Source organism: Macaca fascicularis, chromosome 17, assembly GCF_037993035.2.
Source record: "Macaca fascicularis isolate 582-1 chromosome 17, T2T-MFA8v1.1".
Taxonomy (NCBI): domain Eukaryota; kingdom Metazoa; phylum Chordata; class Mammalia; order Primates; family Cercopithecidae; genus Macaca; species Macaca fascicularis.
The window spans coordinates 97,749,027-98,894,339 of record NC_088391.1 but is presented as its reverse complement, the minus strand read 5'-3'; the positions used below and the strand labels follow the sequence as shown (position 1 = coordinate 98,894,339).

The 1,145,313-nt window shown below is 37.7% G+C and overlaps 2 protein-coding genes, 3 long non-coding RNA genes and 1 other non-coding gene across 13 annotated transcripts; 3 read left to right on the top strand and 3 right to left on the bottom strand.

Annotated features, from left to right (window-relative positions):
* The first annotated feature begins 10,668 nt into the window (after window positions 1-10,668).
* Window positions 10,669-222,965, top strand: LOC102121715 (uncharacterized). Of its 7 annotated transcripts, none has more exons than XR_010582679.1 (8): window positions 10,669-11,159; window positions 151,365-151,507; window positions 155,690-155,744; window positions 165,328-165,477; window positions 171,668-175,001; window positions 175,091-175,446; window positions 206,443-206,643; window positions 216,770-222,965. It is a non-coding gene; the product is annotated as an uncharacterized lncRNA (long non-coding RNA). The 7 variants fall into 7 exon arrangements; XR_010582680.1 differs by lacking the exon at window positions 171,668-175,001 and adding an exon at window positions 202,612-202,753 and having other exon boundaries at window positions 216,770-222,962; XR_010582678.1 differs by lacking the exon at window positions 171,668-175,001 and adding an exon at window positions 166,994-167,207 and having other exon boundaries at window positions 216,770-222,962.
* LOC135968149 (uncharacterized) lies at window positions 179,038-183,826 on the bottom strand. The gene is made up of 3 exons (XR_010582682.1): window positions 183,688-183,826; window positions 179,885-179,987; window positions 179,038-179,151 (listed from the first exon to the last, which is right to left on the bottom strand). It is a non-coding gene; the product is annotated as an uncharacterized lncRNA (long non-coding RNA).
* Window positions 222,966-302,321: 79,356 nt separating the features above from the next.
* Window positions 302,322-1,009,246, top strand: NALF1 (NALCN channel auxiliary factor 1). 2 transcript variants are annotated; one of them, XM_045377030.3, is made up of 4 exons: window positions 302,322-304,142; window positions 953,964-954,135; window positions 1,003,219-1,003,264; window positions 1,004,989-1,009,246. In XM_045377030.3, exons 1-3 carry the CDS (start codon window positions 303,228-303,230, stop codon window positions 1,003,239-1,003,241), a joined length of 1,110 nt encoding a protein of 369 aa, XP_045232965.1. In that variant the 5' UTR covers window positions 302,322-303,227; the 3' UTR covers window positions 1,003,242-1,003,264; window positions 1,004,989-1,009,246. The 2 variants fall into 2 exon arrangements, with proteins under 2 accessions (XP_045232965.1, XP_045232964.1); XM_045377029.3 differs by lacking the exon at window positions 1,003,219-1,003,264.
* LOC141408909 (uncharacterized) lies at window positions 371,356-379,754 on the bottom strand. The gene is made up of 2 exons (XR_012426506.1): window positions 376,517-379,754; window positions 371,356-376,188 (listed from the first exon to the last, which is right to left on the bottom strand). It is a non-coding gene; the product is annotated as an uncharacterized lncRNA (long non-coding RNA).
* LOC135968125 (uncharacterized) lies at window positions 409,126-421,169 on the bottom strand. The gene is made up of 4 exons (XM_074022125.1): window positions 421,148-421,169; window positions 420,755-420,955; window positions 417,467-419,229; window positions 409,126-415,157 (listed from the first exon to the last, which is right to left on the bottom strand). Exons 1-3 carry the CDS (start codon window positions 421,167-421,169, stop codon window positions 417,983-417,985), a joined length of 1,470 nt encoding a protein of 489 aa, XP_073878226.1. The 3' UTR covers window positions 409,126-415,157; window positions 417,467-417,982.
* Window positions 849,711-849,779, top strand: LOC123569892 (small nucleolar RNA SNORD31). Its single transcript, XR_006693777.2, has one exon. It is a non-coding gene; the product is annotated as a small nucleolar RNA SNORD31 (small nucleolar RNA).
* Window positions 1,009,247-1,145,313: the final 136,067 nt, after the last annotated feature.

The following is a 1,145,313-nucleotide window of genomic DNA, read 5'->3' as shown; positions in this document are numbered from 1 at the left end:
TGGAGGTGTGCCAGGGTGACCTTGCTAGCTTCATATTTGTGGGGTTTCCTCTCTTGTTGTTTCTGCAACATACTAAAAATGCAGCCTTTTTATGTAGCCATCTCTCCAATACTTTAAGCTATCCATCTCCTCTTGTCTCCCCCATCACGACACCTCCTGTTTTCTTTACTTCCAGCATTTCCGTTCAGTTAAATGTGAGACATGTTCCTCCACAGATCCCCCTCAGTATGAGGCTCTGTCCTTCTCTGAGAATTTCAGAGATCCCTAATGACCTAGGCTTCCATAACCCAGCCCCTAACATTCCACTGACATTCAAGCTTTCAAATTTTCCTTCAAATTCTAAGCACTGTTTTCAGATTCTTCACCCTCAGTGGAGACTCCTCTTTTTGAAAGTGAGTGTTGGTAATTTCTGAATTTCCAGTTTGTTAGAACCATCAGAAGTCCCCCTTGTCTTCCATCTTCTTTGTGTAATACAGCTGCTATGTCCACACAGTTCTTGCTGTTCTGATTGGCATAACCCCATTCACTTATATTCCACAGTTTGTAGCGAGACTTTCCTCCTAGTTTTGTTGACAATGTTCATATTGGAGGTTTTTTTGGTAATTCTAGTTGCTCTGTCTGTTTTAATGAATAATGAATATTACACAGATTACAAAATTGATTTCCATTAGTGAAAACAGTGCAAGGTAGTGTAAAGTATAAAGCTGTAGTAAGGAAAACACTGTGGTTTTGCTACATGATCAAACAGATCAAGGACTTAGAAATTCCAGAAATAAACCCAATTGTGTGTGAGCTTCAGTATACGATGAAGGCAACATTTCATGTCATGGGGGAAAACACATATTATTTAATATGTAGTTTGAGGATAATTTTGTAGTCATCAAGAAAACAGACAGCAAATTTGGAACCCTCTCTCATTGCTTAGACCAAAGTACATTTTAGATAAAACAGATATTTAAAAGAAAACAAAGTCATACAAATAATATAAATTTAGGGAAGGCTATTTTAAGCATTAAATATATAAAACAAAACAAAAAACAGAACCCAGAGGAAAAAAGATGACTGAATTTAATGTATAAATTTCACAAAAATGCTATGTGGTAAACACCATAAATAAATCAAAAGAGTTGATGCAGTAGGAAAAATTCTGTATTAAAAATTTTGTATTAAAATAGCAGAATAATGACATTTTCCTTTATGACATTTCCTTTATGTCAGGAAGGGCATCTGTAAGAAAGGCTATTAACTAAACAACAACAAAGAAAAGTATACATAAAAATATTCAAAACCATAAAATATAGATTAAAGAAAACAAATGACTATAATACTTATAAAAAGTTATCCACACCATCCATAACAAAATAAGACAAACTAAAGTCATATTTTTCTTACTGTTATCAAATTTGGAAAGCAAAACTTTGATAATACTTTGTTTGGTAAGGATGTGAGAAAATAGATACTCTCATCCTTTTTTGACAGAAACATTTATATTTACATTATGTGTTGATTCTGATTCACTATTGGGGGGCACACGGCAGTGCCCATCATCAGAATTTAAAATACATTTATGCTTGGAGGAAGTAATTTAATTTCTAAAGATTTATCACATAAATATAGTTACACATGTACAAACAGATATTTTCAAGGTTAGTTACTGAAGAATTATAATGCTGAAGAAGAGGAATTAATTTCAATGTTAACTAACAGAATTTTTATTAAATACATGATGATATATCAGGCAATAATAATACGCAACCATAGTCATGCGTTGCATAATGACATTTCAGTCAACAGGATTGCATGTACAACAGTGATCCCATGAGATTATAATACTTTAGTTTCACTGTCCCTTTCTATGTTTAGATACACAAATGCATACCTTTATGTTGGAATTACCTGCAGTATTCAGTACAGTAGCATGCTGTACAGGTTTATAGCCTAAATGCAATAGGCTGTAGCAAATGGCCTAGGTATGTAGTAGGCTGTACCATCTGGGTTTGTGTAATACACTTTATGGCATTCACAAAAATGACAAAATTGCCTAACAGTGCATTTCTCAGAATGTATCCCTGTCGTTAAGCAACACATGACTGTATTTTAAAAGAATAAGGCATTTTGATGTGTACTGCTATGAAAGGATCTTCAAGATACATTAAGTAGAAAAAAATAGAAGGTGTAAGACACTATGTGGAGGCTTTCACCATTTGCACTGTTTTATAAAAGAGGAATGAACGAGTGTGCTCACACATGGTATCAGCTCTCTTCAGAGGTGCACAGGAACTATCAAAGTTTCACCTCCAAAGAAGGAAACTGAGGATCTTGGGAGGCAGAGGTGAGAACAAGAGGTTTAGCCTTTCTCTTTACACACTCATTTGTACCCTCTAAATTTTGTTCCATGTTTATATATTATCTATTGAAAATAGAAAAGACCAACAAATGAAATACCTATTTACACCAATAATTATAATCACTGCTGTCCTTTGAGGTTTCCAAAACACAGGTCCTGTTGCCTGCTTAGAGGTGCAGGAAACATTACTGCCCTTGCCTGTGTGACTTGTGCAGTGACCATCTTTCTAATATAAAAGTGTTATCTTTGTATGAATTGTAGTATTGAGAAGTTATATCAGTTTGGTTTTTTAATATGTAGAAATTAAAAATAAAAAAGTTTATTAAAAATATTAAAAACAATATGAACAAAAAAACTATTTTAATCACATAGAAGTTCTGTTGGGGTTGAAGGTGTGTCACCTAACTGAAACAGCCAAGATTAAGAAGACTTGACTATATTCTTGACATGTTTTTATAATGATTACATTTAGCTGGCATTCATGTTTGACATCAGAACAAGTCAAATTCAAATGATGTTTTGTCTTATTTTTCAGGAATGAGTAATAATTCTAAGAACTTAGTGTAATCACAACAGAGATTCGCTGCTCTCTGTTCTTGCTATTATTGCACTGACAATGAACACAATTGGGCATTAGTTCTTGTACTGTAAATGTAAATAAAAAGATAAGACCTGGCGTGTGAAAAATGGATCCACCAGATTGGCTCTGAGATGGGAAATTGAAGAAGAACTTGCCAAATGGGTTCAGTTTCCTCTCAGCAGTGTCGTCTTTCTCTCATCAATGTCACAGAGGAGATACTCGGGTAAGATACTTTCCCCTCTAGAGTGTCTCTCAAAATGGAAGTTCTCCAAATACACTGGTTTTCTTTAGCGTACATTTATTAATTGAAGGAGTTGTCTTTTTTTTAGTATGGAAATCCCCAATGTGAAATGAATTTGAACTGTTTTCAATAGAGAAATCTAGTGAGGTGTTTCTTATCATATTGCCTCCTAAGAATAAGTTCATGAGGATATCACAAGCAAAATGCTTTTTCAGACAATCTGTGAACAGCCAGGCACAAATGCCTGCCTTGGTAGTAACAGCTGCCAGATTATGATTCACTGAACAGGACAATAAATTTCAGCCTTATTGGATTTTGTTAATTATGTAAATGAGGTCACTGTAGAGGCAGTTGCTAATTATCAGTTACTACTGAATACCTGATGGGAGAGGTGGAGATGATATGCATCATTTTAACTATACTCATTTATTTGAACCGAGTAAGAGGGAGAGAACTGCAGTTTTCGTGATCTAGTTCTTGGTTAGCACCACTCTTTAAAATGAAATCCCACAGATACGGAAAGAAGTATATGCAAGGATGTTTATCACAGTATTATTTGCATTAGGAAAAAATCTGGGGCCATCTAAACAAATTAATTAAAATAGAACACTTCATATGATACATACCTGTGAAACTATTGAGGAAGATGTAGTCACATATATATATGTAATGCAGCTGATATAGTATGTAATTTAAAAGTATATTTTAAATGCATAGAAAAATAGAACTGTAATCGTGTCAAAATGTGAACACTATATATAAGTGATGTAATTATGGGCGCTTTCTTTGTTTTGTGTTTTTCTGAGTTTTTCAAGTAATTTTGTAGAGAGGCAAAAGTTCTAAATAAATGGAACTGATATGAACTTCAAAGATGATGCTGGGTACTGAAACTAAACACCAAAATCAGAAATCTTATTTTGTTCTCCAGGTAGAATTCTTAAGATATATCCTTTTTTCCTCTTAGCTCATTTTAATGGTTCAGTAAGTTAATTTACTAAAAAATTAAGTTTAATTTTAGCGATTTAATTTTTTAACAATTCCTTTATGTAGTTCATGTTTTTATTAACCAGAAAGTAGGAGTTATGTTTTCTCTAATTGTATGTGGTCAGGCATAATCTAGTAATTTATTGATAGTATGGCTGACACCAAACAGAAATTGGAATATCACAGAGCTTCACTTATTCTTCTCTGCTGTAAAATCTAATATAAAAATGATGGTGCGATCCGGTCGACAAAGAAGAACTCCATGAGAATGAGACAATACATACTTTTTCCTACTTTCTTTAAACAAATAACTGATTTCGCAGCACCACATATCAGAACACAGTGAGACAAAAAGTAAACATTCACCAGGTGCTCCTTGTGAAAATGATAGAAACTATGAGTTATGAAGGTAGCAACATACATCAGATGCATTGTAACCAAATCATATGATACCTGTTTTCCGTCTCCTCTAGGGAACCTTTAGGATGAGCCTGATGATTTGGTGCAGTTTAGCATTCCTGACCCCCATGTAGATCATAAATCTTGCTTGAAGACCGTGCCTATTAACAACAACAAACAAAAATCAGAAGAGACAGAACAATTTTAAAAACTGGCTTAGGGCTGAGAAACCAGAGAACCTCATTTCCTGGCAATGAAAGACACCTCATGCTCATTAATGATCCCCATTATCTATTCATCATTGCTTCCTCTTCAACACTCAAATTATGCTTCCATTTCTCAACGTGATATCCTTGTTCTAATCATCAGGCTCTCCATTGGCCCAGGTCTCTCACCAGTCTACAATAAATCATTCCTGGAAAAATACAGGAAATATACATGTATTACCATTTTTATCAATGCCTATGTTCACAGAGATTCCGGAGCACCCCGACCCACCTCTCTGCCTACAAATGTCCATAATATTTTGCATGGCTCATTCCTAGTCTCACCTGCTCCATTCACTCCTCTAATCTTTCCCCTCTTGGAACTCCTATTGTGAGTCTAGCATAACACATATAATTTGGTACTTAATTTGGTACTCTCTGTTTTATCTAGATAGTCTTAATAGTTCTTGGGGGAAATTCAGTCTTTTGTCTACATTTTTAGCTTTCTCCCTTAATTGTAACTTATAGTATAATAGTATACATTAAATATCTATTAATAAATTGCCTAGATATTATTGTTCCATTAAACTTTTATGCTTGTATTTTTGTTTTAGTAGTGTTTCCACAAAAACAGGTTGGTAAGTAAATATTCTATGAGACTGCTGATTTTTAATAAATATTTAGATAAAAAGAAGCTCCATGGTAGGTCAATAATGTCTAACTTCAAAGGAAAAAAATATCTGGGCTAACAAGGAGAAGTGGAGGAGGAAATAAAGTTAACTTTAGAAAATATCCAAAAACAAACTGTAGAAACTAAATGATTTAACATGTTTAGGGTGGGGCCTGGGTATTGGCAATAGCTGGATGCACCTGCTACCAATTTTAAGTTGTTGCAGTGTTGTTTATATGCTTGGACTCTGGAGCCAGCGTGCCTGAGTAATATTGCTGGCTGAGTGACAATGGGATATTAGTTTACTAAGAAAAAGCTGTGTGATTTGGGGCTGTTAGTAACTCCGAGGTTAGGTGTACAAGTAGGTGAAATTGTGACAATATGGGATCTTCCTCAAGGGACTGTTGTCAAGATTAAATGTGTTAACACCTGTCAAGAACTTAAAATAACCGCTTGATACCACAGACTGTTAAACTTTTGTGAGTCCTGAAACTTATACAACTTCCCAGCCTTTCTATAACAAAATTTTCAAAAATTAAGAATGTAAAATTAGATATGAGATCAGGTGACATCACTGAGAAAGGCTGAGTAAAGACCTCAAACATCCTCCCCTCCCAAAGCTACGTAAACACTGGTAACTTGTCAACATCAACCTTTTTGGCATGCCGTTAATTAACTAAAGGCTTCAGCAATCCAGGGAAGAGTTATTTAAGAACAACAGCTTGTAGAATTGCTCCCAAAACTTTTTGAGGTAGTTTTATCTTTATTTTTGCTCCCAAAACTTTTTGAGGTAGTTTTATCTTTATTTTACAAAAAGAAGGAATTGCAGTTTGGGGAGGTTAAAATCTTGCCTTACTGTATTGAAAATGGGAAACAGGCCAGGTGTGGTGGCTCATGCCTATAACCCCAGCACTTTGGGAGGCCGAGACGGGCAGATCACTTGAGATCAGGAGTTCGAGAGCAGTCTGGCCAACATAGTGAAATCCCATCTCTACTAAAAATACAAAAATTAGCCGGGTGTATAGTCCCAGCTACTCGGGAGGCTGAAGTGAGAGAATTGCTTCAACCCAGGACGTGGAGGTTGCAGTGATCCGAGATCGTGCCATTGCACTCCAGCCTGGGCGACAGAGGGAAACTCCATCTCAAAAACAAAAAAAAGAAAGAAAGAAAGAAAAGAAAGTGGGAAATAACTAATGTTATGGTAGAGAAATTTGGCAGACTCTGCCTTGGTCGATGGTCAAGGTCAACAGTAGTTCAACAGTGATGAACCGTGTTCATAGCACGGACCCTTGATATGATATGTGAGAATAACACTCTACTCCTGTTTTTTTTCTCCCCCAAAATTCATAATCCAAGCGTAATCTTGAAAAAACCATGAGACAAATCCAAATAGAGGGACATTCTACAAAACACCTGACCAATACGTCTCAAAACTGTCAAGGTCATCATAAAATAAGAGAAGTCTGAGAAACTGTCATAGCCAAGAGGAGCGTAAGGAGACACGAGGAACAGCTGTAATGTGACATTCTGGGTGGGATCCAGAACAGAAAATTTACCTAGGTGAAAAACTAAGAAAATTCAAATGAAGTATGAATTTTAGTTGATAGCAATGCATCAATATTGGCTTGTTAATTGTGACAATACTATTTTTAATAGTACCATATTAATATAAAACATTAATAGTAGGGGATACTGGGAATGGGGCTATGGGAACTCTACTGTCTTTGCACCTTTTCTGTAAGTATAAAACTATTCTAGGCCAGGTGCGGTGGCTCACCCCTGTAATCCCAGCACTTTGGGAGGCCGAGGTGGGCAGATCACGAGGCCAGGCGAGCAAGACCAGCTTGGTGAACACGGTGAAACCCTGTCTCTACTAAAATACAAAAAATTAGCGTGGTGGTGCGCACCTGTAGTCCCAGCTACTCGAGAGGCTGAGGCAGGAGAATCACTTGAACCTGGGAGGCAGAGGTTGCAGAGAGTCGAGATCGCACCACTGCACTCCAGCCTGGTGACAGAGCGAGACTCCGTCTCAAAAAAAAAAAAACTTCTAAAATTTTAAAAAGTTTATTTTTGAAAATCTGTCCCCAGAGAACCTAGTTAGTATGTGGGGGAATTGACATTCAGACTCATAGTGTTTGCATTATACAAAGCTACTGTATTAGTGCCCTAAAAAAATGCTAGACTGAGTGGCTTAACCACAGAAACTTTTCTCACAGTTCTGGGGGCTGGAGAGCAGCCAGAGACCTAGGTATAGGCTGGTTGGGTTTCTCCTGAAACCTCTCCTTGGCTTGCCGATGGCTGCCTTCTAACCATGTCCTCACATGATCTTTCCTCTACACGTGCATCCTGGTGTCTCTGTGTCCACATTTCCCCTTCTTGTAAGGACACAAGTCCTTACAAGTGGGTTGGGCCCAACCTAACTAACTCATATTAACCTCATCACTCTCTCTTTAAAAACTCTATCTTCAAATGCATTCTGAGGTATGAAGGGGGGTCAAGTTCAACATATGAATTTTGGAGATACACAACTCAGCCCACAAAAGGTACTTTCCAAATTTGGGAATAAAACCATGTTTATGTAAGAATGATTCCATGTTACATTTTCAAAGGGATGGATGATACTTTGGCAGCTCTAATTGTGTGGGAATCCTAACTGAAGTTTCAGGCCCTGTTTTTCATTTCCTGTAAGGCGCCTGGGGCCTCTGCCTGGCACTGGCTGCTCAGCCCTCGTCTTCAGACCCCTGTGTTTTCTCCTTTCCTTCTGCACACAGGCTTTTCTCTCTCATCGTATTTTATTGTCATTGGGATTCTCAGCCCTTCCCTGCACGTGTCTTAACAATGTTCTTTCCTTACCCTAGCCCTCTTCTTTTTGAGACTGTTACCATTTAGTTACTACCAGATTTTTGTTATTTTACCCTCTTTTAAAAGTTAGTATGTACTAGCAGTTTTAAAAACACTCCTATAAATGTTGATGACATTTTTATGATAATCTAAACTTTTCCTTTCCTTGCTAATCCTAGGTCTCAGGTGAATCCAAAGATTCAGGTGGGTGCTGTGTCCTGAGATTCTAACTTCTTGGAAATTATAGCTGCAAGAGAATGTTATCAGGAAATACAAAAATGTCAAAGGATTTAAAATAATAATAATTTGAACTGGGAATGTTTTAGATAAGCTTTAAAATTATGTTATATAAATAAATTACATGGGCTTCCATGAGCTATAAGGTTTCTGTAAACATCTAAAGGATTTTGAAAGAGCAAGGATGTCTATAATTATCGTGGTAAATCTTTAAATAAGTAGCAATTAAATTATGCAGAATCTCTTGAGGAACTTGCTGGAAATAAAGATGAGGCAGGAAGTTAGGGTATAAATTGCTAATTATATATGTATATATAAGCATATACATGCACACATATATTTGTATGTGTATATATATATATACACTCTTTGGTATAGTTTTGAGACATTAACTATATTAATATTAAAAATTATAAATTTATTACTCAAGAGATAATAGAATAGATTAAACATCTTGGAATCATGGATTTTTTTTTTTGAGATGGAGTCTGGCTCTGTTGCCCAGACTGGAGTGCAGTGGCACAATCTGGGTTCACTGCAACCTCCACCTCCCTGGTTCAAGCAATTATCCTGCATCAGCCTCCCAAGTAGCTGGGACTACAGGCGTGTGTCACCACTCCCAGCTAATTTTTTGTATTTTTAGTAGAGACTGGGTTTCACCATGTTAGCCAGGATGGTCTTGATCTACTGACCTCATGATCCACCTGCCTTGGCCTCCCAAAGTGCTGGGATTACAGGCATGAGCCACTTCGCCTGGGTGGAATCATGGAGTTTTAGGGAGGCTTAGCAATCAGGTATATTCTTACTTTTAATTTAATAAATTAAAAAATCTAGAGACCTAGGAAACCTGAGACCCTGAGAGATTACGTACATTTCTCAATAGTAACAAGCATATTTACAAACTCAAACGTGTTTCAGAGTATTAGTACAATAGCTAAGTGAAAGGAAGAGAGATTGAAATAAATTCAACTTGAAGATTTTTAAAGGAAAACAATCAATATAAATATTCCAGTCCTTGCTACTTCTCTTCTCGAGAGGTATCCAGATGTGCGCAGGTTCTGGGAAGCTGATTTGCTGTCCTACCACCACTGTGGGTGATTCAGGACGGCTGCACATCCTTGGCATTGCGGTTGAGAAGAGTCCAAGTCCATCTCTCCTTCCCTGGACCTTGGCTGGACTATGATAGCTTTGACTAAGAATATGTTGCAAAGGACATGATTTCAGTTCTATGCTCACCTGTGAGAAGGCTAGCAGCTTGGTCATAGTGTGTCCGCAATTTATTCCTTCTGGTGGGTTCCTGGTCTCGCTGACTTCAAGAATGAAGCGGTGGACGCTCGTGGTGAGTGTTACAGCTTTTTTTTTTTTTTTTTTGAGACGGAGTCTGGCTGGGTCGCCGGGGCTGGAGTGCCCTGGCGCGGTCTTGGCTCACTGCAAGCTCCGCCTCCCAGGTTTCCGCCATTCTCCTGCCTCAGCCTCCTGAGTAGGTGGGACTACGGATGCCCGCCACCTCCTCCAGCTAGTTTTTTGTATTTTTTTTTTTGTTTTTTTTTGAGACGGAGTCTGGTTCTGTCGCCCGGGCTGGAGTGCCCTGGCGCGGTCTCACCTCACTGCAAGCTCCGCCTCCCGGGTTCCCGCCATTCTCCTGCCTCAGCCTCCCGAGTAGGTGGGACTACAGATGCCCGCCACCTCGCCCAGCTAGTTTTTTGTATTTTGTTTTGTTTTGTTTTGTTTTGAGACGGAGTCTGGCTCTGTCGCCCGGGCTGGAGTGCCCTGGCGCGGTCTTTGCTCACTGCAAGCTCCGCCTCCTGGGTTCCCGCCTCCCGGGTTCCCGCCATTCTTGGGCCTCAGCCTCCCGAGTAGCTGGGACTACAGATGCCCGCCACCTCGCCCAGCTGGTTTTTTGTATTTTTGTTTGTTTGTTTGTTTGTTTTTTGAGAGGGAGTCTGGCTCTGTCGCCCGGGCTAGAGTGCAGTGGCGCGGTCTTGGCTCACTGCAAGCTCCGCCTCCGGGGTTCCCGCCTCCCGGGTTCCCGCCATTCTTGGGCCTCAGCCTCCCGAGTAGCTGGGACTACAGATGCCCGCCACCTCGCCCAGCTGGTTTTTTGTATTTTTGTTTGTTTGTTTGTTTGTTTTTTGAGAGGGAGTCTGGCTCTGTCGCCCGGGCTAGAGTGCAGTGGCGCGGTCTTGGCTCACTGCAAGCTCCGCCTCCCGGGTTCCCGCCTCCCGGGTTCCCACCTCCCAGGTTGCCGCCATTCTCCTGCCTCAGCCTCCCGAGTAGCTGGGACTACAGATGCCCGCCACCTCGCCCAGCTAGTTTTTTGTATTTTTTTTTTTTTTTGAGAGGGAGTCTGGCTCTGTCGCCTGGGCTGGAGTACCCTGGCGCGGTCTTGGCTCACTGCAAGCTCCGCCTCCGGGGTTCCCGCCTGCCGGGTTCCCGCCATTCTCCTGCCTCAGCCTCCCGAGTAGCTGGGGACTACAGATGCCACCTCGCCCTGCTAGTTTTTTGTATTTTTTTGTTTTTTAAGTAGAGATGAGTGTTACAGCTCTTAAAGCTGGTGTGTCCAGAGTTTGTTCCTTCAGATGTGTCTGGAGTTTCTTCCTTCTGGTGGGTTCGTGATCTCCCTGACTTCAGCAGTGAAGCCGCAGACCTTCACAGTGAGTGTTACAGCTCTTAAAAATGGCGCCTCTGTAGTTGTTTGTTCCTCCCAGTGGGTTTGTGGTCTGGCTGACTTAAGGAATGAAGCTGCAGACCCTGGTGATGAGTGTTACAACTCATAAAGGAAGTGGAGACCCAAAGATGAGTAGTGGCAAGATTTATCGTGAAGAACAAAAGAACAAAGCTTCCACAGTGGAAGAACAAAGCTGCCATAGCGTGGAAGGGTACCCTAACCGGTTGCCAGTGCTGGCTCGGGTGGCCAGCTTTTATGCCCTTATTTGGCCCGGTCCACATTCCGGTGAGTGGTCCATTTTACAGAGTGCTTGTTGGTCCATTTTACAGAGTGCTGATTGGTGTGTTTACAATCATTTAGCTAGACACAAAAGGTCTCCAAGTCCCCATCTGATCCAGAAGCCCAGCTGGCTTCACATCTCATTAGGATCCGAACCATTGTGTAAGATATCCAAGTGCCCTGATGGAGAGGCCATCTTGTGAGTCCCCATAATTGTGGGATGAAGAGAGGCCCAGATGAGTGCAATCTTCCAGTCACTACTCTTCAGACAGGTACATGAGCCCTCTGGGACCCACTAGACCAGATGAGATGCCAGCTGCATACCACTGGGTGACCTCAGTCAATGCCTGCCTGAATTTCTGGCCCATGGAACAATGTGATAGAGTAAAAGCATTGTTGCTTGAAGCCACTAAGTTTTAGGAGCATTTGTTATGCAACAATAGATAATCAGAATATTATACTTTGGATCAATTTAGGAAGAGAACTAACATTAATTTCAGGAAATGACTGCTTTTACAAAAATTAATCAACATACTAACTCAGCTAAGTATATTAGGTCAAAGTATAATTCAGAATTACTTAAGATTCAACCAGGGCCCAACAGACATCTAGTAATTTATAGGCACAGATTATTCTTGTCCTTAACATTCTGGAAATAATTGTACTCTAGGTCCTTACTGCTAAAGTTGTGGTGTGTGGTCCAGTGCCCTTATCCTCACCTGGGAGCTAGTTAGTAATACAGGATCTCTGGCTCTGCTCCAGGCCCAGTGCATCAGAAACTTCCTTTTAACAAGACCTCTGGTGATTCCTAAGCACTGTGGACCTTGAGAAGTCCTGGTCTAGGTAGTTTTATTAGAAGCAGTGGGAGGCTGATAAACAAATGTGGGAGGAACAGTCTTCACATTCATTTTCCTCTTCCTTGTTTGGCAATAAAAGTTTCTACTTTTAGATAAATTTGTTTTCCTTCAATATTAAGTCGTTACAGGCAGAGTTTCTTCAAGTCCCAAACATTCAAGAATTCTAAAGCATACTTACAAACTGCAGCATGTATTACAAATGTATTTACATTAGACTTAATTAGGTCAGTAAAATATATAAAGCCATTTTTTCAGTTCTTAGAAAATACAGTTTTTTACAATTTAGGCTGGTGGGGAAATAGATACAAAATAAATATTATTACATATGGAGTAATTAACCCAGTTTTGGTTTCTGGTGGTGGAAAAAGGCATCTAGAGAAGAATACCTAAATTTATTAACATAAGAAAGTGACTTTGGTGACAGATGGGAGGGCGGTGGGGGTGTGGGGGAAGCGCAGAGGCCTTCTCTTTGACAGTTTCTCACTGTCGTCACCTCGTGGCTGAGGATGAAATTCCTTCTTCTGGTCTTGCTGTTTCAATATTGTTTTTCTTTTTCTTTTTTTGTTTGTTTTGGAGATGGAGTCTCGTTCTGTAGCCCAGGCTGGAGTACAATGGCATGATCTCAGCTCACTGCAACCTCCACCTCCCGGGTTCAAGTGATTCTCCTGCCTGAGAATCACTTGTAACCCTGAGTAGCTGGGGTTACAGGTGGGAACCACCATGCCCAGCTAATTTTTGTATTTTTAGTAGAGACGAGGTTTCACCATGTTGACCAGGCTGGTCTTGAGCTCCTGACCTCAGGCTATCCACCTGCCTCGGCCTCCCAAAGTGCTGGCATTACAGGCTTGAGTCACTGCACCTGGCCTCAATATTGATGTTATATGTTTGTCTCTCAATAACTCAGCAAAGCTAAATCTCATGGATGGGACCGAGGATCAAAGCAACTCAGTTTCCCCGATGGGTTCCTGGGGGAGGAGAGCTCACCCTGAACAAAGGAGTAGAGAGCGTGGCATGGACCCTGGGGTACAGGTTGGTCTTCAGCTATGGCAGGGAGATTATCTGGTGACCTCCTGGGAGGTGATCCAGCTTCAGGCCATTCAGAGTCTTTATGAGAGGGGACTGTAGGGAAGAGAAGAATTCAGGCCACCTGAATGATTGGCATCAATGATGTATTTGTAACTGTTGGAGACAAGGTGCTCCCTACTCCAATGAGAACAGGTGTGTGAGAACGGGCACACCTTATTTCCCTCACGCTGCATTTCCACAGCCTGGTGATTGGCATAGAGCTCAGTCGATGTTTGGTTGTTCACTGACTGACAGGAAGAGTGGAACTCACCAAATAATGAGAAAATTGAAAGCTGGAGTGAGATCACAGACTAGCAGTAGGGTCATACTGGAAGGTAGGAGCAACAGCATCACCACTGACAACACAGGGTGAGGAAGGCTCCCCAAGGCTAAGTGGAGATGGGCTTCCCCCAAGGAAAGGGATGCCCTAGCCATCTTGGCTTGTTTTCTGAGGGCTATGAGGGTTGTGGGGCAGAAAAGAGGAGTATTTGCCCTGCTGTCTTGGGTTGTTCTTCCATATAGCCTGGGAAAGCCCAAGTTACAATTCAACTTATATTTTTGCCATATCATTGGATATATTATTGTTTCTAGCAACATCTGTATTCACCATTCACCCAAAATGAACCTTGTATTTTATTCCTTTCTCTAAGCTGCACTGAAATGCCCCTTTTCCTATGAAAACACAGTAATTTACAAGAAAAAGGTTTTACTTTTGTTACATTTCCATGTGCTGAGAACTAAATATTCAGTTCTCATTTGTAAGTGAAAAGTAACAAGCAGGAAAAATAATTATAATCTGTGAAAGTATGGCTTATATAAGTTGCATAAATTGAGGTATAAAGATATCAAGTAATAAGGTTTATAGGAAATACAAAGGCGGTGGTTTCAGTGTGAATCACAGAAGAGATTTTTAAAAACATCAAAGAGATTTTTCTTCACAACAGTTAATTAAAAGTGAGCGATATATATATATTTTTCAAAAATATTTATTTATTTATTTCATCTTTAAAATCTTTTAGGTTCGGGGTACATATGCAAATTTATCACATAGGTGAACTTGTGTCGTGGGGGTTTGTTGCGCAGATTATTTCATCACCCATTATTAAGTCAAGTACCCAATAGTTATCTTTTCTGCTCCTCTCCATTCTTCTGCCCTCCACCCTCAAGTAGACCCCAGTGTCAGTTGTTCCCTTCTTTGTGTTCATTAGGTCTCATCCTTTAGCTGCCACTTATAACTGGGAACTTGCAATATTTGGTTTTCTGTTCCTGCCTTAGTTTGCTAAGGATAATAGCCTCCAACTCCATCCATGTTCCCCCAAATGACATGATCTCATTCTTTTTTATGGCTATGTAGTATGCCATGATGTATATGTACCTCATTTTCTTTATCCAATCTGTCATTGATGGGCATTTAGGTAGATTCCATGTCTTTGCCATTGTGAATAGTGCTGCAATGAACATTCACACGCATGTGTCTTTATGGTAGAATAATTTATATTCTCCTGGCTGTATACGCAGTAATAGGATTGCCGGATCAAATGGTAGTTCTGCTTTTAGCTCTTTGAGGAATCATCATCCTGCTTTCCACAATGGTTGAACTAATTTACACTCCCATCAGCAGTGTATAAGAGTTCCCTTTTCTCTGCAACCTCACCAGCATCATTGTTTCTTGACTTTTAAGTGATAGCCATTCTGACTGTGGTGAGATGGTATTTCATTGTGGTTTTGATTTGCATTTCTCTAATGATCAGTGATATTGAGCTTTTTTTTCATATGCTTGTTGGTTGCATGTACGTTTTCTTTTCAAAAGTGTCTGTTCATGTCCTTTGCCCACTTTTTAATGGGATTATTTGTTTTTCTCTTGTAAATGTGTTTAAGTTCTTTATAGATGCTGGATATTAGACCTTTGTCAGATGCATAATTTGCAAATATTTTCTCCCATTCTGTAGGTTGTCTGTTTACTCTGTTGATAGCTTCTTTTGCTGTGCAGAAGCTCTTAAGTTTAATTATATCCTACTTGTTAATTTTTTATTGTGTTGTGATTGTTTTTGGTGTCTTTGTCATGAAATCTTGGCCTGTTCCTACGTCCAGGATGGTATTGACTAGTTGTCTTTCTGGGTTTTCATAGTTTTGGGCTTTACATTTAAGTGTTTATTTCATCTTGAGTTGATTTTTGTAGATGATGTAAGGAAGGGGTCCAGATTCAATCTTCTGCTTATGGAGAGCCAGTTATCCCAGCACCATTTGGTAGGCTATATATTACTGATTCGAGTTTGAAGCTCATTATTGGTCTGTTCAGAGAATCAATTTCTTTTTTGTTCACTCTTGGGAGGGTGTATGTGTCCAGGAGTTTATCCATTTCTTCTAGGTTTTCTAGTTTGTGTGCATAGAAGTGTTTGTGGTAGTCTCTGATGGTTATTTTTAATTCTGTGCGGTCAGTGGAAACGTATCCTTCATCATTTCTAATTGTGTTTATTTGGATCTTCTCTCTTTTCTACTTTATGAGTGTAACTAGCAGTCTAGTCTATCTATCTTATTAATTAAAAAAAACAACTCCGGGATTCATTGATCTTTCTGATGGTTTTTGTATGTCTTGATTTCCTTCAATTCAGCTCTGATTTTGGTTATTTCTTGTCTTCTGCTAGCTTTAGGGTTGATTTGCTTGTACTTCTCTAATTTCTTAAGTTGTAGAGTTAGCTTGTTAATTTGAGATCTTTCTACCTTTTTGATGTGGGTATTTACTGCTATGAATTTCCCTCTTAACATTGTCTTAGCTGTATCCCAGAGATTCTGGTATGTTGCATCTTTGTTCTCATTCATTTTTTAAAAAATCTTGATTTCTTCCTTAGTTTCATTATTTACCCAAAAGTCATGCAGGAGTATGTTGTTTAATTTCCATGTAATTGAATAGTTTTGAGCAATTTTTTTAGTCTTGACTTCCATTTTTATTGCACTGTGGTCTGAGAGCGTGTTTGATGTGATTTGAGTTTTTGCATTTGCTGAGGATTGTTTTAGGTCCAATTATGTGGTTGATTTTGGAGTATATCTCATGTGGTGATGAAAAGAATGTATATTCTGTTGTTTTTGGGTGAAGAGATCTGCAGAGGTCTATCAAATTCATTTACTCCAATGTTGAGTTCAAGTTCTGAATATCTCAGTTTATTTTCTACCTTGATGATCTGTCTAATACTATCAGTGGAGTGTTGAAGTCTCTCACTATTATTGTGTGTGAGTCTATATCTTTTTGTAGGTCTCTAAGAACTTGCTTTATTTCTGGATGCTCCTGTGTTGGGTGCATATATATTTAGAATAGTTAGGTCTTCTTGTTGCATTGAACCCTTTACCATTATGTAATGCTCTTGTTTGTCTTTTCTAATTTTTATTAATGTAAAGTCTGTTTTGTCTGAAATAAGGATTTCAATTCCTGCTTTTTTCTCTCTTCCATTTTGTTGGAAGATTTTCCTCCATCCCTTTATTTTGGGCCTGTGAATATCATTACATGTGAGATGGGTCTTTTGAAGACAGCATACTGTTGGGGCTTGCTTTTTTATCTAGCTTGCCACTCTGTGCCTTTTAAGTGAGGGCATTTAGCCCATTTATATTCAAGGTTAGTATTAATATGTGTGCATTTGTTCCTGTCATTGAGCTGTGACCTGGTTATTATGTTGGCTTGTTTGTGTGGTTTAGTGACACTGGTTTGTGTGTTTAAGTGCATTTTTGTAGTATCTGGTAGTAGTTTTTCCTTTCTATGTTTAGTGCTCCTTTCAAGAACTCTTGTAGGGCAGGTGTTGTGGTAACAAACTTCCTCAACATTTGCTTATCTGAAAAAAATCTTATTATTTATCCCTCACTTAGGAAACTTGGTTTGGCTGAATATAAAATTCTTGAAGATTTTTTTGTTTTAGAATATTGAACATGGTCCCCAATTTCTTCTGGCTTATAGAGTTTCATTTGAGAGGTCCACTGTTAGCCTCTCAAATGAAAGGGATTCTCTTTGGAGGTTACTGTCCCTCTCTCTGTAGCTGCCTTTAACATTCTTTCATTTTAACCTTGAAATATCTGACAATACGTGTCTTAGGGATGATCTTGCATAGACTCTTTCAGGATTTCTCTTTATTTCTAAACTTGACTGTTGATCTCCTAGCAAAATTCAGGAAGTTTTGGATGGTATCCTGAAATATGTTTTCCAAGTTGTTTACTTTCTCCCCTTCCCTTTCAGGGATACCAGTGATTCATAAATTTGGCCTCTTTACATTATCCCATACTTCTCAGAGGTTCTGTTCATTCTTTTATATTATTTTTTCTTTATTTTTGTCTGACAGTCTTATTTCAGAGAGCCAATCTTCAAGTTCTGAGTTTTTTTTTTTTTTCTCATCTTGGTTTATTCTGCTGTTAATACTTGTGATTGTATTGTGAAATTCTTGTATTGTGTTATTCAGCTCTATCAAATCCATTAGGTTCTTTATTATACCAGCTATTTCATCCTTCAGCTCCTTTATCATTTAATTGTGATTCTTACTTTCCTTGGATTGAGTTTTGCCATCCTCTGTAATCTCAATGGGCTTCATCCCTATCCATGTTATGAATTCTATTTCTGTCATTCCAGCCCACTCAGCCTGGGTAAGAACTCTTGTTGGAGACTTGGTTTTGTTCTTTGGAGGACATGTGGCACTCTGGCCATTTGAGCTACTGTAGTCCTTGTGTTGGTTCTTTCTCATCTCTGCATATTGGCATTCCTTTACCTGCAGTGTAGATTGAGTGCAGTCAACAGACTTGTTTTCTAGATGTTTTCACAGGACTGAGGCTATGTACAGAGTCTTTATTTGAAGCTGACTTCTTGTCTTTGATTTCAGAGTAGTGTATGCTTAGTTTATTTTTGGTGTTGAAGCTTTCGGGTGTGATCCAGTAGGTGGCACTTAGATGTTCTGGTCAGTTGGTAGACTCTCGCTCAGTTGCGTGGCTTCCCTCTGTTTCCTCACAGTTACAGCCGTGGTCCCTCTCAATGTTCGGAAAGTGTGGGTTCCTCTCCCCATTGAGTGCTGGCTGTAGATCACGGCTTGGCATTCCTCGGCTGCCCATTGCCGCTCTGGTGTGATCTCGGTGTTATTCTCCTTCCCCAACTTGGAGGCAGCAGAGGAAGGGACCTTAGTAGTGGTTGTGTCCAAAGGTCTTCTGCTTGTTTTCTGGGGGTCCACTCCAGAGAAATGGAGGTCAGAAATTGCTCAGTGCAATCATCCCAGGATGGAGGGTCTGTGCTGTGGGCCCAAGCAGGGGGTTCTCTGTCTAGTGATGAGCAGTGGGGGCAGTGGCTGGAACCCAAGGAAGACAGACTGGCCTCCTCTCCTTGGATCAACTACAGGTTGTTGGAGGTGTGGCTAAGACACATAAGGTCTTTGCTCCTTTGTTAATCTGAGGGTAGCAAGGGCAGTTCCACTGCAGAGGCAGTGGCAGAGAGGCTTTGAGTCTCTGGGGACTCTGTCCAGGGAGTTGCAGAGCTCCTACTGGCTCAGTAGTTCTGGTGGGGGTGGCTAGAGGCCTAGGCCTGGAGGACCTGCCCAGTGAGGACATATAAAAATGAGCACTCACGTAACAGTCTGGTCACTTTTCTGCAGTGCTGCTATGGTATGCTGGGGCCCACTCCAGTTCCTGGTCACCTTGGATTTTCCAGTTCCTGGAGGTATCAATAATAAAGGCTATGAAACAACAAGAAAGACAGCCTGCCTCTCTCTTTGAGATCTCCTTCCCAGAAAGTTATGGGCCTATTGCCGGCTCAAATACACCTGTAGGAGGTGTCTGGAGACCCTGGTTGGGAGGTCCCACCCAGTGAGGAGGAATGGGATCAGGGACACATTTATATAAGCAAACTAGCCATGTTTTCATAGAGCAGCTGTGCAGAGCTGGAAAACTGCTTTCAGCCTCAGTCGGTTTGGACTGTCTAAAGCTGGAAATCTGGATGGCTAAGTCACCTCAACAGCAAAGATGGTAGCCCACCCCTCCCTCTAGGTGCTTCGTCCCAGAGAGGTTTCAAGTCTCTGTTGGCCAGAGAACACCAACGGGGGTGGCTGGAGATCCTGGTTGGGAGGTTCTGCCCAGCGAGGAGGAATGGGATCAGGGATCCTTTTTAAAAAGCAGCCTGGCCATGTTTTCATAGAACAGCTGTGCTGTGCTGGGGGACCACTTCCACCCTTGGTTGGCTTGGACTCTCCAAAGCCTGAAGGCTGGATGGCTAAGTTGCCCAAACTACAAAGATGGTGGCCCGCCGCTCCCTCTGGGAGTTCTGTAAGTTGCCCAAACTACAAAGATGGTGGCCTGCCGCTCCCTCTGGCAGTTCTGTCTCAGGCGGGTGCAACACTGCTATCCTTGTCTGGCTGGAATTCTAAGCCAGTGGGCCTTATCCTGTGAGGTACCACGGAAGTGGGGTCTGCAGACTGTCGCTGCTCAATCTAGATTCAGCCGCTTTCCTAGGGGTATGTATGGCAGTCTAACCTCCCACCTTGCCTGAATTGCAACTACTTTTCCTGGGAAGCCCAGAAAGCCCAGGTCTCTAAGGCTTCTGGGTCTCCATGTGTGTGCCTGTGTGGCTGCCCTGCTGAGACCCCACTTAGCTCTGTGTGTCAGACTGAAGGCCCTGGTGGAGTGGGTTCATGGGGGACTCTCCTGACCTGAGAGTTGCAAATATCTGTGGGAGCAGTGTAGGTTCCTGGGGTCACTCATTCACTCACTGCTTCCCCGGGTGAAGGAGGTTCCCCTGGCTCTGTGTCACTTCTGGTGGGCTATTGATCTGCCTTAATTTTCTCCATTTTCCATGGGTCCAGTTATTTCCTTGATTAGTCTCAGTGAGTGTACCTGGGTGTTTCAGTTGAAGTTGCTGGGCTTACCTGCCCCTTCTGTTCCTGTCTGTGAGAGCTGTGTGCACTAGATTCTTCTAGTTGGCCATCTGGGCCACTACCCCCAACAAATATTTGTTAAGCACCAACTGTGTGCCAGGCACGACATAGCTGCTGTGTAGTAAATAATCATCAGGACAATAAAAATGTTTGCCTTCATTGTTCTTATGGACTTAGACGAAAATACAAGATATTTTCATATAAATTGCAATAAAGTGTGAAAATATTTGGATTAGAGAAACATAGAGCTTGAAAAAGACTTCCTAGAGGAAGTATATTTAGATTGGGACTATTGATTGGTGAGGAAGGGTGGAGAAAGAGGTTCCTAGACCAAGGGAACAGCATCAACAGGCATTGTGGAAGGTTTTTACTTTTATCCTAAAGGCAGTAAGTCAAAGAGGGCTTTCTAAAGGGGAATGATGCATTCGGTTTGGCATGCTAGAAAATTCTATCTGGCTCCAGTGTGGCAAATACATTAGAGAAAGAACAAGATGGAGACAGGGTTTCTTGTTTGGTGACTATTTGTTTTCTGTCCTTCAGGAATTAAAATGAGTACACCCCAGGAGAGTAAAGCCTTGATATATGGCATCACCTACCTACCTTTTAATTCGTATCTACTTGCTTTAGATATTTACACTTAGTTTTCTTTCTGTTTTATCCCAATAGTTGAATTTTTTTTTCTGTTTTTTTGTTTTGTTTTGTTTTGTTTTTTTGCTCTTCATTGGTCTTTAGTGAAAATAATCATATCTAGCATTTTTGGAGCACCACTTTGTGCAAGATACTATGGGTTCTCCTGTGATGTTCACAAAAATCCTTTGAAGTAGGTGCTGTCTCCATGTTTCAGATGGGAAATCTGAGGCCTTGAAAAGGTATGTAACTTGAACAAACTCACTCAGTAAATGCTGGTGCTGGAAATACACACCCAGCCTCATCGTCCATGCTCTCATCCAGTGATCTAAATGAGCCTCTTAGGACTACCTGGAAGCATGCTAATGGAGTGAGATGGTGCTGTGTTGGGTGGGGTAAAGTCAGTGCCATGGGATGCAGGGTCAGAATTTTCTCTTGATTTTACTGAACAGTGAGCATATGCTTCTTCCCTGGTCCACCCTCAGAATTCTTAAAGATTTCTTATATAGGGAAAAGAACTAGACTTGATGATAAAACTTTTTGCTAAGGGAGCACTTACTGTTCCTCCTTCTATAAATATTTCTTTTTGGCGAAGGGTGATTTAGAGTGTGTGACTTCTTTGCTGGAGTCCTAATGCACTCAAGGACAGTCATTCCTGTTTGAAAACCATTATATTAACATCCATAGCCACCTAAGCTCACCCTGTCTTTTAGGGAGGCTCCATCTTTGCCACTCTGGGTGTGATTCATGGACCAGCTGCATGAGGTTACCTGGGAGCTTGTTAAAAATACAGAACCTCAGGCCCCCTCCAGGCCTTCTGAATAGAATCATCTTTGCCACAAGATCATTGATATCTGTATGCACAATAAAGTTTTAGAAGCACTGTTCTAAATCTTTCAAATTCCTTATCAGTGATTCACAAACATGTGGCCTGGTTACATCAGAATTTCCTGATGTGTGAGTAAATAAAATGCAAATTCTTAGGCCCTGCAAAACCAAAACCAAAACCAAAAACTCCTACTAAATGAGAAACTCTGGAGATAGGACTTAGAGTTATGTATTTTTAAACGTTCTCTGTACAATTCTGTACAATTTTAACCCCTGATATAAGGAAAGAGAAAACTCCAGTTTTACATTACCATGTACCAGTAAAATGTTCTTTCTCACAGAATAGAGTGAAAATGTCACATAGTTAGATCCTGTTTTATTGCTGAAAATATTTAAAGTGCCATTAAAATATGATGTTAAAGACATTTTGCAAGTATTTTAAAACTTTTAAAAATGACTCAAGGAAAATATATTGTACAAGTTCTTTTGTATAATAAATATTGCAGTCTTGAGACTACTTGGACTTTAGAACTTGCAGTTATTCAAATAAAAATCAGACAAAGCTCTGATGCCCACTGAAATTCACAGTGTGCCTGACTTTTTAAGGTATTTAATCATGGAGTTTTATAAGGTGCAGATTGTAAATTCACATTGTGGGGAATTAGTGTTTTAAAAATTTTCCATTTCTTTTAAATAATCATATTTGAGGTGAGGTTTTTCCTATCAACGAATGAAAATAAGAAAGACACAAAAGCAAATGAAATTTGTTCTTGTTTGTTATGAGCTTCAAAGCTGAGTAGTTCAATATGAGATTATCATTCTGTTGCCTTTTGTATAATGTAGGCCAAGATGTTTTGACTCCCTGAGCTGGGATGTTTGCACGTGGTTCTGAGCAACAGCATTATCTGAAGGCCACCTTTGCTTCCCATTCAGGGCTCACAATAGCACTCTCCTCCCACTTGTATCACAGAAAATTACATGCTCATTAGAATTGGGCTATAACTGTGATGAAAGGGGTATTTTCTTTGGAACCTGAAGTGTCTGTGTTAATATTCTAAGCTTTAGTATTACAGGATGAATAAGCTAGTTGTTGACATAGGAAACCGAAGCAATTCTATTGTATACAATTACTAAATGTGAACTACTGTAAGGTTTTATGGTTTTATTAGCATGTTCACACTTTTATTTCACACTTAGAGTGTGACTACCAGTTTGGAATCCATCATATACAGTTTTGAGCTTCTAATATTTCGTTATGATGATTTGATGCATGAACAGATGGTGTGGCAGGAATGGCTGGCTGCACTGCCATTCATGACCCATTCATCATTTAGTGTTGTAGCTGGGGGCAGCTGCCCTCCATGGTCCACACTTCCCAGCCCCTCAGCCTGCAGGTTTGGCCATGTCACTAGCTTTCCAGTAGAATGTGAACAGAGGGAGTGTGTAGCATTTCCAAACCAAGACTTTTAGAAGCGGACTTCACTTTCGATTCCTTTTCTTTCCTGCTCCCTAGAGGAGCCACAGATGCAAGGAAACCGGACCCTAAGTTAACATCAGGGAAAGATGTCTGGTGCCTGGGAATATCAATTTTAGGCCATTTTTTAAAACTGATAAATAAGCTTTTGTTGTGTGGCACCATTAACCTTTTGGGATTCTTCATTATCACAGCTGAGCCTCTCTTTATCGAAGTGGGGAGAATGAGTTGGAGTGGAATAAAAACACAACTTAGAGGGCAAAGTGAGAGTGAAGAAGCAGGGGTGGCCTTCCCTAGTTCACATATATCCGAGGCTGGTCCTCACCTCCAGAAAGTGCTATAGGGTGGAGTTCGATGTTACGTGCATTTTGTGCGTGTCACAATGTAAATAGTAAATACAGTTACTGGGAGGGGCCAAGATGGTTGGCTAGAAAAAGCTGTGGTTGGAGGCTCCCACCCAGAACGAAAATGGTGAGTGAATCCTGCACTGGCAACTGAGGCATCCAGGTTCTCTCACTGGGACTGACTAGAAGATTGGTGCGACCCGCCGAGAGTAAGGAAAAGTAGGGTGGTGTGACGGTCCACTTGGGTGAAGGAAAAGCAGGGTGGTGTGACAGCCCACCCGGGAGCCACCAGGGCAAGGGGAGCTCCCACCTCCAGCCAAGGAAGGCAGTTAGAGATCTTGCTATCCCACCTGGGAAATCATGCTTTCTGTATGGATCTTTGCAACCTGTGGATCAGGAGATCCCCCTCATGAGCCCACGCCACCAGGGCCTTGGGTCCCAAGCACAGAGCTGTGCAGACTCTCCGTGGCCACTAGGCTGGAGACTGCCTAAGACTATCAAGTTCCTGTGGGCAAGGGTAGCAGCCATCACTGCAGCCCTAGTCTGCTGTTTTTCCCCTGCTGGTGCCAGGGAAACTGGACAGTTTGGACCCATGAGGAATTACCCACAGTGCAGCACAGCAGCCGTGGCAGATCGTGGCCAGGCTGCCTCTTTAGGCCAAATCTTGACCTATCCCTCCTCACAGGGCGGAGCCTCCCTGCAGGAATTTTAGCAACTCAAGACAGGGACTTGGGGGCCGAACTCTGATCTCCCTGGGACTGAGCCCCTGAGGAGAGGGGCAGCTGTGGTCTTCTTGGATCAGCAGATTTAGTCTTTCCCCCTGCTGGATCTGAGGAATCTGGGCAGTCCATCCAAGTAGGATTCCCCCCAGAGCAGTGCACCCCCTCCACCAAGGGGCTGCCAGAGTGCCTCATTAAGTAGATCCCTGATCCTGTGCTTCCTGACTGGGTGAGATCCCCCAACAGAGTCACCAGATGCCTTATATAGGAGTGTTCCTGCTGGCATCAGTTTGGGGCTCCGCTGGGATAGAGATCCCAGAGAAAGTAGCAGGTGGCCAACTTTGCTGTTCTGCAGTCTTCACTGGTGATACCACCAGGAGTGAGAGGGACCCAGGAGAACAGGGTCTGAAGTGCACCCCCAGCACTTCAGACTGTTGGAAAAGGGACCCTGACTGTTAAAAGAAAAACAAACAACAGAAAGCAGCAACAGCAGCTACAAAAAAAGTCCCCACAGAAAAACTCCACCCAAAGGTCAGCAGCCTCAAAGATTGAAGTTAAGTAAACTCACAAAGATGAGAAAGAATCAACAAAAAAATGCTGAAAACTCAAAAAGTCAGAGTACCTCTTCTTCTTTAAATGATTGCAACACCTCTCCAGCAGGGGCACAGAATTGGGAGGAGGTTGAGATGGATGAATTGACAGAAGTGGGCTTCAGAACAAACTTTGCTGAGCTAAAGGAGAATGTTCTAGCCCATGCAAAGAAGCTAAGAACCATGATAAAACATTACAGGAGCTGTTAACCAGAATAACCAGTTTAGAGAGGAACATAAATGACCTGATGGAGCCAAGAAAAACAAGAGCTTCGCAATGCAACCACAAATGTCAGTAGCCAAATGGACCAAATTGAGACAAAAATCTCAGAGCTTAAAGACTATCTTGCTGAAATAAGACAGGCAGACAAGATTAAGGAAGAAAGAATGAAAAGGAACAAACAAAACCTCCAAGAACTGTGGGATTATGTAAAAAGACTGAGTCTACGACTTATTGTCGTACCTCAAAGAGACAGGGAGAATGGAAGCAAGTTGAAAAATATACTTCAGGGTATCATTCAAGGAAACTTCCCCAACAGGCCAACATTCAAATTCAGGAAATCCAGAGAACTCCAGTAAGATACTCCACAAGAAGATCAACCCCAAGACACTTAATGATCAGATTCTCCAAGGTGGAAATGAAGGAAAAAATGTTAAGGGAAGCCAGAGAGAAAGATCAGGTCACTTACAAAGGGAAGTCCATCAAACTAACAGCAGAAACCCTACAAGCCAGAAGAGATTGGGGGCCAATAGTCAATATTCTTAAAGAAAAGAATTTCCAACCCAGAATTTCATATCTGGTCAAACTAAGCTTCATAAACGAAGGATAAATAAAATCCTTTTCAGACAAGCAAAGGCTAAGGGAATTCATTACCACCAGGTCTACCTTGCAAGAGCTCCTGAAGGAAGCACTAAATACAGAAACGAAAAACAATTACTGGCCACTGCAAAAACACACTGAAGTACAAAAACCAGTGGCACAATGAAGCAGCTACATCAGCAAGTATGCAAAACAACTAGCTAGCATCATGATGACAGGATCAAATTCACACATAACAATATTAACCTTAACTGTAAATGGGCTAAATGCCTCAATTAAAAAACACAGAATGGCAAGCTAGATAAAGAGTCAAGACCCATCAGTGTGGTGTATTCAAGAGACCCATCTCACGTGCAAAGGCTCAAAGGAGTGGAGGAAACTTTAGCAAGTAAATGGAAAGCAGAATAAAGCAGGGGTTGCAATTCTAGTTTCCAACAAAACAGACTTTAAACCAACAAAGATCAAAAAAGACAAAGAAGGGTATTACATATAAAGAGTTCAATCCGACAAGAAGAGTTAACTATCCTAAATATATATGCACCAAGTACAGGAGCACCCAGATTCATAGAACAAGTTCTTAGAGACCTACAAAGAGATTCAGACTCCTACACAATAATAGTGGGAGACTTTAACACCCCAATGTCAATATTAGACAGATCATCTAGACAGAAAATTAACAAAGATATTCAGGACTCAAACTCAGCTCTGGATCTAATGGGCTTGATAGATATCTACGGAACTCTCCACCCCAAAACAACAGAATATATGTTCTTGGCGCACATGGCACTTACTCTAAAATTGATCACGTAAGTGAAAGTAAAACACTCCTCAGCAAATGGAAAAGAACTGAAATTATAACAGCCTGTCAGACCACAGTGCAATCTAATTAGAACTCAAGATTAAGAAACCTACTCAAAATCACACAACTATGTGGAAATTAAACAATCTGCTCCTGAATGATGCCTGGGTAAATAATGAAATTAAGGCAAAAATCAAGAAGTTATTTGAAATAAACGAGAACAAAGAGACAACATACCAGAATCTCTGAGACACAGCTAAAGCAGTATTAAGGGAGAAATTTACAGCACTAAATGCCCAGATTGAAAAGCTCAAAAGATCTCAAATCAACACCCTAACATCACGACTAAAAGAACTAGAGAACCAAGAGGAAACAAACTCTAAAGCTAGCAGAAGACAAGAAATAACCAAGATCACAGCAGAACTGAAGGAGATAGAGATACAAAAAGCCCTTCAAAAATTATTGAATCCAGGAGCTGTTTTTTTGAAAAAAAAAATAATAATAATAAAATAGACTACTAGCTAAACTAATGAAGAAGAAAAGAGAGAATAATCAAATAAACACAATAAAAACTGAAAACATAGTTATCACCATTAACCCCACAGAAATACAAACAACCATCAGAGAATACTATAAACACCTCTATGCAAATAAACTGGAAAATCTGACATAAATGCATAAATTCCTGAACACATACACCCTCTGAAGACTGAACCAGGAAGAAGTTCAATCCTTCAATAGACCAATAACAAGTTGTGAAATTGAGGCAGTAATAAATAGCCTACCAACCAAAAAAAAAAAAAAAAAAAAAAAAAAAAAAAGCCCAGGACCAGATAGATTTACAGCTGAATTATACCAGAGATACAAACAGGAGCTGGTACCATTTCTTCTGAAAGTATTCCAAACAATTGAAAAGGAGGGACTCCTTCCTAATTCATTTTATGAGGCCACCATCATCCTGATACCAAAACCTGGCAGAAATACAACAAATAAAGAAAACGTCAGGCCAATATTCCTGATGAACATTGATGCCAAAATTCTCAATAAAATATTGGCAAACTGAATCCAGCAGCACATCAAAAAAACTATCCACCACGATCAAGTCAGCTTCATCCACAAGATGCAAGGCTGGTTCATACACAAATCAATAAATGTAATTCATCACATAAACATAACTAAGGATGAAAACCACACGATTATCTCAATAGATGCAGAAAAAGCTTTTGATAAAATTCAATATAGCTTATATTAAAAACTCTCAATAAACTAGGTATTAATGGAACATACTCAAAATAGTAAGAGTCATATATGACAAACCCACAATCAATACCATACTAAATGGGCAAAAGCTGGAAGCATTCTTCTTGAAATCTGGCATAAAACAAGGATGCCCTCCCTCACTACTTCTAGTCAACATAGTAGTGGAAGTTCTGTCCAGGGCAATCAGGCAAGAGAAAGAAATAAAGCATATTCAAATAGGAAGACAGGAAGTCCAAATTGTCTCTGTTTGCAGATGACATGATCCTATATCTAGAGGACTCCATTGTCTCAGCCCAAAAGTTTCTTAAGCTGATAAGCAACTTCAGCAAAGTCACAGAGTACAAAATCCTTGTGTGAAAATCACAAGCATTCCTATACACTAACAATAGACAAGCAGAGAGCAAAATCATGAATGAATTCCCATTCACAATTGCTACAAAGAGAATAAAATACTTAGGGATACAGCTAACAAGGGAAATGGAGAACTTCTTCAAGGAGAACTACAAACCACTGCTCAAGGAAATCAGAGAGGACACAAACAAATGGAAAAGCATTCTATGCTCATGGATAGGAAGAATCAATATTGTGAAAATGGCCATACTTCCCAAAGTAATTTATAGATTCAATGCTATTCCCATTAAATTGCCAGTAACATTCTTCACAGAATTAGAAAAAAAGACTTTTAAAATTCATATGGAACCAAAAAAGAGCCCATTTAGCAAAGACAGTCATAAGCAAAAAGAACAAAGCTGAAGGCAACATGCTACCTTACTTCAGACTATACTACAAGGCTATAGTAACCAAAACAGCATGGTACTGGTACAAAAACAGACACATAGACCAATGGAACAGAATACAGATTTCAGAAATAAGACCACACATCTACAACCATCTGATCTTCAACAAACCTGACAAAAACAAGCAATGGGGAAAGGATTCCCTATTTAATAAATGGTGCTGGGAAAACTGGCTAGTCATATGCATAAAATTGAAAGTGGACCCCTTCTTTACACCTCACACAAAAATTAACTTAAGATGGACTAAAGACTTAAATGTAAAACCCAAAACTATGAAAACCCTAGGAGAAAATATAGGCAATACCATTAAGGACTTAGACAAAGATTTCATGACTAAAACATCAAAAGCAATTGCCACAAAAGCAACAGTTGACAAATGGGATCTAATTAAACTAAAGAACTTCTGCACAGTGAAAGAAACTATCTTCAGAGTGAACAGACAACCTACACAATGGGAGAACATTTATTACAAGCTATCCATTTGGCAAAGGTCTAGTATCCAGACTCTACAAGGACTGTAAATTTACAGGAAAAAAACAACCCCATTAAAAAGTGGGCAAAGGAAATGAACAGACACTTCTCAAAAGAATACGTTTTTGCAGTCAACAAACATATGACAAAAAAGCTCAACATCATTGGTCATTAGAGAAATGCAAATCAAAACCACAATGAGATACCATCTCATACCAGTCAGAAGGGTGATTATTAAAAATTCAAGAAACAACAGACACTGGTGAGGCTGTGGGGAAATAGGAGCACTTTCACAATGTTGATGGGAATGCAAATTATTTCAACCATTGTGGAAGACAGCGTAGTGATTCCTCAAATACCTGGAACCAGAAATTCCATTTGGACCAGCAATCCCATTACTGAGCATATACCCAAAGGAATATAAAGCATTCTATTATAAGGATACATGCCAAGTGTATGTTGATTGCAGTGCTATTCACAATAGCAAAGACATGGAACATGGAATCAACCCAAATGCCCATCAGTTAGAGACTAGATAAAGAAAATGTGGATTGGGTATGGGCTCATGCTTGTAATGCCAGCACTTTGGGAGGCTGAGGCAGGTGGATCACCTGAGGTCAGGAGTTCAAGACCAGACTGGCCAACATGGTGAAACCCCGTCTTTACTAAAAATACAAAAATTAGCCGGGTGTGGTGGTGAACACCTGTAATCCCAGATACTGGGGAGGCTGAGGCAGGAGAATTGCTTGAACCCAGGAGGCAGAGGTTGTAGTGAGCCGAGATTGTGCCATTGCACTCCATCCTGGGCAACAAGAGTGAAACTCTTTCTCAAAGAAAAAAGAAAAGAAAAAAAAAAAAAAGAAAGAAAAGAAAATGTGATACATATACACCATTGAATGCTATGCAGCCATAAAAAGGAATGAGAACATGCCCTTTGCAGGGACATAGATGGAACTGGAAGCCATTATCCTCAGCAAACTAATGCAGAAACATAAAACCAAACACCACATGTTCTCACTTATGAGTGGGAGCTGAAATGAGAACACATGGATGCAGGGAGGGGAACAACACCCACTGGTGCCTGTCAGGGGCAGGGGGAGGGAGAACATCAGGATTGATAGCTAATGAATGTGGGGCTTAATACCTAGGAGATGGGGATGGGGCTTAATACCTAGGGCATGGGTCTCCTGCCTCAGCCTCCCCAGTATCTGGGATTCCAGGCGCCCACCACCACGCCTGGCTAATTTTTGTATTTTTAGTAAAGATGGGGTTTCACCATGTTGGCCAGTCTGGTCTTGCAACTCCTGACCTCAGGTGATCCACCTGCCTCAGCCTCCCAAAGTGCTGGCATTACAGGTGTGAGCCCATACCCAGCCCCCATTTTCTTTATCCAGTCTATAATTGATGGGCATTTGGGTTGATTCATTCCATGCCTTTGCTATTGTGAACAGTGCTGCAATGAACATACACTTGGTGGGTGCAGCAGACCATAATAACACGCGTTTACCTATGTAACATACCTGCACTTCCTGCATGTATATCCCAGAACTTAAAATAAAATTAAAAAATAAAGTTACTTATTATGCCATGTATTCAGTAATAAAATGTTTACTGAGTACTGACTATGGACCACATTGATATATGCCCACCAGGCTCTCTGGCCAAGTTTTGGGCCAATGGAGTTGAAGAAAGGTAGTGAGTTTGGGTAAAGCAATTTATCACAATAAGATATGATAAGTGCTATACTAGGAATAAGACCAGAAAACTTCGGAAGCTTGAGATTCTGCTTGAAAGTAGTGGAGAATGATTCACCAGCTGCCAAATTTTAGTGCTTAAGATGCATAAATTGATAGTTTTGTGATTGAGGGTTACTTAGCAATAAAAATAAAATAATAATTGCAACAAGTGGATAAAATTAGAATACTTAGGATTAAATACTTGAAAGTATTTTACAACTGGAAATTAGTGAAGGGATGGTGCAGAAGAAGGTGGCAATTATTGCATAGCGATTGACAATTCAACTTTAAATAGAACCTTGAAGAAGGAGTTTCTTTCCCACAAGGCCAATAGAAGCAAGACTAGTAAATAATAGGAATGCACAGAAACAAAATTCTCTCTCTTTTTTTTTTTTTCCTTGAGATGGAGTCTCGCTCTGTCCCCTAGGCTGGAGTGCGGTGGCGTGATCTCGGCTCACTGCAAGCTCCACCTCCCGGGTTCACGCCATTCTCGCGCCTCAGCCTCCTGAGTAGCTGGGATTACAGGTGCCCGCCACCACGCCCGGTTAGTTTTTTGTATTTTTAGTAGAGACGGAGTTTCACTGTATTAGCCAAGATGGTCTCGATCTCCTGACCTCGTGATCTACCTGCCTTGGCCTCCCAGAGTGCTGGGATTACAGGCATGAGCCATCGCACCCGGTCCAAAAACAAAATTCTTGACATTTGGTGTGGTGGATTTTATTGGCGTGCTCATTCTATTATCTTTGTCACTATCCTGTGTAAACATCCGTTTGTCCTTTTTCGTGCTAGATTTTGAGGATCTAGCTAGATGTCATTATGCATGGGTGGAATTCAGCTGTCCAACTTGCGTAATTTCCAAAACTTCGCTGACATTACATTAATAGCTTAAGGATTGTTATCTAATTCTACCTAAATATTTCCTCAATGAGATACTGAGTGATAAGCTAAAAAAAGACTGAAATTTCCCAAGAAAAATTCTGTCTTGCTCACCACCCATTGATATGTACCCAATATTAGTAAGATGAAGGTAGCAATCAGTCAATATTTTATGAAAACGTGAATTGTTAACTGAATTTCGCGTATCCCTTTTTTTTGCTTATCTAGATATACAAGAGAATGCAGAACAGTAATTAATGCTTACCAAGAAGGAAGAAATGAGAGAAAACTACAAAGAAATATAAATTATTTACATATGCACAGATAAAAGCTTTATTGTATGTTATTGATTCTGAATTTAGAAGTTTTATCAAAATGTCAAGGCAAGACTGATACTATATGAGAAAACCTGACCTAGATATGATGAAATCAGGTAATAAAGGCATAAAATTTTAAACTAAAGACATTATCAATTTAGTCCCCACGTAAGGGTCACCCCTCTGCAAAAACATGCAGCCTAGAGGGCAAGAAAGGGAGGTTCCATTGTGGAAATCTTAGACATGGAGTCAAAGAACATGTGAGGAAGGAAGGCTGACATCTCATGGCAGGGCAGTGACACATGAGACTGCCCCTTGTAAGGGGCAGGCATTTTGGAGAGGAAAGGGAGGTTTTTGTTGAGTCCCTTGCTATGTTGCATCATACACAGATTTTCATGCTGTTTCCTTTAATTTTCATGTGGCTCTGTGGGGCACACTGCATGAACCACACCAATTCTAGCCTATCTTCTCTGACTCTGAAGGCTGTGCTCTTTCTGCCATGTACACTGCAAGGAGATAACTCCTGGAAGGCACCAAAGCAACGGTGCATACAACCCCCGCATCTTACAGGACTGGGGACATCCATGGCATTTTAGGGCTAAAGGACAATTTTTAATCCAATAGTGTCATTTTACACTTAGTCATACATTAGAAAATCATGTCAGTCATACCTTTGAAATCAGGTCCCCCTTACTTCCACTGAAGCACTGTTTTGAATGGCCACCACCAACCTGTACTAGTGAAATCACTTCTGGTTGCCTTTTCTCTCCCATTCTTGGCCCCTTATCGTCTATTATTCAAACACCGTTCATGGCAATGTTAGTCAAACGTAAATCTCAGGGTTTTTCATTTCTCATCAAAATTGTACAATAATTTTTGTATCATACACAGAGTAGAATACAAAATAAAACACAAATGCTTACCGTGGCCTCTTAGGCCCTGTGTAGAAATCATTTGGACATCTCTCTGACCCCACTTCCAATGGCTCCGGCACTTGGCAGCCTTTTCACTGTTACTCAAACACGCCCAGCACACTCTCAACTCAGATCCTGTGCACCTGTGAGAGAAAAGATCAGGCAACAGTGATTCCAGGATTTTGATTCACAGCAGCTGAGTTAATGATGATGCCTTTATTCAGAAGGGGAGGGGGTTGTTTATTTTTTTAATTAGGGAAAAATTTAAACATAAGCAAAATTAGAAAGAATAGTACAAAAAATTTCCACAAAGTCATCACCCAGAAATAGTAACCATCAAGTCCCTGAGATCCTTGTTTCATCTGTGCTTTAATTGGATTCTCCTTCCTCTATCTTCCACACCAGCACCACCACCATGGGGCTCGTTAAGCAAATCTCAGACTTTGAATGATTTATTTTTATCATTTATATTCTAGGAAATATTTTTAAAATCACAATACTGTCATCTCCAATAAATGAACTATTATTTCCTAATATTATTGAATATTCATTCAATATTCAGATTCAGAAAACTTGTTTTGATATATTAAGTTGTGATCTATTGGTACCAGACATACCTAGATTACTGGCCTGACTCAGCAGTTGGCAAATTATCTGACTTCCAATAGAGTATTAAAGTATCTGAGCCTGGGTTTGCTCAACTGTCATACTTCCCTTGCAGAGTTGTTGTCAGAGTTAAAATTAATATGTATGGAAAGACCTTTCCTTATACTGCTGAGCAGCCCTGGAACGTCTGCCCAGGCCTCAGAAGGCATAACTGCAGTGGTTGAAATGTAGAGAACATGTGTTTGTCAGAAGTAGATCTGGTCTTGATTTGATATTTGGGTAACATCTTCCTTCTGACAAATTCAAATTAGTTGGCTAATAATATTAGGTTCTGTTCTTCAGCAAAGTTAAAATATTAATGAATTAAAAAGGAAAAGCTCAAACCTATTCTGTAGGATTTCACCCACTGTAGGGTTTGCATACACTCTGTTCACAAAGATCTCTTACACACGTGCCTGACACGTTGAAGGTGATCCAATTATTTAAAAATACATTGGTCATATTTTGCACTCCTTTTTGAGCTCTGCCTCTTGAATGCTCCAGGCCATGACCACTGCAGTAGCAGCTGCTGCCATGCCTATCCCTTCCTGACTCTTAAGTTCATACTTCTTCATGGTGAGACAAGTTGCTTGAGAATAGATGTAACTCTGGACTCAAGCATAGCCAACTGTTAAGGCAAAATGCTTGCTTGTATGGCAGAATTTGGAATTCAGGCCCTCACTGTTATAGCCTCGAAATAGACCAAGAAAGAATCGTAAATATACAAAGGCATTGTGTATTTACCATGGAGCACTCCCAGGATGTTCAGAGTAAACCAGGGCCATTGTTTCTAGGATGTTTGTGAAGGATGCGAAGTGCAAACCGTCACTCAATGACTCAGGCAAAATCAGACCAGACCTACTTCTGACAAACGTGTGTTCTCTCCATTTCAACCACTGCAGTTGTGTCTACTGAGGCCTGGGCAGAAGTCCCGAGGCTGTATATGACAGTATAAGGAAATGTCCTTCTGTGTGGGTGCCTGCCATTGCCATCCGCATCTGCACAGAAAAAAAAGGGAGATTACAGCTGCATTCCTGTGTTTCCTCATTTTTCGCTCCAGAAAACTGGATTCTGATCCCCTCCCATTGTAAAAAACAAACCTGAAGGCACGTAAAAGTAAGCTGAAGAGTGGGTAAAATATCCAATGGTTGAATTAAAAGGAAAAGTTTGCCACCAAATCTTAACCTCTATTCTGCTATCTATTTAGGGAAAAGCTCCAATAAAGTATTTTAGCTCGAGTCTCAATGCTGGAATTTAAAAGCGGTAAATGGAATCGTAATCAAAGCTGTTTGGGGTTATTCTGCCCTGTGCCATCTCCTCTTTTTTAACTTTCCCTCATGCCACTTTCTTCTCCCCTTTTCAGTGGGAAGAGCCTTGGGTTGGAAGAATTCAGATGTGTGTTGAAATTCTGGGAACATTTCTTGGCTTCCTCAGGCCGATTCCCTCACCTCGAAAGCAAAATGGTGCACTTCTTTGTGTATTGTTTAATTTCTGGACTCTCCCACTAGCTCTAAGGTTCTGTGACTGTGCACTTGCTAGGTTTCCATCTTTCCTTCCTCCTCTTTTCTCAGCTGGAAACCTGAGTGTCCATGTGTGGCTATAGGTAAGGTCATGTGTCTGAGCCTGGTTTCTCCAGCAGCTAAGGGCTAAGTGCTTTGTATTATTGTGACACCTGATCCTTACAACAGCCATCCAGGTTTTCTATGCCCATTTTCATGGATGCAAGGAAGCTGAAGCTTTCAGGTATTAGGTAAGGAATCCAGACAAATGTGGGGACAAGGGTCAAACACCGAATCTGGACCATTATATGAGAATGGCTGTGAAGGAGAAAGCAAGCTTCTTGGTGGCCCAGCTCTGGGTTCCATGCTGTTTAACCAGTCCTTCCTTAAAGAGATGACAAGGGAGCATGTGATAAGCCTCTCACAGAGACCCACACTGTAAGGCAGACAGTGTGCTGTGCTCCGAGGAGGCGGGACCAGGGGTATAGAAACTAAAGGAAGCACCATTACTCTCTAAAAGGTGGGACAGCCCCAGTCGCCTTTATTTACTTTTCACATGCATTTTATTGTGATTTTCCATGTTCTGGGCATTCAAGTCTGCCTGTTTTTAAAGGCAGATTATGGGAAAACTTGATCAACTTGATCTTTTGAGGACACCTTCAAACATGAAGTGTCCTGTGTTCCAGTGGGACCCCTATCCCTTGTTGTGGGGAATACATGCAGCTAGTTTAATTTGTCATCCAGCTTCTCAATTCCAAGACCATGTATATTCTCCCCTTCTGTTTCCTCCTCCTTGTTTCTTTCTTTCCTGCTTCCCCGGAAACCTCCATCCCTGCTGTGGACTCACCTCAGACCCAGGTGATATGATTTGGGTGTGTCTCCACCCCAATCTCATCTTGAATTGTAGTTCCCATAATCCCCACGTGTTGTGGGAGGGATTTGGTGGGAGGTAATTTAATCATGAAGGCCGTTACCCCCATGCATCTGTTCTCATGATAATGAGTGAGTTCCCACAAGATCTGATGGTTTTATAAGGGGCTTTCCCCAGCCTTCACTCGGCACTTCTCCTTTCTGCCATCATGTGAAGAAGGATATGTTTGCTTCCCCTTCTGCCATGATTGTAAGTTTCCTGAGGCCTCCCAGCCATGTGGAACTGTGAGTCAATCAAACCTCTTTCTTCTAGAAATTACGCAGACTGGGACATTTCTTCATAGTACGGTGAAAACTAATACACCAGGTATTTATTTATTTATCTATCTATTTATTTATTTTACACTTTTAAGTTCAGGGGTACAAGTGTAGGTTTGTTACATACATAAACTTATGTCATGGGGCTTTGTCATGCAGATTATTTCATCACCCAGGTATTAAGCCTAGTATCCATTAGTTATTTGTCTTGATCCTCTCCCTCCTCTCCACCTCTACCCTCCACCCTCCAATAGACCCCACTGTGTGTTGTTTCCCTCTATGTGTCCATGAGTTTGCATTATTTAACTTTCACTTATAAGTAAGAACATGCAGTATTCAGTTTTCTGTTCCTGTGTTAGTAAAGCCAGGGTTTTAAAAGTGCCTCGTGGGCAGTTGGCAGTTTGCATATCACTACCAGATAAATCATCCTAAATATTTATTTTTTCATGATATTTCTCTGTACTTTCCTAACACTTATAAAATAAACTCTATACTTTTCTGCTTAGATTTCAAGACTTGATAAGTAGCCAAAATGATTGATTATTGAATTGATTTAGATTTTTACTTATATCCAAAAATGAACATTATATTGTATACAGAAAACTGACAATAGTTTAAAAAGCAAATGTTAAAGTAGTTTTCTATAGTGATTATATTGCATAATTGCATGTAGAAAATACAAATAAATTCTCTTTTTCATGAGTAAGGGCACTTTGGACTAGTCTTAGGTTAGAACATTCTGTAATACATAAGACAGAAATTTTAAAACTGCTTTTGAAGAATTCATTCCCTAGCTTAAAGAAGAATAAATTCAAATAGTTAACCAGAAGTCATATCTTGAGACTCTTAACTGCATTAATAAGCATGTATTAACTATGACCCGGGTTCATTTTCTTAACATTTTAGAAATAATGTGTAATTAATTGATTCCCAAATTTTGTCATGATTTTTTTTTTTCTTAAGACTGAATTTACCACTTGAACTTCAGCATTTGAAAGCTGTGTAGATATGATATGGTTCATGGATTCTTTACCTTAAAGCGACCCAAGAAAGAGATACAGGGCTCTGGTAATAGTGTGTGTGTGTGTGTGTGTGTGTGTGTGTGTGTGTGTGTGAGAGCAGGTCTCTGTGTGTGGGTGTGTCAGTGTGTTTGTGGGTGACTGTGCCTGTGTGTGTATGTGAATGTGTGTGTATATGTGTATGTGTCTGTATGTGTGAGTGGGTCTCTGTGTGTATGTGACTGTGTGTGTGAGTGTGAGTGTGTGCGTGTGTGATGGATATCAGGATTCTTCCGGAAAGAGCTTCGTAGCTTTCATATGACTCTCAGTGGGGTCCTTGACACTCAGCACATGAGCCTGATGCAGCATAGTCCCTCGGTGGGGCTGAATGTGCTCAGATACACAATGCTTTAACACTACAACTAGAGGGAACTCCCCTATTTTCCCATCTGGAGTTCTTGGCCTAGTGTTCCTTCCAGACAGAGAGTCCAGCATTTAGTAATCTGGTGTTATTAAGAGATTTGAGCTAATCACTGTCATAAATGACTCTTAGAAATGTCTTCTAACCCCCACCACTGGTGATTTTCCCCCTTCGGGCAATGCGTACTTCATTGTCTTTAAGTACTCATTTTATGAGAGATCTCGTATGTCCTAAGATTCTATTTGGAGTTAAGTACTCCTAAATCATGCAGAGTTGTTTTATCTCTGATTTTGGATCCAAGCTTAGAAATATTATATAACAAAAACATGGCTCCCACTATAGAACTCCATACTCTGGAACAAAAAGCTGGTAACTAGGGGAAACTAATGAAAGATTTTTAAAATATATTTTATATTTTTCCTTAGTATTCTGAAAGGAGATTATTAATTTTTAAAATGTCAGTGTCAGCTACTCTTTTATTCATTTTTAAAATTTTTATACTAAAGCCTTTCTAAATAAGAAGATAAATGGTTTATGATATCAATAACTTAAATTCCTTTTAATTTAAAAAAAAATATTATAAATGCTGCGTTTATCTCACATTCTGGTTTCAGTAAGATGCGCCCTGAAGCGTGGATTTGTAACTAAGAGAGTCTCTATGGTCATTATCCTAAAAGCCGTGAAGCTCCTCATCACACTGGTGTCTTGCAGTTGACTATGTAGCTTTTCCAAGGGTTTTAAGATCACATGTAGTTATTAATAATGCCACCTAGTGAGAGAAATTGCTCAGATGGCTATTCTTTGAATGATTTGAATAATATATTTAGCTTTATTTATTTTGCGTGAATAGGAAATTATGTCAAACAACACAGCAATGTTAATCACATCCTGCGATGGAACAATTCCTGATGGGTCCAGCAGATGGCAGCATATATCATGAAAGCATAGAATTGCCACTAAAAAAAAAAAAAAATCTGGGCCAAGGCTGCTTTTATCTTTTTTTCATATGACTGAGTTTTTCCACTCTTTGATGTAAAAGGAAATGTATATCTATGTTAAGGATACAATAACTTTCCAGAATGGAGGTAATATATGGCACTAGGTCATAATGATAGGACTTTTACTGAGAACTAATTCCATGCTTCCATTCTAAGTACCTAATATGTATCATTGCTCACAGCAACCTTTCTGTTGATATTATGACTGTGCCCATTTTACAGACAAGAAAATTGAGGCAGGGACTTTGCCCAGGTTTTCACAGCTACTAGGTGAAGTTGGTGGGAATTTAAACCTGGTTCTAGTGTTGCTTAACTGTTGGGAATGTAGTAAGGGATTAAAATTAAAAGTATTAGGAAAAATACTGGTTTTTAGAAAAGAGACCTGAATATTACACTTAATTCAAAACTATCTTTATTATGTCCCTGAGTTCCACTGGCTCTATCTGACTTCAAACTGATTGCCTCCTCTTAGCTGGATCCGCACTGTGACTAAATGACAGAACCCCACTACTGGGGAAGATGATAGAGTTTACGGAATATTCGTACTCAAACTTTTTTCTTTGTGAGAACATTAGGAGGAGTAAAGACATTTAAAGATTGCCTTTTCTTCTATTTTTAAAATTTATTTATTGACAAATCTCCCAGTGTCCTCTCTCCCTGCAACTTTACTCTCACCCTGAAGTACTTGCTATTCTCTGAATACAGTTCTCACTTCAGTTCCTTCTGTGTCTTTGTTTATCTTGTTTTCTAAACCTGGAGGCAGCTCATCTCTCCCTGTCCCCTTTCAAGATTGGTTACTGGACTAATGTCATTATTGACCAAAGGAAAAGCAGCATGTAAGGGCAGGGACATAGGGGCAGGAGAGTGTCCAAGGGTCTTGTATAAATAACAGCATAGGTTTTAAAATGAAGTGCAACGAAGAGCCTTCTCTTGCATTGTTAACTCTCTGGTGTACATTATTTTCCCAGCTAGATTGTAAATTCCTTTGAGAGGTGAGGCCACATATGAGTTAACTTCCTGTGCCTCCCAGCCTTATCTACTAATACCTCAAATAGTACTTTCCTCCCAGCAGGTATTCAATGACTGCTGTAGAGGGTGGAGTGGTGCAAAGTCCAGCTCAAATGTGGTTTATCAAGGCTGAACTTAAGCACTACTCACCTTGTGTTTTTAGCAGCTGTGGGCCAACAGGGAGGCTGGATAAGTGGAAATCAAGCAGAGATTCTTTTCCTAACTTTGGAGAGAGAATAAACAGCTACACAATATATGAAAAGAATAGCAAGGTGATAAAATTCACAGTTTACAAAATAAAGAATAAGCTCAGATATGCTCTGCAGGCCACTCTGAAGACCAAGAGGTAGTCCCCTTTCTTACCCATAGGCTAGAAGAAAAATTAAAGCATACTCAAGCATAGGAGATCTGTCCATATGTAGCCCAGGTAGGAAGATCAGTGAGCTCAGAAGAAACTACCTATTAAGTGAGCTTCGGGAGGAAAGTAGGAACAGTAAATAATAGAGATAAGGCCCAAATCCTTTCACCCAGAACACTGGCTCTTAACCTTGGCAGACTCAATGCCCCCTGTTAATAATAAATATTTTATTTTATTTTTGAGATGAAGTCTTGCTCTGTCTCCAGGCTGGAGTGCAGTGGCATGATCTCGGCTCACTGCAACCTCTGCCTCCTGGGTTCAAGCAATTCTCCTGCCCCAGCCTCCCAAGTAGCTGGGATTACAGGCGCCTGCCACCACGCCTGGCTAGTTTTTGTATTTCTAGTAAAGATGGGGCTTCACTATGTTGGCCTCGATGGTCTCGATCTCTTGACCTCGTGATCCACCCACTCCAGCCTCCCAAAGTGTTGGGATTACAGGCATGAGCCACCACGCCCGGCCAATAATAAAACATGCTTTCTGTCATTTGTGGAAGGAAATTTAAAGATAACATGAACTGCCTATATATATAACTTTTAAAAATCAATATGAGTGCCTTAACCATATATTGAAGGAAAAGTGGGAAAGTAATATATAATAAGGTACCATTCATTTCAACATGCTAGTGCTCAGAGCAGCTACACTTGAAGAGATACAAAAATGTCTTGTTGTTGTAATTGTCTGCAAGTTCTTCCTGCACACTGCAGAGGCAAAGCCAAATCACTGAGGCCATAGCATTGCAGTAAAGAAAAAGTTTAATTTGTGCAAGTCCAGCCAGGACTCGCAGGAGACAGAGTTATTACTCATAGTAATCTCCCTGAAGGCTCAGAGGTTAAGGTTTTCCAAGGATAGTTTGGTGGACAGGGGACTAGGGAATGAGTGCTGCTGATTGGTTGAGGATGCAATCATGGGGTTGTGGAGAATGGTCCTTGTGCCCTGAGTCCAGCTCCGGGTAGAGTCCCAGGAGGGGATTCATGACCAGTTGAGTCATGAGCCATGAGTCCAGGTGGGGTTAGCTGGTTGTCAGGAATGCCAGCACCTGAAAAGGCACCTCAAAAAGCTAATCTTAGGTTTTACGATAGTGATGTTATCTGCAGACGTAAGTGGGGGTGTTACAAATCTTGCAATCTCTACAACAATGGCTGGTTATCATTTAACTATATCTACATACATTCTGCTACTATGTAGCAGAATTCAGGCCCCTCTCATAACCCTAACTTTGTGCATTTTTAATTATTATCCTTGCTTTAAGGTTAAACTATCAACTAAATTTCTCCCAAAGTTAGCTTGGCCTACACCTAAGAATGACCAAGGACAACTTTGGAGGTTAGAAGCCAGATGAAGTCAACTACCTCATATTTATCTTACCATCATAATTTTGCAAAGCAGGCATTGGCAGCCTTTGGTGTGTGTTGCAGGACTTCTAGAAGTCTTAATGCCTGTCCACAAAATGTCAGTAGCACCTCCATTTATTTTGACAGAAACAATTCCACAAATTTGAAAAATACCCACTGAGAAATGAAAATGAAATTGTAAGCCCCCCAACTGACTGATTGTGTCTCTTTTTGGCCAAGGGGACCCCAGAGAAAGTTAAAGACTGACTTTCCTGCCATGACTTGATGGAACATTGAACATACATTGTACCTGTATTAATCCGTTCTTGCACTGCCATAAAGAACTACCTGAGACTGGGTAATTTATAAAGAAAAGAGGTTTAATGGACTCACAGTTCTGCAGGCTTAACAGGAAGCATGACTTGGAGCCCTCAGGAAACTTACAGTCATGATAGAAGGTGAATGAGAAGCAAGTATCTTGTTCACATGGTATTAGGGGAGAGAGAGAGTGAAGTGGGAAATGCCAGACACTTTTAAAACGTAAGATCTTGTGAGAACTCATTCACTATCATGAGAATGGCAAGGGGAAAATCCACCCCCATGATCCAATTGCCTCCCACCAGGCCCCTCTTCCAATTCAACATGAGGTTTGAGTAGGGACACAAATCCACACTGTATTAATGCCCAATCCCCTGTTACTTGCCATTAGGCTTTCTTCCCTAAGGTCTAAACAGCAAACAGCCCTTTCAAAAGATTCCACCACTGATTTAAACCAACCACCTGATGGCACCCCTCTTTTATTTCAGTTTTTCACAACTGACCAGCGTTTTTTCTGATAAGAGATCACAGACCACAAAGTGGCACTGGCCAGTCTATGGAGGATGCACGGTGAGGGTTTTTGTGTCCTCTGCTTCACCTTTTGATGTCAGAGGGTCGAAAACTTCATGCTCAGATCATGTTAAGGTTGCCATTTTTTGTACATGCAGCTCATGGGGCATGAAGCTCAGTTGTGCCTATGCACGTTTCTCCTCTCATAAACTTCATCCCTCTTCCTATAGCTTATTAACTATGTGTACTCAGACACCCTGCTCAGCATAAATTCCTGTTTCCTTTTCCCCTCCCTCAAAATACCTGTTTTTGGCTTCTGACCAGAGGCTATGCTTCCCAGCCTGTGAAAATGGCCACCCTGCAGACTGCAAACTTGTTTTTTTCATATCCAGACAGGGTCTCACTCTGCTGCCCAAGCTGGAGTACAATTGCACAATAAAAGCACATTGTAACATTGAACTGTTGAGCTAAAGGGACACTCCTACCTCAGCCTCCCAAAGCACCGAGATTAGAGACATGAGCCACCACACCTGGCCCAGGCTGCAACCTTTTATGGGAAATAAAGCCCTCCTTTCCAAATCTATCAACCTTGTCATTCTTCAGTTGATGACACCAACGGTAGTACCATCCCTTCAAGAGCCACTCTTTTAAATTTAATGTCAAGGTTAGAGTTCTTGTGGCCACTTCTATGTCATCTTGTTAAATGGTGTCATTCTTTTCTTTCTTTATATGATAGTTTTTTAAAAGCAAGCACTGTTTCTCTAACAGTAATTGAATATTATCAGATAAATTTATATTTGCTTTAAAACTCTCTGAATAAAAACAGAATTATGACTAAAAGTAAAATATAATAAGAACAAAAAGACTTCAGAAGCATTCAGTGATAATCACCTAAGGAGAGTCAGTTATTATATGCAAGTCACAGTATGGATAATATAGGATATGTCTTTGACAATGTCTTTTTTCACTCAAAAATATGTTGCAATGACAACACCTGGGCCTGCTGATCAATATAAAACATCACTAAGAGAAGAATAATCAAAAATCATCTGAATACTCTGAATTATTCTTGTCAAAAGCTTAAATATAATCAAACTTCTATATCTAACTTCTAATTTCTTGGTTACATGGGGATTAGAGGAGCAAGTTAAATGGCAATGAAAGGACACAATCAGCAAATTGAGAACATAGGAAATTCTATATGGAAAACAAACCACTTTTTATTATAACATTCTCTAAGCTACATGTGAAACAACATTCTCTAAGCTACCACCCTATCCAGAGGCATCGGAAGGCACCCATGGTAGCCAAATCTTGGAGGGCAAAGATTGCTGAAAGTAAAATTATTGAGCTGAGCCTGCCATCTCATACTCCTTCAAAATCCCTTGAAACACTTTAGTGATTTTTAAATGAAGCTGGACAAGAGGCTGAGAAACCAAGGCAAAATCTGAGCAGGAAGCAAGTGACTAAGCAGAGATTTTGGCTATCTCACAGCACCGGGAGACTAAAATTGAAATTCAGGCTATCAAAGCAGTGAGGATTTGAGAGGCCAATTCCAAAAGAGAAAGAAGTTTTAGATAAGTTGAATTTGAAAATCTGAGTCACTTTTCCGCTTGAGGGTTTCTTCACTGTCTAGAGAGTGAAAGAAAGAAAACTCAGCTTAGAGGTTGAAGGGAAGCAGGGCTTTTGTAAGCCTCACAAGGCTAGGGAAATAAACTTGGATGCCCTACTCAACATCCTGGACACTCATTTGGGATGTCTGAATGCCCAAAGGACTACATCGTAAGAAATGTGTAAACCAGAAATTGACTATGACTTTTCCAGTTCAAAATCAGTTTCAGATCTGGAGGTATACTCTTGTACCCATAGACTAGAGAGAAAAGAAAATCATGCCCAGATGGAGATGTAGATCCATGTTGCAGAACTCAACTCTCTATTCTAACTTCTTGTTGAAAACAAAGTGCTCACCCAGATATTTTACAATTATTTATACTCACAATCCAATATTTAATCATTAATTTCCAGATATGTCAAGAACCAGAGAAGCAAACAAACCATAGAAGTCAAACTACAGGTGATCTGGATATTAGACTAGTTAGGCTCAGTCTTTAAAATAACAGTGACTATAAAGTTCAAGAAAATTGGTGACAGCAAAGAGAATTTCACTGAAGAATTAGAGTGTATTAAAACAAATTCAAAGAAAATCTTCTACTGCAAAAATATGGTAAGTGGAATAATTTGCTTTATTGCAGATGATATTTCATACCAAATGCTGGAAACAATGTGGAACAATAGAAACTCATTCGTTGCTGGTAGGAATGCAAAATGGTACAGTCACTTTGGAAGACTGTTTGACAGTCTCTTTCAGCTAAACATAGTCTTACTATGCAATCTAACAATTGCACTCCTAGGTATTTACCTGAGTTGAAAATTTATGTCCATCTAAAACATTGTACAAAAGTTTATAATAGCTTTATTCATAATTACCAGAACTGGAAGCAATCAAGATGTTTTTATTCAATACAGGAATGGGTAAACAAGCTGTGCTACATCTATACAATGGAATATTATTCCATGATAAAAGGAAATGGGCTATCAGTCCACAGAAAGACATGGTGGAATCTTAAGTGCCTATTGCTAAGTGAAAAAAAAAGTCAGGAAAAGCTACATACTGTAGGGAAATGTACACACAAGGGAAAACTGTAGAGATAGTAGAAAGATCAGTGGTTTCCATGCCTTCAGCAGGAGGCAAGGGGGCTGAATAGGTGGAACCCAAGGCACTTTTAGGGTGACGAAATGATTCTGGATAATGATACTATAATGTAGATACATAGCATTATGTATTGTGAGAATCCTTAGACATGTATGTCATAAGAAGTAAACTTTACTGTATGTAAATTTAGAAAGTCATTTAGGAAGCAAGGGGATCCTAGGAAAGATTATAGATTGCAACAAGAAATTCTAGGTGTATTACAAACAAATGAATGTATAGCCAGCCTCATTATAGGCGTAAGGTGGAAGAAAGATGGATGTGAGTCAAAGCTGTAATTCTAAAGGCATAAGAAGCTGCACATAAGTTTAGTATTCTAGTTGATAAAATTGTTTCCCAAGGAGATACAGGTTAACAATTCTCATACTGCTGTACATGTGTACAGGAACAGTTAAGTATGTAGAGAGTGGGTGGTGGGAATCTTTCATGAATAGAGTGGGAATTTGCAGATAAGCAGGGAGAGGAGGCTAGAATGATCCATGTTGCAAGAGTTAGAGATATCAGAAATAACTCAGTTTGATTTAATATAAATACAGGTGTTTACATTTAGAAGTATTTATAGATATATGTGTATGCATAACTAGTATATACACATATATTTCTTTGCTCTGTCAGCTGAGAGAGCCTAAAAGAAATGACACCCCTGATAGCAATGAACCTCGCTAGTCTCAGACATTGGTTTCTAAAAAATTTCTTTAATCAAATAAAGCAGGGCCCCTTGGAGAAATGACTGATTCTAGGACTGGGGCAGGGAATACATAAGATGAGCCTGGAGCATTTTGTAGTACCAGAAAGTATGGAAGTGCTTGAAGCAAACAAACAAGCAAACAAACAGTAAACAACCATTGAAACCCCACAGTGGTGAGCTAGCCAAAGCACACAGGAGGCACCCCAAAAAGCTCCCAATAATCAAAGCTGGTACAATTTGAGCAACAAAATATATAAAGTAGTATTGCATTATAAAACAAGATAGAAAATAAATATCCATGAGTTAGGCTGATATAAATAAATGATTAATAAATTAATAAATCGGTAAAGATGTCAATTTTTGCTCTTATTGTGGTTGCTTTTCATGTCTTTGACAAATGGGATCTAATTACACTTAAGAGCTTCTGCACAGCAAAGGAAACTATCAACAGCATAAACAGACAACCTACAGACTAGGAGAAAATATTTGCAAATTATGCATCTGACAAAGGTCTAATATCCAACATCTATAAGGAACTTAAACAAATTTACAAGAGAAAAACAACCCCATTAAAAAAAGCTGGCAAAGGACATGAACAGAGACTTCTCAAAAGAAGACATACATGCAACCAACAAACATATGAAAAAAAGTTCAATATCATGGATCATTAGATAAATGCAAATCAAAACCATAAGGAGATACCATCTCACACCAGTCAGAATGGCTAATATTAAAAAGTCAAAAAACAACAGATGCTGGTGAAGTTGTGGAGAAAAATGAACACTTAAATACTGTTGAAGGGAGTGTAAATTAGTTCAACCATTGCGGAAAGCAGTATGGCAGCTCCTTAAAGAGCCAAAAGCAGAATTACCATTTGACATAGCAATCCCATTACTGGGTGTATACCCAAAGGAATAGAAATTATTCCACCATAAAGGCGTGTGCATGCAAATGTTCATCGCAGCACTGTTCACAATAGCAAAGACATGGAATCAACTTAAATGTCCATCAGTGACAGGCTGGATAAGGCAAATGTGATACAGATACACCATAGAATATTATACAGCCATAAAAAAGAACAAGATCATGTCTTTTGTGGGAACATGGATGGAGCTGGAGGCTATCACCCTTAGCAAACTAATACAGAAACAGAAAACCAAATACTGCATGTTCTCACTTATAAGTGGAAGTTAAATGATAAGAACTTATGAATACAAAGAAGGAAACAACAGACACTGGAGTCTACTTGAGTGGGAGAGGGTGCAAGGAGGGAAAGGAGCAGAAAAGGTAATTGTTGGGTATTGAGCTTATTACCTGGGTGATGTAATAGTATGTATGACAAATCCCCATAACGTGTTTATCTATGTAATAAACCTTCACGTGTATCCTTGAACCTAAAATAAAATTTTTTAAAAAATAGGTGAAGATGGCTGGGTGCGGTGACTCATGACTATAATACCAGCACTTCAGGAGGCTAAGGCAGGAGGATTACTTGAGACTAGGAGTTTGAGAGCAACCTGGGCAATACAGAGAGACCCTGAATCTACAATTTTTTTTTTTTTTTTTTTTTTACAAATTAGCTGGGTGTGGTGGTGTGCCCCTTTAATCCTAGCTACCTAGGAGGCTGAGGTGGAAGGATCACTAGAGCCCAGGAGTTAGAGGTTGCAGTGAGCCATGGTTGTGCCACTGCACTTGAGCCTGGGTGACACAGCAAGACCCTGCTTATAACAAATAAATAAATAACAGGCGAAAAGAGAGAATTTTCTGGTACAGAATTCCCAATAGTTTATATAGATATTCTGTCCTCAAGAAGTGGAGCATATCTCTCCACTCCTTAAGTGTTAGATGCCTATAGTGACTTCCTTCTAGTGCTACAGTATGGAAAGAGGAAAAGATTAACATTATGGTGAACAAATCTAACAAGGAGCACCTCTTAGCCAGGTGGTCAAGGTGAACATCAACAGTGATAAACCATATTGACAGTATGGACCCTTGAGACGACATGATGGGAATGGCACTTCTGAGATCTTCCTCCCCAAAGGCCAGAACTCCACCCTACTAATGAGATAAACATCAGAGAAATTTCAGTAGAAGGTTGTCCTACTAAGCACCTGGCCAGCAATCCTCAACGCTGTCAAGATCATTAAAATCAAAAGAAGTCTGAGCAATAGGCGTAGCCAAAGAAGAGTCTAAGTACCTGTGACAAGGTGTTTTGTAATTATCTTTTGAACGTACACATCTGTGCATTCTTTTTCAGTCTATTTTCATTGATTTCGATCTTGTAGAAACAACTTGTCAATCCATTTTCTGGAAATTCACTGTAGAAAGTTTCTGTTTTCAAATTTGCTTTTTGCATTACATTACTCTCTTCTGGATTTATTTTCCCCCTTTTGAAGTATATTTTTAAAATATTAATTCAGAGCTAATTTGCAAGTGGCACACTTTCAGAGTCCCATGAGGTGTTAAAAACACTGATGCACAAGTCACAGCCTAAAACAATTTATTCAGAATATCTAGGGGAGGGATCTGCTGTCAGGTTTTTTACCATTTTAAATTAATGTATATAATACATAGAGCAAAGTGGATAAACTACACTAATATAAGGTGTGTTGTTCAATGATTTTTAAACACACACACCTAGACTTGTGTATATACACAATCATATAACTATCACCTATATCATAATAGAAAACATTTCCACTAATCCCACAATTTTATCTGGCCCTTTCTCAGTCTATCCTTAACCTAACTATATAAATGAATATATGGAATTTTATCAACATTCATTTATTTTCTTGAACTTCTTACAAAGATACTCTTTGATTTCTGGCTTTATTTGCTCGGCTCAATATCAATGAGATTTATGAGTGTTTCTGCACACACCAGTGCTTTTTTATTGTGTTTGTTGTTCTTGTATAGTGTTCCATTGAATAAATGTACCACCGTTTATTTACATTGGCATTTGAATTGTTTTCAGTTGGGGAGTATATTAATAAAACAACTATAAGCATTCATGTGCATGTCTTTTGGTGAATACATGTGCTAATTTATCTTGGGTATATTTATTGGAGTAAAATTGCTGGTATGTATTGTGACTTAACTCTTTAGAGGACTGCCAAAGCTTTCCAAAGTAACTCACTCATCTCATTCTCCCTTCAGTAACTTAGGAGGTTTCTGGTTTCTCCACATCCTCACCAACACTTGATATTTCCAGTCTTTTACATTTTAAACATTCTAATGGATGTATAGTAGTATGTTTTTGTGGTTTAACTCATATTTTCTGATGAGTAATGATGTTGAACATTTTTTGTGTGTGTTTATTGGCCATTTGGGTATCTTCTTTTGTTAAGTGTCTGTCTTTTAAGCATCACGATTATTTTAAAAATCTGGAAATAATCCCAACATATAGTTAAGGATGACACCTATTATATCAGAAGATTGCTGGGACATGGAATCTATCATCCATTCCTCACTCTGCAATTTTACTTTTATGCTTTGCATCTCATTGTCATATTGTGGCTTTCTGAAATATTCCTGAGCTCATTCTCTCAACTCACTGAATTATCTTTTGGATATAAACATTTCAGACCACCGACTGAAGTATGCATTTTAGCAATCTTTTAAAAAAAATTTAGGCTGTTTTATGGTTTATATTTTATGTACGCAATATGTCCTTGCATCTCTTTGTGAGCATGAAATATCTACTAAACTCTCACTCAGCCAGTAATTCTTTTGTTTTAAAATGTATTATGTCTTTCATAATGCAAATTTTCCTGAAGTGCTTTGTGGTCCTTGTTCTGTCTTGATGATTGTGGTTGAGGTTTCTGGTTAAGCAACCTGCTATCTGATTGCACAGCCTACTTAAAGAGTGGACTACCTGTGCAGAAGATTATACTCTCACCTATATTTACTTAGAATTAGACAAATTTAGGATTCCCTAATGGACAAGGCATCTCATTTGCTACAAGAATATTTCCTATTCTGTCTGTACATCAGTAGAAATCCAGGGCATTAATCTCTCTTACCTAAGGTCTCATGTCCACCACTTTTACCTGGAGGCTGACTCCTCACCATTGCTTCCTGGCCCCAGGGAAATGTTTGTGCCGGAAAAGGGGGCTGTGTGGATGAAAGTCTGAATTCATCCAGCTATTTGAGCGGCAATGCATCCATTAATCGTATCATCAGCTAACGTTGGAAACAGTTGCCTTCTTACTTTCCTCACTTCTGAGCGTCAACCCACCTTTCCAACAATAGTCTCTTGGACACATTTTGGTTGGTGATTCACTCTACAAGACAATCTCATATACTTTTGATTTTTCAGGAAGTTCTTAATTTTTATTTCACCAAGTTCCATTGTTCTAATGTAGTTATTATACATTTACATATACCTTTCCAATCCAGCTAATGCTTAAGGCAATAGAGTGGTGCTATCACATGTCCTTGATACTGAATTTTCAACTGGAATTTTAAAATGTTAATTATGGATTTTCAATGAACATTTCATGATGCTTTTAAAAGCACATTAAATTAAAAGTGAATTGACATGGAAAATATGACATTTTTAAGAAAACCTAATCTCTATATTTGGTTTAATTTAAGAAATATTTATTAAGTGTCCATTTTATAGCAAACACCATGCAGTTCTCTAGGTAAGCCAAGATGAGTAGAATCAATAAGTCATCAACTTTGACCTCACACATTTAAATATGTAATACTTACGTGGAGTAGTCAGAGTAATCTTGAAAGAGCCTGTGACTTACTGGAGTTGCTGAGAAGCTGACATGACTAATTTGGGAGTAGTGGAGTGGGTAGATAAGGAAACCTTCACAGAGGAGGTGGCATATAGGTTGGATAAACACAGATTTGTCAGAAAACACTAATGGAAAAACTATCGGAATGCATGTTTATCTTTCAAATCAGAAGGACCTGCACGTGGCCAAGCATAGGAGGGAGGAAGAGGAAGCATGGCATGTTTGCTAAATGGTAAGTAGCTCAGAATTACTATTGCATAAAATGAAGATGGAGAGGCAAGAAGATGAAGATGAAATATTGGGGAAAACTAGCCCTTGAAAATTCTTACCAAAGAACACAAATTTCATCGTGTAAGTTATGGGGGAACAGCTGAAGACTTTTACATGGAATAGTAGCATCATCAGAATATTTTAGATTTATTCAAGTAGTAATATTGTACATGAATGGGTGATAAAAAATTAGTGTGAGGGAGACCATTGAAAAATATATGAAGGGAGCCTAAACCAAGGCCATGTTTGGCAGTGGAAATAGAAAGGAGAGAACAGTTGTGAGAGCAAAATTTGCAAGACTTGGAGGAAACTTTAGATATAAAAAGGTGGAGGACGGACAATGATGCCAATCTCAGATGACTGAATAGATGGAGGACGGAGGATGGAGAGTGAACCATGACCCAGTTCTGGATGGCTAAATAGATTGAGGATGGAGGATGGACAATGACCTCAGTCCTAGATGACTGAATATATGGAGGATGGGGGATGCACAATGACCCCGATCCTGGACGACTGAATAGATGGAGGATGGAGGGTGGACAGTGAATCCAATCCTGGATGACTGAATAGATGGAGGATGGAGAATGGACAGTGATTCCAATCCTGGATGGTTGAATAGATGGGAGCTTGAAGATGAGCAGTGACTCCCATCCTGGATGACTGAATAGATGGGGGATGGAGGATGAACAGTGATTCCAATCCTGGATGGTTGAATAGATAGGTACTAGAGGATGGACAGTAACTCCAATCCTGGATGACTGAATAGATGGAAGCTGGGGGACGGGCAGTGATTCCAATCCTGGATGGCTGAATAGATGGAGGATGGAGGGTGGACAGTGACTCCAATCCTGGATGATTGAATACATGGAGCTGAGTGGTGGACAATGACTCCATCCTTGGATTTCTGAATGGATGGTGGACTGCCAACTCAACCTGGAAAGAAAAATAAGAACAAAAGAAGAAAATTCTGTCACAGGAATGAGGAACTTTCATTCCGATTTGTTGCATAGGGATTTGCATATACATATATTTGAATGTGGAAGGTGGAGATTTTAAGGAGAGCATTAGATAGTATCAAATTCCAGAGAAAAGCCAGCTAATATAAAGACAAAACCTTAAGGACTTAATTTAGCAAATGCATAGTACAATAAATTGGAATACACAAGTTTTTTGCCAATGTTAAGGACATTGTAAAACATTTTTAACACCTTGTCATAGAAGTTCAATATATTTATCAAGAAGTGTATTATCTAGGGAATACTTTACTGAAAAGTCAGCAGACTTCTCTCTGTGCAGAAAGAGTAATTACAGGTCATAGAAAGAGGTTGGTTATGTGATCTTAGACTTACTGGTACATGCCTCAAGCCAACATTTTTAAGTGCTTGGATGTGGTTCAGCTTATCTTTTCCCACTATTACTTTTGGCTTTTAATTTCTTAGCTACTTCTCATTCCAAAATATATATAGCTCATGTGCATTCAAAAGGTCATAGTTAATATCCATGTGAAGTCTCTAATACAGGATAAAATTAATTTATTTCCCATCTAAGCTGCTTTCCCATCTTCCTTTTTAAAAAAGTAAAGTAAAATAACATAAATGAAATAAATCAAAGTTAATTTAAGAATTTTCCTTTAAAGCTATTTCTGCATTTTTTTAAATTAAAATTCTAAATGAGTATCTTTGATTCTCCTCTGAAAACACTTTTTGACTGCCAGTACCTTTCTGGCTCAATGTAAGTTAACAAACAGTGACCAGCAGGACCTCTTAGTAATTTAATATCAAGGCGCCACACAATTTTAGTTGCTGGAGCTCCTTGCAGCAATGCAATTATTTCCTCTGAGGATTTTATCATTCTCCAAACAGGATAGAGTCTATCCAAGCAGACTGCCCTTTTCTTGTAAAAATTTGATTTTTCTTTGCTGTTAATATAACATTCTAGGTACTTATATCCAACTGGAAGAAAAAATTCTGGTTTGCTTAATCTGAAAATGCTTTTGCTACAAATTACAAGTAGTTTGTGCAGAAAAATAATGGGCATCCATATTTACTTTATTCTGCTCTGAGAGATTTTTTTAGGGCTCATGAAAATGAAGTGTGACAATTTTGGATTATTTTACATGTGCTCAGCTTTTGTTTTACTTTGAGCATCTATGTTTCCCAAATATTGGTGAAAAAGTTTTACACAATGCTGTACCCAAAATCTTGGGTTGTGTGTGGTCAAAATCAGTGATTATTTTCTATGAAGCTCCTTACAATATATAAATGTACATCCAGCTGGTCAATTGGTCTTTAACACTAGCCATATCATTTGCATTACAATTTCTGAATTCATTCGCAAGTAACTGTGTTGTTTCATTATCATGTAATGTGCAAGATCGTAGGCTTTAGTCAGACCATCTAGTTTTGAATCCTGGCTGTGCTGCTTACTAGCTGACCAAACTGGGGCAAGTTACTTCGCCTCCTCCCTCGGTGTAAAAAGCATCCACTTTAGGACTACATTAGGATTGTTTAGAACAGTTTCTAGAAAATTTAAGTGCCTGATATGTTTGGTATTCTTTCTTTTCCCTTGTTCCTCTTTTTTTCTTCATCTTATTGATTTTATAAGTGTGATGTTTCAACACTTATAAAAAAAGAGGCAGCATCTTGCTCTGTTGCCCAGGCTGAAGTACAGGGGTGCAACCATGGCTCACTGCAGCCTTGACCTCCCTGGCTCAAACAATTCTCCCACCTCAACCTCCCGAGTAGCTGGGACCACAGGTATGTGCCACCATGCCCAGCTAATTTTTGTATTTTTTGTAGAGACAGGGTTTCACCATGTTGCCCAGGCTGTTCTCAAACTCCTGGGCTCAAGTGATCCTCCCACCTTGGCCTCCCCAAATGCTGGGATTACAGGTGTGAGACACTATGCCCAGCCCCAACTTCTGTCTTATTAATATTTAAACTACACTTAGAAAAAGAGTTTCAGTTTTAACCTACCTGGAAATATCAAAGAGATATTTTCAGTTTATTTGAAAAGAACTACCTTTTTGGAGATTTAGAGATAACTTCTTGTTTTTTGCCACCACTTCTCTTGCACAGGGGAGTTTATTTTGTAGAAGAAAGCATAATGTTCAAATTTTCTTATCATCTTTGCTGAGCAGCAGTGCTAACATTTTGTTCCTGGTTTGCTTATGGGATTTTCCTTCTGACCTCCAGCTTATTTATTTCTTTATTTTTGCTCTAATTTATTTGCTCACGCTCAGTTGAATGGGGAGCTAAATGCAATGTTGCTTGTTCTGGTTGACAGACACCAAGCATTTGTGGGGAGTACACTTAGTACACTAAGTACCTAACATTGGGTTAATCCCTAGAACGAAAATTTGAATAAAATATTCCCTGCCTTCAAGAAGTCCCTAGTCCAAGCAAGGAACACACTTAACAAGATGTTAATCCTTTGATGTAAGAATGCATAAATTGTTGTGGATAAGAGAGAGAAAATTGTTCCAAGTTGAAAAAACAAATGGTTAAGCCAGGCATGGGCATAATCACATGTTGCACTGAGGATTGTCAAAACAAGAATTGCATCAGACAAGGGTGAACAGGCAAGGAAGATTTTATTCAAAGCTCTCTTAGGGGAAAGAGACCAGACTCAGTCTGAATTTAGCTCCACTGAAAGGAAGAACATAAGAATTTTTAAGAACTGGGTGAGAGAGAATACAGGCTGTTTGGGTTGGCTAATTAGCTTCACCCAAAGGAAAAGCAAACTTTCTCATATCTTGGTGAAAGGAGGTTGTTTTACAACTTGGAGCAAGGCACCCCCTAAGTTGGGCTGCTACCCTAGGGAGGCACTGGGAGACAGGGCCATCATCTTCCTTGATGTTTATGTTTCTAAAAGGGGCCTCCTAGATCCTTGAAAAAGATAGCTCTGGATGGTAATAATTTGCAAGAGGCATTTTAAAAAGTTTACATACATCACAGAAGAAAAGAGAAATAATTTACAGATTTTCTAAAGTAATTCCTCCAAAAAAAGGGTCAGGACTAAAGTTTGATCATGCTGAGGGGATCATTAAGGCCTTCTTAGGTGGGATCCACACACCTGGGGCACATGAGTCTGGTGGGAAGAGGTGGCCAAGTGACAATTGAGAAGGTGTCCTGGCCAGATCATGGGTAATCGTGAAAGTCCTGATATGGGGATCAGACTGCATGCTTGAGGAATAAGGAATCATTGAAAGATTTTAAGCATGGGAATGAAACCATTAAATTTATAAATTTAAAAAGTAGAAATATTTGCATATTTTTATGAAAGAAGAATTGAAAGATAAAATCAGTCAAAGGAAGAATAAAAAGTGTGAAGGGAATTATCCTACTTGGTACTTAAAAATCTGTGAGGTGGGTGTGTATTATTCCCACTCTCATATGATAAATCAGAGACTCAGAGTATTTTAATATCTTTTCCAAATGTTATATACTTAGTAACTGTGGGCAGTTTCAAGCTCCGTCTGTCTCCCAACAAGCCCAAGAGTTTCTCACTTGGCAGTGGGGCTACTGAACCAGTGACCATCGAACAAACACGTTGTGGGTTTGCTTTGTAAGACAGGAGGCAACATGTGAATGGTGAGGTACAGTTATTTGGTAAGTATGGCACCGGCACAAGTATGGAAGACTGCAAAGTAAATCAATATCAATGTCAAATGGATTAAATGGATGTCAACTCTTTCTACCAGCATACTCCTGGGGTCCTGGCCAATGTGAGCTTCTTTTGGTTTCCTAGGTCGAATGACATAATGCATATAAAACAGCTTTACAAACTGCAAAATCCTAAGAGATGAAGGCTATTGCTTCCACATTAGAAGAATATAAATTGTTTATAAGTCAGTTTCCATTTTCAGTGCATTAGGGTGGATTATATTCAGTGGAGTCCCATCGTGAATTATTTATAAAGTGAGGAATTTCTTCCTGTTGTATAACTGTGGGGTTTCATATTTTTTGGGCTGTCTGTGGATGACTGCAAAACCCTCTTTGAAATCCAAAACATTGCCTTGAGAAAACATCTATTTAAATATGCATCATTTGAAATGTTTTGTGTTGCAAATTATGGAAAACACATTTAAGTTGTTTTAAACAACAAAGTTAATTTAATGTGTTTTGTAACTAAAAGTCTGACATTAGAGGAGCCTTTACATCCCAACTCAGTGTATCCTGGCCCTTTAGGTCCCAACTCAAACAGTGTATCTGGGGCCACATTGCATTCTGACTCTTCCCTCTGCCACACGCTCTAGTGGTTTCATTCTAGCCCTGTGGGTGTGACACCGGCTCCTACCACTCTTCCTTCCAGCCCTTCCTGATATCACAGAAAAATGGCTTTAACAGTCCCAGACCTCAATTCTTACATCACATAGTTCAAAAGAAGAGTGGAGTTCTCTCTCAGGATCTTCTTTGAAAAATGGAGGAAACTTCTTTTTCTTAGAAAACCTCAGCAAACATCTCATACCTCATTGTCCTCCTTTGGTTACTGGATATTCCCTAAACCAATCAATGTGACCAGAAAATGGGCTTCATTGGCTGCTATAAGGCAATCAGCTCTCCTTTATTCCACCCCTGCAGCTGAGCTGGCTCAGCTCTGCCCCAACCACCTGCGTATGGCGGTTTCTTGAAGGACAGGTAGCTAGCTATGCTAGGAAGCAAAGAGAAGACATTCCCGGCAACTCTCATTGTAAATTACCTTTGTGATTAGCTTAGTGGGTTCTATCAGAAATATCCAAACATAAACTCAGCAGTTTGTTCTCAAATAGATCAATTTCCTTTGGCGTTTCTTTTTGAACTACTTTGAAGTTTATTGGATCCATCACCAAGAATTTTATCATGGACTCATTTATATTTTCTTCAAATTATTTTTGGTTTAATTAATAGGTTAGTGTTTTGCTTAGTTGTGTCTGGAATTTGTCTAGAATCTATTTTGGTATAATGTGAAATGAGGATCCAAGAAGGCTTTATGTTTTTCCACTTTTTCTAAGTTTTCATCATTCTTTATTGAAAAACTGTTCTTCTTGTGCTATTTTTCTTAACATGTATATATGTCATTTTGGTATTTGTTTTGCTTTACTTAGTTACTGACTATTCTCCTACTATAACTTTTGTTTGACTGTTAATCAATTTTTTAAAAATTTAACTTGCTTGTGTTTTGGCATAAATTCAAAATATTTACATAGTGGTTTCTAAATCAAGGATAAACAAGATTAAAATCTCCTTTCTATGCCTGAAAACTCCAATGCCATTTCCCAGAGATAATAATTTGTTATATTTCTTTCCAGAAATTTTCAATTCATTCATTCACACATATGCATAAAAATACACAAGGAGGAATTTACCTTGCATACTGTTCTAAATCACAATCCTTACAGTAACAACATATGGAAGTTATTTCTATAGTAGCAGGTAAAAATCTACTTTATTCTTTATAGTAGTTACAGAGTGTATGACTTTATGGATGTGCTCTAGATTATTTAACTGGCACTCTTTTAATGCACATTTTAAAAATTATTGCTAATATACAATGCTGCAGTGAACATTCATGCTTTTAATACAGCTGTCCCCAACCTTTTTGGCACCAGAGACTGGTTTCGTGGAAGACCATTTTTCCACAGACCTGTTATGTTTCCATAACAGGTCAATCAGAGACTATCTGAACAAAGACTGGAGTCATGCCTGGGAAAACTGGTCAACAAAACATCGTGGGGTAGTTATAGTGAATGTACTTTATTGAAGTATTAGAGTGAAATTAAATTAGCAATAATGCATCTGAAATATTTATATAGTTTAGATACTACTTCAAAATGTTAATTTTATTCATGATTGTATATAATATGCATTGGTTATTTATATGTTAAGATTTGAGTTAGTTTAGTGTTTATTCCCATATAGTTCTCTCTGTGATTCTTCAAAGAGTTGTTCTATCCTGGCCTGGCTAATTTGCTGATTCTCTTTAACCATATGGAGACCTGACTATGGGGCTACTACAGAAGTCATATAAGAAGTCTGTCTGGGATCACACATATAGAGCACTTAGTTCAGGGCCACACACAGAGAACTCTTTGAGAAAGAATGATAATGGCTTTTACTAAATTAGCAATTTATAGCCAGCATGCTGGGCACTGCTCTTTTCTCTTGATTGTGGTAATATTTCAAACCAACCCACTGTAATATATGCAAGTGTCAAAATATGGGTCCAGATTTTTCCAAGCTTATGTGAGACCTAATTTGAAGTGTACATTAAAGTATGGAGTTTACTAATTGTCAGCTTTAAGAAAGATGTGTTTTTGAAGTACAAGGTGAGCAGAAATTATAGAGAGGGAGACGTCCATAGTGAAAAAATTCCTGTGCCTGGTTAATAATCTAATTATCACTCTATTCTAGATAAAGTTATATTCTCATACTGGATTCTCCGCACATGAATTTTCAGCCCTAGAAATTATATTTTATTTACTTACAAGAAAGCAGATAGTATTCTGTTACATGAAATACTAGACAACACAAGAATCACATATGCTTCCATGTAGGTCGTCTGCTTTAGTGATTTTGTTTTCTAACATCTACTACTTTTAGGATGTCAGGTATTATTTTACTCATGATTATTATTATTTTAGATATCTCTTTTTAAGAGACATTTTTTCTCTATTGGACTATTTCTCGTAAGTGAAATTTGTGTTTCATTCTTTGTCTCAGGTTTTGTCCCTCAAGCACACTTTTAAGGGTGCTCACTAGTTTATCCTCGTTCTTTCTCTATGAGTTGATACTGTTTCAGAGAAGAAACCATTTCTTCCACTTTTGTGTACCCCAAAGCTCCAAATTTGTTTTTATTAATTTCCAATAGACATCAAACCAAGAAACATACAAAAAGTGAAAACTGGATTTCATAGAGCCAACACATTGAATCCTAAAGTGACACAGCATTAACAATAGGAGGCATAATAGATAAGTGTTAATGGTCATACTTTTCCTGCAATATTAATAGGCCTTTAATCTTGTCATTATCAAGGGCTGTGTGCCCTTTCTAAGGTGAATTAAGCCTTTTTCTCTATCCCAGGATTTGACTAAAAATTTAATAATTTATATAATACAACCCTATTATAACAAAGTTCATTATTCAAGTCAAGTCTACTAATATATATAAAGTGCTCATTTTCCACTGGAACTATGCAAGGTGCTCTGAGGACACAAATTAAAAGTAGAAGACAAAAAAGTCACAATTTGGGGGATTTTTTTAATGCATCTAGATACATGGTAGCCCAAAGATTCCCCCTTCACATATTATAATCACATATTGCAAAAATCTGAAACGACATGTAAAGCTTGTTGTCTAATGGAGGAGATAATTTAATATTGAATTCTTTTTTCTCAACTGGTGACCTGTTCATGTGACATGAATATCAGACAAACAGCACTTGGCTGATTTTAGGTTTCAGGAACACATTGCTGGCCGTGTGAGGCCACATCTGAGGCTTGGGAGAGAGTCTGCGTAAATGAAGTTTTAGAAGAGTTTCCGAGAACAAGATAATGGGAACAAAATGGATATAGATATGTGAGGATGCAGAACCCTAATTGTTTGATATAGGAGGAGGGTAAAATGGTTGTAGATGAAGATAGAAGCTGCGAATTACTTGTATTCATCGAATTTACACTATCAATGAGAGAGAAGATGAACTAGGCTTTGCTGGGGTAAAACTTCCCAATATCAGTTACTTAACCTAACACAAGTTGATTTCTTGATTACATAAAATCTGCTCGATACCAAGGCAAATCACCAGCATGATTATCTTCCATTAAATGACACCACAATCTAGGATGCTTTGGTAGTGTGCTTGCGCCATCTCAACCCAACACCTTCTTGGTTGCCATAGTGATAGACGAAGGAAACTGGAGAATCAGACAATGCTGCATCTTTAATATATTTCTCTGACTATATAACCTTATCTAGGTTTCTTTATATTTAGTAATTTATGTAGCCTACATATGGAATGTAAGAAAGGCAAGCAGCTAAATGATGGTATGACTTGATTAGGCTTACTAATCTCTCTGTTTAAAATGTTTTTATTTCTAATCACAACATTTGAAATTTGCTTCTTGACACAAATAATGAGCTGTCTTTATTTCATAAAGTAAAACCCCAGGTTGGGACACAAGCATATCAAAAGCCTTGGGGTAGATAAAATTCTAGGATGATCTTGCTCCTTTCATGGGAGTGTGAGTTGCAGACAGGGTATTGAAGTCTTGAACAAGAGAAAGAGAGGACAGTAAAAGGGGAGAATAAGGTAGATGTCTTAGTCGGTTAGGGCTACTGTAACAAAGTACCACAAACTGGGTGGCTTGTACCACAGAAAGTTATTGTCTCACAGTTCTGGAGGCTGGACATCTACAACCAAGGTATTGGCAAGGGCCGTGAGGAAGGGATATTTCCTTAGCTTGTAGATGGCCATCTTCTCCCTCAATGTCTTTAGGTCATCTCCCTGCATTTGTGTCTGTGTCCAAATTTCCCTTTTTTATATAATATTGTACTAGGGCCTACCCTACTGACCTCATCTTAATTTGATCACCTCAATAAATACCTTATTTCCAAATAAGGCCACATTTTGAAGTACTGAGGGTTAAGACTCCAATATATCATTTTTTTTTTTAAGGTGACAACATTTCAGCTTAAAATAGTGGGTTTTGATGTAAAAACAGTCTATTCCTAGAATAAAAATACAATGTATTCAAGGGTACCAATCATCCTTTTGGATGAATTAATTTTCACAAAGGTTTATTCTTCATTTGACAGAAAACCCAAAAGAATCTGGTTACATTATTTGGCATTTTCTTCCAGAGTGAGAAAGCAATATGGAACCTGGCTGAATGTCAAAGGTCACCAGGCAGTGTGAGTCTATTTTTCAGGAGCCTCAAGTCTGGGGTCAGACCAACTGGTGTTGAGGCATGCAAGGATGTGTATTTATTGAGTGACCTTAAGGAAAATAAGTTCCAGAGCCTGTTTCTGAATCTGTTAGTGAGAATAAAATAAAACTTACCCTAAGGTTGCCATAAGATTTAAATTCACTCCTCTTTTCCAAAATATTTAAAAGATTTCCTAGCACAGCATAAATGTAAACTATTTGTATTACTATTATCCATGTTTTTCTGTTGAACTATATGTTTGAATTTATGGCTTAGCCTCAAATATGAACAAAGGAGAACCATACAGCATCAAAGAGTAATTTCAAAATAGTTTCCAAAAACCATGGATGTACTAGGTTATGGCTCATAACCAAATATGGCTCAAGCAATATTTCTAAAAATCCTTCTTATTTTCTTACTTGTTTTTCTCTCCTTCTGCTACTTTTCTGCTGTTTCTCAATTCACAATCTCTGAAGTTCTTTCCCAAACCCACCTTTCCTCCTTCATTGCAAAACCCAAGTGGCAGAGCTCTGACCAGGCAGTGTAAGGAAAGAAACACACTCAGCCGGCAAGGCCAGTCAAGCCCTCGTTGGACAAGTAAAGAGAACAATAGTGGAATATTCATATATTAACAACAATTGTGTTGCCACAATGGTTATTAGCAGTGACAAGCCCACTGCACTGCATGTATGTGACCTACACAGTGCTAGGTGTGAATAGCATTCTGACTCTGACTTACCCCAGAGTTACTGCCATGACACAAGGAGTGGCAGTGCTGTCCTGCAAATAGCTGGCCCACTTTTGGCTTTTCTGTGAACATGAGGTGATTTTTCCTATCAAAAGGGCTTTAAAATGTCCCATTAGCTGTTCCAGACATTGTCAAAAAGACCCCGACCCCTTGGACCACACAGTCATCTAAGAGAACTTCGATGGTTTAGAATGAAAGGGCGTTGCTCAGAGACAGTAGACAGAGCCCTCGGCAGGATGCATAGGATGCAAAACATGACCCTGCCATTTCTGGTTTAGAACACAAAAGCAGAGACCATTTGTGACCAGAATGGAGGACCTTGGAGAAGAAAATAGACTTTCTATCCCAGACTAGTCCGCATGGGAGAGCACCTGGCCAGGACGTACAGACTGAACTCCCTGCGGAGCCAAAAGAGAGGCAGGTTCCCAAGCCAAATTCTAGTAACACAGGACAAAAATGTACAGATGAGAGAGCAAGAAAGAGAAGAGAGAGGTAGGGGTGGGGGCGGGGGGAATACGGAAAGGTTATTGACAATAATCCATTTTATAATTTATTTTTGTTTGGTTTATTTGGTAAAAACAAAATCACATCATTACATAATAATAAAAATATAATTCAGAAGTTTAAAAAGTGTGTTAGTCTGATATTTTTCCCCAAGAGGAGAGAAAGTTGGATTATTGAACTTTCTAGGTTAAAACCAGATCCCCAAGACCGTGTATCATTTCATTAATAGGAAAAATGCCAGAATGTGATACCAGAACCCTCTCCGGCTTCTCTGATTTCATTGAACATTTTGTTAGTACCTCATTTACACCCAGGAGAGTGGAACCATCTTCATGGTCATACTTTTTATACTTGAAAAATGTACAGGTTTTGACTTAAGTGAAAAACTGAAAAATATGATTTTTAATTTTCAAGAGTAATTTTCAGAAATTGCTGATGGCAAGCCTATAATAATGGTGTTAACACTAAAAAAGCCAAAAGCAGAATGTTTTAAGATACTGTATGGGTTTATGTCTTGCTTTAAGAGATGGTAAAAACCACCATTCAATGATAAAAACCACTTAAATGATTTAAAAAATCTTGAAATAACTTCTGCAATAATAATAATTTGTTATATATATTTCTATTACAATGAGCATAAAACAAAATTTATAAGACAGTTACAAATCTAGCATTGCTTTAAGGGATTGAAAATTCAAGTTGCTATTATTTCAACAGAATAAGCATTCTACCAACTAAAATTAAGAAAATATAAAAGAACTTAAGACTTAAGAAAAATTATCAAGTTGGCATCACTGTCAATAAAATGCAAATTATGTGAAAATTATCATCATAACCATGTAATTAGAGATTTTGCAAAATGAGGACACAAAAAGGAAATTTGATAGGATATATATGTATGTATATTTTATTATGCATTGAAATATTATCAACATTTTATTAGAATATATTTACATAAATAATTAAACTCAGTCGGGAGGTTTTGAACAGTAGCAGAATCCTGCTGTTTAAAAAGTCATTATTTTAGGGGACTGTGACTCTGCATGCAAATCCTTATCTGTATAAGAGTATATGTATGTGTTTGTACATTGTATGACAATTTTCAAATAAAAACTGTAATTTCTCTAATATTCAAATGTTAGACATTTACTTGTTCTAACTAAAAAAGCATAGCTTCAAAAAAGTAGCAAAAATCTCATTACAGTAAAATTCATGGAAATTTTAAATGGTTTGTATTACTAGAATTTTGTTTCACTAAATTAATGTCCACTCAACTTTGCAGATCTCTGAGTGAAAGCCCCTAATAACGTGCAGGAATAGACAGAGATAAAAAATTGTCATACATATATCTCCCTTCCCCTCTTCCCCTCTTTTTTTTTTTTTTTTAAACAACTTTTGACATGGTTTGATTTGCTCTTTTAGGGGTTTTTTTGCTGGATAGTTTGTCAGTTTAGCTTTCTTTGACGAGTTTTGTTTGCTTGTTGGCTTTATTTTCACTGGAATAAACAATGGGAATTGAAATGGAATAGCTACCTTATGTCATAATCAAACATTACAGAATGCTTTATTTAGTTCTCCATATAATTCAAGTGATATTTGTCAATTTCTAGTGGGATTGTGAATAGAACTTTTTAGGAATTGAGATGGGTTTGAAGTCAATTTAACTTGAGTTTTATTTTTTAATAATATGACGTATCATCATTAACTCTAGTCACCATGCTGTAGAATAGATCTCTTGAACTTATTCCTCCTGTCTAACTTCAATTATATATCGTTTAACTGACATCTCCCCATCCTGTGGATATTGTCTTCTCACTGCAAAAATAATAACTATGTGAACAAATGCATTCATTAATTAGCTAGATTTAACTATTCCACAATGTATATACAGTTGAAGATGTCTTGTACAACATAAATACATGCGATTTTATCTGTCAATTAAAAAATAAATAAATACAAAGAAATAACTTGAATTTTAAAAGACATCTGGTTACTATGAACACAATACCAGACATAAAGGAAGGTCTTAATAAATGTTAGCTTCCCTCTCATCTCCTACACAACCATGGCTGGAGAAAATAACATTATGAACTGAAAAACTAAAATGACAGTGACTTCAAGGAACAAGCAAGTTGTGCATTTGATAATGTAGATTTTAGGGAAGGGTGTAATAATTTAATGCATTTTCATGTCAGTCTAAAGTGACTTTTTTTCTTTTACAGAGAACTACAACAATTTTAATTAAGCAATGACTCATATGTACACCATTGATGTTAATTGTTTTTACATACTTCATGATTAAGGTTCATATTATCGTATCTTGTTTCTAGCTTTGGTTGCAATTTCTTCAAGTCCAGGAGCCTAATTTTATATCCGTATCTTTGCCTCAATGTAAAGATGCAGATAGTACTCCACAAATCTCCATGGATGATGCTGATGGTGTGTCCCCAAGGAGTTTGTTTTGCCTTATTACCATTCTAGGTGCTATAATTCTTTTTCTGTTCATCTTACACTTAGTTTTCAATTATTTTAACCAGAATTTATCCTTGAAATTAAAAATATCTGGGGACATGTGTGAGCTTAGCTTCCATTCCAAGCTATAAGAGAGCGAGGCAGAGTTCAGCTATATTTTAATGACATTTTATGTTAAAAAGATGGTTAGGGAAAATGTCAGAAGGCAATTTTTAGCCTAATCATGAATGGTCCTTAGTCAGAATCCTACCTCCCACAGCATGTTAATATTAGGTAGATGGAACAGAAAACTCAAAGACAGACAGACCTGGACCTCATTAGGGAACAAAAGCAAGAGGAACTGATGTCAGTGGCAGACTGTGGGATGTGGGATGAGAGGGTGAATGAAAATGAAGCAGAGGGAAATGTTGAGGAAAAGGGCACCCAAGAGAAGTCCCTCAGCAGGGCCAGCACTAGCAAAATGGAGAAGGCGCCTTGATTTCTGCTGCCTCCCAAGTGTGTTGATGGACTTAATATTCTCCGGGTTTCACGAAATAGAGGTCAATGTCAATTAAAGAACATTTAACTAGAGATAATAAAGGGGTTGGTAATAATATTAAATAGGTTGAGAATTTGTTTCTTTTTCTAGGTGCATGGGCAGAATCATTTTTAACCATCTCCTATCTTTAAGCTTTGGAATGTAATGAAAGTGTAATTTGTTAATGTTCGGGAAGGTTAGAATGGTGAAGTGAATTACTCACTTTCCCCTCTAAACGCAGGATAAAACTTTTTCTCTCTGCTTGCATAAGGTCATGTCTCCTGCCTGCCATGTCTTTCTTCTGAATCTCAGTTAAAATGCCATATCTAGCCTGGATGACCTTTTAGTCCACACAGAGAATGTTGAGGAGCCCACTCTTCTTATTCGTATGATTGTACATGTCTCTGTTATGATCTTTATAAACCAGCACTAGAGTTGGAGTTATTTTTGTGTTTTCTTTCCATGGGAGGCCCAGTAGGGCAGGAATCACATATTGCTTGTTCAAACTTCCCAGAGGTTAGTGTGAGTGCATAAATTAACTAAGAGTTTAAGAAATATGCCCAAAACAAGAGCAAGAAGGGCAAGGTCTCAAACACAAAGAGGACTCATAAAACTCAGATCCACTAGAGGAACAGCTTCATTTTAGCGACTCCGTTGTCCACTGAGTAGCCCAGTAAATCCTGAAGTTGTGATTTCCCCTCCCTCAGCCTCTTCTTTCCCCGAATTCCTAGGGTCTGAAAGGAAACTGAAGTTTGCAATCAGAAACTCTAGATTTATGACGAGGGCAGTGAATACAGATATTTTGGGTTGTCCTTTGCTGAGGAGAGGGGTGGACTTAGGCACAGAGAAAATCCACCCTTTTTTCTGAATCTGTTCTCTCATGAGTCCCTTTTCTCAACATAACATTTTCTGGTTTATCTGGCCCCCACCTTAAGGACCCCCTTCATGTTTATGCTCACAGCCCAAGGCAGAATGTCATAAAATCGATGTGGGTTCAATTATGAATAGACAACTCAAGCCACAAATGAAACACATGATAGCAAATAAAACCAAATACTTGGTAAAACAAAGGTTTTTGAGGCACAGATGGAACAAATTTTAAATAAAAATTAATTACATGTCAGTATGTGGAAGAATTGGATGACCTTATAGGTATTTATATAATACAATGTTCCTATGATTTCTCAAACAAGAGCAAAATGTTCTTTATTCATACACATCAACCACCTTTGGCTTCTTCTGCATTAAAGTGTATAACAAATGCTTGTATCATCTCAACAGTTAGATGAGGTTTTGCCAAAATCCACAGTGTTTTCTATTCTCAGTGTTCCTTCATCATGAACTTCCAGAGCTATAGGAAAATGACTTTTTAAGGTTATGTTTTTAGAAAACATTGAAAATGTACTCAAACGATATAATCACTGGGTGTACTGCTTCTTGGTTGGCGGTACAGTAGTGAAGTTACCGATTCTGTTAAATAGGACCCCGAGAATTTGCTCCTTTTTGGGTCCTAAATTTAATAAATATTCAAATATTATTAATTGTCTAGACAAATAAGACTATTCACTCTATGGTTCTATTTACATGTTGTTCTAGGAAAGGCAAAACTGCAGACAGAGAAAGCAAAACAGTGGTCCCCAAAGGGCAAGGAGTGGGGGAAAGAATTGATTGCAAAGTGACAAGAAGGGACTGTATTAGCCAGGGTTCTCTAAAGGGATGGAACTAAGAGGATAGATGAATATATGAAGGGAAGTTTAGTAGGAGAATTGACTCATGGGATTACAAGGTGAAGTCCCACAATAGGCCGTCTGTAAGCTGAGGAGCAAGGAAGCCAGTCCCGAGTTTCAAAACCTCAAAAGTAGGGAAACTGACAGTGCAGCCTTCAGTCTGTGGCCAAAGACAGGAGAGCCCCTGGCAAACCACTGGTGTAAGTCCAAGAGTCCAGAAGCTGAAGAACTTGGAGTCTGATGTTCGAGGGCAGGAAGCACCCAGCACTGGAGAAAGATGGAGGCCACAAGACTCAGCAAGTCTGCTCTTTCCAAATCTGCTTTTACGCTGGCAGCTGATTGGGTGGTGCTCACCCAGATGGAGGGTGGGTCTGCCTCTCCCAGTCCACTCACTCAAATGATAGTCTCTTTTGGCGACACCCTCACAGACATACCCAGGAACAGTACTTTGCATCCTTCAATCCAATCGTGACACTCAATATGAACCATCACGGGGACTGTGGGGGTAATGGAAAAGCTCAATGTCATGATTTCAGTACTGGTTTAATGGCTATGAACCTTTGTAAAATTAATCAGATTGCACATTGAAATTGGGAGCTCTCATTGTTGGTCAATTATACCTCAGTGAAGCTGAGAAAATGAACTTACCAAGTTGTGTGCATTACAAACTAGTATTCCTCTAAATTATCACTGAACTTTTCTTATATTTCAGAGTATGTTCTGAAGAAATGTAGAAAATTGAAATGTCTCTCACTCACAGACAATATTATGGGCTACGATTTGGCTAAAATAAACCACATTTTATAGATTCAGTAACTGAGAGCAGTGGGATAAGAATTTAAGACATTATTAGTGAATTTCCCTCGGGGGTTACTGACTTTCAAAGCTTTGCTTATTGCATTGATTAATTCATTTTTGTTCAATCATGTTGTGAGTTTGTGTGTGTGTGTGTGTGTGTGTGTGTGTGTATATATGTATCTGCTTAAGCATTGTGGTGTAGTAGAAAAAACATCAAAACTAGAGTGCCAATTCCATCACTTACTAGCTATGTGACTTTGGACAAATCACTTAATATCCCTGTGCCTCTTCTGAAAATGAGTATAATACAATTATTTTTAAAATCCTTATACCCAATATTTGTGGGAGGTTCAAGTAATATTGTTACTTTTAGGATCAAAAGTAGTCAGGAAGTGCACCAAGTCCTCTGAGTGTTTATGGCCTTGGCACAGAATAAGCTGTGGGAACCTTTGGGTGCATATTGACTCCCAGCACTCATTAGAACAAATGTGGGGTTACACCACTGCGGTGACATTGGTGTTGTTCTCACAGGCAGTGACACATTTCAATAATGTCTGTTATGACTTCCGGTGAATCTCCATGAAGTTATCGCTCTATCAGTCCTGTCCTTTACTGAAGAACAATCAGCATTATGAAAGATTATTGAAAATGTGCCAGTTTTGAATTCATTCACAGATTTACCAATGGAAAAATTTTTATTTCTCAGAGATTAATTCTTCAGTGTGTGGAATTAATACAAATATAAGCATAACTTTGAATACACATATTTCTATTTCTCAATGTAAAACTGCAATATCTTTGGTGTTTAGCCCTGTCTTCTTCTCATTTTAAATGTCCCATGGTTCAGATAACTTCTGAACATGCCATTTATCGTCATTGCACTGCTTTTTGAGCCAGAATTCCCTTTCTCACATGGTTTTCTGGAGGATGAAAGCTGCTCAACATACAAGCCCCAACACTCACGAACTTCCTTCACTAAGCTTCCTCTGGTGTGGGTAATCGTAATGACTCTGTGTGTCTGTTTATTCTCAGGTGCTTATTTATACCTTTACTTACAGCACTTTTCTTGTTTACCCGTGTCTTATGCTTAGAAACACTGCCTCCTCGTCCATAGGCAAAATTTACCATAGTTTGCATTCTCATTAAGCACTTTACATGGATTCCCCATCGAATCCTCTGTGTGACCCCCGGAGGAAGACAGCACCACCACCTCTGTTTCGTACAGAAGGGAAGTGGAGCTAATAGATGTTAAGTATGTTGTCAATGTCACTCAGATGGTAACTGAGGAAAGGAAGATGCAAAGGATGAATCCAGAGAGTCCCTTTAACACATCGCTGTGTTTAAATATCTGTGCTTGCAGGTGGACTTTAATCCCTCAGCGGGTAAAAGGAATGCCTCTTCCTTAGGTCTTAAGTGCTTGGCACAAGACTTTGCACATAATAAACTCTTGATAAGTATTTGTTGAATAACTGAATGGAAATACATATTTGCAGACTATGACAGCCAAAATTTACTACTTTTAATCAGTAGAGAATATATATGTATAGCATAGCAACAATAGATAATTAGTTTTATAGGAAAATAAAATTTAGAAATTTTCAAAGGAAGCATGGTAAAATGTAAATGTAAAAAAAATTCACTTTTGGCCAAGTGCAGTGACTCCCGCCTGTAACCCCAGAACTTTGGACAGCTAAGGCAGGAGGATCATCTGAGGTCAGGAGTTCAAGACCAGCCTGGCCAACACGGTGAAACCCCGTCTCTACTAAAAATACAAAAGTTAGTCAGGCATGGTGACGTGTGCCTATAATCTCAGCTACTCAGTAGTCTGAGGCGGGAGAATCGCTTGAACCCAGGAGGTGGAGGTTGCTGTGAGCCGAGATCACGCCATTGCACTCCAGCCTGGGCAACCAGAGTGAAACTCCATTTCAAACAACAACAACAACATCATCATCAACAACAACAACAAAATCACTCTTACAATAAACTAAAAATGAAGGAAATCAGCAACTTAAAATTTTTTCTTAAAAATCAGAAGTCAGACTACATTGGGAGAATATCTTCTCATAAACACGTGGCTTTGTAAACCAAAGTAGTATACCTTAGTGTTTAAGAATATAGATTCTGAAGTCAAACTGACTGACTTTAAGTACCAGCTCTGCAACTTATATGAATCTGAGAAGGATACTTAACACCTCTGGGCCTCACTATCCTTATCTGTAAAATGGGGTGATGAGAGGGCTTTCTTCGTAGCGTAATTGTGAAGACTGAATTGATATTCAGAATGCATTCATGTCATTGACTGGCACAGAATGTATAAATGGTTGCAAAACAAGCAATTCTTGTGTTTTCAGAAAGGAACAGATGGAATCTGATGTTTGTTGATGGTCATGAAAGTTCTCAGTACATCACATATGTTTGAGCTATGCCATTTTCACGACTCTGAGGCAAAGTGCAAGCCCCTCTTGACAGATGATGAAGCCAGTGCTTTGCCCAGGACCAAGTTCCATGGGGAGCTAAAGTGAGGCCCAGCTTCATACAATCACCTGACACCCTAGTCTAATTAGCTGTAAGCTTCTTGATGTTAGAAACCTGACATTTTATTTTTGACTTCCACACTACACATCAAATAGTGCTTCAAAAACTGTAATAACTAATAACAATTGAAAGAACATATATGGATTGAGTACTTAAAATAAACTTCTTTCAAATGTACTCTGATAACTATAATACTTCAGGATAAATCTAATGATAGAAATAAATTTGAGATAAATGCTAATGGAATGAGAATTAAGAAGTGCTTTTAGAAATTCAGAGATGATTTTTTTACACACTGTCTTAATACTAGATAAATTTCCTAATAACTTTCTTCAAGATCTATTTTCTTCTTTCCATCTCTAAATTACTATAATTCATTACATAAAATTTCTTTTCTTATAGCTTTCCAGGATGGTTGTTACTGGTTTACAGCATTTTCAATGTTTCTTCATAAAAACATAGATCAAAAGAAGTGTTAATTATATTGAAGTGGCTACACTGTCTGGGGTATATACCCTGAAGTTTGTGATGGACACACGGGAGGAGCTTAGGAGTGGAAGTTTAATAGGCAGAAGAGAAACAGCTCTTTCAATAGAGAGAGGGGGGCCTCAAAGAGGAAAAGACTGGCTGGGAGTGAATGGGCTGGATTTTATAGCCCGGTTTGAGGAGGCAGTGTCCGATTCACATAGGGCTCACAGATTAGTTGGATCAGGTATGACATTTACATAGTGTGAGGGGAAGACTGGTGGCCCCGCTCTAATCTTATTTTGCAAATGGGCTTTCCGGTTGATTGGTGCCATCTTGTCTGCTCCTTACTGTACAGGTAGCTGACAAAGGGAAGGGAAGATGGAGCCACCATCTTGAACATGTCTAGTCCTCTGTTCCTGCCGGCATTCACCATGCAAGCTCCCATCTTGCTTGACTATGTCTTCAGCTCAACTTTACAGGCTGCTCTTTGTTAGACGATGATTTGGGACTGCTTTTCATTAAAGAGAAAAGCCTTACAGAGGACCCCCACACCCTTACTCTCTGCCTAAGTGATCTCTTCTTAACTCCTGGATCAACATGGCATTAAATACATCCATTTTATCTTTTACTTCTTCAAAAAGTGTTCAATGTTGTTAGGCTCCGGCAGAATATTTGACACACCATGGTGTGAAGAAAAAGAATAGCAACTCTCTTTTGTCGTCTAAGTGTTAGAAGATATATTCAATACTAAATAATATGTTACCAAAAGCAAGGGACAATAATGAGGCAAATGTGATTGCAGTGACTGAACCGTCAAAGTTGATGTGGCTCAATTTAAACAACTGTACTGGTGGAAGTGATTCCTAAAAATCATAGATTTCTCTGAGTTAAGAATTACAATTTCTTTCTCATCTATTAATGTATTAAACAAAGTATTTGACCAATGAGCATGATTTATATCAGTGTATATTTTGTACAAGGCAAACCATTCTATTTTTGTTTCAGCAGCTGTATCTCTGCAGAGGTCTTTAGGTTTAGTATAAGCTTTCTCCAACTTCAATTTATTAGTACTAATTCCTCCAACTTCACATATTCTAGGTTTAATTCCTTGTCAACATTTAAATTGTTCTATAACAATTCTGGCAAAAAGTAACCCTGTACTTATATACAGAGTTTGATGTTATATTGAATTTCAGCTATTGATTTCATTCAATATGTTCTAGTGTCCTTTTCCACCTTAAAGATCATGCTGAGAACATAACATGATATTTTAAGTGTGCACCTAAGGCTTCACAAGTAGGGAGTGTCAATCACATATTTTGCTCTAGATAATACATTTCTATAAACATACCCTTACTAATGAATATTAGGTCTGAATAGCCTATAGTAGACATGTTACATTGTCAGTGCTATAATCCATTTTTGTCTTAATAACCTCACCCTGCTACAAGACACAGCTAAAAGAGCCAATGATATATTAGAGTCACCACTTCCAGCTATGAGAGGAGAATTGATCTCACCTTTTAAGCTTGGTATCTCTTATTCCTAGTGGGTGTTTTTCCCTCTGTTTACTCCTTTGTACCCGCAAGTACCCAATAACAACTTATTCTCAATTATCCCACTCTATAATTTCCTGGCCCGGTAACTCACCTCTGTAGGCCCTGATTTGCACTCTTGTACCTTACAGGAAATGGGACTCCCACTAACTCCTTCAGCTGGGGCTCTAACATCCTGTCTATCCTTGCTAATCTCTTTCTCCATGTGGGCAGGAGTATGAACTTTACGGACCCTAATAGGATTCTAGTTCATACCACTGGGAGTCGATAAACAAAAAATCTTGTTCCTGCCTGAATAATCCATCTCATCAACTTAATCAGCCCCCTTGGATAGTGACAGTGTCACCACAGGACACATCTTCTGTGGCCTAGTGGATATTGCAAATCTTTATGAGTAATTTAGTGCCCCAGAATGAATCACCTAACTCCTGAGTTCCCATCTTATCTCTGCTTCTGGTTATTTTTTCATTTTGTGTACTTGCTCATTAATATCTTAACTCATTGGACAATAGCCTGTACGACTACATAAGCCTCTTCAAATAGAGGCATTTTTTTTTTTCCTTAGTAAGGTCATATGCTAGGCTATCTTCAGAATTTCATTTTGAGAGCCTCCCATCATTCTTGAATCATTTTCCCTTTTAAAGTCTCCTGCTGTTGGAATATACCTACATTTGTTCTTTGAAGTTTAGAGAGACTTTAAATGTTTTCATTCCATTTGATTCAAACAAAGTTACTGTTGACACGAAAATGAACAATACATTATCCTTTGAAAACTCATGACCCAGTTAGGTTAGGTAATGTTTTACAAGATAAATTGGTAAAGGCTCTAATAGATGGTCTTAGCAAATATTTAAGGGCACAGAGGAGAGACTGGAACGATCTGCAGAAGTTCTGAAATACGAGTAGGGATTTTCCCAGTACATGAAAATGATAGAGCATTTCTGACAAATGGTAGCAGCATATGTACAGGCACTGTTGTGTGAAACAGCATATGTGTCCAGAGAGCAGGAGAGACATCACTATGGCTGAATGATGGTGTATGACAGGGGAGTGATTCGATGGAAACAGCAGGAGTAAGATTATGAAGAATATCAGTCAGGTTTCCTACTAGAATATGAATCTCGTCATGTTTTAAGAAGTATTCACATAAGATGATTCAACAAAGAAATGCTAAAATTTATGTTCTTCAAAATAACTCTAAAATATTAATATTAGTTTGGTTAATGCAAATTTTCACTTCTATATTAGTCTTTTCTACACTGCCATAAAGAACTGCAATTTATAAAGACACTATAATTTATAAAGAAAAGAGATTTAATTGACTTACAGTTCTGCATGGCTGGGAAGGCTTCGGAGAATTTATAGTCATGGTGGAAGGGGAAGCAGGCACATCTTACACGGCAGCAGGCAAGAGGGAGCCACTGAAGGAGGAACTGTCAAACACTTACTTAGAAGACCATCAGATCTCATGAGAACTCACTCACTATCACGACAACAGCATGGGAGAAACTGCCCCTATGATTCACTCACCTCTCACCTGGTCCCTCCCTCGACATGTGGGGATTATGGGGATTACAATTTGAGATGAGATGTGAGTGGGGTCACAGAGCCAAACTATATCAACTTCTGTAGGATTGACCCAACTCTTTTAGGTAAGAACTTAAACTCATGGAAGAGGTTGTCAGGTTCACATATGTTCATGTATGTTGAGTATCACAGTTTACATAGTCAATGAGTTCTAGGCACTTACGATTTCCTACCTCTTCTTGAATATTTCCCATTTCCATAGTTACATTCCAGGTTTAGCCTTGAGTAGCATTTTGATGGACAGCAAGTGAAATTGCATTTTACAACTTATTTTGAAACCATGGGGAGAAATAAGGTTGAACATTTTCTCAACTTTCTAAGAAGTTCCTAAATTATCGCAGCATAATTTTCTGTGTTCCTTATATCCTACACAAGATATGTTGTTTGTAAGATTTGAAGTCAGGGGCTCATTTGTTCATGATTGTACCACAAAGAGCTTTCATGGGCCTAGAACCGAGTAGACATTCAATAATATTTACTAAATGAATGGAACAAACAACAACAATAACAACAAGCAGTCTAATTGAACCATGCTACATCCTTGGCAGGGAGTTGGTGAGAGGTCAGATATGGAATTGTAAAACCAATATAAGATTCGAATAAGATTGTGTCAAGTTGGCATGTGGTGGAGGCCCGAGTCATACTCAGCACCTGATCTTGAGACATGCAGCTCATCTTTCTTGCATGTATTGTCAGAAACAAAAGGAATCTGCATTTCAGGTAGAGAATTTCTCTAAATATATAAACCAATTTAAAGATGAAACACATGTTTAAAGATTTAAAACTTTTTAATAAAAAGCAACTTTCTACTTGTGTTTTTTATCTCCTTTATTCTTGGATATTTTTCATTTGTGTACAAACATATATCTTCTCGATCTCCTTGAATAATGGAATGCATAAACATCTGCAGTGACTGAGGCTATAAAATGAAAATATAATGTGACTGTAAATGAATTGTACAGTTCATCTACATAGTTCATGTACATGGGCATAGCACAGCGCAGAAAGACAGACGTATTTACCTGTTGCTGGATGTCTACTTTTTTTGTGAGTCATATCCATCTTTAAAACACTTAATGTTTCATCTCCTCCTCTTTTGTTCATATGCAGGACTCAACATGAATTTAGCAGCTTGTATTTGCCATAAGCTATGCCTGGGGTTGAATTAAGTTCATTTTCTTCTTATGCATATGTTTTACTTCTTCAAATGTGGATCTCCCACAGTACCCATCAACTTAGCTCATCATAATTGTTACACAGTATTTTTTATTGGCTGATCTGCTATAGAGCAAAAGAAAACGTGTAGGGAATGGAAAAATTAAGCTTGAATTCATTCTTTCCATTGTAGTTATAGCACTGTGTCAACTCAAGTGCAGTCTCTCCACTCACCTGGTACAAAAGGAGTGAAGCGGCTGCATGTCATACACAGCTTAGGAACTCAGACAAATGTATCACTAGAAAAGCACTGAAAAGGATATGTAGGCTTCTCTGACATTTTAATTATGAGAAACAGATTGAGAGAACTTACAGTGACATACTGCAACCAGAGATACCAAAGTTAGGGTAAGAACACTGGTGTGGTCTTTCTGCAATTGTTTGTAAAGGTTAGTGTTAAATAAGCATTATAACATGCAGAGCATATGTTTTCTGTGGCATCTACTATCAGAGTAGTAATTCATCACATGACTTCAAGCATTAATAATTCTAACAGCCATTCTTTAGGTACTTTTCATATGCAGATGCTTTATGTTAGTATCTGGCCTAATCTTCATGGCACATTCATATGATAGATACTATCAACCATATTTTATAGATAAAGGCAATGGAAAGTTAGTCCCTTTAACCCTGGCCATCCTACAATTAATCATAGCATTAAAATCCTAACCCAAATTTTATTGGATGAAAAGTTCCACGCTTTAACAACTAAGCTACACTCTGCAGTCGGGCTTAGCTTTGAAATAACTTGATATGACCATTCCATGTCTAAGGTTCCTCCCAACCACAATAATCAATGATTTGATTCTAAGTTTGTATCTTAAAAAGAATCATGACCTAACTCTAAGTTTAAGATACTGACAATCCAGTTTTCTTGAAAGTTTTACTTTTTTCCCGTGAGAAAACTACAGAGAACTGGTCTCAAAGCTTTGCATGCCATTTTAGAAATCTCCTTGGGGTCAGCGTGGTGGCTCATGCCTGTAATCCTAGCACTTTGGGTGGCTGAAGCAGGCAGATCATCTGAGGTCAGGAGTTCGAGACCAGCCTCGCCAACATGGAGAAACTCCATCTCTAATAAAAATACAAAAATTAGCCAGGCGTAGTGGGGGGTGCCTGTAATCCCAGCTGCTCGGGAGGCTGAGGCAGGAGAATTACTTGAACCCAGGAGGTGGAGCTTGCAGTGAGCCGAGATCACGTCACTGTGCTCCAGCCTGGGCAACAGGGTAAGACTGTCTCAAAAGACAACAAAACAAAACAAAACAAAAAACACTCCTTGATATTAAATGGAACTTTTCAGTTGTCATACAGAGACCAGGGACATGCTGCAATGGGGGTGGCCTGCTGGTTGAGCCCTGATCGTTTGCCCATTAACATTTTTACCTGTTTATAATTGAAAGGATTGTACACTTAACAATTTTCCTTTTATATTGTTCAAGTATCATGCCGACAAACAGTGACCTTTTCCAAAATGTCATAAATGTATAACTTTTGAAAATATTCTGCCTTATTATTTTAGTGGGATAGTCAGCTCTCTTTGCAGGGGAATAGGGCAACCAGCTAGTTCATTTTCAGTGCCCTGGGGTTTCTGTATCTCCTTCTTGTTCTCTTCTTGTTGAACGTGTTGTGCTCATTAGAATCACCATTGCACACTGAAGAAAGGCAAAATGGAGAGATGGTATTTTCTCCTGCTGATTCCAAAGCAACTGAGTGGGCAAATAAGTCAAACAAGAATCTGAGGAAGTGTCTGATGTTCCTATCTATTTACACTGTTTCTCATCTACATCAATTTTGAAAATCCCCAGCTGAATATTTAGCCGTATCTTCTGCAGGCTATATTTTCCATCAGAAAATCAGAGTGTAGCTAGCAATAGATAATAGGATTATTTAGAATCTTGATGCTTCTTCCACTGGTTTTCTAATTTTAAGTTTCTCAGAAGAAATGTATTTTGAGTGCTCACTTATAAAAAGACTTAATATTTTTATTGCCTATTATGCTCAGAATTCAGTATTTCTCAAACTGTGGTCTACAATCCCCTGCCAGCCCAGAAAACATTCTCGGAGGCCTTCAGGTGTTTCCATAGTTTTACATGAAGTGTTTTGACTTTGTCTTTAATTAAACATTCAAAGTAAATATATTGTGGGTTATCTACATTGCCGCTTGTTACTGAATCTTGGTTCTATTTCTGCTCCAATAATTACCTTTCCATTTAACTTCATTCCATGTGAAGACCAAATGTAAATATTTGTGGTACATTGTAGGAGTGAAGGTTTTGCAATAATTTGAGAAAAGTAGTGGAGGAATTGAACCATAACGTGTCTCTCACTGGTAAGGGTAGGTAAGCTGAAAACAACCTTTGCCACAGCAGATATTACCATGTTCATACTGACAGCAGGCATGTCACCTAGTTCCTTTGCTTGTAGATATTAATTTGCAACTGTTCATTGCCAATAAAGACGTTTTCTGCTCCAGATAGTGGCAGCAATTGTACCATACACTCACGCAATGCAGTATTCAGTAAAGCAAACTTTATATGTAAGTAGACAAGACAACAGTACAGAATAAGTGATTTCTAATTTAAATTGGCATTAGAGAACTTCCTATGCCAGAGTTTCATTAATTAGCTCACCGAATCAAGTCTTAAAATTATTACTATTTTATAGCACATACCAATGAATATAGACATTTTTCTATAAATATAGCATATTTAATTCAACATAGGAGAAAATGTTAAAATAGAAATAGGTGCTGGGCTAAATATTCCCTATGATCAAACACATATACTTTATTATTAGAGCCACCATTTGTAATTTAATTTCAACAAAACAATCTAGTTGAGTAAATGTTATGGACTTGAAATTAACTTACTTTTCTAGTTTTTTCCACTTATTTTATGTATCTTTTCAATTTCATGGGTGTGTTGAGCTGTTAAGAGTCAGAAGTGTATACTGGGTTGTGCAGATTTACATCACTATAAGATTAAAACACCAGATAATTTTTATTTCCTATAAAAGGAAACTATATATTGTAAAACTTTGAGAATATACTGCTCCATGCTATATAAATGGTAACAGCTTGGTAGAAATTTTTCAATATATTGAGATCACAGAACTGGAAGAGACTTTAGATATCATCTGGACTAATTCCCTTGTTTAGGTAAAATGTGGACTCAGGTAGTTAACCAAGATCATATAGCAAATTCAGTCATTCAAGCAACAAATATTTCTCTGCACATACTCCTATGTGCTAAGAATATTATGTACACAAACACGTAGTTAACTGGCAGAGCCTTACCTAGAAACTTCTTTCTATGAGCAAGTCTAGGGTATTTTTATTTCACCATGGTGACTTTCTAAGCCTATGCACTAGCCAGGATGAATCTCCATCCCTTATGCAGGAATTAAACAGATCATAGTAGCTGCTTCCATTTGGGGATCTAATTTCATTGGTATCACAATTGATTTTGTAGCAAGTTGAGGAGGCTGAGATTTTAGTCTTACCTATAGAGAAGGAGAAGCAAAAGAATAAGTCACAGTAATTTATATTGACCTTGGGCTAGCATATAAAATGAACTGTAGTTTTTTCTTAATCAAAGACCATGTTTTACTATTTTGATGGGGAAGGCAAAGCTTTAACTTCTTCCCTCTGCCTTTCCAAATAATGGCAAATGACAGAAATTAATGTGGAATATTTGTACATTATTGCAGATATCCACTATAGGCTCAGTCACAGGAAAAACAATTACAAGGCGAGCTTGGCATGCCACAGGGCTCTTGGCATAAATGTCATACTGCATTTACCATCAGCTCTTTCTAAGCTCTGTTCTTATAGACAACCAGGCCTTGGGGAGGATGAGAACAAAACAGCTCAGATATGAGCAGCAAAACTCCTGAACGTCTATCTTGGTTATTCGTTCTGAGCTATGAATCAAACCTGGCTATACCATGAATCATCTGCAGAACTTTTCAATAGCACTACTGCAGAAAATAAGGAAGACTTGAGGCATCAAATAAAGTATTACGTGGATTAAATGAACAACAAATACAAGGAAAGTATTTTCAAGTATAAATCTGGCACCTCATAACTAGAATGTGCCAAGAGTTGCTGGAAATTAACACTAAATCAAAGGCAACCCTTATATTTAAAAAAAGAAAGGATATAAAGGAGTAATCTCCGTAACAACAACAAAAAAAAGCTAAAATTAACAAACATAAAAACATCTTTGCAATAACTGATAAACATGGAGATGAAGACTTAAATGAAATTATCCCTTTTACAATTTTAGAATGACAAAATTAACTATCAAGTTGTGTATTACCAAGGGTCAGTGAGGATGTGAGCATTTATAAAACTTCATGCCTTGTTATTGGGTGTGTGAATTGGTATAGCCACGTGGAAGAGCAATCTGTCGTTATTTAGCCAAATTATTCACATAGCACAGTAATTCCTTTCTTAGCCATATACTCCAAAGACATTCTCATATAGGTTCCTAAGGGAACATGTTTAAGAACATTCATTGTGGCTCACACCTGTCCCAGCACTTTGGGAGGCTGAGGCAGATGGATCACCTGAGGTCAGGAGTTCGAGACCAGCCTGGCCAACATGGCAAAACCCGGTTTCTACTAAAAATACAAAAATTAGCCAGGCGTGGTGGCACACATCTGTAATCCCAGCTACTCAGGAGGCGGAAGCAGGAGAACCACTTGAACCTGGAGGCAGAGGTTGCAGTAAGCCGAGATCATGCCACCGCACTCCAACCTGGGCAACAGAGTGAGACTGTCTCAAAACAAAGCAAAACAAAACAAAAAAAGAGTATTCATTGCAGAGATATTTGTGTTACAGTGAGTTGATTTCAAATTGGTTGTCCATCCATGTGAGAAAGGACAGTCAAATTTGGTGGATATACACTAAGAGGTATTGTGCAGCAGTGAGAAACAATGGGTTGGATACGCATACATAGCAACATACATAGATCTTAAAAGCATTTACTTAGTGAAGAAAGAAACAATATAGCGTATTTACCACAATCCATATATTATTGCTAACTCTAGTCCTATATTATGTAATGGAGCACCAGCATTTATTCCTCTCATCTAACTGTAGCTTTGTACTCATTGACCAATCTCTCACCATCCTCCTGTCCCCGCCAACTCTCCCCGTCCTCTGGTAACCACCATTCTACTCTTCTATGAGAATAATTCTTCAGATTCCACATGTAATTGAGATCATGTAGTATTTGTCTTTCTGTGCCTGACTTATTTCACTTACCATAATGTCCTCCAGGTTCAGTCATGTTGCCACAAATGACAAGATTTCATTCTTTTTTAATGGCTAAATAGCATTCTTTTTTGTACATACAACACATTTTCTTTATGCATTCTTGATGGACATTTAGATTGATTTCATATTCTGGCTATTGTGAATAGTGCTGCAATTAACATATGTACGCATAGGAATGCAGACACACTGACTTCATTTCCTTTGGCTATATACCCAGAAGTGGGATTGCTGGATCATATGGTAGCTCTTTTTCACATTTTTTATGAACCTCCGTATTGTCTCCCATCATTGCTGTTCTCATTTACGTTCCCACCAGCAGTGTGTAAGGTTTCCCTTTTCTTCCCATCCTCACCAACACCTGTCTTTTGATGTTTTGATTGTAGCCATTCTGATCGGAGTGAAGTGGTATCTCAGTGTTGTTTTGATTTGCATTTTCCTGATGACTGGGGATGCTGAGCATTTTTTCATATATTTGTTGGCCATTTACATGTCATTTTTTGAGAAATGTCTTTTCAGGTCTTTTGCCCATTTTCAAATCAGGTTATTTGGGGTTTTTATTGTTAAGTTGTCTGAGTTTCTTTAAAATGTTGGATATTAATCCCTTATCAGATATCCAGTTTGCAAGTATATTCTCCCATCCTCTAAAATAGATGTTGTCACTCTGCTCTGCTGATTGTTTCCTTTGTGGTGCTAATTAGTTCAATGCAATCCCATTAGTTTCTACAGTTTGTTTCTGTTTTCCATGCGTTTAAGGTTTTGTTAAAAAAATCTTTGCCTGTGCCAATGTTATGGAGTTTTTCCCCTGTGTTTTCTTCTAGTAGTTTCACCATTTCAGATCTTATATTTAAGTCTTTAATCCATTTTAAGTTAACTTTCATATATGGCATTCAAAGATATTTAAGATGAGGTCTTTGATTTTATAATAATAAAGATTAATTAGTACATTGACAATTAATCCTTGTAAATACATAATTCAATTTATTTCATTTAAAGAAATACTGTAATTGAGTAGCATTGAGTGTTTACCTTGTACTACACTCAGTGCAGAGGACAAAAAGGAATGTATTTTGGATCTTGTGTAAGAAACTCCAAGTTAGATGAATCTTTCTTTGTGTGCTACAAATTGTCTAAAAATAAGATCTTTGTTTGATTTTTTAAAATATTAGGAAAAACAGATAGTGTTTCTTAATGGGAATGATTTGGACAGGGATTTTAGGCAAATCCCCCAACATTTGCTCTAAGCTTTCCTGACTATGGTCTTGAATTTCCAATATTGGAAAGGACTCGGGTCTACACGTCCTTCTCTGTCACCTACCCAAACAACAATTTATTGATCATGGCTTTGTGCAAAGCTCCATTTTAATTATTGTACATATGTTCCAGCAATAGAAAAATCTTTAGATTTGTAAATGATCCTGGATTTGTAACATCCACACTTTTTATTTTATATAAAAAAACAAAAATTTAGGTGTAGAGAATTGAAGTCACTGTAGCTAGAAGGTGTGAGAGCTAGGATCTCATGGCATCTTCTGGCTTTTAGTCTGGTGTTAGAACAATCTATGGATTCTTTCCAGATTTTTCTTCCCTAGTGGATGATGTCTTTCTGTGCATTAATAGTAGATGATATATAGTGGTCTAGAATCTTGATGACTGTGCAACAAATGGTATGGTGCTCTCACTGTATTTTTAGAGCTTAGTTGTTTAAAATTTGATGTTCCAAATGATCCAATGTTTTCAATCATAAATAATATAGTACTATTGAGTCATTAAATCCATTGGTTCCAATTTTTTATACATATATAGTCACATCTATGTTTGTGTATATATGTGTATATATGTTACATAACATGTATATGTTAAATATATTCACATGTGTATATACATGTAAGATGTATATACACATACATACATAAATATATACACACATATATAACATACATCTATATACAGAACCTTCAATATCCAAGGAACTTTTCTAGACATAGGGAAGATGAAAGAAACAGATATAACTCATGTCCTCAAGGAGTTACAGTTCAGGGAAGAATATTTCTGTAAAAAAACAAGCAAACAGACAAAGCAAATAAGCATCAGAACTTGATGGCATTGAGCAGAAGTGTTTTGTGCTCATACTTGTGAGTGTGTGTGTGTGTGTGATTGAAGGAAGAAATGGGAAGTGAGAAACGGAAAAAATAAATTATATGTTTGTTCTGTAAAGGTCTCAGAAAGTTGAAGGAAATTATATTTGTTTGAGTGTACTTACATGAATTTTTCACCTGAATACTTTTCAACCACTGAAAAGGATCGTGATGAGTATGAGGAGAGTTGTCTTTTTTCCATTTCAATATTTCTCACTTTAATGTAGAGCATTTTTACCAACTGACTTTACTAGCTTTGTATTTTATGAGTTTTTATCTTTTCAGTTTTTCATATGAAAATATTTTCTAATCTTTTCTAAATGTGTGAGTGTTTTGTGGGTAAACACAGAAAGGTTTGGCAAAATACAGCTTTCTGATTATAATATGTTCTTTAGTACACATTACACTTTGCACACAGGGAAACTGATTGCTTAGGTGAGTTTTCTCACTTGACTTCTCCCCAAGTTGTCCTGAAATCTGTGCTGCATTCTGCCTTGAACTATCACATCCTCACGACTCCAACCAGCCTTTTATGCAAATAAATCCCACTTCCACATCCTAAATCTGGAGCCTTTTTCTGAGCATGAGTGTTATTGTCCAGAGGCAAGGGACATTTCTGCCCGGCTTTTGCACAGCAATATATTAGTTTTCTTGAAAGTTAACTGCCCTGTCTTTGTTACTATTGAAGAAAATAATATACACAGCGGTCCATTTCCAAGAGAAAGTGCCTTGAGTCTGCTTAGGTCAGCAAACTACAGAAGAAACAGGATATACTAGACCCCCGCTTGGATAGCCGATGCCTGCTTGTTGGTCTCCCCCTTCCCCTACCTTCCCCCACCACTTAGGTGCTCTCACCCGAACCAGAAAAGTTTGGTCTAAAATGAAAGTTTACTAGCCTGCAAGATAGCTCATTTTGTCTGTTCTTATCAGCCTGCCCAGGTACTTACGTCATAAGTCAAATACTTGAAGAGCCCCTAAGCTAACTACGATTGCAATGCATTGTGGGCTGCAACAAAATGCAGCAAGATAACCACCCCCTGCCAACAAACAAACAAACAAACAAAAACACCTACAGTCCCTACCCAACAATCAATAGGCGATGTTCTGGAAGACTGTGACCCCATAATACTCAGCCTATGAGGAACTGGGGGAGGGACCTGCGCACTAAGGGATAGTTTGCTTGTTAAAACTGTGCTGGGTGTGCCTGCTCATCAAACACCCGATCTTGCAAGACCATTATTAAAAGTCTCACTTTTGCTGTTCTGGATCTCTGAGTCCACTCTTTGGGTTTCGATGGGTAAGTCTGTTTCTCACACTAGCAATGCTATGACATTTCTTTAGCCATACAGGTCTAAGAACTTAAAATAATTTTAACGGATTAAAAAGCTTTAAAAGTAAAATCTTGCACTTTTTACTTCTTATATCCATTCAGTCACCAAATACTCTGATTCCTTCTTTGCTGTCCTTCTTCCTAATATGTAAAATAAATCAGGAAGTAAATTCATAGTGTTAACCTAAGAGGGGATTGGTAGGTTAAGAGAGCTACGTGGGCGTACCACTGAAAAGAATTTTGATTGTGATCACTGGTACACAAGAAAGTTTTGCATGTTTTGTTATGGATACAGTCTTTTGGACTAGGCTGGAAGTATAACCAGCTTTTCTGTGATCTGGAAAATATTTTTGAATTTTCAAATGTGTAGATGTGGTTTTGTAGATATTTTGCTATAAATTTGCTGTACTTGTAACAAATCTTTGGAAACCATTTGGACTTTATCTTCATGGGCAGGGGTCAGCTTTTTTCTTTGATTGGCACTGATTAACCACCACCATTTCAGGCAAAGGTGCACACCTGAAAGAACTCTTCAGCTACCGGATATGAACTTGAAGGACTGCTAGTACCCACACTCAGTCAGTGACTCACAGGAGCCTTGTTACTTTGGCAAGAATTCTATGTTCATTTAATAAGTTTGCAGAGACGGACGGAAATCTGCTTTATTACTCTCATCCCTCGGCCCGGAAAGCCAAATCCTTTATCAGTACAGCAGCTGCTTCATTCCACACGTCTGAGGACACCGCTGCTGATTCTTTGACAAAGAGTCAGGTTTGCAACAAAAGCATTATAAAGTCTCTGTTACACTGCCTCCTCTTCCTCTTTTCCTCTAAGCAGCATTTCCACAAGAGTTGGAGGGATAAGGGAACAGGTGGTCTTATAAGAGCCACGATGAAGTTGAACCACAGAAGAGATAGTGACAGCCAAGGGTGCAACCTGATGCAGTGACAGGCAGGAAAAAAGCTTCTGGTTTCTCACTTCCTGCCACTTTCCATTCTCCTGCCAGGGCCTCCTTTTATTGGAATCTAGTGAGAAGTCAGCTAGAGAGGAAGCCTGGGAAACTTAGTTTGCAGAATATAGACCCTGGGGAAGGGCAGGGCATGGCTTTTGAGTCCACAGGCCACAAACAGCACAGGCAGAATACTTTCTGAGCTTTGCAATTCCAAGAGTATCTTTATTTTGCACTAATACACAAATCTATATTGGTCTGGCCCAGAATTCTTGGTTCTAGTCCTGGTCTCCCTAAAGTCTGTAACATTGCTCTGCTACCATCTAGCTACTGGGATTTTCCATAAATAATTGGATTTCGTTTTTACTCTCTCATTTTATTTTTCCCATTACAATTTTCTTTATTCTTGGAATTCAGAAATTTTACCAGATAGATTTCAAAATTATCCTGGGATGTTAGCATGCCTTCCAAATGACAGATTCAGGTGTTCTTTTACCTCTGGCTAGTTTTCTATATTATTTGGGACTTTCTTCTGCTCCAGTTTTCATTAGTCACGTCTTATCTCTTCACTCTCTGTCTTCCAAGCTGCTCTCTTCCAATAATTTCCCTCACAATTTCCTTTACTATGTTTCGCGTTTGAATTTTTTCCACCTGTTTTCCAAAACAAGTAATAGAGTTTCTGAACTAAGATTATTTATGAGGCTATGGTTTCTTCATATATTCAAACACAGTGCTTAACTAACAGCAGATGCTTAATAAAGGTGTGTTGAATAAGAGTATATAAACTAGTCAATCATAACTATTTTCAGTTTACAGATTATTAAATATATGGACAATACTATAGATATATACAGATATGGGTATGTATGTGAATGATTGTTTAAATACAAAAATAATGCTACAAACAAACATTTGCATTTCTAAGAGTTACTACAGAATATATAAACTAGGAATTTTCTGCATAAAGGAAATCATGGGATAATGTGCAAGACAAATGCAGGTTTTTCTATGCACTTCATCTCCAATTTCCTTTTTAAAAATTCAAATCAGGAAACAATGGTATCCATACATTTCTTGAACATTGTGCTTATAGAAATATGTTTCTTGCATGCCTCAAGTAATATCAGAACACAACTCTTTGAGTTCTAGTCTATCTTAAATGACTTAAATGTTACTCACTTCATTTTCTCAAAGAGGAATAAGTATAACAATACTGTTCTCAGAAACAATTTTTAAAAATGATGTAAATGAGACTGAAATTTTAGAAGAGGAGCTATGTAACACTTTTACTGTATTACTATTCAAATCACTTTTAGAAAGCACCTAGCAACAGAGAACCTACTTAAAATGAAAAAAGAAAATAGAAGCTATTACCTAAATATTGCATATGAATTATTTGAATTATAAATTAATGTGTGTATGGAATACTTAATCTTGTATTTCTGAACTTGAATTTACAAAAAAAAAAGATATAATGAGAAACCACTGTGCATGTGTCTCTTCCTTTTGAATTTCTTCTATCCTTATGTTGATTGGTAGACTGTGATATAGCAGACTACTGAAAGACTAATAATGAATTGCATCTTAACTACTGAAGATAATTTAATTGAGTCATTGAGGTATTCAAATGAAGTGATTTATTTAGGATTTACATGGAATAAATAATAAAGTGCATTCCAACCAATGAGTTTTGATCTGAGTAATCATCATACAAAGTAAGATTTAGAACATTTCCATCATCCTCTGAAATTCACTTACAGAACCCCAAAATGCTTCACCCTATTTAGTATTGGGTACTGTAGTGCCCATCTGGATTTTGGTCTGACAAGCTTTCCTTTCTTTGGGAAACGATTCCTCTGTCCCCTAACACGGTCAGTGGAATTCTAATCTTAGCGTGGTGATTAACCATTATTCATACTAACAAAAAAACCTTCTCTCACATAAGAATCAGAGTCTTGTGTGAAGACCTAGAAAAAAGTTAATACTGTGGGATATATTCATCTAATGGCAATGCCAGAAAGTGGTTGTTCTCACCCCTGGCTTCTCATTAGACTTGCCCGGAGCTATCAAGACAGACCAATGCCCCTTCCTTCATACTCAGGCTTATAGACCTCAGGCTCTTTGCTATTTCATTTCTGAGCAATTTTCTCAAGGGAAAAAATACTCAGACTCTGGCTTACTAGAAGGGGAAAGGGAAGGGAAACAATACTAGCACAATAAATATCATTTATAAAAATTTTAAAAATGTTCCTTGCACTGTGTCAAGCAATTTAAATACACTTTTCCCTTCACAAGTACCATATTACGTAAATATTAATATTGTTATCTCTATTTAACATATAAGAAAATTGAGTCTTAAGGGTGGTAAGTAACTTACTCAAACTCATCGTTTACCCACTGGTGGGTGGAAACAGGCTTGAACTTAGTTCTGTTTAAATCCAAATCTCATGCTCTAAATGACATAGCGGTACTGCCACTCATATGTTACAATTGGTTTACATGACAATGTGAGGTTTACTCCAACCATTCTTACTTCATCTTGATGGAGAGACAAACAAACTAAAATAACAGTTTTTCTCTTATAAAAAGATTGAATTACATCTAATTATACAGAGAATAAAAGTATTATTTAAAAAACACATTTTGTTAACATAAGTGAAAACTTGGATTTTTTTAAGGCTTTAGATTTGTAAATATAGCCCCCTAAAAACGGCTGCTCCTAATAAGAGAATGCGTCATGGCATAATGCTTTATTTATTACAAATGTAGGCCACTATGTTTAATTCCCACATATAAATATCTCTAATTTGCCACATTAGTCTTAATGTCAATTATAATATTCATAACAACAACAGCAAGAAAGAATTGATTTTGTGTCAGGCATTTTTCTGTGCAAGCTACATCTAAATATCAATCTCTTTCTATTACTCACAACCCCTAGGAGAGATGTGTGTGTGTGTGTGTATACATTGTGTGTTTTGTGAGTTCAAGTTTATGAAACTTAGAAAACTAAGTTTAGACTTATACCTTGCAAGTCAGTGTTGAGGAAAAGTAAGTGTCCCACACTGCTATTTCTAGTATTTCCTCCCCAGCAAGGATGGTGGACTACAAGGTATGAAACATCTCCAGGGATGATGCAGCCTTGATTTGGTTCCTTGTGGAGGGCTTTCAGAGCCAACATACTGGCCTAGTGCACACGCCTCTACTCACAGCCCAGGCCCCAAGCCATCCATCTCAACCCCAGGTTCCTGCACACATGGCTCCCGAAACCCAGTCTGTAATTCATCATGCTTGGGGGTGGGAAATTGCCAAAATTACAGTCATTGCCTCTTTGTCATTTTTATTTGGTTTCCATATTCCAATTCTGAAAATTGCATTAACCAAGATACATTTTCTTAAAGGGTTCATTTTTGTTATTCTACTGATTCATATAATTTCTCCAAAATAATTCTAGTAAAATATTGCCCATTGTGCATTAACACTCACAGAATATTTTTCTCTTACAAAATTTACAAGATTTTCCACAGATAAACCTATGATGTTTCTCCATTTTAATGCAATAATCATTCCTCATGAGTAGAATTTTCCATCAAAATCTACCCTTTATTCTAGGCCAATCCTATTCACATCAAATCTTACAAGTCATGCTGTATTTTTTCTTAATAATTTGTATTTTGGTAACTAAATAATGATCCCATTTTCACTTTTGGTCCAGTCTATCAATCTCCATGCTCTTTCTTGGGAGTTCATACAAAACAATGTTCCACATGCTAGCTAACTTAAATATTTTAGTACATAGGTGTCAGTTTGATTTTAGCTCAAAGTCCACATAACTGATGACCAATGTGGGACAGATATTTTTTCCCTGATAAAACTAGCCTGACATTAGCAGCATGAAAACCAGGCAAATATTTGAAGGATATAATGACAACGGAAGATGGCAATTAAAGGAGGGCATCGTGGGGACACTGAGAGAAAGCTTCCCCTTCTCCCTCTGAAGGCTTGCAGAAAATGAACCAATAAAAGGCAGATTCGTAGGAGAAATGGTCATATATATTAGTGAACATGCATAGCACAGGGGAGTCTCAGACAGTGATTGTCCAACAACGCAAGGAGGTCACGTGCTTTTACACCCTTTTTCACGAGGGAAGGAAAGATGAGGGAGAGTAGGAGTAGAACTTTACGACTTTAGGAGAGAGAAACAGAGCCAATGTTTAGATCATGGTTAATAAATAATTCTCCCTGGGAATTAAATGGGACCAGAGAACAGACAGTAGTTTGGGATGAAGTTCTTCTGGGCTCTAGGTGTGGTGTTCAATTTTCAATCTCCTCCTCTTTGATATGAGTTCTAATCTCTGGATAATGAAACGTCAGGGAAGGGATTGAAGGCAATTGTGTTTCTTTTTGGGGGCCTGGTTTTAGGTGCATAAGGGAATTTCAGAGAACAGCCTCATCCTGTGGCTTGGGAGAGGAAGAGGATTGAGAGAGAAAATTGGGAGGTCAGAGAGACCTTGAAGCTGCTTCTGTAGTTCAGCACGTCAAAGCACCATGTTGTCGGGGCTCAGTTTTTGAGCCCCAACAGCCAAAATAACCCATTTTACACTTGACCTTTATCACACTTTTAAGTCTTTATAAAGGTTAAAGGTTAAGCATGTCATGAAATAAACTATGAAAAAGAAACAAACATCACAATGAAAGTAATGAGAAATTTATTACATGCTTAAATTTCAAATGATTTGCATATTGTAAGGAAGTAAATCAGATTGAACCCATCACTTTTGTACTAATGCTGTTTGTGAGACTAAAACATACAGTCTGACATAAGCCAGTAGAAATAAGACTCACTGGTGACGTTTTCTCTAAAATTAAAATAAAACAATACATTTAAACTCTGATTTTATGATAAATTCATTTTGTACAATTGTAACTGATTTAAAAGAATTGACTTGGGTTTATGTTTTCCTGTGTCATAATTAAATTTCTATGAATTTTGTGGACAAAGAATATATTCATTTGTATCAGTGATCCCTGCAGTTTTCTATCTGCAGGAAAATAGTGATATATTACACTTCCTCTGTTAGGTGAAGATCTTTGGCACTAAGAAAACCAATCATGTCATGAGTTGAAATATTTTCATTTAAAAAGCACAGTTGGACATTAAAAATGTGATAATTTTTATGTCTTTAAACACTTTTTTGTAGGCCTTGGGTGTATAATGGCAATAGAAGAGAATAAGATAGCGCTGGTGTATACTGAAGTTACTCAGGAACAAACTATTTTGAGGCTCCTGAATCTAAATTGGTGACTATCTAATAGTAGTTACCACCGTGAAGGATCTCAGGGTTGCTTATTGAAAATATAAAAGGGCATAAATGTCTATAAAACGGTAGACAATGTAAACCAAGCATGCAAAAAAAAAAAAAAAAAAATGTTCTTCAATTTTGCTCTCTAAATATCCAAATCTCTATGACCAGTGAAAACTCTGGATCAGAGGATTTCAAATTCTTCATAATTAAGAATTTGTGGTCCTAAAAATGTGGTCCTATCATAAGGGTGATAGAATAAGGTCACTCTGCAGAAAAGCTTCCAGCAAGGCATGGCTTTTGTGCACTTCTGTTATGTCCAGAACATTGCCATCAATTGACCATTTGTGGATGAAAAGCTTTGCTAAAAGAAGAGCCAAGACTCGCAGCCAAGTAACAGAGCCAGAGCCTAAGAGCTGGAAGAGTTGCCCATTGCTAGAGGTGGCTAGATTCCACAGAGTGGAGTCAGGGATATGTTTTACAAAGACTCACCAAGGGAAGCCAAGCTCGGAGCAAGGTTCGGTTAAGAAATGAAGAGATGGAGCAGGAAGCCACTGGGCTTAAGTCAACAGTGAGAGTCACCTTCACAAGGTCTCACTTTTTATGCACAGCCTGACTTTTTCTTCATTGGAAAGGGACTGCATCTTAGTTTGAGCAACTGATTTTTGCATAAGAGACAGAAAATTCGTTTTAGCATCAGTCACACTGTAATTTGATTTGGATTGATAACACCTATAGGTTTTTACATTGAAGAAAACTATGTTTAATCACGAAAGTAAATACTAGCTATGAGAAGAAGTTGCAGCATGAATCCGGTTATAACCAACCTTTCCCACCCCATGAAAACATTGTCTTCGGCTGGGCGCGGTGGCTCACGCCTATAATCCCAGCACTTTGGGAGGCCAAGATGGGAGGATTTCCTGAGGTCAGGAGTTCGAGACCTTCCTGGCTCACATGGTGAAACCCCGTCACTACTAAAAATATAAAAAAATTAAAAACACACACCTGTAGTCCCAACTACTCGGAAGGCTGAGACAGGAGAATCATTTTAACCCGGGAGGCAGAGGTTGCAGTGAGCTGAAATCGTGCCACTGCACTCCAGCCTGGGTGACAGAAGGAGACTGTATCAAAAAAAAAAAAATAATAATAATTCATTGTCTTCACTCAATTTTCTAAGCATATAATCAAAACACTGTGTTGGCACACTGCGTTTGCTTTTTTTTTTTTTTTTAATTTATTTATTATTATTATACTTTAAGTTGTAGGGTACATGTGCATAACGTGCAGGTTTGTTACATATGTATACTTGTGCCTTGTTGGTGTGCTGCACCCATCAACTCGTCATTTACATCAGGTATAACTCCCAGTGCAATCCCTCCCCCCTCCCCAATATAGGCCCCGGTGTGTGATGTTCCCCTTCCTGAGTCCAAGTGATCTCATTGTTCAGTTCCCACCTATGAGTGAGAACATGCGGTGTTTGGTTTTCTGTTCTTGTGATAGTTTGCTAAGAATGATGGTTTCCAGCTGCATCCATGTCCCTACAAAGGACACAAACTCATCCTTTTTTATGGCTGCATAGTATTCCATGGTGTATATGTGCCACATTTTCTTAATCCAATCTGTCACTGATGGACATTTGGGTTGATTCCAAGTCTTTGCTATTGTGAATAGTGCCGCAATAAACATACGTGTGCATGTGTCTTTATAGCAGCATAATTTATAATCCTTTGGGTATATACCCAGTAATGGGATGGCTGGGTCATATGGTACATCTAGTTCTAGATCCTTGAGGAATCGCCATACTGTTTTCCATAATGGTTGAACTAGTTTACAATCCCACCAACAGTGTAAAAGTGTTCCTATTTCTCCACATCCTCTCCAGCACCTGTTGTTTCCTGACTTTTTAATGATCGGCATTCTAACTGGTGTGAGATGGTATCTCATTGTGGTTTTGATTTGCATTTCTCTGATGGCCAGTGATGATGAGCCTTTTTTCATGTGTCTGTTGGCTGTATGAATGTCTTCTTTTGAGAAATGTCTGTTCATATCCTTTGCCCACTTTTTGATGGGGTTGTTTGTTTTTTTCTTGTAAATTTGTTTGAGTTCTTTGTAGGTTCTGGATATTAGCCCTTTGTCAGATGAGTAGACTGCAAAAATTTTCTCCCATTCTGTAGGTTGCCTGTTCACTCTGATGGTAGTTTCTTTTGCTGTGCAGAAGCTCTTTAGTTTAATGAGATCCCATTTGTCAATTTTGGCTTTTGCTGCCGTTGCTTTTGGTGTTTTAGACATGAAGTCTTTGCCCATGCCTATGTCCTGAATGGTACTACCTAGGTTTTCCTCTAGGATTTTTATGGTATTAGGTCTAACATTTAAGTCTCTAATCCATCTTGAATTAATTTTCGTATAAGGAGTAAGGAAAGGATCCAGTTTCAGCTTTCTACTTACGGCTAGCCAATTTTCCCAGCACCATTTATTAAATAGGGAATCCTTTCCCCATTTCTTGTTTCTCTCAGGTTTGTCAAAGATCAGATGGCTGTAGATGTGTGGTATTATTTCTGAGGACTCTGTTCTGTTCCATTGGTCTATATCTCTGTTTTGGTACCAGTACCATGCTGTTTTGGTTACTGTAGCCTTGTAGTATAGTTTGAAGTCAGGTAGCGTGATGCCTCCAACTTTGTTCTTTTGACTTAGGATTGTCTTGGAGATGCGGGCTCTTTTTTGGTTCCATATGAACTTTAAAGCAGTTTTTTCCAATTCTGTGAAGAAACTCGTTGGTAGCTTGATGGGGATGGCATTGAATCTATAAATTACCTTGGGCAGTATGGCCATTTTCACGATATTGATTCTTCCTATCCATGAGCATGGTATGTTCTTCCATTTGTTTGTGTCCTCTTTGATTTCACTGAGCAGTGGTTTGTAGTTCTCCTTGAAGAGGTCCTTTACATCCCTTGTAAGTTGGATTCCTAGGTATTTGATTCTCTTTGAAGCAATTGTGAATGGAAGTTCATTCCTGATTTGGCTCTCTGTTTGTCTGTTACTGGTGTATAAGAATGCTTATGATTTTTGCACATTAATTTTGTATCCTGAGACTTTGCTGAAGTTGCTTATCAGCTTAAGGAGATTTTGGGCTGAGACAATGGGGTTTTCTAAATATACAATCATGTCATCTGCAAACAGGGACAATTTGACTTCTTCTTTTCCTAACTGAATACCCTTGATTTCTTTCTCTTTCCTGATTGCCCTAGCCAGAACTTCCAACACTATGTTGAATAGGAGTGGTGAGAGAGGGCATCCCTGTCTTGTGCCAGTTTTCAAAGGGAATTTTTCCAGTTTTTGCCCATTCAGTATGATATTGGCTGTGGGTTTGTCATAGATAGCTCTTATTATTTTGAGGTACGTTCCATCAATACCGAATTTATTGAGCGTTTTTAGCATGAAGGGCTGTTGAATTTTGTCAAAAGCCTTTTCTGCATCTATTGAGATAATCATGTGGTTCTTGTCTTTGGTTCTGTTTATATGCTGGATTATGTTTATTGATTTGCGAATGTTGAACCAGCCTTGCATCCCAGGGATGAAGCCCACTTGATCATGGTGGATAAGCTTCTTGATGTGTTGCTGAATCCGGTTTGCCAGTACTTTATTGAGGATTTTTGCATCGATGTTCATCAGGGATATTGGTCTAAAATTCTCTTTTTTTGTTGTGTCTCTGCCAGGCTTTGGTATCAGGATGATGTTGGCCTCATAAAATGAGTTAGGGAGGATTCCCTCTTTTTCTATTGATTGGAATAGTTTCAGAAGGTACTCCTCCTTGTACCTCTGGTAGAATTCAGCTGTGAATCCATCTGGTCCTGGACTTTTTGGTAGGCTATTAATTATTGCCTCAATTTCAGAGCCTGCTATTGGTCTATTCAGGGATTCAACTTCTTCCTGGTTTAGTCTTGGAAGAGTGTAAGTGTCCAGGAAATTATCCATTTCTTCTAGATTTTCCAGTTTATTTGCGTAGAGGTGTTTATAGTATTCTCTGATGGTAGTTTGTATTTCTGTGGGGTCGGTGGTGATATCCCCTTTATCATTTTTAATTGCGTCGATTTGATTCTTCTCTCTTTTCTTCTTTATTAGTCTTGCTAGTGGTCTGTCAATTTTGTTGATCTTTTCAAAAAACCAACTCCTGGATTCATTGATTTTTTGGAGGGTTTTTTGTGTTTCTATCTCCTTCAGTTCTGCTCTGATCTTAGTTATTTCTTGCCTTCTGATAGCTTTCGAATGTGTTTGCTCTTGCTTCTCTAGTTCTTTTAATTGTGATGTTAGAGTGTCAATTTTAGATCTTTCCTGCTTTCTCTTGTGGGCATTTAGTGCTATAAATTTCCCTCTACACACTGCTTTAAATGTGTCCCAGAGGTTCTGGTATGTTGTATCTTTGTTCTCATTGGTTTCAAAGAACATCTTTATTTCTGCCTTCATTTCGTTACGTACCCAGTAGTCATTCAGGAGCAGGTTGTTCAGTTTCCATGTAGTTGAGCGGTTTTGATTGAGTTTCTTAGTCCTGAGTTCTAGTTTGATTGCACTGTGGTCTGAGAGACAGTTTGTTATAATTTCTGTTCTTGTACATTTGCTGAGGAGTGCTTTACTTCCAATTACGTGATCAATTTTGGAGTAAGTACGATGTGGTGCTGAGAAGAATGTATATTCTGTTGATTTGGGGTGGAGAGTTCTATAGATGTCTATTAGGTCTGCTTGCTGCAGAGATGAGTTCAATTCCTGGATATCCTTGTTAACTTTCTGTCTCGTTGATCTGTCTAATGTTGACAGTGGAGTGTTGAAGTCTCCCATTATTATTGTATGGGAGTCTAAGTCTCTTTGTAAGTCTCTAAGGACTTGCTTGATGAATCTGGGTGCTCCTGTATTGGGTGCATATATATTTAGGATAGTTAGCTCTTCCTGTTGAATTGATCCCTTTACCATTATGTAATGGCCTTCTTTGTCTCTTTTGATCTTTGATGGTTTAAAGTCTGTTTTATCAGAGACTAGTATTGCAACCCCCGCTTTTTTTTGTTCTCCATTTGCTTGGTAAATCTTCCTCCATCCCTTTATTTTGAGCCTATGTATGTCTCTGCGTGTGAGATGGGTCTCCTGAATACAGCAGACTGATGGGTCTTGACTCTTTATCCAGTTTGCCAATCTGTGCCTTTTAATTGGAGCATTTAGTCCATTTCCATTTAAGGTTAAGATTGTTATGTGTGAACTTGATCCTGCCATTATGATATTAACTGGTTATTTTGCTCGTTAGTTGATGCAGTTTCTTCCTTGCCTCGATGGTCTTTACATTTTGGCATGTTTTTGCAATGGCTGGTACCGGTTGTTCCTTTCCATGTTTAGTGCTTCCTTCAGGGTCTCTTGTGAGGCAGGCCTAGTGGTGACAAAATCTCTAAGCATTTGCTTATCTGTAAAGGATTTTATTTCTCCTTCACTTATGAAACTTAGTTTGGCTGGATATGAAATTCTGGGTTTAAAATTCTTTTCTTTAAGAATGTTGAATATTGGCCCCCACTCTCTTCTGGCTTGTAGAGTTTCTGCCGAGAGATCTGCTGTTAGTCTGATGGGCTTCCCTTTGTGGGTAACCCGACCTTTCTCTCTGGCTGCCCTTAAGATTTTTTCCTTCATTTCAACTTTGGTGAATCTGGCAATTATGTGTCTTGGAGTTGCTCTTCTCGAGGAGTATCTTTGTGGCGTTCTCTGTATTTCCTGGATTTGAATGTTGGCCTGCCCTACTAGGTTGGGGAAGTTCTCCTGGATATCCTGAAGAGTGTTTTCCAACTTGGTTCCATTTTCCCCCTCACTTTCAGGCACCCCAATCAGACGTAGATTTGGTCTTTTTACATAATCCCATACTTCTTGCAGGCTTTGTTCATTTCTTTTTCTTCTTTTTTCTTTTGGTTTCTCTTCTCGCTTCATTTCATTCATTTGATCCTCAATCGCTGATACTCTTTCTTCCAGTTGATCGAGTCGGTTACTGAAGCTTGTGCATTTGTCACGTATTTCTCATGTCATGGTTTTCATCTCTTTCATTTCGTTTATGACCTTCTCTGCATTAATTACTCTAGCCATCAATTCTTCCACTTTTTTTTCAAGATTTTTAGTTTCTTTGCGCTGGGTACGTAATTCCTCCTTTAGCTCTGAGAAATTTGATGGACTGAAGCCTTCTTCTCTCATCTCGTCAACGTCATTCTCCGTCCAGCTTTGATCCGTTGCTGGCGATGAGCTGCGCTCCTTTGCCGGGGGAGATGCGCTCTTATTTTTTGAATTTCCAGCTTTTCTGCCCTGCTTTTTCCCCATCTTTGTGGTTTTATCTGCCTCTGGTCTTTGATGATGGTGATGTACTGATGGGGTTTTGGTGTAGGTGTCCTTCCTGTTTGATAGTTTTCCTTCTAATAGTCAGGACCCTCAGCTGTAGGTCTGTTGGAGATTGCTTGAGGTCCACTCCAGACCCTGTTTGCCTGGGTATCAGCAGCAGAGGCTGCAGAAGATAGAATATTTCTGAACAGCGAGTGTACCTGTCTGATTCTTGCTTTGGAAGCTTCCTCTCAGGGGTGTACTCCACCCTGTGAGGTGTGGGGTGTCAGACTGCCCCTAGTGGGGGATGTCTCCCAGTTAGGCTGCTCAGGGGTCAGGGACCCACTTGAGCAGGGAGTCTGTCCCTTCTCAGATCTCAGCCTCTGTGTTGGGAGATCCACTGCTCTCTTCAAAGCTGTCAGACAGAGTCGTTTGCGTCTGCAGAGTTTTCTGCTGTGTTTGTTATTGTTTACTGTGCCCTGTCCCCAGAGGTGGAGTCTACAGAGACAGGCAGGTTTCCTTGAGCTGCTGTGAGCTCCACCCAGTTGGAGCTTCCCAGCGGCTTTGTTTACCTTCTTAAGCCTCAGCAATGGCGGGTGCCCCTCCCCCAGCCTCGCTGCTGCCTTGCGGGTAGATCACAGACTGCTGTGCTAGCAATGAGGGAAGCTCCGCGGGTGTGGGACCCTCCCGGCCAGGTGTGGGATATGATCTCCTGGTGTGCCTGTTTGCTTAAAGCGCAGTATTGGGGTGGGAGTTACCCGATTTTCCAGGTGTTGTGTGTCTCAGTTCCCCTGGCTAGGAAAAGGGATTCCCTTCCCCCTTGCGCTTCCCAGGTGAGGCAATGCCTCGCCCTGCTTCAGCTCTCGCTGGTCGGGCTGCAGCAGCTGACCAGCACTGATCGTCCGGCACTCCCCAGTGAGATGAACCCAGTACCTCAGTTGAAAATGCAGAAATCACCGGTCTTGTGTGTCGCTCGCGCTGGGAGTTGGAGACTGGAGCTGTTCCTATTTGGCCATCTTGCTCCACGTGCCCCGCGTTTGCTTTTAAATACAAATTAGGTTTCGGCCATATTTACTAACATGTTGCTCCCAAAGTGTATCTCCAATTTTTGGACATAAATCCAGAGGGAATCTAATAGGATTGCTCAAATATTATATGGGCAAGTGATCTGAAACTTCTAAAGCAGGGCATCAATGTAAATAGTTGTTTCTATAACTACAGTAAAGAAAACTCTTTTTCCAGTTTTCATTGTAATGTGCAATTTTAAAGTAGTATCATCCTCCTGTTAAACCTTCTTTTCTATACCTTTTAATTTTTTTTATTCAAGAAACTCTCAATGCCAGCGTCCTCTCAGAGTACTTCCTTGCTTCTCTAGGCCACACTGAGTTCTTCCTTTCTGAATTCTTTTTCATGTGTGGTCCAAATGACAGAATCCTGCATGTAATTTCTTTGGTATTGTTTTATATACATCCTTAATCTAAATTTTTTGAGGACTGAAAGCAGATTGTAATAATTAGAAAATCTCTCAGAGGATGGCCATGGCAGATTCACTGTGAACATGGCACTTGGCATTTTTATATATGAATAGGTGACTTCTGGAAGAAATGTGGCTGCAGAGGTTAGATACTGCCTTTTCTGCTGAAAACAACATAAAAGCAAAAAGGAGAATGAGAAAAACAGACCTCTACTCCTGTCAAAACCACAGATCTCAAAACATTTTTAAGAGCTGCTAAAAGCAGCTAAGATTGGGCAGAAGCCGCAGAGAAGGGATTGAAACCAGAATAGAGAAGAGCTCAGAAAGCCTAAGCAAAAGCACATTTCCTGAAGATGAAGGACTCACCTGAAGTTCGCATGCTATGCTTCTTCCTTATGCCAATGGAAATCAAACCTAAAATGAGCAGAGGTAGGAGAAAATGTTCTCCTACGCCTTGTTTAGTTCCATGGTACTGCAGAGATGGGCCGTACTAACTCACCGAGATAAACCATAGTGGCTGGAGGCATCTATTTTGGCAGAGCTATTTCAGCACCATTACACCTGTTCTCTCACCTGATGCTTTTTCCCCAGTAATACTTAGGAGGGCCCAAGGAGAAGGTGGGGCTGAAATGTCTGTTAGGAAGTTATTACTAATTGAACAATGAACAGTGACTCTCATCCACAAATCAGATACCTCACTCAACTTCCTTGACAAGAGGCCTGGAAGGATTAGGGGAAAGATTTTTGTCTTGAAAACCAAACCAGTGGGAAATTCTCAACCCCTATAATAAATATCATTAGTTTTATTTTACTATGCTACTTTATTGCTATTAAAATTATCTACGTATATGTTTTTCTTAAATCATGAGGAAAAGGGAACTATTGTATTTTGAAAACATAATAGAGTTAAAATACTTTCATATGTTTCATTTAATTTTCATTCAAATTCATCTATATTATGATAAAAATGTATAAGCAAGTTTTACTTATAAAAATTCTAATCAATGCTAATGCAAGTATTGAATCTGTGGTTTCTGCTACTGAAATGCTTTATTAACCATACTTAATTGTTTCCTTCTAAACAGTGTGAATGAGTGAAGGTAAGGAAAGTCTTAATAACATAATATTTAATGAAGACTAAGATGACATTATTTAAAAATTACACTATTATGTTATATACCACCAAGAAAGAAAATGCGCTGCCAGTTAAACTGTGATATGGAGAGTTTGCATGTCCACGATAGAAAGCACCTAAATATCAGTGATATTAAATGCTACGATGCGTCTATCACAGATGCTAAAATGTAAAAACAAGGATTAGAATTGACGAAAATTTGATATGTTTAAGCTAAGAGAAAATTAAAACTTGAAAAATAAATTCCACAATTTTATAAATGTGACAAATGATTGGATTTGAGTTAAATTTGATTTGTAAGAATGATGTGATTCAGTCTAACCTTTTAATAATAACCCCTCAAAGAATAGTTTATTGCTGGTTGCTAATATCTAATGTGACTCAATTTTGGTTAACACTTCAAAGGGGTTGTGTCATTTTTGTTTGTGTATGATAAGAATGAAATAAAAGGTAAACATATAATTGTCTTTTATCAATTACACACTTCCAGATATGGAAGGGTGCTTAAAGCTAAATTCTCACTGTCAACCAATGTATTTTGAAAATTTGTGGTTCTTGACTCTTGACTCAATCACTTACTATTAAGTTTCTTTTTGTTTGCTAAGTTAACTTGATGTATTTTCACTTATAGCTTTCCAAAAATAATCAATAAAACACTTACGCTTGAGTCAACAATCAGGATCTTTGTTAAAATAGCAACTACCAGAATGTATATTTAGGGCATGAGAACGAATCTATTTTTCTCAAATTTTCATGATATAGGCAAGAGACGTCTACTGAGGAAAATCAGGAGTTTCCATTTACATAATGTATTAAATTCTCTATGAATTATCTCATAAAATAGGAAAATAATTAGTGAATTACTCTTGAGTTTTTTGTTCTAACATTAAATATCTATTCCATTTTGCAATTGATATCACCCCAAAACCCTGCCTTTTTCTTTTAAAGAGCATTTATGCTTATCTCATGGTTGGGAGAATGCAGTGTTTAAAGAAAACCGTGTAGGTTTTCATGATAATAGTCATAAATTAAATTCTGAGGAACAAGAATTTTTAATCACTTTCTTCTTCATCTGACATCACCTCTCTAAAAAGAATCACAGAAAGAGAGTTTTAACTATCTGTGGGATTTAGAATTATATTTAAATAAACTTAATTTACCATTATTTGCTGTTAAGGTGTATTAGGTTTAATAAATTCAGGCCCTAATACGTAGAATATATCATCATTATAAAATAGTCTTTCCTTTAAGATAACCTTGCTTCCATGGATATTTTTAAAGGACACTAACATTTTATAAAGCAGGCTGTTTAAAGAAACTAAGGGTTATTCCAGGTGGTAGCACTTTAAAATAACATACAACTCCTACTTCTTGTCTGTCTGTCTATCTATCTATCTATTTACCTATCTATCTATCTATCTATTTTCCTCCATCCATATGTCAACAGAACCCTGTTCTCAAAGAGCTGGATTTTATCTAGCATAAATTTTGTAAAATGGGGTTTGTCTCAATTACACTGCTAACTCTTTTTAAATTTTTTTCTTTTTTTCCTACATTATTCCCATCAACTTGGTAACATTCTGCTTCCTCTACCTATATGAGTAGGAGGGGGATGGAGGGCAGGCCACACACCCAACAGTGCCATTCAAGGTTCCATGTGTCTTTGGCTCTACCACAGTGGCAGAAAAGCAAGGAGATTCCTCAGAGAAAGTTAAAATATCAGTGGAGAAAAATTTTTAATGTATGACCCATATAATAGCCTCTGTATTTTAAGAGAAGCAACTTAAAATCTCAATTCCTTCACTCAAGTTGTTTGAATATATCTGCACCTGCAGGCATTTTTATATGAGAGAGGTGAATTTGATATTTAATGAGTACCTATTTTGCAAAGGGTAGTTTGAGGAAAAGAAAATAAGTCTTTGGTGGCTATTTTCATTCAAAAAAGTTAAGACAGGTTTTTTGAGTTTTATGTAAAACATGGAATATGTTTATAACAGACTCATTATATTTATTACAATATTAATTATAAAAATGTATACTATAATGTTAGTATCTAGGCATCATTTGCTAGTGGAAACAAATAATTAGTTCCAAAAACTTGTCATTCAGCAGGCCACCAGGAGAGGCAAGGTGAGTCACCCAAGTCTTAGGTAGCAGGCATTCATCATTGACTTGCACAGCCCCTAAGCATCCTTCTAATGCCTGTATTGCTCAAAATGTTAAAGTAGGATCCAGAATCTTTTATTTCTTTTTCTGTTTTCTGAAACAACTATATTTGATATTTTTGAAAGACATTTCTTAGATCTTTATATGTAAGTCTCTAATGACTTCCCACCACGGTGAACTGAGATCATTCTCCTCCAGAACTTTAGCTTCTCCATTTTCATTTTAAAGCAAAGACCAGAGTCTGAACTGCAGAAAAAAATACTATTTCTTATTTTATATCAGGCAACTTTTGTTCCTTATGTGAACCCTCAGGCAATGAGCTCTCTATTCTGCTTTACACTCTGAAATGTCTACATAGAAGACATGGTGACTCTTCATGCTCGTGTACCTGGGAAGTGTTCCACTGGAACAAAAATTCTGTTTCAAAGCTGTGTTAACCTCACAGTAAAACGAGTACAGAATAAAATTCCTGTTCCTATGTCTGTCAGGTTTTCTTCTTTCCAAATGCAAAGGGAACTGTTGGAACACTCAATAATTATCATGCTTATGCATTAAAACCTGACTACTTTTGATATGAACCCTTAGGGTATATCTGTTTTCTCAGAATCTGTTAGGTGTCCTAAATTTGAAACGTATTATTGGCAATAGACAATAGTGCTATCAGGGGAAAAGAAGGAAGACGGAACCTATAGAAGAAAAGGAAACAAAGACTTAAAGGAAGAAAATGGATGTAAAATATGAATCTACCCAGAACATCAGTCAATCCAAGTCTTTTGTCCAAAGCCTTCCACATCTTAATTTCAGGCTCAAGTGAAAGATACGTCCTCTGGAGAAGTTTAATAAGTCCCCAGATATTCACATCCTGAAAAAATGTATCACTACTTATGGCCATTTTTGAAAATGTGCATTTAATCCATATTTATGAGAAAGGTAAACTTGTAGTAATTTTGATGTATTGTGATTACTGATATATTGATATATTTTCACATTTTTTTCTTGTGATTTATTCTGTTTTATTCCCCCTTTTTACCCCATTTCTTCTTTCTAATTTGAAATATTGAGGGCTTGTTGTTTATTTGTTTAGTTTTCACATTTCATTTTTCCTTCTATTAGTATGAAGGTTATACTCTCCTTGTTAGTTTTTAACTGGTTACCATAGGTGGTTTAACATGCCTATTTAATTAAAATTGTTAAAATTAACCTCCCTAGAAATAACAGATAACACTAACTCATTTCACCTTTTCTCTCATTCTTGTTAATTTTGTCCAATATCTTGGTTCTGTATTGCCTATTTTTTTAATCACAAATTAGAAATTATTATGATTGCTTTAGTGAGTCCATAAATTCTTAGATTTACTCACCCATTTTCTTTTTTTTTTTTTTTTTTTTTTTTTGAGACGGAGTCTCACGCTGTTGCCCAGGCTGGAGTGCAGTGGCGCGATCTCGGCTCACTGCAAGCTCCGCCTCCCGGGTTCCTGCCATTCTCCTGCCTCAGCCTCCTGAGCAGCTGGGACTACAGGCGCCCGCCACCGCGCCCGGCTAATTTTTTGTATTTTTAGTAGAGACGGGGTTTCACTGTACTCACCCATTTTCTAGCATTTTTGCTTTCTATTCATTTCTGTATCTCAGATTTGCTCCCTAGCATAATTTCCCTTCTCTCTGAATTTTACCTTCTAGGATTTCTTTTAGGAAAGATTGGTAGTAAATTTCATAGTTATTGGTCTTTATTTTACCCTTGCCCTTGAAAGACATTTTCACACAGTTTAGAATTTAGTGATTTTTGTCCACACTTCAGATGTTCAGTTTGGCTTAGAATATTCTTAGCACTGACTGTCCATCACGCATCTATGATCTCAGCCTTGTTCATTTCAGGAGACCCTTACAGAATGGCCTTTTAAAAACATCTTCCTCAGATCTAGGTAAAATATTTGAAAAGAAATTGCAAGATTATGCACTTAGATAATTGTACTCCGTGAATCTCTTTTGCCATAATTTTTGACTCCTGCAAATACCAGACTCTGAGAAAAGTGATTTCATAATTTTATATAGTTTTTCTCTTAAAAATGCATCAACTACTTAAAGATGTGTATTAGTTTCCTAGGGCTGTGGTAATAAATTACTACAAGCAGGGTAGCTTCAAACAATAGAAATTTATTATCTCTCAGTTCTGGAGGCTAGAAGTACAAAAGAAACCAAAGCACGAGCAGAGCCTCAGTGCCCCGAAGGCTCCAGGAAAGTGTCCTTCCTTGCCTCTTCTGGCTTCTTGTGGCTCCAAGTCTTCCTTCATTTGGGACTGCATGCCTTCAGTTTCTACTTCACACGACCTTCTTCTTATGTCTCAGCATCTCTCCCTTCCTGTCTCTTATAAAGGCCCATGCTAATCCAGGATGACCTCATCTTAAGATCCTTACCTTAATTACACCTATAAAGGCTGTCATTCCAAATAGGGTCACATTCTGAGGTCCCGAGCAGATAGACCTTCACACTTCAAGCCACCACAAGATGCCTCCGCATTTGAAGAAAACTTCACAGAAAAACAGTGCTTGAGAATACATACAATTTTAGAATTTTAGAGTAAAATTCTAAAATGTGGCAGTAGAAAAACTAGACTTTTAACTAGGATTTAGGGTTCTCTAGCTTTTTAATAAATTTCTTAATATTGTCAATGAAACGTTGAAATAACTGATACATTGCACTAGCTCATGGGTACTCAGCTGATAAGACTTTGCTGTTCTCTCATCTATGTGGCTTCTGGAGTCAGCACTCAGGATGACATGAGCCCATCGTTACATTTTGTGTGATAATTACATCTGTTAGGCGTTGCCTGATTTGGCTGGTGTACAGATCTCCATACTAGATCTATAACTTGCAAGGATACTTGAACCCATTAAGAAATTGTTGTACTTTCTAGAGAAGTTATGTGAAATACAGTTCCAAAGATTCCGTTTCCTATAGAGAACACTATGGGAGAATACAATGAAATAGAGTTTTGAAAGATGCTGGAGTCAAACTTTTTCCAACTCTTTGGATCTCCTTCTATTAGAAGGAATTTTGGTGAATGCAGTCTGGGAAGTATGTGTTGTCAACCTTCTCTCTTCTATCATTTCTCAGCAGAGTGGAGTCATCCTTAAACTGTCATCTCCATTTTACAGAGTTGAAACAATTATGGAAGAATATGTAGGTTTCATGTGATTTTGTCACAGTCAGCATGCCACTGGACATGTCCAGAGTTAAAACCATTAAAGTGAATTTAATGCTTGTGAAAGTTGCTGATGTAGGGAAGACCATGTTTTATTTTGTTTTGTTATTTTTAATTCACTTGTCTGTATAGAGAGCATCAGATTCTCTTTTTTTTTTTTTTCTGACAATTGATTTTACTTATAAAGGGGCTAACTGCTTGAGCTCCAAGAAAATTATCCTTTTTTTAATGCCAACAAAACCACTTATAAAATTCATATACAGAACTCGAAAGATTCTTAACTAATTCATTTGTATGACATGTACAGTATGTCTAGGCTATCTTATGAACAGAATGTGTTAGGTTCAGAGAGTTGATTCAAAGACTATATGGCTACATTTTAAGCAAATAACTGAGTGGACTTTCCCCCTGAGTGTAGTTCCCTTCTGAAGACATTATGGCATGTGGCCCCTCTATTTGGTAGCCCCTCAAGGGACTTTCAAGTGTCTAGATTGTTTAAATGTATGTGCCCATTTATAAAAGTGATTTAGGCCTTCCTTCAGTAGTTTCATATCTTACCAATAAATATACTAAAAAGTTGCCTTTGTGCCTAATTTGGGGAAAAATATATAGAATAGAATACAGAATAGATATATAATAGAATTTTATATCCAGAAAATATCCTAAAGATGATCTAGCTCTAGTTCAGACACCCTGCATGTTCACAAAAGGGCAGTATTCACCATTCTGCTCATCGTATAAAATACGACGCTGGCCTTGAGCCAGACTGTTTATGTGCTGAAGCAAAGACAAATTTCCAAGATGCCATCTTGCCATCTTGCCTGAGAGGGTCCCTTTCAAATGCTACGCTGGGAGGCATTCACAGTATTTTGTAATACCAATAGTAATCAGAAAAGCTATAAACCTTAAAACTAGCCACTGTTGGTTATCTCGTCCTCCCAGAATAGCAGAAACGCTGTTGAGAGAATTCTTGAGAGTCCTCTGAGCTCATCTGATATCCCTGGCAAGCCTGTGGAAGTCAGCTATTTTCAGCCCATGTTTCAAACCCTTCTGCCAGAGTGCCAGCCCTGGCCCCAGAGTTAGGATCCAGAAATATAAAACTCTAAGAATGTTTTTCTCTTCAAATCAAGGGGGATATTAAACTCTGTAGGGCAGATTTGAAGCATTCAGCAGAAGGGCTTTTATATACAAACACTAACCCGCAGGAGTCTTGGATAGAATAATCCGTGGGGGTTTTAAAATCAGATGAAAAATCTGAACCTTGAATGCTGAGTTAGACTTTGTCTACCAGGGGAACTAATCTGAAAGCTCTCTGATTTCTTCAGTTAAAATCCATCTTGTCTGTTTTTACAGGAAAGAACACTGAACCATTCAGTAGACTACAGGGGATGCTACAGGGAACTGAAGCTAACATAAAATATTGCACCTGTCTCTAAAACACTTAAATGACTATTTACAGATGAGAAAATTGAAAACAATAAGCAATGCAGGAAGTAGTCTATATATATATATATGTATTTATATACATATTATTTTATATATATATACGCACAAGGGTCTCGGGCCATTTTTGCTGAGATCCTGGAATGGGTAAATTGAGATCAGATTGTGGACTGGCAACAGAATGGCAAGACTGGTAAAAGGAAACAGACACAGCCGATATAAATTGAGGATGGGAGCAGTGGAGACCAGGATCAAGTTGCTGAAGCAATGGGCTTAAACATAACATATATGCCTTCTCTTGATTGTCCCTGTTCTTCAGGAGTCTGTGTCAAAGGCTATGAGCTCCAGCAGCCTCCCCAGAGGTAATAACGATGTAGTGGTCGGTGGTGGCTACACTCAGGTAGACCACAGGTTGTGCCTTACGGAGACCCCCTACCCCTTCTGGTAACAAACAAACCTTTGTGTAGAACTATTTTCCCATGGCTTAGAAAGTTCTGACTCTTTTCTCTCTCTTGCACCAGAGTTGGGAAAAACTGGGAAAAGCTCACAAAAGTATGCCTGGTGTACAGTAAGTAGCCAGTGGATTAGCATTGACCCAAGCAGGGCCAATCAAAATGCTCCAAGGTCATTGCTGGAACCATCAGGAGGAATGGGATTTTGATTCCTTGGGCTTGTTAGCCAGAAGAAGGATGAGAGCAGGAACTTCTTGTCTCCATCTTGGCCACCACTTGAGGGCAGCCTTCTGGAGAACAAGACTGTTTCAACTTCTGGGTCCCACAGAGCTCTTGGACTGCCAGCTACATGTCATGAAATTTGCTTTACTTTGTGAATATGTCATCTGAAACTAAAGGAGCCCTAACACAGAAAATTAAAATGGCTTTATTCACAACGGCGACATAACCTTGATATTCACTTTACTTTCTATGTTTCATGCAACTTCCTCTTCTTTAACTAGGTTGCTACTAGTTTTGAGGAAGGATTTCTGCTTTGCTTCTATTGTCTGGTTATGATTTGACCATAGACCTGTCCTATATTTTACATCTAAATCTATATGCCCAGTGTCTTAAGTTTTCTTAATAAAAGGAAATGGACTAAAACTTTATGATATGGATTAATTAACATAATAACATGGAGAAATCAATCTGATTATTCCTACTCTTAAAAGTGGTCATTCATATATATCCTGATTACATATCACCCACATAACATTCCTACTTCTTAGCTCTCTTGTGCAAGAATTTATAAGTGTCTCATTAATAACATAAACAACAAGGAAAATCAAAGGAACACCCAAACACCATTTCATAAAAGCACAATGAGTTGCAAGAATGCTATACAAACAGACTTGAAGAATGCAAGTTTATTTTTTACTTCTGGAGAGGTTAAGTGTTTTCTCATTTTAGAACCATTAAATACAAAATAATAACACAGACTTGTTGGAAATGTGATGTCGTGTAGAGCAAGGCCACACAATGTCAAAAATAACCTCTTGAAAGAACCAGATGTCACAAAACTGAATAACCAAAGCCAATTGATAAAGCCCAGTTGATTAGCTAAATGCAATGATTTCTTTGGGATTATTCCACTGTTGATTTGCAACAAATCACTTGTCAATCATAATGTCCTTTGCCATAATTATTCCTAGTCCCTATCCCTAGTCCCAAATCAGGACCATCAATGGACAGAATTTATAGCTCACTTCATTTTGTAAAATATTTATGGTGAGACCATGTGAGACCTTCAGGGCTTTGAAGGAAAAGTTACAAAATGGTGTTTTTTTTGGATGTTTCTTTTTGTCTTTGCCAAACTCAAGTAACAAACACAAATGGTCACTTTGCACAAGGCATTGCATTGGCTGCGTCAAACAAACCTGAACAAAAATAGCCTCTGCTCACAAGAAGTCTGTGATTTGATTGAGAGGAGATATACAGTATAATGCAAACTGTTATCCACACACATATATTCCACATACTGTTTAAGGAACACCCTGCACTGACATTTCAATACTGTGAGAGTTTCCATATAAATCTGGGTTTGCAACTTCTGTTGACTCCCATTGTAAGCAACCCTCAGTGTCAGTGGAGAAATTGATGCAAGATTTTTTTCTCCTTAGCTCAGCTAGGACTGGGTTCTTGTTTCATTGCCAGGAAGAAATGGGCACGTGGACACCAAAGAGTGACTGGAGTACAATTTATTAAGCGAAAAGGAAAGTTCTCAGCAAAGAGAGGGGTCCTGAAAGCAGGCTCCCGGTTGCCCCCTTTACAGTAGAATACCAGGGCGTTTTTACATATAAGCTGATGGGGCTGGGTTCCCTATTTGTATAAGGTGTGAATTCCTGGTGGCTCCACCCCATTCCCCCAGTGTGCCTGTGGGCCCTTAGTCGGCTGTGGGCATGTAGAGGCAAACCCCCTTTGCAAGTTCCCCTATGTGAACAAAACTTCTGGTGCAAGCACTTGCCAGGCAGGGTGGAGGCTCTCCAGGGGCCCTCCCTTTACAGTCTGCCTGAAGCAAGCTGGCTAACTCCTTTCAAAATCCTGAATATTCCAGATGCAAGGCCTCTCACTGGCAGTTTTGTAGTCCCCAGAGGGCATGCTCCAGGCTGCGTTGTGTTCCTGTGACAAGATTGTAGAGCTTATGACAATCATTTAAGAGGTTCAAATGAGTTTCTCCAATTCAAGATCATGGGACAAGAGCATATGGAACTTCTTGTTATAAATAAAGTTTTGGTGCTGCAAAAGAAATAGCACTTGAATATAAAATTTTATTTTTAATTCTCAGCAAGGCAATGTACTTCTATACAGATGGAGCAATGGTGACTGCACACTTGGATGAGGGAGGGCGAGGGGTTCTTATCCCTGACACACGTGGCCTCTGCTGTAGTGTCTTTCCCTATTGGTTAGGGTTAGACCACACAGGCTATACTAATTCCAATTGGCTAATTTAAAGAGAGTGACAGGGTGAGTGGTTTGGCAGGAAAAATGGTTATGACAGAGCAGGTAATTGGAATGAGTCAGGGTGGAGCAGGTAATCGAAAATGGTTGCTTTACGAGGAAATTAAGTTTAAAAGTAGAAGGCAAAGAATTGAACACACTGACAAATTGATTCTTTGAAGAGAAATTTAGAACTCTAACACTCTTTCTGATGCTTTGATTTGTTTCAACTTGTTTTCACAGTATTAGGCACAAAGAACAAATGTAAAAATATAGGAGTTGAAGGTATCACCTCAGAGTTGTTAAGAGGGTAAGTTTATGTTATGTGGATGTGGGTTTTTTTTTTTTTTAACTACAATTAAAAAATATATGGGATTATATATATCATCTTGGGCATAGCTAATTACACATGGCAAATTATACAAACATTTTTTATTTGACAGGTAAAAAATTGTATATATTTATGGTGTACAACAGGATGTTTTGATATATGAATAAGTTGTGGAATGGCTTAATCAAGCTATTTAACATGTGTATAAATTATGACATCATAAATACAAGATGTTGGGAACTGTGGAGCAAACAGCACAGAATTATTTTGTATGATAAAAGTTAAGGTGTCATCAGCTTAAAATAGATTGCTAGAACTATAAGTTACTTTATGTAAGCCTAGTGGTGACTATAAAGCAGAAAGCTACAGTAGTTATAAGTATTTGTTTTAAAGTACTCATGTGATCTTAATTGACAGCCCTAGCACAGAAATAATGTCTAGGATTGAAACAACAGGTTATTTTTGGCAGGTGACATTATTGCTCAAAATTAGAGAGTAGGAATATGTATAAGTGCATACTTGCAACCTTATTTCTAAGTTCAATAAAATAATGAAATTAATTGGAGATACTAAACTGTCATAACCTCTTTAGTTCTCAATCATTTTGACAACTTCCCATCACACAGGAACTTTGACAAGAACCTTTGACTAATTCTTTTTTCCAAATTACTTTGACTCAGAATGCCAGTGTCTTCATGACATCTGAACATCAGTCTTTTTTCTTCTTTTGCATCTTAAGTACTTAGCTCTTATGGGACATTTCAAAAAGCATTTGCAAATGACCAACTATTTTAAAGTTAAGTTTCAAGCTTAATTTTCTTTCAAATTAAGGAAATTAGTGAACCAATGAAAAATACCCTTTTATTAGATGTTCTTTTTATGCCTACTAACCAGCCCTGGGGAAATGGTCTATGGGTTGAAAAATGCAATATATGCCATGCTAGTCTGGCAACTCACATTCTTGGGATCTTTTGAAACTCAAGTAATGATAGACCAAAAGTGCTGCCAAGCATAAATTGCCACTGTGAATGAAGAATGCTTCTATTCACATTCAAATGACTCAATATTGAGGTTCTGTTCTGCTGTGATTTACCTGCCTGTGTTTAAACCCGGCTCTGGGAAAGAACAATGGCATTTTGCTCTTAAAATAAACAAGTTTTCAGAGCTGACCAGCTGAACATCTTCCTCTTGCTTTTTACTTTACATCACAGTATCTGTATTTCCTTTAAAATTTTCTAGGTGGCTTAAGGATTCGGTTAGAATGGTGACAATAAATTGAAATGTAGTAGAGAAAGTAGTCCTTAGTTTGAGGGCCTTTTGTGCCATACTGTTGACTGATGAGGTATACTGACATTAAAATAAAAAACAAAAGTTTTAATATAGAGAAAACAACAATGCAAATAAATGGCTTTTTACATTTTGTTCCATATTTCCTTGTTCTTTCTTGCTTGCTCATTTGCTTGCATCATTTTTGCTTTCTTTCTTTGCTTCTTTCTTTTTTTTTTTTTTTCTTTTTTTTTTTGCAGGGTTTTGGGGGGCGGTATTGGCAGGAAATAAACCCTATACTTTAGGAGAAATAAGTTCCACTTCTGGAATGAAGAGTAACTACATATGCTATTTGAAATTCCTCTGTAATGAAGTTTTGCCCCAGGTTACCCATTTACTTGTATTAGTATAAACGATGTGTGTTTTTTTTTTTAAATATATATACTTTTGTGTATAAACCCATTTTACATTGTTGCTTTTGTTTACATTGTTTCAGCTTTGTCCATTGGGAGCTATTTCAGATTGGCTCTTGTGTTCTTTTGACGCAGCCCTGTCTTTTTGTTTGTTTGGTTGGTTTTCAGCCTTTACTTTATGGGATTCCAAAATACTCATCTCATACTTTCCCTGCCCCACCCCTCCATCAACCATTTCTTGAAGGTGTCTTGGTTCATTTTTTGTAGAGAATGATATTTAGAAACCAAGAATTGGTTGCTCAGTGTATTCACTATACTGAGTATCGCTGCCTCTAGGATCTCTCAGTGGACAGAGCTAGGAAATAGATGCATGCTTTCTAACCTATGCATACACACACACCCATAATTATTTCTGCATTTATCATATATACATATAAAAGTAAACGTGAGTTCATATTGATGTCTCTGAATCTGATCTTGTGCCACACTGTTTAACATAGCCTTCTCCTCCTTGCTTTACTATAGTTTCTCCGACAGTTAAAAAAAAAAAGTTGAATCTCATTATTAGTATTTTTTAACCAATAGAAACTTAATGGATCTTTGCAATAGTTTGAAAGAATAAAACTTATGTTTATGCAAATTCTGCCAATTATCCCAGAGACTGGCGTATGACAGAGATCATAACCATCAAGTCATCTCTTCTCAGGACTTAATGCGTCTAGTTCTTTTAAATGTAACTTATAGGGCATAGCATCCAATTCCTTTGCCAAACACATTGCAATAGTACTACTATTTGGTGCTTAGAAATAGGGGGAATATATAATTGTGCTTGATACATGGTCCACTGTTTAATGCCTGTGACCTTGGGAAAGTTATTTAACTTCTCCAACACGCAACGTCTTCATCTATGAAATGGGCTTAGTATCAAATTTATCTTAAAAACTGATAGAATAATCTATAAAGTTATCTAAAATATATAGCACAAAGTTTGGCAGATATTTAATGCATGTTTTACTCTACTTACAATTTTTGGAATACTAAGGCATAGTAAAGTAATATCTTTCTTATTACACATACCATTTTTAATTAAAATAAACATTGCAATAACCAAAAATTCTTTTAATTTGGAAATCTTTACTAAATATATCTCCATTTCTTGCCTAATGTTTCTTATATTTCTATATAGTAATAATCAGTACTATTCATATTTATATGAAAGGCAAGGTCCTACAAGATGTGGGTGACTTTGTTCATCAGAAAAAATTGTCATATTTATATAGACTTAATGAAAGTTATTTCTTGCACAATATTTCCCAATGGTGTTTTTTAAAAAAAATATTTAAAGACTTATAGGCAATATACAAGAATGGTTCAAAGAATTGCTGGATATCCTTTACGGAAAACTCAAATATTAATATTTTATTGCATTTAAAAAATTTTCTCAATTATTTTAGAAGCAGGAATGTTTCTTTGTTTGTAAATACTCCAGTGAATATTCCTAATAATGGACAATCCAGCATACTTTGTCCTGTTCTATTTTTTTTCTTTTTTGTATGAGAAATAACATTAACTTCAGAGACAGAAAAACTGGCTGAGTGGATAACTAAAATGGCTGTGACTATCGTCTTGGGAAAATTACATTACCTCTCATAGGTAAAATAAAGTAGATAAAGATGATTACTAAGTCTTCTTTCAGGACTAAGATATTAATGATAATGATGGTGATCATGATAGTGATGATAATAAAAAAAAGCAATGTTACAAAATATTAATAGTTGGTCAGTAATATCATAAAAAGAGCCATACAAATTATGATGAGGACAAAACAGTACTAGTTAATATCTGTAGTTAATAGTGAATCAATAATCTTTTTGTAAAGAAGAGCTTACTGTTTTGATAATGCTGAAATAATGATAATGTTTGTTTTATATACAAATTAAATACCAAGTGTTTCTTTAAATGCGACTTCCACACTTCATTAGTATTTTTCCTGAGCCATCATATTTTAAAATCCTGCCTCAATTCCTCCTTTGCATTTTAGCTAGAGTCTTAACATTTTTGCTTGACATAATAAAAATCTTATGTAACTGTTGCTGATATAGTGACACATTTTCTTTTGCAAACTAGGATGCTAACATATGAATTTGGAGTGTGCTAGCAGCTCAAAACTCTCTTTTTTTTCTAGAAGGCATTAGCATTCTTAAACAGGGTACATATTAATCATGGCTTATACTTTTTTTTAATGTCAAAGAGAGAACAGTGTCTCATTTATAAAACAGCAAACTAAGCGCACATCCCAGGCCTGACACTTGAGGAAACTCAGCCTGTCCATTGGTTGAGAGTAGTTAGTGGTGGGTGGTTTGGCATTTTGGGCCCTGACAAATTTGGAGACATGGGTGCTGCTCTTCATTTTTAAAGAAATTTGCCAGATTTTGAAGGATGGAAAATTTGCTCTATTCTTACACAGTGAATCCAGGTATAAAAATGTCAATTCTTGGCCGGGCACAGTGGCTCACGCCTGTATTCCCAGCACTTTGGTAGGCCGAGGCAGGCAGATCACGAGGTCAAGAGTTGGAGACCAGAGTGGCCAACACAGTGAAACCCCATCTCTACTAAAAATACAAAAAAAATTAGCCAGGCATGGTGGCAGGTGCCTGTAATCACAGCTACCCGGGAGGCTGAGGCGGGACAATCACTTGAACCCGGGAGGCGGAGGTTGCAGTGAACCGAGATCGCGCCACTGCACTCCAGCCAGGGCAACAGTGCGGGAATCCATCTCAAAAAAAAAAAAAAAAAAAAAAGTCACTTCTTAATCATCACTTACATTTAGAGAGTTTCTTTGCTCCTTAATGCTGGAATCTCATCTTTTTGGATTACAAGCCACTTTTGATTCAGGATTTAATTATAGGCCTTAGGGTTGTCATTGTAAGTCTCTCCATCATACTGAGGTGCTGAAATATTGTAGTATTTTTTATGGGACCTATTAGATAAAATTGAAAATCTCTAAGCAGTGGTGGAGCAGGGATTTCAAAAATATGCTTTAAGTATTCCTAGGAGATATTTGTACTTTATGGAATTGTTCAGATTTCTAGGCTTCTGAAAAGTTTCATCAATGTCATTAAGCAGTTAGTCAAGATTGAGACAGTCAATTCCAGAAAATTCTCAGAAGAAAAAAAGATTGAAGGTAAGATTGGGACAGATCATACATATATAACTGATCATATCTGAATTGCTATAGGACTTTTGGGGAGATAAACAAATATATATGATGTTTGTTTGCCTAAGGATATGATTCAGTCTTCATGCATCATTTTATTTATTTGAAAGGGACCGTGCTTGTCTTTGGGGGCAGTGTTGTATAGTAGAGAAAGCATGAAATTTGGGAACAAGCAAATGAGGAAGCAGAATCAAGTTCATATTCTGGCTCCATATTTCGAGGTTGGTAGTTTTATCACTGAAAACTGTGGAAGAGTAATACTAACTTGTGAAAATTAGCTTTAACCAATGCCAAGAATGTAACATCTGATAGTGTGTCACTCTGGGTTCTCCAAGAAGTATACGCCATGATGGGATTGGATATGGAAAAAGTTTATTAGGAGAAATGTCTGTGAGAGATAAAAGGGGAGGACTCAGTTGGGAACAGGCAGGAGAAGTCTTCAGATGATGATGCAGACAACTGTGAAAGGAGAGGGAGAGCAAATTAGAAAGAAGAATGTGTGGTCACGGTGGAGTCCTGAGGAAATTTCACAGGCAAATGAGGAGTTTCCAAGCAAAGGCTGCCTGTCGAAAGAATCCCATGTCAGGTAGATATGGGCAACACCAGTGCCACAACCATGGTCATTGCCTGGTAGTAACCCAGAGGAGCCGTGACATCAGTGGAAATGCAGCATGGACTGAAGCGTCAATGGCTGAGGCTGGTCAGTGATGCTCCTCGCAGCGGGCTCTCTTGATGGAGATTTGAGCAGTGAACTTCTCTGGCCATCAGTGGTCAGGTCTCTGGCCATCAGTGGTCAGGAAACACAACAAAAAATAACTCATATTGTAAGGTAATATTAATCAGGAAGAAAATGTTGGATTTTTCAAGGAAAATTTTATAGAGTTGGTTAGTAGTTTCATAATGTATTAAGTCAGCATATTGAAGAAAGGTATACTGGTCAACAAAGCAATGTAGAGAAACAGATTAGGAGTAATACATTGTAGGATATAGTTTAATTAGACGGACTTAGGGCTTACCTGTCAACTAAGCATGACTTTTCTCTTCATCATAATGGTTTTATTGTGAGAAAGATAGTGTGCAAATGATGCAATTGTAGCTAGAATGGAGAAAAATATGTGACTAAACTGCTTCATCTGAAGAGGAGATTGCCCTGGAGTTTACAAAGCACACTTTCAAATAATCTAAGTTCACCTAGAAATATACCTCATCAAGTGTAGTGTAAGGACCCTATAACAGTACAGGCAGTCTCCAACTTGCAATGGTTTGACTGATAATTTTTCAACTTTACAACGCTGCAAAGGCAAAATGAATTTAGTAAGTTCCTTGACTTAAGTTGATGGAGTTACTTTTGTCCAGATATAACTTATGGTGAGCTTACATCTTGATAGAAGTGCCCCCATAGCAAGTCCAGCAGCATCTGCATATTCCTCATTCCTCCCCCCATTGTCTATGCCAATTTTGTCATATATTTCACTTTTACTTATGCTACAATCACACAATACATTGTTAATATTATACCTTTAAAATATTATTTTTCTTTGAGAGCAATTATAACATGATAAAATATTTTATTTTCCTTCATTTTTTCCATTTCAAATACTCTTCATTGCTTTATGTAGATCTGGGTTTCTCATAACCTGTATCATCATCTTTCAGCTTGAAGGACTTCTTTAACATTTCTTGTAGAAGTGTGCTGACAATGAATCCCCTCAGTTTTTTTCTGCCTAAGAAAGTTTTTATTTCTCTTTATTTTGGGAAAATATTATTAGTAGATATGGAAATTTAGGTTGACAGATCTATTCTTTCAGCTCTTTAAATATGTCATTCCATTGTCTTCCTGCTTGCACAGTTTCTGGTGAGAAGTATGTCATAATTCTTATCCTGGTTTCTCTGTAGGAAAAGTGTTGTTTTCTCTTCGCTGCCTTCAAGATTCTCTCTTTATCTTTGGTTCAGGGATTTGAATATGATGTGCTTAGAGGGGTGTGTGTGTATTGTTATTGTTATTGTTGTTGTTTATCATGTTTGGAAATTTCTGAGCTTCTGAAATCTGTGGTTTGGTTTCTGTTAGTAATAATAAAATATTCTAAATTCTCAGCCACTGTTTCTTTGAATATTTCTTCCACTCTGTTTTCCCTGCATCTCCTGCTGGTATTCAAATTATATGTATGTTAGAAGGTCTGATATTGTGCCACAGCCCTTGAATGATGTGTTGTGTTCTTATCAATATACTTTTTTCTTTTGTATTTTAGTTTGGGTAACTTATGTTGACCTGTTTTCAAGTGTACTTATTTCCTCAGCTGTGTCAAATCTGCTAATGAGACTTGTACAGTTTCTGTTGCTGTGGTTTTTTTAATTTGCTTCTAATATTTTCATTTTACTATTTTTGTAGTAGCCTTCTCTGCTGCAAATTAGCTTCTATTCTTGCATGTTATCTACTTTTTCTATTAGAACCTTTAACATACTAATTATTATTATTTTGTATTCCCTCTCTGATATATCCAACATCTGTGTCATGACTGATTTTTGTTATAATGATTACTTTGACTCTTCAAGACTGTATTTGTTTATTTATTTATTTATTTTGCTTTCTGGTATGCCTTATACTTTTGTATTGAAAGGTGGATGTATTATATGTGACAAGAGATGTCAAGGCAAGTATTTATTATACGCCTTCTGCTATGCATTTAGTATGGCATCTGTTTTAATTTTGTCAGGATTTGGGCTGACTTTGAAGTGTGTTGTTGCTCTAGTTACCAGAGTTGGAATTAGTTGTTGTTATGGGCACAGGAGACTTGCGATTTCTCTAGTGATATTTTGGACTTTTTCTTTCTGATTGGCTTTGCATCTTTAATTTGTGTTTCTCCCTGGAGAGAGTTTTCCTTTTGTAGTTCTGTAGATGTTTCCCCTGTTATTGTTTACTTGAAGCTTGTTAGCATGGTTATGAGGTGGGGTGGAAGGAGCGAGTGGGTTCATTATGATATTCTCATTAGGTTTTGGACTTAGGGAAGCCCTTGGGTGTGTGGTCTTCTTAAGATCTTCCATGGCTCCAGTAAGTGTAGTACCTCTTACCCCACCCCTTTGTCTTCAGCCAGCTGCAGTGTCCTCAAGCAATGCTTCTATCATTCCTCTTCTGCAGATCAGCCTTTTCATGCTTAGGGGAAATAGAAGCTAATGAGTTTCAGTAGGGCCTCTTCCTCTGGCTTCTCCCTGATTTGTCAGAGTAAGTGTCCCAGCAGAAAGGCTTGTAGTAGCATGAGACCTCTATGTCAGCGCCCCTCTCAGCTTCACACTCTGACATTAGTTCATGTTCAGCCTTTAGAAATTGGTTAAAAGTTACTAGTTTAAATTTCCTTCCAGATTATATCTCATCCAGTGATGTCTGCCCCTAAGCAAATGCTTGGGTTTTCTTTCTTTCTGCAAGCTATGTGTCTCTTCAGAATTCAGGAGAATTGAATGTCCCGTGTCTTCAATTCTCTGGTAGGTTCAATGAAAGTCATTAATTTTCAGTTTGTCTTGCCATTTTCCCTGTTGTAGAATGTGACATTCTTTTTAGAGCTCGACATTTCTAAGATGTCTTTTAGTTATTGATGACATGGCGGGATTTATTTTTAAATGTTTTGTTGTCCTTTTGATTACATAGGCAAATAGGGGTGCCTCTAAGGCATCCACAGTTCTGTCTTAATCAAAAGTCCAAATTTTTTCTGACAACCTTTTTCATTTTTCATTCCCAAATGGAATCCTAAACATAGAAACATTTTAATATAATGTTCAGGGTATATTTTAAATCTAAAAGTAGCTTTAGGTTTTCCTGGAGGGTTCTTAATCACCAAGACTTGCTAATTCATCTTATAAAAGGAGAAGTGCTGGGAATAATTAGATTCATTTGATTTGATCTGTTACTATTATGGTTGCAAGGGAAAACTTGTCAAATCAGAAGAGATACTCAGCCTTATGGGAGAAAAATGTTATTACTATAAATATTTCAGAAATGGTATGTTTTATAGCAAGTTCCTGGATATTTATCAGTATTCTCACTGTCTGTTATATATTTCCACTTATTAAGAGTCCTGTTGGTACTTTGCCACGTATTAAGGGACAACAGTAGTATTATTTCAGTCACAAATTTAGTTGTTATTTAAAATTCTCTTTGGCCACAGCCTTACTTATTTAATTTGAATCTAGCATCTAGGCCATATATTCTCAACTGCTGATGCACGTCAAACTTATCCATGGAGTTTTATAAAAATATAGGTGGTAGATGCTACTGTAGGCTTGCTAAATCTCTTAACATGATATTCTTGGAACATTTTGTTTATGAAATGTTGGGATTATTATAACCTATATATCTAAACTGTTCCTCAATAAAAAGTATGTTTATCTGTATTTATAAATCAGATGTAAAACTCACTACCTTTTCTGAAAATAGTCTTCACAATTGTACCTAGAGATTGTGATGATTAGTATTACGTATCAATTTGATTGCATTGAAGAATGCTGATATGATTTGTCTGTGTTCCCACCCAAATCTCATCTTGAACTGTAGTTCCCATAATCCCCACATGTTGTGGGAGGGACCCAGTGGAAGGCAATTGAATCATGGGAGCGGATACCCTCATGCTGTTCTTGTGATAATGAGTGAGTTCTCACGAGATCTAAAGATTTTATAAGGGACTTTTTACCTTTTTGCTCAGCAGGTCTCCTTGTGGCCACCATGTGAAGAAGGGTGTGTTTGCTTCCCCTTCCACCATGATTGTAAGTTTCTGGAGGCCTCCCCAGCCATGCTGAACTGTGAGTCAATCAAACCTCTTTCCTTTATAAATTACCTAGTCTTGGGTATATCTATTAGCAGTGTGAGAATGGACTAATACAGATGCCGACATAGCTGGTGAAGCATTGTTTCTGAGCGTGTCTGTGAGGGTGTTGCCAGAAGAGATTGACACTTGAAGGTGGACTGGGAGAGGAAGACCCACCCTCTATGTGGTGGGCACCATCCAATCAGCTGCCAGCATGGCTAGACCAAAGCAGGCAGAAGAATGTGGGATAAGTTTGCTCGCTGAGGCTTCTGGCTCTCTTTCTTCTTCTCGTGCTTAATGTTTCTCGTGCCTAATGTTTTCTTCTACTCCTCTTGCCCTTGGACATTAGATTCCAGGTTCTTCGGCCTTTGGACTCTGGGACTTGCACCAGAAGCTTCCCAGGTGCTTTTGGACCTCTGACCGTGGACTGAGGGCGCTTGCTGGTTTTGAGGCTTTCAGACTTTAGGGAGTCATGCTACTGACTTCTTTCCCCAGTTTGCAGTTTGCAGACAACCTATCCTGGGATTTTGCTTTGTAGTCGTGTGGGCTAATTCTTCCAAATAAACTCTCTTTCCAATATACACTTATCCGATTGGTTCAGTCCCTCTGGAGAACCTTGACTAATGCAGAGGCCTTTTTGTCTTATTTTTTGAAATGACTAAATTATTTTTGTCTGTCACATTGTTAGAAAACTTTCTTTTTGGAAACCAAAATCTGACTCCCTGTAACCCCTACTATTAGTTTACTCCTACCATGTGATAGACCTTGTACCTATTTGAAAGTAAAGAACTTATTTTTCTTGTATTCTTTTTCTACCCTTTTCATCCTGGTAAATGAGATAATGAATGAAAAAAACACTTTACCTACCACCTAGCACTTACTCAGCGGTGTCTATAAGAGCATGCATCATCCACAGTTGTCAAGAGCATTTCAAAAGTGCTTATCCATTTTACTGCTTTTTAAATTTTCTCATTGAATTTTATTCCTCCTTTAAGTTTAGAAGTCCTTGTCAACTTTTCATTTTCCCTAAACACATAGACTACTTTAAAATAATTCTTACAAATATCTCTTCTATACATAGCCATAATACACATAGACACAAACCTAGAGACACAGACATGTGTATGCACACACATAGAAACACACACACACGTGCTTTTCTGTCATAAAATATAATGTAACTATAGTTATAAATGTTTGAAAGTATTACTGAATTTATAGAACAATGTTATCATTACATGTCTTTTCAGCTAACAGGCATTAAAACATAACTTCTATCACTGAAGTCTGAAATTATTTTTGATAACAATAAGAAATAATGTTCTTATACTGACAAAGATAGAAATGAATCTAAAAGACTATTGCTATGGTTAATGTTAAGTGTCGACTTGATTGAACTGAAGGATGCAAAGTATTGTTCCTGAGTGTATCTGTGAGAGTGTCGCCAAAGGAGATTAACATTGGAGTCAGTGGACTGGGAGAGGCAGACCCACCCTCAATGTGGGTTGCCACCATCCAGTCAACTGCCAGCATGGCTAGACTAAAGCAGGCAGAAGAAGGTGGGAGAAGCCAACTTGCTGAGTCTTCCAGCCTTCATCTTTCTCTCGTGCTGCTTCCTATCTGCCCTGGAATATCAGAATATCAAAAGTTCTTCAGCTTTTGGACTCTTGGACTTACATCAGTGGCTCTCAGGCCTTCGGCCACAGACCAAAACCTGCACTGTCAACTTCCCTACTTTTGAGGTTTTGGGACTCAGAGACTAAGCCACTACTGGCTTCCTTGCTTCTCAACTTGCAGACAGTCTGTTGTGGGACTTCACCTTGTGGTCATGTGAGTCAATTCTCCTTAATAAACTCTCTTTCATGTATACATCTATCCTATTAGTTCTGTCCCTCTAGAGAATCCTGACTAATACACTTATTTTGAGCAGTTTTTGGGTTTACTATCAGGATCTGCTCTTCTGTGATAGGTTCAATTTCTCCACATCCTCGCCAACCCTTATTGTATTGTTATATTACATTATATGATAATAGCCACCCTAGAAGTTATGAAGTGATGTCTTATGGTTTTGATTTACACTTAACTAATGACTGATGATGTTTAGCATCTTTTCATGTGCCTATTGGCCATTTGTATTTTTTCTTTAGGAACTGCTTTAGTTTTGAATTAACAATTAAATGCAAAAATGCAAATTTATTTTGACCTCACAATTATCAATGTGTCAAATGTATAATAGGAGTTTGTGGAGTCTATTTAAGAAACATGAATAATTAAATCTTCCAAAGTATTACAGAGTAGTATAAGGATTTATTTTGTTGAAAATTTTATTGTAATAGCTTAAAGAATGATAATAACATGCACATGAGTTCTGCCTGTTTTTCTATTTAAAAAACAAATAAAAATCAAGTGCATAATAAATGCACAAATACTATAGAATGCCTGACCTTACATGAAACTGTCATGAGGAGTTTGACCCAAATGACATTTATTATATACAATTTTTAGCTTGATCTCACCACAATCAGTAAAAGTACCTAATAACTGTAGTTCAGGTCTACCAGGAGTGAATTTGTAATCAAAGTCCATTTTATTCTTTTTATTTAGTCAAGGAGTATTCACACCATTTGAATGTTCATACCAACAAAATGTTAACTTCTCAACTTTTAATTTTTAAAAGTTTTCATTTGAACAGAAATGTCAAAGAGAATTCACTATCCACAGACAAATGGATCTATCCTGCTGGATTCTTGGATGGGTTACAAAAGTGGCGAGTAGTTACAGAAGGAAGCAGTTGGTCACTAGGACCCATCATGGGCCCAGAGGAGAGTCAGCTTCAGGCAGTCGGCCTTTCCTTGCTGTCCTAGTTCAGCCACCCGTCACATCTTTGTGCTGATACTTGCCACATTACATTGGCATGTGCTTTTATTATTGATGGATGGTGCGTTCCCAGGGTAGGCGCTGGTTGTTATGTGCCTCTGGATCCTCAGTGCCTAGAACAAATCCGATATTTCCGTTTTGAGCTAGTTCAAAACAAAAGAGAATTGCTATAAACATAGTATATATGTTTTTCTTGTATCCTTTTTCTTATATGATTTTATATAAATTGTATAAAATTTTGAAAAGGTTTCTCACTAGATCCCCATGGCATAATGAGAAAATATATTCTTTATAGCATGCACACCTGCTCCCCTCAACCTCCCACACAATATTAAACCCTGAATAAAATCCCTCAACCACTCTCCAGAGCTTTCTGAAGTAAGACAAATACCTTTCTGTGAATTCTGTAGGATCAGAGCAGTGCCTGTTCCCTGTCCCCATAGGACATCTGCATTTGGGAGACTTCGCTGGCTTCTCCTGATGTTCAGCTTCCAAGCAGCCACTATGAACCACTGGGATCCTGGCTGGAGCCACTCACCATGGAGCCCTCTGCGCTTGTGCATATACCATTTCCTCTGTCCCTCTCCGTGATTCATCTTGGTTCTCTCCCCTTCATTCTTTCTAATTCTGATTAAGCTTCGCTTCTTCCTTGAGGACTTCCCCTCCTCTCCAGGCCTCTCTCCTGATGCCTCTTCTTTGTCCTGCCATTGCACTTTTCACATTGTCCTGTAAATCCTGATTTACTTGTCTCCCTTTCCCACTAGGTACAATTATCTTTGAAAGCAGAGGCTGTGTTTTATTTGACTCTGTGTCACCAACACTTATTTTAGTTTTCAGCAGCAATATTTGTAGAATTAATGAATTATTTATGAGTGAATACAGGCAAGTAAGAAGTAAATTTGACTTAGAAATCTCTTGCTTCTATGTCGGGGAAGGTAATAATAAGATTAAGATAGGATACGTGGGTGTAGAAATGCTGAACTCAGTTCAGACTATGTTGAACGTGAGTCACTGGAGGTGGGCAAAGTGGCGGGGGAGGAGCATTTAAGCGGATAATAAATAACACGAATAACATTTAACAAATATTTGTTTAGAGCCTGCTAATTGCCAGGCAGAACATTATGCAGTAAAATGGCAGTCACCTTGCCAGAAGATTATGCCCTTAAGGCCTCCCTGAGGCAAGCAGTTTGTCAATAGATAAAAGACAGGAGTGCTGAAGCCAGACGGCTTTAGAATCATCTCCAGAAGAAGCCAGGCCCCAGCACTTCCCTGGGAACACAGGGAAGCCAGTTTACAGGTGAGACTGAATCCTGGCTTAGCTTCCCCCTGACCTAAACTGCTTCCCTTGTTCCATGTCTCCTAAACAGGGACTTCTCTTCAAGGATCAACTTCTAGAGACGGGCCTACGACAGCAGCCTTCAGTGTAGGACTTAATACGGTGGTAACTGAATTCTCACTACATGGGTGATACTTTAGTAGAGTCTGCGTCCAGCCGAACTCTTTTCTTCTAATATCTGATTATCTATCCCACAGAAGGAAGTGCTTCTGTCTTTTCTTTCCCTGTGCGTACCCACATCTCCTTAGATTTTGAGCCTGTTGATTGCCTTATGACCTTTGTGAGGCACAGTGAGTTTCTCTTCAAAGCGCCAGCTAGTTCAGCTTCCTTGTTCTTTGATCTCCATTTTCAAAATGTAACTTCCTCATTCTTTGTGCTTACTTGCCCCTAGTTAGGGTAAACAACTTTCCCGCCAGTCCTAATGAAAACTCACATCTACTCCCTTGGTTACCCACTCTGTAACTGACCTTCCCTTTGGAACTATCCTTCCTGCCTTTACTGCACCCTAAAACTGTAATGGACAGCCTCTCCCTTCCCACCTACTTAGCCCTGTTCAATTTTAAACAGTAGCCAATTGAGTTAGCTTAGATTTTGCGGTCCAACTCCAGCCAATGGAGAAAGGACACAGCTACCGGAGCTGCTATGTTAGGGCTAAAACCCCTGTCCCACCCCACTTAGTGTGCTCTTGCAACCATGCCAGGCACAAGTGGCACCTTTCTGCAGAAGTAAATAGCCTTGCTGAGAAAGCTTTTTGCCAGAGGACTGATTCTTCTTTGCAGCACCGAGCATTTGTTTCTAACACCTTAGGTCTCTGTTAGGTTAAAATTGAATTTCCTTTTTTATTTTTTAGCAGTGGACGTGAGTTTCCTTCAGCTCTTCTCTGTAATCTTGAGCTCAACTGAAATTGATTTGAGGTTTTTAAAATTTGCATATTTTTATTCATCAAAGGTACACACACAAAGCTATTTTAAGAAGCCACTGTAAAAAGTTTGCCTCTCCTTTAGGAGTTTATATGCTAAAGACACACACACACACACACACACACACACACACACACACACACACACAAACACAGGCCCCATAAAACACATGTATACTAAAACTTACAAACATGTTTGTTCAGAATAAGCTGAGCATTTACACAAATTCTGTTTAATTTTAAAGGACAAGGAGAGTTTAAGGTGTCGACAAAAAGAGTCAAACTCTGTAAAATATTTGAGGAGATTTATTCTGAGCCAAATATGAGTGACCTTGGCCCATGACACAGAACTTAGGAGGTCCCAAGAAACATATGTCCAAGGTGGTTGGGGTACAGCCTGGTTTTACATATTTTAGGAAGGCATGAGACATAATCAAATACATTTAAGAAATATATCGGTTTGGGCCGAGTGCAATAGCTCACACCTGTAATCCCAGCACTTTGGGAGGACGAGGTTGGCATATCATGAGGTCAGGAGATTGAGACCATCCTGGCCAACATGGTGAAATCCCATCTCTACTAAAAAAAATACAAAAAAATTAGCCAGACATGGTGGTGGGTGCCTGTAGTCCCAGCTACTTGGGAGGCTGAGGCAGGAGAATGGCATGAACTTAGGAGGCAGAGCTTGCAGTGAGCAAGATCGCACCACTGCACTCCAGCCTGGGTGATGGAGTGAGACTCTGTCTCAAAATAAAAAAAAAAAAAAAAAGGTAAAAAAAAGAAGTACAGTGGTTTGGTTCAGAAAGGCAAGACAACTCAAAGTGGGCGGGGGGTGAGAGGGTTGGAGGGGGAGGGGCTTCCAGTCTATAGGTAAATTTAAACATTTTCTGGTTGACAATTGGTTGAGTTTGTCTAAAGACCTGGGGTCCATAGAAAGGAAATGTTCAGGTTAAGATAAAAGATTGTGGAGTCCAAGGTTCTTTTGAAGTCTTATAGTGACTGCCCTTAGAGACAATAGATGACAAGTGTTTCCTATTCAGATCTTTAAAAGGTGCTAGACTTTTGGTTAATCTCTTCAGAATTTCAAAGGCCTGGAACAAAAAGATCTGTAGGACATCAGTCAGGGTGGTGGGAAAAGTTATAAGAAAAAATTATAGGGAAAGACGCAAATCTTCTTGGAAGGCCAGGAGGTTTTACAAAAGCTTTCAGCTAAATTCTGCCTTCAGCTAAATTCTCTTAAGGGCAAAGGGTAGATAACAAGGGAATGTAAAGGAACTTATCTAGATAAATTGGTTTACTTATGTCTCTGGAAACCAGCCTTTGATCATTTGCACTCAGGACTGCTCTCTACTTGGGGGATTGACAGTGTTAACTACCCACAAATTGTGTTTGCTCCGGGCCTTTGTCATTAAATCTGTACTAAATAAATACAAATGGCGATGGCTTATCGGGGCTGCACTCTTGTTGATGGTGCTATGCCGTACAGTCCACTAGCTGCGCTCTCAGGCAGAACACCTGTGTCTGCGCACTCCTTTCATCCGTCTCTCTGCCAGGGTTGGTGGGACAGACCTGGCAATGGTCTATGTTAATAGAGATTCTTTACAGATGCAGATTTTCCTCCACAAAGAATGGCTTTGCAGGGCCATTTCAAGATATAGCAGAGAAGCATGTTTTGGGGTAAACTATTTTGATTTTGTTTTGCTGTCGTTGTTGTTTGTTTTTTGGTTTTTGAGATGGTGTCTCATTCTGTTGCCCAGATTGGAGTGCAGTGGCGCAATCTTGGCTCACTGCAACCTCCCTCTTCTGGGTTCAAGCGATTCTCCTGTCTGAGTAGCTATGACTACAGGAATGCACCACCACACCTGGCTAATTTTTTTTCTCTTAGTAGAGACAGGGTTTCACTGTGTTGCCCAGGCTGGTCTCAAACTTCTGAGCTCCAGCAATCTACCTGCCTTGGCCTCTCAAAGTGCTAAGATTACAGGCATGAACCACCACGCCTGGCCCAGTATTTTGATTTTCTTCCTGTCTCATAATGTTATGGCAGAGTCAGATTGGAAAGCAAGTCACAATATATAAGGTTAAATAGAACGCATCTGATGAGAACTTATGGTTTGTAGGGCATGACTTCCCAGATCACTTAGATAGGAATCTGGGCAAGAAAAAAATCAGAGATTAGTCCTCAGAGGTATTTGTGTATATCTTGGTATTGTTATTTAAAGAAATTAATTTAGAATTGTGATAGCACTTCATTATGTGTAATATGATTCATATTTTCACATTTCTTATTATCATGATTTGAATTTTAAAAATTCAAGTGTGATTTATTTAAAACATTATTATTTGCTTTTCATTGCTAAGGAAATAACAAATATTTGCTATTTGTTTATTGGAGCACATGAAGTGAATTATGAAACTGATGGCATTCTGTTATAATTGACTTCCACTCCTCTGACACCAGTCTTATCTTCCATTTACTACAACACTGAATTTCCTACACTATTTTATATAACTATTTATTTTCTTTCCTTACATATGACATGTAGTATTATCCTGCTCTCATGGAAGAGCCTTATTTTAAACTACCATATAATGCATTTAAGAATTATTTCCAAAGACAATATTTGTGATATTATCTTATTTTCACACTCATTCACATGAGAAAGAAGGAATAACTCTTCTAGATATCTTTATCCACCCACTTGTTCATTGAGTTTATGAGCTAATTAGGTGGAAAGGATATGCATTATTTTCAATATATAATATCCTTTCACATTTATGTTTTCAGTAAAACAGTAAATAATAATTTTGAATTTTGAAAGTTGTAAACTATCTCAACAATGAAACTTCCAATGTAACTCCAATATAGCAAAAAGTTTGCTAGTCTTGAGATATGAATACTTAGGTGTTTTTCTCTCATTATAACCTTGGACAAATAATTAACTCTATAGAAACCGATTGCATCATCTGTAAAATGCACGTAATACTATCTACATCAAAGGATTTGTGTGAGAATACAATGAAATACATGTAACAGGGTCAAGCATCAGGTATGCATCCAACAATATCTGCATTGGTTTCTTCCTAATCATGCTTTGGGTCCATTACTGCCTCTGGAAATAACCTTAATGGCTTGGCAATGCTATAAATATTAATGTTATATAGACACAACTGATTATTAAATATCAAAGATTTTATCACCATTACTCTAGATATTTAGTAGTAATGCTTTGGCTTTATATTTATGCTCTTTAATCATATAAATACTTATGAATGAACATAGAATAAAGGATATAATCCCAGTAAATGCTTAAAAATGTAATAAACTGATAGATCAATATTCTCTCCCTCTGTCCCTCTCTCCATCCCTCCCTTCTCTTTCTTTCTCTGTTGTTTGGGTTCTTTGAGTAGATGTTAGTAGATGCATGTACTACTAGAGAGATCAGTGGTGTTTAATTCTATTTTTTTTAAGCAAAGACTTAGATGGCTTATTTTAACTCTGCATTTATTTAGCACATTTACAAAAATAAGTTCACATGGAAACATTAGGAATAAAATTCACGAGTTTACAGGAAGAGAAGGAAGATTAAAAAAAACTCTCTGCCTTTAAAGGTCTTGGTAATTAGATTGTTTTTCTCATTTTATCTAGTTCCATTGCTGAATAGTTTTAATTAAAGTTTTATTAAACACAGATGATTTCTGGTACCTATAATGTGACTCTTGAATAAATTATCTTCTTAAACTAATAAATGTATTAATAACAGTTAGTTTTGTTTTGCTCTTATATATAATTTTTATTATGATTTTAATATGATTTTGATGAGACAAAGTTTAAAAAAAGACATGTATAACCTAAACGTAAGCTTCATTAATATGTTTTTAATTATAGGAACAAATATGCTCCTTTCACTGATTTGGTCTTAGGTGGACATTTTGCCTATTGCTTTAATATATCATATCTTCTTAACCGTCTGAGCTTCTTAACATATCATTTCAAATGTCATCATTACGTCCTACTGAATAGGGATAATTTCTTTCTATGTTTCATATTATTGAACAATCATTTTGTTTCTGGTTTTAATTATGTTAAAAATGTTGAAAAACTGTCTTTCTGCATGTGTTTATTTTCCATATTTAATAGTCCTTATTTTGAATTAATGACAAGATACGAGATTACTAATCAAATAGCATGAACATTATGATGACTCTTAATGCATGTGGTCTTAGCATTTAAAATTATGATTACGATTTTATAACATTATTTAGCAAAGTTTGAGACAATGAGGATCACCACAGATCTGCAAACAGTAGGCATTTAAATTTTTATAAATGCCTTGCCAATATGTCAAAAGTTTACTTCAATTAAATTATAATTCACATTTGTCTTTTTTAAGGCATTTGAGAATTTTCCCATAAGTAGGTTTGCGTATTATTTTTCCTTTGATATAAATTGTATCATCACACACTTTATGAATTAATCTTTTGAAACTATATTAGCATTTCTCATCCATTAAAAACATCTCCCTATGTACTTAAACTTCATTTATATTTGTGACATTCATATTTTCTTCATAGTGTTTTCCTTTTTACTAGGGTTATATATACCTGCTTGATGTGTAAACATTTCAAAAATGTGATATATTAAGATTGTCTCCTTTCTCCCATAGAGGTCTCTTCTGTAGCAACTAAATTAAAAAAAAGTTTTTACTTTTTATTTTTATAGGTACATATTAGGTGTATATATTTATGGGTTACATGAGGTATTTTCATACAGACATACAATAAGTAACAATCACATCAGAGTAAATGAGATTTTCATCACCTCAAACATTCATCCTTTCTTTGTATTAAAAACAATCCAATACTTTTAGTTATTTTAAAATGTACAATAAACTATTATTGACTGTATTCATTCAGTTGTGCTATGAAACATTGAACATTATTCATTCCAACTAACTTTATTTTTGTGTCTATTAACTGTCCCCACATCTGCCAACTCACCACCCTTCCCAGCTTCTGGTAACAATGATTCTGCTTTCTGTCTCTATAAGTTCAATTTTTAGCTCTACAAATGAGTGAGAACATGTGATTTTAGTCTTTTTGTGCCTGGGTTATTTCACTTAACGTAATGCCCTACAGTTTCATCCATGTTGCAAATGATAGAATCTTATTCTTTTTTATGGCTGAATAGTACTCCATTGTGTATATGTACCACATTTTCTTTATCCATTCATCTGTTGATAGACACTAGGTTGCTTCCAAATCTTGACTGTCTTTAATAATGCTGCAGTAAACATGGGAGTGCAGATATCTCTTCAATATACTGATTTTCTTTTGGGGAATATTCCTAGCAGTGGTATATGCAGTGGTATAACATAAGATCATATGGTAGTTCTATTTTTAGATTTTTGATGAACCTCCATACTATTCTCCATAGTGTTTGTACTAATTTACTTTCTTCCTAACACTATATGAGAGTTCCCTTTTCTCCACATCCTTGCCAACATTTGGATAAAAGCCATTTTAACTGGAGTGAAATGATATCTCATTGTAGCTTTGATTTGTATTTCTCTGATGAGCAATGATGTTGACCACACTTTCCCATATCTGTTTGCCATTTACTGTTGCCTTCTTTTGAGAAAAATCTATTCAGATCTTCTGTTCATTTTATAAGTAGATTATTAGATTTTTTCCTATAGAGCTGTTTGAACTCCTCATATATTCTGTTTGTTAATCCTTTGTCAGATGGATAATTTGCAAATAGTTTCTCCCATTCTGTGTGTTGTCACTTCACTTTGTTGATTGTTTCCCTTGTTGTGCAGAAGCTTCTTAACTTGATATGATCCCATTTGTCAATTTTTGCTTTGGTTGCTTGTGCTTGTGGGGTATTACTCAAAAACTTTTAGCCCAGTCAAATGTCCTGGATGGTTTCTCCAGTGTCTTCACAGTTTGAGATCTTAGGGTTAATTATATGTTCCACTTGGATTTGATTTTTGTATATGGTGAGAGTCAGTGGTCTAGTTTCATTCTTCTACATATAGATATTTAGCTTTCCCAACACTATTTATTGAAGAGACTCTCCTTTCCCCCAGCTTATGTTCTTGGCACCTTTGTCAAAAATGAGTTCACTGTAAATGTATGGATATGTTTTTGGGTTCTCTTTGCTGTTCCACTCGTCTATGTGTGTTTCTTCTAGGCAACAGGTCATTAGGTTCTGTTTTGTTTTGTTATCCATTTGGGCATTTTATGTGTTTTGATAGGATAGTTTAGTCCATTTCGTCAATGTTATCATTGTCAAGTAAGTGCTTACTCCCACCATTCTGTTATTTATTTACCGGTTGTTTTGTGGCCTTTTCTTCCTTAATTCTTTGTTTCCTGTGAAGGTAATTTTCTCTGGTACTGAGACAGCCAGGTGGGAGGGGCTTCCTGGAAAAAACCCCGTCCGGCCTATGCACTGGGGTGAAGCCACAGAGGTTCCTGCCCTTTGCAGCAGGGAGGAACCTGGCCCCTCCTCTTCCTGTGTGGTATCTGGGATTTGAATGGCAGGTGGGAAACAGTCTAGCAGGGACTCTGCCCTAGCAAGAGTCCCCGTTTCACCTTTTTCTTCCTTTTCACCCGATAAAACTCTGTCTTACTCACCATTCAAATTGTCTGCAAGTCTGAGTTTTCATGGCAATGGGACAAAGAACCCTGTTTTTAGCTGAACTAGGGAAAAGTCCTGCAACAGTACTATGTTTTAATTCTTTTGCATTTCATTTTTTGTGTATCTGTTGTATGTTTTTTGATTTTAAGTTACCATGAGGGTTGCAAATAACATAACCCATATTTTAAACTGATGACAACTTAACACTAATTGCAAGAAGAAACACAAACTATCAAACAAGCAAAGAGAAAACTAATACAAATTCTACACTTTAGCTTCATCTCCCCTGCTTTTTAACCTTTTGGGGTTCTATTTATATCTTATTATGTTGTCTAAATCCTGAAAAGTTTTTGTAATTATTTTTGATAGATTCATCTTTTAGTCTTTCTACTCAAGATATGCATAGTTTGCACACCACAATTACAGTGTTTTAATATTCAGTGCTTGTCTGTGTACTTAGTATTTACCAGTGAGTTTTATACCTTCACGTGATTTCCTATTGTTCCTTAATGTCCTTTTCTTTTAGATTGATGAATTCCCTTTAGTCCTGACCTTTTGGAGTTTGATTATAAATGTCCCGAAGTAGCCTTACTTGAGGTAAATTTTCTTGGTGTTCTACTAACATAAATTCCTTGTCCTTGAATATCGATATCGTTCTCTAGATTTGGAAAGTTCTCCATTATTATCCATTTGAATAAACTTTCTACCACTCTGTCTCTCTCTACATCCTCTTTAAGGTCAATAATTCTTAGACTTGCCCTTTTGAGGATATTTTCTAGATCCTTAGATATGCTTCATTTTTTAAAATTATTTTTTCTTTTGTGACCTCTGGCTGTGTATTTTCAAGCTCGCTAATTCTTCTGCGTGATCAATTCTGCTGTTGAGAGACTCTGATGCATTCTTCAGCATGTCAATTAAATTTTTCAGCTCCAAAATTTCTGCTTGGTTTTTAAGAATTATTTCAATTTATTTGTTACATGTATCTTACAGGATTCTGAATTCTTTCTCTGTGTTATCTTGGATTTCACTGAGCTTCCTCAAAACAGGTATTTTGAATTCTCTGTCTGAACTGTCACATACCTTTGTCACTTCAGGATTGGTCATGGGTGCCTTATTTAGTTTGTTTGGTGAGGTCATGTTTTCCTCTATGGTCTTGATGCTTGCAAATGCTCGTTGTTGTTTGGACATTGAAGAATTAGGTATTTATTGTAGTCTTTGCAGTCTGGGCTTGTTTGTACCTGTCCTATTCAGGAAGACTTTGCAAGTATTCAAAGTAAATTGAATGTCGTGATCTAATTCTTTGGTCATGGCGGCCATATCTGCTCCAAGTCCAGTAACACTGTGACTCTTGCAGACTTATGAAGGTACTGCCTTGGTAGTTTTGTGTAAGACCTTAGAGAATTACCAGGATTTCCAGGCAGAGACTCTTGTTATCTCCCCTTACTTTACCCCCAAACACAGTTTCTCTCTCTCTGTACTGAGCTCCCAAGCCTGGGGGATGAGTGACATAAGCAGCTCTGTGGTCACCACCATTGGGACTGTACTGGGTCAAACCAGAAGCCAGCACAGCACTGGGTCCCACTCGAAGCCCAAAACCTGCAGCAACCCACTGCCTGGCCACCACTGAACATCAGTCAAGGCACAAGTGCTCTTCAGTCAGCAGGTGGTGAGTCCACCAGGCTGATGTCCTTCCCTTCAGAGTGATGAGCTCCTGCTACAACCCAGGATAGGTTCAGAAATGCCATCTGGGAGCCAAGACTTGGAGCTAGAGCCTTAGGAATCTATCTGGTACTCTATTCTACTGCAGCTGAGCTGGCACTGATTCACAAAATAAAGTCCTTTCCACGATTTCCTCTTTTCCCAAAGCAGAAAGAGTCTCCCCCCATGGCCACTGCCACCCCAGGCACATGGTGAGTACTGCCTTTCTACCACCAATGTTCACTCAAGGCTCAAGGGCTGTTCAATCAGCTTGTGGTAAATGCTACAAGGCCTGAATCTCTTCCTTCAGGGCAGGGACTCCCCTCTGGCCCATCGTGGGTCCAAAAATGCATTCAAGCATCCAAAGCCTGGAATTAAAGACCCTAGGAGCCTGGTTGCTGCTCTCCACTACTGTGCCTGAGCATGGACCTAAGCTGCAAAACAAAGTCCCTTTTACTCTTTCCTATCCTTTCCTCAAGTAGGAGGAGTCTCTTCTAGCCACCATAACTGGGAAGGTGCTAGATTACACCTGAAGCCAGCACAGCACCAACTCTCACCCAAGGTCGATGGTGTGTACTCTCTGGCTGCTATTGTTTATTCAAGGTCCAAGGGCTCTCTGGTCAGCAGGTGACGAATCCTGCCACAGCTGGGCCCTTCTATTCAAGGTAGTAGGTTTCCTTCTGTCCAGGGTGTGTCCAGAAGTATTGTCTGGGACCTAGGACCTGGAGGGAGGGCATCAGAACCCTGTCTGGTGCTCCATTTTCTGAGGCAAGGCTGGTATCCAAGTTGCAAGAAAATCTTCTTTACTCTCCTCTCTCCCTGAGCAGAAGGAAGGAGTCTCTGCAGGAGCTGCAAGCTCTGTTGCCTGGTGTTGGAGGAGGGGTGATGTGAACCCTTGCTTGGCTGCCCCAGCTGATGTTTCATTGGGTCTCGTGCACCTCAAGTCCACTGGCTCCAAGCCCAGCACAGCACCAGGACTTGCCTGGGAATCACAATCCTTGTGGCCTAGCCTAGACTGCCTTTTAAGTTTATTTAGGACCCCAGAGCACTTTAGCTCAGAGTGGTGAGCCTTCCCAGAACTCAGGTTCTCACTACTGGAATGGATGAATTCCCTGTGGTTAAGGCTGGTTTAAATGTTTTTCCTGTGCCGGGGGCTGGTCTAAATGCTCCCTCTGTGGGCGCTGGCTGAATTCTGCCCTGTGTTGCTTCCACTGTGATAGGCAGCACTGAGTTCCAGTGTAAAGTCCTACAATCGCTGCACTCTCAGTATCTAATTTTTTAAAGTGTTTCTTAGTGAATTGGTAGGAATGTAATCTGCATTTCTATTTTCAAACTTCTGTCTAATATGCTTTCAGTTTTATTTTTTTAAATTTAAAAATGGTAACACTCGTATTTTGACTGATAAAACAATGTTTTAAATATGAATTCCAAAAAGTAAATATTTTAAATTAATTTAAGAATGTTTAGTCATTTTGTCTAAGTCATCATTATATTTTCTTTACCTAAAGAAACAACAGCAGCCTTTAATTAAAATCCATGAACATTTCAACAGATATATTTTAATTCTATTAGGGAATATTTTCAGGCTTTGACATGAGTAAGTGAAAATTGAAACAAAAATGTTTCAAGAAAAAAAAGGTGCTCTATTAATATGTACATAACTTATTACAAATTATATATCCCTTAATGTAAGTCCAATCATTCATTGGATTAATTCACTCTTTCTCACTGCAATATAGATTTTATGCAGCACATGTTTCCTTAATTTGATAGATTCTTTACTCAGAGTTTGTTATTGTGGATTATGGAATAGTAAAGTGAAAGTAAACAAAAAGAGAGAAGCTTAGAAAAATTCTATATCATGAGGTCAGCCTTCCAAATATCAATTCAAATGACAGAAGAACTGGGAGGCATATAATGATATGCTCTAGTGATCAGAGATCTTTCCCAGGAAATATGGTGTAGTGAGTGTTACTAAAAATATTTTGACTTGAGAATGATGAAGGGTGAAAAAAAAATAAAGCCAGTAGAATGTCTATTCAAGTATAGTCAAATTTAAATATAAAAAACAAAAAACAAAAAATTAATTTTTGAAATGTGTTTTTGTTAAAATATTTAACCCAATTCACTCCTAGAACTTCAATTTCACATTAGAAATAGAGGTTAGTAAACTGAAGAATATTAGTGAGATTTATATATTTTATATTTTATGCATATATAATTTACATACAATAAAAGACAAAGCTTTTAACTGTGTAGTTTGGTGAGTTTTGACAAAAATATACACCTATATGACTATCATTCCAGTTAAGTTCCTTCATGCCCAGTCTTCAGTTTGGTTATTTGTCTTTTTATTATTGAGTTGTAAGACTTTATAAAATACGATCTGGACACTGTGCTTTGTTAGACACATATGTTATAAATATTTTCTCTTTGCTTTGGCTTGTCTTTTTATTTTATTAATTGTCTTTCCTGAAGAATTTTCCATTTTGATGAAGTCCAATTTATTTATTTATTTTTTCCTTCATTTTATAGTGCTACTTGAATCCTGAGAAATCTTTGCCTATCACGAGGCCACAAAAATGTTCTCTCAGGACTGTTTTCAGAACTATTTGTGTGGATTATCTTTTATTTTTTATTTTCTAGTTTGAGCCTTGATTGACTTCATTCCTTCTTTGTTTCCTTCCTTCTTTCCTCCCTGCCTCCCTTTCTTTCTCCCTTCCTTCCTTTACCTTTTCTTCTCAACTTTTCTTATAGCACCATTTGTTGAAAAGACTATCCTTTCTGGCATTGAATTTAGAGCCTTTGTCAAAAAAAAAAAGCAATATATTTTTAGGTATATTTCTAGACTTTCAACTCTTTTCCACTGGTGTCTGTCCTTAGGCTAATACTAAATATCTTACTGTTAAATCCAAGTTCTGGCATCAATAATTGCACTATTTTTATTTTATTTTATTTTATTTTATTTTATTTATTTTTTGAGATGGAGTCTTGCTCTGTCACCCAGACTGGAGTGCAATGCCATGATCTTGGCTCAATGCAACCTCCGCCTTCCGGGTTCAAGCCATTCTCCTGCCTCAGCCTCCCACGTAGCTGAGATTACAGGCACCCTCCAACATGCAGGGCTAATTTTTGTATTTTTAATAGAGACGGGGTTTCACCATGTTTGTCAGGCTGGTCTTGAACTCCTGACCTCAGGTGATCCACCCGCCTTGACATCCCAAAGTGTTGAGATTACAGGCATCAGCCACTACGTCTGGCCTGTTGCACCATTATATTGGTTTTCGTTACTACATTTCTAGCTATATTTCTGAAGATGTCAGTTTTACATCATTTTAAATATAATAGCTTAATGCAATGGCTTACTCTAACACCCAGACATAAACTATTCCAAGAAATGTGCTTTTCTATTGCATTATGGCTGAGAACATTTTGAAAACTGGGAAGCATTGCAAATATAAAATCTTTCAGTGTAACTCTTATTTTGGTATGGTAAGAACCGAATTTATGGTTGTATATTTCCTTTCAACAGAAGTAAGTACAAAAGATGAACTCGAGCTCTCGAAACAGGGCTCATGTTTAGTGGCCTTGAGGCGCTGTATAAAATCATTATGCTTTTCACCTAGCACCAGCCCCTAATCCTCCTCAGTTTTTAGAAAATGGAAAAATAAAGTGGAAAAAACTGGCCTGTTATTTTACTCAGCTAAAAACATAGATTTTTCCCTAAACCCAAATTGGGAAAGACCCAGGAAAATCAATTTTTTTGACTACAATGCAGATAATCTCCTTCATCCTCCTAATCAGACTCCATTAGAAATATGGCAGGGACAGTCACTTCGTATGAAGGATCTACAGATTTTCAGGATGACCCTTTATTTGTTGTAGGAAAAGGAGGGGAAAACAGCCCTTTTTGGTGCTACTCATATTTTATTAGCATGTTTTGATAAGGCAAGCCATTGAAACTGTAAACTCTAACATGCACTCACAAAGCTGGTCATTGATAACACTACATGGGTATAGACAAACATGCAGCTGCACAAAACGTCACCTTACTCATAATTAGCAAATTATTAACTCTATTATAGTTCTCCCTCTCAAATAGTGATACTCTGGTGAGACAAAAGATGGGCCAAGAAAGCACCAGGAGAGCTTAAAAAGCTCATTTCTGATGAGAAAGTTCAATGCACTATCATCTCATGTTTTCATTGGACACATTTGCTTTTAGTTATAGACAAGACACTGGGTCTCAGAGTGGAGAACCATTCAGAGTAAAATTCCGATAGATGACATTAAACTAGTCATCTCTTTACATCTCTTTACTCTAAACCACATTATTAGAGAAACAGAAAATCTAGGGAAAATATAGCATTGCTCTGTGCCTGTATCTCCAAACACATAAATATTTGTAAAGACATTGATATTTGGTTGAGTACTTCCTAGGTACTGGGTGCTATTTTTCAAACATTGTCTTCTCACAAAAGGTTTTTGGAGTAGATACTGTTATTATGCCTCATGCTAAACAATAAGGCAACTGAGGCAACAGAAGGGTTAATTGTCCAAGGATTTAAACTCACCCTGCCTATCCCAAAGCACACACTTCTAACCACCGTGCTATACTGCTTTCCTATGTCAAAGATGATTAGAATTTATGACATTATGACAGAGAAAAGCAAACTCCTCAAGTTTTGCTATCTTAGGATTGAAAATGTCAATGCTTTTCACCAGGCTAGGGGAAAAGGGGGATGTAGAAAAAAGCCAGAATGACTCTTTCTGAAACAGAAAATGGTCAGACAGTTACTTGTTAGCTAAAATCCTATTGAAATTATTGTTTAATCAAACTTGTCCTGAACACATAAAATTGCCTGCATAAATTCAAGCCAAAGAACCATCTGTTTTCTTCCTTTTTAATGACATTGCCAGCATGCATTTTTCCAACATTTGTGCAGAATTCCCGAGAGTCTTGTACAGACATGCTAAGCACCCCCAGGGGTTGCATTTGGAGCACAAGGTAATATTTCATGTTCTGATTACTGTGAAGAAAGCAGGATGCTTTTAATTGTGTTAGAAGAAAGATGAATATAAAAAACAGCACAGTTTTGGAATCTCATGTAAAATGGAGTCTACTTGACATTATAGTGCTCTAAAATTGGGTGCAAACATGACATCTTGAAATCTTTGGTTTCAACAGAAAAACACAAGGCAAAAAACACATGGTATTTCTATAAAGTTTTTTGGGGAAAAAAATGTAATATTCTGCCAGGTGAGCTGGTTTCTGTGTTTCCATCTATTTTTGAGCTACTTATAGCATTCACCAAACACTTCTTATTCTTAGAAATGTGCAGGGCTTTGAAAGGTTAACTATTATAAGGAAAAAGGTCTTTGCTATTTGGATTAAATCAATTAAATACTCAGAACTTTATACGCAGAGAGATTTTTAAAAATTATACCTGCAGTCTTTACTTTACTACCTTCATATTTCTGTTTTTCCAGATCTACACAGCACTTTGAGTCAAATAAATGTGAGAAGAGTCTGGCTTGTGGTAAGAAAACACAGAACCACATAATGGGCAGTCAGAAACCTGGGTCTTACTGCCACAGGAGCATGTCCAGGCCCCCAGCTAGGGCCACGTGCCCTTTGTTGACCCTATCATTACTTGAGGAAACCCAACATTTTCACTGTTTGCAGGGATACATAAGTTTCAGGCACATAAACACCCCTATAAATGTAAACACAGCCATTTCTATATACAAATGGGTTTGGCTATACTGTGGACATGGTTGGTTTGACTTCTTCAAATCTCATGTTGAAATTGGATCCCCAGTGTTGGAGGTGGAGTCTAATGGGAGGTGTCTGGGTCATGTGGAAGGATCCCTCATGAATAAATTAATCCCCTCTCTGGGAAGCACAAGTGAGCAAGTTCTCGCTATGTTAATTCCCCCCAGAGCTGGTTATTGAGTGTGGCAGCTTCCCTGTCTGTTTAGCTTCCTCTCTCATCATGTGATCTCCGCGTGTGCCAGACCCTCTTCTCCTTGCACCATAAATGGAAGCAGCCTGGGGCCTTCACCAGAGGCCTAATCTTCCAAACAGCAGAGTTGTGAGCCAAATAAATGTTTTGCTTTATAAATTTCCCAGTCTCAGACATTCCTTCACAACAACACAGGTGGACATGTGCAATCATTTATATGGTACCCTCTACAACACAATTGACTAATATGGTTATGAGTAAATTTACTGACCTTGTGGAATAGTTCTGTTAAAAGATTAAAATAATCTCTTAAGTCATTTAATATTTTAGAATGTAAATATTGTGCCACAGCATCAAACTAATGTGTTTTAAAAAGTCAGTTTGTATAGACTCAGGTGTAAAAACCATATTATAGAGTTCCCTATGAAACTACTCACAATCGTGGTCATAGCTTATAGGTTGTCATCGCCAATAGTATCCTCCCTTTTTCATTTGATAAAAGCTACTCTTGAAAGAAAGTGGTGATTGGGTTTATATCACACTTTGTTCTCTTGTTCTTGGCGAGCTGAAAGCTAAGAGTGCAGGTGCTGGAGCTGAGCTACTTACTGGACTCCAATTTAGGCTCTACTTCTTTTAGGGCAAGTTACTAATGTCTCCGTGCTTCCATCACTCTTCGTGCAAGCTGAGGTTAATAAGAGTCACCTACAGACTTCTGGTTTACTCCTTATTACATAAAGATTCTAACACTTGACTCATGGTTATTCTATCCTGTATTATTTTTGGTGTTTTTTATACTCATGTATATTATCCCAGTAAAATCCCAGCCTCTTATTCTTTTGACTTCCTCTCAGTTTAAATTACTCACTATCATAGTCATAGCTTACATACATACTGTCATTATCATTACTATTTGTCCCTTTTTAATTTCAATTTTAAGCATCTTACTCTCAAATCAGCACTGCCAGCTAATTCTAATATCTCAAACACAACTTTTTGTCTCTGTGAGATCTATCATCCATTGTTCACAATTCCTTGTTCCTCATCTTCTTTACGTTCTTACTTCTCTCTTTTTTTTGAGCTTGGATGTTCTACTTTCTTGTATGACCATCTTTCATTACTTTGCCTATGAAAATCTAAAGCCTACTTAAATTTTGCATCTTTATCTACTACAAATGAGTATTCTCATACCTGACTGTGGATAGCAAAACACATGCCTACATTTAAATTCTTTCAATTTGTGACAATCTTAGGTGGATTCTTAGAACCATCTAGCAGTCATATCTCATTTCCCAGGTCTATTTATTCTCCTACTCTTCTAGATGACTTTTTGGTGACAGATCATTTTATTCAAAGATGGCAGCAACAATATATCCCATCATATTTTCTTCTTGAAATGTGAACTTTATACCCTTCCAATAGGATTGGGGGTGGAGGGATATATCTCCTTCCTTTGAACCTAAGTGAAACTTTATGACTGCCTTAATCAATAGACTGTGGACAAATTTATGTCATGTGACATCCCAGACTAAGCCATTAAAGGTGATTCAGGTTCTGCCTGCTCTTCTTGGGATGCTTGCTCTTAGCATCTAGCTGTTATGACTCAGAGAAGCCCAAGCAGCTTATGGAGAGGCTCATGTGCATCAGAGCTAAGGCCTGGGGCACACATCTTAGCTGGGCACCTGATGCATTGACAGCTCTGATACCCACTTATGCACCATGCAAGCAAGCCACCTTGACAGTGGGTCCTCCAGTCTCCATTCTAGCATCCCCAGCTCATAGCATGTGAAACAGAGACAATGAGCTTGTTAACTAAAGTGGAATTCATCATCTTTTTAAAGCCATTGGATTTTAAGGTGGTTTTTTAGGTGACAATAGATGACTGATGCACTGCACACTATTTCATACTTATTCCAGTTTTAGTCAAATCTCTCATACATCCTTCCCAATCTTTATTCTCAGCTGCTGCAGAAAATAGAAAATATCAGAATAAATCCTCCATTCATTCTCACCACCATCTATACCAATATCTCTGCAGGTAGGCAAATACACTGCACATTCCAAGGACTGACTGTTGGCGCCCCTCTAAGGACAGCCTTTCATTTGTACACTTTAGTAACTATAATTAACTCCTCGGTCCATCTACATCTATAACTTTGTCTTACTATTCCATCTCGTTAGTGATGCTTTCACTTCCATAGCTTCACCCAAATAGTTGTTACAGATATTATCAATTGTGCCAAAGCCAATGATCAATTCTTGGTCTGTTTTTATTTTTATTATTTAAGCAATCAACAGCATATGACCATGAATCACTTCTTGCAAACCTCTTCTCACTGGACTTTCAGATGATCAGTCTCCCTTGGATTTCTTTCTCATTATCTAACATCTTAAAGTTGTAGAATCTAAGGGCTCAATTTTCAGACTTCTTTTCTCTCACTAGACTCATATCCTGGCTCATCTCATCCAATCTTTGAACTTCGAATTCTGTCTATATATTATTGATACCCAAATGTGTATCTCTGGTCCAGAGCTTTCCTCTAAACTCCAAACATTATATCTAACTGACTGCTCAACATTTCCCCTTGATATTAAATGGACATCTTGAACCTAAACAACTCAAAACTAAAATCCTGATTTTTCTTCCCAACGCGTCCTTCACATGGCCTTCTTCATCTCAGTAAATGATAACTATGTTCTTTCTGTTGCTCAAGAAAAGTTATTAGACTCATCCCTGACAAATCTATTTCTCTCACCTCTTCCATGTAATGCTATCAGTAAACAACCTTCAACGTACATACAAAACCTGTCTATTTAATTCTATATTCACTGCCACCATCCTAGTCAAAGCCATGATCATTTTGCAGCTCTGTTATTGCAACAGCCTCTGAACTGTTCAGCAGCAAATTCCATTGCCTGTCTTCAGAACAGACCTATTCACACCACACCTCTCCTCAAAACCCTCCTGTGGTTTCAGTTATTAGAGTGAAACCAAAAGATCTAATGGAAAGAACAGAAAGAGATTCGAAACTGGGGATTTTTAGGTGCCTCACTATAGATGCTTACATTTTCCTTGATGAGAAAGTTATCAAATGCTTGTGAGTCAATTTCTAGGGTCATTTTGTTTTTTAATCTATAGCCAGCCATATTGAATGTAGGTTAAGGAAAATAGTAAAATGTTTGGCTTGAATAACATTTTTATTTATAAATTATTGGAGAAAACCTTTTCTCAAAATCCCATTTGTCTTAAGGTCAGCATACCCTCTCAGTAGACAAGAGAACAATAACCACAGCTACATCAACATCCAAAAGTTGCACTTATTATGATGTAGGCACATAATACATGTTCTATTTTAATTTAAGAAATTAATCTTTCTTATTTTCAGGTCTCATAATTTATTTCTGAAATTAAAACCTAATTTATTTTTGTCTTTCAAACATCTTGCCTATCTTTCAAACTAATAAATTCATTTCAGTTATCTCAAAGAGATTTGCACTACTCAATGTTTTTTCAACTTTTCCAATGCCTACAGTAATCCAGGCATCCTAACAATTCTGAGGACAAAACCGTTGCTGGGTCATCCTGGTCACATTAGAAATCTTATTGTAATATCAGGTAAAAAATATTGTTATGTCAAGCCATATAGATGTGAGAGGCACACCATTTGGTCTTGCATATTTGAGGATATAAGTGCATACTACATTGTGTTTGTAAAAATAGAATACCTGAATCATTAGATATGGTGGAAAAGACTCACTCAACAATTATACTTTTACACATGAAAATGATGCAGTGATTGAAAGGAATGAATTGTAAGTTTTCATGATTTTGCAGTCACAAGAGAAGTAAGAGTTGAGATTCTGGAGGATTCATGTAGAGAATAATACCTGAACTAATGAGGAAATGGTCTGTAAGACAGATAAACAGAAATGTATTAAACTTAGATATTTCTTAAGATTATCTTGGGCCCTGCTTTTGCTGGTCATTTTTTTTTTTCTTGCTTCATGGTCCCAGCAAAGAGATCATTGTAAAGAATCAAAATACTTATGCATCACCTTGACTCTGCTGTTCTCTGTATAGCATGCTGCTGTTGTCTGGAAAGATGCTGTGGGAGAAGGACAAGAGAGTTAACCATCAAATTACGTATCTTTATATCTTGTTGAGTAAACAGAAAAATCTAATTGGCCACAAAAAGAAGTAAGAGCATATGTCAAGAACAGAGGAGAAATGCATATTTCTGAAACTGACTTTAATGTAGTTTCTTCATGTTCGCAGTAAGGAAAATTATCTGTGATAAAAGTGTAGGTCATTATAAAGACTGTAAAAGCAAAACTGAGAATAGCTGGCATGAAAAATGTGGGCAATGGTAAAAAACAAAGCCAAAAAAAAAAAAAGTGGAAAGCTTTAAAGAACAGGTCTGACGTATCAAAAATTGAATTAGTTATCTAAAGAACATATTTGTGGCCGGGCGCGGTGGCTCAAGCCTGTAATCCCAGCACTTTGGGAGGCCGAGACGGGCGGATCACTAGGTCAGGAGATCGAGACCATCCTGGCTAACACGGTGAAACCCCGTCTCTACTAAAAAATACAAAAAACTAGCCGGGCGAGGTGGCGGGCGCCTGTAGTCCCAGCTACTCAGGAGGCTGAGACAGGAGAATGGCCCGAACCCGGGAGGCGGAGCTTGCAGTGAGCTGAGATCCGGCCACTGCACTCCAGCCTGGGCGACAGAGCGAGACTCCGTCTCAAAAAAAAAAAAAAACAAAAAAACATATTTGTGAACCAATCACAAAGAGGAGAGAGAAGAATAAGTAGATGAAAGTTGTAAGATAGGAGAAAAGATATTGATGTATAATTTATCCTTCTATGATATATAAGGAAAAAATGAAGCAACTGAAGGAAAAGATACAATCAAGTATATAGAGGAACCAAAGGATTTTATGATGAGAAAAACATTACCTTCTGACTTTTCAGAAGCAGGGGGGCTTATCAAGGTTGAAGACAAAATACATAAATTATTTGCACCTGGTTGTAATTGGATCATTTTACTGACATTCACATTTAAAAAATAGAACCAATAGAGTAGTACAGATTTAAAGTGACTCTAGGTTTCTTCATAGTTATGTAACAGACCAGAATGATAGCATCCACAATCGCTGAGTGGAAAATATTTGACCCCAAATGTCCATGCCCATCACAGATATTTAGGATTCATAAAACTTAGCTTCTAGGGGTAGCTCCTGAAAATAGTTCTTGAAGTCTGAGCCATTTGAAAGGTGTCAAAATTACTAATGTAATACAAGAAAACAGATCAGTCATGGCTGTGTAAATCATAAATATCATAGTTTTTCTCATCAATTATAATGACAAAATAGGATGGCAAAAGGCAACAATCTTAACAAAATCATTCATGTTGTTATCACAATTGTATAGTTTACAATTCTAGATAAAATCAACAATGTCATCTTAGATGTAGGTTTAGAAAATGAAGGTAGAGTAAGATAAACCATTCATTTTCTATGAATATTTAGGGATATAAGTGCATAGTACATTTTGTTTGTAAAAATAGAATACCTGAATCATTAGATATGGTGGAAAAGACTCACTTAACAATATACTTTTACATGTGAAAATGATGCAATAATTGAAATGAATGAATTGTATGTTTTTGTGATTTTGCGCTACAAGAGAAGGAAGAATTGAGGTACAGGTAAATATCCAAATTGACCGCATAAAATTTTTGATTCAATAATTCTTCAGAATGCTGAAATGAAGACATTCAATTAGCAAACTAAATACATTATCTTTAAGGAGAAAATCAATGAGCTAAAGAGCAAAAAATATTAAACAGATGGATAAAACAAGAAAATATATGTGAGTTCCTCCTTTGTGTTGTATTAAAAATATGTCATAATTTTTACTATTCTCTCTGTAATTCATTGGGCTTTTTGAACCTGTGGATTTGTTTATTGCAAAGATCTGGAAAACTCTCAATTTTATATATATAAAATTATAGAATTAATTATGTATGACACTATATATGTTAATTATATTTACATAACTAAAATATAATTGAGAGTGAGAGAGAAACACAGAAAGTGAGAGATAGAAAGAGAGATTTGAGAGGATGGCTTTATAGGAATTAGCTCATGCAATAATGGAGGCTAAATCTCATAATATGCTGTCTGCAAGCTAGAAACCTTGGAAAGCTGGTAGTATAATTTAGTTCAAGTTTAAAAGCCTGAGAACCAGAGGAGACAATATCCCAGGGCAGGAGAAGATGATGTCTCAGCTTAAGAAGAGAGAAAATTTACCTTTCTTCTCCCTTTTTGTTCTGTCTGGCCCCTCAGTGGACTGGACAGTTCCACCCACATTCGTGACGGTTTCTAAATCTCTTCCAGAAGCACTCTCACAGACACACCCGGAAATCATGTTTTACCAGCAATCAGACACCCTTAGCCTAGACAAGTTGAAACAGAAGATTAAATCTCACAGTTGGAATGTGACTTTATTTATTTATTTTTTTAATTTTTGGTTTTTACTTTACAGGGATTCCCTCAATCGCTGTACACAATGAAGTCAGATAGGACAAAAGAATATTTCATACGTTTTGTCTTCTGAGATCAGTTAAAAATTATTGACCTTCCAATAATAAGTAAAATAATTTAAAATGTGATTGAAAAATATATAAGATTTTCCATTTAAAAATAGAAACCTGTTTTTTTTTTAAGATTAAAAAGTATCCAAAAATGATATATTGAATTTCTGACCCTCAGTATCTCACAATGCAACCTTATTTGGAAATGGGGTCTTTCCAGAGGCCATCACATTAAAATGAGGTCATTAGGTTGGGCCCTAATCCACTATAACTGATGTCCAACGAAGAGGGAAAATTTAGACACAGAGACGGACACACGGACACACACAGGGAAGACAAAGTAAGACACAGAAGGAAAAGGTGGCTATGCGACTAGAGAGCTGCATCTATAAGCCAAGGTTGATGGCCACCACCGGGAGTTAGGGGAGGTGAGGTAGGATTCTCTTTTTGAGGCTTCAGAGAGAGCATGGCCTTGTTGACACTTTGAATTCAGACACCTGGTCTCCAGAACTATGAGAAAATACAGTTACTCTTTTAAGCCACCTGGTGTTTGATACTCTGCTCCAGCAGCCCTGAGGAACTAATACATTTAGTGATTTAGATTCCCTCATTCCCAGCCCTGTTTGGAAATTCTCTGTGTAGTATTTCATTGGGTTGGTTTTATGTGTTATATTACCTTCAATGAGGTGGGCAGAATTTTCTGTTCAAAGATGACCATGTTTAGACTACTGGAAAGAAAACCCAGAGTGACAGTATTTTATTTTGCTTATATCTTTTTAAATATATATTTTTTAAATTTTTAACTTTTGTGGATAAAAACCTACCAACGGACAAACCAGACACAAAGATTGCCAAATGCTCTTTGAGGTTAATACCATCACGAGTGGAGAATTACTCGGGTAAAATGTATTACAATTACCTTACATTGGGGAGCATCATTGCCCAATGTAAGGGGTGGCTGTCATGTGTGTTTACCAGTCTGGGAGCTGAGGAACAGGTGATCTATTTTGGGGGAAAGGAAGGGCTTCAGGGAAGGAATACATGTTTGTGTGACACACGGTCAAAAGCAAACTATTTGTATTATAGAAAACATACATATATGATATAAAGCATTCTCATATCCCTTCCTCATTTCAAGCTAAGAGATTCAAATTCTGAATGACATTTTGGATCTGGAACTGTAGGCTGATGTGAAGGAGCCATGCAGGAGTCTACAGATAGAATCCAAGGAAGATAGACAGGCTAAAGGGAGGCTTAGGGAGTGATTATAAAAAGTAGCAAAGCGTAGTGAGGTTTGAGATGAGGGTGGCAGTAGGAGCACCTGAAGCAGCTGTCGCCTGTGGAAAGATGGTGAGCTGGGCTGCAAAAGAAGAGATTTAAACACTTTCAGCAACAAGCACATACCCCTCCCTCCTTGGTCGTCTTACGTAGAGAAAATGAATAAAAGATCAAAGTGCTTCTAATATCATTTTGATTGATGTGTGTCACTTGTTGTGTGTCAGGGAAAAGCTATACCAAGACTCAGCTTCCAGGATACTTGTTATGTAAACGATTGTCATTAAGACCATGAATGCCATTTTCATATATTTTTGAAGATACATCTCTGTATTAGAAAACCTCATATTAGGGACATGACATTTTTATGGTTTTGGCTTTATTGGCTGTCCATTCAAATGAAAACACATAAGGAAAAATTTTATTTGAGCATTTTCCATACAGACAATACGATATATATTTTAAGCAGGATAATTATGATTATTAAGTATTTGAAACCTATGAAAATGACTTTGAAGCTGACTTGACCATTTCAGAAAAATGATTATGTTAAATTCAAAATGAAAGCAGATACTAGCACTTTTATTGTATGCTTTATTTCTGTATATCACAAATAAATATTTTATTTATCTGATATGAAATTAAACATTTAAAATTACGATGTCATAGTAAGTTAGAAGCAGGCATTTCATTAACATAAAATATTCAGAAATATTGCTTGATACATGCCCTCATATTTTTATGAATATTAAAATATTTATTTTCTGTTGTGTATGTTAAGGTTCGGGGTTGTTGTCTCTCACTGTGTGTACTGCTGTGATTGATTTAGTAATGTGCCTAGAAATAGCACTAATAATTCCTGTAGCATATTATAAGGTGGTTATAGAATGAAGATCAAAATATGTTGTATTTACATGGCATTTAGAATGGAAATGTTTTAGCTCAGATCATATTGAAAATTAACCTTTAACTCGCAAACTGGTTGATATTAAGAAGCCCTATCTCAATTTTGGTTATATTATTAAAACTTAGTTCAAAATGTGGACACTGTAAAATTAAACGTAATTATCCTTTACCTAAACGCACTGACACTTGTTATTTAGTAAAGCATGGGTCATTTCCCAAACACTGGGGCTGAGATGTTATGTTAAAAATTAAAATGACTTTTGTGTTTGCATATAAATGTATAGTAATCACTCTGTAAGGTTCTAAAGAAGAAGGTGTTTGTCTTTTAATTTGTATAGGACTGCTGAGATCTGTCTAGGAGAAAATCACCAGCTTTTCAGAAAGCAATAGCATCCCCTTGTTAGGCTTGCACTGTGTCAAAGCAGGTCTGTGAAATCACTGGGCAGGAGCGTTCCCACGGAAGAAGGTGCAGCAGGGTGCTTGTGGTCTCACAACATTGAAATTCCATCTTTCTCTAAATCTTTATGACAGCTTCTGGCAGGGGTGATGTAGAATGGAGAGAGGTATCTGCTTACAGCAGGTGGGAAATGTTTAGGAGGGAAAAAGGAAAACGTTAAATAATGTCAAATCCAATAAAAGAGAACGGACATCGGGAGCCATCCAGCTGCCCACCATCTGCTCACAGGTTAGCAACCCAGGGGCAACCTGCGTGCAATGGGAAACACATGTTAGGCCACACAGTCCACGCAGCCAGGACCCAGGCAGCATGCAAGGAAGATGTGAACACAAGCAAGCTGGCCCTGCATTATCCCTAGTTGCTTACTAAAGCAGCAAACACACTTAGGATGGCCCTGAGCTTTACCCGAGACGAACTTATATTGTCATGGTAAGAGGGAATTGCTAAAAAAATTGCCCTGGAAGAGGAAAAATAAATTAAATGGCCTGGAAATTTGAGATCAGTTTCAAATCTTGTTAATGTATATATTTTCAACTTGCTTTGATTTTCCCCTTACATAGGTACATGGCTCCTAATTTTCTACCCTATTGATGTAACTTATCCTATATAATAAAAAGTACCTATATCATGTATCAAGACACTAATTCAAAACTATTCAAAATTGTATTTTGGGAAGTAAAATTAATTATATATTTTCTGAGGCCTAAATTGCATATGAATTAGCAGGCAAGAGAACACAGCTACGACAACTCAAGCTTTAGAACTTTTTGTATAGTAAACATATAAGAATATTTTCCCAAGGATTATTTTCATTAAGTTTAAATCTGGTGTCTTAAACTGATTCTTAAAGTAAATCACTTTAAGATACTAGAAAACCAAATTCCTGTTGAATGATTTTTTTGTTATTGACGAGGTCATAAAATGCATTAGTATTTAATCCAACTACCTATATTTTTCACGTAAAGAATTGGAAATTTGTCATTAACAGAAGAAAAAAGAGTGGAAGGAGGAAATTGAAGCACATTCTTATACAAGAATAAAATCATTAAAATGTTAATAAAAGTTAAGAGAAAACATTGATTCATAGATTATATTGGAACAGCTGATCCAAGAAACCCTCTGATACAAGATTTAGGAATGAAATACCACAAAAATTTAGTATCAGAACCTAACCAGAGTTCTGATACACTTGTATGTATTTACGCTAAAAATAATTAGATTGGCAGAGTCTGGAAATGGGATTAGAGATGTGTCAGCCAGAGAGAAAAATAACTTAATCCAGTGTGAAAGGCAGGTAGTTTATTCCTCAAAGTGGACTAGCTTTTCACCAAAAGCCTATTTGTACCAATTATTCCAGTTCAGATGACCCAGTCTCTGCTGAAGACGCTACTTCACCACCAATTTACTGCACCTTGCAGTGAATCTGAGAGGTGTCCTGGCTGCCGCCAGGCCCCTCCCTGGGCTGACAGCTGTTAACAGCTCAGAGCTGCAGTGATAAACAAAACATGAGGGAGCACTGTGACCTCCTCTTCTGTGTTCCCCGCTTCTCCATATCCACAAGATGCAGTGCTGCTTCAGACAACTGCAAAATCCGAAGTAGAAAGTCAGATGAATGCTGAGAATGGATTCCTTAAGTTGTTGGTTTTAGTTTCACACTGGCTGCAACCCTGTATGACTACATAAGTCTCAGAGAATGTAGAAAGTCTCACCTTAATGCTTGTTGTTGGTGACGGGTGTATTGCAAAATACAAAAAATTTTGTAAAATTCTTGTAGATTTCTCATAATTATTTTTGTAATTATAAATTGTTATATGAGTCATGGTTTTAAAACCAAGCCCCTAAAGATGTGATAGAAATCAGTTTTGGGGTTTTCAAGAAGACCAGTGATCTGTTACTATAAACATTGTAAAACTTGTTTCAGTTGGCAGAGAGTGGAGATTACTTGGTTAAAATATTATGCATTGTTAGATAAGACATCTTAAACTCATTTTCTAATCATTTAAATATTAGAAACAAAATTTATCTTTCTTTATAAACTCGCTTTATGAAATATTCTCCCTCTTAAACGCTCCAAAATTAAGCAACATTAACTAACAAAATCACGTGTATTAAAAATAAAAAAAAGCAATGGTGGCAAATATGATTAATAAAAACAAATGCAAACTCGGACCCTGAAGTCTCATGTGGTTCTCAGAAACACATTTGAAATTCAGATTAACATTTTTAGTGTTCATTTAAGTAATAGTTAAAAAAAAAAATCCTAAATCACTGATGTTGAATCACTCCAGTTAGAGAAACACCTCAAAGGTGTCACAAGGTTCTCACATCAGAGATTTATTTTTCAATGTTTGTATTAGTATAATGCATACAATTGAAGAACGTAATGAAGGATGGGATTCAACTTTACTGGCTCTTATAACTCTGATAATCTAGGATAGAGAGAACTGATAAATTTTTGAGGACTCTTCACACAAAAAAGAAAAGTTTAAAGACTGCACACACACAACATAAAGTCATTCTCTGAGTCTAGGGAGGAGACATGAACGGTATCTCTGTGTGTCCTGCAGAGCCATGGAGAGCCAGCCCTGAGAGAAGTGCCCCAGTGGTAGGTCCATGGCCCTCCCCGGCTGCCTCATTAGAGACTTCTGTGGCCCAAGAGCACTGCAGGGAGCTTGAATGGGCCACACCACCAGGCACTACAGACCTCTTTGGTAATCTGTGGACCAATGATTGAGCACATTTTCTGACTCGTGTTTTGGTGCGAGAGTTTGGATGTTTGTCCTCTGCAAACCTCATGTTGAAATTGGATCTTCATTGTTGAAGGTGGTGCCTTATGGGAGGTGTTTGGGTCCTGGGACTGGATTTCTCATGAATAGATTAATGCCCTCCCTGGGGCAAAGTGAGTTAATTCTCACTCTATGAGTTCTCACGAGAGAGCTTCTTGTTATAAAGAGCTTGGCATCTCCATTGTTCCTCCCCCACTTTTTCTCACTCGCTCTTTCTCTCTTTCTCTACACACTAACGCCCTTTTGCTTTTCACCATGAGTGGAAGTAGCCTCAGGCCCTCATGAGATGACCAGTATTGAACTTATCCAGACATCAGAATTGTGAGCCAAATAAACATTTTCTTTATAAGTTATCCAGCTTCAGGCCGTCCTCTATAGCAACACAAAATGGACTAAGACGCTTGGCGTTAACATAAGTTATTTGGAATGTGTCACAATCTTAGGGGGTAAGAAACAGGAACAACTGAAGGTAGAGATAGAAATCAAGTTGAATGATAGAAAATAAAGCTCTGTGTGCTGTAGACATAATATTTATTGGGGGAACCTGCCCCAATATTTCAATGTAGGTTCTTTCTATTTTCCATAAGTGTCAGCCAGCTGAGAAATAAAGAGAGGAATGTTACAGCTGGACTGCCAGGGGTGACATTGCATATCGGTAGGACTGTGATGCCCACCTGAGCCTCAAACCAGCAAGTTTTTTATTAAGGGTTTCAAAAGGGGAGGGGCTGTAATAACAGAGAGTAGATACAAAGATCACGTGCTTCAAAGGGCAAAAAGCAGAACAAAGATCACATGCTTCTGAAGGAACAGGACAAAGGGCAAAAGCAGAACCACTGATAAGGGTCCAACAAAGATCACAAGGCAAAGGGCAAAAGCAGAACTATTGATAAGGGTCTATGTTCAGCAGTGCCTGCATTGTCTTGATAAACATCTTAAACAACAGAAAACAGGGTTCGAGAGCAGAGAACTAGTCTGACCACAAATTTACCAGAGCAGAGTTTTTCTTCACCCTAGTAAGCCTGAAGGTACTGCAGGAGACCAGGGCATATCTCAGTCCTTATCTCAACCACATAAGGCAGACATTCCCAGAGCGGCCGTTTATAGACCTCCCCACTAGGAATGCATTCCTTACCCAGGGTATTAATATTCCTTGCTAGGAAAAGAATTTAGCAGTATCTTCCCTACTTGTACGTCCATGTATATTCTCTCTACAAGAAGAAAAATATGGCTCTTTTCGCCTGACCCTGCAGGCAGACAGACCTTATGCTTGTCTTCCCTTGTTCCCTAAAAATCGCTGTTATTCTGTTCTTTTTCAAGGTGCACTGATTTCATATTGTTCAAACACACATGTTTTACAATCAATTTGTACAGTTAACACAATCATCACAGCGGTCCTGAGGTGGCATACATCCTCAGCTTATGAAGATAATAGGATTAAGAGATTAAAGTAAAACAGGTGTAAGAAATTATAAAAGTATTATTTGGGAACTGATAAATGTCCACATTAAAATAAAATCTTCACAATTTATGCTCCTCTGCCACAGCTCCAGCTGTTCGCTCCATTCGGGGTCCCTGACTTCCTGCAACAAATATCATCAATACAAAGCTGTCTAAATATTCTCCTCAGAATATAAAGGAACTTGGAGGGATGGGACAACCAGTACAGTAATGTCAATCAAGAAAAATGGTAAGACAATTCTCAATCATGTTGGGAGATTTATTTGACAAAGTTAAGGATGCAGCTGGGAGACAGGTCTATGCCTTTCTCCTAAGATGATTTTGAGGGCTCCAAATTTAAAGAGGAAAGGGTGGGATATTGAAAAGTACAGAAGTTTTATGTGGGATGGGGGTAGAGAAAATAGTCATTCATGCCTTTGTCTGGCTCAGTCAATCTGCATTTTTACATAAGATAACATAGACAAAATGGGGTAGGGGAATAATCAGATATGCATTTGTGTCTAGTGGTCCAGGGGTGACTGCACCTGTAAAGATGAGCTGTCAGTTTGCATTGCCATGGTGAAATTTTAACAACTCAATAGGCATTTCTTTGTGGGCAAAGTATGGGGGAGGCATGTAGCTTTTCATCTTGTAGTCATCTTATTTAGGAACTAAAAGCGGGAGGCAGGTTTGCGTGACCCAGTTTCCAGCTTGACTTTTCCCTTTGGCTAAATGAGTTTGGGGTCCCAAAATTTAGTTTCCTTTCACAGTAACATAGATTCATTTCAGCGAGTCATTAACTTAGAGCATGCTCATTTATTTCCAGGAAACTCAACTTGGTCATCTCATGATTCTATTCTTGTAGATCCCTGAGTTCAGCACTCCTAGCTTTCATTATTCTTTAAAGTAATGGTGTAATGAATAGACACTTCTCAAAAGAAGACATTCATGCAGCCAACAAACATGAAAAAAAGCGCAACATCACTGATCATTAGAGAAATGCAAATCGAAACCACAATGCTATGACATTTCACACCAGCCAAAATGGTGGTTATTTAAAAGTCAGGAAACAACAGATGCTGGCAAGGTTGTGCAGAAAAAGGAACACTTTTACATTGTTGGTGGGAATGTAAATTAGTTAAACCATTGTGGGAGACAGTTGACAATAAATCTTTGACAATTCCTCAAAGATTTAGAAGCAGAAATACCATTTGACCCAACAATCCCATACTGAGTATATATCCCCCAAAAAATATAAATCATTCTATTATAAAGATACATGTACACATGTTCAGTGCAGCTCTATCCATAATATCAAAGACATGGAATCAACTCAAATAACCATCAATGAAAGTTGGAATAAAGAAAATGTGGTACATATACAACATGGAATACTATGCAGCCATAAAATTGAATGAGATTCATGTCTTTTGCAGGGACATGGATGATGCTGGAAGCCATTATCCTCAGCAAACTAATACAGGAACAGAAAACCAAACACTGCATGTTCTCACTTATAAGTAGGAGCAGAATGATAAGAACACATGGACACATCGGGAGTGGTGGAAACAACACACTTGGGCCTGTTGGGGGTGTGTGGGGAGGGAGAGCCTCAGGAATAATAGCTAATGGATGCTGCTGGGCTTAACACCTAGGTGATGGGTTGATCTGTGCAGCAAATCACCATGACACACATTTACCTATGTAGCAAATTAGCACATCTTGCACATATATCCTGGAACTTAAAATAAAAGTTGATGAAAAAAAAAAAAAGTAAATTCAGATGGAACTGAATTTAGGTAACGTCTCACTGTTTTTCCTTTTTAAAAACTCAATATAATATCAAGCTTGCATTGTTTTTAGAAATCTATTTGGTTCTAAGAAAAAAAGTTAATCGTCCATCTGCTGTTCACAATCCAAGAAAAAGTTCATCTGCTGACCCATAATTTCTACTGACATAATTGCCCACGGAATAGGGAGTATCACAGGGCTCAGTTTAATTTCCAAAGAGAATACTGGAAAAAATTATGATGCATTTTAGTGTCAGTAAGGATAATTTAGTATAACTGAGCTATGTTTCTGATTGAATATTGCTTTAACAAATGAACTTTCAAACAGGGAGCTTGGATTCAAGATCAAATTTCTGTTTTCCACAGAAAGCAAAATACGGTTTGTTTTCATTTTTAACCAGAGAGAATTTAATACAGGATATTGGTTAAACAGGTCAGAAAGGACCAGAAGACTTAAAGGCACTGGTGAGGTGCCACAGAGACATTAATCCAAGAGCTGGGAAAAGAGGGGTGAGGTTGGAATTAGAACCTACAGCATTGGCTGAGGAGTCCTATGAACTGAGTCTGAGATGTCCTAGGTGAGATACTGCCTGGCTGGGGCTGGAACGTTTTGAGCCTGGAGAAGGCTTTGCTGAGCTGGGACCTAGACCTCTGAGGAAAAGTGCTTCTGAGCAGCTTTTGGAGCCTCAGTCTCTCAGACAAGGGATCACAGAATTGGGACCCAGAATTCTGAGGAAAGAGAGGTGTCTCTAGGCTGGTGCTGGTATTTCTCAAAATCATGTAGGAACCAATCCTGGTATTAAGGAAGATATCTGGAAATAGAACGAGCTGCTATTAAAACCCAAAAATCCTTCCAAAGGGAAGGGTCCTTACTGGGGCAAACCTGGTAGGACAAATAAGACCTAGGAAGTAACAAGCCCTCCTATGCCTCCTGCCTTCCACTCTCTACCTAGCACCCCCTATCGGCATAAATCGACAGAAAACTTGCTGGCAACCAAGTGTAGTCTGCAGTTCACCCCCAGCAGAGTGGAGAACAGCGAGGTCGTTTGAGGGGGAGGTTGTAATTACCCGTCAGGTCCTTCGTGCCTGCTACACAAAGTCAATTCACTGAGACTATGGCATTGCAGTAAAGGAAGAGTTTAATTGATGCACGGCCTGCCACGTTACCTGGAATGTGAAGTATTAACTTTAATCCCATTGAAAATTCAGAGGCTAAGGTTTTTCAAGGATAGTTTGATGGGCAGGAGACTAGGGAAGGGAGAATGCTGATTGGTTGGGGATGCAATAGTAGGGATGTGAAAAGCAGTCCTTGTGAGTGAGCTCCTAAGTAGGAACCACCAGAAGAATTGCTGGTCCCAGTGGGGCCATCTGATAGGCAGAAATGCAAAGGCCTGAAAAGACATCTCAAATGGCCAGTCTACAATAGTGATGTTTTTGACAGGCGTAACTGGGGAAGTTGCAAATCTTGTGACCTCTGGAACAACGGCAGCAGTTGTTTCCCCCTCATCTTCCTACCTAGTGGCCTTTCATTAGTTTTAAAAGAATGGTTTAGTTTTGGGGAAGGGCTGTTACTATTTAAACTACAGACTAAATTTCTTTCAAAGTTTGCTTGGCCCATGCCCAGGAATGACCAAGGAAAGTGTGGAGGTTAGAAGCAAGATGAAGCCAACTATGTCAGGTTTCTCTTGTGATTTTGCAAACGTGGTTTCAAGGGTAATAGCATAATATCCAAATACCCAGTGCAATCCACCATTTTGCACACTCAGCATCCATATTTAACTTTCCATATGTATTTTCAACTCCATGCAACAATTAAAACAATTGCATTCTTTTGTACAAATAAACATTTTCTTCCCCTCTCTCAAAAAAAAAAAAAAAAAAAAAAAGAAAAGAAAAGTGGGGGGTGGGTAGAAAAAAACAACAACACAGGTTGCTGCTACACAATGTGCACAAGAAGGAGGAATGTGTCTAAGATTCAGGGACTCTCTGGAACACCTCTCAAACTACCATGTCATGTAGGAAAAGTTCATGGAAAGCTACAGCAGGCAAAGCAAGGCAGAGCCTCTTAGGATTCAGACTCTCCAGTCATTGCACTGGGTATAGAAACCCATGATCTGAGGTGCCAGGAGGGGGCAGAGGACACATGGAATGGGTAGAGGAAGAATGAAGTTATAAGTGCAGTTACAGAGACTAGGAGTGAAGCACCTACTATGAATCATTTCTTGCTCGATACATGCATGTTTTGTGTGTACCATTTTCTTGCTTGTTTTCTCTTTATGTATGTGCCTGAGTACATGTGTGCATATCTGTCATTTATCTCTATATCAATCTATCTACCTATCATCTATCTATCTAATCTATCATCTATCTACTTGTCATCTATACATTAAGTTTTTCTACTTCTTTCCCCTTATCAATTTACATAAGGGTTACAGGTAACTTATTAATAGGTAATTTTATAATTTAGTTGTTAAGTTAAAGAATAACTGAAATTAGCAAATACTTCAACAGCTAGAGTTTGCAATAGGCTCTAGAGGTAGTTTCTAAGGAAGATGATTCATCTAATGAATTTCAGGTGATTTTTTAAAATAATAAAATGAATTAAATGGGAGTTGAAATAAATAATATTTTGTCATTTGCAGCATCCCTAACATGTAACAGGTCCCCGATGCCTGGTGATCTCCCAATCAGTAGATGGTGAGTAAAGAAATGACTGTGGCACTACTTTAAACACATTTTAAGCTGTATCTACATGATGCTACATTTTCTCAAATGACAGGCAGCTGAATTTTCCTGTTTTTATCAATGCTCTTAAATTGTAAATACTGGTTAAGTGTGTTTCCCTGAAATTTTTGAATTCTGATAATACCAATCTTCATAATCTACTTCTGTATGTAAATGTCTAAAATAAAATGAATTATAAATCTTATACTTTACTAACTGTGCAAACTGACATATAACCACACCACACCTACGGATAAGGGGTCTGCATTTTTCCAAACCAAAAATCAACAATTAAAATATTTGATCCCACATTTGAATGTTTTATGGAGGAAAACAAACAAAATGTTTGAAATAAAGGTTTCTTCTGAAAACCAAGATTTTTATATGTCTTTTATTTTATTTTTTTTAAAAATTGAAACAGGATCTCAGTCTGTTACTCAAGCTGGAATGAAGTGGTACAATCATAGCTCACTACACCCTCAACCTCCTAGGCCCAAACAATCTTTCCACCTCAGCCAGCTGAATAGCTGGGACTACAAGTGTGCACCACCAAGCCTGGCTAATAATTTTATTTTTTGTAGAGATGAGGTCTCCCTGTGTTGCCTAGGCTGATCCTGAACATCTAGGCTCAAGTCATCCTCCCGTCTCGGCCTTCCAAAGTGCTACAGGAATGAACCACTGTGCCAAACCTATTTGTCATACTCTTAAGAGACTTATTTTTTGTGTTTGTGCTAATTATCCCTAATGTAAATTTAGTATTTTAGCTGAACTGTTAACACATTCAAGTTAAATAATACTGTATATAACCTTCAGCTTAGACATCCTCAGCTGGCTGAGACAATTTAATACTTAGCAGCTGCAAAATGAGAATGACAAAACAAAGTCCAAAGAATTCATTTAAGTTATTTTGGGACTAAACATTTTTTTTAAAAAGCAGTCAGGCAAAGGAACTGAAAAAGAGAGAGAGAGAAAGAAACAAGGAGATAGAGAGGGGAAATCATAAATATAGACAAGTCAAGTGTTTTGGAAGACTGAATTCACCAAATTCCCAGGAACCAGGAGTGCCCCCTCCCCAACTGTGGAACTTGACTTCAGATTTTTTAAAAGTTTCTACTCAATAAGTAAATGTGATCTTACACTCTATAGATTCAACTATGTATATCAGGTGACCTGATTGCTGTCTTTTTTTCTACCTCAATTATTTAACTCTGAACTTTACAAATTAACTATTCATTTGATAGCCTGGTATCTAAACCATTGTGCTTTCTTGTTCTTCTTAGTTGCCGCCCCTTTTCAAAATGCACACTGTACAGTGTGTTATCCACTAACCATGTGTGGTACTGAAGTAAATTAAAATGCAGTAACATGTAAAAATCAGTTTGGTGGCTACAGTATTAGGCAGCAGAGATATATAATGCTTTTGTCATTTCAGCAAATTCTACTGGACAAGACTTATTTAATTTCACCAAGAAATGACTTGGCTAAAGACAGAGTAATGAGAGGTCAGCAATGCAAAAACTGGGGAAAAGCTTTCCCTGCAGAAAGAACAGCAGATGTGAACTTTATTTATCCTCACAGTCTCTATATGATAGGAATTATCATGTTTATATTGAAAAGAACTTCATTGAAATTTAGAGAATAAAATAATTTGCCAAGGATTATGAGGTTATTTGGTAGTGAATCTAGGACTTGAGCTGATCTAGTTCAGTGTCTATCACTGTACTAGGATGTGTTTTCCTGGAAGAGAGGAAACATTGATGCTGATAGGAAGATCTAGACTTGTGTGTGGGTATGGAATGGGGAAAGGTACGGGAAGGAGCTGTGGTGATTCACAGGTTCAGGCATCTTTTGATTGTGCTATTTAAATATTTAGAAATTCCATTAGGGTTCCAAAGAAAGTAAATTTTCAGCAGCTGCTGGAGTAGTGGTATGAATATGCATAAGTGTTGTCCAAAATGTGGAAATACAGCAAAAAAAAAAAAAAAAAAAATGTGTGTCGTACATTCGTTTAACGTCACATGAAAGCTGAAGGCCAGGGGAATGTGCACAGTTAAATTCCCTGTTGTTTATTGACTAAAGGTCTTGCACTAAGTTACATCTCAACTTGTAGAGTTTTGTCTGGTAGAGATAATGATTTCTCTCTGGAGATAACTTTGAAGGTTATATATATGGCCTTTTAGGGGCATTAATCAGTTCTGTATCTGACCCAATAATTTTATCCTATCATTGCCTATTTATACCTAGTTTCTCAACTACTTTTTGAACTGGTCATAATATCTTACTAGTGCCCTTAATTAATGAGTTTAATACATTTTCGACATATATTTATCTCTTTTTTTTTCTCACATCATGTTCTATTGGATCATCTTATTTTTATAAATGTCATTTTTAAAGCATATTTTAAAATTACACATTAATAATTTTAGAATTTTAACGAAGAAGCCCATTGGACTCATCTGATGGAACTAAGTAAATCACATTTCTTAGAAAATGCTTCTCATGAAGCTCACGCACATTTTTTCTTACACCCACTAAAAAGTGACTCTATCTTTGGGTCCTGTAACTAAACGTGGTGTAAATGTGATATCCCTAGGTGTAGAGGGTTGCATAATCAGTGTCAGAAGTTTTGCTAGTCTGTAAAATGATAGCCTTGTTGCCCGATGTCATGCCTATGTGACATAGTTGAATTTCTACCCTGCCTGTCTTTAAGAAACAGGACATCTGTGATAAAAAGTTCCCTTTGTAACCAAACTAGCTGAGACACACTAGAATCATGATAGTCACCCAGACAACTTCAAGAAGACCTCAGGATTCATGGTAATCTCATTTCCATGCTTAATAGCACCCCCACTGGTGCCATCACAGTTGGCAATCACCATGACAATGACTGGAAGAAGCCATAAAAGGGCAAAAAGGAAGGCAGCACTGCAGTTCTGAGAAGCTCCCCACCCATTTCCAGAAAAGACATGAATATGCTTTCTCTTGCTTTTAATATCCAGCTCCTTCATTAGTGAAACCCCGAACTCCTCACTAGTCGAGACGCTAATTTGTGAGTCATGGCTCCCTTCTCATTTCCATGGCCATCAAATAAAGCCTATACTTCTTGACACTCACTTCTGGTTTTGTGTATTGGTTTTGTGACACAAAACAGGTGCCCCCAACTTTTGGGGGACCAGCTTTGTTGGTAACAGTATATTACAGAAAGTGCTCAAGTATCTAAGTACTAGTTTTATATTGTAAACTGTAAAAGACTTGTTTTGGGTAAAAGTTATAATTATTATTGATGGTTGAGACTATATTAGAAGCTATAGTGACAGAGACATATGGCCATGTATGCAGTCTATTAAGATGGGTTTTGTTCTTCAAAAGAGAAAAAGTACTTTTGTCATAAGGTTTGGTGTTCCCAGAATAAAGCAGGGTGGTGACAAGGACCAAATTGATAAAGAAGTTGCAGAAGGTACACAGACAGGATATGTTTATTTGCTTTCCTTTATAACAACTTTAAATAATGAAACTGAAAAGAAATGACACGTTAAATGCTGCCAAAGTTGGCTCAGTTATTCATAAGAATTAAAATGTTTGTGAAACTTTGTTACCAAATATGTGACTAATTCAAAACCAGAATTTAGCTTTTTTGTTTTGCGTTGTTAAAACTGTAAACTGAGCTCAGAGTTCTTAACAATGAGTAATAAAGGTTATTAATTACCTTTCATGTAATAGGTAGCAGAGATTTCATATCTCACCAGAATATTTAATCTGTTTAGCGTTGACTTTTTTGTGTCACCAATTATTAAAAGGAAAAAAAAACTAATTAGCTTTCTGTCTTTTAAATGAACTAAGGTATCTTACAATCACACCTTCTGTTTCTTTGCTGCTTTCCATTGCTGAATGGTATTCTATTGTTTGGCTATGCCCCAGTTATTACCCATTCACCAGCTCAAGGACATTTGTTTCCAGTTGTTGGCAATTATGAATGAAGCCACTATAGACATTCATGTATAGGCTATTTGTGAAAATCATGTTTCATCTTTCTTGGGTAAATAAATATACAGGAGTAAGAGTGCTGACTAGTATGGTGTGTTAGTTTTCTTCTGTTGCCATAACACATGAACACAAATTTGGTAGTTTAAGCATCTTACAGTTCTCTAAGTTAGAAGTCCAACATGGATCTTGCTGAGCTAAGTCAAGGAGTCAGCAGGACTGTGTTTCTTTCTGGAGACTGTAGGGGAGAATCTGTTTCCTTGTTTATTGATTTGTGGGCAGAACTCAATTCCTTGCAATTATGTGACTGAGATCCCCAAGTTCTTTCTGGCTGACAACTGAGGGTCATTCCCAGCTTCTAGAAGCATTTCCTGGCTTGTGAGGGAATTATTATACCAGCTACAGTATTATAGCTTTAGATTTTATGTTTTGATCTATGATTAATTTTAGTTAATTTTGCTCCTGGTCTGAAGTATTGATTGAAATTATTATTTAGGTGGATATTGAATTGTTCCAGCGCCATTCATTGAAAAGAAATCAAATAGATGTGAAACACCAAGTCTTGATGAAGGTGTGGAGAAACTGAAATTCTTGTGTATATATGGTGGGAATGTAAAATGGTGTAGCCTCTATAGAAAACAATATGGCAGGTCCTAAAAAATTTAAACATAGAATTACCACATAACCCTGCAATTTCACTGTGGGGCATATGCCACCAAAAAGTTGAAAGCAGGGACTCAAACAAACATTTGTATACTCATGTTCATAGCAGCATTGTGCACCAAAACCAAAAGGTAGAAACAACCCACATGTCCACGAACAGATGAATAGAGAACCCAAATGTGCTATGTACAAACACTGGAATGATATTCAGTCCTAAAAAATGAATGACATTCTGATGCAGGTTACAATATGTGTGAACCTTGAAGACACTCTGCCAAGTAAAATAAGCCAGAAACAAAAGGATAGATATTACATGATTACACTTACCTGAGATGCCTATAATAGTCAAATTCACAGAGACAGAAAGTAGAATAGTGGTTAACAGGGGGTAGGGAGATCAGAAGAATGAACTATTCCTGTTTAACAGATACAGAGCTTCAGTTTGGGATGCTGAAAAAGTTATGGAGACAAACAGAGGTCACAGTTGCACAACAATGTGTAAATGATGGCACCCCACTGTATACTTAAAAAGGATTAAAATGGGAAAAATAGTTGTCTTTTCTCTCTGTGTTTCATTTCAGTTAATTTCTGTCACTAGCTGTTAAGTTCTTTAATCTTTTTGTTTACAGTGTCTAATCTGTTATAATGCAATGCATTTTGTATCTTAGACATTGCAGTTTGTACAAATATTACTTTGGCTTTTTTCACATCTTTTCTCTCTGCACTTAACTTTCGTAACACATAGAATTCAGTTATAATAACTGTTTTAATGGCTGTTAATTTTCTGCTTCTTTACATGTTTAGTAATTTTTTACTGGGTCCCAGAAGTTGTGAGTTTTACCTTATTCAGGGCTGGAGGATTTTAAACTACTATTATTGACCTGTGTTCTGGGACGTAAGTTGCTTATAAACAGTTTGATCCTTTCAGATATTGGTTTTAATACCTGTTAGGCAGGAACAGGACAGTGCTGAGTCTAAAGCCAACTTTTTTCCATTAGTGAGGCAAGACCTTTCTGCAAACTCAATGCAGTGTCCCATGAATCATGGGATTTCCGTTCTGGCTGGCAGGAACAGGCACTATTGACGGCGCTGTGTAAGTGCAGGGCTCTATCACCCTTGCTAATTCTCTTCCTAGTGGCTTCCTTCCCTGGCCACAAGTCCTTTCCCCACACGCATTTGCTGGTCAGATGAATACTCAGCGGAATCCTCTGCAGCCCTCTGGAATTCGCCCCTCTGGCTCTTTCTTCCTCCACCTTGTTTTCTGTAACACCTAGACACTGTGGTCTCCTTGGTCTCTCAGTTCTCTCTCCTCAACTCAATGTGTCCGCTGGGCTTCTGCTTCCTATACCACTGCCTGGAAGCTTTCTCAAAACACAAATCTGAAGGACTCATAAGATTTCTTTTGTCTGTTTCTTTTCTCTCAGAGTTAATGTCCTTTTCACCTGCTGTCTGATGTGTTGAAAACAGTAGCCGGGCGCGGTGGCTCACGCCTGTAATCCCAGCACTTTGGGAGGCCGAGGCGGGCGGATCACAAGGTCAGGAGATCGAGACCACGGTGAAACCCCGTCTCTACTAAAAATACAAAAAATTAGCCGGGCGCGGTTGTGGGCGCCTGTAGTCCCAGCTACTCGGGAGGCTGAGGCAGGAGAATGGCGTGAACCCGGGAGGCGGAGCTTGCAGTGAGCCGAGATCGCGCCACTGCACTCCAGCCTGGGCGACAGAGCGAGACTCCGTCTCAAAAAAAAAAAAAAAAAGAAAACAGTAACTGTATTCTGACCTGAAATGCAGGTCTTGATAAATTCTTTATAAATTATTGAATATGTAGCAGAAGAACTACCAAATCTCCAGCTGCTGTTTCTTAAAGTGTATTATCTTGTTTCTTTGTTTATTTATTCATACTCTCTCTCTTCTCTCCACCTTTCTTCCTTCTTTTCTTTCTTTAGTTAGTATCAGTCAATGTTGGTCAAACCAACTATTTTGAAACAAGTCAAGATCCTGCCGTTACAAAAGTTCCCCTGAAAATAACTGTCTGGAAAGCACAAATACTGTGAAGCTACTAATAGAAAATTGCAATGTAAAGTTTTCTGTGTACCACGTCAATTCACCACTCGAGTAAGGTAGATGTGAACATTTCTGGTTAAAGCAAAGTGAAACTTCTTAATTATTTTATTCATCAAAAATTAATGGATAATCAAACAACAATTTTCAACAATTTTTCTGGTAGAAAAAAACTACCAGAAACCAGAAAATTGATTCATTTTCATTAGTAAAACTAGAGGTTGTGGACAACTATTTTATTTCCAGTTTCTCCTAAAGGACAAAACTCTGAAAAATACATTTTAAAATGTGTAGTTTTCTATTCATTTTCTTAATTAAGGGAGGAAAGAAACTCCACAATCAAATGAAGTAAATTAGAGATTCTAAAACAAATGGCATTTTACCAAACTTATAATTCACTTCCCTCCCCAGGACTTGATCCTGTTAAAGTCTCAGAGATGAAATATGGCAGAGTTATTTAGCATAGTTTTTATCTTTTCTGAAAAGAAGCATCAGTCATGTTTAATTCACAGATTTAAAACTCTAGTGATTCTAGCTGACAGGAGAAATAAATGAATGCTTTCTGGGAAGGTATCACAGAAAAACCAGAAGAGACTTCAAGGGAAGGGTCCCCTGAGTCTAGGGTTTACAGCAGGCATCTGATACTTGACACGTCATTTGGGAGGCTCAGGGTTCACCTGAGGACGATTTCTCTCAACTGCTGTTCATATTTAAAAGCCCGTATATTATAATGCATGGGAAAAAGAAAAAGGATTGTATAGACTAATATAAACAAAATAGGACAATGGAATTTTTCCTTTAATATGAGAGAAATAAAATAGAAAAAGATGCTTACTGATATGGTTTGACTGTGTCCCCACCCAAATCTCATATTGAATTCCTACGCGTTGTGGGAGGGACCAGGTGGGAAATAACTGAATCATGGGGATAGGTGTTTCCCGTGCTGTTCTTGTGATAGTGAGTAAGTCTCATGAGATCTGATGGTTTTAAAAAGAGGAGTTCCCCTGCACAAAGTCTTTCTCTTTTCGCCTGCTACCATCCATTTAAGATGTGACATGCTCCTCCTTGCCTTCTACCATGATTTCCAGGCCTCCCCAGCCCTGTGCACCTGTAAGTCCATGAAACCTCTTTCTTTTGTAAATTTCCCTGTCTTGGGTAGGTCTTTATCAGCAATGTGAAAAAGGAATAACACACCTACAAACTCTTAAAAGGGATCCCTTCTGACCGTGTCAACAACTTTAATTTTGATTTAAAATCCAAACTGATGGAAGGGAGAGAATCAGCAGCCAATGGGAATTGTGTAGACTGGGTGCAGTCGTAAAAAACAGAGCCCTGAAATGGAGGTGGGGAGGAAGGAGAGCTGAAATGGACAAAAAGGTTTGTGGGGTCTGAGAATGGAGGGTGTTTATGTGTGTAACGCCTTAGATGGAGTCCTGGGGAGGTGAACAGCTTACAGAGGAATGGCATGGGCTTATATTCAGAAAGATGGACCAAAAGCAGGCCTGAAATATTCCACCTTAACCCAGCAGTGTACAAGAGCAACAAAATAGTTTTCATAGCTTAGAGTGCAATTAAGTAAGAGTCAGAAAGATGGACAGAATTTCCTGGTTGCAGTGTGGCATGGAATTATGAAACAACACTCTTTCCTCAGAGGCAGAAAGGGTCACAGATCCTCAAGAGATCCTAAGTCCACTCCGAATGATAAATGGCCAAAACCTAAAAGAAGCCAATGACTGTCTCAGTGGAGGCCAGCTGGGCCCTGTGACATCAAGGACAAGAAACCCTCCCACTTCTACCTGTGTTGTGCTAGCATCAGGTTTGACCTCTCCACCAGCCGAGATTGAATCTTCGAGGAGAAAAACATGGTATTCCCTGTAGGACTGAGATTACATTTAGACACTCAGTTGTCGAATTGAAGATTGAGTTTTATTTTACTTCATATGCCTAAGTTAGAACTGTACTGATTATTTTATTTACAAATAAAAATTGAGGATTTTTTTTCTTGGTGTAGCTGTGATTATCTATATTCAGAACCAAAGTTCTTTTAACTGTTCATTTGTTTAAGTTATCTTTTATCACTTTGAAAGGCATGGGGTATTTAAAGAAGTGTTTAAATTTATCGTGGAACCATTTTTAGATGTTAAAATGTTCTGATTGCTAATGTGATTTCTTTCTGTGTTTAAACAACAGCTGTGCATGACTGTCCCATATTTTCCCTTTGTACTTTAATGATTTGAGTTACATCTTAAGAAAAGGTTGCTACTATTCTTGCTGGCATATGTTATTGATATAAACAATTGTAACATGAAGGTCTGAAATTAAGTTAACTTGCTTTCGATATCTCTATACCTGTAAATATTAAAACCGGCAATTAAATGACCCGTGTTACAGTCTCACAGAGAAACACCCAGGTTTGTGAAAATAAGTAGATAAAAATTACTGTCTCGATCAATGACAGACTGATAGCCATTTTTCTATAAATCCTCATGAATGCATTATGAAATGATATAAAGAATGTGGACAACTATTAATAATCCTGTCATTTTTTTCAATTTTCTATCAGTTGTACTGTGACATAGCACCGGAAGATGGCCTTTCACTCACAGGAGCTTAAAAGAAGCCAGTTGTAAGAGTAGAAAACCATAACTGAGAACTTAGTGTGTACCAGTGTGATAACATTGTCCTGTATCAAAATATTTAATCATCACAACCCACTGTTAGGTTTTTCATATTCATCTTTATTGATTCTCTCCTAAATGCACCCACAAGGTATTTGGACCAGTGACAATTTTTTTTTATGACTTGCAGCAAAAAACAAGCATGTGATTCCCCTGTGCTTTTGTTCTTCTCCCAGGGACATTGTGATGAAAGCCAGGTCAAATATCTTAAACACACCAAGTCTATCTGGTAATTAAGGAATGGAAAAAAGGAATTGTGTCTGCTTATAGTGGGGACTGAGGCAACCTCTCTTCTCCCTTCTGAGAAAGTCTGTTTTGCAAACATGGTAAGTCCTATGTCTTCAGTTTCACAATTAAGAGATGCCTCCATGGTCCTGTGTCTCAGCACTGCACCCCCTGCCACCTCCCTCAAAATGTCCATGCATTAACTCGGGAGGTGGGTGAGCCTCTTGGGAGTTCTCATTATCTTTAGAGTCGTGGATTAACTTCTAAGGCTGGTTTTTAATTCAGACCTCAAGTTTCAGTAAAACCTGTGTAGAAAGGCATAGTTGTGCCAAAACATAGAAATATTTTCTCTACGACTTTACACACACACACACACACACGCAAAATGTTATTTTACAGATGTGGCAACTTAATTTAAAGGACTTAACTTGTCCAGGATCAAATTTTTAGTTATCAATAAAGCCAGGATTTTGCCTCCCATGTAACTTGAAAGCTCACGTTCCTAAAGATTACAATGCCTTGCTTATTTATTGGTTAGTGAATGACTGCATGGGTAAAGCAGCCATTCTAGTTGCCACAAATCAACTTTTACTTCACATTCTTTTTCAGATTTCTCTCATGATTTTGTAAAGCGGTAGTTGTAAACTATGGAGGAGTTTAATATAATTTTTTCATTCCAGAGAATGAACTCAGGGTTAGGAAGGAAATTTAAAAAAACTGAGTGAGGGCATGTAAGAATCACTAAAATAAAAATGAAACTCAAGTAGACAGTTCAGGGAATCTACATAGGAGAAATAGAGCTAGAAAAATAGTATTTCCTGATCCCTCAAGTGGGGGATGTAATGTAATAGGTCAACTGACAAGCACTGTGTCTAGCATTTTGTTTCACATAGCATAGATGTCCATAATTAACACATGAATGAGAAAATGAATACAAAAGTGGGGCTTGCATATTAAACGCAAATGCTTTACCTATTTAATTTTTAAATGTCCTCTTTTCAAGGAAAATTTTAAGCAAAAAGGAACAAAGTAGATAAAATATAAATAGTATGTTTAAATGAATTATTGGTTTTATATAATAGAAGATCTCCTACAAAATTTATTTATGCATTTTATGATGCTTTATGCAGCTTGTATCAGAGAAGACTAATATTTTCATAGTTTGCAAGATACTTTTGATTGACAGCATTGTTTTCTAAGGCTAAAATGTTGGAAAAATAGAAATATTTAACTGATACCAGAGGTAGATTCTGGTTTTATGGGGCCTGCAGCTTAATTAATTTATATAACCAACTTTAAGAAAAAAAAAAGTAATAGTAATAACACAGCCTGGCCAACATGGTGAAACCCCGTCTCCACTAAAAATACAAAAATTAGCTGGGTGTGGTGGCAGGCATCTGCAATCCCAGCTACTCAGGAGGCAGAGGCAAGAGAATCACTTGAACCCAGGAGGCGGAGGTTGCGGTGAGCGGAGACCGCGCCATTGCACTCCAGCCTGGGTAAAGGGACTTGAAAGGAATCTGAATAAGTGTGTGGCCCAGAAACTTGCACACATTAACCTTTGACTCAGACGATTTAAAGACTATGCTTTATTCCAACAAAATCTTTTGTTTCTAGGCAAATAGCACTTTAATCTACCTTTGTCTGCAATCCATATTGCTCTGAGATACCTAACACTTAGGTTTGAAGAACTGCAATCTCCAATCTGCTGACATGGATAGAATCACGTTTGTCACCTGTACATGACAGTACCAATGGAATGGTGATTTGGCATTCTTGGCTTGTCAGTGTATGAAATACAATGTAGCAAAACAAAACTATGTTGCCTAAGGTATGAGTTACGTGACAATTTATTAAACATTTTAAAATAGTTTATGCTATGTAATTTCTATAAATAAAAAATGTGTCTCCATATTTATTTGATGATAACAGTTGAGGCTTATTTCATTGTGTTTTTTTCCACATTTTTTACTTTCTAGTATTTAATTTTTACTTTTTTTTTTTTAACATTTTCCAAATGTTCTACCATAAGCAAGCATTAATTTTATAAGTAGGAAGTTTATCTTGTTATAGAAACAACAGTGAAATGTGAGATAAATGTTCAAATCCATTAACTCAAAATAAGTGAAGAACAATTATTTTGGTGAAATGATATAACTAGACTATATGGTCAAATCAACAGTGAATTACAACCTCAAAAGAATGTGATATCGTGTCTTCTGCACACATAAAATCTTGATAGCATATGTGAAAGAATTTATATATGTGAACCCATTTCCCATTCTTGATGTGAACAAAATTACAACTGCCCTATTTTTATTGCTTCTTCTTTGTAATAAACATATGACTTCTCTGTAACTGACTACATCATGTTAATTCACTGCATGTTAGAAGAGAGTAAATCAGAATCCATTCTGCCTTCATTGCATAAACTTCCAGTTACATGATGCCACAGAAAAGATTTCCAATCAGTTGTATAAATTTGAAAATATATTTTTTACACTATATAACCTCAACTTAGTACTAGCAATCTGTTACATGAGTTTCTAGTTTATATGGTGGTTTGATTTGTCAAGAAATACAATCACAGGTTTTTGTTTTTTGTTTTTTGTTTTGACACGGAGTTTCATTCTTGTCGCCCAGGCTGGAGTGCAATGGCGCAGTCTCCGCTCACCGCAACTTCCGCCTCCCAGGTTCAAGTGATTCTCCTGCCTCTGCCTCCTGAGTAGCTGGGATTGCAGATGCCTGCCACCACACCCAGCTAATTTTTGTATTTTTAGTGGAGACGGGGTTTCACCATGTTGGCCAGGCTGGTCTCTTGACCTCAGATGATCCACCTGCCTTGGCCTCCCAAAGTCCTGGTATTATAGGTATGAGCCACCGTGCCAGGCCACAAGTTGTTTTTTATATCCTTATGTATCCTAATAAGGAATATAACTGCCAAGAAAACATTTGAAGGAGAAAATAAACATTGACTCTTTATATCATAGTTATATTGCTTCATCTAAAATCCTAACAAGTTATTAATGCTTATATTTTTAGTAAATGTAACCAGATGAAAACTACTAAAGTGGGCAAATAAGAAACTTGAAAACAGTATTATTTTCTTTTCACATTTATTCACATATATGTATCAGATTACTGTATCCTCAGCCTTACCACAGAACTACAAATCATCGTACTATTTTTAAATGCAAAACAACACTCTTTATTTAATACCATTTTACAACATGTCTGCATGTATGCCTTAGATATAAATCTGTTGACAGTGATATCATTCCTGGAAACATCTCCCATAGGAATAAAAGTCGAAGTACAAAAGGTTGTAATAGCAAAAAATAAAGATGAAAGAAAAGAAAAAATGGATCCCCCCCAACAAACCTCCAGAAACAATATAATTACCTATCAACAGAGGGACACTTGAATATATTACCATTACATTGTACTCACACCTTGGAATACTCTGCAACCATTAAAAACAATAAATTATAGTATTTCAAGTTGACTTGGAATGATGTCAACAAGAAAGTATGAGTGGAAAGTGAAAGATTAAGAAAAGTATGCATGATAAAAACCCATTTATTGCAAAGCAAAATGGCAAGTTATATGCACATATATAAACAAATATATACATACATTATATGAAAATATATGCATATACATATATAATTAGTTGAGCATGAAAATACAATATAATTGCGTATTAGATTGTCCATTTTGCTGACACGCTGTGAAGATGAAGTTAAAGATAGGCTGATGAAGATAGGAAGAGTGAAGCATAAAAGCACTTAAAAGATAAATAATTTGATTATTCATGCAATTATGTACAATTATATATACCTGTTTAAAGACAAATATGTATAATGACATTAAAATAATTTAAAAGAAAATTGAATTTAAATTTTCAGATTTAATTTTCTCTAATCAAAAATTTATTATTTATTTTTAAAACAACAATTATTTTATTTAGTTCATGGTTCTGTGTGTTGGTGGAGGAAATCTTCTGTATGAATCAGGTTGACTGAGAGCTGCTGTGCTTGCTCAGGTATCTACAGTCAACTGGAAAATTAGCTGGAGTGAAGCCAGGATATCTTCACTCACGATGATGGCAGCTAGCAGCCTGTTGACTGGGACTTGACTGACTAACTTTAGGTTGGGGTACCTGGGTTCTCTTCCCCATGGCCTCTCATCTTCCAACAGGCTAGCTCGGGTGCAATTAGCGGGTGATGGAAGGTAAGAGCACAAAGAGAGAAGAAGTCCCAGTGCACAAACAACCTTTCAAATCTCATCATTTGGCAAATTGCTGTTGTTTTCTATTAAAACTAATCACATGGTGAACTCGTCTCAAGGAATGGAAAAACAGGCTCCATGTCTTGATGGGAGGGGAATAGTTTACGGTTGTTTTTGCAGATTAAGTACAGTAGTCATGGCTTAATGTCACTACAACAATGTGTACAAAATGCTCTCAAGTGACTTATTTCTCAAGCCATGTGACCCATACAGTATCATCCATAAACACTGAGCACCAGCACTGTTGGCATCATCTACAGCTTGCTAGAAATAAAGACTCTCAGGCCCCACTCAAGACAAACTGCGTTGAATAAGAGTCTACATTTTTACAAGACCCCCAAGTGATTCATAAACCCAGTAAGGTTGTAGAAGCACTGTACCTTTCTGTTACTTTTATCAAAAGATTTTTCCTCATCTATTGAGATGACCACATGCACATGGTTTTTGTTTTTCATTCTGTTTATGTGGTGAAGCACATTTATTGACTTACGTGTGGTGAAACAAGCTTGAATCCCAGGAATTAAGCCTACTTCATTGTGGCGAATTAGCTTTTTGATGTGCCATTGAATTCAGTTTGCTAGTATTTTGTTGAGGATTTTTGTATCTTTGTTCATTACAAATATTGGCCTATAGTTTTTTGTTTTCATTGTGTCTTAGCTAGGTTTTGGAGTCAAAATGCTGCTGGCTTTATAGAATGAATTAGGGAGCAGTCTCTCCTTATTTTTTTGATACAGTCTCAGTAGAAATGGTACCAGTTCCTCTTTGTACATCTGGTAGCATTTGGCTATAAATCCATCTGGTCCAAGGCTTGTTTTGATTGGTAGATTTTTATTGCTGATTCAATTTTGAACTCAATATTAGTTGGCTCAGAGTTTCAATTTTTTCCTGACTGAATCTTGGGAAATTGTGTGTTTCCAGGAATTTATCCATTTCCTCTAGATTTTCTAATTTGTGTGTGTAGAGATATCATAACAGTCTCTGAAAATCTCTAGTATTTCTGTGGGATCTAATGTTATTTTTGTCATTTCTGATTGTGTTTATTTGGATTTTATCTTTTTCTTAATCTAGCTAGTGGTCTATCAATCTTATTTAAGCTTTCAAAGAACAAACTTTTGGTCTTATTTATTTTTCTGTAAAGTTTGGGGTCTAGATTTCATTCATTTGTTTTCTAATTTTGTTATTTCTTTGTTTCTGGTAGCTTTGGAGTTAGCTTTTTCTTGTTTTTCCAGTTCTTCCATATGTGATGTTAGATTGTTAATCTGAGAACTTCCTGATTTTTTGAGGTAGGTGTTTAGCACTATAACCTTTTCTCTTAACATTGCTTTTGCTGAATCCCAGAGATAATGGAATGTTTTATCTCTGTTTTTATTTCAAATAATTTTTTGATTTCTGCCTTAATTTTTTTATTTTTCCAAAAGTCATTCAGGAGGAAGTTGTTTAATTTCCATGTAATTGTGTGGTTTTGAGAGATCATGATATTGATTTCTATTTTATTCCATTGTGGTCCAAGCGTATGGTTGATATAATTTTGATTTTTAAAAAATTTACTGATCCTTGCGTTATGTGCAAGTAAGTGGTCAATCTTGGAGTATGTTCTATGGGCAGATGAGAAGAATGTATATTCTGTGGTTGATGGGTGGACTATTTGTATACATATATTAGGTGCAGTTGGTCAAGAGTCAAGTTTAAGTCCAGAATTTGTTAGTTTTATGCCTCAATGATCTGTCTAATGCTGACAGTGCGATATTAACATTTTCCACTCTGATTTTGTGACTGTCTAAGTCTTCTGTAGTTCCAGAAGCACTTGTTTTATGAATCTGGGTTCTCCAATGTTGAGTGCATATATATTTAAAATAGTTATGTCTTCTTGCTGAATTGAACCCTTTATCATTATATAATGCCCTTCTTTGTCTGTTTTTTTCTGTTGTTGGTTTGAAGTCTGTTTTATCTGATACAAGAATAGTGACCCCTGCTCTCTTCTGTTTTCTGTTTGTGTGATAGATCTTTCTACAACTCTTTACTTTGAGCCTATGGGTGCCATTATGTGTGAGATGGATTTCTTGAAAACAATAGCTGGATAACTCTCGGAGCAGAAAGGGCTCCCCTGCACCAAGATCCCTGCACAGGAGGTATGGGGAAACTCAGGCTGCTGAACCAGCCAAGCAAGTACTCTGAATGCCTGGAGATCAGCCTGGGTGTGGAGCAGAGCAGGTCTCGCTGCACCATGATTTATGTCCAGGAAAGGTGGGATGCCTCAGGCTGCTGAACCAGGTGAATGGGTCTTCCAAATCCTTTGAGAGCTGCCTGGATGTGGAGCAGAGATAGCCCTGCTGCACAATGATCTATGTGGTGGCTCCGTGATCTAGGGTGGCTCAGGCTGCTGGCCCAGGAAAGCAAATTCATATACCCGGATTTCTGCTTTTATCAGCCAGGCACCATCATGGGGGTTGTTTGCCAGTGTTCTCCTCCATAGCATCTGGGTGTGTTCCTCTTTATTCCCATTTTTCTTCTTGAATTGAACCTCACAGAGTTGATCTTTATGCATTATCTTGCTACAGCCAAGTGGATGAAGCATGCTAAAAGCCTCTAATCTGCCATCTGGGGAAAAAAACTAATCAAAAGTTTAATTCCATTTCTCCTTTAAAACACCCAAATAAGATTATTCTTTTAGGATTTTGCTTAATTGCTTTATTTAAATGTCAGTTATGCTTTGTCTTGTTTGCATAAAGGATTATCCAACACATCCCAGCAAAGTCATGGTTTTATTTAGGTAACATGGTTGGAATAATTAATACATTAGAACAGAACTATCTAGTAGAATAATAATGCAAGTTGTAAATGAGTGCTATATATGTAATTTGAAATTTTTTGATAGCTATATTTAAGACAGTAAAAGAAAAAGATAAAAATAATTTTAGTACCATACTTCATTTAGCCCCAAATATCTAAAACATTATTATGCCAACAAATAGATACTATAAAAAGTATTGAAATATTCCACATGACTTTTTTATACTAAGCCTTTGAAAACCAGTGCATATTTCACATCTTCAGCACTTCTCAGTTTTATTGGCCACATAATAGTGTTCAGTTGCTACTGTATTGGACAGAGTAGCACTAGAAAATTGAAAAAAATTTCAGCTGATTTTAAAAAGTTACTGTAGTAAAGTGAATGGTTCATGAAATATAGAGTAATAGAGACTTGTTTTCTGTTCAGTGACACACTGCATATATGTGTCAAACCTAAATAATGAACAGAAAGGCTCTTGAAAAGAAAATAATGTTTATTCGGTATTGAACATTGCAATGAAATATGCTGAATGTATTCAGGGAAGTAAAGCAAGAGAAAGGTTTTTAAGTGAAACAATTATCCTTGGCCACAAGGATCAATAATAAGGGAGATGTGAGTCCAAGGTTGGATAGACAGTTGCTGGGCAGATGTCTTTACAGAAGCTTTAGAGCTCTTGCTTCCATTTTTGGTCTGAGAGCATAACAATGCCTAAGTTACACAAAAATTTCTGCTGCATTTTAGTGTTTATCTTATTCTACATTTTTTATTCCATTCTTATTTTCTCTTCTTGAGTATGAACTTTCTTAACAAAAACTGATCCACAACAGATTTGCAACACGTGTTATTCAACAAAGAAAAAGATTGAGAAGTATTAATGTGCCTTTGCGAAATGTCTTTACTAATGCATCACTTTAAGCCTAGTTGCCCCAGGCAGTTCATCTGCCTGAAGAGAAGATTAGTAACGTTATAGAAGGAATACAAATAAAAAGTTTCTGCTGTGCAAAATGGATTTTGCAGCAAAACAATTAGCTGTGCAAGCTCATGTATCGTGTGGATAAAGACTGGCATTTTTCTTTGCCTATTCATCAACTTTGGGAATCAATAACCATGCTAAATGATACATGCCCTTAGAATACTCCCATAGTGTAGAGAGACAGCATAGAAGTAAGGATATAACATGGATAGAATTTTTTTAAAAACTGAGAGGCCATGAAAGAGAATAAGAAAGGGAGGAGATGGAGGAAGTTCAATTTCCTGATGCCCAGAGAGCGGGAAATATGTTGTACAACTGAGGTTTACATTTTAGACCTTGGGTTAGTGGCTTCTTCAATGGCAATCATATACCAAGCTGGGGAGCAATCTCTGCAAAGTACATGAGGCACTGTAAAATGGACAAGGAGAGGGAGATTTGGGGTATATCTTTCCATATTGCCCTGAGTTCCTATGTGTAACGTACTGGGGTTACACTTTACTAACTGCAGTAAGGTGACTGTAGTTAGGCATGAGAACTGTGCTGCTTGGACAAGGACAGAATGGGAGCCACAGCCACAGCCAGAATTCAGAGGAAGGCACAACACCTTTGTGAAGTCAGGTGTGAGGCAGGGTATTGGGGGAATCTACCCCCAGTATTTCAAAGTAGGTTATTTCTATTTTCCATAGGTGTCAGCCAGCTGAGAAATAAAGAGAGACAGTACAAAGAGAGGAATTTTACAGCTGGGCCACCAGGGGGTGACATCACATATCAGTAGGACCATGATACCCACCTGAGCCTCAAAACCAGCAAGTTTTTATTAAGGGTTTCAAAAGGGGAGGGGCTGAAAGAACAGAGTAGTTACAAAGATCACAGCTTCAAAGGGCAAAAAGCAGAGCTACTAATAAGCGTCTAACAAAGATCACATGCTTCTGAGGGAACGGGACAAAGGGCAAAAGCAGAACTACTGATAAGGGTCCAACAAAGATCACTAGGCAAAGGGCAGAAGCAGAACTACTGATAAGGCTCTATGTTCAGTGGTGCACGTATTGTCTTGATAAATATCTTAAATAACAGAAAACAGGGTTCGAGAGCAGAGAACCGGTCTGACCACAACTTTACCAGGATGAATTTTTTCCCACCCTAGTAAGGCTGAGGGTACTGCAGGAGACCAGGGCATATCTCAGTCTTTATCTCAACTGCATAAGACAGACATTCCCAGAGCAGCTGTTTATAGACCTCCCCCGAGAAGTGCATTCCTTTCCCAGGGTATTAATATTCCTTGCTAGGAAAAGAATTTAGTGATATCTTCCCTACTTGCACGTTCGTTTATAGGCTCTCTGCAAGAAGAAAATTATGGCTCTTTTTGCCCAACCCTGCAGGCAGTCAGACCTTATGGTTGTCTTCCCTTGTTCCCTAAAAATCGCCGTTTTTCTGTTTTTCAAGGTGAACTCATTTCATATTGTTCAAACGCACGTTTTACAATCAATGTGTACAGTTAACACGATTATCACAGTCGTCCTGAGGTGACGTATATCCTCAGCTTACAAAGATAACAGGATTCAGAGATTAAAGTAAGACAGGCATAAGAAATTATAAATGTATTATTTCAGAACTGGTAAATGTCCATGAAATCTTCACAATTTATGTTCCTCTGCTGCAGCTCCAGTTGGTCCCTCCATTCGGGGTCCCTGAATTCTCACAACACCAGGGAAGCCAAGGAGCACACCTGGAGCATTCTCCAAATTGAAAGGAGGCAGCTCACAAGTGGCACCAAACATAGATAACTGTCACCAATGACTCCTGCACAAGCCACACCCATGAGGCAGGAGGAGGATTATACTCAGTTAACAACATGTAAGAAAAGAATGCTACCTGGAAATGAGGAAGTGTCATAAAATCCAAATCCACCAGTCATATCAGCCACCCACCTCCTTTCTTGCAACCAGCTACCACCTACAGGAAATATTCAGAGTGCAAGAATGTTCATCCACTGGAGACGATCTGCCTAACAATCAGGTAAGAACATACTTTAAACCAGGTTTGACCTTTAATTATGTTTTGCCTGCTCAGAAGGAAAGCCAGGTTAGTGAAATAAAAATTCAAGGTAGTTCTTCTGTCTATTACTTTTGTAATGAGAGTTAATTTTGTACTTGAACAAATAGTAAAAGATATGAATGATTTGTTGAAACAATAATCATATAATGTGAAATGTGCTGAAGAAAAGGTATGAGCTACAAATGTTTGGCTATTTTTTAAGTGTAAAATGCCCTATTCTGCAAGTTTTAACAAACAGGCAGAAAAGCACTTATGAACTATAATTAAATAGCAAGATATAAAGTAAAATATAATTATAGGAAATAAAGTATGATAATTCCTATAGAACACTGTTACTAGTCAATGTGTACCAAGGGAATAATGTAATATAGGACCAATTACTGAGGCTTCGTTGAGATACATTTCATTCCTGAGCAGCTCAATCTACATCCAGTAATACAGAATACCTACTTAGACCAGAACATAATCTACTCAATGTTCGTTATGTTTGATAACCTACTCATTTTCTACTAAGTTTAAGGATAATTATTGCCATAGAAAAATTGATGTCTAGTCATTTTTATAAGTTGCCTAAGTGATATTTTCACTAAAATCCTCTATCTAATTGGTAATGACTTCACCTTGTCTTCAATAAAGTCTAAGATCAAAAGATTAAAAAGTTAAGGAACAGTCCAGCTCTACTTTTCAGGGCTTAATCTTGGATAATTACAGTTTTTAATGTGTTTTATATTCAAGCTTTTTTCATATTTGTCTGTAAAAGGTCATGTTTGTCAAATGTTTTTAGCTATTTAGAATGTTCATTTTCATCAATAATCACTAAGCACTCTGTCAGATACTATATTAGATGATGAATAGACTGAAGATGATTCATTCTATTTACTAAATTGAAAAGGAATTCCATTCTGTATATTCCAAAGCATGAACTCATAGTAGGATTTCAGAAGTGTCATTTATTTGTAACCATTTATTATGGAAGTTTTGAATTTATTTCATGAAGGAGAAAGAAAAATGCAACGAATCCCCATGTACCCATCACCCACCTTCGACATTGACCCATTCACTCTGTCCACTCTGGTTTCATCCACACTTCACCCACTCTCTCCACACTCAAATAATTTTGAGACAAATCTCAGAGGTTACATAATTTCATCCAATAAAATTTTTGATGTAGGGGGAAAAAACTAAATACAGAGGACTCAGCATCCACAATCACAATTGTTAAGTTTTATAATTAGAAGAGAAAGACTTCAGAAACTAGTTCAGAATGTTTCTCATTCTACTTTGGCTTGAAACACATAAACTTGGAGATATTTCTAGCAGCTCAGTGGACTACATTCCATAAAATATTCCTGTTTAGAATAATAAAACATCAGGGCGAAATATTGAAGAATGTCCTTTTGTAAGCATAGATGTGTCAAGAAAATAAAGAAATATTCTGGGGTCATAAACAACATAAAAGTGAGAATTTAGTAAGAAAAACAGACACTAAAACTGCTGTTTGCTTGTGATGGCATCTCCCAACCTAATGACGCAGAACTTTTGTCTTCATAGGATTCCATGAAACACGTGTGATGTAGAACCTAGTGGAAGCACAAAGCGGGCAGCTTGATCACACATTCTCACAGAAAGCTGAGCCACATGAGAAAAGACACAGTCAACACTGTTAACAACAGCAACATGAAAACAACAAAACCACCACAACCAAAACACCGTCTTTGTAGATGGTGGAGATAGCTACCTTTCTCAATCAGAGTTCTGAAGGAAAATGTCTTTCTCAAAGTTTCTAACTACAGTCCAAGCCCACTTTTGTGAAGGTTTGAAATGTCAATCAAAAAAAAATCTTCGTGGATTCCGCTCTAGACAAACCCAAACTAAAATATAAGCTAATGCTAGATTGATTTGTACTCATAAATATTGAAAAGAAGCAAATATAATTCCTGTGACGCATAGCTAAATTCAAGCCCAGGTTTCAAAACATTGACACAGATAAGGTTCCAAAAATCAGAGGCTTCAAGAAAATAACAAAATAGCAAAATGCTAGAATAAATGGGAAATCATAAGTGGGACTGTTTTAAAACACAAACTGGATAACCAGATTTTCAGGCTACAGTGTTAGAATTAACATTGAATTAAATGAAAATTCATTTACTTAGTATGTTTGAAGAACCAAAAAATAAAATTGTCAGTAGTATTTCAAAAAAAGAGAGAGAGAGAGGAAGAGATTATGAAAATGACCATGTAGGCCAGCTGTGGTGGCTCATGCCTGTAATCCTAGCACTTTGGGAGGCCAAGGCAGCAGAATTTCTTATGCCTAGGGGTTTGAGACTACCCTAGGCAACATAGCGAAACCGCTGTCTCAACAATAAATACAGAAATTAACCAGATATGGTGGCTTGTGCCTGTAGTCCCTGCTACTCAGCAAACTGAGGTGGGAGGCTTGCTTAAGTGCAGAAGGTCAGGGGTGCAATGAGCTATGCTCCTCCAGTCTGGACAACAGAGTAATACTCTCTCTCTCTCTCTCTCCACATCTCTATCTATCTATCTATCTATCTATCTATCTATCTATCTATACCTATGTAGATATGTATATCTAATCTATCTATCTTTACCTATGTAGATATGTATATCTAATCTATCTATCTTTACCTATGTAGATATGTATATCTAATCTATCTATCTTTACCTATGTAGATATGTATATCTAATCTATCTATCTTTACCTATGTAGATATGTATATCTAATCTATCTATCCACACACATATAATGGATTCTATAGAGATAAAATAAAAGAGATTAGAACTCCAGAAAACGTAAGCATACAAAAAATTGGGTGAATATTTTAAAGAGCACATTAGATACCTATAAAGAGAACATTAGTAAAAACGTATCTGAATAAACTATACAGAACTCATAACAAAGATACAAAAACATTAAATAACAGATTTTAGCAAAATATAGGACAAAGCTGAAGACATAAAATTTATTAAACCAATTTCAAGAATAAAGCATGGAGAGAATCAGGTAGGAAAACTTTGCAGAGAAAATAGTTGAGATTTTCCAGAACTGATGAAGTATACTGTATTGATTTTCTTTGTTACTGAATGACTATTTCCATTTCCAAATTACCACAAACTTAGAAACTTAACAGGCATTTATTATCTTTGAGTTCTGGAGGTTAGAAGCCAAAAAGGGGTTTCACGGGGCTTCACGAGGTTTCTCGGGACTTCACGGGATTTCACGGGGCTTCACGGGATTTCACGGGGCTTCAAGGGGGTTTCACGGGGCTTCACAAGATTTCACGGGGCTTCACGAGGCTTCACAGGGCTTCACGGGGCTTCATGGGGCTGAAACTGAGCTGTCTGCAGGGCTGCGTTCTTTCTGGAGGCTGTAGGAAAGAACGTTTCCTTCCTTCTCCCAGCTTTCAGAGATTGCCCACGTTCCTTGACTCACTGTTTCCTTTTCCATCTTCAACACCAGCAGCATAGTTCTCTTCCACCCTGACATGGACTCTCCTGCCTTCATCTTTCCATTTAAAAGATCCTGGCCTTTACCTTGGGCCCACACAATTAACCCAGGATAACCTTAACATTTCAAGGATTAGCAACCTTAATTCCATCTGGAACTTCAGTTTTCTTTTGTCATGCCGTATAAAACATTTACAGTTTCTGGAAATTAAGACAGGGGCATCTTTTGGAGACCATTATTCTGCCTACTGAAGATACCAAACTTGTAATTCAGATACCCTAACAAATCATACGGAGAATAACAGGCTGCAAGTAGACACAGGATTTTCAAAGCAATATTGGAAGCCAGTTCAAAACCAGTGAAATTACTACTTCAATATAAAACAACTGTTGTCCTAGAATTTTATACCAAGGAAACTCTTATTTCCAGAATGTGGAGAAAACAGCGAAATAATCAGAAAAATAAAACCTTAATTGCCATAAGGCTGTCATTAAAGGAACACCAAAAAAATAGTTTCAAAAAGAGGAAAAGGTGCAAGAAACAAGGTCTGACATGCAAGAAAGCACAACACAAACCAAGAAAGAAGCAAACTGTGATTCAGTCAAATAAAATTGGCTGTATAAAACAAAATAGAGGAATGATCAAATCCATCCTTATATTGGTATATTTTAAATTCATTTCTCACAGTAGTTGAGACGATAGACTACAGTAAATCAGTTCACAAAAAAATGAGTAAACTTTCTCTTCAGAACACTTATGAGAATTACAAAAAGAAACAAGTATAAAAAAATGACCACATGCTATGACACAAATTATGTCTTAAACATTTCAAATGATCTACACGTCATGTTGTATTAGTCCATTTGCACGCTGCTGAGAAATGCATACCTGAGACTGGGTAATTTATCAAGGAAAGAGGCTTAATGGACTCACAGTTCCACTTGGCTGGGGAGACCTCACAATCATGGTGGAAGGTGAAAGACACATCTTACACTGTGCCACTGCACTCCAGCCTGAGTGATGAACAAAACTCCATCTCAAAAAAAAAAAAAATTAAATATGCTGCTATCATAAAACCCAGTTATCACATTCTTGGACATTTATCGTTTATCCCAGAGCAGTAAAAACACAGGTTCTCAGGTTCACACAATAACCTGTACTCAAATGTTAATAGTAGGTTTATTTATATTAATCAAAAACTAGGAAAAAAACCCAGAGGACATTCAATGGATAAATGATTAAACAAATAAGATACATCCATTCGACAGAACACTACTCAGTAATAAGACAGAAGGAGCTCCTGATACACACAAAAACTTAATGAACCTACAGGTAATTATGCTGAGTGACAAAAGCCAATTCAAAAGGCAACATGAAGCACTGTCCTCTTCATATAACATTCTTGAAATGACAAAATGATAGGAACTGGGAAAAGACCACCAGTTGCCAGGGCTTAAAAAGGGGATGGGGCAAGTAGGAATTGGATGTGGTTACAAAAGAACACCATGAAGAATCCATGCCTTTATGGAAATGTTCTGTATCTTGGCTGTATCAATGTCAATATCTTGGTTACAATATTGTAGTATATTTTTGCAAGATGTTACCACAGAGGGAAATTAGGTAAAGGGTATGCAAGATCTCTCTGTATTATTTCCCTCAGGTGAAGGTCAATCCACACTGAGTTGAAATTAAAATTTAATTAAGAAAACAAGACAAAACACTACTCACGCCTGAGAAGAGCCTGCTGCATATGGGACTGCAGAAAGTTTAATATCTATGATATAAAGAATTATAATAATCAGCCAGGCGCAGTGGCTCACACCTCTAAGCCGAGCACTTTGGGAGGCCAAGGCCAGGATCACGAGGTCAGGAGACTGAGACCATCCTAGCTAACACAGTGAAACCATGTCTCTACTAAAAATACAAAAAATTAGCCGGGCGTGGTGGCGGGCACCTCTAGTCCCAGCTATTCAGGAGGCTGAGGCAGGAGAATGGTGTGAACCCAGGAGGAGGAGCTTGCAGTGAGCTGAGATCACGCCACTGTACTCCAGCCTGGGTGACAGAGCTAGGCTCTGTTTCAGAAAAAAAAAAAAAGAGAGAGAATTATGATAATCATTGAGGAAAAAGTTAACAACTCAATAGAAAAATGGGTAAAAATGTAAATAAGCATTTGGCTATCCTCAAATGTAAAAGAAAAAAAAAGAAGAAAATTATATGAAAAGATTTTTTAAAATATTTAATTCCAATAATATAAAAATGAAAAACAGTGACACATTTTTTTCACACCTACCAAATTACTAAATTATAAAAAGTCCTTTAAAGCCAAGTGTTTGTGAGGATACGAAATAAATAAAACTATTTTTCTGTTTCTGAGATTGTATACTGCTTCTTCCAAATTTTCAGTTTTGCATTGATGTGTGGTTAAAGTTGTACATATTCTCTGACCTTGCAATTCCAATAATATGTATATTCACCAAAGCACTGTTACAGATGTGTACAAAGTGACATCTACTAGAATGTTCTTGGCAGCATGGTTTACAGTAAAAATGGAAAGAAAAAAGTAAACAGTCCAAATGTTCAAGAATGCAAAAATTATATGTTCAGAAAATGGAGTACAATATGACAATGAAAATAGATAAAGCACTTATATCACTTAAAAACAGATCTAGGTGTAGAATATGCAGTTTAAGGATTAAACATTTGGTGAAATATAAAATAGGAAAAAATGACTAAAACAAAACTGAAGCTATTTGTTACACTGAATGAAGAAAGAGTGAATGCAATTTCAATATTCAGGAGTCTTCAAAAACACTGATAATTTTAATTTCTTAAACCGAGTGGTAGGTACAAATGTATCATTTAATATTATTCTTTAAGTATATGTATATACATGTTATGGACATGTCATACAAATATAACACATGTATGATATTTTGTAAATACATATATACTTTATAACATCAAAAAATATTAACATAAAGATTACAGACTTCAAATTATTACAGATCTGAATTTCAACTCTGTTACATTTCAGGTACGTGATCTTGGGCCTTTATTAATCATTGTGAGTTCTTTTTTCCAAATTTCTTTTTATTTATTTATTTATTTATTTTTTATTATTATTATACTTTAAGTTCTAGGGTACATGTGCATAACGTGCAGGTTTGTTACATATGTATACCTGTGCCATGTTGGTGTTCTGCCAAATTTCTTAATGAAAAGTATATTTAATTCAATATGTAAAGAATTACTGAAAAAAAATCTATAGTCCCTAGAGAAATGTTAATTTTTTCCACTTTCATTCATTCTGCCAGTAATTCCTGGGAGGAGGTTTAGTGAGTAGGAAATAGTCAACTAAAACCTTTTGTTTTCTAATAATCCTATTTTGTTAAAAAATTTAACATAAAGAAATCAGGCTTGGCAGCACACTGATGAAAAATCCTGAAGGGTTAACTTCCTTCCTAGTGCCTGGGTTTTATGAACAGTACTGAACAGCTGAGGCGGAGGTGGGTGCTGCATGGCAGATATTGGCTCTAGACACCACTTCCAAAATAGTACTCTCAAAGACTTTGTAATCAAACTATTGTTCCCTTTGCAGTAATTTAAGCTTTGTTGTTCTTGTTATTTTGAAAGGAATTTAATTTAGATGGAAATTTAGTCTTTTGGGCAATTTGCCTTACACTGGCCCCTAAATTAAGACCTTAGAAGCAGTCTTTTAAAGTCCGAACTGCCTTTCTTAATATTTCTACCACATATCTATAGCAATCTGTCCTTTAAATGCTTGAAATAAAATTAAATAGATGCATAGGCTTTGCCAAAGCAAAATATAAAAATTAGATTCTGTTCACTTACAGAAGGTAAAGATAATATTTTTTAATACATTGTCATATAAGGGGACAAACACTTTAAACTTTCTGGGTCGCTAGATATTAAATAGTTATTCTTATACAATAATATAATTTTTTTCCTAATTTCTGTGACTTTTCACTTTTCTCTTTTTGTCTTCTACAGTACTTGACTTCAACTATTCATGATGCAAATATTTCAACTTCTCAAAGCTCTCTGTTTTTTGTAAACTAACAGCAGGTGATATTACTTTGCCTTGCCCTTCAGACTAATAAGCCTGCACTAGTGTTTAAATGTGTCCCTGCCCATTGTGAATAATTACCCAATTTACAAATTTCAGTGCACTTAACAGGCTATGTCCTCCTTATTTACCTTCAAAATTATAGGTTATTCTATAATACTGTCCTTTTTACTCAAACGATATACTAACAAGTATTTGCATGTGTGCTAAAGTGCAGAAACCAGTAAGCAACAACCTTGCCCTTCCATGATATAAGCACACTTTAGATGATAGACACAGTTTTATTTATAAAATTCTATTTTGCGGTGACTCTGCTGTATGAAAGCTAATAATTGGAAAAAAACTCTAAGACTAACAATAAATTAGTTGAAAATATATCACTAAGAAAGCAGGAAAAAACTATTTAGCTTAACACCAAAAGCATAGTGGCAACAATAGGAGATAATTTGAGTATATAGTCAATAACCTATGGTCATATGGTTGCTGATAAATCCTGGATTGGGAATTCGGAGCAGAGAAGGTGGAGCAAGATGGCTGAATAGAAGGCTCTGCTGATCATCCCGCAGGCAGGAACACCAGATTTAACAACAATCTACACCCAAACAAGCACCTTCAGAAGAACCAAAACTGAAGTGGGCACTCACCGTACCTTGTTTTAACTTCATATCATGGAAAGAGGCATTGAGGGCTAGGAAAGATAGTCTTTGGTTACTGATGCCACCCCTCCCTCAATCCACAGCAGCAGCTGCATGGCACAAAGAGAGAATCTGTACACTTGGGAGAGGAAGATTGCGGTGATTGTGAGACTTTACATTGAGCTCAGGGCTGCCCTGTCACAGCAAAAAGCAAAACTAGGTTGAACTCAGCAGACACCTGTCCACAGAGGGAGCATGTAGAGCAGCCCTAACTAGAAGGAAATTGCTGATCCCAGCAGTGGGAACTTGAGTTCTGGCAAGCCTTGCCGCTGTGTGCTAACGTGCCCTGGGGCCATAAATAAACCTGAAAGGCAATCTGGGACACAAGGACTGCAATTCCCAGACAAATCCTTGTGCTGAGCAGGGCTCAGAGCCAGTGAACTTGGAGGGCACATGACCTACTGAGACACTAGCCTGCGGGCTAAGGGAGTGCTTGCACACCCGCTTCCACAGCTCCAGGCAGCACAGCTCATGGCTTCAAAAGAGACCCCTTGCATCCACTTGAGAAGAAAGGAAAGATTAAAGAAGACTTTGTCTTACATCTTGGATACTAGCTCATCCACAGTGAAAGAAGATACCAGTCAAAGTTGTGAGGGCCCCATTCCAGGTTCCAGCTACCAGATAAAATTTCTATACATACCCTGGGCCAGAAGGGAACCTGCTGCCTTGAAGAGAAGGGTGTAACTCTGACATACTGAGCTGTGCTGGCTATGGGGAGAGACTTCTGTCTGAGAAGAGTGAAGGGAAAAGTAAAGTAGACTTTGTATTGCACTTTAGGCACCAGTTTGGCCACGGTGGTTTAGAGCACTGAGTGGGCTTCCGGTGTCCCCAATTCTAGGTTTCGGCTCTTAGATAGCATTTCTGAACCTTCCCTGGGCCAAAAGGGAGCCCCACTGCACTGAAGGGTGAATCCCAGACCAGGCAATAGTCTCCACAAGCTAACTGAAGAGAGCTTGCAACATCAGTGGTAGCCTGGTAGTACTCCCTGTGGGTCTGTGGTGGCAGTGGCCATGGGGTGAGGATCCTCTGGCTGTGGAAAGGGAAGGAAAGAGCGGGAAGGACTTTGTCTCATGGTGTGAGTGCCAGCTCAGCCTCAGTAGAGCGGAACAACAGGCAGATTTCTAAGGCTTTTGACTCTAGTATTTAGCTCCTGGCTGACATCTCTGAACCAGCCTTACCTGGACCAACTTGTTACCTGAAGGGAAGGACACGTGTATGGCTGGCCTTGCCACCTGCAGATTGTAAAGCCCTTGAGCTTTCAGTGAACATAGGTGGTAGTCAGCCAGTAGTCACTGCAGGCTGAGGATGAGAACCAGGACTTTCCTGGTTTTGGTTCTGACCCAGTAAACTCCCACTATTGGTGGCCACAGGGGTGCTTATGTTGCTCTACCCCTAGCTCCAGGTAGTTTAGCACAGACAGGTAGACTCTGTTTGGGAGAAAGTGGAGGAAGAGAATAAAAGTCTCTGTCTGGTAATCTAGAAAATTCTTTTGTTTCTTAACCAAGACCACTGTTTTAGTCCATTTTCACACTGCTGATAAAGACACACCTGAGACTGGGCAATTTACAAAAGAAAGAAGTTTTGTGGACTGGCAATTCCACCTGCCTAGGGAAGACTCAAAATTATGGCCAAAGGTGAAAGGCACATGTCACATGGCAGCAGACAAGAGAAGACAACTTGTGCAGGGAAACTCCCTTTATAAAGCCATCAGCTCTTGTGGGACTTATTCACTGTCACGAGAATAGCACAGGAAAGACCCACCCCCAAGATTCAATCACTTCTTACTAGGTCACTCCCACAACACATGGGAATTATGGGAGCTACAATTCAAGATGATATTTGGGTGGGGACAGAGCCAAACCATATCATTCCACTCCTGGCCCCTCCCAAATCTCATGTTCTCATATTTTAAAACCAACCATGCCTTCGCAACAGACCCCTAAAGTCTTAAGTCATTTCAGCATTAACTCAAAAGTCCACAATCCAAAGTCTCATCTGAGACAAGTCAAGTGCCTTCCACCTATGAGCCTGTAAAATCAAAAGCAAGTTAGTTACTTCCTAGATACAACAGGGGTACAGGCATTAGATAAATACACCCATTCCAAATGGAGAAAAGTTGGCCAAAAAGAAGGGCCTAAAGGCCCCATGCAAGTCTGAAATCCAATGGGACAGTCAAATATGAAAGCTTCAAAATGATTTCTTTGACTCCATGTCTCACATCCAGGTCACACTGATGCAAAAGGTGGGTTCCCATGTCTTGGTCAGCTCCACCCCTGTGGCTTTGCAGGGTATGGCCTCCCTCCTGGCTGCTTTCACAAGCTGGCCTTGGGTGTTTGTGGCTTTTCCAGGCACATGGTGCAAGCTGTCAGTGGATCTACCATTCTGGAGTCTGGAGGATGGTGGCCCTGTTCTCATACTAGACAGCACCCAAGTGGGGACTCTCCGTGGGGTTGCCATTCCCACGTTTCCCTTCCTCACTTCCCTAACAGAGGTTCCCCATGAGTGCCCCACCCCTTCAGCAAACTTCTGGTTGGACATCCAGGCATTTCCATTCATTCTCTGAAATCTAGGCAGAAGTTCACAAACCTCAGGTTTTTTTATTTTTGGAACGAAGTCTCATTCTGTTGTCCAGGCTGGAGTGCAGTGGTGCAATCTCAGCTCACTGCAACCTCCACCTCCCATGTTCAAGTGATTCTCCTGCCCTAGCCTCCTGAGTAGCTGGGATTACAGGGTACTGTCACCATGCCCAGTTGATTTTTATATTTTTAGTAGAGATGGGGTTTCACCATGTTGGCCAGGCTGGTCTCAAACTCCTAACCTCAGGTGATCTGCCTGCTTCAGCATCCCAAACTGTTGGGATTACAGGTGTGAGCCACTGTGCCCAGCCCCAAACCTCAATTCTTGACTTCTGTGCACCTGCAGACCCAACACTACGTGGACTTGGAGCTTGTACATTCTGAAGCCATGGCTAGAGCTGTACGTTGGTCTCTTTTAGTCATGGTTAGCTCAACTGGAACACAGGGCACCAAGTCTCTAGACTGCATACAGTAGAGGGACCCTGGGCCTGGCCCATGAAACCATTTTTTTCCTGTGATGGGAGGGGCTTTCACAAAGGTCTCTGACATGCCTGGAGACATTTGCCCTATTTTCTTGGAAATTAACATTTGGCTCCTTGTTTATGTATGCGAATTCCTGTAGTTGGCTGGAATTTCTCCTCAGAAAATGGTATTTTCTTTTCTTCACATTGCCAGGTTGCAAATTTTCCAAATTTTTATGCTGTTTCTCTTTTAAAACAGAATGCCTTTAACAGCACCCAAATCATCTCTTGAATGCTTTGCTGCTGAGAAATTTCTTCTGCCAGATACCCTAAATCATCTCTCAATTTTAAAGTTCCACAAATCTCTAGGGCAGGAGCAAAATGCTGCCAGTCCCTTTGTTAAAACATAATAAGAGTCATCTTTGCTCAATTTTCCATGTTCTTCATCTACATCTGAGACCACCTCAGCCTGGATCTTATTGTTCATGTCACTAACAGCATTTTGTTCAAAGCCATTCAACATATCCCTAGGAAGTTCCAAACTTTCCCACATTCTCTTGTCTTCTTCTGAGCCCTTCAAACTGTTCCAACTTCTACATGTTACCAAGTTCCAAAGTTGCTTGGATATCTTTACAGCTGCACCCCACTCTACCATACCAATTTACTTTATTAGTCCATTTTCATCCTGCTAATAAAGACATACCCAAGATTGGGCAATTTACAAAAGAAAGAGGTTTAATGGACTCACAGTTCCACGTGGCTGGGGAGGCCTTACAGTCATGATGGAAGACCAAAGGACGTCTTACAGGGTGACAGACAAGAGAAGAGAAGTTGTGCGGGGAAACTCGCCTTTATAAAACCATCAGATTTTCTGACACTTATTCGCTATCACAAGAATAGCAAGGGAAAGACCAGTTCCCATGATTCAATTATCTCCCACCAGGTCCCTCCCACAACATGTGGGAATCGTGGGAGCTACAATTCAAGATGAGATTTGGGTGGAGACACAGCAAAACGATATACCACCAAGGTGGTGTCTCTATGGATCGGCAAGAACCAGTGTTACTGGTCTTGGGATGTTCCCTAATGCAGATATTGATTAGATCATAACACACACATTCTTTGAAATACCTAAGAAGCCATCTGAAGAATGATAGGTACAAATAAGTCCAGAATGCAAAGAATAAAATAAGGTGTGGTGACTCATGCCTATAATCCCAGCAGTTTGGGAGGCTGAGGAAGGGCAGATTGCTTGAGCTCAGGAATTTGAGACCAGGCTGGACAAAATGGCAAAACCCTGCTTTACAAAAAATACAAAAGTTAGCTGGGCATGTTGGTGTATGCCTGCAGTGTCAGCTACTCAGGAGGCTGAGGTGAGAGGATTGCTAAAGCCCAGGACACCGAGGGTACAGTGAGCCATGATCACACCATTGCATTCCAGCCTAGGTGAAAGAATGGACCTGGTCTAAAAATAAAATAAAATAAAACCCTAACCTTCCAATGCCTAGACACCAATGAACATTCACAAGCGTCAAGACCATCCAGAAAAGCATGACCTCACCAAGCAAACTAAATATATCAGGGGCCAATCCTTCAGAAACAGAAATGTGTAAGCTTTCAGACAGTAAATTCAAAATAACTGTTTTGAGGAAACTCAAAGAATTTCAAGATAAAACAGAGAATAAATTCAGAATTCTATCAGATAAATTGAAGACAGGAATTATTAAAAAGAGTCAAGCAAAAATTCTGGAGTTGAAACATACGATTGACATACTAAAGAAGGAATCCATCTGTTAATTGCAAAATTGATCAAGCAGAAGAAAGAATTAGTGAGCTTGAAGACAGGCTATTTGAAAGTATACAGTCAGAGGAGACAAAAGAAAAAAGAATAAAAAAGAATGAAACACATCTACAAGATCTAGAAAATAGCCTCAAAAGGGCATATCTAAGTTGTTGGTCTTATAGAGGAGGTAGAGAAAGAGTGTGGGGTAGGAAATTTATTCAAAAAGATAGTAACCGAGAACTTTCCATATCTAGAGAAATATATCAAATTTCAAGTATAAGAACGTTATAGAACCCCAAGCAGATTTAACCCCAATAAGACTATCTTAAGACATTTAATAATCCAACCCCTAAAGGTCAAAGATAAAAGATCCTAAAAGCAGCAAGAGAAGAGAAACAAATAATAAACAAAGAAGCTCCAATATGTCTGGCAGCACACTTCCTAGTGGAAACCTTATAAGCCAGGAGAGAATGGCATGACATATTTAATGTGTGGAAGGAAAGTAACTTTTACCTAGAATAGTATATTTAATGAAAAATGTCTTTCAAACATGAGGAAATAGTTTCCCAGACAAACAAAAGCTGAGGGATTTTGTCAACAGCAGACCTGTCATACAAGAAATGCTAAAGGGAGTATTTTAATAAAGAAAAGAATGTTAATGAGCAATGAGAAATCATCTGAAGGTACAAAACTCACTGATAATATTAAGTACACAGAAAATCACAGATTGTTATAACTTATCTCACACAGAAAAATTAAAAGATGATCCAATAAAAATTAACAACTACAACAACTGTTCAAGACATAGACAGTGTAATAAGATATAAATAGAAACAACAAAAGGTTAAAAAGCAGAAGAAGTCAAGTGCATAGTTTTTATTAGTTTTCTTTTTGCTTGTTTATATCTTTATACAAACAGTGTTAAGTTGTTATCAGCTTAAGATAATGGGTTGTGAGACAGTATTTGCAAGTTTCACAGTAAGGTCAAATCCAAAAACATTTACACACAAAAACTAAAGTTAGAAATTAAATCCTACCACCAGAGAACAGCAGCTTCACTTACAGGAAGACAGGAAGGAAGAAAAAAGTAAGAGAAGACCACAAACAATCAGAAAACAAATAACAAAATGACAGAAGTAAGTCCTTACTTAAAAATAGCATTGAAAGTAAATGAGCTAAATTCCTCAATCAAAAGATGCAGTAATCCAATAATCCATTGCCTATAAGAAATACACTTCACCTATAAAGACAAATGGGCTGAAAATAAAGGGATGAAAAAAGGTATTCTATTCCAATGAAACCCTAAAAGGCCAGGAGTGGGTACACGTATATCAGACAGAATAGATCTCAAGACAAAAATCATTAGAGATGAAGTAGGTCAGTGTATATTAATGGAGTCAATTCAGCAAAATGATATAACAATTATAAATATATATGCACCCAACACTAAAGCTAAAGAGAGAGATAGACCTCAGTACAATAATATCTGGAGACTTTAACATCACACTTTTAGCATTGGATAGATCATCCAGACAGAAAATCAACAAAGAAACATCAGACTTAATCTGCACTATAGACCAAATGGATCTAGCAGATGTTTACAGAATAATTTCATCCAACCACTGCAGAACACACATTATTTTCCTCAGAACATAGTCATTCTCAAGGATAGACCATATGTTAGGTCGCAAAACAAGTTTTAAAACATTTAAAACATTTGAAATAATATCAAGCATTTTTTCTGACCACATGGGATAAAACTTGAAATCAATAAGAAGAGGAAGTTTGGAAACTATACAAACACATGGAAATTAAACAATATGCTCTTGAATGACCAGTGGGTCAATGAAAAAAATAAGAAGAAAATTGAAAAATTTCTTGAAACAAATTAATATGGAAACACAACATAACAAAACCTAAGGGAGGGAAACAGCAAAAGAAGTACTAAAAGGGAAATGTATTATGGTAAGAGCCTACATCAAAAAAGAAGAAAAACTTCATATAAACAACCTAATGATGCATCTTAAAAAACTAGAAAAGCAAGAACAAACCAAACCCAAAGTTAGTAGAAGAAAAGAAATAATAAAGATTAGGGCAAAAATAAATAAAAGTGAAACAAATAAATAATACTAAAGATCAACAAAATGAAAAGTTTGTGTTTTGAAAAGTTAAACAATATTGACAGCTTCTACCTAGAGAAACTATGAAGAAAAGAGATAAGGCCCAAATAAACAAAATCAGAGATGAAAAAGAGACATCACAACTGATACCACAGAAGTTCAAGAGATCGTTAGTGGCTAATATGAGTAACCATATGCCAATAAATTAGAAAATCTAGAAGAAATGGATAAATTGCTAGATGCATACAACCTACCACAATGGAACATGAAGAAATTTAAAACCTAAACAGACCAATAACAATTAACATGATCAAAGCTGTAATAAAAAGGCTCCCAGTAAAGAAAATCCAAGAACCTTATGGTTTTACTGCTGAATCCTAGCACACATTTGAAGAAGCACTAATACCAATCCTACTGCAACTGTTCTGAAAAGTATAAGAGGAGAGCGTATTTCCAAACTCATTCTCTGAGGCCAGTATTATCCTGATAACAAAACCAGACAAAGACACATCAAAAACAAAAGAAAACTACATGCCAATATCTATAATAAACATTGATGCAAAAATTCTCAACAAAATAATAGCAAACTGAATTCAACAATACATTAGAAAGACCCTTCATCAAGTGGAATTTATCTCATGTATGCAAGTATGGCTCAACATATGCAAATCAATCGATGTGATACATTATATCAACAGAATGAAGGGCAAAAACTGATCTTTTCAATTGATGCTGAAAAAGCATTGGATAAAATTCAACATCCCTTCATGATAAAATATCCTTAAAAAACTGGATATAGAAGAAACACACCTCAACGTAATAAAAGCTTTGTATGACAGACCCACAGTGAGTATCATACTGAATAGTTGAAATCTGAAAGCCTTTCTTCTAGGATCTAAAACATGACAGTGATGCCTACAGTTACCTCTGTTACTCTACAAAGTACTGAAAGTCCCTAGTAGAGCAATAAGATAAGAGGCTAGAGCAATCAGACAAAGGGCATCCAGATTGGATAGGAAGTAGTCAAATTATCCTTGCTTCCAAATGATAGGATTTTATATTTGCATAAACCTAAGGACTCAATTAAAAAACTATAGGAACTGAGAAAAAAAATCAGTAAAGTTGCAGGATACCAAATTGACATACAAAAATTAGTAAATTTTTATATGCCAACAGCGAACAATTTGAGAAAGAAATAAAAATAATATTTGTTTACAACTGCTATAAATAAAATAAAACATCTATTAATAATCTTAACCAAAGAAGTGAAAGACCTCTGCAAGGAAAAGAGGTGAAAGATCTCTACTATAAAACCTTGATGCAACAAACTGAAGAGGATACAAAAAATGGAAAGATATTCTATGTTCATAAATTAGAATAATTAATATTGTTAAAATATCCTTACTACCCAAAGAAATGTACAGATTTAATGCAATCCCTGTAAAAATACCATTGACATTCTTCAAAGAAATAGAAAAAAAATTCCTAAAATTTATACGGAACCACAAAAAATACAGAATAGTCAAAGCCACCCTGAGCAAAAGGAACAAAATTGGAGAAATTATATTACTTGACTTCAAATTATACTACAAAGCTATAGTAACCAAAATAGCAGAGTACTGGCATAAAATCAGACACAGAGACCAGTGGAATAGCCCAGAGAACCCAGAAACAAGTCCATACATCTAGAGTGATCTTATTTTAGACAAAGGTGCCAAGAACATGCATTGGGAGGAGGACAGTCTCTTCAATAAATGGTACTAGAAAACCTGGATTTCCATAGGCAGAAGAATGAAACTAGACCCCTACCTGTCACCATACACAAAAATCAAATTAAAATGGATTAAGGACTAAGATCTAAGACCTGACAGTATAAAACTTACACAAGAAAATATTGAGAAAACTTTCTAGAACACTGGAGCAGGCAAAGAGTTCTTGAGTAATACCCCACAAGCACAGGCAACCAAAGCAAAAAATGACAAATGAAAAAATGAAGTCACATCAAGTTAAAAAGCTTCTGCACAGCAGGCCAGGTGCGGTGGCTCACACCTGTAATCCCAGCAGTTTGGGAGGCTGATATGGGCAGATCACCTGAGGTCAAGAGTTTGAGACTAGCCTGGCCTATATGGTGAAACCCAGTGTCTACTAAAAACACAAAAATTAGTCCAGGTGGTGGCGGGCACCTGTAATTCCAGCTACTTGGGAGGCTGATGCGGGAGCATTGCTTGAACCTGAGAGGCAAAGGTTTCAGGGAGCCAATATTGTGCCATTGCACTCCAGTCTGGGCAAAAAGAGTGAGACCCTGTCTCAAAAACAAAACAAAACAAACAACAACAAAAAACCTGCACAGCAAAGAAAACAATCAATGAAGTGAAGAGATAACTCACAGAATGGGAGAAAATATTTTCAAGCTACTCATCTGACAAGAGATTAGAAATTGAAATATATATGAAGCACAAACAACTCTAAAGGAATAAATCTAATAATTCTGTTTAAAAATGGGCAAGAGATCTGACTAGACATTTATCAAAAGAAGATATACAAATGACAAACAGGTATATAAAAATTGGTCAACATTATTGATTATGAGAAATGAAAATCAAAATTACAGGGGGAAATATTGTCTTACTCAGAGTATAGTCAGAAAAGCCTAAAATGCATAGATATTTCAATAATGGAATGGAATGCACAGTTATTTAGTGAATGGAAATGTAATAGAGGGAAATAATTACATAGTTTTTTGTGATTAAACAAGAGAGTATGACACCATATATTAATCTCTTATTAAATCATGTATCACATTTTGTAAGACAGTAATTCAAACTTTTCAGATGTGATTTCTCAACTCGTGTTAAAACAGATTTCTCAGTGGGCAATTAAATAAACCCATCACGATAGCTCCTCCTAATAATGGGATACAAGGTAAGACTGGATAATTTTAGGGCCTGAACCTATTGCCATACTTCTTTGCTATAAAATGTGTTCCTTCATCAGAAGCAACAGTTGATGCTATACCAGGGCAATTAATAAGGCCTTTTGTATATCCACTGGATGTTGGTCTTGGCATAAGCATTAAACATAGGGAAAGTTAACCCATCTCCACAATACAAGTTTATTCCAATGAGGACAAAATGCTACCTTCTCACTAATGGAAAGTCCAAAATAATCAACCTGCTGAAAAATGAGTGGCTAGCCCTTCTAGGCATGATGTTATATTGGGGACCAAGAAAATTTGTCTCTGCTCTTGGCTATTAACTATTGAACAGAACAGTGGCGGTCTTCAGAGCAGCCTCAGTAAGGGTGAGTCAATGTATGGAGTCTATAAATAGTACCCATTTCTGCCATCAAAGACATTTTGTACTTTGGCCCATTGATTACATATTGGGTGGCTGGGGACAGAAGCTGGTGAGAACTCCTGGGCATTTTTTTTTTTACACCTGAGTAGACAAATGCCCTTTGACAAACAGTCTTCCCACTCTGTACTTTATCTGGCAGGTCCATTGACATACACCTTTCTCATATTTCCTCATGACAATCATGAAATTTTGTTCTTCCTAAATTCCTAACTATTCAGCCTATAGCCGTTGACCATGAATCAATATGGAGTCATAACTCTTGCCACTTTTCAATCCAAGTAAAATGAACAATTAACTTTGCAACTAGAAATTCTGCCTCCTGGGAAGATTTGCCCTTGCCATTACTTTTCAGGCACATTATTGAGAGGGCTATAACGTGCAGCAGTCTACATCACATTGAGTGTTCACTATTCTGCAGAGGCCCACGTTTTTATTCCTCAGTCAGATGCTCATATGGAAATCCACACAAGGCCACGTGTATAGATTGAAAGGGAGGAGAAATACATTCAAGCCAGAAGTTCATGCACACTTATTTGGAACTCCCAGATCTGCTCAAGCCTGGTCTCCTTGATATTATTTCCACACCATGATGGATTGCTGTTGAGTACACCCAGTCTCATGGTATCATCCTCTCATGATAGGCAAGAGTTACTTAAAGTCCTATAGGACATACATTGAATCTCTAGTGGAACTCAGGAACATGGGTATATGCACAAAAGCAGATGACTGTTTTGCCAAACATCTAGGGGCCTGTACTGGTATGATCCTATCCTGTTGGAGTTTTCTGGAGGCTCTGAAGAGAATCCCAATTGCCATAAGTGCTTCGGTTACCATGGGATATTCTGGATTTCAAGGCCCAGATATAAAAGAAGCTTTACCAACCTGGGCCTCATGCAGAGCCTTTTCTTGTTCTATGTCTCACTCAAAATTGTGGCCTAAGGAGATAAATGGTAAATTGATTGGGTGGGCTTCAAGAACATGTTATATGGTACCTACAAATTTTTTTAAACCTGTAATGTGCCACATTTTAGTAACAGGAGATGCAACATGCAGTACCTTATCTTCCACTTTGGAGGGTGCTATGATCTGAATGTTTGTGCCCTTCACCCCCAAAATGCATATGTTGAAATATTAACCCCCAGTGTGATGTACTGGGAGATGAGTCTTTGGGAATTGATTAGGTCATGTGGGCATAACCCTCATAAATGGAATTAGCGTCCTTAAAAAAGAGGCCTAAGGGAGCATGCTGTTGTCTTTTTGGTATGTAAAAACATAGCCAGACAATGCCACCTATGAATCAGAAACCAAGCCCTAATCAGGTGCTGATGCTGCCAGTGTCTTTATCTTGGACTTCCCAGCCTCCAGAACTTGGAGAAATAAATTTCTATTGTTGGTAAGCTTCTCAGTTTACAGTACTTTGTTATAGCAGTCCAAATGGAGTAAGACAGAGGGGTAGATTAAACATACTTCAGATGCCTGGAAACTCACATTTCTGCAAGCTGCTGGGCTTTTGAATTTTCACAGGGTTTATCCCCACCACCACATTGGCATTTATGTTTTCTACTAAGGCATTTTAAGCCTTCTTTACTTCCTGCTCATCGGGTTCAATTAACGTGGCATCATTAATGAAGTAGAGCAGTGAAATGCTCTGTGGTGAAAACTTTTACAGCCTAGCCTAGGGCTGTTTCTATGGATTCTTGTAAATTGGTCGGGGGAAAAATGAATATTTTCCAGATTAAGTGCAGGGTTAAGGACCTATACTGAGTTTCTCCATTAAGCTACCACATCTGAAACAACAACTAATATTGGAATAATCTCTGGTTACTTTAATTATATGTGTAGTTAGAATCTCTAAAATCATTATTTACTGCAAAGGAAAGCAGGAAAGTTAAGTAGAAGTCTGAGATGAATCACCATTCTTGCATTTTTAACCCTTGATTGTGGTCACAATCTCTGTGGTTTGTCCAGAGACACAGTACCGCTCTCTGTGTACAATCCTTAGAGCAGAGTTATTTCATGGCATTGACTTTTCTCTCCCTACTGTGACAGTCCTCACTCCTTGGTTCAGAGAGTCAATATGGGGGTTCTGTCAATCACCAAGTACAGCTGCTCAAATTATATTTAGGAACTGAGGAAATAACCACCGTGATCCAAACCTCTGCCAAAACTCCACTCATCACCTGACCACCTGGTATGGTTAGGCTTTGTGTCCCCACCCAAATCTTATCTTGATTTGTAATCCCCATAATTCCCAGGTGTCAAGGGAGAGACCAGATGGAGGTAATTGAATCATGGGGGTGGTTTCCCCATACTGTTCTCATGATAGTGAGTGAGTGCTCATGAGATCTGATGGTTTATTAGAGGCTCTTCTCCCTTCGCTCGGCATTTCCCCCGCCACCTTGTGAGGAAGGTGCCTTGCTTCCCCTTCGTCTTCTGCCATGATTTTAAGTTTCCTGAGGCCTCCCCAGCAATGCTGAACTGTGAGGCAATGAAGCCTTTTTCCTTTATAAATTGCCCAGTCTCAGGCAGTTTTTACAGCAGTATGAAAATGGAGTAACACACCACCTTTGTGCTCCACTGTGACTGTCCCACCACAGGGGTGCCTTTATTTACCTGGAGCCAGTGCACCTACAGCCAGTGCTGTATGTCTCTGGAATGCCCAGATAGTTCCCTTCCCCACAGCACAGTAAGCTGACTAAGTGAATCCACACCTCTTTTGAGCAATGCTTAAAAGAATATTTATAAAGTATACTTCGGCTGTGTCACATGATTCTTTCACAAGGGGATGTGGCCTACATTTCAATCAGGAGCTCTGTTCTGAGAATCAATCTGGTAACGATTAGAAGCTATGACTCTCCAAAATTGTAACTTACATCAAGATCCAGGTTTTTGGTCTCCAGATTTAAACATTTTGCTGTTATATTTATCAACTTAATTTTAGAAGCATGTTGATTTATTTTTTTCTTGCTGGAGATACTGTAATCAATTAGCTAATTCTCTTAAATTGAAGTATTCTGATGAGGTTTCCACTTCTGGCAATAACAGAGTAATGAAAACAAGATTTATCCTCCTAATTGACACAGCCAAAAAGTGGACAAAATGTTTGAAATATATGATTTTCACAGCTTAAATCTAGACTGTTCTTGTGATTTTCTTTAGCCAAAACAACATTCACCATAAACTTAACTAAAAGAAAACCACAAACTCTTGTAAAATAGAAGTTGTACTGACAATATTCTCTAGTGTGAAAAAGTAGCAATAAAATAAGAAAATCATTCTATGAGAAAATTTTAAAAAGAAAAAACTATTGTGGTATGAGAGTTGTTTACCTTAATAATAAAATTACCATTATATATGGAGACCTTAGTGAAATAGCACAAGTATTCTTTGAAAAGTTTGTATGAAAATGCCTATATATAATATATAATCACACACAATTGTAATATGCATATATTTTACATAACATTTTATATAACACAAACATATGTGACCTTAACAAATTCTATATTTGACTCAAAATTTTGGAGAATGAGCAATAAAATAAAGGAAAGGAGATCAGAATGCAAGAATAGATATTGATAAAATTTATAGAGTTATCTAGTGAATTATCTCTATTCTAATGGAGAATAAATGGGAAGAATAAATAAATCCAAAAGCTGAATTTTTGAAAAATTAATCCACAAAACATAGCATTTCTACCTAATTTAATTTGAAAAAATCAGGTTTAAACTATTAAGTACTGAAGAAAAAAATAGGATAGCAGGAAAAACCCTAGAATGAGTTTTAAAAATCATAGTAGAATAACTTTCTTAATATGTTACTAATATATGTTTATAATGGATGAAATAAATATTTAATACATTATTAGAAAAATTTAAGTTTCTAAAATGATCCTGGTAATGATAGAAAATCTAACCAACTTCATTTTATATGAGAAAATGTCAATGTTTTACCTTAATACAAAGCACCTGGCCAAGACAAGAAAAGGCAGGATAATGGCATAAACCCGGGAGGCGGAGCTTGCAGTGAGCTGAGATCCGGCCACTGCACCTCAGCCTGGGCGACAGAGCGAGACTCCATCTCAAAAAAAAAAAAAAAAAAAAAAAAAAAAAAAAAAGATTTCTATCAACATCTCTTTCAAAGCAAGATGATTTCAATACAGGATATTAAAAAAATAGAAAGAAATCAAATATACAAGCATTTCACCAATTTTCCAACAATTTTTGATTAAAGAAAAACTCAATGAAATAAGAATCAATGACTAGTTTCTTTCAACATGACAAGATACTTTAAATTAAATGTTTTGAAATTCATACAATGATTTATTATATAGCAGTAAGACAAACAAGAAAGTTCTTTAGACTCTAATGGGCAAGTTCCTGGGTTTTTGCTATTAAAAACAATAGTTTAAGTGAGTATCATTTTATAAACAGTACTTCCAAATTTGGGGAAAAATACATCAAACTTCAAAAACTTACTAATTTGAATGTTTAAAAAAAAAGAAAACCAGTATCTCACTCTGGTTTCATTTCACATTTCTTATATAACAAGGAAAATTGAAGTCTTCCTATGTTAAAGAATAATGTGTCTCCCTTTTTCAAAAACTCTCTCTAGATTTTCAGCCCTTTCCCATGTTTCTATGAGGATGTTGGTATTTTTATTGATTTATCAGCACTTTTTTTGTGTTAGGAACATTAACCCTGTTGTATCTGTTCAAAACATTAAAATTTTTCTTTATATTTTTAAATTGTCTTCATTATTTTTAAGTTCATTCCTTGTTTTTGTTGTTGTTTGCTATTTTAAAAAAGACCTTATCTTGACTTTTGTCTTCAAAAAGTTTTTTTTTGTGTTAATGAGGGCTATTAATTTCTGAATATTATTGTTTCTAGAAACTTGCTATTCTGCTGTAAGACACATAATGTCTCACTGAAATCAATTAAAAACAGACCATAATTTTCACATTACAAATATTAAAGGAAATTCAATATTGAAGATCAAGTTTTGTGAAGACCCTTTGATTATAACTGGTTCACCCTCATCTAATATTATACGCAAGAAAAGTTAGTTTCTTCTCCAAGTACACAGTCACAGAATTTGTTCTAAAACTTGCAACAAAAATACTGTACCCAGGATTGGCTACAAAATTTGTTAAGATCCAGTGCAAAATGAAAATATGTGTATGGAAGGATCGTTGTTTGAACATTATTAGAAATTTTGAAACGACAACACCAGAGCATTATACTAAGCATGGGGCTCTTCTAAGTGGAGGGCCTTGTGTGATTTCTCAGGTTATACACCTGTGAAGCCATCACTGGCCACCCTACACATCTCTGTTATAAAACCACAAGATGTGACAGGCCAAAGGGGCCTCAGAGATTAACCTTGACTTCATAGAAGTTTGAAATAAATAAGTTATCTTAGGTTATACTTTCAAAATGTCTTGTTTTGGTACATTAGGTGGGGTGGGAGATGGGGGTGGGTGACCAGGGCAATTGACAATAGTCCTAAACGTTCTAGATTCACATTATAATCTTGGGCCTGCTGTGTCTAATTTTGTTTTTGCCTCACTCTCAGTTTGCCACACATCCCTGATTGGCTTGCTTGTACATTTGGGGAAGACTGTTCAGCAGCCGCTCTGTTCTTCATGCTGCATGAACTCCAAAGATGCTTATGTTCTCTTCCCCACTTGAGTTGTTTATACAATCTCTACAATTAAGTTGTTTTCATACCATATGGATCTCAGTTTTGGCACTAGCTATCATTCAAAAAATTACCACATAGATGTTCTTACAAAGTAAGAACAAAGATTTCCAGGCACATTAATAGTTTAAAACCAGTAAGTAGAAAAGGGCAGGTGTGTTTTAGGGGCAAGCTTAAGAACAGCACTTAACCCATGGGCTACAGAATGGGAGCTACTACAAAAATGGCAAAATTATATTGTTTGTTTCTGCAAAAATGGCTGGCTTCGAATGGCATTTTACAAGGAGGGTAGTGGTTTATTACTAGTTAGCAAATTTTTGCCGACTAGGTTCTTATTTATTATGCAGAACCATTGCATAAATGTCCACCATGCAGTATCTAAAGACTGTACATCAAGATTGGTGTCACTGAAAAACACTGACTTTAAATACTTTCATTTAACAATTCTAAGCCCTCTGAACCAATTAAGCCTCATTTTTACTTTGAGTCGTGTTACAACAGGTTGTCCTTGATAAATAATTGTCATTTGGACTCTAAAATCATTTTATTTTATTTTATTTTATTTTATTTATTTATTTATTTAATTTTTTGAGACGGAGTCTCGCTCTGTCGCCCAGGCTGGAGTGCAGTGGCGCAATCTCAGCTCACTGCAAGCTCCGCCTCCCAGGTTCCCGCCATTCTCCTGACTCAGCCTCCCGAGTAGCTGGGACTTCAGGCGCCCGTCACCACGCCCGGCTAATTTTTTGTATTTTTAGTAGAGACGGGGTTTCACCATGTTAGCCAGGCTGGTCTCGATCTCCTGATCTCGTGATCCGCCCACCTGGGCCTCCCAAAGTGCTGGGATTACGGGCATGAGCCACCGCGCCCGGCCTAAAATCATTTTAAATCAATAAACATATGGAACTGCTTATGGAAATAACTAGCAATTACTCTTCCATTGACAAAGATAGAGAAATCGTGGTATAAACCCATTAAATCCTCTCTCTACATCCAAAATCAAGTACCAGTGTTCTAAGTGCCACATAGGCCTCCTCAATATCTGCAATAGAAATTATCTATGATATTTTAAAAATTTGCAAGTTTAGTTTTGAGTTTACTTTTATAATGACGTTGTCTAAACTTTTTGTGTATATTAGGATAATACAATGATAAATACTATGATATAAATGTCATAGAATGATAAAATACTGTGATAAAATTTTCTTTATCCATGGTTCCACATTTCAACTCAGACTGAGTAACGCAAATGCGTCTATTCTTTTTCAAAACGAAGACATCATTTTCAGCTTAGGTTCATATGAAATTAGTACAAGCACACATATTTCATATATCTGTCAATTATTAGACTGATGGCTTTATGTCTTTAAGTCTAACTAGAAATACCTCCTCTTTTTATGATGAGAGAAAGTGAAGCTCCCAAATTGAAGAAACCTACTCAAGAGCATGCAATTGGTACCTGGCAAAGTATTAGGATTTCGGACTTTAAGTAATTACTATAATGTAGTGCCATCTTGATATCATGCAAAATAATGATAGTAATAATACGTTGAAGTCACTTGTTCAATGTATTGACTGATTTATTGGGAGTTACAATAATGTGATTTAATCATCTGATTGCTTTAGGCAAAATATAGGTAGAGCCTCAATTATCTTAAAACACTGGGTTATAACTGAAAAGTTCAAAAGCTATATAAAAGGAAAAGCATGTACAATATTTTTAAAATGGTGTTGAATTCTGAATAATAAAAATGCAGGTGCTTTTCTTTTCTTTTTGGTTCTTTTCTGGACTTTTACATACCTAGCTGTCATCTTTCAGAAAATCATAAGAGATTGGGAAGGCCAGTGTGTTTGCCAGAGCTTCTCCCCACAAGAGGGGTGTTGGGGGAGATGGGCTGCCTCTCTGTGTTGCTCACATTGGGAAATGTGGGCTCCCCAAGGCAAGGAGACAGCAAAACTGCAGATGTTTTTGTGATCTGTGAGTCAAGCTTTCTCTGAATCTTCCTGAATCTTCATGGAAGTTATTAAATTCATGAAAACATGAGTGTGATTGGATTTTTAACATAGTAGAATACTAACAGAGCCCAGATCCGCGTATCAATCAGCACGAAGCGGAATTAAATCATTGTACACAGATGCAGAAGTGGAGACCAAGACCAAGTACTCAGAGAAAACATTGGGGGAAGATGCTGAAGTCACAAAAGCTGGGAAATTGAGCTTTAACCTTTCACTCCAAGGAGTTAGGGTGCCCCAAATTGCATCTTGGTGATATCTGGAGGTCAGAGGAGAGGAACACTAGAAGGCATATTGGGATGACTAGAGATGGACTCAGAGGAGGTAGTATTGATCCTTGGAATACTGTTCCCAAATCAGAGGGAAGATGTGAAATATGAGGTTGGCGTCCCAGTTTTTGAGAGGATGTTCTGTTCAAGAGCAGTTAGTTTAGACAGAGAGCCTGATGTGAACTTACCAGGGTGATGAAATTGAGTTGGAAAGGGAGGAAAGAAAAAGAAGGAAGGATGAAGTCAAGGAAAGAAAAAAGGAACCAGGAAAGAAATGTAACATCATGCCCTTTACAAGTGAAGAAATGAGAGTAATTAGAGAGTAAGCAACCTACTCATGGTCTCACAAATAGTGTGTGATGAACTAGGATTGGAATCTAGAACCCATGCGCTTAACCACTAAGCTCTTTAGCCTACCCAGAAAACATTTGTAGAAAAGATGGCAAAAAGTAAAACTGTGTAATAGTTGAGCATCACAGCCTTGGCTGACTTGCATGTGTATTGCGAGATGGAACCAGAGAACTACAGTGGATGCAGACATGACTCAACTGCCTGATATGGTAGCTTCCAGTGACTTTTGTATTTTAACCATGTTTTCCACAGTGAATATTTGTTGCTCAAAAAAGTACAAAAGAGAAATACAGGGTTTAAAAGAAATTTCTGCTCCTGTTGAAATACAGTCATGCATTGCTTCTTGATGGAGATACATTCTGAGAAATGCATCATTAGGTGATATCGTCATCATGTGAGTATCACAGAATGTACCTACACAAGCCTAGATGGTATTGCCTACTACACATGTAGGGTACACACCTGGTGTAGCCTATTGTTCCTAGGACATGAACCTATGCAGCATGCTACTGTAACAAATACTGTAGGCAATTGCAATACAATGATAAGTATTTGTGTATGTAAACCTATCTACACATTGAAAAGGTGCAATAAAAATACAGTATAAAAGATTTAGAAATGATACACCTGTATCAGGCACTTAGCACAAATGGAGCGTGCAAGACTGGAAATTGCTCTAGTTGAGTTAGTGAGTGACTGATGAGTAAATGTGAAGGCGTAGGACATCACGGTACATTTTCACATGACTGGCGGTGCAGTAGGTTTGTTTACACCAGCATCACCGCAAACACAAGAGTAATGCATTGCACTAGGATGTTAGGATGGCCAAGACATCACTAGGAGATAGGAATTTTTCTGCTACATTATAAACTTATGGGACCACTGTTGTATACGCAGTCCATCATTGACCAAAAAGTCATTATGCATTGCACAACTGTACATTAAAAAAGTGATATATGCATACAAGCAATGAACAATCCAAAGAAATTTAGAATAAAATTCCATTCATAATAGCATCAAAACAAATGCTAATAATTAAGTCTAACAGAAGGAAGTGAAGACTTCTACATTAAAAATCACAAAACTTTGCTGTGAGAAATCAAAGAAGATATAAATAAGTGAAGATATATTTCATGCTCATGACTTGAAAGATTCAATATTGTTAAGTGGCAATTCTTCCCAAATTCACCTGAAGTTTCAATTCAATCACTTTCAAAATTCCAACAGGCTTCCCCCACCAGCTATGCACAAACAAATCTAAAAATTTATATGCAGATGAAAAACATAGAATAGCCAAAGTATTTGGAAAATGAAAAAGTTAGAGGGCTTTATGTAACAATTTCACAACTTAATATAAATCTCCAATTATCAAGATGGTAAGGATAGACATATCAAAAATGGAAAAGAGTTGAAAATCCAGAAATACATATTTATATTTGTAGTCAATTTATTTTTGACCAAGTTGCCAAAAATATTTGCTGGGGAAAGGACAGTCTGTTTGACAGATGGTGCAGGGACAATTGGATATCCATATCCAAAAAGATGAACTTAGACCTACTCCTCACAACACCCACAAATTAACTCCAAATGAATCATGAACTTAAATGAAGTAGCTAAAACAGTGAAACTTGTAGGAAAAAACATAGGAAAAAAATGTTGAGAGCTTGGGTTAGGCAATAATTTCTTAGATATGACACTAAACACATAGTTCATAAAAGAAAAAAATAACCTCACCAAACTTCAAAGTTCAAATTTTACATTTTAAAAATGACCATGAAGAAAATAAGAACAAGAGTAACAGATTGGGGGAAAATGTTTGCAAAACATTTATCCAATAAAGGATCTGCAGTGAGAATTTGCAAAGAACACTTACAAATCAAGAAGAAAAATAAACGAAAATAAAATGGGCAGAAAATGTGAACTGACATACAGAAGAAGGTATATAAATGTCTAATAAGTATATGAAATGATGTTCAACGTTATTACCCACTAGGAAAATGCAAATCAAAACCACAACAAGATACAATTTCACAGCTACAATAATGGATATCCTGACTTGATCAGTATGCATTAATTATACATAAATAACTTCTCATGTACACCATAAATTTGTACAAATAAAAACATAGAAACCAAAGAAAGAGCGGTTATAATAAGTGAGACAGACTAAAATAAATATTGGCAAGAATGTGGAGAAACAAATGTCCTCATATATATTTTTCTGGGAATGTAAAATGGTGTAGCCACTTTAGAAAACAGTTTAGCAATTTCTTAACAAGTTAAACATAAAGCTACCATATGGCCCAGCAATTCCACTGCTAGGTATCTACACAAGAGAAATGAAAACGTGTGTCCACGTTAAGAACTTGCATGTGAATATTCATATCAGCGTTATTTTTAATACCCACACAGCGAAAATAACCTATATGCTTATCATCTGGGAGTGGATAGACAGATGTGACATATATACGTAGTAGAATACTATTCAACAGGAAAAGAACAACAATCTACTCACATATGCTGCATTGTAGATGAACCTCAAAAATGTTATGCCAAGTTAAAAAAAAAATAGACAAGAGACCACAAAGTATATGATTCCATTTACATGAAATGTCCAGAATAGATAACTTTATAGAAACAGGAAATAGATGAGAGGTTTTCTGGGCTGAAGGCGGGAATGGAGAATTATTATAAATAGGCATGAGGGGTGTTGTTAGGTAAACATTCTAAAGCTGACTTTTGATGATGATTTCACCATTTGGTGAAGTTTATTAAAGTTCATTTAATTGTGTACACAAAATGTTTTGATATATAAAAACATATCTCAGTGAAATTGTTAAGGAAAATGGTATATGCATGGTAGATTAATTAATTTTGATATTAATTGATGTCTCTTTCACAATAAAGAATCAGAATTTTTTATGCCACAAATGATCAGTGTTATTAGATCTGCAGAAACCCAAATCTGCATATCAATGAACACAAAGCTGATATATTGAAACACATTTGGTTTGGAAAATTTTACTTCCTGTGCTCTTAACACTTTTAATATTTTAATAACTGGGGTGATTATTTCTCTACTTAGCAATGCTGAGCTCAGAATGATAAATCAATGAAAAATGGTGTTTAATACAAGATAACTTTGGAATTATTGTTTAATGTACTGTTACTGAAGAGTTATCGATATTAATTTTCAAGTAATTTTAAATTAAATTAAATTATTTATTTAATTATTGGAGACAAGGTCTTGTGATTTCACCCAGGCTAAGTACACTGGCATGTTCTCAGCTCACTGCAACCTGGGCCTCCTGAGCTCCAGCGATCCTCTGCCCTTAGCCTCTTTAGTAACTGCTGGAACTACAAGAGTGTGCCACCACACCCAGATAATCAAGTACTTCATGATGTTTTTCTAACTCACAGAATTCTGAATTTTATGCCTAGAAAGAATTTGATGATCTTTCAATTGTAGATAAAATCAAAACTGTATAACATTTATTTTGTCACTTTCAAGTAAGACTGAAAAAATAGAAGAGAAGTTCTTCCCTCATAAGATAATAAAGAGAATAGATAACTGGTAAAGGAAAATGTTAGATCTAATTATGATGAAATAAACACGTAACATGGCAGAATCAAACCGTGAAGGCAGTGCTGGCTTTTTGGGCACAGGACTTGTGCAGACACAGAAGGCCTATACTCAAAAGGGCTCCTACTTGGTTTAATGCTGTGCTCTTGCCATCTTGATATTCTTAATAGCTTTTGAACAGGAACCCCACATTTTCATGTTTGCAGTGGGCCCTCAAATTAGGTAGCCAGTACTACATGAAGAACGTAGGCACCTAAAGTAAGGTGGCCCTTTACCAGGTTAGTTCTGCTTTAATTGTTCTGTATTGAAATGTTTCTCTCTCTGCTTAGAGTTAGATGACTATAGATAAAAATGTTTGCCTTTCTATGGCTGTACTCAAATGGCTGAAAGAATCCGTGCAGCCCTCTAGCTCAGAATTGCCATTATGTTCATTTTATTGAATATTTTGCAGATATTGGAGGATACTAATCAATTTCTTATTAAAACATTTATTGTCATAGCAAATGTTTGACCATGGCATTCACCCAGCGCTGCATCCGCTTTGCTGAGAGCAGCCAGGAGCGACACAACAGCAGGTGGCTTTGCTGAGTAGGAAAGGGAAGAACAGCCGTCCATAGTTCTCCTGGCTGGAGGCTACTCAGCTCACAGTCAACACTTTGTGACAGAGAAGAAGGAGGAAGAGGTGCCAGACAGGATAAGTGGTACTTATTTTGAAACTAAAATCCATAAATTATACTATATTAAACACACTTGTGAAAGCAAGCTGGCATCATCGGCTAATGATGGCTTAGCTGCTGTAGAATTGCATGAAGGCTATCAAAAGCTCCTTGTACATGAATAAACTGTATTTCAGAGAGCATGTATTTTCTAAAAGGTAAAACATTTATTTTCTCTCAGCTTCATTTGAAACAATGCTCCTTCTCCATCTTTTCACATGCTTGAAATCTTTACCCAGTCCTTCTATTTTGCCCCTTCTGAAGGAATCTAGTTGTAAGACATGCACATCCCCTTTTTACTAACATAAACATACACACACACACACACACACAAATGCAGGCCACCCCTGATTAACTGCATCAGTGCTGAGATGAGAACTCTTATTCACTTCTTAGCAGGAAAGCAAGTTGTGATTCGTTAGTGATGTCTTCCCACAGATGGAGCCTGTTGCGATTGGTGGGATATAGGGATACAGGGAGGGAGTTCAGGGGAGGTATTTCATGCATTTGCTGATCTTAAAGGAGGATCTGTTTTGCTGCTACCAACCAGTCAAACGCCCTCATGTTCACAATTCTTTTTATTTCTTGCAGAAGTTTTCATTTGAGAAACACTCATTCAAACAACATGTTGCTATTTTATAGCCACTAACAAACGCTTTTGATGTTCCAAAAGTGAAACCCGGAAATAAAACTATAACCCACACTGAAACCCTGGGCAGTGCATAGCATGATGAACCAAAAGCCAATTGCAGGAATATTTAGGCCTCCAAATGTTTTTCACGTGTTTTCTTCCTCTGAAATACTCTTGTTCATGGAATGATTTCATTCATTCTTAAAATTTATCTCAGAAATCATCTTAAGTAAGCTATTACTGCCTTTTCCAAATCAGGTCGTTACTCTTACCTTTGCTAAATTCACCTCCCATATGCTTTTATTTTTGCTCTTTTTACTGTCAATAAGAATGTGCTTGTTTAATATGGGAAAAATGTGTGATCTACAATTTAAGATGAGAGGAACCAACTCTAACAATGGGAGCAGGTGTGACAGCTGATAACTTCCTTTACCTGGGTGCATCCTTTGGGCTAGCACATTCATATCTAAGGAAACAGAATGAAAGACTGACTTCCATTCTCAATGTGAGGCTCACTGAATAAGACCTATAACAAGGTTCAGGAAAATGCATTTATCAAAAGACTATTAGAGAAGGGTCTAATTTGACCTCTCAACATGAATCCCAAAAACCTTTGATACTAAGTTATCAATATGACTTTATTATAGATAACAGGGCACTAATAAGAAGTATTAAAACATTAGTAGTATGTTGGTGAGATTCAGAAAGATACTTCGATATACCGATATACTCTAGATTAATCTTCTTGAATATAACACATGATGTTTCAATTTGGTAGATGTTTACTGATTATTTATGAATGACTTTATAGTAGTTTGCTAGTATTATTATAACAAAGTACCACAAACTGGGTGACTTAGAATAACAGAAATGTATTATCTCACAGTTCTGTAGGTGGGAAGTGTGAAATTCAGGTACTGTCAAGGGCGTGCTCCCTCTGAAACCTACAAGAGAATATACTTTCTTGTCTTTTCCACCTTCTGGTGGTTCGGTGGCACTCTTTGGCACTCTTTGCATCCACGGACGCATCCCTCCAATTCTCTCTCTTCATATAGTGATCTCCCTGTCTCCACATGGCCACTGTTTTATAAGGACAGGGTCATGTTAAGTTAGAGACCCATCCCACTCTAATAAGACCTCATCTTAATGTGATTCATGTCAGCAAGACCCTGTTTCCTAATAAGGCCACAATCTAAGCAGGTTTTAAGACTTCAATATATCTTTTTGGAGAAGATTGTTTAATTCATTTTTTTTTTTAGTAATTTTATTTACATTAATCTATATATAGTATTTCTAAAATAATTCCTAGTTTCAGCAAAGAACATGCCTTAAATTCTGAATGGAGGACTTAATATTAATCAAAACCTCTAACTTGATCATATGAGTTTATTAGAGAAAATTACCTTATTTTATTTTTTTCTGACTTTAAAAACACAGCTGGACTTTACTAAAATTCAACAAATCTATCAGGCATGCTTGCGAGTCAGAATAATTTAGTGTACATTTTCAGTGTTATGTTTTGTTATAAATTCTTTCTGAGTAAAGTCCCTTTAAAAAATAAATCCAGGTTTGCTCTTGTTACTAGTAGTAACATTAAACATTTGGGCAACATTCATGCGTCATGTTATTAAGAAAACCACAAAATATGCCACAGGAAATTAATAAAATAAAAATGAATACTTTGAATAATTTAAAATACACTCATGAATATTATTTCAGATATTGGATATTGCATTGCTTTGCCTTTATTATTTAAGTAATTACCTTGGTTTCTATTTTGTATTTTGCATATTTATTACATTTTCTTTAACAAAATTCTAGTAGAGAGCATTACATTTTTTTATTTTTGAAAGACTCTTGAGCATAAGAAATGCTAAAATTCAAAGAGCAGTCATCAGCAAAATAGCTGTATCATATTATTTGAATGATTCTGTGGCTAATAGCCATGCTGGCAATCACTGAAGTCTGGATACTCAGACGAAAATCAACAGGAGGGCTGATGATAATGTGCCATTCATTCTGTGACCAAGACAAGAATGAAAAATATGACAGTCACTCTGCCCCATATGGTATAGCCCCTATACCACCATGCTAGCTTAATATAGGGAAAATGTGTGATCTGAAATTTAAGATGAGAGGAACCAACTCTAACAATGGAAGTAGGTGTGACAGCTGATAACTTCCTTTACCTGGGTGCATCCTTTGGGCTAGCACATTCATTTCTAAGGAAACAAAATGAAAAGAGTAAACCAAGCTCCAAATTTAAGCATGGATTTGGAGGACCAAGCTCCAAATTTAAGTGTGAATCTATTTTATAAACAGTGAAAAAAGTTTGCAAAAAGGGTGTTTTAATTATTAGTATGTTAGCATGTCTTAGAGTTCTTAGAGATTTGAATTGAAAAAGCATGTATGTAGCAACATCATCACATTTATCATTATGGTGACTATCACGACAGCTAATATTTTGTGGGTGCCAGTGTTGGTAATTTAACACCAGTGTCTGAAAGTTTCCAGAGGCCTCCCAGCCATGCTTCCTGCACAGCCTGCAGAACTGTGAGTCAGTTAAACCTTTTTTTAGAAATTACCCAGTCTCAGGCAGTTCTTTTTTTTATTATTGTTCTTTAAGTTATAGGGCAAATGTGCACAACGTGCAGATTTGTTACATATGTATACATGTGCCATGTTGGTGTGCTGCACCCATTAACTCATCATTTACAGTAGGTATATCTCCTAATGCTATCGTACCCCCTCCCCACACCCCACAACAGGCCCCAGTGTGTGATGTTCCCCTTCCTGTGTCCGAGTGTTCTCATTGTTCAATTCCCACCTATGAGTGAGAACATGTGGTGTTTGGTTTTTTGTCCTTGTGATAGTTTTCTGAGAATGATGGTTTCCAGCTGCATCCATGTTCCTACAAATTACATGAACTCATCCTTTTTTATGACTGCATAGTATTCCATGGTGTATATGTGCCACATTTTCTTAATCCAGTCTGTCATTGATGGACGTTTCGGTTGGTTCCAAGTCTTTGCTATTGTGAACAGTGCCGCAATAAACATATGTGTCCATGTGTCTTTATAGCAGCATGATTTATAATCCTTTGGGTATATATCCAGTAATGGAATGGCTGGGTCAAATGGTATTTCTAGTTCTAGATACCTGAGGAATCGCCACACTGTCTTCCACAATGGTCGAACTAGTTTACAGTCCCACCAACAGTGTAAAAGTATTCCTGTTTCTCCACATCCTCTCCAGCACCTGTTGTTTCCTGACTTTTTAATGATCGCCATTCTAACTGGTGTGAGATGGTATCTCATTGTGGTTTTGATCTGCATTTCTCTGATGGCAAGTGATGATGAGCATTTTTTCATGTGTCTGTTGGCAGCATAAATGTCTTCTTTTTAGAAGTGTCTGTTCATACTCTTTGCCGACTTTTTGATGGAGTTGTTTTTTTTTATTGTAAATTTGTTTGAGTTCTTTGTAGATTCTGGATATTAGCCCTTTGTTGGATGAGTAGATTGCTAAAATTTTCTCCCATTCTGTAGGTTGCCTGTTCACTCTGATGGTAGTTTCTTTTGCTGTGGAGAAGCTCTTTAGATTAACTAGATCCCATTTGTGAATTTTGGCTTTTGTTGCCATTGCTTTTGGTGTTTTAGACATGAAGTCCTTGCCCATGCCTATGTCCTGAATGGTATTGCCTAGGTTTTCTTCTAGGGTTTTTATAGTTTTAGGTCTAACATTTAAGTCTTTAATCCATCTTGAATTAATTTTTGTGTAAGGTGTAAGGAAGGGATCCAGTTTAAACTTTCTACATATGGCTAGCCAGTTTTCCCAGCAGAATTTATTAAATAGCGAATCCTTTCCCTATTTCTTGTTTTTGTCAGGTTTGTCGAAGATCAGATGGTTGTAGATGCGTGGTGTTACTGCTGAGGGCTCTGTTCTGTTCCTTTGGTCTATATCTCTGTTTTGGTACCAGTACCATGCTGTATTGGTTACTGTAGACTTGTAGTATAGTTTGAAGTCAGGTAGCATGATGCCTCCAGCTTTCTTCCTTTTGCTTAGGATTGTCTTGGCAATGCGGGCTCATTTTGGTTCCATATGAACTTTAAAGTGGTTTTTTCCAATTCTGTGAAGAAAGTCATTGGTAACATGATGGGGATGGCATTGAATCTATAAATTACCTTGGGCAGTATGGCCATTTTCACGATATTAATTCTTCCTATCCATGAGCATGGTATGTTCTTCCATTTGTTTGTGTCCTCTCTTATTTCGTTGGGCAGTTGTTTGTAGTTCTCCTTGAAGAGGTCCTTCGCATCCCTTGTAAGTAGGATTCCTAGGTATTTTATTCTCTTTGAAGCAATTGTGAATGGGAGTCCATTTATGATTTGGCTCTCTGTTTGTCTGTTATTGGTGTATAAAAATGCTTGTGATTTTTGCACACTGATTTTGTATCCTGAGACTTTGCTGAAGTTGCTTATCAGCTTAAGGAGATTTTGGGCTGAGACGATGGGATTTTCTAAATATACAATCATGTCATCTGCAAACAGGGACAATTTGTCTTCCTCTTTTCCTAATCGAATACCCTTTATTTCTTTCTCCTGCCTGATTTCCCTGGCCAGAACTTCCAACACTATGTTGAATAGGAGTGGTGAGAGAGGGCATCCCTGTCCTGTGCCAGTTTTCAAAGGAAATGCTTCCAGTTTTTGCCCATTCAGTATGATATTGGCTGTGGGTTTGTCATAAATAGCCCTTATTATTTTGAGATACATCCCATCAATACCAAATTTATTGAGAGTTTTTAACACGAAGGGCTGCTGAATTTTGTCACAGGCCTTCTCTGCATCTATTGAGATAATCATGTGGTTTTTGTCTTTGGTTCTGTTTATATGATGGATTACATTTATTGATTTGTGTATGTTGAACCAGCCTTGCATCCCAGGGATGAAGCCCACTTGATCATGGTGGATAAGCTTTTTGATGTGCTGCTGGATTCAGCTTGCCAGTATTTTATTGAGGATTTTTGCATCAAAGTTCATCAGGAATACTGGTCTTAAATTCTCTTTTTTTGTTGTTGTTGTGTCTCTGCCAGTCTTTAGTATCAGAATGATGCTGGCCTCATAAAATGAGTTAGGGATCATTCCCTCTTTTTCTATTGACTGGAATAGTTTCAGAAGGAATAGTACCAGCTCCTCCTTATACCTCTGGTAGAATTCAGCTGTGAATCCCTCTGGTCCTGAACTTTTTTTGGTTGGTAGGCTATTAATTATTGCCTCAATTTCAGAGCCTGTTATTGGTCTATTCAGGGATTCAACTTCTTCCTGGTTTAGTCTTGGGAAGGTTTGTGTGTCCAGGAATTTATCCATTTCTTCTAGATTTTCTCATTTATTTGCGTAGAGGTGTTCATAATATTCTCTGATGGAGTTTGTATTTCTGTAGGCCTAGTGGTGATATTCCCTTTATCATTTTTTATTGCAGCTATTTGATTCTTCTCTCTATTCTTCTTTATTAGTCTTGCTAGCCATCTATCAATTTTGTTGAACTTTTCAAAAAACCAACTCCAGGATTCATTGATTTTTTGAAGGGATTTTTATGTCTCTATCTCCCTCAGCTCTGCTCTGATCTTCAACATTTCTTGCCTTCTGCTAGTTTTTGAATGTGTTTGCTCTTGCTTCTCTAGTTCTTTTAATTGTGATGTTAGGGTGTCAGTTTTAGATATTTCCAGCTTCCTCTTGTGGGCATTAGTGCTATAAATTTCTCTCTACACACTGCTTTAAATGTGTCCCAGAGATTCTGGTATGTTTTGTCTTTGTCCTCATTGGTTTCAAAGAACATCTTTATTTCTGCCTTCATTTTGTTATTTACCCAGTAGTCATTCAGGAGCAGGTTGTTCAGTTTCCATGTAGTTGAGCGATTTTGAGGGTGTTTCTTAATCCTGAGTTCTTGTTTGATTGCACTATGGTCTGAGAGACAGTTTTCTTAAAATTTCTGTTCTTTTACATTTGCTAAGGAGTGCTTTACTTTCAATTGTATGGTCAATTTAAAAATAAGTGTGATGTGGTGCTAAGAAGAATGTATATTATGTTGATTTGGGTTGGAGAGCTCTGTAGATGTCTGTTAGGTCTGCTTGGTGCAGAGCTGAGTTCAATTCCTGGATATCTTTGTTAACTGTCTGTCTTGTTGATCTGTATAATATTGATAGTGGGGTGTTAATGTCTTCCATTATTATTGTGTGGGAGTGTAAGTCTCTTTGTAGGTCTCTAAGAACTTGCTTTATGAATCTGGGTGCTCTTGTATCGGGTGCACATATATTTAGGATAGTTAGCTCTTCTTGTTGAATTGATCCCTTTACCATTATGTAATGGCCTTCTTTGTCTCTTTTGACCTTTGTTGGTTGAAAGTCTGTTTTATCAGAGACTAGGATTGCAACTGCCACCTCTTTTTTGTTTTCCATTTGCTTGGTAGATCTTCCTCCATCCCTTTATTTTGAGCCTATGTGTGTCTCTGCACGTGAGATGGGTCTCCTGAATACAGCACACTGATGGGTCTTGACTCTTTATCCAATTTGCCAGTCTATGTCTTTTAATTGGAGCAGTTAGCCCATTTACATTTTAGGTTAATATTGTTATGTGTGAACTTGATCCTGTCCTTATGATGTTAGCTGATTATTTTGCTCATTAGTTGATGCAGTTTCTTCCTAGCATCAATGGTCTTTGCATTTTGGCATGTTTTTGCAGTATCTGGTACCAGTTGCTCCTTTCCATGTTTAGTGCTGCCTTCAGGAGCTCTTATAGGGTGGGCCTGGTGGTGACAAAATCTCTCAGCATTTGCTTGTCTGTAAAGGATTTTATTTCTCCTTCACTTATGAAACTTAGTTTGGCTGGATATGAAATTCTGGGTTGAAAATTCTTTTCTTTAAGAATGTTGAATATTGGCCCCCACTCTCTTCTGGCTTGTAGAGTTTCTGCCGAGAGATCTGCTGTTAGTCTGATGGGCTTCCCTTTGTGGGTAACCCGATCTTTCTCTCTGGCTGCCCTTAATATCTTTTCCTTCATTTCAACTTTGGTGAATCTGACAATTATGTGTCTTGGAGTTGCTCTTCTCAAGGAGCATCTTTGTGGCGTTCTCTGTATTTCCTGAATTTGAATGTTGGCCTGCCTTGCTAGGTTGGGGAAGTTCTCCTGGATAATTTCCTGCAGAGTGTTTTCCAATTTGCTTCCATTCTCCCTGTCACTTTCAGGTACACCAATCAGATGTAGATTTGGTCTTTTCACATAGTGCCATATTTCTTGGAGGCTTTGTTCCTTTCTTTTTACTCTTTTTTCTCTAAACTTCTCTTCTTGCTTCATTTCATTCATTTGATCTTCAATCCTTGATACCCTTTCTTCCAGCTGATCGAGTTGGTTACTGAAGCTTATACATTTGTTACGTAGTCCTTGTGTCATGGTTTTCAGCTCTGTCAGGTCATTTAAGGACTTCTCTACATTGGTTATTCTAGTTAGCCATTTGTCAAATCTTTCTTCAACGTTTTTAGCTTCTTTGCGATGGGTTTGAACTTCCTCCTTTAACTCGAAGAAATTTGATCGTCTGAAGCCTTCTTCTCTCAACTCGTCAAAGTCATTCTCTGTTCAGCTTTGTTCTGTTGCTGGCGAGGAGCTGCGTTCCTTTGTGGGGGAGAGGCGCTCTGATTTTTAGAATTTTCAGCTTTTCTGCACTGCTTTTTCCCCATCTTTGTGGTTTTATCTACACTTTGATCTTTGATGATGGTGATGTACAGATGGGGTTTTGGTGGGATGTCCTTTCTGTTTGTTAGTTTTCCTTCTAACAGTCAGGACCCTTAGCTGCAGGTCTGTTGGAGTTTGCTCGAGGTCCATTCCAGACCCTGTTTGCCTGGGTATCAGCAGCGGAGGCTGCAGAAGAGTGAATATTGCTGAGTAGCAATTGTTGCTGCCTGATCATTCCTCTGGAAGCTTCGTCTCAGAGGGGTACCCAACCGTGTGAGACGTGAGGTGTCAATCTGCCTCTAGTTGGGGTGTCTCCCAGTTCTGCTACTCGGGGGTTAGGGACCCACTTGAGCAGGTAGTCTGTCTGTTCTCAGATCCCAAACTCCGTGCTGGGAGAACCACTACTCTCTTCAAAGCTGTCAGACAGGGATATTTAAATCTGCAGAGGTTTCTGCTACCTTTTGTTTGGCTATGCCCTGTCCCCAGAGTTGGAGTCTACAGAGGCAGGCAGGCCTCTTTGAGCTGTGGTGGGCTCCTCCCAGCTCGAGCTTCCTGGCCACTTTGTTTACCTACTAAAGCCTCAGCAATGGCAGGCGCCCCTCCCCCAGTCTTGCTGCTGCCTTGCAGTTAGATCTCAGGCTGCTGTGCTAGCAATGAGAGAGTCTCTGTGGGTGTGGGACCCTCTGAGCCAGGCATGGGATATAATCTCCTGGTGTGCTGTTTGCTAAGCCCCTTGGTAAAGTGCAGTATTAGGGTTGAAGTGACCCAATTTTCCAGGTGTTATGTGTCACTGTTTCCTTTGTCTAGGAAAGGGAATTCCCTTCCCCCTTGCACTTCCGATGCTTCACCCTGCTTCAGCTCTTGCTAGGTGGGCTGCGCCCACTGTCCTGCACCCACTCTCTGACACGCCCCAGTGAGATGAACCTGGTACCTCAGTGGGAAATGCAGAAATCACCCATCTTCTGTGTCACTCACACTGGGAGCTGGAGGCTGGAGCTGTTCCCTTTTGGCCATCTTGGAACCACCCAGTCATTTTCTTTATGTATATCTCACCATTATGGTAGATAATTGCTCTCCTCCCAATGCTTGTACTCTTTCTCAAATGAAACATTTTACAAATGATTAATGTAATTACTGCTTATAAGTGATTTGGTGAGGTTACAAAGAAGTAAAATTGTTTTATTTTTAAATAAATACAGTATTCTTTTAAAATAAACCCACTGAGAATTATAGTCTTCAGCATTCAAATTGAGCAATACTATTTTGTTTTATAGTAATGGTTAATTGAAACTTCATCTTTGCCAACTATAATATCAAGTAAAATTCACTATTATTGTGTTAAAAATACTGAAATCCCATTTATCTAATATGATACAATCATCTTTTGCCTTATTTTCTGAACTCATTAACAGTTATTTAATCTCAAGCAAAGCCAAAAACATATGGGCCTTACTCAATTTGAGGATTCACATTGGAGTTAGTTCTCTTCAGCAACCTCACTAAATCACTTACAAGTAGTAATTACATTAATTACACATTGTAGTTACAACATGAGAATTATCTATCTATATTTAGGCTGCATCATACAGAACTTCTTATCTCACATAACAACAGTAACTAAATATACCTACAGAATGCCTTTTGCATCTTTAACAATATTATTAAATCATTTTTAAAACAAGTATTGTGAATAACTTCCTCAGGATTTAAGGATGTGGGAATAATTAGTACTCAAAGATAATGTGTTTCCTTATCCTAGAAGTTAGAGATACTCTGCAGTTTCCGGAGGAGGCTTGGGACATCAGAAGATGCTCTGGAGATAGAACGGTAAAGAGAGGAAAACATTTCTTATGGAACCAGGGGACGCTGGATGGAATCCTTTCACATGCTGGGAGCTTTGTAAGACTACTTCTTTCTTTCCTATAAAAGAAGAACAATAACATCTGCTTTGACAATTTCCTACAGCTACTCCTAAAATCAAATGAAATATTTGTTGTCAAATCAATTTTGAAAGTTTGGAAATGAAATGCATGTTCCAAGATCAAAGAAAGGCTTACCAAAGAAAGATCCGATCCCAGTATTTCAGAGGTACTTTCAGAATAAAAATTACTTCATTAAGGATGAAATTAAATATTCCAAATTAAAGTAAAATGAATAATTAGAACACTGATTTATATTAATGTATTTGTATTATTAATATTGCTGGTTATTTTTGCCTATGGAGAGCTCAAAAGTAAGTCAATGATTTTGCAGGAGCTTATATGAATCAAGACTTTATGGAGGTCTTGTCATGAGGCCACATTGTGACATCATCATCATCTCAATGACTTACACAGGAGTAGATTCGATGTTGTTGGTGTTTCTGCTTCTTTATGTATCAGTTTTCAACTGTAACAACCCGTGTGCATAAATATTAAATATTAGGTTAGGACCAATAAGGGAAATTTATATAATCTTTTACTGTTGAATATTTATAGTTTTCCCAATGATGGTAAGGAAATTACCTACACTAAGTCTGTCTTTTGGGGGAAAAAAAAGGAGTATTGCTGTCAGATCTTCAGTATGACACTGCCTAGCATTTACTTTGCATAGAGTGTGAGGCCCACCTGAGATCAGCTCATACCTGCATCAGTGTAAATAAAAAGCCTAATTGCAAAGAGCAGTGTATTAGTTCATTTTCACGCTGCTGATAAAGACATACCTGAAACTGGGAACAGAAAAGGTTTAATTGGACTTACAGTTCCACATGGCTGAAGAGGCCTCAGAATCATGGCAGGAGGCAAAAGGCACTTCCTACATGGTGGTGGCCAGAGAAAATGAGCAAGAAGAAAAAGCAGAACCCCTGATAAACCCATCATATCTCATGACACTTATTCACTATCACGAGAATAGCATGGGAAAGACCTGTGCCCATGATTCAATTACCTCCCACTGGGTCCAAACCATATCATTCTGTCCCTGGCCCCTCCAAATCTCATGTCCTCACATTTCAAAACCAGTCATGAGATTTGACTGGGAAACAGCCAAACCATATCAAGCAGCAAGGAGAAGAGTCTGGATTCAGAACCATCAGTAACATTCCAAGTTTCAGGGCAGGGCTATGGTTACAGATTACGTAAATTCATTGAGATTGGGGTGGGAAAGTGAAAACAGCATCAACTCTTGGCAACCCTTGGAACCAGCCAAAGAGATTTTTTGGTTGGGATCTTATTAATATTTGGTCCACCTGTATGATGCCTAGACATCTTGACATTTTGTTATATTCTGACTTCAATTTGAATATAACTTAAGCTTTATAACTGGGCCTTTTCAGAACTGTTTCCTAATACACTGTATAAAATTCCAAAAAGTACACACCTCAGAGCTGTTAATTAAAAGGGCCTGCTGGTATAAATAAACACATATGCTGCTGATTAGCCACCCTTTAGGGGTCAACAGTGGGGAACTCCTGCTGGGCTTCTGTTAATTGTTGTCCAAAATTTGAACAGGAACTGTCTAATGATCTCACATGGCTTTGGCCATCTGGCCCTTTGAGTTAACTTGCCAGTAAACAGACAACTTTTAGAGAAAGAGAGAAATATCTCTTATAAGACAAATATCTTTTAAGATGTAACCTAGCTATCTGTGAGTGCTAAGAATTGATTTACCTTAATTTACAATGCAAACTCTATATACCTAACTTGGATTATCCTTTAGATTTACTCTGTCAACTGCTTTAATATTAGCTACAAAATAGGTGTTTTTTCTTCTCTTACATAAACAGTGTTAGATGCAATTAGAACTTATTAGTAACACATATTACATTTGGGGTCATAAACCATGAAGAATGCTTCTAATAATTAATATATATAAACCATATCTGAGAATGTTTAGTAGTATGTCTTGTTCTTCCAGTGAGGTACTGTGGATCTGATGACCAGATGCAAAACCTAGTTTTCACATATTTCAAAATAGACAGGACTTTTGTTGTCATTAGTCCTCTAAATATTACAATGCTACACTCAGCTTGCTTTTCACAACATCAACACTCCCTTTTTAGCTGAATGTTACACAATGGAAATAACATATTTAAAGGAGCTAAAAAGGGAGGGGTTGTCATTCAAAGTAGGATATTATTTGAGGAAAATCTTTGTTTTATTTGCCTCATTTTCCAATGGAGGTGAATATTTGTATGTAGGGGAAGAGCTCCTTCATCTCAAGGTGCATTTGTGAAGTTTATTTCATAGATAATCATGTATTAAACAGAAGACTATAACCAGCCACATTTACTTTTGTTTACCTGCCAATATACTCACTATGAGAAGAGCTCAAACAGCACCCTAAACACTTTCCCTGCACAATGAATGGAAGTTAAAAGAGTAGTGCTATTTCATCTTACTGCCGTCTATTGAATAGGTATGTTTCTTTCTAAGTCTTCAAACTATTTATTTTCTTGGGTGATGTATTTTTCCCATAGGGCTTTGACTAATAATTGAGCAGTATTTTAAAGAATGTTAAGTACAGACAGAATGCTGTGCTTGTCATTGTTCATGCTGGCACTTGCCTGATCGTGGAAGAATCACAAGTGGTTAAATACAGCCATACCTGGACTGTCAGCTGTGTAAGACGAAACTGCATTCTAGTTAAATGACCTTGATGCTGGAAAAATAAAAGCTACATTCTTTCAGAGGTTTTAGAGTCTTTTGCGCTGGTTTTATTCCACTTCTCCTTCTCCCATGGCACCTGCTACCAGATCTGAGGATTGAATGGGTATGAGAAATCCATGAAACAAACCACCACATGCTTCCAGAACACTTTTCACTCCAAAAATCTCTGTCAGGACACTTTAAAATCACAAAATAAATCAAACATTTGTTTTTATATATGTTTAAAGCTCAAACAAAGAGAAAAACAAAAGAACTCCTGCGTGATTGGAAGCCTATGTATCCCTCTGAAGCCCAGAACCTGCCCTTCCTACTGTGCTACTTGTTATGTGCCCCTGACATATTCCGGTTACATTATTGTCAATTGTTTTGGAAAATCAATGAATCTTCTCATGTCGTTTTTCTTCCACACATTTCTGTGACCCATAGTGATTTTCCAGGGTCTCTCTTTAGCATCCTCTAAATATTCAAAATTCATCCATTCATCTAGATGATATAGAAAGAAAAAACACAGTTTTCAAGGTGTAAAATTCTTGCCACGTATTCTTTGAAAAGTATGTCTGCTTAGTAGGTTTCTGTAATAAAATGTCAACTAAACTCATTTTCAAAAATTATTTACTGTAGATGTTATAGCTTAACAAATGTATTTGCAAAGCCTGAAAACTGAAGTAATTTGTCAATATTAAAGTGATACTTCAAGTAGGCAAGAAAAGACAAAGTAATTATACAGTTTAGTACTAATTTATGCTACATTTATGTAAATATCCAAAGGTAAGTTATTGTGGTAAGTAGATGGAATAAAAGATGTAGATAATATAGGAAGTCACCTCAAATCAGTATTTAATTAGGTAAATAAGAAGTCATTAACATAATTTGTCAGCACCTCTGTACTGCACTCCCATTGTCTTTTGAACTGTTTCTTTTTAATTGAGCTAAAACTTACCTAACATAAAATTCACCACTGAAAACACTTTAAAGTGTATAGCTCAGTGCTTTTAGTACTTGCACAATGTTGTGCAACTACCACCACTGCCTAATTTCATACCATTTTTGCCATTTCAAAGAGGAACCTTGTACTCATTGAGCAGGGATCACCATTCTTTGCCCCACCCTTAATCCCTGGCTACCATTAATCTGCTTTCTCATTTTATGGATTTTCCTATTCTGGGAGTTTCATATAAATGGAATAATAATCAGTATGTCTAACCTTTTTGCTGGGCATATTGTCTTAAATGTTTATCCATGTTGTAGTATGTACCAGTACTTCACGTGTTTTATGGCCAAATAATTTCCATTATATTGATATATCACTTTTTGTATATCAGTTCATCACATGATAAATATTTGAGTTGATTCCACTTTTTAGCTATTATGAATAATTCTGCTAAGAACATTTGTGTACAAGTTTTTTTTTTTTTTTTTTTTTTTTTTTTTTTTTTTTTTTTGAGATAGAGTCTCACTCTGTCACCCAGGCTGGAGTGCAGTGGCGAGATCTTGGCTTATTGCAGGCTCTGCCCTGGGTTCACTCCATTCTCCTGCCTCAGCCTCCTAAGTAGCTGCAACTACAGGCGCCCGCCACCTCGCCTGGCTAATTTTTTGTATTTTTTTAGTAGAGACGGGGTTTCACCGTGTTAGCCAGGATGGTCACGATCTCCTGACCTTGTGATCTGCCCGCCTCGGCCTCCCAAAGTGCTGGGATTACAGGTGTGAGCCACCTCACCTGGCCCCACAAGTTTTTGTACTTGTTTCCAATTCTGTTGGGTACATATCTAAGAGTAAAATGCTTATCCTATGGTTATTTTGTTTAACATTTTCAGAAACAACAAAACGGTTTTCCAAAGTGAACTCCCTGTTTTACATTCCTACCAGAAATGTATGGCAGGGCGAGAGGTTCCAATGTCTTCACATCTTTGCCAACACCAATTTGCCTTTTATTTTTGTTTTAACCATTGCCATCCTAGTGAGTGTGAAGAGTATCTCATTGTGGTTTTGATTTGTTTTTCCGTGGTGAGACTATTAAATGTGTATATTTGATATGTGCATATCTTCTTTAGAAAAATCTCTATGTTCAAATTATATGTGCATTTTTAAATTGCTTTTTTGTCTTTTTGTTGTTGAGTTGCACAATTATTTATATAATCTAGGTACTTGGAACTTATCAGATATATTATTTGCAAATATGTTCTCTCATTCTGTGGATGACTTTTTAACTTTTTTAATAATAATCTTTGGAGTACAAACATTTTTAGTTCTGATGAATCCCAATGTATCTATTTTTCTTTTGTTGCTTGTGCATTTGGTGTCATATTTAAGAAAGTGTTGCTTAATAAAAGGTCACAAATATTGATACCTATATTTTCTTCTAAGCGTTTGATATTTTAGCTCTTACATTTAGAACTTTGATCCATTTTAAGGTAATTTTTATGGTGTGAGGTAGGGCTCCAAATTTATTCATTTTCATTTAGCTATTAAGTTTTCCTAGCACTATTTGTTCAAATGATTGTTGTTTTCCCATTAAATGGTCTTGGCATTTTAATTTTTATTTCTTTTTATTTTTGTATAGTTTATTAAAATAAATGCCCAGCTCCTTCATTTTGATTTTAATAATTGAGTCTTTTTCTCTTCCTTCCCAGGTTAGTCTACTTGAAGGTTTGTCAATTTTGTTGATCTTTTGAAGAACCAGCTTTTGTTAATGTTGATTTCTCACTATCGATTTTTTATTCTCTATTTTACTTATCTCCAGTCTATTTCTTGTATTTCCATCCTACTACTTGCTTTGGGTTTAGTTTGCTTTACTTATTCCAGTTCCTTATGGTAGAAGTTTAGGTAATTGATTTGTGATTTTTTTTTTTTCCATCTGAATGTAGGTGTTTACAGCTCTAAATTCTTTTCTGAGCACTGCTTTTGATGCATCCCCAAAATTTTATTATATTTTCATTCTCATTTATTTCACAGCCCTTTCCAATTCCTTTGTGATTTCTTATTTAACTCTTTGGTGTTTTAAGGACAGGTTGTTTAATTTCCAACTATTCATAAATTTTCTATGTTTTCTTATGTTGTTAATTTCTAATTTTATTCCATTGTATTTCGTGAAGATACTTTTGGGGATATCAATGTTTTTAAATATATTGAAACTTATTTTGTGGTCAAAGATATGATCTATCCTGGAAAACATTTCATGTGTACTTAAGAAAAATGTGTATTCTGCTGGGTTAAGTGTTCTGTGTATCTCTTTTAAATTTAATTGATTTATAGTGTGATCAAGTCCTCTTGTTCCTTGTTGATCTTTGTCCAGTTGGTTATCCATTAATAAAAATGGGAACTTGATGTATCCAACTATTATTGTTGAACTATTTCTCCCTTTAATTCTACCAATATTTGTTTCATATATTTTGGGACCCTCTCATTTGGTGCACATTTGTTTACAATTGTTATAATTTCCTGAGAAACTGACACTTGTATCAATATATAATGTCCACCTTTGTCTCTTGTAACAATTTTTTACTTTTTTTTCAAATATTAATATAGCCACATCCCTTCCTTTTTGGCTACAATTTGATATGAATATCATTTTTATTATTTTACTTTTAATTGACTTGTGTTTTGAAATATGAAGTGAGTCTCTTCAGATAGCACATATTTGGATAAATTTATGCATCCATTCTGCCTATTTCCACCTTTTAATTGAAAAGATAAATTCATTTATAGTAACTTATTTTCCCATTTGTTCTTTATATTTCTCATTTTTTGTTTCTCATTTCCTCCATTACTTTCTTCTTTTGTGCTTAATTGATTGTTTTCAATGTACCATTCTGATTTCTTTCTCATTTTCTTTATTTTTTTTTTTTGTAATTTTCTCAGCATTTATCCTGAGGATTACAATTAACATTTTAAAATCTTAAATTTATAACAAATTAGTTTGAATTAATACCAACTTAGTTATGATAATATACAAAACTCCTGCCCCTTTACAGTTCTATCTTTCTCTTTATTGTGGTTATTGTCACAAGTTAAATCTTCATATATTACATTTAATGTAATTTATAATTATTATTGCATGCATTTAAAACATTCTCTCAGATGAGTTGTGTCTCCACCAAAGATATGTTGAAATCTTCATCTCAAGTAGTTGTGAACATAGCTTTATTTGAAAACAGATTTTTTTGCAGATATAATCAAGTTACAACAAGGTCATTAAGGTTGGCCCTCATCCAATTTGACTGGTGTTCCTATAAAAGGGGAAAATAGCTATGTAAAGACATGGACACACAGGGAAACTATCTTGTGATGTCAGAGACAGAGATTGAAATTCTGTCAGCTGCAAGCCAAGGAACATCAGGGATTGCTGGCAAACTACCAGAGGCTGGGAAGAGGCAACAAATGATTCCCTTCTAGGGGTTTCAGAGGAAAGAGCTCTGGTGACACTTTATTTCAGACTTTAAGCCTCCAGAACTGTGAGACAATAAATTTATTTATTCAGTTTATATATGTATCTTTACAGGCACTGTAAAGATTTGCATTACATTTCACAATTCCTGCTCTCAACCTATGTAGCGATTACTATAGCAAAAGGACATCTTTTCCTGGACCCAGATTATGCCTTGCGTGTAGGAGGAGATTAGTAGAAGGATAAACTAAGTTTCTAATGGAGTCAGGGAAATTTTGACTGTGGATAAACCATTTTAGTTGTGAGTAAAATGTTGAAAAGTGCTGAATTAGGCTGAGAAACAACAGAAAAGAGTTGTAGATGAGGGCTCTTGTGCCAAGTCATGAAAGTTCAAAATAACATGAGTTGTTTTGGAAAACATAAGAATTTCCATATTACTGGATATTATTATTTGAGATGAGAATGAAAGGATGTACTAATAATGACTCTAAGTTACAATTGTGAAAACTTGCTTCAACTAGATTTAAGAAGAAATAGAGGAAGACTTGTACTCATATAACTTAAAATATTATGGTTTCTGGCATAGCAATATCCAGGGATTCAAATCACACCATCTGGACTCTCTTTTTGTCTCCACCCCTTGCCTCTTCTTTCTTGTGTGTTGGCGTCATTCTCAGTAGAGTTGACAAAGATGGTAGCCAAATCTGGTGACTCACATCCATCAACTTAGTTACCCTAGAGGATGAGAATTTTGTTGCTATTGTTATTGTCATTGTTTTTTCCTAACACCCTGTGAAAAGTTCTGGGTAGGTGATTGATTGGCTCATATTTGGTCATTTTATATTTCCTGGGGCGCTCTGACTATCTGAGTTTGATTTTACATGCTTACCTCTAGGCATGGAAGGGGCAGTGCCAAAATCCTCTCAGCAAATAAAATGAATTATTCAAATTCAGATTATTTTAAAATTACATAAGAATAACCTTCAAAATGGATTATGAGCAGTAAAAAGGACAGAAACAAAAGAAAACCAGAACCCAAACAATTGTTTACACCTGAGGAAATAAAAACTTGAGTATGGTAAGTGGACAGAACCAGATCATGATATACAAGAAATGAAATGTGGTTTGTCCTGTAGGAAAGAGACATTGAGCACATTTGGTAAAAACAAACAATGACATGAATATGTTTGCATATCAGAAAGAGGACTCTGAGGATTGTGTAGAAGATCTATCAGAGATGGGTGAGTGTAAGGCCACTGACAAATAATGTATCTCAAGTACAAAGCTTTTTCCTTATCTGGATGCATTTTTCTAATATTTTTCATACTCTTCAGAGACCTTGGGACACGACACAAAAATAGTGTGCTTTGTTTAAGCCGGTTATGCAAATATGATTCCATTGTAAAATATAAATTATATATATAGTATTATATAATACTGGCTTGTACTTTTCAAATACTACATTTTAGAAAAATGCTAACAACTTTCTTCTGAATTAAATATGTCTTTCTCTAGAATATTTTTATTTCCTGTACACATTCATGTGTTTATGCATACATAATGACAACTGTACTATTCTGGTATACATGCTCTTTATATAAGCATTATAAATTCTAAAGAAGATATTTTGAATAGTCAAATAATGAAATAATATCATTTAGAAAATAGTAAAATCAACCAGACTAACTGAATATTCATCACAATTCAACATATGCTAATATCACATATCACTTATTAAATTTAAATTCTTGACGATTTTGCCTTCCTTTAGTATGTATTAAACATTAGCCTGCAGTGCTGGCTAAGGCTCTTTACATAATAAAGGTCACCCATATTCATGTAGGCTCTCACAAATGTTTATATTTATTTTAGATCAGTAATCTTCTGTGTGCTTTGTGTAAAAACATACTGGAAAAAAAATACTTCCAAACCAGACATCTTGCAGCAGGGGATAAACATGAAGATCAGAACTTTGAAATTCTTTTGTAAACAGAAGACTAGTATCACTGAAGCACAAAATATGTCAAGAGATTGTGCTTGCTTATTTATTTCTGTTACATTGTATTGGCCCTTGTCCTAAGTTTGTATTTGCATAGTGTTAGGCATGCAGAGAAAAGAGTGTGTCTATTTGCATTTTTAACATTCAGTGTCTTTGGCATAAACGAAGGTAGGCAGTTTGCTCTCATAGTCCCTCAATACATTTCTTATCATGAAAATATCTCCCTACTGATTTATTAACATGGTGTGCAGAATGAGTCAGAATATTATTGAGGCAAACTTCAAATATCAGTGAAAGTTTAGACTCTTAGTTAAATCTGCATCTCAAATGTGATTTTTAAAAATACTGTTATGAGATTTAGTCATGCACTCTTTCCTCAGACATCCCATCAACCACCCCCAACCATTTTATGCATTTGTTGATACAGACTTTGCACTGACTCAAATATCTATTTCTAACATTGAGGAGTGACATCACTTGGAATCTTAGAGTAGGCTAATAATAGGTTGATTCATTTCAACTAATCTTCTAATGTGTAGGACAGTCTTAATGCAAACAGAGGAAACAAACAAACAAATAGCAAAGGCATGTTTTGAAAACAGCAGTCAGATCTAGGGATTCAGATACAATTCATTTGAAGAAAGCACATATATAAAAGCTTCAGAGAACAGAGGGTTCAATTGCAGCTTTAATGCTTATTCATTGGAGGAATATTGGTCAATTTCTAATGTATTCTTTTATTTTTCAATCACAAATCATTTTTTAAATTAATACTTAATACAACCTATAGTGTATCAGGAATCTCATCTACCTCAATTTCATGTGATTATACCTATTCCATAGCTTTGTTTTCAACCTTGTATTTAAAATGACATGTGAAGGGCTTAGCACAATGCCTCACACATTGTAGAGGAAGGGTACTCAATACATATTAGTGGAATGAATACATGGATTGAATAACATCCACCAAACCTCATGAAGATCATTCTAAAATAAAAGGACATCTTCCTAAGTATTCAAGATGGTCTGTTTAGCTATGAACACATTAAATTGCACAGGGCTGTTTCAAAGTTCAAAGAAGAACCAAACAAGTCATAATTATTATTTCTTTACCACTCACAATATTTTAATTAAGTCTACTTTGGTTTCCAAAGTATTCGTATGCTTCACCTTGCAAGTACTATGGTATTATCACAGTTTGGCAGTCTTATACAATAATTTTTTTGTTCATATATACAAAAAATCAAAAAAGCATTGCACAAACTGGTCAAACCCATTATAAGTTACAAATGCACACAACATGTCAGAATAAAATAACAATTCAACTCCATGAATGCCATTTGCTATTATTAGCAATAATGAAAATGTTTCTTTAGCATGGAATTTCTTATTTATGAAAATTTATAATTGCTGACATACATTAAGCAGAGAAATTTCAGTAATTATATTTAGCATTAAAAGGGCAAAATGCATTACAATGTGTTTGTAATACACATATAAAGTTAAAGAGTAATAGAATGAACCTCATGAATCAATACTTTGCTAAAGAAAGAAGTAGTTAGTACTTTGCAGAGCCTCACGGGACACTCATTGATCTCATTTCCATCATTCCCTCACAACAAGTAACACTTTTCTTAATTTGGTGATAACCATTTTTTCCTAAATCTTTGTAGATTTATCACAGTAATAGATATCCCTAAATATTATGTACGTATTTTAGTTTTGCTTTTTTGTGAGCTTTATAATAATAGGCTGACATTGGGTTGATTCTTCTCTGACCTTCTGTTTATCCCTCAGAGTTGATTTCAGATTTAGCAATGAGGATTTGTGTAGCCCTACTTCAATCATTTTCATTGCTCACAAGCAGTGACTCTTGAACCTTTTGATTTCAGCCCCCTTTTTATTGTTTTCTTAATGCATACTAAAATTATTTTCCCATCAATCTGAGTTTATCATGCCCATGCCATCCCACCATCCCCCAGCCCCCTGCAAAAACGAGTATGCTTGCCAGTTCTGGCATTCAGGTTTCTTCCTCCATCCCCACACATTCCACCCCTTTTGAGGCAATGCAGAGTAACAACATCTAGAACTGCAGATCTGATTTCTTACGGGTATGTGTCTGCTGCTTGCTTTGCTTGTTTTGTTATGCTCCTTGTTTGTGCGAGAACATTAAATTTACTAAGTTATATGAAACCCTTATTTCCCTGGACTCCTATTACGTGCTCTCTTCTTACTAAACTACTATCCCCAAGAGTGCTTATAAATTAGGTCTTGGTATGGCAAACCATCTCATGCCTTGACCGGCTAAAAACTTCTTTAACTACTTGATTCACAGATAATGGTGCTCCTTCCCTAGATCTAGCCCTCTTTCATTTTGGTCTGTGCTTTTCCCCACACTATAAACCCAATCTTTTCATATATATATGTGTATATACGTGTATATATATGTGTGTATATATGTGTATATTAGTGCATATATAATGTATATATACACTAATGTATATATTCACTAATATATACACTATATACATATACACACTATATATACTATATATAATGTATATATAATATATACATTAGTGTATATATAATATATACATTAGTGTATATATACACATATACACATGTATATACACACATATATATGAAATATTCGTATATATGCATATATATACAGAAGCACACATATATGTGCGTGTGTGTGTGTGTGTGTATATATATGCTTCTGTCTCCTAATATATATATTAATACTTCCTACAGGCCTTTTGCTAGTCGCCAAACACATCCATCTGCCTCAAGCTGTTCGGCATGGGGGTGGACCTCCCTTTTGTCTCAACAATCTGAGAAATACTAAGCCCATTGCTTGATAAGCTTTAGATCAGTGGACTTTTTATCTTTTTATATTCCCTTTCTCGGTGGATGAAGAGGGGAGTTACGTTGGTAATACTTGCATGCTCTCTTTTTCAGTACCTATTTTTTATCTTATGACAATAGTAATAAGATACCTACATGCCATTCACTCAGTGCATTACACACTCAAACATTTGAGGTAGGAGATGATCCTATCTCAAGTGAGAAAGCAGCACCAGATAAAACGCTCCAGACACAGAGAAATCATTTGGGAAGATTCCACAACACTGTGCCATCCAACCGGAGGTTTAAGAGAATGTGGCCAGAAATCTCAGCCATGGGCAAACCATAGGCTTACATTTGGTAAAGTAAGGTTTTTATTTCCATAGATAATGGATAAATAATTCCAACGGGAGAGTTAAAGCAGACTTTTGAAGAAGGGGAAGATAACATTAGCTCTCAAATAAATAGTTCAAAATTGTTTTTTTAGGGATTGTAAATTTGCTAGAAAATGAGGTGTAAATATGAAATGTAATTAAGAGTGAGAATGGGAACTGACTAAAGAAGGCCTAGGAACTGAGGTAAAATTCTCAGGTGACTCAAAAAATGTTGAGTTTGGCTCGAAGTTTGGCACAATGGATGTTGCATTTGTTGTGAAACTGTCCCCACCAAGTAGATTTGCATGTTTTCTTCAGAAGCCCAGCAATGAGGCCAGCACAGTGACAGGAAACTGGGGGCTTCCAGGCTTGAACTGATATAAACTCTGAGGTGTCTTTGATGAAAGGACTTGATTGGCATCTGTGAAAACTACATTTCTCTCCAATACTGAGGAGAAGGCTTGCAAGGTAGAAATGTTCATTACATAAATTAAAAGGTAGCATTACTCATTCTTTAAGTATGATAGATAAATTCAGACCAGGCATACACCTGCACACACACACATATATACATGTACCTACACACAAAACACCATTAGAAAAAAATTCCAAAAATAAGAAAATGTGAAAAAATTCTCTAAGTGGGAGTGAATGAAATGATCATTTTCTTCATATTTTCCTATATTTTCTACAATTAGGAGTTGTTATATTTGTTATTGGAAAAATATTTATAACAGTAAGAATATAAATTGACCCATAATAGTTCTTTGTTTTCCTAGAAGCTGTCAGAAAAAGCCTGCCATAATTTCTTCTGAAGTTAATATTCTTTCTCGTATTAAGACTAATGTTCAAAATAATCTATATTGATAATGTGGATGTTAATTTACAATAAAGAAGGGCAGAGGAGAGATATACTACAATGAAATGGTCACATGGCAGGAAGAACACGACACCAGGCAATCTCTGGTACATGTTCAGCATAGCCCGATTTTGGTCTATTCTGTGAAGAAACTGGATTTTGACATTCTCTGTATCCAATTTGTTTTCTTCTGCTGAAGACATGATTCTACATTTTAAGCACTCACCATTCTGGAAATAATCATCTAACAAAAGTGTCTTGGGGCAAAGTACTGCCAGATTTGCTTAAACTGTAAGGAGACAACCACAAAAAAAGAACCCCAGATAGTAAAAACTGGGTATACAGGCATATCACTTATTCACACAATCATATAAGAAAATATTAATTTGGTCAACAGTTGTTAATAATTACCGATAATTTTAGGTGACAAACTTCTCTGGTTAATGGACAGTCAGACAGAGTCTTTGACTTTTCACAACCATCACCTTAGTGATAGAAGATGATAATAAGCAAGTGTACAAATAGGGACACTCAATCATAATTACACAAATGATGCCTTGAGACACGACTTCTATCTCCTAAGAGCATCATGAGAAGAATAAGATAATCTCAATAGTCAGCAACCCCAGAATATTATGGAGACATGGAAATATTATCACTTTGATATAATCAAGCCTCATTTTTTGTTTTATACTTTTTATTTATTTTAATTTTTTTTATTTTGTGGGTACATAGTAGGTGTATATTTTGATACAGGCATGCAGTATGAAATAAGTACATCATGAGGAATGGGGTATTCATACCTTCAAGCATGACGCTTGAAAATAACTTAGAGTGTAATCAACCCTCATTTTGATTTTATCTTTTTTTCTGCCACAATGGAGCAGAAACCATTTAATCACCAGGCACGTATACACACACACATACAGCAGCACATATTAGGGGACTGAGATTCTTTTTGTTCTGTTCTTCCCCTCCTTTCCACAGAGTTTGGTCCCAAGGGCACATCTTTTTTTCCCAGCTTTTTTGAGGTATAATTGACAAATAGCATTGTATATATTTAAGGTGAACAAAATGATGATTACATATACATATATATTATGAAATGATCACAATCAAGTGAGTTAACACATCCGTTATCTCGCAGTTTCCATTTGTGTGTGTGTGTGTGTGTGTGTGTGTGTGTGTGTATGTGTGGTGAGCACAGCTGAGATCTATTCTGTTAGCAAATTTCAAGTATATAATACAATACCATTAGCTGTAGTCACCATATTGTACATCAGATTTCCAGAAATTATTCATCTCATGGGCACATACACCCTGCTAAAAAACCTAAGCTGCAACACACAGGGAATTAGGTCATGGATACAGATTATCCCTTTGTAATTATTTGACATTGAATCAAGATGACCAGGTCTTTGCAATCTTGTATCAATCTGTCTGTGCATCTGGGCACCCAAGAAGGGGCGTGGCCTCTGGCAAGATGAATGGCAGCTGTAGCCAATGGGGTGCTACTTTCTGGGTCCAGCCCACAATCTCAGCCAATGTTCACCAGTGGCTCTTGTTTCTTTCCTCCTCTTTCTTCCTGGGAACTGGTGGGTGTAAGATTGAAATCTGGTGTGTGGGGTTGCTGCAGGAGGGAAATAGGTGAATGCACAGCAAGATGAGTGGAAGGTTTGGTTAAAGGACAATCCTGAGTGTCTCTGGAACCATGAAGAAACCCTCTGGGTTATGTACATGGAGGAGAGGAAGGAAGTACAAGGAAAGTGCTGCCCAGCCTCATAATGCCAGCCTGACCCAATCACAGAATGACTTGCTAACATGTTTACTAGTTGACTTTAGGGATGAAGAGACTTGTCTTGATAACAGAGTGATTGTGTCCACCTCCATGTAGTGAACATTTTCTTCTCTCATTATAAAAGTAAAGATAGAAGTAAAATCATTAAAAATGGAATTTCACATATAAGTAAAAATAATTTAAGCAAATATAGTAAATTTAAGTATCAAATTCTTCCCTATTTTGAAATGGGCAGGTCTTCTGAGGATGGCATTAATCACTAGAAGAAAAAAATGGAATAAAAAAGCATCAAATATTTAAAACACAATTAATTGTGTTTTCATCCCATTTTCATTTTTATGGGAGTGCTTTTTTTTAAGTTGAAATGAAGTTAACAGGCATTTCCTGAATCCACACGTCTAATAAGATACTGTTTAAAAACACAAGGAGAAGAAGATAGGAAGGAAAGAGAATATTTCATGGCTTCAGAGCTGGATGACATTATTATTTTATCTTTAATACTGTTATTTAAGGGTATCATTGAAGAAAACCATGCATGTTAATTTTTTAATACAAGGTGGGGTATAAATTAACAACACAAAGAGTGTACAAATATTTATCATGTAATGTGGAGTTAAAAGTTCCATGAGTTTAGTGGGACATGAGAGGTGATCAGATAAGCTACACTGTCAAGACACGTGTGACAATGTTTAATGAATGAAATTATCTCGAGAACTGTGGAGAGCAGAATGGCTTAGTTGTAAGCGCCAATGCATTCATGAAATATAAGGCACCAGAGCACATGCAGCCTTATTCTGTTAAAATATATGTGTATGTTCTTAAAGAGTGATAAGTGAGTCTGCAAGTCTAGTTTGAAAGCAAAGGTATTCATGATGACTTTGAGCCAGGGACTAGTATTTAAGAACTATGCTTTAGAAACATTAATCTAGAATTAAGATGTGTAGTGAATTTAAGTGGTTCTAGATATTCACTGAACTGTGAGGAAAGATAGAATTGATGCAGTGCAGATGAGCCCCAAAGTGGGCTTAGCATGTGAGGGTTCTTGGCTTTGCCCGGGAAGGAATTCGAGGGTAGGATAGAAGGAAACAGCTTTATTGAAGTGGCAGTGTTACAACTCCATGGTGTCATAACTCCATGACTGCTCCTGTAGGGCAGGGCCAGGGCTGTTTGCAGTCATATTTACACCTACATTTAATTCCATATAGATTAACGGATAGTTTATGCAGAAATTTCTAGGGAAGATGTAGTATCTTCTGAGTCATTGCCATGGTAAGGGGTGGTAATTCCCAGGTGTTGCCATGGCTTAGCAGTGGGCGTGTCTTATGGAAAGCTGCTTCCACCTCACCTCTACTTTAGTTAGTCCTCAATTTGGTCCAGTGTCTGAGCCCTACCTTTGGAGTCAGTTCCCACCTTCTACCTCAGAACGAGCATTAGAATGAACATGAAGCTGCAAGATGACTCCTAACTTGTAAATTATGTGACCCCAGTAGGATTTCTCAGCTAGTACGAATCTTAGTTTTCTTATGTCTATAAAAAGGAGCAGAATATCTACTACACAGAGTGTTCATTAAAGTTTGGAAAGTATCTGAATGTACATTCCCAATAATTACTATTTATTCCTGTCTATGTCTGTCAGTCATCTAAGGTTCTATCAATTATTGTAGTCTAAGAGTAGAGCATTAGTTATGAGGATAAACAGGAGAATAATAGAACACTTAAGTAACCTATATCAATGATTTTACTCCCAATAGGAAATGATGAGTTGAAACAAATGGTCAGTTATGACAAAACATTCTGAAACCTTTTTTTTCACTGAAAATAATTACTAAAATGGAGAAAACACGATAATTTTATAATTGATGGATTAAAATATTTGATGTGTTATGTATTTTAACTTATTTCCTAATAATGGAAAATTTTTGGTTAAACATTGCAGTATATGGAGTTGGATGATCTGAAGTGATGCCAAACTCAGGCCTCAAAATAAATTTTGAGAAGTATGGGGAAATTTGGTGACTCTGGCAACAAGAAACATTTTGAAGACATTTTGGCCCTGCATCAAATGGATCATCTGAATTTAAGGAGTCATCACCAGGGGAATTCTGTTCTTTCTTTGAAAACAAAATTGGTCTTTGTTTATGAAATGTATCATGTTTAAAGAATTGCAAAAGAGGAGATCGTTTCTAAGTTGTCTTATTTCATTTGTCAGTATTTTTCACATAATAAAAACAAGTTATCTCCTCTACTTCTTCCTTGAGCTGTTCCCAAAGGCTCACAAAAAGAGAGAGAAGAGAGCATTAGAAAGAGCAATGCCACTTAGAAACCACATGGCAGGATTATGTAAGAGAATAAAAATAACATAAATATACATATATACATATGTATATACACACATACACAAACATATATGAGTGTGTATATGTACATTGTTGAGTAAGAAATAGCAAAAATGCTGTTTGATTCTGTACCTAAAACTGAGAATACATCTAAAACATCCATAGGATTAATGGAGCCAAAAGCATAGAAAAATAATAAATAACAACTTCCTAGAATTAGTAATGCTTGGCCCAAATAACTTTTTCTCTGAATTTAAAATTAATAGTTTAATTAAATAAATTAAAATAAATAAATATTTATTTATTTATTGAGTCGGAGTCTTGCTCTGTCACCTAGCCTGGAATGCAGTGGTGTGATCTTGGCCCACTGCAACTGCCACTTCCTAGGTTCAAGTGATTCTCCTACCTCAGTCACCCAAGTAGCTGGGTCTACAGGCATATGCCACCACATCTGGCTAATTTTTGTATTTTTTGTAGAGACACAGGTTCACCATGTTGACCAGGCTAGTCTCGAACTCCTGACCTCAAGTGATCCACTTGCCTTGGCCTCCCAAAGTGCTTGGATTACAGGTGTGAACCACAGTGCCCAGCCAAATATGTGTTTATTTTTTAACTTTGAAAAAAAATAAATTGAACGAATAAAATCCCCAATGAACTATTACCCAAAAGATAGTTGCTGTGCAATATTGTGGTGTATGTCTATTTTCCTGGGTTTCTAGGTCAGGTGGGGACTTGGAGAACTTTTCTATCTAGGTAAAAGATTGTAAACGCACCAATCAGCGCTCTGTGTCTAGCTAAAGGTTTGTAAATGCACCAATCAGCACTCTGTAAAAATGGACCAATCAGCACTCTGTAAAATGCACCAATCAGTGCTCTGTAAAATGGACCAATCAGCAGGATGTGGACTGGGCCAAATAAGGGAATAAAACCTGGCCAACTGAGCCAGCAGTGACAACCCACTTGGGTCCACTTCCGTGCTGTGGAAGCTTTGTTCTTTTGCTTTTCATAATAGATCTTGCTGCTGCTTGCTCTTTGGGTCTGCGCTACCTTTTTGAGTGGTAACACTCACTGCAAAGGTCTGTGGCTTCACTCCTGAAGTCAGTAAGACCAAGAACCCACCAGAAGGAAGAAACTCTAGACACATCTGAACATCTGAAGGAACAGACTCCGGACACACCATCTTTAAGAACTGTAAGGCTCACCACGAGTGTCCACGTCTTCATTCTTGAAGTCAGTAAGACCAGGAACCCACTGGAAGGAACCAATTCTGAACACACTATGGTTGCTTCAAAATCTTGGCTCTTGTGAATAGTGTTGCAATAAACATAGGAATGCAGATATCTCTTTGATATCCTGATTTCCTTCTAGGTAAATACCTAGCTGTTGGGTAGCTAGATCATAAGGCAGTTTTATTTTTAGTTTTCTTGAGGAACCTCCAAACTGTTCACCATAGGGGTTGTGCTAATTTACATTCCCACCAACAGTGTATGAGTGTTCCCTTTTCCCCACATCCTTGCCAGCATTTGTCACTGCCTGTCTTTTGGATAAAAGCCATTTTAACTGGGTGAAATGATGTCTCACTGTAGGTTTGATTTCCATTTGTCTGATAATCAGTGATGTGGAGCACTTTTTCATATGCCTATCTACCATCTGTATGTCTTCTTTTGAGAAATATCTATTCAGACTTTTTGCCCATTTTAAAATTGGATTATTAGCTTTTTATCCTATTCAGTTGTTTGAGCTCCTTGTATATTTTGATTTTGAATCTCTTGTGACATGGGTAGTTTAAAAATATCTTCTCCCATTCTCTGGGTTGTCTCTTGACTTTGTTCTTTGCTTCTATAGAAGCTTTTAAACTTGATGTGATCCCATTTGTCCACTTTTTCTTTGGTTGCCTGTGTTTTAGGAGTATTATTCAAGAAATCTTTGCCTAGTCCAATGTCCTAGAGAATTTCTTCAATGTCTTCTTTTAGTAGTTTTATAGTTTGGAGTCTTAGATTTAAGTATTTAATCTATTTTGTTTAGGTTTTTGCGTATGGTGAGAGACAGGAGTTTCATTCTTCTGCATATGAATATCCAATTTTTCCAGCACCATTTATTGAAGAGACCATCCTCTTCCCAATGCATGATCTTGTCCACTTTGCCAGAAATAAGTTCATTGTAAATGTATGAATTTGTTTATGGGTTCTGTATTCTGTTTCATTGGTCTATATATCTGTTTTCATGCCAGTACCATGCAGTCTTAGTTACTATAGCTCTGTAGTATAATCTGACATCAGGTAATGCAATTCCTCCAGTTTTGTTCTTTTTGCTCAGGTTAGCTTTGGCTATGCTGTGTCTTTTGAGGTTCCATATAAATTTTAGGATTGTTTTTTCTACTTCTGTGAATGCCATTGGTATTTTGATAGGGATTGCATTGAATCCATAGATTGCTTTGGATAGTATCACATTTTAACAATATTGATTCTTCTAATGCATGAACATCGAATATCTTTCCTTTCTTTGTGTTCTCTTCAACTTGTAGCATCAAATTTTATAGTTTTTATTTTAGAGAGCATTTACTTCTTGGTTAAGTTTATTTTTAGATATTTTATTTTATTTGTAGCTGTTGTAAATAGCGATTATTTTCCTGATCTCTTTTTTCAGATTGTTTACTGTTGGTGTGTAGAAATGCTACTGATTTTTGTATATTGATTTTATGTCCTGAAACTTTACTGAACTTCTTTATTAATTCTAATGGTTTTTAGGTGGAGTCTTTAGTTTCTCCATGTATAAGATTATATCCTCTGCAAACAAAGATAATTTGATTTCTTCCTTTCCAATTGTATGCTCTTTATTTATTTATTTTTCCTGTTGTCTGATTACTGTAGCTCAGACTTCCAGGACTATGTTGAATAACAGTGGTGAAAGTGGGCATCTTTGTCATGTTCCAGGTCTTAGAGGAAAGGCTTTCAGTTTTATCCCATTTTATCACAGATACTAGCTGTGAGTATGCATATATTGTTTTTATTGTGTTGAGGTGTGTTCCTTCTACACCCAGTTGTTTGATGGTTTTTAAATCACAAAGGGATTTTGAACACTACCAATCAATTTTTCAGCATCAATTGAAATGATAATATGTTTTTTGTCCTTCATTCTGTTGATAGGCTATGTCACAATGATTATTTTTGTGCATGTTGAACCTCCCTAAGTAAAATCCCACTTGGTCATGATCAATGATTGTTATGATGTGTTTTGATTTGCTAGTGTTTTGTTGAGAATTTATGCATCAATATTCATTAAAAATATTGGCCTGTAGTTTTTTTTCTTTTTTCTTTTCTTTTTTTTAAAATGTCTTTGTCTGGTTTTCGTTTCAGGGTAATACTAGCCTCATAGAAAGAGTTTTCAATTATTCTCTCCTCTATTTTTTAGAGTAGTTCAAGTAGGATGGTATTTGTTCCTCTTTAAATGTTTGGCAAAATTCAGCAGTGAATCCATCAGGTCCCAGGCTTTTCATTGCTGGAAGACCTTATTATGACTTCAGTCTCATCACTTGTTACTGGTCTGCTCAGGTTTTGGATTTCATCATAGTTCAGTCTTGGTAGGTTGTATATGTCTAGGAATTTATTCATTTCTTTCTAGGTTTTCCATTTTATTGGTATATAATTTCTCAAAGTAGCTTCCAATTATACTTTTAATTTCTGTGGTATCAGTTGTAATGTCTGCTTTTTTATGAATGATTTTATTTATTTGTGGATTCTCTTTATTTTTCTTACCTTAGCTAAAAGTTTGTCATTTGCTTTATCTTTTCAAAAAACTGATTTTTTCTTTCATTGATCTTTTGTATTTTTTATTTGTTTCAATCTCATTTATTTCTTGACTTATCTTTATTATTTCTTTTCTTCTACTAATTCTGGGTTTGGTTTGCTCTTCTTTCACAGTTATTTAAGATGCATTATTAGGTTGTTTATTTGAAACTTTTCTACTTTTTTGATATAGGCACTTATGGCTTAAACTTTCTTCTTAGTACTGCTTTTGCTGTGTCCCATAGGTTATGATATATTGTGTTTCCATATTTTCACTTTTTTGTGTGGTTTGAAGAAATTGTTTAATTTCCTACATAATTTCTTCATTGACCCACTGATCATTCAGGAGCATATTGTTTAATTTCCATGTGTTTATGTAGTTTCCAAAGCTCTTCTTGTTAGTGATTTCTAGAGGTATAGCATTGAGGTCAGAGGATATACTTGATATAATTTCAACTTTTTTGAATGTTTTAAGATTTGGTTTTTGGTGTAATATATTGCCTATCCTTGAGAATGATCTATGTGCTGAGGAGAAGAATATGCATTCTACAACTGTTGGATGAAATGTTCCATAAACAGCTAATAAGTCCGTTCATGAGGATTAAGTCTGATGTTTCCTGATTGACTTTCTATCTGTGTTATCTGTCCAGTGGCAAAAATGAGGTCTTGAAGTCTCCAGCTCATATTGTATTGGGGTCTATCTCTTTCTTTGGCTCTAGTAATATTTGATCTGTATGTCTAGGTGCTCCAGTGTTGGGTGCATATGTATTTACAATTGTCATATTCTCTTGCTGAATTGACCCCATTATCTTTACGTAATAAACTTCTTTATCTCTTTTTAACAGTGCTTGCCTTGAAATTTATTTCGTCTGATATAAGTATAGCTACTCCTGTTCTTTTTTGCTCTCCATTTGCATGGAACATCTTTTCCCATCCTTTTATTTTCAGTCTCTATGTATCTTTATAGGTGAAGTGAATTTCAAGATCATTGGGTCTTGTTTTTTAATCCATTCAGCCACTCTATACTACTTACTTACAGTGTTATTACTGATAAGTAAGTACTTACTCCTGCCATATTATTGTTTGTTTTCTGGTTGATTTGTGGTCGGTCTTGTCTTCTTTCCTTCTTGCTTTCTTATTAGTGAAAGTGATTTGCTCTGGTGGCATGTTTTAATTCTTGCTTTTATTTTTGTGTATCTGTTGTTTTTTATTTGCAGTAACCATGAGGTGTGCAAACAGTATCTTATAATCCATTATTTTAAACTGATTATAACTTAACAGTGATTGTGAAACCACCCTAACAAACAAGCAAAGAGAAAACTAATAAAAACTCTACACTTTAACTTCATTCCCCCAAGTTTTAACTTTTAGTTGTTTCTATTTATGTATTATTACACTCTCTCTGTCTTGAAAAGTTGTCGTAGTTATTATTTTTGGTAGGTTCATTTTTTAGTCTTTCTACTCAAAATATGAATACTTTACACACTACAATTACAGTGTTTCAATAGTGTGTGTTTATCTATGAACTTATTATTACCAGTGAGTTTTGTACCTTCAAATAATTTCTTATTGTTTAATAAAGTCCTTTCTTTTCAGGTTAAAGAATTGCCTTTAGCATTTCTTGTAGGACATGTCTGGTGTTGATGAAATCTCTCAACTTTTGTTTGTCTGGGAAAGTATTTCATTCTCCTTCATGTTTGACAGATATTTTCACTGAGTATACTATTTCAGGATATAAGTATGTTTCCTCCAGCACTTTAAATATGGCATGCCACTCTCTCCTGTCCTGTAAGGTTTCCACTGAGAAGCCTGCTGCCAGACATATTGGAGCTCCTTTGTATGTTACTTGTTTCTTTTCTCTTGCTGCTTTTAGAATCCGGGCATTATTTTTGACCTTTGGGATTTTGATTATTAAATGTCTTAATATTAAATAGGCTTATTTGGGTTGACATTTTCTAATTTTGTGAAGAATTACATTGGTAATTTGATAGAGATTGCATTGAATCTATAAATTGCTTTGGGGCCGGGTGTGGTGGCTCACGCCTGTAATCCCAGCACTTTCGGAGGCCAAGGTGGGTGGGTCACAAGGTCAGGAGTCTGAGAGCAGCCTGCCCAACATGGTGAAACCCCTTCTCTACTAAAAAAAAATGTGTGTGTATATATATATATATATATATATATATATATATATATACACACACAGAAAAAAAATTTAGCTGGGCCTGGTGGTGCACGCCTGTAATCCCAGCTACTCAGGATGCTGAGGCAGGAGAACTGCTTGAACTGGGGAGGCGGAGGTTTCATTGAGCCGAGATCGCACCACTGCACTCCAGCCTGGGCAACAGAGCAAGACTCCATCTCAAAATAAATAAATATATACATATAAAATAATAAATATATATGTGTATATATATACACACGTGTGTGTGTGTGTATTTATATATATTGCTTTAGGCAGGGTAATCATTTTAATGATTTTGATTCTTTACATCAAAATCATGAAATGAGTTTGGAATGTTTTTCTGTTTGTGTCACTGTTGAGTCATCTATGATTTCTTTTACCAGTGTTTTGTAGTTCTTGTAAAGATATTTTGTCCTCTTAGTTAAATGTATTCCTAGGTATTTCATTTCCACGTTTGTGGCTATTTTAAATGGAATTGAATTCTTGATTTGGTTCTCAGCTTGCATGTTATCAGTGTATAAAAATGCAACTGATGTCCGTACATTGATTTTGTACTCTGAAGCATTACTGAAGTTGAGTATCGAGTCTAGGAGTCTTTTGGAGATGTCTTTAGGGTTTTCTAGGCATAAGATTGTCTCATCAAGAGAGACAATTTTACTTCCCCTTTTCTTATTTATTTGTCTTGCCTGATTTCTCTGGCTAGCATTTCCATGACTTCGTTGAATAGGAATGGTGAGAGAGGACATCCTTGTTTTATTCTTTCTAAGGGGGAATGTTTTCAACTTTTTTCCAGTCAGTATGATGCTATACTGTAGCTTTGTCAATATGGCTCTTGTATTGAGGTATGTTCCTTCAACACCTAGTTTGTTGTAGGTTTTTATCATAAAGGTTGTTGTGTTTTATCAAATGCTTTTCCTACATCTATTGAAATGATCATATTGTTTTTGTTCTTAATTCTGTTTACTTGGTGAATCACATTTATTGATTTGTGAATGTTGAATCATCTTTTCATCCCTAGAATAAAACCTACTTGGTTGAGATGAATTATAATTTTGATATGCTGTTGGATTTGGTTTGCTAGTATTGCATTGAGGATTTTTGCTTTTATGTTCATCAGGGATATTGGCCTGTAGTTTTTTGTTTTTGTTGTATCCTCACCTGATTTTGGTGTCAGGCTGCTGATGCTAATTTTATAGAATGAGTTAGGGAGAAATACTTTCTCCTTAATTTTTTGAAATAGTTTCAGTAAGATTGGCACTGGCACTTCTTTGTAAACTTGGTAAAAATCAGCTGTGAATCCATCTGATTTGGGGCTTTTTTGTTTTAATCTTTTTATTATTGATTCAATTTCATTACTCAATATTGGTCTGTTTAGAATTGCTCTTTTTTCCTATTTCAATCTTGGGATGTTGTATGTTTCTAGAAATATATCCATTTCTGCTAGGTTTTCTAGTTTGTGCACATAGAGATGAATCTCAAATAATATTTTGCCTTTTTGTGGTATCAGTTATAATGTCACATTTATTATTTCTGATTGTGCTTATTTGAATGTTCTCTCCCTTTTTCTTGGTTAACCTAGATAATGGTTTATTGATTTCATTTATGCTTTCAAAGAAAACATTTTTCATTTTGTTGGTATGTACTTTTTAGACTCAGTCTTAATTTATTCAATCGTCTTTACATCGTTGTTATTTATTTTATTACCTAGCTTTCAATTTGGTTTGTTCTTGCATTCCTAGTTCTTTGTGTTGCAACATTGGTTGGTTAATTTGAAAGTTTCATCTTTTTGATTTGGGCCTTTAATGCTATAAATTTCCTCTTACCATTGCTTTTGCTGTATCCCACAGGTTTTAATATGCTTTGTGCCTATTTTCATTTATTTCAAACACTTTTTTGATTTTTGCCATCATGTTGTTGTTTACCCAAAAGCCATTCAGTAGAAAGTTGTTTCATTTATATGTCCTTGGATAGTTTTGAGAGTTTCTCTTAGTATTGATTTCTAGTTTTATTTCACTGTGGTCCAGACAGATACTTGATGTGATTTCAGTTTATGTTTTAAATTCATTACGACTTACTTTATGACCAAGCACATGGTCAATTTTGGAGAATGTTCCAGGTGTGGGTAAGAAAAATGTATATTCTGCAATTGTCAGGTGGAATGTTCTGTAAATGTCTATTTGGTCCATTTGGTCTAGAGTCCAGTTTAAGTCAAGGGTTTCTTTGTTGACTTTCTAACTTGATGACCTGTCTAATGTTGTCAGTATGATTTTGAAGTTCTGTACTCTTATTGTATTGCTTGTAGTCTATTTCCTATGTCTAGTAGATTTGTTTTTTAAATCTGGGTGCTCCAGTGTTGAGTACATGTATAATCAGGATAGTTAAATCTTCCTGTTGTATTGAAAACTTTATCATTATATAATGCTTTTTTGTATTTTTTTTACTGTTGTTTAAAGTCTGTTTTAGCTGATATAAGAATAGCTACTTCTGCTCACTATTATCTTCCATTTGCATAATATGTCTTTTTCCACCTCTTTACTTTGATCGTGTGGATGTCTTTAACCATTGGATGAATCTCTTGTAGGCAGCATAATAATAATGTCTTAAAATCCAATTTGCCTTCCATATCTTTAATGTATAGCATTTAGGTCTTTTAATTTCAAGGTTAATATTGATATGTGAGTTTTATTCATGTCATAATTTTATTAGCTAGTTGCCTTGGAGTCTCAATTGTGGAATTAGAGGATCTGTGAATTATAGGAATTTATAGGATCTGTGAACTTTCTCCTTATATGTGCTTTAATTATGGCAAGTATCATCCTTTGTTTCCATGTTTAGAACTCCTTTGTGCATTTCTTGTAGGGCCAGTGTAGTATTGATAAATTCTTTTAGTATCTGTTTATCTGGCAAAGGATCTATTTCTCCATTTATGAAGCTTAGCTTGGCAGGATAAGCATTTCTTGGATGGCATTTATTTTTTCTTTAAGGGGGCTAAAAATAGGTCCCCAATCTCTTCTGGCTTGGAAGATTTCTTTTGAGATGTCTGTTGTTACTTTGAAGTTATTTTCTGTATAGGTAATTTTATGCTTCACTCTAGCTGACTTTAAGATTTGTTCTTTCGCTTTGGACTTGGATAGTCTGCTGGCTGTATGCTTTGGTGGTGTTAGTCTTGTATAATATCTTACATGTATTCTCTGAATTTATTGTATTGTAATGCTTGTCTACATCTCTAGTAAGTCTGAAAAAAATTTCCCCTAATTATTCACTCAAATATATTTCTAAACTTTTTACTTTTTCTTCTTCTCCATCAGGAAGCTGATAAGTCTTAAGTTTGGTTGGCTTTACATTATCCCGTATTTCTTGAAGGTTTTGTTCATTTTTCAAAAATCTTTTTTTTTTTTTTTGGTCTGGGATAGTTCAAAAGGCTAGTCTTTTAGCTCTGAAATTCCATCTTCTGCTTGGTCTAGTCTATTCCTGAAGCTTTGAACTCTGTTTTGAAGTTCATTCACTGAATTATTTCATTTCTCAAAATTCTGTTTTATATACGTATAATTGTCTTTCATCTTCTGGATTGTTTTCCTAGTTTCTTTTTGTTGGTTTTCAATTTTCTGTTGGCTCTCATTGAGCTTACTTACAATCCACATTTTGATTTTTTTTTATCTGTCCTTTCAAAGTTTTTATTTTGGTTAAGATCCGTCATTAGAGAACAAGTGGGGTCCTTTGGGGTTGTCACAACATTCTATTTCTTCTTGGTGCTGGAGTCCTTGTGCTGGTTCCTTCTCATCTGTAGAATATGTCACTTCTTATTTTTGGATTTTCTTTCATTTGTTTTGGGATTTTGTCTTCCTCCCTCAAGGGTGCAACTGTTGTGTATGTTGGGTAGGACCCTTTGGCTTTGTGTCTTTGTGCCTTTAGGAGACCAAGGCTCTGTATGCGTTTCTTGGACATAGCCTCCTTGTAGCAGTTTTCTCAATTGCTAGTTGTTTGCAGGTTGTAACGTTGTTGTGCTGTGCATGTGGTCAGGCTCACTGTCTCCTATAGAGATGAGGAGGTGGAAGTCTCAGGGGGCTTATCTCATTACCAGCCTTGTGCACTTCTGTCAGCAGGAATTGCATTGGGTTGTGCCCAGCGCATCACAACTGCTGACATCGTTTTACAGTGCTCAACTGGTTCAGTGGGTGATACTTGTGAGCAAGAAGCTGAACACTGTATAAAGATGTCAGCAGTTGTGATGGGCTGGGAAGTTTGACCTCCTGGCCAGTAAGTGGTCCTTGCAAGTGAGAGACGGGTGCAGTGCTAACAGTAGAATTCTTACTTGGCGTTTCTTGGTGGGAGAAGTACCTAGGTGTCCCTGGTAATGAGCAAGGTATGGGGTTCTTAGGGGTTCTACACCAGGCTGTGCTGTCAAGGTGGCTGGAGGGGATAAAGCTGGGCATGGATGGGCCTGGTGAGCATCACCACCAGGCTCTCTGAGGCAGGTGCAAGCACTGACCGTGTCAGGGTCTAGGGGTAGCTCTCAGTATGCCGGCCACCCTGCAAGGAGGAGCAAAGGTGCCTCTTCTGTGCCATGGAGTCTGCTCAGGGGAAAAGGGGCAGCCCAGGTTTCGAGGCAAACAGATAGCTGTGGGTCTCCCCAAGCTTCCACACTCCAGACCCTGGGGGGAGAGGGTTTCCCCTGGTGTCCGCATGGCAACAAGCCTGACTGCTCAGGTTAGTTGCAAGCCTCCCACACCCAGATTGCTGTGCCATTCTGGACATTCCAGACCTGCTGCAGAAACCAGCCACACTCTTCTGTGTTTTAACAGTGAGGCTCCTCCCCTGCTGGAGATCAGGCCACACATCTCATCCCCCTACATTTTTTTTAATTCGTGGGTGGTGTGCTCAAGTCCTGGGGAACTGAGACCAGGCTAGCAGATTTGTCCTCTGCCCCCACAGGGTCAAGTACCAGTGGTGATGGGGTGTTGAACTACTCTCAGGCAGTGAACAAACCACTGAGTCAGGCAATGGAAGCCATGCTTTCTACCCACTCCCCTCATGGTGGGAAAGGCCAAGCAGGCAGTCAGGAAGGACCAGCAGGTATGGGGGCATGTGATCAGATGCCTCTCATTCCCATGACAATGGCAGTGAGGGCTGTCTTTGGCATGTGGGCATGCCCTGGCCACACTCTCTCCCAACCCGACAGATAGCAAGACCTGCAGCTTTTCAGGTTTCAGGGCAGGAGACAGAGCCGTGGGAGGTGGGGTCTAGGTTCACATTTTGCTCCATCTGCCCAGCACACTGATTGATGTCTTTTAGGCTCCATGTAGGTTCAAGCAGTGACTCTGAGTGTTCCCCAGGAAACTTCCCATGCTAAATGTCTGGAGCGATCATGGGAACTCCTGTAGCTAGGATCTCAGAGGTCCACCATGGGAATGAGGTACACCAGGGTCCTTCACTCACCCCCATTTTGGGTCTAGTCTTGGCTAGGGGCTGGTCCTGGAGCAGGGTGATGTAAGCAGGAAGCCTTGCTCCCTGCTTCAATCATGGTGTCTTCCATCGCTTCTCTATTGAATTTCAGTGTTTTTTTCTCAAAAGATAAATTCAATGTGCGAAGGCTCACTTGACATTTGGGTTCCTCCCCACAGAAAAGGTACGTCTCAGCTACATCTAGCCAGCCATCCTTGGGAGGCTATTTTCTTGTATCCTTCAAATTTTATGCTCTTACTTAAATCTGAATGCATAGAATGTTGCTCCCAGCCATGATGGAGTGACAGGACTGAACTTAACCTACTGTCATAAAAAATTAAAAGAATAGAGAAAATACATGAAACAACTGTTTCAGGTAAAAGATGACAAGCAGCCTGGAACGGTGATTGTGGGGACCGTGGGGAAGCACACAAATGAAGTGAGTCCTGTGATCATAATTCAGATGTTTGCCTGAGAGAGTTTTTGGATCATGAGCATAAGGAGGGAGAGCACAGACTGAGCCCAGCATTCTCACTGGATTGACAAGATGGGGAGAGGAAATTAAAGGGGTTGAGAGGGCTGGACGTTGTGGGACAGAGTTCCGAGGAAGGAGTCTCATGGTGAAACAGCACTACAGATGAGTACAGAAATACCCTTGAGGCATTGCTGAATACTAGCCCACCCTACATACAGTAGGTAGATTTTTAAAAGACTGGGCAAGTAACGACCAAGGGATGGTAAGTGGAACACTACTCAGAGTTCACACAAGGTAAAAGGATGTCCAAACCATGATCAGACCCATTGGAGAATCCTTAATTCTCATTCACTGAGGCTTTTAGCAGAACCCCAGAATAGTCACACCTTGTAGAAGAGCACAACTGTCTCTGGAGTGAGAGCCACTTCATGCCCACACGAGTGAAATGTGCAGTTAGTCTGCAAAGGGGACACAGAAGTTTTTCAGTAAAAATTTTTCCCTATAAGATTTTTTTAAAAAATTTATCCAGTTCTTTATACAATTTTGAGAAAAATAATAAAAATTACTTTCACAAATTAAACACAAGTGTACAAATTTGTGACTAATTTATATATACATATTTATATGCTAAATTTATGCTAAAACATTTTGCAGGAAGGAGAGCTGGAAAAATTCGTGAACGAATTGTTCACAATGCAGTGGAGTGGGATTCGGTGTAGAGGTTCAAAGACTGTGGGTTGTTTAAGGAAATTAGATGTTTCTATTTAATACATTAGTATTAGGCACTAAATTAGCCATTTAATGACATGGAAAATTATTGTATTTCATAGTAAGGGGGAAAAGCCTATAAAATATATCAATATGATGTAAATGCTTAATATAGGTTTATTTTTCACCTGAGTAAAAAATGGAAAGCTATATAATACAATGAAGACAACATTAATTCTGTATGTCTGCCTGTCTAACCATCTATCTATCCACTATGCTGTGTTTTTTTTGCTTTCTTAATCTATGCCATTTTTCTACATTTTCTGTAAGCACATGGATTCCTTTTGTTATTAAAAATTACATAAGTATTCAAGAGGCTATGTCATATTCATATTGATGACATGTCCCTTAGAATATTGTTGGCATTCGATTTACACTTAATCAAAGAATGAATAAATGAATAACAATTTAGTATTCTGAAAAATTATTTCTCAGATAAATACATTCTATTTCTTCTAATTAAACAACATTATACCAAGTATTCTAAAGTAATCATTTTAAGAGCTTAGTAGTCATCTTTAGTTCTTTGCTTAGATATTTTAAAAATATATATCATTTGTGCTTGCACTCAGCTCTTTCTCCTTGCATTTATATGCACAAAATTTTAAAAGCTTGTGATGCTCTTCTGGTGCTTCATAAGATTAAATGTCTCAGCAGTAATAGTTGTTTGCATGCGAATCAGATTTTGATCCAGAGCATTTTCTGAGATTTTATAATGCTCTACTTCCTCTTCTGTTATTACAGTTTTCACTGCATTCTCTTTATAAAATTGAGTTGGAGTGTGATGAGTAGCATGATTTAATAAATTAACAGAAAGTCAGGGCATGGGGAGAGGCAAGAATGAAAGGGAAAACAAGCTACACAAACTATAGAGTTGTCTTAGAGAATGTGAGGGAGAGTGGGGAGCTGGGAATGGAGGGGAAATGGTTGTAGGAGAAGACTTCAGCCAGCAAAAGAAGCAAAGTCAAATTATGCCAACCATCCTGTGACTTCTTTTCATTCAGATCTACCATGTTTCTTGGCATCAAAATTAAATGAAGCCCCACTTATGACTTCCAGTTCCCTTAGTCTCCTGTGAATTGACTAAAGAAACATAAACACAACCACACATTTATGTGGAGTGCCAGCAAAATTTGTAATGTAGAAAGAATTATCTTGTAGGAAGAAATCTTTATAATTAAAATGACAATATCACTACATAACTACTATTCAGTGTCATCATTTATTAATTCTGCATTTATTTTACAAGATATTTCTTGCATTTGTTTTTAACTTTACATAATTCATTGATTTGTTTGAGAAAAGTAAAATTAGAGGACATATGTAACATAAAATTTTAGTTGTAAATTTGACCAGGAGAACAAAATTTCAAATCTTCCAAATAATCAGAAGAAGCACACACACACACTAACACACGTGAACAACACAGGCATTAAGTTAAAAAATAAATTTAAACAACAATAAAACAGTAATATAATAACAAAATATGAATTCAAAACCAAGAGCCATCACATTTATTATTCCAAGAACCACCACATTTATTATACCAGCGCTCCCAGTTGGAATTACAGAATAAAATGCAACTGTATATTATTGTATATAAGTCGGGAAAGCAAAGTGACTCATAATAGTCAGATGGACATAGACTGCCAGGCACAAATTGAGATCAAGAGTCATGATACCAGTCAGCATTAAATTTAGAGTTACTAAACACTACAGGACACAAAGAAGGGCAATTCGTATTGATTAAGTATGCAGTCTGCAACTAAAATCTAATAGTTGTGAATATCTATGCATGTAATAAAATATCATAAACATTTACAAACCAAACCACAAACAATATAAAGAGAAATTGAAGCAATGTAGTAGGCAATTTGATTCATATCTTTCTTGCAGCGTAGCATGTGAACAAAATAATGATAAACAAGACCTAGGTAATGTGATGAATAAAAATATCTACTCAATACAGTGAATTCTGTGCCCTGAAAACAGAGGATGTGCCTTTTTGTTAAGTAACTATATGCCCAACCACGAGTTCAAGGAGTACTACAACTGGTCTAAGACATTTTAACCATGACTTGTAAAAGTTGTTTGGAAAATTGCCCCCATCCTCGTACTCAGACAATAAAATCAGGAATTGTCTCAGGCCAGATTGTACAACCCAACTCCATGAGTGATGGATGAGGACTTCATGTCTGAGGGTGCTGTTTTCCTGCAGTGATAAATTGCACAGGATGTCTCAGAGATTGATGAACCACACCTGGCCCAGATGAGCTATTCTCTGGCATGGATTCAGATGTGACTACTAGCAGGATTTCTAAAGCCTCATCTATAGCAAACTGGAATCAGAGAGAAATGTTTATACTTTAAGGAATTCTAGCACAACCTTTGTTCATTTACATGTCATCTGTAGCTTTGCTTTCTGTAGTGAGGAATTTTAGTGCCAGATGTCCACCGTGTTTGTGAAAATATTACTGATCATTTTGCTACCTGCCAGTATTGAGTTGCTATATCCGTATCTTTTAGATAATTAAATGATGTTTGAATCATACCTTGTAGAATCTCTGTTATTTTCAACAGTTTTTACCTACTGTTGACTCTTGTCAATGAAATGACCATTCATCCTAAAATAGCTAAAATAGCTACAAAAATTAACAAAGAAAACTCCAAACCATTTAAACAAGAAGAAAATACATTATGACAAAGACATTATTTTCTTATCAAAATACTACAACAATAAATGAAGAAAAACTAGAAAATAAAATATCCTACTATTTAAAATTTGAACATTCTCTTTAAATGACTTTTGGCTAAGAATGAGGAGGGAGAGTTAGTGGCAGAAAGGATTGTTGCTCAATATCTCCAAAGTAATTATAATAAAATACTACATTAAATTAGATAGAGCCAAACCCACACTCCAGAAATAAATATAGCAATAAATAATTGCATTATCAGTTGAGAAGACATAATTTCCCAAAAATCCATCTCAAGGAATTATAAATATAACAAAAAAAAAACCCTAAAAGACAAAAAAGTGAGAGTAAAAGGTAAATATTAGTAAAGATAAAGGCAGACATTAATAAAATTGTCAAAATAAATATATCTAAAAGCTTGATTTTTGAAGTAAAAATATACAATAAAGTACAGAAATTATTAGCTAACTTTTTCAAAGAAAACAAGTGGTGGGAAGCAAAACGCAACTACTCAAAACAAGACATGATCAGAACAAACTAACCACAGACACAGAGGGGTTTTGATTCATGAGACTTCTGATCCAACGCTAAGCAAATAATTTTGAATACATGGGTGACATGCATAATTTTTTAGAAATCTAACAATCCACCAAAACTAATCAAAGAAGATACAGGAATTCTAAACATACATTACCTTAGAAGAATTACTTGAGAAGATTACTTTAGAAGAATTGGGGAAAGTTGTCAGCCAGTAGTCACCTGAAAGATGTTTTAGTGCCAGATGCTTTCACTAGCAGGAAGCTACCAAATCAGCTCAGGTGAAATATCTAAGTTATTAATACTTTTCTTTGTAGAAATGAAAGGAACTTTGATGAACAAGCTTTTTTTCCCCCTCTAACATCTGATTCTGGTCCTTCTAAATCTTGCATTTAAAGTGTTATAAAAAAACACCAATTAAATCAATGAAGAGCTGGAGAGGCAGGGAGCCTCCTGTGAACTTTGGTTGAAAATTCTCTAAAAGAACTGGGTTCCTAGGCTTTGAACAAATGGGTAGCAGCCCAGTAGCTGTTTTTAGTAAATGGGAGTAACACACTTAAACGGAAATGACATTACAGTAGGCATTGGGAAACTTGAGCTATGTACTAGTTTCATTACCCAATGACCATTTTTGTCCTTGAGCAATCATTTACTGTTTCTTTGTGTGTGTGTGTGTGTGTGTGTGTGTGTGTGTGTGTATTTCATCTTCTTCAATTGTACAGTTGGAAGATAACTGGGGGGAGGAACATTTTCATATATTAATTGGTTTCCAACACTATTTCAAGAATGCTTAAATAACTATAAATTGAAATAATGATATGGAAAACGTAGTGTCTTGCACACCACAGTGGGTAGAATAATATCAGTACTACCCACATGTGAAAACTTGTGATGGATTGCTAAGAATATTTTATAGAGAGTCATGGATTTATCAATACCATACTCAGATGTGCAAAGGAGATTTCGCTGTTTTCTTTCTTTCTCTCTCTCTCTTTCTTTCTTTCTTTCTTTCTTTCTTTCTTTCTTTCTTTCTTTCTTTCTTTCTCTCTCTCTCTCTTCTTTCTTTCTTTCTTTCTTTCTTTCTTTCTTTCTTTCTTTCTTTCTTTCTTCTTTAACTTTTTATAAGTGATCCTATTACTTTATAGCTTCTCTTCCCACTGTGAGGGGCTTGCTCTATCACTTGATAGTACAAGAGTAAGGGCCTTCCACTCACCACTCTGTTCTGTGCTTTCCAACTGATCTCTGTAGAGTACTTGATTAAAATTCCTTTCTGGTCATTCTACTGGAAATTCTGCTAAAGACTCTGGTTGGTAAGCCAGGTAGTCCATTTCCTTTTAGCTTGATGGAAGGCTGATCATCTCCCAAAGCTGACATTACACACGTGGGTTCATGCTGGTTTCCCTAACCCTCTCTCAGTTACCTCTACTCTCTCTTTTTATCTTCTGGCCAGGCCATCAGTGGCACGGCTTTGACTGTGAAGTCACTCTTTCCTTAGACCATTCAGAATTCGCAAGAAGACCTGAACCCTCCTACTTACCTCATAAGGATATCCAATAACTTCTGGGCTCTGACTATACCATACAGAAAAATTGGATGACTTGGGAAAACTACAATCTAGTAAGAGAAAAGATCAATTACATTGTGGAACCACATTTACTTTATTTTGACAACCTTCTAAGTTGATGTGGGGTGAAGAAAAGCACATCCTGAATGCTCTAAATCCTCATTTCCTCCTCCTTTTCTGGTGAGAATCTAGCTCAACCAGTTCCAATTGATTCAATGGAAGAACATCTCCAGAAACTCTTATTTTTAAATAAAGTTATATTTGTAGCAGGAAGCACCCATCGTTACCCAGTAGACTGCATGGTCTCTGCCCTCCTTTCTCCGTAATATGCAGAGTAATGTGAAGGGTTTGGTCTCTCTAATGGTGTACTTCTTTGGTGTGGTAAACCAAAGAAGCTGCCTCCCTGCAGAATGGCAAAAACATGGGAACATCGTACTCTGCTAGTTCTCTGCCTCTGTTTCCCCACTCACCCTTGTTTCACAGTTACAGTGCACAGCACACCTGTTGCTGTGTGTCCGTGCCAACATTGTACAATAAGGCAAAGACTGCACACCTCCTTACTCAGGCCAGGAGGTGCCATGTTAAATAATATCACATCTTACCCATAGCTCACTATAATCTAAGGCAGAACTACAGAGACAGTATCCCGTGGTGTGCTGGAGCTGTTTCCTCTACAGGGGAGAGATGACTGTTAAAGGTTTTTAAATGCAACCTTTATTAAAAATTACATTATATAAACTTACAATTAAATGAATTATATTAAAAAAATACTCAAGACTCATGACTTCCTAATTATTTTGGTACTATCTGTGCTTTTGAGAGTATTTACATCTACTGTGTATGTATGATGGAACTGTGACACCATATTGCACTACCGCACATTTCTTCCCAACTCTGAATTCAATGGCCTTGTGTTTATATCCTGAATTTGGTCATGGTAGGAGTATTTACGCCATGGAAATTGGCAAATACTAAAAGCATGGACTTTGTTTTTTCTTTCTCTTGGAAAGTTGATTGCTAAGCATTTGATAGCACATCACTGACATACCTCCCCCAAAATGGAGACCATTATTTATTGATGTCAAGCAGCCAAGAACAGAGTAATATCAACATGGTCATTAGACTCTGAAAATGAAGTTCCTGGGAAAAACTTTCTCTGTCAAAGAAAACATGGTAATCTGCCCCTTATCCATTATTTAAGATATGTAATCAGATCTCAGTTATATACAAACAAGGACTCCTCATGATAAAAATGAACAGTCATTCAATATGACTTTGTAATTCTTTACCTATTTGGCAATGCATTTATCTTTCTAAACGTGCTCAGTCTAATTCAGTTAATCAGGTATTTATTAACTTCCTCCACAAATACCCTTTGACAGAAGGACTCTGCAACCAATCCTGGGAGAAAAAGGAAAATAGACTGGTTAATACATTTTGCCAGAAATAATAAACTCAAGAAAATTTCTACTCTGACCATTCCTTTCATGCCAAAAATTCTAATGTTGTTTGAAATTAACTGTTTTTTAGTTTCCATATTTTTTTGATTATTTGATAAAAATCTTAATTTAGTTGTTTACCCAGCACACACTTAAAAAGAACAATAGGAGTTCAAAGATGTATAAAGCATGGTCTTTGCCCTCAAGGAAATAACAATCCAATTGTAGGAAACAGCCAGATACACAACAAAGTGAAGATATCCAACAACAAAGTGTATGCAATGATATGGATGAGGAATGATTTTGGAGAGCACGTGTGTGGATAAATGTGCCTTCAAGGATATAAACATGCTGTGGTCTGCCTTAATTTCCTTCCTTCCTTCCCTTCCTTCCCTTCTCTTCCTTCCTTCCTTCCTTCCTTCCTTCCTTCCTTCCTTCCTTCCTTCCTTCCTTCCTTCCTTCCTTCTTTTTGCTCTTCTTCACTTCCTTTTGTTCCTTCATTCTTTTCCTCTCTTTCTGATATACCCTCCATGCTCCTTCTGGGCGAATCCATCTTTTGAAATACACAGTGATATCCCTTGTCCCTCAGTTGCTTCATGTGTTACTGTGAAAACAAAACCAATTTTAGCATCAAAGGATATTTTCAAGTATTTTTCTTCACTAGGCAAGCTGTAAGAATCTTCAGCTGTTTTGTTGCCATGGTGAGTGGAGTTCAAGCGATATTTCTAGTCAGAGAGGAAAATCTATAAAATGAATGCTAATAGGAAATAAACTTACAGTTGCCATCCTCTAATGCAGTAGTTTAAATGTTAGTGTCATTGCCTTCTTCCACAATGCAGAGAAGTATGTGATGGTGCCTAAAGGCTGGGGACAAGGATTGCCCATTTTCTCCTCTTTGCAAATTCAGTTTTGAAAACATCTGAAGTTATAAATTGTATTTTATTTCAAGAATGGGCTTAAATGTGATTACTGTGGAAAGATAATTTTTTTTTTTTCTGGGGACAGAGGAACTAGGTTTGAGTCAGCCCTTCAGAAATTATTACCTCCTATGTGATCCAGCATATGTCACGAATTTGCAGGAACTCATTTTTTTTCACCTACTAAAAGGTAAAAAGAAAAGAAAAAAGGGAAAAGAAATAATCTTTGTCCATTTCAGACAACCCATACTGTGCCTTTTTTTTACACAGTTTGTGCGATGGGGTGGTTCTTTCATGGGTCTTTACAGCTATAGTTAAAATATTGTTCTACTAGTAAATGAGGTGGGATGGACTGGTACTTCAGATAATGGTGCTGTTGTTCTAGTATGAGATCTAGCCAAAAAAAAAAAAAAAAAAAGGAATGAGCAAAGAAATACAATAAATAGAATGATGTTTAATCCAGAAAAGTGATGTAATAGGAGGACCATCATCTAGGACCCTCTAGTGGGGAAGGAGCTAGAAGGGGCAGTTATCCAGGACAGAGTTAGATGTAGCTATGGGACAAGGTGCAGACTTTTCAACAGGATGCTCTCGGTAGGCTGGTAGGTAGAGAAAACTCACGTTGCCTTATGGCTTCATGTCAGTAAGAAGCAGGACCCCAAAGAAGGTGAGGACAGAACACAGTGTGCAGAGCCTTAGATCACCAGGTTTCGGTAGATTCCCATGATGCAAGAAGTAGCAGAACTGTCTGTCTTATTAGGACTCCCTGAGTAATAAAGATGCCAGAAGGTAAAATGAGGGACTAACAGCAGCTGGGAGATACCCCTTAATAGCTACTACTCTAAGTAACTCAGGCCAGGAAACCTTAGGCTACAGTCAGGTTTTCCTAGTGATAGAAATTGAATCACCCACCAGTGCAATGATATGAGGTCTCAGAACTTAATGAGATGCAAAAGAATTTTAAAATAAAATCCAGTCATTCTGCTGAATTGATTTAATCTTTGAAAATTAATTAACATTATATTATTTAGAAACAGATCTGGAGATGGGGGATGTGTATATCCAAAAGTGTCTTACCTCTGTTTGGAAAATACACTTGGAGAAGAAAACAGAGGTAATACTAGCAATAAAGAGAAGTGAATTAGATAACATCCTTTATTGAAGTCTTGCTATTTCATGTTGTTAGGTGGTTCACCTATTATACTCCTCAAACAACATTTACCATCTTCTTCTAACTAAATCCCACTGACACCCTGTTTTCAACTGTTGACTTTTCTTCTTATTTAACTGAGAAAATTGAGTCAAATAGAAGAGAAACTTCTGTTCTCTTATTACTAAATCCCCACGTTTATGCCTCCATGCCCACGTGTTCTACCTTCCCTGCTGTGATCATAAATAGACCTACTAAGCTGAAAGCTAATTATAACCTCTCCATTTGTGCAATAAATCTCATCTACTCTTGCCCACAGTGTTTTTGTTTTTCCAGTTGAATTGTATCCCTAATTTCCAGGCTATATATGTGTCTTCTGAGGCTGAGTCATAAGAAGCCGTTTAGTTTCCTTCTTTGTCTTCTTGAATGCTAGATCGGAGAAATGCAGCTGGGATGCAAAAAGTTCAACTGTCCTGAGCCTGCCATGCTGCAAGGAAGCCCAATCAGGGTGTATAGAAAGCAGGAGCAGTGCCAGCCAGTGTAGTGCAGGAGACACGTTGGAAAACCCAACTCCAGAAGATGCCACGAGATTGAACCAAAGTCCCAGATGCAGAGCCAGCCAACCTCCTAACCATTGCCCACCATTTGAGCCATGCCAACTAGGCAGGACACATGGAGGGGTGTCAAATGGTCTCTGCTGTTTCCAAACCAAATTTCTGACTCGTAGGATCACAAGCATTAAAAAAGTTGTTTTCTGCCACTAATTTGGAGTGGTTTGTTAGGCAGCAATAGATAGCTGGAATATTTATTTAATTGTATCTCAACAAATCCACTAAACCTACTTTTGCCAAGATTACCAGCAACCTCCACACATGAAAAAATTCTGTTTTTCTCTAATTTCCTCTCTTTTGCCATTTCCTGAAACTCCTTGTTTAATTTCTAAGACACTCTTCCGGTTTTCCTCATTACGTATTGGGTTTTCCCAGATCACTGTGAAGGCTATATTCCCTGTCCGTCTCCTGTGCTCTCTGCTGGTGGGCGTGGCTATGTGTTAAATACCTCAAGACTCAATATTTGTATTTCTTCTTAGCTCTACCTTCGCTTATTTGTAAGTGGTCTCATCTGGATTTAGGGTGCTAGATACAGTCCATGCCCATTATTCATAGATTCTACATTTTAAAGTTCCACTAAAATTTATTTGTGACCACAGAATCAATATTCAAGCAGTGTCTTTGTGGTCACTGGCAGACATGCACAGAGCAACATGCACAGAGCAACTAATCTGAGTTGCCACACTACCCCCAGCTGGGGCTGAACAAGGTGAGGCAACATTCTCCTCTCAGTTGTCATATGGAGATGTCCAGGGGATGGAGCAGGCAGAGGCAGTGCAGCTCAGCCTCGCCCAAGAAGCTCTGGCTGTGGGGTCAGGTGTAACCAATGTGAATCCCAGCTCTAGCACCTGTGAGTGAGGAGGCTTCAAGAAAGTCACGTAACACTTTTGATCCTCATTTTCTCTTTTTATGAAGTAAAGAAAATAGAGTCTACCAAGATGAGTTGTTTTTAGGATTTAGTATTATTATCCATCATGATAGATATATGAACTACTGTCTACGTTGAAAATATACAAGATCCTACCAAAAACTACTAGAATTAGTTAGATTAGCAAATTAAAGGATACAAAAAACCAGCTATTATTCAAGAGTTTTGTGAGGTCTGCAGGATGGAGATCATCTTTAAAAAACCGGTAAGGATCATCTGGGTAAGCACCAAACCTACTAGAGCACACATAAAATTTTTGTCTAAAGCCTGACAACAGAAGAATATGGAGAGGGCCCAGGGATATCTGTCAAGCTCATGTCTAATGGAATTCTTATTTTATACAAGGAGGCATTATGAGATTGTGAGCCCAGAATGAGATTCAGAAGAAGCTAAGTTCACAAACTGCAGCCCATGAAAACTACACAGATTTGGCTGTGACCAGATAATCTAGTTAGTCTCCTTCTGAATTAACATAAGGTATTGCAAGTTCTGCAGACATAATAATCGTATTTAGATGTTTTTTTCCTTCTGTAAAATCTAATTTAGCCATCCCTGCTGGCATGTGACTTACCCAGACAAATGTCTACAAATTCAGGTGAAAAAAAAAAAAAAGTAAAATATTTATTTTAGAAAACCTATTTCTTCACCTTAGGATTAAAATAATTATCTCAGCAAATGTGAAGGGACAAAAGAAGTTTCAGCAGATGTAAAGGAATACCCAATCTCCAGGTACCAGGTATGACATTCCTCTCCATCTACTTCCATTTGAAAAGAAAGTGGGAAGGTGAGTAGGTACTGTAGCTTCTGACTCCGTTTACTTCTATTAGGAGAACAATTGCTTCTCCCACCTCAACTCACACTTCCAAAGTAATTAGCAACCTCTGGGGTTCTGATTTTCCTCTGTAGCCTGATCCAAATATCCAGCTTGCTGGAGCACTGGACTTTATCTCAGATCAAATTTCATAGCCTACTCAAATCAAAGCTGTAAATTACCAGGGGTGAGACATTAACCCTAGATAATAGCTACACAGGATTTGTCACTGGATTGGTGCTTTCTTGTTGATGTTGTTACTACTCTTATTATTATTTTGTCCCTGAGGTTTCATATTACTGTATTGCTGAGTAATGCATTCATAAATATTATTTTCTGCAATGATTGAGGTGATCAAATGTTTTTCTCTTTTATTCTTTTAATGCAAAGATTTGTGTTCATTTCAAACGTTATACCAGCCTTGCATTCCTAAAATAATGCAGGAATTCCTGAAGCCCTGCTATGTCATGATTATATTTTTTATGTGTTGTATTAATTGTATATTAAAAACACATTTAGAAATTTTTATATCTTCATATATGAGATGTATAAACAAGTGTTTTTTTCTTGTAATATTCTTTTTAGGTATTTGTATCAAGATCATGCCAGCTCCATAAAATGAATTGGAATCCTTTTACTATTCTTTGGAAAATTTTATGTAAAATTTGGTGGTATTTACTCCTAAATGCTTGAAAGAACTCACAGATAAAGGCACCTGGATCTGGAATTTTCTTAATGAGAAGGATTTTAATTATAAATTCAACTTTAGTAAATGTTGAATTATGTAGACATTTTTATATCTTTTGTTTGTTTGTTTGGTTTGAGATGAAGTTTTGCTCTTGTTGCCCAGGCTGGAGTACAGTGGTATGCTCTCAGCTCACTGCAACCTCTGCCTCCTGGGTTCAAGTGATTCTCCTGCCCCAGCCTCCTGAGTAGCTGGGATAACAGGGGCCCACCACCATGCTCAGCTAATTTTTGTATTTTTAGTAGAGACAGGGTTTCACCACGTTGGGCAGGCTAGTCTCGAACTCCTGACCTCAGTTGATTTGCCTTCCAAAGTGCTGGGATTACTGGCATGATCCACTGCACCTGGCTTTTTATTTCTTCTGCTACCAGGTTTGGTAGGTTTTACTTTTAAGGAATTTATCCATTTTCCCAAATTTTCAAATTTACCTACACGAAGCTGTGTATAACATCTTATTTTCTTGCTAATATCTGTTGTATTTATGATAATGCCTTCTTTTTAATCTCTGTATGGAAAACTTGTTTTTCAGCACCAGTATTAATAATTTTTCAAAGTACCAAATTTAGTTTTATTAATGTATTATATTTTTTGTATTGCATTGATTTTTAAATTTATTTTTAATTACTTTTTTTCTATTTTTCATTCAACTTTTTAAAAAAATCTAATTGCATTGGAAGTTTAAATGATTGATTACTACAAAACTTTCCTTTTTTCAAATATATGCTTTAAAGCTAAAAATTTCCCTTAAGGAGAATTCCATGAGTTAATATGGTATTAGTCCATTCTCACACTGCTAATAAAGACATACCCAAGATTGGGTAATTTACAAAGGAAAAAGGTTTTATTGACTCGCAGTTCCGCATGGCTAGGGAGACCTCAGAAAACTTACAATCATGGTGGAAGGCACCTCTTCACGGGGCAGGGGAGAGAAGGAGAGGCAGCAGGGGAAATGCGAGATGCATATACAACCATCAGATCTCGTGAGAACTCATTCACTATCATGAAAACAGCTTGGTGGAAACCGCCCCCATGATTCAATTACCTCCACCTGGTCCCACCCTTGACACCTTAGGATTATTACAATTCAAGGTGAGATTTGGATGAGAGCACAGAGCCAAACCACAACAGATTTTATATATATTTAATCATTCAGCTCAAAATATTTTCAAGTTTTTCTGGTTTCCTTTTAAGCTATGGATTTTGTAGAAGTGTGCTATTGAATTTTCAAACTTTAGTAATTTTTTATCAGATTTGAAAAATTCGCCATGCCTCATTCTGTCTCTGCTCTCCTTCTGAGACTCCAGGTTCACATTTTGACCTTTGGGCCATGTTCTACATATTTTTAAGCTTTGTTATATTTTTTCTTCTCTTCCTCTTTTCCCTAGTTTAGACTTTTTATATTACTTGGACTTCAGGGTCACTCATCTTTTATTCTGCTGTTTTCAATATGCTGTTAAAATCATCAATGAGCTCTTAATTTCATTTATTTCACTTACCCATCCTATGATATCCATCTTTTAATACATCCCATTCTCAGTTGAAATTATCCATCTTTTCATCTATTTTGGGTGCATGTTTTTATCTATTTTTTTATATTTTTATCTTTATTGTCAAATTTCTGCGTGCTAACTCCAATATCTTAATTATCTCTGCATCTGCTTCTATTCATTATCTTCTCTATCAATTAATACTCTTTCTCTTTCCTTTTTTGTACAATTAATAATTTCTAATGGTATGTAACACTATGACACTTCAAATGACATTCTAGATGGTTCCCTATAGAATCTATCAATTGTGGTCTCTTCTCAAAAAGGTTTCCATTCATTCAATTGTTTATGGGAATTTAATAACAGCAGTTCACCCTAATAATCTTGGGTCTTGGTTGTTAGCTTTATCGGGGGTGGGAGGGTCTATTTCAGCTTCATCTTATTCAAAGGGTATCTGTTACTCCTAGACTGTGATTTTTCTGAGTTCACACTTTCTGGGATTTCCGTGGTTTCCCTTGCCATTGTTTACCTGGATTTTTGACTGGATTGTGTCAAGGCACAAACCTTTTTAATAAAAGTTTTTTGTTACCCTGACATCCCCTCCATGAGAAAACCTATATTGAGTTTGAGTGAAGGGCACCTGCACTCTCCACACCTTTCATGTATGCCATGTGCCTTTTGCCTTTCACCCATGCTGAACTGGCATTCAAAAACTTGATTCTTTATAATCTGCGTTCTGTTGTGCCATCCTCAGGTGTGGTGCCTCACGCCTGTAATCCCAGCACAGTGGGAGGTGTAGGTGGGTAGATGGCCTGAGCTCAGGAGTTGGAGACCACCCTGGGCAACATGGTGAAACCCTGTCTCTGTAAAAAGCAAAACAAACAAACAAAACAAAACATGATACCTGCTGTTGTGCCATCCATTTACTAAGGCCAAGAGCATAGAATGGCCTAATTATTGCTTTAACTGGAAAGGGTTGTAAGACATTTCAGGCAAAATTTTTGCTCTCAAGGGACTACAAAATTAGGCAATAGTGTAAGAGTAAGGGCAATAAAAAAAGTGAATGGTCACAGACTCTGCAGCCAGAGTTCTTGCTTTTAATCTTTGTATCTTTGAGCGAGTCATACAATCTTTCTGAGATTGTTTTCTTACCTGCAAAATGGGTTAATAATTGAACTTACTTATGGGATTTTGTACAGAGTACATAGGTTTATACATATCCAATACCTGAAAGAGTTTCAAACCCTGGGTAAGGATTGTTTTCCTTGTTTTCTCAGGAGCTAACTGCCCAGGCCTGGGAATCAAGGACTCTGTGAATATAAGGCAGCTACAGTGAAGTACAGGAAACAGATTCTGCACTATATCATAATGAAATCGCTTTCTAAGCCATCCATTGTTAGTAGCTCAGTTTCAAAATCCCTTGAGAGAGAGCCCAACTGGTTAGGACTAAGTCTTATCCTATATACCTCTTGATTATGCCATGTGCAGAAATAAGGACTAAGCATCTTTGGTTTCTGTAGAGGAAGGCAGTCACTATCTCCCCGAAGTAACCAACATCATAACAAACAGAACTAAGACTGGATGCTGCTCATCCAAATTATGAAAAATGTATATTACACAAGGCCACAAGAAATGTAACACTTGACATCAATAAATTGATCAAAATTAGTTCTACCACAGATAAATAAATTGCAATTTACTTAGCCATGCTCTTTTTTTTTTTTTTTTTTTACTATTTAGACCATGTTTTTTTTCTCTACTTGTTACTATTATTTACAAAATTTTTCTTCTAGGATTATTTCCTTTACAGTATTTCACGGAAATCACCACTGCTGAATCACATGTTGTGCTCATTTTATATTTTGACATATATGATCAAACTGGGCTCCAGGAAGCTTCTTTTAATTTATACTACTGGATATTATATTTGAGAGAGATTGTTTGTACTCACCACTGAGGACACTGCAGTAAGAGAGGGTAATATTTGAAGATAGTCTAAGAGCATTGAAAATTCCAGAGAAGAAGCTGATTTGTGGCTGTGATTATTACTGCTTATTTTTGGGTTCTATGTAGAGTGCTATGTAGGTTCCTCTGCTAAAAAGGATTAGAAGAATAAATATAAACATTTAATATATAGATCAGTTGCTGTGAGCATTGTGATTGGGAATAAACGGGGTGAATAAAATGGTTAAAATAATAGAAAAGACAAAATCAAATTTAAAAAGCATAGATCTGTAATAGAACAAACCAATTTGATTGTATCTCTTCCTCTGTGAACTGCAGACAACAACATACAAATGAATTGCAGGCAGAGGAAGAGGGTGAGATCCCCATTTGATCACTGTGTTCTGAGCTTCTTGACTGAGCTGGGTGGGGAGTGGTGGAGATAATTTAGAAATCTAGGATAATGGATAAGGTGACATTAAAATAACGGGTAAGAGCACTTACAATTGTCAACAGCCCCATCAGCAATGTAGCAATTGGATTGGGAAAATAAGGGGAACATGAAGAAATGAGCACATTTTCCTTACTAGAATAAAAAATTCCAAAGTGGGGCCGGGCACGGTGGCTCACACCTGTAATCTCAGGACTTTGGGAGGCCAAGGCGGGCAGATCACAAGGTGAGGAGTTCAAGACCATCCTGGCCAACATGGTGAAACCCCATCTCTACTAAAAATATAAAAAGAATTAGCCGGGCATGGTGGCATGCACCTGTAATCCAAGCTACTCGGAGGCTGAGGCAGAAGAATTGCTTGAACCCGGGAGGCGGAGGTTGTAGTGAGCCGAGATTGCACCACTGCACTCCAGTGTGGGCAACAGAGGGAGAGTCTGTCTCAAAAAAATAAATAAATAACAACTAAAACAACAAAATTCCTAAGTGCTCACTATGCAAAACTTCTTACAATTTGGTGCTCAATAAGTGTCAGGGAACAATAGTTTCTTTAACAAAATTGTAGAAGGATGACCAACAAGGAGAGGCAGCCACTCGAAAGAGAGCAGGGAAACAAGAGATTAGATCACACTCCCTTCCTGGGGTTTTGAACACAGAAAGAAGGCAGCTAGAGGCTTTGGAGATGGTGGTGCAGCAGGAGGGGGCCAGGGAGATTCTGGAAGGCTGTGCACTGCTCTATTGGACCCTCCTGCAAACTTTCACCTCCTCAGGGATGTACAATATCCAAAGTATGGCTGGGGAAAGGGCACAATGATTGAGACCCGCTTAGGCAGAGCAGAAATGCAACCTGGGCACACACAGAAGCAGAGTGCATACAAAACTAAGATTAAAGGGTTCAGAGAAACTCTGGAGGTAGCTTAAATTTTCAAAGCTATGGAAGAGATGCTTAGTGCTAACTGTTTCCAAATCTTGAAGTAGCTGGGAATCTTAAGTGTTGCATATTTTTTTTCACATAGGGTTTTCGTATTAAAATGCTATACCTAAATATGTGTTAGATTAAACCATGCTTTATCATTGAATTTAAGAATGGCCTCTTACCACACGTTAAATCTTGGGATGTGCCAGGCGCAGTGGCTCACATCTGTAATCCCAGCACTTTGGGAAGCCAAGGAGGGCAAATCACCTGAGGTCAGGAGTTCCAGACCAGCCTGGCCAAAGTGGTGAAACCCCATCTCTACTAAAAATATAATAATTAGCCAGATGTGGTGGCACATGCCTGTAATCCCAGGTATTTGGGAGGCTGAGGCAGGAGGATCACTTGAACTCAGGAGGTGGAAGTTGCAGTGAGCCAGGATCACACCAGTGCACTCCAGGCTGGGCAACAGGAGCAAGATTCTGTCAATAATAATAATAATAATAGTAATAATAATAATTGGATGTGAGGTGACTAGAAGTTGAGACAGATCAGGCAGGATCTGTGAAAGTTCTCCACACCCTACCTCCAAGTCAGGGACATGTTGAAAACTTCTCTGATATCTTAGTTGGAACTTTTGTGAACTGCACGTTTTAAGATGGATGTGAGAGGTACAGACCCAGGCCCTAAATCACTGTGTGAATTTACCAGGAAAAGGCTAAGAAACCATGGTATATTAAGCCTTTCTTGAATTGCTATCAAGCAATATCCAAGACTGGGTAATTGATAAAGAAAAGAGGTATAATGGGCTCATGGGTGTGCAGACTTTACAGGAAGCATGATGTTAGCATCTGTTCTGCTTCTGGGCAGGCCTCAGGGGCTTACACTAGTGGCAGAAGGTGAAGGGGGAGCAGGTGCATCAGATGGCCAGGGCAGGAGCAAGTGAGACTGGGGAGGGAGGTGCCCACACTTTTAAATGACCAGATCTCACATGAACTCAGAGTGAGAACTCACTTATCAGCAAGGGAATGATCTGCCCCACGGCCCAAATACCTCCCACCAGGCTCTACCTCCAGCATCGGGGATTACATTTCAACACGAGATTCGGGCAGGGAAAATATCCAAATTCTGTCACATTGGGTAACCGGGAAAAGTGAAAAATGGGGTACAATCTACCTCGGTGAGTGAAAATTGTATCATGAAATTGGAGCCGTGCAGCCGTGGGAAAGGATGTCCGTGGCCGCCGTGAGTGGCAGGCTGCAACCCTTTCCTCTGACTCAGAGAACCTCTCGACTGGGGAGCTGCAGGTGGGTCGTCTGTCACGCACAGTTCTGAACTCCTGGTGTAACCAGAGCCTAGAAACATATGCAGGAACTATGCTGCCAGAAACAGAAGTGGAGAATTTTGAGTTGGCGTTACAATATGCCTCTGAACTTTCAGAGAAATGACAGGCCTCAGACAGAAGTGACAGATATAAATGGAACGTTTTCAGGGCCTGGCATTAGGAATTATATCTGGTCACATACCCTCAAATTCCCTTCGTTTCTGAACTGCTGCACAGTGTACTTGAACTAGTATAATGCGATAGGAAGAGCTGACAGAAATGTGATGTCAATTTTCTTCCACATAGCAAAGAAAGCAGAAAATGTTTCAACCCTCACACAAACTGCTGTAGCAAGGTGTTTGGAAAATCATCCCTGGCTAGAGAAAGCTGCTGTGAAAGCAAACTCCATATATTGAATAAAGTCTTACTCACAAAAAAAAAAAAAAAAAAAAAAAAAAAAAAAAAAGTCTTCCATGAAAGACTCAAGAATATCCCTAACTTTTTCAAATTATTGAAACTAATTCAGAAGGAATAAGAGTGCAAGGTAGCGCTGAATGGAAAAAAAGCAAGAGTTCACAGTGTGTCCGCATCAGAAGCAACAACCTGGATCTGGAAGCTGAGGTTCACACAAGCTTGACTCAGTCGCAAGAAGATAATGGCACGCCCCTCTCCCCGCCCCATTGCTGGTTCTCCTGCCCAGGACTCTGGTCTTAAACCAATGATTTTTTTCTGATGTGGGGACCTGGTCAAAAAAAGGCAGGCTTGACCTCATTGAAACTTACCATCTGATATGGTTTGGCTGATATGGTTTGGCTGATATGGGAGGTAACGGAATCATGGGGGCCGGTCTTTCCTGTGCTATTCTTGTGATTGTGAGTAAGTCTCACCAGAGCTGATGGTTTTATAAGTGGGAGTTCCCCTGCACAAGCCCTCTTGTCTGCCACCATGTAAGATGTGATTTGCCTCTCTTTTACCTTCTGCCATGATTGTGGGGTCTCTGCAGACATGTGGAACTGTGAGTCCATTAAACCTCTTTCCTTTACAAAGTACCCAGTCTCCGGTGTGTCTTTATTAGCAGCATGAGAACAGACTAATACACCGTCTACCTTTTCAGGCTGCTATAAAAAAATCCCACGGACTGGGTGGCTGATAAACAACAGAAATTTATTTCTCACAGTTCTGGAGGCTGGAGATCTAAGATCAGAGTGCCAGCCTGGTCAGGTTCTGGTGAGGAACCTCCTCCTGGATGCAGACTGGTAAATTCTCTCTGTCCTCTCACATGGTGGAAAGAGAGGGAGAGAGCTCTCTGGGGTCCCTTGTCTATAAGCACTAATCCCATTGGTGAGGGTTCCACCCTCATGACAAATCTTCCAAAGGCCCCGCCTCCTAATACTATCACATTCAATTAGGACTTCAACATTTGAATTTGAGTGGGACACAAACATTCAGGCCATAACACCACCTGGTTCCTACAAGACTTCAGTAACTGTAGGGAAGTCCTAGAACTGAAAAAAGAACTCTGCACAAGGTCTTATGAAGCATACATTTGTCCTACACCATGTCTAATTTTTATCTCTTAAATCCTGAGCAACTTCCTAAAGCTCTGCTCGACTGCTTAGCCTCTTAGGTGTTTGTGTACTTTTGACAAAACGAAGTCTCTTAGCTGCAGATTCTAAATTATCTATATTCTGATAGGAAAAATCATGCCAAATATCAATCTCACTTTCCTGGATTTTCTTTTGTAAAAATATTTTGAGATATATTTAATGTGAGGACTTTTCTAAAACAATCCACCGAATTTTGCAAGAAGCCAACTGCTGTGTCCCATTATTTTATGCGTCTATTTCCCTCTTGAGTATTTACCCTTGAGTGTTTGTCTTTTAAATATTTTTTTCCATCTCACTCTTTTTATATGGATTTTTAAGTATTGTAAAATTTGATGTTTGACATATAGTACATCTTTCTATCTTTATTCAAAATATAAATCATTTCTGCCATCCTAGGAAGTTTTATTTTCTCCTTTTTAGTACAACTTTGCCCATCATAGGAAACCACTGTTCTTACTTCTATCACCATAGACTAGGCTTTTTTCATTGTTTTCCTGAACTTCAATAAAGTGGGATCATTCAGTATGTACTGTCTTGTGTATGGGTCAGTATGTTTTTCAGGTTCATCTATGTTCATGTATATATCAATAGTTTCATCTTATTGCCAGGAAGTATTGTTTTGTGTGAATATACCACATTTTGCTTATTCGTTCTTTTCTTTAGCCATTCTCCATTCTGTTGTTTCAGTGCTACTTGTTGAAAGCATTTTCTTTTACGCTTTGAATCCTCTGTTCCGTTCCGTTCAATGGCTTTATCTTTTCACTCATACCATGTCATCCTTGATTATTCTAGCTTTACATGAAGTCTTAACATCCCTCAAATTTCTTTTATCATCTAGCTTTGGCTGCTTTAGATCCTTTTTACTTCCTTTTTTATTTTAGAATTAGTCAATATCTTTTGCAAAGCCCATGGGGATTTTGATTAGGATTGCTTTGAATCTATTGGTACATTTGAAGGTATTTGACATATTAACAATTTTGAGTTTTCCAATCTATGAACATGTTACATACATCAGTTTGTTTAGTTCTTCTTTAATCTCTGTAATTTTTATATTTTTTCAGTGTAAAAAACTTACATGTCTTTTGTTAAATTTATTTTTGTGTATATTTGTATGTTATTGTAAATAAAAATTTTAAATTTTATTTTAAAGTTATTTTCTTATATTACATATAAATATGGAATATTTATATATTATAAATATTTTGAATATTTATATATTATAAATATTTCGAATATTTATATATTATAAATATTTCGAATATTTATATATTATAAATATTTTGAATATTTATAAATATTTCAAATATTTATAAATATTGAAACTTACCATCTGATATGGTTTTGCTGATATGGGAGGTAATTGAATCATGGGGGCAGGTCTTCCTCCCACACAACTATATATCTGTATTTCTATATAACAGATAACAATAAGTATCACATTGTTTCTGTTCTATATTAACACAAAAAAATTCAATATTTATATATAACATATAACAGTAATTATCATATTGTTTCTGTTATACATAAACAGAGAAAATATTCTGCATTTATGTATAACAGAAACAATATGATAATTCTATATTTACCTGTATTCTGCAAAAGTTGCTAAATTCCTTTTTTGGTTCTAGAAACGTTTGTATGTATTATCGAGTCTCTGCATAGATAATCATATTTTATGCAAATAAAAATGATGTAATTCCTCCTTTCTCTGCCTTTATTTTTGTGCATTATTGCACTAGCTACAGCCTTCGGCTAAAATGATGAGTAGCAGTGGGCATTTCAGATAACTTTGCATTATTCAATAATTCTTAAGTATGATGTTAGCTATAGAATTTTCATAAATGCTCAATATTAGTTTTCTACAGCTGCATTAATGTATTAACACAGACGGAGTGGCTTAAACAACTCCGTTTAAGCCAGAGATCTCACAATTGGGCTTCCAGAACTCTGACATGAAGTTACAGGCAGGGCCATGGTCCCTCTGGAGACTCCAAGAGGAACCTGTTTTTTGCCTCTTCCCTTTTCTGGTGGTTCCAGACATTCCTTGGCTTGCAGCTCTATCATTCCAGTTCCTATCTCCATGATGACAATGACTCCACCTCTTCTGTGTGTCGTGTTTCGTGTGTATCTTAAGATGATACTTCTCGTTAGATTTTTGGGCCAAACCAGATAATCTAGAATGATCTCATATTAACTTAATTATATCTGCAAAAACCAATTTTTCAGATAAGATGATAATCACAGGTTTTCAGGATTAACAATTGGAAATCTCTTTTATGAGTCTGCCATTCAATCTACCATATACCCTTAGTCAGGTTGATGAAGTTTCCTTATGTCCTAATTTGCTGAGAGTCTTTATTATGAATGAGTATTGAATTTTGTCAAATACATTTTTCTGAATGTATTGATAGATATCTATGATTTTAAATTTTTGATTTTGTTCCTATGTTGAACTTCATTTATTAGTTTTCAGTTGTTAAATGAACTTTGTATTTCAGGGATAAATCTGTTTGATCATGGATTATACAGTTAAATTATTGGATTTGATTTCTTCAGTGTTTTGTTACATTCAGGAGAGCTCTTGATCTGCAGCTTTCTTTTATTTTTATTTGCAATATCTTTGGCAGGTTTTAATAATAGTTATAAAACCCTCAAAAAAAAAAAAAAAACCCTCAAAAACTGAGTGTAGGCTGGGCTCGGTGTATCCCGCCTGTAATCCCAGCACTTTGGGAGGCTGAGGTGGGAGGATTACGTGAGATCAGGAGTTCGAGACCAGCCTGGCCAACATGGTGAAACCCTGCCTCTACTAAAAATACAAAAATTAGCCGGGCATGGTGGTGGGCACCTGTAATTCCAGCTACTCAACGGGTTGAGGCAGGAGAATCACTTGAACCCAGGAGGCTGAAGTTGTAGAGAGCCCAGATCGCACCACTGTGCTCCAGCCTGGGCGACAGAGCGAGACTCCATCCCAAAACAAAAACAAAAAGAGTGAATCCATATGGCACCAGAATTTTTTTGGGGAAAAGTTTCTCATTATAAGTTAAAGGTCTTTGATAGAGACTTTCTATTTCTTACCGTGTTAGTTTGGGTAAATTGTGTTTTCCAAGGCAGTTGTCAGGCTTATTATCATAACATTATTTGTAAATTATCATGTTATTCTTTAATGACTGTAGAACCAGTAGTGATATCAATCTTTTATTCTTGATACAAATAATAGTATTTAAAGTTAATAGTTAGCTTTTTTATGTGCCAGACCCTTTCCAAAACATTATTCTTTAATAACAGCAAATCATGACTATGCAATCACTAAGTGTTAAGCACGGTTCTAAGTACTCTTATTATCTCACAGCAATACTGGGAGTTTGCTACTGTTATCATCCAATTTTACAGGTCAGAACCCTGAGGCACTAACCTGCTCAAGGTCTCACTGGTAGTAGTGAAAGAACTAGGGTCTGAACACGCACTGACTGGCTTCAGAATAGGTACCAGTAACCGCTTCAGTATGAGCTTCTGCAAGTGTTTTATACAGTCCTTACAATAACTTTATGAGCAAATACTATATTAACACCAGGTTCACTGATGAGGACACTGTGTATCAATCACCTCGAGTTCATGAACTTTGATTATTGAACTTGCAGTGAGTCACAAATGTAGTAATCTGTGAAGACAGACTTTAACTGTAACATGGCAAACTTAGTACTAAGTCGGTGAGGCTTGTGTTAATTATGCTTCAAATTAGTAATGTAAGGGAAGGTAATTGTAGTGTGTGACGAGACTAGCATCTGTGGTGAATGTAACTAGTCACGATTGTCAGTAACAATTGTCAAAGAGGTAGGTGAGACTTAGAGGAAAACTTCTGAGTTCAAGGCTCACTTTGCTTCCCTGCATTTCAAGCAGAAATGGTTTGGGTTCTATTTGATTCAGTAATTTTGTATCACATACAAGTGTGAGAGGCAGTATCCTGGAGCTGTATATACTAGAAAATGAAATTGTGGGCTGTGACATTTTGATGACTTATGGAATATTAGATCTCTTAGCCTTAAGAGACAATCAAAGTTGTGATAAGAAGGTCAACTTACTGACTCAGAAAACATTCTGTACCGGGGACAGGTTTTATTTTGTCTATTATAGATTCAAACCTTGAGAAGCTCTCCTGAGGACACAGTTCCATCTCCTCCATGCCCGAGCTCTGCGTTACTTTTCAGGGGTCTGTTGTCAGACTGTCTTTCTTCTTCTTATGACAACACGGCTAGCTCAGGGCTTACATACCGTTCTCTCATTCTAGAAGTTCTAAACATTCTAAGATTGAGCCTCCCTAGTTCTTTTTGAGCTACACAATCACTCTCACTAATCAGATATGCTACTGACTGAGAAAGCCTGGGTCCTGTGTTCACCTCTGGATGATATGGGAGTTCATGTTGGACTGTGAAGGAGTAGTGGGGTCCATTCCCTTTCTTCCCACTGGCAACAATTGCTTTCTAGATTTTTATATTTCTTTATAGTGTTACTGCTTCTGTGAATCCTTAAACACTGTGGCATTGGCTGTTTGGGGATTTTATATAAATGGAATTGAATAACACACATTATGTTCCGACTGGCTTCTTCAGCTCAATATTATATTTGTGAGATTTATGCAAAGCACTGATTGTATTTGTGGTTTAGTCATTGTTGTTGGTGATGTATTAAATTCTCTCTTCTGAATAGACCATACTTATTCACTGTAGTAAGGATAGACCATTTTGTTTTGTTTTGTTTTCACTCTGAGGTTAGTGCAAAAACAAATGTGGCAATCACATACGTATATCTTCCATGAAGAGCACACATTTCTCTAGGATGTATGCCTAGAACTGAGCTGCTGAGTCACAGGATGTGCGTGCTTTTAAATTGAGAAGCTAAGGCCAAACCGTTATTCAAAGTATTTGTGATGAGGTACATTCCTACCAGAAATGTGTGAGAAGTCCTGTTGCTTTACATCTTTACTCCATATACTGTCAGATTTTAAAAATAATTTTGTCAACATGTTTACATATAATTGTTAGAAATGTATTTTTTGGCATTTCTTGTATTTCTCTGATTTGTAATGAAGTTAAATGGTTTATCTCATGCTTATTGACCATGTGAATATTCTCTTTTCTAAAATACTTTTTTCTTTTTGCACATTTTTATTGGTTTGCACATTTATTTTTATTGACTTTTATGTCTTTCTCACATACGTGCTCTCTCTCTTTTTTCACAGATTTAGTAAGATTTTATTTATTATAACACGAATCCATTGCTGCCTAAATAACGTAAATTAGGGGTGGTGTTTTCACTGTATCTTGCTGAACAATTACTGCCTATTTTGAAGTGAGGAAATTATTTTCCTATGTTCTTGGTTTTATAATTTTCACTTTTACAGTTGGTTTTAATCAACTTGAAATTGGTTTTTGGTAAGGTTAGGCTCAAACATCAATTTTATCATATATTATTATAATTACCCCAAAACATTTGTTGAAATCAATTGTCAAAACATTTATTGAAGATTTTCTACTGCCCTGCATGGCTGTGTCTTTCATAAACCATATACCCATGTACCAGGGGTCTCTTCCTGTTTCCAGACCTTTCATCCTGTACTTGGGTCTTTATGAAACTCAATTATTCAATTCTCCATTGTAATAATTATCATCAATTAATAATCAAGGTGAGTATATAATTTATTTTCCAAACTAGGATTATTTTGAGAAGGTGCCCAATAAATCAAACTATCTGAGTTTTAGAAATATTTATTTATTCATGAGTAATTGGATTTTATGCTATTGGTGAACCTGAAGAGAATTCTACTCAAATCTGTTTTTAAAAATGAAACTGTATCCCAAAAAATGAAGTAACAGTAATACAATGTATACATTGTGTATAGCAAAGCAAATTTTTAATTGTTAAAAATGGACTCAGTCTCAAAAGATGAAAAAGCAGAATAATTCATCTTTGTAACATTCACAAAATTATTTTTTTACCTACATCTATTTGTATGAGTCTGTCACTGGAATTTCTCAGAAATAAGGGTTTTTTCTTCACTATGATCATGTATAATTTGTTATAAACTTTACTGTAATCTTCAGATTTTTAATTTATAATTAATAACTTATTTATGCTTGTTGAAAACTTGATTCCATGTTCCCTGAATACACAAGTATTTTTGAGAAGATACTCTTTTCAGGGTTTGATTCACCTGGTAGACCCACAGAAAATTCTGCTTCAGGGAAGATTTCCTTGCCATTTTAAACAATATGAAATGTATAAATATTTTGCCAAAATATTTTTTAGGTACTGTTTTTCAGTCTCTATTCCAATCATCTTTCTTTGAATAGAATTTTTACATGGAAAATCAGTTGATTCTATTTATGATTCTTTTGGATGTTTTACATTTATATGCTGGAAAATCATAGACCTTCTCCGTTTCATTCTGTTCCAGTCAGAACATAAATTTATCCAATTAAAATAGGAAGTTCATCAGAAATTCTTCTCACAATCCAAGATATTCCAAATCACACTCATAGAACTTGAGAATTAAATTCCGTGCACCATCTGAGCTCTCATTCTGCGATTTGTTCAGTTCCTCCCTTGCTTTTGTCAGGGTAATTTTCAATGTCTTTTTGCGTGCAAGGTCTATTTCCAACAATTGCAGTTCACCCAGTTATTCAGAATCTGATGTTTCTTAGCACTCTTCACCAACTACTTGGATTAAAGATTTCCAATCAATTTTAAACAAAATGGAGTCAATTTTTAGAGAACATGTTTATAAAATAATTCAGTAAGATTATTATACATATGATTTAGCCACATCATCTCTGAACTTTGAGATTTTTGATTGGTTATTTCAGAGCTGTGATTATTTTCTTAATTTTTCCAGATCATTATAAAATATTGGATTACAGTTCATTCACTTTGTGACCTTGTATTTCTGGTGTTTTTTCATTATCTGTTAACATATGAGTAGGGTTACTTTAATTTTTCTCCTCAGAGTAGATTTTTATGGATTAGAGTATATTTCATTTTTGTCATCCCATTGCATGAGGTGACAGGAAACAGAAGGGCTACAGCAGCTTTCTTGGTTTTCTGGTTCATGAGTTCCCTTATCTGTTGTTTTCCTGAAGGATTCACAATATAACCTCACCCCCTCTGAGAGGCCACGCTGGTCTCTCTAAAGGAAGCTTTGACCAGTGTGGCAGTTAATTTTATATATCATATTGGCTGAGCTAAGGGATGTTCAGATAGCTGTTAAAAAACACGATTTCTGGGTGTGTCTGCAAGGGTGTTTCCAGAAGAGATTGGTGTTTAAATCAGTGACTGGGTAAAGCAGATCACCTCACCCTCCCCAGTGTGGGTGGGCACCAGGCAATCCTCTGAGGGGTGCAGTAGAACAAAAAGATGGAGGAAGGGTACATTCTCATTCTCTCCCTCTCTCCTTGAACTGGAAATCCTGCTTCTCCTGCCCTCTGACATAGAGCTCCTGGTTCTAGGGGCTTTCTCACCCTGGGAATTACACCATCACTGACCCAGTTCTCAGGCCTTGGACTCAGACAGAATTCCATCACCAGCTTTCCTGATTTGCCCGCTTGCAGATGACATACTGTGGGACTTCCATATCTCCAAGATTGTGCGAGCAAATTTTCATAAGAAATCTCTTATCGATCTCTATGCAGCCTGTTGGTTCTGTTTCTGTGCAGAACCTCAACTGATACACTCTGCATCATTTTTTCCCTTCTGCCCCAGCCCCAGCTCCAGGCCCACGGGCATTGCAGTGTCCATGGCCTCCCAGCCTCAGGCACACCTTTGCTTCCTCAAACTTCTTGCATCTGCTTCTCCTGGTCTGCGGGCTCCCAGCCTTAGACACCCCATTACTTCCCCACACTTCTCGGATCTGCTTCTCCTTGTTGGGCCCTTTGAGCCTTCTCTCACTCTTGCTTTCACTGTTTTTTTCTCTGCTGACTTTGAACTGTCTCTCTACTCTCCTGTTGGAATGAGACTCTCTTCTGAAGAAGAGGGTCTGCTAATATTTCTGAGACTCTCAGCATCTTATTCGAGTCAGGTGTTATTGGAGCTTTTTTGTGCTTGCCAGCAACTTGTAGACGATGAGAATTTTCCGCTTTTGCCTGTGGTTCTTAGTCCTCCTGAGAGGTGAAACCAGCTGGACTTCCGGGGTGGGGTGGGGACTTCGAAAACTTTTCTCTCTAGCTAAAGGATTGTAAATGCACCAACCAGCACTCTGTGTCTAGCTAAAGGTTTGTAAATACACCAATCAGCACTCTGTAAAAACACACCAATCAGCGCTCTGTGTCTAGCTAAAGGTTTGTAAACACACCAATCAGCGCTCTGTAAAAACACACCAGTCAGTGCTCTGTGTCTAGCTAAAGCTTTGTAAACATGTCAATCAGCACTCTGTAAAAACGCACCAATCAGCGCTCTGCGTCTAGCTAAAGGTTTGTAAATGCACCAATCAGCACTCTGTAAAATGGACCAATCAGTGCTCTGTAAAATGGACCAATCAGCAGGACGTGGGTGGGGCCAAATAAGGAATAAAAGCTGGTCACCCAAGGGGGCAGCAGTGACCCACTCAGATCCCCTTCCATGCTGTGGAAGCTTTGTTCTTTCACACTTCACAATAAATTTTGCTGCTGCTCACTCTTTGGGTCCACACTACCTTTAAGAGCTGTAACACTCACTGTGAAGGTCTGCAGCTTCACTCCTGAGGTCAAGGGAGACCACGAACCCACTGGAAGGAAGAAACTCCAGACACATCTGCACATCTGAAGAAAGAAACTCCGGACACACCATCTTTAAGAACTGTAACATTCACCGCAAGGGTCCGCGGCTTCATTCTCGAAGTCAGCGAGACCAAGAACCCACCGGAAGGAACCAATTCCAGACACGTTTTGGTGACCATGAAAGGACAATCACCAAACGGTGAGTACCATCAGACCCCTTTCACTTGCTATTCTCTCCTATTTTTCCTTAGAATTTGGGGGCTAAATACTAGGCACCTGTCTGCCAGTTAAAAGCGAATAGTGTGGCCTCTGGACTAAAGACACTAGTGTCAGGTTTTCTGGGAAAGGGCTTCCTAACAACCCCTGACTCTTTGGAGTTGGGAGTGTTTGTTTGCCTGGAACCAGCTTCCACTTTTTCTGTACTTCTGGGCTGAGCTGAGGCTGACAGAGAGGAAAGCCATTCAGCTCCGGGGTCCTGACAGCAAGTTGGTTGACCCTGCGACCATGAGTGGAACTCTCAAAGTCATGTTGCCCAAGCGAGACTCGCCCATCTATCCTCTCTATCCTGACCCTTGCTTCCTGGGTTGAAAGTCTGTCAGACAAACTACCTCTCACCTCTCTTCTCCGAGGCTTCTCCCACTTCTAAAAACCACTCCCTGTCTCTGATTATTTTAGTTTCTTCTATAAGAATGATTTCTAGTAAAAACTCCAGGACTCTGTTACCTTCTTTAGGCAAATCTTCTTGTTTTTGTCAAGTTTGTCAAAGATCAGATGGTTGTAAATGTGGGGTATTACTTCTGAGGGCTCTGTTCTGTTCCATTGGTCTATATCTCTGTTTTGGTACCAGTAACATGCTGTTTTGGTTACTGCAGCCTTGTAGTATAGTTTGAAGTCAGGTAGCATGATGCCTCCAGCTTTGTTCTTTTTGCTTAGGATTGTCTTGGCAATGCAGGCTCATTTTGGCTCCATATGAACTTTAAAGTAGTTTTTTCCAATTCTGTGAAGAAAGTCATTGGTAACATGATGGGGATGGCATTGAATCTATAAATTACTTTGAGTAGTATGGCCATTTTCACGATATTGATTCTTCCTATCCATGAGCATGGAATGTTCTTCCAGTTGTTTGTGTCCTCTTTTATTTCACTGAGCAGTGGTTTGTAGTTCTCCTTGAAGAGGTCCTTCGCATCCCTTGTAAGTAGGATTCCTAGGTATTTTATTCTCTTTGAAGCAATTGTGAATGGGAGTCCATTTATGATTTGGCTCTCTGTTTGTCTGTTATTGGTGTATAAAAATGCTTGTGATTTTTGCACACTGATTTTGTATCCTGAGACTTTGCTGAAGTTGCTTATCAGCTTAAGGAGATTTTGGGCTGAGACGATGGGATTTTCTAAATATACAATCATGTCATCTGCAAACAGGGACAATTTGTCTTCCTCTTTTCCTAATCGAATACCCTTTATTTCTTTCTCCTGCCTGATTTCCCTGGCCAGAACTTCCAACACTATGTTGAATAGGAGTTATGAGACAGGGCATCCCTGTCCTGTGCCAGTTTTCAAAGGACATGCTTCCAGTTTTTGACCATTCAGTATGATATTGGCTGTGGGTTTGTCATAAATAGCCCTTATTATTTTGAGATACATCCCATCAATACCAAATTTATTGAGAGTTTTTAGCATGAAGCACTGTTGAATTTTGTTGAAGGCCCTTTCTGCATCTATTGAGATAATCATGTGGTTTTTGTCTTTGGTTCTGTTTATATGGTGGATTATGTTTATTGATTCGTGTATGTTGAACCAGCCTTGCATCCCAGGGATGAAGCCCACTTGATCATGGTGGATAAGCTTTTTGATGTGCTGCTGGATTCGGTTTGCCAGTATTTTATTGAGGATTTTTGCATCAAAGTTCATCAGGAATACTGGTCTTAAATTCTCTTTTTCTGTTGTTGTTGTGTCTCTGCCAGTCTTTAGTATCAGAATGATGCTGGCCTCATAAAATGAGTTAGGGATCATTCCCTCTTTTTCTATTGACTGGAATAGTTTCAGAAGGAATAGTACCAGCTCCTCCTTATACCTCTGGTAGAATTCAGCTGTGAATCCCTCTGGTCCTGGACTTTTTTTGATTGGTAGGCTATTAATTATTGCCTCAATTTCAGAGCCTGCTATTGGTCTATTCAGGGATTCAACTTCTTCCTGGTTTAGTCTTGGGAGGGTGTGTGTGTCCAAGAATTTATCCATTTCTTCTAGATTTTCTAGTTTATTTGCATAGAGGTGTTTATAGTATTCCCTGATGGCAGTTTGTATTTCTGTGGGTTCAGTGGTGATATCCCCTTTATCATTTTTTATTGCATCTATTTGATTCTTCTCCCTTTTCTTCTTTATTAGCCTTGCTAGCCATCTATCAATTTTGTTGACCTTTTCAAAAAATCAGCTCCTGGATTCATTGATTTTTTTAAGGGTTTTTTAATGTCTCTATCTCCCTCAGTTCTGCTCTGATCTTCATCATTTCTTGCCTTCTGCTGGCTTTTGAATGTGTTTGCTCTTGCTTCTCTAATTCTTTTAATTGTGATGTTAGGGTATCAATTTTAGATATTTCCAGCTTTCTCTTGTGGGCATTTAGTGCTATAAATTTCCCTCTACACACTGCTTTAAATGTGTCCCAGAGATTCTGGTATGTTTTGTCTTTGTTCTCATTGGTTTCAAAGAACATCTTTATTTCTGCCTTCATTTTGTTATTTACCCAGTAGTCATTTAGGAGAAGGGTTGTTCAGTTTCCATGTAGTTGAGCGATTTTGAGGGAGTTTCTTAATCCTGAGTTTTGTTTTGTTTTGGTTTTTTTTTGTTGTTGTTGTTGTTTTTTTAAGAAACAAGTAGACAATTTTAATGAAGTCTAGCTTATCAATTCTTTTTTTCACGGTTGGTACCTTTGTTGCCATATCTAAAAAGTCATCACCAAACCCAAGATCTAGATTTTCTCCTATGTTATCCTCTAGGATTTTTATAGTTTTGATTTGTTTGATTGCACTGTGGTCTGAGAGACCGTTTGTTATAATTTCTGTTCTTTTACATTTGCTGAGGAGTGCTTTACTTCCAACTCTATGGTCAATTTTGGAATAAGTGTGATGTAGTTCTGAGAAGAATGTATATTCTGTTGATTTGGAGTGGAGAGTTCTGTAGATGTCTATGAGGTCTGCTTGGTGCAGAGCTGAGTTCAATTCCTGGATATCCTAGTTAACTTTCTGTCTTGTTGATCTGTGTAATGTTGATAGTGGGGTGTTAAAGTCTCCCATTATTATTGTGTGGGAGTGTAAGTCTCTTTGTAGGTCTCTAAGAACTTGCATTATGAATCTGGGTGCTCCTGTATTGGGTGCATATATATTTAGGATAGTTAGCTCTTCTTGTGGAATTGATCCCTTTACCATTATGTAATGGCCTTCTTTGTCTCTTTTGATCTTTGTTGGTTGAAAGTCTGTTTTATCAGAGACTAGGATTGCAACTGCCACCTTTTTTTGTTTTCCATTTGCTTGGTAGATCTTCCTCCATCCCTTTATTTTGAGCCTATGTGTGTCTCTGTACGTGAGATGGGTCTCCTGAATACAGCACACTGATGGGTCTTGACTCTTTATCCAGTTTGCCAGTCTGTGTCTTTTAATTGGAGCATTTAGCCCATTTACATTTTAGGTTAATATTGTTATGTGTGAAATCTATTCTGTCATTATGATGTTAGCTGGTTATTTTGTTCATTAGTTAATGCAGTTTCTTCCTACCATCAATTGTCTTTACAATTTGGCATATTTTTGCAGTAGCTGGTACCGGTTATTCCTTTGTATGTTTAGTGCTTCCTTCAGGATCTCTTGTAGGGCAGGCCTGGTGGTGACAAAATCTCTCAACGTTTGCTTGTCTGTAAAGGATTTTATTTCTCCTTCACTTATGAAGCTTAGTTTGGCTGGATATGAAATTCTGGGTTGAAAATTCTTTTCTTTAAAACGTTAAATACTGGCCCCCACTCTCTTCTGGCTTAGAGAGTTTCTGCTGAGAGATCCACTGTTAGTCTGAAGGGCTTCCCTTTGTGGGTAACCCGACCTTTCTCTCTGGCTGCCCTTAACATTTTTCCCTTCATTCCAACTTTGGTGAATCTGACCAATATGTGTCTTGGAGTTGCTCTTTTCGAGGAGTATCTTTGTGGAGTTCTCTGTATTTCCTGAATTTGAATGTTGGCCTGCCTTGCTAGGTAGGGGAAGTTCTCCTGGATAATATCCTGCAGAGTGTTTTCCAACTTGGTTCCATTCTCTCCATCACTTTCAGGTATACCAATCAGACATAGATTTGATCCTTTCACATACTGCCATATTTCTTGGAGGCTTTGTTCAATTCTTTTTACTCTTTTTTCTTTAAACTTCTCTTCTTGCTTCATTTCATTCATTTGATCTTCAATCACTGATACTCCTTCTTCCAGTTGATCAAATCGGTTACTGAAGCTTGTGCATTCACCACGTAGTTCTTGTGCCATGGTTTTCAGTTCCATCAGGTCATTTAAGTACTTCTCTACACTGGTTATTCTAGTTAGCCATTCATCTAATCTTTTTTCAAGAGTTTTTGCTTCTTTGCGATGGGTTCGAACTTCTTCCTTTAGCTCAGAGAAGTTTGATCATCTGAAGCCTTCTTCTCTCAACTCGTCAAAGTCATTCTCCATCCAGCTTTGTTCCATTGCTGGTGAGGAGCTGTGTTCCTTTGGAAGGGGAGAGGCACTCTGATTTTTAGAATTTTCAGCTTTTCTGCTCTGTTTTTTCCTCATTGTTGTGGTTTTATCTTTCTGTGGTCTTTGATGATGATGACATGCAGATGGGGTTTTGGTGTGGATGTCCTTTCCATTTGTTAGTTTTCCTTCTAACAGTCAGGACCCTCAGCTGCAGGTCTGTTGCATTTTGCTGGAGGTCCATTGCAGACCCTGTTTGCCTGGGTTTCAGCAGTGGAGGCTGCAGAACAGTGAATATTGCTGAACAGTAAATGTTGCACCTGATTGTTCTTCTGGAACCTTCATCTCAGAGGAGTTCCCAGCTGTGTGAGGTGTCAGTCTGGCCCTATTGGAGGGTGCCTCCAAGTTAGGCTACTCAGGAGTCAGGGACCCACTTGAGGAGGCAGTCTGTCTGTTCTCAGATCTCAAACTCTGTACTGGGAGAACCACTACTCTCTTCATAGCTGTCAGACAGGGACATTTAAGTCTGTAGAGGTTTCTGCTGCCTTTTGTTTGGCTATGCCCTGTCCGCAGGGGTGGAATCTATAGAGGCAGGCAGGCCTCCTTGAGCTGTGGTGGGCTCCGCCCATTTCAAGCTTCCTGGCCACTTTGTTTACCTACTAAAGCCTCAGCAATGGTGGGCGCCCCTCCACCAGCCTTGCTGCCACCTTGAAGTTCGGTCTCAGACTGCTGTGCTAGCAATGAGTGAAGCTCTGTGGGCATTGGACCCTCTGAGCCAGGTGTGGGATATAATCTCCTGGTATGCTGTTTGCTAAGACCATTGGAAAAGTGCAGTATTAGGGTGAGAGTGACCCGATTTTTCGGGTGCCATCCATCACCGCTTCCCTTGGCTAGGAATGGGAATTGCCTGACCCCTGGTGCTTCCCTGGTGAGGTGATGCCTTGCCCTGCTTCAGCTCATGCTTGGTGGGCTTCACCCACTGTCCTGCCCCCACTGTCCAACAAGCCCCTGAGATGAACCCGGTACCTTAGTTGGAGATGCAGAAATCACCCGTCTTCTGCATTGCTCATGCTGGGAGCTGTAGCCTGGAGCTGTTCCTATTTGGCCATCTTGGACTCGCTCCCCTCAGGTAGTTCTTTATAGCAATTTGAGAACAGCCTAGTACACAAAATTCGTATCAGGAATGGGCATTGCTGTAAAGATACCTGAAAATGAGGAAGTGACTTTGGAACTTAATAACGGGCAGAGGTTGGAACAGTTTGAAGGGCTCAGAGGAAGACAGGAAGATGAGGGAGCTTGGAACTTTCTAGAGACTTGTTCAATTGTTGATAGTGATATGCTGATAGTGATATGAACAATAAAGTCCAGGAGAAATGAGCAACTTATTGGGAACTAGAGAAATGCCACTTTTGTTATGCATTAGAAAAGAGGGTGGAAGCATTGTGCCCCTGCCCTAGAGATCTGTGGAACTTTAAACTTAAGAATGATGATTTAGGGTATCTGGTAGAAGAAATTTCTAATCGGCAAAACATTCAGGATGTGGCCTGGCTGCTTCTAGCACCCTATGCTTATATTCATCAGCAAAGAAATGACCTGAAACTGGAACTTATATTCAAAGAGAGAGGCAGTATAAAGGTTTGAAAAATGGGTCTGAATAACCCATTTTCCAGGGAGGAATTCAAGCTGGCTGCAAAAATTTGCATAGGCAAAGAGGACATGAATGGTAATAGCCAAGACAAAGGGAAAAAATGACTTGAAGGCATTTCAGAGAACTTTGCAGCAGTTCTGGAAGCCTAGGGGAAAAGAATGGTTTTATGGGCTGGGCCCATGGCCCTGCTGCCCTGTGCAATTTCAAGACACTGCTCTTTGTGTCCCAGCCACTCCATCTCCAGTTGTGTCAAAAGGGCCCCAGATACTTCTCAGGCCACTTCTCCAGAAGGTGCAAGCCTTTTGGCTTCCATGTGGTGTTAAGCCTGTGGTGTGCAGAGAGCAAGAGTTAGGCTTGGGAGCCTCTGCCTAGATTTCAAAGGATGTATGGAAACACCTGTATGTCTAGGCAGAAGTCTTCTGCAGGGGCAGAACCCTCATTCAGAACTTCTATTAGGGCAGTGCAGAGGGGAAATGTGGGGTTGGAGCCTCCACACAAATTCCCCACTGGGGCACTGCTTAGTGGAGCTGTGAAAAGCTCCAGCCCCCACAATCATAGATCATCCAGACCCCACAAGAGTAGAGCCTCTGAAAGCATGCACTGTGTATTTCGAAAAGCCACAGGAACTCAATGCCAGCCCATGAAAGCAGCTATACCCTATGGAGCCACAGGGACAGAGATGTTTAAGGCCTTGGAATTCCACTCCTCACATCAGTGTGGATGTGAGACATGGAGTCAAGGGAGATTATTTTGGAGCTTTTAGATTTAATGACTGCCCTGCTGTGTTTCAGATTTGCATAGGGCCAGTAGCCCCTTTGTTTTGCCTGATTTTTACCTCTTCAAATCGGTGTATTTACCCAATGCCTGTACCTCCACTGTATCTTGGAAATAACTAAATTGCTTTTGATTTTACAGGTTTATAGGTGGAAGGGACTTGCCTTGTTTCAGATGAGACTTTGGACTATGGACTTTTGAGTTAATGCTGAAATGAATTAAGACTTGGGGGACTGTTGAGAAGGGAGGAGCATTATATTTTGCAATGTGAGAAGGACATGAGATTTGGGAGGGACAGAATGGTATGGTTTAAATTTGTATCCCAAATCTCATGTTGAATTGTAAACCCCAGTGTTGGAGGAGAGTCCTGGTGAGAAGTGATTGGATCATGGGAGCAGATTTCCCCCTTGCTGTTCTCATAATAGTGAGTTCTCATGAGATCTGGTTGTTTAAAAGTCTGCAGCACCTCCCCCTTCTCTCTATTCTTCTTTCTCCAGCCATGTAAGATGTGCCTGCTTAATCTTCACCTTCTACCATGATTGTAAGTTTCCTAAGGCTTTCCGAGTCATGCTTCCTGTACAGCCTATGGAACTGTGAGTCAACTAAGCCTTTTTCTTTATAACTTGCCCAGTCAGCCAGGTGCGGTGGCTCGCAACTGTAATCCCAGCACTTTGGGAGTCCAAGGCGGGCAGATTATGAGGTCAGGAGATCAAGACCAACCTGGTCAACACAGTGAAACCCTATCTCTACTAAAAATGCAAAAAAATTGGCTGGGCGTGGTGGTAGGTACCTGTAGTCCCAGCTACTCGGGAGGCTGAGGCAGGAGAATTGCATGAACCCAGGAGGCAGAGCTTGCAGTGAGCTGAGATCACTCCACTGCAATCCAGCCTGGGCAACAGTGCAAGACTCCATCTCAAAAAAACAAAATTACCCAGTCTCAGGTAGTTCTTTATAGCAATGCAAGAATGGACAAATAGTGGTGTCATCAGCAGGTCTTTTCACCTTTCGGTTGCTGGGGATAAAGTTTCTTTATGGCTGCCTTGGGGAGCCTCTGACTTCCACACTGTTTCAGAATATCCTTGGTTTTTGGCTCCATTGGCCATCTAATTTCCTGGTCTTTATAGCTACTGCTTCACCCATACTTCTCAAATTCCTGAGCTATTTCATCAGTTAGTGCATTTATTTCCACAGCTTCAGACTTTGCATCAGTAAATATTTTTAAAACTGCACTGCTGCAGTGTTTAATACTTACCACCAGTGATGGGGTCCTCATTGCCAGCCATCTTATCAGAAATCCTAATCCCATTTTGAGTTGTTTTTCTTGGACTACTTTTGGTGCCGCTTATCTTACATAGAGTCCCTGGAGATAGACTCAAAGGGAGAAGTTTGTGTGAAGAAGCTTTATTGAGGAATGTACCTTGAAACAAAACCTCCAGGAAATGAGAGAAACAGGGTTGGGCAGAGGAAGGAGCTGGATTGTGCTGTAGTTAGAAGCCTCAGACAATCCAATGGGGAGCTCTTGACTTGGGCGAGTCCATCAGAATTGCCCTAATTGAGGAAATGGGGCTGATCCTTCATTCCTTCACACTGACTGGTGATTTAATGGGGTATAACCTTGGGCAAGGAAGTTCCCCTTGACTTACGGCAATTTCTAAGTAGGAATTTAGCTAAATACTGAAAGTATCCAGTGCTCCCTGCAGTCTGAAGAATTAGTGCCTCAATCATTAAGAGAGTATATTTTAATAACACACTGAAAGCTAGACTCTGAAATGACATTTCTGTGTGCATAATTCTAAGAGTTTGTGGAATAGATTTCTAGAACATCCTCCTACAAATATCCCTGACTGTGACATTATCAAACTAGCATCTCTCACACTGCCACTGAGATCAAATGTCTAAAACACAAAATCTGATTATTTCAGAATTTTACCAACTACTTTAGTGACATTCTCTTTTGTGCAGAGTAAAGTCCAAATATGGTGAAACAGGCATATGCTTGTTTGTACAATCTAGCCTTCATTCTCAACCACACAACTTTAATTTTTCAGAGCCATGCTCTTTAATTTCTTATTCTTTAGCTATAGCACAATGATTATACCTTTTTGACAGCCCTGGTAAATGAGAAAATTTTACTCTTTCTCCAAATTTTACTCCATTAGAGAAATGGTTTAAAGATGGGCACTTCATCTATCAGAATCAAGGAAATACAGTGGAACTTCGGCTGAGGCTGAAGTTGAGAGAGTATGAGGCGCAAGCCCATTATCAGGAGTCAGTCTGAGGACAGAGTCAGTGGAATAGAATGCAGAGCCAAGTGATAAGAGTAAAAAGAAGCAAGCGGCCTGAATCCAACAAATCTGAAGCCAATAATTTTAGTTACATGAGAGAAAGAATCCCAATTGATATCGAATTTTAAATTGAGAACAGGGTTTTGAAGTGAGAGTAGTGACATTGTAAAATATGAGAGTGATTGCCTAAGTCATGAAATTAGTTGGGCCACCTCTCACGGTCGGCAACATCCTAAGATGGAAAGTTGGGAATTCTTGTGATTTGGAGGTACAGTAGACACTTGAGCACAACCTTGTGAATATTGAGTCCCAGGAATATACACCTGGGAGGGTATACACCTGGGAGGGTAAGCATTAAAAACATAGCAGAAAAAAGTCAGGATCTTACAGTCAACAGAAAGAAACACTTGCCTAGTTGATGTTGAAACTAGCCCATCTGACAACAGTGATACTTCTGCTTTCAGCCTGTGATGGAAAAGAATTTGACATCTAATAGTTGGAACATTTGCATGGTTAGAAAAAGCAAACCCCCAGTCCTAAGCTCAATGTAGAGAAAACACAGGCTAGAAGGAAAGGCAGAAGAAAAAGGCTAGAAGAAAAGCCAGCCATTGAAAGTAGTGGTAAAAACCGGAATTACTTTTGCACCAACCTAATATTTTAGAACCTGAGAATCCTGTTTCTCAAGGCCAATACTCAGCACCTCCTGTTGTCCATCTCTGCCAGATGAGGAATCAGTTGCCTTCATTGTCGGGATGCTGCTGGCATGGAGCCTGGGGTCAGAGGAAGACCCATACCTCTTTACTTCATGACATTGATTCAAATTGCCCTGTTGTATGGGCGCAATTAAGTGCCCTCATTTCATGGGCCTGAGCATAGATACTTATGAGCAAAGAAATGGACATTCTCCAGCCAGATTTCAAATTCAGAGATTACAATTGAGCAAGAGTTTTGGCTTTGGTCAATATCTTATGAAAATGACCAGAAAAAACACTAGTTTGGTAATATATTTATTTACTATTGTTTGGTAGTTTCTCTAGATGTTTACAAATGCATCTATTACTTCTACTTTTGTCATTTTAGTTCTAGAATTTATGGTTGATTCAATTTTAGGGTTTCTCTGATATGATTGTTCGTCATATTTTCCATTTTCTTGAACACACCCATTAAAAAGTATCTGAAATCTTATGCCCAATTTCTGGATCTTCTACAGATTTGTTTTTATTTTTATTTTTTCTCCAAAAATTCTGTTATGCTATCTTTTGATAGACTTGATCATTTGCTTATTACATTCCAAATGATGATGTGAAACACTATAGAGATAATTTTGAAATCTGAGTGATGTTATATTTCTCAGGGGAGGTTTTTGTTTGGACCAGGTAGCAAGTTAGAGTAGACACAGATCACCACAATCTTATCAGGGATCAATCTGCATCAAATTTAGGCTTCAGACCTTATAAGGCCTAGCCATTTTTCTGGTTCTCTTTCCTTCTTCTACTCTGTAAGTGTTTGAGGCTCCTGACTACATGCCTGAGATATTTACTGTGGTCTCTCCCTTTTGGTGGACCTGAGTCACTTCCCTTCCCCTCACTCCCACAGTTGCTTCTTTCAGTTTAGCTAGAAAGCCTCTTCACTGTTGTTCTGAATTGACAAGCTTCTGAAGAGCAGTGTGGAATGTGGGACTTACCGTGGTGTGTCACAGCTGCCACAGATACATATTTTATATTTTATTCAGCTTTCCTAGCTGGAAGAAGCCAGTCTTCCAACAATGGAAGTGGAAGTTTCTCCTCTTTTGATAAATGGTCATTCATGTTGCACAACGCTGTGCTGGGTATGTTTGGGAGTGGTCAGGTTTGTTATTTATCCACGGTTGCCAGACCGTGAGAAGCCGTGTCTGTACCCAGTGTTATGGTATATCATTCAGAGATCCTGGACATGGAGGCAAACGTTGGGACTCCAGGATGAAAAAGTAGGTTATATTATTTTAATAAATACTCTTTTTTTTTCCTTCTCACTATCCCCCTTCTCCTTGTGATTATAGTACCCCATCTTTTTATTCGGGGGTGTCTCCTCAACCCATGTAGTTTCTGCAAAGCTAACTTCACTGCTGGATTTCTGAATAAAACACATGCTCCAGACTAACTTCTTCAACATGTTCCATCCTCTTGGTCATGGTGATTAGTTCAAGGATGGACTCTAGGACCAAGACAGTCCATAGGAGTAAGATACCTCAATTACAGAGACTTATGTTCAACCTTGTATCTCCTGAAGCCACAACATGGACCTTAAAAATGAAGCCAGCACAGTGGAAGACAGTGCTGAGGGAATTAGAGAGGCTGAGTTGAATATAAATACACACGAAGTCAGCTCTGCTCTATTCCTGGACGTTTTGGTAATTGAACACAAAATAATCATTTTTCTTTTCTGAAATTAGTTTTCAGTAAGTTTTCTGTTACTTGCCAATAAATAGACCTACTTTGCAGAGATTTTCTGTATTTGTAGAGGGGAGAGCACAGCTTATGTAAACCTGTGTCTTTTGAAGGGGTTTAGATGAAAAGGAGGATACATGGATGCTTGCCATTCATTGAGAGCTCTGCATCCATTCCCCCAATTCTGGTGATGGCCTCAGATTTTCACATGCAGGTCAATCACTCTTGCATTCAGCACACCCAGCCAGGATGTGGATCAAACCCAGCTCCAGGTGTGGATCACATGAGGCAGCCTAAGCCACAGTGATTGGTTCAAGAGTAAGCACTTGGCATAAGCCTTTCCAACCACAGTGAAACTCTGGACTTTTGTGGGAGCTCCTGGAAGAGAATCTGTCATTTCTAATGGTCTTAAATTTTGGAGCATGTGGGATGGTGGTGGCTGACACAACCCTGCCATGTGAATGAAGCACCCACGTGTAAGCAGAGCCAACACATCAGGAGTCAGAGCAGAGAGTTGGAAAATAACACTGGCAAAAAAAGACATTGTTTAATCCTGCATATCCAGCTATGTCTGAAAGAAAGCTTACCATGGGACTCGTCAGTTACATGAGTCAATACATTGATCTTTACTTAAGTCTATTTAGGATTTTTTTTCTATTGCTTTCAACAGAAGAATCCTAACTGATGCTCTATGTGATTAGTTGTTCCTGGGGGAGATTAAATTATGTAGGCATAAGCAACTTTCATGCAGCATGTTTTAGAATAAAAGCTGTGTGAGATCCTACTGAATTCTGTCTTTACACATATCCACTTTCACTCAATAAATATTGATATGTGCTGTCACTCTGTTAGCTGCTGTAAATACAAAAAGACACACTGCCCAAGAAGAGCCCACAAGAAGGTAAAAAAGAAGAAAAAGGGAAGATGTATAAACAAACATAGGCAATAATTATGGGCATCTGCCAAGATGGAAGGTTCTGTTGCACGTATGGCTGACCTGATATAAATGATCCATGATGGAATTTCAGGAAGTCCATGAACCCTGCAAAATTATGTGCAAAATATTGAGTGTATGAGCCTGTAAACTGATTTCAGAGAGAGTGTGAAGAGCTGTCATCAGAAAAGCAAAGAGATACTTTAAGAAATGGTTAAGAATTACTGAATATATTATTGTAGAAACACCAAAATTTAAAGAGTCAATAGTAAAATTGTAACTACATTGACAACATGTTAAGGAAATGGTCATATCTCTGTTCCTAGAAAGATACATAGTTGCTATTCAATATACACTGGTGAAATGAATTAACAAAAGCCTGACGAGCTGGATCTGGAATAGTCAAGGAAAACATCAGGGAAAAATTAATGTGTAAGTTGAAATTCAATGATTGAATCAGAATTTACAAGGCAACCTGGCTTGGTAATGTATTTGTTACCAATTGTTCTTTTGTGATGATAAGTTTACATAATCTAAAATTTAATTTTTAAGCCCTTAAAAGTAAAGTATAAAAATATCTGCCCATATTTCTGGACTGTCAGTACCATGTGGTCAAAGTGCATATTTACACTGTTCACCCTTGAGTCAAAGAGAACAAGGTATCTACTTAATACTTAGTGGTTGTAGAATAAGTAAAGTTTCATAATAAACTGATGAATGAATACACATTATACAATAATTTGGAATTCTAACCCTTTATGTTTGTAAGTTTGGGAAGGATATGTGTATCAGTATCAGGAAATTAATCTGCCATACTCATAAAATACTTGAACAGGTAAGAGTTTATTTTCCTTTCAGTTTAGCTATATGTATTTTTTTCTTTTTCATCTTTTATTTTAGGTTCATGGGGTACATGTGCAAAGTTGTTATATGGGTAAATTGTGTGTCACTGGAGTTTGATGCACGAATGATTTCATCACCCAGGTAGTGAGCATAGTACCTGATGGGTAGTTTTTTCATCTTTCTTCTCCCCCTACTCTACCCTCAAGTAGCCTCTGGTGTCTATTATTCCTCTCTTTGTGTCCACATGTACTGAATGTTTAGCTCCAACTTGTAAGTGAAAACATGCACTTTTTGGTTTTCTGATCCTGTGTTGATTTGCTTAGGATAATGGCCTCCAGCTGCATCCATGTTGTTGCAAAGCACATGATTTTGTTCTTTTTAAATGGCTAAGTAGTATTCCATGGTATATATGTACCACATTGTCTTTATCTGGTCCACTATTAATGAGCATCTAGGTTGATTCCATGTCTTTGCTGTTGTGAATAGTGCTCTGATGTGCATACGAGTGCATACATCTTTTTGGTAAAATGGTTTATATTCTTTTGGGTATATACTCAGTAATGAGATTACTGTGTTGAATGGTGGTTCTAAGTTCTTTTGGAAATCTCCAAACTTCACTCTTCAGTAGCTGAACTAATTTACATCCCCACCAGCAGTGTATAAGCATTTCTTTTTCTCCACAACCCCATCAACATCTGCTACTTTCTGACTTTTTAATAACAGTCACTCTGACGGGTGTGAGATGGTATCTCACTGTAGTTTTGACTTGTATTTCTCTAATGATTCGTGATGTTGAGCATTTTGTACATGCTTGTTGGCTGCATATATGTATTCTTTTCAGAAGTGTTTGTTCATGTCCTTTGCCCATTTTTAATGGAGTTGTCTGCTTTTTGATTGTTGATTTAATTTTTCTTATGGATTATTTGTCAGATGCATAGCTGTCTGCTTTCTCTGTTGATAGTTTCTTTACTGTGCAGAGGCTCTTTAGTTTAATTAGACTCTACTTGTCTATTTTTGACTGTTTTGGAATTGCTTTTGGAGACTTTATCATGAAATATTTGCCACGGTCTGTGTCCAGAATGGTATATACTTGGTTTTCCTCTTCTTCTTCTTTTTTTTTTTTTTTTTTTGTTTCATTCTTAGATTTAAGTCTTTAATCCATCCTGAGTTGATTTTCATATATGGTAAAAGGAAGGGGTCCAGTTTCAATATTCTGCATACGACTAGCCTGTTATCCAACGACCATTTATGGAATAGGGAACTCTTTCCTTATTGTCTGTTATGGTCAACTTTGTTGAAGATCAGATGGCTGTAGGTATGAAGCTTTATTTCTGGGTTCTCTAATCAGTTCCTTTCATCTAGGTGTCTAATGATGTCTATTTTTGTTCCAGTACCATTCTGTTTTGCTTACTGTAGCCTTGTATATGGTTTGAAGTTAAGCAGTGTGATGTCTCCGGCTGTATTCTTTTTGTTTAGGATTGCTTTGTCTATATGGGCTTTTTTGGTTCCACATATATTTTACAATAGTTTTCTCTAATTCTGTGAAAAAAAATGACATTGGTAATTTGATAGGAATAACACTGAATCTTCCTCTCTATGCGTATGGAATGATTTTTCTTCTGTTTTCCCTATGATTTCTTTCAGCAGTGTTTTGTAACTCTTGTCATACAGATCTTTTACCTCCCTGGTTAGCTGCATTCCTATGAATTTTATTATTTTGTGGCTATTGTGAATGAGATTGTGTTCTTGATTTGGCTCTCAGCTTGGATGGTTTTTGGTGTATGGAAATGCTACTGATTTTTGTACATTTATTTTGTATCCTGAAACTTTACCAAAGTTGATTATCAGTTCTAGGAGAACCTTGGGCAGAGATTATGGGGTTTTCTAAGTCTAGAATCATATTGCCTGCAAACAAAGATAGTTTGACTTTCTCTCTTCCTATTTGGAAGCCTTTTTTTCCCCCTTTCTCTTGCCTGATTGCTCTAGCTAGGACTTCTAGTACTATGTTAAATATGTGTGGTGAGAGTGGGCATCCTTGTCTTGTTCTGGTTCTCAGCAGGAGTGCTTCCAACTTTTGCTCATTCAGTATGATGTTGGCTATGGGTTTGTCATAGACGGCTTTTATTATTTTGAGGTATGTTCCTTCAACGCCTAGTTTGTTGAGGGTTTTTAACATGAAGAGATGTAGAATTTTATTGAAAGCATTGTCTGGGTCTATTGAGATGATCATGTGGGTTTTGTTTTAGTTTTGTTAATGTGATGAATCACATTTATTGGTTTGCATCTATTGAACCAACCTTGCATCCCAGGAAAAAGCTTACTTGATTTTGGTAAATGAGCTTTATGATGTGCTGCTGGATTTAATTTGCTAGTATTTTGTTTAGTATTTTTGTATCTATGTTCATCAGGGATGTTAGCCTGAAGCTTGTTTTTTGTTGTCTCTCTATCAGCTTTCGGTATCCGAATGATAGTAGTCTCATAGAATGAGTTGGGGACGACTCCTCCCTCCTTCATTTTTAGGAATATTTTCAGCAGGGCTGGTACCAGCTCTTCTTTATACACCTGGTAGAATTTATCTGTGAATTCGTCTGGTTCAGGGCCCTCTCTGGTTGGTAGGTTTTTTCTTTTCTTTTTCATAACTGATTCAGTTTTGGAACTGTTATTGATCTATTCATGATTTCACATTTTTCATGGTTCAATCTTAGGTTGTATGTTTATAGGAATTTATCCATCTCTTGTAGGTGTTCTAGTTTGTGTGCAAGGTGTTTGAATGGTCTCTGACTTTTTGTTTTTCTATGGGGTCAGTGGTAATGTCACCTTTGCATTTCTGATTGTGTTTATTCGGATCTCTCTTGTTTTAAAAATCTATCTAGCTACCAAATCTTATTTATTCTTTCAAATAACAAATTTTTGGTTTTGTTATTGTTTGATAGGCATTCTCACGTCTCAATTTCCTTCAGTTCAGCTCTGATTCTGCTTAATTTATTTTCTGCTAGCTTTAGGGTTGGTTTGCTCTTATTTTTCTAGCTTCTCTAGGTGTGATGTTAGGTTGTTAATTTGAGATCTAACTTCTTGATTTAGGCATTTAGTGCCATAAACTTTCCTCTTAATGCTGTATTATATCTAGTATGTTGTATCTTTATTTTGATTAGTTTCAAAGAAGTTTTTGATTTCTGCCCTAATTTTATTCTTTACCCAAAGTCATTCAGGAGCACGTTGTTTAATTTTCATGTAATTGTATGGTTTTGAGAGATTTTCTTGGTATTGACTTCTGTTTTTATAGTGCTGTGGTCTGAGAGTGGGGTTGGTATGATTTTGAGTTTTTAAAATTTGTTGAGAATTGTTTTATGGCCAAGTGTGTGGTCGTTCTTAGAGTATGTGCCATGTGCAGATGAGAAGAATGTATATTCTGTTGTTGCTAAGTGGAATATTCTGTAGATGTCTGGTAGGTCCATTTGTTCAAGTGTCGAGTTTATGTCCTGAATATCTTTGTTAGTTTTCTGCCTCAGTGATCTGTCTGACACTCTCAGTGGAGTGTTGAAGTCTCCCACTATTATTCTGTGGTTATCCAAGATTCTTCATATGTTTCTAAGAGCTTGTTTTATGACTCCAGGTGCTCCAGTGTTGGTTGCATGTGTATTTAGAAGAGTTAAGTCTTTTGGTTGAATTGAACATTTTATCACTATGTAATGCCTTTGTCCTTTTTTCTTTTCTTCTTCTTTTTTTAAAATCATGGTTAGTTTAAAGCCTGTTTTGTCTGAAATAAGAATAGCAACTACTGCTATTTTTTTTGTTTTCCATTTGCTTGATATATCTTTCTCCCTCCCTTTGCTTTGAGCCTATGGCTGTCATTGCATGTGAGATGATTCTCTTGATGGCAACATATTGTTAAGTCTTGCTTCTTTGTCCAACTTGCCACTTTGTGTCTTTTTTTTTTTTTTTTGAGATGAGGTCTCTGCCATTCAGGCTGGAGTGCAGTGGCAAAATCTTGGCTCACTGCAGCCTTGACCTCCCAAGCTCAAATGATCATCCCACCTCAGCCTCCCAAGTAGCTGAGACTACAAGCATGTGACACCATGCCCAGCTAATTTCATTTCATTTTATTTTTTTGTAGAGATGGGATCTTGCTATGTTGCCTAGGCTGGGCTCAGCAATCTTCCTGCCTTGCCCTCCCAAGTTGCTGAGATTACAGGTGTAAACGACCATGCCCAGACACCGTCCGTGTCTTTTAAATGAAGGATTTAGTCCATTTAGATTCAAGGTTAACATAGATATGTGAGGATTTGATCCTGTCATCGTATTGTCAGCTAGTTGTTATGTAGTCTTGATTGTACAGTTGCTTTATAGGATCAGTAGGCTATGTACTGAAATGTGTTTTTGTGGTGGAAGGTACTGATATTTCCCTTCCATGTTTAGCGCTCCCTTGATGACCTCTTGTAAGGCAGATATGCTGGTTATGAATTCCCTTAGCATTTGCTTGTCTGAAGAGGATTTTATTTTTCCTTTGCTTCTGAGGCTTAATTTGACTGGATATAAAATTCTTGGATGGAATTTCTTTTCTTTAAGGATGCTGAATATAGGGCTCTGATCTCTTTTGGCTTGTAAAGTTTCTACTGAAAGGTCTGCCATTAGCCTAGTGGAGTTCCCTTTGTATCTGACCAGCACCTTCTCTCTGGCTGACTTTAATATTTTTTCTTTTTTATTGACTTTGGAGAATCTGATGACTATGTGTCTGGGGGATGGTCATCTTGGGTAGTATCTTCCAGGGGTTCTCTGAACTTCCTGAATTTGCATTTCAACCTCTCTAGCAAGGTTGGGGAAATTTTTGTGGACAATGTCCTCAAATATGTTTTCCAAGATGCTTGCTCTTTCTCCATCTCTTTCAGGCATGCCAATGAATTGTAGGTTTGATCTCTTTACATAATCTCATTTTTCTTGGAGGTTTCATTGATTTAAAAAATTATTTTATCTTTATTTTTGTCTGCCTCTATTGACTGAAAGGAGTGGTTTTAGGCTCTGAGATTCTTTCCTCAGCTTGGCCTTTTCTGTTATTAACACTTCCAATTGCATTCTGAAATTCCTGTAGTGAATTTTTTTATTTCCAGAAGTTCAGTTTGGTTCTTTCTTAAAATATTTATGTCATCTTTCAATTTTCGGATCATTTTATTCTATTCCTTGGATTGGGTTTCAACCTTCTATATGTAGATGAGTTTCCTTGTCATCCAGAACCTGAATTATCTGTCACTTCAGCCATTGTGGTTTGTTTAAGAACCACTGCAGGTAGCTAGTACAGTCATTTGGAGGTAACAAGACACTTTGACCTTTAGAACTGCCAGAGTTCTTGCACAGGTTCCTTCTCATCTGTGTGGGCTGATGTTCCTTTAGTCTTTGAAGTTGTTATCTTTTGGATGGGGCTTTTTGCATTCACACTATTTGATGCCCTTGAGGATTTGACCATCGTATAAGTTGGATTTAGTGGGTTGGCTCCATTTCTGGATGATTTCAGAGGGTCGAGGCTCAGCTCAGCACTCGTAGGCTAAATGCCCTAACTCTAGGGGGCTGGGACTAGGCCTGTGGCTTTGTTCTCTGGCCCCTCAAGGTTAAGCACTTGCTCTGCTAGACTGGCTGAGGTGTGTCCTGTCTGCTGGCAACATTCTGATGGGGGCTGCTGGCAAAAGCACTCCAGTAAGGCGGCTATGGGTCCCCCCACACATGCATCCTGGTAAAACAGTGAGGATCCTTGCACATGTGTGTGCTGGCCAGGGGTCTGCAGAGAGGGGGATCACTCAGATCAGACTGGCCCTGTCCCACGGGCAAGACAGCTCTACTCTGTCCAAGTCTGGTAGTCAACAAAGGGTACAAACACCTAGAGGACTATGGTGAGCCTTGGAGGATGGGTGACTATGGCGTTGCTCCACTGCAGCCGTTCCCATGCCACTCTGGGCTCCACACAGGCTGGAGTTCTGTTTCTCTCAACTCTCTGGACAGTTCTCCCTGCCAGCTTAGATGTCCCTGAGGGTTGTGGGGTCTCCCACAGCTGGGATCCCAGGGGTCCATGACAAGAGTAGGCCACTCCATGCCTATCTCACTCACCCACCCCCAGGAGCTGCTCAAGGCCAGGAATGAGTCCAGCTACGCGGCAACCCTGTGAAGAGTTCTCAGTTTCCTTCTGTTTCAGCCCAGGGTCTGCATCCTTCCTCTGTCCACTCTCAATGCCTTATTTCCGAAGATCTGTTTGGAGTGTGCCAGTCTACTTGATGGTCTGGTCTCTCTCTATGGGAGAAGCTCTTCCTGGCTGCATCAAGTCAGCCATATTGGCTGTCCTCCAGAGTATAAATTTTTAACAAACAAAAGATGTATGAATTTATAAACTTTAATTTTCTAATTTATTATGTGCTTTTCCATTTAAAAAAGTCTTATTTTTTCAGTTATTTTAATATTTAATTATTTAACATGCCTAGAAACTATTCAGAAAGTAAATATCTAAGTGAACGCATATCCCACTATGTAAACTATTGTCCCAGAACCATATATTGTGTAATGCTTTTCTTCTTTATCCTTTATCATATACTAAATTCTTTCATATACTAGGCCTTTTTTCTGTAATTCCTAATTTTTACTGCTATTTGCCTAAACATTTATTAATTATTATATCATTAACATACGTTTTAGCACCTGGTAGGGTTATCACCTCATTACTTTTATTTATTCACTTTAAAATCCACCTGCATTGAAATGCTCCCCAAATGGGTGGCCTGTCCTCTTGGATGTAGATATCTTAGGTGTGTTTTCCTTCCTCTCTGTTGGCTGTTAATTTTCTTCTGACCTCTGCTCTTACCATCCTTGTGGATTTTTAAGTCTGAGAAGTAGGGAGAGAAATATATCAGAGTCCACTCTTTCGCAGATGGATCTGATCTCAAATTATGATCAAATTCATAGCTAGTGTCACAAAGCTATTTTCTCTGCTGTGTTGTGCGAACCAGTGCCAACTACATAGTAATGTCCAAGAAAGGTCTCTGAGATCTGCTTCCTGGCCTCATCCCTGCTCTGGCTGGAGATTCTCTTAGAGCTGGAGGGCAGAGGCTGGACCCTGCATCAAATATTAATGGAATGAGGGAGTCACCATTTATCTACCCTGTCCACTCTGCTTTCCCTGTGAGCATACTGAAGTTAGCGCCAGAGCACCAGGAAGGCTGTCTGAAGATGGAGCCAGACGTTTCCCACAACAGCGGCAAGCTGCTGGAGGACCATGGTTAGGGAGGCTCCATTCTAGTTTCTATTTATAATTTCAGATAAATGTTATAATTTGTCAGGTTCTATAAAAAAATCTCTTAATTGAAACTGTACTGAACAAATCATATTTATGTACACATATAAAGCAAGCCCAAATATAATAGGTCTAAAGCCCATCATACTTTTTGATGAATCAGAAGCTAACTTCAAAAAGGTTTCTATCAGTTTTTTTTTTTTTTTTTTTTTCTTTCAGAAAGGGTCTCACTCTGTCACCCAGGCTGGAGTGCAGTGGTGCCATCTCTGCTCACTGCAACCTCTGCCTCCAGGGTTCAAGAGATTTTCCTGCTTCAGCCTCCCGAGTAGCTGGGATTACAGGTGTGTGCCACCATACCTGGGTAACTTTTGTATTTTTAGTAGAGACAGGGTTTCACCATGTTGGCGAGGCTAGTCTTGAACTCCTTGCCTCATGTGATCCACCCACCTGCCTTGGCTTCCCTAAATGTTGGGAGGACAGGCTTGAGCCACCATGCCCGGTCAGTTTGTACTTCCCAAATTTAAGGATGAAATGAAATTAAATAGCCTAATGTTTACTCATAACATTTTATGTGTTTATTTAGATACACGCTTATTTAAAATAGTACAGAAAGTAATGTATTAATGTACATTAATGTATTAATTTAAAAATGCATTTTTACACTCTCAAACATTATGAAACTATATTCAAACTTTTCACTTGTGTTTGCCACTGGAACCTTTACTATCACTAGAGTCCCTTGTGAGGTCAACTAACCGTCATCATCAACTTCACTCCTATCTCTGCTGACAGGCAACACTTGGATCATTCAATGATGACCTCCCTGGAAAATTTTGTACCAAATTGGAGAAACCATGCATATAATGAGACTGTTCTTTCCCCTTTTATCTTAAAAATCCCTGAAGATGAGTATTATTAACAACTGCCACATGAACACTTTCTATGTTGTTTTCTACCATGATCTTAAAAAAATCCACATTTAAAGTAATGTCTAGTGATAACACTTGCTATTGCAAAATCTTTCCCCCAGAAATAATTACCAAATTTTCCTTTGTTAAAAAATTTATTTTGCTGTGTTAACAGCTCCATGAGGTAACCTTTATAAGCATCTAAAACAAACATTGGTGGCTCTTATTTTAAGAGCCTTTGTGTGTTCCCAAAATGAAGTTTGAAATGAAATAGAGACAAGCCCCCACACTGAGAGATTCTGTAAGAACTCAAATATAGAATGGCTGCCTCTTTTCTGGAAGATAATTTCTTTCAGGAAAAATAATCACATCTTGTTTTCAGGAATATGTAACTTGATTTGGGGAGAATTTTCATCTTTACAATAGCCATCTTTCTGTTTAGACACAGGCAGATTTTTCCTACTGTTCAAATCTTTTATTTTATTTCTCAGTAACTTCTGTTCATTTCTCCATATGGGCCTCGTTCTGTGTATCTTGAATGAAGTGTTTTCCCTCTGTCACTTTTTTTGCTTGCAAAACGGTGTGTATGTACACATGTTCTTAAAACAGTTTGTCAAATAGTAATTTTGATGATGACGATGATGTAGATTTTTAATGTCATGTGGAGTATACTTTATTTGCATTCTATGAAAAGTGTTCATGACTTAATTCTATACATGCTAATGCTTAATCACAAAGAACATTATTTAACACCATATTCCCCACAGATGAATCTTGATACTGGTTTAGAACTTAGAGCATGCACCTTCATTTGACTCACACCAGCCACTGTACCCAGCAGTGCCAATACTGTGGATAGAAGCATTCTGAGGTTATAAAAAGTTACTAGGAGCGTCTTGTTAAAAATATAGTTTCCTTGGATCCCAGTCTAGTTCTACTGAGGCAGGTCTCTGGAGAGGGTCCCCAGTTGACTAAGTCCCTACTTGATTCTCTGCCCACCAACATTAGAAAATCACTGAGCTGGAGCATGGTGGAAGTACACAGATAGAGGGAAAATGCTAGCTTGCCAAATCGACCCTATCAAATCAAGGTGGAAATGCAGTTACAGAAAGCCCCAGGCACATTTCCCATCTTGGTAACTAACTAGAGCCCTCAGGTATATCATGATGCTAGAATCTGCTTTTATCTTAAAAAGAGGTTTACATTCGCAAATTATAGTGGAATTAAAAGCTTATAGATTAGTCTTTTTTTTCAGACGGAGTCTCGCTCTGTTGCCCAGGCTGGAGTGCAGTGACGCAATCTCGGCTCACTGCAAGCTCCTCCTGCCTCAGCCTCCCGAGTAGCTGGGACTATAGGCGCCTGCCACCACACCCAACTAATTTTTTGTATTTTTAGTAGAGACGGGGTTTCACCATTCACAGGATGGTCTGGATCTCCTGACCTTGTGATACGCCCACCTCAGCCTCCCAAAGTGCTGGGATTACAGGCATAGATTGGTCTTACATTTTTCCACAAATAAACTTTGACTATTCTTTATGAGCTCTTTATGTTTAATTTGTTTTAAAAAACGTAGACATTTGCTAGTGCAGTGGCTCATGCCTGTAATCCCAGCACTTTGAGAGACTAAGGCAAGAGGATCACTTGAGGCCAGGAGTTCTAGGCCAGACTGGGCAACACAGGGAGACCACATCACTACAAAAAATAAAAGTAAAAATAAAAATTAACTGAACGTGGTGACATGCACCTGTAGTTCTAGCTACTCAGTAGGCTGAGGTGGGAGGATCTCTTGAGTCCAGGATTTTGAGACTGTGGTGAGCTATGATCGCACCACTACATTCCAGCCCAGGGGACACAGCTAGACTTCATCTCAAAAACCACTACCACAAAAATAAATAAAAAATGTAGTCATGCTCATCAAGAATTTTCACATTACCTGTGAATTCTAAAAGCACAAAAGTCTTTTTTGAGATTAATGTGTATATAAGAGCATAATCCATTTTCACTTATATGTGTCACATAAACAGTAAATGAGAACAACAAAGGGTGTACCTATTTTTGTGTTTTCAGGATGCACTCAGTATGAAAAAAGAAAATATCCTGGGGTTGTTATTTACTTGATTTATGGAGTGGACATGTTTAAGTAATGGCCTTCACTAGCTAAGAAGATATTCTGGATTTGCCTGCTTTTCTTTGGTAAAATTATTTGGCAGATGTTAATTTTAACGGATAAGAATAAATACTTGAGAAGACAACAAATGTATCATTTTGTTGTTTTTATAATACAAAGGCAGAATAAGAAACCCATCTCCCAATGCATAACAACTTTAGCCATTTAAATAGGAATAAAAGCACTGATTCCCATGAAAATAAGCATGATGAAATAAAGTAAGAGCTTTGAATTTTTGAAGGTTATAAACATAAATGACCCCCGAACAGTAATCCAGGAGCTATGACATATATGTAGATTGTTTCTGCAATGCTGTCTTGTTCAGAGTATACCCTGTCAGCAGATCCCTCAATACAATGTATTTGCAACTGTCTACTATTCAGCAGCCTTCTGAAATGTGCTGGTGCTATTAAACTTCTCTATTCCATTAGTCACACTCCTAGGTAAAACCTACGTAGGAGTTTCTAGACTCCACAGCCTGATTTTCCTGATATAAATGAAACCTACATTCCAGCCAAGCTATTTGCTCTTCTTTGCCACTATGCAATATTTTAGCTGATAAGCTAACAAGAATCAACATTTACTAATCTAGTTAACACATTCTCTAAACATATTTCTCATTTTCATTTTATTGAACAGTGATGTTCATGAAAACGAACATTCAAGTCACAATCTAAATTTCCTTAATGAATCCATCTCTTGCAGGAGAAAAGCCAGTTTCCTTTGAGTATTATACAGTATCATTCATAACAGAGTCCTAACCTTTCTCTCCAGCCTCTTCCCTTGCCCCTTCCCAATATACAGGTCACACACAACACAGCCCACTTATCTGTCAGTAGTCCTACCAGTGCCCTGGGCCCCTTCAAGCTCCTGAGTCCTTGCTGTTCTTCTGAATTGTCCTTTTCCCCTCTCTAGAAGACTTCTTTCTGCTCCAGTTAAATGTCCGCAATTTCTATCTATCCTTAGTCCCTCTTAAAATCCGCTCCACTCTGAAATCTCAAAACATGCTAATCTTCACAGATTATCTTGTATTGTAACTGTTGGCTTAGTTAGTATTATCTGCCCCTTGACTAAGCTTCAAGAGGCCAGACATGGTCTTTTATCTGTCTTCCAACAATTTATTCTAGAACCAACACACAACAAACAAAAGTCAAATTGGTTCTTGACAGTTTACTTTCAATGGGCCTCCGTCCTTAAAATTGTCTTTTACAAAAACATCCTAATTCATGAGAAACATTAGAGGAAGGCAAGCCCCAGCTTACTTAAAAATAAAGAACTAACTATAGTCTATTACATGAAGTAAAAATAGATTAAACACTATTATTTCAATGCAGTATTTAAGACTTTTACTAAGTATCACTAAGCTACCTTCTGAGACATGATTTTACTAGATCTGCTTAGTAATAAGTCACAGAGCCCTCCTTTGCTTCAGTTCCTTGTTTGATAATTATGAACCTTTAAATTTATATTATTTATTTATTTTATTTCCCAGTTTTCATTCTCTTTCTGATTTAATCACACATGCAGAGTAAGACAGTGGATGCTAATCATCTGAGTCACCATTAAAATGTTTGTGTCTGATTAAAATTAATGCATTATTGAAGGGAAATATTATCTAATAAGTGTGGATGTGTATTCTATTATATTCCCTATTTCAGTCCTTCAAAAATGCTTGGCTAGTGAATATCACAAAACAATAAATTAGTAATACAAAATAAAAATGTTAGGAAGATGCTGTAAAAGGAAAATACTGATTATATCTGGGTGTTGACACCACCATGACTTTTTAAATTGCTCTTTTGATTTTTATAACTTTTCTGCAATGCACATAGTGTACGTGTATAATAATTATGTCAGTGTGAATGTATGCACTCATTTACATTTAGTTAAGAGATATTGTGGCATGTACAGTACAGACCTGATTAATAAACAATCTGGTTAATAAATAATAATTTTGTCTGTAGCATGAGGAAAAAACTGACATTACTCAGAAATTCAACACATTGAAATTGAAAGTACTAGAATGATCTACTTACACAAATGGTCTTTTAAAACACTACATGATACTTGAGTAAACCAGCAATCAAACTGGACGCAGCTTTTTGATGATCATTACCTATAGTTTGTAAGAACTGAAAATTTTTAGGGGTAAAATTTAGTGTATACCGTACCTTATTACGCAGCAGAAGAGGCTAGTAGGTCGAATCCTGCCCAAGAGGTTTTGCAATTTTCTTTTTAAAGAACACCTACTTCTCCCGCATCCCCAACACCCACAGCGCTCCTTAAAGGAAAATGGATATGGATGCCCCATCCCTTTGGTTTCTCAATGCATTTTACTTAGAACGAGGTCACCTAGTAAGACCCATGTGATGAATGTGCACCCGGGCGGAGCATGAGGGTCCTTGGAAAGCACCGCAGGGAGGGCGACACCGCAAACCGCTTCCCACGCGACCCCCGGGGAGAGCCCGGGCAGCGCTGCCCTCGGTGAGCACCGGCAGCGTCTGGCACCCACGCAACCTCCTGCTTCCACGGGTCTGGCAGGGCGAGGGGCGGAGTGGGCAGGATCTTCAGATCAAAGGAGACCGATGCTTGCCCAGGGCATCCAGCGTAGGAGCCGGAATCGAGGTGACCCCGGATTTTCCCAGAGTGTCTGTTGCCTTCCCTTCTCAGAACTCCGAGAGCCAACGCTAAGGGGCACCAGAGGCTCAGACTGCGGCGGCGACTCGCAGGCACCCAGCTCGCCCGCGGCTGCGGAGGACCTCGGAGAAGCCCACCCGGGAAGGGGGCTGGGCGCAGGCAGCGGGGCAGGGGAGGGTCGGAGTCGCTCCAGGGGGTCCAGATCCGAGGAGGAGCCCTCGGAGACGCGGACGGTGCACGCGGAGGGCAGGGCTAGGCAGTGACCCCGGGTGGCGCAGGGCTTACTGTTTCTTCCTAAGACTCTATGAGGCCACTTCTAATCGTTTACTTTAGAATAGGAAAACATGGACAAATAGGTGGCTGTCACTCAGGCAGCTACACCGTCGATGCAGGTGCACAGGCGCGCGCGCGCGCCATTCTCCCGTGTCACACAGCAGGACGGAATAACTGCACGCACTGGGAGCGATGGATCTCGGGGTCCGGGATCCGAGACGTATTCAGAGACCAAATGTCACCTCATCCCTCCTCTAGCCAATTCGAGCTTCCTCCGCGGACCCCCACCTTCCATCCGAAGTGGCTCGGTCCTTAGTTGAGAGGACTCTTCCCAGACCCTCGCCCCAGTAGAGACCTCTGCCCGGGCGCCTGCAACTCGGACGCTTTCCGGAGCTAGAGCGTGCGGGCGGCGCGGCCGCGAGGAGCCTCCCCGGCCACGCCGCCCGCAGTCTGACTTTTATTTTTCTCTCCAGTGATTAAAACAAAATATCGTGGACGGGGGGACGGAAAGGAAAGAACAGGCGCCTGAGCCCGGGGAGCCGGGCGGGGAACCCTGGGCGCCGCGGCCCCGCCGCCGCCCGCCCCCGCGCGCCTTCGCCCTCCTCCCGGGCCGAGCCGGCGCCACTGCGCCAGGATGGAGCGAGCTCGGCGCGGGAGGAGATGACGCAAAAGGCAGCGCTCCCCCCAAAAAAGTGTTTCTCCAGGACGAAGATGGCGGCAACTTAGCCCGGGGACTGAAGATGACTGTGGCTCTCGGGAGGCCCAGCCCAGGCGATTCGGCCCGGAGCTCCGCGGGAGGCGGCGTCAGCAGTCGGAGCCCCGGCGGCGGCGCCCGCGGGCGGCCCTGCGGCAGCGGCGGCGGCGGCAGCACTTAGAGCGCGGGGTGGGGGGTGGGGGGGAGGGAGCGCCCCGCCGGAGGCAGCCCAGGCTCCGGACTCTGGGAGAGCCAGCGCGGAGCAGGAGCGGGAGGCGGAGGAGAAGAAGAAGGAGAAGGAAAGGAAGGAGGAGGAAGAGGAGGAGGAGAAGAGGAGGAGGAGGAGGAGGAAGGGAGGCGCTCCGGGCGCCGTCAGTGGGCAGCGGAGGCGCGGCATGCCCCTGGCAGGGGAGAGCGGGCTGGGCTCCGCGGGGCCATGGGGACCCGCGCGCTGACAATGCCTGGGTGACCGGAGCCGCGCTAGCCACCCCGTCACCTCTACCATCGCCCCCTGCACCCAGCCTCGCCACCGGCCACCAGCACAGCCTCCTCCGTCTCTCTCTCTCTCTCTCTCTCTCTCTCTCTCTCTCTCTCTCTCCATTATTGTTTCCCACTCTACAGAGGATGGGGTCGGCTGATGATTAGGTCGGAAGCAAGTCAGACCTTCCTTCAAACCTGGTAATATTTATGTAGGCAAAAGAGACAGAGAGATAAAAGAGAGGGAGAGAGAGAGGGAGAGAGAGAGAGAGGAGAGAGGGAGAGGGGGAGAGAGAGAAAGAGAGAGGAGAGAGAAGAAACGGGAGGAGGGGATAAGGAAATTAAACCCTTTAAGTCAATGCATATTGTGGTGACACCGGCACAGGCGCCCTCACGGTGGAGTCGGCCAGGGCTGTGCGTTCCCAAAATATGACCAGGGGTGCTTGGATGTGTCGGCAGTATGACGACGGCTTAAAAATCTGGTTGGCAGCACCCCGAGAGAACGAGAAACCGTTCATCGATTCCGAGAGGGCTCAGAAATGGCGACTGTCTCTGGCATCTCTCTTGTTTTTCACAGTCCTGCTCTCTGATCACTTGTGGTTCTGCGCCGAGGCCAAGCTGACCCGGGCCCGGGACAAGGAGCACCAGCAGCAGCAGCGGCAGCAGCAGCAGCAGCAGCAGCAGCAGAGGCAGCGGCAGCAGCAGCAGCAGCAGCGGCGGCAGCAGGAGCCCTCCTGGCCCGCGCTCCTGGCGAGCATGGGGGAGTCCTCGCCTGCCGCCCAGGCACACAGACTCCTCTCCGCCTCCTCGTCCCCCACCCTGCCCCCCTCCCCGGGAGACGGCGGCGGTGGCGGCGGCAAGGGCAATCGAGGCAAAGACGACCGGGGCAAGGCTCTTTTTCTAGGAAACTCTGCCAAGCCCGTGTGGCGCCTGGAGACTTGTTACCCCCAGGGCGCGTCCTCGGGCCAGTGCTTCACGGTGGAGAATGCGGACGCGGTGTGCGCCAGGAACTGGAGTCGGGGGGCGGCCGGGGGGGACGGGCAGGAGGTGAGGAGCAAGCATCCCACTCCGCTCTGGAACTTGTCGGATTTTTACCTTTCGTTTTGTAATTCCTACACACTTTGGGAGTTGTTCTCGGGGTTGTCCAGTCCCAACACTTTGAACTGCAGTCTGGATGTGGTGCTCAAGGAAGGCGGCGAGATGACCACCTGCAGGCAGTGCGTCGAGGCTTACCAGGACTATGACCACCATGCTCAGGAGAAATACGAAGAGTTTGAAAGCGTGCTCCACAAATATTTACAGTCGGAGGAGTACTCGGTGAAATCCTGTCCTGAAGACTGTAAGGTAGGAACCCTCGGGGGTTTCCCCCTTTCCTGCACTTTCCTATCTCGTTTGCTCGTTTGGGGTGTTTTCTCGAGTTTATTATTATTATTTTTTTGAGCTCTGGTTTTGTTACTTTGTGTTTTCTGCTGATATTGAGAGCTTGGCTTGCTGTTTGAGTTGAGAATACCTGGTGGATTGCTGGTGGACTGACTAATGCCTTCTTCTGGGAGTCCTTGGAAGATCAGGGAAGTCCCCGGTTATCTGAGATAATAAAGCTGGCACTTTAACTGTTTCTTACATCCATGCAGTTGGCTCAAACTCTGTTACATCTTTTAAAAAATGGAAGTTGAAAAAGTCTTGTCAGGAAGATAGCAATGAGACTGCACACTGATGCTCACAGGTAAAGTCAGAAGAGTTAGAGACAGGCATGTGTGGTTTGCAATATAGATCTGCGCACAGGAACGCTCTCATAGTGACATCATTAAGTTGGTTGAACAAGAGAAAGTGGTTGTAGTTGCTTCAGCAGTTAAAAAAAAAACCCTGTTTTTACAGGGGTAGTTCTGGTCAGAAAGTCTGGGGGCCTACCTGAGGATATTTACTTTTTTTAAGTTTCCTGTTTCCTCTTGGACATTTGTATAATTATTGATCTGGGACTCACTATGAATGAAAAGTTGCAATTAGGTGTCTAGTGATTGATTAGCAATAGGCTATTTATCAGACACCCTATGTAATTAGCTTGATTTTCAGTATGCTTTCCAGAAGTATTAAATGGCAAAACGTTGATGCTATAGTTAAAATTTACTGAAATATTTAATAGTCTGTATTATATTTAAGCTCTCCCTGTTCAATGTAATAAAGAATATAAGCCTTGCTGATGGGCAAATGGGAAGCCTGCGCAAGTTTCTTAAGAATTGGTCTATGGAAATGTAACCCTAGGTGCAGGTTTTAATAGGAGTGTCTCTGTCCGTGGTGCTGAAACGATATTTAACCAAGAGCTGTATTGAAGATGAAGATACTGCAGTGACCTTTAGTAGGGAAGATGTAATGACAGAATCTCTATAAGCCGTAGTGTTTTGTTCCAAGGGCAATTTCTTACACAGCACAATAAACTGGTACTGCTTTTCAAAGGAAATAATACACCACATTCTCTCTCTTTCTTTCTCTCTCCTACTTTCCCAATCCTATATACAAACAGAACAACTGTCCCTCTGTCTCACTTGCGTTCTGCTGGGAAAATGAAGTCAAGGATGGTATAGATCAAATAATTCTGTGACTTTTTGATAAAAGAACTGGACTAAGGGATGCTTATTTTAAATGAATACAGTTGAAGGGCCATATTTTACTTTGGGTGGATTAGTTGTGCTTTTGACAATTAAACTCAAACTGACCTTGCCTTATTATCATTCTTTAAGACCAGAAACGCAGCTCTCTGAAAATAGTAAGTCTGAATTTACAACATTAATTTAGAGTGGTACTTCACTAGACAAGTGTATCTTAAACTTTTCTATCTAGCTTTTTAACCATATCAGTTTAACTTATGCCTGGGAATAAAACTTTAATGGTAGAAATTAATAATGAATAACTACTGCAATTATTGCATAGTTATTTATTTTGACAAGATATGTTGCACTGAAATTGTAAAAAAAAGGGAAACTCTATGTCTGCTAATTCTACTACTAATAAAAATATTGCAGAGGTTTCAGTATAGTTGCGTTCCAGAGTGGTACCCTGTAATAATCATATTTCCCTCCTTTCCTGCACGTAAACCCTAATTTCTGATAATTTTCATTTGTACAACTCAACTCAGTATTTAAAAGATAGTCTGTATTGACAATGGACTGCAGCATATTTTCAAATAAGCATGCCAAATACATCTTAGTTTAAATGTTCAAGTAAATGTATTGAAAAGTTTTCTTTCCCCTTAACCTAAATTACATCTCAACTGTATATTTACATGATTGACATCATCATAGCGATAAAGTATAGTGTAAGTTAACTCATTTATAACGCTATTGCCTACTTCTGGATTATGTTTTTGTGTAAAGTAGAAATTAACTGTATGCACAAAAAAGCACATTATAAAAACCTTAATTTCTTTAAAAACTTATTCTTCACATTGATAAGTAAATGCAGACACTTGATTTCTTGTCACCACACCGGAGAATTAATTACATGTTATGTCTTGCAGACATTTATTGGTTGTGCGGTGTTTTTTTGTTGTGGTTTCTTGTAAACTTGAAATATTTATTCCATAATAGCTGTTGTCAAAATTACAGGTGTAGATTTAAAGTGTGGTGTTCTTGGTTTAAGACTCACAAATCAATTGATTATATGTAGAAAGGTAGTAGAAGCATAGTTTCTTGTTTAACATGTAATTTCTCTTTGATTCGGAAACAGCTACAAACACATTCACATATAAACTGTAATACATGACTTAAAATGTTTTTGACCTCGAAAGACGTGCCTGAGTTTCTTTCTGAATACTTTTACTTATTTCAGATGGACTTATGCCTATGAAATGACTATCATTAGGAGCCTTCTTCAAGATGGAAGTTCTATGCAAAATTTTTCCTTTCTGAAGGCATCTGCAAAGTCATAGGCTACATTAAAAGTAAATGTATTATATTTATGTAATTGGTAATATTGTCATTAAAAATTAATTTTAATGTATAACTTATAAATATATTTATTAAGATTGTAGAGAAAAGAATACATAAAATCATGTGGGCACCACAAATTATTGGGATTCATATTTTAGAAAAACTATATTAACTTTATTATCCTCGTTTACAATTAAATGAGTAATGCAGTGATTTCTAAATTTTAGAGTTAGGATGAATTATTACTTTCCACTTATATATTCTCCCCTCATTCAGAATTGCTACATTTCATATAAAATAAGAATAAATTAAATTTCATTTTGATTTAAATTATTTAAAAGGCTTTTTGACCAATTATTCTGAAGAAACCCCTTAGAATAGATCTAATAGAATTATAGTGTCTCAAATTTATAGTAATTGCTGCTCAAGCATAGATTGGATGTACTTCTATATTGCAACGTATCATTGAAAAAATGTGCACTCAGTAATATTTCTAAATATTCTGATAAATGTAAATATATGCATTTATCTGGGAAATTATTTATGGATAAATAAGGAACACAAGATATTGACTATATCATTACTACTATAGCATTTTGCTGCATTACATAGAGTAGCAAATATTACAGTAGTAATTTTCCCTTGTAGGTTACAGTATTATTTAAAAAAATGTTTTCGATATGTAATAAAAAACTGACAAAGCTACCAAAATTTTTAAGTTTGACAATATTAAAAAATGAAATATTCTAAGTTACAAAAGTACAAATATTTATTATAAACATGCTTGATTTTTACTTAAATACAGATTTTCTCTTATACATGCCATTCTTTAGTTCCTGATAATTCTTGCAAATAAATATAACATAAACTTTTATTTTACAGACAAATTTCTATAGTTATTGATAGCTTTATTTAGTTACTATTCCCTCAAACCATTGGTCAATGTAAGTGGGTTTGAGATTAGATTGCAAAATAAATCATTGTACCGTCTATACTTTAGTTCTCTCAGTATAAATTGTAATTTTTGTTCTCTCAAGAATGTATGAATGCTCACATTTTTATTTTACAATCTTATATTAAAGCGGATTATATTGCTTATTTTTATTTAACACACACTGACCGAAAGGATACCTTGCAAGTATTAGGCATGTATAGCAGAGCTCTGTCATTTGTATCACCCACCAACATTACCCAACTAATTTGAGAACATAGAGTTTGGTTTACATAACGTACAATTTGAAAAGAAAAAAATGTATTTCTTAAATTCTTATGTATTTTAGTGCTTTAGTGCTGCACACTGAAGATTCATAAAGAAATAGTTCTCACTCTGTCACCCAGGCTGGAGTGCAGTGGTGCAATCTTGGCTCACTGTAACCTCCACCTCCCAGGTGCAAGCGATTCTCCTGCTTCAGCTTCCCGAGTAGCTGGGACTACAGTTGCGCACCACCACACTTTGGATAATTTTTTGTATTTTTCACAGAGACACTGTTTCATCGTATCAACCAGGATGTTCTCGATCTCCTGACCTCGTGATCTGCCTGCCTTGGCCTCCCAAAGTGCTGGGATTACAGGTGTGAGCCACAGCGCCTGGCCAAGAAAGTTTTTTAAGAAGAAATCAAATATCTTACAAATTTTTTCACTTAAATTTTGAACCAAAAATATTTTTCTCTTGACTAAGTGCTATCGTAGTATCATGTCACTCTTCAGAAGTGTGGAGTACACATCTATAAATAGAACCTTTTAATATTCTATCACTTTATTTACAAATAATTTTTATAGTGGAATTGCTTCTCTACAAGATCAGTCTGACCATGCAGATGACTACTTAAAATTTTTTTTTTATTGATACCTAATGGTTACACACATTTTTATTTCTTTAACCATTAGTAAAGCTATTTATAAGGTTGAGAATATCACAATCATTTTAGTTTATGGTTTATCTCCATGTACAACTATTGATTTATGATTTGCATTTTATTTTTGTAGAAAGATATTCCAAATTATATCTTATTATTAAATATTTGTTTTCTCACAGACTGTGGAATACATATTTTTAGTTTGAACTTGTAACTGGGTCAAACTAGTGGCTACATAGGTATGATCACAAAGTTTAAATAATTGCTGTTATATATTGTTTTTAACCTCTTTTTTTAGATGAAGTTAGTGTCTGCATATACACAGTGAATTAAAGTATTAACAAAGGAAATCAAGCAATGCTCTCATTCTCACTCTCCTCCACATGTAAATCATAATTCATTAACATGTATTTTTACCAGATTTAATGTACAAGAACAAATTTATGGATAACTGTTTCAAACAAAAGACTATTTTGATTTGAAAGATGTGAACTGTTGTTTTAATTTTATTTCTCAATTTTCTTTTAAAATATTTATCCCTGTGTTGATCTCACAATGACTAAGCAGCAAATATTTTGTTGTTTCTATTGATTTACATTGCAAATATATTTTTTTCAGTGAACATATACTCTAGATTAGTGGTCTTTGGGGTCACAGTGGAATATCCTGGAAAGCTTTGAGGGCACTAAGGCCAGGGCATCCCCAATCCTAAGAGATTCTGATTTTATCGTCCTGCTGGTGTCATGGGTCTGGGCTCCGTCAAATTTTCCCTGGTGATTCTGATGTGCAGCCAAGGTTGGGAACCACCATTCTGGTTCACAGTGACAATTGATATGGAATGACTTTCAGCTCCTATGTCTCAGTAGTACATAATAATCCCATTTGCTCAACTGATGAAAGTAGAACTCAGGTATTTTTAAAAAGTGGTAATGGCAATAAGACATAGCCCAAGGGCAGGGAACAAATTTCTATTGATGAGACTGAGGAAGTGCATGAGAAGTGAACTAACTGGGTTTCAGGGTTAGGGAATGTGCCAGAAGGGATCATGGAGAGAAGGAGGTGGATGTGTGTGGAGGGCCAGAGTTTTGACTACTTAAGGTTGTGTCAGGCGACTGTGGATTTTCTATATTTTAGCCAAGGTTGTAATATCAGTCATCTTTTTTATTTTTTTAAGTTTAATTCATGAGATACTATATAAAGTTAAATTTAAATTTTATCTAATAAGAAATCAAGCATCATTACAATCTGCATAGTTGAATTTCGTCAATGTAATGCTTTAATTTACTCTGAATGTTTTTTTCTTTTTTTTTTTGAGATGGAGTTTTATTCTGTCGTCTAGGCTGGAGTGCAGTGGCATAATCTCAGCTCACTGCAACCTCCGCCTCCTGAGTTCAAGCGATTCTCCTGCCTCAGTCTCCCAAGTAGGTGGGATTACAGTAGGTGCGATTATAGCCTTCCACCATGCCTAGCTAATTTTTGTATTTTTGTTGAGATGGTGTTCACCATGTTGGCCGGGCTGGTCTCGAACTCCTGACCTCCAATGATCCACCTGCCTCGGCCTTCTAAACTGCTGGGATTACAGGCGTGAGCCACTGCACCCGGCCCACTCTGATTCTTTAATACTGGAAATGAGAGATGGTTAACATGAGTCCTTTCTTGTCAACAAATTGTTAATGACTTACAGACATATTATACTGGAATGCATGAAAATATTTAATTCTTGGGTAGTTTTTAAAAAAATTCTTGGGCTTTTAAGGTGTTAAAATATGGTAGTTGATTTTCCCCACTTGAGGTTTTCTTTTTACATTGAGTCATTTACAAACAAAATTTATAGAAGCTATCTCAGATGGTTAAAGATCCTGCAAAAGATAGATGTTTAATACCTGTTTAATTACCATTATTGATCTTAGCAGTAGAACATGTGTGATGGGTGAATGCAATAATCATTTCTTTGGAAATACATGGGGATTTTGTATGTCAGCCGCTTCACTTTGCACAAGAAGGAAAATGAGTTCCGTCAACATTGTGAAATAGATGACTTAGCCTCTTCACCTCTCAGTTTTCCTTTCCACCTTGTTAATGTGCCTTCTTTCCATGGCTGGGTCCTCTCCTGCCATTTGTTAGCTGCATTTCCAGAGCCTGTGTACCATGGGAAACTCGAAATTCAGAATTCTTTCTTTTCTTCTCTGTACCTTCGCCTTCATCAAAGAAGATTGATCTCTTTCTTATTGAGCTGTCACTGACTTTGTTTATTTGAATAGAAAACTGAACTAAGATGTTAAATAGATGATCATGACAAAGTATTAGCTCCTACAGAAAATGACTTAAATCACCCAGAAATTTAAGCCCTAGAACAATCTTTAATAGCAGGGAACAAGCTTCAGAATTTATTAGATGTCAGAAACTATTCTAATTTGTTTAATCCTCACATCAACTTTATGAGGTAAGTATTATTACAAATTTTACAGATGGGGAATGTGAGGACATAAAGTTAACTATACCAAGGTCAAACAGACGAGTTGTTTGTTTGTTTGTTTATTTATTTATTTATTTATTTATTTATTTATTTTGAGACAGAGTCTCTCTCTATTGCCCAGGCTGGAGTGCATTGGCACAATCTCAGCTCACTGCAACCTCCGTCTCCCAGTTCAAGTGATTTTTATGCCTCAGCCCACTGAGTAGCTGGGATTGCAGATGTGCCTCACCACAAATGGCTAATTTTTGTATTTTTGATAGAGATGGAGTTTCCAAATGTTGGCCAGGTCTTGAACTCTCCACCTCAGGTGATGCTCCCACCTCGGCTTTCCAAAGTGCTGGGATTACAGGCCTGAGCCACTGCACCCAGCCAAGATGGGTAATTTAAATATTAGGTTCATTTCATCACTGTAAGTGTTTTCTTTTTCCTTTTGATTAGAAATATTTACAAACATCCCAAAGAATTAAGAGATTATTATAATAAACCTACATATAACTGTCTCATAAATTAACAATTATTAAGAATTTTGCCATATTTGCTCATTCTATTTAGTTTTAATTTATCATCAAAAACATTTGTCAGATGATATAGAAAAAAGAAGAGAGAAATGTGAAAATTCTGGGCAACTAGGATGGATGGCCAGGTTTATCATTGTCAAAGTCTTAGGTAACCTGAATATGAATGAATAGTGTGAAGATCAGAAGAACACTTAGGTTTCTGATTTCACGTTTAGAGCTGAGTAGAGAAAGGTGGGAGGGAAGTAAACTTTGGAGATCAATGATAATTTCTACAAATTCATAAATTTCAGTATGGCAGAGTCTCTTAGTCTGGTTGGGTTGTGACAAAATACCACATACTGCATGGCTTAAACCATAGATACATATTTTCTCACAGATCCAGAGGCTTCAAGTTCATGACCAAAGTGCAGACAAATTTGGTGTCTAGGGAGGGCTCTCTTCCTGGCTTTCAGATGGCCGCCTTCTTACCAAGTCCTCATGTGGGGTTTCCTCTGTGCATGTGTAGTGAGAGAGCAATAGGTTGGGATAGGATGAAGTTGGGATAGGAGAAGCAATAGGTTGGGATAGGATGAAACAGAGATCAATTCAAAAGTTGCTGCCTTTCTTAGGAGTAATAGGATGGTCTTCTAAATCAGTACTCTTCAGAAGAACTTCGTGTGATGATGGAAGTGCTTTATTTTCTGCCCTGTCCAATGTGGTAGCCACTGGCCACATGTGGTTATTGAGCACTTGAAATGTGGCTGGGGTAAATGAAGAGCTAAAAATTTAATTTTATTTAATTGTAATTAGTCCAAGTTTAAATAGCTCCATGGGGCTAGTGACTATGATGTTGGACAGAAAATTCTAAATGACTACAGTGGCCGTGGAAGTGGAGAAGAAAGGCCACATGCAGGAAGCTTTTCTGAGTTCACATTTACAGTATGTAGTAACCAATTTTATTTAGAGGGAGAATATGAAGTAAGTTTTGTGAAGTGTGAAACTGGAGATATGTTTGTGACATTTAAAAAATTATATTAATTTTAACTCAATTGTATCTTCTGGGATACATATATAGAACATACAGGTTTGTTACATTGGTAGACATGTGCCATGGTGGTCTGCTGCATCCATCAACCCATCACCTAGGTATTAAGCCCCATTTAATAGGAAATAAAGGAGGAAGAACAAGTTGAGACTGGTGAAAAAAGGGAGTTCATTTTTGAAGATAATGATAGCAGGAGCTGTCCAGTAGATGGTATGCCACTTGGGCAGGGAGCTTGAGTGTGAAGTCCACTCTCTACTTGTTGGTTTGATCTGGAAGCTGTGGGCAGAGATTAGATGACTTAACCAAAACACGCAATGTGAAGAGAACGCCAAAGATAAATCCTGAGGAAAAGCAACAGTTAAGGGAAGGGTTTGGCAGAAAATGGACCAGGGAAAGAGACAAAGAAGGAAAAAGGAATGACGGTGAGAATGAGAACAAGACATAGGAGTGGGAAGGGTGGGATTGAGAGAGAGAAAAAGAGAGCAGGGAGAAGGAGAAGGATGGAATCATGAGACTGTGATGATCTGAAAGCCTAGGTAAGGATTTTAAGCCAGATACAGAATCAGTGTCCAACATTGCAGAGAGGACATGTGGGATGAAGCCTAGAAATAGGTCACTGAATTTGACAAGTAAGTGTTGGTCACTTTACAAGAGTAGTTTTAACAGAATGGTAGGAAGAGATGTCAAAATGTGATGGATTAAGGAATGAACTGGAGATAGGAAATAAAGACTAGTCCAAACCTCTCTTCACTAAGTTTGGCACTGAAACAGAAAGAGAACAGAATAAGTGGGAAGATGGATGTGAGTTTACAGAAATAAATGATGTATGATGGAATAAACTTTAGAATATGTGTAACCTTTGATCTAAGATCCAGATGGGGGTATGTGATTGAAGGAATATTAAGGACGAATTAATGATGGCAACAGATGGAAAAGAAGAGGTGATGGGTTCTTTTTTTGCTTTTTTCTCTGCCTTGCGGAAGAGGAGAGGTTGTGTCTTGTACATGCTGCTGTACATCTAAGAACCTTTATTTTCTTGTTTATGTTTTAAACAGGAACAATGATTTACTTTCTGAATTTCTGAAAATAAACACATAGTGAACTTGAATATGTTTAAATGCAGTAGAAAACTCATTTTCAAATGATATAAAATAATTATTCGCTTTAAATATGGAATCAGCAACAATTATATTGTATGTATTACTATAAATTATTTTCCATCAGAAGGTGTTGCCCTGAGATATAATGGCAAATTTCTATAACCAACTGAATTAAATATGGCTAGCTCTTTCTTGGTTTCCTGAGAAATATTAGTATGTGTAATAGAAAATTATAAAGATAGAAATTAGTTTTAACCCTAATAGGAAAGCATAGTAAAATAGTTTAAAGAATGATTGAGGATAGACTGGTTCAACTTCCAGTTTCACCATTTATTAGTCATATGACATTGCTCAAGTTACTTAAAATAAGGATGTGAATACCTCTCCTATACCAATGGTCAGGGGGAAGAAATTAAGAGACTCCTGAGCATATGAAAATACCTGGCCTAGCGCTTGATGATGCCCAATAAATGGTAGCAATTAATTAAAACCCATGGGAAACATCAGTAAAATTAATATAGTCCTCACTTGAGATCTCATATAAATTTTGTGTAAAGAAGACTCATTTACAAGACTTTTATAAACAGACTTTGCATATTGTATGGTAAAATCCTCTGATTTATTGCATCTACATTTATTGTGCTTCTCTAGAAGGTGACTCTAAATTATTGAACAACTCTAGAGTAAAATGGAAAACACAAGTTCAGTTGGAGTAAAAATGTTTCATTCCTAAGGCTGGAATCTTTTTCTCTATTTTAATTTAGAGATTAACACGTGCTACATTTTAGATTGACCGGATCCTGGTAGGTGTGTAACCAAAGGCCTTGAGCACTTTGGTTCACAGCCTTTTTGAGAGGGCAAGTGAGGAACCATTGTAGTGATCTTCCATCTCCTGTAAACCTGTGGGTAGAAATGAGTCTTGGGAAACATTTTGTGTTATGTCATCTTTCAGGCATTGGAAAGCCATGTGTCTCCAGATTCCACTGTAGAAGGTGTGAACTTTGTCCTGCACCCTAGATTTTCAGCTTTGTATTCTGTTATGTTTGGTTGTCTCTGTTGTTCTCTACTTCACTCAGCATTTATCCACTCAGCCATAGTTAGTGTTTTTATTGATTGAGGAGTGAGATGAAGTGGGTAGCAGATACCCTTGATGTCGAACTAGAGCTACCAGACAAGGCAAACCTGGTAGCCAAGATAGAGAAGATGGAGCAGGTTGAAGAAAAGGTTGGAAGTTGTGTTGCATGAATGGAAACAGGATTACCCTGAGGAAGAGAAGACATAGGGAGACACAGCAATGCTCTTTAACTTGATGAAAATCATCCTGTGGAAGAAAGTCTTACTATCCAATGCTTTGTGTTGCTTTAGGGGTGAGAGTGAGGCTCTGGGTGCAGGTGTTTTGGCAAAAAGATCTCTGCTCTAAATAAGGAAGAGTGTTCTATTAAAGGAATTGCTCTCCTACAAAAGGAAGGGCTGTCTGAGGAACTCAAGAGCACATTTCCACAGAAGATGTACAAATGGGATGGGAGCTGTCGGCCACCACCCTAGAGGGCATCTTTCCTATGGGTTGCAGGTTGGACTACATAATTTTGAACATTCCATCCAACATCCTTTGGCATAAGATGAGGCACCTGGAAGTGACTTTGCATGGTGAGATGGTACTTATTGCCAGTAAAATTCCGTCACATAAAAAAAAACCCTATTTTTTTTTTAGCCTAACACCTTGCTCACAGTAATAGTACCTTGCTTTTAAAAAGGAAAGCTTGCCAATTTCAACTTTAAATTATTTCTCTGATTCCTATTCATGTTATCAGTGAGAATAATTTAAAAAATAATGAATAAAGTATATATACTTACCCTAGAGTTATGAAGTCAACTAATTTCTAAGTACTTTTTTGCTCTTGCTAATGTCAAGAATATATACTGTCTCATCTCTTCTGATCACAAACATATCAAGCATTATAAACTCTCAAAGAACCCTTTTGAGCAAAGCAGGACTAAACATTATGGCGGTGCTGGGAAGGACAAGTTTCGTATGACCTTTCTCCATTGGTTTCACAGCACTTCTTTGCACATAGTAATTCATGTCCACATCCAATTCTTTGGGGACGTTATCGAAAGGACTGAAGTCACTGTATACAAATTCTTTCTCTTGCCCAGGTGCAGTGGCTCATGCCTGTAATCTCAGCACTTTTGGGAGGCTAAGGCAGGAGGATCGCTTGAGTTCAGGAGTTTGAAATCAGCTTGGGCAAGATAGTAAGACTCTGTCTCTACAAGAAATTTTTAAAAAATTAGCCAGGCATGGTGGTGCATACCTGTGGTCCCAGCTACATAGGAAGTCACTTGAAACCATGAGGTTGAGGCTACAATGAGCAGTATTCTTGCAACTGTACTCCAGCCTGGACAATAGAGCAAGAGCCTGTCTAAAAAAAAAAAAGAAAAAAATTCTTGTTCTCAGGCAATTCCACTTATTCAATAAACAAGTTCTGTCACAATGATGTTATCATCCGTATGTTATTCATTCCCCCCAAAAATTCAACAGCATGGGCAAAATCAGTTTTCTTTAACAAAGGGGTAACTAAGACTTAAAGAGGTTAACAATGTGTGAACATTCTCATAGGTAAGTATGGCACATCCAGAATTCAAACTCAGGAATACCTGGCTCTTAATCTCTTGGGTTTACCTTCACTATTACTTTATACTGCTGACTGTGCCACAAGTCTTTGCCCATGTCTGGTTGCCTTGTTGTTTCTTTTGTTTTTGTTTTAGAGGGAAGGAGGTGGAGGAGAACAGTAGGAGTTGATAAAGTATCCAATTATTTGGTACATAAAAGATAATGTAACTTGCTTTACCCAGAATGTGTGCTGTTGTGGCAGCTTGGTGTAAAGCAGGAGTGTCCAATCTTTTGGCTTCTGGGGGCCACATTGGAAGAAGAATTGTCTTGGACCCACATAAAATACACTAACACTAATGATAGCTGATGAGCTAAAAAAGAAAATCGCAAAAATGTTTTAAGAAAGTTTATGAATTTGTGTTGGGCCACATTCAAAGCTCGCCTGGGCTGCCAGCGGCCCACAGGCCGGGGATTGGACATTCTTGGTGTAAGGAATGAGCATGGGCTTAAGAGTCAGAGAGGCCTTGATTCCCAGGGTGCTTTCACCAGTTCCTGTGAAATGGGGATTGGTCCATCCAGTTGAAGGCAGCACCCAGAGAAGCAATGGAGCAAGTGTGTGGTGAAATGTGGTTAGAGCTTCCTTTGCGTCAGCGAAACGCCTCTGCAAAGAGGTGGCCACTCCCTGCTGCGCTTCGCCAGCACTCCACGGTGCCTGCTGGCTAGATGCTGAGCTGGTAGAAAAGATCCACGAGGCTCGCTGCCTAATCTCAGTGATTGGTTTCTTACCAAAAGTTGGCCTTTTCCTGGTCCAAATGTACTGCCTCACAGACGGTTTGAAGTAGGTTTCCATATAGGGCTCTCTCTCTCTCTCTTTTTTTTTTTTTTTTTTGAGACGCAGTCTTGCTCTGTCACCAGACTGAAGAGTAGTGGCGCGATCTTGGCTCACTGCAACCTCCTCCTCCAGGGTTCAAGCGATTCTCCTGGGTCAGCCTCCCGAGTAGCTGGGATTACAGGCGCACACCACCATGCCTGGCTAACTTTTTTGTACTTTTAGTAGAGACGGTGTTTCACCATGTTGGCCAGGATGGTCTCAATCTCTTGACCTCGTGATCTGCCCGCCTCAGCCTCCCAAAGTGCTGGGATTACAGGCATGAGCCACCGCCCCCGACCCCATGGGTAATAAATTAAACCTCAGGAATCACAGTGACCCTAGATAGCTGCGGAGTTTGGAGAGAAGCAAATGTTTTTAAAAAGTTCAATCTGAATCTTAAATCATTTAAAATCGGTATCTCCTGCCCGTAGGGAACGGCACACTGGTGGTGTTGGACCACTAGGCAACAAGTTGTCGGGCAGGTATACCTTCTCAGGCAATGGGCTCATGCCAAAGTCCAGATGAAATAGCAAATAGCAAAAAAAAAAAAAAAAAAAAAAAAAAAAAAAAAAAAAAAAAAAAAAAAAAAAAAAAAGACCACATGCATGAAAATGCAAGTGACCTGCTTTCTGGAGGTTTGGCCAAGTATGGCAGGTTTCAGACACATTCTGTGGGTCCTGGGAAGTTTCTAAATATGTATATTGAATATTAAAAGTCACTTATGAAAAGATGAATCCTTTTGTATCATTTCAGCTTTGACTGTTTTTACACTGAATGTTCATTTTTATTCAGTGTGCCTGCAAATTCTAGTAAAGACGAGAGAATTCAGCTCTGAGTGAATAAAATCCTATCTGTATAGTTTTGCTTCATTGACAATAAAATGGAGTATTTGCTGTCAACTAAATTTGATTTCTCCATTAAATGAATTAACTCTTTAAGATGATTAAAATAATTGATCCAATCTTTAAGTATTTTTTAGTATTTTGTTGTCCTTACAACTTAGTGGGTGAAACAATCCAACTATCTATATGCTATATTCATCTACAATGAGTCAAAGGGGCTATGTTTTGACAAAATCAAACTTTTTTAAAAAACAGGGCCCAATCTATTTTTGCGTGTTTTATTTAGTCTTTGATGAATACATTTCTCATATCTAAATAACTGCAAAATCTGTGGAACATTAGGAAAGTCTATTGATATTTATGTCTTAAATCTTTAATTGTACATTTAGAATTAAATATATTAGTTTAAAATTTAATTTGTGGTATTGCAGTATTGTGATACTAAGAACTCCAATTTTTTCATACTGAAAATTTCAGTTTTCTTAAAGCTGTGGGGATCATCTTTGATGTTCCTCAATTGTTAAGTAGCGACTTTACAAAAGGCCGTAATTGCAGGAGTGGTTCCAATGCTTATCAGTTTTTCCTAGCTCCCTTTTTGACTGTGTCCACAAGAAAAGCAAAGTAAGACCCATAAACAACTACAATTGAGACAAATAAAAATATGCAAAGATTTAAAACATTGTTTTGTAATTAATTTTCTGGGGCTAATAATCTTTCTCAGAAATATGGTAAATCACTGATTAGGAAATGAAGTTCAGGTTTTCAATATTACACCCTACTTAGATGGATGTTAAATTTTCTCACAATGTCAACTTTAGTCATATTAAACGCCAAATCTGAGCAGTGCAAATTTGCATTCCTTTTACAACTGGAGAACATTAATAATATTAAAACAATATAGCTAAAGACACTATACAGCACTCAACAATTTCCTTTTTCTCCATGTGATGACTAGAGTAGACGAACTGTAGAAAAATTAATTTACGATAGAGCTGGTTTAGGGAAAAATCATATTCACTCAAATATGACTTTTAATTAATTCATCTTAATAGCCTGACATGTGAAATGCATGGGATAAGATGAAGTGTCTGAATGGATGCTGCCGATAAGCCAGGGAAACCACAAAATGATGTTTGAGAGTTCGCATTTCCTACCTCTGACCAATTATAATAATTTTTTCTTATCAGTGGAATGCTAGCTCCATTGTGGGTTATTTTGTATGGCCCTGAACCTGTACTTTTTCTGCTGTGTTTTTTTGATGGCATGACAACAGATAATGTACTTAATGTGGAAACTTACGAAAAATAATTTTCCAAGGGGCTTTTCAACCTGGTTCTTCTGATTTTTTCAAGTAATGGTGAAGGACCATTTTCTTGGTTGCCCATGCTTGTGGAATGAGCACATGAATCAGACAGACCCAGATCTGTCAGTTCTGAAGAGGTCACATGCATTGCTTTGAAATGATCACAGTGACTTTGTGCAAAGGATATGATCATTGTTGTCCAGAGTCATTAAAGGATGCTACATAAAGAACATTTTAATGTCTCAATGTGTGATCATTTTCTTTGGGAATGCATTTTGTCACACAAGTTTTGTGTACTACGTGGAAAAAGAAACATAGTAGACCAACAAATGAATATTGCTTCTTAAAAATAGAATTTTAGTGGAAACGGTTCTTAATTTGAGTGCTGTTATTATATGGCAATGGTAATTTAGGCACTGAGATAAAAGGTGTCCCACAGTGCACCTAGTTTAACAATGAATAAGTATTTCATCATGTGTGATTCATATATGGACATGGAAAAATGTAAGCCATTTACATATAAACACGATGCTTGTTAAAGGAAAGGAAGAAAAGAATATAATGGAAAACCTAGAAGAAAACTTGCTTTTCTTTTTCTAGGTGCACATTAATGAGAGCAAGATGAAAGGGCATGGGTCAGGTGAGGTGGCTCACACCTGTAATCCCAGCACTTTGGGAGGCTGAGGCAGGAGGATCATTTGAGACCAGGAGTTCAAGTCCATCCTGGGCAACATAGTGACACCCCCCAAAATTAAAAATAAATAGCTGGGCAAATAGCTACTTGGGGGGCTGAGGTAGGAGGGTTACTTGGTCTCAGGAGGTAGAGGCTGTGGTGAGCTGTGATTGTCCTGTTGCACTCAAGCCTGCATGACAGAATAAGAATTTGTCTCAAAAAAAAAAAAAAAAAAAAATTAAAGGGACTGTAAAGCCCTTAATCCAAAAGCATTGTGCTCATAATCTGTTACATAAAAATTCTAGTTAACTCATTTTCCTTTTCAAATGGTCTCACTTCCCACCCGTAACTGAAAATTAGATTTTACTCAGATCTTTGAAATTAAGATAGTGCTGCAATTTCAACCTGACAGTTGTTCCTTCTCCTTGCTTATTAAAGGGGTCATTGCTTCTCTTCTAAAATGTAGTAAGCTCTAAGTCAGATAATTACAAAATACTAATTTTATAAAATAGAGTGTTTGATATCTTTGTAGCTGAACAGCAGAGCCTTTTATATGGGAAATATCAATACAGTATCTGTGCATGCTTCTTTATGGCTAATTATGGGTTTGAAAAGTAATAAACAGGGATGTGACCACTCCATAGCTTGCAGTGGGGATGTGTCTCCTTAATCTGGCCGCTTAAAGAAAAAAAACTGTTCATCTGTGGACTTTTCCAGATAAGCAATTTTTAAAGCTAATGTCACTTGTTTTCCAAATTAGAAGCTGTTAGCAAAATAGGTCACTATTTTGTTCTGCTGCCTAGTTTATGAATTTGAAGACACTGAAAAGATACTATAAAGTTACCATGTCGGGTAAAAAATTCAGATGACATTGAAAGAGAGAAGATTTCACTTAACAGAAAAAAGCGACTATTTGACAACACAATTGAAAGATTAATTCAACCATGGGGGTAAACTGTCAATATTTTTCTTTACTACACACTACATGATCTTATTCAGATAACTTCCATAGGATGTGCCTCGGAGAAGAAAGATTGTTATAACCTCTGACAAATCACCTAGCAGGTCATAGAGTTTCAAAAATTTAAATCACTCACAGCAATTTATTTTTCTTTTTCTTTTACTTTTGTTTTTTTGGAGACAGAGTCTTGCTCTGTCACCCAGGCTGGAGTGCAATAGTGCGAACTTGGCTTACTGCAACATCTGCCTCCTGGGTTCAAGTGATTCTCTTGCCTCAGCCTCCCAAGTAGCTGGGATTACAGGCACATGCCACCACTTTTGGCTAATTTTTGTATTTTTAGTGGAGACGGGATTTTACCATGTTGGCCAGGCTGGTATTGAATTCCCGACCTCAGGTAATCCGCCTGCCTCGGCCTCCCAAAGTGCTAGGATTACAGGCATGAGCCAACGTGCCTGGCCAGCAAATGTTTTAAGTATCGCTTTCCAAATATTGTTCTGTATTATTTCACATTATGAAATGAGTTAGAGTATCACCAGTAAAACAAGGAAGAAGCTATTACTGGAGAAACTGAATCCCTAATGGTCATCATTCAGCTTTCTGTGTGTATGTATGTGTGTAAAGTCTATTACTTATAATAGAAACCAATATAAACAAGTATAGTACTGTGACTGCTTTTGTCATCTGATTTGAAAACAGTTTAATATCGTCAGTCAACAACCCAAGTACAGGGAAAATATGTGATGTAAAACATTTTCCTGTCTTTTTAAATGTAAGTGATTTAATCAAATTTTGTCTTTTTATTTTAATTTGATAAATGGAGAGGCAGCAAAATTATGCCTAAGCTGGAAGCAAGATTTCTTCCTCTGGTAGGTAGTGGTAGTGAACAATCAGTACTTAGTGATAATGCCAGGTCAATTTATTTCATTCTGTGAAGTAGGCCTGATAATTATCCCATTTTGCAGATAAGAAAACTAAGACCTAGGGCACAGGATTCTTAACTAAGGCTTTTAAACACAATTTTACATTTATTTTTTGTCGTATTACTTGGTATAAAAACAGTCCTGATTTTCAAAGGTTGCATACAAATTGTTGAAAAGGAAGAAAATAATAGATTACTAAAAGTATTAGCCTGAAGACAATTTCTAGCAGCACATAAATAATTTACATGATAAAGCTATAGAATGAATTATATACTTCTATACCACTGCCTTTGTTTCTCCTATTAGATTTTGAGAGTACTCTTAAAGATAGGTGTTGTTTCTTAATTATTTTTGTTTAATCACTTGCAAAGAAGAAAGGAAAGAAAAAAGGAAAAGAAGAGCTTGTGGGTGGGTGGTAATGAAACAAAGTGGCAGGTTCTTTGACACTCCTCCAACTGAGAGTGAGTAGGGCAGAAATAATGTTCTGGGACTTCCAAAGTAGGTGATAAAAGGCCATGCAGTTTTCATGCTGTTTATTGGGACAAGTATTCTTGAAGCTTTGAGCTGTGCTGTAAGGTGTTCAATTAGCCCAAGACCAGCATACTGCTAGGAACTCCAAGCCTCAAAGAGAGGCCTTGGGCAGGCTTCTTCATACAGTGTCGCTTGAGTCCAGCTTGTGTCTTCCAAGGCCATGCACCAGACATGTGGGTGAAGCTTGCAGATGAACTTACCACCCAGCCATTTAGATCACACTGACCCCTTCAAATCTTCCCAACGTCTTACAAACTTCAAAGGAGAGAACTATCCATATTTTTCTTTACTACACAATCTTATTCAGGTAACTTCCCTAGGATGTGCAGAGAAGCAAGGTTGTTATAGCCTCTGACAAATCACCTAGGCAGGTCATACAGTTCCAAAAATTCAAATCACTCACAGCAAGTGTTTTAAATATCACTCTCCAAACATTGTTCTGTATTTATTTCACATTGTGAAATGAGATAGAGTATTACCAGTAAAATGAGGAAGACGCTAAATCCCTAATGGTCATCATTATGCTCTAATTATGCAATATCTTAATTCCTGAGCCACCAAAATTCTAGAATGCAATAAAATGGGTGTTGTTGTAAACTACATTTCGGGGTGTTTGTTACGCAGCAATAGATAAGGGAATGGTGTTCCATAATTTTTTGATGAATTATTCTCCATTATGTGAGAGGTTCCACTGAGTAAAATTAATGAAAATTGAAACAAAAGAAACCTATGTGGCCTCATGTATTTGACTGAATTCTTTTCCTGTCAGGTTGGTGATGCTGGTAAGTAGATTCTTGACACTATTTCAGAAATTGCCCCTGCCTGTTCATTTAAATCATTTAGTATCAAATATGACAGGATAGACATTTTGCACAATTTTTCATTGGAAGAGTTATGAGAAATATTATGTTTCCAAAAGGTAATTGCCTTATGGACAGGTTGTAGATGCAGTGTGAGGCTGAACATGAAGTACCACCGAGAGACACAGCGGATGCTTAGGCAATTTAGGATAGATCACTTTTTGCTTTTTTCACTGAATTATACTCATATGTGTTACTGTGTGTCCACATGCAGCAAGTAAAAAGGAAATTAACTGTCCAAATAATTAAAACATCAAAATATAGCTGCTTGCATTTTGAAGGCAAAAGTAATTTTAAGGCTGCATTATTTGGGAAATTTACTTGAAATCATGTTTTGTTGCTGTTTTCAAATTAATAAACCATAGTAAACTATTCCTCTTGAAATTGAATCATTTACTCAGAATTTATAACATCAAACATTCCTTCTTAGTCGGAGTTTCTCTTGTTCTTTAGGAGAAAGAAGTTACATTTTCATGCCTATATTAAAATCTTCCCCTCTTTGGTCATGTGCTTACTAGCCATACTTTTGAACACTGTAAAGAGTATTAGTGCAAATTTGCTCATTTGATTTGTTTGAAATATTTTGGGAACAGTTAAAGGTTAACAATTACAGAAACCACCAAAGAAGACTTTGTTACGTTATAATCAGCAACAAAAAGCATTATATAACAGGTGAAAGTGGCAAACAATGAGTTGTCCTGAAGGAAAGCACAAATTACTTTTCTGACTGATTTAGTAGACTTTTGATTCAACAGACTGGTTGCCATTTTTCACAGATAATTTCAAAAGTGGATTAATATTATATTTGATTTCTTATTAAAGTTTAGATCAAAGTGAAGCAGGTTGAGTTTATTTTTCTTGCTTTGCATAAAAGGTAGAGAATTTCATTGTATTAGCTATCTATTGCTGTGTAACAAATTTTCACAAATTTAGAGACTTAGAACAAGTCATGTTTATTATCTCACACTTTCTGTGGGTCAGAAACATGGACACAGCTTAGCTGTGGCCTCAGCAAGGCTACAGTCAAGGTGTCAGCCAGGGCTGGGGTCTTATCTGAGGCCCTGCTAGGGGTAGATCAGCTTCCAAACTCACGTGGTTGTTGAATCCTGCTCCCTGAGGGCTGTTCAGCTGAGGATCTCAGCTGTTTGCTGTCTATGCGCTGTCTCTGACTTCTTTGCCTGTGACCCTCTCCAGTGTCGCTTACAATCTGGCAGCTGGCTTCTTTAAAGCCAGCAAGGGGGAATGTTTCTCAGTAAGACAGATGTTTCAGTCTTATGTAATGTCATCACGAGACTGACATTCTTCACCTTTGCTGTATTCTGTTTGTTAGAAGCAACACACTGGTTCTGACCACATTCAAGGACAGGTGATGACACAAGGTCATGAATTTCAAGAGGAAAAATCAGAGGCCCACCTAAAAGACTGTTTTGCACATCCATTACATTATTTTTTAGATCATCAGAGATAATTTCACATATTGTAAAATCAGCTCAGGAAAAATACATGTTTATTTTTGTTCGATGTTGTCAATGAAATCAAAGAGAAATATTTGATAAATATTTGTAAACATAGAAGGCCATCACCCATTATTAAATGCAAATAGGTAAGTAAAATTTTATTAGGCATTATTCTATATAAGGAAAATTTAGTTTTAATTAATGAAATAAAAACATGGTCATGTTCAAGTTTTCTTTTTTTTCCCCAAAACTGTTAATGTATAAAATCAGTTCTAAAGTTTGTCTTTAATTATTTTAATTTAAGAAATTTGCTGTTATTTTGGAATAATAAATGTCATATAATTGCTTTAGAAGTCTGTTTCCTAAAAATGTATTTTGGAGCAAATTAATAAATCTTTGGAACCTGTAGTTTCTAAGTGGTGACTTAGAACTCTCATAATTAGATTGACTTACTCAGGCCATTGCAGTAATCATATACGCCTATTTAGTCCTCTATCTAAATCTCATTTGTCTGGAATGCTGCCCATAAGGCTAAATCCAGATTAAAGGTTTCAGCAATGGGATTTGAGATAAACATGAAGGCACTTGAGGACAACTGCCTTTTATGAATAGAGGTCTGGAAACTCCTTGTCAGCTATGCTGACCCTACTAGCAGATTTCTTTCTTTTCACGATGTCTGGAATTCTAGATATTCTTCTAATTCTTTTAGGAGATGCATCTTGTGTCTTCAGTCCTTGATCCTCACTAAAGCACAGATTCTACATGCCTATCCTCATTACACATTTGCTTTAAAGTAAGATTTTCCCACATTTTGCTTACTGTATGGCTTTGTTAGGGAGAGCTGAAAAAATATCCCAGGGGTAGGAATGAGAGTACTGAGGCAGGCTGGAAAGGCAGATATGTGTATCAATCAGGATAGACCAAGTTCCCCTGAACTAATGAACATTCCCCAAGTCTTCCTGGCTTAGGACAATTTCTGCTAAAGGTTTCTTTCTTACTAACATTCTATGCCTTTTGTGGTTCAGCAGTGCCTCTGTATACCTTTTCATTCCAGACTCCCGTCTGACAGAACAGTCTCTATCTAGAACATGGTGGGTTTCATGGCGGAAGAAAAAGAGACAGGGCTATACTCTGGCTTTGAAAAATCTAGCTCAAAAGAGATACAGGACGCTTGCAGCTACCTTTCACTGACTGAAGCAAGTCATGTCACCACTCCTGTGTTCAATGGAGCAGGGAGGGACCTGGAATGCGTGACAAGCAGTGATACAGTCTACCAGCGGATAAGTACAAAATGCAGAGAACCTGAGCTCAACGAAGATAGATTTGTAAATTCCAGGGCTTTCCTTATGATTGGTACTATTTTTTTCCTGTATACTCTAATATATATATATATATATATTCATATGCATTTGAATTATATTTATATACATGAATTTGAATTATATTCAACTCTACCATTATCTTCCAGGTTTCAAGCTGCCCTTTCTCAGGATAGTGTTACAAAGAATTCTTTAGCAGTGGCATTCTTTTGGGTAGTATTATGGTGCTAAAATTGATAGAGCTGATGGATGAGATTTTGTTCACTTGTAATTTTAAAATGCCCGTAGTTTAAAAGAGAGTGGGGAAGATAGCATGGGGGTATGTGTTTAGCAATAGTTTAGAGTCTTCTCCCAAAAAGCATAGGGGTTAAAGGATCCCGAGATCTGAGAGATTATTCTCCATTGCATTATCTCTATATGACTATGGTTTCATGAGCTAAAGTTATCCAAATAAGTGGAGAAAAATAGAATGCTTTGTACTGAAAATGGAAGACACAGTGTGGGGATAGTGTTTCGGATTCTAGATTCATGCTCATTGAGTGATTGGTATGGACCTTTGTGGAGAAGGAGTGAATCGTGTTGGGCCATTGGGCAAGCGGACTAAGGCTAAGGTTCACCATTACCCTGTCCACCTCAACATCCACCTCTTCCTTATCATCAGGTAGCTCCATTCCACAGCACACACTCGACATTCTGATTGTTTCAGGAAGTGGAAGTGGATCACTGCAAATATATCATCACCACTTGGAAAAGGATTGCAAGCGTATGCCACCTGATAGCATTACATTGATGTTTGACGGAGACAATGGAATTAGCAATCTCTCATCTGGACTTGGGTCACGCCAAAATGACAAAAGAAATGAGCGCATTCCACCAAAATTAAGAATTTAAAAAATCTTTCTGGAAAATCCTTTGTGTCATAAATGAAATCACCATGTTCCCAGATATTCTGAAGTGACTATACACTATTAACACATGTGTATAGTGTTCCTTTTACCTATGCATAATTGTTGACTTAGAATTAATGTGCTGTTGTAAATTTCCAAAAGTCTAAATCTTATTTGTTCTTGCATTATATCTGATGCCTAAGTATTCATTAAATGTTTGTTAAATTGATATATTTGACTTGGAGAAATTTAGTTTATCATAAACACAAAAAAGGGAAGACCCAACTGTTGGGTATCCAGGCCTGCCTTGACTCTCAGAAATGACTATCCCTATGCCATGCTCTGGAGGAAATTAGGCACGGTTTAGCTATGGTCTTTTTCTGTGTGGTTCTTAGATAAAGTCATGCTGCATCACAATGTCAAAATCTTGTTTGAACTAGGGAAAAAATCCATCTCTTCATTTGAAAATGTATTCATTCCATTGTCAAACTATCAGTTATTGGATTTCTTCAAATCAAAGGATGATTCATATAATTACTATATTATGATTAGCTTTATTAAGGGACTGAAGTTATTTTAATGGTGTGTGATGAATAAAAGGATGATTAACTGTGAAGAGCTAGTCTGTAGCAAGAACTACTGAATATTGAATTCAGTTATACTTATTGTTGAATATTCTTTTAATAAGACTGAATCCAAAGGTAAGGGATTTTGTTCCTTAAAACTTCATTGAAGTATATTTTAAGAAGGACCTATATAATAATGAATTTTCAAATTCTTATTAATATTTTGCAAAAATATAAAATAACCCTGACATAATGACAGCTTTTCAGTTTAAATTTGTGTTTTTTTGTTATTAGTTTTCTTCTGGTTGTTTCGTAAGATTCTCTTGTATAGTTTGTGATTTTTTTAGATTTTCTTAACATCCATATTTATTTGTGGCTATATACAACTTGCTACTCAACAGACTGTCTTTATTTCTAGTAATAAACATTAGGAAAGGGAATGATAAGTTATTTTAATTACCTTAACTATTTTTAGAACCCTTCAAAAAAAAAGATTTCTTTAGAGATTGGGTAAGAGAAGAGTGAGTATTAATGTCCATTATTAACTAATTCATAACAGATTAATTATGCAGAAAGTAAAGACCAACCATTTTTTGATGCTTCAGTACTGAGTGGAAAATAATTCAATGAAACCTGCTTTTGCAACACTGTATCTTTTTAGAAGCAGTAACATTTGCTGTTAGGGGCAATGTCTATTTTACAAAATATAATTTTTGATCATTAGTTAATGTTTACTTTCTCTCCAAACATCTTTAAAATGCTGTTAAGTTTATTCTCAATTTATTTTTTGGACTGATTCCATTTGCAGATGGCTTATGTTTCTACTGGCTCTTCTTTCTTTCACTGATTTTTGGTCAGTCTGGCCTCCATCCCAGGGAAGGCAGTAAAGAGGTCATCCATGTGCACATCATAACTTTTAGGATGTATCTGCTGGAAAACAAAACTGAAATAAGAAATTGGAGTAATTAGGTTCATCTCCCAGTAAATTTCATTTACTTTTACCAGGGGAACCCCTTGGGGATCTTGCTAAAATGCTAAGCGTGATTCTTCAGGTCTGGGTGGGGCTGAGCATCTGCATTTCAGATGAGTTTCCAGGTCATGATGTGTTACAGGTGATAGTAGGAAGACTTGACCATTGACAGGGTGAGATTTGAGGAAGTCCTGTTAGCATTTCCTTTCTACAGCAGCAGAGAATGTGGTTGATTCTGTAAGTGGAGCATGAACTATATGCAGTCAGACTGTCTAGCCTCAAACTTCAGCCCTGCAATTTACAAGCTGTGTGACTTCAAGCTATTTCCTTAACTTTTCTGATACTCATTTGCTTCATTCTGTTATGAGAATAATAGAGTCTACCTCTTGGCATTGTTGTATAGATGAAATAAATTCAGATAAATAAAGCACTTGGAATACTATGTGGAGCATTTTAAGTATCATAGAAGTATTTGTTAGATAAATAAAACATGCTTTGCATGTAAAACACAGCAGCCCACCATGAGTCTTCATTAATGGTCTGCTGGCCATTATTATCTAAATGTTAAATGTATTTCTACTACCTAGGCAAGTATCAGTGGCCTGGATAATATGCACATGACCCATGGAGCCTGAGTGCTTCTATGGCTTGGGGAACATCTGGATGATCCCTTTATTGAGGAGAACACATCAGTTTCTCGGGGAAGGGGGCCGTATCCTAGTGTTACCTAAATAAGAAGCCAGACAGAAATATCACACCGGCAGATGTCTTCTTCCCAGAGATTTGCCAAGATGGATTAAATCACTCTCAAGTTTTTCCAAAGAGTGTGCTGAGGAATGACTAATTACCTAGGAAGTTGAGAGCTGTTGAAAGATAAAGGAATTTTTGCTCATGTTTGTCAGAAAATTATTAGCTTTTAAAAAAAGTTAATTACTTTCTTTATGGCAGGCCTACAAAAGACTACAAAGGCCAGTCTTTTGTATATCATGTGCTTTTGAATCTCCAAATTTATTTAAATATGAAACTCTATAAGGCATTGTGAGGGACTTAAGTCCACTACAATTTGAGATACTAAAATAAATAAAAATAACTCTAAAGATACTTTACCACAAAAACTGATATTTGTTGGTTAATGCATAAATTTATACCCTTAAACTTTTTACTTTTATTCCCTTTTATACCCTTTTTATTCCCTTTTATACCCTTTAAAAAACTTTTATACCCTTAAACCTTTTACTTTTAATCTTTACATTTGATTTTGAAAGCAATTGTAATTTTGTATTATAATCATAGCCATTACTGAAGGAATTCTTAAAGGCAATTACTAAATTTCTGTAATAGACACACTATTTTTTTGTTATCCTGCACAAATAATTTGATTTCTCTGAGTTTTGATTGTTTCATCTATAAAATAGGCATACTTCATTTTCATACAAATAAATGATGAAACATTCAAAAAAATTTTTTCAATTCTGATATCTATGAGTATATGGATTTTGGGCCATGTTTATATCAATGATATGTCAGGTATTTTAAAGAAATAAAATAATCTATTGCTTGTTTTACCTTATTATACACATCGAGGTTAAATTTGCTAAAATATTCTAAATGGAATCAAATTTTAAAAATTTATTATGTATAAATCAAAAGAATATGATATTTCAAGTAATAAATTTGAGTTCATAAATATAAGCAGATATGAACATATTTTTATTTTTAATATGTGGCTACTCATGAATATTTTATCTACATATTGTGTCTTTCTAAAATAATAGTAATTACATATAGATGCATATTTCTCCATATGATTTTTAGAAAGCATTCTTTTGCAAGAATATTTGGGATTTCAGTGATACTTCAAGTATGCAGGAAATATAAAAAAAGGCATACATTTTGACTTCTTTTTCATAATTTATTTAAACAATATGCTTTCCCTATGGCAGTGTAAAAACAGTCTTTGTGAAATGTGATTTGTTAAAACAAAATAAAACAAAACAAAGTCAAGCAAACAATTGAAAACTTTTTATGCATTTTTTTTTGCATTTCTCTTTTGTATGGGCAATAAAAGCCCAGAGTAACTATCACTGGGAAGAACCAAGACCTACTAAGCAGGAGTAAACATCCATGACTTATAATATTTATTTACATTATTCCAGTGGTGGGTATTTCCCCTTTTCTCTCCTCAAACATTTTAATATGAATTTTTTCTACTTAAAGGAAAATGCCCTCTAAGAGCACTTCTTCATGTCATCAAATGTGCCAAGTAATCATCTTTGTCTTTGACCAACTCTGTCCCTTTTAGGATTGCACCTAAATGGCACACATAGTGAGGGCGCTCTCTTCATGCAAACTCTTTAGCCAGTAGTTTGAGCAGTGATAGATGGAAGCCCAGATGATCGCTGATTGCCTTGACTCCTCACCAGATTGTGAAACCTAGAATGCTATTAAAATTTTATTTCAAATCTGCGTAAGTGTAATTGCATGATTTAACAAATTTTAAAAAATATCTTGTACATACAAAACATGGAATGGAGGTGACCGTAATAGTTGCTCAATTCATGTTTGTTGAGTAAATGAATGAATACATGGATGATGACCCCTGCCCCTCGAGAGTATGTAATATAATGAGAGAAACAGAGTTGTTTAAAGTGATTTGTTTTCCAAACCAGGATGGTATGGATCACTAGGAAAGGTCAAGTTTAGCAAGGAAGGATTAGGAAAGATTTCAGTTAGGAAGTAGCTTTTAAATCAAATAATAAAGATGAGTAGGATCTTAACATTTGAAGGAAAAAAGGGCATTCTGGGTAAACAGAATACCGAGAACACAAACGCAGAGACTAAAGGCCAGGGTGTGTTGTGGAAGGACCTTACTGTGTCTGACGGGTTTGATGTACTGAAAACGTTGAAAGTAGTTGATTTTGGTCCGGTTCTTTTGTCTCCATGTATGAGAAACTGACATTTGCTTCCCAATAGACATTCGCTCTTCACTCTTGAGGAATAGAACCCGGGTATCCCAAACTAATTTGCAGCTGCATGTGTCAGTGAGACCAAGTGCACTGAATGTCTGTGTGCATTTGGTGTAATCCTTTAGGGGGATCATCTTAAAGGGAAGGCACATTCCTTTTCCTTTTGTCACTTCATTTTGCCACCTGAAATGCAAGTATAATGTTCAGGAGCTCTGGCAGACACCTTGAACCTTGGCCAGGAAGGTCATGTTCTAAGATTGGTACAATTTCCATGGGACCTGATGAATATCTGCGTCTCCTAAACCAATATGGACCACCTGCTGCCACTTTTAAAATTTCAGAAGTAAACTATTTGCTTGCAGCCAGTATTATTTGGGATTATGTTGTTATATGTAGCTAACAATAACCTTGACCTACATACTCTTCAAATAGATCACAATCCTTCTGCAGTTTCCAATCCCAAAGACTCAATCCTCTGTTTCTTTCCTATTCATATAGTTGCATGTATAGAGTTAGGTACACAGCCGACTGCATTTAACTGACTAAAGAATGAATGATTGAATGCATGAAGAAATGACTGGAAATATGTATCGCAGTGGCATTGGTAAAGGGCTTTGTCAACTGTGTTGAATTCTTTTAGTTTCTTTTATATTTAGATCTTAGGGTATGTATAGGATCAACTTATGGATCTCCCTTTGGCTACATAAGAGCATTGCCAAGTTCATGGTATATATGCATTTGTAGAATATTTGTGTTTGTGACTTGTTTTTATATATTAAAGGGAAGGAGATACAAGTTTAAGTGCAAACCGAATATAGTATGCTATGCTATTTCACCACTTTAAATTATTCACAGAGTAGTCTAAGTTCCATACAAGACATAAAAAAATGGTATTTCACTATTTTAATTTACTTTTTCCACTTTATTCCTTGTCTCCCAAATGTTTTATGGGTCATAAATATCTATTTATTTAAACATTAAATAATACTTAAGAGTTTTTTTTTTTTTCTTACGCAGGACCACATTTTCCCCACTCTGAACCCAGGATTGGGGTCATACTCTGCTGCTTTCTAACTGTGCGTCATTGGGCTAGTTTCTTGAACTTTCTCTCCTTTAATTTCCTCTCAGTTGGGGAATAATTGAACTTACAGCAGACAGTGGATTGCATTAATATATGGAATGTGCTTGTACAATGCCTGGCAACAGCAAACAATATGAAATAACAGCATTTCTTATAAAGGGGATCCTCTCATGATAAGCTATAGAGCTTAAACTTTATCTGTATATAAAACAATAAGTGATTTAAATTGGAAGCAGAAGCATACTAGATGAGGAAACTGGGATTTTAGGTAGGTGATAAAAGATTAGAGTCTGAAAGATAGACTGGAATATAGTATACTATGCTATTTCACCACTTTAAATTATTCACAGAGTAGTCTAAGTTCCATACAAGACAAAAAAAAGGTATTTCACTATTTTAATTTACTTTTTCCACTTTATTCCTTGTCTCCCCAATGTTTTATGGGTCATAAATATCTCTTTATTTAAAAAATAAATAATACTTAAGAGTTTTTTTTTTTTTTTTTTTTGGAAATCAGTTTGCTTTACCTACTTAAAGGGGACTGGCGGTCACATTTTAAGGCATTTCAATGTGATGAAGATGGATAAAGTGAAGATGTCAGGACACTGCTTAAATAACACCTATGATTTTACATGATGTGACCAGGAAAAAAGCAGGAAGATGCTTCATCTGCATGGCATTAGTTAGAATTAAACTAAGCACTAAACTCGGTAGGCCAACTAAGTATCAGCCCCTTACCCCAGTCTTGTTACATAGCAAATATATTTTTTTTCTAGGAAGATAGAAATTATTAGTTTAATTCGAATGGAGGAGGTCACTGTGTATCCTCACTGTCTGAGAGGGCAAGATGTGGACTCAAACACAGGCAGAATTTTGCAACCAAATAGAGGCCCCTGAAGGTGAGGGGGAAGCACCTGCTGTGCTCTCTCTTACTGCGAGGAAGGTCTGTTAATCCTTCACTTGCTAGAACACAATAATTACTCACAAGTGAAATGTGATAGAAGAGGATTTGTTGTTGTATAATGACTTTCTTACTCAAAACATCCCCGAACTCTGCAGATGAGTGATTGAAGAGCTCTGTGCCATCCTCCCACCTGCTCAGGGAGTAACTGGAACCTCTAACAGCATGTATTTTTTTTAAAACCAAGTGAGATCACTGGAGGGAAAGACTAGGGTGGAGGTGTGTTTGGCATGAATTTAAATGATAGCTTGAATAAAACATCTCTAAAGCACTTTTCAACTGTTGCCATCGCCATTGTTTCTGCTAAGATCTCTTTAATCTCTGATATAGCCTGGATGCATCTTCATACATGCATGCCTCCCACCCGTTACCTATTACATACAACACAATTTGAAATGCCTTAAAATGTGACCGCCAGTCCCCTTTAAGTAGGTAAAGCAAACTGATTTCCAAATGCATGGTGTTCTAGAAGGTGTAAGCAATTACAGGAAAAAGAATACTGCAACTGAAAAGGAAAAATCAAAACATTCAATTTCATTTTAATGTATTGTTAAGGAAAAGGAATGCATAGCCGTGCATCTCAGATTTTATGGTTTTGGGGAATCCCCTTGGAAGCCTGCTGAACTGTAGGTTCTGATTCGTAGGATGGAGTTGGGTCTGAGAGTGCTTTTCTGACAATCCCCCAGGTGCCTATGATGCTGGCTTTTTGTTTATCTGTTTGTTTCTGGCTATACTCAGAGGGCCTATGGTATAATGCCAAAACTTCTTAGTACATGTGGAAAGAGCCATAGCAGGCTCTTTAGAACCCCATTCCTTCACAAGTGCTTCTTGTGCCGAGTTTACCGTGCTTCCAGCATTTGGAAGTTCAGTCTGAACAGAAGTCATAGTTGCTCCTACTCACATTTTGAGCACCTAATTAAGAAAAATATAAAACCATAGCACATTTCTGAAGCCTTATGACTCTATGATGAGTTTCTTTTACTGTTTTTTTAATCTGTATACTGTATTGATGGAGGCTCCCTTGTAAGTCAGTTATGATTGCCTTCTCACAGGGAAACCTCTGTTAAATGATCTTAGAGTATTTTAGGCTCTTTTGCAGAAAGAACTGGTAAAGTATCATTTTCATTCATCATCCTCGTCAAATGTCTTTTCTCACACCCGGGTGGCTCTGTGAAGTGCTGCAGGGGAGGAGAGAAAGCAGATGTCATGCTGGCGCCCGGGAGTCTGCGCAGCTGGTGGGGCATCCGGGGTCCCCAAACCCTCCCCAGATGATTTCAGGTTATTTGTGTCACTCAAGCTTTGATATTTCCCTGTGTTCTCAGCATCTCCCCACTCTTTTCAGGACTTGTGCATTATTTCCTCTGTACTTACAGAACTCACCCCGAATCCATCTAACAGGTAGATGCCTAAGGAAAATTCTTACAGTTCATCTGGTAGTGGAAGGTGGTACGAATGAAAAGGACCACTGATGTCAAGAAATGGAATTGTCTTTTTCACTCAGACCCAACGCCAGCCTATGAATCAGAATGTACAGTTCTATAGCCTCCTGAGGGGATGCCCAGAAACAATAAAATCTGACATACACCGTGGTGCATTCCTTTTCCTTAACAATATTTTAAAGTCAAATTGAATGTTTTTATTTTTCCTTTTCAACTACAATATTTTATTTTTCCTGTAATTGCTTACACTGTATAGAGCATCCTGCATTTGGAAATCAGTTTGCTCTTCCTATTTAAAGGGGGCTAGGGGACACATTTCTAACACATTTCAATTTGTGTTGCATGTAACAGGTAGCTGGTGGAAAGCATGCTCGTATGAACATGCTTCCAGGCTCTAACACGGATTAAAGAGATCGTAGCAGAAAAAGACTACATTATTTTCATTCTAAAGCAAGAAAAGGCCCTTTACTGTGATTAAGAGTTGTCCGTGCCCTGATATATTTTTCATTCAGTAAATCAGAACTTGAACTTGGGAGAGTTCTTCCCCTTAGTGCCATCCTCTCTGCCTCCCATTGTTCGTCACGCTACATGCTAAGTTGAGATTGATGAGGGCTGTGAATAACATCACCTAATGTTAGTAACATTCATAAAGAGCTTTGCCATTTCAAAGATTTTCACATACATTTCAGCAACAAATTAGAGAGGCTCACCTGAGGTCACTTGGCTAGTTAATATTTTCAAGGATATTTTGAAACCAGGCCAGGACTTTCCTTGCTAGAAAAATACCGTTACGTACCCTTCAAATACAGAGTAATACTTAACTCAGAATATTATTGGATTCTGATTTTCTTCCTTATGTTACAAAATATTTCTACTGTTTTCCTAACTAAACTTTAATTTTTTTTTAAATTAAAAAAATCGCATCCTTTTTTTCAGTGAGAAAGTCCTCATTTTTAATGATATTGACATATTTAGCAAAATACTACTACAAAATGTTAATGTTCAATGATCTTAATTTCAAGGCTTTCTATTCTCTTCTAAGCCCCTTTTGTATCAAACACAAAAATTATGTAAGACAGCTTTGAAAGCAAAGTGCTTCCTAAAATTTCCATAAAATCACCTACGTATTATGTTTAAAGTGAGACTGGGCCAGGCATGGTGGCTCATACCTGTAATCCCTGAACTTTGGGATGCAGAGGGGGGCAGATTGGTTGAGTCCAGGGGTTTGAGACCAGCCTGGGAAACATGGTGAAACCCCATCTCCACAAAAATTACAAAAATTAGTCAAGCATGGTGATGTGCACCTGTAGTCTCAGCTACTCAGGAGGCTGAGGTGGGAGGATTGCTTAAGCCAGGAGGTGGAGGTTGCACTGAGGTATGATTGCATCATTGCACTCCAACGTGGGCAACAGAGCAAGACCCTGTCTCGTAAAAAAAAAAAGAAAAAGGAAAACTGGCTCTATGCTGCTTCTGCTTCCTGGGTTTAAACCCTTGCCCGGGATTTGTTAGTTCCTCTTGTTGATCTAGACTGTGGGGAAGGTCATAATCTTCTCTCACCGCTGATCCTCATCTATAAGATGGTAACTACAGAGCGCATGTTCTCAGAGGGCTTCTGTGATGAGTAAAATAAGAATGTGAAGCCCACAGCCGGGCACAGAGTAAGCTTCAGGGAGTGCTAGCTCTTTGAATTAATACTGTCACTTCACACATTTCCTGTCACGATTGCTCAAATATTATTATTAATATACTTCAGAAATATTGTTATTAACTCTCTAAGCCCTGAGTCACCGGCATGTGTGTGGGGTCTTGTGCCTGCCCCTAAGCTCACTTGAATACCTCACTGTGTAGTTTTGTGTTTTCTATTTTGCTTCATAATAGGTGACAAAAAAGCCTCAAGTGAAAAAAGCACTGACTCCCTCATTCTCAGGACAGGACCAATGAGGAAAGGGACAGTCCCTAAAAGGAGGTTCATTCCTCCTGCTTTCAGAGAAGTGGCTGGTAGACTGATGGCTCTTTTATTAGTGAAGGTAAGTCATGCTGTCTTGTAAGAGTCTTCGCTGTGAGAGTTAGGAGCCAAGAGGGAGGCAAACCAATCCTTCCATCATTTGGGGAAGGGGAGATACTGAGGACAATACATACATTATAAGGCTTTTTAATCTTCTGGTATCTAAGAAAAGAAGGGAAAAATCTGTTGTTCCATTTTATGTTTGAACCCATGCTCTTCTAGGCTTCTGTGCCTCTGTTTTTAACCCTTCAAACACTATATCCTTACAACCAGCTTGTAAATAAATATTGTGCTACATCAAAAGAAAAATATAACTAACCCCATATTAGAGCATCATAGACAATACGTGATCACATATTTTCTCAAGAGGATGAAACAGAAGAGAAAGGCAAGTATTAATGCTAGTGTATATGTGACGGCTGCCTTCTTCCACAGTCAGTCTTTAGAGGCTATCATTTATGACATGTCTCCCGTGAGTGAGCTTTCCCTTCCCTCCTCTGTGCCGTTTGCTGTCATGTTAAACCTGGAATTAGTTTGGTGTTCTTGCCTCGTTTCCTTAGGAACCTTTCTGAGGAATTTGTTACACAGGAAATTATCATCCCACAGTTAAGAAAGCAGTGCTACAGATGAACAATGTTTTGACAAAATTTTCAAAATTAAATTGCATACCATACCTTAGCAGAGTTGAAATAGCTTAATGTATATTTTCCGGAGAACGTTCTTTACCATCTAAACAGGGAATATGAGAATGAAAATTGATTCTATTTTTCTTATAAAAAAATCAGAGAGTAAACTTTTCTTCAGGCAAATGATCCAGCTGTCTGGGGTAACATTTAGACATGAGATTCAGAATCTTTTTAATTACACTAGTTAATTGTTTACCCTTTATTGCATCATTAATTGCCAACCTTGTTGGACCAGTACTCTGAAGACTACTTTCTCACAGCTTGGCTGATAAATAAAGGCATGATTCATTCATTTTTTCCCCATACTCTTGACATTGATGGTAAGAGCTGTGCAGTTATTAAAAATATGTTAAAAATTCAGTCTCTTGCTCTTTGGCTCAAATATAATGCAAAAGTGGTCTAATTGACTACAGTTGTCCCTTGGTATTTGAGAGGGATTTGGTTCCAGGATCTCCATGGACACCAAAATCTGTAGCTGCTCACTTCCCTTATTTAACATGGCATAGTATTTGCATCTAACCTATGCATATTCTCCCATCTAGATTCAATCTATCTCTAGATTACTCATAATACCGAATACAAAGCAAATGCTATATAACCAGTTATTAGGCTGTATTTTTAAATTTTGTGTTTAATTTTTATTGTCATTGTTATTTATTATTATGATTACTATCATTATTATTTTTATATTTTCGATTGTCAGTTGAATCCATGGGTACAGAACCTATAGATATGGAGGGCCAACCATATTAAGTTTGAAATTTCTTCCTCAAAGTTTCCATGGTTTTACAAATTTATATATTAGTGAATGGCATTATTAAAAATTAAGAAAACACCTTTAAGATACTTTAATATATTTAAGATAGTATGCAAAATACTGGAAGTTTAAATACTATTATGAGAAAAAAGTAAAAGGATGTTATGGAACAATACCATTACATGGGAAGCATTATCATGGCTTTGGGTAACAGGTGGTCAGAAAACTTGTCCTTTCTCTCAACATTTTAACTAATTGGTTGAGAAGTTTTTGACTCCTGACTTAATCTGTTTCCCCATTGCTTTAGTACATCAAGTATCTTGTTTTTAACACCTTTCTAATGGAAAGGATTGAGAAGGGGGATGATGACCATTGAGCATGAGTAAAAAATACATTTAAACATGGCACACAAGAAAGTAAATATATTTGGTACTTCATGATAGAGAGATTTGAATGTAGAAGATCTGTTTTAAGAGATAGAAGTAACAGTGTAAGACAGCTAGCAGGAATAGTTTTCCAAAAATAATCCTATAGGTGGAAAAAGAAAAGAGGACATGAGTTTTATCCCACAAATGCACACTGGACAACAGAGAGCTTATTTTGAACCGAGTGTAAAATTATACCAGTAGTATTCATATGCGTATTCAATACACATCAATTAAAGAAAGGTGTGGTATGGGTAAGACACTGTGCAAGTCACCAAGTCTACCCTGGTGAGCAATGTAGACCTTGTTCTTGTTCTGGAAGCAGTTCAAATTATTCATCAGACGTGTCTTCGTGTGTTCAAAGTGGTACGTTAAAGGAGGCGCAGGGACCCTCTGAGAGGGCTTCGCCTAGCAGGGGCCCTCTGCACAGAGAACTTCTGGACGGGTACCATTTGCTAGGAGACTGGGCATGTGTGTGGAGCACCAGAGAGGCCAGGGGCCACGTGAAGAATGGAAAAAGTGCTGACTAGCTCCATGGTAGAGTGTGAGGGAGGGGGGACTACAGATGGCAGCAGGCACTGTGCTGCTAAAGAAGAAGAGATTGGAGTGTATCCAAGGGCAATGGGAAACTCCTGAGTGCTCTTAAGAAGATGCAGCCTATGATTTGTTGCTTTTGAAAGATCACTTTTCTGTGGCTTGAACTGGGGGTCGGGAGACAGCAGCACTGTAGGAAGGAAGGTCAGGTAGGAGATTCTTGTAATTAGTGAGACAGAGGAGAGCAGAAGTCACGCCAGATGGGGCCTGTAAGGGTTGAAAGAAGAGGACAAAGGGTTCTGGCTGCCACAATGCACAGGACTGTATGGATGTTAATGAAAGGAAGAACGAGGAGCTGCGAAGGACCGTGACCCTTCCAATGTAGGCAAGTGAGCAGCAGGTGGTATCCTTCCATAAGACAGGAGAGGCAGACAAACAGGGCTTTGAAAGGCGATCGTGTGGCATTCAGTTTTGTACATATTAGATTTGAGGTGCTTGTGGGATCCAAGTGGGGTCAGAAAATCTTCAGTATATACCCCAAATATGAATATTTTATTTATATATGATCTATATATAAATATATTAGCACTAATGTGCAAGTGTGTATGTATATATATTTATGCACATTCAGTATATATACAAAATATTTACATAAGATGAGATAAAGCTGAAGTAAACAATATTTTAAAACATTTTTGCCTATGAATGATACAGAATATCTTTGTTTTTACTTAAATAGAATGGATTAAATATAATAAATATTATATTAAAACATGTTAATGATCAGCTTGAAGTTAGAATAATAGGATTGAATATCCATCATTATTTCTAAAATCTTGGCTTAATATTTAGGATAAAATGCTTGGAAAATTTACTTCTATGTTCAGTTCATGTCACAGTTTGGTTTCAGTACTGGATATAATAGTTTAAAAGACTATCAAAAAATGTGTGGTTCTAAATGGAAGGACAATATGAACTTTATTAAATCATTAGACTTTATTTTAATGATGTCCACAAACTATGAAAAATTTTTTACCTCAAACAGTTGAAATGCCATTTTTGAATTCCCATCTTCCTTAAAATTAACTATCTTTACAAACTAAAAGAAAGTTGAATTTTTGCCTCATTATCAAATGAATTTAAACCGAGGCTAAACTCTGGAATATTTTGAAATGTGTTAGAAAGTTCTCCGCCTGCATCTGGGCAGAGATGAGAGGTGACATACATTGTTTTCAACAACAAAATCCCAGAGGCTGCAAATATGCACAAACATCGTGTTACAAAACACTCTTTCCAAAGCTTAAATGTCTTCCCTGAAATCAGTACTGTAATTTCTACCTCATCATTATATAATCACCTTTCTCAGAAGTGCAATCGAGTATGTTTACATTTCGAGCTTGGTCCCAGATTTTCTACTCTTTTTTCTGTTGAATTACAGTACTAGTCAGAAACTTTAGGACGTGTTTTTTGTTTGTTTGTTTGTTTTGTATTTTTTTTTTTAAGAAAAATAATTGTTTGTACTTTGACCTAAGCCAAACCAGCAAAACTCTGCAGGGCCCAAGATGTTGCCATGACTACATTCCATCTCTGCAAATTATTATACAGTGCTGCTATATTTTAATATGTTCTTTCTTTAAGTTATAAATAATTGCCAATCTTATTAAGTGCTGAGGCTTACTTTTTAAGTGTTTGAATCTTATTGGTTTCTTTAGTTTCTCAGGCCACAGTGTACATGTATGGTAAAGTTTATTGTTAGCAGTAGTCAGTGTTTATCCAGGGGTCAAATAGTGTTCTTGATCATTTGAAGTTTTAAACTGTCTGTTGTTCAGATCTGGATGAACTATCTTGGTTTTTACCTTGAAATGTGGGTAATGAAAGTTTCTTATTCAGAGTAGGAAAAGTGTCAGCATTGCAATTTCTTCTTGATTTATGTGTTTCTATTTTGAGGACACTCTTCAGTCCCAGTTTCTTTGCAGGAATCTTTTACAACTCTGGTTATGAGGAGATCCTTTAATCCACACAGCCAGAGTGAGGTCAGCACTGTCAGCCCATGCTCTGTGTGGAACATCCTGTTTCCCTCAGGACTCCCATTTTTCATGTAGGACATAGGATTATCTGAGATAAGGATGCCGTGAAGGATCCCATTTTAATCCAAATATTAAATATGAGTAAGGTTTAATTCCATTCATAGCTTAATACAAAAGGAAAAGGGAAACATCTCTGCATGCACACATGCGTCAGTGGCACATCACGTTCTTCGGCTTCCCTGTGGAGGCCTGTGGAGCAGAAGGAGCTTAAATATATGGGAAGGGGTGAGATCGCACGGAGAGGGTGTTTGGAGGGAAAAAGAGGAGGGATGGAAACACTCAACAACAAGAATACTCTACTTCCCCGAAATTGATTAAAACATAGCCAAAGGGCTTGAATAGATATTTCTCCAGTGAAGATGCACAAGTGGCCAAAAGACATGAAAAGATGCGAAACATTTCTAATCATGAGGGAAACCCAAATCCAAACCACAGTGAGATACCATTTCCCAGCCATTAGGTTCGCTGTCCCGGAATCAAAAAATAGCAAGCGTCGGCAGGGATATGGAATGATTGGAACCCTTGTGCGTTGTTGGTGGGAACATAAAATGTACAGCCACTGTGGAAAGCAGTATGATGGTTCCTAAAAAATTAAACATAAATTTTATATGTAGAAAATTACCTTGATATTATTCTTAATATATTCAAATAAACACGACATTTAAAGGAATGAAGGATACAGTGGTGGTTAGCCTTTGGAAGACAGATCTTTGGGTCTGCACAGTGTGAAGTCCCCATCTCTTTCCAATTGGAAGATCATTCATCAAGTTAGATTGCTTGAATGCACAAGAGGCGGTAGAAAGGGAAATGGGCCAGAGACAGCTGGGCCGAATTGTTCTCAGTGTAGTTTCCCTACTTACTTGGTGAGGGTTCCGAGGGTAATAATGGCACTCTTGGGTTATAAAAAGGTAATCTTCTGTAAGTTAGGATTGTGAGTTAGGGTTGGGCATCTGTTGCCAGAGTTTCCTGTTGTGACTTCCTGCTAAGCCCGAATGTGACATCAATATCCTTTCAACATAGTGACAGTACGAATGAACTGGAAGTGGTATATGTCTTTGGTACAGATGATAGTGCATAAAGAGAAATTTTAAAAATCGAATGTAGCCTCCTATTACAATACAAAACTTAGACTGCTGTGAATAAGTAATTGTAAAATGTATAGAAATGCCAACTTCACTGATGAGGAAAACCATGTAAACCTATCATCCGTGCTTATGGTCCAGCAGAATTTTCAGACATGAGTAAACTCATGGTCTTTTTTCCATAAATTGTTCTGGAAACATAAATTATTGAAGCAACAATAATACTTAGATTTTCAGTTAATACAGTTATATTAAATTTAATTATTATCAATTATAATAATACTAAAATACAAAAAGGAGGTTTTCTTCATAACATGGCCCTTAAATATCAGTGCTTTTGTCTGAAAGAATTTGAAGATCTGATTTTATCTCACCACTGGAAAAAAAATTCATGAGATCCAAAAGTTATTTCGTTTCTATTGTGGGAATATATTATGTCAACATTTAAATGTCAGGTTCTCCACGGTATTTTTAGTCTAGAAAATTTCTGAAGCATGCAAATAGTTATTATGGTATCTGTGGTATGCTTGATCAGAGTTACAGGCTTTGACTGACCAATGCAATTAGAAACTTTATTGGTCACTGCTCAATATTGGTGTTTCATAGGTATAGTGTAGAACAAATATGGAAGCTGGATGTAGGGGTATACTTGTTTCGCATCCATGTCATTCTCACATCCTCCAAAGTGCTTTCTTTACTTTGCTTTGTAAAAATAATGGGTGATCTCTCTGGTATTTCCAAATGCCTTTCACTCTGACATTTGCTTGTCTACTTTTGCTCATTTGGCTAGCTGTTACATGAAGTGCAGAGAAAAGAGGGCATGTTCACGACCCGGCTGTTTTTGGAATTCTTCTAAGGTGAGACAATGGATACAGGTTTTGTTGAACTTTGGGCCAGAAACAAACAAACCAATAAACAAAAAACAAAAACAAAACCTAATTGCTTAAAGAAATGTCCTTGTGCAGGTAATGATTCATGTATAACCAAAATGATGAAATCGATACTGTCCCCCCAGACTGATCTGAAACCATGTTTTTATTCATATAGATCAAGGTATTAGTTATCAAGTGAAAGTACAAATCCACATCTGTTTTTTACAGGTTTTGATAAATAAAGGCTGTTTTACAGCCATTATTGTTTTATCTGCTTCTCCAAGCAGAAATATATCTTCTCTGAAAAGAGATATTGGATTGGAATATAGTTAATATAAAAATAATGTTTGTTGCTGTGGGAGATTTGTGTGTGTGTGTGTGTGTGTGTGTGTGTGTGTGTGTGTATTTTTATTTTGATAGAATTTAATATGACTCACTACCTATTCTGAATTTCCTCACAGTGTTCTCTTTGGAAAAAAAAGTCAGTGGCTCAACTATAAAAAGCACTCTATTTTGTGGTGTTTTCATTTAATCAAATTAAATGAGACGAGTTATAGAAGCACACATTGATGTATGAATGCGGTTGCAGCTGCTGTGCAGTGCCTGACCTGAAGCCTTTTCTGTGCTTCGGTGACGTGGTTTATGCACTTTACCGTAGTCACTGCAGATTAGAACCACACGCAGTGACGTGGATATGGGCCAGATAACAATAAAAAAATTTGGAATGTTAGTGCTACTAAAGGGGGCCTTCACTCAAATTACTCATAAAAAAATATTTCAAAAAGAAAGATAAGATTGCGTGGCTTAATAAAAGTGCTACCAGCACTTTAAGCTGAAAACTGCCCAAATGAGAAATAATGTGAAATCAAACTCACAAGTCCCTTTGGTTTACTCTAACGGTGAGATCCCTGTCACCTGTGAGTATACATTGGCACAGCCAGCTTCAGGGTAGAAGTAGGTTCTGACTGAGGGACAAAACGCTTCCTACCGCCGACGGCTGCAGTTTTGTACAAATAAAAATACAAGAGTATAATATTCCCAGAAGAGTTCTTCTTCTCATTTTTGTGCTAGAAGACATGTTTTTAACTGCCCTTTCCAAAACTTACCCAACTTAAATTTCCGTAATATTGTAACCAGTAATTATAATACTGCTGTTTTTCAATTCAGTACTGCACTGACAAACATTGGATGTATGTCATTTTTAGCTGTCTGTGGAAAATAAAGCACAGTGTGTTTAATAAAGTGTTCGTGGAATAAAACTAGATTATTGATTTGTGGGGCAAAGATTATATCTATATTAAGAAATATAAAAGCAAACAAAAATGAACAGTCATTTTTTCAAAGCAGATGGAATGAACTGATCCCATTCAGTTGGTGGCTGGTGCTTGCTGGCCCAGGAAGGTGGGTTTGGTTGCCTGGACTCTAACGCTACCCGATGGCCAGACCCGTGTTGGGGTGTTTGTGGGAAGCACTGGATTTAGCTCCTAGGAGCGGGTCTGTCTGCAGCAATCCTGCAACGAGCCTTCTGACTCTGACAGATGCTTTTCCTGCATACCTGCGTGGAATGATCTGAAGGAAAGACATAATGAATTAACAGGGAATCCTTCAGATCCTTCAGGTCGGATGAACCATAAGCTAGCTAGAAGAAAAAGAGCAAAGAAACACGCTAAGTAAATCTGCAAGTTTAGTTGAGTGTCAGTTTAAGAAAATGCCTTAATGTTTAACAGATACTCCACAAATATTTATTTTTGCGTTTCTAAGATAACTCAAATAATATTGATTTGATTGGTTAAAACAAGTACATTATTACAATATTTGTGGTTTTAGGAGCCTGTAGTCATAAATCCTAACACAAGGGATTGTGTTCAGCATACAGCTTGAAAACCTAAACATAGTAGGTGCTAAATGTTGTAGATAAATGAATGTACATGGACCAGTAGTCGAAGGCATGCTGATTTCACTCAACATGCTAACTTGCTTTCTCTCTCATAATTTTCTACCACTTGTGTAAGGACTTGCTTTTCTCATAAACTAAGAGGATGGAGCACCTACCCTGTGTCAGGCAGGGTGCATAATTCACTCCATATCTTTTCCCAGCAGTTCTTTGAGGCCAGTGATGCCTCTTGTTCCAATGAGAAAACTGAGGCTAAGAGAGTTCGATGTGTTTCCCCAAGGTCATGTAAACAAGGAAGTGAAGCAGAATATTTAATTGAAATGTTTCTGAATCCAAATCCTGCCTGCTCTTCAGAAGGAAAAGTTCTTGTTGTGAGTTGACTGTGGTCTTCTCCACTGGTCTTGTATATGTTTTATGCAGACAGATTTCACTCTGACATCACCCATTGTAATGCTAAAAGGAGTCTGCTAAACTTACTGAAAAGTGTTTATAAGCCGCATCCTCTTTTTCTAAAAAATAACTTTTTATTCTGCTTCACCATTCAGCCTGGAGCCCCGTAGGCATCTTTCTCGTCATACTGGACGGTTATACATGATGCCTCTTTCCTGCTCTTTCATGCCCCTCTCTTCTGTTTTAAGCATGCACACGCTATTGGGCGGCCTTGGCAGCTCTGGAACTGCAGGCATTCCTGAGGAACACCTGTCAGCTTGTGTTGTTGGTGGAGTGACTTTGAACTCTGGTGGGAACCACACACACACACAGACACACACACATGCGCACACGCACTCACACACACATACATGCACCTATGTTCTGGCACCTACACAGAAATGGACTAAGTCAGAAAGACCACTTTTCAGAGATCTCAAATGAATGTTCCCGCTTTCTTTCTCTGCTTTTCCTCAATCTAAGATATTCTTCTCTAGGCTTCAGTAATGTGGCTCCCTTTAAAAGATCATCAGCTGGATAGTTTTACTCTTTAAGAAATAGTAGTCACTATAAGGCAGGGCATGGTGGCTCACACCTGTAATCCCAGCACTTCGGGAGGCAGAGGCAGGCAGATCACGAGGTCAAGAGATTAAGGCCAGTCTGACCAACATGGTGAAACCCCATCTCTACTAAAAATACAGAAATTAGCTGTGCATGGTGGCGGGTGCCTGTAATCCCAGCCTCCCAGAGGCTGAAGGCAGGAGAATCGCTTGAACCCGGGAGGTGGAGGTTGCAGAGAGCCAAGATGGCGCCATTGCACTCCAGCCTGGGCAACAGAGCGAGACTGCATCACAAAAACAAACAAACCAACAATAAAGAGTACTAGTTATAGTCAAAATATGGATACATTATTGACCTTTGTGATAAGTACTTATTAAAAATGTATGAAGTTTCTCTTCTCTTCACAGATTTTCGTGGGTGAAGAACTTTATATTAGTGATATGTGGAGTTGATTATGTTCTACAAGTACAGGAATTTATTTTCCATTATCTTCCCCACTTTTATTATGAAGTAATATTTCCAGCAGTTATTGAGCGAATGCTCTCTGTGAAGTGCTTTTTCTATCATGATGCATAAGAATTGAGGCCTAATTATGGATTGAGGCAACAGATCAGATTAAGGACAAAAGATTCTGATGACAGATTATGTATCCATTCTTTAAAAATGAATGAGCATCAACATTTTTTTCTGATGTCATATGACATTTGACATGAAAAATGTCATTTCACCAATCAAATAGCATTATTCATTTAGGTTAGGTTAGAGAAGAAAAATTATGTAGAGACACAAGATGTTTTAGTTAAAATGCCCTTTACTCAGACATCCAAAGCAGACCAACATTCTCACTTTATAGCTGAGGGAATTTTGGAAGGTAGATTTCACACCACCTATCACATAAAAAAAACAAAGCCAAAGCTAGTTAGTAACATAGTCCAGAACTCCTAACTATAACTCATTCCAAATATTGTTTACTTTATATTGCTTTAAGAACTGATAATTGTGTTTTATTTTTATAAAGCTGATTTATTATTAGTAGTATTGCCTTTCCTTTGTAAATATCCAAAATACTATTGGAATATAAACTAACAAGTAACTAAACAACAACAAAAGCATTTTAGCTACTAGATTTGTGGTTTGGGATCATGTCCTAGTATTCAGGAAAGGTGGAAAGCATTTTATTACTTTATCTTCTACTTTCACACATCTGGCATTGGCCACTGAAGTGGCAAAATGAAACTGGTAAGAGCAGTGGTGCAAAGCAAACATGATTTATGACTACACCGCTACGGAAGAGTCCAGTCCATACTCACTGAACACCACGTGCACCCACATGCTCATCAGGATTCTCATCAAAAATGAGCTGCACTTGCAGTTTTGGCTTCTTTACCTGGAATTTTGTGATTACCTGTATTCATATAGACAGAATGGGGGAATCTCCTACACATGCATAATGGAGCTGAGAGACAAATGATTTTCTGTCTGAATCAGTTATTCTAATTCTTCAATCTGGATTACTACAGGCCAGAATTTCCTGTCTAGAATATCAGACTCATGATTTCTGTTCTTCCCTTGATTTTGGGTTCTCCAATCTGAGGACTGTTTCCCCACGCTTTGTACTGATGAAGAATGAATTCCATTACAGCCTTAACAATCCAACCACGCATCATCCAAAATACAGGTAGTTAAGAAAATTAAGGGAGAAAATAGCTTAGGGAAATTCAGTTATTCATAGTTTTTTTCCTCATTACTTTCCTCCTTCCACAAGTACTTATGGCAGGTGCAATGTTAGGCACTAGAGTCAAAACAAATATATGTAGGGGCCACTTTGATATGGTCCCTATATTAACAGTGAGACAATTTAGTGGAAAGCAGATGGATGGAATTATGTGCTTACCACAGTTATTTTAATATGTGGTCAATATAATGCGGAAATATTCATTTGTTTATTCAACAAACATTTATTGAAAGCCAGCCATATACCATGAGCTGGTACACAGGATAAGAAAAACAGGAACAGCCTTTGCCTTTAAGGAATGATGGGGACTAATAATAATAATAACAGCAATGGTAATATTGAACATTTTCTAGATGCCAGCTCTACAAGAAACACTTTACATATATTAAATCATTGATTTCTCCCAACAGCCTTATGAAGTAAGCATTACTATTATCCCCATTCTATAGATGAGAGCACTGAAAGCAAGCAGGTTAAATCACTTGCCCACTATCACACAGCTAGCAAGTAGCAATAACCGATACTCAAACTCAGGCTGTCAGGCTCCAAAATCTGTATATACTTGTCACACAAACGTATATAAAACTGTGTCAAGAGAGGAGCATGAAAGCTCTCTGGAAGGTCACGGAAGACTTCTTTGAAGAATTAACCTTTGAAGGATACATAGGGCATAAGTTGGAGAAGGGAGAGAGAGCACCAAGGTCTTCGGGAGAAGGAGCAGAAGCCATAGGGGATACTGACCAAAGCCAGTGAGACCAGAGCACAGAGGACCTTGGCAGAGGTGAGTCTGGAGGGGTACGCAGAGGCAAATCCAGGCATGGATACTTGGCCATGGTGAAGAGATGTGCCTTCAACCTAAGAACATTGGGAAACTGTGGAGTTGGCATGATTTTGCATGGAGAACAAATGCCAGCTAGGGGCAGAGGGGCTCCTGACAGATAAACTGGGGGATTATTGGACTCACCCAGGTGAGAGAGGATGGTAATGTGAGCAAGGGTGAGGATGGCGAAGTCAACAGTTTGGTGACCACAAAAAGATGGAGCTTTTAATTGAATTAGAGTTCTCTGTTGCAGAAGAACTCAGCAGAGAAGTAGCAGCCACACTAGGCCTGAAAGGCAGGGGTTTGCCTGACAAACAAGGAAGGTAACTGACCATTCTAAATAGTGGAACGAGGTAGATACTGATGAGGAAATTTGGGTAAATTGAACTGTTGCAGTAAAACTAAACAAATGCTCTTGACAACAGCATTTCCCATGGTCAGCCATGTCCAAGCACATTTACAGAGATTCTCGTTCTCAGCAGACCTCAGCAGTACCTGATTATTTGTTATGGCCACTGGCAAACACATTATTAAAACCCAACTGAAGGGAGAGCAGGCTTTCTCAGAAAAATGAATTAATATTCACACCCCAAAAATTTTGGTGTAACTATAGCAGCTTAAGTGACAATTTCAATCTTTGGGTTCATCTTTTAAGCTAAGTTTTTCATTGTTCTTTTTATATTTAACAATTTTCCTAAATCTTCATATCTTTCCAGAATGCTAATTCAACTTATCCATTTAATTCGAGTGCCAAAATTTGGAAGATTTTCAATCATATTAGTGCTGGAATAAAAAGAAACATGAAGCAGGTTGTAAAAAGAAGGATCTCAGCACTTTCACAGTATTCACGATTTATCAACTGCAATGCTGAGATTGTTCGTGGCTGACTACTTCTATGCTGTAATACATTAAACTGCCTATATGATAAAGCAGTAGTTCTCATTTCTGGGTGTGTAGTGGAATCCTCTATAGGCTTGTTAGACCATAGATTCCTGTACCTCACTCTCTAGGATTTCCGATTCAGTAAGTCTTACATCTCTATTTCTAAAAAGTTCTCAGGTCCTGCTGCTGCTGCTAGTATAGAGGCCAGGCTTTGAGAAGCAGGAGTGGAAAAGGTGGTCTTCTCCAGCCTGGGTGACAGGGCCAGACTCCGTCTCAAAAAAAAAAAAAAAAAAACTTTTGCATGACATCAGGCAACAGCTTGGGTTGGAGGGATGGCAGAACTCCACTACACAAGTGCATTTTCATGAAAAGGAATGGAAGTCAGACTGGGCTTTGTTGTTTTTGCTGCAGAAGGTCAGCATGATGACCTTATTTCCTAGCTACTCTGGCACTTTTATAACAAGAGGCTTTTTATTAAGTAAAAAGTAAGCTAGCTTTCTAAGGATGCATGCTTCTCAATGATACCCATGTACATTTTCTGAGAGAGAGACATGGTTGTAATTAATTTTATGTTCACAGGACAGCATAGAAGGTATGACAAAAGGAAATACATTTATATATTACCATTGTCCATATCCGTTGTAATTTTAAAGTTATTTTGGGGATTATATTGTGCCATGGCCAATTAATTCACATAGTCTTTCTAAAATACGTTTGAATGTAAACCTTATTATATAATACAGATAAATTGTTTAAAGGTTTAAGGAAGAAGAACAATGACAGTATTTTACAAATAAATTCAGTGATTACCTTAAAATTTTACTTTGTTGTTAACATAATTAATGGTATGACATCATTTGGATTACACTAGTCACCCTATTATGTACTCTTTGTGTTGTCGGATCTCATCCAGAGTACCACATTGCATTTAGTTGTCACATCTCCCCAGTCTCCTCTGGTCTGTGACAGTTTCTCAGTATTTCTTTACTTTTCATGACTTGACAGTTTGAACAATGCTCCCAGCCATCCTGTAAAATGTCTCTGACTCTATTTGTCTGTATTTTTCTCCATATTAGACTAGGGTGATGGGGTTTTGGAAAGAATTCTGCAGAGAAGAAATGTCCTCCTCATGCATCATCTCAAAGGGTGCATAATCTCAACATGGCGTTACAACCCTCGTGCGTCATCTCAAAGGGTGCGCAATCTCAACATGGCGTTACAGTAGCAGGACTTTTAACTGCAGGAATCATTACTGATGCTAAGTCGCTGTACATGCATAATTGTAAACATTTGAGCACATTGGTATTTTCAGTTGTTGAAAGGTATTGGGGTATAAGTCCTCAGCAAATCAGGTAGACAATTCTCTTTCTTGTAAACATTGCTGTAGTAAAGGAAAATATGGTAAACTATGTCAAGAAAACTACAAATAAACAAGTAAACAACAATACTTAGGCACTGAAATACTTTTAGTACTTAAGAAAACATTTGTTTTCAGCTCTAGAGACCAATTTTTCCTGAAGGGCATAGGCAGTGATGGATGCACATGCGCATATTATGACAAATTCGTGCTTGTGTTTCTAGTTTGATAAAATGCTAAGGGAGGGAGTATGCAGAATTAATTGCTATGCATTTTGTCCGCATGTATGAGAATGCAGGTAGCACCAAATGATGTTTGCCAATACCTGGAATAAATACACGGCAGCGGCATTTTGCTGCCGGGTTTCTAATGTGGATTATGGACTAGATCATGAAATAACATCACATTTTGCCAAATCAGTGTCTCCTATGGTTATTAAGCCACAGACTAGCACTGGAAAATCACTGTAAGCAGCAGGCACTGTGACAGAAATATCAATATAGTGAGGACTCGGAAACATGTATTTTTCATCAAAATGTGAAGCATTTAAGCACAAAGGAAAGATTTATACAGCAGATAAGAGGAAATAGATTAACTCTCCCAATATTCATTTGGAAATTGTCATTTAGGCTTTTGGACTCCCTAAACACCATAAGCTTCAGCCTGGAAGGTTTTGAAAAAATAAGTTTGCATGTCAGTACCTTGACAAGGTAGATTAGGAGCTGCAGGTAGCAAGGCTGAGGGCAATTTCAGTCTGCTTGTGTGATGTACAAAAAGAGTTTGGGATAATCCATCCTAAGATAATGTCAGATTTGTGTGTGCATTCAATTTTAAAAATATGAGTGCAATTCAGGCAATTGGAGACAGTCATGCTCGTGAAAATATATGGTTAGCAATGAGTCCAGCTGACTATAAAATTTCTTTGGAAGAACAGGAAATTTTTGCATTCACAAAACATCACAGAATGCATCATCCATGAAACATCTATTTATTGATCTCTTACCTTATGCAGAATACTATCTGTGGCACTGTAGAGTATGCAAACGATATAGACAATAAACAGTCAACTGTCAGTGAGCTTATGAATAAGAGCATAGGAGTAGAACTTCTTCCTGCAGAAAGAAGGGTACATGGGGTTCTACCTACTGGGTCAGAAGAAACGGGGCTGGGTAATGAAAAACAAAAGCAGTGTCTGAAGCAAGAAGTCTGTAATCCGTGTCTTGAGGATTTGGCTTCCAGATTCCTTGTGGATGAATCCATTGTTGGGGAAGAAACTAATAAGATGCTAGACCCAATTTAGACAACTCTATGAGCAAATAACTGCACATCAGAAAGCCTAAAAAATAGATAGTGGCAAGGGCTACTAGAAGGTACAGATTATAAAATATGAGTGAAGAAAGAGGAGAAATAGAGGAAGGAAGAGAAAGAAAGAAGTGTGTGTGCTCTGTGTGTGTGTGTCTGTGAGACAGAGAGAGAGAGAGAGATAATTTCTGAGAGAGAGAGGATTTCCAGCTGGAGACAGCAGATTCATTTTATAGGAATGTTGTGGCAGAGCACAATTAGTATATTCTTTAAGTCATTTAAATCTAGACCTTGCTCAGTGGCCAATGGGAAGTGACTAATATTTGTGAGTAGTAAAGGAACATGAATGGAATTGTACTTGCGGAAGGTTCATTTGGCCAAAGTTTATAAAATAGCTTTCAGGTGTGTAGAGCATGGGGAGTCCCACATAAGAAGTATGAGCAAAAGATGATGATGTCCTAAGTTTGGAAAAAAGGATGACACAGTTGCCAGAAATGCTGCTGAGGCAGAATCTGATGAATTAGAACTAGTCGTGTAATCATTAATTTGCTTGAAGGTATTTACTGAGTGCCTGTTCTTTATGTGCCAGACATTGTGTTAACATTGGAAATCCAGGGTAAATATTACACCCTGCTTCATATTACTTATACTCTAATGAAAAAGAGAGGCTTATCAATGAAGTGATTACAAATCATTTACTTGTTTATTTGATAGATATTTGAGAACCTACTATCTTCAAGACATCAAGTTGAGCTGAGGAATTAGAGCTATAAACTATTTACTCATGGTCAATGTTACAAAAGTTACAGGTTGTCATGGGAGTATGCATCTATAAGAGCTTGCCTACTTTTTGGGAAACAGAAAGAAAATAATCCAGTGTGACTTTCAGTAGTCAGGCTCTCATATTTTATAAGTCCTCAGCATTCTCACACGGCAAGAACGTTGTTGGATCTTTTCACCCTCACACTGCAAGTCTCACATTTGCTCATCTGGATTTCTAAGACTAATTCTGATTTCATGTGTAAGACACAGGAAACTCCAACTCTACAGTCTGCCACTCAACACCAAGTAGTCCATGCTCCCTGGTTGGGAGGTCTTTGGGACTGGGACTCAACCTCCACAAACCCCATTCCAGTAGGAGCAGCTATGTGCAGACCCTACTTCCTCCAGTGTCTCCAATTCCTGGCCAGGTGCTGTCCCCAGAAACTTCTGTAAACACATGGCCCTGAGCAAATGTGACTTGGCACTCAGACCAAGAGTGCTTTGCTCTCTTTTTCCACTTTGATGTCCCCCAATCCCTTAAAAAGGAAGAACAGCAGGTGGGCAGAGTTATTCTGGATCATAGCCCCTCCATGTGTCTAACTGAACGGAAGCAAGCTTACCTTTCCTCAAGATGTTCCCCGCACATTAATGCACTTGACCTGGTCAGAAAATGCTTGTTGATGTCCCTCTGATGCCATCATATACCAGAGAAGACAGCATACAAGGAAATCAGCATTGGTTACCATATGACCTGAAGGGAGAATTCAAGAAGGATAGGGATTTATCTTTTATTTCATGTCTATTTCTACCAAAAAATATCCCCTTGAAAGCAAAGAGCTTGCCTTATTCCTTGGTATATTCAGAAATCTTAACAAGCACCTGACAATAAATATTTTTCAGATGGATGGATGGATGGATGGATATAAAAACAAAAGCCTTTGGGCTGTGCCACTATGATGCAAATAAAGCAAATGGAAGCCAGATTGCAAGGGATGGTATGCTGAGGAAGTTTAGGACTCACAAAGAGAGGGCCCTTTGAGGGAGTATGCAGTGATACAGAGAAGTGCAGCGTACCATGGAAGCACCCTGGAATGGAAAGGGTGAAATAAGCCATTTAGAATTGAGCATATTTGAGCAGGAGTCCTTTAGCAGATGGATGGGATGTCCTTTATATTTGGTGATAAACTGAAAACAAATTTTAAAAAGAAGTGAAAAGGCACAGATGGATGGTTTACCCTAAAAAGGAAAACAAGGATTTCTTTAAGAGGAGGGAATTGGGAGAGAAAACAGAAGATATTTACAGGGATTAAAATCCCTGCACTCCCTAGAGTGAATGATTTAAAGATAAGAACATTCTGAAGATATCACAGTATGTTTCTTTATATAGCTCTGGCTGTGTGTCCTCACCTGCTTATGCTTCTTACATTACAGATCTCTGCTTAAGTCTACCAAAAGTTGCAGAATCATCATTCTAAGTAGCACAAGGACACCACACCTATATGCATTGTTGTTTTCATACCCAAAATGTGTGATTTTGTGCAAACCACAATTTCAAATACACTGCATTTCACAACATTGTTATTAATGTGAATGCTTTTTGTCTTTAGCAGTGAGATACATTTTAGATAACCTTGTAATGAGGATCACATTATTTATTTGTGTCCTCACCTACTTCCATTTTCATCACATATTTTCCTCCTCATTTATTGATATGGGTATTTATAGTTCATATAAATCGCTTTTGCTCAGTCTTTTTCTCCCAAGTATAGTTAAGTTCGGAAGAGATTAAAAATACAAAAACCCTACATTTATATTAAATTCTCCAAAATCCATATGTATAAAAAGGAAAAGGTGAAATGATAAAATGGAGTTGGAAGTGCTACTCATGAATGTATTTGCTTGATTGGCAGACCTGCTTTTTGTTTTAAATATCCCTGTCTGTTCCTAGACTGAAAGAGAGAGAGAGATCTACGAATCAGGTGAACACACTCTGCATGGAAAGAAAATTCAACAGAACTCTGTTGTACATTGAATGTAAGGGTCTTTTTTTTATGCAATACTCAATAGGTCAGCAAGCTTTGTCATATGCTTGTCAATAATCTATGTTTTGTTGTCAATAAAAACTTTTGTATACCATCTTTACTGTTATGTCATTCACCTATTGATATGGTTTGGCTCCGTGTCCTCACCCAAATCTCATCTTGAATTGTACTCCCATAAGTCCCACGTGTTGTGTGGGAGACCCCGTGGGAGATAATTGAATCATGGGGCTGGTTTCTCCCCTACTGTTCTCGTGGTAGTGAATAAGTCTCACGAGATCTTATGGTTTTATAAGGGGTTTCTGTTTTTACTTTTTCCTCATTCTCTCTCATTCCTCATACTCCACGTATGAGTGCCTTTCGCCTTCCACCATGACTGTGAGGCCTCACCAGCCACGTGGACCTGTGGGTCCATTAAACCTGTTTTTCTTCGCAGCCTCATGTATGTCTTTATGAGCAGCATGAAAACGGACTAATACACCTGTCTTTCAATTCACTCTTTTAAAAAGTAAGTTCTAATGTTCCATGGAGAATGGAGAATGTCTCCTGCACTTGAGAAGAATTTTCATTCTGCTGTGTTGGGTGAAGTGTTCTGAAGATCTCTGCTAAGTTTAGTTAGTTTATAGGTTTGTTCAGGTCTCCTCTTTCCCTGTTAATGTTTTGTTCAGTTGTTCTATTCGCAAAGTTAGGCAACCATCACCATAAACAATTTTAGAACATTTTTCTCACTCCATAAGAAAGCCTGATATCTATTAGCAGCCACTTTCCATTTCCTTTTAATACCCCCAGTCCTAGGCACCTGCTAATCTACTTTCTGTTTCTAGAGACTTGCCTATCTTGAACAATTTACATAAATTGGATGATACAGTATGTGTGGTCCTTTGTGACTGACTCCTTTCACTTAGCATAATGTTTTCAAGGTCCATCCATGTTATAGTATATATCAGTGTTACAGTCATTTTTATTGCCAAATAATATTGCATGGTATGACTATGCCACATATTTTTTTATCCATTCACCAGTTGATGGACATTGGGGTTGTTTACCATTTTGGGCTACTATGGATAATGCTTCTATGAATATCCAAGAATAAGTTTTTGTGTGAACATATGTTTTAATTTCTCTTAGGTGTATACCTAGGAGTGGAATTGCTGAGTCAAATGGAAACTCTGTGTTTGACTATTTCAGGAACTGCAGAACTGTATTCTAAAGTAGCTGCAGCATTTACACTTCCACTAGCAATGTGCAAGGGTTCCAATCTCTTCATGTTCTCCTTGATACTTGTTATTATCTGTCTTTTTGGTTATAGGCATCCTAATTGGTGTGAAGTAGTATCTTATTTAGGTTTTGATTTTTATCTAAGTGATTGCTGGCGATGTTGAATTGCTCTTTATGAGTTTGTTGACCATTTGTATATCTTCTCTGAAAAACATTTCTATTCAGATCATTTGATTAATTTTGTCGGGTTATTTATCTTGTATTACTGAGTTGTGAGAGTTCTTTTTGGATCCTAGATAAAAGTTTTTTAAAAAATCAGTTACATGATTTGCAAATGTTTTCTTCCGTTTTTTGGGTTGTCCTTTAGATTTATTGATAGTGCCCTTTGAAGCACAGAAGTTTTTAATTTTGATGAAATCAGATGTATCCTTTTTTCTCTTTTATTACTTGGACTTTTGAGTCATATCTGAGAAACCATTGCTTCATCCAAGATTGCAAAAATTTACATCTATGTTTTCTTCTAAGAGCTTTAGATTGTTGGCTTTTCTCTTTTAGGTCTGTGATCCATTTGGAGTTAATTTTTGTGTATGATCAGATAGCATACTTGTATGATTTCAAACACTTTAAATTTATTGGATCCAGTTTTATGCCACAAGACATGATATATCCTGGAGAATTTCCATATGCACCTGAGAAGAATTTTTATTCTGCTATGTTGGGTGAAGTGTTCAGTAGATGTCTGCTAAGTCTAGTTGGTTTATAGGTTTGTTCAGGTCCCCTATGCCCCTGTTCATCTTCTTCTCAGTTCTATCAATTATTAAAAATAGAGTATTGCCATGTCCAATTATTGTTTTTGAATTATCTTTTCCTTTTTTCAATTCTTTCCATTTTTGATTCATGTATTTGAAGGCTCTGTTAGGCAAGTATATTTTCTGCTTGTTACAGCCTCCTGATCAGATGACCCTTTTATCGTTATAAAATATCCCTCTTTATCTCTAGTAACTTCTTCTGTCGTTGTTTTCATGTCTATTTTTTCTGATATTCATATAGCAACTCCAGCTTTCCTGTAGTTGCTGTTTGCATAATATACCTTTCTCCAGCCTTTTACTTTTAAACTATTTGTAATTTTCCATCTGAAGTGTCTCCTGCAGATAGTGCATTAAAAGTTTGAAAAATCTAAAATGCGTATTAGTACTCCTTCTCTTCCAGGACCTGGATGACCAGTAAAAGGAAGGACCTACAGCCTCAACGTCCAACTGGTTTTGCTGGTGGTGTAGACAGATTGAGGATAATGGATAGGGGTATGGTCCAAAAATACCGCTCCTCACCTTTGACTGGGAGTTGGCAATATCATGGCAAGGTGAATTCTATCAGAAAGTCCTGTCTTCTAGTGGCTTTTAATATAAACATCAGAAAATCCATCCCTGTTCCTTAGTTACAACTCTTGTCCAACAACAAGATATTCCCCTAAAGTAGGAATCGGTGGTCTGCTGTGTGAATTTCCCTTTTATGTTTCTTTTCCACAGCTTGCAGAGTATAATATAAAACTCCTCTAGTTTCCTTCTTTGCACTTCACCTTTTATCTTATCTTTTCATGCCATAAGCTCAAAAACCTATGTATTTTGGATACTTACATTGATTATTTCTTTATATCTAAAATCCAACTAGGATAGTTAAACAATGATAGCAGCAACAACAATAACAAGAGCAGTTACATTGGTTGTCTTAATTTGACTCATGATCTTGAATCTCAGCAGCACAGAACCACCTGCATCTCCAATGTCCATTCAGTGTCTATCTTACTCATATATATGGAAGATCTGATGGACTTATATTGATTTAATACTTTCTTCTTCTTGTTGTTTGAACCCACAAGCCCCATCCCGACGTCAGAATATAAAATTTTTTTTTGCTGGTCTTCCTTATGCACTTTGCTAGAATTTTCAACAGAATGCTTCTATTATTAAAAGCCAGTTGAATTCAGTAAGTATCTACCCTGTATGAAATATGTAACACCTAGTACATGTGTAATATAATAATAATTTGTAATAAATGGTACCTAATATATAGCCAACCTTATGAGAAAATGGGAAAACACACAAATAAGCAAACATTAAAACAAGCTTGAGCTATCCACAGCTTATTTTTGAGCTTTACAACATGTACTTAATGTTATAGGAGGAATTAAATACTTTGACTTTCCTCAGGCTGGTTCATATGTTACATGTGTTGTTTCCTTATGTTTTAAGCTTGTGTTTATAAACCAGTCACCTTCAAGACCTATAATGCTATTGCAGAATATGATAGTCATTTTCTATCAACTTAATTATAGCTTTGGTTTCATTGTTCACTGTGATAATTTGCTATGGGGAAGTGACACATATAAATAAGCATATTTATTCAAAGCTCAGTAACTCACAATTTATGAAAATTTTACCAAGCCTGTTTCATAGTGAATATCTAATAAGAAACTTGCTAATCTTCTTGCAATAAGGGCAAAAGAGAATAAGCTTGACAAAACATATCATAATAACATGGTGTCCAGGCATGGTGCTCACGCCTGTAATCCCAGCACTTTGAGAGGTTGAGGCGGGTAGATCTCTCGAATCCAAGAGCTCAAGACTGGCCTTGGCAACATGGCAAAACCCTGTCTCTAAAAAAATACAAAAATTAGCCAGGTGTGGTGATGCATGCCTGTAGGAAGGCGAAAGTTGCAGTGAGCCGAGATGACACCACTGCACTCCAACCTAGGTTACAGAGCGAGACCCTGTGTCAAACCAACCAACCAACCAACAAACAAAAGAACTGAAAAACAACAACAACAAAAAACCCCTCATAAGAACATGGATAGAAATTGTAGCATTATTTAGAAATTTTCAGGAAGTTACACTGTTTGAAAACAGACTCCATGGCTTGATAAAAATAAAAATAAATACTAACTACCTACAACCATAAGAAGTTTTACATGCTAAATATGAAATTAATTGTATAAAGTTCTGTATATGTCTATGGGTTAAAAAAATATACATCAATACAGAGAAGTTTGAATGTTAATATTATGATAAAAACTTTGTATCTGTTTTTAGAAATCTTTTTTCGTTGACATGACTAAAAATCACATTGATAAGTAGACCTAAGGTAACATATGTCAATGTTGTATATTTTTTGCATATAAATCAAAAGAACCCATTTCAAGTGGTCTTTTTCACTAGTCTAAGATCAAACTGTTTTAGAATATTATAGTGGTATTATTTTGAATAGTTAACAAATACTATTATAATAAAAACATTTAATTCATTTAAGGCCAATAGTATTTATAATGCAAAATTTACTTGGTAGTTATAGTTTCTTCATGAAAATGAGACTGTAATATTTGTATATTACAGCATTTATGCTGCCTATAGACTTTTCATTCATTTAACATACATCTGGTTGAAATGAATGAAGCTTTAGTTTTTCATGGAACTTTACTAAGATTTGATCAATTTTAAAATGCTACTATTAATAATTATGTTTAAGGATTAAACACTAAATACCAACCACCATTAAAATATTTTCTATTTCTTAGATTCCATTAGTTCTTAGGTCTTATGAAAATACCAAATAAGGAAAAATTTTAACTGTTATGATAAATTTCCCTGCACATCAATAAAGACAATGAGAGGTGTTGCTATGGCTTGAATGTGTCCCCTAATGTTAATGTGCTGGAAACTTAATTCCCATTGTATTAGGAGATGAGGTCTTCAGGAACTTATTAGGTCATGAGGGCTCTGCCCTCATAAACGGATTAATGTCATTATCATGGGAGTAGGTTAGTTATGGCCTTGCCGTAACTAAGGAAATTTTTAGTTTAGTTTAGTTGGTGATGAGGCCCTCACCAGATGTCAGGGCCATGTTCTTGGACTTACCAGCTTTCAGAACCATGAACCAAATAAACGTCTCTTTATGAATTACCCAGGCCATAGCATTCGGCTGTAGCAGCAGAAAATGAACTGAAACAGGTATAAATATACAAAAACACAAAAGCCTTTAAAGTATCTGTTTGCCAAAGTCAAACACATACTTTAGGGGTCTATAACAATTAATAATATGCATTTCCTGTCCTCTGTGAGCTCATAATTTAATAAAGAGGATACACATGCCACATACACATAAAATGTCAATCAACGTAAGATACAGAAATGTAACATAGAGATTAAAAAGCACATAATCAGAGTCAAAGAAACAATTATTTGTTTCAGGAATCAGGGACATTTATAGACAATGGCATTTAATTTGAGGTTTGATGGTTTGAGGTAGAATTTCTTAAGTGGACAAAAGAGAAATAACATCTCCCTGAGGAAACAGCACAAGTAAAAACAAGTATGAAATTGTACACTATGTTTCAGTAGCAATTAATTATCTGGTGTGCCTGCAGCTTAGATAGTGTTCTGTAGGGAGATGGATGCTGCTTAAAGAATAATGCGATGCTTAAAAAGGTCTGTTAACAGAAGCTCTTGAGTTTCATAAGGAGGATTTTGGACTCTACAGATAAATATTTCCAAATAAAGGTGTAGTGTATCACCGTACATCACAGGATATAATTGTGCATTATTTATATATTATAGTATATACATAATTTATGAATAATATATACATAATGTATGAATAATATATGTTTGCACATATAAATGGAGAATTGTACAGAAGTTAATCTGGTTCTAGAGAAGAGGATAGAATGGAGAGGCAGGAGATTGATGGGGAGATTGACCGATATGTGAAAGCAACATCTCTGTGGAGAGACTTTGAAGATATAGTTCACAGAATGACGTTTTTTGCATGCAAAAGAAGAACAGGATGGGACAGACTTTGAACTGCATATTGACAGGAGTCTGTGACCAATGGATTGAATGAAATGTGAGAGAGAAAGTGATCTTAGAGACTCATGATGGCTTAGCTTGGGTTATAAAAATAATGATCATGCCAATAACCAAGACAAGGATGGAAGAAGATTTTTTGAAAAATAATGTTTGCTTTATATCTACCCAGTTTAAGATGTTTTCAGGACATTTGTGTATAAATATAAAAGAAGCTATTGGAAACATGGATATCAAATTAATTAAGGAGATCAATGGAAATGTGTAGACTTAGGGCTTATCTGTATAGAGGTGATGACAGGTCGTTATGGGAAAGAACCTAGAGAGCAAGAAGAAAAGAGGAATGGTGCCCAAATCTGGGAGAGACAGACTTCAGGATGGCCAGTCATTAAATGAGGAATGAAGAGACTCTGAGAAGAATTGTTAGTGACAGAGAAGGAAAAGCAGTAGTGAATCATTGTAAAAGGGTAGGAAAAAGGCAATTCCATGACTGTTTAAAAGTGTCACATTTGAGGAGATATTGAGTTGTATGTAGAGTATGGGTTTGCCATTGGGAAGAGTTTGTTGGCCTTGGAGAAAATAATTTCTACAGAGATGGAGAAATGACAAAGAAACCAATTTGATGATATTTAGGAAAGAGGATTGGTAAGGAAGTGGATGTAGAAAATGTAAATTTCTTTCTAGGAAAAATTTGAGAGAAGAAACCTAGATGAAATAGTAGTATGATGCGGTCCTAGTATATGCATAAATCAAGGGGGAAAAGTGGTAAATTAGGAGAGAAGAAGAAAGGAGGGAGATAGAATGGAAATGAGAGACATGATAAGATTAAAACTATGATTTGCCTTAAGGGGGGTAGAACTATTTCTTCCTTGAGACAGAATAAAGTTGATAAATGAGGATAAAGGGAAAAGGTGAGGTGTGATAGAGAAATTTGGAGGACATTTCCATGAGTATGGATTTTGTTTTCTTAGACACGTGTATGGGTGGACTATAGTGAAAGTTCTGTCTGGGAAAGACATGATGAGGATATAAAGTGGGTGTGATATTAAGATCTCATACAAGACAGTTAATTATAGCAAAAATAAGTCTTCCAAAAATTGAGGGCACATTTCATGATTCTCCAAGGTGATAAAGGCCACTAGCCAAAAGCTGCCAAGGGCAACGTTTGCATTTTAAATTTGCTGTGCAGAAAGGAAGCATACCCCATGTGAACAGTGGGTGTCTCAGTTAGAGGGAGGAGAAAAAGGGCTTTTCTAGAGTTTGAAATTTTGCTGGATTATGGTACATACAGTGTAAATGAAGTGGCAAATGCCTTGTCCTGAGACAGAGTCTTTTCAGTAACTGCTTATCTCAGTAATCGTTCAAGAGGTGGGAGGCGCTAAGAGGGGTAGGAACATCATTGGAAAGAAAGCTATGATTGCACAAGAGGAGGGATGGTGTGGCTTGAGAAGACAAATGGTTAAAGCAACCTTGTCCACGTCTAGGTAAAAACATATTTAGGTCATGGCCTGATTAACCACAGTATGAGAAATGAACATAGGACTGGGGTTCTGTTTCTTTGCAAACTAGATAATGCTGAGAAATGTGAAATGCTGAATCCCAAAACTCCCTATCTGAAGCTCTGCACCTTATTTTAAAATTGAATCTGCCTCCCTGAGTCAAAGTGACTCAGGTGGCTCAGCTTCCTGGAGTAAGTCGTTTCTTCTTTAGTCGTAGGTTTTCACTGAAAATTTTGTAGTTTATGATTTCAGAAAACAAGGTTTCTTAGCCCTATTCTCAAAGTTATATAAGCAGATTTACATATTCACAGGCCTATTAGTAACTTATTTCCAGGAGTGAAAGTGGGTCCTGTATAGGACCATCTAGTGAAAAGGCATTTCGATTTGGACGTGTACTGCAAAGTTTCCTGACCTCCCTCCCAGTTATGCATGATATTATGATCTGAGGCAGGGAGATACATTTTGTGAGATATTGGGAAGTAAACTTCCAAATTGCCTTTTATTTTATTTTATCTTATTTATTTATTTATTAGTCTATATGGTGAAAATTTGTTCACAACTAAAAGTTGTGCAGATAGGAAAATCAGATAAGAAAGATCACTCCCTCTTTCAGCTAGCTACAGTTTCTCTTCTCGAGTCATCTGTGTTTCCGTAAAGGCCTCTGTTCATAGTTGATGTTCATAGCAAGAAGAGCTATTGACATTAAGATTACCATGTTGTGCAGGAAGTCAGGAGAAGGAAAGACAGATTGTAATAAGCCAAAAGTAGGATAAACCTTGGAAAAAATGTGTTAAAAAACTAAGTGAAATTTATATTCTCTAGGGGAAAAAGATAGACAGATATCCATTTTGTGTGGAAGAATCTTTTAAAAGTTGTCAGAATTAGAATGGAGTCAACTTGTGCTTCAAGCCTGACAAATGGAGCCGAGAAAGATTATGAAGAGCGGATTCTCACTCATGTATGCCTGATAACAAGGCTGCCACAAAAGATTCTGCAAAACCCATAACCCACAAAGGCCGCTGCAGCCTTACAAAAATATGTATACTGTGAGTGCATCAGCCCGGCAACTGCCTGTCCAACCTTGGACTGATGCCACCCTTGATATCGATTCTTGTAGCCAAGTCTAATTGTCTCAGCAACAACTTATGTAACCCTCCTCATTTTTCTCTTAAATTCTTGTCCCCCTTTACCTCCTGGAACATGCCCACATATATTCCCATTGCAATGCCTATTTCCAAATAAATATAATTTTCTTTTATAGTCTTCTTATCTGTCTGTTACTTAGGCTTGGCAATCTAAATAAATATCATAAGGATTTTATTGTAAACATTGTTTGGTACAGTCATTTATATGGTAGTCTGCATAAGCTGTTCCCTGCGGGGTATATATCTAGACTGCAATAGCATTTGGGTTCTACAATACCCCTGCAAATTAGCAATCATTGTGGTCCCCTTTGATAAATAAACTAAATGAGGCCTGAAGAGAAAAAAGTAATTTTCCTAAATCAGACAGCCTGTTAATGAGAGAGACCTAGAACTCACCAGATAACATTTGCTTCTGGCACAAATTATTATTTGTAGAAGGAACCACATTGAAACATTTTGAGTTCATTTATCATTGGTACATTTTCCCTTTTATCACAATAGCTAGGTAATGCAGTGTGGAAAGAATAATAAAAAATCTACAAGTGCTTCTTGGCTGGCAGCCATCTACTGGCTCAATGACTTTTCCTGTTGGTGAAAACTAATGCTCATCAGTATTGAAAATTTTCATATATTGGTGTGTCATTTTATACATTTGCAAATAGTTTATTTGAAGTGTTAAGCCTTTTGTTTTTACTGGTTTGATTTTGTCAGTTCTTGCAGCATCACCCAAGTGTGGTGATATTATACAAAAATGCATCACAGTATATTTTTATGCATGGTGATAGTTTGTATTTAGTTGTGCATATTATATCTTAGATATTGAAAATAATATTGTGCAATGATACAAACTTTTATGAAACTGAATAAACAGATTTTCGTATCAATATAATCATACTTACATACTGAATATCTTATAGTTGAATTTAAAAAGGATAAGACATGAAGGGATTAACAATGAAAGAATGTGAATATACTATTATGTTCTTTTAGAAGTACATGTCAGTATTTGGTATTTTAATAAGTGTCTACTGGCATGATACTTAGAGTTTCAAACACATCAGAATTCACCAAAATAGAAAATAAGATGAACCAGCCAAAAATTGTTTTAACTTTGAAGAAGAATTATAGAATGTCTACTAGCAAATGTAATTTAACTTATAAGAATGATTTAGAAAGAAAAGAAATAAAGCATGACGCCCATGAGTCAGGGGTTTTTAAGTATATGTTATTGATTTATTACATTGAAACTCTTGGGGTTTAAACAACAGAGCTATTAAAAAGTCTGTTTTCCATTTATTTTAGTTGATTGTAGAAACATTTGGTAAATAAAATGCAGAGATTTAAGTTTCATTCGAAACTATCATAATGGTAGGTCAGGGATTATGGAGTGACTTTTATAAGAATTATTCTGAAAGTGCATTTCAACTTTTCTCATCAACTTAGTGTATTGACTCAACCTCATGTATAGATATTTTTTGCTTTTCTGACCAGATGTCACATTTTGACACCATATTTAAAGATAAATTAACAGTCAGTCCCTTGGTGTTCAAAACTCATGATATTTTCTTATCATTTCTAAGTTACATAAGATATTAAGAAATGGACAAAATATGTCGTCGGCTTTTTTAAAAAAATGGGTGTATCTGAATGTTCATTTTTTTTCCCTATGGTTCTTTTCTGATGTAATTTCTTTAATTTGATCTAGAAGGTTTTAACATTTCAGTCTTTTAATGTTTTTATAAATACTGCAAGTATTTCATCTTCCTCACAATTGAAAAGGTCAATATTTAAGCCACATCAGCAGTGACTACATTAAATTACCTGAAGGCACAGAGTGTTTTAAAACTGTAGGCAACAGAACCCAGGAACACAGCAGAGTCTTTGGTATCGGAATCTAGGTCAGCCCTCTAAAACGCATGTGCCTTCCCAACCATTGCTTTTTCTCTCTAGGTCACTTTGAGGTTTATATGCTTAGTTCAAATGCTTGCAATCTGAAACCATTACAAAAGGGATGAGGTTTCTGAATCTTTCTTCATTTCTTTCTATATAATTCTACAAAATTTTATTTAGAAGTGTAAATAACAGTAAGAAAATATTTAAGGCAACAATGTTTTCACTTTTTTTAACCTACAGATGTTGGGATTGACCTTTTAATTTGGTGCATGAGATTTTTTCCATGATTTCATGATTAGCAGCCCACAGGCTTTAGGGATCTGGGTGGAAGAAGCCACAGGTGAAGTCCAGCACCAACAGTAGTGAGAATTGTTACCAGTTCATTAAGAAGAGACTTGCAAAACGTATATTCAAAACTTCAAAGATTGTAGACAATACTTTATTTCTGTATACATTTGCTCCTGTGGTCACTAATTGAAGGTAACTGCACATAGGATTAAATAAAACACATAGGATTAAATAAATTGAGAAATGCTCAATTTAATATTTATTTACTCATGTAAGTGAGACATTTTGAAATTATGCTTTTTTTTTTTTTTCTGATGGAATAAAGCAAGGGTCAGAAGAAGGCAGATAAACTCTGCTGTGTATTGTATTCCCTCCATTTCTATCCTTCTGTAAGAACAAAAGAGCTCCTGGGAGAGTGGGGAATACATGTGTTTATTTTACAATTATTAAGGAGTAAAATTATCTTGGACATCCTAAAATACCATCTATGCTTCTTCTGTAATCATAGAAGTGACAAAATGCATAGACAAACGCGTTTGAAATAACAAATACTGATAGCATTGATAGGTTTTTGCTCACTTGAGGGGCAATTATTGATGATATATATGAAATTTAAGGAGGCTGCATAGCATCTGTAAGAGTAAACCCTGAGAAATCTTTAAAAAATAGTGAAGTGACCCATGAAATTTACTTACGGAATAATGTACTTAATGCCATTTTTAATGTTACATAATTAGACTCATAAAACATAAACCTAGGATAACTACATGTCTGTAAACATATTTCAATTACTATTTTTAGCATGTCAGGTGTCTAGGTCACCCTCCAAGTCAGTGATATATATTCAATGACTTAAATTATGGTATATTTATGGGGTGTAAATTATGATGCATGTTATTGTCTTCAATTAAGTCCCATGAAATGTAATTTGAAGCAAAATAATTATGATTAAATATATGAGGCACAATTTATCTGCTTACATTAACAAAGAAGTATTTTGTTTTCTATTTATTTCTTGTTCAAAGCAAAAATTCCTGCACACACACACACACACACACACGTATACACATATATATACACTTTTATAGATAAATGAACAAATTTGAGTTACTCTGGTATTGTTCATTACACCACAATGTTTCAGTGTGGATTGAATTCTAAAGATTATAATATCCACATATTATCTTTCAAAATGGCTGATATGTCCCGACATTCCGAATGCCCTCCTACTGAGAAGAGTGTGACAGTGCGCCGATATTCTCCTATGGGGAAAAAGAACACATTCAGTGCAAGTACCTGCTGAGCACCACCCAACTGCATACTGGGTCTTGGTGAGGTGAGAAGTGCCACAGGGTAGAGGGATGCTGTCCCTGTCTTCAGGGAGCCTGGGAACTAGTGCAGGACTTTCCCCTGCAGGGAGATAAGTGAGGGTATGAGAAGGATAGGATACATGTTTATAGTGCCAGAGGCCAGAGAAAGTTCTCAGAGACAAAAAATGGCCTCTGGGCTCCAGTCTCAAGGAAAGGCAAGTGGGAAGGAATGAGAACTGGACCGTGTCCGTCTTTTTCTCTGTCTCCCCAGCACTGGGGAAGTGCTGGAGTATGACTGACGCTAACGGTATTTTTAAATGAATGAATGAAGAGCATACCAGACAGAAGAGGGGCGTGAACAAGGTCTTGCAGACAACAAACTGTGCCTTTCAGGAGGGACATTTGCTTGGATCAAGGTGGACAGGCGAGAGAAGAGCCCGGGCTGTGGGTTAGGCACTTGTAGGTGGGATTTTAGAAAGGACACTTATACCCGTGTTTAGGAAAGATAATCCCAGGAAAGTAGAGAAGAGGACACAATTGTGACACTGGGGTGGGGGAATGGGCCGGATGTGGCAATTGATTGTGATGCTGGGTATAGGGAAGGAGAAGTCAATGGAACTACATTTTCTGTCTTAGGAAATTCACTGAGATTGGGCCCAAATAATAGAAACAGCTCCATGGTGCATGGACTGACTCTCAGGGCCAGCATTTAAATCAGACACTACCATTTTACCTGTGTGTCTTTGGGCAAGGCGCTGCCCCTTCTGAAACCATCGCGTTATTAGAGTTAAATTAATTAATTCAGATGCAATTGCCTGGTTTAGAGTGGTGCTCATTAACATTTATTAAATTTGTTGTTTAGGGACTCAGTTTATTTGTACTTAGTTTTACAAATCAAAACCATAAATGCAGCAACTCCCCATACTTCTGAGGTAACTTTTCTAAGGGGACTTTTTAGCTCAAAGAGTTCAGCATTTGCCTGGGGAAGGTAGTCGCTCTGCACTGGAAAACATGATACAATTATGTACAAAAGAAGAACGGCAAAATAAAAATGTGATATTTTAAAGATGAAAAGTTTTCATCAAATATTTCTTAATGATTTTTGCGCTGAATATTATGATCCCTTTTCTTTTTAAGAGTTCTTAATGCATGTTAGGTCACAAAATAAGAATTCGACTGTATGAAGTTACTACTTTTGAGCAAGATGCCAGTTGGCTCTTACTACTATTTTCTGGAAACCAACTAGAATCCTAAGAAAAAAATTGACCACGTTGTATTTAATATAGAAATATAATGTGATTAAAGTTTTGTCATTGCCCCTAGAATTCATATCAATATTGCGTACGTATTTTTTCCAGTCTCCTATGGTTTTCTAGGCCATTTGTTTGCTTCTTTGAAATAAGAGGCACAGCTCAGCTACCTTCCTCCAGAGAGGGCAGGGCCATTTCTTTCATGTCTGTGATGGTCATTCCCTAGTAGCACGATGCTAGAATTTAGAAAGTGCTTAGGAAGTATTTTTGGATAATTGAGTACATAAATGAATGACACTGAAGTTGAGATTTTTCAGGCAGTTGTGTGCAAGAGATTTTTGCATTTCTACTCAAAGGGTGCTGACCAAGGCTTGACCAGCACAACTGAATTTACTGACCATTGAATAACCATTCATGTGAACCCAACTTTCCACTGAGATTTTTTTCTTTAGTCCTATTAAGTAAATGATCCTCCTCAATCTTAAAGGCAAACATTCAAACTAATAAAATTTAGTAATGGCAATGGCATAAAAATGGCTTTTTCTTTTTAGTTCTGTCTAGCACATTCAGCAATTTTTATTTATTCATTCAGTTATCCTTCTACACCTTAACATTTATTTTATATATACTCTCTACTAAGCATCGTGCTGGGTATTGCACACTGATATCTAAAAAAACATGGCTCTTGTCGTCAAGGAAGTTGTTCTGTGCATCTCGTTTCCGTTCTGGGAACTGTATGTCTATAGCAGTTTTGTGCTTCAGTAAATTTTAAATGATTGATAGAAAAATGAAAATTTAAAAAGGGTTACAAGAAAAAATAAGCATAAAATAATTTTTCTAAGATCTATAAAATTGCAAATTATAAGAAGAAAATATACATGCACAGTGCTTAGAAGGATATAATTTATAAACAATATGATTTTGGTATTTTAGTGATATTTTTAACAATCTGAAATATATACAAGTAAATTAAAGGCTGTAAACAGAAAAATAAAACTATCTCAAAGTTATGTTTAGGAAAGACTAATTTTGTCATTTCTACTTGTGGTAATAAAATATTTTTCTAGGGGTATCTACACAGCAAAGTAACTTAAATATGTGAAATAAATAATTGATGAAAAATATAGGAAGAGTCTTACAAATTGAAATAAAGCAATTACAAAATTATTACATAAACAAATGATGGTTTACCTTTATATTTGATACAAATATCTTTATCAGAGAAGAGACATTTAGCAACTTTTTGTTAATAGGATTTTTATAGCAAAGAGACTTTCATATTGAGGCGTTTGCATAGGACACATTTCACATGGTTCTTTCTTTTTAAAAAATATCTAAAATATATACTCTTACCTAAAATCATAGGCAAAAGAGATGGTTCCTTAAACTGCTGATACACAGTCATAGAATTTAGACCGTGAAATGTGTGAAAGGCAGAGGGTAATTCGGAATCATTTCATTCAACCGGTGCAGTGCTGGCTGTGTGAAGAGGAAAGGGGAAGGAAGAAGGCGACTCGGAAGGCTGTTTATGCAAATGTTCATGGCCAATTTTAGAGAACGACTGAGTAGACTTAGTTCATCCTTGTGAAACACTTTTGAAATTGCTCCCTATCAATGTTAATTAGGATATGAAATTAAAATCTGCTCATATCCAACTGAATATTATGTCAGCAATATAGGGCATATATTTAGTTGGCCCTGACAGGATTTTAATTTTCTGCAGTCAGTTTCTAGGAAAACTTTGTAAGGAATGGATGCACCGATCTATATTTTTCCATTGACAGCTGCCAAGGCTCTACCAAAACCATCTGTCTTATTATTATTGCCTTTTACTGAATTTCTTTGAAATTTCTCATATATAAGAACACTACCCAAGCATTGCCTCTGACTGTATTACAATGATGCCAGCCTCCTTTGGTAATTGCTCAACTATTCAAAACCTTTCTTATAAATATTTTAAAACAAATTGACATTATCCTGTACACCAGTTAATCTACTGTTCTGAAATACGTGGGAAATGTCTTATTGCTATGCTTTCTATGCATGGGTACCTCAAAAGGAAAATTAGCTATGAGACAGTGTTTTAATGATATAATTATATCCAATCACCTAGAATGTCTAGAATTCTGTGACAGCAAATGGCACTCTATGTTTCTCAATACTTCCCTAACAAACATCTTAATGCTATGCTATGTGATGTACCTTTGTGTTTTGTATTGATCTGTAGAAAAATCTGTTGAACTAAGCAAAGCAAATGAAGGCAAGTGTTATTTAAGGACATTTAAATAGTTTAACTGACAGATTGTGTAGGACTTGTAGTGAGATAAATTATACAAACTAATTTCCTTGAAATGCGATTGAGGTAATTGAATTAGTATAAGATAGTTCATTGATAGAAGAAGTTCTGGATGTCATCTGTCAAATAAAAGGCTTGGTCTCAATTATCTATAGCTTATTATTTGAGCAAGAGACATCATACTGTAACGTAAACCAACTAATGCTTGGTTTAGGGGATATTTCATTAGCAACTTCGAAATTACCTGTACTATATTTAAATACAGTAAACTATGTTATAAACTGTATTATACATTATATCATATATAATTATAATATCTTATATGTAGTATATGATATATAATATGTATTTTATTACAAATAAAATACAATATGATGTATTATATATTATATAATATCTTATATGTATTATATAACTATATGATGTATTATATATTACGTAAGTTAGATATATTATATATTATATTAAAAACAGTAAATTATACTTGTTACTATGAGAGTTAAATTAGTTAATTCAGATGCAAAGGCCTGGTTTATCATGGTACACATTAAAGTTTATTAAATTTGTTGTTTAGGGACTCATTTTTATTTCTATTTAAACAGTGTAGTTTACTATATTTAAACTCATTTTATTTAATTCCATGAGAGTATATCATGACAGAGCTCCTGAAAAAGTGATATGATAATAATCACAGTAAAAATACAAAAATTGGTTTTCTACACAGTGTCAAATTTGAAAGTAAAGTATCTTGAACAATCTGCTCAATCTTTAATTTTCATGTTCACGAAAGCCAGGCAAAGGCAATTGTAAATGACACCTGAGACAAAACTTCAGACCACACTCTGCTTCCCTTTTCTTTGTATCTTTCTCTTTTTTTTCCTCTTTTGTTCTGTATTTCGACCCACCAACAAATATCAACTGTATGCTCCTTAAGTGCGGAGATTGCAAAAGAAGAATTAGACATAGTTTGGTTCTTCAGAATAAACATTAGCACCTCCCTCTTCGCCCTTTCTTCCTTTTCTTTCTTCATCCTTGTTTTCTTCCTCTCTCAATGTTTTTTTTCCAGCTTTCTTCAATCCATTTTGCTTTCTCATACATTCCTATTTCTTTGCAGTAGTCACAAAATATGTAACTGAAATTCTAGAGATTTTTCACCTGATTTTTTTTTCATTGTTATCGCTGTTGTGTTTACCTTCCCCTACAAAGTAAAGGGAATCTGAAAAACGTCTGGAACCCCAAGGTTGCTCTTTTACTTTCATCCACTGACCTAATCATAATACACTTTTCAAATTATCAGTATTCTTTTGATTGCTCTTTGGCTTTAAACATTTTAACATCTGCAGTTTCTGTTCTTAAAGCATCTAATAATCTGCCCATAGATCCTTCTACCCTTAGATCTGTTATAAGCAAAACAAGCCTTTTAAAATGTAAGAATTATTTGTAAAAGTGAATTGTGAGTGCAAACTTCTAGCTTCGAGGCAATGTCAGTGGTGTTTGGGGGATGGGATGTAGAAAAGCTGACTTCATCATTCCCATGTTCAAATATACGAAGAAAAGAAAGATTCAAGGAAACTGGTGTTTACTGAGTGTATACCGTGTACGTGGCATTGAGCTCAGTGAGCACTTTCCCACATACCACCTCATTTACAGGCATGTCACATTCTTATCTGTACCTACAAGGTATCTTCCGCGGAGCCAGTCTCATAAAAGAGCTGTAAATAGGGCACAATGAGAGGAGTCTGTGGCTAAACCAATATAATATTTTAAGATTTTGTGATGCATGCTTTCATATCCCTACAGAGGTGTTAAAATCACTACAGCAAATGTCTGACGCCACAGTCTTTTTTGCACGGCTTCCCTTGATTTGCTGTGTGTGGATTAGGTACTAAGTAGAAGACAGTGGATATACAGTGTTTAAGGACAGAGGCTTTGGGGAATGAGCAAGCCGATGTGGACTACTAACTCTGCAATTTCCAGGTCACAGGACTTGTATTATATAGGGCTCTCTAAGGCTCGGTTTTTCTCTAAAATGAGACTATAAGGCACTTGTGAGCTTAAAAGAGAAAATATAATATTCCTGACATATATAGGTGCTCAAAAGGCTACAATGCATGTGTTTACTATTATTTCTATTTTGAAAAAGTTGAGTTTTGTTCTACAATATTTGGGAGCAGTTTGTTTTTCCTTATTGCCAGGGCTTCATGGACTACTGACTGTATTCAAAGTAGGACTTAGCCAGAAAGACTTAGCCTGCAAATAAAGTATTGTCCTATCTCACAGTGGCAAACTCTATTTAGAAATGCTTAAGACAAAACTGTAAATACATTCCAAACTGATAGAATTTTCAGTCTGAAGTCCCTGGTTTTTTTTTCCCTAATAAATTAAAATTGTAATATCACTTGTTAATCTGCTTCTTAAATATATTTCAAAATTCAGAAGAAAAGGTGAGGAACATACATAAAAGAATTGAAGTAAAGGAAGGATATATAAGATGATAGGGAAAGAAGGAAGAGATTGATAAGGGAAGGAAACAAGAGATTGATAATAATTGTGCTACCTCAAAATAATATTATAACATTTTGCAATTCTAGTTTTAGAAAATTCTGTTAATATATTAGATAATTTTTGTTATTAGTTTTATAAATAGTGTCTCAATTCTGAATGGAAAATATATTAACCTCTAGAGAGAAGAAGTTAGCATACTAAACTGACAACATATATTTAATGTACATTTTACTAATTGTGTCCTCTGAAAAGTAATTTTGCATGCAAAGGACAAGAAAATACACAAAACTAAAATTGGCTGCATTCAACCATTGATAATCTCTACTCACTGTTATTGAATGGACAGATGCCATAGCGCCCCATATTCCAAAGAATGAAACCAGAAAGCCTAAATCATGGGGAAAATTAGGAATCCTTTATTACACATCATCATGTCTCTGTGGCCAAAAATATTGGTTTTCATAGCATAGCAATATACCTGAATACAATCTGCTGATCCCAAGTTGGGGAAAATGGAATATGCTATTTAAATTGGTGCAAATTGCTTTCAAATGTTTTAAATGTAGAAAAGAAAAGCCATTTTGGGCCATTTATATTAAAATGAATTTCATTAGTTCCATTGAAAGTATTCTTAGGTCAAGTATAGAAAAATAAGCAGTATGGTCCACATTTATCATTCAAATATAGGGTTGACTCTTTGGATTAATAAGATATTATTTTTTTACCTTTATTGTTTTTATCTTCCCTGAAATTAGATATTTGAAAAGAAGTGAAATTTATCTTCGAATATAAAATCTGAAAATCAACAATATTTTAGCTTGTGAGTTTCATTCATTCTTCAACCAGACTGGAACGTCCATGATGTGTTTTGTTCATTGATAAAGCCCCAGTGCCCAGAACACTGACCCATGTATCTTACATACTTAATAAGTATTTGTGGATTATTTACTAAGCAAATGTTTATACAGATTGGGATTGAAAAATGGGAGGTGGGCCGGGCGCAGTGGCTCACGCCTGTAATCCCAGCACTTTGGGAGGCCGAGGCAGGCGAATCACGAGGTCAGGAGATCGAGACCATCCTGGCTAACACGGTGAAACCCCGTCTCTACTAAAAATACAAAAAAATTAGCCGGACGAGGTGGCGGCGCCTGTAGTCCCAGCTACTCGGGAGGCTGAGGCAGGAGAATGGCGGGAACCCGGGAGGCGGAGCTGTCAGTGAGCCGAGATCGAGCCACTGTACTCCAGCCTGGGCTACAGAGCGAGACTCCGTCTCAAAAAAAAAAAAAAAAAAACAAACAAACAAAAAAAAAGAAGACGAAGAAGAAAAATGGGAGGTGATGAGGAATAGAAATGTAAAACTAAAAAAACAAAACGCCGTGCTTACCTGTCAGAGTCAAGGGAGCAAGGGGATCTGGTGGAAGGAAACCCGATCACCTCCTGGCTCAGAAAGCTTTTTGGTGGCCATGATGTTTGAAACAAACATGGGGTTCGTGAGCAGCTCGAATACATTTCAGGTTGTGAAGCGCATGCATTTGTGGAAATGGCTGAGGAAGTTTGGTGTTTTGTGGAGAATAAGGGTATAAGTATAACAGAAGTATTGGGCGTGTAAAATATGGTAGGATAAGATGATGGAAGAGTATGAATGTGCCAGAGGTTAGTATTCTCTGTTAAGGAGCTTTTCTTCATTCTGTAATTAGAGGGGTGTCGTTTACGTTTTGCATTCAGGTAAGCCTAACTGGTAATTCAGAACGATATTGTAGAAAAGTACTCTGATAACATCATGGAGAATAAGTTGGGGTGGGGACTGTTGGGAAGATAGCAGGGAGGTATTTTATGATTGGTGAAGGAGGAAGGACTGCACTAACAGCATGGAGAAGTAACACTGGCATGCAGGGAAGGGGAATGACACAAAGGATCAATAAAGCAGCGAGAGTAATACATTCAGACTTATTAATAGCTGTTGGAAGAAAAACAAATACCACAGAAATTTTAGATGGAGTTGAAATCGCAAAATATAAATCTTGGAAAATGCACAATATAATTAAATCTTGACCAGTGAAAAGTGATATTAAATACCTCTCAATCATTTGTTCACATCGAATAAGAGAAAATAAAAATGCCTAGAAAATAATGAAGGCAAAAAAATTATCTTAAAACAAAACGTTATACAAAAGTATTACATCAAGGCCTCCAAAATTCAACTTAATGAATGTAGGTGAGCAGTCCCAGAAAAATAAAAGATAAATGTTGATGAATTGGATGTTATTTGATGTGAACAAAAACTATTGTGAATTTATTACAGGGCTCAAGAAGTTAGAAGATCCAAACGACATAAAACGCATGAAATGAAATCCTATAATTATGGCTTTAAATTTGAAGAGGGAGATATATTTAAGGGGGATTATTAATCTATACATTACCACACACAAAGATTACCTTATATTAGCATTAAACCTGTTGGATTGTTAAAAAATGCCTTAACCATCAATATTTGATTCCTTAAAAAAATAGTGGCTTAGGACTACAATAAGACACCAATATCAACATTGATATACCTTAAGCCTAGCAGTATTCAATCTGCTGTGATAGGTGATTTTTCTCCATTTTCAAACAGATGATGAGAAAAGAAAGAAAAAAAATGTATGTTTAACAAGGCAAGAGAATGGTGTTTGGGGATTATTCCTCACTGCTATTGACATAACACAATGCTACTGAGATGAAACTAGAGAATAATTTCTTTTATGTTCAAGGGGCATGATAGTGAAATAATGGAAATGTATGTTAAACTTCCATTCATAGGCCGGGCGCGGTGGCTCACGCCTGTAATCCCAGCACTTTGGGAGGCCGAGACGGGCGGATCACGAGGTCAGGAGATCGACACCATCCTGGCTAACACGGTGAAACCCTGTCTCTACTAAAAAATACAAAAAACTAGCCGGGCGAGGTGGCGGGCGCCTATAGTCCCAGCTACTCGGGAGGCTGAGGCAGGAGAATGGCGGGAACCCGGGAGGCGGAGCTTGCAGTGAGCTGAGATCCGGCCACCGCACTCCAGCCTGGGTGACAGAGCGAGACTCCGTCTCAAAAAAAAAACAAAAAAAAAAACACAAAAAAAACCTTCCATTCATAGCTAACGTGTGATAAGTTTGCTTACAAATTGTAAAATTGAAATGCTATATAAACTATAGTATTAATTGTTAAGGATAATAACAATGGTAATTATTGTATACAGCATTGTGCTAAGATAAATGGAATACCTGGAGATCCTGGAAGAACAAAGCCTTCTGCCTTCTGAATTTGGAGCTGATTTGAAGAGAGTAGCTTTTTACAGAAAAGCATAAACGACTTTTCTTCCAGCAATTTGGACCTAACTTGTTAAAATGGTAGGACGGTGAGGTTCTAGGAGAAAGGACAACTTTAAACTAGAGAGGGATGGACTGGTTTGTTTAACGACACTTTCCATTCTCTGTGTTAAGGTGTAAAAAAAAAAAAAAAAAACCGCCTAACTCAGTAAGTTACATGTGAGTGATGAGCCTTTGTAGTTTTTTCCCTCCCCAGATCAGTGGCTTTCCCCCTCTTTCTCTGCAAGATGTGTATTGATGTTTTTTGTTTGTTTGTTTTTGGTTGTTGTTGCCTGAGAATGAGAAAATGAGATTGACCTAAATTTAGCTTGGCTATATTTTATTTTATCCAGAAACACAGGCATGATTTGTAGTTATGCTTGCATTCTGAATAGAAACCGCAAATGCATGTGTCTAACATTATCTTTGCTAATTTTTACCCATTTTACTTAATGTCTATTCTTTTTACAGTTACTTGTGTATGCAAATAAACATCTTATGAAATTAATATGTATATAGATTAATGTGCCTCTTAAATTTTTTTTCTTTTTATCCTCATTATTATACTCTGTCAAAAGGTAATCAGTACATCAAAAGATTTTCATCTCTTCAATGTTAGAAGAACTTGTTCAGAAAAATATTTGCTTTTTATTAACATAAACTAATTATTTTGTGCAATTTAAACATAGCTTTAGACATGACTACATTGTCCAGACATTCACGTTGTAGCTCAAAGAGCACAGAAAAAAATAATTATTCAGTGCTTCCTATGTGGTAGAACTTTGCTTTACAGTATCTGAAATTCTTACAATGATGCTGTGATAGAGTTGCCATTATTTCTAATGTCCTATAGGTAGGAAATGGGGATAGTAGGGTTTTTTTTTTTTTTTTAACTCAATTATGTGGATTTTAAGAATACTTGTAGAAACTGGCATTACATATCAGGTTTTAATAGTATTCTTTTTTTTTCTTTTTTTGATGGGTGAAAAAGTTGTTTTTGTTTTTCAATAACATAATATTTTGACATAGTGTTAAAGCATTATCATTCTTGCAATAAAGAAAAAAACACTGCATGCTAGTCAGAGAACAATAGATTTACCCTATCATCATTAACATTATCATACCTTGTGTCCCTCTTTCCAGTTCAAGGGTTGAGCAATTCTAATAGTACTGGGAAAAAAGGACTCAACAATTATTCAAGAGGGACAAGTCAAAAAGCCTACAGGAAAATAACCCTGGTTTAGATTGGAAAGGAAAAGTCAAGTTAGAGACGTAACTGGGGCTTTCGTGTTGAATGTAAAAGTGGCGGGCAGCTGTTCTTGTTCTGCATTTCCGAGGGCATGTAACAGGAAATGAGGTGTAAGTTGCAGTCCTGTGGATCTAGGTGAAGTATGAATTGGCTGTAGGTTACATATAAATTGGCTGTGGGAATAATTTACATAAATAAGACATTTAACTCTTTTCCTGAACATATTTTCAAACAGTGAAATTCTCTCTCCTGTTTGGAATGGTTTACATTTTACCTTGCTGTGAAATAAGAAAATTAATAGGTCTATGGACATACCACCCTGAGGGTACTTGATCTCATTTGAAATAAGAGTAAATAAATGAGTTAGTGAAATTCATATTCACATGCACTTTATTCTTCAATTTCAAGCAACTTTCAAAGACTAAAATAAAATAAAAACTTTTAGTGATTCACTGTCAATTTAGAGACTAAAGAAAGTAGTTAAGTTGAAGTGGGTTTATTTGTGTCTGGATACCAGAATTTATAATAGGCTATGTGGGTGGAAGAGACTTTATAACCCAAAATCAGAGTAGAAATTGATTCAGAATAACTAGGTCTGACTCAAACTTATGACATGTTAATGACAGAAAGTTTGAAGCTGAGGTTTAAAAAGAAATACTAATATTAAAACTTTGACATAAACCTATTTCTTAATTGAAGTAGCATTACTTTTTAATAGAAGCAGGAGAGACTTCATCTGTACCTGGCATCAGCTGGTGTCTTTAAAATAGATTAAGTAAAATGTTCAGAATAGCATTTTGCATTGTATTGGGTGGGTGGAATAATTTTATTTGATAAATACACTAAGATGGCATTGCCTAACCCTAAATGCATAGCCTGGCTATATGGTGGGACAATTCTTGCATCATAATCAGCTCTAGTGTTGACAGTGTGAATTTTTCACTGTTGTTGTAGAGAGTGCTTATCGACACATAAGATATTCACAGATAAGTATTTCTTCTATTGGCATCGCGGCATGATATGGAACGTATGAAAAATCAACAGCCCCGCTCTCCTGTTGAAATAAACTGGATCACTTTGAGTTAAAAGGGCACAGAGCAAACTTTATCATTATTTTCTGTATTCCTTCAACTGTCTCTTATTAATGTCAAACTACATAAGTTATTACCAAAAACATGATACTTTTGATCTTACCAAATAAAAGGTTTTATTTGTGATTATATTTACAAGTCTCACTGATGTCCATAAATATTGTTTACAAATTAAGGATGTTGGAGCTACAGAATTAAAAAAAGGCCAGGCTCAGTGGTTCACACCTGTAATCCTAGTGCTTTGGGAGGCCAAGGCGGGGGATTCCTTGAGGCCAGTATACACGGCTGCAGTGAGCTATGATTTTGCCACTGCACTCCAGCCTGGGTGACAGAGTGAGACCCTGTGTCTAAACAAACAAATAAGCAAAACGATTAAAAAGAATTAAGCTTAAAAAGTATAATTTTGTGTATATTATAAAACACGAAATGATATCACCAAAGCCTTTAGTTACTGTGATTGTGACATAAGTGTTTCACTCTTTTATGAACTTTAACTAACATACATCTGGAAACCTGTAAACACATTTTTATTTCATTAAGTCAAACTTGTGTCTAGAAAGATTGTCATTGTGATAGTAGTTTGGCAATTTAATGTCAGAGTATGTGGACTCTACACTTACAATGTCCCATTTTGGCCCTGAGGAAGTTTGGGATAAGCCACAGGAAAGCAGATCTTACTAGGCTCATATACCAAGATGTAAATTTTATAAATTTCTATAAATTTGTGTTTTATAAAGATCTGTTTGTGGGGGAGAAGTGAATCTTGTGAGTATTGCTAAGTGACACTTCGACACTTTCACATTCTGTCTTTATTTTTCCTGAAAAGTGTCATGGACTTGAGGAAAAATCTATTATAATTTTACTAAATGTTGTATGTATGGTATTAAAATAATCCATGTCCAGCATTACGTTTGAAAAGATTTTAAAAATATGCGTCATGATTGGTTACAAAGTTTTAGTATGGATCAAATAGGATTAGTAGTGTACTTGATAAGAAAGACGAAATTCTGAGATAGCTTCTTGGTCTTTGAGCATAGTAAGACCTGCTTTCTTGTGACTCAACCTAAGCTTCCTCAGAGCCAGGGTGAGACAACATTGTAAGTGCAGTGTCCACGTACTCTGGCATTAAATTGCTAAGCTAGTATCTCAATGACAAACTTTCTAAACACAAGTGTGACTTAATGAAATAAAAATGTGTTTATAGGTTTTCAGATGTACTGCACATTTTAAAATTCCACTTATATGCCTCATTTGCATATTGATAAAAAATTAATTTGAAACCGACTTCAGCTCTTTTTGTAACTTAAAAAAAAACATAGCAAATTTGTAGTCTGTTCTTTTTTTTTTTTTTTTTTTTTTTTTTTGAGATGGAGTTTAGCTCTTGTTGACCAGGCTGGAGCACAATGGCGTGATCTCAGCTCACTGCAACTTTCACCTCCCAGGTTGAAGCAATTCTCCTGCCTCAGCCTCCTGAGTCGCTGGGATTATAGGTGCCTCCTACCACACCCAGCTAATTTCTGTATTATTAGTAGAGACTCGGGGGACAGGGTTCACCATGTTGGCCAGGCTGGTCTGGAACTCCTGACCTCAAGTGATCCACCCACCTCACCCTCCCAAAGTATAAGTCTGTGTTTTATGTGCTTCAAATGTAAGGATTCTTCGTAAACTCATTATTATTTTTTCACAACCTTATATTTTTGTGAATTCTGAGTACAAATGTACTTCTTTTTATGACTTACTGCAAAAGGAATTTTAAAAATAAAATATCCATTAGAAGAACCAAAGGATCATCATATACACTAAGCTAGTATTTTTTGGGGTTCTGCATTAAAAATATATCTAATTATACAAGTATTACATGCCCTTATGGAAAACTTGACAAAAGTATAAAGTCTAAAACAATAATCACCCATGCCCCAGGAGTAATCACTATAGACTGAAGGCATAGAGGATTGATAGCTAGCTAGCTAGATTGATATGATAGACAGGTACATAGTTTTTGTCTTTTTTAAAAATCAGGATTGTGATGTAGATGATACTTTTAATCTTACTGTTTCCATTAACAGCATAACCATTTTAAACTATTACAAATTTTAGGGAATATTTGATAAATATTGCCAAACTTTTGGCAAAAACATTTTTACCACTTATATTCTCAGCAATCTTACTGGAGCTGCAACAAACTTGAATATTAATAACTTTACATTTTTTCTACATTAAATAAGTAAAATAAATAGAAAAAGGTGGATTTTATTTCTCCATTTGCCACCTTTACAACCTTTTTAAAAGGTATATAAGACTGATAACATTTTTAGGTTTGTAGGTAGTTTTCACCATCTCCTTCCAGTATGATCTTAGGATCAGATGCTGTTTTTGCTCTACTGTCTTATGATTTTTCCTAATGATGCTGTAAGCTCTTTAGAGAATAGGAATCCTATATGTTTAATATGATGTAACATTGTTATAAATCTATGTTTATAGATTTTTATTTAGCCCTGTGTATTATATAACTAAAAGACTTCTAAAATAAGGCCTTAACCTGCACCCATTTTCTATGCATGTTTTTCCCAAATCCATTTAATATGGTACCCATATATGGCTAAAAATTAACACTCCTTGGTTAACTATGAACATGGTGAAACAGCTGCTTCTTTTATTCACATAAATGTATGCAGAATTGCTATGCTATTTTAATAACTATGCAATAGACACATCTTGCCATGACTCATTTCATGTTGCTGTTAGTGAATTATGTGGATGTGATCTGACATAAAGATTTCAGCCCTGTTTTATTCAATTTATCTTCATCATCATCAGTAAAACTTCATCATATAGGAGATGATCGATAAATGATTACTTATGGAACAGATTTAAACTAATTATATGATGTATAGTTTATTCTATAAATGCTTTCATCTAAGCTTCCAAAATAAAATGTCTTTTTAATATTTTAATATCCACCCTTTATGCTTTCTTCAATTTGTTGCCTATTTAAGGGTTAATTTTGGCATATTGTATGTACTGTACTATTCTACTTTTTTCTGTAAATGTTTTTTGCCATAAGCTATGTTTAATACTTTTTATTTTATTTTAGCCAAGTTGTATGTGTAAATACACATGAAAGACTTTGAGCAGTGCTTGGTATAAAGTACTTAATAAACATTGATGGTTGCCATTGCTGTAAATGCTTCAGGAAAATTCTTAATTATGTCTGAATCACTCTAGTTTCCTAAATTAGTCTGTGGTTTATGAGTCTTGGTGGTTTTTCATTGTAAGATAGCAGTAATTTTATAGAGGCAGCACTGTAAACCTGTACTACTGAACATTTTCAAATATTGTGTACAGTGTACAAGGGAGTGAATGAGTCCTGAACAGCAAAATTTGCCATTTTAATTTTCCTAAACAAAAGTTTAGTTTCTTTTATCCTTCTTTGCCTGTATATGTAACTCAAGACATAGTAGTTGGTTGACAAGTTTCTGTCCAGATTATTACAATTTACCAGGAATTTAGGTGAATATAACCAACTGCCTGGCAGCATAGTGCGGTGCAGAGAGCACGGGCATTCGGCTCAGAGACCTGGGTGCCAGTTCTGATTTTGCCACTTTGTAGCTATATCACCCTGAAAAAGAATCTGTCTGAGTCTCAGTTTTATTATCTGTAAAATGGAAAAATTATGTTTGCTTCTATTTTAGAATGATTTTGATGCTTAAAAAAGAACAAAGAAGTGATAGTGTTTCGCGTGTAGCCACTGCTCACTGTCTCTGTTCTTTTTCACTCTTGCTTTTTCTAGCCTATATACCCCATGATCTATACTGACAAAGAAATGATGAAATAAAGATGAAGTAAGCAGAGTTTCCAAACCATAAACTCTCTGTTTATAAAGATTTTATCCTGTAAGGTGGAACTTTGTATGATTTTAAGACAGGAATTGCCTGACGACATTCGTACCCAATTGTAACTGAAGTAATGAAGTACTTTTTAAAGCAAAAGAGATTTTCAAAAATTGTGAAATTCACTCTGTACTTATTGTTGTAATTAAATTGTGGAGTAGAAATTACAGTCTTATCAAAATTTAATTTTAGTAAATTCATGCCAAGCCACTAAAATATTAAATTTTAATATCATGATCTCTCTTTTCCTTTACTTGTATACACACACAAAATTTCCTTCTGTTATTTCACCGTGTTTCCTAATTCTTATTTCTTCTCTTGGTCCAGTTCAGATAAGCCTGTGATCCACTCCATGGCAACCCAAGGGAGTGGTCAAGTCACACAGAACTCTGTGTCACCCCCTGACAGTTTCCTCACCACAGTCAGAATGGCACTTGTGACAGACACTGGAGTTTCTCTTCAATCTAATTAAGGTTCCATTAACTTAACTAGGTTAACCATATTTGTTTTCTATTATGACCAACCTCCAGGCCAGAATTTCAGTAATTATCATATATTGTTAACGTTTTTTTCACGAATGCTTTCCTGTTGCCACTGTCCTTCAGCAATTGGGCAAGTCTTCCATCTGTGTGACAAAAAATAAAAAATAAAAAAGGATGCAATCAAACTGCATCCATTGATTGGCAGATACGTTCTAGCTGCTAAATTAGCTGCTGGGGTCCTCCAGATAAGCCCCTGCATTCTGGAGCTTGCCCTGCAGTGGGTGACAGGGACACGTTCGGCAGAACTGTGTAATGACTGTGGCCATGTGCCGGTAGATTCCAAGTGCTGCGTTATCACTCGTGAGGAACAACAGGACATTCATGGAACCATTACCGGAAGAGGAAAGGGCTAGAATGAAACCAAAATTTTAACTGGAGATAGGCCATGGGAAGAGAGAGGAAGAAGATATTGCAGGAAGAAAGGTAGTGACTTGAACACATTTGGAAAAGTGCATTTATTCAACAAGATCCACCAGTGCAGGAAGAAGAGGGAGAGAGAGATGATGTCAGACCATGAATGTCCCAAATAGAAAAATTAAAAAGGGAAACTTTGTTATCAGCTAGATTGACTTAAAAAAAAAACATAACACTTGGTTCCAAATATGGAGACTAGATCAGTAAGGGCAAAATGAGACACCCAGATAATAAGTGGGAGGCTGTTACAGTGATCCAGTTGAAAAACAAGGAGGATAAACTAATTTTGGGATGATGGGATGAAGAAAATAAAAAAAAAAAAATTTACAATAGACAGGATTCCAACAAGGAGGATGAAGAAGATTTAAATGCTAAGGATGACATCCAAAGTACAGACTGACCCAAATGTCTTGATGGTGGCTCTGCTGGGCAAGCTAAAGAAATGGTGAAGTCAACTCAGGACATGCTGACTCTGAGAGATTCAAGGGACAATTCATGCAAACCGTGGGTTGGCAAGTGCACATCTAACCTGGGGATAAGGATGTAACATAAGATAAAGCTTCACAGTTCATAACAATGAATGAAATTATCAAGGTCTTAAAAAAGAATTAGCCGGGCACGGTGGCTCAAGCCTGTAATCCCAGCACTTTGGGAGGCTGAGACGGGCGGATCACGAGGTCAGGAGATCGAGACCATCCTGGCTAACATGGTGAAACCCCGTCTCTACTAAAAAATACGAAAAACTAGCCGGGCGAGGTGGCGGGCGCCTGTAGTCCCAGCTACTCGGGAGGCTGAGGCAGGAGAATGGCGTGAACCCGGGAGGCGGAGCTTGTAGTGAGCTGAGATCCGGCCACTGCACTCCAGCCTGGGCGACAGAGAGAGACTCTGTCTCAAAAAAAAAAAAAAAAAAAAAAAAAAGAATTATATTACCTAGGAAGATTTGATTGGTAGATGCACTTATTATTTATAGGTAGGTGCACTTATTATTCAAGCACATACACTGCAGTGTTCAGGAAAGAATGGTTTTAAGTATTTTCTGTGAGACCAATGTATTAGTTTGCAAGAGGTTTTAGACTGGTAGTATTTTTTTCTAAAAACATAACTTCAGAAATACTTAATTGTACTTATTTGTTTACTAGAATAAATGATATACTAGTTATGGGAATGTAGCAAGAGTCAGGTAGCTCTCAGTTCCATTCTCTGAAAGTCAGAAAAAGATATGGAAATATTGGTGTTAGCTAATTAATTGCTTTATCGTGACCCATGTAGCAATAGGTTTGGTGTCGTTGGGTGTGAAACTATAGACACATAAACTGTGAATCATAAAGAGAACAGAAGGCATATTTGGGACTCAACCCATGTGTCTGACTTTGCATTACCTTAGAGCTTCTAATAAAGTTTATATCTTTAAATAAACCAATTACATAGACATTCTTATCATATAACTGTAATGATAATATTTTCAGCTTTAAGCATATATTATTGGAAAAATTTAAGGCCAGAGTTTTAGATTATTGAAAAAAATTGATGTTTATGCGTATATATGGATTTCTTATCAACCTAAGAATATATTCTGTTATGGGTGTACAAAGAACTGGTTAAAGGTATTTTCTTACATCTTCAGTAATGAATAGTGATGGTACTTTAATGTTATCCTAAAAGAGTAATATTAGATGTACATAATAAATCTAATATTTTCTTTGTAGGTCAGGAGTAAGCATAGGAGACCAAATGAAATAATAGCGTGAAATGATTATGTAAACATTCTTAGGTATGTCTACCACTCAGGGTATGAATCTCTCTGAACTTCAGTGCCCTTACCTCAGAAATGAACATACCTCAGGCGTCCATTGTCCCCACTAGGTTTACTTTCCAACATTCTTTGCTCCGTTCTCAGCTCCTGGGAGTGGACGTGTAGCATCTACTCTAAGCTTCAGTGAGTTAGATTTCAGTGAGTTTCCTAGTCATTTTGGTGAGACAAGTGGTTGCCTTGGAAAGAGTTGAGAGGGAGAAAAGAGCCTGAGGTCAGGCATATATTCTCTCTCTCTCTCTTTTTTTTTTTTTTTTTTGAGATGGAGTTTCTCGCTTGTCGCCCAGGCTGGAGTGCAGTGGCACAATCTTGGCTCACTGCAACCTCCGCCTACCTCAAGTGGTTCTCCTGCCTCAGCCTCCCAAGTAGCAGGGATTACAGGCATCCACCACCACCACGCCCGGCTACTTTTTTGTATTTTTAGTAGAGATGGGATTTCGCCACGTTGGGCAGGCTGGTCTCAAACTCCTGACCTCAGGTGATCCGCCTGCCTCAGCCTCCCAAAGTGTTGGGATTACAGGAGTGGAGTGAGCCACCACTGCGCCCGGCTTTTTTTTAATTTTTTTTTTTTTTCAGAAGGAGTTTTGCTGTTGTTGCCCGGGCTGAAGTGCAATGGCACGATTTCAGCTTACTGCAACCTCTGCCTCCCAGATTCAAATGATTCTCCTGTCTCAGCCTCCTGAGTAGTTGGGATTACAGGCATGCACCACCACGCTCAGCTAATTTTGTATTTTTAGTAGAGATGGGGTTTCACCATGTTGGTCAGACTGGTCTCGAACTCTTGACCTCAGGTGATCCACCCGCCTTGGCCTCCCAAAGTGCTGGGATTACAGGCGTGAGCCACCATGCCCGGCCCATTTATTCTCTTAAGTTCCTTCCTTTGAGGATTCCTTGTACTGGCTAACTCCTCAACAAAACCTTTGCTCTTCCAAAAGAGACTATCTCTGGGACTCTGTGAATTTCTCTCTTTCTGAGCCCTCTCCATACTCTTGTCTTTTGAGTCTTGGCTGTGGGAACACTCTGCCTGGCTTTTACACCAAACCTCATGGTACCTCTACCTCTTGCCCACAATTCTCTCTGTAAATAAAACCTCCTCACATTGTCCCAATTTGAGTGTCCTCTGTGGCCTGTCAGATCCTGATTGATAACACGTTCACCAGGATGACAGAAAATTATTCTTTGTTTCTGTAGGTTTGAGAACCACTGTATCAAAGTACAGCCTTCAAAAAGTCTGTAAGGGGGAACAATTATTATAGGTATTTCTTTGCATCTCACTGGAGCAATCTCTTTTTTATTCCTCAAGTTATTTGGGTACAAGTGGTATTTAGTTAAATGAGTAAGTTATTTACTGGTGGTTTGTGAAGTTTTGGTGCACCCATTGCCCGGGTTGTGCACACTGAATGCTATTTGTAATCTTTTATCTGTTACCCCTCTCTCACCCTTCCCCCCAAGTCCCTAAAGTCCATTGTATTATTCTTATGACTTTGCATCCTCATAGCTTAGCTCCCACCTAGTGAAAACATATGATGTTTGGTTTTCCATACCTGAGTTACTTCACTTAGCATTATAGTCTCCAATCTCATCCAGGTCACTGCAAATGCTGTTAATTCATTTCTTTTTATGGCTGAGTAGTATTCCATCACACATACACACACACACACACACACACACACACACCCCACAGTTTCTTTATCCACTCGTTGATTGATGGGGCATTTGGGTTGGTTCCACGATTTTGCAATTGCAAATTGTGCTGCTATAAACATACATGTACAAGTATCTTTTCCATATTATGATATCTTTTCCTCTGGGTAGATAACCAGTAGTGGGATTGCTAGATCAAATGGTAGTTCTACTTTTAGTTCTTTAAGGAATCTCCACACAATTTTCCATAGTGGCTGTACTACTTTACATTCCCACGAGCAGTGTAGAAGCACTCCCTAATTACCACATCCACACCAACATCTACTGGTTTTTGATTTTTTGATTATGGCCATTCTTGCAGGAGTAAGGTGGTATCGCATTTCCCTGATCATTAGTGATGTTGAGCATGTTTTCATATGTTTGTTGGCCATTCGTATATCTTCTTTTGACAAATGTCTGGTTGTATCCTTAGCCCACTTTTTGAGGGAATATTTTTTTTTCTTACTGGAGCAACCTTTTTTTAATTTGACTTTAAATATTGATCAGAACAGACCTTATCATGTTTCATCTGTGGCACTTTAAGATAATCCGAGGAGCTTTCTATTCCATATAAAGAAGAAAATGAGTGAATAATTTACTAGGAAAAATTTTCGTGAACTGACAACTAGGAACAGCTATGCTGGTATTTGTGGATGCCTTTATATGATAGCACAAGATAATTGCTTGTTTCATTAGTTACCTGCAGCATGCAGTTTCCATGCTTTCACCTCCTGTTGCGGTTGTTTAAAAACACAATTTCTACTTGAGACCCATCACTGAAAGTCAGCCGGGCAGTAGTTATTTCGCTACTCTTTGCATGTCTGGGGAAATCTCGTTTTCTAAAATAAACAAGTATATGTAGATCCTATTGTGTACAAGTTTTCCTGAAATCCCATGCAGCTTGGCGTCTAAAATACTATGTACAGCTGGCACCTCTTTATGGCTGTTGGAAGGAGACGTCTTCTCTCAGTCAGTCACTGAGGGGAGCGGTTGTGTGGAATCAGCACATAGTAATCCTGCTGCCTCCCGGGTGCTCAGCTCTGAAAGTGTACTGGGTAGAAGAGGAAGTGAGGAATCTCTCACAGTAAATGGTTTTTATAATATTTTCTTATAAAACCATTCCTCGGAAGTGTAACTTAGCCTTTCCTTACAATTTTTATCACCAACCAAGCACTAATGCAAAAAATAAAACAAAACAATAACAAAACAGTGTTTGGTTCATTTATTCATTCAAAAAACTTTACTGAGCTAGGCAGTGTGGGTTTGATAATTAATAAAATTTGTATTAGTTGTCCACATAATGATTACAGTCAGTGCAGGCTACAGCAACATGCAATTAAATAAACAATTACAGTCAAAGAATAGAGCTTTTAGAGGCGGATAGCAGTGACATCTAACTCAAAATGAGATTATGCACCAAATAAAGTGCTGCAAAGAAGAGATCCTGAAGATGGGGTATGCTTCTAATATGATCTAGTAAGCTGGCATATCTTTGATTCTGCCAATTAGTGAGAGCTGCTGATAAATTTTTAAGTGATTAGAACAAACATCATGCTCTCAAAACACAATTCAAATATGTAATGCTATTAGTAAGGGAAGAATGGATGTGGATAGAGTGAAATAGCCTCTAGAGTCAGAAAGGAGACAGAGTTTGTATGTAGGGGTGGGAGCAAACTGAAGTAACATTTTGTATACATCCAAAACGTAGATCAGATTTAAAAAATCGATAAATTATACTCAGGCTGTTTCTTCAATTGAATGTTGATTTTTAAATCTCTAAGGTTTATGTAATACAGCCTTTGCTACAAGTGGATACTCTCTCATAGGGCACGCTGTGTTGCCTTTAAATGATTAGTATGTTAAAGATTTATTAAATTAAAAATGAACATTCTTTTTTTTGCAGAGGCATCTGTGGTTTCAAGAAACAGAAACAAAATGAAATTTTTCATATAATAATCAGATAATAATATTAGCATAGACAATATTGATTAGTTTTCTTCTGGCACAAGAAGAAATTTTTAGTGTTATCACCAGTAAAAAGTGATGCAAATCCACTATAAATTTGATAAGTATTTGACATTTCTCCTATGTTCTAGTTTGTGCAACTGTTAAAACACTTAGCATGTATTGATTATCTAATTCAATAAAACAGCATCTAAAATGTTATCAGCAATATACTAAATGCTAAGAATATAAAGATGAATAAAAACTTGGTCTCCATTTTTCAAGAGCTCAGATTTTTATCAGTAAAGGCACTACAAAAGATTATGAAGTCAGTTGGGGCCCTACGTAAAATGGTTACAGAGTAATAATCATCATTGCCTAGCACTTTACAGAAATTAAAACTCTTGTATTTTTAGTAGAGACGGGGTTTTACCATGTTAGTCAGGCTGGTCTCGAACTCCTGTCCTCAGATGATCCACCTGCCTCGGCCTCCCAAAGTGTTGGGATTACAGACGTGCTGGCGTCTGTGTTGCCAGTGTTGGCGGGCGCCTGTAATCCCCGTTACTCAGGAGGCTGAGGCAGGAGAATTGCTTGAACCCGGGAGGAGGAGGCTGCAGTGAGCCGAGATCACACCATTGCACTCCAGCCTGGGTGATGGTGAGACTGCGTCTTAAAAAAACAAAAAAAGTTAAAACTCTTTTCAAATATGTTATCTCTTTGGATACTTTCAACACCTGTGAGAAATAATCATAATTTTAATCATTCCTATATTAAACATCAGAAAGTTAAAATTGAGCAAAGACAGGACTTTTTTCTTCTAAGGCACAGAAAAATTGTGCCCGATGTCAGTGTTGAACGCAAGCAAAAACTGTGAAAACGTGGAGAACCCGAGTGAAAGGTAAAGTGTTTAGTTGGGTGGAAGGTGAAATATGGAAATTAAGAGGGGAGAGGAGAAAGAGGGTTCAGCATGGAAACTGAGTCATGGGGCCTTTCAATAGGGAGAAACCCTAAGTTTTATGGCCTCCATCTCCTGTCCACTCTGAAAACTTGTGCTTAGGCCCTTCTAAACATAGGCAGTTTACTCAAACAAGACAAAACAAAACAAACACAAAAACAAACAAACAAAAAACAGAAAAGAAAACACTCCTGTTTTAATCCTAGCCTGCAATCTGCCTTCAGCAAACTGCCAGCCATTGACTTTAGTTCTGCCATCAAGAGTCATGTCTGTTCCAATTCCGGTTCAACATACAGGTCTTTAAAATGTGAATTCAGTGATCATACCCCCTTTAAGAATTCAGTTCAAGTTCAATATTCCCAGTTTCTTTAACCACTCCTCACACAGTATCACATTAGACGTTCCACTCTTCTGGTTTTGCTCCTCTGGGCACACTGTAATTAAGTTCCTTCTTAAAACATGGTGACCAGATTTAAGATGATGCTCCAAATACATTCCTTTACACCAAGGGATAGAGGAAGACAGATGTTTCCTTTGTTCTGAATTCTGTGATTCCATTCATGCAGCCTCAGTTTGCAGGGGAGTTTTGGCAGCCAAGTCTCTCTGTTCACTCCTGTTAAATAAACAGTCACCCCAGAAATCCTAGGTGTTTTCACACGTTATTTCATTTACCCAGGTCTCCCTCATCTCAGGATTTGAAGCAATTATTTAAAAAGTAAAATGTGCAATTTGAATCTCTCTCATTAAATTATGTTTTTAATTCATCAGCAAATGAATCAGCAGAGAATTTGAACAAGACAGAAAGTAAGAACAATGTCACAAAGTCAAAGGAAGAACATTTCTGGGAATATGATGTAAAAATATGTTTACCTTTTGTTAAACATATATATTCCGTAAACATACATAAAGGAGCCTTTTAAAGTTTTTTTCCCTCAGGTTTCAATAACTGCCACTGTCTTCCTTTCCTATAATTTACATAAAATTAAATTTCTGTTCTTAAAGGCATTGATGCATGTATTAGGCCGTTCTTGCATTGCTACAAAGAAATACCTGAGGCTGGGTAAAGAAAAAGGGTTTAATTGGCTCACTGTTCTGCAGGCTGAAGAGCAGCATAGCTCCAGCATCAGCTTGTGGGGAGGCCTCAGTAAGCTTACAATTATGGCAGAAGCTGGAGCAGGCACTTTACATGCAGGAGCAAGAGAGAGAGTTGCGGGCAAGGTGTCACACACTTCTAAACGAGCAGATCTTGCGAGAACTCACTCACTATCATAATGAGAGAAGCAAGGCATGAGAGATCTGCCCCCATGATCCAAACACCTCCCACCAGGCTGGCCCTCCAGCATGGCAGATTACAATTCAATGTGAGATTTGGGTGGGGACAAATATTCAGATTATATCAATGGGTGTATCTCCCTTTCTTTATACTTCTTAGCTATCGGCTGATAAAGCTCAAGAGGCAAACTTCTGACTGTACCACCTCCTGGTGGTCTGTCTGGGGCAAATCTTAAACTTTTTCTAAACATAATTTTCTTACCTATAAAATGGGTACAATAATAAAATCTTCCTCATAAGGATGCTGTGACAGCCAAGCAAGATACTTTATGTGAAGTTTTGGGAAAATGGCCAGATATAGAAATATCAGTAAATGTTAGCAGTTTTTTGTTCATTTGTTTGTTTGAGACAGGTTCTTGCTCCATCACCCAGACTGGAGTGCAGGGGCAGGATCACAGGTAACTGAAGCTTCAACCTCCTGAGCACAAGTGATCTTCTCGCCTCAGTCTCCAAGCAGCTGGGACTACAGGCATGAGCCACCATGCCTGGCTAATTGTTTAGATTTTTTTTTTTTATACAGATAGGGTCCTCTTACATTGCCCAGGCTGGTCTTCAATTCCTGGCCTCAAGCGATCCTCCTGCCTGGGCCTCCCAAAGTCTTGGGATTGCAAGCATGAGCCAACATGTTCGGCCAATGTTCAGTATTTTTATTAAGCCACCACTAAAACTGGTATTAATTTATATTGCAGCATTTACATCAAAGCACGTCATGTGTATTTTAAGTATGCATTTACATTTTTGTACATCCTAAAATCTGTCATGTTCTTAAGGAAATTGTTTCCTACTCAACTTTGTGTTCATAAGATCTATCATGATTCCTAGCACACAGCAGGTATTCAATACATGCTTGTGAAATTAATGTAATAGATGAATTAATAAGTGTGGATATGGTGCAGTTTAAGAGTTCATCAGTCAGGCTATCCTCTTGTTTAGTGATAGTGTTCATCGCGTTGTCATGCTGGAATAAATCCGTGACCTGTTCTTTACGTGTTAAGAATGATATTATTACTGAGAGCATCCCATATGCCAGAAACAGTTTGCGTATATTTTTTCCTTTACTTCTTATTGCCACCCTTTGAGATAGGTTCAACGACTAATCGCTTTTCACAGATGAGGAAACCAAGGTACCTAGACATTAAAAAAATATACCCAAGGAAACTTACCCAGCTGATGAGAGATGGAGCAGGACTAGAACCTAGCCTGTCTGACTGCAGAGCTGAGACAATTCATCACTGCCCTCTATTGCCTCTGCCTCTGCCAAATCAATGTGTCTAATGATAGTAATGATTTTAAAAATGTTCCAGATTTAGCTCAGTTTGTACATTTGTTTTGTTCTCTCCTGACTGCTTTCAAAAGCTACAGCTGATGGCCATGCCACGTCCTCTTTCCCTCTTGCTGCTGAAGCCAGCAAGTTGTACAGTTGACATGAGAGAAAAACAAGGTCAACTTTCACTTTAGGGTGATTTGAGGACACTTTAGGACGATAATATCACCGTTTGACTGTTAGGCCAGGTGCATAAAAGTTAACCTGCTCTGACAGCCTGGCTTGGTCATTTCCTAACTAACCTCAGAGATATTATTCAGCATACCCAAACCTCAGTTGCCTTATCTTTGAGTGGGGAACATAATACTTTTCCATATTGTTGTAAAGAATAAATGAAATAAAATGTGAAAGCATCTAAAATGTTGTGTAGCTTAGAGTCTGGCTTTGTGTTTCTGATCTCAGTGAAATTCACAGTTCGTTGGGAAGGATAGGCACTTACATCTATAACTGTGGCGTGATGTGGTCTCTAAGACACGTGCATAATATAGAGATATCAGGGAAGAAAGAGCCCTCCTGACTCGGAAGAGAGGAAGGAAGAACCACAAGAGCTGAGATTTAAGGCTGCTTTTTAAAGAAGGGTTTCAGCTCCTTCATAACATGGCTAATTTAATAGTGATCCATTCCCAGAGACTCCATAAGAACAAAAAAGGGCTATTTTCTCCAGTTCTCCATCCCCACTACCTAGAACTGAAGCCTTGCATATTATAGGAATTGGATAAATGGCTGCTGGAGGAATTATGGAACTATAGAGAATGTAGTAACCAAAGTTATATGCTGGCGTTAGGTAAGAAATATATTGACCTCCATTTCACTAATGAACAATTTAGTCTCAGAGAGGTTTTAATTTGGCCAACATAGTTAATGTAGCCAGGAAAAGATAAAGGAACATATACTATCTAACTGTAAAATTGCTGAATGTAGTTTCTTAGGATTTTGTCCTAAATTGGAAAGCAATGCCGTAACAAAATGATATTCAAGTTGATTTTGGAATCCAGTGGTGTTGCCTGTGGCTTCATTTCCGTAGTTGATTTATAAATTCCTTGAATCTGTTAGAGCAGACACTAAACCATTGAGGAAAATGTATAGCGTGATATGCAGAAATAGAGCTCTGTAGCACACCTGTGCACATAAATACAAATACACATATTTAAATTGACACATGATTACTGCTGCCATATATCAGTCTTCTTAAATCCATTGGAAATATTGAGAGAAATGATTGAAGTAACTGTTCTTCTCATCTTCATGAAAAAGTAAAATTTCTAGCTCAGTTTCTGGAGCACAGTAGACACTTAATGTTTGATGAATAGAAGCATAACAGGCTGACTTAATTAACTAACTAATAGTTTAAAATACTTGAAGTTGATAATTTAAGGGGGGAATCTATCTTTAGCAGGATCGAAAACACAACATGATCGTTACAATATAGTTGATTGTACACTTATACAAAAGAGTGACACTCATCATTTTTAAATGATGAGGAAATCAAAGCCTAAACACTCACAGGCTTGTTAAAAATAAGAGATCTTCGTAGAATAATACTTCGTTTTAGAAAAATTATTCAAAATAGAGGAATATAATTAGGACAATAATAAGAAAATCCTTGAAATTATTTTATCAGATTTTTAGCTTATTTAACCCATGGCAAAGTAATTACAAGATTGTCCTGTAATAAATTGAGGTCTAGCCAGATATTAGCTTTAAACGAAGACATTAGTCTTTTTGGCACTATTTTTGAGTTTGTTTATTCTGAGTGTGATTTATAACCCTGAAATATGATTTATCATGTATATCAAGATAGTTTCACATTTGCTAGTGCTGTCTTTGCTTCAGTTCATGTTTCTGATGAGAAAATTGAAAGTAATCCATCAAACTGGAATATGGTCAAGGTAGAATATGTCAAACTCTGTGAATGAAAACCACAGTATAGTCAAATAGCTTCTACAAACACATGGCCAATATACTGCTTACCTTACTAGTACTTTGTTTCATCTTCTTAATGACATTGAGCTTCTTAAAGGAGCTGTAAATTATTCATGTTACCTTGCTTGTGCATACCCAGGTACACTGTACTCATTTAATCTTCATATTAAACAAATATGAAATGTAAAAAAAAACCCTCTTTTAAAATGTGATAGATAATAAAGATCTATCCTGACATTTTATATTGCATACAATTTAAACATTATTTTTTAATGGGAAACCATCACATATGGTAGAGATTTTGTACAGAATTTTAAAATGTGGCATTAAAAAAAATTGTTCCATGGAAAACTGCTTTCAGAGATTTTTAGTGTTTTTCTCACATAGGAACCTAAGCTTCTCAGAGCTTTTAATAGGCTTCTAACAGGCTAATAGTCAAGGCCATGACCCAAGAAGGGATATAGTTCACAGTGTTTTCCACAAATATTTCACCCCAGAATTTCTTTTCTCATTGAACACATTTTAGAAAAGCCTGCAGTAAATGACACTGCAAATCTCAAAATGGCTAATTTAGCTTTTACTGACATATTGCATACATTGTTAATTAGGGACTTTTTTTTTTTTCACATAGCATTTATATAACTCCTGAAACACCTCCCTGAATTTATGTTTTACATTTAACTTATCTCAAACAAATAGAGACATACTGTATTGCTTGTGCCAGGACAGGATTTTGTTTTTTTCACATTAAATATGGAAACTCTGTAATAATGCAAAACAGATCAGACAAATGGTCCACTTACCTCAATATTTTAAAAAATGTTCACTACTAGTGGTATAGGAAAGGGGTACCTATGCAGACCCCAAGAGAAGGTTCTTGGATCTCGTGCAAGAAGGAATTCAGGGTAAGTCCGCAGTGCAAAGTAAAAACAAATTTATTAAGAAAGTAAAGTAGCGAAAGTGTAGCTACTCCATAGACAGAGTAGGAATTCCTGAAAGTAAGAGGGGGAACGCGTCCACCCTAGATACAATACTTGTATATATGGGGAAATGTGCTCTGCTTCAAGGGTTTGTGATAAAGGATTAATTTTCTTAATTACTATATTTTGCAAGAATCAGTATTATTATTTTTAAAGCAAAATTAGAAATGTCTTTGTTCTCATGCCTGTAATCCCAGCACTTCGGGAGGCTGGGGTGGGAGGATCACGAGGTCAGGAGATTGAGACCATCCTGGCCAATGTGGTGAAATCCTGTCTCTACTAAAAATACAAAAATTAGCTGGGAGTGGTGGCACGTGCCTGTAGTCCCAGCTACTCCAGAGGCTGAGGCAGGAGAATCACTTGAACCTGGAAGGCGGTTGCAGTGAGCCGAGATTGCGCCACTGTACTCCAGCCTGGAGACAGAGCAGAGTGAGACTCTGTCTCAAAAAAAAAAAAAAAAAAAAAAAAAAAAATATGCTTTTGTTCTCCAGATATCAGGATATCTGGACACTCCCAAGTCTGGGTCTATTTAGTAAACATTTTTAATTTGTTCCCTTAACAGTAAACATCTACAGGCTAGGAATGCCTTTCTGGAAATGCAGTCCAGCAACTCCTAGCCTCATTTTCCCAGCCCTCACTCAAAAAGGGAACGCTGTGGTTTGAACGCCTCTGACACTGATCTATATTATATATTATACTATATTACATATTATAGATTTTATATATTGTATTATATATGTGTATAATATGCACATATATATACATTTATGCTGTTAAGGAAAACAAAACAAATATTTTATATATGTGTATGTATAAAATGACATGCAATCCAGTTGATCGCCATTAAGTATGTTATGTATTGATTATGATCATCATTATAGACCTTCTACAATTTATATGTGTTTTCAATTGTAAAACATATTTTAAAAATCAGATTTCAGGTAATTATCATATACTCACACACACACACACACACACACACACACACACACACACACACACGATGTTAAAATAACATCTCAACCAATATATAAGTTTAGGATATGGAAACATCCAGAAAGTAAAATTTAAAAGTTCTGCTAATTTTACATTTTGGTAAGATTTTTTTTTTTTTTAATTTAGTCCTTAACATAATGCAAATTTAATTTGCAAGATAGAATACATAGATAGATAGATAGATAGATAGATAGATAGATAGATAGATAGATAGATAGATATTTGACGTACAATTTGAAATTGTTTTATGCCCCTTTGAGGAAACATGTCAGTGATTTTATTTAAGGAGCTACACCCACACTCCCTCATTCCTGGGAAAGAAAAAGACAAGAAACTCACAAGGTCTGCTAAAGGCCAAAGACTATTTAGGCCAAAAGGAATAATGCAACCAAAAGATTGCCAGAATCAAAGAAAACACAGAGAAAAAGGAAATCAGCAAGTTATTTCAAAAGGGAAGAGAAAAATGTAAGTCAGGTCATTAAAGATTTAATTGACTAGTACAAAGTCAATGAGAACAAAGCCATCAAATGAACATTTACAGTGAGCCAGTTGGGAATTCACCTAGGCCATTAACATGTCTTCCTAATCACAATAGGCAACTCTCAAAAGGCTGTTAGTAAACCCTGTATTTTGGAGAAACATATTTGGACAATGACTTGAGAGTGATTAGAAGGATCACTGGATAAGAAAGTTCATATTACTTACTTTTGAAACCATGGTACTTGAAGTCTATTTCAGAAGTGAAAGCCCGGTTGTAGATACTTATGAACTGTATTTTTCCTTAAAACATAGAGCTCTTATTTAATAATGAACTAGAGTTACATTTCTATATTCTATGAATAATTTGCTATGCATAAATAATATTAAATAATGTTTTTGACATTTAAAAGTTTTAGGCATGCAAAAGAGTTGACAATTTAGAGTTGACCTCTTGCCCCTCATCTACACTTTCCAGGAGAACTAAACTACCTCTGAATTTTAGGTAGCTCCAAACAGCACAAGTAATCAAAAGAACATCTTAGATAACTTTGGCTAATGTTGGAGATTATCATTATTATAAAAAACAAAAGTGAATTTTGAGTTTGAGGTATTGGGAGGATCTATATTGATGGAATTCTCTAGGTGGTGATGGTAACCCGTTATACTTTAGGCTCAGCCAGCAAAACTTTCCACAGCTGGTGATTTAGTCAGGGACTGGTGGATTATATAAGGGTTAATGGAACAGTTTTTTAGGATGAAAACCTGTATTTATTTCTAAACTCTGAAGAAATTGCCATATCTGCCAGTCAATTGCTGCCGTTCATTAATGTTATCGGTAGTATTACTTTGTGTGCCCTTACTTGCAAAAAAGGTTTTAGTCCATTTTCTTCCATTTGCTTATCAGATGTTAAAGATGAAGGAAAAGTTATTCCGAGAATGATTCCAATTGTTCATCCTGTTCCTTATAAATGCTTTTGGGAAATCTCAATTAGTAGAAAAAAGAGTCTCAAGATGTTGTTCACATTCTAAATTTTTATAAAAGCTATTATGGATTATTAACCAATTTATTGTGTCCCATCATATTAGAATATTTTCAATTATTATTTTTAATCCTTAAAATGAGTCTCACTTCTAGGAAATATGTTTATTTTTATTTTGTAAAAGAAAATTGAAGGATTACAGTATTGAAATAATTTGCCACAATTAGACAGTATTTAGCATGTCAGAGCCATAATTTTAGAAACAAATTACTATCCATTTATTGGGTGCTTATTATATGCCAGATACTGCTCAAAGCCTTGTACATGTATTGTCTCCTTTCATTCTCATAATAATCCTATGAGGCATTGGATCAGTGGAGTATCATGGATTCCATTTTTAATTAAGGAAGCTGAGGCTCAGACAATTGAAGTAACAGGCTAAAGGACACAAGACTCTTAAGTGAGGGCGCTGAGATTTGCATTCACATCATCAATCTAACCCCAGCTTTGTTCTCCCCCTTCATCATAAATGGGTTCTGAGGAGGAATCTGTGGATTGACTGCCCGGGGAACATTCCAGGTAGTCCTTACTTCCTCAACATGTCTCTACTTCATCCATATCTCCCCACTCTTTAATTGTGTCTCTTATCATATAAAACATGAAAATGAGAAAAACGCTCTTTAAAGATTTAGCAACGGCCTGAAGTATATACTAGAGCAGGGTATGCTATCATATATAAATAGAGAAAAATTCTATTATAAAAAGGGCAAGTTTATAAAATATAATGGACCATAAAGTCAAACCAGAGTGTCATCATAATTTTCCTAGAGTTTCTTAATTGTGATACTTTAATGAAATATATTGGGGGAAAATGACCTTTAGCAGCATACCTGTAACTTTTATACTGTCACATGAAAACACATGATACATTTGAAACCTTTCCCCTAACTTTAGGATACAATTGCAATTCTAAGATTCTTCTCATAAGGCATACAGTCATCTTCTAATTTACATGTACACCTGTGACCTAGAATATTCTGATGTGAGCCAACAGCTGAAATCCTTGTAAGACATTCTAGAGCATTTGAGGACAGTGGGATTGCGTTGAGTAACCAGTTACTGCAGTAGAACGTGAATGCAGGGGACAGTCGGTCTTTGCTGCCAATTACACTTGGACATTCAGCAGCAGGAGGGAATCCTGAGTCCTTGACTTAATTTCATCTGGCCCTGGAGGCAAGTGACAGGAAGTGACAAGCCAATTATACATCCAGTCACAAAGCACAATGTGACTTTAACTTTAGAAAAAACTCATAGAAGGTCACATGTTGTGGATTTCAATGTTGTTAATGATTTACCGGTTTTTCGGCATATGAAACATTTATTTGTTTCTTTGTGAGGGAAACACGCCATGAGGTGTGTCCTTGTCTTTTTCTGCATGTAAATCCATCTTTCCTTTTCTATATTTTTTTTCCTCTTCTATTAGGTTTTTCTCTCTGACTCTGTCTTACCCTTGTTTGGTTGTTTTTCTTCCACATGTCTAAGTCTCTCTGTTGTCAGTTGCTTGCTTCCTTTAGCCATAATATAACATAAAATTATAGACAAATCACTTTGAATAGTTTTTAGGCTTTGTTTTTAACATGAAAATATGAATACAATTGGTTTTACTTCTGTAGCTTTCTTCTTGTGGGTCAGATGCCATTAAAACAAAGACTGAAGCAGGAGTCCACAGTCTCTGCCTTTCTGTGAACTAGTGTAAATCCACTATGATGATCTCAAAGTTAGAAATTTTCTTGCATTGAATTTGTTTTAATAAAATTTGTCTTGTATTTTAAATTGAATTTGCTGTCTGGATGTTGCTTTAATGATTTTAAAAAATGTTTTACATACATAGATATAAATTCTCTCATAGGTTGAAACCCATTCTAAAATATCCTATTTGACACTTAGCCCATTGCCTTAAATATGTATTGATCATTAACCCAGCAGATAGTTGAGACAATAAATTCACTACAGACTTCAATAAGTTCTCCCCCATCACCATGATTATGAACAGCTCTGCATTTCAATCAATCTTGTAGTAAAATTTCCCTTGAAAGGAAATTAATTTCTAGTGACCTAATCCTGTGTTTTTTTTTGTCTGATATTCATTTGATTAAAAAAATGTTTCTCTGAGCACATGGTTATCGGCTATTTATTCTTTTGCAAAGCAGCATTTCTCACACAGCTGCTAAGTCCCTGTTGACTTTAGATTGCTGTCTAAAATGAATTATATCTATTGTATTTACTTGATCACTAGGGATGGTACAGATTTATCTTACAAGAACTGTCCTCAGAGAGACCTGCTAAGCTTCTCAGGCTAATGGGGCTCTAGCAAGGCCTCATTATTACTGCACGTATATCTGTAATTACATTCACCTCCTAACTCGATATGAAAGGCAATCATCAAATGTAAACAGTGGTTGCCGTCGATGGAACTGTTATAGATGATTTCTGTTCTTTATGCTTATTATTTTTACAGTGAACAAAGGAACAGAAACAGCTAAAACATAGCTATTTTTTAAAAAAGACAGCAATGTGACCTAGATAAGGAGGAATTTTAAAAAGCTAGTTGATTACACCCTAAAGGATGTGATTTGTCATAGACATGTTCTTCAAATATTTATTAAGGTTTAATAGTAGGTGTTTTCTAAATACTTTATTCCCTTCAGAATCTTCAAAATCTAGGTAACCTTTATTACTTTAAATATTTATTTATTTAGTAGCTAAATAAACTAAGGCAATATTTCAGAACTATTCAGTGAGACCACGTTTCGTAAATGATACAAACAAGTTATCTATTTCTATTTATTATAAATATAAAGGATGAGTGGTCAGGTATCCTGTTTACTAAATGGTTTCATTAAAGATGAAAGCAATTTCACTTTTAAATCTATCATTGAATAGATAAATGTATACATATACAATTATGTGCATCCACACTTAATCAGAATGAACTAAGCAAATACTATGTAAGTAGGCTTGCAGGATTATGTGCTGAGCTATATAATATGATAATCAAGATAAAATGGCACTTCCATATGCTGTTACTTATATAACTCTATAATATTTTCCCATGTACATTAACCTCTTACTGAGCCTTGGAGTTTTCTTGTTGGATAAATATTTTAAAGAGAAAATTAGAAACCCTGTTGGACTGGATTCATTCAGAACAGATTCTGATGAGACCCAGCTCTTTGAATTGGGTATTTATGGCTTGTTGAACATTTGTGGTGCAATGAAAAATCTGTAAATTGCAATTAACACAACAAAGCTGAAAAATGAAGAAAGTGGTGAGATTTCAGTATCTCTGTGGCTGAGCTGCTGTGTGTGTGGTGGGGGGGATTCCTGGGATATTCTAATCCTAGCAACATATTTTCTTTCCATTCAGTTGTAACGATCATTCAGAGAAGTGACAAATATATCTACTAGACGTCTCTTTCCGTGGGTGAGGAGCAGCTCTTGTTTTAGAGAGGACTTAGCAAGGATGCTGTAATTGCAGTGACTTGAAAAGCAGGGACTGGATGTCCTCCATGCATAAAGTAACCCACGTAGTGAGATAAATTACTTTAAAATCTGAGTTGATTCTTTCAGCTCAATGTCTGGAAACTTATTAATTGAATGAGGCCATCTGCAGAGCTTGACTTGAGATCACATAGTTGACTTAAGCACAAAGAGTGTCTTGCTGAAAAAATGTAAACTCCAGCAAAGTGAATCCCAATCCATCACTGGACATCTGGCAGTGTTTGCACCAATCATACAGATCATGGTCATCTGATGAATGGTTTTATGACAGGAGACACTTCTCAATATTAACCGTTATGTTTTCCACGCTTGACAACACAGAACGGTCATCTTGATGTAGTCCCAGGAATTTGTATGTGCTGGTTTTACAAAGGCAGATATTTTCAGTATTCCTTTGGATGATTTTTTCTTACCATAGTGTCACCTGGATAAGACAAAGTCCCTTCATTAGAATACTTACCAGATATTGATGTATTGATGCCAAAGTCTTCCTTTCTCTCTCTCTGTCTACACACACACACACACATACACAAATGTATGCATGTTACATATACACACGTTATATATACACACATATATAATATATACACACACAACATATGTATTATGTTATATTATGCAATATCATGTATACAAACATATCACCTACTTAATTTTGAAGTAAGTAATAAAATTTGGCCTAAATGTGTTGCAGTATCTAATGTTATAACATTATGCAACATCACATATACAAACATCACCTACTTAATTTTGAAATAAGTAATAAGTTTTGGCCTAAATATATCGCAGTATCTAAACATGTTGCCTTTCCATTTCCTCTTCAAACATGCCCAGTTTCCATAATGTTTTCACCCTAGTTGTAAGAAGTAGGAGAAAATAAAAGAGTGACCAGTGATAAATTTTCTTGGTATTTTGATACCTCTATGGCTGGTCGACTTTCCCAGAGGCCATTGAATAGAAAGGCTCTCAGACCAAAATAAGTAGATCAAATGATCAAGAGTATTAAATCAATTTAGACATATAATGCAAAGTAACAGGAAGAAAACAGGAGGTGACACACTTAGGTTAGGGTGACATAGCATAGGACAGCTTGTGATTAGGTACGGTAGATCCCTAGGCCAATGGTTGGAAATCTCATCCAGATCATTGTATACCTGGTAGTCCTGTCTCCGTATAACTTTGTATAATATTGATGTATTAATTCAGTGTTACAAAACAGTAAACATTTTACTAATAGATATATCATATATTTGCATTGTGTATCCCTGTGACCATGGGTACACAAGTCAATGACAAGTCATCAGCTATTTTCAGGTTTACTAGTAATATCTATATGCTGCTTTTTCATTAATGTTGTTTGCATAAGACAAGCAAAAGCAGGCCCCAAAATTTCAAGAAAAATTTTTGAAGGGCATTTATTGTGGAAATAGTCTTATCTACTATATTTATCTCCAGTGAACTGGAAAGGCTTGCCTTTTTTTTTTTTGAATTTTAATATGAAACACAGCAGTATAGATCCCAGATGTTCTGAAAGTACAGAATTTGAAAACTAGTGATTTAGTCTGAAGAAAATAATAACAGGACAACTAAATAACCATTTTAAGGCTGTAAGTGGACATTATATGGAGAATAGCATCTAGTGACATTTAATTTACTGGAGTCGCTATTTTAATCCATTAAGGTTTGCTTGGTGACTAATTCTTGGGGAGGGGGAGGTTGAAGAGCACTTTAACTGCATATCCTTTACTTGTGGGGATACTGATTTTCTCATTTTTGTGATTTCTAGTGTATTATGTTTACTTTAAAAGATTTTACAAACTATATAAAATGGTTTCAAAAAGTTTGTTTAATGCCAGAAAAATGATGAATTTATTTTTCTTTCAGCTTAAATTTGTGGCCCACTAGAAAAAAAAAAAAAGGTATCAAACAGATGTGTACATTGCTATTCTTTGCAGCCTCCACAAAAGCTGGTGTCCAGAGGGTAGAAATTCTGTGACTATTTTGGTTGTGTCAGTTCCTTCTCTAAAATGCTTCTAATTATTTCTCATCACTTGCCAGATAAAATCAAAACTTCTTAACACAATTTATAAGACTCTCTTTTTTACTGTATTAAAAAATAATGGTAAGGAAGACAAAACATAAAAGTTACCATCTTATCCGTTATTAAATGTGCTGTTCTTAGTGTTCAGTGTATTCACGCTGTTGTGCAACAGATCTCTATAACTTTTTCATCTTGCAAAACTGAGACCCTGTACCCCTTGAACAATGACTCTCTGTTTCCGCCCTCCAGCCCATGCAACCACCATTCCATTCCCTAAACTTCCTTGATCTGACTCCTGCTTTCCTGTTTGATTTTCTCTAACTCATTTCAAAACCTGCCTTACGCCTTACCTCCATATACGATGTCTTCCTAGTTCCCGTCATAGATCTTCACTCACCTCCTTCCCATTGCCTGGGATGCTCTCCCATGACCCCTTATGTGATTATTTTCTTTCTTTTTTTAAATTTTATTTTTTTAAATTCTACTTTAAGTTCTAGGGTACATATGCACAATGTGTAGGTTTGTTGCATAGGTATAACTCACCTTTCAGATATAGACTTAAAAGGCGTTCCTAGAATGAGAGATGTACACCCAATATGTGCTCTTACACAACACCCTGTTATTTCCAACCATCACAAAAATTAACTATTACTTCTTTTTTTCTGATAGAATGTGAGCCTTTGAAACCCAAACTAATAGCTATATGTAAAGGACTCCCAGTCTTGCTCATCATTTCATTCCTGGCACCATAGCACACACCAAATAAGTACTTACTGCCTGAATAACTGGGTCAGTGCTCAAAATACCTAGATTTGAATCTTATTTTGTCACTTATAAGTGGTGTGCCCTTGGGTACACAAAGATCATAATAATGATGATGACAATAAAAATATTTATTGCAGCAATAATAGCAGTGCTAGTAGCAGCCATCACTGACATTTACTTAGCACTTGTTATGTAGTAGGCATATTTAAATCATTATATTAATTCATTTAATCCTCGTAATAACTCTTTGCAGTAGGTACTGTGATTATGTCCATTGTCAGATGTGTAAGGAGGACAGGGATATTAAGTGATTTGTCAAAGGTGACACAGTTCGTAAGGAACAGAACTATTGTTGGAACCAGGCGCTTTGAATTTGAAGTCCTGTTATGAAATGTTGTTTGATGTGTTGGAACCCCACTTCCTTACTTATAATAAGTGATTTTATTTCAAAGATGGCTGATCAGCATTCAATGTTTCAGTCTACCGCAAGCTGCTTAGCACAATGCCTAATTGGAATTAGGCTAATTCCTAATTGCAATTAAGGCTAGGATTAGCACCTAATCTGACAGGCACTAACAAAGCCAGTCAGTCCTCTTGGACTAGGTGGAATACCCATCTGGACTCATGAAAACCAGACTCATGTGCAAGAAATCAGAGACACAAGTGGACCCATTTTTTCTAAGATACAGGAATATCCTTAAAAGACAGGTGCAGGTATTTTTCCCAACACTGCTGTTTGCTATTTTTTTCTTTTTTCTTTTCTTTTTTTGGAGACAGATTCTCGCTGTGTTGCCCAGGCTGGAGTGCAGTGGCTCGATCTTGGCTCACTGCAAGCTCCGCCTCCCGGGTTCTCGTGTCTCAGCCTCCCAAGTAGCTGGGACTACAGGCGCCTGCCACCACGCCCGGCTAATTTTTTTGCATTTTTAGTAGAGACGGGGTTTCACTGTGTTGGGCAGGATGGTCTTGATCTCTGACCTGGTGATCCACCCTCCTTGGCCTCCCAAAGTACTGGGATTACAAGCATGAGCTACTGCACCCTGCCAGTGTTTGCCATTTTTCTTAATCCATTAACTCTTGGCTACAAGAGGACAGAAGTCTATTAGTGAAAACTCAACAAATGACAGCCATTACTGTCATCATCTGTGCCTGGTGTGGTACTTCATGCTGCGAACGAAGAAGATCTTCAGTAACCATTAGCTCCTTTCTTCTCTTTCGGCTCCCTTAATTAGAGCAAGTCAGACTCAACTACTACTGCAAAAAATTAGGTCAAAGACGTGTTATAATGGCTGCCAAGGAAATGGGGTATAATTGATACGAGCTATAGAAGAAGAGCACAAATTTCAGAGGAAAACACAACTTGTTAGCGAATGCTAACACCTTGCTAGAATGATGACAACGTGCATGGTATTTGAGTAATATTTAAAACTTTAATGGCATGGTCATATCATTGATATCATTTCTGTTTCATAACCGATCTTGAGAGAAACCATAAGATACTACAATTCCGATTTTATAAAGAGCTTCAGTGACTTGCTGAAGGGAAGAGTAGTTAGGACCCACTTAAGAACTAGCAATTAGATTTCCAGATTACTTGTTCTGTGAAAATATAATTCGTCATCTAACCAAGACCTTTTTGAGAGTGGAAGGGGGAAGTTCAGCTGAGTTAGAATAGCAGACATCAATCGAGACTTTCCAGGGCTCATCAGGAGGGATGTTGCTTTCCTTCTACTGATGTTCCTCCTTGTGTTGTCTGTCCTTTCTTTTCTCTCTCACAATAAGCATCATGTTGATTTTAAAATCTTCCCCTTCTTTGATCCATGGAGGATCCTCCATAGGTGTCCTCCATAGGTGTCCAGAGTTCCATTTGCTATGTGCATATATACCTGTGAAAATGAAACATATTCCTCTGAAAAAAAGGAGAAATCTACCCTGATGAAATAACTCTATATATATTTCACAAAATGTCCTGAGCTTGGGCAGCAAAGGCTGGCATAACTTGCTAAGGTTTGCTTGAATTTTATGTTGATTGAATTCACTTTATATTCCTACCTTAGCCATGAATGGCTGTATATGGGAATGAAAAATGATTTGGTATTTTGGTAGAATTACAAATTATTACTAGATAGATATTTCACACTGTTGAATGTTGAATGTGACAACAAAGTTATTCTCATAATCTGCTCTGGTTTCACGTACCCTAAGGATAACCAGATGCATGTGCGAGAAATCAGAGACACAAGGCAGGGCGTGGTGGCTCACGCCTGTAATCCCAGCACTTTGGGAAGCTGAGGTGGTGGATCATGAAGTCAGGAGATGGAGACCATCCTGGCTAACGTGGTGAAACCGCACCTCTATTAAAAATACAAAAAATTATCCAGGGGTGGTGGCATGTGCCTGTAGTCCCAGCTACTCAGGAGGCTGAATAATCGCTCGAACCTGGGAGGTGAAAGTTGCAGTGAGCTGAAATTGCGCCACTGCACTCCAGCCTGGGTGACAGAGCGAGACTCTGCCTCAAAAAACAAAAACAGCAAAAGAAACTACCATCAGAGTGAACAGGCCACCTACAGAATGGGAGAAAATTTTTACAATCTGCTCATCTGACAAAGGGCAAACATCCAGAACCTACAAAGAACTCAAACAAATTTATAAGAAAAAAGCAACCCCATCAAAAAGTGGGCAAAGGATATGAACAGATACTTCTCAAAAGAAGACATTTATGCAGCCAACAGACACATGAAAAAATGCTCATCATCACTAGCCATCAGAGAAATACAAATCAAAACCACAATGAGATACCATCTCACACCAGTTAGAATGCCGATCATTAAAAAGTCAGGAAACAACAGGTGCTGGAGAGGATGTAGAGAAATAGGAACACTTTTACACTGTTGGTGGGACTGTAAACTAGTTCAACCATTGTGGAAGACAGTGTGGCAATTCCTCAAGGATCTAGAACTAGAAATATCATTTGACCCAGCCATCCCATTACTGGGTATATACCCAAAGGATTATAAATCATGCTGCTGTAAAGACACATGCACATGTATGTTTATTGTGGCACTATTCACAATAGCAAAGACTTGGAATCAACCCAAATGTCCATCAATGACAGACTGGATTAAGAAAATGTGGCACATATACACCATGGAATACTATGCAGTCATAAAAAAGGATGAGTTTGTGTCCTTTGTAGGGACATGGATGCAGCTGGAAACCATCATTCTCAGCAAACTATCGCAAGAACAGAAAACCAAACACCGCATGTTCTCACTCATAGTGGGAATTGAACAATGAGATCACTTGGACACAGGAAGGGGAACATCACACACTGGGGCCTGTTGTGGGGAGAGGGATAGCATTAGGAGATATACCTAATGTAAATGATAAGTTAATGGGTGCAGCACACCAACATTGCACATGTATACATAGGTAACAAACCCGCACATTGTGCACATGTACCCTAGAACTTAAAGTATAATAAAAAAAAAAAAAAAAAAAGAAATGTCTATTCAAAAAAAAGAAAAAATCAGAGACACAAATGAACCCATTTCTACTAAGATACAGGAATATCCTTAAAACACAGTGGGCGGTATTTCTCCTGACCCTACTGTTTGCCATTTCTTCTTAACCCGTTGAATCTTGGATACATGAGGACAGAAGTCTGTTACAAAATCTGCAAGCACCTTATACACCACTACCCTGAGACCTTGGTGGTTCCTGGCCAGGCAACTAGAATTGATTGTAGAGTCATCCTCATACTCTTTCAGCTTAGATCATCTAGCTTGGCTTCACAAAGTCTTACAATTTGGAGACGGGATTTCAGTGGTCTTGTTCTTTAGGTTGGTGCATTCTCATAACACCTGTATTGAGATTCTGAATAAAACAATTCTATACCTAAACATTTTATCCATCGTGCATAAGAACTTATTTCAGATTTGTATTTTGTGGAAAAGCCAAAAGTATGACAACTATACGTGCTTTTCTTGTTTTTCTTTTTGAGATGGAGTCTCGCTCTGTCCCCCAGGCTGGAGTGTGGTGGCAAGATCTCGGCTCACTGCCAGCTCTGCCTCCTGCGTTCACACCATTCTCTTGCCTCAGCCTCCCGAGTAGCTGGGACTACAGGCGCTCACCACCGCGCCCAGCTAATTTTTTGTATTTTTAGTAGAGATGGGGTTTCACCGTATTAGTCAGGATGATCTTGATCTCCTGACCTTGTGATCCGCCCGCCTCGGCCTCCCAAAGTGTGGGGGTTACAGGCATGAGCCACCACGCCTAACCTATACATGCCTATTATGGACTCAGCAAGTGAGCTGTAATATGATAATGCATGTGGTTTTATTAATATATAAAAATTAAAAATGAATTGTTTTATAACTTTGCTGATTTGAGATTTATGAGTAAGCGGGAATACATACATGGATAAACATTTATTCCAGAAATTTTCAGTTACCCACACTTATATAGAAAGAGTTGTGTATGGAGGAATAATAGAGATAAGCAGGTACACTTGAAGTCAAAATGCAATCACAGTTTTTTTGATGTTTCTAATTAGTTTCTCCATTGGACATTTTACGTGCATTGTCTCACTAACAGAATAGAGGAGATATATTTTGATGTTACTTTTCTCTTGTCATTTTTGCGGGGTGGTGTTGGAGAGATGCCACCATCAGTTGGATTATATAAAAAAATAGCCAAATAGAGAGATAATCTGTCTTTCCCATCAGCCCCTGAACAAGTGATAGTGGAAAATAATGTAATACAATTTATAATGTTCAAAATAAAAGCTTATTGATTATTTGTTATCAATAACATCAAGGATGATATAATTACAAACCTCAAGATGATTTGACAGAAATTTTCAAATTATTTAAATCTAAATATCCAGACTGAATAAACTTCAAATTAGTTAAGTGGATTCATTTGATAGATGCTTTATATTACTGATTAGCCAATAAAACTCTAAGAGTTTTTCTTGAGGTCTTAGGGCAGATCTGTGCTTCAGTGACAAAAACCAAGAATTTAATCAGTTACACAAGGAGAAAGTATGTGTGTATGTGTGTGTATACACATAACCAGATATTCACCTAAGTTTTTCAAAATAATTGAAATAGATATTTTGGGATTCATTATCTGTACCACTGTTTATATTCACAAGGCTCCTTACTGTCTATCAAACTGTTTACTTTTTCTTAGTTGGGTCCTGAATTTGTATAGATTTCTAGCCCCTTATCATTCACATAGACTTTCGATAGTACCTGTTGACTGAAAAAAAAAAAAAAAAAAAAAAAGGGCCAGTGTTGTTAACTGGAATGTGAAACTCTCCATAATGTTACTCTTTGTCTCTCCAAAATTGCTGTTTCTCCAAAATAATGTCCATTCTTTCCACAAATCTCCCCCTCTCCATCCCAGCCCAGTAACATTTATGGGATGTCTTCCTTCCTTATGTTAGTATAGAGTTGACCTCACTTTGCCAGATTTATCATACAGTTTTCACACCTTCCTGTGTTTATTTGCTGCACATCAGTACATACTACTTCAATCACTGCTTTGTTCCTTGTTTAAAGGCATGGGCCATTTCTTGCATCTCATCAGAAGCTTGTATGAGCAAGGTTTGTATGTGTTAACACAAGTCTTTAGTCCAGAGTCACACCTGCATATAATTTTTTTTCTTTCACAGAGTATCTTTTAGCTCATATTTACAATGAAGAACACTGGGAGTCAGTACACATGTTAATTTGTAGCCTTTAATATGGACTTATAACAATAATGCACCCATGAATCCATGAGTGTATCTAATGTCATTACAACAAAATCATATCGTTAAACCTTTCTATGTGACCAAACAATTAATTTTTCAATGCAATATGTCTTCTGTCCTTGTTTATTGTGTGAAAGGGAAAGCGTAGGTCCTGGTTCTGAGGGTTAATTGTTGCCTTCATTGAGCACACACCCTCTTTTTTGCACCTCCATAAGAGGACGGCCTCCGACCTGTGACATGCTTAGGAAAGTTGGTATTCATGGTTTGGGGGCCATAAGGGATCATTTAAGTGGTGACAAATCCATGGAGGTATTTAGCATGTATGTTTAATATAGGATAAAAATTTTAAAATGACAGTTGTAACAATACAAAAGCTGTGTCAGTGCTACCCAGACTAATGTTTATGTTAAAATGTAAAGTCTCTGCCAAGATTTATGTATTTATGTTTTACCTGCATTTGTGTATTTATGCTTTATGTGTATATATAGCCATTAAACTTATTTAATATTTAGTTGTGATTGATTCAAGTACTAGTCTCTACCCTACATCCTTGCTCTTTGAGGTGTTGTTTGTGCGTCAGCTACATTGGCATCACCAGGGGAGCCTGTTACAAATCTAGAATTCAGGTGTCACTCTGAACTACTGAGTCAAGGTCTGAATTTTGAAAAGACACCTTCCCCTGTAGATGTGAATTAGCATTTGGTTTTGAAACATTGCCGTTATCTTTGGGATGTGAGAGCCCCTTAGAAATAATAATTTAGTAATTTTCTTAAAAGATTCTATCTTCTAGCTTCTCTTCCCTACCAGATGAAGACTGCATGTAGGAGTCACACAAACAAAATATAACAAATATTAGACACAACGTCTTTAGTAACCTAGGAAGCGAGACCTCATTAGATACTGTGAATATACCAAGCTTAGAGATATCAGTTGAAGTTGGTTCTTTCTCTTTAGTGACCTCTGGGTCATTAGTTATCACATCTGTATTTCATGTAGAAATCTAAAGGACTGTCATAAGATTGTATGGAAATAAAATATGAGAGCAAATGAGCTTGCTGAGTCTACTTTTCTTCACTCCTGAAGTAACAGGACTCCTGGTTATAGTGTTCAAGATTTTCTGTTATGAGACAAACGATGCCAGTTGAAATTTTGGGTTGTCTCCAAGTCTGCGGTAGATTGTAGCTTTTCCTCTGCATGTATGTACATATGTGTTTGAAGCATGTGCAATCAAACATATGTAGAATTAATTCTGAGCAGCTCTGATTGTTTTGTCTATCAACATATGTTCATTACAGGAGTTGTGACAGTTGCAAAGATAAATAAATAACAGTTCCTGCCTTCTGGGCCTTTAGAACCTAGTATGTAAAATAAATTGAACAGAAATAATTTTGGCTTGAAAATGCAACCAGAGAGCTTCTGATTAGTTTTAGATGGACTCATGAAAAAGACATTTTGGATAAACTCATATGTAACTGAACCTTGAAGATGCATGCCACTCCACCAAGTAGAGACAAGCAAAAGCATTTGAAATGGAAGAAGCTGTGTGAGCAAAGGTAAGAACACCAAAAACTATGAGGCATGAAGAAGAAATAGAGGAGAAGTGCAGCTAGAGTGAAGTGGTGGGCGAGTGGAGATAATTTGAAGATGGGCCTTCTACATGTCAAATGCTAAACTAAAACTTTAAATTTCATTTAGAAGATAAAAGGGAGCCATAGACAGGGCTGTGTGAGGAGCAACATGGACTCTAAACTGAGCCCATAGCAAAGTAATCTGGCAACAAGCAAAAAAAACAACAACAACAACAACAAAAAACAATTGTTTTTGTACTTTTGAAGGTTTTAACTCCTTATGCCTTTGCAGTTTTTCTCAATTTATCAACAATTTTAGAGCTGAGGTTTGCAATTTTATTACACAGTTACTGAAGGGGGCACATGCTGACTACCACATACGATTTACCAGAAAACCTTAACTATGACAACTGAAATGCTTAAAAACATAAATTCCAGGAAAACATGAAAAAAGTTTTAAACATTGCAGAATAAAACTGTACTTACCCCATCCACAGGATTTACAGTTTCTCCTCTCCTTTCTAACAGTGTGGGTATGTGAAGGCTTTGTTCTTGTCAATGTTAGTGGATGAAAATATTTAAGTGAATTTAGAAGACAAATGTGGAAAGACACTTTTTAAACTTGTTAACTACAAAATCATGTGGTCTTACAGTGAAAACATCGTGGGTAATCATTTTGTCCAACTTTCATATGAAGGACAGGAATGCTGTCTACTTCCTTTCGGGTTTTCATTCAGGTTTTCTTTATACTCATGTACTGACAGTTTTATTCAACTCTTCAAGGCAGATTTTGGAAAGTTATTTTTAAAGAAAACAAAAAAAGCACCTAGTGATCTACGTGTTTGCCCACTTTGCCCCACAGCAAAAACACATTCGTTCCTTCCACTGAGATCTTTGCAGATAATTATCATGCTTCTCTTTGGAATTTTTCTATGCTAAATGTGCTCAGATTGTTCAGATGTTCCATATATGGGGTGTGTGTGTGGGTGTGTGTGTTTACAATGTACAAATATACAATTTCTAGGTAACCTGGTATGCCCCTTTTGGCTTTTGAATTTAATGGACCACTAAAATCAAATCAAATGAAAGATTTGTCGAGTTGCATTAAAGACATCACTACCATTCAACTAATCTCATCTTTACTGAATAAGTACAAATATAAATTTTACTTAAAAGTAGGAAGAAAATGTTCTCAGAATAAAAGAGTTCCTCTCTGACAACTTATTTGTATCACACCTAGCAAACCTAAGCAGAATATAGTCCTTATCTTTCTCTTTTATTCCCCATGGATTAGAAAACATCTCTTTATTTTCAGCTGCCCAACATTTGGAAGCATTCTTCTGTGTGACCTCTGTTTTTTCAGTTCCTCTTTTTAGCATGTGGGATAAGAATTGAGCTCAGCACCCTCCAGTGCAGTCTCTGCTGTTTGTCTGTGTTATCACTCTCTTCCCATCTGCAGCTTTTTGCACCTAAAAGCTACACTTTATACAGATCCTTGTTCAACTTCATCTTTTCAGTTTTGGCCCAGTATTGCATTCCATTGAGAACTTTAAAAATAATGATGTATACCTGCAAAGTTTACTATCAATGTCTTTAGCCTGTCAAAAAAAATGAGGAAAATTGCATAAAATCCCATGCAGAAAGTATTCTGTTAATCTAAAATATTTCATTTCTTTTTGCCTTGACATGAATAAAAACCAAATGAGTTTTATGTACTTTAAGAAAGTTCTCCCAGGTTGAGGTTTTGCAAACATTGCTTTGTATTTTGTCATCATCCTTGAAGATTAAAAAAAAAAAAAAAAAAAAAAGGCCACCTTGGTTTTGCTATGACCAAACACACTATTTACATTATTACAACAACAACTAAAGCCAAGAAGATTTGTTCTTTTACTGCCAAGAAATTTAACAAGTAATTTAGAGTCAGAAAGAGCCAGGGAAAAAATTCATTGTAGTCTCAGAAAACCTGTGTGGATTGAAGCCTTATTGCAAAATTAATGAGAGAACCTCTCATCAGAAACCAGTTAAAAGTGAGAAAATTGACCCCAATGACCATGGGAAGAAAAATAGCCCGCTTTTGAATTTTATTTTTGGAGGTGGTAAGTTGTGAAGTCAGTTCGAATACTTCTCCTTTGGTATATGGGGTTAGGCTAGGAACTAAAGACACCGGGACGCAAAGGGATTGGCTGATGGATAATAGCTTGGCTGCTGTGTGTCAGGGCTCTTGGGCAAGGTTCACCGGTCCTCTAAGTGGGGCCAGGGAAGTCGCGCTGGTGCTCTCGGGCGAGGTTCCTGGGTCCACAGGGCTGGGGAAGTTCGTGCTGGCGCCTGCCAGCGGCGACTTTTATGTCCTAGGCTTGGAAATGGGAGGGCAGTGGGTGGGATAAGGGCGTGCCAGGGGCGTCTCGGTAGCAAGTTTCGGTTTCCTCAAATTGACATCACGTCGCGCCTGCTCAGTTGGTCTGCTTTTTTCCTGGGCGCGGGCTGCATTTTCCCGCACGCAGGTAAGTTGGATGATGAAGGACCCGGAGGTAGTAGGGGCTGCGTCTTTTCTGTCACCTCCCTCCATCTTGTCCTTTTCCCTTTCACCCAGACAGTCCAACCTCTTATTGATTAGTTTGTGTCCTTTGTAGGGACATGGATGCAGCTGGAAACCATCATTCTTAGCAAACTATCACAAGAACAGAAAACCAAACACCGCATGTTCTCACTCATAGGTGGGAACTGAACAATGAGATCACTTGGACTCAGAAAGGGGAACATCACACACTGGGGCCTATCATGGGGAGGGGGGAGGGGGGAGGGATTGCATTGGGAGTTATACCTGATGTAAATGACGAGTCGATGGGTGCTGACGAGTTGATGGGTGCAGCACAGCAACATGGCACAAGTATACATATGTAACAAACCTGCACGTTATGCACATGTACCCTAGAACTTAAAGTATAATAATAATAATAATAAAAAGAAAACCGAATTACAAACTCAAAAAAAAAAAAAAAAGAATTTGGGGCGCCATTGTCTGTCTGGCTGCTTCCTGCTGTTAAGGGGCGTAGTTAGGGTCTGAGGTTGGCAGCTGGGTGTAGGGATGCAGGAGCATTTGACTGAAGGTGACTCGGGTGATTTCTTGGATCCTGGCTCGGAGAAATTTTATTAGAATAGGAGCAAGACATAACATAAGACAGAGGATTAGTATAGGGATTAGGAATGGAAGCGTCTGCTGTACTACAGGTAGCAGCCATACTGGTGGTCCGGGGGTTAAGGGGGCGTTAAATTCTGAAGCTCCTTTTTGATTTTGTTTAATGTTTGGACATTGGTGTCAACTAGGCCTGATTCATTTATGTAGTAGCAACACTCCTCCCCTAGGAAGAGGCATGTTCCTCCTTTTTCAGCTGTAAGAAGATCTAATGCCCGCCTATTTTGTGCTGACACTTGAGCTATTGATGTAATTTGGCACTGCAAGGAGGCCAGGCTTTCGGCTGAAGCCTCTATGGCTTCCTGGACCTGGGTAAAGAGGGTCCGCGTGGACTGGACTGAGTGGGCAAGGACCCGTGTCCCTAGTCCAGAGGCTATTAAGGAGGATGCTAAAGAAACCCCAATGACCATGGGAAGAAAAGTAGCCCGCTTTTGGATTTTATTGTTGGAGGTGGTAAGTTGTGAAGTCAGTTCGAATACTTCTCCTTTGGTATATAGGGTTAGGCTAGGAACTAAAGACACCGGGATGCAAAGGAATTGGCTGATGGATGTATGGTTAAGAATTTTAGAGAGGGTTTGATTACACCAAAAGTAACCTCCAACGGGAGCTGTCTGGGTCCTATTGGGCGATTGGGTGTAATTACACCAGGAGGAGTTTGGGGCAGAGTAGCAGAAAGGAAGGATTGGATTTTCTGGGTTTTGGTATAGTGAGACTTGGAGTAGGGACGGTTTTTGGGGGGTGCCGGTAGAGTCCGTTGTAGCCTTGGAAGCAGTGGATAAGGGAACTGCCACTAAGGGGGCTCTTTCAAGAGCCGCACAGAGGAAGCAGTGGGAAAGATTTGTTATGTTAGCTGTTTGTGTTAGGTTTAGCCCTTGACGGACAAGTTTTAACCATGAGAATGGGTCTTTTTTATTAGGGGGATTTAACTGCTCTTGTAGGTTTTGTTCCTGTGATTTTATGACTGAGGTTAAATTTTGTAAGACTTGTATATTTTGGGGGAGGGATTTTTGCTGGACAAGTGTCCTTTTTATTAGGAGGGTGGCAGTGGGATATGAGTCCCAAATGCTGTTTCCATAAAGTCCTCCTTTTACTCCGTCCGCCCATCGGGAGTCCCAGGGGTCTTTTATGTTTAGATGATATTTAAGGGGGTCACTTCTTCCATCGTAAGTGAAGAGATATTTGCTGCTTAACTTTCTGTCATGTGTATTATCTAGCATTGAATAGTGTATTTTACAATATTTGTATGGGCAACCCAGATTGGTTTGTTGTCAATAGTTCTTACAATTGTATTCTGTCTGGTCGTGTAGGAAACAGATGGATTGTCGAGCCCATCTATCAGCGATGGAAGTTAGGGAGAAATTTATGGAAAGAGCAGATTGACAGCCTTGAGGTGAGCAGTCTGCAGTGCCTTGCAGAACTGTATGTTGCTTGTCGTTGGAGGACCAAGTTTCAGTTATGGAGAATCTCCATATAAAGGTTGGGTTAGTAATTGCTGTTGGAATGTAGAAGAAGGATAGTAATAAAAGTGAATAAGAAGACTTCATCTACTGAGTAAGCGTAGAACGCACCTTGCCACTGGAGGTGTTCTACAAAGGTGAGTAGGCGAGAGAACCACTGTGTTGGGCTGGGGTCTGGGGGCAAATAGAGATCTGGGGTGATGTGTTGAAACTCTGCCAGATTTGTGTACAGTATGGTGAGGAATCGGGATAGTCGTAAAAGGCCTGGAAACGTGTTAATTAGGGAAGTTTGGTGAGCTTGAGGCGGGTGGGGGTGAGTTTAGTTGATTCCCACTTGTCGCCTTCTGCGGGGGCCCTCTTTAGTTGTGATATGTGGACCCAGTGTGTGAGGCCTAATAGCTTGGCTGCTGTGTGTGTGGATAGAAGGACAGTATATGGACCTTTCCACCTGGGCTGGAGGTCTTTGGCCTGGATGTTCTTTCAGTATACTTGATCACTTGGGCTGAGAAAGGTGTGTGGATTATAAGTGCTGCATGCTGTCTTAGTAGTTGTCTCAAAAGAGTTAAGTATGGAAGGTAATTTGCCAGTGGAGAAGAAAGGGTAGGCAGCTGTTGTAAGGTGAGGGGTCGGCCGTAAACTAGTTCGAATGGACGGAGGCCTGTTGGACTTCACGGGGTGGCCCGCAGCTGGGTTAAGGCTAGAGGCAGGAGGGTTACCCAGGACTGTCGAGTCTCGAGTGAGAGTTTGGTGAGTTGTTGTTTGATTAGTCCATTGGCTTTTTCTACTTTACCTGAGGACTGGGGTCTATAAGGGATGTGGAGTTTCCAGGTGATGTGTAGGAGGGCTGCCACCTGTTGGACTACCTTGGAGACGAAGGCTGGGCCGTTGTCAGACTGGAGGGTGAGTGGGAGGCCGAACCTAGGAATAATGTGTTCAGTGAGTATGGAGGCCACTATATTGGCAGTCTCTCCTGTGGTAGGATAGGCCTCTATCCATGCTGAAAAGGTATCAGCGAGGGTTAAGAGATATTTGAATTTTTTATGTTTTGGCATGTGGGTAAAATCAATTTGCCAATCTTCACCTGGTTGGTGTCCTCTGAGTTGGTGACTTGGGTGGGAGTTGCGTAATGCGCCTTGAGGATTTGACTTGAGGCATGAGGAGCACTGTTGGTTGATTATAGTTAGGTGTTTCATGAGTGTAGGGCAGTGGATAAGGGGGCTTAGAAGGTTATATAGAGCTCTGGGTCCTATGTGTAAGGAATTATGTACGTATCTTAAGACAGTGTGGAGTTGTGTTTTAGAAATAACTAATTTATTATTGATGTAAATCCAATTGTCTGGCTAGTCTGGCTGTTGAGTCTTGTAATAGTTTGTTTTTTTTCTTCCTGGGTGTAATTAGGGGTATATTGGGGAGAAAGAAAACAGACAGAAGGAAGTGTAGGGGTGGAGAATCCGGCAGCCGATTTGGCAGTGGTGTCAGCAAAATTGTTGCCAGCTGCCACCGGGTTAGATGGAATCTGATGACCTTTACAGTGTATGATGACTGCTTTGGAAGGTGCTGATAAAGCATCTAGCAGTTTAAGTATTTGCTTTTTGTTGATTATGGGGGTACCACAGGTGGTTAGGAACCCTCTTTTTTTCCAGATGACAGAATGGGTGTGTGCAATTAAGAAGGCATACTTAGAATCTATGTATATGTTTACTGTTTTTCCTCTAGATAGGAGGAGAGCCCTAGTTAGTGCGATAAGCTCCACCTGTTGTGATGTTGTTCCTTGTGGTAAAGGCTTAGCTCCTAGGGCAGTGGATGATGTAACTACCATGTATCCTGCCTGTCTGTTTCCTTGAGAATTTATAAAGGAACTGCCATCCACAAATAAGGTTAACTGTGGGCTCTCCAAGGGTTGGTCATGTAAATGCAAGTGACTAGGTGGTTGGGCCTCTAAAAGTTCTGGACAGGAGTGTTCAGTATGGGGTTGTTTGAGAGGGTTGGGGAGTAAGGTTGCTGGATTTAGAGAGGAGCAGACTCCTAGGGCAATGGTAGAGTCTTCTATGAACAAGAGGTGGAAAAGTTGGAACCTGGACGGGGTTAGGTGGCTGATACTTTTGTGGGCAATAAGGTCTTGAGGGCAGTGGGTAGAGAAGACTGTCAGGCTGCAGCCTCTGATGAGTTTCTTCGCTTCCTGGGTTAGACAGGCTGCTGCTGCTAGGGCCCGAAGACATGGCTGCCACCCTTGTACAGTGGGATCTAATTGTTTGGATAGATATGCCACAGGACGGTATGTGGTGCCTACAGGTTGGGCTAAAAGGCCAATAGCAACTTTTTGTCTTTCATCTGTGAAAAGCTGGAAGGGGCGTTGGAAGTCTGGGAGTGAGAGAGTAGGATGTGAGAGAAGGCAGTTTTTTAGGTGAGTGAAATGTTTATAGATTAACTTTGGGTTAGACAAAGGTCCTTGGGGAGTCTCCTTGACAGCTGCATATAGAGGTTTAGCCAAGATTCCGAAATTAGGAATCCAGTGTCTGAAAAACCCTACTAGGCCTAGAAAGGATTGGATTTCTTTAGCGTGTTAGGGAGGAGAAAGATTTTGTATTAGAGTTAAACGGTCTGTGGTGAGCGAGCGCGTTGTGGGAGTGATTTCAATGCCTAAATATATGACACGTTGTGAGAGTTGAGCTTTGTGTTTGGATACTCGGTAACCTTTGGATCCTAGATGATTAAGGAGGATTGCAGTGTCTAAAAGAGAGTCCTGTCTCGTGGGACTACAGAGTAAAAGGTCATCTACATATTGGAGAATTTTACTATTTGTAAGAGGGCAGGAGGCCAAGTCTTTTGCAGGGGCTTGCCCAAAGAAATGGGGGCTATCTCGGAACCCTTGGGGAAGCACTGTCCATGTCGGTTGGGTGGAGGCGTGGGTGTCTGGGTCTTCCCATGTAAAGGCAAAGAGAAACTGACAATCTGGGTGTAAGGGAATAGAGAAAAAATGCATCTTTTAGATCTAGCACAGTAAAGTGTGTTGTGTTAGATGGGATAAGAGAGAGAAGGGTATAGGGATTGGGAACTACTGGATGGGTGGGGCAAACAGCCTCACTGATAAGACGAAGATCTTACACTAACCGAAAAGTCCCATGTGCCTTCTTTACAGGTAGGATTGGGGTGTTACAGGGAGAATGAGTGGGGATGAGGATGTGTTGGCTGAGTAACCTAGTAATGATTGGTTTTAGTCCTCGTAAGTGTTGTGGAGAGAGAGAGAACTGTGGGCAGGTTGGAAACTGAGATGGGTTTTTAAGTTTTATGAGTATTGGTGGATGATGGTCCACCACGACAGGAGTGGAGGTGTCCCACACTTGGGGGTCTATAGGAATGGGGAAATTAGGGAAAGGGTTAGGGTTGTTGGAGTCATTTGAGTTAGTTAATACTAGAAGTAGATGGCAGGCGGCGTGGGGGGAGCTAGTAGGAAGGGAGATACAGGCTTTCAGTTGACTTAGGATATCTCGGCCTAGTAGAGGAGTGGGGCATGAGGGGATGATGAGGAACGAGTGTGCAAAATAGTTATTGGCCAGGCAGCAATTAAGAGGTGGTGTTCTAAGAGGACTAGACGGAGTGCCTCCAACTCCTATAACTGAAATATGAGATGGGTGACTAGGTCCACTAAATGATGGCAAAACAGAGTAGGTAGCCCCCATATCCAAAAGAAAAGAAACTGGCTTACCCGCTACCTGAAGAGTTACCCGAGGCTTGGCGAGGGTGATGGGGGTCCCCGAGTCCAGGCGACTTCAGTCGTCGTCTAGGTGTAAGAGCCAGAAGGAGCTCCCAGGGTCCTCAGAAGGGACATCACGTTGAGACGCTATGCCTGTTTTCAGGATGGGACAATCTGACTTCCAATGCCCTTCTTCTTGGCAAGCCAGGCAGGGTGTGGACAGTGGATGAGGATTGGGACAGTGACTTGCCCAATGTCTGCGTTTGCCACACTTAAAACACGGTTGTGTTGGACCTGAAGGTTGGGCCTGTGGGCATTTGTCAGCCCAATGACCTGGGGTGCCGCACTTATAACAGGCCCCCTTTGTTGCCTTAGTAGGCTTACCTCCCAGCCTGGGATTGAGATTAGGTTGCAGGACTGCCACTAGTGCTTGGGCATTGAGGGCTGCCTTCTGTTTGGCCCTATTTTGTCTCTGGGCCTCAGCTGTCTCTTCTCGCGAATTAAAAACTTTAAAAGCTAGCTTGACTAAATCTTGGATGGGGGTCTGAGGACCATCTTCGGCTTTTTGGAGTTTTTTCCTAATATCTGGGACCGATTGTGAAATAAAATAAGATGCCAAGATAGTGGCCCCAGCTGTGGAGGCTCGGTCTAATCAGGTATACTGGGTTAAAGCCTCTGTTAGCCTATTTAAGAATGTGGCCGGATTTTCATCTGGACCTTGAATAATTTCTTTTAATTTATTAAAATTAACTGTTTTGTTTGAGGCTGCCTGCATACCTGCCAGGAGGCATTGGGTCATGATGTCTTGCCTTCAGCGACCCGGCTGGTCTACTTGGTAGTCCCATTCTGGGTCAATAGATGGGACTGCTTGTTCCCCTACTGGAACAGCAGCATCCGTTAAGTGTAACTGATCTGCATGCTGCCTGGCTGCCGCTAGGATGAGCTCTCGCTCCTCAGGGTTTAGAGTAGAGGTAAGAATGACATGGAGGTCGTGCCAGGTTAGATCGTAGGCCTGGCACAGGTACCTGAATTCTTTGGTATAAACCGTAGGGTTGGCAGAGAAGTCTCCTAAGCATTTTTCAATCTTGGAAAGATCTGATAGTGAGAAAGGGACATGGACCCTGACTACACCTTCTGCACCGGCCACCTCGCGTAGGGGGGCCAGAACCGTAGGGGGTTGAGGGGTAGGAGTGGGAGTAGGAGCAGGGCCTGAACAATCTTTGGAACAGGTGTGAGAGGATATGGGTGAATCAAGGTGGCGAGAGGGAGGTGCCAAGGGGGTGGGGGAAGGGGTGGCAGGTGGAGCCAAGGTAGAGGTGGAAGTGGAAGGGGGCGAAGTATAGGGTGGAAGGGGAGGGGAGGCGGCTGCTGGAGGTCTGAAATGGGAGTTTCCGAGATCCTCGGGCAGGTCGGACAGGAAGGATGACTCCTCTTTGTCGACTCCACGGGGACCCCAGCCCTGGCCAACATGACTTGGGCCAAGGAGCATTGACTACATAAGTCTGGTCGAGAGCGTAAATCTCAAAATCCTTGTATATAATTTATTTCAGACCACTTGCCTAGGCACCGGCAAAAATTGCCGAAGTCGATTAAAATATTACGATCTAGGGTGCCTTCAGGCGGCCATTGGGACTGATTGTCTAGTTTACATTGCAGCCACGCCACAGTGGAGAGGAAAATTAGTCGCTTTCGCTTTAGATCCTGCTCTAATTGTAGGTTTTTTAGGTTGCCTAATAAACACCCTAAAGGGGTGTCTCACGGAATTTTGGACTGGGGATTACCCATTGCCTTTCTTTGGCTAATGGAAACCGGGCTGTGGCTGACTCCAAAGCGTCCTTTGGAATCACTAAAGACTGGCGGCTTGTGGAGCCGTAAGTGGATGGAGAGACTTCTGAGCAGACGTCTCTGTCTCAGAAGGCTTCCTATGGGTCACCTGGTGACCTCAAAAGTGGCCTTGGGCCTGCGCAGGACTTCTTGGCCAAGGAGTGGGAAAGAAAGACAAAGGGCACTTACCTCAGGAGATTCTGGAGGAATGGATTGGTAGAAAGCGATTCTTTGGCTCCTGGTCTGTCCGCGGCGTGGAAGGAGGAGGCACCTCGGACCTTGGGGCACCCTGAGGAGGGGTCTCCTCCCGGGTTTCGGCACCACCTGATTTATCTAATTCCTTTTGGCCAGGAAAGAGTTAGGCGCTGGAGGCAAGTGGTAGGAAAGAAAGAACTTTATTGACCAACAGGTCAGGGCTCTTGGGCGAGGTTCACCGGTCCTCTAAGTGGGGCCAGGGTAGTAGGGCCGGCGCTCTCGGGCGAGGTTCCTCAGTCCACAAGCAATGGGGCCGGGGAAGTTCGTGCTGGCGCCTGCCCGCGACTTTTATGTCCTGGGTTTGGAAATGGGAGGGCAGTGGGTGGGATAAGGGCGTGCCAGGGGTGTCTTTGTAGTAAGTTTCAGTTTCCTCAAATTGACCTCACGTTGCGCCTGCTCAGTTGGTCTGCTTTTTTCCCGCGCGGGCTGCATTTTCCCGTGCGCGGGTAAGTTGGATGATGAAGAACCCGGAAGTAGTAGGGGCTGCATCTCTTCTGTTCACCTCCCTCCATCTTGTCCTTTTCCCTTTCACCCAGACAAGGAGATCGAGACCAGCCTGGTGAAACCTGTACTAAAAATACAAAAATTAGCTGGGCACTGTTGGGTACACCTGTAGTCCCCAGCTACTTGGGAGGCTGAGGCAGGAGAATCACTTGAACCCAGGAGGTGGAAGTTGCAGTGAGCCCAGATCTCGCCACTGCAGTGCAGCCTGGGAGACAGAGTGAGACATCGTCAAAAACAAACAAACAAACAAACAGAGTGAGACATCGTCAAAAACAAAAAAACAAAACAAAACAACAAAAAACACTGCAAAAAAAAAAAAAACCAAGCTGATACAATAAAAAATAATTTCATATCAAGTTTACTTTATTGATTTGCTGGGACTATATTTACCTTTATCGAGAGAACCCGCTCCCGATGTTTGACGCGGGTTCTTTTCTATTTCCTAAGTGTCTTGGCTGGGTTGAGAAATAAAGGGAAAAAGCAAAAGAGAGAGAAATTTAAAGCTGGGTGTCCGGGGGAGACATCACATGTGAGCAGGATCCGTGACGTTCCCCAAGCTATAAAACCAGCAAGTTTTTATTAGCAATTTTCGAAAGCAGAGGGAGTGCACAAATAGGGTGTGGGTCACAGAGATCACATGCTTCACAAGGTAATAAAATATCACAAAGCAAATGGAGGTAGAGCGAAATCACAGGACCACTGGTAGAGGAGAAATTAAAATTGCTAATGACGTTTCAGGCCCGCATTGTCATTGGTAACATCTTATCAGGAAGCAGGGTTGAGAGCAGATAACCTGTCTGACCACAATTTATTAGGCGGGATTTTTCCTCCACCTAATAAGCCTGGGAGCGCTACAGGAGGACGGGCCTTATTTCATCCCTCAGGCTTCAACCATAAAAGACGGGACGCTTTAAAAAGGGGCCATCTATAGGCCTACCCTCAGGGTGCATTCTTTTTCTCAGGGATGTTCCTTGCTGAGAAAAAGAATTCAGCGATATTTCTCCTATTTGCTTATGAAAGAGGAGGAATATAGCTCTGTTCCGTCCGGCTCACAGGCAGCCAGTTCAAAGTTACCTCTCTTGTTCCCTGAACATCGCTGTTAGCCTGTTCTTTTTTTTTAAGATGCCCAGATTTCATATTGTTCAAACACACATGCTCTACAAACAATTTGTGCAGTTGATACAATCACAGGGTCCTGAGGCGACATTCATCCTCCTCAGCTTACAAAGATGAGGGGATTAAGAGATTAAAGACAGGCATAGGAAAACACAAAGATATTCATTGGGGAAGTGATAAGTGTCCAAGAAATCTTCACAATTTATGTTCAGAGATTACAGTAAAGACAGGTGTAAGAAATTATAAAAGTATTAATTTGGGGAACTAATAAATGTCCATGAAATCTTCACAATTTATGTTGTTCTGCCGTGGCTTCAGTCGGTCCTTCCATTTGGGGTCCCTGACTTCCCACAACAGCCTTAGACCTTGAAACTTTAGCATCGGATTAAGATCATCTGTAAATGTAAAAAACAAGATTTTGAATATATACTATGAAAAACTACAGTATATTGTAGTATGTAAAATAGTATATAGCATATTATATATACTACATAGCATAGTATATTATAGTATGTAAAATATCTCAAGGATAGTTTTTATATTGGTTATATGCTAAATGATAGATTTTGGATCGGCTGGTTTAAATAACATAAGTATTAAAATTAAGTTCACCTGTTTTGTTTTTACTTTTCTAATGTGGCCCCTGGAACATTTAAACTTGTCTATATGGTTTGCACTGCATTTGTTAGGCAGGGCTGCTGTGGTGATTCACATGAAGGAGACAGTTACGGTTCTCTTCATAAAAGCGAACTTGACAGCGCATTTTCACAACATTTAAATTTTTCTCTAGCTCCTTTGCATTTTACTAAGAAAAAACCACCTTGAAACGCAGAAGTTTCAAAAATATGTGTTTCACAAAGTTAAAGTTAGAAAGGTTTCTCAGTGTTTTAATATGTGACACACAGACACACACACACACACACACACACACATACACACACACAATTATAGACATTATACTCTGAGTCATTTCCTAAATTGATTTTAGCTCATCACCCATTTCCCAGGGAACGTCTTTCAGGAATAGCATTCTATGGATCATAACTGGGGAAGCATAATGATAGTTATGTGACTCATTATTTTGATCATTTTTATTCCAACATTACCAGCGTCAGGACCTCTCAGCATTCCTCACGTGTATTGTGTGTGTTCTCAGGCTATCTGGTGCCCATTCCCCACGGCTAAGTGGCCTTTTCCAGCTTTTGCTTCCTACAATTCCTTCTGTCATTCTTTCTCCCATTTTCAGACTCATCCTTTGAGGGTAAAACCAAATAATATAATTAATCAAATAGCGTGTGTGAAATCCCTATCCCAGTGTAGTACCTGCATTTCCATATGCTAAACATATTTAATTTTTATCACTAGCTTCAATTAAATATTCAAGACATTACATTAAATACCAGAGGATGCTCAGTGCTACTGATTCAAAATTTATTGTTGACTAATGGGTACTAATTAATTGTCAGGTACGTTAATAAATATTTATTGAGAGTTTACCTTGTTCAAGCAGTTGTGGTTTGGACACTGGAGACTCATCAGTAATAGGCAAGCATGGAATTTAATAATCTGACCTCATGGAGAATAATCGTGTTCATTAATAAATACCATACATGTAGCAAAACAGGTCAATACCAGTGTGGTACTAGTTCATTTATTATTATTTTGAGATTTGTTTTCTCCTTATATTAAGAAAGGTGATTTGTGTGGAACTGCAAGGCAACAATTTGCTCATAAGAAACATTCAAGAAAAGTGAATTTTCTGTCTTATAAGCTACAAACTGCAATTGAGTTATTTTTATAAAACTCAAATTAATAAAGAATATAAAATTGCCTACTGAGAAAGCAGATTGACTATTAATTAGTAGGAGTTCCATGCTTTTCATTTTCTTGTTCTTTTTACTCTTGTTGGAGTGATTTAGCATATAACATCCCATTTGATTCCTGATGAGAAAGAGGGAAACTGAGGATTCTTTTCACTGTGCTGAGGAAGGGTAGCTAGATTATTGTAGTTGGGATTGAATTTTGTCATTATATTAGAATGAAAAACCTTAGTTACAGAAATAACATAGGCTTTTTCAGTTATAAATAGTTTACTTAAGATGTTCCTCATTAGTAATCAGAATGGGGAAAATATTTGGTGAGACATAAGATTATCCTATATATTCTTGATTGCATACAGGAGACAAATCAGAAATAATTAAATTCAGTATGAAATATTTTACCTTAAGTTGTGCGTGTGTAGATGTGCATGTGTGTGTGTGTTTACAATCTCAGGGAGTCTTATGCATTTTAATTGTGAGTCCTTTGATTAAAAAAAAAAAACCCAGATTCTTTCTTGAGTAAATACAATTCTTTATCAAAGACTTATTTTCTAGAAAAGAGGACTATTACATGACAGAATTTAGTTATCTATATCTAACAAAAGTGAAAGATGTAATACACATAGACTATTGAGTGTGGCCATGTGGTTCTCCACTAGTTCCCAAGACTCCCTTTCAAACATTAGATTTACACCAGAGTTTGACCATTTTGCAAAAGTATGAGTCGGTTGTAAAAATCTTTACTGAGGTAGGTATTTGAGACAGTCGGAGACAGAGGGAGGTAAGACCATCATGTTTAAAATTAAGTAAAACTAAAGGATGGATGTACATTTCTTAACTACTGGATGAGAACCCTAGCGGAAGTAGGATCCCTGCTGGTGCAGAGTTTGAGCATCCCAAAGGAAGTGCCATTTGAAGTTAGTCCTACAAGATGGCAGGCTTTTATAGATAGAGATGGAGAAGAAAACTTGCGAACACATGGGGATAAGGGAGAAAATGTAAATCTCCATCAGGGAATAGCAAATAATGCTGTGAAGAAATGCAAGGAAACAGGGCTCAAGATGGAAATTATAGCCACGTTGTAAATTGGCAGTGAAATTAAAGTTGCCCAAGAATGCACAATGCCAGGCTGTGTTCAATAACGTACTGGCACATGGGCTCCGGCACTGGCATTCTATTCCGTTGTCTTATTGTTCGATGCGATCTGATTGTCTATTTATGTTGTAGTCTCTGAATCTCATGACACTTATTCAGTAAACAATAAAATTTAATAATTTGACTTAGGAATATTAATCTTTTAGGAGAATAATATTTAGAGATATATTGATTTGGTTAGATGCAAGTTTTGCCAGCCTGAATCCAATTTTCAAACCAAAAACCTTCTGCATGGCAAAGGAAACAATCAACAGAGTGAAGAGACACTCTAGGCAATGGGAGAAAATATTTCAATTTAGATGGAATGAGTAAGTTCTGGTGATCTATTGTACAGCATGGTGATTGATGATGGTTAATGATAATATAGCATATACTTAAAAAAAATTTTTTTGAGAGGGAGTCTCACTCCCAGACTGGAGTACAGTGGCATGATCTCGGCTCACTGCAACCTCTGCCTCCGGAGTTCAATGGATTCTCCCTCCTAAGCCTCCCGAGTAGCTGGGATTACAGGCGTGCACCACCACGCTCAGCTAATTTTTGTTTTGTATTTTAGTAGACATGGGGTTTCACCATGTTGGCCAGGCTGGTCTTGAACTCCTGACCCCAAGTGATCCACCCGCCTCGGCCTCCCAAAGTGCTGGGATTACAGGCGTGAGCCACTGTGCCCGGCCTATTTTAAAATTTTTAAGGGAATAGATCATAAATATTCTTACCACAAAAATTATATCTACTTTAGGTGACATATAAGTTAATTAACTTGTTTTAATTATTTTGTAATGTATATATATCAAAATATCACATGGTACACTGTAAATATGTACAATTTTTTTAGTCAATTATACTTTAATGAAGCTGGAGAGAGAAATGCAGCTTTTTCTGCAAGCATTCATATATTTCATAATAATCAGCTTGAATGGAGAATTAAATTTTCATTCTTCATGGCTGTCCTTGATTTGGGTATACTTCTGAGATAGAAAAAAATTTTATTCTAATAAATGTAGCTAAACGGCTATCATGATTACTACATTTGATCCAAAAGTCTGTGGACATATACCAAGATCCTATCTTAAAGCCACCATGTTTGGCCTTCTCAGAAAAATGGCAGTGAAATTAAAATTGCTCAAGAATGTACAATGCCAGGCTATGTTCAATAACATACATGCATATTGGGCTCCATCACTGGTATTCTATTCCAGTGTCTCATTGTTTGTTGCAATCTTATTTGTCTATTTTTGCTTTTTTTGCCAGTGCTTTTGCGGTGATGTCTAAAAAAATCACTGGCCACACCAGTGCCAGGAAGCTTTCTCCCTGTGTCTTTTTCTCTAAGAGTTTTACAGCTTCAGGTCTTACATGTATGTCTCGATTCCATTTTGAGTACCTTTTTGTATATGGAGTGAGATACAGACCTAATTTCATTCTTCTGCGTGTAGATATTCAGTTTTTCCAACACCATCTATTGAAAAGACTGTCCTTTCTCTGTTATATGTTCTTGGAATAGAAAAGAGGGCCCAGAAATACGTGCACTGATTTATAGTCAGCTGAAGGCCCTTTTAAAAGTGTTGTCAAACCAAGTGTTCCTTTCCTGTTAACACTGAAAACAAGCTTCTACATTTAGTGCATCTCCAGCAAAGATGCAGAAAATAACTGCTGAAGAATACAGATGTTTCTTGATAGTAAAATTCCTATTTAATATAAATGTTACAGATTATATGCTAATATAAAGTTGTGAATTAATTAAAGGACAATTGATCTCAAAAGTGCCTATGCTAAAACAGAGTACTAAACGGTGAAAAATCATGTTTGGCAATGGAATGTTTTCCACAATGTATTGAAAAGAAGCCTGATTTTACTTTTCTCTAACAGAATATATATATAGGTTCAGTTATTGATGTTTATTAAGCATCTTGGGTTAAACCTTGTGTATTAATTTATTCTCACATTGCTATGAAGAAATACCTGAGACTAGGTAATTTCTAAAGAAGTTTAATTGACACACAGTTCTACATGGCTGGGGAGGCCTCAGGAAACTTACAGTCATGGTTGTTGAAGAGGAAGCCAACGTGTCCTTCTTCACAAGGTGACAGAAGATATTTTTATATCTTCATTTTATCCACAAAACAATACACAAATGAACAATAAGTTGATTGTTTCATTGATCATTGTTTGCTTTGGCAAATATTTCTCCCAGGGGAAGCTGAATTAGGGTGGAAAATACTTTTTGCTATTTGGAGAAACAACACTCAGAGAAAGTCTCCATAGTTAGTGGAATTCCAGAATCCAATTAGCACCAGAATGAAATGTCAGTAATAGGTCTCAGAATTTTATGTCAAATGTGCTCTTGATGAGCCCGGACATATTGTCACAAATAAGTTATCTTAATGCTGATTTTATTTTGTTGTATTGTAATTGTTGAGCAAAGGGGGAAAGGCCCCTTATAAGATGATCAGATTTCATGAGAACTCACTCACTATCGTGAGAACAGCATGATGAGGTCCCAGAAGGTCCCTTCTGCAACATGCGGGGATTAAGGGAACTACAGTTCAAGATGACATTTGGGTGGGGGCACCGCCAACCCATATCACCCTGGATCTGTGGTATTGCTCTGCCTTGCCGGCAGTAATAAACAATAAATAAATATTGCTACCACGTGCAAGAAGAAGAACTCCTTGATTCAAATCTTTACAACAGAAAAATAAACTTAGGTCACTGTAAATGCTTTATTTTTTATCATTTATCTGTGTAAACCCTATTATGAAATAAAAAGAGTGAGTGATGGGATCAAATTTGTGTTGACTAAGGAATAACAGCAGTTTCAGGCAGCATACTAGAACTGCTAAAGACATTTGTAATCATTTAATCCAACAATCTTAAGAACATTTTTTGAAACTGAGCTAGGGGGTGTCTATAATTTGACTCATATCTCACAGCTAGTACTGGAAAGACAAGAGACCAGTCCCCCCTTCTTGGTTCTTAACTCTTGATCCAGTGCTTTTCTTCTGTAACGAGATTCACCTTCAGTCTTGTTTTGTGTCACTTTCTACGGGTGCTTCGAAGTTATTTAAAAAAATAAAAATATCTGGGCTATTTTGTTTCCATTTTCTTTAAGTTTAGTTGCAGTTAAAACTTGTTTATGTCCCTTCTAGGTATTAGTGCTACAGACCTTCCTCACGGTGGACTGGAATATCTATTCTATCGTGTTTGCTAAGGACCTTTTATTTAAGCTGATAATAGTTCTAACTTTCATGTTGATATTGATTATGAATATCAATGGAGTAGAATGAAAAACCTGTGTGGTAGAATCACATATTCAGGACTGTCAAAGACCACTGTGTGACAGTCACAGCGAGATGAATGAAATATATAAATAAACAGGAATTTTTGGTTCTTTTTAATGTTAAGGTTTTCACTGTTAGACACTTGAATTTATCTTAATATTGAGAGTATAATTATGTTATACCATGTCAAAAAACCCGTATAAATTTAAAATAAGAATTTTTTATGTTTCGATAAAAACATCACTTTCATAGAAAGCACATTTCTTACACTGGCAAGGCCAGCATCTTGCGTCCTTGTAGACAGACCTTCATGGGAAATCAAATTATATAATTCAAGGTTGTTTTGAGGTCATGTCAAAGAAGAGGAAGGAGCATAAATCACATGATTTCCATAGACTCAGGTGCTGGACTCCGCTATAGGGCGGCACCTATCTGTCTTTTGTCGTCTTTCTATAATGGTTAATTCCAGACTGAGAAACCGCATACATCTTCCAACTGGTCAATTCTTTATTTTAATATATTAATACCTTTGGCTAAGTTTTGGGCTTAGGGATAACATTTTTTAAAAAGACTTTGCTTACTTATTTATCCTTTAACAACAATGACAGTAACCACCATCAATTATTTGTACACTTAAAATTCTCGAGGCACTCTGCTGGACTTTAAATGCATTATCTGTTTCAAGCATCACAAGCCTGTGGGCTATGTCTTCTTCCCTTTCTTGCAAATGAAAATTCTTGCGTCTCAGAGGGCTTAAACAGCTTGCAAGATCTCACACTGGATTAAGCCCAAGTCTGTCTGACTCAAAGGTCTCTCTGTCTGCTGTACTTTCTGTGCTGGATTTTTATAGTCTCTTTCTTGCCTCACAGTCAGCCAGGCTGAATCTAATATATACCTCTGTCTTTTCTTTTTCATCCCGACTGCTGTACTCTTAAGTCTGTCTGGGTGTCATGATTTGTTACCTAGACCACTGGACTAGTCTTCTACAAGGATTTCACAACCCCCTTTCCCAATTCTAATCTATTTTACATAATTAAAGGATCAATTTTTCTAAGGCACTTTCTGATTATGCTGTTTACCTTTAAAGGAATCATTGAGACTCCCTATTGCCTATGCAAAATAATCACAGTTCCTGGTTGGACAAACAGCATACCCCGTGTCTAGCTTCACAGTTCCTGTATAACCCATCCTCTTACTAAGCCTCTTTGCAAGGCATACGGCATAGGCAAACAGAAGCACTCACTGTGTTCTGGATACAAATCTGCTGTACTGTTTACTCTGTGAGGAATACCCTCCTGTTAGGAATTGCTTCATGGCTATCTCCAAATCTTCTCTCTCAACTTAACCCAAGTGAGGTGTAAACTGTAGCAACTGACTTGGGAAGGTGTTGTATATATAATGCATGTTTCTGTTTTTCTTTAAAAATCATCTCTAACAGATTCTTGTAGGTACAGTTCTTCTCTTGAGCTTCCACAGCCCTTGCTCTGTGCTTCCATTCTTATTCTTTTATTGCTTTTAACACTATTCTCTGCTATGGCCCTTAATACCTTTAACATTATGCTGGAGCGATATAAGCATGCCATTTCTTACCAGAAAGTAAGTTTCTTGTCACAGGCTGATTCATCTGAAAGTTGAGACTGAAACATGGTTTCTGTTTGGGAACTGAGCTTATGAATCACTTATACACTTATACAGGACTGCGGGAAGGGAAGGAGACAGGGAAGGAAAGGATGTGTGTTAAGGGGCAGGTTAATGCTCCGGAAACTTGAGACTCAATCCCTTTGGGAATCTCTGTAAGACCTCCTAGCCTCCCAGCTAGGGAAGAAGTTGGGATATCGACATGCTAAATTCCCTCTGGTACTATTTGAGGGGCACTCCCTGTCAAAGTACTCCCAGGCCTCCCAGTCTAGCCAGCACAGACTGAACATGTCCAGCAGTCACCAGACATGCTCAGGCAGAGAGCCACTTGGTGTGCTTGAGAAATTTGTGTGCTGAGGAAATTGGTGTGGGATAAGACTGCCATATGCCTCCAGGCCGAAGACTTGAGGATTTATCTCTACATTCTCCATAGCATCCACAATTCTTAGCATGGTGTCATTTATTCATTTATTTGTTCATTTAACAATAGTGGCTATTGGGTGCCAGACCCTCTGCTGGGGCTTGTGAGTATAACCCATGAACAAAATGGACTTGGCATCTGCTCACATAGAGCTTACCACACTCTAGTGAGAAAAGGTCTGCAATCATTGAAGGAAATAACCAGGGGAATAACCTTATGTTAGTCCATTCTCACACTGCTAATAAAGACTTATCTGAGACTGGGTAATTTATAAAGTAAAGAGGTTTAATTGACTCACATTTCTGTAGGGATGGGGAAGCCTCAGGAAACTTACAATCACGGTGGAAGGGGAAGTAAACCCATCCTTCTTCTCATGGCGGCAGGAATGTGAAGTGCTGCATAAAAGCGGGGGAAGCCCCTTATAAAGCAATCAGATCTCGTGAGAACTCACTCAGGATTACTAGAACAGTATGGGGGTAACCACCCCCATGATTCAATTGCCTCCTACTGGGTCCTTCCCAGGATATATGAGGATTATGAGAACTGCAATTCAAGATGACATTTGAGTGGGGACACAGCCAAACCATAAGAAACTTGAACAGAGAGATGTTCACTCTCAGTAGGTTGGTTGGTCTACAGGAAATGATGCTTAAGGTGAGACCTCTGGAATAAGAAAGAGCCAGCACATGAACAGCCAGGGTGGAAGCGATCCATCAAAGCCAAAGGCAATTGCAGGAGCTAGCCATGTGACCTGCACATTTTCCAAAGGTTAAGGCACTGGATCCCACTGAGTGAGGGGAGACTGACTTCCCATCCACTTCTTGTGCTGTTGACTTAAAGAAACCACATTGTAAACATACGTAACAGATATCTCTGGTATCAATTTTTAATTTACTATTGTTATTGTTATTATTCACCACATAAGACCAAAGTTCGGTAGTGATGAGGTTGAGAACTGTTCCTTACCTCAAGCTGGTAGTCACAGCTATCCACGTCCCTGTCTTTCTGGAAACTTGCTCTGTTTTTCCTTGCTCATTGATAAACTAGAGAATAACCCATTTTCAGGTCTTGGGTTACATTTGGCTTTAACTTCTCTCCTTCAGAGGTCTCACGAGCCAAATTATCTCAGCCAGTTTCTCATTCAGTCCCTCTTAATTGTACCATCTGGGTCCCGGAGCTGGCTCCTGGACCTGGCTCCTGAGTTGCTTATTGGTCCTGCACCTGTCAGTTCCAACTGGACAGTATGCCAATTCCTAAATGCAGTGTTTCAGAAGTGCTAAAAGTTCCCTTGTATTATTGCAAGATATTTCTACTCCTGTTTATAGGACCATCATTATCTCAGTGACCCTGTCATCATTCATTAAATACCTGTCATCATTCATTAAATACCTGTTATCATTCAAGCTTTCTCACCTAATTGCTCCTACAAAAGATAGTAAATGGGGTAAGGTAAGTACTCAATAGGTATTTCTTATTAATAATGAAAGCATTTATCCTTTTTGTATCTTTATCCACAAGACAATACATAAATTAACAATAAATTGATGGTTTCATTGATCATTGTTTGCTTTGGCAAATATTTATCCTAGGGGAAGCTGAATTAGGGTGGAAAATACTTTTTGCTATTTGGGGAAACAACACTCAGAGAAGGTCTCCATAGTTAGTGGAATTCCAGAATCCAATTAGCACCAGAATGAAATTTCAACAATAGGTCTCAGAATATTATGTCGAATGTGCTCTTGATGAGCCCAGACATTCTCACAAATAAGTTGTTTTAATGCTGATTTTATTTTGTTGTATTATAATTCACAAAATGCTACTAATACCAAACAAGGGAATCAATGTGATGCCTGGTATGTTGTAGGACCACAGTGATGTATATTGAATAAATGAATACATGAATGAATAAACATCATGATCACTGACCCCTAGGTGTTGAATTTGATGATATTTAAAGATGTTCTTCACTGCCTTCATTGCTCTCCTCCTTTAACCAACAGAAATAGCTTACCCTTCTCTTGTACATATTCCAAAGCATATATTTTACTCCTTCCAATGGAGATTCCAGCAGGATTTTCATGTTCTGATCTCTAAAAAAGCTAGCAAGGATTGGCAAAGTAGTCCACCAATTTGGCAAACCGTTCTCGAGCCAGTGAAGCATGCAAAGTGATGCCCATTTATAAAATGATCATAGAAACAAAGTGAGCACGTTCAGTAATATCTAGAAGTGGCCTAGCTTACTAATAATTTGATTTATGGAAAAATGGCTGAAATTAATAGGTAAACACTTTTAGTTTTCTATTACATGTGTTTATTTTATTATCCTTTGCCTGTGAGTCTGAAAGATTGTGATGAATAATCTAATAATAGGTGCTGTGTAATTTCAAGAAATTCGGTGTAAATTATATTTAGTTGATTTTTAAGTATTTCCATACTAAATCCCCCAAAGCAAAAATAATAATTTGCAATTTTTATCTTCTAATCTCCAAAGTTAAAGAGGACAGATAAAATATTATCAACAGATGCCTCACAGGCTGTATCTCTTCTGATTCTATTACATTTTCTGTGGTTTTATTTCTGTTCGTAATAAGGTGGCCCCATTCTGTATTTGTAATTTCCAATAGGAAAATACCTAGTTTTCTATATATTCCTATAAATATAATTTTTACTTGAGATTAATAAAAACATTTCTCAAATATAAATTGTGCAATGTACATATTGAATTATACTGATTTCAATGCACTATAGCAGCAATTTCCAACCTTTGGCACCAGGGACCAGTTTTGTGGACAGTTTTTCCACAGACTGGGGGAGAGGGATGGTTTCAGGATGATTCAAGTGCATTACATTTATTGTGCACTTTATTTCTATTATTATTACACCATAATATATATCTCACCATAATGTAGAATCAGTGCAAGCCCTGAGCTTGTTTTTCTGTAACTAGATGGTCCCATCTAGGGGGCATGGAAGACAGAGATAGATCATCAGGCATTAGATTTTCATAGGTAGCACACAACCTAGAACCCTCACATGCGCAGTTTACAATAGGGTTTGCGCTCCTATAAGCACCTAATGCTGCCACTGATGCGACAGGATGCAGAGCTCAGGCAGTAATGTGAGCACTGGGAAGCAGCTGGAAATACAGATGAAGTTTCGCTTGCTCACCCACTGCTCACCTCCTGCTGTGTGGCCCCTTTCCTGATGGACCTGGGGGTTGGGGACTCCTCCACTATAGAGTTCAGTTTCTCGAGGTCCTAATAAATAGCACGTTATACTTTGTATGTTTGGGATGGCATTAGTCCGTGTATTTGTCCATGGCATTAGTCATTGTCTGTGTATTTGTTACTATATGTTCCTGATGAATCAACGAGGGTCAGTATCAGTAGGTGAGACAATTGTTTTCACTGTGTAGATCAAAAACTCCACAGCCAGATTTTATATATACATATGTATAATATATATTATATATGAATTTATACATATATAATATGTAATAGTTTATCTTATTTATTATGTATTTATATTTATATATTACATATGAATATATAAAAATCTATATATATTATTATACTTTAAGTTGTAGGATACATGTGAAGAATGTGTAGGTTTGTTACATAGGTATACATGTGCCATGGTGGTTTGCTGCACCCATCAACCCGTCATCTAGGTTTTAAGTCCCACATGCCTTAGTTATTTGTCTTGATGCTCTCCCTCCCCTTACCCCCGACCACCTGACAGGCCCTGGTGTGTGATGTTTCCCTCACTGTATACATGTGTTTTCATTGTTCGACCCCCACTTATGAGTGGAATGATGCGGTGTTTGGTTTTCTGTCCCTGTATTAGTTTGCTGAGAATGATGGCTTCCAGCAAACATGCTCTTTGATTAAAAAACTGAATTTCAGTTTTCTATTTGAAAATTATACTGAACTCGACAGGGTGCGGTGGCTCACACCTGTAATCACAGCACTTTGGGAGGCTGAGGTGGGTGGATCACGAGGTCAGGAGTTTGAGACCAGCCTGGCCAGCATGTTAAAATCCCGTCTCTACTGAAAATCCGAAAATGAGCCAGTTGTGGTGGCGGGCACCTGTAGTTCCAGCTACTCGGGAGGCTGAGGCAGAATCACTTGACTCCAGGAGGCAGAGGTTGCAGTGAGCCGAGATCACCCCACTGCATTCCAGCCTGGGCAACAGAGCTAGACTCCATTTCAAGAAAATTTTACTGAACGAATGTGTTGATTTCATTTCTAACTGTTCTTTTATTGACCCATTCTAAGAATGTAGGGGGAAAGTTTTTATATAATCTACTTTTATTACACAAAGTGATATTTTAGTTATTTCTTTGTTTATTCTCAGGTTATTAATCATTTGACCCACATTGACAGACGAATGAGAAAGTGTTTGGGGACAAGAGAACAGGGAGAAAATGGGTTATTTAGTGAAGTTCAGGCTTAAGATTAGAACCTTATGAGACTAACATAGTTATTATTCAGTTGGACTAATGGATTTAAGATCATGAGTCCACAGAATGTGTAAATGCCACTTAGAACAGGAAGTGGTGACCTCTTATCCAGAAGAAACTTCTCATAGGCATGAATCAATGTCAACTGAGGAACGTTCTAGAAAGTGTTTTCAGTCATCTCCTTTTCTGGCAAGACATAAATGAACTGGATATGCTAATAATAATTGTAATGGGCACTCCCCAAAATGTCACAATTATTCTTAGAAACAAACACTTAAATGAGACGGATGATAAGTGACCAATGGTGACTTACGTTTCATTTCACTGTCCTTCTGTAGTAAAATACTGCTGACTGCAAAGAGCCGTGTTTAGTGTTGTGTCTTAGTATCAAACTGACTGAATTAGACCCATCTTTGCTGCTTTTTTTTATGCTTGTATTTGTGACTCTGAGAAATTATGCATTTTCCAAGCGATTTCACATGTTTTAATACCCTTCTGCCCGAATTGTACGTGGATGAATTTTCTATTCTTAGGAAAGATGATTCTGACTCTATATTAAAGTAGAAGAAGGAAATTGTTTTTATTAAGCATACAGAACCCCAGACAGCAGGGTACTCTGCAATACAATGGGTCATTTTTCAACAGTTTATAGCTAACTGATGTGCTCAAACAAAATGCAGAAGTAAATGTACAAATAATTAGGAAATTTGTTTCTATTCTCATCCCTTGAGCTTCTCAGAAAGTTAGTTATGCCAAAGTATGCAGTGAAACTACATACAATTTACATTCAATTTTGACTCCTTTTTCCAGGAACCCAAGCCATTTTTTTGGATTAAGAAAAAATGATTGTAATGTAGAAAATATAAATGGCTAATAAACATGGGAAATAATCACCTATCATTTCCAAAGTAATATACATTCTACTGATGAGTGATCTTCCAATTTTCCCATCAATTGGTTTTAAAAATCAATTAGTTTTTAAAAGAGAATATCTGATGCCAATTAGGATTCAGCGAATAGGAATTCCACATCACATTGGAATGTTAATAAAACTATTTAAAATAATTTGGCTTAGGAACCTTATAAATATTCATCACTTTTAACCTAGGAATTTTGTTTATTGTTAGCTAGACTGTAGAAAGAGCAACCATCAACTGCTGTGAAGTGGTCTCCTGAGATCATTAATAATAACCAGAAAAAAAACTGTAAATTATATAATGGCTACTAAGAAGACACTGGCATTTCTGTATCCTATACTCATGCAGCAATTAATAATGCCATTTACAAAGATTTAGTAATGTTGTTTTAATATTCAGAATCAAAGAAGAACATGGAAAAGTTGATGTGGTTCTCAGCTGTCTTCCAAATTGGTTGAACAGATAAAACACCCAGTTATAATTCATGGAAATATGTGTAATTAGAAAGGCAGCACTGCTCCAATGGTTGGCAGGCCATTAAGGTTTCCTCGCTGTGTGGGAATCCCCTGCCAAGTTAGTCTAGGAAAAACAATGTTAATATGGTGGCACTGCATTCGTTTTGTTTTTGCTTCAAATGTTGGAGAAGGAGGCTGCTGCTCTCTACTTTGGCACTTCTGTCTTAGCCTGTCTTTTCCTCCTCTATCAGTGCCTCTGTACACCCCAAATTAGCTATGAGTCTTTGATTCACTCTGGCTTTTTCCGTAACTTGTTAACTAAAAGCACTAGCTTAAATGACTAGAATTTGTAGGCAGCAGGATTGAGCTGAAAAGAAGAGACCATTTAAACCCCCCAACATTTGAATGCTAATATAACACCCAAATTGAACAGTGGGAGTGTAAAACAGAATTTGGTGCTGTGCTCTGTAGTTTGGAGTTCTTTAGAGAACTAACAGTATGTAGGTTTCACAGAGATTCATAACTAAGTATTTTAAGCACAAAGGAATGAGTACGTGTGCTGCTTATTTGTGCTGATTTATTCCCACCTACTGAGTTGCAGCATCTTATTTTCAGGGAAACCTACTGACAGCAGCAGCAACAAGGGCGTAATCAACCTGCACGAACAATTCCACAAGCAAACTCCAACAAGGAAGCATTATGCAACCTAAGAAATGCTGCCGCCACTGCATTCTGTTACAGAAGTGACCACATTTCTAACAAACACACTGTGGCTCTTTAGATACAGCTTATTAGGTGTGCGTGTGTGTGTGTGTGTGTGTGTGTGTGTGTGTTTGTGTGTGTCTGTGTGTGTGCACGCATATGCATCTTGGTGAAATTGTCAGAGAAGCCTTGAAAATTCCATCTTGGTTTTGTTACATTTTATTGGGCTGTAAGTCACATCATGGTAATTTTGATCCAGTCAGCACATGTCTATTGTTTAAGCCCTCGAAGTCTTTATAGTCTAGCAAGGAATATGAAATTAGCATAAAATAACGTCAGATAAGATAAAATGAGGCAAATGCCATAAGAGAAGCATATAACTCAGAGCAGAGAAAAGTTACCAAAAAAAAGAGTTAGAAGCTCAAGAATGCACGATTCTCATTCTTTGGTAACACTGCCCTAAGTGTCTTATTAGCTGTGATGATGTAATTTGCAGGCCAAGGCTTGCGGTATTTCCCCCTTACTCCTACACCAAGAAGAGTTGGTGGGTAAAGGGATGCCAAAACAGAGGCAACTATCTTTATCTGTTAATAATGTAAATTCAAATCTATAAGACAGCAGCTATTTGTACAATATTTGCTGTTTTTACTAAAGTGATTAGGTATTTCAGTCAAAAAACTTCTTTTCTGATCATGGTTCCTTAAGGGGTCTGTTTTGAATTAGGACAGATATCATATTTCTGTTTACTTCTTGCCACTTACACCTCTTCCTACTTAATCTAAGAGAAAAGGGAAATTAAACATATGTGTGCGCAGATGGGGGAATTTACAGGTGAGTTTTTTCTGATGTTGTAGTACCTTCCTGGATAAAGGGAGCTAGTCAGCATTCTAAAGCCAGCCAAAACAGGCAAGCTGCCAAAACTCAAATCCTGGCTGAAAACATTTGGCCATTCTCTGCAAATTAATTATTTTATTCATCCAACCATGTTATATTCCTGATCACTTGGAATTTGGAAATACTCGTCATTTAGTCTGTTACAAAGGCTATTGGCTTCAGTATGCCTTTGCTACCCAGGTTTAGTTGTCATATGTGGAGTACGACTTAACAAAACAGAAATTTATTATCACTATCCTCTTCCCTGGGACTCTGAAGTGCCTGTGTGGTCTGGGTTACTATTTTTCACCACAGGCCCATGCAATTGGATTTAGATCAAGTCTTTATCTAGTGTTTCTGGGCTCTCAGCCCACGAGGTTTCCTGGTGGAATATTGTATTCTTGGTGGGAAGGCAGGCTCTCCAATCTGCAGCTCTATTTTTCCCTCCCAAGAGCAGTAGTCTTTGATCCCATACATTCCTCAGTGGAGTTTAGTTCACTAGTTAGCCACCAATTTACTTCCACATATAGAAGGGGATTCATAGCAATGTCTAAACATTGGCCTGGAGTACAGTGGAGAAAGGAGAGCAAAGGAGAACTCATTTGGGGGATCTAATACAATATTACTTATACAAATTCTTAGTATATGGTGCGTATACTGTCTCATCATCATCCTTCTTAATGGGAACCCATTATGTATGCTATCTTATTTCATCTTCACAATATTCACATGAAATAAGCATTATCCATAGTTTATGAATAAGAAAACTGAGGCTCAAAGACATAAACATCTTATTCAAGTCACCCATCTTTTATCAGAAAGAACGGGGATTGGAAAATACATCTTCCTAGAGACAAAACTTGTTTCCATTATGCCACAGATTTTACTATGTACCACGGCTGTAAAAATAATAGCTCTTCGGAGGACTTATTTACAAAAAGACTCCTGGTATTGCAGGAGGAAAGTAAGTATGTTTTCATGACTCTGCATCTAACTCTGGGTTCTTTCCTTAATTCCATTGTGGGTTTTTTTTTTTTTGAAAGGAAAAATACCCATAGATTTTCTCTTGCCTCAGTGCAGCATTGCAGATGACCCCTAGTGATGACCTTTCCCAAAGTTACATTGTAGAATTCATTGGCTGACACCGCTGCATGAGGTGCATAATTAAGTGATGTGGTGGCAAGACCAGATTCATTATCATAGACGGTCATGTGCCCCGCCATGACATTTTGGTCAGGGACAGACTGCATATACAATGGTGCTCCCATAAGATTATAATGGAGCTGAGCTAAAAATTCCTGTTCTTGGTGACATCATAGCCGTCGTAACACCATAGTGCAACACGTTACTTTTTCTATGTTTAGATAAGTCTCTATATACAAATACTTACCACTGTTTTACAGTTGCCTACCATATTCAGTACAGTAGCATACGGTACAGGTTTGCAACAGGCTATACTACACCGCCTAGGTATGTAGTAGGCTGTACCATCTAGGTTCGTGTAACTAAATTATGATGTTTACACAATGACAAAATGTCCCATTTCCCAGTTCATATCCTCCTTCTTAAGCAATGCGTATCTCTTCTGTTCTTATGCTTTCCTCTTCCAGGAAATAGATATAAATTTTGTCCTAGCAACAACTTCTGCTATCACATAATATCTAAAGATATCTAAATAAATTAAGATTCACTAATGACCCTAGTGGCTTTTAATGCCATGAGATATTCTTACTAGTTATTTCTGTCGTTGGTTTATTTTCATTATGTAGATTAGAAATGAATAAAAATAACTTCCTTATTTTACACTAATACTAATAAATGCCTCCAATTTTTTAGAGAACTGTAATAGATATATGAGGCATTACTCTCTGTGACTATTTGTATAATTTTGTTTTTTAAAGATACATCTAGATTAAAAACTACTGTTGTAAGCTGTTGAAATCTTCCATATGGCCAAAATTCTGTCACTGCCTGTAGAAATTCAAAAAGAAGAAAAACAAGATTTAAGCCATTCTGAATAACACAGGGGCCCTCACAATTGTTACAGTGTGAATTTACTCTCTTGTTGATGGTGATCCTGGAGTGTCCGGAGAAGACATAGGTGGGGTCTGTTTAGGACAAGAAAAAGAAAGCAGTTTTACAATGTGCTGCTGTCACTGCTGGAGCGTCTCACTTCTCTCTAGGTTGCTAGGCTGAGACTAGACAGTTTAAGTTGGCATAAGGCATAAATACTAAAATGCTAATAATGGATCAGTGCTACTGGCATTGTTTTATCCTAATAGAAGAACTTATTAATCTAAAGAAATTTCCAATATATTTACAGGATTTTAGTGAAGATTCTTTTAATCCAAGTGTCCCTTCTTTTCCAGGGTGCCGATTTATTTCATACATTCTTTATATTAATCCATGAAATTAGCACAATATGTTTACCCACAGTGGTGCCCTCATCCCAAACCCCTTACCTTTTTTCTGAACTTTCTTAAAATCATTAATTTAAAAAAGTCAAGTTTCTTTTTACCAGATGGGTGAGCTACACACAAGTTTGTCCCTATGTGTCTTTATGGACGAAGAGTGAAAAATGAAGCATAGATTCAATGATTAGGACCTGTTGCATATATTATATGTCTTTGTATACTTTGAAATAGATTTATGTTCCTCTGCATGCTTATTTATCATAGCAATGAAAGTAGGTAAAATATAAGAGAAACCTACAAATCTCACTACTGAGATTCGCAGATTGACCTATCTTCTCTAATCCTGTATAATACCTAAGAGAAGTTGCTTGCACTTTCATGACACATATGCCCTAGATATGTGGGTGAATAACCATGTGGTTATTCCCGTACAACTTCTGAAGTAATGAGAAATATTCAGCAGCCATTGGAAGACTGCCCTAGTGCTTGCATAGAGAGAAGGACACAGGTACTGCCACCTCTAAGTCCAGCACAACATGACTGTTCTTAGACTAGACAGTTTGGCTTTAAGTAGCTAATGCATTTTTTCATGTTCTCATGTTGCACTTCCAGCAAATGAAAAACCACTGTGTACACTTGCATACTATGTAGACATCAAGTCAAATGGAACTGAAATGCGTGCAAACCATATATGTGTATGTATAGGTAATAGGTACCATGGGTATATTTTATATATATATATGTATTCATATTATAGAGTATAGCATATACATGGTATATAGGATATAGATGATGCATGTAGTATATAGCATATATTATACATAGTATATATAGTTATTATTAAGATTTCAAGTGAATGAAATCCAGAGAAACTTCATGAAAAAGAAAAAGCAAAGTTGCTGCCCAGGGGGTTGAGAGAGAGTCAAGGATTCCTAGAAATGAGGGTGATAATATGTGAGAAGTTAATAACTTATGTGGACTAAGTCAGTTTACAACAGCAGGGCCCCAACAATTCTTAATTCCACTTTTGTTTGCTTGTTCTTCATCATACAAATTCCTATAGTTCTAAATCTAGGATAGCTCTATGGAGAATTCTGTAGGACAAAGGAAGAAGCAGAGAAAGATTTTTAAGAATATTTAAAATTTACTGTAGCATGAATTAGTGTGTGGATTCTCCAATAGCAAAGACATGGGATCAACCTAAATGACCATCAATGGCAGGCTGGACAAAGAAAATGTGGTACATATACACCATGGGATACTACGCAGTCATAAAAAAGAATGAGATCGTGTCCTTTGCAGGAACATGGATGGAGCTGGAGGCCACCAACCATAGCAAACTAACACAGGAACAGAAAACCAAATACTGCCTGTTCTCACTTATAAGTAGGAGATAAGTGATGAGAACACATGGACACGTAGAGGGGAATAACACACAGTGGGACCTACATGAAGGTCAGGAGTGGATGGGAGGGAGAGGAACAGAAAATAATAACTATTGGATACTAGGCTTAATACTGGGTGACAAAATAATCTGTACAACAAACCCCTGTGATACAAGTTTACCTATATAAAAAACCTGCACATATACTCCTGAACCTAAAATAAAAGTTAAAAAATAATTAATTGTGATTCTCAAGTACGTTTTCCTCAGTTATTACCCCAAAGTATAATGTTTTATTGTGAATGAACATATATACAAAGGCTACTGTTGAGAGTAAAAAGTGATATTTTTGCCGTTAACTTGAAGTCAAATTTCCTTTTAGAACACAAAGAGAACATTTCAGTCATCTCTTTGTGAAGATACGAGATGCTTTCCACGCTTTTGTGCAAAGATTCCTTCCACATCTTGTTTTCTGGAAAGCTAATCAGCATACTAGCTGCCTAAGAAAGACCACAGCAAAAACAACATTGCATAATGCTCTAATGCTCTAACAATCCTCATTCCTGTAATTTATACTGTCTGAACAGCTTTCATGCTCACTCAACATCTTCTGCAGGCAAATCTTTCTCAGAGATCGACATTCCCGTAGCACCCAGATGGAGTGTAATGCTGAGCACTTCATCCCTTGTCTGAGCTGAAAACCTAGGGGTAATTTTCAGTGCTTATATGCTCTGTTGTCTTTAATGGGGTACAGACTCAAGCTAGGGATTTCGGCATATGCTGTCAGACAGAAGCATGTCACATTGTTCCTGAAGTATCACTAGCACTTATTTGAGACAGTGGTACTCACTTATTCAATGATAATAAAAGGTAAATGGTGGTGATTCATTTGGAGATGGTTGCCTGAGTTCATGCAGTCATAGCAGGTACCCCAAAGATATTAAAGAAGTGTGACCTTTTTTTATTGAAAAGTACATAAAAAATGACTTCCATGTGAAGCAAAAATGGTTTCTGAGCTATCATAGCTGAATACAATGAAATACTGAATGTCTTCTTAGAAAAGCAAGTATTAAGTTGGAACATTAGGAATTGTTAGAGAGTCATTTCAATTCCAGCCAATAAATTAAATCGATGAACACAGAACTACAGAGAAAGCATTAAATTAAAGTCTCAAGTTTAATTTACATTGTGCTTAGATTTTTTTTAATGAAGCCACTCATGCCAGTCACCAGAAAAATGGAAACCAATTTGGGAAGCAGAGTCCTGCATAATTTTTGTGTTACAGAGGATATGACTAGGTTGTTAGACAGCAGAGTATTGACTGAGCCTGAATCCCACTGTGATCTGCAAAGTGTGGGAAATGCATTCATGTCTCTGCAATATTTTCAATAATCCTGGGAAAAGAAATCACTTTATTTAGAGCAAAGTAACAATACTAAAAATAATGCAATAATTCTTGACAGGAGTTCTGTATTTAGAAGCCTATTTTGTAGATATGCTCTTTCATTTTCCTTAGTACAGACAGATCTTTGATCTTCCTTGTAGCAAATTTCGTAGCAGACTTAGAGAAGAGATGTTATAGAGATAGATTATGTTATTGACAATCAACAGAAGTGACTTTTATTATATTGGCCAAGAGTTCTGTATATCTAGAATATGTAATATTTTTTACTGCATTGCCTAGAGGAGACACTCAATGCAATGGTAGATATTTTTGGTAGACCAAGTCATTTCTTCCAGGCATATGTCTATCAAGGTCCATCTAGTAAATAACTAACTGTATGTGGTCACGGCAGCTACACCTTCCGAGTTAGCATTCATTTCAGACTATTTTTTAAATTAAAAATGCATCAAAGGGTCAGGCGCCGTGGCTCATGCCTGTAATCGCAACACTTTGGGAGGCTGAGGCAGGTGGATTACCTGAGGTCAGCAGTTCGAAATCAGCCTGACCAAGATGGTGAAATCCCATATCTACTAAAAATACAAAAAATTAGCTGGGCATAGTGATGGGCACCTGTAATCTCAGCTACTCAGGAGGCTGAGGCAGGAGAATCGCTTGAACCCGGGAGGCGGAGGTTGCGGTGAGCTGAGTTCGCACCACTGCCCTCCAGCCTGGGTGACAGAGCAAGACTCCATCTCAACAACAACAACAACAACAACAACAACAACAACAACAAAAAGGCATCTATACCTAAGATTTTAATGGCAACTTATACATTACATTTTCACATTTACTATTTTTTTTTTCAGTGGCACCCTAAAATGTCACAACAAAGAACAGCATCCCATTACAGAATTTAGAGCTAAAGGAGGAAGCAGAAAAGGAGACTTTTAATAGGCCAAATTTTATATTAGGTCAGCAATTGGAACATTTTCTGTAAATTGTCAGATGGTAAATGTTTTAGGTTTTGCAGACATGGTTTTGCTTGTTTCACATATTCTTCTTTATGCTTGTTTATAAGTATATTTTTACACAATTTTTTTAAATAAAAAATATTCCTAGATTATTGCTGTACAAAATCAGATGCATTCAGACATGGGGCTGTAGTTTGCCAACTTGATCAAATTCAGTATTTAGCTGGCGGTCCAAAGAGTGAATGCTTTCTCCTCAAAGGTTATTTGCTGCATCCCCCAAAACGTTATTTAAATTGCCATTCTCTGCTGTGATGAACAAATACATCAAGTATGGGCAACATCTTAGTCTCAAGAAAGTCAAAATATCTTCCAAGAATTGCATGGCTTTATCTTTCTCTCTTGTTGTAGCTTGTTCAGCAGATGTCTTTTTGACCTATTGGCCATGAGCCTTTATCTTACCCTCGAACTTGACATCTCAGCTATGCTGGCCTCTGAAGAAGAGAACGTTTTCTCCATTTCAAACCAGGTTGTACAGTTCAAAGAGGGAAGTCTCTTCTGCTGTCTCCTCAAGGCTACATTATTTTTCTTTTTTACTTATTTTTTTATTTTACTTTAAGTTCTGGGATACATATGCAGAACGTGTGGGTTTGTTACATAGGTATACATGCGCCATGGTGATTTGCTGCACCCATCAACCTGTCATCTAGGTTTTAAGCCCCACATGCATTAGGTATTTCTCCTAATGCTATCCTTCCCCTTACCCCCAACCCCCTGACAGGCCCCGGTGTGTGATGTTCCCCTCCCTGTGTCCATGTGTTCTGATTGTTCAACTCCCACATATGAGTGAGAACATGTGGTGTTTGGTTTTCCGTTCTGGTGTTAATTTGCTGAGAATGATGGTTTCCAGCTTCATCCATGTCCCTGCAATGGACATGAACTCATTCTTTTTTATGGCTGCATAGTATTCCATGGTGTATATGTGCCATAGTTTCTTTATCCAGTCTATTATTGATGGGCATTTGTGTTGGTTCCAAGTCTTTGCTATTGTAAATAGTGCTGTAATAAACATACGTGGGCATGTGTCTTTATAGGATGATTTATAATCTGTTGGTTATATACCCAGTAATGGGATTGCTGGGTCAAATGGTATTTCTGGTTTTAGATTCCTAAGGAATTGCTACACTGTCGTCCACAATAGTTGAACTAATTTACACTCCCACCAACAGTGTAAAAGCATTTATATTTCTCCACATCCTCTCCAGCATCTGTTGTTTCTTGACTTTTTAATGATCACCATTCTAACTGGCGTGAAATGGTATCTCATTGTGGTTTTGATTCTCATTTCTCTAATGACCAGTGATGTTGAACTTCTTTCCTTTCATACATTTGTTGGCCACATAAATGTCTTCTTTTGAGAAGTGTCTGTTCATATCCTTTGCCCAGTTTTGGATGGGGTTGTTTGTTTTTTTCTTGTAAACATGTTTAAGTTACTCATAGATTCTGGATATTAGACCTTTGTCAGATGGATAGATTGCAAGAATTTTCTCCCATTTTGTGGGTTGCGTGTTCACTCTGATGATAGTTTCTTTTGCTGTGCAGAAGCTCTTTAGTTTAATTAGATTCCATTTGTCAATTTTGGCTTTTTTTGCAATTGCTTTTGGTGTTTTAGTCATGAAGTCTTTGCCCATGCCTGTGTCTTGAATGGTATTGCCTATGTTTTCTTCAGATATAGAAGTTGATGAAATTACAGGAACTGGTGCCAAAAGCAAGGACTGTAGTAGAGATTCACTGCTGGACTCAAGGAAGCCTTTTATCTTTCCCTATTGTCCACAGAGTATGCGGTAGAATGCAAGGCAGGTCCTAGAGGGGTGTACAGCAGCTCCTAAGTTCTGAAAATCCTCAGCCTATGGAACTCTCATGAGAAGTGCCACCACAATCAGAATTCCTTCCTGGAGACTTTTTGGAAATAACTCAAAGAGTGTCACACAGATATAGGGAAATAATGCATCTTACTCATTTTAATGTTTTCAGATGACATTCTTACAAGATTATTTTAGTTTGTTTCTTTATGTGTGTTATCACATTTTTTTTTCATGGCAAGCTGTGCCTTGGGCTTCTCTTTTAGCAAAAGACACATTGGTCTCAAGTCTGTGCCTTAAATATGCCATATCCTTTACTACCCACAGGCAGTCTCTTGTATCATTGAGGGATCTTTTTTTTTTCTTTTCTTTTCTTGTCAATGTTATGCTCCGCCTGCTATGTTTGATAGTTCTAGAGAATCTGAGGAAGAAATGGGGCTATGCCTGGGTGTCTGTTTTGACTAAAGTCTAAACCTTTGGATTTTTAATCTATTTTTTGAGGGAGCCACGGTCACACAGGATACATTCATAAGAATTTGCCAGGGGCTGGGCATGGTGGCTCATGTCTGTAATCCCAGCACTTTGGGAGACCAAGGAGGGCGGATTATGAGATCAGGGGTTCGAGACCATCCTGGCCAATATGGTAAAACTTCATCTCTATTGAAAATACAAAAGTTAGCCGCGAGTGGTGGCATGTGCCTTGTAGGGCTACTTAGGGGGCTGAGGTAGGAGAATCACTTGAACCTGGGAGGTGGAGGTTGCAGTGAGCAGTGATAGCGCCACTGCACTCTAGTTTGGGTGACAGCGTGAGACTCTGTCTCAAAAAAAAAAAAATTGCCTTTACATAGCATAGGATCCAGATACATATAAGAGGCAGTACTTTCACAAAACTTTAAAATTGTCTGTACATACATGAGGGCAAGAGCCTTTCTTTACATCACATAGCTTCATGTTGAATTTGAACACCTTAGTATCATGTATCTGGTGTGAACTTGGTTTATTCAAATAAGAGGAATTTTTATTTGGTTTTGTGAGGCAGCATAATATAATTTACTTGGCTCCAAGGACATAAATATTCCATCACAGATTAAGAAGAAAGATGAGAAAAGATGCTGAAATGTGAGTCCCACATCACCTTGTTTCTGGCTGACTTATTCAGGAAATATGAAAGGACCCGTTTCTCTTGTCATTATTGGTAAAATGAAAAACATAAGAGAGTTGCATTTTTGCACATCAAAAAGATAAAGATGAAGAAAAACTAATAGAATGAAATGAAAATTGTCAATCTTTGTGTCTTTGTATTAATTATCACTAAGACTGAATAACTGGCAGTAAGCCCTAGATGACAAAGAAATAGGTCATAGGGAGAGAGAGACAGAGATGCGGCCACATGCAAGCACACCCATCCACCCCACTTAGTAGGTGCATGGATCCACCAGGTGGTCGCAGAAAGGGAAAAATGTCTACTCGATTGTCACTGCTCTTTCTTCAACACCAAAGTCTTTATGATCAAGGAAACACCCGGCTGAATGGGTTTTTCTTGGGATACTCAGCAATATGAAAAAAAAATTACAAAACCAAAACGGTTGAATTTCCTTGTAATCTGGAACTTTATGGCCATTACTAGCAGGCTAAACAAAAAGTGTACCCACTGCTTTATTTTTTGTCTGCCGAACACAATCATAGTTCTAGGCCTGCAATGTGTCAGTGAGTTGAACTAAGGAAGTTCAGTTCACTTTTTTTTTTTTTCTTTTTTGAGAGACGGAGTCTTGCTCTGTCACCTAGGCTAGAGTGCAGTAGCGTGATCTTGACTCACTGCAACCTCCACTTCCCTGGTTCAAGCAACTCTCCTGCCTCATCTTCCCAAGTAGCTGGGACTACAGATGTGCACCATCGCACCCAACTAATTTTTGTATTTTTTAGTAGAAACAGGGTTTCACTATATGCTGCCAGGCTGGTCTCGAACTCCTGACCTCCGGTGATGTGCCCGCTTTGGTCTCCCAAAGTGTTGGGATTACAGGCGTGAGCCACTGCGCCCAGCCCTACTTCACTTTTTCTACTCTTAGCAATTGTCCATCTTGGCAAGAATAAAAATTACATTTTTTCCTCATAATTCATAGCACATCATAGATATTCTTATAATTGCTGGGCAATTAGAAATTTTAAAAAAAGTTTAGTAGGTTAAAATGTAGTCCACAAAACCAGTGTGTTTATAAAACTGATCCCAAACACAAAAGTTTCTCTAAAGAGAGAAATACAGAGGAAACAATTTGAAGGATTTGTCTTAAGTTATTGAGTTGTATTTTATACAAAAATAAATCTGATTATCATGAGGTTGAGGAAATGTTTCTTTTAAAAATTTAAAAATGTGAAACAACAGTCAATTGCATTTATTCTTATTTTCATCCAGAAGTAAGACAAATACAAAATATTTATCAATAAATTATCTATATCAACTTCCATCTCTGGTTAACTTCTTAAGAGTGAGTTATTGGAAGCTAAAAAAAAATAGAATGAGAAGTATCAGTGAAACGAACTTCTGAGTTATATTCATTGTTTATAGAGCTAGAAATTGACTTCCTAGAAGATACAGGTTTAGGCTGGGCATGGTGGTTCATGCCTGTAATTCCAGAGCTTTGGGATGCCAAGGTAGGTGGATCATTTGGGCTCAGGAGTTTGAGACCAACCTGGGCAACATGGTGACACTCCATCTCTACAAAAAAAAAAAAAAAAAAAAAAAGCAAAAACTGCAAAAATTCAATGGGCTTGGTAGTGCGTGTCTGTAGTCCCAGCTACTCAGGAGGCTGAGGCGGGAAGATTGCTTGAGCCTGGGAGGTCAAGGCTGCAGTGACCCGAGATCATGCCACTGTACTCAAGCCTGGGCTACAGAGTGAGACCCTGTCTCGAAAACAAAGTAAAATCAAGGGAGGGAGGGATAGGATATGAGTGTTGTGTACATTGTTTTTCATTTCAGTCAAAATCTTGAAGGTGACAAACTGAGGAGAAAAATCATTTCGTAAGTGAACGATTATATTCTGGGTTTTATCAAGATATGTTACAACATTAAAAAGAAATAAGATGAAAATCAGGATTATGTATTTTTCTTCTAGATTGTGATTTCTTTTTAATCTTTTTTTTGTGTTTGGTAAAACTTTAGCAATGTATAGTTAACATTGTGAAGCAGGCAGAATTTCAAACCAGGAACAATAAAATTGAAGAATTAATAAAGAGCAAAATTTGAAACCTTGACAAAAACAGATCTTAAAAGGGAAAAGCAACTGATGCAGAAGTGTTTGGAAATTGGGGGTAAAAAAAATAGTCTTCAGTTTATTCATTAAGAAAAGGAACAAGCTTCCTATTTTCATCTTTAATTTTCTGTGATTGTGTTCTTTGTAAGCAGCATTATGTCTTTGCAAATTAATTTGCAACCATCTTTCTCCTATGAAAAGATGAATCCCTTATTTTAACTTAAATTATTTAGCTTAAAATTTAACTTTGAACATATCTTTATCAATGTAAAAATCAAATATTTGCATGAAAAATTAAAGAATATTGTTAAATGTAACAATATATAAGAATATTTGGGCTCTTTGTACAGTTTCTCATGTTAAAATTAGATAAACAGGATGAAATGATTTGTCTAAATAGAAAAAATTAGATAAAAGTTGTAAGCGAGACAACAATTTCACTCCATGATTTATCCAACTTTCTTAAACCTGAGTTGGACCTTTTATTTTCTTCCTGCTCCGCAAGTCTACTTCGTTTGCATATGAGCCTTAAGAGGTCCTTAAAAAAGTTTATTGGGCCCTATTGCCCTAAGTCATATGTTGACACAAACACTTCTTGTTTCAGTATATAGTATGCATTGGCCCGCAATATTCTCTCCTGATCAATTTTTCTTATTTTTATTGTTTTTAGCCCCCCAAGTTCAGTATGATAATCTTTTGTACTTGGTTTAAAACTCTCTTAAAATGTCACATGCTCTCATTCATTCAGCACATAATTATTGAATAAAAATGTGTGTGTACACTGTATGTGCATGTGTGTATGAATTGGGCGATAAGACTATTAAGTTACATAAGAAAATTACAGGAACACAATTTAGACTGGGAACTCAGTCTTTGAGCTTGCCAAGTCTTAAATGTACAATGCAAGCCAGGTCAAACGTCTAAAAATAGAACTCAGAGTTTTTAGAGTGTAGACCACACCAACACATCTAGAAATGTGAATCTCAGGGCAAAAGATACCTGGAAAAGTCAGGAACCACAAAAGCAGCAAGGGATTCTGGTACTGGGTGATCATAAACATGTAACCCAGGAATCGCATGCTCAGTTTACCATCTTCTTGGAGTCCAAGCTGCTGACTAAATGTGATGAATGAAGGCAATAATAAATCAGGATATATCCCAAGGAATTCAAGATTTGGGTGTGAATTCTAACTAGATGGCTTTTAAGATACTTTTTCAGTTTCGAAAAATTCTGATAATACAGGGAAAATTCTACATTTTCTAATTCTAAATTGTGGAATAATCATGATAGCTTCTGTTTAGGGTCTGCACCGGGCGTTGTGCTCAGAGCTGCCATGTACGGTAATGCCTTACACATGGGCCCCAGGTGAGGAGGAGGGTGCACGCTGACACCCATCCATGTGGTGACAGTCTGACCTGACCGGGCTGAGTGCTTTCTCTGCAGCATCTGTGATTCTTACGGCAACTCTGAAGTCACATTTGATTACTTCTGTTTTACAGATGGAAATGAGGGGTGGAGGGTACCCCAACCTACCTGAGTGGACATGGGAGATAGGCCCAGGTTTGACTTAAGGTGCCTCTGGATCCAAAGCCTTTCTCCCACACTGTCCTAGGAGAGATGTAGGCAACCGTTTTCAGAAGGAGCATGATAGTGTTGCTAGGGCCCCGCCAGAGAGGCACTGGCAGGAGAGGCTGCACTCCTGTGCCACTCCCAGTCAGGATGGCACTGCTTCCGTTCCTGTGCCCAGAACACCCAAGACAGGGTGGCCAGAGCAGTGAAAGAGGTACCTGAGGCTCCTCATTTTCAGTGACATGAACCATCAGATCATCCTATTTTCTTGGTGATAAAATAATTATAACATTCATTTCTGGAATAGATATCAAGGATTGCGACTGCTCTGTGTATCATGCACCAAATTATACGAAATGAAGTTAACACATGTGAAAATGATCTAGGTTCTCAGGTTTTCTCCCTTGAAGAAGGGAGAAACTTAGGTTTCTCCTTGTTTTCTTTAAGTTGGATTCTGAATACAGAAAGGATATGAGCGACGCATACTGCTTTTTGCTTTATGATAAGACCATGTGTTCTAAGGTAGATTTACTGAACTTTTAACATGCTCCCCTTTCTCTCCCTCCCTCCTCCTCTCTGGATTTAGGTCATTTTCTGCATAGAGTTCTACCACGATGTCTCTGTTTCCTGACTTGCTGATTTGTCTTAAGTTTATAATCGTCTTAAACTCAAAGGCAAGGGAGGAGAACCCTCAATGATGTTTCTTATTTATCACTAGTGAGCGTGTGTGAATAAACAGAGCATGCCAAAAGCCTCGTTCAGAAAAGTTTTAAAATATTCCTGAATCTGCGGTATGGATGTGTTGTGATGATCAGACATCAGAAATCACCAGATCTCTTCACCACGCTGCAGTTCCCTCTCCTCCAGGAGAGAACAGAGAGGATTTTATATATTCTGCCTGACATCGCTAGGCAGTACGATCATTATAATGAGAAGCAGAAATGCAAATGGGGGATCTCCCCAGCGTCCATCCCTCCCTGGGAATTAGGTGTTTGGATTCTACTGGAAAAACAGTCAGTGTTCATTCTGGGCAGGTCCCCTGAAAGAGGGAAATCCCGTCAAAGGGGATTGATGAGGCTGCCTGCAATTTACTGCAGCACGGGGTCACGCGGAGAGAGAGAGAGAAAGCCAGATTTGCATTACACCGTGGAGAGAGCTGTAGTCTGCATATTGTTTCAGAAACATAGAGAACTTGAAATAATTTTACCTGCTCCATTCAAAAATGTAGCTTAGCATTGAAAATTCATCTGTAGGTATTGACTCTGCCTCCCTGCACAGCTTACATGTCAAAATGAGCAACAGTTGTGTTCTGGAAGGACTGTCACAGTGGAGGGGCTGGACCGTGAGGACTGGATTTTCCTTGTTGCTGGGTGCTGGCGGAAGATGATGCGGGACCAGCTCACTGTTGTTTTTGTACAGTGTCCCCTAGGAACTGGTATCATTTTCACATGTATTAACTTAATTTCATATAATTCGGTGCATGATACACAGAGCACTCACAATCCTGTTCTTCATGTCTAGTCCATAAATGAGAGTCGTGATTATTTCATTACGTGTGTGTGTGTGTCTGTATTGAGATCTGATGACAACCAGTTTTAAACTACTGTCTGTTTTGGAGTAAATAACTCAGTTCTCAGGTTCCAATATACCATTTGTGTGATATCCATGATGCCCACAGAGATCCTTGACATCCACATGGATACAAATGGATTTAGCAATAATGTTTTTGTTAGCCCAGCCTTCAGATCAGATGCGGCCGTACACAAATAGAATGTGCTGGATCATCCTGCCAGCATGGATAAACATGCATATATGCAACCTTTGGCGTAAACAGATGTGTTTCAACCTGTGTTTATCCAGAAGGAAAGAGTAATCACTACCTTCAGCTCAGCTTGATTTTGCTCTAAAGTGATCTGTCATTAAAGGACGTGGATTAGAACTACAATGCAGGCAGCTGGGTAATGCTCATGAAAATAACAAATTCTATCTGGTCCCCTAGCTAAATTCCTTTTATTTTATTTATTTGATTTGGCTAATTGGCTGCTTCAGTAGTTTAGGTGGTCAAATGCAGAACTTAAAAGCTTAATTCTGCACATGTTACTGGATTCCAGACAATACTCACTGTGTATTATTCTGGGAAATATGCTTTTTTTTTTTTTGGAGACACAGTCTCACTCTGTCACCCAGGCTGCAGTGCAGTGGCACGATCTTGGCTCGCTGCGACCTCTGCCTCTTGGGTTCAAGCGATTCTCTTACCTCAGCCTCCCAGGTAGCTGGGACTACAGGTGTGCACCACCACGCCTGGCTGATTTTTGTATTTTTTCAGTAGAGACGGGGTTTCACCATATAGCCAGGCTGGTCTCGAACACCTGACCTCGAGATCCGCTCACCTTAGCCTCCCACAGCGCTGGGATTACAGTCATGAGCCACCGTGCCCAGCCAACTATGCCTATTATAAAATTGAATAGAGCACATTATTGTCTTTAAACAGATTAAATAAGGCAGATAAGTCACGTACACATTTAATGACACATTTAATGAGTGGCAAGTTCATAGAGAGGAAACCACCAAAATGCTATGGAATAAAGTATTGTCTAGTTGCAGGTGGGCAGGAGAGGCTCTATGGAGTTGGTGACAAATAAGAGAAGCCAGAAAGATGGAAGTATATTGGGGTGGTGACATTGTGAGTGGAGATGGGGAGGGCATTCCAAGCAAAGAGAGAAACATGAGCAAAGGGAACGGTGATTGTTGAGGAAGAAGAGAGAAACATGATTGACATTGTCTTCAGGAAAATCAGCCATGCAGTCATATTTGCAATGAATTTCGGCAAAGGGAGCCCAGGAGCACCCCATGAGACTTATGGTATTATTTGGGTTAGAGGCAATGAAGGGTTAAATGAAACAGAAGCACGGGAATCAATGTTGGGGAAGAAAGGGAAAGAATAGAATATGACTTTGAGAGTGGAATACAGACTCTCAGCCTGGATCCCAAGGTAGCATACCATTATGAGCAATGGGATATTCAGAGGACAGGCACAGTGATTAAGAGCTGGAAGTGAGAGAAGATCCATGGTTTCATTGTAGTTGTTTACTTTGAGTTCTGCTTGGACATCTACTGTAGATGTTCCAGTGACTATTGTGTCACTGGAAAAAAAAGGACAACCGTAGAAGGAAGCATGGTGAACATTTATGAGAGATTAGTAAAAACAGGAGACTTTAGAGAGATTACATGGGGGCAAACAGGAAAGGCCTTGTTGAGACAGCTAAGAGAATATTTCAAAGAACTGCTAGTGGTCTACAAGATTAAATACTAGAAAATTCAGAAACCTTGCTAACTAGAAAACAACAAGGTAATTGGTAACCTCTGTGATATTCAGCAGATTTTAATTAGTTACAGAGTGACCATCACATGGAAATAAAATGGTGATTGAAGAATCTTTTTGATGAACAGAATATAAATAATTATGGTAATGATCATTTACAGAGTATCTACTAGGGACCCAGACACTCTATGTAAATTATCTCATTTAATTCAAATACAAGCAGTTGAAACTATCCTTCTATTTAGATGAAGAATTTAAGATCAAATGCTTATGCAAAACCACCAAAGGTTTAGCACCTAGCATTGTGCAAAATAATATTCTGAGATGAAGGGCATGTTCTGTATCTGTCTGGTCCAATGCAGTAGCCCCTGCACATATGTGGCTATTAAGTGCTTGAAATGTGGCTAAGGTGACCAAGGAAATTAATTTTTAATGTTATTTAATTTCAACTTGTTCAAGCTTGAATAGCTACAAGTAGCTATTGACTACCATATTAGAAAGTGCAGGGCCTGGTTCAGAGTAGGGGTGAAATACGTATTTGTTGAGTAAGTCCACTGAAACCCAGAGCTGGCTCTACATCACACTGGCTTCAAAGACTGTGTTCTTTCAACTACATGGGGCAGCTGTTCACCAGTTTCACACAACTCTTTGTTTGGTGCTCATTTAAAACTCTAAATACTCCTCTCAAGAACTGCCTTTTCCTCATCTAGTCCACAAAATCTACCTATTATTTTTTGTCTTTGCTCAAATCAAACTGAGCAGATTTTTCTCCCCAGGAAAAAATATCTGGGGACACAGTTCACTAGGATAATCACAGGTGTGGTAGCCACTAGGTAGGTGGGGAGGAAGTGGGATGAGAGTCTTCTTCCTTTAATGAGGCGGGTTCTGTGGGAACTAATTTGGTGCAGTTGCTGACTGTGATGATATGACGAGGATTCTGACCTTTAGGGACTACTGCCCGTACGTCCACGACAATCTTATCCGGAATTGCATAAAGCATTGCAACTGAGCTTTGGAGACAGAGTAATAGGGTCATAACAGAGAGAAAGAACATGAAGGTCAGAAATCTAGAGTGGGAAAGACTCTAGAAGGGGTCAGGCAGGGAGACAGTGCCATCCAGGACACGTGTTATACAGCAGCAGGGCTCTTGCCTCAGGATGAGGGATACACATTTGCTGAAGAGACACCTGGTTTCCAATCTGGTTCCTTGCCAGAATTTAGGAACCAAAAGCCAAAGCCAGTTTTATAAGTTGGAACAACAGCAGGTGGAGGGCTGGGTCTAATTGAGAGTGAGTAAGCTTAGTTAGCAGCACTGTGGACTAGCAAATTGGGGATCTGAAAAAAGAAAGAGCTAAAAATTACTTGGGGAAGAAAGAAGAAAGGTTGAAGCAGATCTAGACACATTATATCCCAGTCATCGCTGTGCCCTGATTGTGGCTGCTTCAGTAACTAAGGTCAGGAAAGGATAAACAGAGGCTAAGATTGGGGATTTGGGATGGGGAGAAAGAGAAGGAAGGCACAGAAGGCGCTGCATTACTTTCCCCACTCCTGGCTTTCAGAAGGTAAAAACCTTTCTTTTTTTTCTTTTCTTTTTGAAAATTAGTCTTTTTCTGTGTAGATTAAGGCTGATGCATCTTTTTTTTTTTTTTTTTCCACCTCTTGATTATAGAACTGCAGTTCCCTGAGCACTGGACATAGTTTTTTACATAACATCTCCGAGACACCTTAATGAACACATTCTGATTCCGCATCCCACAGGTTTCTTGACTTCTCCTCTTTCGCTTTTAATGACTTTCCAGCTCACTGGCCCTCAGTGTGCATCAGGATCACCTGGAGGATGGGTTAAACCAGAGCTTGCTGCGTTCCACCCCGAGAATTTCTGATTCCGTGGGTATGTGCTGGGACTTGAGAATTTGCATTTCTGATACGTCCATATGTGACATTCATGCTGCTGGTTGGGGCACTACACTTGGGGAACTTGTAGATTAAAAACCTGTTGGATTGATGCCAGACAGACTGCTTCAAATATCGAAATGTTTGTCAACGAGAAGACATTTTACTCATGTTTATTCTCATTGGATATAAATAGAATTAATGAGTGAAGGGTAAAGGAAAATCTTAATGGCACAAGGTAAAGAACCTAGGTCAAAGAGAGGAAGAATTGACATGGGATATGCAAGTGATGTGGGTGAGCTTTGAGGACAGTTGAAATATCTACCTGCTAAGCACACTGTAGCAGGTGTTAGCATGGGTATGCAGTTGGAAGATTTGATCTTTATGTTTACTCCCAACTCTGAGAGTCAATGATTTTGTTTTTCCCAAGTTCAGTATTTTTATTCAAAGTATCCTGGGCTGTCTTCTCCTTACAGAATCTCCCCCCATCAAAATAACAACCAAAAAAGGTGTAAAGATGTGTTTCTCTTCATATTTCCACTCCTCTACCACTGCTGTCAGTAACAAGAGTTGGTGTCTGAGCGCTCTTCCTACCAAATTCAACATTTATGACACTCTCCAGGGAGGCATGCAACAGCTGTGTGATAACCTTATCCGACGTTAAAGACACTTCATGTAATGAAAAACCCTGTATTTAAATATAGTCACCTCTCCTGTCTCCAGCTAAGCTGGACACTGCGTATCCACTTTGGGGAAGGAAGTATTTTCAGCATAATGCCCTGTAAAGATTTGTAAATGTGTCACCTGCCTACATGGACAGCGAAGAGGAAGCAGGTGGCCCAACCAATTTGTCTGTAAATGTAAGTGCAGACATTCTCTCCCACATCAAGCTGTAACCCTGGATGAACTGAAAATGAGCTTGGGAGGGAAAGCTAATCAGGCTGTCCTCTCTCTTGTATTCAGCATTAAGCACTGATGAAGCCTTTGCAGGGAGGGTTAAAGACGAATATATGGCACAGGGAAACAAAACATGCTCAGACGTTTTTCCCCTGGGTGAATGTTACACCTGTCTGAAAGCAGGGAGCACTGCTCTTGAGTGGTTGAAAGTTCTCTTTTCCAAATGCAAAGACTCTGCATTTTGAACCTTTCAGCACTCCCTTATCTTTGGTAATAACTCCAGCTAGAAAGTGTAAATGAGTCTGACGCCTTTGAGAACATCTGAATGGTCTTGATGGAAGCATTGATGGGGGATCTAAGGTATTAATGTTCCCTTGCAAGGTGATCTAAATGGGTTTGAATTACTGCCTGAGATGGACACCCTAAGTTTTACACCCTAAGTTTCCTTTTTAGCTTCCCAAAGTTGTTCCATGCAACGGACTTAGCAAACTCAGAAAAAACAGCAAGCATAGCATCCTCTTAAACTGCTCCATTTTACTTCCCTCTCTCTGGAGCGATACATGTAACTATAAGGAAAGGATTCTATCCCCCTTTAGGAAACCCTGCATCCCAATCTTTTGCACTTTTGTTTTCATTTGAAAAACATTTCTAAAAAGGTTACTTATTGCTAATGCAGCATAATTATTTGTGCTCATATGGGGCTGAACACATTGGCAAGCGTAAAGACGCGAGAGGCCTCCGTGCCAGAAGCGCACACTGTGGTGTCAGGCTTCGCAGCCGTCCCGCTGAAGGGCTCACTTTTCCCCTTGCGTTGCAACCTGTCAAGGTCCGACTGTACGTGACTGTACAAAGCTCACACCACAGGCGGCTCATCACATGAGTCTGAAACCTCTCCAACTCTGCCATAGCCTCTTCAAAAAAAGTGACTCCCTGATCAGGCACAGGAACTCCATAGCCTTACTAAATGGTTATAAAAGGCTGTGTACAGTGGCTCATGCCTCTAATCCCAGCACTTTTGGAGGCCGAGGTGAGCAGATCACCTGAGGTCAGGAGTTCGAGACCAGCCTGATCAACGTGGAGAAACCCCCGTCTCTACTAAAAATTCAAAATTAGTTTGTATGGGTGGTGCTGCCTGTAATCCCAGCTACTCAGGAAGTTGAGGCAGGAGAATCGCTTGAACCCAGGAGGTGGAGGTTGCGGTGAGCCAAGTTTGTGCCACTGCACTCCAGCCTGGGCTACAAGTGTGAAACTTCGTCTCTAAATAAATAAATAAAAATTAAAAAGAAAGAGAGAAAGAAATTGTTATAAAAATATTTTACAATAACTGAAAGAGTGGAATTGGAAGGGTTCCAACACAAAGAAATGCTAAATGCCGATTACCCTGATGTGATTACTACACAGTATGGCTGTATCAGAACCTCACGTTCATCCCATAAATATACACACCTACTATATAAGCACAAAATTTAAAAAATTAAAAAATGAGAGAAAATGCAAAATAAAAAACAAAAAACTTCTAAACACTTTCAATTTTGTTTCTTCCCTTGCTCTGAATAGTAACTAATTGTTAATATCCACATTTGGAATAGCACTACTGTTTATGGTATAACCTGGTTAATTTTTGAAATAATGCATAATATAAAACTCAGGCACAGAAAACATAGGTGGAGCCTGATGTCATGGATACAGCACCTAACTTTTTAGAATTTCTATGTAGGAAAAACAATGACACAGACACATCTATATCAAACTCATAGGAAATAAACTCTAAGTGTCAAAGCAGAGCACAAACAAAAGAGGAAATGCTCTGTTCAGATTCAAAAGTTTCCCAATTTTATCTTTCTTTCCTTTTTTTTTCTTTTTGAGACACAGTCTCACTCTGTAACCCAGGCGAGAGTGCAGCGGTGTGATCTCAGCTCACTGCAACCTCCCAAGTAGCTGGGACTACAGGCATGCACCACCATATGTGGCTAGTGTTTATATTTTTATAGAGATAAGGTTTTGCCATGTTGCCCAGGCTCGTCTCGAACTCCGGAGCTCAAAGCCATCTGCCTACCTCGTCCTCCCAAAGTGCTGCGATTATAGGCGTGAGCTACGGTGCCTGGCCTAGTTTCCTAATGTTTTGAGAAAGGGGTGCCTTAGGGGGATTTCATAGTGTCAAGTCTCACAGTATGAAGCCAGGAAGCAGAGGCCAACAAGTGATCTGAAGGACAGCGCTGCAGCTTGTGAATTCTAAGCTTTGTACAAATGCACTTATGTCTCACGTTCAACCATAAATGGAATCTTTGTCATGAAAAAGATTCTTTATATCAACATATGTCATCACAAAAGAGCTTCTTTCTTTGATAACATACAATTGAACGTTTTTGAATTTTGATTTTCTGTTCATTATATGGTGAAGTCAACTGAAATCAGAGAGTTGAAGTAGCTTGTGACAGGCCTCACTGGTGGTGAAAGCTAAAAGCAGGACTCACATCCAAGGCTTCTCATGAACCCCTTTCTTCTCCTCTATTCTTTCTTTTCCTTCGTCTATTTTCATTCTTCTTATGTAGTCATTTAATAACACTTCTCTCCTTCGGTCTATAAAGCATACTACCTATAATGCATTTTTTTTAATTCATGATTTTGTGTCTAATCATGTAGAGCTGTACTTCCACGTTAGGAAGGATTAGAATATTGGGTGATGCTGTGAATTGCCCTCTTTTTAAATAAAACAGATACAGAAAAAATACTGATAAATACATAGCACATGTGAATGTGTTGGTTACTTTCAGCTCCATTTTGTCATTCTTTTGCCTTCATACTACATGGTTTACTAAGTAAAACAGAGAGTGAGTTGTCAGATTGAGGTAAGAGTATAATAACACAATGTTAAGGACACCAGTTTGTAAAATCCACCCTTTACTGATGTGACCTCAGATGATGATATAATCTCTTTATCCCTCAGTTACCTCATCTATGGAATGTAGATAATGACAGTGTCTACCATACAACGCTATTGTGAGGATTGTAGGAAATCATTCATGTAAGGCGCTTGGCACAGCGCCTAACATGTAGTACACAAGCCATAAATATGAGCCATGTCATTACATGTTGATATCATTTTTTCAGTAAAAAATATCAGAGCCCTTAAAACAGGATAGAGGGAAAGTGTAATGAATTCAGAGTGGAACAATGCCCAATTATATGATTGTGTTCTGAAGGAGTAAAAACCATTTGTTTGTGTTCATTTCCTGCAGAGGATAATCCGTATGTGAAATGTTCTGCTTACTGAAGGGAGAGGGGGCTTAGAAGAACATAATTAAACTAAAAGATCCATCTAAGAGAGCTGCTTCCGAAGAAAATGTGCCGCTGCTTTGCCTTAGCCGCTGATGTGTGGAGGTGGCTCTGACTTGCGGATGTGGGTCAGGAAGGCGTTCTCTGGAGCTGCAGGGAGGGACACCTCAGCTCTGAATGTCCTGTTCTGGAGCCGAGGAGAAGGGCTGGCTCCCCAGTGTCAGGTTAACGTGCTGGACACAGTCCACCTCCAGACAGGTGGAAAGGAAACCTGGTGGACCCTCAGACTCAGAGTCTATTTTCCTTGTGGGTTAGCGAAGTCAGCTTCTGTCTTTGATAACACACAAGAGAAAGTCTTTTGAATTTAGGGAATCAAACTGCTGCAGCTGTTATGAGGCAACAATTTGAAAAGCTTTTGTAGACTGTCTGCTGAAAGACAGCTCTGTACCTTTTCATACATGCCTTTCACACTGCGTGACATTTCACTGCTTTCTTTTATTTTGTCCTTCCAGCACATGCTACAGTAAAATTATGAGTATAGCAGTCCGCTGTCTGGCAAGACTCTCATTCTCCCCGAAACGAAGCTGGGCTTTGTGGTTCACGGGTCTGCTTCCCTGCATCTGCGTGACCCCGTGCTGTCTCTTCGGCTTTTTAATCAAATCTTGAAAAGAGAACCTTCAACATTAATTTCTGTGGCTCGTAAGGCCTCCATGCGCCATCCTGGGCTTCAGTATAATTCAGTTTCTCAAAATTCAGTTTGTGTTTATTGTTCACATCTAACGTGCTTTTCCAGACTGGGGGTTGCCTTGTCCTCTGTTTCATTGTGGTGATTACTGCCTGTTTGTTTTGGGCTCATTCCTTCCGGTTTTTTAATCCTTTCTGGGAATGCCGTTGTTTATTAATACCTCTTTTAAGACACAGCAGAAAAAGGAAGAACACAGGCAATGAGGTTTCTCCAAATTCAAATGTAAACATCTGAGTTTAATGGAGTCACTGGTCAATTAGGACAATGTTTTTAGATCCTAATTTCCAGTTTGAGGCAACATTTATAATGTGCGTGTCTATTGTAGGATTAAAATGTAACTACTTAAAAATTAAGTAGTTACATTTAAAGTGAAAAGTTCAAAGGTTTTTTTTTGTTGTTGTGGAAGGATTTGATATAGTCATGATTTTATTTGTATATTCTTGCTGGGACTTTGTGTGATTTTAACTAATCCATATAAAAACCTGTTTCTCTGGGCCGAGAAAACAATCTAAACTGGCCTGATGTCTATGTAGTTATATTGCAGCAGCAGCCTTCAAGTACAGTTTTCATTAGAAATAGTCTGTTGTTATCAAGCATGTTTCCTATTAATTGAAGATAAAAAACAAGATCAATAGCTACAGTAAAAACATACATTTTTAGCCTGTCTCCCTTTCCATTTCTGGAAGTAGCAGTTTTTAGAAGTAGTCTTGAGAATGCTGTTTGAAATTTCTGCCGAATACCCTATGGTTGTCACAGATTAATAAGATATTTCCTCTTAGACAAGCTACCACACAAACCCTTATGGAACATGGACATGCCCAATGTGCTAAGGAAGGCAGGTGCTTAGGTGCTTTTCTTGGGTGCTTTATATAACTGACTGGTTCTTCCTTTGCAAATGCATCTACTTTACACTAGGTTAAAGAGAACACTATAAAGACCAGCCTGGCCAACATGGTGAAACCCTGTCTCTACTAAAAATACAAAAATTAGCCAGGTGTGGTAGTGCGTGCTTGTAGCCCCAGCTACTCCAGAGGCTGAGACAGGAGAATTGCTTGAACCTGGGAGGTGGAGGTTGCTGTGAGCTGAGATTACGTCACTGCACTCCCACCTGGGCGACATGGCAAGACTTCATCTCAAAAATAAATAAACAAACAAGGATCATGAGTTTGGTTTAGTATCACAATATGATAATTCAATTTCATAAGCATTTCTGGAATCTCTACTGGAAAAAGGGCACTCTTTTAGCGCGTGTAGGTAACACTGTGACATGCAAGATGCATGCTCTTCCCTCAGTTTGCCAAAAAGGTAGTGAGGAGATGAGGTAAATAAAGAGTAATTCTAAAACAGATCTGTGAGTGGTCAGTTACTGAGCATTTCAGAAGGAGAAATCACATTATTTGGAGGGATAAAGAAACTGTAGGATAAATCGATGTTATTTGAAGTAGTCTTTCATAAAATGATTACTAACACCTAGATTCAATCATTCCCAAGCAAATAAGACTCACTGATACATAACTACTAGGAATGTATGTGTGTATATATATCTTTGTGTGTGTGTATATATTAATATATATATGTGTGTGTGTGTATATGTGCATATATACCTATATACATATCTGTGCATATTTATATGTGTATGTATGTATTATGTGTATATATACATATACACATATCTGTGTATATTTATATGTATATATATACACATATATACACACACACATAAATTCCTATATATGTACCACTAGTCCATACAAGATATATGCCAGAGGCAAGTATTCATAATGATTTATATAGAATCACATCTGTGAAACATGTGGAAACAGCTTAACTTTATACTAAAAAAAATAAATCACACTTCGGTTGTCTACAGGGTAACTTGGAATAACTAATATCCCAGCCCTCTCCCCTCCCTTAGTTGTCGATGCCTACAAGATTTGACCAATGTACTGCATCTCAGTGAAGTTATCATGACCAAACAGACATCAAGTTAGTAATAAAGATTCCCTACACATTTATAGATTTCCTTTTTATAGCATTATATTTAAACAAATAGAATGAATTGATGAAGAAAACATTGTTCATTTTCTGACGGTAACACTGCAATGTTTCATCATGATTTTCATGGAGTTTATAAAATAACAATTTTCCTCATATCCTAAACAACCATTATTGAAAGAGTGGGAAATGATAAAATGAGAAATATTTTGTGACCCTCTCAGAAATAACTGCCTTGGCAATAGTCCACTAAACCTACATCATTCAATACAGTAGCCATTGGTCTGTTTGGTCCCTTTAATTTCATTCTAAATTAATTAAAATTAAATAAAATTTAAAATTCATTTTTTCAGTTGCCATAACCGTAAGTGCTCCCACACTGGACAGTGCAGTTAGAGAACATTTCTATGGTTACAGAAAGTTCTATTGGATGGCGTTGCACTTCAGTTCATTTGGGAGAAGAGCCATCGTTTTTCACTGTTAAGGAGATTAAACACATGTTTTTTGAATAATTTAAGTGAAACAGAGTATGGTTTGGCTGTGTGTCCCCACCAAAATCTCACATCAAATTGTAATCCCCACGTGTCAAGGGAGGGACCTGGTGGGAGGTGATTGGATTCTGCAGGTGGTTTGCCCCATGCTGTTCTTGTGATAGTAAATGCGTTCTCATGAAATCTGAGGGTTTAAAAGTGTAGCACTTCCTCTCGCTCTCTCTCCTGATGCCATCTGAAGAAGGTGCCTTGCATCCCGTTTGCCTTCTGCCATGATTTTCCGAGTTTTCTGAGGCCTCCCCAGCCATGCATAATTGTGAGTCAATTAAACCTCTTTTCTTCATAAATTACCCAGTCTCAGGTGTTTCTTTATAGCAATGTGAAAATGAGCTAATAGAAGCCCTAATCCAGAACATCTGGTCTCCTGGGGCTTCTTTATGGGGTTTGGAAACCCCTTTCTTTGGTTAAATGTAACCACTAAGCTATGATGACAATAAGCTAAGATATGATAACCACTAAGATATGAAGATAATGACAATAGGACTTGTGGTGATGGAATATGAATTTCTTAGCAAGAATGAGCCAACCTGGTTGTGGTTTCTTGTTATCTAATGGGCAATTGTTGCCAGCTCTTCAAATCAGGGAGTAGGTACTGAGAGGTTTGGTATGTCTGCAATGTAGATACTGGTGCTTCTTTTTTCTTTCTTTTTTTTTTCTTGTTTCTTTTCTTTTCTCCTTTCTCTTCTTTTCTCTTTTTTTCTCTTTTCTTTTATTGTATTTTCTTTTAAGAGACTGGGTCTCACTGTTTTGCCTGGGCTGGATGCAGTGGCACCATCATAGCTCACTGGAACCTTGAACTTCCAGGCTCAGGCAGTTCTCCCACCTCATCCTCCCCAGTAGCTGGGAATAGAGTTGCATACTGCTACTCCTGGCTCAAGTGCATAAACTTATGTTGAGCTCTTTGCAATTAAATCTGAGATTTGGCTAAAACTTTTAGAAATATTCTATATTTAAGACTGAGAGCTATGGAATAGACCGTAAATGTGGGAAAATGTGCCATGGTATATTGCCAACAACTGTTTGAGGTTGTCACCTTAGCATTGTAATTGTTTGTTGTAATTACATCAAATTGTGTGGGAAAAGGTTTGTTGAATATTTAGTCTAGGCTTCCTGAAAAGTGAGATAAATTGCATGTTGAGACTATTGATACAACTCTGTTGCTGACTGATGGAAATCAATTACACAAGATACTGATTGATAAACAGCATTTTAAAAAGGATTTTACTTTAAAGGTGGCATCTTGTTGGCAGCTACATTGATATGATTGCAATCTAGACTATCTCCTTTCCAGAACTAGTTTCCTTGTGAAGCACATTTGTGGTCAGATAGGTGGTTGGTTAGCATGCAATGAGTTGAAAGCTTTTAGATGAGTTTGATCTGGAGGCCTGACAGAGGGTGTCACGAATTATCCATGTTCTCACTGCAGAGCACACCTTGCCTGGTAACCAGAAAGTCAGCTCAGCTCCTCAGACCGTGCTGACACGCATGAACAAATGCCCATGCCCCGTCTCCTCTTCTGCCATAGAAAATTTAACTGTACCAACCTGGTTTTTGTTATAATACACACAAATATATTTTTTCATGAAATTGAGTTGACCTGTGAATCTAGGTATAAGTGACACTGAGCCCTTGGAAGCGATATTTATGGACTCTGCACTACTTTATTTTTAACATTTTATAATGCAAATGCATCCTCTTTTAACACAACTGAAACAAATACTCTCAAGTATGACATCACTTTTTGAATTTTTGTTTATTTTTTACTTTAGAATACCATTGCTGTTGTTATTGTTGTGGTTATTTGGTATTAGTATGACACTTATTTTATGTTATCCCCAAAGCTCTGCTGATCATGTATTTCTGGTAAACATAAATGGAAAAATGAGCTAGTTATTGATAAACACATTTTACTTAGAAAACTTGTCTAAAATGAAAAACAAGGGAGAGCATCAGGAAGAATAGCTAATGGATGTTGAGCTTAATACCTAGGTGATAGGATGATCTGTGCAGCAAACCACCATGGCACACGTTTACCTGTGTAACAAACATGCATATCCTGCACATGTACCCTGGAACTTAAAAGTTGAAGGAAAAAAGAAAGAAAAACAAGATAAAAGGTATAAAGTAGTTGGTTGGTGTTAAAATGGTTATGTCAAATTGGTGGTTGAAATTCTTTCAACAATAGCATATTTGTAAACTCTGTCTAGAGTGATATCCATGATTCCTTCTGTGATTTTCAAAAATGGTGAGAACTTTCTTTAAACCACAGTGAGACTTTACCTATGTCTCTCTTAAAATAATTACAGCTTGTCTTTTATCAATATTATTTATATACTAGTCCTACCCTAGATATTTAAGATCCTTGAAGGCAAAGACTGTGACCTAGCTGTCCCCTTCCCTTTAGCAGCTTACGTGGCACCTGCGACACCTAACATTCATGACTGCATTTGTTAGGAATCGAGATCATTTCAGGAGATCCAGTAGCGGTAAGGCATCAGTAACTGAGGGAGCATCCATAAGTAGAATTATGGCTGAAAGAAAGTTGGTGACTTAAAGGGACAGTTGTAGTTTCTAAATAAGGATTATTCTTCTTCCCTTGTAAGAGTTTCCTAATTTCAGACATAATGGAGAAAAAATGTGAGCAATAGATTTTTACCTAAGAGTTGACTCTTCCCTAGAAGCAAATTTTATGATTTTCAAAGGTCCCTGCTTTTACCTTGATATAAAAAATTATATGAGTGTTTTCTAGATAGAAAATTGACTGTATTTATTCTTTCTTTGGTGCTATCCAGAAAACACATACACCTATTCATGCAGACAATTGGGGTGAGGTGGGAGTGGGGTGGATTGTAATTATTTATATGAGAAAAGCATGCATTTTAAAAACCAGAGATCACTGTGTATCTTTTTGATCTGGAAGTCCCAAAGATGAAAAATTAGAGTAAACAGAAAATATAGACTCTCAGTAAGGCTTATTATTTGTGAACAAAAGACATTGGCTAATTGTGTGGCTAATTTAAGCAGAAACAGTGAAAGGCATTTAAAGTCTTGGGTAGCTAATAGAAACTCTCAGACAGCTAGCTAACCCAGCGTGAAGGCTATATAGCTGTGAGCAATGAAGTCTACCCCCAAATATCTAGCCAGATAGGAGACTACTATCTCCACCTCAGGGACAGTTGATATCCTGACACGGCACATAGTGACCACAACTGGTCTGTGCATTCCTGCCCGCTTGGCTCAATAATTGCCTATTTAAAGTAGGGAGTCGGTGCTTGTGGTTGGCAGAGACTAAGTCACATGCCTGTGCCCTAGCTGTGGGATGGGATGGAAAAGGAAGTATCTAGAATTTCCATTTCAGTTCCGAGGGTTGGGGTCTGCTAGAGATAGGAGACATCATCAACATGAAAAGGGATTCCAAAGTGAGGTGGCCAAAAACAATTTTAAAAGGCCTATTACACATAAAATCTACTTAAATCCCTTTACCACTTATATTGGATGCATCGTTTTTGTGACTCAAGAAAGAAATTAAAGTCTTCCAGATTGTTGGATTTATTTCAGCCTACCTGAAGGGTCTAGTGACATATATCATAAGAATGCCCTTGATCTAAAAACTGGTAGGCATAACCCTCTCCCCATATGTTTTCAACAATTAAGCAGTTGTATTCTACTATGAATGAAGTTAGAATTATTAAGACAAAATGTTTTCTTACTGGTATTTTAAGTTAGAAAGCAGGATGTTTACAGTTGAAGAATTGAATCAGTCTAGCCAATCATTGAGCCAGTCTGTGTATATCCATTCATTCTAGTACATCCTACTTTATGGGAGTGGGGATTTGGCTACAATCTATTTAAAAAATCCTATCTTTTATTTTTCTGGGTAGCAATGCTTTATTCAAGACTGATCCTGCTTTTAAGTTACCAAATGAAATAGACTGCATTTAATGCCAAATTTAAATTTGCATTGAGAACAGTTCTGGGGGTGAAGAACAGGCAGATTAGACATGAAGAAATAAATATGATAATAAAATCTATTTTAGAATAAAACTCATCTTCTTAAAAAGAATGCATGTGAGAAATCAATATACTATGGTGTCTTATTAGCTTAGTGAAGTAACTGCTGATAGAATCTGTCTTGCAGAGCTGTGTGTCCACATATTCTACATAATATGTATTCCTAAGAAACAGAAGTAGAAGATAAAAGATGAAATTCGTAGTGTCCAGAAGGGAGCAGAGTTCTGACTGCATTTTTGACTAACAATTGACTTTCACCTTTGTGTGGGGAGTTGCAGAAAAGCATTTTTGACATTTTATTGCCACCAAAGATTGACTCCTATTGTTTCAGAATACTGCAGCCATCCAGCTTTGCCTTTCCCTGCAGTTTAGCAGAATGCAGAACATGTGTACTTAAGCTGAATGATGTGCCTTTTATCCAGATGTCTAGGTTATAGTCATTGGTGTTACTAGAGATAAAACTGATTCTTTATTGAGTTAAGCTTTTGACAGGTCCTTCAGTGTTTTAAAGCACTGCACCACTAAGCAGAGCATCTCTCTCTCCCTCTCTCTCTGTCTTAAATATCTGCAGTATGTATTAGCTGGAAAAATACTAGTTAACTCCTCTCTTATGCGTATAAATATGTGACAAAATATAAGCTGTCAATGGAAAAAAATAATAAAAGCAAAGCCTCCCAAGTTTGCACACTTTGTTCACTAAAGCATCTGTTTATTTTTTCTATGCTGAAAGGCATAACTGTTTTTGTTTTGTCCTCAGCAGAGGTTGGTAGCTAATTCACCCTGTTTTTTATGTTATAATCCTGGCTTTGGAACAGATCATAGGGATAATTTTATTACTTTCTCACTGTGCTTCTTTCTAAGCCAGTATTTTGTTTACGTCTAATAATAATCTTGTGATCAATGACAAATCTGTATTGTTTTCTACTGATGCATCACTGTGTAAGCATGGTACAACTTGGACTATTTTATATATATACACACATTATATATATATAATATATATATATTATATATATATATATAAAATCTTTAGACTTAGCATATGAACCTTCTGCGGATCATTGTATTAGACTATATAATTTGCCAATATTTAACAAGCAAGTGCATACATCTGTGTGCATGCTGTCTCACAAGTACTTTGCTGGTACTAACTGCAGTAAGTCATTTTCATTTATTTCAACTCAGGTTTCTTTTTAAAACTCTCAGTAATGACTGCATCCTGTGCTGGGAGTTCATTGTGGCAAAGCACATCCGTACTACACATTTCTGAGGGAGGTCGGACAGGTAGAAGTTAACAGTATCAATTTCTTAGTTGGACAAAGCTGGATTTGGGTCTTGTCCCCACCAATTTACAGTGTCTTGAGATTACATCTGTGTGTCTTGGGAAGTACCTCTGTACTTAAGAATACTTCTATTTTCTTGTGTATCAAAGGGAGTAATATGTGTACTTTTTAATATGCCTTGATATAAAGTTGAAATGAGAGAATGTATTTAAAGGCTGGCACATTGTGTGGACAAGGAGGCCCAGAATTTGGAAGAACATATTTCCATAAGTTATATAGGCCAGGCATGAGGCTAATAATAGAAAAACTGATTGAAATTCTGTTTGCATAATAGTTAGACAAACAGGTAATGAAGAAAACAGAAAAAGGAGCATTCTTTTCCCTTTCGCACACTGTCTCCCGGTGTAACCTGTGGAATAATGAGCTAGAGAAATTGAGACTCAGGGCATCTCAATTCTAAGGTAAAGTTTAGAAGTGAAAACATGATGAATATATAATATTCTAAACACTGAAAGGTGGGGTTCCCTGTCCTCTTATTTTACCTGAGAATGACTGTAGCCATGCAGACAGTTCCAAAGGCTGCAGATTATAGGATTCTTTTTGGGATAAACCCAATAACCCCCCAAAAAGATAATGACACTGGAGTGTTAGAATCCACAATGTATAAAACTGGCTCAAAATAAACACTATTGCATTATGAGGTACCGATATCAACTGCCAGGAATCTTTGGGAACTTTGGGAAGTTAAGTACACAATAGCTGAAAAAAATTAACAGAAAAATGATGTTAATTTAAATTTGAGGAAATTTTTCTAAAATATAGTGAATTCCAAGAGATAGACATTGGTACCGAAAAGATTGGTGAATGAGAGAAATCAGGAAGTCTTAGATCTAACAATTCAGAATTCAAAAAGAAAGAACAAAAGAAAACAAATGGAATATTATAAAATAAATACATAATTCAATAATACATTTCAGTATTAGAAAACATAAATCTTTGAATGAAAAGGACCATGAAGCAACCAGAACAATGAATAGAGGGTAGTGGGGAACTTGCACAAATGTACACTAAAATAAAATGTTACATGACAAAACATAACATCAAGGACCAAAAATTTCTTTAAAAAGCTGTGTGCAAATTAATCAGATTGGTTTACATGCACTGAGAACAGCACTGGACTCTAGAAGACAGAGAGCAGTGCGTTTTTAATTTCCAAAGTTGGGAAAATGGACATGTTTCCTGGCATTCGATAGATAGCCAAACTGTTAATAAGAGTAAGAGGAAAAAAAGAACCAAGACATTTTGGCCATGTAAAATATCAAATAAATGTTTACCTCCATTTCAATGTTTGTTATGAAGCTACAGATGCTACGTGATACCAAAATTATGGCGTAAACCATGAAAGAAAAAGCAAGAGATGTAGGGAACAGGGGGTTTCACAGAGAGGGCAGGAAAGAGGTTCCCTATGCTGCAGGTTTAGTAAAGTTCCAGACTGAAGGACTCCGGGGGAAAAAGAAAAGAAAAGTAGATTTTCAGATGCGTTTGAAAATAAATGGATTAGAATTGATAGGGCTTTTACAGATTTGAGATAACTTCACTGTGCATGTTAAAAAATTAAGCAAATGCACTTTGGGAGGCCGAGATGGGCGGATCATGAGGTCAGGAGTTCGAGACCAGTCTGGCCAACATAGTGAAACCCCGTATCTACTGAAAACACAATAAATTAGCCATATATGGTGATGTGCACCTGTAATCCTATAATCCCTGCTACTCAGGAGGCTGAGGCAGGAGAATCACGTGAACCTGGGAGGTGGAGGTCATGCCATTACACTCCAGCTGGGTGACAGTGTGAGACTTTGTCAAAAAAAAAAAAAAATTAAGCAAATGAAGAAATACAAGGCATTTGTCAAATCTAAGAAAAACAAAATTTGTTCAAGGAAGAAGCGTATTATTTGGATACAGCGGGGAAAAGTATTAAATAGTTAGAAAAATGTATGAGCTAATTATTAATTTAAGATATTTGTATAAAGTATTTATTTAGAGGAAGATAATAAATGGGTAAGTAGGTGAATAAGAAGAGTGACAGGGCTGAATATCCACCCATACACCATAATAGGAAACTAGTAGAACATTTCTGAGGCAGAAACACCATTTGATCCAGCAATCCTATTACTGGGTATATACCAAAAGGAATATAAATCATTCTATTATAAAGATACATACACGCATATGTTCATTGCAGCACTATTCACAACAGCAAAGACATGAAACCAACCTAAATGCCCATCAATGGCAGACTGGATAAAGAAAAGGTGGTACATATACACCATGGGATACTAGACAGTTATAGAAAGGAAGGAGATCATGTCCTTTGCAGGGACATGGATGGAGCTGGATGATATTATCCTTAGCAAACTAACAGAGGCACAGAAAATCAAATACTGCGTGTTCTCACTTGTAAGTGGGAGCTGAATGATGAGAACACAGGGACACATTGGGGGAACAACACACAGTGGGGCCTGTTGGATTGTGAGGAAGGAAGGAGGGAGAGCATCAGGAAGAACAGCTAATGGATGCTGGGCTGAATACCTATGTGACGGGATGATCTGCGCAGCAAACACCATGGCACACGTTTTCCTATGTAACCTGCACATCCTGACATGTACCGCTGAACTTGAAATTGGAGACCAAAAAAAAAAAAAATCGTAAAAGTATAGAACTTCTTAAAAAATAAAATAGTAGAAAATTTCTAAAACATAGAATTCATGAATTATATAAGAGCTCTTTTTATCTGTAAATATAAATTTAAATACAAGAGAAACAAAACAGGTTGCTTCTGAGAAATGTGACTGGTTATTCAGAAGAGGTGTATGGGGGCATTTTCATAAAAAGCTTTAGAATAGAAGTTGATATTTTAAACTTTCCATTGCTTGTGTTAATTACAGTAATTGCTACTCAGAACATCTTTTTTACAGAGTGAAACCAAAAGTCCTGAAGATTTAATAAATTTCTAATGGCACCCAAATAATAAGTGAAAGGACCATAATTTGCATCAGATCTATCTGACACCAAAGTTCCATACTCTCAGCATTATGCAGGGTTGTCAACAATTCCACATATGTATAGCTACGTTTACTCTTTCTCTGTTTTAGTACATAATGTAGCATTATTTGCTTTCAAAGATACATTTGACCATTTAAATTGGTCAATGCATTTATTATACTTTGTAGCCAGTTGTGATTTTTAATCACATAGTATAATTCATAATAATGCAGGGACTGCATTAAATCTATATATTACTTTGTGTAGTATGGATATTTTAACAATATTCTTTTGATCCATGAACATGGGATATCTTCCTATTTCTTTGCATCTTTAGTTTTTTCATTAATATTTTATAGTTTTCAGTGTATTTTCTCCAGATGGCTGTGTAATTTCAGAAGCCCTCCCCTTTCCAACCAATATGATGAGTGCATTAAAGTGAGCTCACTTTAAAGCCTATTTTATTTTTTATTTTCTTAAAGCAAATGTTATTGTGTATATTTGAGGTTTACAAAATGATGTTATATGATAAATATATATAGTTAAATGGTTACTATAGTGAAGCAAATTGATATAGCTATCATCTCACATAGTTACTTTTTTTATGAGAAGACAGCTAAAATCTACTTACTTAACAAAAATACCAAATGCAATGCAGTTTGATTAACTATAGTCCTCATGTTGTACCCTAGATCTCTAGATTTGTTTACTTTGGTGTCAGATAGATCTGATGCAAATTATGGTCCTTTCACTTATTATTTGAGTGACATTAGCAAATTATTAAAGTTTCAGGACTTTTGGTTTCACTCTGTAAAAAAACTGTTCTGAGTAGCAATTACTGTAATTAACACAAGCAATGGAAAGTTTAAAATATCAACTTCTATTCTAAAGCTTTTTATGAAAATGCCCCCATACACCTCTTCTGAATAACCAGTCACATTTCTCAGAAGCAACCTGTTTTAGTTGTTTCTCTTGTATTTAAATTTATATTTACATATAAAAAAGAGTTCTTATATAGTTCTTGAATTCTATGTTTTAGAAATTTTCTACTAGTTATTTTATTTTTTAAGAAGTTTTATACTTTTATGATTTTTTTTTTTGGTCTCCAACTTCAAGTTCAGCGGTACATGTCAGGATGTGCAGGTTACATAGGTAAACGTACATATCTGCTACTTTGTGTTTTTTGGCCCACATCTATCTCCAGATTTCCTCCCCCTGACCCACCCCAGTATGTATCTGCTAGTTTGTATCTTTTGACCCACATCTGTCTCATTTCCTCCTCCTGCCCTCATACCTGGCAACCACAGTTTATTCTCTATTTCTGTATATTTAACCTTTCTTTTAATAATTCCAAATTGAAGTGAGATTATGCAATATTTTCTTTGGCTGTCTGCTTAGCATAACATCTTCTAGGTCCAGTCATGTGTGGCAAATGACAGGATCTCATTTTTAAAAGATGAATAGTATTTCATTATATTGTATGTACCACATTCGCTTTATCTATTTGTCTTTCAATGGATCCTGACGTTGTTTCCATATTTTGGCTCTTGGGAATAATGCTGCAATGCTCATGGGAGTGCAGGATGTCTTTATGAGTTGGTGATTTCATCTCCTTTGAGTACGCACCCCAAAGAAGGATTGCTGAGTCATATGGTAGTTCTATTTTTCTTTTATTTAGGAAGCTCTATACTGTTTTTCACAATGGCTGTATCAACCTACATTCCCATTAACAGTGTCCTAGGGTTCTCTTTTCTCCACACACTCGCCAACTTTTATTATCACTTGTCTTTTTGATAACAGCCATTCAAATGGGCTTGGGGTGATATAGGAGTTTTAATTTGTATTTCCCTTGATTAGTGATGTTAAACAACTTTTCATGTATCTGTTGGACATTTTTATGTCTTCTTTGGAAAAACATTCAGATCGTTTGCCCATGTTTAAATTGGGTTGTTTTTGTTTTTCTGCTTTTGAGTTATAAGAGTTCTTTATAAATTTTCGATATTAACCCCTTATCAGATACGGGGTTTGCAAACATTTTTCCCAGTTTGTAGGTTGACTTTTCCTTTTGTAGATTATTTTCTCTGCTTCACAGGAGCTTTTTAGTTTGCTGTAGTCCTATTCATGTATTTTTGCTTTTGTGGACTGAACTTTTGGTGTAATATCTTAGAAATCATTGCCAAGGCCAATGTCAAGGAGCTTTTCCTCTTATCTGTTCTTGGAGTTTTATGGTCATACATATAGGTCCTTTATTCATTTAGAGTTGGTTTTTGTGTATGGTAGTCTGATAGGGACTGTATTAAATCTATATATTACTTTGTGTAGTATGGACATTTTAACAATATTAATTCTTTTGATCCATGAACATGGGATATCTTCCTATTTCTTTGCATCTTTAGTTTTTTCATTAATATTTTATAGTTTTCAGTGTGTAAATCTTTTACCTACTTGAGTAAATTTATTCAAAATTAATATTTTTTGCTTTGATGCTATTATAAATGAGATTATTTCTTTTTCAGTTAGGCTGTGATGTGTGGAAATGCTACTGATATTTTATGTTGATTTTTTATCCTGAACCTTCACTGAATTCATTTATTACTTCTAACCGTTTTGTGTGTGTGTGTGTGTGTGTGGAACATTTGGAGTTTTCTACATATGGAATTATCTCATCTGTAAATACAGATAATTTTACTTGTTCCTTTCTGATTTGTATACCTTTTATTTCTTTTTCTTGTCTGATTGCTTTTTCTAGTACTTCCGGGACTATGTTGAATAGTAATGAGTGCCAGTTTCAATTGGACATAAAAACAAATGAAGATTTTCTGAATATTTCTTCCCCTTTTTTCTGTCCCTCATACCCCTCATACCCTGCATACTGGGACAATATATTTTTGCACTGTCTGTGGGGGTTCTTACTTAGCATAAATGTTGCTGGACAGAGAAAGTCCTTTCGGTTGCATGTTTTAGAAAGGATGTCTATGAATACATTTTTCAAGGTAATTCAGAATAATTGAGTTTTATATCATGGAATACCCATTCTCTATTTAAGACTTGGTCCTCTATAATACTTTTTTTCTTTTCTCTACTTCTCGCTATCAAAACAGAGCCCAATTCTCAGTAATATATCTTTCCAAGTAGTGTCTCTCCTTTTTATATTGAGCTTAATGACATATTTATTTGAGAAGGATTCAATAAATACTGGGTTAGGAGGACAAAAATTAGTGTTACCCCAAACCAAAAAGTTCACATTAACATTACTTTCATAAAATATTAACCATAATTCTTGACTTTCTAATTTGACTGACAATGCATTTTCTCTGCAAATGCTAAGGAAAGGATATTTGTTGTGATACAAGCTCAGCTATGAGTGGCAAAGACTTACAATGACAGGCTCTAGTAAGATAGGATTATTTATTTTTTCCTCCCACTTGTAAAAATTCAGGTGGTTAAGGCAACTGCACTTCATGAAGTCATCAAGATCCCAGACTTCTTGAATCTTGTTGCTCTGATATTCCCAATGCTCATGACCCTAGATGTCTGTCATCACTCTATCAGCATTATGTCTGACAGAAAGAAAAAGGAGAGGCACACTGCCCTCTTTGAAGGCAAGACCTAGAAGTGAATACAGTTTGGCTCATATCTCATTAGAGTCAGGGCCACACTTAGCTATAAAGTGATCAGGAAAATGTAGTTCTTATTCTGCATACTGTTGTGCCCATCTGAAAATTCCAATCACTATGAACAATTTGGAGTCAATTTGTAGTCTTGATCTCAGAGAATTATATTTTATATTCAAAAATGTTTTGGGGAACACTTTAGTTATGAAACAAAGAAGTAATCAGTAAAGAGCATATACTAGAAATATATATTCTATATACATGTAAATCTATATATAATGCAATGGTTTATTTGGGGTATAGGAGTAGGTGGGAGACAGCCATAGTTAAAGGACAAAGCTTCTGTAAACAGAAAAGTGACACTAGTTAGTACTATCGTGAACGGTTTGAGGAATTTCCCTGGCTGAACCAGAAGCACCAGAATAAAGCTTAGATTAGAATTGCTGTTGGATGTGTAAATTGGCACAATTACTTTCAGAATAATTAGCAGTACCTCCTGAATTTAGATAGCATATATCCATTTGACCAACAATTTGGACATACTGGCACATTTGAGAACTACATATGCCCAAAGATATTGACTATATTACCTTTATTTAGTAACAAAAAATGGGAAACAACTTAAATTTCTATCACCAGGAGACTGGTTAAACAAATTAAGATAAATTTATAGAAAGGGATAGCAAGTAATTGCTATCAGTGAAAAGAATGATCATGGTCTTTATCAATAGGCATGAATAGATTTCCAAAAGAAAGAAAAAAAAAAAGCAAGAACAAAATGTATAGCAGTGTGTATGGTGTTGCTACCATTTGTATAAAAATGGGAATGTACATAATTCAGTTGCATGTGTATTACACATTGGAAACTACAAAAGTAGCTGCAAGGGGATTAGAGGTGAAAAGAACTTTTCCCCATATGTACTTTAGTTTGAGATTTTAAATTTGCTGCTATGTTAAAGATAGTTTAGAGAGAAGTTGGCTGTTTGCTCAGCAAAGGTTGAAATGGTTTAAGTACAAAGCGTTGACTTTTATTCTTGGCTGAGTCAAGAATAAAATGCAAAGGAAAACAGTTTTTTAATTTATGTGCTTCTTCAGTGTTAATAATTTTGATTCTTTTGACTTTCATAGTGGTATATGGACATTGTGGGAAAAACGAATTTTTTTCTTCTTTCTTTATAAGCATTTTGGTAGAGAGCTTACTTGATAAATAAAAGGTATTTCAAACCAATAAAATGTTCAGGACCAAATGAAAGATACAACTTTTAATTATAAAATTTTATATATGCCTAAAAAATAAAAATGCTTAACATAGGAAACTAATTATAAGTGAAAAACACAGTTGAATATTGTACAATACAAATAAAGTTTTAGAACATTAAGGTATAATGTTCAAAATAAAATTATTGTGATAAGATGACAAATTAATGTTTTTGGCTAATTCTAACAGTTAGAATTGATTTTTTTTTTCACTTAAATTAGATACTTCGTGAATTAGAATCTTCATGTGAGGTATTCTTCACAATCCAATGCTATTAAGAATCTTTAAGCAGAGTCATATAAAACATACAGAACTCTTTTATAAATATGCGTCCTGTGGAATAGCCATTCTTTTGAGGTGTTAGATACTTAGAAATGAGGCATTAGGTTGTTTTATTTCTTATTTCAGTTTCCACAGCCTTGATATGTGGCCTTAGGCAGTAACTTAACTTCTGTGTAATCATTATTTAGACTTTCTCTAAAACTCCCCCAAATTATCTTAACATACCAAATTCTTTCTTTTTCGTGCCTTATAATTGATCATTGAACACAATAGCTACCTGACCATATGAATAAAAGAAAATAAAAAAGAAAGCAGGTTATAGAGGAGAAACATTCTAAGCAATTATAAATATTCTAATTCTAATAATACATTCTAATAATTCTAACGAATTATACATATAAGAATGTATCTGAATGTAAAAGTACACATGTAGTGTAGGGTACAGGTAAGGATGCAATCTGCAAAATACAAAACCCAGGCCAGAAAAGTAAAAATCAGGCAAGATATGCAAATGTTTCTAAACTGAAACACCATCTAAATTAGAAAACTCAAATAATAGCTGCTATTTATTGAGCATTTTGTATGCCAAACACTACTGGTTCTTTTACATGTGCACTACCTAATTTAAATCCCCAATATTTTTGTAAAACATTATTAATTCTGATATTTTGTGTTATATACACACACGTATATAAGAGAAATAAACACGCGCTCACACACACACACACAGGCACACGTTCAACTTGGAGATGTGAAGTACTTCACCCACATACTCGTAATTGTAGGCAGTGGAGTTGGTATTTAAGACTGCGAGAAAAAAAGAGAAGAATTTATCGATGAACAAACATAACTCATATTCTCCATTATTTTGTACTAATTCATTGAACAAAATTTATTGAACCAGGCAGTGTGCTGAAAACTGCATCTTATTTATGCTTTTGATAAAGGTGTGTTTAATTGTATAAGCCTTGTAACAAGAGTATGTCAGAGGAGCACTGATATAATAAAGGAAGGATACATGCTGTAATAGGAAGAGTACTCATCTAGAACTAAGGAGAATGATATTATTTGCTCATTCTCTCTACCTGTGTTATTTTTATTCTCCAAAAGCCCCAGTTAAAATTTCTGTATTTAAATTAAGAGCTCATTTTGGGCTTTGAACAAGCACAAAAATTAAATTAGGCAGGTGTCTAAGTAGGAAGGAATAAGCAAAATTATTTGGGTATAAAACCATGAATCTGCCTTTAAAATGATATATTATTAACCTGTTGAGAAAAATACATGAAAGGGGAGTTGCTGAATGTTTTCTTGTGTCACAGTGACCATAACCTTATGGTCGACTTTGTTTGTTTTAATGCATATTGGTTTCTACAAAGATAAATTTATGTTATAAAAATTATCCTACTTTACACATCTAACGTAATGATCACTGTCTCTCAACTGTCTGGAGCACTAGTTTTTCTCTGACTTTAAGACATAGGACAGGTGCTTTTCCTATTTTATTTCCTTCTATTTTAAATGTAGTTATCAGTTCTATATCATATGTGAGAAAACTGAGGCTTGGAGGATAAGGAGCTTCCTCAACGTTCAAGTTAGTTGAGGAGTAGAACCTATAATCAGAACTGACATCAGGCCAGGCACGGTGGCTCACACCTATCATCCCAGTGTGTTGGGAGGCCAAGGTGGACAGATCACTTGAGGCCAGGAGTTTGAGACCAGCCTGGTCAACATGGCGAAACCGCGTCTCTACCAAAAATACAAAAATTAACCGGGCATGGTGAAGCATGCCTGTCGTCTCAGCTACTCAGGAGGCTGAGGCAGGAGAGTTGCTTGAACCTGGAAGGCAGAGGTTACAGTGAGCCAAGATTGTGCTACTGCATTCTAGCCTGGGCAATACAGCAAGACTCTGTCTCAAAAAAAAAAAAAAAAAAGAACTGACTTCAAAATAATGTCATAGATACAGAGAAGCTGCAGAGGAAGGAAGGAGGGAAAATAAATCTATTTTCTAAGTGAAGTTTGATATATGCAGTATTAGTATTTTTTGCTTAAGAAATCAGGACTATTTTGATACAATTAAAATTTGATCTGAGACTTGAGCAACAAAATTTCAAAAACGGACAAAATGACTGTATCTCAAAGGTCAGTAAGTTGTCAGTAATTTAACAGTACCTAAATATTTTGTTGTTGGATCCCAGTCTCTGTTATATGCAGAGCTTCACCTTTCACCCCAAAGAAAATAAAATATATCAGATTTTTCAAGAATTCATTCCCATGCAAACCAGTCATTGGCTTGACAATTGATTTTGACTTCAACAATTTAATATATCTAAACAGAGAGAGAGAGAGCAGAAGAAAATGCAGTCTGCCTTTCCTTCGCTTACTAAATTGTCAAATCAAAACGATGGAGAGAGGCATAGAAAAAGTATGTATAAAGCAGGTAGAATAGTATTGAGCTTATGGAAGAAGCAGAAAGTGAAAGATAACTTGCCAATCGATTTGAAAAGATGGATTGAGGCTGAGAAGCTCCTTACTTGAGTAGGATTTGAGACGACTTCTCCTAATCTTTTCTAGCTTCAACAGCTGTTTGTAAAACCCCTCATCCATGTTTCTAACAAGTATTGCTCCCTGCTACAGGTTGCTACATGCAGTAATTCTACCTGCAGCCAAAAGCCTTCCTCTGGGGAGTTCTGTCTTTCTGATGGTAAAGTACAAAATCAGGTGTTATGATCAATGGGTGGCTGGCACTATCCCCAATACTGTGCCATTACGTGTGCAATTTAATGGCTCCCTCTCTTCAGTTTCCTCTTCTGCAAAATGAAGGTGATAATTTTTACCTAATAAGATCTTGCAAGCAACCCACAAAGTAAGTGTGTGAAACAAGTAGCCCTGCACTTAGAAGGGACCGTGGCCTCTGAAACTGAATCATGTCTTAGCATTTCTGAGCCTGTCTCTGTTCAGTGTGTACATTTACGACCTCTTTTTTGAGGGGGAAACATTTTATATTCCATTTGTATGGTCAAAGTTCTGTGGCAATTAGAATGGCGATATAGTAGAAAGTACTAAATAAGCAACAGTAATGAACTAGGTGCAATGAATACTTCCCCTACCACCATTATAAAGAAAAAAAGAAAAAAGAAAAAAAAGAAAAATGCCTCTCTAAAATAATCTTGCCTCCCCTAATAAGCACGACAGGAATTCCATGCAACTGTGACTGAAAAGTGTTTCCCACCTCTTGTTTATTCTAGAAGTATACTGTTTTATTTTTATTTTTTATTATACTTTAAGTTCTAGGGTACGTGTGCACAACGTGCAGGTTTGTTACATAAGTATACATGTGCCATGATGGTGTGCTGCACCCATTAACTTGTCATTTACATTAGGTATTTCTCCTATTGCTATCCCTCCCCCAACCCCCGACCCCAAAACAGGCCCCGGTGTGTAATGTTCCCCACCATGTGTCCAAGTGTTCTCATTCTTCACCTCCCACCTATGAGTGAGAACAAGCGGTGTTCGGTTTTCTGTCCTTGTGATAGTTTGCTCAGAATGATGGTTTCCACCTTCATCCATGTCCCTGCAAGAAACAGCAGATGCTGGAGACGATACGGAGAAACAGGAATGCTTTTACACTGTTCGTGGGAGTGTAAACTAGTTCAACTATTGTGGAAGACAGTGTGGCAATTCCTCAAGGATCTAGAACTAGAAATACCATTTGACCCAGCGATCTCAATACTGGGTATATACCCAGAGGATTATAAATCATGCTGCTGTCAAGACCCATGCACACATATGTTTATTGTGGCACTATTCACAATAGCAAAGACTTGGAACCAACCCAAGTATACTGTTATTTTTTAATCTAAATTTAGAAGTTTAATTAAAGTTCATTTAATAACTGCTTCTGCTTTTCTAGTTATTCTGGCCAACAGTGAATGGGGAGATTTCTAACCATACAACCATAGTGAGTAGACATTGTTAGTTTGGCATAGACATAAATATATACCAAATTAAGGAGATTATTTTTAAATATGTCAGCTGCACAGTTCTTTTTCAAGGTTTGTGAGAACACTTTTACTTATAATGGATAGTTTTGGCTTCAGATTCACATTTTTATTTGATTATGATTGAGACCCCAGAAGAAACAATTAAGAATCACATCGTCTGGGTTTCTTTAGCAGCAAGTATAAGACTTTAATCCATAAATAGCCAGAATTAAAGTAATTTCTAGATTGCTTCAAGCTGGGCCAGATTGCCATAATATAAAGTCAATTTAGATTTGATTTCTCAAGAAAATTGAGGTTTTAAATGAAAGAAAAAGTTTGTGTTTGGCTACATTGTGTATCTGTATCAAAATATAATTCCCCATAGATTGCTTAAATAAATTCATTTTTTCACACAGTAGTAATATTTCAAAAACTTCCCTTTCTATTTTAGATGTACTAAATTCAGGTATTCAGTGTTGATCAAAGGAAGGTAGGAAAATTGGCAACAATTGCAACCCATTCTCACTAGAGTCTAATTTAAAAAGAGATGAATTAGACATTTAATTTGTTTTTGAACTTTTCATATTCAAAATCAACAATTAATGATTTTAAGTAATAATAATGTTCCATAAATCTTAATATGCCTCATCTGCTCATCTCTTCTTAATGTAAGTAATTATGGTTGATGTGGTGAGTCGTATGCTCATTTGTCCATAAGATTTTATTTGCTTCATTTGTTCATTCATTCAGAGATTTAAGAAACGTTTATTGAACAAGAACAATATACTAATGATTGTTCTCAGAGATTAAGATAAAAAGAATAGACATGATATATGTCATGTCTTCAGTTGTTCCACAAAATAATGGAGAGTTTAGTGTTGTGGCTTAAACAGTTTTTAAGGAAACATACATCTTTTCCAAATCTTGTTTAAACCTGCCTTGCATTTGTTTGTTTTACTCACATACCCTTTTTCTTATTTTTGTACATTATTCTTTGTTTCTACCGAATCTATAGACTCTTCTTGCCTATTCTTTTTATTCATATAACTTTTTTATTATTTTCACATTAGTGTAATATATCACAAAAATCATCAAAGCACAATATTCATATATAATACTTGAGAATAAATATCACAGTATACATGGATTTTAGATACTTGCTCCTGTCAATATTCAGTTGTTAATTTGTTGCTGTCCTCTTTGACTTTGAACATATGGTGTTAAGAAAAAACTGAATTCTGTGCACGTGAGAAGGAAGATGACCTGTTTTTACTTTGATTCTGATCTCAAAGGCAAAGGGTGTGTGGGCCATATCTTTACAATCTTATTCAGTCCATATTGCTCATCAGAGGGAAGTATGTCCTTGGATACTTTATCAGTTTCCTAGGGCCGCTGTAGAGAAGTGTCACAAACTGAGTAGCTTGAATGACAGAAATGTATTGCCTCATGGCTCTGGAGACTGGGAAGTCCAAAGTCAAAGCGTGGACAGGGTTGGCTCCTTCTGAGGCCGTGAGGGGAATCTATGCTACTCCCCTCTCCAGGCTTCTGGCCATTTGATGGCCATATTTGGTATTCCTTGGCTTGCAGAAGCATCACCCCAATCTCTGCCTCCATCTTCATTTGACATTCTCACTGTGTATGCATCTGAGTCCACATTTCCCCTTTTATGAGTGATATTGGTTATAAAGGAATAGAAGCCCACCCTGTTCCAGTGTGACCTTATCATAACTTGACTAACTGAATTTACAAAGTAAGTTAAAGTTCTGAGGTACTTCAACATATTCATTTTAGGGGAGGGACACAATCCAATCCATAACAGATCGTGAATTATATTGGCTCAGATTTATGTAAAGCTAAATAGGTTTTCCACATCACTGTCAGAATGCATGGGTGAACTCTATTATTGCCATCATGTTTTGAATGTACCTTCTCCATGACTGTTAGACACTCTGCCCGAGTGTTTGTAGCACGAATAACTAAATTTCTCTCATTCTTTCTTCATCCTCCCCAGTGCACCATTCGGTCCTTTGGTTAAGACATCATTCAGAGACTCATCAATCACTCCCCTCCCATCTCCTTCCAAGTATTTTTTCTGACCGTATTTAGTAAACTAGTCTGAAAGATATTTTTATTTCCATTAACACTCTATCCTACCTTGAGATAGTATCATTCCTCTCTAGTTTTCATTTCCTAAATTTTAAGATGAGCATTCTTAGTGTATGGAGTTGATCTGTTCCACTTAAACAAAGTATCTTTAAGTTGGAATGCATTCTGTAGTTCAAATTACTCACTAATTCCCCAGGAGACAATGCAAAAACCACTCTAACTCTCTGAACAAATACACGTAAAATCTATCATTCCAGATGTCCTACATTGAATTCTCCCTGGGGAAGTCAAGTCCTGGAAACTTTTAGATGCTACTGAACTTGTGAATTGCACACTAAGAATGTGATGTTCCCTAATTTGCATCCTTTCTCTGCCAGCAAAACCTTGTAACTCTTTTTCTTTTCTTTTTGAATTGTAAACATTCTCATTTGAAGCTTCCAGTGCATTAACCCTTAAAGCATAATATCATGGCCAAGTATGGAGTTAGGAACACAGCTGAACTGGATAAGAATCTCAATGCAGTTTCTTCTTTATTCTACCTGTCAAACAATTCTCTAATCTTCTTTTCTTTCATTTTCTTCCTATGTAAAAAATATAGGGACAGTAAGACTTACTTGTAAGGATTGCTTTGAGTATTAAATCAGCTAAATTTAACAGTGAAAGGCAATTAATATACATTTACCTCCTTTCCTAAACTTTCTTGCATAATTTGTTCACTTTCACTTACTTAAATGCTAAAGTTAAATGGTAATTACATAAAAAAGGTGCAAGTTAAGCTCTACTTATATCTGCAGGGAGCTATATTGTTTGTAACTTAAAGTCTTTATGAGATGTTACTTTTGATTATGTCTTCAATTTGCCAAAGAGAATGAAGACAAATAAATAAAACTAAGTTAAGATGCAGAGCCTGGAATGTTTTCAAAGTTGCCATAACTCATTCACTTACACATACCTAGAATCTTAAGACTTTTTCTAGAAGAAAAAAGTATTTTTATTGGCATCACTGTCCCATTCCCAGGATCACATGGAGAATTTGAAAATCCCCCAATTATATTTTTTCCAAAAATATCTGCCATGACTCTGATGTCTGGCTTTTAAAAATTAGGTATTTCAAGATTATTGTTTTTAGAGTTCAAATTTAGGCTCACATAACAGTCTCTTGAAACTCCATTTGGCCAGGGTCCATGTAACCAAGGTATAGTTCTTTATAGTGTCAGTTTATTATCAAAACTGTTTTGATTTCATTTATTAGAAAGCAACTACAAAAATTCAACTCCAGTGTGATTCTTGATTTACTAGGATCCTAAAACAAAAGTAGTCAAAGATTATGGATTATATCATATCAATTGTTTAAAAACTGTCATCATAAAATGTAGTCAGTAGCACCTGAGTACAGGAAAGGAGAGAAGAGAAGAGAAAAAAGAAGAAGGAGACAAGGAAGTTGGAAGAGGGAGAACAGATGAAGGACAGAGTCAGAGGAGAAGGTGAGAAGTGCTGGCTGGGTTGAGTTGAGAATCTGCCTCCTAGCGCGCAGATGCTGGTTCTTGCACCGCTGTGACTCCTGGCAGGGTGACTTCTCCCTGGATGTTGTCAAGGGGAATACAAAAAATGTCTCCCCAGGGAAGCCAGCTGTCTGATCAGCCTTCCTGTCCAGTCCATGACAGAGCAGAATCCTAAGCTCCTGGAGCTGGGTCTCTTTGTTCTGTGCCATTTGTCCTTCGACTCCGTTTAAAATGTGTCCTCCTGCTGCTTCTCATCACCATCATCCTCGCCAACGACCTCCGTGTCGAGACTCTTGTCTGCAGCACTTCGGTGTCATTTTCATTAGGTAATGCATTTCTGTCGCCTGACCCAGGAGCCACATTTCTGCCAACCTCTGCCTCTGACCTCTATGTATTCAGAGAGGGATTTCGCCCATGCATTGAAATTTCTGATTCAGTTCTCTGGCAACAGGTCCGTGGCCTTCAGAAGTAGGGCTGCCTTGACATGAACTCTGGAATGGCACGGAGATACACTGTTTTTGATACCTCCTGTGGGTTTTCCTCTGAAAAATCTTTCTTATACGGAAAAAAAGAAATCTGGTTTTATTTTATTGGAAAACTTCCTTAGAATTGTCTTTCCTCATCCTTTTTTTTCTTTTTCTTGTTAAGCTCTAAAAACAATTGAAAAGTGCTTTGCCATGCACATCTAAGGCATTTTATACTGTTCAAAACATAGTTATATATTTTTCTATAGCCGGTATTTCGGTGATTATTTAATGCTCGTCCAATTTAACAGAAATGGCATATAATTTGAATTTAGTAATGGTAAGCTTGTCAGTACTCAGAGTAAAATCCTACCATATGCCTGTGCAAAACGGTTTTTAAACTTACAGTAACGTCAGGTGGGGAAAATTGTTGGGAACCCAAACTCTGGATTCTGCTGCCTGGATTTGACACTTGGGGCCTTGGGAAAATTAATGAACTATTCTGAGCCTCCACCATCGTAGCCATAAAATGCACATAATAACAGTGCCTGTGTCATTAGATTTAAGTGAAAATGATAAGAGAATATGGTTAAGACGTTTAGCACGCATTTGCCACATGTAAGGCAATGCATAATTGTTAGTCACTATTGTAATTAATAGCAGTACTAGTGTTTAGAATTTTTTAAGTTATTATTGTTATACTTTGTTTTTAAAATGTTAAAGTTCTATGCCAGTATCCTGTTGAGGAATGTTAGCGTTTTGAAAATTAAATATATTTTTGCCTAATTTTTGGTTTTGGGATTTCAGGCATTTTTCCCAGTGCTGTTCCAAAGACATGTCCACACTGATGGAGATGCTCTGTGTCTATGGCAGCCATGTGCTCCATGTGGCTACTGAGCACTTGACATATGGCTAGTGCAATTGACAATCTGAATTTCTAATTTTATTTCACTTTTTAGTATAAATATTGTGTGGGTGATACTTACACAAAGTATTTCATCTGAGAAACTGAAATAGCTACATGTCACTAGTGCCCGCAGTATTGAACAGTGTTGCTCTAGGCAACTGTTTTGTTAAAATAGGTAAAATTATTATCCCAATTCTATAAGAGTATATAAGACATAAGACAAATCACTGTAATTAATTTCCTCACACTTCAGTTTGTGACCCATTTTCTTTTCTTTTCTTTTTTGACTCCTGGGTGATGTGTGTGTGGGGGGGTGTGTGCTGGATCAATTTCTTCTTTTTTTTTTTCCTTTTCAATTCAGGGGGTACATATGCAGGTCTGCTACGTGGGCATATTGAGTGATTCTGGAGTTTGGGCGTCAGTTGAACTCATCACCCAAATAGTGAACATAGCACCCAAGAAGTAGATTTGCAGCCCTTGCCCCCTCTCTCTCTCCCTCCCTCCCTCCCTCCCTGCTCCCTCCCCTCTTGGAGTCCTCAGTGTCTGTCATTTCCATCTTTATGTCCACGTGTGCCCACTGTTTAGCTCCCACTTATAGCTGAGAACAGTCAGCATCTAATTTTCTGTTTTTGCATTAATTCACTTAGGAAAATGTCCTCTAGCTGCATCCATGTTCCTGCAAAGGACATAATTTCATTTTTTATGGCTACATAGTATTCCATGGTGTATATGTACCATATTTTCTTTATCCAATAATCCACTGATGGACACTTAAGTTGATTCCATGATCTTGTTGTTGTGAATAGGGCTGCAATAAACATAGGAGTGCAGGTGTCTTTTTGAACAAAACAATTTTTTTTCTTTAGAGTAGATACCCAGTAGTGGAATTGCTGGGTCAAATGGTATATCTATTTTTAGTTCTTTGAAAAATCTCCATACTATTTTCCACTAGGGTTGAACTAATTTACATCCCTTCCAGTAGCATATAAGTGTATCTTTTTCTCCATACCCTCACCAACATCTGTTATTAGTTTGACTTTTTATTAATAACCATTCTGACTGGTATGAGATGATACCTCATTGTGGTTGTAACTTGCATGTCGTTGGTGATAGTGATATTGAACATTTTGTCATGATCGTGGGCTGTTATATGTCTTCTTTGGAGAAGTACGTGTTAATATTAATAATGTGACCTATTTTCCAAGAGATCAAGACCATCTTGGCCAACATGGTGAAACCCCGTCTCTATTAAAAGTACAAAAATTAACTGGGCGTGGTGGCAGGTGCCTGTAGTCCCAGCTACTTGGGAGGCTGAGGCAAGAGAATCACTTGAAACGGGGAGGCGGAGGTTGCAGTGAGCAGAGATTGCACTACTGCACTCTAGCCTGGCGACAGAGCGAGACTCAGTCTCCAAATGATAATAATAATATAATAATAATAATAAATAAATCACAATTATGTGACCTATTTTCTAAAACAAAAACATACAGTTGCTTAATTATACTGTGGGAAGATTCAGAGACTTTCAATCATGTGAAATTGAACTTCCTACCAGGTGGGTGCTCCCCTACCCTCTGCCTTTACCTGAAACCTGTCGCCCACTTGCTGTCTCCCTTATACTCCCAGCTTGCTTCTACCGTACAACTACAGGAGAAACCATTCTGGAAAGTTCTTCCCCAGACATTTCTCCGGCTTTTCCTGTGGTCTTCATTCAACCCTCAGCATTTCAGAGGCTGGCTCCCGCCCCTGCCATCCTCCCCTCCAGGCCCAGCTGCTCCACCCTTGCCCTGCCACTTCTTCACATCAGCCTGTTTTATGTTCTTCACGGCACCATCGTGAATGATATTTGTAGCTTATCTGTTTGTTATATTCTGCCCTTCTCCTATCTAAAAAGTAAGTCTTGTGCGAGAGGAACCCTATCAACATATGCACCACGGAACACCAAGGACTCAGAACAGAGTCGGTAGAGACTCAGTGCTCAAAATATCCTGCTCAAAACATGAATCCACAGGGGAATTTAATCATTTGCATTTCTGCACTTTGCATTCACGTATCAATCACCTTCCTTTTTCTTCCATGTTGCTGCTTTTTATTACATATGAATTTAGCACATTTAGAGATCCATGGATCCACTCAAGAGCTACTGCTGAAACAAAATTCAACTTTGGTCACGATTAAATTTTCTCTTTAAAATCAATATATTCCATGTCATAAAAGACTATTCTTCATACTAGCATTCTGTGCTTGAATTCCAACATATGTTTTTCTATATAATCTTTTAATCATTTTTTTAAAAAAACAATGATTTTATCTTGTAGTCATTACTGTATAATTTTTAATTATTTAAAAATAATTATTTAACAATAATCTTGTTAAAACCAATTCAGTAAGACTCATCATTCCCCTACCCTACCTTTGGTAGTATTATGGAAACAAAAATGCTAAAGTCGGAGTTTGTATCCTTAAAAAGCCTTCTTTTTTTTTTTTTTTTTTTTTTTTTGTCCTGAGACGGCATCTCACCCTGTCACCCAGGCTGGAGTGCAGTGGCACAGTCTCGGCTCACTGCACCCTTGGCTCCCTGGGTTCAAGTAATTTTCCTGCCTCGGCCTCCTGAGTAGCCGGGTTACAGGTGTGTGCAATCACGCCTGGCTAATTTTTGTATTTTTAGTAGACATGGGGTTTCACCATGTTACCCAGGCTAGTCTTGAACTCTTGACCCCCTGATCTGCCTGCCTGGGACTCCCAAAGTGCTGAGATTATAGGCGTGAGCCACCGCGCCCAGCCTTCTTGTTTGTTTTTAACTAGGAAGGAAGATGAGATGGTCACCAGTAACTATGGTAGATGACCTGGTCCCCAGACTCAGAGAAGTCCTGGGGAAATGAAGCCCTGATTAGCAATGGGAAGAAAAGGGTGTAACTAGGTGGCAAAGGCATCTGTGGGTGTTAAGGAACCTTCAGGATTAATATTGCCAGCTACTCAAAGAGAGGGATAGGTGTTATTTTAATTAGGAACTTTACACCAAATTGAAGATATTTGTCAACATCTGTGCGTGTTGATAAGTACTGAGTTTCCCAAAATTCCTCATTGTTGTTAGCTAAGTAATTCATTAGAGACAACTGAACTGAAATGATAGGTTTTTTCCCCATGTCTTTCCAATTAAAAGGGTTCCACCAGCCAGAGAGTCTATTGACAGTATTCTATTTGGAAACGTGTGTTCCCAAGTTAAATTTGGGATGAAAGGAACACTGGGCAGAGAATTCTTTCCTGGCCCACTCTATCCCTGGAGTCGTCCTGGATACTCTCTGATTCCACTTGGGACTCATCCCATGCAGCAAATCGTATTTATCTAGGATTACTGAGGACTATCATGTTAATATTACAGTAGCTGACTTTAAATGATTGTAGGAAAATGTAAGACTGAGATCCTTTCAACTTCCTATTTCTGTATGACACTTGTTTCCTCTTCCTCACCTTTCACATTTGCACAGGGAGTGGTATGAAGAAGCTCTTCTGAGACCCCTTAGCAAGGTCAAGGATTAGAAAGATTCAGAAAGGAGCGAGGTGCTCCCCTGTACCCTTTGTGAAGTGATGAGCTGGGGGTTAATACTTCCTGCAGGTGCTGGAGGTTGGTAAAACAAAGTGCTGTCAGGTGGGGATTCTGCATTTGGGAGCCACAGATCGCTGGTGGCTCGCCCTTGCCTGGAACGTCAGGAGGGCTGTGGCCTGAGGTGCAAGTGCCCTGAATCCGGAGTGCCCTGGGCAGCTGAGATGGGGAACAAATGGATGAAAGGATGCTTTGGAGGTGGCTCCAGGGCTGGCCTATTGCCAGAGTTTGGAGCAAGGACATTTGAGTGCTTTTCCTGCAAGAGATGTGGGCCATACAGGCAAAATCAGTATTGGGTTGATGTGGGTCTCCTCAGCAGGTGTCCAGGAGACCTTCACAGGGTGTGTTCCACTGGGAGTCCAGTGACAGAGGACAAAATTGCAAGTAACCCTCCCAGAACAGAAATGCATCTGTGCAGGATGAGGGAATCCCAGGAGAGAGGAGCCCGACAGGAGAGCTCTGAAGAGGACCTGCATTGAGTTAGAGTCAGCTTCAGTCATACCAAGGCCTCTCTGGGGACCCCAGCATTCAACTTTCCAGCTAAGAAAGGACAAAACCAAGCAGCCACCTGGAGCAAAGCGTAGGGAGTGAAAGAACTGCATTCTCCATCCCCACTGCAGCCTTCCAGCCATGAGCTGTGGGAAACAGAAATACTGAATGCTCGGTTAATTCTGGAGTTTGGAAGAGCATCTTTACATGTAGATTCTAATCATAGAATTAAGATTATTTCACAGTATAAAGTGACCCCAAGTCTGTCTCTTGACTACATATAGGCAGGTGTGGTGTGGGAACTCTCTCAGAAGATTTGTTCAGTGTCTGAGAAAGGTTACTGAATCCGATATTTTTTTAAAGGTGGTAGGAAAACAATAAAATTATGCTTTCTTATGTCTGCAGTTGTGTCTATTCAACTGATTGTATTTATGTATTTATATTTGGGTCAGGCTCTTACCCTGTCACCCAGGCTGGAGTGCAGGGGCACAATCACAGCTCGCTGCAGCCTCGACCTCCCCAACTCAAGCAGTCCTCACACTGCTAGGACCACAGGTGCACTCTGCCGCACCTGGCTAATTTTTATTTTATTTTTTTTTGTAGAGACAGGGTCTCACTTTGCTTCCCAGGCTGGTCTTGAACTCCTGGCTCTGACAGTCCTCCTTCCTCAGCCTCCAAAAGTGCTGGGATTATAGGTATGAACTACCATGCCTACCTCCCATTTTAAATATTTGAATAAAGAACAATTTGTTACTAAAATTGGCCCTAAACAGTATTTAATTTTGCATTTATAATGAAAACAAACAGGCTTTTGAAATAGTTTGGGGTCATCCTATGGCAGAGGCCATTGGAAAGTCTACTGCCCCTGGACTGGGCTGGCTTTCAGTGTGAATCTCAGACGTCCTGATTCATGCCCCAGTGCAGCCCACCTTGTGGAGGAACCCGTGTAGCATAGGCGAGGCAAAGGTGGGCTGGCCCTCGCGGAGATTGTAGTTCAGCCTGAGAGGCGGATAGATAATGAATGCATCTTCACTCTAAAGAGTACCCATTTTAAAAAGTGTTGAGAAAGAAAATGTAAGAAAAAAGTGGAATCACGAGACAGCATGAAAGTGTAGCCTCATCTTGAGTGGGAGGCCCTGGGGGCCTTGCTAGGGATGAAATATTTGAGTTGAATGTGGACGGGGCATAGGCAGATAAATAGGCAGCGTGTTGGGAACCGCACAATGCTGGCAGCGGGAACAGCCTGTGCAAGGGGCTGAGGAAGGAGGGGAGAGTGCTGTCTGTCTGAAGAACTAGAAGAGCCTCAGGATGAGTGCAGGGAGGGTGGGCCCTGAGTCCCCAGCCAGGCTGGAGAGCAAGCAGGGCAGATCCCTCCTTCCAGATGACATCGCCATCACAGTTGCTGGCAGTTTTTGGCTTCTTAAAGCACATTACAGTACTTGTCTTTCCTCCTCTTCTCAAAATGAAGGCAATAATACTTTTTATTTTTCACAGAGTTGTTAGAGGATTAGAGGACTCAATGTGGGCCTGAAGAGGAGTTTGTACGACCTAGGAGAAAGCAGGGTCTGGTTAGGACCAGTGTATTTCAACCTTGTAACTTGTCCAGCAATTGTGTTTCAGTGTGTTTCCAATGCATGATTTATTCATGTCTGTTCGTGAAATAAAAGGCCAGGAGGTCATCTGGGTGCACTGTGGTTGTAGGATTTCCATGGGAGTCCAGCGTGCACATGCTCCTGGGACAGACAGAAGAGCCGACTGGGAAGCTTGTTTAGGGGTAGTGGAGAGGAGGAGGAATAACGAGGCCACTCTGTCATTTCAGCTCGCTCTCTTTTGCTGCTTCTCAGCCTCTGCATCTATAAATAGTTGAGGCTTCTGGAACAAGCACAGTGTCAGGGCTGGTGACAGGAGGAAGGAGGGGAATTTGCCGTCCTTTGGGTTCCCTTGAGAGGATGGCCTCCCTTAGGCACCTACAGCCGTTGGATGAGAGCAGGATCCAGATGACAGCATTAAGTGTCACAAGATTGGACCAGCCTTGGGGACATGGACAGCCCGCTCCGATCATTTCATCTGACTCGGTCTCCCCAGCTCACCTCATGGACAGTCCTGCCTCCCCTGATGTCTTCAGGTTGGTATTTGAATTTAAAAATGTAGAGGTTAACTGGGCATAGGGATTATGTAAAATAGTGGTTTTTTTTTTTCAAACTTTTCTCCCTGAAACCGTACAGTTCGCTGATGCACCCCAGGGCAATGAGGGAGTGAGAGGGGGTGAATCAGGCAGCCCGCCCTCCAGCCCCAGCTCCACCAGACCAGCGACCCTTTCATCTCATTCACGTGTTGAACTTGGTCCACTAATTTCATTTGAAGTCAGTGTGGCCAATCTTTATTAAAATACACAGACCAACGATCAAATAAATAACTATTTTGGGCTCCTGATTCTGTCAAATTCTTTATTTTGCTGATAAAGACACATGGCTTCAAAAACACATTTCCGATGTTAGCGCCAGTCGTCTCTTGAATGTCACACATGTACTCCCGGGTACTTTGCTCTGTAACATAGGGTCAGGCACCAGTAGGGGGAAAGACCGTCAGTAGGGAATGGTGTTATTGTCAGTGACTGCTGAAAACAAGCCTTCAAGCATTCACTCAGCTTTAGCAAAATGCGAAATGTGTACTTAGAAAAAAACAGGCGAAAAACTGAAAAATTAACTGACATGACATGTACACACAGTCACACATACACTCACACACTCACACGTACTCTTACACTCATGCACACTCGTACTCTCATACACCCTCACACCACTCACCCTCTCTCATGGATACACACACCCCCTTACATTTGCACATTCACAAACTCTTACACTCATGAACACTCACACTCATACATTCTCGCACCACTCACCCTCTCTCATGGACACACACACCCCCTTACATTTGCACACTCACACTCATACATTCTCACACCACTCACCCTCTCTCATGGACACACACCCCCTTACATTTGCACACTCACATACTCTTACACTCTCATGCACACTCACTCTCACACCACTCACCCTCTCTCATGGACACACACACATTCTTACATTTGCACACTCACATACTCTTACACTGTCATGCACACTCATGCTCTTATACACACATTCACACACCACTCACCCTCTCGTGCACACACATGCATTCTTACACTTGGAATCTCACACATACACACACACTCTCATATACACACTGTCACAGTCTCAAAACCTCACTCGTGCACACATACATCCTCACACACAGTCACACACCCTCATTCACACACATTTTCACACACCACACACCATCACATACACACACACTACTCACACACCCTCACTCGTGCAGACACATGCCCATCCTCATATACACACTCTCATACGCACTAATACCCTTGAGTTCTCACACTCACATGTTCACACACAGACACACACACACTCACTCATACACAGGGGAACATAAGAGCCGGCATCAGAGCAAAAATAATTCAGCTTTCAGGGACCCAGGAAATGGTCGTTCCTGTGCACGGGGTGGTGCTGAAGCTTCCTCAGGAGCAACCTGTCAGCCTGGTGTCATCACAGTCATGGTTGGCATCTGTACGGAGAGAACAGTTCCTCGCTGTGGAAGTAAAATGGCAAATTGTGGGAAGAGATGAGCTGGGTAACACTGGCTCCTCTTGAAATGCAGAGCCTGTGTGGGCACAGCTTCTGGGCAGCTGGGTGCCTGCAGCTGGGCACCTGGGCATCTGGGCACTCAGGCAGGGACTCTGAAGCATCCATGCTTGGGAGATATCCCACCCCTTCTGATGGCCGCCGAGGGGACACACACTCAGATGTCCTGGGGATGTCGAGGGAGGGAAGCATGTCTCTTCACTAAAAGAATGGGAGCAAAAGAAGAGCCGTGAACACGTGTTTTTGCTTCTTAGAAACAGCTGCATGGAGCCAATGGACTCAAATACGCCCAGGTGCAGAGCTGACGCTTTAAGAAACCTAATGCTTCAGTAAATAAGTGGAGACATCTGGGAATGGAGTGACCGTGGGCTCGGTGGAGCTTCCATGGAAAGATCCATCTTTTCCCCGCAGAGGTTGCTTGGTGTTGTGAAAATGGAGAGAAGCCAGGGAAGGCCAGGTTGCCCACGGTGGAGCGGCACAGCGGGAGCTGAGGACCGCCTGGATGAGGGACACTCTGCACCGAGCAATGACACCTCCCTGACCCCGTGGGGGCCGCTGAGGAGGTCCTGAGGAAGGTGCATGCCCTCCGTCAGGGTGCAGAGCCCACTTCCACCCAAAGGAATCGGAGTTACACCTTATAATGTTTGTCATGATTCTAACGTGCTTTCTCCTGCATAAAAGTCACTTGCACAGTGAAATCTGGCTCTGTAACTACCCCTCCGTCACCCAGCCCGCGGGATATAACATTCGCTTCTTTGACAAATATTTATTGAGCAATTATAATATGCTAAGCACTAGATGTATCTAGCGGGGATTAATAAGGAGAAAAACACTTTGTATCCTATCGTAGGTACATTTATAGTTAAAGGTTTTCACATTTTCAAAACAAAATGTTTTTTGAAAAATGCATATTTTCCTGCCATAATTTTTTTGATGTGAAGATTTACAAGGTTATGAGAAATTAAACGTTAAATTTTAGATGCAGTTATCATATTTTAACATATTTAAACTATAGGAAACTGAGGCTATCCCAGATTATACAAACTATATGGGGCTAGAGAGAAAAGTCAGAACAATGGAAGGTGAGTGAAAAGTACAGCTGACAATCATTTAAGCGGCCTGAAAGACCTTTTACGGAAAGAGAAACAAATGCGTCTCAAACCACCAGCTGTTTGCCAAACACTTTATCTGTAGCCACCTGAAGCCCCTGATATGGTTAGGGTTTGTGTCTCCACCTAAATCTCATCTTGTATAGTAATTCCCCTTATCCCTGTAATCCCCACGTGTTGGGAGAGACCAGGTGGAGGTAATTGAATCATGGGGCTGGTTTCCCCTGTGCTGTGCTTGTGATAGTGAGTTCCACGAGATCTGATGGTTTTATAAGGGGCTCTTCCCCATTCGCTCAGCATTTCTCCTTCCTGCCCGCTTGGAAGAGGTTGCCTTGCTTCTCCTTCGCTTTCCACCGTGCTTGTAAGTTTCCTGAGTTCTCCCGAGCCACGCTGAACTGTGAGTCAATGAAACCTCTTTCCTTTATGAATTAATTACCCAGTCTGGGGCAGTTCTTTATAACAGTGTGAAAATGAACTAATACAAAACGCAGACGAAAGCAGTGTTCAGGGAAGCTGGTGACTTGTTTGAGGTCACAGAGATTCGGATTTGCCTCTAGGACAGTGTAGGACACAGCTCTGTTTTATTGGACACTCCTAATCACTTCTCAGGCACCATGTGTCTGGATAACGATGGCATTTCGCAAAAACAGAAGCCCTGTTAACATTTATGTAGATAAGTAGGTCATTCTATAATTTTTTTGTGTGTAACTGAAACCTTGAGATTCCTACCCACCTCCCCTCCCCCTCGTAGCCCTCACACACCTCCTGCCGCCCATAGGCTGAGCACACAGTTCATCCCTCCTGTTCCCAATGTCCTCCTGTCTGTGGAGTTCATTGGAAGGAAAGAGAAAGCTCGTAAAGTGCAAGCTAAAAGTAAATGCTTCAAAGAAGTTCACTGACTTCGCAGATAGTCTAGCCAGGATTATTTTTCATTTTGGCACACAAAAGGGATAGACTTTAAGATTTCTGTACTTGTTTATGGCCTGGTTATTAAGAAATCCAAAAATAAATAATTTAACTGAAAACATTTTAGGCCATGGCTTTGTGTAGACGTTTTTCAAACTACCATGGCAGAAATATGGTATGTACAATTAAAGGTTTCAAAATAAAAAGCTGCCTTTCTAAACCCAAGTATGTATATTCTAGAAAATTCAGCTCAAACTTCCTTCAACCATCTGAATTACAGGTCTCTACTATTTTGTTTTGTTTGCTTGTGGTTGCTTCAATTATCTCACAATTTACTTTTAAATTATTTACAGTATAATCACAGACTATGGATACTTTGACAGAATAATATGATTGGAAAAACAATTGTGGATGATAAAAAATTTTAAAGCAATATTTTGGTCACATTTTATGTTTTTTTTGTCTTTCATTTCTCACTTGACAGTTTATTATATTTCTACGTGTTCTCATAAGAAATGATTTTAATGTCTGATATTCCATTATGTGAATTTATCATGACATATTCTCCTGTTTCTGCACATTAAATTTAGTTTTGATTTTTTAGGAATTATAAAAATGTGCTCAGCATAATTGATTATACATTCTGTGCCCAATTCTAATTATTCCTGTGACAGAATTTTAGAAGGAGAGTTACAAAACTGAGTGTCTAACCTTGTTAAGGCTCCTGATAAATATTTGTTTTTCTCAATTGCGTTTATATACATTTACACATCTGTGGCTTCAGAAGTACTATTGGCCAGGCGCGGTGGCTCACGCCTGTAATCCTAGCAGTTTGGGAGGCTGAGGCAGATCACTTGAGGTAAGGAGTTCGGGATCAGCCTGGCCAACATGAAAAACCCTATTTCTACTAAAAATACACAAGTTAGCCGAGCGTGGTGATATGTGACTGTAGTCCCAGCTACTCAGGAGGCTGAAGCACGGGAATCACTTGAACTGGGAAGGCGGAGGTAGCAGTAAGCCAAGGTCGCACCACTGCAGCCTGGGCGAAGGAGCGAGACTGTCTCATTAAAAACAAAAACAAAAGCTAGGACTATTTATTCTATCTGGTCATATATATGATTCTGACCTCCAAAGTGGAGACAGTGTCTCCTCAAAGCCATAAATCTGTAGGGTGTTTAGCAGGTAGATATTTTGTATCCTGATGAATTTCAAAATTCTTTTGGTATTTTATTCTCTTCTCCTTGGATTTTTTTGGCTTTATTGAGATGATTTTAAAGTCAAATAATTTTATAGGCTAACAACAAAAATAAGTATAAGTACTATTTTAATACCAGTTTTAAAATGTATGTGTATGTATTTGTGCATTCAAATGTCAAATGTGAGGTATATACATGTACAAATATATTTCAAAGATAAATATTTTCCCCTTTCATCTTTTCTGTAAATTGTAGCTAGAATTGCATTTCTAAAGTAAAGATACACACAGAACTCTCATAAAATGCTGTGATAACATTTTGTCTGTATGACAAAGCGCTATGTCTGTAATGGGGCCTGGCAGCCCTCCTAATCTAGCCCCATTCCTCTAGCCTTGACAGGTAATTTTACATATTCCAAGTATGTCACATATTTTTATACTATGTCCTATGCCTAAAGGAAGCATGCTGTGGATTTTTTTCTTCCCACTATTCCTTCACTGGAATACCTAGACTCTCCAAAGGTCAAATCTTCACACTAGAATTCTCAGAATGCTGACTGCCCCATTGAGATATTTAGGCACCGGATCTAAGTCTATATGACTCTGTTGGTTGAATGAGTACTATTTTTAAAGCAAATATACTGGAAAGGTTATAAGGTCTGGAGTGGTCATTTGGTCATAGTGTGCATTTGTTTAATTTGATTATCCTCTTTCAAGGGAGCAAAGGAAGAAGTAGTATTGACTCCTCGGAGCAGGCTTGAGTGTTTTTCTAGGGCTCTTGTTTAAGCAGGTGAAAGTTCTTGAAGACCTTTGTACCTCTGGGGAAGGAAGGACAATTGGCCTGGGAGGCAGTTGATCTGTAATTTCACAAGCCTTGGAATTCTGCTTGTGGCTGACAGTTTCCGATAAGACTGTCTAGAAATCTGGTAGGTAGTGGCTCCTCACTCCGAATAGGGGAGTCTTACCTTCCTCCATACCTTCAATGGAGCCAAGGAGAAGGTGTGGAAAATGCATTTTTTAGATCCCTGTGTATGAGTGACATTCTTTGCCACATCTGGATTGGCTCTATAATAGTGACTGGTATTCCTTGTCAAAGTAATTCAAAAGTGTACAAGGACAAGAATTGACATGTGCTAATACCAGTATTTAAACTGTTGGTGAGAGAACTAGGCAGCAGTAGCTAGGGAGATGGAAGCCCCAGGCAAAGGACCTTAGGTACACTTTTCTGTTGGTCACAGTATACTTAGCCTATTTAATGCCAACGTGATATCAAACCAGTTAATGAAACAAAAACACTTATTTGAGGACTTCAATATGATTAAAGATAGTTTCAAATTCTAGAGATTCCAGAGAAAGAAACAAGAGGTAAAGGAGTTACAATGCAACATGATAAAGATGGTTTAACATTTTTAACAGATACATAAAGATTTCCTCCCCACCCCCATTCCCAGAAAAGCCTCTAGAACAATTCTAATCGCATTTCTTCAACAAGCATCTCCTGGGCGATGATGCCATCTATGCGTAGGTACAGAGAATTTTGGGATCCAGATATAAGCCTGCAGCCCCATAGCCGATAGCCCAGTGGGCGGCAAGCTCGAACCTGCTGATAACATCCAGGGACAAATACCAGGGATGTAAGAGCAGAAGGATGAGCAAGTTGCCATGGAAATGGTACACAGAATATCAGTTTCCTTTGGGAAGGGAAAATCTAACATGAAAGGTGATATTTGAATTGAGCCTTTAAAAAAGCACAGAAATATATCTCCAGCCCCAATTCCTTGGCCTCTTTATCTGTTGACTACAGTACCGCAGGGGACCTCTAGCCTGCCTCTCTCAAGGTGTCGTCCTCACTTTGTAACAAATCTTATCACAACATCCTCATCTACCTACCTCTTAGCCTCATCACTGAAACTAAGAATAGTCCACATCATTGAGCTCCAAGCTTCCAACAGGATCTGACCTTTGAGTCACTGGGGAGGGAGTGAGAGTTCGAGAAAGAAACATTTCGACAACACACTTCTCCCCAACTTGACCTTCACTTCTGCCACCCTGGACTTTTCCCTGGTCTCTGAATTGAGAAGCCCTTCCTCTTCTCTGCTTTTGAAACGGTGTTTTATGGTCTTGCATATATTTAACAGGAAGTTTTGCATTGTCCCTTCAGGTCTCTGCCTTGGTTTGTGTATGCATTGTAATGTATATTATAGATGTGTGATTGTTTCCTTAATGAGCCTCTCCCCAGTCTGGAGTCTCAGCCCCTTGAGGACAGGCACAGGGCCTACCACATTGCATGACAAGTAGAATGGACTCAATAAATGCTATTTAAGAAGAAAAAAATGAATAAATGCCAATCTCCCAATAGAAATAAATTGAGAAAAAGGGCGTAAGTTTCAGCGGGGACAGCATGAAAAAAACCTTGTAGTAATGAAAGCACAGGTCATATTCAGAGACCCACAGTGAGGGCTAAGTAATAGAATGTACTCAGGATGAAATGCAAAAGAGGCTGGGGTGTTTGGTTTGCTTAAGATGCTTGATAGCATGCTTGTGTTTTGGATAATAGAATTTACGATAATGCAGATTTTGAAAAAGTTATGTGTGAACCCTATTTTGTTTGTGAGTTATATCTGGACTGCAATGCAGGACAGTAGGCTAGCAGAGAACCTGGTGGCAGGGATTTTGTTCAGACTTCTTTTTTAACCTTTCCACTGGTCACACTAGGGCAAAAGAGCAAGCAAGGCCAGGAAATCAGATTAGATATTAAAATCTATGCTGGCACTTGAAAGTGAAAATTAAGTGATGGTTTGGTGTTGCTCTTGTTTTTGGGCCAGTAATAAAGAGAACTGTAAATGTGTTTTAGAGGACACCTAATAGCTGCTGCCCAGCTCATGTGGAGCCGGCCCCTGGTATTGGGAGAATGCTCAAGTCATCTCTGTGCCTTCTGCTTCAAGTGGATCGGCTCCAACAAGTACAACTGAATGACATCTTCTGTGACCCTCACCTCATTTTCTTTTTCATTATTACTATTTTTTTTATTTTTGACACATAATAATTATAAATATGGAGTACCTAGTGATGTTTTGATACATATAATGTATAGTGATCACATTAGAGCAATTAGCATCTTCGTCATCTCACATGTATCATTTCTTTGTGTCAAGAACTTTCACTATTCTGTTTGATCCTATATATTGTGGCTAGCTGTAGTAATCTACAGTGCTGTAGAACATAGAACTGATTCCTTCTATCTAGCTGCAATTGCATATCCTTTAACAAAGCACTTCCCATCCCTGATTATTTTTATTTATTTATTTTAGTTGGAAAACGCTATGATCTGAGCTCATGGATTCCTGTTTAGAGCTTGATCCTGAGAGAATAGGACTAGCACCATATCGTCAAATTGGGCATAATCACTAACATTCTCCTGTGGTAAACACAACACCCCCTCCACCTTCCAGAAGGCAGCAACTGGATTGCTTCCCTGGGACAAGTTCCAGTCCCTGGCTACAAGAGGGGTGAGGTGCATCAGGATATTTTGGTGGTTTATTTTCCTCTACTAATTTCATTAAAGCATTTCCCCTGAGAACTAAAGCTCATTACATTAATCCTTTAGCAGCAGAGAAGACAGGAGGAAAGAGAAGGGGAAGGAAAAGGAGGCTTAGTAATAAGCTATTGGAAGGTCTTTAGAACACAAGATAAAAGCCCAAACATGCAGCTGCACCCGTACAGAAAGGAGAGGAAACAGAATAGGTGTTTTTGGTGTAGATGCTATAGGTGCCTTTGTTGGATATGGGTGTGCATGTGCTGTTGACACTCTTGAGTTAGAAGTGAGCATCTAGATTTGGAGGAATAAATATATCTCCATGTGAAGGAACAAAGGAAGAACCAATGAAGGAAAAGGCAAGTATGGGGGTGGGGGGGAAGGTGAAGACGAGGTAGTAACTGATGCCAAACATTGATGAGCATCATGTTGGGGATAACAAAGTCCACAGTTCTCAGGTCACGGGTGACATTGGAGAATTTTTTGCCTCAGGTAATTTTAAATCACCTTAGGTCACTGGAGTTTAAGTAGGGAGTTTGTGAAGGAGTCAAAGTATTGACAGAATTGTTTGCTGATACTGGTGATGGTTATAGTAAAGAGAAGAAATTGTTGAAGTAATGAGAAAAAGAATAATGTGAAAGAATCGCAGATTTTAAAAAGACAATAGATGCCTGTTCAGTTAAGGGTTATGTCAGCTATAACCAAGTTTCCCAGCCGGTCAGCCTCGACTGTCTTCTCGCCCAGTATCTTCTCTGCTATCAGTTTTCTTTCTACACAGTGGTGCTGAGGATGAGGCAGGCCTGACTATACTTGATACTAGGACTGTGTTTTCACCTCCCTGTCTATAGCGAGTACCTCCCCCATGTGCTACCCTATGTTAGACTCTATGGATAAGACCTGAACTGCAGCATCCTAAGATAATACATGTTGCATCAATTTTTTCAAAGGTAAACGGCTTGACGAATATGTGTGAGATATTATTAGACTGAAAGTATAATAGCTATAATAGTCAATCTTCCTCTATTATGGCAAGCTATTTGAGAAAGTCTCATGACACATTTATGGAAGGATTGGAGAGAAGTAGATAGGATAACAGGCTTAACGATGCTTCATAGCTGGTTGGTGGCCTCAACAGTATTCATTGATGAATACCTGCTCATGGGGACCCCGGTGTGTCCAGGAAAACGGAGCTCACGTTCTCCGAATGCCTACTTTGCAGGCGTCGTGTTAGGGCTGTCACAGCCTTTTTCTGATTGTCATTCTTACAAACCAAGGAGGTAGATTTTTTTCAAGGCAATTTTACCCCTATAATAGAAGTAGGATTTCTTTTGTTTTTATTATAAAAACCATTATATCTCTTGAAAAATAAAAGCTTAGAAAACTATAGTGAAAAAGTCTTTTCTATGAACAGGAACCTACTCACATTTTGATGTGTATTCTTCCAGGCATATGACAACCTTCTGGACAAGAAATGTCTCAACCTGTCCTGTTTCACTACTGTACTGTGTGTGCACATTTTTCATATAATTGTCAGAGTTGTTTGATTTTTGTGGATTTTCTGGTCTTGTGTATTACCATATTTAATTTATTTTTAAAAAGTCTTTTTTCACCTATATGTGGCAAATATTGTATTGACTTTTTAACTTTTAAAGCATTTTTTATATAAAAGTTTTAAACTTTATGTAACATTGATCAGTCTTTTGTGTAATTGTTTCTACCTTTGATATTAGATTCCAAAGGCCTTTCCCATACAGCTTATATAAAACTGTGTACCTTGACTTTCTTATCATTTTTACATTACAAATTTAATGCAGCATAAAAGACTATATGCTTGTGAGCTATAGATCTAATTCTTTCATTCTCAAATGATTATCCAGTTGTCCCAGCCCCCAATCAATTTTTTCCTTCTGCTTTTAAATGTTTTTATTGTATGAAAAACTCCCCTGTTTAATTCTTTGTTTTTATCATCTGTTTTCTTTATCATGGATATTTCTGCTTGTTTATTTACTGGTGCCAATATTTTAATTATCATGAGTTCACAAGATATCATCTTAAGGAAGTACCACTTCTATATTCCTCAAATTTTCTTTACTATTTTAAGTACTTATTCATTGTTTTAAATAATAATTTTATAAAATTTCAGTGAAAATTATATTTACTCTTGTTCTACTCTATTAAAATTGAATTGAATATACACAGAACTTTCTCGATTGATAAGGAAGTTGCACATCTGAGAGATTCAATGACTGTTTCAAAGTAACAGAATTAAAAATCAACAGAGCTGGGAAATGATACCAGGTGTACTGTCCACAAGAGTACCTGAAAGGATGGAGAAGACGCTAGATAATGGAATCAAGACCCAAAAATGTCTTGACTGACTGTGTAGATGAAAACCTCAGTTCCAAATTTTAACTCTGCCAGCACAGGGTATTACTCTTAAGCAAGTATAGGAGACCTTGCTTAACAATAGTTTCCAGAAAATGTCTTAGGGTTTTTAGGCTGTAATCTCAATGTGAGCAGCGCTGTGCCATAAATGCTCCTCAGACTGTAACAACGAATACCGTCAGTGGTTGTGAAGAACATTGAACAGATCTGGGCTCTCTAATCGGAAGAGCTGGTAAGAGATTATAGGTGGCCCATGGGATATGACAATGATAGTAAAGATTCTCAGAACAAAAACAAGCCGGCTATATCTGGCAGCTGTGGGTGTAACACCTTCCATGTCTCAGGAGAGATGTTGGGCATTTACATACTTCATTTACTATTATAGCCTCGAAAAAAGATGGTCTCATCACTGATTTCCATGAGAAAAGGGGACTCAACTCTAGTCCATCTTTATGAGAGGTCTTAATCCCTTACCTTACGTTCCCTCTTCTTGAATATAAGATCATTGAGATACTATGGCCCTTCCTAAGTTCTTGTATGTGTGTGCCTGTGTGTGTGTGTGTGTGCTTGTGTGTCATGTTTGTGCAGTGTATATAAAAGAATAGTTTTACCAGTAGGACTTTTACTAGTCAGTAAGACCACATTTAAATTCACCTAGTAGATGCCTGTTTTAGTACATTCTTCTGTATAATGAATTCACCTTTATATGCACACCAGCAAATTCTCTGGAGATGATCTTACTAACCTTTTCAGTAATTTTAATGTGACTCAACTAAAAGCATAAACTTATCACTGTGCAATGGTAGATGGTGAAGTTGAAAGGATGCATTTTTCTAAAAGTATTTAAGAGTGACTATTTTGCATTTTCTGTGACTCATTAAAAATTATAGGGTGAAGCCAAATAATTCCAAACATCATTTCAGTTGAGTTGAGCTTTCATAAGTAAGGATTTGCAGCATCATTATCCATATAATTCTGTGACCCAGAGAGAATATTAAAACAGTGCAGTGCTGGAAAGTGGGAGGGTGGATGCTGAAATAGGACTGTCTGCAGTTGCATTTGTTCTGACTTGCAGTATATTCCAAAGCACTTCCACTTAGCTTTTCTTCAAAAAAGAGCCAAGGAATTGCTTTCTTATTTAGTTACTACAATGAGCACATGAACATCAACAGAAAACACTATTGAAATAAGGAAGAAAAATATGCTCTTATGCTCTTCATCTCTGAAAAATGTGGTTGTGTTGGTAAACCTTTGTGATGAGCTCACACAGGCTCTGCTTGTAAACCTGTTGTAAATAACAGATGTTTGATTGTTCTCGCAGTGGCTCCGTGCTTCTTCAGAGAATCCAGTATTTTTAGCAGGTTCCCATGACTCATTTATGTTGTATTGAATTGGTTTGCTCTGTTAATGGCATGTGCTTACAGTCACGTGTTCCTGTTTTTTTATTTGGATTAAAGATGGCACTTAGCAGTTTTATAGCAGCTTTCTGAGTTTCACATTTTCTAGTTTTCAAGCGTGTGCTACAATTCTGCACAATCATTTAAGCAATTACTAAGAGGAAATTCTGATTACTGGTTATAACTGGATAAAGTGTTTTCATATGCAAAAATTATGTCTTAATAAAGCTATCGCTAGCATTTCTCAATTACATTGAGTCTCTCCTGAAAACTAGAATCACATCATTTTCCTTTCTTTTCTTCTGTGTATTCGGCCTAGGGTAATGTTTAACATATAATAGATTATCAGCAAAATGTTGATTATATAAATATAAGTAAAAATATACAAAAAAGTTTAATATCAGTATTATGTAATTAAGTTTTGCAAAAGTATATATGTATAAGGATTAATAGCAAAGTCTAAAAGCAAGAATTCTTGAGGATGGTTGACTGATTTCTGATTTCAAAGCTACCATTTTTTTAAAGATGTGTTGAAACTCAATGTCATTGTAATACTTGGTACAGTATTTATGGGCTGTCCATCTTCTTTGAAGCTCATAGCGTCCCCTAGGTCTGATCTCATTAAATTTCAAGTTGTTTCTCTGAGGTAGGTTATGAACCATAACTAAATTATAAATGAAAAGCTGTTAGATTTATAATAGAGTATTTCATGGATGGAGTCTCATAGGGCAGAGAGGCCTGGACTCTACATGAGCACGTCTCAGATATCATAGGACAGAGTTGCTCCTAAGTGTAGTGTATGCTGTTGTGTAAGTTCTAGGGTGTGGAAGAGAGAAGCAGTTGCCATCGTTAACTCAGAAACCCCTAAGAAATATAATTGTTCATCATGAATATTGCAAATACTGAAACAAAGGAAGATTTACTTCTCTGGGTATCAGACAAACAGAAGAACCAGCTAGCTTCTGCTTGCAAAATATCTCAGTAGTGGGCTCCCTAGAGAAGTTGAAGCTGAGTGACTCTCAGGATAGGAAGATACAAGGCACCATCAGCTCTTCTGATCCCTGTACCCACCCATAAGCAGGACAACAGGAGCAAAACTACCTGGGTGTTGGTCCTCACCAAGACACAGGAAGGGAGAAAGGATCAGGGACTTTCCAGATCTCAAAGGCGAGTTAGTAGTTGAGATGGAAAGTACAGAACAGAGAATTACATACTATTTTCCCATCTTTAAACCCTGCATGTTTATTCTTTGGGTAGGCAAAAAATGGAATATCTGTTTATATTTTATTTGGTGGATTGTTAGGCGATATATGCCTTACCATAGTCTAGTGACTTTTGAAAGAGCTTGTTTCAAAATAGACTGGAAACTAGTTGAACTACCAATATATGTTTTCAGTGAAGTTTGAGACATATCATTTCTACTTAAAAAATAATTGATATAAATTTCCATATGGTCACATATTTTTCCATTGTAAATATGTTAAATTGGGTATGTAGATATTTGTAGAGATAAATATATAACAAAAAAGTAGTTCACACACTTCTTGCCATTTTAAGAAATAAAGTATTTTCCATTATATAGAAGATTTTTCAAAAATTTGAATGCTCTTCTATGATTGTGTAGTGGTTTGATTAGATGCCTCTTTTGCTGTGAAACTATTATAGCAGACCAAATGTTTTGTAGGGACTTAATTTCTGATCTCTGTAGAAGTTTACACAAATTAACTGTTTCTAATGGATGGCATTCTTTTTTTTCTAAAAGGAAATTAGAAGAATTGAATTTAAAATGTGACTTTAAACTCTGAAAACATATCTGTTGGAACAAGAATATTAACACTGCATTTTCCTTTATATTATTTCTCTACCTTCAAATATGCTTTAAGAATCTTAGAAATCATTTAGTTTGAATGCTCACATAATTAGTGAGGCAAATGAGGCCTAAACCATTAAGTGACATAAATAAATGAAAAATATTTATCTTATTTTAAATAACCAAAAAGAACATTGATACTGGGGCCTCTTTTCCTTTTGACTTGTATTTTAAAATTATATGAAGTGAAACTTTTTAGTGAGGGTGGTGGTGATAGGATCTCTTATATGACGATTTTGTGAACTGAAGAATACAAATATTTTCAGGGCATAGCAGCATTTAATTTTTAGTGTGTGTATGGGTATTGGGGTTCTCATAAAATTTGTATTTACTCTCAAATTTTAAAATGTCCTTTATGGTAATTACATACAAGGTTCAACACAAATTGTTGGGTATCTGTTTATTAATTTAGGGTACATTTATTGAGCAATTAAATTAGGTGGAAGAATTGGGATCAAGATGAAACTATAAAAATCTAAAAAATGCATGAGTATAATTGCCTGTTTGAAATGGTGTAATAGTTTCTACGAGAAGTCTTCAAAAAGTTCATGGAAAATGCATATTACGTAAAAAGCTATGCATGGTTCAAAACTATTTTGCACTAAAACTCATATTAACTTGCCATAACATGTCTGAACAGGATCTAGTCTGAGGCACTGAGAACGATAAGGTATCAGTTTGAAAAGAGCCACATGACTACTAAAATTGAACCATAAACTAATATCAAATTTATGGTGAATCTTGGATCAAAACATGAAATTATTGATATTTTACAAAAAATTATGGGGGCAATGCTTCAAATGAATCAGCAGTTTAACAGTGGATAACTCATTTTAAGAAGGAATGAGATGATGTGGAAGATGAGCCTGCAGTGGCAGATCATCCGTATCAATTTGTGAAGATAAAATTAATCTTGTTTGTCCTAATTGAAGAGGATCACAATTAACATTCAAAACAATAGGCAAGGCCATAGCCATCTCAGTGGGTTCAGCTTACAGTTCTGGCTGAAAAATTAAAGTTGAGCAAACTTTCCACCCCATGGGTGCCAAAACTGTGGCACCTACATTAGCTGGAGACAAAAATAGAACTTTGAAGGGAAATTTTAAAGAAGTGTTATAAAGATCCCCAAATATTTCTTTGAAGAATTGTCACAGGAGATGAAACATGGCTTTACCAGTATGAACCTGAAGACAATGCACACTCAAAGCAGTGGCTACCAAGAGGTGACAATGTTTCAGTCAAAGCAAAATTGGACCACCAATAACAACAAAGGTCATGGCAACAGTTTTTTGGTACACTCAAGACATTTTGCCTGATGACTTTCTAGAGGGCCAAAGAACAATAATATCTGCTTATTATGAGAGTGTTTCGAGAAGGTTAGCCAAAGCTTTAGCAGAAATATGCCCAGGAAAACTTCACCAGGGAGTCCTTCTTCACTATGGCAATGCTTTTACTCATTCCTCTCATCCAACAAGGGCGGTTTTGCAAGAGTTTTCATGGGAGATTATTAGACATCTACTTTACAGATCTAATTTGGCATTTTGTGACTTCTTTCTTTTTCCTAATTTTAAAAAGTATTTAAAGAACATCAATTTGTATTCAGTTAATATGTCAAAGACTGCATTGATATGTTTAAATTCCCAGGCCCCTCAGTTCTTTAGATATGGACTAAATGGCTGGTATCATCACTTACAAAAGTGTCTTGACCTTGATGGAGCTTATGTTGAAAAATAAAGTTTATCTTTTTCATTTTTCACACTTTTTGAAGTCCCCTCATATTATTCAGTGCCTCTTTATATATTTTTATTTCTGATATTTTTGAAAGCATTTAAGACAACTTACAAGACACAAACATGTCAAGATGAAATAAAATATGAAAAATAATACAAAAGAACAAGATATTTCATAGTAAAGCATCCAGTTATAGTTTACTCAGAATTTAGAGATGAAATGGAGAAGGGGAAATATATTTTCTATAGAATTACTATTGCCATGAAATACTATATATTTATTAGACAGGATTGACAAATTTGTCTTTAAGCTTCATTGCAGCAAAAGCTAATATGGAAACCTGTTAGGTACAATATTTACAGTGCCCATATTGTAAACAAAAACAAAACAAAGGCAAAACTATTGCCTAAGAGAACTATCATGACACTAATATAAGTCTTCTGTTGTCTAATGCCTTTAGAGACATTCTCAACACTTCTGAAACAAACACAATGATAAATCTCATTGGCTGCTTGTTAAAGCTCCCTTTATATTACATGTAGAGTATCAGTGCTAAGTATAAGGAAAAAGTAAACCTTGAGTATAGATGTGTCTTCTATAGAATAACAGTGCTAAATATAAGAAAAAAATTAATCTTGAGTACAGATGTTTCTTCTACAGTAAGAAAATTAGAATGACCTAACTAGTCAAATGTTTCCTTTACAATGATATTAGGGAGTTCAAAGCTAAATTTTTTATCATCTTGTAGTAACCATTATATGCTTGCTTTTAAGCACCATATTGTCTGTTGGAAATTTCGACGTTTATTTTTTGTTACACTTTCCCACCATTATTACATGTTGTTCTGAGTGGTTTGTATGGTCAACAGTTGAAACCAAAGAGCTGGAGTAGGGTGTGAAAAGAGGACAAAAACCCCTGGGCAGAGACACACCAAATTCAAGGTACCCTGGGAAAACTGGTAGTATTTACGGAAAAACATGCTTAGGTCCAATTAAAAAAGGATGAATGTATAATATCTCACTGGATTAAAAGGATACAGTGTAGAAAAAGAAAAACAAGCTATGTGAGTATTAAAACTCCACAGAATGCATTGAAGAGAAATATTTCCTTGTTTATATTTGTGTAAAAGTATGAAAAACCGGGAAAACTTGGAGATGAGTGGAATAGGAGAGAAGTCCTTTTCTCTGAATGATGGGACAGTGGTTCATAGAATGAAGTTGGGGAGTGGTGGTGAGGAAGGCAGATCAGATAAGGCCTTAGAAGGCATCATGATAGGTGTTGGCTTTTCCTTTGCATTGAATAGGCAACAGTGGAGGGTTATGCTTAGAAGAGGGACATGACCTGACTTACTTGACACTGTATTGAAAATAGACTGAGAAAAGCATAGCAAGAGTGTCAGTAGAGATCAGTTAGGAGCTAATATGATCCAGGTGAGTCTGGAGAGGGGGTTGTACAAGGTGATGGAAGGTGATGAGAAGCCATTGGGTTGTAAGTCTCACTGGAAAGTAGAACCAACACAGTTGATATGTGGACAGATTGCGTATATGTGAAAGAAAGAAGTATAGAGGCTGTTTTTTTGGTTTGTCCTGCAAACTGGAAGAATAGAGTTGTCAGTAATTGAAATGGAGAAGACTTCGGGAATGGGAGAGCGGGAGGCAGGTTTGGTGGGGAAAATATCAGGTGGTTTTCTGAGATGTCTATTAAATATTAACCAGAGGTGCCAAGCAGAAGGTACACATACGGGCTCGGACTATTGGACTATGGTGGAGATTTCTGAGCTAGAGGTACACATTCGGTAGTCGTCAACACACAGATGACTATGGTATTGGGTGCAGTCAGTACCATATGGTATTGGGTGCAGTCACAAAGGAGGGAGTGAAGAGAGAGACAAGGTTAGCGCTATGGCTACACCAACATTGAAAGTTAAGGAGTTGAAGAGAATAAGTAACAGAGAATGAGCAAAAGTACCTGAAGGGGTGGGAGAAAGGAAAGGACACTGCGGTATCCAGGAGGCCAAATGTAGAAAGTGCGTGAAATAAGAAGGGATCAGTTGTGAAAATCATATTCTCAGTTATCTAGTAAGATAACAGTTATTTAGTAAGATATCTAGTAAGATAACTGAGACTTCACTACTCAATTTGGTGATGAGGTGATGACATTGTCAAGATCAGTTGGTATTATACTTTGTATTTTCTAAGTTCTGAAACAGATTATGATGTATTTCTTGAGCAGGTGATGTGGAGAATGTAGCATGAGTAATTATGGTTTAACTGTGGTATGAGATATTAAAATCCACATACAAAAACCAACAATACAACAAAACGAAACACATAAAAATACCATTATCTTGACAGGCTTCTTCAGGGTTTTCTGCTTTGAAGATCTTTAAAGGTCTGTTTAACCTTTAACCGGAGACTCAAATGCTGAAGAGGCCTTAATTGTGTGTTTTTCCAGCACAGGTGGTATCTGCTACATTCCTTCTGAAGGTCTTTTTTGGCTGTAGGACAAAGCAATTTCTATTTCATTAGTTTTCTATTCAGAGCTATTACCCTTGGACACAAAAAGGAAACATTTGTCCCCTAAGGAACTGATGAATGAATTGTATGTGCTGTTATGAAAAGAATCACTAGAATTTATCTTCACCTTCAAACACAGTTGAACATTCTTCAAGAAGGAAATACCTTAGTATATTTTATTTGTAAAGTCTTATTACTGTAAGACTATGAGATGATAGTTATATAGTACCAACATAACCAATTTTTCAATGAAAAGAAATTACTCAACCAAATATTTAGTATCACAGTGTGGAGGGGTTATATATTTTGTTAATTTGGATGAGTTAATTCATTTAAGTTCAGATAGTAGATACATTAAATAATATGTAAATATCAAACTTAAAATTCAAGTCAAAATTCTAAATATTTAATGATTTATGTAAGTTAATTTTGTTTCCAAAATCTCTAAAACACTTAGCCAAAAAAAGCATAGTCTTAATTTAGTTGAGCTAATAGTCTTTCCATTGTAAACATGTTCATTGAGCCTCTGTAAAATGAGAATGTGTTTATACAACTAATAGTGGTATCATTATCTCTTCATTAGAATATGTAGATAAATGCGGTTCCCTTTTAAAATTTCTTTACTGTTAATTTGCTAACATTTTTCATTTTTTAATCTTTAAAATTATAATACATAATAAAAGGTGAATTATGTGACATTAATTCTGTTTTCAAGTTATTTTTAATGGACATGGTTCTTCAGAACTGCATGAAACACACCAGCAGGTAATATCAAAATGGCTAAAAACAACACAACTCCAACTTTAAAGAAAAATGATTCCCATGCTTTTCCTAGGCATTTGTGGATCTGCTAGTTATCAAGGTTAATTTTCTGTTAACAGAAAGCATGAACAGGCAACACTGTTCATGCTTTCAAACTTTTAAAAGTCTGCTAAATGTGGAAGCTGGTAATGATATACTTCATTGGCTGCTCTATTCTGTCTTAGCAACATGTCCTGGAAATGAGTTCTACTGCCACGTGGTTGAATACAGTGCCCAGGACTCCATGTAGACGCTTTCTGGAGCACCCTGTGACTCCGGGACCCCCAGCACATTCGTGGCCACCCAGCCAGGCTGTGATGTCCAGGCCAGGGGACACCAAGGGAAGGAGAAGAGTGGTTGCCAAAATGGGAGGAGAGGGAACAATGTGTATCAGAAGACTTCCACATCCAAAAATGTCAAGAGAAAGGATTTAATTTTAATGGGAAAACAGAGCTTTTCCTGCTGTCCTCCCCCAACCCTGACTTCTTTTATATTCTAGGGAGAATTCATAAATTTAGTCTGTCTTTCTTGGAGCAGAAGTAAGCATTAGTAATGTCCTCAATTTTTTAAAAGGTATTAGCCACAGAAATTTACAGGAATTATAAAATTATAGATTGGGTTGAAGAGTTGAAAAAAATAAAAAATTTATGTAGATTTATTTATTATCTTTCTTCTGAGTAGGGCTATAACAGGTGTTAAGTATCAGACTTAAAATATATATAAAATTAGTGTTGTAGACTATTTATTTATTCCCTGACATTTCTTATTAGCTAGGCATAATTGCCTCAATGTGAATTGGGCTGGAGAACCCATGATTTTCCCAGTGATGATGGATGACAGGATGTTATCTCAAACTGTGAGATGGGAGGTAATTCAGTTTTCAGAGAACATTATGTAATGCTAATTAAATTAATCCTCGGGTTATGTGGCATGTCTTGGTTAAGGTATTATACCGAGTGCTTTTATTTGTCAGGAAGCTTCTCTGTTAAGCCTTTCATATCTAGTTTACCTGTACTACTAGTTCAGCTGGCCACTTGCAAAAGACGTGACTCTAGTTTGGTTGTTGGACATTATATAACATCTTCTCTACTTCCTTGAATATGTCATAAACAGCAAGATGTGAAAGTAAAAGCAAGCTATGTAAGTGCTTTCCCAAGCTAACAATAAGGTGTATGCTTTACAGATTACATTGGAAATATTTGATGCAGCCTAGTTTAATGTACTTGCCAGCACCTATTTCTAGCGATGAAAAGGTTTTCATTTAATGCTAGTAAGATTCGGAGGAAGGCAAGTGTGGAGTGGCTGGAATTTGGTCAGAAATCCTGAAACCCAAAGACACACAAAGTTGCTCAAAAAATTTTCTCTGATGATGAATGCAATGTTTTTTGAAAGTTCCTAGAATTAGAAGCTCATAGCACTGAAAACCTCTTGTTTGAGAGGTGCCCCAATCCCGCTCCTGATAAAATGCCTAGAGCTAGTTTTTTTATAACTTTGAGCTCAACTTATGGATTTTTTTCCAAGTAAAACTATGCAATGAAGAAAATAATCCTTTGATATTTGCAACCTTACTTTTTTTTTAGACAAATTTTTAGATCACCTCTAGGTTTGCAGCTCAGTTGAGCAGAAGATACAGAGATTTCCTACACACCACATCTCTTACCAAGGCACATCCTCCCCTAGGGTCAATATCCCTCACCAGAGTGGTCCATTTGTTACAGTGGATGAACCTACATCAACACATCATCATCATCCAGGGTCCATAGTTTACATTAGGGCTCACTCTTGGCTCACATTCCATGGGTTTAGACAAATGTATAATAACGTGAATTCACCATTATAGTGTATCTCAGAGTATTTTTCAATGGCCTAAAAATCATCTGTGCCCTAAAAATCATACTTTTTAACTGTTGATTTGATAAATTTCTCAGATCATAGCCAAGTCTGTGTCTACAAATAGAAAATTAGGAAATTAAACCATGCATATGAACAGTAAGTTGTTTTTTGTTTTTCTTTTTTTGAGACAGTCTCGCCCTGTCACCAGGCTGGAGTGCAGTGGTGCGATCCTTGGCTCACTGCAACCTCTGCCCCCCAGGTTCAAGCAATTTTCCTGCCTAAGCTTCCTGGATAGCTGGGATTACAGGGTCGTACCATGCCCAGCTAATTTTTGTATTTTTGGTAGAGACAGAGTTTCACCATGTTGGCCAGGTGGGTCTTGATCTCTTGACCTCGCGATCCACCTGCCTCGACCTCCCAAAGTGCTGGGATTATAAGCATGAGCCACCACACCCAGCCTAAGATTTTAATAAATCACATGCCGAGACTATGGTTTGCATTATCAGAAACATTTTAATTTGTAAGGGCAGGTACTACTTCAAGCCTTCATTAGATTCAGAATTTCTTCTACTTTATTGAAAATATTTGGCAATTTATACTTTTTTAAAAGTGAGGGACCACCTGTAATTGATTTATAGCCAAATGTTTAGAAAAGAATACATTACTTAGAATTCAGTGGCAGCCAAATCAATGTCATTTATACATTTAAAAGTATATATTATTGATTTTATATTTTATATTTTAGAAAGCACCATTCTAAGCACCATATCAAAAGAAAAAAACACATTCACTTCCATGGAGGTTCTTATTTTGTATGAGAGATAGGCAATTCTACTATAACACAAGTTAGACTATTGTTTATTTCAAAAAAAGATGCCAAGTAAATGCTGTAAGGGAAGGAGGGAGGATAGGTCTCTAGAAATAAGTAAATGTTAGTTTGAGGGATTAGAAGCCTGGTCTTTTTAGATCTTAACTTTGTTCTTTTAATGACAAAAATGTGGAAGACACGCCACTTGAGACCAAAGACAAAGACAGAAGACACTCCACTGATAAGGCAGCAATCTAGTGGGGAAAAAAAAGATAAATGCAATAGATTACATGCAAATTATAAGCGAGAAGTACAAATGGATGGTATGGAGCAAAGAAATGGTTCTTGATTCACCCTGGTAGGTGGCTTCCCAGGGGAATGTGACACTTCAGTGGAATATTTTTTTTTTTTTTTGAGACAGAGTCTCACTCTGTTGCCCAGGCTGGAGTGCAGTGGTGTGATCTTGACTCACTGCAAGCTCCACCTCCCAGGTTCACGCCATTCTCCTGCCTCAGCCTCCCGAGTAGCTGGGACTACAGGCGTCCACCACCACACCCGGCTAATTTTTTGTCTTTTTAGTAGAGATGGGGTTTCACCGTGTTAGCCAGGATGGTCTTGATCTGCTGACCTCATGATCCGCCTGCCTTGGCCTCCCAAAGTGCTGGGATTACAGGTGTGAGCCACTGTGCCCGGCCTTCAGTGGATTCTTAAACAATGAACAGGGTCCATTAGGAAGACAAGTTTGAGCATGTGTGTGTGTGTGTGTGTGTGTGTGTGTGTGTGTCAGTGCTGGCTAGTTGGAGGGTATTCCAAATAAAATACTTAATAAGAAAATGCACAGAGAAGTGGAGAAATAATGGTGCACACGGGTAGCTACAAGAAGTTTTGTTTCCACTAACATGGGGCTTTATGGAGGAGGTGGAATAATGATCTGGAGAAGCACTCACATTTCAGGTCATTATCTTTCTTGACTGGGGACTTACTGAACAAACTATCTGAGCAGGGGAAGGGCATAATCAATTTTTGTTTTAGAAATACCATTTTCGTGGTGTTAAGGTAGAGGAACTCGAATTGGGAAATGATTCAAGGCAGTGCGATTATTTTAATAGCACTGATAAGAAATGAATGGGTCAAGGGTAAGAAGGCTTCAATGAGGTTAAAGAAGAGTGGAGCGGGAGTGAGGGAATGAGTTTAGAGCAATACAAGGTTACGAGAATGAAAATTTGGGATTTGAGTTTTCAGAAATATAATAATTTAAAGTGAAAAGAAAGAGTTTGAAAATGCTACTAGACTGTTAGAAAATCAGAGATTGAGAAAAAGGGAGCAGTCTAAACCAGACCAATTCATTTGGCTTAGAGGTAAAGCACAAATTCATTGTTCAACCTGAAGTACAGTTTGAGGTACAGAGTGTTGATAATTGATACGAAATGACCTGAGAATTGTAGATATTATGGAAGGTGATAAGAGCTATAAGTATTAAAAAGCAGGGACGGATATGAAGAATATGAAAAAGAGATCCAGAGGCATGGAAAATAGACAGATGAGACTCTTACATAAGCAAATGAATGTTCCAAGAGAGAGGAGAGATAATTAGCAGAAGGAAAAAATTAAAGATAAGAATTTTGAAGACTAAGATAAATCTACCAATCTTTCTACTTAGGAGGCTTACCAAATCTCAACAAAAGGAAATACATTCACATCCAGAGACATCATAAATCTGCAAACCAATAAAGAGTACTGTCTTGCAAGTAGCCTATAAGACCACTGTCAGACCAACAGTCAGCATTTTACAGGGTCCCTGGGAACCAGGAGACAAAGTGCCTCCAAAAATAATGTCTCGAAGATGTACACCCAGTAAAATTTTGGTTCAAAAAGGAGGGCAAGAATATCTTTTTAGTTCAACAGAAACAGAGTTTACGACCAAAACTCTGCACTGAAGTAAAGGAATTCTAAAACATGACATTCATGCAGGTCTGAAGTGTCAAATGGAACTGTGCACCAGGAAAATGGTAAATAAATGAGAAATCTCAACAAAGTATGCCTGGCATTGATATTTCAGTTGTTAGCCTATGATCAGTTTTAAGCATATGATCAGTTTAAGCCGAAGCTATACTTGGAAATAACAAAAATCAATAGCCTCTCTTAGGTGGAATCAGGAGTGGGCAATAGGTTTTTGTCTCCTGAGTATTCATCGTCACTGGTCTACAATATCAAGGCAGTATCCCCACAAAGACTGGTAAATACTTTCTACCCACAGCATTAAAGTCATACCCAAGACATGTGATACTCTCCCCAAAACTTCCACTGCAAACTTTCTTTTCTCATTATGATTATTGATCAGGCTGTTTGTTCCTCAAATCCACATACATATGAATGAATGCATCCACACACACAAACACACCCATGCACACATATGCAGAAATACTTAGAATACCAACAAGAAAATAGTTGAACAGTTTACTTTCTAAATAGCTGCTATTTGATGATAGTATACCTAGTTAGGGGAAAATAAGTAATTAGTTTTAAGAAATATTTGTAGTACCTGTATAATTTCACTCTCTCTATATACACATACACACACGCACACATAAACTGGATACATGGGTCTGGTCAAAAGTTTGAAATTGAAAATGTAACAAATTTAAAAATTTTGTTTCAATAGGTTTTTGGGGAACAGGTAGTGTTTGGTTACATGAATAAGTTCTTTAGTTTTGATTTCTGAGATTTTGGTGCACCCATCACCTGAGCAGTATACACTGTACCCAATGTGTAGTCTTTTATCCCTCGCCAACCCCCACTCTTTCCCCCGAGTCCCCAAAGTCCAATGTATCATTCTTATGCCTTTATATTCTCATAGCTTAGCTCCCACATATGAGTGAGAAAATGCGATGTTTGGTTTTCCATTCCTGAGTTACTTCGCTTAGAATAACAGTCTCTAATTCCATCTAGGTTGCTGCAAATGCCATTATTTTGTTCCTTTTTATGGCTGAGTAGTATTATATGGTGTATATAACATTTTCTTTATACACTCATTGATTGATGGACATTTGGGCTTGTTCTGTATTTTTGCAATTGCAAATTGTGCTGCTATAAACATGCTTGTGCAAGTATCTTTTTCGTGTAATGACTTCTTTTCCTTTTGGTAGTACCCTGTAGTGGGATTGCTGGATCAAACGGTAGATCTACTTTTAGTTCTTTAAGGAATCTCCCTATTGTTTTCCATAGTGATTGTACCAGTTTACATTCCCATCAGCATTGTAAAAATGTTCCCTTTTTACTGCATCCATGCCAACATCTATTTTTTTGATTATGGCCATTCTGGCAGAAGTGAGCTGTTATCACATTGTGACTTTGATTTTGATCTTTAGTGATGTTGAACATTTTTCCATGTGTTTGTTGATGATTTGTATGTCTGTCTTGGGGAATTATTCATGTTCTTAGCTCACTTTTTGATGGGATTGTTTGTGGTTTTCTCGCTGATTAGTTTGAGTTCTTGGTAGATTCTAGATATTCTTTGTCAGATGTATAGATTGTGAAGATTTTTTTCCCACTCTGTGGGTTGTCTGTTAACTCTGCTGGTTATTTCTTTTGCTATGTAGAAGCTTTTTAGTTTTAAGTCCCATCTATTTATCTTTGTTTTTGTTGCATTTGCTTTTAGATTCTTGGTCATGAAGTCTTTGCCTAAGCCAATGTCTAGAAGGGATTTTCTGATGTTATCTTCTAGAATCTTTATGATTTCAGGTCTTAGGTTTAAGACCTTCATCCATCTTGAGTTGATTTTTGTATAAGGTGAGAGATGAGGATCCAGTTTCATTCTTTTGCATGTGGCTAGCCAATTATCTCAGCACCATTTGTTGAGTAGGGTGTCTTTCTCCACTTTGTTTTTGTTTGCTTTGTGGAAGGTTGGTTGGCTGTAAGTATTTGGTTTTATTTCTGGGTTCTCTATTCTGTTTCGTTGGTCTATGTGACATTTTTATGCCAGTACCATGCTGTTTTGGTGACTATGGCCTTATAGTATAGTTTCAAATCAGGTAGTGTGATGCCTCCAGATTTTTTTTTTTCTTTTTCTTAGTATTGCTTTGGCTATGTAGGCTGTTTTTCTGGTTCCATGTGAATTTTAGGATTATTATTTCTAGTTCTGTGAAGAGTCATGGTGATATTTTGATGGGAATTTCATTGAATTTGTAGATTTCTTTTGGCAGTCTGGTCACTTTCACAATATTAATTTCTAGCCATCCATGAGCATGGGATGTGTTTCCATTTGTTTCTGTTTTCTGTGATTTCTTTCAGCAGTGTTTTGTAGTTTTCCTTGTAGAGGTCTTTTACATCCTTGGTTAGGTATATTCCTAAGTACTTTATTTTTTGCAGCGATTTGGAAAGGGGTTGAATTATTGATTTGATTCTCAGTTAGGTCACTGTTGGTGATTAACAGTGCTACTGGTTTGTGTACATTAATTTTGTATCCTGACACTTTGCTGAATTCATTTACCAGTTCTTGGAACTTTTTGGATGAGTCTTTAGGGTTTTCTAGGTATACAATCATATTATCAGCAAACAGCGACAGTTTGACTTCCTCTTTACGAACTTGGATACCCTTTGTTTTTATCTGTTGTCTGATTGCTCTGGCTAGGACGTCCAGTACTCTGTTGAGTAGAAGTGGTGAAAGTGGGCATCCTTGTCTTGTTCCAGTTCTTAGGGGGAATGCTTTCAACTTTTCCCCATTCAGTACAATGTTGGCTGTGGGTTTGTCGTAGATGGTTTTTATTACCTTAAGGTGTGTCCCTTCTATACTGATTTTGCTGAGGGTTTTAATCATTAAGGGATGCTGGATTTTGTCAAATGCTTTTTCTACGTCTGTTGAGATGATCATGTGATTTTTGTTTTTAATTCCATTTATGTGGTGTATCATATTTATTGACTTGCGTATGTTAAACAATTCCTGCATCCCTGGTATAAAGCCCATTTGATCTTGTTAGATTATCTTTTTCTTATGCTGTTAAAATCATATTGCTAGTATTTTGTTGAGTATTTCTGCCTCTTTTTCAGGGATATTGGTCTGTAGTTTTCTTTTTTTTTTGTATTTCCTTCCCTGATTTTGGTATTAGGGTGATACTGGCTTCATAAAATGAGTTAGGGAGGATTTCCTGTTTCTCTATCTTTTGGAATAGTGTCAATAGGATTAGTACTAACTCTTTGAATGTCTGATAGAACTCAGCTGTGACTCCGTCTGGCCTGGGCTTTGTTTTGTTGAAACACTTTTTTTTTTATTACCATTTTGATTTTGCTGCTTGTTATTGGTCTGTTCAGAGATTCTATATATTCCTGCTTTAATCTAGGAGGGTTGTACATTTCCAGGAATTTATCCATCTCCCCTAGGTTTTCTATTGTACAAAAGTAATTGCAGTTTTCGCCATTAAAAGTAATGGCATTGCAAAGTGCCTACTTTTGCCATTAAAAGTAATTTAAAAACTGCAGTTACTTTTGCACCAATCTAATAGCTTATGCACATAAACATGTTAACAGTAGCCTTGAATAATCTTGTATTTCTGTGGTATCAGTTGTAATATCGCCCATTTCATTCCTAATTTAGCTTATTTGGATTTCTCTCTTTTTCTTGGTTAATCTCACTAATGGTCTGTCAATTTTATTTATCTTTCTGAAGAACCAGCTTTTTGTGTCATTTCTTTTGTATTTTTTTTTTCAATTTCATTTAGTTCTGCTCTGATCTTCATTATTTCCCTCCTTCTGCTGGATTTGGGTTTGGATTTATTAATCACTAAGTTTTTGAAACAAAATAATTTGGAAAATCAAATAATTGCATGAATTTTTTTTTTCTTTAATGCTGCTTTCTGAGTTGCAAATGAAAGAGATGTTTGAGGACTTTGTTGTATTTTTCCTTACCTTTGTTACATAGGAATTTACTTGCTTAAACTTTTTATTTTTATTTACCATTTCTTTGTTATTGTGTATGTGGTGTGGGGTGGGGAGCCCTATGAGAGTCAAGTAATTTTGACCTTGAAAATAGCTCTGGAGTTGTTTCTAATTGGGCAGCTGAGGATCTAGAGTCATGAAGGTCATCTCTCATAGATTTCTGTTATTTTTGTGCACTGTGGGTAAAAGTAGAGAGAATACAATCTATTCAGGGATGACCTGTCTATATGAAGAGGACAAATGCATTGAAATGAAAAACAAAAAACTAGAGCCAGTGACATTGCTGATAGATGCCAACATTTCTCCACACTATTTTATAATTAAAAAAAAAAAATGTACCTCTTTGCTAAGAACACAAAGACTTGATTGTATTTATTGGTGTTACATGACTAGGGACTGAAATAAATGATACCTAGGTGTAAAAGTAGGTGGATAATTCTATCACCTAATTTTCTCTTTCAACAGTCAGGAAACTTTCAGTAAATTTGGTCCCCATAGGTTAATTCCCAATTACCATCTCCCCCTATGATAAAATAAACAGAATATGAGAAAATTTGTTATTGGACTAACATCAAAATACATAACTTAATATACAAATTTTATGTGTTTAATTTAATGTGGTAAAATAAAGATTGTTTTTCCTTGGAATGTCATGTTCTTAAAAATACTTAAAAATGTTCATTTTTTGTTCGTGGTACTCTAAAACTAAAAGCAACACATAAAGATACCAGGAGTATTTTATCATTTTTTCTGCCATTGTTTATGAATGAAGTGTCCTTCAACCCCCACGTGTCTTTGTTGAGACATTGTTGGCAGAAGTCATGAAAAATAACAGCAACTTAGTGGACATAGAAGAGACTGTGGATAAAATTCAGATTGCAACAATTTGAGGCACCAAATGGCACAATGCTTCTAATCATTGATGTTTCCATATTGTGAAAAGGGATAATGTAAAAGTAATTCTAAGGAGAAAGGCCTTTACTGATAACATAAGGATGATCAGTTTGGCATAGGGGCAGGCAGAAGAATGGAAGTAAAATCTCACTCCTAGAATGTTGCAGTAGACGCAGCCCATGCCTATATCTGAACCATGCCTAATGAGTTAGATGGTGAAATTTGGGAGTTCTGAGCTGATGAGTTTTAGGATTTTGAGTTCATGCTGTAATGTGTTGAGATTTGGGGGATATTTGGATGGGATTGGATTCATTTTACGTGTGGGATGGGCACGATCCTTTTGGGCTAGGGAGGCAGACTTCTGTGTGCAAAGTGATGGCACTCAAAGATGTCTAATCATGAATTTTCAAAAATTGAAAATATGTTGAATTTCATAGGAGAAGGGAGTTTGGCCATGTGTTATGTATATCTTTGAGAAAATTTAAAATTTAAAACAGTATTATATTTAGTTACCTTCAACTTTGAAGAACCATAACTATTTCTCTAATAAGAAAGGCCAGAATGACAAATAGATCTATGTAATTACACACAACTCAGAATCACAGAAATTTAAATGGGACAGAGTTAAATCCTTAGGTAATCCAATCTCCTCATTGCATTGATGAAACTGTGGACCAGAAGTTTGAGTGACTTGTCTAGAGTCCCAGACCAAGTCACAGATGACTACTCTTTTTTAAGTGCTAAAGCTAGAAATTGAAATCAGTTCTGCATCATAAGTGTTTTTTTCAGCAAAGCATAATAGTTATTTATAGAGTTAAACATATTTATATCTATAAAGATTTTTAAAATCACATTATGTCTTCTAGTTTATGATCTCGCATTCATTAAAATGGAAAACTTTCAAGTTTAAAATTAGCTTTGATATATTCGCAAAGAGCGGTCTCTAGAGTCCTGGTTAAATAACTGAAAATCAGAGAGTAAGATGCCTCCTTCCTTCTTTCCATCCTTCCCTCTATTCTGATGTCTTATTTTAATTAGACTAGATCTCAGTACTTGAAATGCAGTAATCCTCAAGTGTATATTATTGCAAACAGTTTTGTGGAATGGTTCTTGAGGAACCTCACATAACAAGCTGAGTTCAGAGACAGTGGGAAGTCCCAGAAGGTGAAGATGTGGGTGGGACATCAGTTTTATTTGCTGAGAAGAGTTAAGTAAGCTGAAATGTCTGCTCCATTTCAAAACTAATTAATACTCCATCCTGTGGAACAGGCTAGTTTTAAAATATTCATTTAATACTTGTATCTGTGGAGTTTTTCATTATTGCAGCAGCATTATAATCTTAATACTTTCAAATGTAGTTTTGCTTATTTCAGAGAATTCCCAACCCTCACAAAAAGAGGCAACTCAAGTCTCTAGGACATCAAAATACCGATGAAAATCTCAGATATGTATTCAAATAAGGTAATAAAAAATTGAGTTTTGTGACCTGACATTTTGACGTTGTATAATTAGAAAAGCACAGAGTTTTAAAGCATCCCTGGCATGACCTATGGCCATTGCTTCCTGACTATTGCTCTGTGCAAGTAAAGAATGCAGAACAGAAACAGCCGGGATTAAATGTCAAAGGCCAGAGGTTATGTACCATGTGGCTCTCAGCAAGGCCTTACTCTCTCTCCACATATGAAGCAGGCACAGTAACTCATTTTCCTTTTATCTCATACATTAAACAAATCAAGTAATGGATTTATAATTCTTTTTTTTTTAAACTTTTAAGGTTTGAGGGTACATGTGCACGTTTGTTACATAGGTAAACACAAGTCACGGGGTTTGTTGTACAGATTATTTTATCACCCAGGTACTAAGCCCAGTATCCAGCAGTTATCTTTTCTGTTCCTCTCCCTCCTACCACTCTCCCACCTCAAGCAGACCCCAGTGTCTCTTATTTCCTTCTCTGTATTCATAAGCTGTTATCATTTAGCTCCCACTTATAAGTGAGGCATGATGTATTTGGTTTTCTGTTCCTGTGTTAGTTTGCCAAGTGTGAAATAGAATCCAGCTCCATTTATGTTCTGGTGAAAGACATGATCTCTTTATTTTTTTATTTTTATTTTTTCATAAGTTATTGCGGTACAGGTAGCATTTGGTTACACAAGTAAGTTCTTTAGTAGTGATTTGTGAGATTTTGGTGTACCCATCACCCGGGCAGTATACGCTGCACCATATTTGCAGCCTTTTTTCCCTTTCCCCTGTTACATTCTTCCCCCCAAGGCACTAAAGTCCATTGTATCATTTTTATGCCTTTGCATCCTCATAGCTTAGCTCCCACCTGTCAATGAGAACATACGATGTTTGGATTTCCCTTGCCGAGTTACTTCACTTAGAATAATAGTGACCTGGATGAGACTGGAAACTGCAAATGCTGTTAATTTGTTCTTTTATTTATTTTTTTTATGGTTGCAGAGATTACCATTCAAATGACAGCAATGGCCAAGAACATCTGATTTTTGCTAGAGGAGACTCGAAGTCGCAGCCACTAGGTGGCGCAGCCTCATTGCACGCCCCCATCAGGCCAGGTCTGGGTGGCCAGGGAGACCCTAGTTCTGACAGGTGACCTTCCTTGACAGGCACTATTGACTTGGGGGGCATCTGTAATGACTTTACCTTATCAGATAAATAGAGACTATATCATTAATGACTGTAGGATATGCCACCAGGGACGAAAACTCCAATCTTTGACTTAACAGGCAACTTTAAAAATACTCATTTTGAAAATGGGAGAATCAGCAGGGCAAATTTAATCTGCTTAAAATCTAGAGTGCCTTTTCAAGTATTTTTTAAAATCTGTAGTTCTTCTCCTTTAAGTTCTATAATTTATTGGCCAAAGTAAATTACAAGCATTGATAACAGTCCACGTAGCATTATCATTTTGGATGGCAAGCTGACATGTAGGGGCCACGGCCTAACCTATATTTGAATCACTATGCTTAGTTAGGGTCACTTCTTTTGGTATAGACCCCAGAACACAGCATAACACAAAATAGTTTCCTAAAACACAAAGTCTCTTATATGAAAAGTTGAATACCCTGTACTGTCTCAGTTATACTGTAGCTTTTGTAGCTTTCCTTTTAGTTATCATTCAAGGTGGCCATGACATTTAAAAAATAATTTTCCAGGATACACTGTTTTTATTTCTTGTGACTGTTCAACTTACTACTTAGGTGAAAAGCCTTATTTGTACATAAAGAGGATTGAATAAAGGTAAGTATATGTAGCATTCAGTAAATATGCCTCTCATGAAAGGCAATTTATAGGAAATAATTAACTCTACAACCCAGGACTTAAATGTACATGTGTGGCAAAGAAAATCTGATTCAATCGTTTTAAACAAAATAAAATATAACTGGAAAAAAACACAACTGCATAGCCAGTACATCTTAAAAAAGACCATGTAAAATTTATCACATAGCATTGAAAACCAAATAATATTCTTTAACAGCATTTGCAGTGGAAACAGAATACAGCTCTTGCTCTATTCCGTATTCATATGCTTCTCGTTGTCTTCATCTACAGATACATAACTCAAGATATAAAAATCTCTGTATGAGAATCTGAATATCTGCATAAACAGTGAAGATTGACAGTTCCCACATGGTGGGATGAAAAGGAAAGAAACAAAGTTAGTTAATAGTATAACTGGTGGTATACTACTTAACATTTAAAAATTGTGCTGTTAAGAGAATGAAGAAATAAAACATCGGTTGGGAGAAATATTTACAAAACATATATCTGATAAAGGACTTTTATCCAAAATGTAAAAAGAGCTCTTAAAACTCAACAACAAAAACAAACAGTACAAATTTAAAAATGAGCAAAAGATCTGAAAAGACTACTCAACAAAGAAAATATTAAGATGACAAATAAGCAGATGAAAAGTTACTCAACATCGCATGTTGTAGGGAAACACAAATTAAAACGATAATGAGCTACCACCACACACCTATTAGAATGCCTAAGATTGGAAACAATGACAACAGCAAATGCTGGCAAGGATGTGAATAAACAGGAACTCTTCTTCATTGCTAGGGAGAATGCAAAATGGTTCAGCTACTTTGGAATATGATTTGAGAGTTTCATATAAAACTAAACATATTTTTATCATATTAACTAGCAATCAGTTGTCTTGGTATTTTCTCAAACAAATTAAAAATTTATACTCACACAAAAACCTGCATGTGAGTGTTATAGCAGGCTTATTTACATTTGCCAAAACTTGGAAGCAACCGAGATGTTCTACAATAGGTGAATGAATAAACAAACTTTCGTATATCTATACAATGGAATATTATTTAGGACTCGAAAGAAATTAGTTATCAAGCTGCGGAAAGACACAGATAAACATTAAATGCATTTTGCTAAATAAAAGAAGCCAGTTGGAAATGGCTACATACTGCATGATTACAACTACCTGACTTTCTGGAGAAGGCAGCAGTACAGAGAGTAAACAAATCAGTGGTTATCGTGGGTTTGGAGGGAGAAGAGGAATTGACAGGTGGAGCACAAAGGACATTTATGACAGTGAAATTATTCTGTATGATACTGTAATGGTGGACCCATGACATTAGGCATTTGTCAAAACCCATAGAACTGCACAATGCAAAGAGTGAACCCTACTGTGAATGAGGGACTTCAGTTAATCGTAATGTGTCAATACTGATTCATTGGTTGTAACAAATGCAGTGAGATGATAATAGGGGAGATGTGTATGGGGCGTGACATATGGGACTGTCTGTATACTCTGCCCAATTTTTCTGTATACCGAAATCCTTAAAATGTAACTCATTGATTTAAAAAACAATACTACTTGTTTTTATCATTTGTAGCTTTTTGTAATACACATAATTTTGAAACAAATTATTCTATACTCTTCAGGTAAAAATTAGGGTAGCTTTTTAAAATTTGTTAAGCTCAGTTTCAAAAAATAAATGCCTAGGTAGATCAGTTTTGAAATAACATATATTCCTCCATTTCAAATATGTGAAGAAGCTCACTGACTTAAAATTTGGAAAATGTAATATTTAACTTGGTTGTTTGCATTATATAACATTTACTATACACCCATAATATAAATATTCCTTAATTATATTTAAAGTAATTCCATTTTACATTTTTCTCCTATTTATTTATGACAAATTGAACCTGGATATTAGTAACTGGTTCAGGCATTACAAGTTTTCACCAGTGGACATTACTAATTCTAAAGTACATTTTTAATATGAAATTGTATTAAGTTTAAGCAATATCTTATTAAGGCTTTCATGGGACGTGTTACGTTTGCAATTCTGCCTTTGTACAAGCAATCTATATGTCCATCAGTAGGAGAATGGTTAAGGTTTTTTTTTTTTTTTGATAAAACATAGTACACCATGCAACAATTTAAAAGGAATGAACTGGAGCTGCAAGTATCAACATGATGAGGTACTTTTTTGATTAAGTAGAATATTTTTAGTGAAAATGCAACTTATCTGAATGGTAAAAAAGGACAAAATTTTAAAAATATTTACTGACGGCATAGGGTGAGGGAAGAGACAGGATTTATTCATGTTTTTGTACTTTTCCAGGGAACATCCTAATCTTACGCTTCCTTTGCATTTAATTACATTTTTGTTTTGTTTTCTTTACCAACGTTTTGGTGATTGCTCATATTATTATATATAAATTAGCTCAATCTGCATAGTGATTCACTGATTACATATAATATCACGTATTTAACTAGTCTCTTTAGGATATTTCCAAACTTTGGATTTATAAGTAAAACTACAATAAGCATTCTAGTATGTAAGTCTTTATCCGATGAGTGGTAATATCTGTAAATTCGTATTACTAGAATTGCATGGTCAACAGGTGAGTGCATTTTAATTTTTGATGTGATGTCAAATCTTTACTAAAATATTATGTAGATACAAATCATTGTCCTTTAGAAAATAACAAAGAATCACCATATGAATTTCTTTCCTAATGAGAACACTGAGTTAAACTAATGAATTCATATATTCATAAACTAACCTCATAAATTTTACTGACAAGCTCTTAAAGATAGCTGTCAATGTAAAAAGATTTATATTATACCTATGCCATGATTAAATACAGCTAAATTCGGGAGTCTCATCAAATTGATTGATGTAGAGTGTTACTTATTTTATATTAGAAATCAAACACATTATTATACAGATTACATTAATAGAGAAAAAATGCATGTGGAAATATTTTACTCAGTAATTAAGAATAAGGAAATAATCTAGGTCGTCTAATCAACAATTCATAAGTCGCTGGTTGTTTTAACTGGGAGAATATAGGATAAGAGGAAAAACAATAGAAAAGAAGGTATCCGCTGGGCGTGGTGGCTCACGCCTGTAATCCCAGCACTTTGGGAGGCCGAGGCGGGTGGATCACGAGGTCAGGGAGGTCGAGACCATCCTGGCTAACACGGTGAAACCCCGTCTCTACTAAAAATGCAAAAAAAAAAATTAGCCGGGTGTGGTGATTAGCCCAGCTACTCAGGAGGCTGAGGCAGGAGAATAGTGTGAACCTGGGAGGTGGAGCTTGCAGTGAGCCCAGATCCGGCCACTGCACTCCAGCCTGGGGGACAGAGCGAGACTCTGTCTCAAGAAAAGGAAAGAAGGGATCAGCATGTCTTCAGGCAATTTATTTTAAGGCAATGGCTTCTCAATTTTGGAAAAGATGAGAATCCCATGTAATGACATTTTATTTCACTACATCATTAGGAAGATACTGTTATTCTGTTAGAATGTGAATGTGAAAGGTTTTTACCTGTCTACACCTTTTTGTTGCTTTTTTTTTTTTTTTTTTTTTTTTTTTTTTTTTTTTTTTAAGAAGTTGGCAGTTTCCAGGGGGTGTATGTGAAAGAGTACAGGATAGGAAGTGTTAATGTTCTTCATCTAAAAAGTAAAATTACTATTTTAGTTATAAAGGAATAGCTTGTTGACCAGTGTTCCGACTGAGAACATCTAGAGAAGTTAGATGAAATTTTAAAAGATGTATACAACTATCAGACCGTGCTGACGTCAGTACTAGAAGGGCTGTTACCAAGAGCAGGGAAGCCCGTCTTTTGAGGCAAGCTTGCTGCATCCTGTCCCTATGGGGACATAGTGTCATTTGCTGATTGCTGATGCAGGGTAAGAAACCAAGAACCCCCAGAACTCAGGTTGAGCGTGGCTACCAAGAGTCAGAGAGAGCATCTGAACTTACTGGAACTTCTTGGAGTTTGGGAGTAAAAACCTGGAATTGAATTTTGCTATGATACTCAGGAATGAGAAATCAAAATCACAGAGAGGAGAAAAGCACAAGGAAGTAAGTTCAATACATGGTGCCGATTTTGCCTTCAGTTATTTGCTCATTAAGCTGCTCAGGGCAGAAGTTTAAGAAACCAGGCACAGAACAGCTGGAGAGGAGTAAAACAAGGAATTTTTTTTTTTTTTGGTCTCCCAGCGTTTTCATGGTGATAGAGACAGAAATTAGAATTCATAACTTGCAGAGGAGAAAACTACCCAAAAAAAAAAGAAAATAAAAACTACCCAGGCTCTGTCGTTTAAACAAGATAAGAAAAGATAAAAAAAATTGCATTAAGTGGATAGGATAAACAGGTTATAAATACTAATATAGCATACCTAAACCCAAACCAACTGGGTCAGTTAAACTGATTAAAAGCAGTAAAACATATAAACAGTAACATTCCATTTGACAATTACTACCAAATTGGATAAAATCTTCACATATTCTAGGGATGAAAAGGTGAACATCTTTGAGGGTGGGGACATTATTCTGGCTACCAGGGTCATCAAAAACATGCACACTGAAAACGCTTTGGTACTTCTATATCCTTCACATTGGTTAAAATGAAAAGGACAACAATACTAAGTGTTGGTGAGGATGTGGAGCAACTGTAACTGCTTGTGGTGTTGTCAACAATCACTTTGAACCTATTAAAACTAAATATGTACATCCTTAAGACTCAGCAACTCAACTCCTAGGTACATTAACAAAAATGCTTACATATATTTATAGCAGCACTATAATAGTCTAAAACTGGAAACTCTAAATGTTCAGTGGTGGCAATGCCAAATAAATTGTAGTACATTTATACAATGCGATAAAGCAAAGCAATTGGATGACCTCTTAATACACAAAATAGCAAGAAGATAGACACAGTAGAATGCAAAATATGATTCTGTGTGTATAAAGATCAAAAGACAGCCAAAACACATCTATGACAGTGATTAATTTTGCTGGACAGCAGTATGAGGCAAGGATCATGACTGATCTGGGTAGTGGTTCCAGAGGTGTGTTCACTTTCTTTCTGTGGTTAAAAAAGTTGCTTTAAAAATTAACACTTAAAAATACGTTTAAGACTATATTTTAGACCTATGAACAGTTTCCTTAGACTACTGGAACATGCTATGATTTGCAACTTAAGTGAAAGCGTATAGCTCTAAATATCTTTTTTAAAGATATTTTTTTTTTGTCCTGTGATGCTAAAATTAACTAGAAGAATGCATTAAGTAGCTAAGTGGAGGGTGGTTGAGTAGAAAATGCACGTGATTTAAAGTTAGATATGGGTTCAAGTTCAGTCTTTGCCATTTATTGGCTACTTAGCACTGGATGAATTTTTTTTTTAACCTGAGTTTCTGTGTATGTAAACAGGGGAAATAGTATTAAACCTGGTTGCTATTGTGAAAATGGGAAGTAATAGAAGTATGTTTCTGAGTATGTAGCAGTGTTGCCTGTGCCAACAGAAGCTATCACACAACTGTGTAAACCTGTCATTAAAAATTCATCCTGAAACTCAGTGGCAGAATGAGTTTCAGTCTCCTGACTCTGAACTTCTATCTTTCAATGCAAAATCCAGCTGCTGAGCAGGCCAGGCTCTGATCCGCCTGGATCACCCTTGAGGCTGCACAGGAAGTGTATTATCAGAAGGGGGATGCACAAAGGGATTTAGTTCCGGAGTCAAACGTTTTTTGGCATTAGGCATGGTACTACTTTCTCTGTGGTTCAGCAAACCTTCTCCACTTTCAAAATTGAAAACATTTTTTCTCATCATAAAATGTAACATATAAAGACTCAAAACTTAAAAATAAAACCATTAAGAGAATAAACTTGCTTATTCTTCTAATAATCCTCCCCCTTTATTGGTTCCCTTTGCCCCAAATAAAACAATTTCATATTTTAAATTGTGGTCATTTCCTTTCACCCCCCACCAAATACACTGTATATGGAAATTATTCTGTATTTACATTTCTATATCCTGAGTTTTTCTTACCTCTGTCTATTTGAAATCCCTTCCTATAACTTACACATCTTTGAAACCATAATTATAAATAACATATTACATTTTTGAATGGGAAGAGTTTATTAAACTATGGTTGCTAGCCCTCCTTACTGACACATTCTTCTTTGGTTAGACTAATACCTTAAGTCTATTAATTTCTTATCTCTAACTTCATTCAGTTAGCTGCCTCATCAATGGAAGTAATCATTTTAGCGAACGCATTTGTGTTTGTAACTTAAGTATAACATCACTGTGTCCTTGAGTACAATCATCACCAGGCCATAAACATCTTCATGGGAATTGGGTGAAGACCATACCCCATGGTGGGCTCATGTCTGGATGGGTGAATGCATTCCCCAGTGTGCTTTGGCTGGGTGCCCCTAACGGAAAATGAACTGCGAAACCTGATAACATACGCCTGCTCTTCAGCCAGCCGTCAGCTGTGTTGGATGCTGTCTTATTCCATGATATGTGCCATCTGCCTGCATGTGCTGTGACCCCTCATCCATGTGGAAATTAGGGCAAGGCAGAAACTCCAATGTGAGGCTTCTGCATCAGCTCTTTCCTGAAACCGCCAATTTAAGAGCAGAGCACAATAGCCAGATCTTTAAGTGAAGTTAAAAGGGGTTCTGACATGAGCGCATACAACATAATGTGAATGATTAAGGCATTTGTTCACAATAAGCAATGTGCTGTAGCTATGTTAATTATTAGGCACCCACTGTGTGCTCAACTCTCTTCCCTTTCCCCATTATCATCTAATGTGGATCTCTATGATCTTTTTACCTACGTATGTATCCCTCTGTGATGTGCTGGTATCTCTCCTTTCACAAAAACTGTACACATTTCTGAAATAGATAGATAGAAATTTGACGAAGATGAATCCTAGTGATATTTTCAGGAGCTATATGTTGACATAGCTAAATATCAAGAATAGATTGTTGTGAATAAACAAGAGACCATTTCAGCTCAGCAACATGCAATGTGTGATTAACATCTTATACATTAGGCATACGATGTCTATTCATTGGAAACCAAAATTCTGTAATGCCTGATACAGTGCCAGATGCATGGCATTGACTTAAACATGTGTTGGGTGCATGGATACATGCTGACTTCAATTCAGAAATATTCTTATTGTGTAGGCATAGGCAATATTTTAGCTCAGTTAACTGAATAATAGAGAAATAAGTGAATCTCTGCCTTCACTTTTAGTGAAAATATAGTTCCGTGAATTATGGCAATTACTTCCTCCCACCTTTCATAGGTGTTGGAAGCAGAGCGTCTCAGCTTTTACTGTGCATAAAAATTGCCTGGGGATTGAATTATATAGATTCTAATCCAGTGAGTCAGGGAGATGCTGCCTTTCCAACATACTCCCAGGCCAGTTGATGCTGCTGGTCTGAGGACCTTACTTGGTCTCAGCACTGGGTTTGTCATCCTTCATGCACATTGCAGTCACCTGGAAAGCTATATATAGAAGCTACCGATGCCAAAGAGATATCTGGATTTAATGTGTGTGGAATGAGATTTGGGTTTGGGTTTGCTGAAGTTTGGAGGTTGTAATATAAAGAAACACTTGAGAAGTACCATGTGGTGTCGAAACCTGGTTCATAAATCCCCCTAGATTCATGATCTCCCTTGCTCCCGCCGAGTTGGCCCCCAGCCACGGTTCAGGTTGTGAGGCCTGATACAAGATCTGCCATCCAGGAACCTGTCAAATAGAGACTTAGAGACTCCAACTGTTCCCTAACACAGTCTGGAAAATCTGGACTGCTGGCTGCTTCCTGACACTGGAGAGACAGAAGCGTTGGTCTGCAGAGACACTGGAATATAATGAAACATACTATAATTGAGAGAAACATGGGGCTCTGGGTTTTGGTTCTTCTCTTCTGAGATCCAGCTACCCCTAACTTCCCTTAGTCTCCATGAAATATCTCCGCACCTTTGAAGGAAACACCTACTTGGGGGTTGGCTAGATTTTTTTCTTAGCTACTATCAAATGATTTTTGATAATAATAACTGATCTACTTCAGCATCAGGGTTTGACAGTCCCCCTGATTTATTATAAATAATGTGTTTACATTTTTTCATAAAAACACACTACAAATACATCTTTTCAAAAAAAAAAAAATCAGAATGCATGTAGGTGGAAGGATGTTAAGAAAAGGGGCAGTCACATCTTTCCTTAGGACACCAACCTCGTTGCTCCTGCAGTAAAATGTAGGATTGTTGGAGCCTCACCAGAGGCCACAGGTGTAAAGAAAAGGCATGGGAAGCACAGGGAGAAATGTATTTAGTTTTCTTCTCATGCTAGAAGGAGGAACTGCATGGGAAGACTTCCCTAAGAAGGGCTGCTGATGCCCAACTACTGGAAATACTTGGAAAATTACAACTGTGATGTTTACATTCAGAATCTGAGACCTATGGAAGGTAAATAAAACTGTGGTGCTCACGATTTGGTGGTATGGACAAATCTTTAAATAATGTGCTTTCTATGTTCTTAGCTCTATGGTACATAATTTGCATAGATAAACATGTTATACTGATGTGATTTCTATCTTTGAGGAGATTTCAATACAACTTCTTTTTATTTGTGCATCATTGTATAAGTGCTGATGTAATGAATGAGAAGTCAGGATGTAGAATCTCGTTGTCGGCATTCAAGTTTTGGTTTTACCACTTTCTGATGTGTGATCTTGGGCAAGTTACTCACATTGTCTGAGCTTCCATTTCTGTATCTGTGAAATGGGAATCACAAAGGGGTCCACGTTATGTGGATGTTGAGAGGATTAAATTATTTCAGTTCAAGGCCTTGCAATAGTAATATCTTGCCTATGGTGGTAACTAAGCCATCATTTTTACCCTTTGTTTCTATTTTTGATGTTACTATTATTTTTATCTCCAAATCTGTTTTTTTCCAACTAAAATGATGACTCATGTTTATTTCTTAAATGAATGTATAATAGTGGCACAAGTGATATTTTGATAAATGTGTTCAATGTGTAATGATTAAATAATGGTAATGGACTTATCCATCACCTCAATTATCTTGTTTGTGTTGGGAACTTTCAAATTCTTAACCTTTAGCTATTTTGAAATAACAACAAATTACTGCAAACTGTTGTCTCTACTCTGCTGTTGAATACTAGAACTTATTCCTTATTTCAAACTACATTTTCATACCCATTAACCATTTGTCTTCATCCACCTCCATTTAACCCAACTGTATTTTCATACCCATTAACGATTTGTCTTCATCCCCCTTCATCTGACCCTTCCCAGCCTCTGGGAGCCACCACTCTATCCTCTTCCTCCATGAGATCTACTTTTTTAGCTCCCACATGTGAGTGAGAACATGAGATTTTTATCTTTCTGTTCTTAAAATAGTTCACTTAGCATAATCACCTCCAGTTCCATCCGTGTTGCTGTAAATAAGAGGATTTCATTTATTTATAGCCAAGTAGATATTTCCTTGTGTATAAATACTACATTTGACTTACCCATTTATCCATTGATGGACATAGGTTGATTGCATATTTTGGCTATTATGAATAGTGCTGCAATAAACATGGGAGTGCAGACATCTCTGACATACTGATTTCCTTTATTTTGCATATATACCAAACAGTGAGACTGCTGGATGCTGACTTTTTAAAGATAAGTCGTATGCCTTGTAATCTTTTGTATCTTGCCACAGGGCCTCATACTGGTCTCGAGATCTAAGAGAAACACAATGACTGTTGCTATTTTCTCTTTTATCATTATTGTTCCCAGGTCTCACGCAGAGTGACATAACACAAATACCAAATGTATTTCTTGGATGATTATTATTAGAAAAATATTCCTGCAAATGATGTCTTGAGATGAAAGTAATCTTATAAAATTATTTACACAAATACTGTCCCCTGGCTGATATATTTCCACGGAGTGATGGATGAAAGTCATCTCTGAAGAATGCTTGATCTACAGATTATTTGTTTCATATTTATTAATCCCAAATCTTATATAGTAAAACTGATGTGAAATTAAAGATCATGGGAATGCTGCTGAGAAAGTTGACTAAAATAGTTTGGATGCCATGTTACTGTATCATAAGAATGTTATGTTAAAATAAAACCAAATAAGCTTATAAATTTAGGAACGTTTCATTTTAAATTCTAAAATTCCCTGCCTTGACTTTATAATGCTAAAAATATTTGCACTACAGGATAAACAAGGCATGTTCTCATCGATTTAGCTGTACTCTGTCATATAGGGCAGGTTATAATTTTTATTTTCTTCCTCTGACTAATGCCGTAGTACTTAGTAGTTGAGACATAGAATTTGTTTATAACCTTCCTCACTGTGTAAAGTTGTTTTCTTCTTTTTTTGGCAGAAGTTTCTTCTAATTAGAATGTTAAATGATTTCCTTTTCACTCACCAAAGCAATGCTATAGAAACAAGAAGGCAAGTTAAATAATAAATATTTTAAAACATTCAATGATTCCAATTCTTTTGAATATAAGATTTGCCCTTATCAAGCATTTGCCTAGATGACGTTTGATTGTAAAGACTAATTCAAAACAGCTATAATATAAAATGTGTTAAATGATAATTCTCAAATATCTGTATATTCAAGAAATATTTATTAGGTGCCAACTACCTTTCTCAGGTATTAGGAATACCATCATGAGGAGAGCACAATCTCACTCATAATAACACTTGTAGATTGTCACAGAAATAATAATAAAAGAATGCAATGAGCACAGCAAGGACCTGGGCTGGGCATGACCATCTTTACTTGAGGTTTCAGGCATGGCATTATGGCTGAGTTAAGACTTGCTCTTTGTCAGTGTTTAGTACTAGTGATACCAGGATTGATACACCCCAAACCTGTGTCCTGAAGAAGCCTGGGATCTGAGGAGAGCATACATTCCTAAACACACAGTGGTATGGGGTATGCACAGGCTGCAATCAGGGCACAGGGTATGGAGTGGAACAGCTAGTACAGACAGGGTAGTTAGGGAAGTTTCTTAGATAAAAATTTAAAGCACAAATGTAGCTGATTTTTTTTAAAAGTGTAAGTTGGAGGTAGAGGCCAAGGACACTCCAGGACAAGTAAATACTATGAGCAAATGCTTGCATGGCATGGAGTGTCTACAGAACTATAACGTTTTATTTGGCTGGGTCATCGGGGAGGAAGGAAGGTGAGTTTGTTAAGAGATGCGTTTGAAACAGTTGGCAGGGATCGGATCACTGCAGGGTCTTGTGTTCCAGGCTGCAGCTTACAGGCCGTATTCTGTGAAAGACCAGAGGGGAGTAGCATTAGACTTTGCCTTGCAAGTCAGTTGAGCTGCCATGGAGGGTGGATTAGAAGGATTCCATTTGGCTTCCAACAAAATAAATATCTTACATTAAGTAAATTATCTCTTCATAGGAACAGCTTTTTTTTCCCCTGTTATTTCTCTTGAGAGAATAATTTGCTTTTACTGGGAATGTGCTGTAATCCATCAACTGTTGTAACAATAATCAATCAGCAATTCTTTATTGAGCTCCTGTTGATGAAAAGCATTTATGTGTTACGTGCGTATAGGGAAGCCAGATGTCAGCCATCAGTGTCTCTGATTCTTCCATCTTTGTGAGATCTGACCCCACTTACATGTGTGAAGTCACCACTCATTGCCTTGAATTGATCTCGATCCTGCCCCATAGCCCTTGTCTAGCCTGGTTCCTCTGCCCAGAGAGCTTTTCTCCAAAATCTTCCAATAGCTGTCTTCTGAATGATTCAGGTACCAGCTCTTCAGAGAGGTCTCTCAGCTACTCTCTTGTCTCATTGCTGTTTGTACTGTTACTAGTGTTTCCTTCAAAGCTTGCATCACTCTCTGAAACTGTCTTATTCAGCAATAAGTTCATTTTTTGATTGTCCCTTATCCTCTTCTCCCTCTGTCCTATCCCAAGTGATGAGACTCATTCAAGTGGGGACATCCTCTCCCTCATTCACTGCTATCCTCCAGCACCTTGAGTGGCGTCCAGCATATAGTCAGCATGCAATAAATACATGTTGAATGAATGAATGAATGAATGCATGAGTCACACTTTCCCCACCTAGGTTACTCAGTGAGAGTTCTCCACTCCCATAAACAAACAGGTCTAGTAATATGTTTTGCTAAATAAAAGAATAATCTACTCCTGGAAATAAATGATACCACTTTCATGGGAGGTAGAAGCAGTCTGCCAATGTTCATCTTAAATAATGTATTTTCTCCCAATGTTCATGTTAAATTATGTATATATACAATCTTTATATAGATATATACTCCCAGTGCTTTCATATATATAGGTTCATTGCTATGTTTGATTTCCATAAACATTCTAGCAGGAACAGATTATGTCGTTTTTAGATGTCACTTATGAGGAAAGTTGAACTCAGAAAGATGACTTACGGTCATTAAGGCACTATATGGTACAGAGTAGTTAAAATGAAATCTGTTGAGTTTTAGTCTTTGCACTCACCATGCTGACTTTAAAGGCTAATTTGACACTCTAAGTCAAGAATTACAAGCTGAAATGCCAGTGAACATTAGACAAGGAAAATAGATGAGGTAGAGAATGAGATAGTCCTTTGGATCCCATGTAACATGTAGGTATATAAGAGTTCTAGATCATTACTATGTTTGTTCTCAAAAACTTGCATTTTAACATCCCATGTGCGACTCTTCATTGGATTATTTGTGGCTAGTTCAGCCCTCCCATTTGCATATTTTGGTTCCAACATGGGCTGGAAGATAAAATGATCTTTAGAAAGAGGGGTTTCAGTCGAATGTACAGCCTGCACTGGACACACCAGCATGTGGCAGTCAGGTACAGTACTTTTTGGCAAAAGAGAAAATGAATCTGCCACAGCAGCATTCATTGACTGAGAGCTTAATTGTTCATTAAAGGAAGAAAATAAAAATTTAAAGCCTGTTTACACAGAGATCATCAGGTAGCAGCATTTTAAAGGGGTTAGAATATAACACAATTAGAGAAGGATTTCTTGTTGAAAGGAAGTACCTTGAAATAGTAGTAGGTTTGTGTTGTGGTTTGAGTTTTGAGTATAGGAGAAACATAATAAAAATTCCCTAAATAGAATAATTACATCATGAATAGAATTCCCCAACAACTTAAGAAATAGTTTTCCTTAATAAATTATATATATATACACAATAAATATAATATACATTGCTTAACAACAAAGATATGTTCTGAGAAATACATCCTTAGCTGATTTTGTCATGCCAGCATCACAGAGCGTGCTTAAGCAAAATGAGGTGGTATAATCTACTGTACACCTAGGCTATTTGGTATAGCCTAATGATCCTAGGCTGCAAGTCTGTATAGCATGTTACTGTATTGACACCATAGGCAGTTGTAACACAGTGATAATATTTACATGATAGGAATTTTTCTGCTACATTATAATCTTATGGGAGCACTGTTCTTAATGTGACTAATTATTGACTAAAATGTCTTCATGTGGATCATGACTAATATATAATATAGATTAACATAGTCTCATAAGAAGACAACAAAATTAAATCAATGGATCAGGTTTACTTCATATATTATGTACTTTTAAGTGTGAGAAAAGGAGATTTAAATACTGGGCAGTACTAAGAAAAATAGAAAATAACTTTGCTATACTGGAAAAAAATGTCATATAGAGGCTACCAAGTATATTATAAAATTAAGACTGATTTAAAGAATACTATAAATTTGTACTTTAAAATCTATTTCCCTTTACCATGCAAAATTGTACAAGAATTAAAAAGCATCTGTTGCTTCAAAAGCTAAAGAAATGAAGTATGATATAGAATAAGCTAGAATTAGAAATAGTGAAAAGGATTTATCTTTTAGCATTTTTTTCCTTGAAAATAAATGGTTAAATGTTAGTCTTCTCGATCAGTGTCTAGCGGGGGCACCCAGAAATCAATCTTTTACAACCATACAATTAAGAAATGTATGTTTCATACTGTGAGTTCTATAGTATCGGTGTGAGACAATTCCAAATAGTTTGTGTTTGTTTTAAAGCTTTCAATGAATGGATGCTTGAGCAAACTCATCCATATTTTATTTCAGTTTGTATCTTGTTTGGCAGCTTTGGTTTTGGATCAAGTTATTCTGGGTAATGGATTCAGTAATTCAACCATGTGACAGAGTGACAGTTTCTGCTGCTTCGCTGTGCAGGAGGGATGTGATTCACCTGCTTTATGCTTCCTTTGGCACAGATTCCAGCTGCACTGATGAGGGCAGGTTGGTGCAAAAGTAATCATGGTTTTTGCCATTACTTCTGTTGGCAAAAGCAGCAATTACTTTTGCACCACCATAATAGGTAGCTTCCTCTACTTATTTTCCCTTCCATAAAATACTTTTTTCACTTCCATAAAATGGTTTTCTTTACAACTCACTTATGTGATTTTTCTTACTAAACATCCCTCAATTTTATTGAGGTTTAGAATTTAATAACTGAATAAACTACAGAAGACCAAATTATACCTGCAAATTTGGGATAGGCTTCTGCTTCAGTCAATGAACTGTGCAACTAGTAGGTTGTGCTTTGATAGGAACTATTGCTAATAACTGCAACTAACATTAAGTAACAGTCATGTGCAGCTTATGGGGCTAAGTGTCATTCATGCATGGCTATTTTTGATTTTTCAAACAAACCTACAGGTTCATTACAATTATTACCATTCCCATTTTATGGATGGAGGAATTGAAGTTTAGAAAGGCTAAGAGAATTGTCCAAGGATAATCAGCTAGTAAATAGTGGCTTGCGTACAGGGGAAACATTAGAAACTTATGCTAGCCTTAAAGGGTAAATGATACGGTTTTGCTGTGTCCCCACCAAAATCTGATCCTGAATTGTAGTTCCCATAATCCCTGTGTCATGGGAGGGGCTCGGTGGGAGGTAATTGAATCATGGAGGCGGTTACCCCCATGTTGCTGTTCTCGTGATAATGAGGTTTCAAGATACGTGAATTTTTTAAGGGGTGATTCCGCCTTTGCTTGGCACTTCTCTCTCCTGCCATCATGTGAAGAAGGACATATTTCTGCCCCTTCCACCATGACTAAGTTTCCTGAGGCTTCCCGAGCCATGAGGAACTGTGAGTAAATTAAACCCCTTTCCTTTATAAATTACCCAGTCTCAGCTATGTCTTCATAGCAGCACGAGGATGAACTAATACAGTAAATATCAATACCTAAAGGAATTTGAATTTGCAGGTGTGTGAAAGTCAAAAGCCCACCAGTTTATAGAGGCAACACCAGTTGTAAAGACATTCACATATTCGTATTTGGTGAAAACATATTAATTATTGCTTGTGTGTACTAATGATTGTGATGTAGATTAATATGAAGTAGAAAAGATAATTTACAAAGAGACCTTGTCACCCTTCAGCTTGCGTTACTATAATCTTATACTCCTACTTGTAGGACTTATTCCTAGCACTTTCCTAAAACAGTTCTACTTAAAGTTGATTGTAATTCCCTTGTTATAGCCAATTCCCATTGTAAACCATTTGCTCTCTGTAGAGTGCTGTAGCATGTGACATCAACACTGCATTTTTCCCTTTAGGTCTGTTTTTCTTCCTTCTCGAGAGATTTGCTGACTTTTGTTGATTCTCCCAACATTTTTCACCACAGTTCTGCTGCTGCTCCTTCTTAAGCCTGCTCTCCCTGAAATGTGGAAAAAATTCACTACCTTTCCATCTGTTTTCATCTCATTTCCCATTTGTGTTCTTCCTTTTGTCTGGTTTTCTGAATCCTTTGCACGTTAGCTGAAGTCCCACTTCTTAAGTATTTTATGTTACTCCAAGATCTTTTCCCCTTCTCCTAAACTTCTGCTGCAATACTACAATTTGGAAAAGAGTTATTTTCTGACATGTTCATATACGTTAATTTTTTAAGAACTCATGCTTACATTTGCCTTTTATTGTTTTAATAAATTGATGGGAGTACAAGTGCAATTCTGTTACATGCATAGCTTGTGTAGTGGTGAAATGTGGGCTTTAGGGTATCCATCACCAGCGTAACATACATTGTACCCATTAAGTAATTTCTCATCACCCCTGACCCTTTTCTAGGTGACCTATAAATATGTAGAAGGGGGAGGAGAGTAAACTAGGCAGTTAGTCACTGCCTCCCTGCCATCTTTGCCTCCCTTTCTAGAGGTCTGTCACTAAATACATTTTTTATGGTGAATAAATGCTTGTTGATTAATCAGTTGATGTTCTCTACCTGGTATCAGCCTGGTAATTGTACACAATTTCATAAAGGACTAAAGTAGTCAAAACACATGTATCTTGATTATTTTAAAATATGAAAATTCAAATAACTCTCTGCACATAATAGTATCTAGAACAAATAGATCAATTTGGTAAAACAGGATATATGTATGTATATCTCTATATACAGTGTATATATATATCCATACATAAATATATATTTTTTCCATATATGTTTCATATATATATATATACACACGTATATGAAAAATAAAATATTGGACAAATGTATGATAAAGTTAGAAAACTGGATTTGTTCTTACACTTATTAATAAGGAGGAAATAAAAGAGAAAAGATTATAAGGGTTTAATGTGGTATTTATGAGGACCAGGACATACGATATCACAAAGACCAGAGTAGGAGGTGAATAAATTGGACAGGAATAAAAAAGTGATAGGCTAATGTTTTAGCATCAAAAACAGAATGGTTGTTCACAAAGATCATCTATAAAATGATGCATTATGATAGAAAAAATGGAGCTTGAAATGACCTCAGAAATGATCGATTATAGTTATTCCTTGTCTTGGTGAGGTGACTGTGGAGTGAAGAGATGTGTGATTTTCTCAGGGTCAGCAATTACCTATGAGTTCTTGAGTACTCTGACACAATTTTTTTTTATATTTTACGTTATTTTCAGAACGTCTTATATTTGTGTTTTATATATGTGTTTCATATACATGAAGAGCTTTAAACACTTAAAAGTCACTACCAAAATTTTCTTCCTTTATATGAAAATATAAAAGAATATTTCTTTCATCTGAATATGTTCTTCAGACATTCTTTCACTTATAATCAAAGGCTGTTTCCAAAAATAAAACATAAAAAAGAGGGGCATGAATGTAAGATCACCAGACCCATCTACTCTCCTTTCTAAGAATGCATCATGTCTTACTTTGCATGCTAATCCTACCTGAAGACAGATGCTAGTTTCTAAAGGAGCTGCATTAAGTCAAATCCACGCACCTGGCCATTCCCCCTTTGTTTTTTCCATGAGGCTTGTTATAAAAGTTTCTGCTTTCATTTCCATCTTTTTCTGGGCTTTTTTTTTTTTTTTCCTAGAGAACTCATGATACAATAATCATATTCCATTTATTCCCTCATTTCAAAATGCAATATTTACTTTGAGATTTTTCTTACTTATATATAAATATGTGTGCTTTCATTATCATCTGGTTCAACATAAGTGATACCAAATTTAGTAGTGTTTAAGCCTAATGAATGAAATTCAGCTAAAATTTGGATTTTTTTACTCTATTTTTGAGTTTGTTGAGGGAGTAGGAGCAAGTGACATTAGTCTACAGAGATAGTTGGGAGGCAGGATGAGGGAGGCCATTAAAAGGTGGAAGAGAATGAAAGAGAAAGTACGAGAGAGAGGATCAGCAGTTCCGGAGAATGTCCATATGGGGAAAATACAGAGGTTGGGAGTGTTCTTAGGGCGGTGGGTTCCCTAGGAAGGGGAGAGAAGGGAAGACAGAAGAGAGTAGGAAAAAAATTATAAAGGCCTCTCTACGGATATCAGCCAAGGGCAGGACCTTCATGCCCAAATTCTTTTATATTTCCTTCCTCAGAAACCAGAATCCAGAAGCATCACACAGGAGTTGAATTACCCAAGGATGTGAAGGCAGAGACGAATCGGTCAAATATATGTGTGTATGGATGGATGGAAGGATAGACAGATATGGGAATGAATACAGAGATAGATATAGTATTTGCCACCAGAGCATTTAAAATGTTGATATCCTATTACAGACACAACACCTTGATGTGGCACATTAAACTCATTTTAAATTAAATAGCATATGCAAAGATGTTTTGTCAAGCAAACATCTGATAATACAATAGGTATAATTTACTTTTATTAACATATAAATTTATACTTTGTAGACTATGAGATGTGGAGGATGAAAACATGCATCATTGTAATTTCTGGAACCTGTAGGAGTTTCATCTTTTTTAAGTCTTTGAAGGGGAGACTGAAGACAGTCAGAGAGGCTGTGGCATGAGAGAGAGAAAGGTGGCTAAACTGATGTTTTTCTGGTTGGCTTTGAAAAATAAAATGGAACTCATGAAATACTTTTGATATTTCTGGCTATATATATAATCTGCATCAAGTGAGATGAATTCTCTCTTGATTTGATTTCAGCAAGGATATATAGAGGCTTACCATAAAGAAAACCAATTGTCTTGCTGCTTTGAGGTGTTGGCAAGCCTATGCATGACTAGTCAGTGCAATTGGCCAGCCAGGTGATTTTCAGGAGCGAGTCCTGCTGTGCATCCCAGTTGTTCATGCCTCCCTCTGTAATAAAAAGCTCTCAAGAGGGATTTATTCTCTGGATTCTGGATATTTGATAAACTCAGTGGCATTGTTTCTGCTATGTTTACCAAATTTTGGAAGTCATTTTCTCATAATTTAATAAACTAAAAATCAAAAGTAAGATCATTTAGCTGCTGTCATAAAAGATAATTTTCCCCATTTAAAAGTATGACTCATTGTGATAGTTTGATATTCTCAGAGTCTGGTCCTCATTTGTAAAATAATTGGAGTCACCCCCTACACAGACGATGGGAACCATGCGCGTAAGTCTTCAACCCAGGTCTCCAGTATAGCAGGCACAATCTTGGCAGGTCTTATTATTATTTATGCATTGAAAATATTTGAAGTCGGGGTAACAAAGTGGGACCTCTTCTCTATTAAAAACGAAAAACATTAGCCAGGTGTGGTGGCATGAGTCTTAGTCCCAGCTACTGGGAGGCTGAGGTGAGAGGATTGCTTGAGCCCATGAGGTAGTGAGCCATGATTGTGCCACTGCACTGCAGCCTGGGCAAAAGAGGGAAACCCTGTCTCTAAATAAATAAAATAATATTTGAAAGTACAACAAAAGAATAAGAAAAAAATGCTTTTTTTCCAACATAAGAGAATATTTCCAAAAGACTATCAATATGTACATATTTAGGGCGATAGATTAAAAAGGCTAGAAGATTTGAGTTCAGTTACCTAGGTAGCTGTCCCCAGCTGCCAGTCAAGTGAGCATAAATCCTCAACATTTCTGCTTAACTGATCTTTAATCATCTAAGATATGAGAATGTTGAATTATGTCCTAGCATAAATATGTATATATTTATTTTTTTTTTACAAACTATATCTCAGAACTCCTTTTTGTCTTCAAACAGCTGCCTTTTTATGCCAGATTTAGATCAAAGCTGTATATGCAAAATATTTAAACCACCTATTAGATAAATATAAGAAAAATGTATTTTCCCCTATTACTCATTCAAAAGATATTGTTGAGAGCTTACCATATGGCAGGGACAGCAGGTAAAAAGATGGTAAAAACAGTATCTCTACTTTTAGGGGCTCTAGTGGTTAAAAATTACATATTTGTACAATGATGACTTTTGAGTACTATAAGAAATGCCTCCAGTGTAATGCAATTTGCTGGACAGGGGGTGATATTTGAGCGTTTTCCCAGTCAGATGGGGATGCTGAAGCATTTCAGGGAGAAAAAATAGCTCATAAAGGGCCCTAAAGTCACAGACCCCAGGGTGTTTTGAGAGAATGAGTGAACAAGAATGCTGCCTGGAATCGTGCAGTGGATTCAAAGAGTTGGACAAAGGTAAGAGTGGACAGATAGCAAACTTTCAAGTAACTCCTGTGTCATGGTAAGAGAATGGACTTAACCCATTTATGCCAGAGGTTGCAAATTTTTGTGAAAAAAATCAGACCTTGGTGATGACCTTGAACAGTATGATATCAATAACTCTCACAAGCTTAGTGTTCCAATAATGGAACACTAGGCATAAATGGGTTAATCTAACTAGGGAAGAGTCTATCCAAGTCATAGAAGAGAGATAGATAGGTGATAGATTAGATAGACAGATAGACAGAAGAATGATTGATGTTTTAGAAAAGAAAGATATCTTGACTGATTACAGTGAGAAGATCTTGAAAGCGAAGATACTAGTTCAGAAGCTGTAACACAAATCCAGAAAGTAATAATGTGAGTTTCATTGAAAACAGAGAAAATAAGATGGAAATGAATACATACACACACATATAATAGTTCGTTCATATATATCTCAAGTAATATATTTAAGAGAACATCTTTCATGAAATGTAAAAACTGTAAAACATTTCTGTCTATATCTGTCTATCTAAAGTAGAATTTATATGAGTTGGTGATTAATTGAAATACAGAAAAGAAAAAGGAGTTATTGAGAAGGACTCCAAACTTTGTAGCTCTGTGACAAGATAAAAAGTGACATTGCTTATCAAAATGAGAAGAGAGAGCAACTGGGAGGGTGAGGGGAGATACTGAGTTTTAGATGGTTTTCAAAAAAAGCAAGTCATTGCCCAATAAGTGATATTCAATAGACAATCAGAAAACACAGAATTGTATCTTAAGACGAATTATCAGACTTTTGAAGCCTAATGCATCAAGAGCATAGTTTAGTTGGAATTAGAAAATTGCCAAAAATCTCATCCTCAGTTTTCAGAGAGATGATTCCGTGCCATAGAGAACAATATTGTACATTCTTTATAGATATATAAAAGTAGATCTCAAGTATTTTGTTTAGTCATGTCTGCCTGAATAAATATGTGTATAGTGGGTGAGAACAGAATGATGTATTAGTGATTACTGCTATGTTAGTATTACTTTTACAAATAGCATCTTGGACTTAATTGTCAAATAAATGAAGATGTGTTTTAACTATTAGTATAAATATGCACATTTCATAGTGTCGACTTGGCCTTTAATTATATGTCCAGGAATTTTCCTTCTTTAGTGCACATTACTCCTATGAAATTTAATTTAGCTCTAGGCATGGCACTGTGTGACTATAAGAGTACAAGACATGGATGAGAAAGTGGGAAATACAACTTCTTCTAAGTAAAGTTTTATGTACTGGAGAACAGACTGGAAGTACACTGTTTATTATAATAACAGACAGAAAGTCATTTCCTAAGAGAGATGAAATTTAATTGGGGAGCAGGTAGGTAAGAAAAAGATTCACAAAGAAGCACATTAACATAACTCCTTAATTCCTGGTTAAATATGTTTGACACAGAACCACTTTGATGTCTACATGCCATGATTATTAAAAATTGCCCAGGTTTTTAAAATAAATTATTTTGAAGTATAAACATGAATAAAATTTGTAAAAAGTTATGCTATTTGGCATTCCATGTGAAAGTTAACCGGGGTTTTGTTTTCTTTTTAGATTTTTTATTTTTAGTAAGATTTGGGAATTGGTGGTATTGCTTAAGACAATGGTTTCTTTAATGTGAAACATATTTCATGAAATGTAAAAACAGTAAAGCATTTCTCACACTTATCTGTGGCACGAAAGGAGAAGTAATGGGTACGCTATCTTGAGTAGAAACCTATTAACTAATAATTTTGCCAGTGGCCTCAGTTTCCAACTGAGGCGCTAACAGCAAGAGATCCATGAGTGTATCACTTGGCATTCTCCTTGAAGGAAATAATGAGATAAAGGGGTACCCTAGTGAAAGAAAAAGTGGGAATTGGGATATATAGTGTCCATTATGCTAGAAGGCCTTTGTATTTGACCTTAAATCAGCTAAAATGCACTGTATGGATGCAAAGTGAGGCAGTTGGAAGTGCCATTTAATTTATAACACTGAATGACCAGATCATGCATCTTGACTGTCTTTTTAAAGGAAACATCTTGCTTTGGGAAAATGTCAACTGTCCATTACAAGGTCTACTGGTCTTCATGGTGGCCCATTAAAAACATACATTGCACATGTGCTAATTGAGCAGTCATATGGGATAGAAAGAACTCTGTCATTGAAGATAGAGAAGTCTGATCTATGTGATCACTTGTCAATTTTCAGATTTATGAGTGCATAATTGTGTTATCATATGACTTATAAATTCCACATAACTTTACCAGTAAATGAAAGTAGAATTACTTTGGTCATTAAATATTTATTTTATTTTATTTTATTTTTTACATTCAAGGCAGAAACCTTTACAATGCGTTCCTATTGTCTAGTGAGTTTGGTTTCAGAGGGACTCAGAGGTGAGAGCAAATTAAGGCAAATTAAGCAAACCTACAGAAGTATTTATATTGAATGCAGTCAAATTTTTATTTTCTCTCTGGAAAGCAGACTGCTGATATTTCTAATAATAAAGTATGGGACGACAGGGTGGAAAATAGAGTCCACCATGTCCACCATTGCAATTCTTTCTCCATTTGACTTTTTGTTGCATGTAACCTTTTAAATGACATTTTTAAAGCCTTATGTGTGGGCTTTAAAATATACGTTTTATAGGAAATTGCACTTCTAGGCTTATAGCAAAGAATATGCCCCAGTGGCTGACACCCATGCTGCTTTTATGAAGAGAAAATACAGGTACAGAAGGGGTTCCTCATTAAGGTTTCACTAGCACCCATTAAGAGAGCCTTCCCCTCGCCCATGGTAAATAACACTGAAAAGAATACGACTTTCTATTAAATCATGGACTCCATTATAGGCTTTTCTAATAATAATTGTAAGGAGAACAAAGCCTCAAGAAATCTGTTCTCTTCAATAACACAGGGTCTGATAAATTAGTATGATATAATCAAGCTGGTGTAGTGCTTAATCTCACAAGGTAGTCATTTTCTTTCATACTTTTTTTTTTCAAAATCACACTGTAATTCCCATATATTATTCCCTGTGAGAAATCATAACATATTTTCTATGTAATTAAAACTTTCCTGAGTTCACTGGAACATAGTGACATCTAAATCAATTGGATTAGATGTATTTCCACAAGGGACAAAAATCACCTAAGTCTACAGGATGTGATTCAATTTTTAGTGTACTATGCCATTTGAAATTGACTCAACTTTGAGAATTGCTGCTTGTATAATGTCATAGAGAAGAATGAGGAACAATGTGCCACTTTGAAATTGAGTTCAGCTTTTCAAATTCATCATTGAAGTATGTGGCAGAGAAGAATAAGATATAAAGATGTTTCTTAATTTAGGTATTTGTTTTTATTGTGGTAGAATATGCATATATAGTCTACCATCTTTACCATTTTTAAATGTATAGTTCAGTGTTAATGAATACATTTCTGTCATTTTCGCCCTTCATGTCTCCTCCTCCCACCCCTTCCCATCCTCTGGGAACCACCAATCCACTCTCAGCCTCCATGAGATCCACTTTTTTAGCTTCCGTATATGAGTGGGAACATGTGATATTTGTCTTTCTGTGCCTGGCTTATTTCACTTAACATAATGATATCCAGTTTCATCCAAGGAAATAGAGGTTATTGCTGCAAATGACGGATTTTATTCTTTTTAAATTGCTAAGTAATATTCCATTGTATATATTTACACGTTCTCATCCATTCATCCATTGATGGCCCCTTAGGTTGATTCCATATTTTGGCTATTGTGAATAGTGCTCCAGAAAAACATAGGAGTGCAGGTATCTCTCTTATCTATTGATTTCCTTTCTTCTTTTGGGTATATACCCAGTAGTGGAATTGCTGGATCATATGGTAGTTCTATTTCTAGTTTCTTGAGGAACTTTCATACTCTTCTCTATAGTGGCTATACTAATTTGCATTTCCACCAACTGCATATGAGGGTTTCCCTTGGCCAGCATCTCATTGTAGATCTCTCTGCTTGTTTCTACTTTTTCAGTTATACATAATAATGCAAGGAACAGTTTTGCATATAACTCTTACAGAGCGTATGTGATTATGATAGACTTATAGAAGTGGTAACTCAGTATAGTTTTGGAAGTCTTTGACATAGATGTCACCTCATCAGTTATTAATGAAATCTATTAACCATTGCCAATATTTTCCAATCTTATGTTGTTCATAAGATTAACAAGTTAAAAAGAAACGACCTTCATAATCTACATCATGAATGTTTCTTTTAAAATAAGCATCATTGAGCCAAGCAAATGCCTTCAATATTCAGTGAATAACTATAAAATTTTTCTGCTTTGAATATGGAACCCCTCATGTATCATTCATGCGCTAAATTGACTAAGCTTGTGTCTACATTGCCAAAACAACCTGTCAGTTCAGAGAAAATAATCAGTCAAAACAGTTATTTAGTGTCAGGTAGAAATGAATTTTTACTTTTCAACAGGTTTTGTTGGTGTCGTGTAGCTCCAGTCTAGAAAGCTTATTTATTTTAGAAATATTATCCTTTTGGGGAAACTATAAAATTCTCCTGGCCTGGAAGATAGATGCCTGGCTATATGAGGAAATGGTGAAGAGGAAATGAACATTAGGATCAAATGGGTATTGGAGTAAATAAGACCTTATAACTTATTTTTCAAGCATGTAATTTATAAATTTTGATCTTCCAGAAACATTTTGTTTAGATGGTTGGTGCCTCACATAAAATGCAGCACTAACATATGTAGACATGAAAGATGGGAAATCAGTTTTGCAATGTCCCCAAGATACTTTTTGACATGCTCTGGTAAATGACACCTTAATAACATCTACATTAAGTAGTTTCATCACTTAAGACATAGCTAACAATTTGTAGTAGGTAGCTTATCGCTTTGCACTGTTTTCTGCTAAGTACAAGAAAGTCAACATCTTTCTTAATCATTAAGGTGCTTTTCATTTAGCCCCTTTTATCAAAAACATTGAACCACATTTCATTGTTTTTCAAGTACATTGCCTGCAGGTAGAGATGAATCTAGTGCTGTGTCTACATAAAGCTGCAAGTAGAGATAGGCTAAGATCAAATTATAAGGTGCTAATGGAAATGTAATCTTTAAAGGCAAGAAAGTGGTACTGAGTTCTGTGTCTGCCCACAAGGGATGCCAATTCTTCAGCCCAATTAGGGGCCACAGTAGACAGTTGGAATATATTCATAGTTAGATGAATGTGTGCTGCAAAAGCCTTGGGTTATTGGGAATAAAACTGTGCATAAGAATAGAGATTTGGAAATGTCTATGGGTTAAAACATTTGAGGGATTTACTTTTTCTTCTGGTCTGAAAAATAAAACCTAGTGTTTTCTTCCAATATTTTGAGCATGAGCATCTTTTTCATAGTCTCATATCTCTTTCTTCACCTCCTTCCTTTATTAGGAAGATAAACAACCATTATTCCCTGTTGAGAAAGTGGTGGAACAGCTTAATGCAATGAGGAATTGAGTGGTACTGGTAGCTACATGTCAAAGGCCATCATTATGGATAAATCAAACTACATTTTAGTTTTGTTTGTTAATAATTTACTATTCAAAAGTTTCACAGCAAAAATTTGAAAGAACCCAAGCATCCTTCTATAAACATCTGTATATTAATGTGCTCTGCAGCTATTAAAAATCATGGGAAATTCTCTATGTATTAACTATGGAAGATCTCAGGATACATTAAATTTAAAAACATGCAGAGTGATGTGTGCAGTATGCTGTCTTTTATGTAATGAAGAGGTAAAAGTCTGTGTGGGGGGAGGGGGTGTGTGTGTAAGACAGACAGGAGGGTACACAGTACAGCTATGGGAGGTGAGGGTGGGTTGGTGGGAGTACTGATATCAACAGAAATTTTATAGTAGAAGCAAGTCTTTTAAATCTATAATTTATTAAATCATTTTGATTTCTAAGCCATATGACTGAATTACTAATCAAAATAAGTTTTACTTTAAAAAGTGAAGCTTTATGCTGTCCTTTAAAAATCCGTACTCTCCATCTCAAAACTCATAATAATTTGCCTAAAGACTATTATACAGGATGACATCCTGTGGTTTTTTCCAGAACTACAGATGGAGTTTCTGATTTCTTGAGAACTTTTACTTCAATATACCGTGGAAGGGAAGCGTTATGAAAAATAAATTGAATTTTAAGAGCTCTTAAACATTTGTTTCTTATGTTTTTCCCATCCTACTCCCCACTATCCACATGTAACATGTACTTACCATTTTGTAAACCACACAGTGGCTTAGTAGAAGACCATTAGATACAAAGTCAGAAGAACGGCGAATACTCCCTCTACCATTTTCTTGTATGTAGGTAGCTTTGGAAAATTCATAAACATTTCTGAGCCTCAGTTGCCTTGTTTGTAAAATAATGATGATTTTTCCTCTATCATAGTTATTCTCCATCAGGAAGCTAGTGCCATAATATTCCAAGACATTTTTGGCAATGTTAAAGTACAGTGCAAATGGGAGGTGAGGATATTATTTCGTCAGACAACTGGAAAGCACTGATGCTTCAGTCAGGTTATGCTATACGTATTATACATATCTCCATATACATTTTCATCCACTGTCTTGCTGCAAAACGCTTTTGCATGTCATTTTCTCTCCATCTAGAAAATAATTCGTTATCTTTTGGGCCAAAGCAGTTTCCTTTCTTGAGCCCATGACTAAGTATTATCTAGTTCATGAAGGTTTTCCTCATTATTTTCTATTTGTGCCAATTTCATTGGCTTAGTTATTATACATGAACTGACCAGTTTAGGTTTCTTGAGAGATGTTGAGGGAGCACAGAGGGTCAATCCCACTTCACTCCCCTTCGTTCACAGCAAACCAGCCAAATCTTTGTTTCTACATATGATTTGGACGATGCCCTTCAACTACGCATACAACAGAAAGAAACAATAGTGCTTGTGGCACGTTTACTTATATTTCATATAACACTTTGGGATATTTCTGACTTTAAAATTCTTAGGCATCCTAAACATTTTCAAGAGGAACTTCAAAGATGGCTCAGGACGCGTAATATTTTTTGTTTCTAATTTCTTTACTCTGTTTCCAAGCCTGGAAATGATTTGTTTTTTTTCTAGGCATGTAACTGTCACCTTAAATAACCTAATCTTGCAAGAAAAACAATATTCCCATGAAGAAAATTCATGTCAGGAAAATTGCTGTTTGCTTGTTTCTTTACTCAGAATTGTAAAATAATGATGATTTTTCCTCTATCATAGTTATTCTCCATCAGGAAGCTCCCCCAACAAAATTATATTAATAAGAACTTGAAATTTTTTAACAGGTAATATAGAGTTGACTGTGTCTTATTATTTATGTTCGCCGTGCAAAATTATGAGGGCGTTATAGATCTAGGTGACTCACATCTTTATAATAAAGTTTGGATGAGCACTCATGACATTCTTAAGAGCATGTCATCGGAAACAGTGGTAACCTCTCACAGAAGTTCTTGATATACTGGAGTACTGTAGATACTGTTGGTTAAAGCAGGTTTGTTTAATAGCTCCCTAATTTTATATGGTGCTGTAAATGTCTGTTCCAGATGGACATGGTTTCATATAAATGTATTTTTCTCACTTTGATAGAAAACCCCATAGATGGGATTAAATACCTTTATTTCCACTGCTGTGCCCAGTTACCTTAATAGTTCCTGAGAACCATTCCTTAGAGGGTGCGTTGTCTACAGAAAGTGAAATAAATAAATTAATTAATTAAAATAATCTGAGCTGGATCTGATCTGAAATGGAGTGGTTTTTATTGGTTAAAAGCAATGTGTTCATTGACTAATTATTAAATTTCTCACCTGAGCAGAATGATTTGCAAGCCCCTGGGGTGAAATCAACATTGTGGTACTATACAGTATATTTTTCTCTTTCCAGTAGCTTACCTCGCTGTTAGGCAGGCAAAATTCAGCAGAGACAGATTATCAACGGAACAGAGTAATGCTTCCTTTTTTTTTTTTTTTTTTTGAGACAGAGTTTCGCTCTTGTTGCCCTGGCTGGAGTGCAATGGTGCGATCTCGGCTCACCACGACCTCCGACTCCCAGGTTCAAGCGATTCTTCTCCTGCCTCAGTCTCTTGAGTAGCTGGGATTACAGCCATGCGCCACTGTGCTTGGCTAATTTTGTATTTTTTTAGTAGAGATGGGGTTTCTCCATGTTGTTCAGGCTGGTCTTGAACTCCTGATCTTAGGTGATCCGCCTGCTTCAGCCTCCCAAAGTGCTGGGATTACAGGCGTGAGCTGCCATACCCAGCCATGATTCTTAGAAATAACTGTTTTGTGCCTGGAAGGCTGAGGTGGGATAATTGCTTGAACCTGGGGGCAGAGGTTACCGTGAGCTGAGATTGCGCCACTGCACTCCAGCTTGGTTGACAGAGTGAGACTCAGTTTCAAAGAAGAAAAAAACTGGGCATTTTCCAGATGTCATGCCATGAATCAAAAACATTTCTCCATTTAAAGAAGGATCTCATTCCCAGTTATCCATGGTGGAACCAACCTTGGAGCAAAGAGGGAGATAGAGCCGTGCCTGACTCAGTTATCTAGATGTAAGTTTGCATCAGAAACCCAGGGATTGAATTCCACCATGAGCTGTGATCAGGAGGCCACAGCTTCCTCTTGGTCTTCATCGTGGCTTCAGTGGAGCAGAGTGCCTCAATTTTTCTCATGGATTATTTAGGTAGAGTGACAGGGCAGAGAGCCAGACATTACAATCAGGCACAACTGGGAGAAATGTGCATTGTCCCTAAGGAACGAGAATACCTAGATGTAGAAAGTAATGACTTAACAACTATAGTAGAGGGAAAAATCACACATTCATTTGAAAGCTAGAACTTCTCAGCAGTAGCATGTTAAGTTGGTGTTAGCAGACATGTGAAACATGATTCTCTACTTGCTAGGACTGTTATTTTGATGACTCCATAGTTCTCTGTAATTTTATGTCCATCCAGCCTAGCTAAAGAGTTCACCAATGGCCTATATCTCTGTTTTGATACCAGTACCATGCTGTTTAGGTTATTATAGCCTTGTGGTATAGTTTGAAGTCAGGTAGCATGATGCCTCCAGCTTTGTTCTTTTGACTTAGGATTGTCTTGGCAATGCGGACCCTTTTTTGGTTCCATATGAACTTTAAAGTAGTTTTTTTTCCAATTCTGTGAAGAAAGTCATTGGTAGCTTGATGGGGATGGCATAGAATCTATAAATTACCTTGGGCAGTATGGCCATTTTCATGATATTGATTCTTCCTATCCATGAGCAAAGAGGGAGATAGAGCCCACATTGCCAAGACAATGCTAAACCAAAAGAGCAAAGCTGGAGGCATCATGCTACCTGACTTCAAACTATACTACAAGGCTACAGTAACCAAAACAGCATGGTACTGGTACCAAAGCAGATATATACACCAATGGAACAGAACAGAGCCCTCAGAAATAATACCACACATCAACCAGCTGATCTTTGACAAACCTGACAAAAAAAAGAAATGGGGAAAGGATTCCCTATTTAAGAAATGGTGCTGGGAAAACTGGCTAGCCATATGTAGAAAGCTGAAACTGCATCCCTTCCTTACACCTTATACAAAAATTAATTCAAGATGGATTAAAGACTTAAATATTAGACCTAAAACCATAAAAACTCTAGAAGAAAACCTAGGCAATACCATTCAGGACATAGGCATGGACAGGGACTTCATGTGGAGAAGCCTTGAGTTTGAATGAGCGGACACCTCCCTCATGGCCTCCCTGCACAGACAATTCCAGACTTCTCTGTCACATAGTCCAGTGGGAATGGAATATCAAAGACAAATATGGTGGAGGTGGAAACACACTTAATATTTAGGCCCATATATCTGGCAAGTGTAGGTTGACTGTTTTTGTGTACTAAATATGCACAGTGATTACCATTTCTATCCTAACTGGCCAAAGAGTGGTGGAATAGAGAACACAGGTGCCACAGTGCTCACTGCTGGGATCAAGTTATTTTGGTGCAACAGTATCAGAAACCTCTGCCCAATACCAAGGAATCCAGGCATGGGGAACACATCCCATGGTGGATAAAGGTGAGAAAGAGTCTAGCTGGTTAGGAATCCTGTTAAAGATTTGTGAACATCTCATGATAGAATTGCAAGGCCTTTTCTGTTCCTCTTAGAATTTTCAAATGATACACACCATTGAAGATTATCCTGTATGATTCCAATGATAGCATGTTATTCTCTGCATAGATTATCTCTATTAGTGTTTGATGGGTCTCTTTGTGGCTCAGGTGTTGACAGCTTTAAATACCAGGGGCATTTCCCCTTTGTCCAAATCATCACCATTCTTTTGAAATCTCTTCTCTGGCTCACCATCAAATTGTGGTTCTGATGTGGACGTTTAGACTTCAATGAGAAGCTTCCTGGCTAAGCATTGGCATTATTTTTTTCTTCTCCTAGAGGAAAAATTTTTTGGAACAGGTTTCAAACATCACAATTAGGATTATTCAGTTTAAAAGGCCTGATAAAAGCCAATTGGAAAACAACAGAAAAAAAGTTCAATTAGTATGTGACAGATTACATAATAATGAACACACAAAAAAGAGGACACCTGTTTCTTGCTGCCCCTAATCTATTCATAAGAGAAATTTGACAGAAAGACAGGATGCCCACACATTCAAGTTTCTAAAATTTTTATATTGGCCTTTTCTGGAAAAATAAAAAGATTCAGTTTCTGTTGTTTGTCTAAATCTGATGTGTACAATTTAGACCCTAAGGTAACCACCAAGAATAAGGAGACCTACATTCTTGTCGTAGTTCTGCTATTAGCTAGTTGTGCTATTAGCTAGTTGTGCAACTTGAGGGAGTCACTCAGCTTCTTTCAAGTCATAGGTTTGATGATTTCTAAGTACCTCCCATTTAAATAGTCTGTGATTCTACTCTAAAAATTCAGTTTGTTAGATGATTGATGCTTTTTACAGTCTTTACAAATTTGAGGTTTGTAATAGATTGCACATTTTACCATAATCTAATAAAGAAAAATGCAGTGTGTTAAAATTCGTTTTACATTCTCAGGCAGCCCTGTGAGTTTTCTGACATCAAACTGTGTTCCTTCCGAAATTCCCACTGATTACCAGGGTTCCATGGGGTCATGGCTATGCTGCAAGGCAATGAGATACTTCGTGATGGGATCTCTCTCCAAATCAATACAAGTTCTTGATTTATTACAGGCTGGTTATCACAACCCCAGGTCAGTTCTCTTCCATCCTCTCTGTACACATCTTGACTATCTCATTACCTGATTGCTTTCACTATAACAGGGTACAGAAAAGAGGAATATCGCATCTTAACCTAACTGAGCACATAAATGTAATGTCCTCATGTCTCTGGAATGAAGACATTCGTGATATTCTAGACATGTACCTCCCTAGTAAGATGCTCAGCAGACACCAGAGCTATTGCCATTTAAATAAATGAAAGTAAAAAGTTCAATTCCTCCATCACAGTAATCACAGTGCAAGTGCTTGGCAGCCACACGTGGCTAGTGGCTGCCTTAGTGAACAGCACAAATAGGGAACATTTCCATCATCACAGTAAGTTCTGTGCAACATCCTAATACTGGATAATGAGGATCCCATAGGGTAGCAATATTAGGAATATAGAGGTTTGGGCAGACATAAGAATATGAAGCAATACGTTGTTTAGCTTTTGCTGCTGTTGCTGCATCTTAGCCCATCTCCAAACTGTCAGTCTGGTTTCCTTTCCACTCCTACAGATTAAGCCTCAATACTCCCCTGACCTTCAGTCTATCCCCAGTATCCCTCATATCCCTAAATGACACTGCCACCTAAAGAGTGGTCAGAGTGCTTCACTCCTTCATTTCCTTCACAGTCTTCTCCCTCCTATCACTGACACACACATGAAGTCTTCCAGCAAGTCCTCCAAAATGCATCTCAAATTCAGCCACCTGTCGTCTTCACTCCTGGCTAGCATCCCGGTCCGGCCACTGCCATCTCTCTAATCTGACAGCTGCAAAAGCTTTCAAAGTGGGCTCCTGTCTTTCACTCTTTTTTGACTCTAATTCACTTTCCACACAATGGCCAAATCATCTTTTTAAGGCAAAAATTAGGATAAGTCTTCTATTGAAAACTCAAGGGTCTTTCCTTTACACTTATAAAGCAAAACCCAAATGCACACCATACTCCAGCCCCATCTCCCTCTGCAACCTCATCCCTTTGCTCACAGCACTGCAGCCACAGTGACCTTCTGCCAGGTCCAGTTTATAGCAATTTCTTTCCTGCCTTGAACAATTCCTATTTGCAATTGCCTTTCCTTTCTCTAGGAGTGTTTTGCCTACACTGTGAATAGCTGGTTTCTTCTGGCTTCTTTTTATCTCAACTGAAATCTTTTTTCTTCAACAGGGTTTTATCCTGACAGTCTTACTTTCGACCTTCTTTTATTTTCTATCTCAGCGTCCTGTTTATATGCTCCACAGCGCTTAGCCTGATCTGTCAATAGCTCTGAATGCATTTGTGTTCTTTTTCTAATGATTAGCTACATGAGAGCAGGGCGCATGCTTATTTTATTCATTGTGGAATATCTCAAATACATGTTGAATGAATGAATAAATGAACAAAATGCATTTGTCAGTTTAGTTATCAAGCACTTCCAGAATGAGATAAAGCAAAATTTCAAGGGGAAGTGATCACAAACATCTGGAGTGTGTCAATTATGCAGAGAGATAAATTATGGTCAGTGGGGTCAGCATGGAAATACTGATAACTTGGGTGCCTGTAGAAATGCTAAAGAGAAACATGAAGGAAGAAAAAAATGGAAAAATTGTCAGCACCCCTGAAACAAGTGACTTGTTTATTGTTTTCCTCTCCAGCTGCCTTCTTTGCACTTGTCGTGCCTATGCTGCTTTATCTACCAGGCTTTCCTGCCTTGGTCTATTTTTTTCACTCAGCTGGTGGCTTTGGACTTGTTGTCTTCTCAGCCCACTGAGTTCTTTCTGATGGGTCCTTCACCATTCACTGCGGCAATGATCAGACATTTTTTATTTTTGAGAATGAATTTTTCTTATATAAAGGTATATGGGATCAAAATCTTCAATAAGCTTCTTTAAGTTTAAGTAAATAACGTGCATAGGAAGGATGTTGTTCTTTATTGATGCAAAAAGAAAAAAGCCAAACATAGAATCCTTTGGTAGATTGATTGTCACTAATGATTCTCTGGTAAGACAGTTGAATGTAATCTATAGATCATAAATGATCCCTTTAATCAGACCTCTCCCTCTCCCTCTTCACAAAACAGGGCCCCCTGTCCTAAAGAATGTCCCGCTTGCCTCCTAAGATGGATACCAGATTCGTATTTTAAAACGTTTTTATGGTTCAATTCTGAAGGATATGAATATGTTCCAATTTAAAGATGCAAGATTTAAGATATAAAATGCCTAATTTCTTTTATTTGGATGATTGAATTCCAGACAAATTGAAGGTATCTGTCATGAAGTTAGCTTGTTAAATGTACATCTATTTATAGTACTGGAAAAACACCATTTTATGTAAACCCTGGTATTTTTGTATTGAAAATAATTCTTTGTAGTCATTACGTTTCATGTTATAGAGCAAATTTTTCCATATATGAGATTTTTATTTTTCCTTACCTATGGGTTATTTCTGCATTTCAATCCACAGACAACATCTGACAGCAAGTAGAGTTTTAGTGTCATCCGGGAGCAGGTGGATGCAGCAAGGCATCTTGGAATTGGTTGTGCTGGCCATGCTCAATGCACTGTGGGGCGGGGAGTCCTGGGCTGCATGGAGACTGACTTGTCCTTTTACTTTTATCAATATTCGGATGACCTCAAAGCACTGTGTGTCTTCCATATGTCAGCTTGTCTGGCATTTGTTCTACAAAGGAGGGATGAAATAGCAGCTACTGACATTTGCTTTGGACTAAAAGAAGGAAGAGTAAGGATCTTGTTATCTGAATTCAATCTTGTAGCCAGTATGTTTGCAGGAGGCTTTCCTGGTTTCTGTTTCAAAACCAAATCTGTATTTTGTTTTCAGTTTTAACACATTTCCATAAAAAAGAATACATAAATGGGTTTGAAATAGACATTAAAAATCTGCTTACAACATATATGGCAAAAGAAAACCCCAAACACTTAGACTTTATTAAAATTGGCAAATGTCCTTGGATTATTTTGTGATGGGATCTCTGTATGAGGATAAAGTTCTCACAAAAAATAGGCTATTCATTAGGAAAGTACGTTGACAGAAATCAGTTAGATAATGGTGCCCGCTTTAAACGTAAATACTATGTGAGTGTGTTGGAATTTTAATCTTAACATTTACATTTTGATTTTCTATGATGACAGACTTTTATTTTTGACTTTTAAATAGATGTTTCTTTTCCAGGAAGTTTCCATCTTGTTTATGCGAGTATTAATTTCACATCTTCTTTATCTTCAGCAATAGTTTTCAAGTTACTTAAGAGAGGTGATGTCACTTATTGCACATTTTTTTGTGTGACAGGACCTTCAGATACACATGCTCATTTAATTCTCAAAACAGTCCTGTGTAGAAGACATCAGTTTATACACTTGGAAGATTAGGACTTTACGGATTGGGCATTATGGATGTCTAACTTACCATAAGGCTTTTAACTAGCAAAGAAGATTTACACTTATGCCATGGAGACTTGCTTTAAGAAACACATTTCACCAAGCAGATACCATATTTCTGCTCGATGAAGATATAAGTGATAATATTTATCACTCTTAGGAGGGTTTATAATTTAACCTAGAAGAATGGCCACCTAGTTTAAAATAAAAGATATTCAAGATAATTTCTAAGCATCAGAAGAGTAGTATGGACCAGTGCATCCCACCCTTTTTGTATCAGGGCACACAGAGAGTGAGTTTGTATGTACACAATGAAGCTGGTTCAGAGGAAGTGGCTGGCCTATGGGATCCACACACTCCGGGTTATGACCTTGTCCTGAAGGCAAAGGGGATTGGTATCTTGGCACCATCATCTTATAGGCCATAGGTACCACCGGAGTTGAAGGGGAGAGAATTATAAGAAACAGAGGTGACCTTGTGAATGCATGCAGGGTTTGTGAAATAATCATGAGACTTTCACAGGGGGATAGTCATGGGGAAAATAATTATGCAAAAGGAAGGGTAAGAGCAAGCATAAGGGAAGAGTCCCATCAACGTTGTACTGGGGGCAAAAGAATGGAAAACAGAGGCTAATTGCTATTGAGTACCTGCTGTAGACAAAGGACTGTGACATTATAGAGAGGACAGACATCTTCAGAGATGTCACTTTTTGTCCCTTCTTAGGAAAAATATATAAATGCATGAAGTGTTAGTTGAAGTGAAAGAGGATGATGAATAGGTCAAGTTTATGTTAACTTTTGTAATGTTGGCTTCATATTCAGGTGTCTATGGTCAGAAACAAAGAGATGCTGGATGCGCAAGGTGCAGTGGCTCATGCCTATAATACCAGCACTTTGGGAGGCCGAGGCAGGTGGGTCACCTGAGCTCAGGAGTTCGAGACCAGCCTGGCCAACATGGTGAAACCCCGTCCCTACTAAAAATACAAAAATTAGCCAAGTGTGGTGGCATACACCTGTAATCCCAGCTACTCAGGAGGCTGAGGCAGGAGAATCACTTGAACCAGGAGGCAGAATTTGCAGTGAGCAAAGATTGCATCATTGCAGTCCAGCCCGGGTGACAGAGCAAGCCTCTGTCTTAAAAAAAAAAAAAAAAAAAAAAAAAACCAAAAAAAAACAAAGGGAAAAAGTGATGCAGTATTGAAATTAGGGAAAGGGTAAAGTTTCAAGAAGAGGTGCCTGCATTTCAGTATTTCAGAGTAGAAATGAGAATATATGTGATCCAAGGACAAACTCCTATCTTTATCCGGAGAATCGTTGGTATATTTGTTTACTTAATGAAAATTTAAACAGCAGTTTTCTATCTTCCCAGCACTTATAATGTTCTAAGCGCTTTATAAACATTAACTCATCAAATCTTCATATCAGCCTTATGTGTTGTGTTGTATTATTATTCTCATGTTATAGATGTGGAAATGAGGGTATGGGGTTTAGGTAACTTGCCTAAGATCACACAAGGAGTAAGTAAAAGACCTAAGAGGCAAACTGTCTTCTGTTTTCATAGTAGGATCTCAGGATATAGGGAGACAGATGCAGCCAACACCTGGCCTATTTAACCAGAACACACGTACTTACAAAAAGTCTAGCGGTGGAGAAGCGTTCCTCCAATCCTTGATGATGTTAGAGAAGGTGGCATTATTAGGTTGCTTAAAATGATCACTTTTAGGTAAGTGAGTATGTGTTTCAAGATTTTTTTGATCTTGCTATGATATGAGAGATTTGGAATTTTCTCTGACGAAAGGTCTCCTCCCTATGCCCATACTCAAAGTCATCTAACATCTGACGTTAAGCTCCTCCTCTCAAATCTAATGAGCAAAGTGCACAAACAAGAAATAGTATAGATGAACACAGTTGAAAACATCTTGAAAAAGCAAGGTCCATACTTACCCTTTCTGAGTATCAATTTTCTTATCTTTAAAACAGAAATATTAATAGTGTCTACTGTTCAGGGTTGCTATGAGAACTAAGTGACATGCCAACAGAAAGGAATGAACATAGCACCTGCATAGAATAGTCACTCTATGAATGTTGATTTCTTGTTCTCCATTTTCTGCCCAATAAGAAATAGTATTAAAATTTTTATTTCCACATTCCATGTTTCCAAGAAAACCTATTCCAGTTTGACTTGAAAACTGTTTATTGAATAGCTACTTTGTGCTAAACACTATACTAACTATATACTCCGTTAACTGAAATAACTTTTTTTTTTTTTTTTGAGACAGAGTCTTGCTTTGTCACCCAGGCTAGAGTGCAGTGGCCGGATCTCAGCTCACTGCGAGCTCCGCCTCCCAGGTTCACGCCATTCTCCTGGCTCAGCCTCCCGCGTAGCTGGGACTACAGGCGCCCACCACCTCGCCCGGCTAGTTTTTTGTATGTTTTAGTAGAGACGGCATTTCACCATGTTAGCCAGGATGGCCTCGATCTCCTGACCTCGTGATCCGCCCGTCTCGGCCTCCCAAAGTGCTGGGATTACAGGCTTGAGCCACCGCACCCGGCCTTAACTGAAATAACTTGATGCATTAACTGTATTAAATCCTTGCAAATAATTACAGGCATACAGATAAAGTAGTGATTTGTTTTTGTGAAGTGGCTGGATGGCGTTAGGACACAGAAATAAGAAAAACAAGGTAGTTCAAATAAAACATGGACTGAAATCTAAAAGTACAGAGCTGTTTTGTAAAACTTACACTTTAACTTCAGTCACTCCATTTTGACAGTAAATTGGTTGTCATATTCCATTGACTTTGGAGGAGAAATGCTGAGTTGAATATCCCACTGTTGACCAGAGTCTGCAGCACCCTCAAGAAAGGCATTCCCCAGCTGGGGCCTGGAGAGAGAAAGAATTTAGCCAATCCAGGGGTATTGCGGAGGCTGCCTACCTGCCAATTTTCAGCTTTCTTTTTTGTAATGTCTCCAATAGTAAGAAAAGATGGAATGACATTGGTTGCCTCTTAATATAACACTCTGCCTCTTCATTCAAGATTGCACATAACAAAATATTTGAAATTTCATCAGGAAAAAAGTTCCAAAGCTAGTATCTGTGGGTGAAACAAGCAGGAAACAAAACATAACTGCAAGTTTGGAAACTTTCCCCAGGAGTTTCACGTTTCCCTGTGATCTGAGTCCTCACCTTTGATGCCCATCCCTGTGGACTGCCCGCTTCCTCCAGGGGAGGCGAGACTCATTTCTTTCTTTTCTTTTCTTGCTTGCTTGCTTTTTTTTTTTCATTGTGGGAAAAAACCCATAAATTTGCCCTCTCTGTTGATCAGGGTTCTCCAAAGAAACGGAGCTATTAGGCTGTGAATAGAGGTGTATATCCTATTTGATAGATAGACAAATAGTTATCCTATGAGAGAAAGGGAAATTTATTTTTAAAATATCTCATGTGATTATGGAAGAGAAGTCCCAAAAGCTGCAGCGGGCAAAAAAGTCAATGAGTATTTCCAGTGGAGTCTCAAGGCGTAAGAGCCAGGAGGGCCAGTGCCAGTCCAAATGCTGGCAGGCTTGAAGTCCATGAAGCGCCAGTATACCCACCTGTGTTTAAAAGTCGGGAAGGAGAAATGTCCTACCTCATTCAGGGAGGAGGAGGTCTCTCTGACTCTGCCTTTCTGTTCTGTTGAGATCTTCAACTGATTGCACAAGGCTCACCCACAGCAGGGAGGGCCACCTGTTCTACTCATTCTCCCGATACCAGTGCTAGTCTCATCCAGAAACACGAACACAGACACACCCAGAACAGTGTGGGACCAAGAGTCTGGGCAATCCATGGCCCAGGAAAGCTGACCTGTAAAATGAACAATCACACCCTCAATTATGTTTAAGTGTATACTGCAGTATTGGTAACTACACGCACATAGTTATACAACAGATCTCTAGAACGTTTTTGTCTTGTGTGACTGAAGCTTCATACCCACTGAACAGCAACCCTACTTTGTTCCTCTTCCCATCCCCTGGCAAATTTGTTTTCTTTGAGTTTAGTAACTTCTGATTCCTCATATAATTGGAATCATGCATTATTATTTTTCCTTCCTTCCCTCCCTTCCTTCCCTCCCTCCCTCCCTTCCCTCCCTTCCTTCCCTCCCTCCCTTCCCTCCCTTCCTTCCCTCCCTCCCTTCCCTCCCTTCCTTCCCTCCCTCCCTTCCTTCCCTCCCTTCCCTCCCTCTCTCTCTCCTTCCCTCCCTCCCTCTCTCCTTCCCTCCCTCCCTCTCTCCTTCCCTCCCTCTCTCCTTCCCTCCCTCTCTCCTTCCCTTGCTCCCTCCCTCCCTGCCTCCTCTTTCTCTCTTTCCCTGTCTCTCTCTTTCCTTGTCTCTCTCTTTTCTCTTCTCTTCTCTTCTTCCTGCCTTCCTTCCTTTTTTGTCTTTCCTTTCTTCTAAGACAGAGTCTAGCTGTGTCATCCAGACTGGAGTGCAGTGGTGCAGTCTTAGCTCACTGTAACCTCGAATTTCTAGGCTCAGGCAATCCTCCAAACCCAGCCTTCCAAGTAACTGAGTTTATAAGTGTATGCCACCATGCCCTGCTAATTTTTTCTTTTCTTTTTTTTCCTCTCTCCTTTTTATATATATATACTTTTTGTAGAAATTTGTTCTTGCTTTGTTGCCCAGGCTGGCCTTGAACTCCTGGCTTCAAGCAGTCCTCCCACTTCTGCCTCTCCAAGTGGCTAAGATTACAGGTGTGAGCCACTGCACTCAGCCCATTATTTTTCTTTAGTGACTGGCCTATTTTACTTAATATAAAATTATCAAGGTTCATCTTTTTTGTAGTATATGACAAGATTTCCTCCTTTTTAAATGCTGCATAATATTCCATGTTATTTATATGCCACATTTGCTTTACCGATTCATCCATCAATGGACACTCTAATTGTTTTTGCCTTTTGGCTGCTGTGACTATGAATGTGCACATCTCTCTTCCAGATCCTGTTTTCAGTTTGTTTGGCTATATGTACAGAAGTGTGAGTGCTGGATCATATAATTCTATTTTTAATTTTTGGGGAACTTTAGTTTTCCTCAAACCTAAACATAGTTACTTTAGTTTTGAGTAACTGTTTTCCTCAGCAGCTGCACCATTTTACCATCCTTCCGACAGAGGACTCCGTTTCAAGCTCTGACTGAAACACCTTTCCTTGTTTTGCTACCGTAGCACAGCTGAGACAGACTGACATTTCTTTAAAGGACTGCTAAATACCAGGAGCGGAACAAAATGAAGTAATTACACAAAGTATCAGACAAAAATAGTTACACTTACAGGACAGTTTCTGCTCTTGCAACATCTAGACTGTAGCACGGAGAGTTCAGTTTTCCCTGTCCCCTACTTCTTTTTCTCCTTCCACCTTCCTACTCTTCTATACGTGGCCTGCAGCATCATTTTCAAAACATGGTTGGGTTTACTTGACACCTACCTCCTCCACACAGTGCCAATGTCATTCTCAAAACTAGTGTCAGCTCGTCCAGTCCCTGGTGTCCCCCATTGATGCAAAGGAAACCTCCACAGTGACTCTGCCCATCCTCAAATAATATTCTTAGAATTAAGGATTTTTTCACAACAGACATAAGGTTTAACATTCTCTATATGTAGGCTCGTGAACCCATTTTCTACTTTCCAGAGATCATTGTTTCATTTCCACTTAAAAGAAACAGTATTGGTTTTCAAGTATTTTCGTATAACTTAACTTTACTAATACAAATAATGCTCAAGTTCTCTTAAACCATTATTGAGAACCCAGAGGCTGGTGTTATCATAAATTGACATGAATTGTTCTAGTACAATTTTCAAACATCTGCACACATATTGTATTTAAAAACAACATATATCATGGTTTCATGTCTATTTGAAGTTTATAAATGACAAAATGCTGGCAGTATTACACTATTTTTTTTACTTGAAATTATGTTTTAGAGATCTTTTCATTAATATATACAATATTTCTTTTAAGTGTTTAAATAACCTATTCATCCACTAAGGTAAATAGATATTTTGGAATTTCCTTAATAAACTTTGGTGTATTGGTGTATCTCTTGTTTAACTCTCCAATCTTCTTGTACAATATGAGTGATTGCCTAGTGTATATACTCTTGCAAGGAGAACAGATAGGTCATATGTAATATATACATCTTCAGTTACATTAGGTACTGCCCAGGTGCTTGTCAAAGTAGCTGTACCAGTTTACTCTCCCTTAGGAACATCTTTGAGTTTATTTTTCCCCATATCTTTATCCTCATTTAATTTTTTAGACCATTTACATTTGTGTAAATCTGAGAGCAGACAGGAAGCATTTCATTGTAGTTTTCATTTATATTCCTGTCATCACTTCTAAAGTTGATTATCTATCAGTCATCATTATTTATCTATATCCTTTTTGCTATTTGGATGTTCTCTTCTGTTTTCTCCTGTCATTTATTTTGTCTGTTTTTCCCCTTTTAAAATTTTGATTTTGAGAAACACACACACATATGTATATGCCTGTTAATTCATGTAAATGTAGATGTATCCTTGGTAATTCTTATTTGATGTATATGCATATATTTTCTCCAAGTATATTATTTGTCTTTTAAATCTATAATATTCCTTGACAACAGTTTGCTAAGGTTTTCCTTTAAGGAGGGAAATTGTATTGAATTCTATTTTTTTTTCTGAGTCAATTAACACAATCATATGATTTTTTTCTCTTCAATTTTCAAGTTGCTTAATTACATTTGGCATGTAGTAAGTGCCCTGCAACCGATGCTTACACTTCTAGAATTAGCTGTATATCACCAAATGTGGCTTCCTCTTAACACCCAATCATGAAGCTACTCATATGTATTTTAGGGTTTTGGACATGGCAAAACTCCCCTTTAAGTAACAAAGTCTGTGCTGGTAATATACTGCTGTGTAGCAAGCCACCCCAGGACCTAACGGGTTAACAACAATATTTATCCTTTCATAAGTCTGCATATTGGGCAGATAACTGTAGGCTCAGTTCATCTCTGCTCCAACTTGGAATAGGGGGCCTGGAATTATCTGTATATTCTTTCACTCATGTATTTGATCATTGACACTGGCTGTTGGCTGGAGCTTTAGTGCATGCTTTTGGCTTAACATTATCATGTGGCTTCTGACGTGTCCTGGGTTTCTCACAATATTATATCAGGATCCCAAGGGCATGATTCCCACGAGAGAGTCAGAAGAAGCTGTTTTACCTCTAATGACCTAATCTCAGGTGCCACGTAATGTTACTTCCAACACATTCTGTTCAAAATAAGACATTAAGTTTGTTTCATACTTGGAGGGAGAGAAATTACACTTTACCTTTTAATGGGAGAAATGTCAATAATAAGCAGAAATGTTTTAAAATAATGAGATGGAAATTAAGAAAATGGCAAAGTTTCACATAGAGGTACTTGTAGTCCAGCATTTCAGTGTAGACAGTGAAGTCCATGGCAGAACACTCACCCTTCTCTAGAGGAAGATTAGGGGAAAGGAATTATAGATAAATTATGTTTTCCTTGTTACAGGTGTGGTTCTCACTGCTTTACAAATGGCTGCTCATCCAATTCTCATGAAGCCCTGTGTGGTGGTTTCCAGTATTTTTCTCATTTTAAGGGACATGGATGCAGCTGGAAACCATCATTCTTAGAAAACTATCACAAGAACAGAAAACCAAACACCGCATGTTCTCACTCATAGGTGGGAACTGAACAGTGAGATCACTTGGACTCAGGAAGGGGAACATCACACACAGGGGCCTATCATGGGGAGGGGGGAAGGGGGAGGGATTGCATTGGGAGTTATACCTGATGTAAATGACGAGTTGATGGGTGCAGCACACCAACATGGCACAAGTATACATATGTAACAAACCTGCACGTTATGCACATGTACCCTACAACTTAAAGTATAATAATAATAAATTTAAAAAAAAAAGAAATGATAAGGAAGGCAAGGGTAGTTAAGTGAGTTGCCCAGGGTCACACAGCTAGTAAGTGAGAGAACTAGGACTCCAACCCAGGGTTCTCATTCTGAGGAATTATTTTGCCTCTGAGATGGAGATACCCCGATATCACAAAGCAGGAGGGAGGAGTGAGGGCTTGCTAAGTGGGTGTCTTTAAGTAAGCCAAAGAAATAGTAACCCTCTGTTTAGTGTATATTTTGGACTTCTCTTTAAAAAAAGAAAAAAAAAAACAAAAACTGTATGTTGGCTTGAAGATCTTCTAATTTACTACTAGTTTCGAAGAACTTTCCTCTGGTATTTTGAAAATATCTTTTACTTTACCTTCTAATTCATTAAGTCTATATTCTTTTCATTACTTATTTCTTCCTTCTCTGTGTTATCCATATGTTTATTTTTCAGGCTTGTGAATTAAATGTTGGCTTGTTTATTTGTAACCTTTCTTTTGTTCAGTTTTAGCCTATAATCTTCTAAGACCCACGTACTTAAATTCCTAATGTTTTACTATACAGTACTCTTATTTTTGTTCAATTAGAATCACTTTCTAAGTTCAATAGGATTTTTCTTTGATCTGTTTTTTAGTTGAAACATCTCAAAAACCTTGAGATTGGATTTAGGTTTCACACATTTTGGGCCCTCGTATTTTCTAGAAACTCGATGACTGTAATCTATTATTTATTTCATTTATATTATTTATATCAACATAATCTATTATGTTGAATGCAAAAGGTAATCGCGATTTTGCCATTAAGTGATGACAAAAACCACAATTACTTTTGCACCAATGTATAAATATAAGAATCCACCTTCAGAATAATAGAAAATGAATTACCTGCAATTATAAGCAGGCTAGAGCAGAGCAAAGTGCAAATAATACCTGTGATAATGTAGCAATGTTAGATTGCTGTGGAATAGAGACAAATCAAGACTAATCAATTATTTCACTTTTCAGGACATATAGATTTTGTTTTCAAGCACTCCAAATCACTGGTGCCTCAGTAATATCATAGCACAGAAAATACAGAGTCAACCAACCAACCAACTCACTAAATATTCAGCCTGAAAGCAAATTTTGCATTGCTAAGTTTACAATGTAATTTGTTTTTTAAATTTGTCAACAAATATATTTGAAATGTTTCCTCTCAAGAGATGTTAATGTGCCAGGCGCAGTGGCTCATACCTGTAATCTTAGCACTTTGGAAGGCCGAGGCAGGTGGATTACCTGAGGTCAGTAGTTCGACCTCATGGTGAAACCCTGACTCTACTGAAAATACAAAAATTAGCTGGGCACAGTGGCTGGCACCTGTAATCTCAGCTACTTAGGAGGCTGAGGCAGGAGAATCACTTGAACCCGGGAGGCTGAGGTTGCAGTGAGCAGAGATTGTACCACTGCGCTCCACTCTCAGTGACGGAGCAAGACTCCATCTCAAAAAAAGCAAAACAAAACAAATATATAAATATATAAGATATATGTGTGTATATACATATATAAACACACACGTCTATATATGTATGCGCGCACGCACACACACATATATATATGAGATGTTAAAGAACACAAGGTTGGTAAGATGGAGAATGTTTCCTTAGGGAGTAGCAGATCCGCTTCTACTACTTGATTTGATCCATGTGATCACTAGTACCGTTGTCATAATAATTATTGTAGCAAGGGTTGTAAAATGCTCATTTTGGGACTTTTGAATGTACATGTGAACTTAGGCAATGGAAAACACATTTTGCCTGCACTGTATATATAAATGAAGAATTATGTGCTGTAGGGTATTTCGGGAAATTATTTGGAGATCTGGCTATTGAATCCTAAAATTGAAACACTCCCAGGTTTGCATCCCTTGATGGATAATGATTTCAATGATACAACCTGGCTGGGTCTACATGTGTTTTTGGAATGAATTAACTGGTGCATAAGGGGCAAGACATTAGCTTCTCAGCATGGGAACAGGTTGTCTGCTACAAAATGTTTCAACAAATGTTTTCTTCAACTAATATGTTTCACTGTACAGAGAGGATGTTTCCCAGCAGCAGGGACTGGAGCCCACTTTGTTTAATCTGCAACACCCTTGTCTAGCTCTCTGGAAAAGCACCATATGGAAAGATAAGCCACATTTTTAGGCTGTAGAACATTTTAGTGTCATATGTACATAGATGGAAATTTCCAAGAAGGATCAAGTTAGAATTTTTTCCTTCCTAGGAATAGAGTTCTGCCTTCTTTAATTTTTTTTCCTGTGAAACCCATAAATGATACTCATAACAAGAACTCATAGATAATAGTAATAATAAAAACAAGAACATAATATACAATTAAGTAAATAGGCCTTAGAATGAATGTCATTTTCTCTGTTATAAATCTGCAAAGCCAAGTCTCGAATCAGTTAACCGGAAGGTAGGAGAATGTCTCCACTTCTTTTAGGAACAGTTGGTTATGACGCCCAGTGAAGCTGGAAAGAGAGCAAGAGGATGTATTACATATTTAATGCCATGAACAGTAATAGCTTCAACTATTTCACTGGAAGGGAAGCACATCCAGTTCTTGGAATTCTGACTTAAGGAAAACATAGAATATTATTAATGTGATTGCATTAAATGATGTCTTTGTCACAAATGAAAGCCATGCCTTGACAAACATTTTCTTTCATCATCCTTCTGGGTATTGCAGCAGCTAAGAGTTCGTCTCTAGAGCCAATCTGTGATAAACTCCATAAGTCAATTGTCCTATGACCTGGGACAAATGATGAAATTTCTAACCATCAGTTTTCTTACCTGTAAACTGCAAAAATACTGTACCAACTTTAGAGTATACTTTCTTGTAATGAGAAGATGCATGTAAAACGCTTGCCATAGGGTCTGGCACACAGAAAGCACTCAGAAAAATGAAAGCTCTCACAATTTTTACCTGTAGTATTTTCACGATCTCATGGCTAACAGGGAGATTGAAAGGGGGACTTGCTGACATCTGTTCCTACAAGAATTCAGCTATGGTCTTGAGGCTGTGGCACAGCTTCATGATGTCACCCACTGGCCACCGCCACCAGGTAACTTGGAAATAGCACAGAAATTATTCTGAGATAAATTTCATACTGTGAGCTTAAATTTCTAACATAAAGACATTATGGAATATTAATGAGGGAACATGCCATATTTTGCCTCTTCTTTCATGTCATGTTTTATTCTCCAGCCTTAATTATGGAGAATAACTTTCTTACTTGCCTTTTCAACTGAGTCTTCCAAAAGAATATCAGACATGTTAACTAAAATGCATCCTATACTTTTCTGAAATCAGCAATGTTTTGTTCAGATACGTTTCCCAAGAAATGAAAAATCCACTCATTCAGGTTGGAATTACACTGCTTTGAGTATTTTCATTTTGGTTCTTCTAAAATGCCTAATTATACAAATGAGAAAATAGTTTCTAAATTCCTTGGAAAGAGAGGGGAAAAAAAATGACTGAATTCTAAATGTAGATTAAAAAAAAACGAGAAAATTATCTGGATTAAAAGCCACCAATTTTAAGTGTAGCCCGTTAGTCCTCTGAACAGCAAGAAAGCAATTTTAGTATGCTTGCATTTGGGAAATTACAATTATTATTGGCAAGAATGCAATTATAAGGAATACATCATTTCTGATCTAAAGGTCACTGACTTAGAAAATGGGGGAGGAGTGGTATTAGTATTTTAACTTTTGTGTGCTTGAATCCTTTTTGTGATGGCTTAGACATATTTTAGATACATGAATCATTTCTGTCTTTGAGTGTGGTTAGAGAACCAATTATTTCTGGAAGATCTGAAATTGAGAATGACTTTTACCTCAATTAAAAATAAATTCTTTGAGTTAAAACACAGCCTCCTGCACGTGGCTGGTATGTGTCACCTCTTGCTACGTTCCTCCTACTCCAGGGCAACAAAGTAGAACACTCTCCTCATGCACAGCTTAAGAAATGTATGTCATGAGAGTGTCTAAACGTGCAAAAAGCAAGTCATTTTTTAAAATAGATAACTGTATTCGCCAGAATCCTGTTGGCATTTGGAGTCACAGATGGAAATATAGAAAATGGAGCAGCAGACACAGACACCATGGTTCACTGGTCCCCCACATGATTGTCCAAGGGTTTCGGGTTTAATCTTCACTATCTTCTTCAATTTAGTTTTTATAGTCAGATTTTAAATTACCTCTCTGTTAATGGGTTCATTACTCATCTGTTATTAAAAGGAGAGGAGTGTACATTTTATATGATATTGGCTAATCCATTTTTATCTTTTCTTTTTGATACACTTTGGGATATTAAAAATAAGCCTGTATCACTAATTTTAGACTGTAATATTTGCATGTTGATGACTTTTATCTCTAAAAACAACTCATTATTGCTTCAAATTTATTAAAAGAACCTCTCATAATTGGCCAACTTTTCGAATTAATCTGAGAGTAAGTTCTTACATTTGAGCAATTTTGGCTAGCACATGGCAATCTTTCTTCTTCGCAAATGGACTGTTACCTGTATAGATTTTCAGCAAACAGAAAATGGAGTCATGATTCTATAAGTCACTTGGACAATTAAAAGAGAAAGTGTGTTTTAACTAGAAATTTTTTTTGCAATAAAATTTCAGTAGTGTCTACATTGTAAAACTAATTATTAAATTGCATATCAGTGCAATGAAAAATAAAAATGATCATTTTTAGCATTGCTTTATAAAACAATAAACAGTAGGATTTTCATAAAAAGAAATTTTAATCAAACAATTCTGGATTTAATAAAATTTCCATATATTTATTTATTTTGTTTTTGTTTTTTTTGAGACAGTCTCGCTCTGTCACCCAGGCTGGAGTGCAGTGGCACAATCTTGGCTCACTGCAACCTCTGCCTCCCGGGTTTAGGCAATTCTCCTGCCTCAACCTCCTGAGTAGCTGGGACTACAGGCGCTCGCCACCATGCCCGGCTAATTTTTGTATTTGTAGTAGAGACGGGATTTCACCATATTGGCCAGGCTCGTCTCGAACTCCTGACCTTGTGATCCGCCTGCCTCGGCCTCCCAAAGTGCTGGATTACAGGCATGAGCCACCGCACCCAGCCAAAATTTCCTTTTATAGATATGACTGGGGCCAGAGCGTCTGTCTATATTAAGACAGCTGCAAAATTTCCCTGTCCATTTTTCCACTAACTAGGCCTAAACACCAAGTCATTCATGCAGAAGAGAAAGATTTGCCACAAAATTACTCAAGATAAAATTTTAAATGTACATATATTCATATATTTATAATGACATATGAGTATAGAGAATTCTGTGTCTTTGTTTACGCTTATTTGTTCTGCGAGGCTATGGATGGCGTTGGTGAGATGGATGGATCCATATGAAAACTAGCAAATATAAGCATGTGGATTCCAGGGTTAGATGCGAAGGAATAATTTAATGAATTAAACCTTTAATAGAATCAAACTCAATGTTAAATTTTTTAAGCACTCCTTAATTATTTAAAGGCAAATTCAAATACAATTGGAAATTTGTTGTGTAACATTTAAGGAAAATAGGAAAATATTAATAAGCCATGTCACCATGATATAAATACCTGCATTATTATCATTTTTATTTGATCTGCCTGAAGTATTTGAGACAGACACAACTTTATATTATCCCTTTAAAAGATGATAAAACTACCTTAGGGAGGTTGAGTGACTGGGCCAAGGACCCCAAAGTAGGAGTGGCGGAGACACTGGAGAGATCTCAGATGTTACTTTAGTCTAGTGTGCCTTACATTATAACAGGCACTGTTTTCTCTCTAAGTAGCTTATTCTCAGCCCCTTTCTAACCACAGTGCTTACAAAGCCTTCCCTCTTATGATTTGAGTATATAGATTTTGAGATTCAATTTTCCTGGTTTCATAGGTGGTTAGAACTGAATAATCTGTAGATCTTCTTGGCCCACCCTGTCATTCATTACATTTGTTACATTAAAGCCCTAGGAGTTTAAAACTTACTCAAACATAGATCTTCTGATTGAAAAGCTGAAGTTAGAACACAGGTGTATTAGATGCAGTTCAGAGACCTTTCTAAACAATTAAATCATGAACTTTAATTTTAGGAAATTGTCCAAGTCATGTTGAATTTGAAGAAAAAATGTTCAAGGAAACAATGGGAAATTTGTCCCATTCAAACAGAAAAAAGTTAGAGAGGAGGGAGAGACAGAAATAGGAGGAAGAGGGGGGAGCCTCAGTAATTTCTCTCCGATTGGGTAAAACTGATAATGGGTTTAAGTCACAGTATTGTTTTTTTAGCTAAGAATATGCCTAGTTCTACCTTTTTCCAAACAAAAGTGATCTTTTTTCTTTTTATTGTATATGTGTGTGTGTGTGTGTGTGGTGTGTGTGTGTGTTTTGTTTTGTATTAATCTCTGAATCCCCAAAACACTGCTTACGAAAAAAGAGAATCCCCTAAAACTGTTGTGAATGAGACACGGCCTTAGTTCTTTGAAAAGTGTGGTGAAGACATCGGCTTTATTAGGATATTCCTACATCCTGAGAAATTGTAGTGAGGAGATAATCTAATTAGTTTACAAAATACATACAAAGCCTACTGATAAAAACTGTGAATTCGAACTGCATTTGGGTTGGTCTGTAGTGAGCGCCTAGAGGTGAGCTGAATCCAGTCTTGTGGAAGAGCCCAGGAAAGTAGTGTTGGTAGGAAAGTGGGATACATCGCTCAAGAAAAGTCGCTCCCTCTCTCGGCCCAATGTCCACAATTCTCCTTTAGAAAGAGAGTAAAATAATCTACAAGATTGTTTAAAGTTCCCAAATTTGCACTTAGCTGTTCTAGGGGGGAATTCTTACGTTGGAATCCACCTCAACCCTGGTCAGCACAGTCTCGGCTCAGTTCCCCATCACCTCCAGCCTGAAGGGGTGAAGGGGGGGGCTTTAGCCTCCTTGTGGGCTTCTTCAATCTGGGGTTGGGGAGCATTGCCCAATCCGGCCCAGTGCCTAATGCATACTGCAGCCATCATTCTAAAGGGCAGTCACACATGCCAGTCCCCAGCTGACATTGCTTTCAGGGCTCTATATTTTTCTAAGGTAAAGAGAGAAATCCTTCACATGATTAGGAAGGCCTGTGTGACTTACACCCCTCTTTATATCTGTTTTCCTTTATCAGCTCTCCGTCTGTCAGGACTTCGTCTGGGACTGCCCTGACCCACTCAATAGCACAAACACGTTCCTTACTAGGCACTTGCCTAAAATAGCTTCTAATCATCCCTTCAGGTCCCTGCAGACATGTAATTTTCTGCATTCATTCAACAAATACTATCGAGGTCAAGTTAAGCGTCAGGAATATTTCAAGGTACTAATGATACACCAATCAATCATTGTGCTCCTTTAAATCTGAAGCTACCTTTATTGTTTTTGTCTCTTATTCACCTGTATGCACCTGAATGAGGGTCTATGTAAGTTGATATTACTTACCTCTCTTTCTAGAGCCAGGCTTAGTGCCTATGTAAGCATCCAACAGGCACTGACTACTGTAAGTAACTGATACACAGTAAACATGTGGCTTCGCCAGTATCTCAGTTTATGGAGTAAGTTAGCTATTCAAAAAAAATTGAAATATGTTACTTTTATGAATATTGAATTAAAACCTTATTAAAATAACATATTTGTAATAGAATATCTGGCCATTTTTTAAAAGACATTAACCTACATAAGCTAATAATGAGATACTGCCTTTGTTCTTTGAAAAGTTTGGGGAGGCCTGTTTTTATTAACTTTCTGTACAATTGGCATCTTTCCTTGTGGGATGAAAATCTTAAGTCATTCTAACTCTAAAATATTGGTAATAAGAGGAAGACATTGCAAAGCTAACATTGCCCTGTTCTTGTTTGCTACTTTACTTATTGTGCATCCCTGAGTCTTATAGAGGATACTATCACATTACTTAGATAAACATAACGAAATTTTATTGCTGCGTAGCTGTCTTCTAATCGTCACTGTAACACACAGTCTTCAACCTTGAATTCTGAATGCCATGGTGGTTTTTTTAACTACAATATTTCCTGAAGAGGCTACTTTCTTACAGCTTTTTAACCAGAGATGAGAATTGAAGTTATAATTAACCACCAGATGAAAAGCAACTGAGATATTTATCTAGTTTTTGTGATTTTGTTTCAGAAGCTATGATGGTATCATTCGAGTAATAACATATCAGAGTTAGGCCGTATAGTGGGGAAATGATCAAAATTATTTAAATGTGACTCGTACACAACTGGATATATTTTACGAGCCATGGAATTAGCCTGGGATTTACCAAATTCCTACAGGAATGCAGGTATAATTACCCTAACATACCCTATACAACCTATTTAAAGAAACCAAGTCATATTTTTATTGTATTTATGATAATTAACGTTTTTAGCTTCTTATCCTATTATACTAGTGAAAATTCACAGAAGACTGGATAGGCAAAACAAAAACAAGAGCACATAGAATAGTGTTCAACTTCACTAGTGATTTGGAAATGAATTTAAGGTAAAAATAAGTTATACAATGTTATTTTACACTCATTAGATTTACAAAAACTTAAATATCTAGCAATAACAAGTATTGGCTGAGATGTAGAAAAATGGGACATCAGAAACTGCTGGAGTGGGTGCAAAATTTTGGAGAGCAATTTGGCTGTATTTTTCAAAGAGGAGATTGGATACACCACACCCTAATAATGTTACTTTCAGCCACATCCCTAGAGATGGTTTCTTACACATGCTCAGAATCATGTCTAAAGATATTCCTTGAAGCATCTTTGTTGTGAAAATTTGGAAACAACACAAATGTTCAGTAAAATAACTTAGGGCAAACTCATACTATGGCACATAAAATGATTTGATTCCTTAGTTTGATAAATGTTTCTTGAGCATTATGTACTTTTCTAGTCTTGGTGGGAAGGGCAGCAAAAAGCAAGAAAACAAACAACACAAAGTACCAAATGTAATTTGGCTTGGAAGAAAATTATGTCAGATCATAAGTGAGAAGAAAAATAAGCTAGAGTAAAGAAATCATGATAATGGAGGGAGAAGGCCACTACCTCAGGGAAGGTGGCCTTTTAAGACTTCTCTTATAAAATGATACTGATCAGAGACCTGAGTAAGTTAAAGTGCAACCATGCAATGACACAAAGAAAGATGATCCTGTGCAGAAGAACCAGTTCCAAAGCATGGTGTCAGAGGATTGCAGATAGCAATTTTTAGTCAGATAAATCAGAATAATGGAATTTCTATTCTGCTTATAAATAAGTTGGAGAAAGGAGCATTCTAGAGATGAGAAGAATAAGTTTCGTTTTAGACACATTAAATTTGATATGCACATTAGACATTCCATTAATGATTTTGCCTTAGCAACTGGGTCTATGAGGTTGGTGTTCAAGAAGATCCAGGACTGGAGGTATATATTTGGGAAGCATTAGTCTATAAATTGTTTTAAAACCATGGGACTGACCGTGATTACTTAAAAACGTGAGCATAGGCATTTCAGTTCTGAACCTTGGGCTACTTGTGCATTAAGAGATTGGAACATGTGGGGATTCAGCAAAGAAAAGAGGAATTGTTACCAAAGATAAAGGTGGAAAACCAAGAGATTGGTGTTCAAAACATGAAGTTAAATAGGAAATCACACATTTATGACAAATTAGGGTTGTGTGTAAGCCTGTGTGTGTATTGTATTGTGTGTGCATGTTGTGTGTGTCCATAGAGCAAATTCTGGACAGACAGCAAAATATTAACCTAGGTTTTACCATCTAGGCGTATCCCTAAGTCTTATAGAGGATGCTATCACATTACCTAGAAAATTTTAGTTTAATTTGATTGCCAAGTTATAGGCTTGTCATTGTCACTGTAGCATATAATCTTCAACATTGAATTTTGAATGTCATAGTGATTTTCTTATCTATATTTCCTGAAGAGATTAGTTTCCTACAGCTTCTTAACAGAGATGAAAATTTGGTTTAAGTAGTAATTAACTACCAGATGAAAAGCAACTGAGATATTTTTCTACATAATGCTGTGGATACATTTTACTTTTTCTTTTATTCTTATTGATTGATTTTTAGGATAATTATGTATTCTTACAATTAGCAGCAAAAGTGATTTTCATTTAAAATTTAGATATTCATAGGTTTGGCCTCAGAACTACTGTTGTTTACAATTGTATTATACTACCTAATATTGACTATTTTTCTTTTGTAAGCTTTTATATTATTTTGCTGGAAGGAAGTCATTTACACAATTCAATACCCTTTATGTTACCTCTATTATTTATATGAACAAAAGCCCTGGGAAGAAAGAATTTGATGTGTGTGAGATTGATAGTCTCGGTTAGACCTTAATGCACATACAAAAATTCATGCATTTTCACTGTCCTTATTATATAAAAGGAGAGGCTTCAAAGTAATTATGTGGGAGATGAAATACTACATAGGAGAAACTACTATAGACATTCTCTAAATCTTGTACAAAAAGCATAATTTGAATTACTTTTCTTAATTTACCTCCTATACCTATGCAGGAGGGCCATGTGTGTACCTGTGTGAGTGCACGTGTGTGTGTGTGTGTGTGTGTGTGCATTAGTTGTAGAAGTCTTAAAGCATTAAGGTGATACACATGCCGCTTTATGCTAGTGCCTTTGATAACATAGACTTCTTCGAGGATTGACTGAAAAATCTGTTTGTTCACCTTATCTACAAAAGCACTGCTGAGATTTTCAGAGGGCATATATAAAATGTAGAACCCTCTATTTATGCAAAATATCATTTAAGATCTATCTCAATTTGAATATATCAAAATATCTCAAGCAAATACAAAACTGAAGCAGGGGAAATAGAGTTCATACCTGGAAGATCCAATCATCATTGTGTTTTTAAGTGACTTGAAATGACTTCAAAAAGTTCAGTTCCTTGAAATAACAGGCATGATATCTTTCTCTAAGTATAACATTGAGCATACTGCCAAAATGGAAAAAAATAATAGAAATGAACACAAATGAAAATTCTTTTCTTTTTTTAATATATTATACTTTAAGTTCTGGGATACATGTGCAGAATGAGCAGGTTTGTTATATATGTGTACATGTGCCGTGTGGTTTGCTGTACTCATCAACCCGTCATCTGCATTAGGTATTTCTCCTAATGCTATCCTTCCACTAGTACCCCACCATCCCCCTCTCGACAGGGCCCCAGTGTGTGATGTTCCTCTTCTGTGTCCATGTGTTCTCATTGTTCACCTCCCACTTATGAGTGAGAACATGCAGTGTTTGGTTTTCTGTTCCTGTGTTAGTTTGCTGAGAATGATGGTTTCCAGCTTCATCCATGTTTCTGCAAAGGACATGAACTCATACTTTTTTGTGACTACGTGGCATTCCGTGGTGTATATGTGCCACATTTTCTTTATCCAGTATATCATTGATGGGCATTTGGGTTGTTTCCAATTCTTTGCTATTGTGAACAGTGCTGCAATACACGTATCTGTGCATGTGTCTTTATAGTGGAATTATTTAAAATCCTTTGGGTATATACCCAGTAATGGGATTGCTGGTCCAAAGAGTAGTTCTGATTCTAGATCCTTGAGGAATTACCACACTGTCTTTTACAATGGTTGAACTAGAAAATTCCCTTTTCTTATGAGGAGGCACTTGAGTTTCTTTAGAGGTATTAGCATATCATGGTTAGCCTCCTGAGACTGACAGAGACCTTGATATTGCAAGATTCCCACTACCTTGTATTTGCTGAGGTGCCTTCTCTCACAGATCATTCCTCCTCCACTGAAGATAATTTTCTCTCTATCGCCCTCAAAGACTGATACCCTCGCCTTCCACATAACACAGCTGGGGTTTGGCAGTTTCCACCCCACAGCCTTTAATATTACTCTTTTTTTGTTTTGGTGTGTCAGTGACCAGTGGCTAAATATATCCACTGGATCCCCGGCAATATCCACAACCTAAACAGAAAAGCCAGAGGGCACACTATGCCAACATGCGGCAAGTTTCAGAAAATGGTGGCAGATGGATCACATGATCCTCTATTGAGCAGGACCCTTCAACTCTTTCTGTTAAAATAGGCTGCATTATTTGAGCCTTGATTTTGCAGTTACTTGGAATTGTTCTGAGTTTTCTCTTTTCCATCACTCATGGTCCCAGATGATGCATGTGACAGCTATATTAGGCAGGGCATGTTAATACAATCTTTGCATTTATCTTCTTAAGTGATTATCTGGAAAATATGGCAATTAGAAAGTATGCATTAGAAATAAGCCCGTTCTGGCTTATATAAAAATGAAATCAGCTTTGGAACTGCAATTATTTAGTACTATGTTGCCTTGTTATGAAATGAGGCATGTGTAGATGGTGGGCGATGAAAAGCATAAGCAACCAGGCAATATTAGAAAAATGTTCCTCAGCAGTCTATAACACTGCGCTTTTAGTGCCATATGAGAACACATGAAATACCCTCTTTTAACAATTTTAATATACTAAAATTTATGGACAAGAGAGGAGATGCCTGAACCCATTCTTATTATTTAAGTTGTTATGTGAAAGAATTATGTTTCTTATCATTAGAATAATGTTCTCATTATGTGCTAGATTAGATTCCAATTAATTAGAAGATAAACTTCCATGATTATGGATGGTTTGACAATTTCAAAATGAACAGGTTGAAAGTGTCGACTTAAAGAAACTGAAAAATTACGTTTTCCCTTACTATGATATTAAAACCCCTCAGGGACCCTGGTCGCTGTCTTGTCTGTTCATGTTCCTTGAACGCTTTCTAACTGTGTGTGTATCTGTATGCATGCTAAAATAATAACATGCTAAATTAATTATTGGGACATTTAAAATTTGAAATTATGTAGTCATAAAAGATAAACTGTGGATCTGAAAGTGTACAGGCAATTCAGTGGACACGAATATTTTGCCAACATTTTCTCTTTCCCTCTTCTATTTTTTAAATTTTTAATTTTTGATTCAGAAGTACATGTATAGATTTGCGACATGGGTACATTGTGAATGCCGGGCTTAACGTTGCTGTCAATGTGACAGCACCATTTCAACTAGCTTTCTAAAAGGAAACACAATATTAATTTACTTCAATTTTCCCACTTACAAAGAAAATTGTCACAGTTGATTTTGGGTCACTCAAATACTATTGTAAGAGGTTTTATGTTTTAAAAACAAACTTGTATGAATATAATAAAAATTGTTTTGGCCATCACTATTCTTATCATTTCCTGTTTTCATAAACACTATTGGGTGGAGTATTTTTTTTTTTTAGGTTTCTTTCAAGGACAGTAAATGTATAATGCCTTCATAACATGCCACACTGATTACTTTAGCAGAAAAAATACATACACACATGCAAACCTGCACACGGGGACACAGGGGATTGGGGGAGAGAGACAAAAGAGAGAAGATAAGAGGGAAGGAGAGGGACACGGAGAGATTGGTAATATTGATTGTGCAAACTGATTGAATACATAGTTCACTGTTCAAACGGAGGTACAGCATTTATTTATTACTCATAAATTAATTCATCTTTGTTGAGTGCCTAATTTTCCACATAATAAGGTAAAGGAGAGAGCGTTTATAGGGGAATTGATGTGGTAAAATTTTGCACTGTTGCTGTCATGCCAGAAGCTATGGACGACAACGCAGACTTGGAATTTGGAGATTAGGTAGACTACAGCCCGCTTTCTGCTCACTTTCCATGAATTGAAGAGTGGACAGAAGGGCTTGTTAGAGTGTCAGTTTTGAGGGGTTTGGATGTGAAGAAAAGGAGATGAATGAATGGATCGTTATCTAGAAGGCTGACATAACGTCACGTTTTCGATAAAGGAAGTTTTATTTAGCTGTAAATTGGTCATGTTATCTGCGACCTAAAGCTCAGTATTCTAGAGTTTCTATTTCCTGCCATGAACTCCCTAAATATTGTTAGAAAGATTAAATATATTTGAAAAGACCTTCTGTGGTACCTGATCCAAGACAATCTCTAAACAAATACAAGTTCCCATTTCTGCTTTTTTTTTTTTTTTTTTTCCTTTCCTGGTAAGAACATACCAGAAGCAGTCCCGAGTTGGTAATTGATTACAATTGATATTTTTTCCAGATATGCAGTGATAGCATTAAGCAGTTGTTTTATTATTACTCAAGGCTTCACGGTATCATGATCTGGATGATGTCAAGCAAATGATGTATGTGCCCCAAACACATCATTTGACTCCTAGGATTCCAGTGTTGAAATTTATTGAATGGTATGAAGGACAAAATTTTGGGGGAGAGACTTAGGTCTCTCACAGTTTTAAAGTCCTTTGTGTTTGTAACTGTTCATTTAGGGGTATAATCTGCTAATTGAAGTTATTAAAAACTTGCTTATTTCTTTTGGGAAATTATAGTGACTAGAGGATAATGACCTAGTACCATGTAAAATTTAACTCAATCAACATTTGTCAATGCATGCTCTTTCTCAAGAATTATAATAAAATTCTGGGGTTAAAAAGTAGCCATAAGAATTAAATAATACAACCATGGACAAATATTTTGTAAAATTTAACTCAATCAACATTTGTCAATGCATGCTCTTTCTCAAGAATTATAATAAAATTCTGGGGTTAAAAAGTAGCCATAAGAATTAAATAATACAACCATGGACAAATATTTGGTTAAAATATTAATATTATTTTCATCAGGTAAATAACTTTAGTATTAGAAGTTGACTTAAATGCATAAAATAAGATCTTTTAAAACAATGTACAGCATTAAATGTTCTTAAGGTTTAAATTCCTAGATTAAATTTATGGTCCTAAGTGTATTGAAAGTGTTTATTTGAAATCTATCGCTTAATTAATTAAAAAATGAACACAGTATGTACTTCATCAAGGAGATACAGGACCACCTTAGTTCAACAGTGTTAACTAAAAAATATCTTTGCATATCTCCAAAAGATTTATACTTGCTTATATTTCTTTAGACTGCTACGCAAATGCTAAAACATGGAAAACTTTTGAATTAAGGAAAAAGAAATAAAGGATACGTATAGATGGCAGAAAGGACAGATGATTTGCATCCAGAGAGGATTTCATTTTTTTTTTTTTTTTTTTTTTTTTTTGAGACGGAGTCTCACGCTGTTGCCCAGGCTGGAGTGCAGTGGCGCGATCTCGGCTCACTGCAAGCTCCGCCTCCCGGGTTCCCGCCATTCTCCTGCCTCAGCCTCCTGAGTAGCTGGGACTACAGGCGCCCGCCACCGCGCCCGGCTAATTTTTTGTATTTTTAGTAGAGACGGGGTTTCACTGTGGTCTCGATCTCCTGACCTTGTGATCCGCCCGCCTCGGCCTCCCAAAGTGCTGGGATTACAGGTTTGAGCCACCGCGCCCGGCCGAGGATTTCATTTTTATGTATCTTTATTTTTTAAGAATTTATCGGTAACTACAAATGCTGTTAAAAGTCATGCAAAGAAGGTTTTTCTAAAATGTATGAATGATCTGTTTGGACCTTGATAATTACTGAATTTTAGAAGTTCATGATAACAACCAAAAACAAATGAGTAAATGTTTTCTATAGAATTTCAATTTCGTATACATCAAGATGAGCCTAGGTTAAGCTGAATCAAGGCATTCTGTTATTTTGCCATGAAATAAAGTTATCTATTTTTTATTCTGCTAGTATAATTTATTAATTTTTTATGACATGCCAGTTTTATCCCAGTACTTTCCTTCTTCTTAGAACTAAGTAATGTTTTTTCATAGCAGTGGTGTAAATAGATGGGGTTTCACCATGTTAGCCAGGATGGTCTCTATCTCATGACTTCATGGTCCGCCCACCTCGGCCTCCCAAAGTGCTGGGATTACAGGCGTGAGCCACCGTACCCGGCCACACACATACATTTTCTTTGCCAGATAAAATGAGATCCTAGTATAGCAGATTTCTAAGAAACACTGAATAAAATAATTAGAAAGTATCCTCTGAGTAAAATTTCTGCATGTGGTTAGGTAAATATTTGAAATTGGAGGTCAAACATTGTCAGTTATTTACTTGGGTGTCCCAAGGACCATACAGTCACCCATCTTCAGTATTATTAGAAATAAGAGTCCTTCGTATAAGTTGACTGTTGAGAGAAAATGTTCAGACAATGTTAATTTTTAGAAATCATTTTACCAAATATTTTAATTTGATTAAATATATCTTCATATTTGAAAGGCAAATACTGAGAATCAATCACAAAGTTTTCTTTCATACTTTGTTTCTCTCAACATGAAGCAATTCTAAAACTAAGTGAGTGAAGAAAATTTAAATGACTTTCTTCTTTTTATGAAAGTAGTGGGAAGGGCTATACAATCAAACAGACCTAAATCCGGTAACACTTCACTCAGTTGGAGGCAAAGTCAACTCCGTAATAAAAATTAAAAGAAAATGACTCTGAATTACTCCTTATGTTGCATCTGGCATTTAATTGACATGTATAATAAAGTAAGTAAAAATCTTCTAATCAAATTTTACATTTGCATACTGTCATTTTACCTAAAAGATAGGTTTGGATGTACTGAAATCTTTCAGTCTTTGAAGTCTCAATGCTAAATGATGGAAGCCTATTATGTTGCAGAATAAATATATGCAACTTGGTCACTCAAATGAAGACTGTTACTCATATGTCACTTCATTTACTAAAGCTGCGGGAGGGAAGAGGTCTCTGGAATATTTCCATCCATACTCGATCTTATACTCATTTCCATTTTATGCTCATTTGACTGTTTCTTTTTATTACTTGGCACCACAAAACTATTGATTTATCCTAATGGGAATTATATTGTTACTCACATCTTTATTACTTCCATTAGGCATTTGGATCACTGGTCGGTCTCTTTTCTCTTTACTGTTTCTCAATTTTACATTTACATATTATTTCTATCAATAAATTTTATAACTGTTCATAAACTCTATGCTAGAGTTTCTAATAGAATGCATACAAACGATCCCACATTTCCTGTGACTTCTGTGTTTAATCCATCAACTACAGCTAATGTAGGGGGATTTCAGCTGTTTGTAAGATAAAGGCATATCTCAGAGGGAAGTGTGGAGGGTGGGGGATAATGATTGAGCAGGAGAGTCATCAAAACTGGACACAGGAAAGGTGCTTGGCTTCTTCGCAGTTACCACTGCGGCATGACACACACAGGCTCAACTTCTTCCTCAGAAGGCAATGTAAACTGATAGTCACTTACTGCAATGGAAGTCAGTTTAGAGAAATTCACACATGATAGATGTATAAATGGATAAAGGAAGGAGATAGAAAAGGATGAGACTTGTTTCTGACCTCTGAGAATAACTCCATTTTAAATAGCAAACTCCGTTCTAAATGTTTCTTGATGTCACCAAATATACAAAATATTATTATACTGTACAGTGCGAACTAGGAAGACTTTTTGGTTTTTCTTACTGATAGAAATGGAGATGGTTTATTTATTACATATTTAACAGTCTAAAATTCAAACTATTTTCTTTCCACCATTGGACAAACTTGTAGAGCACACGATACTTAAGGCACTACAGTATCTCACAATACAATAGTCATCCTCAAGGTCATAAATTGCATTTTCTTCTTAGTGACTATAAACTGCTTTGAAATTTAAAAGTTAACTAAATAAAATTGATAAATTGATAAATAAATAAAATTGATATTTCAAAGCCAGATGTTGAATATTGTAATTTTTGTGGTTTACTTACTAATTTAGAATTTTTTATCATTTCATTTATCTTTATATGCCAAATAAAGATTAAACATTTTCTAAATTTATGATGGTGGTACTTCTCACAATAAGGATATTTGTCAAAATAGTACTCATGACTGTTATAATTACAGTCTTTCTGTATCTCTAGTGCCTCTCCTGCCAACCAAGAACAGGTACACAAAGAAAATTTAATACCATCCAAATAAAAAAGCAAGAAATATTAATCTATTCAGTAATAGAAGTGGTGGAAGTGCCAGTAGCTACCAGTACCATCTTTCAGCTGAGATGTCAGCTGTACTAGCTGTACAATCTGTTTGGTTATCCTGCCTGATATGTTATTAGCAAATATTTCAGGTCCCATCATGTCATATAAGCCCTGCCTCAAGGGAATTTCCAAAAATTAGGGAAACAAAGAAAATACAAGTTTACTAGATGACTTACCACTTTAATCAATATTCAATTATGTATGTATTTTGGAAATATTATAATTTAATGTTTTGTATCACAACTGCCATCTAATTACTCATAATTGAGAGAAACTCATGTTAACTTTTATGAAGACTAAACAGGTGTGGTCTAATAGAATTAATATTTAATTGCAAATACCAGCTATTCTTTGATGCATAGGGAAAAAAATATCCTGGATAGATCATTTACCCTCAAGTCACATTTAACTGTTTGTGAATATATAAAAAATTCCTAAAATAAAGTTTTAAAACTTCCCAAAACTTAATTAAATTTGCGGTTGATTCTCAATGCACTTGTAAAATCATGGTGTTTCAGTAATTATTTTTATACACCAATTTATCCTAGTAGAAAGATTGCCGTTGCCATTTAGTAAAAAGCTACCAAAATTTAGACACTTGGAATTTGTTTTTGGCTTCACTTGTGACCCTGAAGAACATCCAAGATTTTAACGGTGATGAAGGTAGTATATTCAAATTTATCTTCTTGATTTTTCTAAGCACTCCTAGTGAGCCAATATTCATAAAAAATGTTAAAAAGCAGAAGAAGAAAAGACACAAGATAAACAATAATTTGGATAATTCATAAATTGGTATTTCATTGTTGACTTCTTGAGAATCCATTGTTTATACTACCCCTCAAAAATAAGGAAAACCATAAACAAAAATTCTGGTGTAAAATATCTTGGCAGTAATGTGTTTGCTCTCCCCTGTCCTGAATACGTTAGGCTAATTTTCAGTTAAAATGGATTGCAATTAAATTATTTTCAGCAGAAATGTGTCTTAACCTTTGAAGTTGATCATTTCAGCATTTTTAAATGCTTGAACTATTTCTTAAAATGACACAAATTGTGGCATTGCCATTTATGGAGGTTTACATGCTCTCGATGCATAAGGATTTGGCTTTCTTTTTTTTCCCGTTTATTCAGTGAAAACATGATTTGATTCAGTTTTGTACCCATGCAGAATGCCACTGATGTGATGCCAAATATGCCCTATTTAGAAAAAATAAAAATTAAAAGGATATTATTTTTCTGCACAGTCAAAATTATGCAGATGTAGATTTAAAAGACTACACATCAAAAATGACACAAGTAAAATTTACTTACGCCGTGTTTCCTTTTACACTCACAGGCAGCAGATTTACAGGCACCAAACATTCTTCATCAAAACAATGAAATGGCCAATGTGGTTCTTTGATGACTTCATTCTGTCTTTCATATATGCCCAAACCCTCATTTGTAGGTGCTTTTTCTGTCCCCAATTATTTGGGGTCTCTGTGTTATTCCCAGGCATGCTTAGGTCATTCTGGTTTCCCAGGGCTTCCTTTAGGGCCTCTAGATATCCAAGTTGTCACGGTCTCATTTCTCAGCTTAGTCTTTCCAGACTCTCCAACATACCCATGTTCAATTCTGCATCACATGGCATCAAGACAGGGACTCAACATTGCCTAAAGCAGTTTGAGTCACCAACTTATTTGATAAACTAATTTCTGTTAAGGCTCTTTGTTCTTTCCTTCTCAGCTGAAATGTGTGTATGGCAATAGGGGCCTCCCATGGACACTCCACTTTTGGAAGCTTGGTATCACCATGAAAGAGTAGAGAAAGATATTTAGGAATATACCCACTTCATGCAAGAATTGTGAGAACAGTCCTTGATAGGTGGACAATGGTAGCTTCATTAAAAAGCACTCTGGGAATAAAGTCTCTTGGTAGAGTAAGCAAGAGAATATTCATAAGCTGTTCGGTCATTCATTCTTCCATGCATACGTTTGTTCAGTACATTTTATTGTGCTAGGTCCTGGAGATACAGAAGAGAGGAGTTAGACACTCCATCTCCATGTGTGGTTTACAGTCTAGCAGGGTTGCATCCATGTGCGAGAGCTGTGCACCTGTTCAGTTTTGCTCACCCCTAACCCAGTTGAAAACAAAATTAAGGACAACAGTTCATGCTAATAAAAAATAAGTTAGTCAAGTGTTGATTCAGATCACATGCCTCTCATTGTTCATCTCTGGACAAAGTTGTGAAGAATCCTGCATCTCAGACTGCCATGTTATTTACTTTTATAAATCACCTGGTAATCTCTTTCCTCGTATCAAATGCAAACACAGCACTTTCTCAGATTCACTTATAAGACTGTGTTCTTATCCATTCTTACTCTTGCTTTTCCTTTTATTCTCCCTCTGCCCAGCTATAACAAATTGGATTGTGATTTTGTCCACAATTATTATTCCTAAAATGACATTTATATTTGGAATTGTATTTTCTTTACAGAGAAATGGGTTAAAATTCAACTCACAATTGAAACAGGGAAAGAATACCCTGAAAGATATAGCTTAGCAGTAAGTATATTTATACACTGATAAATTGATTTTCCAAAGAGACTGTTTATAATTTTGGCAGTGCCTAATTTTTTAGGTCTTTGTCTTTAAGGAGTCCATATGTGGTTGGGAAAAGTACCTCAATCTCTGCAATTCATATATAGAAACTCTTAAAAGCCTTGTGAGATGTCTGTTCTCCCTTCATGACTACCCTATACCTACTCTCTCGAACATCGGAAACACTGATGTTCAAGAGCTTCCATTACACTCGTTTATCTGGGAGCTGTGTGACATCCGAAGCACAGTTCTAAGTAGCAGTATCATTCAGAACCAGGAGCAAGAATCAGATACTCATGAGCAAAGGTCCAAAATTGAGTGGCAATGTAATACTTTTGTTTTTCAAATAAAGAGATTTATAAGATTTATCTAATCCATCTACTAATGCGCGACTCTATAGTTTGCTAGCATAATAGATTAGCCATGGTAAATCTATTTCTAATCTATTCCTTATAACTTACTATTTCTCCTTCTACTATGACATCTTCATTTTTTGTCTTTAATGCTCATCCAGTTTTTTTTCTCTGTACATGAATCTCAGAGCCCACAGGTAACTGACGCAGAATGTTGAGAATAGTAGGATACAAAAAGTAGTGGCATTTTGGAGATCTGGTAGTTCCTTGGACAATATTCTTTACATTTGTCTATTCGGTTTGCTCTTCTGCATTTTGTGGACTCATTTCTAGCAAAAAAACCAAAAAATCTCCATAGGGGAGCTTTAAATATAGGCAAGGGATCTTGGAGTGATTACTTTTTGAAAATATATTCCTAAAATACAAGTTGGGTAACCTACTTCCCATAAATAAATACAATGATTTATTTAAATAGCTGTTACAAATTAGAAATGGACTCATAATGGTTTTCTAAAAGCATGCTGGAGCTATTGAATTTAGTGTTTGGAGTCCCATGCAAACTGTAGACTCATATGTCTTCAAGCCACATTGGCTGCCAGGATCTTTATTAGTAAAGGGGTGTAAGACTGCATTTTACAGTGTTTTGGACTTTTACTAACCATCCTGTGAAGTTGGTAAGATGGTATTGCCCCACTTTGTAAATGAGAAAAGTGGGATTAAGATTCGGTAGTAGTATGTGATGAAGCTGCAGATTCAAACCAGCTTTCCCTATAGATAGCACTTTTCTAAGAGTGCCACAATTCTGTCAGGTACCTGGGCCATGAATTCCCTTTCTTTTCATATTTTTCCTTACACACATAGCCTTCTATATTCAATATATGTAATATCAATACCATTGCTTGTCTCCATTTTTGTCACCTGCTGAGGTGACAGGCATTCTTCCAGATCTTAACTTTTTACATTAGATGGTGCAGAATACTAATTTTGAATCCTACCTCTATCAGAAGCAAATGTTCCCCTGCTAAACATATGGTCAAAAGTAATTAAATACATGCTTTGCTTGATATTTCAGAGAATTGATATTTTTCCTCAATAGCAAGGATTTTGTAAAATGAGTGATTAAATTAATGAAATACCATAGAGTGTGTTTATGAGATTGGTATGTGGTAATGGCAGAAAAAATAAACACAGAGTGATGTTTTGTTGTTCTGAGGTATTTATTGTCCTTGACTATTATCCAAGAACAGATGGCAGAGACTGTCAGCTGGGTTATGAGGCCTCAGCAAGCAGGAAGTAGGTGATGATAAATGGCTAGTAATTTCCCATAGTGGAGCCGCCATCCAGAAGGTACTGTTGAAATGAATTGGTGCTAGGCTATAACATCATCTTTGGAATTTTGTCCAATGTTTCATATGTTTTCCTTAAGAAAGGAAAAGCACAGAAGCCTTCTCCTTTGCCTCTATGAAACCTTCAGAAAACTGACAATAATTTGTTGGTTCCTTAAAACAAAATTATTGGCCTCTTCTAATAAACCTCATATTTCTTCCAAGATACGTTGGATTTCTTTTTTCTATTCTATTTTTTTCCCCTCAGAAAGCAGTTGAGTTTATCGAGTATTTTTTTTCTTTCCTCACTTTTGCCATGCTAGCCTTGAGTTTGTTTGGTTGGCTAAAAATTTGATCTAGTAATTTCTCAAATTTATTTCTATTTTCAGGTAAAAAAAAAATATATTCTTTACTTGATTTATTTAAACTGATTATTAGGAGTATATTTTTGGACAAAATGATTGGGTTGGATTCAAAGATAGATAAAACATACCTCTTTTATTCAAAGGAGATTGATGCCTTAACATGGTAGGCAAGTTTCTACTATAAAGTCAGAATATGTTAAAATTGCAGTTATATCACATTTTATCTGTGTGTCTATGGGCAATTACTTTATCTTCCTGTGCCTTTTAGAAGCCAGCATTTATAGCAGGTAATGGGCAATTAGGAAGTGGTAGCCTAATAGGAAGAAGTAGTGACGGTAACAGTGATGTGATAATAATAATAATAATAATAATAATAATAATAATAATGGCAATACCAGGCAGTGGAAGAAGCAGGCTGCAAAATAATCTGAAGGACTGTATTGGGAGGAAATTGTGAGCAGATACAGCCACCCAGTCTGTGGGCTTCACGTGAAGTGAGGCATGGCATAGAGACCTCCCGAGTGAGTGGCTACGGAAATGATAGTGAGATCTACTTGCTGTCAGAAGTGAACTGCTCCATATATCACAAGTGAAAAATACGAGTAATAAAAAGTATGAGGGCAGTTTAGTCAACATTACAGTGTATTTTAACATTATTTCATGCAGTAATAAGGGAAGAGAATAATCTGATACTTGACATTCCCACAAGAAGCAATCATGTAAAGCCTCTTCTAACTGTTGTCCATCTTTAACATATTAATCACTGCTTCCTTTAGGTTTAATTTATGATGTCAAACTGCAAGTGTAAATTGATGAATGAATACAGAAACATATGGATTTTTCAAGTCCAAAATTTAGAAGAAAAAAAGCTCATATTCTTAAACAGGCATGCATTAAAATATTTTCAGTGATTTCAGCCTGCAAGTACCTTCCTTATTAGTGGCAGCTTTAGACTCTCCAACTTTCCAAATCACAGTTTCTGTTCAATCTCTTAAATAACTGTGAGATATGTCTAATTTTCATGTGTATCAGGTACATATTAATCTTATATTCACAGATGATTATTTGACTAACTTCCTTTCCTCTGTGTCCTTCATTTCAGAAAATGCATTCATTTCACAGAGAGACTATTTATTGAGAGTCCCTAGGTTATAGCACATTTTTAAAATAATTTTCTATAAATTAAAACTATAGATTCTGTATGTTCAGGTACCAGATATCCTTCAGAATTTTACCTAAAATCCTGGATGGCAATTAGGCCTCGGTGCTATACACTCCCTTATGAAAGATAAAGAGAATTTAAGATAATTTTTTTGTCTTTAGGATAGTGGTGTAGAAAACCTCTCTTTACCTGGGAGTCAAAGAAGAAAGTTAATGAGGAGAAGAGAGAAACAGGGCCAGGGAAAAAGCTGCATTCTGTAACAGAGGAAAGAAAGGTTACAGGGTATTTTGTTAGACAGTAACTCTTGGGGACACATATAGCTTTGGAAATGTGTACCCCTGTTAAACTTATAAACACAAACTCTGTGTAATAGTCCTTGGAGGTTAAGTACTTCCAAAAACATCTATTTACTGATGCCGGGTAAAGAATCCCGGATCTCTTTACATAAGAGAATGCTGATAGTTATATGTGCTCACAGTGTATTTTTAATATCAGTTACATTGAGAGCTCAAACAATTTGTTTATTTCTGAAAGTGTACGTCTTGAAACTGGTCTTAAAACCACAATAGCCATTTTAATAGTATTGTTCTGATGGATCACTCCTGCTACATTTTATCACTGGCCACACATCCAAAAGACATAAAATATTTGAAATATGAAAACAGAGGTCATGCCTGTTTTACCAAATTATATTTCATACCTAACAAGTGATCTGAACAAAAATAACTTAGAATAAAAGTTTAACTTTTTTGACAATGTAAAAATGTTGATAAAATTATTTGAACATTTATTTAGACCCTGAAGCTTAGAAGCGTATCGTTAAACTCATTCTTGCAAAAATGCATATGCATTGTAAATCTTAACGTTTATAAATTATGTATTTACATAAACATGTTTCATAAATAGTGTAATGTTATATGTCTATATGTCTTATCTATCAAATTCAGAATTTTTATATCCTTCTGACTCTCTAAAAGAGACACAGAGAAAAGAGGAAGGAAATTGTAATAAAATATTTCAAGAAGTGTTCCTGGAAATGATGAAACTAGTCCTACTCTTACAAGCATTACTGAGCTATTTCAAGCCATTAATTATGAAAGGATGATTCCAGAAGCTTCCAGAGAGGGGTAATAAGGGATATACCAGGAATCAGGAGTGAGAATGGCTTCAGATTTCTCAACAGCAAGCCCAGGTGAGAACGCAGTGTATGGAGCAGTGCGTGGATGTGCACGTGTAGACTCATTTTAGGCTACACATTGATTACACATGAAAGTGTAATTCAAATTCAAAGTGTCTGAATTACACAGTATTTTCTTTTTATTTAAGGGAGTCATAATGAAAGTATTAGTCTTAGAATTCTTTGCTCTTAAATATGAACTCCACATTTCAAGTACACACATTTGCTTAAATGTGCAAGAAATATTTCATGTATATATTTTCAAAGTTACTTTGAATTTTTCCTTACATTAAAATTTAAGAAAATAAACAATTTGTAACCATAGGTTAAGGTTGAAACAATCTTCTTTAAATTCTGACCCAATAGCCAGTCATGCTTCCTGCCCCAGATTCAACTGGCACTGCGCCATGCTTGATTTTTGACATTTCATGATTTTCTCTTGTTCCTTGATGGTTTGGCAAAGGTTATCTTTTGGGACCTGGAATGTTCTCAGCCTTTGGGACCAGATGCAAGTGTTACCTGCCTGTGAATCCCTTCCTGCTTCTCTGACAATGCAGTGGCACTTCTGGAACACATGTATTTCTGGCATCACTGTCATGTTTTTACTGTCTGTGGCATTTGTGTGTTTCCACAGTAGTGTTAGATGATGGACAAAGCAGAGCCCATGCCTTTTCCAGGCTTCTATCCCACGCCTTTCTTAATGTCTACTTCAAAGTCATTAAGGACTTTGAAAAATGAATTTATTTTAAAGGATTCATGTCATGTATGGTAATTTTAGGCACCATGAGTCAACAAAATTATATTATTTTTTAAATTTTATATGTAATGTAGATAATGTGTTCCATATCCAGAGCTTTTGGCTAAGCAACCTACAGCATTGGAGAGTTCAGCAAGAACGTAGAATGAAAGACAGAATTCCTAGAAGAAAGCCTATAATTCTATAGTAAATGAGTCACATGAGAAGTAAATGTCCAAAGGCATCTTTTGTGGGGAGTGATCACCATAGGCTGAAATTGCTAGGAACTAGAACAATTATTATTATGGATTTGTATAAGACAATAGGTGAGAACAGTCATCAAAAATGGGAGACTATCTTAATGAACTGTATGTGAATTGATGAGGGTCTGATTTGGTGTCAGAATAGAAAAATACATACAATTTGCTTATGAAGAAAAATATATACAATTTGCTAGTTGTAATAGATGCCATTTGCTTATGAGCTGTACAGGGCTCAGGGACCTGCTTGCAAAGATATATCCGTTATCCAGACGTGTATTAGAATATACACTCATTTTGTTTTATTAAAACTTGTTTCCAACCAGAACTAGATTGATGTTTCCTTTTTCATAATTTGGATCCTTCTCTCTTTACACAATTTTCTTGTAGTACACAAGGTTTTATGTGTCAGTTTTTAATTAAATTAGCAAGACCATTGATTTTGGAAGTTTATTTGATATGCTGTGATTGCTTCCCTCTAGACAGCACAGATAAACACTATATTATGCTTTCAAGACATATATAATAAGATAAATGCTGAGTAGGAAGCTCAGAGGTATGAATCAGATATGGAGTGATAGCACACTAAGTTACAGAGCTTTCCTTTGTTGATTCTGTTCCGCCTGTTCTGGCCCTTAATGGTGTTACTTTTTTGCTTATAAGAAAACATATCACATGGTCACATTTGTGCAATAAAGAAGAGACAATAACACAGCAATTGCCCAGCCTTTGACAAATGCTGTCTTGAAACATTGGTCAGCTTGCCTTAGCTGAATCAAAATGCGTCCAAGGAACAAACAACACGAACAAAACAGGAGATGTAACTCTATTGTCAAATTTTTTTTTTCTTGAAAAAAATCATTTCCTAATCTTAGTTTTCACAGCCAGAGCCTTTTGCTTTGCTCTTATCTGGGTTTACCGTATTTTGACTATTTTTCTCTGGTCTCCAACTCACTTAAAGCCTTTCTTGGCCCCCATTCAGATTGGCACCAACAAGGGCAGTGTTTCTCTCATTGTTAAGGTGACTCTTTTTGTTCCTCAGCTCTTTCTCTTTGACTCTTGAATCATAACCAAGTCTCTAGTCCTTGCTGGTCAAAAACCTGGCTCTCTTTTCCACTGTTGTTAAAATGTGTAGTTATAATTCAGAAAGAGCAAAACAGTCTGTGTATTAAACATGATTCTCCAAAGTTTTAAGCTTTGTCCTCAAAACCTGAAAGAAAATATGATTAATTTGATCGATTAGGCAAATAATTGCCTTTGCTGTGCCAGGCCCAAGAAATAAAGCCACAAGCAAGAAAATGTTCTTTCTTTCATAAAACTGAGAGTCTTAAGGAAAGACTCAAAAATCAGGCATACCAAAAATAACATGATTTGAGAGAGTGAAGAGGACTAGGAAGAAAATTAAAGTGGGTGCTGATGTCATGCATGTGGGGTGGGAAGTGCTACTTTTCAATGGTCAGCTAGAGCAGACCTGTGGGAGAGGTGCCACTGGGCCTGGCACATGAATGATGAAGAGGATAGGGCCATGCACACAATTCAGGCAGAACTTTCCAGGCTTGAAAAAGGCAGATGCTAAAGCCCTGGGGTGGGAAATAGGTAAAAGTATTAGGGAGCAAAAGGAAGACATTACTAGAGTTTGGTGTTTGAAAAGAAAGGCATCAGACCATGAGGTGAAGGAAAGGCAGGAAGGAGACGCAAGGGGCCACGTGGCCAATGGGAGAGAGTGGCCTGGATTATCACAACAGAGACTTTGCTTTTCTCATTGCTCTGTCTCCAGTGACTACACAAGGAGCGGCACAGTGCACTCAGGTAGACCTGAATGGATATTGATTATGAAAGTGAATATTATGGCCAAGTGCGGTGGATCATGCCTGTAATCCCAGTACTTTGGGAAGCCTAGACAGGCAGATCACCTGTGGTCAGGAGTTCAAGACCAGTCTTGCCAACATGGTGAAACCCTGTTTCTACTAAAAACGCAAAATGAGCTGGGCATGGTGGGGTGCACCTGTAATCCCAGCTACTCCAGAGGCTGAGGCAGGAGAATCACTTGAACACAGGAGGTGGACGTTGCAGTGAGCTGAGATTGTGCCACTGCACTCCAGCCTGGGCAACAAAGTAAGACTCTGCCTCAAAAAAAAAAAAAAAAAAAAAAAAAAAAGAAAAAAGTGAATATTCAAATAGAGAGGTGATTATGGGGGTGTTAGCATGAAAACTTGGAGAAAAATTAGGGTTTGTAGTAATTCAGGCAAGGTACAATGATGGCTTGGAGCAGAGTGACAGTAATTGAGAAGGAATATGGTAGAAATAAACGGACTTGCTGATGGCTTATATATGGAAGATGGGAGAAGTGCAAAATCCACAATAAGAATAATCTTTGGCTTGGGGCTCTAAAGGGTACAAACATAGCAGCATATTTAAGAAATGAAATACAAATCAGTTAAAAATCTGTGATTTTCAACACACAGTATAGTTCTACATATTCATACAAATGGTTCCGTCTTCCAAAATTCAGATGCTACTTAGATGATTAGCATTATTTATTATTTTTATATTAAGGATAACTCAATGTGTACTATGGAACACAGGTAAAAATAAATGAGTCATGTCACAATGATATAACAATCTAGTTTGATAGGTAATATATAGGATTTTCATTTATGGAAAGCATCAAGGCAATATATAATGAGGATGAATTAAATGCCAGAATGATTACCTGGGCTGAGGTTGTTGTGGTAGAGGACATAAAAGAAGTTTTGAGACAGAATTCAAAACATTTGTTCCATTCAAGTAAGTATAAGAGAGGAAAGCATCCTGGGTCAATGAAAACATCACAAGAAAGGATGAAAAATTACTCCATTAGAATGTTGAATGAATTGAAATTTGACACGCATCAAAAGGACTAGTCCAAAATGAGTAAATTTATTTCAACAAGGCAAGACTAACATCAAACCAGTTAGAAAAATTGTCCGTAAGGGAGAACAGAGCACTGTGCTAGGGTAGAAACAACTGGAAAAAAATAAAAACTGATGGATTTAGGACTTATTTGTAAAGAAAAGGTGGAAGAATATTTCAACAAATGGGATGACAACAGCAAATAAGTGGAGACTATCAGAGATTCAAATGTCAAGTTCCAGTGACTGGAGATTGAATACACAATGAGTAAAAGGAGGAGGCAAGAATTGGGAAGAGGAGATAGCACCGATCAATTTTAGACCTGTAGAATTTCAGGTCTTGGTGAAACCCCACAGGAAATACTTTTAGATGAATGGAGTCTCAACGAGTTTTAAACTGGAAATTTGCATCTAAAGGGAAAGTATTAGAAGTTCTACTTGATGATGAAAGGATGGAGGCTACCAATGAAAGGGTGAGTGTCTCCTAAGAAGGTGGGCAAGGATAGGAGCCCACTCGAGCAATGAAGGAAGAGGAAGAACCAGAAAGCACACAGGGAGGTAAAAATGGAACTTGAAGAGATCCGGAATGAAGCAGCATTTAAGAAGCTCATGGACTTGGGTGGGAGAGTTTCAAGAATGGGGTGATCTTTACAACATACAGGTCACAGAAAACTTGAGGGAGAGAAAATGTGACAAAAAAATAGATCTCCCAAATCAGCTAATAAGGAGATCTTCCCAGTAGAAGCAAGGACACTTAGGATCATCCTTTAAATCACCGAGCTAATAAATTCAATAAGGGCTAATATGTAGATCCCTTTGCAAAAGAATTATGAACATACCTTTCCTGGATCACAGATTACCTAGTTTTGGGGTTTTCTACTAACTTTGATAATTTGGGGTATTGCAGACATCTAGCTTTCTCTCCCAAACCTGTGTTCCTTTCTTCCTGGTTTTGCATGCTAGTCTCCAAGAACATACATCAGCCCCTCCTTGCTCCTAGGCGTGGTCACATGACCAGGTTCCAACCAACTTTAGAGGAACAGGCAGATCTGTGAGATTTGCATATACCTTGCTTGAAATTGCTTTCCTTGTTTTTCACCTCTCCCCAAATCTTAAAATTGGAGCTCAGATTTGATGGTGAACCGCCTTCCAACATGCAGATGACAATGATGAAATTTCGAAGTCCAGGTTAGTTTCGTCTTCTACCTCTGGAACTGGATGATGTCAGTGGCAGAAGATGGAACTAACCTGGACTCCAGAATATCTTTGTGGAGCCAAGCCTTCATGCCAGCCTGGTTTACCCACTCCCAGTTTATTGTATGAAAAAGAAACAAAGTTTGTTACTTAGGTCATAGAATAATAGGCCCTTTTTGTTATAAAAATGTGCCTATTCTCTAATTTATTTAAGGGATTTGACCCCGAGTTTATTTAACTCCCTTCATTGTAATGCTGGCTCCTATTTTCTCACTCCCATGAGGCTTGTTTGCAGAAGATTTTGACAGATTAGGAACAATTGGTAGGTCAATCCTACATTGAGACTACAAAATATTTCTACACTTTTGTTTTTCCAAACTCCTTGTCACTTGTCATTTTTAATACATGGCACCGCATTTCACACCTGCCTCTGTTGCGCTGGTTGTTCTTTCTTCCTAGAATGGCCCTTCCAATTCTTTGGCTTATTCTACTCAATTTCATAAAGTCCAGATCATGAAGTCTTCCCTGAGTCTCCTAGAAAATATTATTTCCTTCCTTGACCCATATGTATGTGACCCACATGCAAGACTCTGTATGTAGTCTTACTATAGCCTATCACAAGTATGGGAACTGTTTTCTGATGTTGGTTTTCTCTACAGAATGGACTCCTTGTTGAGAAGATAGCATGATTATCTTAGGTTTCCCGCCCTCACCCTTTAGAGTTCCTGACATGTAGTAGGCTATAAATTTAGTCCAAGCAAAGACTTCTTAAGATAATAGAAAACAAACAAAAAACACTTTCTCATTTTTTCAGGTAAAGATTGTTTCACTGTTGGGAATTTTAAAGCCAGGAAGGAAGGATGTTAGCGAACATGTATAAATGAGCAATTCAATGGTTATTCTCTATAACAAGAGCCAATCATAATCTGCAATGATAAGACCTGTCAGAGAAATTTTCTTTCATCATTAAATAGTAAAGCTAAAGATGATGGTAGAGCGCATTTCCTGACTCAAGTAGGGCAGAGAACATAATGAGGTTTGATCCTGTCACTGTTTTATTTATTCCTCTGCTCTGGATCAGGACTGAGACACAAAATGTTTTAAACCTGCACAAAGATACACACACAGACACATGGACGCACACATACACATATACTCATAGACACATATGCACACACACACATATACACAGATACACACATATACACACACATACATATGCACACACATACACACACCCTACACACAAATAGACATATACAGACATACACACGCATAAACACACATATGCACATACACATACACGCCCCCACACACACCTCTTCCCAAACATACATCTATACACTTTGTTTTATACCTAGGCTATGTTCTGTGTCAATCTCAAACTGAAATCCCGACTCTAAGCCTTATGTTACAGATGAAAAATAAAATCACCTTAGATGCTACAATTTTGTTAATATTACAAAATCTGATTTTTTCACACACCCTCTTCCACTACAGACTGATGGCTGAAAGTGACAGCCAGGCATCCATCTTTAACCAAATGGAAAAAATGGGAGAGAAGGGATCCTGAGGAATGCAAAGGGAATGGAGGAAATGGGCCACATCCAGGAGGGAGTAGCATAGCATGGGTGAGGAGGGCAAGTTGTTTATATGGAGCCTTCTTGGCTTTCAATTTCCTAGGCAGTGTGCTGCCAGCCTTAGTATTTTTTGGTAATTTTTGCTCTTCAGGATGTATAGAGGAACCAGGTCAGGGACTCTATGCTAAAATTGTAGAAAGGAACTAATGGGATGGTGCCCTGGAGAGACAAGAGCCTTCCTGGAATGGGCTCTGGTTCTAATTCCTCTTTGACTTGACTGACTTTGGGCAACTCACTCCATAGCTTTGCACCTAAATCTTTTTAAATGCAAATTGAGTGGATTCTACCAAATCGTCTTGAAGTCCCTTTGTCTAAGATTTTGTTCTTTTTTTTCCCCCTGAACTCTACCAGTTCTGATAAGATGAAAAATTCACCAAAGTTTTAAGGCTCTCTTCTGTTACCAAATGATACATATTATCTAAGTCTGTATTATCATCCTAATTTTCCATTGTTAGTGGAAAATGGAATTTCACGGTGGGCCTTGTGCACTTAGGTCTTGACTATGCCCTTGCTCCTCGTACAGTGAAAAAGTAAGACTCTAAGCCTCAAGAAATGTTTTATGGCATGCATCCGGGAGTTTTGTTGGCTGAGGATAGTAGCCATAAAGTATAAGTGCAACATATTTCAACTATAGAATAATTATTTGTCACTTTGCTATCCCTAAGTTGTCAAAAACTTCTCATGTACCTACCCTAGATTGTATACACTCTCTTTTCCAAATCTCTGTTTTACATGGAGTGCAAGTTTCCATTTGTAATTTAAAGATAACATCTTAGCTGAAGAAAGACTGTTCATTGATATGCAGATTGAGAAATCAGCCTGTCCTTTAGGGATTTCAAGCTGTGGAATCAACCAAAGGTCTGCAGAATAATAGGACCCTTGAGCCTTTTATGATTGTAAGACTTTGATCTGCTACCAACGAGTCACTCAATTTTGTCTGTGAGCCTCCCTTAATGTGAAAAAGTGGAGCGAGATCTCCAGTAAGTGCTTTTCATGCAGAAGTAATGGTCTTACCTCCAAATAAGAGTTCTCATTTATATATTCATTGCACAAGATTACTTGTAAAGATTCAATGACCGTATTTAACATTTATTGAGTGCTTGTTTTTGCAGGTGCTAAGAATATACCAGCCATCAAGAAAGAGCTTCTGCTCTTGTGAAACTTGTAGTCTAGTTGGGGTTTGGAGAGAAGAAATAGGCAACAAACAAATGAACAATTAATCATAAAGGCATCATTGTCAGGTGATGATAAATGATAGTATAAAAATGGTATAGGATGGAGTAACAGAGAATGATGGGGCTATGACATTAGCCTACTCAAATCTCTTTGAATAGTTTTTCATTCAAGGTTTTATTTTGATGCATAAAACAGAAACTCCAAAATAATACTGGGTGAAGCAGGACAAAAATTTCTCTTTCATGTCATATATTTGCAGAAGTAGGCATGTCATATATTTTCATGTCATATGTTTGTAGAAGTAGACAGAACTCTTACAGTGGGGACCTAAATACCTTATACCTTTATCATTTTCTTTATGTTCTACTATCCTGTGTCCCAAATCATTTTACTGTAGCAAGAAAGAGAGATTGGGGAGTGTATTAGTCTGTTCTCACACTGCTAATAAAGACATATCCAAGACTGGGTAATTTATAAAAGAAAGAGGTTTAATTGACTCACAGTGCCACATGGCTGGGGAAGACTCACAGTCATGGTGGAAGGTGAGTGAGGAGCAAAGACACATCTCCCATGGTGGCAGGCAAGAAAGCATATGCAGAGGAACTCCCCTTTATAAAAGCATCAGATCTCATGAGACTTACTATCATGATGACAGCATAGGAAAGACCAGATGCCATGATTCAATTACCTCCCACCAGGTCCCCCCCATGACATGTAAGAATTATGGGAGCTATAATTCAAGATGAGTTTTGGGTAGGGACACAACCAACTCCCTATCAAGGAAAGAGTAGCTAAACCTCTGAGTAACATTCCTGGATGTCACCTACAAGTTCTGCTATAAATCACTATTCAGAAATTAGCTACATTTCCATATCTGATGCAAGAGTGAGGCAGAACTGCAGTCTTTTAGCTGAAAACATTGGTAAAAAAAAAAAAAAAAAGGAGAGGTATATTTGGTGCAGTAGGTATTTGTCCCAATTATCAATTATGTGCCAAGTACTGTGGGTGTTCTTTTTCCCCAGGTCAGCTGTTTTTACTGCTCTATACCTTAGCAAAATAAGAATTATAAGGAAAGCCAAATTTTAAGAGAGATCTACACCAAAATGTACAAGAAGAAAAAAATTAGATAAGAGCAGGAGTATGTTAGGAAAGTGTTAAAACAATTTGGTGTACTTACTACCATTGGAAGCAATTCTGTTCCAGTACTAGTTCTTTGGGCTCTTGGCTGCTGTGGTCAGAGGTCTAGAGCAACAAAGCACAGGAAGATAAACAGGGAGGGCGTTTCAGAGAGAGGAAGCAGACACAAAGGCCCTCAGAAGAAAGTGTGTATTGTGTGTTTGAAGAAGAGCAAGCAAGGAGTCCTGTGTGGTTGCAGGGTGGACACAGGGGAGCAAGGCTCATGACAGTTTCAGAGAAGCACCAGGAGATGGGGTCTGGAAGAGCCCTGTAGGCTGCAGGTAGCACTTTAGATTTTACCCTGAGCGGGATGAGGAAGTCACTGGCATGTTTTGAAGAAGGGAGTGACATGATTTGACATATGTTTTAAAAGAAAAGTATCTCTTGTATGAATTATTTTTAAAAAGAGATAAATTAACATAAAAATGAATGATGAATTTGATTTTCAGACCTCGATATGCCATTTTATAAATTACCATGTTCTCGGAACTTCAAAAGTTAATTTGTCTCCCAAAAATGAAGAATTTGCTAATTAGTTCACTCAAAGTAGGGCTAAGGAAATAATATATCTGTAAAAAACAATGAAAGGCCTAAGATTTTACCCTCCTTGCAATGTGACAAGTTCACCTGCCACAGTTTAATGGATGCTGGTAGAAGTCACGAGAATCCTGGATCGACACAAAGGGAATTTTGTTACTCACAGAATAGCAACAGACCGCCATCATTTTTGCAACAGGTTTTTGAGCCCCAGTGCCCACAGGGGTAACATCAAGAGAGCCAGGTGATCCCCCTGCCCACCCAGTGTATTGCATTACAGGAGAGGCAGCTTGAGATTAGGAAATCAAATCATTTATAATGGGCATTAAGTATCCCCCTGCCCTTTGTTTGTTCCATGGAGACAAACTTTCTCTGTCTTTCAGGGTCTTTCTTTACTAGAAGGTCCTTGAAAACAAATAGACCAGAACAGGAGAGTCAGTACCTCCTCACAAGATATGCAGAAAGGCAAGAGCTTCTGGAGAATTATTGCCCATAAATGCAATTTTACTAGTATCATTTTAGGATATTAATATGAATGCATTTGTGCAAGATATACCAATCATATTATTTATAAATTATGTTAATGTGAATTATAGATTTTTATGTATCGTTTTAGGATATGAATATGAAATGCTATTTATAGTGATAGTTGATGTGCTAAGGTACCTTAGAAGCCTTGAGAATTCTTTGTAATCTGCTACACACACATTTCTTAATATGATTTCTACGAATCGATGATTTGGAACACCTTGGATTTTAAAAGGCAATTAAAGAAAAAGCTACTCTTCTACTCATACATAACACTTCTACTCATATAGAAACCAAATGTGTAAGTTCTTTCCACACCAAGCAATTCTCTAATTCTCTTTACCCACCAACTGGGTGCCCTGCAATACAGTTCCATTCTAACAGTAGCTACCTGGAGTTAACACAGATCCCCCATACATTAATGGCTCATTTCAATACTTTCCCCATTTCAGACACCAGTCTCAGGTCCAAAGTTGTCACCTGTAACTTCTAACTGGCTAGCATGAACCCCTTCTTCAGTTCAATAAATTGCTATAATGGCCCAAAGAACTCAGGGAAACACTTTACTTACTAGTTTGTTACAAAGGACACAACTTGAAGAAAACACATGAAAGAGGCAAGGTATGGGGAAGGGGCACAGAGCTCTCACGTACCCAGGTATATCACTCTCCCAGCTCCTCCATGTGTACACCAAGCCAAAAACTCTCCAAACCCCATTATTTAGGGTTTGTGTGGAGGTTTCATTTCGTAGTTATGATTGATTAAATCACTGGGCATTGGTGATCAAGTCAATCTCCAGCCCCTGTCCTCTCCCCAGAGGTCCAGGATTGGGACCAAAATGTCCAGCTACTCTAATCATACTTTGGTCTTTCCAGTGATGAGTTCCAACCATCTAAGGGTCACCGCATTAGCATAAACTCAGGTATGGAGTTATTATTAATTTAAAAAAGAGTTATTATTAATTAAAAGGAGTTCTCTCACCTGGACCATTCAGGAAATTCCAAGGATTATATGATTTAAGTGTCAGGAACTGGGGGCAGAAACCAAACATATATTTCTTATTATGCTGCAACAGTATTATTTCTTGTCTTATACATGATGTTTGTAAAAAGTATTTTCATTTCAAATAATGTTTTCCCATCTATTTCAGCTCTAATTTTAGGGTTGTGTTGCCATAGCAATTCATAAGAACTAAAATATACAAATCTCATGTAGGAATCCTAAGATTCTTTATCTTTTTAAAATTTCTAACATGCAATGGAAGGAGCCTCTAATTCTCTTTTAAAATTCCTATAAAAATTTAGTGCAAAGGATATAGCTGTTTATATTCACTTTAAATATATATACTAAAATATAAATTCTGATTTTACTGCAAGTGTCTATTAATATTAAAGTTACACAATATTTCCTCTGTGAAATATATCAGGTAATAATTTTTAAAAATCTTATGTACTGATGATATGCTTTCTTTGCTTTCAAAAATAAATATGGAGCAAGTGGGATTTATTTCAGGAATGCTAGGTTGGTTCAATATTTGAAAATCTATGTAATCCATCATATCAAAAGATTAAAGGAAAAAATTATGGGATCATATCAATTTACACAGAAAAGACATTTGACAAAATTCAATGCTTGTTTGTGATAAAAATTGTCATTATACTAGGAATAGAGAGAACTTCCTCAGCTTTATTAAAAGCATCAATATAAAGTCTGTATCTAATATACTTTATGGTGAAAGAATGAATGATTTACTTCTAAGATCAGAATTAACATGAGGATATCTTTTTTCTCACTACTATTTAATATAGCACTGGCAGTTCTAGTCTCTGCTGTAATGCAAGAAAAAAATGCATATACATTGGAAAGGAAGAAGTAAAAGTGTTTCTGTTTATAGATGACATGATTATCTGCATAGAAAACACCAAGGTGTACAGCAATTAAAACAACTTTTTAAAATTGATAAATGAGTTCAATAAGGTCATAGAACCAAAAGTTATCCCAAAAAGTCAATTGAATTTCTTTATACTATCAAGGAACAAATTGAAACAGATTTTTTTTTTTTAAAAAATACAATGTCTTTGCAATTTTTCCAAGGAAAATAAAACATGTACAGGATCTATATGATGTAATCAAGGAAGACCTAAATAATTAGATATATCACATTCATGTATCGGAAGACTAATATACTAATGATGTCAATTCTTAACTAATTGATAGACAGGTTTAAGGCAATTGCTATTAAAATCTCAGCATGTTTCTTTATAAACAGATAACTTATCCTAAAATTCTAAAATGTACATGAAAAGATAGACTCTAGAATATTCAAGACAGTTTTGAAAAGGAAGAATAAAATGGGAAGAATCACTCTTCCTGGTGTGAGGTCTTACTCTGTAGCTGCAGTAATCAATACAGTGTATCCCCAACAGAACGATAGACTCATAGGTAAATGGAACAGAATAAAGAATCCAGAAACAGATCTACAGAAATATGCCAAACTGATTTTTGGTGAAGAACAAAAGTAATTCAGTGGATGAGGGGCAGCACTTTTTTTTTTTTTTTTTTTTCGTTTTTGAGACGGAGCCTCACTCTGTCGCCCAGGCTGGAGTGCAATGGGGTGATCGCAGCTCACTGCAAGCTCCGCCTCCCGGGTCCCCGCCATTCTCCTGCCTCAGCCTCCCGAGTAGCTGGGACTACAGAGTAGCTGGGACTACAGGCACCCGCCACCACACCTGACTTTTTTTTTTTTTTTTTTTGGTATTTTTAGTAGAGATGGGGTTTCACTGTGTTAGCCAGGATGGTCTCGATCTCCTGACCTCGTGATCCGCCCGCCTCAGCCTCCCAAAGTGCTGGGATTACAGGCGTGAGCCACCGCACCCGGCCGAGGGGTAGCACTTTTAATAAATGGTTCTGGAGCAATTAGATATTCAAAACAGGAAAGATAAACTTTGACCTATAATCTCACACCTTATATGAATCCCACGCCTTTCTCAAAATAGATTGTAAATTTAAAACATAAAAATATAAAACTTTTAGAAAGGACATAAGAGAAAATCTTTGCTACCTAAAACTAGGAAAATAGTTCTTAGATTGGATGCCACAAGCATAATCCATAGAGGAAAACTTGATAAATTGTGTTTAATCGATATTTTTAAAAATGTTCTGCAAAAGACTGTTATAGAGATAAAAAGAAAATTACAGACTAGAAGGAAATATTTACAAATTGCATATGTGACAATGATCTTGTATTTAGAATATATAAAGAACTCTCAAAATTCAACATACAAAAAATCCAATTAAAAATACTCAAAAAACATGCACAGACATTTCACTAAATAGGATATATAGTTGGAAAATAAGCATATACAAAGATCTTCGTCATTAACCAGTAGAGAAATGCCTATTAGAACTACAATGAGAAATTAGTACACATCTATTAGAGTGACTAAAATAATAAATAGGAATAACATTAAATGCTGGTGAAGATATAAAAAATGGATCTCTTATATAGTGCTGGTGAATATGTAAGATGGTACAGCTATTCCAAAAATAGTTTGGTAGTGCCTTTCAAAACTAAAAATGGACTTACCATGCAACCCAATAATTGCACTCCAGATAATAAAGACTGATTTTCACTTAAACCTGAATGTTCACAGCAGCTGTATTTGTAATAGCCCCTAACAGGAAATGATTCGAAAGTCTTTCAGTGAGAAAATGGTTGAGCATCATGTGGTATATCCACAGCATGAAAAACTGTTCAGCAATAAAAAGGGAATAAGGCTGCGTGTGGTGGCTCACACCTATAATCCCAATACTTAGGGAGGCCAAGGTAGGAGGATTGCTTGAGCCCAGAAGCTAGAGACGAGCCTGGGCAACATGGTGAGATACCATCTCTACGAAAAAATTAAAATAAGTTAGCCAGGCATGGTGGTGCATGTGTGATGTGCCAGCTACTCCGGAGGCTGAAGCAGGAGGATTGCTTGAGCCCATGAGGTGAAGGCTACAGTGAGCCCTGTTCACACCACTTCACTCCCACCTGGGCCCCAGGAGACAAAGACCCTGTCTCAAAAATAATGAAAAGAGAACAAAACATTGGTATACAAAATAACTTGGATCACCATCAAGGAAATTATATGAGTAATATAGCCCTTCTCAAAAGGATACAAATTGAATAGTTTCATTTATGTAACGTTTCTGAACTAACATAATCACAGAGATGAAGAACAGATTAGGGTTTGGCAGGTGTTAGAGATGGGAGACAGGGTGGGTTTGGCTCTAAAGGGGTAATTTTAGGGAGATTGCTGTTAATGCTATGATAGAGTATTTTGATTTTGGTGGTGGTTACTCAAAGCTACACATGTAACAACTGCACAGAGCTACAGACACACCCATGCAACCACAAGTACACACAGAAGAGTACTTGTATAATGGTGAGATCTTAAGTTTTAGGGGTGGTAGACATGTCAAATTCTTGGTTTTGAATTTTACCTTAGTTGTAGAAAATATGTGCAAGATTTCTCTGAGTAGTCATCTATAACCTTCTATGAATCTGTATTTCAAAGTGAAAAGTTAATAGAAAACGTGAAGTTGGGTGTCATGTCAAGTTGACAGTGAGGCCAATATATGTGTGTTGCTTAATGTCTAATTCCTGACTTGAGGTCCTAGTAAGTCTTATTTTTATTTTTTTAAAAAGGCTAAATAAAATATTAACATTAGCTGGGATTGTCATAAATTATCAAAATTTGCTATTAATATGTCTAATACATTTGGCAAGTGTGAGGAAGAATCTATATTTAGTGTGTATATCTATAAATACTATACATATAGCTCATTTTAATTTTAAAACAAATATATATGTAACTGAGTTTTTAAAACAATAATTTTAACTATGTTATCACATAAGGACAAAATTGGAAGAATGTACATTAAACTGTTGAAGACAGTTATGTCAGAAGTGTAGCATTTTTTCCTTTCTTTCATTATATTTATCTTTAATATTTGGCATTTTTATGCCTTAGTAATTTTTTCTTTTAATCAGAAAAAAAATAGGAAAAAATAATAAAATTAAGCTTGGCATCAACTTATAGAGCAAAATACAGCAGTCTTTTGAATACATTGATTCAAAATGTACAAATATATCCGTGTTGGGCAGCTGGCCTGGACAGAAGCCGCTCAGGGCACTGCCTCAGGGTTCTCTGGCCTTAAAAAGTGGATCATGCCCTCAAATGTCAAATCCACCCTGTTCACACAGCTCTCTTTAGGATTACCTAATGGTGATCTATTAAATTGGAAATCGGAAAAAAATATGACAAAATCATTTGTTAGAAAGGATTAAAAGCACCCATGAATCAATGGTATGCAAATAAAATACATATTTAAAGCACATTCTGAAGATGTCTGAAACAGAACCATGACGTGAATCTGGTGTTACTGTGCAAACCCCTTTCAGAGAGGTTGGTGAGGCTCTGGTTAGGGTGGACTGCCTAGTGCCCTCCCACCTGCTCCTTGTTGGATCACGTTGTCTGCTTAGTGTTCTGAAAGGGTATCCAGCCTATGGACCTAGGCAGCACTGGGTGCTTCTGGCTGACTTAGCTAATACTCCAGGGCCGTTGCACGATGACAGTTGCTCCCAGTACAGTCATTACATTTCAGAGAGATTCTTCTGTGACTACGGAGACTTTCGGGCCTCTATTTCTGTTATGGTAGCTATTTATGTTTATATTAGTTATTGTATAAATCTGCAGCATGCAAAAGATGCTGGCAGGTTACCTCATTTCCCGTAGAACGTACTTTGCTGAAGCTTCCCATAAAACCCCTCCTTGCCTTTAAAATTGTGAATATCTTTTGTGAAATGCCTATTACAAAATCCTCCCTATCGTTGTGGATGAATATTTTTGTAGCCATTCTTGCCTTCAGGTAAGAAATGCCTTTCAACAGGAAAGAATATCTTGACCTACACTGAAATAAATTATAACTTTGATGTTGGGCAATAAATATCATTATTTTACCCCATCTGGAAAAATATAATTATCTCTTAACTGAAAATCTAGGTTCTAGCCAGTGATATGTTACACTACTTTGGGGACTGGGAACATTTTGTTTCTGTTTTAAACAGAAATTTCGATGATGGAGATGTTTTCCTGCAAGAGGCTGCTAGGAGTTCCAAGTTAAATCATTTTAAATTTCATAGGAAAATTCAGAAATTGGCCTGGACAAAGTATTATAGGTTCATAACATTCAAGAACAATTGGATAAGGAGAAAGCTCTAATTGTTGTAAGTTACAGAAAAAGAAAACAGGCCATAACCAGAGACTGATACACACATACACACATACACACATGTGTGTACACACATGCACACACATATACATGATTTAGACTCATGGGCACGGTCTCATTTTGCAGATGGGGAAATTGAAACCCACTGAGAATCACCACTTGCTGGAATCAGAGAATGAATTTGTGTCAGGCCTAGAAAAGAGGTTATTCAACTCTCGGGAATGCATTCTTTTCCAAATAGCTTTGTGTTTCTTCTCTGGTTGATGGAAAGTAGGGTTTTTGTTTTATTTCGTTTGATTAGAGCATTGCTTTCTTTGGGGCATACCTTATCACCTTCCCAGAGTTCTTATCCTATTATAGTCCTTAATCTTTTTTATTTTATTTAATTTATTTTATTATTTTATTTTTTGAGATAAGGTCTCGCTCTGTCACCCAGGCTGGAGTGCAGTGGTGCGATCACAGCTTACTGGAACCTTGACTTCCCGGGCTCACGGGCTCAAGGGACCCTCTGGCGTCAGTCTCCCAAAGTGCTGGGATTACAAGTGTGGGCCACTGCTCCTGGCCATGTCCCTTACTTTTAATAATTTCTTATTTGGGCTCATTTTTGTCTTTTCTCCCGGGAACTTTTGAATTCCTATATCTTTCGTTGTATGACACTGTTATTTTGTAATGGTTGTTTATGTCTGTTTTCTTTTTTTACTCTTTTACTTACGCTAGGTTTTTGTTTTTGGCTTTTTTTTTTCCCAGATATTGCCCCTTGTTTCCTAGTTCTTTGTGTTTAGACAGCAGCTTTGGTTCTGGCTTTTACCTCCTTCCTGCCCATGTTTCAAGTGGGGAAATGTTTGTGCTGAGTGGCTGTGTGCGGTCCCGATAGAGGCAACCTTAATTCTTTGCCTTTCAAGCTTTTTGTCAGCCTCACCTGTATTGGAGAGTCTGGGCTCAGGTCCCTGGTAGCTCTTAGACCCGAGGGTGAAGAGACTGTTGCTGCTAGCTGAACTGTAGATTGGAAAAGTGACCCAAAGAGAAGCCCTGTCCTATTGCCCCCAACAATCTTCCAACCTGAGAGAAGAAGAAACTTTCAGCTGATTGAGAGCCAGTGGGCCTTTCTTGGACAGAGGGAGGAAGGTGTATGGAGGCTTTCACTGCAGCAGTTTGTAGTGTTCTAGTGGCATCCATGCCTCATATGCGGAGCATTTATCTGAGATACTCCGAAGACTATCAGCGTCCAGCCTCCGAGAATTAAAGCTCCAAGAACTAGGAACCTGGACTCTAGGTTTAGTCTTTATTACACTGGGGATGTGGAAGAACAACCAGGGTGAACTAGGAAAGGTCCACCCACTTAAAACGACCTACGGGTTGAAAGGCTGTGGATTGATGTTTGCTTTACTCCAGGACAGGCTGGAAGGCAGGGAGACCTTGAAAGATGACTGGCAACTGCTGCTCTGTTGTCCAGTTTCCCAATATAAGGGAATAAGACTTTTGGTAAATCAGTCTCTGTCTCTCACTTTCATGCACACATATACACACAGAAAAATAAAGTTAGAATCATTGGATTATATAGCTACAAAGTCCTTAAAATTGATTAGTTGCATATTTAAATTTGAGGGATGAACTTTTAGATTGCAGAGATAGAGAAAGCCTCATTACTCCAGGCGCCATCAGGGTGGTGCATTTTCTCCATTCTTTCAGTTGTTTCTTCTTTCCAAGCATCTTTCCCAGTACATCTCGTATATTCCAAAGTGCTGAGAACTGTGAAAGTTTGGAAAATGCTGCTCTCCTGAACAATAAGGGGCCAAATATGGGACTTACAGTGAATGTTTAGAGATCTTTGGAAAGGTACTTTTATAAGGCTATAAATTATTTGTAAACAACATTTAATTCTCTCGTATTCTAAAATGGTTATCTGCCTGACATATTCATAGTGGATTAATTTATGCTTTTTATTTGGCCCCGGATGGACCAACTAAATGGAATTAAAATTATACAAGTAAATGTTATTTCAAACCCTCCAGTAGCAGGAAATAGCTTTATAACAAAATTACGTAACAGCTGGTGCTGGTGCCGGTGACCAGAATGGTAATGTTTTCTTCTGATTTCCTTGTAACTGCACCGGGCTATTTAGCTGCAATATCTTCAAAGACTTTCAGTAAAGAAGGACAAGAAGTAAAGGACACTAGGTCTTTGTGGGAATACATAAATGATATTTCTGCAGGATACGGCACAATCTTTTCTCCTACAAAATCAACTTTGCAAATATCTGTCACTATTTGAAGTGTAAATAAAAGAATAAAATTGCTGCGTCAGGGCTTCTGAAATACGATTTTGCACCCAAATCACCTGAAAAACATGTTAAAATGATCTTGAGTTCTCAGCTGGGGGCTGAGATGCTGCCTTTCTCAGGAACTCTCTAAGGATGTTGATGCTGGTGTTTCTTGTATCACACTTTCGGCAGCAGGAATGCGGTGGTGATTGTTCGTCACAATGGATCAATGTGCTCTGGCCTGTTTTTAAGGCCACAGTCTGTGAGAGATGATCTTTGACCTGGGGGCTGTGACTGTCATCCACAGCAGCTGAGCTTCCCTGTGAAGTTGCCATTTTCCCCAGCAGGCTGGAATCTCCTTGAGGCAAAAGTGTTTTCTCCTTCATTTTTTTTCCACTCCTCAAATAGCAAGGAATGTGCTTAAACTTTGTGCTCAGTCAATGGTTTGTTGTTGTTGTTATTAATCTAATGTGAGTAAACAATTGTTAAAACTCATTAAACCTAGTTTACTTATATTAACCCGTTCATCTGAAGAAACCTTCCAACCTCTGAGTTCAAAACACCTACCCATGTAAGTTCCAAGAAGGACTCGGCTCCAACATTTCAAAAGTCGACTTTGGCAGTTAGCAAGTGGAACAGAGAGGAAACTCGTCATGGGAACTGGGAAATGCCTGGGAGGGAATTTTTTCTGTGAAATGAAAAAGAACTCCTAGCACTCACTCCCGTTTCATCAGATTATTGCATGGTACTCCTTCACGGCAAGAACCACATTTAATTTATTCTTGTCGCTCCTTTAGCCAGGAGCACAGGGCATAGTTAAAAGATGTCCAAAGAATAAGTTCATATGGTCTTGGAAACAAATGGCATTCTGTTTGTCATTTTGAAGTTCACATTTGTAGGCTGACACCTGGAGATTTTACAGAAGGGGATGATGGCTTAAAGATCCACATCCATCCACAGCATTTATCAACTGATTTTTTCAGAGCAAAGTAAAATGGAAACTTTTGTATTGATATCAGATATCTTCACAAACCCCTGTGCTGCAACTGCTATGGGAGGCATACAAAGCAGGAGAGGAGGCACAGCAGGGTTGGAGCCAGCAGGAGTCCAGGGACTGCAGAGCTTACAATCACCTATCTTCCAGAACAGTCCCACGACCAGACATGAGTGGCAGATAAGGATACAATATACAAATTACAAGCACGCCTTTGACTATCATTTCTCTTAGAAATAAAACTTCACAGATGCTAGCATAAGACTCATTCAAAATGGCATGTGTTACAGAATGACAATGAAGATCACATCCATGCCAGCATGCATGAATTTCATGAGTTGTATACCTTTGAAATGAGATGGGAGAAAATGTGTCCCTACAGAGCGGTGGATCCTGAAGTAAAATATAATATTTGCATTTCCAGGATGTCAAGTCAAGGTCAAAACAGCAAAATCGTATTTAGAAAGAAGTTCAGATAGACTATTAGGCAACCATTGTTATATGTTAGGAATACAGTTTTACTAAATATTCTTAAATTAAAGGGATGACAAAGCAGGCTCCATTTTGCATATTATCTTGCTAATCTAAAACGACAAACCTAGGAAGGTTTCTTTTGATAAAATCTAAGTCCATTAATAAATAATGCAAGTAGTTCTTAACACTGACCACATTAACAGCTAGCAATATGTTGTTTCTGCCTTTGAAAAGTTGATATGAGAAGACACAGTTATTGCAAACACAGGTTTAGCATGAGTCCTACGACAGGGACATGGACAGGCTTCACGGGAAGTGGGAAGGTGAAATAATCATTATCTGTGACTGGTGAAGCTTTCATACAGAGGAGATGGTAATCTTAAAAAGTAATAGGTACGAATTTACAAACTAAAAAGATTGGCAGGGAACAGGCAATCTGCGTGTTCTCAAAGTTTTTCCTCAAAGATTCCTTATTAGTTAAAGGGCGAAGTAGTGACTGTAGTGGAAATCTCACACGACACCTTGGCTGAGTAATTCAGAATTACCATTGCTGATGGGAGGAGACAGACATTAAGTCCTTCCACTATGATAGTCTGACAAATAATAGTTACCTGTTATTCTGGTGGGGAACATAACACTTGCATTTAATCACAAGGTAACATAAAAACCCAAAGTGAAGGATGTTCTATAAAATAACTTACTTTTGGCCTTCAAAATGTCAGTGTCATGAAAAACCAAGTAAAGTTGAGGAGCCATTTCAGACTAAAATGAGACAAAGGTGACAGGGCACCTAAGTACAACATGTGAGCCTGGACTCGATTCTCCATCAGAACAGGGGAAATCATTGGGATATTTGTCAAAATTGCAATATGAAATGTTTCTTAGATGAAAATATCATGTGAATGTTACATCTGCTGACTTTGATAACTGCATTGTTGTAGGCGAATATCCTTGTTCTTGGGAAATAAGACCTTAAGTGGATATTAAGGCATAAATACTTCAGAGAAACAAATACAAGGGCATTCAACATTTAACACTTAGAACACGTGTATAATGGCACAAAATAATGAACTGACAGAATATTTTTAAAAATTGCTTTTTGGAAAAAAATATGGGGTTAATGGTGGTGGTATTAGGAAACAAAGCTAGAAAAAGGAATGTTGAAAATAATTTTAGCATTCTTTGCAACCGTGGTGAAGAGATTATCCTGTACGCACAAAGTTGACAGTAAAGAGTTTCAACCAGTCTTTTTTAAGAAGGTTGTTTTCTGTGCCTTAACAAATATAAATATGTTAAAATGTAAAAATAAATGGCCTTGGCAGAACACCAGTAGACCAGTGGGGGAGTATAGATTACACATACCTCTGTGTGAGTGTGTGCGAGTGTACATGTGTGCTTGTATGTGAATTTACATGATGAAGACATGAGCAGAAATAATACTAATAAAGACATAGTTTTGGTGAACTGCTCTCTATTTAAAATGACAATATAGTACTTCATACTATATTAAACATACAATTCAGAATGTTTAAAAAAGTGTGAAAAATAAAATTTTAAAGTACTGAAAGAAACCATAAAACATATTTACTTTGGAGTCAGAAAGGCATTTCTAAGTACATAATTTCAGTATCTAGTTTGCTTTTTTATTTGTAGAATTCTTGGAAGAAATCACCAGACAAGTCCTTGGGTAGTTTACTCAATTCAGCGGTTTCTCATTTTTCTCTGGATCCCAAACATTCCCCCCTAGTCGCACCCAGTCTACACTGCAGAAGACCCCTCCTCATTTTCCTCTTTCTCTGGAATCCACTGTTGACTTTAGCTCCTTCAGCAGATTCCTTTGCCAATTCCAAATGCACATCCCTGGAAACCTGTGAATTTGATTATCTCTGTTTCAAAATTCTACTGGCTTTTCAAAGTCAATGTTTCCAAACCAACTTGTCTTCCCTGACTGTCGTCTTAGCCCTAATCCCAAAAAACTTGGTGATTTTCCTGGTTAAATGGCCCTTCTCTTGCTTAATGATTTCTCCTTCCTTCAGTTTTATGGAGGGAAGCCTTGGGAAGATCTCCGCCTCCTTCCTTGGGCTGCCTGCCTTCCTTGGCTGGTGGATCCCCTCTTAGTCCAAGCTGGTTCCACCTCTATCATGTCTCTCCTTTACCTCTCACCAATAGAGATATATTTCACATTGTTATCTTTTTCCTAGAATAAAAATTCTATGTTAATTTTAGTTTTTAATTTGTGTTTACCATTAATGAACATCAAAGAATAATGGACTTTTGGACTTGGACTGGGAGTGAGTGTGTGTGAGTGTACATTCAAATAGCAACCCTAAAGCTTTTGCTGTTGTTGCAAAGGTTTGATGCTGATGCTGAATAGATAGTTCATTATATGGCCTTGACAGCCCTTATAAGGACACAGAGGAGAAATGTCTATCCTGATAAGTAGTTATTCCTCCCCAAAACACCTAAGGTTGCACAGGGACACCGTATACAACCTCTGCAGACCGCATGCCTCCTCAACCTGAGCTGGTTTCCTTCCTTCCTTTGAATCTAGGAAGCTCAGATAGAAACAAATGACATATTCTTGGTTTTTTTACTTTTCTCTTGATTTAATCTTATTTCTCTTGCATGTATTCCCTTTCTGATTATTTCTTCCTTTATTCTCACATTGTAGTCTACTCTTTTTATTTTTGCTAGCTGCCTTAAGTTGTTTTGTTTTGTCGTTGTTGTTGTCATGAGGCAAAATACGTAAGCGAGCAATGAAAGATTCATTTCTTATCCGGGCTGTTTTCTGTGTCTTTTACACCATGCAAACTTTGGGAGTTTTCTCTACTGCCCCTTCTTTAATAACACTGGCTGAGGTTTTAGCATGGCCTCTCCTCTCTGCTGCTGTCTCCTCCACATGGGGTGTGTATTAGTCAGAGCTCTACAGAAGAAGAGAGCCAGTAGGGTACATACGTGTACAGAAAGAGATTTGTTATGCAGGTGCAGCTCCTGCCATCATGGAGGCGGAGAAGTCCCGTGATCTGGTCTCTGCAGATTGGGGGCCCAGGAAAGCCCACAGTTTCCTTCCAGCCCAGGCCCACTGACCCCACAGCACTGAGCCAAGGGTGTGGTCCCAGTCTGAGTCCAGAAGTCCAAGAACTGGGAGCAGTGATATCTGAGGACAGGAGAAGATGGATGTCCCAGCTCAAGAGGAAAGAAAGCTCGCTCTTCCTCTGCCTGTGTTCAATCCAGGATCTCCACAGATAGGTTGATGCCCACAGACAGGGGTGGGGCAGGTCATCTTTACTCAGTCTACAGAGTCAAATGCTGATCTCTCTGCGAAATGCCCTGAAACACCCCAGAAATCATGGTTTACCCATGATCTGGGCATTAGCTCAGTCAAATGGACACATAAAATTTACTCCCACCAGATGTCTTCCACCACCTCTACCTCTTCGAACCAAATTCCAGTTCAAGCCATACCTTAAACTAAAGGCAAGAGTCAGGGGTGGTTTAGTTATACTCTGTGAAAACAAGCATAGGCTACCACAGTTGCTCTTAGTATTTTATTTGTTGTGTGATCATTAGTATTTTCTTTTAAGAAATGTGGAATACCATATTTAGGGATAAATTTTAGCAAATTGGAATACTATATACTAGTGAAAAAGGGACTCTAGGAATATTCACAGATTTACCACTAATTTTCTGTGATATTTTGGAGCAATTAATTTCTCCCTTCTGAACTTATCTTCATCAACATTTGAATGTTTTTTTGGTTTTCTTTTTCTTGGAAGATTCTCAGGGAAAAATCTCAGAATCTTTAGGCCAGTGACCTACGTGTAGTCAACAGGGACACAGCTTGGGTTGGTTGGGTTGTACTTTCAGTGCTCAGTCTCTCTGAATGCCGCCACCTTTCCAGTATGAACAGTCACGACAATGGTGACACATCCCACAAGAATACCAACGCACAACGTTAGTGCACAGACACAGTACCCAGAGTAGACATTTTTGATACAATTTGAAATATATTATTTTCAGAATAAAGAAAAATTAGAGTCGCCGTAGAGCCTCTTCTCAGTTCCTCAGCTGCATGGGTATCCGGGCTGGCTTTTTCACTTGTATTTTTAAAACAGTGTGGCATTAAGAATGCATATGGAGATGGGATTTGGGACCCTTGGATTTTGTGTCTTAGGTAAACCACTGAATCTTTCTGGGTCTGAGTGTTCCGTTCCACGAAATGTGTTTTCTTCCATCTCGAAAAGGGTGTGCTTCTGAGAAACCAAAATAATCCAAAGAGAAATGACCATTATTAGTTGTCCAGAGCAGCAGAGACAGAGCCAGGAGCGGTCCAGTGGTCTGGTGCCAGTACAGAGGGGGCTTCCAGTGTCCCTTCTGCTCGTAGCAGTGTTCTTAGCAGGTTTGGCAGTGATTTAGGTCATAATATATCCATGTCCCAAGTCTAGTTCTCCAGGTCTTTGGGCAATTTCAAGATATTTATTTTCTGGTATAATCAGCCAAAATCTATTTCCATTCCCTGAAAGACAGAACTCTACCTGATAGTTTTTGTGGTCAACAATCTACGGAAATTTAGAAGAAAATTAGACCAGGGATGCACTGGGCATTTAATGTTTGAAGCTGTGGCACATCCTAGGGTTTGCAGATAATAACACTAACATTGCTACCACTCATAAAAATATCTTTGAGTGCTTATTAAGCTTATTAAGCACTCAATCTTAAGATCTGTATTGAGACTTTATACACATTATTTCCTATAATTCAGATGATACAGGAATTTGAATCTAGTGAAATTGATGGCTTATAAATTAGTGCATGATGAAGATGATATGATCAGCATCATGGTCACAGTGATGTCTGGGGTTAGGAGAATCATAAAGGCCATATATTATGGAGTCTGAAGTACTCCTATTCCTATTGACTCTATTGGCAATAATCCCAACCAAACAGTTAAAGCCCCTTTACTTTTATTAAGAGAGACAGGATTTAAAGTACCCATTGATTATAGGGATAATCTAGTCTCTTGGAATTAATCTCAATTTAGTGGTCTGTCCCTTGGCAAAAACCTCCAATTTTTCAGTTCTATTGATTTTAGTTGTTAGTTGTTAATATCTACGAGCTGGTTCATGTTTAGACCAAAGGAACCATTTTGAACGAGGACAGGAGCTTGGATTCAGCACACCAGGATGATCTTTGAGGATTTACCCACTGGGAGGAAAGGCATTCAGGCTCACTTCTGAGTGAAAACAGGAGCTGTCAGACTAGCCCAATTTCAATGACAATTTTTGTGCTATTGAAAAGAACAAAGAATAGCTTACTTTTAAAAAGACTATAAAAATGAACAAATAATAATGTACTATTAGAAGTAATGAAAATATGTCAAATAAAATGGTAACACAAACACTAACAACCAATATTAAAGGTCACAAGACTAAAGAAAAATATTCCCCGTCCTAAAATGGGGATGTGTGAACTAGGGGCTTTTAATTGCACATCCCAGAGAGAAGATTAAGATGAGGTGTATAACCAGCAAAGAGCAGGTTCTGCCTTCCCCACCCAGCTGTATGCAAACCGTCACCCCATTCCCTTTCCAAAGTTTCCATCTTTTCCCCAAATGTGAGGGGGGGACTATGTGAAACTAGCTTTATCCCATCCAAATTGCCTCTACAAGAGTCACGTTTAAGAATTCAACATGGACTGTGCTTGTTTGTTTGTGTTTGCTGCTGTAGCTTCTGTGCTTACAAGGGTTACAATGCTTAGTAAGCCCTAAATTTCGGTGAATGAATGTTCTTCAAACAAAAACCTAACTATATATATATATATATATATATATATATATATGTATATATATGTATATATATATATATATTTTTTTTTTTTAAGAAACTAGGCTCTGGCCATTCAAAAATGACTAAAGAACAGATATTACCTTTTTGAAGTATGTGAAAATCTGATTAAACTGCTCCACTATTTTGGGGAAGGTGTACTGTTGTACACTAAATCATAACCCAACACGTGATATTTCAGAGGTGGAAAAATCACATTATACAATTTGTGTAGTATTGAGTACACTTGCTTCTCTTTCATCTCTTAGGAGGTTAGTTTTTCTCTTTCTCATCTCCTCTTCTTCCTCCTAGTCCTCCTAGTTCTCCCTCTTCTCCTCTTTCTCTCCCTCCTCTTTGTCTTCTTCATCTTCCACCAAACAGTGACAGATAAGCAGAGCCTATTCCGAAGAAACTATTGAACAATAAAACAGGTAATGATGTAATCCCAGCACTTTGGGAGGCTGAGTCGGGCGGATCACCTGAGGTCAGGAGTTTGCCACCCGCCTGACTAACGTGGTGAAACCCCGTCTCTGATAAAGACAAAAAAGCCGAGCATGGCAACACATGCCTGTGATCCGAGCTACTTGGGAGGCTGAGACAGAAGAATCACTTGTACCCGGGAGGCAGATGTAGCAGTGAGCAGAGATCGCACCATTGCACTCCAGCCTGGGCAACAAGAGTGAAACTCCATCTCAAAATAAAAAAATAAATAAAAATAGAGTAAACAAATAATGAATTCAGTGCAGCTCTGTAAAGCATCAAGTTCTCGAGTTTTAATGTTAAAGGAAACTAGTAAAGTTCTGATCCAAATATCATTTTCTAAGACTATATATATATACACACACATATATGTGTATGTTTAGAGAGAGAGAGGCACATCTTTGAAGATAAGCAAAAGGAATGACTGCCAGTCCCACATCTGTGCCCAATACCCCATCTTTCCATGCCCCTCTTACATAAAAGATCTTATACGTATAAAACTGGTTGATCAAGTTTTCTTCAGTTGAAACAAGTTTAGCTTAAATATAAAACCAGAATAACTTTCAAGTGAATAATATATCTCCTTTTTGAAGAGAGAATACATTCATAGACTTAAATAAAATTTATTGATTTAGAATATGAGAATATCCGAAAATAATTTGATACTAACATTTAAACTATCAAGGAAGTTATTTTACTTAGTTAAGATTAAGGCACTTAGTTTGATTTCAACAATATTCTAAAAACATAACCTTTTTTTGCTAGGTATTGATTTTTTTTTTTTTTTTTTTTTTTTTTTTTTTTTTTTTGAGATGGAGTCTCATTCTGTCGCCCAGGCTGGAGTGCAGTGGCGTGGTCTTGGCTCACTACAAGCTCTGCCTCCCGGGTTCATGCCATTCTCCTGCCTCAGCCTCCTGAGTAGCTGGGACTACAGGCGCCGGCCACCACGCCCAGCTAATTTTTTGTATTTTTAGTAGACACGGGGTTTCACTGTGTTAGCCAGGATGGTCTCGATCTCCTGACCTCGTGATCCACCCGCCTTGGCCTCTCAAAGTACTGGAATTACAGGCATGAGCCACCACGCCCCGCTAGGTATTGATTTTTATATAACCATATAAGCTTACAGGTAGTAGAGTTTCTTCTAAAATTTTCCAATAAGCATATTTTGTTTTTTACTTGAAAGAGGCTTTCCCCAATATAGTGACATTTTTTTCATTATACATAGAGATGATGACACCTGATAAATGATGCGCTGATTAACAATAAAGAAATTTGAATAAGCAGAAAAAGTTAATGATTGTTACCCAAAGTGAATTAGGGTTCCTAAAGAGTTTTCCAAATTTGTTTTTTAAATTTGTTACTGAAATCAAACATCTGGCCGGTGTGGTAGCTCATGCCTGTAATCCCATCACTTTGGGAGGCCAAGGCAGGCAGATCACCTGAGGTCAGGAGTTCGAGACCAGCCTGGCCATCATGGTGAAACCCAGTCTCTACTAAAAATACAAAAAAAAATTAGCCGGATGTGGTGGCAGGCACCTGTAATCCCAGCTACTTGGAAGGCTGAGGCAGGAGAATTGCTCGAACCCAGGAGGCGGAGGTTACAGTGAGCTGAGACCGTGCCATTGTGGTCCAGCCTGGACAACAAAAACGAAACTTTGTCTCAAAAATAAATAAAATATAATAATAATAATAATAAAATCAAACATCTTCTACCCTCACAACGCAAGTTTTGAGTGATGATTTGCACGAAGAAATGTGTAATATCCTGTTTGGAGCCCCATTCTCATGGTTGGGGTGGTGAATTACAATATAATTAACCAGCCTGCTTAATGATCAATTGGATTATTTTGTTTGCTGCCAATTTAAGTAATTAGAGAGTTGCAGTGATCACTCCAATTAAAGTGATTGCTTTACGGAGCAACCTTGCCTTTTTTACCTGTGATATTTAGAAGAGAGAAAAATGTTATTCAGCAGAGGCCTCCCTGGACACGTTAGGCTCAAAGCTATTCTGTGCAGTCATCTGTGCCTGGTACTTGTCATGCTCACTGCAGAGGCTGGAGGTGCTCGGCATTCTCCTGCCTGGACGCGTTAGTTCCTCTTCTACTTAGGCATTCTCCATACTCCTCCTTTCGCACTCTGGAGTTCTACCCTGCAAGCCAGCCTGCTTGTGTATTCTGCAGAGACCAAAACCTTCCCTCCACGGGAGGAAGGGCAATATTTATCATGCTTCAGTGGTGGCTGGAGAGGTCAAGAAACTTGCACAGACACAACATAAAACTGCGGGTAGCAAATGTGAATGGTGAGCCACCGTCAGAAGCAATTACAAAGAGGGATTACGTTGCAAACTCTGGCATTAAAACCTGTGTAAATAATATATCCAATCTGATGGGGGCCAGGGCAACTCCCTGCCAGTTCTTGGGTCTGGGCTTCCATTCTCTCTCAGCCTCTCTGGGCCTTTGATAAAGGGAAGGCTCCCTGGGTCCCCCAGCTGCACAGGTTCTTGAGGAGTGGTTGCACTGCCTGGCCTGGGTCTTTCCTTGGCCAGCGGCACCCTGTGTTTTGTGTAGAACTGACCAACTCTGCATTAACCTTCTTCACCCTCTTTTTGAAGTGGCAGATCCTCTGACTCAGGCCTCACAAACTCTCTCACTAAAGGAGTATTTTCCTTCTAGCTTTTCCCCCTGGACTTTGACTGTGGAACGGGACAGAAGGAAAGACATAGTTCTATACTCTCAATTTCTCTACAGAAATCTGAAAATGGAGCTTCCTGCAAAGAGAAGCCTGGGGCTCCATCAGATGCCTCTTGTGGCACAGCCTCGAGTTCGGCTCCGGGCTCAGTTCAGAGTGTGTCTGCCATACATCAGGAACCCTACGTAGTGTCAGGAGCTTGCTGTCATGTCACCCACTTACCCATACCGCTGCCTGAGCTCACAGGTTTATCTGCATTTGCAGGTGAGGAAACTAAGGCTCTCAGGGCTGGATAGCTCCATGGCATGTAGCCATGAAGTAAGCGGGGACAATGAGAATCTGATTGATGACTCTCTGGCTGTGTCAGTGCATGGATATGCTCTTTTAAAGAAGACATGGACTTTGCCAGGCACTTACTTAACTAAAGTAGAATTGGTGATAGGATTAGTACTAACATGAACCCTGAGAGGCAAAGCAGGGATGGAGGAAGCGTGATTGCTCCTCGGAATTCTCAGATACTCGTGTCTTGGATTCTTAAATTTGAAGCAGACATAGAAGAGCCTCTGTTTGGCATAACTTTAGTGACTTAACTAATTATTTGCTGTAATATATCCATAAGGTATCTATAAATTAATGAAGCTTAATTAACTTACATTAATTTAAATGCCAAATGAATATTTGATTGGTGAGATTTTATTCGTATGAGAATTCAACTAGGACATTAAGAGAAGCAAATTACATTAATTTATAAACACACTTTAGATCATAATAATCTATAGTAAATCATAATGCTAACTTCAGAAGCAGTTGAAAGGGTTTTTTTTTCCAAAGATAAAATTACAAATATGAATACTCTTACAATTCCTGGAACATATTATATACTATATAAACATTCACCTAAAAATGGAGCTATATTCTTAGCACAGTGCAATTCTAATGAGTCTAATACCAAAAGAGGCGGGTAACATGTATGTAAGTCTACTAAACTCTGTCATGGGGTGGATTATTGATGGTTGCTCAAGACGTAACAAAAATGTGATTTTTTTGAAATGTGAAGTACATTCATTACAAGGGGATATCTTACATGTTATAAACTAGTTTTATAAAAAGATTTAGTAATGCATTTCTAAATTTTATAAGCCAGGAAACACCACTTGTCTTTAAACTTTAGGTAGAATTTCCTCTGCAAACCATTTCAGCTTTTTTATCTTGCCTGTGTTGCTTTTCATTTACTGTATATTGATAAAGATTCATCTATTTGTATTTATGAGAACTGAGCCTGTAAATCTTATAAACTGAAGGAAAGCCTTTCATTTTAAATTTTAGTTATTTAATTTTAACTGCTGATTTAGTAGATAACAATTCAGAGTAAGAGAAAATTAATGGGTTTATATATGTAAGCTCTATTTAATATTGTGCACAATATTTTAATATTATATAAACAAAAGTAAATCACTGGTAAAACACACATCTTTTCCTTCCTAAAAATGTGATGTAATTCTGTCAACCATATTCTAAGTACCATAAGATTAAAGAACAATAAAAAACTTGCACCACTCTATGCAAAACTAGAATATAATTATTCATGCTTTTTCCTTTTATAATAAAGGCAGAATCATTATGAATACATGTGTTATAGTCCCTTGAAATGTCCACCAGTGAAATGGGGCTGACCTTTAGAAAGATTGAGGTGGGGACTCCGGGGTGCCTGTGAGTGATATTCCTGGATACTCAGCTTATGAGAACGTAATACACATAAATGAGTCCAGTGTGTGTTTATAGACTGATGGACTCATGATTTTGTTACCTTTTGGAGTAACATTTAAAATCACCGAATTCTCCCCTGCAAAGAAGGAAATTCTATTAAATGAGCTGTGCATTTTTCTAATATTATCTAATTTGCTAATGCATAATTTGCCCAATGCATTAATCTAGTTAAATAACGATATCCTATTTTGAAACTGAATAATAACCATGGGTTATATTTATTGACACATATTTCATTTCTATTTATTTATTTGTTCAGGAAACATTTGTTGACTGTAGCAGGCAATGGCCTGGGTGCTGAGAATATACTAAAAAGAATAGATAGAGTCTCACTTTCCAAAAATTTACATTCTGCATAAAATGTAATAAGGGAATATGTCTATCTCAGAATTTAATTTCTAACTCATATAATGCAGCTTGAAGATATTGGTCTATTTATCTTAGATTTCCCACGCATTTTCTTTTAGTATACCTCTGGAGGGGACATATTCTTGTTGGGAAATGTCTGTTTACTTTCATAATTTTTACTTCTTAACACTTTGAAGAAGATGTTTATTAACCTTTAACAACATAATTAGAGGCTATTTTCTTATATTTAAAACAAAACAAATAGATCCTGATCATTTTATTAGCTACTTGCTCTCTGGAAAGAAAATGTGATGACTGAAGAATAACTCTAAGAGGTACAGAGTAGACCTGATTAGTGTAATAAATAACCTTGTTAGAAACATACTCATACTTTAACAGAAGTTAGTAGAACAGAAGAAATACTGCAAGGATTATGGAGAGAGGTTTAAGGAAAGAGATTACTGTTAATTTCAACATCAAGGACAAGAGTTATATATTTCATGATTTTGCAAATCTAGAAATTATATGAATCAGTCCTCAGATTACGTTTATAAAGATGGCAGCTTCACAACCCCCAATCCTGACAGTTGAGAAAATAATTGTAGGGGCATAAGAAACAACTTGACTCAATGTAATATTCTATTTAATAAAATAAAATGAAGTTTTACATATTTGTATAATTGTCTTCACATTTATGAATTACAGATATCGTATCTCATTCATTTCTGTCCCTAGCTCAATGTTAGGGAGGGGTGGAGAGGTAGGTTTTGTTGTGTTGTCGTTATTGTTTTAAAATTACTATGGATTCACATAATGATGATAAAGATATGATTATTGACTTCAGAAAGCACACACAGCTGAGATGCTAAAACGCAAATAAATGGGAATTTGCATAAATATAAGACATAAATGGAATGGTATATAAATACAGGATTCAAATGACTAAGAAATAGAATGTTACTTAAATATGAGATTCAGGTAACTGAGATCTCTTTATTCATAGAGGAGACATCACAAGAAGTGCATAAACTTGATTCTGCACATGTACTTCAGATGCAATGCGACTAGAGATAAGAATACAGTAAGGTTCTGGTGACAGTGAAAGCAGAAAGGTAGAAGTGATAAAGGACATAACAGTGATTCCAGGAAAAAATCAAGTTACAGGTACCATGTACAGGGCCAGTAAGATGCAGGGCATATTAATATCCACAGGTATATGTGCTACTATCCACAGGTATGTGTACTCTCTACAGGAAGAAGAACATACAAGGATAAAAAGAGAGACTAAAGGGGAAAACAAAAGCACAAACAATAGCAGTTTTTGTTTTTCTTTCTGAATGTCAATAGATACTGAAATAACCTCAAAGTTATAGAAAAACTTCAATTCCAGATCAGAATATTTGAATTTCATCTCAGGCCACTTGAGCCAGGACCTAAACTAACATTACAGTTCATTGGTCTAGTTATCCTCTCTGGTATAGCAAAACCCACCCTTCTTTCCTTTTCAGCTCTTCACATTCTTAAAGAAATGTCTAAGGAAGACTAATGACTTATTTACAAAATTGTCTGAAACAAGAATAACTGAAAATTCAGAAACCCCTTTTAGTATTCAAGAAGTGCTACAATGAAGGGTCTGAACTGAGGTAGTGAATTTTGAATAATGAGGAAAAGATCAAAGAGAGAGATGCTGGCAGACAAGGTTGTGATATTCTGGTGACCTAGACTATAATTGTGAAAGGGGCACAGGATCAGATGTTATCTCAGTGTGTTAAAGTGTTAACAAAATGATAAATTATTCTATGTATTAAAAAGAAAACTCAAAGCTTCACTCAGTGCTTCATTTATATTTATTTTAACAATAAGGATGGATGAATTCATAATGAAGGAAACAATCGGAGCTTTATTAGTAGCACAGAGAAGTCCTTAGCCCAAGGTACAGATTCAGAGACAGTGAGGCTTGGGGCAGGGCGGGAGGGTGAGCTCTGAAGCTGAATTTAAATGAAGTGGAAATTAACCAGGACAACACAGAAGGAAGAACATTGAAGACAAAGAGAGGAATCATTATCTAAGAATGTTGTAAAAATGTACAATAAAGTCTCTCAAATGTAGCAATATCTGCAATGGCTTTGAGGATGTGATGGTTTCAATGCTCCCTAAAGTGGTCATTTTACTTAAATGCTAATGGATCATCATTCGTCTGATGAAGAAACATCAGACAAATGCAAAAAGATAGTTTCTAAAAAGTAATGGTCTATCCTTCTTTAAAAAATGCCAAGGTCATGGATAGCAAAGAAAGACACAGTAACTGTTCCAGACCAAATGAACAGAATAGTTGACAGGAAATACAATTCCTATTGGAAGCTGCGCTGGATCCTGTATCAGAAAAAAAAAAAAAAAGTTGCATAAAGAATATTAGCAGGACAATTAGGGAAAATTCCATAAGCTCCATGGGTTAGATAATAAAATTTAACAATATTAATTTCCTGATTTTGATCATTGTAGTGTGGTTATGAGCAGATGGCTCTTGTTTAGATAAACATTTAAGTATGTAGTGGTAAAGAGGCATTATATCTGGAACTTGCTCTCAATTAGTTTACAAAAATTATGTATAGTATACACAACCATATATACACACTGAATAATAAAGTAAATGCACTAACATGTTAACATTTGGGGAATTGAGTGGAAAGATATATTACATTTCTTTGTACTATTTCTGCAACTTTTCTGGAAGATGTATCTTTTCAAAGTTAAAGACTGAAATTTGTATGTAGTTCTTCAGAGCTGAATGTGATGCCTTCGTATTGATTATTCTCACCTGCTGTGAAACCTAATGTTTAGTTTATGTTCTTAGAGACTGTTAAAGTCAATCTCTTAAAAAATTCAGTATTATTCAATATACAAATACGAACACAGCAAGTAACTCTATATTCTCCACTTAAAAGTATATAAATCCTTCATATTCTCTTTACCATAATCACTGCCAGTCCCACTGTCACCCTCAATTGATACTTGATTAGTGCAACAGGGATATTAACTGCTGATTTTGCTCAAAGGTAATTAAGCTTCTTTGCATTTAGTAATTCCACATCAATGTTATTGACAAAAGAACATGTTTGTAAGGTAACTTTTATTATCTGAGGTCATAGAATGTACAAATCATCTTTGATCCTGGATTCTGGAGGTAAAACCTCATATTAGACATCTATAGTCAATATGTTAATAAATTACTTGGCTGATGTGCAATTATGGTATTTCTTGACCAAGATGCACGTTTCACATTACATTTCTCACCCAAAAGCTGTCTTTATAATAAGATTGTTTAATTTCTATGTATAATACAGACCACACACGTGTGTGTGTGTGTGTGTGTGTGTGTGTGTCTAGATATTCCTCTACAAGTTCATAGACTACAAGTCGATAGTCAAGAAGGACATCAATGGGTCCAACAGAACGAGCTTAGTGCTACCTGTGGGTTGCTATGGAACTAAGAGGGGCGCAGGTCAGGGCCCAGAACAGACTGGAAAGCTTAAGGAAGCATCTCCAGCAGAGTGTGGCACTTGATAGATTGTGGAAGGGGAGGAACGACACTCATGCATTGTGGGTGGGAGAGTGTAAATTCGTTCAGTTATTGTGGAAATTAGTGTGGTGATTCCTCAAAGTGCTAAAAACAGAACTATTCAACCCAGCAATCCCATTACTGGGTATATACCCAGAGGAATATAAATCATTCTACCATAAAGACACATGCATGCAGATGTTTTTTCAGCACTATTCACAATAACAGAGACATGGAATCATTGTCAATGCCCATCAATGACAGATTGGATAAAGAGAATGTGGTGCATGTACACCATGGAATACTGTGCAGCCATAAAAAAGCATGAGATTCTGCCTTTTGTGGGAGTGTGGATTGTCCTTAGCAAACTGACACAGGAAGACAAAACCAAATACCACATATTCTCACTTATAAGTGAGAGCTAAATGATGAGAACTCATGAACACAAGGAAACAACAGACACTGGGGGCTACTCGAGGATGGAGGGTGGGAGGAGGGAGAGGAGCAGAAAAAATAACAATTGGATACTGGGCTTCATACCTGGGTAATAATCTGTACAATAAACCCCTGTGACACGAGTTCACCCATATAACAAACCTGCACATGTACCCCAGAACCCAAAATTAAAAAAAATAGGGAAGGGCTTTCTAGACAAGTATGGATCATCTCCTATTTATTTTTCCCTAATAGAGTTTTCACTATTCCTTAATTACTTGGGCTACTACTGCTGGTCTTGCAGTCACAAACCTTCTCTTTAATTTTTTTAAACACTGTTTTGTTCCACCAATAATCTCATCAGAGATTACTGACTATATCAATACATTTCAACTTAAGAGAAGTGTGTCTTTACTACTCTGTTAAATGCTGTGTTGCCCTGGGTGAAGTTGCTCTAATGTGGCCCCAAGTGCTGAGGAGGTTATAGATGCAGGGACAGAGTATGTGAGTCAGGAGCATAGGCCTGTATTCTAAAATGGCTTCACCATGTGCGGTGTGTATCGTAACGGCAAATTGTGCCTCGGTAACCTCCTCTGTAAAATGGGGAGAATGACAGTTGCCACCTCATAGAGCTATAGTGAGGATGAATTAAACCAATCCATGAAAAGTACTTTACATAGTCCTCAGCCAATGAGAAACATCCAATAATTATTAAGCATGTTTTTATTCAACAATTGTTTAAAAATTTGGTAACCAACAGATGATATTTATTATAGGCTCTTAAGTTCCAAAGTAATTGAAATTTAACATTATTCTCGTAAGTATTGTTAAACAATCTGGGACTTTATAATAAAATTCAACTTTTCTGGATTTCGGTTTCAATAGAACCGTTTCTTTCAGAAAAATACCGAAACAACTTTTTCACCCTCCATCACAGAAATATTAGAAATCATGTTATTATACATATGAGACACTGTTCTGATGTGGTTAAAGTCAAAGAATGAATGTTATTTGTACTTTGTTTATATATTGTGATGATTATCAATGCTCATCATTTATTGGACACTCTCGAAGTGTCAGGCATTGAACAGAGACATTTACAAATACGTTATTTAATTTTCATAACAAAACTATGATACAGGTATTATCTCCACTTGCAAATGAGCAGCCTAAGATAAGAGAAGTCAGGTGACTCCATGATGGTCACACAGATAATATTTGAGTTGGGTTTAGAAAACTAGGCCTGCCAATGTTTGTCTGTAAATTATTCTCCCGTATTTCCTCCAATACCATAAAATGGCATTTATTATATTAGGCACTCCAAGTATACTGAGTGCTGCAGGAAGTGCTACTTAGATGCATAATGCAATACACACACGCAGCTTCGGAGCCGTATATCACAATATTTGTGTTCTTTACTAAAAGGTAATTTTACTAATATACGACATCAATGGAATTTGTTTACTTTTTAAATTTAAGCATAGATGGAAAGCTAGCTGAGACAGAGGGAGAGAGAGAGAAAAACCACAAAATAATTAAACTTGCCTTATAGAGAAATATTGATTTGTATTAGCAGTGGTTCAGGTTTTAGCTCGAGCTCTTTTGCCCCCTGGAAGTGCAAATAAAAAGGCCAATGTAGAACTTGAATCTACAAATGAATGCAGTATTTAGGAGAGCTGATCCTAGTTTAAAATGAAATAACTCAGGCCATTATATTCTGGACACATCACCCATGAGGTCAATTAAGAGGAAACATGTGAGAGGTTTTCTGGGTAAACCTGTGCTGGGGAAGCCTAGCCTGGAAATCCTTAGCAGGGCGTGTTTGTGCTTACTATTGATTCCTCCTGCCTTGAGGACAAACGCAGTAGGTGTGTGTTATTATAAGAGCACTAAGTTCAAGTGGCAGCTTTTCCCTCTTTATATGAGGCCTGTCTGCAGAGCAGCAGGATGGAATAAATCGCAATGGGCTTTGTTGGCACAGTGGCCCCAGGGTGCAAGAGGCCAAGTGGGTGTTGGCAGGTGTTATCGGGTTGTTGGCTATGACTGCCGGCAAGAATGAAGGCCCAGCGGTTTCAGGTGATCTGCGGAGGACCCTGGGGAAAGCTGAAAAATGTTCTCCAGTGCTTGACCCAGAGCTCTGAACACTCCAATATAAAGAAATCTCCTGTTTTTATCTAACAAAGACAAGCCTGGAAAAACGCAACATCATTTAAGATATTTGCTATGAGGAAGAAGCCAGTACAGAGGCAAACTAGTTAGCAGGGATATTAGTTATTAGGGAGGTTAGCATTTACTCATGCTATTCCAGGGTGTTAGGAGGTACAGAAAGAGAGTCAGAGATGGAATCCACCCAATGGCTTTCTTTTTCAGTCCATACCATCTCGTGCTGCCTCTCTTGCCTGTTTCCGCCCCACACTGCCCACATTCTCCGAGCATCGTTCACAGCCACCTCTTCCCATTAGGATGCATCATACATCTTGCTTCCTCAGCTTTTCAGACCATGCTGGTTCCTGCCTGGAAATGGCACTTGACCTCCAGCTCCATATCTGCTCTGACCCCATGCATCCTTCAGATCTCAGGCTCCAACGGTCCTTCAGGGAGTTCTTGCCTGACCTAGTCCTTCCTTCCTGAGATAAACACAGGCATCTCTGGTGTGCTCTGCTGTAGTCTGTTGGCTTCCTCGAGCTACCATCATGAAACACCTGAATTCAGGTGGCTGAAAACAACAGAAATGTATTATTTCCTGCTTCTGGAGGCTGGAATTCTGCAATCATGGTGTTGGAGGGTCTGCGTTCCCTTTGAAGGCTCCAGAGGAGAATTTGTTTCCTGCCCCCCTATCAGCTTCCAGATGGCAGGCTATCCTTGGCTTGTGGGTGCATTGCTGCAATCCCCGCCTCTGTTAGCACACAGCACTCCCCTTTGTCTCTTCACATCGTCTCCCTCTGCGTGTGTCTGTCTCAATGTTTCTTCGTCTTATATGGATGCTATTTATATGGGATTAGGATCCACCCTAGGAACTGCATTTTAACTTGACTGCATCTTACAGACACGTATTGCCAAATAAGATCACCTTTATAGATACTAGGGGTTAGGACATCGGCATGTCTTTTGAGGGGGCAACTTAACCCCTAACACAGAACGAACGGTGCGTGTTCCTTAGGGAATTCAGCATAGTGTGCCACTGTACGTTTGTGTTTGTGACCGTGTTGTCACACAGTCATGAGCCTGTGTTCTGCAGAGGGTAGTGATCTCCGTTCCATTCACCTCTTGCTCCAGCTCCTCACATGGTGATTGACACACAACTGATGTGCCAAATATTTTATGAATGAATCTGTTTTCTGTTTCTCTAGTCATGTGCTGAATGCTCCCCGCTTTTTTTCCTCCTTCAAGGCAGGGATAAAAGTCCTGCCACAATGCATTGGTTGATGTCAATAATAGGCTCCTCCCTGGATCTGAAAAGAAATTTAAAAAGCTGCTACACTGAGATGACGATAGAACCAAGGGTCCTGTTGAAGGGTCATGGCGACCGAGTGCCCATGGTGGCATTTTGACCAGTTAAATCAGGATATGGACTGTGAGGTTCTAAACTTGTCTAAGTTTAGCAGCAAACATGGTTTAGAAGGAACCAGAATTCTGACTTCAGAAATTGCTCATGCTTCTATTTTGTCTCTGAGATATAATTTTGTTTATTCTAGTGAAAGATTTGGGCAAAATTGCAGTTTTTCTTTATTTTTAATAGTTAACACATCTATTTTCGATTATGGTTTGAGTCATTTGAAATAAAGTAGTCTCTGAACTGGGAATATATGCCATATTAAAATATTACAAATGCCAAGCTTTCCTAACTCAATGATATTGCAAAGTCAAAATGGTATTTTCTTTGGGTATCCCAGAGAGTGTCTGTATTTGAGGCCACTTAACTAAAAGCATGTGTCAGCCCACCTCTTGATGTGAGTGAAAGAGATCGCTTATTTAGAATGAATTTCATAATTTAGATTGCTCTGCATATGGCATGCTATTATGTTTGTACACTTCAATTATCTAATTCTAGCAGAAGAGTGCATTCTGATATGTTTGAGTATCAAAATATATTATGTTTTGACTTTTAGATTGTTGTTCCGACTGTAAACATCACCCCTACCCTACAGTTAGATTTTTAAAAAATTGGTTATATAGAATTGATGATAAAAATACTTTATTAACCATAGATACTTTAACACTAAATTGCCACTATATTTCCACCGTTTCTTTTCTAGTTTTCTCTGCACCTCTGAATTGCTCTTTAGTTTGAGAACTCTAAAATTCACCATATATATTTATATATGCAGACCGTTCTCAATGTACGGTTCAACTTACACTGTTTCAACTGCACGATGAGTTTATCAAAGTATTGAATGCTTTATTGACAGAATACTTCTTACTTTCGATGGGTTTATTGGGATGCAACTCTACCATAAGTCAAGGAGCATATGTGTATATATGGCAGATTTTTTTCTAGGAAGATATCTAATAAGTAAATACCTATTATGGCTGAATTATAACTGCCCCTTTATATAAGAAGAACGGGACAGACATGGATCCTTTTCTGTGTGAGTGAGTCTGAATAGTATCTAAAGTTAATTACAATTGAATTCATGACATGTGTTTATTTTGTTTTGTTTTGTTTTATGATTTTTATAATTTTATATAAAGTGGGCTAAATGAAATCATAACATATTATATGTAGCATTAGTTTTAAGTTTCCATGCTAAACATACCCTAATTTATATTTTTTCCTTATACCTTAATTTACATTTAAGTTTAGTTTTAGTGATAGCCCTTTTAAATGTAAATACTGTGAAATTCACTTTTTCAAAAGATAATCATTTGGCTCTTAAGTTAATATTCAGGTAGTCTGTTAAGTAGCTTTTGTTCAGAATGCAAGTAGAGTGATTTCAACTAATATATCTGAATGAATTAAGGCTCTTTAGTAAACAGATATAAGAAACATGACAATAATGTTTGCCAAGGTGATAGAACAGTGATTATTATAAATTGTGAGAAGTTGTGACAAATGGACTAAAGAACATTTATATAAATGTCAAGAAATATAAACTATTTTTGCCATGGTTTCTAATGTTTTGGAAACATGACTTAAAATGGTAAATGATAGTGTCTTTTTAGTTGACTAAACTTACAATATGTTAAGAGATATTCTAAGAAAAATTTGAAGCTAAGAATTCAACTTTACTTGCTGAGTAGCCATATGGAATTATCAGCATATATTCCAACAGCAATACATATAGAACTACTAGTGTATTGTTTTAATTTTACATTTAATTAATATGGTTTATTAGTGGAAACTTATGGGCTCAGACTTTATACTAATCACATGTCAAATATGCTTGATTGAGTGGAGATATTGATATCTGGTTCTTTTAAGTGAAAAAGTACATTTGGATCATATCTGATTCAACTAATTTTTTAAAAACAACATTATTGACTTATAACTGACATACCATACAATTCACACATTTGAAGTATACAATTCAGTGGGTTTTAATATATTCACAGATGTGTCAAACTATCACCACAGTCAGTTTCTGAACATTTTCTCATTACAAAGAGAAACTGTTTCCTTTACTACCTTTCTACAATGTAATTGCCCCCTCCCCCACCAGTCTGAAGCAACCACTCATCTACTTTCTGTCCTATAGATTTGCCTATTTGGAATATTTCATATAAATGGAATCATATAATAGGTGGTTTATTGTGTCTTGTTTCTTTCACTTAGCATAATGTTTCCCAAGTTCATCCAAGTGGTAGCATGTATTAGTACTTCATTCTTTTTTATGACTGAATAATATTCCATTGTATTGATAAACTACATTTTGGTTTTCCAGTCATCCTTTGACAGGCATTTGCATGGTTTTCACTTCCTACATTGGGATATGAAACTCAGAAGACTTCAGGGACCATCTGGGCAATAAGAATGAGAGAAGCAAGCCAGGGCTCCATAGAGACCTTGAGGGTGTGGTCAGCTCAACAGGGCTTGTTTTCTGAAACTTCTCTATTCATAGTTATCAAGGAATCCTTTGGACTTTTTGGCAAAGTGTACAGAACTCTGCAGGGTGGCCACCCTTAGTTCTTGGAGCTATACTTAAAATCTTACTGAAACAAAGCCATCATCATTGAGGAATAGAGGTTCAGTCTATGAGTATAGTAGAATCTGCTGCTCTTCTTTATTCTGAGGAAACAGTATTTTTTTCTTTTGTATATCTGTTGTCCCCCGTTTATATTAGAAGACTATCATGTCATTACCAGTAAAGGCATGTGCACACACCTGCACGCACACACACACACATATCACCAAAATAAAAATAAAACTGAAGGGCACAGTGCATATATAAAGCTATATACATTGAAAGTCAGCATCAGATCATAAGGTCTTTGGCGTGGTCCACAGGGAAAATCTTGTGCCCTCTCTGTCTTTCCATCCCTCCCTTTCTTCCTCCCTCCTTCTCTGTCTCTTTTTAAACTCAAAAGAGATTGGTCATTCAAGAGTTCTGAGTTATGAACTCAACGATTCTTCTCTTTTGATTAAATGCCCTTCCTTTTATATATCAAATGAAGGAAAAGAAGGGGTACTTCTGCAGATAGAGACATACTGAATTAATGTCCTTAAACAACAATAGTGTTTAGGACAGTGTACAATCCTAGCTAGAACAGCCTCTTCAAGAGCAAGACTAGAAGAGCAGCTCCAGTAACCAGCCTCATCTTTGAAATAACAAAAATGCCTTTTCAAACAGACATATAACGATCCAAGCTTTTTATTTTTTGACAGTTGAATAATTAATTGCAGTACATTTGTAAGGTTATTAAAAGCTTTGGATTGAGTAGGGAAAAGTAAAGAGCATAAATTTTGCTTTTCAGTTTTTGTTTATTACAAGAGGCTGTCAGAGCTGTTTTTAATTCATTTAATATTCTTGTTAATAACAAGTCTAATTAAGAAATCCATTAGAAGTCTGTAAATTTAATTTAACAGGGGTATGTCCTAATGAGATGTTATTGGAATTGTCTTTTTAAAAAGGGTGCCATAGTCTTTCATGGATTCTTAGAATCTACTATTTTCTAAATAAGTTTATATATTCAAGTTTGTATGTTTTTAAAGGTTTCTTGTTTAGGAATATCCAAAAACTTTTTTTGGCCAGTGTATACATCACCACGTACATATAGATCCCAGACTTTAATGCTTGCTTTGTTGGCAGGAGTTTGGAAATTGGATGACTTTAGTTTGTATAAAATGTTTAGAGTGCAGGAGAAGATGAAATGATTTTTACCCCTAATGAAACATTTTAAAATTCAGGCAACACCAGTACCAGCAGTCACTGTGGAAATTAACACCAGAGTTTTCAATTAATCCAGCATTTCAAAAGCAAATTGTTCCCTTTTCTAAAAGGTCTGTATTTTCTGCCTCCAGTGAGCATGTATACATACATATAAAATATTTACTTTAGGAAGTCAAGAATGCAACTTTAGGATATGTGATACAACCTTTTTGTCATGATAGAGAAGTTAGAAATGTAAATGTTGTTTATGTAGTATAAGTATATTTAAAAGCTGCTGAAATCAAACGCTGAGGCAGTTTATTCAAGTTTATTAAACTATTTTTTATATGTTAGATATTTCAGCTTTAGCAGAGGTTGAAGAACCTGGAATTCCATTTCCTCTCAGTGGACTAGAGCTTGACAAACATTCCATGTAAAATCCTATTCCTACTATACTTAGAGAATGCCATTCACAACCGTCAAAGGTATAAAGAGCATTCCTTGAATCATAACAAGCAATGACTTAGCTGTGTTATTCTGCTGGGAATTGCCTGCAGAATCATAATGCTTTATAAATTGTCTAATGTGTGTGTGTACATACATATATACATACATATATATATCTGCATACATATACATACATATACACATACATATATACATATACATACATATATATGTATATACATATACATACTTATATATGTATATACATACACATACTTATATATGCATATATATACATATATACACACATATACATATATATATATATATATCTTAGATCATGTGATTAGAACTCCAGATAGAAATATATATGTATATCACAGAACTTTATATACAAGATCACTGGGCTAACAAAAGCTGATGGATATCTATTGTTGTTTTCCTCTTGTTTTGTTTTTTAATGATATTTTCAGAAATTATTAATTAGAGCTATTCATCAACTATTACAATTATATTATCTTTAGGAACTTTAGAAATAAGACCGTAAGCTTATACATCTCAGTAATGTATAGTAAAACCAGTACTTCATACTAGCCAAGAATATGTGAATTGGAGTCATAGAACTGAGTTTGAGTCTTAGCTTTATCAATTACAATTTAGACACGAAGTTATAACAGGTATAAACATATAAGTCAGATGATTTATAACATTTCAGAGAGCCATTGTAAGCCAGTAAATATCCAAATAATGTTAACCCTGTTATTCAATTAACTCTATATACAATATTTTGTGTATTTTATACTATTTCAGAATACTAATGTATTGTTTTTTAATAGTCATCTCATAAAACATCTCTTATTTCTCCCTGTTTTATAGATGAAAAATAAGTTTAAGAAAATTAAGTTGAATTGAGCAAACGTTCTTTGTTTGTCAACCCTATGCTGAAGGTGTTTGAATGTGTTCCCCAAATTCGTGTGTTGGAAATCTAATCTCAAATGCAACAGTGTTGGGAAGCGGGGCTAATAAGAGGTGATGGACTCACAGGGGCAGAGCCCTCTTCAATGGATTCATGTTTCACTATCGTGGGAGTTGGTTTGCTGTTGTGAGAATGGGTTGTTGTAAAAGTGAGTATGCTTCTCCTTCTGGCTCTGTCTTGCACATTTGCTTCTCCCTTCCATCCTTCTGTCATGGGATGACCCTCACCAGAGGCTGATGCCATGATTTTGGACTTCCCAGTCTCCAGAATCATAAGATGAATAAGCTTATTTTCTTTATAAATTGCCCAGTCTGTGATATTCCATTGTTATAGCAATGGAAAATGGTCTAAGAAGATAGCTTACCACAGCCTAGTACCCAAATTCCAGTGATGTATTAAAAAGAAGTTCACATGTGTGTTGTTTGCTAATGTATACATACCAAGGGTTTCACAAAATTTATTGAGTGAGATACATACTAAATACATATTTGAGAGCAAAATGAATGAATGGATGAATGAATGAATGATCACAATTATAATAAAAATGGGTACTATTAAGTAATTTCTAAGTTATTTTTATGAAAGCTAAGCTATATTGACCATTAACTATATTCAAAGTGCTATGCTGGACCCTTTATAAATATTTATTATAATTCTTACAACAATCTTGTGGAACAGATAGGATCCCCATGTTGGTGAGAAGTAAACTGTAGCTTAGAGAAATTAAGCCATTTTTTTCAAGTTTTCAGGTAAGAATCAGTGTTTGAACTGAGGTGTGATTCTTGAGATATGTTGTCCAATGAGAAACAAGATCTATGAGATGATATGATTAGAACTCCATGTAGATCCTTCATTTACTTGGTTCGTTGGAAGGTAATTTAACCTGAGCTCCAATGGCTTTACCTATAACATAAGAAAAGTAATGTTTTCTATGTTGTAGGATTATGCTGATTAAATCTTTGCATATGGAAATGTTTTATAAAATATACTTAGTGGGTACACCTATGAGGATTCAAAGGAAAATGATTCAAGGATTACTGATCCATGAAAGACTTACAGAGAAGATAGCATGAAGAATGGAAAGAAGTTTTCCAAATAAAGGATATAGATTGTACAAATAGAAAGAAATGCATTTATTACATGGCTTGATTGGAATATATGGCACACGTTGGTCAGATGTAGAAAACAGAAGAATTAGAAGTCAGTTGCCGTCTTCAATCATATTTTATTGGATCTGGAAGGTCTTTAAAAATCAGACAATTTTACTGCAGTAATTAAGATTACTGTTGCTCTGGAAAGTTTGAAGAATTTGTTGTTATTGTTGTTTGAGATGAGGTGTCACTCTGCTGCCCAGGCTGGAGTGCAGTGACTCCATCTCGGCTCACTGCAGCTTCCACCTGCCAGTTAAAGCAGTTCTCCTGCCTCAGCCTCTCCAGTAGCTGGGATTACAGGCATCTGCAACCATGCCCAGCTAATTTTTGTATTTTTAGTAGAGACAAGATTTCACCATTTTTGGCCAGGCTGGTCTTGAACTCCTGACCTCAAGAGATCCGCCTGCCTCAGCCTCCCGAAGTGCTGGGATTACAGACATGAGCCACCATGCCCAGCTGGAAGTTTGAAGAATTTGGCCCCACTTACTGTATGCTGTGCACTGCCACACTCTGTGCCACTGCCTGGAGGCTGGACTATGTCCTCAGGGTCTCTGTGTATTCCTAGTTTGCTTCTCATTCTTATTGCCTGGATGGTCCCTGAAGGCTTTTGAGTTTCACATTCCGATATAAGATGACAACTATATCATTTTTAGCATGAATCTGTAAAAATCCTGCGGGAATGACAAAGTGAAAAACAATCTTCTGTTACTGTAGAAATCAAATGTTCGACGAATCTCAGTTCCTTTCAGATCCATAAGTGGCATGAAAAATTGATTCCATTCACTAAACAAAAAGTTATATTAGTGAAGCTAAATATTACTCAAATGTTAGATCTCAGTTATAAAACTAGTGGCATGTGTAAGGGGAATACATGTTTAAGTTAGTTTCCAAATTGGGCTAAGAAAGTACGTATGAAACACTCCTTTAAAAATGGCTGACCTGGCTGCTTAAAAGCTATGAGGCAAATAATTATACACCAACAACCTGTAGAAATCTTAGTATGTGGATGTGTTTGAGTCAGAAGAAAAAAATACTTCACACTGGATACTCTGTACTTTACCATACAATCAAAAGAATAATTATCTTTCCATCCAGAGGAGAAGCTTCAGGTCAGTGGTTGTCATGGAGTAGTTCAGGGGTCTCCTGCTTCAGAGCCACTGTTAGTGTTTTGTCTGAAATACAGTCAGCATCAGTGCTGTACCTGCTTAACCCAGATCCCTGAGAGAAATGCCTGAGGTCTGCATGTTTTAACAAATTCCTCAGCTAAAATGTGGGAAATACTGGCTTATTTGTATATTATAAAATTAGCATTCTAGGCTTAATGCCTAAGTAATATGTCGATCTGTGCAGCAAACCACCATGCCACACATATACCTATGTAACAAACCTGCACATTCTGCATATGTACACCTGAACTTAATAAAAGGTGGAAGAAAACAAGAAAGAACATTAGCATTTCATATTAACTTTTGTCCTTATTGCTCCTCTTTTCCCCATCTCCCACTCTCTTTTTTTTCTTTTTTTCAACTGAATTACAAATAGTTTTTCTTAGAGGAAAATGTTAATATGCATAAAAATAAATATAAACATATTTTAGCAATTTTAATATTGTTTTTAATTGGAAGATGAGGCAAAAATTTGTAAGTAAACACGTTTGTGGCTCTAAAAAGATCGCGCTTTCCAGAGTCATCTGAAGGGCTTGTGAAAATACTCGTCTGGGCACCACGGCAGAATTTCTGATTTCATAGGTCTGGGGAGGGCCCAGAACCTATGTATCTCACACACATTTCCAAGTGATGCTGATGCCACTGGGCCAATGACCACATTTTTATACCATTACCCTGGATTTTCCCCTTACGTTCCGTTTCTCTCTGCTCTCTTCAGTCTCCCTCTCCATTTTGCAGATAATTTTCCTCTTTGCAGGACATTTGGTCCCCTGGTTCTCCCCAAGTCATAATACATCTTTTTGTCTCGCCCTCTCCCCATTGCCCATTAATGTTAACTCTTATCTTTTCAAACAATTTGTAGAACTGATTTTACCTGTGTTCAATGACAAAGACACTCCCTTAGAAGTATTGAACTGTTCCTGAGACCTTAACCGAAGACATGATCCTGGATGGTGTCATGTTAGGCATCGCAGACCCTCAACAGAAGACAGATTTAGGGATGTTGCTTTGTTGGAGAGTTTGTTTTGGTTTGTTTTCTGAAAGACGGCCTTTTGAATACTTCCTCAAGTCCTTTCCTGGTAATTATGTGATTCACAGAATCTCTAATTTGAATAGTTATTAAAAAATATCTTCGTTTGTTGGTGCTGCTCTAGCAAAATACCATACACTGTGTAATTAAAAGGAACAGAAATTTATTTTCTTACCATTCAAAATGCAAGGAAGTCCAAGATCAAGTGCAGGCGTGTTTGGTTGTTGGAGGAGGGCTGCCTCCTCTGTAGGGGAGGAAGGCTGGGTCCTCACATGGCAGAGACCTGAAAGCCCTTTTCAGAAGGGCCTTATCCATTTATGAGGAAGGAGCCTCATGACCTAATCACCTTTCAGGGGCCCTATCTTTCAATGCTATCACTGTGCTGATTTGGTTTTAACATGAATTTTGGAGGATCTGACATTCAAACCACAGCAAAGAACCTACACTCATGTAATTATAGCACTATGCATTTCAAATGTGTAAATTTCTATAAGTGTTTCTAACAGTCACTTTACAAACAAAATATGTAAAACAGAGAAAAAAGAAAGGGGCAAAACTGAACCTCATTAAAAGTTATGGTTATAACTGTCTCTTTTAGTGGGGATATGAATTTTAGCAGAATGAGTTAAATGGAAGATGAATTTAAATCATCCATTAAAATGGAAGTTTAAATCAAAAAGAGAGGCAACAGCTGGCTCCAGTCAAAGCATCTGGCTTCTAAATGATATTTTAACTTGTCAGCTTAGCATTTATTCTTAATTTTCATATCATTTTTAATATGTTAATGGCTACTGTTTTTAGGTGGTTTTCTTAAAAGTTCTGCAATTACCTTTAATATGTTTTATTGAAGTCTAGGCAGCAACATTTTGTCTTCAGTTAATATTATTGCAATATTATGTTAGAAACTAGCACAAAACTATATTATATTCCTAAATAATTTCTAAATTGCTAACTTTTCAGGGATTTATATTTTCTGAAAATGAACGTTCTTGAGAATTTCATTAATATCCCAAGCAAGTCAAATAAATGGACCAAACACACAAGACAGAAAAATTAAAGTTGAAATGAGGTCTATAAGAGATTATCAAATATTTGGAATATCTCAAATCAAAAGATATGAGTATATAAAAACTTCATGTAATATAATTTGATTAATTTTCCAGTAGTTTATGGAGCATGATTTTGGACTATAGCACACTGTAAGCCTTAGGTTTTGCAATAACCTGAACTCTTGATATTTAAGAAGATAAATTTCATGTTTGTTGACAAGGAAGCACATACCACTAAAACGAACACTTATTGGAACATTGTGACACTGAGAAAACACTAGCAGCGAATGATTTTTCTTCATAGAGAAAGGAAGCAGCAAAACAGTCCATAATGAGAGCTCGGCCACGGGAAGCAAAAATCATTGAAATTTCCTAATAGATTCTTTAATACCGATTATTAAATAGAAGCATGGTTTACATTGTGGGAATCCATAAGATTTCAAAGAAAATGATGCTGTTTTACTTTAAAAATGTTGACCTTGAAAGGCCATAGATTTTAAAACTCTACTTTTGTTCACTTTCTTTCTCTTTCATTTTGTTCTTGGCTGACTATAAGAAACTTGGAGCAGAACCTAGCACTTCAAAGGATTTAGTATACAAAAGGGTAGATTGTAAGTCCATTAAGAAATAAAGCATTTTCCAATAAATGCTTCTTGGATAACTCACTGTTTGAGAGAAAATTTTCAAGTTAGGTCAGTATACGAATTCAGCTGTATTATGAACTTGACTGTGAAAAAGACATGTTAGTCATCTAGAAAACAAATACATAAATATCAGATTGCAAAATGGCAGAGAAGTTCATAAGCATAAAGTTAATTTTTAAAAATTCTAAAGGGAGTGTCAGTAGATAAGACTTCATGATGCAAAACTTTGGCATATCTAACACCATCATAAAATTAAGATGCAAATGAGAAGCTGGAAAAATTACTTATAACACATATTCCAGTCAAACAACAGCAAAAGAAGATAAGCATACTGAGATAAAAGTGGAAAAAAATATGGACAGACAACTCATAAAATGAAAAAAATACAAATATTTAATATGAGTTTAACTAAAATTTACTGGTTTTGATGTTGAATTGAATAAACCAGGAAAATTAATAAGAGAATGTTGGTGATGAGTGTTACTGATTATATTAGGCCATTCTTGCATTACTATAAAGGAATACCTGTAATTGCATAATTTATAGAAAAAAGAGGTTTAATTGGCTCATGGTTCTTCAGGCTTTACAGGAACCATGGTTCTGGCATCTGCTTCTGGGGAGTCCTCAGAAGCTTACAATCATGGTGAAAGGTGAAGAAGGAACAGGTTTGTCACATGACCGGAGCCAGAACAAAAGAGAGTTGGGGGTATGGTGCCATACACCCAGAGGAAGAGCTCACTTATCACCAAGAGGATGGCCCAAGCCATTCATGAGGAATCTGCCTCCGTGATTCTAATGCCTCCCAAATCTCCTGTTGAAATGTGATCCCCACCTCCAGCATTGGGGTATTACATTTTAACATGAGATTTGGATGAGGACAAATATCCAAACTCCATCAGTGATCAAGAACTTTTTATTTCTGGAGAGCTATGTTAAGATATATATTAAAAGTCCATCCTCTTTAGTTCTGTAATTCCTATTATAGGAATGCATCCTAATAAAATATCTCAGATGTAGATATATGTATGTATATATGAATTACAATGTTCAGCAGAGTTTTTTTAATATATATTACAGTACAAAGACTCTCTCTTTAACCATTTTTATATAACTAAAAATTTTCCACTAAAAATCACAATAAAAATGGTCAGTGTTCCTTTCACATTTCAGGCAATCATGCTGGTTTTCATATTTTTAAAACTTTATAAGAAGAATGGTGAAAATAGTTCATATGTGACTTAGAAGCTTGCTTTTCTTTCTATATTGTCAGCTGCTTTTCATAAATGATTAGCCTCAGTTATTGACAGATTTCAGCTTACATCAATATGATGTAAGTGATATTATGTTTTCTCTGTAGCTGTGGTGATATGCAATATTATTTTTGCCTCCTGTTTATCATGTAGTAGCTGCTGGGCTGCCTCAACAGGTAGTATTTGTACCATGGCATTTTTGTGTGGAATGAGTCTATCTTCTGCATACATGCATGTGTTATGAATATACTAAAATGATCACAGGTCGTACATAAAAATCTTGTCATTTAAAAAAAGTTGCAAATATTAAATTTAGAGGAATGTCTTGGATTTTACTTTACTCTATATGGATATACTTCATTCATTTAGCAAGTAATTTGCTGAGTACTTACTATGTATGAAATTTTCATGGCTCTGGGGATATAGTAGATGATCAAGTAGCTTAAATGTATCCATGCTAGTGAGGGATAAAAATAGTAAATAAGAAACAAATATAAAAATAATTATGGATCGGGATATATGCTATGAAGTAAACAAAGGCAGACAATCTTGCTAGGATGGAGGTTTTGTCTTTGGACAGAGTTTTTAGACCTCCTTAAGTGGATGACTGAGCTCTGAAGCATAAGACTGAGCCTGCCTCATAAATAGGCAGGAGAGAGTGGCCCAGGGTGGAGAAAGAACAAGGTGAAGGTGCCCAGGTGGGGATTCAAGGGTTGGAGCTAAGGGAGCCCATATGGCTGAGTAAGAGTGAGCTGTGGGAAGAAGGCATGAGTTAGCTATAGAACCCTTGCTTCTTATTCCTACTCTTGGGTATTAACAGTCATCTTCCTCTTGAAAGCTGAGAATAGCAGTTTAGGCAAATTGTGAATTTGGCTTTCGTTCTTTATGGAAAGATACCTTGGAGTCCCGTGGCCACTAGACGAAGGGATGTCAAGCATTGTAACTAGCCAACTGCACCCCCACCATGGATAGTTTCCAACATTCTGTTGCTCTTAGAAAGTACTGAGACATCATTCTTTCCTTCAGGTGATGCCCGTTCCTCTCTCACATGGCAATCAGAGCTTGATTGAAGATCTAAAAAAAGGAATAAGATGTAATTAATTCATCACATCTTCCAATCATCGCACACACATTGCAGTGTGAGCCAAGCTGGTGAATGGTTGGCTACTGTCCTGCGGGCCATCTTGGAAGAGCTGGAAGTCAGCCTTGCTGGTCTTTTATCTGGAAGTCCAGATTAGACCACTGAATCGCACACATCTAGGACATGTAGTGTGAATGTTGAGAGTTGTATGAAAAGTAAAAAGCAGAAAGTTTGAGGAGCACCTAAAATTACCAAATAATTTCCTGTTTCATGAATGTACTTTGCTCACTTAAATCTCCCAGTTTTCAAATTCCCTTTCTGCCATCTGGAGCATTCTCTTTCCTGACTGCCTACCCAAGTACTACTCGTCTTTTTATCTGAAGGCCTGGATCGGTTATATGATTCCCAAAGTTACACAACTTGTTAATACCAGAACTATGGTCTCATTTCTCTGCTCTTGAATATTTATTCGCTATGCAGGTATTCACCCATTTCTTCACTTGCTGAGAGTCTGCCAGCCACATGCTAAGCACTGAGAGAACTAACATGGTTAAGACAAAGTCTCCAACATTAGACTTCTCTCTCTCTGGTGGGAAGATCTTGTTAAGCAAATGAAATAGAACATAAATGAATGGATAAAGCTCTGATCAGGTGCCGTGGGGAAAACAGAGGTGAGGCTGAGTAACACCGTAGAAAAGGTCATAGAATTCATACTTTTATTGGAAAATAAGCAGGGTTAGCCAGGAAGAGGAGCATGTTTTTGTGGGCAGAGGCCATGTACCTAACAGTTCATGATACAAAGAATTGTGTCCTTTTCTGTTTATTAAAATAGTTCCTTGTGCTTTTGTTTCTTTGGTTATTTAACTGGTTGTACTGGGTCCTTTACAGCGCACACTAATGAATCATCGTGATGATAAGCAGTGTTATAAATGACTTCTACCTACATCAGAGACTCCTGTGTCAGGAGGACACCACCTTGTGTCAGGAGGCTGCCTCATCTGCTGTCCTTCTCTGATGAGGTAATTCCTCAGGACCTGCTATGTTATACATGTTGACCCAAATTTATTCTCAATTCTGGCTTGCACACCTGGAGAACAGGACTTTATCCCTTGAATGCCTGCAGGATGCTTGACACCTTTGAAACTAGGCAATTCCCCTCGAGGCTTGTTTTGGAGAGAGGGTTTTGGAGCCAGGGATAATTCGAATAATTTCATAATGTAAAAAAGAAACACAAGTTTGTGTGAATCAGTGAGTGAATTCCTCTTTAAAGGGACATGTTTTAATCTAAAAAAGCATGTGTGTCCATTAAAGGTTATAAGTAACTGATAGGTCACACAGTTACTTGTTAGACTATATTTACATATATAGGCTTTTGTTTTAACTAAAGTATATAGTTTTAACTTATTTATTATGACTTAAAGCTTATTATGACAAAGTGTCTATTATTTACATGAACCTATTGGCCCCATTGTGAAACTATATTTTTTCTAATAGGTCTAACATGTTAATTTTAAAAATCGCTATTACCAACATGCAGATTATGGTATTACTGTCTAGATTAATTGCAGGGACCATTTTGAGTTATCTTTACCAAATAACTATTTAAGCATGTTTATGTTTATATGTACTTACATTTTTATAGCAGTGGATGTTCTTTCAGTTATATTTGTAATGACAATTCATTTTATCAGATACGTTTATTTTACTTTGTAGTAAACTAGCTTCTTTTGAAAGGCAAGAATTCTTATGTTTTAAATAAGAAAATTCAGTTAGACTTTCTGTTAGTTTGTTTTCACACTGCTGATAAAGGCATACCTGAGACTGGCTAATTTCAAAGGAAAAAGAGGTTTAAGGGACTCACAGTTCCACATGGCTGGGGAGGCCTCACAATCATGGCAGAAGCAGAAAGGTACGTCTTACATGGCAGCAGACAAGACAGAATGACACCCAAGCGAAAGAGGTTTCTCCTTATGAAATCGTCAGATCTCATGAGACTTATTCACTCCCAGGAGAACAGTATGGAGAAACCACCCCTATGATTCAGTTATCTCCCACTGGGTGGCTCCAACAACACGGAATTGTGGGAGCTACAATTCGATATGTGCTTTGGGTGGGGCACAGCCGAACCATATCAGACTGTAAGTGCCCAGAGCATTTTAAATTGAGGCAAAGAAACCTGTATTTAATTATCAGCCATGGAACACATGTGTATGTTTGTGTGTTTGTGTGTGCATACATGCATGCACCCATGCATATGTGTAGTTAAAAAGTTTCACTATTTTAATTAACTGTTTGAAAACTAAAGATTTAAACTTCCAAAATCGAACATATCTATGCCACTCTCAGAGCTTTTTGTCTTATTCTGGCCTATCAGAGTTTCTCTGTTCATGTTCCCAAAGATGTCCCCTGAACACTTTTGCTGATGTTAATTTATCACAAAGGAGCCAAGGTAAGCCTAGAGAGAGATCAGCAGAAATCCACTGATGCTTCCACACATCAAAGTGATCTAATGACAGCAGGTCAGCAGCTGTAATTCCCCAAGTAAAAACGAGCACATCATAGTCCTATCTGACATTTATTTTTTTCCTTACCACTTAAGGCAATAGAAAAAATGGTGTTTGAAATTTCACTGGGGTTAATTAGAAAACTCAGAAAGAGACATTGCAAACGTTGGGGCTTGTATGAATCATGCTTGTCCTAATTTCTTAGTGCTCTTATTCAAGAATCTTAGTGGTTCTTCAGCCTAAGATCAATTGTGTCAAAACTAGGTTAGACTATGCTTGCTCTCAATTTAATTTCATCCTGTCATTTAGTAGACAAACACTTTCCAAGCTGTCTCATGTCTGAAAGTGTTTTTCTGGACTCATTTCTTTTCTGAACAGCAGGTGCTGTTGCTTAATCATAAAGGATCTTCAAAAGTTGGATAGATTTTCACTGATTTTGAGTATCTTAAGTTTAATGCTCTCTAACCGCGTGCATGAGCTATATCTCTATCCATGGTTAATTCCTGCCTGTAGTTTCAGCTTATCTTCTGTTGTTTTGATCTTTAAATCATATCAGTTATATGGATAACACAGCAATTCCTAACACTCTGTTAGGATCCCCTTGCTAAACAATAATTTGCCAGTGTTCCTCCTTCTATGGTAATCTTATTTGTCATTAGAATGCAACTCAATCCTCAAAGATTGTCAGGCTTGCTGTATTCCCTTGGAAAATAATGCATGAGATGAATAATACATATTAAATTATCTACACAAATAACTACCCTGTACAAGGACTCCTCAGTTTCTCTGCTAGGGATACACAGATAACATAAAACAATCAATTGAAACAGAATTAAGAGATAAAGGCACCAGAAAGAGGTACATATATTGCTGCCAGGAAAAGCTTTCAGCAGATGAATCCTCACAGAAGAGGTGAGTTCAGAGGCACCGTGGTAGGTGTATCTTAAAATTCAACTTATCATACTCCAGTTTATCTGAACACATAGATGCTCATGAAAAGAAAATAGAGATGGAGAATAAGCAGCTCTTACAATTAAAAAAAAACATGAAAATTGAGATGATAAAAAAAGACAGTTAAAAGTGACAAACCATGAACTTAGGGGGATATTTCTGTTTCCTGGGATATTATTTTTTTCTCTCTCTTTCTCTGAGAACAAGTTTCTCAGCTGTTATACTGAGATGTTTAAATTCACAGCTTTGAAGCTGCAGCTGCTGAACTATGGCTCTAGAAATCATCTGAAACTGAGAATGCGTAAATATTATATATACAGGGATTATTTGCAAAGTATATATCTGACAAATAACTTGTATCCAGAATACGTATGTGTGTGTATAATATTATTAAATCACTTAAAACTCACTGCTTTAGAAAACAAAAACAACCCAATTGAAAAATGAGAAGAAAGCATGTACAAACACTTTATGAAATAGGATATAGGGATAGTAAATAACCATAAGATGTAACATCATTAGCCATTACAAAAATGCAATTTAAAATCACTATAGAATACCACCACTCATTAGAATGCTTTAAAATTAAGGGTTTATAATACAGACACTTAAATATAGACAATACCAAGTGCTGGTAAATGTGCAGAGCATTGGATCCCTCCTGCATTGTTAAAGCAAAATAGTAAACAGCACAGAATAGTAGAGCCACATTGGGAAAACAATTTGTCAATTTCTTATAAAATTCAATATTTATCATCTAAGAAATCCCACTCTCAAGTATTTACCCAGACAAACATAAAACTATATGTTTATACCAAAGTTTGTACATAGATGTTTTTAGAAGTTATACTCATAATGCCCCCAACTGAGACCAACCCAAACATCTTCCATGGGGTGAAAGGATGAACAAACTATGGTGCAACTGTACTATGAAATTCTACTCAACAATAAAAAGAAATGAAATATTGATACGTGCAGCAGCAACATAGATGAATCTCGAAGGAGTGTCCTGAGTGAAAGAAGTCATTCTCAAAAGGTTACAAACTGCATGACTCCACTTCTATTACATTTGGGAGAAGACAAAACTATGAAGATGAGAACGGATTATTGGCCATCAAGTTCAGGGGTGAGGAGATTGTGTGACAGTGGATTGTATGAGGGAGTTTTTGGGGTGGCGGGACTCTTCTTTATCCTGATAGTGGTGGTGATTACAGAAATCTCCATGTGTTAAAATTCATAGAACTATACACACGAAGAAAGTCAAATTTACTGTATGTTAATTTAAAATGCAATAAAAAATAGGGTTCATATAGTTTCTTGAAATGTTTGAAATTTGACCGTTTTTCTACAGGTTAATCTTGCCAAAACCCATGTGGAAAACAAAGACAGAACTGGTGAGCTAAACTTGGAAGCTTGGAAGCTCTCTGTGTTTCCTGGGATATTATTTTTTTCTCTCTCTCTCTCTGAGAACAAGTTTCTCAGCTGTTATACTGAGATGTTTAAATTCACAGCTTTTAAGCTGCAGCTGCTGAACTATGGCTCTAGAAATCATCTGAAACTGAGAATGCGTAAATATTATATATACAGTAATTTAGCTGAGAGTCAACATCTCCTTTCTTAACCCGAGGTTTTGAGTTCCTGAAATTGCCAAGGTCGAGTAAACTTTTGAGCCATCCATCTTATTCATTTTCTCTAACTTTTCCTATTGAATTACTATCTCTGTACCAAGGGTAGAAATGATTAGGCTGCAAAGTGCTTTGAGGTTTTGGGAGACAAAATGTTTCAAGTGCTAATTACTATTATTATGTGGTATTCTAATTCTGCTTTAAAAATCATCCCATCTACCTTGCTTTCTGTTATACTTCCCCTTATCCTGTTCCTGCTGCTTGGTTGATCATCCTGCTCTTGTTCTGTGGATCCCCCTTTCATACCATCCTTTAAATGTTGACACTGTGTTAACATAGAAACCTAGAAATGTCATCTTCCTTCACATACTTTTTTATTTGGAAAATTACATTAATTGTGATGACTTCTTGAATACTCAAAGAAGTAGCTCTCAAACCTCTACTTTCTGCTCTGGCCTCTTTATTGATCTGCAGACAGTCATTTTCAATCAACTGGCTCATTTCCACTTGACTTCTGACATCTTCAACTTTTTGCATTTGAAAAAATCATATTACTTCTGAATGTTGGAATAGAAATTTTCATGCATTATTTGTGGAAGTTTAAACTGGAAGAAATTTTTGAGTGCAAGTTAAGAAGTACACAAAGTTTCTATGGCCTGCCCTTTGACCCCATAATAGCACTGTTTAGAATTTTTAAAAATATGTATAGAGAGGTATAATCAAGGTTCATCATTATTTTAGAGCCAAAGCATTGAAAACTCTTCCATATTCAGCAGTGGGGAATTGTCTACACAAACTAAAGATAACTCCATATAATGAAATTTTATACAGCCATTATAGATTTACATTTATTGACATAAAATGCATCCTTATTATATCTTAAAATGAAAATAAGAGGTTATAATATAACATGTAATTACTTCTTTTTTAGTATTGGTTGTCTTTGGTTTCATCACGTATTTTCATAATCAGAAAAGAAATCGATCCTTACTTATTTTAGGGATAAAATTTGAACCGAAATAATTTGTTGTTTTTATCTTAAATGTACCCATCATTCTGATTTGCCTTATTCCCATAGATAGGTACTGCCAACCTTCCAGACACCAATACTTGAAAGCTAAGAGCAGCTACCCTTGAGAAGGCAACCTCTCCTGCTCCAGCCTTCACCTCATTGGCTAGATTTGACACCTAGAACTCTGTATCAGTGATTCCCAAGAAAGGTTGGAGTTGGATATACATATAAAAATCTCTTATTGTGCAGTGGTGTACAAGGGCACTTTTGCTACTGAGATTTTAAAATATCTGTGAACATTAAATTATGCCATCTGGAGAATGACAGTGCATATTGAAGGCAATGTTTGATGGCAATGTTTTGCCATCTTTGAATGACCCAGGGCAATAGCAAATGTGGAGAACAATGGCTCTGAATTCCTCCCTCCTTAGGATATCCAGTACTATTTCCTGGATAATTTTCAGAATGACCTCATTAGTTCTTCTCCTTAATCCTCTGACATCTGTCTCCCTTTGTAACTACCAACTGGTTTATCCACTCTTACATAGTAACAATTACCAAATGATAGTTTCAGATGAGAAACCAATGATGGATCCAGTTAGACATACTGAGCTTAGGAGGTTCACACTCCTAAATTTCTTCAACATGTCATTTTTGCAGAATTTCCTTTTAAAGAATCTGGAGGGGCCAGGCACAGTGGCTCACACGTGTAATCCCAGAACTTGGGGAGGCCGAGGCAGATGGATTACCTGAGGTCAGGGGTTGGAGACCAGCCTGTTGAAGATGGAGAAACCCTGTCTCTACTAAAAATACAAAAAAACCCCAAAAATTAGCAGAGCATGGTGGCACACACCTGTAATCTCAGCTACTCCGGAGGCTAAGGCAGGAGAATCTCTTGAACTCAGGAGGTGGAGGTTGCAAGTGAGCCAAGATTGTACCACTGCCCTACAGCCTGGGCTACAGAACAAGACTCTGTCTCAAAAAAAAAAAAAAAAAAAAAAAAAAAAAAAAAAAAAAAAACTGGATATTTCAAATCTCCTAGGGAAATGAAAATTATTTAATATCATTCACCAGAAAAATGTGAACTGAAAGAAAGTTTATCTTAAACTAAATCCAGTAGGTTGCCTGTAGAGAAGAAATCACATATATACAGATAAATTCTGGAAAAGATAGAAAACAAATATTTATCAGTGAAACTTTAGGGATGGATGAAATTCTTTAAAGGATGCACAAAAAGATTAGAGACCTAAAACTATATTGGAGAGAAACACTGTAAGAAGTGGTATAGGATGAGGTGTCTATATTGAGAAGTTGAGAAAAAGTCCAAGAAATTAAAGGAAAAATAAGTATTTGTGTTTGTTTCAGTGGTGTAAGGGAGAAGATGCATAATAGGAGAAAAATGTCCAATTGCAGTAAGAAGGAAAATAAGGGCCAGCTCTGGGAAATGAAGTTTTCTTTGTGGACAACAGATAAATCCATTATTTTCTCCTTCAATTGCAAAAGCATTTTTGATGCAAGGAAAAGAGGATTTATTTATTACCTATACCAGTATCTCTAATTGTCTCCTCTTTTTATATGCAACCTGGAAAACTGTATCCCTTGAGATAGGGACCTAGTAAGATTCATGACGTGTGAGAGAGATGCTGTGTGTGTGTGTGTGTGTGTGTAAGTTGAAGAAAAAAGGTGCTTGTGAAAGTGGAGGTAGAAAAGGAGAACCAGTTCTTCTATCTCCACCAAGATCCTGGACAGACCAATTTCAGGAGAGTACAGAATTGAAAGTAGTCTATGCCTATGTATTTTTCAAAAGTCTTTCTTGTACTCCTAGGTATATATAGTTTATTTTGGCAATGGGCTACTTTAAACTGTTGGACACTGAGCTAACCATCTACTAACCAGCTGTTGAGAGCAACTCCTCTTGAAGCACACACCGTATACCTGTATATAGCCCTACTAAGAGACAAAAACAAAGCATAATTTAATTATTAATAGTGAAGCTACTAAAACCAAAACATATAAGATATAATAATACCTTTGAATTTGTTATTCTAACTAGTGCTTTATAAGGGGGGATATAATATTCAACTTAATATACCATTTTGTATGAAACTATAATGAAAGAAAACATTTTTTTCAGGACTTGGAAAGTTAGTTTTATTTTATGTTACTAAGTTTAAGTAGAGATCATGGGAAAAGTTATATAGGTTTTCTATTATACTAAGAAATAAATTGTAAAATAGTAAATAGTGTTTTTTCTTTGAATCTGTATAAAGTTATTGGGATTTATTACTTGCTTTAATGTAGTAGGATGAACTATAAGTCAGATTTTCTCTAGATGAGTTTTCTGTTGCAAATGAAATTCCAATTGCATGAATTGTGATTACTTGAAATGGCACATATTTTGTCCTCATGGATGTGTTGCTTTATATTAGAGTCAGTATCACATTGCAATTTAAGGATGCAGACATTTTATCAAGTGAGTTTGGGGCCTTCCAGTCATGCTGTGCTAATGCAAAATCACTCCTTATAAAGCTTACTTTATGTATTCCTATTTTTTAATGTTTAGATGGTATGACCTCACACCTTAGAGAAAGTACATAAATGTATCTTAAAATATACAATGTAAAGCATAGATCACTGGGTATGTCTTTCTTAGCCTTATGCCATGGAGATTTGGAGAGGATCCCGGTGCTATGTGGACTCTCAAGGTCAGAGGTCATATTCTTTCAGCTCTAACAGGCAGGGATCTCCCCTGGGCTTGGCATCGCCTTACCTCGTGTGTTGAAAAATATGTGGGGAGGCTTTCAGGAAGACTGGGGCACCCTGCCAGCATTTAGTGGGTGGTGATGCAGACATTCTATAATGCATGGGCAGGCAGTCGTACACAGGGAAACGTTCGTCCACCAGATGACAGAAGCAACCCTGTTGAGAATCACTGTTCATAGAGCCCACACTGATATCATAAGGGCTGGAGAAATGAATGATTGGGTGAATAAACTGCATGCATGACGAATTGAAAAGAAAACTTACCTGGGTGTCAGGCACTGTGTGACTCTTTAGTAAGCATTAACTACTGTGGTCACAATTAATCCTACCTTATGAGATGTTTCCCTGCTTTCTGACTTACGTCAGAAGACATCTCATAATCTCTGCGCTCATTTCTTCGGGTATAGCTTCAATCTCCTCCTTCCTTTCTGTTGTAATATTCATGGCTCTTCTTTAACAATTGATTTCTAGGCATTTACTGTGAAGATACACTGAATGAAGGAATGTAAGTTGCATAGGGAGGTCTGAAATTCGTTTGTACTGTTTCAATTATGAAATACAATACAAACCCTTAGAACAGAAAATCTTCATCTAAGTGAGAACCAATGTGGCTGACCCCTTTAGCAACTGCTCATTTTTGCTCTCATGTACATTTTTTCTTACACATATAGAAAACAATTATATTTCTCTGAACTCCCCAAAACCAATATTGAAAGTATAACTTAAGCTAGTACAAATGAACTTCTATGTGCTATAATTTTCTCATGTAAAAATTACAATTAATATTTATAATGTTGACAGAAGACACTGAAGAACATCATAAAGCATAAAAAAGTCTAATCCTTACACTATTCATTTTACTTCTGCCATTCTGATTTTTAAAGCATATTTCATGTAAGTTAATGCAGGATATTACTGGCAACTTTAACCAGAGTACTACACTTGTTAAAATGTCCATTCTCTATAGTTTGAGATAGTTACTATCTCTAGAATTAACTGATAGTTGGATTAAGAAAGTGTGGCACATATACACCATGGAATACTATGCAGCCATAAAAAAGGATGAGTTTGTGTCCTTTGTAGGGACATGGATGCAGCTGGAAACCATCATTCTTAGCAAACTATCACAAGAACAGAAAACCAAACACCGCATGTTCTCACTCATAGGTGGGAACTGAACAATGAGATCACTTGGGCTCAGGAAGGGGAACATCACACACCGGGGCCTATCATGGGGAGGGGGGAGGGATTGCATTGGGAGTTATACCTGATGTAAATGACGAGTTGAGGGGTGCTGATGAGTTGATGGGTGCAGCACAGCAACAGGGCACAAGTATACATATATAACAAACCTGCATGTTATGCATGTGTACCCTAGAACTTAAAGTATAATAATAATAAATTAATTAATTAAAAAAAAAGAATTAACTGATAGTTAATTCTGACTGAATAATACCCGAAAACTGTTTCTCAAGCTACTTCTTTTCTCTCTACTCACTAATCTTGGTAATATCAAGAGAGTTGGCTATAATAGGAGAAAACCATTTCTTTGGCCAGAAAATGTGTTCATTATTTTAGGTCAGGTAGATTTAATTTCATTTAATGTTTTGATATTATATATTATATGTTGAAACCTGTGTCTGGCTGGGAAGGAGTTAATGGGGTTCCTCAGTAACTCTTCTCCCAGCCCAAAGCAGCTATTGTTTAACAGCTTCTATTGCCTTCATAATAATGGGCAGATGGAAACACTGAGTGGTGTCCTCCTGAAACAGTCCCCTGGGACAACCATCAGGACACCAACACCATTCTTATAACTTTAGGTTCTTTGTAAACCATTACTTAGCAGTTTTACTGCTTCAGTGGTTATATCCTGTAATGAGTTTTCTTTGAAAAGTTTTTTTTTTCTTCCTCCCGGATCCTCTGATACAGTATCACATGAGAATTCTCTTCTTCATTCAGTATCCTTTGTATAATGCACCTTTATTGTTAATAACCTGCAATCAAATGAATTGGAATTGAGTGCCCAGAGAATTTTTTTTTTCTTTGAGAATTTCAAAAATTGTGGTTCTGGTTGGAGACCCCTGTAAATAATATATATATGTATACACACACACACATACACACACACATATATGTTTAATTCTGTAAATTGTAACTAATTGTAAACATACATCACAAGCCATTACTTAGTGATTTTTACCAGCTATTAGCAGAGCTCTCCTGAAGGCAAACGCTAAATTATGCCCTTATGCACATTCCCACCTGAAGGCCGACTCGGATGCACATCCTCTGAGTGTGGGGCCACTTCCCTATGCATTTGCTTTGCTGGTTTACTTCAACCTTATTCCAATTTGCTTTCCCACAGGATCACTGTGGCCTCATGGTTCACTTGGCATTTCAATCCCACTTTCATTTCCCCTGTGAATCACTCTGGCCTTGTTATCTTGTACAGTTCTACTTCAAATTCACTTTTCCAAATATATGACCATGATGTTCTCAAATTTGTTTAGAATGTTCCATCTGAAAATCAGCATGCTTCCTGAATGCCCAAATAAGTAAATGGGCAATTTCTGGCTAAGTCGGCTTTTTTATTTGTTCTTCTAAAGCAATGATCATTCTCTAAAATACTCTACATTTACTCATCCATCATGTTTATGTGTATCTACTGTCCCTCACCCTAGAATGGGAGCTCAAGGAGAACAGGGACCTTTGGTTTGTAGCTTGAAGTATCCCAAGCACTTAGAAAATTGACTGACACACAACACAACCAAGAAATAGCAGTCGAGTAGGTGGACAAATGCACACATGAAAAAAATATTTCCAAGTACCTTGGAGAGCTCCTTCCTTTTTAAGTACATGTATTAGTCAAATTTCATTTCACTCATTTCAAAAAAGCTCCTCTCACGCCTCAAACTCCTAGATGCCCCAAAATTCCAACAGTTGAGTCTGTTTAGTAGAGTAAATGTGAACAGTCAAGAAACCAGAGCCGTGTGTAGCTCCCCAAGGAATGGTCTTCCTTAGCCATTTGAATACAACGTTTCATCTTATCTATTCTGTCTTCTTTCCTCTTCTTTCTATGCCAGTCTTGAATTCTTTAACTTGAAAGCAGACAATGAAAATTAATGTATTTTCACAGGAAAAAGAAATTAAACTCTACCATCTTCCCGTATTTGATGATGTCATTTTATCTCTCACTTATTTCAATGCATCGAGTCTTCTCAATTTTGTCTCTTTCATTCTCTATTCTCTGCAGGACTCCTGGGTTCTTTTTGCCTAGGTTATGTTCTGCTGTACTCCAAACTACATTTTTGAGCTTACGTTAAGTTTTCATTTGTTTGTTTTTGAGATGGTGTCTCGCTGTGTCGTCCAGGCTGGAGTGCAACATGGCACAACATCAGCTCACTGCAACCTCCACCTCCCGGGTTGAAAAGATTCTCCTACCTCAGCCCTGAGTAGCTGGGATTACAATCATGCATCACCAGGCCTGGCTAACTCTTGTATTTTTAGTAGAGATGGGGTTTCGCCACATCGGTCAGGCTGGTCTCAAACACCTGACCTCAGATAATCCACCTGCCTCAGACTCCCAGAGTGCTGGGATTACAGACGTGAGCCACTGCGCCTGGCCTTAAGTGTTTTTTATCTATTTGTTTGTTTGTTTGTTTGTTGTTTGAAACAGAGTCACTCTGTCCCCCAGGCTGGAGTGCAGTGGCGTGATCTCAGCTCACTGCAACCTCCGCCTCCTGGGTTCAAGAAATTCTCCTGCCTCAGCCTCCTGAGTAGCTGGGACTACAGGCATCCACCACCATGCCCAACTAATTTTTTGTATTTTTAGCAGAGACGGGTTTTCACCATGTTAGCCAGGATGGTCTCTCTCTCCTGACCTTGTGATCCACCCTCCTCGGCCTCCCGAAGTGCTGGGATTATAGGTGTGAGCCACTGTGCCTGGCCTTAAGTTTTAATTTTTAAAAATTCCCAGTAACATGAGGGGGTAAATTAAGCACGGATGTTGTTTGCCAATATTTTACTTCATTTTAACCTTTTTTTTTAGTTTTTCAAGTCTATTTTCTCTATTTTATAAAATGTTCTGATATTTTCAACTCTATTTTCAATAGGTTTTGTGCTAAATAAGATAGAATCTTTTGCTAAATATCATAAAATATCAGTCAGAATTGAAGCCCAGATATACACATATACATATGCAACTTTACTTAAAAATAAAATAAATAATGAGGAAGGAATATACAAATAGTAAGGACCATCTTCCTAGGCCCCATAAATGAATGCATTTCCAACTATAGCCTGGCACCATCCTACCTCTTCATCCATGTCAGTCATCCTACCTCTTCATCAATGTCAGCCTAGTAAATGGATAAACCTGTTTATCCAACATGAGATTTTCCAACATGTTGATATTTAGAAGCTTTGAAGTCTGGTGTTTATTAAAGAATTCATGTCCACTTTTGCAAATTGACAAACCACAAACTTTAATGTTTATTTGGGAAAATATCAGTGAATGCCTCCATATTAGTAAATCCCTCATGAGACATTCAGAAATCATGGTGGGCGGGGCTTCAGAGTTTCCCTGTAGTGCTCAATTTAGAAAGCTGGAACGTGATTGCACTCAGACTCCCTGCATGCTGTATTCAATTTGTCTGTTTATAGCAGAGATCTTAAAAGAGTAGTCACCACTCCGGATTTTTTTTTTCCTAAATGCATTTGCTAACTGCTACAAGATTGCTTAAATTGTTTTGTTTATTATTTCAATAAAACAATGTGAAGACTGGCAATATGTCGTGAAAGCGGTATACATTAATAAAGCCGAAAAACATTTTAAATTTAATCGTCAAATTAAATGAAATTCCTTTGCTCATTTCATGGTAGGTGCTTATATTTAAAGACAACCTCCTCACACGGTGGAATGTTGGTTGATTGTTAATATGGCACAATTAATGGGCACAGAACAGCAAGTAAGTACCATGTGCTCTTTGCCTTCAAACAGTGCTTTCTGCCACACTGATGAGTTAGTTTATGTGGACTTTACTCTGGATTCTGCTTTTTCTTTCTCCACATCTGAGTTCTCAGACCCTGACTCTGCTCATCGTCATCTTTGTTTTCTTTAGCAAGCTGGATGGAAACTCTTTATTGCATGTGGATGACATGTCAGCCATTTTCTCCTTAAAACCCTGCAGTTCATACCTAATCGCTTCAGCCTTTCCAATTAATATTGAAACCCCAAATATTCAAACCCCCCAATGAATATGTTCCTTTTGTTATCAGAACCACTGAGTTAGTCCATCCTGGAAATGCTTCACTCTGTTATCACATGCTACTTTCAGTCTATATTTTACTTAGCCCAGAATCGTCAACTCATTGTCCTCTTTGTGAGATTTTTTTCAGTTCCTTTCGTGCCATAGTCAATGCCTGACATACAACTTTCTTCTAAAACAATGAAGCTACCTACGCTTCCATCCTGCAAGACCTGAAATTATTCCTTCTTCCTGAAATCTGTGCTAAAACAGTCAGTATAACAGGGCAATTTCTACTCTAACCAATCCACAAATGAGACCGACAGAGGAGCTGTCTCAGCTCCTGGGGTATGAGAAACATGGAACGTACAGGGTTGTGAAGATGCTGACAAGGAGAGCATGGAGTAAATTCCTCAAACTCACAGTTCAGATGGTTGTGTTACAGAACGCATGCGTAAGAATACCTGGTTATTATTAGTAAGGAGAACAGATAAGAATATGAGCTTTGCAGCTGTATGGAGTTGGTTTCAAACCCAGTGTTTGTTTCTCATGAAGCTATCTAGTCTGGAGAAGGTCTCTGGTTAGCTAAGTCTGTTTCCTTTCCTGTTATGTATGGATCATAGCTATACAACCTTATAACAGGTTGTTATAAGGAGTAAATGCGTTAAAGAACTTTTCATTGTATCTAACACATAGTAAGCATTCAGTATACTGATACTTAATACCCAATATACTATCAGCCTGGTTTTCCAAAGATAAAATTTCTGGTGGTCTTAATTGTTTTCTTTTACTCTCAAACCATTTCCCACACCTAACCTTTCCAATCTTACTGTCATCACTGTCATCATTCAGCAAATAGATGCCACCCAGTTTTTTGTGAGGGTAGTACTTTCTTAGTCTCAGTAGTTTCTATACTGATTACACTGCACTTTTGCAAAAGGACTGCATTTGACCCTCAAAGCTTCCATTTAGAGAGGTACACCTATTTCTTGTATTTTATAAGTGAATAAAATGTTGCTCAGAGAAGTTAATAACCTGCATATGGCCACACAGCTAGCAGGTCACATAACCAGCTTCATCTTTCTGGACCTCTTTGAGGTTAGAGTCTATGTCTCCTCTGTGCATAGGAATTGTAGGATAAATACTTGTTAAATAAACAAAGGTCAGATCTGCTCTATTCTCCATTGCCTACCAACAAACTATACTTTACTAGCTTGACTGCTGTTTTGCCATAATATCCTGTCATCAATGCAATGATTCAGGCTACAGTCAGCAGATAAGTGGGGGAGAGTATAGGCTTTAAATCGTACAGACCAGGCTCAACCATTTACTTGCTGAGTGACCTTGAGCACATTTTTTGGCATCTCTGAGCAAAGAAAGGCAGGGTTCAGTTAATCAAAGTAACATATATGAATTTATTCTATACTTCCATGTGAAAGGTATAATTCTTCTTCAAACAATTCAGATGTTCAGGAAAATTTACCTTACATTTATTTTAATCATGTTTGAGCCATGTATTTTGTATTCAGTTTTATCTATGGCTCAGCTGGCCTTCAAAGCTGTGCTCATTCAAAGATCTGAAGCTTCTTGTGATGAAGCAAAAAAATTTAGATAGATAGATAAGATAGATAGACAGATAGATAGAGGAGAAGCTTCTCTAATCATAGACCTGATAACCACCCAAACACCCATTTGTTCATTAACATGTATCCCTTAAGTCTAATGTCCCTAATCTACCATACTGCCTTGGAGCTGTAGGAAAGTAATTGTAATTTTTTCCTCAGCTTCCACAGGTTCTTAGTTGGAATGGACCCCTGTAACAAAAGACAGATTAAGGAGAGGAAAATAAAGGTTTATTAACATGTACATTTCACCTATACATGGGAAACAATCAGAAATGAATGTTTTCAAAACGGTGTCTTTGAATTCCAGCTTACATATCATTTGCAAAAGAGAATAGTAAATTCTTACGACAATGATAAGACAAAGGAAAAGGACTCTGAGTCTCTAGGAGCAGGTGCTTGTGGGAAGAGAGACAATGGTAGATAAAGGCTCCTTAGCAAAGCTTGTCCATGTACATTCCTCTGGTGCCCTCTCCAGAAAATAAAGGTCTAAAGTTGTCTTCAGTAGTTAATCTTCGTTATCCCTGGTAAGGAGGAGGGATGGATACCTTTTGTCTTTATAAAACTATGCCCTGCTTTTAGGTAAATAGCGGGCAGAGGCCTTTCTTGCATCCATTTCTCCTTAATTGTCTTCAGCTCAAAATTCTTTCTATTTTGGGGTGGCATATCCTGTTCTCCTGCAGGCCCAAGCCTCTTTCTGGTTTTGCATCCCTTCATGTGCTTTCAGCCATTCTTCTGGAAGACCTGCCAGGGCTAGTGCTGGGACAATGTGAAAAAGAGAATCTGTGATCTCTTCTATTCATGGCACCCCACCATTGATCTAGGCTTGAGGCAATATTTGTGCTTTCTATTATTACGTTTACCGTCATCCTTCAAAGACACTTCCTTCCTCTATTGCAATAGTAATAAACCTCAGTTAGCTCAGATACCAGGAAAAAAAAAGACAGGATGCTTCAGTCTTAAACAATGGCTTGTTTCCCACAGTACAAACCTCCTCTGAGGCAAGGAAATACAGAAGCGTTGCTGAGTGCTTGAGATGGGAGAGGGAGAAGAATGTGTAGCATAAGAACAACACAAAAATAGATCACTCAGGCAACTTCTCTATAGTTTTGAATCTTTGTGCAGGAGAAAAAGTTGAAAAAATAACTTCAGATTCACAGTTTGAGAAATTATTTTGCCAGAAAGCATCATCTAGGACAGTGATGAATGGTAAGCTTGTAGTAATTAATAATTCCCCAAATATAGACCCCAATATCAAAGATAGGTTTATTTTCCAAAAAGAAAACCCCTCAAAAAATAGTGTTGTCTTATTTTTGAGTCCTTATGCAGTCCTTCATACTAGGATATGTTCTTTTGAATATTTATTCTGAAAATATTATTTTGGAAGACATACTGGCTTGAAGTGAATTCAAGAGGCGCTGTTTTGATGTTTATTATAATAGGTGGCCAAAAGAATGTTTAAATCAACACAATATAATACAGATGCATTATAATATTTAGTCTTTTGGGGTATTGAGGTAGGAAGAGGGGCCTGACTCTGAAGGCAGGGCTTGGATACTGGATCACATTGAGGACTAGCTAAAAAAGGGAGGGGGTGGAAGCAGCTCTCCATAAGAAACGCCCACCAGTGTCCTATGTCAGTTTCCCATTGCCATGGCAACACCCTGGAGTTAGTTACCACCCCTTTCCATGACAATGACCTGATGAACCAGAAGGACCCTTGATGACTGCCCCTTTCCCTAGAAATCTCGGCATAAACTGCCCCTCAATCCGCAGAACTAACTATGACTGCAGAATTGCTCTGGGCTGCCCCTCCCTGCCTGTGGGGTAGCCCTGCTCTGTAGGACAGTCACGGAGCTGTACCACAGCTGCTTCAGTACAGCTGTTTTCTTCTACTCCATTACTGGCCCTTGAATTCTTTCCTGGGCAAAGCCAAGAACCCTCATGAGCTGAGTCTCAAGCTGGGGCTCACCTGTCCTGCCTCAGTGTGACTTTCCAACGTCAAGGTCTAGATATTGAACTAAACCAGGTTTTTCTTTTTCTTTTTCTTTTCTTTCTTTTTTTTAAGATGGAGTCTCGCTTTGTGGCCAGGCTGGAATGCAGTGGTGTGATCTCAGCTCACTGCAACCTCTGCCTCCCAGGTTAAAGCGATTCTCCTGCCTCAGCCTCCCGAGTAACTGGGACTACAGGTGTGTGCTACCACGCCTGGCTAATTTTTGTATTTTTAGTAGAGACAGAGTTTCACTGTGTTAGCCAAGATGGTCTCTGTCTCCTGACCATGTGATCCACCCGCCTCAGCTTTCCAAAGTGCTGGGATTACAAGCGTGAGCCCCGACGCCTGGCCAAAGTAAACCAGGTTTTTTAAAGATCACTTTGTCAATGCAATGTGTGCTTCAGATAAACTCTAGAGAGAACTGAAAGAAACAACCAAATGTACTAACATTACACATATTTGGCATGTGACTTTCAGCAAAGCCATCAAAGACAGCCAGAAACATTGCTACTCAGACGACTGGGAAGTGAAGGTGATGTGCATGGGGTAACTACTTTCAGGTATTCAAAATGTTTTTCAACAATAAAGGCATTAGATGCAGGTGAAGAGAGGAATAACTTTGTTTTCGTAAAGTGTTGAAACAGCCATACTTGTAAAATCACAATATGATTGTAGCTAATTTTAACATATGAAATGAAATATCAATATTCTGAGTAGACATGCAGTTACTATTTCTATTATAAAAGATTGACTCCTGGCATGGCCATTTAGCTGCTACATCAGACCTTAGCAAAGATAAAGGCTGCCTGCCTCAATGTCTCCATTTGTAATGTATTAATAGAAATAGTTATCTGACTCATAATGTTGTTATGAGAAAGTGTGTTAATTTATGTAAGGCACTTAGGACTGAGTTTACTGTAACAGACTTGTTAATTATTATCATCTTGTTGATATTGGCTGGTATTTGGGAATTTATGAAGTATTGTAACATTGTTTATTATTTTTCTCTTCTACACATTTGCATATGTTTTCTCCTCCTGTATAGATTTCGCTTGCCAACCCCTTCCACCAAACTTCTGTAATTTCTCTCTCCTCTGAATGCCTGGAAATCCAATGTTTGAGTTTCTAGTGACCCCAATCACATGTCATAGATTTTAAGGCCATATAGAATAAGCACTGGGCGACAATACGATCTCGTCACACTATGTACAGACAACAGAAGAGTCGGATTTGAGACTTGCTTCTGCTCATTAAAATATCTGTCACGTGAAGAAGTCACTTCAAACTTCTTGAGTTTTACTGTGGATGCCCTCCAGCGTGGGAAAGCATGGGACATCTCAGGAAGAAGGTATTAGGAGGACTTAGACGGTTTAGAGCAGGTCAGGTGATTTGGATAGGGCTTAAGAGTGGTGCTTTGCTTTGGGCTAGATGCTGTCAGGAAGCAGAACATAGGATGAGCGTGGGAATTTCTATAATTGGAGAATCTTAATAAATCTTATTTAGAAGGAGGGAGGACTTGAGTGAAACTAAAGCTGTTATGGGGAAGCAACGGTCTTTCCCATGGGCCAGGATGGAGAGAATTTTGAGCATTTCTGTGGTGTGAACAATGTTTGTGTTTTTGTCTGTGCTCAGGCGTGAATGCAGAGCTCCTGGTCCATCATGGTCACAGAATGTCCTTGTCTGGTGTTGCTGTTCTGTGAAATCGCGTTCAGCCGCATAGTATCAAGGCCTCACAAGGCAAACTCGATGGTGGCAGAGGCAGCTTTTTACTTTCTCAACTATTTTGATATCAATACACTGGGCATAAAGTATAATGTTGCAGGATTATAGTAAGGACTACATTAGACAGGTTTTAAAGTATGTAATGTGGTATCTGAAAAATATTCAGTACTTAAACTTAGTTGTATTTTGGTGCTGCCTTAGAAATCTGTAGAATATAAAATTCTTTCAACCTCTGTTGTGATTCTGGCCCTGATTTTCCTTAATTTTTCCATTTAAAAGTAATGAAATCAGACCCTCTGTTGTAGGCTCAAATGAGATAGCATTCCTCTTCTGTTCTCCTTACAGTGTGTTTGGGCAGCAGTTCTTCAGAATCATGACATGAACTGAGCTTAATTGTTGGTTTTACCCAAAGTTACAGAGGGGAAGAGGAGGAATTGGGTGTGAAAACATCAGTGAAAATGAATGTTATCACTCAGCAACGTGATCATCACAAACATATTTGAGCTTTAATTAGGTGTTCTACTGGGATATGGATTTTATTAAAGGAAAATATAAGATTAATTGCAGGCCAAATGCTGTGGCTCACACCTGTAATCCCAGCCCTTTTGGAGGCCCAAGTGGGCAGATCACTTGAGCTCAGAAGTTCAAGACAAACCTGGGCAGCATAGCAACCGATCCATCTCTACAAAGTTTATAAAAAATTAGCTGGGCATGGTGGCGCACACCTGTGGTCCCAGCTAATTTGGGAAGCTGATGTGGGAGGATCTTTTGAGCCTGGGAAGTGGAGGATGCAGTGAGCTGAGATTGCACCACTGCACTCAAGCCTGGGTGAAAGACTGAAACCCTAACTCAAAAAAAAAAAAAAAAAAAAAGAAAAAAAGATTAATTGTAGTTAAACCAATTGAAACCAGTTGTTCTTTCAGGAATTTCAAAGGAGAGTCTATTTGAAAGCCTTATAATCTGACAGTTATAAGGAAATCTTTTGAAATGGCTAGTAATAACTTGTTGCGGACTTACTTCTGATTGTATTAATCCTTTCTCCATTTATGGTGGCTAAAGTGAGGAGCTGAATCTGAGTATAATAAGATATGCTGAAATTTTGAAAAGAAAACTGGAAATAACATTGTAAAAGAGACATGTGAAGTGCCTACAGCTCAAGGACAGACTGACAAGTGTTTGGTCTTTGAAAACTGAATGTTCAAGTCACCTGGACTTCTATTTTAAATCCATTTTTCTAACACCTGGATTTCTATTTTAAATCTATTTCTTGTAAATCTTTTGCTACAGAAATCACTGTTGTGAGAGTTTGGCTCCAGGAAACCTAGACAACAGTTTCATAGTTATTAATATGCTTTAGAATTAATATTTAAATTTCCTGGAGTTAAAGCCTTAAAATAGTGAGAAATAGAGCAATCAATTCAATTTGATGAATATGGAATAAGATTTCCGAGACTGGTGTGTTTGAGTACATATGTATGTGTTTATATAATATTATAAAACAATATGTAATATGTAAATATCCTAGAAAAAGATAATATATAAGCTAACAGTAGAATCTCAATAGATCACTTTTGCATAAACAGCAGGCTGAATTTGTATATTTGAGCCAATTTCTGTTTGAAATAGAAAATCGTTTTTTAAACAGACATATATACATCTCAAATTTATAATTGAATTTACTAGCTGTTAAATATAATTTGTTAAAATACAATTCACAAATAAACATTTATTTTGATGTTGGGCTTATTTTCACAATGAATAATCACAGTGTTCTCTAACAAAAGGCAAATGAGCTTCCTAAATCCAAGTTTTAAATTTAGCAGGGAAAGCGTAGCATTTTCCAGCTTTTGTTGGTTTGTTTTTTAATAAGTGAAAGATTGGTTTGGCTCTGCTCTCAGGTGATGAGGCTGGTTTGGTTGGTGTTTTCTTTCTGATTTTGCATCAGTTGTGAGATTGGGGGTCTGTGTGTAGTTGCAAGCCTGTAATCGTGCACAGCTGTACTTGTCTTTCCCTCATCTGTGATGCTGCTTTTTTAGCAAACTGCTCAAGAAAAAACAATGTGAATTTGAAAGGTTATGCTGAAGTCAGAATACTAGAACTGCATTTTATTGTCAATGTGTGAAAGTTAATTTCCTGGATGAAAATGAAAAGTTTAAGAGAGATTAAATGACTTGCTCAAGATTCACACCTGGTTAGTGACTTGGCTTCTACCAGGCAAGCAATTCAGCTTGTTTTTAATTATTAAACTTCCTTTTATTGTTAGTAGTATTCATCAGTGCTTACAATGATTATATATTGTTATATATAATATATAGTAATACATTATACTAATGCCATTAATATACCACTATATGATATATAAGTACATTAATATACATGAGTATATCAAATATTAATAAGTTTCTTAGATTATGCATTACTTGAGAGCATTTATGACTAGTCTCAGATATCCAAATACTGTTCTTATACAAGATAAGGTAAGGAGCTGAAACATTGCTTTTAAAAGTTTCTTTAAAAAGCACAATATCCTCTAATGTTTACCATCTCAAGTGTCATAAAACAATAATAATACATAATATATTTCATGCTTTTATTAATGGCCAAATATTCCTGTGAATATTTCCAGTTGTCAAAAGTCATGTTGTGTGTTTATATAGGACAGAACAGAATAGCTTATTACTATTTTTTTTTCTAATTGCTGAGGCTAATTCATTTTTATGCAGAAAGTGGGATTTCAGAGCAGAAAGGGCTAGCAAGAGTGTGTGGCTTGGGAGATGATGCAGACATAGGGTGGAGCCACACTGCGTTCCACTGGAGAAGCATTCGGTTACTTTGAGCAACATTTAGTCTTCTGGCTAATGCAGTTAGCCATTTTTAAACTCATTTTTCCACTTGGCTCTTCAATTATCAATTTGACGATCAGGTCTAGTTATTTCCTAGGATTTCAATAAATAGAGCAGGCTATGGTTTGAAGGAATTTCAATATTAAGAGGCTGAGACAATGTAAGAACCAAAAGTCCTGATTTGGGCACTCTAGAAAAAGTGGCTCTGCAATTCCCTACTGTCTTGGGTGTGTTTGCCCCCTTTTTTTTTTTTTTTTTTTTTTTAAATGAAGAATAAACATCTAGGCATCTAGGACATAATGGGAGATGTTTAAAAAGCAGAAAAAAAGGATGTGCTATGGGCTTTTAAACATACATCAACAGGTTTCCTAACCCTAATTTTCCTCGATTGCTTCTCATTTAACTTTCTTTCCATTAAAAAAAAAAAAAAAAAAAAAAAAGCTACCATATAAAATACATGATTCTCCTCTGGGCTAGTTAGAAACAAATGTCCTCTATTCTAAGTAAATGAAGGAAAGGAAATTTGAAGAATTCCTATCTTCCTGCTAGATACCACTGCCATTCTTTATAGTTAAAAACCTGCAGTTACCTACAAACCTATAGTTACCTAAAACCTGCTAACTAGAAAATCCCTAATAAAATGCCTAACCTAGGTCAGCTTAACATGAAATTCTTTTACAGATCTGAATAATTATTTTCTCCCTGGGAAACAACTTAGTATCTCCATTTATGTTGAATGAAGAGTACCTGTATTTTTTACATGTTCCATGAAAGAATCAACTATTCAATTAAAAGTTGGCCATACACAAGAAATTCAGCAGTCTTTATCTTTTATATTTTATCAGTAAAAGATGATTTTTCCTGATAATTAAAAATATGTTCTGAATTACATAATAGTTTTTAAAATAGATTTTTCTTTAAAAAGTTACTATTAGTCAACAATTCCACTCCTATGTATATAGCCAGGAGAAATTTAAAAAAAAAAAGTCAATTCAAAAAATGTCTAAATGAATGTCCATGGCAGATTTACTTACAATTACCAAAAAGTAGAGATGGTCCACATGTCCAGCAAGTGATAAGTGGATAAATAAAGATAAATGGATAAATAAAAATATGTATATGAATATTATTCAGAGAAAAAAATGAATGAATTCTGATACCTGTTACAGTATGGATGAACTTGAAAATATGATGCAAAATGAAAGAAGTAATTCACTAGAGACCCATAATTTGTCATTTTATTCATATGAAGTTTCTGAAATAGAGAAAAATGCAGAACAGTGGTTGCCTTGAGCTGGGGTGGGTGACTGCTAATAAGTACATGTTTTATTTTAGGGATGACAAGAATGTTCTAAAATTAGAATGTGGTATGGTTGTACAGCTCTGTGATTGCACTAAAAACCTTTGATTGTACACTTTAAACAGGTGAACTGTGTTATATGTAAGTTATATCTCAATTATGCTATTTATTTTAAAATATACTATTTTGTTTTGAAATCTAGTATATTTTTAAAAATCTTGTTAGTGAAGGAATAGAAAATATACGTACAGGTAGCTTGACTTCACGGAAAGATAAATATTACAAGATTTTCTTAAATTAATACTACTTAAAGGCCTTTCTGGACTAAGTCAAATCTTTAATTTCTCATATACAGCATTCTCATGTCATAAATTAACAATGATAGCAACAAAAATATTCTTGAAGTGTGACATTTTGAGTGATGAGATATTTTACATCATAATTCTTAATAAATAATGCCAGTGGAGCAACATTAAACATGTTTAAAAGTCTTTAAAACCATTTTTATAACAAAAAGTATTATATCAAGTAAATTACCTATAAAGAAAATTTATTATCATAAGTTCAATCAGTATTTCTTGAGCCTTCATTATATACTATCTACTTGCATTTATCTGTCACTAGGCAAACCACTCTACTGATGATGTTCTCTCTCCACTGAGTTTTCAATATGGTAGAAAAACAGATTTGTCCACATACAATTGAGATAGTAAGACTAAAATAATTCTCACAATAATATGGAAATAATCAAAACTTGTAACTTCCAAAGTTATGCTCCGCTCTGGAAATTCAAGACCAGCATCCAGTGAGTGACCTATTATGAAGCTCTCTTGACCATCTCTGTTTATTTGCCTAAGAGGCACTTCAAGCTTTACACACGCCTGATGGGACTTCTAATCTCCATTGCCCACCACACTTGCTCTTCTCTCCGTGGTACTTAATTCTTCCTCATTCCCGGTTGTCAGGCCACAGATTGTAGTCATCTATGACTTTTTCTTTCACTCCCCACCTCCAATCTAGTCTACCAGCAGATCCTGCCATCCTTCCTTCCACATAAATCAGCCTCTAGTGGCTCTCACCAGGACCACTGCAGTGTTGTCTGTGAGCTTCTGACACAGCAGCTGGAAGGACCCTTCATGACCACTAAATAGACTATGTGCCATTCTCTGATTCAAACCCTCTGACAGCTGCCCTTGACACTTGGAATAAAACCCACTCTTCTTTGCCACACCCTCCAGGCCTGCACCTGCTGCTCCCTCCTCTTGTCCCTGCACTTTACCTCTCTCAGGTCGTCAGCATTCCTCTCCAATGCTGTGCTCTCTGCAATAATTTCCAACTTTCTGTACTGTCTGCTAGTTATGTCCTTCCATATATTTCCATGATGCTGCCCTCACCCCAGCCAGTTCTCCTCTCCTCCACTGTTACCTACTCAAAGTCATCCTTGAAGTCCTCAAAGTCATCTCTAATCCCTGCCCCTGGAATTTTCTCCATAGCCTTTACTGCTTCTTGCAATTACAGCAAATACATATTGTTCTATCTACGCACCGTCTGTTTCCCCTGCTAGAACAAAACCTCCCTGAAGTCAAGGCCCTTGGTGTTGTTTGACTCTGGGTCTCCCAGACCTGAAACAGGGCTTGGTATACAGCAGGTATTCACTAAATGTTTGTTGAGTAGACAGATGTGTCTGGAGAAATTAAGGAGACATAAGGGCTCATAGCAGCTTCACCCATGGATGGGTGATCTTTTTCGAAAGGATGATCTTTTTCACCTAGAATGAATGGAATAAGTTAGAATGGCACCAGATGCCATGATGGCAACTGGAGACAGAATAGGGAGAAAGATCTGAGTGAAAGGATATGTTATATTCAATAGAAATAGGAGTTTTGGGGGTAAGGTTAGTGCGTAGAATAAAATTGAAAAGTTGACGTCATATTTAGGGGAACCTTCAACATCAGTATTAAGAACTTTGAACTTTATGTTACAAACAACATGGAAACGAATGAAGAAATTGAGTTTTTAATAAATTTTATTGTGTACATATGTGGTTTATCACATGAAGTTATGGGATATGTAGATAGTAAAATGGATACTGTAGTGAATCAGATTAACATATCTGTCATCTCACATAGCTACGTATTTTTTTGTGACAAGAAAAGTTTAAATCTATTTACTTAACAAAAATCCCTACACAATAAACTTTTATGAGCTTTAATCCTTACTGTACGTCAGAGCTCTAGACTTGTTCCTCCCACAAATCTGCTGTTTTGCATCCTTGGACCTACATCTTCCCATTTCCTCCCCTACTCCCTGTCCATGGGTAACAGTGTTTTTTTTTTTTTTTCTTTTTGAGATAGGGCACCACTCTGTAGTCCAGGCTGGAGTGCAGTGGTGCAATTTCAGCTCACTGAAACCTCTGCCTCCCAGGCTTAAGGATCCTCCAGCCTTAGCCTCCCAAGTAGCTGGGACTACAGGCTCATGCCACTACCCCCAGCTAATTTTTGTATTTTTAGTAGAGACAGGGTTTGACTGTGTTGGCCAGCTAGTTTAAACTCCTGGCCTCAAGTGATCCACCCACCTCAGCCTCCCAAAGTGCTGGGATTACAGGCAAGAGCCACTGTGCCCTGCCTTGATTCTTGATCTCTGTGTGTTTGAGCTGTTTTTTTTTTTTTTTTTAATATTTCACATGTAAGTGAGATGATGCAATATTTTTCTTTCTGTGTCTGGCTTTTTTCACTTAGGAAAATGTCCTCTAGGTGTACTGATGTTGTGGCAAATGGCAGGGTCTTCTTTTTTAAGGTTGAATAATACTTCATTACACACACACACACACACACACACACACACACACACACACACCCCAGACACACATTTTCTTTATTCATTTGCCCACGGATGGACATTTAGGTTGTTTCCATATCTCGGCTTTTGTAAATAATGCTGCAATGAACATAGGAATGAAGATATCTTTACAAGGTGGTGATTTCATCTCCTTTAGGTATATGCCCAGAAGAGGGATTACGGGGTCATATGGTAGCCCTAGTTTTATTCCCTTAGGAACCTCCATATTCTTTTTAATACTCACTGTACCAGTTGACGTTCCCAATAGTGTATTAAGGCTCCCTTTCTGCCACACAGTGCAAACATCTGTTATCTCCTATATTTTTTATAAGAGCCATGTTTCCAAGTGTGAGGGGATGTCTCATAGTGGTTTTAATTTGCATTTCCCTCATGATTAGTGAAGTTGAGTGCCTTTTCATCTACCTGTTGGAATTTAAAAATCATTTGTTACTTTTTGGATTTTTTTTTTTTTGAAAACTTACATTAAGCAGTACTAGTTACTGAAGGGTCTGTTAAAGTGTTGGTCTGTTTTGTCTTACCATTTCTGTCTTCTGCAAAGGCTACAGTTTCAAATGCCTTAAAGAATGCACTGGGCAGGAAAACTGAATGAATGAGCTGGCCTGGCTGAAGTTCCTGTGAAAGTAAGCCTGGAGATGGCTTGCCCCGCCAAACCCCATTCACATTCAATTTTATTTTTTGAGCTTGGTGGTAAACATAACCCGTCTGCTGGTAGCATTGAGCCTGTGGGCTCTGAGTCCGCAAGAGTGCTCTCAAAGCTCAAGTGAACTCACTGTACTGCCTCTTGGGCCGGATACACTGTGGGATGTGGGGCTGCCTTCTGGACAACTGTTGCTCTTTGATGGCCATTTGCATAAATACAGAAATGGACAATCTGCACTTCCATTTGAATTTTTTTTGAAAAGAAAAAATACTCATTACTTAACAGTACCAAAATTAATTCAGCTATATTTCCTGGAAACTTTTAGGAGGTTAAATTTTACAGAAAAACACAACTATTGGGGGAAACATCTAGAGTTAATCAAGTGCCTGTTTTCACTTTTCTCTCATGGTCTGAAAGAATCTGTAACATCTAGAATGTGTTGTTTAAATGGTTAGAAGAAGCATAATATCTGGCAGAAGTTTTCAAAGGTAGGGATGCGTCCAAAGCCCCAAGCGGATGGGTGAAGGAGTTTGGAACGTTCCAGGTAACCTGAGATGATGGTAACCACATGGAACAGGTGGTTTCCATGGAGGCATATTCTCAACAAGGCCATCATAGCTCTCATTTGTTTTATGAACGTCGTTGAAATCCTTCAATATAGCTTACCTATCTAAATTAATCACAATTCAGCTAAACGATAATGATCTCTTTACATAATAAAAGTCTACCAGAAATTGAACTCAGAGGATTACAGGAGAAAGACTGTCTACATTTGCTGCAAGGTGCGGTGCTTGAGGGATGGAAGGGGGCCCGGAAATCTCAAACATCTCTTAAAAGTCCCTTTTAGAAAAAAAACACAATATGAACTGTATTTTTCTAAATTTTACACTACTAATAGGAAGACTTATCAAAGTGTTTTTTTCTCGTATTTGCATTTTCATGAAAATTTCCAAATGATTCAAACAAAGGATATAATCTCTTTTTTCATTCGGGATAATACATTCTTTGTGTTCTTGACCTTAATGAAGCAGGTGCTTAGCAGTAAATATAGATTGTTCTGCTAAAAGTTGGGGTCTAAAACCAATCTGCATTGTTGTTCTCAAATATTGCCTGCAAATGACAAAAGGTTTATTCAGTCCTTTTAAACGAGAGGATATTTTTTCTGCCTTCACTAAAACAGAGCCCCAGACAAAAATCTTTTTCATGTGTTTACTTGAAAAACAATGAAATGAGCTTCAGGAGTTCCATCCTTTCAGTTGGATAAATAAATTGCTAGTTGTTGCTATAATACACTAAAAAGACATATTCACATTAAAATAAGTGCCTGAAATCATATATTTTACAGAATAGAAGAATGCAAAACCCCCAGCATTTCATCTCTCTTATTTTCTAATAAATCACCATTTTATTTATCCTCCTTAAACCATACACATTCAACAGAAAGTAAAATTCTGATCCCATCAGTGACACCTTAAATAATGCATACTCCATGCTTAAAATTGTATGAGGACATTGACTTGGTAAATGTATAAAATCCCATTTAACTGATATGTTTGACACTGTGAAAGCAGAGCTTCTCCTTAAATCCTTCTGTTTATTGAGTCATTGTTCAAAATATTTGCTGCTCCAGCAGCTTAGTTCTCAGCAGACATCTTCATGATGTGACATAATGGAAACAAAAAAAAAAATTAAAGTGAAAAGAAATGAGAGTTGCAGCAAAGTGATGTTAAGCATTGCTATATTCTGAATGCATTTGCCAAATGCCTGTGTTGGAAATATCCCTGCCTGTGGTGTTGGAGGTGGGGACTTTCAGGGGGTGTTTGGGTCATGAGGGTGGAGCCTCAGGAATAGATTAATGCCCCGATTAAAGGCACTACTGGAGTGAGTTCTCCTTCTTTTGCTATTCTGCCATGTGAGGACGTGACCTTTCTCTTCCTCCAGAAGATACAGTGTCCAAGGCACTATCTTAAAAGCAGAGACCAAACTCTAACCTGCCAGCGCCTTGATCTTGGCCTTTGTGACCTCCAGAAGTATAAAAAAATAAATTTCTGTTCTTTATTTGTTACCCAGTCTCAAGTATTCCATTATAGCAGCACAAAATGGACTAAGATATAAAATGATGTGTTAGGACATTATTTTTTACAACAAAAATAAAATAGTGGAGTAATTTTTGCATCCCTGTCCACTTTACAATTAATATATGTAAAATTGTCAAGCCTTCCAGTGTGCTTCTGCTGACAAGCCCAATTGTAAACTTCTAGTCTTAGACATAATAATTGATTCAGTTGACCTGTGAACTGTGTGTGATCTGTTTTGATGGGAATGATAATTTTGTTGCTACTTTTATATCTGACCTTTTAAATGGAATATTAGAATGAGTTTTAAATAGAATGAGTTCCCTCAGAGAAACAATAGAGTTATCTATCCGCATATTATTTTAAAATAACAAATAAAAATTGTACTAGATAATAGACATAAGGTAAGGACAAATCTCAAAGTTACCTATAAACTGAAGGAAAAGAGACAATACATACTCATAAAAGAAATTTAGAATAATTAGACAGGAATATGTTAAATTAAGAATAACAAGAAACAAAGCAAGCCATAAGGAAATAACTGATAATTTTTTTCCCTTGGGTCTTCAAATTTTGCCTTCTTTACAGTGTCCTTAATTTTCAGAATGATACTGTGAAAATTATACGTTATTGAAAGAGTATAATAGTGATTTAAGATCATGCATGTGGTATATAACCTAGGATTTTGAACCAAAAAGTTGAATTTCTGCTATTCTGAGACAAAGTATCTTCAAAAGACTTCAATATGGCCTGGCCCGGTGGCTCACACCTGCAATCCCAGCAGTTTGGGAGGTCAAGCACGAGGATCCCCCAGCCCAGGAGTTCGCAGCTGCATTGAGCTATGATTGCACAACTGCACTCCAGTCTGGGTGACAGAGTGAGACCCTTTCTCAGAAAAGGAAAAAAAAATTTATTGTATATATAACTGTTAAACAGAAGACAGGGATTTAGCTCTAATAGTTTATCAACTCCAGGGCTCTATAATTCTCAAAATGTTTGAGAAAATAAATACTTCCAGTATTTTTTAATTGTCCTTTAGGCCCTATATTAATACATTTTATAAGGTGACCATATATATGTGTTTTTTAACTTCTGGAGTTAATTCATTTACAAAAATAATTAAAGCACTTAAAAATCAGACATCTCAGTTTTGTGTCTGAGTGTGTTGATGGTTTTTTTCATTGTTGAAGTATCATTGTCATTAAGCTGTGTCATGGTTATGTGTGTGTGTTAGATATGTACTGAACACCCATACAGACATATATACTTATATATGTAGGAGTTTGAATAAAAGAATTTTATCCTTGTTACTTTTATTGTTTTGACAATGAGTTAAATGTTCTTTGACAAGGGAAATGGAAACAGTAATTCTGACAGCGGCCATCAAGTTAGAGGCTGAAAGGGATTTTTTCAGGTTAATCCTAAATAATCTTTGAGAATGTGAATACACATTTGATGAAGCCCTAATGACATTTAAAATTTTATCACTGCTAATCTATTACTCTTCCTACATGTATGCATTTTTTAATGGTTCTGAATGAAAACTGCACTTCTAACTGTTCTCTCAAAGATCTTTTTTTTCAAACTCCTACTTAATACTTTCATAAGTATATTCTTTCATTTTACTTCCCTTCCTGATTGAGATTGTCTCATTTTCCAGGAATTCCTAAGTTCTTAAATTACTTCTTGATTCCACATTGTTCTCCTCCTGTGTTCTTTCCACCATTTTCTCTTTTCAAATTGCAGCAACAGATATCTTTCCCTTCGATCATTAATCATATTTCCATATCTCTTTCTGCCCAAAACTTGCTTAACCTCCAAAATCACACTAAAATTCAATTGACTTAGGAATCCAAAGCCATTTTTTAACAATGACAGGAAAGTAGGCATCTCCAGGGCTTTCTTATTTTCCCCAACATAAATTGTTCTTAATCTGCCACAGTCCTCTCCCAAGCTCTTCAATTCTTTACCGGTAGTTAGCCTGTCATGGATCCATCAGTGGGAAGACTTTATGTCTGAACTTTCTACAGTTTGACATATCTGCCTGAATTTTTTTTGCCATGTGATTAATATTTTCCCAGTTGCCTCACTTTGATATGGGATACATTCATCACCAGATGTAGCTTTAGGCATTATTTTTTCTTGTTTACACATAGATTATGTGTACATGATTTGCTTTCTGTGATAGCTCTTAAATTAGATAATCAATATTTCATCTAGTCTAACATCAAACTAATAAAATAAAATATCACATGTTATCAGCTTCATCTGATTTTTTGGCATGAAAACCAGTACTTGTAAGGCACTTAAACAATATTGTCGTGTTTCATATTCTAACAAGGGCAAAAATTCTGATCATCTGGAAACAATAAAGCTTACAGCTATTGACTTTATCTGCACGCATATGGCAGATTTGCTAATTTGTGATTTAGTTGTTTTGTATTTAATTATCAGATGCAGGAAAAACATATTTAGTTATTAATTAAATGCCTCCGTCTACCAGAGGAGCTATAAGCATATGAAGTTACACAAGGCAGGGCTTCTGACCTTGGACTGTCTGTAATAGATGAGAAAAACCTGTATACACACAAATATCTATAATGTCAATCCAATTATAAGATAGCTGTATCCAAAGTGCTATAGGGACACTCGGGATTATTAATTTTGTTTGCTCTTATTTAAAAAGGCTTTATTGATAGAATAGCATTGGATGTGGATCTTAAATGATCCTGAAGGATGTACTTGAAGAAAGTGTACATCAGAGGAATGGAGTAACGTTCCTGAGCATGGCAGATAAACCTGGTGATCAGCAGGACCACATTTGTAGAGATGACCATATAGCCATGTAAGATAAATGAAAACACAGCAATATTATATAATGAATAATGATATACATAGGTGTTATAGCTTTAATAAAAATATAAATTTAGGTCATTATTTGAAATTATATATTGTTCTATGACTTTTCTGTTACATAAATTATGTTTAGATAAAACAGTAAAACTCATATCAGTGTTGATTAATAGTAATTATGAGTATAACTAAAATTATATATGTCAAAAATAAGAGTATTTTTTATACTTATTCGTGTTCTGAGATATAGCAATTTATTTTAACTTCTTGTTAAACCTTTTATTGGATGTTTACATTTATTAGACTGTATATATTATGGAATGATAATATTGATAAATCTAAGAATTTTAAAAGAAAAATTTAAAAATAGGACTGCTTAAGTAGATAGTGCTTGTATTTTAAAAACTTATATATTGCATTCTGTCCACGCTCCAGTAGAATATTTTAAATCTTTATTTCCTAATATGGTTTGTCTCTGTGTCCCCACCCAAATCTCATCTTGAATTCCTGCATGTTGTGGAAGAAAGGACTGGTAGGAGGTAATTGAATCCTGGAGGCAGGTTTTTCCCATGCTGTTCTCGTGATAGTGAGTAAGTCTCACAAGATCTAATGACTTTATAACATGGTGTTTCCCTGCACAAGCTCTTTCTTTTTTGCCTGCTGCCATCCATGTAAGATGTGACTTGCTCCTCCTTGCCTTCTACCATGATTTTGAGGCTTCCCCAGCCATGTGGAACTGTAAGTCTAATAAATCTCTTTCTTTTATAAATTGCCCAGTCTCACATATGCCTTTTTCAGCAGCATGAAAATGGACTAATACATTTCCTTTTCCAATAATGCTTCTGTAGCCTTTAGCACATCATTTTACATGTTGTGGTAAAACTGAACATGATTAAACAGAAATTTCACTCTGACCGGCAGCTCTACTCCTACCAGACACTCATGGCACTGCTTCCAGGTGTCAGTCCAGTGTGATGACATCAAGCTAAACACTCTCTCAGCAATAGCATTGGAGCCTGGGATCCTGATGATTTCATTTACTAGCAACAGCAAGTTTTAGACCTGTAGGAATCAGTTGTCTGCTCTCCAAAAATTTCCATTTACTTTGTATCTACAGGGTTGTTTTGGTAGACCAGCTGTTTGTCAGTCAGGTCCTTTGCATCTATAAACTGATCTTACTATTTGTGCCTACAATGTCTGATATTTTTAACATTTCAAAACACATTGGATGGTATCTCAACTTAAATTGCTCTTTCTCAGGGAAAATACTTTTAAAACCCAAAGATAATTTGAACTTGTTAAATCAAAGGTAGTTTACAATTCTAGTAAAGAAATTGAGAAAGAACAATTTAGCTTGTTGGCCCATTTCTAGTAGGATATATTACCCAAATTAAAATATACATATATTTCCATTCTAAAGCAGTCATGTTTCAAAAATACATGTGATTTTAGGAGTTTTTTTCATAACCTACACATAACATTGAACAAAGGGGTAGACAATTCGTTCCTCTCAAGTCTCCTCACCTCTTCAAAGGTCATCAAACACTTTTGGAGAAGCAGCATGTAGGTTTCTGGTTTTTAATCTAGTGTTTTCTTTATTCTCATCCTCAATGAACATCAGATTAGTGAGGGACATGCTTCTTGTCTCAAACTCTGAAAGTATGATTTTATGGCAGATCAGCATTTTAACACATTTTCTATGGCTGGCAACAACGATAACCATCTTGTCTACAAAGACTATCTTCTTCCTACCTGTGATTTCAAAAAAAATGATGCTTTATGTTTCGAGGAAACTGAACAGTGGCCACAACTTTAATTATGAAAACCTCAACACCACAGAAAATCAAATCACACCCTGTTTTAGTAGTATTTTCTGCCGGGCGCGGTGGCTCAAGCCTGTAATCCCAGCACTTTGGGAGGCCGAGACGGGTGGATCACAAGGTCAGGAGATCGAGACCATCCTGGCTAAGCCGGTGAAACCCCGTCTCTACTAAAAAATACAAAAAACTAGCCGGGCGAGGTGGTGGCGCCTGTAGTCTCAGCTACTCGGGAGGCTGAGGCAGGAGAATGGCGTATACCCGGGAGGCGGAGCTTGCAGTGAGCTGAGATCCGGCCACTGCACTCCAGCCTGGGTGACACAGCGAGACTCCGTCTCAAAAAATAAAAATAAAAATAAATAAATAAATAAAGTAATATTTTCTACAGGGTATACAGGACACTTAGAAGATTTTTCTGGGGAGGGGTTTGGCGTATAGAATTTATAGTCTGTATGGAATTTGTGAACATTCATATGTGTGCTTTCTGTCAAGCATGCAGATAAACTAGCAGAGTCTATTTGGCATTGGACAACATATCAAGAATCAACAATTTTCATTTTATGCTTTCTGTGGTTTCATTAAAATCTTCATAGAAATCAAGATGATGACTTAAAACTCCATTTCTAAATCAAAGTACCTAAGAGCTAAGAAGAACATTTTTCACATTTTTGTTGACATTGTTGTTGCTGTAATTTGGTGCATCTCTTTATATACCACAAAAAGCACAATTGTTTGTGGTATCTGGCAAAATCAGCTCTACACTATATAGGCCAACACATCTGTTGTCAAAATTTTCCCTTTTGTTCAAACTAGAAACATCTTACTTGCAACTTCTGATGCAGGAAATGTGACGACTCAGTTTCATTGAGCAATCAAGAGAATGATATGATGTATCCATTTGTGTGGTGTGCTCAAACAGTAACGCCTCTATGTCCGTCTGGGTTTGGTGTCTTTTTGGAAGACAAACTATTTTGCTTGGGTTAGAAGCACTTGATTGTCTTATGCTCTACTTGTGAGACTTAGTTTCCATATGTGTTTTTACATTCTGTTCTTCACGATGCCGAAACCCCAATTATTTCCATATATTGTTCAGTATGCTCTGTTTTGGTTACTTGTCCTCCGATCCAATTGGTTGTATGTGTTCTTCTATCTGTCAAAATCACACGGTCGTTTAGCCTTGTACAGAGATATCTGGGTCATTCTCATTTGCACTATTTGAACTTTTAGGAAACACTGCCATACTATTTATAATGTCAGAAATTAAACTAATAACACCTTGATGCAAAGCACAGTAGTTAACCTGTAAGTAAAGCAAATAGACTGCAAGATGCATGGTTACAATGCACTTGAATCTTATTGCTCAGTTATGCAGCAATGAATGATCCATCACTTTGGACCACAAATCATGGTCGTGAACATCAGGGCCTGGGGGACAAACAGCAAAGGTAACCATGGAAAGTAGACCATTCTATGCCATATCCACTTGAAATGAAAAGCAGTGTTGATTTCAGGTCTCGTCTTTTCATCTTCCATTTGGGTTTTGCCCATTTGTTCTGTTGCTTTTTTCTCTTTATCAACAAAGTCGGCAAGTGCCTGGTTCCCTCCAAGCCATCTCTATTTGGAGCTATTAATGTGAATAATTATACAACTAACCCTTCTGTCTACCTGCCTTTTGGTGTTCGCTACCCAAAGTATTGAATTAATTTGTCCTCTTATGACTATCGAAAAGTGATTATTTTGGTAATTTTCATCTACCAGTTTAAGCATGGCAAGAAGACAAGTGTTGGTCCTGTATGAATATTTGTATTATATGTCACAATCACCTGTTTGTATCAGTAGTTCTAACAATTGAGTCTCAAATCATATCAATTTTCAGAACCACATTTATAAAGTAGAAATAAATTTTAGTGTATTGAAATCAAATCATTAGACCTATGTTAGACAACCCCATTGTTAAATAATGAAAACAATATGTCTTCTGCACAGACAATAGTTTTCAATAGCGTGCCTGTGTGTGTGCATGTGTATGTGTGTGTGTATATATATATATAACTTTGAGAGACGGAGTCCCACTCTTTCTCCCAGCCTGGAGTCCAGTGATGCAATCATAGTTCGAATACTTGGGGCTCAAGCCATCCTCTCACCTTGGCCTCCTGTGTAGCTGGAACTACAGGCATGCACCACCACGCATCGCTACGTTTTGTTTGCTTGCTTTTATTTATTTTACATACAGGGTTTCACCATGTTGCCCAGGCTGGTCTGGAACTGCTGGACTGAAGTGACCCTCCTGCCTTAGTCTCCCAAATTACTGGGATTGCAGGTGCGACACATTGCACCTGGCCATAATATTTTTGTTTTATTTTTACCAGCAATTTGTTCCAACCCCCTCAGAACTGTAAACTTCTTTATTTCTATACATTCCTAACTGCTAATTTTACTGCAGTCAATATTTTTACAGGTGGAATAAACATAGCATTTCCTTCTGTAGACAGAAGGTGATAGAGTTAACCTCATGTACTTTCATCCAATAAGACTCCAAGTCAAATGCCACCACACTGCAGCACACCCAAGAGAGCCTGGTCTACCTGCTTCCAGGAGTCCCCACAATGTACAAGAAAAGGCTCAAAGTAAATTTAACTTTCCATTATTTTTTTTTCTGGAGTTATTTCTTGTTGTACAAAGATTTCCAGACAACTGCTTTGCCATTTCATTCATTGCCATTTCTGCTTTATCCAGCAGCATGGAGCCTGAGCTTTGAAAAATCTCTTGACCAGAGTGATTTTTATTTTCCTCACACATAAAATGGAAATTGTAATATCTTTTTGGGCATATCAGGGCTATCATGGGAAGATAAAGCCATCAAACTATAATATTGGTTATGAAAGCACTTCCAACAATTCTAAAGATGATAAAACAGTGGATGACCCACTGTTGCACAAAATTCTAGTGACAAATTCTAATTCAACCACACTTGTTCTTAATAACAGATTGCTCCGTTTTTCATAATTATTCTACATATTAATATCACTGTGAAGTCATTACAACAGCTGTCTCTTTTTGGTCACAGATGTTTTATTTTCAAAGAAAACAAAATTGTGGACTTTTTTTCCCTTGCAGTTCTGATTGAACCAGTTTTATATCCAAAGAACTACAGAAATATATATTCTTGCCTATCCATAATGTACAGCCATTATCATAGTCTTATAAGTTAATCTTTTTTATCATAGTTTATTCCTTTTGGTATTTAAAAAAAACATCCTATTAACAGACAGCACAAAACGGATAGAAAAGTAGGAAGAGAGAAAATTAAATAGCCAATTAGAAAAATATTGTAGAATTGCAATTCCAGAGTATGGATAAGATATCATACCAGGCTGCTGAGCAAGGCGAGGAAGGCTTCTTTAAGGAGGTGACAGATGAACTGAGTGAGGATATAGAATGAGAAATGTAAGGAACGTAAGGAAGCCGCGGTGCAGGGAAGAATATGTGTGGCAACAAGAGGACATTACTGTAGGGTTTGTAGACCATCAATTTGGTACCATTTCTGGAGCCATTAATTCTTCATGTCAGGGTAAGTTTAACACAGGCTTGTGGCTGGGCACAGTGGTTCATGCCTGTAACCCCAGCACTTTGGGAGGCCGAGGTGGGCAGATCACTTGAGATCAGGAGTTCGAGACCAGCCTGGCCAACATGGTGAAACCCATCTCTACTAAAAATACAAAAATTAACTGTAATCCCAGCTGCTCGAAAGGCTGAGGCAGGATAATTGCTTGAACCTGGGAGGTGGAGGTTGCAGTGAGCCAAGATTGTGCCAATGTACTCCAGCCTGGATGATAGAGTTAGACTCTGTCTCAAACAACAACAACAACAACAACAAACAGACAAGTTTGTAAAAACAAAACACGCGTATATTTGGAGCCTATCAGAGTGCCTTAAAAGATGCAGGTGCCCAGATGTCTATCAGCAGGATAATCATAATATTATTGTAATTTAAATGATATTATCATTAACATTTAAAATTATTGATCCTATTATTTCTTCTCTTTTACTCCTATTGTCTGTCTTCAAATTATTTCTTTTAAGTTTTACAATAACCTTCTAAGAATTAAATGTGCATTATAATTTATACCATCTTATATTTACTGACGACTTATGGCATGTTGCAAAGACAGAGTGTGTTGGTGGAGCGCAAAGGTACTGAGAATGTGGCACAAACAAGACATTAAATATGGGGGAAGGTAGAGACAGATGAGATTTCTTAGCAGTAGTTTGTGATGTGGTTGGTCTGATGACATTCACATTCCAATTATTACTTCTGCTTCCGTAGTTGTATCGTTAATCTTTGCAGGTATAGAATGATAGGGCTGCCCTCACTCACAGAGTACCTCTGGGGAACTGAATCAGAGATGCTCTTCTAGTAGGCTCAGTCTCTGAGTCACTGGACTTCAGCTCCCTGAGTGAGGCCTGAACTCTCCAAACACCATGCAATTAAAAAGTCAGCATCCTATCTGCTTCTGAAAACCGTGTCATCTCCACAGATATCATTCACTTTTTCCTTTTCGTTCTCAAACCTGTAGTCAATCACCTGGAGGGATTTCTTTCAATGTCTGTCACTCCTTGTAACTGACAGTCATTTCTATGTGACCATAGAGGGGAAAATAGACAAACTCTGTACGCCTTTATAAATGTTCTGAACCTAGTCTGCCACCACACCTGTACAACCATCCTCTCAGTTGGTTCCATCTCAACTAGGTGTTCCATTGTTCCAGGAGTCAACTTAGGATGTTTTGTCTGCCACAATTTCATGTTTTCTGTCTTCTTGAAACAAACGCCTCCAGCTATAATCCACTGGCTTGTTAGACTCATAAGGAGTTCATCAGATACCTTTAACATCGAGAACTCTGTAGCTTTTTGAGTTGAGTGTGGAAGATACATGGCTTGATTTTGCTGAGATAATACAGCAAGCTGGGTTAAGGGCACAGGTGTCCTTGTTGCTGGAAGCTTTAGTGTCTTGTCTTTACAGAATATGTAGGAGTTGAGTGAAATTGCTTAAATATTTCTGTTAGCCTCTCAAGTACATTATGTTATTATTCATTATTTCTTATATTACATTGTGTTTCTACATAATAAACTTGAAGAGTAAACCCCAAGTGTGTGACGACTATATAGATATTAACCTTTAAAAAAAAAAACCTTAAGTTCAGGGGTACATGTGTAGGTTTGTTACATAGGTAAACATGTGTCATGGAGGTTTGTTGTACAAATTATTTCATCACCCAGGTATTAAGCCTAGTACCCATTAGTTATTTTTCCTGATCCTCTCCCTTTTCCCACCCATCACCCTCTGATAGGCCTCAGTGTGTGTTATTCCCCTCTATGTGTCCATGTGATCTCATCATTGAGTTCTGATTTGTAAGTGAGTACATGCGGTATTTCATTTTCTGTTCCTACATTAGTTTGCTAGGATAATGGCCTGCAGTTCCATCCATATCCCTGCAAAAAACATCATCTTACTCTTTTTATGGCTGCATAGTATTCCATGGTATATTTTCTTTAGCCCATCTATTACTGATGGGCATTTAGGTTGATTCTGTGTTTTTGCTATTGTGAACAGTACTGCAATGAGCACAAGTGTGTGTGTGTCTTTGTAGTAGAATGACTTACATTTGTTTGGGTATATATTCAGTAATTGAATTGCTGGATTGAATGATAGTTTCTGTCTTTAGTTGAGGAAGCACCACACTATCTTCCACAATGGTTGACCTATTTTACACTCCCATCAACTGTGTGTAAGCATTCCTTTTTCTCCACAACCTTGCCAGAATTTGTTATTTTTTAATAATAGCCATTCTGACTGGTGTGAGATGGTTTCTCATTGTGGTTTTGATTTGCATTTCTCTAATGATCAGTGATGTTGAGATTTCTTTCAGATGATTGTTAGCTGTATGTATGTCGTCTTTTGAGAAATGTTCATGTTCTTTGCCAGCTTATTTTATGGAGTTGTCTGTTTATTTCTTGTAAATTTGTTTAAGCTCCTTATAGATGCTGGATGTTAGACCTTTGTCAGATGCATAGTTTGCAAACATTTTCTCCCATTCCATAGGTTGTGTTTACTCTGTTGATGGTTTCTTTTGCTATGCAGAAGCTCTTTAGTTTAATTAGATCCCATCTGGCACCTTCATCATTAAATCTTTACCCATGCCTGTGTTCTGAATGGTATTGCCTAGGTTATCTTCTTCCAGGGTCTTACAGCTTTGTGTTTTACATGTAAACTTTTAATCCATCTTGACTTAATTTTCATATATGGTGTAAGGAAGTGGTCTGGTTTCAGTTTTCTGCATATGACTAGTCAGTTATTCCAGCACCATTTATTGAATACAGGATCTTTTCCCTATTGCTTCTTTTTGTCAAGTTTGTCAAAGACCAGATAGTTTTAAGTGTGAGGTCTTATTTCTGGGTTCTCTATTCTGTTCCATTGGTCCGGGTGTCTGTTTTTGTACCAGTACTATGCTGTTTTGATTACTGTAGCTCTTTAGTGTAGTTTGAAGTTGGGTAGTTTGATACCTCCGGCTTTATTCTTGTTTAGGATTGCCTTGACTATTCAGGGACTCTTTTGATTCCATATAAATTTTAAAACAGTTTTCTCTAGTTCTGTGAAGAATGTCAATGGTAGTTTAATGGGAATAGCATTGAATTTATAAATTGCTTTAGGCAGTATGACTATTTTAATGATATTGATTCTTCTATACATGAGCATGGAATGTTTTTTCCCATTTGCTTGTGTCATCTCAGATTACTTTGAACAGTTGTTTGTAGTTCTCCTTGGAGAGATCTTTCACCTTCCTAGTTAACTGTATTCCTATGTATTTTATTATTTTTGTTGCAACTGTAAACGGGAATCCATTCATGATTTGACTCTCAGCTTGACTGTTACTGGTTTATAGGAATGCTAGCAATTTTTGCACATTAATTTTGTATCCTGAGACTGCTAAAATTGTTTTTCAGCTTAAGAAGATTTTTGGGCTGAGACAATGGGGTTTTCTGGATATAGAATTCTGTCATCTGCAAACAGGGATAATTTGACTTCCTCTCTTTCTATTTTGAATGCTCCTTATTTCTTTATTTTGTCTATTTGCCCTGGCCAGAACTTCCAGTAATATGTTGAATAAGAGTGTTGAGAGAGGGGATTCTTCTCTTGTGCAAGTTTTCAAGAGGAATGATTCCAGTTTTTGTCCATTTAGTACAATATTTTCTGTAGGTTTGTCACGTATGGCTCTTATTATTTTAAGATATGTTCCTTCAATATGTAGCTTACTGAGAGTTTTTAACATAAAGGAATGTTGAATATTATTGGAAAGACTTTTCAGCATCTATTGAGATAATCATGTGGTTTTTTTTTTTTTTTCTGTCTTCAGTTCTGTTTATGGAAGGAATCACATTTATTGATTTGTGTATACATACCAGAATCCCTAGGACACAGCTAAGACAGTATTAAGGGGGAAATGTATAACACTAAATGCCCACATCAAAAAATTAGGAAGATCTCGGCCAGGCGCGGTGGTTCATGCTTGTAATCCCAGCACTTTGGGAGGCCAAGGCAGGCGGATCACGAGGTCAGGAGATCCAGACCATCCTGGCTAACACAGTGAAACCCCGTCTCTACTAAAAATACAAAAAGTTAGCCGGGCGAAGTGGCAGCCGCCTGTAGTCCCAGCTACTGGGGAGGCTGAGTCAGGAGAATGGCTGAATCCGGGAGGCGGAGCTTGCAGTGAGCCGAGATCCGGCCACTGCACTCCAGCCGGGGCGACAGAGTGAGAGTTCGTCTCAAAAGAAAAAAAAAAAAAAATAGGAAGATCTCAAGTTGATAACCTAACATCACAACTAAAAGAACTAGAGAACCAAGAGCAGACAAATCCCATAGCTAGCAGAAGATAAGAAATAACCAAAATCAGAGCTGAACTGAAGGAGATAGAGACAGGAAAAAAAAAACATTCAAAAGATCAATGCATTCAAGAGGTGTTTGTTTTGAAAAAATTAATAAATAGACCAGTAGCTAGACTAATAAGAAAAGAAAGAAGATTAAAATAAACACCATCAGAAATGATAAGGGGGATATTACAACTTATCCCACAGAAATACAAACAACCATCAGAGAATATTATAAACATCTCTATATCCATAAACTAGAAAATATATAAGAATTTGATAGATTCTTAGGTATATACACTCTCAAGACTGGACCACAAAGAAATTAGAATCCTGAACAGACCAATAACGAGTTCTGAAATGGAGGCAGTAATAGCCTACCACTAAGAAAAGCCCAGGACCAGACAAATTCACAGCTGAATTCTGCCAGATGTACAAAGAGCCAGTACAATTTCTGCTGAAACTATTCCAAAAAATGGGAGAAAAAAGGGGAGTCCACCCTAACCCATTCTATAAGGCCAACATCATCCTGATACCAAAACCTGGCAGGGGCACAACAAAAAAAGAAAACTTCAGGCCAATATCCCTGATGAACATTAATGCAAAAATCCTCAAAAAAATACTAGCAAACTGAATCCAGCAGCATATCCAAAAGCTTATGCATCATCATCAAGTAGGCTTCATCTGCAGAATCCAAGGTTGGTTCAACACTCTTTTAAAAATTTGTTGCTTGTAGGTAAATAACAAAATCTCGCACGGTGTTTATCACCCAGTGGATACACATGTCCACCCCATAGGTCTTGTGCATGGCATAACTGTGTGGTGCTTACCCTAACGTATTTTAAGTAATCAAAGTTTTCATACTGTTGGTTATAAATCCCCATTTTTTAAAACAGAAGTCTTCCATTTATTTGTAAGTGCCTTATCAACAATATATTCATCATCCAGAAGAATAAGAAATGCCCTGACACCTGGAAAGTTGTTTGCCAAGTGATTTCTGTGTAGGATTGCGAGTGAAAATTACCAGTACTTTGCCCATTCTTAGTTACTCCAGATAATTTTCAAATATTAATATTATCCATCTAGAAATGAATGTTCATGTGCTTAAAAATAAGACATTTTATATGTTGTGGCAAACATGTCCTGATGTGTGTGAGAGTAGGCGGTAGATGATGCTCCTCACCCACGGGTGGTCTGGAACTCATCAGATAATGGCAATCATCTGGGGACACACAGAAACTGCACTGAGGAATTCATGTTTATAAGTAGATCATGTTCTACTTTATGTATAATGAGGTCTCTCTGTTTACAAGTTGCTAGAGGCTTCACTAAAATTAGGTTTCAGAGTCTTCATGGACAGATAACTCTTCGTAGACTCTTAGTGAAGTCTTTGTATGGAATATATTACACAAAGACTTCACTAAGAAAATAATTGTACTTTTTCTCAAAAAAAGTTTACCTCCATGAAACATGATAAAAAATGAACTCCTTTGAATATCCAAAAGCAGGGAGTTGAAATACTACATGAAAAGAAGAGAATGAGGAGAAGCAAAGAAAGGCCACACTCATTTTTGTGCTTTTTTCTCAGGAAAAATCAGATTTGAAAGAAGATGTCAGAAATTAAAACTAAAACCTCCTTATGTCACCTTGTGTGCCTCTATTTTCCGCCAGGCTTTGGCTGGCTCTTTCCACATCCCATGTGAGAGCAGCAAGGTTCACTGATTGCAGCCCGGGACACATCACCAATGTAAGAGGGCATCTGGCATCTCTATTGCCTGAGATCCAGACCTGCTCTGTAGCCTCAGAGATGTGGGCATCCAGAAAAGGGGAGATTTGGGCCACGGTTTAATACAAAAGCTGTTTCTTCCTAGATTTTTTGGATCTTGCTTTCCCTGTTCGCTTACTGACAACTCTTTCTATGATCTTTCCCCTAAGAATTCCTTTCAGCTAAAAAGTGAGGTCTTTTTTCTTCACCAGTTAGTAATTATGAGATGAGTCTGGTACATATCAACCCAGGTCCTGGAGAAAAAGCCCACTGGGTCCAATCAGTTTAGCTCTGTTCTGATCCATGAGGACAGATGAGTATCCTGGGTGTTTGCAATCTTGGCCATAGAGGAAACCAACCCTTGTTAACATTGATAAATATTTTGAGCACTCAATTTTATGCCTGTAACCGAACTAGATTCTAGAGATAAAATGGGTTGTAAAAATGTGTAGGCTTGTAGGATTTAGAAGGGTGGGAGGTGGAGGAAGATATACATAAAACAATTTCACAAATGTATGGAAAAATACGACTTTTAAGTGCCATGAGCACATATAACAGAAAAACTTGTCGTCATCTAGAGATCTGGACAAGTTTCCTCAAGGATGTAATTATCTTAGAATTAACAATAAGAAGTGATGGGGAGGTATAGTTTGAAGTCAGGTAGCATGATGCCTCCAGCTCTGTTCTTTTGGCTTAGGATTGTCTTGGCAATGCGGACCCTTTTTTGGTTCCATATGAACTTTAAAGTAGTTTTTTTCCAATTCTCTGGAGAAAGTCATTGGTAGCTTAATGGGGATGGCATTGAATCTATAAATTACCTTGGGCAGTATGGCCATTTTCACAATATTGATTCTTCCTATCCATGAGCACGGAATGTTCTTCCATTTGTTTGTATCCTCTTTTATTTCATTGAGCAATGGTTTGTAATTCTCCTTGAAGAGGTCCTTTGGATCCCTTGTAAGTTGAATTCCTAGGTATTTTATTCTCTTTGAAGCAGTTGTAAATGGGAGTTCATTCATTATTTGGCTCTCTTTGTTATTGGTGTATAAGAATGCTTGTGATTTTTGCACATTGATTTTGTATCCTGAGACTTTGTTGAAGTTGCTTATCAGCTTAAGGAGATTTTGAGCTGAGACGATGGAGTTTTCCAAATAGACAATCATGTCATCCGCAAACAGGGACAATTTGACTTCCTCTTTTCCTAATTGAATACCCTTTATTTCTTTGTCTTGGCTAATTGCCCTAGCCAGAACTTCCAACACTGTATTGAATCAGAGTGGTGAGAGAGGGCATCCCTGTCTTGTGCCAATTTTTCAAGGGGAATGCTTCCAGTTTTTGCCCGTTCAGTATGGTATTGGCTGTGGGTTTGTCATAAATAGCTCTTATTATTTTGAGATACATTCCATCAATACCAAATTTATTGAGAGTTTTTAGTAGGAAGGGCTGTTGAATTTTGTCAAAGGCCTTTTCTGCATCTATTGAGATAATCATGTGGTTTTTGTCTTTGGTTCTGTTAATATGCTGGATTACATTTATTGGTTTGCGTATGTTGAACCACAAGGCTACAGTAATGAAAACAGCATAGTACTGGTACCAAAACAGAGATATAGACCGATGGAACAGAACAGAGTCCTCAGAAATAATACCACACATCTACAACCATCTGATCTTTGACAAACCTGACAAAAACAAGAAATGGGGAAAGGATTCCCTATTTAATAAATGGTGCTGGAAAAACTGGCTAGCCCTAAGTAGAAAGCTGAAACTGGATCCCTTCCTTACACCTTATACAAAAATTAATTCGAGATGGATTAGAGACTTAAATGTTAGACCTAGCGCCATAAAGACCCTAGAAGAAAACCTAGGCAATACCATTGAGGACATAGGCATGGGCAAGGACTTCATGTCTAAAACACCAAAAGCAACGGCAACAAAAGCCAAAATTGACAAATGGGATCTAATTAAACTAAAGAACTTCTGCACAGCAAAAGAAACTACCATCAGAGTGAACAGACAACCTATAGAATGGGAGAAATTTTTTGCAATGTACTCATCTGACAGAGGGCTGATATCCAAAACCTACAAAGAACTCAAACAAATTTATAAGAAAAAATCAACCCCATCAAAAAGTGGGCAAAGGATATGAACAGACACTTCTCAAAAGAAGACATTCATACAGCCAACAGACACATGAAAAAATGTTCATCATCACTGGCCATCAGAGAAAGGCAAATCAAAATCACAATGAGATACCATCTCACACCAGTTAGAATGGCGATCATTAAAAAGTCAGGAAACAACAGGTGCTGGAGAGGATGTGGAGAAATAGGAACGCTTTTACACTGTCAGTGGGACTGTAAACTAGTCCAACCATTGTGGAAGACAGTGTGGCGATTCCTCAAGGATCTAGAACTAGAAATGCCATTTGACCCAGCCATCCCATTACTGGGTATATACCCAAAGGATTATAAATCATGCTGCTATAAAGACATATGCACACATATGTTGATTGTGGCACTATTCACAATAGCAAAGACTTGGAACCAACCGAAATGTCCATCAATGACAGACTGGATTAAGAAAATGTGGCACATATACACCATGGAATACTATGCAGCCATAAAAAATGATGAGTTCACGTCCTTTGTAGGGACATGGATGCAGCTGGAAACCATCATTCTCAGCAAACTATCATAAGAACAGAAACCAAACACCGCATGTTCTCACTCATAGGTGGGAAATGAACAATGAGAACAGTTGGACACAGGAAGGGGAACATCACACACCAGGGCCTGTTGTGGGGTGGGGGAAGGGGGGAGGGAGGAGGGATAGCATTAGGAGATATACCTAATGTAAATGATGAGTTAATGGGTGCAGCACACCAGCATGGCACATGTATACATATGTAACAAACCTGCACGTTGTGCACATGTACCCTAGAGCATAAAGTCTAATAAAAAAAAAAAACAGAAGTGATGGACAGGAAGCCCGAGATCATTTGCATGTGCAAAGCCATCCACTACATCCTGCAAAAGAGTTGAGGGAACGGAGAAAAGCCACCTAAACAAAGACCCTAAGTGTACATAAAAGGTTTTTGATTTTGGTTAAATTTTAGGTAGCAATATTAGTGCAAAATTGCTTAAAGAAGTTGTGTACAGATGTTCATTTTTGCCTTCAATGAATAGTTATTGAAAATGTTCTGCAAACTTCATTCTCTACTGAGTACAAGAAATATAGAAATAAATGATGCATGACCTCTGCCTGTTCCCAAGCAGTTCAGTTCCCAACCTACTTACAATTATATTGTTGAATATCTGATGGTAAATGAGATGTGGGGAATGGATATAATTAATGTGGTGGAAGGTAAAGTCCTTGTTTAAAATATGTTGCTGTCTGTTGAGTTGTTTGCCCTGCAAAATTGCTTAGCACCTCACAAAACATGAGGACTGATGTCGTTGCATAAGTCTGAAACTTTAGAATGCTGGGAAACAGGAAAGGAACTGATGGGATCCAAGTATTGAGGTTACTGAGGCTCTAGAAGAAGTGCCAGTAAAGTGACTAATTAGCAATCATTAAAGTGAGTGACACTGAAGAATCTAATTGGCAATCACTAAGAGAGGCAACCGTGAAAGGCACTATCTTCATCTCCAAAATGATCACAGACATGCACAGCAGCTCTGGAGCCTTCATCATGGAGAAGATAGGAGTTACACATGCAGCCCTACTTCATAACACTTAGATCATAGCTGTACATTTAGGAAGTTTGCTGAAAACTCAGGTCTTTTCAAGCCTTATGTGAGTTACCTAGCATTTATGAGGCTATCATGTCCCGTGAAGTTATAAACATAAGCAGAATTTGATATCCCATTGTGTTCCACTGGTCAAGTACTTTGATCACTGGAAATACCCTAAAGACAAATACTCTGCAAAAATGATTTCTCTGAGAGGCTTTCCAACTAAAAATAGATTACTGTGTCTATGAAGTAGAGTTTCTCTGCTGACTTTCCCTGCTTATGTTTTATATGTTCTTGGAGTTCTGATTCAAACAATAAATATTGCCTGCTGTTGTCCATAAAGGAGATGTTCTCAGGAACTTCATTGTACCCTTATGCTACCATGTAGAACTCTGTACAAATATCAGAATATCTTCTGGATTTAATTCCTGCTTATCTCTCTCTGCTTTGCATAATACCAAGTGTCCTATATTGCACTCAGAATGAGAGCTACCAAGGAATTGGGGACATGTATTCATACGGTCATTCATCCAACAATATGTGTTGGATGGCACTGGAAATCCAAAAATGGGTGGTAAAAAGCCCTGTTAAGGTCTTGTTTGTTCTTTACTTAAGCTGGAGGAGGGAGAAGAAAAAACAGAAGAAAGTCCCTCTCACTTGAGAGCATATACTCTTCCCCTGCCAAACTAGTTCTCCTTGTCAAGGCCTCATGGGGATTTCATAATATGAAAGAATAATTTCAGTTTCAGATATCTAATATGTTCTCATGATTGAAAATATGACCATTCCCCAAAGTAATTTGCCAGAAAGTTTTTATAAAGCAAAAGAGTCACAAATGGACACAAAACTAGTTCAATTCCATATTGAATACAGAATATGCAGGAAAAATAGACAATTCACTTTTTTTAGAATTACTGCAATATATTAGAATATTGGGCACACTTTTTAAATTTCAGTTACTATCCTACGGTTAACAAGCTATAGTGAATGATGACTTTCTCATTCTTTTCTGGCCTTCTATACTGTGCTATAGTGATCTGGTGGATAAAGAACAAGACTTTACATTTAGAAAATTTACATTTAATGCTGAGTTTTCCATTTACTTACTGTTTAATGGTAAATAAAACATTTAATCTTCAAAATTGCGAAAATTATGATGATAATACCAATAGTACCTATTCCTTAGAATTTTTATGTGAATCTTACAAGAATTTATATATTTGCTTTAAAATAGTATTTTTATCTCTAAAGCTTTTTTAACTATTATATTTATGTAGCATTTATATTTAATGCTATTAATTTAAAATTTAATATATTAATTTGTATTTAATGAAGATTGCTGACCTTTTGCATACTAGTTTTAATGATATAGTAATGTCACAAGTGTAAGAGATTAAATATGAAATTCCAACTTGAAACTCTGATTCCTTTCTATGTAAATCTTATTCACATCTAATAAAAGTCAGTGGTTCAAAACTCTTAGAACCAAAATTGTACAGTTTAAGAAATTATTCCTATTCTAAGATTATCTGAAGTCTATTCTGTCTAGTGATTTCTTCCTCAAAAGGCCTACAGTTTTGTATGCAGGTTAAAAAATAAAAAATACTCTTTATAGATTTCCATGACATATAGAAATCAGATTTATTAAAACCAGATTTATTATAGATGGACATCTGATTATATGAAAACCAAATATACATTTCATTTTACCAAATCGAATGTGCTATCAATTTTAAGACTACAAAAGAGAAAAACACAATTAAAATGTGACAAGCCATTGACTTTGTTATATATCTAGATTTCAGATATAAGACATGAGGAATAAAGTTGTCTTTGAATCACGGAAATTTGGGACTTTGAATGAGATTTATATGCATTTTACCTAACTTAGCTGAAAGCATTCATTTTGCTGGTCATACAATATTAATTCATCTGTTCATTTAACTTATGGATAGTGATTCCTGTGTGCAGGCATAATGCTAGATGAATAAAACAGACATAATCAGTGCATTATGTTTACATATGGGAGCTCACATGCTATTTGGGAGGTAGACGTCAATCAGATAATCCCACCAATAAACGTAAAACTGCAACACCCTTCTGGGAGGGCATTTAGACAGCTTACATTTGGCATGGAGTTGGGGAAGGCCTCTCTGGGAGAGTTACATGGGGCTGAGGCCAGGAGGATGACAGAGTGTTAATTGAGAAGGGGAAGAAGTGGCTTGTGATTTACATATTAAAATTTATTATTCATAGTGCACGTTGCCAATATGGCTTGGGACCTGCTTTGGGACTGCATTTTCTCATATTCTTCTCCTTGACTGTCAAAGCCTCACAGTTTCCCTTCTGTGTTTGACCTCGATCCATTTCTCATCCTGAGCCAGGCCAAAATATATTTCTGTTTACCCAGGACAACTATTCCAGGCCACTTCCCATGCTATTGCTGAAAATTAATTTTATGGGCTATTTTTATTATATTGCTAAAAGCTCTGTTTATTTCTCATGTGTTCTGCAGAATGTGCCTTTCTACATTTCTTAAAATAGCAGTTATTACAGTTTCTCCCTTTCTTCCCTTGTTTTTAATTCCAATGCTCACCAAATGATATCTGAGTTTTCTCCTATGCTGTCGATATGGAAGCATATTATAAATTGCTTTTCATTGAGGAGTAACATCCTCCACGAGGCCCCTAGTGTATTAGTCGAGGTTCTCTAGAGAAACATAACCAATAGGACGTGTGTGTGTGTGCATAGACAGAGAGAGACAGACTTGTTGTAAAGAATTGGCTCATGCCACTGTGAGGGCTGGCAAGTCCTCGATCTGCAGGGGAGGCAGAGGCAGGAGACCCAGGGAAGAGGTGATGCTGCAGCTCAAATCCAAAGGGCATCTGGAGGCAGAGCTCCTTCTTCTCGGGAGAGAAAAGTCTTTTCTCTTAAGGCTTTTGTCTGAATGGATGAGGCCCATTCGTATTATGGAGAGTGATCTGCTTTACCCAAGGTCCATGATTTAAATGTTAATCTCATGAAAAAATACTTTCACAGTGACATCTAGATAGGTGTTTGACCAACCATCTGGGTACCACGGCTTAGCCAAGCTGACACATAAACTAAACCATCACACTAAGATAATCAGTGTCATGCAAATGGCAGAATTAAGGATCAAAGTGTATTTTCCTCATGAGTTAAGTCAACTTCTTCTACTTCTGCTAAAGCTTATGATATTTCTATGCCTTGACCATGTAAAAACACTTAAAGACCACAGTATATTGGAGCAGAGGACTCCTCTCAAAAACTTCCTATCCTCTAGGGGCCCTTCAAATATCACCTTTTCCAAGAAGTGTTGCTTATGCTGTTAATTAGATGCACCCAGTTCACCCTTGAAGCCCTCATAACACTTCACACGCTCCCCCCGCTTGGATTTTCACTTATCCTGCTTCACCGGGAGATTCCTGGGCAGAAGGCACCATGTCTTTTCATCCTTTGTCCTCTGAGAGCAGTACCTTTCATCTAGTAGGTGCTTAATAGATAGCTTTAAACTAACTTACAAACTCAGCTATAAGAAGTCAAGTTCAGTACCTGTTTACATGCCTCAGAGGGTGGTAAAAAATTGATTTTAGTTTAAGTGCTTTTATAATAATAACTTATTTTTAGTAGTAAAGAAAATAACTTTTCATTTGAGTTTGAAAGGGCTATAGGAAAGAATTTTAGACTATTAAGTCACTTGAGATATACTATTGTGACAAGATGTATTGTTAGCAAACTGTTTCAAGGTAGTATGTCATTTATTAGGCATTTAAGGGATGGGCAGTTTTCATTCTCAGGGAGATACTTCATGATATGGAATCTTTCAGCGTCATCATCTTGATCTCAATGACATTATGATAGAACTACTCTTGCATTGATTAAGCTCTTAGCAATCAATCCAGTGGTAATATGTTTGCCTAAGCAGTTTAAAAGTAATTAATAAGAGAGAAAATCTTCAGCCTTAAAAAGCCAGGGCTGCCTCAAAACCTCTTCAGATGGTCAAAAGGACTAACATATTCAAATCTTTATCTTGTTCAATAAAGTCCCTGGTTATTTCAGTATCAAACGATCAAAGTTTTTTCTTTCAACCCGGTTTGTTTTACTTTGGAATATTTTTAAAGATTATAGTGGGTTTCATAGAAGTATTATCCAAACGATATGAGAAAGCCTTCATCGGTATATTTTGTATAAATTAGAGATTCAGTAGAAATGCTATTTTTAGCAAATATTATGGCTTCATTGGAGCTTTAGACTTTATCTCATACAACCTCTCTCCCTGTTCTATAATGTTTCATTTTAGACTAGAATAAAAAATAAAACAGATCTTTAGTATAAACAGATTTAAATGTTCTATAGTAAGCTTGTCCAACCCACGGCCCGTGGGCTGTATGTATCCCAGGACAGATTTGAATGAGGCCCAACACAAATTTGTAAACTTTCTAAAACATTATGAGATTTTTGTGTGTTATTTTGTTTTTAAGTCATCAGCTGTCGTTAGTGTCAGTGTATTTTATGTGTGGCCCAAGACAATTCTTCTTCTTTTACTGTGGCTCAGGGAAGATTGGACACCCCTGTTAGAGACTTGAAACATCCAAGACATGTATGTAGCAATTTGGAATTTTACTGAAGCATCAATTTGAGTCAAAATACTGCAAGGCAGATATGCTAGAATTACTGAGATAATGAATGACTTAATAAATGAATAAGGCAGTGAGTAAGCTAATGGGTAACCTTCACCACCTGAAAGGCACTACTTGTTTTGCTATTAAAAGGGGTCTCTGAAGTCACTGTGCCAAGTTTCAAAATTCAGCTCCTCTGCTCCTTAGCTGTGTGCTCTTGGTGCATTTACTTGACCTCACTGGGCCTCAACTATAAAACGAGTTTAATATTAGCAGAAATGGTGCTTCAAAATGTTCGGTTTTAATCATTAAATTTGGCTTTAAAGCTTTTGTCTCCAAATCATGAGTGAGTGATTCCCTCTACTGATGAGTGTTTTAGGTTGTGTTTTGAAATTGGATCCTTTGAAACATATTTTTCCGTTTCCTTCATCAAGCCAGAAATTACTTAAATGACCTGTCTTCCTAGTGTCAATCTCATTCTTGGTATTGCAACCACTTTTCATGAAGGTAAAAATTGCAGAGAGAGAAACTGAATGGAAATAACTGGGTGTGACTTTCAAAAAAAAAAAAAGCCATTTCTTCTACATTAATTTCCTCTTGAGTTCTTGAAACACAATCTACTTCAATTTTTAAAAAGTTACAGGCAAGTTTTTAATATATGTCTGTCATACATTACATGGGTCTCAAATATTGTTATACAATAGGCTAAAACTATAGGAGCATATTATCTTCCTTGAAAGTCTGGATATTAATTAGAGGTGCATGTAATTAGACAAAAGACATTAGCTCCTCCTCCCTACATGTTTTTTCCAAGAGCAAATCTCACTTAAAAATTCATCTAGTACTTTAATTGTTTAGAAATTAACTGTTTAACCATTCTAATTGCCAAAGGACAAAAGTCACAGTTACGAAGGTGGATACGTATCAGTTATGTGCCAGCAACAAGTATATCTATTTAAAAAGTTATTGTGGAGGAGTTAGAGGAGAATGACAATCAGTCTTCTTTGACAGATATGTAAAAGAAATAAAAATATTTTAAAATATAGGAGATGAATATAATATTGGCATTTTTAACATGATTGTAAAAGTAAAACAAAGAGATACTGTGGAGCAAAATGATCATAAGAGGGTAATAGTTATGATGCCAGGAGTTTCAAAATTCCCAGAAGTCAGAGCCTGATAGCTCTCTTGAGGGCTTTGCACTGCCAATGCAGATGTTTCCAATATTCAGGAAAATCTTTGAAAAACTGGAGTGTCTGGGCAGGGAGAGAGGACAGCGGGATCAGAACATGCAGCAGCTGCCTCTCATCTGGTTTAATGGACTGACTTTAAGGGCATCTTCTAAGGAAGGTTGGTACTGACAGTGTAAGTCATTCCTTTGGCACTCTGCATTCATTTGAATTAAAAAGCAACTTTGATGTGAAGAATTTTTAATTCTCCTGGTTTGCCAGGTGCTCTGCATGATGAAACCCTGAAGATACTTTTGAACTGTTACTTTCATGGAAAGTCAGAAATTATTTTATTTTAGGATCTGGAACAAGCACATTTCTTTCTAAACATTCCACATATTTCTCAAATATGTATTTTTAACACAATACAACTCTATAATACATTATATAATAGTGACTTTTTATGTTGAAATGGCACAAATCTGAGGTTTTAGTGAAAATCAAAAAAGGCTGAGTTTCTTTAATTTTCCTAATTATACAAAAAAAATAAAAACAAATATAAGCATTTATCCATAACAGAGAGTAAGTACAGCATAGTGGTTTAAACACAGAATGGAAAACCAGACTTGCTTTGTTGAACTCTTTTAGGTGACACTGGGTAAGTTCTATGTCCCCTTTGTTTTTATTTTGACTTTCAGAAATATCTGTACTATGAAAATAGTTATTTCACCAACCTCATAGTGTTTTTGTGAATAGTAAATTAATACAAAGAACAATGTTATTTAAAAATATTCAACACCTAATATCAAACATTATTACCTATAGTCTCACACTGTTTTTTTTTTCTTGTTTGATATATTTTATTTATAAATTTTATTTTTTTGGTATTTTTGTTTTGAATCATTTTAAAATGTTAACTACCAAATTGCATAATTAGATTTTGCTGAATTCTCTAAGAAAAAGATAAGGTCCAACCAGAAATAAAAATTACATTTAGGAATCTCAACATTCATTTCAACAAGTATTTTGAGTTTTGCAAATACTCTGTGCACATCAAAAATGCACATTTCTTATGTGAGAAAATGAGTGTTGACTGCCAACTCCCTGAAGGATCATGATGAAGCAAAAATTGCACCAGAAAAGTTATGCAGCAAGAATGGCTTCATTTAAGGCTACTGCAATAAGAGAGAGAGAGACTAAACCCAACAGGAGCTCAACTCTGCTAAGACAAAGAGCCACAGAGTTTTAAGCACAGAAAGCAGGGAGCAGGATGGTAGGTTGTCTGAGTGTGCTAACTGACCTTCTCCAGAGGAAACATACACTTTCTGTGACAGGAGGCATTTATACTTTGAAGCAAGGTGCCTGCTGAAGTTAGGCTTCTACCCTCCTATAAGGACTGGAAGATAGAAGTTCTATTTTCTTTGACAATTGCCTTTCGAACGAATGGCTTGTAGGTCCTTGAGAAAGACATTCCTGAGTTGAAAACCTGGCAGCAGGTTGGAAGAAGACATACACCTTCAAGGGGCAGGAAAAAAAGTTACAAGTTTTCTAAAGCTTCCTGCCCTACATCAATCCTAAAATAAATGCTCTTAAAAATTATTTTTAAAACAGAAAAGAGTCCAGGAATCAAGAAACTTGTCTAAAGTTTCGTCACATGGAGGAGATATGAAGGTCATCTTGAGCAACTACCAAGAGTAACCTATTGATCAAGCAAAGTTCAGTTTATTGCTTCCAGTAAGGAAGATCACAAGAAGATGACTGTCAGTAAATTTCAGAAAGGAGAGTCTAGGAATGGGTATTTGTGGGCTTTCTGAGGTCTGGACTCAAGTTATTTAAGATAAATCTTTCCCTATAGGGACCTTAGTAGGATTGGCCCAAGTTCCTGATTTTGTGATTTAGGATTAGCGGACTCGTAGAGGTGAGGGTCTTGAAGCAAATATTGATAAATCAACATTTGTTCTATAAAAGAGCAATTTGCTGAGAGGAGTGCTGTCTGAGCAGTCTGTTGGTTTGGGGAAAGCTCCTGCAGCCAACCATGAAGTTATTTACTGGCTTACAGCTTTATCTTCCTGAGCAAATATTTGTGAAACAGGTAGTAAAGTCAGGTTGATGCAGAAGACCCTAATTCTTGGTCCTGGGAATTAAACTATGGGACTCCTTGAGGTCTTAGTTTACAGTATGTTATTGAAAGTTCAAGTGTACATATTTTTGTTTTTCAGAAATTGAAATAGAAGACAAATATGGCTTTTATTTCACTAGACTTCTTATCAACTCAGTTTCCCTGACTGCAAATGCCATTAGTGAGTTTCAAGCATTGCATGAAAATATTTTTTAAGGTCATATTAATATGACTAGTATTCTAAAAAAATTATTGTCCATTTTAATTCTCTACTTTCCTGAATTGTTTATTGACTTACAAATTAATTGATCCCTGAGCTTCTAAATACCTCTTGGCTCATTAGAAGAACACTTGTATTAATTGACCCAGCAGAGGGTCTCTGTGGTTGTCTCTGCTGCCAGAGAATGTCTACTAGGTGAGTCCATTAAGGATTCCCATATAAATCTATAATCACCACCTAATGATACTGAATGCAAAAATTCGCAGCTCCACATGTTGCAAGTGAGGGGTATTTATAAACAGAACTATTAAAATTGTCAAAAAGTATCTGAACTTTATTCACTCCTCTAAGAAAGATTATGCTGTTTTGGATGGTTTGATACTGTTCAGATATCGAAATAATAGAGTTCTTACTCTTAGAATGAAAAACTTGCTTACAATATATTAAAATAATTAGATTAATAATACAACTGTTTTAAAGGCAGGATTATATACATTTGCAGCCAAAATAGCTCTTAATCTAATTTAATTTTATTTTACATTACACATGAGAAAAAAAATATGCTCAGATGGTTAAGGATATAGTCAGACATTTGGTAAGGGAAATCAGAAATTCTAAACCTTTGTATCATAACTCTTTATAGCACATTGCATGCTAGTTTGGAATATTTTATTTTATAATCACCGCCTTTGATGAGTGGATTTGATGAGACAGGTTATTTGTGTGCATGAGACATCAAATTAGACTTAAGAAGTCGGCTGCCTGCAAGGGCAGGACACTCTTTGTAATCCAAAGGTGCTGTCCTCAAAAGGAACTGCATGAATTCTAAAATACTATACTTTTCAAATGTCTATTTTTTCAAGATCTAAATCTGTCACCCAAGTACTGATACATTTTTCAAAAGAATATAGATGTCTACATACCTTAAATCTCTTCTTCTCAATGTGCCCAGACCAACTCAGTTGGGGAGACCCTAACCCAGCAGTGCTAGAGGAATTAAAGACACACACACAGAAATATAGAGGTGTGGAGTTACGGGAAATCAGGGGTCTCACAGCCTTCAGAGCTGAGAGGCTCGAACAGAGCTTTACCCCTGTATTTATTAACAGCAAGCCAGTAATAAACATTGTTTCTATAGATTATAGATTATATAGATTATAGATTAACTAAAAGTATTCCTTATGGGAAACAAAGGGATGGGCCAAAATAAAGGGATGGGTTTGCATGTACTTAAGGCACAGATCCCTCATGCTATTGTTTGTGGTTTAAGAACGCCTCTAAGCGGTTTTCCCACCCTGGGTGGGCCAGGTGTTCTTGCCCTCATTCTGGTAAACCCACAACATTCCAGCCTGGGAGCCATGGCCATCACGTACATGTCACAGTGCTGCAGAGATTTTCTTTATGGCCAGTTTTGGGGCCAGTTTATGGCCAGATTTTGGGGGGCCCGTTCCCAACATCAGTGAAACTATCTTCAGAAGCATTATGTCCAGTGATTTATAGGATTTGGGATTGCTTTTTTCACATTCTTTTTTTACTGTTTATAACTCTCCTGGGTCAATAGAAGAAAAAAAGAGGGAAATGGTAGTTGAGCAGCAGTGGATGAAGGCTTTAGGTATGTGTGTCTCTGTCTTTGGTTTCCTACGTAGTATTGGTTGAACAACTCTCAATAAATAGTTTATATGAGGAAATAATCTTTATTGATTTAATTGTGTTCATCTTATTGACTAAAAGAGACAAGAATTCCCTGAGAATTTCTTTAGTAGCTTCTACCATAAAATTAGGCTGTAATTATGCTTAGTTTTTTTAGTTCATTCCTTGGCTCTTTGAGTATCTTTAAATCATTGATTTGAAATGTAAATTCTTATTACCCCAAGAAATCTCCAACTTGGTTAAGAACTTGAAAACACTGGGTACTTCATCACTTTATAGTAATTAACATCCTCCCTCATTTAATTCATTTAATACATTTCTCCCTCAAATAATCCAGTACATTTTTGTTCATCATTAGTTGTAGTAAGCAAAACAAGTGTCAATCTGAGTAAGCTCAGACTTGGCAGCAATTTCTGGACAAAGGACGTCTAAGTTCAGCTGATTTCAAGAGTAGTAGGGCAGGCACTAGAAACTAACATAAGCCTTCAAAGTACAGTTTCTGTACGATAGTATAAAATAGAGTAATGTTCTGTCTTGTGTTTGGACCCTATCAAAAGTGTTTTGTTCAGTACCTGGCTGTATGAATACAAAATGCCATATGCAGAATTGAAGAGTGCTTTCAACACGTGTTCAATGAATGATGGCTGAGTTCAAATATAATGTTCAGATGACAAACCTTCAAATGATGGGGCCTGTAGTGTTGTTTCCCTTTCACATTTCAGCTCTTCCGGCCTCTTTTCTCAAATGTGAGTACCCTCTTGGTTCTCTAATGAGAACCTCTTGTTCTATTTTCCTGGGTGGTAGCTAGCAAGTTTAGATATTGTACCCTGCTGGCCACTTGACACTTAGCAGATGATGTGCTCTGATTTGTGTTTCAGGAAAATGTGACAACCTCATTAAATAAACCAGAAAGCTTTCAAAGTGGTATGAAATTAGAGACCCTGAAAGAAGGAAAGCATATGATCAATATTTGCCTAATAACTTCTTAGAGAATATGTCTTATACTTGTGAGTATACAAAAGAACACAGGCACAGACATTATACACTTCATTTCAAAAACGTCTACCTTCTGTTACCGAAAATCTTCCATGGTAGGATCTGTCTCTACCCATATACATACTTACATAGTGCCTCCCATCCCTATTAAATCTCTGTTCCCGACTGTGTGCTATGAAAAATCTCAAGGCTACAGATGCGTTGACTGAATAACACAATAAACACCTACATTTAACATTCTGCTACATTTTCTCTCTCTCTGTATGTATGTATATTTTTTCTAATCCATTTTAAAGTATGTTGAAGACATTATTACATTTCTCAAATAATCTAGCATATTTTTGTTAAGTATTAGTTCTAGTAAACAGTACAAGTATCAATATGAGAAAGATCAGAACTTGGCAGCAATTTGTGGACAAATGACATAGAAATCCAGTTGATTCCAAGAGTAATGTGGGGCAGGCGCTAAAATCTAACACAATTAAAAGTACAGTTTCTGGATGATAGTGTGAAATATAGTTAACTTTCTGTCTTGTGTTTGGACCACACCAGAAGTATTTTGTTTAGTATTTTTATGTAACATTCCAGTTGCACCCTTGAAAAGGGAAATTTAGTCCTTGTTCCATTGACAATGTTAGGGATTTGAATTAGTATAATAACTTATATATGCCTGTTGTTATCCTGTACTGTCCCTTAATTTCAGAAAAAAATATTTTGTTCAGTTCTGAATGTTCGTATTGAGAAAAGTAGTCAATAGAGTGTGCCCAAAGGAGCAACACTTGAGAGAAGAAGGGGGTAGAAATTGTCTCTCATAAGGGGTAGGGATGGAGCTGCAATGGTCCCAGTGGACTAGTGTGGGGAGACCATGTCTTTACCCCTTACTCCTAACACTCCTTGTTCATATACAGGGAAAAACACATACAAGGCACAGGAAGCAGGTGCAGGGACAGTGTAGGGCCCTGCTGTCATCACTGGAGCCAACAGCCAATGAAACCAGATGGCTGGGAGAAGTCACACTTTTTTTTCCCCTTGGATATGGGGAGAGTGAGAAGAACTATTTGGGTAGAATTTGGTATGTAATTCAGTACAAACCATTGGGGGAGGGAGCAGTGCAGAAGGGTGTCTGCTGAATGGAGTTAAAATGAAGACCATGAGAATCTAAATCTGAGACGGTCTACTTCTGTGATTCTGCTACTTTCTTTTGGACTCTCTTTTCCGTAACCAAATTGTTGTTTCAGTGGTCCTTCCCTCTACCTTCTCTTAGGCAGTGCCATGGTATTGTATGAGACATATATCCTGTTTTCTTGTTGTTTCTTGGTTGTTTCTGAGAAACAACCACCATTTGTTGAAATTATATTACAATATAAATGGATCTTGGGTGACTTAGAGAGTAATTAAAATGCTGACCTTGTGTGTTTTATTTTAATTTTGGTGGAGAATGCGGAGAACTCTTGTCATACATGAAATACAGTCAGTGTGAGACTTCTCAGGAGCTTACTGGAATTAACATTCCTGTATTCTAAGTCAACAAAGCAAACACATGAATTTGTTATCAAGTTCCAGGTGTGTCCAAAACCCCAATGTTAGAGATGATGAGTAAAATGGTTCTTACCCGCCGGCCGCGGTGGCGTGAGCAGCACTTTGGGAGGCCGAGGTGGGCGGATCATGAGGTCAGGAGATCGAGACCATCCTGGCTAACACGGTGAAACCCCATCTGTACTAAAAATACAAAAAATTAGCCCGGTGTTGTGGCAGGTGCCTGTAGTCCCAGCTACTCGGGAGGCTGAGGCAGGAGAATGGCGTGAACCCGGGAGGCGGAGCTTGCAGTGAGCTGAGATCCGGCCACTGCACTTCCAGCCTGGGGGACAGAGCGAGACTCCGTCTCTAAATAAATAAATAAATAAATAAATGGTTCTTACCTTCCAGGAGCCTGGCGCTGAAGAAACTAGACCTACGCTTATGAAAAATGTCAGTTAGTGTAAAAACAGAAAAGCCTGTGGTACACGAGGGAAGCAAATAATGAATACTCTGGTATTCCAGAGGGAGAATCTATACAAGGTGAAAGTGAAAACAAAAGAAAGCTTCATAGAGGATGCTGTGTGTGAACTGATCCTTGAGGAAAGTATGCTCATTCAACAGGAGAGAACGGATGAAGGCGTTTCAGGAGAAGTGGGAAAGTGAGCAGTGTTTGGGAATAGAAAAGACAAATTTCAGGTTGCAAAGGAAAAAAGCAGCAAAAGAGGAGCATGCTTCTGTTTTCCCCCAGTGTTAGTCAGGGTTCTCTAGAGGGACAGGATTAATAGGATAGATGTATATACCAAAGGGAGTTTATTAAGGAGTATTGACCCACATGATCACAAGGTGAAATCCCACAATAGGCCTGTGCAAGCTGAGGAGCCAGGAAGCCAGTTCGAGTCCCAAAACCTCAAAAGTCAGGAAGTAGTGTAGCCTTGAGACTGTGGTCAATGGCGCGAGAGCCCCTGGCAAACCACAGGTGTAGGTCCAAGAGTCCAATAGCTGAGTAACTTGAAGGCCAATGTTCAAGGGCAGGAAGCATCCAGCATGGGAGAAGGATGGAGGCCAGAACACTTAGCCAGTCTAGTCTTTCCGTGTTCCTGTGCCTGCTTTTATCCTAGCCACACTGGCAGCTGATTAGATGGTACCCACCCTCAACCCAGGTTAAGGGTGGGTCGGCCTCTCCCAGTCCTCGGACATAAATGTTAATCTCCTTTGGTGACACACCCAGGAACAATACTTCACATCCTTCAATCCAATCAAGTTGATACTCAGTATTAACCATCACAGCCCCAGTGTTATCTGAAGTTTGTTTGTTTTGAGAGGGAGTCTTGCTCTGTGGCCCATGCTGGAGTGCAATGGCACGATCTCGGCTCACTACAATCTCCACCTCCCAAGTTCAAGCGATTCTTCTGCCTCAACCTACTGGGATTACAGGCGCCCACCACTACTCCCGGCTGATTTTTGTATTTTTAGTAGAGACGGGCTTTCACATGTTAGTCAGGCTGGTCTCGAACTCCTGACCAGTGATCCACCGGCCTCAGCCTCCCAAAGTGCTGAGATTACAGGTGTGAGCCAATGCCCGGCTCTATCTGAAGTATTTATGATTACTTTCGAGCCTGTATTTTAGCACTAGATGGATCACAAAACAAGTACCGTTGGTAAGTTCACAGCGATATACAGAATAGATTAATACATTTTTTTCTTGACTACTATCTTAATAATTGGAGAGACAAAAACGGATTCCTCTTTTTTCTTCTCTGCCATTTTCAAAGAAACTAATACGTTGGGATGAGCTGTCATAAATGCATAAATGACTTAAATAATTCTAAGTGCCACAGGGATACCCCATTTTTAAAGAAGGGTGCTTGTGTTATATTTTCATTTTATCCCCTACTCCTCTATGGATGAAGATATCTAATTCTTCAGATAGCAAAACAGAAACATTTCTTCCCAAATGGCACATTGATTAGATACCTTATTTTTGAGGTTTCTATAGTGGATACAAAAAATCAAAATAAGACATCAATGAAGCCAACATAAATTATAAATAATTTCCTTAGTAATTAAAAGTCATACTGGAAACTTGCATAATATCCATGCTCTGGCACTTTCTAAATAAGCCCCCAATATTAGAGTATGTACAGCTGAAACTGTGCTGTAATTGCCTCCTGACCAGCTGCCCCTGCCTGCCCTTCACCTCATTTCACCATCCCCTGACCGACTGCAAACCCCATCCCTCCCGTCTTTTGCACCTGCTTCTGCCCTAGACAGTTCTAAAATTACATGACCAAAATGCTCTTTGTTATATGTGTGTGTCTTATTTTTTAATGAAATATGGTAGATAAATTAGCATTTTAGAAGGAATATAATCCACATTTTTAAAAATTGCCAATTTGATGATCACAATGAAACTTGTGTCCCACATGGTAATTTGGTTATAGCAATAAATGGTGTCATGCACACACACATGCCATAAGTTATACAGTCTAGAGATGCATGGATTTCTCTTTCAGCCTCTCCAGTAGAATGGCCAGCGTTATCAATGTGTTTGGATAAGAGTGACTTCATATCAAAATATCATAATATACCATGCTGCAAATAGTTCTTGAAGAACATTTTCCAGCTGTGGGAATGATTTTTTCTTAATCATAAACCAGCTTTTGCCTTCATTTTCAACCTGTAAAAGCAAACTAGATTGATTGCCAGCCAAAACTTGCACAATATGAAAGCATGTAAAATTTGTGAAGGTCACCCATTAAATTATTAACAATAGTAGTTATTAACAATCTTTATTATACTTTTGTGTGTATACATAAGTATACATGTATATGTGTATTATAATAATATGATTATATATAATCATTTTCTGACTTCAAAACATTTCATGGGTACCCCCCCATATCAGTTCAAACAGAATTATGTTAATATTTTTTAATTATGTTAATAGTTTTTCATGTCTTCATCATATATCATGGGATGCATATAAAACAATTCATTTAAACATTGGCCATTAAGGGGCACATTGGTTTTTCCAGCTCCGTCAGTTTTACAAATAATGTTCCAACAAACATTTGTGTACGTGTACATATGTGCATTTGTGTGAATGTTTCTGAAGGACAGCTTTCTAGAAGTGAAACGTTGACCTCAGTTAACCTTTGACTTTATTCATAGTGGATCAAAAGTGAGCAATGCAAAGAAAACCTCCTGACGTCCCTGGATTTACAGCGTATCATATGAACAAATGTGTCTGACTGTCCGTAGCCAAGTAGACTTTTGCTCTACTATCTGCAAGCATAAATGAGACGTACGTTCTGCCTGAAAGATAAAAGAATGTTCAACCATGAACTTTTGAGGATAGGTCTCCTAAAGCATTGAATGTTTGGAACCTTTCTATGTTACCTAACTAAGGTGTCAAATAAGGAAGGAAGTAAATTTAAAATGAATAGTTTAAGAACAATCATATGCAAATAAAGAAAGTTAGGGATCGTTAGACCTTTCCAGACAAGATTTTATTATTCTAGCATTTTTAAAATTATTTTTTGACAATTACTGTGAGATTCAATTATCAATACTGATTTATTCCCTAAGAGGTTGTCATAAACTTCTCTTGATTAAAAAGATACACAGTTGACTTGTCATATTTACAGGTTCTGCATCCACAGATTCAGCCAACTACAGATGGAAAATATTAAAACATAAAAACTTAAAAACATACAGTGTGTCAGCTATTTACATAATATTTGCATTGTATTTGGTATTAAAAGTAATCCAGAGATGATTTAAAGTGTACAGGAGGATGTGCCTAGATTGTGTGCAAATACAACACTATTTTATGTAAGGTAGTTGAGGATCCACAGATGTTGGTACCAAGGGAGGCTCTGGAATCAACCCCTATGGACACATAGGGCCAAGTGTACTTTACAACCACATAGTGGACACTTCCATTTTTTTTTTTCTGCTGTCATAATTGGGCATATAAAAATCATCTCTTATCTATAACTGTTAAAATAAATAAGACGAGGCATCATCTATAAGAAGAATCATGTATGAGAAGGATCATCTGGAAATGATAACATCTTTGATCTCTCAAAGGTCATATTTAAAGACTTTATATGTAGCTTAGGTTGAAAAATAATAAATGTGCTCTAAAACAGAATACCTTGTTGAATAGGAGAAATTTATGACACCTTTTTTATGACTGATTTTTAAATATAGAGTAGAATTTTAAAACTGAGTATAAAAATAGAGAGTAGAATTATAAAGCTCATTTTAGAAAACTGAGTATTATCTGTAAAAGTAAAACCTCAGGGACCTTGGAAGATATTAAGGTTCCTATTTTATGGCAAAAAAATTATTGAGAAAGTTTTCTCAAAATTCAGCAAGACACACCAACTATAGTCATGCTGTTGTATCTTTATTAGATAATCATAAAATATATTCATTTTAATAGGTAATTGTGCCTGTGTTACTGTGTGTACTTTGACTCCATACCATGCAAACACACCTATAAAATAATTATCTTCTTTAAATACTAGGATTTTCTCTCTTCTTTGTTGACAAAGTGTTTTTTTCCCATACTCCCAATCTTAAAATTACCCATCATTATGACTATTTCTTTGCATATTCGATTCCCCTCTTACTCTTCCAGAAGTTCAGTTATTCATTAAAACATTTGATGGTGTTTGTTACATAATAATTTTAATCAGAAACTATGTATATTGTATCTGGAGCTTTAAAAATATGTCTGGTCAGCTATACTGTTGAAAATAGAAATCGATTTACTTATTTTTTTTTTTGTAGTCTCATACTTTTTATAATGGCTAGTTTTAAAAAGGGGGAACATGCACACAATTGAAGTGGATCAACCCCTCTTAACCAGTTGTGGCTATAAAGATTGACAGCAGTGCGTGGTCAGCCTTCGTTTCATTCTTCCACGTACACAGGTGAGCGTTGCTGTCTCTTTTTCCTCCAGCTTTCAAGGTCTATGAGAGTGGAAAAATGGTCATGTATACATCTTGTTATCTGTTAATGTTTGCTGAATGGAATCAAACTTTTTGGCATAGTGGCCTCCATTTTCCCTTAGGTAATGACACGTAAATTTTAATGAGTTAGGGTTGAATTAAATCAAACCAATAACTGCTACAGTTTTTTTCTGTGAATTGTAAAATACATCAGAAATTTGTTTGTTATTTGTGATAAACAAGTACCTTTCCCTGGCAGAAAAACAGAGGCACAGAACCGGCCTCTGACTGTTTCTGCCAGACAGTTGATTTTAATACTTCTTGAATATTGATTGCTAAATCATATAAGAATTTTACTGATGGTTTAAAGTATTTGACTTTTCAATGTTTTTATTTGCCTATCATATGGCTATTTCCCCTACTAAATGCAATATTAACAAAATAAATTTCTTAATTGCTACTTTATTTTTATTAATCATAAAACATTAGGAGAAGGTAATGAAATTTTTATTATGGATTTAAGTAGCTTGATTTTACAGCAACACTCAAGAAGAGCAAGTGGGATTGAATATGCTGCTATCCCTTTGGGGGGAGACTATGAAAATTTTAATATATTACAGAAATGGAAGAATGTGGACTAGTAGAAGTTATTCTGGGGAACAGAGTTTTTAACCATGAAATTAAGGTTAATTCAAATTAAGGTAAAATGTTTTTAACGTTAGTCTCTTAGTAATGAACGTATATATCTATTTTAGGTGCCAAAATTGGACAGATTTTAATTTGATATTTATCATTTCTATTTGTAATAGAAATGTCATCAGGATTCAGTTACTTCTATTTCAATGAAATTATGTAATCTGCTCTGAAAATTCAAAGGCTACCAACATACATTAAAATATCTATCAAGAATTCATATATGCATTTAAAGAATATATTGAATTAACAGATGAAAAAAAATCCTTAGAAAAAGTGGTCAAATATTTCAAGTTAAGTTGGTGGGGAAGTAAAATCTCTAAGAAATTACTATGCATCATTGTCAGTTAAGTGCAGTGTAAAATGGACATACATCAATGAAAAAGCCGGAATAAAGTTGATAGAGAAATTTGAAAGAAGCAAGAAGCAGATTTCCACACCCATACCCCAGTTGCACATTGACCATGTCCCAAAATAGGGAGGAAAACCGAGACAACACCCTGAAAGAAAACAAAACCAGAAACAGCACTTTACAAGAAATTCTCCAGGATCTTATAATACAAAGACATTTTCTACAGGTCAGATCTCCTTTCCAGATTAGCCTAATTTCTTTTTCTTATTTCAAGAAATGTGCTCTCTCAATCAAATAAACTCTCTCAATAAACTCTCATATAATCAAATAATCAAATAAACTCTCTCAATCTCTGCTTCTGCCTGAAGTTGAATGGATGAAACAACTAAAAATCTGAAGATTTTATAAGATTTCCATATGCTCTAGGCCACAGGGATGAGGCATTTGTTGGCCTACCTGGAAGCAGGCAGAGCCTTGACTCATTTGCTCCAGAGTCTCTTTCTGAGATGCTTGGCAGACATTCTCCCCAGATTAGTCACTCCTGAGACCTGCATTTGAGTGGATCTTCCATTTCCTGAAACCCTGATTTCCACCTCAACCATTCTTGCCCTTATTACCTTATCCATGTCATTATTGAACTTGCTCCCTGCAATAGACTTTGCATGTATGTGGCCCTCCAAAATTCCTATCTTGAAATCCAATCACTGATATGCAATAGTATTAAGTGGTGAGGACTTTTGAGAGGTGACTGGGTCATTGATATGGTTTGGTGGTGTCCCACCCAAATCTCATCTTGAATTGTAACGCCCACAATCTCCACATGTCGTGGGAGGGACCTGGTGGGAGGCGATTGAATTATGGGGGCAGCCCTTTTCCTGCACTGTTCTCATGATAGTGAATGAGTCTCATGAGATCTGATGGTTTTAAAAAGGGAAATTTCCCTGCACAAGCTCTTCTCTTGTCTGCTGCCATGTGAGACATGCCTTTCACCTTCTGCCATGATTGTGAGACCTCCCCAGCCACATGGAACTATAAGTCCGATAAACTACCTTCTTTTGTAAATTTCCCAGTCTCACTTATGTCTTTATCAGCAGTGTGAAAACAGACTAATGCAGTCATGAAGGTGCAGCCCTTATGAATGGGAACTGTGCCCCTATTAAAACAGGCTTCAGGAAACTTGCTTACCCATTTCACCATTTGAGGACACAACTAAAAGATGCCATCTATGAGGAACAGGCTCTCACCAGATACAAAATCTGCTGGAACCTTAATTTTTGACTTCCCAGATTTCAGAATTGTGAGCAAGACATTTCTGTTGTTTATAAATGACCTAGTGTTAGGTATTCTGTTATGACAGCCTCACCAGACAAAGACACTCCCCAGTGCTCCGTCTCATCAACTGTCATAGCATCATTGCCAATGTGGAATAGGATTCCATTCCAAGTTCTGGTTGGTGAAAATGAGGCTCATTACATAAGGAATGCATTAGCTCATTGGATATACCAGTGAAGACAGCAGTCTTGATAGATCTCCTCCGAACTACTTTGCTCATCAGAATCTTGTGTGATAGAGGTTTTCCCAGAGCACAGAGACCCAGGCAGGTGCTAAGATATGTAAAACAAGTGCTTAAATTAGGAGGGTAAAGAAAGAGTTTAAAAAATGTATAAACTTTAAGATTTATAAAGAAGCCTAGGCAAAAAAAAATAACAGAGACATATATATATAATTATGCAATTTGATTCATAGTATATATTAAAAACATGAAAATATTTAATAAACCAAAAAGTGAGATATTTAATAAACCAAGGGGCCACATGGCATTTCCTGTTATATTAAAAAAATCTAAATAGAAAGCTTGTGTGACCGTACCAAAGTTTCACATAATTTTAATAGAAGCTAGAAATAATTAAAAAATCATGAAGCAGACTTGTTGATTTTTTTATGCCATAATTAAACATATAAATGTTAAAAGTAAAGTTTATATACCAAAATGTAAAGTTAATAAAAAATACAAAGTGTGACCTGTAGGATCAATCAATAGTGAAAAAAAAATGAATAAATAAAGCCTATCTAATAATGACTACAGAAGAGAGATCAGATTAGATAATACTTGTATTATTTTATTTACTTGAAATTTCTTCAAGTTGTATACATTAAATATATACTGCTTTTTGTATGTTGAGCATACCTCAACAAAATGGTCTAAAAATCCGTATTGCGTCTGGGTGTGGGTGGCTCACGCCTGTAATTCCAGCACTTTGGGAGGCCGAGGCGGGCAGATCACCTGAGGTGCAGGAGTTCGAGACCATCCTGACCAACATGGAGAAAACCCATCTCTACTAAAAATACAAAATTAGATGGGCATGACAGTGCAAGCCTGTAATCCCAGCTACTTGGGAGGCTGAGGCAGGAGAATCACTTGAATCGAGGAGGCCGAGGTTGCAGTGAGTCGAGATCATGCCATTGCACTCTAGCCTGGGCAACAAGAGCGAAACTCCATCTCAAAAAAAAAAGAGAAAAAAAAAAAAAAAGAAAAACAAAATTGTGTTGCATTTATTTAAACAATGGCATGATTTCTGAAAACACAAAAATTCCAAATAAAAGTCATACAATAATTGAGAGTTCACAATCTAATACATTCTTCCAGCTCCCTAGTTTTAACACTTCAGTTCGACTTTGGTGCTGCCCCCTTCTGCAATCCATACCATCTATTCCACACTTAAATATTTCTCATTTAAATTTCCTTCATCTTCATGTGTATTAATAGTAACAGCAAACTTCTATTGAGTATTTGTTGCATATCACTGACTGTACTATGACATTTTTTTTTAAATGTAAGTTGGTAAATAAAAGCATTTCTGTTTTACATATGAGAAAAATAGACATTTCACAGAACTTCGATAAGTTGCCTACGGTAACATAGCTTGGGAAATGGTAGAGCTGGAAATCTCACCCACCTGCCTGGTTGTGAGCATGAGTTTTGGGGTGAGGCCGGTGGATTGGAACGTGGAAAGACATTCTTATTCTTCTACAACTAATTGTACATTTTCTGTTCCAAAATGTATAGCCCTTCACTTATAGCTCTTTTCTTACAATGATCTATTACTGAAACGATTTGTTTACACATCATTTTTTCAAAACTAGATTACGAACTTCCCAAGGGCAAGAAACTGAGCCTTCCATATCATCATATCAAGCAATAAGCACAGTTTCTGGTTTGATGTAAGGCATTAACAACTGTGTCTGCTTTTTTGGAATGCCTTTTCCTCTTTTTCCTTGCTAGTGGAAATCTGATTCATACATCTTCTGTTCTCTACTGAATACTCTTTAATCTATGGAAACTGTCTGCTCTCCACAACACCTGTCCTCATTTTTGAACCTCTGTAACATTGCTTTTGCCATATATCATAAGTATCTTACCCTCAAATACATAATATTATAATACCTGTACATCTGTTTTATCTTTCACTCTCATGCTTCTCAGTTTAGAGGCTTCTTAGAGGCAAAAACTAAATGAAACAGCAACAAGACTTTCTCTTACTCAGTATACCTATATTGCCTACGTAGTAAATTTCAAAATTTGATATGCATGCTTTTTTTTTTTGGTCCAGCAACATCCTTTCCTTCCTCTCTATTCTGTACCCTCTCCCAGATATTTGCAATTTCCTCAACAGATTACATAGAATAATGCCCCCTGGGCCCATAGAATTGTGAAGAAACAGAAACCTTGGAGTCTGACATAGCTTGGAACCTTGAATCCATTTCTTCAATCTATGTGTGATTCTTGTTAGATTAACCCTAACCATAAACCTAATTATTAGTAAAATAGAGATAGATAATTCCTTTGTCGAAAAAAAAAACACTTAGGAATATTAAATAAAGCAATTTATATAAAATCACAAAGTACTGTATCTGGTATTAGTAGATATTCGGAGATGAAAGTACTGTTCTTTTCCTCTTCAAGATTCAGACCATACATCTTTGGACATCTTCCCTCAATCCACCAGAACCATCTCTGCTTTTGTGTCTCTGCCCATCCTGTGCACATCCATGTGTGTCCGGATAGCCCAAGACCACCCTTGGGCTCCATGATTTCCCAGAAGGACTCACAGGACTTGGAAAAGCTATATGCTGATGATTACGGTTTACAACAGTTAAAACATCCAGATTAAAATCAGCAAAGGGAAAAGGTGCTTGGGGCAAGCCCAGGAGAAACCAGGTGCAAGCTTCCAGTTACCATCTTGCAGTGAAATTCTATAGACAGCATCTGATTCTCTCAGCAGTGCAGTGAGATAACACCCACAGAGTGTAGCTGCCAAGGAAGCTCACCCAAGCCTTCGTGTCTAGGATTTCACTGGGAACCACTTGAGTAGGCATAGTGCTCTTCTCATAGGGCAGAGTATTCCAGTGACTGAGAGGGCATGTCCCAGGAGCCAGGCAGGGGCCAGTCCTCATGGAACAGACCTTTCTTTTGAATGTGCAGGGCTTGGGCAGCCTGGGCCTGCTGAGTTGACCCTTCACCACCTGCCATGTGTAATTACATCCATTTCACATACCCATTTCTTTGATCTTCCTCACTACTTATTTCATATTCAATCTATCTTTGTTGAATGGTTGTATAAATAAATGCATTTCTGAAACTTGTGATATAATCTAACATTTCTTCAAATATATGTAATATGCATTATATATTAGTAGATAATTAGGTTATTTCATTAATTCAGAGACAAGTTTTTTTTTCTTTCGTTTTAGAGAACCAAGCAAAATATGAATTTTGTATTTGCTCGAACTTCAGATTTTGTATTTGCATTTCTTTGGAATATCAGAGTTTTTTGAAGGTTGCTGGTGATATATAGTTACTGTAGGACACACAAAAAATTGATCTTTAACTTGGAGTACACAAAATGGCAGAATTCATACATTTATGGGTAAATAGAGAAAACTTTCCTTAGTAGGGTTCAGCCTTCCAGGAAATACTTGGAAGATGAGGGTCAAAACCAATGTTTGAAAAGCCAAGGAAAATATGTAATGGGTAAATAAGGGACTGCCTCAAGATAAGAATGTGAATTACCTACTGCCTTTTTAACTCAGTCTTTGAGATGATTGAGAAAGGCTGGGAGCTGAGACCAGGGCAAAACCTGGGACAAACGCCAGTGTCTGTTTTCTCAGTTCAATTTAGAATTCCATTGGCTCTTTTTGCCTGGAGAAATATGAGTTGAGAGAAAAGGAAAATCACACTAAAAAATCCACAGTGACTTTGTATTATTAATATGCACAATTTAGTGTATACTATACCATATACAATTACAATATCTGTAAACTTCTAGACCTACAATATATGCCACCTTGCAGAAGACAGCACTATTTGAAAATCTGTGTTGAGATTTGCTAGCATAATTCAAAATAATGTTTTGAAAACTTGAAAATATTTTTGACCTAATTGAAAACAAAATATGCATGTAAGAAAAGAATATGATTTTTCATTCTACATCATGGTAGTAGGGAGAGTTTCAAGAATTTAGATATAGAGTAGAGTTTTGGAAGTTTGATACAGAGGAAAAGGAATGTTTCTCATAGCATTTTCTTAACACTCATTTTCTGCAAATGGAAAATGTGTCTAATATTCTTCTCAATTGTTTAGTTCATAAATGACATTGGATGTGAATATCTATGCAAATCAGCATGATTTCACTCATTTAATTCATGTTAATAAGTAGTTTTGATACAAGGATATTTCTAAATCATATTTAATTTTTTTTTTCTACCAAGGAAAAGATAATAGTAAAAAAAAAAATGGACAAGATCTCATTTTAAAAGAAGAGATACAAATTATTTATCCTTTTATAATTGTTAATGATAAATTTGAGGCCTTGGGTTTAATCCATAGCTTGGGTCTTTATTCTTCAGGATTTTGTTTTGTGGGTTCTTTTAACAAAATAATTCTCTAAATTTTGGTCTTTTAGAAGGACAATTAAAATCAAGGATGAATACTCTGATTTTTACTCTATATTTTAAAGGTGGCTTTAGGTCCCACAGTGAAGTATTAAAAGGTGTCTCCTCGTGTACAAATGGATTTATTTTCCAAAAATATGATGTTAAAGACAATCTTAATGTCCTTTATTCACCTCTAATACCCATCATTAGATTACATTGCCGTTAGTCAGAGATGTTCTTACATTTAAAGGCAAAATTTGATAGTCTGCAATAATCCTTAGAAGAAATATATTTTAAGAATAATTTTGTTTTGATAAATATGAATTGAGAGAAAAGCAAAATCATTAAAAATATATAGTGACCTTGTATTATCAATATGGACAATTTAGTGTATATCATACTATATACAATTACAATATCTGTAAATTTCTAGACCTATAATATGCACCACCTTGCAGAAGACAGCACTAGGTCAAAATCTATGTTGAGATTTGCTGGGTGCAAAACATATCTATGCTTCGCTTAACCACAGAATCCTGTGTACCTTTTGCAAAATTGAATTTGATGCCCAGAAACATCTTTTATAGAACAAAAGGCTTAGAAAGAAGTCAGCACATTGGGACTGAGCACACCTACTCCTAGCACAGAATAATACTTGGAATGTCGGTTGTTAGTTCATAATGTTGGAGGAAGGTGCCAAGTCTCAGAATTTTTGAGATATCTGTTAAATTAGAAAAATAATTGGATGTCATGTAAAGAGTCGATAATCCTGGTTGCCGAGCTCCCATCTGCAGGACCTCCGTGGGTCGTCTTGTTTGAGGATCACACAGCTGTACTGCTTGGGGACAGATGTGGAGGCTGTGAATCTCTTGAGGTGTCTGGGCTTCTTGCTTTTTAATTTATCATCTTGTCACCCTCCTACTCCCGCCTCTTTGGGGTTGAGATGAAAGAAGTGAGATATAAAGAAATACTCATTGCACTTTTTAATTGAACATTTGGTTTGGTTCCAAAATACAAGACTTCAGTTCACACGCACAGAAAGAATGTCAGAAATATGGCAAGAAGGGCCAGGCGAGGTGGCTCATGCCTGTAATCCCAGCACTTTGGAAGGCCGAGGATGGCGGATCCCTTGAACCCAGGAGTTTGTGACCAGTCTGGGCAACATAGTAAAACCCCGTCTCTACAAAGAATACACAAAAATTAACTGGGTGTGGTGGCACGCGCAGATGGTCCCAGCTACTCGGGAAGCTGAGGTGGGAGGATCGCTTGAGCCTGGGAGGTAGAGGCTGCAGTGAGTGGAGATCACACCACTGCACTCCAGCCTGGGAGACAGAGCAAGACCCTGACTCTAAAAAATAAAAAATATGAAACATGACAAGAATGGCTTAGATAGGATTTTCTTACAGAGGACTTTTATTCGCTTTTGCTGCAGGAGACATAAGCTCTGCTTTAGGGCCCATGTGGCTTTTCTGTCTTGAAGTCTTGGAATGCAAATATTTCTTGAACTCTGTCAGAGAAAATATGTGCAATGTACTATAAAAATACTGCAGGACAATATTATTGTGGTCTCTGATGAAAAAATATTTTTCTCATGTTTTTGTGCAGTAAGACTTAGCAGTCTTTGGCTCTATTGTGTCTTCTAAGGCTGAGAAAGGCTTTTTTATTGTATGCTAACAAAACAGGCCTTTTGTGTATATATTTATATGTTTCACCTTAAAAGCTTTTATCAGTTTACAATTTGCTGGCTCTAGGGTGCAAAGTGAAGACACCTCTTTTAAAAATAACACACTTAATTTCCTTTTGCATATCTTCTTTGGTGAGGTGTCTGTTCTGATCTTTAAAAACCCCATTTTTATTGGGTTCTTTGTTTTCTTTTCCTGGGTTTTATGAGTTCTTTGTATATTTTGGATCTGGATACCAGCCCTTTATAAGAAAGATATATTTTCAAACAGTTTCTTTTCGTCTGTGGCTTGTCTTCTTGTTCTTTTAATGGTCTTCACAGAGCAGAAGGTTTTAATTTTAATGATGTGCAGCTTACCTTTAAAAAAAAAAAAAATTCCTGAATTGTGTTTTTGGAGTATGTAAAAAGCCATCACCAAATTCAAGGTCATTAATTATAACACATGTACCACACTAAGGCAAGATATTACTAATGGGGATGGGGCACGAAGGTGTGTATAGAAACACTGCACTTTCTGCTCAGTTTTCTGAAAACCAAGCACTGATCCAAAAAACAGTATTAATAAATAAAAATAATTTACTGAGCCAACAAAACAATTAAATAATATCTCTTTACATTAAAATACCGCTTTTGTCATACGCCCAAAATTACTCCCAGACTTGCTATTGTCTCCATATATATGTTTCTGCATTGTTGGTATACTCTTTAGAAATGTTTAAGAGTGAGTAAATCAAAGCAGCTCTTCTTGGTGATTTTCCCAGTGGTGTTGAAGTCCAAGGGCTTGTTAAATGTTGTGTGTCTTCCTGTTTAACTTCACCTTGTGCCTGCCTTCTTCTTTCTGGTTTCCCATCACTCCCTGAGGACCCGCTGCACTTGGATGTACCCAGGTGTGCACTTCCTGCACGTGAGGAATACTTTGCCTCCTTCCCATGGCCATTACTGGGCATCCCTGTGTTGCCAACGACAGTGGTTGTGCTGTCAGGCAGCCCCTGTCTCTGCGCCTTGGCACACACTGTTCCTCCTTTGTGGGGTCCCTGTTCTCATTGCTATTTTTAGCACTCTTGCTAAGAGGTAACCCATTATCTCTGCCAGAGCTTTCCTAGTTCCCTCTCTGAATAAAGTGTCCTTTAGGTCTCCTGTCAAAGCGGTTCTAAAATGCTTCTTATGCCAAATATGAGGGCTGGTCACTTAGGTGTCTATTTTTTTTTTCTTCAATGCTGTTTTTTTTCTGACATAGAATATACCGTTCCTTTATTTTCAAATACTGCATGCAGCAGGAAATTAGCATTAAGGAGATGTTTTTTGGAAGAGAGAACAAATGAATAAATGAAGAATGTTTTCCTGTGTATTGTTTCCTTCTCACTGCTTTGGGTTTTGAGGGCAGTGGGAGAACAAGGGGATAGAGTATGAGAGATTAAGATCAGGCTGTGGAGTGTTTGTCAGTTAATCAATGTGGTCTAAACCACTTTAAAAAAAGAATTAGCAACATAGAAATTAATACAAAAGGTGGAAGCAACAGCTCTGTTTGCACTGGGAAATGTCTTTTAAGACCAACTTTTGTGTAGTTGCACAAGTGGAAAAATAAACGTGAACAGAGATTGCCAAAAATAAATAAATGGAACAGGGAAGCTTCCTTGGAAAGTGTTTGTTTATTGGGCTTGAGTCACCAAAACAAATGTCTCAACATTGGTTTTCAAAATTATCTGAGATTTTAATTTCCATGTGTTGTCTTCAATTGGCCATTTAGCCTTCATCAATAAATAGCAGTGGGTTCACAAAACATATATATTCTTTGATTTATCTTAGCCTGTGAAGATATAGCTACCAGTTTAGCAAATGACACCTTAAGCATCACCTGAAAACTCTGAATGATAAGGTTGTATTGTAGTAAATGTCCTAAGTCAGGGAATAGAATGCCTTCCTGCTTCTTCTGTGCTTGCTACCCTTTCTTGGGTTTCTGCACTGTTTGTAGATACACATTCACTTAACCAATTATCTCATGAATCGGATTGAGGCCAATATTACCTATGAATGTCGGCAAATATTAAGTAATGTTCTTTCATAGTTTCCTGATTTTTGCAACCAGGACCAGTGACAATTTGGTACCGCTCTTGATCATCCATGGTTAAAGGGTAATCATAAATAAGTCATCTCACCATTGTGGGCTTCGGATTTCTCACCAGTAAACAGAGGTACTTAGATCAAATGCCTCAAAATTCCCTCCCAATACTAGTCTCTGGATATATCTAATGTGTCGTTGTCTCCTGACAATGGTGTTACCATTTGTGATTTAAAGTTTTACTTTCAATTATACCATAAACTTTTCGAAAATAAAGTTCTTCAGCGTTAAGGCAGCATTTATTCATCTTGAATGGAAAAGCTAAGTAAGAAACACTCTTTCCAATGATTTTATCTAAACCTCAGAATTTTTTCTCCATGTTACCAGTGTTCTAACTGTGGCCTTATATTCTCACATCAACAGATGCCATATGAATGTCATCATTTAAAGTTCATGAGCTAAGTAAAAACAAGGTAATTTATACAACTTCTTGAAGGTGGTAGATAACTTGTCTAATCCCTCTTTTTATGGGAACTGTGGGTGAAGATTCACCTCTATCAATTCTCACCTCTTAAGGAGACACTACCGTTTCCTAGAGTTTATGGTAATTTCAAATATGTTTTTAAAAATGTAAATATCAGAATAAGCTTACCATGTGCCAGCATGTTTCCTAGCATTGAAGTCTAGGAAGTGTTCTCTGCAATTTATTTTTCTAAAATAAAACTGATAAGAAATTTCAAGCTATAATGGGAGGTCAAAGTGTTGGCAACACATTAGATACCGTCCCTGAAAATGAAACTGCTGTGAAACCACAAAGAGTGGGGAAGTTTTCCCCATTAGTATACTAAGTAGTATAACCTGACACAAAGCCAGTAAACACAGCTTAGAATACCTAAGTATTTCATTAAGCTAACATTGGCCAACTGGAGAGTTTCATTGAGATATGATATAATTTATTTAGCTGATTCCTACTGGTCCCTAGCAATGACTTCTTAAGTTGTCACACAGGCAATGATTCAAATAAGAAATAAATTTTGAAAAATAAATGATAAATGTCATGGGTCACATAAATCTGGGTAGCATTGTGCTCTGAAAGTTTGCCATTGCTTTTAGTTTCACGCCTTGTAATTTCACAGAAAAATAAGTTGTGTTCTAGCTCTGAATTAAACAGACACTCTAGTGTCAGGTGAGAGAAAGGCTGAATTTGTCAAATTCCCACTCAGGCTGCCTTCTACCGTCTGAGATGAACTTTCTAGTGAAAAAAGCTCCTCTATCCCAGTATCCTACCTTTCAATAAGGCTTCAGTCAAAAAGAGAGCAATAAAAAAAAATTTCATACAATCTTGCAGTTATTCTTCTGGGTATGTACACAAATGGGTTGAAAACTTTTGCCCACAAGAAAACCTGTAAACAAATGTTTATAGCAACTTTATTCATAATTACCCAAGCCATTAAACAAGCCAAATACCTTTCAATGAGTAAACTGTGGCACATCCTAGCAATGAACTCTTATTCAGCACTAAAAAAAAAAAGTTATCAAGCTATGAAAAGACACAGGGGAAGCTTGAGTGCATATTGCAAAGTTAAAGAAGACAATCTGAAAGCTATGTCTGATTCCAACTATATGATATTCTGGGAAAGGCAAATCTATGGAGACAAAGGGATCAGTGCTCGCCAGAGATTAGTGGGGAGAGGAGGATAAACAGGTGGAGAACAGGGGATATTTATGGCAGTGAAACTACTCTGTATGATGCTATAATGGTGGGTTCATGTCATTAAATATTTGTCAAAACCCATATAATGTACACCATCAAGAGTGAACAATAATGTAAACTATGAACTCTGGGTAATGGTGATGTCTCAATGCAGGTTCATCAGTTGTAACCAACAGATCACTCTGGTGTGGGATGTTCATAGCAGATAGAGGCAGGGTGGTTGTACGTGGGTGTGGTCACAGGATATAGGGGAACTCTATACTTTCCACTGAATGTTGCTGTGAACCTAAACTTGCTGTAAAAATATTTTTTTTAAAAAAGGTGAAAGTTTTTCTTAAACATAGAATTGTTGAGATGTCTGATATTAGTTATGATTATTGTGTTGGTCTGTTTTCTCACTGCTATAAAGAAAACCACCAGAGGCTCAGTAATTTATAAAGAGAACAGGTTTAATTCACCCCCAGTTCTGCATGGCTTGGGAGGCCTCAGAAAACTTGCAATCATAGTGGATAGGGAAGCAGGTACCATCTTATATGGCAGCAGGTGAGAGAGTATATGTTAGTAAAGGGTGAAGAGCTTCTTATCAAATCATCAGGTCTCATAAGAACTCACTATCATGAAAATAGCATGGAGGAAATTGCCCCCATGATACAGTCACTCCACTCTCTGGACACATGGGGATTAATGGTTGAGATGAAGTGTGGGTGGGGACACAAAGTCAAACCATATCAACTCTTCAGAAACATTATCATTTTCATACTTAAAGATTTAACTCTTAGCAAACAATAGTAACAGCAACAACAGTAGTAATGAAAAGAGTCTATAGAGCCCAGTTAAATAGCCTAAATGGCTGACAATCCTAGCAGAGAACTCTAGGATGAGTCATAGAGACCATGTTCTATCCAGAAGGGTGCTATGCAGCTGGTTTCAGGTAGAAACAAAAAAGAGGCTCAATATTTCTGGGTTTACAAAGTTTCCAAGAGAAGCGTGAAAACCTCTCAATTTTAAAACCGTGTCTCACTGTTAAGAAAAACCCTACAGGCCAAAACATATACATCTGTGATATGGTTAGATTTTGTGTCTCCACCCAAATATCATCTTGCATTGTAATCCCTATAATCCCCACGTGTCAAGGGAGAGAGCAAGTGGAGATAACTGAATCATGGGGATGGTTTCCCCCATGCTGTTCTCATGATAGTGAGTTCAAACCAGATCTGGTGGTTTTATAAGGGACTCTTCCCCACTTTGATGGGCAAGTCTCCTTCTTGCCACCTAGTGAAGAAGGTGCCTTACTTTCCCTTTGTCTTCTGCCATAATTGTAATTTTCCTGAGGCCTCCCCAGACATGCTGAACTGTGAGTCAATTAAACCTCTTTCTTTTATAAATTACCCAATTTGGGGCAGTTCTTTATAGTAATATGAAAATGGACTAATTTGGTAAATAGGTACCAGGAGTGGGGTGCTACTATAAAGATACCTGAAAATGTGGAACTGTGTAAAAGGCAGGCCCTGGAATAGTTGGAGAGCTCAGAAGAAAACAGGAAAATGTGGGGAAGTTTGGAACTTTCTAGAGACTTGTTGAATGGCTTCAACCAAAAAGCTGACAGCAAAATGGACAATGAATTTCAGGCTGAGGTGGTCTCAGATGGAGGTAAGGAACTTGTTAGGAACTGGAATAAAGGTGACTCTTGCTATGCTATAGCAAGGAAACTGGTGGTGTTTTGTCCCTCCTCTAGAGATCTGAGGAAATTTGAACTTGAGAAACATTATTTAGGATATCTTGTAAAAGAAATTCGTAAGCAGCAAAGCATTCAAGAGTTGACTTGGGTGCTCTTAAAAGCATTAAGTTTTATGCATTCACAAAGAGAGGGTTTGGAGTGTCAACTTATGTTTAACAGGGAAGCAGAACACGAAATTTTGGTAAATTTGCAGCCTGATGGTGTGGCAGAAAAGAAAAACTTATTTCCTGAGGAGAAATTCAAGCTGGCTGCAGAAATTTGCATAAGTAACAGAGAGCCAAATGTTAATCACCAAGACAATGGGGAAAATGTCTCCAGGGCATGTCAGAAGTCTTCATGGTAGCCTCTTCCATCATAGGCCTGGAGGTCTAGGAAGAAAAAATGGTTCTGTGGGCCAGGCCTAGGGGCCCCGTGCTGTGTGCATCCCAGGGACTTGATGCCCTGTGTCCTAGGTGATCCAGCTGTGGCTAAAAGGGACCAAGATACAACTCAGGCCATGGCTTCAGAGGTTGTAAACTTCATACCTTGATGGCTTCCATGTGGTGTTAGTCTTGTGGGTGTGCAGAAGACAATAATTGAGGTTTGGGAACATCTGCCTAGATTTCTGAGGATATAGGGAAATGCTTGGATGTCCAGGCAGAGATGTATTGAAGGGGCAGAGCCCTCATGGAGAGGCTCTGTTATGGAAGTAAAGAAGGGATATGGGGGGTTGTAGTCCCCACACAGAGTCCCCGCTGGGGACCTAGTAGAACTGTGAGAAGAGGGCCACCATGCTGCAGACCCTAGAATGGTAGATTTACTGACAGCTTGGACTGTGTGCCTGGAAAAGCCACAGACCCTCAATGCTAGCCATGAAAGCGGCCAGGAGGGGGTTGTACCATTCAAAGCCAAAGGGGTGGAGCTGCCCAAGATTGTGGCAGCCCACCTCTTGCATCAGCATGACCTGGATATGAGACCTGGAGTCAAAGGAGATTATTTTGGAGCTTTAAGATTTAATTACTGCCCTATTGGATTTCAGACTTGCATGGGGTCTGTAGCTTCTTTGCTTTGGCCAATGTCTCTCATTTGGAATGGGTGTATTTATCTAAGGCCTGTACCCCCACTGTATCTAGGAAGTAACTAACTTGCTTTTAATTTTACAGGCTCATAGGCAGAAGGCTCATGGTCTCAGATGAGACTTTAAAGTTGAACTTTTGGATTAATGCTAGAATGAATTAAGACTTTGGAGGACAGTTGGGAAGGCATGATTGGTTTTGAAATGTGAAAGGTGGGAGGGGATTTGGGAGGGGCCAGGGGTGTAATTATATGGTTAGACTTTGTGTCTGTGCCCAAGTCTCATCTTGAATTGTAATCCCCATAATCCCCACATGTCTAGGTAGAGACTAGGTGGAAGTAATTTAATCATGGAAGTGGTTACCTTCATGCTGTTCTCATGATAGTGAGTTCTCATGAGATCTGATGGTTTTATAAGGTGATTTTGCCCATTCACTTGGCACTTCTCCTTCCTGCCACCTTGTGAAGAAGGTGCCTTGCTTTCTTTTCACCTTCCACCATGATTGTAAGTTTCCTGAGGCTTCCCCAGTCATGCCAAACTGTGAGTTAATTAAACCTCTTCCTTTATAAGTTACCTAGTCTTGGGCATTCTTTATAGCATACGAAAATGGACTAATAACACATGTAAGACCATGTGCCTATGGATCACCAGGGTTTTACATTTTAGACTAAGATATGGGCAGGAGGAAGAGATTGCTGAGGCATCCTGGGCTAAGCACAAAGAGCTGAGCCAGGGAACACCCACCAATAAAAGTGGAAGGAGGGAGCAGAGGAGGAAGAAGCGTCAGTGAGGTCAAAGAAATACACTGTATGAATAGGCACATGATAGGAAGGACAGAGAGCTGGATATGGATAGATGGATAAGAGAGGGAGAGAAAAAAAATCAGTATGAAACCAGGGACACCAGTAAGGGAGGTACTGCAGATGGGGTAAATTCCTTTGGGAAACACATACCCTATTTCTGGGATTTGCATCTCCACAATAAGAAAGAAGAGAATCCACTAGGTTTGGCCAGTAACGTTACTATTGACCTTAGATGGTCTGGTCTTAGTAGAGCAGAGGTATCATAGATGTCATTTAGAGAGGAGGGATAGACAAAAAGGGTGCAAAATTGGATAGAGTGATGGCAATGTGTTAAGAAGTTTGAGAGTTAAAGAAACTGAGCTGAAAAGTGAACAGAAGCATAATGTTTTTCTGGGAAAGGGAAATCTGTTCGAGTGTACAGCAGAAGTGAGAGAACCAGTGAAGAGGAAAGAGAATAAAAATGCTGATGGGAAAGAAAGGGGCTGAAATACCTGGAGCATGTATTCAGATGTGCTGCTCATCCCAGCTATCTTTAACATTGCACTGTCCCTGTTATTTCATAAGCTTGTATAGCTAACACTCTTTATCCACACACTCATGACTCTATAATGGCTGTTTGTTCTGAGAACTGTAACCCACAAATGACCAGGACACAATGTTTTATTATAAGGGTTTAAATCCGTCTAATTTAGCACACGTGCTTCAAAAGAAGATGAAATAAGTAGGAGGGGGAATCAGGAAAATCTGACTGCTTCACAGCCATGCCAGATGATCCTCTCACCACGCTGAAGTCTCCACAGTTACGAATCTTACTGGCGGGTCTTTCTGGCATCTGCCTCCTGGCGTGGGGAGAAGCAAACATTTCCGCTTGTGGCCGCGCTGGAGAATCTCACCATCCCTGGTTTCCTGCCACAGAGCTCTGACCCGGCTTTTGCTGGACACGTGAGGTCGGCTCAGTGGAGCACAGTCATCCTAATTGCCTCCCTTTGGGTTTTTATTTCATCTGCAGGGCGGCTGGTTTCAGAAGGTTCACATCCTTTGTATAAGCAAAATAATGTGAAATCCAGTGTTATTTCCTGTGCTGTGACTCACACCCCATCTGGCAAAATCAGAGATGGAAACATCATCTCCAGGGCACAAAGTATTTAAAATTTAACTCGTCATTTGAGGTTTTCACAGCCAATTCAAAGCCTATATTTTCCATTAGTTAAATATTTAGTATTGGCAACATGAATTTGGATTCTTTCGTCTTCTTGCAAATTATCTGTTTATAACTATTAGTGTTGTCTAATGAGGTTGGCAATAATTAGGGCTCCTCTCCAACGCCCAGCCCCACTTCATTTCTCCATTTTAAACCAGTTCCGACCACAGACGCTGGGGATTCACCCATGGCATCCCCAAGAAGCCTTGCACATTGCAGCCTTTCTCGCCCTCTCTTCCCCTCTCCCTGCATCAAAAACTCTTCTGTCTCCTAAGCGTTGCCACACTCGGAAGTACTCCAGGAAGCAGCCTAAACCCTAATGCTTGCCTTTTCACATTTTACTCCTGCGCTTCATCCTCCTGCAGTTGGTTTTCTTGAATCCCATTGCAAAAACAGCTCTATTCACATCTCAGCCTTCACATTCACCAGATCGTCCAAAGGCTTGAAATGCCTTGTCTTTTCAGTCATGACCACTCCCTCCCATGCTGGCCACAAGAGCCACCTTCTCCTCCAGGCCCCCAGTCCCCATAGCTCTGTGATGGGCACGTTATTGTTTTCCCACATTCTGCTTGATGACTCCTTTTCTATCTTTCTCAATTCCTCCCTTTTGTTTTCCCTAGTCCTTCAAATATGGGTGTTCTTAGTCTAGCTTCCAGCCACTCTTCGCCTGTGTTTTCATCTGTCTCTTAGGCCAGCCCTTAGCCCTGTCTTCTACACAAAGCACTAACTGGAAGGAGTCACCGAGCTTGGCTTCCAGAGGGGACAGATGATAGAAGGCCTGCCATGATTTATGTCATCATTTAATCTCTTGGCCTTATATATATATCACCCGTGTATCCACCCCCACATCTTCCTGTACAAATTCTTTGAAGAAAATTGCTGATGCCAACACTGGCCAGAGTACCCTAGCAAATGAGAGTGTGTTCGTGGAGACAGCCGCCTCTGCCTAGTTGCTAGCTGTGGAATTCTAGTTATGGTACACAGCTCTGTGTGACTCTGTTTCCTTAACTGTAAATTTGGAATGTTGATAAGATCTACTTCAGGTTATTGTGCCAATCAAATTATGTACTATATTTAAAGGACCGAGAATAGCCTCCAACGCATAATAAGTGCCATGTGAAAATTGGCTATTATTATTAAATGCAACTTTGCTGCCTAGCCTACATTTCTAGACCAATTTCTCTTCTGAACTCCAAGGCCAGATTTATGTCTTGACCTCCAGGTTCCCCAAGATCTTCACAATAGATTCAAAATAAAATTTCTCTTTACCGACTTCTACAAATCTGCTTGTGCATTATCTTCCTAGACTTCTTTTTATAAAGGCATTGTTATATTTTACCAGACTTCCTGCTTGAAACTCCTCGCTTTTATTCTTTTTAATCTCTTTTGTCCTCCAAATACACCCTTTGCAATTCTACCTCTTCCTTTTTCATCCATTTCTTTCTTTATGTTTCCATTGTCAATAATCTAGGTCAGTCATCCTTCCTACTTTTGATTTTCAGGAAGTCTCTCAACCAGTTCTTCTTGTTCCAGTTTCACACTCCACCCGAGACATCCCCTGGGTCTTGTGCATTGCACCTGCGTGATGTTCTTTTTTTATTTTTAATTTATTATTTTTTGAGACAGGGTCTCACCCTGTTGCCCAGGCTGGAGCGCAATAGTGTGATCTCGGCTCACTGCAACCTCTGCCTCTCAGGTTCAAATGATCCTGCCTCATCCTCCTGTGTAGCTGGGATTACAGGTGCCTGCCAGCATGCCTGGCTGATTTTTGTATTTTTAGTTGAGACAGGGTTTCACCAGGTTGGCCAGGCTGGTCTCAAACTCCTGACCTCGTGATCCACCTGCCTCGGCCCCCGAAGCACTAGGATTACAGGAGTGAGCCACTGCACCTGGCAGTCGTGTGATGTTCTGACAGCACAGCTCTGCTCTGCTGGAGAGTTGTGTGGCATTTGGCAGAGGGAGAACTGCCAGCAAAAGTCCCATCAGCTCCTCTCACATTAGCTTGAGAAAAGTGGTACCTACATGAACCGTAAGGAAGGATATGATAATATTCTGTGCCCTTGGGACTCGAATTTGTACATCCTATTGTGCCACTTTCAGACGCTTTCAAAGGCAATTCCAAGGCTACTTCTATATACAAATATGGGTCCATGGTGTAGCACTAAATGGCTTGTCACCTAAAACAGCTCCTTGGAGACAGTAGTTGCTCATTGTATGTTTCTTAAGTGAGTGAATGATCAGTAATGCATAAAAATACATGACGAAAATGTGAATGTTTGTGACATGAATCTGGACATGACCCCTCCTGGATGTTATTCTTCCCAAAACTTCCGTGTACATATTATATAAATATTCTACTTCTTCACTTGCAGAGACAAGACCAACTCTATGCTAAAGTACAGTGATGTGGTCCAAGGTGCCAGCATGTCAAAAGTCATGTCTCCTACTTCTATGAGACTAAAATTCCTAATACTGGGATTTCTCCTTAGGTTAAGGTATTGGAAACAGATGGCCATTGCTAAAAATTCAAATTATATCTTTAATATATCTGCATGATTTATTTTTCTGGTTAAATTAGCTCCAGTTGTCACACAGTGGATGGGCACAGGTGGACAGAAACGTGGCCTGATACAGACCCTCAGCCAGGAATCAAAGGTATGAGCCAGTGATGTGGAACGTGGGGCCAAGACACATGCTGAATGTAGAACTCAAGAAAGAGCAGAAAGCCTGACTGAGAGGCAGGGGTTCAGGCTAATGAACACACTATATAAGAGAGGGAAGGAGCAGATTTAAGTCTACAGAAACGGTCAGAATGTAGGCACAAGGCAGAGAGGTCAAAGTTACCCTGGATTTGAAAGAGCAGGCATCAATTCCTCAGAACCAAGAACTAGAGAAGAAGACTTTTAAATGTTTCTGACATCAGCAGGACTCTACAAGTACCTCCAAAGATATAGACCAGCCAAAGCCAAATGCAGCGAGCCCACAGTGATTTCCCCACTGGTAAATCATTGGCAGGTTCTGATGATGCAGGCTCCGTGGCTGCTTGGAAGAATGCAATGACTCTGAGCTTTGATGCTGGATATCTGGTGTCAGGTGCAGGAGAGTAGAATTGACTGCAGCTGCTGCCACGGAATTGAGCCGGACAGAAGATACAGTGTAGATCCTGTTCCTTGGATCAGTGATCCATTGCCACTTCCTTCTACTTTCTGCGTCTGCTTCCTCACTCTGAAATGGGAATAATAATGACAGTCCCCTGAAAGAGCTGTAAAAAAGGAATAAAGAAGCTAAAATGTAAAGAGCTCAGAATGGTGCCTAGCATACTGGTAAAGCTCAGTCGAAGCTAGCTCCCAGGATTCCCATATGTTATGCAGAAACCTGCGGGTATCCAGCAGATTCTATCACCCAGTAAAAGAAATGAGCATCTTGTGGTGACTGGACTCAGAGTGATAGGTTTTGCTGAAGAAAGGGGAGATGGAATTAAGAGTGTGACAACACCTGTAGGTGGTCTGGACTTTCAGGTGAGCCCTGCACGGGAAGGGCCAAGGCAGGATAAAATCAGCCAGATTATTGAGCAATCTTGCTGAGATAAATACAAATAAAGAAAAAGAAGGAGGAGGAGAAGAAAGAAGAAGGAAGAAGGGAAAAGAACAAGAGAAGGAGGAGGAGGAGGAGGAGGAGGTTAAGGAGAAGAGGAAGGAGTAAGGAGCTGCTGGTCCCTCTGGCTTTAACCAGCTTAGCAAACTAGGAAGAGGGAATAGACAGCATTCTTGCTCCCAGCGAGGGCTGAACACACACTTTCAAATGAAAATCCCAATACAGCACTTCATTTGTTCATCAGACAAATATTTACTTGACATCTACAATTTGTCAAGTACTCTGCTAGGTGCTAAGCATAGGATGGTGAGAGAAAGACCACTGTTTTTATTCTCAAGGAGTCAAACATATCTCTATTGGCTTAATATTCATGTGATTGTTTCAGACATGCCAGAGTTTTTAATGCATTGATGCTTCAGCACAAATGATTTACTCTGGAATTATTTAGCAGTGCTCTATTTTTTTCTTATATAGGACATAAATAATAAGATTGTAGAACAGTGTGGAAGATGAGAATTTTGACATCGATCCTGTGTATCCTCTCAGAGATTTCTTTATATCAAAGGGCGAATGAGTAAAAACTAAGAAGCAGAAAGTGTGAGGAGTCATCACTATAAATACTATGTAAATGTTGAGAAAACAATACCATTTTCAGAAAATTAACCTTAAAAATAAACAAGCAATATCACAAAAATAATCTATACTGCCATGAAATTTAATAATGTAGAATAATAATGGTGGATAAAAAGATGATACATAGTATATTAAATTCTAGAAAGCAATGAGTACAGTATCATAAAGGGTGTAATTCCACTTTAGTAAAAATGCGTGTGTGTGTGCGTGAATTTAAGTATGGCATTACTTAAGTTACTAGTAGAGATTTCAGATGTGTTTTTGTTGCTACTTCTCTTCCTTGTTGTGTAAACACAAAAAATGTTTAGGAAATAGAACATAAAAGATGAACAGAATTAGACAAAAGAATTATCAGAACTTTATTTTAACTATAAAAAGCAATCTGCGCCAGGTGCGGTGGTTCACTCCTATAATCCCAGCACCTTGGGAGCCTGAGGCGTGCAGATCACAAGGTCAAGAGATCGAGACCATCCTGGCCAACATGGTGAACCCTCGTCTCTACTAAAAGCACAAAAATTAGCTGGGCATGGTGGCATGCGCCTGTGGTCCCAACTACTTGGGAGACTGAGGCAGGAGAATAGCTTGAGCCCGGGAAGCAGAGGTTGCAGTGTGCTGAGATTGTGACACTGCACTCCAGCCTGTCAAAGACAAAGCTCCAGACAAAGCGAGACTCCATCAAAAAAAAAAATCTGTCTCAATTATAAATATGACCAGTATGTTTAAAGCGTTATAATAAAGAGTTCAATTACAAAAATAAATCACAGGTGAATTGGTGGCATTATACCAATTAAAACTAATTTTTTTCTGCTCATCACCAATAGCCATTTGGGAATGCAAACTGTGGAGAGACAGATAACACCCAATGATACATCACTACGCACCTATCAAAATGGCTACAGTGAAAAAAATAATACTAAATGCTAATGAGAATGCAGAGAAATGATCACTCACATATTGCTGGTAGGAATGCAGAATGTCACTGACATTCTGCAAAATACTTTGGCAGTTTCTTTTAAAACTAAACACATACTTACCATGTGAACCAGTAATTGCAATCTTGGGCGTTTGTCTCAAAGAGATAAATTTGTATTTACACAAATACCTGTCCACTCATGGTTTCAACAACTCTATTTGTAGTAGCCCGAAACTGGAACAACCCAAATGTCCTTCAATGAATGAATGGTTCAACAAGCTGTGATGCATCCATACCATGAAATAGGACTAGGCAATAGAAAGCAACAAATTATTGATACAAATGGATTGAGGTCAGGGGAATTATACTGAATGGAAAATAACTAGTCTCAAAAGTTTACATATGACATGATGCCATTTGTGTAAAATTCATTAAACAATAAAATTAGAGAAATGAAGACTAGATTAGGTTATGGACTTCGGAGAGGAGACAGAGGGTGACTGTAAAGAGCTACTACAAGGAACAACAGAGTCATTCTGTACCTTCATTGTGGTGGTGGCTCCTTGAAGCTACACAACTGACGGAATTGCATGGAACATACACACACATACAAGCACGCACACACACACAAGTGCTTGTGAAACTGGTGGAAATCTGAAAATGCTGTGGATTGCACCAGTGTCAAATTTTTGATTTGGATAGCTTACTATAAATATGCAATATAGCACCACATTGCAGGGAGCTGAAAGAAAGCCTTATGGAATCTCCTTGTATATTTATTTTTTTTCAACTTCCAGTAAATCTGTAATTATTTCAAAATAAAAAAAAATTCTGCAACTGTGTTTGCAAGAATAGATGAAGTAAGATTGGGAAAATACTGATATTGTTGAAACTACCTAAAAGGAGCTGCAGGATAATTATACTATTATACATATGTGGAAATCCAAAATAAAGCACTAAAAAGGTAAAGTACTCAAAATAAAATTTCTAAAATTATTTGTTTTGCATACAACTTGTATAAATATGGTGTTCTCCTTGTTTTAGAGAATAATTAAGGAAATAACAACTTCTTGTGAGAAGTGGGGAAAAGCTATATAAAAATACTCTGCAATCAGGACATAGCTCTATTACAGCCCGCCCAAACAAGTAAGAGATTGTGGGATCATGTGGTCCATTCAAGGTTTATTCTAGGCCCCAAATTATGTTTTATTTTGTTATCAACAGATTTTTTGCATTACTCCAACTCTCTTATTTATAGAATATTAAGATATGGGAAAATTAAGTTTCACTCCGGTTTGCTGGGTTCATAGTTGCCACTCCTCTTCCCTGTAGAAAAGCTCATACAATCTCCTGATATTTGTAGGCAACAAAAATTTGCCACATTAAATTACAAGCTCAAACCCATCAATCAACGTAAATCTGCTACAGGGTGAAGAGACCAAGTCAAAGACTGCTCTACATAGCTTTTCTTCTTTCTAGATAATAAAAAAAATTGTGAAAATTTATGTTTGCATTTCATAAAGTAATTATTACTAGGTAAAAATGCCCAGTTAAAGTAATGTGCCAAGTATAAATGTCTTTTTCTTTATCTTAGCATAATAAGCTGAAAGTTTTCATTATATAATCAGTCAGATTTTTGTGGTTATTCTGTCAGTAAAATAATCCTAATTTTGTAATCAATTTTTATCTTAGACATATCAAAGTACTCAGGTATATGGAAGAAAAACTGGGAAAAGATAATTACAGGAGAACCAAAACTAAAAAGAAAATCATTTTGTATGACTAATATGAATACTGAAAATGAAATGCCTCACGTTGCTAATAAAATTGGAAGCTGCAAATTTAAATATATTACCAGAAGGACTGCTTGAATTATGCTAAGCACATTAAAATATGCACATTTGCAAATGAATTAAATATTATTGTTTAAATATTTCTCTAGGATCCCGTCTCATAAATTTAATAACACCAACCTAGCAAGTATTTATTTAAATCATGGTCACTCAGTATCTATTATGTTCTGTCATCGTTTAATCACAACTAGACTGGGATTACCTTTTCTAAACACACCCATTTGCAAATAGATGACTCCAAAACTTTTACCAATAGCTAAGCATAATTGCAAATCAATAAAAATTAGTTTAAAGAGAAAGTTTTCTGTATATTTGGACTTATTTTTAAGTGGGAACTTTTCTCACAAATAAACATTAACATTTAAATAGATATTGTAGGCTGGGCACAGTGGCTCACGCCTGTAATCCCAGCACTTTGGGAGGCTGAGGTGGGCAGATCATTTGATGTCAGGAGTTTGAGACCAGCCTGGCCAACATGGCAAAAAAACTGTGTCTACTAAAAATACAAAAAATTAGCTGAGTGTGGTGGCGGACACCTGTAATCCCTACTACTAGGGAGGCTGAGGCAGGAGAATCACTTGAACCCGGGAGTCAGAGGTTGCAGTGAGCCCAGATTGCACTACTGCACTCCGGCCTGGGTGACAGATCAAGACTCCATCTCAAAATTATATATTGATAAATAGATAGATTGATAGATAATGAATTTATATTGTAATGTTTCTGATACTATTGCAATGAGTTTTTCTTTTCTGAGGTAAATTTGAACACTTGAACCCACCACAAATGCTGCCTTTTTAATATGAATTATTATAATACACCCAGTAACTTTTAAGACTTTTTTATTTGACTATTTTGTTTGTTATTTATGGACTACTCCAATCAACTACTTTTATGCCTATTTTTAGACACCATTTTAAAATATTCTCTTGTGTTATATGAGTCTACATTCTTCACTTGGTTTTTCAGTTAAAACTTTAACCATTGTATCAATACCAATTTGCCATTTTCTTTTGACTTGTCACATTGATTCACTTTTTTACACCAGCATTTTAAAAATTGTGACTTAAAACCTTTTAAATATTAACCAAAGTTTTATTTGAAGTGAGTAAAATATTGATTTTCTTAATATCTCTCCTTTAAAAAGTTAAGAAAATGATAATTCAAAAGGTTTGCATGAGGATAATTGCGGGTAAATACCGAGAGACACCATTAGTTTGACCCTGATCACATCCAATGACAGGTATCTTTGTCCTTAAAAATTCTTCCATTCCTCTCAAGCATCGACTTCATTAAACGCCGTTAACTGTGCAGTGAACAAAAGCCTATTTTTATTATGTGAAAAATTCAAAGATATTCCCAGGCCAGCAGACTTGTAAACCAGGGGTACACAGACAATAAGAGAGTCAAGTGAATTGGCAAAGCTGGTCTTTCTCTTGCTTTGCTTTTCATAGTTTATTTACGTAAAAAATAATCTCTGGAACAACTCTGTATTTAGGTGCTTTTCTATAGCAGTGAACAAAATGGACAAAATTCCTGTCTGAATTCTAAATTGTTCTTACCCAGACCTAAATCTTGCTAGGGTCTCCGGGCCCCCAAGAGAGCAAGGCTCATAGACTCTTGCTCTCCCTCTCTCTCCCTCTTTCTCCTAACTAGGTTTTCAGGTAACGCTTTATTATTCCTGCCTATAGTCGGCCTGCCATGCTCACCAGGCAGTTAAAGCTGTATTTCAAATCTCACACTCCAGAAATATTCCCCAAATAGCACTCTTAGGGGCAATCCATCCTATTTTGGCTCTTTAAAAAAAAAAAAAAAAAAAAGTTGGTCTCTAATACTTTAACTTTGAGTTCTTGCTGTATTTGACATTGCTATTTTTTTTTTCATTTTATTTATACTCTTTTCTCTCTCAGCCTCCTCCTAACATGCTTTTATTCTTTTGAGTATTTCCTATTGCACATTCACTTATATGATCAAACCTACTGATTTGGTGCTCCACCAAAAGGAGCCATTGCATATTGATACCCCTGGAGGGGCAGATTGCCCACTAAGAAGTAACTGGTCTCCTTGCACCTGTCTCTGCCTCCCAAGGGCACCAGCTGAAATCACCCCCTTCCGTGGCCCTCTACAATTCTCTAGTCCCAAATGTGTAACTTCCTGTTAACCATTCCCTCCTGAGTGCCCTGTTGACGTCTCACATTCAATAAATTCTAAATTCATAACATTTCTTCTCCTCCCTTTCCCTGGAATTTCTAGCCTTCCACTTCCGTATTTAGCAGTATCATGTTCCATTCACCCACACAAAGAGTGAATCTTTGACTTCTTTCCTTTGCTTCATTTTCCTTTCATGACTAAGTCCCATTATTCACACTTCTTCAGTATTACTCACAGCAGACTCTGCTTCTCCATCACCTGATCCAAAAGCCTAGAATAGGCCATTTGCTCATTTTACACTGTAATGATCCTCAAGTTGCCTTAATTTACCTCAAGTTAAATTCCTCAATAGATCCAGTCTAGTCATAGAAATAAAGAACTTCATAATTATTGACTTACATACTTCAGGTGAGTCATGTCTGGTCTGACTTGCTCTCATCTTCTGTTGGTTGGACCAACAGTGAAATATATCAGTCTTGTCAGGTATCAAATATTGTCACAGTTTTCTGTCTCTGACAGAGATGGTGTTGGGGGCAAGAGATACAGTCAGTCTGATATTTTTTAATACACTGAATTTTCTAGGATTTGGCCAATATGGCAAATTATACAAAAGTGGATACTTGAAGGGAATCCTAACAGACCCTGCAACATAATTTTTGAAAACATTAATTTGGAGGTTGGAGAGAGATCTTTTAGGTAGCATCTACCTGTGGCTAGATGACATACTGCAATCTGGTGACCAGCTTGCCTTGGTTAAAGAGAGGGGCAGTCTTATTTATACCAAAGTTGCTAAAAATTATAACTGAAAAACTTGCCTTAAACTTAGATTAAGACCATCTCTGAAGGAGTTCCTTGGACAACAACACAGCGTAGGAACTGTGAGACAGGTTCAGCCTGATGACAGAAATTGACGAAAACACCTAGATTTTAACTTGGAGAATTTGGTGAGTTCACAAAAATCCAATTTCAAGCAAGATTCTGTATTACGATCCTCACAAATACGAATAAACTACAAAAACACGTGCAGAATCATCAAGTTCTCAGTTTTCTAGTATTCAATTACTCCTCCTTCACACCTTAGGCTTCAACAATCGGCCTACTACTCAGTCAGAGAACACGGCGTCCTCTTCTCTTTCTCTCAAGACTCAGTCCAAACATTAGGACTAGCTTTAAAAAATGTCTTCTGCTGCTGCTCTGATACTTGGAACGGTACACGGAGTGATGCTAAATAACTATTTGTTGAATAAATGAAGGAACATGGCACATTCTTGCAAGCTGGCTTAGTCATGCCACCTATATGAAACTTTAACACATCTCAGTCAAAGGGAATGTATTGAATTGATATTTCTATGCATCAGTTAATAGGTTTCTCTCACCTTCCACAACTACTCCAACCCCCACCATGTTTTCCCTAAAACCCTTTCCTCAACTCAGATAAGTACAGTACTCCACTCTTGTCGACAAAGTGTTTAATTTTATTACAAAAATACATAGAGAAATGAGTCAATATTTCAAAGTTTCAAAGTATATACCACAAGCCCCTCATTAATAACCTAAGGGTGTTGAACTAGAAAATCCCTTGGATGTCTTGTTTCTATTATTCTCTATTTCTACATAAACCAAACTGCAGTTATAATGGACAAAATCAGATATTCCAAAATATTAAGTGAGAATATTCTTAAGTCCAAATATTAAAACATGCATAAAATTAAAGCAGGTGGGCTTTTGTTCTCTTAAATGGTCAATGACCTTTAATTCGCTTTGTGATTTTGCCAACAGTTAAAGAATAATACAGCCAAGGGTGAGATACTTTGCTTTCTGCTCTGACCCTTTCTTTCCTCTACTCAGAAACAGCTCACAATATTCCAGGTAAATTTATTTACTTTGGCAACAAAAGCCCGGTGTCACTGTGAAGGTGGTTTATTGTCAGAAGACAAAGAAGTGCTGAAATCATGATACTACTCTGAAAGTGGAGTGACTCTGGTTTATCTCCACGAAAGAAAAGTTACCTAACAATACATTTGAGAGTTTTTGAGATCAATGAGATCTATCTAATTAGAGAAAGATAATTCATGAGAGAAAGAATGTGGAAAGCGGATAGGACAACACTGCATTTGGAGAGGAGCCCTTCTTCCTGTAGATAAGGCTTTTTTTCTTAAAACCACAGCCCAAGGGCAAGTGAAGTATTTTTAAGATAGCTGGGAAATGTCATTCATCACTGTGAAGACCTAGTCCCACATATCAGTGTCCACAACAGCAGAACCAGAGCAGTGGCAAGAACTGAATATTGGTGCAAAATCAGGTTTAAAGGAGAAGACAGAGAAAGGTTTGTTAGTGCTGGTCCTGTTGGTAGGGAATGTTCTCAGCATTTTCCTTCCAGGAAGTTGATTTGTCTTTTTCTTTAGATGTTATAATGCCAGCATCAGCCAGGTGGATGTGATCTCACACTAAGTATGAGGATTGAGGTTCTCAGAGTATGGTAAAAATATTTTCTCTGTTTTTAGGTTCTGGATACTAAATTAACACATAGGTCGATTATAATGAGATAACCAATTACCCAGAACTGTGACTGCTAAGCATTAAATATACAAATATAAAAGTATAACTATTTGTGAATTCTTTAAAATATGCGTATGTTTTAGCTAATGGGTTGTGTGAAGTTTCTTTCTCTCAACTTTTATTTCTAATACATGACATCTCTGAATTCAAACAAAAATACCAAAAACATAAAAAATATACCTTAAAATGAATGATTGTGACATATCTAAGATTTTATTGCTGGCATACCTTGTCAAGTAGTCTTTTTTCAAATCAAACATCAACACTCTTTATATTATTCTTTTTCCTTTTTTTCTTTTTTTTGACACGGAGTCTCACTCTGTCTCCCGGGCTGGAGTGCCGTGGTGCAATCTCGGCTCACTGCAAGCTCCGTCTCCAGGGTTCACACCATTCTCCTGCCTCAGCCTCCTAAGCAGCTGCGACTACAGGTGCCTGTCACCACGCCCAGCTAGTGTTTATTTGTTTGTTTGTTCATATTTTTAGTAGAGATGGGGTTTCACTGTGTTAGCCAGAATGGTCTCAATCTCCTGACCTCGTGATCCTCCCTCCTCAACCTGCCAAAGTGTTGGGATTACAGGCGTGAGCCACTGCACCCGGCCTATATTATTATTAAATTCAGCTCTGCAAATTTGAAACAACCCATGTCAGATTGCAACTTAAAACATAGTTTTCTGTTTCTAGAGCAATCTTGGCAAGCATTATAAAAGTTATTTTTCAATAATGTTTCTAATCCCTTTATCACTTTACAAAACCAGCAATTCTCAACTTTAAGCAGATCAGATAAACTTGTAAATGTTCTTGTCCAAAATAAATATTATACATTTTCCTCTTCAAACTATAATATCTAGGACATCCGAAAAAAATATTGGGATTTCATTCTTTCTCAAAGATGAATTTTCTTTCTTAAGAAACATTTGACTTGCACTAACCTTGGTGAGAATTTCTAGAATCCTCTGTCTATAATTAAACCATGCAATATAAGGTACATTTCAAGTTTTTTAATTTTTAAAATATATTCAGATCACTCAGAATAATTTACAAACATGTAGAAAAACTGAAAAATACATTGGATGTCCACATACCCATCATCTATATTATATAATTAACATTTTACTATATTTGTTTTATATACATACATTAATTTGTTCTTCTATCACTTTTGATGTATTTCAAACTGACATCAGTACACTTCACCAATAAATGCTTCAAAGGTCAATATTTGCTTTTGTTTTGCTCTCCCTTTTCCTTTTGAGGTAGAATGTACATTAAATGAAGTGGTGCACTGTATTTTGACAAATGTGTAAACCAGTATAATACAAACATCAATTTTTAGGATATTACCATTGCTCCCAAGAATGTTCTCATGCCCCTTTTTAGCAATAGCCATTCCTTCTCTCACATAGTCTGCCATGTGTTCACTTTGGCTGTTCTGACACCTTTTCTAAGTTGAATTATAGAGGATGCATTCTTCTGTAAAGTCTCTTCCAGTCACATTTTTGAGATATTCCCATGGTGTATGTCTGTAGCTTCTTCCTTTTTATGTCAAGACATCTTTTTGTATACCTTTACCCTGATTTGTTCAGACAGTGTCCTCTTGAGGCACACCTAGATGATTTCTAGTGTTTGACAATTATGAACCATATGAATAATCTGCAATAAGCATTCTGTCACAAGTTTTTCTGTGGTCCTTTTTTTATTTTAAAGGAAATACTTAAGTATGAAGAAACTGAGTCACAGGACATGCATATGTTTAGTTTTATAAGAAGTCGCTAGGTCATTTTTCAAAGTGATTGGACTATTTTACCAGTACCAACAATACAGGGTAGTCAGTGTACCCCTGCATGTGGGGCAGGTTTTAGTGGTATTCATTTTTGTTTTTTAAATATTGCCCTTTTGTTGAGTGGGTGATGGTGTTTCATTGTGCTTTTAATTGGCATTTCTTTAATGAGTAATGATGCTGAACATTTTTTCATGTGCTTTCTTATACATCTCTTCATTGGTGAAGTGTCTGGTTGAATCTTAGGCCTATTTGTTTAATTGGGTTGCTTATGTTTATATAACTGGGTTGTAGAAGTCCTTTGTATGTCCTGAATACCACTTATTTTTCAGTTATATGTCTTTAAAATATTTTGACAAGTCATGTCTTGGCTATTTATATTCTTAATATAGTCTCTTGATAAACAAAAATATATTGTTAGTAGGTAAAAACAAAATTGATTTTTTCTTACTGGACTTGTATTCTGCATTAATTCTAGTAATTGTTTTATAGATTAATTAGATTTTCTATATAAACAATCATGTCATCAGCAAATACAGTTTTACTTCTTTCTAAACTTTATGCTTTTTTCAAATTTTCTTGCCTTAGAGTACTATTTAGAAACTCGAGTAGAATGATAAATAAAAGTGATGAAAGCAGACATCCTTATCTCATTCTTAATTGTAGGGTGAAAATGTTCAATATTTCACTGTTAACTATGATGCTAGTTGTTAATTTTTTGGTAGATGCTTATTATAAAATAGAGGAAATTTATTTTTACTCCTTTGCTTTGACAGTTATTGTCATGAATGGATATTGAATTTTGTCAAATGCTTTTACGTCATGAATGGATATTGAATTTTGTCAATGCTTTTACTGCATTGACTAAAATGATCATAGGTTTAAAAAATTGTTATGCTTCATTTTCTCGTTTTTGTGCTAATACTGTGAATGACAGATTTGTTTTCAAATATTAAACCAGTCACGTTGTCTGGGATGATCCCCACTTAATCATAATGGTTACCCTTTTAATACATCAATGGATTCTACCTTTAAAAATATCTAGATTCAAGGAGATGTTTTGTAAATTGTTTACTTCCTTTACTTTCTCGGCAAAGCAAATTTTCTCTTTGGAAAATTTTCTGAGCTATTGTAACTGCAAATCTTATTTCTGAGAACAGGTTTAGACAGTTATTTTAAAATGTTTTAGGAAGAAATGACTTACAGAAAAAATATATTAATCCATGCACAAAATTCATTGGCTAATAGCTTACTGTTGCCATTGGTGTGTCTTGCCCTCGCAGCAGAAGTTTTGACCTAGTGATTTTAGAAAGATGGCTCCCCTAATGGGGTGAAGTCCTTACCCAGCTTTGTATGTGACAGATAGCTCAGTTTTACAACAGTGTTGGGCTGCAGCTTTGTAGCTCTGTGGAACTGCCACCATGGTGTTCGTAGCAACAAGGAAACTCAGCCCCAGGTTAAGTAGGTTGCAAAAAGGGCTTCCTATGAACATGGAGAAGTGGCTGTTCTCTTGTCAGATGGTTGTTCTGTTTACACAGTATCATCCCCCTGACCCCTGCTTTCCTTCCCCCTTAATTCTTTGTTACACTCTTTTGTTATGAAAGATGTAAATACTTATCAAAGGTTCGCACATCTCAGGCATCAAATTGTTACTTATTGCAAGTGCTTCCTTTTCATCTTTAAGAACACTGAACCATCAGCCTGTTTGAATGAAGTAAAAAAGCTCAAGTACTATTGTAATAATTTTCTTCAGGTAGGAATTGGCTGGGTGAATAACTGCATTGAAACGGATAGGTTTGTGAGCAAGTTAGAACAAAATGTAATTATTTCACGAGTGGAAGATAAACTTTTACGTCCCAAAATAATCATGGAGTAGCCGTTTAAGAAACAGATTCACCGCTGAGAGAAACGAAACAGCCAAAACAGCTGTCTGTGTGTATTAATTTAATGAAGGAAAACACCTCAAGCGGGTCTGCTGACATCATTTGGGGCTAACTAGACTTTTGAGGTTTTTTCTCATCAACCTCTAAGTGCTATTGTTTTACTATCTTCTCAGCTCCACAGCTGGAAAAGATTTTTAGAACCTATGGAACATCTCAATGATTTGTTTTAGGGCCAGAACTATAGGAACATGCCTCTTTTGTTCCTAAACAGATGGGACTCTTTTTGACACTTTGGGCTTTTTGTCTGTATATTTCTTTTTTTTTTTTTGAGACGGAGTCTCGCTCTGTCGCCCAGGCTGGAGTGCAGTGGTGCGATCTCGGCTCACTGCAAGCTCCGCCTCCCGGGTTCACGCCATTCTCCTGCCTCAGCCTCCCGAGTAGCTGGGACTACAGGCGCCCACAACCGCGCCAGGCTAATTTTTTGTATTTTTAGTAGAGACGGGGTTTCACCGTGGTCTCGATCTCCTGACCTTGTGATCCGCCCGCCTCGGCCTCCCAAAGTGCTGGGATTACAGGCGTGAGCCACCGCGCCCGGCCTGTATATTTCTTATAGAGGCCAAATTATAAATGGTGCTAAATTGCTAAGGCTATGCCCCACCCTACCCCCACCACCAAATCTTACTAAGCCCATCATAAAACCAAAGCAGGGCACTTATGGCAAAAAGCATCTTTTAAACATACATGTTGCCTCCAGAAATCCACCTGTTATTTGGTGAATATGACCATTTTGAGGCCAATGAAGTTGGGAAGATCGATGTCACAGAAGAAAGAATATGGCCAGGTGATTCAATATGCCACCTCAGGGTGTGCGTATCCCACTCTCATGTGAAGATAACGATAACTATGTTTACTGAGCACTGTTTACATTTTGGGCCTTCAGCTAAGCTCTTTAGATTCAATGCCATATTGAAATCTTAACTGGGATTCTTTGAGATAAAATATTCTCTGCATTTGCAAAATGGGGCAAATATATTATTGAGAGGATATTTCAGTCTTTAAGGGCCTTGCTAGTAAGTGGCAGACTAGAATTTAAAGAAAGATTTGCTGATTTTCAACTCCATGTTTTCTTCCGCTATGATACTGCCTCTGCATAGCTCTACTCCCATGACTTAGGTCCAGTGATGCAAGTTGTACTCTATCTGTGAGCATTTATTGCTGTTTATTTTGGAAAAGGGGAAGTCACTTAGTGATTCAGGAGATGTAGGCTGGCAAAATAAACTGAGTGTAAAATCTCAACAAATAACCTCATCCAAATCGTATGGTCTCCTTCTACAATGCCAGTTAACATAAATTTCTGGTTAGTGTAAACTACACCTATTCACCATCTTTATGGTTAGATAGAGAGAAGATACCACTTCACTCACTGAGAAATAAGTAAAAGTGAGCATTAACTTCTTATGTGTCAATGATAATCAGGCTACAGTCAACTGGTATAAAATTCCTACTTTCACAAATACAGAAATTGAAAAATGAGAGTCCACTAAGATTCGTTTGCATTTTAACACAATAATGTTCAACTCAATATAAAATGAGAGAGATTTTACACCACTGAAACTAGACCTCTTATTCAGAATATGACAGTTGTAGAATTCTCAAATTGGCTATGCACTTAGTCAATTTACTTCATCTTTTAGTGGAGCAGAAATATGCAACTTCTCGGTTCTCACTTGACTTTCTTTGATCTTCTATTACATCCTCCTAGTTCAATGGAAAATTGATTCATTCACATTTTCTAGTAATATAGTCACAAGTGGACAAGCCTTGCTTGTCTGTGAGATCCTGTGTGCTCTTCAAACACACAGCAGTCTAACCAGCTCCTAAGTGTTCATCTCAACATCACCAGCAAATTTGCTGCTTGTATGTTTCTTGAGATGGGTCTGTGTTCCAGCAGAGCATCTGGGAGTTCATTTAACCTTGTAAGCTAAGTGAAAAATGATCTCTAGGGAAATCTATTGTTTCTCTGAGAATTTCTGATAGTATATAATCTGTGATGATGGTGCTTCTATCATGACACAAAATTAGAAGTTTTAAATTGAAGAAATGAAGTGTATTTCCAGGTAAAAAATAACTAATTATCTCTTTAATCTCCTTTCCATAATCTGTAACTCTAGATTAATTTGATATACAATGGGCAATCACCCTAGAAACCAAATGTGTGACTAGTTAAGAAGATGCAGCTTAAACAATTTTAAATGATTTATTTTAGAAGACACATTTATTCTAACCATAGACAGTTATCAGTTATTAGTCATTGATGTATAGCAACTAGTCTCTCTTCCAGCATAAAGTTATTATAATGTACAATAAAAATTAATTTAATCAATGTTTACTTCACAGAATTACCAAAATGGACCTTTGGTTATATTAACTACTGGTTCCAGAATTCTTCCTAAGGTCAGGCTGTTTTTTGATAAGATGCCTCTATAACTTCCTTAAAAGTAAAGGTAGTCTAGTTGTGGCAAAAACAACAAGATAATAGTCAAATTTCTGGATACGGTCAAACATTAAAGTTTATCTTGAGATGAGAAAGAAAGAAAAGGTCAAGGGGTAAATGAGAGGGTTGAGGAAAAAGAGTCAGAAGGTGTGGATTTGAGGGACTCCCTGGGCTGATGTGCAGGGAGTAGATTAAGAAGACTTTAGGAGATGAATGTCTAATTTACCATAAGTTATTTGCCACCATGAATGTAAGTTTATTTTTTACCTTAACCATTGCCACAAAATTATAAATGAAACCAATCATAATCTGAAGTTATGAATGGGCAAATTATTGAAATTCCAAAGAAAAATGAAGATAGCATAGGTAACAGGCTGGGGCTAGACATGACCATGAGAACATGAGACCCCCAGGGAAATTGACGTATCTTGTTGAGGGCTTTAAATTTACATTGGCGTAAAATTTTGGAGCCACCCCTCGCCCACATCCAGAGGTTGAAGGCTGGGGTGTAGTGGACACCTGGCTTTCTCACAGTCACTCATTCGTAGCAGACATTCTCCTTCTTGAATGCGTATTTCAATCACCTGGGGAAGCAGCTGACACTTTCTAATGCTTAGGTCCTGCCCTGGAGACTCTGACAGTTTTTTTAGATAGAACCTGAACATCATTACTATTTTAAAACCTCCAGATAATTGTAGCACATAGCCAAGGTTGAAAAGCACTGACCTAGAGCTTATTTTGCCAAGAAGTTTTGATGCCAGTAATATAGCTTGAATGTTTGTTCCCTCCACATCTCAGATGTAATCCCCAGTGTTGAAGGTGGGGCCTGGTGGGAGGTGTTTGGATCACGGGGCAGATCCCTCCTGAATGGTTTGGTGATGAGTGAGTTTGGAGATGAGTGAGTTCTCCGGAGACCTGGTTGCTTAAAAGCCTGGTGCCTCCTCATGCTGTTGCTTCTGCTCCTGCCAAGTGAGACGCCTGCTCCCCCTTCACCTTCCGCCATGTTTGAAAGCTTTCTGAGGCTTCCCCAGAAGCAGATGCCGCCTCCACGCTTCCTGGACAGCCTGCAGAACTGTGAGCCTAATAAGCCTCTTTTCTTTGTAAATGGCCCAGTTTCAGGTACTCCTTTATAGCAATGCAGAAAAGTGTCTAACACAGACAGAAAATACATTGATGAAAAGATGCAACGAAATGCTCCCTCATGTTCACCGCAGGACATCAAAACTAATTTTAGCAACTTTTTTTGGTTTCTCCAAGGATTGATATAATCACTGCGATTCTAGATGTAGTTCAGAGAAGTTAATTCACTGCATACGGTGGCCTTTTTAGAGCGTTAGGATTTAATTTTCCTCACAGAACCCCTGTTAAGAAAGTCTGGTAGACAGAAGAGGGGCATTACAGAGAGTGCAAACAGCAAGTACAGAATGACTGATATTTGGGAGACATTACTTAGTCCTGAAATAGTGCAAAGTCCTGGGTGCCCAGACCGTGACGGGCTAGCATCCCTCACTCCTGTGCTCAGGAAGAACATAGCTAAGTGGTGATGGCACTTTTACTTAACACTTCTTTCTTTTAGCAGTGAATAGCCATTCAATTCAAGTTATGCTATGCATTGAAATGAAATGGCATCATGGCATTAGGCAAGGAGAGCAAGTTATTTGTTGTCCAAACTGACATTGTGTGTGTGTGTTTAGGAGAGACCATCAATAGCTACGCTGAAACATCAATCATCAAGTGAGACCTCCTCAAGCAAACGAAGAGGTCCACTCATCTTAGTGCCATACAGGGAGGTGTGTCATTAGGAAGGACACTGTTTTTTTAATAAGATAATTTACTAGGACAACATGAAGAGCACCAAATTATGAAAAGCAAAGCAGTAGAGTAACTAGAGTATGTGCTCTGGAGTCGGACAGAACTGCGTTTGATAGAAAGCTCGGTATCTCTCAGCTCTGAAGCTTCGTTGTGGTCAGTGCTGGTTATCTGAATTTTCTGCCTTATTCACTATGATATTCCAACTGCTTGCTATGAAATAGCTTTTCAATAAATATATTCGGATGTTTGGATACATGAATGAATACATAAGCTCTAGAATTTTTCTTCAGTTGATTTTCCCTGCTGTGAATATATTCTGCAGAAATTGATATCTCTCTTAAAATCAGGGCTCAGAACTCAACACCCAAATTCAAGTATGATTTATCAACCCTTGTATAGGGAAGTTAAGCGGTCTCACAGGTTATGTGTTTGTATAACAGCTTTATTGAATTTTGCTCTTAATAAGCTAAGGCATAGAAAAACTCCAGGTCTTTGTGAAACAATACTGTCTCAAAAACTGTACATGTGTATTTATAGATTGAATTTCAGATCTTTGCATTTATCCTTGTTAAATTAATCTCATGTACTTTAGTTCTGTGTTTCTCCTACATTTGATTACTTTGGATTTTGATTCTGTCTTTATCATCTTGTTTCTTACTAGTTTCAAAGCACTGTACGTAGTCTTAAGTCATTGATAACACTGTTGAGTAAGAGGGAGTGAAGGCAAGAGTTCAGTGCCCACCACTAGAGTCTCTTGTCTCCTTTAATATTATTTAGTTTATCAAACACTAGTGAGACTGGTTCTCCAGTGAGTAACATGTCGGCTCAACAGTGCTGTCACCATGCTCCAATTTTATTGCCTTATCTAAACAGTATCTTAGCAGGGATAGGTGTCCTTTCCATTCTCCCTCCATTATTTTAGCGATTGGTGCTTTACCTACAAATAATAATAACTTATATTTGTCAGGTCAGCATAATACACACTTGGAAATATTTTGACTGCTTTATAATCTTTTTTCTTTTCTTTAAATATTGAGTTTCACTCTTTTTGCCCAGCCTGGAGTGCAGTGGCACAATCGTGGCTCACTGCAACTTCCATCTCCTGGGTTCAAGTGATTCTCCTGCCTCAGTCTCCTGAGTAGCACCACGCCCAGCTAATTTTGTATTTCAGTAGAGAGGGAGTTTCACCTTGTTGACCAAGCTGATCTCAAACTCCTGACCTCAGGTAATCCACCCACCTCAGCCTCCCAAAGTTCTGGGATTACAGGTGTGAGCCACCGCACCTGGCCTAATCTCTTTTCTTTTAAAGATCTGAATAATCCAGACTGCAAGCTTTTCAAAAAATATGGTTGTATTATTAGGACACAAAAATAATGTGTTCATATTAAGCACCTAATAACAAGACTGAAGAATTGACCTTTGACTGTCTGATGATTCACTTAAGCCATTACATGGAGGGTTCTTCAAATAGTGTAAAAAGATAGAGGATTGTTACTAGCTGAAATTGTATTAATTTGAAGCAAAACATACATAGTTCGTTAAAAGACCAAGAAGCCACCATAGACAAAAGCAGTGAAGTTAGAGGAGCTAGAGGTAAAGGTGTTTTTTAGTTTTGTTTTGTTTTCAAAATAATTGCTTAGAGATCTGAGAATCCAGAATTTAACAGTACACCACCGTCTCTCCATCCTAACATTTCCTATTGTTCTGTTGCTTGGCGCCTTTTCTAGGACTGTTTCCTGATTCTGGGAGGCCCTGTCCTCAGGATTTTAGGGTTAGAGGAGAACCTAAAAATAATACGGTCACATACACTGCTCAAATTATAGATAAAACTGAAATCCAGAGAACAACTTTTTACATGTATGTTAATAAATCCACATTTCCTGATTTCCCATACAGAAGGCAGCATAGATCGTGTCAAAGCTCCCAAATGCTGGATCTAGATTGCCAGTCTTCCAGTCCTGGTTAAGTTTTTTATAGCAGCAGTGCAACCTCAGGCATGAGGCTTATCACTTCTAAATCTCAGTTTTATTATCTCCAAAATGGGACAATAATATCCCTGACCTCATAGAGCTGTTGCAGGGCTTCACTTGGGTTAATAGGCATGAAAGGCTTGAACTAGGGCCCTGCTCATGGGAAACACCACTTATTAGCCAGAGGCAGCTCTGTTTTATTAACATTGCTCCACTACACTCCTCCAAGGATGAGCTCATGCTCCCTGTTTTCGAAAAGATCTTTCAAACCAATTTTAGTTGCTTCTTCCCCCAAAATTCTGTCTTGCCAATTACTTCATTCTGCTTTAAATAACTAGATGTCTTTCTCCCTAAGTAAGGTTGTTTGTCCAATAGGCCCCGGAGAATATTTCAAGTTAAATACATGCTTGTGGAATTGAATTGCATTGTTCTTTAGGATATTGAACTTTAGAGAGAGCTTTTATCTTTTTTCCATCCTCAATAGTATTTAGACGGAGGCTTCATATTTCTTGAAGGAAGCGCTCAGCCAGCTGATGAACAACTCTTGTTCAGCTCCTCAAGAGAGGAAGCTTGGACATTGGGTCTGAAAAGGAAATCCAGTTCTCTGTGCCAAATAGCTGTAGCCCTGAACAAACTTGAAGAGAAAGCACAGGCAAGCTTTCGGTTTCAAATTTTAAAAAGCAAATGTATCATCACAAACTTTTGTTCACATTTTTGTATTTCTTTTCTTTTTGCTACCTTAATTTCTTTTTTCCTTCCCATCAAAAGTTAACTCACTTGAAAAATGATCAAATAATTTATTATCTAAATCTGACACCCATGTTCTAGTTTCGTAAATATTCTGTTTCTTAAGAAGTTCTTCTTTTAAGAAGTGAAATTCAAAGAAATGTACATTTTTGTTATTTAGAAAGTTTGTCTCTTGGAAAATAAAATAAAATTCTTCCAAAGAGTCAAAATGACTGTAATAGATCATTGCCATATTTTGTTGGACTACTTTTTAAAAAATTGAAGTTCTGTTATTATTACACTCTAGAGCTAAAAAGTATTTTTGAAGAAATACAATAAGAGTATAAAGTATACAAAATGCACAGTATTTTAGAGCCAAGATTATTCTAAGAAACAATGGAAATATACTGTAATTATGTATGTGAGATGGAATTTAAAAATTACTTAATGAAAATTTCAACTACTTAATTTCTGTGTATTTATCTACCTGAAATGTCAATATGCTTATTTTTTTAATTATAAGAACATTAACACATCATGTTGATATCATCATACAATTTTAGTTTTGTGTATTAATTTCTTCTACATGCAAAGTTAAAATATATAATAATAATTGGGGTAATTGGCTAAGATTGTTTCATTGTTTTGGTTATATAATGTTCTAGGTACTTGTTTCACTTAATATAAGATGACCAATATTATTTTAGTTTTTTGATGTTTACAATTATTCATTTTAGTAACTGTATTATATTTTATTCTGTTTTATCAAGAGTCTGAAATTTAAATTATTTTATGACTCAAGATAACATGATACCGTCAATTGAGTTTTTCCAAGCAGTACGCTACTATGAATAAAAAAAAGAAAGATTAGGGAAAAAAGAAATCTAGAAGCAGTCTAATTAAACCCTTTGATTTGTGTATTTTAAGATAGTGCTTATTTTGTTGAAAAAAATTGAGAAATGTTGAAGCTACATTACATTTCTAGACTAGGACCTAGTTATACGCAAGCATTTATGGAGGCCACACTCTTTAGTTCATCTCAAAAGCACATGTGATTTGACCCTTCACAAGCTCTTTTCTTTTTTATGGTTCATTGCTTATGAAAATATGGTAAAAAATAATTAACCCAAACACACTTCTAAATTTCAAAGATGGTGGAGGGGCCTGGGCATTCAGATATGGGGAAAATCTCATGGCCTCTAACAACAGTCATGTGAAGGTTCAAATATTTGTCCTGTCTATCAGTTTCTTAAACTTTCTAAACTTTTTTACACCATATTTATTCATTTGTTCAACAATTCCTGTTCTCTTGGCGCTTTCAAGCACAGGTGGCAGATATTAATCAAGTAAATACAGGAAGGAACACACAGGGAAAAAACCTCGTTCTACAACCTCACCTAACAAAAACTTGATCTTGATTCAAAAGTCAAAGAAGGCCTTCATGAGGAAGTAATTTTGAAATCTGAGGAGCAAATAGAAGTAAAATTAGAGGTAAGGGATGGATACAAACTGTCAGGGAGCATTTCTGCAGAGGAGAGAGAAAGCACCTCGCCCTGGTGGAGGGGTGAGCCTGCAATCTTCCAGAAGCAAGAGGAAGCCACAAAGTGCACAGCAGCAAGTAAGGTCCTGAGGAAAAAGATGTCTAACATAGTTTCACAGAAAGGAGGTATTCAATACTATAGTGCAGAGATATCTAATATCATAGTACGGAGACATTTAATATCATAGTACACAGATATTCAATATCATAGTATATAGACATCCAACATCATAGTACAGAGATATCCAGTATCACAATACAGAGATATCTAATATCTTAGTGCATAGATATCCAATATCATAGTACATACTCAACACCATACTACAGAGGTATCCAATATTTTAGTACATAGACATTCAATATCATAGTACCCAGATATTCAATATCATAGTAAATAGATATTCAATATCATAGTATATAGATTTCCAAATCATAGCAGAGAGATATCCGATACCTAGTACATATATATTCAATATCATAATATACAGATATCCAACATCATAGTATAGAGATATCCGATACCATAGTACATGGATATCTAATATCATAGTACGTAAATATTCAACATCATCATTTGTACACAGATATTAAATATAGTACCTAGTCAACATCATAGTACATTGATATTTATTATGTTCTTTAAGAAATAATAAATGAGTCAATATTTTCTGAATAACTTATTTCTAAGTTGGGCTTTTGCTTTTCTTCTCCTTTCATACATTTATATTAAATATGTGCTCTCTTTATGCTATTTAGGAAAACGCTTTTATAGTATTTTAGGCTAGATTCACTGGCGAGGCTTTTCTCTTTAGAAACGCACTTAGGTTACGATGAATTACTAACAGGAAGAGCATATCTAAATTTTCACCCACAACTGAGTTGTGGTTGTGCATATTGCTTCAACCCATAGCTCCAAACTTCACCTTTGGCGAGAAAGGATTCTTTCCTCAAAGTTTACTAGCAGCTTAGACTTTGTTCAAATCAACTTTCTTTCTCAATGTTGTAAGTAGGAAAAATTAGGAGCAAAATACAACTTTCATTTGCTAGAGAAGAAGTGGCTTGCCTAACAGAGAGCAACAATCTAAAAGGAAATACTTCTTTCTCACTGAATGAGGAAGATTGAGGAGCTTTGTGACTGACAAGTGAAAGGACGATATATTTGATGTGTTCCATTTATATGGAAATACTAAGGAACAGAGACAAGTATACCAAGCAAAGGTTTATTTATTTACCTAGAATACCAAAGTTGCATGTAAATGACTGTTACATAGGAATCATAAGAGGTTGCAAGGAAGGAGATGGATAGATTGTTTGAAAGAAGGTAGATAAATAGAACCAACAATGCTACATTTATATGAGTAGTAGATGATAAATATCAAATATCTCTCCCATGCTTTTGGTTTGAAGCTAGCCAGTATTCTCCATTAGTAAATCAGAATGTGTCCATTTTACAAGTGAATGTCATTGTTCTTCTGCCTTCTCTTTTTCTTCTCCTTCCCTTTCTTTCCTTTTGCTTCGTAACTCTTCATATTTTATTCTCACTGTCTCAAATAAATAAATAAATAAAATTAATAGCTGTATCTTCCTCATTACAGCAGAATTACAGTTATTAAGTACAGGAGAAATTATTGAAACAGAAAGTCACACTTAGCAAACATCCCAGTAGTAATTGCTTCAGACCATTCCCATCAATGGATGCTAAATCTAGTAGCCTACAGTAGAGGACTACTGAAACAAATCATCCCAAGCACATAATACAATCTTACTTTGCAGCAAAACACATCTTGCAAGTACATAATTTGAAGGTTAATAATCAGCATGGCAAATTATTATAAAGCTTTTGGAAGATATACATGATCATACATATGTCTTATGTAAACTCATAATTTATTGCCTTTCCAGGGCAGTTCCAAAACTCAAAATGCTTTTAGGGCTCTAAGATTGATTTTATTTTTCATATAAGCTGAAAATATTCAATATGACAATATTGTATTCTCATCAGAAGAAACTATAATGAGGTATACCAGTAAAGCTTAAGGCAGGGTTTGTTCACACATTTTCTCTCTCTCCTCATTTTTCTCTCCTATCATTTGAGAAGAAAATAAAGAAAATTCTGTTTTCAGAAATTCGATTATTTTTCCTCTTTTTGAAATAATATTTGCTGTTTGTAAGGGAGGCTTCTTTTGGGAGCACTAGATTTCCCCACCAGAGAAGATGGAAAATTCTATAAAATACTGCCAGTGACAGTAGCCTGGGCTGCAGGACAGGGCAAGATGGACACCTCCACCGACGAGAGCTTTCTTTCCTGTCTCTTGCTCATCATTCTGCGCACTGTGTCTTAGACTTCCTGAATTTAGGACCTTTTGCTCCACATTATCTTTCCTTCTTATTTTTCCCAGCATTCCTGACCTCTGCTCGTCAGACTGTGCTCTCTGATAACTGTCGCTCGTTTTCAATTGAGTTTCCTTCATTAAGTCAATAGTAGAAAGAAATGCATTAGCACGCTGTAGCCTCCCATCACAGGGATTAATGTTTTCATATCCCCAATGTGAACAAAACTGATGTATTTCAGAGTCAGTACAACATCACTGCATTAGGTTCTCATGGCTGCCATAACAAATGAACACAAATGTAGGGGTGAGAAACACCGCAACTTTATTATCTTACAGTTCTAGAGGCCAGAAGGTCACAATAGGTTTCCCTAAACTAAAATGTAGTTGTCAGCAGGATTGCAATCCTGTTGGAGACTCTAGGAAAGCTTTCATTTCCTTGCCTTCCCAGCTTCTAGAAACCACCTGTGTTCCTTGGCTTGTGGTCCCAGCCAGCAACAGTCTGTGTCTCAGACCTCGGTTTGTTAGTCACGTCTTCTCCTCCAACACCCTGACTTCTCCTTTTCCCTTCTAAGGAACCTTGTAATTACATTAAACCCACCAAGATCATACAGGATAATTTTGCCATCTCAAAATCCTAACTGAGTCACATCTGCGAAGTCCCATTTGCCATGTAAGATATCATTTCACAGCTTCTAGAGATAAGGAAGTGGCTTTTGCGGGGAGCCATTACTCTACCTGCTGTGCTCAACTTGCCATCATTATGCAGAAAAGACAACATGAAGCAGGAAGTTGAAGATGTAAAAACAACCAACCCTACTTGGGCCCATCAATGTCCTGAATGTGATGCTGCTGCTGCTGCTGCTACTGATGATGATGATGATGACGACTGTTATGATTATTATTATTCATGCAGTAGTTTTTAAACTCTATTTTGTGAGACTCTAATGTGTCATGGAATTTCTCTCTGGCTAGTTTAAAATAAAGTATGGTCAGTAGTCAGTTGTTGATTTAAGCTTTTCTTCATCATATCCATGTACTGAGGTAACAGCAGGAAAGCAGTTGAGTTTTTAAGGCTTATAAACAATAAAGAGTATTTCTATATCAATCTTAGCAGCAGTAAATAGTAGACGCCTAACAGGGAGAATAATACAAGTTTCAATTTTTGCTACGATGCCCAGCACAGTCATGTTTAAAGAGGAATTTGATGAATGCTTTTCATAAGAGTCATTGTTCCCATGATGATGAATGAGAACAGTGGTTCCACCCCAAGGAGCTGTCTATAAAGTACCTGGAATACATCTTATGGTGAGGGTTGACTGGTGACATGAAGAGAACTGTTACTTCACAAGGAATAGAGTGCCAAAAGAGGATTTGAAGCCTTATTGACTGTCACCTTCAGAAAACACAATTCATGGTACTCTGCTTCTCAATCCCCAGTGTTGTCATTTTACCTGTTCCAAAATTATGTACTAGCACTTTGCTGAAGATTGGGCTGAAAACCAGCAACATACTGACCTTTTATGTCATCCTGGAGCATGTTTTCAATGACTACAGAAAAAGAAGAAAGGTCAAAAGTTGACAGGGCAAGCTTTCTGTGACACTTGCTGACACAGTTTCCCAGCCATCACCAAGTCTACCAAGGGGACATCACTGACGTCACCTTGCTGCATTTGTGATCGCTGTCATGGTAAGGAGGCATCATTATAAAATCAGAGCGCAACTACCCTCTCGTTTATCTTTCTGATTTTCTATGTTTAGGTTGTGATAACTGTCAAGGTAAGGAGACATCATTATAAAAAACAGCATAGCTACCTTGTACAAAACTTTCCTGTACAAAACTTATATCTCATTTTCTGTTCATGACAGGATTAGCTTTATAGTGATATTGCATGAATCATGGTCTATATGCAGAAAACTGCCTGAGTTTAGAGATAGGCACATATGGTACACCCAACAATAAATATTATCTTTCTTAACAAATATAGCTTTACAAGATCTTTACACTTCTATAGATTTGGAGGATAATCGACCTTTGTTTTAATCTGATCAAATTTTAATTGAGAAATTACTTTTAACGAAATCATACAAATCTCCAAACTAAGAAAGAACTATAAACTCCCGTGACGAAAATAAATCTAGTCAACACATATGCAGTTTAGTGAATCTGCACTTTGTGAGGCCGGTTAACCTCTGAAGCACAAGAAACTTCACTAATGCTATCATACTATTTATTTATATTTATTTATATTTGCATTGGGTAGAATTATAATTTTATATACTCAGCTTTATTTAAAATGATATTCTTGCCATCTACTTTTCTTCTCCGTCTCAGGTAATAAAAGGTAAAATTCAATGTTAGTCAACAATTTTTTTGGAATAAAGTTAAGAATTTTTAAGTGGGATTACTTATTTTAGATTTTGGGTATGTATAAGTCATTTGTGTTTCAGTGGTATTACATGTATGTGTGTACGAAATGAATTGTAATTATACATGGGAACTAAACACTGAGTACACATGGACACAAAGACGGAAACAATAGACACTGGGGACTGTTAGAGTGGGGAGGGTGAGAGAGAGGTGAGGGCTGAAAAACTTCCTAGCAGGTACTAAGTTAATTACCTGGGCAATGAGATCATTTGTACCCCAATCCTCACTGACATGCAATTTACCCATATAACACACCTGCACATGTACCCCAGAGCCTAAAATAAAAGTTGGGGGGAAAAAAAGAAATGACTGTATTATCTACTGTTGCATACAAATAATCTCAAAACTTAGCAACTGCTGAGAGAAACAAATCTTTATTATCTCATAGTTTCTGTGTGTTAAGAATCCAGGAAGACAGAGACAAAAAGAGTGAACCCAATCTCCAAGCTACAAGTGCAATCTTTTTACAACCTAATATTAGGAGTTGCATCCTGTCATTTCTGCCAAACCTTTTCATTACAGATAAGGCAGTAAGTGATTCCTGCTCACACTAGAGGGGAGGGGATTACACTAGGGCAAGGAAACTGGAGGCAGGAACTGCTGGGAAGCCTTGTAGAGACTTCCTGCATAGGGATCGTCTCCAAAGAGGACACCACAGTGACATGACTAGAGACAGTAATTTACCTCTACTGGGCCAAACTCAGAACAAATAGTACCACTATGAATGGAAAACTTTCTTCTATTTATTTAAGTCCATGTATTTAATTAATTAATTTATTTATTTTGAGACAGAGTCTTACTCTGTCCACCCAGCCTGAGTGCAATGATGTGATCTCGGCTTACTGCAACCTCCACCTCCCTGATTCAAGCGATTCTCCTGCCTTAGCCTCCCGAGTAGATGGAATTACAGGCATGTGCCACCCTACCCGGCTATTTCTTGTGTGTTTAGTAGAGACAGGGTTTCATCGTATTGGCCAGGCTGTTCTTGAACTTCTGACCTCAGGAGATCTGCTGGCCTCAGCCTCCCAAAGTGCTGGGATTACAGGTGTGAGAGACTGCGCCTGGCTAGCCCATGTATTTTTGAATATAATAAAGAAGGAAAAGAGCCAGAAGGCCATATTCGAATTCCTGAAAATCCTGCCATTTAATATGTTGCTGATATTACTAAACAGGAGGCAGGAAGGAAGACGAGGACTGGAGTGGAGTTGTTACTGCCATACATGGATCCCATTGCTTTATAGAGAAATAAGCACCTTACACACCCAGTAGATGTTACAGTCTACATCTAGGCCAGGAAGACACAAAGTTCAGCATACTGAGACAATTAAATGTTAAGAATGTATTCCACAAACAAATATCGGAGGAATTTTGATATAATGAAATATTAAGCCACACTTGATCATTTTTACACTAGACAAATTTGGGGTTGTTAGATGAAGATAATAGACATTTACTTTTATGAAGGCCTGAGATACCCTTTGTACTAAAAATACAAAATATAGAAAAATTAGCCTTGTGCGGTGGTGGGCACCTGTAGTCCCAGCTACTCGGGAGGCTGAGGCAAGAGAATGACTTGAACCTGGGAGGTGGAGCTTGCAGGGAGCCCAGATCGCACTGCTGCACTCCAGCCTGGGCAACAGAGCAAGATTCTGTCTCCCCCAAAAAGAAATCTGCATATAGGTGATCTGTAGTTCAAACTTGTGTTGTTCAAGGGACAAATACAGTTGTGGAAAACACTGGGAAGTAGATCGTCAACATCGAGCAGGAGGTCTTACATGTCAGATATAAACTCAGAGTTGATGTGTCCAAGTAAAATTTCTCAATGTTGTAGTTAGGAAATGGAAAACCTATTAAAGTACCAGATCACATTGGATCACCTAATTTGGGTACCTCTTTCCAAGAACGTTATAGATAACTTTAGATGGAAAGTAAAATTCGAAATTGGTTATCTTAATTTCTTATTTATTTACAACTAGAGGACAGATAAACTATGAGGCCACCTGATGAGATTATACAATTCTCCACATATTCAGAGTGAAGTGACTGTTGTGGCAGCAGTAATTATTTTGGGCAAAAAGTCACACATAGTTTGTTTTGCTTTTGCTTTAGAAAGTTTTAAGATTTTTTTTTCAGTATAATGAAATCTGTTATGTTGTTAGCAAGATTTATATGAAGGAAAACTTGCCAGTTTTCGCCCACTACTAATCCTAAATCTGTTTCAGTCTAGGTAGTACAGTATGTACTGTTGCTTTCAAGCAGAGAAGTCTGTTTCACACAGAAAAAGAAAAAAAAACTCTTTCCTTATGGCCCTCGGTTTGTCCTTAAGATGTTAGGCATTTTGAAGTGGACATAAAATCCAGTATCTCCTTCACAAACTGAAAGTGTATATATTCTTTGATTAACTACATTAGTCTTTTAGTTCCTCAACATCATAATAAAAGAAATTAAAGCAGTTGTTTATGAAGATAGGATGTATGTTAGGCAGAGAATTTCATCGGTGTGTATTTAAAATATGAGTTTTAAAACTAACTTTAAAAATTATGTCAAGTTATACTTAGTAAAATGTCCTACAGTTTATTTTGACAATGCCAATATTGCTAGGCTATTATTTTCCTTATGTTGATTTTAAAGGTAAACATTATAATTTATCTTTAGATTTTTTATCAGGCAATGACAATTTTGACTTTATATATGCTGAAGTTTTGAAACACTTGCTTCTAGAACATTGTGCAAGGGTAAACACATTTACAAATACTAATTAAGAATTAGACTATTTTAAAATATTATAGCCTGAATATTTATGATTCCCACTTCTAAGAACTGATTAAATACACATACACACACACACACACACACACTCACTTCACACACAACTGTAATTTTACAGAAACCTCCTGATCAAGATTTAGAAGTAAATTTTATGGAAATAATCTGTATGGTAAAAAATAAATGACAACTTAGATCATGGGAGAAATGCATTTAATGAAGTTAGCACTAGTCCTTTTAATTAGGAAGATGGAAAATATTATTATTTAGAGATGATGTAATTTTATCCCCAGAAAACTCAAGGTAATTTAATGAAAAATCTAATCGGGAAAATAATAGAGTAAGCAATGATGAGGCTGCCTATATAATTAACATATTTAATTATACTTTAATTGTATTTAATGAAATTAATAAATTCCCTATGTATATGTGGTAATTAGTTACTGAATATCATAGAAGAGAAAATAGCCTACAAATTCCATTTAAAAACAGTAAGAATTCCTCATAAAATACCTAGATATACATTTGAAAAATGTACAAAGAGGAGGGAGGAAGGGAGGAAGAGAGAGAGTTAGGGAAAGAAGGAAAAGAAAGAAACCTAGATTACTACTTCAGACATTTTACCAAATTAATTCCAGGTGGAGCCAATATTTATTAAAAATTAGCCTCGTAAAAGTTCTATATATATATTTTTCAAATAATTTTCAATAAAGGAAGTTTAATGATTATATGCTTATAATAATTATTTTTAATAGCTCATTTGATTACATGGCATTTTAAAAATAAAATATTGGCCTGGTGTGGTAGCTCATGCCTCTAATCCCAACACTTTGGGAGGCCAGAGGCCAAGGTGAGCTGAGCACCTGAGATCAGGAGTTCCAGTCCAGCCTGGCCAATATGGTGAAACCCTGACTCTACTAAAAATATAAAAATTACCTGGGTGTGGTGATGCATGCCTGTGATCCCAGCTACTCAGTTGTCTGAGGCAGGAGAATCGACTGAATTCAGGAGGAAAAGGTTACAGTGAGCTGAGATTACAACACTGCACTCCCGACTGGGCAACAGAGAGAGATTCCATCTCAAAAAATAAAATATTAAGAACATTTCCATATAATACTGTTTCATTGAAATGATTGAAAGTTGAATGAAAGATTGAAAGATGTTTTAGCAACCTGTACAGTAGTCTTTGTATTCCTAATGTGTAGTCTCGGTATGTGATCCATGTAGTGGAGAAAAAAAGGCTCAAATGGAAACATTATTAAAATACATGAAGGATTAATTTACAAAAGAAGAAAAATAAGTGACCAAAAACCAGATAGTCACCTGTTACACATCACGTAATTTTACTTAATTAACCAGCATCCACAATTCAATTGTGTCACTCCCATTTGTTAAACATATATGATCTAAACATTTTTAGATATTATTTAAGATTGATGAGTTTTCAGCATTTTTATGATTTTCTTATAATGTGCACATAGGTCTTGTTAATAGATGAGGTTTTAATGTACGATGTTTTTTCTTTACTCCAAGTTTAACTTAAGATGTAGCAGTGAACATTTTTATTATAGCAAATAGCATGCACTTAGAATTGTGTGGTTATTATTCTGTACAGGTTATTCAGAACCATTTTCTGAAATATTGTAGTATGTAAACATATTGTGCAATAATGAATGCTAACTATTTCATGGAAAAATCAAAGGCAACTTTTCAATTTGTCAGAAGATAGACATTGGATTATTACTTGATTACACTGTGTTCCCTTCTACCCAGTTCTGGAAAAGATGTTCCTGCTTTTGGCAAGAAGACTAATATGAACATAGTCAACAATTCAGGTTACATTTTAAAATTTTTCATGTGGTTTTCATAGATCATCCTCAATGTGAAATTCTTCTTATCATACTTTCCTAATAAAAAATGGTACTTTTGCTATAAACAAGGTGATACTCTACCTCCACAAAATCACATTTATTTTGCTATTTAAAAGGAAGATTGTGTAAGTTCAAGTAGCCTAAAATTCATTACTTCCCTTTTAAGACAACTTTATTATGCCAAGTGTCTCTCTTGGAATAGGGCTGAAACCGGTGCCCTCACAATATTGGTTAATGTGTGAATGGGTAGATATGCATTTGATATGATATGATAGTATTGTAAATATTCTTGCAACAACTGACTGAAAAATTATCTTATGCTGTGTTACAGCCATAATGTAATGTGACAGTCACATGCAGAACATATTAAATGCAATATGAACTCAGCAATTGTGACTTGCTGCAGGGGCACAAATAGAGCAAGCAATTTACTACTATCATTCTTTGTGAAAACATATGGTACTGGTGAAGATAGTATATCCAGCAGTCTATGAGTTCAGCGTGAATACTGCAGTGACAGCAACAAGTCAGTGATGTGAAATTATCTATGAAATCACTGCCCTGGAGCCCTGAAGGTTTTAGTGGACACCAAAACAGGAGGACTACTTCCGTTGTTTTTCAATTTGGGCAAAAATTTTTTTTAAATATTACTATTACCTTTTTTATTCACTAAATGAAAGTGATAATAGTATCTAACTCACAGATTAAATGACACAATTTTTGTGACATGCTTAGACTGGTGCTTGGTATAAGAAAATTTTCAATAAGTGTCAGCTATGATTATTGCTTTTTCGGAGAAAACTGAGGTTCATGTGGGAAACTATTGTTTAAGTGTGTGGAAATTTGGTGTCTCTGTCACTTGAAGTCACAGCTCATTTCACTGTGAGGTTGTGAGTTTAACATACACTCATAAGCTGAGGATTGTGCAGTTTTTAAAGTGTAAATCGGACCCTGCCAGTGGGTTTCATTTTTCCTCGTCTAACAGAAAAAGAGAGGTCAACATTGTGGCCTCCACATTAGCCTCCCCACTGCCACCCCTTGACACCACCTCCCATCCTCGAACTCCTAGCCAGCCTTCGGTGTGTTCTGCTTCGACATCCATCCAAGCTGTCCTCTCTGCCTGGAATAGCCCCCTCTTTTCCACTTCCATTTACCGGATCCTGGTCTCACCCTTTCAAATGTAACTTCTTCAGGGAGGTCTGTCCAGACCCCACTTAATCCAGTTCAGTAGTGAGGCCGTTGTGGGGGAGCGGGTTGGCATAACAGTTCTTTCTTTCCAGTGTCCTGCCATTCTTAGTGACACACATCAGACTGGCAGTCATTTGTCAATATCTGCCTTGCTTGCTATAGTGAAGCGTGGCGAAGAGTAGGCCAATGATGACTTCTCAGTGCTTTATCTGTAGTGCCCAGCCCTACACCTGGCTCAGTGAGAGCTGAACAACTGAACGACTGAATGAGGAATAAACCCATGATTTCAAGTCAGTTGAAGATTGCACATTTCAGCTGGGCATGGAAGCTCATGCCTGTAATCTCAATACTTTGTGGGGTCAAGGTGGGAGTATCACTTGAGCATAGGGGGTCAAGGGTGCAGTGAGCCATGATCTCCCCACTGCACTCCTGCCTGGGCAACAGAGCAAGATGCAAGACCCTGTCTCGATTAAAAAGAAAAAGAAAAAAAAACAAGATTCTACATTTTACCTTCAGCCTGTGGGCAGGATTACAACAAGGCATTCCCAGGAGAAGAAATGTGTTCTGAGCACTGCAACGAAGAAAAATTCACAACCTTTCTTAAATATCCTTACATGTCCTTGAATTTGCATTCTTTTCCAACAGTCCTTGGCTTATAAGACAGCTCAAACCACCGCTAAGGTCTTGAAAGCTGACATGTGACCTTGCTGCTAAAGGAAACATATTATTTCCACATTCTAAATATGCAGCCTTAACAAATTGGAGGACCAGTTGCAAGCATTTCCATTGCTATTTCGTTGACTCTGAATGTATTGTGCCATCTCCAATCCCCAATCTTACTATTATTGAAAATCTGAGGACTGTGGAACTCCCGTGGACTGGGCATTTTAAAATTTCTTTCATACCAAAAGTCTTTAATTCTAATTTAGAAATAAAATTCAAACAGAGGTCGTAGCTCTGTGTAAGTATTTTGCAGAGTTTGTGAAATATTAATCATTATTGCCCTTGTCTTTTATGGCCCCCAAGGTTTATAATTTTAAATAAGAGATATAGGGTATACAGCTGAGGTAAGTCTTCTGACACTTGTTGACAAAATCCAGATTGTCTGCACCTAACTACCTCACAGAATCTGGTTTATTGTTCTTCCTGATACATTTAAAGTTTCTCCCTAGTTTTTCTGGGAAAATTGTCAAGTGTTTTAGCAGCATTGTCGTATGTGTGTATGTGTGTGCATGCATGCGTGTGTGTATTTTTACTTGCTTGATTCTTTTCAAGGGTCTGTATAATTGTTCCAAGTCCGAAATAACCATTTATGCCTACATAAATAACCACATAGGGATGTTGGATATTGCCAGTGTCTTTACAGTGGAAGCTACGGATTTTTTGTTTGATAGGCCAATCCTTGGTAGAACATGGGTGTGTCAATGTTCAGAGACATGGGACACACCAACAGGGAAGAGGAGGAGACACATAGGAAGCCTGAGGAACAAGGAAAAACCAGCAGGGGGGGTGGCCTTCTGAAAGCCCAGGGGAAAAGGTGTGGAATGAAGAGAAATCAGCTGCCACAGAGAATTTAAATAAGTTGAACAATGAGCATTTATGGCTGCATCAACCTAACTTAAAAGAAAAAAATATTTCCTGAGCCCACTTCTATTTTAAATATTTACCACTTCTTGGACAAGCACCAAGCATTGTTGCTTACGAATATAGAAAGATAATATTTTCATAAAATTTCATAAAACTCCATCCTTGAGAGCTGATGGTTCACCATCCTGTTATAGCATTTGGGAATTTATAAAAATCAATGGATGTCTTGCATTACCGCATATGCTTAATCAGCAGATAGGAAAAAATGCTTTGCTGGCAATGATTGAGTTTGCTCTGAACTATGCAGCTATAGGCTGGGGCACTAAAAGAGGCAGTAGTATTCAAGAGATGAGGGCAAGGGTAGAAGTTCCCTAATCTAGCTGTATGGTGTCTTTATGTATTTCAGACGAATCGAGATTATCAGATCCAGATCTATAATTTACTTTCTGGGTAGCTGTGGATAAGTTGCTTACACTTTCTGTAAGTGTTGGTGCCTATATATGCATAATGAAAATCATATTAACACCAATTTGATTGGTTCTTGTGATTGTTAAATGAAATAACATGCACAAAGCTCTAGTGTAGGTTCAGTTCCCAAATCCGATTTACCACAACTGATGTCCTTTTACTTCTTTGAATGTACCCACATTGTCTCTCACTCTGAGATCTTGTCCCACACTGATTTTTGAGCCCCAATATTCCTCACTGATTCACACCCAGTCATCTCCCATAGTTTGGCTCAAGCATCAGTCCTCCAAGAATTCTCTCTGACAGACCAGATCTTTTCATTATTCTTTCCCATATTTCCCTCTATATTTCCTTCACTTTTCACAGTTTGCAATTCTGCATTATTGATTGTGGTGATCTGATTAATTTCTTCTCAAGAGCACAAACTCAATGAGGGTTCAGTTCTGTTTGGTTCATCATTGTATCTCCAACATCTAGCATAGAACTTGGTATTCTTACATCTCTATTTGTTGAATAAATAAATAAATAAACAAATAAATGATGTTGAATTGATTTTTCATTATTTTACTGCAGTGGTGGTTGGGTAGATGATCTTTCTTGAGAACCCATTAAACTGAGCTGAGAGATCTGACCTCTACCACTTGGGGCCTAGTCAGTAGCCATGCCTCCTGTCTGTGAGAACGTCTTTCAGCATAAAACTGATAGTCTATTCATATTGGGCTTTGTATGTTTATCTTTTAAGCTCCTCTTTATAACACTGTTCAAATTTATTTTGCGATTTGTTTCATGAAAACAGAATTTTCTTGGTTTTCTATAAATAGTTGGTACATTTTAATATGAATAGGATTGAGAAAAACTAGTAAAAAAAAAGATATTTAAGGTTGGTTCCGATTTTTATATTTTACATCATGACTGACATCCCAGTTTTCTTCTGTATTTTATTTTCATGTGATTAAGCAAAACCTCTCCATAAAAATCTCCCCCTATATCATTTATTCACTGTGTAGTATTTTACCATATACCTTTCTCTCTCAGTAGAATAAGGCTTTGTGAATGCACATAGAAGGATCATGGATTGGGAAGCCAATCTGATCATGACTTTCCATTAAGCTGATGATTGTCATCTGTCAGGGAATGGAACCCAGGAGGCATAAAGAATGTCACTTGTTGCAATTGTGTTACCCATTGTGTCCATACAGAACTAGCTCTCAGAATTGTCCACTGTTCTGTGTGCCCTGCTTCTCTAGCAGCGATAATAATCAACTGTAGCCTAACAGTGAAGTTCTTAAATATCTTCTAATGGCAAAACACATGGATAACCCAAGAGCTAAAGGCAGAATAATTTTAAGAAATTGTGGGTACATAGTAAGTGTATATATTTATGGGTTACATGAGATACTTTGATGCAAGCATGCAATGTGTAATAATCACATCAGGGTAAATGGGGTATACATAACCATAAGCATTTGTCCTTTGGGTTACAAATAATCCAATTATATACTTTTAATTTTAAAATCTATTTTAAAATCTACAATTAAATTATTTTTCACTATAATCACCCTGTTATGCTAGCAAATACTGGTTCTTATTCATTATTTCTAACTATTTTTTGTACTCATTTACCATTCCTACTTGTCACCTATGCACTCCCACACTATCATTCCCAGCCCCTGGTAACCATCTTTCTACTGTCTATCTCCATGAGTTCAATTATTTCATTTTAATTTTTAGCTCCCCAAAATAAGTGAGAAAACGTGAAATTTGTCTTTTAGTGTCTGGCTTATTTCGCTTAACAATGTCATCCAGTTCCCATGCATGTTGTTGCAAATGACAGGATCTCATTCTTTTTTTTAATGGAGGAATAGTACTCCATTGAGTATGTTGTACTATTGAGTAATAGTACTCCATTGAGTATACTGAGTATCACATTTTCTTTATCCTTTTGTCTGTTGATGGACACTTAGGTTGCTTCCAAATCTTAGCTATTGTGAATAGTGCTGCAATAAACATGGACTTGCAGATATCTCCTCAACATACTAAGTTTATTTCTTTTGTGTATATATACCTAGGAGTGGGATTGCTGGATCATATGGTAGCTCTTTAGTTTTAGTTTTTTGAAGAACTTCCAAACTATTCTCCAGATAGGTTACATTTACACCAACAGTTTATGAGGGTTCCCTTTTCTCCACATCCTCGCCAGCATCTGTTATTGCCTGTCTTTTGGATATAAGTCACTTTAACTGGGGTAAGATAATATCTCAGTAGTTTTGATTGGCATTTCTCTGATGATCATTGAAGTTGAGCACCTTTTCATGTAACTGTTTGCCATTTGTATGTCTTCTTTTGAGTAATGTCTATTCAGATCTTTTGCCCATTTTAAAATCCGATTATTAGATTTTTTTCCCTATAGAGTTGTTTCAGCTCCTTATATATTCTGGTGATTAATTTCTTGTCAGATGGGTAGTTTGCAAATATTTCCTTCCATTCTGTGTATTGTCTCTTCACTATGTTGATTATTTCCTTTGCTGTGCAGCTTTTTAACTTGATGTGATCCCATTTGTTCATTTTTGCTTTTGTTGCTTGCACTTGTGGGGTATGACACAAGATATCTTTGCTCAGTATCTTGAAGAGTTTTCTCAGTGTTCTTGTTTAGAAATTTCATAGTTTGAGGTCTTAGATTTAAGTCTTTAATCCATTTTTATATTTTTTTATATGGTGAGCACTGGAGGTCTGAGTTTCGTTCTTCTGTATATGGCTATCCAGTTTTCCTACCACTGTTTATTGAAAAGACTGTCTTTTCCAGATTGTATGTTCTTGACATCTTTGTCAAAAATGAGTTCACTATAGGTGCGTGGATTTATCTCTGTGTTCACTATTCTATTTCACTGATATATATGTCTGTTTTCGTACCAGTCCCATGCTGTTTTGGTTACTATAGCTCTGTGGTATAATTTGAAGTGAGGTAGTACAATCTCTCCCATTCTGTTCTTTTTGCTTAGGATAGCTTTGTTTATTCTGGGTCTTTTGTGATTTCATATAAATTTTTGGATTTTTTTTCTATATCAGTGAGAAATGGCATTCTATTAATCTCTATCAAAATAGAAATGAGTAGAGATAGTTCCATATAAATTTTAGGATTGTTTTTTGTATGTCTGTAAAGAATAGCAGTCTATTAATCTCTACCAAAATAGAGAGAGAGATTGTCTTAAATTTGTAGATTGCTTTGGGTAGTATAGACATTTTGACAATGTTGATTCTTCTAATCCATGAACATGGAATATCCTTTCATTTTTTTGTATGTCGTCTTTAATTTATTGCATCAATGTTTTATAGTTTTCATTGTAGAGTCACTTCTTTGGTTAATTCCCAGGTATTTAACTTCATGTGTAACTATTTTAAATAGGATAACTTTCTTGATTTTGTTTTCAGGTTGCTCACTATCAGTGTTTCTATATGGCAAATCACTACCATTTCTATGTGGGAACAGATCATTGGGTCTTTTTTTATCCATTTATCCACTTGATATCTTTTGATTGAAAAGTTTAATCTATTTACATTAAATGTTATTATTGTTAAGTAAGAACTTATTCCTAAGGCAACATAATTTTAAAGATAGCCATAAAAATGTTTGTTTTTTTTTAAAATAATCAAGTGACTTCACAAAGGAAGTGTGTGCTGTTCTTTTCCTAGATGTGTTTGTTCTATCCTAAATGATAAATTTGTTGGCTGGATAGCCATGTCAGTTAGAACACAAGAAGTGATTCTAAGTAGTAGTGGTGATCCTCTGAGAGATAGTCACCATGGAAAAGTTTGCTTTGGAATTAACTCATTCTGTACATCTCCAGAGAGATGTACACATTTTATGTGTGAAATGGGGCAAGTATTGAGGTAATTATATTGGCTGAATTTGCTAAGTGCCACTCTAACATGAACCACAGGTCTCCTGATTTACTGTGTGGTCCCTGGCTTTAATCTACTGGTGTAGTCTTTTCTCTATTCTAAATAACTATCTTTGCCAGCACAGAAACCTCCATTCTGGAGTTTTTTTTAATGTAAGACTAGTGCTTTACGATCCTCTCAATGGCATAGTTGAGGTGTTTGTGGACCTCAATCCTCCCTCTCCCATCAATGTGGTCACAGTATGACCTATGAGGAAGAATTTTATTTATAAGATGATCTTTTAAAATACAAATAGCACTTCCCAAGGGTTCTGGAGTTCTAATGTAAATCACAATTGTTCATTAGACACTGAACTCCTGACTGCCCAAGATTAACTGCTCAAAAGAAAAGGGAATTTTGGCCAACTTGAAAGGAGGAGAAATGAGTAATCTTGAAGTCTGGTGCTGCAGCTACATGTGGGTAAATCAACAAAAAGGCCACTTCAAGGCACTAGATTTGGGGTGGCACTAGAGACATGTGGCAAGAAGGCATCCATCAGCCAATAATGGGCATAGTGCGATGGATAGATGTTAGATCATTTTTTGACCTTTTTCATATTCTGCATGGGTTTGCAGAAATCTATACGTGATATTTAACAAAGCTAAGAGGACCTTTCGGAAGGTATTTAATGAAACCTGGATATTTTCATTTATGTTTCTACTTTCATTATAAGATGCTCTGAGAGCTCAGACATGGTGCCTCAATTTTGGGGGAGGGGAAATTGAATGGCTGCCATATAGCAGACCTGATTTTATACATATTAGCAAAATATAAACAAATGGAATCAACGATGGATATTAACATATTATGAAGTGCATAGATCCTATATTTTTTCAGGTTTGAAAGGATCATTGCGAAAACTACATAGAATTTGCCCAGATCCAAAAGAAGTTACCCTGCATACACAGGGTGCTTTATTTTAAAATGGTTATTGCAGTTATGCTGTCATAGGCACACATAGATGAAACTTTATTGAGTGACTGTCACACAGTAGACACTGAGGTCACAGGTTACATTCCTCGCTGCAGTCTACATAATTATACTCTCTTTGTGAAAGACTGTTTTACTAGCCATGTAACTGGACTGTTCACCCAATAGTGTTGAAAAATGAGAAAAGGTCCTGAATGTAGTTCTGGAAAATGCATAATAAATAAATAATAGGATTCATAAAACTCATTTTGTAGCAAACTTATAGTTCGTACTGAAATATGCATGATAGATAATAATGGAATATTTTTTGACCTTCTAACATCATCTCTGACATCTCTGTATATTATTCAGTACCAAATTTGTTCCCTGTACTTTTCATGAGCATTTATTGCATGCTTTTAAAATAATTACCTTCTTAGGAACTGAATTTTTATTTTGATCTTTTGAATTTCCTTTCTGTAGGTCAATTTTAATTTTAAAATGTTTTCAGTGGTTTGTGTGACCATTACTATAATTGTCAAGATATTTTTCTCTTTTTTTCAAATATAAACCATATTCTCTTATGGTACAAATCTTTGAAGCTATCATTAATTCTGGGAAGTTCTCACGGTGTCACTGAGAGCAGTAGAGTGACCATTTACTTTATAATTATCCCCATTTGAAATGGTTAATGCAGGTTTCAGCAGGCCTTTTGGCCTCTAAGTTGTGGTTACACAACGATGAAATGATTGAAATCATCTTTAAGAATAAATTTTAGTCAAGAAGAAAACCTATCCTTGGGTAAAGTGACTATTTTGATCCCACATCTCTTTCAAAAGGTGACAATTAGAGTGAAGTCACTTTTTAAGCTTACCTTTCTCATGACAATGTTTATACTTTCATATCTGTGCCTTATAGAAATATCTTTAAATCTTTATTTTTAATTGTTTACTAATTGCACCCTGATGCATGAAAATACAGGTTAAAAACATCTGTTAACACTGATGAATTATCAGACTTTGTTTTATGTCATAGAATTCAAGAGATGAAAACATAATAGTAACTCCTCCCTTTTCTTCCTTTCCATGGACAAAAACAATCCTGTGACCACTTTTTCAATACTGTGAGATTATGGTTATGTGAAGAAAGAAGAAGTTTCTGTTCATTCAGGTAAAAAACTAAAGCTAAAATGGTATATAATTTCATTCATAAATATAATGTTTCTAAAAAAGATGAGTCTTTTTTTTTAAATTTTGTGGCAAAAGAAGGCCTTGTATTTCCTTGTGGAAGAACTTGCCTTCAGTGGTTAGCATTTATTAAAACTGTGGACCACTTTTTACTGCTGCTTTGCAGAATTGATTTAACAACTTGCTTAAGTATCATATTGAACATGTCATGTAAGCTATGAAAAATGCATACTTTTTCATTTTCAGAGCAAATCTGAAATGTTGAATTATGTATTTTAAAGACCAAATAAACAGAGTAATGGAATAGTCTGAAAATCTAATCACTTCAGGCATGCTACTTTTTTTCTCGGGCATGATCAGTGTGCAGAACAGCTCCAGAATTGGTGGGATTCTTACCCACTGAATATTTGCTCTGTCAGAGCAAGCACATTCATTCCGCAGGAGAGCTGCATACCAGGCAACCAAAAATTGGCTTAAAAGAGTTTTTGGCTGGGCGTGGTGGCTCACACCTGTAATCCCAGCACTTTGGGAGGCCGAGGCGGGCGGATCACGAGGTCAGGAGATCGAGACCATCCTGGCTAACACAGTGAAACCCCGTCTCTACTAAAAATACAAAAAATTAGCCGGGCGTGGCGGCGGGCGCGTGTAGTCCCAGCTACTCAGGAGGCTGAGGCGGGAGAATGGCGTGAACTTGGGAGGCGGAGCTTGCAGTGAGCCGAGATCGCGCCACTGCCCCCCAGCCTGGGCAACAGAGCGAGACTCTGTCTCAAAAATAAAAAAAAAAGAAATGATATGACTGTAATGACTGTTCAGCATGATGCTAAAATAAATAAATAATTAGCAAACAATTAAAAAATCAAATTGTATAAAAAGTCTTTCTTAACTGCAAGTCATCCAACAGGGGTTTGATTGTGACTTTGGTGCTATCCTAAATGTATTATGTAATCACATATCTGCAGCCACATGCCATTTCAGCTAACTGGCAATTATTACAGCAGGAAAAGAAATTCAACATTTTTTTTTCAAAGTAACAACTATTTCTGTTGGGTGAGAATAATTTATAAATGGGTTTGTTTATTTTAGAAATGCACAATATTGTTTTTTCTTTGACATGGAAATGAACAACTCCAGAGAAAATCCTGTCATACAAAAACCATTTGACAAAATAATAATTTGTTTTAATTTATCTCCAGTATTTGTTGTGATAAAGACACTTCAGATTTGATTTTTAAAGAGACAGCATCATTACTAGTGGGCAAGAAAATTAAATCCTTTCAGTATCCCAAGTCTGAGCTTAGTTTCTCCATGTTCCACAAAGATTTCCATGTTGGCCAAATCAGAATATGGTAGTGCCCCCTTTTGAGGGGAGGATATACTCCAAGGCTACTAGGGATGCCTGAAACCAGGGATAGTAGCAAACCCTAGATATATTAGCATTTTTCAGTCAGATCACTGATGCAGCTACTAAGTGACTGATGGGCAGGCAGCATGTACAGTGAGAACACGTTAGACAAAGGGAGGACTTACCTACCAGATGAAACTGAGTGGGATGGCACAGGATTTCATCATGCCACTCAGAATGCAGTAACACTTAAGCTTTTAGAATTGTTTATTTCTAGAACTTTTTATTTAATATTTTAAGAGCATGGTTGTCAGTAGGTCACTGGAACACAAAAAGCCAAACTATGGATAAGGGGTCACTACTGTATCCACATAATTGAGATTGCATTTATGCTTCAAAGTTATTGGAGCCCATCTCTGTGGCATTGAGTTAATCAGGTATCTAAATAATTTCACTGGGGAAAACTTTGTATGTGGGATCTCATCTAAAGTGGCCCAGTGAATTGCTTTTGAGCCCAGTGATATACGAAGGTTTGTTGCATAAACTGTCATTACAAAAGACTTTAGGATATTCTTCAAGATTCACAAGTAAAGTTTTCTAACTGTTTATTTGGGTTAAACATGAGGTAAATTTTAATTTGTCTGCATTTTTTTATTATTGTATTTTATTTATTTTTTGAGACAGAGTCTCACTCTGTCACCCAGGCTGGAGTGCAGTGGCACGATCTCAGCTCACTGCAACCTCTGACTCCCTGGTTCAAGCGATTCTCCTGCCTCAGCCTCCTGAATAGGTGGGATTACAGACACATGCCACAACTCCCAGCTAATTTTTGTATTTTTAGTAGAGATGGAGTTCACCATGTTGGCCAGGATGGTCTTGATCTCCTGACCTTGTGATCTACCTGCCTTGGCCTCCCAAAAGTGCTGGGATTACAGGTGTGAGCCATCGTGACTGGCCTTACAACATGCTTCTGATGCTCAGGTTTGAGAACCACTACCAAAAAGCAAGGTTAAAGGCCATCTCCTCTTTGTTGATATTTATTCTCTAATTCAAATTATTCTTAAAATTTGCCTAAGATAAGCATAATTTCATAGAAAATACCACCAAGTTAATCACCTACTATTTTAAAAAGTGATTATTTAATAATCCATACCTAAATGTGCATAAATAATTGATAATAGACCAAATTCATATATGTTAATATGCCTGATTGCACTCTAAATGCTAAAAATCAGATGATTGGTGAATCCTTTAGTTAACAATTACCTGCATGAGACATATTGTACAATTCTGAGGTTGAGTTATACAGTGAACATAGTATTAAGTTAATGTCATGGAAGACAATTAGAAAAATTGTAATTCTATGGTCATTTTTTATTATACACCATGATCTTGCCAGATTATTTGTAATGAAACATTATGGTCTTTTAAAAGAGCATTATTATGAAATGATTTTATTTGATAGATAATTTTATGTAAAAAATTCATTTTTGCAACAATATGGTACACAGAATGCTATAATTATGTGTACCTCATTATTCTTTTCTGCTTTCATTTTAGTTTGGGCTTTTATGTCACATGTTTGTAAAGGAAGAACCAGAACTGTTAAACAGATATTTTAACAGAAATCCATGCTAGGAATTAGAGTGTTGGGCTACTCATTTTCCTCTTGGTAATGCATACCATTACTTTAAATTCTGAGGGTGTTGGTGGGGTATGAATTGCTGCACTATTTAGGAAATGGGAAACCAAGAAATTTGAACCAACAAAGGTTTTGTAGGTAAAAGGAGTAGGATGAATGTTTCATGACAGTGACATGGCAGGAGCCACAGAGCTTTGAGGAGGACAGGGGCAGAGCCGGCAGAATGGGGACCTTTCTCTTTCGTTAACTGGATTGATTTCTTCCCTCTAGGCTGTGTGTACTTTATTTCAGATATTTATTTTAGGAAAGTACAGTATAGGTTAGATGTGTTATGAATGTTGATCATTTTACTGTATTATGAGTATTCTGTTTTTTGTAACAAGCTGTTCATTTTTATGAAACACACACACACACACACAATTATCTATGTTTATGTAAAACGTTCAACAACATATCCTTTCCAGAGCATAATACATTCTAAGGTTATATAATTTGTATACAACCCCCTACCTCCATTTGTTTCCTAGTGAACTTTTGTTCACTAGGTAAGAGAGTTCAAAGGTAAGAGAGTAGTCTCTGAAATTTTTATTCTGGTCTTTCGTTGTCTGCCATCTCACTGAGTCTGCAGCTTCTACAGTAAATATGGTGCATGCAGTCTATAACAGCATTGGTTTTACCAGGATAATTGAGAAAGCTGTGCTTGCTCTAACCTATGACCATGTCACTTCGTGAAGATGGTCATCAGGCATTTTTAAGTACCAGCATAGCTTTCTGCTCCAAACATAGAAGCTCCTTATAATCCTTTGAATTCAGCCTTCCTCGTATGTAGAAATGTTCCTGGCCATCAGTGAAGAAACTGGTTTCTAATTGGTAAACTATTTGAAGATAATGACTTTGATATTCCCATCTCATACAGTTGGATAAATGTATTGCTTGTGTTTTCCTAACCATCAATCCATTCTTTCATTCATATGACAAATATCTGTTCAGTATCAGCTATCTACCAGTAATTGTGCTGTGTGTTGAGAGACACATCAATGATCAAAGCACGTGAGGTTATAAAATTAGTTACTCTGAATTAAGATCAAGTTTGCTTATTAACAGTAACAGTTTCCAGAAGTATCCATGAGACAGCACGTATATATCCTTGACCATTAAAGTTCACATTGTTCAGTTAGTCTATACTGTTTTTTTTTTTTTTTAATGTTTGTTTACAGGTGAAATAGTCACAGCTGCCAGCATCTAAAATTCTATATCGCCTTTATTTGGTTAAGGGAAGATCTTTTTCTCTTAATCCATTGTAAAACTGGGAGAAACATGAACTTTACCAATGTTAAGCTTTTGTGGTTGCTGATCCAGATAGCTAAAATAGTAAGAAAATATGTAAGCAATGATCGTTTTGCAAGGAGTAAGATTCTAAACTTATTCCTTCAAAATGGGTTTTTAAAGGTGGAGATTGTGCCCTTTATAATGAAATGTGGAGGAAAAAATGCCCAATTCTGTTTTTCGAAAAGGACAATGAGGATGAAGTATGAAATGCTTATTATTAGTCTGCTTCTGGAACCTTGTCAGGCTGGTGGAGGGAGAATGAATAAATATCAGATAAGTTCATCTGTACCATGATTAATTATGTAACAGCATATTAACTACTCCAATTTTAACCAGTTTTCACAATGGCCATCATTTATATCATGAGCTTATATGCCAATCCCCAGGTTATTTTTAGGATGTAAGAATTTTCTATATATAGGAAGATAGATTAATATTCAACTTTAAAGTAATTTTTTTATTCCCCTCCTTTTTATGACCACTGGTTAACGAGGCTAGCACCAGGGCTTAGATACCTAGGGCATAACGTTGGAAACTGTAATAGGTTATTCTACTTGACAAATGTGGAACAAAGAGAGGAACTCAAGGCCGTGTCTCTTGGAAGACAAAAAAAAAAAAGAAACCATTAGGATTAGCCGGGCGCGGTGGCTCAAGCCTGTAATCCCAGCACTTTGGGAGGCTGAGACGGGCGGATCACAAGGTCAGGAGATCGAGACCATCCTGGCTAACACGGTGAAACCCCGTCTCTACTAAAAAAATACAAAAAGCTAGCCGGGCGAGGTGGCGGGCGCCTGTAGTCCCAGCTACTCGGGAGGCTGAGGCAGGAGAATGGCATAAACCCGGGAGGCGGAGCTTGCAGTGAGCTGAGATCCGGCCACTGCACTCCAGCCTGGGCGACAGAGCGAGACTCCGTCTCAAAAAAAAAAAAAAAAAAAAAAAAAAAGAAACCAAAATGTAGGAAGTCACATTTTAACACTGAGTAATTTTCAAATATGGACAGAAACCAGGGCAGACTGTGGAGCACAGTAGACACAATAAGATTAGAATCCTAGTGATTGCTGCTCAGGACAAGATGTGCCCGCGAACCATTTTTGTCGGTTGATAGTACATGTAATTCATGGACATGTCAGCCTAACTTAGCAGCGCCATGTGGGTGCAATGAGTTTGAAAAGCGTTTCAAGGTCCTTGTCAAGATTCTTTGGCATTTTGTGCATGCAGTTTTACCTTAACATCAGGAACACACAGAACAAAGGTTGAGTCCTGGAGCATCTCTAAGTAATTATTTTTCCTCCTCTCATCATTTCTCAGAACTGGAAAGAAGGGAAAAATAATGGGCAGGAGGAAGGCAATCAGTCAGCTCCCATTGCTGCAGAGGATAAGCGAGAGAAGTAGGCTCTCTTGGACTCTGGAATGGCAACTTCTGGAATAGTCCTTGCAGCTTCCCTGCTGGGATGACTGGCTCAGTGCTCAGTGCCAGTCATCTGATGTGCATGCCAGAGTTCCAACCAGACCTTGGATCCCTAGTCCCAGGTGTTAGACCTTCCACCAAGGGTAGTGCTCTATCCTCCAAATATGCCTCCAGGCCACCTTGCTTCCTTTGGCCTCTGCCATGGTCTTACGTAATTTTGTACATATTTAAATGTGTATTATACATGCAAACATATAAACACAAAAACATACACATATAGTCTGATTAATATTAATCAGTCAAGTAATATTGATGCTCTTCAACTTTGTAATCTTCATTCAGAAGTCACAAAGTCCACAGAGCTCCTGATGTGAGAGTTTGAGCAGCATAGACTGCTGAGAACTCCTTCTCTACTGCGGGGTGAGAGAAGACCGTGCTTATTCTCCTGATAAGCTACAACTTAACGAGACTAGCACTACAGCCCTACAGTTCTTTCAGTAAGTGCTAATAATGTGCTTTTTCAGAATATTTTCCATGAGTACTGTGTGTTGTTATTATTTAACTCTTACTTGGCCTTGCCTCAAAGGCTTGTTTCCATGACAAGGTATAGTCTACTCGGGCAGAATGATCATTTGCTGTCATGGCTGTCCTGATGATCAGTCAGTAGCAGCTCAGTCCCCTGGAGTGCTTTAAACATCAGAACGGGACGTTGAGATGCTTTCCTGATTGTAAAGAGCTTTCACTGTACATGTTCTTGGTAGCACAGCTGTGCCTATTAGAGCACGAATAGAGGGGCACTTCCCTGAATGTTCTCTCTCGCACTTCTGAAGAACTGGATGTGACGCTGGCCTTAGGAGAGATCTTTTGCTAACACAGAATGCTTCCGTTAAGAGCTGTACTGTGTTCTCCCACATTTTTATGTTGATGGCCTTACCTCCAATCTGACTATATTTGGAAATAGAGCCTGTGAGGAGGTTAGATGAGGACATAGGCCACCTAATCTGATTGGACTACGGCCCTTACAAGGAGAAAAAGAAACAAAATGTCTCTTTCTGCCACGGGAGGACACAGTGAGAAAGTGCCTCTCTGCAACCCAAGGAAAAAGCTCTACCGGACATGGACCTTGCTGGCACCTTGAACCTGGACTTCCAGTCTTCAGAACTGTGAGAAAATAAATATTGGTTGTTTCAGCTACTTAGTCTAAGAGATTTTTTATGGTAGCCTGAGCTAAGACAAAGTCCTAAACCTCAGCCCCTCAGAATGTAACTATATGTGAAGACAGAGTCTCTAAAGAGGTTATTAAGATAAAACGAGATCATTAGGGTGGTCTCTAATCCAATATGATCGGCATCCTTATTTACAAAAAGGAGGTTGGGGTGCAGACACGTACAGAGGGAAAATTATGTGAAAACATGGAGAGAAGATGGCCGTCTACAAGTCAATGAGAGAAGCCCAAGAAGAAACCAGCTCTGCTGACACTTGATCTCTGATTTCCAGCCGCAAGAACTGTGAGAAAGTTAATTCCATTTTTGAAGTCACTCAGTCTGTCGTCCTTTGTTATGGCAGCCCTAGCAAGCTAATGCAGCTTCAGAGAGAATTGCAAACTTGCTGTCTAACCAAAGTCCTAATGACATAGGGAGATAAACCCCCAGCAGACACACCTGTGAAGTCCATGGTGATACTTCCTGGAGACCCAGCTGTATAGTCCGAGGAACCTTAAAGGTGAATCTAAGAAGGTGCTGATTTGACTGTGTCTTCCTGGCAAGCTCTGAAGAGGTACTAGGAGGCTTGCCATTTGTCTTTTTCCCGTGTCTATGGCCTTGAATGAGGCTATTACTGCCTTTAGTGTTGGGAAGATCTTGGCTTTTCCTAGAACCACCTCCAGGGATGACCAAGTGAACGTAATCAATTCAGCAGCCACCACAGAAGGTGTAAGTGTAATGAATGGAATCAATTCGTTTAGTGTGATCAGTAAGATGATCTTGTTTTTAAAAAATCAGCTGTCAACAGACTGCGGTCATGAAATGGCAACCAACATTTACTATTTAGATGAGTTATTATTGCCATTTATAAACTGGACTTCTCTGAGAATATTAACATTCTCATTTCTCATGTAGCGCCTCAAAAGACCCTTAATTTCTTTAGTAAGGGGACTAAGCCTTATATTGGCATCTCTCTCCTAGCATCTAGCACATAATGCAAAGTCAAAATGATGATGTTTGATTTAATGAAGCAAGATATCATTGGAGGGTGCCACTGGTCACATCTCCTGCCGTTTCTGGTAGCCATAAGCAAAATATTGGCAGAGACTGTTTTGTTCTTCTTCTTCCTTCCCTGTTCCTTGCGTTTGTTTTTTCTCTTATTGTTCCTTCCAGGCCATCTTTTGGCTGCTAGCATCCACTCAACATGATCCATGTATTTGTTGACAATGCCTGATTGTCCATAATTTTCTCATTGTATTTTTCTCCTATGAAAAGTTTGCCTTAGTGTAAGCATTTTTTATGAGAAAAATTGTAATAATGGAATTTACCCCAAATTTCAATAATGTTAAGAATATATTATATCTTGGTACGTTTTTATTTGAAAACCAGATTTTTAAAGAAACGTTTCTGTGATGAAATTGGACTATGCAGTATCGCCAGCCTTGCTACTGCACTGAGCACTGAGCCAGCCATCCCAGCAGGGAAGCTACAAGGACTATTCCAGAAGTTGCCATTCCAGAGTCCAATGAGTAGGATAGTAAGGTTGATGATACTGCATAGTCCAATTTCATCACAAAAACATTTCTTTAAAAATCTGGTTTTCAAATAAAAAGGTACCGAGATATAATATATTCTTAATATTATTGAAATTTGGGGTAAATTCCATTATTAGACTTTTTTTCGTAAAAATAATGACATATGTCTATACACAGGCCTGTGATGGCCCCAGTTTACAACTTTGTCTTAGCTTACCTAGTAACAGTTCCTTCTTTCACTCTCAAAAGTGTCCCAGTCTGAAGGATAAATTATATGGTCACAGCACATATACTCTATACATTTAGAAGAGAGTTTTGACACCAAAAATAACCCTATTATTTGCAGACCTTATTTATTTTAAGCTGTTGAGATTTTCTCAAGTGCATTAGCTATACACCGCCACAGTTCGTCTGAAACCTGTGGAAATATTTCCCAGTATCATTTTAATAAGTTACTGAACTAGTGACTTCTAGTGAAATGGAGATTACAGTTTTTAATTAATGCCTTCCCTTGAGCCTCCACTAAAATAGTAACTTATTAGATTGAATGCTAATAAGGAAAAGGATGATACAATATGCTAAAGTGCTGCATATAAATCCAAAAGTGGATTTGGTGTTGACATCATGCGTGTGTTACATTCTCACAAGAACCCTCCAGTTGATTCCTTATTTCCTATCCATTTTAACACTACTTCCTCAGCTACTGATGTCTACAGGTATTATATAGCAATTTACTTTTTATTGTTTTAGCTAAATGTCTTAGAAAGTACCTCTTCATTTCTTTCTCATTTGTGATACTCAACATTCTAAATGCAGAAATATATGTTATTTTTTCATTTTTATCAATCTTGATGTAAACTGCCTAGAGTTATATAGAGATACAGTTTTATAGTGAAAATAAGTCCTCCCAAGTCACCTTGACTGAATCCCATTGTTAATTTATTTTAGATAACTCTCAAAGAGTCATATTCTTTATTGTGGTTGATTTAATTATCAATAATGATTGCTGGCAGACATAAACACTAACATAATCCCTACCCTTTTCTTTTAATTGAGCTATTTCTTTTTAATTGTCTCTGTCTTTTCATTTCTATTGAAGGGAGAAACCTATGGGCCCACTGAGCCATGAAGTGTTTGAAAATTAAATAACATCTCCTTCCCCATGAGGAAATGGACTCCTAGAGAGGCTAGACATTTTGCTTCAGGTTAAATAGCAAGTTAATTTGTTCGTGTCTCAGAGCAAAGACCTTTATTTCCCCACTGCTTGCACCAAATATTGATAAGTTTGAAAACATTGTATAGAATCTGGATAAATTTCCATGAAGCCAAATGACTAAACTGGATGACCTAGAATAGTGAGAAGTTAGCTTTCTCCTCCTTCTTCTTAACAAAAATACTCACATTTAGATTTCAGATTTTAAATCTAAAATTTTGGAAAGCTGAATAAGCTATAAATTGAAGTTAAGGAACCTTCTTCTTTCTCCTGTAACTCTTTATAGTAACTAAAATATCAAAGCAAACCTAAAATCTGGTTAATAGATTATTTAGTTAGTGTGGATAACAGAATTTTAGTATGTGCTTATTTTTCCTCCTCCACCTCCATTTCTCGCTTTCTTTCCTCCTCTAGACTTGATGCTGTGCTGCGCACTGGTGTTCCTTTAGTTCCTAAAATGAGACATTATTTGTCCCCTTAACATTGTCCATACCCCATGCCCCACCTGAGACCACTGACTCCTCCATGTCCACTGTGGTGAGACCCTTCTTGCAATCTCAGAATAACAGGTTGTTAAAATGGAGCTGTTCCACCAGGAAATCTGCCAAGCGTCCAAGATGGTAGATGGTACTTTCCAAACTAAGGTTGTAGGTCACACTGAGAGAATTTGCAAGGGGACAGCACCAAACAGTTTTCATGATGCTAGTTGACCAATCACCTCCAGTCTATATAAGAGGGTGGAAAGACCAATGTATTACTTGAGATTACACACACATGCATGTGCGCGCGTGCACACACACACACGCACGCTTGGAGACAGAATCTTTGACATACTTTAAGTCTCACCCTCACCCCTAAAAACCCCTGCCCATCACCACAAATCTTGGAAAAGGACACTTCAGCCAGATAACATAAAGACAGATAGAGACCTTGGTGTCTCCCTTGCCCTTGGAAATGTTTAGAGGGAGAACCTGTCTGGCCACTTTTGAAAACAGAACCAAGAAAAGCTGCTGCATGAGAGGGCTATCTCTGCTATCAGAGTGTGTTAGGAAAAAGGATGCATGAGTGTTTAGCAGATCCTGTGAACTGGAGCAGCTGAAGAGATTGAGGGTGCTGGGTAAAGAGCTGGAGGAGCTTCCTGTTTCCTGGGACTGAGCAAGGACTCAGAACCAAGCAGTTGTGCTGGTGATGCACTTTCCAGGGTGAGAGCCCCTGCAAGGGTGAATCTTCAGGGACTAGGAGGGAAAGAATCTCTGAAGTTTTCACAAAAGCACCCCATGAAAGAAAAATCCCCTCCCAGCTCACTTGTCCTTCTTAAGGGTCCAATGCTAGAGGTTGGCAACAAAGGGAGACAAGCAGAAACAAGGGAAGACAATTTGAGGATAAAAGGCAGGGAGCAGTCACGGTTTCAAATCAAGTTCGACCACTTTATAATTTTGTGGACTAGAGATTTTAATTCCTAAACTGCAACCATGATTTTGAGCCACAAAGGAGCTACAACGGTGTTGACAAAAGGAGTCAAACTGTAAGATATTTTAAGAGATTTATTCTGAGCCAAATATGAGTGACCATGGCCTGTGATGCAGCCCTCAGGAGGTCCTGAGAACATGTGCCCAAGGTGGTCGGGGTACAGCTTGGTTTTATGTATTTTTAGGAGGCATGAGACATCAATCAAATATATTTAAGAAATACATTGGTTTGGCCGGGCGCAGTGGCTCCCACCTGTAATCCCAGCAGTTTGTGAAGCCGAGACAGGTGGATCAGCTGAGGTCAGGAGTTCGAGACCAGCCTGACCCAGGAGAAACCCTGTGTCTACTAAAAATATAAAATAAGCCAGGCATGGTGGCACATGCCTATAATCCCAGCTACTCAGGAGGCTGAGGCAACTTGGGAGGTGGAGGTTGCAGTAAGCCGAGATTGCGCCATTGCACTCCAGCCTGGGCAACAAGAGGGAAACTGTCAAAAAAAAAAACAAAAAACAAAAAACAAAAAACCAAAAAAAAAAAACAAGGACAGACAGACATTGGTTTGATTCAGAAAGGTGGACAACTGAAAGCGGGGGCAGTGAGGGTGCTTCCAGGCTATAGGTAAATTTAAACATTTTCTGGTTGACAATTTGTTAAATTTATCTGAAGACAAGATCAGTGAGAAGGAATGTTCAGGTTAGGATTATGGACACCAAGTTTTATTGTGCAGAGGAATCTCTCAGATAGCCGACTTCAGAGAGAGAGCAGGTTGTAAATGTTTCTTATCAAACCTAAAAGGGTGCCTGGCTCTTAGTTGATTATCTCCTGGATCTGGAAAGAAAGGAAGGAAAACAAAGAGGCAACAGGATTCTCTATAGAATGTGGATTTTTCCGACAATAGACTGCAGGACAATTTCAAGGTATGGCAAGGAAACATATTTGGGGGTTAAATATTTTTTCCTTTTCTCGTAACGTTATGCCAGAGTCAGATTGAAAAGTAAGTCACTATATATAGGGTCAAATAAAACTCATCTGAAGAGAATTTGTGGTTTGCAGGGCATTACTCCCTAGAACTCTTAGGTAGGAATTTGGGCAAGATAAAAAATCAGAGCTTAGTCCTCAGCAGTTTCTATCATCTGAGAAGGAGGAGGTGCTTCCAGGGAGCCATCCTGGACTTTATCCCCAGAGCTGGGAAAACCTCCTTACACAGAAGAGATTTAAATAAGGAAGTGAAGAAAAAGGATTGCTTTCCAATGACATCCCCAAATATCCTATGTCCTGGGTAGTAGTGACATCTGTACGCATGCTCCTTCCTCCACACTTTATTCCCAGAGTTCGTTGTGATGCCTGGCACACGGTTGATGCTCAGTAACTTTTAAAAAGAAACGCTGAATGTAGTGATCAGTGTCTGTCTTTCATTTCATTCTCTAAAAGAGCCTCTATTATTAATTATTATTATTAATCTTCTGGCTGCAGGTCTTGGCTTCTGGTCGTGTAGTGTACAAAAAGGATTGTTTTACAAATACCCTATTGTATCTGAAGCTTCATGCAACTTCTGGCTGCCCTTTTTATGTGAAATCTGACAATTTACTCTCTCTCTCTGTGCCATCCGTCTCTTATCTGCAAAATGACAGCATTATCCAAGGTTGGCCCTGGATAGTAACTAATCATGTCTACTAATCAACCTTCCCTCAAGTAAATTCTAATACCACTAGTTTTTACATATCGTTGCTTATCTGTTACTGTTCTAATGTTTTTGGCTTTTGCCTCTTATTTATATTTTAAGATACTTTATTGATTCAAGAATTCAAAAGATTATAAGCTTCCTTATGTCAATTTATGTTTCTGGTCAAAAAGGAAAAGTATTGTTAACAACCTTTCAATAATTTTTCCTTTTTTTTTTCTCTTTTGAGACAGAGTCTCACTCTGTCACCCAGGCTGGAGTGCAGTGGTGTGATCTTGGCCCACTATAACCTCCACCTCCCAGGCTCAAGCAATCTTCATGTCTCAGCCTCCTGAGTAGCATGTGCCACTATGCCGGGCTAATTTTTATATTTTTAGTAGAGATGGGATTTTACCATGTTGGCCTCAAGCGATCTGCCCCTGTCGGCCTCCCAAGGTGTTGAGATTACAGGTGTGAGCCATGTTGCCCGGCCAATAATCTTGTACTAGTGAATATATTTTACTACCAAATGGGCCAACCATTAACTTCCCCTAGAAATTGTGAGGTAGATAGAGATATATTGAGAAAGAGAAATCAAACCTGGAAGTTTTACTCTTATGTTTAAACATCTGACCAGGCGTGTTTTACAGGCAGTAATTAAGAAATAACTGGGCTATTAAATCTAAGTTCTTTGATTTAACTTTTTGCAGTAACTGTCATATCACATTACATATATATTATAAATTTACTTCCTTGAAACAATTTATTCTTTCAATAAGTGTTCATTGAACAGTGCTAAATGCCAGGCACTCTTCTATGCAGTTAGAATGGATCCTCAGCGAACAAAACAGACATGATCTTGCCTTCATGAGCTCTCATGCCAGTGTGTATGTGTGTTTGTGTGGGTAGACATACAACAAACCATGAAGTAATAAATAGCTAAGTAAATTAGATGGCATTTGTGCGAGTTTGCTACAGCTGCCATAGTAAAGTATCACAACCTTGATAACTTAATCAACAAAATGAGTGAAAGTATTGGCAGAATCGATTCCTGAGAGCTTCCCGGCCCCTCTCCTTGGCTTATGGATGTCTGTTTTCTCCCTGTATCTATGTCATCTTTCTTCTACACATGTGTCCACATTTCCTCTTTTTTATAAAGACACCAACTGTATTGGATTAGGGTCCACTCTAATGCCCTCATCTTGATTCCCTCGGTAAAGACCCTGTCTCTAAGTGAGGTCACATTGTGAGGTACTGGGGGTTAGGACACCAACATATCTTTTTGTGGGACACAGTTCAACTCATAACAGTGTGTTGCAATGTGATAAGTACTTTTGACAGGTTCCCGGAGTGTAGAAGTGAGCCAGTGGCTACTGCTGAAGCAGCCTAACCTAGTAAATAATGTGGCATTCTCACTCCTCCTGGTCGCTCTGGCCTGTCTCTGAATGTCAGGTATCAGGAAAAGCACAGGTACCACCAGAAGATGGACTGGTGGCTGTCTCAGTGCAGCGACTATTGCATCCCCTGAAGCCTGAGAATTGCATTCTCCTGACACTTCCTTCTATCATGGGAGGTGTCATTTTAAAGATATTTACAAGTTATAGCAGGTTTAGAAATAGTTTACATGAATGTGTAATGTAATATCAGTATATCCTTACATCTGTTTTTGCTCTACAACAATTATTGAGATTTTTTTTTTTAATTGACTGGAAAGATGTTGCTATCTCTGCCATAGAGGGCAGGTTAGAGAACAGTTGTTTCCTGGAATGATGCCCTTTCCAGGCTCTCCCAAATTCTACATACCACGATGAAGCTGTGGCTATGCAGGCTCAATTCCCTTTAAACACATTTTACTTTTTCTTGATGGAGTACACTTACTTGCTTAAAGAACATTCATTGGAAAACCTGCAGTGTCTCTATCTAGGGAAATTTTTTTTTTCTTTAGGTTGTAAACTCTTGTGTTAAACAACACCTGATGTGTCTTGTATGGCACTGAGGTCTTGTTTCCCATGAAATGTGTGCTTTCTCAAATATATGGTGGCATTTTCCTAATTTTTTAAGCATTCGAAAAGAGGCAGTGTTGGGACAAATATATAGATAAGAATCTAACACAGATTTATGCACCAGCATAGCTCCCCAGGGCACACTAGTTTTACAATTTCCAAAGTAATTGAGAATGGAGCTTTTAGCATAGGGCTTTTGAAAAAGAGAGATATCTCAGCTTTTATATTTTGGTCTAGTACCCTGGTCAATAGACATAAAGTATTCTGTGTAATAAATACATGATAGCTTTTCTCTTGCATGAGATCAGAGTTGGAAAAAATCTCTGAGTGTATTTCAAATGATGTACATTATAAATGATTAAGTGCTATAAGGGAAATTCTGGGAACATTCTGTTATGCCTCTGATCTTTTAATAACTAGACCAGAGATTAGCAACCTGTTTATTGCTAAAAGCCACTTTGCAAGGGGAAAAAGGCAATGGACAGAGGCTGGTGCTACTGACATTCTACGAGCATTCACTCAGGGAGGGTTCAGCTAGACAGGTATACAGCAAGGGTGTACAATAGACAGGCAACTGGTGCACTTTAATGCATGAGAATGAAGAGACAAGAAAGAAAAGCAAAAGGGAGACCAGCTATGCTAAGAAAGTCATTGAAAATACCACCGCTGTGAATTACTCAAGGCTAGCATTTTAATCATATTGAAGAATGACTTAGCTTTTTTAAAAAGTACAAGTACCTATGAATTTCAGCAGTTTTATGCAGAATGAGGGCAGTTGCTGCACTAATTGGTATGTTTCTGGGCTTGCGCAGTCAGCAGTTTTCTCTTGCGTGCAGTCTGACTCTCTAATTCTGCTGTAAGCTTTTGAGAAGGCTTGGCCTTTTAGGACATTGTGGTTATATAAATCTTGTCTTGAATCAGAAGTGATCATTGAAATGGTGTCGTTTTTGGGAGGTGGGGGGTTCATTTTTGTGACACTGAACAGATCCTCTGTACCATCCTAGAAAACTCCTTTTTAATCTAGCAGCATGCTTTCAATTGAACAAGACAGCAGTAGACCGGCAGCCACAAACCCTAATCAGTGGGGGTTGACAGTAGCTTATTAAACGCATGAAGGTAAGTCATGTCTTATTCGGGAGGCTTCGGCTTTGTGAAGGAATGAAGGAACCTGCTGCTTGGTGCTGTGTAATGGGGGTTGAACTTGGGACAGAAGCTCTGTGTCAGATGTTATCCCACCTGTGGTCATGGAACTAGAGAAATCAATTCATACAAGGAGTAATATAGATTTGCGAAACATCTCTGAGTTTTCAAAGGTTCACAGTTGGATACCGTCCAAAAAATAATTCAATTTCTATCAGGACTGTTAAAATCTCTAAGACATTTAAAATGGCTGAAATGCCTTTTACTGGGCATTTTCCTTTTCTCTACTCAGGGATGCATCTATCCATCATAGTCCTCTTTATTTGAAGCAGCTACTGAAGCTTTTGGTAAAGGTTTGTGGTTTTATTTGTTGATGTTGTTGCTTTTCCTTTTTTTGTGCATAGCTAATACATGCACTGCAATCTTTCCAGTCTCAGAAAATATATCATTCTTTAGTCTGGCATGCCAACTGCTAGATGAGAGCTGCTTGTAGTTTCTTTCCAACACGTCACTTTTTCTTAAAAGACAACTTTGTTCTCATCCTTTTCCTGGAATATCCATCATCTTATATAACTTTCCTTTGGCCTCTAAGCTCTTGGCATGGAAACGTAAGTGTTTTTCGAGGTACAGGTAGACATGCTAGAATGAAATAGCTCAGAAAACTTAAGGAAATGGCCAGTGAAAGCTATGTGGCCATATTTGTGACAGCATCATCAGAACTGCATCAGCATCAGAATATTAAAGCTTTGAGGTCACCAGGCCATCTCCCTGGTTTGGCAGAGGCAGGTGATTGTCAAGGGTCACACAGTTAGCTACTGCAAAACCACGGCAAGCACTGGAGTGCTTATCACAAAAGCAAGAATTTATCAGGCTTAGGGATTTCAACGACTCTTCCCAGAGCAGGTGGCAGCTCAGTGGCATTCTAGAGAATGAATAGTTAGGAGAAGAGCTATGGAAGGACTTTCCAAGTCCTGGAAACAGTTGTGTAAAAGCCCAGTTTCCAGAGACATTAAATTGCATGTTCACTTAAGATGAAATGTAATTTCCACAATCATTTCTTACAACTGAAGAAGATACTAAGCAATTTGACTTATAGTCAACCAAAAGGGGGCGGGGTTGCCTTTAGACACTTTATTTTGTGAATAATCTAGAAATTATGTTAATGTAACTTCTAGGAAAAGACATGTTGAATGAAGATATCTATCTTTGAATTGTGATTTTTCTGTCAGCCTGAATGCCAAGTTTACTAAACAAGTTCTCGCTAAAAAAACAAAACATGTAAAGGAATGATAATCTTGTATTCTATAGCATTCAAAAAAAATTTAAGTCATTTAAAGGTGGAAGCTCTATTTTAAAACTAAAATTGGAAAGTATCCGATTTTTATAGACCTTTAGGTATCCTCACCCATTTCAAGATTTCTTGTCGAACACATCACTTTTAATTTTGCAGATGTGAAGTAACAGACTGCTTATCTTCCAAGAGGTATTATTTTTTTCTAATTCATTGTTTGGATTTAACAAAGCAAGGGCCATTCTGTTAACTTTCAGTATTATTACTGAGTGAGAAAAAATGTTTTAAAATATGCTATGAAATAGCACTTTCTATAAATGGGACAAAAATGTAGAAACATCAAATTTGTTCCTTTGAATACTATTTTTAAAGAATTGGCATATACAGATTGCAAGCTATTGAACAAAACAGAATCTTGTTCTTCAAATAGCCTGATAACTTGTTATTTTAAGAAACTTTCAGTGTAATTAATTTCTAAAAACTCAAATTGCCTTTACCTCCTTTCCTTGTCATAGATATGCATTTTTTCTTTTCTTTCTTTCTTTTCTTTCTTTCTTTCTTTTTTTTTTTTTTTTTTTTTTGAGATGGAGTCTCACTCTGGCACCCAGGCTGGAGTGCAGTGGTGGGATTTTGGCTTACTGCAACTTCCGCCTTCTGGCTTCAAGAGATTCTCCTGCCCCAGCCTTCTAAGCACCTGGGATTACAGGCACGTGTCACCATATCCAGCTAATTTAGTAGAGGCATAGTTTCGCCATGTTGGCCTGGCTGGTCTCAAACTCCTGACCTCAAGTGATCCGCCCTCCTCGGCCTCCCAAAGTGCTGGGATTACAGGCGTGAGCCACTGCCCCCTGCCAGATACGCTTTTAAGACAATTGAAGACATTTTTATTTAGCAAGGAAAGATAAAAAGAACCAAAGGAGGAGGAAATACTTATTGTTTAACTGAACTCTATCAAATGAGATATTGTTATTGTCAGCTGTAGAGATTTTTGAAATCATAATGATAGGAATAATAGCTGACATTGATTACTCCTTAATATGTGCCAAAGCCATTGGTCACCACCGTATGTTGAGTATATAATTCAGTTTTACAACCACATAAAGTGGGTATGGATATTATCACCCACTTTCTGTAGATGGAGAAACAGATTTACAGGGAAAAATTTGCTTGCTTGAAGTCCCAGAGCTAAGCAGTGGAACTGAGCTTTCAACTCAGGCAGCCTGACTCCCAGTCCTAATGGCATAGCCGGTGGGAACCACACTCCCTGTTACGCCCTGCCTGAGAAAGCAAAGTCTTTAATACATGTGTTTGGTTTAGTTTTCTTTTTGTATCAGATGGATAGAGACAGATCTTTCTTCAGCTTTTCGTTCACCACTGTGGTTTAGCTTCTCTTGTTTTAAATGTACTTACATTCAAAGTGAGGAAAGTTAATTTAAAAATCAATATAAGACACACAAAGGTTCATATGTTGTGTCTGATTAGAAGAAAAAGATGCCTTGCCTGGTTTTACTTAAATCATAATTTATTCACTTCTGATTCAATAAGAAATATGATTTTATTTTAGTCACGATAAAGGGATATAAATTATAAGGATAAAAGCAAAAAAAAATTAAAAAACAAAAACAAATTTTCACACTCCAGATAAAATTTTGAAGGAGTAATTTGCTTTTTTGAAATTTAGTAGTTATTTAATAGCTTTGGTGCTAAATTTGCAGACTGTATGAAAAGCAAAACTAAAGGCCAAATCTAGATTTCTGTAAAGGTACGTGGACACTACAGGTTTAGATGCATTTGTTTTAATACAGAGCATGCAGGGTTCTTTTGTTTGTTTTTGTTTTATTTTGTTTTGAGACAGGATCTCACTCAGTCGCCCATTCTGGAGTCCAGTGGTACAGTGACAGCTCACTGCAGCCTCAACCTCCTGAGCGCAAGTGATCCTCCCACGTCAACCTCCCACATAGCTGGGACCACAGGCGTAAGCCACCATGCCTGGCTAATTCCTTAAATTTTTATAGAGATGGGGCCTTGCATTGTTGTCCAGGCTGGCCTTGAACTCCTGAGCTCAAGTGATGCTCCCACCTCAGCCTCCCAAAGTGCTGGGGTTACAGGTGTGAACCACTAAACCTGGCTTAATCCATCCAATTTTAAATTGCATTTAACTTGAATTTGTAAGGCAAGTAATACATACTTGCATTAAGAATGTGCATTAAAAATGGACTAGCCAATTTATCTTTTAGGTAAATAATCTCTTTGTTTTTTTAGAATTGCTTCCTAATTTTGTTACTAATTTTTCAAAGGCTTTTTCTTCTTATACTGGGCTATAATTACATGCCATGAGTTTGTTCTTGATAAAGGAAAAAAGTGCGAATTTTTTCAGGCAAATTGCTCTTCTGGTGCAAGGAATGGGAATATTATTCCCAAAATCTTTTAGTTGTTTCCCAAAATATTTTTAAGCGTGACAAAGGTATCAATTACTTCCCAAGAAAAAAACAGATCACTTTTTTTTTTTTTTTTTTAAGCATGTAGACCTTGTAAGCATAACAAACTTCAGTGGTTGATAGTTTCAGGAAAAGTAATGTGAAAAGATCAGAAGTGAATTAATCTTGCACCTTAGGTGTACAGAGTCCATATACACAGTTGACAGATAGACATGTGAATTGAATAACTGTGTTAAATTCTAATCAGGTCAGTAGAACACCACCAAAGTTGTAGCTTGCAAATGAGGTGAAATAACATAATAGATACTATAAATAAGCTAAATTTGACTAGCTTATTTTCAGGTTATAAAAGTCATGACTATATTTTGGAAGAAAATTGTCACAAAATTATCTTGCCATTTTATTCTGAAAGTTGTGTATTAGATAACAGTAATCAATCACATAATACCCTCAGCTATTGTTGATTATAACTGAGGTAAATTCACTTTTATGAAGCTGCAGGCATCTTGCAAGCATGTGCTAAAAAGAATTCTTAGAATTTAATAAGGTCACAAAATATTCAAACTGTACCCAACTACTGACTTGCAGTATTTAAACCCCTAGGAAATCCGAGAAGGGCTTGTATGTCCCAGGTTTCGATCTGGGGTTTGTCTTTCAGTTCTCACTGGTGGTTGCAGCTTGGAGCTCCAGAGCTGCTGTCTCTGGATATCTTGCAATCAATTCTTCATGCTGTTGTAGCTTTCTGTTGTCTGTTTCACACCCTTGTTTATTCCCTAAAGCAGAGCTAACACCAGCCACTTAGCCAAAAGGTGATGGATCACACAAGGGCAGAAGCGTTCAGGGGGAAAAAAGATTGAACTCAACATCAGACAACACCACTCCTAGTGTCCATTGATAAAGTGGGGGACATATTACTATACGACCAATCAGCACTCTAAATATGGCAAGGTTCTGAGGACAAGGAAGGACAGAGGGACTGTCCCAGATTGGAGGAGACTAAGGCAGGACAAGGAAAAATGTGTGGGATCTCAGATCAGTTCCTGACATCACAGAGGCATTAAGGGGAAAAGTAAGGATTGCAGTTAACAGCATTATAATAGTATTTATTTCTCTTAGTTCTAATAAACTACGATTATGTAAAATGTTAACATTAGGAGAAGCTGAGTAAAGGGGTACAATTTTTGCAACTCCTCTGTAAGTCTAAATATATTTCAATATATAAAGTAGAAAAAATTAAGTAAAACTCATTAAAGGTGATAGGATTGTATCTGTATGATTACAGAATGTTAATGAGAATATTTAGCCAAATCCCTCTTTTGCATTGAGTTGTTTATATAACTATTCAAACACGATTTTTGCTTTTAAACCGTAGTTTATATGCCAATATATGCTGTCATACATGTACCATGTATGTATCATGTACATATCATTTATATAGCAACTGAGTCATGGTGTTACAGTGGATTCACACTTGTGTGCAGCAGATGTTATAAATTTGAAGAAAATGGAATAGAATGAACACAGGAAATGGAATGAGGGGGCACTTTCAGAAGCCCCGCAAGAGATGATAGTGGCATAGCAGTACCATTGTGAAAAGCAGAAAGTTGATATTGATGGGTCAGGTGAGAGGTAGAAGAAAAAGAGAATGTGCAAATGATTCCTGTTATTTCTGCCTGAGCAATAGGGTGAGTGGTCGTACTCTCTCCCCAGAGAAAAATGCTTGGGGGGAGGAGCAGCCAGTAGTGGCGGGTGGAAGTAAAGCTGGGAATGCATCTTCAAGAGAGGCAGTGGGAGATAGAGGAAGAAGTCAGGATGGAGAGCTAAGCAGCACTCATCCCCACAGTATTGAGCACAGCTACTAAAAAGCGCTAAGCACAGGGAAGAAGAGAGTCACCTTTCTCCTGGTGCCCCCAGGCATCATCAGAGGAATTTGACTTGACACTGTCTATGAAACTCCCTTACTCTCAGATATTCCATCAATTATTCAGGAGTCCCCAACATCTGTCATTCCCAGCCCTTTTATTAGCAACTTGGTCTCTTTAGGAAGAGTGGGAGCCGGGGGTGGTGGGGTCCGTAGGGAGGCAGGTGGCAGAAAGGGCTATAATACCCTTTTTAGAAATCTGTTTTCTACCAGGTGTGGTGGCTCACGTCTATAATTTCCACTTTGGGGGACCAAGGTGAGAGGATCGTTTGAGCCCAGGAGTTCAAGACCACCCTGGGCAACGGAGTGAGACCCCCATCTCTACAGAAAAATAAAATAGTTGGGTGTAGTGGTGCATGCCAGTGGTCCGAGCTACTTGGGAGGTTGAGGCTGCAGTGAGCTATGACCATGCCACTGCACTCCAGCCTGGGCAACAGAGCAATAATTTGTCTGAAAAAAAAAATCTATTTTTTCTTTAAATCCTCTTCCCCTCTATTCTAACTTTTAAATACATATATATATGAATATATATTTTATTTCATATACATGAATATATATTTTATGTCATGTATATATGAACACATATTTTTTATTTTACATATATGTGAAATGAAAATAAACCAGTTCTACTAAAATGTATGTATTCTTAAATCCCCATCTTTTAACAAAATCTTTTATCTTTTCCTTCAAAATGGAATATTTTTTGTTGTTGTTTATTTCTGGAATATACCCTCTCAGGAAAGAAACAACCCCATGTCCTTTGTACTGAAAAGAGTGTGGGGGCCAGGGAGAATTTCAGGGAAGGAGATCACTCTGATGTCTCAGAACTGCCTTACCTTAGTACTTGCGTGACTCTCTGCCACACAAATATAGACCCGTGTTTATATTTCATTGGTTAAAGCGTTCAAGTCATACTTCTTTCTCTGTCCTCATACAAGCTTTTCTCAAGACAATTTGCATATAAAACCTTATGATTTCTTGTTCTTGTAATCACTATGACATAAACAATAAGATCTTGAAAAATATGCAATATAAAGGAAACACTATTTCAAGTCTGCAAAAATTAAGAACATTATTTCTGAACTACGAACATTAAAAATACCAGTGCTTTTTAAACATTGTTGTTTTAGTACGTATATTTAGGTAAGGACTCAGAAATGCCACAAATAATGAAATAACAAATTAATACTAATGCTATTACTTTTCCAGTATCATAGGCAAAAAAACAAAAACAAAAACAAAAAGAGCCGTATCAGCCCATTAAGGAAAACTTCTTGGCGTGTGTAGAACTTTCTTTCCTTCAAACTCAGTAAGAGTTAATAAATTACCAGTTAAGTCTGTGCCTGTGGAAGAGAGCATTTACTCACTGTGTCTCGACATGTCTGGTGTCTCCATGTCAGAGATTTAACAGTGAGACTTTTCAATCTCAACCTTAAGTGTAAATCCCATGTGATCTGCCCACTCCATCATTTCCCTCTGAATGGAAGTGTATTCTGTGATAAGTTGTCTTAAGACGTGCCATTTTTCTGAAGTTTAATTAGTTCTGAGCAGGTGTGGAATAAGAAGTGATCAGGCTGGAGTAGAGTTAATCAAACAAAATTTTTGGATGAGGAGTGAAGCAGACGAGAAAGAGAATTCCCTAGGTGTCTTACAGCTGAGCAGCAGGATTACTGGAGTCTTGAGCACAGAGGCTGTGCTGTCATTAGCAACATTCCCTGAGAAGGGCGCAGGTTTCCTGATAAACATGGTGCAGGTATAGAGTTGGACTCCCTCTGCGTTGTATTCCTTTGGGATTGTCCCAACTTGCGTTTCAGACCTAAATTTCCTAGAGCTTGCTGTGAACTCTCAGAAAAATGTAAAGAGTCGGAAACATCCTATTAGTCAATTAGCATTTTGGCTTTGTAGAAACATAGAAGTTCCCAAGCATTTTGAGAAACTAATGGAGAGTTACTATAGCAATAACAAAATTGTCCCAGGCTTGGTTTGGGATTAGGACATTTAAAGTCATTGTTACTGGTTTCCGGCCGTTTCCTTGGTGATAACACAAGCTATAATTAATTAACAGCCTACAACTATGGTTATTTCTGGATTATCACTCAACAGAACATAAAGTGATTTTTTTAAGCTACATAAGAAATGGAATCTGCCAGCCCTATTTAGAAGCATCTGTAACTTGCAAGGTGGTCTATAAAGATAAAATGATTCCTTTTAAAGGGGCCCTGTAAGTTACCAGCAAAGCCATTATTTCTTCAAAACACAACAAATAGTGTTAGTGATTTATCAACCCACAGTGGGGATCATTACTTTGTTCAAAATGCTGCGAAGAATAAAAGCATCCAGATTAATGAGATCTTAATTATATGTTTTATTGAAAATATCAAACCCTGATTGTTCTGTGTTTCAGGATAATCAGTATATTATTTGTTTTTCTGTTCGTAAAACCTCATTAAAAAACAGTAAATGCCTCTATGTCTTATTTTTCAACAATAATATTTTAAAATTTGGAAAAAGTATGCTGTAATACCCACTGTTTCTTGCAGTGCTAACTGTATATTTTCATTTCCTTTCTAACCTATATTGTTCAACAGAAATACATTTGACAATATTTCATATTCAATATTTCAAAGTATTTCAAATGTTCAATATTTCAGATTTTTAAATACTCAGCTAAATGTTTTGTCACTTAAAACCAGAATTTGTGACAAAATCTTGTAGTATTTATGGCTATAAAAAGAGAAACAATCCTCAGAAAGCTCACTCTCAGAGTAAGTTTAGAAGTTGACTTTTATTTCAGAATACCCAAAAGCTCTTGGTAAAGTATGTACCTGTATGTTTAATCTGAATGTGTAGTTTTTCATCAAAATTGACTGTATTTCCAATATCATTTATATATAGACATGCATACATATATATATCTCTCCAAATTATTTACCTACTAAAAATCAATTACATTGTAATAACCATTATTCACTATTCATATATAACTCAAGTATAACAAGCCAATACCCCTTGGCATTAGTGATATTTCTTGAAGAACTGAACTTCAGGGAAATATACTATTCATATTTGTAAGAACCTCTTGGATTGTTTTGGGGATAAAGATTTCATCATTCCTTCTAGCATCATACAGAATGTAAAATAAAGACTATTGTAACTCTGAGATTTCAGGCAACTCGGGCTCACAGCAAGTCCAGGATCTATTTCCTGTTTCACTGTAAGTTCTAACTTTGTTTAAAATCTGAGGGGGCCACAAAAGAAAATCAGAAAGTAGGAGGAGAGATGGCATTTTAGCAAAGAAATCATATCTGATAAGAGCTCAAAGGGAGAAAACTAGGAGGAAAACAAAGGATGTTTTGAGAAAGGAATATTATAATAACATACATACTTTGTGAACAATGGCTAGTTTCATTTCTCATTCATATTTAAAGTCAGAAATAATTTAGAGCTCATCCAAACCTTTATTATTAAGAAAGGTAGTACAAACTGCTAGATCATTTTGAAAATAAATAGATGCCTATCTCTATTCTGTGCATTTCCATGAAACTTTGAAAAGAAAAACTTGAGAATCAGGGCAGGATCCAGGAACATGAATCAGGGAGAAGGCCCTGGCATTCTCCAGTCCCTTTGACCTCTTCCTTTCTTATCTCTGTGAACATCTTAGATTCCTTTCATTACTATTATTATTTTTTATTTTTATTTTTTCATAGAGACAGTATTTCCTTATGTTGCCCAGGCTGATTTCGAACTCTTGGGCTCAAGTGATCCTTCCAGAGTGCTAGGATTACAGGTGTGAGCCACCGTGCCTGCCAAGATACTTTATTTCTATGACCTCCTGATAAGGCCCTTGCCAAGGGAAGATGCAGAATGCAAAACATATTATTTTAGATTCTCCATGATCCTCCTGCTTTGACACAGGTCCTTGCTTGAGTAACTAGTGTAGAAACAGCAGGAAACCCATCTGCTGAGCCTCAACCAAGTGCCAGACACAGAGCTGCCTCCAGATTCTTCCTCTCTAGCTCTCTGCAAGTCCCCACCTTCCCAGTCCCACCCCTTTCCTCAAAAGAAAGAACACACTTTAGAGCAGATGAACACACAAACCCTTGTTTCTGATCAGCACCGGGTCCTAAGGAGAAGGGTGGTGAGTGGACATGGCACCAGACAATGACTGCTTCTTCACTGGGGGGTGGGGTGGGAGCAGATGACGTGTAGACTTAGCTGCAGGAGGTTTGAGCTGCTTTCTGGTGGTTTTTGTCTTCTCTACACAATAGGAGGCAAGGTAACATAATCTGCTGGGAGGGAAGGGACAGAGAAATTGGTTGGCATTAAATGCGGCCAGAGAATGAAGGCAGTTTTATAGCCATCATTGTGCTGAACAGGAGCAAGTTGACAAGGAATCACAGAACAATTGTTGGACAGTTTACTGGGCCTGGCTGATGTCAGTGCACAAATTTGCAGTGTGGTCAGTCTTCTGGGCTGTGCAATTCTCTCCATTTTTGTCTAAAACATATATGACAAAAGAGCTAAATGTTTATCCTTCTTTTCACTAGTATATGTGTGGGTTACAGCCTTATCATTAGTAAATGAACTCTTTTTTAGGTTGTTGAAACACCTGATGAATTTATAGCTCAGTTCATTGCAAATCAGAGCTAAGGTACTTTGGAAATACTGGACATAATTCGTGGACTCTGTTACATTACAGTCTTCAGCAGCTCCTTGGGGAGAGATGGTGGCGGATTACATTTGCAGAGAGTCTTCTGGCCATTTTCCTAGGTGGCCTGTGGCATAATTTTAATTGAAAGCAGTTACTCATTGAGTTTATTCAGCATTTGTTGAGAGCCAATTATGTACCAGAGCTTGCTCCAAGGATGGAAGTCCAGAGGGAAGCAACATAGGCAAGTTTGCTGCCCATGAATACATGCTAATTGCCTAAAATACAGTTGAAGACTGTGAAGGAGGAAAAGTGAAAGTTCTTCTTAATCACACATACCTACCTATCTATCACTTCACAATAAATTGCCCCCAAACTTAGTACCTTAAAAAAAACAGTTTAACTAGATGATTCTGGTCAGGGGCCTGATTAGGGCAAGATGTTGGACTGCAGTCACTCGAATGATTGATTGGAGCTGTGGGGTTGGATCGCAGGACAGGACACGCAAAGTTCTGATGTTGTTGGCAGGAGGTCTTATTTCCTTCCCATCTGGGCCTCTCCAAGGGTTGCTTGATTGTCCAAATGATGAGGTCTGGCTTCCAAATGAGCAATTCAGAGAGAGCAAGAATAAAGCCACAAAATTCTTCATGATCTAGCCTCAGAGTCTCAAAACACCATTCTGTAGTATCCCATTGGTGGACCCATTCATCATTTTGTGTGTGTGTGTGTGTGTGTGTGTGTGTGTGTGTGTGTGTGTAGCGGGTTGCTTTATAAAAGCATGACTGTCAGGAGGGGTCATCAGGTCACTTTGGAGGCTGGCTTTCACAGTTGTTTCCTTGTTTCCCAATACTGCTCCCTACCCAAGTTGGGTAAATTCTCTCTGAATCCTCTCTAGAACATTCTTTTCTTTTTACTGTGATCGTTTATCAGGATGAGAGGATAATATCCTGTGTTGATACTTTCTTCAAACTTAGAGTTACTTTTCCGTTCTATTGGCTCTTTTCTTTATAGCATTCTCATATTATTAAATATTAAACAGATAATTCAAAATCGAAGCTTAAATCAATTTCCTTATATACCTATTATTCCTTTTTTTTCAATTGATGATGGCAAATATGCAACATATTATTACATGGAGCAGCAGTTAATAGTAACTGAAATTGAGCAAAGCACAAAAATGAGACATTTCATAATTATTTACATGACAGATATTTTCTGGAATGATTTTGCTTGTTTAATATACATTTTTTAATAAAAATATTTATGTAGAATGCGACCAAGTATTTTCCAGAGTCTCTTCGAGAATATGAAAAAATATTAAAATAGCTTTCAATTTGTCTTCATTAGTGTTCAAATAGAAAATGTCAAATGAAGCTTTCATATGTTTATTGAATATGATTAGGCAGGAAAGGATTGTTGGTTTTGAAACTACATACTTGAAAGCTAAACACATGATATATATGCACTTACACACATGGTATCACAGCCTAAGACATTTATTTGCTTTTACTTATTTTTATTCTTTGGATAATGGTTGCTAAAATTTTTAATGTGTTATACTTATCCTATTCAAATTAATGCAACTGAATTTACGTAATACTTATTTTTCTGTAAAACTAAGGAAAATATAATTGAGCCATTTATGCAGTTAGAAGCTATATTAAGGTGAATTTTCAAACCAGTAGAGGATATTCTCTTTGTCTGTTTTGTGCTGCTCTAAGAGAATAGCACAGACTGGGTAATTTATAACGAGCAGAAATTTATTTGACTCACAGTCCTGGAGGCTAGGAAGTCCACGATGGAGAAACCCACATCTGGTGAGAGCCTTCTTGCTGCATCTTAACATGGTGGAAATCATAACATGGGAGAGACAGTGAGAAAGCTCAAGAGGGGCCCAAACTCACCTTCTTAACAAACCCGCTTCCATGGTAATGCCACTAATCCATTCATGAGGGCAGAGCTAAACACCTGCCATTACACCCCACCTCCCAACACTGTTGCTCCGGGGATTATAATCATCGTGGTATTGCTAGTGAAACAAGGGCAGAGTCTCAGCCTCTAGGTCCAAAAGACAGGGGTAAGTCTTAGCGTCTCATTCAGAACTTCTGTGAGGAATACCATGATTGTAAAATGAGTCTTTTCAAGGGAAAGCTGCTTCATATCAATAATAAGTTATCATTTTTATGCCCTAATCAGTTTTAACGTACTTAATATCCCTTAAGATGGAACATAGTTTTTCATATTGCCAAAGCAAAAAGAAAAACATCTGGGATGTTTTCTTTTTAATGAAAATTATTGATTTATTAAAATATTCACTTTTCTGAATTTTCCAATGTTTCCTTCATTAGCATGTTTTCCATGTTATTTTATCGTTAAAGGATGCATACTGTAACATCCATCACAGCTTAGCTTGTAATATGAAATCTGAAACATTAAGAAATAAGATTAACATTAAGAAATAAACAAGAAATAAATTATATTTTAGAATTTGATAGAGGATCTACTTATTGATCTCCTATTGGATGGGAAGCTAACTCAATAAAAACGGTCCACTGAGGTCATGTACTGAATGAGAGCAGATAAATTTTTCTCCGAAAATAGTTCCCTGCTCCAGATGGTGAATCGTTTTACATAGAATTTCCTCACATACCTTAGAGGGATGATGTAAGCAAGCTATGCTGGGGAGGATGATGTGTTTGTGGGATGGTGACTGGTCCAGGTTGACTACAGCAGCGAAGTACTTGCACAGGAAAGCAGACAGAAAACGACATTGATGGATGTTACAGTATGCATCCTTTATAGTTATAAAATAACATGGAAAACATACTAATGAAGGAAACATTGGAAAATTCAGAAAAGTGAGTATTTTAATCAGTAATTTTCATTAAAAAGAAAACATCCCAAACGTTTTTATTTTTGCTTTGGCAATAGGAAAAGCTATGTTCCATTTTAAGGGATATTAAGTATGTTAAACCTGTTGATCACCACGTGTGGTCTTTCATAATTTTTTCAATTAATGTGACTTGCTCTAAAGAAGGTAGATTCTTTTGATGGATAATCTTGACCTTCTTCCATGCTCAGCCAGATTTATTTGGCCTTTATCCATTGAAACCATGTGCTCTTTGTGTGGTGAGACTAAATCTCATGGTCCCAAAAAACAAAAACAAAAAGGAAAGAAAAAAAAAAAAAAGAAAGAGATGATACTGTTGCCCTCTTGTGGCTATTTCAGAGACCAGGTTGATGCTTAGAAAGGCGTGAGTGCTGAGTATCCTTTGCAATCAGATGGAGCAGCCCTGGAAATGTGTAGAACACCTTTTATTCAGTCTGTTTAGGAATGCAGCTGGACCAGTTGGCTGTGACCCCTTTCGGGCTCCACCTTGCATCTGCTGTAGGAGGGACAGAGCAAGGCAAAGTGATTCCAGGGCTTGGGATCGGAATCCCAGCTCTCAGTGTAATGTTGAGTAAGTCGCTGAGATGCTAAAACATTGGAAGCTCTCTCAGTTCATTTACTCCGATCCATTCCATGTTAGGTCCTCCTCCTGTCTTGGGTCTACTCTCCTTCTCCAGGTCTCAACATCTGGTATTCACAATCTTCGATCTCCTGAGAATTTTGAGCTGGTTTTCAAGAGATCCGGGTGCTAGTCTCACATCTACTTTTTTGTTTGTGATTTTTAAAATATGATGTTCCTGTTAAGTGTCATTCTTCCTTAACGAAGAATGAAAGGAAGAGAGAACGGGGATCCAACATTTAGTGAGGTGCTAGGAAGAACCTCGTTCTCTGTTAGATGCTCTGTCCTTATATGAATGCATAAGTACTCATGTCATGATTATGTAACTGACATAATTATATGAACTAATCCCAAAGGGATCAGAGCATGTATTATTATCATCCCCAGTTTACAGACAGAGAAAGAAAGGTTCAGAGAGATTAAATGACTTCATTAAGTTAACAGATGCTGGCAGTGGAAGTGAGGGTCCAATTCAGTTATATTTGCTATCCTAGTAATTGACATTACTAGGACAGAGAGAGTTAGATTAATAGTTACATGTATTTGAGAAATGCTGAGCTAAATGAGTGTTTAAAGATTTTCTTAAGAGTTTCTTGGGACCTTTGATAACTAAACCTTCATGATGATACATTATTGCAACTTTTCAAGCATGTTTGATAACAGATTGGTATTCTGTAGAACACATTTTTAAAGCATTGCTCTATCACCAAATGTTGTTTTCTAATATCTTATCTAATTGAAGATCTTCATTGATTTACTCCATCTCTAAGAGCTATTGTTTGAAATCAAGTTTGTATGACTATCTTTTATGATATCATACTATTTATTTTGTTGTTGAAATTTCATTAAATATTTATTCTCTGCTATATTTCAAATGCCTACAGGGCAGAACTTAATTTGAAAATGAGTATAGTGCCTTTCAATGAATAGGCATACTGTAAATAATTGTGGACTATGAGAGTAAAATGATGTGGTTACGTGCAAATTATAATTTATATTTCCGTGTGCCTGCAATATTCATGGTTGATGTGTCGTTTGTCCCATAGAAGTTTTAATTGTTGCAATAGAGGCATGGCATGTCTAACCTTGAAGGTTATGTAAAATAGAAATCACAGACATCACAGTATTTTCAGAAGGACTTGATCCAAAAGAGATTTTAATGTTTTTTTAATTCCATGTACATGGTTTAAATATTAATATTGGAAGAGATTGTGTGAGTCTGAAAGATGAAAGAAACAGGGACTTTAGTTCCTCTTGTAATTATTTTTTTCCTTCAACACCTTGCCTGTTCTGTGGCTGTGCAGGCAATAAGGAGACCTTTCTGCATTTTGCTGCGCTCCAAGGCAGGAGTTCACAAAACAGTACCCTATTCAGCTCAAAAAAACAAACACACAGAATCATGGCCTCTTCGGGGTGGGAGAGATCTGAGCAGCCTTCTTATTATCTTATTGCCAATGTGTGTAGGATTCTGGGACGAGGAAGTCTGGAAAAGCTTGATTAAATTTTTATTTCAGAAGATACATTTCTAAAACTGTAATGAAATGTTAACACATCAGTTATGACTTTTCCCTTGACCGATGCTGCAAGTTTAACTTTTGCCATTTCTACCTGAATAAATAATACCTGATTTTGGAGGGTTAATTACTAATCCTTTTGATCTGGACTTCTCAAGGTCTGCATGGCCACCAGAAAATAAGCTAGATGTTAAGACCTATGTAAAATAGCAACCCTCAATAATAACTACTAATTGACTAATTTTTAAAAAGACATCTTTGTCAAAAGAGTCTCTTTGTTGTGATTGGTTGACTTTATCATAATAAAAGGTTGAAGAATACTCTTCTAAAAAAACTGTTTAGTCTCATGAAGTACCACTTTTGCTGTTTTATATTTGGGATTTTTACTGTGATGGTATCTTGAAGCTATTTGTTTTATTTTATTTTATTTTTTTAGACAGGATCTCACTCTCTCGCCCAGGCTGAAGTGCAGTGTCTCAGCCACAGTCACTGCAACCTCCACCTCCTGGGCTCAGGCAATCCTTCTACCCCCGTCTCCCAAGTAGCTGGGACTACAGGCATGCACCATCATGCCTGGCTAATTTTTCAGTTTTCTGTAGAGACAGGGTTTCCCTGTGTGGCCCAGATTGGTCTCAAACTCTTGGGCTCAAGTGATTCTCTCTCCTTGACTTTCCAAAGTGCTGGGATTATAAGCATGAGCCACTGTGCCTGGTCAATATCTCAAAACTCTGATTTCAGAACTTCCTCCTAGGTTGACAGTTGAAATTCTGACCCAGATAATAAGACTGAAATGCGTATCTCTGAATTCCAAGTTAACTATTGATATGGTTTGGCTATGTCCCCACTCAAATCTCATCTTGAATTGTAGTTCCCATAATCCTCACGTGTTGTGGGAGAGATGCGGTGGGAGGTAATTAAACCATGGGAGCAGTTACCTCTGTGGTGTCCTCTTGAGAATGAACAAGTTCTCAGGAGATCTGATCATTTTATAAGGGGTTTTCCCTGCCCACTTCACTCTGCACTTCTTGTTGCTGCCGACATGTGAAGAAGGACTTGTTTGCATCCCCTTTCACCATGATTAGGCCTCCCCAGCCATGACGGAACTGGGAGTCAGTGAAACCTCTCTTTATAAAATAAATTATCCAGTCTCAGGTATGTCTTTATTAGCAGCATGAGAACAGACTAATACAACTGTTTTGCTTTCCAATATACCCTCTGACTCTTTTGTTTAAAGAAGAAGCTCAGCATGGGGTGGTGGGAGGATGTCAGTCATTTAATAGATGATAAATTAAAAGTTTTAAAACTATTAAGTTACTTTTGGATCTACCTGCAGAAGAGTTGAAGCCTCATTAACTGTAGGCTATGTTGATTTCAGTTCACTGTCACCACTCAGGACAGATTTTGTCTCTGGGGTGGTCCAGGATTTACTGATTTAGGCTTTGTAAGTTTCGAGACTCCTCAGTTTTAGAACACAGGATGATAGAACTTTGCAAGAGCCTGTTTGCACTCTCCAAGCAAACTCTGGAAACTCGAGTATCTTTCCAAGTGAAGAAAGCAGCCTGTTTTGGGGTGAGAAGGATGTATGCCTCACAGCTAGGGCTGATTCATCCATTGCCTGTGCTGTTCACCGGATGGGAAGCCCTCTGATTCCTTCCAGACAAGTGTTTGCAGGAAAGCTAACTTCCCCCAAGCTACAATTTGGAATGCAGAAAATGAAAGTAGAGGTATTTTTTTCCTTAAACCAAGTTCACAGATTTGCACTTTCTGTGCCTCAGGTTAATAGGCATTTAGCTTTCCCGAAGTAACATTTGCATGATTCAGAAGAATTGCATTCTAGCTACAAGTTTCCATGACGAGTTTTTCTCCTGCAGGGCGATCTTTGTTAATCTGAATTCATAAGAAATAAAAATTCATTATAGTTCTTATATTTTCTATTTCTCCTTTGGTTTAGGAAATGAACGAATTAGACATTTACAACAAAGCCCCAATTACTCTCATCTTACATTTGCCTCAAGGCCATCTTTGGAAAGACATTGAAGTTAAGAATGTGAAGAAAAAATACGAACTATCATTATATGATTTCAAGAATAAATTATTTCATAATATCACTGTCCAGAGGGATTCTTCTATTTCTGTTCTTAAAAACTGTATATAAAATTTGGATAGTAATAAAGCCCTTTTTGATAGAATCTTAGGAATAACTGCTTAGAAATCCAAGCAGAGACCCATATTTATGCCAAAGTAATAGCATCATTTATTCTGTGATCATATTAGCTCTGTTTAGGTGGTAGGTTTTAAATCTTTAATTCATTATTTCATTAATTTATTAAACTTTTATTAAGCATATACTAGGTTTCAGGAGAACAAAGAATGTACAGATAATTTTGATTTTAGTGACTTTTATATATACACAGATGTATACATAATGAAAAATATATAAATATTGGAAAGATATACACTGGTTAAACATGTCCTGTTTTTACCACTTGACATAGGCAATTTGATTTTTTCATTTATGCATATTTAAATCACCTAAATTTCCTTGTAATAAGAAAAGGTATTGAGATTTTTTATAGTACACATACTAAAAACTATTATACTTCATATATTGAAACATAAATGTAGAGCTGGATCATGAGCTTCTGTGGGAGGGGAAGCACAATCGGATGAGGACATGTGTGATGCATACTGGAGTTCATCTGCTACGTACTTGGATAGAGCAGAACGTAAGGGGCTATGGAAATTCAGAAGAAGAGTGCTCTACTTGCTTGGAAGAAAGGGACATGAAGGCAATAATTGGGAATTTTTTACGCACAATGAGCAGAAGCTGGCAAGTTAGGCGGGAAGGGAACTGCATTTCATGTAAAGGGAATAGAAAGTGCAAATGCACAAAACTGACAACCTGACCTATTTGATAACGGTGAGTTAATAGGTAGAATATGACGCACTGAGGGGGTGAGCATTGCAGGAGGTGAAGTTAAAATGTACACGGAGATCCATACCATAAAGGGAGCAGAGACGTGAATAGTGACCCCCAAAAGATATGTCCACATGCCAATTCCGAGAACCTGCTAATGTTGCCTGTTTGGAAAAGGGGTCTTTGGAGTGTGATGAAGTTAAGGATTTTGACATGAGTAGATGATTCTGGATGGTCAGGGTGAGCCCTGAATGTAATCACAAATGTCCTCAGACACAGATGGAAGAGAAGACACAGAGAGGAGGGCCTTGTGAAGACAGGCAGAGATTCCAGTGAAGGGGCTGCAAGCTGAGGAATGCCAAGAAGTGCCTGCAACCACCAGATACCAAAAGAGACAAAGAGTGGAATTGCCCCCAAAGTCTCTGGAGCGAGCATGGCCCTGCTGATGGTACTTTGAGCTTTTTACCCCCAGAGCTGTAAGAAAATTAGCCAGGCGTGGTGGTGCACATCTGTAATCCCAGCTACTCAGGAGGCTGAGGCAGGAGGTTGTAGTGAGCCGAGATTAGTGCCATTGCACTCCAGCCTGGGCAACAGAGTAAGACTCCATCTCAAAAAAAAAAAAAAAAGTATTTCTGTTGTTTATCTTTGCAAGTTTGTGCTAATTACAGCAGACCAGAAAACGAATACCAAGGGCATTATATGCCACATAGTGGAGAGCTTTCTATGGACTTCAGTTTAGAGTCATGCAACCATATTGTTGTTATAACTTTTAGTATGGGGCCATAACCCTTAGATGCAAAGACTCGTGAATTTTTCTGAGAATTATAATAAGGTATAAAGAGCCAAATTATCCTGCTTATGAATGTACCTAAAAATAAGTACACAGAACCACATATTTTATATACATAGGATTAAAATGCTCAAATTATTCACATGAAAGTATTCTCATCATCCACCTTTTATTATCATAAAGAACCACAATGCTCAGTATGTTTGCACTGAAATAAAAGATAGCATCTTCATGAAAGATGTCCCTTTTACAAGAAGAATGCTTTACATAAATGCATGTTTCTTTTTAGTACAGTAAACTAGTCTGCCTGAGTTCCCTAGACTCCATCCAGATGTGAGCAATTTTTAGCTTGTCTGAATGTTTGCCTAGTAGATGGTCAACGGATAATGATCTTTATCTTTTTTGCCTCTCACGATAGCCATGATATCAAAATGAAATGTTGTATTATTTTGCCCAAGGGGCGTGAAACTGAATGTGAGAATGGGTCTTGCTGTCAGTCTGCTCCTGCCCATGTAGCCCTCCAAGCATGATACAGTGTCAGGGAAATCTGCTGGACAGCCTGCCTTAGAGGCCCACGGGGCTCCCGGTGAAGCCACAGGCCTTGTGTGTGTCCTGCTTCCACGTGGAGCAATACTCAGGCCACTTCTGTAATTAATTCCTCTCCAAGTTCTCTCTCAGCCGGGAGAGACGGGAATCAAATGGGAAACTCATGATTGATTCATACTTCCAAGCAGGAAATGAGGACAAGACTTTGTCCTCCACCTCTTCAGCTGGAAACAAGAAATCATGAGAATGACCACATTCAGGTCAGTCTAACTGAGGCCCCAGAACCTGCCATACTCAGTAATTGTCTGCTGGTGGTTCCCAGGCCTAGGTTGTATGAGAGTGATCAGTTTCTCTCTCTAAGAGGTTTGCTTTACAACCCAGTCTTTTATCATGATAATTAATGCTTGAATTGTGTTTTTATGAAGGAGGTGAAGTATGTGGTAAGAAGAGTTATCCTTCAGTTTGTATTTGTTTAATTAATTTTCCAAGTGTAAGCACATACAGCTTACCTGCAGTATTTCTTTCCTTGCCTTACTTTTCGCTTTTCTGCTTTTACCCTTTTGCTTTCATGCTTGAGCAAGGGACTAGTTCTCCCCAATAGTCCTTCTTCTCTTTTCCCTCTAAAATAACCCCTGGAGTTTAGCTGTACCCAGAGGCATTCAGAGTGAAGGCTTCATTTCCCACATCAGAAAGTTCTGGCCGATGGCATATGACTAGAAGGCCTTGTAGGATACCCAGTTCGTATCTTAAAAGTATGTACGTGTTTCTGCCATTCCTTCCCCTTTGTGAGCATGAATGTGAACAACTGCCTTGGAAAATAATGTGGAAACTGTATATTGAAGGCAACAGATCAACAATGTTAGAGAAAGAGTGGAGGTCCCTCACAATATGGGGTGTTGGACCAACCCTAAATTGCTTACGACTAAATGAGAACTATTGAAACTTCTATATTGCTTAGCCACTGTCATTTTGGATTTTCTGTAAACCACAATTTAATTTATTTTCCAAAGCAAAAATTGTTTTCCAAAGCAAAAATCAGTCGGCAGAGTTGAAAGTGTGGTCCAAATTAGTCGTATTGATAAACAGTGTGTCATGGAAGGAATAAAATAAATGGAAAATGATGGCTATCATGAGAATCTCTTGCCTCCAAAATTGGGCTGAGCCCTTTTGTTGGTAAATGCATCATGAACTTACTCATCCACATAGGCAGGCCTTTTATTTGATTGCAGTTTTACAGCAGGCTTTGCACTGGAGAATTTCATAGACAGCAGAGACTAAAAAGGGAAAGCAAAATGTAGAATGAAGCCAAAGTTATTATAATGCCCTCTTCAACGTTAGATATTTAAAAATGTTCATCATCACAAGGATAGATGAATCTGAAAGCATAACCTATTTTTTTTGTATTAAGATTATGGCACAGTACACAGTTTCTGTATATTTAAATCTAGATTTCACAGAAACCATCAGTCCCAGAGAAACACTTCATGAATAAGGGTGCTACACTGTCTCTCACTGGCATTGAGTCTCTGCATATACTAAGAATGACTTTATTGTTTCTATCAAAGTAAATTCTGATTTATCATCACTCTGTGTGAGTCTTTGTGTGCATTAGGATGATTTCTATGTTGGTGGCATAACTTAATTTGTTGCTTTTAGCACACAGGGAAATTCTAAACAGAGCCCACAAGAGGCTTTGTCATCTAACTGTTGCTTGCTAATTGAACTTTCAATTTCATCAGATTCTAACCTAAAATAGCAAGGTGCTTGACATGTAGGCAAGCAGTCTGTGGGAGCTAGTAATGCTGCATAGTGAACAGGAGTAGGCAAAATATATTTTAGTGCAGTTTGAGGGTATTTGCTAAGCCGATGATGTTGTAGCTCAGAGGATATATTTAATTAGTGATATTTCTAAAAGAGGATCTCTCTGCTTTGATGTAAACAGTCCATTCACCGTCTGACTCAGCCCAGGAATGGAATGAGACTGCAGGGATACTACAATCTCTTTAGTAGTCAAAATGTCTGTGCAATAGGTCAACCATTCCCCAGTAACCATTCCCTGGGACTGTTGAAATGTAAGTTTTGATAAGGACCATCAAAACAACAAAAGACCACAACTGCGACATCCATACATGTGTTGTTCTTTTCTGCTTCTCCAAGTTTTTCCATGTTTCTTTGGGTTGGAAAGTTTAGAGACAAAGCCCTAAAGTGAAGGAAGGACACTGAACTGAGAGATGTGTATTTGTCGCTTGAAGTTTCTCGGTAGGACTGTCAGAGGAAAAGTGTATAGGAGAGAGCTCAGGACTGAACTTTGGAGAGAAATTCAGGTTCCTCTCCAAATTAATTAAGCAGGAGACCACCCATTCACATTTTCCCTAACAGCTGATAAATTATTAGTAGGTTATAAAGCAGTATTCTGCTGTTGTGGCTTTTTCTGTGCCTTTTCAAATGTGGCCTGACCAGCTTCACAATAAAATTATGTTAATCATCATATACGTTGGTAAATATTTTCAAGTGATCTTGCAATTAGTAATTGTTTGAGGCAAAGATGAGGAAGAAGGAGGAGGGAAGGAGGAAGAGGAGGAATAAGAAGAGGAAGAATAAAAGGAAGAGGAAGAGGGAGAGAGAGAAGGAGGAGGGGGAGGAGGAGAGGGAGTGGGAGGGAGAGGAGGAGGGGGAGGGGGAGAAGGAGGGTGAGAGGGAGAGGGAGAGAGGGAGAGGAGAAGAAAGAAGGAAGAAAAAGAAGTTGTTCACAGAATCAGATATTGGTGAAATGTGCCTTTTTTTCCCCTCAATGTCAAAATCACCTTATCCTAGCTCAGGTTGTCAGGCTCTTATGAGCTTGGGGCAGACGCTTGTGTCTGACCCCATTTCTGTGTTACAGTGAAGATCCTTTACCTTTAAGATGAAGCCGAAGGGAAATGTTAACTCCTTTACTTAAAAACCACATTTTACTGTTAAATCACTTATTTATTTGTTCTATAACATACGGTGTATTGGGTCTGCACTCTCTGGCAGTCACTGCGCTGGGTGCTGAGAACACAGCAGCCTGGCTTTTCTGTTCTCAAAGAGCGTAGGAGCAGACCCCACTCCTCCATGTCTGGACAGCCTTGAACACCAAAGTGAAGATGGGGCAGTTGGCAGGAAACGTGTTTCAGCAATGCTGACGATGTCACTACCAGTGTTTTCACCCCTTTAATATGTTACACATGTAGATGGGCTTAGCCTGAATGTACACTCCATGCCTTGCGTTTCACATCCACACAGCTATGGCACTGTGTCTTCCCTGCTTTTATAATCATCGAAAAAATTAATTAATTTTCATCTTGTTGTTCAAGATCAATAAATGCTCATATATAAGATGATTAGATCAAAATTAGATCCCTTTATCAAAATTCTTTTGAATGCATGAATGGACATGCTATGCAAATGTTTTAAGCATTGGAAGCTCTATCAATTGTTTAATAAAAAGAAGATACTTTAAAACAATACTGAACAGCTTTTGTTTCTCAGTAAAAAGAAAAATATTCCAAATATGATCTTATGAATGGTACTAAAAACATAAGTAATTTTCTAGCTTCTTATTACGCACAGACTGATGAGAATGTTCAGAAAATGCAGTGAGCAAAAAACCATGCTACTTCATTTTTATTTATGCCTATTCCTACTCTTACTCAACTACACATTCTCAGTAAAAGCAGCTACCTGTCAATCACTCAGAACCCAAAGTTACCTCTCGCCATCTCTTGAGAAGCTTAGAAAACACAACATGAACTGGATTTTACTGCAGCCTCCCTCTGAAACAAAACAGAACGTTTTATGCTTTTATTTATCAAGACCATTGAGGAAATTCTGATCCAAGAAATCTTTAGTACAAATTTTGAAGCCGGTTCTTCAATTGACAAAAAATTTTCTCATGTATTGTGGACCTCAAACATAAGCAAGCCAAAAACAAAATCATATATTCTTCTTTTAAAAATTAATATTAAATTAATTACTGCTTTGATTTAAACAGTCCATTCACTGTTTCATCACCCAGGCTGGACTGCAGTAGTATGTTCACAACTCACTTCAGCTTCAACCTCTTGGGTTCAAGCAATCCTCCCACTTCAGCCTCTGGAGTAACTGGGACTATAGGCGTGTGCCACCATGCCCCAGTAATCTTTTTTTACTTTTATTTTTGTAGAAACGTGGTCTCACTCTGTTGTCCAGGCTGATCTCAAACTCCTAGGCTCAAGTGATCCTTCTACCTCAGCCTCCCAAAGCACTTTGATTATAGGAATGAACCATCACACCCAGCCAAAACCATGTATTATTCTGAACAAATCAGATAAACCAAGTTTAGCAACCTCATCCAGAATCAACACAGTGTTCTGATAAGGTTATATGCAATTCTTTTTGAACATTTGGAAAACGTTAAGTTTAGTGCCTGTTAGAAATCCTAAGATTTTTAGAGGGTTATCTGACAGTTTCAATAGAAAAAAAACAAATGAAATAAAAATTCTTGACTTAAGGATTTTCAAACATGCCTAGTATTGGACGACTTAATTATTCTAGTAGAATTTCAGGCATTGTTTATGGGTTCTATTGTTTCCTGGTTAAGATCTGTTTTTTCACTTTATAATCCCAATTATTATATGGTAATATTTTGAGTCTTGGAGACATCATAGTTCTATGAAAAGGGATATAAGATAGAGTTTCTACCTTTATAATGTGCCTAAAGGTATGTATAGATAACCCAATCCCTCCACCTACTATAGACATGCCAAAAACTCACATTCAACATGGTTGCTCCATGTGTGTGCCCACTCAGACAGGTACATACTCACCTATGGGGAAGTTTTCAAAGGGGACACGGCACTTTGCTGGATCATAGGAACTCCACATCCCTCCAGACTCTTGTTTGTGGTTGAATTGTGTCCCCCTGACAAAATATGTTGAGGTCCTAACCCCCAGAATCTGTTAATGTGACCTTATTTGGAAATAAGGTCTTCGCAGATGATCGAGTTAAGATGAGGTCATTAAGGTGGGCTCTAATCCAGTCTGATTAGACTGGTGTCTGATATAAGGAGAGGAAAATGCCCCATGAAGAGGACACACAGGAGAATGCCAAGTGACAACAGTGGCAGAGATTGGAGTCATGCAGCTGCAACTAAAGAGATGCCACCGATTGCCTGATACCTCCAAAGTCAGGAAGAGGCAAGCGAAGATGCTACTCTACAGGTTTCAGAGGAAGCGTAGTCCTGACAGCACCTTGATTTCAGACTGTTAGCCTCCAGCACTGTTGGACAATACATTTCTCTTGTTTTCAGCTACTCAGTTGGTCATAGTTTATTACAGCAGACCCTAGAAAATGAATGCAACTATTCCTTCCTGTTTACATGAATATCATTATCAGAGCTGCCACCTGACTCCGTTTTTCCCTTCCATCAGGTAACCTTATCATTTGGAGAATCAGTCAATATGAGGTAGATTATGCTCAAGTAACAACCAGCTCCCAAATTTCAGTAGCTTAAGAAAATAAGAGTTGAATCCCCCCATCTCTACATGTGCAGTGCAGGCTGGCAGTGCGACTTCTGTTTATTAGTCTCTCAGGGACACAGTTTATGATGGTGCCACCTCAGAACATCTCAAAACAAGGATTCTTCTTTTCATAGACAGGAGAAGAAGGCATAGAAAATCATACACTGGGTTCTAAATGCTTTGAGCCTGCTCTTTTACTCACCATCCATTGCCTAAAGTGAATCATCTGGCCTTGCCTAACTTCAACGAGATGAGAAAGTGCCCAGACCAGAGAACAGCTGACCATGTTGGGGATCACCAGCCAAGCTGACTGTATTTGATAAAGCCTTAATTAGATTTCTCACTTATAAATGGAGATCTTAATATATATTTGGTTACTGTGTGATTTAAATAAAAAGTTGTAGACTCACAACAAATATTAATTCCTTCCCTTTTCACCTTATTCTTACATCTTTGCAAAACCAGCTGTGCTACATCATCTTCTGATGGGAAATTTTTCCTCCAGCACTATTTCTTCTCTAGCTTTTCTGGTTCTTTTACTCCCTTACTTTTTTTCCATGGCTCATTTTTCTTTTCCAGATCCATAAATCTGGATTCTTTCTAAGATCTTTTTGTTCCCCTACCGTGCTTTTGCCTTGAATGTCTTCTCCGCGTATTTTACCACATGTACTGTCTACATATATGTAGATGCTTCTGTTCCTTCACTACCCACCAGCAACAGAGTCAAATTTCCAATTACCTGTTACTATTTCCTGAGCCAGTCAAGTGTCTTGTTCATTCAGTGAACTTCCTGCAGCAGCCTCCACCAATAGGCTTCAAGACTTGGAAAGATCACTTCCTTCCATAGTCATTCCCTCAATTCCTCCAGCCTACTTGTATACTTAGGCATGTTAGTAGCTTTAGATACTTAAGCAGTTAGTAGCTTTCTGTTTATCTGTCTAAGCATGTATTTATGGTAATAGACTGCTGGACAATGAATTGGGAAGTGAAGAATGCAAGCTCTGGGTTGCTGATCCATTGGTGATCTACAAAATAATATCTTTATATGTGTAACACTTGCCTGAGAAAAATGGAACCTGAAACTGATCAAACCTTTACATTTAACTACAAACCTACCGGAAATATGGGAGAAAGGACATATTAAACATCACTGATACGCAAGCAGTGCATTAAGATTCTAGGAAACTCTGCAAGAAAAATAGTAGGCTTTATTAGTCAAAAATATGGCAAGAGAAAAAGATACAGAGAAAAAGAGAATAAGAGAAAGGAGAGAAGGAAAGAAAGAGATAGGCAGCTATAGATTAGAAAAGACTTAAAAATCAGCCTATTACAATTGTTGCATTCTAGTTTGAACAAGCTATTTAAAATTATGATGTGATCAGGGCAATTTGATTACATTAAAGTATTTAATTTATGTTTGTGACAGTGATACTCAGGTGAGAATTATGCTTAAAATATGATTTCCAAATGAAGTGTATTAATATAATGTCTGTTATTTACTTCAAATTAATCCAGAGTGTGAAAAAGCGGTAGGAATATAGATTAAATAGGATTTGGTATGAGTTGAAGTTGAGTGATGATAAGTGAGGGTTCATTTGTTATTCTACTTTCTTTTTATATGTTTGAATTTTTTCGTAATTAAAAAAATATTGGCTGAACTTGGCAAATAACTAAGACTCCACCAATTTTCATGATGCGACAGGGTGAGATGTTTCATTAGTAGTTTTTCGTCAAATGAATTTGATGATTCCAATGGGTTTTTGATCTTGAAGTGAAGAGTAATACAAGTTGGGGTCTGAATTCTTTGGGGATCTGAGTGTTGTGGTTTAGGGGAAATTGTGCTGCAGTTTAAATGAATTTTAGGCTCTAATTTGCTATTGAGTCAGAAATGACTAGCGACTATACACACTTCCTTTGACTCTGATTCATTTTATTTCCACTGCAATTTATCTACTTGTAAAAGCATACAAGTGCCTACATTTATTGTCTCTTTATTAGTGCCATAGCAGCCATCATCAAAGCAATTATTTCTATTGGCATGTATTTAATTGCAACTTGTCTCTTGCATGTTGCCACAAGTCATTTGCAAATTCTCATCTCTATGCAATAGCATAACTTATTTATTTTCATCAACTTCAGAAATCAATTTCTCCCTTGTGCCCATAGTAAAAATGACTACAGGTTATATAAATGCAAGTTTTATCATGACAGTGGAGCAGAACTGATGTGGCACACTAATTCATTCATTAAGGTGCAAATGAACAAATTATAATTGAAGGTGGTTGCATAGTTTCCTTCTGCCACTGTTGTCTGGGAACACACACTCTGTTCTGAAGGCAGACTAACAAAGACAGAATCTTTGAAGCCCTTAAGGGCTCTTTGATTTAGACCCCACTTAAAAAGTTATTAAAATGCCACCCCCTAGAGGCAGCAACATTTTTTATTTGGTTCCTCAACTAGAGAGAAACTGACACTGAGAAATCAAAAGGAAGGAAGGGAGAGAGGGAGGGAGGGAGGAAATGAAGGAAGGCGGAAAGTGAAACAAAACTTTTAGAGAGCAAAACTCTAATTTTTGTAATGAATATGACAGAATATTAATATTTCTTTAATATCTATTAACTGGCCACTTTTAAAGGCATATTCAGTAACACCACTTATAAATATAGCTAGATAATGCATCTTTCTATTTTAGACATTGAGGGTAAGGGAAGGCAAAGACCATAGTATCTCAGACCTCAAGAGTCTGATAAAAGAGACATGACCGACAAAAAATAAATCAGTTAACAATACACAGCAAATCTGTGGTACCATATATGAATGTTGACATGAGAGATATTCACTGTAGGTTTGAGTGTCCAAAGAGAAATTGCAGCAAGAGAAACAGAACTGAGAAAAAAGGATGAGAATGATTTGATCTGGGAAAAAGAGAAGAATCAGTTATAAGAGTGACAGAGGAATGAACAGAATTTCAGGGAGGGGAATGTTCAAAGCATGTTTTGAGGAGTTTCTGGACCAGCCGACCTGGAGTGAAGGCTTCCGTGAGAGTAGTGAATATAAGATTAAAGGGAGACTTGGAAAAATAGTTCAGGATCTCCAAAAATGTCCAGAAGTTTTAGCTGCTTTTAAACTGAAAACTAACAAAAAACAGTGGCATTTTCAGAGTACGCTTTTGTGGTTGAAATGTTCATAAAGAGTAACTGCCAACAGGAAACGTTCCCCCATTGCTTGGCACCCAATCCCAAAGAAACCTGTGTGTAAATAGGAAAAATACATGGGACTTACCAAAATCAACATTTCACTCATGCATATTGTGATGGATGTCAAGATGTCACATGGAGAATGTTGATAAGATCCACTTGCAGAATATATTGAGTTCAGTGATTCAGGGTTCATCCATAGGGTTTACTCTTCTGATGATGGCAGAAGGTATTGCATTTTTAATTTCCAACACTGTGTTTTGTTGGATGTCTTTAAAAAATATGCTTCTCGGGGGTTCTTCTTCAAACCTTCTTATACAATGAGGCCAAGTGTTCCAAACAGTTCAATTTGCTTCCCAAATCTCTTCCATATCTCTTATAATATGGTAGACATGACTACATAGCCAATAAATGAGGTTAATAATATATTTTGATGGGGTCTGTTTCTGAGCACTTACTAAGTATCATGCACTGCAAGGTGTTTTTCACCTGGATCTCACTGAAGCTCAAGTACTTCTTGTAGCAGTTATCATGTTACTCTTCTCTTGGCAACTGCAAAGCCTAAGGCTCAGAGAGGTTGGTAATTTTCTAAAGGTAACACAGCAAGAAAGTGATAAAGCCAAGAATCAGTCCAAGTTGTCTTTTCCAGAGTTTGCACTTGTAACAACAGTTGGCTTTATTTTAAACACACGCACACATAAATATATATGTATATATGTTATGTATATAAAATAGGTAGAAACATGCATGTGTATATGTGTTTACATACACATATATCCACAGACACATGTCTATATGCACACATATATGTATGTGTATATATGTATATGCACGTGTGTGCATATATTCATTATATATAGTCATTTATTTATTGCAAATGCATATTTTATGCATGGCCCAAATGGGATGCTGAAATCATTATCAATCTAAACTTGATACAAGATGAGCCCTGGAGAGCCTCACAGTGACCCCTGAAGTATCAGTGAGCCCTGCTGTGCTGTTTGTTTGAAAACCCCTCAAGAAATGATTCATTAAACTAACGTCTCTAATTTATGTCCATATGATATTGCATTGCTTTCTGCAGGGAATTTATGGAAATATTTGCCATTATTATCTACAGATTATGTGTCAGCTCTTTAGTAGCAACATTTTTTTTTTATAAGAGTGAATGAAGAGCTGGAAAAAAGAAAAGGGATCCTTCTCTTGACATGCCCTTCCTCTTCATTTATCTGTTCAAATGCTTCAAAGCTACTCTGTTTATAAGGCATGCCCTGGTCCCTCAACCAGAAGTAACTTCTGTCTCTCTGAGGACCTGCTGTAAGGTCTGTTTGTTGTTGCTGTTGTTGTTAACACACGTATCTCCTAAGGCAGATATTGCTGTCTACATGGTTGACATGGTTTGTCTCTGTGTCCCCACCCAAATCTCATCTTGAATTGTATTCCTCATAAACCCCATATGTCGGGGAGGGACCAAGTGGGGATGAGTGGATCCTGGGGGCGGTTTCCCTCATGCTGTGCTCATGACACTGAGTGAGTTCTCACTAAACCCGATGATTATAGAAAGGGCTCTTCCCCCTTTGCTCTCTTCTCTCTCCTACTGCCATGTGAGAAGGTTCATGCTTGCTTCCCCTTTGCCTTCTGCCGTGATTTTGAGTTTCCTGAGGCCTCCCCAGCCGTGTGGAACTGTGACTCAAACCTCTTTCCTTTGTAAATTACCCAGTCCCGTGTATTTGTTTGTAGCACTGTGAAAATGGACTAATGCAGTTGTATTATATCTCCTGTGTTCTCCATTGGATTTCAGGACCCTTTGTGTTTGATTTATCCTCCTTTCCCTCATGATGTGTACTATGACCAGGCCACTATCATATTATTCCCTAAATGTTTGTTGAAACGGTAGAATGGTAACACTGTAAAGGCCCAGATAAAGCAGAAACAGTAAGTTGTGTATGGTTGACATTTGTTTTCCAAATTGTTGTTCAAAGGCCAACTACATTTCTCATAGTGAGTTAGGCAATTGTATTGAAATGTGTTGGCCCTGGTTGATTCCACAACAGAACATTTCCCTATCCATGCTTGTTAACAAGAGAATTATTCATTTGAGTTTTAGCTACTTTTGTTTTCTGTTGAATCATAAACTTCAAAAAACTGCTAACGCCAGTTACTATTTGAAGTCCCTTAATGTCTAAAACTTTGCTCTGGTGAAGGGGAACTGCATGGTCGGTGTACTTAATATCACCTTTCTTAAGAATGAGTTCTAAGTGAGGGATAGGGGATGAATTGAGGAAAACAGCAGACTATGGAAAAAGTACTAGAAAAATCATATAGATAGAATGTCTTAATTTGTAGTTAAGATTACCCAAAGTGTCATTTTGCTTTCTAAGCAATTTACGTTTTCTTGGGTGTTATACGGTACTTGAAAAGCATCTAAGCTTTAGTAAATCACTTTGTTACTGAGTTCATTCGAGATTTAAGTTTCTCTTTTGTTGTATACACTTAATATATTTAAATATTAGTTTATTGAGCATCCTTGTGCTGTTGTAGATTTATATTTTTGTTAAATCTGATATAGATTCAGATATCCTGAAATATCTAGTGAAAATCATCTTTAAGAACTAAATTATAAATATGAATCAGTGTTGAAATACAGTTACTTTCAGAGCAGCGGTCACACCTATAGAGCTTCACAGAAAATCTATGACGTTTCTGAGGTTTTAAACTCTGCTGACTGTACCTGTATTAGCAGCATGACATCAGCCCCTGTGTTTGTTAAGGAGTGGGTACCCAGGGCCCCAACTCACAGGCTTTAAGAAAAGCAATAACTTGACATAGTAAAGACAGCTTTCAGACAGAAGTTAGGCAGCCAACAATCCTAGATTTCTTTTGATTTTTTTAGGGGCCAGAAACTCTAACAATGATTAAATGCACTAACATACCCTGCTTAAGAACAGATGTCCTACCATATTAAAATCTTTCATCTTCTCTTTTTCCTCAATTTCCAGTCAACATTTTCTGCACAGATGTATTAGTGCATTCTCACACTGTTATGAAAAACTACCTGAGACTGGGTAATTTATGAAGAAAAGGTTTAATTTGGTCATAGTTCCACGGACTGTACAGAAAGCATGACTGGGGAGGCCTTAAGAAACTTACAGTCATGGTAGAAGGGTGAAAGGAAAGCAAGCAAGTCTTCACATGGCAGCAGGAGAAAAAGAGAAGGGGGAAGTGCCACATGCTTTTAAACAACTAGATCTCATGAGAACTCACACTCATGAGGGCAGCAAGGGGGAAATCTGATCCAATCACCCCCAACCAGGTCCCTCCCTGAACAATAGGAATTACAATTCTGCATGAGATTCAGGTGGCAGCACAGAGCCAAACCTTATCAATAGGCATCTTCTTTGGAAATTTCAAGAATAAATACTTTGTAGAACCTGTCATCATTTTGCCACAATTAATGGATTACAAGACCAAGATTTATCAAACTAGAGTTAGAGACCCAGTCTCATGCATAATGTTCCACAGAATACCTTGTAACTTAATTCATTGCCCTCCTCCCTTCTTTTTTTCCCTTTTGCTTTAAAAACTCTATTACTGTGTGTGGCTACATTTTGTCCCCTAAGATGACAAATTGTAACACTGGGGTTTGCAAACCTCATTGTGCAGAGACTATTTGCTGTGAGACCTGTCACTTTGCTGTAACTTGCCTCCCCCAGATGGATGAGGGCAACCGGCCCAAAGACTAGGCTGCCCACAAGCAAAGATCACTGAGAACAAAGATTGGCAGTGCCCAGATGCCCCCTGCAGCCTCCCTCCCAGACTTGAAGGTCTCAAATCCATGCCCTGCTGAAATCCTTAGTCCTCTCCAAACCTTCAGTGACGTCCTGGGGTTGGGGACCTCAGCTGGGGTGGGTGATCATGTTCTCGTTCTCATGTCTTCTACTTTCTGGAATCTTCTTTCTCTAGCAGTTGCTGTTGGACCTCATGCCATTGCAGGTGGGAAGCCCAAACTTATCAGGGGCTTTTACACAAACAAAACCCTCTCCCACAATAGCTTATAAATATAAGGGATTTTACTGAGGAACCAAAGGTCTTAGGAAGGTACTACAGCAACTGAAGTCCAAACTGGGAGCCTCCAAAATTCTCGTGAGCCACCTCATCTCCAAGAGTAGACGCCTGTCTCGCTGACCATCACACAGTTCCCCAGGTTTCTGAGTTTTTTTCTCCTCTCTCTCCACCACACCTTTTTGATTCTTTACGCTTTCCTCCTGCATGGCCCAGGGTCCCCAGTACCACTTCTCACATGTCGTGCAATGCGAATCTACTGTCTCTGGTTCTCACCTCCACCCCTGCTAAAGTCCAGCTGGCTCATAATGCCTTTCCTTCAGCACTGCCCTGTCCACAAGTTACAGTGACACACAGCTAGGGCAGTAAGTATACCAAATAAAATGCTGTTTCTGTTATTTTATAGTTTGAAGCTCTTCTTTTAATTTAAGTTGTAGTTGAAGAATTAGGGATTTGATATTGAGATGAATCAGCTTCTGATTTTTGTGTGAATTGGAGCAGTTATTTATATTTTCAGAACCTTGGCTGTCTCATCTAGTTTGAGGTTGTTATGAGAAGTAAAACTACCAATAAATGTTCAGCATTTAGAATTATTCCTGGCATGTACTAGGTGCTCAATCAATGCTATTTCCAGTCTTCCTCTTTTTAAGTATAGGAATAAATATCTGTGCATTTATTAACAAATTAATGGATTATTCCTGTGTTAGAGATTAGGCCACCCTGGTTAAATCTAGCATAGTTGCTGGTTTGTGTACAGGAGCACTCAACACTTGGACTGATTCTCTGTTGCTGCCAAAATACCACAAAGTTTGTGACTTAAAACAACACAAATTTATGATGTCACAGTTCTGTCAGTCACAAGTCCTCACTGGCTGGGTCTTATAGCAGGCAGATCTTGTTTTTCTTCTGACCCTTTCCACATTAGTATGAACTTCTGAATTCTCAATTATGAACTTCTTATGAACGTCCACATTATTATGAAGCACATGTACTTCTAAAAAGAGATTGTTGGTGATTCTTTTCACAAGACAGACAGACAGCTATTGATTAGAGAACTTTGCCAGGTGGCAATATGGCTTATCATGGTGCATCAAGTCTCAGAAGAAAATTTCCATCTGCAGTGGACTAAAATGCTTGTTTTCCCCCAAATTTATATTTAGAAAACCCCCAATGCAATGGTTTAGGGTTGAAGGAAAACTTTCCCCTTTGCTCTCTGAAGGTTCACTGAAAAACTGACATAAGGCAGATGCATAGAAGGAAAGGGATACAAATTTATTAATACAATTTTATTAGTGTGCAGGAGGGAAGGTGACAGAGTGACTACCTAGTCATCCAGTGTGTTAGAGAAGCTTATGTATCCTTTCCCATAGGGAAGTGGGGGGATGAGGACTGCAGACAATTCTTCTGAGAAGTGGTAAATCAGGAGGGAGAGGGAACGGTCAGGAGGCAGAAGGAAAGTGAGGGGAGAAGCTGCATGGGTACAAAGGTTGTCTCGTTATGCGGGTAAGTTCCCCAGGAAATCTCTTGTGGTTGCTCTCAGAAAATAGATTTAAAAAATCTAAGCACTGTGATCCAGTCTTTTCTCTGGAGATTAATCTTTCCTGGTTATTTGATGAGATTCCTAGGGAAGAAGTCTTAAGACAATTTCATGCCTTTGGGAAAGAGGCTTTCTTGGTCAAATAAGGAAATCTCAAAGAAAGGGTCTCTTCTTGTATTTGGGGTGGCTGGGACAAGACAAAAATTAGAGGAACCTTCACTGTGAGGAAGCTAAGGCCCGTCAGTCTTAGTGTTATTATTTCAACGTGCCAGTCTTCGAGTTACTGCTTTCTGAGCCCTAATAATGGCATTAGAAGGTGGGGCTTTGAGACATGATTATGTCATGAGGGTAAAGCTCTTGTGAATGGGATTAGTTCCTTTCAGTAAGAGACTTGAGAGCTCCCTTGCCGTCTTTCCTCCTTGTGAGGACACAAGGAGAAGTTGGCACCCTGCAACCTGGAAGAGAGCCCTCACCAGCCCTCAGCCACGTTGGCAGCATGATCTTGGACTTCAACCTCCAGAACCGTGAGAAATGATGTTTGTGGTTTAAGCCACTGAGCCTATGATAATTTGTTACAACAGCCCAAACTGACTACGACACTGTTTAGAAATAACAATAAAATCCTAAGCTTCCCAATTGACTACATGAACCCCTCCTGACCAAGGGGACCCCAGAGAAACCTGAAAAACATAGTTCCCGACCATGATGGAACAGCAGGTCAGACACACCTCATTATACTCCTTCCCTCGCTAACTACCATTAGACTTTCCTTCCCATGAAACACAACTTACGAGCATTCCTGACTCTGGAGTGATGCTAGCTGGTTTGCAGAGGCTGCACACAGGGTTTCTCTGTGTCATCCATTTCAGCTTCTGACATACACAGCCGAATTTTTATACATGTAAATGTAAGGCCTTCACCCTAAAGTGAATATAGGACATATGTAACAAGCATGTTTGCTCACTATGAGGTGCAGACCCCCTCCGTAAATATTCATAGCCCTTCTAATAACCTGTTGAATATGCGTACTTAGCCATTCTGTTTAGCATCAATGCTTATCTTACTCTTCCCTCCTTTGAAGTGCCTGCTTCTGGTTTCTGCCTGTGGCTTCCCAGTCTGTCAGGATGGCCAGCCTGCAGGCTGCAACCCTTTCTAAGAAATGAAGCTCTCCTCTCCCAATGTATGAACCTTGCAATTCCTCAGTTGACAATGTCAACCTAAAAAAAGACACTAGAGAAAATTGTCTCTAAATATGTTGAGTGTATTCGGGAATAAGAAATAAGGATTATAATCTGAAATGGATAGAATGGCATGCCACCAGTGCATCCGGTGAGGAAAGGATAGAGGGAAGCTTTTATTAGCAGAAAGGGAGAGATTTGCATAAGCTGCTTAGAAACAGAGTTCATTGGTTCCAGAGGCTCAAAGCCAGAGTTGTTGTCGGTTCATTGGTGGAGATGCTGTTACTGGGCAAGTGTTCTTCCGGGAGCATCTTATCTGCATTACTGCAGTCCTAAAGAATGTCTGTGATAAGCCTTATCAAAGCAGGAGATACGTGAAGGATGAGAAAGGGGAGAAAGTCCTGGGAAACCGGTCTTATCTCAGACATGTAAGCGTGAACCTCCTCTCCTTCACGCATTTCTGGCCCTATTTTATTTGGGTTTGAAAAGAGTGATTTCATCTTGGTATCTGCAACTCTCACACCATCACTACAATCTCCTTCACAATTTATTTCTATTGCAATAAGAACACTTAACGTGAGATCTACCCTCTTAACAAGTTTTTAAGTATACAGCACAGTATTGTTAACCAGAGACACGTATTGCATAACAGATCTCTAGGACTTATTTATCTTGCATTTATCACCAGACTTTGTTATGCAAGCTAAATCAGCATATAGGAAGGTTTACCGGCCACTGATAGCTGCTTCAGCAACAAAGGAAAGCTTGATAGTTACTGATAATTTAGAGTTCAACGATGTCTCCATTTAGCATGGGATCACTTAATGGACTCCAGATGTGCAGAATTGAGCTGAAGTCAGTTACTCTTCGGTAGTTGTCATATCACAGTAGTCTCCTAGTGTGATGGTCAAACTACAGAATCAGTGTCACCTGATGTCACTTGGTCTTGTTAGAAATGCAGTTTCTGGAGTCTCTACCCAAGACCCACACATTCAGCAAATCTGGAGTTGGGGCCAGCAATCTATGCATCGTCAAGCCCTCTGAGTGATTCTGATGCATTTTGAGAACCACTGTAATAGCCTAAAAATCCCCAATCAAAATAATACCTCTAGTAAGGAAACACTCAGGAAAAGGGAAAAATAGACACATATTAGAATCATTCTGCCTCAATGAAGACATATGTAAGACAAATCATCTAACATATGCAATAATGCATAATCAAATAAACATCTATTTGTTTTTCTCTATCTTGTAGTAGGATTAGCATGAGATTTCAAAGCTAATGTTACTAGCTGTCCCCTCAGCTTCACTGATTGTTTTAAGTCTCTCTTTTGCAATTGAAAGAGGACTAGCAACAGGTTTATTGCTGTGTGAGGAGCTATTTTTTTAAACTCTTAAAAAGAATATTGCTTTTATGTGAAGCACTTAAAATACACCTGGTATGGGTGCTCCCATGAGGCTCAGTAGTAAAGCTTTTTAATTTTTTTACAGGAACTCAGTTGAAATATTATTGCACATTTAAGTTTATGAAAATACATTTGAATCTTAGTAACTGAATTTGTCTTGATTGCACAGAACTGTTTTATCATACAATAGAGCAGGGGTCCCCAACCCTCAGTTCCAAGGACCAGTACTGGTCCATGGCATGTTAGGAACTGGGCTGCATAGCAGGAGGTGAGCAGCAGGCTGTGGAGCATTACCGCCTGAGCTCGGCCTCCTGTCAGATCCGTGCCGACATTGGATTATCACAGGAGCATGAACCCCATTGTGAACTGCGCATATGAGGGATCTAGGTTGTGGGGTCCTTATGAGATTCTAATGCCTGATGATCTGAGGTGAAACAGTTTCATCCCAAAACAATCATCCCCTCTGGTCCATGAAAAATTGTCTTCCACGAAGTCAGTTCCTGGTGCCAAACAGGTTGGGGACCGCCGCAATAGAGAACATAAACAAGGGATACACATAACACCTAAATCTTGAATAGGTCGGAGGGTCTACTTATGGCTCTCTTCCAGAGAGGAGATAAACCAGCTACCTCAGTTTCTTTTTCTTCCTTTCTTTTTTTTTTTTTTTTTTTTTGATGGAATCTCGCTCTGTCACCAGGCTGGAGGGCAGTGGCCCCATCTCAGCTCACTGAAATCTCCGCCTCCCAGGTTCAAGTAATTCCTCTGCCTCAGCCTTCCGAGTAGCTGGGACTACAGCTGTGCACCGATAATTTTTTGTATTTTAGTAGAGACAGGGTTTCACCATGTTGGCCAGGATGGTCTCAATCTCCTGACCTCGTGATCCACCTGCCTCACCCTCCCAAAGTGCTGGGATTACAGGAGTGAGCCACTGCACCCGGCCCTCAGTTTCTTATCTCGTCTCAAGGCACAAGTAATTGTGCCTTCCACAAAACCTTTACTCTCCAAGGGGACACACTAGGAACTGAGGACCCTTTGATGTCAACAAGGGGCAGATGTCACTTTTATTTAAGAGCCACAGAGATAAGCCACAAGGCCAGGAGCCGTGAGTTGGGCATTCAGAGGACACTAGGTGGGGAAGGAGGGGAATGAAGAAAGAAGCGATTTTTCTCTTTTGAAATATCTGAAAATGCACAGGCTACAAAATGTAAGATAGAATCAAGCTAATAAGAATGTCCCCAGGAAATCCTATTTCACAATTGTGATTCACAGATGTCTCTGAATGCCAAATGTTCTGTATATGACTGGTGTCCACCACACACAGTGTGCGGTACTGGAGCGACTGTGTCATTTATAACACTCAGCTTGATTTCTCATTTGCCAAAGGATAGTAAAAACATGCTCTTGAAGAATGAGCAGGATCCACTATTGGCATCTTTGCATCTTACAAAGGAGGAGCTGCTGGCATCTGAAATGGAAGAGAGGTTTAACATGAAGCAAACGGTAATGAGCAAGATGTTACGGTTGAATTGTGGCAGCTTTCAATGATTCTTATTCTTATATTTTTAAATGATATAAAAATATACTACATATTTACAAAAACCATTAAAATATTAAATGCCTGCTTTGTCTGAAAATATATGACTTGTCACTAAATGAGATAAACACTCTATTAATGGTTAAGATGTTCTGACTCATAAGTGGGAGTTGAACAATGAGAACACACGGTCACAGGGAAGGGAACGTCACACCCAGGGGCCTGCCAGGGGGTAGGGGGTAAGGGGAGGGAGAGCATTCAGACGAAAACCTAATGCATATGGGACTTAAAACCTAGACGATGGGTTGATAGGTACAGCAAGCCACCATGGTGCATGTATACCTATATAACAAACCTGCATGCTCTGCACGTGTATCCCAGAAGTTAAAGTAAAATTTAAAAAAATTAAGATTTTTATTATATGCATTTTAAATTTTCCAAATAATTTGACACAATTATTGCTATTTGTTAAAGTGTTACATTTGCTTTTGAGTGAACGTAACACTTTCAAGGCAAATGAAGTTTCTTTAAAAAAATCCAATAATTTAGAAAAGAGCTAAATTAAATTATTTGATCCGTAAAGTACACAGTAACTATATTATTAATTTTCTTCTGAAAATGCCTCTGATTATGTAGTCAGCCAATCAAACATTCAGAAGCTCTTTTGTATTTTCCACAGAACTAAAATAAAATAACATTTAAAACTAGTTTCAAGCAATCTCAAAACAATTGAGAAATGTTTTTAGATAACTAAGGGCAACTAACAAACTAACCAGAATATTCTGAAATAGATGTCTTGGGGAAAACGTCCATGGCTCTGACCCTTAGAATCCAAAGGGATGGTTATGTTTTTCTGCTTTCTGCGGAGAGGTGTGACGAGCGGGACCCAAGACCAGGCTAGCATAGAATCGCTGCTGGGTCAGGACCGTTCTTGTGGCAGCATTTGCGTCATAATACCCACGCATCTTAAAAGCTTGGAACATTTCACGGACAACCAATAATGAACTCTTATCGTCATCACATGCTCAGTGGACATTGTTGAAGCCTGAGTTTACACTTGTTATTAGCACAAGTACAATATTTGCAGGCCCTCACAGAGGTATGGTTGGTAATTAGAAAGTGTGTTTTTCTTTTCATTTGACCTAACACAGACTTTTTCTTTTGCATAATGTATTATTTTGATCGCAGAAATGCGGATAGGATCATTGATTCACAGTTGGGCATTTCTTGCTCATTGTTACTTGACATGGCTGGATAGACTGCCTGTGAAAGAGAAGATGATGGAATTTTAAAATAGACTGTACTGTAGTTGAATAAAGAGAGCCTGTCTGAGGCTTGTGATGATTACATGGACTATTCTGCATACCTTTTTTCAAAACTCAAAGCATGGCTGGTTGTGTTTGCTGTGCTAGGAAAGCAGAGAGTTTAGACCTTGAAATTTCTGAGTAAGATGCCCCAGGGTGCTTGTTTCAGCAGGGCTGAGGAAGAATAAAAAGGCAAGAGTGCTACATGATTGGCGGTGTCCTGGGCAAGTGAGGAACACCTGATGTCTAGCACAGAGTGATGACAGGACCCCAGGGCAGATGGGGCAGAATGCCTCAGAAAGCCATCAACTTGAGGATCTTTGGAAAAGAGTCTGACAAAAGTAAAGAAATGTGCCCAGTCCCAGGGCCTCATTATGGCTCCTGTGGGTACCTTTCTCCATTAAAAAATATGAACACTTTTATTTTATAACTTCATTGACATGAAGGTAAATATAATCTACCATTGCTCTAATTTTAAAAAGTGGACCCCTAATTTAAAAAAAATAAGAAAATTTAAATTTAAATCAGAATTTACAAACCTAATTCTGAATATAAATATTCCTTTAAAGGCCATTGGTAAAATCGTGAGCCTTCTTCCCAATTTTCCAGAATGAAGAAAAAATATGCAATTGTCTCAGATTACATACTCTAATATTAAAAATCATCTGTTTATGGTTTAACTATAAGATAATTTAGATTGTTCTCATATGACTGTGGGTAACAGATCCATCAAATAAGGATTTTTTAAACTGTGGTAAAAAACAAATATCATAAATTTACTGTTTTAGCAGTTTTTAATAGTACAGTACAGTATTAATTATATGCATATCATTGAGCAAAATGTCTTTAGGAATTTTTCATCTTTCATGACTACATGCTACCTCTATTAAAGAGCAACTCCTTATTTGACCCTCCCCCAGACCCTGGCAATCATCACTCTACTTTCTATAAGTTTGATTACTTCATAACCATCTGTCATATATAAGTGGATTCATGCAATATTTTTCTAATTGGTTTATTTCACTTAGCATGATCTCCTCAAGGTTTATCCGTGTTGTAGAACATGACAGGACTTCCTTTTTTAAAGGCAGAATATGTTGCATTGCGTGCATATGCACCATATTTTCTTTATCCATTTGTCTGTGGATGTACATTTAGGTGGCTTCCACCTCTTGGAGATTGCGTATAATGCCGTAGTGAACATAGGTATGCACATATCTCTTCGAGATCCTTTTTTTAATTCTTTTGGATATATACCCAGAAGTGGGATTGCTGGATCATATGGGCATTCTATTTTGAATTTTTGAGGGCCTTTCTTGCTGCTTTCCATAATAGCTGTGCCAATTTGCAATCTACCCCCCCCCGCCCCCAACAAAGTACGCAATGTGTTTCCCGTTTCTCCTCATCTGCATCAACGTGCGTTATTTTCTGTTCTGTTTTGTGTTACGCTGCCCATCCTGGTAGGTATGGGGTGATAGCTCATTGTGGTTTTGACTTGCATTTCCATGGTGATTAGTGATGTTGAGCATCTTTTCATATGCGTGTTGGCCATCTGTTTGTATTCTCTGGAGAAATGTCTATTCAGATTCTTAATTTATATGCTCCTTGGGTTGATTTTTATTGTTACTGTTTGTGTCGTTGAGTTGCAAGATTTTTTTTGTAAGTTCTAGATATTAACCCTCCATCCAATAAAGATTTGGGAACTATTTTTTCTCAATCATAGGTTTAAGTTTTAAGATTGGTGTAGTCCCATTGTCTATTTTTATATTTTGCTGTCTGTGCTTTCAGAGTTACAGCTAATAAGTCATTGTCCAGTCTAATATCATGAGGCTCTTTTACTACGTTTTCTTCTAAGAGTTTTATAGTTTCAGGTATTAAATGTAGGTATTTAATCCACTTTGACTTAGTTTTGTATCTGGTGTAAGATAAGGGTTCATGATCATCCAGTTTTCCTAGTACAATTTTTTGAAGAGACTCTTCTTTCCATATTGTATAGGCTTTGCATGCTTGTCAAAGATCACTTGGCCATATATACAAGAGTTTATTTCTGGGCTCTTGGTTGTGTTCTTTTGGTCTATGTCTTTGTCTTCATGCCAATACCATATTCTGTTAATTACTCTTAATTTGCAATGTGTTTCAAAATCAGAAAATCTGAGGCCTCCAGCTTTGCTCTTCTTTGTCAAGATTGTTCTGGCCATTCAGGGTCCTTTCAGATTCCATATGAGTTTTATAATTGTTTTCTGTTTCTGTAAAAAATGCAGTTGAGATTTTGATAGAAATTGCATTGAATCTGTAGATTGCTTTGAAGAGTATAAACATTTTAATATATAAGTCTTCCAATGCATGAACAAAGGGTTTTCATTTACTGATGTCTTTAACTTCTTTCAGCAATGTTTTTGAAGTTGTCAGTGTACAAGTCTTGTGCGTGTGTGTATGTAGATGCTACTGTAACTGAGATTGTTCTTTAGTTTTAGGTTGTTCATTGTTAGCATATAGAGAGACAACTGATTTCTGAGAGTTGATTTTGTATTCTTCAACTTTGCCGAATTTGTTTTTATTAGTTCTAACAATTTTTTGGTAGAATCTTTAGGGATTTTTATGTGTAAGTTTATCTCATCTGTGAAAAGAGATAATTTTACTTCTTCCTTTCCAACTTGGATGATTTTATTTATATATTTTTCTACTATTTTATCTTGGTAGGCCTTCCAATGCCATTTTGAATAGAAGTGGTAAAAGTGGGCATTCTTGTCTTGCTCCTGATATTAGAGGAAAAGCTTTTGGTTTTTAACCATTGAGTATAATGATATCTGTGGCCTTTTCATATATGACCTTTATTATGTTACAGTAATTTTCTTCTACACCTAGTTAGTTGATTGTTTTTATCATGAAAGCATGTTGAATTTTGTCAAATGCTTTTTCTGCATCAATAGAGAGGAGTGTGTGATTTTTGTGCTTTGTTTGGTTAATGTGGTGTATTACATTGATTGATTCTTGTATATGAGCCATCATGTATATAAGAAATAAATCCAACTTAGTCACAGTGTCTAATCTTTTTAATGTACTTTTGAAATCGATTTGCTAGTATTTTGTTAAGGATTTTTGCATCAATATGCATCAGTGATATTGTCCTGTAATTTTCTTTTCTGTTAGTATCGTTGTCTGGTTTTTGTATCAGAGTAATGATGGACTCATAAAATGAATTTGGAAGTCTTCCCTCCTCTTCAGTTTTTTGGAAGAGTTTGAGAAGGATTGGCAATTATTCTTTAAATGTTTCATAAAATTCTCCAGTGAAGCCATCTGGTCCTGGGCTTTTATTTGTTGGGAGATTTCTGATTACTGATTCAATTTTCTTAACAGTTATAGATCTGTTGAGATTTTCTAATTCTTCATAGTTCAGTCTTGGTAGACTTTATATTTCTGGAAACATATCCATTTTTTTTAGGCTATTCAATTTGCTGGCATATAGTTGTTCCTGTAGTCTCTGATTATCTCATTTTTTTGGCATCAATTGTGATGTCTCATCTTTCATTTCTGATTTTAGTTACTCAAGTCTTCCTTTGTTTTCTTAGTCTAGATAAGGGTTTGTCAATTTTGTTAATCTTTTCAAAAAAACAACTCTGTTTTTAATTTTTTTCTTCTTGATTTTCTATTCTCTTTTGTTGATTTATGCTCTAATGTTTATTCCTTTCTTCTGTTAACTATGTGATTACTTTGTTCTTTTTCTAATTCCTTGAAGTATAAAGTTTATTCATTTGAGATCTTTCCTTTGAATGCAGGTTTTTACCACTATAAACTTTGCTCTTGGTGCTGCTTTTGGCTGCATCCCATAAGCTTCGTTAGGTTGTTTTCCTCTTCATTTGTCCCAAGATACTTTTAAATTTCTTTATTAGTCCATTTTCATGCTGCTGAAAAAGACATACCTGAGGCTGGGCAATTTACAAAAGAAAGAGGTTTATGGACTTAAAGTTCCGCTTGGCTGGAGAAGCCTCACAATCATGGCAGAAGGCAAGGAGGAGCAAGTCACGTCTTACATAGATGGCAGCAAGAAAAGAGAGAGAATTTGTGCAGGGGAACTCCTCTTTTTAAAACCGTCAGATCTTGCGAGACTTATTCACTATCATGAGAACTGCATGGAAAAGACCTGCCGCCATGATTCAATCACCTCCCACCGGGTCCCTCCCACAACATGTGAAAATTCAAGATGAGATTTGGTGGGGACCAAGTCAAACCACATCAATTTCCCTTTCAATTTCTTTATTAACTCCATTGTTCAAGTGTGTGCTGTTTAATTTTAACATTGTTGTGAAATTTCCATTTTTCCCACTGCTATCGATTTCTTATTTCATTGTGATCAGAAAGATAATTGGTATGATTTCAGTCTTCTTAAATGTGTTAAGATTTGTTTTGTGGGCTAATGTGTGATCTATCCTGGAAGACGTTCTCTGTGAACTTAAGAAAAACGTGTATTTTGCTTTTGTAGGGTAGAGTGTTTTATCCATGTCTGTTAAGTTCAATTCATTATAATGTCGTTATAGTCTCTGTTTCCTTACTTACCATCTGTCTGATTGTTCTATCCATTGTTGAAAGTGAGGTGTTAAGATCTCCTCCTGTTACTGTGTTAATGCTGAATTCTCCCTTCACTTCTGTCCTTCATACATTTGAGAGCTTTGATGTTAGATACATGTATTTCCCCCACTTTTATTGCTTTCCTTTTTGAATCATTGGTTTTGTTGTTGTTTTTGTATGGACATGCTCTGACTCCTTTTACATTTCCTTTTATATCTCTTCTATAGGTATTTTATTTATAGTTACCAGGGGGTTAACATAAAACATTTTATGGTTATAATAATTGATTTTAAGCCATTATCAACTTAACTTCAATTGTACACAAAAACTCTACTCTTTTGTATCTCTCCACCCTTGTTTTATGTTATTGATGTCACAAATGGCATCTGCATATGCTGTATATTTGTTTCAATAAGGCTGTTCACCGTCATACTCATCCAGGGTTCTGCTGCTGCTTCTCTGCTTTCTGGAGTTCTCATAAAAGTTTTTTGGCTGTATATTGTTGTGGAAATAAGGACTGGGACTTACTCTTCCAGTGTCTTATTGACATCCTGAGGCATTTTTCATGTTTCGTAACATTTTAATACAAAATTATTTCAATGAAAATATACTTAAGAACATGGTTATTACTATCTGGTCCCTTTGTCAATTTGTTTTTGCCAAAAATAATTTCACTCAACTGTGTAGAATTACTTTTTTAATAAACTATATTATATTTGAATTGTCTCCATTAGCTCTTGCCATTACCACTTTTAAAAAAGCTTATAGAAAATACAAATGATTTGTTTGTTCCATTAGTCTTTATTCTCTTGGTTTGGATTGCTTATGGCTAATGAATGAACTACTTTGGCAGATATTGGCATGTGGACCAATTATGGCACAATCTATAGTATTTGATAAGCTAATTGTGTTGCTTGGCTGGCGATGGCAATGTCTAGTTGTTTTGGTAATAGAGTTATATCATTAGCTACGTATCGAACCCTTGATATTTCCCAGCTATCAAACACTTAGTGAGCATTTACTCTCTGTGAGAAACATTCTAAACTGTATATATGTGTGAGTGTATGTATGTGTGTGTGTGTAGTTTATATCTGCACATATAGTTTATCTCTGTATGTGTATGTATATATATGAAATAATACTACCCTGGGTAGTGGTGAAGATTAAAAAGCCTATAAATATATATATATACACACACACACATTATAGATGGATAATATATAATGTGTAAGTAATATATACTCTATCTGTATATACTATAGATAATGTATGATATATATATGTATATCCCATATATACAACAAATCATATATATGTACCCAAGTGTGTGTGTATATATATAGGTATTATATACTGCACAATTTAGATATACATATAATTTTAATACCACCTCCACGAGTAATATTATTTTTGCCATTTTGCAGACAAGTAAAACAAGGCAGAGAAGTTAAATAAGTTGCCCAAGGTCATGTAGCATAGTAGGAATCCAAACTCAGAAAGTCTTACCCTGGAACCTCCCCTCTTAACAGCAATGCAAGACACTGAAGAGGCTGGCTTGATCATATGCACACACACACAGGGTGTTTCGGTTGCTTTGCATAAGCTAACTGTGCTTATTGTGCCTCTCCATTGCATCCTATGTTTTCAAGCATACCAAAAATGAAAGACCACTCCACCACCTAGACAGTCCCCTCACTGTCTTACTTATATCAAAGTAGGCTGATGGGAAGTATTATCTTCATCCAGTCAAAAGACATCTCCTGTGTTTGTCAATTGATAGAGTCTAGGCCTTCTGTCCTTAGCACCAAATGTCTGTTAGAAATCGCTGCCATTATCCAGCATGTTGATCAAAGAAAGATATATGCAAGTGTTCTAGGGTCGGGGGCTGATATTAGGAGACGAAAAAATTGGGCAGTAACAATACTTTTCTTGAATCTTTCTGACTACCTTTGATTCTACAAATTGGCTGGCATTCTGCAGATCCAAATATCTCACCTAAATTTCTTCTCTGGGCTACAGAGCTGTGATCATATGACTTGTACAAGCTTCACAGAGGTGGTTGTTGAAAGGCTGTCCCATTGCAGTCTGTGATAAAGTAGAGTAGCTTATTTAAGATAACGTTGTTTATTAAAATTAAATTTATGAGGAAAAATAGATCAGGAATGTAAAGAAAATATTAAAACACTGAAACTGAAAATGGACAAAATGAAGACTTCGGATGGCCACAGTGGAAATGAAAAGGAGACAGTGGAGTTGAATGCAGTCTCATGGTCCTGAACACCCACAAACATAATGACTGCCACAGATATACACAATTGTTCCTCTCTTCCTGTAAATCTTTTCTTCCTTTCACATTTTATTTTCTAGCTTTATATGTATGTATGTATGTATGTGTATGTATATGTGTGTGTGTATATATATATATATGTTTTTTTTTTAAAGGAAAGAAAGCCCAGGCGCTGTGGCTCATGTCTGTAATTCCAGCACTTTGGGAGGCCAAGGCGAATGGATCACTTGAGGTCAGGAGTTGGTGACCAGCAAGCCTAATGTGTCTCTACTAAAAATACAAAAATTAGCCGGGCATGCTGGTGGGCACCTGTGATCTCAAGCTACTTGGGAGGCTGAGGCAGGAGAATCACTTGAACCTGGGAGGCAGAGGTTGATCACTTGAACCTGGGAGGCAGAGGTTGCAGTGAGCTGAGATTGTGCCACTGTCTCAAAAAAAAAAAAAGGAAAACGAATGTAAGTGACACATTTAATGGAATGTATATAACCAGAGGCAAACAGAGGAGGAGTAACAGATCGGGAATGAGACGCAGATAAGTCCCACATCTTTGAAATAGGCAGGTCAGCAGCACCTTTATTTTAGCAGTTTTTACATGGCAAGTCTGTTTTCATGTTGTCTAGCCTCAAATGACAAACAATTACTTGGGAATAGGACATATAATGAAAGAATTGAAAAAGGAATTTTTTAATTAATAAAATTTATAGTGGAACGCAATTAGGAAATATATGTATATTTGTGTGTATGTTTGTGATCTATAGAATAACATTTCTATTGATCACACAACTTGTAAAGGTCAGAAGCACAATATTTTCTGAGAACAGTACAAATCTATTTAGAGTTAAAGGAGAAAGTAAATGGCTTATTTTTGAAAATTGGTGTTTGCCTTAATGGAGAAATGGCCTGTCATTACTGGGAAGTAAAATCTGGAATTTCACTTTGAGAAAATAAGTGATGCAATTATCCACTGCCGGTAACCTTAGTTCTCCAAAATGTACATGTGGGACGCTGTGCCAGTGCTCCTAGAAATCACATACTCCTCTGCTCCTTTTGGGGTATGGTTTTTGTACGACAGCTCTGGGGAGTCCTGGACTCCTCTGAGAGTGGTCTATGGACCAGCAGCATCACTATCCCTTGTGCCTTGTTCAAATGCAAATTTGCAGGCCCCTATCTCAGACCAACAAAATCAGAGGTGGTGGGTGGGAGGAGCTATATTTTCACAAACCTACTAGATGACTCACACGTGCATTAAAACATGAGAAACATTGCCAAAGAGATGAGTAGGGTCTGACCAACCCAGCACCTTTGCTTTCTCCCTCAGTGCCTAGGGAAAGTTAACCACATTTAAAAATAAACCCAACACATAAGTCTCAAAGCTAACAACAACAACAACAACAATAAAATGAGAATAAGATAAAGATTTTTAAAATATAAAATAAATTTCAGGTTATTTCATTGCAGTTACTAGATGTCTTGAGTTCAAGCTGTAACATTTTTACAATTGTTTTGTACCCACATCTTCAGGAAACACGTGGGGCAAACAGGTCCAACATTACATAGCATCAGATACTTTCCAAACAATTCCTCTTACACCTCACAACTCTATTATGTAATAATAATAGAAGTTAATCTCGAATGGCTCTTAATAGGTAACAAGGACTTTCCTAAGAGCTTGCAAATACTAATGTGTCTAATCTTCACAGCATACCCATGAGGTTGGTCAATTATTGTCTTTATTTTACAGATGGGAAAACAATTACTTGGAGGGGTTATGTCAATCAATGGTCAAGGTCATATATGTGGCAATTAACTATTCAAAGGCAGGCAGCCTAGCTCTAGAGAACATGTCTTAGTCACTAAGTCCAGTGACTTTATTGTAAATATATTTACACTATTTTATTGTTGAGAAGGGTGAAAGGATAAATGCTTTCCTAAAATCACATTGTTGTTAAGAGGCAACCCAGTTATACCACATTTCCCATACTTGTACTCAGTCCCCTACTCCAGCTCCCTATACCCAGGCACCAACCATGTAAAAGGTACTTAACCTCTTACATAAAGGGGTTCTACCCCATGTGGATTTTAAGAATTAGTTCAAACAATCTATGTAAAATGCTCAGTGCTTAGCACATAGTAAGAGCTCAAATTTAGCAAAGGTTTTTCATTATTATTTCAAGTGAAGTAGACAAGGATTATACTGCATTTCATTAAATTTAACAAGATGTCATCACTAAGAAACATCCTAATTTTGGAGACGTTAAAATATGCAAATGCACACATCATATAGTGGATGAAATATGACACTTTCTATGTAACAGCTTTTTAGTCAGTGATGAATGCCAGATTTTCCCAGCATAACCACAGACACTACAATTTTTTATATTGCTATTATTTGCATGACAGAGTGGTACGGATGTATATTTATTTTTACTTTTCTTAGCAATCTGCAAAGATTATTATTACATTGCATAGATAAGACAATAGAGGCTTAGAGACGTTAAGCAACAACCAACCTAGTAAGTGGTAGAGTCAAGACTGATGTTCATATCTGTCTGACCCCAAAATCTTGACATGTGCTATGATACACCCATGATCCCTAATCCCTCAATACTTTCCTTAACTCTTTTCTGTGTGCAAGTTGGTCAGTTCCCAGCTCTTGACTTTTTCACAGAGGAAATTATACAATAATGGCCTCAAATAGCTTTCATAGGATTAAGGGCACGAAGGGACATGAGTGTTGAGTGGTGAAATATCAGGCATGATGTGAAGGCAAAGTATTCATCTGTTCTTATTTATCAGCATTAATGGCACTTAGGAGACACATTACATTTCAACAAGCCTCAGCAATCAATAAGCCCCAAAATACATCTCAACTCCCTGAAGAATTGCAAAGATAGACGATACATTTAAAAGAAAGAAGAGAATTTAAACATATATGTTTAAAAAGGTTATATTTGAAAGCAATACAGATATAACACTGGGTTTTAAGAATTTACACAGTAAATTTTATCCTCTTGCAAAGTAATCAAACTTTGTATTTAAAGACATAACAGAATTATGCATTTTCATATTGCACTTGGGTCTGAGCACTGGAAATCCATAGCAGACATTCTAAAAAACCAGTTAGAGGCTTTCTGATCCAACAGAACAAATATCTGACCACCCAGATACTTACATTTTCCAGGGTACAAGCCATGCCATCATGTGGCCAAAAGAGTCTCTTTTCTTCTTCTTTTTTTTCTTTTTTGGTGAATGAAAGAATATATATCTTTTTTATTTTTAGGAAAACCTATTATTTGGGATAAAAGAAGGACAATGCTGGTTTCTAAGAGATTTCTGTCTTTTTGGGGGGAATTTCTTTTCATTCAATTGATCATTATTCATGAATGGATTAATATTTATTAGAAACAGCCACTTCAAAAGATGTTTCTCATTTTCTGCCTTGATCCTGCTGTAACTGTATAATACAGTAAGAAGGAAATAAAATGACTTGGGGACACTTCAAATCGATTCATTTATAAACATAAATTTATAATTAGACTGTAGATTATTTTCAGGATCATTTCCTAATAAGAAAAAGAAACTACTACTGAAAATGGGCTTTACTCACAATTTTATACCACGTGAAATTAACATTCAGATCCCATTAATACCACAGAGGAAATGGAAGATGGGGTTGGTTGAGAGTGTGTGAGTTTGCCCAACTTGTCTTCTTGATAATGTTAGAAACAAAGATTGTTCTCTCCTCTGTAGAATGGAAGCATATTCCTTTAGAACTCCAGTGGCTATTGCATTGCTAGCAATCAACAAATAAATATAGATAAGAATTCAGTTATTTTAAAATGTGTACTGTGAATCTCCTGATTTTTCTACTCGTGAAGATATTAGATTTTATTATTATTATCATCATCATCATCGAGACAGTCTTGCTCTATCACCCAGGCTGGAGTGCAGTGGCACGATCTCAGCTCACTGCAACCTCCACCTCCCGGGTTCAAGTGATTCTCATGCCTCAGCCTCCAGAGTAACTGGGATTACAGGTATGCACCACCATGTCTGGCTAAATTTTGTATTTTTGAGGACAGGATTTCATCATGTTGGCCAGGCTGGTCTTGAATTCCTAGCCTCAAGTGATCTGCCTGCCTCAGCCTCCCAAAGTGCTGTTATTGCAGGTGTGAGCCACCATGACTGGCTGATATTAGATTTGAAATACTAGTAAGAGATTAATTTTGCAAGAGAGAGAAAAAGTACAAGAAATTCACCATCACTTCACAGTTCCCTGACGTACTAGCTTGATGATTTACTTAAAAAAAATGCATTTCCTAAAACTGAAAAAAAAATTAGTTAGAATTTGGAAAGATGAAATTTATAAAACTAATAAAAGGATCCAGATAAGATTTAGAAGTTACATTTCTGAGTGAAGTGAATGTATCCCAATATCCCACTTAGGGTAAAGCGTATTCTAGAGTTGTATCATGGGATAGAATCGACTGAAAAGGTAGGTAGAGGCAAATGAGGCCAAGGCCATCTGCCTTTCCTTTTCCAGCTGCCCATCGTGATTTTACCCATGAATAGAAACAGTACATTATCACTTACCAGAAAGGGGAAAAATGAGTGTGCCTTGCTTGAGGTTAAAAGAAGTACAATCAATTATATTTCTAAATGGCTACAGTTTTTGAGACAGCCAAGAAAAAGTCACAAACATGCCTCACAATTGGGATTTTCAAGTTACTTTTAAAGTGGTGGAAAATTAAAAGAAAATGTTCAATTTTAGATGTAAGAATGGAAAAGGTCATTTCTCTGTGGATTTTAAGAGGAAGTCTTATACGTGCTTTCTCTGGCACCTGTGAAGACTGGTGAAGCTTAGTTATAGCTTCAAAACACTTGATCAGTTTTATTTGCAGTACAGATAATATGAGGGATTCAGGAGTTGCTGTTTTAATGGCAGTGCCCAATAGAAGTGTCAAGTATCACTTAATACAAAGGCCTGAGGAATCTGATGTTCTCATAGAGCCAAAACCACTAATTTTAACTTCCAGCAGATTTAAGATGAGACCATGGAAAGTGGTGCCTAGTTCCTTCTTATCCTCCCTTCCTTTAGCAGAGGACTTCGTCTAGAGCTTGTGTGCAAGCATATTGATGCTGGGTGTGGGGCAGATGAAGAGGGAATAGCATTCTCTCCAAATCCATCCTCTGCACTTCATCCTGACCATGGTACTGAGGAGATCACAAAGACTTCAGAAGTCTTTAGGTGTTCTCATCTTCTCTTCATGTTTGATGGCAACTCTCAAAATCTCAAAGCCAAAACCACAAAAAAAAACACCACTACCAATAACAAGCAGTAACGTGAGCCTCTATCCCAAATTCTTCCTGAGCCTGAGAATATTGCTTTTCATTTCACCCAGCAAGACAAAGCACCCATCAAGTTGACAGGCTCGACAAGAACTTAGAGAGCAATCCTACACTGTGTTCCTCAGTCGTGTGTTGAAGGAGTCACTACATTTCCCCCCATATACGAGAGTAACTGCTGCTAATTAGTGTGAAGAGCCAGTTAAAAAGTTTAAAAAAAAAAATCTTTGCTGTCAATGTAAATAGGGACTCCACTTCTACTAAGAAAAAACTGTGTGTACATTCTAAATACAACCTTTACCCCCACCTTTCACTTTTCATTGTGGAAAAAATAACCTTACTACTGGTGAACTCCTAAAGGTTCTCTCTCATTAAGAGGGTGAAAGATCTGGAAGAATGTGCATATCAAAGAGATGAGAAGGAACCTTCTAGAGAGCCAGAGCTCATTGGGCAGAGTGCTTGGAAAGGAGGGGTTGGAAAAGGCTCAGAATACAAAAGGGAGGGTTGAGCTGAGGAGCTAAGCTGGGCCTCAGCCTTGGTCCTTTGGGCAGGATATTCTCAACTGAAAGAGCAAATCAGGTGATCAGATTCACCAATAAAGCATTTTTTGTAATACTCCTATTCTGGGGTTTCTGTTTAGGAAGAGCGCGCCACGTGAAAATGATGTCCCTCTATGCAAATCTTAGACTATTATTACCATACTTAATAAAGTTTTGTCAAAATGTCTGAATTCCTTGAATTTGATCTGCCATCACAGCAATTGAAATATAATAAGAATAGTTAATTTATGTTTAGTTTCCTTTAAAATGTGTGTTTCTAAATTTTCTGAGACTTTTTTTTTTTACTTCTAAACATAACTTCATGAATGAAACAGTGGCATGAATGAACATAATACATTCCCTTTATTTAAGGGAAACTGGAAGGAAAATATACAAAAATAAAGATACATCCTTTTCTCTGAATTATTCATCAGTGAGAAATTCTGAAACTTGCAAATCACAGTTTGTGAATAGCAAGGAAAATACCACCCATGTCAATGAACAGAAATGATCCCGTCTACAAATTGAAAACATTCTCTATCCCCTCAGGTAAAAGGAGAAAGTAACAGCTGATTGCTTTCACTTTGACTTTCACTTGCTTTGGGATTGAAGACACTATACATTAGTATGCGTTTTTTATGGATCAACCTCCTTAAAATAGCTCAAGTATATGAGTATTTGGTCTTTTACCAGATCCAGCCAATTCTCATTATTCGCTGATTTTGTAGTTGTGAATTCACCGACTTGCTAAAATTTACTTGTACCTGCGCCCCACATCAATACTCACGGAACTTCCACTGTCATTCATGGACATGCCCAGAGCAGTGAAAAAAGGTGGGTCCCTCCACAGGTCTGTCTCCATCTGAGGTTGCACAGAACCATACCCTCCCTGCTGGCTGGGTCCAGCTCTCATATTGTAAGCATGCATCCTTTTTGAAGCCTATGAGTGCCATGTTTTTCTAATTTCTTGTGCTTTTTGTTGGTGATTTTATAGTCTAAATGACTCCCAAGTGGAGTGCTGAACCACTGTCTGGTGTTCCTAAGCCCAAGAATTCTGTGATGTGGCTTACAGAGTGTGTGTTAGAGAAGCTTCATTTAGGCATGGGTTATAGTTCGTTGGCCGTGCGTTCAGTGTTCGTGAATCAACATTATATGTTGAATCAGGTGTCTTTAATCAGAAACAGTCATAAAACAAGGATGTAGGCCAGGTGCAGTGGCTTATGCCTGTAATCCCAGCACTTTGGGAGGCTGAGGCAGGCAGATCACTTGAGGTCAAGAGTTTGAGACCAGCCTGGCCAACATAGTGAAACCCCATCTCTACTAAAAATACAAAAATTAGCTGGTGTGGGTGGCACGCACCTGTAATCCCAGCTACTCTGGAGGCTGAGGCAGGAGTATCGCTTGAACCCGTGGGGTGGAGGTTGCAGTGAGCCGAGATCATGCCATTAAACTCCAGCCTGGGCCATAGAGCAAGACTGTCTCAAAAAAAAAAAAAAAAAAAAAAAAGGATGTACTGATGGCTGATGGGTTGAGTTAGATGTGAACAAAGGTTCGTGGGACCTTATCCATGTAATTTACTAGGAGCAATGGCTCTGTATCCACTACTAGGTGTTCAGAGTAACTTTGTAGAGCATAACTACCATGAGAAAGAGGCAGTACCTTCTTAAATTTACTTTTTTATTTAAATTGTTGATCAGAAATAGAATCCCATTAATATTGTTTTTAAATCATTTTGGAAAGCAAATTGGAATTCAATCTAAGCAGTTGTTTCTGTAGAAATATGTTGGCCCCACAGCTGCTCCTAAAGGGCTGTGAGTAGAGACTGGGTCTGTATTCCACTGACCCAGGTCCGCCTCCAGCACTGGAAAGGGCTTTGCTCCGGCTGTAGCTCTGTCAGCTATCACAGTTAAGTAAAAAGGACACCCTCTAGTTGTATTTTTCTACTCCTGCTGCTCCTTTGCAGATTTTTTTTTCTCACTGTCTAAGCAGTGTTGATGTAATTCCCTTTTATGCTTAAATTCTCTATTTGTATGGCAGGTGGCACACCACTGAATGTGTTTCTGCCCCCTTCTGCAAGCTGGGTGATTTGAGTGGGGAGAGAAGGGTCATTCCAATGTTGTTATGGAACTCATAAATGAATGTTTTTGAAAGTGGGGTCTTGATTGCTACTTTAACATAATCTATGCATTCAAAAGCTAGTTGTTTTATAAACAAAATCGGTTTGTTTGCAAAGACCTAATATCAGACACTACGCCTTAATGTTCATATCCAGGAATTGTTCTTTCACTGAAATGTAATTTAAATTTACTGGCAATTATTTTTAAAGAAAATATTTTATGAATAATTCTATTTTCAAAAGTAAACAGTATACATAGGATGTTGAGTGAATTTTGCTCTTGGTTTTTCATAGACTATTTTGATGTCCTTTGAAATATGTGCTCTTCAGGATCTAAGAGTTAATATTTTAGGGTATATAAAATTATAGTGTCTTACAAAAACATTTATAAACATTTTTATTCTCTTTTCTAAATGTCTGATCCCTTCTGAGTCTTTACAAATATGCATAACATTTTTCTCTAATTTATTTGAAAGAAAATTATATCTATTATGTAAAAATTGCTTCATGTTCTAATGAACAATTATCTAAATCCTATTGTTATTTCATGATAAAGAATAGAGAAAACAGATTAGAATGACTGTCAGGAGAACAAAATTCTAACACTGGCTCAGCTACTAGTTAACCATGTAAACGTCTACAATGTATTAGATTGGTGCAAAAGTAATTGCGGTTTTTGCCATCCCTTTTATGGCAAAAACCACAATTCCTTTTACATCCACCTAATACTTAATTTTTGTGGGCCTCTGTTTCTCCAGTTGTGAAACACTGTGGTGAGACTGGGTTTCCTCTATGGTTCATGTCCTCTGAGGAAAGCATAGGATCATAAGAACATGGTAAACATTACAGTGCTATGAGAACATTGCCTTTATCTCTTAAAATATTTCTATTATTTATTAACAAATTGATTCTCAGTCTTGACAAGCAATTGAACGATTGTACTACAGTCTTCAAAATATTACATTACTAAGAGTGATACAATACCAGAAAAAAAATGTTAAATTTGAAATTTAACTGCTAAAAAATGTTTTTTGAAACAGTCATTTTCATTCAATATTATAAAGTTGAAGTTTCCAAATATGTATTTACTATCTTTCCATAAACAATTTTAGAAAAAGTAAATATTTAAAACTGTTACTATTAGTAGTTTTTAATCCTCTTTTACCATCCTAATCTATATTCACTGCAATTATTACCTATTTTGTAAATGTTCTGGGCCATCTTGCATTCCTATAATTCATGAAACAGGTTATAGTCAACTATTTTAAAAAGTCATTCAAAAATAGAGAAAAGATAAATGCAGACACAGAAAAAGACTATGGCACAAGAAGATAAGATAATAGAAACATTTTCATGTATTCGAAAGAATTTTGTTAGCATAAATCTTCATTTTTATTCTTGTTTGAGCATTCTATGGTGTTCCTCATGACAGGGTTTGAATTTGGACTGATCGCACTTGAAATGGAAATATGCAGTTCAGCTGTTTGTACACAAATATGAAACAATTATTCCTGGAAGCACATTTATTCCAGTATCCCTCTGTAACTATGGTGACACAGCCCCACAGCTTGCAAAAACACACAGGACTAGAGTCTGTGAAAAAAGACCTTATGTGATAATTCCGTATTTGAAACATCATTTTAGGAAGAGGGTGAAACCCCAAAATATCCAGTGTCCCTTATGTTGTGTGTACTAATATTGGGTTATAAATATAAACTAATAGCTATCTTGTTGTGTTTTTTACCCAAATTGAGAACCAAATGAGAATTAGTTTGATTCAGAGTGTGACTCCCCACAATTTCATCGATTTCATAAGACCAGATATATAGATAGAAATTTAAATATTCAGTTATGATATTTATGAATATTGAATATTAAATATGATGGAGATAATGTGTTCATATATTTCTCAACATCTTTTCTCTTTGGACATCAAGTAGATGACGTTTCAAATTCCTCATCATTACAACCAAAATAAACACATTGGCTCCTCTCATTTCTGGGGGCAGCAACCAGCCTCAATTTATACCACAAGCCTTCCAGTCAGACTGTGGTTTTAACAAAGGCTACAGCCTTGAAGTGCCTTGTGTAGCTCTTCAATGCAGTCTTCTCTAGGAGGCCTGAGCCTAGGGTCCGTTCTGGGCAGGGAGATCTAAGTGATTTTCCCTGAGTAATCCCTCCTGAGTTCTCCAGAACCAAAGGAGACTCTGAAGCAAAAATCAAATGTTTCATTCCCAAACCTTACTTCCCCAAATCCTATGATCTGAAATGAAGCAGGGAGGACAGAAACCGTCTAAAGTTTTAAAAGGTAAAGTTAGGCAATAAAATCTGTAAGGACAATTTCTTTCCCTCGAAAAGTAAATTAAAGAGTCACGCCAGGTATTCCCAGGAGCGAAGCTGCTGGACGGTGAAAATGAGGCTTGTTGGAAAACCCTTATCTGTGTCAGAACCTGGTGGTCCCTGGATAGTTGAGATCAGATTGCCATGACTTAGGTAGAGTGCTCCTTTCACACCATTTGTTATTAAATTGCTATATGAATTTCTAGAAAATTTTTACATTGAGATTTTAATCTTTTTTATTAAATCAAACTCTACTGCTCATTAAGCCTTCGTTCTTAAACTGTGCTATTCTAAATTCCAGAAGACGTATTTTCAGTTCCTAACAAATTTTATGTTTAAAGCCATGTGTTAAGGAATTATACTTATTTTATATTTCTGGTACACGTTTGTTCTGGAATGTTGCACATGTCTTGATTTTGATAACCCATTGAGATGCTCTTCCTCATGACATTATCTAAGATGTTACAGTGTCACACTGGGGAAACACTGTACCTCATTTTGATAACTCGTTGGGATGCTCTTATGATATTATCTAAGATGTTGCAGTGTCACACTGGTGAAACACTGTACCTCTAATTTAAAGCCTAGCTACAACATTTTTGGTAGACCTATTGGGTTAGTCTCTTTCCTGAAACCCCTTTTCGTTTGCATTGGAGATGTGATGGCTCAAGATTCTGCAAAAGGGGTAAATTTTTGATAGTGTTGGCCACCACTCTATGGTTGAGCCTGGAAACCGTAAGTGCTGTCACCCTAATTTTCTGCTGTAAACCTAGAGGCTTAGACTATGGATTGCAAGATTATTCCTCTATTTCTTACTTTAAAAACTGAGATTAGAAAATTGTTTTGCCAGGACATGGATAAAAGGATTGATCGAGGCATTGTACTATTCATTTAGAAATGCATTCTGTTTCTTCAAAACACTGTATCTCAATAGAAGAGAGAGAGGAGAGCAGAGAAACCAAAGGTTTGTCAAGGCCATTTCTTAAAGTGTCTTTATGTAACAGAAGGAAAATGCTTTATGGGAGAACTTCTCATACCAGTTGCACTTTGGAGTTTAACGTGTGATAAATTAGAAATTATTTTTAAAAATATTTTGAACAAACTACTAGAAAAGTTTGTTGTAAGCACCTACAATACACTACGCACAGAGAATATGAGTGTGATGAATTTGGAAAGGGAAATTACAGAAAATAATAGTGACAGTTAAACAAAAGTGTGTGTGTGTGTGTGTGTGTGTGTGTGTGTGTGTGTGTGTGTGTGTGTTTTGCAGGAGATGAAAAGTTGGAAGAAATCAAAGGGTGTTTAGGAAAAGCGGACAGGCACTGTGGCTCACAGCTGTAATCCCAGCACTTTGGGAGGTCGAGGTGGGCAGATCCCTTGAGCTCAGGAGCTCAAGATCAGCCTGGGCACTGGGCAATGTAGTGAGACCCATCTTTATGAAAATTAGTCTGGCATGGTGGCACATGCTTGTAGCCCCAGCTACTCAGCAGGCAGAGGTGGGAGGATCACCTGAGCCTTGGAGGTTGAGGCTGTGGTGAGTCGTGATCGTGCCACTGAACTCCAGCCTGGGTGGCACAGTGAGATCCTGTCTTAAAAAAAAAAAGGAAAAAGGAAAGCACTTTTAAACTGAGATCTGAAGGATGACTAGGATTTTGGCAGCTGGAGTGCCACTCTATAAAGAGGGATGGCAAGGACAGAGGCTTACAGAGTCACCCATAAACAGTCACCAGGATACTTTTAATATCTGATGGCTGTTCAGGCTAATTACCAAGTACAGAAGAGCAAACCATTAGCCATTTGAATGCTGGTATTGCAACCACAAATAGGTAAAAAGAAGAAAAACGGAAATGATCACTCAGTAAGATGTACTTGAGGTCCAGTAGCTCAAGTCAGTAAAAAGTTTTAAAAGTATTGCTATCATGTTTCATCAACCTGAAATTATTCACAAGTCAGATAAATTACCATATCTAGGACACTCAGTGACATTTGATTAAGTGGTAATTATACCAAAAGCCTGATAATAGAAAAGAATGTATTAAAATAATGTGAATGACTGTCTATTAGGATATTACCCATTATAGAATGGTTCAGCCACAGGGACCTCATTCATACTGAATTGGTTTTATAAAATGATCTCTCTTGAAATGAATGTAGTTCAACAGAGCTTCAAGGTGGAAGACTGCAGCACCCAACACTTTCCCTCTTGCAAGTCAGCAAGCCAAGCCCCATCTGAGTGAGGACAAGAGGCCAGGCTAGCCTTTCTGTAGGTCTTGGTGGCTGCTAGTATTTAGAGACAGGTAAAAGCTATAATTCTCCTTGCCTGATAGCAAAGTTGCGGACAAGAACTACAACTTTTTAAAATTAGCAACTGGACATAAAGAAAGTCATAACATCTAAAAATTTAGTGAAAGTCCCAGTTCTCTGTTCCGACCTTTGTTGATGATAAAAAAACCTTCAATGTGTGATTTGAGGGGTAGGTGTTCTTGTGACAGGATCTGGCTACCCTGGCTGGATCAAGTGAAGGAATCCTCTAATTGAGATCACCTTCAGGGCCCAGTGGAGACACTATCCCTGGGCACCATGCTGAAGAGCCGCATTCTTTGCTTGCTCGTTTCTTATATTCTGTCCCTGCAGGGTCTAAAGCCAGCTTAAAGTATTCTGTAGACAATTCGCAAACCTTCAACACTCATTTTAATTGGAAAATTAATACAACACCCATTAGGTTTCTCAGTCCTCTCAGTGTTATCTTCCATAACGACCCTGAGTCCGAATCTGGACCAATCTTCTGGCTATGAATAGGCCAGTTCCTTAACCTCGTCTCAGTTTTCATTGCTATAAAATGGGGGAAATGAGAATTGTTCTAAGAATTAATTAAAATGATGCATATAATCACTTATTACAATGTCTTGCATGTAGGAAAGGTTAATCATTAATAAAGTTGGTAATTTACATGACATTGCTCTAACACCTGTGATTGGCCAGATTGGCCAGATTTTCATGCACCAGGAAGGCCCGAGAAGCTCTGTTCAGACCAGCTATGCTTCAACATTCTCATGTATCAGAAGGAGAATAGAAGAAAGTGTAAGCAGGTCTCATCTCCATTGAACTTTGCTTCAGGTGCACTAAGATGTGACTGATGCTAATTTTTCCAGATTTTATATCATGTAGGTGGGACTCAAATCCCAGCCTCTTGATTCCTGCCTCCTAGCATTTCTTACTTCAAAATTGTTTTCACTACCACAGATTTTTTAAAACAATTGTTTGAAAATTTGTATATTTTCCTTTTTGGATGACTCAAGGCTAGTGAAACGATTTAATGAAAAAATAGGATTACACACACAGAGACACATATACATATACATTTATATATACACACACATATGCGTGTGTGTAGACAGGGTTTCTCTTTCATTGCCCAGGCTGGAGTGCAGGGGCACACTCTTGCTTCACTACAATTTCCGCCTACTAGGCTCAAGCAATCCTCCTACTTCAGCGCCCCCAGTAGCTGGGATTACAGGCACGTGCCACCATGCCGAGCTCATTTTTACATTTTTAGTAGAGATAAGGTTTTTCCATGTTGGCCAGGCTGGTCTTGAACTCCTGATCTTAGGTGATCTACCTGCCTCAGCCTCCCAACGTGCTGGGATTACAGGCATGAGCCACTGTGCCCAGCCGGATTATATTCTTTAAAAGATAAGTGACTGTATAATAAAATGTTGGAAGTCAAGGAAAAAAATCAAGTCTTCCATTTGCTTTTCCTCAGCTCTGAAACATACTAATTTTGGGCAAACCATCATATTCCATGAATTATATGCCTTTAGTCAGAAAGGGGTTATAAAATGTCTGATAAGATTGCCTTGAGTTTTACTTTTAAAATAGATGTGAAAGAACTTAGAAAAAAATAAATACTTGGAAAAATTAGCTCATCATCATGCATTCTGATTTCAGGCCATTATACAATTTTATATTATTTGTATTATTTTCTTTGTATTTTTTATGCATATGATACTGGATTATGCCATTTTGTCTTATATGCACACTATGCTTCTCAAAAATACAGTCAATGGTTGTGTCCTAATAATATTTAGAACATGAAAAATAAATCATATGTTAACTGAGTACTTCCATATTTTTAGAGAAGCCACTGATGATTTCAAGATAGCTCTTGATTGAAGAGACTGCCTTTGGCAGGAGGGAGTGGATTGAAATAGTCATCTTTACAATTGATTCAATTTCTTCAGCAAATCAAATTTGTGGCAATAGACATAAATCATTTCAGATGGCTAAAGTGAACAAATTGACTCATCCAGGTTTTGTTAATATCATAGTATAGAAATGATCTACATGGCATTGAATAATATACCTTGAGTTATTGGACAGTAGATACTTTGACATAACTGTCACATATCAATCAATTTAACTTCAGCTCTTTTGTAATGAATTATAATTTCTGTAGAAGTAATAAAAACTATTGAAAAGTTAGAAATATTTCAGGAAAGTTTGGCCACTGTTTCATGAGATTACATGTTTATGCACACAAACACAACTGATGCACAACATTCTGTGAGTCGATGCATGGTGAAGAAATAGAATGTTTTGATTAACCCACAGTAACTCCTCTATGCAATGATATTATCTAGCAGGTGGATATTTTCTTGGAATTTAGGGATTTTCTTCTAGAATTTTGCCTGTGAATGTGCACAAGTGCCCTAGATACTGTTTTAAACAGATTTTCTTCCCTCCACTCCCAGAAATGTAGTACTTTAATCTGCTAACCAGAAAGTTAAGTACAAGGTCAAGTATCTTAAAAGAGACCTCAGAAATGCAAATTGAGGTTGTCTCTGGTGAGTTTAGGTAAGCATATTCAATCCAGAGGAAAGAAACATTACAATAAGTTCTTAAAGGATTTTCATGGGTAAAAAGCAAAATATTTTAAAATGATAGACCTTTTGAAACATGTCTTTGATTAGAAGTATGAGATACCATGATTCAGAAAAATAATAGGAAGGACTGAAAAATACTGTCAAAGTGCTGGGACAATAGTACAAATGAAAACACTCTAAAGCCACTTTTTTATTTCCTACTGGTGAAAAAATTTCTAGAGAAAATATTTTTTGTTTTTGTTTGCCTGTCGCCTGGGCTGGAGTGCAGTGGCACAATCATAGCCTACTGTAACCTCGAATTCTTGGACTCAAGGGATCTTCCTGCCTCAGCCTCCTAAATAGCTGGGACTACAGGCACACATCACCAAGCCAGCTAATTTTTCAGTTATTCATAGAGATAGGGTCTTGCTATGTTGCCCAGGCTGGTCAACACCTGGGGTCAAGCAATCCTCCTGCCTCAGCCTCCCAAAGTCCCGGATTCCTAGAGAAAATAAAGGCAGGTATATTTAAACAGTCTCTTGGATAAGTTACAATTTAAAACAAAAAATTAGGCACAAAAGGAAGGATAAACATAAGACCAGGGACAAGCACAATGGAATGTTTTCATAATTTAGTTGTTGCACATTCCTTCTGTTTGAGAAATGTTTATTGCAGGTCGACTGTAGTACAGGTAATAGAGTCTGTTCTGGGCTGTGAAAACAGGCAAGCTTTCATTTCATCTCTCACAATCTGATTGGGGGTAAGTGAGTAATTAGGAGTCACTGGAAGACTTTAAGCACAGGAAGTTGATCAGATTTGTGTTTTAAAAAGCGCTATATGAGAAAAAGATAGAGAAAATAATTGGAGGTGGCAACATCAGAAATAAACTCAGAGGCAGATCAAATAATCATCCCTGAATCTCCAAAAATAAACAACAGTCATATAAGACTGAAGCTGAGCAGTGCAGTTGAATTTTCTCAATACTTTTAAAATAGTGATTTGAAGATGCAAACCTAAAATGAAGAAAGGTTGGCGAAGTGTCTTAAAATCTGAGTGGAGCTGTTACAGCTATTCAACAGACGCTGAGGAATTATGGATACGATGTTCTTTAATGGAACTATGTTCACACTAATCAGAAGTTCTATAGCACAGAAGCATTTGCTATTTTGTGGAGATAGAGACTTGAATCCTGCTGCCGAAAATCTGGAAGGTCACAGTCCAGTAGTGGTCTCTTAACAGGTCCTTGCTTGTCAATACTCCAATGGTCTATTAATAAAATCAGAAAACTTCATTCATGAAAAGATAAGCGTTCTGCAAACAAACAGCTAAGCTTTATATTAGTTCAAGAGAGAAAGTGAAGTCTGTGGTGGATCTCAAAAAATAACAGCTCTTGGTATATCCAAGTGTGGCCTGTGGCATTCAAAGATGTGCAGACTTCCAAGGGGACAGGAATACCCTTGACTCTATGGAATCTGGTGGAGCAAATGTTACTGTTGGAGCAGAAATGACATCGTATTGGGGATCATTCTGAAAAGAGGTAATTTATGAATGGTAAAGCAACTCAGCCTCCACTTTGCCTGTCTCCTTCCTTACAGGAGAGTTGTGGACTTGAAAGAGTGGACAAAGAATGGTTATGAAATTTGAAGCATAAATTGTGTGAGGAGAGGAAGTGTATACTGAGCCCATCAAAATCTGATGTTCCTAGGACCAGAGGAGCACATCCAGGAGGCTGCTGGAAGAAATCTCTTCTTAGTCTGGTCTTCAGTCATGCTTGGTGTTCATTCACAAACCAGGGATTAGGGTGGAGGTGCCAGAAAAATCACAAATGGGGTATTTTTTTTTTAATTCAAAAAGGAGAACAAAAGGAGTTAGAGAACAGATAGCATAATGATGACCCGTAGTTAATTTCTAGCACTGGATGATTGCTTTGTGTTTACTTAATAATAAGTCATCACAAGAATCCAAAATTAGTGTTTGCGGTCTGATGCCATGGATTATTTATGTTCTAAGACTTCTTTATGGTTTGTAATGAGGCATCCGACAAGGTGTATTATCCAGTCTTTTGGATAAGAGATAGATATGTATGTAGATTTACCCATGTTACATGTAGGTGAGCATAGAGCTGTTTAAAGTTTATCCTAGAAAATGTTGAAAAGGAAAAATACCAACTTGAAGGGATAAGGAATTGCAGAGCATATACAAAAGAAGGTTGGATTTGCATGACCAGCCAATGGAAATAACTGTTATCCCTGGAAAAATACAGAGATCTCACCCAGGTTTAAGTAAAATCTTCACAAATACAAGACAAGGAGTCCTAGTTTAGCAAACACTCTATATCCATGATAAGCTATTAGGGTAGGTGGTATGGCTATAAAAAACAAAGAAACTAGGGGGTAAGGCTCCATTAATAGAGAAGAGAGGAATAATCTCACTCTGCCTTAGTTGCTGTAATGCGACAGAAATGAAATATATACCTTTTTTAGTTTGGGAATTCTTATTTTAAACATGGATATGGATAGAACTGTGATGGAAACAGCATTAACAGGTCCAGTGTCTCAAAATGATACCACATTTGAAATGATTATTTTTGATAAGATGCCATTTAGGAGGACCCGGAGCTTTTTAGACACTTGAGAGGATGCGTTACAAAAGACATTACAGGCAGAATCTGTGTAGTTCTAGACATGGGGCCAGGAACAACCCATGGCAATTAGTGGAAACCAAAGTTCAGTTCAAGTTGAGTGCAACTTGTTAACCATGTAGAGATCTGAAAATGGCTGCTTTTTTATAGAAATAAAAATGGCAAAACATCTCAATCCTCAGAAAGCCATCTCACTAATTATTCCTGAAATCTGTTTTAAATACCTAGAACAAACTTGCTAAGCTTAGCTTTTCCTTCAACTCACAAAGCAAATTTAATGTTTCCAGTGGAGATCAGGATGTTCTTCTAGCAGGGAAAATTGCACAAACTACAAGGAAATGATTAATACTCAATATCAATCTCTTGCAATGTTCTCATATTTTTTCTCAATATTCAGAAAAATAAAATTGCTTCTGTTCTGTTCCTTTAGCCAGGCTGTTCTCTTCAACTCATTAATTTATCTTGGAAACTCCACTTTTCAAATTTAAAGGCCCCTCATTAGGATGGTGAATATTGATGGGAAAAAGTAAAATGACTACTTTACCCACAAAAATAAAAACATTTGCTATCCTTTTTTGATAAAGGTCTTCTAGATTTGCTTCGCCCACTTTAACTTTTTCTACATATCTTAAAATTCAGTGTGCAATAATATTTTCAATTTCTCCACATTTTGGACTTCCTTAGCTTATTTCTATTCACATAAATTCTTTTTTATAAATGTTGATAGGAAATACCATTCTTAATGATATCACCAGTGATGAGATGAATACTGCCCCTTTCTGATCAATATGCGTGAAAGATATTTTCTGAGCTGTGAGCTTGAAAAATAAAAATAATTTTTAAAAGATATAATAGCTCCTATTTGTTGAGAAAATCTTATTAATATAAATTCAGAGATATTCACAGCCAAAAGGAGCATGGGAGATCATAAGGTTATTAAGGTCATCTTATGCTTTTGTTATCTGAGGAAATCCTGCAATCGATAACAATGCAATGAGTGAGTTTGTCCTGTCGTAGATTGTTTTCACAGGGCCTGGGATAGCGTACTTGGTGAATGTCCATAAACCGACATTCTCTACTCAAAGGAGCCCTGTTCTTTCAACAGTAATGATGGAGGGATTATAGGAATCACTCCTGATTATCTCAAGATTTGCTTTTTATTACCCATTCTAGGTTCATCGTGATTAACTATTTAAGATCATTTAGGTCCCTTGACCTCATTCTCTGAAACTAAGGAGTTGATGCAAGGAAGTAAGAAAATGAGTCAAAGATTTGGAAGAAGTCCATTTGAAGTTGAGGGTTTTCCTGATTAACAGTGGAATGGGTCAAAAGAAGATTATTTTGTTGGTTACGTTTTTTTTTGTTTGTTTGGTTGGTTTTGGTTTTTTGTGTGTTGGGGTGGGAGAAACTAAGGAAATAATTCCAAAGGAAAGTATTTTGATGGGGTGTTTTTCTCCTGAATTGTATAGTTTTCAGATTTATTTTAAAGGATTAAAATGGCCATATTTTCTTACCACCAGTCAATGTCTGTTTATTTGATATGAACATATTTAAAAGACCCCCTAGAGAAGTGTATATATAGCATATAATTAGCAAGTCAAAAGACTGGAGGTTACCTTTCCTAGAACATCCCTTCCATGTCTATACCTCAGTATACCATGGTTTTACCAAGAGGAATGAAGTTTATATCTGGTGCCTTGTTCTGTTCTTTAAGCTCCTGCTAAATACCTCAACTTTGGTGTGTCTCAAATACTTCAAATTTCAGCCCTTTAAATTGACCTTGTGGTCATTCCATTAACTCCAGCTTCTCCTCATTGGATTAGTGATGGCTCTTTTCACCCATTCACCTAAGTTGGAATCCAAGCATCATAGAAAGTCTGAAAGGGATCAGGGGAGTCTGAGGGGAGGTAGAATGTAGTGGCTAAATGTACAGGCAGTGGTGTTCAACTGCCTCTGAGCTCACCATTTACTGACTGCATGAACTTGGACAAGTAATTTAAACCTTACAATATTCCTATTTATTCATCTGTATAAGCTGATAATATTAGAACCTACCTTATATAGTTATGCATATTTAATGAATTAATGATTATCTTAAATATTTACATGTGTTTCTTTTTATATTTATGAACCTCTAAGAACAAGGCAGAAAAGAGCATACGCACTTTCTTCTCATATCTAATTAATCACCAATTTTTAACAAATATACTCCTTATATTGAGTCTTTATCTGTTCCATCCTGTTTATTCAGTGGTGTTCCTGGCTGTCAGTGCTTGAATTCAGGCTCTTGTCATATCTCCATCAAATATTGCAATTGTCATTTTATTAACCTTCCCACTTTTGGTCCTTCCCTGAATACATCCTTTATGCTCCTAGCTGAGTGATCTTCCAATATATTAATATACATCTAATCACAGCATTCTTCTGCCCCACATTCACCAGTTCAACATTCTTTTGTGACTTATGATTTTATCACTAACGCCCTCCACCCCAACCCTGATGGTTTTGATGGGATGTTTATGATGGCCAGAGGACCAGTTGGCCCAGCTCTAACTCTTGGCACATTCTCCCTCACATCTTTCAATCAAACAATGCTGAGAGACACCTGTCTCCATCTTTGAGCACCTTTTTAAAATATTAGGACAGTGACTTAGCAAACTGAATTCCCTGAACTCTGCTGCTTAACCAAAATTTTCCGGACAATCATAAGTCTATGTAGAAACATGTATGTAAGATGAGTCTTGGAAAAATAAATTCACTTACTTAAAAATTGACATACAAAGGGCAACAATTATACTGTATGCATTGTGCTTGCTTTATGCCATAGGTGGACCATGTCGATTGAATCTTTATTGTTGTTTTATGGATTTTACTTAAACCATTCTCTGTTAATGAACCTTTAGTTTGGCCCTATATTTTTGCTGTATGATCAATGTCACCATGAACATTCTTATGCATAGTCCTGCCTACATGTGCAAGAACATTTGTAGGAAAAATAGTAAAAGTAGAATCATTGTGGCAAAGGGTGTGAATGTCCAAAATGTTGATGAGTATTTCCAAGTTGCACTATCAAGAGGCAGCCCCAGTTTCTAGTCCTGTCACAATACATGAAAGTTTCCATTATTCCTCTCCTTCTGCTCAAAGTATAAAGTATATAGGCTTTTTAATTTAATGTGTAGAAATCTAAATTCCCTTCTGAAAGTCATACTTTATGAATGCTGTCTCTCTCCTAATATATTTTTAAGGTTTGAAAAAAGCGGTACTTATAACATGGCTCACCATAGAATGAATTACAGGTTTTTGCAATTTGCAAGCATTTAATAACTCAGTAACTTACAGAGCCATGTTAAGGCAGTGATACATTGCGTGCAAAAAGATATGAATACAAATTCTAGCTTACCATTTTATTTAAAGCAGAAATTGTACAATTGATAACAGGTGAAAATTTTCAGAAAGCTTTGTTATGTTTTGAATGATATTGACATATTTTTTTGAATGATATTCACATATTTTTTCAGAAAACTTTCATTTGTAAATAATTCCTCAGAACTTTTTTAATAAAATGAAACAAAATTAATAGAAAAAAAGATTATTTGCTTCCTTTGCTTTTTTCTGACAGAGTTCTTATGCTCAGTCGTATCTTATTATCATACTTGCATGCCTCTTATGGAAAGCAGTGATAGAAAAGCATGAGAATCTTCACTGATGCTATTGGATTTTGAATGCTTGCTTTCTAAGCATTTTTATTCCAAAAATTTAACATTTTAATGCTCTATTCAACTTGTTTGTTAGTTGGTTTTGTTTCTTTTCTTTAATTACCTTGGAAATTTGCTGACGTTTTATTTTTCAGAAAATTCTATATCTTATGTTTTAATGCTTTATTTTATCTCAATTTTATCTCATTGTTTTATCTCAGTTTTTCTAGATAATTCCCAGATGTCTTTGTGGTGTGGATATTATAATTTAATTATTTTTAATAAGTTATTGTTTACATATTATAAACATTCATATGTTACATGCTACTATTTCTTATAATAGTCTAGTATATGCTCTTAATATTAAGTTAAGAATTAAAGGTCTAAAACTAGAAATGTAATCTGTTCTGCACATTTCTTACTCCTTCCAAATTAAGATTGAACATTGTGTTTTAGAATCAGAATTTGGGGATAGATTGGTTTTAAAACTTGCATCTAAAGATTATTCCCAGGAATTTTACATGTCTTTAAACCTCTAATTTGTTTAAACCTCCCATATATAAAGTTGTTATAGACAAAATGGATAAAAGTCAATACCTCTCTCAATGGGATCATAGAATGGTTTTATTAAAAATCGGTGATTGGCACCCCAGTACAGATGTGCTTTAGTGATAGTTTATTAAAGATGTATGAAAATGTATTGTTAGACACATATGCGTGTCTCAATAAATGATTTTATGCATGGGTTGTCTAACTCTTGAAAATAGTTTTTTACAATCTTGATTCTGCTTCTAGATAATCTTTCATTTTGCTAAGTTTTGTCACAGATGATAAAAGAGTAAGTGTAAAACTAAGTATTATTTGAGTTCTTGCAAAATCAGAATTACAGTCTTGGTTACTAATGTTTCCACAATAGTGTTAGGCAAGTTGTATATCTACTAAATAGCAATCAATAGTTTTTCTCATTTCCTAGAAAAGATCTTTCATTTACATTTCTAAAAATATGTTTAAGTGTTTGGTTTTCAGTAGTTCCCATGTATTGCTTATTGTGATCATTGCAATGATGACTTAATTGAAGATTTAGGTGTTATTCTTTGACCAGAGTATATGTAAAATTAGACAGCCGGTTGCAAGTAAGTCAGCAATAAGCAGAAGAAGTGGATTCTTAAAAACAGAAAACTACAGCTTTAAGTCCTAAGACTTAAGATATTTTGGGCTTCAATTCATTTATCATTTTTATTGGAAAGAGATATGCTCATTTTTACTACTTTGGAAGAAAGAAGCCAAAAACAAAAATAATTTTAAGCAAAGAGAGATGCTAAACACTTAAAAAACCCTGCTCAGTAAAAATAGAGAGGCAAGCTGAGCATAGAAAAGAACTGCAAAAATGTTCGTGGCTCACTCTTGGTAAGGGTGAAAGACCTAAAAGAATTACGTTTCAATTTCTCATATAGAAAACACTTATTCAAAAGAAAATCTAAAAAGAAAAGGAAAACCCAAAAAGGTACCTTGGAAATTGCATTTGCTCAGTGCCAATATGAAATTGCCTGTAGTTTTTATGTATTTTACATTTTATGACAAAGTAAGTATCCAAGAGAAAGCACTGAAGGTAGATTATAAAAGACTTTCCAAGTCAGTAAGAGAAAGCTACACATGCAACAAGAAAATATTATTGTTTAAATATCCAGTGAAAAGCAGTGTTTTAACAAAGTGAGTTTGGCTGCATCCATCACATGGGTATGGGATGAGTATTAGAAGGTAATATTTAGTGCAGAGAGTCCAGCTCAGAGGGATAAGGGTGAAGCTGAGTACATCTTTATATTTTTATAGGAAATTTATATTTATAAGAAAACATAAAGAATGTATTACTGTATACAAATGAAGAGTAGTGGAATTCTTTAATTCTTTCACTTTTTAAATTTTGATAGAAAGGGCATTCAGAAAGTAGCCAATATGAAAGAAAAGGTCATATTTTGAATTTTGTTCAAGTCGAATTTAAAGTGAGAACTGAGAATTCTTAGAGTAGTTAACTGTTGGAGCATGTTGTGAGAATCCACAGGGTAACAACCCCTTTAGGAGTATTCGGGTTGGTATATCCATAGAAAAATGAAGGAGCACAGTGAAAATGCTTTCAGATTCATTACCTTATTCCACCACCACCAGATGACAACTTTATGGCTTTGATTCCACTATTTGAACTGTGTGAGCTTTCATTCATCGATTCATTTCTCAATTCAGCTAATCTTCTCAAGTGCCTATTAAGTGTTTTGCATTGTGCTATGCATTGAAGATGCTAGCAGTTAATAAACAGGATTCCTTCCAGGGCAGAGAGTCTAATGGGAAACATAAATGGATGAAAGACAATGAAACCCTGTGGGATGAGCTCAGTGGCCAACAAAGTGTCCACCTAAACAAGACTAGGGCAGGAGGAAGTTTTCAAGAGAAAATTATGTTAATGCTGAGATAATTGGAATAGGACTCTTGCAGAGGAAGAGTCAAGAGTATATTCTACTCAAGGGAGGGTCATGTATGAGGGAGTAGGAGACAGATGGGGTAAAATTGTTCAATGTAGGATCTAAAGGAAAGTAAATCTTTCTGAAGAATCAAGATGAGGATGGAACTAGGGAGAAGAGAGCAAGGAGTATAGACAGTGGTGCAAAATAAAACTAAGAAGGTCTAAGTAGGGGCACTCCCAGAGTCTCATTAAGAAATTAGCACATTATCCTAAGGCAAGGAAAAAAATGGAAGAACTCACATTTGTAGCAGATTATTCAGACCATTAGGTGGAAAGCGCATTCCAGAAGGCCAGCTGGGAGCCTAAAGCCTCATTAGAAAGTGATCCTAGAGTTCTAGGACGAGATGCCTATGGCCTTTGCAGGGGTAGGGATCGTGGGGCTGGAGAGAAACGGAGTAGACTTGAGAGATGTTTAGAAAATGGTCAGGTGGTAAATCACAGTCAGTGACTTGCTGTTGTACTTGTTTGTTTCCTTGTTCTAATTTTGCTTTAAAGTTATTTTAAGTTGTAGTTACTGTGAACCAAAAGTATCTGAGACAGGTCTCCCCCAATTTACAATGTTTATCTTGCCAAAATTAAGGACGCACCCCTGACACATCCTCAGGATATCCTGACAACATGTGTCCAAGGTTTGGGAGACATAGCTTGGTTTTATACATTTTAGGGAGACATGAAACATCCATCAATATGTGTAAGATGTACATTGGTTTAGTCTGGAAAGGCAGACAGCTTGAAGTGGAGGCCTGCAGGTCATAGGTAGGTAATAGACAAAAGGTTGCATTCTTTTGAATCATTGGTCAGCCTTTCACTAAATACACAATTTACATGTGAGAGGAGGCTAGAGGAATACTCACTTTTGCCTTAGACAGGCTCAGTGAATCTACATTTCTACATAAGCAATAGGGTAGAGAAAACAATCAGATATACATTTGTCTCAGGTGAGCAGAGGGATGACTTTGAGTTCTGTCCTTTGTCCTGCATCTGTGAAGACAGGCTACCAGTTTACATTGCCAGGGTGAAATCCAACAGAATTGTTTTAGGGTAAAGATCTTGAGGTCCACAAGGAATTTTCTTGTGGACAAATTGTGAGGGAGGTATGTGGTTATTTTTCATTGTTGTTGTCTGTTTGTTTTTAATCTTTGTAGCTATCTTATTGAGGAATAAATTGGAGGTGGGTTTGCCTGACATAGTTCCCTGCTTGACATTTCCCTTTGGTGTAGTGATTTTGAGGTCCAGAAATTTATTTTCCTATCACATTATGATTAGTGTCTTTTCAATCTGAAAACTCATGCCTTGAGTCCTGGAAAATACATTGTTGTTTAAAAAAAAAAAATCCTCTTTCTTTTTCCCTGTGTTCTGTATTTTTGGGAGTTTCATGAGTTGGTTATCTCCTATTCTTGATCCTGTTCTTGGTCATTTCTTTTGCTTTTTTTTTTTTCTTTGTTGCCTTCTAGAGATTTCTCCATTTTATCTTCCAAGTATTCTATTTTTTAAAAATTCCAACAATTACATTTTAAATTTCCAAGAGATCTTCTTCTCTAGTTTATTCACAATACTTAGTGTTTATGTTATGTTGACAATTTCTCCAAGATTTCCTTTCTTGGTTTATTTTGCTTTCAGTCTCTTTATGTAGGGAGCTTTCCTCAAATATCTTGTGATACTTATTATTACTTAGTTAAGAGTAAGGCACTTAAATAGCGGATTGGATAATTTTATATTGGTAGATGAGAATTTTCACATCTTTCCAGAGTTCTCTGTGCAAATTCCCCAGAGTGGCCACTAACTTGAGTTAAGCTTTCTTACTCTGCTAGGTCAGTTACCCCTTCTCCATTTCCTTTTATTTCTTCATGTGTTGTGATTCCAGGTTTTAGATCTCTCTTAATTTCACAAAAGATGTAGGGTTCTACTCTAATTTTCCTTGACGTTATTACTATGATTTCTAAGTACAGAAAACAGTTTTGGAAATGTCTAATTTTGCAGTCTTAAACCAAATGTCTGCTGTTCAATAATTTTTAGGCTTTTATTGAACGCTTTTTGGGAGACTCTATTGTGATGATTTAGCTCATTAATTATTTTTATCATATCATGAAATATAATGTAATTTAATACATGATTAAATACAGTTTAGTGTTAAGAAAATCCTTTTGTCTAATGGACTACAGTCTTTACATCTAAGCCAGTAAAACTCTGTGTACAAAAATGAATACTTTATTAATTAGAAAGTTTAAAAGTTCTGAGATACTAGGTGTTTTAAGAGCTGACAGTTTTCAAATTGAAGAAACAATATCAATCCTTTTAATTTTTAGATAGCCCTAGAACTGACATACAGTTTTAATGGTAGTTAAACTTGATGGTAAACATGTTTATCTTTAAAAGAAGCATGCTGGGATGAAACAGGAATTATCTTTCTGTACAAGACATCCTTTACTGTTCCTTTTATAATGTAGACTGTAGATGAAGTACCTTCAAGCAAAAAAAAAAAAAAAATTACAAACAGTACTGATAGTGGAGACGGGAACAGCTGAGGAGCTATCTCATTTCTTGGGGAAAAAAAATGTGTTATAACGTCATTCAGGATATTTGGCCAGCTCTGAGTTTCTTTTCTTAACAAGTTGATACCTTTTTTTCCTAGCCATATTTTCTAATGTCTCACTAGTCTTTTCACTCATGTGTGGTCTTAAATAACCCAGATGGCTTGGCACTATGACTCCCGTCTATAATCCCAGCACTTTGGGAGGCCAAGGCGGGTGGATCATCTGATGTCAGGAGGTTGAGACCAGCCTGACCAACATGGTGAAACTCCGTCTCTACTAAAAATACAAAAATTAGCCAGGCATGGTGGCGGGCGCCTGTAGTCCCAGTTACTTGGGAGGCTGAGACAGGAGAGTCACTTGAATGCAGGAGGAAGACGTTGCAGTGAGCCAAGATCACGCTGTTGCACTCCAGCCTGGGCAACAGACTGAGACTCCATCTAAAATAATAATAATAATAATAAATGATTTTATTATGTTTTGTGATAAAGTGGTTGATATGTGTCCATAACTCAATATACAAAGAAAACCAAGATTTTATTGTTGTTCCTCTTCTAGTTATTTTTAGCATTATTTTCATGTCAAGAGTATCACCTTTCTACTTTATATTTCATGTAATGAAATTTATGGTAATACTTTGGTGATACTTTGATGTAAAGACATTATTGGTGTAAAGAAAACTACTTATTTTTTTCAATGTTTTAGGAGAAATCACTTTTTTTTTTTTTTTTTTTTGATGGCATCTCGCTCCATCTCCCTGGCTGGAGTATACTGGCATGATCTTGGCTCACTGCAACCTCCTCCTACCGAGTTCAAGCGATTCTCCTGCCTCAGCCTCCCAAGTAGCTAGGTGCCCACCACCATGCCTGGCTAATTTTTGCATTTTTAGTAGAGACGGGGTTTCACCATGTTGGCGAGGCTGGTCTTGAACTCCTGACCTAAAGTGATCCACCTGCCTCGGCCTCCCAAATTGCTGAAATTACAGACATGAGCCACCGCATCCAGCCCAGAAGTTACATCTTATTACCTCAAGTATCCAGACATTAAAAACTAAACACACACACACACACACACACACACACACACACACAAAACAAAACCTAACACAACATTTGCATACCACCTTATTGGTAGCACCATGTGGAACTGGCATCTGGGGTGTTTGAGCTAATACATCAGAGTATTCTGCTTTTAAAATGAAGAAATAAAATAGCTATAAAGAACTGCTTGAAAGGAATTTTCGCTACTGTAAAACTTTGAGGACAAATATTAGAATTTTAAAATTATTTAAAAGAAAATACTCTGTACTACCACCAACATGAAGTTGAAATTTAAGCTACATACTAACCAAATCCATTAAATAAGCAATGTGCTTTTAGAGAATTTACCATGTGTTCCAACTATATTATAGTCTGTTCTCTGGTGAGCAAAATGTTAATTGAGACTCAGAATTGAGAATAATCACACAAAATGGGGCTGATTCTATCTGCTAACCACCAGTCTCTACATTAAGTTTAAGCCGCACTGCCTCGTATTTGAATGTGTTCTTCAGCTCAACCTTCCTTGCACCTGTTCCTCCCGTGAACCTTCATGTAGACCTCTTACGAGGATAATGCTAGTTCATTAAATGTGAGCTCACATTTTCCCAATGTGTATGGGAACTCTGACTTTTCTTGCCTGTGTATGATTCTTATTTGCCTCAGGACTTTTCTCAGAATTTTAAGAGAAGTAAAATGGTAGTAGTCACACTCGGGCATTCAGAAGTAGGAATAGTTTTGGTCATAACTCAAGTGGTCAAGAACTCTGTATGCCAGTGAATGTGACAGAGAAATCAGAAGAGATGAATGACATCACACTGAAATCCACTTTGTCCAAGTCTTCTGTTTCTAACCTCTTCTGTGTACAGAGAAAGTATGTCACCAAAGACAAGTGTTCCTTTTGCTCATTGTTGTATTGCTTATTCATTCATCATTTTTTGAGGGACTACCAGGTTTCAAACAGACAGAAAAACGAGTAAGATGATGTACTCACCATTAATGAGCTGCCTGCTTCGTTAAAAGAAGAGTTAAATAGATAAATAGACATGTATATTTATATTGTAATAGTGCCGTTGTGGAAGACAGATACACAAGCAGACAAAACTTATTTGATCTACAGCTCAAATGCCTTCCATTGAATTAGAAATCAAAGAAACTGAACACCTCAAATAATGTTTTTCAGGAATTAAAATAATGAGCAGATAAGACAGAGTTGAAGCCTGAAGAGCCTCCTAAGGCAGGAAAAAGGAATGTCTGGCTGCCCATTTGCAGGCATTGTCTTGAGAAAAACAACCTATAGGTTATCTCTGCTCTAGCAGGCCATCCTTTTGCTAATGTCAGTCATGTTGCAATTCATCTGTGGTTAATAGTTTTCATATTCAGGATTGATTTTTCAGGAGAGACATTGGCTTGATTTCATTGCAATTGAGGTTGAATATATTTTCAATCACTATTTGAGCACTTGTATTTCTTTTGTGCCAAATTATTGTTTCGTGCCCTTTATCCACTAATTTTTACAAACATAGACAGTATATTTATAATTCATTGAAAACTACTGGTAATTTTGCATAGGGTTACCAATATTTCTCAATGTCTTTTTAAAATTTTGGCTATGATTGCTACGGACATTCAAGAACTAAAGTGTAGAAAAGCATAGATACAAAATACAAAAAAGTGATACAGAAATTTAATGAGATTTCCAGTGATTTCCTGGGTACAAAATAATGGAGGAATGCAATGCCATTAGTACTTGTATTTATTCCCCCCCACACACACCCAATACACTGGTATTATACTAAGGGTGTCACATGACGTATTTTATAATATTAATGGCTCTATAGAAGATAATCATGACAGCATTAATGCTAGTTGTAAATTACATCACAAGTTACGGTCTAATATATCACTTTGAGGTAATTAACTGCCCATGATCATGAATCATAGCAAGATTATATATCCACTTACAATGTTTGTATTAAGTGAACACAGATTTTCTTTAAGTGTATTGTAAGTACTCTTTAGCAGTTAGTCACAAAACCATTTTATTTGTGTTAAAGATGACTTAATCCTCTTAATTGTTAAAGGGTGAATTGTCCTTAGTGCCACAAAGAATGATAAAGAACAGTAAAGGCTTAAGACTGATTCCATTTCCTTGTTCAATTTTCTGTTATCCATTTCAATGCCATTATAGCACTAACAACTTTTTTTTTTTTTAAATAAAAAAGGAATCATCCAGCTACTCAGGAAGCTGAGGCAGGAGAATCGCTTGAACCCGGGAGGCGGAGATTGCAGTGAGCCGAGATCACACCACACCACTGCACTCCAGCCTGGGTGACAGAGCGAGGCTCAGTCTCAAAAAAAAAAAAAAAAAAAAATAAATAAATAAATAAATAAATAAATAAATAAAAAGGGAATCATCCAAATGAATCAATTAAATGAACAAATGAATCAGAAAATATGATCCTCACTTTAAGTTAGTTTTTCCTGCCTAATTCAGGGATGCCATCCTGATGATAGTGCCTGGTAGTCAATTAAACTATAACTTTCTTCTTTCCCTCTCTATTCTCTCATATCTGTGCCAAGTAATAGACATCTTGGGATCTATAATGTAGATAATACTGTTGTCATGGCAAACTGAACAGAAAACAAAACATTCTTCCTCATTAGTAAGGGGAAAGGGGGATCACTACGCACAACAGAAGCCCAGGGCCACTGGTTCTCCAGTGTGGCTGCATATTGAGCTTAAAAATTGTGGATGCTGGTACCACCCCCACAGGCTTCTTATTTAACTGGTTCTTGTTTAAGGGTATGCAGTGTGGACACTGGGATTTCCATCCTCCCTAGGTGAGTCTAATGGCAGTAAAGGTTGTGAATAACTGGTCTAAGGTTTTACGCTTCATTCACCTGTGGGCACGCTTTCCATTAAAATGATTAAGAGTCCCGGAAATAGCATGGCTTTGATTAGAAGAATGGGCACATCTGCCTTAGAAGTAAATGGACTTAGAAATATGAAAACATGTTATTTTATTAAAAGAAACATGTAGAGTCAGGCATTTCAGTTGAGACTTCCTGTAGCAAAAACGTGTTTTGAATTTTTGTTGTTGTTGTTGTTTTGTTTTGTTTTTTTGAGAAAAGCTCTCACTTTGTCACTGCGGCTGAAGGGCAGTGGTGCGCTCACTGCAAACCCAACCTCCCGGGCTCAAGCCATTCTGCCACCTCAGCCTCCAAAGTAACTGAGACTACAGGCAGGCACCATCATACTCAGCTAATTTCGTTTATTTTTTGTAGAGACAGGGTCTCACCACATTGCCCAGATGGGTTTCAAACTTCTGGGCTCAAGCAGTCCGCTCCCCTCAGCCTCCAAAGTGCTGAGATTACAGGCGTGAGCCATCTTGCCTGGCTAACATGGTACTTTGGCAAACAAGTTACTCTAAATTCTTATGGTAAAAATATCAGGTAACTTTTTTTTCTACCAGTTTTTTATTGAAAATAAAATATCATTCTTTTTTATTGTGGCCACAGTTGCTGTTAACAGAACATGATCGGAGCCACTTCCTTTGATCCTCAAAATGGTAAATGACAGTTTATTCAACCCTAAGTGTTTGCAAATCACTGAACTATCAGATTTCATTATTAATACCAAATCACTGATACCAAATAATAACAAAATCATTGCCAGAATTCAGACATAAAAATTACAGTGGAACCCGACGGTGGGCTTTGACTGTTGCTATACAATCCTCAAGTCTGTTACATCAGCCGCAGATGGGAGGTGGGAACATCTTTGTGATTTGGTTCCATTACCACGGTCCAATAGCAATCATGTCATTGTGAGAAGTCATATCATGTTGTTTTTGTGGTTGTCACTTTTGTCTGCCTTGTGGCTTTTCTTTGGTTTCGAAGAAGAAAGAACTCTTTGAGTTATAATAAATAATTATGGGATAATTTTAAATTTATAATTCTAGAAATTTTCAAACACATATAAAGAAGTAAGAATGGAACTAATGCGTTTTTATTCACATATCACCAATCTTCAGTAGTTATCAACATTCTGCCATTCTTATTTAGTTTGTACCTCCACCCACTCCCCTCACCCCTAGTTGATTTCTTATTATTTTACAGTGTTTAAGGTAAAAATTACATCCATCAAAATGCGTACATCTTACCATTTTGACAAATGGATGTTCTGGTGTAACCTACACATTTCCACAACATAAAGCACTTTATCTTCCAAAGGGTCTCCCTCTTATTACTTCCCACTCAGTCCTCAAACTCCAGAGTCAGTTTTCTACCTTTCTTAGGTTTCTACCTTGGATTATTTCTCCTTTTCTAGAATTTTAGATGTAAAGAAATATGCAGTATATATATATTTGTGTGTCGGACTTTTGCTCAGTGTAAAGTCTGTAAGATTCATTCATGTTGTTTTAAGTGTCACTACTTCATTCCTTTTTATGGCTGTACAGTATTCAGTGAGACCATGTGGGTTAGTCTGGCAGTGCCATGACATTGTACAGGACTCAGGCTCTTTTCTGCCACCCTCACTGTGTCAGAGTTAGAATTTCATGGAGTACAAGCATTATCCTCTCACGACAACATCTAAAGCATAAGCAGATGAGTTTAAAGACTTTGAGATTTTTAACTTCATATGAGTAAATACAATTAGCACTTGAATAAATAAAAAAAAGGTTGTGGATATAATGATGCCATTTGTTTTAGAAATGCCATTATTGCATAAGCAATCAGCATTTTTAACTTTAGCATTTTAATTACCAAAACAACCTTTACTCTGAAGTTTCTCAAGAAGGAACTGATAAATATGAGATTTTATGACTTATTATGTTGTTTTCTTTAATGCAATCAGCCTAAAGAGAGTGAAGAAAAAAATATGCTTTTTTGGGGTCTCTAAAGCAAAGTGCTGGACACATTGTACAGATGTTGTGAGTGTCTCTCACTCTGCAAGGAGTTGTTATTTACTAACTTACACCAGCTAATTGGGGAGTGTGAGGCTATGACTATAAGGAGTAAGCAGAAGTTTGAATGGAAATGTTGATTTTGTTCAAGCAACTGTTATTCTGAAAACTATTGGTCACATTCATTTTAAGAGCTTATTATCACCACACATACTGAAAAACTTCATTTGGTTATTGTCATTTTATATTAGAAAAAAGACTCCAACAAGACCTCCTAAGACTTTTGCATTTATTTTCCAGGAGTTAGCCTGTGTTCATAATTACTTAATGGTCTTTAGTGTGTTCACAGAATAATAACAACAGTGGTAAATAATACGTAACATTTGCATAGAGCTACCAAGGTGGCGAGGCCCTGAACTCTGTCTAGCAATTGACATTCTTATCGTTGCCGTCTCATTGACACTGCTCCTTTGGCTGACCAAGATCTTGTGGATGTACTTTCTCACTTAACTGTCTCCTTTAATTGGATTTTTTTTCTCCTGCTCTTAAGTGTAATTATTATCCACATATTTTAAGAAGCAGTAGACTAGGAATGAGAAAATAAAATTTCAGGTCTTGGATCCACATTTTAAACATTTATGGTGGATGTCATTAAACCTCTCAAGCTGTTTCTGCAGTTATACAATGAGCATGTTCATATTTTCTTTGTTAATTCCACAGATTGCTGTCGTTATCAGTTGAGATAACACATGCAAGTTCTTTAAAGTAAAATGCAAGCTCGAGACACTGCACTTACTATGCTGAATTCAGTGAATTTGTCTACTTTTACAATTCCATCTCTCATTTATTTGTTGATGACTCCTAAATTCAAAACTAAATATTTTAAAACTTTTGGCCCAAATTCCAATCTTTACTTTCAGAACTTACATGTCTATATTCATTATTACCTCAAATTCAATACCAAACAACCAGTTGTGACAGTCAGAGCACATGAAGGTGGTCAGATGGAAACAGAAGCTGCCTAATTTAAGAAGAGTGATACTCCCTGAATGTAGATCTACAATATTAAGAATATTAATGAAACCAAATTGGATTTTTAAACTCACAGTTATCCACTTGTATCACTCCTGAATCATATAGGCTAAATGATATGGTTCAAATGATATGCTGAGAAGAAATTATAATTCGGTCTCTAATTATTTCTACATCTTGAATGAGAAACTGAACACAGAGAAAGAGATTATATTTGGATTGATTTTGCAAAAGTACTCTGACATTGAATAATAAATTAAGGAAATACTTTCAGACATAGTTACTAAAAATACAGTAGTATTTAGACTGCTCAACTATTTGAATATCTCCTAGAAAAAAAAAAACTCAGTCTGCTAAAAGATAGTATCTGCTATATTTTTGAGTGGCCTTTTTCTAAATTAAATTGTTCAGGACGTTAAAAAAACAAATAAAAAAAAATTCTTAAAGAGAATACTTAATCCTTCATGAGTTTTGTCCCTTAATGTGGCCATAGGCTATGTAATTGTGTCACAGGAATGGGACTGTGGAAAAAAAAAAATCTACATTGGTTTTGGAGTTTGCAATAATGAAAATGGGATGGTGTTGAGTTCACGAGTCTTACAGCTTTTAGGAACTTGAAAAATCTGATTGAAACATTTCAGATTTGTTTTACTCTATAGCTATAATAACAAACATCTAAAACATGAAGAGGAAATTAAAATAACACTATATATGGCACAAATATTCTGATGTTTTTATTGATTAACTTATACAATTTACGCTGAAGTATAATATACCTATAGAAAAGTGAATAAAACATACATTGTATATAGCTTGATGTGTTTTTTCTCTTGCTCTTCCATCATTTGATCTTGTAAATTATTTTATTTTATACTTTTGTGATGTGGATTTAATATCCACAATATATAAAGAAATCCTACAGCTCAACAACAAAAAAATACCAAAGATGGGCAAAGAACTTACATAGACATTTCTCCAAAGAAGATACACAAATGGCCAACAAACACATGAAAAAAAAGCTTAAAACCATCAGGCATTAAGGAAGTCAAATAAAAATGACAGTGAGGCACCACTTCATACCCACCAGTATAGCTATAACAAAATCAAACAACAACAACAAAATAAAATAGATGGTGACCAGCGTGGATGAGGACATGGAGCACGTCATGCAAGTTCAACTCAAGGCCTAGGTCACAAGTTGGCAAACTACAGCCTGAAAACGAAATCTAGCGCACAACTTGGTTTTTGCACAGTCTTCAAGCTAAGAATGTTTTTTACATGTTTAAAATGTGTAGTCAGGTGCGGTGGCTCAAGCCTGTAATCCCAGCACTTTGGGAGGCCGAGGTGGGTGAATCACGAGGTCAGGAGATCGAGACCATCCTGGCTAGCACGGTGAAATCCCGTCCCTACTAAAAATACAAAAAATTACCCGGGCGTGGTGGCGGGCTCCTGTAGTCCCAGCTACTCAGGAGGCTGAGTCAGGAGACTGGCGGGAACCCGGGAGGTGGAGCTTGCAGTGAGCCGAGATCCGGCCACTGCACTCCAGCCTGGGCGACAGAGCAAGACTCCATCTCAAAAAAAAAAAAAAAAAAAGTGTGTGTGTGTGTGACAGAGAGAGAAAGAGAGAGCAATCATATGTGGCAAGAAATCTTATGTGGCCTGCAGTCCCTAAAAGATTTACTATTTGGTACTTAGTTTTGCCCTGGCAGGCACATTAGTTGGGGGAGGATCACCTTGACCCAATGAAGATTCAATTATTTTGAACATAGGTTTGTAGGTTTATTTTATTTTTAATTGGATCTATTTTGGGTTAGCTTTGAGGTCTTCACCAGATGTCATTCTCTTTGCTAGATCCTAAACTGATATTTTCCCCTCCCATTTCCATTGGAGCCCCCAGTGTTGTCATTTATCACCCTCTTGGATACCAGTTATTGCTCATTTTATCCACCACTACATCACAGCGTATAATTCAGCAAATTCTTCAGGCAAACATGGAAGGAAAAAAAGACAAAAACACTTTGAAATGAAGGGCTCACTGCTAGGCCTTGACTCTCTTTAAGATTTGGGGCCTTCAAATCCTCACTTCCTTAGTAGCCCTCAGTCTTAGTCTGTTTTCTGTCGCTCGTAACAGAAGACTTGAAACTGGGTAACTTATAAAGAAAAGGAATTGATTTCTTAGAGTTATGGAGGCTGGGAAGTCCAGGGTTCAGGGACAGCGTCTAGTGGGAAGTCTCCTTCTGGTGTGGACTCTGCAGAGTCCCCAGGGACACAGGGCATCACATGGTGCAGGGGCTGAGCTTGCCAGCTCAAGTCTCTCTTCTTATAAAGCCACCAGTCCCACTCCCGTGATAATGCATTAATCCATTAACCTGTCAGTCCATTAGTTCATGAATAGATTAATCCATTTATGAGAGAAGAGCTCTCATGACCCAGTCACCTCTTGAAGGCCCCACCTCTAATACTGCCTCATTAAGGATTGAGTTTCAACGTGAGTTTGAAAGGGACAAACATTCAAACCATAGCACCCTCGGATTGTGTAAGTAGGTTGTTTTTTCAGCTTTTCTAGTTGTTCTTGGCTGTAGGGTTGATCTCTTAAAGGCCAATCCACCACAGCTGTTAGGATGTGAAATACCAGGGTTTTTCTTACTGTTTTTGTTTGTTTGCTTATTTTTACTGTCCAAAATATGTGAGAATAACGCATATCAAATATAGACCATTATAACAGTGGTCAAAACATGTTAATTCAAGAAGGAACTATAGAAAAAAATGCTATAAAATAAAGGAAATAAGTACATTCTAATAAATAATTATGTAGAAGTAGGTAATAAAATTAGTTCAGGACATATAATCCCACAAAATATTCTCATTTTCAGATGAGGAAAAATGCAGATGAGACGATAATCCCTTTCAGGTTTGCATAGTAAGTAATCTCAGAGGAAAATCCAAAACAGGTTTTGCTTTTGTTATTTTTTGGTTTCTCTTTATAGCACTTTTGTTGTCCACATTTTGGAGGGTACTACTTTGTGTTACTGATTATATTTCAATAATTTTAACAGCTGCCTATATTTTGTACTACATTGAAAGCCATTGCTTTCTCTTTTTCACTTTTTAATTCTTAATATCAGATTGCTGAGTGGCCCTTTGTTTTGGTTTATGAATTAATGAATACACAAATGACTAAATCCCTGGATGGATGTTGAACAGGCTGTATCTGGAATACAGCGGCACAGTGAGTAACCACAAAAGTAAATTGAGGATTTATGGTGGGGAACTAGACTTCAGTAGCCTTGGTTAAATATTTTAGGGATAATTTGTACATAAAATGAAAAACATAATTTACAGTACAACATACATAATAAAAAAGAGGAATATAGAGAAACAAGGAAATATTGCAAGATTGGTTGGGTATTTTGCAAACTCTGAATTCCAGCATTCCATTTTCTGTTGTAACCTGATAGATTTAAGAATGCTTAAGAAACATTTGTTACGTAATGTGAACTGAATGTATTTAACAGCACCTGAATTTTGATTGTTCTAAATATTTATTCTTCCAGCTTTGAGGGATTTATTAAAATAAATTAGCATTTGAACAGTTAATCTGTTCCTCTCGTTCAGCTAATACATTTTAAACCTGCCAGAGGTAGGTAAACCTTCATGAATATTAGACATTTCAACAAGCTATTTATTAAGTCAATTGCACTGTTTTTCAGTGTCATTTAAATGCAGTACTTTTATATTTCATTCCATGACCCATCAATAAGGAAATGGCAATTTCTAAAATGTTCAAATAGAGTGAAATTTTAGCTTACAGTTAAAATTTAAGATGAAAATATTATTTTTCTAGTTTTTATTACAACCAAGTGTGGATACTTTGGAAATGGCAGTACATACACAAGTATACTTGTAACGTATGCTCATTTTCTGTCGTTTATAAATAATGCAAATATTAACATGAATCATTCTAATTATCCAAATGAACTTAATTAAAGCAACACTGTGAATGATAACTCACCTTGTTTAATGAAACTAGCACATCTAATTAAATCTTGGCCCTGAGGCTGCAAATGCAGGGAATATATTCGTATCATGTGTTTATCCTGGTTTGGAAATTTTCTAGATCAGTTTAAAACCTGGCTCTCTCACTGAGTAGAGATGAGAGAACAGGACTGTAGCTGGAATAATGATCAGAACAGGAACTTTGGATATTGTATTTTTAATTTTTTAGCACCATAGCCTTTAATCCTATAACCTCAAGTTCCTGAAACCTTGCCAGACAGTGGTTAAGAATGGATTCAGTTGGTATTTATGTCCAAATTTTGGGAACTTATGACCACATACTGTCCCAAGGGGACCTTCAGTCCCCTGCATATCTTAAGGGAATTCCCAGGGAGTATCTTCTGTGGACTAGGAAACAATACCTTCTTTCCGTAAATATCAGTCTCCGAGAACAGGAACAAGGACACTTTATAGAAATGACTGATGCTCAGGGTGGGGCAAGGAAAATGCAGGGTAAGCCTGAAGTTTCTTGTGGTTGCAGAAAACGAGGTGTTCAAACAGGAAGGGGTGTGTTCAAAGAAAGCCAGATGAACCGGAGAAGTTCCCAGGGACAAAGTAGGACAATTAAGCAATCGAACAATGACAGAATTGGATTATAATTCATGGAACAACAAGAAAAATCCAAGACAACAATGTTATTCAAATACGTAATTGAATAAATAAACCAATAAATAAGGAACAGTTCTTCCTTACCTATGGGTTCAACTAATATGTGTAGAAGAAATAGGTGAAATTTAAAATTGCTCTTTGTCAATGTGACAGTAATAATTGTTGCAGGAAAGATCCACTTATGAATTGAAAAATCGGTCAGTGAAAGTTTAAGGAAAAATAGGATGTTAGTGTAGCCTCAAAGTATATCCTTCTTATTTATTTAATTATTTATTATGTTTTTGAGACAGAGTCTTGCTCTGTCACCCAGGCTGGAGTGCAGTGGCACGATCTCACTCACTGCTACCTCCGCCTCCTGGGTTGGTTCAAGCAATTCTCCTGCCTCAGCCTCCCAAATAGCTGGGATTACAGGCATGCCCCACCATGCCCAGCTAATTTTTGTATTTTTAGTAGAGATGGGGTTTCGCCATGTTGGCCAGGCTGGTCGTGAACTCCTGACCTCATGATCCACCCGCCTTGGCCTCCTAAAGTGCTGGGATTACAGGCATGAGCCACCGGGCCTGGTGATTATAAAAAATAATAACTTTACTGTGGAGGATCCCAGCGTGCACCCATTAACCACATGATCAAAGTTAATATCACCAATAATAAAACTTCACCTCATGACCTTCCAATCCGATATGCTGAGAATGACAACCTGTCACTGCTATGGGAGTCTTGCCAAATGTCAGTCAAAGCATGAAAAAGTATCAGTCAAAACCCAAATGAGAGCTATTCTACAAAGTAACTGACCAGTGCTCATCAAAAGTGTCAAGATCATGAAAGATAAAGAAAGAATGAAAATTGCTGCTGATTGAGAATAAGACATACATAAAAACTAAATAGAGTATAGGATCCTAGGTTGGATCCCAGAGCAGAAAAAGAACATTAGGGGGGGAAATAAGGTAAAATTTGGATAGACTCTCATATTTAAGAGTGTTACACAAATTTTAATTACTCATTTTTGAGAATTGCACTGTAGTTATGTAAGTTGTTATCATTAGGGAAAGCTGGGCAAACAGTATATTAAAAAATTCTGGACTATTTTTGTAAATTTCTATAAATCTAAAATTATTTCAAAAGAAACAGTGAAATAAAGAAACATATGTGTGGCCAGGTGCAGTGGCTCATGCCTGTAATCCCAACACTTTAGGAGGCCGAGGCAGGTGGATCTCGAGGTCAGGAGTTCGAGACCAGCCTCACCACGATGGTGAAACCCCATCTCTACTAAAAATACAAAAACTAGCCAGGTGAGTTGGTGTGTGCCTGTAATCCCAGCTACTAAGGAGGCTGAGGTGGGAGAATTGCTTGAACACGGGAGGTGGAAGTTACAGTGAGCCAAGATTGCATCACTGGACTTCAGCCTGGGCAACAGAGTAAGACTCTGTCTCAATAATAAATAAATAAATAAATAAATAAATAAATAAAAAACATGTATATGTCTGCGGGTGTGTGTGTGTGTCTCTTTGTTATATATATATATATATATATATATATTTTTTTTTTTTTTTTTTTTTTTTTTGAGATGGAGTGTCTCTCTGTCGCCCAGGCTGGAGTGCAGTGGCCTGATCTCTGCTCACTGCAAGCTCTGCCTCCCAGGTTCACGCCATTCTACTGCCTCAGCCTCCCTAGTAGCTGGGACTACAGGCGCCCGCCACCATGCCTGGCTAATTTTTTGTATTTTTTAGTAAAGATGGGATTTTACCATGTTAGCCAGGATGGTCTCGATCTCCTGACCTCGTGATCCACCCATCTCAGCCTCCCAAGTGTGTGTGTATTTCTTGACTCATTACAATAAAAGCCTGATCTATTAAATTTGCCCAAACTTCAACGCAAAAATATAGAAGTGGTTTTGAATACACTATGGGAGATATTTGGGTGGACAACAGATGACTATTACTGTAAGATGTGCTCCCTTTGATGGTTCAGGAGCTCTTCACAGAATTAGGTAACAGTATTTGACCTGTGTGAATCTATGAAAATATTTATAAATATATCTTGTTGCTCATTTTACTCCTAAAGTATGTACAGTCAACATCCACATGGCTATAATCTATTCAACAGTAATTCATTTAGTCTGCTCCATATTGCCTTCTGTTAAATAACTTAAGAAGTCATTATTAAAATATAAAAATAAGCCTGATTATTAAGGTAGAAAATTAAGCAGTAAGTGGGTTTAACTTCAGTTTGAATTATATCTGTCGGGCTGGGCCTCCTTTCAAATTTCTGATCAGTCACTCTGACAGTCATTGTCTTTCTCCAGAAATTCTTGGAACCTTGATTTTGTTTTATTTCTTTGTTTTAATTACATTTTCTGAAATCTAGCCTTTGGGGAACTGGCTGCCTTCATGGTTAAAATGAAAGCTAAAGTTTGGCCCCCTCCTTTTAATATTCTGAGATCAGATATCCTTCCCTTTAATTTGTAGAAATAGAAGTAACTTTAGTCTTCTAGCTCATTTTAGAGAGTGAAAACTGAGACTCAGACATAAATTAATTGTGCAAGATCTCAATGATTTTACTGGCAAATTGAGAAAAATACTGTTTCTTTTCATTATTAAATTAGTCATTAAAGCATTCTAGCAAACATTCATTTTGTGCTTACTACGTCCTCAACACTGGAGGTAAAAAAACAATGAAAAAGACACTATCCTTTTCCCACAGAGCCTACCATTTAGTGAGAGAAGGAGATAATCAAGTTATAATGGAGCCCAGAAGAATATTGTAATAAAAATTATGGAGGAGAAGCCCATTACATAGACTGAGAGGCTCAGGGGTACTCAACGTGAATATAAATCATCTGCCTTTTCTACCACAGCTCCAGTAGAATATGAAAAAAAAAAAAAACTATGTAGGTCTGGGTGGCAACTCATAATGATACATTAATTTTCAAACTTTTTTCTGAATACCTTGTGCCCGAGTGTAACTTAAGATGACAACTGCTGCCAGTCACTGTGTGGTTGATTCTGCCTTGAAATTCACTCCTACCTACCTTTGAATTTAATTTGCAAACACTTTCAATCATACCATCCTGTTTTTATCAGCTATTGCCACTCTGAAAAATATATATATTTTTTTCTTTTTTACCTGTTAATTTTCTCTCTCCCGCTACTGAGACCATCACCTTTGTGCATTGCAACTAGGAATATTTCCTGCTGAGTCTTTCCTTAATAAATGTTGAGAGAGTGAAATCTATGTGTCAGTTGATGCTCATTGTTCATCAATTTAAAGGGAAGTACTTTATCTTGAAATTTTCTTCAGTGTAGCTGAAACCAACAATTTGAAATAAGAGCTTGAATAAAATAATTTTTTCTAGGACAATGCTAGTTTTGAAGTTGACAGCTAAAGCCTCCTGCATCTTTGCTCTCTGCCCTCACCCCACTCATCTTTCAGGTAGCATATTACACCTTCCTAGATTGTTAATTTTACTGAGGAATATTCAGCAGATATCCCTTAAAAATTTAGTCCCACAAAAATAAGCTGTGAACAAATTTGACTATAACTATTTTAAATACCACTAGGCTACTGTATCTTCTTCTAGTTATAATTCTGATCCATTTGAAAAAAAAGTTTTAAAAATAAACACTATCACGGATTTAATCTGAAAATGTAGTTGGATGTATTACAGATACTCTTGGCAATGTATGTTTGGCAGAGAAAATACAGTTTGGGGAACTGCTATTAGTGTGATGATATTGTGTAATTTTTCTATATTTTTCATTAATTTATGTATTATTAACTTAGGGAAATTTGTGTGAAGTTGGAAGTAGTGCCAACTTGGCAATGATTTGCTTTTAAAAGTGTTTTCAATGTTGCCCACATCTTGCTGAACAATTTTCACAATGTATTCTGGCCAGCATTTTTCTTCAATTATTTAAGTTCTTGCATTTTACAGGAATTCAGTCAAAGCTTGTTTCAGAATTTACACTGACAGTTCACAATACCAACTTGCAAAAGAGCTGAAATAACCAGTAGGTTCTGTGGGTAGCTTTGAGAAACTGTTAAAGTAGTGTTTTTAAAAAAATAATCAGATTTTGACAGATGAGCATGAATTTTATGCCCATAGGGTTTTGATTTAAAATAAAATAACATTTGACTTTAAAAATATCATTACTTTAGTTCAAAAACCCAAGTCATCCAATGCTTCCATTTTGAAACCAAGCATCTCTTGTTTGCTTCCTCCTGCTTCTCTCCCACCTCCTCCACCCTCCTCCCACTCCTTCCATTTTAATGTTTGGGGGAAGCCTTAAGCAACAGAGAGCATGAGAGCCATGCCAGCACTGGGAAGGAGCTTGTCATTTCACTGAGTGTGAAGAAGGCAGTGAATGTTATTGGGAAGGAAGACACTGAGCAGGGGGAGGCGCCTGAGAGATACCACCAAGAGGTGGAGAATCTGAGAAGATGTCACTGAAAGAAATGCAATGCATGCTATACACAATAGCAAAGACATGGAATCAACCTGGGTGCCCGCCAGTGGTGGGTTAGATAAAGCAAATGTATTACATATATACCATGGAATACTACACAGCCATAAAAAAGAATGGAATCATGTCCTTTGCAGCAACATGGATGCAGCTGTAGGCCATTTTCTTAAGTGAATTAATGCAGGAACAGAAAAGCAAATACTACATGTTCTCTAAACATTGAGTACACCTGGACACAAAGATGGGCCCAACACACACCAGGGACTACAAGAGTGGGGAAGGGGACAAGGGTTGAGAAACTACCTACTGGGTTCTATGCTCACTACCTGGGTGATGGGTTCAGTCACACTCCAGACTTCAGCATCACACAATCTACCTTTGTAACACACTTGCACACGCACACCCTGAATCTAAAACAAAAGTTAAAAGAAGAACAAAGACATTTAGTACATGGGTAGCAACAATCGAGATTCCAATCCATCAGAAGCTCAGAAGTCTTGTTTCCAATACTCTTTCTTCAGTGAAACGTTATTGAACATTGTACATGGTCTCATTTTCATTCTTACAATAACCATCTGAGGTAGATATGTCTCTTTTTTTTAGTGTTCTTATTTATTTTTTTATTGTACTTTATGTTCTAGGTACATATGCACAATGTGCAGATTTGTTACATATGTATACATGTGCCATGTTGGTGTGCCGCACTCATATCCTTAAGGAAGTTAGGTTTACTGAGATACAGTCTAAAGAAACAATGAGAAGCTTGGGCAGCACAGAGAGATATTAATAGATAGTCTGAGGTTTGCATTCTCAACTAGGTCACTTTCTGAGCTTAGACAAGTTTTTTGAGCTCTCTTTGCCTCCGTTTCCACATGAATATGGGGACGATATGAGTATGAACTCCTTAGCATTGTTAAGCATTATATGATTGAAAATCTGGAAAGTGCTTAGAAGAGAATCTTGCACATATTAGGACGCTAAATAATTATTTGTGAAATGAATGACTTTTTCAATACACTTTAGCTCTTGTTTTTGGCAGTGTTGTTATAGTTATCGTTAGGTAGCTTCTTCAAAGTCCTACACCTCATATGTGATAAAGATCTGGATTGGAATTTTGAATCTGACGTTTAGTAAATATGCAACCATGGACGAGTTGTCTAACCTAAGATTCAGTTTGGCTATAATAAATGGAGAGAAAACACTACCAATCCTTATAACCTTTATTTTAAGGATTAGAGAAAATTATAAAGGTTGAAAGCAAAAAAAAACAGTGCCTGGGATTCAACTCGTTCTGGATATCTGCAGCATCCTTCTCCTTCTCCTTTGTCCCTCCCTTCCCTGTGTTCCTTGACTGGACTGGTGCCCGATGGGGGTGAGATTGGCAGTAGTTCTTCGAGATAGCTAGACAGCACATACAAGCAGTAGCCATCTGCAGGCAGAGTCCTTCTCCAACGCTAAGTTTATCTCACAGTTAAGGAAAGCAAAACAAGTGCTCTCCCCATCTAGAGACGTAGCTAACAGGGTCTAAGACAAGCTTAAATGCTCCCTTGTTTTATCTTCCAATCATGTGCTACTCTTGCCTTCTATGCCATAAAATACCTGTGCTGATTTTAATATAAAACAACGAGATTGTTTTCTCCAAGTCTTTAAATAAAACTGTCTTTCTTGAAGGACTTATATTTCTGGTTTGGTTTTGGTTTTCATTTCCCCCGGAGCCTTGTTGCTCAAAACAACGAAAGGTACTTCTTGCAAATGCACATTCCTGGGCTCCATTCCTGATGTTCCGGGGGTTGGTTCCCAGAAAATTCCCCATTTTTCACAAGGATGTAAGAGAATACTAATGTTTTAGAGCCACTGCCTAAAGCTTGCCTAAATGACCAGTCCAAGTGACCATGACAATGAGGATGATTCGGTATTAATTATCACTAGACACATAAAGTGGAGTTGTTTCTTCTGGGAAGCCTTTTGTTAGTGGCTATGATGGAGATCAGGCAAATCCTAGTGAGAAAGGAGTAGGGAAGTGAGGCCTAGAGATTCCCAGGAAGGTTTTCCATAGCCCTTGGTTTATGGTATAATAGCATAACATTTTCTATTTCCAGGAAAAGGTCTAAAAAATAAAATGAATGCTTACTTTGGGATTCATACAGTCACGCTCTGCCTAACAACATTTCAGTCAGCAATGGACCACATGTACGATGGTGGCTCCATAAAAGTATAATGGAGCTGGCCGGGCTCAGTGGCTCGCGCCTGTGATCCCAGCACCTAGGGAGGCTGAGGCGGGTGGATCACGAGGTCAGGAGATCGAGAGCATCCTGACTAACAAGGTGAAACCCCATCTCTACTAAAAATACAAAAAATTAGCCAGGCGTGGTGGTGGGCACCTGTAGACCCAGCTGCTCAGGAGGCTGAGTTAGGAGAATAGCATGAATCCAGGAGGCAGAGCTTGCAGTGGGCTGAGATTGCACCACTGCACTCCAGCCTGGGTGACAGAGCTCAAAAAAAAAAAAAAAAAAACTGTAACGGACATGAAATATGCCTATTGCCTAGTGACGTCTTAGCCATTGTAATGTCATAGCACAAGGCATCACTCTTGTGTTTATGGTGATGCTGGGGTAAACAAACCTACTGCACTGTCTGTCATATAAAAGTCTAGTGCCTCTAATTATATACAGTATGTAGTCTTTGATAATGGTTATAATTGTTACTGGTTTATGTATTTGCTACATTTTTTCATCATTTTAGAGTATACTTTTTCTACTTATTTAAAAACGTGTTAACTGTAAAGCAGCCTCAGGCAGGTTCATCAATAGGTATTATATAGAAGAAGGCCTTGGCATTGTTACAGGAGAGGACAGCTCCGTGCCTGTTATTGACCCTGAAGACCTTCCAGTGGGACCAGATGTGGAGGTGGAAGAGAGTGATGTTGATATCCAGACCTTGTGTAGGCCTAGGTTAGTGCATATAAATACACACACGTCTTTAGCTTTTAACAAAAAGTTTCAAAATTAAAAATGGAATACAGATAAAAGCTATAAATAAGGATATAAAGACAGAAAACATTTTGTACAGCTGTGCAATGTGTTTGTGTTTTCAGCCAAGTGCTATTACAAAAGAGAAAAAAGTTAAAAAAAAAATTAGTGCACAGTAACATCCTAGGCTTTTACATTGACTTCTCACTCACTGACGCACCCAGAGAAACTTTCAGTTCTGCAAGCTCCATTCACGGTATGTGCCCTATACAGGTGTACCAGGTTTTTTCCTATCTTTTATACTGATTTTTACACTACCTTTCTATGTTTACATGCACAAATACTTAATGTTGTTTTGCATTTGCCTATAGTATTCAGTACAGTGGCATGCTGTACAGGTTTGTAGCCCAAGAGCAATGGGCTGTGTACCATATCACCTGGGAATGTAGCAGGGATGATGTTTGCACAGTGACAAAATTCCCAGGGATGTGCTTTTCAGGACGTATCCCCATTGTTAGGCAATGCATGACTGTGTATCAATAGGAGCAGGATATTTTGTGTCACTTATACATTTCAGTGTTCTTACTGAATTATGTAAGAAGCTAAAATGTTTTATGACTCTCTTCTATTTGGAAATTAAATCCACTTGGAATATGTACAGTTAGAGTAAAATATCTATAATATTTAGTTGAGATAAACGAAACATTTCGTTTTAAAAAGGTTTTCCTTTTTATTCAAAGCGTAAAAATGTTTTTCTTAATTTTTATTCAAGACATAAGTAATGTTAAGTCTTTGATTTTATAGGCAGCTTTAGGTTATCTTTCATCAATATAAACCATATCCGAGGGGAGTATTTATTATTCAAGGTTGAATATCCCTTATCCAAAGCATTTGGAACAAGAAATGCTTCCAATTAACTTTTTTTTCAGATTTTCAAATATTTGCATATATATAATGAGATATAGTTCAGGGATGGGACCCAAGTCTAAACATGAAATTCATTTAAATTTTATGTACACCTTACACATAGCTTGAAAGTAATTTTGCTTTTCCCTTGGGGATGCTGAATAAACTGTTTGTCTTGTGCACCTACGTTTTTACTGTGACCCACCACGTGAGGTCAGGTGCGGCATTTTCCGCTTGTGTCATGTTGGTGCTCAAAAAGTTTAGGATTTTGGAGCTTTTCAGATTTCAGATTTTTGGATTAGGGATGTTCAACCTATGTCGTGCTTAGCACCTAAACACATGAACCAGAAAACACTAAATCAGCATAATTTGTCAATTATTTTTCATATCAATATAGTTAATGGGAAAAGAATGAAATATCCTGCTCATTTATTCTTTATTCCAGAATAAAGAAATACATTTGGGAAGAGGATTTTACATATTTGATTGCATATTTGAACTAGGTATTAAGTATAATCAAACTACGAAATACAGCAAACTAGATAATCTGCCTAAGGAGAAAGAAATGATAGAGGTACAATGTTGTTAATTAAGAGTAGGCTTTAGCCAACTAAGAGCAATCAAAAGCCTTTGTTTTCTGAATTTGCCTCACAGTCTCAAGTGAGGACTTCAGGATACTCTAAATCTTCAATTAATCACTGTTTTCCAAATCTGTCAGTTAAGGATGGCACTATTTTTCCTTTTATTCAATGACATGCAAATTGAAGATAAACCCAGAAATGTATTCCTCTCTATAAAAAACTATAGACAGTATGTCCACTAATGTGTATAAGTAGCACATAAAGGCACTTTATGCAACAAGTTTAATTCAATAGGTTTATTTCAAAATAAAATATTGATACAAGAAATACATCCGTATTAGTCCGTTTTCATACATTAGTCTGTTTTCATGCTGCTCATAAAGACAATCCAGAGACTGGGTAATTTATAAAGAAAAAGGGGTTTAATGACTCAGAGTTCTACGTGGCTGGGGAGGCCTCACGATTATGGCAGAAAGTGAAAGGCGCGTCCTATGTGGTGGCAGGCAAGAGAGAAATGAGAGCCAAGGAAACGGGGAACCCCTTATAAAATCATCAGATCTTGTGAGACTACCATGAAAACAGTATGGGGGAAACTGCCCCCATGATTCTATTATCTTCCACCAGGTCCCTCCCACAACACGTGGTAATTATGGCAACTACAAATCAAGATGAGATTTGGGTGGGGATGCAGCCAAACCATATCAACATCTTTTTTCCCCACTCTGTAGTCCTATTTTAGAAGGGAAGAGGGAATTATACAGGTTACTAAAATCACTGTCATGAATTTCATGATATTAAATCATTCAACTCATTGAACATAATTTGTGGCAAAATGTATTTCTGTTTTTTTTTTCTTTTTTGCTGGTTTGTGGGGAAGTAGGGGTCATGGGCAGAGGGTACTATGAGGGGGATATTTAGCAAATTCAAAAGCTTAACAAAGAGAATCTACCAATAAAGTCTACTAAGTCCAAGCACCCACTGAATACAGTATGATTTTGCCATTATCCTATCAGAACCAAAAGTGGAAACATCCTGTTACCTGCCACCCTTGTTCTCCTGAAAGTTCCTTGATGAGACTCAACACATTCTCACAGTTGAACAGGTTCACTACTGGGGTTGCTGCTCCTAGAAAATAGCTTGTCTTTTACATCCATTTATTCCTCCATATCCATTCATTTATTCTGTGTGACTCAGAGGAATGACCATATTTCTTTAATGTTCTTTTAGTCATTGAAACATCTATATTCCAAGCTATTCTGGTGGAGTGTTGGTGATGAATTCATCCAGGAAATAGCTTGTTTTATCCCCAAATGGCTCTCAGCTGGATGACTGCAGATGGAGACTCACGGATTTCATGTGTACACTCGAATGCCTACTCCCTGAAAAGATCAACACATTTGAATCTGATTATCCTCTCATTCATTGGTTTCTAAACCATCAGTAAATAGTGAACACTTCTCAATATATGTACTGTATGTATGTGTGTGTAGACATGTATAATGTATATCATACCCTAACAGACATGGCATACCTCTATATTACTTACATTATAAAACAAAAAATGCCAAAAAAAAATCCAGAATATTTAGGAGAAGTTATTTATTAACTCTTTCAATGAGTATTTATTGAGTACCTATTTTGTGCCAGGTACTGTTCTAAGTCGTGGGGATTGAACAGTGTTCAGGACAAACTCTGATGCTTCAGAGAGCGCATATTTTAGTGGCTAAATAGACAAGGATGTGTAAATATATGACATAGTATCAGTGATAAGTATTATGAGGAAAGGGAAGAATGTGTTCATGTGATGGGAACTGAAGGGTTATGATTTTACATAGGGTGTCAGGGACGCTGGAGTGAAGACCTTGATAAGGGCGGAGAATGGAGAAAATGATCTGAAGCAAAAGAAATAAAAAATGCAATATCCTATGACCGTGGTGGATTGGATAAAGATGAAACAAATAATGTATTTATGAACAGCTAATGAAACACTGTTAAGGAGAATGGGTAGCTGTCTATATTTCACATAGTTATTTTCATACTTTGACAGGTTTTTTATGTGTCTGCTTGTCTTATCTGATGGACTTACTGTTTTAACTTCAAAATGTAGCAAATAAAGAACATAAAGAACATGTCCCAGGAATAAGAGAGAGTGTTAGCTGCACCATTGCTTGCTTCTATCCACACATAAAAAATGTTTTCCAGGCTGGGCGCTGTGGCTCACGCCTGTAATCCCAGCACTTTGGGAGGCCAAGGCGAGTGGATCACCTGAGGTCAGGACTTCAAGACCAGCCTGACCAACCTGGCGAAACCCCGTCTCTACTACAACTAGAAAAAATTAGCCGGGCGTGGTGGCGGGCGCCTGTGATTCCAGCTATTTGGGACGCTGAAGCAGGAGAATCGCTTGAACCCAGGAGGCGGAGGTTGCAGTGAGCAGAGATGGCGCCATTGCACTCCAGCCTGGGCAACGAGAGCGAGACACCATCTCAAAAACCAAAACAAGTTTTCGGGCCGGGGACGGTGGCTCACGCCTGTAATCCCAACACTTTGGGAGGCCGAGGCGGGTGAATCACCTGAGGTCAGGAGTGCAAGACCAGCCTGACCAACATGGTGAAACCCCGTGTCTCCTAAAAATACAAAAATTAGCTGGGTGTGGTGGCGGGTGCCCGTAATCTCAGCTACTCGGGAGGCTGAGGCAGGAGAATCGATTGAACCCGGGAGGTGGAGCTTGCAGTGAGCCGAGATCGCACCACTGCACTCCAGTCTGGGTGACAGAGCAAGACTCTGTCTCAAAAAAAAAAAGTTTTCAGATCATGTATATTTCTTAATGAGAGATAAAACTAATCTTCTATTAAATATAATTTCGTCAGTTGAGATGTGACTTCAAATATTTTAAATAGCCATGAATTTTAATATAGCAGGAAATTTTTAATAACTAAAATAAGGACCTATATGGGAAGAATGAAGTCTTTTGAATTATCTGTATATCACAGTGAAGACACAGAATCAGAAACACGGCCAGGTGGGATGGCTCATGCCTGTAATCACAGCACTTTGGGAGGCCAAGGTGGGTGGATCACCTTGATGTCAGGAGTTCAATACTGGACTGGCCAAGATGATGAAACTCCATCTGTACTAAAAATACAAAAAATTAGCAGGCAGACGCTTGTAATTCCAGCTACTCGGGAGGCTGAGGCAGGAGAAACGTTTGAACCTGGAAGGCGGAGGTTGCGGGGAGCTGAGATTGTGCCACTGCACTCCAGCCTGGGCGACAAAGCAAGACTGTCTCAAAAAAAAAAAAGAAAAAAAGAAAAGAAAAACATACAGGATTTTAAATATACTTGTCATGATCTTGTACAATTTAAACAAATTTTGGATCATCTAGGCATGGTGATACATTTCTTATCAGGTAATCAGAATTCCATATAGGGTAATAAACCTGTCTTCAGAAATGCTGTGAAAATTGTGGCAGAAATTTGAGTCACTTACTTCTTATTTGACGTTTTCAAAGTATTAGAGAAGCCCTAAGAAAATAAAAGCACCCAGGCTCCTGAGAGGGTAATGAAGAGGTACAGGAGAGCACCAGCTTGTGATGTGCACTTGTGTGTGTCACTGCTGAATGCCAAATACCTGAACTAGAAAGTATTTGTAAAGCACACTCGTAAACAGAGGGGGCCAGATTGATTACTGTGTGGCGTTGTATATGCTTGTGATGTTCCACGGATAATTACAAAGTCTAGATATGTTTGTACCTCATCAGTTTTCCGAACTGTTAATGCTGATGGGTGGTTGGGGAGATGGTGTGAAGGCTCTGGTTACCATATGTTTTTAGTCACTAACAGCACTTTCAATTCTGCAGCAAGGAAATTATTTCACACCTTCCTCGGAATATGGTTTATGTGTGCATGTCGATTTTTAAAATTATTTAGGTGAAATTCTCCTACCATAAAGTTAACCACTTTACAGTGAGCAGTTATGTCAGTGGCATTGAGAACATTCATACTGCTGTGCAACCACAAGCTCTGTTTAGTCCAAACATCTCTTTAAAATTACACCCCTTACACATTGATTTGTTTTTCCCTATTCACTCTCCTCCTTTCAGCAATCACCAATCTGCATTCTCTATCGCTATGGATTTATCTTTCCAGATGTTTTATATAAACAGACTAATTCAACGTGGGATATTTGTATCTGTCTTCTTTTACTTAGAATAATGTTTTCAAGGTTCAATCATGTTCATCAGAGTTTCATCCATGTATCAATATGTCATTCATTTTCCAGACTGAGTAGTATCCCATTGTATGTATATATCACAATTTGTATATCAATTTATGGATACTTGGGCTATTTCTAGCTTTTTTGTTTCTTTTCTTTTTTTTTTTTTCTTTTCTTTTCCTCTCTCTCTCTCTCTCTCTCTCTCTCTCTCCCTCCCTCCCTCCCCCTGCCTTTCTTTCTTTCTCTTTCTTTCTCTTTCTTTTCTGAGATAGGGTCTTACTCTGTCACCCAGGCTCAAGCCATCCTCCCACCTCAGACTCCTGAGTAGCTGGGACCACAAGTGCATGCCACCCACACCTGGATAATTTTTGTACTTTTTTTTTTTTTTTTATAGAGATGGGGTTTCGTTGTGTTGCCCAGACTGGTCTCAAACTCCCCAGCATAAAGGATCTGCTCCCCTCAGTCTCCCAAAGTGCCGAGACTACAGGCACGAGTCTCTGTACCAGGTCTATTTCCACCATTTTCTATTGTGAATAATGCTTTTGTGAACACGTGTGTACCTGTATTTGTTTGAGTATCTGTTCCCAATTTTGGAGGAGTATATACATAAGAGTGGAATTACAGGGTCATGTGGTAATTCTTTATGTAACTTTCCAGGAATTGTCAAACTTCTTTACAGCAGCTGAACCATTTTATATTCCCACCAACAATTTTATATTCCCACCAACAAGATTTTCTTTTTCTCTCTGACTTTCAACAGTTTGACTATAAAATATCTGCGTGGACTTCTTTGTGTTTCTCCTACTTGGATTCATACAGTTTCTTGGATGTGTAGATTTATTTATTTCAACAAATTTGGGAAGTTTTTGTCCAGTATTTCTTCAAATATTCTTCATGCCCTTTACTCCCTCTCTTCTCCATTTTGGACTCCCAAAATGTATATATTGGTCCATTTGAATGTATTCCATCCATCCCTTAGGCTCTGCGCACTTATCTTTATTTTTTTTCTGTTATTCAGGTTGGACACTTTCAAATGTTCAATCTTCAAATTTGCTGATTATTTTTTCTCTCTGCTCAAATCTGTTGTTGAACTTTCCTAGTGAATTTTTTAGTTATTACACTTTTCATCTCCAGAATTTCTATTTGGTTATTGTATTAGTCAAGTCAATCTATCATTTTTTTAAAAATAGGATGGGTGGCTTAAACAATAGAAATTAATTTCTCGCAGTTCTGGAAGCTAGGAGGTCCAAGATGAAGGCTCCAGCATGGCAGGTTTCATTCTGTGGCCCCTTCCCCTGGCCTGTAGGCAGCTGCCGTCATGCTTCGTGCCCACACGACGTCTTCTCTGTGTGCATGTTGGAGCAGAGAGGAAGTAAGCTCTCTGGTGACTCTTTATGACACTAATCTTGTCATGGAGGCCCACCTTTATGACTGCATCTAAACCTAATTACCTCCCAAGCCCCATCTCCAAATGCCATCACATTGGAGTGAGGGCTTCAACATTTGAATTTGAGGAGAAGGGCGGGACACACCGAATGCCATCACATTGGAATTAGGACTTCAATGTATGAATTTGAGGGGGAGAGTGGGACACAGTTCAGTCCATAGCAGTTACGTTGTATGGTTTCCATCTCTTACTGATATTTTAGTTTTGTTCATACATTGTTTCCTGGTTCCTTTTAGTTCTTTGTTCCTGGCTTCCTTTAGCTCTTTGAGCATATTTAAGCCCGTTAATTAAAGTCTTTGGCTAGTAAGTTCCTTTCTTCCTCATGGATGGTTTCTGTCAATTTGTTTTGTTTTCCTTTGAATGAATCATGCTTTCCTGCTTACTCGTATACTTTGTGATGTTTTTTGGTTGAAAACTGGACATTTAAGTATTAAATGTACTAACTGGAAATCCTATTCTCCCCCTTCTCCAGGGTCTTTGTAAGCAGATGCCCTTCCCTGGGCATATGTGCAGCTTTCTAAATTCACCCTGTATATCTGAATGTTTTCAAATGCCTGATTTCCCAAAGAAATGCTTCCCCGTTTTTCTCCCAGACATTAGGCTGTGATTGTCTATCAACCATAATCCTTTGCCCTGCATAGCTGTAGGTTTTTCATTTGTCTTATAATGTTTTTGAGCAATGCCCACCACTTTTTCATCTTGAGCGATTTATCTGTCAGGCAAGACAAAGATGAGTGTCTTTCTTCAGTCTTTTAGGGAACTCCTAGACAGGTTAGAACATCATCATTTGTAAAGAAGATCTGCTCTTCTTCCTCCAGAACCAGACACCAGAGTTGCAAACTGGGAACACGGGATGCCGTCTTCAAAACTGCCCCCAAGCCAGGGAGCTGCTGAGGCAAGGGCAACCTGAAGTGCCACTAACATTTTTTTTAACCCATTTGTGTTGCCAATTTTTTGTAAATTCAGCATTCATTGGGTTGCTATCAACTTTGGCCTATTTTCAAGAGTTATGATAAAGTTTGCTCTGGCAGTTTCTCCTTGTTTTTGATGCCTCTGAGGAGAGACAGGAATCTGGAGCTGCTGTTCTCCACCATTGTGCTGATGTCACTTGTGTATATGTTTGTTGGCACATATGTAAGGTGATCTTGTTTATAAATATGTCACCAGTGGTTTACAACCCTCTCCCTATTCCCAAGGAATACAGCATAATTATATTAGTTAGTCAATACAGCCAGCCAGACAACTCACTTTTAGGGCATGATCATAATCTCAATGTGTCAAATGTGGTTCTAACAAGGTTCTCCCACCACTGAGGGACTCCTAGTCAACTCCTTAGGGCACCTGTCAGTTCCTCTGTACTGACAGTTTCTGTCTAAAATTGGAAGTATGTTTCCGATTAATACTCAAGATTTTCTACAATGTGTAATCTGACGAGTATAACTTTTAATTATTTCCCTTTAATGGAAGAATTATCTAGCTATTTTGCATTAAAAATTACCCCCAAAACTTAGTGGCATAAATAAGAATAAATATCTGTTATCTTACCCAACTTCCATAAGAGGACTTGGGAAGTAGATTAGATGGCTTCTACAGGGACAGGGTCTCTCATGAGGTTCAATCATCTCAAGATCTGGCAGGGGCCAAAGGATTCACTTCTGAGATCGATCACTCACATGACTGGCAAGTTGGTGCTGGCTGTTGGCAAGAGGCCGCAGGACCTCATCACATGGGCCTCCCCAAAAGTTGGCCTGAGTGTCCTTACAGCTGGCTTCCCTCAGAGTGAGTGATCCCAAAGAGGACAGGATGACCTGACCTAAGAAGTCACACTCTGTCATTACTGAACTACTCCACTGGTTAAACAGTCTAACCCTGCTAGTGTGGAAGGGAACCACATAGGGATATGATGAAGCCAGATTCACTAGCAGCAAGCTTGGGAGCTGGCTACGATGCCAATATCCTCTTAGTCAACAGGTTCACCAACTCTCCCTCTCCTATTCATTGCTTCCTCCAAAGTCCATCCTCTTTGTTATGACCCTAATTCAGGTACTACTTAAGTAAAATTTCATGTTTTATTTATAGGACCTTGCTCTCCGGATAACATTCATAACAAGTATTCACTTATCGCTGCTATTATTCACTCTATTATTTGTCATATGTGTTAGACCTGACTTCAAAGTCCGGGATGGAGTATTGGTGTACATATGACAACTTGGACTTTGGACGAGGTTGCTCAAATCAGCAGAGTTAGGTACGCATTATACCACGTAAGTTTACAACCCAGAAAGCGTACGTCCTTCTCTGCTTCTTCCCCTTGTTGCTCATGCAGACACACCAGCTCAGTGGTAAACACCATCAACGCAGAACGAAAAGCTTTCTGAGTCAAGGATATGGTTTGGCTGTGTCCCCATCCAAAATCTCATCTTGAATTATGATCTCCATAATCCCCATGTTTTAAGGGAGAGAACAGGTGGACGTAAGTGAATTATGGGGGTGGTTCCCCCATGCTGTTTCGTGACAGTGAGGGAATTCTCATGAGATCTGATGGTTTTATAAGTGTTTGGTAGTTCCTCCTGCATTCATTGTCCTTCCCGCCAGCTTGTGAAGAAGGTGCCTTGCTTCCCCTTCCCCTTCCACCATGATTGTAAGTTTCCTGAGGCCTCCACAGCCGTTCTGAACTGTGAGTCAATTAAATCTCTTTCCTTTATAAATTACCCAGTCTCAGACAGTTCTTTATAGCATTGTGAAAATGGACAAATACAGTCAGGTTCGAAGAAGTCAGGACAATGGATGCACCACCTTCATATACTTAGGCCTGGAGACATAACTCATCCCTTCTCAAGAGTCTAATTACTGTCACTTTGGGCAGCCCTTTCTGTGCCCCAGGGTTCTATTTCTTTCGGCATTATGAGGCCTATAGCAGGACCGTCACACTCTGGAATGTCCTCTCTGACTTTTCTCATTTCAATTCCTCTCCTTGAAATATTTTTCCCTCATGCTCAAATTATGCCAATTGCTAAAGGATCAGCTCAAGTTCCACATTTTCTGTAATAGTTTTTCTGCTCCTTCCTGCTGTGCAAAGTACCTCATTATTTCAAGAATCCCCATGGTATTTCATCAGTAATGCTCTTATGGGACTTATCATCGTCATCCATGTACTAGAGTTATTTGTGTGTATTTCTTATATTCCCTAATATATTGTGAGTCCCGTAAGAGCATGGTTTTTGTCTAATTCATTTTTATGTCCCCCAAAGCACTTAGCAGTACCTTGCATGTGTCAAGCACTCAATAGATATTTTTGGAATAAATTTAAATATTCACCAATGAATATTTATAGGAATGCAGTCTCTGAATAGATATAGATCTTTATATTTGCATGTGCTGTAGACATATAAAAAGACGGACATGCATCATAGTTTATTTCATAGAAAATATTAAATTAATTAAACAAAGATAATGCTCCATTATGCCAAACTGTAGTACAAAGGGATACAACATTCTCTTTTTGATCATGTGCCTTCCTTTAGCCCATTAGAAAAATTAGGGATGCAATTTTGAGTTGTGGGACTTTCAGGTTTGACACAAAAGTGTATACCCGCATAGTGTTCACAGGGAAAGAGTACAAATAAAGGGATACAAACTACTTTTTTGAGACGATTTGCCCTTTAATTAGAGCTGACTGGTCACAGTTTGCCTAAAGGTGGTAATTCGGAATAGAAAGACCCTTAAGTTTCTTGAGGTTTCATAAAAATAAAGGTAAATGAGCTAGTTGGAAAAAATTTTATGCTAAGAATAGTTTGCCATCAAACATAAAGGCATTAAGCCTCTAGATTATACTGTGGTGGGACCTTCTGTGATTATGTTTTGGAAGTTAATAAAAAAATGTTTGCATGTATCATTCAGTCAGTCAGGAACTACATAATGGTTAAACATGGGGCACTCTTGAGCGTTTGATGAAAACCTGATTATCACAGTATTGGTGAAAAGATAAAAATGATATCTAAAGTTTAACAAACCTCATGTGGTTTAGTATATAACTAAGTAAGATATAACATTTGTGCAAGTAACTAATAGCATAATTCGAGTTTTTAAAAAGATAAAAAACTACAAGCCTTGAAATTTCAGAGTAGTCAGAAATTATTTTCATGGAAAGAAAGCATTTGAGTTGGACCCTATGAAGTCAAGAGGGAAGTTTAACAGTTGGAGACTGCACATGAAAGAATTCTAATGTTCAGACACAAAAAGTACAGTATTGATCATGTGATAGTTCAGTCTATCTGCAGGATGGAGAATATATAGAAGAATAAACTAGCTTAGGTGTCCACCCATGATGGCTCACACCTGTAATCCCAGCATTCTGGGAGGCCAAGGCAGGAGGATCACTGGAGCTCACGAGTTCGAGACCAGCCTGGGAAACATAGCAAGACCCCATCTCTATAAAAGAAAACAAAGTAGGTTAGGTGCTATAGAAGGCAGCAGAATAAGACTTGAGCAAACGCAATTCTAATTCGCATTTATAAGGTAACTGAAGATGTTGGGAAGAGTAATTTCTATTAAATTGTGGGAGTAGATTCCAAGATATTATTTAGCAGGTGGAAAGGAAATGAAGGTAGCAAAGGGAGATTATGGGGTTTGATGATAGAAAAGGAGAAAGAGATAAAACTGCATGTTGCAAAAAAGCAAGATTGAGGGCAGCATGTGTTTAAGACTAGGAAGCATTTGTAGGCAAAGTTGAGTGCCTAGAGATAGAGGGATTAAAGACAGACAGATAGGACATGATTGATGTAAGTATGACGAGAAGAAGGATCAAGAATATCTCTGGAGAATTTTACTTTAGAAATGGTTGAGGCATCGCCAGGTGCGGTGGCTCACGCCTGTAATCCCAGAACTTTGGGAGGCCAAGGCGAGCAGATCATCTGAGGTTAGGAGTTTGAGACCAGCCTGACCAATATAATGAAACCCTGTCTCTACTAAAAATATAAAAATTAGCCAGGCATGGTGGCATGCACCTGTAATTCCAGCTACTCAGGAGGCTGAGACAGAAGAATTGCTTGAACCCGGGAGGCAGAGGTCACAGTAAGCCAATATGGCACCATTGCCCTGCAGCCCGGGCAACAAGAGTGAAACTCCGTCTCAAAAAAAAAAAAAAAAAAAAAAAAAACAGAGAAATGGTTGAGGCATGAAGCAGCCATTTCCTCCTCCATGTCCAGGGGAAGTACAGAGTAGATGAATGTTTTGAGGAAAGGAGAAGAAAATTAGAGCTCAAATTAAGATGGCCTTAATCTCAGTTTAGTTAGAAACTGATGTAGAAATTGAGAGTTTGAGGTACTGCAGATAATTCATGAAAAAAACAAGAAAAGAAAAGAAAAGGCCTGAATAAATGAACAGGCAGGTAACCAGTTAAGGACAGATGGCATTCATTTTCTTTGAAGCCAATCATCATTATTTCTGACTTTCTTTAGTAACCTCACTGCAATATGGAAAGGATAATTTTGTAGAGCAAAAGGGGAAGTTTGGTAGAATATTTTAAAAAGATAAATTCCAATGTATTGTTAAAAATATTTAAAATATTTTTAAAAGCTAATGGTCTTCTTCTAGCATATTCTTTAAGCTTTTATGCTTCATAGGTAGTCATTTTACATGTTTGTAGCTTAATAGGATCAGGCAAAAATACTGTCATCAGATTTTTTTTTGAAAATGCATGTCTCTTAATTAGCTGGTAAGCAGTTTCATTTTATATAAACAAGCTACTTTATTGGGCATCTAAAATTAACTAATATATTCAGAAAATATGGCATTCATTTTTGCTCTAGGCTCCTAGATTATGAAAAAATATGGTAGATTCATTCATTCACTCATTTCTTCATCCATCACATGGGTGGTGCTATTACAGTCAGAGAGCAAAAGGAGGAAAAACAAAACCCCATATAATCCTTAATTCCAGGGAGCTTACAGTCTGATGCCTTACATTATCTTCTTTACATATACACTCCGTAAACAAAAAGCAAATAATACGGGCTTGTCGAGAGTGATTCCAATTTTTTAAAAAGTCTAATTTGGCAGATGATAAATGGAAGAGCATTAGATCACATGTTTAGGAATGGCAAAAATTGACATTCGATCAAGACCTATTTTGAGTACGAATGGAGCTAGAAAACTATAAAACAATCCAGCCAATGGTAGGCTCTACCTTCTGTGAAATATCCTTAAAACCACAAATATGCCTGACTGGTGACCTGATCATCAATGTGATTATGATTAGCAAGGCAATGGATACTTTAGATCCATGTCTGAACATCCTGTAGAAACTACTGCTCTTATTCATAAATCATGGTATAAGACAGAAACACATGGTGGCTTCTGACCAGTTTTTTTCTCTCTCAGTTATTAAAGCAGCAAGGTCAGAGGCACAGAGATAATAACACGTGGGATGAACGTTCACCTAAAAGGATTTGTGGGAGAACACAGGACAGAACAAGTGAAGCACTTACCCAGTGCCTAGCACATCCGCTAAACTCCTACAGCTTGCTTATTATTTTAAAGTCATGTTGATTTGATGCTTATAGGTTAGAATCATTTCCATAAACTCTCTCACTGATACTTTGTAAAATAACAGATGAGTAATTAAAAAGCTAGAAATTGGTTGATGGTAGGTGGGTGGGGACCAGATAGAAGCAGGGAACATGGAGGAGAGAAGCCGAAATAGTTTACATGGTTCATCTTCTAGTCACTGGCCTTAGAAAACACTTTCATTAGTAGAATGAGTGACTTCACTTAACCATTTTCCGAAGCAATGCCAATGAGAAACTGACAGTCAAGATCCAAATTTAGATACTGATAATAGCTCTTCATGGCCTGTAGATATCCTAAAACAGCTAAATTTTGACCAAGGAAAAGGATAGAAAGCTTTCCTTCTGGGTAGTTGAGTTTTTAGAGGAAATTGCCTAAAGTAGAAATTCAGTATGTCATGCTTTCTTTCCTGAGAGAAGAAAATTGAGGCAACATTGAGAATAATAGCCTATTCTCTAACTCTTAAAGTTGTATACTGTTTACTAACATTATAGCTGCATTAATAATTAGGATAATTATTTATATAGACAAGGAGACACAGTAATTAAGATATTTTAAAGTATAGTGCTCGAAATAATTCTCAGCTATGAAGGAAAAAAAGTGACTTTGTAATTTTTAAGTATTAAATTGGCAGTTTCCGGGCAGATACTCAGTATTCCTTATTTGTGAGTCACAGTTGAAGAAAACAATTATTTCAAATTACCAGAAAGCTCAAATAATTTCCTGGAACCCAGGGAAAAACTAGAATGTGAATACAATCTTCTGTATCTTACATAATATTTAGAAGAAAGGTAATTTTTGTTAATTTGGAAATTTTGGGGGAGGATTGAAACAATGTATTTCTCTTTTTTTGTTTTTAATGAAAATAGACTTGTTAGGGTCAACAAATCAGACCTCTTCAGTAAAAAAATAACTAATAGTTAAAATTCTTATATTAGCTAAGTTAAAAATATGGCTTTCCGACTATAGAATGTTTTTAAATTTTAAATATAAATGCACAATTTTTTTACTTTTCTTTTTTTTATAAATGATGTGTTTATCTCTTGATACAATTTGATTATTAATCCCTTGTCAGATGGGAAGTCTGCAAATATTTCCTCTAAAGAGTTTAATTTCCTGTTATATTTTATACAAAGATGAGATGCAATATGTTGAAGTTTTTCTTATAATCATCAAAACAGCAGGCATATAAATATCTTCTTCTTTTGAACTAAGCCTACGTGAAAGGTAGGCTTTAAATAAATTAGACCCTGAATTTATGTTTATGTATTTCAATGTGAAACCACGTTTTTTTTTATTGTTCAATTCTAAAAATACAAATAGCTGAGTGTATGCTAGATACATTGGCATCTACTTATGTAGTCTGTTATTTCCTGTTGGGACATGTTCTGTGGGAAGGGAGGAACAACCCCAGGAAGAGATGAGGTTATATGTTTAATGCTATTCTGGACATCAGAAAATTTAATTTTCTGATTAAAGAGATGAGGTTATGTGTTTAATAGCTATTCTGGACATCAGAAAATGTAATTGATTGGGAATACGCCTGTGGTAGGTTGCCTGGAGATGTTCCCTCACGATTTCTGCCTTGTGGTATTGATCTCCTTATGTAATCTCTTCCCACTGAGTGTGGGCTGGGCTTACTGACTCATTTCTAGAGAATAGAATATGGCAGAAGGGGTGGGATGCCAGTGGTGAGCTTAGGATAGTAACAGGTAGTGGCTCCCAGTTGGACTTTCTCTTGGATCCGTCATGCTGGGGAGTTGGGATCAGCCCTATGGAAAGGCCAAAGTGGTAAAACAAAGAACCGAGACACAGTTGAGCAGCTCTCAGGGACCTGAGGACCTTACCTCAATGTCCTATGAGAAGCCCACTAACAGCCACATGCGTGAGCTTGAAGAGGCTCCTTCAGCCCCAGTCAGGTCTAAACACTGCAGGCTCAGCCAGCATTTTCATGCAACATCATAAGTAAGGTGGACAAGGTTAGTGAATAAAAATGCAGAACACCCTGACAACTTTGAATTTCAGATAAATATAATTTTTAAAAGTTTGAGTATGTCTCATGCAATGTTGTAAACACACTTAGATCAAGAAATTATTTGCTGTGTATCTGACATTCGAATTTAGTCTATGTTTTACCTGGAAGACCTGGAGATCAGATGCTTTGAGCTGGAGGCAAAGCTAAGTCACACTCAGATTCCTGACCCACAGAAATTGTGAGATAAAGAAAAAAAACCACTGTTCAAGCTGTGAAGTTTTAGAGTAATTTGTTGTGCAATAATAGACAACTAATATATTACCTAATAATTGTGTGAGGGTCCACACAGGCTCTCAAGGTTGACAAAATTGATTGACTGTGTTTTAATTGGTCTCTCAAGTGCAGAACCAATGATTATACTGTTACTTTGCCTGTCTCACCAGGATAGATGACAGTTTATTACCTTGGAGATGAGATACATAATTTGCATTTAAACACTCTTAATTGATACATTCATTGCCCCATTAGAGAGATGTTTGGTGAAAAAATATAGATTCTTTTGAAATTTTAATTTTTAAAATAATTTACTTTAAAAAAGGAGATCATAAAAGTTAATAGAGTAACACTTAAAGAAGGTCAACACTGGCTGTTTTGAAGACAAAAATAGTAACTTTGTATAATTTTTGTAATCGTATGCATGTCTTATACATATCAGCTGTTGTTGAAATCAAAGATTTTATACTGCATGTAAGGCACCTTACACTAATCCATCAGTTATCCAGGTTCAGCAGAGGAGCAGCATCTTTCAGTCTTCTCTTTTCTCTCCATTCTTTTCTCTGTTTCTCTTCTTATTTTTTTGGCTTCCAAGCAGATAAGACCTCTACAAATTCTGCCTGCTCCATGACCACGGTCTACTTACTGATCTCCCTGTCAATATTCTCTTACATTCCCAGTGTGCCAATATAATACCAAAGGATCCATCTTTCTAAAATAGTATAATTATCATACCACTCCCAACTCTAAAAGCTTTTGTTGCTTTCCATAACCCAAAGAAAGGGCAGAAAAATAATTGGCCTGTAAGCAATAACTACTGATCATATGGCTTTAACCTTTTGTTTCTTTTGCTTTGCCTACTATTTTTTAAATTAATTAATTAATTTATTTTAGAGACAAGGTCTCGTCTTTTCACCCAGGCTGGAGTGCAGTGGTATGAACATAGCTCACTGCAGCCTTGAACTCCTGGGCTCAAGCAATCCCCCTGCCTCAGCCTCCCATGGAGTTGGCACTACCATGCCCAAGTAATTAAAAATTATTTTTTTTGGTAGAGATGGGGTCTCATTTCATTTCCCAGATTGATCTTAAACTCCTAGCCTCAAGTGAGCCTCCTGCCTCTGCCTCCCAAAGCAATGACATTACTGGTGTAAGCCACCATCTTGCTTTGCAAGATTGTCTTATCCTGTTATACCGTTGCATCACCAAAGTCATTCACTGGTGCATTTGGTGCTATAGTTCCGAAAAGAAAATGACTCTGTTGTTACACAGGTGTGTGAAATGCACACATTGTCTCCCATTTGCATCTTCACTGGTGGGGTTCTGTTTAAAGACTGCAATTTCACCAGTACAAAATTATGTAGGAAAGGGAAGTATGGACTATCAAAATTTAGAAAAAAAATCAAAACAGATCACTGGACCTCAGTGAATGTAGGTTCTTCTCAGATGTCTCCAGGGTGGTGACTATTAACTTTTTTGGTATTACAGAAGCTCATGAGCATGACAATTCCTCTCCCCCCAGCAAACTGCAGGGAACTACCCACCAAAACTTGCAAATGGTTGAGGGTATCCATGCCTGCCCTGGGACCCTGGGAGGTTGGAAGATGCCATGCTCAGCACCACCGCTCTAAGAAGTGCCCTCTTCTCTCTCAGAAAGGCCAACCCTGTTCTGTTCTATGGATCCCAGCAAAAAGAGCCTTATTTCACCAGAAATAGTCAAACATTATGTGTAGTGTCTAGCACATAATGTGCCTTTCATCATTCTTCTTCTCCTGATATATGTGCTATAGAAGAGTCTCTTAAAAATGACTATTCAATCATTAGGAACAAAAACATCCTGTTCTTAACAGCTCTTCTAGGACAGGCTTTTGTGATAGTTTAATTCTTGATGCAGTTTCCAATAATCCTGGGCCACTGTTTAAAAGGAAGTAAATTTGAGAACGTTATTAATAAAATGTCTATAATGTAGATGGAATATATTTTTCCTCCTCTATACTAGGTTCATGGCTGAGGCGCCTATAACAAATGACAAGAGTAAAAGCATGCAAATCTATTTAATATAAGTTTTATGTGACACTGGAGCCTTCACACAAAAATGAAGGCATCCCCCCAAAAGAGCAGGTAAACCTGAGTATTTTTATGTCAGGTTTAATGTTAAGAGTACACAATGTGAAGAAATAGGAGGACAAAACAGTATGACCTATTGGTATGGACTTGGGGAAACATAACAAGGTCTGTTTGTTCAGGTTCTTCTTGGATTTCCTGTGTCTTTTGCTCCTTTCTTCTGGGTATGGGGGAGTGCATAAGAATATTATGACCTGCTTCGGGGTAAGCTCTGAACATTCTTCCTAGGTTTTATAACCAGCCTCAAAGGAAAGAGACAGGGGGAAGATGTGAGTGACCTTTCTGCTTCTGCTGTTTTCTCAAATGCCAAGATGTCATATTTTGGGTAGCATGTCCTGAACCCCATCAAAGGCATGCCAATGCGATATACTTTCTCACTGATGAAAACATGCAAATGCCTTTTTTATTCTCATTTTTATATTGTAGCTTATACACGTATATGTATATATGACTCCAGCTTTCCTTAGTTTTAACAGATGTGTTGACATTTTGAAGCGACTCATGATTTACACCATTTGTTTTCTTGCCTGAAACTTTCCTCAAGGCTTTTGATTTGATTTTGATAGTCTATGAATTGAATACAACCTTTGGATGGCTGAGAATATATTTTAATACTAATTTATACTTTCTTGATGATCCTACAAAGTCATTGCATGAACTGTATCACACAAAACAGGAACTATTAAGCAAACTCACTTCATTACAGTTGTGAAATGAACAGAATTTTATAAGGAATCATATAAATGTAAGAGAAGAGATAGCTCCAAAAAATACTGACAATGAATTTCCCTTTTAAAAAAAAGTCCAAGGTCTGCTTATTTTGTTAACAAACATGTTAAGTTTATATATGTACCTGTGTGTATACATTTATGTGCATATGGTATATATATGCATAAATATGATATTGAGACATTCATGTCTTTGCATGTACTTTATGCTTATTTTATTAGCCTTCAAATGAAGTACACTTTCTCTCTAAAACCCAAGCACTGGGTTAGGAAGTTGGAGACCTGCCTGAATGTGAGTTCTGAGGTCTCATGATTATTTTTACTTATAATGTATAGAGTTATGTGCTCATAGTAATTCATTTGTCAGAAAGTTCATCAACAAAGCATAGCTTGCCATGAAAGCTTAGGTTTGAAATTAGAGTGTGAGATATTCATATATATATATATATATATATGAATACATATACATATATATATGTGTGTGTGTATATATATAGAGTCCAGTAGCAGAAGAGAAGGAACTACATTTATTAAACACACACTTATACAGACACAGGGCTCTGAGGGTTTACTTTATTTGTATCAGACCATCTTGAAAGCTATATATTCATTTTCAGCTGCTGACTAACAAATTATTACAAACTTAGCTGCTTAAAATGACTCCTACTTGCTGTCTTGCAATGTAGATTAGGGCCTGAGCACAGCCTGGCTGGCTTCTCAGCTCAGGGTCTCAGCCAGGCTGTGTCCTCCTCTGCAGCCCAAGTCATCTAGCCTCATTCAGGCTATTGGACCAATTCCATTGTCCCTGGCTGTGTCCCACAGGCTGCCAGTGGAGGGCTGCCCTCAGTTTGCAGAGGCCTCCCACATTTCCTGCCTTTGACTCGTCCATCTTCAAAGGCCAGAACTTCTTATACATCAAATACCACCCCTGCAGGGTTCAACTCTTTCTAACTTCCTCTTCTACTGCCAGCCAGTTGAAACTCTAGTGCGATTAAGTTACGCCCACCCAGATAACGTCTCTATATTAAGGTCAAATGGTTAGTAACTTTAACTACAGCTACACAATCTCTTTTGTCATGTAATGTTACATAACCTTGAGGGTAACATCAGTGGTAGAGGTCTTGGAGATATCTTAGAATTCTGTCTAATACACACTACCAAATGAAGAAGAATATTATTATTTCATACATAAGAAATCTGAGACAGATGCTTCATAACGTACCTAAGAACATACTACTTAAATTTGGCACAGCTGATACTGCCTTTAACAGTTCTTTAAAAATATAACTATCAACAAAGTTTCCAGTTTTCCTTATTTTTATCCTTGACTGAAACCTCACAGAAAATTCATGGAATCAAAATAATTTAATTTTATATTTAAAGTTATACTTAAATATGAATTTCTATACTGAAAATCACACATAACATCTTGAAATAACTTTAACTTAATCCTTCGTTCACTCTTCTGCTAAATACATAATTTTTATTAACTTCATATTAGCACTTTACTAAGTACAGATGGTACATTTACCAAAATATATGCAATAGTTTTATGTATTAAAATTTATAGTTTTTCCTATTTTGAGCCCCACTTAAAAATTAACATAGTATGTACTGCATGTGTTGCCTTGAGAAATGAAATTGCAGTAAAATTGGTCTTTGGGATTTGTTCTTGGAAACCATTAATGATTCAGATGAAGGAATGATCAAAAGTTTGACATAGAAAGAAATTAAATTGTCAATATTCTGAAAAAGGCTTGATTATTCCTGGAACAGAAACTTTTACAGTTTGATGGCCTCATATAGGCGGTCAGTTTCAAATAATCCGACATCATTCACAATTGAAAGTGATGTTATAAGAAACACATTTCTTCCTTATGTAATAAAATAGAATTGCTGGTAACATCACAAGTGTTCTCCACATCTCCTCCCTCTGTGGAGGTCTCTTTTCTCTTGGAATTACTGCCTGACATAGACCAACGATACTCTTGCCTTTACATTTTTGAGTGACTTGCTGTCATTACCTGTGTAGAATACAATATAGTGGGGGGAAAAGGACAATCTTAGTTGTTCTGGTCTAAATATTTCCCAGAGATATGCATGACTGTAGCATGGGCTGGGCTGTCTGGCAATGTCTTCATTTCTGATATGGGATGCACAGTGGAGCCTGGCTTTCAGTGTCTCTAGAACTCAACCCACCCAACTTTCTACACCAGGATGTTTACTAAGCATGTGTTACTTCATGTTCTCATCTGTTTCGTTTTACACCTGGGTTAACTGAGGTCCACAAGTCATAGTGTTCCACTGTAGGGCTAGGCCTAGAATTCAGGTTTCCCCATAAGCACTTGGCTCTTGGCCAAGACTCCCCTCCACCATGCTTTGTGCATTTTGTTTTCCCTCCAAATCCAGCAGGCAGTCAATAAATATTGTTAGGTCCAAATACGTGTATCCATGTATGTGTATATTTATTTATCTACATACACACACGTAGTTATAGGAATCTGATTCTTCTACAGAATGAAGTCCAAAAACGAGAGGGTGGGAAACTTAGAGTAATGGGAAAATAACCTAAATAAGAAGAAATGATGCCAAAAAGAAAATGAATGTTTGTGTGACAGTGTGAAACCTTGTCAGCACTACAGGCAGCCATCTATTTTCCAGGATGGGTGTACACAGAGCACTCTGTTAACCTGTGATGAACAACCTTATATCCTTTTGTAGAATAAAAATGTAATTTAATTAATTTTAAAGGGTAACCTAATAGGGATAGGTTTTTATGTAAACAAACCCACAAAACACATGTATGTCTTACCTGTGCCAAAGTAAACCTGGGACTAGCCAGGTAAGTACAACCGTCAGTGTGATAGAAGGAAGCTCTTTGAATGGAAAGGAGATTCTCACCACCTTTTCAGCTCGCTTATGCAATTTGTATGTTACATCGCCCTGGTTGCTGAACCTTGCCTTTTGTTAGATTGCTTTGCGAGAGCATTTAACCTTTATGTCTTCTTTGCTGATCTTAGGAATAGAGATTAGAACACTTTATACTATTTTCAGGAAGCTTGAGAGAAGAAACAATAGTTTCTTCTCTAATGGTTATCTGAAATAACTACTTCCCAGCACCTAGAGAAAACACAAATCATATCCTTTCTATAGTTCTAGACTTTGTCACACAGATACTATGATACTGATTTCTTTAAGAGGTAGTTTTTATTTAGTCTATGTTTATATAATTTACTTATGGAAAAGATGACAACAAAGTTTCAATATATTAATTACATGGGTAAAATTACCTCATATTCATAGAACAAAGTAATGTAAAAATGTCTTTAAATATGTTTCCATTTAAAAAAAAAAAAAAGTAGGCCAGGCATGGCGGCTCATGCCTGGGATCCCAGCACTTTGGGAGGCCAAGGCGGGTGGATCATCTGAGGTCAGGAGTTTGTGACCAGCCTGGCCAACATAGCGAAATCCTGTCTCTACTAAAAATACAAAATTAGCCAAGTGTGGTGACGCTTGCCTGTAGGGAGGCTGAGGCAGGAAAATTGCCTGAACCTGGGAGGATGAGGTTACAGTGAGCCAAGATTGAGCCACTGCACTCCAGCCTGGGCGACAAAAGTGAAACTCTGTCTTAAAAAAATAAATAAATAAAACATAAAGTATACAGCGTGCCTTAAAATTGTTTCTTAAAATGAAATTTGGCAGTTAAATTAATGTTTTAAAAAAATACAGTGAACAAAGGTAATTAAGTGGTATGTTAATAATAACCAAATTCTGTAATGTGGCTAAAGAATAATAGAGAAATTTAACAAATCAATGCAAAAAAGACAAGCAACTCAATAGAAAGTTAGAAAAAGTTATGCATGGGCAATTCATGGAAGAAGAGTAATTGGTGAAAAATATATTAAAAAGTTACTTAATCTCATAATCAGATAAATAGCCAGAATCAAAACACTTTTGTAATCAAGTGATTGGCAAAATAAAAAAGGTGGATAACATCTAGCTTTCATAAAGGTGTGTTTAACTACGTTTTTCAAAAGGCAATAGCCTTCTCACATGATGGACAATGTTTAGAAAATTTCTCCTACAGTAATATTTCTGTAAGCTCACAAAAACTCTTATGCAAGCCTATTTAGTGCAACAGTGAAAGAGTGAAAAATTAGGAACTACCTGAATATCCAGTGATCATGGAATGGTTAATTAGGTTATGAAGCATGCATGCAACTATTTAAAATGAGCAACATATAATCCCATCAATGTCTAAAACATCATCAATCCAGAAAGCAAATTAATAGAATAACACTAATGTGATTCAATGCATACATTAGAAATGACAAATGCAAAAACATAAATAGCTGCACAGATGCATATAAACAGAAATGCACAGAAAAGCACCTGGAAAGATAAACATCGAACTATCAATAGTTGTTCCTTCCAGGGCAAGGGGTAGAAACTGATGCTGGGTTGGGGTGGAGGTTGCTACAAAGGGCACTTTGTTCTTTTTTTTCTCACATATACCTCTATATTTCTGAGCAAACAATTTTTAGTGAAGATGAAATTATGTACTCTTTGTGTAATTAACAAATAAAAGAAAGACCCATGCCTCCCTTAATGGTAAATTGTATAAAGTTTACGCTAGCACTAGCTACGAAGGAGAGCAAAACAAAATAACCCATATTTCCCCACCTCGTATGCTTTTCCCAATGACTTTCTGATAGACGTTAGTTAATTTAATCTTTAAAACAAACGTGATGAGAAACAAATCATTTATGTATATAAACCAATGATTGTAAACCAGTTTTTTAATTAATTGCTTACATAAAATGGCCACAATAATTATTAAGTTGGCAATATAATTGATTAAAAAATTTAATTTGCCACAATTGAAAAGATTCTATTAAGTCATTATGGAAAATAAAGATTATAACACAAAAATAATGGCATCATTCTCACATTGGGGAATTTGAATATCATGAATAGAGAAAAAGATTTAAAGACTCATTCTTCTTTTTAAAATATTTATATCTGAATCTACCAAATGTACTCTTTGCATTAATCAAATTAAAGTTGGCCACAATTCCATAAGGCCTGGTATGTTATGTTAGGAACATGGTTCCTAACATAAAAGATGGGCATCAGCTATTACTGTGAGGTACCTGTGTGTATCAATGAGGCAGAGGGAAAATTTTAGTTTACCCAACATGTTTTTAATCTAGGAAAAGGGCCTACCATAATTTTCCTAGGAAAGAGATATAATTGGATGGGTTGTATGGACCATTGTATTAGTCCATTTTCTGCTGATCAGTCCATGTCTGCTGATGAAGACATAGCTGAGACTGGGTAATTTATAAAGGAAAAGAGATATAATGGACTCACAGTTCCACATGGCTGGGGAGGCATCACAATCATGGCAGAAGGTAAAAGGCACGTCTGACATGGTGGCAGGCAAAGAGAGAATGAGAACCAAACGAAAGGGGTTTCCCCTTGTAAAACCATCAGCCCTCATGAGACTTACTCACTACCATGAGAAAAGTATGGAGAAACTGCCCCCATGATTCAGTTATTTCCCACTGGGTCTCTTCTACAACGCGTGGGAATTATGGGAGCTACAATTCAAGATGAGATTTCGGTGGGGACACAGCCAAACCATATCAAGCATTAACAAATAAGTTGGTTACAGTGGCCATAAAGATATGTGGTCACTTGCATGCTCAGAAACTTAAATGAATCAAAATGGTTTCTGTAATAATCAAGCAAAGATTCATTTCATAGACACATCAGCTGTGAGTCCACTGAGATGTGTGTGTGTGTGTGCATGCATGTGTGTGTGTGTCTGTTAGCATTTTGTGGGGTGTTGGGAGCCTACACATTTATACACAAAGAATTGAGCCCTTCCGCTGGGTTAAAAAGGAGTTCCCCTAGGGTGACCAATGATCTTGGTCAGGAACAGACTGAAGGGTTTCAAGGGATGCTGGACTTTCCCGAAGTCTCTGGGAAGTCCCTGGCAAGCCAGGACGGATGGTCACCCCAACCCCTCAACCCCTCAACCCCTCAACCTTTCCTCACCTTTGCTCCCCATTGAAGGGCCTTGCTCCTACTATTAAACATTTAAAGGTAGAGCCCTGCATCATCCCTTTACAAGCAACAAGTCTGTGATTCTCTTTATTAATCAGATACTCACACATTGGGAACCATGTGCATACATCACAATGATGGCAAACATTGTAAAGTGACTTGTTACCTTGATTTCCATGATCTATTTTGGTCCCCATGTACAATGAAGTGATCTTGCTCAAGAATGAGAGAGAAAGAGAGAGCCTGTGGGCTCTGCAACTTAATATGGTTCCATGGGCTATCTTTCGCCCTGATACTGTTGGGAAAAATGGAGCATCTACCCCATCAGGTAGCCTAATTGATGTACTTGAATAAACAGTGCTTATTCTTGTCATAAGGTGCATTTCTGCATATGTGTGAAGAAATCATGTTTTCTGAGGGAAATGATTGTTTTTTGTGCCTATAACACATACATTTTGGAAGTGAATTAACTCGTCTAGAGAAACAGATACATGGAGGTGACTACTGTTTTGGTTTGATGTATAGTATAAGCATTGTCCAGAAGAAATGCTGCAGCTTCCATATGCTTTTCTTTTCTTTCTTTCTTTTTTTTTTTTGAGACAGAGTTTTACTCTGTCACCCAGGCTGGAGTGCAGGGGTGCGATCTCAGCTCACTGAAACCTCCGCCTCCTGGGTTCAAGTGATCCTCCTGCCTCAGCCTCCTGAGTAGCTGGGACAACAGGCACATGCCACCACACCTGGCTAATATTTGTATTTTTGGTAAAGATGGGGTTTCGTCATGTTGGCCAGGCTGGTTTACAACTCTTGACTTCAGGTGATCCACCCACCTCGACGTCCCAAAGTGCTGGGATTACAGGCGTGAGCCACCATGCCTGGCCTTCCATATGCTGTTCATGGTAGCTTGTTTTACTTGTTATAATATGTAGAAGTGTGCTCAATTTTATTTGTTTATTTATTTATTTGGATCCTAAGCTTGTACACAACTACAGAAATAGCAAATAATTAATGTGATTTGCTGCCCCTGATCTATTTCCATACCTGGATACTCTGTTGAAATGGAGGGCACAGGAGAGGCGGGCAGAGACAAGTCCTTAGGCCTATAAACCTGTGCCTTGAAATTTTCAAATTGAAACTGCAATAGTAAAGATTCCTTCTAATGTATTTATTTTATTAGTTTGATAAAGAAATTAGTGATTTATTTGCTCAAGTAACTGGAAATCCAGAGGCAAGTTCATCTCTAGGGTGACCTTAATCAGTGGCTACCGCCCCTGTTCTCTGTATCTTCTGCCATTTTCTTAGTGTGACCTCAATATGTGTTAGTTTCATTCACAGGCTGCCTACCCCCAGGTGGTAAAACACTCACAGCAGGTCCTACACATCATGATGTCCAGAAAAATACAGAGAGAAACCCACTGTTCCAGACTCCCCAGCAGTAGTTCTGAGATTTACCTGATTGTACCATTTTGGTCCTATGAGTACCCTTGAACTTGACTGTTGTCAGGATTTGAGGATGGCGGCAGCTTCTCCCAAAGTATATGAGTCAGAGTGTACAGCAAAATTAAAATCATTGCTGATGGGATGGGGAGGAGAAGAATGGCCATGCAGCCAACAGCATTCATCAAGGGAACTGAGGTCACATGTGACATGGCAGCATCCAGGGATGGGCCTGGAGGTTGGAAGGTGCATGGGTGTGGAGACGTGGTGGAGGGAAAGTACAAGGTGTGGAGTCAGAGCAGAGGGAAGGTAAAATGAGAGAGAGATTTCTATCTAATTCCACCCTGATGTCACCTGCCTCCTTCCTCTGGGAACCCCAGACAACAGGACTGTATGTTTAAAACATTTGTATTTATTTACTTTTTAGTTTTACCCACCAATTAGCTCAGATACGTTAACTACTCTAACAAACAAGTCCAAAATTTTAGTGGTTTCACAAATTAAACTCTTCCATTCAGTACAGAGCAGGTGACCTTCTCCTAAGAAGTGATTCAGGAACCCAGGCTCCAATAAGCCCATGGAGATAACCATCTTTGAAATGTGACAGAAAAGAAAAGAAGAGAGGATCCTGCATGGGAGAATTTTACAGCCCAGACTTGGAAGAGAAGAATGTTAATGTCATTTGCATTCCATTGGCTAGAACCCAGGCTTGTTTAGAACTCCTTAACTCCCTAACCCTGGGTAATGTGGTTAAATTAGAACCCAGGAAGAAAGGAGAAAACAGAGCTAGCTACACACTGCTGTCAGCCACAGATAGCTATCATGTGTAATTTCAGAAAATCATGGTTGTCCAGGTCATCTGACTTCAGAATCAAGATTTTTAAAATGTAAGGACAATGAGGAGAGGAGGAACATTTTCATGACCTGCTAAGTTATCCTGAAATAAGCCAATACATCAGTCTGTTTACAAACCATCACTGCTTCTATGTTTAAATTAAGGAATGGAAGAAACAGAGCTGGAAAATCAGAGTGGGGGATTTTTATTATAATGTAAATTGATGAGTGCTCTGAAAACCAAAACTCTGCAAGCAAGTTGCACTGAAGTTGAAAAAGTTCATGTTTTACCAGAACGTTACCCATATCAAATAATCTTACCTGACTTTCAAAGTGTTACAGTACTCTATTTCCAACATGCAGGATCTGTGTCACAAATGATGGCAGCTCATCAAGAGAAGACAACCATTTTTAAACCTCAGTCTTCTGGAATGCATTTGCAACCGTTTGCAGCAGACTGTTTCACAGAACTAGTTATTGGCTACATGCAATAATTTTAACGACGACTTCATCCATGTTATCTTACCTAATTATGCCTACCTTAACTGGAGATTGTGGGACAGTTAGATCTAGGTTTAGTCATAAACATGACAACCCAACCTCATTTTAACTTCTACTCCGTCTTAGCTTATGTATATGATGCAATTCAAAGACCCAATTAAGTTCTATCTTCTTAATGAAACTTTCCATGTCTCTTCCATGTTTCAGAGCTATGCCTCTTTTCAAATACCACTAATTCATTTGTGAAGAAAATCTTTATTGAGTTGCTATCAAGTACCAAGTAATGACAGTAAAGCAGTGAGTGAAATAGATGTAGTGCTTGCTCTCATGGAGTTTAGAGCTGTGGATTTTATTCTTAAATATGTGATTTTATATGTAAACGATACTTTGAAACATCTTGAAGATGAGGAATATTGTTAGCTTTCAAGTAGCTGCTATATTGTCTGCATGGACTCTCTACTACTCATAGGTGCTAAGTGAGAAACTGGTCAATTGGTTCAGATAAGTATATATGTTCAGATAACTATATATGCCTCATCTACCTTAATAAAAACATTGGAAACCATTTGAAAGCAGGTAACTCTGCAACTAATTTTACTTCTGGTAGTAACTATTGTGAATTGACTTGTCATTTTTGACTCTTCTACTGATTTGTTCATTCCTTTGTCTGTGACAAGTCTAGGACTAGACTAATGTCAGACAAAAGAAACTCATGTACTCACTCACTCCAGCAATGTCCTCATGCCTCTCAGTGTCCTGTGAGCATGATAGCAGACTCAGGGAACAAACAAGTCTGCAAGACCCCAGAGGCTCAGTGACAGATCTTGAGGACATTGTACACAACATTTGCCGTTTTTCCTGATCTCTGACCTACAAAAGCCAGAGGATCCAGAGCAGAAATTCAATGAATTCAGTGATAGATCCCTGGGACTCCTGATATCAGGTAAAGTTATAGAAAATAGTTATCGAAGACCCATTACTTGTAAGACACTCTGCTTGGCAAAGATGCATAAAGCAAAAGACTTTACATCAAAAAGTTTATCAGCACGTGAAGGAAAAGGGGAAAGGGCACACGTGGCCAGGAGCAGCACAGAAGCATACGGCACACTTTCCCCTGATGCAGAAAGGAAATCTTGGGGTTATGGAAGTTCAGGGTAGATGTAATCGAGGAAATGTAATGAAGGAAAGATTTCCTTAAACATGTGACAATCACAGGGTCATATACATGGTATATGAGTCCGTTCTCACATTGCTATAAAGAAATACCTGGGCAGGGCCCAGTGGCCGACTCCTGTCATATGGAGCCACATATCCTGTTTCATCATGAGCATACTTCAAGTATTGAAAGGCAGCTTAGAGTTCTTTCTGTGTCTGTGCCACCTAAACATCTTCAATCCCTTAAGCCTTTCATAAACATGTTTCCTTTTGTAGGCCACTCATCATTCTAGTCTTCTTGCTTCTGGAAGCTTTTCATTTTGTCAATATAGGATAAGAATGGAACTCAGTACTCTTCATGCAGTGTCATTAGTGCCAAGATCACTGCAGCATATTGGCTTCTGCATCACCCTGATGGATTCTCTCAAGCTTATCTGGTTAGCTGTGGGTAAATAAATAACGTTTCATGTATTTACACAGATAGGTTGTGGGCTGGGAAGGGACTTTTTGCTTAGCCTAATTAAACTTTGTGATTGGAGATTTGACCAATCTTACCAGCTAATTATGAACTTTTGACTCAGAGGCCATTACCTCTCTCTAGCTGCAGGAATGAGATAGGGCAATGTAAACATTGTGTTTTATCTTAGATTTCAAACGTGTTTGGAGGCAATAGGAGTGAGATCCTTCATTGTAAAAACAAAACGATGTTCATTTTGCTTGAAATACTGATTTAGCAATCAAAATTAAAAATAAAATATAAAAATAATGCCCATATTTATTTCATTAGAAGTTATTAAAATTTATCTAATTTCTGTTGATTTTACCTATAATCAGATACATGGCAATGTATGGAGATAACTAATAAGGTCCAAATCAAATTTTCTTTGAGGTCTTTTGCCATTACCAAATGAGAGGGTACATTGTTTCTCAAAAGTATATTCTATGTGAAGCAAATTATCTTTTCCCAAAACTACTCCCATTCAATATGAACTAGACTGGACTCACTTATATATTTGTTTACTGTTTGTATAAAGTGTGACCTTTCTCTATTTATTAATTGCAACAGAAGCCTATTTCACTATGTAAAGGAGCTCTGCAACTTGCTAAATGCTTCTAGCCAAGCATGAGTTGCTGAGAGCTGAATTCTCCCTTGTATTCTAGTCCCGGTAGGAGAAAGACTTGCAGAGGCCACAGGAAAGCTCTGAAGCTCTCCAGAGTGCTGCGTCACCACCCCCATCCCCTACCTCCCACCACCATCACAGTCCCCACAGTCCCCCAGAGCCAGCCTTTCTGTGGTCACATGACTCACAGGGAATGGTTTGCTCTGCAGAAACACCTGCACATGCCTGGCCACCTCAGGGCCTCCAGTGCTGGGAAATGGGTCGCTGACCTCTTCACAGATAGGAGACTTCCCTACCACAGTTTCTCAAGATCAAGGAGAGAAACGCATTTCAATGATTCTCTGAGGGCCCTTAAAACTATCCCAGAGGTTTTTTCTAGAGCCTAGATGATATCAAATTCAAAGCAGAAAAAAAAAAAAAAAAAACCAGAAGAAACAATTTTCAAATCTCATTAGTGCTCAGGATAGCTCTTTTACACACTCATATTTTCTCCAAATATTAAGAATATGTTAGATGGATCAAGTATTCTAAATTCCCTGTTATTAGTTAAATGACTTTATGCTCCGTGGGAGGAGAGATCGCAGTAGTCACAACGGTCTTATTCCTACCAAATCCTGTGGATTTAAATACATAAATAGTTAACAACTAATATGGTTCAGCTCTGTGTCCCCACCCAAATCTCTTCTCGAATTGTAATCCTCACATGTCAAGGGAGGGAGGTGACTGGCTCATGGAGGTGGTTCCCCCCCATGCTGTTCTTATGACAGGGAGTAAGTTCTCATGAAATCTGATGGTTTTATAAGGGGTTCTTCCCCCTTCTGTCTCTCTGTCTCTCTTGTGGCCTTGTGAAGAAGGCGACTGTCTCCCCTTCTGCCATAATTTTAAGTTTTCTGAGGCCTTCCCAGCCATGTAGAACTGTGAGTCAATTAAACCTCTTTCCTTGATAAATTCCCTAGTCTCAGGGAAGTTTTTTGTAACAGCGTGAAAACAGACTAACACAACAACAGACTTAGATGCATCCGTAAGCTTAGTATACACTTTACTGATATAAAGGATGTGTAATATGCACTTTACAAAAATAGAAATATACAATAATCTCAATGGTTAATTCCACATAGTCAATTGATTTTCATGGATGCTGATTTTTGCAGACTCCTTTGTCTGTAGTCAAACCATAGTTGCAACTGACAAACAAGGGTAGTCCCAACTTTTATTGGTTGTTATTTTCAGTTACATTAACAAGTAAGAAGAAAATGAAGCATTGAAGATATATATTAAAACTTTACTCATTTGTCAAGTCAGTGATATCAGCAAATTCTTTCCCAAATTGGATGATGGCTTTTGAATACTGGAGGAAGATTTCCTCATTTATCATGCTACTCAAATTGTAACAACCACATATACGAAGAACTTTTTAATTTAATGTGATTTATTAACATTTTCTCCATCACTTAAAGATTAGACAATCAACAAAATCATAAGTCAAGCCCTGATCTATATTTTTTGCCAGTTTCTGTGATGTAAATACTCCCATTATGGCTGACTTCAAGCTCCTTATGTGGCATCACTGAACACAGGGTTAGGAAGAGAGGCACAGCAGCATACTATTATGTAATACTTTCACCATACAGCAATGCTTAGTGGAATCATCTCAAGAGCACAGATAACAGTACAACAAAGTACAATAATTAAGAAGCAATGTGTTTTACATACTTATCTTTGTTTTTAATATAATTTAAATTGATATAATTTAACTTTTAATAATGTCTGTTTTCAACAACTAGTTTGAAAAATTCATTAAAATTTAAAATGGGCTTTCTGAGCCAGGATGAGTAAACTCTGAATATCCCTGTTGAGAGTAAGCATATTTTGATACTGAACATATATTATCAAATAATGTTCATTATCATTGCCTTTGCTAACATCCAGTTTCTCCAAGTTCTTAACATGTTAATAATACCTTCCTATGTTAGATAACCAATAAATGTGTTCATCCATTGATAAGATTCTACCTTCCTTTATTTAGAGACAATAAAGAAATGCAATTAAAGGGTTGGCTTCAGAACAGACAAAACTGAGTTCAGATTTTTGGCTGTGTCACTTATGAGACACACAGAACTTTAAAAAGTGCTCAAGTTGCCTCAAATTATTAAATTATAATAACAACATTAAAGGCTGTTATGAGCATTCATGAGCACTAGATGCTGTATATAATATATATGCTTGGCCTATGTTGAGAACGTGATAAATGTTCATTATTGTACACTTTGGATTAGTCCTCTCCGTTTATATCAAAATGGACTTTCTTTATCTATAAAACAGATTGATTATCCTTGCTGCTTCCAAACCCGGTAAGGATGTCAGCCAAGGACTCAATAAGGTTGTGAATATTACTCTGTAACTTGGAGAGGGCAGGGTCCAGCCATGAATTTGGAACTTATTTAATGTCAAATGCTCAGCAACCACAGAGACATTAAATACAAATCCACACTCTAATTTAAAAGGGGTTATTTCAGTACTAGAAGATACTAAAACATAAAGAGATGAATAGAAAGAAAAACACAAAGGAACTTTCTCATGGAAAATGAAGAAAGACAAAAACCTTCAGCCAATAAAGGAGCAAAGAGGTAGCAAAGGAGGAAGCAGTCGACTGTGTTTTCTGCCAGCACACCGCCACTCAGGCCGAGGATATGCAATCCGTGAGAGAGCTATCTGTCCTATTTAAAATGGGAATGGCAGTTCTGTAAGTGAAATGGACAGAAGTTTCCCACGTACCACTGATGATCCTTTTTTTCTATGGGGTAGGAACTTGTAAGGGGTATTTGTGAAGTCCTTGCAAATGAGAAAATTAAGATATTTTGAATACATCCTGAGTTTAACAATCTTACATTGTTTTAAAAATAAACATCTTTTAAAGGAAAGATGAAGTAAATGTGGCCTTCCATAGGTTCAGTGATATTTACTTACTACTACTGTATGTTTTCCTTGAGTTAGTATAATTAAGCTGGGTGTTTTAGGGCTGTAAGTCAATAGGCTAATAACAATAGCTGTAGTTATAGCATTTGCCTGACTGAATTATTCAAGACAAATATGATTTCCCCAAATTCTAGTTGTACTGGGGATGTTGACATCAGTAGTAAGGAAAAAGAGGTTCTGTCAGTGATGACAAGCGTCTGAAGGAAAAGTCTTGTTGTGCAGGTTATGTCATACCACATATTTTAGGTGGTTTATTTACTCAGGGCAAGGCTTACAAGTAGGGAGATACCAAGTGTTTGGTGATTCTGAGGACACCTCTCTAAAAAGCATCAGTGAGCCTGGACAGCTGTGGCAGGGGCTATAGAAATCACCATTCCCCACTCCAATAGTGCTTTGTGGACTATGGTGTCAGAAACATTCACTACCCCTTTGCCACTGCCTTCTTTCTGCTGTTCCCCACTGTGGAACATGGACAAAGCTCCTCCAGCCCTACAGGCTGTGCCATCTCCAGGTAATGTCCAATGCCCAATTTAAGTCTCATTTCTCACACAACGCTGTTCAGTATGGCATAAGGCTGAATATACGTGCTTTCCACCCAACAACCAGAGTTGAAATTCTGACTATTAACTCCTAGCTGTTACCTTGGCAAGTTAATGCTGTTGATCTCTGTTCTGTAAAGTGAAGATGACAGCAACTTCTTGCTCATAGGACAACTGTGAAGATTCAATGAGTTGGAGCACATAAAAAGTCCATTGCCTTGCCTGTGTGTAATTGGCATGCAATGATTGTTAGCTCATTTTATTCATGGAACGCTCCTGTGTGCTTATAAGTTAATATGAATACATTTAGTACTTGCTCCCTTAAACATCTGTTATAAAAGGGAACTACCTTGGCACTGGGGGTGTCACAGCGACCAAAGTGTTTGCCATCATAAAGCTCATATTCTAATGGGACAGATACAACACACAAGTAAGCGCATGACGACATCATGCAACAACTGGTAATGCTCTAAGCTATGAAGGGTGCAGAGTGACATTGTGGGGCGTTGAGAGGACAGGCCCTCTGAAGAGGTGCCGTTTGAGCAGAAGTTAATGACACGAGGATCCGGGAGAGGAAGAGATGAGGTGAAGGGTTGCATGCACAAAGATACTGAGTCAGGAATAAGCTTAGGGTATTCACAGAGATGCAAGAAGACCCGTGTGGCTGGAGAGACAAAGACAAGGTCAAGAGGAATGGGAGGTTAAGTTAGATAAATAGGTGGGAGTTGTGCTGAGGAGTTGGTGCTGAATAAGCACAGCTTGTTATAGGCCTTGCTATAGAATTAATCTTTCAGAAGGATGTGACCTGAATTCCATCATGTAAACAAGTGTTAGAGATGCTGAGGACACGAGAGGACTTTCCCCACCTCAATGTGGCACATAGGTACTCACTAGAGGGAGCGAGGTGGCTTCTGCTGGGGGTGAGAGGTCTCCCCAGGAGACGAGAGCATCTGAAAAGCAGTCCCAGTGTTGCCTGCTGCCAAGAGGACAGGGAATCAATCACTGAGTGTTTCTGAGTTTGTGGGCAATGCAGTTAGAAAAGACCTCCTGGTCGTCTAGCTTGTTGCTTTGTAGATGTGCTTTGGTGCTCCAAAAACAGAGTTACCACTTGATGAATGGAAATAAGAAATGGTTCTGAAAGTATATAAGAAGGAGCAAGGAAAGAAGGGATTATTGCAAAAAAAAAAAAAAAAAAAAAAGAGAAGACCCGGGTATTTCAAAGAGCTTCACAAATATGAATTGATTCAAATTTGCTTTTTGTAAAATAAAAGGTTGAATATTATTTAAATTTACATTTCATACTTAATATTTTACAGAATACTTCTTTTCATAATTATATCATTAACAAATAGAAATGTAAAAAGAAAATGTGTTATTTTGAGGTAATCTATTGAGTTTGATAAGGACAACAAAGTATGAAATTGTACATTATAATATTATTTTAAATGATATTAAAATATGTATAATGCTCAAAGATAGCATTTTCTACTATACCTTCCCTTATGCTCACTGTCTTTATGTTTTTAACTGCCTATACACATGCCTTTTGGGCTTTAAGAACAGATGTCTGCAGTAAATTTGAGATATATTTAGAAAAGAATGTTGTTTATATTGTTTAAAATGGGATGAAAATAGTAACAGTAACAACAAACCTAACCATGGTCCCACCTGGCATTCCTGCCCTTGTCTAATCTCCTTCCCCCACCCCGAGTGTGGACTGGCCTTAATGATTCACTTGCAAGGAATTAGAATACAGTAGAAGTGATGGCATCCACCTGTGGAGGTGAGGCTATGCAAGCAGCTTCCAGAGTGGGCTCACTCTCTCCTTCCTTCTGTGTCCTTTCTCCTCCCCCGCTCCCTCCTTCTCCTGTCTCTCTCTCTCTTTCTCCTCTCTGTGTCTGTCCCTCTCTTTCTCCTTTCCTCTCTCCTCTCTTTTTTCTCCGCTCTCTATCTTTCTCTTTCCCTCTCTCTCCTTTTTTTCTCTCCACCTCCTCTTTCCCAACAACTGTGCCAGGAGAAGCAACCCTCCATGTTGTGAGCCTCTCCATGAAGAGGCCAGTGTGCTGTGGCCGGGAACCATGACTCTGCCAGCAGCTTCTAGGAATTGAAGCCTCATCATCCGGTAAACTGACAAACTGACACCTTCCAGCAATCACACCACGTGACTGGGCTTGGAGCTGGGTGTTTCTCCAGGAGTGACAGCAAGCCCACCTCCCACTACCTCGCCAGGCCTCCCATGCCCAGTGGGGGTGACAGAGGCTCCACTTCCACCAGGGCCTCCTGCCCTCTCCCGCTGCCAGAGTCCACCTCTGCATGCTGGGCTTTCTCCAGGGCTTTTTGATTTTAGGAAGGAGGGCTTGGGGTCAGGGGACACTCTCTAGGCAGACCCAGGGCTTTTTGATTTTAGGAAGGAGGGCTTGGGGTCAGGGGACATTCTCTCTCTAGGCAGACCCAGACACCTTTCTCTGCTTTTCTCCGTAGCATGTATCATTACCACTTTAAATATGAGTTTTGAAAAATCAGACTCTAAAATAATAAATAAAGATACTACTAAGAAATAAGTCTCCACATTCCAAGCACCATTCTTTAATAGGCATATACGATCTCACTTTTCTTTCAAAATCCAACTGTGTAGTACCCACTTAAACATGGCTAGGAAAAGGCCCTCTTGGTAGCAGAATATAAATCAATCCATTTATCCTCCTGACATAGCTTAACCTGCACGGTGTCCATTACTCCATCTTCTTTGACTTTTCCATAGTAGAATTCTGCACTCCCCTAACTTCAGCTAAGAGTTCTCTTTGAAGTTACATCAAAGTTTATAACCTCTCCTTCCACCCAACTCCGAGGCTTCAGCCTGTGGAATGTAGCTGTAGGCAGGGGCTTCTCTCTTTAATGAGACACTGAGTCATCACTGGTGAAGGCAGCACGTCCACAGCAACTGTAAAAAAAAAAAAAAAAAAAAAAAAAAAAAAAAGCACAATCTTCTCTTCACCTTTTACCAAATTCGTGTCTTTTAAAACTGAGACCAAAATGAAAATTTTCATCTTGTAAAATTCTGCTAAGTCTGTGGCTTCTTTTCTAATCTGCCAGAAATGTGACTTTTGTGGACTTTCTGGGTTTGTGCTTTCAGAATTCAAGCCATCTAATGATGGGGAAATAGAGGCGTTTGGTCTTAACAACCGCTCTTAACTGACTTTGGGAGGAAAATCTTGCCTGTTTTATTTTTTTCTGCTTAACGTAGCTAAATACACAGCAGTTTCTGTTTTGTTTTTGAATGGTCACACTACACAATCTACAAAGCAGTAAAAACGTAGGCATGCCTATATTAACATATGCAGGTATATTAGTCTGTTCTCACACTGCTATAAAGAACGACCTGAGACTGGGTAGTTCATAAAGAAAAGAGGTTTAATTGGCTCACGGTTCTGCAGAGTGTATAGTAGCTATGGCTGTGGAGGCCTCTGGAAATTTACAATCGTGACAGAAGATGAAGGAGAAGCAGGTACACACTACATGGCTGGGAGCAGGAGGAAGAGAGTGAAAGTGGGGGTACTACACATTTTCAAACAACCAGTGAGAATTTACTCCCTGTCCCAAGAATAGCAAGGAGGAAGTCTGACCCCATGATCCAATCACGTCCCACTAGGCCTCTCCTCCAACACTGGGAATTACAAATGGACATGAGATTTGGGCAGGGACACAAATCCAAACCACATCAGTAGGTTATAGTTAGAGCTAGTTTAATGCCATACTATTTATTAGAGAAGACTCAGCTCTACCAATGCGCCCTAACTGATGAAGAATATATTTTGCATTTTCCTATCCTCTCTGAAAATTACAGCAAAGAAGTTAATGAAAATAAAATATATGCAGAATATTTCTATCACATATCTCTACCATCCAGTGTTACTGCAATTCAAACCACCATTGAAGTCCTGTGTGAGAAATAAGATAATGGTCGTCAACTTTCTTTTGGCAGGCTCTTCTCTAATTCCTTTGTTTTTTAAAGAAAATGTTCTTTAATAATTCATGTTGCTATAGCTGAGGGCAATATTTTGAATACTTCTTTTCTGAATACAAGCATAGTAAGTAACCTTTTGGTTAATAACAGAAAATGGTTTCTAGCTAATTTCAATTATGTAGGTATATTTTTCCTATGGTATTTTTCTTTCAGTGAAAATTTCTCTCAAATAAACAGATAACGTTGTTTCTGGTGTATAACTAGCATTGCATGTAATTCTAATTTGGAACCCCAGTAGTAGTGAAGAACTTATGTTGTCTGTACTTCTGAACCCTAGCTGCATATTAATATTAACTAGGGAACTTGGAAAAGAAAAAAAAAAAAAAAAACACCAGCGGCTCAACCCCTAGAGAATCTGTTTTAATTGCCCTGATTAGGAGACAATGCATTATTTTATTTTAAAACTCATCAAGTGATACTAAGGAAGGTTGAGAACCATAGTTGAGAATGAGTGATTTATACTAATTGTATACTAATTGACTGAGTGTCCCTTAAAGCCTGGTGCATGTTTTTACAAAGTGATTAATTGATAGTCAATATAAAAATCCAAACTGTTAGGTTAATTAGCAAACACCATTCCAAAAGAAAATCTTATAGAACAAAAATATTTCAACAACGCCTACAGGACATTTTGATTTACTAATGATGTGTTTTATGAAAGGGAGATGCTGGAAGGAAGGAAAGAAGGAAGGAAGGAAGGGAGGGAGGGAGGGAGGGAGGGTACAAAATAAAAGTTCAATTATCTATGTCATAGTGAAAATGATAGTTTTGGCCATCTCTCTACATCTACGTTCAAAATTAATAAGAGTTTGCCACGCTTCACGGTGGATCTTGATTACCTGAGTTCATTTTATATAAAGATACCCAACCTACGGTCACTCACTAAATATTTTTGGATTCATAAAGTTGGCATTTTCATTAGAATAAAAACATGAGTTAGTGTAGACAATTTCCTGGCATTTTCTTGTGCAATTTTATTTGTCTCAACTTTGGAGACCATTTGGGATGTAAGTTTTTGAGATAATGCTGTTTTTGTATTCTTCTAGATCCATTCAACAATGAGAAAATAAGATTTTCAAGAAACTACTTAATGTAGATTTCCTTGCTATGAATCATCACAATAATCTAAAACTGACTGAATGCAAAATTATCTCCCTATTATATCTTCGTTATTAACAGTATTAAAATCTCGAAGGATAAATTTTGTTTTCATAGCAATCTGAATAATTTTCTGCCATTTTTCCAAATGCTTTTAAATATAGTAGAAATCTTCTTCTGAGTAGGCTGGAGATAAAGGGGAAGAATGCAGATTCTGGAATCAGGAAATGTTCTGACATTTCAACTTGCCCCATGTCATTGCTGTTTTTTTGTACATGTTTTAGAGTCTAAACAACGTATATATATATATATATATATATTTGTTATCTTAACTCTCCAGAAATTTTTTTGAATTGTCTATATTGCACTGTTTATTCATATCCATCATTATTCACTTAGAAATTGCCTATTTCTGAACTCTATATTGTGAGAATAAAAGGCTGTACCTTAATCCATATACTCAAAATTCCTATATTTTCAGAATGTTCCATTAAATTCTAGAAAATACTATCCATTAGAAGTTTCTGTGGGGATAAAAATGTTCTGTGTCTGTGCTGTCCAATATTAACACATGTGGCTATCAAAAACTTGAAATGTGGCTGGTACAACTGAGGAACTGAATTTTACATTTTAATTAATCTGAATTTAAATTTTAAAACCCACATGTGGCTAGTGGCTACCATACCAGATAATACAGTTCCAAGAAAAAAATGGCTATTAACTTAAGCTTTACTCTTAACCTTTCTTTAGGCCACAGGAAATTTTGGAAGTTTTGACTTGGTACCTTTTTGCAAGAATTTAGGTTTATGAATGGATTACTTTCAGGTGTTGTCTGCAATACCAACAGTAAGCCATAATCAGTTGGATAACTAAACCAGCAAGACTTCAGCAGGAATGATAGGTTGTAACCTGAATTCTGTGCCTGGAATTTTTGCTACAGAGAACACCTGGATGTTGCACAGTGAAAGTTTTCCATAAAATTTCCTTCCAAATTTCAGTGATTACCTGGGCCTTTTCTCTTTTTTTTTTTTTTTTTGGGCCCTGTGATGATCTCCTTTGCTGTTCCCTCTAAAGAACTCACATTCTACTGTCTTCTTGTCCTCTTTTTTCTTTGCCTTTCTAAATAATGTTTCTCACCCATTCATTGCTGCTACAGCAAAGTGGTGATAGCATTGTGATAATGATCATGCACCTGGGGTAGGACACCTTTCTTTCCGAGGTGCATACAACTTTCCTGCCAATGTGAGTATCTTCCAGGACGCTTGATCATTGTTGGTGCTCTTGGCTTTGCTTTTCGCTTCTTTGCTAAGCCGCCATAATGCACTAAACTTGAGCAAAATGCCCCAGATGTGACCTCTCCAGACACTGCATAATGAAAACTGATTTATATTCAGCTCGTTTCTCTGTTATGGAAGTCAGACAGATTGAACCAATAGAGGGGTTTTGTTGTTGTTATTTGTTTCTGCTTCTGTGAATTCAAAATCCCAAAGTCATTTTTTAATATCCATGCTTTCCTTTCTACTATCCTAATCTCATTTTATCATCATTACTTTCTGTTTTCTACATTGAATTAATTAAATTTCCTTTCAGTCCAAATAACAGATATCCCCATGTGTCCCTTAAGATGTAGAAAGTTCTTTCAAGTATGTGTGATTCAACTGTACATTTAACTTGTAACCTTAGTGTATAATATTTTTCCCTCCTATTTGAAAAAGTGCTTATTTTTTCCCACTAAACATCTTTTTGCTAAGGATTTTTAGAAGTTGCCTTTATGTTAGAATTTCTACAGAATAAATTGTATTGTTCTTTCTCATGTGCTTTGGTCACATATACAAATCAAACCCATTTGGGGTATATCATCAAAAACATTGATTATTCATATCTGTCAAGATAATGCAAGCACACAGATTTTGTCTGTCATCTTTCCAGGCATTTTGTTCTAATAGATGATACTAGATACATTTTTAAAATAAATGGATTCTTACTCTTGACTCTTAAAATTTGCCCTTGTCAATGTTAAGGAAGATAAAGCAATCCATGCGTAGGGTAACTCATGTAATATTTTGCCAATATGTATGTCAACAAATAGATTATTTTTCACTGTTGCATTTCCAACTATTTTTTTCTCCTTTATGTTAATCCAAAGTGTTAAAAAGGCCAAGCTAATTAAAATATAAATTGGGTGAGAAGAATTTATTCCCTGGCTAGTAAATGTTCAGTTGCAACACTGAGTAAATTTTTACGGATGAGAAATAAATCCTTACAAATAGGTCTTATAATGGAAACACTAGCATTTCTCAAATAAAAGTACTCCAATGGAAACCATTGTTAATGTGTGACCCAACTGTGATAGAGATGCATTTTTAATCCAGAAAATTACCACTTAATTAGTTGTTTATTATAATTTTGAAAAGTATCATTGAAAGATGAAATTCTCCCCTTTCCTCTTTTCTATGTCCAAACATAAGCATGATGTTTGGCAATTTATCATAAAAAACAATCCTCAGTGTGGCATATTTATTTGAGAGCGAATATAAACTATAATTTTCTTTTGTTTAAATAGTCTTGTTCAGTTTTCATATTTTCAGTGGCAAAAAACTCTGGCAAAATCATTCTGAATAGAAAAATGTTTTTGAACAAATAATCATAATCTTCAGCTAATACTAATCAAAGTATTTAAAGAGGATTGAACTGCATATTTGAGGATATATAATGAGAATGCCATGTAGCCTCTCACTCTGCTTGAAAAACAACAACAAAAAAAAGATTTTAAAAAAAATCGATCTTCTTAGAAGAGGGAGTGAAGAGGATGAAATAATAAAATTACTCTACGTTCCTTAACAGGGTTTCAAGCTTTAGCTTATAATATTCTAGCAGGAGTCTAAGTCTACCTGTTTTGTTCTCTTCATGAGAAAGAATTGTTAAATATAATAAAATCACAACTTAATAACTATTGAGATAAAGTTTAAAAATGGCTGTATGATGTGAACTGAAGATAAGACAGAAAGGAGCTGAACCTTGAAGGGTGAAGAAAATGATTTGTTGTTCTTGTTGTTGTAAGGAAAACTTACCCCTGAAAATTTGTAAGAAAATATTTTATATCCCCTGATGCTTGTCTTAGAATTAAATCAAAAGTACACAGATGAAGAATATGCAAAATGCTCTGGGTTTCAGGAACCTCATTGTGCAGAATGAGATAGAGGAGGGTAGGTGGAGAGAGAGGAGGACAGCTTGGGTACCTGCGAAGGCAGCGGAGATGACAAGATGAGTTGGTTTGGGGAGAAAGGTGGTCACTCTTATCTTAGAGGTGCTGAGTGTAAGTTGGGGGTAGGGGTGGGGTGCTCATTCAGGAAGAACCGTGCACACTCCATTCAGGATGTGGGGCCAGATCCCAGTAGAATCACAGTATTAGAAACAGATGTGGGAATTTGGGAGTCATCTACAGTGAAGTGACAAATCTCTTTCAATAGTGACTGGATGCTTAATTTGGGCTGAATATATTAAAAAAAAAATCCCTTGTTTTAATATTTTTGAAAAAAGTTATTTTGGAAAAAAAAAATTGAACAATATGACTTCTTCCTGCCTGGGTGATAGGCTCTTTTAATTGATATGATGTTTTTCAGCCTCTTAACGGCAAACGTTTCTGGGAAGAAAGACACAAAGGAGAAAAACAGCAAAAAGAATATGTAAGCTATCAGTGCATAAAATGGTCTTCTTAGGACTTATTTTACAGTAAGGATTTATCATTAGATGAAACTATTTTGAAAATGAATTGACTTGGAAATCAGAGTTATTCCTTGGTGAGATAAGAGGCCGAGCCAGATATGTTGGAGGCCTAAATGTAGACAAAAATTTATGATCCAGGGAACAGGCATTTCTTGCATGTAATTATGAAACATAATAAAAAAAAAACACACTTCACTCTATACTAGAGACATAGTGAAAAGTAAATTTTAAAATTTTGACAATTTTTTGACTTGCCACTGATCCACATGAAAACCATGCTTTTCATTATATAAAAGTAGGTATCATTATATTATCATTATATAAAGCAAAAAAGTAGTTATTGTTCACTTAGTTGCATTGTAAATACATTGCCAGTTTTAGAAACAGACTTAATATTACAAAGCCATAATGATTTTCCCACACTGGACCATGGATGCATCTTTCTGATTCTGGTACCTCAAAACTAAATTGCTATCTCCAGCTACTGTAATAGCTACTCTATAAATTAAAGTTAATGTTAAATTGAAAAATGACAATATTCTTGCTCAGCCAATATATTATACAGTATGAATGGCTCTTAGTGAGTTCATTGGGTCTTAGTTAAATAAATAATAGGCAACACATATTTATCTCCACTAATTACTGATGATATATTAGGATCAGAGGTAACTCAGTGGATACTGAAGCTAAAAAAATTAGTAGGCAAATATTCAACATGTCTTTCTTTTAACTTTATAACTTATACTTGGAAATAGTTTTACAATGTGTAAAATGGTTTCTCATATACCAAGCATACACTGCCTTTCTTTGTTTTCTTTTCAAAAACATGGTGTGAAAGGTAGAGAGATACTATTTTCATCGATGAGGAATTTGTTTGCATCAGCTACAGAAATGGGACTACTCAGACTAAAGGAAAGGGGGAAATGAGAGATAAGCTTCAAAAGATGTACAAAAAGCAGATCACAGAAGCTCCAAAAAAAAACTAGCTGTATTTGACCGTTGACATGGAGGATTCATGTCAGAAAAATAGACCCATCTACCCAGGGAGAAAACTCATTAGTCATCTTAAGACTAAAGGTCATATTCATCTTGTCTTTCAGACAAAAACAAATGAATCAACTCATAATATGCTTGGTCACTATGATAAAGCTCATATAGCTTTTACATAAGAAATAAATAGGGGATTCGGCATTAATGCCCAACTCTTGAAAGTGACAGCACATACTCTATCAATGGTGTGCCTCTTTGAATTGAATATAAGACCATCAGAAAATGACAAGAAACATCTTTTCCCTGAAAAATTGCTATAGCTGTTCCTATTTATTTATAAAACTCCAAACTTTGCTCTCTCCCCGTTTTTTGCACTGTCATTGCACAGAGTCAATATGAACAGTGGAATAATTTATTGCGGAATGTGAAATGACTTCCAGTGGAGGGAAAATTATATAGCTAATTTTGATACAAAATAATGGCACAGATTGTTATGAAGTCCGTGATATGCCCTTTAATTGATGAGTTCACTACAAAAGGCAAACTTAGGAGTCCAGGAGGCTAACCTGATTCTTGTGACTTCAGAAGCTTTTGGTATTGCTTTGTCCAGCCAATTAATTAGGGTAGGAGGAGGAAGCCCTACATTTCTATGGCTAAATTGGGTGAATCACAGAACTCACAGCATGGAATCCAATGTGGGTATCACTTCTCTGTATCCTGCTTGCCGCCGCCTCCTGTAGCCACAGCAGAGGCTACGCTTCTGTTTATGATCCCCATCAGCCCTGCTCACATGTGCAACATGACCTGCTCATCTAACATGATAGATAAAATAAACAGTAAAGCTTTAAAACAAATAAGGAGACTGGAAGAGGAGGTAGCATTAAATGTCTCTGGTTCTTCCTCTACATACAGATGCACAACTCATTTATTTATCCATTCATTGCTTCCAAAAATATTTACGGAGTGCCTACCATGTTCCAAGAATTCTGTATCAACAAAGACAGATACGGTCTTGACTTAGTCCTAGGTCATTTAGAGATAGGGTTTGGATGGGGACAGGGAGGAATCAAGTAGACAAATACATCAATGGCATGCATTGTGATACGTGCCCTGGAAGAACTGGTGGCAGCTGTGCCAGGGAACAATGGGAGTCAGGGCTGGGGATGCACTGAAATCACCTGCATGGCCCAGGGCAGGGGCTCACTCTGAGGAGATGACATTTAAGTTGAGATCTTAAGAAGAAGAAGGAAGGGGTAGAGGACAAGGGAGGTGGCATTTCAACACATAAAATATGTAAGATGCATAAAGAGCTCAGCCTGTTCAAAGAAAGGAAATAGACGCAGCAGCAGACTTTAGGGAGAGAGATCCTAGAAAATGGTGGAGCCCCAGGCAGCGGTCAGGTCAGGACGAGGCCTGACAGGGGAGACATCTGGGTGCAATTCCAAGTGCAATGAGTGGACAGGGAGGGCTTGAAAGAAGGAACGATGGCATTTGGGTCATCCTGGTTTCCTGCTCTGTGGAGATGAATGGCATTGGGGCCAGAATAAAAGTGGGTGACTGACAGGAAGGGTAGCTTGGCCTAAAACCGTCATGGTGGTAAAGGAAAGAGACACGTTGGAGATTTCCTAAATGTTCTTTGGAGGGTATGGTTGACAGGGAAGAATATTAGTCTGTTTCATAATAGGGTACAAGTTGGAAGGTAGTTGAGAGATTACCTGTCCAACAAATTGAGTTCACTTAGAAAACCCAGAGAACTTATATAACCTACTTGTCTCTCACCTAAAGAGAGACGGAGACTATAAACTGAGCCTTGTTTCCACAATGGCATACTGCAAAATGGATCATTTAGATAAACAAAAAAGCATAAGTAATGAGCAGACAGCTATCACTTTGAATTATTTATGAATTCTGTGTTAATTAATGTTAATCAATTAATTAAAAATAAATGTAAATTAATTCAAAACATATCATTCATAACTTATTCAAATATTATGTAAAGACTGTAATTTACCAGTGGAAAAAACCAACATGCTACTTAATTCTGTAAAATAAGCCAAAGAAACCCCCTTGTCCCAGACGTGTCTAGCTGTTCTTCCACCTTTCCCTTTAATTCCTCCTGGAGGTCACAGCCTGACAGCGCCTGCTGGGCACTCACCTGGAGCAGGACATTGAGGAGGAGAAGGGAAGGGCCTTCCCAGCATGGGGCCTCCTCCTCCCACCTAGCTTCTATGGCCCCCACTGTGAGGACACTCGGCTGCTTGCAGGAGAGGGTGGAAATAGGAGAGGAGGAGGAAGGCCAACTCTGTGCTTAGAACCACAAGGTCTTTGATCAAGGATTGTAGAAGACCCTCTTTGAAGATATATTTACAGACTTCTGAGCTGGGAGTGCTGGATAGGAAACAGGTTATCCAGACCAATTTAAACCAATTTAAAAAGTAGGGGGCAGTGAATAAATGTTCTGTGCATCTGAGAGCTAAAGAATTTGTTTTTATTTTCAATAGCAGAAGCAGTGCCAATAGGAAAATAATGTTTCCCAATACCTTCTAGAGTCAGCAGGCCCTCCCAAGGGTCCCAGCCAAGGCACTTTTTTATGAGATGCTTTGCTGCCAGGGCCTGGGGAGCCATTCCGTGGGGTATGTCTTCCAGGAGGAAGGGAACTGCTATCTCCACCAACCCTCTGCTAACTGCTCTGCACAGCACTTCACATTCATGAGTTTCATAAAACCAATTTCAATAAGCCTGGGATATAGGCATTCCCACTTTGCAGGTAAAGGAACCCAGTGTTAGAATAAATGACGGTAACAAGATCCTACAGATAGTAAGGAACTGCAAACATCTGTGCCATGCTTTGTAAGCAACTACAGTACAGGCACGCAGTGTACACCAGACACTGCTGTAAGGGCTTTGCCTGTATTGATCCTTAAATCCTCACAGCAACTAAAGTGCTAAGTGTCATGATGAGCCTGTTTTTACCCATGGGCAGAAGCTGAGGCACAGTGGGTTTAAGGAACGTGCTCGTGGTTACACAGCTAATGAGCTACCGAGCCAGGAGCTGAAGGGAATTCATGCTCTCATTGAGTAGGCGCCATTAACTTTATTAAAATTGCAGAGAATTATTAGCAGCTTCCTGCTGTTATTATCGCAGCTTCCTCTATGACCCCACTCCGATGTTAGAGATCACGTCACTGTGTGGTGCTTGGCACGGACATCCACGGCCCTTTTCAGTTCAGCTGGTCTTCATATCTGATATGAGAAAGACTGAGATGATAATGAGACTTTTGGCTATGCTGGAAGTGTGTGTGTGTGTGTGTGTGTGTGTGTGTGTGTGTGTGTGTGTGTGTATATATTTTTTTTTTTTTGAGACAAAGTCTTACTCTGTTGCCCAAGTTGAAGTGCAGTGGTGCAGTCTCGGCTCACTGCAACCTCTGTCTCCAAGTTGAAGCAATTCTCCTGCCTCAGCCTCCCAAGTAGTTGGGCTATTGTTTATTATTATTATTATTATTTGCTAGTAGAGATGGGGTTTCACCATGTTGGCCAGCCTGGTCTTGAACTCCTAACCTCAGGTGATCTGCCCACTTCGGCCTCCCAAAGTGAAATATCAATTCTTTTTAAATTTCCCAGTCTCAGGTATTCTGTTATAGCGGCAAAAAACGAACTAACACACCATTCTAAGACATTGTTCTTATACTTAAATACCTTTACTTGCACACTCTCCCATTCCACTAGAATTCAGTCTTTTAAAAAAGGTGAAATAGCTTTAGTTTGACAGTTTCCTCTTTGAATAATAATGTAAACACTTAAAAATTTGAAACCACACTCAAACATACTGACCAATAATCTAATTTATATTGTAATGGAATTCTTAAATATGTGTCCTGATACAATGTACTGCAGAGTTTCACCTTAGATCAGGTTGGTTCTCCATGTGTATTTTCTAAAGCACATATTTTATAGTTAAGAGCCAAGGTGTAGTCTGAGTAAAGTGCCCTTATCTTTCTACATCTCAGTTTTCTCAGTTATTATACAAATGATAACAGGTAAGCACTTACTAAATACATATTTCAAAGCCATGAACTTCTTTAAATCTAACAAAAGTCCCATTGTTATTGTTATACTCATTTTAAAGGTTAGGAAACTGAGATAGAGACGAAGTGAACTTTCTGTTTTAGTGTGTTTGGACTACTATAAAAATCTACCAGAAACTGGGTTGCTTATAATCAACAGAAACTTATTTCTCAGAGTTTTGGAGGCTGGGAAGTCCTCATTCAAAGAATGGATAGATTTGGTGTCTGATGAGGCCTTGGACTGGTCCATAAATAGCCATCTTCTCTCTGTGTCCTCATATGGCAGAATTTTAACTTAACTACCTCTTTAAAAATCCCATCTCCAAACACAGGCACATTCTGAGTTACTGGGGGTTAAGGCTTCGGCATATCAATTTTGTAGGCATACAATCAAGCCCATGACACAATTATTACATTCACCCCTCATTTTGACTTAGAGTGACTTCTAAGTGGCATTCCTACCAACAGAAATTAACTTTCTTACCAGATTTGTTTTAATGCAGCTTTAAAATTCAGAAATTTAGAAATCTCCAGGTGTCTTTGACCACCATGATGCCTTTGCGGTGGATTCCTTCTCATGGTCCCTCGCCAGCAGGTGGCTTTACTTCCTGCTTCATCGGTGCTTGTTTCCCAAAGGCTGTGCTGCTGTTCTTCCTTCCCTTCATACCTACTGGGAAAATACGTATTTTGGGATGTGTTGGTGGTGTTTCTATTTTTATCTTAGTCCCCTCTCTCTCTTCTGAGCTCTAAACCACTGTGTCTTTTCACCCAATAAGCTATTTTCACCCAATAAGACCACTACATTAACTGGCTTCCTCTTGAAACCATGTTTTAATACTTTCTTACAATAAGTAACACTAACTGATCCAAATTAAAATTCTGATACTTGTTGGAGGTTGAATTGTCTTCTCCCGAAAAGATAGGTAGAAGTCTTAACCCTTGGTCCCTGTGAATGTGACCGTGTTTGGAAATAGGATCTTTGTAGATGTAATCAAGTTAAAAGGATGTCTTTAGGATGGGCCCTAATCCAATACGACTGTTGTCCTTATAGAAAAGGGAAGTGCCATGTGAGGACACAAACATATAGGAGAAGGCCATGTGACCAGAGAGGCAGAGACTGGAGTGAGGCAGCTGCAAACCAGGGAGCATTGAGGGTGACCGGCGACACCACAGGCAGGAGAGCAGTGCAGAACATTCGCTTCTCCAGGAGCCTTGGAGAGAGCATGGCCTTGTCAGCACCTCAGTTTTGGGCTTCTAGCATCCATAACTGTGAGAGAATAAATTCCTGTCGGTTTAAGTCACTCGGTTGGAGTACAGCAGCCCTCAGAAACTGATACATTATTCAATCTAAAATTTCCTTTTTTTTTTTTTTCATCTTTCACATTCGATCAATCACTTTGTCCTGTGTTAATTTGACCTTCTGTAAATTGTTCCACCTGTCTTCTCCTTTTCATCCTTAAAGTTTCTGCCCTAGTTTGAGCTTTCATATTGCTCTTTTTGAATACTGCCATGTTATTTCTCTTTCTATAATCTTGCACCATTAAAATCCATCCCCCATACAGCTGTTAAAATGATCTAACGAAAATATCTCTGAATAACGGTCCCCCTTTTTAAAAATCCTGTATTCTTCTGTGACTCCTCTTCAAAGTCAAGTTAAGTCCAAGTTTCTTGGAATGACTTCAAAGGCCCTTTTTCCATGACCTCACTGTTGGGTTTCGTCGAACCTGCTGCCTGCCCTGCAATTTACAAGAACAGTTAGTTATTTGATATTATCAACCTACCCAAAAGCACATTTTCCTGTGACTCTTCCTTGTTGCTCTTGTACTATCTGTCTGGAAAGCCCTCTTCTTCTTAATTTCCTAGGCTAACACCTACTCATTATCCTTGATTCAGCTCAGATGTCCTTTCCATGAGGCATCCTGAACTTACCCTGTCCTGGCCACATGTGCTCCCACAGATTTTTGCCTTAGATTAAATGGTTACTGTCTTTGTCACACTCCCCAGTGGACTGAGAGCTCCTTGATGGCAGGAGCCATCCCCAGTCAGCAGAGGGCCCAGCAGAGCTGCATTTACCTGACCTGACTCCTTGCCTGACAAATACTCCATCCACCCATCTTAACAAAAAGCTGTGCTACTCATGTCCTTCTCACCTTGCAGATGGCATTTACTGATTGGATGCTGTTCAAAGTGCCCTTCCTCTAATTCTGAGAGGAAGATGAGGCCTCAGAATTTCAATGATTTGTCTAAGACCGCATGGTGGGTGAGCAGTGATTTCATATCCTGCACAGGTTGTGCTGCACCGTGCTGGCTCTGTGTTACAGGGTTTTGACCCCTGCAACAAATAATTTCTGCTTAACAGGCAGAGCCTTTCTTGTAGGTAGTTTAGCTCCATTCTAAAAACTGAGCCTTATTTTAAACTGTTAGCCTGTCCATTTTATAGACCTCTGGATTCGAGATAACAAATGTGTTCATCATCATGGTTTATGTCTCTTACGGGAGATTTTACGTGCACACAGGTATACACATGCACTCTATCTTCTAGTGTCTGTGTTAATGGCTCCAGAATGTGTATATTAAACACCAATCTCTCTGCTGAGATAGATAACATATCTCTCCTGAGTGAGAGAGATTGGTGTTTAATAAACTAATGTGTCCAATTGACCCACTGGCCTTTTCACCCAATATACATATATGCATATAATATTAATACTGTGAGTTATTATCTATGAATGATACACAGTTGGCCCTCTGTATCCACAGGCTCCACATTGTTGAATTCAACTGTGGATGGAAAATATTGTTGCTGACGTGTACTATGTAGTCAGGCGTATGATGGTTGCGTTTGTACTGAACATGTACAGACATTTTTCTTGTCATTATTCCTTAAACAATACAGTGTAACATCTATTGACATAGCATTTACATTGTGTTAGGAATTATAAATAATCTAGAAATGATTTAATGTATACAGAAAGATGTACTTAGGTCATATGCAAATATTACCCCATTTTATATGAGAGGCTTGAGCATCTGTGGATCTGGGTTTCCAAGGGATGGCCTGGAATCAATCCCTTGGGGATACCAAGGGACAACTATATATGTTTTTGGGTTATAAGTGAGATAATTACAATAAAATTAGGAGGTAAAACTGCATACTTCTGATTTTTTAAATTTTCTTCATACTTAGTTCTTTAATTTTCTACATTACTATATTCTAAATATGTTTTAGAACTATTGACATAGTTTAACTTTCTTCATACTTTCTCCAGCCTTTCTCATTATATATTTCTAGTTCAGTAATTTCAAAATAAGTTGCTAGTGTAAATTATTTATGATATATAAATTACATATTTTATCTGTGTTTATAATAATGCCGTATGAAGATAATCAAAAACAGAAAAAAAGATGCATACAGTTGTCCCTTGGTAACTGTGTGGGATTGATTCAGGACCCCTCAAGGATACCAAAATCCAAAGATGCTTAGTTCCCTTATATAAATGGTGTGACATTTCCATATAACCTACACACATCCTCCTGTATACTTTAAATCACCTCCAGGTTACTTATAATAGTTAATATGATGTAAGTGCTATGTAAAATAGTTATTATGTTGTGCTGTTTAGGGAATAATGACAAGGAAAAAAGTCTACATGTTCATTACAGACAAAAACATCTTTTTTTTCCAAATATTTTTAAATCAAGGTTGGTTGAATCCATGGATGCAGAATTCACCAATATGAGGGATGACTGTAGATAGATAGATGATTGATAGACAGACAGACAGACAGACAGACAGACAGATAGATAGATAGATAGATAGATAGATAGATAGATAGATAGATAGATAGTGCCATAATTAGGCTACGAAACAGGGAGATGAGATTTACAGTTTCTATTCCACGGCTTTGATACTAATTTGATGTCTAGCATTAAGAAACACATCTCTTTACATTTGTTTTCTAGTTTTCAAATTGGAATTATTATGCGCTCTGGGGACTCTTATAATTTGGGAGTTTAGAGATCTGCTGTCTCTGGACTGTTCCAGGGAAAGAAACCATGCTCCTATTTTTTATTCCAAAAGGAGCCTTGCACAGTGTCCAAAGAGAGAGATTTCCAGCCGAATGCAGCTACCCTGGAACATTTGAAAGTTACTCCTATTCTATAGAGAAAGTTGAGGCTCCCTGCTTTGAAACCCTGAGAAATTTTGGTACTTCACTGGTGCTTTATCCCCATCCAGTAAGCATCCTCTGTGTCCTTTTTGCAGACAGCATGTCTGAGACAGAATGTTGTGACCTACAAGCTCCAGCACAAACTAGAGAGCAACCAACAATAGCAGGCCATAGGGACCGCCGTCTGCCTACGCCAGCCTCTCCTGCTTTCTCAAGCAGGTGGAACTGGGACAGAAGTCGGAAGTGGGTGCATACCTGCTGCAGATGGCTCCTAGGCACTGTTAGGAGACAGTGAGGGACTGAACTCATCTATGACATTTGTGCAATTCTTTTGGAGTATTTTGTCTTTGTAAAATGACTTCACGTTCTACAATAGTGTTTACAAGTGAAGAAAATGCCTTATCATGTCCCCCAAACATGGGAGGCGATAGTAGAGACACAATGCCTTTCATCTAATAAACCCATACTTAACACTAATGGAACGAATAGAATCATATCAATCACCACCATTTGTGATTTCATGTAATTTTGTCATAATTCTTTAGAAAATGCTTGATGGAAAGTGTTCCTGAAAATGGTGTTTCTTTGAATCACACAGGCAAACAAATTACAGACAGCCCTCTGTATCAATGGGTTCCAAATCTGTGGATTCAATGGACTACAGATTGAAAATATTTTTTAAAATGGATGACTGCATTCATACTGAACATATACAGAGTTTTTTCTTGTCATTCTTCTCTAAACAACACAGTAAACTATTTGCATAGAACTTACTTTGTATTTAGTATTATGAGTAACTCAGAGGTGATTTAAAGTCTATGGAAGGATGTGCATGGGTTATATGCAAATACTACCCCAATTTCATGGAAAGGAATTGAGTATTCATGGATTTTGGTATCCTTACAGTGTCCTGAAACTGATCCCCTGTGTATATCGAGGGATAACTGTACATTGCATTGGATGCAATGGCTTTTCTTTAAAAAAAGAAAAGTAGGTGTTGACAAACTTGGATGATTTTTATGTTGCTGTTTGGCCAGCAAAAATGTTCAACAGAGGCAATTATTAGCACATATATAATAATTAACTATTTCCTTTCAGGGATAACTTGAATAATAGGAAGACAGTGCATTCTCATGAATATTACTTGTTTTATGGATTTCCACTAAGATTTCTAATAAGTTATACAATGATGAATGGTATTGTGATGCATTTGTCAATGAAGTAGTTAAAAACAGAATTATACAGAAAAAGAATGTAAAAGCTAAAAAGTGGGCATGATGGATATTTTCAGGCTTCCCTATCCAAAGGAAGGCTAAATGGGGATGAATTTGATATGAGAATCATTAAGATAAAGGAAATGGAGAGGCAGGGGGGCATGGGAGCTGTACTGCAGCTCGTTAGCATTCCAGAAAGCAGAACATGAGGATTTTCGTGTCATCAAGTCTGCCTGAAATGTAAGGAAGGGATTCTGTGTCAATCAGTCAAACTGTCATTACCAAAAATAGAGATGTCATAGGCCAGTTCTTCAGCATAACCATATTGGAAGGCATTTAAAATTCTTAAAGCAAAGGAGAAGAGCTGAAAATGCTCTTGGTTTTTTGTTTTGTTTGTTTTGTTTTTTTTCTACGCTCATGCTGGATACAGTAGCGAGGACTTGGGGGACATCACTTGCCATCCCTGGCTTAGCAAAGCCAGATCACCTTTGGTGAGGGAGAGCAGATGATCTCGGAGCTTCTTCTGTTTCTTTTCCACATGACCCAGTAACTGCTGAGCTCAGGGCCGGCTGACAGGCAGTGCTGGGCGGACCCTCACAGCCCTGCCAGAGCTAGCTGTCCCGCCTGTCTTTGATGTTTATAAAATTGGCATCCTCATTAAAGCAGAGAACACAAAATCCTGCCACCTCAAGGACACGTATCCCTTCGTGAAAGGATAATCGGGTCACTGTTTGTCACAGAATCTGCTGTGCAGGTTGTTGTCTTGTACCTGGGGAACGCAGGCAAAGTCACCGAGCGTCTCCCTGGTGAAAGAGGGGCTCACCTAAGCCCCAGGGAAAGTTGTCCTTTCCACTCGATTCCAACAAGGTGCACCTTTGCCTTATTTAAAAATACAGAAAGGAAAGATAGAGAACGTTTGAAAGGGCATGCCAATTCATCACTCTTTAAAAACAGAGCATACAGAAACATCTATTTAATTGTGCTGGAGTTTAGAATATAACACTGGCCCTAATATTTAATTTCTCATTCGAAACTCTGAATATGGAAACCACAGTTAATATGAACTACTGGAAAAGCCGAGGTTTTTCAGCAAGATACTTCTGTAGTTCTATTGCTGTTCTGTTTCTCCTATAAATTGTACAGTAATGTAATAATTCAAATAACAATGTCATAAAAACAATGCAGTAATAGAATAAGCTCACATGGTGTAATAGATAATCATCTCATATCATCTATAACTGCTGACTTCATTATTTGATCAGTGATGGAACTGAAAAGCACTCTGTATGTATGTATTTTAAGTTTTTCCTCTCTCTTTCCCTGGCACTCTCGCTGTAGCATCGTGTGGTAAATGCAGTTCTTCAGGCACTGAATTCAGTTTAGCTAGTCCAGTATTGATTGTTGCTCTGCTCTTCCTGCCTGGGATCTGCTTATGTAACATGTAGCAGAGTCAGATAGAAAGCAGCCTTTGCAACTCAGTAAGGAAATCACTTACATATATTTTTTTTCCTTTTCCCCCCAAAATCTTGGCCGAAATTGCCTGTTGGGGTGTTTTCCACTTAAATGTTTACTTCAATACCCAAAGAGGTCCTTTAACTCAAGATTTTTTGAAGATTAAGATGGATAATTAGTGGGTCCACACTATGGAGCGTGATACCTTCATACCGTCTACTAAATGGCTAGTTTATGTTTTCATACACAGTGCGGTATAAACGCTTCTTGTTTTAACTTGTAATCTTTTCTCATGAGAAACAGATGATACCACTACCAACAGATGACTGAGAAAACTCTCTTGCTACGGTCCTTTGGTTGTCTTATCATGTGTCTCACCTTCTCCTATACATGTATTTCCAAATTTCTTGCCGGTATATGGAATTTTTCTGATACGAGTGTTCAAATTATGACTTGGGGAGATATCTCTGTGTTTATTTTTGTACTTTCTTAAAATTCATAATTAAAGCAGATGCCTTTTCAACTGAACTGTTTTAGTTGTTTTATGTCAGTTTCTTAAATGCATAGAATTAAAAGCTTCCCCTTCAACCTAAAACACTTTCCAGAAAGAGAAGCAGTACAGCCTGTCAGAGAAGAATCTGGGGACTGAAGGTGGTCCGTTTGGACCCAATCTTGCAACTAGCAACTGACGCTAGCTACCTGTGAAACCGTAGGCAAGTGTTTTGACTTCTCTGAGTCTCAGTTCCTCTATCCATAAAGATGGGGAAAGCAACACTGCCTACTGCATGAAATTATTTGGAGTGTGGTAGGAGCAAAACATATGAAGCTTCTGGAACAATCACTGAAAAAGAGTGAGTGCTCAAAATAATTGCAGGCTCTTTTTATCATTTGCTTGATTAATTTTCCAGGAACTGTGCACAGAATCTCTTAGCATGGAACTTTAGCTCCCTGTCTCCGAGTCTTCTGCATCCAGCTCAAGCAAGTGCCTCATCATTTCAGCCTAGATCACTGATGAAGCAAGAAACATTATGAAAATAATGTGATATCTGAAATTCTAGGTACATATTTAGCATTGGGCTTCTTGGTAGCTATTGTGAAGAAGAGCTCCTTTGTGACAGTTCTCGAAGGATTGGCTAAGATGATTTGTGATTAGGATAATGTATTTAATTGATTTCTAAGTCAGTTGGCTGTTTAAGGAGAATCAACATAGGATCTTAGAGATAGAAGGAATCTGTTAATACTGCATCATCTTTTCTCAGTGCTCTCATATTGGAAATCTCTAGTGTTTTCTATAACCTCCAAGATGATTTCTAGTGACCGCGACCCTCTCCATCCTGGAAGAGACTCCCCTTTATCAGACAGTCTTACCAATTCGCTCTGTTGTTCCCCTGATTTTGAACTTCCCATTTGTACATCCTCTAATGTAGATGCCAGGCATCCAGGGGAGGAATAACAGGGCATGCCCTTACCTACCTAATTACCTTGGCTTTGTTTCAAAGTGCTTACGTAATGGTGACTGCAAAGGAGGAAATTGCTGTGATTTGCAGGATTGACGTACATATCGTCTCTCCATTCTTCCCAGACCTGATTTGTGAATGTTTAAATTTAGATCCAAGTGCTTGATCAAGGCTTGCTTATTATAAGTGCCCTAACTTTCATAGTAATTCCATTTCTTTGACACTCAGCCATTTTCAACTCTATTTTTAGAAAATAAAAAGAAATAGATTAGAAGTGCTTAAAAATGCTGGACTACTTTCATTTGAGATGAAACATCAAAACTTTTCTGCTCCTAGGGAAGCTGTCTGCAGTCGTCCGACCAGCAGAAGATTGAAAAGGTTTCTGAAGGGCAACTAGCATTTTCAGTTCTCCTTCCCCCTTAACTTCATGCCATGTTCTGTGACCCTGCCAGGGTTGCTAATTTCAAACGCACAAATCAGTTTTGGTATTCCAAATCACAAAACAATTAATAGTTCATCAAGGAAAAAGATACATTTTTGCGTAGCTCAAAAATAGCTTTTTTGCATATTACAGTCAGAAGACCTTGAAGAAGAGCTGCTAGTAAAACCAAAATGTAGTTGGTTCATAGAGATGCTGAAATGCAAGAGGTGAAAAATATGGGACATAGATTTGTTGTGTGGAACTCTTCCATGTAAAGACATTTTTTTCCTAGTCTGAAGGTAATGCAACTTCAAATAGTTACAATTATTCACAGCACGGGTTGGCGAAAATATACCAATATTATAAACCATGAAGAGAACCATAATCTGAAGGCTCCACTTCCAACAAATTATACCTATGTAGTTTAAAATCATTAATATTGTAAAAGATATTTGAGATAAAACAGGCAAAAATATGCAAATAACTGAGGAAATATGAAGTAGTTTTTTTATTTAAAAGTTTTTGTCTCACATGAACATCTTTCTTCTATTCCCATCTTTACTCCAGTGGGGTAAATATTTTTATGAAACCTATATTTGTCAATTTTTCATTTAAAAGCAAATTCTACTTAACTTTCCTTTGTTAAATTGTAAGCACTTATATCTAGAACCCTATAGCTGCCTGCCTGCTTCCTTCCTTCCTTCCTTCCTTTTCTTTCCTTTCCTTTCTTTTTTTCGTTTGTTCTTTATTCTCTTTTTTTTTTTTTTTTTTTTTTTTTTTTGACAGGGTCTTGCTCTGTTGCTCAGACTGGAGTGCAGAGGCACAACCATGGGCTCACTGAAACCTCAACCTCCCAAGCTCAAGCAATACTCCCACCTCAACCTCCTGAGTAGCTGGGATTATAGGCATACATCCCAATGTCTGGCTGATTTTTGAATTCTTTGTGGAGATAGGGTCTCACTATATTGCCCAAGCTGGTCTTGAATTCCTGGCCTCAAGTGACCCTCCCACCTTGGCCTCCCAATGTGCTGGGATGACAGGCATGAGCCACTAACCCTGGCTTAACACTGCTTTTTTCAATGTCTATCGAAGCGTCCCCAGTCATTCATATTATCTCTTCCTGGCCCAGCTATCTTCTCTTCTCTCTTTTCCTCTTTCTCTAGTGCTTTCTGTGCTTCTGTTTTGTCTTGGCACATCTTCTTTGTATTCCTCACAATACCTACTAGGCAAGAAATAAATCTTTATTATCTTTATTTATTATCTTAAAGTTTGTAATTTTCCCCCATAATTCTATTTCTTACATCTTGAAAGGCAAAAAAAAAAAAAAAAAAAAAAAGAATGAGGATGGATGGAGATAAATACAACAACGTAAATGTATTCACACTCAATATAGGCTTTGTCACTTCAACAGGCAACCACAGATAATGTTGACCTTATTCTATGCTTCTAGCTCCTATGCATAGATGTAGAGTTACTTTTGAAATTTAAGGGAGTATAGAGATGAGGGAGAGAAAAATAAAGATGCCTTACATTTTATGAGTAAATACATTTTTTTCTTCCTGTTTAAAATCTAGAATTTCTAGAGTTTACTAGATGAGACAGTATGAAACTGTGATTTTTATAGACCAAAAATGGTTGCATATCAGAAATTTCATATGGTTCAACTTAATAAAGTTAATGTACTCATGACATAATATTAATTTTCATTCAAAAGTGTTTCTATCCATAGAGAGAGGAGGCCGCATCGCCATGATGCATCTCCAGGTGCCTTTCCCATAGTCACCTGGCAGTGACTGACACGTGATTTCACCATCATACTAATTATCTTTCCCCTCAAGGGAAAAATCGTATGCAACAGGACTTCTCTCTACTTTGCCCAATCTTCCATCGTAGAATACAATGGTGTCCCTTCACTTTACCCTCTTTTTCTTACTTCTTGCACTGGAAGCTTCCCATGGAATCCAGGAAGAAAAATAGTTCTGCTGAGGCAGCAATGGAAAGAAGAGTGAACCTGGAATACCCCTACCTGGCAAATGAGCTTTCGTGAGCCCAGGGAGACTTTAATTAATGTTAATGGAGAAACCTCCTTCAAAACCCAATTAAGCACTTAAATGTGTTCTTAATGATCTCTGCTCCCTGAGTCAGGGTGGAGAGAGGGGAATTGATTTAACACCAGGGGTAAAAATATAAATGTTCATGGATGTGAGGTGCTGCTTTCTGTCGCTAAACCAGCCTTCCTCCAAATTCCTCACCCACTTTGCATCTCCTGTGGACTCCTTACCCTGCTCTCTTGAACTCTGCTATGAAAAGGTTAGCAGCTGAGCCGAAGGCGTCCCCTGATGCATAATAACAGTTATATAAAGCACTTTTAAAATACAAACAGATTTTGAGTACCTAATTATGCTGCAGGTGTTGCGCTTCCCCCAGCATGAGAAAGGATCCCGACACTCTCTTTATCACAAGACTGACATAATGAAATTTCCTTATGCTCAGAGAACGAATGCCTGCCTAAGAGTGCCTTTCTCCAGCCCCATGTAGCCCCACTGTCATGATTGGTACTGATTATGGATGAACATGTATTTCTCATAATAGATTCCCTCATTAAAAATTTTTAAATGAAATCCAGAATGAATATGCTCATCTAAATGTATTATTACTTCAAAATATTTGTGTGTCTAAAATGTGGTTTATATTTTATCTGAGATACCTCTAGTTCAAGTATTATTATGCTAGAAGCTATAAGCACAACAATATTAGTAAATACTATAAAACATTCAGACGACATAGCTTCTAAGAAGCTGGTTGGCTTAAACGACAGAGGATGATCCATTTTAGGAAGAGAACCCTAATGACTGAAATGGAGGGTTTTTCATCCAGACAAGCAGAAGCAGCATCAATCAATAGTTAACAGCACCTGGGCGGACGCGGTGGCTCAAGCCTGTAATCCCAGCACTTTGGGAAGCCGAGGCAGGTGGATTACCTGAGGTCAGGGGTTCAAGACCAGGCTGGCCAACATGGAGAAATCCCGTCTTTACTAAAAATACAAAAATTAGCCAGGCGTGGTTGCGCATGCCTGTTAATCCCAGCTACTCAGGAGGCTGAGGCAGGAGAATCGCTTGAGCCTAGGAGTTGGAAGTCGCAGTAAGCCGAGATCACACCTTTGTACTCCCATCCACCCAGGGGGACAGAGTGAGACTCTATGTCCAAAAAAACACAAAAAACATTTACCAGCACCCCTAGACTTATCTATGGGTTTAATGTTGTTTTGAATAGTAATATCAATAATGCAAAGGGACTGAATTATTTTTTGGCGTATGTTTGAGATAAATGTGACAACGGAGAGTGTTGAATGGTTGATGTCATCGATTCACCCCTCCCTACCCTGCAAGCAGAGGTTTACATTGAACTTCTAGGCACGTTTTCTCTTTGATAACGGGATTACCTTTGCTTGCCTGGTTTTTCAAATTTCACTACTTTCCTAGAACTGAGTTCTTTCCACCCTGTACTTCTTTGATATGCAGGATTGTCTAACATTATTAAAAAAGATGTTTGATGGCTTGATTTCACTGAATGAGACTGTCAATTTGGCGATAAGATGACTATGTCAGTAGAATGACAGGAACTATGGTCATAATTCCATGCTGTTTCATTACCTTTCATTGTATGTTTTTCCAAATAGGTTATAAGAGATAGTAGCTGCCATTAACCTTCTTTGAGATTAACCTCCATTGATACAACGGTTGATCTACATTAACCAATGAATGTAAATGATCAATAATGGCACCACTCCTTGCAATATATCTGGTGTATGCTCTTTACATAACATATATTTAGTAAGTGTTGGTGGAATGAATAAGTTAATTAAAAAGCAATTTCTTTAGTTCTTTATGTTACATACGAAGAGCTCATATTTTGAAATGTTGCTCTTTGCCAACTATGTTATTAGCAAAGTCTTGTTAGACTTGATTATATTTTACTTTTTCTGATATGTACACAGTTACTTCATCCTTCCTAAAATCCTATGAGATTCAGTTACTAACTGAAGCTCAAATAAATAAGCTAAGTGCAAATACATTCTCTTCTCCAACACATCACAAATAATAAATGCTCAAGTCTTTCTCACTTGAAGGACTCTTACCTCTTCAGGATATGTTCTTTTCCACTTAACTGTCAATCTCACCATGTAAAACTGGCATGTACTGGGGAGGGATGTTGACTGCTTAACCACAACTACTTTCTTGTCTATCAAGCCATGAAAATCACCAGCACTACACGATCTTGACTTGTGCAACAAAGATGTTTCAGAAAAGCAGTTTGCTAAACTTTTAACCTTATGCAGTTATCAAGAATATTTGATCAGAAAGTTCAAATTCGTTCTTAATCACTATCTGGATGCTTCACAAGCCCTTCTATAGACCTGGTGTTTACCACACATTTTTTTAAGAAGGAGTTGTGCACACTTTGTGTCTTAAACATTTTTGGCAGCTTGCAGTCATCAAACTTACTCACTGCTAGTGTAGATCAAGGCACACTCAATGCTAGACACAGAGGGCTCTCTGGAAGTATTGAGGGTTGTTCTAAGGAATAATCTTGTAGGTAAAAAACAGCCTTAACTCTATCAGTTTCAAAAGAGAAATCAAGGCAGCCAAAATGCAGGTATCATGAAATGCTGCATGATGCACAAACAGAACGACAGGTTTTAGAGGCATCGGGAATGCTTGCATTAGGCTGAGGATTCTAGGAGAATTTTCTGTGCTATTCTGATTGGTGTGTTGAATTGCTCACTTTATACTTTTCTTCTATTTTGTCAAAAGAAATTCTTGAAATAAGATAGTACAAGAATGTCTGGATAGAATATGTATAGTGACAAATGAAGTGCGTACTTTTGTTAATACGAATATCTAGCAGTCATTATAGAAGTCATGTGGTCCAGTGTCTGGGCGTATCAGTTCTGGGATATGAACTCTGGCTTCACTTCAGTCAGGGACTTAAACTTTCTTGGCCTCATATTTTCATACCCAGGGAATAAAGGAAAACTATGACTATCTACCTCAGAGGTTTGTATAAGAATTAAATGAGTTGCTTTATGTAAAACCTTTATCTAGTTTCTGGCATGCAGTGAGTGCTATGCCAGCATCAGTAGTTCTCTTCTGCTTTTGCTAAACATGTTGCATTTGTGAGATTTGAAATCACCATTTCAAATTCGCTATGATCATTTATATTGCTTCACGTTGATAGTGGTTATAAAAAGACAGAACCCCGATGCTAAATGTGTTTTACATTATAGTCTATGAAATTCGAGCAACAGGATTTTATGTTTTGTTGTGCACTCATTTTATTCCACAGTGAGTAAGAATCTGTTTCAAATGAACTTTTGCATTTATGCCATGTGAAAGAAACATAGTATTGTATAATTTTTCATTGTAAAAGAAACAATTTCCATCTAAGCATTTACACTTTCTAATAAATGTATAGTTAGTGTTATTTTGTGCTTACAGCAGAAAAATGTAAAAGATACTTTCTGGCTTGACCTGATTTTCAATAATAGTGAGTATCTTAAATTCTAAGGAATAAAATAAAACTATTTTTGCCAGGGTTTTCTGACCGCCTCCTTCCGTAACATACAATTGGCTTCCCTTTCTGTCTGCCTTACCCAGGGTCTTCATCCAATGCAACCTGCTCTCTGGAGGCTCTGCCACTTGGGTAGTGGTGTGTGTTTAAACCCCAGGAACTTACTAAGGGCAATAGTTTTCGTTCCAGCTCACTGACTTTTAAGAAAACAACCTTTATGCAAGGGGACTAAATTCTGTAAAGACTCTTGAAGCCATAGTTCTAAAAAAGTTAGAAATGTCCATGTATGTGGCAAGTAGAAAGTTTTTGTTTGTTTTCATGTGTAAGGAATAGTTCAGGTCCAGTTCCAATGTAAGGGAAGCAAACAGAAGGCATTTCGTTCCTTGATAAGCTAACGACATCTGACCTAATGTATAGAAAGTGTGTGTGTGTGTGTGAATGCGTGTGTGTATGTGCATGTGTGTCCCTGAGTGTGTGTGCATATGGTGAGAGTATGGCAATCAGAATTCAGGGGAAGTGATGGTCCTTTGATGTGTGTTTTCAGTATCTCCAAGGAAAGAGCACAAGGAAAGAGCAGGTTGATCGCTAAGTTTACTTTGTTATTTGAGCTTTCAGAATGAATATTGAAAGATCTATCACATACACACTGGTGATTGTCCGGGTCCCACCCCGTCCTCACCCCCCACAATTTCATTGGTTGAAATTTAAGTTTAAATGTTACCTGAGGCCAGGTTCTGTGGTTCGTGCCTGTAATGCCGGTACTTTGGGAGGCTGATGCAGGAGGACTGCCTGAGGCCAGGAATTCAAGACCATCCTGGGCAACATAGTAAGATCCTATCTCTATTAAAAATTTAAAAATTAGCTGGGCATGGTGGCATGCACCTGTTGTCCCAGTTACTCAGGAGGCTGAGGCAGGAAGATCTTGAGCCAGGGAGGCTGAGGCTACAATTAGTTCTGTTCACACCTGGGTGACAGAGTGAGACCTTGTTTCAAAAATAAAAACAATAACAAAAACAGAAAAAATAAAAAATAAGGCCAGGTGCAGTGGCTCATGCCTGTAATCCCAGCACTTTTGGAGGCCGAAGCTAGTAGATCACCTGAGGTCAGAAGTTCAAGACCATCCTGGCCAATGTGGTGAAACCTGGTCTCTAGTAAAAATACAAAAATTAGCCAGGCATGGTGCTGAGGCAGGAGAATCGCTTGAGCCTGGAGGCAGAGGTTGAGTGAGCCGAGATTGCGCCACTGCACTCCATCCTGGGTGACAAGAGCGAGACTCCATCTCAAATAATAAAATAAAATAAAATAAAATAAAATAAAATAAAATAAAAAAGTACAATACAATACAATACAATACAATAAAAATAATTGTTACCTGAATACTCCCATTTAGGTATGAAATTGATGTGCTTACTTTGTTTTCTTTCAATTTGTTCTTTCTGTTGTTATTATTGTTTTTCGGTGAGGAATCATTAAAAATATCAAATTATTAGCTATGGATGCTCTCATTTACATAAGAATAATCTAATAACTAATTTCTTGTCTAATTTTTAAACCAAAGTTCAATATGAGATTTGTGTATTAAAAAGTGCAATTTGTATGACAATCAATACTAAGCCATAAATCTTTATCATTGCTATTGATTTAAAATTATCTTTGAACCATGATATATTTGCAATTGAATGAAAATAATTTGTTAAAGTGCTTATTTCAGGACCCATGGCAGTCAGCACAGAAAAACACATGCTGGGAAAGTAAATGGTTAGTTTTAAATTTTAAGACATTGCTATGGACATAAAATTTATCAGCTTTTTAACCAATTAACATTGTTTTGGGCTGCAAATATGAATGTATATAATTTGTATCATATTTATATTATCTATATCATTCAAAAATGGAGGTATCATTTGTATATGCAATGACATATCTTATTGATGAATATAAATATGCAGTCTCAAGACAGAAAATTATTAAAATTAAATGTCCAGATAGTATCATATGTTTTGCATAATGATATACATGCTTTCTTAATTTGATTTTTGCATATTTCAGTATTATTCTACATTTTTTGCCAAGCGTTACTCTGAGCATAAAACTGCGTACTACCATTTAATTCCAAATATATAATGATCAACTCTCTGCTCCAAAGCTGCATCTTCCCATGTTATCACCAATTTTATTATTAAGGATTATTAATTCCATTAATTATAGCTTTCAATAGTAATGAATAATATTATGATTATTCATAACCCATTATTTTACACTAAGAATATATTTCTGATGGTATGTTTAGCTCAGGATAAAGAAGACACGGGCTAAGAGAGACAGGCCCTCTGTTTCTGCAGAAGTAGCAGAGAAAAGCCTTCTTTCCTGGAGTTTTGTGCCGCAAGCACATTTGCAGCAATGGGTTCAAAGACCGGTAGAGTGTGTACTTATATTCATAACTCTATAAATAGGAGGATGCTCATTTTTCTCTAAGATACACGCCACACACGTAGAGAACAGAAAACGCATTATGTTATACTAAGTTCACAGGGATTAGACTGCAGCAAGTCAATGGAACACAGGGAGCACCCAACTAGAAACTGTCCTTGAAAGTGTTTTAGGGAGGAATTCTAAAGTCTTGCCTCTCAACCTGTGTCTCTTCTTTTGAATTTGGAACCGTTGTTCATGAGTGAAATCTACTTTTATGTTCTGAATCTTCTCATTCAAAGACACGTTTTCCCATTTTTTAGACAATAACGTGATCTAAAATGTCAAAATAATACGTTCTGCTGAATCTCAGTATTTACTGAGGAAATACAGAAACATGGCAAAAGTCAGGAAGAAAAATGTTTCCTTTTTCTGCTGTCCACAAAAGTCAGTGGAATATTTATGACTGCAAAAAAATGAGTTATTAACACTGTCTTCATTGAATTCAACAGATGCTCTGATTTTCTTACATATGTGTGTGTATGTATACATATATATATATTTAACAACTATAAATATTTATATGTAACAGCACTTTCACAAGATGCCAATAAATTTAGTATGAGCATTTACATATCTAAATCTCACTTTGGCTCTAGAAACTGATGCTATGCCAACCAGAACAAAGAACAGTAGCTTCACTACTGTCACTGCTAATAAAATTCAGCATCATTACGGCTTATGCAAAATTGTACTTATTAGCCCAATTTCTATTGCTTGCCTTAAAAAAATGTATCAGAGAAAATGGATGCCATTAGTTTAGTTTGTAGATTAAAGTAATAATAATAATGGCAAAACCTTGATCAAGTAAACAAATCCCACTAAATAGAACAGGAATGATTTGCTAAGACCATGGCCATTTGGATTCATCCTGAGCTTGTGTCTAAAGGCATTCATTCATTCATTCATTCAGGCACTAATGGCTGAGTAATGCCAGAGGCTAGGCCCCTCCTGTGGAGAGTTCATTGCTACCTAAAGACAGACAAGGTTCTTGCCCTCATGTTAATATTTGGGTTTTGCCTAGTCAGTTATATAAAGTTCATTAAAATTTGCTTATATAATTCAAGCAAGTTCTCAGGTTTAAATGTCTGTGCCACACAATTTGACAATTTACATAATTTATTTCAGGGCTAAAGAAGTTGACAATTGCTATTTAACTTAAGTCGGGCTTCTCCTTAGTGGGGCAAACACACACAGGACATACACAAGATAATCTGTTCAAGTATGACAAGAAAATATTAAATTCTACTTGCAGTTACAGTTTTATCCTAACCTTTGCAATCACTTGTGCTCTGTGTGTGTTGTATAATGTACACATTATATAACAGTTCATGTGTATATAAATGAATATTTATGTAAGGGAAATATGCTAAAAATCTTAAATGGGTGGAGTAACTACTAAAAATGTTAGCAAGTACATTTAAAACATACACAAGTTAGTGTCACTTCTGTATAATTTAATAGTTAAATAAGTGTTTCTGTGGGGAATAGTAAGCCACAGAGAGAAAGGAGGACTTAAGACCGGGACCAGAAAAATTGGCTTCTTAATTGGAGGCGGCGGTTACTTCTAGTGATAGGCGATTGTTTTTTCCAGATATAATTCTGGCTCCTTCCTAATTAACATTAGTATTACTCATGTCACCAATTTGCAGGGTTTCAAGCTTGTGTTAATAAGATCACAAACATTGTGAGCCTTTGCCATCTTTAAAATCTTTCACTCTAAAGCAAAATGTACATACCCGTTACCAAAGTGCCTTCTTTGAGCTTCTTGGAAAACAGCCGCATTTTCTTTGAGCTGTGGAGTGCAGCATAGAACATGTTTGAATCTCCAAAGCTTAACCCCAGAAAAGATGTTTCTTGCAAGCTACAAACAACTCTACACTTAAAGTATCGTGAGTTAATATTTACCTCTGCATCACTGGTGTAGAATAAAACCCATTTTGATGTGGGGTGTCGGGATGTAGGGTAAAATGACCTAAAAGCCCACCGGGGCTCTCTTACATTTTGCTATGGGACTTTGTCCAAATTGCTTACATTCTCTGAGTCTTGGTTTTCATATTCATAAATTAGAATAATATCACTCACATCACAGCCACCGTGCATTGAAAACACCTGGCAAAATAACTGATAGAAAATAGTTCTTTTTTATTTTTCTGTTTCTTATTTTTTGAGACAGAGTCTCACTCTCTCACCCATGCTAGAGTGCAGTGGTGCAATCTTGGCTCCCTGCAGTCTCTGCCTCCTGAGTTCAAGCGATTCTCCTGCCTCAGCCTCCTGAGTAGCTGGGATTACAGGCATGCGCCGCCACACCTAGCTAATTTTTGTAATTTTTTAGTAGAGACAGAGTTTTGCCAGGTTGGCCAGGCTGGTCTTGAACTCCAGACCTCAGGTGATCCGCCCACCTTGGCCTCCCAAAGTGCCGGGATTACAGGCATGAGCCACCACGCCTGGACTTGAATTTTTGAAATTTCAGTAGCTTTAGTGGTACAGGTGGTTTTTGATCACATGGATGAGTTGTATAATGGTGAAGTCTGTGATTTTAGTGCAGCAGTCACCTGAGTAGTGTACATTGTACCCTACAGGTAGTTTTCTGTTTCTCACCCCCTTCACAAACTCCCCCATTCTGAGTTTCCACTGTCTGTTATATCAAACTGTGTACCCTTGCATACCCCATAGGTTAGCTCCCACTTATAAACGAGAATAGGCGGTATCTGGTTTTTCTTTTTTGTTTGTTTTGTATTTTCATTCCTGAGTTACTTCATTGCAAACTTGCTGCAAAAGAAATTTTGTTCTTTTTTTTGTGTGGCTGAGTAGTATTCTATAGTGTTGATAATTCATTATCTCCTTCCTTCCCTTGCCATCTTCCTCCCGTGCTCTGCCATTACTCCCTTTGTTTCTCATATCAGAAGCATGCTAACCTCCACCCCACTCCTCTCTCTGACATGCCCATCTCGCTCCCTCACGTGGTGTCCCCTTCTCTCATCCAGAAACCCTCAGTCCCCACTGACTTCTGCTCCCTCCACACTGAGGTGCACTGATGGGAACACTCACAGCCAGGTTCATCTTACCCGGGCTCCTTGAATTTTACAGTACCATTTCTGATGCCAGGGAAAATGTCTTACGATGAAATTTTTAACCTGCCCTCCACCTCTGCTCCCCAAGGCACCTGTCTACTGTCAGACCCCAAAGCTGGCTCTCAGTGAAAAATGTGGGATCAACAGACAGATTGGATTGGTAGCTAGGCAGCCAGTCCTCTGTTTCATGGTATTTCAATTTCAAGTCTGCATTTCAATTAGAATACTGAAGTGTTCACTCTGACTTTTTAAATATGTAAATTCTAATAGAATCACTGGCGTTTTTCTGAAGTAATGCAGACCAGGTTTAAATAGGCAACATGTTTAAAGAGCCACGTGACGCAATCCTACTCCATTCCCAGGGTGCTGGTTGGCTCTTGGTTTCCAAAGGGGGTTTGCATTCATACCTTTCCCAGCTTCTCACTAGCAGGACACATTAAGAAAATGCAGAAAACAACAAAGATAGTGTGATGTTAGCTGCTGTTTCTTGAGGAGCAAATTTGATGACAAAATCAGAAATGCTGGCATCTGTGGGATAAACAAAGAATGCAAAGAGCCTGCTTCACTGAACAGCAGATTTTCTTTGAGCAAAGGCAGATTCTTCTTGTTTCAATTAGTAATTTTTGTGAATCTGACACTGGTAAAGTAGGGTGGCAATCATGCACTCTTGGTACAGAAATGATCTGACAATATGGCCAAGAAGTAGAACTGTTAGATATATACCGAAAGCATTAATATATTCTAGTTCTATAATGTGCACAGCTATGTAAAAGTATCAGATTCTTAGATAACTAACTATAGGTTATTATGTCGCATTTTCCATCCTTTACTTTGGATTATATGACAGAGTTGTGCATTAACTTTCTTTAGACTCTTTTTTTCCCCCATTTCTACTAAGTGAGGCTGGTATAATAAGTTCCATTCTCTTTGGTTTTATGAAGAAATGAATACATCTGCATTTTATAGTGAATTTACTGATTACTTATTATAGCTCTACTCAATGCACTGGTATTATTTTCTAAATAGATTGTAGATTATGGAAGATAACATTCATTTATTAATCATCACGTGTTCCATGAATTCCTAGAGGAGTTCTGGAAACTAAGGAAAGCCTAACACATTCACTCTTCTATCCTTGGTGAATATATTATCCCTTTATATCCTTAGACTAGTTTCAGATTTCTTATTTAAGACTCAATTCCATTTCCCTTTAGAAGACTGATTTCCCACTTTTTAAACCCTTTTCAACATTCTCAACTCACTCAAGATGTGGAGCCCAAAACTGAATTTATATTGAAGTGTTCACTTGCTGCCTTTTTTACGGATATCAATTTTAATAGGATCACTGGCACTTTTGTGAGAGTCAATACAGGCCAGTTAAGTGGTGTATTTAGACAACCATAGGCACATAATACTGCTGCATTTCTAAGGTGTTGCTTGGCTGAGAGTCCACAAAAGTGCTTTCATTTACGAACGTCCCATTCCGACTCTAGATAAGGCTACTGAGTTATATCCATCCATGGCCAACACTCAGAAGTAGTCTTATGGAGTGACTTTCTTTTTTTGATGACCACAGCAGAGCTCCCGCCATTTTTGTCACTAACGTGGCAATCTGGTGAAGGTAGCTTGTTAAAAGAGATCTTCCTTCACACCAAAGGAAATGCTTCTTTATTTACTGTGAAGTTAATTGACTGGTTATTATCATCATTAATATTCATTTCTGGATATATTATAGAACCATTCTGGAAAGGTATGAATTAGTGTAACTTGTCTGCTGAACATTTTTTGCCACAATCCCAGCCAAAGTTGTGTGTCCATTTAAATAACAGCTATAAAATATACTTTGCCCTCTGAAGCTCTGTGGGTCTTCCATGAACTCAAAACAATAAAGCACACCATTCGTCATCTTTGTGTGACAATCTTCCTCAGCTTGCAACACACCTCCATATTGTGCTTTAGGACCTGAACCACGAGGTCTTTTCAGAAGGAGAGGTTCACTTCATGAAGTGGACTTTTAAAAATGTATTTATTTAGTTTTTTTTTGTTTGTTTTTGTTTTTGGCCTTCAATAAAGGCCACTGGGTGGTCATATGAAAAGGGATTCCTAGGATTTAATATGTTGGGGGTTCATCAAGTTTCCTGGTTTGAGTCTCTGCTCTGGGCAGGATCTCAGGCCAGGTGGACTGGCTCTCGCACTAACCAACCGTGGGGCATCACTATGCAAGCCCAAAGGCCACGTTACTAGTTTGCAATGGGCTTTCCACGGACGGCAAATTTCTGCCAGATACATCCAGGGCACTGGGCATACAAGAAGGCACAAGGCTTGGCCTTCGTTCCAAGAGCATAGGGTCTGGGAAGGAGGCAGATGAGAAGACAGCATCGCATTTACTGAACTGCCGAGGAAGAGCTCATTGCAGGGTCTAGAGGGAATGCAGAGAAGGCTTCCAGGTGAGGTCACACAGGATGGACAAGAATTAACAGGCGGAGTGACTCAAGAGGGAGGTGGAAGGAAGAGCCTGGTGCAGGGCCACCAAGGGCACGCTGCACATTGAGTGACCTGCTTGTCACTCCTGCAGCCAGAGAGCAGAGTGCCGGGTGGGAGTGGGCAGAGATGAGGCTTGAGCGCTCAGCAGGGCAAGGTCACAGAGCCGTGAGTCTGTTAAGGGCTTTGAACTTTCTCCTGGGTGTTGCTGTGGGGTGGGGTGGGGCACTGAATTATGAAAAATGAAGTAGTGGAATAATCAAATTAATTTTATTAATTTTCTATGGATGGCTCTAACTGCAGCATGAAGCAGGAGTTCACAACCGAAGGCACAAGGGTAGGCTCCCCGGGGTATGTCCAAGGCAGAAATCTAAGTGAGAGACGGCGATGGCGCGAGCAGCACTGGTGTCAGTAGCAATCAAGAGATTTGGGCAGACATAGAGCTATTGAGGAAGCAGGCTCCCAGGGCGTGGTGATTAAAGAACTGTGGAGTGTGGAAGAGGTACCCGGATGACTCTCAGGTTTCTCACCTGCTTCCCTCTGAAAAGAAGAGGCCAGATGCCACTTTAGAGTTTGTAGTGCTTGAGGTATTGAAACAGAGTGCGAGAGAGAGAGAGAGAAAGAGGGAGAGGGAGAGGGAGAGGGAGAGAGGAGATCAGCATTGGTAATGAAGATTTAGGCTTCACTATTTTAAAGACTACAATTGAATCACGAGGATGGACGGTTGCCCAGAAAGAATGTGTAGAAACAAGCTTGGAACAGAAGCCTGAGGGATACTAACATTTTGGGGAATGGCAGGGAAAACAAACAAACAACAGCAACAGCAAACAAATGAAGATGGAGAAGGAGGGGCAGAGGACTAAGAGGGACACCAGGATAAAACAAGTCCTGGTGGCATTTCCGGAAGGTGTTCAATCAACCATGATGAGGGCTGGCAAGAGGTCAAACAAGACAACAACTGATTTTCCAGCTGGATTTGTCAGCAGAGGGGCCAAGGAGCTTGGAAAGAACAGTCTCAGTGGAGTGGTTCGAGCTGAGGCCCAATCACAGTGAGATGAAGTGGAAGATAAAACAAGGAAGATATGGAGTGTTACGTGAGACGTTTATTAATGACGAAGAGAGAAAAAGAGAAAGTTGCCTCTGTATCATAGGGCACGTGTCCCTCGCATAGTGCTGGAGACACACTGACAAATGCTTCTTAGCTTTCCCTTTTTTCCTAAGCCCTGTGCAGATGATCTCTGGATGGGCACATTCTCTATTTGCGAAAGCGCAGCCGAGTTGATCTGCTTTTCACCTTCCGTACAATCATATGTCTGGGCCCCTCCATGATGCCATACCCTGATGGGCCACCTGGGCTTGGGTTGGCCCTGTGATTTTCAGACTGATTCCCTCTGCTGTATAAATGGAGTCGGGGATGCTGGCGTGGATGGGCACTGCAGGAGCCTCATTTTGGTGTTGAGAATGGTTTGGGTGGACTGCGAAATGTGGGACAGAGCCCACAAGCTCAAGAGGCCCTGAAATACAAGGGAATAGACTTAAGTGTGATGATAGGATCCAAAAACTGGGTCACCACCAGAAAAGAGGAAGACATTTGCATTTTATTTCAGGAAATGGAGCCAAGACAAAACCCTGGAAGGCAAGGGGTGCTGATGTCACAAGACCCCCCACAAGGGATCAAGAAGCTCAGACCCCTGCTCACCGCCCATCCTTAGCTTACTCCACAGACTCAACTCAGCCTCAGGCAGTGGGGCCTTTCTTGTTTCCCTTTCAGAATATATCACGATTTCCAATTTCTGGGTGTAATGTGCTTTCACCAGACACTGATACAGACGTAGCAGAAAGCAGACATTCAGACATAGGAACGTGAACATTTATTTTGAGTTTCACCCCCACTTAAAACTGTAGCAACATGCGTTATGCATCAAAGTGCATTAGCCTGAGGCGGTTGCTATCGCAGACTAATGCTTACATAACCAATTATTTCACCCACACATACCCAAAACTCAGGCCGCTAGCGGGGTTAGAGCTGGCAGAAATGGATCTAATAAAATGTTATCAACAAATGCTACAAATGTGAAAGGGAAGTTAGTCCTTACTAATAAGTGGGGGAAAAGGGAGGGCAGCTGCTTAGCCTCTTGATTTGAAGCTGACAACCATTTTTAATATCTGACATTTTTCTTTGTGATAAAATACATAGCCAACAGATATTTTTTCAGCAGGCTAACATATATTTACATTATAAATCTTCTACCTTGCTCTAAAATATAGAGATGGATTTTGGAGATGGGGATAATATATGTTTAAAAAGCAACGAGAAGCTGACCTTCCGCTGGAAAAATATTAATCGCAGGCATTTTTTGAAAGGTTCTGCACAGATTAGCTATCTTCAACTGGGATGCCCAGAACCAAGAGAGGACATGAGGACACTCACACAGGCATACCTGCCAGCCGTCTATATGCCACCATTGTTAACCATGCTGATCCTGGGCCCGTGTAGGATTTCTATTCACAAATGCATGCGCTACTTCAGGATCATCCTGACTTGCATGTAAAGCATTCCTTTCTAGAGTTCGTGGCTTCACATCACTCCCTGTAATCGGGAAGCAAAGTACTTCTGCTCGGTCTGTCTCCCGAGGCTGTGCTGTTATAACCAAAGCTTTAACATTAAAAAAAAAAAAAAAAAAAAAAAAACTTCATTAAGAGTGTGAAAATGAGTTTTCTAGATGAGCTCTCTTGGGTTCTCCTTGGTCTCTTCAGCAAAGGCTGCCCGATCACCTCTTCAAACAGGCCTGGGTGACCGAGGGATTCTCAGCTGAAGCGAATGCAGGGAAGATGTGGACATCAGTCTGGAGGGAGAGGTGGGGGCTCATACAGCCCGCTCTGCAGAACTGCAAGTGAGTTTCAAAATGAAGTGACTTGGGAAAAAGAAAAAAGGATATGTTCAGAATGAATAATACTCAGGTGATGCCTTCCGAATAACACAGAGTGCAATTTCCACAGTGCCCTGGGGCCCTGGGCATCTGGCATCCAGGCCTCACCTTGCTCAGCTGCCATCTGCATCTTTCTGGGCCCCACTTCCAGCATTAACAGAGGCTCAGCTAGGTGGTCTCTGAGGCTTTCCACCCCGGAACGTCTCACCTTAGTGACTCCAGAGACCCCGACGTATCCAAGGCTCCCTTCGCTTTCTGTCCTCTCAGAAGAGTTCCTGTTACAAGAATTTCCGCTGAAAAAAACTATGGACTGGGCTGTGGAGACAGTTGAATTGCACTTATTTGCTGCCTGATTTCCCTGTATACATTTCCTTATTTGTAAAACATTTCCCAAACAAGTCTCAAGGGTTTTATGAGGAAAGATAGCAAGAGAGAAAATGCTTCAGGGGAAAAAGAGAAAAATCGATTCAAGTATTAAGTGAAAATGATGCTGTCATTTGGGCTATGTTTCTAGCGTAGTCTGCTCCTCTTCCAGGCGGCACCTTGAGAACACTGTATGGTGGGCAGCTGTCCAGCAAAGATTGTGACGGTCAATAGTCATTTCCAGAGGACAGGGTGGAGGAGGGTGGGGGCTGTGGGCCATTTGAAATACCCTTTCAAAGCATAATTTCCTGACAAATCAAGCTGCTTCTTGGATAGAAGGAGGCACCGGTCATCAAGGGGGGGGAGGGGGTGGATGTTGGTGAGCCATTACTCTGTCACCAGAGACCTCGCACACATTTTTATTCCTTCCCACAATTATTCTTTCATTTCATATAATTATTTATACTCTGCAGTGACACATAGAAAAGCAATTTACCTAATATTTCTCTCTATAGGAGAAGGCCAAGCCATTATAAAAAAGATTTCTAACCTTCTTTATACTCCATAGTTCTTATGAAATAAGACAAGTATACTCATTTTTCACGATGTGCTTTCGTTTGAAAGTTCTTTATTACTTTTAAGATTTAGTCAATTTGTTATTTTAGCCCAGTGCCACCACAAAACATCCTTTTCAACCCCTTCCTGCAAAACCTTCTAGAAAGACATTGGGAGTTGTCTTGGAGCCATGGCCTTCGCTCACCTTCCTAACATAGGAATCCTCCTCACCATGTTTTGACAAGAGTTATTGAAAGTCTACTGGAATTTTTCTAGTTCTAGAGAACTCGGCGCCTTTGAGGATAGCTCGTTTTATTTCTGTGCATCTCTTTTGGCAGGAAAACTCATCTTTATATCATGCTGATAGCTACCTGTTTGTTTTTCCTCTTGTTTTTATCTTCTGATTCCACAATTTACTGTTTAAAGCCATTATCATCAGCACATAGCCGGTTCTCAGACACTGGAGATAACTGTAAGATCCTCACCCCTCATTTGCTCTTAGCCACAGTAAATTCTCAGGTATTCTCTGTTCTTCACATAACACAGTTTTCAGGTTTTTACTAACATGCTATGTCACTTTTCAACATTCTAGAAGAATTTTTTTTTTTTTTTTGCTTCCCATGCACGCTTTTTCCAGTGTATTCTGAAATATTTTAGCAAATGTGCTGTATGCTTTGCCTCTTTTATCGTAAACACATCTACACGGAGAAGATAAATCCTTTGGTTATATAACATCTGCTTCTCAGCCTTAATCTCTTAAGTAGCAATAAAATATTTCTCCTCCATCCTTCGGATTTCGACTCAGCTCACATGGTTTCCCCAACTTGTTTTCTAATGTATCTTATCCCTAGAGCTAAAATTTTAGAAAATATTTAATACTCAAATGAGGAATCTTCATTGCACACTCAAAGCCCAGGAGGTAGCTCATAATGGATGCCACAATGGAGCCTGGCTGGAGAGGTCGTTAAAGCTCAGAGTATAAGGTCTGGGATTCTGCCGGTGGCTTTGCAAATGACGATCGATCACTTTTCTTCATAACTACTACTACCTGATACTTAAAAAAAAAAAAATGCTGTGATCTCTTACTAGTTTCTTTCTTCTTTCTTTCTTCTTTTTCTTTTCTTTCTTTCTTTTGGAGTTTTAAAAAAATCTGCAAAGGAAATATAGTGGAAATAGAATTTAAGGAACCAGAAAAAAAAAATGGATCTGTTCCCATTGGGCAGTGCTGAGGAAAGTGGTTGCAAAGAGGATGTGTAGGTCTGAAGAGACTCCAATACTGGATGCCCCACCGTCTGCGAGAGATGAGACATTGTTTCTTAAGTTTATGGCTACAGGACACCATTCCCTATTCAGAACCCATTTTAACTGGAATAACTGTGGAAAGGCAAGCTGTAGGGGAGCGGTGGGCATGGGGACCAGAATTTGGCCAACGAAAACATGAGCCACTTTCTGGAATTACATAGGGCATTCATTAAAGAAAAACAGGTAATCCCAGAAGTGTGCGGAAAGCAAGCTGTCCTCATAATGGAATGTTATTGTTTGAACTGCAGGTATAAGCCTCTCCTGCTTCCTCTAGTACCTGAGAAAGGTCGTTAAGCCCAGGAATCAGAGTATACGTGGCTCATTCTTATGTTACAGCTTAGTTTACAAAATGTCATGTCGTATTACATATCATGTCATATTACACAAACGTCAATGTCCATGGCATTTTGACAAACATTTTCAACTTCCCCATGGTTTGGTTAAGAAAGCATTTCATTTTTTCTTCTGAAGCTGGTGCTTCCAGCCTCTTGCTGCCAGCACCACCCCCACCTTCACCTGTCCCCCTGAGGCAACCTCTTGCTGTCCCTCTGAGGCACACAGCCACAGCCCACCTCCGTTTTCCAGTTGGCATAAGAATTCTTAGAGGTTTCTTCAGCTATCGTAACATTTTCTTCTAGTGCAATTTTTCAGTGTACACTGTTACGAGAAGACTCATTCAAAAGACCTATAAGAATTCTAATTATTTGTATGTTTTACTAACAAGTTACATGGTAATTGTGAACCATTGATGACTGGCAAAGAAAACTTACTTTTGGCCATTTAAAAGTGTATCTCACTTTGATATTTATGTCATTTTACCTCTACCCAGGCACCTTGATCACAGAATAAAGCATCATCTTGATCAACCTAATAAAAAGTCACGAATAAGAAAATACAATCCTCCTTCTACCAAATGGATATTGACCAGGGGCATGGAAGGCCATGCTGATTTTAGGTTCATCTGCAAACTCCCTTGTGATTTCATAAGTGCTTTAAAAGTAGTTTTCAGATTAAATATAGGATAACTATTAAGAACACAGTCTTTGGAGTCTTACAGAACATGAATTTAAAGTCTGGATTTTCCACTTCCATTACCTAATATTATTATTACTTAATATTATTCCTGTGCAAAATGTGACTAATAGTTATGTTCAAAACTGCATGCTGAGAATTAAATGGAAAAAAAAAAGTTTACAACTTACTTAGAAAAGAGTATAAAGTTGATAAATAGTAGGTATTATTCTTGTTATTGTTAAGTATTTATAATCTCTTAGTTGAAAATCAGTAGATTTAATCAGGAAGTTAAGTTTTCAAAATCCAGTGATATCTAAAGTAAATACTATTATTCTTGTTACTATTAAGTATTTATAATCTCTTAAGTGCAGCACCTCCATTCTTCTAGGTAAAATATAACCAGCAAAATGTTACTTGGATAATATTAACCCTAGAAATAGATAAATAAAAGCCATTAGTGCCAAGGACCTGGAGAATAACTGAATTTCAGTGACCTGTACTGCAAATGGGTACATCTGCCATTGTTTTGTTTGAATTTAAGATCAGCTTATTCCTACGTGTCAGAAAAAGGCAATTTTTTCAATGTTTGTTTTCCCAAATAGCCACCAAAACAAAGAGATGAATGAAGTCCCAGTCCTTTCACATTTGATGAAAGTATATAAATACGTAGCAAACATTCATGAGGCTGGCACCTCATCTAGAAGGTTGAAGCTGTGGCTCTGATGAGGCTTCCCTCCTACTCCCAACCACACCACAGCATATGATGTCTGATCTATGTTGGGTGTTTCCGGGCTTTCAGACAGTGAGATTTTTAATGCATTTGGCGTGAGTCATGCATGTAAATGTCCATTTCTGCCTGTTCTGTGCCTCTGAAAGTCCAAGATCTAAACAGCAGTTTCCCAACCCCTGCTGGGCCCTCTTTGTAAAGTGCTTCGCGCCATCTAGTGTCCGATGGAGGCATAGACGTGGGACTCATGCGGAGGGAACTGGCTGACCAGCCACACTGCAGCAAGTAACCACAGCACAAGCAACAGGGTCAATTATTTATTTTACTTTAGATATCCCTGGATTTTGAAAATTTAACTTCTTGTTTAAATCCACTGATTTTCAAATAAGCCGCATAAAATTAAAGGCCAAAATACCTTTTACATTCAATTAGGGACTCAATCAAGTGCTGTTTTGCTTTTATTGCGGAGACTTTCGTTGCTGTGTTTTTATCACTTGCAGCTGTCGTTGTGTAAATACGCTTTCTCGCAATGAGGGCTTTCCTAGGATCCACTTGAAACCACAGCACGCTTGCACGCGTCTCACAGTGCCTCTGTCATTCTGTTGTCACGCCTCTATATTTTTTATTCTTCTCTTTTTTTCAGATTGTCTACAAAGCCTGGCTCTGTTCCCAGTACTTTGAAGTCACACAGTTTAACTGCAGAAAGACAATTCCTTGCAAGCAATACTGTTTGGAGGTTCAGACGAGGTGTCCATTTATATTGCCCGACAATGATGAAGTCATCTACGGAGGCCTCTCCAGTTTCATCTGTACAGGTAGGTGCCGGGTGGGAGTCTGTGCACCAGCCTCCCGTGGGTTTGCTTTCTTGTGTCATGTTTGTTTGCTTTGCCGTTTCCTTTCACTGATATAACCTTGAACATGGTAGTTTTCCGCACTTTCACTAATAGAAGTAGCCAACGCTCCCCTCAACTGCTCTGGAAATGATTCAGCTTCTGTGCCACGTGGTCTGTCTGTAACCGAGACCACAGTTATTCACTGTGTAAAAGAAGAAATCTGATGGCAAAATATTAGCAATCATTAGATATACTTACATGTGACCTAGCGTAGGTTAGATTCTGCCTGCATTGCCTTTGAATTCCGTAAGAACAGAAGACGTGCTAAGACCAGTGAAATTATGCTTTTCAAATTAGTCAGAAGTTGATGTTCTCTTACCTATTTTCTTTTTTTTTTTTTAATTTTCTGAGAATTTTTATGTGATTTTATCTGTAAAAAGTATTAAGAGCTTTAAAAATATCTGCCTAAATTGTACGTGTGTGTGTGTCTATTAGAGCCACACAACAAGCCTATCCATTAAACAATGTTTACTTCTTTCAGCAAATGAGTCAGACTGGACAAAACACCAATATCAGCATCCTTTTCTGGACACTTATAAGCATTACATAATTTAGACAGAATAAGATATAAAGAGCAAGAGCCTTTTTTTTTTTTAATAAAATGATAATTAGATGGCGAGAACAAGATCCTTTGCCAGGGTGGTGTGATAATCCGAGTTGTAGCTCTGCATTCTCTTTTTGAAATGATAATGCTATACGATGTCCCTGGCACTATGTGGCTCGAGTTGTAGCATGTTTCGTTTTCAAGTGCAAGGATAAAACACTATCGTATGCGTACATGAAAATTCTCTTCTGACATTAGACTTACCAAACTCCTCTAAAACAGAGTAACATATAAGATGCTCGAATGAGAATTTATCAAATTATTTGTGCATCACTTATTTACATATGTATTCATTAGCCACACTGTTCTAAGTGATAAGCTATCGAGAGATCGTCCACCAAAGCTCCCCATAAGAACTGAACTGGATGAGTATTTCTTTTTCTTTTTCTTTTTTTGAGATGGAGTCTTGCTCTGTCACCCAGGCTGGAGTACAATGGTGTGATCTTGGCTCACTTTAACCTCCGCCTCCTGGGTCCAAGCGATTCTTGTGCCTCAGCCTCCTGAATAGCTGAGGTTACAGGCATGCACCACCACACCTGGCTAATTTTTGTATTTTTAGTAGAGACGGGGTTTCACCGTGTTGGCCAGGCTGGTCTCCAACTCCTGACCTCAAGTGATCCGCCCACTTTGGCCTCCCAAAAGTGTTGGAATTATAGGTGCGAGCCACCATGCCCGGCCTGGATTAGTATTTCTTTCTTTCTTTTTTTTTTTAATTGCACTTTAAGTTCTAGGGTACATGTGCACAACGTGCAGGTTTGTTACATATGTATACATGTGCCATGTTGGTGTGCTGCACCCATTAACTCGTCATTTTAGTATTTCTTATGCTGCCCAAGCTTGTGGGAAGAACACGTGACTGAAGGTCAGGCGCCTTGGCCTTCATCCTGTTTCTATTGTACATTCTCTTGGAGATACCACCCCTTCATGAGTAAATTAGAAAGTGCAGTGGTCAAACCCGCCCCCGTGTGGATTTGCTGCAAGGATTACAGATAAGGGAGAAGGGCAAGTTATGTCTTTAACCAGCCATAGCCATTGCACACAGGAAAGTGAAATGTAGAATGATTTCACAGGCCTACATGTTATTCTACTGAATTGATGCTCAAGTCATTTTTTATGTAGCTCCTCTTTGCTGGAGGGGGAGGAGGGGTAGAAAGGAGGGAAGAGGGAAGGAAGGAATCAGGGAAGGAGGGAAGGAGGAAATCAATATTTTCTTGCTTTGAGTTTGAGACAGAATTCACCAGACACAGGCTATTAATTCATATTGAATTTTGCATAGAACATTCCACAAATAACCATGAAGATAAGGCCTTGTTTTATTGTGGGACAGTGAGGTGTCTGTGACATTAGGACTTCAGAGAAGCTATTGGATTTTTATGTACAGGTTGTATTTATGCAGTTACACTCACATTGGCTTTTGTCCTAGAGAAGAACAATAGTTTTCGAACCAAGTTCTCAAAGTAGAGAAAAAAACCAAATGAAGAGTGAGGTGTTTGTGTTTATCTTATATCTTTTTCCTACACATACCTGTATTTGTGAATCTGAAATACATGTTTGAATGTTCACCCCCTTCCTCCATACACATTCAGAATGCCAGGGTAGAATGAAATCCCTCACTTCACAACACAGGCAGAGAATCCAGTCTGCAGTTTTAATTGTTTTCGAGTTTGGTAAAGACAGCTTCTTCATAGCCATAACTACATCATTACGGAAAAGTGGCAGGAAAAAAGAGATTTTTCATCAGATCCAGAGAAAAATGGCATCTCTGTTAGAGGCCCCCTAGGATAATCTCATCACTGAACATTTGGAAACCTAAGAACAGTGGTTCTTATGTCACTTTCAGTTGGGTTAATGTTCATTTTATGTTTAAATTGCTTGAAAATATACAGGATAAATTCTGAAGTCATTTTGCCCTGAAGTTCTGTAAAACAATCTGACAGAAAAAGACAGTAATTTTCATATTGATCGTCTTTTCTAAGGTGTGACCTATGCCTCTTTGAAGAATTCTCATCCATGTTGATAACTAGCAGCCATCATTTCTCACCATCCGTTACAGGTGTCCCTTAAGAGTGCACTGCTGAGGCCAGATGCAGCGGCTCATGCCTGTAATCCCCACAATTTGGGGAGGCTGAGGTGGGAGGATTGCTTGTAGCCAGGAGTTTGAGGCCAGATTGGACAATATAGCAAGACTTTTCCTCTACAAAAAATTAAAAGTCCCCAGACACAGTTGTGTGCACTTGTAGTCCCAGCTATTTGGAAGGCAGATACAGGATTGCTTGAGCTCAGGTGCTGGAGGTTGCAGTGAGCTGTGATCCTGCCACTGTGCTCCAGCCTGGGCAACATAGCGAGACCCTACCTCAAAAGGAAAAAGAAATGAAAAAGTGCACTCCTGGACCTAAGCAAGGAGATTTCTACTCCTGTCCATCACAGCTGGCTGCCCATTGCTTATAAGAGTCCCAGACATGGGCCCCAGAATGGTTTTTATCTTGGATGATGTTAGAATAGAGGACAGCTCTCAGAGGACCACTGGCTAAACTGTGGAGTGGCTTGTCATGCTTCTAAGGAGCCTAGTAATACATGCATGCATATAATTTGTTCCCAGATTTTAAGTTGCACATTTTTGGATGTCCATCTTCTACAAATGTACATGGATTTTTAAATAGTTTACATTATAAATAAGTTTGCAATTAAATGTGAGCCATCTCAGGTACCTTTATGCATTTTGCATGAAATGTCTTCTGTACCCAGGAAGGACCAGAGTAAACACAGAAGAGAACTGGGAGTCTTTTTTCTAGTTTCCCAGTTGGCTGCTGATAACCTAAGGCCACCTGGATGGCCTTAGGTTGGATGGTGAGCTCATAGCAACTTCACATGTTCACAGGTAGTTCTGTTGGATGTCCTCCTCATTGAGTTAGGCACAGTGATGATCGCTAAACACAGTTCCGTCAAAAAGAATTCACCAAGTAACTTGACCTTCATCTTGCCTCCAGCAACTTTTCTTTTTGAAAAAAATCATAAAGCATTTGATTTCCACTCTAGATGTTAAAAGTGCAATCATTTCTCACTAAGAATTAAAGGAATAGGTGGAGTTTCCTTCAAATTCAACAAATTTAATTATAATGGTTTTCCTATTTGAACTGCATCCAATTCACAGCTTCCAGAAGGATGGAGAATTCCCTCTAGGATGTTGAGGATTCTTCACTTAATTTTCTTATTGACCTCAAAAAAAGTATTCTGTAAGCACATAACTGCATATGGCCTGATGACAGACACTATCCATGTGAGCATCAGTTTTTTTCTAGGTGCTTCTCCTTAGTGGCAAACCAGTGGCGTGGTGATTCCTTTTCTTAGAGTCCTCTGCACCCAGAATCTTAGAGGACCTCGAGTTCTTCCTGTCATTGTCTTATTGGCTATATACTGATACCTAGGATTCCTATTATTCACAAAAAAGGGAATATCAGCCCTTGGAATCGGTGAACAATTTCTGTAAATGATCAGGAGGTTTTTTTACCATTTTGGTCACACGTATTAAATTTAGTATCTCGTGCATCATTTCTTCATGGTGTTCACATCACCATGTACCAAATTAGAAAGTTTTAAATGTATATTTTTTTGATCATCTGCTACTTTGTGTACCTATGATCCTTCAGTAACCCAGGAACTTCCTTTAAAAAATGAAATATCTGAGAATGCATGTCCATTACTATAGAATGCTTTTGATTGAGGATGTTACGGAAGGTCATGACCAAATGTTCTAACCACGGATCTTGATGACAAGCGCATCCCCGTGCATGTGTTTAATTCCAATTCTGTCTTAGGAGATAAAAGGAAAGACACTTTGCCTGAGCTTGCTCTTGATTTTTTTTTTCTGTTAAAGAATAAAACTGACACGTGACTAAAGAAATGTTTTAAAAATTAATTGGAAAAATTCTGAGGTGCTGTCAGGGTGAAACATGTCATTTAATGTTAGGCTTTATTGAGCTAAAATTTGTCAAGGTGGGTTCTGTTGGGTTTGCAAGCTCAGTTCGCATAATGCACTGCTGTTTTAGAAACTCAGTTGCTTCATCTTTAAAGTGAGGGGGTGGAAGTCGTTTTTGGATTCTACGATGTCAGCCCGTCATTGTGGTAATTACGTGGGCTTCCCTCTCCACACTCCCTCGCCTCATTCCAGAGTCCCCTGGAGAAATCCTTGATTGCTTACCTGTAACAGTGAACCAAGCTGCGGAAAACAGAGGCAGCGGAGGAGCACAGGCTGAGGGTGCTATGGTAACAAACATTAAGAAAATTACCATTTGATTGACAGATAAAATAGACCAGCCATGATTTGCTGCTCCCTTGCACAGGGAAATTACTGAAGGAATGAAAGTAAAAGTTGGTCTGCTGGGGGTTACTGACAATGGAGATAAAACATATTTTAAGACTTCTATGTAAATTCTGCATTCCTTTTTTTTTTCTTTTTCTTTCTTTTTGAGCTGTGACAGGAATAAGGTTATGTTTCTGTCTCTGGGGAAAATACTGTGGGCTGCTGTTTTTCCTTACTTGACAGGCGGTTGAGGCTGCAATGGGAGGTGGGCGCCCCCTGGTGGCGACTCTGCGCGCCTGCAGAGTGTCTGAGAGGACGTTCACTGCCTGCAGGGAACGGAAGGGAACGACCCGAGGGGAGGAAATGCGTTGATCTGCATATGGATCACATTCGAAGGAATTTTTTTTAATGTTTGGCATCTCACGGTTTACTTGTGAGTGAGTTCACAACTGTGAAAGAAAAAACATTTGCAAAAATCCAGTCCTCACATGACCAGTGAGTTGAGAAAGATTTTTAAAAGACAAAAAGATGTTCTCATGAGAGGAGAATTTCAGTAGGAAGAAAAATCTACTTCTGTAGATTTTAATTTGAACATTTATGCCATTTCAATTTATTTATTTTCCCCTATGTATACATATGTTCATTTAATTTTTTAAAATCAGGGTTTTTTTTCTTTGAAAACAGAATAATAAAAAGACCACTGTAGTATAGCATCATTTAATATCATACGAAATATTTTAATCAATATATCAAAGTTTAAGGCAAAAACGTGACAGGAGATGGTATGCCCAGAATAAAAATTTAAAAATATGAGAGTAGATTATAAAACCAAGTAACATGTAATAACTTCATATGTTCATGACATCTTCTTCCATTAAAACATTGTACTATTTCAGGTTTATTTCAGTTAATATCTTTAGGTTTGAGTTCAGATCATTCCTACTTAAGATTGCTTTTTCTGAATTCTATATTCATAAAGATCCCAGCAGGTCAAGTTTGTCTTTGGCAAGAGAATGTATGTAGGGAATTGAGGAGAAATTAGGATGTCTGATGAATTCTGCCAGTAGCTCTGAATTTTGGAAAATTGCCCCCACTCTAAGGTCCCATTGCCTCACCTCCACAAGTGGCTAACAGTACTGAGCCCAGTGCCAGAACACTCAGTGCCCAGGGCTGCCGAAAGCAGAGTCCCGAGCTAGATGGGACCCCCTGTAGTCCAGCCTGGTGGTGCTTGCGGAGTGGCAGGTGCAGCTGCAGAGGAGAATGAGGTTTTATTCTTGTCTGTGTGGGGAGAGGAAGACACCTGCCTCCAGCTCACCTTCGTGACGCTTGTTGAAGAGCAGGGAGAGCTTGTGGGCGCCCCCCTCTGACTCCAGCTCACCTAGGTGACGCTTGTAAGAGAGCAGGGAGAACTTGTGGGCGGCCTCCTCTGACTCCAGTTCACCTGGGTGACGCTTGTTGGAGAGCAGGGAGAACTTGTGGGCACCCCCCTCTGCCTCCAGTTCACCTGGGTGACGCTTGTAAGAGAGCAGGGAGAACTCGTGGGTGGCCCCCTCTGCCTCCAGGCATGCTGACAACTGGGCAGGCCCTGCATGCGCTTGCTCACCTCGACAGCCTTTGGGGAAATTCTAACGTAGTTCAAGTTATCCTTCTGCTTCTCATCACTATACCTTGCCTGGTCTAAGAGCAGACATGAAATGCATCAGACCAGGGAGAGTAGAGAAAACCAAACCAGGAGCACTTGCAGGAACAGGAGTTCAATCAGCCCTGAGAAGCATCTGTGCTTCAGTGGTGGGTCCTGAGCCAGCTGCCCCAGGGAACCACTGAGGGCCTAGCTGAGCCATGTCAGGGCCCATCACTACGTCAGGGGGTACCGTGGGGGACAGACCACAGTGCCTGACGGCTGTCCTTTTTGATGCCATCAAGGAAGATTTAGTGACTTCTGCCCATACTCACTCGTTAACCTTGCGCGGAAGTGATGCTGTGTCTGGCAAATACGTTCAGGCCCTCTGCACCCTCTGGAAGGAAAGTCACCCTTTGCTCAAGCCAGACTATGCGCGCTGCCCTCAGAGAGGCAGTGCCAGTGCCTGCACTGCTGAGCAGCTGAGTCTCTTCTTAGATGGAAGCTGAATCAAAACATGTAGTGATCTCCTCTACAGCAAGGAGGTGATAACACACACCCGTGACAAAGCTTTCCCTGCATTCAGCGTGAGTGAGTGAACTTAGAACTACTGACCACACAGTGGCTGTCAAAGCTGGAAGCTAAAGGAAAGTCTGAATTCTGGAATGTCAGTATAGGAAGAATATGGCCAAGTGAGATTTCCCAGAACAGGTGAAATCTTATTCAATGAGAGTGTTTACCCATTCTGTCTACAAGTCAGTCATCTTTGTGAAGAATTTATGCCCACTTGGCAGCTGTTCTGGATACTGGACCACTTTGAACAATGACATTATCCTACGTGATTATAGATTGAGTCAATCTTAGACAAACCAGAATTACTGAAGTCATCTAGTCTGATGCCTTGAGGATTAACCACTCCCTCAAAACAAGCAATTGCAGAAACAAGAATAGCTCCACATTTCCTGGCTTTTAGTCCAGCATTTGTAGTGGAACAGGAAACGACCTGCCAGCCCATCCTGAAATTCTTGTGTAAGCAATTGTTTCCTTGCTATGCACAGCTGGAAAAAGTCAGTCAGTAGGTTAAGGAAGGTGGTCGCGCCCACAGCCTGCTGTCTTTGCAATGCAAATCTCATTGTTCAAACATGTCCTGATTTCTCAACATCACACATCACATTAAAAATGGATATTACAAGCATTTTGGAACATAGACATTCTTCTGGTTAAATAAAGAAAAGAAGACTGGGTCATTATTCTCAGGGAAATTTTCTGCTAAGATGGCTCATTTTGTCAGACTGGTGAGTGAGATTCTTAGGATGCATATACACACACAAATAAATTAGTGTAAAGGGTAAGAACAGAGAACTAAAGTTTCTAAAATGTCTGTGTGAATATTATGAATGCAAATCACCTTATCCTTGTGTTATAGATATTTTATAATATATCTATACCACATCAACATATATTTATATAATTTATACGTAATTCAAATATCCAATTTATATATAGATACAATTAAAATAGCCAAATTTCCAGGTAATGTAGGTAATTAAAATAAAAAATACCTTAGGTTTAAAAATTGAAGACCGATTTGTAAGGAGAACTTTAAAATTAGCTTTAAAGTTAATTCCAAATAAAACAAAAAAGAGACAGTGAATTTAATTTAGGCATAGCAGCACTGATGGAGTAAATGTGTAAATTCTCCAAGAAGAAAACTTGAAAATAAAAAGTTCATTTAGGAATAAAACCTCTAGAATGCTATTTTAAGATGGTGGTTCTCCGGTTATTATGTTATTGTTTGACACTACTGGATCAGTCCTAAATATGGTATGTTGTACCTTTATTGACCAATTTATGGGATCAAAAGAGTGACAAACCCAGGCATAGAGAGTCTGAAAATGCCGACCTCAACACCAAAACCCACTCCTGCCAGAAAGTAAGGCTCGTGGTAACCTTCACTACAATCTCCTCCTTTATGGAATACGTCATTGCCTGAGGAAGTCGGGGAGATGCTTTTTTGGGCTTGTGTTAGGGACATTTGCTGTGTTTTAGTCTTTTTGTGTGTGTAAGTGGGCTGAGAAAACCCAAGGAAGTCCACCTTCAAATACGCAGGAACAAACATTGCAAGGGAAATGAAAATAATTTCAATCACAAGGGAAATAATTGTCCCAAGATAGGATCTGTTTCTCACTGCAGAGTAAATTCTTCTTGCAGAGGTAATTTTTTTATTTATGTTATTTATTTATTTTTTTGAGACAGCATCTCGCTCTGTCTCCCAGGCTGGAGTGCAGTGGCAGTGGTGCAGTCTCGGCTCACTGCAACCTCCGCCTCCCGGGTTCAAGCAATTCTCCTGCCTCAGCCTCCCAAGTAGTTGGGACTGCAAATGCGTGCCACCACGTCCAGCTGGTTTTTGGTATTTTTCATAGAGACAGGGTTTCACCGTGTTAGCCAGGCTGGTCTCGATCTCCTGACCTCATAACCCACCCACCTCGACCTCCCCAGAGGTAATTTTAAGATGTAGCATTCCACTGTGAACTGTGAAGAGCCAGAGAAACTTCCTTCTAATCTCTTCCAAGGCCTATGATATGTGCATATACGTTGAGAGATATCTATCAACTTATCAACTTATAGATAGATAGATAGATAGATAGATAGATAGATAGATAATCAACATATATGCACATATCATAGACCTTGGAAGAGATCATGTGGAAAGGCCAGTTTTCGAGAACTGGAGATAAAAGCCAAAATAGTTCTCGATCGCCGTCTCTTCATTGCAGTGCCATGTCTGCTGGTGTAAATAGGCAATTTCACTGGATGAACGTTCATTTTCACAGCTCCCAGGCCCTTAAGGTTCAACTTCAGAGTTACGTCTGATGCCACCAATGAGTAGGAACAGGTCCTGCGGTCACACTGAAGTCACCGGGACTACAGCAGTTGATATTACATACTTTTGAAATATTTAAATAAGGTGTGTTTACTTATGTTTGAATTGATAAGTGCTGCTCATGACACGACATCCAAAAGACACAAAACAGGCAAGATCAAGTCACCTCCCGCAGCCAACTGGTGACTGATGTCGTGGGTTACAGATTTATTGTCGTTTATTTACTCAGTTCCTGACTAATGGCCATGTGGGTTATTCCTAGCCATCTGTTATTAAATGCAGTTCTACAAGGCATATTTTTGTTGCTGTATCATTTACCACAGCCTGTGAATTTTACTGTAAAATAACTGTATACCAAGAAGTAGAGATGGATGAAAGAGTCTGCGCATTCATCGTGTCGGAGATGCTTGCCATGCAACCTGTTATTGGCACAGATCATGTCCCTCACTCGATGTCCTAATTCCCTTAGGGGAGTCTCCAAGCTCCTTAACCTGACTTGATTTGACCTGTTTCCCACTGCCGCCCAACCTCATTCATCATCACTTCCTCTTTGGGACCTAACACCCCAAATACAGCCACCCAGCATGTGAAGCCCCACTGCCTGGGATGCCCATGCGTCAAAGCTTCCTCTGACTAATCCTGAAGCCACTGTGGCTCCCAGGAGGAGGCTCTCGCTGACCCTCAAGGGGGAGTTTGGAGTAAGTGTGCCCAGAGCACCCTGTGCTTCTGCTGCTGTGGTGCTCACTGGGCTGCATTTTAGTCACAGGCCACTTACCTTAACCCAACTCCTCGTTTCGGTGAGTTGGGTTAAGGTAAGAACTTATGTCCTCTGGTGTGTCCACAGGACACCAAAAAAGTGCCAGACACATTGTTTGTGTTCAGTAAGCAAACATTGGATGAGTTCATTAATGAGTGGCAACTCCGTCCTTTGAGCAAGAAGAACCTCTGTGGTGAGAGGTGTCACTCAGGACAAGCAGCGAGGGGCAGCCATGCTCTGCACAGCCTGCAATGCTCCTGCCCACGGGCACCTGTGGCAGTGTGTGAAAGAGCAAGGGAGCTGATGGTTGGATGCACTGTAACAAAGTGTCCTCCGTTGGGAGTCAGAAGCACCTCAGTATTTCATGTCAAAGCTGCCTTTTGTCCTTGTGTCCCACCCTCCTGTCAACGCAGTATAGAGGCTCCGGCTGAATGGAGTTCACACTGCCGCCACACAACTCCATTACCTGGAACACTGGAACTTAAAGGCTGAAAAGTGATGTGGTGTCTAAGCTTATGGAATTTACATTTTGAATGGTTTTTTTTTTTTTTATACTTTAAGTTCTAGGGTACATGTGCATAATGTGCAGGTTTGTTACATATGTATACTTGTGCCATGTTGGTGTGCTGCACCCATCAACTTGTCAGCACCCATCAACTCGTCATTTACATCAGGTATACCTCCCAATGCAATCCCTCCTCCCTCCCCCCTCCCCGTGATAGGCCCGGTGTGTGATGTTCCCCTTCCCGAGTCCAAGTCATCTCATTGTTCAGTTCCCACCTATGAGTGAGAATATGCAGTGTTTGGTTTTCTGTTCTTGTGATAGTTTGCTGAGAATGATGGTTTCCAGCTGCATCCATGTCCCTACAAAGGACACAAACTCATCCTTTTTTATGGCTGCGTAGTATTCCATGGGGTATATGTGCCACGTTTTCTTAATCCAGTCTGTCACTGATGGACATTTGGGTTGATTCCAAGTCTTTGCTATTGTGAATAGTGCCGCAATAAACATACGTGTGCATGTGTCTTGCTAGCAGCATGATTTACAATCCTTTGGGTATATACCCAGTAATGGGATGGCTGGGTCATATGGTACTTCTAGTTCTAGATCCTTGAGGAATCGCCATACTGTTTTCCATAATGGTTGAACTAGTTTACAATCCCACCAACAGTGTAAAAGTGTTCCTATTTCTCCACATCCTCTCCGGCACCCATTGTTTCCTGACTTTTTAATGATTGCCATTCTAACTGGTGTGAGATGGTGTCTCATTGTGGTTTTGATTTGCATTTCTCTGATGGCCAGTGATGATGAGCATTTTTTCATGTGTCTGTTGGCTGTATGAATGTCTTCTTCTGAGGAGTGTCTTCTTTTGGGAAATGTCTGTTCATATCCTTTGCCCACTTTTTGATGGGGTTGTTTGTTTTTTTCTTGTAAATTTGTTTGAGTTCTTTGTAGGTTCTGGATATTAGCCCTTTGTCAGATGAGTAGATTGCAAAAATGTTCTCCCATTCTGTAGGTTGCCTGTTTACTCTGATGGTAGTTTCTTTTGCTGTGCAGAAGCTCTTTAGTTTAACTAGATCCCATTTGTCAATTTTGGCTTTTGTTGCCATTGCTTTTGGTGTTTTAGACATGAAGTCTTTGCCCATGCCTATGTCCTGAATGGTATTACCTAGGTTTTCTTCTAGGGTTTTTATGGTATTAGGTCTAACATTTAAGTGTCTAATCCATCTTGAATTAATTTTCGTATAAGGAGTAAGGAAAGGATCCAGTTTCAGCTTTCTACTTATGGCTAGCCAATTTTCCCAGCACCATTTATTAAATAGGGAATCCTTTCTCCATTATCTTGTTTTTCTCAGGTTTGTCAAAGATCAGATGGCTGTAGATGTGTGGTATTATTTCTGAGGACTCTGTTCTGTTCCATTGGTCTATATCTCTGTTTTGGTACCAGTACCATGCTGTTTTGGTTACTGTAGCCTTGTAGTATAGTTTGAAGTCAGGTAGCGTGATGCCTCCAGCTTTGTTCTTTTGACTTAGGATTGTCTTGGAGATGCGGGCTCTTTTTTGGTTCCATATGAACTTTAAAGCAGTTTTTTCCAATTCTGTGAAGAAACTCATTGGTAGCTTGATGGGGATGGCATTGAATCTATAAATTACCTTGGGCAGTATGGCCATTTTCACGATATTGATTCTTCCTATCCATGAGCATGGTATGTTCTTCCATTTGTTTGTGTCCTCTTTTATTTCACTGAGCAGTGGTTTGTAGTTCTCCTTGAAGAGGTCCTTTACATCCCTTGTAAGTTGGATTCCTAGGTATTTTATTCTCTTTGAAGCAATTGTGAATGGAAGTTCATTCATGATTTGGCTCTCTGTTTGTCTGTTACTGGTGTATAAGAATGCTTGTGATTTTTGCACATTAATTTTGTATCCTGAGACTTTGCTGAAGTTTCTAATCAGCTTAAGGAGATTTTGGGCTGAGACAATGGGGTTTTCTAAATATACAATCATGTCATCTGCAACCAGGGACAATTTGACTTCTTCTTTTCCTAACTGAATACCCTTTATTTCTTTCTCTTGTCTGATTGCCCTAGCCAGAACTTCCAACACTATGTTGAATAGGAGTGGTGAGAGAGGGCATCCCTGTCTTGTGCCAGGTTTCAAAGGGAATTTTTCCAGTTTTTGCACATTCAGTATGATATTGGCTGTGGGTTTGTCATAAATAGCTCTTATTATTTTGAGATACGTTCCATCAATACCAAATTTATTGAGCGTTTTTAGCATGAAGGGCTATTGAATTTTGTCAAAGGCCTTTTCTGCATCTATTGAGATAATCATGTGGTTTTTGTCTTTGGTTCTGTTTATATGCTGGATTACATTGATTGATTTGTGTATGTTGAACCAGCCTTGCATCCCAGGGATGAAGCCCACTTGATCATGGTGGATAAGCTTTTTGATGTGCTGCTGGATCCAGTTTGTCAGTGTTTTATTGTGGATTTTTGCATCGATGTTCATCAGGGATATTGGTCTAAAATTCTCTTTTTTTGTTGTGTCTCTGCCAGGCTTTGGTATCAGGGTGATGTTGGCCTCATAAAATGAGTTAGGGAGGATTCCCTCTTTTTCTATTGATTGGAATAGTTTCAGAAGGAATGGCACCAACTCCTGCTTGTACCTCTGGTAGAATTCAGCTGTGAATCCATCTGGTCCTGGACTTTTTTTGGTTGGTAGGCTATTAATTATTGCCTCAATTTCAGAGCCTGCTATTGGTCTATTCAAGGATTCAGCTTCTTCCTGGTTTATTCTTGGGAGAGTGTAAGTGTCCAGGAAATTATCCATTTCTTCTAGATTTTCTAGTTTATTTGCGTAGAGGTGTTTATACTATCTCTGCTGGTAGTCTGTATTTCTGTGGGGTCAGTGGTGATATCCCCTTTATCATTTTTTATTGCGTCTATTTGATTCTTCTCTCTTTTCTTCTTTATTAGTCTTGCTAGCGGTCTGTCAATTTTGTTGATCTTTTCAAAAAACCAACTCCTGGATTCATTGATTTTTTGGAGGGATTTTTGTGTCTCTATCTCCTTCAGGTCTGTTCTGATCTTAGTTATTTCTTGCCTTCTGCTAGCTTTTGAATGTGTTTGCTCTTGCTTCTCTAGTTCTTTTAATTGTGATGTTCGGGTGTCAATTTTAGATCTTTCCAGCTTTCTCTTGTGGATATTTAGTGCTATAAATTTCCCTCTATACACTGCTTTAAATGTGTCCCAGAGATTGTGGTATGTTGTATCTTTGTTCTCATTGGTTTCAAAGAACATCTTTATGTCTGCCTTCATTTCGTTATGTACCCAGCAGTCATTCAGGAGCAAGGTATTCAGTTTCCATGTAGTTGAGCAGTTTTGATTGATTTTCTTAGTCCTGAGTTCTAGTTTGATTGCACTGTGGTCTGAGAGACAGTTTGTTATAATTTCTGTTCTTATACATTTGCTGAGGAGTGCTTTACTTCCAATTCTGTGGTCAATTTTGGACTAAGTGTGATGTGGTGCTGAGAAGAATGTATATTCTGTTGATTTGGGGTGGAGAGTTCTGTAGATGTCTATTAGGTCTGTTTGCTGCAGAGATGAGTTCAATTCCTGGATATCCTTGTTAACTTTCTGTCTCACTGATCTGTCTAATGTTGACAGTGGGGTGTTGAAGTCTCCCATTATTACTGTATGGGAGTCTAAGTCTCTTTGTAAGTCTCTAAGGACTTGCTTTATGAATCTGGGTGCTCCTGTATTGGGTGCATATATATTTAGGATCGTTAGCTCTTCCTGTTGAATTGATCCCTTTACCATTATGTAATGGCCTTCTTTGTCTCTTTTGATCTTTGATGGTTGAAAGTCTGTTTTATCAGAGACTAGTATTGCAACCCCTGCTTTTTTTTGTTCTCCATTTGCTTGGTAGATCTTCCTCCATCCCTTTATTTTGAGCCTATGTATGTCTCTGCATGTGATATGGGTCTCCTGAATACAACAGACTGATGGGTCTTGACTCTTTATCCAGTTTGCCAGTCTGTGTCTTTAAATTGGACCATTTAGTCCATTTACATTTAAGGTTAATATTGTTATGTGTGAACTTGATCCTGCCATTATGATATTAACTGGTTATTTTGCTCGTTAGTTGATGCAGTTTCTTCCTAGCCTCGATGGTCTTTACATTTTGACATGTTTTTGCAATGGCTGGTACTGGTTTTTCCTTTCCATGTTTAGTGCTTCCTTCAGGGTCTCTTGTAAGGCAGGCCTAGTGGTGACAAAATCTCTCAGCATTTGCTTATCTGTAAAGGATTTTATTTCTCCTTCACTTATGAAACTTAGTTTGGCTGGATATGAAATTCTGGGTTGAAAATTCTTTTCTTTAAGAATGTTGAATATTGGCCCCCACTCTCTTCTGGCTTGGAGAGTTTCTGCCGAGAGATGTGCTGTTAGTCTGATGGGCTTCCCTTTGTGGGTAACCCGACCTTTCTCTGTGGCTGCCCTTAAGATGTTTTCCTTCATTTCAACTTTGGTGAATCTGGCAATTATGTGTCTTGGAGTTGCTCTTCTCGAGGAGTATCTTTGTGGCGTTGTCTGTATTTCCTGAATTTGAATTTTGGCCTGCCCTACTAGGTAGGGGAAGTTCTCCTGGATGATATCCTGAAGAGTGTTTTCCAACTTGGTTCCATTTTCCCCCTCACTTTCAGGCACCCCAATCAGACGTAGATTTGGTCTTGTTACATAATCCCATACTTCTTGCAGGCTTTGTTCATTTCTTTTTCTTCTTTTTTCTTTAGATTTCTCTTCTCACTTCACTTCATTCATTTGATCCTCAATCGCTGCTACTCTTTCTTCCAGTTGATCGAGTCGGTTACTGAAGCTTGTGCATTTGTCACATATTTCTCGTGTCATGGTTTTCATCTCTGTCAGTTCATTTATGGCCTTCTCTGCATTAATTATTCTAGTTATCAATTCTTCCACTCTTTTTTCAAGATTTTTAGTTTCTTTTCGCTGGGTATGGAATTCCTCCTTTAGCTCTGAGAAGTTTGATGGACTGAAGCCTTCTTCTCTCATCTCGTCAAAGACATTCTCCGTCCAGCTTTGATCCATTGCTGGCAATGAGCTGCGTTCCTTTGTAGGGGGAGATGCGCTCTGATTTTTTGAATTTCCAGCTTTTCTGCCCTGCTTTTTCCCCATCTTTGTGGTTTTATCTGCCTCTGGTCTTTGATGATGGTGACGTACTGATGGGGTTTTGGTGTGGGTGTCATTCCTGTTTGTTAGCTTTCCTTCTAACAGTCAGGACCCTCAGCTGTAGGTCTGTTGGAGATTGCTTGAGGTCCACTCCAGACCCTTTTGCCTGGGTATCAGCAGCAGAGGCTGCAGAAGATAGAATATTGCTGAACAGCAAGTGTACCTGTCTGATTCTTGCTTTGGAAGCTTCCTCTCAGGGGTGTACTCCACCATGTGAGGTGTGGGGTGTCGGTCTGCCCCTAGTGGGGGATGTCTCCCAGTTAGGCTACTCAGGGATCAGGGACCCACTTGAGCAGGCAGTCTGTCCGTTCTCTTATCTCAATCTCCATGTTGGGAGATCCACTGCTCTCTTCAAAGCTGTCAGACAGAGTTGTTTGCGTCTACCGAGGTTTCTGCTGCTTCTTGTTGTTGTTGAGCTGTGCCCTGTCCCCAGAGGTGGAGTCTACAGAGACAGGCAGGCCTCCTTGAGCTGCTGTGAGCTCCACCCAGTTCGAGCTTCCCATCAGCTTTACCTACTTAAGCCTCAGCAATGGCAGGCGCCCCTCCCCCAGTCTCGCTGCTGCCTTGCCGTTAGATTGCAGACTGCTGTGCTAGCAATGAGGGAGGCTCCGTGGGCATGGGACCCTCCTGGCCAGGTGTACGATATAACCTCCTGGTGTGCCCTTTGCTAAGACCCTTGGTAAAGCACAGTATTAGGGTGGGATTACCCGATTTTCCACGTGTTGTGTATCTCAGTTCCCCTGGCTAGGAAAAGGGATTCCCTTCCCCCTTGTGCTTCCCAGGTGAGGCAATGCCTCACCCTGCTTCAGCTCTTGCTGGTCGGGCTGCAGCAGGTGACCAGCACTGATTGTCCGGCACTCCCTAGTGAGATGATCCCAGTACCTCAGTTGAAAATGCAGAAATCACCTGTCTTCTGTGTCGCTCGCGCGGGGAGCTGGAGACTGGAGCTGTTCTTATTCGGCCATCTTGCTCTGCCCTACATTTTGTATGGTTACCCCAAATTCGGTGTCATGTGTTCAATTGTGTCCCCTGCTCTCCAAATTCAGATATTGACATCCTAACCCCCGGCACCCCAGAATGTGACCACATATGGAAATAACTTGGTTATGGAGCTCATCAAGTTAAAATGGGTCATTAGGATAAGCTCTAGTCCAATGTGATTAGTGTATGTGTTAGGCCACTAGGGCTGCCCTGACAAAAGACCACATGCTACAGGGCTTCAGCAACAGAAATGAATTTTCTCGGCCTTCTGAAGACTCGAAGTCTGAGATCAAGGTTTTGTTTCTTCTGAGGCCTCTCTCCTTGGCCTGTAGACACTGCCTTCTTGCTGTGTCTTCACACGGTCTTACCTCCATGCCAGCACATCTTTGAGGTCTCTGCGTGTCCAAACTTCCTGTGTCCAATAAAGACATCTGTCCTACTGAATTAGGACCCACCCTAAAAGCCTCATGGCACCCCTATGAAGGCCCTATCTTGAAATACATTCACACGTCAGAGAACTGGGAGTTAGGGGCTCAACAGGTACATTTCTGGAGTATGCAGTTCTTCCCGTAACAGCATACTTATAAAAAGGGGAAATTCGGATACAGACACAGAGAGAGAAAACAGTGGGAATAGACGTAGGAAGATGATGATCATCTACAAGCCAAGAAGAAAGGCCCATACCAGAGCGTTCCTGAAAACCCCCAGACACAGCCAAACCTGCCAACACATTGATTTTGGACATGTAGCCCCAGAAATGAGAGAAGCTGAAATGTGTTGTTTAAGCCCCGTAGTATGTGGGACTTTGTGATGACACCCCGAGCAGAGGAATACACTGAGCAATGCCTTGAAGTTTTGGAATAAAACAGATATATACAACGTTATTTGTTCAAGCAAAGAACAAATTCTAACTCTTATGTGAAGACAAATTCTGCATGCTTCAGAAGTTCTGGAGGATTAGAGGACAGGAAGCAATAAAAAGGAATTATAAAGGCATCAAGGGAGCTCAGCCAGCAGGATTTAGAGGATGATAATTATGCAGAGGGAGTAGTAATGAAGAAAGGGTATTAACATTGCAGATAGTCTTTAATTGTAAAGTAAAATTATTTTTGTAAATTTTATGAATCTCCTTTTGAAGGCATTCAGAAGCACAGTCAATTTGCAATGCTGCTGTGTGTGCTATGTCCCATTAATCATGGTTTAATAATTGGAAGACTTTAGACCTAAATCTGAAAACCCATCATCTCAGGAAACTGCAGTTAGGAAATTTTTCCTGTGAAAAAATCAAGCCACTCTCTGTAGTTTCTGCTCAATATTGCTGAAAATCCAACACTGCACTAAAAAATGAAACCTATTTAAAAAGAAAAAAAAAAAGAGAAAAATCTCAACACTAGCGGGATAAACTTTCTATCTCTAGAAAAGTTTTCTTCCGTTTGAAAGTATTTTGTTCTGTCATTCCCAGCCTGATTTTATGGGTTCATATTTAAGGTTTTGAAAGGAAATATAGACTAATACTTTTATATAACTGTTTTGTTTAATTTCTGGACAGCTTTCAAATTCTCAGCCTTAATCCTTACCAGAAAAATTGGTTTCTATCTCCCTTCATTTCCGTCATTATTTCCACAAAGGGATGAATAACATTTTAAAGGACAGAAAAATTTCCATGAGGAAACTTCAAATTTATTAAAAAATCATGAGCTCCATCAATTTGCACACACACAAAAGCAAGTGTGGACAAACGATTAAAGAAATTCCACACGTAAAATCACAGAGCTGTAGAGCTGGGAGGGGCCAAGCTGCTGTCCCACTCCAGCAGGTGAGTGCCCTGTTATTTACTGTGGACTGCTGACCTCAGCCTGAAGGGAGAACGCAGAAACGAGAGTGGATGCAGTGAACAGCTAGGAACATCAGACACGTGTGCAGAAGCAGGCAGGGACTTTCTTGGTCATATTTGTCTAATATGGTAGCTCAACAATTAAATTTAGTAAATAAATTTGAAGAATAGAGAAATAGAGTAGCTTGCCCAAGTTCACAGGAAAAGCCGGCACATCTGACTTCCTACTTAGCTTGGTCCATTACTTTTTTATGCTCTTTTAAAAAAATAAATAATATACCTTAAATATGCAAAATAACATTTAAGATATATAATATGATGTTATAAGATACACTGTCTTGGTCCATTTTATGTTGCTATGACAGAATACCCAAGACTAGGTAATGTATAAAGAAAAGATTTATTTCTGACTGTTTTGGAGGCTGGGAAGTCCAAGGTTGAGTGACAGCTCTAATGAGGACCTTCCAGCTGTGTTGTAGTGTGGTGGAGGGCATCATTTGGCAAAAGCACAAGAGCATGCCCGCCGGCTCAGGCATCTCTTTCTCTTCTTATAAAGCTACAGGTTCTACCATCAGGCCCCACTCTGATGACCTTATGTGATCCTAAGTCCCTTCCAAAGGCCCCACCTCCGATCAACATATAAATTTGAGGATTAAGTTTCCAACACTTGAGATTCGGGGGACACATTCAAACCATAGCAAACATATATATAGGAAAATGGTTAATAGTGGAACATATTTATCATGTCTGTCCTCTCACTTGGTTACCCTTCCCCAACCCCTGTGGCAAGAGCAGCTCTAATTTACTCATTTAGCAAAAATCTTGAATACAATATGCTATTATTAGTCCTCATGTTCTACATTAGATCCTTCAACCTATTCATCCTGTATATTTGCTACTTTGCATCCTTTGACCTACGTCTCCCCATCTCCCCCACCATGGACACCACTGTTTTATTATCTCTATTTGAGCTTTTTTGGTTTTTTAGATTCCACATATAAGTACGATCATATAATATTTTTCTTTCTGTGGCTGGCTTATTTCACTTAACATAATGTCCTCTAGGTTCATCCACATTGTGGCAAGTGGCAGGATCTCTATCTTTGTTAAGGCTGAAAAATATTCTATGTTCTATGCATATATATCAGTTTATTTTTCCATTTGTCCATTGATGAACACTTTGCTTCTACATTTTGGGTGTTGAGAATGCTTTTTCTTTTCACCTGAACTTTATTTTGTAATTGGAGTAGCTTTCTCATTACTAGCTTGATTCCAGGTACAGGATTACCCTGCTTTTTTTTAACTTTCATTTTAAGTTCAGGGGTACATGTGTGGGTTTGTTATATAGGCACATTTATGTCATGGGGGTTTGTTGTACAGATTATTTCATCACCCAGGCATTAAGCCTAGTCCCATTAGTTGTTTTTCCTGATCCTCTCCCTTCTTCTACCCTCCACCCTCCACAAGACACCAGTGTGTGTTGTTCCCCTCTGTGTCCATGTGTTCTCATAAGTGTGAACACGCAGTATGTGGTTTTCTGTTCCTGTATTAGTTTACTAAAGATAATGGCCTCCAGCTCCATCGATTCCTCTGCAAAGGATATAATCTTGTTCTTTTTTATGGCTGCATACTATTCCATAGTGTATATGTACCACATTTTCTTCATCTAGTCCACCATTGATGATTTCCTGCTTTTATTATAAAATATTTTGCTAGACTTGCTGTTCTAGGGAGACATTGTAAGAATAAATGTGGTGAATTTGTGTAAGTCTATATTCTTTCTCTTTTATATTATTTTTCCTACTAAGAAATATATTCTGCTTTCTTCTGAGGATTTTCTCTTGAAATTTACTCATTCAACAAACATTTGCTAAGAACCGATTGTATTAGTTTTCTATTACTGCCTTAACAAATTGCCACAAACTCATTTGGTTCATAAGCTAAGAAATGCATATTCATCTGCAGAAGTAGGCAAATTAAACAGATGCTAACCTGCAGGCTTTATACATAAGTATTAAGAAAGTATAGAGGAGGCAGGGAGCAACTTTGGAAGTAAGTATAGAGAGTGTTGTTATCACAAACTTACAGATGTGAAAAGGCGATACAGAGAAATGAAATTTCCTTGAGTTTAAACAGCTTATTTTTCAAAGGAAGAATGAAAGCTTCTGGGCTCCCTTGTGTATGTTCTGATCACTGCTATTACAACTGTAACTAGCATTATTACTAGCCACTAATTTTTGTCTCTTTGAGAGAAAGCAGAGTCCTGGAAAGACAGTTTTCTAAATTTTAATCATAATAGTTTTAGGGTACAAGTGGGTTTTGGTTACATGGATAAGTTCTTTAGTGGTGAGTCCTGAGATTTTACTGCACCCGTCAATGGAGTTCTACTTTTAGTTCTTTAAGGAACCTGCACACTCTTTTACATAGTGGTTGTACTAATTTACATCCCAACAGTGTGTAAAAGTGTTTGCTGTTTGACACATCTATGCCAACATCTATTGGTTTTTTGACTTTTTGAATATGGCCATTCTTGCAGGAGTAAGATGCTAACTCATGTGGTTCTAATTTGCATTTCTCTGATGATTAGTGATGTTGAGCATGTTTTCATATGTTTGTTGGCCATTTGTATATCTTCTTTTGACAACTGTCTATTCATGTCCTTAGCCCACTTTATAATGGGATTTTTTATTTTTTCTTGCTGATGTGTTTGAGTTCTTTGTAGATTCTGAATATTAGTCCTTTGTCAGATGTATAGATTGTGAAGATTTTCTCCCACTCTGTGAGTTGTCTGTTAACTCTGCTGATTGTTTCTTTTGCTGTGCAGAAGATTTTTAGTTTAATTAAGTCTATTTATCTTTGTTGCATTTGCTTTTTTTTTTGCTTTTTCGGTCTTAGTAATGAATTCTTTGCCTAAGCCAATGTCTAGAAGAGTTTCTCTGATGTTATCTTTTAGAATTTTTGTGGTTTCAGGCTTTAGATATAAGTCTTTGATCCATCTTGAGTTGATTTTTGTATAAGGTGAGAGATGGGGCTCCAGTTTCATTCTTCTATATGTGGCCCATCAGTTTTCTCACCACCAATTATTGAATAGGATGTCCTTTCCCCAATTTATATTTTCATATGCTTTGTCAAAGATCAGTTGGCTGTAAGTATTTGGCTTTATTTCTGGGTTCTCTGTTCTGTTCACTGATCTCCATGCCTATTTCTATGCATACCATGCTGTTTTGGTAACTATAACCTTGTAGTATAATTTGAAGTTGGGTAATGTGATGCCTCCAGTTTTGAATGCTTTTTACGCGCAAGACAATCAGCCAAGTGCTCAAGATGAATCTCATATCTTCACAATGTCTATGTGAGGAAAGTATGCATGTGGGTCAGGACTCTTGCAAGTGGCAAAAATCAAACAAAAACCGAGTTTGACAAAAAGAGACTCCACTGGTTTGTAGAACTGAAACATCCAGAGATAAGCATCAAGGCATATTATTCATTAAATAGATAGATGATAGGTAGGTAGATAGATAGAATAAGATAGACAGGTATATAAGTTAAGATATAGAAAGATGTATTGGTGGTAGATGTACATGGAGAGATTTGATATAAAATATGGATTTATAAATATAACTCTCTCTCTCTCTTTCGTGCCAGCTCCAACTCTAGCTTTAGCTCTCTTTCTCCCTATCTCTGAGCTCTACTTTTCTGTTTGTTAGATTATTTCAGTAGGGAATACAGGACTTAACTTCTCTGTTTAGAAATTGCAGCAGGAAGCTATCACCTCATTTCCATTAATTTTCATAGACACACAGCGCTGGAGTTTCATGTCTTATCTTGAGCTGCATGCCCACACTTGGGCCATCATGTAACCCAGGAATGGAATTCTCTGGTCAGTCAGGTTAGTCATCGGCCCCTCCTGCATGTGGGAGGGGTTAGATCAGCCCAACCTGAACTGCATCCATTGAACTGGAGAGGACTGCTCCCCAAAACCACATCTGGGTGCTTTTCCCAGAAGGGGTAGTAAAACAAAAGCTGCCCACTACCCTACATGTGTTGCCATTAATGAGGTCAACAATGCCTACATGAATCTTCTTACAGGTCTCCTCTGGTAAGTGGCTAAGTAAAGCCAAACCATCCTTGCTTTGTTGTTGTTGTTAATAATCATGATGCATTGCAAACCATCCACATTTTTTAACACCCTGCTTACTATTCGTGTGCTGCCTATTCTAGACAGTAGAAAATGGTCTCTTTGAAAATTCTGTTTTGTTCAAATATCCTAAAAAGCCACAGCATTCTTTCTGCAAAGTCATATTATTTATACTAAAAAATCTATGCTTAATCATTTAAAAATATTTAGTAAGTGCAGATAAGCAAAAAGAAGGAAAACCTTCAGTTACCACCAAGAGGAAAATGTCATCTTATACCATAAATAGTGTTTCAAACCATTAAATATGCTTTCACAGCCTAATTTAATGACTAATAGTACAGCATATGAGCATAATGTAAATTGCACAAATGTTTTACTAATTATAGGATTTTTTCTTTTTTTTATTTTTTGCTACATAAAAAATGTTACTAAGAACATATATAAACATACTTATTTCCATGTACTTACTATTTATTTCCTTAAAACAAACTTGAATTGGAGTGTAAAGGTCAGAGGGTATGCAAAAGCTTAAGCCTTGTGATATTTATTGCCAAAAATTCCAAAAAGTTTATAACTACATGGATTCTCACCAGAATTATATGGCTCATTTTCTTACTACTTTGTGGTCATAGGTTATTGTTGGGGTTCATTCAGGCTGGTGGGAAAAATATTAGTTATGATAGCCACAAACCCTCTTGGAAGGCCTGAGAGTTTGCATAACTTCAGTAAGAGATATGGTTGAAGGCAACCTGATCTTTACCTTTAGTTAAATAAATTTGAGTAGTAACAAAGGAATGTGAGGAAGTATCTAGCTAGCTTGTTTACTCATGTGGTCCTAAGACTAACCTTTGATGTACCGCTGGTGCGTAAGTGCTTTCTTCTCAGGAAGTCCACAATGTCAATTACCCTCTAGTGGTGTTGACTCAAGCCTTTGTCAATTAATCTTTACCAAATTAATGTGAGTCTCACTAGCTGGTCAGGGCCTCGGTCCCAACTGTTTACAGTACTCTCTAGGGAGTCTGTAAGCGGCCCAGACACACTCAGCTGGACTGGCAAAGCAGAATATCTGTGTGTCAGTGCATGTTATTCATCTATCGTTTGGGTCAGGGTCTGTGGGTCAGACTCCCACAGCTGGTGCCTGTGTGAGGAGCGCTACCACAGGTTATTATAATTAATATTTTCTTTTTATAAGTAAAATGTTTCACATCATCATTTTGTCAATTCTTTTAATATTTGTGTTTAAACTTTTTACATGGTTCTTTTTATTTCTCTTTTATGTTGCTTCTTAATGTCTAATTGTTCATTCAATATATAATCCTTTCTCATCGTCGGTCATGCACATTCTCCTTTTCCTGCATCTGTATTTCTTATAAGAACACAGAATTGACTGGGCACAGTGGTTTATGCCTGTAATCTCAGCACTTTGGGAAGCCAAGGTGGGCAGAACACCTGAGGTCAAGAGTTCGAGACCAGCCTGGCCAATGTGGTGAAACCCCGTCTCTACTAAAAATACAAAAAAAAAAAAAATTCAGGCATAGTGGCACAAGCCTATAATCCCAGCTACTCTGGAAGCTGAGGCAGGAAAATCGCCTGAATCCGGGAAGCAGAGGTAGCAGTGAGCCAAGAGCACACCACCACACTCCAGCCTGGGCAACAGAGTGAGATGCCATCTCAAAAAAAAAAAAAAAAAAATTAAGAATTTTCTACTCACATGGTGTAGAGTAACTGATGCAGCTGACACCGTGAAAGTCACAGAGAAGCTCCTAGGACCCCAGCTTCTAACATATCAGCTTCTATCATCGCCTCTAGGAAACATGTACTTCAAAAACTAATTTTTACTCTTTTTTTAGTTTGCTCAGTTTAATAGGTCTTCCAAGACTTTCAGATCTATTTTTTGAAATGAAATGTAATCTGCATCAAGACAGGAAATATCTAAACTATTACAAGAATGACTACTTTTGTTATTATATTTTGTAGGTCTTTCAAGTAAGAGTTGCAACTGAGTGTTAAATTCTGTTATTTTTCAAAAAAAAATCAATAATTTTATTGTATCTTTATCATTTCAAACCCATTTTTTTTACTCTTTAGTGAGCATTATCAGAGTACTTTGCATTATGTTGAAGCTTTATAGGTTCTTGTGTCTTCAAAAATAGGTGGAAACCAGTGACCTCCGAGGTCAACAATTAGAAATCAAAACAGAGAAATAATCCAAGGAGCCGTCAGATGAAGTAAATCATAATGACGCCACTCTACCTGGCCCTGTAACTAAGGGAATAAACAATATACTACCTGAGACATTATTCTCTTTGGCAACTGACATGCCAGAATCTGAACTAAATAATGATTTTCTATCAATCAGTGAAAAATATGCATAACTACAGCTTTCTTTTCAATGGAATGCTGCAATTCTAATGAATGGTACCCTTTTCAAATGAAGCTATACCACATCCCCCAAACCCTACCCTTCTGCTCTCAGAGACGTCACTTTCCAAAGTTTTTGTAATTTCTTTTTGAAAAATGCTATAGTACTTTATTTACATTTGATTTTCTACTGGAAATATTAAAACTACTGGAAGTCCATTCAAGTCTGAAAAATAAAGGTAACAGATTATTCTAATATTCTTTCTGCAAATTTTAATATTGACTTTATAATATTGAGAACAATTTTCTTATCTGTTCTATAACGTTTTCTAATACATTTGCTTTAAAATATCATTGTGTTTCTTCAGAGCCAGAGGATTACTAATTTAAGTTTTAGCATTTGTTTTGAGTAAAAACATTTTGATTAAAATCACAACTTTTAATTTTAATGTTTAACATTTTTAAAACTGGCAGATCAAATTGGGGAAAATAGTTTTCCCCTAAGTATTGAAAATAAGGCATATTTTTGAAGTCAAGTCTATTTATGAGGTGTTTACGTGCCTTGAAGCCATTAGCTTGTTCTGTGTATGCGTGAGTGTACACAGACACTGGGGTAGTTTTGTATGCATTCTGTCATCACACAGAAAGTCTGGTTTTCCTTTTACAAAGAAAAGCAGGAAATGGTCTTTGTACTCTAAATACATTGATGGATCAAAGCATTAGCAATACTGTCTCTTCAATTACAACCTATGGGTTGAGATACTGCAGCCACAGAATTATTTCTATAGTTTCCTGTTTTCTAGAATATTTCCTTTGCAGAGTTGTAGTTACTAAGAATTCCCAATTTAAAAATGACTGTAGGCTATATAATAAACAGTAACACTGATTTACAAAATGTGGGCTCCTCAGTGCCATTTCACAGAGGAAAATAACAAAAATAAATAGAAGGAGAACATAATAGGTAATGTTCTCGACAAGGAACATACAAATCCCCTCATGTGGCTTCTTGGGCAATGATGTGAATAAAACCAATGCTGAGCTAGCTAGCACTCAACACGAAGACATACACTCATCTACGAGAGATTCAACGTGTTTACATCCTCCTATAACGTAAATTCACGTGGGACACTTACATTATTTCAAATTCCTAAATGAGCGCTTCATGAAACTCCTTAGGCACCCTTCCCATTTATGAGAGTAATCTAACCTGAAAAGTAACAGCATTTTGCACTGGTTGATTCATAATGATAAAAGAGAAAGGAGCTGCAATTTTTATTCCTTTCCCAGGTGACTGCCTGTCTCCACTTGGAGTCCCTGGTACTTGGTAACTTATCAGAGTAGGAAGGAAAGACACAGGTCATTCCATCCTGACAAGGCCCACTGCTTTGAATCCTGCTTTGCTTGGATGGTTGGTGCAGATGCAAACAACTGAGCTACAGAGCACCGACCTTTTCTCCAGGAATCCATGTGGCTTTCCTGTACCCCATCCTGTAAAGTCCAACGATCATTAAGACAATCCTCTAAGGGTTCATTAGATGGGGAGGAAAATTAAATGATATATTTGGTGAGTGTACATTTTCTTTGTCCATTTTTTCTTCTCTATTTTCTTAGAATACATTTTTCATAATTAAAAAAAAATACTGTGCAACCATTTTGGGGAAAATAACAATGTGAAATGTGATATTTTGCAGTGTGTGTTAGGTTTCTGTTTAGACTATATTCTCTCTGGCTGCAGACAGTCTTTGTTCTCCTGGTGAAATACTGGAAAATTTTAGGAACATGGCTTGAGGAAATTGTCTGCTTAGCTTCAAGACATTTCAAATGCCCAATTTATTCCTCAACTTAGCTTATGATCTTAATCAATGAGTAAATTCTCTGTTTAACTTCTCTGCCATTTTAATGTTGGCCTTTGATTTTAGTTTCATTTAGTATCATTTTTCAGTTTTTAGAGCAATCCATATTCCATCTAATGTGCAGTTAGCTTTCGGCTCTGAATGGCTTTTTGCATAATCAGGTCAGTATGGCCTTTTCTTAAGAGTTTGTATCACTTCCCTTCCTGTTATGTGTACTCGTATTACATTTTACTCTTCGGCTACCTCTAGGTGCTTTTTGATCTAGTATATTCAATTCTTTGCAGCATCCTCTAATAACTCAGTGTATTAGTGTATTCATTATTCCTTACTTCCTTCTCTCATTAAACAAATATGTATGGTTCACTCATAGAGCTTCTTGTCCACATACGGCTGGGTATTGAGAATAGGAGAGAGTGGAGGAGTCATCCTTACTCTCACTAATGTCAACTAGAAGAAGACTAATATAATTCTATTAATATTAGACATAATGATGCTAGCCTTTATTCATCATTACACATCTGATACATCTGTCCCCACTACTCCCAAAAACTGCTTGTTTATAAATGTATTCCTTAATTACTTAAAATTTGCCCTGACTTTAAAAAGATATGATAAAAATTATACATGTATAGATATCCAAAATTTGCAGAATTCTTTCTGCAGATGGTCACTAGAATTTGAACTTTTTTTTTCTAGGTTTCTTAGATTGGCCTCTCATATTGTTTTACCTGCCAAATTATAAAATAACCCTAGGAAATTAACAAATTCTCTAGAGATTATTTTATAATTTTTTACCTTTGAGAAAAATAATAGACACAATTTGGATCCTGATATTTTTAATTTTTTGTAAGTTATTTTTAAATAAATTATAGATAACATTCATGTGAAATCACTATCATAGCAAATATAAAATGAAGAGATATTAAAGTCAACATACTAATTTCAAACATCATTTTCTACAACACTAAATTTGGATTTACATGATGGCAAAAAATAAATTGTCTTGGTGATGAGTAAATCATTGCATTTAAGTTATGAATGTGGCAGATTCTGGTTCAAGCTGACACTCTGAAGCCAAAATTTTACCTCCCATCTCTCTGTAAATCTTACTACGATTGAAGGAAAAACTATAAAATGAGATATATTCACAGAAGCCATAAAACCTGGAAAGCAGGACACTATTATAACTTTTAATGGCAGAAACCACAATTACTTTTGCACCAAGCTAATAGAACTGAACTGATACTTTAAAAAATAAAAATTAAAAAGTATAGAAGAGAAAAGACAGATGCCAGCATTGAGAATCTTCAGAGCAAGCTCTAAAAAGAGCAGAGGAAATGGGAACCATTCTTCCAATAGGACCCATGGGTGATCAGGATTTGTTTGGGGGAATTACTGAGAGAAAGAGAACAAAAAGGGCCAGGAATTACCTAATAGATTAAAATGATAAACAGACATCTGAGCTGCCCGGTTATCACGATTCCCACCAGGCATGGTGCTGTTCACTCCATAAAACCAGGGTTTTTCTTTCAACAGACATTGAATGAGTGCATGGGATGGAAGTCAGGAGCCTCAGGTTCAGTCTTCATCTTACTTCCTTTTGGTAGTACTGGGAAGGATGCTGCAATGGGTCTATACTTGTTTCCCATTCCCTCACCCTGCAGATAATTCTGCCTGTTGGAGAGACTTGACAATTAAAGGTGATGAGAGAAGAGTATTATGTAGAAGGGCCAGAATCCATCCTATGTAAGCATTTTTAAGAAAATGAGACACAACAGAAAGAACACAAAGGTGGAAGTGGTGGAAGGCCTGAAGTGGTGGAAGGAATTTGACCCCAGTGACCTTCTCCCTGGTATATGCCTCTAAATATGCTACATTACGTGGCAGAAAGGACATTGCACATGGAAGTAAGATTGCTTGTCAGATGACTTTAAAATGAAGAGATTACCCAGGATTATTCGGGTGGTCCCAATGTAATCATGAAAGAGGGCAGAAGAATCAAAGAGATGAGACAGAAGGAGAGATCAGAGAGATGGGAAGCATAAGAAGGACTCAGCCCACAGGTTGCTCGATTTTAAGATGGAGGAAGAAGACACGAGCCAGAAAATGCTGGTGACCTCTAGAAGCTGAGAATTTCCAACCAACGGCCAACAAGAAAATGGGGACATCAGTATAGCAACCACATAGAATTAAATCCTGCCGCCTTCCTGAATGGGCTTGGAAAATCAAATGCCATACCTTGCTTTCAGTCTCATGAAACCCAGAGTAGATAAACCAGTTAAATCAACCTAGACTTCTGACTTAGAGAACTATGAGATAACAAATGGATCATTTAAAGCTACTATGTCTGTAACAATTTTTTGTAACAGCAAGGGAAAATGAATACAGACTGTGATGCTAAAAGCAGAGTGCTGATGTAACAAATAGCTAGAAAATATGCAAGTGGGCCGGGCGCGGTGGCTCACGCCTGTAATCCCAGCACTTTGGGAGGCCGAGATGGGCAGATCACAAGGTCAGGAGATTGAGACCATCCTCGTCAACATGGTGAAACCCCATGTCTACTAAAAATGCAAAAATTAGCTGAGCGTGCTGGCACGCACCTATAGTCCCAGCTACTCAGGAGGCTGAGGCAAGAGAATTGCCTGAACCCGGAAGGCAGAGGTTGCCATGAGTCGTTATCATGCCACTGCACTCCAGCCTGGCGGCAGAGCGAGACTCTGTCTCAAAAACAAAATAAAAAATAAAAAGTAGAAAATATGCAAGTGGTGTTGAAACCAGACAGTGGTGAAGTTGGAAAAATTTGGTGGAGCATGTAGAAAAAGTCCAGATTGCCTTGAACAGTATCCCCCAGTGGATACTAAACCCCATCAAACGCTATGTATAGTTAGTACCAAGCCCTATGTATACAATATTTTTTCACTCTGATAACCAAAACAGCTACTAAGTGACTAACAGGAGGGTGGCATATACAGTGTGGACATGCTGGACAAATGAATGATTCACTTCCTGGCCAAAATGGAGCAGGATGGCATGAGATTTTTTTCACACTACTCAGAACAGCATGCAATTTAGAACTTATGGATTGTTTATTTCTGGAATTTTTCATCTGACATTTTTGGACTGTGGTTGGCCACAGGTAAATGAAACTCCAGAAAGAAGTGGAGATTGGAAGTGATAAACTTGGCTACTTAGCTGAGGAGACTGCTCAGCAAAGTGTTGAAGGTATAACCTGATTGATTCTTGCTGCTTATAGCGAAATGCAAAAGGAGATTGTGAATCTGGAATCCTATACCCAGGCAAAATATCTTTTGAATAGAGAACTAAATTTTTTAGAAGCTAATTTTTTTAAAAAATTAAATATATACATGGTGGAAAGTTTATGTTTCATATATCCCATTTGAAAAAGTATTTAAAGTTTTATGCTAGTCAAACAAAAGCGTTATTGGAGAAAGAGGACAACCTAGGGCCTCAATATTGGTCATGTAGCACAAATAATACCCCATCATTTCTAATATCAAATGTAACGCAGACAGAAAGTCAGAGGAAGAGAACTAAGTGGAGTAGGATAACCCAGAACACTAGATCTCTTACCACTCTGAATAGTATCCACTGGGGAAGTGAGGTGTCAAAAATAGAAAGAGAGAGGCATGCAGGGAGGCAGGAGGGAGTGGGAAATAATGCACAGTGTTCTGGAGGCAAACAGATAAACATCTCTGTTCTAAGATGAATATGCAGTATATTCATTTGCCAGCACCACTGTAACAAAGTACCACAAACCAGATAGATTAACCAAGTAGACATGTATTTTCTTATAGTTCTGGAGGTCTAGAAGCCTGAGGTCAAGATGTCAGCAGGATGGGTTCCCCTGAGGCTGTGAGGGGCATCTGCTCTGGAGGCCTCTCAGCCTCTGGAGGTGGTCCGCAATCTTTGGCACTCCTTGGCCTGTAGTTGCATTGCTCTAATCCTCTGCTGTCACTCAGCCTTCTCTTTATGGCTTTGACATCATCTTCCCTCTGTGTATCCCTGTCGTTGTGTCCACATCTTCTTTTTATTAGGACATATGTCTTACTGGATTAAGGAACCCCTAATGACCTCATTCTTACTTGGTTATCTCTGTAAAGACCCTATTTCCAAATAAGGTCCCATTCTGAGGTATTCAGGGTTGAGACTTTAACATACCTTTTTTTGGAGATTCAACGTAACCTATAAAACCCAGAAAATGAAATATGGATGCTAATAAAATATACTTGACATAAAAAAGGAAATCAGGAATTGAGAAACAAAATAATAGCATATATTTGAGACAAATTACTACAGGAGTAATTTTAGATAGCATCTGCTCTCAATACAATTTGAGGACAAATAGGCCCTTTAAACCAGGGAAGAAGAGTGAAATGGAACTTACCTAGGATTCAGGAAAACATGAAAAAGAATTTAGATAGAAAAAGAAAATATTGCAATGCAATGGGAAAAAAATGCAAAAGGAAAACATGCAAATATGTTATACACATACAGTTTCAACCATAGAGACCTAGAAAAGCAACATGGAGGACAATCTTGAAGAGCTCTCCAGAAAACAGAGACTAAGTCCAAGGCGGAGACTGAGAATATAAAAGTGATCGGAGGGAATGTAATAAACTGAAACACACAAAACAAAACTGAAGGAGAAAACAAAACAATAGGCAACAAAACTTTCCATCGGCACATTAAAATGGTTCTCTCCATTCAGGCAAAATAAAGGAAATTAGATCAACTTCTAACATTCTTGAATTTTGCAAATAAGTAAAATATCCTACCAGCTACAACAGGGAAAAATATCTTTGAGAAGAAAAATGCGGATGTCAGATTTCTCTTTTTTTTTTTTTTTTAATTACACTTTTAAGTTCTGGGGTATGTGTGCAGAACGTGAAGGTTTGTTACATAGATATACACGAGCCATGATGGCTTGCTGCACCCATCAACTACATTAGGTATTTCTCCTAATGCTATCCCTCCTCCAGCCCCCCTCGCCCTGACAGGCCCTGGTGTGTGATGCTCCCCTCCCTGTGTCCATGTGTTCTCATTGTTCAACTTCCACTTATGAGTGAGAACATGCAGTGTTTGGTTTTCTGTTCCTGTGTTAGTTTACTGAGAATGATGGTTTCCAGCTTCATCCATATCCCTGCAAAGGACATGAGCTCATCCTTCTTTATGGCTGCATAGTATTCCATGGTGTACATGTGCCACCTTTCTTTATCCAGGCTATCACTGATGGGCATTTGGGTTGGTTCCACATCTTTGCTATTGTGAACAGTGCCGCAATAAACATACATGTGCATGTGTCTTTATAGTAGAATGATTTATGATCCTTTGGGTATACACCCAGTAATGGGATTGCTGAGTCCAGTGGTATTTCTAGTTCTAGTTCCTTAAGGAATAGCCGCACTATCTTTCAGAATGGTTGAACTAATTTACATTCCCACCAACAGTGTAAAAGTGTTCTCTTTCTCCACATCCTCTCCAGCATCTGTTGTTTCCTAACTTTTTAATGTTCAGATTTCTCTTTCAAAGAGAGTAGACCAACGTGTGCACTGCCAGCTGTGAGAATCCCTCCCTGGCATGGAAGGTTGGACTGGCATGAACAAGAGAAACAAGCCAACTGGATTTGTTTCCCCAGGGGTGTGTCGCCAGGACCCAGCAATTCCAGTCATTCCTGATGTATGGCGCATATGGACGGAAAGCAGCAAGGCCTTGCCTGCCAAGCGGGAGATGGCGAGGGAGGCAAAGGGCAGGAAGCAGGGATGAATCATGCCTCTCCACCCAGGTGGAGCACTCCCTTCTCCTGGCCATACAATACCTTAATTTTGCTCTTCATGTTGGAGCAAAAATAACTCTGCCCTTGGATTTCATAAAATAGACTTGAATGTTTCTAATATTCCTGCCATCACCTGTTTTTATTTTGTTTGCCTAAATTAGCTCCAGTGAATTTCTGTTCAATACAACCAAATCACCTCCAAATAAGACAGAAATAAAACAAAATGGGATGGAGGGAATATATGAAATGTTAGTAATTTGAAAATAAATAGGTTTGAAACATCTGATTGTAGCCAAAAAATGGTGAGGAATTTGTTGAAGAAAGTAAAACTTTGTCAATTTTCTCATTAATGAGCTTCATTAATTAGATAAATATAGGTTTCAAGTGTGTATGATGTTTTAAAGGATAAGTTATAATTAATAACAGCATGAATTTCACAAATTATGAAAAAATATGCATTTAAATACGGTCACATAAGGTCAAGTGTGGTGACGCATACCTGTAATCCCAGCACTTTGTGAGGCCAAGGTGGGCAGATCACTTGTGCCCAGGAGTTTGAGACCAGCCTGGGCAACACAGACCCCACTTCTACAAAAAGTACAAAATTAGCCAGGCATGGTGGCATTCAGCTGTAGGCCCAGCTACTTGAGAGAGAATGAGGCAGGAGGATCACTTGAGTCTGGAAGCTAAAGGCTCCAGTGTGAGCCAAGATCATGCCACTGCACTCCAGCCTGGGTGACAGAGCCAGACCCTGTCTCAAAACAAACCAACACACACACACACACAAACGCACATAGCATAAATAAATAAATAAATAAATGTGATCATATTGCAAATGACAGAAAACAAAAGGAATGGTAAAGAAGCATTTTCAGATATTTAAAAATGTTATTAGATGATGATGAAAGCAGGGCCAAGCACTACAGTGCTGACAGTAACAGCAAGCGAATTAAGTTCTCCTTTTCAATCACTGTGAAACTCTTAGATGAAGAATGCAATACAGAGAAAAGTATAAAGAAAAATTATGGAAAAAAGTAAGAAAATTAAAATAATGGACAAAGATATATCAGACAAGCGTGCTAATATGTATAGAGATTACTTGAAAGTCAAACAAAATACACTCAAAATCACAATAAAACAACAAAAACCTCAACAAATATAAACCAGAAAGTTGCACTTTATACCGACAAAGAATGTCATATTTTTCTTAGTTTAGTGATGAATGTCTAGTGAAATGTGTTTATGAACTTTCTGTGCCTATAGACATAATAACAAAATATTTAAAGCAAAATAATTAGAAACATTTGTAAAAGATATATGTCTTATTTGATGACTTTTAAATAGGGAAAACACATTAAAATAGCAATTAATGCTAACATTTGCAAAAAAAAGTCTATATAGTAAGACACAAGGAAAACAATTGAAAAAACTTTCTAAAGGTCACATTGTTGAACTTAATATAATGAAAAATAAGTTATAAAAGTACTCTATAAAATGTATCAAACAAATAAAACTAAAACAAAACACAGCAAAAAAGCACTCAAGTAATTTAAGTACAAAAGATAATATAAAGTACAATTACAAAATATGTACATAAGAGAATTGACTAAAGTTATTATCATATGGAAATTTAGAGCAGTGTTTTATTTTTAAGAATTTCGAGCAGTGTTTTATTTTTAAGAATAAATTTAGAGCAGTAAGTGTTTTATTTTAAAGAATATTTTACTCAATTTAACTGAGTAAAGTGACATTCAATTCAATATTGTTACAAAGATAAGAGTAAAAACAAATTAAACAAAATATGAAGAATTAACATAAATATACCAATGCTAACAATACTAACAAACAGAATAAGTACTGATGTATTCAAGAGCTGGATCTTTGATAATACAAATAAAACTAAGAAACCTTTCCAGTCTAATCAAGGATGAAAATAGAGATAAAATAGAAACAAAATGTTAACAATGAAGAAGAAAATCTAGACAAATTAAGGGTTTTAAAATGAAACAACAGACTTGCGGAGGAGCAGAGCAAGATGGCCGAATAGGAACAGCTCCAGTCTCTAGCTCCCAGCGTGAGCGACACAGAAGACAGGTGATTTCTGCATTTTCAACTGAGGTACTGGGTTCATCTCACTAGGGAGTGCCGGACAATCAGTGCTGGTCAGCTGCTGCAGCCCGACCAGCAAGAGCTGAAGCAGGGCGAGGCATCGCCTCACATGGGAAGTGCAAGGGGGAAGAGAATCCATTTTCCTAGCCAGGGGAACTCAGACACACAACACCTGGAAAATCGGGTAACTCCCATCCCAATACTGTGCTTTACCAAGGGTCTTAGCAAATGGGCACACCAGCAGATTATAGCCCACACCTGGCCAGGAGGGTCCCATGCCCACGGAGCCTCCCTCATTGCTAGCACAGCAGTCTGAGATCTAACAGCAAGGCAGCAGCCAGGCTGGGGGAAGGGTGCCCACCACTGCTGAGGCTTAAGTAGGTAAACAAAGCCACTGGGAAGCTCGACCTGGGTGGAGCTCACAGCAGCTCAAGGAGGCCTGTCTCTGTAGACTCCACCTCTGGGGACAGGGCACAGCTCAACAACAACAAAAAGCAGCAGAAACCTCTGCAGATGCAAACGACTCTGTATGACAGCTTTGAAGAGAGCAGTGGATCTCCCAACATGGAGGCTGAGATCTGAGAACGGACAGACTGCCTGCTCAAGTGGGTCACTGACCCCTGAGTAGCCTAACTGGGAGACATCCCCCACTAGGGGCAGACCGACACCCCACACCTCACATGGTGGAGTACACCCCTGAGAGGAAGCTTCCAAAGCAAGAATCAGACAGGTACACTTGCTGTTCAGCAATATTTTATCTTCTGCAGCCTCTGCTGCTGATACCCAGGCAAACAGGGTCTGGAGTGGACCTCAAGCAATCTGCAACAGACCTACAGCTGAGGGTCCTGACTGTTAGAAGGAAAACTAAGAAACAGGAAGGACACCCACACCAAAACCCCATCAGTACGTCACCATCATCAAAGACCAGAGGCAGATAAAAACACAGAGATGGGGAAAAAGCAGGGCAGAAAAGCTGGAAATTCAAAAAATAAGCACGCATCTCCCCTCCCAAAGGAACACAGCTCATCACCAGCAACGGATCAAAGCTGGACAGAGAAAGACTTTGATGAGATGAGAGAAGAAGGCTTCAGTCCATCAAACTTCTCAGAGCTAAAGGAGAAATTACGTACCCACGCAAAGAAACTAAAAATCTTGAAAAAAGAGTGGAAGAGGCCGGGCGCGGTGGCTCAAGCCTGTAATCCCAGCACTTTGGGAGGCCGAGACGGGCGTCAGGAGGTCAGGAGATCGAGACCATCCTGGCTAACACAGTGAAACCCCATCTTTACTAAAAAAAAATACAAAAAACTAGCCGGGAGAGGTGGCGGGTGCCTGTAGTCCCAGCTGCTCAGGAGGGTGAGGCAGGAGAATGGCGTGAACCCAGGAGGAGGAGCTTGCAGTGAGCCGAGATCACGCAACTGAACTCCAGCCTGGGCGATAGAGCGAGACTCCATCTCAAAAAAAAAAAAAAAGGAAGAATTGATAACTAGAATAATTAATGCAGAGAAGGCCATAAACGAACTGACAGAGATGAAAACCATGACACGAGAAATACGTGACAAATGCACAAGCTTCGGTAACAGACTCGATCAACTGGAAGAAAGAGTAGCAGCGATTGAGGATCAAATGAATAAAATGAAGTGAGAAGAGAAATCTAAAGAAAAAAGAAGAAAAAGAAATGAACAAAGCCTGCAAGAAGTATGGGATTATGTAAAAAGACCAAATCTACGTCTGATTGGGGTGCCTGAAAGTGAGGGGGAATATGGAACCAAGTTGGAAAACACTCTTCAGGATATCATCCAGGAGAACTTTCCCCAACCTAGTATGGCAGGCCAACATTCAAATTCAGGAAATACAGAGAATGCCACAAAGATACTCCTCGAGAAGAGCAACTCCAAGACACATAATTGCCAGATTCACCAAAGTTGAAATGAAGGAAAAAATCTTAAGGGCAGCCAGAGAGAAACGTCCGGATACCCAAAAAGGGAAGCCCATCAGACTAACAGCACATCTCTCGGCAGAAACTCTCCAAGCCAGAAGAGAGTGGGGGCCAATATTCAACATTCTTAAAGAAAAGAATTTTCAACTCAGAATTTCATATCCAGCCAAACTAAGTTTCATAAGTGAAGGAGAAATAAAATCCTTTACAGATAAGCAAATGCTTAGAGATTTTGTCACCACCAGGCCTGCCTTACAAGAGACCCTGAAGGAAGCACTAAACATGGAAAGGAACAACCGGTACCAGCCATTGCAAAAACATGCCAAAATGTAAAGACCATCGAGGCTAGGAAGAAACTGCATCAACTAATGAGCAAAATAACCAGTTAATATCATAATGGCAGGATCAAGTTCACACATAACAATACTACCCTTAAATGTAAATGGACTAAATGGTCCAATTAAAAGACACAGACTGGCAAACTGGATAAAGAGTCAAGACCCATCAGTTTGCTGTATTCAGGAGACCCATCTCACATGCAGAGACATACATAGGCTCAAAATAAAGGGATGGAGGAAGATCTACCAAACAAATGGAGAACAAAAAAAAGCAGGGGTTGCAATACTAGTCTCTGATAAAACAGACTTTAAACCATCAAAGATCAAAAGAGACAAAGAAGGCCATTACATAATGGTAAAGGGATCAATTCAACAGGAAGAGCTAATGATCCTAAATATATATGCACCCAATACAGGAGCACCCAGATTCATAAAGCAAGTCCTTAGAGACTTACAAAGAGACTTAGACTCCCATACAATAATAATGGGAGACTTCAACACTCCACTGTCAACATTAGACAGATCAATGAGACAGAAAGTTAACAAGGATATCCAGGAATTGAACTCATCTCTGCAGCAAGAAGACCTAATAGACATCTACAGAACTCTCCACCCCAAATCAACAGAATATACATTCTTCTCAGCACCACATCACACTTAGTCCAAAACTGACCACAGAATTGGAAGTAAAGCACTCCTCAGCAAATGTACAAGAACAGAACAAGAACAGAAATTATAACAAACTGTCTCTCAGACCACAGTGCAATCAAACTAGAACTCAGGACTAAGAAACTCAATCAAAACCGCTCAGCTACATGGAAACTGAATAACCTGCTCCTGAATGACTACTGGGTACATAACGAAATGAAGGCAGACATCAAGATGTTCTTTGAAACCAATGAGAACAAAGATACAACATACCAGAATCTCTGGGACACATTTAAAGCAGTGTGTAGAGGGAAATTTATAGCACTAAATGCCCACAAGAGAAAGCTGGAAAGATCTAAAATTGACACTCTAACATCACAATTAAAAGAACTAGAGAAGCAAGAGCAAACACACTCAAAAGCTAGCAGAAGGCAAGAAATAATTAAGATCAGAGCAGAACTGAAGGAGATAGAGACACAAAAAACCCTCCAAAAAATCAATGAATCCAGGAGTTGGTTTTTTGAAAAGATCAACAGAATTGATAGACCGCTAGCAAGACTAATGAAGAAGAAAAGAGAGAAGAATCAAATAAACGTAATAAATAATGATAAAGGGGAGATCACCACCGACCCCACAGAAAAACAAACTATCAGCAGAGAATACTATAAACACCTCTACGCAAATAAACTAGAAAATCTAGAAGAAATGGATAATTTCCTGGACACTTACACTCTCCCAAGACTAAAGCAGGAAGAAGCTGAATCCCTGTATAGACCAACAGCAGGCTCTGAAATTGAGGCTATAATTAATAGCCTACCAACCAAAAAAAGTCCAGGACCAGATGGATTCACAGCTGAATTCTACCAGAGGTACAAGGAGGAGCTGGTACCGTTCCCTCTGAAACTATTCCAATCAATAGAAAAAGAGGGAATCCTCCCTAACTCATTTTATGAGGCCAACATCATCCTGATACCAAAGCCTGGCAGAGACACAACAAAAAAAGAGAATTTTAGACCAATATCCCTGATGAACATCGATGCAAAAATCCTCAGTAAAATACTGGCAAACTGGATCCAGCAGCACATCAAAAAGCTTATCCACCATGATCAAGTGGGCTTCATCCCTGGGATGCAAGGCTGGTTCAACATATGCAAATCAATCAATGTAATCCAGCATATAAACAGAACCAAAGACAAAAACCACATGATTATCTCAATAGATGCAGAAAAGGCCTGTGACAAAATTCAACAGCCCTTCATGCTAAAGACGCTCAATAAATTCAGTATTGATGGAACGTATCTCAAAATAATAAGAGCTATTTATGACAAACCCACAGCCAATATCATACTGAATGGGCAAAAACTGGAAAAATTCCCTTTGAAAACTGGCGCAAGACAGGGATGCCCTCTCTCACCATTCCTATTCAACATAGTGTTGGAAGTTCTGGCTAGGGCAATCAGACAAGAGAAAGAAATAAAGCGTATCCAATTAGGAAAAGAAGAAGTCAAATTGTCCCTCTTTGCAGATGACATGATTGTATATTTAGAAAACCCCATTGTCTCAGCCCAAGATCTCCTTAAGCTGATAAGAAACTTCAGCAAAGTCTCAGGATACAAAATTAACGTGCAAAAATCACAAGCATTCTTATACACCAGTAACAGACAGAGAGCCAAATCATGAATGAACTTCCATTCACAATTGCTTCAAAGAGAATAAAATACCTAGGAATCCAACTTACAAGGGATGTAAAGGACCTCTTCAAGGAGAACTACAAATCACTGCTCAGTGAAATAAAAGAGGACACAAACAAATGGAAGGACATACCATGCTCATGGATAGGAAGAATCAATATCGTGAAAATGGCCATACTGCCCAAGGTAATTTATAGATTCAATGCCATCCCCATCAAGCTACCAATGAGTTTCTTCACAGAATTGGAAAAAACTGCTTTAAAGTTCATATGGAACCAAAAAAGAGCCCGCATTGCCAAGACAATCCTAAGTCAAAAGAACAAAGCTGGAGGCATCATGCTACCTGACTTCAAACTATACTACAAGGCTACAGTAACCAAAACAGCATGGTACTGGTACCAAAACAGAGATATAGACCAATGGAACAGAACAGAGTCCTCAGAAATAATACCACACATCTACAGCCATCTGATCTTTGACAAACCTGACAAAAACAAGAAATGGGGAAAGGATTCCCTATTTAATAAATGGTGCTGGGAAAATTGGCTAGCCATAAGTAGAAAGCTGAAACTGGATCCTTTCCTTACTCCTTATACAAAAATTAATTCAAGATGGATTAGAGACTTAAATGTTAGACCTAATGCCATAAAAACCCTAGAAGAAAACCTAGGGAATACCATTCAGGACATAGGCATGGGTAAGGACTTCATGTCTAAAACACCAAAAGCAATGGCAACAAAAGCCAAAATTGACAAATGGATCTAATTAAAGTGAAGAGCTTCTGCACAGCAAAAGAAACTACTATCAGAGTGAACAGGCAACCTACAGAATGGGAGAACATTTTTGCAATCTACTCATCTGACAAAGGGCTAATATCCAGAACCTACAAAGAACTCAAACAAATTTACAAGAAAAAAACCACCCCATCAAAAAGTGGGCAAAGGATATGAACAGACATTTCTCAAAAGAAGACATTCATACAGCCAACAGACACATGAAAAAATGCTCATCATCACTGGCCATCAGAGAAATGCAAATCAAAACCACAATGAGACACCATCTCACACCAGTTAGAATGGTGATCATTAAAAAGTCAGGAAACAACAGGTGCTGGAGAGGATGTGGAGAAATAGGAACACTTTTACGCTGTTGGTGGGACTGTAAACTAGTCCAATCATTGTGGAAGACAGTGTGGCGATTCCTCAAGGATCTAGAACTAGAAATGCCATTTGACCCAGCCATCCCATTACTGGGGATATACCCAAAGGATTATAAATCATGCTGCTATCAAGACACATGCACACATATGTTTATTGCAGCACTATTCACAATAGCAAAGACTTGGAATCAACCCAAATGTCCATCAGTGACAGACTGGATTAAGAAAATGTGGCACATATACACCATGGAATACTACGCAGCCATAAAAAAGGATGAGTTTGTGTCCTTTGTAGGGACATGGATGCAGCTGGAAACCATCATTCTCTGCAAACTATCACAAGAACAGAAAACCAAACACTGCATATTCTCACTCATAGGTGGGAACTGAACAATGAGATCACTTGGACTCGGGAAGGGGAACATCACACACCAGGGCCTATCATGGGGAGGGGGGAGGGGGGAGGGATTGCATTGGGAGTTATACCTGATGTAAATGATGAGTTGATGGGTGCTGACGAGTTGATGGGTGCAGCACACCAACATGGCACAAGTATACATATGTAACACACCTGCACATTATGCACATGTACCCTAGAACTTAAAGTATAATAATAACAAAATTTTAGAAAATTAAAAAATAAATAAAATGAGACAATATTATACACAAGTCTATAATAATCTAATCCTATATACAAGCTATTTTTAGAGAAATATGAACTATCAAAATTGATGCAAAGTAACCATGACAGATTAATAAACATGAAAGAAATTGAAAAGGTATGAAAATTACCTTTAGGAAACATTATCCACAATGCTTTATAAATTTCACACCATATAAACTATCTTAGAGGGTTAAAATACTTAAAAATTCCTCTTTCTAAAACTATAACTACATATATTTTTATATAATCTCACTTGATGATAAACATGCCAGATGTAAAATAAATACTGGAAAGTCAAAGTACAGCAACGTAGCTACAATTTCACTTTCAATATATTTTTATATATGAGATTCACAAATTATATGCAGGTTGTGTGTGTGTGTGTATATCTGCATGTTCACATTAATAAAAAACATTGAGAAAACAAATTGCAGTAGTTTCTTCTTTCAGATGAAAAAGACTATGTTACTGTTTTCTAAGCTTCAGCAGTCAGATATTTTTTTTTAAAGTTCGTTACTAGTTTAAACATTTGAAAAATTTGTCTCATATTATTCTTGGACTCTATGTCAAAATGTAAATTACTGTGATAAAGATCGTACTTAAATAATGCCATGTTTTATTCTAAGGATTTCCTTAGAAAATATTTATTCCTTAGATATAAGGAAAATATTTATTCCTTAGATTCCTTAAGATCTCCTTAGAATAAAGGAACTTTATTGACTTTCTTGTGCTTAATTAGTATTCATAATGACTATACTTGAGTAATTGTTTTGAGCTGTGAAAAATAAGGACTTTTTGGTAAGTGGCTTTGACTAGTTGGAAAATAAAAATAATAAAATAGAGGATCTTTAAAGCCCCTCCTAATAAATTCTTTTCTATATTTTATTTTATTTTTAATTTTTAAGTTTGGTGTATACATAGTAGGTGTATATATCTATGGGGTACAGGAGATATTTTGATACAGGCATACAATGGATAATAATCTCATCAGGCTAAATGGGGTATCCTTAAAATATGAGCTTATTTGAAAATAGGGTCTTTGTAAATGTAATTTATTAAGTTGAAATGAGACCATACTAGATTGCAGTGGGCCTGGGATCCAATATGCTGGTGTCTTATAAGAACTGCAAAGACACCGAGACACACAGGAAAGGCCACGTGGGGACAGAAGCAGCAGTTAGAGTGATGCCTGACAGCCAAGAAGCTCTAGGGACGGCTGGCAGCTAACAGTGACTGGGAAGGGCCCAGGAAGGATCCTCCCCTTGAGCCCCAGAGGGAGCATAGCCCTGCCCACACCTGGATCTCAGACTTCCAGCCTCCGGAACTTAGAAAATACTTTTCTGCTGTGATATTTTTTTAATTTTCAAAACATTTTTAATTTTTGTGGGTACATAATAGTTGTAACATTATTGATATATCTTGATACAGGCATGCGATGTGTAATCACATCAGGGTAAATGGGGTACCCGCCCCCTGAAGCATTGATTCTTTATGTTACAAACAATCCAATTATACTCTTTTAGTCAGATTAAACTGTACAATACATCATTGTTGACTGTAATTACCCTGTTGTACTAACAAATACTAATCTTATTCATTCTATCTAACTATATTTTTGCACCCATTAGCCATCCCACTACCAACCCCCCACTACCCTTCCCAGCCTATAGTAACCATTATTCTATTTTTTATCTCCATGAGTTCGTTTTAATTTTTTAGCTCTCACAAATAGGCAAGAACATACAAAGTTTGTCTTTCTGTGCTTGGCTAATTTCACTTAACATAATGACCTCCAGTTCCATCTGTGTTGTAAATGACCAGGATCTCCCTTTTTTTTTTTTTTTTTTGAGACGGAGTCTCGCTCTGTCGCCCAGGCTGGAGTGCTGTGGCGCGATCTCGGCTCACTGCAATCTCCGGGTTCACGCCATTCTCCTGCCTCAGCCTCCCGAGTAGCTGGGACTACAGGTGCCCGCCAGTACGTCCGGCTTTTTTTTTTTTTTTTTTTTTTTTTTTTTTTTTGTATTTTTAGTAGAGAAGGGGTTTTTCTGTGTTAACCAGGGTGGTCTCAATCTCCTGACCTCGTGATCCACCCACCTTGACCTCCTAAACTGCTGGGATTACAGGCGTTAGCCACAGTGCCTGGCCTATTTTTAGTTTTCTGAGGAACCTCCATACTTTTCTCCATAGGGACTGTACTACTTTTCATTCCCATGAACAGTGTTCCCTTTTCCCCACAACCTCACCAGCATTTGTTATTGCCTGTCTTTTGGGTAAAAGCCATTTTAACTGTGGTGAGATGATATTTCACTGCAGCTTTGATTTGCATTCCTCTGATGATCAACTGTGTTGAGCACTTTTTTATATACCTCTTTGCCTTTTGTATGTCTACTTTTGAGAAATGTCTATTCAGATCTTTTGCCAATTTTTAAATTGAATTATTAGATTTTTTCCTATGGAATTGTCTCAGCCCCTTATATATTCTGCTTATTAAGCCCTTTCCAAATGAGTATTTTTCAAATCTGTTCTTCCATTCTGCGGGCTGTCTCTTCATTTTGTTGATTATTTTCTTTGCCATGCAGAAACGTTTTAACTTGTTATGATCCCATTTGTCCATTTTTGCTTTGGTTGCCTGTGCTTGCAGGGTATTACTCAAGAAATTGCTGACTAGAGCAACATCCTGGAGACTTTCCCCAGTGTTTTCTTTTAGTAATTTCATAGTTTGAGATCTTAGATTTAAGTCTTTAAGTCATTTTTTTTTTTTTTTTTTGAGACAGTCTTGCTCTGTTGCCCAGGCTGGAGTGCAGTGGCACAATCTCGACTCACTGCAACCTCTGCCTCCTGGGTTCAAGCGGTTCTCCTGCCTCAGCCTCCCCAGTAGCTGGGATTACAAGCTTGTGCCACCATGCCCAGCTAATTTTTGCATTTTTAGTAGAGATGAGGTTTCACCATGTTGGCCAGGGTGGTCTGACACTCCTGGCCTCAAGTGATCCATCTGCCTGTGACTCCCAAAGTGCTAGGGTTATAGGTGTGAGCCACAGCACCTGGCCCCTTAAGTCTTTAAATCACTTTGATTTCATTTTCGTATATGGCAAGAAATAGGAGTCTAGTTTCATTCTTCTGCATATGGATATCTAGTTTTCCTGGCACCATTTATTTAAGAGACTGTCCTTTCCCCCAACTTATGTACTTGCCACCTTTGTCAAAAATGACTACACTGTAGATGTATGGATTTGTTTCTGGGTTCTCTATTCTGTTCCATTGGTCTATGTGTCTGTTTTTATGTTAATATCATGCTATTTTGGTTACTGTACCTCTGCAGTACAATTTGAAGTCAGATAATGTTATTCCTCTAGTTTTGTTCCTTTTGCTAAAGATAACTTTGGCTATTCTGGGCCTTTTGTGTTTCCATATAAATATTAGAATTATTTGTTTTATTTCTGTGAAGAACATTATTGGTATTACTGCAATTACTGTTGCACCAACCTAATATTTTTTACAGGGATTGCATTGAATCTGTAGCTTGCTTTGGGTAGCATGGACATTTTAACAATACTGATTCTTCCAATCCATGAACATGGAATATCTTTCCATTTTTTTGTGTCCTCTTTAATTTCTTTCATCAGTGTTGCATAGTTTTTACTGTAGAGATCTTTCACTTTTTTGGTTAATTCGTAGGTATTTTATTTGTAGCTATCATACATGGCATTGCTTTCTTGATTTCTTTTTCAGATTGTTCACTGATGACATATAGAAATGTTACTGAATTTTGTATGTCAATTTTGTATCCTGTAACTTTACTGAATTTGTTTATTAGTTCTAGCAGTTTTTTGGTGGAGTTTTTAGTTTTTCCCATATATAAAATTGTGACATTTGGGGCTGGATGATAATTAATATAAGAAAAATAAAAATAAATTTAAATAAATTTAAAAACAAAATCATATCATCTGCAACAAAGAATAATTTGACTTATTCTTTTCCAATAAGTCAAACTGGATGCCCTTCTTTCTCTTGTCTGATTCCTCTAGGTAGGAATTCCCCTGATAATAAATTCTGATTTTACTATTTATCTCTACTTACAACATGAGTCATTAATATTATGTGAGATTTTCTTACCTGCCATGCACTGTTCTAAACAATTTATGTGTATTATTTAATTCTCAAAAAGAAAAAATCTCTGTGAGGTTGGTACTGTAATGTCAAACTGATTCACTAGAGATTTCAAATAGAACAGCTTATAAGCAAAATGTATCAGAACATTTCACCACCCAGAAAATTTGCTTTTGTTTTTTCCTAATGCTAATTTGTGCAATTGTACTTGTTTGTGCAAGGAGGTTCTTGTTTGAGAAATTATTTTTACTTGGAAATATGTTTTTATAGTTTCTTCAATGCTGAGGAAAAAGTCGTTTCTGTAGGTAGGTGGAAAATTTCCTAGGAGATTTGCCCCAGCAGGTTATCTGTGTGCAGGTGGTTTTTGGAGGAGAACTCTCAGGCATGCTACCTATGATGGGGTGAAGAAGGAGAAATTTGGTAGAGGGAAAAAATCTGAAGCTGGGATGGCCCTTGAGAGATGTCTTGACTTCAGTCAAGTGGGCCCAGCCTTGGGACCCCTCCCTTGTTTGGAGGCTGCCCAGGGCCTGAGAAATAGGTCAAGGCTGCTGACTTCAACCAACGGCAGTGTCTGGGAGGCATGCAGGGTGAAACCCTCTGTAGATAGCACTCCGAACAGGAGGAGTCTGTGCCCCCAGGTCCCAAGGAGGTCATTGATCTGCTTAAGTGACCCAGTGACTCTATGTAAGTCAAAGAAATAATGGCCTTAGAAGGCTGCATGTCCTTGCGTACTCAGAAATGCATTTGACAGAGAAAAAGGCATCTGTCAGAATTCAAGGCAGAGAAGAATGATGTAGAAAAAAGAGCTGGAAAATTTTCTAGGCAGTCCCAACCAAAAAGATTGTTTTATGGCTTAAATCCAAAAGAATCGAAGAATAGGTAAGGAGATAATAATTAAAACCTCTTAGAAATTAGAAAGTCGATGCATACTAACAGATTTGCTGAAACTTAGGAAAAGTAATATGAAGCAACAGAGAGGAAACAGTGTCAGTCCGATTTACATCCAGACTCAGGGATTGACAACACGAGATACAATGGAAGAAAAGGCAAAATAAGGAAGACTGAGTGGAAGTCAGTTTTAAGAGGCAGTCAGGTCCCCAAATCCCATTCCGTATTCCCATCCCAGAGACTGGGGGCATATTTCTTTCTGGAGGAAACTTTTTCTTTTTGAGGTGACATAGAAAAGGTTGTTGGTATGAGCAACAGTAGGAGGAGTTCAGGGCAGGGGACCACCCTGACCACCAGGATCCAATGCACACCCCCACCCTGAAGCTGAGACTCCCCCAGCCCCATCTTGCTGCTCCCTCCTGCTCCCTGGCCTTCTGCTTCCTGGATGGATATTGGATAGACTTTTCTGGGGAGTCTGATCAACCTAAAGACAGAATTTTAAAAGTTTCTCCATGCTGGCCAGGCACGGTGGCACCCGCCTGTAATCCCAGCACTTTGGGAGGCCAAGGCGGTAGATCACCAGGTCAAGAGATCTAGACCATCCTGGCCAACATGGTGAAACCCTATCTCTACTAAAAATACAAAAAAATTAGCCAGGCATATTGGTGGGAGCCTGTGGTCCCACCTACTCCGGATGCTGAGGCAGGAGAATCACTTGAACCCGGGAGGCGGAAGTTGCAGTGAGCCAAGATGGCGCCACTGCATTCTAGCGCGGCGACAGAGAGAGACTCCATCTCAAAAAATAAAATAAAATAAAATAAAAAAGTTTCTCCATCCTAACCGTTCAGGCATGTCATCTCACAGTGCGGCTCACCGGCCACAGTCCTCCTTAGGTGCCCAGACTTCCTGCCCTTTTCATTTTGTGCAGACAACTAGAAATGCATGGTGTTTCCATGAGAAGAACAAGAGACAAACAAACACAAAAGGTGGCAACACAGAGAAAATGGAGGGAATTTATTCAGAGATGGAATGAAACACAACAAATAAGGGTACCCCAAATATCTCAGATATCTCAGAGTGAAAAAAACATCAACATGGTCACCACAAAATAAGAACAGTTGCTTCAAAAAGCAACATTCAGATAACACGAAGGAACTCTTGGAACTTAGTCCCAGGGAAAAAAGCAAAATTCAGTGAAATTATGTCCCGTGAAAACTCACCAAATTCTCCTGAAACTAGAGTTAAGGGATGAAGTAATATGAAATATTAACAGCAGAGGTAAGAAAATTAAAGGACAAGTTCTGAAGGTCCAACAGCCAAACGTAGGACCAGTGATTGAATAAATCTGAAGAATGATCATTTCTAAATTAGAATTCCATACCCAGCCAAATAATCAATTAAATGTGAGGTAGAATAAACACATTTTAAGGCATATGGCATCTTGGAAATTCACCTCATGAGCTTTTCCTACTGAAGGCATTAGAGGTTGTAAACCCCCAAAAGGAGAAAGAAGGGGATGAGGCACAGGATACAGGGAACAGGGGATCCAGCACTGCAATGCACAGAGCGGTAGAAACTCATCAGGCATGATGGCAACCAGTCCAGACGGTGGGAGGCTCCAAGAGATATTTCTTCAGAAAAGAACTGATAGAACACCTGATGCAAATGAAAAAACTGGCAATGCATTTGGGTTGAATTAGTTAGAAAAGGGAACATAACAAGACAAGTATTATCTGTAGAAAAAAAAATGAAGCGGTACAGGGATAGAAAATTGGACTTTACTACATGGTTGAACTAAGAATTACATTTATGTCATCCTAATACTGTAAAGGCAACAGCAGGTATCAAAGTTACTATTTATGGAGGAATGGGTGAGGGTTTGGTGGGAAGCATATTTGCTGGAAGGAGGAGGAGAATAAATGTTTTATCTCCACATTTCCTGAGGGGAATCTACAGATAATGCTAAAAAATGAAAAATCAAGAAGAGCATAAAACATGTTATTCTCAGAAAAGGAGCTAAATACAAAGCAGCTGAAAGATATGGAAATATTTGCCTTTGAGAAAGAAGAATTTGAGATGTGGGAGGTGGAGGATTTTTTGTTATTTTGTAAAATACTCTGGAATTATTTTATCTTAATATAGATGTGTTATTCATAAGTTTGAGTAAAAACTTGTTAAAAAGATGGACAGGAGAGAAAAAAGAAAGAATATTAATTGTGCCAGACAAAAAGAAGGGTTCATTTATTGGCCTGAATGAAGTGCTTCTATTTTTTTTCTGCGATGACTTTAGTTGTAAATCAGCAAACCAGTTTCTGAGCAACTTTGGAAGAGCTTCTTATTTACATAACGTTGTTAAATATATTCTGATTATTAGCATTCTAAAATGTTGATCTAAAGGACTTCTAGATTTCTATTTTTATAATCTTATTGTAAACTCCTTTTGTTATAGTATGTAGTATTGGAAACGTATATTTCAATAAATGATTAGTCTACCACTGAGATATCTTATATGAAAAAAGAAAATATCATACAATAAAAATGTCAGAGCTGAAGACCTCATTAATTCAGTTTTTTTTTTTTATATTCTACCTAGGCGAAGGTGAAGTTTACCTTTGAATGCCTAAGAAGAAATGAATATTGTAAGCATCATTATAAGGATATCTTGTTCATTTCTTTAAAAGAAACCGAAGATTGAATGTATATTATTTGAGATTCTTTTTAATTAAATAAATAGGTATACTGAGTTTATTCATGTAATAAATGCTCATTAAGTATTTTGTTCAGGCGTTCTGCTACATGAGAATGCAAAACTAAGAATGTATAGTTTATGCTTTTAAATTGACAGATAAGAAAATTGAAATTAAAATGAGCAATTGTGATTAAAAGAAAAATAACAATAATTGCTATAATTAAGGGTTAAGCAAAATGCTAATAGCCCAGGGGTATGAGTACAAGCTTCATACAGGGAGTTTCACTTGAACTACATTTGGAAGATAAATGAGAAGTATGTAGAGGAATTGATGGAGGACATTTTAGAAAAAAACAGTGACTTGGCTAGTGATACAGGCTTGGGTGCTCTGGGACGAGCCAGTGCTTCAGGAATGTGGGAACATTGAGCAGTGAGCCTGGAGAGAGAGGAGAGACCTTTAGATTTTATTGTTTAGGTTGAAGCAATGAGATACCATTGATAACTATTGTTATTCACAGTAGCCCAAATTTTCATGTTATTTCTATGTGCTAGCCACTGAACCAAGCATATTACATGAAAAATCTCATGTAATCCTTACAACTACTCTACTATTATCCCCATTTTTGTTTTTCAAGCATGACATTAATATGACAAAATTTGTCTAGAAAGTTCATTCTAACACCCACGAATAAATGGTTCAGTCAAGTAGAAAAAAAAAATACACAATGATTTATACAGCTTGCATAAAAATATTCTATGTAATACAGCAAGGTAAAGGATTGGAAAGATTGTAGATACACCGTGGTTTTATTCTTTTCACTACTTCCAAAGTTTTAAAATGTGCATCTGTCAATTTTAAAATAACAATGTGTGTTATCAGAGGAAGAAGAGAAAAAGGGAAGGAAGAGTTTCAGCAAGGAGGAATAAAGTGAAGAGAGAACAAGAGAAGCAGAGACAGACAATTCCTGATAGGCACAATTGGAGGACAGATCAAATGAGAAGACGAACAGCAGAGAGACTCCTTCGTGATGGTCCAAGCAAAAGATAAGGAAGCCTCAATTCAGGCAGACTTCTATAGAAAGCAAATGGAGAAGATGGAGAAAAATAAGAGAAATGTTTAGAAAATAAATCAAAATGACCCGATCACCATTGGACACATAGATGGTTTTGCCCATTCTCCCAGACAGGGAGAGAGAAGACTTGATGAGGCTTCTGAGAGGAAACGATGATAACATGGTTCCTAGAGCTATGACATGATGATCTGTTGCTTATTTCACTCAGCATAACTAGCTAATGTCAGTTTATGCATTGCATAAATTGGTCACATTCCTGTTAAAGAAGAAAGGATGGTTGCATGTACTTGATCTCCAGGTTGATCCAGAACCTCAAGTTCTGACTTTGACTTAATGAAATCTTCTATTCTGTATTCCCAACAACCCAGAACTTTCATGGTATGACTGGCAGGAATATAAAAGAACAACTTGAGGAATCTAACAATACTGGTTTGAGAACATGGGTGACTCTTTATCCAATTGTATTGACTTGATTTTCCTTTAAAAAAAGTCTAATTGCCTGTAAGGTTGTGTGGGTTAGAATGTTAAAGCAACAGCTTCACTCTACTATGTCGCAAATATATTTCCTTCCTGCTGACACTCTGCTTCCTTCTTCCTACAGGGCTTTATGAAACCTTTCTAACCAATGATGAACCAGAATGCTGTGACGTCAGGAGAGAAGAAAAATCAAATAACCCATCCAAAGGGACCGTAGAGAAAAGTGACTCCTGTCACAGGACATCGCTCACAGTGTCATCAGCAACAAGACTGTGCAACAGCAGACTCAAGCTGTGTGTTCTTGTACTGATTCTCTTACACACAGTGCTCACAGCCTCGGCAGCACAGAATACAGCCGGACTGAGCTTTGGAGGCATCAACACGCTGGAAGAAAACTCAACTAATGAGGAGTAACGGAAGGACGAGTGTCACCACAGCAGCAGCTGGCCCGCCATGAAAAATGGCAACTGCTGTCTCATGTAACAGAAACTGGGTGCTTTTACCCTCGAATTACTTATTGCAAGGCCTTTAGGGTAAAATTTAAACAGATGGGCCTGAATCCAAACAAGGACACAACCACAGCTTTTTATTGACTAAAAGGCTGGAAAGTGACTTTAAATTTCTCACACCATTTTATACACTGTGTTTTAATGTTTGGAGGTTTTATTTGCTTTCGTTTTGGTTTGGGTTTATTTGTTTGTTTATTTTTTGCACTTGTTAATGCAGGATTTATTTTGGGGGATGGTTTCTCAGAGGTAAACTAAGTCTTTTCACTGTCTCTATCTCTCTATATTTCTAGTCATTGTGTGTGTTCATCAGATAGTTCTGTCTTTATGTCCTGTCAGTTTCTATTAGAGGAATGATTGCTATGACCTCATGGTATAGCAAAAAACAACAACAAAAAAAGAATAAAAAATAAAAAAGACAAAAAAAAGAAAACAACAAAAAATAAAAATAAAAAAAATCCCTAAGACTCCCTTCTACCCACAGAACCAATACCCTTCCCGGCCTTTCCTTTCCCTCGCCCTCTTCTCGTCCCCTAAGCAAACAACATCCGCTTGCTTCTGTCTGTGTAACCACAGTGAACGGGTGTGCACACTTGGTGGGCCTCTGAGCCCCTGTTGCACAAACCCAAACCAGAGCGGAGCCAAGGGGGCCTGGCAGGAGTTCCTTTTTAGCTGAACAAACAAGTGCTCTCCATAATAGGTGGAATCAGACAGTTAACACATTTTTATGTTGAAAACTAAATAAAAGGAAAAAAATTAAAAAAAAACACTATCATGAACTGTATTGCTCCAGTTCCCATCCCCAAGTGGCCCAGCCCTTTCTTGCTGGTCCAGTTGGACAGGAGCAGCTATCTAGAATCAGGATGCAGGGAGTGAGGAAGTTTTTTCCTTTGACAATGGAGGTGGGCTTTCATTGTGATTTCAGTTCTGTTGCAGTAATATACGAGCACATTTTGGCCATTGTAATTACAGGGAACAAAGGGATTGCGGACACATATCTGGACTTCTTTTCCTCCCTTATTGTTGTGGAAGAGACACTAGAAATGCTCAAACACCTGCAATATACAGAATATATACAATTTTATTCCAGTATTTCCCTAACATATGGTTTAAAATTATTCCAGGTATACAGTGTATGCAATTCTGCATTATCACAGAGGAACAACTTCTTTTTAAAAAAATAAATAGTTCAGCCATTTTTATTAATGTGCAAAAACTTTATCACTCTAACATGCTCTAGGTAGTTGAGGAAAAGAGGTCTGATCACTCTGTATTTTTTTTTTCTTTGTGGGAACATTTCACCTGCTGAGTGTATATGAATTTGCTTTCTATAAAAGGCTTTTATGAGTTTACAGTAGAATCAGTGGAAGGAAGAGTTAATAAGGGCTGTTTTTAAAAAAAAAACAAACAAACAAAACAAATAATTAAAAAAAAACATTTTACATTCCTTCCTATTCTCTAACTACACTTGGGAAGTGCACTTCAGATAAGTTTGCAGTGTGACTGAGAGATGAAGGAAATCCATAGAAAAGGTCCTCTTAGCGAACAAAATTTAGTTATTAACTTTATAGCTATGAAATTTCCCTGGGCATTTGTTTTTGTTCAAACAGACTTTAACCTCTGCATCATACTTAACCCTGCAACATGCGTACAGTATGCATATTTTGTTTTGAAAAAAAATGTTTTGTTCCAGTCTGTTAAGAATATTCAAAAATAATAAAGGTATTGCTTAATAAAATTGCTAGAATTGTTTAGCAGTACATGCACAATATTTTACTAGATTCTTTGTTTTAATAGTGTTTTGAGACTGAAAATCCTAAAATGGTCTGCGCAAATACAAAAAAAAAAAAAAAAACCACCAAAAATGCAACATTCTCCCCGTTTTTGTTCTTTTAAAATTTTTTTTTTCTGCAAATGCAAAAACATTACATGTGGACAGACACATACACATAGGCATATTTTAATTTATGGAAACATCGTGCTTTTCTGGGGACACAAGCCGAGGAAGTGAATGGCTCGGGGGAGACACATTAATTGCATGGAATCGTTGACTATGAAACACTTGTAGAAATGAGCACTTTGGTATCCCTAACCAGTGGCGGAATGCAGATTCCAGTGGTGCTGGGCGGACAAGAAGCAGAGGGATTGAGGCTGCAAGAGATTCCTGAGGAAGAGCTCACAGGGTGATTTTATTCAGATGACCTCTAGGTGAATGGCCAGGAAAGAGTCTGTTCTGACCTTTATCTACCTCTGCTGTGCTAAGGCCACTCCACATGCCGTCTCACCATGTCTTCAGCGTTCCTCATGCTGCTTCTCCCTGTGCCGCAGGCGTTTCCAATCTTGCCGGAAGATGACAAAGCAAATGCGAATTCACTCACTTTTATTGGCATGACAATAAAGTATTCTTTCTAAACACTTAGCAAAATGATGAAAAACAGTATTCCTTGAAAGATAGGTTTTCATTTTCTCAATATATTTTGAACTGACTAAAGTTCTTTACAAATACAAGAGGATCAGAAGGTTCCACTTACCCGTGTTTTAGCGTTTGTTTGGAGATAGTGCCAACCAAAAGCTGGAAAACGAAAACCACCATTACTTTCCATAAGAGGTACGCCCCCCAAAACAGTTTTGAAAGTTGGGAGAAACACTGCAGGCTTCATCGTAAATATAAAGTGATAATTTAGGTGAGGAAGGAACAGTAAGGAGAGAAGGGGAATGAATCCTTTCTCCGTATCAAGTCACCCAGCGTTGGAACAGTCTCTGATGCTGGCGGAATCTTTTTCTTGTCATGTTCATCTGTTCTATTACAGGAGAATGATTTCAGTGCCTAGTATCTATTATTGTAAGTGTGTAACCACTTTCTCACAATATTTCCATTGGACATGTTGAAGCAGAGCAGCTTCTTCTGGGGTCAGCCAGAGGATCCAAATACGCAACAACTCCTTCCCCAAGCTCAGAAACAATCACTGATGATGCAGATTTCACCACATCCATTCATTCTTCGTAGTAGTTTTCCTGGCACACACTTGAGCATGCTTAAGGTTGTGCACATGTTCATTTTGAATGAGTAAGTTCAGCCCCTGCTCCTTTGTAATCATCTTGTTTAGTTTTTCCTGTAGAGGATGTCTACCGTATAATGGATAGTGAACTACAATATTAAAATAATTATTTCTGCAAGCAAGTTGAAAACCAAGAAAACAATATTTGTTTCATAAATGTGTGGCATAGATTTCCCTGTGTTTATTCTTTTTATCTGCAATCGAGAAATTTCAGTTTCTGGAATATGTTGGTACTGCTAAGCTAAATGGCAAATAACATAGAGTTCAATGTCATTCTTTATTGCATTTACATTTGGTGATATATTATACTGAACTTTTCTCGCATTAAAAGGATAGTACTTTTCCCCTCTCTCACAAGACAGTAAGTGAAAGTTGTTCTTTTGAATGGCATCATTACAAAAAGTAATTTGGTTTCTTACTAATAACTTGGTACCTTAAGTACTAGAACCTGTAGTAGTTAAAACAAAAGAAAATAGGCAGATAGCAGAAACAAAAGAATGACAGGAAAGGAAGGAAGGAAAGAAAGGAGTGAGGGAGGGAGGGAAGAAGGGAGGGATAGAGGCAGGGAATGAGGGGGAAAGGAGGTTTTATATGAATGAATAAGTACATAATTTTTCTGGGGGAAAAAAAGTAAATGAAATAAGCAATTGGATGCCAGACCCATGTGCCAAATACCTGAACTGGCATATGGCATTTGATATCTGAACAATGTCAAAAACGTTAATCAATCTGAAGCATGATTTACATTATTTCTCGCTAACAATGAAATTTACAATGTTCTTGCTACTCAAAGCATTAAATCAACAGAGAACTGAAAGCTGCATTTTGTCTTATTTAGAACTGCAGTCAGGTATTTCATTTCTTTTCTGTTTGTTTTTTCTTTTTCTTTTTCTTTTTTTTTTTAGATGGGAACTTGCTCTGTTGCTCAGGCTGGAGTGCAGTGGCAAGATCTCTGCTCACTGCAACCTCCGCTTCCTGGGTTCAAGCAATTCTCCTGCCTCAAGCCTTCCGAGTAGCTGGGACTACAGGCTTGTGTCACCACGCCTGGCTAATTTGTGTATTTTTAGTAGAGACAGGGTGTTGCCATGTTGGCCAGGCTGGTCTTGAACTCCTAACCTCAGGTGATCCGCCAATTAGGCCTTTCAAAGTGCTGGGATTACAGGCGTGAGCCACCGCACCCAGCCAGGTATTTAATTTCATAAGTATACATATGCATATATGAGAAGATAGGGTTATATACCATGGTGTGTGTGTATATATATGTATGTATATATATATATGTATGTATATATATATACACACACACACACATACACACATTGCTTGCAAATAAAACTTCAACTAAAACATTATGTAGTCCGTAACAACACATGTATACCATAATGATGAATGATCCTACTTGTTTGTCAAAGTTAGAGCAGCATGGTCATTTAAAAACCATACCTACTTTGACATGGGAAACAGACTCTCAAAATGTCTCCATTAATGAGGAAATCACAATTTTGAAACACCCAGAATCTCCATCTTCCAAGCTTTAGCAATGTTTATAAAAAACCTAATATAGCAGGTAGGTATTGGGTGATGATGAATAAAAAGACTTTCAGTGGGGAGAAGGAAAAAAACTAAATATAGTTTTCAAGCAATGTCTTCATGACATTTATAAAAACTATGAAACTCTGCTACAAATTCTAGAAATTCTCCAAATAATTAGAAAATGTACAGATAATCTTCTTAGCCTTGGAATAAAAGGTAAGGCATGAAACAAAGTATGAACTATGGTTTTCATTCTTGAGATACTGTACTTCAGGATTATGTTTACTGCACACAAGACATTCAGATTAAACTCAGAAGAAAATTACTTGGTTATTTTGTCCCAGGCCACACAGGTAAGTAATGCAAATGATGGAACTCAAGCATCTTCTGATTACAAATTACTCAAGCTGGCTCGGAGGCACACTGGGATCCATAGGTCTCAGACACACTTGAAGAGTTGAATGGATTTTCTCCATACTCCAAGATATTTGTAAAATCACTCAATCTTAAATGAAAAAATCAAAACCGTCAGGAAGATCTAGCGAATGTCTCAGAGTTTGTTTGTCATGTTACATTTTGTTCCATGACTTTGCTGTGTTGTTCAATATTTTGGAGGTAAAGGAGAAGAGGGTCTATGGGAATATTTCAATAAAATATAGATTTTTAATTTTTATTCTTAATGTGGAGAAAAGGCACAGGTTCTTAGGGCAAAGCCATGGTTTGGGTATGAGCTTTGGCTCCAGGTGACACAGGGAGGTCAATGATGTATTTGTACATGACACCATGCGAGAAGTGTACTTCGTAGCAACATTGGAGGCTTAAGAGAGATAAATAATATAAATGTGCCTGGACACAACAGGTGCTCAGTAGTAGTTAGTTATCGTGACTATTCATTCACAAAGTGAAACTGGATTGGCTTGCTCATAGGGACTGCTCCTGGAAGTTGTTCAGAGTTTCTGAATTTGGCTTATCTCTTAATTACGTATTTTTTAACAACACCTCATATCCTTAATCTAGCAGACTGACCGTCAATGGATTTTTCAACACAGTTTGAAAGTGTTAACATATATTACAGAACTAAAGTGAGCTCTGATGACTTTTAATATAAACAGCACTGGCCTCTTTTGATGTCCTCTCCCAAAAGGCTACTACTGACAAGCAAACGTTAGAGGCATCTACACAAATAGAGGTGGTTCTATATAAAGTGTAAATTGATCTACAGTGGTACTAGAACTACTGATGCAACTTCAAAGTGGTTGTTAAGCCACTCATAGATCAAAAAATATATATAAATGTTTGATGCCTCTGAATTCCTTAAAAAACACTATAGTAATTTTAAACTTATGAAAATGTTTAAATTGGGGGCGGAGCAAGATGGCCGAATAGGAACAGCTCCAGTCTCCAGCTCCCAGTGCAAGAGACACAGAAGACAGGTGATTTCTGCATTTTCAACTGAGGTACCCGGTTCATCTCACTAGGGAATGCCGGATAATCAGTGATGGTCAGGGACAGCAGCCCGACCAGCAAGAGCTGAAGCAGGGCGAGGCATCTCCTCACCTGGAAAGCGCAAGGGGGAAGGGAATCCCTTTTCCTAGCCAGGGGAACTGAGACACACAGCACCTGGAAAATTGGGTAACTCCCACCCCAATACTGCACTTTACCAAGGTTCTTAGCAAACGGGCACACCAGGAGATTATATCCCACACCTGGCCAGGCGGGTCCCACGCCCACGGAGCCTTCCTCATTGCTAGCACAGCAGTCTGCGATCTAACAGCAAGGCAGCAGCGAGACTAGGGGAGGGGCGCCCGCCATTGCTGAGGCTTAAGTAGGTAAACAAACTCGCTGGGAAGCTCAAACGGGGTGGAGCTCACAGCAGCTCAAGGAGGCCTGCCTGTCTCTGTAGACTCCACCTCTGAGGACAGGGCATAGCTAAACAACAACAACAACAACAAAAAGCAGCAGAAACCTCTGCAGACGCAAACGACTCTGTCTGACAGTTTGAAGAGAGCAGTGGATCTCCCAACATGGAGGTTGAGATCTGAGAACGGACAGACTGCCTGCTCAAGTGGGACCCTGACCCCTGAGTAGCCTAACTGGGAGACATCCCCCACTAGGGGCAGACCGACACCCCACACCTCACACGGTGGAGTACGCCCCTGAGAGGAAGCTTCCAAAGCAAGAATCAGACAGGTACACTCGCTGTTCAGCAATATTCTATCTTCTGCAGCCTCTGCTGCTGATACCCAGGCAAACAGGGTCTGGAGTGGGCCTCAAGCCATCTCCAACAGACCTACAGCTGAGGGTCCTGACTGTCAGAAGGAAAACTAACAAACAGGAAGGACACTCACACCAAAATCCCATCAGTACGTCACCATCATCAAAGACCAGAGGCAGATAAAATCACAAAGATGGGGAAAAAGCAGGGCAGAAAAGCTGGAAATTCAAAAAATCAGAGTGCATCTCCACTTGCAAAGGAACGCAGCTCATCGCCAGCAACGGATCAAAGCTGGATGGAGAATGACTTTGACGAGATGAGAGAAGAAGGCTTCAGTCCATCCAACTTCTCAGAGCTAAAGGAGGAATTACGTACCCAGCACAAAGAAACTAAAAATCTTGAAAAAAGAGTGGAAGAATTGATAACTAGAATAATTAATGCAGAGAAGGCCATAAACGAACTGACAGAGATGAAAACCATGACACGAGAAATATGTGACAAATGCACAAGCTTCAGTAACCGACTCAATCAATTGGAAGAAAGAGTATCAGCGATTGAGGATCAAATGAATGAAATGAAGCGAGAAGAGAAATCTAAAGAAAAAAGAAGAAAAAGAAATGAACAAAGCCTGCAAGAAGTATGGGATTATGTAACAAGACCAAATCTACGTCTGATTGGGGTGCCTGAAACTGAGGGGGGAAATGGAACCAACTTGGAAAACACTCTTCAGGATATCATCCAGGAGAACTTCCCCAACCTAGTATGGCAGGCCAACATTCAAATTCAGGAAATACAGAGAATGCCACAAAGATACTCCTCGAGAAGAGCAACTCCAAGACACATAATTGCCAGATTCAACAAAGTTGAAATGAAGGAAAACATCTTAAGGGCAGCCAGAGAGAAAGGTCGGGTTACCCACAAAGGGAAGCCCATCCGACTAACAGCAGATGTCTTGGCAGAAACTCTCCAAGTCAGAAGAGAGTGGGGGCCAATATTCAACATTCTTAAAGAAAAGAATTTTCAACTCAGAATTTCATATCCAGCCAAACTAAGTTTCATAAGTGAAGGAGAAATAAAATCCTTTACAGATAAGCAAATGCTTAGAGATTTTGTCACCACCAGGCCTGCCTTACAAGAGACCCTGAAGGAAGCACTAAACATGGAAAGGAAAAACCGGTACCAGCCATTGCAAAAACATGCCAAAATGTAAAGACCATCGAGGCTAGGAAGAAACTGCGTCAACTAATGAGCAAAATAACCAGGTAATATCATAATGGCAGGATCAAGTTCACACATAACAATATTAACCTTAAATGTAAATGGACTAAATGCTCCAATTAAAAGACACAAACTGGCAAACTGGATAAAGAGTCAAGACCCATCAGTCTGCTGTATTCAGGAGACCCATCTCACATGCAGAGACATACATAGGCTCAAAATAAAGGGATGGAGGAAGATCTACCAAGCAAATGGAGAACAAAAAAAGCAGGGGTTGCAATACTAGTCTCTGATAAAACAGACTTTAAATCATCAAAGATCAAAGGACACAAAGAAGGCCATTACATAATGGTAAAGGGATCAATTCAACAGGAAGAGCTAACGATCCTAAATATATATGCACCCAATACAGGAGCACCCAGATTCATAAAGCAAGTCCTTAGAGACTTACAAAGAGACTTAGACTCCCATACAATAATAATGGGAAACTTTGACACCCCACTGTTGACATTAGACAGATCAATGAGACAGAAAGTTAACAAGGATATCCAGGAATTGAACTCATCTCTGCAGCAAGAAGACCTAATAGACATCTACAGAACTCTCCACCCCAAATCAACAGAATATACATTCTTCTCAGCACCACATCACACTTATTCCAAAATTGACCACAGAATTGGAAGTAAAGCACTCCTCAGCAAATGTACAAGAACAGAAATTATAACAAACTGTCTCTCAGACCACAGTGCAATCAAACTAGAACTCAGGACTAAGAAACTCAATCAAAACCGCTCAGCTACATGGAAACTGAATAACCTGCTCCTGAATGACTACTGGGTACATAACGAAATGAAGGCAGACATCAAGATGTTCTTTGAAACCAATGAGAACAAAGATACAACATACCAGAATCTCTGGGACACATTTAAAGCAGTGTGTAGAGGGAAATTTATAGCACTAAATGCCCACAAGAGAAAGCTGGAAAGATCTAAAATTGACACTCTAACATCACAATTAAAAGAACTAGAGAAGCAAGAGCAAACACATTCAAAAGCTAGCAGAAGGCAAGAAATAACTAAGATCAGAGCAGAACTGAAGGAGATAGAGACACAAAAAACCCTCCAAAAAATCAATGAATCCAGGAGTTGGTTTTTTGAAAAGATCAACAAAATTGATAGACTGCTAGCAAGACTAATAAAGAAGAAAAGAGAGAAGAATCAAATAGACGCAAAAAAAATGATAAAGGGGATATCACCACCAACCCCACAGAAATACAAACTACCAGCAGAGAATACTATAAACACCTCTACGCAAATAAACTAGAAAATCTAGAAGAAATGGATAATTTCCTGGACACTTACACTCTCCCAAGACTAAACTAGGAAGAAGCTGAATCCCTGAATAGACCAATAGCAGGCTCTGAAATTGAGGCAATAATTAATAGCCTACCAACCAAAAAAAGTCCAGGACCAGATGGATTCACAGCTGAATTCTACCAGAGGTACAAGGAGGAGCTGGTACCATTCCTTCTGAAACTATTCCAATCAATAGAAAAAGAGAGAATCCTCCCTAACTCAATTTATGAGGCCAACATCATCCTGATACCAAAGCCTGGCAGAGACACAACAAAAAAAGAGAATTTTAGACCAATATCCCTGATGAGCATTGATGCAAAAATCCTCAATAAAATACTGGCAAATCAGATTCAGCAGCACATCAAAAAGCTTATCCACCATGATCAAGTGGACTTCATCCCTGGGATGCAAGGCTGGTTCAACATACGCAAATCAATAAACATAATCCAGCATATAAACAGAACCAAAGACAAAAACCACATGATTATCTCAATAGATGCAGAAAAGTCCTTTGACTAAATTCAACAGCCCTTCATGCTAAAGACGCTCAATAAATTCGGCACTGATGGAACGTATCTCAAAATAATAAGAGCTATTTATGACAAACCCACAGCCAATATCATACTGAATGTGCAAAAACTGGAAAAATTCCCTTTGAAAACTGGCACAAGACAGGGATGCCCTCTCTCACCATTCCTATTCAACATAGTGTTGGAAGTTCTGGCTAGGGCAATCAGGCAAGAGAAAGATATAAAGGGTATTCAGTTAGGAAAAGAAGAAGTCAAATTGTCCCTGGTTGCAGATGACATGATTCGATATTTAGAAAACCCCATTGTCTCAGCCCAAAATCTCCTTAAGCTGATAAGCAACTTCAGCAAAGTCTCAGGATACAAAATTAATGTGCAAAAATCACAAGCATTCTTATACACCAGTAACAGAAAAACAGAGAGCCAAATCATGAATGAATTTCCATTCACAATTGCTTCAAAGAGAATAAAATACCTAGGAATACAACTTACAAGGGATGTAAAGGACCTCTTCAAGGAGAATTACAAATCACTGCTCAGTGAAATAAAAGAGGACACAAACAAATGGAAGAACATACCATGCTCGTGGATAGGAAGAATCAATATCGTGAAAATGGCCATACTGCCCAAGGTAATTTATACATTCAATGCCATCCCCATCAAGCTACCAATGAGTTTCTTCACAGAATTGGAAAAAACTGCTTTAAAGCATATGGAACCAAAAAAGAGCCCGCATTGCCAAGACAATCCTAAGTCAAAAGAACAAAGCTGGAGGCATCACGCTACCTGACTTCAAACTATACTACAAGGCTACAGTAACCAAAACAGCATGATACTGGTACCAAAACAGAGATATAGACCAATGGAACAGAACAGAGTCCTCAGAAATAATACCACACATCTACAGCCATCTGATCTTTGACAAACCTGACAAAAACAAGAAATGGGGAAAGGATTCCCTATTTAATAAATGGTGCTGGGAAAATTGGCTAGCCATAAGTCGCAAGCTGAAACTGGATCCTTTCCTTACTCCTTATACGAAAATTAATTCAAGATGGATTAGACACTTAAATGTTAGACCTAATACCATAAAAACCCTAGAAGAGAACCTAGGGAATACCATTCAGGACATAGGCATGGGCAAGGACTTCATGTCTAAAACACCAAAAGCAATGGCAACAAAAGCCAAAATTGACAAATGGGATCTAGTTAAACTAAAGAGCTTCTGCACAGCAAAAGAAACTACCATCAGAGTGAACAGGCAACCTACAGAATGGGAGAACATTTTTGCAATCTACTCATCTGACAAAGGGCTAATATCCAGAACCTACAAAGAACTCAAACAAATTTACAAGAAAAAAACCACCCCATCAAAAAGTGGGCAAAGGATATGAACAGACATTTCTCAATAGAAGACATTCGTACAGCCAACAGACACATGAAAAAAGGCTCATCATCACTGGCCATCAGAGAAATGCAAATCAAAACCACAATGAGATACCATCTCACACCAGTTAGAATGGTGATCATTAAAAAGTCAGGAAACAACAGGTGCTGGAGAGGATGTGGAGAAATAGGAACACTTTTACACTGTTGGTGGGATTGTAAACTAGTTCAACTATTATGGAAAACAGTATGGCGATTCCTCAAGGATCTAGAACTAGAAGTACCATATGACCCAGCCATCCCAATACTGGGTATATACCCAAAGGATTATAAATCATGCTGCTATCAAGACACTTGCACACGTATGTTTATTGCGGCACTATTCACAATAGCAAAGACTTGGAATCAACCCAAATGTCCATCAGTGACAGACTGGATTAAGAAAATGTGGCACATATACACCATGGAATACTATGCAGCCATAAAAAAGGATGAGTTTGTGTCCTTTTTAGGGACATGGATGCAGCTGGAAACCATCATTCTCAGTAAACTATCGCAAGAACACAAAACCAAACACCGCATGTTCTCACTCATAGGTGGGAACTGAATAATGAGATCACTTGGACTCGGGAAGGGGAACATCACACACCTGGGCCTATCACGGGGAGGGCGGAGTGGGGAGGGATTACATTGGGAGTTATACTTGATGTAAATGATGAGTTGATGGGTGCTGACGAGTTGATGGGTGCAGCACACCAACATGGCACAGGTGTACATATGTAACAAACCTGCACATTATGCACATGTACCCTAGTACTTAAAGTATAATAATTAAAAAAAGAAAGAAAATGTTTAAATTGAAACATTTATTATGAAAATTAATTAAATTGAATATTCAATTTAATTGAATTTATCATTATTATAGAATGAAATTACAGTGAAAAAAAGTTAGAAAAGCTGTTCACTTTTTGATAAAGTATTTGGAAATAGATTAAGCAGGGCTCTTGAGTAAATTATTTCATTGACTTGTATCTATTTAGGTGAGAGGTGAATAGAATCAGTGGAGAGAACAATCAGTGAAATGAACTTACAACTTCCGTTGAAGACCAGGTAATGAGCATTGATCTATGAATAGACTTTCTTCAGTGACTGTTTCTCGTAAAACTCCCAGCTCACCGCAGCACTGCTGCTTCAAGATTCCAGTTACCAAAGTGCTAGCCAAGTATGAGGTCATTTTTACCAAAACGCAAATTTTAACTTATGGCCATTTTCTACTGATCATTTCACTGCAAAATGGATAAAACAATAGGAACTAAAAACTACAGCAAAAGTTAAAGCTCTATATGGTTGTTAAAAGTCTGAATTTTATTCAGATTCTTATTTTTTCTTCCTTTTTCTCCATATGGCATTTATTTTCATATCATGATAAGCATTCTCATGTTTGCACTTAATTTTCCTTATTTTTATTTTTCTTAGATTTGTTGATGATGTGTGGCATGTTAAAAGTAGGAAGGAATATATAAACACATGTATTATCTTTAAATTGTTTTTCTGAATATACTCAAGTACTTTTTTAATGTGAATATGAACACGGAAAAAAAGTACTAAAACCAGTTAATTATGAGAGACTAAGGATGTGGAAAGGAACATTCTGGAGTGTATTAGTAGCTAGAGAAATGCCTTAGATCTTAAATTTCAAATTCTAAAATTATTAAAATACAAATATGAAGAAGATGCAGAGGCCACTGCTAAAGTTTGTTTATGCCTTATTTCTTCGGTTGCCTAGATTATTCGTTGTAGGTATATGTGCTTTTTCTGTCACCGTGGTTATGTTAACCCAACTGATTCATCCAAAACAGAATTGGCTAAACTGCTCTATGCACATATTTATATTAGGGCTGATTATTTTGCTCACTGAGTTTCACTTTTCATTGCTTTACTTAATTTCTTTTTCTCTTGTGTCATTTTTATTTCTTGCTCTTGACTGTATCTCTATACAATTTGAAGTTACAGGGCAGAAAGTTAAGCTAATAATTTCTGCTGACTTGATGATTCAACAGGTTTTCAAAAAGACCAGTGGGAACTGAAGGCAACTGAAATGACACGGCTTAGTCTTGCCGGAATCTTAGCTTGAAAGTTGAACATCAACTCCACAATGCCACAGGATCAGTTCATGATATTATCATTTGCTGAAGCACTTGCCAAGAATTTCATTATTTAGAAAAAGCAGAATTAACATTTTTATCTATTATTTTTCTTTTCTTTCTTTAATCTACAAGGCATTCAGAGGCTGTCAGTAAATAAAAGCTATCAGGAACAAAATCATTTTCAAAATTTTTAAACATGATTTATTCTTGATGCAAATCTTAGTGTTCTTACAATTCTATGCAAAGGTCAAGTTGATCTAAAGCATTCTTATTTAATTCAATTATCTTTCTTCTGAAATGCAATACAGTAAAATCAGGTTTTGAATATGTAAAAACACACATCAGGATGATTATTATACTTATGTAAGTAAAATATATGTAAAATGTTCTCATATTTTCACCATATTTAGAGTCTAATATTTGTTAGATTTTTTGTGTGTGCATTTTTCCTTTCCCGTTCAGAAAACATAGTTTTTTATTTAGTTCATATGGTTTTTCTATAGCTTTCTGGATCTCATCAAATTTCACATGAAACTATGCAGAGTCATATTTAGGTTAAGGAAGACATGCAATTAAAAGTCTACCCATTCCTTTTGTTAGTCCCAACATGTATCCAAAAAAACCTCATGTTGTTACATGTAGATTTGATTATCTCCCTTTATTTATTTGGGTCTCTCTCTCTCTCCCTCTCTCCCTCTCTCTCACTCTGTTCTCTCACTTTCTCTCTGATCTCTTTTCCTTTCAACTCAGCTTGCAGGAATGGATCTCATTTGAAATGAGTTGCACTGGTGCCAGTGTGGTTGTTTAACCATGTAAACCATCTCATGATGCTTAGAATTGAAAAGAAGCTTAAATGCTTATGTTAGAAAAATATCTTAAAATACATGAAATATATTAAATATATTGTTAGAAAAAGTTTAGTTGTGCAACAAAGACCCTTTAATTTCAACTAAGAACTGATGCACTAATTCATTACAATAACCCAAAAAGAAATATTCTTTTCAAAATGACTTAGGGAAGCTATCAGAGTTTGTGGGAAAATGCTAATGTAACATTTTCCTAAGAATAAATGTAAAGTTGCAAACAATGACTTTGAGTTCTTCAGGATTAGCAGTTTGGATTTACACGTATTTTAACAAAATATAGAAAATTTACTTTCAAAATTTGGCTTTAAAAAAATCGTGTTTCAACTGAAATGGATATTTAATATCTGCAAAAGTCCATTTTGTTGCATATATTGTTTAAAATAATTCTTAAGAAATTGTTACCTTTCTATTTCTATGGAGAACTAACACCTTAATACAAGTCTAGCTCCTTTTCCAAGACTCACAACATCCCCCACAATGCCACTGAGTTTGTGTTTACCCAAATACTTTGCAAGAGACAGTTTATCCTTGAATATCATGGGTTTGAACTGCGTGAGTTCTCTTCTATGCAGATTTTCTTTGCCTCTCCCATCCCTGAGATAGTAAAACCGACCCCTCCTCATCTTCCTCCTTCAAAGCCTACTCAACATGTGAAGATGATGAAGACGAAGACCTTCATGATGATTTTATATGATTTTCGCAAATAGTAAATCTACTTTTCCTTCCTCATGATTTTTTTCATAATATTTTCTCTTCTCTAGCTTACTTTATTGTGAGAACACAATATATAAACATCTAAAAGGCAGTATAGCAAGATCCCATCTCTAAAAATAAAAATTTTTTTAAATTAGCCTGGCCGAAGAGCGGGCACCTGTGGTCCCAGCTAACTGAGAGGCTGAGGTGAGAAGATTCCTTGAGCCCAGGAGTCTAAGATTGCAGTGATGGCATCACTGCACTCCAGCCTGGGGGACCGTATGTGTTCATTGATTATTTCTGTTATCAGTAAGGCATCTAGTCAACAGTAGGTTATTAGTGGTTAAGTTTTGGGGGAGTCAAAATTATACATGAATTTTCAACTGTTCAGAGGTCAGAGCCCCTAACTCCCAGATTTTTCAAGGACTATCTGTGCATACAATTGTAGCACTTCTCCTATAAATGTGCAGATATAGTTTAAATGATCTAAGGCTAACAAAAACATATTAAGCGGTTTTTTTTTAAGTTTAAGAATAGTCTATTCAGAATGTGTATCCCTGTGCAATTAATTACAAATAACTAAAATCCTGCAAAATATTTAATGTATCAAATCAGCATGTGATTTCATTTATAGAAATAAAAGACTAGTTTTCTCCCTTCTTTTACCTGTGAACTTGGCTAATTAATCTTCTATTTTTCCCTCAAGCTTTTCTCAAAGGTGGGTATGAAGGGAAAACTTATTTTTGTGACACTAGAGAGAAATTGATGAAGCTTGGGCACGACGTTATTTGTCTCCAAGTTACAAAGATGCAGGTGAGCTGGTCATTCATCACCTGGTGCCCAGCACACCTCATCTTGGCCAATGAGCACCTTTCTTCATCAGGGAAGCTGTTCTATTGAGAGTACTGGGAACCGGGTCTGAATTGGAACAAGAGGCAGAAAAGCAGAATGATGTTTCTTTCTAAAATCATATCATAAACACCAACAAAATTTTGGGATAGTAATTACGTGTATTTTGTTATTTGAAGTCGCATTATATAGCTTTTCCTCTTCGTCTTATTGAAAGTTTCAGGGAGGAGGAAAATCCTGAAGCTTTAAAATTAATACCTAATGCTTTTCATCTTGAGAACAGTATGTACATCTTGCACAACTATGTTTTAGTTTGTATAAAATAGACACATAAATTACCTGCATTCATGGCTTTCATTCATCTATCTGAATAAACTTACTGAGCAGCCTCTATATTCCTGGGACTGGGCTAGGCATTGGAGAAATAGATACAAAAGACATATTTTTGGACTTCCGGGAGATTTTAGACCAGTGTGGCAAAAGGGCATACGATTACAATGCATGTTTTGTAAAAACTATGGCAAAGTTAGAGTAGTCTGGAATAATTTAACTCCTATTGACAGAAATTAGATGCACAAAGAGAGTGGCATTTTAAATTTAATAATCAGACCTAAATTCAGCCAGCAAAAAACATAGAAACTTTACCATGTGCAAAGATGGGTAACATCGAAATAGAAAGTTGGGGGGAAAGTCACTTTATAAAACAAACAATTACATTTAGATTGAAAGAAAGCCATGACCCCTATTGAACAGAGGGAGAAATGTCGGTATAGGATCTATTGAGGAGTGGAGGGAGTAACAATGGGGAATGCCTCAAGGCTTTCTATTTTGCCTTTCAGCAGAGATGGGCAGAAGATATTTGAAAAAAAGTTCATTTTTATAGACGTATATAGGTATTTGTACTCGTGTGTATGTGAGTTCACCAGACATGTATGTATTTGTATTAATAACCCACTGACGTCAAAGTAAGAGAGAAATAAGATTTACTCAGTATTTACCTGAGAATCCTCGTCATCCTTATCCCAGGATTCTGTGGTCAGCAGACCAGGCTTTTCAACAGTCTCCAATCATGAGGTATTTAGAGATCTCCATGATTTGTTTTGTATTTAATGCTGCAATAACCATTCTCAGATAAGCATTTCTGAGGGCCTCTTGAGATACATTTTTCTAAGGAAAGTTTATGGGTTAATAGAGCTTTAATTGTTTTTGGTATGTATTTCCAATTTTCCCTACCAACATTTCCACAAAATGCACAGAGCAATCCACCTGTACACATGCATGCCTGCTGCATTTTCATAGAAAGTTCTTTCTACCATGAACACATGCCTTTTGCTCAGTTCCTCTGAACTGTGGATTTCATGTCAGAAGAGTAAAAATGTGGGTAGATATGTTCTTGGTTTTATTTGGGAGTGGGTTCTTGAAGAAAGAGATGACAAACAAGAATAGGCAACTTCGGGTCTCCAAACCACAGAATTGGCAAACAGAGCTAAACTGGAAGGGGACAGTCATTTTCAAGTGTTTTGTTTTTTTAAATATCAGGTAATTTCTAAATTATCTGATATTTTAAGTTTAATATAACTTTATCAGCAATCAAAAAACCCGTGGTCAACTTGAATGATCTTAGTCATCTTTTCTGTGAGAATCTCTTCTTGATTTAAAATATCCAAAGGCCTTGTTCACACCTTAGGACACCAGTTAGCATTCGTTTCTATTGATCAAGAAATATATATATACAGATGCTCTTCGACTTACAATGAGGTTCCATTCTGAAAAACCCATAATAAATTGAAAATATTCCAAGTCAAATGTGCATTTGGGACAAGTATACCTAACCTACTGAACATCATGGTTAGTCCTGCCTCCCTTAAACGTGCTCAGAACACTTACATTAGCCTGCAATTGAGCAAAATCGTCTCACACAAAACCTTTATTTTGAGGCAGAGTCTCGCTCTGTCGCCAGGCTGGAGTGCAGTGGCTCGATCTCGGCTCACTGCAAGCTCTGCCTCCCAGGTTCACGCCATTCTCCTGCCTCAGCCTCCCGAGTAGCTGGGACTATAGGCGCCCGCCACCATGCCCGGCTTGTTTTTTGTATTTTTTAGTAGAGACAGGGTTTCACCGTGTTAGCCAGGATGGTCTAGATCTCCTGACCTCGTGATCTGCCCGCCTCGGCCTCCCAAAGTGCTGGGATTACGGCGTGAGCCACCGCACCCGGCCCTATTTTTTGTTTTTGAGATGAAGTTTCACTCTTGCTGCCCAGGCTACAGTGAAGTGGCGCGATCGCAGCTCACTGCAACCTCTGCCTCCTGAGTTCAAGTGGTTCCCCTGCCTCAGCCTCCCTAGTAGCTGGGATTACAGGCATGCACCATCAAACCCGGCTAATTTTGTATTTTTAGTAGAGACGGGGTTTCACCATGATGGTCAGACAAAACCTATTTTATAATGAAGTATTGAGTATCTCATTTAATTTATTGATTTTCTACTGAGTGTATGTAATTTTTAAACCATTAAGAAGTTTAAAATCATTAAGTCAAACATCATCTATCAAACCATTATAGTCGAGGACTGTCTCTAATCTGTAATATGACATATTACATTACATATTTATGTATCATATATGTCAATTGTATAAAATGAATTTAAATGTGAATCAACATAGTAGCCACACATATTTAACAATATATGAACATATATTTCATTTTGCATAGTGTAGACCCCTAGAAATTAGGTCATTGTCTGCCTACTCCAAATATCATCTAAATATCATCCAAAGGTTGAAAACTAGTTCCTCAATTATGTTAACATTTTAGTGGAAACATTAAAATGGTAGTAACCATAAGCTTCCCATTAATCCAGTAATGACATCAGATTATTGAAGATTTACGTTCAATTTTACACTTCATATTTTAAAAGATATGAGCTATGAGAACATGACAATGATTAAAGCTTTACAAAATAAAATCTCTGGGGAGAAATGAATAATATTGGGATATATTACTGAGAAGGAAAAGAAGGTGAAAGACAGACAACTTATTTTTCAGGCATCTGTCAGAGCCAAGAACTTTGGATAAATTATTTCTGGCTCTCACAACAAACCTGCATAAAAGGTTTTTTAATCCTAAATTTTTGGAGGAGATACAAATCTCTGAGAGAGTATGAAAATGAGTCAAAATCACACAAGTCGGGAACATCTGTTCTTGGTCTCAAACCCCTATTTTTCTGGTGCCAGGACCATGTTCTTCCAATAACAACACACTTGATACAATCCTGCTCTCCTAATCAGGAAAGAGGCGAGGATCTATAAAATCATTAAAATTCAAGATTAGCCTTAATTAGTAAAAAGAAATCTCACATTTAATTGTCAGAAATGTGGAAGAAATGCAATAAAATCATTTAGGTTTATATTCCTTAAACCTTTGGTCTCAGAATAAAGGGTTAGGTTAAGGAAGATCATATCGCATTTATATTAAATTGCTAACAAAATTAGTCAATGTTAACTGCAAAGGGGTGTTCAGGACAATGGTGAAGATGAATGATAGACACTAGCTCCTATTTTGACAAGTTTATACATTAGTTAAGGCTACAGGCACATGGCTTAAAGACAATTGACAAACACACTTTTTTATCCCATGTTCTCATTCTGTGGTTGGCAAATAACAAATTACCTTTGTGTCCAATGATTTGGTGATGGGAAATCATTCTCTTAAACTTGATAAAGAAAATTACTGTTCTCCAGAAAAAAACATTTCAAGAGAGAGAATATCAGTGATGTAATAAGAACTTATAAATGTAAGGAATGCCTCATTATAAACATAATATTATATCCAGCTCAGTGTCAACAATGGTAATTTGTAGAGGAGGTTAGAGATTCTCCATGGACTTGACCCCTGCTGGAGAAAATTCCTACAATGTCATAAACACTCATTTCTCAAGAAAACATTAATTATTTTAAGGAACCTTTTTTTAAAAGTCTGTTTTTTACTTGATTTTTAGAAACAAATACAGCAAGAGATGTAGTTTGAATAATAATATTCTGGTTTGAACTGTTTTAAACTTAGGCACACTGGCTAGTTGGCCTCGCCGTGACCAGCTGGCTTTAGGCATTGTGTTCACTTTCTGTCAGATGGCCGTAAGGAGTAACACTGCATCCTGCGAGCATACAGAGGATTCTGGATATGATGGGTTATCCTGGCTCTTGGCCTGCTTCCTGGGAATAAGCCAAAAATAGGTATCTTTGTAAGGTCTGCTAGGTTTTGTGTGCAGAAATTCTAAATAATTTTTATTATGAATTATAGTAAGGAGAGGCCGGGCACAGTGGCTCATGCCTGCAATCCCAGCACTTTGGGAGGCCAAGGCGGGTGAATCACATAAGGTCAGGAGTTTGAGACTAGCCTGGCCAACACAGAAAACCCCGTCTCTACTAAAAATAAAAAATAAAAAAAATTAGCCGGATGCGGTAGCAGGCACCTGTAGTTCCAGCTACTTGGGAGGCTGAGGCTGGAGAATTGCTTGAATCTGGGAGGTGGAGGTTGCAGTGAGCTGAGATCGTGTCATTGTATTCCAGCCTGGGTGACAGAGTGAGACTCTACCTCAAAAAAGGAAGGAAGGAAGGAAGGAAGGGAGGAAGGGAGGGAGGGAGGGAGGGAGGGAGGGAGGAGAAAGAAAGAAGGAAGGAAGGAAGGAAGGAAGGGAGGGAAAGAAGAGAAAAAAAGAAGAAATAAAGAAAAAGAAAAGAAAAGAAAAGTAAGAAAGAAAGAAAGAAAGAAAGAAAGAAAGAAAAGAAAAGAAAAGAAAGAAACGAAAGAAACGAAAGAAAAGAAAGAGAAAGAAAAGAAAGAAAGAGAAAAGAAAGAAAGACTATGAAGATCCCAAGCTTATGTGTGAGCTAATATACCAGGCAAGAACTCACTAGAAATTAAAGGATCTACATATTGTTGTTATTATAGGGAAGTTATTCAATATAAATATTCAGAGGACAATAAGTTTGAAATACAACGCTAGGCGCGGTGGCTCACCACTATAATCCCAGCACTTTGGGAGGCCGAGATGAATGGATCACGAGATCAGGAGATCGAGACCATCCTGGCTAACACAGTGAAACCCTATATCTACTAAAAATAAAAAAAAATAGCCGGGCATGGTGGCGGGCGCCTGTAGTCCCAGCTACTGAGGAGGCTGAGGCAGGAGAATGGTGTGAACCCGGGAGGCGGAGCTTGCAGTGAGCAGAGATGGCGCCACTGCACTCCAGCCTGGGCGACAGAGGGAGACTCGGTCTCAAAAAAAAAAAAAAAAAAAAAAAAGTAAGAAACTGTTAAACTAGTAAACTTGTATTTAGATTGTCTAGAATTATCTGTATAAGGTCAAACTCAATTTCCAGATTAATATTAATCTATTCCCACTTAATAAAATGTCTCTATTTCTATGTACACTTAAGAGACCAGGGATTTTGCTGATGGTAATTTAAATTTATATAGTGAGGTTTACATTTTTGAAATTAATAAAAATGTATTTCAGTATCACTTAGCATTAGAGAATTAATTATTTAAAGCAATCTTACCTACCTACCATATCAGTAGCTAACTGCTACCTACCACGGCAGTCACGCAACAGCATGAGCAAAAATTGTTTACAGTTACCACGTACCTGCCCAGAAGGTATCCAAAAATTACACTGGCACCACAGCTAAATAAAACTGTGTAAAAAATATGCTATAAAATAATGTAAATATATAATACATTTTTTATGGAAAGTAAAACATTGCTTAATTTTAGATAACAATAGAAAATTGTATATCTGTGTTATCTACAGAACAAATGAATTAAAATTCTTATTTGTCATAAAATAGAAAGGAGAGAAAATCAGGTCACTTGTTTACTAGTCAAAATTATCAGGATTCACCCAAATATATAGTGTGATACTTCTAACTATAATAATATAGAGAGAAGTATTAGCCAATTAAAATCATTTTTATTTAGAGTAGTAGTCATTTTAATGAAATTTATTTATTGATAATGGAAAGCTTTTTATTTTTTATGTTATTTCAAAATAATTGTTAACTTACAGAATAGCTTCAAGAACAGTATAATAGACTTTTTCCTATATTCCCAAACCATATTATAATAAACTGTCAACTTGAAGCCTCATTATTCAAAATATCTTAAGTATACATTTCATAAAATAAAAGCATTATCCTTTATACCTATGATACAATATTAAAAACCAGAAAGTTAATATTGATATTACTACCATCTAGTCCTCAGATCCTATCCAACTTTCACTCATTAGCCCAAAAATAACCTTGAGAGCAAAAGAACCTAATTTATAATTACATGTTGCATTGAGTTGCCTTGTCTCTTTTGTCTCCTTTGGTCTGAAACAGTTCCTCAGTGTGTATTTTACTTTAATAACCTTGAAACTTTGGATGGTTACAGGCCAGTTACATTTTAGAAAGCCTCCTGATTTGGCTTTGTCTGATATTTCCATATTATTAGCTTAAGGTTATACCTCTTTGCTAAAATATCAGAAAAGCTTACCCTATCATGTAAAGCATTATTTCACCCTGTCCCAGTAATGACGACCTTCACTTTAATTGCATGAATGAAGTAGTAGCCTCATGCCTGGGGATATCACACACACACACACACACACACACACACACACACACACACACACACACAGAAAAACCAAAATAAAACCAAATGAAGAAAATAGCCTTGAGAACAGCCAGAGATGAGAGCAAAACAACACATTATATACTGAGGACAATCATGCAAAGAACAGAGAACAGCTTGTTGAAAACTATGGGCACTAAAACAACACCTTCAAAATTCTGATTAAAAAAACAGTGTCCCTCAAAAATTCTATAACCAGTAAAAATATAATTCAAGAATTAAAGTGAAACAAAAACATTTTCAGTGGAAGTCTAGAGAATTTACACAATTCAGACCTGCACAACAACAAAAATATGTGAAAGGAAGTTTTTTAGACTGAAGAAAAATGGTACCAGAGGGAAATGGAATCTTCAGAAATTAGTGAGGAGCATTGGAATAGGTAAAATATATTTTTTCTTAATTTATTTCAAATAAATACTACTGTTGAAAACAAAAAGTATAACGCTGTTTTGGGAGATTTCTAAAACAAATCAATAATACTATGTTCAGCAAAACTGATCCTCAAAATAAAGAAGAAATAGAGATTTTCCTGGATAAACAAAAGCTACCCAGATAAAGAAAATCTGAGAGTTCATCACTACTACACCTGTTTTGAAAAACGTAATTAAAGTCTTGGAAGTTTAAACGAAAGGATGCTCAAGAGTAAAATGAGTGACAGCATATAAAAATGCAAAGAAAGTGAAAGCTTATAAAAATACAAAGATAAAGATAAATCTATTAAAAATTACAGAATCTCATAATACCGTACTGATGTTTCATAAATCACTTTTAATTTTGGCATGGAATTTAAAAGATAAAACATAAAATATAATTATAACTATAAAACTATGTTATGATTACAAAATATAAAACAGCAAGAGTAAGTCCCTCAATATTAATAACTAAATGTAAATTAGTAAGTTAATGTAAATGAATTAAGATCCCCGATCAAATGACATAAAATGGCTAAACTGACTTAATAACAACAAAAACCCGAAAGTTCCAATTGTCTGCTGCCTACAAGAGATTCAGTTTAAATTTAAGGACACATATAGGCTGAAAGTGAAAGAAAGTGAAAAGATACTCCATGTAAATGGTTACCAAAAAAGAGAGCAGAAATGGTCAGACTTGTATCAGACGAAATAGACTTTAAGTCAAAAGATGTCATAAGAGACACAGAAGAACATTATGTAGTAATAAAAGGATGAATTCACTAGGCAGATACAATAATTATAAATACATATACTCCTAACATCAGAGCACAAAAATATATGAAGCAAACATTGACAGAACTGAAGGGAGAAATTGGCAATAATATAAATAGCAGTAGGAAATTACAATATGTTGCTTCCAACAAGAAATAGAACAACCAGACAAAAGATCACTAAGGAAACAAACAACTAGAACAACACTATAGACAAATTGAACTTAACAGCCCACCAACAATAGCAGAATACACATTTTTCAGGCACACATGGTACATTCTTCCAGATCACATGTTAGGCCACAAAACAGATCTTATCAAATTTAAGATTGAAATACACCAAGTATCTTCTCTGATCACAATGTAATAAAACTAAACATCAACAACAGTAGAATAAATGAAAAATTCACAAATATACTGAAACTAAACACACTCTTGAACAACCAAAGGGTCAAAGAGGAAATTACAAGGGAAATTAGAAAATATTTTAAGGCAAATGAAAATGAACATGTAGCATACCAAAACATATAGGATACAGCAAATGCAGTACTAAGAAAGAAGTTAAATGCATACATTGAAAAGAAGAAAGATTACAAATCAACAACCTAACTTTACATTTCAAAGATCTAGAGAAAGAAGAACAAACTAAATCTAAAGTAAGCAGAAGGAAAGGAAAATAATAAAGATTTGAGCAAAAATAAATGAAACAGAAAATAGAAAAATAATTTAAAAATCAGTGAAATTCACACTTAGTACTTGGAAAAGATCAACAAATTGTCAAATCTTTAGCTATACTAAGAGAAAAAAAATAGAAGACTCAATTAAAATCAGAAGTGGAAGAAGAGACATTACAGATTATGCCACAGAAATAAAAATGATCATAGACAACTACATGCCAACAAATTGGGTAACTTAGAAAAAATGGATTAATTTGTAGAAACATACCACCCATCAATACTGAATCATGAAGACATTAAAAACTTGAAGAGACCTATAACTAGTAAGATGATTGAATTCGTCACCAAAAAGCTTCCAACAACATAAATCCCAGGACCTGATGGTGTCCCTGAAGAATTTCACCACAGATTTAAAGAAATAACACCAATGGTTCTCAAACTCTATTTTTAAGCTCATTTTATGAGGCCAGCATTACCCTGATAGTACAATCTGATAAAGACAATATAAGAGTAGAAAACATAGATCAATAACCCTGATGAATACTAATGCAAAAATCCTCAGGAAAATACTAGCAAAGCAAATTCAACAGCATATTAAAAAGATTAGCCATCAGGACCAAGAGGGATTTATTCCTGGAATGCAAGGGTGTTTCAATATATGAAAATAAATCAATGTAATACACCACATTAACAGAATGAAAGAGAAACCATATGATCACCTCAATTGATGCAGAGGAAACATTTGACACAATTCAATGTCCTTTCATGATAAATACATGTTTCCTGATAAAAGCTAACTAGAATAGAAAAAGCATTATCTTGACATAATAAAGGTCATATATGAGAATCCCACAGCTAACATCATACTCAATGGTGTAAAGCTAAAAGCTTTTCCTCTAAGATCACGAAGACAAGACAAGGATGCCCATTCTCTACAACATACTACTGGAAGTGCTAACAACATAAATTAGGCAAGAAAAAGAAAGAAACAGCATCCAAATTGGAAAGAAGGTAAATTATCTCTGCAGATGACATGATCTTATATGCAGAAAACCCTAAACCGTGCACACACTCACACACGCACACTGTTAGAACTAATAAATTCATCAAAGTTGCAAGATAATATAATAATCAATACATAAAAATCAGTCCTGTTTCTATACACTAACAATGAATAGTCTAAATAGGAAATAAAGAAGACAGTCCCATTTACAATAGCATCAAAGACAACAAAATATGTTAGTGTAAACATAAGGAGGTAAAAATACATATACTGAAATCTACAAAACACTGTTAAAAGTAAAGAAGTCAGTGATAAATGAAAAGGCATCCAGGTTTACGGATTGGAAGGTTTAATATTGTTAAAATGTTCATAATGCCCAAAGTGATCCACAAATTCAATGTATTTCTATCAAAACCTCAATGGCATTCTTTTACAGAAATAGAAAAAAACTAAAGTTTATATGGGCTCTCAAAGTTCTCTGAATAGTAAAAACAACTATGAGAAAAAGCTTGAGGCTTCATGTATCCTCATTTCAAAACATATTTTAAAGCTATAGTAGTCAATACAGTATGGTACTGGCATAAAGAAAGACATATAAATCAACATAACAGAATAAAGAACCTAGAAATAAACCCTCAAATAACATTTGACAAGGGCGTCAAGACTATACAGTCTTAAAAGGATAGCCTTTTTCACAAATGGCGCTGGGAAAACTGGATATCCACATGCCAAAACAAAAGAAAAAATGAAGTGAGACCCTTTTTTATACCATGTACAAAACTTAACTCAAAATGGAATAAAACCTAAATGTATTATAAAACTATAAAACTTCTAGGAGAAAAGCTTTATGACATTCAAGTGGGAAATGATTTCTTCAATATAACACCAGAAGCACAGGCAAAGAAAACAAAAATGAACAAATGCAATAATCTTAAAAGCTTCTGCACATCAATGGAAACAACCAACAGAATGAAAATGCAACCTAGGGAATGAGAGAAAGTATTTGCAAACCGTGTATCTGATAAGGAGTTAGTATCTAGAATATATAAAGAACTCTTTTAACTCAACAACAACAAAAACCACTTTAAAAATGGGCAAGGGACTTAAGTAGACATTTCTCCAAAGATGATATAAAAATGGCCAAGAAGCACATGAAAAGATGACCAAAAACAGTAATCATGAGCTGATACGGTTTGGATCTGTGCCCCTACCAAAATTGTATGTTGAATTGTAATCCCCAATGCTGGAGGTGGGGCCTCCTGGGAGGTGATTGAATCATGGGGGCAGTTTTTAATGATTTAACACCGTCCCTCTAGTGCTGTTCTGATAGAGTTTTCATGAGATCTGGTTGTTTAAAAGCATGTAGCACCTCTCCCCTCTCTCTCTTCTTCCTGCTCCCACCATGTGAAATGCTGACTCCCCCTTCTCCTTCCATCACGATTGTAAGTTTCCTGAGGCCTCCCCAGAAGCCAAGCAGATGGTCAGCATCATGCTTTCTGTACAGCCTGTGGAATCATAACATAATTCAACCACTTCTTTTTGTAAACTACCCAGTCTCAGGTATTTCTTTATAGCAGTGCAAGAACTAACTAATAGATCACGGAAATGCAAATTAAAACCACAATGAGATACACTACTTACCCATTTAGAATGGCTAACATTAAAAAGAAAAAAACACTGACAATGGCCAATGCTGGTGAGAACGTGAAGCAACTGAAATACTCATGAACATCTGGAATAAATGTAAAATGGTGTAATCAATTTTGAAAACAGATTGTCAGTTTCTTAAAAAGTATACAACTACTATACAACCAAGCCACTCCAATCCTATGTTTTCACCCAAGAGAAATGAATACACATAGCACCTTTAATAATTTTTTTGAAATAGCCACAAACTGGTAACAATCAAATATCTACCAACAGGGGAAGAGGTAAACAAAATGTGGTTTATCTATACAATGGAATACTATTCATCAATTAAAAACAAAAAACTACTCATACTCAAAACCACATGAATAAGTCTCAAAATGATTATTCTCAAAGTGAACCAGATACAAAAGATTATATACTCTATTGCTCTATTGATAAAAAATAAAATTTATAATGACAAAAAAGTGATCAATAGTTGACTAGGACTAGGAGTGGAGAGTCAAATGTTCCAAAAATGTGAAGGCATAGTGTGTGCCCCAGAGGTATATATAATCTGGGCAGGGGAACAGAGATGTCTCAAGAGATGTGACAGACAACTGGTGCCCCATCCTACCTTCCTCTGGACACCTCTGACTCGAGCTCAGTGTGATATCCATGGAACACCAACGGCTTCCTGTTGCCAGTTCCTGCTGTTTCTTGGTATTTCTACCTTAGGGCTTTCATTCAAGCTACTTTGCTGCCCCTGTAATAGAATATATAATAAGACTAGTCCAGGAAAATCTTCAAAAGTGTTATAGACTTTCAGTTGCTACTTGAAATCAGTTTGCATAGGAATGATAAACCAAATAGAATGGCAAAATCTTGCTTTGATATAAATGAATTAGTAGCAGCCTTGGTTTGTGATTTGTTATAAAACTAAAGTTTTAGTTATAAAACTAAAGTTTTAGTTCTAACACTGTAGAAGACTATCTTTTTTTTTTCTAATTTGCTTTCTACTCCTTAAAAAAATTCCTCTGAAGAATTTGTAATGCATTAATTTTTCTCTGGTTCTGTTATTTAAAATATTTAATCATTTAATAAAGAAAGGTTTTATTTTAAAATTACTTTTCCTTCATACTCATTGAATACTAATATTCATATTAAATAATACATTCTTTTGAAGAAAAAAAAACACACAGATGGGCTTAAGTTGAGAAAATCTCCCAAAATATAGTTAAAAAAAGAGGTGAGACACAACTCAGACAAAAAAAAATGCATTCATAATAATCAAAAGATGCAATTCATTAGAATTCAGGAAATCTAATATTTAATAAAAATACGTCATTTATTACTGCGTTTAAAAATCCACAAGTCTTAGTAGTTTAGAACAATGTTTGATGATTTCTCACTAGTCTATGAATGAATTGACTCAGGTGGGTAGCTTTCGGGTTTTAAGGGGTATCTGCGGAGGCTGAAGTGCCTGAGATGGTGTCCCCACTTGCACGTCTGCTATCTCCGCTGGAATGAGGCTGGAATAGAGGGAGGCTGAGTGGGCATTTCTCTCTTTTCTTCCTCTTTTTCCCTTTCCCTTCCCCTTTTCTCCTCCTTTCTCTCTCCTTCCCCTTCTTTTCTTCCTCTTATTCCTCTCTCTCTCCCCACTTTCTCTTTCTCTTCATGTCATCCTTCAGCAGAGTAGCTAGACTTCCCTACATGGTGGTCCAAGGCTCTTGAAGTTTGGAAGGTCCTCAAGTCTTCCAAGAGGTCAAGCACCAGTAAGTGTTGAGCAAGTCCCTGCTTGCACTGTACCTGCTAAGGTTTCATTGGCCAAAGCAAATCACATGGCCAAAATATCAGGGCATTGTGGGAGAGATGATACAAATGCAAGAATATACACAGATGTGATTCCTTTGGGGCGGGTGGGGGGGAGTATCAAAATGTTAATAAAAATTTGCACAAGGAGTTACAGAAAATGAGAACAAAAAAGCAAATATTCGAAGTTTAAGAAACATATGGATCATCAAATAGAAAAGAACTTAATGAAAATGACGTATAGCTAAATACTTCTTGATGATATTTCAGAACAACTGAAATAAGAAGAACCTAAATATACACAGACTGTAAAAGTAAAAAAGGAGAATTTCTCTGGCATGAGAATTCACATCAGCATGCAAAATATGTTAGAAGACAATCTATCAATGCTTTCAAAATTTTAAGAATGTTTAAAAATCTGACAAAACATTGATAAAGTGTAAGCATCAAATATTTTAGAAAGTTACATGTTCAAAGCATCAGATGTTCAGTGTGCCTTGAGTGTTAATGTTCCAGGTGGAAGGAAATGGTATAAACACTATCTCTAAGAAAGTAGATTCCATGCAATAGCTACTATGACCACAGATTAGACTAATTAAAGATTGTGCTATTTTACAAAAAAAAAAAAAGTTTTTGAAATCTAGGAAATAGTTCAAATATAAAACCAATTAAAATATGGCATATCTCCCCTTTGTAAAGCTCCTTAAAAGAATATTTCTATGGGGTTGGGCACGGTGGCTCACGCCTGTAATCCCAGCACTTTGGGAGGCCTAGATGGGCCGATCACGAGGTGAGGAGATTGAGACCATCGTGGCTAACACGGTGAAATCCCGCCTCTACTAAAAATACAGAAAAATTAGTCAGGCGAGGTGGCGGGCGCCTGTAGTCCCAGCTACTCGGGAGGCTGAGGCAGGAGAATGCCATGAACCTGGGAGGCGGAGCTTGCAGTGAGCCAAGATGGTGTCACTGCACTCCAGCCTGGGTGACACAGCGAGATTCCCTTTCTATGTTCTCTGCAACCATTTTATTATCCTCCTCAAGCCATTAATTTGACCTTACTTCCCAATTTCTTTAAAATATTCTGTAAAAGGTCACCATCTTGCACCAGCAGTGTCCTGTTCTCAATCTTCATCTTACTTGAGCTCTGAGCAGCGGTTCTATAGCTGATCAGCCCTTCTTCTTCTAGCATTCAAATTGTTAGCTTATAGGACACTGGGTTTCCTTAATTTCCCTCCCATCTTTCTGATAGGTTCTTTTTTCCTGGTTCCTCCTTTTACTCCTGTTTCTAAATGTTAGTGAGGCTAAGTTCCCTTGGGAATCTCTCCTTTTTCCACACATGATCCTTTGGTGACTTTATCCTGTTCCATGATTTCAAACATTATCTCTATGCTTACAGTTTGCAAATTTATACCTGTAATCATGGCCCTCCTCTAATACCCAACTATCTGTTATGGAGAGTTAACAGTTGTATTAGTCAGCGCTCTCTAAAGGGACAGAACTAATAGGATAGATGTATACATAAAGGAAAGTTTATTAAGGAGTATTAACTCACACGACCACAAGGTGAGGTCCCACAATAGGCCATCTGCAAGCTGAGGAACAAGAAAGGCAGTCCAAGTCCCAAAGCTGAAGAACTTGGAGCCTGATTTTCAAGGATAGGAAGCATCCAGGTGGCCTCGGAGCTAGATGGCCAAATAGGAACAGCTCCAGCTTCCAGCTCCCAGCCCCAGGGACACAGAAGATGGGTGATTTCTGCATTTTCAACTGAGGTACCGGGTTCATCTCACTGGGGAGTGCCGGACAATCGGTGCTGGTCAGCTGTTTCAGCCCAAACAGCGACAGCTGAAGCAGGGCGAGGAATCACCTCACCTGGGAAGCGCAAGGGGAAAGGGAATCCCTTTTCCTAGCCAAGGGAAACTGAGATACACAACACCTGGAAAATCGGATAACTCCCACCCTAATACTGCAGTTTACCAAGAGTCTTAGCAAAGGGCACACCAGGAGATTATATCCCACACCTGGCCAGGAGGGTACCACGCCCACGGAGCCTCCCTCATTGCTAGCACAGCAGTCTGAGATCTAACTACAAAGCGGCAGCGAGGCTGGGGGAGGGGCAACCGCCATTGCTGAGGCTTAAGTGGCTAAACAAAGCCGCTGGGAAGCTCGAACTGGGTAGAGCCCACCGCAGCTCAAAGAGGCCTGCCTGTCTCTGTTAATGACTCTCTCTGACAGCTTTGAAGAGAGCAGTGAATCTCCCAGCACGGAGGTTGAGATCTGAGAACGGACAGACTGCCTACTCAAGTGGGTCCCTGACCCCTGAGTAGCCTAACTGGGAGACATCCCCCACTAGGTGCAGACCGACACCCCACACCTCACACGGCGGGGTACACCCCTGAGATGAAGCTTCCAGAGCAAGAATCAGACAGGTACACTCGCTGTTCAGCAATATTCTATCTTCTGCAGCCTCTGCTGCTGATACCCAGGCAAACAGGGTCTGGAGTGGGCCTCAAGCAATCTGCAACAGACCTACAGCTGAGGGTCCTGACTGTTAGAAGGAAAACTAACAAACAGAAAGGACACCTACACCAAAACCCCATCAGTAAGTCACCAGCATCAAAGACCAAAGGCAGATAAAACCACAAAGATGGGGGGAAAGCAGGGCAGAAAAGCTGGAAATTCAAAAAATAAGAGTGCATCTCCCCCTCCAAAGGAATGCAGCTCACCGCCAGCAATGGATCAAAGCTGGGTATAGAATGACTTTGACGAGTTGAGAGAAGAAGGCTTCAGTTGATCAAACTTCTCAGGAAGCATCCAGCACAAAAGGTGTAGACTGGGAAACTAAGCCAGTCTAGACTTTTCAGATTTTTTTTCTGCCTGCTTTTATTCTGGCTGCACTGGCAGCTGATTAGATGGTGCCCACCCAGATTGAGAGTGGCTCTGTCTTTCCCAGCCCACTGACTCAAATGTTAACCTCCTTTGGCGACACCCTCACAGACAAGCGGGGAGCAATACTTTGCGTTTTTCAATCAAGTTGATACTCAGTATTAAACATCACAATAGTTATCTCTATCATAACAAGTCAAAAAATAAAAACAAAAATATATACTAATCCCCCACCTCCTAACTCAAATCTTCTCACATAATTTCTGATTCTGGAGATGGTGCCACCATTCCCTATTTGTTCTACCTGTTATTTTTGACAGATCCCGCCTCTCTCCCCTACTCAAGTCCATCAACAAATTATTTCAGCTCTCTGTGAAAATATGTCCTCAAAATAAACTGTTAATTAGGATTGAGTTGGCTGCAATTAAAATGTGCTTAATTCTTGTGACTTGAACATTTTTTTTTTTAAATATATAAATGAAGTACATTGTCCATCCTGTGCCGGGTAGGACAGATCTGTGAAGTCCCCAGAAGCTGCAGATCCTCTGTCCTTCTGCTCCAGCTCCTGCTCTCCTTTCCCCATTCATCTCATCTTGGATTTTACAACTCTAGACATTCTATTCTCATTTCAGGCAACAGAAGGGCGAAAGAGAAAAAGGTCAAAGAGGCGCCATATTTTACGACTGGCGGAGAAATAACACTGTGTACGAGAGAGATTATGCTCGCCCCAAATACAATTTTTAGGAGGGTCTCCCTGTGCCCTGTCAGTCAGAATAGTTGAAACTATAGTAGCTCAGTATATGGTTTCTAGCTTTTTCCCTTTGTAAAGTGGACACCAACAAATTTGAGGGAGTTTGATCTTTTTTATTTGTTTGAATTGATTTTTCATTAAAAGTTGAAGTCCTATTGACATAGTAAATGCATGAGTGTATAATTTGTAAATTTAGTTACATTCCCATAGGATTTTGTGTGTTTGGAACAGCATTACATGAAATAAAAATTATAACGCTCTTTTCACTATGCAGTGTTAATGAATACAAAATTCACTCAAAAAGCTACAAACACACTAAACATAAAGGGCAATCTTTCCAACATTATTTTTTATTTAGATGAATAATGGCTGAATAGGACAATATTAGTTAATATTTCCTCATATGGGCATCTCAAAAAAGACCAAATGGAAAAGAATTATTTGGAATAGTCATTAATACATGTGTATTAAATATAGAGATATACATACACTTTTTATGTTCAATAAGTAGATTGATTATATGTATATAGAATGAGTAGGGACCATTTAAATATTTATATGTATTGCTTTTCATTTTCTGTGCAATTTCGTAAGATTGTAAGATAAGCTATTTAGTTGTAAACACTAATTTATGTTGTTTTGTTAGCATATAGTGGTACTAATTTTAGACCCAATATTTCACATTCTCTCTTTATAAATATATATAATATGTGTGTAGAAATTTATTGATCTAGCTACATTTTCTAGAATATGTGCCTAGACATGCAAATTAACCTAGAACTCTTTGAGTGAAATACTCTTTGAATTAAACACTTTATTGACTGCTGAATAAGAGCGTTGACATTTTAATTTACTTTGATATTTTACTTTTTAAAATGAAATAATAAGCACTACATTAATTTCTAATTTTTAAATGAGAAGTGTAATTGTTCCTCTCCTTTTTATCTTAGAGTGTGGCATATCTAAGCCTCCTTTTCTGGTCTTTTAGTTTTTTTTGATACACAGACGCTTCCCAAGAAAGCTAAACAATGCCTTGAACATAGTAGGTGCTCAAGTTTTTAAAAATTATTATTGCAAGAAGAAAAGTATTATTTTCAGTAAGTTAGGTAATTGAGACAGCTGCCCAGAAGATGGTGCTGTATGATCCCAAAAGAGTGTTCTTAAATCATACTTCAAGGGAGATTTAATTTCACAATGTTGATTATTCTGATTTTTCAGGAAGAAAAAACATCCCCATCCCCAATCCCACACAAATAATTTCTCCCATAGGTAAATTTGTACTTTTGTCCTAGAGCTGCCAAAACAAAGTACCACAAACCGGATGATTTTGAACAATAGACATTTATTCTCCCAGAGTTCAAGAGGCTAGAATTGCAAAGTCAAGGTGTTGGCCAGACCATGTTCCTTCTGAGCCTCTTGGGGAGAATCCCTCCTTGCCTCTTCCAGCTCTGGCAGCCACAGGCTTTCCTAGCTGTGGTAGTGTCACTCCAGTCTCGACCTCTGACTTTACGGGGCCATCCTCCTCTATGTCTTCACACAGTGTTCTCTTCAGATCTCCCACCTCTTATTATAGGGATACCAATCCGTGGATGAGGGCCCACTCTAATGACCTCATTTTAACTTGATGACATCTACAAAGACCTGATTTTCAAATAAGGTCATATTCACAGTATCAGGAGTTAAGACTTCGACATATCTTTCTGAGGGGACACAACTCAACCCATAAAAATAATGGTATTTTGCCTGCAGTATCAAAAACACTGGTCACTATGAATAAGTATGTCAAACATTTTGTGTGAATTTTCTAATTAAAAAGTTTGAATTTGCACTATTTTTCCTGTCATTTTCTTGTGCAAATTTATGTATTGTCTGGTTTCAAAGCACTAATCTATAGATCTAATCTATAGCTTTGTTGGATTCAAATCCAGACAATGCAAAAGTTCCATTTTTTTCATATATAAAAACAATATCTACAAACTAGCTCTCGTTAGCAATGTAATTTAGTACTGATTTGACAAGTTAATTTTTCAAATATTCAATATCAGTAAGATTTGTTTCCAATAAATAATAATAAATGCTTTAGACACTCTTGTTAATTAAACCAAAGTGATTGTAGCAACTACCCAACTGGATTTCACATAACAAGAGCTCACTCTGGAATCTTAATTCCTTGTTCAGACCATCATGTAAACATTGGCTTTCTGAGAAAGATTATTTGGGCCCCAAATCTTTCCTCCCAGCTCAAGTTGACTCTTGAAATAAGATTGTCTTTCTTGATATTCATGCAGACTTTGCCAAATATCTCCTGGAAGGTAAAATCCTCTCTGGTTGAGGGCTACCGCTCTTGACTGGGTTATAATCTTATTCAAGGAAACTCATTCAGCTCTTACGTGCAGAGAAATGTCACACATGTTGGAAACAATATTACAACTCCTAACGACTTTTTTAAAGTTTATTTTTACAGGAAAGGTTTTATATACATATATATATGTTGGCATTATTTATTGATATTGATAGAATAATATTGATATTGACAGAATTGCATTATCTATTGAGAAACATTTTATTTGGATTCATTTTGAAGGAGTTTTGTTTGGAAGTGTTTTGTGATTAAAATCTGAACTCTTCATTCTCTCACATGTGGAGCCAGAGATAGGAATATAGTCTAAAACGCCATATTTGTATCCTAATTTAAATCATTTGTTCAATAGCGACAGGTTAGATAGGCAAGAAAAGGGATGATGATGAACTTTAGGCAGAAAGATGGCTTTTGAAATGTTCTGAAAATTGTTTTGCTTTGCTTTGCTTTTATTTGTTTTATTTTCCTTTAGCAGAGGAAAATAATTTGGAAGAAATAAAATAACTGATCTAGTTGTGTTGATTCAATAACTTATTGTTTTGTCAACAATTTTCAAGACTGGTGTGCTGCACAATGGAATTGCTGTTCACATTTTTAGCAAAATAAGATCATCCTGGGCCATGGGGTGAGTATTTCACACATAATCAATCCTGTCATCTCAAACCTAATCTTGATATTAGAATCTTACCTAATATCATGGTCCATTTTCAAGAACTATACTCTAAAATTTATATTTATCTTCATCAATATTCATCTTCAAACATATTTGGTTGCAATTAACTTATAATACTATACTTAGGTATAGTTCAGACCAAATAGTTAAGTTCCATAGTAAAGCATTATTTTAAAAATTAAGTTTTTGTTCTAGCAGGCATCTGGAGGCAGTGCTAGCAGCAGTTTCAAATAACAAACAGAAAACAATACAAAATGGAAGCATTACCACAGCAATTTGCAACTCACAAAAGAATTTCAGGGAAATCGAATAGAAAAATAACTGCAAGAATATTATCAGATCATAAAAATTTATTTGTGACTCTGAAGCTAGGTCAAAACGACAACAAAATTATTAGCTGAGAAGTGAGCAATCTACTCAAGCTATTAAGTGTATTGTCCTCATGATATGAACAATATTTTACCTAACCTAAAAAATCACAAATGCTAGAAACTAATTTTTAGTTTCTTTAATAAAAATTAATATTTTCTAAAGGGTAATTTTAAATAGTAACAGTATTGAGAATTTTGAAAATGTGCTTTTATATAATGAATCCACTCTCCATACAAAGATGATATGATGATTTTTCCCAGTGCACTGTGATAGAAATTATGCTTGGAATTGTTTTAATAAGGGTAGTGTGCAGGTCCTGTCCCATCAATCTCCATACGAGGACCTTTTAACCAGGGCTATGCTGCTGGCCTGAGGTCAAAGTTCTGCTTTAAAAATAATACAAGAATAAACAGTTTGGTTCTTTTAAAGTTCACTAAAATATATTTTAAAATTTTTAATCTGACATTCAGCTTCATAACAAGATAAATTTACAACATCAGATAAAAATGCATTACATACAAATAATATAAAGGACTCACTAGTGAACTGGATTCCAACAGCACTACTTTTGAGGAAGCGTTTTTAAAAAGAAGCTTCCTCTAAATCTCATGAAAATACATCCATATGAGGAAGGTAATTTTCTCCCCTAGGGAGCAAATGAAGAACCTATCCCAGCATGTGTAAGAGGGATAGGGTGAGGAGGTAGAGGGATCCATGGATCATCTTGGACTCCAGTAATCCTTCATTTCCCCAGGGAAAAAATAGGGGGACATAGACTATGTGAATATGTCTGCCAACCTGAACCCCCAAAAATGAGGAGAAGCCAACATTTGAGCAAGAAAAGAGCAAAGATAGGTGTGAACAGAGGAAGCATTTTTCTTGAGTCTCAGTGGGAAACTTCATTCCAATTCTGCTGCACTAGAGGCCCAGGGGCAAAAAATGCTATTTCTTTCACATTGAAGAGGCTGCCCAGGAGGATGCTGAGGGAACTGAAACTCCACCACCTCAAGCACAGACAACAGCTGATTTAAGGGTCAGAGAGAGAGAGAAAAATAAACAAAACTGTTCTTTAATGAATTATAACTGATGAAACAGAACAATGATAATTTTATATATATATATATATATATGAGCACTCAAGGATGTTAAAGCACATACAAGGCATATTTTTTGAATTTTGTTTTTAAATCTGATTTTTTGAACTAAAAAGGCATGTGCTCCATTGACTGTTATGAAGGCATGAATTTGTGGCCTAAAAGATCAAATAGGAGAGTTATTCCAAGTCATGTAAAGAGACAGAAATCATGATGGCAAAGCTAGAAGACTTTAAGAATAGATCTGCAAGACTTAATGAATAACAAGGTTTATTACTTAATGAAAAATTAATGAATAGATGATAGACAATTAAGCAAATAACAGAAGAAAAAAAATCCCCTAGAGAAAAAAAGATTGAGTTGGAAGATTGAAAGGAATGACTGAGTTCCAGACAAGATTGAGGAGAAAAGACAAACATCTAAGTGTTGATTAGGTTCAAAGTCTCCAAACTGCGAAAATAAACAAAAATTCTTATCAATGTATGCATAGGTAGAAAAAAATGAGTTTGTGTATTGTCATTTTTATGTTTTGCATGATCCTTTCTACTATTTTAGATGCAACAGATAGATTTCACCATTTTCATGAAAATGCCTAACATTTTAATACCAACTAATACAGTGTGGTAAGAAGTTAATATGTCTGTTAATACAATAGTAGAAATATCAAAACCTTTGGAGCAGGCAGAAATGACCTTATTAGCCTTGTGTCCTCAAGTAGGATATTTATTTATCTTATTGAAGCCTGCGTTCATTCATCTATAAAGGGGGGATACTTACATTTTAGAATTGTATTAAGCGTTATGTGATTGCTATACAAAAACATTTATTCATCCTGTACTATATGGAAAGCACTGTGTTATGCATGGGGCATATGTTTGTAACCAAACAAATATAATCCCTGTTCTCAAGGAGACTGTAGACATAAACAGTAATGCATAACAGATATTATGTGACTATACTTTTAGTTGATTATTGATTATATTACAATAAACTTTTCTAAAGAAGCACAGGATGCACCGTGAAAGCAGACTGTGGTAGGGGCTAAAGTCAGACCTGTTTTTAGGTTCTTGGGAGGCTTCCTTGAAAACATAGCAATAGAGGTATGTTCTGAAGTTGATAGGGCTGAACATAAATTACTTTGGTAAAAGAGAAGGAAAAGAAAGGGAGAGTGGAAAAATATGGAGCCTACCAGGTAGAAGGAAGGATATGGACATAGGACTGAATGTGAGAGTTTGGCAGCATCCAAGAACTGGAAGAGAGCTGATTTAGATGCACGAATGACAGCCTGACAAATTCTGCTGCTATCTGTTGTTGGACAAGTGGCAAGCTGAGAATAATTTCCAGTTTTAAATAGTTGTTAAAAAAATAAATAATATTTGGTGACAGATGAAAATTATGTGAAGTTCAAATTTCGGTGTCTATAAATAATTTTTTATGAAATACAGCCCCATTCATTTATATATTGTCTATGATTGTTTCTGCTTTGTAATGGCAGCTTTAGGTGGTTGTGGCAGAGACCACATGGCCTGCAAAACCTAAAGTACATACTTCATGAGACTTTACAGAAAAAGCTTGCCAGACCTAGAATAAACGAAACAGAAATTTGGGGCAGAGTAGAACAATAAGACTGATGAGGTAGGCAGGAGGCAGATCAGTATTACTGTGCTAGAAGGCTAACCACTACTTGAAGCATTGCATCTATGGAAAAATGCATTAAATACTCTAAACAAACAACTTCAATATCAACTTTTGGATTATAAAACTAGTTTTCTTTCTGAAAGTTCAAGAATTCCCTTTATAAAAAATAAAAAAGTTTTAGGTTAAGGAAATGTTTATAAAAGGTAACTAACGTCTCTTTCCTTTCCTGGTTTTACCAAGAGAATACTCAGCTGCCCAGTGGTACAGAGAGATAGTGTTATTAGCAAATGCTGGCAGAGCAATTTTTCTACTCTGAATGTGGAGTCAATTGCACTGTTATGTTATGAGGCTGTGAGCCAAAAGAAATAGTAGACTGAGCCAAATGGGCCACTTTGTTCCAGGTTACTCAAATCGGAAGGGACACATCTTGGAAAGATAATAAAGCAAATTAGTTAAGAGGGTATTTTCAAAGCAGCAACTATTGAATATTATGAGTTGGATGGTTTTTTACACAGATGCTGCTTTGAAATTTCAATCAACTGTTAATTATCTATTCTAGTGGGAGAGAAAAGAAGTACAGATATTGCAAAAGCATGAATAACCCCAAGCCAGGCACGTTGACTTTGATATGCACTCTTGTGTATTTTTGGCATCTCATTCACCTAAACAATTATATTAGCTTAATAATAAAGATTATATTTTCTGGGCACTAAGAAATGATGGCAGGGCAAAGTCACTTAGAAACAGAACAGCTTGAGAGAAGCTGTCCTTGAATTGAAAGTGTGCTGTCATATGTCAGAGTGGGCAATGCCTGGAATATTGGGGGAAAAGTGGAATATTGATAGCTACTCCTATTGGCCACATGCAGAGGGCACCAGCTAGGCCACATGAGAACACCGTCTGGAGTCACTGGCGAGTGTCTTTTGCTGAAGGCTGCGGAAATTCCTGCAGCCTAAATTTCCCTGTGAAATCTCCATGTCCCAGTTCCAAACTGATGTCCTGATTCTCATGCCTCCCCAGTACCTCTATGCATGTAGGGCAGATGCAGGAACATTTTTGGCAGTAGATAATAGGTAATAGGACATATCCAAAAAAAATTAATTAATTAAAGAAAGAAAATGTAGTCTGTTGACTTGGTCATTATGGAGTAACATCTAGTTGTACTCTCCTCTGAAGGAACCAGGTAGCAGGAAGGAGACACCTAATAATCCAGCCCATGTAATACAGAAAAATATCATCCCTTTCCCAAGTGAGGCAGTTAATAGGGTGAGACCAGATAGAAAAAAAAGGCCGTTCACAAAAGGGAAATGTGGCAGACAGACTCTTAAGGTGGCCACCTGTGATCCCTGCTTCCTGGCAGTCACCATTTTGTGTAATCCCCTTCCTGGAATGTGTGTATGTGTGGGGGCAGGAGTTTTGTGCTGTCCTTCTAAATACACAATAAGGAAAAGGGGGATGGATAGATGTGCTCACCTACATGTGGTTACACTGTTACATCCTATATGATGACGGTAAACATCTTGTTTGAGTTCCTCACCCCCATGCTGGTTTTGAAAATGCAAGCTGCCTGTTGTGGGTTGCCCATGTTGGGAGGCCCATAGGTAAAGAACTCAAGGCAGCCTCTAGGAGGGGAGAGTGACCTCTGAGCAACAGTCAGTACCAAACAGAAGCCCTCAATTCTGTCCTCCCAAGACCTGAATTCTACCAACAAAAGTAGACCTTTTCCCAGTTGATGCTCAGTAGGGCAGCTCCAGCCAACACTTGATGGGAGCCTTGCAAGACTCTAAGCAGTGAGCACAGCTAAGCTATGTCTGGCTTCTAACACAGGATCGGTGGTTATGTGGACGTTTTCTAAGCTGTTGAGTTTGTGGTAATTTGCTACACAGCAGCTGAAAACTAATACAGGAAGAAATCCTAAGCATTTAATTTGGGCACATTGTGAGGGCCTAGATGAGACACTAAGACTTAAAGTAGCATTTCCTAAATATGTCCTGAAGAACAGACTTCAGGGAACATGTATGTTCTTCATATACACTGTACTTTTAGTATGTGAACATTCTGAGAACTTTTGTATTAAAAAATCTGCTTAACATTTAAGTTAATGCCCAAACTATTTGAAAAATTATTATTTATCCAAAGCACTTTAATGTGTATTTGTGTGTTTATTTATAAATTTATTTAGTCAAATTTTAGTCATAGCATCTTAGTGTATATTAACACACGGAATATACCAAGAGAGGAAGTGCTGATTGAAAGAAAGACGTTGAGATACAAAGTAAGTACTGCATCTGACTATCATAGTATATATTTATTTATGATGGCTACAAGTACTGTGGCTTGGGATTTCTATTGCTGATTGCAATGTAGATCTTTAAAAAAAAGATAAGGTCAGGGCTTTGCACCCCCAATTTAACTTACAGTTAGAGAATAAAATTTTTTCAGTGGCTTTAAAAATGTCTTATTACTTATTTACACTGTTTGGCATATGACACATTCCATGCAAATATTGTATTAAGCACATTGAATTCACAGCCTTGTCAAATTCTTTAAGTGGGTCTAGAAAAGGGATCAGAAATGAGCAGAACCTTAAGATTTTGGACCAGGATGAAAATGAGAATCTTAAAACCAAACTCTGTTGAGTCTTCTTTTGCCATCATAGTTACCTTTTCTTCCCTTGCCTGAGGAAACTGGTATCCCCTTGCTTAAAAGTCACTTGAGATATCACCAGAAGCAGTTCTGTTGCATGGAGTCATCGCCAACTATCCTTCCTCCAGAGTTATAAATAAATCATCTTCAGTATACTTCATGTGGAGGGATTACAAAGTTTTTTCTTAGAAGAGACAACTTGTACACACAAATCTTTGCTAAATCAGGCCAATTTATATTGGCAGAAAACTAGAAAACATGTGTGGAAATGAATTCTAAGATTGCCAGACAAGGAAGCCCAATATAATGTTGAATCAGACCAAATGTATTGTTTTGGGCATACTTTCCTGAGAATCTGAAATTAACGCATTACATCAAGCAGTAGGAAGTAGATGAAAAGTTTGTTTGCTTCAGTGGTTGAACCATGGAGTCAATGGTGTACTGAATTTAATGTGTCTGAAATTCCAGAACTGACATAACGTGGAGAAAGGAATGTAACATTTTAGAGGGATGGTAATGTTGGGGTAGATTATTATAAATGCATTTTTCACCTATTCCTTTTACTCTGTCACCTGACAGGGTTCAGAAGACACTTGGTTTACTAAGATATTAGAAAGTGTATAGGTGAGAACAGCATTAGTATCTTTAGAAAGCTCTTTGGAAACTGTTCCTTAACTGTTTTATAGCTGGGGATAATAATGGGAGATACAGTCATTGAAATGGGCTCTAATTTTAGTAGAAATGATAAAACCTGAGTGATACGGGCCATTTGGCAATGCTTAAATGCAAGAAGGAAGAGGGTACAATTATGGAAATGGCAGCAGGAGCCTAGTGTCAGAGTGTTTTGATCCAAAGGCACCGGTAAAGGTAATTCATTGGTCATGCTGCCCCAAGGAATTAAATAGACAGTGGCATATTAAAATGTTCATGGATTTATTTAACCACAAAATCTCTTAAATTATGGCATGAATACCTACAATAATATTTTACGTCCTCCCAACTAGCAGACAGAGTTAAGTCTGTTCACAGAGGCAGATCTTCTTGGTTGAAAGTGAGGTTCAATAGCCTAGAGAATGTTTCCTTTGACACAGCCACAATAAATATTATATTTTACAAATCTTCATCCTACTTATTTTTTGTCAGAATGGCTGTATACTGGAGAGAGAAAAATGAGAGATGGAGAGATTACTAGACACTAATTCTGAGTTGACTTTAATTCCTGAGAACTCAAAATATTACTGAGGTGTACTGCTGAAAGTGAAGACTCCTATCACCTCCGAGATGGTCTAAGACCATTTGACATTCACTGTTACAAAATGAAGCATACTGACGGTAAGCACTATCAGGAGAAGATCGCATAAAGTGCTCAAGGAATATAGGGAAGAGAGACTCTGGATGGAGGATGACTAGAAAGGTAAAGTTTTGAAGAAAGGATAGGTTCATAAGCAAAGACTAAGACAATCTGTGCATTTGGAAGGTGCAGGGTTTGTGCCATGACTGGCAATATCATCAGCGGAAGAGAAGGATTCTAAGGTTGATAGAGTTATTGGGAGAAAAAGATGGATGCGTAGTTTTTGGGCAAATTTTCACCTCTTTAATTCTTGGGATAGGGACATAACATTTATTTCAAACAGATTGCACCTCTTTTGGAGTTTTTGGTGAGATAAGATCAGGTTATAGAAAGATACATCTAGGAACACAGTGTGGCAAGAGGGTAAGAAAGTTTAAAATGGTAAGAGTTTGGACACTCGTGGTCTAGGAGTTCTTTCACAATCTCAGGAAAGAGGTGAATGAATATAAGAAAATCATGAATTGCCAACATTTATAGGATCTTCATAAGGACCAAGGATTCCATGAAATCTGTATCTGGACTACCACATTTTATCCAGAACCCTAAACATTCTACTATCAAACTATCCTTATTTATAGATGATGAAACTGAGGTTTAAGTAAATTAAGTAATTTTCCCCAAGGTCATGTCACTAAAGTGGAGTTAGAATCTGAGCCCAGGCAATGAAACTCCAGAGACTGAGTGCTTAACTGGTCACCATAGCCTTCTCACACCTGAAATAAGGCAGTGTATTTGGCTATGAAAACCATAGCAATGAGCCTAGATTTTATTCCAAGCATAAGGCAAAACCATTGAGATAAGACGATGTGAATTACAGTGTTGAGAAAAGACTAATGTGGCACAAGTGAAAGCCAGTTGTTACAAGCTCAATTGTGTCCCCTGCCTCAAATTCATATGTTAAAGTCCTAACTCCCTGTATTTCAGAATGTGACTGTATTTGGAGTTGGGCCTTCGAAGAGGACGTTTAAATGAAATCATTACAGTAGGCCTAAAATCAATATGACTGGTGTTCCTGTAAGGAGAAGAGATTAGGTTGCACACACAGGGAAGACCATGAGCAGAGACAGAGATGGGGAGAGGACGGCCTCCTACAAGCCAAAGAGAAAGACTTCAGAGGAATCAACCCTGCTAAAATCTTGATTTTGGACTTCAAGACTCCACAAATGAGAAAATAACTTTCTGTTGTGTAAGCCACCCCAGCTGTGCTACTTTATTGTGGCAGTCCTAGCAAACTAATGTGCCAACAGAAACCAAAAAGGTGAGTGCCGATGAGGACTTTGGCTCGTGGTCAAGGACAGAATGAGAAAAAAATGGCTTGAAGATATGTTTCTAAAGTCAAGCCAGCAGACCTGGCTAATTATAGAACATGTAGGTGAGAGGAGAAGAAACACGGATGAGTCTAAGCTTAAGCTTTCTGAAACTGGATAAATGGAGATGGAGATGCCTGGGAAAGGAGCAGGATTTCAAATACCAGAAGACAATGAGATAGAGAGGAGCAAGAAAAGTCAGTAGCTGTGTAGCTGAAAACAGAGAACCCATGAACGATAAGACAATAAACTTGAGTGAAGTGGGGGACAATAATCCTCTTCCCTCGCTTCTCAGAATGTGAGTACATTCTCTGCCTGAGGACAGTGGGATGAGTTATGGTTCTGGGGGTTACAGAAAGTTTGACATGTTTAAAATAATCAGGCTGGTTTTACTTACAAAGTAGGGGCATCAATTAGACAAGATTCACCATAGTTCATGAGAAAATACTGTTTAGAGATTACAAGCACCCTCATCAGAACCACATTACTGAGTTAGAATCCTGAATGCAGCATTTCTTAGTTATGTGCCCCAAGGCAAGTTATAACTAAATCCTTATGTTCCTTGATTTCTTTATCTGCAAAGTAGGTGATATAATACTACCTACTTCATGAGTGCTTGCAAAGTAGGTGATATAATACTACCTACTTCATGAGTGCTTGTGACAGTGAAATGGGATTGAAGTATTTATAAAAAGACTTGGTATATTTAAAGGCTCAATCAAAATTAGTTGTTTTTGTTATCATCATCATCATTATCATTAAGAATAAAACACTAAGGACATAGAAAAGCAATTTTACCTACCAAGATACCTAAATTGGAGCCAGAGTTAATTAAGCCTTCCAAGAGACAATCTCAACAGAATTTACATGGTACTTTCCTAACAAATATTCAAGAAACACTAAAATTAAGTTAATCCACTGATTCCATTAAGTACTATTTTCAGAATAATCTTGTCACATAAGTCTTTCTTCTTCAAAGTCATGGCACCACTGTCACAGTAATGATGCCTTACATGTTATTAAGGAGAATAGAAATTCATAGAATGGTGCCAGTCAAACAGAAAAGTCTCTTTTCTATTCTCAGACCATTGACTTTCCTATCATCCACTTCTTTTCAGCAAATGACCTCACTTCTTTCTTCTCAGAGATGAGGAACGTCATCACAGGGGACCATCTTTGCTTTCTGTCCCCAGCAATGACCACCCTCTTGTGCCGAAGCTCACACACAGTGTCTTCCCCTTGTTGCAAGGAAAGAAGTGTCTGTTCCTGCCTAGGATGATCTCCATCTGTGCTCAGGACACTGTCCACTCCTGCTATTTTCAGGGACTTTCCTCTCAAATTAGGTCCTCCTTGCATTGCTATAAAGGAATACCTGAGACTGGGTATTTATAAAGATATGAAGTTTAATTGGCTCATGGTTCTGCAGGCTTTACAGGAAGTATGGTGACAATGTCTGCTCAGCTTTTGGTGAAGCCTCAGGAAGCTTCCAATCACGATGGAAGGCAAAGAGGGAACAGTCGGTTACACAAAAGCAGGAGCAAGAGGGAGAAAGAGAGGTGTCACACACTCTTAAACAGCCAGATCTCGTGAGAAGTCACTCACTATCTTGAGGAAAAGGAGATGGTGCTAAACCATTCATAAGAACTCTACCCCCATGATCCAATCACCTCCCACCAGGCATCACTGCCAATATTGGGGAATACAATTTAACATGAGATTTAAGTAGGAAACATATCAAAACTATATTACCTCTCTTGTTAGTTTTTCCTCGTATCTTTTGCTTTTTCTTCTCTACTGGATTTTTCTAAGCACAGCTTAAACATTCTTCACATTCCCACCTTAAACACTTGACCCTACTGGCTACAGCTCCCTCTCTCTCCACTACCTTAACCAAGCCTTTTCAAAGGGTTGTCTTTTCTTGCCTTCTCCACCTCCTCTCCTTCTTGTGGCTGCTCCAGCCCCTGCAATCCACCCTTTGCTTTAATAGTGTCTTTCGTTGAGGTCACTCATGATTTCCTCATTTATATGATTACGTTCTGTGTCCCCACTCAAATCTCCCCTTGAATTTTAATCCCCAGGTGTCTACAGACGGACCTGGTGGGAAGTGCTTGAATCATGGGGGTGGTTTCCACCATGCTGTTCTCATGATAGTAAGTGAATTCTCACGAGATCTGGTGGTTTTATAAATGGTAGTTTTTTTCTGCAGTGACACACATTCACTCTCTCCTGCTGCCATGTAAGATGTGCCTTTGCTTCTCTTTTGCCTGTGGCCATGACTGTAAGTTTCCTGAGGCCTCCCCAACCATGTGGAACTGTGAATCAATTAAACCTCGCTCCTTTCAAAATTACCCAGTCTTGGGTGTTTCCTTACAGCTGTGTGAGAATGGACTAACATACTCATCAATAAATCCAGTGGACACTTTTACAACTCTGTCTTTTGTGACCTCTCAGATGCTCTTGGTCACTCCCTGATTCTTGAAATGTTTCCCACTCACTGTTCCCATGACTTAATCTCTGCGTCCGTCCTGCCCTTGCATCCTGGCCCTCCTCTTCCTTCTTCCCTGCCTCTTGCCTCTCCTCAGCCCATTTCAGCTCTCTGTCTTCTGCCCTTCCCTCAGCTCCCTGTGCCCTTGCTGATCCCATTCCCTTCCATGGCTTCTACTGCAGCCCAGAAGCTGATAACTTTCCTTCTTACTGAAGTGTAGCCCACATTGCTCTGTTGGGCTTAATATTTACATAACCTAATACCAACTAAACCTCTCCATCTCTATAGCCTTTTGCTTAAAATCAAAATGCCCCAAATAAATATGGAAACATTCTCACTCATGGTTCTCAAACTTCTGTTTCTATCTTGATGACACTTCCAATGTCAGTTAAACTATCCAGAAAGCTGAGAATGTTCCCTGCCTCCGTTTCCTCTCAATCAAACCTAAGTTAGTGCTGCTGATTCTTCCTCTTTAATTGCCCTCCTACACGTTCATAGCTTTTCACTGCCACAGTCAAATTCCTAATATGATACTGGCTTTCCTAGTGAATCCATGGGTCCTTGTGCTCCAGTCTTGTTCATCCTTGATCTCTTATCCACATAGGCAGTATGGATTTTTAAACAGACACAAATTAGATTATCCTATCCACTTTCATAAAATTATTTTTATATTTTTGGTCATACATTGTTCACAATCTAAATCCTAATGTGGTTAATAAGAACCTTATCAAATCCTCTAATTCGTTGATCTTACCATTTTCTTTCCATCCATCAGCCCCTATTTTTTAAAATTTATCATCACATTTAATTGAAACCACAGGGTGAAACGTTAAAGTCAGAAGAATTGTCACACAAGTGTTTTCACCACAGCCTCTGCATCCTGACTGCCAGGTTTTGATCCCAGGTTCTAACACTTATTGGTTATGACCTTGGATAAGTTATTCAACCTGTTTGTGCCTTAGTTTCTTCACCCACAAAATAGGAATGCCAGTAAAATTGTTCCTACCTCACAGTACAATTTTAAGGACCAAATGGGTAAATTTATACAATGAATTTAAAACTGGGATGGGCATGTCGTAAGAGCTCGGTAGTGTTGCCCAACATTTTATTACATTAACTGCCTTGCAATTACTCTGACTCTCTTGGTGTTTCTCCTACGCTCTTCACTGGGTAAACCTTCAGAAAAAAAAATAAACATAAAAACAAACATATATGTCTCTGGCCTATCCCATACAGCACACAGTAGGCTGGTTGCATAAGCCCCAAGCTTTAGCGGTTCTGTACCACTGTCCAGAACAAGTACAGCCTCTCCAGTCAGCTAACAGTCCTGTTTTTTGAAAAGATTATTTAATAAGTTTTCTAAATTCCTAAAGTTCCTCTAACCTCCTGCCCACACATCCTCATTTTCAGCTGAAGGCTTTGCCTCTTACTCAGTTTGAGAGTTTAGAAGACTTCATACTGAAAGTCTGGGATTTTCTCATCTTCCATCAAAAATCTAATTGAGTTAGCTCCCACTTCTTCCTCTTGTCCTTTCAGAGAAGGGAGTATCCCTTCTCTTGCACACCAACCACGGCCGCATAGTCACTCACCTTCTCAGCGATGGGATCCCTCCAGTGACCGCCACGCTGGCCTCCTTTGCCTTTGTGTTCTGCCAGCTGATTTCTAGTAACGTTCCTGATATTCCTTCCCAGCATTCCTATTTGCACGTCCCTACAACTACTACACTGTTTCCCCACTCTCCCCAAAGCTTGGCTTCTCAATTCTTTCCTCTACCAGGACTTTCAGCTGCTTCTTGTTCCACATCCTCCCTCACTGAACTCTAAGCATGTGAAAGCTTTTGAATTACTTAATCAACTTATTTTGTTTACATTTTTTTACATTCACCTACAGGTGATACATTATTTTTAAAAAACTGTATATAAATATGCCTAGAATAAGCTCTTCTAATGAGTATAAGGAAAGATTCTACCTGAAGAAAAGCACTATGTTTCTTTGTTTTCTGAGAGGAATGTATCTCATCAGTGTCATCTAGGTATCTTATAGTCAGTGCCAATGAGACCTGAGCGCAGACTCACACAGGCTTTCCTGGATGGCCAATCCAAAGAAGGAACTCCCTGTGATTCTCTCTCATCAGGAATTCTCTTCATTTCTCCTCCAAGGGGCTTCTCTCCATTATAAATTTGTTTCACAGCTATCTCTTTGACAGGGGTCTTTGAAGGCAAAGCCATATCTCTTTGGTTCACTCCATTATACACTCTGCCAATGGAGTGACTGGGTCATTGCATATTCATGGGTTTACAGAATAAGTAAACGAAGAACCTCCTCTGGGGAGGTCCCTGTGTTTTAATAACAGAGTGTTCGTAGCTGTAGGGTACAGTGAGGTAAATGACAGTCAACTGATTTTTGCTCTAGACTTTGGTTATTAAGCATAAACTTGCTATTTGGTTATTAACCAAATTTGCTATAAGATACCTTAACATGAGAAGATTCTAGGGCTTTATAAAAAAAAAAAAAAGACATGTAAAATCCAATCAGTTTTTATTTAGCAGTATGATTAGGACAAGGTTTTAAGAGTTGGTCACTACACCACCCAGGTGATCCTTATAAATGAAATAACCCAGATGTACAGTCGGAAACATCCTTCTGCAAGGATGATTGCAGACCCTACAAAATGTAACATTTTCAGAAGATGGAATAAAAAATAAACATAAACATAACCCTGGAAATTTTTTACACCAATTCAAAGCAAATATTCCCCATCTGGATTTCCCTTTGTGCAACCATGGATATAAACCAGAGTAAAAGCAATCATTCTGTAATCCCTCAAGTCCTTAAGCAAAGAATAAATGCAATTTTCTTTTCTAGATACAAAAATATAAAAAAGTATACTCTGATTTGGAGCAGGTGTCAACGCTTAAGTGGATCATAAATCATAATTAAATACAAACAGTGCCTTATCTCACCTTTTGATCTTGGTTTTTCATTTTACAGACAAGATGAAATGGTAAAAATCCCTGAATGAATTATGTTTCATTGGAAAATGTGTAGTTGTCCCTTCGGTTCTTGATGGAGATCAGTAACATTGCAGGAGACTTCATCATCTGTTTACATATACTTAGGCACTGTCTTATGCTGGTATTGCAGAATGAAGAAACATAACTGAGTCACGAAAGCATCCAAATTAAAGGCCTATAACTTGCACTTGAAAAATCAATTATGAACTGCAACAACAGACCTAACAAGTTGAACAAATAAAATATAATGATTTACTTCCTCCTGGGGTTGGTGTGAGACTAAATGAAAAAAGATGCAATTAAGTACTCTTTGAACATGTCATATAAATGCATGATATTAACAGCCATCATTATTTTTCCAAAATTTTCTGGCTCATTAATTTATATCTGGATTTCAAAAGATTAATGCACCATTTTTAATTTTAAAAAGACATGTGAAATAATTATTTTTAAAATTAAATTGATATAAATTCATAAAGGAAAACGTTCATTTCTAGTGGGTAAAATGATTTTTAAAATTTGGTCTCAGGTCAAAATTCCTTCTAGGAGGTGTTCTACCAAAATATATCAGGAGAGGGCAGTAATGTTTCATGCTTTAATTCAAACAGGAAAGGAATAGTCATTTCAATTTTTCATTGCAAATCAAAGCATAATTATAAGTTAATGTCCTATCCTGCCACCCACCTCAAAGGTCATCAGAGTATGTTCTATAAATGAAAAGAAATTGTTAGTTTTAATTACATGTAAAATTAGTATTGTATGCTCTGGCAGTACCTATTTCTTTTTGGTTTTACTCTTCATCTCTGAATTGAATAAGATTGTAGGTGATACTATATCCTTCATGGATTAAATTCTATGGATTGTATCATAGTTTAACTTGAATATCTGATTTATTGTTCCCATAATTTAAAATCACTTCAAATTAAATTACTGTGTTTTGTACCTTTTGCATTTTCCACTGAAGACATCTAAATTTACTTGAATGAAATAAGACTTTAAAAAGCAATATTCGCTGTTTTGGAAATCAGTTTGTTTTTTTTTTTTTTTTACAGTTTAAAATGTCAGAAAGAACTAAAAATTGTCCATTCTGCCTAGGTACTCACTCAGCTGAGGGGGGGGAATTTGCTTGTGTTTGAATCATGCCTCTCTTAGAATGCTAAAAGTGGAGCACGGTTCGTTCGAATGTAAGATGTATTTGGAGGAGAAGTGTATTGATGTGGAAGAAATAACACTGTTGTCACTCTGAGGTGCACAGAGCCCAAGACAAAATTCTCAAGTAAGCAATGCATTTGGGGTCCTCTGATCCATTTGTATACCGACACCCCAATTCAAATCCAATTTAGCAGAACCACATAGGGTGGTTGGAATTATGGCAGATTTCAGATCAACTCAGACAAGAGCTTTGAAACAATTAGAATAACTGGAATGCAAGTTTTCCTGGGAAATGAAGCTGACCTAAACTTCAGACAGGGCGTGGACAATCAGTGATTAAAGACTGAGGTATCTGATGAAGTGGTCATTAGGGTGGTCTTTAAGTCATTTTGCAAATCCAGAAAGTTGTAAAGTCAACACATACTTGTTGAGCCTCTGCTAGATATAAGGCACTGTCTCTGTGGACCTCTGGTAACTTCATCATGCCCCAAATTCTAATTTGGTCCCATCCCAGAGCTTATGTTTGAAGAAATAAGCAACAAGTTTTCCTTTGTCTTCCAAATTGGAATTGACTCATATTTCTGAACCCTTCTGGTTTCTGAATTTCATAAATAGGTACAAGTGATAACAAAGAAAATTGTAGAATGAATTAATCCTTATTTCGCTTTCTCAGGTGACTCACACTGGGTCCATGGCAGCAGGAGGGGAGTAAAAAACAAATTAGTGTCTGCCCCATCTAAACTGCCAACCTATTTTCAAATATTTGGTGTATTCCCGTGTGGTTCCCCTTTCCCTGAAATGTGAAATTTTGCATCCTCATTATCCATAAGCCCCTCATTATCCATAATGACTCTTTTTGAGGCACAGGTATTGAGTCTCCCTTCATCTCATTGCTTCTGGTCCTTGTACGGGGTTTGTTTTCCAAAATTACTTCCCTTTGTCAGTGCCTATCTCTGGTCTTCCTGCACACAGCCCCGTGGCCACAGAGGGCCTTCAGTTCGCCTTCAGTGCCTGTGTCCATTGCTTCAGGGTGCAGGCCAGATGTCCTGGAGTCCTTTCCAAGCGGCCTGCAGTCCGGGATATCCCCAGAGTGAATCTGCAATTGGCTTTACATGCTGAGCACTTGACGTGAGCCAGGCATCCAGGTCAGGCCTTAAATAAGTTATTTAATATTCTGCACAAGTCTCAAAAGTTATGCACAAAAATTAATTAGTGACAAATATCAGGAACGCTAACCAATAAAACGGATCTGGGGACTGAGCCTGCCACATCCCACACCAATTTGGTTGACTACAAATAAAAAACAAACATGAATGTGTTTATCAACCAAAATTTTTAGTAGCTAGTAAATAAGTCTAGGCTTAATTTGTTTAATTTACTTGCACTATTGAAGGAGTCATAAAAAATGATCAGAATGAAAACTGATCCAAATCGGTATTTCGATTAATTTCAGTCCCCCCGATTGGTTCAACAAAGCAGAGCTAATATTACTATTAACAATTTGTAGTTACACAAAACGCAGCTGAGAAACAACACTTTTCTCATATATAAAGCGGAATAAAAACAATTACCTACCTCATAGAAATAGTTTACAAAATACATGAGATTATTGTAGCTCCTGGTAAATGTTTAGTAAGTGTCAGTTGCTGGTAAGATTAACATGATCACCGGGATGTCATTTCTGAGGACAGACATTTGTGTCTCTTCATTCACTGTGGTATCTTTTGGCCTACAACAGTGCCTGGCACATAACATATACTCAGGAAATAGCTGTTGGATAGAGCAGTGCTCCCACCGAGTGTGCGGCCTGAGCTAAGTTACTCAACCTCCTTCTACCACGCTTTCTTCATGTGAAAATGAAGATAATGTTAATACTGATCTCAGGGTTATTGTGAGGATTAAGTGAGAAAATGCTTATAAAATACTTAGAAAAGCCCTTGAAATATAGTAAAAGGTAAATAATTATTAGCTACAACTATTATATCATCTCTATAGTGTGGAAAAATAATAATTTAGGATAAAATAGTCATTCTTTTTAAATACTTTCAGGACTATCTTATAATCACTTACTGTGTGAGCTGTTACAAATCAGAAAATCAAGTCTCCGGCATTGATGTGACTTTTCCAAGGGAAACTCACAAAGCTCTCTAAGTAACAACCCCGGGACTCAAAACAATGTTTTTCTGACTCTCCGAATCCCATTCTCCAGCTCTGGGCTGTTATACTTGGTCCTCTGTAGGTTTGTTTTAAAATAAAGTATACAATTCATTTACAAGATTGGTTAATAATTTAAATGGTGGCTGATATGAATTAATCTGAAAAAAATGTAATGTGTATCTATTTACACTATAGCATTCTCTAACATGATTTTACCTTGGAGGCAGACATTTGGCACCTTGGTGAAATTCAAGCCCAAGAACAACCCACTGGTCTGAGCCATCCTTGGACCAACAGGATAGCTGAGCCATCCTCAAAATCCAACTGAATATTACCCAGTAGGCCACACAGAAAGGAGAAGACACTAAGCTAGGACACTATTGTGTATGTGTTTAACGTGAGACATTGTTTCCAAAGCAGGCGCAAGTTTGAAACCCAGAAAATGAGAAAGAGAAAGATCTATTAGGTTGGTGCAAAAGTAGTTGCGGTTTTTGCCACTACTTTTAAAGACACAAACCACAATTACTTTTGCACCAACCTAATAGATCTCCAACTGATACAGCTTGGAAATTCAGTAGCCTCATGAGACTACCAGTCTGTGGCAAGTGAAATAATTTTTGTCCTTGCAAGCTGATGACAGCTCATCTAGTGCTATTTCTTAGACTAGACCTTCTCTTTTCTGTTTTCTTCTCCTCGGCCGAGAGGAAACTTTGTGATCTTTCTCTGCCCAATCCACCGCCATGCAATTCTGGTTTCCAAAAGACTAGAAACTGAGACTTATGACCTAACAATTTTAGATCTGACCAATTTTCCCATTCTTAGGAGATATGGCAAATGGTACCCTTTTCTCATTTTCTTGGGACTTTGTATCCTGGGAGTCTCTTATCTCCTTCAGAGCAAGGACATAGGAGCTCCCTGGGCCCAAGGCATTGATTTTTTTAAGGGAAGAATTTTCTGCATTACATTTTTAAAATATCATCTATCTGAGATCTCTTCATAATCTAAAATTAATACAATAATTTCTTAACTGGCATAAGTTAACATTTTCTCTTCACCATTGTGGTCATACTTGGAGGACATGAGGAAGCAAGCAGGTGTTATCGAAACCTAAACTCCAAAACATTTCATTAAGTTGCACAATTGGCTTATTCTTCCTCTATGTCAGGGCTGTTCATGTACAGATATGCTACAGTTGCCTGTATTAAGACGAAAGTCCATAGTATGGCTCATAATGGCAGATGGTTAAGAAAAATGCCTGGTTAATGTTTAATTTTCTAAAAAGCAAAAAGGAAGAAAGTTTTCTTATTAACTAAACTTAAGCAAATTCAAATACACTTTGAAGTATTAATAATTACTAATACTGAAGTGCATTCATCTGTTGAAAACTGTGCTACATATTTTTTTCTGAGTTCTTGAATGCAAACATAGCCAGCCAAATGGCAAATTAAAACTATGGTTTCCCAGAGAACTTATTAGATGTGTTTTGTCTACCGCTGACTCATTATAAATATTTTGAAAACCTCTTCACCATTCCTGCTCTCATTTCACCACAAAAGATCTCAGATTTGTTGATTCCTAAATGGGAGTTAAATTTTGCAATATGAGAAAATTAGGTCAAATCTTTTCATTAAAAAAATTGGGAATATGTATGGTTTTACTAGGAACATACATGACCTTGCAATAAAATTTAAAATATCATGTGGGGATATCCCTCTGCCCACTTCTAAATTTTCCAATTATTTGTTTAATGTAATTTAATGGAGACTTTTGTGGACAGAATGACTGCACGGAGCCACCCTGGTGTTTTTCAGCCTTTTCTGTCTCACATATTCCTTTATCAAACTTTCACCCACTGTATAACAGAGGTAAGACTTATGGGAACTAACATATATTATCTATTATTTGACACTCTGCTAAGCATTTGTGTTTCTAATTCTTAATCTCATAAAGTGAGGATAATTATTTTCTTCAGTTTAAAGGTTTGAGAATTGAAGTAAAGATATATTAAACCTTAGCTAGTAAGTGGCAGATTGTAGATACTTAGCTCAGAGTCTGCATCTCTGTACTTTTACTGAAGATTTTGCTAAGGCTCTAGAAATGTAAAAATCAGCAAATGTTCTGCCATAGAGAAAAAAGTTAGAAGACAATATATAGACACAAAAATGAAACAACCTATAGTATGATTAATTTTGAAATACTATTATTTACTAAGTGTTAAGAGAGGCAAGGGATTCACCCACATTCAGCTCCTATTACTTTCCATCCACTATACTGGGCACTTGGCATTTATTGCCGAATCTAATGACTAACGGGAACGATCTCAATGGGAATAACCTCAATGGGAGTGTTGGAAACAAATGCCTAGCTCATCTTTGCTTCTTCTCATGCCTTGTGACATTGCAACAGCCCAAATAAGCTGAAAGTTCAGTAATTAGTACTCGCCCACTTCTCCAGTCCAGATATTCCTTATTATATATTGTATGGATCATTAGGCTATAAGCTATTTAAATTGAGCTGCCTATGAAATACTGATTAGAACTTATTTATTTCTGAAATCAAGTTCCCATGCAGAGAGATAAAAATTACTTTTAATAAATATGAGCAATCTTTTTAGGCACGCACTGACCACCAGAAAACAAAATACAAATTAGTATGGTTGCTCTTGATCATTCACAAACTTACTCAACTAAAGATGATGGCATTTTTTTTTCCTGATAAGCCTACCATTGTGCATTCCTTTCCTCTCTTACTTTAAGGTGATAGGATGGAGCAGGTTCCATTACGTTCCATCTCGGCTTAATCCCTTGCTGTTACAAGAAGTGGAAAATGCAATTAAATGTACTTCTGAAACCTTCCCCTAGAGTGCTGTTTACAATATTGCCTGCATTAAACAGGCTGAGCACGGTGATGCAGCCTCTTCTCTTTGCATCTGGTGGCTTTATGAAGCTTTGGGAAACCCGTTTGTAAATTAAAGTGTTCCATCAGCAGCTCTAAGAATAAATCCCAGTTTGTTATAAAAAAAATAGTTTAAATAAACACTCTTGTGAGTTTTATTTGGAATGGGGTTTTAGACTGGGAGGGCTAGCAGGAGACTCCACAGGGGCTAAATTTGGGTTCCATTTGGCAAAAAAAAAAAAAAAAAAAAAAAAGTGAAATTTTAATACTAGCAGTGCTTAAAATTACCTTAAAATATGATTCTAAACCAAGCGGGACTTTTCCTCCTTCACCTTAAATGTTAATCCATTATAAGATAAGCAGAAACCACCATGAAAACTGCCCATTTCTTGAACTGAAGGACACTGCTTTCTCATCTGACCTATGACCCATTTGCTTCTCTCCTAAGGAAGGTTGTTAAGGAAGGAGGCAGGGAGACAAAAGAAGATGAAATGTTCTTGAATCCACTTCGGGCTCATTGGGCAGCTGCCATCAGGGTTTCCAGCCTCTTGGTGAAGCCGTTTCCTTACCTAAACTGGAGTCATCCACGGAAGAGGTATTAGGCACCTTTTCTACCTACAGTATCCTCGTTTTGTCTTGAACTGGTTGTGAATTTGACGGGGCAGACACATTGAGAAACCATTTCTTCAGCATATTTCTTCAAATCCAGAAGACGGATGGCCAGTTTATATGTCAGCACTTCCTTCTGACTATCCCATTTCCCTCTCTAAAAGCTGTTTTCTCTTTCCCTCCCTCAATGACCACATTCTCAGGCATCCACCATGGGCCAGACCTGTCCTGGGAGATAGGGCTGAGTCACAGCTTCTGACCTTGGGAATCATTCATTCCTCTTCTTGGGGCCTTTCCTTGCTTCCTTTCTTGTATTTTCCCTGCTAATAGTGTCTGCTGTGTATGGCAGAATAATGGGGGGCTGCATCTCTGCCATGCCCTGCTCACTCTCAAGGAAGCAGCTTTCCAGGTCAACATTTCACCTCCATCTGTGCTGCCTCCCTGCTCTGCGCCCGCCTCCCCTGCCCTCCCAGCCGCTCTTCTGTAAGTGTGTTAAGTAAACACAAGATGACTTGCGATCCTCTTCAGTAGCAGCGACAAATGTGTTGAGAGCCTGAGGGGCGTCAAGCGTGGTGATAAGTGCTCAGGGTGGCAGAAGGCATCAGGGAAGGATGTCAGGATGTCAGTCTGTGTCTTCCCCAGACCCTCTGATCTGTGGACATCCTCAAAGTCAGCCAGAGGTCCTGCCTGACTGACTGGTGAGCCAACCTGCCTGAGGCCACCTGTGTGTCGGTCTGCTCAGACCCACCAGGTCAGGGCCGGGAGGATCCAGTGAGTCTAGAAACACATTTGCTCTCAAAAATCACAGCATTTTCCTCACCCTCATCACACTCACTGTCTTTATAACTAGACTTCTGGCACTGTGTTTCAGTTCAGCTTTCTTTTTTCCTTGTTGGGATGAATGTTTTAACATGACTCCAAGTCTCCCGAGCTGGTGCCCTCCACCCAGACCTATGTCTTACCCACTCCACCTTCTATGAATGGCATTGAACCCTGAAGTGAGGGGCTGAACACCCTACTGTGTCCCACCTGACACTAAGCATTCAACACAAGCAGGATGTTCATCCAAGTTGGGAACTATGTGCATAGAAACACTTACTGAGGGAAACTTGAGCAGACTCTGGTCAACTTCCACAGTGGCAAGCCCTACCTGTTGGGCTCACTCTTCCCATCCTGTTCTTTTAGGCCCCACTCTCTTCTGCCCACCCTGCCACTGGCTGTAGCTTCCTAGGTCCCAGACTGCCCTAAAACACATCCCACTGCAATCAGAACAGCAGAGCTCCCACCCCAGAAAAGGGTAGGCTTATCATATAGCTAGAAAGACTTACGTAACTACAACATGAGCCAGTTATGTTAACAGTATTGCTATAAGCCATTAAATCTTACAAAACGGGAAGCAGAGAACACAGGAAAGTGAAAAAGTAGTAAAAGATTTGTAGAGGAAGAGGTTTTGAGGCGGCCTATAAAGGAAAAGTTGGTAAAGAAAAGGGATAGTATGCAGAATGAAGACTAAGATTAAAATGCAGAGGTGAGAGGTGGAAATGTTTTGCAGAACTATAAAGTTCATTTAGGTGGTAATAGAAAAATCTTTAGAGATTTGACTGAGGTCAGACAGGGAAAGGATGTGTATGAAGGGCTAAATAATAAAAAGAGTCCTGTACAGACAGCCTAGAGATTTGGATGATAATTTCAGCTTTGCCATGGCCAGAAATATGATTTTAGACAAATTATGTATCCCTTTTACACAAGTAATTTAGACTGGCCCATTTATGGTTCGCCTGGAGATCACTAAACCTTTTAGAGAATGCATATTATGTAATAAAATTATATAATAAGATTAGTCTGTTGCTTATTCTAATGAATGACTCCTTAAGACTTTGGAAGGAAAGATGATTTTGTGGAATTAGGAAAGTTAATAAGGAATGCACTGCACAATGAGTAAGAAGGCAAAAGTAAAAAAATAGGGAAATTAGTTGAAGGACTTGTATAATAGTGTGGTAAGTATTAGAATGTGGAAGAATGGAATGTGACAGGCTTTAAAAAGCAAGAAATTTACAGAATGTTCTTGTGATTAGGAAAACAGAAGAGTAAATAAAAAAGGCTCAAGATGACTTATATGGTTTCTAACCTGAGTGGTTGCAGGAACGATAGTGTCATCCTTCAAAATAAAGAACTTTGGAATAGGATCTAGACCTGGGGTGGCAAACCTTTTCTGTAAAAAGCCACATAGTAAATGTTTTTGTGGCCATATTGTCTCTGTTAGCATTATTTAATTCTGCTGTTATAATACAAATTTGCTGTAGACAATATGCACACAAATGGTCACGTGTTCCCATAAAGCTTTATTTATAAAAACAAGAAGCAGAACAAATTTGGCCAATGAATAGCAGTTTGCTGACCCTTGAGCTAGACGAATCATTAAGATGTGTTGATATTTGCAAAGGTTGATTTTTGAGAGATCACAAACTTAAATGCCTGCAGTGTCTACCAGGGGCACAAATATGTAAATCAATTTAACACAAGTAGTAGAGAGTGGTGGAGGCCGTGACAAAATGAAGAGTGTGTGACGCACGTAATGAGATTTAACTTCAAAATATTAAGATAAAGTTGTATCAGCTGATCAAAACAAGCAGCAGACACAAGAAGAGGACACTCAGGTGGAGGTATCTGGAAGTGAATAGATTACAAATGGACATTATGGAATTATGCATACAAATGTGTGACAATGAATTGTCAAATAAGAGAGTAAAGGGAAAAAGCATGAATTTCAGCACTGAGTCCTCGAATACGCCCGCTTTAGGAAATAGAATAATCTGGAAGCCACAGTAGGAGTGACCCAAGAAGCAAGAGCCTAATAAAGGGGGAAATGTTTTCTTAAGCACTGAAAACAAAAGAGTGTGAAAAAGTGGCAGTGAGATCAATCGGGCACCCTGCTGCTTGGCAAACACAGGGAACAAAGACTATGGTGAGACCAATTGGTCTGGAGTTTGAGGGACATTGATAACCTTGGAGAGGGCTGGTTCAGTGACAAGATAAGCCGCAGTTGCAAAGATTTAAAGATAATATTTTGTATTTTAGAAAAGGATACAGGAGAAGAAACCACAGTGCACAATACTGCAGACAGAATGTGGGGCGTGGCAGCAGACAGGCCTGGCTCACTTCTCGACGTCAAACTTCCTAGCTATGTCGGTCATCTTGCTAAAGTGATGTAATATATTCAAGATTCAGTTTTGTCTTTTACAAAAGGAAGACGTTAATATCTATCATCGGAATTGTGATGAAAAGAGAAGCAAAACTGGTTCATGCGCATCGTAGCACGCTGGCTGCACCTGTCGGCCACTCGCACCCACTCCCTTCTCCCCTGACCTCGCAGGCCTCTTGATTGTAGATTCCAGTGTTAAAAACTGTGGTGGTCAGCACTCTGTGGTATCTTGGTCTAAACCAACCGCATGTCCTGGTTCCTGTGAAAAGTCCTAAACATTTGGAGTGTGACAGGCTGAAGTTAAAGGGTCCGGTTGAATCCACGAAGTGGTGTATTTTCTCAAATAAGAAAATGTACCAGCAAGAACTGTAGCTTCATTCCACAGTAGTCCCCCTTTATTCTCAGAGGATACATTCCAAGACCCCCAGTGGATGCCTGAAGCCACAGATAGGACGAACCCTACATATATACTGGTTTTCCCTATACAAACGTACCGATGATAAAGTTTAATTAGTGCAGTTTAATTAATTAGTACGACGATAAAGTTTAATTAAACAATAAAGTTTAATTGTGATGAAGTTTAATTAGGCACAGTAAGAGATGAACAATAATATCTAATAATAAAATAGAAAAATTTTAACAATATGCCAGCATCACTACTTTGGTACTTTAGGGTCACTGTTGGGTAAAATAAGGATTATTTGAACATCAGCACTGTGATACCAGGACAGTTGATTTGATAACCAAGGCGACTATGTGACTCACAGCAGGGAGTATCTTCAGTGTGGATGCTCTGGACAAAGGGAGAATTCACATCTCAGATTGGACAGCATGAGATTTCATCACACTATTCAGGATGGTGCACAATTTAAAACTTATGAATTGTTTCTTTCTTTAATTTTCTATATTTTATATTATATATATTATATATTTATAGCACAAATCCTATAGAGCACAGAAACTCAAGATAGCCACATAGAGAATGAAGGAGTCACCTGGCTCAAAGGTGAGCAAAGGGACCACAGCAGCCCCCACCAATACCTTGGACACCTAGAGACCTCACTCCTGGGGACTCCTGCTGTCCTACAGGCACTAGGCTCAGCTGAGGTAGCTGCCTGGGGTCCATGCAGCTGTGCTCCCCCTGCAGAAAGAGCTACACTGTCCTGCCCTCTGTGGCCCTTGCAACTACTGTGCTACACCATTATGGCTGGAACTGGAACTACTTTTGGAGTGTGTCCTGCTACGGGGGCAAGTGGCCATGGCAACCTTCCATCCTTGAGGCTTACCTAGCCACTACCAAATCACCTTCGCCTGCTCCTTTGAGTCAAACTGTGAGCTCCTCTAACACCCTACCCCGTGGAGCTGAGTCACTGCAGAGCCATGCCACCTACCCTTGCCAGTTGCAGCTACACCCTGCACCCTTGGTGCCCGAGCTGACGTTGCCTACTCTCTCCTGGGGAAAGAGTGCCTTGGCAAAGCCACTCCATCGTCCTTCCCAGTCACTGCTGGCCCTGCCCCTAGGGACCCACACAGAAGCAGCACATTCCCTTCCATAGGAATGATGCCTTGGTGTAGCTGCTCTGTCTACCCTTCCCAGCTGATGCTGCTGCACCCTGCTGCCTGTGCCAGAGCCAAAGCAGTGCCCAGCCTCCTGGGAAAACAGGAGTCGCCTCCTGTGTCCATTGGTCCTCCATCCATGGATTCAATCAACTTCAAATCAAAAATATATTTTTAAAAAGGATAGTTGCTTCTGTAGTAACCATTTACAGACTATTTTTGTCATTGTTTCCTAAACAATACAGTATAACAAGTATTTGCATAGCATTTAGATTGTATTAGGTATTATGAGTAATCTAGGAATGATTTGGAGCATATAGGAGCATCTGCCTTGGCTGTATGCAAATACTACACTATTTTATATAAGACACTGGTGCACCTGTGGATTTTGGTATCCGTGGGCGTCCTGGAACCGGTCTCCCACAAATGCTGTGGAGCAACTGTACCTTGGACTCCCAGAGCAGTCATGCCTCCCCAGTGCCTATGTTGATCAGTGCCTGCCTCCCAGGCACTATTTCCTCACACTATACCTAAGCCAAACGATCACCCTACATCCCAGGAAAGAGGTGCCATGACCAGAACAGTCATGCCCTTTCACGCCAGGCCTGAGCTGCAGTAACACATTGCCTTCTAGGGAACTGGTATCTTGGCCGAGCCGAGTGACTAAATAGACCAGAGCCAGTTGATGTTGCACCCCACATCCCAGGGAAACAAAGAAGGGGTTGGGCTGAGAAACCCCTCCCTACAGGCCAAACAACTCTAGTCTCATGCTTCCCTGGAGCTGGACTAGCCCCCAGAGTCTGGGCTGCCAAGACATTTCCTCCTCCAGGGAAAGGAATTATTGCTGTGTTGCTCCCAGGTCCAAGCAACAGCTTCAGTCTACCAGCTTTAGGTTCTTGCTGCCACTGCGTCTGGATTCAGAGAGTTTGGGATATTGCTGAATCCCACTGTCCCAGAGTCCAGAGTCACCACTACACATTTCATCATCCCCTGGAACCTGAGTTGTCACTGAGCACTATTGGCTATGGTTCCCAAATTGCAACTGTATCCTGCTCTCTGAGCCCAATCCTCCAGAGCACTTTTCTTCCCTAGACTTGGGTCAATGCTGCATTACAACCCGGCTCCTGGCCCAGGCTGCTAGGCTTCAGAGTCATAGACCATGGATTTGTGGGTAATTTATACCCAACACTGGCATAGAGAGTGAACGTCCACCCCAGGCCTCGGGTGTCATAATAGGTTTGTGAAACCCTGAGTCTAGGATTCTGTCCCTACAGCCACTCTGGGCGCTTGCACTATGAAATCCAGCACTGCGGTAGCTGCTTGTGGGCCATATTAGACCTGCTGCCAAGAGGGATCCTTTCAGCCAAGTCTTCTCGTTGTAGGGAAAACGAGAATAGGAGAATCCCAAAAGCCATTGCTACTGAGGACACTAACCACCCACACTGCCACTGCCACAGATAGCCTAGGCCACTGAGGCACCCACAGTTATTACTGACATTTAATGCCACTGAAGCAGTTGCAAGGAGAGTATGCTACTCCATCCTACTCACAACCAGAGTCACAATGTTCTTTCCAAATGGCACACTAAGTCCCTTCTACAAGTGAAAATCTTTCCGACAAAAGCCATGCTGTAATATTTAGAAGTGATTGTTCTACCAAATATGTAGACATAAACACAGGGACACATTGATGAAAAGGCAAGAAAATATGACACTGCCAAAGGAATACAATACCTCTCTAGTAATAGATCCTAAATAAAAAGAGATCTAAAAATTGCTGGAAAAGAGATTCAGTATAATGATCTTAGAGAAACTCCATGAAATACAGGAGAATACAGATGGACAATTCAATAAAATCAGGCAAACAATTCATGATATTAAGAAGAAATTTAATGAAGAGTTATCATGAAAAATAACCAAATGGAAATCTCGCATCTAAGGAATTCAACGACTGATATATAAAAAAAAAAAATACAACAGAGGCTGTGTGTGGTGGCTTATGCCTGTAATCCCACTGCTTTGGGAGGCCGAGGGGGCAGATGACGAGGTCAGGAGATCGAGACCATCCTGGCTAACATGGTGAAACCCCGTCTCTACTAAAAATGTACACACACACACACAAATAGCCGGTTGTGGTGGCGGGCACCTGTAGTCCCAGCTACTTGAAATGCCGAGGCAGGAGAATGGCGTGAACCCGGGAGGTGGAGCTTGCAGTGAGCTAAGATTGTGCCACTGCACTCCAACCTGGGCGACACAGCGAGACTGCATCTCAAGAAAAAAAAAAAATACAACAGAGAGTTTCAATACCAAACTAGATCAAGCAAAAAGAAATAATCTTTGAACTTGAGTACAGGTTATTTGAAATGACCCAGTCAGAGGCAATAAAAACAAATAGGAATAAAAAGAAGTCAAGACGTCCTATAGGATCTATAGGATACTATTAAACAAATAAACTATCAAATTATGGGGTTACAGGAAAAGAGACAAAAATAGGGATAGAAAGTTTAGTGAAACAATTACTGAAAACTTCTCAAGTCTTGGAAGAGATATGGACATCCAGATACATGAAGCTAAAAGTTGCCCCAACAGATTCAATCAAAGGAAGTTCTTACTGAGGAACTGTATAATTAAACTGTCCAAAGACAAAGATAAAAATTAAAAGCAGCAAGAGAAAAGTGTCAAGTCATATAAGGAAATTCCATTAGACTATCAGTGGAGTTCTCAGCAGAAACCTGAAGGTCAGGCGAGAAGGGAATAATATATTCAGTATACTGAAAGAAAAAATGTATCAACCAAAAGTACTATACTCAACAAAGCTGTCCTTCACAAATGAGGAAGAAATAATGTCTTTCCCAGTCAAACAGAAGTTGACAGAATTCATGACTACTAGACCTGCCCTGTAAGAAATGTTTAAGCAGTTCTTCAAGTAGAAACAACAGTTTGCTAAGTAGTAACCTGGAAATATAAAAGTTAAAATGTAGAGGTAGAGGTAAATATATAACTAAATTCTGAATACCTTAAGACCGTTATGGTACTCTTTAAGTGATATATATCTCTAGTAGGATGATCAAAATTCAATACAGTAAAAAAAAAAATGATAGCTACAATAGGTTGTTAAGCAATACATAATATAAACGGATGTAAATTGTGACATCAAAAATATACATTGTAGAAGTCTAGAGTTTTTGTATGCAAGTGAAGTTTTTATCAGTGTAAAACAGTCTATGTGTAAGCCACAAAGCAAGAAACTATAGCCAATGAATGAATAATAGAGTAGGAAGTTAAAACAGTGTTAAAGAAAACCTCTAAATCAAGACAAACAACAAGGGAGGAGAAAAATTCAAAATATCTACAAAACAATGAGAAAACAACCAACCAAATGGCAGTGTTAAGGTCTTACCTATAAATAATTACTTTGAATATAAATGGATTAAATTATCCAATTAAAAAAACCAATAAAAGACTCACTTTAGCCTTAAGGACACCCATAGGCTGAAAGTAATGAGATAGAAGGAGGTAATCCACGCCAATGATAACCAAAAAGAGCAGAGATGGCTACACTTATATCAGATAAAATAGACTTCATGTCAAAAATAGTCACAAGGGACAAAGAGTGACATTGTCTAATGATAAAGGGCACAATCCATCAATAAGACAGAAACATTATAAATATATATACATGCAACATTGCAGCACCTAAATATATAGAACAAATGTTAATGAGGATGAAGGGAGAAATACATAATAGTAAGGGACTTCAATACTCCACTTTTAACAAGGGCCAGATCACCCAGATAGAAAGTTAATAAGGAAATACTGAGACTGAGCTGCACTTTAGACAAAATAAACCTAACAGATATATAAAGAACTTTGCATTCAAAGGCAACAAAATACATGTTCTTCTCCAGTGCACATGGAACAATCTTCAGGATAGAACAGTTGGCAAGCCACAAAACAAGTCTTAACAAATTTTTAAGAATAAAATTATATCAAGTACAAGTACACCTTTTTTTATTGTGCTTCCTTTTACTGAGCTTCATACACAGCGCATTTTTTACAAGCCTAAGGTTTATGGCAACCCTGAGTTGAGCAAGTCTATTGAAACCATTTTTCCAACAGCATGTGTTCAGTTTGTGTCTCTGCATCACATTTTAGTAACTCACACAGTATTTTAAGCTTTATTATTATTATATTTGTTACAGGGATCTGTGATCAGTGATCCTTGATATTACTATTGTAACAGTTTGGGGTGCCACACACTGCCCATATAAAACAGTAAACTTCATAGATAAATATTATGTGTGTCCTGATAGTTCCACTAACCAGCCTTTATTTCATTTATCTCCCTTTCCTCAGGCCTCTCTATTCCCTGAGACACAATACTGAAATTAGGCCAATTAATAACCTTACAGTGGCCTCAAAGTGTTTAAGTGGAAGGAAGAGTCACACATCTCTCATTTTTAATCAAAAGCTATAAATGATTGGGTTTAATGAGGAAGGCCTATTGAAATCTAAAATCAGCTGAAAGCTAAGCCTCTTATGACAGTTATCTAAGTTGTGAAGGCAAAGAAAAAGTTCTGGAAGAAATTAAAAGTGCTACTCCAGTGATCACACATCTGATAAAAAAACAAAAAAGTAGAAATGCCTTATCAATGATATGGAGAAATTTTTAGTGATCTGCATAGATCAAACCAACCACAACATTCCCTGAAGCCAAAGCCTAATTAAGAGCAAAGTTCTACTCTCTTCAATTCTCTGAAAGTTGAGAGAGGTAAGGAAGGTGCAGAAGAAAAGTTGGATGCTAGCAGATGTTGGTTCATGAGGTTTAAGGAAAAAAGCTGTCTCTATAACCTAAAAGTGTAAGGTGAAGCAACAAGTGCTGATGTAAACCTGTAGCAAGTTATCCAGAAGATCCAGATTATCCTAAGATAATTAATGAAGATGACTACACTAAACAACAGATACACAATGTAGATGAAACAGCCTTATTGGAAGAAAATGTCATCTAGGACTTTAACAGCTAGAAAGGAGAAGTCAATGCCTTCCTTCAAAGGACAGACTGGCTTCCTTGTTAGAGGCTAACACAGCTGGTGACCTTAAGTTGAAGCCAATGAACATTTACCATGCTGAAAGTTCTAGGACCCTTAAGAATTATGCTATAGAGGCTAACACAGCTGGTGACCTTAAGTTGAAGCCAATGTTCATTTACCATGCTGAAAGTTCTAGGACCCTTAAGAAATTATGCTAAATCTACTCTGTAAATGAAACTACAATGCCTGGATGATAACAGATCTATTTACTATATGGTTTACTGAATATTTTAAGTCCATTGTTGAGACCTACTGCTCAGAGGAAAAAAAAAAAAAAGATTCCTTTCAAAATATTACCTGCTCATTGACAATATACCTAGTAACACAAAACCTCTGACGGAGATATAAAAAGAGATTTACGGGTTGTTCATGCTTGCTAACACAGCATCTATTCAGCAATCCAGGGATCAAGGAAGAATTTTGGCTTTCAAATCTTATTGTGTAAGAAATACATTTTTAAGGCTATAGCTGCCATAGATAGGTTCCTCTGATGGATTTTTGCATAGTAATTTGAAAACCTTATGGAAAGGATTCACCATTCTAGATGATACTAAGAACATATGTACTGGGAAACTAAAAAAATGTATGTTACTTACTTTATTGTGATATTCAATTTATTGTGTTGGTCTGGAACCAAACCTGCAGTATCTCTAAGGTCTGTCTGTATTGTTTCTGATTGCAGTGGTGACATTGGAAATCAATAACAGAAGGATCAAAATCACAATAAGGTATCATCTCACCCCATTTAGGATGGCAATTATAAAAATAAAGAAATAACGCACACTGGTAAGGATGTGGACAAAAGGGTACTCTTAGGTGCTGTTGGTGAGAATGTCAACTAGTACAGCCACTATAGAAAACAGTAGAGAGGTTCCTCAAAAAACTACAAATAGAACTATCATACGATCTAGCAATCCCATTACCAGGCATTTATCCAAAGAAAAGAAAATCAGTATGTCAAAGAGACAGCTGCACCCCCACATTTATTACAGCAGTATTCACAATTGCCAAGATATGGAATCACCTAGGTGTCCAACAACAGATAAATGGATAAAGAAAATGTGATATACATTGCACATAATGGAATACTATTCAGACATTAAAAAGAATGAAATCCTGCCATTCACAGCAACATGGATGGAACTGGAAGACATTATATTAAGTTAAATAAGCCAAGAACAGAAAGTTAAATACCATATGTTCTCACTCATGGATGGATGCTAAAGAAGAGTTGATCTCATAGAAAAAAAAAGTAGACCAGAGGATACTAGAGACTGGGAAGGGTAGGGGAAAGAGAGGGAGATAGGGAGAGATTCGGTAAAGGATATAAAATTGTAGCTAGATGAGAGAAATATGTCTTAGAGACAAAGGTCTCACTATGTTACTTAGGCTGGTCTCAAACTCCTGGCCTCAAGCGTTCTTCCCTTCTTGGCCACCCAAAGTGCTGGGATGGCAGGCGTGTGCCACAGAGCCCAGCCCTGATTCTATTGCTCTGTACCACTGTAGGATAACTCTAATTAACAATAATATATGGTTTCAAATAGCTATAAAATGGATATTGAATTTTCCCAACACAAAGAAATAATAAATGTTTGAGATGACGAATAGGTTAATTACCCTGATCTGATCACTGTACCTTATATGTATGGAAACCTCACTATATTCCCAGTAATAAATATGCACGATTATTATATGTCAATTTTAAAAAAATTAAAAGTAATAAAAACAAACAACAACAAATAAGAGGAATTTTCAGAAGTTATACTAATATGTGAAAATTAAACAACATGCTCCTGAACAACCAATAAGATAAAAAGAAATTAAAAGTGATATCAATTTCTAGGGACAAGTGAAAATGGAAACAAAACATATATAAATCTATGGTATACAGTAAAAGCAGTATTCAGAGGGAATTTTATAGCAATAAACACCTATGCCAAAAAATTAGAAATATCTCAAATAAACAGCCTAACATTGTACCTCCAGGAACTAGAAAAATTAGAACAAGCTAGGAACAAAATTTGTAGAAGAAAAGCAATAATAAACATCAGAGCAGAAACAAATGAGATAAAGACTAAAAATATACAAATTATTCAACCAAATTAAAAGTTGGCTTTTTGAAAAGATAAGCAGAAACAACAAACTTTTAATTAAACTAAAAAGAGAAGATTCAAATAAATAAAACCAGAGATTCAAAAAAGAGACATTACACTAATACCATAGAAATACTAACGATCATATGAGACTATTCTGAATAATTGTTAGAAAACAAATTGGAAAACCTAGAATAAAATCATAAATTTCTGGATGAGTACAACTTACCATGATTAAATAATAAAAAAAATTTAAAACTGAACATACCAATAATGAATAATGAAATTTAATCAGTAATAAAAAGTCTCCCATCAAAAAAAAACCAAGGACCTGTCAGATATATTGCTGAATTCTACCAAACATTGAAAGAAAAATTGATAACTATTCTCCTCAAACTATTCCAGAAAATTGAGGAGGAGGGATTTCTTCCAAATTCATTCTACAAGGCTAGCGTTACCCTCATACCAAAGGCAAACATTAACACAACTGAAAAAGAAAACTACAGGACAATAACCCTGATGAACACAGATGCAAAAACCCTCAATAAAATACTAGCAAACCCAATTCAGCAGCACCTTAAAAAAAGTCATTCACCATGCTCAAATGGATTCATCCCAGGGATGCAAAGACAGTTCAACATACGCAAATCAAAAAAATGTGACTGTCTGCATTAACAAAATAAAGGGAAAAAAACATATAATTATTTCAATAGATGCAGAAAAAGCACTTGACAAAATTTAACATCACTTCATGATAAAAAAAAAAAAAAAAGAAAGAAACTCTTCACCAATTAGGCATAGAAGCTATGCACCTTAACACTATAAAAGTTGCATTTGGCAAACTCACAGCTGACACCATATGAACAGAAAAAAGTTGAGCCATTTTCTCTGAGATTTGGAATAAGACAAAGACGCCTACTTTCTTCATTTCTATTCCGTATAATACTTGAAATCCTAATAGGAGCAATTAGACAAGAGAAAGAAATAAAAGATAAACAAATAGAAAAGAAAGAACTGTCTCTGTTTGCACATGACAGGGTTTTATATATAACAAACACTGAAGACTCCATCAAAAAACTGTTAAAACTAATAAATAAATTTAGTAAAGCTACAGCATACAGAAATCAAAATACAAAAATGAGTAGCATTTTTATGCTATGCTAATAGCATACTATCTAAACAAGAAATCGAGAAAACCATCTCATTTACAGTAGTTACAAAAAGATAAAATACCTAGGATAAGTTTTTCCAGGTAGCTGAAAAATCTCTACACTGAAAACTACAAAACACTGATGAAAAAAATTGAAGAGGGCACAAATAAATTGATTATATCTTGTGTTAATGGATTGAAATAATTAAAATTGTTAAAATGTTCATATTAACCAAAATGACCTATAGATTCAATGTAATCTCTATCAAAATACTATACTTCATAGAAGCAGGCATAAAATCAAAATTCTATATTTCACAGAACTAGAAATAAAAGTCCTAAAATTTGTATAGAACTACAAAAGACCCTGAGTAGCCAAAGCAATCTTGAGCAAAAAGAACAAAGCTGGAGGCATCACACTACCTAACTTCAAAATGTGCTACAAAGCTATAGTAACTACAGTAGCATAGCACTGACATAAAAACGAACACATAGACCAAAGGAACAGAATAGAGAAATCAGAAATAAATCCATGTATCTACAGCCAATTGATTTTTTACGAAGTGGCCAAAAACACACATTGGGAAAAGGACAGTCTTTTCAATAAATGGTGCTGAGAAAATTGGATACCGTATGCTGAAGAATGAAACTAGACTTCTCTCACCACATACAAAAAGCAACTCAAAATTACTTAAATACTTCAATGTAAGGCCTGAAGCTATGAAACTTCTATAAGAAAACATGGGAAAAATGTTTCATGACATTCTTGTGGGCAAAGTTTTTTTGGATCAGACCTCAAAAGCACAGGCAACAAAAACAAAAGTAGAGAAGTGGGATTACATCAAACTAAGAAGCTTCTGCACAGCAAAGGAAACAGTCAACAGGGCGGAAGAGAAAACATATAGAATGGGAGAAAATATTAGTAAACTATACATTTGCCAAGTAGCTAATGTTCAGAAAATATAAGAAACTCAAACAACTCAACAACAAAAACAAACCCCAAATAATCCAATTTAAAAATGGACAAAGTATCTGAAAAGGTGTTTATCAAAAGAGGACACACAAGTGGCCAACAGGTATATAATAAAATCCCGAACATCACTAATTATCAGGCAAGTGCAATTCAAAAGTACAATGACATATCACCTCATCCCAGTTAGAATGGCTTTTGTCAGCCAGGCATAGTGGCTCACACCTGTAATCCCAGCACTTTGGGGGACTGATGCAGGAGGATCACTTGAGCTCAGGAGTTTGAGACCAGCCTTGGCAACATAGAGAACCCTATCTCTACAAAAAACAATTTAAAAAGGAAATTAACCAGGGATAGTGGCACATGCCTGTGGTCCCAGCTATTCGGGAGGCTGAGGTGGGAGGATCAATTGGGCCTGGGAGTGGGGAGGTTGAGCTTGCAGCAAGCTGTGAATTGTGCAGCTGCACTCTAGCCTGGGCAACAAAATGAGACCCTGTCTCAAATAAATAAATAAAGGAATGGCTATTATCAAAAAGACAAAAGAGAGCAGGTGTTGGTGAGAATGCAGAGAAAAGGAAATCTTTTGTACACTGTTAGTACAGTCATTATGTAAAACAGTATAGAGGTTTCCCCCTCAGATCAAAAATAGAACTACCATATTATCCAGTAATTCCACTACTGTGTATATATCCAAAGGAAATGAAATCAGCATGTTAAAAAGATTCCTGCACTTTCATGCTCATTGCAGCATTATTAACAACAGCCAAGATATGCAAACAACCTATGGAGTCAATGGAAGAATGGATAAAGAAAATGTAGTATAGATACATAGTTGGACTTACAGAAGTAACGAGAATAATGGTTGCTATTAGGGTCTGGAGTGGTGCATCTGCAGCAGAAATGGTCAGGGAGATATTCATGAAAGGGTAAAACATTTCAGTTAGATATAAGGAGTATGTTCAAGGGATTTACTGTACAACATGATGAAGACTATAGTTAATAACAATGGTCATAAGTCATGTAATGACAAAGATACATCCTGAGAAATGCATTGTTAGGTGATTTCATCATCGTGTGAACATCATAGAGTTTACTTACACAAACCTAGATGGTATAGCCTCCTACACATCTAAGTTATATGGCACTATCTTTTGATCCTAGGCTACAAACATGTACAACATGTTACTGTATTAGATACTGTAGGCAATTACAACACAATGGTATTTGTATATCTAAATATAATGTAGAAAAGCTACAGTGAAAATATGGTATAAAAACTTTTTAAATGGTACACCTGTAAAAGGCACTCACAATGAATGCAGTTTGCAGGTCTGGAAGTTGCTCTGGATGAGTAAGTGAGTGAATGAGTGGAGGACGAATGTGAAGACTTAGGGCATTACTATCCACTACAGCAGACTTTAAACACTACACCAAGGCTACACTAAATTTATGAAAATATTTTCTTTCTTCAATAAAAAATTAACCCTAGCTTATTCTAACTTTTTAATTTTGTAAGTTTTTAAATATTTTTAACTTTTTGACTCTTTTATAATAATTAGCTTAAAACACAAACACATTGTACAGGTCTATGAAACTATTTTCTTATTTGATATCTGTATGCCATATACTTTTTCTACTTTTAAAACTTTTACAATTTTTTCACTTTTTAAACTTTTTTGTTAAAAACGAAGACACACACACACACATTAGCCTAGGCCTGACTGGGCTAATGACTAATATCACTGACTTCCCCTTCCACATCCTATCCTACTGGAAGGTCTTCAGGGGTAATAGCACACATGGAGCTGCCCTCTCATATGCTAACAGTGCCTTGATGCCTTTTGAAGTTCTTGAGGAGGTGTCACTCTTTTCAGAAATATGACCTTGGTGGTTTGCTTGTTTGTTTGTTTGTTTTAAACAGAGATTTGCTTGTAAGCAGGTAATGAACCATGAACATTTCTCTTTATAATGAAAATCTTTCCATGTTGGGCTCCATGTTTTCAAACTTTGTAAAGAGCTTGAGGTCTGCAAAAACTTTTGCTGAACACTTCACTGAATTTTCTTTGGGAGTTTTCTTCTGTAGTTTCCTTTTCTTTTGAATACTTCTTCAGCTATGCATTCCTGTTTGATTTCAAGAATTCCTCATTAATCAATTCCTCAGGAACGACCTCAGGAGCTCCTCAATGTCATCCTCATTTACACCCAAGTTAAAATTGTTTTCCATCTCAATCACGAATTTGTTGAGTGATGTGTTGCACTGCAGTATTACAATGGCTACATGGTCGCTAGGTGATAGGAATATTTCAGCTTCATTAGAACTTTATGGGACCACTGTTGTATATGTGATCCATCACCGACCCAAAGGTTGTTATGTGGTGTAGGACTATATTGTATTCTTGAAAAACACTAAGAGAGCAGATTTTAAGCATTCTCACCACAAAATGATAATGATGTGAGGTAATGCATATGTTAACTAACTACATTTAGCCATTCCACTATGTGTATGTGTATTTCATAACATTATGTTGTACCTGATAAATATATGCAATTTTATCTGGCAACTTAAAAAGTAAAATAAATAAATAAATAGACAAGTTAAACATACGCTAACAAGGGTTGGTGAGGATGTGGAAGAAATGGAATCCTCCATATTGCTGGTGGGGATGCCAAATGGTGCAGCTGCTTTGGAAAACAGCCTGGTAGTTCCTCAAAATGTTAAAGATACACCTATTGAAATTTTATTGATAAAAACTTACATGCATAAAAACTTGCACACAGATGTTTACAGCAGCATTGTACATAATAGCCAAATAGTAAAACAATATACCCGTCAACTGATGAAAGGATTAATAAAAGCTGTGATAGACTCACAGAACGAAATCAGCAATATAAAAGAATGAAGTACTATGTGATATAACATCAAGAAAGCTTGAAAATATTGTGCTAAGGGAAAAAAAAAACAGTTACAAAAGACAACATATTGTATGATTCCACTTACATAGAATGTCCATAATGGGCAAATAAACAGAAACATGCAGTGGGGAAGACAGGAAACAAGCAAGAAACAACAAGAGCACTCCCCCGGTTCACAACTCCAGCTACGTTAGCTGGCCCTCAGCAAACAACCAGCACATTTAAGGGAGTTAAAACCCAGCAACAGTCCTAACAATTTATTCCCAAACTATTGACTGCTTCCTTTAATATTTTTACAATAATGACAATCCACTTCATTCATACATTCATCAAACATCCTCTATATAGGAGACCACAAGAAGGAGTACTCAAGGTTTCCAAGCTAAGAAAGGCTTCCAAGAAGACGAAATGTTTTATTGAAATGGAGTAAAAGTTCGTTAAGCAATGATGAATACAAGGAAGCCCTCCCAGGCACAGGAGCAGCACGGATAAAAGCAAGCATTCTGGAAATAGCATGTAATATGGCCACATGGAGGAGGGGAAGAAAGATGGGTGTATGACACTCACAGGTAGTCTCCGGTGGGCAGTGAGAGGGTGTGCAGCCTACACAGTACTTAAATAGCATGTGTCATTTGATGGCTTCTTCTGATTGTCTATGTGTAAGTCCTGGAAATCCCATCTCTGTGTATTCTCATAATAATTTCAACTCATAATAATAATCCTCACATAATTTCTCATAATAATCCTCACATAATTTCTCATAATAATCCTCACATTTCTCATAATTTCTCATAATAATCCTCATAATAATCCTAATAATAATAATAATTTCTCGTAATAATCCTCACATAATTTCTCATAATAATCCTCACATAATTTCAACTGGGGAGGAAACCAGCATGTACATAACCTTAAAAGATAATTATTTATTACCTTATTATAATCTGCATAGAGTGGCTATTAGCAGTCACTCCTCTCAGTCATGAATGATCATTAATAAGGTGAAAGATCTAGATGTGTAGAGAGAGGGATTTGTTCAGGGTTTTATTTCCTGATGAAGAATACAATATAAATCATGTTTCAGTGATGATAAAATGTGCAGTAGCAAATCTAAGTGTTGTATATCATAAGGAGGATTTTGTCAAACATCATATTTCATTCGGCTGACACAAAGCTATCAAACACCTCAGACATAGTCTCAGCCTGGCTGCATAAATTAGGTGTCATTTTTATTGCCATTTTGTTAATGAAATATAAAAAGTAAATGTATTGCGATGAAACTGTGAAATAAAGAGTAGTCCACATGCCTTGGGCCTCAAAGAAAACTGGGTGGAATTAATGATCATCAGGTACTGAGCCCAATTTAAAAAAAAAGAAAGAAAGAAAGAAAAGGATCAAAAGCCCATAAAAGAAATGTAATAGATATACCCTACCTTTCCTCACTTCAAATGTAGTTTTCCTTGGAATCTGTGTTGGGATAAGTCATCTATTCCTATGAGCCGGGATTGATTGATTGATTTTTTTATTGGGTATAGTAAGCCAAAGCAAATACATTATAATTGATCCCATGACAACACAGAGAAGAAAAAAACAGGTCGAATAGTACAGCCCTGCCCTATGAAATTTAACCAAATTGCAGGCTAGCTGAAACTCCACAACAGTAGCAGACCGCCAACAACATTCAACAAGCAAGTGTTTATTTGTTTCCAATCCTGTGCCAGGCTCTGAGCTGGTAAAGAGCCTCCTGGTGAGGTCATTAGATTTGTGCTCAGGCGTTTAGCATCATTCCCACCTTTCCACAGCCCATTCTATCCAATCTAACCCAATCTTTAATTGACCTGTATTAGGAAGGTGACCAACATGATAGATCCCAGGAGAAAGAAATATGACCTGGCAGAGCCCCAGCCCAGCTGGATTTCTGAGCTCACTGGGAATGTGTACTACATCAGAACACCAGGATGTCAATGCAAGCAGTCTCTGCGTGGGTGAGTGATCAAAGTGGATGACTCCAGAAGACGTGTCCTTACCCACATGAGCATGGCTCAGTCCTCTGACTCAGTAAAAACACATAAATGCAGCGGAAAGTGAGCAAAAAAAGCCGGTGGCAGACAGCTGGGCCTATGACAGGGCTTTAAGCAAATGTTGCAGCCAGGACTTCCTAGTAATTAGTAAAATATGTAAGGCTGAAGACCGTGTTTTAAATAAATTGGATTTTGACTTAAAGAATACAGAAATATATGTAAATAGGGGATAAGTGCATTTAATACAGGCTAAGGCTTGATTTTTCTTGAGCTCTGTCTATTCTAGCAATGGAGGAATCAGTTCTAAGCTTATCTAACCATTGCAGGAGCAGTGAGATCAGCTCATCAGATTCTGGCCTAGAATTCTTCTTTAGAAAGGTGGAGAAAATTATGCCTACGAAGAATTCCATTTCGGTTCAATTTGCTCTCGGCTATATAGAGTATCTGAAGTGAGAACAATATAAAGAAATGAGGAGAGCTTTAAAAATAAAAGAATTGGCTGTGCTCGGGTGGGTGTACCGAAGTTTTTAGCACTAGTAGGATGGTTTTGCTGTGTTTTAAAAAAAACAGCAAGCAAACAAATAACAATATCATATCCTCTTGTATTTCAATGAGTATTACTTATTATCTAACACCTTTCCCCACCACAAATATTATATATAATATATGTTTATTTATTTACATTTATATATGAGAGTAGGACTCAGAAACAACTCCCACCACCCCCTCGAATGAAGTATTCTGCACCTGGAGAGCATGTGTCATTGAGAGAAGATTTGGTTCCTAGCGATGGGCTGGTCTCTGCGTATACCTTTATCACACAATAGTTAGAAGGACCCATTAATAAAGAAACACATACAACCTTACTCTCATCATTATATAAACAAAAGAAATCATTATAAATGATTATTTAAATTTGTAATTATTAAGTTGATGATAAAAACCAAGAATGGGATGATTTCCCCATGAGTAAGAAAATCACTTTTTATACATCTACATTGCTTTTCCTGCTTCAATTTTGTTTGCTGGAGAAACTGGAAAAGCGGAGACGGGTATCAAGTCTCTCAACATCCCTAACGTTTTGCTACTTATTATGTATGTCTCAATATTTCACAGCCATTCTGCCTGAGACGTTAGACTCTACATAAATATTTGTAATCCACTTTCTTTCTTTCTGATGGAAGATCAAAAGATACTGTGATTTATGTCACCTTGGAAAAGAACTAGTCAAATGTCTACCTGTAAAGGTGAACAACAATAATTTATTCTTATCTTTCTTTTGCTGCATGCTTGGAACAACAGTAGAATTCCAAAAGCTCATAATATTTATCAAGATGAGTTTGCTGAGGAGGATGTATTATTAATGAACATTATGCTGTCATTTAGTCATCGTACAATTTATTTTATTAGTCACAAGGACACAGCCAGGAATAAAACACAGGCTGCTTATTCAAAGGCACCAGATCCATATCTTCATCTGAATTTGTACTTCATCTGTAGTCAGGATCAAGCAGCTCCTCTTCGTGAGTAATATATGCACTGACTAATTACCATCATGCATCTCCTCTCAAAACCATTCCCTCCAATTGGAGGTGATTATTTTTCCAGGTTTGTAGCAACACTGGAGTGAATGAGTTCCTTGGTTCTCTTGTGTTTTAACTCATTCTAAACTCTGCTTTCCCAGTGAAGCCTGGCATGGTGAACGCATCCTCCGTGAATGCGCCAGAGCTTTTGTTCTTTTTTATCATCTACACACAGACACCAAGGGGTCTCTTTGCTGAAGTAGGCTCCTCAAGGCTGGGTTTTCGTTGTGATAACCTCGCCATTCAAGGCCTTGCCCTATAGATGGGCCCTTCAGGCTGTTTAATGAAGCAAAGAGCTGGAAAAGGACTTTGTTCTCTCAATGCCTTTTTCACCATTGAAAATCTCATTGTTTTACAACACGCTGATGAAGCATTTTTATAAGATCCACCTAAAGTAAGTGCATTTTAGGAAATTCACATCATACTTGGGAGAACATGATAATCAAAGATGCAAGGGAAAATATTTCGATTATTGAATCTCAAAAGCAGAACATGTGATTGGATATTTACAAAGCAACCTTTCCATTTCCAAAAGCACTGGATTTTAATATTCACATGGAAAAACTGCCAAGATAGATTTAACAGAAATATTTGGCTTTCAAATTAAGAATGTGAAGAAGCAAAATGCGGTCTGATAATGAGTAAAGGATTCATTTTCAGACATACCAGCTAAAATTCTAGTACAGCAGGGAGGTTCTGAGGGTATCAGAGAGCACGTGGGGAAGTGCTGTGATCCCTGGTGAGGAAAAGCTCTTGATAAGCACAAAGTGTTATTATTATCTTGACAGTTTGAGGTACTCTTAGCTGAAATCATTTAAAAGAATGTTCTCATAACCAAAATATTACAAAATTAACCTTTTGGAGAACTGCAAGTCAGTTATAACGTATTTGGAATAGATGATTTAAGAGAGCTATCAGAAACCTCTACGTTTTAACAAGAATGAAGGTGATGAAGATTATCCGCCTAAGGTAGGAACAGAATATCAATTCCACCATCCTTAAAGTACTCCCCAGAAAGACAGACATTTCAGAGAATGGAGTCTGTTATTTGTCTTCTCCAGGGATGATATGTACATATCTCAGTGCACATAGGGGATGCCTTCACAGAGGGGGAAAAAGATAATTTCTTTTAATCCCCTTTTAGGGCAGATATGACCCTGCTTAGGAAGTATAGAATTTGTTAGGAGCCAGCTGCCAGTAGTAATTAACATAACTTGTCAAATTATGGCTTCCTAAAAGACATTTCTTCTTCTGCCATCTTCCTTTTAAATCATCCATTTAAAATGCTCTAAATTATCATAAAAATAGGTTATGGAGTTTAAATAAATAGGTTATAAAGTTTAAATAAATAACCCACACTAACGAGGATGACAAATTAATCTTACTTAAAGCCTTTATCATAGAATTCTTTTTAAAAATAATCGCAAGAGATTTCTAGCTACTGATGTAGTTGTATCAGTGGTTCTCAACTGCAGTGATTTTTGTCCCCCAAGGGAAAGGTGGTATTTTTGGTGTTTACAGCTTGGCTAAGGAGTGTTTCCTGCATTTATTGAGTAGAAGACAGGGATGCTACAAAATGCCCTTTAATGTCCAAAGAGTCCCTCCCACTGTAAAGAAGTATCCGACTCAAAGTCAGTAGTGCCAAGGTTGAAAAATCCTGGCCTACATGACTGATCCCAGAATCCCCCATGGCATTCAAAGTTCTTCATTAAATGCTCATCTTCCACGTACCATCAAAGTTCCTCCAAACTTGTCTCTGGTTTCCTCATTACACATTATCCCTTGCCAATTTTAATTCTATATAGGACTTGAATTAAACATTATAGCAATGTATTAGACACAAAGCCTTTCTTCTCCTAAACATTCATAAAGACTCAGGTCCAAGCTGTGGCTGAAGGTCTTTATAACTACACCATATCTAAACTGAGACATCGGACTTGCAGATCCAACATAATTCCCAATAAGGGGGAATGTTTTATTCCTCATAGTGAAGAGGATAACGAAAGACCCGTTATCCCCAAGATTAGAAAATCAGTTACTCTTTTCTCCTCCCAGAATGATTCACTGTGGAGAGGTAAACTAGCATACAGGTAGTTCATCATTCCTTTAAATCTCAATTTTCCAAATGTTAAAGTGAATAGGCTTGAACAATATAAGGAATGGCTGCCTTTTGAGAAGTATTTCAAGAAGACTCTTTTTACACACATGATGCGCATGACTAATCAACAGGGCACTCTTACCAGAGTCTAGACAGAGCTTCAGATTTTTCTTAATGCAGAGCATCAGCTGGAGTGTTAGTGGGTACTACCGGTCATTTGGAAATGGCCTGGGTGTTGAAACTTGTCATTCCCTACAATAATCTCTGAAGTCCATAGCAGTTCTTCCATGTCCTAACTCCATGATCTCTGAGCAGTGAGGTTACCAAGCTGACATACTCCCTTTCTCACTCAGTGTTAACTCCAAGAGGAATGCCGGGAGCACCCAGTGGGTGGGTGGTAAACAGTGGCTTCCTGCCACTGCTCTTCCTGCCTTTGTAGTGGAAGCCACACATTCAGCCACTGACTCTGTGGATCTGCAGGACCCAGGAAGTTCAGGGCTACCTCTCACTGCAACCTCCATTAGGCAGGCGACAGCAAAGAGCCTTAGGGTTGACTTGTCTAAAGGCTGCACACCAGAACCACTTTGAAAATCATCTTTCAAAGGTAGAGCAGTCAAAGCTAATCCAAAGAAACAACCACCACCAAGCAATTATCCATTGCCCGCTGCATTCAGCCTCCTGCCAAAGGTCTTCAAATCTTAGAGGGAAAAAGAAGAGATGAAGAACGGGGAGACTGGAAAGGAGACACATCTAGCTTCATTCATTCTGTTCAAGTTAACAGCTGCTGCCATTAAGCAATTATTTATTATTTCAATATATTGTTTCAACTTCACTAAAACTCTAATGTGTCTCTAAATAACGTGCCTTTCAGATGAGCAAAGACTGTGTAGAAATCCCAGGAGCAACAGGCTAGATCCTTATGGGGAAGCCAGGTCAAAATGAGACTGAAAGGTCAATATACTCAGATAACCCTCTGCATATAAAAGACACACTTCAGAGAAAACCAGAATTTTACCTACTTGTAAATGGTACAGTCATGCTACTGAAGACAACTGAGTGAGTGCTTATAGTTTATCACAAACCTTTATTTGGAAGGTAACACAAACCAAAAATCTGCAGAATGCAAATGAATTGTGTTAACTGCCCCAGTTGGAGAGTTGTGCATTAGCTGTAACAGTAAAATGAGTTAGTATTAACTAAAGTGTATCCATCCTTTTGTTTGAAAATTTAAAAGTAGCATAGAATGACCTATTTCAGTTCTGTGACTTTCTGAAAGTCAATGCTGGTGGTGATAATTTTAGATAAATAAAACCTTCATTGGTCCTAAGAACTTGGACATTATTCTTTCCTAAGAATTATTCACCCACTACAGCTAAAATGTGGGATTTAGCATCTTCTCGTACAGGATCTCATCTCTCTTCTCCTTTTTTGACGGCATACTATTAAGTTTTATGCTCAAATCCTTCTGTAATTCAACGTGTATAATGAATGTCTTAAAACCTAACCATAAGAAATAAAAATGTATTTGTACTATTCTAATATAAATTGTATCTATAAGAAAAGAAAATGTGTTAAAGATCTTGAAATATTGTTCATAAGTGAAATGAAAATTGACACGTCTGATACTAGACACTTAAAAATTACTTCTTTTGATATTCATTTGTGCCCTTGATTATTAATATAGCTCCCTTTCATGTTGTTTTTTTCTTAGCAAAAAAATAAATATTTAATAAAGTTGATTGACACTGGGGCTGACTGGGATATCATGCCAATAAATTTTGAAAAACCAGCTAACAGCCAGAGTCCTGAGAACCGCAATGTCACTTCATCATTGCAGAAATAAAAGTACATTTTCAATTTTTCATGACGTTTAACCATCCTTTCCTGAACTCAATGAATCTAAAATATGTGGTTTGACAAAAGTAATTAAAGTGTGGACATTTTGAGTTATTTTGATATTTGAAATGCGAGCTTGTCTACCTTCCCACTCCTCATCCGTCAAACTTCTTTTTCTAACTTGAAATGACCTTAAAGTTACTCAGACATAGTAACCTTGAAGGCCAATTTGAAAACTTTGATAGGTTGCCTTTCTTTATTTCAGTAAGATTTTCCTAACAGGTAAAGTAAGATCATGGGCTTGCTCGTTTTAACTGGAAATTGAAGACATGGAGAGAGATCTGGGCTCTTCACTACAAACAGCCTTTCTGCAAATGCAATGCTTCTGAGGATGGCTTAGATATAACCAAGAATTTTCTCCATTGCAGAATTCTTCATTCCAGAAATGTTTCAAAAAAACAGCACAACGCTATATCATTCTTGAAACAATATACATGATCTTACTGATAATTCACGGACAGCCTTGATTAAAAGTGGTATACCAAGGACCCTGTGTATTATTCTGGGTTCTCCAAAGAAGTGGAACCAATACAATATGAATATAAAGTCAGCCTTTTGTATCCCTGGGTTCTACACATGGATTATACCAACTACAGATTGAAAATATTCAGAAAAAAAAGACGGACGGTTGCGTCTGTACTAAACATGTACAGACTTTTTTCCTTATCATTATTCCTTAAACAGTACAGCATAGCAACTATTTACAAAGCATTTATATTGTATTAGGTGTTATAAGTAATCTAGAGATGATTTAAAGTATTTGGGAAGATGTTGTACATCCTATGCAGATACTACACCATTTTACATAAGGGACTTGAACATCCACAGGGTATTGTATCCATGGGAGATCCTAGAACCAATCCCCTCAGGATACCAAGGGATGACTGTATGTATATGTATATGTGTGTGTGTATGTATGTATGTGTGTGTGTGTGTGTGTGTGTGTGTATATGTATATATATATATATATATATATATATATATATATATATATATATATATATATAACCCACACAATTATGAAGGCTGAGAAGTCCAAGGTCTGCAAGCTGGAGAACCATAGAGGCAATGATGTAAGTTAAACTGCCGCCAACTGATTTATCCAGATTAATTCCATCCAGAAGCGTCTTCACAGATACACCCAGAACTAATGTTTAACCCAATATCTGGGCATCCCATGATTCTGGTATGTAAAATCAACCAGCACACCTAATAAGATGTTCACAGTATATTTATAATATCCTATTTTCTTTCAAGTTATCAGTCTGTGGCAACAATACTACTCCAGTTTTTTGATTACCAAATTATTGACTTCATGCCAAGTTCGTGCAAAATGCAATTCTAAATGGTAGCAAGATATAGGCCATGTTTACAATTGTGCAAATATAGATTGTAACTTACAAATAAGAGGTAGCTTGTATATTAAAGAACTAAATTTACTTTCTGTGGAAGTGGCTCTCAAATTATGGCCTTCTGACCAACAGCATCAAGCATCACCTGGGAACTGTTAGATGGCACGTGCTTGGTCTCCACCTCAGACCTGCTGAGGCAGAAACTCTGGTGATGGATCCAGCAATCTGCATTTTAATGAGTGGGTGATTTTGAGGCACACTGAAGTTTGACAGCCACAGCTCTATTGCAGCAGTTCTCAAGGTCTGGCTGCAGGCCCCTAGGGATTCCTGAGATCTTTCCACGATGAGATTCAACTACTTTTATAATAATACTAAGATGCTATTTGCCTTTGATATGGCAAATAGCATGTTCCTTCTGGGAATAAAAGCAAGGGTGAATGGCACTGCTGATGCCTTAACATGGATAAAGGGCAGTGGCACCAAACTATATTAGTAGTCAACATATTTTTCACTAGCACTGGCATGAAATCTTTTTGAAATGCCAGTTTCACTTAAGTAAGTCGTTGATTATACAGAAAAAAATTGATTTTATTGAAACTTGACTTTTGAGTGTGTACTTTCTATTATTTTGTGTGATAAAATGAGAAATATCCATGAAGTGCTTTTGTTGCCAACCAAAGTAAGATAATGGTCTGAATGAAAGGTACTGATGATTTTGTTGGAGCTGCAAGCTGAGCTAGTAGGTTTTTTTCATGGGACAATATTTTTACTTGAAAGGACAACAGACAGTGCATGGTTATCCAGAATTGGGCATTTGGCATACATTTTCTCAAAATAAGTAAAGCGAGGCTGTCATTGCAAAAAAAACGATTGACAGTATGCATTGCCAAATGTGGAGTTTCAAGCAAAAATTAGAATTTTGGACACATGATATTTGCTGCTGTGAGCCTGATAGTCTTCCAGCACTTAAAGAGTTTCCTAATTAGATCAGCGATGATAATGACAAATGTGGTTTTTAAAAAAAACATACATGGATGCATGTCAACTGCAAAATTTAGCAAGTTATGCATAGGTAAAATGTCCAAAGTGCCAGCTAAACCAATGGCTTTTAATGTAACAGTAAATGGAAAGTTTCAGGATATGACTTCAGGTTCCACATTTCACTTGACCTTTCAAAAACAACCACTTTTTGGGTTTTGCTGAAGTATCAAAGAAGAACCTGTACAATTATCCGATAAGGCTAGTGTATTCCTCTCTTTGTAAACCTGATATCTGCATGTGGCCAGATTTTTTTCCCCCTCTCCATAAGCCAAAACAACGTTTCACAATAAATTGAATGCAAAAGCAGATACAAGAATCCAGCTGTCTTCCATGAAGCCAGACATTTAAGGAGATTTGCAAAGTGTAGAACAATGTCATGCTTCTCACTTTGTGTGTGTGTGTGTTGGAAAAGTAATTTTTATCCATATATGTGGTTTATGTTAATATGTAATGTGTTATTATTTCTAAGAGATATAATAAATATATTCACAGTTCCTCCATTTTGAAGTCTAGTATTATAGATATTCATAGTTATAACCCATGTACACAAGAATTCTCTGGCTCTTCAGTAAATTTTACCATCTTTCTAAACGTGCTCTCCCATCAGAGTTATCCCGGTGGCTGTCAGTGACAGGATGGAGGTATTTCCTGCACCCTACCCTCAGCCTCTGTTTCCCACCTGGAAGAGTCCCGCACTATTTTGGAAACCCAGACACACATTCACCTTCTCTGGGAAGACTCCCTTTTAAACTCCCCAAGGCAAGTTGCCCTGATCCTTCTTGGGACTTCTCTGCATTAGGTTCTTACCTTTTATTAGTAAAGAATGCTCTTATTATTATTTTTTTAATGTTACTTTAAGGTCTGTCATATATCTGCAGAACATGCAGGTTTGTTACATAGGTATACATCTACCATGGTGGTTTGCTGCATCTATCAACCCATCATCTAGGTTTTAAGCCCCACTTGCATTAGGTATTTGCCCTAATGCTCTCCCTCCCCTTGCCCTCCAATCCCCAACAGGCCCCAGTGTGTGTTGTTCCCCTCCCTGTGTCCATGTGTTCTCATTGTTCAACTCCCATTTATGAGTGAGAACATGTGGTGTTTGGTTCTCTGTTACTGTATTACTTTGCTGAGAATGATGATTTCCAGCTTCATCCATGTCCCTGTAAAGGACATGAACTCATCCTTTTTTATGGCTGCATAGTATTCCATGGTGTATATATGCCACAGTTTCTTTATACAGTCTGTCATTGATGGGCATTTGGATTGGTTCCAAGTCTTTGCTATTGTCGATAGTGCTGCAGTAAACATACGTGTGCGTGTGTCTTTATAGCAGCACAATTTATAATCCTTTGGGTATATACCCAGCAATGGGATTGCTGAATCAAATAGTATTTCTGGTTCTAGATCCTTGAGGAATTGCCACACTGTCTTCCACAGTGGTTGAACTAATTTACACTTCCACCAACCGTGTAAAAGCGTTCCTATTTCTCCACAGCCTCGCCAGCATCTGTTGTTTCCTGACTTTTTAATAATCGCCATTCTAACTGGTGTGAAATGGTTTCTCATTGTGGTTTTGATTTGCATTTCTCTAATGATCAGTGATGATGAGCTTTATGCAGCCTGCTATTACTTTCAAGGAGTAGAAAGTTTCATTAATAATGGTCTAAACAAATAGAGGTCGATTTTTCTACGATAAACGGGGTACAGAATCTGGGGTTGGGCAGCTGCAAATGATATCATCAATGGCCCAGCTCCTTTTCTCTTTGAGTGCCTCAGTTTTCTACATTCGGGATCTCAGGTTGACTTTCCAGGGGACAGGAGGGGAAAGGTATGGTCGTTCTCCGGTAAGATGTGCCTTCTTACTTGGAAAGGGAATGTTGCTCTGAGAACCTCTGCTTGAACCCTGCTGGCCAGAACTTGGCCATATGACTACCCCAAGCCATGAGGAAAGCTGGAATATTAAGGATTTTTCCTTTCCAGTCATTACAGTAAGGAAGAGGAAAGGGAAAAGGGTTGAAATGGCTTTTGGAGAGCAAATCTGTGGTGCCTGTCACAGGCATCTGTTAGCATCCTCTGCTGCACTACTTCCTCACTGCACTGTGACCTCCTGCACAATGAAGAGCTGCCTAGCTTCTCATCCTTATCCCTGCACCCAGACCAGTGCCTGGCTATGTTGTCTTAGTCACTTCCCCCCATGAATACCCTGGTTTTTTTTTTTTTTAATTTATTTTTTATTTTAATAAGGTTTTGGAGAACAGGTGGTGTTTGGTTACATGAATAAGTTCTTTAGTGAAATACCCTATTCTAAAGTTACAATATTATTCATTACTTTTACCTCTAGCCCTTCCTTTCCCCTGTCTTGCTTATTTTTTAAATAGTAGTTAATATCTAATATACGATAACTATATATCAAATACACACACATATATATACATATGATCCATATGTGTGTGCACGTGTGCATGTGTGTATGTAGAAAGAAATGAAGAATGAGAAAAAAAGAGAAAGGAGAGAAGAGAGAATGAGAGAGAGACAGTTTATTCCATAAATACACCCACTGGAATACCAGATCAATGATTGTAGGACTTCTCTTTGATTTACTGCTATTTTCCTAGCACCTCATTCAATGTATGACATGCAGCAGGTGCTTAAAATGTTTGTTTAATGAGTAAATGGGTAGGTGAACAAATTAATAAAATGAATGTTTATAGAAGGCAAAGAAAGATGAAAGTAATAAAGATGAGAATTAAACAAGGCAGTCTCATAGAAATGAGTCACTTTTTAAAAAATTTATAGACAATTATTGATGGAAAATAGTTTCATAGGAGATGGGAAGTGTGAATCTACCTTCAACTCATTGCTAACTTTTGAATTACATAAGTATATCTTTGTGCTTCTGTCTTTCAGAATACCACATCCATTCAAAGATTTTACAATGAAATAAGATTACATGACACTCTGTAGGTAGTCTTCAGAAGAAATGTTATAAAAGTTCAAAATGCTATCATTATAATTGTTTTATTTTGCTTACATTGCTTTGAATCATGCTAGGCACACAACTGATACTTTGCAATGACTCATGACAAAGTAGGAAACTATCTTTTGAAATCGAAAAGACACGTTTTCTCAAAAATACGTATTTCTGAAAAAATATCCATAATATGAATATTTTATTTCTTTCTTTGGAAGATGCTATTTGAAATTCTGATAATTCACAGAGACCTTTACATGGGCTTGATTTGCTATTATCTGTAGAAAGAGTTTTCTGAGAATAAGACAGCTGCTCTCAGGACAAAGTAATTGTATTAATACTTCATGTTCACAACACAGAATTGCAGTTTTGTCATCTAGAAGTGCAACACTGCTAGTCTACACAAAGCAATGCATTCAATAATCATTTCTAAACTAATATTAATTGTGACTGACAATGCACTGAGAGAAGAAACTATTTAAGAAATTCCAAGAAGTAATGTTTGCTTTCTACATTCTTTTAAACAAATAAAATATGTAAAAGTGCTTAACTCCTAGGTTGAGTCTTATGCAAGAAATTCCAAATGCCAAGCAAGAAATTTTTTTATTAATCTTTGTAACAGATGGCTGGCAGACAATGTTATTTTACTGTTCCAGATGAGGAAACAGAAACAAAGGCACCTGCAGATATGGAGTCCGTTCTAGACTAGCAGTGATAGTCACTTGGGATTCACATGTCATCCTCTATTTTGAAAATCTATTACACAATTTCATTAGAATGGCTCTACCTTTTAAAATCATTATTATTAATATTTATTTTCACAAACTTCTAAAGTTGTTGTCATTTTCTCATGCATCTCAAAGATTTTGGCTCAAAGTAGCCCGAAAAGCTTTTGGATTAAGTCTCGGAAACATAAACTGATATGCTTTTAGTTTTATATGATTCTGTGAAAACTTAAAAATAAAATCCTGTATTGATATTTTATTCTATTGTTTATTTTTTTAGAGCCAGAGTCTCGCTCTGTCCCCCAGGCTACAGTGCAAGCGGCTTAATCATAACTCACTGAAACCCCACACTCCTGGCCTCAAGTGATCCTCCTGCCTCAGCCTGCTGAGTAGCTAGGACTGCAGGTGCACCACCACACCCGGCTAACTTTTTAAATCTTTTTTGTAGAAACAGTCTTGCTGTGTGGCCCAGGCTGGTCTTAAACTCCTGGCCTCGAATGATCCTCCCACCTCTACTCCCAAAGCACTGGTATTACAGGTAAGAGCCATGGCACTTGGCTTCTGTCTTTACGAAAATAGGCCATTTGATTTGGCATTTCCACATAACCATTAATGTTTGGTGAAACGTGAGGTTGTAGGTAGGTTCTGTTGAAACATCAGGACTTAATTACGCCTGTTGTATCAATCAATGAATAAATGTGAAGCCAGAGGTGACAACAATTGAGTAGGAAGTTAAGTGTTTTAAAATAATTTCTAGGACTTTGTGATGTAAATATTTGCATGTAATCCAATACAAATGTCAATAACATGTTTGAGGATAATGATACAGAGGACAATTTTCTATAGGAATAAAACAAAGGAAAGAATTTTGACAAAAGAAAGAACTCATTTGAAAAAATGCCCAAGCCTCTGATTCAAGTCAACAGGGGAATTTTGTTACAATACCCAGAACGGCACCTGCCTCACATGAGAAGCCTGCTGCAGTCATGTAAAGAAGGTAACCATGGCAAGAAACTGCTTGTTTCCATGCATAATTGATTTAACTTAGAGGCTGGCACAGGCCCTAGAGGAAGCCCTAATGATGTGCTGTTCAAAACCAGAAAGATGTGAGAGGCAAGTGCTGGTGCTAAGATTTCCTTCAAGGCTCTGAAAGCTGGAAGCGAGACAGAGATCTCCTGCAGAGAATCTCTCCTCACCCATACCTGAAACACGTGCTGGCCCTGATTCCTTTAAACATCAGAAATCGGGTCTCAAGGCTCTGGGCGTCCAAGTGGTGTGAGCGGGTCATGCCATCCTGGAGTCCAGCTAGAACACAGGAAAGAAGGCTGAGTTCCGCAGGTACTCTTGCCAGACCCTGAGTTTATTCTGCTCCGATCCTGATGCACACAGGGGAACAAAGCTGTGCCACTGTGGAGGCCCAGAGTTTCTGCCATTCCTTTGGCAAATGGGTGAAGAACACTTTTTGAATGCTTGATGTAATGTTCATACACAAGGAGAGAGGCCTGCTGCTGGATTTTAACGGATCATCTCAGCTGGCATCTCATTTCCAATACTGGTGAGTACTTAACACATATGAATGACAATGGGGATATTTGCTATTAAAAGTAGAATTCTTTTAATTAGAATTTTTTATCCTCGAGTCTCCCCGTTTATGAACCCTTGTGATAGATGTAGCTTCTTTTAGATAATTGCTTGGGATGAATGAATACCCCAGTATTTATTTAGCAAGGATGTCAATGAATTATGAATGGAAGCAAACAGTTCCATTGGGCGAGCACTCTAATTAATAAAGCCAGCTTTTGATGGCTTTGTGTATGCAAGAGTGATAGCAGGGCTCTGTAGCAATGTAACCAATGCAGGTAATAGATGTTAGAGGTATTCATGGAAATAGAACAAGACACAGGGGAGGCGAGCTGGCTGAACTCGGGAACAACCCCCTTTAATTCTCTGAATGTCTTTTCTCCCTTCCTCACCATAAAGTCCTGGACCGTATCAATGCCTCTGTGTAAAACAGCCTTTTCCCTGTGATCTGGTGGTTTAATCTCCAGCATTCCCTCACAAGGACTTAACACATTATTTCCCCTGGAAACATTTTTTAGAAGTAAATATTCTTAAACTACAAACAGGGCCAATAGACAGCCAGTGTGCACGTGTTACACACCAACTGAAAAAATATCCGAACTTCTCCATACTTCTTGGTACACAGCAGCTGCTTGTAGCCACTAAGTCCCCGACTTAGGATCATGGAACCTCACCACTAACAAGCAACTGGAGTGAGTGTCTGGCCCCACAAGTGATCTTTAGGTCCAGCTCCAAATATCAGTCTGGCCTGTCTTTTTATGGGAACTTTCCTGTAGTTTACTAGTTGTTAAGTATTTGTAATATGAGTTCTGGTGCTCCTTTCCATCTTACCTACTGCCAAATTTTAAATGCCTACGTTTAACTGATGATAGTTTCAAATGACAGTTGTTGACTGCAAGTGTTCCATGGCATCTTTTTATTTTTTGTGCACCGGGCAGTCCTGGGAAGAAGGGTGAAAGGCAGGATAGAATCATGGCCATGAAGTATGTTAAATCCTGGTCTGGCAGAAATATGAAGCAACACTAAGTCTCTTGGTGTGTTGAATAGTGTTCTTTTTAATCAGTTACACTGAGCATGATCATGTTGCTGAGTGCTTTGGTAAATGCATGCTTTATGTCACTTAATCCTCACCACACTCATATGAGTTAAAGCATTATTATGCCCATTTTACAGATGAGTACAATAGTTTTGCCTCTTTTCAATGGAACAAGAGATGTTCTTCATATTTTAAGATGGCACCCAAGATTCTTCCCCACTCATATACATTTCCCATTCAACCTGTTCCCTTTGAGGATGGGCAGGTCCCATAAATATAGTGAAATATTCTTATTATTAGTGTGTATTATCTGACAATGGAGAAGGGATTTGCAAATGTTATCAAGATTTCTAATTAGTCAAATTTAAGCTAACGAAAGGGAGATTAATCTGCAAAAGTCTAGAGATCAGAGTCTGAAGGTATCAGAGAGACTCAAAGCAGCAGCAAACATTCTCCTATTGGCCTTGAAGAAGCAAACTGCCTTGGTGTGGAGAAGGCTACATGGTAGGGAATGGCTGGCAGCCTTTAGGAGCTGGGGACTGCAGTCATACAACCACAACAACCTGGATCCTGCCAGCAACCAGGGAGGACTCCAAGCCACTGATGAGAGCACAGGCCAACCCAACACCCCGATTCTCACCCCGATGAGAAGTTGAGAAGGAATCTAACCATCCTGGTCTATACTTCAGACCCATGGAAATTGTGAGAAAAATAAATGTGTGTTGTTTTGAGTGCTAAGTTTGTGAAAATTTGTTGTGCAGAAGTAGATATCTATTATATGAGACTTCTGAACATTTCAGAGGTTATGTATGAATACAAAGAGACAGTTCATCGGAAATAGATCAAGTAGCTTTTAACCTGCATAATAGTAGGTGATTTTGCAGACGGAAATCTGTATTAGCCCAATGTTCAATCCATACTAGATGTTAATTAGTTAATAGACTAACCGATGCCAAGATTTTAACCTAAACATTAATCAACAGAAACTCAGGCTTAAATTCAATACGGCAAATATTTGATGCCAACTGCTTGTCAATCAGTGAACTAAATAACGTTGGAATTTCAGTAGCCAAAAAAGAAATGGAATAGTCATGGGTTCCATGGGGTATTAAAAACAATGTAACTATTTGTTATAGTTAATTTAGTATAAACTTAGTCAAAATAAATCTTGAGAAGCAATGTAGGTAGGAACATTTTCACCTTCCTTGTCTCATAAGTCAGTGAGTCTACATTGGGTTACACTGTTATTTGTTTTGGGCAACCTGAAAGGAGGCGAAAGATAACTGAGTCTTTCCATTTTGATTCTACATGGCTGTACATCATCTATTTAGGATGGTTTAAATAATTATGTTCTTCTAAACTACCATAATGAACATAAAAGAGCACCCCAAATATGGGAACAAGAATTGTCCAATGTTGATGATTCAACAGATCCATTAAATTTGATCTGGCTTGAATCTTTAACATGTGATATTGACCACTGTCTGTCATTACAAGGAACCCATAGGTGAAGTTTGAACTTGCTGAATTCAGAAACTTGGAGAAGAACCTCTGACCTCCAAGACGGCATTGTAAATCCAGTCACTCATAGCTCAAGCATGTGTCTCCTTTCAAGACTTACAGACAAATCCTTTCTCTCCATAGCAAATGTGGATGTGAGATTGTTCACCTTCAGCTCCAATATGACTTGTTTTGGGGTCCTGTCCACCGGAACTCATGTGGTACCTTTCTTTGACCTCACCTAAGACAATTTGATGATGCACAAGTATCATCTTCTGTCAATGGTTTAGAAATAAATGGGGTAAGACACTTCTTTCCAACCTTGCTACCAAACCAGGTCCTGTTTGAGACTGGAAGTGGAGACCTGTTCATAATTACACTTAGACAGCAGGAATAAGCCATGACTATGTAGAGCATATTTGATTATATTGTCACCCTAGTTATGAGGATAATTGATCTCAGCAAAATTCTGTCACACTTGCAAATTTGAGGGCAAATAAGTTGCACAAACAACCTGTTATGTGAGTTGTGAAGTCCCAGCTCTTCCTTCTTTGGTGATCTGAAAAACCTTGCACTGACACTTCATCTGGGGCAAACATAGTAGTGTTGCCAGGGAAGGCTTCATATGACCAACTATGAGAGTCAGGTGACTGAATCCTCTGATTAGAGACAGAGCAGGGGATGGTTCCAGGTTTACTTCCTGGGATGTCATAGGGTCTCCTTGATTCTTAGAACCTGTTCATGAAAGTCTGGGAGTAACTTGGAAACACTTGAGGCAACCTACAGGACTTGAGTACAAATTGAATCATGTCCCCCAGGAAAGAAAGGTTGAAATCTTAAACCCAATACATGAGAATGTGGCCTTATTTAGAGTAGAATTTTTACTGAAGTAACTAAGTTAAAATGGGGTCACTGGGGTAGGCCTTCATCCAATATGACTGGTATTCTTATTTAACAAGGGGAAATTTGGAGACTGAGAAAGACACACAAACACAAGGAGAATGCCATACAAAGACAAAGGTAGAGACTGGGGTGATGCCTCTGCAAGACAAAAAAAATGCCAGAGATGCTCAGTGAGCCACCAGAGAAGCTAGGGAAAAGGCCTGGAACAGATTCTTCCTCACTGCCTTCAGAAAAAACCAACCCCACAGACACCTTAAAATAGTGGCTTCACATAAGAGAAAATCATTTTCTCACAGTTCTGGAGACCGGATATCTGAAATCAAGGTGTCTGCAAAGCATGAGGTCTCTGAAATTTCTAGGGAAACCCCTTCCTTGACTCATGCTAACTTCTGATTGTTAGCACGAGATTGTTTTAATTAGAGATCGCTTTTTGTGTTCCTTGGCTTACAGCTGAACCACTCCAATTTCTACCTTTGTGTTAACATGGTATCTTCCCTCTGTGTGTGTGTGTGTGTGTGTGTGTGTGTGTCTGGTGTCCTCTCCTTTCTAATAAGGACACAGTCATTGAACTTAGGGTCCAACCTAATCCAATATGACGTCATCTTAACTAATGACATCTGCAGAGATCTCAGTTCTAAGTGAGGTCACATTCTGAGGTTCCAGGTGGACATGAATTTTGGGAGGATATTATCTATTTAGGTGGTTTTCAGATTTGTGCTAATGAAATCAACACTCTAGTGAATTTCTATCTTTGTATGCAAATCTAATACATCACATTATTTCCTTTAGACATTGTGGGTACATAGGTACACGAAGATGTAATATACTAACATATATGGCTAAATATTCATGCAAATAAATTTTAGAAATTTATTCTCTCATAAGCAGTTGAAAAGTTAGCCTCTTTTAATTGAAAGGGACAGTTGCGCATTCAAGTGTCTTAAGAACTAGGAATGGAGTGAGGGTATTATAAAGACACATTTGGAAGGGAGTTGTATTAGGTTGTTCCTGGATTGCTATAAAGAAATGCTTGAGGCTGGGCATGGTGGCTCACAACTGTAATCCCAGCACTTTGGGAGGCCAAGGCAGGCAGATTACGTGAGGTGAAGCATTTGAAACTAGCCTGACCAACATGGCAAAACCTCATCTTCACTAAAAATACAAAAATTAGCTGAGCATGGTGGTGTACACCTATAGTTCCAGCTACTCGGAAGGCTGAGTCAGGAGAATCGCTTGAACCCAGGAGGCAGAGGTTGCAGTGAGCTGAGATCGTGCCACTGCACTCAAGCCTGTGTGACAGAGCAAGACTCCATCTCAAAAGGAAAGAAAGAAAGAAAGAAAGAAAGAAAGAAAGAAAGAAAGAAAGAAAGAAAGAAAGAAAGAAAGAAAGAAAGGGAAAGGAAAGGAAAGGAAAGGAAAGGAAAGGAAAGGAAAGGAAAGGAAAGGAAAGGAAAGGAAAGGAAAGGAAAGGAAAGGAAAGGAAAGGAGAGGAGAAAAGGAAAGGAAAGGAAAGGAAAGGAAAGGAAAGGAAAGGAAAGGAAAGGAAAGGAAAGGAAAGGAAGAAGAAAGAGAGAGAGAGAAGGAAGGAAGAAAGGAAGGAAGAAAGGAAAGAAGGAAAGAAAGAAGGAGGGAGGGAGGGGTGGGGGAAGAAGGAAGGAAGGAAGGAAGGAAGGAAGGAAGGAAGGAAGGAAGGAAGGAAGGGAGGAAGGAAAGAAGACTTGAGACTGGGTAATTTCAAAAAGAAAAATGTTTAATTGACTCACAGTTACACAGGCTGTACAGGAGGCATAGCTGAGGAGGCCTCGGGAAATGTACCATAATAGCAGAAGATGAAGGGAGAGCCAGCACTTCACATGGCCAGAGCGAGAGGAAGAGGTGGGGAGGTGCTACACACTTTTAAACAACCAGATCTTGTGAGAACTGACTCACTATCATGAGAACAGCATCAGTGGGGAAATCCACCCCCATGATCCAATCACCTCCCACCAGGTCCCACCTTCAACATTGGGGATTACAGTTTGACATGAGATTTGGGTGGGTACGCAGACCCAAATTATGTCAGGAGCCTGGAGAAAACCAAACTGTTACAGAACAGAAATTATGGGGCCATCAAGAAACTGTTCTCAGCAATCCCAACGTTGAAATCAAAAGTTTGTAAGTATTTTTGGATTTTCATTATGTTTCTCCACTGTGAATATGATTCTGTTATTCTCTGCATTCACTTTTCCAGATATGCTCATTTCTACTTTATCTGCCGCTGGTTACATAGTGTTTTCACTGTGTCTGTATGTTTCTTTATCCTTCCTTTATGGTTTTCACTTCTTTAGATTTTGGCCTTATGACAGCTTTTGGACTTACCAGGACAGCTGCTGGATAACATGGAAGGAGAGTCTACTCTATCTACTCTACTCTACTCTACTCTACTGTATCTATATTGGCCTTTACTTCTTCTTTGTAAAGGATATTATCCATGCACAGGCTCCAAACGCCATATATATGAATAACAAATCACTTGTCCCACTTTCTAGATCATTATGTCTCACTGACTACAACACATACAGCCAGTTACAGTCTTGTAGGATCAGAGTAGAATTAACTTTTTTTCATCTTAAATCATGTTCTGCCTTCTATATTCTAGACCTTAATTGATAACCTCATTGTCATCTAACCTTCCAAACTAGAAGATTTGCAACCTTCTATAACAACTAAATTTCCTCGATTCTCCAGTGGGTTTTCAAATTGTAGCACTCCATCCCACTTATTCTAATATTGATGTGACCCTGTTATTTTTCCCATGAACTACTAAAACAGTCTCCTTCAAGTTTTTCTGACAGTAACTTTGTCCTGACTTCCAATCATGCATAACTCAACTCTTTTATTCAATATCATTGTTAAAATAATCCTTAAAAAATAATTGGTCAAGAAACTCCCATGCCTATTCTATTCTGTTGACTGTCCAAAATATAAAATACAAATAATTCTGTGCAACAAAGACCTTTAACTCAGCTCCTTTCTACAGTTCCTTCTGGCACCTTTGTCCAACCTCATTTCTACTACATCCCCTAGCGTGTCAGCTTCTCTTACAACTGACGAATGCTTGTAGCAACTCAGATGACCCTTCTTGCCCTTCTCGTACCCTTCCTCACTGGGGAAACACCTATGAAGACTCAGTACAAATTTTACCTCCCTCATGGAGCCTTCCCTGACCTGATGGCAGAAGTATTTGGTTACTCTCTGCTTTCAATAGCACTGTACATATATACCCATATGAAAAGACCATGCTATACCCTAATGTATTTCTCACACCTATCTCTCCCATTTAATTTTAAGCTCCCCGAGATCATTTCACATTTTCCTCTGTATCTCTAACTATTAGCATGATACCTATCACAGAGCAAAAACTTTGGAAATATTTGATAAATGATTGGACAACTAAAATAACAAAATATTTCGTATATATCTGTAATTTCTATATGACAATATGTATGATGATAAAAATTTAAAGACATGTGTGCGTAACTAACCTCACTATTTCTATCTGAGTGCTATCTGGGTTGTATAATTGTATGGACATAGGGTTCAGGAGTAACCATAAACAAGAGGCACATCTCTACCTCCTCAAGAGCAGGCAGCAGAGCAAAGCTTTGCAGCAACAAGAGAAGGGTCAGGTTTCATAAGTACTTGAGAAGATTACTTGGTATTTGATGCCATGGCAGGATCTGAGATGCTACGCAAGGCCTGCAGCTACTTACATTTAAAAATGAGGAAATGCCTAAACAGGATTAATCAACTTTTCACATGTCAAAGCTTTCTTATAACTCATTAACGATATTTTAACACACATGCAATTAATGCATGTATTACCTCATTTAAAGTCTAAATTTGAAGGCTTCTTTTACAATGAGACGTGGACCAAGTAAATTATAATGAGGCCTCATTTGGGAGGAATGGTTGCAGCCCTGGCAATCATTTAGTGATTGACGTTTAAGTCCTGTGGAGCATTTTCCAAGGTTACGCGCTGTTGCAGCTGAAGGGGAACAGCGATACACAAGGCAGACAAGATCTCTGCCCTCATGGAGCTTTCATTCTGGTGTCAGACAGACGATAGAGAAGCAAAACATAAGTGATTTCAGACAGGGCAAACCTATAAAGAGAGTAAACAGGATGAGGAACCAAAGAGGACAGAGGGTGGGTTCTGGGCACACTGAATAGGCCGGGCAGTCTCCTTGAAATGGAGGTATAGGGACAGAACTCTGGATGGCAAGATGGGGCCATCCATGAAGAGATCTTGGAAAAGGGCATTCCAGGCAGAGAGAGCAGTAAGTTGAAAGTCTAGAAACAGCCCAGCATCCTCTGGACCAGAAAGAAGGCCAGTGTAGCTGCAGCAGCTTCAGGGGACAAGGTTGTGCATGAGATGAGGTGGGAGAGTCAGCCACATGCCAGACCACAGGGCTTGGAAACACAGCTGGTGAGGCTCTTGGCGCACATGGGGAAGACCAAAACTGCACTCTGTATTCACACTTCGACAGTATGCCCTGGGAACGTTAGCTCTAGGAAGGCAGAAACCCAGTCCAGCATTGAATAGTTGCTCTGCAAATGTTTGTTGAATGACTGAATGAGATTGGAGATGGCAGAAGTTCGAGTTGTGTTTAGATGTGTTAAATCTCGGATGACTTTTAGGAATTCAGTGGCAATGATAAGCTCTAAAATACACAGTACTTACTATGGACCAAGCATGTTTTAAATGTATTACGTGTATTAACTTATTTAATCTTCCTAACACAAAAGAGATAAATATTATTGTGTCAATTAAAAATGAGGACACTGAGTCATAGCAAGTAATTTTGGCACCTCTAACCCCTCTGTTATGCTGACACCCTTCGGAAGGCCTTGGAGACAGTTGGGTATATGAGTGTAGAACAGAGAGTGGTTGTCAGCATAAAGATGCAAGTCAGCCCAAGAGGCCTAAGGAAAAACCAGGGGTGCAGGTGTAGCTGGAGAAGCGCCACAGGACCCGGCAGAAAGGGAGCCTCCAGCCCCACCAACTGCACAGTGGAAGCATTTCACATGCATCTCATTTAATCTGCAAATAATTTGATGAGGTAGTTACTTTATCCAGGTTTTACAGATGAATAAAACTAACATTCAGGAGATTAAATACTTGACCAAAGCCAGATGGTTAGTGAACAGCAGGAGCTGGAATTCAAACCCTGGGGAGTCTCACTCCTGGCAGAACTGAACAAAACCAGAATGGTTTATTATTCAGTGAAAATTGAAGACATGAGAAATGCTCTTTAGTTTTGTTTTTTGTTTTTTTTTTCCAAGAATCTTGGACTAGACTAAGAATAGGAGTGTCCCGTGTTTTCCTGGGGTAACAATAACAGGATCCCTGGCTCAGGCTCCAGCTGGAGCATTGAGAGATTTTCTCAAATCCCTGAAGTCCCTCCCAGGTTGGACTGAGATGTGGATTTACTATAGGGTTATATGAAGGGCCATCCGGGGCACCATGGTGAGGTTTCACTTCCCCTGAAAACCATGTGGCTCTCTGGCAGCTGTCCCTTTCCTGTAACTGCACCCCAGAAGTAGGCAGGGTCAGCTTTCTGCTGCTGGCATTGACTGCACTGTCCACAGTGCCCCCATTCCTGTTCTCCTACACTGCTGGCCCCTCATGGGAGGATTAGAGGAGGGGAGATACTGTCCTTCAGTTCTGCTTCATTCTGTCCACGGGGCACCAGGCATTGCTTTTCCATGCTATGGAATATTTGAGAGATTTTATCTATACACCTCTTCTCTCTTTACTCACTCTCTACCAAGCTTTTCTCATCCTAGGAGCCTAGTGTGGCTTCATCAGCCTTGGGCTGAAAATTGACCTGAATGATAGCGAGTTTCTCAAAATCACCTCTCTACTTCTTTCTTTCACTCTAACCACGACGCATAGCTGTTGTGTGCAGGGAGTCTCATCAACCCCCTCTCCACTTTGGTGAGTGGTTTTCCATACAATATGCAAATAGATCTGTGTAGGTTCTGGCCCTTCAGACTTATGTGGATGTGTCTGAGTCACATGACATACAGAACTTAGACTCCCTCCCATGGAAACACCCATATTTCCCAAATTCTTGGTTTCAACTGTTGATGTATTCCTTGAGTATGTGATTGCCTATTTGTGTTGAGTTTCCCCTTTCTCATTTGCTTACTGCTGTATCAAAGTGGTATTTTTGAACTTACAAAGACCCATCTGAAAATGAAGAGCAAGGGCACAAAAGGCAAGGAAGAAAAATAAGTTCCCAATTTTGTAGACACTAAAATCTCTCTCACTTTCTTTACGGAATACTAAAAAGGGGGTGTGTATGGAGAGTCAAATTCACCAGTCTGACATTTCCAAATCTCCAAGGAGTGAGTAGTTGAAAGGCACACTCAATATTATAATTTCTTTGTTTTGCAATTTTCAATGTGTACATTTCAAAGGACACTAAAGAAGAATTTTCTGTTTACCAGAGTAGTAGTAATGGTAGTTTTTTCAAAGTAAAAACAAACATAAAATCCTGTCTGGTGTCTATGGTAACAGGGACCTGACTGCACTTGGAGAATCCACACCAAGACGGCACAGTTTCTACAGGCTAAAGCATACAAAAAACCAAGTACTTTTACATTTGAAATAATTCAGATAAATCATCACAGTTACCAAAGGCATGTATTTGTTCGACATTGTTTGAGTAAATCTAGAGTGTAACCTGGGATGTACGCCGCTCTGTTTGCAAAACCCCTGCGTAAGTCCACTCTCACACTGCTATAAAGATACTACCTGAGACTGGGTAATTTATAAAGAAAAGAAGTTTAATTGACTCACAGTTCCACGTGGCTGTGGAGGCCTCAGGAAACTTACAATCATGGTGGAAGGGGAAAGGGGAAAGGGGAAAGAAGCACCTTCTTCACAAGGTGGCAGGTGAGAGAGAGAGGAGGAATTGCCACAAACTTTAAAACCATCAGATCTTGTGAGAACTCCCTCACCATCATGAGAACAGCATGGGGGAAACTGCCTCCATGATCCAATCACCTCCCACCAGGTCCCTCCCCTGACACATGGTGATCACAGTCGGAAATGAGATTTGGGTGGAGACACAGACCAAAGCATATCATCTCTTTTCCCCCAAATAAATAATACGTTTTTTCTTTTCTTCATGTCTTCCTTGGAAACGACCATATAAGAATTTCCACTCAGAAGACAATTCTTTCCTGTCAAGGAAAATATCTTTTTCCTCCATTCTCAGAACATCTTACTCCTTATCATTAAGCTGGATACCCTCAAAGACTACAGTACAAAGTGAAACCATCTGATTGCCTGTCTTCCAAAGAACAGCTTGATAAAAATAACAGATTTAGGCACTCCACCCTGTTGCTCTGTCTACATGACACTAAACAACCCTGTTGGTTAATCTATTTGCTGAATCAATTGGTTGTACCTTTTACAAAATGGCAGGGGCATCACAAACTGCTGTGAAGGAGGTGGTGTGGCAAGCCTGGTCTCCAGCTAAAGTAACTGGTAAACTAACTAGAATACCTCCTGCAGCCTACAACTCAAAGTGCAAGGAACTATTTTAACACAGCACTAGGTAAGACTAAGAACAACAGGTTTTCCATCCCTACATTGTCCCCTTCTCCAAATCTTCTTCACAATAAAAATCCAAAGTAATTTTACCTCCTCCAGAAAAATTTCCTCCAAATATGTCTTCATAGATCTCTTCCTTCATGTTTCTTATTTATTTTAAAAATTGTTCCTAATACCAATACTTGAATGCTGCCTCATATTATTTATAGCAGCTTTATGTACATTATTTCTTCTCGGTATTTTCTTCTGTGTAGAAATATTGATTTTAATAGTCACCTCAGGCCACTGCCCTCCCTCCCTATGATATCTAGCCTCATGGCAAAAAAAATGATTGTTATTATTCAATAAATAATTGCATTAAATTATGACTCTTTAAATTCATAACTTGCCCTTTGTCCTTAGGCTGTGTAATTACCAAAACTTGTGTATCTTTCAATGAAACATGCACGTGCTCCATTTTCTAGAATTCCTGAATCTTGGCTAATGAATTATCCTCATCAACATCCCACCTCTAAAGTGTTTCTGGTATTTCATCAAAGAGTAAACTCAGGAATTTTCAAGGTCCAGTGCACTACATTTATTTTCTTTAACTCTCTATGCATTGCAACTTCATCGCATAATTCTGCTTTTCTTGAAATACACACATTCTACATGGATTACATTATTTTGACATTTGGCTCACCTTTGATGGGAGGGTTGTTTTAGAAACTTCTTTTATATTTTAACCACACATGCACCCCACACTTTGGGTTCTATTGAAAAAATTTACTGAAACATTTTATTAACACCTTTTAATCTCGTTTGTATATTTTGCATATTTCCCATTAAGGGTTTCACAATTCTTTATTGATGATGCTCCATTATGTCAATTTGCAAGAAGTTTCCGTTATTTCAAATGTCTTTGGTCTGGTTAATGGCGTCTTCACTGAGCTCAGTCTCAGTTCCATGTATAAGTCCTACAGTATCTCTTTTAGTTCTTAGTATTGACTGGTCTGTTAAGTTTAGCTTGACACTAAACTTAACAGCTCTTAGATCATTTGTAAAACAATAGAATTTTTTCCTTTTTTTTTTTTTTTTTTTTTTTGAGACAGAGTTTGGCTCTGTCACCCAGGCTGGAGTGCAGTGGTACAATCTCAGCTCACTGCAACCTCCACCTCCTGGGTTCAAGTGATTCTCCTGGCTCAGCTTCCTGAGTAGCTGGGATTACAGGCACATGCTGCCGTGCCCCACTAATTTTTGTATTTTTTGTACAGACGAGGTTTCACCATGTTGGTCAAGCTGGTCTCGACCTCCTGACCTTGTGGTCCAACCACCTTGGCCTCCAAAAGTGCTGAGATTACAGGCCTGAGCCACCGAGCCTGGCCTAGAATTTGTTTCTTATAGATAAATCATGTGATGGTTAATACTAGGTGTCAACTTGATTAGATTGAATGACGCCTAGATGGCTGGTGAAGTAGTAGTTTTGGGTGTGTCTATGAGGGTGTTGGCAAAGGAGATGGGCATTTGAGTCGGTGGACTAGGAGAGGAAGACTCACCTTCAATGTGGTCAGCGCCATTCAATTGGCTGCTAGTGGGGCCAGAACAAAGCAGGCAAAGGAAGGTGGGACAAGGTTGCTTGCTGGGTCTTCTGGCTTCCTTCCTTTTCTGTGCTGGATGCTTCTTCCTGCTCCTCCTGCTCTTGGACATCAGACTTCAGGTTCTTCGGCCTTTGGACTCTGGGACTTTATACCAGTGGTTTGCCAAAGCTTTCAGGCCTTTGACTGCACTGAAGGCTGAAAGTTGCACTGTTGGCTTCTCTCCTTTTTGTGGGTTTCTGACTGGGACTAAGCCACTACTGGCTTCTTCTTTCCCCAGCTTGCAGATGACCTGGAATGGGACTTCACCCTGTGATCATGTGAATCAATTCTCCTTAAAAAGCTCCCTTTCGGGAGGGATTGCATTGGGAGTTATACCTGATGTAAATGACGAGTTGATGGGTGCAGCACACCAACATGGCACAAGTATACATATGTAACAAACCTGCACGTTATGCACATGTACCCTACAACTTAAAGTATAATAATAATAAATAAATTAAAAAAAAAAAAAAAAAAAAGCTCCCTTTCATACGTACATCTACCCTATTAGTTCTGTCCCTCTGGAAAACCCTGACTTATAAAAGCCATAATCGAGGTTCTTGGCCCTGGATTGTTATATTCCTTAGACACTGTAATCAGAATTTTGAGTTTGTGGATACGTTATTTTTCTAGTTGTACACGGTGTCTTTAACAAATCCTCAAAAAATTTCCTGACCCCAAAAGAAGAATGAAAATTCTAGAAATAGGTACTGAACCAGGAAAAGAAGCAAGGAAAGCTCTGAGATTTTTGAAATTTCTACTGATACAATATGGTTTGGATTTGTGTCCTTGCCCAAATCTCATGGTGAATTGTAATTCCCAGTGTTGGAGAAGAGGCCTAGTAGGACGTGATTGGATTGTGGGTGTGGATGTCCCCCTTGCTGTTCTCATGATGGTGAGTGAGTGCTCATGAGATCGGGCTGTTTAAAAGCATGTAGCACCTCCCCCTTCTCTCTCTTCCTCCTGCTCTGACCATTAAGACACGCCCACTTCCCCTTCCTTTTTGCCTTCCACCAAGATTGAAAGTTTCCTGTGGCCTCCCCAGTCATGTTTCCTATACAGCCCATGGAACCTTGAGCCAACTAAACCTTTTTTCTTTGTAAATTAGCCAGTCTTAGGTAGTTCTTTATAGCAATGTGAGAAAGAACTAATATATGATATTTTTATATGCTGTGTTGACAGATGTGGCCTGCCTTGGTAACAATGTAAAAACATCTAATTTATAAATTAGCATAAATATATAGTTGTTTCTGAGAGATCACAGAAACAATTGACTCTGATCCCTCCTGGCTTAATCTGACATATTCTAAATTGGGATGAAGAAAAATAGGAAGAAAGAAGATAGGACTTAAATATGAACAGAAGTTAAAACAAGAAATTTGGACCTCTTCCAGTAAATTTACATTATGACATTAGAATGGTTGTAGTGCTATAACTTTGTTCTTTAACACAAAAATGCTGTAACTTTCTGACATCATACATTCATGTGTAAAGTCCAGAAATAAAGATAGAAGTGATTTTCCTTTTATCTGCCTTTCCCACCCCAATAACAAGTGTAATTAAGAGTTCTAAAAGAAGGCATGGTACAGACCAAAATAAACAAAAAATATTGTTAGCCCTTTAGAAAGAAAGCAAAGAAAAACATGAGATTATCCTTCCTAAAATCTTTTAACCTCACTGGGACTCAGACTCACATTTTATCATAGACGAGGGAATTAAGCTAGATGTTCTCTATGGTTGCTTTCAACTCTAAAATCCTTGGATTTGTGTGATCTTATGGTTTCATTATTTTCATTTCCAGTTTCAATAAGCAATTTCATCTTCAGCCTGCTGAGAAATTCACAGCCTGTGTTCTCCTGCCACAACCCTGTGGGGCCCGTGTACTGTGCACACCCCGAGGGGCACCTCCCTCTCCGCTAGCAGAGAACCACCAGAGGGTTGATTTCAGGGATGGGGTTTGCAAACAGACATGCACACACGCACAAGGGAGCCTCCCTGTGACATGCCAAAGCGGCTGCAGGTGTGTTCCTCTCTCCCCTGTCCTTGCTAGTTGAAACCAGTGGGAACGAAGTGTGGGATTTAGTACCGTGATTGAAAATGGAAGTCGTCACGTGCCCATCTGGGGAATAACATGATGCTGGAACAACTGAGAGTAGTGGAGCAGCCTGACGTGACGAGACAGGCCAGTGCAGTCTGGAGATCCATGCTTACCAATTAAGCAGGCAATTACTGAAGTCGTTTTCTCCTGTCTGAGTATGAAGTGATCACAGGAGACACAGGCAGGGCAAGAGTGGAAAAGCCTGCTCAGAGACACAGGATTTAATTTGGGGACATCAGACAAGTATTTTGGAAAGTATCCCTTTACCCTGTAGTGATGCACAATAAATGAACAGCCAGCAAATGCCTCCCCTCCCGATTGCTCAGAACACATAGAATACTTATGCCTGTATTTAAAAGATAGTCCAAGCATTTCTGTGGTTATTAGTGTTGCTGGGGAAACAACAGTCAAGAAATGTACTGCCTCAAGAAAAAAATAAGTAAGTGACTAAGTCCTAGTTACAGGGTTATAAGAGGAAACACACACATTTATGGGAGAAGCACTAGCTAATTTTAAGAAACTAGAGAGTGGTGGATGGGAGAATGTAAGGGGAGACATAAACTAATTTGCAACAATAAATGGCGATGCATTTTTCTCCCTCTTTCTGAACTAGTCTGCACCTAACCAAATTATTTAACTTCCTTCTGGCTCTGCCTCCTGGCAAGTAAAGTAGAAGTAATAGTGTTGACCACTCTGTAACTTCTTTACAGGAGTGTTATGAAAAAAAAACAGAAATTATTCAGTAACCACAAAGGTGTTTAAGATTCACAAGTGAATATTCCTTTTGGGTTATTAATAAGAGTGACTGCACTATCCCGTAGAGAATACAAATAAGGAATCACAGCCTACTACAGTTTTTCCTGGAATCAGACACCGTGAACGTTAAGTACAGACTGAATAATCTTGTGCTACTTTTCTCTGCCCAGAAAAAGGAGAAACTTCTCCCAGACACAGTCTTCCCTCCTCTAGCCTCAGCTTTCTAGACATGGTTAAAGTAGAATCTTTCTATACAAATGGAGGCTAAGAAAGGGGTATGCTTGTAAGATGCAGGTTAAAGAAGCATTTGGGTCTGTTTATAGTTTAGATCTGTGGTACTACCAAATGTCTTCAGAGTTGGTCTTTGTAGGTTTACTGTGCCATTTGGCATGATGAGAATAAATCTTGTTCCCCACAATTGGTTGGTAGTAGCCTCCTGGAATTCAGCGTGGAGTAGGGTTCTGAGTCCTTATGGTCTCTGGCAGGCTCCTCCTCTTTGCTGATACAGGCAAATTCTGGGGGACATTTTCACCTGGGTCGACTCAGGGAATCAGTTATAGGAGGTGAAGATCAATGAGAGAAGCAGCCATAGAGAAATATTTCATTGCCCCCATGGATGGTCATGTCAGCTTTCAATCCCACATGTACAATTTGAAAACTCTTACAAACAAGATTTTTAGAAAATTCAACATAGTTATTATTTTAAAGATTCCCCTCAGTGTCATGAATGACTCCTCACTCTTTTAGAAAGCCTTGAGCCTACTGGGCCCAAATGACATTAACTTCCCATCTGGACTTACATTTAACACATATCTCCGGTTCTCATTAGCATTGACAACTGTGAAATACATTTAAGTCATTTTTTTTTTCACATAAGAGTGCATAATTGGAAGGTTTTGTTTTGCTACTAAAATCATTATCTACCAATTGCTAGTGGAGGATGCAGGAGTGGGCTCGAGGAGAAAGGATAAACCAACAAGGGTGTTCTATTTGCGACCTCCATCAGCACATGAGCCCTGCCAGCAGGAAGCCGTGTACTGCATCAGGACACTTGTCCATTTCTCACGACCAGATAGCCACACACTCAAAGAACAGACCCTTTAACGAAACAGTATAACTTAAAGAAAGTTGTAAATATTAAAGATGTAGTCTTCAATCATGCCCAGAAGACCCAAAAGTATGCATGCCATACATATTTTTTCAGCAGGCAATTTTCAAAAAGCAGAACTTGTGGGCAGTTTCAATACATTATTTTTATATGTAAAGTTTTTATTTCTCTGCCAATGATCTTTATTTAGAAGTCATTTAAGACACATAGGTCAGGCCACGGTAGTCTTTCTCTCCACTCCTCTGACTGCAGTGGCTCAGCTATTATCTTTTGGGTAAGATTTACATTGCTTTCTTTTTGTATAAGTGTTTTTAAAAATGTATTATAATTGACAAATACTAATTGTGTATATTTATGGGGCACACTATGATGTTTGGATCTATGTATACATGGCAGAGAGATTCAATCAAGCTAATTAACATATTCATCATATCACCAAATTTTCATTTTTTGTGATAAAAACATTAAAAATCAATTATCTCAGCAATTTTTAAAACAACTTTATTGAAATATGGTTGACATAAACTCTGCTTATGTAAACTGCACAGGTTGATGAACTAACATGTATACACTTGTGAAACGATTGCAATTAAGAAAATCAGCATATGTAGAACCCCCCAAATTTCCTCATAGCCCTTCTTAACCCTTTAGTCCTGTCCCTCTTTGTGTTGGTTAATTCTGTGTTAACTTGGCTAGACCACTGTGCTCATATATTTGGTCAAATATTATTCTGGTTGTTTCTGTGAAGGTGTCTTCTGGATGAGATGAGCATTTAAATTGGTAGACTTTGAGTCAAGCAAATTGCCCTCCATAGCTTGAGTGGGCATCATGCAAGTAGTTTAAGGCCTTAACAGAACAAAGATTGACTTTCCCCAAGCAAGAAGTTCTGCCAGCAGACTGCCTTGGGACTCAGAATGCAATGCCTCCCTGGGCCACTAGTCAGCTGGCCTTACCCTGTGGATTTTGGACTTGCCCCTCCACAATCGCATGAGCCAGTTCCATAAAATAAATTCACACTTTCCTGTGTGTATACATACGTGCGCACACACATATACACAAGCACACACCCTGTTGGTTCTGTTTCCCTGGAAAACCCTGACCAATACACTCCCTGTCTCTCCATCCCTGTCCCTGCTCTCTCCCCACACCTGTTCCCCAGGCAACAACTGATCTGCTTTCTGTCACAAATGATGACTTTGCATCTTTAAGAGCTTTATACATATGGAATAATGCAGTATGTATTTCACGTTTTTTTAATTTGCTGGCTTCTTACATTCAGTGCAGTAACGTTGAAATTCATGAATGCTTTTGCATGTATCAATAATTCTTTTTTTAACTGATGAATCATGTAGCATAGTATGTTTATATCACAATTTTTTCTTATTTATTTATTTTGAGACCAGGTTTTGTTCTATCACCCAGGCTGAAGTGCAGTGGCTCGATCAAAGCTCACTGCAGCCTCAACTTCCCAAACTCAAGCGACCCTCCTGCCTCCACCTCCTGAGTAGTTGTGACCACAGATATATGCCACCATGCCTGGCTATTTTATTATTATTTTTTGTAGAGATAGTGCCTCACTATGTTGCCCAGGTGGCTCTCAAACTCCTGGGCTCAAGTGATCTTCCTGCCTCTGCCTCTCAAAGTGCTGGGATGACAGGGGTGAGCCACCACACCGGGCCAATACCACAGTTTTTAAAAAATCTATTCATCTGTTGGTAAGCATTTAAGTTTTTTCCAGTTAGGGACTATTACAAATAAATTTGCCCTGAACATTTATGTACAAGTTTTTCTATGGACCCATGCTTTTAATTTCTCTTGGGCAAATGCCTAGAAGTGGAATGGCTATGGGGTCATATGATAGATGTATGTTGTTAATGTGGGCTTTTAACTCTGTGTGGTTTTCTGTTATATAATAGAGAGGTCAGAAGCTCAATTTATCATTCTCACAAATTCTAGCTGTGAATTACGATTTGTTTCATTATTAGAGTTGAACTCAACTTTTTGAATGACTATTTACAGGTGTGTCTTGGAAAATCTAGGGGAAATAAATCTACACTTTCAAGTTCTAAAAGATAAACCCATTTCAGTTTCAAAAGAGTATTGTTTCATATTGTTTACATTTAACATTCTTTACATTCTACATTTAGTCAATGAAGAATAGAAGTAAAATTCATAATCTGGCAAAAATAGAATTTAAAACTTTTTATAGGTGTGAAACATTTTAAATCTATGCCTGTCTAAAAAGTAAATATAGCTAATTTTTCCCCATTACTGAGAAGTCTGTAGTTCAACATAGGACTTGGTTTAGCAGAGCCAAACCAGTATTTATGGAGGAAAATGCCACGTTTTTACCATTGAAACAGAAGTGCGTGGACGGGCAACAAATTCCCTGGAAACTGACAATTAGGTAACTTGCTCACTAACGGCACTGTACCCAAACTGTTTGTTTTTCTGTTTTTCTTAGATTCAGATTTGTTTGTCTTTATGTGTAACGAGGAGGTTGGCCACCAAATGATGTTTTCATCATCAGTAAGCTTATCTTTCAGAATCTTCCTTGTTGGCAAATGTAGTGACTCAGAAGGAAAGCATATTAAGTTCTGGGACTCTAAGAGAAACATTATTTGAAGTGGCATTATCATTGCTCTATAAGTGAATTCCTGGATCATCTCTAGCATCAGAAAGATAATTTTAAAATAAATAAAATAAAACCAATTGGTTATTGAGCCCCAAGGCACCATCAGATAGGAATAGTAATAAATCAGGTTGATAGCTTTAAAACAGCTTCTGATTTTTCTTACTAATCAAATGAGATCAGAACCCAGCTATCACTGCAGGAGAAAAGCCAAATTTAATTAGCTTATCCAACAGTGTCATTTAGTAAATCAAAAGGCTTTGAAAGGTCAATGAATCTTGCCCTTATCATCTCATTATCTTCTGTCACTAACGAGGTATCATTAACCAGCCCCAGAGCAACAGTTATTTTAGTGCCTGGCAATAGCTTGCTGTAGTTAGTGATACACTGTGCTACTTCAAAAATGGTCGTGCTTGAAAAAGTCTATTCTTTTTTTTTTTTCTTTTTTTTTGAGACGGAGTCTCGCTCTGTCGCCCAGGCTGGAGTGCAGTGGCCGGATCTCAGCTCACTGCAAGCTCCGCCTCCCGGGTTTACGCCATTCTCCGGCCTCAGCCTCCCAAGTAGCTGGGACTACAGGCGCCCACCACCTCGCCCGGCTAGTTTTTTGTATTTTTTAGTAGAGACGGGGTTTCACCGTGTTAGCCAGGATGGTCTCGATCTCCTGACCTCGTGATCCACCCGTCTTGGCCTCCCAGAGTGCTGGGATTACAGGCTTGAGCCACCGTACCCGGCCGAAAAAGTCTATTCTTTTACTTGCAGTTCTGCTTTAAAACTTTAACATTAACCTTAAAATTCATCAATATTGGTGCCAACTCCAAACACAGTAACTTAAGTAAAGCTTCACCACTGATTTATTTATTCACTGTCTATATTTATTAAGCACCTACGATGTGACTGACTCACTCCTTGTTTGGTAGTTACTTTGGCAACAGGGATGAGCTGCATTTGAATGAGTGTCTACTCTGTGTGCTTAGGATTTGCTTATTCTGTAAGACTGTTGGTGAGTAGAACATCAAGTCATAGAGGCAAGGCCTTGCCTCCCATATTGCTTACTGTTATTTTAAGAAGGAAGAAACACAATTGGGAGCTTTGGTAGTAGCCCTAACAATGTGGGATTACAGTTGACTGGCTGAATAAACTGGCAATGAGATGGAGATTCAGAGGGAGAGCCAGGTTTCTGGAGGCCAGAGACTGTGAGAAGTTGGAGGAAGACGTGGCCCTTAAAGGTGGCTACAAGTGGCTTATGAGAAGAGGAAACTTCAGGGGGAAATTCATGCAGAGCAAAGACATAGATACAGGGTTATGTTTAGAGGACAGCAAGTTGAATCAACTTTGTTAGAGCAGCAAATGCCTCACGGCAGTAATTCCCAAACAGCTTTCAGTCATACACCCTTTCTGCATAGAATGAGATGATGATAATAATAATAACAACAGCAGTAATAGTAGTAATATAAATAGTAACACAAACAATTTCAATGTGATATGCAGTGTTTTTACATAAGTGCTTTTCATATATTAATTAATTTAATCATCCTAATAGACTATGAGGTCGTATAGTCACCATCTCCCTTTAAGAGATGACAAAAGTTAAGTGCACATGGTTTAAATAAGACCAGCCCAAGGTCACTCAGCAAGAAATGGGTTAGCTGGAATTTGGGCTCAGACACAATCCTGCCTCTCCAAGCAATCGGGTCTTTTTCCATGAAAACATGCTTTCTGGGTTTCCTATACAAGTTCAGAGGGTTTATTGACTTCCCAGACTCCAACACCTTCAGGTTACATAGTTTTGATCTGTGGAGCAGTTGGTAAAAATTTTGCATTCACAATGGTACATGACAAAACGAGATGCTTTCTGTAGGAAACAAGGAACAGTGAACATTGCTAAGCAGGAACAGGATGGGTACTCACAAGAATGGAGAGAGATTAACAATTGCTAATTGAATAACATGTTTCAGGTTCTGCGCCAGGCACTTGCAGTATTATGTCGTCTAATCTCCCAGCATCCAAAAAGCAAAGTGTTTTACCTGCCCCTCGCCCCTGACCTTTTTACTTACAGGTAAGAAGCCTGGTCTTCTGAGAGTGTAATTTCCCCAAGGGTGTGGTAGCAGGCAGGATCTGTGCCCACCACTCCTTCCCCATCTGCAATGAACATGGAATCTCTGCTTTTTATCAGTTCTGTGCATCCATGCATCCAGCCCTCAGCTTCTGTTAACTGCTCGCTGATGGCTCACACTAGCCAGTTTCAGATATTACTTTTGGGCAATGAGTTGGCTGCTCAACTAGTAAAGAGGACCAGGGGGCCTGGGAGTTCATATCACCCTGAGCACCACCACCGCCAGTGCTAGTACACCCAGTACTATGCTCTGAGGCTGGACAAGGCTCTAGAGCCCCCCGTAGAGACTGGTGGAGCCTGGGACTCCATCTGCAGTCTCATCCTTGCTAAGCTTTCCTTTCTCTGTCTTGCCTTCCTGACTCCTGAGAGAATTAACTAATAAATATCTTGCACTGGAAACCCTGCCTCAGAAACTGCTGGTGAGAGGATGCACACTTGCATGCTCAGGCCAGCTGGACAACCTAAAGGTCACCAAGCTCAGCTCTGATCTGCGTTTCCTGGCCTTAGTTACAGCGTAAGAACCAATGGCCACGGATGGGAGGGATAACAGCATCTATGAAGAATCAGTATCTAGAAATTATTTATATTTAGCTTCATTTTTGCTAAGTAATTCTATGAACTCTTACCAGTGAGAATCTTGTAAAGTAAAAACATTTGAAGATTAAGTTAAACAGAGCATAAATTATATTATACATTATTCTTCAATATGATCTCTAATGACTTAGTTTTCCAGTATGTGGATGGCAAATATGTGGATTACACAAAACATTACTAAAGTGAGCTGCATAAATTCCAAAAGGCTTCTAATACTAGCCCAAAGGTGAGAACTCTTGAGTAAATTTAAATATTATGTTTGAGGGTGACTCCAAAGGGAACAGGATAAGCAACGGTCCCAATAACACATGACACATTGACAGGCCCCACTAGTGTGCTCTGGCTTAGTGTGTTGTGGATGTTTGGAGCTGTATGTGACCTTGTCCTGTCTGTGAATCATGGATTGAGAGATCGTCAGTGTATGCCTTTGCCACACATGGTAACGACTTGTGTTCAGTTTGAAGCTCCAACAAGTCAGTGATAGATGAAGTGTGGATAGCTGCATACGTGAGCAGTGTGGTCACTAGTGGCAATACCAGGAAGAGGTTGCAGATATACAGTGCAATTCAATTCCACACCTGTGTTTTTATTGACTGTGGTGTTTTGTGCTTAATTTTTCTTTAAGAAAAAATAGTTTAAGAAGAAAATACTTAGAAAATTCTGTAACACATAGGGTTTGATGAAAGCAAGCACATTGATAATCATAATTTATTATGTAGCTTTTTTCTTCAACAAATCACGGATGTGAATTTATTTGCATTATACATACTTTTTTCTCTAGAACACTTGCTAAGACAAAGGGGCTCAGATTTTTGAAGAGGTATTTTCCTTTCCTTTAGGAAAACCTCAACATGATTTTTTAGAGGTATTACCATTTGTGTCGGGGAAAGTTAGTTCTTTTACTGAGAGGCAAGAACAAAAGAAACATGACTTTAGTAGCACCTTTCATATTTTTACATCAAAACATTTTATAGCCTTCTAAATTATTCATTGTGTTCCTTCACTAGGTACACATGTAGGATTTTAAAAATATTTTTTATATTTGTGAAACAGAGAAATCTGCCACAAGAAAAATGCTGTGAAATGAAAAACAAAAACAAAAAACAAACAAACAAAAAAGCATAAAGCAGAGAATCCCTAGAAGTGAGCATCAAAGAAGTGTTGAGATGAAGAATTTTCCAGAGAAAGCTGCCTCCTTTCTTCATGAATGAAGTCGTGACTTTCAATTCCAGGCCTGTATTCTGCAATGAGCTTATAGATCCCAATCTGAAAAGTCATGCTTTTGTCCAAACTACACAGGACTTTTTTTACACAAATAATCAGATGAAGATCCCCCATTGGGAAACAGAAAAATATTCTTGAAACATAAATGTTAGCAATAATATGAAGAGAGCTGTAAGAAAAATAAACTGCCCTTTAGAATGTCTTTTTGTAAACAGAAGCAACGTCTTCTACTGAAACCACCTCTGCCTTTTACAAAGCTGCTGTCTATAATTCAGTTATTTCTCTGCCACGCATTGAACACTGGTAGCTTCATCTTTTGGTTTTCTAGGATTTGTTTGATCAGAATCTCTGAAAATGCACTCATGTGAACTTCTGTCAAGTGCCTGAATGACAGTGAAAGAATGTTTGGAGTTGGAAAAAATCAGTGCATATGGGATTGAGTGACAACTTCTTAATGGAAACCTAAAAAGGGAGATTTCTAGCCAAAATGTTTAATTACTGCTTATTTGAGACAGGCCAAGCCATCTGTTGGCTGGGATCTCGTCCCCACCTTTGGGGATTGCCTGGTGATTGGTTGGCCATGTGTAAGAGAGCCATCTCCAACTGACATCTGTCATCAGTCAAACACCCAACTGTAAAGATGAGCAAAGTTGCTATCGGCTGTCAATGGGCCATATGGAGCAGTGAGTAAACGAACAGAAAGCAACCACATCACACTGACTCCGGGTGTTTAAACAGGCAAACCAACATGCCACTCATCAGCCCAGCCACCACACCTAGACTGCAGCCCTGGAACACACTCTGCAAAAGAGGGTGTGGGGAGCGGGGTCATGGCTATGGGTCAGAAGCCTTCTTGTCTTAGTCTTTGCTGGAAAGTCAAATGGATTAAATGAGTAAGTAAATTAATTAATTAATCCATCAGTCAAGAAGTGTATGTATGTTAGGGTGGAATAATAAGAAATCTACAAACAGAGATATGCTGATGTCAGAAACATTTGCCCCAGGAGTGCCATCAGTAGGGTAAAGTCTGTCCTTGTTGAGAGCTAAGGCAAGAATACGCATGAACAGGCTTGAACAGTCTTGACTTCTCTTGGAGAGCCTTGTACAGACAAGCCATTGCGAAAGAGGATTATTTTAATGCAAATACACATAAAGCGTGTTTAAGTACTTGACAAATATAGCTGTGATCTTAACATCATGTTCACATGTTCACATGACACTAGACTCTCCCAGTAGCTTTGTACAGGTGTTTTCTATTTGTTTAAGATTTTATCCAGAGAATGTCTTACAGGGAATTACCTAACTTAAAGAGCTATCACATAGCCTTTAAACTGTGGAAAGCATTCATAGTGTCTAAGTGAAATTAGAACTTGATATTGAGTCATCATTTCTAGAACTGGAGTCAGGAGCATGTGGTTGGTAGCATCTTTATGTGACTGAGGAATTCATTTGCATCCCTAAGATTTTAACTTCATTTAGTTGTAGATATTAATGAATTTACTTCAGGGGTCTTCAATCCCTCTTATGCATTAGATTAATTGAATAAAAATCCCAGAGAGTGGGTTCCAGATATAAACATATTTTTCAAAACTTTATCAATCATTCGAATGTACAGATAAGAGCCATTACTTATAAATTCAGTTGAACTGAATTTTGAGTAATGAAGCCATTATGAAATGTGGACTTTAGGAGACCCAGCCTGCCCTCAAGCAGACAGAGGTCTAAAATAAACTGGCTTTGTCAAAATACATCCAGTAGCACCTATGCCTTGTGTGAACCCAGGAATCCTGGGGCTTAGTCTTTCCTAGCAATTTCTGTGCACATCCATTTCATACCAATTATTTTCTGCATAAATATCTGGTCAGCACTTCAGTTCTGTTGGGACCCAAGCTCTTTTCTGAACCCCTAACCATCTTTAAATTACTCTGAGGTCACAATAGTGCCAACCTGCCCAGATATGGCCAGCTACCTGAAACTTTTGCCAGGCTGGGTCTCCCTGATCTCCATGGCCACCAGAGGAATAGTGGTAGTATTAGGTTGGTGCAAAAGTAATTGCGGTTTTTGCAAGTAATGGCAAAACCGCAATTACTTTTGCATCAACCTAATAAGTGCCATGCATGAAGTGCATGCTACATACCAGCACTATGCCACCTGCTTTGCACAAATCCCTTTTGATCATATAGTAAGTTTATGAGATAAGAACTTAGGTAAAGATCGTTGTTATTGTTTTGAAAATAAGAAAAAATAATTTGGTTGTATAACTGCAGTGCTAGGTTTCGTCCCAGGTCTCTTTGACTCTGAAGCCTGCATTTGTCTGTTTTGGCCACTGACATTGGTCTACAGTTCCTTTCCTCAAACTTGGACCTAATTACACTAGATCAGGGCCCAGGCCTGCAACTCTGCTCCCAGCCAGCTCCATCCAGTTCCACTGGCCTCCTTCTTCCCACTGGACCGTGGTTCTGGATCTATCACATCCCAGGTGAGGTCTAACAGTCACAAATCCACAGACCATCTTCTCATTTACCACTGACCAATCCAGGAGTCCAGGTTCCTCTGACCCTTCTCCTTCCCAGATTTTGCTTCTCCTGATTGTGTGTATGCTTCACTATAAGTTGGTCTATGTTTAAGTGCCTTACATTTAACCACTAAAATAAAAAGAGCCTAATACATGGATTGACTTCACCATTGTCTTTGGAGCAACATTTTTTCTTACTGAATCTATTAATAAATGATTTTCATTAAAAATCTTGAGGTTGGCTGGGCGCGGTGGCTCATGCTTGTAATCCCAACACTTTGGGAAGATGAGGCGAGTGGATCACTTAAGATCCAGAGTTTCAGACCAGCCTTGCCAAGATAGTGAAACTCTGTTTCAACTAAAAATAAAAAAATTAGCCAGGCATGGTGGCATGTGCCTGCAGTCCCAGCTACTCTAGAGGCTGAGGAAAAAGAATCACTTGAAGACAGGAGGTAGAGGTTGGAGTGAGCTGAGATCATGAAACTGCCCTCCAGCCAGGGTGACAGAGCAAAACTTAATATCAAAACAAAAACAAAAACAAAAATGTGATTTATTCTCCTTAAAAGGTGAATAATCTTGAATTACATGCTCCTAGTAATATTTATTTAATTTACTCAGAAGTAATTCTACATGCAATGTAAATAGGGCAATTTGATTTTTTTTTTTTTTTTTTTTTTTTGTAAGGACAGGGTTTCAATATGCTGTGCAGGCCTATCTTAGACTTTTGTTTTTTTTCTTTTTTGAGACAGTCTTGCTCTGTTGCCAAGGCTGGAATGCGGTGGCATCATCTCAGTTCACTACAACCTCCGTCTCCTGATTTCAAGCAATTCTCATGCCTCAGCCTCCCGAGCAGCTGAGACTGCAAGCATGCACCACCACACTCGGCTCACTTTGGTATTTTTAGTAGATATGGTGCTTTCTCATGTTGACCAGGCCAGTCTCAAACTCCTGGCCACATTCTTTTCTACACAATCTTAATTCATGACAGATGTACTTATTTTCGGTCATGTAGCTTTATTCCCAATTAAAAGAGCCACATCCTGCTCCTAACTTGTTGCTATTAATGACAGCACAAGCATCAAATTTTAAGATTATGCGTTTGGGCACCCCTTTTTCTTCTGTTCTGACTAATACTTTACTTGTATTATTTATGAGTCCCCACCAGTCTTCAGTCCTTAAACTTATTTCAAAAACTGTGGAAACGGGAGGTTCAGAGGGGTCATAGCACACATCGGGCTGGTCACTTCCTGGATTACAGACTTTGTACTGAGTGTTATTATACAAACATTGTTCCTTTTGGAATTCCTAGGCATTCATAGTAACTATAGAACAAAAAGTTTGTCTTAACTTGTCCTACCTCAGTGACCTGATGAATGCACTGAAAGCAGTCCTCTGTGTGGGAAGAAGCAGTGGAAGCTTTTACCACACAAGTCATGTTATAAGGAAAATAAGTCTCATGACGATTTTCCTCATGCTTCGGCTGTGCATAGACCAGTCAGCTTCTGGGTGTGACTGGAGCAGGGCTTGTCATCCTCCTCAGGGTTACTTTGCAGGGATTGTGGTTCGGTTTGGCCTCCCAAGTTTCAGTGGCTGCGGGCTTTACGCAGCAGTGGTGAACCCAGGCCGGTATTCCTTCCACCTTTACAGCTGTGGGAGTGGTCAGGATAATGGTCTGGGGTCCTTTCCACTGCGGCCACAAAGGAGCTGCGTTCCAGTCCGTGATCTACACACGGTCACCTGGAGAAAAACGGTGAACTGGGGAGAATAAGCTGACTGGGCACCTCTCATTTACCCAAATTGAGATTGTCTGGGTAATTTTCCCCAAGGCCAGTCTTGGGCCATAAAATGGCTGCCAAGGGAGGACTTTCTCCTGCAGCTTCACTTCCTTTCTTGTCTACTCTGTGTGGTCTAGGGGCTGTGGGCTCAGGAGTAGAGGGCCTCTCTGCTTGGTAAGGGGGAGGCACTGTTGATGCCATCTCCTGCCATGAGTCTGTGGGCTCGAGGTTGACAGAACTTTAGAGGCTGGCTTCCCTTGGCGGGTGGAGTGAGATTCTTCCTTAACCAACTGTCCCTTTGCTACTAGTACTGCTGCTGCCTGTCCCCTTAACCACTGTGGGGGACCTAAAACTAGCTGTAACCAGGAATCTATATATGGGAACTGATCTGGGTGTCCTGGCTTGCCAGTTACTTTGTGCCATACCTTTGAAACAAGAGACCTGTCCAGGCTTCCTTCTAATGACCAATCTACCTCTAATTCTGGCCAATCTATTTCACACAAAGTTCTTGGTTTTCCTGGAGTCATAGTGACTCCATAGTCTCCTTTGAATCCTTTCTTGAAATTCTTTAACATAATTCCCAATGTGGTGGGCTTACTTTGCACCTGGCCCATGTTTTCTCAAGACAAAATATCACGCTCACACCACACACTCATTACAAAACAAAGAACGAGTAAAGAGGGCACACACACATCTTTATCGTTGATACCAAACCAAAATCAGAGTACCAAGAAATTCAAGACAAGTCAAAACCAAAACCAAAGTATCAAGCAATTCAAGTCAAGTCAAAACCAGAACAAAAGTGCCAATACAGGCACACTGTGGGTGATCAGGCCACACTTCCACTCAAATGGAGTGGGCAAGTTTCAAAGACTAGTCTTACCAAGTTTCAGATGTGTGGACTCCAAGTGCCAGTTCCTTCCCAGTGTTCAGCCACTGCATTGATCCTCCACAGAGGCCTGCCACACTGTGTTCTGGTGAGGCATTCCACCGGGGCAATTGCCTACCCGGGAGCACTCTTTAGATCACATTGCTCAGGCGGGCCAGAGTCCCCCACATGGATGCTCCACAGGGCAGGTCCAGGTTGCCCAAGGGGTCCCTTGACTATCCATCAGTCACCTCACTTCCCAGTCAAGGAACCAAGAAATGTAGCAGGACAAGCAATGGACAAAACCCCACAGACACCAAGATAGTGAAGGAAGTAACTTTAATCAGCTGGAAGCATCGGCAGACTAGCATCTTAAAATCTGAGCTTCTCAAGTGCACAATTTCTGCCCCTTTCAAGGGCTCACGACACTAAAGATTTTACATGAAAGGGCCGTAATTGATTGAGCAATCTAGGGGGTATGTGACAGGGGCTTCATGCACTGGTAGTCAGAGTGAAACAGAACAGAACAAGAAGTTTCACAACGTCCTCCCATACAATGCCTGGAATGTATGCATAACATCAGTTGCTAGGTCATGGGTTGAATTTTAACTAATTTAGTTAAGGTCAGGCAGGCCCAAGTCTGGTTTTGGGTCTGGTGCCTGGCACCAGGCTGCCTGCCTTTGGTTCCGCTTCCTTGTTTCTTCTTAAAACAGGTACTGAGTAGAAATCAATATAGAACAATATGGGGGGGGTCTCTTTCTCTCTTCTCTCAGAAAAGCTGCAGACACTCAACTCTAGCCTGTGAAAGCAGCCAGAAGAGGGACTGTACCCTGCAGAGCCGCAGGGATGGAGCTACCCAAGGCCATGGTAGCCCACCTCTTGCATCAGCGTGACCTGGATGTGAGACATGGAGATCATTTTGGAACATTAAGGTTTAATGACTGCCCTATTGGATTTCAGGCTTTCATGGGACCTTTGTTTTGGCTGATTTCTCCCATTGGAATGCGTGTATTTACCCAAAGCACCCCCATTGTATCTAAGAAGTAATTAACTTGCTTTTGATTTTGCAGGCTCATAGGCAGAAGGGATTTGCATTGTCTCAGATGAGACATTGGACTTGGACTTTTGAGTTAATGCTGGAATTAGTTAAGAATTTGGGGGACTATTGGAAGGGCACGATTGTGTTTTAAAATGTGAGGACATAAGATTTGGAAGGAGCCAGGAGTGGAATTATATGGTTTGGCTGTGTCCCCACCCAAATCTCATCTTGAATTGTAGTTCCCATAATCTCCATGTGTCATAGGAGGCACCTGGTGGGAGGTAATTGAATCATGGGGGTGGTTTCCCTCATGCTATTCTCATGATAATGAGTAAATTCTCATGAGATCTGATGGTTTTATAAGGGGCTTTCCCCTTCACTTGGCTCTCATTCTCTCTCCTGCCACCCTGCGAAGAGGTGCCTTCTGCCATGGTTGTAAGTTTCATGAGGCCTCCCCAGCCACATGGAACTGTGAGTCAATTAAACCTCTTTCCTTTATAAACTACCTAGTCTCAGGTATGTCTTTATTAGCAGCATGAGAATGAACTAATACACTTGCAATCTAAAATTTGGAAAAAGTAGATAAAAGAATAATTATGAAAAAACAACTGTTAATATTTTAAAGTGTTAAATTTAATTTTATTCTAATGTATTGGGAAAAAGAAGCCGAAATAAAATAAAGAACTTATTGAACTTAGAATAAAAACATTCTCTCAACATATATATATATTTTAATTGCAATGTTCACAGCCACAGAACTAATTATATTTTATATCATATTATATATATATATATTCTTATATTCTCATAAAGTTAACATTTTTCAAAAACTTTAGAAGGTGGGTCATTATAGAAAAAGTGATAAATCACTTTCTAGAAAAGAAAATCATGGTAAAGTAATTATATTTTCTGGCTATCATAAATCCAAAGTGATTATATTTGAATTGAGAATATCAGTCAGGCTTCTGTTTTCCTACGAATTGACTGAATAATGTTTGTTTGATTTTGTTATTTCAAAAGGCACTGCTCTTTAAACTCCATCAATTGCTAACAAATTATGTCAAAATTTCATTTTGAGGTCATGATTTATGTTCATGTTCTTCTTAACCTTACTTTATAATTGCCTTACGTTTTTCTTGACAGAAAGAATAATCACTCATTTTGTATGATGCTATCTATTTTCTTCTTGAAGACACTTTCATGTAGCCCTCAGACTTTGTGTTCTAATTTGGAATGATTATTTCTATGCCAGCAGTAAAGGAGTTATTCTGAGATTTATTTTTTCTTCACAGTCATAAGTTAGTTCCATCTTCCTTGAAACTGATATACTCTTTTTTCTCAGATTCCTTTTTGACTTTGTTTCTTAGATTTTTGAGAAAATTGTTTATAGTTTTTAAAAAGGGGCATGGCCAAATAAACTTTTTGAGCCCCTTTATGTTTGAAAAGCACCTTAATTTTTTCCTCATGCTTGAAAGCTAGTGTGATTTTCCTGTTCATCATTGTTCCTCCATTGTTGTCAACGACTAGATTTTGTTAGTGAGAAGTCTGATGCTTCTTTAATATTTGCTCTTATTTTTAAAAACAAATTTTAGAACTTTTCTTTACCTGTGGACTTCTGAAATGTTCTCCTGTGTGTTTCTGTATGTGTGTGTGTATATATATAATATATATAAAACCCCTCATATATATATTTTATATATATATAAATATCTATTTTATATACATACATATCTATTTTATATATGTGTATATATGGGTTTTTTCCTGCTTTTTAGGTATTTCTACAAGTTTTGGTTTACTAACAATACCTTTCCTTTTCATTGGCAGTGCCATTTTTGTGATTATATTTATGAGTAATATAGTCAGTGCTCTGTCTTAAACCAGCATTTCTTATTTGCTCTTATATTTGGCACTAACTGCTCTAGGAAATACAAATATTGGTAAGACAACCTTGTTATCCATAAATAAATAAAACCTGCAAATAAATAATTGCAACACAGGGTTTTGGGGGTCCTTATCCTAAGTGTTTTGTATTGCAATTCTTAAGTGGTAGGTCCGAAGTTAAAAAAAAAAAAAAAAAGATGTTTTTCTATTGTTATAATCAAGAAAGGGTGCATAAAGGAAGTAGCATTTGAGTACAATGTATAGGGACTACAGTGGTAGAAAAGAATACAGTCTGGATGAGTGAGAAGGGAAGCGTCAACCAAGAGATGAAGGACCAGATTGCAAAACAGTCAGACAAGGCGTTTATGTGGGTCTTAGGAATTCTAATTTGGGAGACACAGATTCGGCTAGAAGCCAAATTGTGTTCCAAAGAGAGGAAGGGGAGTAGGAACTTTTTAAAGGAAGTGAAGTGTGATTGCACAAGTTGTTTTGAAAGAATGATCATTGGTGGAGGCTGCTGGCAATTTCCTCTGGAGGTGGGTTAGGAGTTCTATGAGGTCATGGTTCACTGGGTGTCTCTGTTCAGAAGTCGCAGTGCTGGTGAAATTTAGCTACTTTCCTGGATGTTGTCGTGATGGTTGGGCTCAGATAAAGGCTCAAGGCAAATTTTTGTTTTGCAAGGGTGTAAGCTGTGCAGGTAGTGTTTCTTGGAGTGACTTTCCAACTCCACTTCAGAAGTCTGAACCAGAGCGACACCATTTTGAATATTATATTTCACAGAGAAAAAACAAGAGATTGGTGGGGAAGCGTGTGTAAAGGAGGGACAGTACAATGTCTACTCTTTGGGCAGAGGCTAGACTGGTTCGACTGGAATGGCAATGCTTGTGTAATGAATTGGTGGCACATAAAAAGAAGGGAGGGGGTTTCATTTACTTGCTAAATGCATGAGCACTGATAATGAAGCAGTCCAGAATCTGAGAAGCCCGGGTGAGTCAGGGCAGGCATGTTCTCTGAGCACAAGGCCTTTGGGGAGAGATCAGCGTGCAAACAAAGAACGGAATTCAGGGAAGTATAATGTAATAAATGTATGTAAGTTTTCAAGGTGACACATATATATATATGTGTGTGTGTGTGTGTGTGTATTTTGTGTGTCTACACATTTGTATATTGTATATAATATAATCCAGAAGCACTAAAGAAGCAATTTTCTCTAGAGGTGGGTTAGGAGTTGGGGGTGGTTTGCGGAGCACCATCCTTGAGTGCAGTAGAGAGGTTGAACCTAAGTTGGTAGAAAACTGGATGCCATTGAAGGCTTTTGATCCCATGAGAGTTGATTTAAATTATGTTTTATGCACATAAATCTGAGGGTGGTTTATAACAAACAGGAAACAAAATATAAAAGCCATCAAGGTAATGAAGATGCTCTTACAAAAGTCCACTTGAGAAATTTAAGAGTAAATGAAGAAGGAAAAAAAGAGACAAATCCAAAAGTTAGATTAGCAGAAGAATGGGCATAAATCAGCACCTGAGAGTGAGGCAGCAAGAAGTTCAGTAGGAGGATACAAGAAGGAGTACAGTTAGCGGGAAAATGTCAAAGGCTTTTGCTCTCAGCAACTGGAGGATAACGGTAGCACTCTAAGAAGTAGAAAACTCAAAATATGTCATGGTGAGGTGGAAAGCACAAAAGCTTTGCACTTGGCAGGTAATATCTAGTTACGTTTCTGTCCCTAATGTTATAGAAACTTCAAGTCTCTACAATTCTTTGGGCCTCCTTTTTTTTCATCTATTAAATGGGTTTGCAGTCAAATATATGTATTTTTAATTTTCAGATTAAAATTCTATCATTGTTGCTTGTTTTAGACATTAGTTTTGGTGTCATTTCTTAAGTATCTTTATTCCATACATTCATATAACACAATGCATAAATTCTACTTTACACAGGCAATGATGTTAATCTCCTGCCTGTACATTTTGCCTTAGGAAGGGTTATTTCTTAAACATCCTTTGTTCTCCCTTACAAATTCCAGAGCAGAAGATCAAATAGGAAACTTTTAATGTGGATTTCAGTTTTGTATATAAATCATCCTGTCGTTTTGGCACTACAGCTGAGTTTCCTCATATTAGCTGGAGAAGATTATGAATAAATTTGCAGCATGCTGCATGGGGGAATATGTGTACATGATATCATTCTTATTGGCAATTGCTTTTACAATTCACTGCACAGAAAATTTAACACGAGGGCACTGAATCCCACTTCTCACACTAGGGTGAAAACTGAGAGCCACAAACACAGATGTTGAGGAATTGCTGCTATTATGATTAACCTATCTTCCTTCCAACCCTGTTCAGTTCACCCAGTCCAGCACCAAAGGCATCTCTGTTGGCCATGATCTTTAACTGGTTTCCCTTAGCTCTCATACGAAATTATACCCTTTCAATCTGGTAATCAAGATCTGCCATACACTGTCTCTACTTCATTCCAGAGCTGTGTCCTGAATTTAGAATGGTCTCATGCGGGAGTGACGAACATTGGATGCATACATTGACCTCTGTCCCATGCCTGTTTCAGGCACTGTCACTTGATTGTGGCATTATTTCCTTCCAAGTTGTAAAACGTGTTCTCAACTCTTCACAGTGTCATGCTCCAGGTAGCTGTTAGCAAGGGGTCAGAGTGAAGATGCAAGTTACAATGCATCTGCTGTTCTTTGGTGTCTTCTTCACTCATTGCTTTCTCATGGTTAGGACCCTTCAGCTTGTCTCTAATGCAGCTCTACTCCAGGCTCTGAGGCCAGTCTTCCCAGTAAGGTTAAAAAATGTAAGAAACCTCACATAAGTATTTTGAAAACTCAGAAACAAGCCAGTCTCCTTACTGGTGCCACTCTAATCTCATATTTTAGCTCTTTTTATTGGGCTTTGACATCTTGAGATTTTTTTGCTTATGGTGTCAGATCTGAGGTCATATCTTGGTTACTTGTGAAGGATACATCCTTATTTTGAGATTTATTTATTGCCTCACTTTTCCGAGTATCTCTGGGTAGCCAGAGTCCTGTCTCTTGAGGTCAACTGCATGCATAGCCTGCCATCTCCTAGAAACAGGGGCGTTCTACTGCTGAATCACACACTTGCTGTCTACTGTGGACCTGGTCATCACCTGGTACCAGGCTTCCTGACACTTCACCACCCAGTTCAAGTTTCTTACTAAAAATAGAATAACACTTAACACTTATATACTTGTAAAGTGTTTCTCAGTTGGCAAAATCTCTCTTTTCCTCCCATACCTTATATCACATTGTATCTCACTGAGCCCAGTTTTTACACAATTCTACAAGAATCTTCACTTTACCAAATTGCATATGTTTGATAATTTTTACCCTCCTCTGCAGATTTCCTCAGAACATCCTCACAACCCTGATTCTCCTCCAAAATGCTTATCTCTCTTTTTCAGCCAGAGACACCTTAAACCCTCTCACCCTTCTGAATTTTCCTTTTTATTTATTTTATTTTTCTCAGAAACAAACACTTAATATGGACTGACTTATGAGCAGAAACCATGTCTTTGTCTCAGGTGGCAGCAAGGCAAGACAGTGGATCCCCGTGCCATTACCCGCCAGACCCAGGGCTTATGTACCACAGGGAAAGGGCATCTGGGCTTCCAAAAGGATGTGTAGGACAATTGTTCAAGGGCAGGATTTATATGTGCTCTACACAAGGAACAATGGATAAATTGGAAATCTTAGAGACTTTTCCAGAACTGAAGTTAAACAGAAGTCAACATGGTGGATTACCATCCAAGATGGAGTTGCTTTAGCCCCACACTCCACCCATAATCTGGCTCTTACAGTCTCACGTGCTCTCCTCTTCCCCAATGGACCCCAAGCCTTTGGGGATGGTTCTTGATATTGTATAGCAGCAGCAGCCATGCATTAGCGACAGAAACAATGGAATTCCAATTGAGGGAGATTCACAGGATCTGATTAATCCTCATTACAGAATACCGTAATTTCAGTTTTTTCAGAAGTGGTAAAATAATGAGATACATAACATTAATAATTTGAACGGTAGAAATATAACGCATACAAGTCCAGAACAACAAAAACCAAAAAGAACCTATTCCATTAGGCAGCCAACTAAAAGCATCATGAAGAAAATTAAAACCTGATTCTTCTTTAGAGACTTCTTATAGCCAAGAAATAATTCAGAATTCAGCCCAAATTATAGGCAAATATAAAAACTCAAACATAATGGTCAGGACTAGAATCTAAATTTTTCTTCCTTCAGTTTTCTCATTTCCACCAAGGATAAATCATAGTAAGACTAATTTATTTGCAAGTAAATTTTACTCTCATTATATTCAGCCTGCTTATTGGTATAGAGTGCAGCAAGAATAGTGACTGGATATATAGGCTCCTTTTAAGTTGGCTTTGCAGGAACTTATATAAAGAATTTTGAATTTGGCTTTTTAAAAGCCTTGAGGACAGAAGCCAGGCCAAGGATTCGCCATCAAACTGCTTATCATACCTGTACAGTTTTCTTTCTTTTTGAGGACTCACAATATCTTGAGATTCCTGGGCGTGTTAGAAAGTGCCATTCTTTACTTGCTGCAAGTCAAGAACCTTATAAGGGAACTATGTAGGCAAGATACCAAGCCAGTCTTTCCACAGAACATCTTATCAGCTCTATAAATTCAATCTCAATTCCTCAAAACAGCCTGGTCATACCCAAAAATATGCCATTCTATTCTAAGTCTTGGAAAAATAACCAATGTCTCCAAGTATGTCCCATTACAAAAGAAAACAGATTCTTATTGAATTTTATACAAATAACTATTTTGCCATAAACTCAAGGTACTCATGAATACTTTCCAAATTTGGGGAAATCAGGTAAAGAGAAAGGTAAATTTTGCTCATAGAAGTCCACTTTCCTGATTTCTCTAAGCTGTACAGAGCTCAATAGAAAATATATATATTTTTTTCTTTACTTCTCTTCCATCAGAGTAGCAGCCTCCAAACAGGATGCTGACCACTCACTCCAGAGCTGCTATCCACAAGACAAGCAACTCTCCTTCTGTCAGTCAGGAGTTTTCTGTTGGGCCCTATGTGATCCAGCTGCTTCTCATATAGCTCCAGAGTCAGTCCTAGGGGAAAAGAGGCACCCTGCTCACGCGTATCGCCTCCCAACTCCCCAGGCAGCATGGCCCTATACAAACCAGCTTCACCTCATCATGGAACCTTTCTGGGTACTGCCATCCCCATCATAGTGCCTCTGTGGCATCACCCCAGACAGCACGGATATCTCAGATGTCATGATCATTCTATGTCCTTCAGTCTCAGGGGTAGCCTCAGTAAATTGGAAATCTTAGAGACTTTTTCAGTCTCTAAGACGTTTTTCAGTCTCTAAGACTTTTCCAGTTGCTAGGACTGCCCATCGCAAGGCAGTAAATGCCTCTCAAGTGGAAATTCTCCAGCCCAGAGTCCCAGTAGTCCTCAATGGGAGGTGCCCACAGGTCTTTGGCACGGGCCCCAGTAAATGCTCCAAGGACTATCAAGTGGAGAACTTGTCCACACTTCCAGCTCCTCCTGTACACTCTGTGGGCTTGGACAATCCCACCGGTCCCCATTTAACATGTCCAATTAATACTGCAACATGGATGAATTTACATGCCCTCTGCTTTACAGTACTACACAAGGTAAAAAGTCCCCAGTCAGACATAGTATCCATTTTCATAAAACATTTAGGTACAGAAGACACAACTACTTTATAGAGAGCCACTTAAACGTTCCAACTTTCATAATCCTATCAACTTTCACATTTTGTGTTGTGGTCCCAGGAATTTCTCTACTCTCAGACCATTTTATCCTCTCTTGTGAAAAAGGATTTGGGTTTCCAGAAAGGAGCTGGGTCAAGGGACCTGGGCCTTTAATGCTGAAAGATCAGCAAGGGCTCCCTTTGGTCTACCCAACCTTCAATCATATTGTTTTAAGACCTTTGTTTTAATCTCATCAATTTTCATTTTATTCATTCCATGAAACTTACTTTTTAGAGCCAGTGACATAATTAGCTTTAAAGTTTAATAATTCTTGGTACTCTGTCTCACAAAATCATAAAGACCCAGGTTTTGGAGAGATACTGAGGGTCAAATATTTCATATATCAACTTGGTATAATATATAAGCTTTTTCCACAAATTCTCACCAAGTGTATACCCAGCCCATACATGAACACAACAATAACAAGGAACTCATTACCTTTTCACCTTTGTAAATATCTAACCATTACATAATCTCCTTCTCAGTTACCCTGAATTTAATCTCTTGTAGCTCACATTCATCTCCTTAGCTTTACCCATGGTGGAAACGTGTCTATATTGTCTAATTACTCCACCATGAAATGACAGTCCTTTAAATATAGATAAGTTTTATATATGTTCCCAAGTCTCTAGGCTTAATATCTTGAGACTTCAATCATTTCAGGTATTTAGTTTTAAGTTATTTCATCATTCTAGGCCTTCTTCATATTACTTTTGTTATCTTTAGGTTCACTGGAGTCTATTCTTCTCCGTGTTCCTCCACAGTAATCGTCCTTGCTTGGGAGAAAGAAGATGCATATTGTAGAGTTGTTGATTAACTTTTTAATGAGGATGACTAAGTCATAAGCTAGTATTAATATATGTGTCTGTTCGTATGTGCTGATTCTGTAAGAATGTATTTAAATGAGACTTATTTTGGCTCTACTTGAACATCCTATAAAGGAACTTTGAAAAATATTTATGCATTTAAATAAAACATAAAGATAGGCAACTTATCATCACCCACTTGTTCTGCATTGAAAACTGAAACTTGCCAACTTAAATAAATAAATGGCATTATAGTCATGTGGTAACTTTTAAAAGCTTAAATTATAATGTACACATTAGATTAGGTATGGGTAAAAAGACAAGAAATGCAAAATGAATTAATTCTTAGTATATCTCTAATGGAAGTGCTAGTGTATATGAAATCCTAACTAAATAGGCATTCTGTATTTGAGAAGAATGACTGTCAGCAATATTAAATAAAATAGTATGGTTTAAAATAACAAGTTTATGTATTATTAAGAAATTTTTGAATAAGGTTATAAGTAAAATAATAATAATCTAAATGTGTTCGCTTTGAATTATAAAATGGCCTGAAGCAAGCCTAAAAGTTATTATACATAGAGGGTAAATTATACAATTTCACACATAGTACCTAATTCTGAAATGCAAAGGTGCATTTGGTTTCCTTGAAAAAGGTATCAAGGGACAAACTAACATCCTCAATTTATTGAGCTTCCAAATTTGCAAAAACAAAAACACACCTTTGTACATTAAGTTTCTATGTACTATTGGAATTAAGTTGATATTAATTTGAATCAGAATATTTTAAAATAAGACTTGAATTCTAACACTAAGAAAATAGCAAAAAACATTGTAAAAGACAAGACGAGGGAATTAAAATTGTATATTAGAAAATGTGTATCTAACACAAATGAAGTCGGTAATAGAGAAATAAAGGAGTAAAAAAGATATAAAGATATAAGGAATATACAGAATAAATAGCAAGATGGCAAAGGTGAATTCTGCTTTATCAGTAATTACACTAAAAGTAAACGTATTAAGCACTCCAATCCAAAAGCAGAGATTGACATAATGGAAGAAAGAGGTGACCCAACCCTATGATGTCTAAAAGAGACACATTTGAGATTTAAACAAACAATAGATTCATGTTAAATGTATTGAAAAATGTATATCATTCAAACTGTAACCAAAATAGGGTTGTGATGGCTATTTCAGAAAAAGTTGACTTTAGGACAAAATTTTTTTCCTGTAGACAAAGAAGAACATTTTTTAAGGATAAAAGTGCCAACCTGACATAAAAACATAACAATTATGAACATATATTAATAGGTGCCTAACAACAGAGATTCAAAATACATGAAAAAAAAAACTGTCAGAATTGAAGGGAGATATGGGCAATTCAATAATTGTTTTTTTCCCTGAGAGTGGGTCTGGCTCTATCACCCAGGTTGGAGTACATTGACACAATCTTGGCTCACTGCAACCTCCACCTTCTGGGCTCAAGTTATCCTTACACCTCAGTCTCCCAAGTAGCTGAGACCACAGGCCTGCGCCAACACACTTAGCTAATTTTTTGTATTTTTGGTAGAGACAGAATTTCACCGTGCTGCCCAGGCTCGTCTCGAACTCCTGAGCTCAAGCAATCTGCCTACCTCAGTTTTCCAAAGTACCTGGGATTACAGGCATGAGCAACCACTCCCAACCACAACAATAATTTTTGAAGACTTCAATACTTCATTTTCAACCACAAATAGAACTAGTTAGAAGTTCCAGAAGGAAACAAAAGATGTGAACAACCCTAAACACCCACAAAAATAGAAGAAAATATTTGCAGATCTTATTTGCAAATTATGTGATAAAGATCCAGTGTCCAGAATAAATTATGAATTCTTACAATTCCAAAATAGAAAGTCAACATAGTTTTTAAAATGAGCAAGGATTTGAATAACCATTTCTCCAAAAAGGGCACACAAATTGTTAATGAGCACATTAAAAGACTCAAAATTATTAGTCATTTGAGAAATGTAAACCAAAATCATAATGAGAAACTACTTCAACCCACTAAGATAGTTCTAATAAAAAGATGAGCAGTAGCGAGTGTTGGTGAGAATGTGAAGAATTCATACATTGCTTATATAAATGCTACCATCACTTGAAAAATATTTTGGCAGTTCTCAAAATGTTGAAGAGTTACTATATGACCCCAAAATTCTATTCCTATGTAGATGCCCAAGAGAACTGAAAATATATGTCTATATAAAAATGTGTACAAGAATGTCTATATGACCATTATTTAAAACATCTAAAAATTGAAAACAACCTAAACTTCCATCAAATGATGAATGGATAAACAAAATTAGGAATATCTACACAATGTAATATTATTCAGTCATAAAGAGGAGTGAGAGATGGATATACTACAACATGAATGAGCCTTGAAAATATTATGCTAAGTGAAAGAAGCAACACACCAAAGACTACACATAGTTTTATTTATATGAATTGTCTATAATAGGTGCATTTATAGAAACAGAATGTACACTGGTGGTTGTGTAGAGTTTAAGGGATTATGAAGAAATGAAGCAGTGACAGCTAATGGACACAGAGTTTCTTGCAAGGGTGATAAAAATATTCTAAAATTGATTGTTGTAATGTTTCCATAACAATATTTTACAAATTATTTTATCGTACATTTTAAATGTGTGAATTGTGTGGTATATGATTTATACCTCAATAAAGCTGTTACATTAATATCTAAATATATCGGCTTGGAAGACTGAGCAAAAAATATATATACATTTGAAATATTGGTCCCTGTCATTCATTTATTTGACAGGTAATTATGGGTGCCTACTCCAAGTCTGGAAATATTCTAGATGCTGTGTGTATGGGGATGCACAGGACAACCAAGTTTCCTGCAAGAAACTTGACAAGACAGACATGCAGTCTTTATGGCAGTAGATCATGTGTGCCTGACACATGTCCTCCAGAGTTCCTGTTAAGGCATGTATATGCACAGAAGTACAAAATAAAGGAGCCACAGTGCAATGGAGCGCAGGTGAAAAAATAGGCTGGTCAAGGCACAAGTTCCAGGAAGGGCATTCTGGTGAGCTAGGATGGATTAAGAGGCACATTGTGGATATACACAACCAATGTTCTGACATTTAAGCAAAACGGGACAGATAATCTGGTTACAATTTTTGACTTTTTTATTAACTAAATTTTATAAAGGTGAGTCATATTAATCTTATAACCAGAGACTATTGAGCCCTTATAACTCAGAAATAAACCTTAAGTTGATATTTTCACTTGTGAAAATTCTCATGCAAGTTTCTGACTACAGTTAATGTTATGGGGTACTTGTTAAACAGGAAGAACCAATACATTGTATGTGTGATTTTATTTTGTTACAGCAATGAAAATACTGTAATTATACTACTTACCATTCTAAAACATTTATGCTAATAATTATAACCTTTCAGGTTTCCAATTGAGCCATTAATGAAATAGCTTAATAGAATAATACTCAAAGAGACAAAACAAAAGCTATTTAGATAGAGAAAGACAAAAAATCTTGCCATTGCTCTGGATCTTCAAAATAGACTCATCAGAAGACAAATCAGTTCAGAAGATTATTCTTTTCTGTCTCCAGGTTGTGTGGACAGAGAAAGATTCTAGTGGTTTGCTGCTGGGATATTTGTTGTTGCCAGTGGAGAATAGTGCTGGCCTATGGAAGACCCTTAGTGTAGAAGGTTCTTGGGGAGCTTCATCCTTGCTTTCCAGAATAGGGAAAAACACAGAAGTTGCCTCCTGCGATTCCTCTACTGGGGTCACCTGACTCTTGTGATCAGATTCAACTCGTTTGTTTCTGAGACTCAGCCCTACTTGGTCCCTGCTATGGTTTGAATGTTTGCGTTTCCCCCAAATTCATATATTAAAATTCTCGTGAATGGGATTTGTGTCCTTATAAAAGAATCCAGAGGGAGTTTTTCACCCTTTTTGCCATTTGAAGTGACGGTGCAAAGACTTCTTTCTATAAACCAACCAGGAAGTGAACCCTAACCAGACATCAAATCCACCAGCTCCTTGACTTTGGATTTCTCAGCCTCCAGAATTATGGGAAATAAATTTCTGTTGGTTTTAAGTCACCCAGTTTATGGTATTCTATTACAGCAGGCTGGACAGACTAAGACAGTCCCTTGGTCAAGAGCTGATGTAGGTTTAGTTGCCTATTTCCAGTTCATGGCTGGAAGCTTCTACTTTTGGGCCAGTTCCTGTTTTCTCAGATAGCTACCTTTGACAATGTCTTCCATTCTTTTTAACATTTTCTCTACATGCTTTTCTCTACCCGGAGGTGCCCGGTAACTACCTACAGGCCTGTCCCCTATTTACACTCAGTCTGCTCTTACCTGCAGGACCTATTGTTCTAAATTGCCTTCTGCTGAAGAGAAGAACTGACCCAAGGAGAAGTTTTAAAAACCTGTGGACCTGGTTTTTTGGGGTTTTGTTGTTGTTGTTGTTGTTTGGTTGGTTGATTGGTTTGGTTAGCAAAGAGGAACCGGAACCTGGAAGGCTATCTTATGCAAAGCATGGAACTGCCCTGCACAATAAATAATAATCTCAGTTTTCATGGCTTTCCATGTTTTGTAGGATGTTCATGTAAAGACAAGCTTATTGGCAATTGTTTGCTCCTAAAATTTAGCTGTTTAATTATAAATGCAAACTACTTTTATAAAGTTCTAATACAGATTGTCTTTTTCAGGAATGCAGCTATGCCTAAAGTGAGAAAAGGTTTTTTTTGTTTGTTTGTTTGTTTTTTTATCATTATGAACTTTCCTGGGGATTATTCACCATTTAAAAAATATATATGATGTTGTCCATGGTATTTGCATCACCAGCATGAAACATCTGAATCAGTTTGAGTTTTTATCTGTTGTATTCATGGAGATTTTACATATAGGAATTTCTTAGCCATTTATGCTGCTATAACAAAATGCTTGAGACTGGGTACTTTTTAAACAACAGAATGTATTGCTCACAACCTTGGAGGATGGGAAGTCCCAGATGAAGGCACTGGCAGATTTGGTGTCTGGAGAGGGCCTGTTCCTTATAGATAGCCCCTTGTTGATGAGTTCTCACATGGCAGAGGAGCAGATGAGCTTTCTTAGGCCTCTTTTATAAGCCCACTCATCCCATTCACAAGGGCTTCATCCTCATGACCTAGTCATCTCTCAAAGGCCTTATCTCTTAATACCAACACAATGAGGATTAGATCTCAACATACGAATTTTGGAGGGACACAAACATTCAGATCATAGCAAAGGATGAGCATCTGATTTCTTCATTTCTTGCAGAGTAGTATGCCTTAACTGAGCCTTTACTTTCTGTAATATATATTATATACAATTACATATAGATTATATATAATCTATATATATTTAAGATAGCTCTGTGTGTGTGTGTGTGTGTGTGTGTGTGTGTATACCAGGAGCATCTAATTTCACCTATGCATTTTATTTCAAGATAATAAGTGAAGCATTGCAAAACTATTTATGAATTTAAAAGGAGGGCATTGGGTTTGCAAGTTTTGAGAACCACTTCTCGTCACATTTCTATTTTTGTAGCTGAATTAATTGCACTAGAAATCCAAAAAGCAACAGATTAAACTGATCCAACTGAAGATTCAAATACCTTAGCCTTCTCATATGTGTTTTATTTTATTAATAGTAATCTCTATTCTTGAGCTTCTGCTATGTCTGGGCATTAAACTGCATTGTGTATGTTGTTTCATTTAATTCCTGACATAAGTCCAATGGCAGGTAGCATCATTTCTATTTCACAGAAGAGTTCTATAATAAGCAAATATGCTAAATGGTGGTGTTAGGATTGGAGCCAAGTTCACTTGATTCAAAGGCCTTGTCTTTCTACCACACAAGCTCTTCCTATTCCAAGGTGTAACATTTCAGTCCAAATAGATTTCTACTTGAAAAAGATTTGAACATTTGCTAAAAATTCTTGCAGAAGCACTTGGGAGAAATGTTTGGGGACAGTATGCATCACCACACTGCAGCAATCCTCCCCCTCCACCCCAAAGTAAGAAGTGAATACCCTGAGAAAACCTTCTACCTAGTGATGATGTTGTCATATGTCTACAGGAACCTCAAGTGACATTTCCAGCTACCACCAACAGCTACATGGTCATGGTTGGGGTGAAGCTGAAGGGATCTCTGTGGCCATCACATGGGAGCTGAGAGGCTCACCTTCTTTATTTAGGAGAGAATTAATTAGTTCAATTATTCTCTCAAAAATAAAAACTGCTCATTATTTGAAAAAGAAAATTTGATTCAAATTATTATAATTACTGGTTCACTGAACTCCAAACCTCTCATTAGGATCACAGAAATTTCCCACGTAAAAATTCTGTTTAGTCTTCATTTTTGTTCAGGGTGGCAAATGAATTCACAGGGAAAAGCTTTAGTGTATTTTGATGTCATTAGTACTAAGAAGTGGATAAATTGGTCCAGAAACATTCAACTCTTCCAAAGGCCAATAAAAGAAGACACCAAGAAACAAGACTCACTAAACAGTACTCTGCACTTTTGCCAACACAGAATGTGTGTTTCATTCAGCCAAAAATTCCTGTTCTGCTATGTAAATGAAACGTTTTCTAAAGTTCATGCCAAATTTATCTTGTTCGGCACTTTTTAACATTTTGTCTCCCATTTTTGGCTATCCTTTTAAAATAAGAATGTTTTTGGGCCGGGCACGGTGGCTCACGCCTGTAATCCCAGCACTTTGGGAGGCCGAGGCGGGCGGATCACAAGGTCAGGAGATCGAGACCACGGTGAAACCCCGTCTCTACTAAAAATACAAAAAATTAGCCGGGCGCAGTGGCGGGCGCCTGTAGTCCCAGCTACTCAGGAGGCTGAGGCAGGAGAATGGCGTAAACCCAGGAGGCGGAGCTTGCAGTGAGCCGAGATCGCGCCACTGCACTCCAGCCTGGGCAACAGAGCGAGACTCCGTCTCAAAAAAAAAAAAAAAAGAATGTTTTTGACCATCAGTCATTTAAAATCTATTCATGTACTTGATTCATAACCTTGTTTTGGCATTCCAATTTACTGGGTATTCAGATGACTAACTAGTTTGCAAGACTATTTATATGGGTATTATATCATTTATACAAATTTGATTTTAATTCAGCACTGGTTAATGGGCCATAAAAAGAAAGAGTGAGCCAACAACAAAAGGAATATGGTTTATGGCCTGAAAGAATGCCTTGAGACTGTGGTTGCTTGATAAGTTAATAATAGCAAAACATTAACTTCCTCCAAGGCCTTTGTCATCTGTGAAATCTAGTTTGTGTGATACCCATTTATAAAATTCACTTCAGAGCAATAGCAAGATGGCCAAATAGGAACAGCTGTGGTCTGCAGCTCCCAGCAAGATCAATACAAAAGGCGAATGATTTCTGCCTTTCCAACTGAGGTACCCAGCTCATCTCATAGGGATTGGTTAGACAGTGGGTGCAGCCCACGGAGGGCAAGCCAAAGCAGGGTGGGGTGTCACCTCACCCAGGAGGCACAAGAGGTTGGGGAACTCCCTCCCCTAGCCAAGGGAAACTATGAGAAACAGTGCAGTGAGAAATAATGCATTCCAGCCCAGACACTACAATTTTCCCATGGTCTTCACAATCTGCAGACCAGGAGATTCCCTTGGGTGCCTACACCACCAGGGCCCTTGGTTTCAAGCACAAAACTGGGCAGCGGTTTGGGCAGACACCAAGCTAGCTGCAGGAGTTTCTTTTTTTTTTTTTTTTTTTTCTTCATACCTCAGGGTCCCCTGAAATGCTAGCAAGACAAAACTGTTCACTCTGGAAAGGGGGCTGAAGCCAGGGAGCCAAGTGGTCTAGCTCAGCAGATTCCACCCCCATGGAGCCCAGCAAGCTAAGATCCACTGGCTTGAAATTATTGTTGCCAGCACAGCAGTCTGCAGTTGATCTGGGACACTCGAGCTTGGTGGGGGAAGGGACTTTCGCCATTACTGAGGCTTGAGTAGGAGGTTTTCACCTCTCAGAGTAAACAAAGATGCTGGGAAGTTCAGACTGGGCAGAGCCCACCACAGTGCTATAAAGCCACTGTAGCCAGACTGTCTCTCTAGATTCCTCCTCTCTGGGCAGGGCATCTCTGAAAGAAAGGCAGCAGCCCCAGTCAGGGGCTTATAGATAAAACTCCCATCTCCTTGGGACAGAACACCTGAGGCAAGGAGTGGCTGTGGGTGCAGCTTCAGTAGACTTAAAATTTCCTGCCTGCCATCTCTGAAGAGAGCAGCAGATCTCCCAGCACAGTGCTTGAACTCTGATAATGGACAGACTGCCTCATCAAATGGGTCCTGGACCCCCATGCCTCCGGACTGGGAGACACCTCACATCAGGGGTCGACAGACACTTCATACAGGAGAGCTCTGACTGGCATCTGGCAGGTGCCTCTCTGGGATGAAGCTTCCCAGAGGAAGGAACAGGCAACAATCTTTGCTGTTCTGCAACCTCCACTGGTGATACCCAGTTGAGTATTTTGCAAGCAATGGAAAGAAAGAAAAAAAAAAAGGGCAGGGGATGCAATCCTAGTCTCTGATAAAACAGACTTTAAACCAACAAAGATCAAAAAAGACAAAGAGCATTACATAATGGTAAAGGGATCAATGCAATAAGAAGAGCTAACTATCCTAAATATATATGGAATTAATATAGGAGCACCCAAATTCATAAAGCAAGTTCTCAGAGACCTACAAAGAGACTTAGATTCTCACACAATAATAGTGGGAGACTTTAACACCCCACTGTCAATATTAGACAGATCAATGAGACAGAAAATTAATAAGGATATTCAGGACTTGAACTCAGCTCTGGACCAAGTGGACCTAATAGACGTCTACAGAACTCTCCCTCAAATCAACAGAATATACATTCTTCTCAGCACCACATTGCAATTATTCAAAAATTGACCACATAAATGAAAGTAAAACACTCCTCAGCAAATGCAAAAGAACGGAAATCATAACAAACAGTTTCTCAGAACACAGTGCAATCAAATTGGAACTCAGGATTAAGAAAATCACTCAAAACCACACAATTACATGGAAACTGAACAACCTGCTACTGAATGACTACTGGGTTGATAACAAAATGAAAGGAGAAATAAATAAGTTCTTTGAAACCAATGAGAACAAAGACACAACATACCAAAATCTCTGGGGTACAGCTAAAGCAGTGTTTAGAGGGAAATTTATAGCAGTATATGCCCACAGGAGAAAGCAGAAAAGACCTAAAACTGACACCCTAACATCACAGGTAAAAAAACTAGAGAAGCAAGAGCAAACACATTCAAAAGCTACAAGAAGACAAGAAATAACTAAGATCCGAGCAGAACTGAAGGAGATAGAGACATGAAAAACCCTTCAAAAAACCAATGAATCCAGGAGCTGGTTTTCTGAAAAGATTAACAAAATAGACTGCTAGCCAGACTAATAAAGAAGAAAAGATAGTAGAATCAAATAGACACAATAAAAAATTATAAAGGGGATATCATCACTGATCCCACAGAACTACAAACTACCATCAGCGAATACTATTAACACCTCTACACAAATAAACTAGAATATCTAGAAGAAATAAATAAATGCCTGGACACATACACCCTCCCAAGACTAAACCGGAAAGAAGTTAAATCCCTGAATAGACCAGTAACAAGTTCTGAAATTGAGGCAGTAATTAACAGCCTACCAACCAAAGAAAACCTAGGACCAGACGGATTCACAGCCAAATTCTACCAGAGGTACAAAGAGGGGCTGGTATCATTCTTTCTGAAACTATTCCAAACAATAGAAAAACAGGGACGCCTCCCTAACTCATTTTATGAGTCCAGCATCATCCTGATAACAAAATCTGGCAGAGACACAACAACAACAACAAAAATTCAGGCCAATATCCCTGATGAACATTGATGTGAAAATCCTCAATAAAATACTGACAGACTGAATCCAGTGGCACATCAAAAAGCTTATCCACCATGATCAAGTTGGCTTCATCCCTAGGATGCAAGGCTGGTTCAACATATGCAAATCAATAAATGTAATCCAGCACATAAACAGAACCAATTACAAAAAATCGCATGATTATCTCAATAGATGCAGAAAAGGCCTTTGATAAAATTCAACACCCCTTCATGCTAAAAACTCTCAATAAACTAGGTATTGATGCAATGTATCTCAAAATAATAAGAGCTATTCATGACAAACCCAGAGCCAATATCATACATACCCAGAGCCAAAAAGCTAGAAATATTCCCTTTGAAAACCGGCCGGCACAAGACAAGGATCCCCCCTCTCTCCACTCCTATTCAGTATAGTATTGGAATTTCTGGTCAGGGCAAACAGGTAAAAAAAAGAAAGAAAGCCTATTCAAACAGGAAGAGAGGAAGTCAAATTGTCTCTGTTTGCAGATGACATGATTGTATATTTAGAAAACCCCATCGTCTCAGCCCAAAATCTCCTTAAGCTGATAAGCAACTTCAGCAAAGTCTCAGGATACAAAATCAATGTGCAAAAATCACAAGCATTCCTATACACCAATAACAGACAAACAGAGAGCCAAGTCATGAGTGAACTCCCATTTGCAATTGCTACAAAGAGAATAAGATACCTAGGAATCCAAGTTACAAGGATGTGAAGGACCTCTTCAAGGAGAACTACAAATCACTGCTCAAGGACATAAGAGAGGACATAAACAAATGGAAAAACATTCCATGCTCATGGATAGGCAGAATCAATATTGTGAAAATGGCCATACTGCCCAAAGTAATTTATAGATTCAATGCTATCCCCATCAAGCTACCATTGACTTTCTTCACAGAATTATTTAAAAAACTACTTTAAATTTCAGATGGTCCAAAAAAGAGCCCGCAATGCCAAGACAATCCTAAGCAAAAAGGACAAAGCTGAGGGCATCACTCTACCTGACTTCAAACTATACTACAAGGCTACAGTAACCAAAACAGCATGGTATTGGCACCAAAACAGATATATAGACCAAGGGAACATAACAGAGGCCTCAAAAATAACATCACACGTCTACAACCATCTGATCTTTGACAAACCTGACACAAACAAGCAATGGGGGAAAGGATTCCCTATTTAATAAATGATGTTGAGAAAACTGTTTAGCCAAATGCAGAAAACTGAAACTAGACCCCTTCCTTTCACCTTACACGAAAATTAAGATGGATTAAAGACTTAAACATAAGACCTAAAACCATAAAAACTCTAGAAGAAAACATAGGCAATACCATTCAGGACATAGGCATGGGCAAATAGTTCATAACTAAAGCACAAAAAGCAAAGGCAACAAAAGCCAAAATTGACAAATGGGATCTAATTAAACTAAAGAGCTTCTGCACAGCAAAGGAAACTATCATCAGACTGAACAGGCAACTTACAGAATGCGAGACAAATTTTGCAGTCTATCCATCTGAGAAAGGGCTAATATCCAGAATCTACAAGGAACTTAAACAGTTTACAAGAAAAAAACAAACAACCCTGTCAAAAAGTGGGCTAAGGATATGAACAGATACTTCTCAAAAGACATTTATGTGGCCAACAAATATATGATAAAAAGCTCTTCATCACTGGTCATTAGAGAAATGCAAATCAAAACCACAATGAGATACCATCTCACACCAATCAGAATGGTGATCATTAAAAAGCCAGGAAACAATGGATGCTGGATGGGATGTGGAGAAATAGGAACGCTTTTACACTGCTGATGGGAGTGTAAATTAGTTCAACCATTGTGGAAGACAGTATGGCAATTCCTCAAGGATCTAGAACCAGAAATACCATTTGACCCAGCAATCCCATTACTAGGTATATACCCAAAGGATTATAAATCATTCTACTATCAAGACACATGCACACGTGTGTTTACTGTAGCACTATTAACAACCGCAAAGACTTGGAACCAACCCAAATGCCCATCAATGATACCAGCTGGAGATGAACTTTTGATTAGATGTATTGGCCACGAAATAAAGAACATTATAACCACACTCGGAATAAAATCAGTTTCATTTCCTCTTTTTTAAAAAAAACAGACCTTTTCCTCCCAAGGATTATGGTCACAATGAAATATGCTCATGAAACGTTGTTAAATTCCAATTAGAGACCAAAATAGTAAGTGGAGTGAGAACCTCCCTCTTCTTCCTAAACAGACAACACTGAAAACTGTTCCCTCTGATTGGGGCTAAACAATTTTCCCTGCACATTTTATTCTTAGAAGCAAGAAATTTTAGGATATTGAGTGGAGAAACAAAATCAAAAATACTACCTTTTACATTTTCCGAGCAATGTTGTTTAAGTGGTACTTGACTAGGTTAGAAACAAAGAATCCTGTGGTCACAATCAGATAATTTGGTTGGAAGAATTCTGAAGTCCAGAGATTTGAGGATGTATTATTCAATGCAGCATCCAACACAAAGTTAAACAAGTGGGTGAGTATAGTGAATGCATGAAATTTGATTATAAATAAAAAATGCTTAAAAAACTGAAAAATAATTTTGTTGACAGTAAAATAGTACTTTAAAAAATCTTTTGAGTGTAAAGTTTACTTTAAAATATTTACATTTCAAAAAAGTTTGATTTTTATACATAAGACAGCAGAGATATCCACATGACTAGGTTATCTCCACCACCTGGTAACAGTCTTCCTAAACTGCAAATGGAAAACTAAAGAATAGAAATTCATATTTTAAAATGCTCAGATGCACATTGAAAGATGTAGAACAAATGGCCTCTACCACCATCATTAAACTGCAGATTTTTGTGATATATCTTTCTGGTTCCCAGTGATATGGAATTATTTTTGATATGATATCATCTTTTACAAAGCAAAAGCTCTTGAACAATTTGCATGCCATGGTCCAATGTACCAACCCTTTACTGCCCTGAATATGTTATGGTGATAGTTAGCTTAACATTTACTTTTTATGTATTCTGAGTTCCCAGAGAACAGAGTAAAAGTCTTATAAAAAGCCAGGAAGGGCCATTAGCATGAGGGGGCACCCTCTCAATGGGGGTGAAGGTGACAGCCCACTGGGGGTTTGGAACCAGAGGTGACAAGAAGGGTGTCTGGACAGAAGGCAGCCCAGCACAGGGAGCTGGAGCCTGTGTGGAGCCAGGATGGGATTTCCATGAGGAGAGAACCCAGCCCAGGGTGAGCGCTGCAGCTCAGGCAAGGTGAGGTGGGTGTCCACATGGAGGTTGGTGCAGCTGGGGGGGTCACAGCCTGCGTGGGGAAGAGACAGCAGTAGCAATGGAAGATGGACTACAAAAAGAGGACTTGATCGTACGAGCAAATAATTTCTGGGTTTTATGAGGCATGTTTCTCACCGTTGGAAGAGCATAAGAATATGAAAAGAGAGAAAACTAGAAAAGAATCCTATGCAGTTGGATTGGAAATAAGGTATCAGTGTGAACTCATGGTTTTCAAAACATACAAATAGATACGGGAAATTATTTAGACGTAAAAGCGTGTAGACATGTATAATTCCTTTCTCCCAACAGTGAGAAAACCGCCTCATATAACC

Excerpts from the sequence above, each read along its gene's own strand:
- NALF1 (XM_045377029.3), top strand. The coding sequence starts at position 303,228 with ATGACCAGGGGTGCTTGGATGTGTCGGCAGTATGACGACGGCTTAAAA. Across the intron at positions 304,143-953,963 it reads CCTGTCCTGAAGACTGTAAG|ATTGTCTACAAAGCCTGGCT; the intron begins GTAGGAACCCTC and ends TCTTTTTTTCAG. Across the intron at positions 954,136-1,004,988 it reads CTCCAGTTTCATCTGTACAG|GGCTTTATGAAACCTTTCTA; the intron begins GTAGGTGCCGGG and ends TTCTTCCTACAG.
- LOC135968125 (XM_074022125.1), bottom strand. The coding sequence starts at position 421,169 with ATGACCCAATGCCTCCTGGCAG. Across the intron at positions 420,956-421,147 it reads GACCCAATGCCTCCTGGCAG|ATATTAGGAAAAAACTCCAA; the intron begins GTATGCAGGCAG and ends AATCGGTCCCAG. Across the intron at positions 419,230-420,754 it reads TCTCAATCCCAGGCTGGGAG|AAATCCAATCCTTTCTAGGC; the intron begins GTAAGCCTACTA and ends AACACGCTAAAG.